We start from the raw sequence: 1037576 nt of genomic DNA on the forward strand, positions 1-1037576 counted from the left end.
TTTTTGAAAGATCACCCTAAATATTTTAAATGTTACTTAAAAATTTACTTTTAGAAAGTTATAGTTTATTAATATATTATCAAGATTTAAGTGCTATAATATTAATGAGTTCCTCTTTGCAATACTGAAAGATTTAGAATCCAAATAATAAATGAAACTTTGCATTTTACTAAATATCAATTGTTGTTAAAATAATATTTCTAGAAAATAATTCCATTTTTTTATGAGATAAGGAACTTCTTCTACCCACACACTTATGACAATGTAAAGCAGTGTTTTTTGAACTTTAGCATCAGAATAACTTAAAGACCATTTAAACTCAGATTGCAGGGCACCAGAGTTTCTGATTCAATAAGTCTGCAGTGGAATTCAAGAATGTGCCTTCCTAAGTTATTAGATGATGTTGGTGCTGATGGCCCCAAAACACACTTCAAGTACCACTACTGTAAAATATATGAATTTATTTTATCCTTAATTCAGCCATTCCATAAATATTTGAGTAACTACTATGTGTCAAATTCTGGGAACAAAAAAGTAGAGAAGCTACATTTTCTTTACTGGACGGACTTTTACTCTTAATGAGTGCCTAGGTTTATTTTGTGTTACAAAATAACTGACAATGTTTAGCTTCCCCTTGCAATTTCGTATTTCTACATCAATTTCAAATCACTCAAATTTTTCCCATAAAAAATAAATCAGTATTTTATTTATTAAATCAAGATAATCAGACCTAAAATAAAATGTAATGGATCCAATGTAAAGCCTCTTCACTAATCAGAAAAGCTAGACCTGAAGACCTTATATTTACAAATAGTAGATTGAGATATTATATGAATTTGCTAGGGCTGCAATAACAAAATACCACAGATTGGGTGGCTAAAACAGCAAAAATTTATTTCTCTCAGTTCTGACAGCTGGAAGTCCAAGATCAAGTTGCCAGGAGCACTGGTTTGGGGAAAACCTTGCAGATGGCCATTTTCTCACTGTTATCTCACATAGCCTTTTCTCAGTGCCTGAGCATTTTTGGTGCTTACTCTGCTTGTAAAGCTACCAGTCTTACTGGATTAGGGCTCCCCTGATCAGCCTCATTTTAACTAAGTCACCTTTTCAAAGTCCTTATCTCCAAATACAGTCACATGGATTAGGGCCCCTCCATTCAACCCCATTACCTTAATTATCTCTTTAAAGGTTCTGTCTCCAAATACAGTTACATTTTGAGGTACTGGGATTTGAAATTTCAACATACAGAATTTGGGTGAACACATTTTATCCCATAGGAGATAGTCACAGTTGTTATGAGAAAACATAACCTTGAGGATACAACTTTAAGATTGTTCTGCCTGTTTGTCCTGAAACCGTCATCTTTTCTCTTCTCCATCATCAGTCCCTCTATTATCATATGTTAAGAGGCTACAACATATCCAGGACTACCATAAGAGCAAAGGAAATAAAGGAAGCTTTCTTTGCCTTCAATTTGAAGATTATTTCCAATCTCTATTTGTAAATTTGTCCATTTGCAAATTGTGATGCAAGGTCCTCTAAAAATAGTATTTCGGTTGAAGATCAGTTTCCTAGAAGAATCAAAAATCTATTTAATTTATAATGAGGTTGAACTACTATACAACTAATTCTGCTTGAACTACATGTAATTCAGATTTTCTTGGTTTGAGTGGTAAAGTGGGGCAGTTTTAGTCACAGCACAAGTTTTATTCCTTGATCTTCAGCAGTAACTTTCATCCATTCATTCAGCAAACATTTATAGGGCACTTACTTTTGTGTTCGGGGTACTGTCTGAGGTCTTAACATACAGCATTGGGTAAGAAGGCCAAATGTTTGACAGAATGTTCTACAGTATAGGAGGTGACTGAGAAGTGAAGGCACAACAGCAGAAGGAAACCAAGCTATCCCCAGCAGCTGGGGAGAACAGCTTTGGTGACAAAATGGTCCAGTCAGGAAGCAGTTCACCTTAGATGATTCAAATGAAGGTTCTTCTATAAAAGAACTACTTAGGGAGGTATGGCAGGTTAAGGTGTACTGAGATTCTCAGAGCCTAGCCATTAGGATAACCCTAGAGCTGAAGGATCAGAGGAAGAAATTCCTGGTACTGGAGCCAGCAAGAAATGGAATGAAGGACAGGACACACAGTGGGAGCTGTAGATAGTGTGTGGGTTGGGGAGAGAAAGCTAATAACCTAAACATGGTCCAAAGTAAGGAAGCAGTGAAAAGAAAACATCTCAATTTCTTTTTCTTTCTGCTCTCCATCCTTCAAATGGTGCCTTCATTTGTCCGAATCCTATAGGAAGCCAGATGAGAGGGAACTTCAGTGGCGTAGTTGACTGGGGTTAGAAGAGAAAAAGGACAGATGAGAGCAGGGGAGGTCCAAGGCATAACAGCAAAGCACCAGTACAGAGGCTGCATTGGAGCTGAGATTATAGTTAGAACAGTCATTTGGACACATTATTTACAGACAAGAATACTTGCATGTCAAGCACTGTTGTTATGAAATAAAGTTTATATTCTGGCTCTGACAATGAATCATGGAGAAGAACTAATATGAAAAAAATATAGAGCCATAAAGAATAGTAAACAATCATGGGCTGAATAATTAATCAAAATCGGAGGCTCTGAAGTAATCTCAGAAAGAGAGATTACTGGGGGTTGCAAATTTATATTTTATCACAAATCAGTTTTGACCAACAATCAATTTAATTAAACAATATTTAATGGTGACCTAATTACCTTTTCCTGAGCTTGTACTCAGTGTCATTGTAATTCCATGGCTGATGTAAGATATTTTTCCAGTCCTTGCAGCGGATATGCCCTACTGGAATCTATTTCTTTTGAAAAGGCTATGACAGTAAGGTCTTGGCAGTATTCCCAGGGTGACAAAGTCTTTCTATCTTTGGAAAGAGTTGTACAATTTCAGAAACTGCCAAGATATCTGGGTGGTACTTGGATTCAATATAATTGGGTAGTATTTTTAGGACATTGTGTAAGCATGAAATATATTAAGTGATAAGGTAAATGAATCCTGATAGAATGATAGGAAATCACCAAGTATTTATGTACACAAAACAGCAAAAACTATAAATAGTTTTATAAAATATTTTTATATCATTTATCAAAATAACTGGGACAATTATAAATAAAACATCTACCCTCTAATCAATTTACTCCCATCTCTGCATAGTGTTTCTTGGCTTTCTAAAATGCAACATGTGATTGAGAAGAAAATTCATCTTTTAAAGTTCCTAAAGCTTCCCTTCTCAAACAAATATTTCTAAGTTCAGTCTATCTTAATATGTAAAGTCTGTAACTCATTATTTCCCTAGTGTATCATTTGCACAAAATATACATCACTACTGGAAATAATCAGTTTGCTTCATTGCTAGATTTAGTTCTATTCATTAATAAACTGTTTATCATCTGTCTCTTAGATAGTTGTAATAATTAAAAAATTTTTATTTTACTGAATTTTAAATAGGAAAAGGTCTGATTCTGGAAAGAATCATGCAGTGATTAATCCCATTAGCTTGAAGGTAGATTTCTTAGATTTGAGCCTGGGCTCTCTGCTAGCTGTTTACAGTGACCAAGCTATTGAACTTTTATAAACCTTAGTTTATTTTTTATAGAATGAGGAATAATAACAGTATTTACATCTAAGAATTATTAAGAATACATGAAAATGGATTCCTGACTGGTCAGTAATTAAAAATTTTAAATTACAGTGTTTATTAGTACATATAGCTCATATGTACTAAATGAGACTTTTAAATATCTAAACAAAGATAATATTTGGCTGTTAATAAGTATCAAACTTCTTGACGTTTATGTGTTTTAGTGTTATCCATCATAATACAGTATCTATTCTAATACTTTATAATATGACATGGCTACATAATTTAGTGTGCGATATTCTTAAGAATAATAGTAAATTAAATATTTTGAAGACTACTTCTCTTTTGCAATTATTGAGCTTTTAAAATAATTCATTATTAATGACTTGATAAAAAAGATTTCAACATTAAATAATCTAGCATTTATTTTTTATATTTAATAATTTAATAATTTAATAATTTAATAATTTGTGTGAAATTTTGGAGAAAAAAATCTTTAAAAAATTAGGATTTCCCTCTAGTAAAAATCTAAGTTACTCTAACATATTAACATCTCCATCTGTTCTTTCCATCATTTGTGAACTGATTGGTATATGTAATCTCCAAGATAAGCAAAAATCTTGTGGGTTTTCAACAACTCTGAGTTTAAGAGAAATTATTACTTTTTCCAGTTACAGAAATATTTTAAAAAAGGAAGATAAATTGAGTAACTGTTACTTTATCACCACATTAAAAACAGCAGGGGATTAGAGCCCTTTGTGCTAATGCCATGTTTTAAAAGTAGAACTTCCAGGGAAAGAAATTTCTAGAGATCAAATATCCATATCCATATCTAATATGACTCAGTTTGTCTACCATTCTATATGTATTTTTGTATTCTTTATGTTACATATGACAAAAAACATCTACGTAAAAGTGGCTTAATCATTTAAGAGAATGCACTGGCTTTCATAAATGTATAAATCTAGAAGCATGCTAAGTTCATTTTGATTCAGCAGCTGGATGGTATCTTTAAGGATCCATTTTTTTCCAATCTCCCTTCCATTGTCAAGTTCATTTTAGAGCTTTTCTCATATTGACAAAAGAGCTGCAGCATTTCTAGTCTTTGCACTCATACATCATCCAGAAATAAAAGTGTCTCTCAGGGTTCTAAGCAAGAATCCTAAAATTTACGTTTTAGAGCTCAGTTTCTGGTTGGATCAGGTAATGACCACTAATTCAGCTCTCTCCTTTTTATTTTTGAAAACTGAGATTCTGCCTTGCTCCTTTTAGTAGAATGCATAGATTAATTAAATGAGCTCATTATATTTTATGAGCACAAACATGGTCTTTCAAATTGCATACCTCAGTAACACCACTAACGTGGATATCCAAGTCAGAAAGTTTAGAATTGTCCTTAACTGTACTCTGCTTCACATCCTACCTTTCATTATTTATCAAGTTTTATCCTTCTTACCTCAAAGACTGGTCTTATCTGTTCATCCCAACTCTTAGTTTCCTAGTCTAAGAATTTCATCATTTTTTTGTCTTGTCATTTGCTTGGTATTGCTTTTCATATAGGTTTCCATTGTCATTGGGTTTCCATTTATTATTTATCTTTCAAACCATTCCCTGAAGGGTTGGGGTTAATATATGCAGTGATGAAGAGCCATGACCTAGGTGTCAGACCACCTGAGTTAAAATTCTAGCTCTGTTTTGGCAACCTGAACTTGGTTGAGTTGCTTAGCTACTCTATCCCTCAGTTTTCTATTCAGTAAAATGGGAGTAGTACTACCTAGTTGTGAGGAATAGAAGAGAAAATACGTGGGAGGCATTTAGAAGAAAGCATTCTGTGATGCTATCATGAAGAATTCTGATTTGAACCCTATAATGATTATCCTGTAATGTGCTGAGTATATCTGCCCCATGGCATGCAAAGATTTTCACTGTGATTCTTGGTTACCTTTCCTGGCTTATCTCTATAACCCGTAAACATACCATATCTACTCTAGAGTATATGATGTTTTGTACATGCATACTGTGTGTTCCAACTACGTATTTCCTTCCTTTCTCTTCTTAGAATGATCTCACATTGCTTACTTCTTAGAAATGCCCCCTTCTATTTCAAAGCCACAGTCAAATTCACTTCTTGTAGCTTTTCCTGACCCTTGCTTTTTGTAGTGGATATTGTTGGTGTTTTGTCCATAGTCCCTTGGTTCTTCTATTTCTTTCCACATACAATGACATGATTGACAGTGGTCATTTTTGTCTTGTGGTGGTCTTTGGGCTGTTGAACCCACTTTGCCAGCCAGTTACTGAATCTACTTCACAAAACAAAAGACTGGGATGAAGACATGATGTATAAAGAGACCTGGGAATTAATATCCCTTTGGGAATTGCCCTTAATTACCAAGTATCATATTGATACTGGGTAACATGGGGTATGTATTTTGATGGTGTAATGTTGAGGTATGTGTTTTGCTTTGTTTCCTAGAGGTTCTTCACAGTGATAGCTTAACAACATACCCTACAATGGTTATATCTTCTTCCTGCAAAAACTGTTAGGATTCTAGTTCTTGGCTCTAGTTCTCTACTTTTGGGTGAACTCAGAGTAATACAGTCCTTTATATACTTTTCCATAGTGCTTTATACATGTTTTGTGTTTCTTAGAAGAATTCATTAGTTTTTATCTGTTCTTCCACCTCCTCTTGACTGTGAGATACTCTGTGCAAAGGGCCATATAACATTTATCTTTGTATTTCTATGATCTTGGGCTGGACTTGGCCCATGATGGGCCTTCAATCAGTTGTTGACTACCAGAATGAACCGGGATTATCCTGTGTATCATCAAAGTCTTTTAGTCACCCTTCATAGTCCTCTGGCTCCTCTGGGCTTATTGACTATTTGACCCTGACTTGACTGGAATCTTGTCCCTGAAATCCAAACTCATGGCTTTCCTTTCTAATTGATTACTGTATTTTTGTTGTTGTCGTTTTCCTTTCTGATTCTGCTTTCTTGGCTGATCTTTCCTGAAGAAAATGAAAGAAAGAAAGGAGTTAAGGAAGAAGGGAAGGAAGGAAAGGGAAAGGGAGAAAAGGAAGGAGCAAAATGAGAGGCAGGGGGAGGGAAGGGGTTGGGGAGAGAAAGAACAAAGAGAGGAAGCAAAGGAGAAAGAAGGAGAGAAGTAAAATGACAGGTAAACATTGAAATGGAAGGAATGTTGAGAGTTCTTGTTAGATACTCTTCCTCTCTTCAATAAGCTGAAGAAGAAATCAGCTGCTGAGATAAAGGCACAAGAAAACAGGTCTGAGTAGAATGGCAAAGGCTTCAGAGACTTGATGAGAAGAATCGTGCAGAGGGATAATCAGTGATGAGTCAAAGTATTGGCAACTCTTCAATCAATAACAATTACAGAGCATCTACTATGTATCATATCCATACTGAGCAGGATTGAGACCATTATACCTGACAAATAATGCAAATCTACTACCTTAGAATCAGTTTTTTCATTTTAATTTTTTGGCCAAGCTACCTCAAAATCCATGTAAATAATGCCATGAACCTAAAACATGAGAGTGCTTACAATGAAAAAGTTATGTTAAATAAATTCTTTGAGCCTTGAAAGTAAGCATTCCTTTCTAATATAGCTGCTATTAATGTCAGAATCTACTATTTTGGTATTTTGTTGTCCAATAAAGAGACAACTACTTCTGGCAATATCACTTGCCTTATTATCTTTGCTGATAATACCCAGAAAGCAGGATATTAAGTCATTGTCCCACAGCAGAAAAAAATGTCTGCTGTTTTTTGTCCTGAGGTTTATAATATGTTCTCAAGTGTAATTTTCTAGTAGAGTCTTCTGACCCAATTTCACAATCCTAAGAAATTTTAGGCCTATGACAAAAGTCTTTTTTTTTTTTGGTATCATTAATATACAATCACATGAGCGATATTGTGGTTACTAGATTACGCCCCATTATCAAGTCCCCTCCACATAGCCCATTACAGTCACTGTCCATAAGCATAGTAAGATGCTATAGTCACTACTTGTATGACAAACATTTTAATCTAATAAATCAAGAAGATTTTAAATTCAATCACAATGTTACATTCTTCTTTCATATTACATTTCTTTAACATTTTATCAGTTTTCTCCAAAAGATAAGCAATATAACATGTCAAAATTGCTATATACTTTGGACCTTGTGAGAAGTTGATTATATAATTATAAACAATGTCCATAATAGGTAAGAAGGAAGATTTGACATCTGACACACCTGAAGTCAATTTTTTTTCTGTAACTTTTCAGCTGTGACCTCAGAGAAGCCATTTAACTTCACTGTATTTTAGTTCGCTCCAAAAATAGGAAAAATGGAGTAAGAACTTAATGAATTAAAAGATAGCTGAAAAAATACTGTCTGGCAATGACAAGAATTTTAAATGCTACCAATTTATACTGTATATTTGCCTTTTTGTTTGCTTGTTTGATTAAGCTGTCCTTTATAGAGATACAGACCATCTTCTTATACATTCCTCACCTAAAAACCCTTGGGAGAAGGGGCGGCAGACTTTCCTCTAGAGAAGCTTAAATGGCAAGTGTTTTATGATGCTTGAATGTCCAGCCTCCTTTCCAAGAACTTAGGCTTGGAAACTAAGAGCATGTAGCCTATACTTTGAAATAATACCTCAAGATAATGATGCAAAGAAATACGCAAGGAAGTGAATCCATTTGGTGGAAGACAGAGACAACTGTAGCAGAAACAGCCACGTTCCAGAGGCAGCCATGTTGGGAGTCCTGATGGTGACATCTGTAAGCATCAGGAGTGCTTCCTGTGGCTTTGAACTTTCTTCAGCAGCATCGGACGTGGCAAACTTGCAGGGTTTGATTTGGCTGCTGCTCTAGTTCTATGGCCTCTGAATCTGGTTCTCCAACCTCCTTGGAATTTCTTTTGAAACTTTATTTTATCTTAAATCAGACAGTGTTAGTCTGTGTTGTTTCCTGTGAAGATCCCTGACTGACATATAATTAGGACCAGAAACGTTTGTAATCAACAAGCCTAAAAGAAAAAGATGGGGGATAGCACATGAACACATGCGTGTAGAGAGATTTGGGATTTGTTAACTGCCCTGCAGGCAGAAAAATTATAGCAAATATTAAAGGACAGAAGTTTGGTAACAAATGGCATATGGTTCCTGAGCCACTAATTAAATTATCTCCTGGGGTCATCTATTATTTTTTTTTTAATTAAGGTATCATTGATATATACTCTTATGAAGGTTTCACAAGAAAAACAATGTGGTCACTACATTCACCCCTATTATTGAGTTCCCTCCCATATGCCATCACAGTCACTGTCCATCAGTGTAGTAAGATGCCACAGAGTCCCTATTTGTCTTCTCTGAGCTACACTGTCTTCCCTGTGACCCCACACACACCATGTGCACCAATCACGATATCCCACAATCCCCTTCTCCCTCCCTCCCCCACCCCTCCCCTGGTAACCATTAGTCCCTTCTTGGAGTCTGTGAGTCTGCTGATATTTTGTTCCTTCAGCCTCGTTGTTATACTCCACAAATGAGGGAAGTCATTTGGTATTTGTCTTTCTCTGCCTGACTTTTTTTCACTGAGCATAATACCCTCTAGCTCCATCCATATTGTTGCAAATGGTAGGATTTATTTCTCTCTTATGGCTGAATAGTATTCCATTGTGCATATGTACCACATCTTCTTTATCCATTCATCCACTGATGAACACCTAGGTTGCTTCCATATCTTGGCTGTTGTAAATAGCGCTGCAATATACATAGGGGTGCATATGTCTTTTTGAATCTGAGAAGTTGTTTTCTTTGGGTAAATTACTAGGAGTGGAATTCCCAGGTCAAATGGTATTTCTACTTTTAGTTTTTTGAGGAACCTCTAAAACCATTGGTTGAACTCGTTTACATTCCCACCAGCAGTGAAGGAGGGTTCCCCTTTCTTCTCATCCTCACCAGCATTTGTTGTTCCTAGACTTTTCTATGTTGGCCATCCTAACTGGTGTGAGGTGATGTCTCATTGTGGTTTTAATTTGCATTTCCCTGATAATGATGTGGAGCATCTTTTCATGTGCCTGCTGGCCATCTGAATTTCTTCTTTGGAGAATGTCTGTTCATATCCTCCACCCATTTTTTAGTAGGGTTATTTGATATTTGGGTGTTGAGACATGTGAGTTCTTTATATATTTTGGATGTCAACCCCTTATCGGATATGTCATTTATGAATATATTCTCCCATACTGTAGGATGCCTTTTTGTTCTGCTGATGGTGTCCTTTGCTGTACAGAAGCTTTTTAGCATTATGTAGTCCCATTTGTTCATTTTTGACTTAGTTTCCCTTGCCCAAGGAGATGTGTTAAGGAAGAATTTTCTCATGTTTATATTCAAGAGATTTTTGCCTATGTTTTCTTCTAAGAGTTTTATGGTTTCATGACTTACATTCAGGTCTTTGATCCATTTTGAGTTTACTTGTGTGTATGAGGTTGGACAATAATCCAGTTTCATTCTCTTGCATGTAACTGTTCAGTTTTACCAGGGTCAACTACTATTAAATAACAATTCAAAGCAAGGCTGTGAGAGACCAGTGGCTATGATAATTGAGTATTGTGGAAAATTCAATGAATATGAGTCTTTTTTCCTAAATGTATGAACATCTTAAGAAAAGAGAAATGGTTTCCTCAAATTCAAAAATTCTTGGCTTAAGACTGTAAATAAAATATTATAAATAGAAGAATTTCTGTGCCCCTGTGTAGCTCCAGGAGTGAGGGGACTTGCCCAGATGGGCCGGAGGCTCTGCTGTGATAAACATCCATTGGTATGTAAATGGACTAAGGCCAAGTGGGAAATTCTGGGTGTAAATTTCCATTTATACCACTATGTTAAAAGAAAAAAAATAATTCTATCATCTTTAGCTGCATAGGGCTTTCAGAGAGTGACTGGAATCTAGGAAACACACAATGCAAACACACACACACACACACACGAAACATTAGTACTGGTAGAATAGTTTGAAGTAGAAATGCAAAAAGGAAAACAGATGGGCAATATCCAGAAAGAAAATTTTGGTCAGTGTTGCCCATCTGCTACTCTTTGCCTGCATGCTTTGCAGTATTATAAATTTTCAAACAGCCAAGCGATATAATCCTCAATCTAGTTTAATTTATGTTTGCACCTCATTGGCTGCTGGCAAGGGACTGGTTAGATTCAGATTTGATGATAAAGCCACATAGTCCTCATGTTTATCCCATGAGAGGCAAAGCTGTACAAAAGATTAAAATTAGTAGGAGGCAATTATTCTTATTAATCAATTCTAGACACATTTGGCAGCTTTTCTCTTGCAACAGAAGTACAATTCAAATAAAGGTTGAGACTCTTTTCAATAGTGTTATTTTAATTGAAGGCATCAAGCTCTCTTTAGTAGGCCATAACTTTCTTTGCCTAAGAAAGTGTTAAGATTAGCATTTTTATTTGAAAATTACATAATTTTCTAAAACCACCATAATTACTCATTCACTTACTAATTTAAAGTATGCTTATTCACAGTGAAAATAAATAGAAGCTTATTTGATTCAGAAATTAGAGGATAATGTATTTTTCTTCTACAGGCAGAAAGATTGGTATTATTTTGTTTTCTTTTAATAAATGGCCATTCACGTAGATCCAGATCGATATCAGATGATAGTTTTTTAAAGGCAGGACTAAAATAAAGTTTCTGTATTTAGTAATTACCAGTTTTTACAGAAATAAAGATGCTAAGAGACAAAGTCTATAGATTGTTAGAGCAGATAGTCATTTTTCTGTTTTAATCAGTCAATTCAAGCACTTATGGATGAATTTTAAAATAAATGATTACAATAATGAGTCATAAGAAATTCATATTTGGCCATTCAGATGACCAAGTATCTATTTCCCAGGTATATTTGGTCTTCATTCACAGCTCCTGTAAACACTGCAGAGTCTTAAAGGTGAAATGAGTGTTTTGTCTGTTAGTGAGAGGCTTTTGGACCCCCACCTGATGGCAGGGGCTGGAGGCTGAATCAGCCAGTGGCCAATGATTTAGTCAGTCATGACTATGCAATGAAGCCCTCACAAAACCCCCTGGGAAGAGCTTACCATTCTCTGCTCTCTTGGATCCTACTTCTCAGTCAGGAAGAGTTTCTATGCTTGGAGGACCAGAACGCCTCCACCTGCCACTGAGCCGGGCCCCAAACTCCACAAGGATAGAAGCTCCTTTATTTAGGACCTTGTCCTATATATCTCTTCACCTGTCTGCTAACTTGTATCTTTTACAGTATCCTTTATTAAACTGGTAAAGTTAAATGTTTTCCTGAGTTCTGGAGCAGCTCTAGAAAATTAATTGAATGAAGGCAGAGGTGGTGGGAACCTCCAATCTATAGCCAGTAGGTCAGAAGCACAGGGGACAGCCTGGGGCTTGTGACTGGCATTTGGAGTTGGAGGGTAGAGGGCAGTTTTGTAGGACAGAGAGAGCCCTTAACCTGGGAATCTGGTGCTCTCTGTGCAGATAGCATCAGAATTGAGTTCCACACCCTGCTGGTGTTTGAGAATTTTGCTTGGTATTATGTGTGGAAGGACCCCCTCCCACGTACTTACACACATTAGAATTGGGTCCATGAACCCAAATGGAGTTATACTACTATTACTGCTGTGTGTAATATTGTTATTTATATATATATATATATATATATATATATATATATATAAAAACACACCCTTGAAGTGATTTTTCTTACTTTTAATCCAGAGAAGGAAGGTGGACTGAAGGCTTTTTCTTTCCTTTCTCTTTGATGATGCTTGATATCTGTAGAGATAGGTACATGCTAATGCAGTGAATAACAACTCCACCGTCAAGGGCTTAGAACAGCAAATGCCTATATCTCACATCCACTGCATGTCACTCTGAGATGCAGGCTGATGGTATTGCCTTATGTGGAGCTTTGCTAGACCTCTTGATAGAATTGGGGAAAAGTATGGTGAAGCAAGCAGAATGACAAATATCACATTTCTTATTTCACAGGCCAAAGCAAGTCACAAGGCAAGCCTGAATTCAACACAGTGGGAGGTGTAGTCAACCCACTGGTCGGGTCAGGGAATATCTTTTGCAGCACTAGTCACAAATGTGACTAAAATAGGCCATGTCCAGTCACTGCAGGCTGGCATCTGAAATGTGCCAGGAGACAAGAATTTCATTTGTGTTAAGTTGGTTATTTCTTTAGTGTGGAGAGAGGGAGAAAAGATCAAATAAGTAAAAAAGTTAAAATTGACTTTTTATTCTGAATATCACCTCTTGCCATTCCCAAATTACTCTGGTTAAGAGTGTTTTGAGAGAGAGTGTGTCATGACAAGTATGAGTGCCTGAATTTTGCTAACTTAAAATTAAGAGTCTCAAATCATTTTCTTTCTCAATACCTCTTTTGATGTAAATGTTCTTTCACTTGAAAATTTCTATAATAACACTAGTTATAATGAATCTCTGAGTACTTTGCTATTCTTTATATATGCCTTTTCATAATTTTTGCCTTCATGTAGAATATAGAAACATTTTGATCTCAATTAAATAATGAAGTGATGTGAGATAAAATAGGTTGGTGGGACATTTGGAGTCTAACAATGTTATTTGACATTTCAGACATAAATTTCAACCCTATTTTTCTGCTTGAAAGGAGTGCTGATCCAGGGAACATTCTATGTTCTTAAAACTCTAAAGTCAAGGTTAATGATGCATTTTTATGTTTCGTATAAAGACTTTAAGTTTATCTGCTGCAGAAGGTACATTAAAAAATAGAAAGGAACAAATTTTTTTTAAATGGTAGAAATTGTTTTACAGTGTGCTTTCTAATTTATATATATATATAAATATATATATAAATATAACTGAATTAATTATTCTTTGAAATTTTTTCATGTCTTGATCTCTTTCATTAACTTTCTAATTACACATGTAAATCTCTATTTTTTTTTTCTAGTCTCTGTAGGGAAGACTGGGCCCTCCTTTCGCTTGCCTTCATGTTCCCCGGTGAAGTACATAGACTATCTCTCTTGTCTCTGTCTTCTCCTTACTCTCTCTTCTCCATGGGATGAGGGGTGAATTATCAACTTGATAAATTGGGAAGTCAGAACTGGGCATGTAAAGGCCTGTTTTTGATATTTACCTGCCTATTCAGGTTCTCCACTCCATAAGTACATTTTGTTTGGGTGGGCTTTGTGGAGGTGGGTGCTTGCAATTTTCCCAGAGCTGATTGTAAGCAGGTGGGTAACTGTCTAACTCTGGGGTTTGGTATTAAGAAGCTTTCATGCCTACACAATTAAGCAACATTGTTCAATAATGTACATTGATTTCAACTTCTCCTCTGCCTGACTTGTCTATCTTTTAACTGATTTAAATTCAGACAAGAAAAAAGTTGCTCTTCTTCAAACCCTAACCATCCATCTCTTTTCTAACCATTCCCACACCTTGCTCACTACTATGGATTAAATGCTCTTCAACACTGTATTATTCTACCCAACTTTCCTGATCCACCTTGCCAGGTTGAAGAGGAATTTCTGGCTATAGAGATGGGCATATATATTTTTGGAAAATGGTACATATTTTTAGATGTACTCCCATTAGTTATATATTAGTTATATATATTGCATATATTTTTTTCAAGTTTGCTTTTTATGTTTTTATTTATGATTTCTGAGATAATAAATATCTGACATTTACTAATAAGAGCTATTCATTTCGTTTCTGCCAGTTCTATCTTCCTCTACCCAAAGAGCCAAACATGTCTTGTAGATTTTTAGTGTTTGAATTTAAAATAGGTTATTTAAAAATCATTACAAAAATGATCCATGAATATATGCATGTAATATATGCAAAAAATAACATATTTTTAAAGCCTTAATTTGTACAGAAACATATTTACTAAAATGTGAAAATTCTCCATTAATAACTGCACTCTTGTAACTATTGGGAACAATTTGGTACATGTAGATATAGTTTTGTATGCTTTATATTTTAATGTAAAAATACACATTGCTCAGCAACTTTGTAAACTTTAAATACCTTGGTGAAATTTCTATGCTTATATAGCTGCCTTCTTTGGGTAATGGAATAAGGTTCATTGGCAAAGACAGATCTTAATTGATCTAACTATTCCCAATGGATAGACAAGGCTTCTGATTATGTGCCACTGCAATCACTCCTGCAGTGATCATCCTTGTACCCATATCTCTGTTCACTTGTGCAAGGACAGGCTTTCTTCTCCAGCATTATGTGTGAGCTCCAAAAAAACCTCATGTTCTCCACAATTAAGATACCAAGACATAAAATAGGGTTGGCGCAGACCACTCAATACCTACATGCCTTTGATACTAGAACACCAACAAAAATAAATTGGTACTTGGGGAGATAATTTTGACTTTCCAGGCAAGAGAGGTCTGTGTGCCTGGAAGGTGACATAATGGATAGGAAAACATACTTTATCACTAAATGGAAATGCTGTTACAAGCAGGGCCGATGGTGCTGAAAGAATGCTGATTAAGTGGAGCTGCGAGCTGGGTGGATGCCATGAAGGTGGGCAGAGGTGGCAGTGTAACCTACCATAAGACAAGAGAGACATAGGTGGCGGGTGAGCGACCACCGGAGAAGCCCAGGTACAGGAACTAAGTTTTAATTTTCTACAAACAGGTCTTAATGGAGTCCTGATACTACTGCATCAGCCCAGCTGTGGGCTTTTTCCTTTTTCACTTAAAGTTGGATTGCTCTACATGCTTTCCCTGCTTCCTTTGCTTATGAAAATAATGTATAAACCTACAAAACTTCTGTGTGATATTTGCATCCATTCCCTTAAGTATGAAAAATTCACATTAGAGAAACACAGGCTGAGGTAAAACAGACCGTGTTTGTGAAACATGTTTCTGAAAGTGGAATAATTGAGTCAGAGGAATGCTTGCTTAATTGTGTAGATTCTGTCAAACTGATCCCCAAAAGGATCATGATAATTTATGACCACAGGGTATGAGAATGTCTGTTCCTGTATTTCTACCAACACTAGATATGACTAACCTTTAAATATTTTGATCACTTATTTTATTTATTAGAGTAGAAACAGAAATTTCATTAAAGTTTTCATTTAGATTTCTGAGAAATAGTTGAACAATTTTTACATTTTAAAAAAATTTGAATCTTTGTTCTTGTGAACTGTTTATTGATATTCTTTGCCTATATTTCTATTAGTTACTCACAGAAACTTTTAAAAACCATAAGTATAAACCATACAGCCATTAAATATTTTGGAAAAATTCCTCACAGTCTTTTGACCATAACTGTACATTTGGTTTCTTTCCACATGAGAAGTTTACCATTTTTATGTGGTCACTTCTGCTAATTTTTCTCTTGTGGTTCTGAGTTTTGTGACTTGTTTATGAAGTGCTTGAAATACTTTCAAACTCTAGTTTATAAACATATTCTCTAATATTTTCATTTATATTTTTGAAGTGCTTTTGTATGTGAAAATTTGAATCCATGTGGTATTTATTTTTATGTAAAGTATGCTGTTGTAACTAATTTCATTTTTTCTCAATTAGTAGTTAATAGTCATGATGTCATCCTTTCTCTACTAACTCGTAAGTATTTGTTCATCTAAATATATACTATTATATTGATCTATTCTCCTGTTGTTGAAGCATTAATATCTTCCCTAATTCTTCTCTTTTTTCCTCCAGTTTCCAAAGGTTGTTTTGGTAAATGAATTTAGAAAAAAATGATAGATCCTTTTGCTTCCAAGTTAGTGGAATGGAGAGCTGTGTCCAGGAACACATCAGTGGCCCCCAAGGAGATTGCTGCTTTGTCCACCTCTTACTCATAGATGTAGTCATAAGCACAAGACATGTACTCAACCAATTCTTTTTTTATTATTATTATAAGGGTTTTATTTATTTATTCATTTAATTTTTTTATTTTTATTAAGGTATTATTGATACACACTCTTATGAAGGTTTCACATGAAAATCAATGTGGTTATTACATTCACCCATATTATTGTGTCTCCCCATACCCCATTGCAGTCACTGCCCATCAGTGTAGTAAGATGCCACAGTCACTAGTTGCCTTCTCTGTGCTACACTGTCTTCCCCATGATCCCCCCCACACCATGTGTGCCAATCATAATAGCCCTCAATCCCCTTCTCCCTCCCTCCCCACCAGCCATCCCACACCCCTCCCCTTTGGTAACCACTAGTCCCTTCTTGGAGTCTGTGAGTCTGCTGCTGTTTTGTTCCTTCAGTTTCACTTCGTTGTTATATTCCACAAATGAGGAAAGTCATTTGGTACTTGTCCTTTCCGCCTGGCTTATTTCACTGAGCATAATATCCTTCAGCCCCATCCATGTTGTTGCAAATGGTAGGATTTGTTTCTTTCTTATGGCTGAATAGTATTCCACTGTGTATATGTACCCCATCTTCTTTATCCGTTCATCTACTGATGGACACTTAGGTTGCTTCCATTTTTTGGCTATTGTAAATAGTGCTGTGATAAACATAGGGGTGCATATGGCTTTTTTGAATCTGAGAAATTATATTCTTTGGTATGTTCCTAGGAGTGGAATTTCTGGGTCAAATGGTATTTCTATTTTTAGTTTTCTGAGGAACCTCCATATTGTTTTCCGCAATGGTTGAAGTAGTTTACATTCCCACCAGCAGTGTAGGAGGGTTCCCCTTTCTCCGCATCCTTGCCAGCATTTGTTGTTCTTAGTTTTTTTGATACTGGCCATCCTAACTGGTGTGAGGTGATATCTCATTTTGTTTTTTATTTGCATTTCCCTGATAATTAGTGATGTTGAGCATCTTTTCATGTGCCTGTTGGCCATCTGAATTTCTTCTTTGGAGAATTGTCTGTTCATATTCTCTGCCCATTTTTTAATTGGGTTATTTAGTTTTTGGTTGCTGAGGCGTGTGAGTTCTTTGTGGTCTACCAATTCTTAAGGCTGATTTCTCCTTCTGGACTTTTTACTGAATTACTGCCAAGAACAATGAGTGTAGATGTCCCTGAGAATGGTTCCTGGCTTAGTTTCTGCTGGATTGTCTTCCCAAGCATCAGTCACCCTGTCTTCACCACATCCAGCCCTCCAGGGTCACAGTCACAACCATCCCAAGTACATATATATATACTTCACAGCCTCAGGAAGGCCAGTTTTTTGGGTCTATAGAGTACCACTTCAGGTGTTCCTCAGACACCCAAAGGAATGTCATGGCCACATAATGGATTCCCTTTTGCTTGAAGACTTTCACGATCTCACTCACCAAGCCGCAGCCACAGTGTTCCCTGTTTGGCTTGATGATGATGTAGGTCCTCTGGTCCCACCAAGGAGCTGGTGGGAGCTGGATGATGGCAGTGCTATGTGGTGCCAGAGCCAAGAATCTTTTTTTTTTTAATAATCAAATATTTGTTTTGGCTCTTTGTAAGCTTTTTTTCCCCTAAAAGAATGTATAAGTAGCAAAGAAGCTCTCCTTGACCAAACTTTAGTTAGGCTCTTCTGAGCTTTCTTCCCAGACAAGGCCTCGACCCTAGATTTCCATCCCCATCCTTGCAGAGTCCGCTCTTAGCAAGAAACCTGCTAAGTGAATTTAGAGAGAATCTTGCTACCCTTAATATCTGGTCACCATTACATCTGATCAAATTTCTGAATCTCCAGCCTTGATATCTGATCACCCTGGTCTACCTTTAGCAAATACTTATTAAGTTTGCTTAACAGGAGTCTCCTTATCCTTGATGTATCCTCTTAGCAATTTTCCATCCACTTACCCCCACCCCAACCTGTTCCTTGCCTGTAAGTCCACTTGTTCTTGTTGTATTCCAAGATGAGCCTTATCTCTCTTTGCTGCTGCAAAACTCCCATTGCAATAATATCTCTTTAGAATAAAATCTTACTTTCCATCTTTAATATGTTAGAATATTTTTTTTCCTTAACAAGGGTCAGTCAGCTTGTCAGATTTCATAAATCTTCTAGGATTAACTGGTATTGATTAATTTGAGAAGACTTGATATACCTAGTATTTGATTCTTTTTTCAAGAAATAGTCTGTATCTCTATTTCAATAGGTTCTGAGGCCTTGCTTTTTCCTTTTCTAATGCCTGTTAGAAGACTTTTATCTTTTATGAGTCTAGATTATGTGTACACAAACACAAACACAAACCCGCACACATACACATGTGTAGTTATAAGCTTTAGTAACATCTGAGGTATTACAAACTTAGGAAGCATATCATTTGAAAGTTTAACTATTTAAATTTCTTTATGTTTATTTTGTTTTGAGAATTTGAATAATAAATTCTTAATTTTTTTTAGTCAATATATGCCATCTTCAATCAGAAAGACTAAAACAAAATTAAAAATTAAAAATTTATGATTCTCCAAATTAAATACATATACTGGAAAAGTAAAGCTTTCAAATGATTCTTTTGGTAGAGCTGTTGAATATATACTTCTAAAGTTAACATGTACTTCACAACTTCAGGGAATACAACTTAAAACCACACCAAGACATTTGGGATTCACTGTCTATGGATTTAATATAATATGCATTAGGTGTTATTTAATATCAATTCCTTATAAAAAGGACATAGCACCATAGAGAGGAAAAGTTTTGATTGGCATTTTATCTTAAAAATAAGACTAAAATTAAAAAAATAAATATTTCTCTTGGTTTCATCAAAATAAGGAAATTACATCTTAACTGGTCTTATTTTTGGCATACCTAAATCATGAGTCAAGAGTGTTTTGCTGTAAATTTTTCTGACAAAATTGTATAAAAACATGATATGGAATCATTGACTTTTGCAACAAAGTTCTAAAACAGGACAGTTTTGTTAATGTATGCAAGCTCTGCTGAACATTTTGATCATAAAACCATTTTGTTCTAAGTATCATCTATACTTCTTTATTTTCTCTTTTTTATATTGCTACTTAATAATGCCTTTATTTTTCTCTAACTTCACAACTGTGGGGATTCAGAAAATTACTCAGATAATCATCATACACTTCTACACATACATATGCAAATATATTTTTCAATCAGCTTCCTTTTTTGATGTTATATATTAGGTATCTTTTTATGTCAGGAACTGAAGATATACATTATTCTCTTACCTGTTATGAATGCTTCATAGGTTATCTAGTCCTCTGTTGGAAATTTAGGAAACTTTTATTTTTCAATATTACAGTGAAAATCCTGCATGGTGTATTGTGGGTAAAATTGAAACATTTCCAGAAAATCTCACCTGGCTTTGGTGCATCTGCATATCAACAGGTGTTCAGATGTGTAAAGAAGTAGGCTTTAGTGCATTTGCATCTTTCCTCAGGGGTGGAGTTCATCTCCGTATCAATGGGTAATTACCTGGGCAACAGAGGGCTTATCTGTACCTGAGAGGTGAGGGGGAGGGCCGGTGTTGTGGCTGCTTGAGCAGGAGAGAGAGGGGGGCCGGACTGCAGTTTTGTAAGCAATAAACGGGTTTTAAACTTTATTTTTCCCTTTGACTGATTTTGGTTTTTAGAGGTATTTTGCCCTGGGATTTCCTTTCTCCGGATTTACAATTGGCGTAGTCAGCAGGGCTCCTGTGAACCTGAAACCTGTCATAATGTGTGCGACCTTTGGGAGGGCCGCCTCTAGAAATGATGGGGAGAAGCAGCACACACTGAGGGACATGTGTCTACACTCGTGAGGTCATGGAGGCACCATCAACACTGCTGGCCATGCCAACCCTGGCCCGTGGCCTGAGCCTAAGGCTACTGCTTCTGCCACTGCTGCTGCTCTTGCTGCTGGCTGGAGCCTGGCCACAACCATGGAAAGGAGCAGAGGTCTGGGTCACCTTGAAGCAACTGGCTGCTGTGTACCACGCCTTGCTGGCTATAGAGCCCATCACCAGAACAGCTCCAACCAAGGTAATAACTTCCTATCCCATCACGGGGTGGGTGCGAGAATGGACCCAAAGGCCACAGAGTGGTGTGGCACAGACACCTCAAAAGACAATGTGGGCCCATTGGTGTGGCTTGTCTTTCACCTTTGAAGAAGTCAGCCGAACCCGGAAGGAGTGCCCTGCACATTGTGCAGATCAGCAAACCACCAAGAGAGGCCTAGAGTATCTCTCTGCAGCCTATGGTTGGTCGCCGGTTACTGAGAGTGATCGAGGTACCCACTTTATTGGACATGTGTTGCAAGGATGGATGCAGCAATTAATAGTAAAATGATGTGGCCCTGGACATTTCAACACATGGATCAGCGATGGCTGGCTCTTCTGGCACCTAGGGGAAAAGGCCTGGAAGCTGGCCTTCTGTGTATTCCTGTAGTAACAGCAAATTGGCCCCTGACAATCATGGTTATTTACTTCTACAGTCTTTGTGTCCTGGACACGCCCCCTGGCTGCAGCTGCCATGTGATGGCTGGAATGGACGAGCTTTGGACTTAATCTGCATGGAACTTTGAACCTAGCTGAATCCTCTTGCTTGAGGATTATCAAGATTTTATTGCTGTTGCTATTGCATGTTACTAGATTGGTTGGAAGATGGGGATCGAATAAATCGTAAGGCGAGATTTCTGGAGGGGTGGACTGTGGGTAAAATTGAAACATTTCCAGAATTTCTTGCCTGGCTTTGGTGCATCTGAGTATCAACAGGCATTCAGAGGTGTTAAGAAGTAGGCTTTAGTGCATTTGCATCTTTCCTCAGGGGTGGAGAAGTTCATCTCCACATCAGTGGGTAGTTACCTGGGCAACAGAGGGCTTATCAGTACCTGAGAGGTGAGGGGATGGCTGGTGTTGTGGCTGCTTGAGCAGGAGAGAGAGATGGGCCAGACTGCAGTTTGTAAGCAATAAACGGGTTTTAAACTTTATTTCTCCCTTTGACTGATTTTGGCTTTAAGAGGTATTTTGCCCCAGGATTTCCTTTCCCCAGACTTAGATGTATTTTTAGTGATACAAGAATATTTCTTTAAAGTAGGTATCAAGGGGATTTGTTGGGTTGATGAGTATTTAACATTTTAAAATATTTGATCAATGTGTGCTTCTCATGTATTGGAAAATTACACACTTTTATTGATGGCATATAAGCCCCATATCATGCTTTGTTCAACTCTTGAATGTTTCAACTTATTTTTTGGCAAACCAATGGATGAACATGGACATTTAATTGTTTTAGTTTGTGTTTTCCTACTTCCTGTCAAGGTGTGTTCCTTTTGTATGTATATTGCTATTCACATTTCCTCTTGTGTAAATATCCTCACCATAGTCTGCCCTTTTTTTTCTGTTGAATTGTTTGCTTTTCTTATGTTGATTTAATGTATATATTCTATGTATTCAACTTTTATATGTGTTGCATGTATCTTCTACCTTTCTGTTGCTTCATTGTTCATTTTAGTTACTTTAACAATGAAATTGTTTATAGTTTTCAAATTTTGGGATGTTAGAAAGGCTTCCTTATGTCTAACTATAATTTCCTTCTAATGCTTTGATGATTTTATTTTTAACAGTTTGCACAGTTGTCTTCTTAGTTCAGGAGGCTCTACCTTTAAAATACATCCAGAATCTGTCACTTTCCATCTCTGCTACTCCTTGGTTCATGCTACCATCACAAGATCTGGATTTCTGTAGTGGCCTGATAACTAACCATCTTACTCCTACACTTGGTCCTGACAGGCTATTTTCATTCAACACAGCAACCAGAATCATTAAGTTTATTTGGAATTTTGTATGGTGTTAAGTGAAGTTCTAACTAAATTTTATTTTTCCAAATGCTCAGCTAATTGCCCACACCTTGAAGTTGAATACTCCTTTTCTTTCCTTCTCATTAATATATGGTGCAAACAAGCACATACTAAATTATTTTGTATGCTTATATTTGTTTCTGGGCTAATTATGCTTATTATTCTCTTTACACCTATTTCTCAACTGCATAGAGAAGTACTACCTTGAATGTGTGCTCTGCTCACAGGATGACTATGAAATGGTTCAGAGGAACTAAAAATAACCAACTGGACATCTCCAATGGTAATTACCTTGACATATTTAACATACAGGGCAATCTTCCTGTATTTCCTATCACAGTTATTAATACTACCAGACAGCCAGTTGCTCCAACCTGAAACTTTAGAATAATCCTTAAATCCCCATATCCGGTTGGTTAGCAAGTTTTGTTAATTCACTCTCTCAAACATCTCCAAAACATTTTCTCCCCTTACTGACACTGCATTCATCAGAGTTCTGTGCTCTGTCAGATCTCAGCTTAACAAGTCACCTCCTCAGAGAGGGTTTCCTGACACCCTATTTAAAGAAAACTTCACCTTATTGTTACTGTTATATCATCTTGTTTGTTCTCTTCATAAGTGTTATAACAATTTGAGAGACTGAAAAGTGCATGCATGATCACGGTGTTCACAGATGTGTTGTCTGGTGAGGGGCTGCTTCCTAATTTATAGTTGACTATCATTTTTGCTGTATTCTCACATAGCAGAAGAGGATAAAGAAGCTCTCTCAGGTCTCTTTTATAAGAGCTCTAATCCCATTTATGAGGCTCCATCCTTATGACTTAGTCATTACCCAAAGGCTTCACCTCCTAATACCATCACATTGGGTATTAGGATTTCAAAATATGCATCATAGGGAGACAAACATTGAGACGATAGCAATAACACACTTCAAAATAACACAGGGATCAAGAAATAAACCACAAGAAAAGATTTTGAATTGAATTAATTTTTTTTTAAACTTCCAAATTTGTGGGATGTGACTAAGGCTCTGTTTAGAGAAAAATCAGAGCTTGAATAATTATGCAACAGTAAGTATTTGTTTAATAGTTATAAAATGATATAATAGTCATACAGTGGCTATTAATATAATAGTTATATGTTTTATAAGTACAAAGGTCTACAATCAATAATCTAACCTACTCGAAGTAGTTGAAAAGAAGAATGAGTAAACTTAAAATAAGTAGAAGGATGGAAAATTTAAATATAAAAGGGAAAATCAATGAAGCAGAAAATGGACAAACAATAGAAAACAACGGTGAAACCAAAAGTTGATTCATTGAAAGAATGAATAGAATCGACAAGCCTTTATAAAAAAATAGAGGTGACACAAATTACCAGTATCAAGAAAAAGTGATCAATAAGGAAACAATAAGGAACAAAAAGAACAATAAGGAAATATTATGAATAACCTTATGCAAATAAATTTGATAACTTAGATGAAATAATAAATTCCTTAAAAGATACAAATTACTAAAACTGATACACCAAAAAATAGGAAATATTTATCATTTCTATTTACTTAAAACATTGAATTTTCAATTGAAAAAACATAAGGCCAGCACTACTGTGACATCCAACTAGATATAAATTTTATAAGAAAAAATTAATACAGACTAATATCCTTCATGAATATATACATAAAAACAATTAAATAATAGTAAATTGAAACCTGCAACATATAAAAGGAATAATATATCATGATAAATTAGGGTTTATCTCAGGACTGTGAATGTGATTAACACTGAAAAAGCAGTCCCTGCAATTCACCACATTAACCAAAGAAAAAAAAATTATGTTTATATAATATAGAAAAAGTATTGACAAAATTGAATATTCTTTTGTCACAAAAACTCAGGGAAAGAAGGGGTTTTCCTGAACTTCATAACCAGCAGTTATTGAAAACCTATAGCTATCACCATAATGATGAATGAATGACTGCTTTCCCTTCTGCTCAGAAACAAGGCAAAATGTCACCACTTCATCTTTTTATTGGTGATCATAGCCAGTGCGATATGGCCAAAAAAAAAAAAAGTTAAAAATTTGAAAAGGAAGAAATAAAGGTATCTTTATTTGTAGATTATACCATCCTGTACTGGGAATATGCTAAGGAACTATAAATAAGCTACTTGAAGTGATTTAACAACTTTGCAGAATCCCATATATGTAACCAAATCACTTGTATTATTGTTAGCATGAAAATTAAATTAAAAAAACTACTGACAATACCATCCAAAAACAGGAAACAAAGAGGTAAATTTTAGGAAGCATTTTGAAGACATATACATTGAAAACTAAAAAGCACAGCTTAGAATATTAAAAATGTAAATAAGTGGATACTTGTTTGTGGATTGGAATGCTCACTATTGCTAAAATATCATTTTTGCCAAAATTAATGTATCTATAGATTTAACCCAATTGCAAACTCTCTTCTATATTATTACATTTTGGGATAGGTATTGATAAGCTGATTTTAAAAATTGTATGGAAATCCAGAAGAACTAGAACAGCCAAATGAGTTTTCTTTCGTTTAAAAAAAAATTGCAAGGTTTACAACACTTACAGCTACCTAGTAATAAAGACTGTAATATTGGCATAAAGACATATATTTATACATATATTTATACACACACATATATCTATCTTTGTATATCTCTATCTCTATATCTGTAATGTCAATGAAAAGACAGTTCAAAAATAGACCCACATATGATCAACTGACTTCTGAAAAAGAGGGATGGGGAAATGACAGTTTTCTCAATAAATGGTGTGAAAGTGAATAGATATCTGCATGGAAGAAATAAAGCCTTTTACTTCACAGCAAACCCCAAACGTATGAAATCCAAATGTAATAGCCAAGATTATAAAACCTCTAGGAAAAGACAGAGATGATAATGCTCATAACTTGGCGGGAAGCAAAGATTTTTGAAATTGGACATGAAAAGTATCAAGGATAAGTGAAAAAGCCTTATTACATTGGACCTAATCAAAATTAAACACTCCTCTTCTTTGAAAGTGGTTTTGGTTTGCAGACTGGCCCGTATACATGGAGGGCATGGAGAGGCCTAAAAAAAGAGGCAGATCAATCACTCTAGACTGGTAGGTGGCAGTTCTTACTTACAAGGCTTGGGTTGAGCAGTTGCAAGATGAGTAGATCTCTACACCCGCTGGTCAGAATCTTAAAACTTGAGTATGTATATTTAGAGGCCTTAAGACTGCGTCACTGAAGCAGCTTCCACTACAGGGAAGACTCTCAGTGACCCCCCCCAACAGAAGTCAAGATATTGAAGAGTCAATGGACTGAGAATAGTATGTACTACATTAAGTCTTATATTTGACAAAAGACTTTTCTCCCAAGTATATATTTATTTTATTATCCATTTATGTGAAATTTCTGAATAGCTAAAATCATCTGTAGTGACAGAAATCAGATCAGTGGATACCTGTTTGTAGGGGTGGAGGTTGGGGGAATTACTATAAAAAGGCAGAGAGGAAACTTTGGGGGAATGATAGAAATAGGCCATGTATTAATTGGGATAATTGTCAAATGGGAACTTACATTTTTTTACACATATTAGATGGGTGCATTTATTTTTTGTAAATTGTAACTCAATTAGGTTTACTTAAAAAAAAAATCATAGCTCTGATGGTATTGGTTCTGTATTTTAATTGTGGTTAAACAACTTTGTATTTTTTCCCTGTGTTAAACAAGTAGAGTTAACAGCAGAGATCATAGTCTGCTCTCACAATAAAGAAGACATGCTTATAAAGTTTCCTAGTACTAATATTAATGGAACTAAGGAGGATGGATTATACTGAGGGATATCCATTCACTTCAGCCCCATGTGGCCAGTGGTTCTCAATCAGTTCTGTTAGGAACAATACCCTTTTCTTATTAAAAGGCAATTCACAGATAATATCACCTAACTTCAGTATAATATGCTAGAAAACCAATAGACTGTCTTAATTATAAAACAAAGAAGAAAATATCATCTATATGAAACAATATGCATTGGAATATGTAAATACTTGGATAAAAGTACCTTAGTAGGCAAAATGAAATAAAAGCCCTAACCTATTTCCATAGTCCCCATCAATGTGACAGATGGGGTAGTGGTATTTTCCAGGAGATGATACCAGGAGTAGAATTGCTATCAGTTATGTGATTTTCTGAAATGGCAAAATCATCTTGGTGAAGTTCAGAAACACAAGAGTATATATTATTTTGTCAATTTATATAGTAGATACATCCTGGAAAGTAAAAATCATGCAAACAAGTTTTATGTGCAAAATAAATGTAAGTTAGGTTTCAAGTATGATGCTAGGTTTTGTTTGTTTGTTTGTTTGTTTTTAACTATATGAATGCCCAGTGTCCTGTTCAGAAGTCCCTGCAGGACAATTTATGGTATAGAATTGTCCTACATGTGGGACAGCTAGCACGCTGACCTCGGTACTCTAAGCCGGTAGTAGTCCTAGTCACTGCGTAAACCAAAAGACATCCTTCAGATCTCATAAAAACCCAGTAAGGAGCTATTTCCAACCTTATGAGAATCACAGACCATAAAACACAAATAAACAAAGAAACAGAAAACTAATAAGGAGCTGTCATCTGAACCTGGGGTGGCAGAAAAACTTGGAGAAATTCTGAGTTAAAGGGAAGAAAAGGCCACCTAAAGGGACGAAATTTCCAGTCGTGACAGGAAACAGTAGCAAAGGCCTTTCATCCTTTTTAAATAAATGTCTTTTGATAGAACTGAAAACCTTAATGTTACCTTTATATCGGTTATAAAGGTTTCAGTGGAGCCAGGAGCTTAATTTATTTTGCCCTACCTTCGCCGCCCTGCCAGCAGTCTGCCTACCAGGGAGCCCCCAGCCTGATTGGCCGGCTTCCGCGGACTACCTTCCACCCCGGGTAACCGCGGGTCGCCCGGGAGTCAGGGACGGCGGGCCCTGTCCGAAGCTGTCACCTGGAGGCACAGTGCTGCGCACAGCTTTGCCAGGCCTCTCTCAGGAGGTACTTCCCCAGCTTTGGTAAAGTTACTCGCCGAGCAGACTTTCCACAAATAATGCTTTCCATGTGCAGGAATTAGAGATCACACAGTGCTTTCCTATCAATTACTTCTTTTAGTTTAGAAGAAGTTCAGCTAACAGATCAAACTAAGGAATGAGCCCTCCTTGGAGGGAAGGACCGTGGTGGGAAAGGCCTTTTTTCCCGGGGACCCTTTAAGGGCCGGTGCCCGGCCGCCGTGGGGCGAGAGCCAGCGTCGGGGAGGGAGGGGGAGTGTCCCCTTCCCCCCACCCCTCCCCGCGGCGGCCGGGCCCCAGCCAGGGGGCTGTCTCCTCCTTTCACCCGGCAGCTGCTGCTCATTCAGCTCGTGAGCCGGGGCCGGAGAACAAAGTCCGCAGCACCTCCTCAGGCTCCAGAGAAGTGGAGCCGCCCGGGGCCACCGCAATGCCTGGAGCCGCCGGGGTCCTCCTGGTCCTGCTGCTCAGCGGGGGCCTCGGGGGCGGCCGGGCACAGCGACTTCGGCAGCGGCCGCCTCAGGCGCATCAGCAAAGAGGTACAGGAGAGGAACGGGCTCTAGGTGACCGCCTTTCGGGGTCCGCGGCCCCTCGCGGGACCCTTCCGACAGCTGTCGGTCAGGAACCGCGTCCTTGCTTTTGCCGGTGGGAAGTGCGCTTTGGGGCGACAGGGGCTAAGCTTGACCCAAGTTCACTTTCAACTGCCCGAGTACACCGTGTAGGGGAGATTGTTCATCCCCAAAAGAACACGGGCGCTTTTCATTGTTCATCCGTTTCTGGGACAACTTGTCACTTAAACATCTTGCAAATTGATTTGCAAAATCTTTCAGAGGGGCAACTTTTCACCAATTAAAAAAAGTTTCCCCAAATCAAACTCCATCCCTGCGGGAAAACGTTCCCCCAGCTGTGGTTCATCTTGGAACTTTATGGAGGGCAGCCGAAACATCTTTCTTTTAAATGTAAGGTCTTTGCTTCCAACTATTTGAACAGATTTTGTAAAGTAGCTAAGTATGTGGGTTTTTTTCTTTCATGGCAATGGCACCTCCAGCTTCACCTTTTCTTTACCTACATTCTCTCTTCAGGTGTCCTATTTTATTATAAGGAAATTTCTCCTCTGGCTTACAGATGATACTTCTGTGTCACCTGTATTTTAATTAAGATCTCAGTGGCCACCTAGACACTATAGGGGACTTTGGCAAACAGTTGTGTTTAATGTAACTGAAATTCTCTTCGGAGTGCCTTAATGTTTATATGTATATCATTTCGAAACTCTTGGGAATCTTTGAAGAGTTATTTTATGATCATGAATTTCAAAAGAAGCACATGTGCTGTGATTTAAACAATTTATAACACATTTCAGCAAGCTGGAAAACATGTTTCGAAGTAAAAAGTTAAATAATTAAGGTTTCATTTCAGATAACAAAATGTTTATTCTAAGAATACAAAATCTGGATGTTAGCAGGTTTTAAAAGTTTTGATGAGGCTGAATCTCCCAAAGTTTTAAAATACACTGTCTCTCTTTTAGTTAACTGGAATAAAGCTTTGTCCAACAGTTCTGACAGTTTTTTCTTCTTATAATCTAGCATTTCTAGCAGTACTATTTAAAAAGGAATAAAAAAAGTACTCTCCTTGCTGCAATAACTCCTTGATTAAAATTCCTAGAATAAAAATGATCTTAGATGCATCATGTTTTTTCTTCTGTATTTGCTTTTCCTTCTCTGAGAGGTAAAATAGGGTCAATGTGACTTAATAGAATTTATGACACAGTGATTTGGAGAAGATTTCTGGCAGCTGATTTTTAAAAATACTACCTTTAAATATTAGCCTTGCTTAGTTATATGATATGTTTTAACAATACAAATACTTTAATACCGTTAGCAGCTGGGAGTGAAGAGAGGCCAGGAGCACCAATCTCTGCTTGGAGTGGGGCAGAAACGCCAAGCATGCAGAATAGGGATCAATTGGGTTCCTGAGAAATTTCCTTACTGAGTTGTGCCCTTCTTTCTCTCTCATTCTCTCTTCTCCCACCCTTCGCCTTTCTTCCCCTCTTCCTTTCTCTCTCTCTTGAGATCAATAAACTGATTTCTGTGGTCCAGACACAGGTGAGGTAAATGCAGAAGGGAGCATTTATATTGCCATTCTGTTCAGAGATCACCTGAATGCTACATATGGGGAAATAATTCTATGCAAAATAACTACAACATAAACTCTACTATACACTGCTGTTTTCTGCATTCCAGAATCTAGTATTGTGAATTTTTTAGGTCATTTGTAATATATTTAGAAATTGGATCAGAGATAGTTGAATTCTGTCAGTATTAAAAGTACATATAAAATATATTTCATAATTCCTTAAATTTTTATAGTGTTTTATAATTAAAAATGCCTTATATACATGAGCTTATTTCACTTTCAGCTATTATTATTCTTAGTGAACAAATTTAAAACCCAAGACTTGGAGTAGATGTGACTTAACTTCATGCAACAGATAACTTAATTTCTAACAACTAAAAGCATTTCTAGCAATATTGTTTATGCTAAAGTTCCCTTTTTATGGTACTAAGATTTCTTTCCATTTATTTTTTGGGGGCCATGTTTCCTTTTTAATGTTGTCTGTTTAAACATGCTTTCAGGAAAGATCATTGGATATGAGTTTGGCTGCAGACTTTATCATTGACTTTTTTCAATTATATTAGCACGCACTGATCTTCTTGTTCAAGCATGAATTGTTTAGTATAAGTTCTATTTTCCTTTAGAGTATGGTGCCAGTCTGTTATGAATGTTGACAAAAAGCAACCATTCTTAAATGCTGTAATTGAATTAGAAACTTACTGAGATGTTTTCCTTTAAAATCTTGTGTAGTTTTTGTAGTATACTGAATTGTAGTCTGACTGCATTGATACAGCAAGAATGATATTCCAAAGCAATTCTTTGACTAGATTTTAGATTGATAAAATAGAATGATGTAGTTAAAATGGTTCTGTATTTCAGTAAGGCAGTAGATTAGATCTTTTTCTGATAATTCTTGTGAATAATATGTGGAAAAGTAAATGTAAATGGTAGGTAAATTGCAACTGATTGAGAATAGTTTCCAAAGACTATTGCATAGTGAATTAAGGTCAATCCAGAAAGAAGCCTCTAGGGGAATGACAGGTTTCCTCATGTTCATTTGTCTTGGTAATGGCTTGACGGAAAATATAAAATCCAAGTTCCTCAGAACTGTATGTGGCCCAAAGTTGATTCAGATGGCTAAGCTGATTGGTAACAGAATCGGGCATTTTAGGTATCCTTCTAGCCTGGATCATGAAGAGAATGTAGATGGTGTTGGTTTTACTATTTGTGCCCAGATGTTAAATAATTTCATTTACTGTCTTATGCAAAATATTTGTGTGTCCTTTATATATACAGGGATGAGTTTTCAAAAACAGAATGAGAAAAGGCAATCTGAATTGCAAATTCAATATGAACATATAATGTGTGACACAGTGGCAGAAAGGTTAACTCTTGTAAAAAGACTCATAGAAACAGACAGACCTGTTGGTTTAGAACGCATCTGGGTGCTTCATTGACAAATGGATGTAAATTCAGAGGAGGGAAAACATTTTCAGAGGAGGACTATTCCAAGTAAAGATGGTTAATTTGGAGAAAGACAGATTCAGGAAATCATAAGAGAGCCTCAAATTTTTGGAAGGGTTGTTACATGGAAGAGTGACTAAAATGTCCTTCCTACAGACTGAATTCAGATCCCTAGAAGAATAAGACAAAGGAAGATGTGAGTTAAATGGGAAGAAATCTGTTTCCGCTCTCCACCCCTCCCTATTCTGAACTATTCAGAAGTAACTGGGTGGTGTTGGAGCACCTAGCTTCTGGATACTGGGTGGTGTTGGGCAACTAGCTTCTGGATACTGGGTGTTGTTGGAGCACCTGGCTTCTGGATACTGGGTGGTGTTGGGCAACTAGCTTCTGGATACTGGGTGGTATTGGAGCACCTGGCTTCTGGATACTGGGTGTTGTTGGAGCACCTGGCTTCTGGATACTGGGTGGTATTGGAGCACCTGGCTTCTGGATACTGGGTGGTATTGGAGCACCTGGCTTCTGGATACTGGGTGGTGGTGCAGCACCTCGCTTCTGGATGTGTGCATGCAGTGATTAGATGTGCCAGTTCTCAGTGATGATTCAGGTTGGACTGCCTCTACAGTGAGGAAGTTAAGACATATCAAGACTCTAGTCTTTTTCCAAGTCCAGGAGTCTAATACTACATCTATTGTGGTCAGAGTATATACTTGTATTCGAACTTCTGAATTCTTAAAAATGTTAAGAAAATATTAAATGTATATATATGTGTGTTTTTAGGTGTGTCCTTGAGTTTAAAATAAAGACATGCTTGAGACGGTTCTCACTCATTTTTGGCAAGAATACTTAAAAACTTAACATGGAATTTCTACGTCACCATCAATTACACAGTTCTGAAACATCTTGTGTTGTAAAGCATGAGAAGCCTTTATAAGTTGCCTGAGAACTTTTCAGGGTCTATATTGTGGCTGTAAACCTGAAATTAATTGAACAATTTTTTTTTTGGTATTTACTTTTGCTACATTGTAAATTGTTGGCTTGGTCACTACACACTGGCCTAATAGTTTAGTAAAAATGATTTATAACAGATAAAATGTATGGCTGAGAATAAGAACATATTCAACATTGACTATTATAGTTGTCCTAAAATTTTTTAAAAATGACAATAATTTTATATTTTTTGTCTCACATATCAACATACATATTGATGGTCTTACTCATAAAAATTTTCTATCCTGGGATTTCATGCAAACTAATGAACTGAATCTGTATCAAGAGTTGCTAGGACTATGAAAAAAATTGCACATGTTCTGCCAATTCTTCCTTAATTCATTTCAGTTAGTCTGGCTCTCAAAATAGGGAAAAACTGTCACCTACACTATAATAACTACAGTTTTCACCTTCTTGCATATAATTATTAAAAAACTCAAATCAGCATCCTTAGAGATGATGCTGTAAGAAAACCTTGAGTCAATATTTTATGAGAGGGATTTACTTAAATAGGAAAAAGAATTTCTGAAGTAGTAGGATTTGAAATTTTTATGCCTCTAAACTATACTGCAATAGTATGACTCAGAAAAAGTTAACTTTTTGGTAGACTTCACATCTCAGTATTTTTTCAGTTCCCATTTATCTAAAGTAGATCATTGTTACTATTTTTCTGTTTATACATTTAATAAACACTGATTATTCATTGACAATGTTTAATGTGCTAGATTTTTCAACTTGGACTTCTGAGACTGAATCATTGTTCTGAATTCTTTTAATCCAAATAGATTTAGCAGTGAATAATAAAAAAAATCACTTAAGCTTTATATGAGGTTTCACATCTTCTTTCATAATCTTTAGAATTTTTGGGCCACAATTCTGGGCCACAATGGAAGAGGAGGAATTGGAGTTCAGAATAGGGAAAACAAACTTCATCCAAGCCTATATATAACAAGATTAATGGGGTGGCTAACTGTCTCAATTATAGAGTCCAAAGGAGTTATCAAATACATGCTTGATTTCAACTACCTAGTAGGATTTTACCATTCTGGTGCAGCGTAGCTGGAAGAGTTTCCAAGCGAGTTTAAAAAAAAAGAAAGAATGGTGACTCCAGGTCATTTGTGCAGAATGCAGTGGGTCCTAATGTAGCAGCTGGAGACCGTGTGAAAAAGATCAGGAAGAAAGTATTGCCAATGGCCAGACAAATTGTTTGGCTTCTAATCCAGGAGATTGGGGTTAAGGATTTACATAGTCACAATTTAGAAAGGTGTAGCTAAACTGGAACTTGGACAGAAACCCAGTTGCAGCAAATGAGAAAAGAAGAGAGAGGTTAAAGAAGACAAATCTTGATTCTCAAGACTTATGCCAGGCGCAGTATATACCAGGCAGACAGAAAGAAGATGAATTTTGAATTGTACCACTTGATGAGAAGGAGTTCAATGGCCAGAATTTGTGTAGAAAATTGATGGGGTTGGAATATGTGTATTGGAATGTGGTTAATGAATGAATGTCTTCAGTGAATAAAAGACACACATATACAAAATCCCTGCTCTTGTGGAGTTTATATTCTAGTTGGGTTGGAGATGGGAGACAGAAGTATGAACATACAATGAATAGGTAATGTAATCAATGCCTATACTGTACAGAATGTATTGGGTGATGAGTTGCTCTGCAGATACAGCAGGGTAGAGGACTCAGGAGTTCTGGCAGGGAGAGAGGTTGGGTGCTATTTTAAATAGAGCAATAAAGGTTATCCTGATTGAATAGGTCACATTTGAGCAAACACTTGAAGGTAATATGGGAATGATTCATACAGATATCAGGTGGAAGAGTACTCTGGCACAAGGAACAGGTTTATGAAGGTCTAAGGCTGGCACTGAGAAGGGCAGAGAAGAATGAGGGGTCAGATCATTGTAAAGTTTTTGCCATATAGTCTGAGATGAGTGGTGGTGTTGAAGGGTTTTGAGCAGAATTAAATGTATGAATGAAATTAGTATTTCTTTTCTCAAGAAGGCTCTAATCCACTAGACCAGTCCAGTAGTCCCAATGTAGGATTATTTTAGATCCATCTTCTGCCCCAAACCTCCTGACCATAGTTAGGTAGCTCCATTCCAGAGTATTCCCTCTCAACAACCTTATCACTGGGAAGCGCAAATATCTTTATAAAACTTTTTTTTCCCTTTTGTCATCTCAATCTTCTTACCTGATTTTAAGAAAAGATGCAAGGCAAAACTAAATTTTAGTAAAAGTCACTGATAATTACTATCTAAGTATAGCTTTGAGGTGTAATCTAAACTTAGAGGGTAAGTTAAAGCTAGAGATTTGCCTGTCTTATATGTATTATATGGCTAAAAAACAAAAACAAAACAGTGATCCAGTCACCTTAATGTGGATTTTTAATATAGCAGCTTATGTGATTTGGCTTTTATTTGCACTTGTGTCAATTAGAAAAAGATCATGGAGGATAGTCTATTAGAGGGTTATTACTCATAACACCCATTTCCTGTGCAAAGCCTAATCTAGTTCAAATAGGAAATTAATCTTTGCAGATTCCAAATGATGAAGACCTGAGGAACTATTTAATGCCTGCACTTGAGAAAGGATCCTTTGCAACATTAACAGTGTCTCTCTACATAAGGTTCTCTCAGTTGGCCACTCAGCCCTGTGCCTCCCCAAGTGCCAGATGCTTTAGATTGGTTTAAAAGTATTTAGGACATTGTGAGCACATTTATTTTCATAGCAGAGCTGTTTAGTAGGTTAATATAATTTTCCTCATTTTATAGAAGAAAAGTAGATGCTTAGCAACCTGTCCAGGACAAACACAAATTCCAGGGTTACTCTTAGAAATTAGAATATATTCCTGCTCCTAATTCATCGATCTTACAATTTTTAGAGTTTTAGATCCTTCCTTATCTTTATAAAATACTTTAGAAAAAAAACAGCCACCAAGTTCTACTTTGAGTTATTTTAGTAGTCTTATTTGAAACTTTTACTAGGTATTGTGGAAGAACAAGAAATGTGGAGTCTTCAAGGGTCTTTTACATTTAAACACACATGTTCATTACTTAAAAGTATGCAGAAATACACAATTTACTTAAAACTGTGCATACATTTAAAAATATTCACTAAATTTTAGTCTTTAAATTCATAGGATTTGTATTACTAGACATTGGACTATAAAAAAGTATTGGCTTTCTGAAGTCAGCTTACAGACTTTGGTTAACTAGAAACATAATGGTATGTATTATATAATGAATTTAAAAAATAGTAAATGTATGTGTAATGAAAAGAGCAAGAACCAAGCAGATAGCTGATAACTGCAGAAGCGCTAATCTCAAAATTCCTTTTGAAAAAATGTGAAATGCTTGTATCTTCATAAAAAATTTTAGAGTTCCGTTTGAAATTGGACTCCTCAGTTAAGACAGAAGTTTTGCAAACCTAGATTTTGAGAGGGTGCATATATATGGCACCAATATGTATGTATGCATGTACCATTTATAATTTAGCACTCAGTACTAATTAATGTACTTAGTACATTGCTATGGACTTGTTTTCTTAAATTATTAGACTTCCAGTTATATTTTAAAATCTGGAATAAGGGAATCCAACAACTGATTTATAGAAAAGCCTAGTTGCCTGGATAAATGATTAGGGGCCATAGGATGAATTGTAAATGGGATCATTGTTTTTCAGTCCAGTAGCTGTACTGTGAAAACTCTAAGGTGTAATCATTTTTAAGTTGCTTGTATCATAAAAGGCTCTATTGTAAAGGGGAAAGAGGTTAGTAGAGTTTGCCACATCAAATACGTTTTTCCTAAAGCCCATATAGCTTCCACAATTTTCTGGCTTATTGCCTGCTATGCCATTTTCAATTATTGAATGAGGCTGAAAATGTAGAAGAGAACATGAAGTAGTGCAGTTGTCATTTCGGATATCTACTTTATCTCATTGCTTTGTTGTAAGCAGTATATAAAACAATGAATATAAAACATGGAACAGCTATTTATCCTCAATAAATGTGAATTTTCAAAATGCCTCAAGAAAAATGAATTAAGTCTAAAAACTGTCTTGGTGCCAAAAAATTCCCTTGCTTAAAGCAGCACTTTTCTCCAATGCTGTGATATACCAAACTCAGTGGAGGCCATTTCTGAAAGAATTTGTTTATATACTTGGAAACACAAATGTATGAATTCAGTTTTAATTGGAATTTGTCTTGTAGTATTTTGCTACTCTGAAAATCATAGATTAGCCTGTAAAAAATACTCTTATTAACATATACTGCTTTACCTTCAATTTCCATATACGTTCCTCTGCTTTGGAGGTAACTTTGAATAGAAAAAGCGTAAGATTGGGAGACAGCAAGAATTGGATTCATAGCCATGTTACTACTTTTACCAAGAGTAAAATCCTGAGTCAATGGAATTTAAATTTCCAGTTAGTAAAGTAGAATTGTTAGGTAATTCATGTGAAAATACTTGGTAGCCATTCAGTAAAAAGTACCTCCTTTCTTCTTTCTCCTTTATTATTTGATTTTAAAGCTGAAAAATTATATTTGCAGTACCTATGCCACCCCTTTTGCTTAAGAACAGCCAAAACATTCTAAAAGTATCATTGAGTAGACCCTGAGAGATTGTACATAACCAACTATGTCATTTCAGAGAGCCTGAAGAAGTCTCAAGGTTACACAAGTCAGTAACGAGATAGGAAGAGACACAAGGTCCTATAATTAGCTAATAGTTATGTCAGTAGTTCAAAGTGAGAAGTGATTTTAACAGGCAACAGGATGGAAATTTTAGCAATACTCTGTGAATTTTTATATTCTAAATGTAGCATAAACATTTCTTCTAGGCATCTCTCATTTTTGGACATGGATTTACTAGGGATTGATAAACTCTATTTTTTAAAGAACTCTTTTAATATATGTGGCATATGAGAAAAAAATATGTGACACATAGTAAGTGCTCCATAAAGATTAGTTATTATTTTCAGCCTATGGTGCATATGTCCTCATTGATATCTGCTTGGGTAGAGATGCTGACACACAATGAAAGTTAATTTCAGGATGGTCTTCAGTGGGAAGTCTAATTGGATTGTAGAAAAGCTCTGTGTAGACCCTCTTCATTTGGGCTTCTACTCATCAAGGTGTAAATAGTCTTGGAGCATGTTATTTAATAACAACCTGGATAGGGAGAATTTTTAGTGTGTCTACCTGTGTATTAAAACTAATTATAGATTCCAGATTTCAAAAAACAAAACCAGAAAGAACCTTAGGAAATCATATAACCGCAACAGATCTCTAGTCAAACTTGCTTTTCTAAACTTGAGAACATCAGTTATTGAAAAAAATTTAGACAAAACACTTCCTACAGGCCCTTTTACATTCAAAAAGTTTCAGTCATTTTAACATGTAATGTACAATTCTTCCATTTTTCTTTCTGTTATATTAGAAAAATCACTTAATTTGTAATTGAAATTCCAGAATGCAAGTTTTAACTCCAGCCCTTCCTAAAGGTGTGACCTTAAACAACAGATAAGTCATTTTACTATTCTGAAACTCTATTTTCCATATAAAAAATAAGAATATAATGTTCAAATCTATCTTGTGGGGTTTTATGTACCATATAAATAATATCAATAATACTACTTATTGTTAATAAATGACAGGTTTGGCCAAAGACATTGTTGGTTATAAAGTTTTGCTTCACCTCCTTTCTTTGACTCATCCCACCCCAGCACCTCTTTATACATATAAGTCTGTATCGAGAAGACATCTTTCTTTTTTGCCATGTACCTCCCATTAACACAGAAAATGTTCATTAGTGTGGAGGGAAATATTTCAAGATTCATATCCTATCTTTACTGGTTTTGAAGATAATAACTGGAGATACTTTATATGTAATGATATGTTTAAAAATAAGGGGTAGCTTCTTCATTCATTTTATAATTTTTTATTGAATGCCTACCATATTCCAGGCTAGTGACTGGAGATAAAGCAGTAGATAAAAATAAAAGACATAAAGTCTTATCATTATAAAACTTCATTAATTTTGGTTAAACAGGTGAAGATCTTGTAAGAGGAACTATTTGATTAAAATGCCTTTCTAAGTTTCTGTGATAGCAGTCACTTGTTTGTCTGAAATATTAGGTTTGTCTGAAATATTTCATTTGTCTTTCAACTTATTACATAATTGAAAATTATGAACAGGGCAGATTGATTACATACATGAACCAATTTTGACTTAATCTATAGAATTATGTTTGGATAGCCTGAACATAAGCATGTGTTAATTTTTTTTTTTTTAATGTGTGGATCTCTTAGTACTTGGAAAATAGCCCAAGAAGGCAATGTTTTGTCCAAAGGAATTGGTACCTACAGATAAAAGTTCAGATCCTAGATGGATAAGGGGCAGTGCTGCTTTCTCAGCACATCTTGGGTAGCACTGTATCAGGAACCCTATGGATAAAATCAACCCTTGAAAGTTGAGTGTGAAATATTTTGTGGAAACTTAAGGGTCGTAATAAAGAGGAAAGAAAAGGTATTTTGCGGATTTTTAAAACATATCATTACATATAAAGTATGTATAATTGTTATCTTCATTCATTTTTTGGATAGACCAAACATTTTTATGTATACTTTATTCCTACTGCCTTTATAATCTGAATTAGTATTTTTGTGATACAGATTTCCACAAATACTGAAACACCCTAAATGGATTAAGTCAAAATTGGTTCCTGTGTGTAATGAATCTGTCCTGTTTATAATTTTCTATTATGTAATGTTGGAAGTTGTGCACAGAAACAAGGCATTGTCATCAGTACCACCTAGGTGACAAAAGAAAATATTTTAGAATACTTTATCTTGCTTTTGTGATGTAGTTTTTTCCTAAGGATCCAAGTGAGGTTCTGACTAATTTAAGCTTTGGAAGAGGAATGAATGCATATATCTTGGCGAGTCAGAACTTTTCTATGGGTGAGGATTTTTTGGAAGAGAATTATAATAAAGAAGATGAAAATGTTCATTTAAGATATAAGCTCTGGGAAATACTATAGATACCTCACATAGGGTGATTTTCTTTTAATTTCAGGAAAAAAAAGCTTTTAAAAACTATTCACCAGGCCTTCACAACATGTCAAATAAGGCATGGGCTGTGCCCTTAGATGTGGTTTTCTCCTTGAAGTTATTGACAATTAAAATGGTGATATACTTAGAATTAATAAAAGAGATTTGGAGTCAAAGAAATATGACACTGGTATTCTTTTTTTAAGAATGTAACTCTAAGGCAAGGCAGAGCTGATTTTTTTCCTTTGGCACCACTTAAGCCTCATTACATAGCATGGAGCCTGGTACATAGAATGGTCACAATAAATACGGAATGATGGAATCATAGAAAACAGAGAACTAACTTTTAGGAAAGAACACATACTGATAGGTATTGAAAAATATGGGGATAGTTAAGAATATGACTCTATTACAAGTAGGAAGTAAATTTCTACTCAAGTTCAGAAAAGGGAACCAAATATAGAATTTGCCAGAACACAAAGGAAAAGTGTAAGATCATGGAATGCTAAAACATGGTTTTCCAATAAAATGTTTAAATTTAAGTGATGCTTTCAGGAGTTAACCACCTATTATTTTCAATATACCAAAGAAACTAATATTTGGGACTGCCCATCAGTTGCCTTCCTAACTCTCCCACTTTCCAAGCTCATCACTTGGAAAGGATTCTCTTTACTTTTTCTAAATTAATCTGTTTTTGCCTACTTAATTTTCTCCTATTATGTCTCTAATAAGTTGTTTGAACCATCAAGAAGTCTTCCTTTTTCCTCAGGACATCTACTTTTGAATGCTCCTATCTACCCTTATTCTACTTTTAAAATGGACTTAAAAACTCCTTTCCTCCAGGTTCTCACTGATGAATTCACCTGTGTCTGGTCACTTCTGTCACATCAGTCCCACAGATCATTACAGTATAAAAATCCTAATTATATTATGTGCTTGATTTTCTCTTTTTTCTTTTCCTTTTGCTTAATTTGTGTGTTTATGTGCTGAGACCATAGGAGAGATGGAATTTGTGTTGTGTTGAAATTACATGTTTTCTTTTTAATGTCAATTGAAGCACCTAGTGATTGAATTCTATGAACTCACCAGGCCATGGCAACATTTCATTTGGGAATTTGATTAAAGGGAATAAAAAAGTGGCATGCCACTTTAATTTTTATTTTCTGGTTAAGTATTCTTCATGGATAAAGAGAGAGTAAAGTGATTGAAAAGGCAATACAAATCAAATAATAGACTCTGTACTCAACTATAGAGTTATTAGCATGTTAGCAAATTTATTTCAATATTCTAAAACAGAATTAATATTGAATGCTTTTAAAATCTCTGTTCAGTGATAAACTAATACAACGTTCAGGTACAGAAGATTCTATAAACCAAATGTCTCAATTTAAGTAACCACATAATATGGTTATCATAATTTCTGTGGCGAGAGAAAACCAAATTCTGTCTGATGGGTCTTAATTACAGCCTCCTTCTCCACCATGTTGCGATCATATGCTTTACTTTTGTGTAACATCTGTCATTTTAGTCATCTAGGATGATTTTTTGTTTTACCACTATTTCTATCCCTCCACATGAAGTTTTTAGTACTGTGTTGTATAAAGCAGGATTCTCCCACAGCTGGAATAAAGGGGGATCAATACTTAAAATTAATTACTTAACCCGATAAAAATAAGGAATAGAGATAGAGTCCCAGATTTTCTAAATCCCAGACATGCATTTCAGTTCTATATAAATTCTTCCAATATGGAAAGTAGCATTTTTTTTAAAAAGAGAAAGCTAATATGAATATTGAAGCATTATAATAATAGTAGGGATAGTAGGGTTTTGATTTTTGAAAATTCAATCTATAGATAATCTCTAACATTTTTTGATTCAGTCAGCAAATGATGGTTTCTCATGTTCTCTACAGAGAAACATCCATTCATTTTATCTGTGTATTTAAGATAATTCTTACCCCTCTCCACTTAATTAATGTTTTTATTTTTGTATTCTATTCATAAATATGACCAGATACAACTTAGATTATGTATACTGTATTGTTTTACATTACCACACACATATTTTGTCTTTCATGGTTGATTTGTGCATAGTTTCATATATTAGGGACTTATAAATTGAGCTTATTATAACTTAGTAAAATACTGATGTCAAAATCTAATGTGGTTTTGAATATTCCCCAGTGAAATCATCGTTTCACTGAAATTTCTTTCTAATAATACATTCACCATTACTGGCATTGTATTTTGTGCACTGCATTCCATTGATGTAGTTTTGAACTTCCATTCTACTTCACTGTAAATGGAATTTCATTATATCTGATTCCACAATAAGTGGGTTACAGTATGGTTGACATTTAGTGGAATTACAGATCTTAGTGTCTTTTTATACCCTGCATTAAAATGCAGTATGTGTGTTTTCAGTTCGGTTTCAAAGAGACTGCTATTGATTTACATAGTTGGGTAGAAGAGTTCTGTTAACCTCCATTGCTTGATTTCACGGTGGCTTTTTTTTTTTGTGAAATCATTTGAAAAGATTTCTTAGTGTATTTGGAGCTACTGGATGAAAATGAGATAAAACTTATGGATTATAAATATGTTTGTGCAATTTTTCTGTAACACAGTAAGTCTTTATAAAGCCTTTGTGGATCTTGAGCTATAACTGCAGCTTTCTCTTGCAAATTTTTTTTATTCTCTATTTTATTATGAAAGCTCTTATAGAAAATTAAATATCTTGCTTAGTTCTTAGACTTCCTTTCTCTTATAGAGTGAAATTAAAATATTTCTTTTGTCTTGATTTCAGGGGAAAAAGCTTGGTGAGGGTAGGATATTTTCTTTGGATACCTGTTTCTAGGATTAGATGGCAGAGCCACTGCTGTGGCGGCCATGGAAGGGGGTCTGGGCTGAAGGAGATGATGTGGGCAGTGGACTTTGCTTCTAAGATGACAGGCGCTGGGATCTTTTCAACTCTCCCTAGTATATCTCAGAAGTAGGATCCAGCTACACACAGGTAATCCCTTTTTGACTTAGAGGGGCCCTATAGCAACAGACCCAGGGGAGAAAATTGCTCTAGCATAGTCTTAAAACCCTTAGTTGTGAACTTTCCTCAAGGGTCTGAGACCCTCCAGTGCCTAGACCACATCTACTCGGTCTACTCTGATGGTAGGAACATTTTAAATTCATCCAGGTTAAGATCGCCCACTAGGTTTGTGCTTAAACCTTACCATACCTTCTCTTCTTTTTTTACTTTTTGCTCTTTCTGGGGAAAAAACGGTGACAGAGTTAGTAAGTACCTCAAAGACAGCTTCATATTTCATTATTATTCCACCCACAGTCTTAGTGTTTCAGCTGGGTTTGGGGGCATCCTGTCTGTAACTTACAGTATCAGATTTAGAATAGAAATGCCCTTGGCAACAGCTTTAATGAGGATTTTTAATTCTGCAATAAAATAATACGGAAAATTGTTTTCCTTAGTCTCTATCCCCCAAGATAAGAGTATCTGGAGGCCAGATTTCCTGCTGAGCTCTTTAGCATTATTGCTAGGTCAGAAACTAGGCATATTAACATGAAACATGTTGTTCTGCATCTGGAAGCCAGAATATAATAAGCATTGTTAATTTAGTTAAAGAAAAAGACAGCTGTTTAAGATTAGCCTTCTGTATATGTGTGGGAGTTACTGGAATCATGTTTCTTTCCCAAGATGTGTAGGTTTTTCTTTTGCTTGTGTGCAAATTTTAATTGATGAAGTAAATATGGAGCTAAAGGAAATAATAAAACATTTTATAATTTTAGTCGGAAATTGGTGGACAAGTACTCATCTGGAAGGTGGTATACAGTTCTAGAAACCAGATAACTTCAAAAACCTTTCTATAGCTGCTTTGTGTTCTGGGTCATAGTTTCCTGTAGTATAAACTACTAAGCCAGATAAAGCAACTCTATTTCCAAAATCAATCTTTGTGGTAACCATTATTTAAAGCCCTTGCTCAACTGATGCCTTGCAGTTAAACCACTGTGGTTTTCTGTATTTTGATAACTTTCTAGGTTATGCACATTTATGTAGATGTGTGCAATGAGATATTTTGGAAACTATAGTTTGTATGTTGAGTTTAAACCTCTTATTTCCATTCAGCTTTCATGAGCTTTAACTATTTTTCTGTTCTATGGAAGTGGTAGTACCAATTACATGGCCAGCATTTTATTCACTTTGTTTCAACTATTCCTGAGATCCCTGAGGACTGGTATTATTATGGTTACCATTCCATAGCTGAGGAAATGAGGCCTATCTGGACTGTAACATAAAGACACAATCTCTTTTCTTTAAACAAATTTACTATAAATTTACTAAATTTACTATAAATTTACTAAATAGTAAATAAATTTTACTATTTAGAGGAATAAAAGTAAAAAAATTATATACATACAGTAAAATTCACACGTAAGTACACAGTTCAATGACTTTGACAGATGTGTACACCCATGTAACTACCACCTCAATCAAAAAGTAGAACATTTCCACTTTCCTGAAATGCCCCCTTGCTCTTTGCAGTCTCCTACCGTACCCCCAACCTCGAATCTGAATAGTTTGATCTGTTCTAGGAATTCCTTTATAAGAATCTCCAACTATGTACTTTTTTGTGTTTGACTTCTTTCTCTCAGTCTAATGCCTGTAGAAATCATCCATGTTTTGATGCTCATCAATATTTTGTTCCTTTTAATAGCCAAGAATTTCCAATGCTTGAATATATCTCAATTTTTCATTTAGCACCATTGATAACATTCTGACAGTTTCCAGTTTTTAGTTATTATGAATAAATTTGCCACATACATGTCATGTACAAGTCTATGGGCATATGTTTCATTTCTCATATTTAGGAGTGTAATTCCTGGGTGGCATGATAAGTATAAATTTAATTTAATAAGAAATGGGAAAATTGTTTTCCACAGTGGTTGTATCATTTTACTTTGCCTAAACAATATGATTTTAATCTAATAATAATAAAGGAAGCAGACATTTGGTAAGCTAGCTTTTGGGATAAGGAATGATAGTAAAATTGATCATTTTACTCTCTCATTCTTTTTATTTTTATTTTTAGAGAAAGATAGTAAGGAGAAAAGCTTCCTCTATAAGGTAAGATTTTATTAAGAGGCTTTCTGGAATCATAAGAGTCCTATAAAAATTTTACACAGGCATAAAAACTGAATGAATATACTTCGTTCAACTTTTAAAACAGTTTATCAGTCACTTGTTAGCTAATTGTTTCACAGTATTATGATCATGGTTAAGCAGTAATAATGGAAAAGAAAAATCCCAATTTATTCAGAACAAGAATGTGTTAAACATGTATTATATATAAGAAAAAGTTTCCTATACTGTACTTACAAAGATGAGCAAGACATAAGACATTTTTTCCAACAAGAACTGGTGTAAGTAGGGGAAAGATGAGGTATTTTAATACAAAATTCCTTTAAAAATTGTGCACTTGTACCTTATTGCAACAGTGACTAAGCTACTACTACCTCTGGAATTAAGTTGTGGGCACTGTCTACAGTATATTTTATAACTGCAGTAAGAAAGCAATCAGTTAAGGTCTCAGCAGATTAGAGGTGCTTATTAGCAATAAAATATAGTCAAAATATACCAGGCATAAACATATTTTTATGTAACGGAATTACCTCACTACATAGTTAATCTATATTATATGAGTCTATAATTGAGGTTTGTGTGCAACAAGAGAAAATTTATTTGTTATCTAGACTGTATGTGTTTTTAATATCACAGCCAGTGTCTTAGATATCTTCTGAGAGCAAGTGTGGGTGCCATTAAGTGCAGCTGTCTTCTGCTGTGGGTACAAATAAACAGTGAATGTAGCCCCAAATTAGAAAAATTAAGAGGATTTTAGGGAAATGGAAGAGAAAAAAATTAGAGGAAAACTAACTTCCTCATTCTTCTCTCAAGGTTATTCACTGAAATTCCTATCTTAATACTTATGGAAAAATCAAGGATTTTATTTGTATTTTAAAAGTAGCTCTATATGGCTCAAGGTTTGCTGTCAGTTCCTTAACTCCCACATGGTTTTTGGATCTTCTATCAATTGGATACTTCAAAGGTTTGCATTCATTGGCTTCATGGTGTAAAGAGGGAGATAAATGCTGCATAAATACTATTTAGATGCCTTTGATTTTGTACTTCAGGAAAGATGTGCATGGTTGTAGCACCTGAATGTTGTAATTAGCAAACAGTGTGAAGTGAACAACAAAGAAATATGACTTATGATAAGAGGTGACCCATATAATGTAACTGTATAATCTGCATGATATATGTAAGTAATATCTGATGCAGTTCAACATAGTTCCTGGGCCCTTGATATCCCAGTCTAGTCTGAAGCATGTCTTCTTTGAAATAGCTATGCTCACTGCAAAAAAAGAATTTACTTTACTTCTATTTCATTTTTTTTGTTTTAGTTTTAATGACATACTACCTAGGTAGTAACAAAGTAAATGTTCCTGGACACCTCCATTTAGAAGACTCTTAAGATAATTCTCTTATTTGAGCTTTAAGGTGAAGATAGCAAATTCTCTAAAACAGACATAATTGAACACAGGTTAGTAATTCTAGAGTTCATTACTACTGAATTCAAATATGTTTTAATTTATAACGTTTAAAATATATTCTTAAATTCATAGGATATTCATATTGAATAGTATTTTACAAATTTCTAAATTCAGTTAGATATTTATATGTGGTACTTATCCAGCCTTTTTTATTTTACTAAAAACAGCAAAAATACTTCCCCCAAACTTACTATACCTGGTATACATTACTGATTTTGAGTAAAGTCACAAGATGAAAACAATTAGCTAGATCCATTTATGAATAGCTCTACTTGGAGTAATTTGTTGCTCAACCCTATTAGGCAATAGGGATAAGGTTAAGATGGGATAATTTGGTCTAACTTAAAATACTTAGCTTCACAAAGAATTTTTCCTGAATGCCATTGCTGTGTATTCTGTGTTTGGCCAAGTGCTGAAAATCAACATATATTTGCCTCTGTCAAACATTTTGTAAACCTTCCACTCAGATACTCACATGAACAGGACAGAAAGGATAGTGGAAAGTCATATTGCTTTTCTTAAAACAAAAACAAAAACATGCATTCATACATACATCAATATTTTCCTCTTTTTAATTGCTTACGTGGTGGTGCTTAGTCTCTGGTTGACTTTGCAGAGTTATGTGAGAACAAGGCTAAGGAAGGAATTCCACCCAGAGTATTTCTGATTCTCTTAGTATTTTGTGGAACAGCATGAGAGATCTCTCCCAATTGTGCAGGGTGAGTTCAGCCCACTGAACACCGCTTAACAGCAGTTTACCACAAGCCAGTTATAATGTCAAAAACATCAGAACCTTTTCTTTTCTCCTATATTTGAATAATGATAAATGCCTTCACGCTGTGTGAGAACTATTGAAGTGTGTTTCTCTGCAGGTAAACTTGGCAGTGTCCTATATAGCTACACTGGATGGGAGTATTACTTAAACAGTGTGAAATACATTGGCTGACAAGAATCGTAGCACAATTTGGAATGACGTTTATGTAAGTGGACAGTTTGCCAGTTATTTGTAGTTTAAGAAATGAACCTTTGAGGCCACAATAACAAAACCCAAGTCTTTATTTGGATATTTGGAATGAAAACTGTAATTGTTCCTTGGGGGAGAATAAAATAAACTCAATCACCCAACCATGGTTCATCAAGTATGTATGTTGAGAAGTAACTTCCTTGCTCTTTATTCTAAAATAACATGTATGATATAATTAATAAGTCACTATTGCTTTCAATTGTCTAAATATAATTATAATTGAATTTAAAATATTTAATTGCATATGTACATGGTGCCTGATTGTTTGCCTTTGGGCTTCTTACTTGCTACTTAACTGCTGTGACACTCTTTGCTGCTAGTTTGTTACCGTCCATCTCCCTTGGTGATGATAGTTCTGTTTCTCATGGCAAATTTCAGTAGTGGTTTCATGGTTCTAGCTGGGCAGCATAATAGCCAGGCAACCAAAAATGTGTTTGGCTAATGGGGATATGCGAATGGAGGCCAGAAACTTCAAATACTTGGCAAATTTTTGAAAGACTTCAATTTTGTCGATTCATATTCCCATTCATTTAGTTTGTTGGCACTCCAGAATAAATGTAATAATCAGAACATTAAGTATAGGCACCAATTTAACAACTGAAACAATCTGTATCTGAGTCACTGAGTTTCTGATACGTGAATACCTCACTAGTTACTTGTGAAATGGAGTATGCAGTGCTCCTGTCATTGGGTGAGGCCTTTAAGGTGGGTACCACAATTTGAAAAATCTCACTAGTCTGATCATGATTCAGGAAAATAATTGGCATTTTCAAGTCTTCCTTACCTTGTGATTTCTTTGCTTTTCTCCAATGATTGTTTTTTAAGTTAGAATGTGGTTACATATGATTCCAAGATCCTTTCCTTATAGGGTGGGTTTTCTGAAACTGTGGACATTAAGAAGTCTAGGAGGTATCATTTAACTGTGAGAAGCTGTTGTGTCCTATCAACAGTGATTGTAAGGTCAGCCCGTGAACTAGGGCCAGAGGTGATTCATAGCCTCCGCCCCCCACCCCAACTTCTTGTCCATCTGGATAGTCAAGTAAAATTAAAACCCCTTGGTCCTCAAGTTGGATCTTTTCTCTTTTTTAAAAGGAATGGTTTGGGTGAATTATAGTGCAGATGGTAAGATTAGAGTTGGTGGGGTGGAGTTTTGAGAAGTAGAAACTTTCAAGCATTAGGTTTAAGATAGTTGAGTGTTGGACATTCCCTGCACCCATTATCTTTACATTTGTGTTTACTATTCCTCCTCCTCTATCTCAGCCCACCTAATTTTTATTCATTCTTTGTTTTATTCTCCTTGTCTTGGGTTTCTTTCCATTCATATTCCATGGTGTCTAATTGCTTCCCCTTGCCCCCCTTCTCCTCCACAAAGAGAACATGAAATAGAAGCTCCCATTAAACAAAAATAATAGAAGTAATATATGTGTATTACTTACTCATTACAATTGGTAATATATAAGCAACAAAAGAGAAAATTTTCCATCATTCCATATTGGACATTGATCATGGGCTTTGAAGAATTTTAATTATATATAGAGAAGTATACTTTGCCTTATTTTTCTTAGCTATTTAAGGATTTGTTCTATGTTCTCAATTTAAAAACTTATTTTATCCTTTATTCTACTTTCTCCTTACTCTTTCTCCATGCCACAAAAATTAAATTTTATTTGCATTATATATGGCCTATTAACTTCTATAGAGAAAGAGGCTACCCTTGCTTGCTTTAGGATTTAGATATTTTTATATTTAATTCAGGAGATAGGAAAATGAGAGAATCTTGACATGAGCATTAGTACTTTCCCATACAATTTTAATTTCACTACAATCTCTTTAATGAATGTGTACAATGTTGAGTGTTACACCTATTTTTCTCTTTATTTTACCCTATATTCCTGACTTGCTTTCTGTCTTACTATCTCTAATCTGTCCTCTTATTCCTTGCTTTTTTAACCTCATTGTTAAATCATACTATGAGTCAAAGTTGTGTGACAGGTTAGTTTTGTTATTTCTTGTAAGTGAAAGTTTTAGAAGTAAGCAAAAGTTATTATTTTCCCCAACTTGATGATGTTTACCTAAAAGCTGGTATTATTACTGTAAATTTTCTAAACTTATAATTAAGTTTAATGAAGTAGGAATTCTATACAAGATTTTAGAAATATTGGAAACATACACTTGAGAATCTAAGTAAACTTGCTAGAATGAATGTACACTCATACATTTGCATCCTAGTCATGATTGTATTTATCTGATAATATATTTTATCATAAAAATCTATTCAATGCTAAATTATCTAGAGAGTAGTTAGAGTTAATAAAAAGAAATAAAAGAATGTTGAAATTTAGAATATGCAAAGGTATCATCTACTCCTATCTCTCCTATAATAAGACTTGTCTAGAAAAGCACTGTCATCCAACCCCTTGTCCAACCAGAAACCAAGTAGTTGTCCTGCTCTTCCCCATTACATCCAACATTCCCTTGTAGCAAGTGTAATATTCACAGTGTTGCACAGAAAAAATGCAAATTTGTGTTTCTAATATAGAACTTGATTTGAGACCTTGAAACTCTTTTTAGGGTGAGCAACTTAATCTAGGTGTTTTCAGGTAATTTCAGGTCAATCTAATAACTATTTGGTCACTTTTCCATTTAAATCTGAATCATTTCAAGGATCAGCCTCCTGATCCTTCTCCTGATGTGGGATCTGGGTGCATGGGGAGCATCATGGTGTCAGGAAAGGGATTAGGGGTCCTAATTAAATGTCTCAACATAGTATATTGTGTCTGCTTCAACAAGTGGACATCAGGATTCCTTCCCAGTACAGATTCAGTTTCCTCATACTAACTGCACTTAAGTTTCACCTATGCTTTCCGTCTGACCTGTGGTTTTCTCCTGTGCTAGTCTTTTTGCACTATGCTCTGGTAATCTCTAGCAAATGAACTCACCCTTTCTTCACCATTTCCTCAATGATGGGCCCACAAAAGTGTTGAGAGTTCTCCTGTCTCCCCCTTTGGGAACCATGGGGCACTCATAGGGATTGTTTTTCTATTGGTTCCCTGCTTGTGCCTACTTACGAGTGTGTCATATATAGTCAACCATTCTCCCAATATCTAGAGGTAGCAATTTTGGGTATTTTATGTTTTAATGTTTAGTGTAACAATTGATGTCACTGATAATACTACTACTCATATACTACTAACTGCTATTATCCAGCAATTATTATTAATTATATTATATTTAATATAATTATATATATTATACATATATAATATATATAATATTAATTATATTAATTTTTCACACATAACTGTTGCAAGTGCTAGAAACATACTAACTTATTTAATTCTCAAAACAATAGAATGATATATAGTATTGTTCTCATTTTATAGATGAAGAACTTGGGACATAAGTTTAAGTGACTCACCCAAGGTTTCAGACCCAGGGAATCTGACATGAGAATTTGTACCTCTAATCCCCAAACCTGCAGTAGACCCCCATCTGTTTGACTTTCTTCTGCTCACCTCTGCCAGTTCTTTTGTCCTCAGTGGTCCAGGGGCTGGTCTGGTCAAGGGGATGATGGTGGTGTACTGGGGAGGAACTTGTTCAGTAAGAGAAAATCCCATTCGTTTTCAGATACCCAACTTACTCTCACCAGAATTCTAACCTTCTAGATTCAGAAACCATAGATTCGGGATCTTTACTTCTTGCTGTCTTCCTCTCCCTGCCCCAATCTCTCAATGCTGAAAATAAAAGGTTGCCTTCCTAGTCCAAAATTCAGCCAGTATTGGTTACATGGGAGAAACACAGAATATATTACTGCTTGAAAATGTTCATTTGTATAGTACACACTTACCAAAAAAAACCAGTCAATCCTATTTCCTGAAATCTATTGGACCTTATGAAACTGTGACTTTTGTAGGTTACAGTGGTGAGAAGCAGCAATTTCATATGGTTCAACCTAATATTACTTCATCAGTTTTCTTACAGGCTCACAGGCCACCATCATCTGACAACTAGAAGTCACAGCAGTCTTTTAATGGAGCTTCTTGCTTCCCATTTTGTCCTCTCCCATTTGTTTGCTACACTTCCCCTGGAGTTAGCTTTATAAAGTACAGTAGTATCGAACCACTCCCCTCTATAAAACACTGTAACGGCATCTGAGTGGCCTTAGTATAAAATCCAAGTTCCGTTAATGTGGTTTGTAGGTTGTGTAGTCATACATCCTGCTTAGTCTCTGGCAGCCTTGGTTTATACCTGCTGCCCCAGACTGATTACTAAAGGTGTCGCTTTTTATTCTCAGACGTGGCCTGGTTTGGATGATGAATTATGTGGTCACCTTGCTTATAAGGTACCTCATTATCTGGCCTCTGCATTTTTCTCCAGACTCATCTGTTGCCACTTTTAAAATCATCATCTGAGCTGTAGCTATCCTGAACTCCTTTGGATTTATGGAACTATTCTCTCTCTCATTTCTGAGCATGGGTCCATGCAACAGCCCTCTGTTAATATGACTAATTCGTGCCAATTTGTCACAATTGCATTTATATACTTCAAACAAGAAGCACTTCTTGATCTCGGTGCTAGTCTGAATTTCCCTATTTTCTGTATTCACATTTGCTCTGTATATCCCCAGTCAAATGCTTTCCCACTTTACCATGTTTGTACAAAGTTTTGTGCTTCCTTTCAGAGCGTTCCTTCTGGAAATACAAACCTCTCAGCTTATTTATTACTATATTCCCAGGGTGTGATAAGTGTTTATTGTTATATAGATGTTACTGAAAATATGCATACATAAGTTGAATGAATTTATGAGACAAAATAATTTTAGGGTGACTTTGCACTGTGACATCTGCTCTTGACTTTTTATGTTAGGAGAGAGATGTTGAGACAGTAGGAAGCATTATAACAAGGGATAAGAAGAGAACACAAGAGTAAAGGACCTAGTCTTGAGTATCAAGAGAAGAACAAATAGAGAAAAACTGAGAGGCTTTAAACTGACTATTTGGATGGACCCTACATTCCACTTCTGTTCACCTGGTCCTCTCTTTGCACTGTGGCTCTTGCTTATCTCAGCAGGGACACTTGAACCTGAAACCCATTATACTTTGCCTGCAGTGTGTAAACTTATTGAAACTCTGATATAGTAACATAATTTTCAATAAGTGCGGAAAGTAATTATGTTTGAACTTGAGGATGTAATGGACTAGGACAAACTCTCCCATTTAAAGTTGGTAACAGTTATGTTAAACCAAAACAAAACAAAACAATTTCTGAAATGGTGACTTAAAGTAAGGGCTGTTTAAGTCCAATTTATAGCATTCATTTCCAGAGAATGAAAGTGGGAAGCTGTTGTAACCTCTTGTTTGCAAGCTATTGTTGTGGGTTGAATTGTATCCTCCAAAAAGATACCTGAAGTCCTAACCCCCAGTACCTATGACTGTGACCTTATTTGGGAAATAGGATCTTTGCAGATGCAATACAGTCAAGATGAGGTCACACTGCACTAAGGTGTGCCCTAATCCGGTATAACCGGTGTCTTTAAAAGAAGAGGAGGAGAGACAGAGAGATTCAGGGAGAAGGCCATCTGAAGCGGAGGCAGAGATTGGAGTGATACATCTACAAGCCAAGCAATGTCAAAGACTGCTGGCCACTTCCACTAGCTAAGAAAGAAGCATGAAATAGATTATTCCTCACATTGTCCAAAAGGAAGCAACGCTTCTAAGACCTTGATTTCAGACGTCTAGCTTCCAGAACTAGGAGTGAATAAATTTCTGTTGTGTTAGTTACTCAGTGTGTGGTAACTTGTTATGACAGCATTAGGAAACTAATAGCACTAGTTTAACAGGAAAATTAAGTATATCCAATACATTTGATAGGGAAAGGATGGAGATGGAAATGGAAATGGTAGAATGATCAGAGGAATGGTTATTTATGATTTAAATTACATGCTGTGCTTTCTTACTAGTAGCTCTCAATCCCACTACTAATGCTAATTTTTAAGTAACGTATTTGATGGTCTGCTGTAGTAGTCTGGTCAACGATAGAGGAAAAATTAGGAACAAGTAAACCCCCAAATCTAAATAACTTTACATTACAGAGGTTTAGTTCAGTCATGCTGCGTCCATCCTGTGACCGGGGGTCCCCGTTCTTGCCTTGTGCTGTCTCCAACTCAGTAAGGGGCTTCCATGGTTGCAGCGGCTGGTGGGGCTGGCACTCCAGTTCTTCAGCTGTAACTCATACACAGTCCTCCCATCTATGTTTTATGTCAAGAAATAGGTGTGTGCCCCTTTGAACTGCAAGGAGGCTGAGAAGTGTAGGGGACACAAAGAATATTTGGTGAGAACTTTGCTTAATCATAATGGCAAAAGAAAATACTCTTCAAAGTCTATTAAAACCACACTATCTTCTCAAAGATTCTAGCTACTCTCTCATTTTTGTTTCTTTTTATCCTAGTGGTAGTCTTTTCAAAGCTTCTCTTCACATACTTAGAACTCTTACACAAGTTCTTCCATTTTTATGGTGTCGTATTGGCCCCTGCCAGAACTACGATGGCATTCCTAAAGTTTTTCTCTAGCCAAAATCATTCCTTATGTAAACATTCATGAATGTTTCCTTCTAACATGTTGGAAATGCTTATGATGAAAGAGGAGGAGGAGGTAGGGGAGACGAGAGCAAGAAGTGGAAAGAATTAAGGGAATAAAAGAGGAGAAGAAGAAGTAAAAAGGAAGGGGAGGAGGAGGCATATGCCACAGATGTTTTTAGAGGAAAAAAAAAAACCCCTTGCATTGTAGTTGTATTATTTTGCCCCTTAACTGAATTACCAGTTACCAGATTCAGGAGAATATACTCCAGGAAAAAAAAAAATCCCCTCTATATCACAAACCAAAGCTCTGCACAGATTCTTTTTAGTCTCTTATGTAAAAAATGTACACTCCTCCGTGAGGTATTTATAAGAGCTCAATGTATGGGTGGCTAGGGTGCCCCCTCCCCATCACCACCCCGCCTTCATATTGTAGGTGCAGCTCATACAGATGGTTTATTTCCTAGCAAGTGGGTGCTTTATCTGTCTTCATTCAAACCACCCCTTCACATCAACCCAGTTGCAATTACTCTTTACACAATTATATATATTTTTAGGAAAGAAAATCATTTAACCAGGAATAAAATTAAAAAGCCTTTTATAGGATACACATGTATAAATCCCAAAACACATTTTTAAGGCATTTATATGTGTTTGCAAAGGTAATACATGAATATATTTCAGTTGTTCAAATATAACCTCACACATTAGGATGGCTACCTTAAAAAAAACCCATGGTGGTAAGGGTACGGAGAAGTTGGAATCCTTTTACACTGTTGGTGGGAATACAAAATGGAGGTCACTGTAGAAACTGTCATTTCTCAAAAAATTAAAAATAGAATTACCACATGATTCAGGATTTCCCTTCTGGGTATGTGCCCAAAAGAAAACAGGGTCCTGAAGAAATATCCATACCCCCATGTTTGTAGTAGCATTATTAATAATGCAAAAGGTAGATGCAGTCCTAGTACCCACGGATGGATAAAAGGACAAACAAAATGTGGTATATTCATACAATGAACTATTATTTAGCCTTAAAAAGGAAGGACATTCTGACACATGCTACAACATGGATGGCCTTTGAGGACATTGTGCCAAGTGCGATAAGCCAGTCACAAAAGACAAATACTGTATGACTCTACTTATATGAGGTACCCAAAATAGTCAAACTCAGAGAGACAGAAAGAATGGGTTATTGGGGCAAAGAGGAGGAATAGGCAGTTATTGTCTAATGAGTAAGGACTTTTAGTTTTTTAAGATAAGAAGTTCTGGAGGTGGTTACACAACAATAAGAATGCACTTAATCCTATGGCACTATACACTTCAAAATGATTAAGATGGTAAAGTTATGTATATTTTATCACAATTAAAAATGAACATATAATATCCCCACTCCCAGTACTCTAGTCAGAGAAAGCCTTTGTTTTTAATCTTCATTTTGTGCATTTATATAAACCTTTTCTGTATGGCAATATGTGATTTGTTCTTTGAATAGTTTTGTTTTTCACATAAATACTATGTTGCTGAACATCTTGTTCTGCATGTCCAGCAATGTTTAAGTTCAACTATAGGAGATGGAGCAGGGAAATTTCACTGGCCCAAAGTGTAGAGGCCTCTTTTTTCCTTCTGTGCCGCATGACTTGTGGCATAATTCCTTTGGGCTGAGACTTGCTATTGTTCCTTCACAAATGAGCCACTCTGGTCCACTTATTCATGGTCCACCAGATCTAGGATTTCTACCTGCTACTTCTATCATCCCCATATTGCTTCTCCTAAAATTCCCTTTTCTACAGTAGATTATATATCCCTGTCTTTTTATCTATCTACCTGGGGATGTAAGTGGAGAGTCAGGCTTCAAGTTGACATTGCATTTTTTCACAACTCTGCAAATTGTCTTAGCTTTCAGTCTGTTCCGAATATTTTTTAAAAAAATCTTTTTCTGTGGTGGTGCGAATACGGATTGAAGTACAAATATTAGCTCTCCTTCAGTTCTCTAATCTTTAGATATGAGCAGTTTATAGTTTCAAGGATCAGAACATATACCCCAAATTTATAATTCCCAGTGGGGAATTATAATACTCAGATATTTATGGTATACTTCAGGAATAATATCTGTTCTCAATATTTAGGGTGAGTCCAAAAATGAAGAATTGGAGAGAAAAGTTTGAAAACTCGAATGCTTTAATAGGCTCCCAAACTACTGACAGCTCAATCTTGTTTTTTTTTTTTTCAACATTGGGAAATATAAAATAAAGATACTCCATAGCTAACCATTATTTAATACTAATAGTGTACCTTGGTTAACAAAAGTTAGGCCATATTTTGAATTTTATGCTTCTTTTAAAAATTGGTAATCCTCTTCTGAGATAAATTAAGGAAATCTGAACTCCTGAGGCCCTCCCTTCTTTTGAAGTAGATAAAGATCACTTTGCCAATTAGAAATATTTCATACAGTGGTAAAGTTTGGAGTTGATAAGGTGTTTTAGTATTCAACAGACACAGTGTTGTAGTATTATTGGTAAGAGTGTGAAACAGATCCCAGTACACTTAGGCTCTGCTAACAAAGACAAAATGGATTATTAAATATGTATATGCAGAATCTGATTATGGTTGACATTCAATTTGAATACATTCCTTCTCTAAGGTATAATTTTCAGCATAAATCATCAACCAAGCACAAAATGGTTGAAAGCAATAGGACATATAAAGGGACTGAGAAGGTTCTGTGGCTATTGAAAGGGATCCATAGCTGATATTTGTCTGTAACTAATAAAATAAATTGTGACCAGTTCTTGCTCTCTCTAACCTACTCTCCCACAAACACATGCTCACACACACAATGAAAATGTCATGAAATGTCTTTGAGCAATACTTAAGCTTGTTACATTCAGTGCTCTCCAATATTTCTACCAAAATTCTTGATTTTTAATACTAGTTTTGACCTACTAAACTTATTTCAATATCCACTTGCAGACCATAGCAACAATTTGAAAAACCCTCTCCAGAGCATTTCGTTTTATATATTTGACTTCATTATAAGAAGAGTTGGATGTGTGTTGACTCAGTAATGGATCACTTCATATTTACCTCTATACCTTTCTGTGAGCTGAGCTCTTTGTTTAGGAAACTTGCTTGAACTTCTTCATAAAGGATTTACCTTGTTACTTCTTTACTAGAAGTTCATGTCTGTATATGCTGGGCAAAAGGAAAGGAAGGTTCTCTTTTCAAAAACTGTAGAACTGTTTTAATGCCATGTAGATCATCTTTGATTATTAATTATCCCAGTGGAGATTAGCAGTCTTCTATTAGGTGAGTTTTATTTACATGGTGACCTTCTAGGAATATGAAAACTGTAAGATTGTACTAACAAAAGACCCCTAAAGGATGCAAAATTCATAACTGTCAGAGATTTTTAATACTTAAAATAGTAGTGTTGCTTTTTCCTGAACAACTTTGCAAATTCTTATTATCATTGGTAGTTTATTTTCTTCCAGGAGTATGAAGCCAGGACATTAAGATCAACATTCTTTCTATTGGCTAAAGAATGTGATAAGGTCAGTCCAACCATGCAGAATTTGTAGTCTCATCTAAACCCATAGATTTGAACATTACATTTATGGCAGTGACTCCAAAATACTTATTTCTGTATTTGAACTCTTTGAACTCCAGCTCCTAATTTTCAACTGCCCTTTGGATATCCTTACTCATATATCATTGCCAGTACTTATAATTGAACATAGTCTTAAATATAACAACTTAGCATTCTCTTTTGGAAGTTCCCCATTCTCTCCACACACCCCTCTTCCCCCTCCAATCAACTGTATTCTCTTATTTCCCAGTTTCTGCTAAGGATATCAGCAGTCTTCCAGGTCATCCACTTTCTTTCCTCCTATAGGACGTCAGTCAGCAAGGCTTCAATTCTATTTCTAGAGTATTTTTTCTACTCTTCTCCTTTCTAGTCCTACTGTTTATATCCTCTTTATCTTTTATCTGAACTACTGCAGTCACCTCTTGGGGTAATCACTAATGCCAGTCGTGGGTATTTCCTGTTCTCCTTCTGGGTATGTAGTAGGATTGCACTCGCTCACTCTTTGAAGTTAGGCATAGCCGTAGTCAATGCAGTGTGATCCAAAGTGACACATGTTGCTCTTAGTTTGAGTTCTTTCAAAACCAGTGAACAATTCACTATGCTGTAAAGAAAAATGATCTTCTGGATAGATTCCTAAGTGTGGAATATATGGATCAATGCGCCCCATAGGCCCCAAAAGCAAATGGAGAAGGAACAAGAAACAAGTCTTTCTTAGTTTAATCTGCTGAGACTTTGGACTTCCTGGCTATGCAACATCCCACCCTGTTCTGAGTGGTAGAATCCCTTAACTAATTTCTCTATTCAAACGAGAAATCTTTTTTGAGAATGAAGAATTTTTCTGTCTTCTCTCTCCAATTACCTTTTGAAACATCCCCTGGTCTTTCTGTTCTTGAATGCACAGTGACCACTTTCTTCCTCATTTGCTTTTCCGTTCCTATGATCTAGACACCATCCTCCCTCTAGTGTTGTCTGTTGAAGAGCCACCTATTCTTAAGTAGCAATTAAAATACCAACATTTATCATACTTTGTATTTACCATTCTTAGTAGATTTCCAGTTCTTTTCTGAAAGGAAATGGTCTTCTTTCACTTCCATATTATTGTAAATACAATTTCATAATACCTAGTAAATATCTTAAAGTTGATTAAATGAATGAATGAATGAATGAAATTAAGGTTACATTTAATTTTAAAACTGCCACTTTACTCCTTAGAAACCAGGTGGTTATTTGCAACAACAGTAAGACAAATGCTGCCAATGAATGTTTCCTAAGTTGAAAAATATAAATTGAGATTGTCATTTTCTTTCAAATGATCTTCTTAAACATTTTTTTTCTAAGGTCCACTTTGACTATTATTCTAGTGTCTGACTTATCTTGACTTTAAAGCATTTCTTTGTGACTCCAGTCTTTAAACAATTTTAAATAAGTAAGACTTACTTTAGAGAAATTTTCAAGATCTTACTTTTCAAGGAGTGCACTTGGACTGTTATGAAACCTATCCTAATTCTTTTCAGTTTACATCTATTAGCTTGTTTTAAAAAATAACAAGTGATCATTACATTTTTTCTCAAATTGCTTGAAATGTACTAACCATTATTTTATGAGTAATATAAGGACCCAAGTCAATGATTATTCTTCTACATCATCATAAGTCTAATTATTAAAGGAAAAAAACCCTAAAAAGTCTTACTCTATAAAATCTTTCTTAAATATGTCTCTATGTTTTACTGTCAAAGTAGTGTTCACAGTAATAAAGAACAAGGTTAGGTCACTCTTTATCACGTATTACAAGAACTTTGTCTCTTCAGCGATACTCTCACAGTGGAGTGCTGTGTCATTGATCACATTTTTGCTATAGTGAAATCCTGTAGGAGTGACCAGGCCTCATACAAATATCTGCAGTTGTTGTTTCTTCCAGAAGTGAGTCCTAGGACCCTGAGAATCAGTCACTCAGTGAGTATCTACTGAGAGTTTACTGATACTCAGGCCTTAAGCTTTTACAGGTAGAATCCAAGTATGGACTATTATCCTTGCCTCAAGGGCTTAGGCTCATAAGAATTACATACATTACAAAGAAATGTAAGAGTAAATGGTAAATTGCACTGTATCACCTATCAATGGGAAGAATTGAGAGAAAGGAGAAGTCAGTATGGGACATGAATGGTACAGGAGAGTGGTCCTTAGGCAGGGCTAGATACTAGTGGGTGAGCGCTTGGTGACACTTGTGGGTTCAGGCAAGGAACTCTGGATCCTTGTGGGAGCTCCGGAATCTCCTGCGGTTAGGATGTCTGCCTCTGAAGCCTGACTGCCTATATTCTAATGATAGCTGCAGTATCTGTAAGGTATATGACTTTAGGTAAGTCACTACAACTCGGTGCCTCAGTTTCCTTATCTGTAAAAAAATGGAAATGAAGGTCGTTGTCATAATAATAAGAACACCTATCTTACTGAGTTGTGAGGATCAAATGAAATTGTACGAAGAAAGTAGGTAGAACAGGGCATAGTATATAGTATTTATTATTACTATTTATAATTAGTCTTTTATAAGGACCTTGTGAGTGCTGAGCATGTGCTACATGGACAATTTTCTCTTCACCACTATCTTATGAAGAAAGTTGGCTGTCCATGTTCAGGTAAAGAAGCAACTGAAGCAGTTACAGATGGTGAGTTGCCACCGGTTAGCATATGAGGAGCTGGTATGGAAACCTCAGGCTTTTCCATGAAGCACAGGAAGCTGAGCACTTTACCACCATGTCTGCCTCCAGGATGAGTATGAGTTCAGCACCTGGATTCTGTGGAAACAAGGATCAGGGCACACCGACCGTTAAAGTTTACAACTCAAACTCCTCAGAGTGTCTCCTTCTCAGAGACATTCCTCCTCCTACTTAACTTGTGTTATGTTTGTGCACATTACTGTGATTGCATATGTTCCACAAGGAAAGAATGGAAAGCCCTGGTGTACCAACATTTCAGGGTGAACAAAAGAGTAGGCACCTCCCAAAAGGACAGCGTTCTGTCATCTCGACTGCCAAGCACACTCCATGTCGGCTGGTCTCACTCTCAGGTAATGATCCCTGATTCTTGATCCAGGAACCTCAGAATGTCCCTTTCTCCTCTTTCCATTTGCCCTGCTTGTTACCTCTCCTTCGTAATTAGCAGTATATCTGATACACAGAACAAAACTTAAACATATGAATAAACAGAAAATTAAATGCAGAAGTATCTTAGAGGGAGGCAGAACAGAAGATTTCAGTATCCAGGAAGTATGCCCATAGATGGGAGATCGGATGGGTATTGTAGTTACAGATAGGTAAGCAGAGTCCAAAGTGTGGGTACATAAATAAAAAGCAGAGAGGTACAGGAGGCTCAACAAAAAAGAAATGAGTAAGTAAAATGAGTAGAGACTGGAATACTCCTCCTTCATGATCTTATTGACCAAATCCTACTTCTCATATGATAATTACCTCAAACATTACTTCCTCTGAGAAACAGTTGTCTCTCCTATCCACCTTGAGTTGGCCTTCCTACCAAATGCTCTGAGCAAGCCCCCATCATTGATTTCTTTTTTTTTGCGAGGGCATCTCTCATATTTATTGATCATATGGTTGTTAACAACAATAAAATTCTGTAAAGGGGACTCAATGCACAATCATTAATCAACCCCAAGCCTAATTCTCAACTGTCTCCAATCTTCTGAAGCATAACGAACAAGTTTTTACATGGTGAACAAGTTCTTACACAGTAAATAAGTTCTTATATGGTGAACAGTGCAAGGGCATTCATCACAGAAACTTTTGGTTATGCTCACGCATCATGAACTATAAACAATCAGGTCAATCATGATTATTCGTTTGATTTTTATACTTGATTTATATGTGAATCCCACATTTCTCCCTTATTATTATTATTATTATTTTTAATAAAATGCTGAAGTGGTAGGTAGATGTAAGATAAAGGTAGAAAACATAGTTTAGTGCTGTAAGAGGGCAAATGTAGATGATCAGGCATGTGCCTATGGACTAAGTATTAATCCAAGCTAGACAAGGGCAACAAAACATCCACGGATGCAGAAGATTTCTCTCAAAACAGGGGGGGTGAGGTTCTAAGCCTCACCTCTGTTGATCCCCAATTTCTCACCTGATGGCCCCCCTGTGACTGTGCCTGTCTTAGGTAGTTCCTCTCTTGAGGAATCTTACCCGTCTCTGGCTAACCAGCCATCATCTGGGGCCATACAGGGAAATGTAAAGTTGGTAAGTGAGAGAGAAGCAATATTGTTTGAAAAGGTTAGCTTTTTACTTTTTTGCAAATTTATGCCCTGTGGCTTCTATACCCAGCATTTGTCTTGAGGTATCTTTACCACTTGGAAGAATATGATACTCGGTAATTTCGATATGAGGCACGAATTCTACTTAGGGGTTATAATTATGAAGGAAGAAGAGAAGCTATAGAAGTAGCAGACAGAAGAAAACATGGGAAGATTGATTATTTCTTTGACATATCTTCTTGTACTGCAACATAAGTGTGTATAGGTTTTAAATTACTAATTACATTGCGTGCACACATTAACATAATAGGAATACAGCTATATAACCAAAGCAGACCTACAATTACCAGCCATATCCAGTGAAACCAAGAAAACCAGTGAGGCACCCTAGGTATTTGTGAAAACTTACCAATGATATGATGGATATTGTCTAACTGAATTCGAATATTTTGAGAAAAATCAGATGAATTAAAACAACACATTCCTGGGAACTGTTCACATCCCATATGTTCTTTTAACAGTAGATAGTCTATAGTCGCAAGATTTTGGAGCGCTGCAACTTGCAATTCTCCTAATTCTTGGTTGAGTTCCTACAGTATAGATTCAGTCAAATTTGTTGTTTTACTGTATGCACAGGCCAGCTTAGATATCTCCTTCTTCTTTCCAATGGCAAGTCCAGGAACCGGTGGGATGAATGCAGCTACAACTGCAACAGCACCAGGATCTTTGTTGAAGTTTTTTGATGATCATCTTCTGGAATGACTCTTTCAGAGAATATTAATGTTGGAAGTTCTTCTTCATATCGTATCTTAATTCATTTTCTGGTAGCCCAATTAGGCTTTGATCCTCTGTATAAACACATACTAACCCTTTGCCCACACTTTGATATGCCCTTTATACCATTGTGAAGAACTTATTGGAGATCACCACACAGGAAGTGCTTTTTTTTTGTTTTTTAAAGAGAAAGGAATTTTATCAGAAAAATGTACTTCCATAGCTGATCATCTGACACCCTTTAAATGATCAAAATTAAGGATATTTAAAGCATGCATTAATCGGTGATGTGCAGTTAGTTTTATCTTATCAGGGAATAAACCCCCTTTTCTTTCTTACTTTTTTTTTTGTTAACATTAATCTAAAATTACATGAAGAACATTATGTTTACTAGGCTCTCCCCTATACCAGGTCCACCCCACAAACCCCCCTACAGTCACCATCCATCAGCATAGCAAAATCCTGCAGAATCACCACTTGTCCTCTGTGCTGTACAGCCCTGCCCTTTCTCCCACCCCCCACATTATGCATGCTAATCATAATACTCCCTTTCTTCTTCCCCCCCCTTATCCCACCCTACCCACCCATCCTCCCCAGTCCCTTTCCCTTTGGTACCTGTTAGTTCATTCTTGGGTTCTGTGATTCTGCTGCTGTTTTGTTCCTTCAGTTTTTCCTTTGTTCCTATACTCCACAGATGAGTGAAATCATTTGGTATTTGTCTTTCTCCGCTTGGCTTATTTCACTGAGCATAATATCCTCTAGCTCCATCCATGTTGTTGCAAACAGTAGGATTTGTTTTCTTCTTATGGCTAAATAATATTCCATTGTGTATATGTACCACATCTTCTTTATCCATTCATCTACTGACAGACACTTAGGTTGCTTCCAATTCTTGGCTATTTTAAATAGTGCTGCAATAAACATAGGGGTGCATCTGTCTATTTCAAACTTGAGTGCTACATTCTTAGGGTAAATTCCTAGGAGTGGAATTCCTGGGTCAAATGGTTAGTCTATTTTGAGCCTTTTGAGGAACCTCCATACTGCTTTCCAAAATGGTTGAACTAATTTACATTGCCACCAGCAGTGTAGGAGGGTTCCCCTTTCTCCACAACCTCACCAACATTTGTTGTTGTTTGTCTTTTGGATGGTAGCAATCCTTACTGGTGTGAGGTGATATCTCATTGTGGTTTTAATTTGCATTTCTCTGATAATTAGCGATGTGGAGCATCTTTTCATGTGTCTGTTGGCCATGTGTATTTCTTTTTTGGAGTACTATATGTTCAGTTCCTCTGCCTATTTTCTAATTGGATTATTTGTTTTTTGTTTGTTGAGGTAGGTGAGCTCTTTATATATTTTTGGACGTCAAGCCTTTATCGGATCTGTCATTTACAAATATATTCTCCCATACTGTAGGGCTCCTTTTTGTTCTATTGATGGTAACTTTTGCTGTACAGAAGCTTTTCAGCTTAATATAGTCCCACTTGTTCATTTTTGCTGTTGTTTTCCTTGCCTGGAGAGATATGTTCAAGAAGAGGTGACTCATGTTTATGTCTGAGAGATTTTTGCCTATGTTTTTTTCTAAGAGTTTTATGGTTTCATGACTTACAATGGTCCAGTTTCATTCTCCTACATGTAGCTGTCCAGTTTTGCCAGCACCATCTATTGAAGAGACTTTTGTTTCGCCATTGTATGTCCATGGCTCCTTTATCAAATATTAATTGACCATATATGTTTGGGTTAATGTCTGCAGTCTCTAATCTGTTCCACTGGTCTGTGGCTCTGTTCTTGTGCCAATACCAAATTGTCTTGATTACGATGGTTTTGTAGTAGAGCTTGAAGTTGGGGAGTGAGATCTCCCCTGTTATATTCTTCTTTCTCAGGATTGCTTTGGCTATTTGGGGTCTCTGGTGTTTCCATATGAATTTTTGAACTATTTGTTCCAGTTTGTTGAAGAATGTTGCTGGTAATTTGATAGGGATTGCATCAAATCTGTATATTGCTTTGGGCAGGATGGCCATTTTAACGATATTAATTCTTCCTAGTCATGAGCATGGGATGATTTTCCATTTGTTAGTGTCCCCTTTAATTTTTCTTAAGAGTGACTTGTAGTTTTCAGGGTATTGGTCTTTCACTTCTTTGGTTAGGTTTATTTCTAGGTATTTTATTCTTTTTGATGCAATTGTGAATGGAGTTGTTTTCCAGATTTCTCTTTCTATTGGTTCATTGTTAGTATATAGGAAAGCCACAGATTTCTGTGTGTTAATTTTGTATCCTGCAACTTTGCTGTATTCCGATATCAGTTCTAGTAGTTTTGGAGTGGAGTGTTTGGGGTTTTTTTATGTACAATATCATGTCATCTGCAAATAGTGACAGTTTAACTTCTTCTTTACCAATCTGGATTCCTTGTATTTCTTTGTTTTGTCTGATTGCCGTGGCTAGGACCTCTAGTACTATGTTAAATAACAGTGGGGAGAGTGGGCATCTGTGTCTTGTTCCCGATCTCAGAGGAAAAGCTTTCAGCTTCTCGCTGTTCAGTATAATGTTGGCTGTGGGTTTATCATATATGGCCTTTATTATGTTGAGGTACTTGCCCTCTATACCCATTTTGCTGAGAGTTTTTATCATGAATGGATGTTGAATTTTTTCGAATGCTTTTTCAGCATCTATGGAGATGATCATGTAGTTTTTGTCCTTCTTTTTGTTGATGTGGTGGATGATGTTGATGGATATTCAAATGTTGTACCATCCTTGCATTCCTGGGATGAATCCCACTTGGTCATGGTGTATGATCCTTTTGATATACTTTTGAATTCGGTTTGCTAATATTTTATTGAGTATTTTTGCATCTACATTCATCAGGGATATTGGTCTGTAATTTTCTTTTTTGGTGGGGTCTTTGCCTGGTTTTGGTATTAGGGTGATGTTGGCTTCATAGAATGAGTTTGGGAATATTCCCTCCTTTTCTATTTTTTGGAAAACTTTAAGGAGAATGGGTATTATGTCTTCTCTGTGTGTCTGATAAAATTCTGAGGTAAATCCGTCCAGCCCGGGGGTTTTGTTCTTGGGTAGTTTTTTGATTACCGTTTCAATTTCTTTGCTCATAGTTGGTTTGTTTAACTTTTGTGTTTTTTCCTTGGTCAGTCTTGGAAGGTTGTATTTTTCTAGGAAGTTATCCATTTCTTCTAGGTTTTCCAGCTTGTTGGCATATAGGTTTTCATAGTAGTCTTTAATAATTCTTTGTATTTCTGTGGAGTCTGTCATGATTTTTCTGTTCTCATTTCTGGTTCTGTTGATTTGTGTTGATTCTCTTTTTCTCTTAATAAGTTTGGCTAGAGGCTTATCTATTTTGTTCATTTTCTCAAAGAACCAGCTCTTGGTTTCATTGATTTTTGCTATTGTTTTATTCTTCTCAGTTTTGTTTATTTCTTCTCTGATCTTTATTATGTCCCTCCTTCTGCTGACTTTAGGCCTCATTTGTTCTTCTTTTTCCAGTTTCCATAATTGTGATGTTAGACTATTCTTTTGGGATTGTTCTTCCTTCTTCAAGTGTGCCTGGATCGCTGTATACTTTCTTCTTAAGACTGCTTTTGCTGCGTCCCACAGAAGTTGGGGCTTTGTGTTGCTGTTGTCATTTGTTTCCATATATTCCTTGATCTCTATTTTATTTTGTTCATTGACCCATTGATTATTTAGGAGCATGTTGTTAAGCCTCCATGTGTTTGAGAGCCTTTTTGTTTTCTTTGTAGAATTTATTTCTACTTTTATACCTTTGTGATCTGAAAAGTTGGTTGGTAGAATTTCCATATTTTGGAATTTACTGAGGCTCTTTTTGTGGGCTAGTATGTGGTCTATTCTGGGGAATGTTCCATGTGCACTTGAAAAGAATGTATATCCTGTTGCTTTTGGATGTAGAGTTCTATAGATGTCTGTTAGATCCATCTGTTCTACTGAATTTTTCAGTGCCTCTGAGTCCTTACTTGTTTTCTGGCTAGTGGATCTATCCTTTGGGGTGAGTGGCGTGTTGAAGTCTCCTAAAATGAATTCATTGCAGTCTATTTCCCCCTTTAGTTCTGTTAGTATTTGTTTCACATATGCTGGTGCTCCTGTATGGGGTGCATGTATATTTACAATGGTTATATCCTCTTGTTGGACTGAGCCCTTTATCATTATGTAGTGTCCTTATTTATCTCTTGTTACTTTTTTTCTTTTGAAGTCTATTTTGTCTGATATTAGTACTGCAACCCCTGCTTTCTTCTCTCTGTTGTTTGCATGAAATATGTTTTTCCATCCCTTGACTTTTATTCTGCGCATGTCTTTGGGTTAGAGGTGAGTTTCTTGTAAATAGCATATAGATGGGTCTTGCTTTTTTATCCATTCTGCTACTCTGTGTCTTTTGATTGGTGCATTCAGTCCATTTACATTTAGGGTGACTATTGAAAGATATGTACTTATTGCCATTGCATGCTTTAGATTCGTGGTTACGAAAGGTTCAAGGTTAGCCTCTTTAGTATCTTACTGCCTAACTTAGGTCACTTATTGTGCTGTTATATACACTGTCTGGAGATTTTTTTCTTATCTCCCTTCTTAATACTCCTCCTCCATTCTTTATATGTTGGTTGTTTTATTCTTTGCTCTTTCATGTTTCCTTTAACTGCTTTTAGTGGGTAGTTGATTTTTTTTGCCTTTAGTTAGTATTTGGTTGGTCTGCTGTCTCTGCTGTGATTTTATTTTCTCTGGTGACATCTGTTTAGTTTTAGGAGTGTTCCCGTCTAGAACAATACCTCTAAAATACCTTATATAGGTGGTTTGTGGGAGGCAAACTCCCTCAACTTTTGCTTATCTGGGAATTGTTTAATCCCTCCATCATATTTAAATGATAGTCATGCTGGATACAGTATCCTTGGTTCAAGGCCCTTCTGTTTCATTGTATTAAATATATCATGCCATTCTCTTTTGGTCTGTAAGGTTTCTGTCAAGAAGTCTGATCGCCTGATGGGTTTCCTTTATAGGTGACCTTTTTCTCTCTAGCTGCCTTTAAAACTCTTTCCTGTCCTTGATCTTTGCCATTTTAATTATTATGTGTCTTGGTGTTGTCCTCCTTGGGTCCTTTCTGTTGGGAGTTCTGTATATTTCCGTGGTCTGTTTGATTATTTCCTCCTCCAGTTTGGGTAAGTTTTCAGCAAGTATTTCTTCAAAGACACTTTCTATCCCTTTTTCTCTCTCTTCTTCTTCTTCTGGTACCCCTATAATATGGATATTGTTCCTTTTGGATTGGTCACACAGTTCTTTTAGTATTGTTTCGTTCCTGGAGATCCTTTTTTTCTCTCTCTATGTCAGCTTCTATGCGTTCCTGTTCTCTGGTTTCTATTCCATCAATGGCCTCTTGCATCTTATCCATTCTGCTCATAAATCCTTCCAGATTTTGTTTCACTTCTGTAATCTCTTTCTGGGCATCTGTAATCTCCCTCTGGACTTCATCCCTTAGCTCTTGTATATTTCTCTGCATCTCTGTCTGCATGTTTATGATTTTTTATTTTGAATTCTTTTTCAGGAAGACTGGTTAGGTCTGTCTCCTTCTCAGGTGTTGACTCTGTGATCTTTGTCTGCCTATAATTTTGCCTTTTCATGGTGATAGAGATAGTTTGCAGAGCTGGCACAAGTGACGGCTGGAAGAGCTTTCCTTCTTCTTGGTCTGTGGCCTTCCTCTCCTGGGAGAACAGCGACCTCTATTGGCTTGTGTGAGCAGCCGCGCACAGACAGGGCTTCTGATTCCTGCCTGGCTGCTATGGAGTTTATCTCCGCTGTTGCTGTGGGTGTGGCTTGCCTCGCCCCACTGCCTCGATATGGTGGAGCCACGTTGGAGGGGGAGCGGCTGGGAGGCTATTCATCTCTGTGAGGGGCCTCCGTGCTCCCTGATGCCCAAGGAGTTAGAGTGCCCAGAGTTCCCCAGATTCCCTATGTCTGGACTAAGTACCCCGGGATGCTTCCGTCCAGTTTTGGGGTTCCTGTCCCTTTAAGACTTCCAAAAAGCACTCGCAAAAAAAAAAAAAAAAAACGCCGCTCACTTTTCTTTGTTCCCGGGCGCTGGCCTCAGGGACCCGCTCACAGGTCTTACTGTCCTGTTTCCCTAGTATCCAGGACCCCATGCATGCACTGTGTCTGCGCTCTGGTCCAGATGGCTGGGGCTGGGTGTTCAGCAGTCCTGGGCTCCCTTCTCCCTCCTGGCTCTGACTCCTCTCCTCCCACCGGGAGCTGGGGGGAGGGGCGCTTGGGTCCTGCTGGGCTGGGGATTGTATCTTACCCCCTTCACGAGGTGCTGGGTTCTCGCAGGTGTGGATGTGGTGTGGATGTTGTCCTGTGTCCTGTGGTCTCTATTCTAGGAAGAGTTGTCTTTGTTATATTTTCATAAATATATGTGGTTTTGGGAGGAGATTTCCGCTGCTCTACTCACGCCGCCATCTTGGCTCCACCCCCATCATTGCCTTCTAATAAGACTTCTCTTCCCCATTCTTGTTCACTCCAATCTGTTATTTTAATCGTGGCCAGAGATGTATGTCATTCCCCTATTTTGAAGTTTATAGTGATTGGACAAATGGGTAAATGTGATTAAAAACTACAGTTATAAATAATTCCTGGTAATGCCATGTACAACTTGGTGATTGTAGTTAGCAACTTTCAAATATACAGTAAGTGATATTAAGAGAGTAGATTGTTCTCATCACAAAAAAATAATTTGTAACTATGTATTGAGGAATGTTAACTTATTGTAGAAAAAAGTTCACAAAATATAGACATATCAAGTCGTTATGTCACATAGATAGAACTAATACAGTGTCTTATGTCAATTATATTTCAGTTTAAAAAAGAAAAAAACAAAAAGGGTTTATCGTGATCTACTGCTGTTTCTGTAATAAAGACCAAAAAAGCCTCCACCATTCTTGTCCATCGTGGGTTTTGACACTATTTTTCAAGTTATGTTTTGTCCCTACTGGATTCCTCTGATTCCGTGAATATGTTCAGTTCTCTCCACTGCTTTAAAAAAGCACTTATCGCTGAGCCCTCCTACTGCTTTAGCAGGTCACCCCCACTCAGCCTATTCACGTTTCAAACTTCACTACGAATGCCAGTTTCTTAGAAAAGTCCCATTAGACAGCACCCCACCCTCCAACTAGATCGCATTTTCTTGTTAGGGGTACTGTTGTTTTCTACACTCTTCCCTTTAGCACTCACATTGGATTATAATTGTTTTCTTTTTAAATGAGTTGATTAGTGTTCCTTTTTGTCTGTTGTAAGCTTTAAAAAGGGAACGACTATTTCTGTTGTTCTTACCATCTCTCTTTTTCTGTCTGCAATACTTATCATTGGTAAGCATCCAAAAATATTTGGCCCTGATAGACACCCAGTAAATATGTGTTGGAATGAATAAGTATCGAGTGAGCGAATAAATGGATAATGCATTCATGAATGAATAAAGAATGTATTACGTTTTTGTGATAAATATTTTGTTACCTCCATGGCTACAGCTAAGAGTGTCATATTCTGAAATATGATGTGGAAGCCATGGAATCAAAGGGAGTATGTTAGACATGCAGACTGTCATTTTAAGTATTAATGGAAGATTTGTAGTATTTACAGGGGTATAGAACCATATATTCCATAAGGGAAGAAGTCAAGGGCAGTGGTACAGAGTAAGCATGGGGCTCTTAAGATAAGTTGCCTGAGTAGAAGGTTTTCTTTGGAAGATGGTGGAAAATAAGGCCTGCTGGAGTGGAGCAAGTGAATGGAAAGCTTCATAATCAGGAAGAACAATTTAAATGAAATTATTCTATTTCAGACTTTCAACAAACACTGACTTAATGTCTTCTAGTTACTAGCTAAATAGTATTAGGTGGTAGGGAAATAGAGGTAAGTAGAATGAAGTAGGAAAGATTTATTGTGATGCTTGGAAAACAAAGTACATAAAGTTTGTGTGAGGAAGAGGATTCTGAAAACTTTTGAAAGATGGGTCTGAGGGGGAGGTTTGCTGGATGAATGAATTAATCAATCAGGTAAATAATTAGCTGAGCTAATTTTTCTGTGCATTCTTATTTAGTTTAGGTCTCTTGGCTGTGAAATTTGACTTTATATTTTACTACTTCTTTGATTCTCTTCCATTCAGTTAAAGAAGTTTTTAAAATATAGCTGTTAAGATCCAGAAACAAAAAATAAATGGCATGCTGGACAAACAGATGAGCTTAGAACTAAAAAAAAGAGAGAGATGATAAATATATAAGTGAGAAACATGATAATGAGTTTCATTAACAAGACACACAATTAAAAGAACACATATTCTCAAGTGATAGATGGTAATTTATTCTCTGTGCCCAGTGTGCTGTAATCTCCTGATGGTGATTTTTTAAATACACTGTGCAGCTAGGGGTCATCACGCAATCCATAAGCACCTCAGTCACTGGGAAGTTCAGAGGTAGAAGATGAAGGGGATGATGCTGACCTCTGTTAATTTTAGCTTGAAAAGAGCATCTCTAGAGAATGCCATCTAAATTTAGCTATGTACAAAGTGCTCCATCACACAAAAGCAAAAAAAAACAATCTCATTAAAACAAGCTCAGAAAACAATTTCAAGATATATGATTAAAAGCAAACCAAACAACTGGAGCACAAGTGCTGTGACCTTCTCTTGACTCTCCCTTCCACAGCTCCACTTATTCAAGGTCTGTCTCAGACCATAAGCTTTGTGCATAGCCATAACTTTGGTAGTTTGTCATGTATCCCATCTATTATATTTCCCCTTCTATTTTTATTGAATTCTTTTAGGAGAAACTTGAAAAAAATCTTATCAATGAAAGTTTTCATTCATGTGCTTTTAAAATGCAGTATATCTATAATGGTATTTAAAAGTGTCTATTCTATTGTCATTTAAGTTAGTGTTTATTGAAATTTCATTGAACTGGAGAAATCCTTTCCTTCCAGTTCAGTTTAAAAAAGAATAGTGAAAAAGACAGACAGGAGCCAGAAACACTGAATGAATTGTTATCCTTTTTATTTAATTTTTAAAACTATGAGTTGATTCATTTAAACGGATTCTGAAGTTCTTGTGTGTGTGTGTCTGAACACTGTTGTCTTAGAGCTTACATTTTTTTTTGTTTTTCACTTGTGTACACTGGAAATAGCAGATTTCTTCTAGTTGATACTTATGTGGAATAAAAATTTTAGTTACTGTAGAATTCTGTAGAGTAAGTCTTCCAATTGATGCTTTTGTAGGAAAAAAACACCTCTAGGGAAGATGTGTCAGTGGAATATGTAGTCTTATTTTCAATGCCATTTTAAAAATCATTTATATTTTTACTTATGTATTATGGATCCTATTGAATATATTGATCAGTTCCATTGTGCCTTGCTTGCAGTTAAATCCAAGCACAAAGGCAACTCACTGGGGTGGTAGGGCTGACTGTAAGATGTGGGGTCTGTCGTGGAGCTGTGCAGACAATGGACTGGGTGGTTGTACACTTGAGTGAATGCCATCTGTATGAGCTTTCCTCAATTCATTCATTTCTTATCTTTTAAAAACACAACCTGTTTATTTTTAATGCATCTAGGTTTCACTTCAGTGTGATCAGAAAATGTATCTTGGGCAACGTCTATGTTTTAGAAGTTAAGTGTGATTCTTTGAGGGCTTGTGCATAATACATTTTTCCAAATGACCGGAAAACAATGAGAGGTTCATAAGTTTTTTCTTTTTACTAGCTTATTAGAGAAAACTAGCAGAAATACTAAAAACAAATCACCAAATACTACTTACGAATAATGTAGAAGAAAACAAAGAGCACATGTATGAAACAGATAAAGAAGAGAAGGAGAAACATATTTACCTTATGAGAGTACCATGTAGATCAAAAGAAAGGCTCATCAGATAGGTACCTTGTGAAGAAAGAACCACTAATGTTAACAAAGATTTAGAGAGACCACTTACGAAATATATTTCATATACTATGTAGCACATTGGGTACATATATGTATGACAAAATCAGGATCTCAAAAGATCAAAGGTTAGTGTGATACACCTGTTACGATATAATTTAGTAGTGATATGTCAAAGCTCTTGTGATTTATTCCCGACAACTTGATAGTCTCATATGGTGTTAAATGAACAGGAAGTTCATTAGGTATCAGTCTTCAGATAGGATCACAAAAGAGCTAATGGCATCTTACATGATTTTAATAGGCATAGCTTCTCAAACAGTGGCCTATGGCTCATCTGAATCCAAATCACCAAGAGTGTTGAAAATGCACATTTTGGGACCCTACCTGGATTTAATGAATTAATCAGAGTCCCTAACTTGGGTCCAGAAATATGCATTTTCCCAAAATTCTTTATGTGCACCACAAAATTTATGAACTACTGATCTAAAATAAAATAAGAAAGGTGATATCCCTCATGCACCTTCTATTTGCTAAGTTAAATGTAGAAAACATAAACTTCAGGTACCATACTTCAGAGGAATATAGGAAAACAGGCTACTTTTTGAAGAAAGAGTGGATGTGGCAGGGAAGGTTTGTAACATCGTATCATTTCAGAAACAGCTGGGGTGATGGCAAATGTTTAATATACATATATCAGAGAGGGCTCAGGAAAAAGTCAGTTGTCTTCAAATACCTGACAGAATATTTGCAGGAAGTATATTCATAAGAGTGCCTCAGTTAAAATTTTTGATTAAAATTTATTTTGATAAAAATTAAAATTAGTAGATTTAATAGTGCCTTTTTCTTCTAGTGACCATCTATTAGAATTTTGAATATCTAGACCTTTGAAAAAATGTATGTCAGTAAGACACATTTGTTACAGCAAGCTTCTCACTTCTGGATTTTTTAATCAGTGTAGCTGCCACCAGCCTGACCGGCCAGCTTACCTGTTAATCCATCTGATCCATGTCACACTAATACAACAGTGAGTGGGGAACAGCTGCTTTTCTTATTTCATTCTCCTTTTATCTGTTATAACATCCAGATGTCAATAACTGCAGATAGGCATTTTACCAAAAGCAGTTTTACAATAGCTTGAACTTAAATCCCAACTCCTTTCCCACAAAATAAAGATAAAATTGAATGTAAATTTCAATAGTGGCATGTGGATTAAATATTGGAGTTGGTTATTTATTCATTTATTTAATTGATGTAGAGTTGGTATGCAATATTAGTTTCAGATGTACAGCATAGTGATTCAACAATTATATGCATTACAAAGTGCTCACCGCGATAAGTGTGGTTACCATCTGTCACCATAGAAAGTTATTTCAATCTTATTTGACTGTATTCCTTACTGTGTACTTTCTGTTTTTTTTTTTTAGGAGAGCAAGGCAGAGGCTTTTATTCAGAGAGAAAGCGAGAGGACAGAGCTCCTGGCTCAGCCCAGGAAGGGGACAAGAGAGCCCCTTCCTTACTGTGTACTTTTATCCCTGTGACTTATTTATTCTTACAATTGGAACTTTGTGTCTTTTTACCCCTTTACTTATTTAGCCCATCCCCCCCCCCCCACCCATGGCAACCAGCAGTTTGTTCTTTGTATTTATGAGTCTATTTCTGTTTTGTTTGTTCATTTATTTAGATTCTATGTATAAGTGAAATCATACAGCATTTGTCATTTTCTGACTTATTTCATTTACCATAAATACCCTGTAGGTCTTTCCATGTTGTTGAAAATGGCAAGAATTCCTTCTCTTTTATGGCTAAGCAATATTCCATTGCATATATATACACCACATCTTCCTTATCCATTCATCTATTGATGGATACTTAGGTTGCATCCTTATCTTTGCTATTGTGAACAATGTGGTAATAAATATAGGGGTACATATATCTTTTTGAACATGTGTTTTTGTTTTCTTTGGATGAAGACCCAGAAGTAGAATTACTGGGTCGTACACTTAATTTTTTGAGAAACTTCCATATGGTTTTCCATAGTGGCTGTACTAATTTGCATTCTCATCAATAGTGTTGGAGTTGGCGATTTTTCATTGTGGTTGTTTATTCAGTGACTAGTCTGAGTATCTGAGGACTTTATGTACAGACATATTTGTGGTACAGTCAGGTTATTTAGTGTAGCAGGCAGATGCTAAGGTGGCCCCAAGGTTCTCAAATATGGGGGTACAGGTTGTATCTAATCACTTGCCTTTCAGTGTGAGTGGACCTGTGAATATGATGGGATATTAATTCCCTGATTAGATACCATTTTACACAAAGTAGAAGGAATATTTCAGATATCATTCAGATACTTAATTAGATTACTTTGAATTCAAGGTGAGATAATCTGAATGTGTCTAACTTTAATCAAGTGAACTCTTAAAAGAGAGGTCAGAGGAGATCCTCACACTAGCCTTGAAGGAGCAAATAGCTATGTTGTGACAGGGTCACGTGGTCAGGAACTTTGGGAGCCTCTAGGATTTGAGAGCAGCCCATGGTTGTTAACCAGCAAGAACACACAGCTGGGCCAACACCTGGATTGGAGCCTTGTGTGACCCTGAGTAGAGGACGATCTAAGCTATACCAACTCATGGCCCACAGAAACTGTGATAATAAGTGAATGTTGTTTTAAGTCATTAAATTTGTGGTAATTTGTTATGCAGAAATAGAAACTAAATACAGCAAGATTGAAAAATAATCCAACAAGCTGTAATTCGAACACTGGACTTTTTCTCTCAAATACATTTAACTTGTGTTTAGATAGTCTATAGTGACTGGTTTGAAAGAGGAATGGGTGATAACAGAATTGAAAAGTTTGAATTCTTCTTCCTCAACCTCCTCCATCCTGCTCTCTGACCTCTACATCCCCCTTCTTCTTGTTCACCTATAAATCAGCATCCAATTTGGACATTGCATAGTTGTAATTCTTAGGTTGTAAATTTCTGAAAACTGAGCCTTTCTTATTGCTGATTCTGTTAACATGATAACTATGTCTCATTGGTTACCAAAATTAAACTTTTTAAGAAGGTTGAGAGACACATTTTAACCAAAGGAAAGAAGGATAATAGAACAATAATTTATATTTTTCCCCTGATTCATGGACTTTGAATATTTAATGGTCTGTACCTTCTGTGGCTTATTAAATTGTTTGACATATAGCTGGGAAGAAAAATGTTATATCAAAAATAACTTCTCTAACGTCAAACCCATCAACTTTGTTTCTTTATTTGTTCACCAATCTTTGGTTGGGTATCTATCTTATGCCAAATAACACGCTATATATGGGGCTACAGAGAAGAACAAGACTCCTGACCTACAGAACCTTGTAGTGTAGTATGGGGGAGAAGGGCATAAATAAATGCGACAAAATATTTTAGCTACTGGGTTTGTACATTTTTTCTTATGCTTCGTTTGGATTTTCTGAGCATTCAGTGGTTTTCATTTTTAAGACTAAGGTTACGAGTCAACTTTCAGTTAAAATTAATTGTTCCTTCTTTATGTCTCCATCTGTAAGAAAAGAGGTAAATAATAATTGGAATCTAAAGTTATTGAGAAGTGCTTTCAAAGTAACGTTGAGTGGAAAAAAACATTTTAAGCTTGGATGTTTATTATGACCCCAATTTTATAATTCTACAACCATTCCATATATGTGAATATAGCATGTAAAAGAGAAGTCGGAAGTAACTTAATCATGAGGTTGATGAGTTTCATCCATGATGAGATTGTAAGTGATTTTTAAAATATATTTTCCTGTGTAAAAATAAGAATGTATCATTCAAAGCAATAAACTATAAAAAAAGAAACTGAATTTAAAGCGAGGAAATTAGACAGTGATTCTTGCTATTTATTTGTACGTCTTGATTCTGAAGGGAAAGAGTGAGATTGTGGGTGATAGATGGAGTGGCTGGCCTGAGGAATGTGACAGTGTTAGGAAGGGTGATGCTTAAACATCATTATAATCTGGGCAGAATGAAGAATTTGCAGAGCATGAGATGCTAAAGCTCAAGGAAGAAACTAAATGGCACAGCAATACTTTTAGGGAAGCAGAAATGACTCAAATTTGGAGAACAGGTAACAGGATTGGCCTGGAGGAGAAGAAAGAAAAGCTCTTCTGATACTGTCAGAAATGAAGTGAGAGTTAATGTAGCCGTGCAAAATACAAAGGAGGGAGAGTGCAAAGGTGAAGCAGACCATGCATATGGCCTAAGTTCTTGCTTTGAATTGGAAGCCAGGTCATTAACTGAAATAGAGAACAGAGTGGCCCTGGGGTGGTGAAAGCTAGGAAAATCCAAACAAAGTAGGTGACAAGAAAGGGACTTGATGGCAGGCTGGTGAACAGATTGGTGGCTGGATTGGACAGTCAGCCTGAGGTTGAGCTACCGTGAACTTGTATTAAGAACTCTATAGGATACCATTTCTCCTTCATACATAAAGATATTTACTGGTCTTAATAAAGAGCCTTTGTCACTTTCCAAATAATACACCTCAAGATTATCTTTCTAAAACAGATTTGCTCACCTTATTCCTTAACCTGATCCAGTCTGTCTTCTCCTATTCCAGGACACACACACCACTACTGCTTCTGAAAGTGCCCCTTCCACACACGCATACACACTCTGCTTCAGTCATCACAAATTATATGCCTCTCTGTGAATGTCAGGGTAAAAGTATGAACTTAGATGCAATATTTAATATTTCCCAGTCCATTATTTTATATCTTCCAAATCTGGGATAAATATAGTAGGAATATTTTAATGTGTTTATGAGTTATTAATCAGTCTCACTTAATTCTCACAATAACCCCTGTGAGGTTGTCTTATTTTAATATCATTAAAAAGAGGAAGACAAGCTCAAGAGAGGGTTATTAATCAGGGACACACAGTTTCTAATGTGATAACTGGAACTCAAAACTAGGTGAGGTGGAAGAAAGGCTGCTTCAAATTGCCTGATGAATTAATCCTGTGGGAGGTCAGGAAAATGCCAAATAACTCATAAGGGGGAAAAAATACCAAAATTAGGAAGTCTTTTTTTTTAAAGTCAGGAAAGGGGAGAAAGGAGGAAAGAAGGAAGAGAAATTTGATGAGCTTGTGAAGGATTTTTTTTTTGCAGTAAGTTTGTGTACGTTCAGGTGTATTTAGTTAAAAAATAAAGCAAAGAAAAAATATCCAACCAGATATTTCTGTTTTCATTCCAAATGCCTGTCATAATCTCCTAGTTTAGAGTTTAAAAGTTTCCTCAGACATATTTAAAATGCTCAGTTTTAACTAAAAAATCACATTTTTAACCTTAGGGGTTAAAAAAATGAATATTTTATATGACAACCTAACATTTACCACCTATTGTTAAAGAGGAACCAGTGTAGAAAAAATTAAAAACACTTTTGGTATATTTAAGGATTTTGGACTGCCAGAAGACAATAAGCTAGGACCCTTTATTTATTTTTTTCTCTTATTTCTGAAATATTTTGATCCTAAACAAATATAGACAAATGGTATGTGGGAACTTAGAGAATTAAAAATTTAAGAAAAATATTATTTAAATACTTAAAATACATCACGTTTGATGCTAAAAGTACCAAGATGTAGTGATTGCTGACCTCCAGGAGTGTATCTTTTAGACAGATGGAGAAATAAAAAAGTATAACGTGATATGAGCTTGTTGCATGAGTGCCCTTGGGGCACACAGAGAAAGGGGTACGTGAGACTGCAGCCAGGGGAGAAGCTTTGGGATCGGCACTCCAGGAAACATATGCGCAAGGCAGGAAGGGGAAGGAACACGGATAGTTCAAGAAAGTGAGTGTTCTGGGAAGGGTCATCATTATTGAAGCAACTTACACAAAGGAACCAGGAAAGAAGATGGGATAGCGGGATGGAAGGTGGGTGAGGAGCCAGGCAGAGCAGTGCTGCGGTGGAGGCTGTGCGTGGAAACAGTATCATGACGTTCTTTTACCTAGACTCTAGTAGTCCCAGAAGTACGAGCTACAAGTACCTAAACTCTAACAGACATTTGTTTACCTAGCTTTTAGTGGAAAGTTCTTAGCTTTCCAGTCAGTGACATATGAACAGTGGTTGTCGGGGAGTAATTTAGGTGCATTCCAGAGTCACATTACCTGGGTTTGAATCCCCATCTCACTTACTCAACCAAGTTACATAACCTCTTCATGCCTAGTCTGTAAATTGGGAATCATAACAGAAGCTGCCTCACAGGAGTATTGTGAGGATTTTATATATACGTATGTATATGTATATATATATGTGTGTGTGTGTGGATGTGTAGATACATACATGTAATAAATATGTTGTATATACACATATAGATATATACATGGTAGGTGCTTAACAGAGTCCCTGGCACCAATTATGCACTGAATCAGATATTAAGATTTAGTTTAGCTGAAACACTCAAATGGTATAGCACTAAGGGCATGCAAAAATAACAAAACTCAAGTACTGAGGTTTTATCAAAATTTTATGTATCTATGGTAGAGAAGGGAGGAGGATCTTATTGCATAATATTTGAGATTCAGCAAACTCAGCAATAATGTGACTGTTATTTTGTCTGTGATGTTTCACTGACAGTTATTTTCATAGAGCCAATAAACATTGGCTTTGGGATGAGATAGGTATGAATCTGAACTGTTGTTTTTCTGTCTACCCACTGTTTGACCTTGTACAAGTGTCTTTATTTCCCTCTATTTTTTTAATCTATAAAATAGGGATTCTTTCCTTGTAAGACTGTCAAGGAGATTAGATGTGACAACAGATGTAAGTGACTAGCAGAGCAGCTGGCCCAGGTAAATCTTCCATGAATGGTAGCTGTTATAAAAGGATGGTACTAGAGGAGATACGGCACCATTTCCAACCCTCGTTCAGTTTTAGGAGGGAAATCCTTTACAAGAAATCTCCTTCCAGCATGATGTCCAAAATTAAAAGTGTTCATTTATAATGCATAATAAAGGAGTCATTTTAAATGAAGTTACTGACAGATGAAGCAAATCTGCTGGATTTAGCTTAGAGTCTTAAATTACAAGGTAATGTACTGTGACCTGAGGGAGTGATACAAACTCCCGGGCAATTTTTATAAGATAAATTCTACTGGTATTTTCAATTTAGTGTCATCAAAGTTAGTTCTCCTTTGCAGAGGGAAAAGCTTCAGTTGTCCCCAAGCTATCAATATCGAATTTAACTCAGCATGCCACAGACATGCTGTTTATCTATTTTGGTCCTCCTATTTTAAAAATTCTTCATCCTTTTTATTTATTTTTTAATTTTCTATCTTTTATAAATGCTACCAAACTTCAAAACTATTTAAAATGTACTTCAACTTCTCAAATTTTTGTATTCTGAATTGGGATACAAAAGGCTTTCTTTAAATATATGGAAAAAGTAACTGTCTTTCCTATAATGCATTGTATTTTAATAGCCCTTGAAAATTCACTTAAGTGGTCTGGTGTTTGTGGTAATCTGGATGTTAGTTGGCAGGAACAGAAACTAATTCTGTACATTAACAACAAAAAATAATTTTTGAGTGTGTACCATAAATAAGGCACTGTATTAGATGCTCGAGATCTATATGTGACAAGATATAATTTCAACCCTTGCGGATCTCAGTTTATTAAGATAAGTAGGCACCATAACAAATAACTATTGTTGAATTTAACAAAATCAAAGCTTGAATATTTAGAAGGCAATTGCATCTGTGTTTCAGAGGTGTTTACAGATGTTGAGTTTTACATCGCAAACTCTCACTTAGCTCCCTGTTGACCAGGGGTTGTGATTGCTTCATCAGGACTGTCCCCTCTCTTTCAGCTTTCCTCTTTGTTGTCTTTATTTTCATTAGGGCTCTCTGCCCAAGGTGCCCAACGCTGTTACTAGTTACAGGCCTAGATGGTCCTCAGCACTTTAAATCTCAGGAGGAGAAAGACTCTACGCCTAACGTCACCACTAATCTCTGATGACCCTGCGTGGGTCATGTGTCCAACCGTGATTTCACAGGGCCAAGGTATCTCAGGCAGTTGAAGTCACATTTTCCCGAGTATCAGATAGGTGGAATTGCCTGATATGTATTCCATAGCTACTAAATGACAACTGGGAGTGGAATCTGTTGTCCTTCCAAATGATCACCCAGCCACTATTTGAAGTACTTTTCAATTGAAACTGCTTCCGGGTTTGGTTCTTTAATTTTCTATAAAAATCTATTATCCTCACTTTTAAATGAAAGCAATGAAAAAGGCCCTGTAGTATTTTCTTCTCACGAAGAAAATAGCTTCTACATAGAGTGGATTTCATTAGTAGATCTAATCTTTAAGGAAGGAGGCATAGTTATGGAAAATCCTAGAATGCCTTTTATTATTCGATGTCTTCTGGCTTCTAATGTAATTGACAGGCTGTGTGATCTACTTCGCTTCCTCCAGATAGGCCTCTGGTAAAAAAGGCGCAACAAACCTGTGGTTGTAGTATGCATGTTTGTGCCTGTGAATGTGTGTGCCTATAGATGGTGTGTGCGTGTTTTACGTGTGTCAGTGTATGTGTGGGGCGTGTGTGAGAGGCAAGGGGGGGAGTGGAAAAAAATATGATGTTAGCTTATTAATGTACTATGATAATTTTGTTGAATGTTTCCTTTTTTTCTCTTTCATACTGATAAAAGGACAATTTTGGATGTGCTGTTTAAAAGAGATGAACTTTCTCTTTTCTAAGGGCAGTTTTAAAAGAAGCTAATTTCTCAGATGTTTCTGGTCAAAATGACAAACCTGCAAAGTATATTTGCATTGTTTTAGGTATATTTTATTGGCAGCATCCTTTAAATGTTGAATGCCAGCTGATTTTCCTTGATCTTTGAAAAATTCAGGAATCAAATTATATTTTGCAGATTTTTTGTTATTGTGCTAAATTTCATCTTTCATCTCTTCTGCTTCACTTTTGCAGGGATGTTAGATGGAGATTGTTTGAAGGTAGAGTTGAGTCCTGATGTTTGTCTCCTTGACCAGTGGGTTATTTCCTAGTTTTGAAAAAATGTCGCAGACATATTGGAAATATGTTCATGTTGAATGTCGGTGTGTTGTCATTATTAGTCATAGAATACATTTGTCAATGAAAAAAAATGAGCCTTATAATGATGCCTTATAATATTACTCTGGAAGGTTGCTCTTATTTTAGCTGTTATAAAACAGGAAGAAACACCATGGAACATTAAAATAGAATATCTATAGTTACAGTAGCATGCTATTAAATAAAGTAAGGGCATGAATATTTAAATTAGGATTTGTTTTTACACTATTATTTCAGGAAGAAATTGCAAGCTCTGGAATTTCTTTGTGTCTTGGTGAAAGAAGATTCTGGTTTTTATAGCTCTTTTAAGGAATATCTGCATCAGCAAAAGATTGCTAGCAGTCATCATGTTTGATTTTATTTAATATTTCTTGAACACATAGCAATTGTTTTTATGAAGGTAGGGTTTGGTGGCATTTTACATTATTTATTCCTTGATTTAATTTTTACTCTCAGTGCTGACCTGTCATACGGGATAAATCTACACCACAGCAAAGCTCTTTTGTGCACAAGTGCATAGCCAGACACAACACATTTGAATGAAAAAGTAACAAAATCATAGTAGGAAATCTATTTAAGAGCTTTTAAAACAATTCTTTGGTTTAAGGCAGAGAGGTATTATTCTACCATCAAACACTAGATTGCACGAGATGAGTCTGTGCATGTTCCAACTTAATTTTCTTTATCGTTCTAAGTACTCTTCCCATGAATTGAAATCTCAGCAGTGTTAATGGGCACTCTTCAGCATGTCAGAGGATTGTGGTTGATAAACTAGATAAGCCTCTAAGACACAGGTGGGAGCAAGAAAAGTACTATGAGTATGAATTACTCTTCACAAGGAAATACAGAATAATAAAATTATTGTTTCACACGCATTTTTTTTTTGCCACAGTAATCAGAATTATTGTCTTTAGAAAAAGTTCAACAAATCCCTGGAGTTGGTCTGTTAATGTTGTGATAAATCTCATGTTTGTATGTTTTCATTAAGAACTAAGGGATAATAAAAGCAAAGCTTCACATAATATTATGTACTAGGAAATGTTATGAAAATTTTACATGTCATTCATTAATTTTCTCCCTAACTGTTTGGAGATAGGAAATGTTGTTACTCCAATTTTATAAAAGCAGACATAGAGGTTAAGTAACGTACCACTGAGCCCCACACAGCTATTAAGTGACAGAGCTAGGGTTTGGGCACATGTAAAAATGCCCTAGAATCTGGATCTTTAACCAGTAGTTTATATGGCTGCTGCAAGTGAGTTATAGAGAGTGATAGATAACAAGTTTAGCTTCATTAAAACTCGAAAACAAAATATCAGAATATGTGGAAGCACTCAAAATTGGGAATACTTTTTCAATAGGATAAAAGTAATAGAAAAAACACTTTATAGTTCTGCTACTTTTACCATTCCAGTTAATGGGCGTGTGGATGAAGTTTGGGTTTGACTCTTATTAAAATAAAATTTGTCATCTATCTAATCTTTCTTTGTCAGTTTTGTCAAAAATAGGGGCAAAAATAGAGCTACCCATACAAAGACTGAAAAATTTTAAAGTTTTAGAATTAAATTGAGCCATTAATTTAATCATCGCAAAAACATTTAAATGCTTCTGTTTCTCCAATGCCAGCCACAGAGTGAGGCCCGGATGAAGGCAATGTGGTTGATCAGTATATCTAAGAGACTCCAGTATGTAAAAATTTCAGTAAAAAAATATTTTTGGGCAGAAAGATAAAAAAAGGGTTCTGCTAATCAAAACATGTGAATTCATATGACTCAATAGATCTTACAAGTTTCACTACCACTTTCAGAGACAAAAAATTCACGTAATTTGCAATGTGAAGAGAAACAACTATTAAAAATGCAATGATACACCATGGAGTATATAAAGCTACAGCATAAACATGGGATATCAGTTTTACTCAAGGGCAATTTTAAATAATATACATTAAATTAAGCATATTATGGAGTAGAATAAAATTTATTTGAATTTTTAAAAGATCCAGTCTGAGTCTTCAAATAAATTTCAGAGTTGTGGCTGTTAAATTGCCTCTATACCACCAGACCCCAGGACATATCCAATTTATTCTCTACCTTTAGGGAAATTTTGAGGAAAAAGTTCAAGCAGCAGTGAGGTAACACAGCTTTCAATAGTTACTTTATTTGCAGATTGGTAGTAAATTTTTGATACTTATTTTGAACCCAAGAGTGAAGGTGAGATGCTGTGCTGGATATTTTTATATGTCTTATATGTACTGGTCTATTAATCAATAAGAGAGGTGAATAGTTGTTAGTGAATTAATATGTGATAAGCACAAAATAAAGTCACATAATATTTTCCACAGCATAGGATTGAAAAATATGTGGCTAGTAGTTTTTTTTACGTTGGCAATTATTGTTTTCTGTGTAGATTTTACTGTTCTCTGTAAAGATACCACAGCATGCTCTAATATTATCTGCTTCCATTTTACTGGTCATATCATACAAATTCATGTTCAGTTCTCAAGTAATATTGTTTCAGGAGGCCACAGAGAAGGAAGTTTTTTTTAGAGGAACACTGAAATTGAATGATGGCATGAATGGGTTTTATGTGCGACTGAGCGTGTGAGTGAAAAATTCTAACTAAACTTCCATATAAGACACACTGTATGAAAATATCAGGGCAGTGCACTTTTTCCATAAATTAAAGGTTTTACTTTTGTCTATTTTTGGCCCTTGTGGTGATAATACTTTTATGGAGCCATAGTTCCTTAGCACACGCTTCCGTTTTTGATTGTGGCATCAAGACTTATCAGAGAAAGAAGTCATTTGTCTGATGATGCCAATCTTATTAAATTAGGAATGTTTTTCCAAACATTCTTTCAAATTACCGAGTATTTATTATGAGTACTTATTCTGTGCAAGGCAGAAAGCCAATTGGTAGTTGTGTATAAAGGTGTTTGGACTCAAACAATTTTGAGGCTATTTTTATTTTTAGTATGTGTTACTTAATAAGCCCTTGCTTCTTTGTCTTAAATTTGCCTACCCACCCTGGGCTTTAAAGGGGTTATTTCAAGTACTCAACTTGGGTTTGATATACTGGCCTTGTCTTTGTATTTATGTCATTCTATAGATTTCAAATATATACTCCCCATTAAAAAATTATTTTCCAGGTTGAAATATTTATCTTTGAAAATTTGTTCTATAACATCTTCTATTTTGCAATAATTGCCCTTTTCTGGACCTTCCATTAGGACAATGTCTTCTTGAAGTTGTGGTTATTTATAAATGTAGCTTTTTTTTTTCTAACCAGTGTAGAATAATACTTTTCCTTTTGTTTTGAATTTCTTCTCAATGATGCCCAGTGTTTTATTGATCTCATTGGCTGTCTCAGTGGCTTACATCTGTTGTCTTTAAGGAGCAGTTACACAGTATCATAAGCTCCCTTAGTGCTCATAGTTCAGTTCCCATTAAGTAGAGCTTGGAGTGTTTTTCACAGGGTGAAATACTTCATGCCAATTTTCTGCCTATTATGTTGAGAGTTTTTCCTGAAAGGCATTTCTCCCTATGTATTTGACTAGTGTGAAGAGCTATGTCATCTGCAAATTTGAGGTTTCACTTGAAAATCCTCTTAGCCCATACAGGGGATAACTCATTTCATTTTGAGCTGCTTCTTTTTTATCCCTTCCCTATTTCCTGTTTCTAATCTATTTATTCCTTAAAAAATTACCATATATTTCTTTTCCTGATTACAAAGTATTGCATAGTCATATTAAAATTTGGAAAATTCATAAAGGCAGAAATAAGTAATTTTACCATTCAAAAATGTCTGCTAATATTTTGTATGTCATCTTCATTTGCAAATAGACATTTTTACGTATTTGTGGTCACCCTTTACCTACCTCTTTAAGTATGCATTTCTTTTTTTGAGGTTTTTCAACCTCTCATCTTCCTTCTCTTACCATCTACCTAGAAATCTGAATGTGATTTTTATTCCAATATTATCAAGTGTTTGTTATAAAATTGCCAGGTAATGTTTAAAGTACCACTGTAACACTTAAATAATTTATCAACAGCTCCCCCTCCAAAATTTACTGTCAGTTTTTCTCATTGTTACAGAATTGTCAGTAGGGTTCAGACAGATCATGTTTGGACATTTTCATCTTGGTTAGGTTGTTTTCTTACATCATTATATAAGGAATTCAACTTATTCCAAACTTTAAAAAAATGCATGGTTGTTGTTTTCTCAAAAATCTGTGCTTATTGACACAGTGTTTCCTGATAATTACAGCAATTCATGTATTTTGGTTTTAATTTTTCAGCAATTGGTCTTGATCTGTAACATACATTTTTCTATGACTTCCAAAAGATGCTCTTGAAGTCTCTGGGTTTCTCAAAGCAAAATTCTTGAAGCCATCATGTTTATCCTTAATACATTTTAATCTTTTTATATACACTTATTTTGAAGACAGAAAAATAATAGACTCCTGGATATCCATGGTGTTTAGTATATTATTAAGAAAAATATATTACATGTACTGTCAAAGCCCACCCTGCACCTTATAAGCTGCATTCCTCCTCTTTCTTCCCAGAGGGAGCCGGTTTTCATTTATAGTTTGTGATCATGAAAGATTTCAAGTAATTGTTATGATATTTGTGTTTATTTTACACCTTCACTCTTATCATCATCAGTACAATAGATTCTATACTCTGAAAATAAGAGATACTGATGTGCTCTAAGTTTTAATCATCACCTGCTTTTTGCCCCAACAAGCTCTGGGATGTATTGTAAAAGAAGTTATATATATTTTTGTTAACTTTAATTATATTTAAGTAATGCCAATTAAACTGTTAAGTACTGAAAAGCTCGTAACAAAAAGGTACACTTACTCTATCCCTCTTTTACTGTGAGAGGCATGACTGATTTAAGTTGGTTCTTCTAGCATTTACCTACAGATATTTAAATAATTTAAATACTTCTTTCTTTATTTAAAAATTTTATATATTAGCTTTCCTTGAAAGGTCACATGGAAGACAAAGGTTTAGTTCTCTCACCCACGCTCCATACATACTTCTCCTTATATCCTCCAACATAGATTTATATATTAAAGTAAGTATTTAATCATTAAAACTATATGAATATCAAAGATAGCTGAGCTCTGTGGTACACTATGACTACATTTTCTTTCTTGTATATTTTCCCCTAGCATTAATAATTGCCTTTTTAAAAATATTCTTAATTTTCTATATACATATCCCTTATTCTAAACCATCCCTTTGACAGAATTGTAAAACTTCTCTCATATACTGAACCACATTTGGAAATCCATTAGTTGAAAAGAAAACTTTTTTTTTAAACAACCATCCTGAAGCTCTTTATTGCCCCATTTTTGGATAATACCATAGCTTCCTGACAAAAAGTGAATGAACACTGATTGTTTTTATAACTTACATATCTAAATTTGTCTTAATTCTCCCTTCAAGTATCATCTGGTTCTATTTGTATTGGAAAGCATTTCTTATCAGAATTTTGAAGGTATTGCCTCATGGCTCCCACAACCTCACTCATGTCCCTTCAGCCACCAGGCGTTCTTACTACCCTCGAAAACAAATGTGTATCCCTGTCAGGTCCTTTGCACTGACTGGTTCTGCCTGGGGGCTTCTCCCCAGGATATCTGCATGGCTAACTCCCTTCCCTTTTTGAAAATTGCGAAAACGTACCTTTCTCAATGAACTTCCCTTTAACCTCTTATGTAATTTTGCTACTGCCCCCACACTCTGGCATTCTTGGTCTCCCTAAATAAATACTAATATTTCTTCTCTTTTTCTTATAATCTTCAAGTACACTATATAGCTTACTAATGTATTAGGCAACCTTTTTTATTGACTGTCTCTGTCTTTACCTACCATGCTGCTCCTTAGCCCCTGCCAAAAGGTAGACTCCACGAGGGTATGGTTTTTTTGTCTTAGTTAAAAAAAAATGTGATTTGTATAAATCAGCCAAATGTATCCCTAAACACCTGGGAAAGTGTCTGGCACATGTTAAGAATTAAAGAATATTTGTTGAATGAATGGTTTCCCATGTTCAAGTTTAGAAGTTTTGCCAATTTTCCCCATCCTATGTTTGTGATCATATTTTTGCCTCTGTTAGCTCTTAGGATCTTGTACTGATCCACAGTGTTTTGTAATTTGGTGATGATTGGTCACAATCACGCTATTCAGTGTGTAGATTTTTGCTTTTCTGTTTTCATTTGGAACCTTCCCTCACCCCTATCCTCCACAGCAGGGAGAATGGAGACTTTCTGGTTCGGTTTCCTCAGAGGATAAATCCCTTGTCAGCTTTCAGGTCAGCAGTGAGGTAGTAGCTAGACTTTACGGGACTGGAGAGCGCATTTGGTGACCTAACTCATCTTTAAAGACAGAGTTTGCAGTCTCATCCTTACTCGTGCCTTACAAATTATTTGATAACTCAAATTTCCGAGACTTCTGGGGCTCAGCAGCTCAATATGTCCTTCTTGTTGTGATTTTCTCCTTCCCCTTTGCAAACTCATCCTTGCCCCAGCTGTCTCTGCTCTGGGCTAGTACCACCCACTCCATGTACTCTCTTTCCCTTCTCCATGAATTAGTTGAGGTTTCTCCTCTGCTGTAATCTTCTGTCTAGTTTTCTAGTGGCTAGGTATCTTTTTATTAGCTTACTCTTACTTTAGAAGGTTTTGTAAGTTAAATAGGATTTAAATGTGTGTGTTCATGGCCATCTTTAACCAAAGTCCCAGGTATGGGTACTTCAATGTGAAGCACAAATAGTATATTGTATCCATCCCATTACTTTTGAGGGTCTGTGATTCTGAACCTTTTAAGTTTTCAATCAAATTACATGCTAACAGTATTAAACTATTTGTTTAACTCTATGCATTACATTAATACGGAGAAGTACATGGTGACTTAACAGATTTTTCAATTCCATAACAGTTGTGAATGAATGTTTTCCCATGTTCAGGTTTCTGATTTCCCATGTTCAAGGAGGATGTTTATGAGTTCTTCTTCATCTCCACAAACAAGGACAGTGAATATTTAGTATAACTACATTAAGAGTTTTGTTAGAAGTTAGTGATTTTTAAAATTATTAAACAATAAAGTAAAACTTCTGTTTGGCATGCGTTTATAAAGACAAAAAGCCCGGCATGATTCAGTGTAAGGTTTCACCATCCCTGTGATGTGGACCTCTGAGTCCAAAAGAGGTCTAGAAATCCAAATCATTCTCTGAGTTAACTTTTAAAATTCCATGTATTTGTTTATTTAGCTAGTGGCAGAGGTAGAATCAACTAAAATTTATTTCAAGTTCAATGGCTATATATATTTATTTTAAAACAATATTCTGAGATGGGAAAAAGAAAGTTTGTCATCTGCATCTCATTAATAAAAGTGTAACCAATAGCCATGTTTTCTCTTTCTGAATAAAACAAACTAATGTTGAGAGATTACACTAATTATTTTTAGTATCTTTGTTGTCTTTGAAATTGTTATTACTTTTCCTGAAAAAAAAAATTGTGCTGGAAGAATATTGACCTGAGAGGTAGACAACCGTATTCTGGAACAGTTCTTCACCAACTGGTATTTTTACTCTTTGAAATGTGATCACAAATAAGTGTAGGACTAGCTCTCTGTTTTTGCCATTATTTTCTTCTTGAAAATAAGATATACTTACGTTTTCAACTGGTTTACGTCCTAGGAATGAAAATGTTGGTGCGTACTGTGAATAAACGTACAAATAAATAACATATAATCATGTAACTACTGTACAAAGTATGTAGAAAATGCTGGGGTAATATGCGCTATTTTTAAAACAGTCTTACTCCCTACCCATTGGGCAGTTACCACTTCCAATAATGGAAATGTAATTGAAATAGTGTCCACTATGACTGAGATCCTTCACATCTGGCTATCTTTAGACCCTTTGTTATGTGAAATTCACTGAGTATTTTCCACTGAGTGCTTTGTTTACTGTTATAAAATCTTAAATCAAAATGTTACATCAAAGGAAAATTTTCATTGAAAGAACTTCAACAAACCCTCAGAACAACCAAACACTCCACTGGTCTGTTTAAATCATTAGTAAAGGCACCACTGTTATCCCAGTTTATAAACTAACTAGACTCATCATTTGGCCCTTCACGTATGCTTTTCCCATGGCCAAAGTTCTGCAAATTACTAATAAACACTGGCAAGGAGAAAGGTTAAAAACAGGCAAGCCATTGCATTTTAGCCAACAAAACATTTATTGAAATGCTATCTGTGTGAAGCACCGGGAAATTCATCATCTGAATAGTCTGAATTGCAGTCCAGAAACAATGTAACCTTGGGGGACGCACCTTCAACATCATTCTGGGTGAATCTAAACCAACACACAGATGTTTTATGTACTCCATGGGTGGTATCCCAGAAGGCTGTGTTTATCCTTTTGAGCTGTGATTATGCTGATCACCTTTTATAAACAGTGCCATTCAATGCACTTTGCAAAAATAATTTTCTTTGTAGTAAGTAGTGGGAAAGAGAAGTCATTACAGACTGGGGTGTACAGTTGTTGTTGATAGAAATGGTATCAATTGAGTTGAATGACCCCTATAAAACGGGAGTGATATCTATTATTACTAAAAGACTGCATTTTATGTGATACGTGGCAGAGGAAAGGAATGTTTGATGAGCAGCCAATGATGTTGAACTTGCTGTATTTTCCAACTGACTTGTTTTTCTTAGGAAGGCAGCATTTCAGTGAAATTGTGTTTATTTTTCTTTCTGCCAGCTTCTAATTGAAGTTTGAAGGTTCATTACACAGTGCCTGGGAATATGTTGTCAAATATAATTCACCTTTTCCATAGTGAATGTTGGTACAATTATATGGGACAGGGGACTCCAGAGAGCTCAGCTGTCATCATATTTGGCTCCAATTTCATTCATAATGGATATAATTTCTACAATGTTTTGAACTCTACTTTCAAATGTTAGTACACTGAAGCAGATATAAAGAACAGGTTTGGATCTAAGTACCTGAACATTGGCATTCAAGCAACATGTCACAGGCTAAATCTTAAGTCTTTTTCAATAATGTTGAAAAAATGCAACCTTATATATTTTGCAGATGTAGTGACACCTGAACTACAAAAAACATGCTATTTCATCAGAGTCATGTTCATTTAGGCTTACTAAGAAAATTAAAAATATACATATTTGCTCATTTGATACACACTTTTCATGTAGCAGGACATTTTTTATTTTATTTGGGAAAATGAATCTATGTCGGGTAGGTTTGAGTTGCTTGTAAATGAGTCTACTTCAGTGTGAGTACTGTTTTTATTAACAGACTTTATAAACTGGCTTGGTAGTTTCCAGGTCTGTGGCAAGACCAATCTATCATAATAAACCTGTAACATAAATGTACAGGATAGAGTCTTGTTTCAAGAGTCCATAAGAGGAGTCCCCTCATGAACAATTTATATGAGAGGATCATAAAATGAAGCTCAGCAACAGCACAAGCAACTGCAGTGAATAGTGTGTTGTTAAGATCCTTTAAATCATGGAAAAAATATACTTTCATGGATTTATTAATCTTACTCTGAATATATGTATACACACATATATGTATATATGTATTTGAAAATAACAATTGGAAGGAAGAGGTTATACTGAGGTGACAATATATTAGAAAACTAAATAAAACAAGACAGTAATCTCTGCTCTGAATGACATATTTTGCTCTCTTTGACATTTGGGTACAATAATGGCTGATCCAGTGTCATTTTACCTTTTTCATGTCTAAGTTTTGATTAAAATTTTTTAATATTAATTTTTGTTTTGGAAAACACACTTTGTTATATTTAGAAAAAAATTGGCCTGAGGATATGAATCAGATTTGATAACATGGTCATCAACTATTCATCTAATTATTCTAAATAGGTAACACTGTGGAAAAACAGAGAGATATGTCCATTTTTATTTTAGTCCTATCTTGTTTGTTTGAATCATTAATTTTATTTTTCTTTTAGCTCAGAGGGGCTAAGCCCTCAAAAGGAAATGAAAAGTAATTTAAAGTGTATAGGTTTCTGAGCATGCACTTGTAAATAAACAGTTATCATTGATGTTAAATTATTTATACCACTTAGAAATCATATTTAAACTGTTTAAAAATAGTTCCTAGTGAGTTATATTTATTTTATAATGTTTAAAAGGAATCTCTGAAATGTCTCTCAATGCTATTCTCCCTTTAGATAGCAAGATTAGAATTGATCTAGTCACTCTTTATTCTAGTTTTCCATTTTTTAAGTGTAGAGACAACAAATTAAAATTGTATACGAAGGCCTTAATTCTTGTCCCATTGTCCTCTTTCCTGTTGAAACATAACTAAGCTCTTTGGAAGATTAGTTTTTTTTTTTAATGCTTTGAAAACTGGCTATTCTAAAAATACCTCTTAGGATAGATAGTATTACTTGTCAATAAAGAACACTGAGATCCACAGATAAATTTTTAAGAGATAGAAATTTTGAATAATTTTAAAAAATTTAAATTGTAGAAAAGAACTAGACGTTTTTTAAAGACCTTTACAATGAGTAGGATGTCACATTGGGGTCTACCTGATATCCGAAATGCAAATGCTTTGATTTGCTTTTTCACTAAGTGGAGGCCTAAGAAGTTGGCCATAGATTTTTAAATGTGATTGTATTTATCTTCTGTAAGTTAGTGTAACTTTAGTGACTAGACATTTGTTTAAGAGCAGCTGAATAAGTTAAATTACTTTTAGGAAATACAAGTTTTCTCTGTAATGTTTACCTTGTGTGGGCACTTTCTTGAGGTTGCTTCTGTTCTTGGTTAACACACAGGTCCATCAACTCAACATATATAAACAGATGCAATACATAAGGACAAAGACTGGAAATGAAAGCAAAATAATTTGAACTTAAGGGATTTCCCTGGGCAAGGCCTCAGAGAATGTGCTGGCTTTTTTTGAGAGGCATATATCAAGGCCCCATTTAGCTGAATAGATTGAAAAATCCTTATTATTTTGATTAATGATTCAATTGTTGTCTCAGTGCTAAATATTTATAAAAAGTATTCATTCACATTTTAAAATGAGGTAAATGAAGGAAAAGTAAGTCAATGTGCTGAGAAATGAGCTTTTCTTTATCAAATGGTTAATTCCATATTCTTTAAAAAGAGCAAAGATCAGCTCGGCAAATAAGATACTTGTGATAATGAAAATACTATCCATACACAGGAAAACTGTCCTTTTGTTTTGACTCTAGAATTGATTTATTAAATTTCACTGTAGATGTACTGCATAAAACACATTTCAAGGGCAACATTCTTTCTTATTACACAAGTAGTGAAGGTTCAAATTTCAGTGACTAACTTGAGTTAAGTGGGAGAATGTGCTTGCAAGCTTAATGCAAATTGATAGAACAGTTTAGATAAGATTGTGGAGAATGCAGACTAGTATGTGCCCAGGACATCATTCTCAGTTCATTCTTGGAGCTACAAAGCTTTCAGCCGAAGCTCTTTGCACTGTGGCAGAAGGCAGCCCCAAGGACACTTCAGCTACTGCCTGTGCTCCATGGTGTTCTCTGACTGACTGCTAATGAACACATAGATTCAAGCTCCCCATCACTCTGAAAGACACACAAAAATCAAACACTGATAAATAGAAAAATATTAGTGAAACCAGTTTTACAAGGAAAGAAAACAAAGAAATGTGTTTTTGTAGAAAGGTACCAAAGGAAAACATAATAGTATTGATTATTTCATTAAATATTCATTGAGTAAAGTATCAGTGGGGGCACTGTTACAGTGACCTCATTTGCTTTGTGTGAGTACCCATTTGCCATATGTCAGGCTCAGAGGTATGCTCCTGACCACTGTTTTTGCTATACATGATTCCTGTCTGATATTGCAATGCAGAGGCCACAAGAATCTATACTGACCAGTACCTAGTGGGTATATTAGCCAAACTACCCCTGCTCAAGAGTATAGGGGATTCCTGCTAATCAGGAGCACACAGTTTTGCACGGGCTCCCAGGAGGAGGCCCCATTCTGTCCTTTGGGAAGTACAGGTTTTTTCTGAGTAGATGATGCAAATTTGAGTCAGAACTTTGCATTTCAGATTATTTCTAAGATACTGGGTCTCTAAAAGAATAAGTTTCCCAGGTCCAGCACTGCTCCAAGGATAATATCCCAGACCTGTGCCTGCATTATTTCCTCCAGACCAAGCTGTGAGGACCAGTTTTGTTCCTTAAGGATTTGCAGTAAAGATAGTTTCTTCCTATAGATGAAATGAGTTTATTTCACCAAACAGAAAGAAATCAATATGAGGCAACTATTAAGGCAGGATTTCCATCCAGTGTGGTGAGCAGCTGCTGTTCTGGGAGGTCTTTACAATGACCAAATGAAGCTGTAACAACACTGATGCTCTGGATGTAAATTTTTTTGGGCAAATACATCCTGGTAAATATATCAGGGTCTAAAACATATTCATTTTATTCATTTATTCATTCATTTAACACATATTGATCTTCTATCATGTGCCAACCACTCTTCTAGCAATGGGAAAAAAGGAGTAGACATGTCTCTGTTCCTGGATATTTTCATTTTAGAAGGGATGGGAGCAGGGGGGAAAAAACAATGAGCAAGGTAACAAACCAACAAAATAATTTCATACAGTGATGAGGAGTACAAAGTAAAATAAGACAGGTGTTACCATACAGGTGTGGAAATCAATATGACCATCATTCAGGTGGTCAGGAAAGAGGCAGCATGTTAGCTGGTGTCCACGTGAGGGACCCTCCAGCTATGAGAAACCTTAGGTGCAGATGGTTCCAGAGGGACAGAGGAATTCAGGGGTCCTAAGCATCAAATGAATGCCCCCTATGGGAATGAACTTCTTGTATCTGAGGAGCAGAAACAAAGCCATGAAGGTCACGATTCTGTGAGCCAGGGTAAGGGTGGTATGAGGAAAATCAGAAGTAGGGGCCAGGTCATGCAGGATGTTGTAAAATTTTGGGCCTTGTTTGGGTTTTAAGTGTATGGGGAACCATTAGATGATTCTGAAACTGATACTTTTTAAATACTATGTTACTCTCCCTGCTATTTGGAAAACATAAGGAGAGTGGGAAGCCGGCAAGTACTTAAGTCAAAGACTCCACAGGAAACTGCCAAGTTCAATTTCTGTAAGTCCCAGTTTCTGATGGACACCACTGAGGCTTCTTCCTAAGTTGCTCTTATTTGTTATAGGCCAAGATCCTTGAGCAGATAAAATTTGGGACCAATTACACTGTTAATTGTGGTTGACCCCTTGGCCGACTGAATAGGGTTAAAGTAACTATAGGGAAGATAACAGAGGAGAAATCTTTTCTTCCTTTTTTTTTACTTCTTTGGCCTCCATGGGACAAAATAGCACTTTATGATAATCATATTTATGTAATTTTACTGAAGATTTGAGATCTTAGATTATCCCTGACATTCCAGTTTCTGAAGGTAGTTCACATGAATTCCCAGTCCTTGGGAATCTGTTTCAGCTATTTAATTACAACTTCGTAGGTAGTTTGAATACTTGGGTTAATATTTCCTTTTATTTTAAAGCGGATTAGTATTCTGTATATAGAAGCCATAACAACGTTACTCTTTCTTTAGAAGGAGGAAAATTAAAAATGCACTACAAAAGAAAGACATCACGTACTTTGAGAATAACTTTGGTATTCCCATGCAGGTGGGTTCAGGTCGAATGCAGGGTGAAGATCAATACCAAATACAACTCTAACTGGTGTTGCAGTTGTTTTGAGGTCTAGAAAGAGATAATAAACATCTATACTAGGAAAAAATCTAGGTAGAAATCAATGGGCATAATTTTTATTTCAGGACTAAATACATTGTAAATAATCTGGCTTTTAGGGGAAAGCATGTTTTCTTGAAAATGTAAAAGTTATAACAGCAAATCTTTAGCATTATTATGATTGAAAATTACTAAGTTTAATTCTTATGAAAATTGGAATAATTTTCTGAACTCAATGTCATATTTTAGCTACAAGTCTTTGTTTTGTCTTGCTTAATAATCAATTCTTGAAAGAATGTAAAGTAATGGTCACTCTCAGTATGCTACAAGGTATTTTTAAACATTCCTTTTTTGATCGAATATCATAGAGTCAGAATTCAAGACATTAAGGTGGAAATTACAGTGTGAGGATCCTTCAAATATACTGTCACTTTTAATAATTCTCTTCTATATTACATGATGTACCAAAATTAAGAGTCTGTAAGAGTTTCTTCAGCTGCATTTGATTTTACCAATCCCCTGTGGATACAGTTCCAAAGATGACTTATTTGGAGCTTTATATAATTGAAATTTGATATTGTTTAGAGGTTCAACAGATAAAAACACACTTTAATTTGGAACAAATAAAATATATATATTTTTAAATTGCTTTAAAAACTTTTCTCTAAAATTTATTCCTGAAAGCTAACAAATAAACTTGATTTACAGAACAGAAAACTCAGTTGCTGAAAAGCATATTCTATCTTATTCTAATAATTTGTCTTGTCAGGATGCTTTTTTCTTAAAATGTATTGCATAATCAGTGATATAATTATCACCATTACACTGATCATTCCCCCTTGGTTCATCTACACTAGCCATCTTTCAGTGAAATGAGATGTAGTCTACAATCGTGGTCACTGATAGCTAAATGCGTCTCCAGAGAGAGGTGTGAGGTGCTTTCTCTTGTATGTCTCCTGAAGCTGGATTCATTAGTGAAAGGGCTGGTTTTAAAAGTTGCCATGTGGGAAGGTAAGAGAAGATGCTGAAACTAGTCCTTTCTGTTCCTGACTTGTGGTATACTCTTTTCCTGTCTGTATCAATCTTTCAGTGACTCAGGGGGTTTGGGTGGCCATGGCTTTCGCAATCATGAGGAGCCCATCTCATTTTCCCTCCTGGCACCAAAGAGGCACAGTGAAGACTGAAAAAAAAATTTCTTACATAGAGGAAGCATCTGTTGCCTATATTTATAATTTAACATTATACCTATGTTGATAACTTAAAATCAACATGTTCTTTTAGCAGATAATTATTAATATTATTTTATGTGCTTAGTGTAATCACAGGTATAAAGGATGTAGGATACCTGCCCTCAATGAAGTATACAATCTTACAGAGAGGGATAAGAAATGAATGTTTTCACAGAAAAAAATTTAACCAAGTACCAATATAGAGACCTTAGGCAAATCAATGATGTGAGAATAAAGAGGAGACTGAGAATCATTGTCAGGTATGTAAGCAAAAGAGCATTCTAGAAGAAGGGGTACTTGTACTGGGACTTGGAGGATGTGTTGGGATTAAATCAGGGGGTGATTAGGGAAGAAGGCAGGCCTTCCAGGCAGAGCGCCTAGAAGCAGAGCCTGTAGCAGGGAGTTCAGTGTAAGTGACTTCCTGAGAATGCGCTCTCCGGAGAAGCCTTGAAGGATAGGTGAAGAAACTGGACAAAGATGCTGTTACAGAGGAAGCTGATCCTCAGCATGGACACATGGTGTGGCCTGTCTGGAGTCAGAATTGCACCATAGAAGGGGTTTCCTTGGTAAGAATGGGATGCCAGGTTTTATAGTCCATATCAATTAGTCATAGGTGTGGGGATGGGAGTGATGTAGTTGTCAGGGTGTCCCAAGGCAGGTGACGCTCACCCAGTGAGGACCAGAATGGGGCGGCTGCAAGCCTTTAGCGGCCAGCTCTTCTTGCAGCTCAGAGATGGGTGTGCAGGCCCTGCCAGGGGCCCATGGTACCAACAGAATTTCCTACTCTGGGGGAATAAATGTCAGGAGCATAGAATGTTAGGTATGAGAGATGAGAATAGCTTGCTGGGAAGTATTCACTAATGTAGATTTGTCAAGACTTCTCTGATTGGTAATGCTTTATTAACCATTAAATATTGCTCCTTTATACATTTTGAGGCACTGACACTGTTATAAAAATTCTTACTTTGGGAAAGATCATATCATTCCTTCCTTATAAATAGGACAGTTAATTGATTAAGATAACACTAGATTTCAAGTCAGACAGATCTGGCCTTAGACTCTGGCTTTGCCCTTTGCTTTATAAATGGCTTTGTGTGAGTTACTGAACTGTACTGAACGTAATTCCATATTCAGTATATGAATAATCATGTCTGCCTTATGATGGTGTTCGTATTAAACACCGTGATTCATACTCAGTGCCTGGTGCATAGTCAATGTTCAGTGAATGATATTTACCACTTCACTCCAAATTAGTAAAACTTTAATTCTTTAAACAAAGAGTATTTGGGGCCATTGTAAATTATTTTCTGAGAGTTATTAACAGAACTGGGACCAAGGCTGAATGAGATGCTTTGGGCACACCTGCATTTGCTCCAACTACGAATAGGTGCCTTCTTATATTTTGTGTCCTATAGCACCTCCTTTGCCACCTCACTGAAAAATAAATCTTTAAGGGCAATTAGGGGAAAAAAGTGATATTGGAAAGGATGGTTTGTAGATATGTTAGAATATCCATAAAAGTCCATTACAAAGGAAAATATATTTATAATAAAATAATTCTAGTAGTAGCTTGAGAATTGCTCTAGTTTCAAATTATCTGTCTCCTATAATGGCTTTCCAGTATTCCCTGAAAATTATTGGCATGTTTTTAGTTATGATATTGGTATTTCAATTTAGTTTTAATGTCTTTTTTTTCTTGAGATATAAAATTTCAACTGAATGGGAACTATGCAAGGGTTGAAAATATGTAGAAAAACAACAAATATTTGCTTATAAATTTAAAATCAGTTACTAGTAAGTTACTGTATTGTAATGAAAAAAAATAGTTTCTGAGATTGGTAATTCAACAGTTGCTGAAGTCATGTTTATGTGGGGTGATCCTAAATCAAAGCCATCATAAGATGCTACAGACCTCTTAATAGCTTCGCTTGGGTGCTAATGCAATCGGGATTTTAGAGCCCACTTGAAAGCAGGATTCAAGATGCCTTTGCGGGTGCAGTAGGCCTGTCTCTAGCTTTGGCTCAAAGACAGCCACACACAGAATGCCACACAGATAGCAGAGTGCAACATTCTTTATAATTTTTCTTTTGCTGCTATCACCTTATAATCCTTGAATCAAAAAGAACAAGGAAATTATTTAAAAATAGAAGTTTGATTTGAAATATATTACTGTGTGCTTTTTTCATTGTTTTTTCAGAATAACTTTAGTAACTCCACTGATGATTAAACTATTGAAATTGTAACAGTATTTATGGCATGATTCTTATATATTTCTTTTAAACATATACTTCTTGAATATAATGGGGTATGTGGTGGGGACTTGATAATGGGGTGAATCTAGTAACCACAATGTTGTTCATGTAATTGTATATTAATGGTACCAAAATAAAAATAGTAAAATAATAAAATAATAAAATTAAATTGAAATGATCATAAACTTCTTCAGCTATGTCAATTGATATTCAGGTTAATCATCTTTAGACAGTATTAATGATGAGAGTTTGCTGGGTTTTTTCATAAGAGTTTGATGATGAGGGAGAAAAGAGGGATAAGTAGAGGAAGAATAGAGAGTTACTTTTCAATCTATTGAAGGGGCTTCAAATTGCAGGAAGTGCTGAAAGACACAGAGACAAGGAACCATTTAAGTATAGGGTTAACCCTATGTTTTTACCTATCTTCATGAATAAATAACTAAGATGACTCACTATGAATGGTCATGTACCATGACAAGGCTGTAAGACCGTATATCTCATGCGTTCTTCCGTAAGCAATCCTGGGAGTTGCCTTCTAGCACAAATGGAGATTCACATTTCAAGTAAATGCATTCTTTTCCTCATTAAAAAAAACAACTTTGCACATTAATGTTCATCTTATGCACCATTTAAAAGGCCTAAATATACCACACAGTGGCTAGCCCAATCAAGGTATGTAGTCAGAAACCAGCATGCTGTGGACAGTAAATCAGCTGGCCTTTAATACACAGTACTCCATTTATGCCCAATTAACCAGATGCCTCTCTAGTTGGTTTATCAAGCATAGATTTGCCTGTCAAAGAGGTAATAATGGAAAAAATATATATACTCCTGCACTCTATGGAAATCACAAAATATTTACTGTTATTTGCTAGTTTCCAATTCCACCAAAAAAGTGCCTCCATAAATAGTGAAAAAGTCGTTCTGTAGGTAGATAGAATCCTAAAATCAAATACTTATTCCTGTTGGGGTATATAGCAGTATGCCAGGAGATGGCCAAAACTACAAGATAAACATGGTACCATATTGTGAAATACAAATTTGACTTACTGTTTTGATGGGGCATGAGGTAAGAAAAGAATGGTTTTGTATTAAAGTATTTCAGATACATCAAGGGATAGTGTAGCTCTGGGGGAAAAGGGGTTCCTCTCCTGGGGCAAGTTCCCTATGAATCCAGTGAAACCAAAGGAAGACAAGGGGAAGGGGCAGGTTGGGAGGAAGGGTTTAGATTAGCTGTAGAGTGTGAGGAGGAAGATGTTAGGGATGACACTCAGATTTCTTGATTAAAAGGAACACAGAAATATAGATTTTGAGTGTAAATGAGTTAATGCCCAGATACTTACTTTTCTTTACCAGTGCCTCATAGATGTTCACATTCAACTGTCTAAGCAGCAGTTGAATATTTAGATTCAAACTCAGAGGGAGAACTTTGCCTAGTGATAATGATTTGGGAAATCTTAGCATATAAATAGTCTTTGAAACCCAAGGAAATGGATAATATTGCCCAGGACAAGTTTATAGAGTGAAGAGAAGGTTTTGTGTGAGTCCACAATAAATTTGATGAAACTGAAATAAGTCAAAGGAAACGGTAGGTTGGGAGAAAAGCTTTTATTTCTTACAGTCGCTAGCCAGGGCTGGCTCCATCAGACTCCTCTGGCCGTGGCTCATGTTCTCCTTCCCCCGCCTGCCCCTTCAGACAGGAACTCCATAGGTGGGTCCTTGATGACCTGCAAATGCCAGACCAATTACATACCAGAAACACAGGGGAGGAGAGAATGGATGTTTTCTCTCCACCCCTTGCCCCAGATTGATGGGAGGCTCTGTAGTGGTAAACAACTATTGATTTGTAAATGCACTAAGGCTAGGCTGAAGATTCTGGAAATACTGCCATTTACCCAACAGACATCAACACAGAAGAGGAAGAAGTTCTCTGCTTTGAGGGGAATCTTTGCATTTTGCATTTCCTCCTAGAGAAAAATTTTTCCCTGTGTTTTCAGACTATCTTGCTAATGAAGAGTATACAATGTGAATACTGTGGACACTCATAATGATGTGTCTTGGGACCTTCAAATCTGTAAATATCATTTTAGTACATGTGAATCCCAAGAACTTCTGAGAAGCTTAGGTTCATGGTTTTGTGTTGCAAGATATTCTCCAAATATAGCACTTAATGAAACTGGTCCTTACAGTATCCTTGTGACCTAATATCAATATATGGACATGGATTATTTCTTCCTGTCCTCTACATTTGGGTTCTCATATAATAGAGCAAGACTATCATGTGCTATCAAATAGAAGACATAATCCATATTTGGTCATCTTTTATTTTTCATTCACAGGTGCATTTTATTTTGATACCTGCGTTGAATGCCTGTTCTGGCACATAACCTTTGTCTCTATGATCACCTTTGGTTAAAAAGAACTCCACATGGCTATGCTATCAACTTTAAGCCTCTCCTCTTAATGATTTTTTTCTTTTTTTAAAAAAGAGAGAGATTCTTAAACTATATGAACTAGATTTTACTTTTGATAAATGCTGGTTCCTTAGCTTCAGTACAGCTTTTAGCCTCTGTTGCTTTAGAGGAATGATTATATATACTTTATATTCACATTTCACCTGAAGTAGATTTCTGTTGAGGCAAGTCTTTTCTGAATATGTCCTCACTCCACAAAATTTATTTATTTTCAACCTCTCTCTAGTTTTATCACTGTTTTGATAAATAGTTTTATAGCAGAGAAAAATGTATTGAAACAGTATCAAGACTTGTTTGCCTCAGAGATTCTAATTGATTCATTCCTTCCCTAGATTGAAGCTACTGCAAAATCAATGTTTTACTTTTAAATGAATCCAAAATGTACATATTTTAGTTATATACCTCAGTGCTATCAGTTGAATTTCTTTTAAAGGGAACTTCTTTTTCAAAAAGAAACCATTAAAAAAATCATTTTCTGAGTCACTATATAAGAGAAGATGAGTATGAAGTAGCAAGCCAGCAATTAAAATAAGTATCCTAGGTGCCCACCAGATTCACTGACGAGCTAACTGATTCATATTAATCAAATAATTTCCAGATTAGCAAGGCCTGAGAATTACCAATGCATATATGTAATAAATTATGGGAGCTGCTTAGTAAGTAGTTGTAACTTCAGATGTTAAGTCTGTGTATGCCGGAAACCCAATTATTTTTTCAGCAAATTTTTTCTTACCACCCATTCTGTCATTTAAGCACAGATACTGAACAAAAACTAGACCTGTCTATTCTTTATAGGTACTTATGCTCTATGGGGGAAACAGACTTAAATGAAACAATCAAAGTAACATAAGTATAATTCAACAGAAGTGAGTCATCAAAGAACATGACCTTTGGGACAGACAGCAGTCAAGAGACACTTCTCTGAGAAAGTGACTTTTGGAGGAATGAACAGGAGATAAACAGGCAAACTGGGGTGGGACAGAGGATTGGGGAATGTGTTTAGAGAGAAAGATCCACATGTACATAGCACCTCTCCTGGTGTAAGCTGGATAAAGCATGGATCCCTCAGAGATCTAAAAATGTCATTGTAACTGTGGGGAAGAGAGTTCAAATTAAGAAGGGTCAGGTCATGTAAGGCTTTAAAGATTATACAAAGGATTTGGTGCACTACACTAGTTAAATAATGTTTACTTTTAGGTCAAGGGTTAACAAACTTATTTTGTAAAGGGCCAGATAGTAAATGTGTGGTTGTGCCTATTCAACTCTGCTTTTGTAAGGGAGAAGCACTGGTTGACATTTTGTGGGTTGTTGTGGCTGTGTTTCAATAAAACTTTATTCACAAAAGCAAGCTATAGGCAGTATCTTACACATTCCCTCATTAGATAAATGCTAATGTCACTGCCTTATATCTAAGTTTCCCCATATGAACTTATGCAGGGATATTTTAGGGACTTTAGCAGTGCATAGTCAGCAAGCATCAATGTACTTTATACATTGAAAATTGGGTTAAGAAGAAAAAAATTGGTTTCCTTTGATTTTCCTTTGAAGTCATGTCACAAGAAGAACGCAGCAGTGTAGTTCATCTGCCAAGAGAAAGACCATAAAAGACAAAATGAAATGCCAGAAACTGGATTACTAGAGGGAATGAGTGCTAAGAAAATGTTCAAAAGGTTTCTTGAAAAGCAAGGATCACTTGGGAGGTGAACTTGTTCAAAGCATGCATTAACTTGCTTCTTGCAAGAACAAACTGTATTACAAGGCTCTGCTCCAGCTTATCTGATGTACAGCACCTATGGTCTCTGTAGACAACAGACTCTGTACTTGAAAAGTATTGAGTGTAGTGCTCATGCTGTAGAATGATGTACTGTCATAAATTGTTCAGGTGAAATCTGGAAAAGCCAAAAAAGACTTTTACAAAGTGGGTTTGTCTCCCCTTTATAATGATAGTGCTAACTTATTTGAGTAATTCTGTAAATATTTTTATGCTGAATCAACTGATTTATAGAATTTTTGTCAAAATCACTTAGTGATTTAAAATATCAAGTGCCTATAAACATCCAATGTTTCACTCAATATGTGTTCATGTGGTCAGGGTACAAACCAGAGTCACTGATGGGGTGGTCATCATCTCCGTGCTGCTGGGTGGCCATAATAAAAGGAAAGAGATAACTCTAGCAAAATTAAATGCTTGGACTAGAAGTGACATTTATTAATTTTTCTCACAATGCATCAGCCAGGACTAGTCAAATGGCCCCCACTCACCCATAGTAGACCAGGTTATTCAGCCTTACCATCCATGTGCTGGAAAGTAGGAAGTTGAGAATATTTGGCAAGCTGCAGTAAAGACTACCGCAGGGAGTCTTATATTTGCTTGTATGATTGTTTTATTGATGCTTATCTTGTCAACTTGATGGGAAGCAACATAACAGCAGGGCCTGTGATTGTTTTTGCTTAGTTTCCTCCACCCAGTGTCTAAAACAGTGCCCAGCACAATGAGGAACTCAAAAAATATATAAGTGGATGAAACTATCTATCTAGTCTAGCCCTTTGATGACAGACCATGAATGATATGTGCCCCTCCTTATTGTCAAGATCTTCAGGAATGTGAGTTCTATGTAATTTTACCATCAAAGTAGATGTAAAATCACTATTGAAAATTTTAGCCTGAAAATGTCTCTTTAACAGACAAAGGAGCTGAGGCTAGTTTTTCAAGTGGCCACCTTTCCCCCCCTCTAACGGGAGAGACTGTTGAGGTGCTGCACATTTGACCTTGGGGATTCACTCTATTGGTTCATGCTAATCAATATGATTCTGCTATCAGAAATCCTTCAGGTCTCAGTGGCTCAGTAAAAGGGTTTATCCCTTATGTTACTCGTTCAACTTGGGTTATTAGTGAAGTGACAAAAAGTTCTCTTTTCCTGGTAGCCACAGTAGGACTGAAACTAATGGATGCTCCCCTGTATGGAAAAATTGTTGGTCCCCTTGACTGAGGTAGGCACACCTGGAGGATCCATGTATTTTTTCCATGCTCTGGCCAGGATGCTCAACACCACTTTTATCTACAGGTGATAGTCTAGAACCCATCACATTGCCTCACCTAATGCAAGCTATCTGAGTGACGTGTGAGAGCAGTTGGGATGTTTGGAAGGCACCACTTTTTCTACCACACAGATAATCTGGACAGAGACAGTTGAAAGGCCTAAATATTTATATGTAGAAGAGCCCCTTTGCAACCTAGGTTTGTTATCCAGGGGGTCTTATCCTGGATGTGCAACTCACTAGAAAGCAAAGCATGTTGAGGCCATCAGAGATAGAGTATCCCAGTTTGCACAATCTATCACTGTAACTAATATAATGATGAAATGATAAGAGTAGCAAAGCAGGAACAGATTGGGTTTTTAGAGTCGTATCTGGGCCCAATAAATGTGTGATGTCATAGGGATTCTGTTACAAAACAATGAAGATCTATTGGCTGTTAGGAGAAACATGAAATGATATCAACAGTCATTTCTGATATCAAATATTAGAACAGTGAAAAGGAAAAATGGTCATTTTACTTTTCTAGATTGGTATCAGACATGCTAATGTTTGGTGTACATTTCAGAATATTCTGCTGACTGTCTTGTAAATACCTTGACTTTCTGAACTACAGTGATACTCCACACATGTGAAAAGGCTGCTGATACTAACTACCCAGGTTCTAGACTTTCATATTGATTGAAAGACATTCTCTTTGGAATTTAATTTTTTTTGTGGAAAAAGAGAGTCCATTTTTTTTTTGAGGGACATTTCTCATGGACTAATAGGTCAGATTAGGTTAAATTTAGAAAACTTATGTTTATTGAGCTGTTCCCCTGTTACAAGAATTTCACATCTATAAATAAATAAGCTTATTTTTCCATAGTGCCAGAGAGATAATGAGGCTTTTATATAAAACTGTTTCTACCAGCTGAAATATCATGATTGTTAATCTAATATTCCTTCTACAAATATTTAGTGAATTGTGTGTCTGTTTTAGAAAGTTGGGGTAGATATTTTTTCTTCCTTCTTGAAAACTGCTTTCAAAAACAGACAATGGATTTGATTTTAATGTGTGTATCTTAAGATGTCTTTAGACTAATGCTAATTAAACATAAATCAATCATTGGACAAATGTAGGATTTTTTACTTAATTTAAACTTAAATCAGTGTAAGATAGTATTCAGAAAGTCTTAGTACTGCTTTTTCCAGTTGCAGTTGTGATTGTCACTTGTCCCAAACCAAGATACATACTCTTCCCCATATATCCTAATTTGGTTAAGGACATCTTAATCATCCAGATGGCTAAATCAGAAGCCTGGGGCCATCTTATCAATCTTTCCCTCATAGTAACATGTAATTAGTCCCATAGTTTTCAGTCCCTAAATACGGCTGATTCCCTTCCCTCTGTGTTATTGCTTCTCTGCTAAATCAGGTTATTATCTCTTTTCAACTAGCCTATTGTAAAACCAAACTATTCCGTCTCCCTGCAGTGATCTTTCTAAAACCTACCCTGGTAATATCATTCCCCTAATTATAAGTCTTGGTGACACCCCAAGGGTAAGTTTAGACTCCTAAGAAATGGCTATCCTTCCTTTCAGAATCTCACCCTAGCCCACCTTTTTAGCCTCAACTGTTCCCGCCGGTCTACACGCCATCTGAACTTGAGACAGAAGATGACTTCTGGTTTCTCCAAAATACCATGTTCTCTCCTGCTGGCGTTGCTTTGTAGATACTATTCTTACTGCCTTCAACACAAAAACATTCCCCTGCTCCAAGTTCATCAACTTCTCATTCCTTAATTGCTAGTGACTCCTTTTGGAAGCCATTCTGTAGTTCCTGGTCAACTAGGCAGCCAACCTCTCCATTTCCGGAGCACAGTCTAGAGCTCTACAGGGTGTTAAGCACATTATCAAAACGTTTTACTCGTCTTCTTCACCGTGTTGCTTCTTGGGATAGCAGCAGTGTCTTCCTTGTTTCATCTTTTTTATACCGAGAAAATGTAAAGGTGAAGGAAAAAAAAAAGATAAGTACCCACATTCCTATCTTTTAGAAATAACAGCTTTTGATGTGTCATGTTTTCTTTCTCTTACTAAAGAAATAAGTCAAAATACAACTAACCTTTATCTCTATCCTAAACTCTATTCCTCCTCTACCTCTCTTACAGGCAAATATCACCATGGGTTTGTTTCATTTTCCTTTCCATCAGAAATACTTTTACATATATGTTATGTATTGATAGCCAATATTGTGTGTATGTATATATATATATATGTAAACATTCATATTTGTATGTTAATAAATATATATTATTATATGTTTATATTTTCCTGATTTTTAAAATGCTTTCATAGCTTCCATTAGCTACTACTTGCAATTTTATTTCTATATTATGTTGATATGTATAGACCTCAAAAATGTAATACTGACTGAATATGTCAATAGGTAGAACACTACATGAAGGTATTTTTGTCAGTTTTATGATTGAAAATGGTATATCACTGTTGCATTCCTTTGCCTTTTTTGATTAATAATGCAGTTTAGCTTTTTCCTATTGGCCAGTCAGATGTTCCTGACTCTGAATTTCCGGCAAATTCAGGTTTTTTCCCCCCCAGAGATTGAAAGAAAGAGTAGATGTCCACAGGCTTGAGAAAGTGGGAGTAGTCTAGGAAGGATAGGCAGGCAGTGTAGTCAGTACCCACTTTATTGTGAAAAAGTGGTAGGAGGAGAGGATAGAGAGGAAGGTGGAAGAACACAGTGCTAGGAAGCTTGGATTTTACCACACGGTGATGGGAATTTATTGGTGGGCTCCGATTAGGGGGCAACTGCCTCAGAGCTGAGTTTTAAAGCTTGTGAAGGTTGCTTTTGAGGTCAGGGCAGTAGGGAAGAGATTTGGAGCAGGAAAACAATTTAGAAAAATAGTGGACCATGCAAGAAATGGTAATGGTCTGAAATAAGCAGAGGGAGTGGAGAGAAATGGCTGCACTTGTCATTTATTTGGGAAATCAAATTTTAGAGATTTGCGATTAGCCCAAAAATAAGGGTAGGTGTTTGATGCACATACTGTAAATATTAATTATTATATTTATTCAATATGTACACTGATATTATTTTTCCTTCATTACACTGAACATTAATCAGAGCCTATTAAACATTTTCCTTTGTTCACCACTGTATACCCAACGTACGTACCTAAAAGGTGTCCACTGAAAAAAAATGCAATGGTCACCTGTACACAATGTCTGCATTTTGTACTGTGTGGTTATTCTTGAGAATTCCATACTTTGCTTTCCATTTTCATTCTCATTCCACCATGCCCCAGATATGATTCAACCACCACATCTTTTTAATTTTGTTTCCTGCTGTGGTTCTCTTTTAATCCAGAACTACTAGGAAGTAATCTTTAGTCTAATGTGATCTTCTGTTCATCAGCTACTCATGATCTTGTGCTGTAGTCACTGTGCATAAATGATTTGACTGACAAGTCCTCATTCATAGCAGGTATTTGCAAACTTAACTTTCTTTTTGGACCCATTCATATGTATTTAAGCAGGAAGATCATTAAAGACAGGTATCCAGATGTGAACTGCCTCTGCTACTCTTTTTCTCTAAACTCATTTTCTCTAATCAACACATTGCCATCTTTCAATTTTCTGGACATCTCTGGGGGGAAAAATGTGTCTTACAAATTCTTCAGGATCAAATCACAAATTTCTTACATTAAAAGGCATTTTTTCCATGGAATAAACAAAGTTTCTTTGTAGAGGTAAGAATTTAAGTAAATTTTTGCAATGGGAGAGGAAGACATTTCTCACCAGTGTTACTGTTTTCCATCTAAGTTTGTAATTTAATATTGACAGTCATGTTCAATGGTGACAAAACATGGTTTAGTTCATTTTTACTCCATTCCTCAGTTTCCCTGGGGGAGTACCTGTTACAAAACATCAGTTGACTGTATACTCCTTGGGAATCACTTGACTGCATTGGATCAGGACAGAAAATAAAATAAAGATTCATGAATATTTCAAAGTATATTAGAAACCATCATTTTCTTACTCTTTGCTATGTATCTGCTACAAAGTAGTTAGTTGGTAGGTCTGAAAAATGTTATTTTTATTATGCATTCAAAGACTGTACTACTTTTTATTCCTTTGATATAAATCATAATATAGAGTCTTGTAAGTAGAGCTTTTAAAAAACTCTTGTTCATAGCCTGCCTCATTCTCTTTAGATTTATGTCCATGATGTGCGTGGCCCTGAATGTGGAATGGTTCTCTGTGAAGAAAAGTGGGTCAGAGGGTTGCTTGCAGACTCGGGAGAAACTGATAGCTTCCTGGGCTCTTTTGAAGGGCGCTGTTTTAAAATACGGATTAGTCAAGGTTTATAGGGTTGTTACCAGCCTGAGCACTTCAAACCACTGTGCAATTTTAAACTAGTTGGTGCTTATGGCAAAATTCTGGTCTTTTTGATGTTGGGGCAGGAACAGACATTGGAAAGGGAGGCAAAAATAGAGACAAAAATATTGGATGACTTTTTGAAAGGGATTGATTTTCCTTTAATTAGAATTTTTCACTCTTTAAAATATAAAAATGTCAATGATATGGCAAACAAAAACAAAACAGAACTTCATTTTAAAGCCCACTTAAGACTCTATTACCAATACTTCAACATTTAGAAAGCTTTTTTTATTTGGAACACTTCAATCATATAAAAAATAGCATATAGTGTAAGGAACACCTCAATATATATTACTTAAAAAATTGTCACTCATCACCTAGTTTTTTTTCCACCTATAACCGTACCAACTTCCTTCTTTTCCACTGGATTCTTGAAGCAAACCCCAGATATTATGTAATCTGTAATTTGCTCATGTGTAAATATGCATCTCTAGAAGACAATGGTTCTTTTAAAAAACATAATCCCAATACCATTATACACTAAAAAATGAACAATGATTATTCATATTGCCAAATAGTCAGTGATGGTCTAATATTCTTTTTTAATATGTTAACTGAATACTTCTCTAAAGGAAAGCTTTCCATCATTAACTATATTTTTACCCCCAGATAGAGTTCACAAAGGAAAGCAGATTAAATACTCAATACTGTACCTTTATTTACCAAATTTTGGAAACAATGAGTTGATTCACTAGTATTATTTAAAGGTGACCCATTTGCTTTTTGCCTTTTATGAACACATGCATTTGTAGCTTATTTGATGTATTTGAATTTATTGTGGTTATTGTCCTTTTCAATGCACAAATAATTCTACCTTTTCCTGGTGGAAGCATCTTCAATTTGGCTTCTTAGTCTTTTAACTCAATATTCTTTGATATTTTCTATGCTTTAGTGTGTGTTTAGATGTATCAGGATTGTCTTGAGTATTTCCTACCCTAGTGTTGGAACCAGTCATTTAACTGAGTAACTCTGGTTCCTTATAATGGGTGATGACATTTAGAGACCACATCTACACACATACAATTGTTTGCTTTTCAAAGGTCTTTCAGTGGACTCTGTGGAAATATGTACTTTTAAATAAGAATATACATCATGTTGATATCTGTTTATGATTATAGGGCTTATATTTAGTCTTTAAATTTTATATTTGCATTTCTTTTCTCACCCATTGAATTTTTATTCCTAATAACTTATTTGCTTTACCATGCTGTTGTGTATATAGCTTCAGAATAATACAGTATTATCAACATATTTACTGAAATGATTTTTAAAGATTTCCTAGCATTATTTAGAATTTTGAAACATCCCATGATAAATGTACAAATTACCTTTTTAAAAAAATTCACTTGAAAACCTTCTTCCAATCATTAAACTACCAACTCTAATCACAACTTCATTTGTTTCATATGATTTTTTACTTTAAAGGATTATATTTTTTTTCTTTTACTTTGTTTTACAATGATGCAAAATTTTTCATAGTTCCAAAGTCAAATTTACAAACGAAGGTACATTCAGAGAGAAGACTAGACTCTATCTCTGTCCTTCTGTCCTATTTTTTCCATCTGTGATGTGTAACAATTTTCTGTAGTTTTTGGATTATCTTTCCATCTTTTGGGAATATGTAAAAATAATTTATTTAAACATCTCACTTTAAGGATATTTTTGCTTTAAGGTCTTTTGCTGCTACAAATAGTCCTGTAAACAATTGTTTCATGCATGTGTCTTTTATATATTTGTCAGTGTATCTTTAGGATAGATTCTAAAAGTATGATTACTCAGACAAGAATAAATATGAATTTAAACTAATTGGATATCATCAGATTTTCTTCTATGACAGTAGTGCCATTTTTTTAGTCCCAAGGTCACTGTATGCTAGCTGAGTTAGTCTTTGAAATTGGTGGTCTGTGGGTGTGTGTGTGTATGTGTATGTCGGTGTTTGGGTTTAGGGGATGAAAAGGTTCAGTCCAACGAATCAAAACCAGTTAAGTGCCTTATAGGTAGTGTGACTATATAGTAACCTCAGTAACCTCATTTGTCTAGGTTCGTGCTGGTTAACACTAGATATCCTGATACAATTGCTGGTAGCAACAACTTTCATTCTCAGAAGTCACTCTACTTATGGGTGAAAAGAGGCTATAACCCTGTAGGCAACTAATGAAATGGTTTAATGTTAGTTGTTCAAAGTATTTAGTGGGAGAATCTTCTTTCCTAAATTAAAGGAGGACCATTGAAATTGAAAACACCACCCTCTTGGTGTGTGGTCTGCTAACTTTTTTATAGTATTTAGGGCTTGATCCAGCCTGCAACTGTGGTAAATATCCCCTTAGAGTTTTAGTCCCTGGCAGGTCTCAGTCTGGGCTTATAGAGAAGAATATGAGCAGGCTGCTCCTAATACTAACTTCTGATTCCCTACATTTTAACAATCCATGGGTTCTCAGTGTTTAGTGCCCGGCACAACTAGTCACTTAACTTTTTTTTGAGTAAATAGATGACCCTTAGTTGGTCTATTGCCTCTGATGGAAGTAAAGAAAAGTTAGCTTAACTGGAGTACTCACCTAAACATTTATATTCATATTATTTCACCATCTTATTTCAGACAGAGAAAATGACACTGATGTGAACTGGAAACTACTCTTTCAAATTATGTCACTATATTTATTTTAAAAAAAACCATGGACCTGGGGTAAAATGGTCTGTCAGCCTAAATCATAGCGTGGTTTAATTTTATTTATTTTGTTATTTTTGACTTGTGCAAATACTCCTAAGATTTGAACTGAGAATCAGGACCCAGAATCTTAGTCTATTAGGGAGAGCACCATGGAAGCCCAAGTGAAGTTTTAAGAGTGGGCATGAGTAGTGCAAATTTAGTGGAAAAAATAAAATATCCATTTGATATTAACAAAATACCCTTGCTAATGCCAGCCCAACACACAAGCTGTGAATATGTGATCCAGAGTAAGAACATTTTATTTTCTCTAACAAATGCATTTTTCAGTAAAATAAAATAAAACACATTAGATAAAAATTATTTGTATGGGCAAGTGTTTTATTAAGGAAGTTTTCATTATTAAAATCTGCTAGGCCATTATCAGATTAAGACATTGGAATAACATGCTACCATGGGTAGGAGAGGGGCTCAGCAGACAGGAAGCCCAAACCTGATTACCTGGACAATTAAATAGTTGGTATTCTCATAAGTGCTTAGAATTTAGATTAAACTTGGAATATTTTTTCTGTAAGCCATTGAAATCATGGGACTAAGAGAAATTTGGTTCTTCATATTTTTTCTATTTGATGGAGATTAAATTTCATCTGAGACAAGCCAAATAAATTAAAACTGAAGTATGTGATGTAGAAAGCTCAGAAATTTCTTCAGGCTAAAATTGTTCATTTGAACAAGTCTATTAGATTCTATTTAAATTGATAGGATAATGAATAAAAATGAAATTATCCTTTCCTTGACAATTAAATGAAAAAGAAGATAAGATTATAAAGTATTATATATTGAATTTTTAGAACAGCAAAGGATTGTTTTCATGAAAGTGTTCTAAAAATGAATGGTGGTGGTGTATGGATGTAGGTTACTTAAAAATAGTGATTATATAGAAGATGTTTTAATTATGTTTTAATCTGGCTTCTCTAATTCTGTAATATTTAGTTGAACAGTTTTGTAGATACTTTAATTTTTTTAAATGACTGAAAAGAGTCATCCTTCACACTTCTAACAGTTGAATTTGTAGTAAAGAATGCACATGTGAAACATTTGTTCTTAAATTTTAAAAATTATAAAAATCAGATGTAAAGAATATGAGGATGGAGTAATACAGAGAAGAATGTAGTTTCTTTTGAATAAAGAAATCATGCATGGTGCTTATATATGCTCAGTTTATAAAACATCAATTCATAAAATAGCATTTGAATAGTCTGCATAGGTTACGTGTAAGCATGGACATTTGATTTTGTGTTGAAATTCTTGATGCACATTTTCTAGCTGGGCTGCTAGAAAGCAGGACACTCTCCTGCTTCAGGTTTTCTGTCTATTAAATCTCTGCCTTGCAGAGCTGTTTTAAGGACTAGGGATAATACACACAAAGGGCTTGGTGCATAGTAAGTGCTTATAAACTATAATTTACTGTTTTTCACTTCACATCAGGCTGTGTTGATATTTATAAATGTCAGTTTTCGAGATAATTTGCTGGGTAGAGCTAAGAGCAGTTATATATTATTTTAAAATGCTTTCTATTTATTATAACCACTGTTAAAAGTAAACACAAAGCTCTAGCACCAGCTAGGGTGTCTTACACAGCTTTATTTCAGAGGAGTGTTTATCAGGCTCCCACAGCATATAGGACGTAGCTACCTTTTTTTGTTTTTCAGGTTCTTGGTTTATGCTAGTTCAGAAAAAATAGTATTCTCTCCTGTATTTCCTATTGGTTTCCCGAAGGAAGCAATTATTTTAATTATTGATTATTTATGGTTTAATGGGGGACCATTTAACTCTAACTCATAGAATAGAACAACAATGGGATGCATATGAAACATCTCATAAATGTGTAGCTAACAAAGAAAACACACATCTCCAAATACGAATGTGCATTTAGAGTCTGGCTGGCTGCCTGGCTCCTAACAAGTTGTTCTGTGCTTCAACTTCTTACTGTCATAGATCCTGCAAATGGAAGCTCTCAGTCCCCGTCTAGAAGTAGTAGCACCCTATAGAATATTGTGACTGGGAAGAACACACCTTTGGGATGGACTTTTTGTTGGTGAGGTGATTAAATATTTATCAGTTTGCCTTAAGTCATACATGTCGTAAAAAACTAGGTGGTATTTTTGTTTTGTTTTCAAGTAGGCCATTTTCATTCTTATTTATTTTGCCTTAATCCGAGAGTTCATTGTTTGTTGAAAAGTTTAGTCTGAAATATTTTCATTGTATTTTGTTCCTACAACAAATGAGCTGAACATATTTTTAGTTGAGCAGCAAGTGATGACTGTCAGTTCAGAAGTCACAGTGTTGTGTATTTCTAAATATGCATGAAGAGGATATTTAAATCAGCATGCATCCCTATATCTAAAGGTTGAAAGAACTACTCTACAGAGCTAAGAATGTAGGTGTTAAAATTTTTTTTTTAATCATTGTAAAGAGAATAATTCCATTGCTATTTCTTTAGTGTTGACTAGAAGATTGTGAACCAATCAGTTGGAACAAGGACAAACATAGAGATGATCATTTAGTTTGGATTTTTATTCAAAGAATAAAGTCTTGGGGTTGGGATTATTGTACAGTCTGTTCCTTACTAGGGGGAGAAAAACCACCTCCTGTGATTTTTGTTTCTTGTTTTTGTTTTCCCCGAGAACAGCATCCTGCTGAGAAGCTTATTTTATTCTCCTAGATTTGTTTCTATTTTTTCCCCCAGACAATGATAACTGGTTTACAAATAGAATTTTTTATGAACTGACACAGTCCTTTTTCCTCTTACTGTTGATCTCAAAACTGTTCTGCAGGCCTGAAATACGAAGGAATATTGTTATTTTTTGGTAAGACTAGTGCTTGCCAAAATATAAATGGATGAAAGTGCTGCAATCTATTATGGAAGCAGAAACATCTTCATATTTGCTTCACAAATTTTTCAAAGTAAAATACAGTCATGTTTGTAACATCACATAAAAACTTATTTTAGAATTCTTCATGATAAATTGAAGATAAAACAGTCTGCTTCTCATATTAAACTGAAGTAAAAAGCATGATTTAAAAAATCCTGTTTTGTTAGGATACCGAAGTCTATGATAGTTGCTGACTACTTTTAGAAACCTTTTTGGTGAAACTTTTGGTTGGCTATGAAATCTATTCTAAGGCAAAATAAAATTTTGAAATTGCATATCTAATTAATGAGATTTTTGGGAAAACCATTCAAGTTTTATTTTCTTCAGTATTTCCTGTACTCTTGACATGTATTTGATTGCCAATGAACTCAAATCTTGTAATTAGGCTCATTTGAGTATTAATTTGGGATATACATTCTTAGTCTAGTATTTTTCTTTTATGTCCACATTATTTTAAATTGGAGCATAGATTTGCCACTGTATTTTATGGCCAGATCACATTTATTTGTGAATTATTTAACCCTTTTTATATTACAACATATAGTATAGGACAATTGAAAAGATAATTGTAAAAAAATTCTAATACAGTGATAGAGCCTTGGCATGTATAGATGTTGCATTTACAGTTAAACTCTTTCAGTTTCAAACATTTGTGAGAAATCTTGTGTGATACAGTTTGAAATTTGTAAGGATGGGGATTTTGTCCTGACTTCAGTTGTTGGCAGCCTGTAGGTGAGCCCAGATGACTACCCAATACCAACATTGCAATGTGGTTGTTAATTAACTGACACCTTATATTAACTTTTATAAAGCAATAAAAATTTTACTTCATATCAGGAACTGATAACTAAAAAGAAATTCTTTTAGGATTTTTAAATATTTAAAAAAGTATCCTATGGTCTCAAGATATATTCCTCACGAATTTCATGATTTTACTGAAGTTAATCATATTTCATATTCTGTGGTCAGATTATTTCAATAGTTGAGATGTAGTCTCCCATTACATGGGAAATTTTACAAATTAGAAATAGTTTGCAACTGTCAAGGCATTCAAATAATCACTTTTGATAAAAATCTTTTTGCAGTTCAGGGTATTTGGATATGGGACTCAGGAATTGGCATTTAAAGAGAACTATACACATACACACACACACACACACACAAAATCATACTTTCACATTTCAATTTAAATAATATGTCTATATAGTTCCCAATTACTTTCATTGTGTAGTGGGGAGAATAAGGAGTTGAATTCTTGATTAGTTAGGGTAGGAAGACACCATCTGTGTATTACTTTGTGTGCTGACATTTTACTTTTCCCATATGGCTTTGTTCTTTCTGTCCTCACTTCTTATTGATAGTTTTATTATAGATTCATCATCTGTGTCATCATCTCATTGAGTAAACTGGTGTAAAGAGAAAACTATAACTAAAGTTGGGACAGTGTCAAAGTAAGGTCCAATATTAAATTATGTGCAGGGCTAGCCAAAAGAAGAATGGAAATTCCATGTAAGCTTCGAATCTTTTGTTTAAAGCAAAAATATTTTGAGTATCATATTCCAAATACACACTGGTACTATTTAATTTCTTTACTTGTCAATGAGAACCATCCCTGAGGTAACACTGCAAAATCTTGCTGTGGGTGAAATTACTTAACCCTAACAGTGAGTGCCACGGGTTCTTTATTTTAAATGACAACCACATTTCTATGCACATATATCAGTCATGCCAAAGACATTCTGACTGGAAAGCTGAAAAGAAAATTAAAAAAACACACACTGTCTTTTCCATATGAAAACACTTCTAACCAGCAGAAACTGGAAAAATATCCGTCAAGAATTTAGATATAATGTAGATAGGTCCTGACTGAACAACGAGTGAACGTAGTTGCTTCTCACAAATTTCAGTCACATTGTTTTGACAGTGGTTCTTGGTGCCTCTCTGTTGCTAGGCAACTCAAAAGGGGATGGGGAATTTAAACTGAAATTTACTTATATATGTTAGATTTTATACATATGGTATTGAAATGTATTACATCACTGCAGGCTAGTGGTACATTTCTATTCTCTTTTGTGTGAGCTTCTCAGTATGTAGGAGAAAGACTCCCTATCTCTACCTGCATCTGTGCTCCCCTTTTTTTGAAAATTAACGTGACCCTACTATATGTATTGTTTTGGTTGACTATTGTGGCTACATGAAAAAAATATGTAACCTCTTTTTATACAGGAAGAATAGGGGTTTTGAAATATAAACTTTATAATATGTGCCTGCATGTGAGTAAGAGATGGGTGGTGGTGGGGGAGGGGAGGGGAGGAAGACTGGGGAGCAGTGTTTCTAAAACAAGAAACAAAGGAGTAGTCTTTTAGTTCCACTTGGTTCTTCTTATTTATTTATTACGATTAGTAGTAGTAGATGCAGAAAAAGGATTAATAGGATATTTAAATTAAAGGTCCAAAGTGTGAATATTTGAATTAAAGACTAATCAACTTGAGCTTTTGTACCATACTTTATGTTTAAGAAATTGGTTAGCATAATTTCAAGTGGAAGTAATATACTTGAGAACTGGAGTGGTTTTTGTAAATTGCATTTTAAGAGTTAATGTTACGTCAATGCCGTGAATCACCAGAACAAAAGAGCTTTAAGGAATGGTGCATAATGGACTGTGATAGCTGAAACTGCTGAAAATTGATGGTTCAAATCCAAAGGATGGATTAGTAATCTTTGTGGAATGATTACATACATACATACATACATACCTTTGTGGAATGTTTACATATGTAGTCATTTGTGAGAAGGACAAAGGAGAAGAGCAGGGAATACCAGGGACTTTTTTTTCAAGGGGAACTCTGAAAATATGGGATATATGTCATTTTATTAGCTTAGTTTCCAGCTAGCTAACTGGCCCAACTTTATGAATGAAGACGGTTTTAGTGTATCACACCAAGATTATGGAATCATTCCTGGACAGTAAATCATAATCTCCATTCTAAAGGAATGTAAAGGGGTAGAATCTGATATATTTAGGGTCTGATAAAGTTTGAGTTCCTTGTAGTAGTTTGGGTGAGTACCTTTTTTAAAATTTGTATTATCCCCATTTGATTGAACCTATGTAGTTTCATCTTTGAAACTATAGATTAAATCGAATATAAGTTCTGTATATTTTATCGACTATTTTAAAAAAATAGCAATTAGTATAGGCATATTGATCTCATATTTAATACAATCATCTACCTTGTAGAGATTTAAAGATAATTAAAAAGTATCATCATGGGTGTAGGTTTTTGGGCATGGAAAATTAAGAACATGTAAAAGCTTATCACATTGACTTATATATAGTCAGTACAAAATATTTTGTGGGTGAAAATTCTCAGAGGTATTATATATCAAATGACATATTTATTTAACATAATCTTATACATAACATACTATTGTGTATATGCAAGTAGTTAAAGAAGATTTCTGTAGGACAAAGTTTAGAAGGGTTGACAAGAACATATTTAGTGCAGAAATCCCATGATCCTTACAAGGTGACTCTCCAGTGATACATTCAATTACTTAATGAACTGTGAATCTCAGAATTCATTGAAAATATTTGGTTTAACATATGTTTGTTATTTAGTAATTTAAATCTTGTTCTATAGATGTGTTTCTGGGCTCTCTCTATATCTTTCAAGTTATTCTGAGCATAGTTTTTAAAAATTGAATTCAAATACCATTTTCCTTATTATATATCAACTCATTTGACTGATTTTTCTCTTCAGGTAGGATGAGATTTTGCATAAAATTCATTTATATCATTTGATTTCTCTATATCAAACAAAAGAGCATAACTTGGTATTTACTAATTAGATGGCTAAATAAATATTGAACATTTTTCTTTTCTATTTTTAGTATTTTTTGACAGATGCAATCCAACCTTACTCTCCTTTTACTTCCCCTTTATTCAGTCTTTTAAGGTGTATATGAATTCATTCCTTGATATAATATGAAAGTCAATTAACACAGATAAGGCTTTTGACCTATGGAGTTTATAAGTCTAATGTGGAAGTCAGCGAGTAAGGAAACAATGTATTTACATATTGGTAGGTGCTGTGAAAGTAATAAATAAGACAATGCAATAGAAAGTAGTTGTGCCAGGTTATTTTAGATGAAATAGACAGAGAAGGCTGTGTGTGGAGTCGGCACTGCAGCTGAGACAACAATGAGTAAGGGCTGGCATGTCAAGAGTTGGGGAAATAAGCTCATCAGGCAGAGGGATGAAAAAGCAGAGAGGCCCAATGGTAAGAGAAGGTTCGGCGAGTTCAAGTAAATGTCCAGTGTGGCTCAGGTACAGTAAGGGTGGGAAGAATATTAGGAGTCAAGGTTGGAACTGTAGATACAAGCTGACTATTTAAGAGTTCATACCTGTGATGAGAAATTCAGATTTTCCAGTGCGTTTTAAATGGATGAATAAAGTCTCTTTCTTAGAAAAGGAGTTGATGAGGTTTGTCATGCAGTGATTTTGATGATGGATCATGGGTTCATTAAGCCAGCGAGGAAGGAGTGATGGCAGGGTGGAGATGATGGGTAAGAGAGAGGACCGCTAGTGGTAGTGGGTATGAGAGTGAGTGAGCTGAAAGGATGAGGTAGTGCAGTGGAAGCCAGGTCAGAGGAGGAGCCCGGAGACTGGGTGCCTGAGATGAAGATGGGGGTAAAGAGGTTGAGGAGAAAGTCAAGGACCCGAACACTGGCTTAGGCACAGGTGTAGATCTTGCAGTTACACCAGGAGAGGTGGGAAGGAAGATGCCGAACCATGTCTTTAATAAATGACTGGAAGGTGGTTTTGGGAAAGCAGTGGGGGATGTAATAAGTGGTGTAGCCTGTTGAGAGAAGCTTCAAATAAGCTGAGATTTTGGAGGGAAAGAGAACTGATTTGTAAGTAGCAGCCCACAGAAGCAAGGTCAACATGTAACCTACTGCCAGGTCTTGAAAGGCTTTTGGGAAATTGCTTCCAAAACAGGTGTGATGATGATGGTCATTTTTTTTCCAATAAAATCATCCCTCACTACACACCCATGTGTATTTCTGGGCCATTTAGCAAGGATATATTTCTGTGAGCAGAGATCATGTTTATGGATTGTTGAGACATCAGGGCCTAACATTCAAAACTTTTTTTAGAGTTTTCAGATATTTATTTTGAGAAGAAAACATTTCCTGGAAATAGAATTCTACTTTATTGTGTTTTATTTTGAATAAAAACTTTTGTAAATTATGATTTTGTCATCCTTTTTAATTTGGAAAATGCTAAGATTTCATTCCCCAAATTTATTCTCACTGTTTATGTTGGACATGAGGTTGGATTTGAATTAGGCAGTGATTTTAAATTCTCCCTCTTTCTCTTCTCCTTTTTCCTTTCCTTTCTTCTTCATTAATTTTTAAATATACACATCTCACACATTTCATTTTGTACAGGGGTTGGATAATGATTACTGCATTCCTGGACCACTATAATTTCTCATCCTTGAAGTTAAAAAAAGAAAGATTGACAACCATTGCCTACTATGTCTTATGTAATAATATAAAGAAAACTTCTGTATTTTTTGGCATGTTAATGCTAGAATTTTACCAAATTGATGGGCATTGATAACTTTTTGACTTTTCATTACTTTCATATATTTCCGGTAATTTAATAGTAATTGTACCTTTTTAAGCAAATTCTAGCTCTTATGCTAAATACATAAAGGCCAATAAATTGTTGAAGAAATAAGTTATAATATTTCCAGTTTGAAAAAGTTTTTCTATTATTCTAAAGCCTTATAGATTGACCCAAAAATAATTCAAGGGAAAGAAAATCTCTCTCTCTCTCTCTCTCTCTCTATCTATATCTATATATTTATTTATTTTTTAACATATTAACTCCACTATTATTTTTTTTGTTGGGAGAGATATTTTCAGTGTTCTTATGCTTCTTGTTTAGAACTCTCTGAGATTCATTGTATTTTTAAAGAAAAGATTTGTAAGTATGATATAATTATGCTGAGTTTTTGGTAAGAAAATTAACTCTGATATAAACACTCTATCAATGTCTGATGGCAAAATCTACTGTTAGATATTTATCATAAAGTTTAGATCATTTTTAAATGAATCTGTGGTTAAATAATGTTAGCAGCAGATATAACAGGCTAGATAATAACCAACTTTTAAAGTCTTTAAACTGTTATCTTCAATTATTGAGACCTAGAGACATATCTTTTGTGGTTATTACTATACAGAGGATATGGCATTGTTCTTTGTATAACATTTTGTGGAATTTTAATGTAAAATTTTAAAGTGATTTTTGATAAAGTTAAGTATCTTTTTAATACTTGTATGAATAAGTTTTTTTTTTTAGGAGGAAATGGGTGATAAACTAAACTTTATTCTGTTTTACTTGACTTAGATATTCTTGTCTCAGTGAGGTTGAGCACTAGGCAGTGTGGTCTTCCATCTTTTCTTCTGTGTTCCTGATCTCATTCACCCATTCACCCATCTGTCCATACCGAAAGCCCACCACAGGGTCCTCTTTTTTTGTTCACCACCCACTCAGCCTCCAATTCCATGGAGATGGCTCTGACATCTTCCTGAAATCCATCTACTTCTTTCCAATCCTACAGCCAGTAGCTTCACTCAAAATCTGAGTATTTCTTCCTTTGATTTCTGAACAGTTTATGTTACTCATTTGTCACCCTTCTCTCACGCACCATTCTCATATTGTTCTTGCTTAATACTCTCCTAGGAATCCCATGATCTCCAATGTAAAATTTGGTAATTGTAATATTTTTAATTTTAATAAGGCATGCATTCACTATATAATCTGGTCCCTGTTCATCAGTCCAACCTAATTTTTGACACTTCTCCCCCTGACACACTATACTCCTAAACTAATGTGCAGAGAACCTGCATACACTTTTCACAGGCTGCCCCTCCTGCCTCTCTGCTCCTAAACTTCCCATTATTTGAAGGGATAATGTGCCCTCACCTTTTAAGAATTTCTTGAAATTATCCCTGATGTCCTAATCCCTGACCAGCCTCCACTTTGAGCTACAGAGATTTCGTATTTACGTCATCTATCACATATTGCCACTGAAGGCTGAAGAGTGCGTTTCTCAGAGTGGGCCTGGGTAGCTATCCCGAAGGGCTTAAAGGAAGCAATCTGGTGGAAAAGGGCCAAGGAGACTTGATCTGTATTGGAACATAAGTGTTTTACTTAGATTATATTTATTTGAGATGGACTTAGGGAAACTTAGAGAGGATACTGGGGAAAGGCAATATAAGAGAGATCCTAGGGACCTCTTGGCACTGCCGTTGCTGTTTCTTCCACACTAGAGTGAGCTCCTGGAGGCAGAGACCATGTCTGTCATTTGTGTGTCCCCTGAGCACCACACAGCATTTGGCAACTAGATTGTATGCCTGGTACATAGTAGGCTTTTACTAAATGTTAAGTGAATCAGGGATTCTAGGTGCCATTCATATATGAATTTGTTTTCAAAAAGTAATTCCTCTCTGTTATTGAAAACTATTTAAAATACAAATGAAATGTCTTTTTTTTCACAAATGAAATGTCTGACCCATGCTATTTGATGAATTAAGATGTATGGGTTCAAATGGGATTAAACCAAACAGTTGTGATGTAGATGTAAATATCCCTTGAGTAACTAGTCTAACATTCTATTCACTAATGGAGATTTAGTGAAAGGAACCTCTTTGGCTAGTGCTTTTTTGGTGGAGGTATAAGTCAGAAATATTAGAAATATTAATATATCCAATTTAGGCTGCCATTTGTTTTCCTAAGGGCTGCTATACATCAAGCGTAACAAAATTGCCTTTTTGAAATACGGAAACACAGTGTATTGTCCGTAAAATGGTATGTGTTGATTAGCTTGTCTTTGGGGTGCTCTTGATCCATCAGATGATGGAGATGCTGCTGGCATTTCCTGAAACATGCTATGGTACTCAGGCTTTATTGGCTTCCCAGCAGTGACACTGACACAAACTGTCAGATTTTATGGGCAGTTTTAAAACTAATGAAATGCATCCTCAAGAAACTTCTTCACCATTTTAATAGCAGTACAATTGGAAAGAAAAGAACTGTTGCACACAACACAGGACAGTTCAGGACTGACATTGTGAAAGACGATGACAACATGCTTATTTTGCTCTGGCACATGGTGTCATTAACTGCACGATGGGAATACTGATGCTGTCTCAGAGGCTGGTATTAATCTCTGTGCCAAAGCTTGCAGAAACCCTGCATGCCTTCGCTCACATAAGTGTTACTGTCCATCTTCTTGAGCCTAAGATTACTCCTTTGGGATATAAGGTAAATATAAGGCTGCTGAACTTAAAAAAAAAAAATTTCAGTTAGTGAAGGTAAGACATGTTTATTTTCTTCCAGTACTGAAAAATGAGGAGTACAAAGCCCACAAGAGACAGGAGTCTTTTCATTGTTGGGTAATTTACATACATCATCCAATTTAATCATGACCCTGGCAGAGTGGGAATATTGTTAGTACCATTACACCAGTCTGAGACTAAAGGGTGTGCTGGTACTTCACTCCAGGTCTACAAGAATCCGAAGATTTGTCCTTATTTAGTACTTCCTGTAGTCTCCTATTAAAGCAACTGTTTTACAAAATTTTGCTTTTTATTAAACCTAGATACAAAAAAAAGATTCCACAATTAAAGGAATGTTGACAAAAATCTATGTCAATATTGACAAGAATATCTAATCCTTTCATTTGTTTTCTTCCTTCTTAAATGTTCCTGAGATGGCGATATAGTCAGGGTCTGTATATTGCCAGGAACTTTGGCAAGATGAGAGATTTCTTTTTTGGATAGAATCACTTGTAGGAATTTTGCAAATGATTCACACAGAATCAACTTCATCTTCTGGAAAACACTTTAGGGGCTACAAATACATATTGTACCCAGGATGTAGTATGCTTATGCAGTGTGGTCTATGATTTTTCTCTTGGCATGCATAATCCAAAAATCTAGACAGAAATGATGGATTTTAGCACTTCCACTATAACACAAATACTTGCCTACAACATAGTATCTTCATTCATATTTAAACATACTAGTATCTCTACCAAATACAATTATTCGAGAAAGACATGCTATTGGGATCTTGCCTAGCCGTGATGGGAAAATGATTCTCTCCCTGGGGTGTCTTTGCAGAGTTTGGATATCAAGTCTTAAGTCAAATAAAGACTCATTTAGTCTATTACAATGCTGTAGCCACCTCATCAAAATAAGTTAACTATCTTCCCAGCCAGACCACACTCTCCCAAGTATTAGGAATTCTCTTCCTTTTTGGAATTCCTTTGGAATTATGACTTAGATTCTTTAAAAACTGTGTTAGTTTTTAAAAACACCTCAAATTTTGACAAATATTCTACATTTTCTTCTAGTCAGGATAGTTTCAAAAAGTTACAATGTACTTGATCCAAAAATCCAGACTATAAATAGACATTGAAATGAGTCTTCCAAAAAATAAATAATTTTTTTGAAAAAGTGTGAAGGCATTAATTGAATATTTAACCTTTTGTGGCTTCTCAAATATCCATTTTCAAAAAGATAGAAGCAGTTAGAAGGGAAAGATTTGAATGTAGATTCAGAGCCAGAGGACAGAAATAGTTTAAATTGCCTTGGTATAAGTTCATAGATTGCAAATGAGCACTTTTTAAAATTTAAACCCTTGAATATGATATCTCAAGCACAGAGTGAGTTCTACCAGCTGTGTTCTGATTTCAGAAGATGACCTTCCCCCGTAAGTTTTATACGTAACTCATAAAATACACAGCTCTAGAGAACAATTATTATGACAGGGAGTATGCTTTCTTGATTATACGGTGGGGTCCTGTTTCCCACCTCTGTTTTTGAAGGATATTAAAGATAAGATTAAAAATGCTCCAGTTGTTCTGCTTTCCTGATTGTTAACAGTGAAGGAGACAAAATTGATTCTAGCTTATGGCTCGGTGTTTCAAAGTCATTCAGCAGCACCTGTTGGCCGGCAGCTGTTAGGGATTATTGCAGGTTTCTTTGATAGGAGCAGTGTGGCAAAAATAATAAATCAGATTTAAACTGGTTACTGAAGGGGTTTGTTTTAAAGATTTAAAAGACTTTTTATAGTCAAAGACATAATTCTGAATGGTGAACTGAAATGAACCTGCATATATCTTGGGACTGACTTATATTTTCTAAATCTGGGTAATAATCACACATTCACAGAAGCCAGGACAATTTTCTCCCAGAAACACAGCAACATTGAAAGCCTCCCTACTAAACAGGCCTGAAAAGGTAGGAAGGATACAATATTTCCCTAATCCTTTCTTTTCTCTTTGGTTCAGGTAAAACGGAGGATACAGCTTTGATAATCAGAATTTCATATGGCAAATGCTCATATAAACAGTGAATTGATAAAATCAATACTCGCTAATCTAGAAAATTCTCTCCTTAGGAGAGAAAGGATTTAAAACTTTTCATGATCTTTTTAAATTCAATGTATCTTTCTCCTACTTTGAATAGGGAAAAGTGACTCTAAAGTCATATGTGGAATTGACTTCTCCCTTCCTAGTATATTATGACATTTCCCTTCAAGGCAAACTAGGAAGAAACATTCATGAGTAAGTAGGGAGAAGAAAAATGTAATTTTTACTTTATTATTTTTCATGGCAATATATACTTTACAGAGCCCATCATTCTTGATTGTCTAAATAAGGGTTCTTCCTGAGGTAAAGTCTCAAAAAATTCAGATGGTGTTTTGGGGTTCTGTTGGAGAGGTTAATGGTCTAGCATTAGAGCAAGTGTTATCCAACTTTTTATTTAGTATATTTATTACCTGTAACTGTGTCTTTACCTATGCATGAATGTACATTCATATCTTCTTACTCAAGAGTTCATTTTTCATATTCAAATTTTACTCATGAGAAAAGCAAATTTATTCTTAATCCCCTTTATCTATGTGGGGAATAGCCCACTTTGCTCATTTTACTTTGCAAACCCACTTGCTATTCTTCTTACTTCCTTCCTTCTCTCTTTTTAATCCTTCACTAATAGACTATTTGGCGACTAAGACATGCAGGACCTCTTTCTGAAGAGTAACTGAAATAAACCATATGCATCAATTTGGTGGCAAATCTAGCATTCATCAGTCATTTATTACACCAAGTCCACCAAGTCCCTGCTCTTTGGTAATGAGAAAAAATGCTATACAAGGTCCTTATGCAGAGAAGAGATCTACTGATTGTTCTATTTGGAAACCTCGAAGCTGTTCCCATCCCCTTTGCCCATTTATGAAATAACAGACCTGTGTTTTATGTCTTTCCAAGCATTCATATAAGTTATGTCTCACCTAATCAAGAGTTGTTCTTATTCTTTGCCCTGGTAGCTGGTCCATCACTGAGTGTTTTCAATCAACAGAGGTGGCATTAGTGTGCTTGGCAGCAATGCTGAGCAAAGAAGAGATTTTCACAGAGATGACTCAAAATCTCCTATTTTGAGAGCACCTGTTTTTCCTAGCACTGCTTACTTCAGGACTCTCAGGGTCAGTAGGAAAGCTTTTCAGCAAATCTGGTCCCTTTTAAAAACTGTTTTTGGTAGTTTTGTTACATGTGCCTGGTAATTCATTTTAAGTGGTAAAGGAAGGGAGATAATGGGTAGATAAAATTCTAAATGTGCTAAGGCTCTTTCATCTTCTCATTTTTTTTCAAAAATTTTATCTGCTCACACACAAAAAATTGTAAAAACAAGAGTAGATTTAACATTGCTGAATACAGAGAATTTATTAAAAAGGGACAAATGTGGCCCTGGACTCCTCTGCTACTGCTTATAGTCCACAGCCTTTTGCTCCCTCCTAACCAGAACCCAATTGTGAACCATCAGGATTAATTTTAGTCATTTCTTACAATTCCATCCTGTACCTTGTGTTTCTGCAAAGCAAAGATAATATTGTAGTTCAAAACTTGGCCATCCACAACCCTTGGGGAATATGTTTTTTGATTATTTTTCAGCAAGAACATTTTAATACTACTTTAGCTATGTTTTACACTTACCTGCACTCTTAAACACAGAATACAGATAATAAATTCACTTATTTTTATAACTCACTGTTATTATGTAGTTCTTACTTGAATACAGTGATAATATTATGCACTGTTAATAGATTTTTGAAGTTTACCTCTATCTGCAAATAGCTCTATACTGTCACGACTCTTAATTTGTTTCTTCAAAACCATTGTAATTTGGAATTTAAATTGTCACAATTATTTATGAAAAAAGGATTCGCTTATGGATAAAATGCACATTTGTTTTGGATATTAAAAGGCTTTTTATCTGTTTTTAGAATACTACCTTTTTCTTGTTTATTCACTGGAAATAGCCAGTTTCCATTTTTGCATGTCTCTCAGAGTTATTGCAGTTTGATTAGCTATAATGGGTTTGTGTCTTAGCAGAAAGATACTATGCAAATTAAGTTTGCTCACTGAAGGGCAAGAATATACTATATTGTTTTGTTGGTTCATCAAGTTGATGGTTCATAAAGAATAAATAAATATTCCATTGACAAAGTTATGTATTTTAGCTTGTTAAATTAATTAAAACTCAGTGAAAAAGTCATTTTCAACCTGCTGTGCTTGGCCCTCACTAACTATGTTTTGCCTATGGGATATAGAGTTTGGAGGCTTTATGTAGAATTAGTGATACATACACCATTTAAATATAATAAAATATAAAATGCTTACTTTAAATAGGAAAATGCTGTAGTGTTCCTTTCTCCTTCAACGTAATCATATTACACTCATTCTTTAAAGACTGGCAAATTCCCATCTCTTCCTCAAGTATTTATTATCTATAGCCATCAGGTTATGGTATGAAACTCACTTTTAAAGATACAGTAAATATGGCCTAATATCACTAGTCTTTCAGCTTTTCTGTATGATTGATATTCTCAGTAATGTTGCAGGAGCCAAAAGAATGCTGGTGTGGCTGGAGCATAGAAGGTAAGGGTTAGAGAAATAGAATGCCCTTCTTCTAGGAAGAAATGTTAGAGAGGTAGACAAGGTCCAGAATATGTAGGGCTTTGTATGCCAGGAGAGAGATTTGCACTTTGTTGTAAATAGATTTTAAGTAGAGATGTGGCATGTTTCGGACTTATATTTTAGAAAGATTACTTTGGCTGCCATTTGGAGAAATTATTATTGGGATGCAAGATCTAAAGTAGGGAGACAAGTTAGGAGGCTGTAGAAATCCAGGTGTGATGACAGCTTGCATAGAGTGGATTTCAGGGAAATGAGAAAAAAGCAGACATGTGTGGTATATTGTGGCTGGTTATCCATAGTACTTACTGATGAATTGGATGTAGGTGAGAAGGGAAAGTGGAGGAAGTTAAGTAGTTAAGTTTGGTCTTTGATAGGAAGAATGCTGTTTCATCCACAGCAATGGAAGGGAAGGTAGAGGATGGGGCATATGCTGGTAGGTTGGTGTATTGGTGTTAGGTTTCCATCTCATTGCTTCTAGTTTCTTGAAGGGGTATTAGGCAAGCTAACAGTGGAAAGTATGGCAAGTAAGAGGGATGTCTAGTACATTTGAAGAGCAAGAAGATACATGGATACCTCATCTATGCCTTTTCCAGCCTTCTTACATTTGGATCCTGTGTACTTTTTCTACTGACCTGGGCAATCTAGCAATCTGGGTCTGAGTTTATTCCTTACACATTTTAACCACTTTAGTGGGCAGGTCTAGTTCTACCAGGTTCTACCTTTTATGGTTCATTATTCAATTATGTACAAATATTATTGTCAATTTACAGGGTACCAGAAACTACATTTAATCTTTTGAACCTTGAGTTTTTCATCATTGCATCTTCCAGATTTCAGCATCATCCGAGGAAGCCATATAAAAGCTGCCTTCAGCTGGCCTATTAGTCATACTGAGAATCTCTAAATGCCATTTTCTGAGTACAAAGCAGAAGAAAAATATTCTTCATCCTGTACACACTTATTAGATATTAGATCATGGTGGAATTATTTGACTTCCCATCTCTAAAACAATGGATATAAAATCTAATACAGCAGATAACATGATTATGAAAAAGTAAGGATAAGAGGATTTTGAAATAATAAGCATTCAATATTGTCATTAGATTCCAGCTTAGCATGAGTGTATCAGGTATTCTGTCAGGGAGAATTATCAAGCCTTAATGCTTTGAAATATAACTCAGGAACCTATTTCAATAAGAGACTAAATAGAATTTACTCCAAAGTAGCCAATCAGTGCTTTTCAAAATAACTGAGAATAGTCTTCTCTGTAATTGAGCTCAGTGTAAATCATTTATCAGTAATAATGTAAACATATTAATGAAAGGATACCAATTTAGTAGTTAAAAAATGCAGATAATCATATGTAGAGGTATCAATCACAAATACAGATGTTGCATTGTCTTAATTAATCACATCAAATCTCCAGGGTTCTGACTCTCCGTCTTAAAAACACAAGTTAGGTTGTTGAGGATCATCAGTGTATTTGAGATAATCAGAATCATGTATCCAATCTAAGAAGCTCTGGTGTCAAGCCAGAGCATGGTTAGAGAGCCAGAAAATGGGGCCTTCCTTATGAACCCCAAGAAAGGTAAATATGCAGCGTATTAAGTACTGCTTGCTTCTCCCTATAGTTTATCTCTATTCTGGATTTTAAATGTGGTTTTAAAAAAATTTTGCTAGTGTAATAGTAACCACATGTATTCACCATAATAAGATTTAAATATTTTAAATATATAATGTGAAATGAACCATCTACGGCGATTTTTTTTAACACATTTTTGACAACTCTAATTTTATTTAAAAAATCTCTTACCCTAGCTCTCTAGATTTTAAACTTGTTCTATTTTCTCTTTTTGGTATGACTGTCAAAGGAAAGTATTACTTTTAATAAATACAGTATTCTTCATTGTTTCTAGTCAAAGGATTTTATTGTATGTAGTCTGCATAAGGAATTGGAAATGATACATAAAAATACAGCTTTTTAACTTGCAAGGTTGTTTATGAATCTTTGGTTTGCTTATTTTTGCAACTGTGTGCATTTTGAAATCACCACTTATATTTTGTATTTCAGCTTTTGACTTGGATTGGAGGCGGTGGGAACTGTGATATATAATATATAGCCTTGCCTTTAACTGAGAAAAGAACACCACTGTTGTTTATGCTTCAGTCAGCAAGAGGCTTTCTTTCAGTTTGTTTAGAAGAGCCAGGTCTTATCATCTGCATGGCATGTGATATTTGACAGAATTATTTTCTTTTGTCCTTTGTGGTTTAAATGTCAAATGCCACAGAACTTCTTTCTAGCTGAAGAACCGTTGAAGGTATCATGTGTGACAATGGGAAAAAATAAAACAAAATAAATTTCAAATTATTATGTATAAGAGGTCAAGAACAATTATCTGAATACCAAACAGAGCCAAAACATTCCCTTTGATTCAAATTTAACATAACATTTTAAAAACAGGTATATAGTATAAACCACTTCGGAAAACTCTTTGGCATTATCTCTCCAAGTTAATATGTGTGTACTCTGTGATGCTTCAATTCAACCTGCAGGCAAGAGAAATGTATGTATCTGTGCATCAAGCTCACATCCAGGAATGCTCATCACAGCACTGTTAATAATATCTAAAGCTGCAACAAACTAATGACATTAATATTAGCGTAGATAAATATTTTGTGGTACAGTCATGTAAGGAATACTATAAAGCAGTAAAAGTGAATAACTACTATGCCTGATAGCATGGATGAATCTTCAAACACACCGTTGAGCAAAAGAAATTACACTTCAAAGGGTACATACTGCATGGTTCTATTTATATAACATTCAAAAATAGATACAACTTAACTATCATATTAGGAGTCAGGATATTACTTATTTTGGGGGAGGGTGGATTCTTGGGTATGGGGAACATTCTGACTTGACCTACATAATTGTTATGCAGGCTTTTATTTATGATAATACATTGATAATATTATAATACATTATATTTTTATTTATGGTAATATACAAATTATACAAAGATAATGCATGTATTTTCTCTCTACAGCATATAAGGCATATGTAATTTGCCTATATAATATATGTAATATGTTGGTAGATAGCATATACCAATTTTCAAATATTTTAAAAGTGATAAAAATCTCAAGAAATAAAAAAGTGCATTTCCTGTTCACTAGAGTTAAATAAATCAATTATGTACCAGTCATGTATTTAGTATGTATATGTTAAGATACACAACATAAGCAATTCAACAATTCCATTTAGACTTTCTTATGACTCACAAAACATTTTATTTATCTACTTAAAAAATTAAAATTAAAACTATTTTTTTCCTGAACAATTTTCAAGTATATTAACTGTAAGCAAAATTAATGTGATTTAATATTATTTTAAAGATTTTGTAATTCAGAGTCTATTGAATTTATCTTGGTTTTCATCAAGTTCAGCAACTCACTTAAATTTTTTAAAATGTTTTGCTCCTACTCTATGTGAGGCACTATGGTTTTTATATAATAAATATTACTATTAAGGCTTCCCAGTTAGAAAATTTTGTACATAAGAGTACAATTGATTTAAACAAGTGAGTATATGTGTGAATCTACTCTTAGATTAGTTACCTACTGCTCAAAAAGAGTATTATGAAAGGTAGAAGTCCTGTGTAAATATACCTGGAAGCTGACAGCTGAACTTAGTAGCATCAAGTATAGCAAAATTTTGTTATTCAAGTATAGAACATATTACTTTTTAAAAACTATTTTTCATAATCCCTTTGGATCATTTACAGGGATGATAGAGGTGACACTAATAGCAGCCATTTACTAGGCACAGGACGTGTGCCAGGTACATACTGCTATGGTTAATAATACATATAGTATCTATATTTCCAGAGAGAGTGAATTAAAGAATTTTTTTCTGCCTTAAAATTGATGAAGTGATTTCCCTAAAACCATTATTTCATGTATCCTATTAAAGAAATGGGCCATTTTAAAAGAAGAATGCTGTCCTTTGATGGCTATCATCTGGCATATTTAAAGATTTTCTTAAAAAGTTAGCATCAAGGGGGAATAAAATCAAATATAGTTATCTTAGATTTGCAGATCTAAATGTATGCATTAGTTATCTAAAAATACCCAATGTCCTGAAACCAGATTTATTTCTGATGGCATCACTTTCCATTATATATTTTGAAAAAAATTAGGGGATTTTCCTGTGTACTTTGCATGGAAAAAATAGATTGAGAATATTTATTTGTCAAATCTAGTAGCCTTGGAATGAGAATGAAAGAGACGAGATGTGTTTTACATAGTAAAATGTTTTTGCTATATCAGGTTAGAATTGGTTGTGAAATAATAGTGCCATACTGAATAAGAGATTTTTCTCTAAACAAAGAAAGTGAAATATTTTAGAAAAGGACTTATTAAAAGAAAGGACATTATAATCTTTTATGTTGCTTTAGGAAGCATATGCAGGAACTCTAAGGAGATTGAAAATGTTAGGAAATTCATCTTAAGGCAAGTCTGCAAATATGAGAAGAATCAGCAGCAATGACAAGGCTCTTAAAAGGAAGAATTGATAGGATATGTTAAAAGTGATATGAGTCAAATGAAAATATTGATGACATTTACTATGAAAATTTTGAGTTTTTTAAAAATCAAATATATAAGTACAATGTTACTGGTAATAAGCTTGAGATAAAACAAAACCCATTTATCCACTCCTTCCCAATTCCCAGTCATTTTCTTAGGTGTCTAGTGTTAACACTTTATAGCTATTTCTTTGGTATTTTTTAATGATAGGCTCGTATTCCTAATATTTGACTTGTTAATTTTAGATACTATCAATTAACATTCTGTTTTTGTAAATCACATTTTAGTTTTCTTATACCCCACCTTCCTTGTTTATCCTTCTAATAAAATTGTATCTCAATTTTATTTAAATAATACACATCTTCTATGATGTAAATGTCCAGTTTTTAAATATTTACTATTGCATGTTAATATGTCCCATCTTGAGAGCTTACTATTTATATATGTTTTGTGGGTTTCTAGTTCCTCTTTACTATTTGCTATTATCATTTCCCCCTTCAAAAACATTTCAATATACAGTTATTCAAAATAGTTGCCCTTTTCTTTAAATCTCTTTGCCCGAAGTTTTCTGTGTTTTGCCTGAACTTGGCTCACTGTGCCCTCACGTACTGTACTGTTTACCTACATTGAATCCACCTTTTCTAGGAAGTCCAACTTCTTCTTGGTTTATTTTCTCATTTTGGTGGAACACATCCTCAAAGAGTTTCTGAAGAAATGTCGCATGGGCAATAAACTTGTTGAGTCCTTTTAAGTTAAAATCATTTTATTATATACAATGGTAGTCCCTTTTAATCTATACACCTATCCTTTCAATTTTGGGTAATACTCTATTTTTTCAAGTGTAGGTTATTTTTTATCTTGCTTCTTCATTCTTTTTGAAGTTTCTGTTTGTCAAAATTGGCCTTCTTGTATTGATGACCTATGTCAGTTCCCCTATTTTAAGTCTATTTTCTTTTGTTTTTCTTTTACAGCCAATGTCTTCAACCCTACCTCCAAAAATTGTATTGAAAGTCTATTTTAGAAATATTTTTAATGTTTCTTTTTCATATTAGTCTATCTTTTTTTTCTAGAATCTCTCCAAGAATATTAATCAGAGGTTTCTTTCTTTTCTAAAAAAAGTTAAATCAGCCCTTTGTATAATCTTTTGCCTTCCAGATTTTCTTTTCTTGTTAGATCTTGGTTCTTATTTTCAGTAAGGTATTCTTTACTAAACGAAGTGCATTTATTTGTTCCTTACTAATATTTCCCTGTGAGGTTCTAAAATGACCTGAGTAGCTGACTGAAATGACTGAGGGCTCTGGGTGTGAGGGCAGGCAGCAGAGAGTTTAGGTAGAGAACCAACTGTTTTTCTGTGACAGCATCAAATGCAAGAATGTGTAGACTTTTTTCCCTCTGGGATCGTATCATTTCTCCAGAGAGGTAACTTCCATATTTTCTCTGAGGGAGACGTGGCTGCAAGTATTTGGGGCCACAGCTGTTCCTGATTACAAGTGGGAGAAGTATTCACTTGTATAGAAAAGTTTCTTTTACTTTTGACAAAATTATGTCTCTTAATGTAATCATATTTTATGAGTAAGTTTTATTTCACTAAACTGATTCATTGAAGGAAACTTTACAACTTTAATTCTCCAGTAATTATGAAATTACTCCTTTTTGGGTTTGCATTTCAGTGTATAGTAGGCTTAAGTTTGAGTGTTTGAGAAAAATCTCAGTTTTTGAATTACAATCCACTTAATTATGTGGAGCTCTGCTTGCTAAATTTCAACATCTCATGCACCAAGCACATCTTGAATTGTTTAGCACGTTGTATCAGTTATTTATTCCAAAATATTTCATCTATAAATCGTTGGTTTTCTATGTTGACTTTTCTTTATACAGAAGTTAAAGTAATTCTGGAGAGGCAAATTAGCCAGATGCTGAAATTACATTTTCATTGATTTCAAGTAGATAATAGGCTGGTAGAATCAGATTTATGCTTTATGGAACATGGCTTGTTTCAGAAAATTATACAGAAAGTACACATAATTCTGGAAATAAATGTGCAAGTGCCCAGAAACTCTCCTGTTATTTTTCTTTCATTTGTTACAAACACATATTTATGTATATATAGTATAGTCCTTCTGTAGTCACAAGCATTAGCAACAGCTTGGGAGAGAAAAGGTATGAGAAAAAATGCCCTGAGCATCTCTTTGACTAGTTCAGGCAAGAACAGGTGTTACTATCCCAGGAGGAAACTGTAAGGGACTTTTTGGTAATTGGAAGTGTGTCCTGTCCTGATAAGAACTTATGGCTAAGGAAACAGCCCAAAGGGATGAAAGCCAGAAAAGCTTGCTATGTTCCTCCACTTACATATATGTCATTTCTTTAGGAACTTCAGGTTTTGCATAGATGAGTACTAATTCAGTATGCTATTTACCTCTGTTTCCAAAAGAAAAAGTCTCCTCTAGAATGTGATTTTAAATAGGCCATGGACCAAAAATAGGCCACAAGGCATGCTATATGAACTTCAAGGTTCTAGGAAATTTCACCCATTGGAGAGTTCCCTAGTGCTTTAAACAGTATTAGAAGAGCAACAGCAATAAAAACCCCTCCTGTAAGAAATCACAGGGTGGAGAGCCTGAGTAGTTTTGCTGTTGCTCCTACTGTGGTGTTAGTTGGAACCTTTGCTCTGGGTATTTGCTTACTTCTTCACTTGCTGAGTTTCAAGTATATAAATAAAACATTACAAGGCCAATAAAAGAAAATAAAGTACTCTCTCAGAAAGCTTTAAGATAATATCATACGTTTTTGAAGTTTTTAAGGCTCTATTTTGTTTTACTTTAAAGGAAAGTTATAATACTACACATTTTCGTGTATTCTACATTTTTGCTTATTCATGAACTCAGAAGAAACTCTATCCATTGACAAGCTCTCATTTTGTATTCATCGTTGCATTAAACCCTCATTTATTCTAAAATTAAGTGTTCGATGATATGAATGTTATAAATTCATTCTCAGTTGCAAAATTTTCATGGTGCTTAAGCAACTACTCTTTAATCACTTCACTAAAAAGTTTAGCAAAAATAATACTTTGACATACAGTATGTCAGCATGTCCTTAGATTTTGATAAATGTGGACAAATTCAATAGATACGTGAGGAGTGCCCTGATAAAATCATCATACTTCAAAAGCTTTTCTTAACATAACTCACATCCATGGACTTTTTCTTTTCAATAATAAGATACTTTTGATAACTAAAAAGCATCTACCCAACTTTCTATTTAACAAGGACTTATTTTCATGAAGCAGAATAATAACAAAATAAATGGAATCACTGACTTCAAAATACTGTTGTATTTAAGGGTAATGTGAATTTTGAAATTACTTAGTGCTTCCATTTTAGATATTTAGGAAAGTATTTGCTTAAACATGTCAGTATAGGACTTTGAATTTGAGTATTTCCCCATAATAGGGTCCTGCACCATCCATTTTATTTCTTCTTAGTTATGTATATAGATGTAATTTATATATTTATTAAAGTATCATTGGTATATAATCATATGAAAATTTCACATGAACAACATTGTGGTTCCAACATTCACCCATATTAAGTCCTCACCCCTCCTTCCCATTGTAGTCACTGTCTTTCAGCATAGTAAGGTGCTATAGACTCATCACTTATCTTTTCCATGTTGTACTGCCTTCCCTGTGACCTACCTTTATTGTGATGGTGAGTTACAGTGCTCCTTAATCCCTTCTCCCTCTCTCCCCACCCACCTTCTCCAACTCCTTCCCTTTGGTAACCACTAGTTCCTTCTCAGAGTCAGTGAGTCTGCTGCTGTTTTGTTCCTTCAGTTTTGTTCTGTTTTTATACTCCCACAAGAGGGAAGTCATTTGGTACTTGTCTTTCTCCACCTGACTTTTTTCATTGAGCTTAATACCCTATAGCTTCATTGATGTTGTTGCCAATGGTAGGATTTGTTTTCTTTTTATAGCTGAATAATATTCCATTGTGTATATGTAGCATACCTTCTTTAATCATCTGTTGATGGACCCTTAGGTTGCTTTCCATATTTTGGCTATTGAAAATAGTGCTGTGATAAAAATAAGGGTGCATATGTCTTTTTGAATCAGGGATCTTGTTTTCTTCACGTAAATTCCTAGGAGTGGAATTACTGGGTCAAATGCTATTTCTATTTTTAGTTTTTTGAGGAATTTCCATATTGCTTTCCATAGCAGTTGAACTAACATATTTCCACCAACAGTGTAGGAGGGTTACCTTTCCCCATATCCTCTCCAGCATTTGTTGTTCTTTGTTGGATGTTGGCCATCCTAACTGGTGTGAGGTGATATCTCATATTGCAGTTTTAATTTGTATTTCCCTGACAATTAGAGATGTGGAACATTTCTTCATGTGCCTGTTGGCCATCTGAATTTCTTCTTTGGAGAAGTGTCCATTCAGCTCCTCCACCCATTTTTTAATCAAGGTATTTGTTTTTTGGATGTTAAAACATGTGAGTTCTTTATGTATTTTAGATGTTAACCCCTAACTGGGTAAGTTGTTTACAAATATGTTCACCCATGTTGTAGGATGGCTTTTTTGTTCTGCTGTACAGAAATTTTTAGCTTGATGTAGTCCCATTTGTTCATTTTTTACTTTGTTTCCCTTGTCTGAGGAGATATGTTTAGGAAAAGTTGCTCATGTTTATATTCAAGAGATTTTTGCCTATGTTTTCTTCTGTGAGTTTTGTGGTTTCATGACTTATATTCAGGTCATTGATTCATTCTGAGTTTACTTTTGTGTGTGGAGTTAGATAATCCAGTTTCATTCTCTTATATGTAGCTGTCCAGTTTTGCCAACACCAGCTGTTGAAGAGGCTGTCTTTTCCCCATTGTATATCCATGGCTCCTTTTCATATATTTGTGGGCCATATATGTATGGGTTTATATCTGGGCTTTCTATTCTGTTCCATTGATCTGTGGGTCTGTTCTTGTGCCCGTACCAAATTGTTTTGATTACCGTAGCCTTCTAGTAGAACTTAGAGTCAGGAAACGTAATAGCCCAGCTTTGTTCTTATTTCTCAGGATGGCTTTGGCTATTCAGGGTCTTTTATGGTTCCATATGAATTTTATAACTATTTGTTCTAGTTCCTTGAAGAATGCTGTTGGTATTTTGATAGGGATTGCATTGAATCTGTAGATTGCTTTAGGCAGCATGGACATTTTGACAATATTATTTCTGTCCATAAACATGGGATGTATTTCCATTTATTAATGTCTTTAATTTCTGTCACGAGTGTCTTGTAGTTTTCAGGGTATATGTCTTTCACGTCCTTAGTTAGGCTTATTCCTAGGTAGTTTACTCCTTTTGATACAATTGTAGATGGAGTTGTTTTCCTGATTTCTCTTTCTGCTAATTTGTTGTTAGTATACAGGAATGCAACATATTTCTGTGTTTTAATTTTGTATCCTGCAACTTTGCTGAATTCTGTTATTAATTCTAATAGTCTTTTTGGTGGAGTCTTCAGGGTTTTCTATGTATATTATCATGTCATCTGCAAACAGTAACAGTTTAACTACTTCCTTACCAATCTGGATGCCTTTTATTTCTTTGTGTTATCTGATTGCCATGGCTAGGATCTCTACTATGTTGAATAAAAATGGTGAGAGTGGGCATCTTTGTCTTGTTCCCGATCTTAGAGGAAAAGCTTTCATCTTTTCACTGTTAAGTATGATGTTGACTGTGGGTTTGTCATGTATGGACTTTATTGTGTTGAGGTACTTGCCCTCTATATCCATTTTGTTGAGAGTTTTTATCATGAATGGTATTGAATTTTATCAAATGCTTTTTCAGCATCTATTGAGATGATCATGTGATTTTTGTCCTTTTTGTTGATGTGGTATATGATGTTGATTGATTTTTGAATATTGTACTATCCTTGCATCCCTGAAATAAATCCAGTTTGGTCATGAAGGATGATCTTTTTGATGTGTTTTTGAATTAGGTTTGCTAATATTTTGTTGAGGATATTTGCATCTATGTTTATCAGGAATATTGGTCTGTAATTTTCTTTTTTTGTCATGTCTTTGTCTGCTTTTGGTATTAGAGTGATCCTGGCCTCAAAGAATGAGTTTGGAAGTATTCCCCCTTTTACCTTTTGGAGAAAATGGGTATTAGTTCTTTAAATGTTTGATAAAAATCAGCAGTGAAGCCATCTTGTCCAGGAGTTTTGGTTTTGGGTAGTTTTTTGATTACCAATTCAATTTCATTGCTGATAATTGGTCTTTTCAGATTTTCTGTTTCTTCCTGGGTCAGTCTGGGAAGGCTTTATTTTTCCAGAAAGTTGCCCATTTCTTCTAGACTATCCAACTTGTTTTCAGATAATTTTTCATAGTATTCTCTAATAATTCTTTGTATTTCTGTGGTATCCATAGTGATTTTTCCTTTCTCATTTCTGATTCTGTTTATATGTGTAGACTCTCTTTTTTTCTTGATAAGTCTGGCTAGCGGTTTATCTATTTTGTTTATTTTCTTAAAGAACCAGTACCTAGTTTCACTGATTCTATTATTTTATTCTTCTCAATTTTATGTATTTCTGCTGTGATCCTTATGTACCTTCTTTGCTGACTTTGGGCTTCATTTTTTCTTGTTTTTCTAGTTTCATTAATTATAAGTTTAGACTGTTCATTTGGGATTGTTCTTCTTTCTTGAGGTAAGCATATTTACTTTCCTCTTAGAATTGCCTTTGCTCTATCCCACAAGTTTTGGGCTGTTGAGCTGTTGTTTTTATTTGTCTCCATATATTGCTTGATCTCTGTTTTAATGTGGTCATTGATCCATTGATTATTTAGGAGCATGTTGTTAAACCTCCATGTGTTTGTGGGCTTTTTTAGTTTCTTGGCATAATTTATTTCTAGTTTCATACCTTTGTGGTCTGAGAAGCTGGTTGGCACAATTTCAATCTTTTTAAATTAACTGAGGCTCTTTTTGTGGTGTAGTGTGTGATCTATTCTGGAAAACGTTCTATGTACAGTTGAAAAGAATGTGTATTCTGTTACTTTTGGGTGGAGTGTTCTGTAGATGTCTGTTAGGTCCATCTGTTCTAATGCATTGTTCAGTGTGTCTGTCTCCTTACTTATTTTCTGTCTAGTTGATCTGTCTTTTGGTATGAGTTGTATGTTAAAGTTTTCTAAGATGAATGCTTTGCATTCTATTTCCCCCTTTCATTCTTTTAGTATTGGTTTCACATACTTAGGTGCTCCTATATTGGGTGCATAAATATTTATAATGGTTATATCCTCTTGTTGGACTGATCCCTTCATCTTGTGTAATGTCCTTCTTTGTTTTGAAATCTATTTTGTCTGATATAAATACTGCTACTCTTGCTTTTTTCTCTCTATTAGTTGCATGAAATATCTTCTTCCATCCCTTCACTTTTAGTCTGTGTATGTCTTTGGGTTTGAAGTGAGTCTCTTATAGGCAGCATATAGATGGGTCTTGTTTTTTTTTATCCATTCTATTACTCTGTGTCTTTTGATTGATGCATTCAGTCCATTTACCTTTAGGGTTGTTATCAATAAATATGTACTTATTGCCATTATTGGCTTTAGATTTGTGGTTTCCAAAGGTTCAAGGGCAGCTTCCTTACTATCCAACATTCTGTCTTAAATCACTTATTGTGTTATTTGAAACACAATCTAAAGTTTCTTTTTTAATCCCCCTTCTTCCTCCTTCATTCTTTGTATATTATGTGGTATTTTCTGTACTCTTTGTATATCCCTTGACAAACTTTGAGTAGTTGATTTAATTTTATATTTGCTTAGTAATTAATTGGTCTACTTCCTTTACTGCAGTTTTATTTTCTGTGGTGACAGCTATTTAGCCTTAGGAGCTCTTCCATCTGGAGTAGTCCCTTTAAGATACACAGTAAAGATGGTTTGTTGGTGGTGAATCCCATCAACTTTTGTTTATCTGGAAATTATTTTATCTCTGCTTCTAATTTAAATGATAATATTGCTGGGTAGAGTATTCTTGGTTCCAGGCCCTTCTGTTTCATTGCATTAAATATATCATACCACTCCCTTCTTGCCTGTAAGGTTTGTGCTGAGAAGTCTGCTGATAGTCTAATGGGGTTTCCTTTATAAATGTTCTCTTTTCTCTCTTTGGTTGCTTTCAGTACTCTCCTCTTCCTTGATGTTTGCCATTTTAAGTATTTTACATCTTGGTGTTGTTTTTCCAGGGCCCCTCTTGTTAGGAGATCTCCACACTTCCATGACCTGTCTTACTGGGAAACTTTTCAACCCTTATTTCTTTGAAAGAGACTTTGTATCCCTTTTCTCTCTGTTCTTCTTTTGGTACCCCTATAATGCTAACATTGTTCCATTTGGATTAGTCGCACAGCTCTCTTATTATTTTTTTATTCTTAGAAATCCTTTTTTTTCTCTGTCTCAGTTTCTTTGTTTTCTTCTTCTCTAATTTCTATTTCATTTTACCATCTCCTCTACTTCATCTCATCTACATTTAAATCCCTCCATTGTGTGTTTCACTCCAGATACTGTAATTTTTCAAAATTTCTTTCTCTTTCTTAAAATCCTCCCTGAGATCTTGAATATTTTTCTGAAGCTCAATAGGCATATTTATGAATTTTATTTTGAAATATTTATCAAGAAAGAAGATTGGTGATTTCAGTTTCACTAAGCCCTCTTTTTGGCATTTTTTCTTGTAATTTTGTTTGGACCAAATTCCTCTGCCTCTTAATTTTCTTAGTGTTTCCTATGTAATAATAACTTTGTGTAGAGAGTGCCCTCTAGTTCCCAGAACCTCAGTTTCCTGCATGGAAGCCCCTGCTGTTGGCAAACAGTGATTGTGGTGCCTTTCTGTCTCGTTTGTCAAGTGAGCTGTGTACAGGGCCATCAGCTGTTTGCATGCACTGGGAAAATACTCTTTGGAGCTGCCATGTGTCTGCAGCAATGACATGGGTTCAGGTGAGCAGAACTGATGCCTGCTGGGAAGAAAGAGCTTGACTGGGAGGGTTTCCTGCCATCCATGCTGTAACACCTGCCTCCACTGCAAGGTCCAGTGGGCCAAGATGGCAGTGAGAAGCCTCTGTACTATGCCCCTGTAGCTGCCATGGGTGGGGCCACCCTCTTGTTGGCCTAGAATGGTGGCAGGGTGGCAGGTGGGTGGGACTGGCACCGGATTTGACAAAGGAGTTGGCTGGTGGTGTACTTCAGTTGGGGGAAACTTGGGGCTGCATTGCCTGTCATAGGGATGAAACATCTGAAGCTCCTGGGAGTTCCCAACCCATTGGGCTGAGCATGCCAGGAAGGTTTTGTCTACCTGCCCTTTCTCCTGAGCATAGAGCTCAGTGTAATCTTTGCCCCTTTAGCTCCTGTCTGACTGCCTGGAAGTCTTCAAACTGACTGTCTTTCTTTTGTTCTGTGGGGGGGAGGGGGTGCGGGGCAGTTGTGTGTACCTGTTCTCCACAAGGGGCTAGAATCTCAGTCTCTCTGAGTATTCCACCTGTTTGCTTTCCAACCCCACTAGTCTCCAGAGCACCATGTAATGTGGGGTCATGTTCCTGGAGGAGATCTCCAGAGCTGGGTGTTCAGTGGTCCTAGGCTTCTACTCCCTCTCTGCTCCATTTCTCTTCTTCCCACCTGTGGGGCTGGGGCTGGGGTAGGGTTTGGGTCATCCAGATCACTACTTTGCAACTTTACCCTTTTCTGTGAGGTCTTCTCTTCTTCCCCAGATGTAAGCAGTCTGTTCTTCAGTCTTCAGGTTGCTTTTTCATGATTAGTTGTATTTGCTGTATTTTCTTGTTTTCTGTGATTTGGGGATGAGGTTTCTGCTTCACTTCTCACATCAACATCTTTTTTATGCTCTCTTACTTATATTTTTAACATGCCATACTATGAGCTCTTTTCCTTCAACATTTATCTTGCTTTAATTCTTTGCCTTTTTAAAGATGAAACAAACAAAAATTTAAACACTATCCTCCTTTGCATCCATGTCCATAACTGCTGCCTCACATACATTTGTTTTTTACCTGGTGACAATCTGCCTTCAGTTTCCATCTCTCTATAAAGCTGTTCTTATTAAGTAAATCAATAAACCCTTACTTTCTGAACTCAGTGACGATGTTTCTCTGTTCTCCCTGAATTCTTTGTAGCGTTTTAACATTTCTGAGCACTCCCTCTGTTTTTGAGGACTCTTCCATTGACTTGTGAGATGACATTTTCTTCTAATTCTCTTCTGTACTTTTAGGTTTTTCCTTCTGGTTGACCTTCACAGGTTCCTCTGTATAATGTTTAGGAACTGAAGTTCTTCTGAATTCTATACTGCCCCCTTTTTTTCAGGTTTTTAGAATGTTTCTGTGTATCTGCAACACTTCCTTGGCATCCATTCCAAGTGTATAGTGGAGACTACCAGGTCTGGATCTTCACCCTGTTCTGTTGTTCTTTCTGTATTGCATACTGCGAGTGCCGGCAAGGAAACTGGGGATCATCCTCTTGTTCTCCTCCTCTCTTATCCCACCTTTAATGAATTTCCAGTTTCATTGATTTTACTTTCTTAATATCTCTTAAATCACTCCTCTTTTCTCTATACCTATTCTTAGACCTTCAGCTACAGTTTTATCTTGCCTGCATTGAAAGAATATGGCGTGTCAGAATACATACTTTTTGTCCCTAGTATAGCCAATACCTTTCAGCCCTTTAATATCTCTCCCTTTTAACATTAGCATGTCACTAACCAATATGATTTATACATTTGATTTTACTTACTCAAAGTTATGCACTTTGTTAGCTTATCAGGTACTAATTCTATATCAGTTATTATTTTTGTCTTTGTCATTTACTCCATATCATAGTACTCATTATAAGTGCTTAATAAATATATTTTTTTGGTGAGCAGACAGATGAGTAATGATAATGATCAAATGAGTAATGGTCCATGGATAAGAGCTAGTTATTGAAATCAGAAGGGTCTTTTGGCGGCTGCTTTACCAACAGTCTGGGAGATATTCTCTATGTCTTCCTTTCATTTTTGAGGTTGATCTCTATTAAAAGCAGGTACTTCAGAAATTTAATATAGAACTAAAAATATAACCTCAGTGTTGGATCTACTTAAGTACTGTATTATATAGAAAGTAAATGAAATAATGTTAAATGACATGTGAAAAACACTTAGGAAGTATGATAAAATTATTTCTTAATTTCTAAAGAAAATATAATATGCCCAGGGAACAGGTTTAACCCAGTTACTATACAGCTGTAGATTTTTTTTTGCACTACATGTTTTTCCAATATACTAATTATTTAAATATGACAATCATGTAAGACATTCTTTTGTTATCATTAATCTACAATTACATAAAGAACATTATGTTTACTAGGCTTTCCCCTACCCCAAGTCCCCCCCACAAACCCCATTACAGTCACTGTCCATCAGCATAGTAAGATGTTGTAGAATCACTACTTGTCTTCTTTGTGTTGCACAGCCCTCCCCTTTCCCCCACACCCCACATTATACATGCTAATCATAATACCCCCTTTCTTCTTCCCCACCCTTATCCCTCCCTACCCTCCCATTCTCCCCAGTCTCTTTCCCTTTGGTACCTGTTAGTCCATTCTTGGGTTCTGTGATTCTGCTGCTGTTTTGTTCCTTCAGTTTTTCTTTTGTTCTTACACTCCATAGATGAGTGAAATCATTTGGTATTTGTCTTTCTCTGCTTGGCTTATTTCACTGAGCATAATACCCTCTAGCTCCATCCATGTTGTTGCAAATGGTAGGATTTGTTTCCTTCTTGTGGCTGAATAATATTCCATTGTGTATATGTACCACATCTTCTTTATCCATTCATTACTGATGGACACTTAGGTTGCTTCCATTTATTGGCTACTGTAAATAGTGCTGTGATAAACATAGGGGTGCATCTGTCTTTTTCGAACTGGAGTGTTGCATCCTTAGGGTAAATTCCTAGAAGTGGAATTCCTGGGTCAAATGTTAAGTCTATTTTAAGCATTTTGAGGAACCTCCATATTGCTTTCCACAATGGTTGAACTAATTTACATTCCCACCAGCAGTGTTAGGAGGGTTCCCCTTTCTCCACAACCTCGTCAACATTTGTTGTTGTTTGTCTTTTGGATGGTAGCCATTCTTACTGGTGTGAGGTGATATCTCATTGTGGTTTTAATTTGCATTTCTCTGATAACTAGCGCTGTGGAGCATCTTTTCATGTATCTGTTGGCCATCTGAATTTCCTCTTTGGAGAACTGTCTACTTTCTTTGTTTTGAAGTCTATTTTGTCTATTTTTTTTTTTTTTGTAAAAGTGTGATGCTGTTTTATTCAACAGTCTTGCTACTATTGTACATGCATGTATGTCTTGCTACCAGGATGTACATGGCAGCAGGATAAGGAAGGACCACTCCCCAATACCTTGCTTCTGTTGGCGCTGATAGGGGCCTCCTCTTCCCATGCTCAGCCCTGTAGGGGCAGTTAGCTAGCCCAGGGACCCCCAGGCTCTGCACAGGAGGCCTGGCCTAAGGGTGGGAGTCTGGGCATGGCTAGCATGTCTACCCGGAGCCCACCGCAACCCATTTTAAACAGCAGTCTCAGGTCAGGTCTTCAGCCCCACTCTCAGGTCCTCAACACTACAAACTGTCCTTGAAACTTCCTTCCACACAACCCGCCAGGAAGGTAAGGAGTAGAGATAACGTAGTGTAGCAGAAACCACCCTGGAAACAGCTGAGGGAACTCCTCCCCAGCGCTCGGTGGGCAGACAAGGTTCCCGAGGAGGCAAATGCGGCTCTGCCCATTTTTTAATTGGATTATTTGCTTTTTGTTTGTTGAGGTGCATGAGCTCTTTATATATTTTGGATGTCAAGCCTTTATCAGATCTGTCATTTATGAATATATTCTTCCATACTGTAGGGTACCTTTTTGTTCTATTGATGGTGTCCTTTGCTGTACAGAAGCTTTTCAGCTTGATATAGTCCCACTCGTTCATTTTTGCTTTTGTTTTCCTTGCCCAGGGAGATATGTTCATTAAGAAGTCACTCATGTTTCTGTCCAAGAGACTTTTGCCTATGTTTTTTTCTAAGAGTTTTATGGTTTCATGACTTACATTCAGGTCTTTGATCCATATTGAATTTACTTTTGTGTATGTGGTTAGACAGTGATCCAGTTTCATTCTCTTACATGTAGTGGTCCAGTTTTGCCAGCACCATCTGTTGAAGAGACTGTCATTTCCCCATTGTATGTCCATGGCTCCTTTATCGAATATTAATTGACCATATATATTTGGGTTAATGTCTCGAGTCTCTAATCTATTCCATTGGTCTGTGGCTCTGTTCTTGTGCCAGTACCAAATTGTCTTGATTACTATGACTTTATAGTAGAGCTTGAAGTTGGGGAGCGAGATCCCCCCACTTAATTCTTCTTTCTCAGAATTGCTTTGGCTATTTGGGGTCTTTGGTGTTTCCATATGAATTTTTGAACTATTTGTTCCAGTTCATTGAAGACTGTTGCTGGTAATTTGAGAGGGATTGCATCAAATCTGTATATTGCTTTGGGCAGGATGGCCATTTTGATGATATTAATTCTTCCTAGCCAAGAGCATGGGATGAGTTTCCATTTGTTAGTGTCCTCTTTAATTTCTCTTAAGAGTGTCCTATAGTTTTCAGGGTATAGGTCTTTTACTTCTATGGTTAGGTTTATTCCTAGGTATTTTATTCTTTTTGATGCAATTGTGAATGGAATTGTTTTCCTGATTTCTCTTTCTATTGTTTCATTGTTAGTGTATAGGAAAGCCACAGATTTCTGTGTGTTACTTTTGTATCCTGCAACTTTGCTGTATTCTGATATCAGTTCTAGTAGTTTTGAATGGAGTCTTTAGGGTTTTTTATGTACAATATCATGTCATCTGCAAATAGTGACAGTTTAACTTGTTTACCAGTCTGGATTCTTGTATTTCTTTGTTTTGTCTAATTGCCATGGCTAGGACCTCCAATACTATGTTAAATAACAGTGGGGAGAGTGGGCATCCCTGTCTTGTTCCCAATCTCAGAGGAAAAGCTTTCAGCTTCTCGCTGTACAGTATGATGTTGGCCGTGGGTTTATCATATATGGCCTTTATTATGTTGAGGTACTTGCCCTCTATACCCATTTTGCTGAGAGTTTTTATCATGAATACGTGTTGAATTTTGTCAAATGCTTTTTCAGCCTCTATGGAGATGATCATGTGGTTTTTGTCTTTCTTTTTGTTGATGTGGTGGATGATGTTGATGGATTTTCGAATGTTGTACCATCCTTGCATCCCTGGGATGAATCCCACTTGGTCATGGTGTATGATCCTTTTGATATATTTTTGAATTCGGTTTGCTAATATTTTGTTGAGTATCTTTGCATCTACGTTCATCAGGTATATTGGTCTATAATTTTTTTTTTTGGTGGGGTCTTTGCCTGATTTTGGAATTAGGTTGATGTTGGCTTCATAGAATGAGTTTGGGAGTATTCCCTCCTCATCTATTTTTTGGAAAACTTTAAGGAGAATGGGTATTATATCTTCTCTGTATATCTGATAAAATTCTGAGATAAATCCATCTGGCCTGGGGGTTTTTTTCTTGGGTAGTTTTTTGATTACTGCTTCAATTTCTTTGCTGGTAATTGGTTTGTTTAGATTTTGTGTTTCTTCCTTGGTCAGTTTTGGAAGGTTGTATTTTTCTAGGAAGTTTTCCATTTCTTTTAGGTTTCCCAGCTTCTTAGCATATAGGTTTTCATAGTAGTCTCTAGTAATTCTTTGTATTTCTGTTGGGTCTGTCGTGATGTTTCCTTTCTCATTTCTGAATCGGTTGATGTGTGTTGACTCTCTTTTTCTCTTAATAAGTCTGGCTAGAGGCTTATCTATTTTGTTTATTTTCTCAAAGAACCAGCTCTTGGGTTTATTGATTTTTTTCTATTGTTTTATTCTTCTCAATTTTATTTATTTCTTCTCTGATCTTTATTATGTCCCTCCTTCTGCTACCTTTAGGCCTCATTTGTTCTTCTTTTTCCAATTTTGATAATTGTGACTTTAGACTATTCATTTGGGTTTGTTATTCCTTCTTTAAATATGCCTGGATTGCTGTATACTTTCCTCTTAAGACTGCTTTCGCTGCGTCCCACAGAAGTTGGGGCTTTGTGTTGTTGTTGTCATTTATTTCTATATATTGCTGGATCTCCATTTTAATTTGGTCGTAGATCCGTTGACTATTTAGAAGCGTGTCGTTAAGCCTCCATGTGTTTGTGAGCCTTTTTGCTTTCTTTGTACAATTGATTTCTAGTTTTATACCTTTGTGGTCTGAAAAGTTGGTTGGTAGAATTTCAATCTTTTTGAATTTACTGAGGCTCTTTTTGTGGCCTAGTATGTGGTCTATTCTGGAGAATGTGCCATGTGCACTTGAGAAGAATGTGTATCCTGTTGCTTTTGGGCGTAGAGTCTACAGATGTCTATTAGGTCCATCTGTTCTAGTGTGTTGTTAAGTGCCTCTGTGTCCTTACTTATTTTCTGTCTGGTGGATCTGTCCTTTGGAGTGAATGGTGTGTTGAAGTCTCCTAAAATGAATCCATTTCATTCTATTTCCTCCTTTAGTTCTGTTAGTATTTGTTTCACATATTCTGGTGCTCCTGTGTTGGGTGCATATATATTTATAATGTTTATATCCTCTTGTTGGACTGAGCCCTTTATCATTATGTAATGTCCTTCTTTATATCTTGCTACTTTCTTTGTTTTGAGGTCTATTTTGTCTGATAGTAGTACTGCCACACCTGCTTTTTTCTCCCTATTGTTTGCATGAAGTATCTTTTTCCATCCCTTGACTTTTAGTCTGTGCATGTCTTTGGGTTTGAAGTGAGTCTCTTGTTAGCAGCATATAGATGGGTTTTGTTTTTTATCCATTCAGTGACTCTATGTCTTTTGATTTGTGCATTCAGTCAATTTACATTTAGGGTGATTGTTCATAGGTATGTACTTATTGCCATTTCAGGCTTTAGATTTCTGGTTACCAAAGGTTCCAGGTTACTTTCCTTACTATCTAAGAGTCTAACTTAACTCACTTAGTATGCTACTACAAACACAATCTAAAAGTTCTTTTCTATTTCTCCTCCTTTTTCTTCCTCCTTCATTCTTTATGTATTAGGTATCAAATTCTGTACTTTTTGTCTATCCCTTGATTGACTTTGGGGATAGTCAATTTAATTTTGCATTTGTCTCACAATCAGCTGCTCCACCCTCCCTACCATGGTTTTACTACCTCTGGTGACAGCTATCCAACCCTAGGAACACTTCCATCTATAGCAGTCCTCCAAAATAGACTGCAGAGATGGTTTGTGGGAGGTAAACTCTCTCAGCTTTTGCTTATGTGGAAATTGTTTTATCCCTCTTTCATATTTAAATGATAATCTTGCCAGATTAAGTAATCTTGATTCCAGGCCCTTCTGCTTCATGGCATTAAATACATCATGCCACTCCTTCTGGCCTGCAAGATTTCTGCTGAGAAGTCTGATGTTATCCTGATGGGCTTTCCTTTGTATGTGATCTTATTTCTTCCTTTGGCTGCTTTTAACAGTCTGTCCTTATCCTTGATCTTTCCCATTTTAGTTACTATGTGTCTTGGTGTTGCCTTGCTTGGGTCCCTTGTGTTGGAAGATCTGTTGATCTCCATGGCCTGAGAGACTATCTCCTTCCCCAGATTGGGGAAGTTTTCAGCAACTACCTCCTCAAAGATACTTTCTATTCCTTTCTCTCTCTCTTCTTCTTCTGGTATCCCTATTATGCAAATATTGTTCTGCTTGGATTGGTCACACAGTTCTCTCAATATTCTTTCATTTTTAGAGATCCTTTTTTCTCTCTGTGCCTCAGCTGCTTTGTATTCCTCTTCTCTAATTTCTATTTCATTTATTGTCTCCTCCACCATATCCAACCTGCTTTTAATACCCTCCATTGTGTTCTTCAACAATTGGATCCCTGACCTGAATTCATTCCTGAGTTCTTGGATGTCTTTCCGTACCTCCATTAGAATGTTGATGATTTTTATTTTGAACTCCCTTTCAGGAAGAGTCACGAGGTCCATATCATTTAAATCTTTCTTGGGAGTTGTATTAACAATTTTACTCTGGGCAAGGTTCCTTTGGCGTTTCATGTTTGTATATGGCATCCTCTAGTGTCCAGAAGCTCTATCCTGGAGCTGCTGAGCCCCTGAAGCAATGTCAGGGGTTGCAGGGGAGCGGTACCTGTGCCTGGGTGGAGGAAAGAGCTGTTCCCCGCCTCCTGGCTGCTGTGCCTGTCTCCACTGCCTGAGCCAGTGGGCCAGGCACACAGGTATACGTTTTTGTCCCAGAGCAGCTGGATATGGATCCCTGCTTTCCACAAGTGGCCGGAATCCCAGTCTCCTCAGGAACTCTGCCTGTATTAACTTTTCAACCCAGTAGTCATGTGAGTCTCATGAAAGCACCATGAAATGTAGGTTTTTGCTCCCAGAGCACATCTCCGGAGCTAGGTATTCAGTGGTCCCAAGCCTTCCACTCCCTCCCTGCTCTCCTTCTCTACCTCTCCCTGGTCAGCTGGGGTGGGGGAAGGGCTCGGGTCCCGCAGAGCCACAGTTCTGGTACGTTACCCCATTTGCTGAGGTCTTCTCTTTTCTCCAGGTGTGTGCAGTTTGACGCCATCCTCTTTCCTGTTGCTCTCTCAGGATTAGTTGCATGAATTAAATTTTCTAATTATATCCAGTTTTAGGAGGAAGCCTCTGTCTCTCCTCTCATGCCGCCATCTTTAATCTGTAGATTTATTTAAATAAATTCACACTATGTCCTGATAGAAATGATAAATCCAACTATCTTTCCATTTTTTGATTAGGCAGAAATGTGCTTAAAGCCAATCAAAATAATGTCAAGGACCATAAAAAAATACTGTTCTTTAACTTCTGAAAATTTAAAGATTAATTCTGTCCTGTATAGTTTTGGGGCTCACAATGTGTAGAAATGAATCTTGCAATGCAAATTCCTATTACACACAGAAAGAGTCCATATCTGAGTGAATCTGATGACAAGTCTAATTTAGTTTGAGTCATTGAAAAGAGAGAGAATTGAGATTTTATAAAATGTGGAAAATTAAACATACACCTCTATTATGTTTGCATAAAGTAGACCTTTTAATTTCTAGCCAAAAAAACACCTTTTACCCACTTCCTCTTGGCTGCTTATCTGTAGTAAGTCAATTTATTAGAAGAGCACAAATACTCATATACATTGTCTTTACATTTAAAAGAAAAGAGTATTATTTAGATATGCCACTTCTAAAAAATTGAAAATTTTCTTCATGAATTTATTAAGGATTTTTTAAGACAGTGGTTTGAGAGCAGTTTACTGTTAAAACAATACTTTATTTAACAATAGCAAAAGTATAACAAAAGTATAAACAATACTTTATGACAGTATTGTTCTTTCATAAAGGCAAAGATATAACATTTTGCTTTAATATAGCTACCATTACTTTTTTCATCAATAGCTTTGTTAGTAGGTCAAGGAGAAATCATTCATAACAGAAGAGTCCATGGAGAAAAGAGACCAACCATATCAGAATTAAAATGAAATTGAAAAAATTTAAATCAAGAAAACCATTTTTGCTTCTTTTCAGTATGACGTACAAATTCATGCATTTTAAATGGGAATTGGGTAATTTCATAGTCTCCAAACAGCAGTGATGTTAGCTTTGTGCTCAGGGTGGATGCAGGGAACAGTATATCTGTAGCAGCTTTTGCTCATTTAAGGAAATTATATTAGAAGCATTCTGGCCTACATTATAGAGCCACAAGAAAATTCACAGTGATTTTTTTTTTTTAGTGGAAAAAATACTTGCTTTTTTCTAGCTCAGAATCATTTTCCAATCTTGCTTCACTTAACAGGGAGTACAGATTTAGTCATGGAATTGCATGTGCTGTGCACATACATGCACACTCACATATGCAAAATTTTACTAACCATCTGTAAATTTCTTTGTGTGTGTCAAACCTAGCCTCAACTAGGATTTATGTTTTACCTTAAATATCAATTTACCTTCTCAAAAAAGTGCCTTTCACTTGATCTCTCTCTATAGACTGTCTGTCTAAGATGTGTTCATGATTTCATATTTCATATGATGTGGAATAGAATGAAAGGTGTGTGAAATTAAAATCGTGATATCAGTTATCCTTCTTTCATGCAGAATGAAATAGAGATTTTGACCAAATATGAAATGTATCTGTGACAATGTAGATCCATTCATACGGTATTAGCTAAATTTATTGAATATTTATTTCTCTGTTAAGTTATATAACATTTTAATTAAAATAAAGAATGTTATTAAGTTGCAAGTAGCACAGTAGTAAAATGTTTTGTATTAGGACAGTTGCATAAATACACTCTAAAACTGAGTTTAACAGCAAAGATGAATGTAGTAGCTACAAATTTAGAAAGAAATTCTAAAAATAAAGCTGTTTACAAGCAATTAGTATATATACGCTTTGTTAGAGAAAGGAGAATTTATTGTGAGTGGTGATGCATTAACTCAGATGTAAGGATTCTATTTCCCAAATAACTCCATTCATGTAAGCAGCATGCTTCGTGTAAGTCAGTTTGCAGCTTCCAGCTGTTTTCTGATATTGGAAAGTGAAACTCTAGGGTTTGAAATAGTTTTGGGGATACAGCCTTTCCTGTCACAGATTCTAGCAGATGCTGATATAATTTAATATTCGTGGAAGACAGAGCAAATATAGAATAGCATCAAATTAATTTTGCAGAGTTTTCAAGCCAGATGTCCCTTGGCATTTGAAGGGAAGAAGTCTACTGTGTACCACATTGCATATTTTTGTGTGCAAGTTCTCAGCCATGGCATGTAGTCATTGGTGTTTTGACAGCCATCTGCTTAGACCTTACTTTCTCTGTTTAGCCATAGTTAAGACTGAACATTTTTCAAAGTGGAAAATTCCAGGTAGTTTTGACCAAAGAGAACAGAAGACTACTCCTCACTATTAAAAATAAAAAGCAATACATATTTTTTGTTTAGTAATAATCCCTGTATTGAAAGAGAATGTCATAAATATCTGTGCAAAACAAATAACAATGTTTGAGGACAGATACCTCACTTCTTATTGACTGAGTTTGTTTAAATGTGTGCAAGGCTCTAGCTACACACTGAGGGAGTTATATATGTAACTCCAGAGTGAGTGGTCCAAGACTGGTATTATCTTGTAAACAAGCACTCTATATAAACAATTGCTGAGTGAATGAATAAATTAAAAAATTAATAAATTAATATGTTAGAATCATGTATTATAGTCTATTTGTAGAAATTTCCCCCAGCAACTAAGGTTTGCGCTCACATGTGTGTGTGTGTGTGTGTGTGCATGATATGTTTATATACTACAAATGAATGAGAGTTTGATAAGAACTTTTGAGCACCTACTATGTATGCATTTACTGATATGCTAGGCATTCTAGATATTCAAAAAAGCATGTAATATTTTCTCTAATGTTATGAGTACATCTGCATAAGGAGAATACAGAAAGAATATTTCTAGATATAATAAATTGTATGATATAGATTAATTGATAAACAAGAAAGGATTTTTCTTAATCAAGAGGATGGATTTTGAGCTAATTTGAAAGTAATATTAAATGTAAAGCTATGGAGAATAATTGAGGTAGGGAAATTAACACAATGTAGGTGAGGTAGGTGATGAGATAGTGTTTTCTTCAGTTTTATTGAGATATAATTGATATATAGCACTGTGTAATTTTAAGATATAAAGCATAATGATTTGACATGTATTGTGAAATGATTACCACAATTTATCTAGTTAACATCCATCACCTCATATAGATACAAAACAGAAAATGAAAAAGTTTTTTCCTTATGATGAAAACTCAGGCTTTCCTCTTAACAACTTTCATATATGCCATGCAGCAGTGCTGACTGTAATCACCATGTTGTACATTACATCCTTTGTACTTGCTTCATCTAACAGAGGTAGTGTGTGCAGAGTAAGATAATGAAATCATTTGATTAAAGCAAAGAATTTTAATTGAGAATAATAGAAGATAGATTCAGAATAAATTTAGGTAGGGAAGGTGGATTAGAATGAGATTACAGATTAGTTGGAATATCAAAATGAAACATACTTAATCTGAGAGTTGAGTGAGAGTTATTAGAGGATCTGGGGAGGACAAGGACATAAAGAAAATGGACTTCTGTGAACCTGAAACTGACCATAATGCACAGGAATCTAACAAATCATTGTAATCTCTGCTTTCAGTAAAAATGGGCGTTTAGGCTGCATTGGGACTGATGGTGGATAATGTGAATTTAGGACATATTTTTAAAAACAAGAATGAGACCTGATGATTAGAAGATAAGAGGGAAAGATTTGTCTCAGGTAACTCCAAAACATTGTGCATACTCACATACACACACACAATCATGTTTAAATTATAAACAATCTGTATTGCTCTCTTCCCTGTAAGTTCTTCCGATTCATATTGGACAACAGACTTTTATGTTGTAGTCATGCATTAATTGGTTTATTTATCAAATACTTATTGAATACTTTCTTGGGTCCAGCATTACATTAAGCAGATATACTATTAAACAAGCTTTCAATTTAGTCTGGAGAAAGATAATAAACAAATATTATGATGAGTATCTAGAAATCCTAAGGCCCCAAATCCATCTCTCAGTTTTATAAGTCTGATTTACAGGACTGTTTCGTTACTGGCAGGGTACATAAAATATGTATCTCTAAAGAATAACACTTTATTGGGCATGTTTGTTGTAGCCAAGCAAATATATAGTATTCTGAAAATGTTGTCTAAATGTCTTGTTTCAACATGCTTGGGCCCGGATGATGTTTACAGTTTTGTGAGTGGATAAATCTATATGCTGAAAGCATCTCATTCAATCAGTTGAACTTCTTGAGTTTTTGATAAATTTTGCACCTGAGGGAATCAATATAGTCCTTAAATTTAATCTTCTGTATGTGTCCAAGTTTAAGCTCTTAGTATTATCAACTCTTTATTGTTATTACTTCAATATTTTGAATAAAATAATTACCTTTTGGAATATTTTACTTTGACCAGTAACTTTTAGCCATAAACCAATCTGGAGGCAAATTCATTGTCAATAAGAAAATGACCAACCTTTGGCTCACTCGACATGACTGAATCCACCAAATATGTATTTCACTTCCCATATAATCCAGGATATATTATGTAGATAATATTTAAGGTGATACAGTATATTATTACATTAACCGGTTGTATAAAGATAGATAATATATTATTAAAAATACAAGGAACAAACAGTAAGTTAGAGAACTGGGCAGACACGAATCAGAAGTTTCATATAGAGAAAAGAAGAGCAATTGATTTGGAAGCAAAAATCTCATGACACTAACACAAGATGATGAAGAAATTACTGTATGTGCAATTGTAGAGAAAAAAGTTTGTGATGCCATAGTGATCTGAGAGCTCATTATACATCAGCAATGAAGAACTCTAACTACCATGCAATTAAAATACTGGAAGTATAAATAAGAGTGTATCATGTGTGGTGGCATATAAAAATGCAGAAGTGAATGGAAATTTAATAGAGTGATACTCATGAAAAAGGAAACTGATTAGGAATATTTAGAGAGTGGTAACACAGTCACCTCTGTAACATCTTTCAGGCCAGAATGTCTCATTCTGAATATCATACTTAGAGAGTAAGATTTATATTCCAAAGATGTATCACGCCTGGACGCTTATAGAGATTTTCTCCTACACCCCCAGTGGCATATATCCTAGACTCCATCAACTTCTGTCTACAGATTGGGAACTGAATAAGTTTCAGTGTGAACAGACAGGTACTATAGCAGGTTATAAAGAGTCGTATTTTTCTCTATTTGTGTCCCAAACTCTATTCCAGTGAAGAGAAAACACTTTTTGAAGATCTGCAAATACTTGTAGGGGTATTTATTCTGGAAGAACTCTTAAGAAAATTAGAAAATTTAAAGGTGACTGCAATGATTAAAGAATATAATATTGGTGATGATGAGTTATTTCTTAAATGCCCACTAATAATTGTAGAAAAGAGACATGCTCCCAAATACATTAAGTTGTGGGGAAAACTGGAAAAAAAACCGTTAAAATCAGGGGAAATTTTTGAGAATGAATTTAGTGAACAGTATGCTATTTTTGGTCAGAGTATGAAAGCTGTTTTATAGAAATTTTTGAATTTTGAAAACCTGAAGTTGATTTTCAAGAATGACAAGGTCATTTTTTCCTCGGACCTCTAGGACAGCTAATGGAGATCTTGCACTTTGACTCAGACATGCTTGTGTGCTAAAAGCTACATGTGGCATGAGGTGAGAATATAGAATTCTTCCCTTTGAAAGAAGTTGACTCAGAATCAGACCCTTATCTTTAATTTCTTATCTCCAAAACTAGGTTTCAGGTCCTAGCCTAATATATAAGGTGAACATCAGTTGATTCTGGTTTCTCTGATTCTCGTCTTAGCTCACCCTTGACCTCTAGCCAGACATACTTAGTTAGGTATTTTGAAATTTTTTCCTTGCTGCCTGCTGTCACCCTGTACTTCTAGTCCTTTATTTACTGTTTCCAGCATGGAAATGTTTCTAATAAAATTTTTGCAAAAATTCTATCGTATAATTCTCTTGTACTGGTTTGAAGCCCTGTGAAGGCTGAGGCACCATGTGTGTGTTCTTTCTTATATAATTGCTGCCTAACAGGAGTGCCTGGACAGTTTGAGAGATTCAGTCACTATGTGAAAGGATTCAGTGAATATGTGTTATATATAGTCGAATAACTGGGATTGAATTTGAAAAGCACAAGTTCTGTATTTCAAGAATGATCTACCATTACTGATTTTCCAGTATTTTATCTATACAATTTAGGTAATAATGCCTGCCCCATCTACCTTACAGTTTTGTTGTGAGAATCAAGAGGTAAGTAAAAATATTTTGTGAAGTTGAGTGCTACACATTTATTATCATCAATGATTATTATAATCAATAATTGCATTATTCAAACAAATGTTAACAGTACATGCCTTGTGATAAAGACAGACTCCTGGTTTTGGTTTTTGTTTGTTTATTTTAGATCAAATAAACTAGAATAAGTATATTGACACCATGCAAAATTAAAAGAAAATTTAGACTGGTGTGGCTAAATCAATCCGCAGGATCTCATTCATTAATGAGATTCATTAATTTTATGAATATTGAGCACCTGTCTGATATCAATGACTTGTTATTTCTGAGAATAAAAAGATTAATAAATTATGGTTTCTGCCTTCAAACAACTTAGAGTTGGTCATAGAATGTTGGTAAAAAGGCAAAAACAAAATTCTGCCAAAAGCTTCTTTATATATCCGAAAGTTTATATGTGCTTGGTAAATGAAAAATATTATTAGTAACACTATGCTAAATGACTGTATAATGCTGATTTGTCACTGCAAGTATCTACAAAAGCAAAAGGAATATTTGTGAGTTTTCCTGCATATTTATGTGTGTATTCAGACAGCTGCTAGAGAACAAAGTGTTTTGCTATAAACACTGTCAAATCTCACTTCTGAAAAATTTGTCTATAAAACAAGTATTTCCATAGATATTCTGAAGCTGCATAGAATTTGCTTTTAAAGCATAAAACAGAATTAGATGCTTGAGTCATCTGTGAAGTATTTTTTTATGCAACTTTCATTCTAATTCTTCATCCTATGGATCAGGCTAGGAGCTGTTATAATTTAAAGTGAAAATGCAATATAAAAGTTCCAGAAGCAGCCTAGCAGTGTGTATAACTTTAATGTTGTATTTATCAGAACTGTACATTTGTATCTTCCAGAAGTGGTGGTTTTGTTTTTTGGTAAGGAGGTAGTGGGTAAAATTGTAATATTTCCAGAATATCTCACCTGGCTTTAGTGCATTCTTGGGGTGGAGAGAAGTATGACTTTAGTGCGTCTGCATATCAATAGGCATGACTCAGGGGTGGAGACAGGTTCATTTCCATATCAATGGGTATTTACCTGGGCAATGGAGGGCTGATCTGAACCTGAGAGGTTAAGGGGAAGGGCTGGTTGGCTTCTGCTGGAGCAGGAGAGAGAAATGGCCCTGGACTGCAGTTTGTAAGCAATAAATGGGTTTTAAACTTTATTTCTCCCTTGGACTGATTTCGGTTTTAGAGGTATTTTGCCTTGGGATTTCCTCTCCCCAAATTTACAGGGTGTTTGGAGGAGGATAGACGGGGGTATTAGGGAATACATCAGTCAGTTAATCTAACTTCTCATGTATCAACCAGACCAACCTAATACCAGAGAGAATTCAAAGTAACTCACAACAAAACACAAAGGGTTGTTTTGTTTATTTTCCAAGATAAAGATGAGAAGTTACCCAGAGGGCAGGGATTTGGGTTTTGAAAGACAATTAACACAATAAACAGTGAGAAAATATTGGTTTTAGGCCTTAAGGTTAATATTATTTCTATGCTGTCAAGTCACTAAAACAAGAAAAGAATGGGGGTATTTTTGTATGTGGTTTTGTTATGTTTTACTTTTTTCATGTTTTATTCTTTTCATGTTTTTACAAAAGGAAGTTTTTCACTTCTTCAGAATAGGCACAAAATTTATGCTCTAAATTCTAAGAGAATATGAGTATTTTTACGTGTCCAGCTCTGGCCCAGTGCAGAGAATACCATGGTAAACAAAGTGAAGGAAACAAAAATGGTTTCTTTCAGCACAGAGTTTCTGTTCCAGTAAGGGAGACAGACCTTGAATAAATAATCATTGGATAGAATTACACATTTTAAAGTGCTACATGGGAAAAGTAAGGCATAATTAAGGATTGTAATGGGGGACTATTTAGAAAGGGTTAGGACAGATCTCAGAGGAAATAAGATACCAGGAAGAAACTTGTAAAAAATAGGAAGGTATGAAGAGTGGAGGAAAGTTAAGGAGTAGGGACTTCTAGGCAAAGTCATGAAGAAGGAAAAAGCAGAGCCTTGATCTGGAAACTGATTACAGGCAGTGTTCTTTGAATGTGATGAGAAGCTATTGTAAACCAGGATAATAATTTGAATTTTAACCTAGGTGTGATTATAATCCACTGAAAGATTTTAAGAAAAGTGACTTGATCAGATTTGCACCTTAAGAAAATCCACTTTGTTAAAAATGGATTGGAAAGGGCAAAGGGTAATCAGGAATCCACTTAAGAGGCCCTTGCAAAAGTCCAGATATTAAAAATGCTTGTCACTTGGCAGGGGTACTGGAGAGAAGCAGATGGATCTGAAATTAATTCTGGGGTTAGAATAGTATTTAGCAATGGAATGGCATCTACAATGACTCAGCTTTCTGTATGAGACATTGGGTGGGTAAAGTAAAATGTGTTGTGCTACAGAGAACTAAGGAGTAGCTAATTCGATGGTGGGAGTGCTGGAGCACAGGAAATCATGAGCTGTGCTTTGAGTAGATTAAGTTTGAAATGCTCCTGAGACATTTAAGTGGAGGGGTCAACACAGCATTTGGATAAGTAGGTCTGGAGTTCCAGAAAGATACCTGGCCAGGAGATAAAATTTGGGAGTTGTTAACTTTGCAGATGGTATGATAATAGTTTAGTAGTGTATGAGATTATCTGGGGAGGAGAACAAAATAAGATCCAAGATCAAGTCCTGACAAACTCTAATACTTACAGATAAAAACAAATGAAAAAAACGCAAAATAAATATATGTGACTTTTCTGTTTTCCTTTTGTCTAAGTCTTTTAAGCAGGAAAACACAATGTAAAGTAATGAGGTTCGGTTTTGTTTTGATCTACTTCATCATTAGAGATATGAAATTGTCTAGCAGTCCTTAAAGAGCAAAGCCCGTGGGGAACAGCATCTTTCCTGCTGCTTATTTATGCATGAAAGCTGATGTGAGCCCCTTTTGATATTTTTGTTTGGGGGATATAAATATAAACTCATGCTTCTCACATAGAAATTAATTTAAAGATTTATCATATTTTTATTTTTATATTTTGGATCATTAACAGCATATGCAGACACAAAATGTTTGATTTGTTTTCTCTATTAAAAACACCTTTGTTGTGGGGTAATTGCCAATTTAAGGCTCTAAATTTCACTTTCAGTGACTTAAAAGTGTTTTGCATTTCCCCTCCTTTGCCTTTTTTACTTCTCATTTTGAGTTTGCAGACAGACCTGCCAAAGAGACATCTAATTTATAGGCTTGGTTTTGGAAGCCAGACAGAAGAGAGCAGATCCTGAACATATGTTCTGCTGATACTGATGAAGTGAGTTTAGAAGAAGCTTGGAAACGGTCTATTTCTCCCCAGCTGTCACCCCCTCAATGAATATTTTGGGTACCCTTATGCTAGAACACTCTAAATAAGTGTCCTAGCTATAATAATTATTTTTTATTATATGATTTTGAAAACCTTTAGGGTGATTCAGAATTGTCCTACAAATGGAACATAAAAAGCAGTTTGTAAATTCTAATTTTAATTAGATAGTGGATAACATTTCCATGCAAATTGAAAGGACTGGACATTGTGTCACCACCAAATACTCAATATATAGTGGAGAGGGTGTAGTAAGGACCTGTATTCTATGGAGGCAGATTTGAAGTTAGATAAATAATCTCTATCTAGCCCTAGAGATGATATTTTGCTAAATTTGATTTTTTTTTTTAATGTCAAGAAGTCTGTGTGGTTCAGAGGTAGTGTGGTCAACTCAAATTTACCAGACACAGGGTACTTAGAGTTGGTTTCAAAAACAAAAAATTATTTGGAGGAGTTTGGATATAAATGCCCCACTTAAAGTCATTGTCATAGAGATGCAATGTTATGTCTATCCTGTTAGTGTTCTTGCCAGAAATCTGGGTTACAGTGGCAGTTATTTTTTTATGTATGTTTAAGTTTTAGGTCACTGCAAATTCATGACATAATCCTATCTTAATAAGATCAGTGACACCCTTTGTCAGGAATTGACTAAAATCCTATAGTCAATTGGCTGGGCCATTTGGCTGGGCCAAGTGGCTAAGATGGCATTTAAGTTCATCATGGCCCTCATGGTCCTTATTATAGTGAGAATATCTACATGTATAATACTATTGATATTCTATAAACAAAATCTGCTTATGATCCATGGGAGTATGTAAGGTTACGTCTGGTTTCTTTTGTTTATGATAATAAAAATGCTTTAATTTTCATCCTAATCTGTTTGAGAGGAACTGAGTAAACAGTTTTTCAAATTAATTCCACAGAGGAACAAGTACTACTTTCTCTGATTCAAAAAGGAGACCAAACCAACCCAGAAGTCTCCCAAAATATCCTTTTATTTTGAAAGCTGAAAAGGGCAAAAACTAAGCAGCAGTACAAGATACCTTTGAGAGGCCTGCAGGCATGAGTTAGAGCTAGAATACATGCTCCCTGTGTGTCTTTGTCATTATTGTTTTGTTTTTTTGAACAACGATTCAGCATTATTTTTTTCCAGCTTACAAGCATTGTTGTGTCTGGACGGCTATTAGTTCAAATCGGACTGATTTTCTAGTTCTATAAAACTCCTCATCTGCACCACGGATCAAGAGCATTAAGTTACTTCCTGCAGTGCACAGCTGGAAATCATTCTCTCCAGCAGCATTTTGTTTTTCCCATTTTTGTTTTATGCCAGTGTGTTCCTCCTACACACCCACATAGTTAAGGATTTCAACAGACAAGTATCTCCTTTTCTTCCTTGACATGTCTTAGAACATTTTAAATTGGCAGGTTCTCTTTTGTCTTTCAAATACTGAATCATTTGCAAACAGGTCTGTTTGCTTGCATGAATATTTTTAAAAATTCTCCACTCACCTAGAAGATTAAAATGGAAAGTTAGAAACATTCAAACAGTTTCCTCTTATTCTTTTGAGTGGCAATAGGTGCTTGGTGTGAACAAGAGAAATACTGTATAGAAAGAGGGGGAGATATATATATATATATATATATATATATGTAATGCATTATTATAAGCAATATGTGATGATTTTTAGAAGTTATTGAAAAATTGAATATACTGAAGAGAATTCATTGATTGACTTTTCCATAGCAAGTCCCCAAATAGTATCTGTTATCAGTTATATTAGTGATGATCTTTGTAAACTGGACTATAGATGTTAACAGGAAACATTATTTGAGAAATTAAAATACATGTATCATGTATACTGATCTATAAATATATATTTCAATACCTTAGTGTTAATAATTATAATGCAATAATCACAGGCAATGAAGACAGCTACTCTACAATATTCATTTTGTTTAATATTTAAGCTGATGAAAACAAGAAAAAATGTTTACAAATTCTTTTTGCCTGCATTAGATTTTCTTTAAAGATATGAGTTAGATCATCATCATTTTTAAATGATGGTTCACCAAACTTTACAAAGTTAGAGACAATCAAAGGGCACAGTGAAAACAGACAAAGAAACAAAAAGCTGGAAGGAAACTTTCACCATGAAACTATTTTTAAAGTGACACTGTGACTACTTCTGATCATGCTCATTGCATAAACATTGGGTTTCTGTGTAAGTAGTTGTGCTTGCTGTGACTACTATTGTTCCTTAACATTTCATCCTGAAGATGTTTAAGTGAAGCAACGTTTATATTACCCATACATATTTATCCCTTTTGTCAGTTATTAATAAGATTACTCTCTTTATCTTCCTATCTTCATTGTATATGTGTGTGTGTGGATGGGAAGGAGGATGTGTAAAAACATAACATACCATCTTTATATTCATCTGGCTTCTTGATTACAAGCAGCAGAAATCACCAATACTGTTTAACTTAAGCAGAAATGTATTTCAAATAGATCACATAACTTGCAGAATTGCTGGGAAAATTTGAAAACCAGGCTTAGGAGATGACAGACATCAGGGCCATTCCTAGCTTTCCCTGCCTCAATGGTGTAGTCAGGGTACCTTTGCAGACATTGCTGTCACCCCTTCCTCCCCATTCCCTCTGGTAGTATTATCTCTGTCACTGTCATCTTATTTTCCTTATCTCCTTAGTCCTGTACTCCAAGTGCCCAAGATTCAGAGCCCTAAGACAGAGTCATGTGTACATACCTAAACTCCTTAAGGAGGGGAGAAGAAACTATTTTTAAAGTGACACTGTGACTACTTCTGATCATGCTCATTGCATAAACATTGGGTTTCTGTGTAAGTAGTTGTGCTTGCTGTGACTACTATTGTTCCTTAACATTTCATCCTGAAGATGTTTAAGTGAAGCAACGTTTATATTACCCATACATACGTTGCTTCATGATCCATTGTATATGTGTGTGTGTGGATGGGAAGGAGGATGTGTAAAAACATAACACTAAGGTACTGAATACCCTCCAAACCAAATACAATGTCAGTTACCAAAGAATAGCTATGGAGACAGGATATTAGCCCAGATATGATAAAAGTCTGAATTATTCAGATAGCTTGGCTTTCTTTGAGTTATTTCCCTGAGCTAGAGTACCAAAACAGAGTCCTATATTTCCACAGAATGAAGGATCTGATTAATGTAATGGCTTTGGTTTGCCAGATGTTTCTCCAGAAAGATTATACAAGTGCATGCACTTATTCCCATTCAATAAATTTGAATTTGAGTGCTATTATATACCAGTGTTATTCTTGTACACATTGTTATAGATTAGAGATCCACTATAAAAGACTTTAAGGTTTCACTGGGATGAGGGTTATAATAAAATAACTGTGTAGTTATGTAGTACTATGTAGACACTGAGAAGGAAACATGCTGTGTGGCAAAGTCAGGAAACACTTTTACAGAGCAGGGGGTATTTGAGCTGTGTCAGGAAAGATGACTAAATGGCCACATATCAGAAAAAGAAAACATTCTACATAGAAGAGACTGGACAGTGTCATGAAAAAGAATTTTCAAAGCACCTGGTATATTTGTAGACAGTATGATGTTGCACATTGGAGGTGAAGGAAGGCATGAAAGAGGATGCAAACAGATGAGTTTACAGCTTTAGATGGGACCTAATTATAAATATTCAGATTACCAAGAAGTTTGGCTGTTGTGCCACAGGCAACAGACGACTCACAGAGGTGTTTAAACAAGAAAGTGGCATGATCAGACAGACTTAATTTTTAGGAAGATAATTTCCATGGCATTGAGGAAGATGAACTGAAGTGAAGTCATGCAGGAAGACTAGTTAGGGCACCACTGCACCATTGCAGGATATTCTCATAAAAGTATAGTTAGCTGGACAATGTCAAGCTGGAAACAAAGATATAAATTGTAAACAGGAATCTTAGGATTATGAGAAGATGCATTTACCCTCAAAGTATATTTTAACATTTTCTGATCTCTGTGGAGTAACATTTCATTAATGTTGGAATATATTTTATTATTCTTATTATAAATAAGGAATTTGAAGGATAAGGATAACTGTGAATTAGTAATCGATATTTTTGTGAATGGTCTTCATGAAGTCAGTCAGTAATGGAGATGAGCATGTGGAAAGGGTAGATGATCTGGAACTTTTTAAAAGAGGTGATGAATGACAATGAGAGGAACTGGTTTTCTAGTGGCATCCAGAGGCAAGAGGGGGCTGCTTCTCTCCCAGTGACTTCAGGATCCTCTGGGGAGACCTACAGAAGAAGTGTTATTGTGAGAGGAGAGCAAGGGCCTCAATTACAGTAAGTAGGATTGAAAGAGTGCTTTTTTAAAATGAAGAAATTTGGAAGTAAACTGTAGGATTTGTAAAACTATGATAGAAATTGGCCTGCAAGTGTACACATAGAAAGGAGAAGGAGAACGACACTTGAGGAAGGATGTAGGAGGGCAAAGCATCTTCTTCTGGAGCAGGGGTGGGAGTGAAGGCCTGGTGGATCATTCATAATATAATTAATTCTAATTCTAATTATGATAACTGTGTTTTGAAAACTAGCCGTGCCCATTTAAGCTCTGTGTATTTTTTCCTTCATTTGCAAAATTCAAATTCAAATGAGGCTTCTTTGAACAGAATTCTTTTTATTACCAGATAACAACCTTCTAGTTCATCACCTAGAGAAACAGTGCCTAAAGCTTCAGGAACCAGTCTGAGCTGAGCTACACGGCACATCACTTCCTAATACATTAAATGCATTTCTCTCTGACTCGCTTGTAGTTCTTCAAAAGACAACCCTTATGTATTAAATATGATTTGCAGTCAAAGTTCTTCATTTTAACGAAATAAAAGCTAGAAGAACTGGAAAGCTGTACCAGGGAAACAGTCACCTGCTGATTGTTGGCCTGCGGGTGTCCTGAGGAGACTTTCAGCTGTTTTGCTAATCCTGTGATTTCCTTTGCTTAGTTCCTTTCATTCTGAACAGTATTGAAAAGACAGTTTCCCTCTTTCATATCCAACCTTTTCCTCATTTGAGTTAAGAAATGTCAATTTAAAACTTTATTATTACTGGTACTGACAATTTGTAAAAGCCAAAAAATGAGATAAATCACATATACACATGTATATATATATAATATACAATATATGTACACATATACTTATATATAACATTTCTATGGATTATTTGCCAAATTCTATTTATTCACTTCTTTAATTTATTGGAATATAGTTGATTTACAATATTGGTTTCAGATTATAGTATAGTGATTTGATCATTACATATATTACTAAAGGCTCACCACAGTGTCACCTGCTGCCATACTAGGATATTATTATATTATTGGTTTTTAAATTCTCTGTGCTGGAGTCTGTTGTCATTATTTATGGGTTTATTTCTTTTTTGTTTGTTTTATTTTTCAAATTCCACATGTAAGTGCACTCATATGGTATTTGTCTTTCTCTGTTTGACTTACTTCATTTAGCATGATATCCTTGAGGTCCATCCACATTGTCTCAAATGGCAAGACTTCTTTTTTATGGATGAGTAATATCCCATTGTGTATATGTACCATGTCTTCTTTATCCATTCATCTATCAGTGGGCACTTGGAATGCTTCCATATCTTGGCTATTGTAAATAATGTAGCAGTAAACATAAGGGTGTGTATATATATATTGTAATTAGTAATTTTGTTTTCTTTGGGTAAATTTCCAGAAGTGGAATTGCTGGTTGGATGGTATTTCTATTTTTAGTTTTTGAGGAACTTCCATACCGCTTTTCACTGTGGCTAGACCAATTTACATTTCCACCAACAGTGTAGAAGGGTTCCCTTTTCTCCACATCTTTGCCAACATTTGTTATTTCTTGTCTTTTGGATAGTAGCCATTATGACTGGTGTAAGGTGGTATCTTTTGATGCTTGCTAAATTTTATTAAAGTTTCCCTGCATACAGAGACATTAAAAGAATCAAACATCAAACACCCATATACTCACTATCTAGATCCAAAAATTAACATTGCTATATTTGCTTTATCATAAATTAATTCATCTGTACAAAACTATAATTCTCATATTTTAATCCATTGCAAATTTCATGCCTAAACACTTCATCACTAATATCATTAGCTAGAGTTTAATATTGGTTTACTTTCTTTTTCAAGGTAAACTATACCTACAGTGAAATGCACAAGTCCTCACAGAGTGTAACATCCATTCATTGAGTGTAATGTTCAGTGTATTCTTAACAAATGTATACACCTGTATAATACAAATGCCTATCAGGAATATCACCATCACCCCAGAAATTTACTTTATGCCTCTTCCCAGTCAGTCCCTACCCCTCAAGCCCACCATTTTTTTCTGTTTTATTTTTCCAATAGATTAGGTTTGTCTGTTCTAAAAGGTAATATAAATAGCTATTGGAGTATTCACTCTTCTTCTGTAAAGCTTTTTTTATTTGGCATAATGCTTTTGGAAATCATCTTGTTGCATATGTCAGTAGTTTGTTTCATTTTAATGCTGAACAATATTCCATTGTATAAATATACCACAATTTCTATATCAGTTCTCTCATTAATGGAAACCTGGGATGTTGCCAGCTTTGGCTATACTGGTAAAAGTTTCTGTGGACATTTGTGTGTAGGTCTTTTCATGGACATGTTCTTTCATTTCTCTTGGGTATTTACCTAAGAGTGGAATTGTGAGGTCTTCATGAAGTATATCTAGGTTTAAATTTATTTAGAAGATGCCTGTTTTCTAAAGTGGTTGCACTAATTTACACTCCAAAAAGCAATGGAACAGAGTTATAGTTGCTCCACAAACTTTTAAACTTTCGGTGTTGTCAGTCTTTTTAATATTGTACCACTTAATGTAAAGCATAAGAAGTTTGCAAATATATAGGTCCATTTATCATGAACCCTCCACTCACCATTCCTTTGTTGTAACTGTCATTTGTATTACATCAACATCCTCCTAGGCAACTTTATAATTTTTTCTTTAAATATTGACAGTATTTAAAGAACTTTGGAAAAATGTTTATCAATTTATATTCCAGCTTACTTACATTTTCATCTCTCATCTCCAATTTTCTATTAATTCCTGCAGTGATTTTTAAAATTATAGGTATCACATTTTTCATTTCTAGAAAAAAATATACATACACATATACATATACATATTTGTATATGTATATGTGTATATATGTGTGTGTGTTTGTTTTGATAATTTCTATTTTGATATTTCCTATCTTTCTTTTCCTTATCAGCATTTTTTTTGAATGTGTCCTTAATCATAGCTATAAAAGCTGCTTAGAAATATTCATGTGCTGATTCCAACATCTGATTGATACCAATGTTGGTCTCCCTTTACTGCTTTTCATCTAGGTATGGGTGATATTTTGTTGTTTCTTTGTATGTCTAGTATTGTTTGTTTTTTTAAATTACTTCTGGATATTATGAATGGTACACTGTATAAACTCAGGATTCTGTTATGTTCCTCTGAAGCATAGTCATCCAACTTTTATTTCTGTATTATTTCAGTTGGTTAACTTGTCTAGAACTCACGCTCTAAACTCTTTCCTGGAGCAACTGTGATTGTCGTTTTGTTCTTTTAGTCCCAATGAGTGCCGTGGAGTCTGCCTAGGTCATATGCAGGTCTTGCATCAATGAGAGATTCAGGAAGAATTTATACACATATTTTAAGGATCCCTTTCTATAGTTTTCTCTTTTCCAATATTTCTTCCTCACTTTACAGCAGCTGTGGTTGTTCTCAGTTCTGTTCTCTGGTTCTTCAAGACAGTTTAAAAAAAAAAGATAGTAAAACTGTGGGTTCCTATTTGTCTTTTAGCCACCTTGCATAGTACAGTCTGAAGCATATCCAATACCTTCCTTCTAAACATGCATATCCCTCTTACCTATTTGGGGTATTCTCTGATGTCCTCAGGTATTTGGGAGTTTTTAAAAAATATATGCTATTCAGAATACGTAGCTGTTATTTTTGAGAGGTTTGGTCCAATAGGAGCTATCCATAATTACTGAAAATAGAACCTATATCCATGGGTTTTAAAAATGTTTCTGCCATTTGAAACTGGAATGTGGGATTTTGGTATCACCAAAATCACGCCAACTTGTATGAAAATACCACAATATTTGAGCAAGCAAATAAAGCATATATGAATATTTATATATAAGCATCCAAATAAAAACTGAAAAGTTGGTGAGTTTTCTAAATGTTTGCCATATTGTAGAAAAATTTACATTTTTCACATGATGTTGATATAGCATTTTTCTAGATTGTTTACTAATCATATAGAATAGGATATGTATTATTCTTCATATGATATGCATATTCTAATCCCTAATAAAAATATATAATATAGGGACAATAAATATTATTTGTTATTTTTCTAATTTTGTTCCATAAGCACAAATCCAACTCAGTTTACTTAGGCTAGATGCTATTCAGAAAAACAATGTCAATTATAATTGTATGGATAATGACGATGGCTTTTATGTCATTAACATTACATGACCTCAAATTGAATTAAGAGGCTGTCAGTCAATACTATATAAAGGTTCAACAACTATTTGTAGTTTATTTACACTCACAATGTTTACATAATCTTAACTGACTAACCCATATTGAATATGGCAATAAATACTGCTCTGCTGCTTTTGAATGGGAATAAATATGTGCAGTCTAATAGATTTAACATATAATGAAAATGGGCTCAATCTATAATACAACTTGCTGAAAATTCAATAAAAGCCAACATATTGACTAACTCTTCAAATTGGTCATTAGCAACTAATTGAAGATCTTCCCTGACCAATACACTTTACTGATTTTTAAAAATAAACAGCAAAATAGCTGATAAAATTTCAAAGGGCAGCTATTCCCTGACCATGAAACAAGACAATTGATTTGTGAGAAGGTTAATTTTGAGTACATGGTCAATAAGTGTAACATAAACAAATCAATGGAAAGAACTGAAAGATAATATATGTAAAATTTATTAATATTTTTATTAGGAGAAAACTCTGAAGTAACAAAAGGGTGGTGACTGGATAAATTTTATTAAATATGTAAGTTGATAAGGTTTGCTAAGTATCAGGTTTTGGCTCTTCATGCTCTGATACAAATATATCTTCAGAGTTAAAGAGCTGAGTTCAAATCATAGTGATCAATGTTACTAATTCATAACTGTGCACATTATTTATCTTCTCTGAGCTGCGCTCTCTTCATTTGTAAAATGGGACTAATGAAATCTACACAATGGAGTTTACTGGGGGATTAGATCATTTTTTAATGAATATGAAATAGCTTTTGTATCAATGTTACTTCCATAACTGTAATCCTTTTTAGCCATGTCATTTTGCTCACATTTTACTCATTTAATTCTGTGGGGAAATTGGGGTATAATCCCATTTTATATTTTAGGAACACACAATATACAATAAAATAATTTTCACCAGGCATCTTTCCTGTTTAGTTCCTTCCCATGATTACTCGGACCTGAGAAGGGGCAGTCTAGCCAACTCAAATCAGGTCCCACAGGGGCTGCATCCAACTAGGGCATGGGGGTTCTTATCCATACCTATAAAACAGAACCCAAGGTTAGGGCCAAGGTCAGAACTAATCAGAGTTGAGGGAGGAGACAAAGGTCACAAAGAAAAACTGAGTGTCCTGGGGCAGTTTTAGAGGCACTGGCCACTGCTTGAGAGGGCTTTTGTGTAGGTAGGCTGGCTTTGTTCTAAGGGGCTGGAAGGACCTCGGTTGCCTATGCTCATCCTGCAGACCAGCAAGATGAGAGCTGGAGTTTTTCCCTCCTGAAAACAGGATGCCTAGCATATCTCTTCCTTCTTATTACCTATTTTTTTCTGCACTAAAATCTAAAATTTTAAAGACCTGGAAAAAATCCCACTAAAACAAATTACTGGCAATGACAAATAGGCAGTGGTTTGTATTGTTATATATGTGAACTATTATGTATTTATATCTACATTGATTTCTATATATAATCACATGATCTAGCAGGTAAGAACAAATACAAATGTAAGTGATCTGTCAGTCATTCAACATCCATAGGAAATTTCAGAATAAAGTCTATGCTCATGCTATCCCACCTGCCTAGTGTGTTTACTTTTTCCTTCTTTTTCTCTAGCAGATAAACATCCATTTCTCCTGCAATTCAGCTCAAGGTCACTTCCCACAATAAGCCCATCTTACTAGTATTCTCATCCCCAAATCTTTTATGGTATCTGGCATAGTATGTACTCAACACATATTTAATAATTGTGCAGTTAAATGCCAAATGATTACTGACATAAGAGAAAGATATACAAACAAACCTTATTCATTTAAACAATATCATTTAACAGCTTAGAGAATAAAATGTCTGAGGTGGAGAGAGAATGCTCTTGGGATGATCAAATTATTTTCAAATTTGTAGCCTTATAAATTTCACAAAATTGAAGCAGTTTCTAGTAAGCCTTGTATACACAAGTAAAATTTAAAAATTAAAAAAAGGTAATAACCCTTTGTGAAGTACTTTGCCTTTTATAAAACACTCTATACTTCCTCTTGAAATAAATAACATTACTTTTATGAATGGCTAATATTTTTCTGACCAATGATCATGTAATTGTATTAGTTATTCTCATGTCATATGGCCAGAATCTCTCCTCTCAGGTCCAGAGCATAAAGATGGTCCAGTGGGGATAAATTTATCAGGAAGAATGAATGAGATAGTGACAACAATGAGATTAAAAAGTAAGTTTTGCACTGGCAAACAAGGAAAAATTGGAAACCCTAAGTAGCTATTATCTGGAGAAAAACACAAGGAGGAAGGAGGGCAAATGGGGTGGGCACTGGCTGGATCAAAGCAGCAGAATCAGAGGGATTTTAGGGAGCAGTGAGTGTAGAGAGGAGGAAAGAGAGAGACGCTTGTTTCTTTCAATGAAATTCTAAATCAACCAAAACTATAAGTTAGCATTAAATTTATATATGTTTCATATGACATTGTAGAGAACATGCAGTGTAGTGATTAAGAGGATAGTCTCTGGAGCCAGAATACTTGGACTCAAATCCCAGGTCTGTTACTTGCTAGCTGTAACAACAGTGGACAAACCACTGAACATCTTAATAAAGTAGGGGTAATAGTAGCATGTAGCTTATATGGGCGTCATTTGTAGCAAATTAGTCCATAAAGATAAAGTGTTAAAACAGTGCCTGACAGAGTAGTGCCTGGAACATTATAAACATTCAATAATTCTTGCTATTATTCTTATGATGATGATACATAAAACCTTCATGAGGTTAATATTTATAATTTATTCATTTTACAAATGTAGTGAGTGTTTACTGTGTACCCAGCATATGCTGTTTTGAAAATGAGGTATAAAACACTTATGAACTCAAATCTCTAGGGAATTTCAGTAAAATGTCAGGACATAGATTTAGTCAGTAAAGGACTTTCTGTCAGATGCTGAATTGATGTGGAGCTACTTGGCGTGTATAGAGCAGTGACCACCTAGATGGTTAGCATGTTCCTCACAAATTGAGTCAAATTGTGGTATCCCAAGTGCATTTTCTCCAAGAGGAGTTTTTCACTAAAAGAATGGCTTCTGATCAATGACTTTACTATATTGTCATTGAAAAGAGGTCTATAAAATGCAAATACTGGACATGTATGAAACAGAATTGACATTAAATTATGGGGAGTAAAGAGCCTGAGATGGCTTCCTATGTGGAATGAAGGGCCTCCCCAGCCCTCCACTGAGAAGGGCCTCTGCAATTGTAACTAAGCAAGCTAAAACTTCGGTTACATTTAAGAAATAATTTTTGACATATTATCATGGACTACAATTACTTGTTTCTAGCAATGTATTGCTGCATAATACAGCTGTATATAGCACAGAAGGCAGAAAAGAATGACTTTCCAAAAACTTTCATTATTTTCTACCTTCTCCCATCTGGATATTACAACAACCACTTACAATAAATGATAACTGTAGCATAACAATGACCACAAAAAACATAGAGGCATAGTTTTGCAAATCTTTACATATGATTATAGTTTCCTACTAGATGTAGCTGAAATGGAAAATGGAAGATTGAATATCTTTTGCCAGTAAGGAGAACAGATTGTTTTAAAGTGTGTGTTAAAGACAGGACTCTCTTCCTAATTAAGTATTAAAGGTTAAAAATTAAGAAAATAGCTTTGGATTCCATATTTAAGTTCCAGAAAGAACAAAAAATGTTCATTTTATAACACATGCTATTTATGTAGTGTCCTTTTATAATTAAGTCAGCTATTATCACTGATTATTTCACTTTCATTTCATTGACTGCTTTATAAAATAGCCTATCTTAATTTCATTTTAAAATGCAACAAAATCAAATCATGTTGTTCCCAGTCTATATACCTTAATGTCAACATCTTTTTCAGGTTTATTCCCTGCTGTCCTGAACCTTGCTTCTAATGCTTTAATCACCACGAATGCAACATGTGGAGAAAAAGGACCTGAAATGTATTGCAAATTGGTAGAGCATGTCCCTGGGCAGCCCGTGAGGAACCCCCAGTGTCGGATCTGCAATCAAAACAGTAGCAGTCCATACCGTATGTATTTTAATGTGTATTTGTAGGTCCCTGGGTACCATCTACAGTTGAGTGATTTTGAGGCCAAGTTGTGTTAAAGCCGAAGGGCTTTGGTTCCCAAAAATTCCTAGAATTTTTCTTCCATTGTGAGCTGCATTGCAGCCCTTCTCCGTCATTTGACAGATATTATTAGAGTCCCTTATATAGATCAGGTACAGTGCTTGAGGAAGGTTTTCTAGCTGAAGACCTGTGGCAGTCATAAGGCTTGTTAACCCCAGAATAGTACCTGAGCATGTGGTGGTTAATTCAGGCTTTAGTCATTCATTGGTCACTTACGTGTCAGGCACTATGCTGGGAGCCAGTTGAAATTAAGCATGGTCAGCATGGTCCTTGGCTTCAACTAATGAGGAAATAGGCAAAAAGCACACTATTGCTATGTAGAGTGCTAAGTACAAAGGAAAGAATGAGCACAGGTGCCTGAGGGAGAGAGAAGAGGGGCACAAATTCCATCTAAGTGTGAATGAAGGCTTGCCAGAAGAAGTGATATCTAAGCTGAGGTCCAAGAACAAGAGCTGAGCCGGTTAAGAGGAGAGAGAGGAAAGAGAAGAAGAAATGCCAGTAGGAGAGATCAGAGTAAGACAGGAAACCTCACTCACTCAGGGAGCTACCAGTAGTTACCACTGGCAAAACAAAAATGTCAGAGGGCACTGGGCAGAGATGCATCTGGCACAGAGGCTACAACCAGGTCATGAAGGTACTTAAATACCACCGGAAGAGTGTTTTAAGAAGCAGTGCCATATAAGCCCTCTCTCTGGCTTTTATGAACCACACTGCTATGCAGGACTCACTCATGTATTTATTCAGCAAGCCTGAATGCCTGCTATGAGCAGTGCATTGTACTGTGGCATAATGTCAAATCATACGCAGCCCTTGACTTATGAGACTTAGAGGGGAAATAAAGGAAACAGAAAAGTAATTTGAGTGTTAAGGGAACATGAGAGAGGTCATTTAACTATTTCTGGGAGAAAATGACCCATGCACTGAGAAAATAAGAGTCAGATGAAAAGGGAAAAAGATTATAAAAGAAAAAGCACCCATCAATCTTGAAGGTGTGAAACTGCATGATATACCCAGAGTAGCTATTTTGGTTTAAGAAGTAAAGAATTGACATGGAGAAGGGGAGAATGGTGTGAGACAATTCTAGAGATAAAGGTTAATTTAGAGATACACACTGAGAAATCATCAAATATGTAGGGGTGGTTAATAAAATGAATCCTTACTGTCAATGAGCTGAGTTATAAAGGGTATAAAACTTCACAATTACATTACTTTTTAAATGTGTTTAGTTTTCTCTTCTTCAGTTGTAAAGAAAGCTTTCTCTCACAGTTTATATTTTTTGTTAGAGGGCTTTGTGCATTCTTTCTTGGATCTGATTAAACCAAAAGAGGCATAGTGCTCTCTCTATTATATAATTTAGAGAGGCTGAAGACGTTAATGTGTTTGGAGCTTTTGGGACTTTTGTGATTAAAATTGGTGTTCATATATATCACAGAATGTCTTAAAGAGAAAAGTTAAGAAGCCAAATATGGCAATTCTAAGAAACCTTCCTTGCCTTTTAATGACTCTGGCAGTTTTCTATGGTATATATAGCTATGGTATAGGGAGGGTTTGAACATTGCCCATCTGTTGGCTATTCTTGTGTAGAATGACAATGGTAAAGGACCTAGGTCAGAGCCCTGGGGAAATATCAAAGGCTATGGGAAATATCCAGGAAGGATATAAGTGGAATGTGTAAATAGACTCTAGAAAGGAAAAGAAGAGAAATGAGTTCAAGGAAGGCAAGCAGAAGAATGAGATCGCATGTATGTGAAGAAGGAAAGAATTTGTTAGAAGAATGTGTAATCAACAATAATAACTGCTCCCATCATGTTGAATAAGGAAAGTATAAAACAGGTTTCCCTTGATTTTGACAAGATGGAATCCATTGGTGGTCTTGTTAAAGCCAATGGATTGATGATGGCAAGTGCCACATTGCAGAGTTGATAAATGAAAGGTAAAGGAGAAGAGAGGACTGTGGGAATAGTCTCTCAAGTGTCCTCAGTATGAAAGAGAATGGATGCGTTTGACAGAGGAAGATGTGGGGTTGTAGAAGTTTTTGAAGACAAGGAACATTTGAGTAGGTTTAGATACTAAAAAGAGAGGCCAGAAAAGTTGAAGATAAAGTGTTGATGGAGGAGGTACCTCTCTGCAGGTAAAGACAGGTGGGTTATTAATCACAAGTGAAAGCCTTAAATTAAGAGATACATATATTTGAACTGATCAAATCTGAAAGAGGGAGGATGAGTAGAGGTAGATAAAAAGAAGTATTTGGGAAGAAATTCTTATTTAATGGTCTTGATTTCCTCATTAAGATATGCATCTGGTAGTGACTCTATAGCATCTCACTACGCTGATGGACAGTGACTGTAATGGAGTGTGCGGTGGCAACCTGATAATAGGGGGAGTCTAGTACCAAAATGTTGCTCATGTAATTGTACATTAATAATACCAAAAAAAAAAGGTGTGCATCTGGGACTTCTGCTGAGGAAAGAAGTGAAATTTAGCTTTTTAGGGAAATAGCAAGAGAATTGCTGAGCCATAATTAAAATAAAGTGAGAATTCCATATGGGGTAAAATGGAAGAATCAAATGTTTGTACTGATCCTCATGGATTTTACAAAGAAAGTGGAGTGGAAGGGTAAGACAGTAAGAAAACTGAAGTAAAAGCCAGAAAATAGATGAAATGATAGAATACAGTCTTTAGGTTCATTAGGGAAGAAGATGAAGCCTGATGGACCATTGGTTCAGAGACTGGTGGCTTTGATGATTTCAAAAAGAATGTGAGAAACTCAAGGCATGGAAAGCGTTGGGTAAGGGGAGTGGAGGGCAGGTAGTTGGGAGGGTATAGATAGGGTGGGCAGGAGGGAAAGTTAGATAAAATATGTAAAATCATGTATGTGTGGGTGTGTGTGCATAGATATGCATATATGTTTATATATATGTTTATATACCTACATTTATAGTTCCTGTCTGTTGGTACAATGTTAGGGTGAATAAGGCTTGAGTATAGTAAGCAATTAAGCAAATATTCAAAATGGTAAACTCAGGGCTATACCTTGTGGTCCATATTATAAATGAAGTAAAATTTCTGAGGAGGAAAACATCAGCAGAACTGAAGTATCAGGATAAAGTTCCACGAAGGCAGTCACAAAAGAACCAACATGAAGGTTCTTACTTGGGCATGAAAAAGCTGAATTGCCTGACTAAGAGGGGAAAGTGTTCCAGGGAAGGAGAAAAAGAAGAGAATGTGTGCAGTCATAGACACAGGATGGGAGGAAGGTGCAAAGATTGGGGTGGAAAATAATTGAGTAGAGACTATCAGTTTGAAAAATGGATGAAATGCATTTGCCCACTGGAGTCTCAGCGCGAGTGACCCTGTTACTTCTCTCTTCAGAGTTCTGTGTTTGGGATCTCTTGTGTCTTAGTGGAAGGCATCCATATTTAGGTAATCCCACCCCATATTTTCACACTGGGACAAAAAGTAAATAAGTTGTTTAGTAAAGGAAGAGCACATTTGAGGTCTATTTTTTATTTTCCCAGTTTTATGTACAAGTAGTACTTTTTAAATGTATCATAGCCTGCATTTACTTTGTGTGATTAATTTTAAATTACCAGCTTCATTACATTTCAAAGTCCTGTTGGAACTAGAAATTTAGAAAGAATGATACCCACAGCGATAAAAAGCTAGCCGTGAACTACATGAATATATTTTAGTAAAAGTTTGAGCTACAGACAATAAAATTCAACAAATTCAGTGGATAGCTAGACAAATCTAGAAGGTCTGTACTTAATTACCATACAAAGAAAAGGAAACTTGACCTTCTGACTGTTAACAGATTGAACTTTCCAAATAAAAACTAGCAGTTTGAAAGGTAAACATCATCAATGATTCTCTAGCCGGTTTTTAGATGCAGTTAACCCATGGACTGACTTGCTTAGCTGTCCCTGTTCAGGATGTTGTGTTTCTATCTTGTTTGAAATAAGGAAAGTATGCCAACTGTTAATCAGTATTTGCAAATTAATTATGATTAAAATTTCATAATGGAGATTATGGTTAATTGTTGATTAATCTCCCCGTCCTCCTTTTTGTGACTAATTCTCATATCAATTTCACCTAAGGTGGCAGATATCAAAATTTCCAATAAGACACCTTCTCTCACAATTACCTAAGAGCTACAAATTTGATTTGGAAAAGTGGTTGTGTATGTGTTTTCTATCACATATTAAATGCACAATCTGTAAAGAAGGTTCAGGAGTATGTTTGGGGAATATTTGCTGTGATATTTATTTTTCTTTATAAGCCATGCCAGTAATACTTCATTTATGGTTCTGATTCCTAATGTGTCAATTTCAGCACCCACTCATGCCACCGAGGGCATAGTTGATATTTAGTTATGCATATGGTATTTGCTGTCATTATAAAGATGTGACACCTTCCTGGGATTTAACAGAACAAATCAACTAATGCTAATTATTAAATTATTAAGTATATTTAAATATATTCAGCAATTTTACATTTCATTAATCAGGTAAATACAATGCCTTATCTCAGTGAATTGATAATGTGGTAAGACTTGGTATAAAACAAAGTCCATCTAGGTGTTTAGTTGACTTAAATGAGTTAACAGTAAAAATGAATTTTTTTTTCTGTTCTATGCTCTCATATTTCCATAAGTAACTCATAAACCTTTGTTTTCAATTAAACAAGTTAAAACACTATTTTAATGAGAATTAATATAGAATAAAAATGTTTAGAAATGTTTTTTTTTCCTGAGGTTCTTTTTTTATTAAGATATCATTGATATACACTCTTCTGAAGGTTTCACAAGAAAAACAATGTGGTTATTACATTCACCCTTATTATAGAGTACCTCTCCATACCCCATTGCAGTCACTGTCCATCAGTGTAGTAAGATGCCACAGAGTCCCTATTTGTGTGAGCTACACTATCTTCCCTGTGATCACACACACACCATGTGCACCAATCATGATACCCCACAATCCCCTTCTCCCTCCTTCGCCACCTGTCCTCTCCCACCCCTCACATTTGGTAACTACTACTTCCTTCTTGGAGTCTGTGAGTCTAGTGCTATTTTGTTCATTCAGTTTTACTTTGTTGTTATACTCCACAAATGAGGGAAATCATTTGGTATTTGTCTTTCTCTGCCTGACTTATTTCACTAAGTGTAATACCCTCTAGCTCCATCCATGTTGTTCCAAATGGTAGGATTTCTTTCTTTCTTATGGCTGAATAGTATTCCATTGTGTGTACTTACCACCTCTTCATTCATCTACTGGGGGACACTTAGGTTGCTTCCATATCTTGGCTATTGTAAATGGTGCTGCAATAAACAGGGGTGCATATGTCTTTTTGAATCTAAGAACATGTTTTCTTTGGGTAAATTCCTAGGAGTGGAGTTTCCAGGTCAAATGGTATTTCTGCTTTTAGTTTTTTGAGGAACCTCCATATTGCTTTCCACAATAAATGGTTGAACTAGTTTACATTTCCACCAGCGGTGTATGTGGGTTCTCCTTTCTCCGCATCCTTGCCAGCGTTTGTTGTTCCTAGACCTTTCTATGTTGGCCATCCTAACTGGTATGAGGGGATATCTCCTTGTAGTTTTAATTTGCATTTCCCTGATAGTTGGCAATGTAGAGCACCTTTTCATGTGCCTGTTGGCCATCTCGAATTTCTTCTTTGGAGAACTGTCTCTTCATATCCTCTGCCCATTTTTTATTTGGGTTATTTGCTCTTTGGGTGTTAAGGCATGTGAACTCTTTATATATTTTGGATGTTAACCCCTTGTTGGACATGTCATTTACAAATGTATTCTCCCATACTGTAGGATGCCTTTTTGTTCTGCTGATAGTGTCCTTTGCTGTACAGAAGCTTTTTAGTTAGATGTAGTCCAATTTGTTCATTTTTTATTTTGTTTCCCTTGCCTAAGGAGATGCGTTCAGGAAAAAGTTGCTCATGTTTATAATCAAGCAATTTTTGCGTATGTTTTCTTCTAAGAGTTTTATGATTTCATGACTTACATTCAGGTCTTTGATCCATTCTGAGTTTACTTTTGTGTATGGGGTTAAACAATAATCCAGTTTCATTCTCTTGCATGGAGCTGTCCGGTTTTGCCAGCACCAGTTGTTGAAGAGGCTGTCATTTTCCCATTGCATATCCATGGCTCCTTTATCATATGTTAAATGACCATATATGGATGGGTTTATATCAGGACTCTCTAGTCTGTTCCATTGGTCAATGGGTCTGTTCTTGTGCCAGTACCAAATTGTCTTGATTACTGTGGCTTTGTCGTAGAGCTTGAAGTCAGGAAGCATAATCCCCGCCACTTTATTCTTCCCTCTCAGGATTACTTTGGCTATTCAGTGTCTCTTGTGTTTCCATATGAATTTTAGAACTATTTGGTCTAGTTCGTTGAAGAATGCTGTTGCTATTTTGATAGGGATTGCATTGAATCTGTGGATTGCTTTAAGCATCTGTGGATTGCTTTAAGCAGGATGGCCACTCTGACAATATTAATTCTTCCTATCCATGAGCATGGATGTGTTTCCATTTATTGGTATCTTCTTTAATTTCTCTCATGAGTGTCCTGTAGTTTTCAGGGTATAGGTCTTTCACTTCCTTGGTTAGATTTATTCCTAGGTATTTTATTCTTTTTGATGTAATTGTGAATGGAATTGTTTTCCTGATTTCTCTTTTTGCTAGTTCATTGTTAGTGTATGGGAATGCAACAGATTTCTGTGTATTAATTTTGCACTCTATAACTTTGCTGAATTCAGATATTAGATCTAGTGGTTTTGGAGTGGATTCTTTGGGGTTTTTTATTGTACAATATCATGTCATCTGCAAACAGGGACCATTTAACTTCTTCCTTGCCACTCTGGATGCCTTTTATTTCTTTGTGTTGTCTGATTGCCATGGCTAGGACATCCAGAACTTCGCTGAATAAAAGTGGGGAGAGTGCACTTCCTAGTCGTGTTCCCTATCCTAAAGGAAAAGCTTTCACTTCTCACTATTAAATACATGTTGGCTGTGGGTTTGTCATATATGGCCTTTATTATGTTGAGGTACTTGCCTTCTATACCCATTTTGTTGACAGTTTTTATCATGAATGGATGTTGAATTTTGTTGAATGCTTTTTCAGCATCTATGGAGATGATCATGTGGTTTTTGGCCTTGTTTTTGTTGATGTGGTGGATGATGTTGATGGATATTCAAATGTTGTACCATCCTTGCATCCCTGAGATGAATCCCACTTGATCATGATGGATGATCTTTTTGATGTATTTTTTAATTCAGTTTACTAATATTTTGTTGAGTATCTATGTTCATCACAGATATTGGTCTGTGATTTTCTTTTTTGTGGTATCTTTGCCTGGTTTTGTTATTAGAGTGATGTCAGCCTCATAGAATGAGTTTGAGAGTATTCCCTCCTCTTCTACTTTTTAGTAGAAACCTTAAGGAGGATGCATGTCAGGTCTTCACTAAATGTTTGATAAAATTCAGCAGTGAAACCATCTGATCCAGGAGTTTTGTTCTTAGGTAGTTTTTTTATTACTAGTTCAATTTATTTTTTGGCTTAGTATATGATGAATTCTTTCATATTCCAAATTTAATGTTCTTTCATCACTATTAGCATTAGAATGCATGGCTTGATTGCTACATGATTGATCCTTATAGTAGATATGGTTTGTTCATTATTTGAAGTATTCCTTCAATTGTATTCTGATATAAAGGGTTATCCTTATGTCATTCATTTGAAACATCTCATAGAACTGGGGATTTAAAAAATTAAAAAGTTCTGGAGACCAACAGTCCACTTACTCAATAGTGAGCAGAAGCGTGGCAGGGGAGCTAGCCTCCAGTTTGTTTCCATTTCTTTGGGCAACTGTACTGACTTTCAAGTAAGCAGGGAAGAAGTTAAGCACTCTTACTGCAGTCCTAGGAGTAGAGCCAGAACACCACCAACAACCCCCACTCCTTCTGTGATGAAATGATGAAAATATAGATCAACAGAATAAAGGAACAGAGATTATGGCTGGAAAATGAGAAGCACAGTTTTCGGACAAGAATCATGACTGAGCAACAAAATGGAATGAGGGCTTTGGCAGCCCAAGCCCAAGGGTAATGGCTATTGTGAGATGTGTGGGGCTAAGTTGGAGGAGAGGAGGACTGAGGTTTGAGGATTATAAGGAGGAAAGGACTGGAGAGAAAAGACTGGGGTGTTCACACCTCCTATTTTTTATCTCAAATTTCCCTTTCAGTTGGCACCAGAGGGCCTGTTCTCATTTGTCTGGAGTCAAGGTGAGGGCAGACGCATGTTTTGTCGGTAGGATGGGGTTTCCTGTTCTGTGCTCTGCCTGCTTGCCACTACTCTGCAGACTTCACTGAATGAGTGGTTATGGCAATGGGCAGAAGCTACATGGGAAATTTGCAGTCTTTCCTTACATTTTTAAACACTTGTTGAAAGATGGCAAGTGAATGACTGACTGCAAAAAGCCTCGTAGGATGGATTTGACAGAATTTTACATTAAAACCGTATACATAGTGGATTGCCCAAGTCTTGATAATAATGAATGTGTCAGAAGGGCAGATCTTCAAGTAGCTTTCAATCATGATTCAGGATTTTATGTTTCTGGTAACAAAGTGGAGGGCATACTAGAGCTGCCTCAAACAGTAGTGCTTTTGCTTCTTTGAATGACTGACACATCAATTAGAATTTGGTATTATCTCCTCACACTTAATTTTTGTAGTTTTCTTTAGTTTCTCGTTTTAGTTTATGACCAGAATGTTAAGTAGTGACTTCTCTTATAGCCTAAGTGTTTAACCATTTCATACTACCTTGTAGAGTGCTATGAAAAAGTTGGCATTAAATTCTGTTGAAGGTATGAATTTTTCTCTCTTTATATTATTTTAATGTTTGATATATGCATAGGTGGTGTTTCCAACTTAGTTTTTTTTTCTTTAAGGAAATAGTTATAAATTCATTATATGATCTTTTTTCCTCCTCTCACATGCTGTTACTTATTCAACAGAGAGACACCCGATTACAAATGCAATTGATGGAAAGAACACTTGGTGGCAGAGTCCCAGTATTAAGAATGGAATTGAATACCATTATGTGACAATCACACTGGATTTACAGCAGGTACAGTGCCTGGGTTTTTTTTTTTTTTTTTTGCAGCTGTATATTGGGTTTGGGTGAGAGGATACTCTTTTCTATCCTCTTCCATTGTTTTCTTGATACAGTGAACAGAGGACCTATTCATTTAGTATACTGTTATTTTTAAACATCTAGCATTTATTTCTAAAGCAAAACTAAAATGAATTCACATGAAGAGTTTAGAACTGAATTAGGAGTGACTCTGTTTTGACTGATGAGAGTGAATGACGAAAATATAGTACAACAGAATTTCACATAAAGAAAATATAAAAGAGCCATTTGTAACTTTTAAAATGAGACAGTGCTCCCCCTCTGCTCATGGTGTGTGTCCTGAAAGGTTCTTAGTTAACAAACCTCTTGAGTAAATTGCCTCTCATTACTGTGAGTTGAGCAAGCTGTGACAGTTGATTTCTAAATTATATTTGGGCCGCTAAATGAGGTAACAAAGTTGTAGTTGTATAAAATTGATGTTGAAGTTGTTAGAGCTTGTATTGCATAGGCCTGGGTGTCTTCTACAATTAATTTCTTTCCTCTTTCTGTTTGCAATATTTAGGTCAGGCTGAAGTTATTAATCAAGAATCACCATCACCCCAAATTATTTAGGCTTGCAAATAGGATAGAATCTGGAAAAATATTCCCATATTTTGCTGTTATTCCATATTAGAAAACCAGTTTAATTGACTGGTGACTGAGACTGGAGACATTGAACTTAGATGATGTCAACTCAGCCTGTTTCTCTTTCACTCTCTGAAATCAGTAAAGATGGTCCACCACTCATCCCTGGCCCAGTGGAGACAGAGCAGTAAGGCAGTCTGGGGTTAGCAAAGGGGGGAATGGCCAAGATGCTTGAAAACAGATACCGTACACTATAGACGTCATGTTTCCACAGATAGTCGCAGTGGAGAAAAACACCAGCCAGTGGGGGTTAGTCACATTTCTGAGGGCCAGGTAGGCACCAGGCATTTCCATTTTGACCAGGTTGCACATTTTAAAACTTGCAAAGAGCTGGCTGATGGGTGTCCCAGAAGACCCTCTTTCTACCCTCTGTCCACCCCAGGGTCTGAACAACTGAGTGGCAGCAGAGGCTCAGTGTTGCATCTAAATTGCCAACTGGCATGGACTTATTTCTACCCACAGTAGCAGTTGAATGTCGGCCTTTAGTTAATGATATTTCTCAGGAAGTCTCAGAGCACTATTGAGGAGGGGAAGGCAGAGCAAACTAACAGGGTGATCAATCATGCTTGAGGCCAGTGTAGTCTTGTACATGAATTCCTGGAGGATCCTAGCCTCAAAATGGGCTTCGTCCTTTTTCCAGTGAAGACAGCTTGGTCCTTTATCAGTCACGGTAGTTCTCCCCCTTCATGTGGTCATCGAAAGCTGGCCTTCCCAATCAGGAGTGAGTCTGCTATCTGTTGCCTCAGGTCATCTCCTGGGATAGGGAATCAATTAATAATGATGGTTAATTGCTCTGGTTTACTCTCTGCTCATACTTTAAGATTGCATATGGAGCAAGACAGTTAATTATTAATAAAATTTACACAAGTCCCTTATGCTAGTCTTTGAGCTCAACTGCAATAGCCTTTACTTATTAAACATAGCATTTTTTTCCTCAAATTTAAAACTGAATGAATGCTCTAATCACAAGTTTTTACTAAATGATTTCTATCTAATATACCTATTATAATTAATCGAACAGGTCAAAGAGTCCACCTGAAAGCCCATTTTTCAATGAAACTTTATATTTTCCTAATTATTTGCTAATATAATTATCCTAATAATTTCCTAATAATTTTCCTAATAACTACTTTGCATCCCTACCCATCCATTCCTAGTATCTTAAGTTATGTGAACTTATTTTCCTGTTGTCTTTTCTCCCATTTAGTTTGATAGGCTTAAGATGAGCAAATACTCCAGGACATCTTTTATAGTATAGCCATCATAACAAGTGGCAGGATTCTGTTTGTGAGACAGGCCTGCCTGATGCCAAAGTCTGGAAGATACCTAGTGGAACTGGTATAGAGATATGTACTCATATGCTCCCATATCCCAGGGTGGTGCCCACCCATGTCCATCTTTACTTTAGCCCTCTACTGCTTCCTGCAAATCGACCTACTATGTGTTCAAAAGAAGGAGAACATAATGTAAAATGAAATAAATTCTTATTTCTACTTGACTCAAGACTTTTTTTATTTAGTGTTTGGATGATATTACAAGTTAAGCAGGTCTTGTGACCATGTTTTATAATGAAATTCTTCAGATAGGAAGAGGCTTTGGACCTCTCATGTGGCCTTAGGCTTTGGAGGTCAAACTGTGGATCATGTTCACAGAACTTACTTAGCTAAGGAGCAAAACTGTAGGCACGCATATTTCAATGTACTAGCAGCAGTGAAAATGTAGATATCCTTATTTTTTTTATTTACTTTTCACAATAATCCTGTAAGGCAACTAGAGTCATTATCCCTATTTAGTAGTTGAAGAACACTGAGACTTGGAAAGGTCAAGTGGCTTGGCTTTCTTTACAAAGGTTATTATGGGCAGGGTTGGGATTTCAACCTGAGTAGTCAAAGTCCAGACCCCAATATGGAGACTATTCCCTAAACTGAGATCTGAAGACTTAGCCTAGGGATCTCATGAGAATTTTGGATGTATATATACTTCTAAGGGGTCCATACATTGTTTGGGTTCTGGAAACACCATACTATGACCTCCTGGCTTCCACAGGAGAACACAGCCAACATCTGTTTTATTATAAAACAAGGGACTAGATCTCTCTTTTTTGAGTACATTTTAGTATAGTTCTAAAATGGCATGATTTCTGTCTTTTCACCTATAATATGAAGGATTAATAGGTTATTCAGCATAATAAAAGCTATCATCCAACTGGGAGTAAAGGGAAGTGTTTTATAATGAATAGGTAAATATCACTAAATGTTTGTCATCGATTCAGCAAGAGGTTTTACCATTTTTTCTCCTTTTTATTTTGAGAGGTATAAATTTCAACAACCTCCAATTTTTTTTGACTGATCCACACTTGGCTCCTCTGTGAAATCCTTTTAATAAATTACTATTTTAAATATAAATAGCCACCACTGGATTTCCTGATTAAATCATTACAAATTATATGGGGAAATTTCTTTTACATTTCAAAATTCAATATAAGTACTAGAAAAATGTGACAATTTATTGATAAGAAAGTAACTACTTGTTTAATACATAGATTACTTTTAGATTTTTATTATTAAGGAATTATAAACTTTTCCCAACTTATTTAATACGTAGATTGCTTTTAGATTTTATTATTAAGGAATTATAAACTTTTCCCAAAGAAGTTTTTTTGGGAACTGCTCTTTACTTGTTGAATATCTTGTGCAAATGATTTAATCATGCTTTTCCCCAACTTCTAAATTAGCAAAATAGCTATAATATCATGGCAAGAAATTTGATATAATGCTAATAACAATATAACACCTAAATTCTTCTGGCAAATTTGGGTATTATACAGTTCCAGTATCAGTATAAACTTGAAGAGAAGCTTAACTGTTCTAGTGATGTCATACAAAAATCTAGTATGAAGACAGAGAAGAATATACAGCATTAAAAGATAGGGACTTGAAGGTTACTAGATGTCCAAAGTATTCTGTTTTATTCCCTTTTCAATCAGATTTTGATCACAGTATATGTTGATATCTGATCTCACTGTATGACTTTTTAATCTGGCATATTGTTAGTCCTGTCTTTTGATTTGTTTGGGAAGAAAGCTGATTAGCAAATGGGGTAAAACACAGAGGGGCAGCTTTTTAATAGACTTTGCTAGCATAGAGGGAGGTCATCTTCATTCCTGGGTAACCCAGGTGTGCCATAGACTTAATTATGCTCATGTGGTGGAATCTTCTTCCCCTCAGTAAATAGTTTGCTTTGCTGCCTGGTCTATTCTCCCAAAACTAAAAGTGTCTTTGCCAAGAAAGGTTGCCTTATAGTTACAGAGATATTGACCTAAACATTCTATTCATTGACCTTTTAGAGGCATATTTAGTGAACTAGAATAACAATTCTAAATGAGACTTATTTTTTGGAAAGAGGTTGAATTAGCATTTCTATGCAAATACTAATATACTTTAAGAATCTATGTGAACAGCTTACAAGTATCTTCTCCTAAAACCTTAAACTGTTCATGCTTTAACCCTTCTGTAACAGTAAAGCATGAAATAAATTGAATATTTCAATGTATCCCATTTTTTCCATGTATTTGTTTTTATTGTTTAAACATCATAAAGGTGATGAGATTTTTTAATCTTGAAGGGAGATTGTATTCTTTCATAACATAGTCTTTCCTCACACTCTCTTCTTATTCCTATTAAAAAGATCTGTTGTTTTGTTACTTACAGAACATTGTTAGCCCCACCTATAAAAGAGTGAAAAAAGTGAGATAGATACAATTCACAATTAATCATTCAACAGGTAGAAAAGAATGTAAATCATATCTATGCACTTAATATCTCATTATCAAAAAAGGAAAAAAGACATACACATGTAATTTATTTAGAAAACATACAAAATTTAAGTAGTCTGGTTGAATATGTTTCCATTCAACATAGTATATTTGATGTAAGGGTTTCCTCCTGGAGACAGATCTCTATAAAGGCATTAGTCCATTGCTGGTGATTAGGTATTTATTTCCCTGTGGTCCCGTTAGATATGAGTTCTTCAAGGCAGAAATCTCTGCCTGTTTACATCCATCATAGTGCTCAGCATTCAGCAGCATTTATTGCCCAGCATTTCATCAGCAGATTTGATGAAAGAATAGTCCATGTCTGCTTTACAAATGATGGAATTTTTCTTGGCACTATGTGGATCACTGCTAAATTGATGAATATAAAACTAACTATAGAGGAGACTAAAATCTACATGTTCAAAATGTTCTACATGGATACATCTTGTTTCCTATAGCAGAACATAATTGAAATCACAGGGCTACCTGCTTTAGTTTTATTTTTTTAAGAGCATTGATTCAGTGTCACAAATAGGATCTGTAGTTAATTAGAAAATGTATTCTCCTTCTAAATGAATTTGTGCCGACCTTTTAATCGTTAATTAATGTGGCAACCAGCTTCAGTGTCTACATTTCGCTGAACATTAATTCTGTCTCCCCTTTAGTCTGTTTTCAGCACTGCAGTCACATTGATCTTAATCAAAAAACAGGTCACATCACTCCATCCAATGAAACTCTCTAATGGCTTTCCATTGCACCCGGTGAGAAAGGCACACTGCCTCACGAGGATTTACAGGATATTTACTTCACCTCCGTTCAGCCCTGCCCTCATCTCCCCTCTTCAGCTGCCCCACTGGTCACCTCACTGAATGCCAAAGGCCCTTGCACTTGCTGCTCCTTCTGTCTGGAATTTTTCCCCCAATTTCCTGTATCCCTTTTCATCACTTCCTCTGGGTTTTATTCAATGTCACTTTCTTAGCAAGGATCTCTCTGGTAACCCAATTTAAAATTCTAACCCCCTCCCCACTTCCCCACTTTATTTTTCTACATAAAATATATCAGTGCCTTACTTACTCTGTATATTTTGCTATTTATGATGAATGTTGTTTACCTCATCTTTCTAAATACAGTTTTCATCAGAGGGGAGATATTTGCCTATATGTTTTTTAATTTGCCATATTCTAAGCCATTATAATAGTGACCCACATATAAACATTCAAAGCTTTTTTATTAAATAAATAAATGATTGAATGAATGAACAATGAAGACCATTGATCCATAAGGTAAGAATTTATTCAAGCTGCAGATTAAATGATGACACAATTCTATTGTGTTTCTTATGATAACATATGCTGTGCATTTTTTAATTTATGAATTTTCATATAAGTCTCAGGTTGAAAACATGAAGTAAATTTTCTCACTAATACTTTTCTTACCATATCTTAAACTTGAGTTATATTTGCCACTCTCTGTGTGACTTTACTCCATTTATAGCTTTATTTGGGAAAAGCGTGTTTTAATCAATTTAACTCTTCTTTTGAAACAGAGAAGAATAGAACTCTAATTTTTTTAATTGAAATTTTATCATTTCCTAGTGGAAAAAAAGAGACAGATTAGAAAAAGGAGAAAAAGTCCATGACACTGTTGGAACAAGAGTGTAGATGTAGGACATACGTATGTTGATATAAAATGATGATAAACTGAATTCTAGCAACATCATGAAAATGCAAACATTTTTGGAAATGTAGATGTTATTTCAAATAGTGTCAAGATGACTGCCCTGGAAAATGATTCTTGAAACCAGGGAATCAATTAGAGAATTGTGTATTTAAAGACATAAATAATAATACATAAGGAAAAGATCTGTTAAAAGTCTTTGGGAAAAGACCTGTTAAAAAATTTGCATGATACCAGTTCTGTTATGAGACATCTGAATAGGACTGCCTAAAATAGATTGAATGTGGACAATTTTTCACAGCTGTCTGATGGCTTCCACATATAACACACAATTGCATTTTATCACATTGGTAGAATATTGTGTATTCTCCCATTTTGTTCTTGGAGTCTGTTTCTTGCTTATTACATATATTACATATTATAATTTAATGAACAGTATATATATAGCTATATATATATGTATTACATAAACACATATTAGATTTTTTTCTAGAAATTGATTACCTATTTGTAGGTAAAACAATAGCATGTGTGTTTTAATTCATAGATAATGCATGACCCTGAGTCTCTAAAATATAAAAATGGCAGGAAGGGTAAAAATGAGGCAAAGGAGGAGATATAATTGTGTCCATTTATAAAAAGATTCCATTTCCCATCACTCATCAGTTCATTTACCTTTGATAAGTTGTCCTACTTTTATGCTCCTCAGTTAAATGTAGCTAATAGTACCTTTTCTTTCTGAAGAACATTGTTATAAGGATAGTGATGCTAGGCAAATAGCCTAGCACAGTGCTGTATATTAATTGATACTTAGTAAATATTAGTTCCTGGCCTTCTACACTGAAAATAATGCTGAGCCAGGAACAAATAGGCTAGAGTTATAATGGGAGTGATATAAAAAGGCAAAGTAAAAAGTAATTTCAACTCAAAAACAATTTAATTACTGGGATATTTGAGTGATACCTACAAGTCTCACTTGGCATATAACTTAAAAATTATTTTATTCAGTATATAGTCAGTATTTTATAAGGATCAGTATTTATTAGAGAAGACATAACAAAAATGGCACTTGGACACTGAAACTTATATAACAACTTATATATTATTATACTTAAATTAGCTTCATTTTGTTATTTGCAGGTATATTTTTTCTATCTTTTTATTTCAACATTTCTGCCACTTTCCATTTTAAGTATGTCACTTATAAACAGCTTATAGTTGAGTTTTGATGTTTATTTGGTCTGACAATGTTTATATTTTTAAAAATATATATTTTCTGTGTATATGTATATATGTAACATTTTTATCAAAGTGAAGCATGTACACACAAAAATTGAGACTTCATAAGGGAGAGCTTGGTGAGTGTTCACAAAATGAATCGCTTGAGTAACCACTACCCAGATCAAACTAATCATGCTCCCCCCATTCATTCTCTCCCATCTCCTTGTAAAGGTGACCAATATTCTAACTACTACTAAACAGTGAAGCCATTTGAACCAAGGAGTTTCCTCTGTGGATAGGGTTGTACTTACAGATCAATATCTACAGTAACTACAGGAGTCTTCAGGGTTTTTATTTTATTTTGTCTGTTTAGTTGAGTTAGGTTTTCAGAAAATTCATCCATTTCCCCTACATTTTCAAATATTTTGACCTCAATTTGCTAATGATATGCTGTGATGACCTTTTTAATGTACAAATGATCTGTAGTGATGCCCCTTTTTCATTCCAGCTATTGTTTGTGCAACCTTCTTTTTGTCCTTGACAGTGTTAATAGGTTTTTATAATTGTATTCATTTTTAAAAATAATCTATTTATTTATTTATTTTTGGCTGGGTTGATTTTCCCTATTGTTAAGATTATTATATTGAGTTGAATTCTGCTTTTATGTGTCTTGTTTTTTACTTCCAGTTTTTTTTTTTTTAGTGGTGGTTTACTTTTTTCTGTCTTCTTGAGTGGATACTTAAATTATTAATAATTTAGCCTATTCCCAAACATATTAATTCAAAAGTATATATTTGCCTCTACACATGGCTTTAGCTATGTACATTTGATGTTACATTTTTCAATATTTATTATAAAATGTTTCCTGATTTCCATTATAATTTCATCTGTGACCTATGGGTTATTTAAAAGCACAGTACTTCATTTCTACACCGTTGAGTGTTTGTCTCATCTCTTTATTTTTGTTGTTATTTTTTTCTCAATTTATTCGACTGCAGTCAGTATACTTTCTATACTTTGAGACTCAATTTTTTTGAGACTTGTTTACATCCAACATATGGTCAGTGACACTTGTGCACTTGGAAAGGACGTGGATTCTCTAGTTATTAACTATTGTGTTATAAATATATCAGTGAGTCATCTATGTTTTTTGTTTGAGGCTATTTTATTAGAGGCATACTAATTTTGGATTAGCACTCTAGTAACCCATTTTTTAATACTATTGTTAGCCATAATTCTATGCTTAAGGTTTAGTTTTGTAGCTTCACAAGTTTCCTTTTTGTCAGTGTTTGTATGATACAGCTTTTTTCATTTCTTTTGGTCCTTAAGGAGTATCTTTTCTGTGTAGTGTTAGTCAGATTGTCTGTTTAGCCAGTCTGACAATTATTGTCCTTAAATTGGGTATTTAATTCATTTACATTTAATATTACTACTGATTTTGGGCCAAAGTGCCACATTTCCATTTGTTTTCTATGTTGTTATTTTTTTCTTCCTGACTTCCCATCTTTTGGATATTAAAGATTTAATGTATGGCCATGAAGGAGACAGATGTCATTGTTTTCCAAGATTTTACATTCTAATCATGGGATTTGGAGAGGGCATGATGGGGAGAGAGCAAAAACATGGAGAATTAAGTAAGTAATGTAGTGAAAGTGTCATGGAAAAAACAAAATAGGATAATTCGATAGAGTGATAAAAGGCACTAATTTATTTGTATGTTGTATCTGTACATTTCTGAGAAAGTGATAGCTGGGAACTGAGTAACAGAAATTGCCAGTTGTGGAAAAAGCTGAGTAAAGTTTACACCAGGCAGGAATAATCTTTTTGGCTGAAGGGTGGAAAGAAGGCCAACATGGCTGTAATATAGGTGATCAAGAGTGAAGATTATATGAGATGATGTCTGGGACATATCCAAATCTACTTATTTCCTATAGAAAGTAGTCAGTCATGAAAAAGAGTTAGATTTAATTGAGTGAAATGAGAGACTACAGTGGGATTTAAACAAAGATTAATGTGAGTTCACTTACTTCAGAAATATTATTCTGCCTGGTAAATGGAAAATGATTTTAGTAAAGCTAGAGTGAAAACTAGGTGGCAATTAGGAATCCATTGCAATCTTCCAGCCAAGAGATGATGGTGACCTGGACTGTGTGGGAGTAGCAGAGATGGATGGAAGTGGTAGGCGGGTTTACTGCGGAGGATGATATGACTAGATTTGATGTAGAGTGTGAGGCTATAGGTGTGAACTGCTCGGATTTTGGCCTGAAGAAATTCACCAAGATTGTATAGACTGAAGGAGGAGCAGGATAGAGATGCTAGGAGGTAAATAAGGACTCTGTTTTATGATGGTATGTTTGAAGTGCACATTAACCATCCAAGTGGAAATATTAAAGACACAATTGGATTGGATGATGAATCTGAAATTTAAGGGAAAGACTAGAACTAGTGATTTGAATTTGGATATCACTGACAAAAAGAACACTTTTAACACCAAAAACTCTTTAAGATCACTTGGAAAGAAAATGCAGAATTCAAAGTAGGTCCTAAAATAGAATCTTAGGTGCTTTAAATTTAGAGGTGAGTGGAGTAGGGAGGAGAAGGAAGTGAAATTGGAGAAGCCTATATAAACTATATGAGGAAAGAGGGGGTGATCATTGGTGACAGTGTAGCTGCTGAAGGGGATGAGTTAAAACACTCAGGTATTAGAAATACCAGAATATAGAAAGAAGAACCGTATTAACTTTCAATGACTGACTATTTTTTTTTTTATTAGAGACCCTTTACCAAAAGGTAAATGGCTCCAAACACTGAGATGTAATTTGGAAGTTTCCACCACAGCAACACGTACCAGTGTTCAGCTTATTTATTTAAACACACAAATGTTGACTGTATAATTTTCAGATTAAGGTAACAGCTAATAAAACTGTATGGGAAAAAAAAGATTATAGCACTCTTTACTTATTAGTCAGGTTGTGTCTAAATATTACAAGTAATATAATCCCTGTCAAAACACCTCAGTTTTATTGATTTTTACAAATATTTTAATGTGGCTTTTCAGCCAAGTTTACTGTTGGAAGGTCATGGTAGATTAATCGCAAATTAGCTCAAACAGTGAACTCAACTCAAAGAAGAATCAGCATCACAATGTAATACAACCAAGGAAATCCGTCTACAACACTAATGAGCAGTTGCCCTTCTGCACTGGGTCATTATGATAATAAGTCAGGTTGGGAAGCAAAGATGAATAAACTTCAAAATATAGAGTAAATACTTAATTTAGCTGTCTGCTTTCATAGCATTTAATATTTCTGTGCCAAAATCTTACAGTAGTGGGCTGGAAGATGTGATTTTATGAGTGATAATATTTAATACAATTTCCATTTTTACTTCATCATCATCTTTACTGACACCTTCCTCAATTAGCTCATTTCAAATGATAAGCATTTCTATCCCTCAGAGGTGAGAATAATTTATTTCATTAATGATTCTGGAAATATGGCAATATTCATAAATAGAAAAATCAAGAAATGGAGTAAGAAAGTAAAAAAAGAATTTTCGACTAATTTTGGAATATATTCAAGAAAATTAAACCATCCAAAAAACAGATTCCACTCTAAGATTACCTTTTATTTTACTTTATTATAGCATGCATCAATGAAATTTCACAGAATTTTGTTCATAAATAGATAATATCTTGATGTCATGATTAACATTCCTCCACCTACCATTATGAGATTTCAGGTGACCCTGCCACCATATAAATATTGCTGTGTACCAAAACACAAAAGGAGAAGATAGATACATGTCTCAGCCCATTTGGGCTGCTATAACAATACCACAGACTGGGTGCCTGATGAGGAGCAGAAATGTATTTCTCAGACAGTTTTGGAGGCTGGAAGTCCAAGCCCTTCTTATTGTAGCCTACATGACAAAAGGCCTGAAGATCTCTGTGGGGTCTCTTTTAGAAGGACACCAATTCCAGTTATGAGGCTCTGACTTGATGGCCTAAACACATCCCAAAGGTTCTTGTTTGACTTGCGGAGTTTGCATGAAAGGCAGTGGGCTGGAGTCTCACCCTCTGGCACTGCACGTGAGAGTCCTGCTCTGGGGACAGCCGTCCAAATACCATCACCTTGGGGAGTAGGATTTTAATATATGAATTTGGAAGGGACACAAACAATCAGACTATAACAGTGTGTCACTCTTTTTGGTTATGCTACATATAGAATTCCCTATGTAATATATGGTATCATATATATCTTTCTTGTAATAGGGCCTCCTAATTCATCCTGAAAAAGTTCCCATTTCTTACATTGCTTATTTATTTGTTTGTTTGTTTGTTTGTTTTTGGTATCATTACTCTACAATTACATGAGGAACATTATGTTTACTAGATTCCCCCCATCACCAAGTTCCCCCCACATTCCACATTGCAGTCATTGTCCAAGGCTGCTTCCATATCTTGGCTATTGTGAATAGTGCTGTAATAAACATAGGGGTGCATTTGTCTTTTTCAAACTGGGCTGCTGCGTTCTTAGCTTAAATTCCTAGGAGTAGAATTCCTGGGTCAAATGGTATTTCTATTTTGAGTTTTTTGAGGAACCTCCATACTGCTTTCCACAATGGTTGAACTAGTTAACATTCCCACCAGCAGTGTAGGAGGGTTCCCCTTTCGCCACATCCTTGCCAACATTTGTTGTTGTTTGTCTTTTGGATGGTGGTGATCCTTACTGGCATGAGGTGATATCTCATTGTGGGTTTAATTTGCGTTTCTCTGATGACTAGTCATGAGGAGCATCTTTTCATGAGCTCATTGGCCATCTGAATTTCTCCTTTGGAGAACTGGTCTGCTCAGCTCCTCTGAAATTTTTTAATTTGTTTATTTGCTTTTTGTTTGTTGAGGTATGTGAGCTCTTTATATATTTTGGATGTCAACCCTTTATCAGATCTGTCATTTATGAATATATTTTCCCATATTGTAGGATACCTTTTTGTTCTATTGGTGGTGTTCTTTGCTGTACAGAAGCTTTGCAGTTTGACGTAGTCCCACTTGTTCATTTTTGCATTGGTTTCCTTTGCCCAGGGAGATATGTTCATGAAGAAGTTGCCCATGTTTATGCCCAAGAGATTTTTGCCTATGTTTTTTTCTAAGAGTTTTATGCTTTCATGACTTACATTCAGGTCTTTGATCCATTTCGAATTTACTTTTGTGTATGGGGTTAGACAGTGATACAGTTTCATTCTCTTACATGTAGATGTTCAGTTTTGCCAACACCAGCTGTTGAAGAGGCTGTCATTTCCCCATTGCATATCCATGGCTCCTTTATCATATATTAATTGAGCATATATGTTTGGGTTAATATCTGGACTCTCTATTCTGTTCCAGTGGTCTGTGGCTCTGTTCTTGTGCCAGTACCAAATTGTCTTGATTACTGTGGCTTTGTAGTAGAGCTCAAAGTTGGGAAGCGAGATCCCCCCCACTTTATTCTTCCTTCTCAGGACTGCTTTGTCTATTCAGGGTCTTTTGTGGTTCCATGTGAATTTTAAAACTATTTGTTCCAGCTTGTTGAAGAATGCTGTTGTTATTTTGATAGGAATTGCACTGAATCTGTAGATTGCTTTAGGCAGGATGGCCATTTTGACAATATTAATTCTTCCTAGCCAAGAGCATGGGATGAGTTTCCATGTGTTAGTGTCCTCTTGTAGTTTTCAAGGTATAGGTCTTTCACTTCCTTGGTTCAGTTTATTCCTAGGTATTTTATTCTTTTTGATGCAATTGTGATTGGAATTGTTTTGCTGATTTCTCTTTCTATTGTTTCATTGTTAGTGTATAGGAAAGCCACAGATTTCTGTGTGTTAATTTTGTATCCTGCAACTTTGCTGAATTCAGATATTAGTTTTAGTAGCTTTGGAGTGGATTCTCTAGGGTTTTTTATGTACAATATCATGTCATCTGCAAATAGTGACAGTTTGACTTCTTCTTTACCAATCCAGATGCCTTGTATTTCTTTGTTTTGTCTGATCACCGTGGCTAGGACCTCCAGTACTATGTTGAATAGCAGTGAGGAGAGTGAGCATCCCTGTCATGTTCCTGACCTTAGAGGAAAAGCTTTCAGTTTCTCACTGTTAAGTATGGTGTTGGCTGTGGGTTTGTCATATATGGCCTTTATTACATTGAGGTACTTGCACTCTATACCCATTTTGTTGAGAGTTTTTACCATGAATGGATGCTGAATTTTGTCGAATGCTTTTTCAGCATCTATGGAGATGATCATGTGGTTTTTGTCCTTCTTTTTGTTGACTTGGTGGATGATGTTAATGGATTTTCGAATGTTGTACCATCCATGCATCCCTGTGATGAATCCCAGTTGATCATGGTGTATGATCCTCTTGATGTATTTTTGAATTTGGTTTGCTAATATTTTGTTGAGTATTTTTGTATCTATGTTCATCAGGAATATTGGTCTGTAATTTTCTTTTTTGGTGGGGTCTTTGCCTGGTTTTGGTATTAGAGTGATGCTGGCTTCACAGAATGAGTAGAGAAATATTCCCTCCTGTTCTATTTTTTGGAAAACTTTAAGGAGAATGGGTATTATGTCTTCTCTTTATGTCTGATAAAATTCAGCAGTGAATCTGTCTGGACCAGGAGTTTTGTTCTTGGGTAGTTTTTTGGTTACTGCTTCAATTTCTTTACTGGTAATTGGTCTGTTTAGATTTTCTCTTTCTTCCTGGGTCAGTCTTGGAAGGTTGTATTTTTCTAGGAAGTTGTCCATTTCTTTCAGGTTTTCCAGCTTCTTAGCATATAGATTTTTATAGTGTTCTCTAATAAATTTTTGTATTTCTGTGGGGTCCGTCATGATTTTTCCTTTCTCATTTCTGATTCTGTTGATGTATCTAGATTTTCTTTTTCTCTTAATAAGTCTGGCTAGAGGCTTATCTATTTTGTTTATTTTCTCAAAGAACCAGCTCTTGGTTTCATTGATTTTTTCTATTGTTTTATTGTTCTCAATTTTATTTATTTCCTGTCTGATCTTTTTTATATCCCTCCTTCTGCTGACTTTGGGCCTCATTTGTTCTTCTTTTTACAGTTTCAATAATTGTGATTTTAGACTATTGATTTGGGATTGTTTTTCCTTCTTTAAATAGGCCTGGACTGGTATATAATTCCCTCTTAGAACTGCCTTCGCTGTGTCTCGAAGAAGTTGGGGCTTTGAGCTGTTGTTGTCATTTGTCTCCATATATTGCTTGATCTCTGTTTTAATTTGGTCATTGATACATTGATTATTTAGGAATATGTTGTTAAGCCTCCATGTGTTTGTCAGCCTTTTTGTTTTCTTTGTACAATTTATTTCTAGTTTCATGCCTTTGTGGTCTGAGAAGTTAGTTGGCAGAATTTCAATCTTTTGGAATTTACTGAGGCTCTTTTTGTGGCCTAGTATGTGGTCTATTCTGGAAAATGTTCCATGTGCACTTGAGAAGAATGTGTATCCTGCTCCTTTTGGGTGTAGAGTTCTGTAGATATCTGTTAAGTCCATCTGTTCTGGAGCGTTGTTCAGTGCCTCTGTGTCCTTCCTTATTTTCTGTCTGGTGGATCTGTCCTTTGGAGTGAGTGGTGTGTTGAGGTCTCCTAGAATGAATGTATTGCATTCTATTTCCTCCTTTAATTGTGTTTGTATTTGTTTCACATATGTAGATGCTCCTGTGTTGGGTGCAAAGATATTTCTAACGGTTATATCTGCTTGTGGGACTGACCCCTTTATCATTATGTAATGTTCTTCTTTGTCTCTTATTACTTTCTTTGTTTTGAAGTCTATTTTGTCTAATACAAGTACTGCAACACTTACTTTTTTCCCCCTATTGTTTGCATGAAATATCTTTTTCCATCCCTTGACTTTTAGTCTGTGTATGTCTTTGGGTGTGAGGTGAGTCTCTTGTAAGCAGCATATGGATGGGTCTTGCTTTTTTATCCATTCTATTACTCTGTATCTTTTGATTGGTACATTCAGTCCAATTACATTTAGGGTGATTGTTGAAAGATATGTACTTATTGCCATTGCAGGCTTTAGATTTGTGGAAGGTTCAAGGGTAGCCTATTTCCAGTCTAGCCATCTAACTTAACTCTCTTATTAAGCTATTATAAACACAGTCTGATGATTCTTTATTTCTCTCCCTTCTTATTCCTCCTCCTCCATTTTTTATATGTTAGGTGTTTTATTCTGTACTATTTTCTGTTTCCTTTGACTGCTTTTGTGAGTAGTTGATTTTATTTTTTGCCTTTAGTTAGTATGTGGTTGGTCTGCTTTCTTTGTTGTGATTTTATTTTCTGCGGTAACATCTATTTAGCCTTAGGAGTGCTTCCTTCTAGAGCAGTCCCTTTAAAATATCCTGTAGAGGTGGTTTGTGGGAGGCAGATTCCCTTAACTTTTGCTTGTCTGGAAATTGTTTAATATATCCTTTATATTTAAATGATAGTCATGCTGAATACAGTATTCTTAGTTCAAGGCCCTTCTGTTTCATTACATTAAATATATCATGCCATTTTCTTCTGGCCTGTAAGATTTCTGTTGAGAAGTCTGATGATAACCTGATGGCTTTTCCTTTTTAGGTGAACTTTTTTCTCTCTCTGCCTGCCCTTAATACTGTGTCCTTGACTTTGATCTTTGCTAGTTTAATTGTCTTGGTGTTGTCCTCCTTGGGTTCCTTGTGTTGGGAGTTCTGTAGATTTCCATGGTCTGAGAGACTATTTCCTCCTCCAGTTTGGGGAAGTTTTCAGTAATTATTTCTTCAAAGACACTTTCTGTCCCTTTTTCTCTCTCTTCTTCTTCTGGTACTCCTATAATGCGAATATCATTCCATTTAGATTGGTCACACAGTTCTCTTAATATTCTTTCATTCCTGGAGATCCTTTTATCTCTCTTTGCCTCAGCTTCTCTATGTTCCTATTCTCTGATTTCTATTCCATTGACAGCTTCTTGCACCTCATCCAGTCTGCTCGTAAGTCCTTCCAGCAATTGTTTTCTTTCTGTATTCTCCCTCCCAACTTGATTCTTTAGCTCTTGCATATTTCTCTGCAGGTCTATCAGCATGGTTATGACCTTTATTTTGAATTCTTTTTCAGGAAGATTTGTTATATCTATCTCCCCATGCCCTATCTTGGGGGTTTTCTGGGTAATTCTGGACTGGACCAAATTCTTCTGCCTTTTCATGGTGATAGAGGTAGTTGTAGGCAGGTAGCATGGTGATAGAAGTAGTATGTCAGCTGGGAGAACAAAGTCCTTTCCTGCTTGCTGGTTGCCTTGCCCTTCCCTCCTGCCTGTATTGGTTACCCGCACACCTGGCGCAGCCTCTGGATTAATCCCCTAAGCTGCTGTGGGAGGGGTCACCTGTCACGGTAGCCCAGAGCCCTGCGGGGAGTGACAGGCATGCCGATTGTGCTCCTGTGAGAATAGCGCCCCTTCATGCCTTTCCCATTTCTTCTGCCTTTGTCAGGTAGCTGTGTGTTGGCGACAGCTGTGCACCAGGAGGAGTTTCTGGTCAGTTGCTGTGGGCCCGGCAGTTCCCCAGCTGCTTCACTTTGGTTCTCTGGGGGCTGGGGTGCCTGATGTTCCCCGGGATTCCCAGCTGCTGGGCTGAGAGTGCTGGGACGCTTTCGTACAGCTGTGAGGCCCCTGTCCCCTTAAGACTTTCAAGAAGCACTCACTTTTCTTTTGTCCAGTGGGAGCCAGCTGCAGGGACCTGCTTGCAGATTTTACTTTTGCATTTCTCTAGTACCCAGCACACCATGCAATGTGAGTCTGCCCTCCCGGTGCAGATTACTAGAGCTGGTTATTTAGGAGTCCTGTGATTCCACTCTCTCCCCTCTCCAACTCCTTTCTTCCCGCCAGGGAGCTGGGGTGGGGCTAGTGCTCAATTCCTGCTGGGCCGTGACTTGTATCTTACCCTCTTCGTGAGATGCTGAGTTTTCACAGGTGTAGATGTAGCTTGGGTGTTGTGCTGTATCCTCTGGTCTCTCTTTTAGGAATAGTTGTATTTGTTGTATTTTCAAAAATATATATGGGTTTGGGAGGAGATTTCCACTGCCCTACTCATGCCACCATCTTGATTCCTCCCCCATTGCCTTTTGATATGTCAGAATGATTCTCCTTCTGAAATCTGTTGTTTTCATCCATGTCATTGTGCTCTCTGATAATCAACAACAATATTTTTTACTTTCTTTAAAAAGAGACTCAGCTATACCTTATTAAAGATTATCTTTTTCATCTCAACTCCAGCAGTACTGACCACTTTGGGCCACTTTTTCAGCTTATTATCAGCCTCTCAGAGTATGCTATGGTTCATTTTTTTAAATTAAAGTAAAATCTGTGTAACATAAAATTACACTCTTCACAATTTTAAAGTATCTAGTTCAGTGGTATTAAATACATTCACATTGTTGTGCTACCATCACTAAAATACAGCTACAGAACTCTTTTCATTGTATAAAACTGAAATTCTGTACTCATTAAATAGTAACTGCCCATCATCTACTTTTGTTTTCTAGGAATGTCATATAAGTGGTATCATACAGAATTACTTTTTGTGACTGGCTTATTTCACTTAGCTTAATGTCTTCAAGGTCATTCATATTATAACAAGGGTCAGAATTTCCTTTCTTTTTTTTAAGGCTGAATTTATTTTAAGGCTGAATAATATTTTGTTGTATGTATATAGCACATTTTCTTTATCCACTCATCCATGGACTCCTGGGTTGTTTCCACCTTTTAGGTATTGTGAATAATGCTGCTATGGTCATAGGTTGTGCAAAAAATCTGTTTGAGTCCCTGCTTCTGTTTCTTTTCAGGCATATACCTTGAAGTGGAATTGCTAGGTCATATACTAATTCAATTTTTTAATTTTTTGAGCAGCCACCAGTTTTCCACAGCAGCTACACCATTATATGTTCCTTCCAACACTGCCTAAAAGTTGCCATTTCTGCATACCATTGTCAACACTTGTTATTATATGCAGCTGTTTTTATTTGCAGGTTTGGTTGGTTGTTTGATAGTTGCCATCCTAATGAATGTGAAGTGATAATGGTTCAGATTTTCTTCATAATTATCTAATCTTTCTTGAAGTACCTTGAGATAAATCATTCTGAGATATATATAAGTTTTGAATATATGCTGTTGGAAAGAATTACAATAAAGAGTACCCAGGCAAAATTTGAGAATCTTAAAACAAGACAGGTAAAAATATTGCATTAAAGGATGTCAAATCCTGGACCATTTTGTTCACTTTACTGAAGTGTATCATCAACAAAGGGCCCGTGATAATTCAGAGTCAGGAGATGAACTGTTTTATTTATTATTTGTATAAATTATTTTTAAACTAATTATTTTATGGTTTTATTCTTTGTGTTGCTATGATGTTACTTTTGTAATTATATTATCTCCAGCCTCTGTAATAAGATTATTTATATTATTCCTTGCTCATAAATAGCATAAATTGCTAATCCAAACCTTAGATTTAACTTTTCCATGATCTAAATCTTCTAATGACCCAAGAAAGTTAAGATCTAATGCATTACTTCTTCAGTTGGAGCCTACTTTCAAATTTCCAAAAGGGTTCAGTTTCAACAAAAACCACTTGTTGAATACATTAATGTGGAGAATCTGTTTTCAGCATGTAGATGATACTGGAAATTGTAAAAAAGAATAACATTTATTTTCAGTCCTTTCTAAATTCGGCCATATTGTTATTTTCCTGAGAATGATTTTTATTCCCTATCTGAATACTTACTGTATTGACTAGCTTAATTCTCTTGATTTTCTTTATAACTTTGAATTACAAAATAATTAGTGAATTACATGCTGATATAAAAGTATAATTCATGAAATACCTTTTCATTTATACCTTTAAAATCATTACATTTTACTCTTTCCAATATAGTTTCAAATCAGTACATTTGAAACATTTGGTTTTTCAATTGGTACTTAGCTATTGATTGTTTTCCATATATATATATATATATATTGAGATTTTTATCTTGTTTTCATAACAAGCACAGCTATAAATGTATCTTTTATATCTTATAAAAGTTAGTTAACACCTTAACATTTCGTTTTACTTCCTTTCTGTTCTCTTCTGCACATGCACACACACCAACATGCATGTGCACACATGAATACACATGCATTTTAAATTGACAGCATACTAGAGATAAAATTTTATGTACTTTCAACTGTGTGTTATTAACTGGATATTACATTATGAACATCTTCCTCATCTAATAATACAGTCTTTGAAATTTAGTTATTTCAATATTAAAGTGGGAACAAATGGTCTCAGACCATGTTCCTTCTTCCAAGACTTCTTTGAGGCTGCAGACCCCCTGCAGGGCAAGGCTAGGAGAAGTAAGAGAACACCTACAAGATCTGAGGAAACGTCATGGATTTTATGGTACCTGCCAATATCATGGGAGCAAGCAATATGACCTTTCAAAAAAGGTAATAAATCTCTTTCAATAATTAAATACATTAAAAGATGTATTCTACCACTGCATTATTTATAATCCCTTTTCTTCACCCTCTGTTCATACAATAGTGAAACCAAACCAAAGCAAAACAACCCCAAACCAAATGACTATTGGCAGGTAAATTTTAAGGGTAGATGGGAGTGAGGTCTCAGGTAGACTTTACCCCCAACTAGAAGACAGTTTTATTAGTTAATCTGATTTCTCTTTGTCTTTTTGTCTTCCAGTTAAAAGTCTCAAAATAGAATAAAATTATCTTGCCAACTTCATATGCCACATTCTTTCCCATTTAAGATTATATAAAAAGTATAAATCCTACATAAGAGCTAGGAAAAAGATGGAAGTATTTCTACTGATTATAATAACCAATATTAAATGAATGCTTAGTATGGCTGAACACTGCTCTAACACTTCACGGACCTTGTTTTGTAACCCTCACAACTTTTTGTTGGACGTGCATTATTTCCATTGTCCAGATGGAAAAAAAAAATGAGGTACAGAAAGGTTATGAAACTTTCCCAAGTGGCAAGAGCCCATTTAATGCTACACTGCAACTATTTCTCAACCAGCAACTCCACTTGAATGTCTAATGAAGCATCACATATTTTACAGCTTAGAACAGAAGTTTAATTTCCTTCCCCTAAACATGCCCCTTCTCAGTAATAGCACTGCTTGTAGTCCAGTTGGTCAGGCAAATAAATAAGACCCAGGGAATTACCTTTGATTATTCTTTTCCCTTCAAGACCTTATCCAAGTTCTGCAAACTCCACCTACAGAATATATCCTGAACTGCACCACTACTACATTAATATAAGCCACTGTCATCTCCCCCCAGGACTACTTGAATGGCTCCCTGACTAGTCTCTCTCCTTTTACATCTGCACTTCATGGAAGCTTTCTCACAAAACTTCAGCCATGGCAATCTTTTAAAAATATACACTGCATCTCATCACCCCTCTGCCCAAAATCCTCCAGTGGCTTCCTAATATACATAGACAAAAAAATCCATACTCCTTACCACGCCCTGCAGAGCCTTCATGACCTGGCCTTTGAGTGCTTCTCCAGCATCATAGCTGACAACAATCTGTTGCTCCTATTTTATTCTAGGCCTTTTTTGATACAAACCAAGTTCATGCTTATATCAGGCTCTTCAACTTGCAATTTCCTTTGCCTTAAATGCCCTTTCCCAAGACCTTGACATGGTTTCATCCCTCATGTTATTGAGGTCTCTGCTCAGATGCTACCTTCTCAGAAAATCCTTCCCTAGTCACCATCTATTATAGAAAGCTCTACCTAAAATTGCATCATTTATTCATTAATCTTGTTTGTTGCAAGGGGTTCTTGGCAAATGTTTTATGACCTGCTCAACAGGGGTTTAAAAAAAACCCCTGATTTGTAGTCTTAGCCCATTTGCATGGTGTAAATACTGCCATTTGAACTGATCTCAAGCTACCAACATGATGTCATTAAACAAGAAATAAGAGATACACAAAATTTGGCACAGTGTGTAAATTTAAAGTATATGGCATGTTAGTTTGATGCATTTATAAATTGTAATATGATTGACATTATAGTGATGAACACATATCATGTTACATATCATTTCTTATTAGTAGTTGGAATAATTATAATCATCTTAGCAAGTCTGATGATGATAATACAATATATTGTCTGTATTCACTATGCTGTACATCAGATCTCTAGGACTTGTTCACTAATTGTAAGTTTGTACACTTAAACCACATTAGTCCTATCCTCTAACCCCAATCCCCTGAAAACCACCATTTTACTCTCTGTTTTTAAGAGTTTGGGTTTTTTTAATTCTACATATAAGTGATGTTAAAGAATTCTTATCTTATCTCACTTAACATAATGTACTCAAGATCCATTCCTGGCATGGATTGCAAATGGCAGGATATTCTTCTTTCTCATGGCTAAATAATACTCCACTGCATGCATATATCACATTTTTCTGTATGCATTCATCCACTGATGGGCATTTATTTCCATATCTTGGTATTGTGAATAATGCTACAAGAAACATGGAAGTGCATATATCTCTTTGATACCTTATTTTTCAGTTCCTTTGGGTATATACACAGAAGTGGAATTGATGAATCATAGAGTATTTAAAACATTTTTTGAGGAACTTCCATGATACTTTCCATAATGGTTGAATCAATTTGTATTTCCATCATTAGTGTACAAGTGTTCCTTTTTCTCTACATCCTTGCCAACAATTGACTTGAAAGCCAGTGCAGGCTGCCTCCAGCACACCACTGCTGTTTTACGTGTTTTTCTAAACTATAATCCCCATGAGAGAGCAACTGTATTATGTTATCTACATCACTGTATTTCAAGATTTAGGTTAAAGTATGGCATAATAAAAATATGTTGCTCAGTAATATTCATAGAATAAATGAATCAATCAACTAATATATCACTCTGTGGTTCTTTAAGATATGTAGAGAGGTGCAGGATTTTAGGATCTATAATAGGAACTTGGGGGGGGTGGAAAGAGAGTAATACTCCCCAAAGTGAATCTGAGTATCCTTCCTACCCTTCTGAATCAAGGAACCACCCAATCCCCACTTGAATGTCCTTTTAAACCTCCCTAAAGGAATTACTGAGAATATAGATATTTAAATATGTTCTGTTCCTATTGAAATAATTTCATTTATATTTAGTCTACAAAAATTGATCTGAAGTTATTCCAGTACGTTGTGTACTTTAAGTATTTGATGAATGTCTAAAATGTCGTTCATGTCAAGAATATCTACAATTCAAATCATGACCTTCTTTTGGTTTGCATTATAATTTTAAAGTGACCTAGACACAGAAAGGATTAGTCTCAAGAATTTTAATAATCATATGACTATTCTTCTCTTCTTTCTGTAGTGACACTTGCTAGTATATTTATGCTGAACAAACAGTAGGGAGAGGGATCTCCTTCACACAAAATGTACAGGAATTCTGTTGTCAATATGTGACTTTATTTACTACTTGCTGTTTATGGCCATTATTTGCAATACCATACTTATACTTACTACAAACATGAAGCATGGAATAAGGAAAAGTTAAGCCTTCATCCTTTCTTCCTCTCATAATTCTTTACCAATAGCTGTAGTTATTTTATAATAATCCACAATGTATTAAGTTTAACAGAATCTTTGCTTCATAATGAAGCACTTCATTAAAGTGTTGTTTAGAGTGTCTCTGTTTACATTTATCCTCCTTACCTTCTTATGGTGACATTGTATGATGTTTGGCTGTCATCTGTTTTCTGCTTTTCAGATGGATTTATAGTGACAGATTTTACCATTGATGATGATCTTGCAGCTTTACCATTTGCTATTGAATGATTGTCATCAGTCAAACTGCTGCAGAAGCCCTGTGGATTATGTTTTATGCCTGGGGTATCACAAATGAGATAGAGTCCATATTGGGGCAATACTACTATTTCGCAAAGACATAATGTTCTCTATGATTTGTTTTTAGACATGGTGATTAAATATTCTACTGGATAGTGATTTCAGAATCAGAATACAATGACAAGATTTTTGTCATGCTTTAAATGGAAATATATGTAGGGTTTTCTTGGTGAAGGCTTTTATATAAATAAATCATGTTAAGGGCTGATAGAATGCTCACAGCTGGTCATTTAGTACTACAGAAGGTGTCCAAAATCATTTGCTCTTTTTCTGGGCAACTATAACCATGACTTTCTGTGACATTCACAGCCTGTTTAATTGGAAGGGTTTCAATGTTAGAAAATAGTTCTATGTCATTTTTTAAACTTTTTTATTCCGTATTGTACATTGAGTCTTAGTTTGACTAGCGTTGATTTTCTTTAGCAGTAAGGGTTTAAATTTTTTTTAAAAAGGACTTTTTACTTTGGTGCAACCAATTATTTAGTCCTACATGGAAAGCTTTGGAAATCCATGAGAGTCAAACTTGCTCACAGCAAAACATTTGTTTGTGAAGCAGCACAGAGAAGACAGCAATATTCTCTAAATGTTGTCCGTGTATGCTATGGATCCTCCTGGAGCTTCAGAAATCTAGCTCTCAGCACTTCATAAATCACTTTGAATTGATATCACCAAAGTTATGTGATGATCTGGTACATTTCTAACTCAAAAAGAATCAGAAGAAATACCAAAGAATTTGCTGGGTTGTTTTTGTAAGAACTTTGTCATGTGTCCTCTTAAAATGGTAGAATTCGGACATATTTGTTATAACTTTTTGGCACTCAATCCTTAGAAAATGTCTGTATAGTTACAGGAGTGTCATCTCCTATCCTTATTTTAAAATTGCAGCCAGAATGACATCAGGCTCTGCAGCTTTTTCATTTTTCATTTCATTTACACTCTTTACACTTCACTGGCAAGGAAGGTCACCTCTTTAAAATTTGGGGTGAAGGCCAGCTTGGCAAACCTTAGCAGAGTCCTCTCTTTTGCAGATTTTCATTGCAGATGGAAAACATGTGATTTAATATAATTAAGATGGTTACTGCCTGCAGAATTTCCCCTCTGTCAATGATGAGGGACGTGTCATCTGTATGTAGTGGTTCTGCACGGTGGTTAGGTAGGTTCACACCCTTTAGGAACATGTAGAAATCACCCCAGAGGTCTCTGACATTGTGTCAGAGCAGGCATTCCATTTTTGATCACCTGTTCAATTGAATTTAAAAATAATTGAGAACTACTATGTGTAAGGCATTAAAAGAATATTCTATAGTTTCTACTTGCAGCAACTTACACCTTGGTTCTGTGGTAAAACAAGCACAAAATAGTTTCTTTACAAAGCAACATTTAATTGTCATAAGGAATGTTTGCTTGTTACTTTGAAATATAAAATAGGTTGTGAGAGTGTGGTGAAGTTAGACATTGAGGTGTAAGAATATATGTACGAAGGAGTTAGAAATATTCATACATGTGGGAGGGATTATTATGTTCAAAGAAAAAACACAGAAAACTGGATCTATAAACCTGCCTCATAATTTACCAATCATGTGAAGAGGAACATGTTACCTACTGTATTAGCTTTGCTACCACAACATATTACCACAAACGTAGTGGCTTGCAACTACTAGGTATGGGTTACAAGTCTGACATGAGCCTTAGTGGGCTAAAATCCAGGTGTGGGCAGGGTTGCATTCCCTTCTGGAGGTGAGAGGAGAATCCATTTCCTTGATTTTTCCAGTTTCTACAGGCCACCTGCATTTCTGAGCTCTTGGCCCCTTACTCCAACTTCAAAGCTAGAAATAGGTTGATTTCTTCTCATGTTCCATTACCCTGACATCCTCTTTTGCTTCCCTCTTCTATTTTTAAGGACCCTTGTGATTACACTGGATTCACTAGGCTAATCCAGATTATCTTCCCATCTCAAGGTCTTTGGCTAATTTATATCTTCAAAGTCCCCTTTGTCATAGAAGGTAACATATTCACAGATTCTGAGGATTAAGATATGGACATCTTTGCCATTATTCTTTCTATCATACCTACAATCTCTCATTTCAACTTTCTAATCAGTTCCTACCTGTCTTAGGGTTCTTGTTCGCAAAACAAGCTCCCACCTTCCTGACAAAAGCTAGGCACTAAATAAAAGGTTATTTTCCCCAAGGAAATGTTTATTCTGAAATAATTGGGAAACACCTCTCTTAAGGAAGCTCGAATTAAAATGAACCACAGCAGACACACCCAGACAGGACTTGGAGAGAAATACAGGAAGTGCTGTCTTCTGAACACATTTTCCGTCTTCACTCTCTCCTCTCCTATTGTTTACTTACCATTTTAGGCAAAAAACTGTATTAGAAAAACAAGTTTTTCTTTTAAAAAAAGTCACTAAATTATAAATAAATATCATGTCCAAAGATGAGAGTTTCTAAAAGGGGAAGAACAATATAGTTAAAAACTGTAGAGACTTCAAAGATGAGGATAGGGGAAAAAATATGAATTTTCCAACCGAGTTGCTGGTAACTCTCTTGAAAGTGATTAAAGTAGGGTGGTAGGTGGTGCATGAGCTGCAGGGGGTTAAGTAGAGAAGGGGTGGTAAAGTCATAAACAGCAGAGGGTACAGACTACTCATAACAAAGTCCCTAGAGAATCATAAGAAAGTGTGGCAATATATAAGCATGAAAATAGTGGATGCTATTTCATTTGTCATAGCTAAAACTGAATAAGTGTTAAGTGATTCTGATGTGTTCAAAGAATTCGTGAACCGGGATCAGAAACTCTCATTTTGTCTTTGATTTGTTATTCTACACTGTTAACATTACATTTCCAACTTTTCTCATCACTACAAATCTTTGCTATTATTCCCCAAATGCTTTGAACTAGAGTGATTCATTCATGTCTGCAATGTCATAAATTGGAGAATGCATAGGTTCTGTCTACTGTGGTAACTGTAGTAGCACAAAAACAAAGGCAATGCTGGGTATTTCTCAAGGGTTAATAATTTTTAGAAGGCAAAGCTTTAAACTGTCACATTCCTGATTGTGATTCACACCAACTCTGTGCTCTGTGATGGCTTCATTGAAAGGACTGTCATGTTCTATGGAGGACTCAGCCTACTGCTCTTTTACCTGCAGCTGGTGTGGAAGCCATGCTGTGCTCATGGCTTGTTCGCAGGAGGCAGGTTGATCATTTGAAACCATAGATTGTTTCAGATGAGAGGGAAATATGTGAGGAGAGAATGGATGTCAAGGGCAGTGCTAAAGAGAAGAAAAATGCTTGTCTGAGTTTTACCTGCGGCTAACATTGTTAAAAATGATAGCAACTTAATGAAGCATGGAGTGCTAAAGGCATTAATAAGCTGAGGGAGGAGGACCTTATTCATTCCAATTTGGATTTCACTTACTCGTGTTACTACTTTTCTTAAGACTGGACTAAAATTTTGATACCTTCTGGACCAGTGATGCCCTTTAGAGTTGATAATTAATTTGAGTGAATTATTAAATCATATTTCCTGTGCTCGGAATGCAATGTAGTCACAGTATGAAGCAGAGTTAACCATTTATCAAGATAATAAAGAAAATGCATTAAATATTTGCTCATTAAGAGCAAGCACTAAATTATCGGTAGTAGTAAAATCATTATGTAAAAGAGAATCATTTGTTTATTAAAATGAGATATATTAGTAATCTCCTTATACTGATTAAGAATATTTCCCAACATATCCAAACGTATAGGCAAGAATACCACAGACCCAGACATACCCAGCACACATCTATAAGAACTAACTTAGGACCCTTTTTGTATCAATTCTATACTTATCCATACCTCCCTATCCCCAGATTATTTGCAAAGAAATTCCATAGATACCACTTTCTCTATAAATATTTCAGTATGTATCTTTGAAGAATACTCTATTTTGTAAACAAAACCACTGTCATACCTAAAAATTAATACTATTTCTACTACTTCTTTAATACTGACAAATATCCAGTCAGTATTCAGATTGATCACATTTGCTTCCATTTTTTTTAATGGTTGGTTGAATCAGGATGTACCTGAAATCACATATTACATGTGTTTAATGTATCTCTTGTATTTCTCTTAATACAAACACCCCACTATTTTTTATTTCCTTGCATTTTACTTTTTGGAGAAACCAAGTTGTTTGGGCAATGGAGGTTTTGCCATTCTGGATTTTAATAATTGTATCCCTGTGGTGCTGTTGACATGCTCTTCTGCTACTGTATTTCTGTGTAAACTGATAGTTACATTCAGAGAGAGTCTAATTTAGGTTCACTTTTTTGGCACAATACTTTATAGATGGTGCTGTGTGCTTTTATCACACTGCAGAGAATGTCCAGGTGTCTCCCTTTTGAGGACGTTAGTGGCCATTGATGATCGTTAGTGTCCATAGATCCATCATATCAAAAAGGGCCCCTTCATAGCAAACAGCAGCATCCCATATAATTACAGTTTTCTCCACATTGCTTTTTCATTTTACGTTATATCTCTCCAGTTGTTGTTTTTTTCCATCTCAGGTTTTTTTGGCTATTCTTGCATGTTAATTCTTCCAAATCAGCTTTGTATAATCAACTTATCAAGCTCTAGGGGAAAATAAAAACCCTAATGTTTTTAATGAAAAAATCAAATTGCTTTATATTTATATATTGACTTAGGGAATGCTGAAAAAGTGACTCTTGTTATTTCTCAGGGCTAGACGTTGAGATTTTATTTCTTACAGAGTGAGGTAGAGAGTTCCGTCAAATACATTCCTGTGAATAGTTAGGCATTGATTAAAACCCTTTGAAAAAACAATTTCAACAAATAATTGAATGTTTTATCTTCAAAGGATTATCATTAGTCATCCAGTTAGATTATTGTTTCTTAGAAATTCTGAAGTCATAGAGTAATTCATTTTCAAATTTCTAAACTTGATGTGAGTTTAAAGTGAATATAAAAATCATTTGGAGGGCAGAATGTTTGTTTCTCTGGTGATCTGAGACCCATTTACACTGCAGTGAAATGGCACATTGGCTTACCTGCAACTCACTAAGTTCACACTCGGCAGTTGTAGGATACACTTAGAGAGGAGAAGGAATAAATGGGCTGCACATTATAACTGAGTGACAATTACAAATCATTCAGTGAGATTATTGTAAGTGAATTTGTCTGAAGGAAAGTACAGGCAGGTAGGGGGCTGTACTTCTGGACGCCCCACCACCTTGTTCTAAGTTTATTGAAATGAGCATATATTTACAAGGGACATAAAATTCACCAAAAAAATAGTCATTGGAGGTATTTTGAGTTAATTTGTTTTACATTTAAAGCATCGTTTAAAAGCTTTTATTGTTAGAACTACATTTGAACATAGGTCCACTAAATCAAAACTTACGTACTTTCTTCAGAGAATATTTATGATTATAGTCAGCCGCTCCTATTTTGCAGTTGCTCAGAAATTTTTGCTGGGGTGTAGGAACTTGATTCCACGTGGTTTGGTAGGGTTTGGTCTTTGAGTAAATCCTCTACTGTTCTCAGACTTCCAATAAATTTCCTACATTCAGTCCCACGTCTCATGCCTACTTCTTGTCAGACCTGCTGCTATGAGGTTCTGCTGGACTTCCCCCTGGGAGACAGCTACTGTGAGTATTGTAGGCCATGACCTCTGTTCTCCCTCATCAGCCAGCTCTCATCGACCTTCCAGAAAATGCTCCTCATCCTCTTCTCTTTGTTGTTATTGACTTCTATTTTACCTCTTTATTATCTTTTTTGAGGTCTCAGATAAAAGAGCAGATAATCACATCAACTACATCCATCAACTCAAACACAGAGACATACATACATTTTTATAAAGCTTCCCAGATTATTCCAGTGGGTATTATATTCACAATTCCTAGGATTATTTCTGGTTCTGATATCATGTAACTCTCATTGCTTTCTGAAAGCTAATCTATTTATCTATAAACAGGAGAATTGGATAAACACTATTAGAAGCAAGGATACAGACAAGTTTTCAAAATACATTAGAGATGGAATCACTGCATATGAAAATATTAAAATCCACAACACTGGCAAGAGCAGATATAGAATATCACAAAGCCTCTTTCAAAACTAAACAGTTTTCTTATGTGGACACCTATTTGCTCTAGGAAATTCATAGACAGCGAGGTGGGGAGGGAGGCAGAGCTCAACAGTGGGCAGAAATTAGATGGTCTTAAATTGTTTTCTTGAGAGATGAGGAAAGAAGAAATGCATGAGAGTAATTCGGGTCAAGTCTTATGAAGAGGGTGGAGTGTCATCTTCTATAGAGTGTGGCCTTATTAATATTTTTATGTCTTTCATGAGGATTGGCCTATAGGCACCAGAGTTCCTATGGCCTTATTAAATCATTAAGGAGTTAAACTTTGGTCTGACTCCCTTAACTATGTGCCAGTGACACTCAAAGTCAGTAAAATCTCTAAAACACCGGACCCTTTGGTAGTGTTTTCTTAAATCTTGGATTCTGATAAGGACAAAATAACTGGTATAATGTAGGTTACAGAGAGTTAATAGCAGATAATATTTTTTAAATCCAGACCCAGCAATGCATGTGCTAGAAATTGGTTCTGGATGTCAGACTCATCCATGGGAGCTAATATATGCAGCCCCGGGGCAGTGTTTGAGTTGGCAGAGTTCCTAGGTTGCTCACTTCAGACTATGAGGTCTCCTTTGACCCCAGCGCTATACGAACACATATCTCAGTCATGATGGGGAAATGACGGGCAAGCAACACTCTATGTGATGATCATATGTTATTTGTTACTTTGAGGCTGAAGAATTCTTCAGAAAAACTCTATTCACTAATCCCATCTAAGTGAGATCAATTTCTTAATATTCTGCTTACTATAGAAGGAACACTGAATTTAATGCTGCATCAGTGAAGTAATTATGACATACAAGGAAAAAGCTTTGCTACAGTAAAATATCAAACATTTGGTATTATTTCAAAAGTTATTTTGAATTTTTTTTCAGGCACCAAGTTTGTAAAAAGTATCTTCCAGCTAAAAAATTTAGGGTATTGTGTGTTGATGTCGAAGGTTCGCTGAAGCCTAGTCATGATGCCATTTTTGTATTTCCTACAGTTCCTCATTGTACATCATACAGATTGGGGTTTCATTCATTGAGAAATAAGGTTTTATAACTACTCTATTCTGAAGAGTCTCCTATGGAAAATGCAAGACATAATTTTTAAAAAAGTAGTATAGATACATTAAATAATTATTCTATTAGGGTCATTAAAATTTTGGAGTCCTTAGAAAATTACTGTTAAAATTTTCAGTCATTCTCTGATGCCTTCAAAGAATACTTCTATTCGTTGTATTTTTCAATAATGCTGTCTACCACATTTTTAGAAGTTTATTCAAAATACTACATGCCAACTAATTTAATTAATTTTGCATGAAATGTGAAAGAATCCATAGAAAATAAATGAAAGGGGATATTGTTTTGAAATGGGATTCCTCTCATATTCTCTAAGGCAATGACTGCTTTTCCATGTCACTTAATGCTGGCTGTTGAATTATAGAATGAGTCCGTGGGGTTTCTAATGTAACTTTTTTTCATGGATTTCATCTATTATTCCAAAGCAACACAGAAGATCCTAAGTCATAAATCTGCTTTGTAGCTCCAAAAGAATTTGGCCTCTTCCTGTTTTTGTTTGTTGAGCTTCTTCCTAAACAAAGTTCTTTATCAATAACCTCAGTATATCTTCATTTTTCTTATTGGATACCTATGATCTCTTGCTTTGGTATTTCTCTTTTTGCTTCTGATTTAAAAAACTGTGCATTTTTTTTTCTGGACAGGAAGATGCTAACTTAAAGTATTTATGTAGAATCTTTTTTCGAAGGAACATGAAGTATTTTGTATCCATTATCTAATTACCTCTTCCACAGTTTTGACTTTGGAGATGAAATACTGGGAAACAGAGGGTAATAGAATTTGCATAATTGTCTCAGCTCATCAAGTCCTATTAGGATGAATACCCAAGCAACGTATGTCTTAGTTTTCTACAAGTGACAAAATATTGTAGTGTTTGCTGGGATTCAAACACTAACAGAAAAAAAGACAGTGGCAAGCTAATAGAAGTCATAGGGAAGCATGTTACAGTGACTTTGGTTATTCAACTAAATTTAAAAATATATAAACTATAGTCTCTGCATTTTAGGAGTTTACAATTTAATTATTGAGCATATTCTTTATTATTTTACAGACCTTGTCATGAATACTTTAGGATTACCAGAAATTAGGATCAGAGCGTTTTACATTTATAGTAGCGTCAGCTATCTTTCTGCATTATATCAGATTAATCAATTGGTATGTTCCTCAGTAAATTTCTTTTTAAATTCCCCATACATGAGTTGTTGAATATGGGCTGTCTAAGGGAAATAATTCCTTGTGAATGAATAACATCTAAAAAATACAGAAACAGCAAATATTTTGGATCATGATTAATGGGGCATGTTCCATCTTACTCCTATTCTTTTCCTTCTCTGATACTTATTTTGCTTCAGTTTTTATTTATTTAAAAATAATTTTATTAAAAACTAAGACATGTAAAAACAATATAGCAGGATATTGAATAAAAGTAAAAGCTCTCCTCTTTCTCTTGTTGACTTTATTCCCAAATCCCAGAGGTCACAGCTTTAATATGTTTATGTATATCCTTCCCCCAAATGTCTAAGCATATTCAGGTATTTATATGGACATACATAGATAAGTCTATCTCTGTCTGTCTGCATTTATACTGTTTATATACCTTTGTGCATGTAAACTCAGTATTTCCCACCCAGAGTGATATTCAGTAAAACAGAATGGCCAGACCTCAGACCAATCAAAGCAGATGTCTTGGCTGTTCTTTGGTTTGCTGAGGTTACCCAGCTGGTCTCAGGGGAGAGGATGCATTTGGGAGGCTTGGGCAGCAGCAATTTACCAATGACTACAGAAGTATTTCACTATTCTAACCACCAGTTTTTCCATAACTGTGCCTAGTAGGCAAATACCAGCTCTACTTTCAGTCCTTCAGTGGTTATGATTTTCTCTCCCTGTACACAAGTGTGCCTGCATTCTAGGAAAGATTTCAAAAGACCAGCATCAGAGCCACTTATATAGCCCTTCCATATCAACTTTTCATATTTTCTAATTCAGTCCTTAGAGTTCACTATAGACACACTATATGTATTCATGAATGTCTCATGTCGAAACTATGAAGCAGATAAAGTTTATTTCTAGAACATTCTTCTCAGGATTCCCTCTGTGACTCAACAGAACCTTTACCCAAACTTTAGTGGCTCTGTCCTCCCAGTTGTACCCTTCCAATGGCCCCAGTCACCCCGAGATTAGCATCTCATATCTCATAGCATTTAGGAAACAAGAAGATACCTTATTGATTTATTAGTGTACTTTCCATGTGTCTCACTATTATAATATATTATCCACACATGGATGGTGGGACTAATTTAAACTAGTTGTTTCTCTCTTTCTACCCAGGGCATTGCACATAAATGTTGCTCAATAATGTTTGTGCATTATTCTTTTGGACTCCATTGGTTATCAACTATCACAAAACATTCAGAATATGTATTTTTTTAGACCTTTATGTAGACTTGAAAATAAAGGATTGCCACATTTCCCTCAATTGTCATTCAGTTGACTTATAGTAACTCCATTCCTTTCTTTATTTCCTTTTTTTTTACACATGTTTACTCCTTGTACAGAACCCCCTCAGTTAATATGTCCCAGCTTCAATCAGTTCTCTGCATGTCCTAGAATTTCTTCATTATTTTCTATTCGGGGATGTAAATTAATTTACTTTCATTGAGTATGTACAGCCAAACCCTTTGCTAGGTAGGTACTTTGCAAACACTATCTCATTTAATCCAAATCGTCTCTCAGTAGTGTATTTATTATTGACCTAATTTTCAGATAAGGAAGTGAAGAGTTGGGAAAGTAAGATAATCTGCCCAAGGTCACATAAATTCTGGGAGCACAATTTAAACACAGGACAGTGCCTTCAAAGCCCTGTGTTATTTTTGCTGCATCACACTAACTCCATGAATGTGGTACTTTTTTAAGGTGACGTGTGTTTTCTAACTCTCAAGCTGTTATCCACATATGGAATTTCTAACTCAATTTATACTCTGTAACACAGTAAGGTGAGTAAATTGGTGTATAATGAATGCTTTAGGTGATCATGATTATAATGGGAACTTAAAAACTAGGTGAAGCAATGTCAATGATTTGTTAGAGAACTAAAATCCAATTTTAACCCATTTCTTTTAAAGCTGTGCTGTCAAAACTGAAACATCTCATCTTAGCAAAAAGGTATTAAATATGAACATGTAACAGTAAAATCATTTCAGAGAACATAATAGGGTTATGGAATAAAATCTGAAATAAAATCTACTGTAACATTAAGCTTTATATTTGATATAAAATGGTGGGAATATTTTGGAATTTGAATTACATGTTATTGTCCTTCCTCCCCAGGTGTTTCAGATTGCATATGTGATCGTGAAAGCGGCTAACTCCCCTCGGCCTGGCAACTGGATTCTGGAACGCTCCCTCGATGATGTTGAGTACAAGCCCTGGCAGTATCACGCCGTGACCGACACAGAGTGTCTAACCCTCTACAATATTTATCCCCGCACTGGACCACCATCATATGCCAAAGATGATGAGGTCATCTGCACTTCATTTTACTCCAAGATACACCCCTTAGAAAATGGAGAGGTAAGATGAGAAAATTCACTGTAAGTACATTTAAGATGGCAAAATAGGCCTGTCAGAGAGACTTGAATATATTGGTAATTAATGTCAGGGAGATTTAAAAAAGGATTTAACAGAAGTACATTTAAATGAGTTATTAAATAAAAAGGAAAAACCCAAGATGATTAGAATTTTAACTACCTTCATCTAGTATGTGTCTCCCATCTCCAATAAAGATCAGAAAAGAGGAAATGGGTTTAAGTTGAAAAGCCAATGATTAATTTTACATATAAAGAGACTTTTCTGACAATGAGGATTGCTAATGATTGGAGAAGGCTGAGACCTTAAGAGAAGCTTTAGATCTGTGTGAACTCTGGTCTGAAGATGGAGACAAAAGAAGTGAATGTGGGAAGACATGTAATTCACAGGAAGGATCTAAATAAAAGGAAATTTTGTCAGCCTTTGTATGTTTTTCTGTCACCAAATAGGGCTGCACTGGGGTTTGTTTTCTTTCATCAGGCTTTGTTTATTATATGCTTAATTATATGTTTGATTCAATAGTGTTCCACTTCTCTGTAGCATCTTTTACCCTGTGGTTAAGATTTTAGATTCATTCATTGCTTTTAAGCAACATATCAAATCGTGTCTTTGCCTGTTACCAGCTGTGTGATCTTGAACCAGTGACTTAAACTCTCAGTACCTGGGTTTTATCTACCATAAACTGGAAACAGTAATAATACTTCTTCTTATTTCATTGTCAAGAAGATTAAATAATTGATTGTCAAGATGATTAAATTATTACATTAAAAGCAGTAGAACAGTGCTGCGGGTATATGCACTGAGTGCTTTGTGAGCCTTAATTATGTTTTTTTATTACTGCTATAATAATAATAATAGTAATAACTATTGTTATTGTGCTTTTAGTAGTAGCTGTCTGTTTTCAAATACCCAAGCCTTGATTTAGTGATTCCCTTGGATTCTCTAATTATATTTCACTAATCCAGATTCCTTCATTATATGGGCCTAGCTTGTCTTGCCCTACCTGCTTCTGATCACCTCAGTTTATGCTCACAGATGATATTCTCTCCTCAGCAATCTATACACCTGATTGAGTATCATTATTTATGTTCACATTTTCAGAAAGCCCATATTCATGTTCTCTCATGCCCGTCTCAGCTGATCTAGAGTTACACTTCTGGAGCAAAGTTAGACTTTTTTTTACATAAATCTATAACATTCCCGTCGGGTACTATTTTTCTATAAATGTATACCAGTGTCTCACTGTATTTCAAATTCCATGTTCAAAAATAGCAGTTTTGGGGCAAAAAAATCCAAATGGTAGGTACTCTCAGCAGAGATCTCAATCTGCCAAATGACAAGGAGTCAAATGTAGTGAGTCAAACAGCTGTTCAATCTGCTTTATGCCCTGAGGCATCCAATTCCTGGCCAGATGGGCTTGAGGATATGGGAGTAGGGAGAGAGCGCAGAGATAATATTTTTGAGCTGATTTTTTATTTTTCTCCTAGAGCCTGTGTTTACCCAGAACTAATCATTATCTAATATTTTTATAGCTATTCTTTATCTTAAAGAAAATGGCCCAATTCAGAAATTGGTTGAACGATATTAAATGTGCTTAGATAGATATGTAAGCTACATGCATATCACAAAATCTTACTTTCCTTACATTGATGGCAGTTCTCCATCCTTTGCCCTGCATCAATCTGCCAACATAGAACAAACAGAAGAGTTGTTTGTTTGTTTCCTTAACTGGCTATATTTTCATTTTTTTAATTTATTTTTATTTATTTATTTATTTATTTTGGTATCATTAATATACACTTACATGAACATTGTGGTTATTATATTCCCCCCATTATCAAGTCCCCACCACATACCCCATTACAGCCCCTGTCCATCAGTATAGTAAGATGCTATAAAGTCACTACTTGTCTTCTCTGTGCTATGCTGCCTTCCCCGTGCCCCACCCCACTACATTATGTCTGCTAATCATAATGCCCCTTTTTACCCTTATCCTTCCCTTCCCACCCATCTTCCCCAATCCCTTTCCCTTTGGTAACTGTTAGTCCATTCTTGGGTTCTGTGAGTCTCCTGCTGTTTTGTTCCTTCAGTTTTTTCTTCGTCTCATACTCCACATATGAGTGAAATCATTTGATACTTGTCTTTCTCCACCTGGCTTATTTCACTGAACATAAAACCCTCTAGTTCCATCCATGTTATTGCTAATGGTAGGATTTGTTTTCTTCTTATGGCTGAATAATATTCCATTGTGTATATGTACCACATCTTCTTTATTCATTCATCTACTGATGGACACTTAGGTTGCTTTCATTTCTTTGGCTATTGTAATTAGTGCTGCAGTAAACATAGGAGTGCATATGTCTTTTTGAAATTGGGCTCCTGCATTCTTAGGGTAAATTCCTAGGAGTGGAATTCCTGGGTCAAATGGTATTTCTATTTTTAGCTTTTTGAGGAATGTCCATACTGTTTTCCACAAAGGTTGAACTAATTTACATTCCCACCAGCAGTGTAGGAGGGTTCCCCTTTCTCTATGTCCTTGCCAACATTTGTTGTTGTTTGTCTTTTGAATGTTGGCCATCCTAACTGGTGTGAGGTGATATCTCATTGTGGTTTTAATTTGCATTTCTCTGATGATTAGCAATGTGGAGCATCTTTCATGTACCTGTTGGCCATTTGAATTTCTTCTCTGGAGAAGTGTCTGTTCAGCTCCTCTGTCCATTTTTTAATTGGGTTATTTGCTTTTTGTTTGTTGAGGTGCATGAGCTCTTTGTATATTTTGGATGTCAACCCCTTATCGGATATGTCATTTATGAATATATTCTTCCATAGTGTAGGATGCCTTTTTGTTCTGCTGATGGTGTCCTTTGCTGTACAGTAGCTTTTTAATTTGATATAGTCCCACTTGCTCATTTTTGCTTTTGTTTCCCTTGACCATCGATACATGTTTATGAAAAAGTTGCTCATGTTTATATTTAAGATAGTTTTGCCTATATTTTCTTCTAAGAGTTTTATGGTTTCACGACTTAAATTCAGGTCTTTGAACCATTTCAAGTTTACTTTTGTATATGGGGTTAAACAATAATCCAGTTTTATTCTCTTACATATAGCTGTTCAGTTTTGCCAACACCAGCTGTTGAAGAGGCTGTCATTTCCCTATTGTATATCCGTGGCTCCTTTATATTAATCAACCAATGTATGTTTGGGTTAATATCTGGACTCTCTATTCTGTTCCACTGGTCTATGGGTCTGTTCTTGTGCCAGTACCAAATTGTGTTGAGTACTTGGTAGTAGAGCTTGAAGTTGGGAAGCAAGATCCTTCCTGCTTTATTCTTCCTTCTCAGGATTGCTTTGGCTATTCGGGTCTTTTGTGGTTCCATATGAATTTTAGAACTTTTTGTTCCAGTTCATTGAAGAGTGCTGTTGATATTTTAATAGGGATTGCATTGAATCTGTAGATTGCTTTAAGCACGATGGCTATTTTAACAATATTAATTCTTCCTACCCATGAGCATGGGATGAATTTCCATTTATTAGATCCTCTCTAATTTTTCTTAGGAGTGTCTTATAGTTTTCAGGGTATAGGTCTTTCACTTCCTTGGTTAGGTTCATTCCTAGGTATTTTATTATTTCTGATGCAGGTGTGAATGGAATTGTTTTCCTGATTTCTCTTTCTGTTAGTTCATTGTTAGGGTTTAGGAATGCAACAGATTTCTGTGTATTAATTTTGTACCCTTCAACTTTGCTGAATTCAGATATTAGTTCTAGCAGTTTTAGAGAAGATTCTTTAGGGTTTTTTATGTAGAATATCATGTTATCTGTAAACAGTGACAGTTTGACTTCTTCCTCACCAATCTGGATGCCTAACTGGCTATATTTTCATTCTAAGACATTCACTAAAAACTCTTTGATGTTGACTATTAAGTACAACTTACTCACTTTTCTCTCTGACATTGTTTCTCTATTATGTCTATTCCTCTTCCACTGGAGAGTGGATTTGGTGAGGAACAGAAAGTAATTCAAAGTATGTGAAGTAGAATGATAGTATTTAAAAATAAGAATTAAGTTCAGACCTCTCCTAGGGTATTTATTTCATCTTACAAAGCTTACTCTATGAATCATGTTACCTTTTGGAATAAACGTGTTCATAGAAGGTAGGTGATATTCTCCAAGCCTCAGAAAGCAATTGGTAGCATAGCTGAGATAAGAATTGTGGTTTCTTAACTCTCAGATTAATTTTTTTTACACTCTAGTAAAGACTGGAAGTTGCTTTTCTAAAAGTTGGTAATTGCCAAACTCATAAATGGTTTAGAGAAGACATAGAAATAATGGATTCAGTATAAGTAGAAAGAGTCCTGATTCTGAGATATGATACAGAATAATGTACATGGGATTAGAAGACTGCCTGTGGTCTGGACTCCGGTCTTTGTGCAACCTTGAGCAGGTCACATAATCTCTCTGAGATTAAAATCTTTAATATATGAATTTGTTTAATATATAAATCATCCTAATGCATCTTTCCATGCTAGAGTAATATAATTTTAGGTATCTCCTGCAATATAACATGTGGGAACATTCCAAAATTTTTGAGTGCTTGTCTCCAATATTTCTCAGACAAGTAACTGTGAAATAAATCTTGCCATCATTAACTTTTAGTTTCAAAATAATATACTTTTGGAAAGCACCTTAAGTGTAATTATTAGGTGCTTATGTTAAAAAATTCCCAGAGAAGTGACAGTCAAGTAAGAGAAACAAATGTATAAAGCAGTAAATACTAAATAATAGTGTAAATGCTACAACGGAAGTGTGTACAGAGAGTGTTAAATCCTGCCTGGGTGAGCTGAAGGAGCCATACTGAGAAGGTGACTTCTCAGAAAGGAAAACCAGAAACAACTCTAGTCATTTCAAAAGTTTCAAGGCTAACAGGCAAATTTATCTCCAATATGGCCTGTTGGTTAACTAGGAATATAACAGAATCCTGCTGTTGAAGGATACTTTTATTGAGTATAGCATTGTAGGCTTGCAGTTATTTTCTTTGGCACATTTCCATATTCCAGTTTCCATGTTTATGTATAAAATATAGCTAATTAATAACTGTCCCTTGTAGTATCTTTTCTCTGGTTTCTTTGAAGATTTTTATCTTTGTCTTTGTCTTCAGTAGTTTTACTATAATGCTCCAGATCTGTACTGCCCAATACAGTAGTCACTAGCCATATATGTTTATTTAATTTAGATTTCAGTTAAATCAAATTAAATTGAAATTCAGTTCCTTAGTTACACAGATACATTTTAAGTCCTCATTAGTCACGTGTGACTAGCAGCTACCTAGATTGCACATAATATAATATTTTCATCATTACATGAAGTTCTCTTGGACAGTGCTGCTATAGATGATATGGTTTTATTTTCTGGATTAGGATTTATTTGGATAATATAGTTGCAGAGTGATGTCTTCCATCAGTACAGGAAATAATTTAACCATTAACTCTCCAAATATTGCCCCTTCCCATACTCTCTCCTTTATAAATACAATTAAAATAATTTGGAACTTTTTACTGTAAACACTGTGTACCTTGCATTCTCTTTTCTATACTTTCATCTGTTTGGCCTTCTGTTCTTCATTCTAGATATTTTCTTTTAGTTTACTTCCATTTCACTAACTCTCTCTTCAGCTATGTAAAATATGCTGTTGAAATTATTCATAGGATTCTTAATTTCATGTATTGTATCTTTCAGTTCTAGCAGTTTTCTTTCATTCATTTTGAAGTCCTTTAAGATGTAGTTTTATATTGATATTTTGTATCTCTATAACATTTCAATTCAATAAAATTTATATTTAAAATTTCAGTATTCTATTGTTATCTCCTTGAGCATAAAGTAACAATTACTTAAGGATTTTTATTTAATAATTCTAATATCTGGCCTTTGTGGATGTATTTTATATGTTTCATCTCTGACTCTTTCCCATGCTGCCTTATATTCTCACATTCCTGATTATTTCTGCATAACAGAAGGTCATATTTGAAATATATATATATATAGAAATAATTTGAGGCCTAAGATATTTTCTTCATCTTGTAAGGATTTTTTGACACACCTGCTAGGCAATGACAATACAGATAATCTTAACCCAATTTCAGGGTTTCAAATTTCTGTGAGACTCAGGTGACTCAAAGCTGTGCTATAAATAATGACAACTGTGTTAATTCCAGTTCACCATAATTTCTAGGATTCCTGTCTTGGAGTCCAAACTAAAGTATGTAGAATTTACCAAAGCCCCACCTATACAAGTCCTGGAATTCAACTCCTAGTACAGCAAGACTGTCATTGCTCAGTCTCTCAGACATGTCTTCTGGACAGGTAAATGCCCATAGGACAAAGCTGTCACAATGTACTAATTACCTTTTTTAAATTTAAAAAAATTTTTATCGAAGTATCATTGATACAAAATCTTGTATTGGTTTCAAATATATAACACAGCAGTTTAACAATTATCCACATTATAAAATCCTTACCCCCTCTAGTGCTGTTACTCTCTGTCAACATATAAAGATGTTACAGAATCATTGACTATATTCTCCATGTTTAGCTACCATCCCTGTGACCAACTTGTATTATGACTGAGAATTTTTGTGTCCCTTTACCCCCTTTGTCCCCACCCCAACCTTTCCTCTATGGTAACCACTAGTCACTTCTCAGTGTCTATATATCTATTGTTGTTTTGTTCATTCTGTTTGCTTTGTTTTTATATTCCAAAAATGAGTGAAATCATATAGTATTTGTCCTTCTCCACCTGGCTTATTTCACTGAACATAATGCCATCTAGATATATCCATGTTGCTGCAAATGGCAGGATTTCTTTTTTTCTCTTATAGATGAATAATATTTCATTGTGTACATGTACCACATCTTCTTTATCCATTCATGTACTGATGGACACTTAGGTTGCTTCCATATTTTGGCTATTATAAATAATGCTGCAATAAACCTACATTATAGGTTAATATATTAGTAAACAATTTATTTGATAAGGTGTTAACATACAGAATGCATAAAGAACTCATGTGTCTCAATACCAAAAAAATGAGTAACCCAATAAAAAATGTGTGGAGGACCTGAGCAGACATTTCTACAAAGAATAAATATAATTACTTTTTTAGACATCTTTCTTTTCCTTGATATTGAGAAGGTGATTCTTCATCCTCTTGATATCTCTCAGATAACTTTCAATGTTTTTTTTTTACATTTTGCACAGCTTGTCTAGTTGTTATTAAGAGTGTTAAAATTAATTATATACTATAAACAGAAATATTGTCTCCTATGCATTTTCTTAAAACCTTTTAATTTTGGAATCATTTACATAAATGTAAGAAAAGTACAGATAATCTCCCTGTCCATTTTATCAGCTTCCACTAAGGATAATATCTTACATAATCACCATGCATTTGTCAAAACTATGAAATTGACATTGATACATTACTATTATCAGATTGATTCAGATTTCATTGATTTTATTAATTTTTTTCTCTTCTGGAATCCAGTTTGGAATACTATATTGTATTTAGTCATTGTGTCTCCTGAATTCTCCTCTGATCTATGACAATTTCTTAATTTTCCCTTGTTTTTCATAACCTCAATCACTTTTAAAAGTACTGGTTAGTTTTTTTGTAGCTAATCACTCATATTACTCATGTGTTCTCTTGAGTAGACTGGGATTCTGGGTTTTGGGAAAAAATAAAATAGAGGTGAAACAGCTTTCTCATTGCATCACTCATATTTATTTTTATACACCTATCCCTTGTCTATTTTCTTTTTTATTGGTTTATACATCTTATTGTGCTTCTAGACAAATTTTTATTGTGGACAACAGTGTCTAAATATTCATCAAAATTTGAAATGTATGTTTTTGAGTAAGCACTGAATGATCATTTGATCCTAGACCTTCACAATACCCTTCAAATATAAATTTAAGTGAGAGAATTAGAGAAATAAGAATAGAACATTTTTAAGGCCCAACCATGAAACAAGGCATTGTGAAACAAATATGTCTCAATTTAACACTAATTAAAACAATGGTGTTATTTTTATAGATATAGAATATTAATAGAAAATAGTATTTTTTGACTAACACCAAATATTTTGAATCTTAGGTTATTACATTGTTACTTGTCTAGAGAATTTTGGAGACATGTGCAAAACTTTTAGAACATTCTAAAATGTTATATTTTAAAAGTGCATCATTTTAGATCTGAAAGACAGGTGAATTCCTCATTGATCTTTTAAAGAACATCATAGCCTTTGACTCAAGCTTCTATATCCAAATTTCACTACTGCCTTCAGTCCATGTTGTCATTGGTGACCATTAGCTTTTCCTTTGGTCTTTTGAATCTTAATAGCATCATCTCTGCTTATTTCTTCAGCTTTGTTTGTTGCTCCAGCCACCACTACTCTTTGCCCTCCACTCTGTGCTTGGCCACTTCTTTCTTCTTTATCTCACATTGCTTGAAAGAGATCAGCAAGTGTTAATCATGTGGATTGACCAGAAGGGCACTTAGGGCATGTTCTCAGTCCCCTAGATAACTAGGTTCAACTACTTCCAAGAAAGTGATTAGTCCTTTAGTCTAGTGTCCTGGCTTGCACCCAATAGAAGAAGAGTTCTCTCTGAGCTATGATAATCAAGTCTCCGGGCCTATAGAAGGAGGAATAGTGGAGAAATAATAGTATGACCTGGTATGTTATCTAGGCTATAAACAGAAGAAGCTTTGAGCAATGGTCTTCAAAGAGTTCTATTTAGAAAGGCAGTTTTGTATCATCAATGCCAAGAGAGGGCTCAGCAGGGACTCTGCTTTGCCTTACTTTGAGGGAATGATCCTGAGCTCCCAAATAGGAGTTGTAGGGTCTGAAGAAACAGACAACAGGGGCCTCCATTACTCTGAAGGCAATCAAAGAGAAAAGATTCAGTGGGAACAGCTACATAGACATACCTCTCCAGCAGTGTGACGGAGCCAATTTATTAAGAGTTACTATCCAAAATCAGTTGCCCCGAGATGTTATTGAGAACTGCTAGCAAGACTCTCCATGTGGGGGCACCATTGAGATCTATGCTTGCAGTAATGGTTCCTCCCAAGCTTAGCTTTAATTGAAAATGATCAGAGGTATTTGAAAGACAGCTGTTTCTGGATCTGGGCTTTTAATTCAGTAGATTTGGGAAAAGATCAGGATGTTCTATGTATGTTTTAAATAAGGACTCCTGGTGATTTTGATCTTCCTTCTCTTAGCTTATTGTTCAAATATTTCCAGCCATCCCCAACACTGGAGATGAATAGATCATTATTTATTTAGGGAATGAGTATTGGTCATTCTAACTTCTTCTAACTGAAGAAAGAGACTAATGTTTTTCTGCCCAAAATTGTGATTGACTTTGGTGGACTGAATCGCTGGGTGGGTATGAGTTGAGTAAATAAACTTTGAGCTATAACAAGTTTATCAGTAGTTGAAGTAGTGTTTGAGGGCAGAGAATCACGCTAATAATATTGACCACTATGGGATTGTAGAGATGGCATTGCTTAAGGAGTCCTAGAATTAAAATCATAATAAATGCTTTTCTATTACATGAAATTCTCCCCATTCTGTGGCTGGGCTTATTCCTTTTCATTTCTTTGGATTTTCACTAGACTGCTATCTAAATATTCATGGTTACCAGAGTAATTTTTGCTTTAATTTCCTTGCAGATCTTTAAGTTATTTACATATTATTTCCTCTCCTCTTTACCACTCTCCTGGACTACAACTTAAGTGGAACTTCAATTCACTTTGATTTTGCTTTTGAAACATGGGCAGGCTTGTATAAAAATCCCTGGAGAAACTATCATTAATTCTTGAAGATAGCCTTTTTTTTCCCTGTAAACTACATATACAGCTTTGATATTATTTTGATTTCCTATGTGATAGAATTTTATATATACAAACAGAATATTCTTCCTCTTTTCATCACCTGACATTATGATGATCCTTAGAATTGCAAATACTGGCAAATGAAGAAACAAACCCAACATTTTATTTTGAAGTGTTTCTGAGATCCTTCTTTGATGTAATATTATTAAGGGTATATAGCATGACTGCATGTGTAAGTTTGGGTGGAAAAACAAGGATGGAAATGAAGGACTAGGTTTTTTCAATTACTCTTGGAGTTGTTCCTTTATGGAGAAGCTGCAGGGTATGACTAGTCTGTACTGGTCACTAATAGAGATTTAGGGAAATAATTATTTGGGGTTTCAGACTTCCTTTCCTTAAAAATAATCCTTTTATTAGCTATCATGGGGCCAGTCAGAACCTGGAACAAAAACAGGGAAGGGCCTCATTATAATGAGGTTTATCTGGCATCCTCCAAAATTCCTAGAATGCTTCAATTCCAGTTACAATACACTGAACACTTACAATATTTTGAAGTTACACAGGCATAAAATCCATAATTCATTTGAGGTCTTTGTGTTATTCAGTTAAAAGAAAACAGCTTTGTAATAAAATAAAGATAAAATTAAGATTTATTTCTCCTTTCTATTCAGTTTATAGACTTCCCCTGATAATAGTGTACCTAGAAAGTATCTGTAAATCCTTGGTTATATTAATACAATGGTGTTAAAAAATCATGAAGGACAGAAAAACTGAATGAGAATGGAATTTCGAGGAGAAAATACCAAAAATTAAGACCTAATTATCTCAGTGTTGTAGAAGAGGATCTACCAGGATCTGCTAAATGGAACAGAAGGTAAGCTTCTGTTAAGCTGGGTAAGGAAGTTTAGGGTTGTGGTGAAAGGCACAAAACCTCTGTCTTTAAGGGTTCAGTCTGCCATTCATTAATCATGGAGGGTGGACAGAGGAGGAAATTTCCAGTGCCTGCCCTGGCCAGTTCATTTGACCATAATAAAGATCAAGTTAAGTTATTTATGGTAATGCCTCCTTGTAATGTATAATATGATATCCTTGCTATGTAATATGATAACAGATTCTCTAGTTCATTGGTAGCATTGGTTTAAGCCCACCCCTTGTTGTGGGATGACCAAGCTGGCTTAGCCTGGATTGAAAGTGGGGGTCATGGAAGTGGCAGAGCAAGCCATGCTGTTTTGTGGGATCAACCCATTGGGAGACGGGGTGACCAAACAGGACTGTAGGAATAAGAAAAGCAAAAAACCTTGAGTTTGCTGAAGTTTAAAGGACCAGAAGGAACAGATGAGGGTCTCAAATGCTGATATGGGTTAATCTGGAACCAGAAAGATAATATAGTAGCTAACATGTATTGCAACTTGTTTTATGGCAGGCACTACTCTTAAGAGTTTATAAGTAGAAATTCATATGTGCTAATACATGTCCATGTTACAGTTGAAAGAAAGGTTGAACAGAGAGGTCTCAAGTAACTTGCCCAGAGTTCCATGGCTAATAAATTTTGGAGATATGCTTTGAATCCATTATGTCAGATAATTTGTTTTCTTGGTGTTGAGTCATATCAATTCTTTATATATTTTGGATGTCAGCCCCTTAACATAAATATCATTTATGAGTATATTGTCCCATACTATAGGTTGCCTTTTAGTTCTATTGATATTGTCATTTGCCATATGGAAGCTTTTTAGTTTCATGTAGTCCCACTTGTTCATTTTTTATATATTTTTTCCTCTATCCAAGGAGATGTGTCCAGGAAAAAAATTACTCACACTTATATTCAAGAGGTTTTTGCTTCTTTTCTTCTAAGAATTTTATGGTTTCATGTCTTATATTTAGGTCTCTAATGCATTTTGAGTTTACTTTTGTGTATGGTGTTAGACAGTAATTCAGTTTCATTCTCTTGCATGTAGCTGTCCAGTTTCCCCAACACCAGTTATTGAAGAGACTATGTTTTCCCCATTTTATATCCATGGCTTCTTTATCATATATTAATTGGCCATACATATGTGGGTTTATAATTGGGCTCTCTGTTCTCTTTCATTGATCTATGTGTCTATTCTTGTGCCAATATCATTCTGCTTTGACTACTGTAGCTTTGTGGTATGGCTTGAAGTCAGGGAATGTGATAACCCCAGCTTTGTTTTTTCTCAGGATTGCTTTGGCTATTCAAAGTCTTTTGTGGTTCCATATGAGTTTTAGGATTATTTGCTCTAGTTCATTGAAAAATGCTATTGGCATTTTGATAGAGATTGTACAGCATCTGTAAATTGCTTTGGGCAGGATGACCATTTTGACAATATTGATTCTTCCTATCCATGAGCACAGGATACATTTCTATTTTTTGGTGTCTTCTTTAATTTCTCTCATGAGTGTCTTACAGTTTTCAGAGTATAGGTCTTTCACCTCCTTGGTTAGGTTTATTCCTAGGTGTTTTATTCTTTTTGAATAGAGTTATTTCCCTGATTTCTCTTTTTGCTAGTTTATTAGTATATAGGAATGTGACAGGTTACTGTGTATTAATTTTGTATCCTACAACTTTGCTGATTTCCATTATTAGTTCTCATAGTTTTTTTTTTGGAGGCTTTATGGTTTTCTATGGATAATATCATGTCTTCTGCAAACAGGGACAGTTTAACTTCTTCCTTGCCAATCTGGATGCCTTTTATTTCTTTGTGTTGTCTGATTGCTGAGGCTAGGACCTCCAGTACTATGTTGAATAAAATTGGTGAGAGTGGGCAACCTTGCCTTGTTCCCAATCTTAGAGGAAAAGCCTTCAGCTTTTTGCTGTTAAGTATGATGTTGGCTGTGGGTTTGTAGTATATGGCCTTTATTATGTTGAGGTATGTACCTTCTATACCCATTTTCTTGAGAGTTTTTATCATGAATGGATGTTGAATTTTGTCAGATGCTTTTTCAGCATCTATTGAGATGATCATGTGGTTTCTATCCTTATTTTTTGTTAATGCCATGTGTGATATTGATTGTTATGAGTATTGTACCATCCTTGCATCCTAGAATAAATCCCACTAGGTTGTGATGGATGATCCTTTTGATATATTTTTAATTCAATTTTCTAATATTGTGTTGAGGATTTTTGCATCTATATTCATTGGGATATTGATCTTAAATTTTCTTTTTTTGTAGTGTCATTGTATGTTTTTTATATTAGAGTGATGCTGGCCTCTTAGAATGTGTTTGGAAGTATTCTCTCCTCTTCTACTTTTTGGAATACTTTAAGAAGCTAAATACTTAGCTCTTTGAATGTTTGCTAGAATTCAGCTGTGAAGCCATCTGGTTCTGGAGTTTTGTTTATTGGGAGTTTTTTCATTAACAGTTCCATTTCATTGCTGGTGACTGGTCTGTTCAGATTTTCTGTTTCTTCCTGGGTTAGTCTTGGAAGGTTGTACTTTTCTAGAAATTGATCTATTTCCACTGTTGGTAAGTCTTTCAATTTATTGGCATAAAATTTTTCATAGAATTCTCTAAAACTTCTTTGTATTTCTATGGTATCAGTTGTGGCTATTTCTTTTAGTGTTTCTGATTTGTTTGGGTCCCCTCTCTTTTCTTCTTGATAAGTCTGGCTAGGGGGTTGTTCATTTTGTTTATCTTCTCAAAGAACCAGCTCTTAGTTTCATTGTTGTTTTATTCTTCTCTATGTTACTTATTTCTGCTCTTGTCTTTACTATGTACCTCCTTCTATTAACTTTGGGTTTCATTTGTTCTTCCTTTTCTAGTTTTTTTAATTGTGGGTTTAGACTGTTTTTTTGGGATTGTTCTTGTTTCATGGTGTAGGCCTGTATTGCTATGTACTTCCCTTTTAAAACCACTTTTGTGGCTTTCCACATATTTTTAACTGTTGTATTTTTTTTCATTTGTCTCCATGTATTGCTTTATTTCTACTTTGATTTGTTCATTGACCCATGGATTATTTAGCATGTTGTTTTGCCTCCATGTACTTGTGGGGTTTTTGTTTTGTTTTGTTTTGCTTGTGTAATTCATTTCCAGCTTCATGCCATTGTGATCTGAAAAGTTGCTTAATACAATTTCAGTCTTTTTAAAGTAATTGAGGTGCTTTTTGAGACTAGAATGTGATCTAGTCTGGAGAATGTTCCATGTACACTTCAGAAAAATGTGTATCCTGCTGCCTTTCGGTGGAATGTTCTATAGATTATCTGTAGAGTCGATCTGATCTAGTGTTTGGTTCAGTGCCTCTGTTTCCTTATTTATTTTCCGTCTGGTTGATCTGTCTATTTACATAAGTGGCATGCTAAAGTCCCCTAATATGAACGAGATGCAGTCTATTTCCCCCTTTAATTCTGTTAGTATTTGTTTTACATATTTAGGTGCTCCTATGTTGGGTGCAAAGATACTTGTAATGGTTATACCCTCTTATTGGACTGACCCCTTTATCATTATGTAATGTCCTTTTTCATTTTGAAATCTATTTTGTCCGATATAAGTACTGCTACTCCTACTTTTTTCTCCCTATTATTTGCATGAAATATCTTCTTCACCTCTTCACTTTCAGCCTATGTATGTTTTAGGTCTGAAATTAGTCTGCTATAGGCAGCATATAGATGAGTCTTGCTTGTTTTTATCCATTCTACCACCCGATGTCTTTTGATTGGTGCATTCAACTCATTTACACTTAAAGTAACTATTGATAGGTATGTACTTACTGCCATTTTACTAATGGTTTTTCCAGTCCCTCACTGTTCCTTTCTTTCTCTCTTAGTGTCTTGTTATTTGATGGTTTTCTTTAGTGTTGTGATTGGATGTCTTTTAAAAAAGTTTTATGTATCTATTATAGGCTTTCGGTTTCTGGTTACCATAAGGTTCATGTATAGTTTCCTAACTATATCACAGTCTCTATTAAGTTGATGATCATTCTATTTCAAACACAATCTAAAAGTGTTTCTTTTTTATTTTTCTTTCTCCTCTGCAATTTATATATTAGTATCATAATCTGCATTTTTTTGTGTATTACTTGACTGATTTTGTGTATAGTTGGTTTTACTACTTTTTTTTTAAATTTCATGCTTGTTTGGTAAGTAATTGGCCTACTACCTTTACTGTGGATTTATTTCAACTGGTGAAAAATATTTAAGCTTAAAACATTTCCATCTACAGAAATCCCTTTACTATATTCAGTAATGTCATTTTAGTGGTGGTGAACTCCTTAAGCCTTTGTTTATCTAGGATATTTTTAATCTCTCCCTCAATTTTGAATTATAACCTTGCTGGGTAGAGGATTCTTGGTTGAAGGTCCTTCTGTTTCAGTACATTAATATTTCATGCCTCTCCATTCTGGACTGGAAAGTTACTTCTGAGAAATCTGCTGATAACCTGATGGGGTTTCCCTTATCACTATTTTTTTTTTCTCTCTCTGGCTGTTTTCAATACTCTCTCTTTATCCTTAATCCTTGTCATTTTAATTATTATATGTTTTGGTGTTGTCTTCCTGAAGTTCCATTTGTTATGGGCTCTCTGTTCTTCTTGGATTTGGGTGTCTATTTCCTTCCCCAGATTAGGGAAGTTTTCAGCAATTATTCCTTCAAAAAGACCCATATTATGCAAATATCATTTCATTTGTTGTCACACAGCTCTCTTAGAATCCTCTCAATTCTAGAGATTCTTTTTTCTGATGTTCCTCAGCTTCATTGTTTTCCTGTTCTCAATTTCCATCTCCTCTACTTGCAGCCATCTATTATGTATTCCCTCCATTACATTTTTCATTTCAATTACTGTGTTTTTCAGCTCTGAGTGGCTCTTTTTCACCTCTTTTATCTCTTTGTTGAAGTTCTCTCTGAGATTGCCAATACTTCTCCACTGATCAGTGAGTGTATTTATGACTGTTACTTTCAAGTCTTTATCAAGATTGGTGATCTCCCTTTCATTTAGCCCTTTTCCTGGTGTCGTCTTGTCCTGTACTTTTGCTTGGAACATATTCCTCTACTTCCTCATGTTGTTAGGGTTTCTATGTTTCTTCCTTTATATTAGATAGATCCACAATGCCTCCTGATCTAGAGAGTGATGGCTTTATGAAGAAGGTGTCCTGTGGTGCCCAGAAGCTCAAGACTCTTTTCTCACCAGTACCTGCTTCTACTCTGCAGTGGAGCCCCAGCTGCTGTTGGTGGGGTCTGGGCAGGGCCGCCTGCCTGTCTGCCACAGTGGCTGATCTCTGTCAGCACAGTGTGGTAGCTCGTCTCAGGTGGCCTTTTGTAAGCTGAGCAGCAGAGCTTCCACTGGGAGTAGTGTGGGTGGGTCTGCCCTCTGCCTGCCCTGCAGTGATGGTTCTGCTGTGTGGGACAGTTGTGCAGGGTAGTGTTGTGCATGGCTGGGCCACCTGCAAGGAGGATGGAGCATTCTGAGTTGGCTCCGGCAGGTGCCTCACCAGTTAGACTGAGAGAGGGTGGAGATAGCTAGGAAAGCCTCCCTCTGCCTGCCAGGCAGCAAAGTCTGATGCTGCTGGGCCCAGTGGGCCAGGTGGACAGGTGCACAAGGGGCACCTCAGACTGAGCTTCCAGCAAGGGGATGGAGCATTTCAGGCTCTTGTGAGCACCCTATCAGTTGGACTGTAGGAGGGCTTGGGGAAGGATCGTCCACCTGCTCTTTCTTCTGCAGAGAGAGTTTTATCCAACCCTTGCCCCTCTGGCACCCTTTCCACTGTTGGTAAATCTTTCAAACTGCGGCCTCTGTGTTGAATCTGATCAGGACTGACAGAGTGTGCCTGTCCTCTACAAACAGCAGGAATCTCAGCTACTCAGAGTGCTCCATCAGTCTCTGGTGCCCCAAGTCATTAATCACTAAAGCCCAATGCAATGTGTATTTGTGTTCTCAGAGCATATCTCCAGGGCCATGTGTACAGAGTTTCTGAATGCTTATCTCCTCCCCAGTCCATTCGTTTCCCTTCCGCTTATGCAATGGTATGGGGGAAGGGCTGGGGTTCCAATTGATCCTGAAGGACTCTGCCACTTTTACCCTTCTCTGTGTGGTCTTCTCTTCTTCACCAGGTGTAGGTGTAGTCCTCAGGTTGTTTTCAGGGTTAGTTATATTTGCTATAGTTGCTTCCATTGTGTGTGTGTGTGGGAGGAGGTTTCCACTTTGCCTTCCTACTCTGCCATGTTTTTCAACCTCCTCCAAACCTTATTTTGATAAATGATTCCTATTTATTTAATGATGTCATATATGTATATATAATTTTTGTTTTTAGCATTTAATGGGCTCCAGTTTATTATATATACTTGTCATTTTTATTTTTGTGTTTTAATTTCTTAAAACATAGCTTTTACTTCTCAGTTTCTTGCAGCTCCATCAATTTTTATTGTAGTTTATATTTTAAGCTATTTTACATAATTTCTGATGATTTTATTTTAGCTTATTTAGTAGTTTCATTGTTTATATAATATCCAGTATAGTTTGTGTTTAGTTTTTATTATTTTCACATGCCCAAGAGGAATGTGATCATAAAGACCACAATTAGAGTGACTCACACTAAGAGGTGGCTGGTATGTTTTACCTAATGCTTATTCTTAAAAGAGCTTCTACAGAACTTAGTTTCCCTTCAGTGATCAAGCACAAAAATCTAACAGCAGCATAAAAGATCCACTGACCAGTAGTTCTTTCTTCTCAAGACAATATCAATTTATATGTATAAATGTTAAAACACTTTTTTTAGGATTTTGTTTATTCTCCAGGGTCCTTAGACAAGTTACTCCACTAAAATTTCACTGTATGAAGTGGTTGAATATTGCACAAATATTTTAAACACATAAGGAAGATGATACAGGTTTTACTTAGAGAAGAAACCTCATAACACATATATGGTTTGATTTTAATAAGAACCACATTTCAGGAAAAGAAACTGAAACTATATAAAGAGGGTTTTAGAAAAAAAAATTTGAAAATTTGCATCCACTATGACATTACCTACTGAATATAACTTCTTTCCAGGCATGGTTATGTAATGATTCTTCTAGTCTGTGGGTATTCTAGGGGCCACCCCATATTAAATAGGCAAGTCACAAATTGTGTAAGATACAGTTTCTCACTGGGACTTGTTTTATGGACATAATCCATTTATTCTATACAGGTATCTTAATCAATTTGGGCTTCTATAACAAAAATACCACAGACTGATAGCTTAAACATTCTATTTCTCACATTTCTGAGACAAGATCAAGGTGCCAGTATAGTTGGTCTGGTGAAAACCACCTTCCTGATTTCTTCACATTGTAGAGAAGGCAGAGAGGGAAGTTCTTCAGTGTCTTTTTTATAATGGCACTAATCCCATGGTAAGTAAAAGTTCCACCCTCTTGACCTAATTACCTCCCAAAGGTCCATAGACAAATGCCATCACATTGAAATTAAGATTTCAATATTGGAATTTTGGAGGTTCACAAACCTGCAGGCAATAACAATGGGATACTCTTATAAAGAAACAACAGATCCTCTACTGTGTAGCCCAAGCGTACTTAGAACTGCAGAACTTCTCAAGCACCATGTACATGTTTCAGCTTTTGATCATAAGCTTCAATACCCCACCAAAAGCCCTCTGAGTATAGGAATCTTTCAATTCTTTGTCCATTTCCATAAAAAAGAATACCTCTATTTTAGACAGACATGAAACGCATTATAACATGATTACTTTTTAAAATAAAATTCTCCAACACCCTAATACAGCAATCCTTTTCTAAAGTCTTTAAAATTGTCTATAATATCAATCATAAAATGGTGTTTTTTGGAAATATTTACCCATTTTATGTATGTTAGAAGAGAGATCATAGAAACCAGTGTTTTATATGACTTCTAAGAGATTCATTTCTCTAAATTATAGATAATTATATGAAATATATATTTTTTATTTTGGTATCATTAATGTACAACTACATGAGCAATATTACGGTTACTACACTCCCCCTATTATCAAGACCTCACCACATCCCCATTACAGTCACTATCCATCAGCGTAGTAAAATGCTATAGAATCACTACTTGTCTTCTCTAGGTTGTACTGCCTTCCCCCTGCCACCCCGATATTATGTGTACTAATTGTAAGGCCCCTTTGTCCCCCTTATCCCTCCCTTCCCACCTATCCTCCCCAGGCCCTTTCCCTTTGGTAACTGTTAGTCCATTCTTGGGTTCTGTGAGTCTGCTGCTGTTCTGTTCCTTCAGTATTTTCTTTGTTCTTATACTCCACAGATGAGTGAAATCATGTGGTTTTTGTCTTTCTACGCCTGGCTTATTTCACTGAGCATAATATCCTCTAGCTCTATCAATGTTGTTGCAAATGGTAGGATCTGTTTTCTTCTTATGGCTGAGTAATATTCCATTGTGTATATGTACCACCTCTTCTTTATCCATTCATCTACTGATAGACACTTAGGTTGCTTCCATTTCTTGGCTATTGTAAATAGTGCTGCGATAAACATAGGGGTGCATGTCTTTTCCAAACTGGGCTCCTGCATTCTTAGGGTAAATTCCTAGGAGTGGAATTCCTGGGTCAAATGGTATTTCTATTTTTAGTTTTTTGAGGAACCTCCATACTGATTTCCACAATGGTTGAACTAATTTACATTCCCACTGTCAGTATAGGAGGGTTCCCCTTTCTCCACATTCTTGTCAACATTTGTTGTTTGTCTTTTGGATGTTGACTATCCTAAATGGTGTGAGGTAGTTTTATAACATGATTACTTTTTAAAATAAAATTCTCCAACACCCTAATACAGCAATCCTTTTCTAAAGTCTTTAAAATTGTCTATAATATCAATCATAAAATGGTGTTTTTTGGAAATATTTACCCATTTTATGTATGTTAGAAGAGAGATCATAGAAACCAGTGTTTTATATGACTTCTAAGAGATTCATTTCTCTAAATTATAGATAATTATATGAAATATATATTTTTTATTTTGGTATCATTAATGTACAACTACATGAGCAATATTATGGTTACTACACTCCCCCTATTATCAAGAATTCAGATATTAGACCTAATAGTTTTGGAGTGGATTCTTTAGGGTATTTTATGTACAATATCATGTCATCTGCAAATAGTGACAGTTTGACTTCTTCCTTACCAATCTCATTGTGGTTTTAATTTTCATTTCTCTGATGATTAGCGATGTGGAGCATCTTTCATGTGTCTGTTGCCATCTGAATTTCTTCTTTGGAGAAGTGTCTGTTCAGCTCCTCTGCCCATTTTTTAATTGGATTACTTGCTTTTTGTTTGTTGAGGTGTGTGAGCTCTTTATATATTTTGGATGTAACCCTTTATTCAATCTGTCATTTATGAATATATTCTCCCATACTGCAGGATGCCTTTTTGTTCTGCTGATGGTGTCCTTTGCTGTACAGAAGCTTTTTAGTTTGGTATAGTCCCACTTGTTCATTTTTGCTTTTGTTTCCCTTGCCTGGGGAAATATGTTCAAGAGTAAGTTGCTCATGTTTATATTCAAGAGTTTTGCCTATGTTTTCTTCTAAGAGTTTTATGGTTTCATGACTTATATTCAGGTCTTTGATAAATTTCGAGTTTACTTTTGTGTATGGGATTAAACAATAACCCAGTCTCATTCTCTTGCATGTATATGTCCAGTTTTGCCAACACCAGCTGTTGAAGAGGCTGTCATTTTTCTAAAGTATATCCATGCTTCCTTTACCATATATTAATTAACCATATATATTTTGGTTCATATCTGGACTCTCTATTCTGTTCCATTGGTCTGTGGCTCTGTTCTTGTGCCAGTACCAAATTGTCTTGATTACTGTGGCTTTGTAGTAGAGCTTAAATTCAGGGAGAGTAATTTCCCCTGCTTTATTCTTCCTTCTCAGGATTGCTTTGCTATTTGGGGTCTTTTGGGGTTCCATATGCATTTTAGAACTATTGTTCCAGTTCGTGGAAGAATCCTGTTGGTATTTTGATAGGGATTGCATTGAATCTGTTGATTGCTTTAGGCAAGATGGCCATTTTGACAACATTAATTCTTCCTAACGAAGAGCATTTGTTAGTGTCCTCTTTGATTTCTCTAAGAGTGTCTTGTAATTTTCAGGGTATAGGTCTTTGCCTACTTCCTTGCTTAGGTTTATTCCTAGGTATTTTATTCTTTTTGATGCAAATGTGAATGGAATTGTTTTCCTGATTTCTCTTTCTGCTAGTTCATCATTAGTATAGAGGAATGCAATACATTTCTGTGTATTAATTTTGTGTCCTGCAACTTTGCTGAATTCAGATATTAGACCTAATAGTTTTGGAGTGGATTCTTTAGGGTATTTTATGTACAATATCATGTCATCTGCAAATAGTGACAGTTTGACTTCTTCCTTACCAATCTGGATGGCTTTTATTTCTTTGTGTTGTCTCATTGCCATAGCTAGGACCTCAAGTATGATGTTGAATAAAAGTGGGGAGAGTGGGCATCCCTGTCTTGTTCCTGATCTTAGAGGAAAAAGCTTTCAGCTTTTCTCTGTTAAGTATATGATGTTGGCTGTGGGTTTGTCATATATGGCCTTTATTATGTTGAGGTTCTTGCCCTCTATACCCATTTTGTTCAGAGTTTTTATCATGAATGGATGTTGAGTTTTGTCAAATGCTATTTTGGTATCTATGAAGATGATCATTTGGTTTTTGTCTTTCTTTTTGTTGATGTGGTGGATGATGTTAATGGATTTTTGCATGTTGTCCCATCCTTGCATCCCTGAGATGAATCCCACTTGATCATGGTGTATGATCCTCTTGATGTATTTTTGAATTCAGTTTTGCTAATATTTTGTTGAGTATTTTTGCATTTATGTTCATCAGGGATATTGGTCTATAATTTTCTTTTTCTGTGGTGTCATTGCCTGGTTTTAGTATTAGAGTGATGCTGGCTTCATTGAATGAGTACATTGGAAGTATTCCCTCCTCTTCTATTTTTTGGAAAACTTTAAGGAGAATGGATATTTTGTCTTCTCTAAATGTCTGATAAAATTCAGCAGTGAATCTATCTGGACCTGGGATTTTTTCTTAATCCTATTCTATTTTGAATACCTATTCTATTCTGTTGCTGGTATACCTATTCTATTTTGTTGTTTTTGAATACCTATTCTATTCTGTTGCTGGTAATTGGTCTGTTCAGATTTTCTGTTTCTTCCTGGGTCAGTCTTAGAAGGTAGTGTATTTCTAAAAATTTATCCATTTCTTCTAGGTTATCCAGTTTGTTAGCATATCGATTTTCATAGTTTTCTCTAATAATTCTTTGTCTTTCTGTGTTGTCCATAGTGAATTTTCCTTTCTCATTTCTGAAACTGTTTATTTGTGTTGATTCTCTTTTTCTCCTAATAAGTTTGGCTAGGGTTTATCTATTTTGTTTATTTTATCAAAGGACCAGCTCTTGGTTTCATTGATTTTTTCTATTCTTTGATTCTTCTCAGTTTTATTTATTTCTTCTCTGATTTTTATTATGTCCCTCCTTCTACTAACTTTGGGCCTCATTTGTTCTTTCTCCAGTTTCAGTAATTGTGACTTCATACTATTCATTTGGGATTGTTCTTCCTTCGTTAAATAGGTGTGGATTGCTATATACTTTCCTCTGAGTTCTGCATTCGCTGTGTCCCACAGAAGTTGGGGCATTGTGCTATTGATTTCATTTCTCTTCATATATTGCTTGATCTCTGTTTTAATTTGTTCACTGATCCATTTATTATATAGGAGCATGTTGTTAAGCCTACATGTGTTTGTGAGCCTTTTTGTTTTCTTTATGCAATTTACTTCTAGTTTTATACATTTGTGATCTGAGAAGTTGGCTGGTAGAATTTCAATCTTTTTGAATTTACTGAGGCTCTTTTTGTGGCCTAGTATGTGGTCTATTCTGGAGAGTGTTCCATGTGCACTTGAGAAGAATGTGTATTCTTCTGTGTTTGGGTATAGAGTTTTGTAGATGTCTGTTAGGTCCATTTGTTCTAGTGTGTTGTTCAGTGTCTCTATGTCCTTACTTATTTTCTGTCTGGTGGATCTGTCCTTTGGAGTGAGTGGTGCGTTGAAGTCTCCTTAAATGATTGAATTGCATTCTGTTTTCTTCTTTAGTTCTGTTAGTATTTGTTTCACATATATCGGTGCTCCTGTTTTGGGTGCATAGATATTTATAATGGTTATGTCCTCTTGTTGGACTGACCCCTTTATCATTATGTAATGCCCTTCCTTGTCTCTTGTTACTTTCTTTGTTTTGAAGTCTATTTTGTCTGATACAAATACTGCAACACCTGCTTTTTTCTCCCTATTGTTTGCATGAAATATCTTTTTCCATCCCTTCACTTTTAGTTTGTGTATGTCTTTGGTTTGAGGTGATTCTCTTTTAAGCAGCATATAGATGGATCTTGCTCTTTTATCCATTCTATTACTCTGTGTATCTTGATTGGTGCATTCAGTCCATTTACCTTGGGGTGATTATCGATAGAAATGTACTTTTTGCCATTGCAGGATTTGAATTCGTGGTTACCAAAGGTTCAAGGGTAGCTCCTTTACTAGCTAACCATCTAACCTTAAATCACTTATTACAGTATTAAAAGCACAGTCTGATAATTCTTTTTTCTCTCCCTTCTTTTTCTTTCTCCTCCACTCTATATGTTAGGTGTTTCATTCCATACTCTTCTCTGTTTCCCTTGGCTGCTTTTGTGGTAGCTGATTTTGTTTTTTTGCTTTTAGTTAGTTTTTCGTTGGTCTGGTTTCTTCGCTGTGATTTTATTTTCTCTGGTGACATCTATTTAGCCTTAGGCATACTTCCATCTAGAGCAGTCCCTTTAAAATATTGTAGAGGTGGTTTGTGGGAGGTAAATTCCCTCAACTTTTGCTTATCTGGGAATTGTTTAAACCCTACTTCAAATTTAAATGATAATCTTTCTGGATACAGTATTCTTGGTTCAAGGCCCTTCTGTTTCATTGCATTAAATATATTGTACCATTCTCTTCTGGCCCCTAGGTTTTCTGTTGAGATGTCTGATGATAGCCTGATGGGTTTTCTTTTGTAAGTGATCTTTTTTCTCTCTCTGGCTGCTTTTAGTACCCTGTCCTTGTCTTTGATCTTTGCCATTTTAATTATTATATTCCTTGGGTGTTGTCATCCTTGGGTCCCTTGTGGTGGAAATCTGTTGACTTCCATGGTCTGAGAGACTATTTGCTCCCCCAGCTTGGGGAAGTTTTCAGCAATTATTTCTTCAAAGACACTTTTTATCCCTTTTTCTCTCTCTTCTTCTTCTGGTACCCCTATAATGTGAATATTGTTCTGTTTGGATTGGTCACACAGTTCTCTTAATATTCTTTCATTCCTAGAGATTCTTTTATCTCTCTCTGCCTCAGCTTCTCTGTATTCCTGTTTCTCTGATTTATATTCCATTAACAGTCTATTGTACCTCATGCAGTCCACTCTTAAATTCTTCCATTGTTTGTTTGATTTCTCTTATCTCCCACCGGACTCCATCCCTTAGCTCTTGCATATTTCTCTGCAGCTCCATCAGCATTGTTATGACTTTTATTTTGAATTCTTTTTCAGGAAGATTGGTTATATCAGCCTCACCAGGCCCTCTCTCTGGCTTCTGAGTGATTTTGGACTGGACCAGGTTCTTCTGCCTTTTCACGGCTATAGAAGTGATCGCTGGTGTGTCAGCTGGGAGAACAAAGTCCCTTCATGCTTGCTGGTCGCCATGCCCTTCTCTGCTGCCTGTGCCTGTTAACTACACACAGGAAGCAGTCTCTGGGTTAATTCCCTGAGCTGCTATGGGTGGGGCAGCCCTCGGGATAGCCTAGGGCACTGGCAGGCATCGTGTGTTCTCCTGTGAGAACAGCACCCCTTTATGCCTTCTGGACTCTGTGGTGGCTTCCTCTTCCTGTGTCAGTGAGGTGTGTGCCCAGCGGGCAGCCTCTGGGTCTGGCACAGTTAGCTGCATGCTGGCAGAAGACTCTTTGTGGTTGCTGTGGGCAGGGCTGATCCTCAGCTATCCCCCAGCAATGGCAAATAAACCAGTTTGCTTGCAGTGCTGGTGGTGGGTAATGAACGACAGGCTGCTTATTGCTGTGAGGGGCTTTGGAGCTCTGTTGCCACCCAGGGGCTTAGGGCCCCTGAAGTTGCTTTAAATTCCCAGCCTGCTGGGCTGTGTGTACCAGGACAATTTTCTTTACCTGTTAAAACTTTGTCCCTTCTAGACTTTTAAAGTGCCCTCTTTTCTTTTGTCCCAGGACAGCCGGCTGTGGGGACCTGTTCACAGTCTCAGTCTTGGATTTTACTTTTCCGTTTCTCTAATATCCTGTACACCATGCAATTTGTGTCTGTGCTCCCAGTGCAGATTACTAGGACTGGTTATTTAGAAGTCCTGTGCTTCCACTCCCTCCCCACTCTGATTCTTTTCCTCTCACTGGTGAGCTGGGGTGGGGGGAGTGCTTGGGTCCCGCTAGGTCACGGCTTTTTATCTTACCCTTTTTGTGAGATGCTAAGTTCTCGCAGATGTAGATGTAGCCTGGCTGTTGTACTGTATCTTCTAGTCTCTCTTTTAGGAATAGCTGCATTTGCTGTATTTTCAAAACATATATGGTTTTGGGAGGAGATTTCCGCCACCCTACTCATGCCGCCATCTTGAGAAATCCGAAATACAATCTTTTGCAGAGGTACAGTAATTATTCATCATATAGTCAACTTTATTTAAAATATTAAGTAAAGTAACAAATTGAATACTGTAAGTCTGGTGAGAGGAAATCCCAGGCTAACTACCTCTAAAAACCAAAATCAGTCAAAGGGAGAAATAAAGTTTAAAACCCGTTTATTGATTATAAACTGCAGTCCAGGGCTGTCTTTCTCCTCTTCTCTGGAAGAAGCCAGCAAGCCAGCCAGCCCCTCCCCTTAACCTCTCAGATTCAGAATGCCCTTGGTTGCCCAGGTAATTACTCATTGATATGGAGATGAACTTCTCTCCACCCCTGAAGATATGCAAATGCACTAAAGCCAGGCAAGATATTCTGCAAACATTACAGTTTTACCCAAATACATTTTTTTGTTCCATCAAAACTTTAAAAAATGTATTTTTCTTTAATTTTTTGCTCATGCTATTTCTTTCAAATTGTTACTAAAATTGTTAATTAGGTAAAATCCTATCTGGACTGAATTTTCCTCATCTAGCTCACTGTTTAGTGAGCTACACCAGCATCTTACACAAATAAATTTGCTAATTTGTTAGTCAATTTCTTCAAAACTTTGTCATCTTTGATCAGAATAACTTACAGATTTCATTTTTTTGGAATGGGTACTTTGTCATGAAAAGCAGCATATTTTCATACACTACACTTTTGATCAGTGCTATAATCCCTGTTTTGTAAGGAAATCTGTAAAGAATAAAATAAGATTTAATATTATTTAGAGTTTTTAGCTTATACATGCAATAATGCTTTTCTTCCATATAAATATTGTAGACAGGTGCACAGCATTTAATTATGTTAGCACATTATAGAAGAATTTCAAGAAAGCTGGGTAAACCACCTGTTCCACTCATTGCCACTTGTTATAAAAAAAATCCTATGTTAACGTTCTCTGAGCTGGGAATTATAAATTTTTATCAGTTATTTGCATCCCAATCTAAATTGTATAGAGGTTACAGAATTATGAAGCAGGAATAATATTTGTTGTGTATAAGAAAGAGGAATAAAATAATTACTAAATGCTCTGTGCATTATAAGTAGCATTTGAGATCATTGAAACCCATCTTGTGGCTTTTAAACCAGGACTAAAGGTCTGAGCAAAATCCCACGGTAGACTGGCAGGCCATGCTTGGTTTGATGGTCTCTTAGATTCTTTACATTACCAAATTAGGGACTAAGCCTTTCAGTTAAAATGTGAATCCCATGGAAAGGAAGATGATTGTGGGTTAAGTGTTGCTATTGTTATCAGTAACATTGGCAATAGCCATTTTGTTTATGGTGCTTCATCAAGTACAAAGCACTTACTATCCACTCTTCCATGTGATTTTCACCAAAGCCTTAGGGATACTTGAAGCAAATATTTATCATTCTTATTTTACAGATGGAGGTTAAATACTGGTTTGCGGTCATATAGTGGTAAATGTTCAGTGTCGCTGTCTGTTTCAGGTCCAGTTCAAATCTTCTGATGGCAGATGTCATCGTCATTCCACTTCATAACCTGAACCCTTAGGTCCAATCAGCGATCTTCTAAATGTTTATTTACCAAATGGTTACAAGGGCTGTGTGACACTGTGTGGATCACTGTCATCCCCATGCATACTGGAAGATAACTAAGGGTATGTCAGCTAACCAGTCTCATACAGGAAAGATAATGTACTATTATGTGTATTGTAGAAGGATACTTGAAAATACAACAAAGGATCTTAAAGCTATTAAAATAAGTTCTTTCTGATCCTTAGGGAAACTATTTCAACAGTACAGCCATCATCAAACATCCTTGAGACAAAGTAACCCAGGAGTAGGATGGGTATGATTACACTTAACAAGCAAACTTAAAAAGATATCAGGTGCTGTTTTACTAGGTCCCCTGCTGTGAAGTGAAAACTGGAGAAAAATCTGCAAAACATTCTAGCCTGAGCACGTGTACTATTTTGTACCATGGCTGACTGCAGCCAAATATGTATTTTCACTGGAAATATGTGAATGAATAACTTCGCTGAAGTCTATTACCTGGGAATCACATAAGACATACAATTTAAATTCTAATCATGTAAAGCAAATATCGTATGATACTCATTTTGCAAGGGAAAATGGCAACCCTGGCAAAATTACAAGTTAGAAAATTGTATTCCCCTTATGTAAATTTGCTCTTCAGCTTCATTCAGATATAAGAATTATGTATTTTCTTATTCACTAGGTAAGCCTTTGAAAATCAAGCTTACTATTAGGTTGAGCCATTTGAATTTGCCAATATTGGATTATTTTTAGTCAATAAATATAAAGTTTCATGTGGTTAAAACTAATACATGCCTAATCATGAATATAAATACTTGCAGAAATTTAAATTGTCCTTAGCATAAACTCACCTGTGCATATTATTTTAGCAAAAACATTAAAGGGAAATCAAGTCCCTTCACTGAAACAGTATTTACAAGTATAATAATTTATACTAGTTATTTTGTAAAGGTCTTTCCTTACTCTGCTGTAATGTGGTGAATGTTAAGCTAAAAATGAGTCATATTACATTTGTTTCTTAATTTTTGGTGGAGGGGAGAATAGCAAATAACATTTTCATATGAATAACTGGGCATTACATCAGGTACCATGGGGAACTACATGTAAGTTGAAGATATACTGACTACAAGCTGTAAGTTTGGAAACTGAATGGTTTTGGCTCATAGAATGCAAACCATGTGTGTATATCTGTGTTACTACACAAACACTTTCTGGTACCCTTATATGTGCAGAGTAATCACATGTGTAGATGTTAATTCTATCAGGAGAGACAGCTGCTACCTTCTTAGAGGCATTTCAGCTATTTTTAAACCTGACATCCAGCTTACAGCAGTTACCCACTGTTCTCTTCAGGATGAATTACCTTATTGCAAAACTATTGGTGAAAATTCTTGTAGATTATGTGAAGGGGAAAAGAAAATACCCATTTATTGCTTTTTGAAGAAAATCATAGTAATGTTTTAATTTTGCATCCTTTCTCATCTCTACATTTGTTCTTTTTATCAGTGGATGAAAAACATTTTGCAGTTATTTCTCTTCTTACAGTTTTTATGTTGCATCCATTTATCTTAAAACAAGATAAACTGTGATATTAAATTAGCTGCAGTAGAGCAGCTCACACATTAATCACTAGTAAGCAAATGCTTTACCAAAGGATGACATAAAAAATGTAGCTGGGATACAGTTTCAGTTCGACCACCAAATGATCTGAGATTGTGAATAAATTTTATGGGATTATATTGTCAATGAATAGTCCTCAACATTTAGGTAATTTTTTCATTAACAAATATTGAGCACCACCTAAGCGGCAAACACTATCTTAGATGCAAGGGATAAAGAACATTTATCTTATCTGTTCCCCCTCCCACCAAAAAAAGAGTTGAAATAAATCAGGGAAAAAACATTTTGGAGTCTTGGACAAGGTGGTAACAGCATGCACAGCACAGAGAAGACTTGGTTAGATAGAGAGAGAGAGAGGAAGCAGGGGCAGAGAAAGAGAAAGAGAATATGGATGGCAGTGACCTGTCTAGGGAACTACGTGGCTGCCACATAGAAAATGTGGGAGGGAGTGACGGGGGACAGGTTGTGTTCATAGCAACTGCTTTGACTCACCATGATTATTTCAGCTACTGAATATCTGAATAAATTGAGTAGAGAGGCTGTCTGTACTGAGCTGCAAAACAGTTTCAGAATGAAAAAGTTCAATTTTAAACTTACACTTAGAAAAAAACCAGACACCTGCCTTGCAGAAACATGTCACAGAAACAGATTTTAGGGAAGCAGAATTTTTTCCCTGTGCAATAATTATGGCTAAATGCTTGTTAAAATAAAAAATAAGGATGTTTGTCATCTTAAGGAATGAAAGCACTTTATTTATTTATTTTTTGCTTTAGTTTATGAAATGTATCCTGTTTTGCAATTCTTTTTCAACAAGGCTTGTGTAATGGGGGTTTTATTCTTTAGCATGAGGGACCTATTACCAGAGTTGCAATGTTTAGTCGCTTGTTTTTCCCCAGTGTTTTGACCAGTATTTCAGTTGAAAGCTAACTTTTTGATCATTCCCCAAAACAAACATGGGGTAATGTTTGATGTCTAGGTTATTGTCACCATCGAAGTATTCTAGCTGGTAGAATATGGGCTCCATGGGAAGGAACACACAGACACATTTTCCTTGAGACAATAGCTAGCTGGAAAGCATCAAAGAAGTGATAGGAAGCTAAAGCTGTAGAGATAAAAGCCAAAAGCCAGGTTACTTGTTTTGTTAGCACTTACCTTGTGTTATCTGAGTGCTAAGACATAATCTTCTAGTTAATTCCATTAAGCACTTGATGCTTGCTAACACAGTTAAACTACTTACAGGGACAATATTAAATACAGGCAACAAACAAAAACAAACAAACAAACTAACACAATTACCTCTCTGTCCATCAAAATTTGGAGGGAGGATTGCAGATGGTGTTCTCAGCGGCCAAGTCATTAGGACATAGCAAAATGAGGAAAAATGGGTGTCCTGGGCAACATTATGGGTTTCGATCCACCTTGTTACCCACAGAGCCACTCTGCTAAAATTTGCCAAGGCTCACGTGTGTGTTCGAGGCACCCTAGGGACGGGGAGTCCAGGACGTTAGTCACCCTCAGCCCTGCCCTGGTGAAGGCCCTGCATGAGGACTAAGAGGGTTCACGGATTTTTAATTCCTATCCCCAGGGCCTAAGCACAGTTGGGGCCTAACTTCTGTTTTTGAAAATTGCACAGGTAGTTTTTCAGCTAAATGAAATTTTATCAAAAGAGGAAAGAAGGAAACAAAGGCAGAATGTTGAAAGGTGCTGATATCAGTTTTTCCAATGGTACTGAAATGTGTTTTAAAATAATGAAAGAATCAGTATCTCCAGGCATTTTAGACTCCAAAATTGGAAGCAGATCAAAGAATGACAAATGAGATATTAATATATATATATTTTGTATATATATATAATATATATACATTAAAAAAGAGGGGATCAATGATACCTTAATTTAAAAAAGGGGGGAATTGTAAAGCATAAGGCAAATACAAATCAAGGGTGAAAATATGTAAAGTAATTAGATCAAGAGCAATCAATAAAATATATGCCAAACCAAACAATACTTAGATATCCTGCTCTGGAATGATGATTTGGGGTTATTTTGAAAATAACGTCATTACAACACTGTCCAGAAAGCACAGCTGCAGTAACAGAAGTAAACAAGTCACCCGATTAGAAGACGGAAAGGTTCAAAACAACCAAAGATTCAAATATCCATGAAATTCCTATTGATTCCCAGTGTTATGATTATAGCTCCTACAGTTCCCTAAAGGAAAACTACAAAAGGATATTTCTAGAGATAGGAATACAAATACTGTTTGCATGTTTGTTTGTTTTCAAATCAGATAACAAGAATGAATATTAGGTAGAAGACTTTTTTTCTTTATTTGCTTTTCAAAATATCTGTGCATTGTATATATGCTTTCATTTATTGTAAAATCTTTTCTCACTATCTGTTCGTAAATAATTAGGTAGTTGTAAGATGCTCTTGTCTATTAGGTATTGTTAAAAGCTATTGAATTCCATGAGGACCATGGTTTCCTTCTTTTTGCATGTCTGTACTTCTCAATTGACATCACATAAACATATGGATAAGGTCTTCCATGCCAACACCCAGATCGTATTATTCTTGCCTGGGAATTGAAAGTGGGACTTGACTTATCTAGTTTGACTTTCCTGATCAGATGAATGAACCAGTTAGCTTTCAGATGCCTTCAAATTTCTGACAAGAAGGTGACACCTTAGAATTTTTTAGTATTTGCATGTGTCATTCACTTATGCAGTAGGGTGACACCAAAATCCCAGGAAAATCAAGGACAGAAGGTAATCATTTATTCTGGATTCAGATTTAAGTATTCACATAAGAATATAATTAGGCAAATGTATTTGTATGATAATTTTTGTACTGTATTTTCATTTCTTAGGTCACCTAAGAGATCTGTACTTTTTCAATCCAAAAATAACACAGAATCAAAATGCTACAAGGGTCCCCGACTATTATCCTGAAGAGTGTACATTAATTACTCAAGTCAGGAGACACTTAATTTGCAGCCTTATTCCATCATTTAAGAGAGTGCTTTCTAGAAGTGGAGAAATAACCAGTCTTCCATAACTTAGCACAAAACCAAATTGCTATCTCCACTTTGATTTCCTCTTTTGAAATTAACTTCCATTTTGGTTTTCTTTTGCCCCTGGTGTTCTGGATGATTATTTTGTAGCATCTGGATAATTTTATGTTGACATCTGGAATTGAGATTTTTTTATTTGTCTGATGCATATAGAATGCTTCTGTAAAAAATGTTTTTTTCCCAGCTGCTGTTTATTCATTTCAAAGAGACATGGTTAAGTGAGTGTAACAGCTTCTGAAATTCCTGAGGAAACAATGCATGTTTAATACAAAGTCCTGCCAATCTGTTTTCTCTCCGACCAGCTTTTCCCATGGCAGAAATGGTTGAGATCTGTACAGAAAGAGGAGTTTTGAATGGTAATAGGTAGTGTCTTTGAGCACTTTGCCCTTTGAAATCAGGCCTGGTTTGGAATCTCAGTCTGTTAAGTCAATAGTTAATATCCTCGGGCAAAATCTTTGAAGCTCAGGTTTCCTTACCTCTAAATGGAGAAGTGTAAATACATGTCTCCCAACATTGGTCCTATTAAATGAGACAATTTATATAAAAATATCTGACTCAAGGTGGAGACTCAATCAGTGGAAGCTATTAACATTGTATGTCTGTGTGTGAAAGAATGCAACTTACAATTTCTTCCTTTCCTGACCTCCTAAGGCTTTTAGGTATTCAATTAGTTTGGTGATTTGTACAAGTGTTGGGAAAAAGTTCAGTTCCGAGACACAGGGAAGTCAGAGTGGAAAAGGTGAGGAAGGATTCATAAAAGCATGAATAGTAGGGAATGGCAGCTGCCTTGCAGACAGCAGAGAACAAGGAAGAGCAGAGGGAAGAAAGGGAAGCTTATGAAACTCCTGCTCAGCATAAGGCAGATCCGTTGCCAGCTCCTAAAGCCGGGGTCACTGGGCATCCAGGGTCTGCTTGAATCTGCACAGAGTGAGAACTAAGTCCAGGATTTGGGGAAGCCTCAGAGCCCTGGATGGAGTGAGATTATGTTCTGCGTACTTCCCAAAGGTAAAGAAAGGAGATTTTCAGCCAGGCTGCAAAAGAGCAGGATTGTACATTGCAGTCCTGTCTGGGTCACCCAGGCAACGGAAACTTGCAAACCCAAATCAGAGCTCTCAGTAGCCCCTACCTACTTATGTGGAGTAGAATAGAGACAGCGTGAAAACTTCTTACATACTCAAAGAAAGGGGAGTGTGGGCAACCTCAAAGAAGAGACTCCCTGAAGGGTTTAGTGTCTGGGATTTTATAGGGCCTTTGGGTAGTAGTCAGCATAAGGTATGATGTATCCAGGTGATTTATAATTCCTTTGAAGTTTTGTCTTAAGAATACTGTTATTTAGGTGACTATGCTGATCCAGATCTCATCATTCTTTATCTACATAGGTTTATTTATACTTCGAAGGTCTATCTCCTTGCCTGGTTGTAAAGTTAATTAGTTGGTTAAGAGACTAGAAGAAGAGGAAGAGCAGCATATAGATAGCTAAAGGATAAACTGGGCCTTTTTGGTGAGCTAAGTAGATTTTACAATGGCATAACCTTTGTCCCATTTCCTGCTCTTCCACATGGGGTAGGACAGAGAAGTCCTTGATTAACAGTCTTTAGCCTTGGAGGACTGATCTAATTGGTACAGTGAAAACACAGGCGGCTCTCTGATACTTTATCTAGAGAATTGTTTTTCATCTGGGGAATATCTGGACATTCTGTGTCACTCCTGGCCTTTGAAACATCAACTAATTAACTAATTAACTAATTAACTTGTGAGTCCTTTCTGGCTCTCTGGTTTCATCTGGTTAACTCTGTGAGTCCCTTTTTAGTGGGCTTTACTGGCTTTATTTTCTCTCCACCCTGCTCATGTCTGTCTTTCTGCCCAATACAAGGTTTTTGAGAGTTGCAACTGAATCTTGTCATTTAAAAACTTGCCTTTAAATAGAAGGGGAAGGAAGGAATCCAACTGGCTAAAGACACTGTAGAGGAAGCCAAGGAAATCTTCCTTTCGGAGCTTCTGTAGCAAAGGCTATGAAGCATGCTTGCAAAGACACTTGACGTTTTAAGCTGTGCTTCCGTATTCACAAAGTAAAGTACATCTATAGGTTCAAGATATTGTGGTAGCAAGGATAAAAGACTCCTTACATTCATTATCATGAATGAAATGTTCAACATGTTTTGGAACTCTTCTTGGAGTTAGTTGTTTTTATATTCATGATTTACTAACCGGTCTTTACTCTAAGTGACTTTTTTATTTCCCCCCAAATAATTACCTTCAAATATAAAATTTTGTAATATTTAGCTAGTCAAAGGAATATACTGTAGGTTCTAAGTAGTTCCCAAATCTTTTAAGTGTTGTTGGAATATGTTTAAAACCAAGGCAATTAATGTAAAGTGTTTTTTTTTAATTAGTTGTATGATTTATGATATCTTTGTTAAAAAGTTAGCTTCATTTTACATTCACAAATTGAGACTTTTTCAAAGGAACACAATTCACAGTTTCAGAGAAATGATTTTAATAACAGATTTTACACATTAATTCTGAAAACTCAATAATTTTCTTAAAAACATTCTTTCTTGTGCTCTTTTGCTATCTTAAAGAAATTGAGGGTTTGAAAATTGTCTGGTTTTTCATTCTTTCCCTAATATTTCTTTGATATTATACTAGATGAAAGAACAAATGAAGAGATGATTAAATAAATGAATCCATTACCACTGTTTATTAAAGGGATTTCTTCTTATACTTCCACTTATTTCCAAGAGAAGTATCAAGGTGGCATATATAACAAAACACCTCTTTAAGCTGACAATGAAAAATGAAAATTTAACTGAACCAAAAAAATTAAAGAGAAATGTTCATTTACTGCTCATCTGGAATGAGTTAGTTATTGGATTTGAAGTCTTAACTTAGTTCAGAATTTTCAGTCAATTCGGACAAAAAGGAAAATGTTAAATTATGTAGTTTCCTTGTCTGACAAAGGAGAGCTTTCAAATTTTCAAGACAAACATTTTCTTGGCAATGAATTCCAAAGAAAGTTTTAATACAATCCTTATGTAAAGACTTCAGATACCAAGAAGTACAAGATTTTCAAGTGTAACTAGTACAGAGGAAAACATTACTTGTTTATTTCTACTCTATAGGAAAGCTAAATACATTAATCTAAAATTTTCACTCAATAATAAATCTGTGTCCCTAATTTTGTAACAGTTTAACTTAACTCAGGAAGGAGCCTGGAGATGGATGGGTAGGTGTCCATCTCGATGTCACTCTCAAATGTCAAATGCACAGGCAAATCCTCAGAATTGGATTACTTGACAGGGACTTAGGCATCATTTTTCTTTGTTGCCAGGTAGTCTTCTGTGTGATTAATATAGAGAATGTAATCCTAACTAATTGAAGAGCTAGCCCACTGCCACATAGAAGTGCATTATCAGTCAGGTGGCCTGTGGTTAGGACCAATATATTTTCTTCAAAATACATTTTGAGTAATAATAGCTAGCATTTATTGATCACTTGCCACATGCCAGATACTATTCTAAGTGCTTTGCCTCCCTTAACTCACCAAACTTTCACAACTACTCCATGCAATAGACACTATCATTGTTCCCATTTTACAAATGAGGAAACTGATAGGCAATATTACCTTGTCCGTGGTTATACAAATAATAAATGGCAAAGGATTCGAACTGAAGCTGATGCTACTACAGCCTATATGCTTAACCATAGTCATGCCTGTGAATTTGTATTAGCATGTGGACTCTACAGAATGGATACTTTAGACTCTTTCATATACTATAGAAGGAATATTGACATGTGCAATAAGGGGAGCAGTAACTAAAATCTGCTTGCCTTACCCATGGAAGAACATCAGTGTGACTCCCTGCCAAGTGTCTGGTTATGAAGAGAACTGCATCGTGATCAGCAGGCTGAGATGAAGAAAGTAAGAAATGTACTCTGGAAAAGCTGAGTGAATGGATTAACATATTCCATGGAATCAGGCTGGAAAAGAGTTCTTATCTTACAGAGAGGTTGTGGTCTAATGGAAAGCACATTGGATTTGAAGTAAAAAAGATAAAAATAAAAACAGGGTTTTATTATGTAGCTCCAGGCTAAAGGGGGTTCCTAGTTCTGGGCAAGTTTACTCTGGATTCAGTAACACCAGAAATGTCAATGGAACACTGTGGGGATAAAAGGGTTTATACCAAACTTTACTCTCACAGTGGCAGGTCCAGTGCTAGAGTCAAACGTCTGCATCTGGCAACTCCGTCTCCATATCTGTCTTTACCTCTGTCCCTGCCTCCACTCCAGGCTCCCCCTGCTCCAGGCTCCCTCTGCTCCAGGCTCTCTCTCCACTCCAGGCTGTCTACTGAGCACTGGGAGGAGCTCTTTATATAGCAACACAGGCAAGAATAGCTTATTGCTAACAGGTGTGTAAGCATTAGCTTATGCAATAAGCCAATTACGTCGTCAAGTGGAATAGGGTTGGGTGAGGATCCTGGCTATAGGAACTCAATTTTCCCTACAAACTCCCAATTCTATCATGCATAGTCTATGTAAATTGATCATTTTTCTTTTCCTGGGATCTTTGATATGCCCTCTTAGAAACTCAATTTTCTTATTTGTAAATTGGCATAAAATTCCTGTTCTCCACGCTCCAGGTTTGTTGTGATACCAGATAAAATGCTGCATGTGCATACTGTAGATTCTAAAGCAATCTCCAAATGCTCAGTATTCACACATATTTGCCATAGGTGAAAGACATGAATCCGATTAGTGTACAATCTGTACCAATTTAGTTCAATTAAAAAGACAAGTAGCTTATCTATAGGCCAATTTCGTGGCATTTACATTTGGAATTTCATCTTATAAATCTGTTCTTAGCTACTCTGATCCTGTCTTTGAAGAAACTTCAATAGACTGGACTATTTGCCAAAGTGTATAGAGTAAGAATCTCTTTAAGAATCAAAAGCCAATGAGAAAACTCCATAAGCTGTGGGAAGTGTTGTTTCTAATACTTCCCTCAAGGACGGAAGAAGTGAAGCCAGGACCAATAGTGCTAATGGACTGTGGTCACTGATGGGAGACCTATAGGAGTGAGGAACCCTATCTGAAATTCCTAAAGGGGACAAAAAGTCATATATCCTACTGAAGGTTTTAATATTTGCAAATGCTAGTTAAAAAAAAATAGTACAAAATTATATAAAGTAATTACATGAGGAGAATTGCACTGTGATCAATAGGTCAAGATGAAGGAGAGAGTCCTCTTTGATTTTTCCATGGCTAACAAGTATTAACTATTTGATATATATCTTTCCTTCTAGGTATCATTTTCAATGTATGTATGAAATATGTGTGAAAGATTATTATATTCTTGTTCTCTTGGAGTTTTTGTTTTGTTTTGTGTTTTTCTACAAATGGAATTATCCTCTACATCACATTTATGATTTGCCTTTTCCCTTATGATATTGTAGACATTTTTCTTTCCAGTTTAGTATTGGTATATTTACACTCTTTTTATTTTAACTGTGATACAGTATTTCATTGAGATGTATGTATAATGTAATTTATTTAATTATATCCTCACTAATGGTCCTGTAAGTTATTTTCAACTTTTCATTATTATAAGCAATGCTGTAATGGACATATGGGCAAATTATGTTTTCCATGAATTTCTGTAAATAAATCTTGTAAGATGAATCACTAGGTCAAAGAATATATACACATTTATATCTTGATATGCACTGGTACAGAGTTGAGTGCATAACCAGTAAATAAATATTTCTAGGAACTATAGAAGTTTATATTATTTTAATTAATGGAAAAATATCTAAATTTATACTGGCTCTAGTTTATATCTGTGATAGGATCAATTTAAGAAACTTTAAATATAACTTCCTGAACCTGTATAGAGATGTTCTCTATACTCATAGAGATGTTCTATTTATAACCAGAAACTTCCAGGCCCACAAGAGAAAAACATGTTGAGAATGTTTTTAAAGTTGTCAGTACAGATTTCAGGATGTTCCAGCTTGAATCCCTCAGATAGTATTTTGGTGCATTCAAAAAACTCAAAAGAAAACATCTAAATATCCAACATTCCATTCTCTCTCTTTCTCTCTATCCTCAGTAGCCTCTATATAAGAAAGTCATCATTGGCACAGTAAGGTAAGGTTGAAAATTGAGTTTTAAAAGTTTGAGGATTTCTGAACACAATTATTGAAAATCCATAAAGTAATCTTCTGTGAAGTTTTAAAAGTTTATTCAAAAATAAAAAAGGAAAATTCAAATTCAAATGAATAAGCTTCACTCCATGGAACACTATCATGCATAGAAATTGAAATGATTAGACTAGTAAATTTTTTAACTTACATGATTTTATAAGGATCATTCTGAGTAAAAATGTGTAATTATTTTCTAAATAAAAATGTTATGGGATTTCAGAATAAAAAATCCAAGAAAAATGAAATACTTTATAATGCTGACAAAAAGATAATGATTAATATACCATGAAACATCTAGACTTTAGATATGATTTATATGGCCTTAGAAGTCAGACTTTTTTCCACAGATGACTTCATTTTTGTCTCCAGAGCTGTTTTGTTTAAAGGCTTATTTATCCTGCTCCACATGATCTTTCTAAAATTTTCAGGTGTCTCTTCCAATTGGGATGAGGGATCTTCAAGGATATTAGTTTTCTCAAGAATCTAGACAGCCTTTAGTTATTGCATTTGCTGTGACTTAGAATGGAGGCAAAATATACAGGAACATGTTGAAGTGAGAACTCTAGAGGCATTCAAATGTACTTAATGTCTTCTCATGCTACTTTCTTATTGGCTTTAATAAAAAATAGCTTCTGAATTGCAAAAATATTTTAAAGCCATATGAATCAGTGTGCCCTTTCAACTGGATTTCAGCTCCCCTTCAGGGAGACTTTTTGAGTACTGAAATGATTAACAAAATCTGAAGCAAAATTGCCCAGACTGTGTGGTGTGCTAACAGTGGGCGGGAATACGTATTAGTCTAAAGTTCCCTGCTGAGTGCAAGACAAAGACCTACTTCCCCATTGTCCCTCACTGATGGTGGGCCTGGGATGTATTTTCAGAAATAATTACTTACAGAGCACTTGTAAAAACAATGAATTTCACTCTCTTCACTGTACTTACTCAGTTTTGGGAAGTTTGCCTACAAGGCTATTAAATTGGAGACTTACTAATTTAAAAAGAAAAATATTTCTTTGAAGACCCCAGAGTCTTCTGCAAGTACATTTTCAATTTTTATTACAAACCTCCTTAATTCTGTTATTTACCATGTATTTTGCTTAATTTGAATACTTTAGCATGATTTGGTCCGGTGGATTCAAAACGTTTGGTCCTGTGGATTTCCATTCTAGTTTTATCTAGTCGTGTCTTACAGTGTTTTCAGTGATGTGTCTGATATTCCAAAGATTTATCTGAACTTTATATATCAGACCTGGCAGAGCCTCATTGCACCTGGAGTAAAAACTGGAAGCTCTGGAAGGAGGTGCTAACAAATAAACTCAAATCTAGAAATTGTGTGCTTTAGAAAAATAAAATCATCTTGTTAATGAAGATCTAGATTAGACCTTGTAATACCATTATACATGGGTTTTAAGAAAAATATATCTGGAGCCCCTGAAAACTGTAGAAAAAGCTGTGGATCAAAGAAATTATAAGGCAGTAGCAAATTGTAAATAATATATTTTGAAATTAAAATTAACCAGAGTCAATTTTCTAAGGCATTGAGCTATTAAAGATTTATGAATTGCCTAATATTTCAAATCTTTTCTGAGGTTATCGCTTCATTGGAGATAAAGGAAAGGTATCTTATTTTCTGCTTCACTGCTTAAACCAGCATGAGAAAATCAAATTTGTGATTATTACTCATTATTACGATGTTTATTTCAAAATACAGTTAACGCTTAAATGTGAAAAAGATCATTGAATGTTATTTTAGTGTTTCCTTAAAACTTACAATAAGCAGAACTTACAAATTCCCCAAACAAATTAACCTCTATTTGAGTATGTAGCTAAATGTCCTATGAAAACTTTAGGCTTAACTCTGTAAATATTTCATCATTTCAACTGTAGTTTATAAGTTAACAGAATAATGAAGGAAATATGTGGTTTTCATACTTATATTTATGTAATTAACTTTTGTAATGTAGTTTTGAAAAAAAATCTTATACTAGAACTTATTCCATTTTTCAAATGTTCCTGCCTGAAATGGTACCAGTATAAACTTCTGTGATTCTTCTGGGCAAGTGGATCATTCTGAGGAACTTCAGTGTTTAATGTGTTCATTATCACCAACACATCCTTATTAATGCTAGTGGTACAAAGTGAAACAATTCAGTGAAAAATGACCCAGCTTGCCTTCATAATATTATTTGCTTCATGCCTTTGGAAATCTGTGGAAGACACTATAGCACTAGACAGACATTGGGAGGCAATTATATATGAAGTTTACTACCAGTTTTTTTCTGAATGGTACTTAGGTGAACATTGGTAACTTGTATTTTCATGGGGATTGAATGATTTCCAGGTTTGCCGGACAGGAGTTGTGCAGAGCAGTTGTCTGTGACAGAGCATGCTCCCCAGGGGTTGTCATGTACCCTGGGCCCACAGAGCTCCAAGACATGCATTTACTGTTGGACTTGAACCCTGGCCTCTTCCACTTACTACCTGTTTGCTCTCTAGCCAGTCCTTAAACCTCTCTGAACCTGTTTCCTTATCTGCAAAAAGTGAGACATAGTAATAATACACTCCTAACACTGAGAATTAAATGAAATAAATTTAAATTATAAAATCAACATATAAATGCTTATTTAAAAATTATTACAATTAAAAGCCATCTAATTCATGTGATATTTCCTTGAAATAATAGTTATATGTTGGTTAATAGTTGAGATCCCAAAGCTTAGGCCTAGATTCAGATGACAAAACTTGGTAAATGGGTTATAAATTTTAAAACCAGAAGCACTGATTATCTTTGTTCCATACTGTCTTTTCAAGGCTCTTTATAGAATGAACAACCTTGGAAAGTGGAGATAGTGTCTCCCTGTAGAGCCAAGGATACGTTTACTTAAAGCTTTTAAAGATATACATGGAGTCTCCCTCCAGGGCAGGGGGCAAGCATGCTTACTGTCCAGAGTGAGAGATTTGGGTTCCTTATACTCAGGGTATCTCATCTGTAAATAATACAGCCTCCCGGAGTTCAGCTGATTCTCATCGCATCTCTCCGTGGGAAGCAAGGCTCAGAGATTGGCACCAAATATGCCTATGCTGCTTCCCGTGCTGGGAGTAATAAAATCTATTTTCCCTGTTGTAGGAGTCTCATAGGTTTTGCCAATATCCGTGAAACTATGTCAGACTAACTTGTAATCTTGCAAATAAAAATGAAATTTCAGACCCTTCATGGTCTTTTTAAAAAAAATCACCTTTATTAAGACATATTTCACACATCACAAAATTCAAGCATTTAAAGCATACAGTTTGTTTGTAGCATATAGTACATTCATATAGTTGGGCAACCTTTATCACAATCTTCTTTGAAGAAAACATCTTCAACACCCCCAGAAATACAACATCTGCATAAACATTAAAAGTGATTCCCCAGTCCTGTCCTTCTCTCCGAATTCCAGATGTGTTGGGATGATGTTAGAGCATAAGCAGGGAGGGTGGAAGCTGGAGCCCTATTCAGAGGCTTTAGTAGTACTTTGGGGATAAAATGATGTTGGCTTACAGCAGCAGCAGTGAAGGTGGGGAAGTGTCTAAGTGTCTAAACAGTAGATACATACATGGTCTAAACTTAAAATGTCAAGCTTTACTGTGGTATGAAAGCCATGTGCATTCAGTAGAAATCATACTTCCAATTTTAAATGTTGATCTTTTCCCAGGCTAGCAACATGCAGCAAAACAGTTTCTTGGGATGCTAGCTAGCATCTGTAAGCCACAGCTTCCAGTCAGCCCCATGGTCATGAGGGTAAACAACTGGTATCTGTACCCATACAACAATTCTCTTTTCAACTTTCAGTACAGATATTCAGATATTCAGATATTCAGTGCTTCATTATTAAAAAGGCTTTGCATTAGACTATTTTGCCCAATAGCAGGCTAATGTATTCTGTGCACATGTAAGGTAGATGAGGCTAAACTATGATGTTGGTAGGTTAGATCTGTTAAATGCATTTTTGACTTACTATTTTTCAATTTACCGTGGGTTTATAGGGATATAACCCCATTGTTAGTCAAGGAAGATATGTATTTTAGAAGTACAGCCACAGAATTTCCTGACCAAACTGGATCTGCCAGGAGGATTTGCTGATGGATTTTCCATAAGGCATGAAAGCACGAGATGAGTAAAGGATGAGACAATGGTTTTTGGCCTGAAGAACTGGAAGAATTGAGCTGCCATTGAGTGATTTGGAGAAGACTGTGGGTGTAGCAAGTTTGAATGAGGAAGAATAAGAGCTCAGCTTAAGTTACATTAAGCTTAAAATGTCTTAGATACTATCATGAGATGGAGTAGATGGAATATAGTATTCATAAGTTCAGATGAGAAATATTGTTTAAGGATATAAATTTGAGAATTTGGAGCCATATTAGCATGGCCTTACCCAGGAAGTGCATGAAGACCAAGTGAGAGAGTCCTAGAACTCAGCCCTGAGGCACGTCAGCCTTTAGAGTTTAGAGACATGAGTTAAAACTAGTAACATCAAAGAGCAACCGCACAGTTTTGAACAGAGATTTCTCGAAAGGACATTGCAAGCTTTATTATTTTTGTTGTAGGATGTGAATATCATCTTTTAGGAAATGTGCACTCAGACCTTGGTGTGATTTATACAATAAACAACTATTTGATACTTCCATTTGATTCCTAAGAGCACAAGAATGTTATTAAATAAACAATTTCACAAGAAGGTCCAAAAAGAAATTGACCAGATTTTCCAGGCAAGGTATAGAGAAGCCCAAGCTTTGGTATCCACTAAACAAAAGCAAAAAAAAAAAAATCAGTTAGTATGTACTGTTTTGTGTCCCTCAAATCCATATTCTAAATTACTGTATCAGATCTTAAATATCATATTCAGGGATATAGCATATCACAGTGTACAGTTTTGAAGTAAGATCTAAAGGGTAAGCTCTGAATTTAAAGACTTGCTCTCAAAACTTTAATTGTATTGTACAATTGGGTTTTGATTCTGTATTTTAGTTAAATTTGTTTTGACATTTATTTTTAAGTACAATTTCATTTATGGTATTTTAAAAGCGTTGCCAGTAGAATTTTACACATTGAAAAAAAAACTGAAGCACCTACTGCTTCATTCATACTAGTTTCTTCTTCAACATAATGTGCCAGAACTGAAGAAATGTTTTTACGTAAAACTAAGGTGGTGTCTTACATGATGCCAAACATCTGGGTGAAAATGAAAAATATAGTCATCAATGTTTATTATCTCTATATTTGATGTCATGGAAATGATAAATCATAATTAGCATTTCTATTTGTCAAACAGATGCTCATTGGAATATAAACACAACCTATTCCACAAACTGGAAGGACATTTTAGATGACCTATAATTCTTCTTCTTCTCAGAGTTAAAGAGAAATAAAATATATTAAGATAATCAATTCAATGATGTATAAAAATAGGGTATTTTACTTTATAAATATAGGATTTTACATACACTACAATGACAATGTGTTGAAATTGATTTAACCTGTTGTGTTTCAATGATATTAAATAAGGATTGAAAACAACAGCAGACAATTATAATCATTTAAGGTTCAAGTATATTTTCATATTTTTACCAGGTTTGTTCGTTTAATTCTAAGTCTTTTTTTTCATAAGTGGCATGGAGGCAGTAAAACCTTTCCATGGTGAACGATTATTTGTCTTCAGTGGGCTACCAGGATTTGATTTATTAATAAGTGAAAAGATTTCTCAAGTAAACTGTCTTTGATTACCAGTCTTTCCTGAAATCCTTATTATTTCCCAGTATCTCCCTGTGGTTGATTCTTAAGGAATGCTGAAGCTGAGAGGAGCCCCAGAACTCTGAGTGGTGCAGGATATCCATGCACAGGCTCTGCTGTCTGTACCTTCCTCCATCCCCTGCTTTAATTTTTCTGTTTCTATTCTGACTTCGAATTTTTTGTGACCTATTTTCCTTTTCCTCAATAACTTTTGTTTTGAAATAGTTTTCCTCCTACCACTTAGAAGAAAATTCAGGAATAATGAAAAAACACAAGGAGTATTAAAATGCTTAAAGAAAATGCAGTATTGTTATAAGTAGAGCACCCCAAATTAATTATTTTGAAAGGGCAATATTCACTGGGATATATATACTCTGGAATGCTTCTTTTAACATTGCTTACTAGTTTATTTAACTACATGCATATTTGCACTTTTACTTGACAAAGAAACAGATTGTTGGTGGTGTATGGGAGCTTCTCTCTAGATTGAATAAATTGACAATGACGTTCATGTCGTGGGAGAATGTTTCCCTTTCTCTTTGTCAGTACCCTCATTTTGTTTCTTAAATATCCCACTGGAAGGAAGTAGGGATGTATAAACATGAGAGAAGAGATTCTGGTAAAAACGGGTTAAATTAGAACTGAAAACAAGTTAAATTTTATTTAAAAAAACACTTTATACTGACTCTATAGCATCTTACTATGCTGATGAACAGTGACTGCAACGGGGTGAATGTAATAAGCACAGTGTTGCTCATGTGAAACCTTCATAAGATTGTATATCAATGATACCTTAATAAAAAAAATAACATTCTTTAGAGACCCAGTAAAGGAATTTTAAAGAAGCAGGGATATAGATGTAGCAGTTAAGAGGAAGGGTTACTTCAGCTTAAGTATTTTGCTGGAGGATAGGAAGGTCATAAGGTATGCCAGTGAGAGAGCCTAATTATGATAGAGAAGAAAGGGTTAGAAACAGAAAAGAAGGTGAATTAGTTATCTGGAAATAAGTTAGAGAAGGGACTGCATATTCATCAGATTTTCAGAAAAACCTACACACAAACCCCAGTCCATACTCACAACAGCCATAGGCCTAAGATTTTTCAAAACCAGCTCTCTAAAAATGTACTCTGGTTCATTGTGAATAAAGGTGGACTTTGGAGCATGTCCACTGTGGTTTCTGACCCTGTGCTATGGGATGAGATGTTTAGGATAAGACGTCTGAACAAACTAATACCCTGAGGTAATTAGCCCATTAGGGATGACTAGGATTTCAGAGATTCTTACTTGAGTTTCTCAAAGGACTGCCATACCTAGACCTCTAATAAGGAATGGCACCTCCTATTAAGGAGTCTATGACTTTAATTAGCAACTTATCAGACTTAGATTGTGAAGATGGCAGAGATGCTCATAATTGGAGGTATGTGAGACACCTAAAGAAGAAGTAATTTTAGGAGTAGGGATTAGAAGGCTTGTGTTCTGGTCAGTGACTATTCATTGGATTTACAGTATAACTGTTTTCAAGGAACCAAGTTCACAGCTATTAGAACTAAAAAGGCAACATAGATAATCATGACATATGCTTATTTTTTATATTTTATAGGTGTAATTATTATAAACTATCTCAAAGAAGAGATTAACATTAGCTTCTTATTTTGAAAATAAGCATAGTGGGAGGAAAGAAGAAAAACTCATTATTTCTCATTGGACCAGTTGAGAATGAAAACAAACCAAAAAACTCTTAAGCCCAACAGCAATATTTATAACAGTTTTCCTAATTTAACTCATTTTCTTTATGCTTAAGAGAAATAGTTGTATTTTTGTCATTAAAAGAAAAGGGAACAGTGCCTAAACAGCCTATTACAAAATCTTCTGGGAAAGCATATTACAAATAATTGAAAACAAACCTGATTCTGTGAACTTGGCAGCAAATGTATAAAAGAAAGCAATCCAGCCCCCAGATGATTGATTAAATGTTTCATTCCCTTTACCTTTCATTCACACTGTGTTTGTCAAGAGGAGAGAGAAAAGGGAATATTGTGAAACAGAATCCACTTTAGACAAATAACTTACACTAATGATCAATGACCTCAAATCAGCTGTTTTATTCATTTCTAACAAGTTTTAATGTTTCTAAATATTCCCTATTCTACATGGGTTCCTGCAGGAAATGAGGCCTGAATTTCAGCATGTCCCCACCCCCCGCCTGCTAACCGACATCACAAGCTTATCTGAGGTTCTTCGAGGGCATGGCCCTGCAGCTTCCTGTGGTCGGTTGTTAGTGTGAGTCCAGCAAAGAAACAAGAACACTGTGTACTTGGTAAATCTACAGAAAACTTCATCTTCTGGTTGCGTGGGAGGAGAGGTCCCTCGGTGCACTCTGTTTCTTTGAAGGGACTAGAGATCTGTTGGTGCTGTACAGATGCCAGGGGTGTGCAGAGACAGCATCCTACAGACCTAGTAAATAAATGATTATGATCCAGCTCTGTTTAGAATAACGGTAGGAACCTGAACTTAGGATACTGTTGACATGGCTCTTGTTTGTTGTTGTTCAACAAAGCATGTAAAATTAACACTGAACCTCCTCATGAAACACTTCCTTAGAACCCTGGTATTTTTGAAGAATATCTGGCCATCTGTGCACATGAGCTGCACACCTGGTGACTCAAGCAAAACTTTAAGCAAGAAGTCAAATTTCAGAGTCCCTTTCCACATTGCACACTTTCCCTTTGATCTTTTTCTTCTCACAAACAACCTCCCAGACTGTAATTCTACAACCTCTCCTTTCCTGCAGCCCTTGTGTTGGCACTCGGTCACCTACTTTGTCTTCAGTCCCAGGGACCATCATGTCAGATGAGGGGAATACAGGCCTTCCCCAGGTGTGCACAGAGACAGAGGGGGTTTGAGCCAGGAAGTCCTCTGATCTTTCTTTCAGTGATTGCTTGTGTGAGATTGGATATGAGTAACAAGGCATATGCAGGCACATGTCCTGCTCTCCTTGATATATAGTCTCCCATTGACGTTCAATCTTCTTAGCATTTTCAGAATCACCTCTCCATTGTGGGTAGGAACTTCTCACTGGTACTTCTGTTATCTGAGGCTTTCCAGGTTGACAATAGGTAACTGCTGTGAAGACTGCAGCACATCATTCTGCTTTAGCAGAAACAAACACAACCTATTTGTATTATTATTTGTACTCTCTCAGGAATACCAGCAATTAACACTTCATAGTTTTTCCTGTGTGCTAGGCATTACACTGTTCATGTGGCATGAATTACCTCTCTTAACCCAGTGAACAGTACGTTAAGTAGGTATTATTATTTGCCTTTTACAGAAGAAACTGAGGCACAGAGAGATTAAGTAAATTGCCTAAAATCACACAAGTAATGTAAGTGACAGAGACATAAGTTAAACCCAGGCAGTCTGTCTTCAACATATATGGTCTTAAACTATGATTAACTATCTGAGCATATACAGAAACTCACATAAACAAACACAGTTATTCAAAGCATCAGGCACAGGCTTACCAAACTTAGAAAAGCATAATACATATACAAACATTCTTGAAGTCTGACACATAGACTTGGTACTCAAATTTATAAACCCACTGGAATAAAAATTCCTTGGTTGTGGAAATCTAATATTTTGTTCTGCAAAAAACCTTTTCTTTGTTTATTTTTTTACTTTTTGTGCAGGGAAACAAATCTTTAGATTGGAGAGGTAAGACCTGTAGTGACCTCTTTCAAAGCTAAGCTAGAGGCCTTATTTAAAATAATAGAACACATGAAACATAGGAACTTGACCAACCATGGATGTACAGTTTCATTCTAAAGATGAAATGAAATGAAGCAGGAGGGCAAGGCAAATATTGAATGAATGAATGAATGAGAGAAATGAGTGAAGAATAAATATAAGGAAGGGGAGACCCAATAATTCCACTCCTAGGAATTTACCTGAAGAAAACAAAGTTCCTGATTCAAAAAGACATATGTACCCCTGTGATTATTGCTATACTGTTTGCAATCGCCAGGATATGGAAGCAACCTAAGTGTCCACCAACAGATGAATTGATAAAGAAGATGTGGTACATTTACACAAGGGAATATTATTAAGCCATAAAAAGAAAAGAAATGCTGCCATCTGCAACAATTAAGCCAGGTAGAAGAAAGACAGATATGATTTCATTTATTTGTGGAATATAAAAACAAAGAAAAATGGAAGGAATAAAATAGCATTAGACTCATAGACACTGAGAAGTGACTAGTGGTTACCAAGGGAGAGGGGAGAAGGCAGGGGGGAGTGATACTATTTCACCACTGTGATGTACATTTGGTAAAAAATTTAAAAAAATAAAAAATAAAACATGATATGGAGGGGGAGACCAAAAGTTTATGATATGAAAGCAAAAGTAAGAGAGAGGAAGTGGCAAATGAAGGGGACACTCAGAGATTGAGCCTGTACCTATGTTCGTGAGAGTAGAGAGTGGAAAGGCGGGGTTAGAGGTGGGGGCATGTCGGCAGTCACCCCAGGGACCCTAGTCTACATACACATATGTTAGGGATATTAGCCTAGGGGGCATGCTCAATACGGAGGACCTTGTGTATCTGTCCAAACCCTTCTCCAAGTATTAGTATGACTCCATAATTTAATGTCTCTGATATCTTGTCATTTGAGGTAAAACCTTTCCGGTCATTAAATTAATTGGGATTGCCAATGGCCATCTCAAAATGCTGTTTTTATATAAAAGGGAGAAAAATGAAATTAATGTGTTTATACAGCTTTTCATTTATATACTGGCAAAATGCTCACATGCGAACACACACATTCTCTGAGGAACCCTTGAGTCTGAGAGTGCGAATGAGAGAGAGAGACTAAATTTCTCTTTTAAGCACACATCTAGGTTTTGTTCCAATCTAATGACACAGGATCTGGCCTTGTATTTAGATCTCCTCCTCCAAGATTTTATTTTAATTTTAAACAAGTGTTCCCACATGGGGACTGAAAACAAAACAGGAAAATGTTGCTTAAGTTTTCCTTTTTGCTTTATTATATGTCTTTCAAGTGCACTGATTGTTCTGTTCTGTCCTACCAATGTAGGTCACTGGATTCTGTTGCTTTTTTTTCCTGTTCGGACTTTCTCTAACAACTTTACATGACAAGGGAGAGCATGTTAGTTTCCCAGATACTTATTTTTAGTATTGACCTATTATTTCCCCCTTCTTCCTATAACTTGAGGTTTTAGTACTCCTTACTTGGTAAAATTTACCATGAGTATAAACTAACTTTTTTTGCACACCAGTGAATGGTTTTTACTTGCTAAGATACTTAAGTATTAAATCTGTCATAACCAATTTTATTTATTATGATGTTAGTAAGACTTTAAAGATTGCTAGTTCTTTTCTGGATAATTGATGCTTTAGACTTCAACTCGTGGGCATGTTTTGGTTCTGGTTTTGATCAGCATAGGGTTTTGCTTCAATTAATCAAGATGATCTCTACTGTTATGGCTCAGTGCCAGGAGGTGTTAATCAGGTCTGGTACTATCCCTTGGCTTTGTGATCGTTTGTGTTTTAATATACTTCATTTTTGTCCCTTCCAAGGAAGCCTGGGCACCATCTGATCTGGTGGTGGGTCCTGAATGGCAGCATGGTAAGCAGACTACCCCAGGAAGTTTAGAGTGCATAAAGCTAATAGGATAAGTCTGACCCAAATTCATGAAGAAAAGCCAAGAGTTGGGGAGTTCAAACAATATAGATAACTTCAGAGAAGCAAGCACAGGACAATAAAGAGAAAATGAAGTTAAAATACTGGGGTTAGCCACAGACAGGAATGGAATGGAAGTTAGGCAAATAAAAGAATGAAGGGAGGGTGCATGGAAAAGGTTCTCTCAGCAGAGCTGAGCTTCATATTGCTAGAAGTCTTCAAAGAGAGCCTAGATGACCAGCTATTATTCACTCAGCAAATGTTTACTAAACCCTAGTCTGTGAGGGGAGTGTAGTGGTGAGCTGAGGATCCAACAGATGAAGTCAGACTAGAATTGGAACCCATCCTAGCTATATGAATTTAGCCATACTTGCTAAAATTTCAGTGTCTGGTTTTGCTTCTTAAAAAAGGAGATCTTAAAATTACCAACCTCAGAAAGGATTAAGTGAGTTCACGCTATATGAGTTAGGATACACATATCATGTGCAACAGTGTCTGGTATCCACTAAGTACACAATAATGACCACTCTTATTTTTATGTGTAAGGTTCTGTGTATTGCCAAGAAACCTCTTAAATAGCTGTGAAGTTTGCATAGGTTACCAATGATTCTATTCTTTTAGTCTGTCTCTGGTTGCAACACACTCAAAACAAAATTTGGAGCAAAGCAAATATTAGAAAAGAGGGAAAAAACTTTCCTTCTGGTGGTTTTCCCTCCTAGCCTGCTCTGAAGCTCCTCCTCTTAGTTTTCTTTCTTGGCTGTGAATTTCAGATGATGTGTGCATCCCCATATAGTCTTAGCTTCACAGCCAAAGATTAGTAATGAAGTATGTTTCATAAAATGTAAATGAGAAGGCTCCCAGAAAAAGCCTGAGAAAACCTATTTTGACAACTCTTATCTATGCAAATACATATTTTAACTGGAGAAAGACAAGCACAATTAAAAGAAAAACACAAAAAATTTCAACTTGGAGTACTTTTAAAAATTCTTATTTGAAAATAATTATAATTATAAATTTAGAAATAGATACAAAATGAGCTCTTATGTGTCAAGGTCCTTTAAAGGCAAAAAAAAAAAAAGGGATGATATTTGCACTTAGTTAATGATTGTCTGTTTCTGAAAATTTCAGGGACTTAGTTGTCATTGTTTCTTTTACACATCATGACCTGTGGGAGCAATACCAAGATCAGCCATTCAGTTGTGATGGATTATGATTCAGTCATCTGGGCATATTTCAGATGAAATAACCTAAGCTTATTTTGAGCAAGTGGATTAGAAATAAATGCTTTGCTGGATTGCTTTGAGTTGTACAAAGCCAAAAGACCTCCAGAAGCTTTTGAAATGAAGGACCATGGCAATTTTGAGACTTTGAGAAAATTGGAAGTCCTAAAGCAGCTGAGACTTTGCTTCTATTTTTGATCTTTCCAAAAAACTTTGCCCTTATATGTATTGAGGTTAGAAAGCTCTGCCACATGAAATCTGCTATTGGTACAAAAGAATAACTAACTGAAACAAAATGGGGGAGGATAAGGAGGGGATGAAGAGAGAGAAAGGATGAGAAAGAAGCTACGCAAACCTTTGGAGTGCATGCAATATTTCAACTGGTTTCACTCAGAGAGAAGAATAAACAAAAGCGTAAGATGACAAGTACTCTTTGAAGAGAACTGATTTCCTTATTCTGAATTTATTAATGACTATTTCTTTGACAGTGAAGAATCTGTTTCAATATTTCATGGAAGGCAAAGCTTTCATCTAGGAATGACAAATGCAAGAAGCATAGTTAAAAAAAGAACAACAAAAACAGGAGAAAAGTAATCTAAGTTTCAGGGGCAATTGGAACCAAGTAGGTGTCAAAAGCAAAACGTCATCTTATGGTAGGTGAGAGACCTGTTAAAGCTAAGCTCAGGGGTAGAGTTGTCAGTGATACAGTAGTATTTGTTAAACATTTCATTAAGCCGACATTTCCCTGTAGTCTTGAAATAGATTAGTTAAAGATGTTAAAGTTACAGTCTTAGACATTTTGTGTATTAAAATACTACTTTTCAAGCAACTTAGAGTCATCAACCATGGAAAAGTAGTTGTTTTGGTTGAGCTTGTAAACTTCTAATGATAGTGGGTTATTTATTAAGGACCTTCCAAACTAATCAGTGCACTGCACTATGCATCAAAAGAAAATCTTTCCAGTTCTGATAAGTAGGACTATTGAGGCACCTGAAGAGATATATCTATTTATACATATATATCCCGTTATTTTTCCTTTCAGAAATGGCTTTACTAGTGTCTTAAATAAGGTATTGTATAATTGTTAATTAACCGATTGACAGCTATTGCATATCCATAGGGTTTAAAGAGTCTATTTTATAATTTCAATATAATTTATTGTTTTGTGGACTCTTTTGTAAATAACAGTAATTAAATCTGTAGGTTGTACAATTAAATAGGCAGAATATGATTTGCATAAAGAAGGAACTCAACAATGGGTATGTCCACTTTGCTCTGGTTAACAAAATTAAGTTGGATAGTTCTTAACTTCAAATACAATGTCTTATGACTCAGAAAACATGCCTCTTAGATGAAAATATGCCTGAAAAATCAGCTTGCAAAAATGAAACTTGGGTGTAATAAAGTTAACTAATGTTTAACAAACATAGTAGACTTAGATGTAAGAAAATCATGGACAAATCTTTTCATTTCCTAATTTTCTCTAAATCAGTGTAACTCAGAATGCTTGGGTAGAAAATGGTGTGATGTGATGACCTTAATTTCATTATAGGGAAATAGCATATTCAAAGATTTACTCATATAATTGAAAAATCTGATTAATTATTCTATGAAATTGCTTTTTAAGTAGAAAGCTAGTTGAGTTGGCTTAATATGTAGGGCTTATATATGAACTTCATTTATTCGAAAGTTATTACTTAGCACTTAATTTTTGCTAGGTACTGTCCCATTATGTTAGCTGACAAAACAGATAAAAATCCCTGAACTCTTCAGAGTTATGTTCTAAGAGTGTGAGAGAAATAATCAACAAGGAAAATAGGTGAGTCACATTCATGGGTTCGCCTTAGAAGAAAAGTACTATGTAGAGAAATGAAGCAGGTAGAAGAAATAGCTCTAGGATGAAATTCACATTGTAATTAGATGGTCGCGGAAGAAGTGAGGAGGCGTCATTTAAGAAGACTGAGAGATGAGAAAGTGAGCCTTGTAGTGTCAGGGAGGAGAACATTCCAAGCCAAGGAACCCCAGGGACAGAGGCCTGAGGTGAAAGGCCATCTGGCATGTTCCAACGAAGGTGGCAGTCTGGCTGGAACAGTGTAAATAGGTGAAGAGTAGGGAAACAGTCTGAAAAGTCAGTGTTCATGCTTGGCAGTGTTTGCAGGTGGGCAGTGCATTGCCGATAATACAGGATTTCAGAGTTCACTGTAAACATTTTTGGTTTTTCTTGGTAGAAATAGAAAAGCATTGGAAAGTTTTAAGGAGAGTAGTGACATGACTGGAATTCTATTTTAAAAGGAATGTTTAGAGAGCCCACTGAAACAGGTGCTGACCTGAAGAGACTTTGCAAGACAGTTGTTGAGGCACTAAATGATGAGAAGAGACTGAAAGCTTTAGTTGCTGTTCAAGAAATGATGACTTCCGTGCAGTTTGCTAAGGATGAATGTGATTATGGTGGTGGAAATGAACCTCTTTTGCTATGGTTCATGCTATTTCCATAAAGTTGCTGACCAGTTTTGCCTCTTGCATAATCTGAGGAGTAATCTCTTTGTGGAAATTATTGAAGATCATAGAAGAAGAATTAATAGAAATTAATTAAAAATTATAGAAGATCAAGGCAAACAGATGTGAAGAGAATATAGACCAATTTGCAGCATAGTGAGAGTTGGCTTTTTGGCATATAGGATTTTAAGTCAGTAATATTAAACTTGTGATTTTTGTTTTTAAGGAATACAGAGAATAAATTGATGGAAACATTGACAAAACAAAAACCCCAGCTGCCATTTGAGACAGTCCTTAGGGACACAAGAGTGGTAGCCAGTAGATCCATCTGGATTCAGTCATAGTGCCTAGTGGAAGACCATGAAAGTTTGGATCACAGTGGTTTTCATGGAGGTGGTGCAGAGTGTTTGGATGGTGGGTATGTTTTGAAAGTAAAGCCAACAGGATTTGCAGACAAACTGGATGCAGGAAAACAGTCAACAAAAGCAGTTAAGCATGTCTCCAAGTTGTTGATCCTGAGTAGATGAAAAGATGAAATTATTTAGTGAGACTGGGAAGACTGTGGGGATGAAGAGCAGGAACTCAGTTTGACATGTGAATTTGTGATACCTATTAGACAGCCACAAAAATGCTTCAAGAAGGTAGTTGGATGCTATATCCTGACTTTCGAAAGAGAGGTTAGGCCTGGAGATACAGGTATGGTAGACATCGGTATAGATGGTATTTATATAGGTGAGCTTTGATGGGATCCCTGAAAGACTAAGTTTGGATAGAACAGAAGAAAAGGCCAAAGACTGGCCACCACAGTGCACCATTATTAGAGACGGAGGGAGGAAAGAAGGTGCTAAGGGGTGAGGAAGATTGAGAGAAGGTAGCCATAGAGGTAGGAAGAAAACAAAGACAGTTTGGTGCCCTGGAGGTCAGTGGAGTAATCATTTCAAATGCTGCTAACAGCTGAAGTATGGTGAAGAATGAAAAATTTATCATTTGGGGGTTTCTATTGACTGACCACCCAGAGCCAAAGCCAGAACCTCTGCTCTGTACCACAAACACTGTGGCAAATTGTTGCATTGTCCCTTTTTCCTAAGCTTCATATACTTCACTGCCTTTCTCTAAACATATGCTATTTTTTTCCACACATGGTAAAATAAAAGTGATTAGGTTCATTTTTCAAAGTTATTGTAATCTTTATCTCTCTTTCTCTGAAAAAATACCATATTAAGCATGATTGGATTTAAGAGGTTCCCACAAATCTCAACCACTCATTTACATACAAATTATTTGGCCACACCTACAGATAGCTAATCTCATTATTTTTCTATCTCTTGGGATCACCTACTTTCAAGTTATACCTATTTCATTGGTATGCTTAAAGATAGATAATTCAAATGGGATTTTAAAATGTTCTTAGCATACTACATTTCAAGTTGTCAACTCCATCCACTTTCATTACTCATTTAAAAGTTTCTGGTAATTATTAATGATCCTTCATTCTCCCATTCACCCATTCACTCAGCAACCTTGTATTATTGGGAAGGGTATTAGGTGTATAGTTCTTCCAGCAATCTAAAGCAGATGTAGTAATTATACATAAAAAAGCATAACAATAAGGACAATTATCCGTACTAGAAAATTTGATTATTTGCTGCATAAACCATTTTTAAATTATGTTCTAATCATAAAAGTAAAAATGACAGAGGCACAGAGGTCTTATCCACCATAAGGGAAACATTTAAATAGTCTTGCTTCTTGCACTTATAATAAGAACAGAATTTTTCGGATGGCAAGAATGTAATATTGATTTAGGCATTTGGTCATAAAAAGATTTCTTATGAGCTTTTTTCTCTTTATCTGTGAAAGTTAATTTCAAAGAAGCATATAATTTTTAAATCTAAAACACTGGTTGTTAGTCAGGCTGACACTGAATTGGAATGAATTCCTCTGACAGCACGAACGTATACCACTAATGTGTGCAATGCCCAGACTTCCTATGGCCTCACAGCAAGACAGAGGTGGTCTTGAGGGCTGATACTTTTCATCTTTTGGAAGACAGAACCCCTCTGATTGTCACCCCACAGAAAATCAGGATGTATGCTAAACTACTCAGAGGACTTGGAATTACACAGCAAAGTGCCAGTGGAAATATCTTATCCAATATTATAACTTATTTTAAGGAGACTGGGGGAAAAACAGAAAAAAGGATGATGGAAGGAAGCTGCACAAACATGGCCAAACAGCTGGCTGGTTTTATAACCCAGAGACAGCGTGGGACTAGCTATACTCCCAAGACCTCTTGGCAGAGTGGCGTGATGAAAATACCAAAGCTGTGAGAAGAAGGGTTCTTTTGCTGAATCTTTCTGTAGCTATCGTGTGGCTTATTAACCTAAATGAGAACATATGCACCATTTTTTTAAAAGTGTCTATGTGTTTAAATGAGGAACTTACTGATCCCATGTACAGCACAGATGTGGTCACCATAGCATTAAAACCAAATAACCCTTTAATCCTAGTCAAGAAGTGGTTTTCTTCTTTCTTTCAAATAGCACTTTTAGGAGTAGTCAAGGGAGAGCTTGATAAGAAATGTAAACATGAATTCAAGGGCACTGATGATTTCAGAGATGCCAAAATTAGTCTCTAAGGGAAACTAATTTTAATTGCTTTGTGCATCTATTTATTTATTCTGTAACATTTAATTGATACTTGATTAAATAATAGAAACAATTTAATTTTAAACACATTTCTGACTCACCCGCTAGATGCAGAACTGTGGAATATACAAGATCTACTTTACTCTTAGGATTTCCTACATTAGAGGGAGGGCATTCAGTATTTCAAGTGACCTCAATGCTCAATCAAATGTGTTGATTAAGAAGTGGATTTATTCTTTACTACATATCCAACATAGACTCAATTAGCTGGGACACTTCATATTTTTATTATGAGGCATTTTGAGTCTATTCTTTGTGACATCAGAATTAGTTTCTCATCTCGGAGTTAGCTCTATTTTTCTTGTGTCTCTAGTTTATTGGCAGTCAGTTTTTAAAAAATCTCTCAGGGATCATCTAAATGCTGGATGTTGGGAATGGAAACATGTATCACTGCCTTTCCTGTCAAAAATGTAACTAACACACGTGATATATCATGAAAACTCCAGTGGGTGACCTGAAGTCAGTTTCCCAGTCTCTCATGTTCCTGAGCAGCTCCCAGCCCAGCACGGGGCTCCTCTTTTCTTGTATTACTGTCTCTGTAGCCTCCTGGAGTGTGTGCATGTGCTTCTGCGGGTGTATATGTGTGTGTTTTCAGTCCAAAACCTACCAGCCAATTTCCATTTCTTTTACAATTTTGAGTTACATTATTGCATAAGTAATAATGCATTTGCAAAATAAGAAAAAATGAAAGCACTTCTTCCTATCAGTATATTGTGTCCTCATTCTTTTTTATGGTGCACTATATAGATGTATAATTTATTTAAGCTGTTGTACATTGATGGATTAGATATTTTCAAGTCTTTTGCTATAAAAAGAATACTGTAGGAATAACAAATATTATAATATAATAGTATATGTAACATTTATACTATTGTAATATATGTATTATATCTATAGGATTATTTCTAGGTCAGAAATGGAATTTCTAGGTCAAATTTCTATGCATTTGCTGTTTTAATAGTTATTGCTGAATTCAGCTTCATAGGGGTTTGTGCCATTTTACACTCACACCTGTAAGTGTGTGAGGATGCCTGTACCCACTCGATCTTGCCATCAGGGAGTATTATCAATATTTTGGGGTTTTGACAACCTGAGAAAGTGGAAAAGAGTTTACTATTTTGGCTTTAATTAGCAGTTCCGTTATTATGAGTGAGGTTCACTGTCATATCAGAAGTTGAACAGCCATTTATATTTCCTTCTCTTTGAGTAGTTGTATCTTCAGTTTGTTTTGTGTTACACTGTTGTTTTATTTCCTTATTAATTTATAGGAATTCTTTAGGTATTAGGGAAGTATAATTCCTTTATCTGTGACAGGAATACTTTTTATTTTGTCATATAGTTTATCATTCATTAGAATTCTCTGCTCTTGTGAAATCTCTCTGAAAACATGTGGGCTTTGTATACCTTGTAGTTCCTTGGCCATTTCTCCATTTTTTACATGGAAAACAGTATGATTAGAGTTTACTTATTCTGGTGTCAATTGCGCTAAATTATAATCCTAAAAAATTTACTCTTTCATCCAAGTTTTAATGTACTTTCATAGAGGGCATTTTTCATAGACTCTGTTCAACACTTCATAAATTTTTATCTTCTTGATCGAATCAATTTAGAAAAAAACAAAAACAACAAAAAACCTATTGAAATCAGTCACTGTGAATGTAGACTTTTCTAATTTTCCTTGTAATGTGTCAATGTTTTAGGACTATATAATTAGGTACTTTCAAGCTCAGAATTATTTTAAGTTCCTGGTGGATTCCTGTTTTTGTCTGATATTTTGTAACCTTTTATTTTTTAGCCAAGATTTCTGCTTTCCCAGTATAATCTGTATTCTTAAATAATTCTAGAGCATAACAGTTTCCAGAAAAAGATTAAGATTTTATGAAAATCTTAGAAAGTTCAAGTAAATGCAATGCCTTGGGACAGAGGAATATCCATAATTGGAATAAATAGAGAATGCCCAAAATATAAACAAACGAATTACCTGCACATATATATCAAAAGGACCGTGAAATTTCTTAATTACTTCACTGCATTCCAGTGAGTAAATATGAAGCTGCATCTACCTAACTGCAAGAAAGGAAGCCTATCTTTATTTTTCCAAGAGTATCAGCCTGATTTTTTTCCAAAATCAGACAAAAAACAGTTATTTAATTTTTGGTAATCTTAATTGTTAAATTATTTCCCACATTGTATAGATTCACATCTCTTTGATCAATGGGAGACCAAGTGCTGATGACCCTTCTCCTGAACTGCTAGAATTTACCTCTGCTCGCTATATTCGCCTGAGATTTCAGAGGATCCGCACCTTGAATGCTGATTTGATGATGTTTGCTCACAAAGACCCAAGAGAAATTGACCCAATCGTCACACGAAGAGTAAGTTGCAGTGACTCATGTGGCAGCCTATGAGTGATACTGCACCCATCTTTTAAATGTCTGTTAAATAATTTATGAAGATACCTTTCAGGGACTTGTATGAGTGGCTGTTATCAGACTTTAAAAATTGACAGACCTTCGTTTGTTCAAATCCAAGTTCTGCCATTTCTTAGATGTGTAATATTCATCAACTTTTTAACACTTCTAAACATTAATTTCTTTTTTTGTAAAATGAAGATCATAATGCCTAGCTCATAACTTTATTTTTGAGGACTAAAATAGTTTTTGTCACTTTAGTGATCTGTATTATTGTAATTCACTTTGGGGAGGTACTATAGGAAGTGAAGGGCTTTGGTTCCAACCAACACTAAGGAAAACATGCCTCAGTACAAACACACACATCACAATACATCTTAAACTCTAATGTGCCTAGAACCAGCCGGTGGTATTTTGGAAGTGCAGATTCTGATTCAGTCAGTCTAGGGCAGAGTGGAGAGACTGTCATTCCAGCACGTTCCCTGGAGATGTTGATGTTGCTGGTTTGTGGACCATTTTGTCTAATCAAATAATTCAGTTCTCCATTTCAGTTATGAATCACAAGCCATAGTTTAAAAAAGCACTGTTCTAGGGGAAAACTGATTCTATATAGTTTTATTCTCTTCTCTAAGTAGCATATCAGAACAAAAGGTTATAGAATCCTATCAACACATCTTGGAAAACAGGAGCTTAACAGAAGTACTGTTTTCCAGTGTTAAACTGGAATTTGTGGCATTATGACAAAGATGAGCAACTCAGGTTGCAGTGAGTCGTAACTGTGCTTCATCCTCAGCATATTCACTCATTTATGTCACCTCCTTCATATGCTGCTACACAGCCAAGGCATTATTACCAAAAGTGTGAATTCAGCTTTACATCCATAAACTAAATCCATGCTAACAGAGTATCTGCTGTGTGACTAGAGGTAAAGGTGAAAAGAGAATTATAGGAAGAAACCAAGACTGTGAGATGAAGCACTTAGTTCTAGAATGATCCTACTAAGGTCTGGCTATTGGCACCAACTGCCAGATTTCTTGACCAATAAGCTGAATGTTGAAGGGCAATGATATTCACAGTTCATAAATACTCAGCACATATTCTCTCTTCTCATTACTTAACTTACCCACACCTAAACTCTCCATCATCAGAAAATAACTTTTAAAGTTTTATTATACACATCCAACACATATTGGGTGTTTGAGTGTTTTTATTTTCTTCAAACCTGCAATAACTTGCATTAGATTTCAGCATATTATAAATTGTCTTAAGCAGAAATAATCATCATTTATATTCTTCACTTGTTAAAAAAAGTCACTTTTATTTATACTAGCATGACTTAAAAATATACACTAAGGAAGACTGAATAATTTTGAAATGAAATTTAATCTTTTCTGACAGTTTATCAGAGAAAAAAATCAATGGAAATAAATGTGCTCCTTTATCATCTTTTGCAGAAGGCAGAGTGGGGGTTGGGTGCACATCTATTATTTATAACTTCATTGTACATGAGCCTTTAAAATAGTGCAATAAAATCCAACATATAATATGTTTTTGAAAGTACTCAAGTTCAGTAGTAAACACTACATATATATTTAAATATATAAAATAGTATATCTAATTTCAGTTTCTCTTCATGACTCAAAAGTGAAGCATTACACATTTATATTTAACACAGATCTCCCAATTTTAAAAGCATCTACAAAACTACTGTATCAGCTTTCTGAACAAATGTCCCTATTTGTATCTACATTATTAAGTGATGAAGTTAGTGAAAAGCAGACTTTTACATTGACTGAACTTCCTAGTAAGTACCATTAGTTCAACATCAAGGTATATCAAGTAAGATAAAGTAACCCAAATATTATAAAAGATACTATATATATATATACACACAAAAAAAAACAAAAAAAAAAAAACAAAAGAAGAAGTAAATGGAAAAGGGGAATTTGTAGTCAGGGAACTTAGATTTGTGTCCACCTACTTATTTTCACTAAATCTGTTTTATATGTGAATAATTGGAATAAAAGAATTGTCTACCACTGAGATGGTTATTTGAATTCCATAAGATAACATGAAGTACTCTCACAAGTATAAAATGTTATATAAAAATTAAAAATTTTAAATAGTCCAGTTCTGTAATTGTAATCTTTTGAAAATAGCTGGGTAGATTAAAATAATTAGAAACATAGCCCAAATTAACTTCAGTTAGGAAATTAATTGCATGGATGTTTTAACGTAATAATGAAAACAAAAGAGCAGTGTCAGGGACATCTAACTTACTTCTTACTTTATGTTAAATCAATCTTGCAGTTAGTTACTTATTTCCTTCTTAATGTGGTTAAGAAATGTATTGTTATGAGCACAATTTCCCCTAAATCTGTTGAAATTTTCAGATCCATCAAGTAAAACAGTCTGCATATGATTCATGAATATCGAATTTCCCTTAATGACAAAGAGATTTTCTTTCAAGAAACTGTGTAAAACAACTTTTATGAAGAATTATTGTCCTTGCTCCATGACAACTTGTTCTCAATAATAAATACTCCAGCCAGAGTTTGTACTGTCTGTGGGAAAGACATTTATTTCTAAAATGCCCACCTAACATAAATTAGAGGCATTCCTTCTTTGGACTATGATTACAAGTCAAGGAGTCACTTGATACATTTTGTGAGCCCTCAGTTTTCCTCCCATACTTCAAACGAAGGGTAAAAGCTGTAAGTAGAGTTTTTAACAGAATGTTCTCTTTGTTACTTTCACCATGCAGCCCTCCTAACAGGATTTCTCTCTGGATTGCTTTTGCAGTACTACTACTCCATCAAGGATATTTCTGTTGGAGGGATGTGCATCTGCTATGGTCATGCCAGGGCCTGTCCACTTGACCCAGTGACAAATGTATGTATATTTATAGGATGCTTAGGTGAAATGAAGCTCTGAACTGTAAAATACTTCACGAGAAGCTTTGCTGACAGGGAGACTGTGAATGGGTGTCGGGTCCCCACTTAGTGTATCCAAAAGCCATGTCAGGATGAAATAGAGCTGGCAGTTAGGATGATAGATTTTGAAGTCAGCCATCACAGTATCAGAAAACAGATTAGCTTTTTTTTTTCTAGAAAGGCTGTGCACTGGTCTATCTATTTTGAAACCTCTCTAGCTGTGACAGCCTTCTGTATGATTTAGCTTTAGAGAATGCCTGCTATCAATCAACCTGACCATTTCTTTTAGAAGTTTTCATCAAAAAAATTAATGCAAACAAATGAACAATATGTGAGGAAGTTAATATAAATGGTCCTAGAACAGGAGGTGAGGCAGGGGCAATAAGGAGTTCAGTAAGGGGCAGTTCAAGAGAATGTTGAAACTACCAGGTCAGAAAGTGCTAGAATGCTTTTGGGTCAAGTTTTTCATTAATGACAATGTATTAAGTGAACATAACCTGAAAAGAAGATGAGTAAGCATCCTTTTTCTCAGTCATAAACAAACTAGGGAAATACAAATTTATCTACTGTATAGTATGTGGAAGAAATATATTGAGTATTCAGATCAGTGAACGTAGCTACCTATGTAGAGATTTTGTTTTCTACTAAAACTGTAATACAAATGGTGTTTCTCTGCAAGATAGTTTTCTGTCTAATACATCATCATGTTACCTCCTATGGAGGGTTCAAATGCTCTGGCATATTTTTCTGGGCAAGGTTGTGGTGCCACTTTCTGCAGGGTGTGGCTATCGTCTATTGTGCAAACCTGTGGGCAGTTTGAGAGCCCACAGGCCGCCTTGGAGGGCCAGTTTCACAGGATGAATTGAGACTGTACTTGGAGCACACACACAGGCAGGAAATTCACTTCTGAGACATTAGATTTCTGTTACACCTAAGCTCCTGGATGCCTAGGAATTTACTCTCTCCCTGTTTTCCACATCTACAAATGTTAACAGTACTTTGAGGAAAGCGTTAAAATGGATACACCCAACCCAGATATCCTGCAGGTCTCAGTAACCACAGAATGGATTTCTGCCTTCATGACCACTCCCACCTGGGTTTCTGCTTTCTTCCTAGCCCTGAGCCCATTGATTCCAGGAGCAGCCTGGGCCTCCCTAAGCTGGTATTGATCAAATATACCCACTCCCAAGGCTGCCATCTTCCTTCCCAGACTGACAGCAGATTTACATTTTGGCTCATAGTCTTGAAGCTTTCTCTTTTATTGTACTCTTCAGGAAAAGGCCTCACTTATGGTTCTCAAATGTGCTGAAAGTATGCTTCCCCCCCCTCAATTTTTGACTAGAAATCCCACTGTGAATGTGAGCATAACACATGTGGTGACAGCTGTGATCAGTGCTGTCCAGGATTCCATCAGAAACCTTGGCAGGCCGGGACCTTCCTGACTAAAACTGAATGTGAAGGTATGTTCCAGAGAAGCCAGCGATATGTTAATTCTTCCTTCCCTGGGACACAGGTAACCTAAACATCTGGTGATTGTAGGTAAGCACATTCCAGTATGTCTGTTTTATCCAAGGCAATCGCTGGAAAGCTCTTTACCCTGCTCTTTCAGTTACTCCACTTTTCAGGGTTTAAAAAATGTCTTCAGTTTGACAAATACTTACCAAACACCTACGAATTTACCACTGTGTGAGGACTATGAGAAGTAGAGGAAAGCATAGTATACACTTGTATCATCAAGGAGAATCTGAAACTTAGAGCATAATATGTAGTGTAAATAACATTCAACAAAACCTACAATATATAGAGACTAGCCTCCTGAACAAACCTGTGTCTACAAAATGGTTCTGAAACTGGTTTGGCTTCATATCCTTCTGCTGTTCCCTTTGCAGCTTCTCCTTTAGTAAATAGCTTTCAAATACCCTTCATCTAATAAGTGGTATTTGAAGAGCACAGATAGATTATACTCTACAAGTTAGAGCCAGTTTATTACCTGAAAAAAAATCATTCCTATTTATTAGTTGTACTTATTTAAGGGTGGTATTTGGATGCAGGGTATGAGAATAAAAGGTAGCAGAGTTTGGGAAGAATATGAGAGTTAAGAGGTAGCAGAGATGGGAAGAAATCAAATTTGATATTTATTTTAATAGTAAGCATTAATTTTTCAAATGTATCACTCATTAATAACTATAAAATGCTAATATTAGAAATGGCATCAGTGATAATCATTAGCATGAACTGTGCTATAGCAATTATTGCACAGGAGCAACCAAGAAAAAAGCCAGTAATGAAAGACTGTAAATCAACTGGCTATGCAAACCTGTGCTAATGTATACTCATCTGTACTTTAATATTATCACTTTTGAAGACAGGCCATATGCCCAGTTTTTCCTGAAGGAAAATACCCAAGAAGCGTAGTGCATAACTTTGTAGCTGAATATTGCCAACTGACCTGCATGGTGACGGGGATGCTAAAGAAACCTGTTTCTGGAGTTTTGCGCAGTACAAGATGTGACCTACAAACAAACATTTGTGCTGAACTGTAAATCTAAAGTAGCCACTAAGCCCAATTCAAAGGAATTCAAATGTTAGTACTTTAGAGAATCAGTCCTAGCCACATTTTTTTCAGTTCATCCAATATATATGGCCTCCAAAACAGGCTTGGTAGACATTTTAAACTAATACCAACTGTATATTTATTGAATAAAAACTATTTATTGTGTATCATGTGGCAGACACGATAGGGCCTTAAAACCATTGAATCATAGCAAAGTTTAGTCATAAAATATTCCCCAACCATAAAATACATTTTTTCATTTTATAATTCTACATGTACTATCAGCGTCTTGAGTCCCTTCCTCTTCTGCACTCATCTCTTTTGTTTTTGATTTGTGTCTGCCTGCTTGTGAAGATGTTTGGGTTCAGAAATCACCCATTGTTACTGAGACATACCTGAAGGAATGGGCTTCCAGCACCCACCCACTGTCATAAGAGAGGCATGGGATGCTCAGCCTTTGTTTTATTCACCTACCCTCTACTCTATTTCTGACCATCTCTCAGGTTCTCCACAGCTTCTCCCAAGGAGCACAGGCATTCAGACCTAAAAGTAAATTTGAGTTAAAGGCCATCCATGGATATTTGCTCTCAAGTTTTTAAAAATTTAATTACATTTCTCTTCTGCTCATGGAATATCGGCAGTCACAAGCGGGAGTAGCATTCAAGGGTAGGGATTCTTTCTGTTGTCTCTCTCTGCATTCTGTCCCACAGCTGTAACACATACACACTTGCATATATGTGTTTAGACAAAGAAACAAAAAGAATAGATCAAACTTGTTAGCAACAGAGATGGACAGAGCAACAGGAAAGGAGATTTCCATTTGCTACTTACTGTATACTTTTTAAATAGTAGAATTATGAAACAATTTCCTTTGTGGGGCACATGGTAGATTGTATATCCAGATTGAAAATATATATATACATTTTTTAAATCCACAAATTAAAGGTAGGAGTATTAACCATAAAACCTTGTATAACACTGTGATTTTTAGTAATAGATGCATTCCTAAAAGCTTACATGAAAATCTTTTCAGAGTTGAATTGTGTTCCAATCACTTTAATATTAGAAAAATCCTTCTGTAACATGACAAATCCCTCCATAAAATGAATAATTGCTTTCTAATTCTTTTGAGTTTACTTTGGATTTTCATCAATCTAGCTTCTTTGAGGCAGGATGTATCTCTGAAGAGCTAAGAATATTTATTCCATTGCTAAACCTGTACTAAAAGACAGTTTCTGTCCCGTGTCTTGGACATTCCATGAAATATCAAAGTGCTGATGACAGAGCATGGAATGGCTCTTTGGGTGTAAGTACTATCCATGCCCTTAGAACCTAGAGATGGTGAGCTCTGTAGATGCAGGGCCTTTAAACAGCATCCAGGGCTGTTGGCAGAGGACCCTCATTGCTTGGAGTGTGAAAAGGACTGCTCCTTAAGTGTCAGTCATTTACCTGTATAACTCATGGTTATAAATACTCTCAGCAATACTAATTCTAAATCATGTGAGAAAAAAATTGTATTCCTCTGTATTTCCCTCTACTTATACTGGCAACCGAAATCTTGACTCTTCCTGGCAATATATTTTTACCAGTATTTTTAAGAATTCCTGCGCATTGTCCTGAAGAAATAAAACTGCTTATAGTGCCTTGTGATTTTATATTTATGACTTCATGTTCCCTAGAATAAAGTTTGAAAATTCTCCATTAAAATAGCAAGGATACTATATGCTAAATCAAAATCAAAAGTAAACAGACTAGGGAAGGTATTTGCAATAAACATGACAAGGAAATTAGGAGACCTTCAATAGCACTCAGGAAAAATATCAATAAAAATTAAAAATGAGCAAATATCAAAACAGCCATTGCTCAGGAAAAGAAATTACTTGTAACCATATAAAAAGATTATCAAACTTATTCATAATTAAGGAAGTACCAATTTAAATGATGAAAATACTCATTTTAACTTATCAAAGTATTGATTCAACAAGTGCTTGAGTGCTTATTATGTCCCGAAACTGGATTAAGAGTTGATAATACAGTGATGGTGAGGCTCTGTGAAACAGTTTTATCTTACCTATTGGAGGGAGAGTACTCTGACATAGCATTTTTTGGAGGGGAATTTTTCAAGGTAATTAAAATTAAAATTAAAATCTTTTATGCCCCTTGACTAGATTTTATTCTTGCAGGAATTAGACTGCTATAGCTGTACAGGGCATATTATTGTGATCCTTGTCATTAGTACACAATTGCTAATACTGTTGATACTAACAGTTATGGAACTGAATATTTACTATGTCTCAGGCATTCTGTTAGGTGTTTTGCATTCTCATGACAACCAGAAGATACTAAATACTAAAATGACACTAAGACTTGAATTTCTCAAAGTCATTCATCTGGCAAATGGGAAGCAGTCCTCCTTCCTCCCCCACCCTAACTCCATGTGACTCAGTGTTATTTATAAAGGAGAAATATGGAAAACAGTGTAACTGCCCATTAATGAGGACTGATAAATACCCCACTTAAGAAGTACCTGCATAACCTAAGGAGAAACATGCTAATAGAGAAGGAGCTATGCTATTTACTGTTAGTAAAAGAAAATATTTCAGAACAGTATGTAAATGTTTACCTTTGTGGGATAAAAAAAGTTTGATCTGTGTGCCACATGCACCTGTGTGGGCACCCCCACCACACACACATCTATGTGGAAATCACTGTAAAGACACCTAAGAAACTCAAGATCTGAGGAAGGGGACTGCACAATGTATCTTTTCCTTAATTCACATCCTAAAATAAATTTGCCTCATTTTTCAACACTTTACCCAGTTCTTTCTGAGGACTGATTTTTTTCACTTCTTGGAACTCTAATAATGTGACTTGGAAAGGAAATGAAGGAGGAAGAGGAGAAGGAGGTAGGAAGGCCAGGAGGATGAAGAGAGGAGCAAAATAGGAGGAAAATTCAAATAAGAACTTATTTATAAGATATTATGCTCATGACTTTGCATGCATAGCTTTTAAAATATCCCCATTGGGTAATTATTGACCACTCCCTGTTTTATATGGAAAGTGGGCCATAGTGAAATTCAGTTTCCTACATCGCATGACTACCAAGTGGTGGGAAGGACACCCAAATCCAAGACTGGCACAAAATAGCACGATCTCAACCATGAAGCAAATCAGCTCTCATTTTGTCCTGATTACGTGGCACTGATCATCCGTTTTATCTCTCCTAACAGATAGAACTTGAAGGGACTGTGGCAGTGGTTAGCTTTGCTGTGCGGACTTTGCAGCCTGACTTAGTTTGGCTTCCAATACTGGCATGATGGCCTTTTACAAGTTATTTCACTTCTCTCTGCCTCGGGTTCCTGATACCATATGAAAAGTAGTTAATAATTGTCATTAACTCATAAAGCTATTTTGTGAATTAAAATCAGTGGTAATAAATATAGCACATTAGACCAAAACATGGAATATTAACTCTAAGTTTTAGTTATTATTAGTAGTCAAAGAAAGAACTCTTTATCTTAAATGTTCTTTTTACCCATGGGGTCTAACACAAATAATCATATATAATGACTATCCATTACAGATGACCTGGATGTTAATCATTCAATACTGTAGTTCAAAAATTTATTGCTTGTCATAACAGGAAGTTATGGGTTGACCCATATGAAATTTCAGTTTTGTACAATAAAATAAGTCAAATATTAGCAACTTCCTTTGATAGCGTAATTTATGTTTTAATTATTTAAAGTTGCATTAAAATGTGAATTTATTAATACCAGCCACAAATGCAAATACTTTCTAGATACCTTTGTACTGATTTATACACATAATATATGCATACATTTATATAATATATAGATTTGTATATAAATATATATTTATGTAGATTTATATATGTAACTATATAAAAATATATATGCTAAATGTAATATAATTTCCCACATAGTATAAAATCTATTATGTAGACGAAAATGATTTTTCAATATATCTGACCCTGGGAGTTAATCATGAATTTATTTTTCCCTAATGTAGCATGCAATTGTCATGGGAAAGCTGAAGAATGCTACTATGATGACAATGTTGCCAGAAGAAATCTGAGTTTAAACATACATGGAAAGTACATTGGAGGGGGTGTGTGTATTAATTGTACTCAAAACACTGCTGGTATAAACTGTGAAACATGTACTGATGGTTTCTTCAGACCCAAAGGGGTAAAGTATGCTTTTTCTTTCATTAAGTGTTGTTTTGGCTTTCTCATGCAGAGATGTATTATCAGAAAAATAATTTTGATAGCTTCTCCAAACAGCTGGACTGCAAATTCTGAACAGTGACTAGGAACATTTCATAAGGGAAACTGTATAAATCTTTTATGATGTGATATAATATATATCCATCTCTCCAGAAAGTTCCATTGTGCCTCATTCCAGGCAATTCCCACCTCTAGGCAAACTCTGATCTGATATTTAGAACATAAATTAGTTTTGCCTCTTTGTGAATTTCATAAAAATGAAAACATAAAGTACATACAATCTTCCTTTTTTCATTCAGCAAAACATTTTAAGATTTACCCATGCTGAGTGCATCAATAGTACATTTTTTTTTTAAATGCTGCAAAGTATTCCTTTGCATGAACATACCATAATTTTTAATACATTCGCTTGTTGTGGATAGTTGGGTCATTTGCAGGTTTGGGCTAGCTCCTGCAAGGCAATTTTATATGAGTCTTTTTGTGGTCATGTTTTATGTACCTTGTGTAGATATCTAGGACAAGAATATTTGATTCATAGGATAGTATATGTTTGACTTTATAAGAAACTGCCAACACTTTGCCAAATTAGTAATGATATTTAACATGTTCATCAAAAATACATGTGAGTTTCAGCTCTTCCACATTATCTCTAATATTTGGTGTAGACTATCTTTTTGAATTATCCATTCTAGTGAGTGTGGGCACAGGGGGTGTGGCAAGTGGTATTTGTCCATTACTGAGTCACTTTCATCACTGCTCGGTGCTATACCAGATCTATTATGAATTTACAGTAGATCTCATTATGGGTTTAATTTTTATTTTATGTGTTTATTGGCTATTCCTGTATCTTCTCTTGTGAATGTCTCTTCAAGTCAAGATATTGTTCTTTTGTTTTATTCTAGAAACATTGTAATTTTAACTTTTAGGGCTATCACTCATCTCAAGCAAATCCTTTGTGTGTGGTGTAAAATAATGATTGAGATCTACATGTTAACCTATTGTTCTAGCACTATTAAAAAAAACAACAAGTTTATTTTTCTGCTTTGAATTCTTTTGAGTCATTTGTTGATAATCAGCTGATCATGTGGGTCAATTTTTGTAGGTACTGGGAGTAGAAGGGGAAAATGGGGAGGAAGAAGAGAAGGGGGAAAGGAGAAGGGAAAGGGGAGGAGAAAGAAGCAGAAAAAGAACAGCAACTCGTTTAAGAAAAAGAACAAAATGAATAAGAACAAGAAGAAGGAAGAGGAAGAGAATGAGAATGAGAAGAAACAGACCTTTTGAACTATGCTCTCTCGTTTCCTTCTGAGACTACAACTATATACATGTCAGTTTGCTTAACTCTCCCATAGGTTACTGAGGCTGTACTAATTTAAAAAATGTTTTTTCTTTATTATTCAGATTTGAAAATTTCTATTTATCTGTACTACTTTTTGCCCTACCATTGTTAATCTGCTGTTAAAAACATCCAGTTATTATTTTTTATTTTACTTTAGCTTTCTGGAATTCTTGTATTTTCTGTAGTTTACATTTCTCTGCTGAAATACTCCATGTATTCACTCATTATAAAAATTATTTCCTTTCTGGTCTTGTACACATATATATATATATAGTACTTGTCTAAGCCCTTGCCTGCTGATTTAAATACCTGGGGGATACCTCAGGGTCTGCTTTTATTGACTTTTTTTTCTGAGTAAGAATCAAACCTTTCTGTTTCTTTTCATGCCTAGTAATTTATGACATACCCAAGACATTGTGGATGACGTAGTGTAGAGACAGAATTCTGTTATCTTCCTCTGAGGATTTTTGACTTTTGTTCTAACTGGTAGTAAACTTACCGAGCTGATTGCCATGAAATTGTGGAGGCTTGCTTTTCACTTTGTTAGGGCAGATTGATAGAAAGCTCAAAGTATTTAACCTTTCTAACTAGGTTCACAACTCCAATTTCTGTGTACTTTATGGGGTATAAACCTGAAACTCTACTATGGTTATTCAGCTTCCACCTGTTATTTTCCACTGGTTTCAGTCTCCCAAATGGTTGTATAATTAAAGGATCAATTAAGCATATGAAGGATGTTAATAGGCTGATTTTACTGCTGACCTTCTATGAACATAGATCTCAATTAGGGTATTTTTTTCTTTAAGAACTAAAATCCTTCCAGTTTCTGCCTTCCCCTCGTTAGTCTTCCAAGTCCTCAAATATTTGATTTTTGTATTTTGTACAGAATTCATAATTGTTATCTGAGAGTGCACTGGACACTTCACTATTATCAAAACTGGAATCTTGATCAAGTTTTTATTACTAGTCAGGTAATTAAGTGAATCTGAGCTTAGATTGTGGTATTTTAATACTTATAAAAACACTTATGCTACATTGTATGTTAAGAAAATCCAAATATTTTAAGTACTTAATATTTGGGTGGAAGTGAATTGTGTTTTCATGAAGATACAGAAAGGTCTATGCATTGTGATTTTACAGATAAATATCTTATCTCTACAATATTCTTAAAATTATTGTCTTAAATCTAGATTTATCTACTAAATACATGTATTTAATAGCTAAGTCATATATACACAAACACATATATGTAAATATGTGTAATTCAGTGTTTACTTTGAGGACTAATTAGTAATTTGAATTACTATTTAATAACATTAAAAATCAAGCATCAGTATATTTACTTATGTTAGAAGATTTTCTGTCAACAATCTTATTCAGACAGATTTCCCCAATTACTGCAAAGAAGGATAATGAATTAGGAGGCTTTGGCTTACTCAAGCTTATCATTGGAATCATAAATCGTATTTTTAGAGCCAAGATTTTATTCAAAATATTTTTTGTGTATCTTATACTCACATAGTTTTTTTTTTAATGTCTTGTTGGTTTACTCTGGGTAAAAAGCCCTTCTCCAATTCTATTCTCAAATTGCTTTGCATACTTCAAGCTCTAGTCTAAATGTCACTTTTTTTCTATGAAACATTGCTTGACGTCACTGTGTTGTATTAGTGCTCCCTCCTCTTTTCCCCCATAGTGCTCTGTTTGTATGTCTATTTTATCATTTGGCACATTCTGTTTAATCAGTGTCTTTAGTCTGTTATTTCTGTAAGCCATTTAAGGCAGAGACCGAGCCTTATCTGTCTGTGCTTTTCACAGTTCTTGCCTCATTAATAAGGGATGAATCAAAGTGTCTTAAACAAATGACGATTTTAAAACTGATCTGTGAGCGTAGTTGATTGATATTCTACCAGACTTGTAAATAACTCGCTAGTTTTGATACACTGATTTGTATTACTAAACAAGTTTCCATTTATAAATTAAGCCTAGATATATGCATATAAAAAGCTATGATTTGTGGGACAAATACATACCTATAAAGATGTAAATATAGATATCTATATTTATTTATATAGAGAGCAGTATTTCAGTATATCCATGGCAAATAATTTACTTTTTTTGTTCTTTTCCTGTGGCCCCTGGAAAATAATTGTACATATGGTATATTAGTATAGTCTATTAAAATATTATATTATATTATAGAATTAAAATATTCTAACATTAAAAACTACTAGGTGAATTGAGTGTTTAATATATACATGAGGAATCTTCTGAGATCTTTTATATGTTATTTTAATTTTAATAACATCATTATAGTTAGGATTACTGTCCTCATATTACAAGGAAATAGGTAAGTTGCATGAGGCCTCATAGCTAGTAAGTGGCCACATTGGGATACGAACTCAAGTTTTCCAATAATGGAAATGTTTACCCCCAGGTTATGCTGCCTGCCCAAAAAACCAAATTTTTAATTTAAATATTTAGTATTAATAAGTCTTCAAGCACCAAATATATGTTTCTATTTAGTTAATCATATCATGATCAGTGTGAAAAAGTTCCTGAAAAGTAAGTTTTGGGGAAAATGACTAATTTTGCACTATGTTGTAATAAAAAAAAACAGAATAATGGGGTAGATTTTACTATGGAATATATATTAGAGAATATCAAGCAAATATTGTTATTTTTGTTACAATTCTGTGTTTATAAAAGAGATGCATACTGAAATTTGTAAGGATTAAAATTCTCTATCACAATTTTCTTTAAAAACTTCAGCAAAGGATAAAAATGATGAGAATTTTATGGCAGAATACTGATAATTATTGAATCTAGGTAACAAATGTATAGGACTTCATTATCCTCTTTAGTTTTGTGTATACATTTAGAAGTAATGGATTTTAGAAATTGTAAACATGTTAAAAATAATTTATATAATCTCTCAATATAATTTTTTGGTGTGTATTATTAAAATTCCTTTGTCCTTAAAAGCTAGATGAGTTGAAAATATTGGTGTTTCTATTACACTTGATTAAAAGCATTTTCATATTTTTGCTAGGTATCTCCAAATTATCCAAGACCATGCCAGCCATGCCACTGTGATCCAGTTGGTTCCTTAAATGAAGTGTGTGTCAAGGATGAAAAACATGCTCGACGAGGTGGGAGCTTTAGTAGAGAACTGTTGTTCTAATGAAAGGACAACTAAAAGTCAAATACAACTGTTTTCAGGAAAAAAGTCAGATATGAGTATTTTGCAGTATTTTCCTTCACTTAATAACTTTATGCTTATATCTATCTGTGTTCTCTCTAGTAAGCTGTCTTTTATTCATCTCAGGCATTTTCATGTTTAATTATGAAGATTTAAAGCAAGAAGAATTGATATGCTGTTTTGCAGTAAATATATATATGCACACACACATACATGTTTACATGTCTATGCATATATATATATGTATATGCACACACATACATATTTACATGTCTATGCATATATATATATATCTGGTCAATCAGAATCTGTGCTGTATGTAATTTTTGAATGTCTTGTTATTTATTGGATTGTTTTGAACCTTCTCTGGTTTCTTGTGTGAAATTATAGCATCCATTCAGGAATGTGTGCTGCAGTGGGAGCGGCAAACAGAACACTGAGATGTAGTTAATGAGAGAGGCGCAAGAAGCGTATGTGAAGAACTAAAGTAGCAGTCATGAGTTAGGGAAGGAGGCTGACAGTAATTTAAGCCAAGGACTTCTTTGAGGATTGAAATTCTTGATGAACTCCAAACATTGAAGAATCAAATGCCGAAATAACTCCTTGATGTAAAATATTTAGAAACCATTTTCAGAGTCATTTGCCAAGGTTAAGTAGAAAATTCATAGAACATATCTATAAGTTTATTTTTATCTCTAAGAGTGGATTCTTCTCTTAGGAAAGACTAAATAAATCCTGGCTATTTTATAGGTTTTTTCCCCCATTGAATTTCAAGTTGAAAGATTGGCAATGTGTATCTGGCACAGTTTAGTTTATCTGCTTTCTTCATAAAACTGTAGGATTACAACTTAAGCCCTATAGTCTAAATCTTACGAGAATAAAAAATGGATTATTTTAATATTCAAGTAGTGAATTATTGAGGTCGTTTTTCATTTTATGGCCCCTTATCTTTTTTATAATAATAACTAAATCATGTTATTTTCATAATGCCATTTAACTTTTTCCCCCTTTATAATGATAAGCATATTATTGTTGAAAAAGTGGTGAGAAATAGCGGAGTAGAAAGATAAGTACACAATGTAGTGGTAATTCAACATAAATGTTGTTCTTAACATTTTTGTGTTATTTTTACATAATGAGATTTTCCCTTTATCTGTTGAAAGTTTCTCTGAAATCTGGTTTTAGAACTCAAATAATACATCATTATATGGGTATAATATAATTAATTTGTCCACGCACCTTTATATAGATATAAAGATTGTTTCCTATGTTTATTGTAACAAATACTTTAATGACAATCTTTGTATATAAATATTTTTCAAGTATTTTAAAAATAAAACATAGTAAATAAAGTTTTAATAGGGAAGGAATTAAAATAAATAGCAGTTGTTTCCTCTTCAGCCTGTTTACCCCAGTCTCATTTCCAAACATAATCACATTAAGCCTTTTTTCCTATTAAGTTCTTTTGGAAGAACTTATCTTACAAACAATATCTAAATAATATATTTCGTAGTATTTCACTCACATGACTCCCTTCTCTCCACCATTCATACAGTTTTATTACATGTTTCTTCAATAGTATGATGTTAAAATAAAAGCTTAAATCTCTATTTTGTGATCCATTGAATTTAAGCTTCATCTCTTACCATCCTACTACGCAAGCTGAAAATAAGACCATTGCTATACCCACCACTGATCTCTCAATTCATGTGACAAAATTACATCTTTATCTTTTCAAAGATTGTACAGCTGTAGTTGGCTCTGGACCAATAATTAATTCTTCTAATTTTAAAGTTGGATGCAATAATCAAAATCTGTAATATAATTAAATATATATGATTCAATGTATACCTGGGGTGCCAAATTGGACATATGCATATAACACATTTTTATCTTTATGTTTAGTCTGATGATCTCTTTAGGGAAGAGTCTAAGACATAGTCTGATGCTTTGGATTTCCTAGTCAGTATGAGTGACCAGATACAGGGAAATGATATTCCAGTATCTTATTGGCATTAATCTGATTATTTTTGGTGTAGGGTGCTTTTATTCTTCCCCAAAGATTTGTAAGAGCTCTTTAAATATTGAAAACAGTAATTTTATGTTGTATTTGTTATAGCAATTTCCAGATTTTCTTTGTGTCTCACTATTGTTGATAAGAATTTTTAATATATAAAACTTCAAAACTTTTAAAAATTATCAATCACAATTCAGATAAACTTCTTTAGCTATAATCATGATATTTTGCTAAGATTATATATATTAATATTTTTCTGTTGGATTTATTACATGCCTTTATAGTTTTAAAACTCATTTACCTCAAAGTCAAATATATTTATTTTCTTGATTTTTATGATTTAACTTTATGATACTTAATTCCTTATCAGAAATTTATTTTGGTATATTTTATAAAGGATGATTCTAACTGTATATTGGTTTTTGAGAGCCTTTCTTAAATTTATCTAAAATATTTTTTTCTATAAACATGTATTTTATAATCCTATCTCTTGGTACCACTCTGTTTTCTATATGAGCCTCATCCTGCTCTCTTAATCACCTGCTAATTCTTACTTATTGGGGTCTTGTTTTTTTGTGTGTTTCGTGATTGTGTGTGTGTGTGCATGTGTATATCTGTACATGGTCATGTGTATATTTCCTTGTTTGCCCTTTCAGGAGCCTTGAGTTTATACAAAGTTCTCTGATATGATGTCCTAACTTGAATAGAACCTAGGATTTTTGTCTTTTGCTTCATAAATTCATCTCCATTTTCTCGTCTATTCAGTTAAAATCAGACCACTCTAGGAACAACGCTGGCTTAATTTAAGGGCTAGCTTATTCCTTTAGAATGCCTTTTTTTTTTTTTTTGGAGTTTCTAATCTACAAGGGGTTTCATTATTTCATCCCAGCACAAAAATTCTATCTTCTGTCTATCTGTCATCTACCCATGTGTTATCTATTTGTTTGTCTATCTACTGCTTTTTTTTTTTATCCTATATGGTTAAATATTCTGAACAAGGGGTGGGGGCGGGGTCTTTGGATATAAAGTTCACAGTATTTCCAGAAATAAATATTATGGTAGACATGGAGTACATCTACACTGATTCTAAGTGTCTGGAGATTTTAACATCAGAAGAAAATGTGAATTTTTTTTAATGCTTTTGCAGTCTTTACTGAAATTATCAGATTTCTTTTCCATTTGACCTGTGAGTAGAATATGTTAAAAATGAGTTTGTTAGTATCAAATAGTATTTATTTTGCTAGAGTAAAATCATCTTGGTGACCATATAAGGCCCTTTTAATGTACTTCAGGATTCACTTTTGTGTATTTTATTTACGATTTCCTCATCTGGATTCATATGTTACATTGGTTGTGATTCTGACATCAGCCAGCTGTGCTTCCTTGGCAAATCATTTGATTTCTCTGTGCCTTGGCTTCCTCATCTGTAAATGGGAAACATAATAGCAGCTACCTCATACTGAATTGAAAGAGCACCTACCTTGTTTTGAGTATTAACAGAATTAAACCATGTATAATGTGTAATACTAACTATAATTCCTGGCATAAAATAAGTGCTATTTAAGTGTTAACTTTATGTTTATTTTGGGTTAACTCGGTTAGATTTTGAAGCCAGTTTTTACCAGTTTCCTAAACTGAATCGTATAGCTCTCCAATTTTATACCCATTTTAAGAGTGTCAAACTTTCAAAACACTCTGAGAAATTAACTAGCACTAATATATTTTTTGTGATAACTCCTTGATTATTTATGCTTTTATGATATCCTTAATTAACTTTGTTTAAGGTTCTGTTTTTTTTTTTTTCAAATCTCCTTTCCTGTGTTGTTAACTTTTTTCTGTTTTTAAATAATTACATGAGTTAAATTTTTATTTATTTATATTTTTCCAGAAAATAATGGAAATATTAAAGTCTTAAAGTTTACTTTTGGCTACAGTTTTTATAAACATTGCTAAATTCGTTTTCATTTTGTTACATTCTGTTTAGAAAGTAATTTAATCTGCATTTGAAGTCTTAATTTTCTTTTACCTGAGTTAATTAGGAGAAATATTTATCTACAGAGTGGTTGAACTTTGTATAAAATTCTATCATGTTTGATATTTATAGTTAAATCCCAATTTCTTGTGGCATTTGTTATAAATATAAAAGTAGATATATAAAAATATAAGAAAACAATCCCTAGATAATTTCTGCTTTGAGAAATTGAACATTTTTTGGATTAGTTAATGATAAGCTACAATAAATATTTACATACCATACCATCAACATTATTAGATTATTACAATTTTCTGTCTTTTTTTCCTAATTCTATAAATATTTAAAGTACATAGATTAGTGCCATTCTCAGCTACTGACTTTTGGACAAATTTTCTTTCATCTCTACTATCTTTGTTTGCATATATATATAATTTTATCTTTGTTGCATATATATAATTGTATATAATTAATTAGTACTTATTTGGAGCATACCTTTAATTCTATTTTTCATTGTATCTTTTTTCAATGTAAAATGAGCCCTTGTCCAGTTGAATCTTTTTTAACTGAGTTCTACTTTGGCCCTTATTAATATTACTACAACTTTCACTTTTCAATATGCTTTCCTAATGTGTATTTACATTATTTTATTTTTACTGTTTCTTATTTTATGTATCTTGTGTGAACATTACATGCACACATTTTTAATAGAAACAGTAAGTGTCTAATTCATTTGTACATAGTTAATATGTATGATTGAAGCTCTGTCATTCTGCTTTATGCTTGCTCACTGTACTGTTTCCTGGCTCCTTTTCCCCCTCCTTTCCTTTTCTAAGTGGACTGTATGTTACTGATTAGCTCTTCTAGGTTTTCTAGATTTTGAAGGTCAATAACTCATATTCATTCTCTGCACTTTTTTCTGTTTTTCTACTCAAAGACAACAACAAAATTCTTTTGCATTTCTCTACTTAAAAAGAAAAAATAAGTTTGAACTCCTTTTATTTCCCTGCTCTATACTTTTTATCCCCCAAATATTCATTCCATGAATACTGTTGTTTCTTTGTGGTACTGAGTGGTGTTGCATTGAGATTATTCTTAAACTTTTGTTTTAAGTAGTATGATTTTACTCCCCAGGAACTTTGCCATCTTGTGATAGTCTGAGGGAGTTCATGAGCCAACAAGGAGACCCAGGCTAGTGCTTATTCTTAATCTAGTGTTATCAGTCAGTTATGGAAATTACTCCTGATGATTGTGACACTTTTTTGCTAGCCTTAGTTTTGCTAGATGTTTTGAGATTTTTATCTTTGTTTTTCATTTTTAATATTTTTAAAGATACATTAAAAATACTTAGAAGGTGCTATGTTAATGAATTGTAGCCAGCTTCTAATTAACCTTTACACTCTGGGTTTAACTCTTCTTTACTGATGTGTATCAAGAATCTAAAGCGTCAAAAACGCTTTAAAAGTTAATTTGATTAAAGTCTTTGGAACTGAATCGTGAATTTGTTTTTCAAATGTTACTATGTGGTTCATCTTCCTCTAGGTCTGGCACCTGGGTCCTGTCATTGCAAACCCGGCTTCAGAGGGGTGAGCTGTGACCGATGTGCCAGGGGCTACATGGGCTACCCGGACTGCAAGCCCTGTAACTGCAGTGGTGCAGGCAGCACGAATGAGGATCCCTGTTTTGGACCCTGTAACTGCAAGGTAGTGTCCCACTCAAGGCAGAAAGTCATTTTCCTTGGCTTCTATGGTATTTCCACTGGCATTAAGCAATTGCAACAACTTCCATAAATATCCATTACCTCTTCTATATGTGGCACATCTACACGTGTCTCTAGAACCAGGTTCACTGTAGCAAAATACATGCCATTTTTCTAAAAACCTGCAAATACACAGAAGACAAGTCACCTTAAGGATCTGTGTCATTTTATAGCAAAAACATTTCCCCCCACTACCCATTTAGTCTAATTTAAAAATATACGGCACTAAAAATAAAAACCTTTTAAAGTTAATACATACTCAGATTTACTATAGTTTATATCTAATTCTGAAAATATTTCTGTCAGTGGTTTCATTCTGGATTTTTAAATAATCTTCTGAAGTTTAGATCCAGATAGGTCTAAAAATACCATATTCAAACTGTTCTGTTTAATTATCAAAAATGTAAAAAGCCCTCATGGGATTGACTTAAGGCTCAATATTTCCTCCCAAGAGTGCTTCCAAAAATACAACATTTTTTTTGTTGTACACACTCAGCTAATAGCTCATCCTATTAACATGAAGGGATGTAATACACCTGCAGCTTATACAGGTAGAGGAAACATACAGACATGCACATGTACAAAATGATAAAACTGACTTCTTTTACCGATAGTAATCCGATCCAGAATGTTAGAATCAGATGGTGCCATTAACAACATTAGCTGAGAGAATGGACAGTCCACTGAAAAATTAGCATGCCATACTGATGTAAAAATTAATGCTACTTATTTTTTTTCTTTGTTCTCAATCATAGATGAAATCTTACTAAGTATCTTTCCTTTATTATTTAGTCTTATCTAGGCAGTTATAAATTTTATGCTTACAAATGTATACAACCATTTAAGCATAACACAAGAAGTAAATATTAATGTTAAGCATATATTTATAGAGCAAGAATGTCTGAAATAACAAGTTGGATATTTTAACAGTAACATAATAAGCATATGTTACATCAGGGCTATTTTGGGTGACTATCTTGGACTACTGAAACAATAAAACTCCTATCTACATAAACAGGCAGAAAGTCCACAATCCATGGTAAAAAGTTGTCATGGGAAAGAACATAGTAAGTTTTCTAGATCTGGTACATTTCATTTCAATATTATTTGAAGTGAAAAACTGCTCTAGTAGACAAAGACTGTGTAGCAGTCTGTGGGTAATTCCTTAAAGATTCCTCCCCTCTTCATCCTGTATGTATTTTTGGACAGTCCCCACAGGTTCTTAGCTCATCTCCTGTAATATTTACCAAAATGAATCATGTGTGTGCTTTACTCCTTTTCTAAAACTCCACAGAAATTTCTAACCTTTATCACTTGCTGAAATAAAGGATAGGCAAAACTGATCTTAAAATGGAAGAGAAACCTTACAAGTGTCTAGAATATGGGAAATCAAACTGGAAAAAAGAACATTTTTATACACCTACCATATGTACAGTGGAAATGCCTGGTATATACAAGGAAAGGATTACAATTGAGTGAGGGAGGCAGACCTCCTTTGGTTAATTTTCTTTGGTAAATATAGTGAGAAAGGCTGGAACAAGAGATCTGTAGCCATTAGCAGAGCGCTGACGGAAAGTTCCTTGAGCTACTGCCTGCTCTCTGCCTACCTCAATGTTGTACTAAGAGTGTTTACAATCCTAATAAGAAAAATGTTTCCTACAAAGACACTTGAAGGTCTACACAGACAATTAAAACACAACAATAAGGAGCAATTGAGTATCATAAAATAGAATGAAAAATTAAATAGCATCATTAAAAGAGTTGCCCTTCAACTGTGTGATGTTTAAATAGATGGCTATAAGCTTTTATAAAGTAAATGTTATTTTAGGATAACAACTTGCAGAAAATAGGTTTCATTAAATATCTACATAATTTAAAAAATCACAAGTTATATGCATGTAGCAAATTAATTATATCACAATATGTGTGCATGTAGTGTAATATAATTAAGTGCCTATAGCCTCTTATTCATAAGAATAGTAAATACCCAATGTTCTAACAAAATGTACATACAATTTAAATACTGAAAATATATTTATTAATGGAGAGAGAAGTGTGATAGCTCATTCAATTTCACAAAAATATTTGACAATGGGTCAAATGCTATTTAACAAGTAAAACTTTGAGAAGCTAAGGCACTGGAGACTTAAATTCAAATAAAATGTATCCATATATGTGTTCAACTCCAAAATGCATATTAACCAACAAACATTTGAACATTATTCCCTTACACTGTAATAGTTTCCCATAATTTTCATTAGAAAGAAATATGTAGGTAGACATTTAAAAGAAGTATTGTCAGACTAGTCTTGGGCCTAAATTTAGTTTCATTGTAAGTTTTAAATGACTGATGTTCTAGTAAAATGCCATACTGAGAAAAGTAGACACAACTTTTCCCATTTGTGCCATTTCTAATACAAGTACACTGGATAAAACAGCCAATACATTTACAATCATGTTGATTCAGGAAAGAAAGGGAAACTCCTAGATGTCAGACTGCAAAGGGAAATAAATCTGTGTTAAGCCAAAGCTCAAGCAAAATGGAATAACTAAAGCTATGGGGTGAGAGGTGGGAGGCGGGTCTTAGTCCTAAAGTGAGGTTAAAGTTTGGAGTTTTAATGGTCTATCTAAGATTCGACACTAGGATTTGAACTCACAAAGGGGAATTGGAATGCAATTCACTTAAGCTTGGACTCTAGAAATGCCCCCTTGACCATGAAACAGGCACTAGAAAATTCCACCTGCGAGTAGAATGGCAGTTAGGAAATGTTATTTCCTTTGGAGCTCTAGGTGGGGAAAAAATGACTGTGAGGAGTAAATCCTAAACCCGTGTGCCGCATGGGAATAAACCAGTGTGCCACAGTTTTATTTACCCATGTACGTGCTAGAATTCTTCCAACAATCAGGCAAAGGATATTCCCACAGAAAAGAAAGTATAGCCTCAACTGAAACAAGCACACTGTACAAAAGGAAAATAACTATGAAAGGAAATCGGAAGGTACAGAAGTCAGAATATTTGTATACTAAGAACTAGAAAGGATAGGTTAGTCTGGAAGAAATTGTATAAACATTAAAAATACTGTGTACTTAAAACCAGTATAAGATTGTGTATCAACTATACTTCAATTTTTTTAAAAAGCCAAAAAAATGTAATCGTATTTTACCATATAAATCATAGAAATAAAACTATGTAGAAAATGCTTAATTATAAAAACAGAATTAGAAGATAAAAGAATGAAAAAATTAGGAAAAATGCAAAATACAGCCTATATTAAAATAAATAAGCATGTTTGGGGAAAAAGTCAATATAATTTACTTTCAGAAATAAAAATATATATAGTTATTCCAATTTAAAATTCAGTGAATGAGAAGAACAACAGTTTAGAAACTGCTGGATAGAGAATCAGAAATACAGACCTGAGAAATGACCTGTAACATTGACTTAGGGAGCTAAAGAAATAAAAATCTGAGATGCTAAGGAGCAAGGCTGATATAATACAATAAATTTAACATACGTTTAGCAGGAGTTGCTTGTATTTTCATCTTGCTTTGCTTTGAGTTTTTTACTGGACATCTCATGAAATTCTTACTGGCTCTTACAGTCACGTGATCTGACCTTGGCTTACCTCTCTAAATGTTCTGGAGCTTTAAACCCTGTTGCCCAGCTCTGCTTAAATTCCTTGAGTCACCAAGCTCTTTCTAACTCTCGAATTTTAGATTTTATTCAGACTGCTGAAGAAACCTCATCTCTGGCCTTTCTGTTTGCTTAGTGAGACATTTTTCAAGGTTCAGCTCCATTTTCTCAGCAAAGCTATTCTGGATTCCCCAATATAAATTATTCACTTGTAACACCTTTTTCTTTTCCTATATGATCTTTTCACAGTTTGCAATCCTATTTAATGTCTATTTCACCTCTGTGATGATATGGATCCTATGTATTTTCTTTATCACTGAACAATAAGATAACACAGTGGCCCATAGATAAGGGATGAAGGAAGAAAACTAAAAACAGGTGAAGCTTTGAAAGTTGCTTAAACTGTCTGATTCATATTTCTTAACCTACAAAGTGATGATACTAAACCTTTCTTGCCTAACTCTCAGTAGGTGTAATTATAACATTGAAACCTTGTACAATTATAGAATGTAATCATAAGTACCTACTTGATTACCATTTTTTTATTTATATTGCTTTTTTTATAAGTAGAGATAAGTTTCCATTTATTTCCCCTAATAGAATTTTTATGGTGTGTGCTAACATTTTTATTGATTTTTTATTTCAATCTTCTTTTCCATTTATATACTGGGAATGACCACCTCATTAACTTGTTAGGCTTGAATCCTGGACATTTCTACAAAAGTCATTCAATTTATATATTTGATTCTGAATCTGTGTTACAGATGCAAACATTTTAGCATAAAAAGCACATGCAGGAATCTGTTTCTTGTTAACAGCAACAGTTCAAACATATTATGTTAATCGATTTTTTAATATTGAAAGCTAAGCTTGTAAAACGTGAGAACCAATTTTTATTTATTTTCTTCTCTCTCTTCCTAACTTACCAACTATTTATTATTTAGCCTTGAAACAGTACGTTTAAAGAGTAGGCATCAACAGATACTGCTAATTACCTAATTATCCTTCTTTTGTTCACTTCTCTTAATAGTAGGATGCATTAGATTGAAAACTATAACAGACAATCATCTGTAATTGGCTACAAACACCCCCAAACCAAGCATGACTGTAAAATTCCTGAAGCAATTATCACAAAAAATAGCTTAAATGTCACTGGAAATATTCCTGGTAACTTTGTCAATAGAATTCCCACTTGACTAACACAGCTAATCATGTTACTGCTGAAGTTGTGTCTAATTTCTAAGAAGGCAGCTTCATGAGAAGGAATAAAGGGAAAGTATTGTGACTCTAATTCTCTAGAGAAACACTGTACTGAGGAAACTATAGGAAAAGGAGAATTGATGCCAATCCAACAGTATCTGACTTCAAGAAAAAAAAGAACCTAGTAAGGTATTTCTAATTTAACTTTGTTTTTAGCAGAAAAGAACACCAACGACAAAAAGGGCAGCTGTTATGTATTTCTTTGTAGGGTAGACCATAATCTCTCTAATTAGATACTCAGATAGGTATGCTCAACAGAAATACATGTCTAGAGCACACATTTCTCCCTCTAGGGATGAAAACTTGCTCTTAATGGGCAAAATATCATATTCATTTTATGTATAAGGCAAAAATATTCACACAGTGCATCCTGTACTTATAGCTTATCTATAAAATAAAATTTCATGGTGGGGATGACTGAAAAGAATGACTAAAAAGGCTCCTTAGAGGCATGATAATGAAAACTAGATGAAAACCACTGGTCTAAAGTAAAATGGCACTTTTTATTATCACAATATGTGAAAGAATAAAAATGTTTACTATATGCATTATTTGCCATGGAAAAATAATTGACTATTATTAGTTCCTATTTAATTTTTATTAATATAAGCAACTAAAATAATAGTTTGGAAATCAAGAAATGAGAATATTTGGTTTTAAGAATATTTGATGATATAAGGGAATATTAACCTCAAGAGTGGAAGTCTGGAGCATTCTGAAAATTACCTACTTCACAGGCTTAGGTGTAAAAATGATGATTAAATGTGCAAATTGGAATCACTAATAGACTCTAAATAAATAGAATATTAAAGTTACAGGATTGTCAAAAGCTGCCTATTGAAATGCTGAGGGAGAATAGACTCCATTTTGTTTAGATAAAATTAAAGTTTTCTAATAATTTATTAAATTATATGTTAAATATTTTTTAAGTTGATCAGTACACAGTCACAGAATAATAAGTAAAGGAGACAGAAATCTCATAATGGCATAGCATTATGGGCTGGAAGTTGCAAGCTCTCACCTTCATTATTAGATATTTAGAATCAATTATTTTCGCATCTGTGCTTTAGAAAATGAGTTGGATGGTGACAAGTTATATAAGATACGGTATTTTTCCTTGAAGACCTTATAACATAAATGGCAAAAAAAGAGAGAAAGAAACAAATGATGCTTTCACTGTTTCATTCATTCATTCACTCATTTTTACATACGATTTTTATTAGTTATTTTTATATCTGGAATCATTCCAATTGGAGAGAATAATGCTGCAGTGGCCAATTTTAATCCTATCATGCAAACCTTGGAACACGTTTTTCTTTCACACTTCTGGCTTTTCTGTCTTATTTTTCCTTCAGGGAGATGGAAAGGACTCTGGTGATAAATCTGGTATCAGACCCAGAACGTGTACTCAGTACCCCTCTCAAGGGCCCTGACTCCTTCTGCCTTGTATTTTACTTATTTGTCCACACTCTTACTTCCTTTGCAATAATCTTCTCGAGGACATGTTTATATTCCCTTTGGCATCTCATATAATGCCTTTTATGTAGGAGCTCACTTATGATTTGATGAATGAATAATGATAGAGAATTGAGGAAGGGTGAGAAATAATGTAGAGAGCATTTATTATTAATTCAATATTGATAGCAAAGGAAATTAAGTTGTTCAGAGACCCTAACCATAAAGCAGATGGTTCAATCTCAAGCTGAGAATCAAAAATTTAAGTCCTGGATTATTCATATCAAGAAAATCTTCTAAGAACAAACCAGGAATACAATCAGGGGCTGCTTCATGAATAACAGTGTTTGAGACATTAGACATTTTGCAAAAGCAATTATGAACCTGATAACCCATAAAAAGAATTGAGACCCAAGCCTCTAAGATCATGTATATTAGCAGACTACTAGAAGGTGGGGAAACTTTGTCTTTATGAAAGTATAATAAAAGTGCTGGAACACTGTACTTCTGTGTGTTAATGGTATCACTCTAAAATATATTAAATATCAAACTGTGATGTCTATTTTAAAATCACTGTTTTAAAATTAATATTGTTTTAAAGAAAGTTTGGAAATAGAATCCTTAGATAAGAAATTATATATACATACATATATATATATGTGTGTGTGTGTGAGAGTGTGTGTGTGTGTGTGTGTGTGTGTGTGTGTGTGTGTGTGTGTGTGTGTGTCTATTCTCTCAAGGGAGTTTGGTAAAGGAAAAAGAAAGTAGAATCTGATAGAATTGATTAATTCTATACATGTTGAGACATGTCCAGAAAGCAGAGCTCCAGTGAGCTGAAAAGATTTTCTCCCTGTTCTTATCTTCTTACTAGCCTGAAAAAGCCCTTGAACTAGGCCTTGAGGATAGATATATGTTATACTACATCCACCGTATTTGCTATTGAACTTTGGATTAATATTCATTAGTAGTAGAGCCTGAGAAAAATGAGAACCAAGCACTTTGCAGTTGACTGAATATAGCCGGTCTAATTAGGAGCTACTAGTCACTAATGAAAAAGTATGGTATAGATTCAGGACTGAAAAAGTAGGAATCTAGAAACATAAAGTTGTGGCATTAAGCTGACATACTGTTCAATCTTATGTGTAAGATCTCTGCAAATCTTATAAGAGTTGATAATTACTTGTGAAAATGGCTGAACTGAATTGGACATGGAGAGATAGAACAGAATTAGCTTGAGGACCTATCTATCACAGGGTCTAAAATATTTTGGCTCAAAAATTTGTCATAATTAACAAAGCAAAACTACCACTTGGCTAGCTTGTTTCTATAGGTATAATTATCCTACTATCTTTACTGTGGTGTGTTGGGGGTCCCCAAGATTGCACTCCTATTCAGTGACTCATTAGAAGGCTCACAGAACTCTGAAAAGTTGTTACTCTCTTGGTTATGGTTTATTACAGTGAAAGGATACAGATTAAAATCAGCAAAGCCAAACAGTATACAGATAAGAGTCCAAGAAAGACTAATTGCAAACTTCAAGTTATCCTTTCCTAATAGAACCATACAGAGTGCTTAATTGTCTCACCAACACTGTATAACAACACAAAGGAGGTATTGCCAACCAGGGAACCTCACCTAAGTCTCAGTGTTCAAGATTTTTATTGGGGGTCAGTCACATAGACATGGATCTCTCAAAAGACTATTCAGTCTCCAGTATCCCCAGAGGTCAAAGTGATACAATGTAGCCCGGGGCCTCAGGTACACAAAACTAGGCATTCACCATGAATCACATTTTTAGCATAAAATATCTGGTGTGATCCCTGGCCCAGGGTATACAAAAGTACTCATAGTGGCAGGATACTCCAAGGGCTTCTGGTTATTTCCTAGGAGCTAGTCAAGGGACAGTGTTCTCAGTTTGGAATGTTCAGAGTTTGAGCACTCCAGGTCTCTTGCATTAACCTTTTACTGCACAATATAGTAGTGACGGACTTCTTTGTTCCAATGTCGCACATTTCATAGACATTTTACCTGCTACTGCCAACTTAAGTACCTCAAGTATAATTCTGTTGATTTATCTTCTCCTGAATAATATTTAATGATTTACTAGAGATTCCTAAGGGGAAAGATCCATATCTCATAGGATAGCCTTAAAGGTTCATCAGGTGAGAACAGAGATCCTGAACCCAAAGTACCAAGTGAAGTCCCTAGCATATAGGAAATATCCAGTATATTTATTTTGAAAGAATAAGTAATGAATGCACCTTCTATTCTTTGAATTATTTCTTATTTCTAATATTATTGCTAACATGGGTCTCTCATTCTATTTCTTTCAACAGATTGAATTTTTAAACCATACATCAAGGCAAAGGTCAAATTCCACTCATATCATAAAGCCTCCTCAAGCCTTCATTGCAGGAATTAGTCCTTCATCCTCTGTGTTCCTGTAAATTAATTTATTTCTAAGATGCACTTATCATACTCTACCTTACATTATAATTGATTATGAATGTATTTTTTATCCAACTCTAGATATTAGCTTTTCAAGACAGACCTTGTGACCCACCATCTTTACAGTCCCTCGAATTCCTAACCTAATGTGTTGCTTCAGGATATTAAATTGAATATTGCAATTATTTAATCATAATTTGTTTCAAGGTCATATTACCAGGCTAAAATGGAACTAAGGAAAATGTAACCAATGTGTCTAAACTTCCAAATGTTGAACTCAGTCTGAATCTCACAAAAGTGGTCTTACAAGCTTTCAAATTAGAGTAAATGAAAAGTAGATTAGACCAAGCACATAAGAACACAGTGTACAGAACAGCTGTACTGTGTCCCAGCAGAATAAGCTAAATTATAATTACAGATACATTTCATCTTTCCTGTCTGTGTACTCTTCTGAGGATGCTCTCAACATCAGGCTTTGGGGATTTATTTGTAACCACAGGTCTGAAATTAGTTTGGTTAGTTTTGCTAACATCTATCATCTCAAAGTATCTACCTTAGAAATAAAAATTAGAAGAATGTCAGTGGCAGTAATTCAACTTGTGTACACATGAGGATGCTAAAGTTTGACATGTGAAACAGCCTAAAGATACCCCTTTATTTAGGCTCCCAGCAGTGTAGAGTGGTTGAGGCCATAGTGGGTCATGGAAACTAACAGTCAAAATTAATTTCAAATAAATTATTCTCTTAGATTTAAGAAGAACCTCTTTAGTTGTTTATTCTTTTAAATAGGTATTCTTTCATGCTGTTCTCTCCTCTTTTTCTTTTACGTTTTCGGATTTTATCATCTCTATCTTCTGCCCAATCTTGGTTCATTCAAAAATATTTTTATTAAATATCTACTATGTGCATAGCCCTTTGCTATGCATGACAGACATGACCACCAAGAGATTCATTTAAATTTAATAAAATATTTTATTAAGTTCATTCTTAATGTTATACCAGGAATCCTGCCATTTTCTGGTATTATAAAGATAGGTAGAGTAGGGTTTCTACCTCTGCATAAATTATGGTATATAACTGTAGAAAACAATCTTAGAAGATACAGCTATGCTTTCTTTGCAGTTACAGAGTAGAGCAGTAGATAAAGAGCTATGGGAACACAGTTGAGAGAGGTTAGTTCTCTAGAGAATAAAGGAAAGCTTCAGAATTGAGGTAATAAAGGAATTCAGAGGGAAAATGTGGAGCAAATGCATGTGTAGGGATATTGAGAATATATTTCCTGGAAAGCAAAGAACCTTAATTTAGAAGTATTAATCAAGATTATTGACCATTCTTTAAATTTAGAGGTTACACCATCCTCAGTTTTTTCATTGTGTTTCCCTCGCCTGAGTCCACATTATAGATGCACCTATAAACAAGTAATTTTCCAGTATATTAGGACTAGGATTAATGAAAACAATCTAGAGAGCAGTCTTCAAATGAGAATCACTTTTCCCCATAATATTACCATATGATTAACTGGCTATACTTATGTGTAGGAAACACTATGAAAATTAACCTGGGGAAACTTTCATCTTTTTCTACTTAGTCTACGCAGGGAAATACTATAGTTATTTGATTCAGTTTCTCTACCTGTCAGGTTCTTATCCTTGCTTCAAATGTATGCACTTTAATAGGTAATATGAAAGGTATTTTACCATCTGTATAATATCAATGTCCTATTGTATATCCATGTATTAGTTTAATATCTTTTAAATTTATCATGTATCATGTGTCCTAAGAGAAAGTAGCTCAAAAACACAGAACGGTAAACCAAACTGACCTCATTTCAGTCATACTGCCGTATGGGTCATGACTTCTACTTCACACTCTTGACATACATGAAGCTCAAAATTAAAACTTTTGCTATAGTAGATTAGTATCCAATATTCTTTCTCATCCGTGTTGTTAGAGAAGATATAGCTTCATAAGAAGTTTTGAGCAGACTTTTTAAAATATCAATTTACTTTGAATCCTGTTTAGAGGTAAAATGGAGAATAGACAGTTTATGTTTTCCTTACATAGAAATAGAGATAATTTTTAAGTATGAAGGGCATCTCTGTTGCTAACACACCTTTCTATTTACAGGAGAACGTTGAAGGAGGAGACTGCAGTCTCTGCAGACCCGGCCACTTCAATTTGCAAGAGGATAATCACAAAGGTTGTGATGAATGTTTCTGCTCGGGGGTTTCAAATAGATGTCAGAGTTCCTACTGGACCTACGGCAATGTAAGCAATAGACTTTCTATTTTCTGTGCTGCTTCACAGGCCTTCTTGCTATTGATACTGTTCTTTTATAATAAAAAATTTTTTTAAATCCCTGTAGTGAGCTTTTGCTCAGGGTTATCATGAAGTGATGGAATCTTCTCTCAAATGCTCTTGGTGTATCTTTGATCAAAGCCTTTAAGCTTTTATTAGTATCAGTGTGTGGCAATCGTTAACAATGTGTCCCAACGTCAGAGTAAGTGAACACCAGCCTTTATAGTGTTCATGATCAGTATGGGACAAGGTAATGGGATTAATGTTGGTGTAGCCCCAAGGGCAGATGATTCAAGAGAGAAAGCATAAAAAGTTATGATATGAAGAATTTCATACTTGATTCAGCAACATTTTTGGTATACAAGAAAAATTACTTTATTATCGGTACACTCAATACATATTACCCACCAGCCTTTAGTTACTATTTGATGTTGCATGGGCCCTTTCATTGTTAAAAAGGGACACTACATTTGAACAATACCTTCATTCTTAATTGATCTGAAAAATTTCAAATTATTACTTACCTAGTAGTTACTGAGATCTTCTTCCTCTAATATAAACATGAACATGTTTACCTTCCTACCTGCACTGTCCACTACACTCCCCACTGCCTTTTCAAATCTGCAGACAGTGTTTTTTCTCCTTATAGAAGAGGTGTGAGAGGAAAATGAGAACTTCCAGGAATTTCAAATAACCCACATGGCAGCTCTTAAGTGTTGAGTGTCAGGAAATAGACTGGAGAAAGAGAAGCCTAGATGGGGAATGAGAAACTATACATAGAGAGTTGAGTATGCTAAGAAGTTGGATTATTACTTGGAGAGTCATTTAAGGATTTTAGAAGGTTCAGGATATGATCAGAGCTGTGTTCTACAAAGATCACTGTTTCAGTAAGTGATCTTCCAAACACGCTTTCCTTTCAACTTTGATCAGGTGGTTCACTAACCCTTAACACAACTATCAGATATTTTTCTCTGCTGGTGGTGTTTTTAAGTCAAGTCTGAAATATTATTAATAGTTTGTGGTTGTACTCTCATATCTCAATTTGAATCTATACATACTTTTTCAAATGTATTGCTTTTGGAGCAGATTGCGTAGAACCCACAGCAAATGAGCATCTAGTCTATGTTGCTCCTTTTGTTTGCAGAGTCTCACCCCACCCACCCTCTACGTTGCTCCATAAATATACAATTGCCAAAGCAGAGTTACAGAGTAGCATTCACCTTTGGCCTTCTGAATCTGGGTCCACTGATACTTGTATTTCAGTAAGTCTTCTGGAAAGAACCTCTGAATCTCACTGGGCTGTCTTAGAATGCCTGAAGGGTGGTATTAGGAAGGGAAGAGAAGGACGTGATATATAGCTGACCCTTGAACAACACAGGTTTGAACTGTGGAGGCTCACTTATATATGTTTTTAAATTTTTTCAGTAAATATCCTAGAAAAATTTTTTAGAGATATGCAACAATTTGAAGAAAAAAATTTTCTTCTCTCTAGCTTGCTTTATTGCAAGCATACAGGATATAATAATACAATATACAAATATGTGTTAACTGACTGTTTATATTATTAATAAGGTTGCTGGTCAACAGTAGGGTGTTAGTAATTAAGTTTTTGAAGAATCAAAAGTTACACATGGATTTTTTTACTGCATTATGGAGAGGGAGGTTGATGTCCCAACTCCAACCCTCCATTATTCAAAGGTCAGTTGTGTTATCATTATCTTATTGTCTAGCTAGCAAATAAGTTTTTACCTGGTCTCTTCTTCTCTTCTGATCAGGGCAGTTCCAGCAATTCTACAGCTTTGAGACATGTATAAATATATGACTTCTACATGAAGAAATTTTTTAAAAATATTTTTTATCCACCTAACATCACCATTACCACTCTGCTCCCTGTCACTGACAACACCAAGCAGCTCACACATATCTTAGTGGGCCCCCTGTAGCCGTACCTCAGTATTCAGTGTTTTGTCCTGACTGGTAGGACAGTTCAAATTAGAATTATAGCTGTATGCTCATGTCTGGCTGGAGCATAAAGATTGAAAAGTAAATTATCACATATCTCCTAATTCCTCCTTTAAGGCTCTTTCCTTTTCTGGGCCAAGGATCTAGGCTGTGAGTCTACATCACTTCTGACCCCATGGGAAGGAGCAAGCACAATATTATGGCTGTGGCCAAAGCAACAGGCTGGTGAATTCCAATGCCCGTAAGCCTCAAAGTTGAAATTTAAATAGGTGGGCTGGGAGGAAACACTAAATGAAAAGCCATCTTTCAGACACTTGCATATTTTATTTCTTTTCTTCCTGTGCTTTACAAATACATTTGTAACACCTTCTGAAATATGTTTTTCCATAAGCAACAGGAAATTACTAGTAGAGTGAAAAACATGAAATTCAAAGTCCAACTATTTGATAATTTATACATTATAACCATTGTATGACTTTGAATTTCTACTTTTAAGGAAGAGGTGTATGGAATCATAATTATGAACATACCTTGGAGATATTGTGGTTTAGTTTCAGACCACCACCATAAAGCAAATATTACAGTAAAGTGAGTCTAATGAATTTTTTGGTTTCCCAGTACATATAAAACTTAGGTTTACTCTGTATGATATCTATTAAGTATGCAATAGCATTATGTCTAAAAAACAATGTATATATCTTAATTAAAAAGTGTGTTATTGATAAAAAATTCTAATCATCATCTGAGCTTCCAACAAGTTACAATCACTCATCATAGACCCATAACACATGCAACAATAATGAAAAGGTTTGAAATATTCCAAGAATTACCACAGTGTGACACAGAGACATGAAGTAAGCAAATGCTGTTGGACAAATGGTACCAATAGACCTGCTTGATGTGGTGTGGTCACAAATCTTCAATTTTTAAAAAATGCAATATCTGTGAAGTGCAACAAAGCAAAGTGCAATAAGATGAGGTAGGCCTGTATTTTAAAAAGCACTGGATCAGTAAAAACATATTATTATATAATATCATCCAAGCTCCTAGAACCATCAAGAAAACAAAACAATGAGAATCTATAATGAGTACAGTTGATATTCACAACTCTCATATTTTTGTGAATTTTTATCATCTTTTTTTTTAATTTGCAAAAAGAATGGACATTACAAGGAATATAAAAGTAAAGAAGTGGGATGTGTTTTTTTGTTTTCCTAAGTATAGTGATGATCGTGTGTTTTCTTTAAGATACAAGACATGAGTGGCTGGTATCTGACTGACATCTCCGGCAGCATTCAGGTGGCTCCCCAGCAGGATGGCTTAGACCCACCTCAGCAGATCAGCGTCAGTAGGGCAGAGGCCCCCCCAGCCCTGAGACAGAGCTACTATTGGAGCGCGCCAGCTCCCTATCTGGGAAACAAGGTAAATCTGTACAGTGCTTGATTCTTGCTATGCTAATTGCTCAATAGAGAAAAGGTTTTATTTAGTATTTATTTAAAGAAAGATACTGTATTGGATTGCCAGAACCAACTATATCAGACTGAACTGAACATTTCTCCCATGCCCATGGCAGAGGTATGTATACAAGAAGCTAGTGGGCTGTGGTATCCCTTGTACACAGCTTTACACAGTTGGTGTTCTGTGTAAACTTTCTGAATGAATGAATAAATTAATAAAAGCTGTAGGATAATTTTGCAAAACAAATTATAGATCCTAGAAGAAACTGTGTTGTGTTTACTTGAAATAGCTGTTCACTCAAGTTGCCTATGGTGAGACACTTACTGAAGTTTTCCTCTTTTATTTCTATTTCATTTCAAAACTGGTATTCAAGAGAGCTACTTTTTCTACCTTGTATGCATGTTTATTGGAAATGAAATTTATTACATAACTAATTTAATGCTTGCCACTTATATAAACAGCATGTTCTTGGAGCTTAGAAAGACAACTGTCCTACAAGTGCCAGACTGAAAGCACATTTGTTTTAAAACCTACTCACACTTGTATAAAAACATACACAGAAAAACAAGTGCAGCAGCCTCAGAAATGCAGGCACTCTTTTTTTTTTCTATTGTAGATTAACTCTGTCTAGATCAGTACCTTGGCTTTTGTCCTTTTTTTAAAAATTTTGCATAATAATGTGTTGGAAACAAGTTTTGGTAAGTAATTCTAAGAGTGAATACTTGCTTGTTCTGTGAGAGTTAATACTTTGTCAGATGATAGTTACATTACCTGATCACACCAGAAACGGTGACAGTCACAGGAAAATCCCTTAGCAAAGAGATACTCCTTATGCCCAGTTTTAACCTATAAGAATATAGGATTACATTTTTAAAAATCTTCATTGACTAAACAAATAAAAACATATTTATAGTTACCAGTTCTCTTACACAGCATGTGAGCATTGAGATAGAAAAACCTAGTATTTCATATGCTACTCAGTGAATGGAAACTGGTGGTTTTAGCTGGTTGAAAAAAATGTAACTCATGGCCAGTCTCCTATTTTAACAAGCTTCTAAATGCTATCATGAAACATGTATAAATGAATAAAACATGTTTTCAATGAATATGTATTTTAAAAGAGACAGTGTATGTTATATAAAATTCTACAGCTATAATAAAAATCTAATTAAACTTCTATTTGTAAGACTCCTTAAAACAAGAAGTCATTCTACCCTACTCTATTTAGGAATCCCCTGCATTCCCAAATAAGAATAAAACAGTGCAAAAGACTTGAAGGTCTACAGCTTAAAATTGCCAAAAAAATTCAATAATAATTAGCTGTATTATTTTTAACTGCTCTGAGGACTTCAGAAAAGAGACTTAGGTCTACATTGGATGAGTTGCAAAGGTCTTATTTTTCTTATCATGGTGAAATTTATCTAAGGATGGTTTATAGTAGAATACTCTTTACTGTATCTTCCATCATTTCTTCTTTGGTTATATGCTTTTTCTTTCTGTTGGGTGACAATCATACTGACAGAAGGTAAGCAAGCACATGGGATATTAAATAGCATCAAAGAATCTGGACATCCTGTTCATAGTTTTTGGTTCCCAAAGATAACTTACCTTATTCTGGCTGAACTGTTTCTTATAACCACCCACAATAAAGCACTTCATATTCCCCCATAGATAATTTCCACATCAAAAACTGTGCTTCCATGTACATCAATTTCCATTCAGTGAACAAAATTTTGGTAACAGGGTGTGCAAATTGTTTGAATATGGAAGACATTTTTTAATGTAATGTGGAGGTCCTTGGTGGCTTACTGTCAGATATCTCAGTATGAATGAAACAATTTGCCTTAGTAACTGAACCATATAAGTTTTTGATACTTCAATAACACCAGCAGTTTCACAAATTACCACAGTACATCTTAACTGTCATGTCACATCACGTAAATTACAGTCATGATGACATGCTTAGCTGGGTTGATTTAATATCTTGCTAAGGAAATAGAAAATTGTAGGACCTTGTTTGTAAATTCAATAGAGCCACTTTTCTAAGTAGTTCAGGCTAAGTTCTATACCAGCAATTGCTATTTGAATCAGAAACATTGCCAGAATCTGACAGAAATAGTATATCAGGCAACTAGTGCATCTGCTTAGATACTGAATTCCATTTACATCCATGACTAGAAGGCTGGGGGTATATAATTCCTCCTCCACTTTTTTAGTGTTAATTCCTAAGTTGAAAAAATATTTATGAGATGCTATTAGCTTTTCCTAAATATTTATATAACCAATTTTCAAACATTTTCCAAGACCACTTATAACAGAAGGGAGATGTGCTATGCATATTCTATTATAATGAAGATATCACATGCCATTATTCCGATTTTTAGGAACCTAACCCCAAATAATAAAAATGCTCTCATGTGAGATATTCTTTGCTAACATAGAGGTCTACCTGATTGTAATAAAACTCAAAGTACAGTAGCCAGTTGAGCAGAGTATGTTTTAGCCTAAGAAACATTTTTTATTGACTATAGTTCATCTTTGGAATAATGAGAAATACATAATTGAATATAAGTGTGTGTGTTAAAAGTAGATGCTTAGAAAAACCTAGCACATTTTTATACTGCCCATTTAAAATTTTTCCACGATCTTAATATGAATTCTTCAGTGAAACTCCTTAATTTCAATTCCTTGAAAATATTTTTTCCTCATCTGTGAATATTTAGCACACTGGCAAAATCAAGTGTTGAATTTCCCCTCTCATTCTAGATAGTCAAAAAGCATTAAGTGAGGCACCCACCGGGCTGTACCTGGCAGCATTATCATTTTCAGGATGTTTGGCAAATGTTAATGTTTGGTTTTAGGGCATTTGTTTAAGCATAAAACTAAGCAGGAATGGAAAGAGCTAAAGGACAAAGCGTCCTGTGGTTTGCTACAGGCACAGTTAGTCACAAACAGTTTGGGTATTTCAGAGTAGGAATAATTTACTACTTTAGTAAACGAAGTACTATTGGAACATTGAAATAGTAATTTACTTAAGGTTACCCTAGTGGTCTGAAATAGTTAGAGCAGCTTCCAAAAGCAATTCTCTTCATGTCTGTAAAGTTCCCTGAGATTCGGCTTGGCCTGTCTGCTCTTCCCTCATTACCGTTAAGGCTTGAAATTCTGTCTCTGAGCATTATGAAATTAATCTTATGTGATTTGTTCTTTATAAAACAATGCTTATTTCTACAACATTATGCTTTCTTTTTCTTTTTCTAGCTTAGAGAAGCTTTTAAATTCTCTTATGTGGTTGCCAAGAATACCTATAGTCCAGTTTAATATGCACAATATGAGTCTGCTGACAAAATAGCATCTGGCTTCTAAAAGTAATCTCTGGTACTTCCTTGTCATGCTTGCTTGACTTTCAATTCTACCTTCCAATCCCAGATTGAAGCGATGGGTTTGAAGGAGATGGATGTTTAAGATTTATAGGACAGGGTAGTTATCACACAAAAGGAGCTCAACAAATACTTCGTGATTAATGCTACCTACTTAACAACAGCAACAAAGCTTTCATTAGGTTGTTCAGAAATGACTCTTGAGTTGAGATTTATGTGATAGGTGAAAGATGATTTCAATCTTAGTTAAAAAAAATTCTAAACTCACTAATAAACATTATCCACTCTCCCTTTAACAACATTAATGTAGTTACGATTTCTTTGCTCCCATTTCTCAAAATATTCAGAAGCAAAGTTTAAACCCTCTCCCATATCCTTAAGTTTGTCCAATATAAGTTTTGGATTAAATGGATTAATTAAGAAGATATTATATATGTGGAGAATGGCATGGCCATAAAAGTAAATAGGAAAAATAAACTGGATTGCATTTTAGACCATAACTCAGATCTCACCAAGAATGACTTGGTAATGGAGTAGTATCAGAGAAGAATTGCTGCCTAGAATAAACCAAATTAACTATTAGAGGAAAATAAGGAAATATAGTTATTAAAAAACAAAGCCAAAAATGGCTGGCAAACCATGGCATTCCCAGACTGATGCACAGTGGTACTCTCCTGGCACACACCACTCTGCCTCTGGCTCTCCTGCCAGGACACCCCTACCATGGTGCACACTGAGAAACCCTAGCTGCTGCTCACCTGGCTTCCAGCCAGCCAGCCAAAACTGCCAGCCACACAGTCCACCCACAGGATGTTCCTACACAAGGTCACCCCTTCAAGACTGAGAGAGGTAGCTGTTTCACCTATTCATAGAAACAAACATAGAAAACAATGAGGAGGCAGAAGAATATGCCCCAAACAAAAGAACAATACATCTTCAGAAAAAGACTAAATTAAACAGAGTTTAACAGTCTATCTGATAGAGTTCAAAGTAATGGTTATAGAGATATGCAGTAGACTTAAGGGAAGAGTGAACGAAGTTCTCAGGGAGAAATTCAGCAAAAAGACAGAAAGTGTGAAAAATAACCAATGAAAACTGAAATAAATGAAATGAAAAATACACTAGAGGGAATCAACAGATTAAAGGATGCAAAAGAACATATCAGCAGTTTACCAGACAGAGTAATGGAAAGCACTCATGCTGGAGAGCAAAGTTTTTTTAAAAAGTTAACAATGAAGATAAATTAAATGACCTTTAGGACAACATCAAACACACTAACATTCACATTATAGGAGTCCCAGAAGAAGGAGAGAGAGAAAAGCGTGGTAAATTAACTTGAAGAAGCAATAGCTGAAAACTTCCCTAACCTCGGGAAGGAGAGAGACATGTGGGTCAAGGAAATACAGGGAGCCCCAAACAAGATGAATCCAAGGAAGTCTGCAACAAGATGCATGGTAGTTAAAATGCCAAAGATTAAAGATAAAGAGAGAATATGAAAAGCAACAAGTTACATACAAGGGAAACCCCATAAGAGTATCAGCTGCTTTGTCAGCAGAAACTTTAAAGAAACAGAAATTAAGGAAGCAGTTCTGTTTACTATAATTACATCAAATAACAAAATATACAAAAGATTAAAATATTTAGGAATAAAACGTAACCAAGAAGGTTATACTCTGAAAACTGTAAGACCTAATGAAATAAGTTGAAAAGGACACAAATAAATTGAAAGATATTCCATGCTCATGGATAGGAAGAATTAATATTGTTAAAATGGCTATACTGTCCAAAGCAATATAAAGATTCAGTGCAATCTCTATCAAAGTCTCAATAGTACAGAACTAGGGCAAATAATCCTAAAATTTTCATGAAACCCCAAAAGACCCTGAATAGCCAAATCAATATTGGCAAAGAGGAAGCTGGCGGTATCAGACACCCTGATTTTAAGCTATACTACAAAGCTATAGTAAGCAAAACAGGATGGAACTGGCTCAAAAATGGATGCATAGATCAGTGGAACAGATAGAGATGCTAGAAATAAACCCGTGCTCTTATGTTAGTTAATATATGAAAAAGAAGCAACAATATGCAATGGGGAAAATACAGGCTCTTCAATAAGTGGTGTTAGGAAACCTAGACAGCTACATGCAAATAAAAAAAACAAGACCACTGTCTTATATCACACACAAAAATAAACTCAAAATGATTGAGGACCTAAATATAACACCTGAAATTATAAAACTCCTAATAGAAAACATATATAGTAAACTGTTGGACATGGACATTAGTGACTTTATTCTGGATATATCTCTCAGGCAAGAGAAATAAAAGCAAAAATAAACCAAACTACATAAAAACTACATCAAACTACTATTTCAGATTAAAACTTCTTTACAGAAAACTAAAACATCAACTAAATGAAAAGGCAACTTACTGAATGGGAGAATATATCTGCAAATGATATATCTAATAAGGGGTTAATATTAAAAATATATTTTAAAAAACAATACAGTTCAACAACAAGTAAGAATAATGCACTTAAAAATGGGCAAAGAACTTCAACAGACAACTTCCCAAGGAACACATACAGATAGCCATCATATACATGAAAAGACACTCAGCATCACTAAACATCAGGGAAATACATATCAAAACTATAATGAGATATCAACTTGTATGAGTCAGAATGGCTGCTATCCAAAGAACAAAAAATAAGAAATACAAAATCTGAGTAGACCAATTACTAGTAACAAAAGTGAATCAGTCATCTCAATAGATGCTACTGACCTTTCTCTCTCTCCAAAATCAAGTCATTCAGGCCCCTCATGTAACTCTTAGAGGTGATAGATTTAATTTTGAAATATTAGGAAGTCCTTAGAAATTTAGTAAAAGTGGATAATAAAGAAAACTTACATGCATTGTGCTCTGACCTTTAGTAGTCAATTATTCAATGACAAAAAAAGCAGTTTGATAAAATGAACAACTGCCCATCACTTTAGAGTCTACAATATTTCCAAAACTAATAACATATGAAAAGACTGACTGAAAATCTTACTGACTTATTTCTTCACCCATCAAAGGATTTTAGACTTTTTTAGCCACCAAGCCCTTACTTTATCATTAAGAAAACATGGGGCCAGACAAGATATATGATCTCCCCTAGGCCAAACTGCTTGGTATGTTTCATGTCAAACCTTGACCCAATGCAGGTATATAAAAGAAAATCCCTATCTAAACTCACTCAGGAAAGTAAATGCACATATCCTAAACAAAGCATGAACAATCTGAATCCATAATGTGTAAAAATGGTAAGGCTAAACTGGCCAAGTTGTTTTTACCAGGAGTTCAAGGTTGTTTTAATATAAGAAAATCAGTTTAAATAATTAACCATATTGACTGACTAAAAGACAGAAAGAGAGTAAAAAACCAATTTATCTTAATAGATATAGAAAAATCAATGGGTAAAATTCAATTATTCATAACACTTAAAAACTTGCAAATTAGGATTGGAAAGACCCTTCTTTAACTGATGAAAAGTATCTATACAAAAATGAATAGGAAATACTTAATATAAAATGTTGAAAAAATTATTTTTAGAGATCACACATATGGAACAGTTTTCACTATGATAACTTGTATTTAACATTGTACTAGAATTGGACACTGTAGTAAGATAAACAAAAGATTAGAGACAGGAAATAAATAAAACTCATTTGTAGATGATATGATTATCTACTTTGTGAACTTAAAAGGTAATAAGAAGGGCACTGATATAAAATTAATATGTTGAGTCGGTTCTTTACATCAGCAAAAATTGGCTTAAAAAGTATTCTAAAAAGAAGTCCTTTATATTAGAAGTAAATATTAAAAGTACAAAGAATTAAGTCTATATGGAAATGCAAAGGGCCAGGAATAATCAAAAGAAAATCCTAATAGAAAACTGTAGATGATGTTTTAATAAAAACCTATCTGATATGAAGACATAAGATTTATTTTAAAAAGATATAATGATTAAGGCAAAGTACTATTGGTGTGAAAATAGATGAAAAGATCAAAAGAACTCGTCAAATAGTCTAGAAATATCCCATGTGTACATGGGATAGTGAAAATGGAAATTTAAGACTACAATTGTCACCTGGCTTTAATATCACCCATTTTATAGAGCCTGTTTTCATACCTATGGGTGGCAGGAGGTTTCCCTATAGACAGAGACACCCATCAGTTATGAGAGTACTGGCCTAGGGTTGGGTTAGAGAAGAAACACACAATTGCCCTACATAATTGGTCAAGTGCCTGCTAGTCACCATAAAGACCTGTCCACAGAGTTCCTCCTGGTGCTAAGGCAGGAAAGGGAAGAACAGAGAGAGTGGTAAGAGTGGAGAGGGAAGCCTAGAGGGAAGCACGAAGAAGCAGCACAGCCCTGGTGCTAGAAAGCATGAGAGAACAAAGGCTAGAGGAGAGAAGCTGCAGAGCACCTGTGCTAAGCAGAAGCAGCAGGGAAGCTGAGCCATCAGCAGGAGGCAGCATCTGGAGAGCAGAGGCCATGGAGCCTGGAGAGACTGCGTGCAGCCAGGCCTGAGACTGAGCAGAGACAGAGAGAGGCTTGCTGCTTCTACATAACCAGGTGGATGGGTCTCTAGCCCATCCTGACCTGCTGCGGTGAGAATAAAACTGGGTATGCGCTGCATTTAACCACCCACTTGCCCTTGTCTTTGCTTGGTCTAATCAAATGCGTCGTGAACTTGCCTATAGCAGGGAACCCCTCCTCCGGGAGCACATGGATACTTGAGAGAGAGGAGAGACAGAGGGAGGAAGGGAGGCAGAGAAGGAAAGCAAGAGAGCAGAGAGGGGAGAGGCAGAGAAAATTGGAAAGAGGAGAGAGAATGTTGCTGGCTGAGACGCTGCACTTTTCAGGGTCCTGTCTTGGAGGTGACAAAGAATGAGCCCAGAAGATAAGAGTCCAAAGCAACCAGCAAACCTTTTAATGGAAAATGAAAGAATTCCTGCTAACCAAGAGGTGCTCCAAGAGAGGTATCACTGAGGTGGCTCTGTCTAGGAGTTTATTAGCTTCTAGGAAGGAGGAAATCCACACCCCCATGGACCTGATACATAACTTAAATAATGACATCACAACTCATTCCCGATTGGCTGAAAGTACAATGCTCTGTTTGCCTAGGGCAACTCATTCCTGTTTGGCTGAAAATACAATGCTTCATTTGCATAGGGTGTTAACAATCAGGGCTGAAATCTCTCTACCTAAGTGTGCTTTCAAATGGCTGGATTTCCCTGGAGCTTTTTGAAAGGAGGAAGCCCCTGTGACTGGCTGGGACTTGCTACTGGTACTGAGTTAGGGATGGGAAAACCTTCCCATCTTCCAGGCAGAATTTTCCAATAAGTGGTTTTTTGTTTACTGTGAAGCCCTGATCTTAGTTTTCCCTCTGGCTATTTCTTACTGGGGCCACTAGTTCTATCTGCCTGCATCTGCACAAACTCCTGCCTCAACACGCCCTCAGAAGAGGTAGCTCTAACTGCCTTAGGGAAATGGGAAAAGACTGCTCAAGCTACTTCTTGCTGGAAGCAGGTGAAGATGAGGGAACAGCAGTCTGGGTTCACTCTCTGAGTGGCCTAATTGCCCACAGAAGTTGTGAGGGACTGTCATGGGAGGTTTTATTTGCACCACTGTCTGGAGCTGGATAGATTCTAGGTGGGAAGAACCAACTTTTGTTAATAGATTTAGGATACAGGGACTAAAAGTTATGAGAAGAATATGTAAAATGAGGGTTCTTAAAAATGGTGCAACCCATTTGGCCCACTTCATTTGATTGGACTAGGTATTATGGTGTAGTCTGTTTGTCCAATATTGTAGCTTTTGAACAGCATCTCATACAATGCTATACTAATTGATATAGAACATTATTTATCTTGAAGAAAAAGGCAGAGACCTTTTCTTAGCTGTGAGGAGGTCTAGACCTCACTTATTTTGGGGAATTAACTCTCTCTAGGGAGTCAATCTGGTCTTGAAGTGTCGAGATGCTTTTGGCCATGTGGTTTAAAGCTTTTGTACGCTCTTGAGAGAATTTTGGGAAGTACACAGTGGATGTGATGACTCTCACAACTTTGGCGCTTAGGGCTACGGAGATGCAAAGGCCCGCCAGAAGCAAAATGAGGTGAATGGCTTGTCTGGACTGGACAGCTGATGAGGAGATACTTTGAAGGAGCGGGATAGTGATGGTCTGGTTATTGGGCATAATGTCTATCTGGGCCACTTGGTATATTAGGGTACATATCTTGGTCTAGTTGGCCTGGAAGCAGCGGTAAGAGGTGGAATTACAAAGAAAGAGCAGTCTTGGGATACCGAGACAGGACTCAAGTCTTATGGATGCTAGCCAGGAAAAGGAGGGGAGGGACTTGAGATCCTCCTCTAGGTCTGAGTTTTTGTTTCCCAGATGGAGTATTTGCCTGAAAGAGTAGCCCCTGTGAGTGTCTGATACCAGACAGCAGTGGGTAAAGAAGTATAGGAGGTATGATTGCGAAGTGCCAGCTGGGAGGAGGAGGATAGGATTGCAGCAACACAGAGCAATTAGGACAATAGTCAGTTCCACTCTCACATGTACACTGAAAAGGACTCAGGACTCTGGAGTCATGGGCGCTTATCACTTGAAAAGATTTTCTAAGTCTTTTACAGGTTTGCAGGAATAGTGAGGCAGAGGGTCCTTCCCCTTAAGAGTGAGACCTGCTTTTTTAGACATTTAAGGCTTCAGTCAAAAGTGATGTATCTATAACTCATGACTTGTGTAACTTTTGCTGTGGTGGGAGTGGACAGAATTATTGTGTGCGGTCCTTCCCAGATGGGGGCAAGACGAGGTCTGGTAGAGGGCACTGTCTTAACTAGGTCTAAGTCTCCTGGCTCAGAAAGAGGATTTCTTTCCTTTCTCTCCTGAGCACTTTCTAGCTTCTGAAGGGTTCATTGAAACTGGGCCAGGGAGGTGACTTGCTATATTTGTACAGCTGTCTTTGTGTTGAGGAGGAAGTCATTCGTTAAAAAAGGCTTACTATACAGCAGCTTAAAAGGACTGAGGCTTGCCCACTGAGGGGTATTTCTGACTTGTAAGAGTGCAATGGGAAGAAGCGAGATCTAAGGGAGACTGACTTCCTGGGTCATTGTCCTTAGGTATTGTTTTAGAATCTTATTTGTTCCCTCTACTTTGCCTGAGGATTGGGGAATCTAAGAACAAGGGAGGTGATAATTGTATTCCAAGTGCTGAGGCAACTCTCTGAGTTATTGTGGCCTTGAAGGCTGGTCTATTATCACTTTGCAGGCTCTTGGGCAATTTGATCTGGAGAATGATCTTGTTCAGTAAGGTTTGGACTACTTCCTTCACCTTTTCAGTCCTGCAGGGGAAGGCCTCTATTTACTTAGTAAATGTGTCTACTTATACAAGAAGATATAGAACTCTCTTAGCTTTAGGCATATGGGTGAAATCAATTTGCCAATCCTCCCCTGGATATGTCCCAGTCTTTGGCATCCCTGCTGAAGCTAATCAATGGCTGAGAGAATTTTGATACACTTCACAGGAGCTTGTTATCTGTTTTATTCTTTCTTGAAATCCTTTTCCAAGAAATAGACTACTGGCTAACTGAACAGTCCCATCTCCTCTCAGATGGAAGGACTAACTGAGAGTCTTTAACAGCTTCCACCTGTTGGCTGATGCTAAGAGAAACTTCCCTTCTTTATTTTGAAACCATCCTGAGGGTTGCAAGATTAACTTTTCCCGAAGGGCTATGTCTGTCTATTGTTGGAAGTACTGGGGCTTGATATGTTTTAGGGACTGTTCCCAAAACAGGTGGGCTTTAGTGATAGTAGGCTGAGCTGTTTGTGCTGCCTCTTGGGCTGCATCATCAACCTGTCGGTTTCCTTCTGACACTTCATCTATTCCCTTCTGATGCCCCTGGCCATGTATAACAGCCGCCTGCCTGGGGAGGAAGACAGCGCAGAGTGCGCAGAGTAGCTGGTCAATTTCATGATGCTATTTAATAGGGGACCTATTTGCAGTGAGATAATTTTTTTCTTTCCAAAAAGCAGCATGGGCATGGAGGACTAAGAGAGCATATCTAGAGTCAGTGTGTATATTGACCCATTTTCTGCTCACTTCTAGAACCCTAATTATAGCTATTAGTTCTGCTAATTGGGCACTGGTTGTTGGAGGAAGGGGAGAACATGGAACAGTCTCAGTGAGAGATACTATTGCATATCTTGCCTTCTGGGTTCCTCATTCTACAAATGAGTTCTTATAGGTAAAAAAGCACAGATCTAGATTTTCTAGTGGGGTCTGTCTCTCTCAGGCCCTCCCATGTCATGTAAGTGTGAAGAATTACTTTCTCACAATCACGTTCTACCTCCCCCTTGTTCCTCAGGGTAGAATGGAGCTGGATTGAGGAGAGGGGCATGTTTTTATCTGAACAACGGCTCTCTCTAATCACATACCCTGGTATCTAATGAAAGCCAGAGGTTCCCCTTTGAGGATAACAGCCCTGTCATATTATGAGGAGAAAGCATAGTCAGGTCATTCCCAAGAGTCACCTTTAAGGCTTCAGGGATTAAGAGGGTTCCTGCTGCCATGGCCCCCTTTTGCCACTGTGTTCAGTTCCTTGTTTAACTACCCAACGGGTTGTTGGGCCCAGACTCGAGTCTGGGTCAGGACTCCCAGGGCAATTCCTTTCCTTTCTGTCACATACAGGTTGAAACTCTTCCCTGTTGGAAGGCTAAGAGCTGTGGCCTGCAATAGAGCTTTTTTTAGCTGCTCAAAGTCTCATTGGGCCTTTGGTTCTCATGTTAAAATTTGGGTATTACTGGCTTGTGTGTCCTTGACCAGCTATCTCATCAAATTTAGGAATTTACAATCTGCAGAATCCAGAGATACCCAGGAAGTTCCTGAGCTGTTTTAACATTCTGGTCAGAGGGAATATAGAGATGGGTTTTATTCTGTTGGGGATCAAAGCCCTAGACCCTTCAGGTGGCATAAGGCTCAGGTGTTTTATTGAGGGTCTAACACAACTGGGCTTTGTTCTGAGAAACTTATTTATGTTCTCTCTCTGCCAGGAAATTGAGAAGGGTTCTCATTCTTTTCCAGTGGTCCTCTGAGAGAGAACAGAGGAAGAAGTCATCTACATATTGTAGGACTTGGGCTCAGGGAAATGAAAAGTCTGATATGTCCCTAGATAGAGCTTGGCCAAACAAGTGATGGCTATCTCTGAACCCTTGGGGCAGGACAGTCTACGCTAATTGAGTGGCCTGGTGGGAAGGATTTTCAAAGGCAAAGAGATATTGGGAATCAGGGTGTAGAGGTATGCAAAAGAAGGTATCTTTTAAATCTAAAACCATGACCCAAATCCAGGGATTTGGGTAAAAAATGTAAGGTACATGGATTGGGCACTACAGGATCAATGGGAACCACTGCCTCATTTATCAGATGGAGGTCTTGCACCAATCTCTATTACCCACTGGGCTTCTGGATTTTCAAGATAGTGGTATTGCATGAGCTGTTACTCAACACCAGGAGGCTTTGGGACTTCAGACTGGTGATAATGTCTCTTAGCCTCTTGCGAGCCTTGGGCCTCAGGGGGGCCTTGCCTCTGGTGGGGGAAGATGCCTGAATCTTTCAATCTGACTTCTACTGGCCAAGCAGTTTAAGCTCGGCCTATCTTCCCCTGGGTGGCCCACACATTGGCATGTATTTGCATTTTCAAAGGGGGCAGGAGGATGGCCCAGGAGCTACCAGTATAGTGGTTCCTAGTCTAGATAAGATGTCTTGACCAAACAACATGGTGTGGCTTTCAGGAACTATGAGACAGGTGTGAGAAAACAATAGATTCTCCAGCTTCAACTCAGAGGATGTGAGAAGTGCTGGGTCAAGGCTTTTACCATCACCCCAGTCACAGTAGTGCTTATGGGAGACAGAGGTCCAGGACTGAATCAGAGGACAGAAAGGGAGGCTCCTGTATTTAGGAGAAAGTCCATTTCTTTTCCTCCACTGTGAGGATTACCCAGGGCTCCTGTAGATGATGGCTGTGTGACATGAACTTCATGAAGAGACCCTGGGCCCCTTCAATCTTCTTGGTCCATAATGACTGGTCATCCTGTCCTTTGGGACCTTCACCCCTGGGGGCAGTGTGCCTTCCAGTGTCCTTCCTGACAGATGCTACCTGGGGTAGCATCAGGGCATTCTTTCTTGAAGTGCCTTTTATGTCTACAGTTGTGGCACTGACCTAATGGGCCTGCTCGGGTGTCCTCTGGGGACCTAGTTCAGAACGCTGCTACCAAAACGGCAGCCTTCTTTCTGTCCCTCCAGTCTCTCTCCTTAGCCTCCTCCTGCTCTCACTGTGAAAGACTGCCATGGCCACCTTTAGGTGGACTAGGGTGCTGTCAGGCCTCAAGGCTAGTTTCTGTAACTTTCTTCTAATATCTGGGTCTGACTGAGTTATGAATTTATCCTTGAGGGTCAGGTTCACTTCCATAGAGTTGGAGGACAGATAGGTGTGTTTGATTAGTGCTTTTCTCAGTCTTTCTAGAAAGGCTGAAGGGTTCTTTTCTGCCCCCTGCGTTACCAGGAAGATCTTAGAGTGATGTAGGGACTTGACCCTGCTTCTCTGGAGCCCTTCCAGGAGGCATACCTGGAAATGTTTATGTCGCCAGGTAGACAGCAGCTCATTAGCGTCTCAGTCTGGATCATCTCAAAGGACTGCCTGGTGACATGTGGGGTACATGTCCCCCTCTCTTGAATCCAGGTTAGAGTCTTGATAAGACATGTACATACCATCTTCAAATTTTTTGGCCACCTCTAGGGTGGCCTTGACTTCATTACCCATCAGGGTCTGGTTCAGGATTAACATCAAATCTAAGTCCTGTCAAAGACATGAGTGAGATTCTGGAAGACTTCTGTATATTTCTCAGGTTCATCCGAGAGCCTACTTAGATCTGCTTTAATCTGCGAAGGTCCTGTAGGGAGAAAGGGACTTGCACCCCAGTGGGGCTAAATTTTCCTCCTGGCATCTCTTGCAGGAGACAGACCAATGAGACTGAAGTACCAATGGGAAGCTTTGAAGAGGGCAATGGACTCAGGGATGAAGGGGGCAGTTGGTATAGAATTGGGAACTGCCATTTCCATTAGGGGGAAGAAGAAGGAGATTTCTGAGGTGCTTCTCCTCCTGGGGTTTTGGGTTCTGGGATTAGGTTTAAGTCCTCAGAATTTTCAGGTTTAGAGTTCATTATAGCAAAGACTCGAATCAATCCTGCCTTTTCTGACACAGGTCCGGCCTGTCTCCTGGGCCCAAGAAGACCTGTACATAAGGGATCTCTGACCATTTCTCCTCTTGTCTGCAGAAGAGATCTCACGGCAGGATGGTATTATAGTTGATACTTCCCTCAGATGGCCAGGCTTCCCCATCTCCTGGTTGATAGTTGGGCCACGCATGGGTGCAGAAGATCATTTGCTTCTTCAGGGTGTGGGGATCAAAATAATTCAAGTTTTTGAGTATACATCCCAAAGGGGTGTAACTGATGTGGTCTTGGCCTCATTGTTCCCCATCTGAAGGATACCAGGGAAGGGAAGGGTGTCCCCTTTTTCATTCCTAGGGTTACAAGGCATCCCCTGGCATGCCCATCCTTGAAACTGAAAGGACATTCTCTCGCTTTCTGGCTCATGGTGGCCTGGGGAGGAGCAGGATCTCCGAGTCTGCCCACATAGTTGCTCTTTCATGCTGGAGAGCCACTTGGAGCCTGGAAGTGAGCAGGTATTCCCCAAAACTAGGAATTTAGTAAAGCCTTGGCTAACATAGAGAGCACAGTAGGCTCTCTAGGAGTCGCCTGATCAGTAGGAGGAGCTGGAGGTCCACCCGAGTCTGAGGAGGCTGTGCCATACAGGGGAAGAGGGGAAGTTGATACAGGACAGGGAAAATAAAAGACACAGTGTTAGTTCCCTGGCCCTGCCCTGGCTATGGGCAAGGAGCCAAGACCAAGCTGTCATAATAATTCGGTTTGGAATGGTATCATTTAGGGTAGGTCACAATGACCACAAGGACAGATGCCTTTGGTGGGCAGAACATTAGATGGTGACACAGGGCGACCATTTCTTGTTTGACATTTGGAGGGGGAAAGGACAAGGAGGGACCATCCCAGGGCATGATACTGTCTTGCTGAGAGGGAGAAGAAGGGGGATACTAGTGGCGCTCAGGGTGAAGAGGCCCTAAGAGATGACACAGGATTAGGAATCCCTGGTCCCCAGAAGAGCCCAAAGACCTCTGAAGGTCCCCAGTATGGATTGTTGGTTTCCCATTCCATCTTTCAAAGCCTGTTCTCTGTAAGACAGGACATGTGGACATTTTACTGGGCATAATCTGGGGCTTGGTGAGCAGTAGAGATGTACACAAAGGAAGAATGGAAGACTGTTCCATCCATATCAGGGTGGCTTTCTGTGAGGAGCTGGGGGAGGTTGCCCAAGTCACTCTCAAAAGAGAGGATACTCAGAGGAGCCTCTACCTAACTTTCCTCTGCCTCCCAGGAGGGCAACCAAGAGTAAAAGAAGGCCACCCCTTTAGATTCCTATTTGGGAAGTTGGTGTCTGCATTTTGACAGGAGACCTTAGAGAATCAACCAAGGAGTGGCCCCCAGCCAGGACCTCCCAATTGTCTGTGTCCCTCAGTCCCTCCCATCCAAGGGGAGTCTTGAAAAGGAATTCTGACCCTTACTCAGCTGACATTCCCGAATCCCGAGTGAGGGAGATTGGGAATCAATCAAGGGCAAGAAAGAGGAACCTCTCACCCATGTCTTAAGAACAGCAGCAGCTGGTCCCTCTTAGATGACTGATGGGTGCCCAAGTTTGTGTGCAGCAGTTGGCATGGTTTCTTAGAAGGAAAGCAAAGAAAGATGCTGGTTGCAGCTGATACTCACCCCTCAAAGGTGATCCTGGATGAACCCCAAAAAGATGTTGCTGGCTGAGATGATACACTTCCCAGGTTCATTTCTTAGGGGTGATGAAGAATGAAGCCAGCAGATGATAAGTACAAAGCAACCAGCAAAGCTTTTAATGAGGAGCAAAAAGGAAGTAATTCCTGCTAGCCAAGAGGGGCTCCGAGGAAGGATACCATTGAGGCAGCTGAGTCTAGGAGGTTATAAGCTTCTAGGAAGGAGGAAGTCCACACCCCATGGACCCGATAGACAACTGAACAAATGACATCACAACTCACTCCTGATTGGCTGAAAGTACAATTCTTCATTTGCATAGGGGGTAACCAATCAAGGCTAAGGCCTATCTACCTAAGTGTACTTTCAAATGGCTAGGTTGGACTGGAGCTTTTTTAAAGGAAGCAGTCCACATGGTTGGCTTGGAGTTGCTAACAGCACAAAGATGGGGACAGGAAGACCTTCCCATCTTCCAGGCCGAATTTTCCAGGAAGTCATTTTTGTTTACTGGTAAGCCCTGAACCAGCTCTGCCTATATCTTACCTGAGCCACGAGTTCTGTCTGTGTCCAACTAACTCCTGCCTCAAGAGGGAGGAGATAGGGATATACATTAAAGGTCTAAAGAGAAACCTCCAGCGTAAGTATTAAGTTGGCTAGAAGAAAACTGCCTAGGACTGGTAGAGGAATACCAAAATGTACAATAAACGATTCCTGGAGATACCACAGAGCCAGGAATAGTTCATTTTCCCACCATCTAAACTGGGACATCTTCATAATGGAGAGGACATCAGGTAAAGTACTCAGAGAGTATTGACATAGAGAGACTAAATAAGCCCCAGTCTGCAGGCTGCTCTAGAATCACCCTAACAAATCTTAAAAGCAAACCTTAGAAGAAGTCTGCTTATTCCATCTAAGTTAACTGCATGCCTGACCAAGTCCAAAACTACTTAATTAATTACAACAAAACCCAGCACCCAACAATGCAACATTCATCATGTCTGGCAACAAACAAAAATTACCAGGCATATAAACAAGCAGGAGCATATGAACCGTAAGCAGTAAGAAAGTCAGTCAATGGAAAAAGACCCCAAAACAACAATGAAATTATGTCAAGGTATATCAGAATCAATTATTAATTTAAGAAAATAAGTGGTATGTTGGTTGGAATGTAAATTAGTTCAACCATTGTGGAAAGCAATATGGAGGTTCCTCAAAAAAATAAAAATAGAAATACCGTTTGACCCAGGAATTCCACTCCTAGGAATTTACCTAAAGAAAATAAGATCTCTGATTCAAAAAGACATATGCACCCCTATGTTTATTGCAGCACTATATACAATAGCCAAGATATGGAAGCAGCTAAGTGTCCATAAGTAGATGAATGGATAAAGATGTGGTACATATACACAATGGAACATTTTTCAGCCGTAAGAAGAAAACAATTCCTACCATTTGCAACAACATAGATGGAGCTGGAGGTTATTATGCTCAGTGAAATAAGCCAGGCAGAGAAAGACAAGTACTAAATGATTTCACTCATTTGTGGAGTATAACAACAAACCAAAACTGAAGGAACAAAATAGCAGCAGACTCACAGACTCCAAGAAGAGACTAACAGTTACCAAAGGAAAGGGGGTGGTGAGGTGAGTGGGGAGGGAGGGAGAAGAGGATTAAGGGATATTATGATCAGCACACATAATGTAGTGGGGTTACAGGAGAGGCAGTATAGCACAGAGAAGACAAGTAGTGACTCTATACTATGCTGATGGACAGTGACTGCAAAGGGGTGTGTGGGGGATTTGATAATATGGGTGAATGTTGTAACTACAATGCTGCTCATGTGAAACCTTCATAAGATTGTATATCAGTGATACCATAATTAATTTAAAAAGAAAGTGGTATAAAGAGAAAATCTTAAAAGTAGCCAGAGAAAAAAGGCACAATGCATATACAAGGACAAAGATAAGAAAAAAGATTCTTGTCCAACATGATGCAAGCCAGAATATATTGAAGAGATATTTTAAAGTATTGGGAGGAAAAGAAACAACGACAACAACAAAAACTTTCAGTGTAGAATTCTTTACCAGGTCAAAATTCCTTTGATGAAGGACAGCAAAACAGTCTTTCAGAGAAATAAAGGCTGACATACTGTTTCACCAACACTCCTACACTAGAAGAAATAGAAAGTTATTTTGGTAAACGGTTTATGATACCAGATGGAAATTTGTCCTTACGAAAAGAAATTACAACTATCAAAAGGTAAAAAAAAAGTGCTTTCTCCACTGATTGCCACCTACCACAGCCCCAGGCTAGTCGTTACTTTAGCCCTAGGGATCAACACAATGGTTAGTGAATGAATAACAAAACACATACTTAAAATAGAATTTCAGGTACTTTTTGTACAAAATGTTTTGAAATTTAAAAAAGGGAGAAGTGCTGTAGTAGAAGCATAAAAATCCTTCCTTCTACACCCTTGTTCCTCATCTTAAAACTAAAGAAAACAAAACCAGCAGCAATTGGAAAGAGTTTCAATCAAATCTTGATGTAAAGCTTCATAGTTTTTCTATATCCTTTTGCAGTAACACTTTATGCCCATGTTCTTGGTGCAGCTCAGTGGAAGCCATAGGGAAACAATGAATTGTTGGTTCTGACACACTAGCCCGAGTCCTAGGAGGAGAAACCCCCAACATTCAGACCTCTGCTATTTGCAATGGATGAGATCTACCAACGGTCATGATTGTAGTTTAGTGGGACAGTGTTATGCCATTTCTGAACCTGTCATTGTCAGAGTGTTCTTTATATACTGTTTTTTTTGTTGTTGTTTATTGGTTAATGGTTAATAGTGGGGAAAGGGCAAGGTGGTAGGGAAGGCTGGAACCCATATATTTATAGGGGGAAGATGACACAAAGATACAGGGAGAAGACGGCCATCTATAAGCCAAGGGGAGAGGCCTGGAACAAATTCTTCCCTCACAGACCTCAGAAGGGAACAATCTGCTGACACCTCTATCATGGACTAACAAACAAATACTTTTTTTTTCTTTATGACAGTTGACTAAATTGTGCTTATTTATGCAAGGGGAGGCTTTGGTCAGTTACTTTAAGTGTTTTGATCCTTGTGCCTTTCATTGATTTGATGCCAGTGCTGGATCTCTATCTTATTAGTTTTGTGATCTTGGACATATTCATTATTTAGTTGAGCCTTACTTTCATAATCTGCAAAATGAGAATTATAGCATCCCCTCAGAATTGTGCAAAGCCTTGAGAAACACCCTTAGCACACAGAGCTATCCAACAAATGTCAGTTGCTTTGAGAATTTCTGTAGTTGTATGCTGCAGCAGTTTGTATCGGAGGTAGTCTATACGTCAATACAAGACATTTGTTAAAGAGCTCTTTGACCTCTGCCTATTTATTGCTGACATTAAAAATAAAAATGGGCCATCACAGAGTTGGTTTAGCAAGTATCTAGATTATATAACTTAAACAGCTGCTTTGCAGAAATGTGAAAAAATTAAATTAGTTAGCTAGCCTTTTGAGAAACCTGCAGTGTTTTTGCACTTTCTCTTAAAAGTACCAAAATGAAGCTAAAAGCATGCTTCATGTTTTTTCAAGCAAGTGAAGTGATATGTCTCACAATTCCTGCTTCACTGAAGACCTAATATTTAAAAGGACTTGCAATTTCTTCCCATCAGTATTTGATTAGACAAGCAAATTTTGTAAGCATAATAAACATTATCAGTACCCTTCAGCTATGTCCTTAAGGTGATTATTAAGGTGGATCCTTACTCAGTATGTCCTTATATAAAGCAAACATTTAGAGACACCCTCATAGGAAGAATGTGTGAACATAAAGATAGCCCTCTACAGAGCAACGACTAGACCCTAAAACAGATCCCTCTCCCATAGCACTTAGGAGGAAACAACCCTGCCTAAACCTTAATATCAGCCTTGTAGCCTCTAGAGCTGTGAGACAGTGAGTTTCTGTTATTTAAGAACTCAATTGATGGTACTTCATTATGACAGCCCTAGTAAACTAATACAAATACTAAAATAACAATTCTTTGTAAAAGCCCAATAATTTTCATTTTTGTTATAATTTACAGCAAACAAAAGATATCTCTGATATCTAAAGAGGTCATAAAAACTGATAAGAGAAAGGCCACAGTCCAACAGAAAAATGGGCAATAGGCACAAATAGTTCACAGTAAAAGGAAGTACATGCTATATATGTTAAACTCATACAGTGAGGTATGTCGGTTACTCCTCAATAAACCTGGAAAAAAATATACAAAACAAGTTCAACCGGACTCATAATGTGATAGCTACTTTGAGAAATCATTTCTCATCTATCTTAGGACAGACAAAAAAATGGATAGTACACTGTTATGGAAACCTTAAAGAGACAAAGATTCCTATATATTGGTAGTGGGGATATGTACTGATTCAATCTAAGAAAACCAACTTAGAAATACTTACCAGTTACAAATGAACATATGCTTACATATTTATCTTCTGGGAATTGTTTCTAAAAATATATGTAAACATGTGAAATGCAAAGTTATTCATTCATAAGTGTTTGTGATAGTGATAAAAATGCCTATCAGTGAGAGACTGATTAAATGAGTTTTAATACATCCATTCAATCAAACACTATAAAACTACTAATAATAAATTCTTTAGAGTCACAATTAGCATTTAAATTGAGGTGTGTATGCCTCAGTCTACTGCCGCATTCAAGAACAGAATATTGTCAAAGCTGCAAAATGAGATATTTTAACTAGAACAGCTTTATTTTTTTCACTATAAATTATTATTCCTATTCTAGACTTTGTTGTAAAAATTGTTGCTCTGATGTAATCACTTAATAAGTATTAAGTGCTGCGATCATACAAGCTAAAAATTGGCATGCTTAATTAATCACAAGGATTTGAATAGGACTCTACGTTTCCAGATAGTTTCAGGAAATCCAGTTTTATTGGCCACAGTGCCTGTTGGGGAAGCACAAAGCTTACATTTTTATTCCTGAGGTCTTTCATCACTTCCAAAGGCAGCATTTGAGTCAAAGCAGTTGCTCTCTAACATTACTTTTTCAGAAGCTCCCCCTCTATTAGCTGGGACTGAGATTCCAAGTAGCTAAAATCCAACATTTGCCATGTGGAAAAAGGAGCTATGTGATAAGACCCCAATCTGAAATGTGATGAATTATTAAACAGGTAGTTTGTTGGGTGATTGAAAATTACCTGCAAAAGAGTGCTTATCTCCTTGAGGCATGTCAAAAGCTAACGGAATTGAGCCAATTAGACCAACTGTCTCTTCAATGAGTTGTGACCTCTCGATGGTAATAGCTTATTATGATGATAAATGAACCCATCTTTCGAAGTGAAGCCTGAGTACACACTTCAGCAGTTTCCTTGAATCATGGGGCCATTACCTTTCAACTTCAGATAGACAGCAGTGACATCCGCAGGAGTGGAGAGCATGCATGACTAGACACAGATGATTGTTTTATTCTGATGAATATATTTACAGCTATTTCCAAAGAAACAGGACCTCCTTGTGCATTGTGTGTTCACACCCCAAATATTTACCATGTATGTGACATTTCCTTTATTAGAAAGAAGAACTTCCTGGCTACATCATTCTGAGATAACTAGGTTTTCCTCTTCGTGGATTTTTTTAAAGCTTTTGTTTGCTGTTTTCAGTGTTTGAATTCTTCATTCTTGTTGGTCTCCTGATGGAGTAAAATTTCAGAATAAAAATTTTTTTATGCTGACAATGTTTGTAATATACAAATAGGTGTATATGTATAATTAATTAGTGTAATTCTATTAAATTTCACAGTTTATAATTGATGTGGGTTGGGGAACCACTCACAGACATTTTTTTACTTGTAGAGAACTTTATGAAGATTGTTGGTTTAAGAATCATGCAAGTATAAATACTTTAGTTTTTTGGTTTTTATTTTAGGGAATGTCAAAAAATATTTACATAGTTACTGAAGTTTGACATCAGATTCCTTATTCTGCTCTTTTTGGTGAGGAGGATTAGAAGAGAAAGGGCCATTTATTGTATTTATAATAAAATACGATCTTCTCATTCCTTGTATTAGACATATGTCAGCTGCCCATTTCCCACATATATCTTGAAAAAACCTACTGACTAAGAAAAACTGTTTATGAAGTTTCTGCAATAAGGGGTAACACCAGTCCCCTTGACAGAGTCTTAATAGTGTTTCAGAAGATAGTGATCAGAGGAGGATACCCATGGGTTTTAGGGGAAAGGTTGGGTGATTTCAAGGTAGACCTTGTATCACAGACAACTGGAAAGAGTTTATGATACCATGTCCTTGGATTTATCACAAGAATGAAGTAAAAGCCTTGAATCAAGTGTTGAAGGGCATGCAGTTAGTCTGTCAGTAAGCTAGTATAGATGGATCACAGGTCAGGAACCAAGTTTTCTTGGAGCTGGTTCCCAGAATTTCCAGTGGGATTGGAAAGTAGGCTCCCTTCCAGCGTTGTTTACCACAGGGACAGGAAACTGTTGGCTTTAGTTCTTACAGACAATAGCCATGTGATCATAGTTACTTAGTGTTTCTGTGCTACTGTTTCCTTATGTGTAAAATGGTGATAGTAGTCATGAGGACTTCACAGAGTTAATTTGAGGATTAAATTAATCCATATATGGGACTCAAGACAGTGCTTGATAAATGATAAACACTTGGTATTTGCTATTACTATTAACTACCACTGGGCCTAATTTGAGGTCAGATACTCCACTGAAGTTTCAGAGAGACTGGGTAGGAAGAAAGAGAGAGGAAAAGAAAGAAGGAAAAATGAAGAAATAGAGCAGGAAAGCAAAAGGGATAGGAAGAATTTGCTTATATGTATTTACAGTTTAAGGTATTTTGATTTAGAAAGTAACTTTATTGGTGTCATCAGGCAGCCATCCGTGGGGAGGTCTCTCCCTGCACACTAGGTGAAACCTCAGCCTGGACGAGGGATACTCTTGACTCAGATCAGGCAAAAATTCAAGGTCACATTGAATAAGGGCCAGCAAGAAAGGAATTCATTAAAATGAGTAGAAGTCAATGTCAGTAGACATGCAGGCAGTAAAAAACAAAGACAGAGGGAGAAAAGGGAAGTTTATTGAACTCCTGCTTTGTGTAGGGCAAGTCCCTTGCCAACTCCTAGAACTGGGGTCACCTGGCATCCAGTGTCCACTTGGTGTGGGAATTATATCCCTGGCACCCCAGAATTTGGGGGCACCATGGAGCACTGGATGGAGTGAGATTATGTTCTGAGAACTTCCACTTACCTACTGGTCTAAAGTAAAACACAGAAAAAAGCATTGTGTTTAAGACTAAAAAGCAGAATGAAATAGCAAAGTGACAAAGACATTTACCACCAGAGGTGGAAGTCAGCAAGTTCTTAACTTTGTCTTGAAAAAGAATTCAAAGTACAATAGGCTTATGCAGCACAAAAGTTTATTTGATAAGACAGTACATATTCAGACGGGGGTGTGGGCAACCTCAGAGAGAAGGTGCACATAAGGGTTTAGGGTTTGGGGCTTTATAGAGCCTGTTGGGTAGGGGTCAGTATAAGGCTTGATGTATACAGGTGATTCATAATTTCTTTGAAGGTCTGTCTTAAGAATAGGGTTATTTAGATCAGTGTTCTTTCAGATCTCTTGGCATTCTTTGCCCACATAGGTTTGTTTACACTTTGGAGGTCTATCTCTCATCCTGGATACAAATGTTACTTAATTGATTAAGGTGACTGGAAGAAGAGGAAAAGCAGCATATAGATTAAGTTAAAGAATAAACTTTCCTGGGCTAAATAGATTTTACAGAGTCATAACCCTTGTGCATTTCCCTGCTCTATCTCATTGGGACCTCTTTTAGCCCAAATCTATCAAGAGATGGTCTGGTCCCCTAAATGCCTTTTCTCCGATTTTCATCTGGGGCTCGGTTTGAAGTCATCATCAGCCTCAGTGTTCTGGAAATAAGTCCTTTATAATGAAATGGAACTGGAAATAGCCCACAGGCAAAAAGCTTTGCAGGCCACTGAAGGTCCCTGAGGCTTTTTTTCCCCCCCCAAGGCTTTTTACTGCCTTAAGCTTACTTTTACTCATCATCACAGGGAGAAAAACAAAGCAAAATGGAACAGGGCATTGTTCTTATATTAGATGATTTTACATTAAAAGATGTGATGGTTTTGTATAAACTCAAAATGCTTTATTTTGCTTTTTCTTTCAAAACAAGTGTAGAGATAAAATTTGATTATGTTAATATCCAATCATAATTCTGCTCTTGATCAGAAACTCTCTTAAAACTTTACATAGGAAACAATAAAGCAATAATCTATATCTGGCAGATATTCTGAGGATGATGGATAGAATGCGTGTTTGAACCAAGAAATAGTTTCCCGTTGTGACAAACACATGAACTTTGTGCCTGGTGAAAGTTATTTAGGCTAACAAAAATGCAAAATGTGGTGGAAATGAACCCCGTGACAGCTTGATCTCATAAGACTTAGCAGGGGGAAGATTTGATTCTATGTGCCTGACTCTTGGCAGTGTATTTTGTACTTAAAGGAGACAAGTCAGATTAAGGGGTGAGAAAAAGCACAAAACTAACCCTTTCTTCTAAAATCTAGTTGTGTTGACAACAGTCTTTTAAATGTGGTGCTCAGGCCCCTCTGCATCAGAGGCATCTGGGGTCTTTATTGAAAATGGAGATTGTTGACTCCTATTCTGGATTCACTCAGTCACAAGATCTTAGCAGAAATAAGTGGGTGGAAATCTTTATTTTAAACAATCTCCCCAAGTGATTATTTACCCATAAAATTTTGAGGGTCACTCATTTATGGTTACTTTGAGAAATTACCAATGATCAATTAAGAATCTGTAGATGATTCCTGAGACTTAAAATTCCCAAGGCTTAAAAGAAAATGAAATTCCTATAGCATGCCTTAGTCCCACTTCAGAGGTCGACTTTCTGTAGCCTGTACAAGGGAATCCTAAAATAACCCTTTCTTTGCCACTCCAAAATATGTAAATCCAAATCCATTAATTCATTACAAACAGAAACACATTAACACCACATATGAATATATATATTCAAATAGGAAATAAATGAATCTTAGAAAACAGCTATTTTCTTTTTTATAGGAAGTCTAAAAGTCACTGCCGTTAATATCTGGAATGCTGACACTTTGGCAAAACAGAATATTATGTGGGGCTTAGGGACACTTTCTGAATCTAGAAGAGGTTCCAACTCTTCCTGAATATGTATTAACAGTTTTGCCATTTGAGGTCTGCTTCCCACTAGACCTTTGACGTCATTGGGCCTCAATTCTTCCTTGGTGAAGTTATAATTTCGTCACAATAGAAGCTGTTTTTCAAACAAAGTCTAAACTACAACATGCAAAAATGAGAAAAAGTGACAGGGCTGCTGCTGGTTACAGTGGGAGATGGGAATAGTGCTGGTAACAATGACTGGCAGGACTGGTTCTAGTTATAGTGGATGACAGGGCTAGGAGCTCTGTCTGCATTACAAACCCATGGCCTCATCTGTGGTTTCCCCCTAAAAAACCTAAGTTTTGTAGAAGCATGGTATGAAAACAAACAGACCAGAGAAATTAGGTCTCCTGCAGATTTATATAATATTATGATTCTAACACCAAATAGAACCAAACAATCAGCTGGCTACTAACAATGAAATAATAACTCTACAAAGTATAGTGAAGTAACTACATGACACCAGTTGTGAAGAAAAAAATTGTTTCTCAGCTGAGCTATTGTCCATATCCAGACTTAATGATGATACATAAGCCCAGCCATAGAAAATGTGAGATGTGTCAGAGCAAAGCAGCAAAAATGATTCAAGACACTGAACAGTTGGTGTTCTGCCCACATTATTTCTTACTGAGATTATAGAAAAAGCCATATAATTTTCTTTCTACCTCCAGCCTCCCCAATCCTTTATGTGCACACCTGATACAGGAAGATCTGTATAAAACTCAAACGTGATTGCCTCAGTTCCCTGTTTAGAATCCCTCCATCTTGAGGATACAGTGAAAGGTCTGAGACCATTCTGGCCTTGTAAGTTCTGTTCTGGCTTTGTAGCTCGGGAAGGAACCCTGTGGTCTAGTCATTAAAATGCCCACATGTATTCCCTGCTCTTTCTACTTTCCTATCCCATAGCTTCTTTTGTCTGAGATCCCCTTCTACCATTTTCCTGAGTGACTAATTCTTTTCATCCTTCAAAATGTAATTCAAGTATTGGCTTCTATAGGAACCTTTTCTGACCACCCCTTCTCCCAGCACCAGCTGAGTTAGGCCTCCCCCGTGAGCTGCCCTGAGACCTACCACCCACGATGCAGAAGTTTTCCTCCTTAAACTGTGAGCTCCTGGATGTACTGGGAATCTGTTCACCTTTGTACCTCTAGGACCTAGCAGATTGCTCTAGAAAGCGTAAGAGCTTAATGATTCCCTGTTGAATGAACGAATTATTGCTCTCTGTGAATAGTAGTTATTTCTCTTTCCATAGAAGACCAACAAGAGGAACTATAGGTAGAATTCTCCTAAACAAAAAATTTTGAAACCTTGGAGAAAGCACTTGGTTGGAATTCCTTCAGACTTGTATGTCTGGATTTCCTAAATATATTAAAAAATAATTCTGGGATCATTTAAGGCCACATCCATTCAGAGCCAGGCAGACGGCCTAAATAGTCTGCCAAATTTTTTTCCAGTCCTCAAATTTTATGAGCCTTAGCAGCATTGTTTGGGTTAAAGTCTTGTTCTTTGTGGATCAGGAGGAAGTTAAAATGTTTTGGATGTTTACATGGAAACACAGAATTTCAGAACTGGAAAGAACCTGAGCAGTGTTCTATTAAGTGGTTTTCACACTGTATTCCACGTTGTCCTCTAGGACAGAAGGGAGGTCAGAACAGATAGGGAGCCCCTTTCCCTCTTAGCCCAGAGTGTCTGTATCTGTTTTGCATGTTGAGAATATATGGAATGGAATGTGGAAACTGAGACCTTGAGAAAGTAAGTCACTTAGAAAAAGGTATTCAGCTTCTCCAGAGACCAAGCTGACATTGAACTTACGACCCCCTGACTTTCACTGCAGATCTTTTTCCATTTTTCTTTGCAAACCATAAAAGCGAGTAGACTATTTGCTTATGGACAAGGTAAGTTAAAATAGTGACACTAGTTCTCAAACCACAATTTAAAGTTCATGCCAACAAATTAGCTTTCTCTTAGAAAGCAGCTGCCTTTCAAGAAAATAAACAGATACAGTAATATTTGGTCAGCTGTGGCTTTTAATTTAAATGTTTGACTTAGTGCTGTTTAGTCTACTGGGTTTCAAAATATTCTCTGTGAGAGAAGTGTAAGCATTTTAAAGCATTTCAAATGTTTATTATGATGTCCTTGGTCTGGCTCTCTTTCTGTCCCTTTGCATTCCCTGATCAGACCTGACACTGCTTCGGCAGCACATTTTCTGGTAGAGATTACTTTCATAATCTAAATTTTAGGGGGTGTGGGAGAAGTGACAAAGGTAAAATAGGCCATTTTCTTCTCTCCTGTCTCCATGGTATAGCCTTTTCTAGAATGTCATGTAGTTAGAATCATATGTAGCCTTCTCAGAGTGATTTCTTTCACTTAGTGATATATATTTGATGTGCCTCCATGTCTTTTTATGACTTGATAGCTCATTAATTTTTAGCACTGAGTAATATTCCATTTTCTAGATGTACAACAATTTATTTCTGCATTCATCTCCTAAAAGGCATCTTGGTTGCTTCCACATTTTGACAGTAATGAACAAAACTGCTATAAATATCTATGTGCAGGTTTTGTGTGGACTTAAGTTTTCAACTCCTTTAGGTTATATGAGAAAAGAATCATTCATTTTGTTAGAAATTGTCAAAGTGTCCTTTCAATGTGGCTGTACCATTGTGTGTTCCACAAAAATGAGCATGAGTTTCTGTTGTTCCACACCTTTGCCATTATTTGGTGTTGTCCAGATTTTCCACTTTAGCCATTTTCATAGGTGGTATTCACTGTTTTAATTTGTGATTCCCTAATCATGTACGATGTTGAGCATCTTTTCGTATGTTTACTTGCTATCTGTATACAATCTATAATGAAGTGTCCTGAATTTTCCCATTTTTTAAAACTGGGTTGTTTATTTACTTCTGGAGATTTAAGAAGCTACTAGAGATACTGCTTTGCTACTCCATGCCACAATAATGCGTTTCTGCAAGATGCTGGGCTACTGAGGGATATATATATTTCTTCAGCCCAGCACAAATACATTACTCAAGGCTGTGTGGTATAATAGCAAAAATGATGGAGGTTAATAGATCTGATTTTGGTTGTTTAGAACTAATATTTACTATCTGTGAGATCCTACATAAATTTTCTCACCTCATATCATTTGTCACTTTATAAAATGGATACTATAAATACAGCGTCATAGAATTATCATGATTTTTTCATTTAATAATGCATAATACATCTGGTATATAATAGAAACTGGATACATTTTTATCCTCTTGTCTTCCCCCAATATTTCTAGGAAAGAGTAATTTGATTCAGTATCCAAAATTATACAATAGATTGCAGTCGATTAACTGAAAATCTGGGGAAAGAAGTTGTGTTACTTTATTTCCCTTTGGTTCCTAAAAAGTACATATAGAGGAAATAGAATCAGTGGCTATAAACAAATTGCTGCCTGCTGATGCAGTATGAACAAGGACAGTAATGGTTGACGATGTCCTACTGTGCAGGGCAAAAATGAGCTCAATATATGATAGAAGTCATGAATCAGAAAGCAAATTCTGTTTACAAATGATGGATAACCACAAAACTACAAAACAGAATCTCTGGTTAGACAACTACAGTAACCTGCAGCTTCATTATGTCTAATAAACACCAGTGTAGAGATGGAAACTTTATTGTTTATATTTTATGAAAACTATTCTCCTTTATTTTCATGCCAGTATAAGGATAGAAGAATATTCTTGAAGGCAAAACATGCCTTTCAAACATTAGGGTTGCCCAGAGCATAGTTAGCACATTTTATAAATATTAAATAATCACTATAATTAAGATTATGTTCCTTGGAATGAGGATGGAGACACATCTGTATATCCTTGAGCTACTTTTGCAATAAGTAGATTCTTACTTTTCTGGAATATATAATGAATAATGTTATATTACAAGTAGGTATTAATTAATGGTTAAAATATAAAAGACATTTTCTTGGGATTATATAATAATCTGTATTACAAGTAGAGGTATTTATTATGATAAATACTATCTGTTGAAACATGGAAGGATATATATGATCCATTTTCATTCTTAATGGAAGTTATTTCATTTTATTAATACACTGAGTATTAATGCATAATAAAAAAGACTAATGTAAAGTACAATTCTTAATATTCTATTTATGATGCATGATTTTTGTTCCATTAATTAGAAAACACATTACAGTTATTGAGAATACTTGTAAAAGGTTGTAATTATCAGAAACACATATTACACTTAAATATGTATTAAGGCCTTTGTTTGGAAATTAGATTTTGGAGCAGAAAAATAAACTATAGAATTATGTTCTTAAAATACAGGTAAATACAAAGAGTGTGTTTTGAAAAGAAAGTATATATTTTTAGAATCTTAAACCCATAAACTGCTTTTTTTCATATGCAAGAAGATCTAACATCTGGTTTCTCTAATCATTTCATGTCTATAAAGTTTGTAAATACACAGGAATACCAAATCATTTGGTCAACTTTAGAAATCTTTGTGGCAGTTATCTACTCTCCTTGGAGTTGAATTCAGCCTTTAAATTAGAGAAATGAGCGTCAATGGATGTCCTTCAGTAAGACCACCATAGTAATAGGGAGAGCTCTGTAATTCTTTACCCCAAGAATCGTTCTCCTTTAAATGTTCCCATTGTGCTTTCCGTAGAAACCATCTGTTATCAAATTGTGAGTAAATTAAAACCTTTCCTCTTTTAAAATACTCTATTCATATTAAAACACGAGATACTTGCTTCTTTGGAACATGATTTTTAAAAGATCTGGTTGAGACCCTTTTGAATATTTTTCACAGAGAAAAGTGAAGACAAATGTAAACAAATGTAGCGTGAAGAACTGCTGTCCTCTCTTTGCTTCTTAGACATGTACAAAGGCATCATCCCATAGCCAAAGCTCTTGGCTCACATTGCCAGGATTCACCAGGTTACAGTTTTATTTCATTATTTTATTTTTTCAATTATCAAGAAGCATCAAATTTTCATTGCCATAAGGGTCACAATACATTTTAATGAAACTACGAGTTAAGAAACTATGAGTAATCAATCAAGGCTTAAAGTGCTGAAATGTGAAGTGTAAACTAGATTAAGCTAGATAATATCCTCAAATTCATTACTGCAAATGGCATTAAGAGCAGCCTTGATATTACCACAGATGGCATAGCAATGAACCCTTAATGTATCAAAAATTCAAGTATATTCTTTTATTATCAGTAATATAATAATGACATTCTAATTGAAATGTCTTATTTTACCATGAAAAGATTAATTCGTGCAGTGCTTTTCCTCCTCTAAACTATGAACTTCTTGATGGAAGGAACAGTAGGTCATTCATTGTGTGGTGACCCTCCCTCCTCATGCTGCCTCAGAAGTGTTGCTAACCAGGCATATTTACTATACGCGATTGGATTGTATCAGTCTGGTTTTAAAATGTATCCAACATTCAGCATATTGGTGCAAATTATAAAGCCTTTTTTGAAAATTGTCTAAAACTTACTTAGTTGTTAAAATTCTTGTGGGAAAATGTGATTAGATGTGAACTACCTTCACAATGTAAAATAGTAATAAGCTCCAACTTAAAATAATGACTTTCTAATTTTTCAGTAACATTTATTAAATGCCTATTACAACTCTGAATTTTATGGAAATTGATTATAATTAAGAGATCCTAACCATTATAAAATTGTCATCTAATCATGGTAAAATAAATGAGAGAATTATGGTGATCCAGATATAGAAAGCATTTAAGTTGCAGAAGAAATAAATTTATACTCCTAAAACATCTTACTCCAACAGAGAAGGTACAGTTTAATGTTTTCAAATTAAACTTTATACACAAGAATTTTTACCAATATTTTAAATAGTTGTCTTATTTCATAGATACACTAATAATATAGTAACTGAAATGTATTGATAAGGTATTCATATGTATATCTGGAATGTATTCACATGTATACCTGACACAGTACTAATTGTTTTACCTGCATTACCTGATTTGATCTTCATATAGTGCTCTGAAGTATGTGTTATCATTTATCTCTATTGTACAGCAAACAGTATAAAAATGTGTTTCTTACTTGAGAATGGAGGAATGTTCTACAGAATCATAGAATGGTTGTTCACTTTGCACCTGTATGTGTTGACATTTAATACTTTTAGGCTGCTAAGGCAACATTGTAAAATGCACCTTTTTTCCAGGCATCAACACACTTTTTTCCTTTGTCCTTTAGTTCCTCAAACTGCTCATGCACTTCTTCCCTCTTTCCTTTTATATTGATGATTAAAATTAAGAGCTTAGACTTTTTTAAAAAACAGAATGCAAGCCAGTCGAACATATGCCCTCCAAAATATTGCTTAGTGCATCTTAAGCATTAAAATGATTGAACTGCTTTAGGCAAATATTCAGCTTCAGAAGTGGCACGTCATTAGCTATTCATGACATTTACTTATACATGAATAGCTGTCCTCTGCCTCTATGTAGTTACCATCGCTATATCAGCACAATATATCTGGAGTTCCAAATGCATAACAAAAAGTGATATAGAAATAATAGTGGTCACTAAGGTTCCCTTGATTGAGACTGCATTATACAGTGTTCTTTGCCTTCAACTCAATAACCTGAAAAATATAACTGTCTATTTAAAGAAGACATTTTCTTGTTTGGCAGAATATTATCATCATATGGCATATGTACAATATGGTCCTAATTTGTGTCTGTATGTGCCAGGCTTAGACAAGTCACATTAAGTTTTACTTAGTTTATTTTGGAGTTTAACTCTTACTTTTGACATGATTTATACTCTAAGGAGATCTCAGCTTATTCCTGCCTGAGACTCAGCAAAATGACACTGGATTCATAGACAAAGTATATGCTCTTATTATAGCTGTGTCTGCCTGTGCTCCAGTCCTGTGCTTAGAAACCTGTCAGAATTTTCAAAGTAAGCCCTCCTTTTCTGGATGCTATGATTTAATCTGCTCACTCCTATTGCTCCATGAAAATTGTACAGCCATCCTGTGTCCTTCAATAAAATCTATATATGCAAACTTTTTTTTCTTTCTCCCTACCTTCTCCCCCAAAATATTTTATTTTTATCATTTCAAAATTTTTATCACAGCAACTGATTGCCAATTGGAATTTTGTGTCTGTTGGCAGAGCTGGTGACTAGTGCGCCCTCAGGAATTTCTTTATATTGGTTGCATAATGACCCTTTCAAATATGTCTGCATGCTAATCCCTAGAATCTGTAAATGTGTTACTTTATATGGCAAAAATACTTTGCAAGTGTTACTAAACTTAAGGAACTTGAGATGGGAAGAGTATCCTGGAATGTTCAGGTGGGCCCCACCTAACCACGTGAGTCCTGAAAAGTAGAAGAAGGCAGAGAAGGGAGTCAGAGTGATGTGACGCTGGAGGGAGAGGAAGGGCAGCTTCAAAGCCTGAAAGAGACTCTGCCCTTCATTCCTGGCTTTGAATGTGGAGAGGCCAATGGGCCACGGAATTAAATGACCTCTAGAAGCTCGGAATGGGCTTGGCTGACAGCCCGCAAGTATAGCAGAACCTCAGTTCTGCAACCGCGAGAACTAAATTCTGCCAACAAGCTGAGCAAAGAAATAGATTCTCCCCTATAGCTCCCAGAAATGAGGTAACCCTGCTTTACACCATGATTGTAGCCATTTTAGCGCAGTGAGACGGTGCTGGAATTCTCACCTACAGAACAGTGAGATAATAATTGTGTGAGCCTTCATTTGTTAAATTGGTTATGACAGGAATAGGAAACAAATACAATATGTATGGGTGCTTGTATCTTTGGCCAGAAAAGGGGGGGAGTTATTTTATGCATGAGACCTGGAGGAAACAATGGGATAAAAAACGTCGGTGGCGAAAATGTCATGGGGTTTGTCTCCCCTTTCTCCGCTCCCCTTCTGGAAGGCCTCTAAAAACTGTTTTAAAGCCTCACTTCAGTAGAAAAGACGGAGGAGGACCAGAAGTGGGGGAAGTATTTCTGTGAGAAGTGTGAGACTAGCTCTGACACAGGCTGGAGGAACACCCATCTTCTCCACATCTGACCGAGAGCAGGTTCGATGACCTGAGGAGTAAAGGCAGCTCCGAATGAAGCTGGCTTCCCACTCTGGACACTGCCAGAAAAGTGATAAAGATGCCTTAGGGGTGAAAGACCAGAACCAGTTTGCTCTGGAGATGTAAGGAGGCCTAAGAACTATCCTTCTCTGGACACCAGTGTGTTAGACTTGATTGCTATCCACAGGTTTGGGAGACCTGGGAGTGTGTGCGTTATGTAAAAGACTGTACTTACCATTAGAAAATCCTCAAGTGATTGATGTCCAACTATCCATCCATTTAAATGATGTACACATAATGCCACACATACAGATGAAAACCTAAAAAGTAAATCATTTGTCTTAATATTTCTGCCAATCTGCCTGTTGTTATTATATAGAAGCCCCTCAGAGGGCACCTGGTTTTGCTGACTTTCATGAGTTTTTACTCACATCACAAAGTCAGGATGTTCATACTATAACAAAAATGGAGGGTAATTTGAAAGAAGAATGTACTACTGGTATTTCTTTTCCATTCTCATGTTGTCTTAGAGCTGTTTGGTGATAAGGAATGCATTAACATGAATATAGTTTAAATTGAATAAGTAAATTTTAAGACAGCATTAAAATGTTTATTTGGGAGGGTGCATTGATGAGCAGTTGCAAAATCAAAACTGTGATTTGTAAATTAAGTCATATTGATGTGAATGAGTCAAAGTTAATAAGCTTGTTGCTAATTACATATGTACTTTTATGATATTTAGAAAATTCAATTATGTGGAATGTGTTTCAAATATTCAAGTGTTAAACCACCTAGGTCAGATAGTAGGAGGCGTAAAAATGATCACTGACTGTCTTTATGAAACTATATAAAGGAAAGTAAAATTTGTCAACAGATTCAACTGAGTCTCAGTAGCCTACTACAAATTGTGGCTGGTGTATTCGAGAAAATGAAACACAGTAAATTAAGTTAACCTGAATCAAGTTTATTTTAGACATAAATGCATTATTTTAAAAGGCTGCAAGTAAAATCTTAAACATATCTCTGAAATGTTAAAAAGAGAATTTCATAATTCCAACCTATATAAGAACTTAGTTACTCATCTGAGCCTGTTTGCTCAGGTTGATGTGAATGACAAGCAAGATAATTCTACAGACTGGCAGGCTTAGAACCAACTAAACTGGAACAAAATAAGCATTAGGTATTTTGAGGTATAGAGTTTGTGGACAAAAAGAATGGGTTGTTCCCTATTATTATGCTATAGAGTAGACGCAGTGTGGGATTTTGTTTTGCTTTTATCAAGCCGTGGTGAGGAGCCAGTGAGCCAAAGACCCTTGGTGCCCTTTCTCCCTTCACTTGGCAGGAATGGTCACCACCTCTCCAAAAGAGCAAACCTCGCTTCATTCCATCTTTTCCATCCATGAACAGAGCTTCCAGGCTTTCTAATCTTTCTACCTTGATATAAACAACTGATTGATATTTTTGTGAATTGCACCAAAATAGAAATACATGACTGTCTTTGATAAGTCACTAGATTTATACTTGCTTTGCATAGGATGAACTTAACACCAAGCTGTATGTAAAAATATACTTATTGAATTATCTAATAGTAACTAAAATTGTTAACAATTTTATTTGGACCAGAAAAATGCTCAACTTTTCTGGAATGTCAGATGTAGCAAATAGACATTAGAAGAAGTTAATAAAATGATGAATGTGCTTACTGATGATTATGATATACATTAACATTTCTTCAATTGCCATTAGCTAAATATAATGTAACTCTAAAAATGTCTATTATGGCATTAATTTGTTAGAAACTTATTATGTAATTTACCTTGCATAAAGAACACTTCACATGTTCTTTTCTCTGTCTTTTTAACATTTAAAGTGCATTTTAACATTTTGGTGCATTTAAAAGTATATTGTCATATTTTATCACTTTCTTGGATATAGTGAAATTCCCTGTTTTGTGTTAGTTAATTATTTGATTCTTAAATATTTTAATTAAATGAATTACATGATTGAACAGGGAGACAATTTTTTCTTATCAGTATATTTTCTTAGAATTAGTTACTAATTTGGAATTTCCTAATTTTTGTCTTATAGCTGTGAAACTATTCATACCATTAGTTTTTTCCAGCCCTTCTTTGTTATAATTAAAAACTGTGGTCATACGTCATGAACTTCTTCTTGTGCTTGAGGACTGCTCACGGCATATTACTAGATAATTTTTTATTGATATACAAGCAAACATTTGTAGTTGTGGTAGGCTAATACATGATCAGTCTTTGAAAGGTGAGGAAAGAGGATGTAAATGTTTAGCAAGTAAGTCTCACTGAAGGTTAAAACATAAATAATAGAATTATGTCGATTTTATATTCCTAAATAAAACCAATCCCAATAGACTATTTAAAAAATTAGTTTCACTCCAGACTACACATGCACACCCATGTACACACACACACACTTTTCAAAAGTTCTAAAACCAGAAAATGTCTAGTTTTCATTCTCTGACCATGGTGTGGCCAAGTATAAATGTAAGATAGAAAAAATTAAATTAAAAGACCACTTAAAATCTTAAGAATGTGTGATAAAATAACTACTCTGGCAAAAAGAAATTAAAGCTGCAACTTTACATAGTTTAGAAAACAAAGTATCATAAAGCAAAATTCTGAAATGAAGCAAAAGTTTATCCGGGAGTAAGTCCAAAGTCCTAAATGTTTTCATTATAAAATAAGAGCAGGAAGAGGGAAAGAAGAAGAAACACATCAAGTAGCAAATCCCTCTCTGTCTCTACCCCCAGGGAGCAATTACTTTGCTCTGTTTGTATCTTTGAAATCTATCAATTTTTAAAACTCAGATTATATATTCAATAAACATTTAGTGAATGAATTAATTAAATTTAAAACGAAATTTGACCCCCTAAAAGCAATAGTGGAATGCCACTCTGTTCTGTGTCTTTATTCATATAAAAATAATAGATGAAAAGATGGCACAATTGTAGCCCCCAAGAAAGGTCATTTGAGAAAAGCAAAACAATAGAACATAACTTTTGACTTGAGGTAGCCAAACTTAAGCACATTAGCTACATAAACCTTATGGGAGAAAACTACAGTCGAAGAGTTTTCTATTTATCTATTGCTGAACAACAAACCACCTCAAAATTAGTATAGTAGAATAACTATTTTAACATGCTTACAAATATTGCAGGTAAGGAACTTGGACAGAGCATTGCAGTGATAGCTTCTCTTTGCTCAATGGTATCTTGGGGTTCAGCCATGCAGACTTGAATGGTTGTGGGTGAATTGAATGGCCGGAGCCATTCACATATATGTCTAGTGCCTGGCTGGAATGCAGTAACTCAAAAGCTATACTCAGTGAGGCAGACAACTAGATATCTCACGTATGACCAATATATGTAGTGTGAGCTTCCTCAAGGCATGGTGGTCTCAGGGTAGTTGGACTTCCTTCGTGGCAGTTCTGGGCTCCAATAGAATATGTACCCAGGAAACAAGGCAAAAGCTCAATGGGCTTTTATGACCTTACATCAAAAGTTGCACACAATATCCCATTGGTCAAAGCAGTCACAAACCCACCGAGGTGCAAGGAGGGGACAAAGATCTCAATGACACTTACTGAGATAAATGTCAAAGAATTTGTGGCCATAGTTTAAAACCATTTAACAAAAATCTAACGGAAAGCATGTTCTCCTTAGCAAATATTATCTATGAACATATGTAAAGACAAAGAATTGAAAGTCAAGACCCAGAATTTCTGCCGCAATTTTTTGCAGTTTGGCCTAGGGGAGATCATATATCTTGTCTGGCCCCATGTTTTCTTAATGATAAAGTAAGGGCTTGGTGGCTAAAAAAGTCTAAAATCCTTTGATGGGTGAAGAAATAAGTCAGTAAGATTTTCAGTCAGTCTTTTCATATGTTATTACTTTTGGAAATATTGTAGACTCTAAAGTGATGGGCAGTTGTTCATTTTATCAAACTGCTTTTTTTGTCATTGAATAATTGACTACTAAAGGTCAGAGCACAATGCATGTAAGTTTTCTTTATTATCCACTTTTACTAAATTTCTAAGGACTTCCTAATATTTCAAAATTAAATCTATCACCTCTAAGAGTTACATGAGGGGCCTGAATGACTTGATTTTGGAGAGAGAGAAAGGTCAGTATTTTTATATCTCAGTGGTCCAGGTATCGATTAAGTCAAAAAATGTTGCCTTATTCTCCCTCAGTGGGAGAAGAAGTTGCTGTTAAATGGACAAGAAAGCTTTTGAAGTTTCCTGTTCCATTTAAAAAGTATACAAGGTACTGCATATTAATTGGAAATATTTTATATTAGTCATTATTAGCTGGAGATCCCTTCTGTTTTAACTGGTAACACTAGTCCCATGTTTTCCCATGTGCCAAGATATAAATGGTAGCTCAATGAGAAAAACTGATGAGGAGCCTGAAAATTAATGAGACATAAAAGCTTTTGACTCTGACCTTGAGATACTATTTGGTATTTATGATGTTAAATTACTTGCCTTCTTTTAAATAGAGAAACAGCTGGTCTGTGTAGGAGGGATGTTCAGTTTGGATTGAGACAGAAAAGAAACAGCAATTTGAAAACCTTCAGAAATAGTATATAAAATAAAGTACATACTACAAAATTCAGAGCAGTATGTTAAAGTTCACTGAATGCATAAATATTGCCCCCCACCACCAAGTATACAAGCACCATGCTTATGTGCATGAAGAAAATAAGTGTTCAAAGCTGCATAAATATTTGTATCCCTGTGAGAGTGTGAGAAAGTGTTTCATGTTGTGATGGATAGGACTGCTTTTACGCCCCTCTTTGAACTCTTAGCAGGAACTTTGGAGTGTCCTCAGGGTCTCTGTCTTTGTATGGCAGGAATTCTGTTTTCTTAGAAAATAGTAAAGAACATTGTTTATACTCCCTTTGTTATAAAAGGGTACCTGTGGTTAATGGGAATTGAGGAACTTGATAGAAAAATTACAAACTTTCTCATACAGTTCTCAGAAATGCTCAGCTCCATTTTGAAATGTTGGTCATTATTTTTCCTTGACTTCTGTATTGTTTTTGTTTGAGTTAGGGAGGCTGTAGATTGACCTACTATTAATATACATGAGATGGGATTTATAGATTTTGGTGAGAATATTTTATTCTAAAATCTACTGAAAACAAAAAGGAATGTAGAGAAGGCAGATCTAAATACTGTGTAGTGTATTTGCTTGAATGTCATAATTTCTGCATAGTAGAGATTTTTGCTATTGAAGCAAGGGGGACTTAAATGAACACTTAAAGTTGTATGATCTGATAGACATCAGATGTCTATTGTCACTTAAGTCAGGGAATTTTAGAACTGTAGTAGAAAATAATGGAAGTGTGTATATGTGTGGTTTCCAAAATGTGTTAATAAATATTATTTTCTGTGAAATTCAAAATAACACACTAAAATAAGCAGGAAAACCATTGGACTTTGTACATCAGAGATGATAATTTTAAAGCTTACAGAGGTAAACATTTGTTCAATGTCATACTTCCAAGAAATACTCAACAGCTGAAACATCACATCCAGCTCTTCTTACTGCCATATCCTATGCTTTGGTTTTTGTTCTTAAGAAGCAAATAGTTTTTAAATAACACATCATCTGAACAGGGCTTGCTAATGCTGAGGATCCCGCCTCCCTTTTCTTTGTGTTTTCTCTGTACTACTCCTCTAGAAACTCCTCTGAATATATTTTTAAAGCATTCTTTATAGAATTCACTTTCAAATCAATTACCAGAACATTTTATAAGTGTTTAAATTAGAATTATTTGACTTCATTCAGATATTCCAGATAGCAATGCTAGTTCTATTAGTCATTTCATCTGATAAAATTAATTTAAGAATAAATAATATCAAAATTGTAACTACCATGTATTTTGGTGTTAACTCTTATTGTCCCCATTTCTACATTTCTCTTTTAATAGAATATGCATACACATTTTACACAAATGCTAGCATGACGTACATATTATAAAAGCACATTGTAGCTTTTATTTAATGAAGATGATTGCATAGTAATGGATAAAGATTTTCCTCCTCCGTGTATATTTACAAATATATACATATATATATATTTATACATATTATTATTATTTTGGTTAATTGTATTTTGTTCAGTGGGTCTACCCAGATTTGTTCAGCAGTCATCAAAGAGGTTAAACACTGATTTTGTTGCTAGGCTGTGAAGTTCAAATCCTGGCTTCACCTTGAACAAGTTACGTAATTACTCAATTCTTCAGTTTTTTCATTTTTAAAAAGAACGTAACAATAATAACAATATGTCTATTTCATAAGGCATGTGAGTATTGTTTTGATGATTAAATTAGTTACTATATGCAAAGCCACACTGCAAAGTATTCAGCATCTTCATCATTATCATTATTAATATGTCTATTAATCATTATTGACAGACATAATTCTATTTTCAATACTGTTCCATTACAAACATTGTTGCATTAGATAGTTATGTGCCTAGCTATATCCTATATGTGCAAGTATAACTGTTGGATACATTTCCAGAGGTAAAATTATCTATGTCAAAGTGTATATACATTTGTAATGAAATAGATATTGCTGAGTTGATCTTATGGATTGTATAAATAGCACCACCAATGCCTGGAAGTACTCTTTCCCTAAGCCTCTCACCAATGGAGTACGTTACCAAGCAATTGGGTCTTGACTACTCCAATAAGTGAAAAATGGTAAGGCATTAGAGGCGAGTTTTATTTTGTTTTCTTATTAGTGAAAATAGTATATTTTTATCTTTAAGGAAAAATAGTATTTTATTTTCTGCACATGAACTTAGACTCACATTAACAAATCTATTTTGAACTTACTGAATTCCCAGAATAATTAGGAGAGGAAGTGAGGTAATGTTTAAATAAATTCTATCTGTATTGAAAGATGGTGGTGTGAGAGGTGAGACAGAGACTTCCTCCTAAAACCACATATAATGAAAATAAAATTAATACAACTAATCCTGAAAGAGAAACAGGAAAAAAGGCTGCACCAGACTGCATACATCTGGAGAAAAGAGCAGACCTCACAAAACAGGGTAAGATACCAAAGCCATGGTCCAGTGGGATCCAAGCCCTTCCCCCACCACAGCTCATTGGCAGGAAGAAAAGGAGTTCCATCTCCTTGGCTGGCTCTGCAGCTCCAAGGCCACCCACTGTGATATGCAGCCTGCTGTGCCTTCCTGCCAGCCAGCCCGCACCTGGCTCGCAAACTGGCAAACCCTGCCCTGACGTCAAGCCAGTCAGAGGGAAGCCTCACCAACAGCAGCTATAAACACAAAGCATAGAGGCTTACACCTGTGTGTTCAGCCAAATGGTTCTGGCAGTGGAGACAGGCATAGCAGCCGGAAAGGAGGAAAGAGCTCTTTCCTCCCTCTAGGCAACAGCACTGCTCCACTGCAACCCCGGACATCACTCCAGGGACTGAGCAGCTCCAGAGAGTAGATGTTCTGGTCACTAGAAGGTGACACATACAAATATGAAATGTCAAAAGAACCTGGTTCAAAGCAAAATCTCAAAAACAGCAGAAAGAGGATTAAGTGAGACTGAACTAATCAATCTTCCTGAAAGAGATTTCAAAATAAAAATCATAAACATGCTCCTGGAGGTACACAAAAATATTCAAGAACTCAGGAATGAATTGAGGATGGAGATCCAATTGTTGAGGAACATACTGGAGGGTTTTAGAAGCAGATTAGATACAGTGGAAGAGATGATAAATGAAATAGAAATTAGAGAAGAGGAATACAAAGAAGCTGAGGCACAGAGAGAAAAAAGGATCTCTAGGAAGGAAAGAACACTGAGAGAACTATGTGACCAATCCAAACAGAACAATATTTGTATTACAGGGGTGCCAGAAGAAGAAGAGAGAGAATAAGGGATAGAAAGTGTCTTTGAGGAAGTAATTGCTAAAAATTTCCCCAGTGTGGGGAAGGAGATACTCTCTCAGGCAATGGAGCTGCACAGATCTCCCAATACAAGGGACCCAAGGAAAACAACACCAGAACATATAATAATTAAAATGGCAAAGATCAAGGATAAGGACAGACTATTAAAAGCAGCCAGAGAGAAAAAAAATCACCTACAAAGGAAAACCCATCAGGCTATCATCAGACTTCTCAGCAGAAACCTTACAGGCCAGAAAGGAGTGGCATGATATACTTAACACAATGAAGCAGAAGGTCCTCAAACCAAGAATACTTTAACCTTCAAGATTATGATTTAAATTTGAAGGAAGGATTAAACAATTTCCAGATAAGCAAAACTTGACAGAATTTACTTCCCCCAAACCATCTATACAGTGTATTTTGAGGGACTGCTATAGATGGAAGTGTTCCTAAGGTTAAATACCTGTCACCAGAGGTAATAAAACCACAGTAAAGAAAGTAGAACAGTTAATTACTAAGCAAATGCAAAATTAAATCAACTATCCTTAAAGTCAGTCAAGTGATAGACAAAGAATACAAAATATGATACCTAATATATAAAGAATGAAGGATTAAAAAAAGGAAAGAAAAAAAGAATCCTTAGATTGTATTTTTAATAACATAGTAAATGAATTAAATTAGACTGTAAAATAGTAAAGAAGTTACCCTTAAACATTTGTTAACCACAAATTTAAAGCCTGCAATGGCAATAAGTACATACCTATCGATAATCACCATAATTGTAAATGGTCTGAATGCACCTATTAAAAGACATAGAGTCACTGAATGGATAAAAGAACAAGACCCAACTGTATGCTGCCTACAAGAGACTCACATTAAACCCAAAGACATACACAAACTTAAAGTGAGGGAATAGAAAAAGATATTTCATGCATTTAGGGAGAAAAAAGCTGGAGTTGCAGTACTTTTATCAGACAAAATAGACTTTAAAACAAAGAAAGTCACAAGAGACAAAGAAGGACATTACATAATGATAAAGGGGTCAATCCAACAAGAGGATAACCATTAGAAATATCTATGCACCCAACACAGGGGCACCTATATATATGAAACAAATACTAACAGAATTAAAAGGGGAAATAGAATGTAATGAAGTCTAGAAGACTTCAAGACTCCACTCACTCCAAAGGACAGATCAACCAAACAGAAATTAAATAAGGACAGAGGCATTGAACAACATATTAGAACAGAAATGGACATCTACAGAACTCTCCACACAACAGCAGCAGGATACACACATTCTTTTCAAGTGCACATGGAACATTTTCAAGAACAGATCATATAACTAGGCACAAAAAGAGGCTCTGTAAATTCAAAAAGATTGAAATTGTACCAACCAGCTTCCCAGACCACAAAGGTATGAAACTAGATATACATTATGCAAAGTAAACAAAAAAGTCCACAAACACATGTAGGTTTAACAACATGTTCTAAATAACCAATGGAACAATGACCAAATAAAAGCAGAGATCAGACAATATATAGAGACAAATGACAACAATAATTCAACACTGTAAAATCTGTGGGAAGCAGCGAAAGCTGTGCTAAGAGGAAAGTATATTGCAATACAGTCCTACCTCAGGAAAGAAGAACAATCCCACATGAAGAGTCTAAACTCACAATTACAGATCTAGAAAAAGAATAACAAATGAGGCCCAAAGTCAGTAGAAGGAGGGGCATAATAAATATTAGAGCAGTAATAAATAAAATTGAGAAGAATAAAACAATAGAAAGAATCAATGAAAGCAGGAGATGGTTCTTTGAGAAAATAAACAAAATAATAAACCCTAAGCCAGACTTATCAAGAAAATAATTGTCTTCACACATAAACAGAATCAAAAATGAGAAAGAAAAAATCACTATGGACACCACAGAAATAAAAAGAATTATTAGAGAATACTATGAAAAATGTGCTAACAAACTGGATAACCTAGAAGAAATGGACAACTCTCTAGAAATATACAACCTTCCAAGGCTGACCCAGGAAGAAACAGAAAATCTGAACAGACCAATTACTAGCAATAGAATTGAATTGGTAATCAAAAAACTGCCTATGAACAAAACCTTTGGAATACATGGCTTCACTGCTGAATTTTATCAAACATTTAGGGAAGGCCTAATACCCATCCTCCTTAAAGTTTTCCAAAAAGTCGAAGAGGAGGGAATACTCCGAAACTCATTCTATGAGGCCAGTATCACATTAATACCAAAATAACGCAAAAGATACCACAAAAAAAGAATATTACAGACCAATATCCCTGGTGAACATAGCTACAAAAGTACTTAACAGAATATTCGCAACCTGAATTCAAAAATACATTATAAAGATCATCCATCATGATCAAGTAAGAGTTATTCCAGGAATGCAAGGATGGTACAGTATTTGAAAATCCATCAGCATCATCCACCACATCAACAAAACAAGGAACAAAAACCACAACATCATCTGCATAGATGCTGAAAAAGCATTCAACAAAATTCAACATCCATTCATGATAAAAACTCTCAACAAAATGGGTATAGAGGGCAAGTACCTCAACATAATAAAGGCCATATATGACAAACCCACAGCCAATATTTAACTTAACAGCAAGAAGCTGAAAGCCTTTCCTTTAAGATTGGGAAGAAGACAAGGATGCCCACTCTCTTCACTTTTATTCAACATAGTTCTGGAGGTCCTCACCAAGGCAATCAAACAACACAAAGAAATAAAAGGCATCCATATTGGTGAAGAAGAAGTTAAACAGTCCCTGTTTGCAGATGACATGATATTGTACCTAAAAATCCCTAAAGAATCCACTCCAAAACTACTAGATCTAATATCTGAATTCAGCAAAGTTGCAGGATACAAAATTAATACACAGAAATCTGTTGCATTCCTATACACTAATGATGAACTAGCCAAAAGAGAAATCAGGAAAACAATTCCATTCACAACTGCATGAAAAAGATTAAAATACCTAGAGATAAACCTAACCAAGGAAGTGAAAGACCTATACTCTGAAAACTGCAAGGCACTCATGAGAGAAATTAAAGAAGATACCTATACATGGAAACACATCCCATGCTCATGGATAGGAAGAATTAATATTGTCAAAATGGCCATCCTGCCTAAAGCAATCCACAGATTCAATGCAATTCTTATCAAAATACCAACAGCATTTTTCAATGAACTAGAAAAAATCGTTCTAAAATTCATATGGAACCACAAAAGACCCCAAATAGCCAAAGCAATACTGAGAAACAAGAATAAAGCTGGGGGGATTATCCTCTCCCAACTACAAGCTCTACTACAAAGCCACAGTAAATAAGACAATTTGGTACTGGCACAAGAACAGATGCATAGACCAATGGTACAGACTAGAGAGCCCAGATAAAACCCAACTGTATATGGTCAATTAATATATGATAAAGGATCCATGGGCATACAGTGGGGAAATGACAGCCTCTTCAACAACTGGTGTTGGCAAAACTGGACAGCTACGTGCAAGACAGTGAACCTGAATCATTGTCTATCCCCATACACGAAAGTAAACTCAAAATTGATCGAAGACCTGAATGTAAGTCATGAAACCATAAAACTCTTAGAAGACAACATAGGCTAAAATCTCCTGAATATAAGCATGAGCAAGGGAAACAAAAGTAAAACTGAACACATGGAGTACATCAAACTGAAAAGCTTCTGTATAGCAAAGGACATCATCAATGGAACAAAAAGGCATCCTACAGTATGGGAGAATATATTTGCAAATGACATATCCAACAAGGGGTTAACATCCAAAATACATAAAGAACTCACACTCCTCAACACCCAAAAAGCAAATAACCTGATTAAAAAATGGGCAGAGGATTTGAATAGACAATTCACCAAAGAAGAAATTCAGAAGGCCAACAGGCACATGAAAAGATGCTCCACATCACTAATTATAAGGGAAATGCAAATAAAACCACAATGAGATATTACCTAATACCAGTTTGGATGGCCAGCATTGAAAAGACTAAGAACAACAAATGCTGGTGAGGATGTGGAGGAAGTGAACCCTCCTTAACTGCTGGTGGGAATGTAAGCTAGTTCAAGCATTGTGGAAAGCAATATGGAAGTTCCTCAAAAAAATAAAAATAGAAATACTGTTTGACCCACAAATTTCACTCCTAGGTATTTACTGAAATAATATAATTTCTCAGATTCAAAAAGACATGTGCACCCCTATGTTTATTGCAGCACTATTTACAATAGCCAAGATAAGGAAGCAACCTAAGTGTCCATCAGTAGATGAATGGATAAAGAAAAGGTGGTACATATAGAGAATGGAATACTATTCAGCCATAAGAAATAAACAAATCCTACTATTTGCAACAACATGGGTGAAGCTGGAGGATATTATGCTCATGGAAATAAGCCAGTCAGAGAAAGACAAATACCAAATGATTTCCCTCATTTGTGGAGTATACCAATGAAGCAAAACTGAAGGAACAAAACAGCAGCAGACTCACATTCTCCAAGAAAGGACTAGTGGTTACCAAAGGGGAGGGATGTGTGAGGGTTGGTGGGGAGGGAGGGCGAAGGGGATTGAGGCATATTATGATTGGCACACATGGTGTGGGGGGGGGGATCATGAGGAAGACAGTGTAGCATAGAGAAGGCAAATAGTGACTCTGTGGCATCTTACTATACTGATGGTCATTGACTGTAATGGGGTATGGATGGGGATATGAAAATATGGGCAAATGTAGTAACTACATTGTTTTTTCATGTGTAACTTCGTAAGAGTGTATATCAATAATACCTTAATAAAATAAATAAATAAAAGGGGATTATCTACTAAAAATAAATGCTATATGCCTTGTATAGAACACAGATAATAGGTTTTACATAGTTTCTCTCATTAACTCCTTATAAAAAATCTTCCAAGATAGTATTTCCATTTTCTTTTAGACTTAGCAAAATGTATACTTCAGCATTAATTTGCCCAGTCATATACAGTCAATATGTGGACTACAATTAAAAAGTGGGTTAGCCTTATTTTGTCACACATGACCTTTGCCTTACAGACAGCATGCTTACTGTTTTAACAGGGGTGTGTGTATGCACGTGCATGTGTGTGTGTGTGTGTGACAGAAAAAGCCAAAGAAAGAGACAGCATGAAGAAGATGGAGCCTTGGGGTAAACATAAATGAAGGATGAATCTCAATATCACCAAAGTAAGAGTGTGACACTGAACAATTTAACCTCTTATATCCTCAATTTCCTCATATATACAATATAATAATAATAATAATAAACTTAAACTACAAAATTTTTGGAGCCTAAATAAATTGATGCAAACGTTAGCCTGATTATATATGGCTCAATAATTGGATCCCCTCAGTTTTTGGGATCTACCATATTTGTATGTTATTTATACCTTGCTAAAAAAAAATTGGGGGTTGGGGGTCGTGGAGAACAGACATTTTTGTTTCCAAACTTAAAAATCCAGATCATACTGATTCGTTGTAATGATATGGTAGAGAATCTCGCTGTGGATGATTACAATTTTGTTAAGTGTTTTACACAAAGGCAGCAGTAACAATGATGATAGCAGCTAACCTTTAGCAATGTCTTATAAAGTGTCAAGCACTTTCATTCTAGTTATTCAATTGACTTTTCATGTCTGTTGTATCATTTCCATTTTTCAGATGAAGACTTGAGACAAAGGTTAAATCATTTACTTCAGGCACACACAACAAATAATTGGCAGGGCTGACTATTTCCCTCCATCTAGAAGTCTAACTCTAGAACCTGAATTCTTTATCACTATACCATTCTGTCTCTCTGATACTCTCTAAACAAGTAGCTTTCTTTTAATGAAATGTGTTGCTCTGTCTCATAAATATCTTATCTCTAAAATCACAGAGCAGGGAGCAGGTGTATATAAAGCTATTTAGTATTCTGGTGCTTTACAATAAGAAATTGCAAAGGGTCAACCTGATATTTCATTAACCATCTATTAACAAATTAGCTATAAAATGTAGCATGATGGAGATGCAAGTTGCCTAGTGATATAAGGTCTAATCCCATCTCTCAGCAGTTGTAGGCATTCTTCTCATCATCGCAGATAGATGGACCTCTATCCGTATATCTTCAGGGATACGGATAATGCTACCAGGTAGTTCATTTCCTTTCCAGCAGTACTAGTTATTACAAGTTTATTCTTATACAGGATCAAGAAATATCCCTTTCCCCCAGTTCCTTTTATAGGCTTTAATTCTGTGTTACAAACAAAACAAGTTTTATTCCTTTTATACGTGATAAATTTACAAAAGTTCAAAGAAAACAATTGTATTTTCCCTAAATCTCCTCTTTTTAAGGTTGAATATTCTCATTACCTTTCCAAACTTCCTGCTCTGCTTCTAGAGCCATCAACATCCTGGTCACATCTCTTCGAATGAACTCTAATTTGTACTCTCCTCTTTAAATGGTGGTGTCAGGCTGTGTTCTGACTAACTATGATTGCAGCTGGATCGTTGCTTCCTTTAATCTGTGTGCTAGCTGTTGTCTTAATAGAGAGAGTACCTTGTTTTCCAATATATAAGAACATACTGAAAATGTATTTGTGACTTATAAAATATGTATTAGTGGGTACTGGAATTTACACTATTATCTTAGCATAAAGAAGCTGGCAAAAAGTAATGACATATAGTTGCTGTATGTGTATAAATTTCTAAATGACTTAAATATTGATTTTTCCTTTCAGCTGCAGATCCAACTTCCCAAATGCTAAAGGTTCCTTATTTTAAAACAAATACATTTATATTTTGCTTGTCAGCAGTACAGTGAGTTCCTGTAGTAGGCTCAAATCACTGAAAAGCTCAAATAGACATCTCGTGTGTTCTGTTTTTAGGACTGATAAAGATAAGAATAGGGAAACCAATAAAGAACTATTTTAATAACAACTGCAAGTTATCTCATAGGGATAGTACCAGTTGGCCCAGTTTTTGTACCTCCTCTGTCTATAATACATTGAAGTGATATATGGTGTTGAATTTGATTAAAATTTGGCAGATATTCAGTATCTACTATCTGTAAGATGCTTATGCAAAATACCATAGGGGAATACTAAAGCAGGAATAAGATCTGAATCCTGTCATCACTGTGATCACTTCCAGAAATTCTAAGATTTTAATGTGCATTTACAATCATGAGGTAAATATTATTATGATTAGGTTTTTAGTGTGAAGTGTGTATGTATTTTAATTTTGATAACTATCATTAAAACACTATGACTTAGAACATTTATTGAATATATCCTATATACTGGGTGCCAGGTAAGGAGCTTTATGTGTATTATTTCATTTCATCCTTAGAGCAAACTTCTGAGGTAGGTGTAATGCAGATAATAATTAACTGAGACTCTGAAAGCATAAATAACTTTCCCAATGGCTACACAGTATTTCAAGGCAGAATCAGATTCCAAAACCAGGTCTGGAAAAACCTCTGGGAAGGAGCTTGATCTTTTGTGTGATTGATATCTGATTCCTATAATAATAATATGTCAGATAACAAACACAAATGTTTATCTGTTCATTCTGGAAGAAGACACTTGGATGTGTTTTATTAGCTTGTTTGTTCTCCTCTCGAATGTGACTTAGTTTTCATTGCACCTTTGAGAATCTTTTCCTCTAAAATTCATAACCAGCTTTTGCTGTAATAAAATACCACCTACAAAGTTCATGAGTTAGGGAAGAGGTAAAAAGGGAATAATGGTAGATCAATTTAGCCTCAAATCAAAATAGTATTCTAAGACTACTGTTCTGGCTTCTGTTTTTGTAGGAAATAAATTGGCTGCTATTTCAAAATAACTTCTATTTAAATAATGTAACCTGGAATTAATTATGCTTAAATATACAGCCATTCCAGCTCTACTTAGTGTTGTTGGAGGTATAAACATTGAGAATTGCCTATGGGCAAGATGAGAACTCTGTTTATTACACTCTTGTTCCCTTGTGCAATAAGAGAGTAAAGATTATACAATACCCATATACTACCCAAAGTAATGAATATCCTTGTAAGACAAAATACTTAAGCAGTTAAGAGAAAAGGTAGTTAAAATTTTTGTTCAAATAGAAAATAGCAATGTTATCTCTCTTTTACAGTGTTGTCATAAACTTTCCACGAGGATTATATATTTTGTTTTTTATTCACTTGTCATTTATGTGAAAATAGTCTGTTTCTCTGTAAATTAATGGAACTTGGATTAAAATGGGTGCTGTTATTTTAATCAGCATCAGCGTTGTATGCTATAAGCATGTATTTTTCCATTTTCATGGCAGAGAACATAAAAAATGTTAAGCTCTAGTCAATGAGAAACTTATGTATATATAAAACCATAATTTATAGTTTACTTTATTAAGTCAATGTTTAATTATGTCTTATATGAATTTTTGTACTGAATATTTAGACATAAATTAATCCAACCCACAGCAAGAGTACTAAATGGACTATTCTATCCAAGCATAAGTAAGTAAACAGAAGACAAACAGCTGTTCAAGTCCCATTTTTTAGTCTGTGTCTGATAACAAAAAGCAGTTTAGAGAATTTGGCTGCAGTATTTATTCACATCTGTTGAGACTGTACTGTTTCAACTCAATATTTGATCAGTGCATGTCACAAAGTAGCAAATGGTTCTCTAAGTCAGAAAACTTAGAGGAAATACTAAATACTAACTTGTGTGTGGGATGGTGTACTTCTAAGCACTTCGTCATCTTCTATATAACGCTTAGCAAGTCTATTTGTGGGATATTTATATTTTTAAGTGCCCCAAATAGTTCTAAGAGTTTGTAGAAAATACATAAATTAAGAAAGAAAACTGATTCTTTATTATATTTTAAAATTTGATCTGTCTGCCTCTGGACTTTGTGTTATGTAAGAAAAACTAATTGTGTGGTTTTCAGTTGCCACCAAAAGTATTCTTACCTGAGCAAACGTAACACCATTTGCCTTGAATCGTAACTGAGTGTCAAGAAAGTATAGTTGGGTTCTCCTTTGTTACACGAGACACAGGAAGCTTATGCCGAGGATAGGTTGGCATTATCCAAGTGGATAAACAATTTTACAAAAATTCACATGGGAAAAATTTCTCAATTCCTCTAGATATATTTCCCACAAATATTTAATTTTCCCTCTGCCAATCAAAATACTGTAATGAATGTCATTTGACATTATCAATAAGAAACACTGTATATAAATATAGAGGGAAGTTGTGAAGATTCAGAAAGTCATGGTGAAAGTTAAGAAGAAGAAATAAGGTTGAGTCGTTCCATAAGCAACTGAAGGGCTGGGCTGCAAGGACAGTGCACGGTCAGTGTCATACTGTGAGAGTATTTCTGGCAGGCTGCCACTAAGCAGTATCCTTGGTTCAGTCACATTCATATTTTTCATTACTCTTGGATACTTACGAAATTTAGATGATACATAATACAAAGGAATGCAAAATTATCTTATCAGGTTGGAAGCAGCCAGTCTAAAAGGAAAAAAATGCGCAAGAGGAGGAGGGGTGAGGTTAGGAAGAGGAAAAGAGAGAGAAAAAAGGAGATGGGTGAAGGAAAGAATGAAGGCAGGAAAAGTGGCAGAGGGGAAGAAAAGAAAGGGGTAATGGAGGCAGGCAGGTGGTAGGGTTCCTCAAGATTTTCTTCTTTGTAATGCATAATACAGTCTGTTGCCTTCCAAACCAACATTTCTAGAATGTATTGTCTCTGTTGGACACCCACAAATCCTAGTCCATTTTCTTTGCATTAAACACAATGTAACTTTAAGACCTCCCAGGTGAGCTGTCAGTTCTCTAGTTCTGCATCCCCCCCACATCTGTTCTAGTCTAATGACGATCAAGCTTTGAAAGAAGAGAACCATGTTCTTATCTCTATGTTAAAAGAGAGCTCCATGAAGAAGAGGCATTAATAAACACTTTTGTGGGAAGGATACATTTTCAGAGGTTAAGGCTTTAAAGGCTTGAAATCTAAAAGATGAATTACTTGTCCTTTTTGTGATGTAAATTGAAATTGACATTTTTGTTTCATTTATCCTGTTCAAAATTACAAAGCCTTTTCCTCATTTGATTTTATATCCCTCCCAGAATATTTGCTCAGGTATGCAAAAGCAAATAGTAGGTTTTATACCCCATTTAGTGTAATAAGATTGATGTTCTGACATCAGAAAACCAAATATTCAGAGTCTATTTTATGAAAAGAATTTCCTCCCAGATATATTGTCCTCCATAGATCACCAACCCTTCACCCTTCGATTCATATTTCTTGAGACTAGCGGGAAAAATAGAGAAAGATGCTAGAACACAAATAGCCTAATATTAAATACTTCTGTAAAGCTTAGTTTTATGAATTACCTTTAGCCTTTTCCACCCTTGAGGGAAAAACTTTCCTGCCTCATTAAATTGTTAATGCCATGTGCTGCATGCACACTGCATTATTATCTGTGACATAACATTATATACTGCATGATAACTACAATGTTACTTGCAAACAAGATGTTTATTTCCCCTGAAGGTAGAATTAAAACAGGTACTTTTGGGAAACAGCTACTTGTATTGCTCTCTTTTAATGGGGTAAATTGGAGCATCAGTAGAGTGAAGGGCTTAGCACTGAACCACGTCCTGGAATGAATGGGTGCGACTCCTTTTCCTTGTGGTGCCTTCTCAGTTTGGTATCTGAGTCACACTGAAGAGAATTCCACTAAATAGATATGAAGAAGGGTAAAAAGCTAGGTCTTTGGGGACCCTTATGGAATGAATGGTTCTGATGAAATTCACTCTCTCTGTGTATTAAAAGGAATACAACTTTCATCTCTGGTAAATATAGTCTAATCCACCCAGTAAATATAAGTATTTGCCTCAGTGTGAACGAGAATTGCACTTACTTCTACCTGCAGAAAACCATATTTCCGCAGCTAATAGAATGATGGCAGGTTAGTTCCTAAATAGGGAAAATGAAATGTTCTTTTGGCTATACATGTAGTACTCTGCCAAATTAGAGTCATCAGTGCTGCCCCCAAAATGGACTAATCTGAAAGTCTCAAAGGTAAAATTAATAAATTGGTAAAATTAATGAATCGAGTCTACAGAGCCCAAAATTGTGGGAAATTAAAGTTATGCACAGTACACATTACACAATTTACCAATGTCAAGTGATGTATTGTTAGATTTCTTTCATGGACAAGTTGGCTTACGCAGATCCATACCTATTCTAGAATTCTTTAGCTTTCTTATTTGTTGTGGTTGCCACTGACTCCTCGGCAGACTTTGGGAATGTCACTGAAAACCCTTTTTCCCCTCAGTCTTATGATCAGTGGGACACAAGCCAGGCAAAGAAAGAAAAACAGCATTTGAATTGTCAGAGATCTGTAGGAAAGATAATTTCAGCAGGAATATTAGTTTGAGCAAATCTAAGTAGCAGAATAGATAGAAGTGAAAAGAAGCTATATTGGAAGTCCCCAAACTTTCTCAATTTATGGCACTCTTAGTGTCTCCATTTTTTTTCTTTTTCATAATGCCTACTAGACCAACTGAAATATGCTATTGTAGTTACGGTTACAACTTAATAAATATTCATGTTTTATCAACCTATCAATCATGTAAAAACATAATGCACATAAATTCAGGTGTATTTTCTTTTCTCCATAAGAAACTACAAATATGGGATCTGTGTGGCTGCTGGGTAATACACAACTTTTCTAACCCAGAATCAGATCAGACACTGCTACCTTTGTTTCCTGTTTCACTTTGATTTTGGGGCAAATACTTGGTTTTTATCACAGCATCCTCTGAAAATTTTGCTTAACAAATATATGACATGACTGAAAATGAAAATAAAACAGCTCAAAATTTTGAGAACATCCATAAAAGGAATATTATCTAATGTTAAGATTGTGAATCACACTAGCTGTGTGTTGTCTAGCAGATACCTTATATTGCTCTGTTCCCTCCAAACATCTACAGTATCCCATGGTGTCTTTTTGAGTTCTCCATAGTGCCTGGGGCACCTCTTCACAGAGTTTATGAACAGGGGATCATACAGATTCTAGAAAGTATTGAAACTGCACAGAAACCTGAATGATATTGACCTCTAGGCCACTGGAATTTCCTCATTAGGGAAGTGTAACAGAAGCAGCAATTTATAAAATGTTCCCCAGAGAACTGAATTCAAACACTTGATGAGGACCCAGTGACTGTGATGTGGGGATGGGACTAGGAAGTTAGACAAGATCCATTTCAAGAGAGTAGGATTGAAGCCCTAAGCTAAGTAATAAAGTGAAAATAATATTATGTTGCACCTACAGTTTCCAATCTAAGATAAGGAAATAAAGCAATTGGTTTGACCCAATCATGGAAACTGGGAAAATAATCAAGTTTGTTTCCTGGAAAGCTACAGAGAATGAAATTAACTATGGGTATGTTGAGTGTCTGAGATGGTATTAAACAGTCACTCAGAACAGGACTGTTACCTGTTACGGGCTGAATTGTATCTCCCCAGAGTTCATACTGAAGTGCTAACCACTAGAATGTCAGGATGTGACCATAGCTGTAGAAAAGATCTTTAAAGAGGTAATTAATTTAAAATGAGGTAATTAGGAATTAGGGCGGACCTAATCCAATGTGACTTGTATCCTTATAAGAGGAGGAAATTAGAACAAAGACACAGAGAGGGAAGGCCATGTGAGGACACAGGGCAAAGGTGGCTATCAGCAAGTCACGGTGAGAGGTCTCAGAAGAAACCAACCCTGCTGGCCCCTTGATCTTAGATTTCTGTTGGTGAAACTACCCAGTGTCTGGTACTCTGTTATGACAGCATGAGCAAATTAATGTAGGGGCACAGCACAGGCATACACATAGTTCAGTCCATGAAAGAGGAATTGAAAATAAAGAAAACCAGAAAGGGAGTAAGAGTCTTGGAGCATCCGTATACTGAATACAGAATAAGAAAGAAAAATTTGTCTATAAATAAGACAGAGATATGACCAGCAGGAGAAGCAGTGTCAGCAAAGTTTAGTGCAACACAAGACAAAGAAGTCAAAAATCTTCAGAGCTATTATATGTCACATGATGATTAAGAATTAAACCGAACAAATGGTCCGTTGGTGGTTACTAGACAGAATTGATAAATGACCTTTTAAGAAACACTTTTAATGAAGTACTGAGGGTGGAAGATAGGTTGCAGTAGAAAAGTAAGAAAGGATGGATGATGGGTAGGAATAAAGAAAATGGGTGTAAAACCTCATATTTTTGAGTTTGGCAATGAAACTCATAAATAACCATAGATAATAGCTAGAGGAAACAATAAGGTCAGATGATGATTGGCAGCATGGAGCACATTAGATTTGTTGGAGAGAGTGAAGATTGGAAATCTGAAGGGTTTATAGGAGCATGGGAAGCAAGGATTCTGAGGAACCAGGTGAAGGTAGCATTTGGTATATGGAGCCGGAGACAGACGTAGAAGAGGCGGAGGATTCTTCATTCAAAGCTTAGAAAAGGACAGTTTATACTGTGAATATTCTCAAAGCTTTCAAACTCCCAAAAAATATGCCTCAGAAAAGAAGGTGATGTCTTACAGTTAACTAATTACAAAGACTTTCATACAATAATACATGCTCTTTGAGGAAGATACATTAGCTGGGAAAAACACTAGGAAATGTTTGGTTTTATTGCTTATAAAGAGTTTACTTTATGGAGTTGAAGAAAAAATGAAGGCAAAAGAATTTAATAGGGAATAAATCATTATTCCTATAGGTACAACCTCTAAATTGTGAAATAGTATTTTAGGCAATTTTTTAAAATTTCTTAAGTACTTGACTAAGTAGTTATATAGAGGTGATCATACATATACACCTTTAGGGTAAATGAAAAAGACAGTGATTCTAATATTATTGAAATGGGTATTATAGAAATGGCTTGGGAAAAACATCTGGTAACAGTATCACATATCTTTTAAAAATGGTCTGTTTTTGCATCACTTCAGTGGAAGAAAAATGGATGCACTCATTAAAATTGTTAGATGATTCTAAAACTGGTTCTAAGAATGCCAAAACATGGTTATCAAAGATGCATGAAAGAACTGGAAAAAATTTGCTTATATGTGACTGAAAAGGCAATTTTTCATTTTTATTACTATTATTATAATAAGCCTTCAGGAGAATAGATTGAATTAATTCTATTCCTTAGTTCATGTTTTCCATTATAATTGACCTGCATAAGGCCTCTTTTTCTATACAGTTATTTGTTCTTTTTTACCCCATTTTCACCCTCATTCTTCTCTCGTTATGTTATTTTATATACTATATGACTTTATAGCTGTTGTTAACTAGGTACAGAAACAACATTAACAAATGACATACTGTAAAAATCAAATATTTTTCTATTTCATCTAAAGTAAAAGCTTGAATATTCAAATTATATGTGTGTTGGCTCTTTTTATTGGCAAAATGGGAATTACTTCTAATTTCAAGTTCCTTATATTTGGATGTACATGGTAATTTCTTAATTTAAATTTCTTAAATTATGAATTTAGGTTGACCTTTTCCTTTTTTTTTAGGTAAGCATGGTCCAGAAAAAGAAAAACATGTAATCCCTAAATTGTAAATAATCAAAATAGATTTGCTCCAAAGTTTTGCAACATAGAGATCCATGTCCCAATATCCTTCCCCAAAACTTCCTACCTCTAACTAAATATTTTTATAAATTAAGAAAATTCTAAATAGTTTAATCCTCTTAGAAGTGTATAAAGCATTCTCTTCTGCTGCCTTTCTAGATTCCTCTCATTGAAAAAATGTCTGGCTGATTTTGAACAAGCATGCTATGTGATATTTTGATGCTTATCTTAATAGAACCAAAAACCTTTCATATAGATCACCCCTCATTATTCACAATAATGCCAAGTGCTATAGTCGAGGCAGATATTTATCATTTTATATATGAAAAACATTAGAGTAGGAATATTTCTCAGTGGAGCAGGGGAATAAAAGTTTTCTGGATTTTAGTTCTTTATAGAGCTCTATGTGATGAGCTCTTAGAAGACATGGCAGAGCTGCAGTTTAGCGAGCTGTGTGCCATTCCCAATGGAACTACTCAGAGAGGAATCCGGGTTCCTCCTCCTCCATCCAGTGCATTGCCAGTAATTGCTCTGTGGTCAGGGTCTGCTGTGAAAGGCCCAGGAGAGCCAACAGCTGCAAAGCTGGGTCCCTGCCTTCCGGCACAGAGGAAACAGCAGAATACAAATCAGCTTTGTTTTATGAATATCGTTATTTACAAGGCTGGAGTGGAATTTTTTTAAGAAGGGCTGCTGCATTTGCATTGAACCTGTCACTCAAACTTCAGTGTTGATTCTGTCCTATAAATGATCTTGCTCTCCAATTTTTTTTTTCCTTTCTACAAGGTTACAGTCAATGTCAGAAGATGAAAACCTCAAGCATCCATTATGTGGGGTTTGGCATGCATATTGGAAGGGAAGAGTTTATTTAATGAAAATGAATAATAATATTTGTTCAAACTAAGTATATGTGATTATACAGGGGAAACAATCTTCTTTAAGAAATTTGATTGAATTTTATCATAATATAAAATTTGCTGTTATTCTTTTATTTTTCTTTGACCATCAACATTTTCCAGCTTATCTTATAGTCTATGTAAAGTCACTGTCAAATGGAGTGATGTCTTTGTTGAAAACATTCAGATCCTCAGAAAGTGACTGACCCTCAGGGATGGGCAGAAATCTCCCATTCTCCAAAATCTTTTGACAAAGATCTTTCTCTGTTTGGAAATTGTAAAGCTCAAGCTATAGACTAAAAAAATGACAGTAGAGGCTGTGTTTTGTTCCATGGAACTTAATCTATTTCAGTAAGCCTGCAACACTGGAGAAAATAATACATGAATTTATATTTGGGTCAGGCTTGCTCTTGATGGTAAGGTTCATATAAATATTTCTCCTAAAGAATCGTGTGTCATTCTCACTCTGTACCTGTGATTTTTGCTTCTTCTAAATCCTGCCCTCCGGAACAATCAAATGGTTTTAAAATAATAAGTAAAATATGACTTACTAGCCCATCTCATGTCCTCTAATGATTATACATCTCCTGTCTTGTAGCTCACAGCAGCTGGAGGACAATTGACATTTACCATATCATATGACCTCAAAGAAGAGGAAGAAGATAGAGAACACATACTACAGTTCATGATCGTCCTAGAGGTAGAGTATGGAGAGGGTTCTTTATGTTCTACCACTTTAAATTCTTATCTGTGGTTATTACTTGGTTTGGCATTAATTTACATACTTCTATAGAAAAATAAAATATTTTGGGAATTTTTTAGCCAGCCTTATGTCTCACCCTGAGACAAATGGGGTCAACTGAGTATATTCATTGGGTTCCAGTGATAAAGGAGACTTACAGACCAGATTTGGAATTTAAATTTAAAAAATGACCAAGTTCCTAAGAATCTAAGTATGGTGAAAGTGTTTAGGCAAACACTGATTCACAGTTGTATTTTTTTTCCATCTAGCCTTTCTTTCAAGTCGATTTTTATCATCTAATTCTTTTTTTATATTAGGCAGACATAAAAGGGGACTTGCTAATTTAGATGTAGTAAAATCTTGGTTTTAAAACTCTTAATATAGGTAAAAAATAAAAGAAACTGCTCTCAGGATTTGGAGGGACATAGGCAATTCCAACATGCTGGAAGCCTAAGGTTATTTTAGAAGCCTTACAGTTACCTTCCCTTCTCTCACCCTTTGCCATACCCTCCCGTTTGCGTAATGGACGCCCTCCCTCCATCACTCACACATGCTCAAAGGCACACTTGCATGCACGCTTACGATTCCAAGTGTGTCTTTGTTGATTTAGCACCAAGCTCTGTTGTTCTTTGTTTTAAAGCTTTCATGCATGTGAAGCAATGACAAAATCCTTCCCCCCAAATAAATATTCCCAACTTAAGACAAAGTGGTCTGGATGATGTGTATCATGTGTGTGTGTGTGTGTGTGTGTGTGTGTGTGTGTGTGTGTGTGTCTTTGTCCATCAAACTAGAAGAAAATCTTGGAATTCCTTTGAGATAAAAGGAGTTCTCTAAATGTAATATTTGAGAAGCTATATGTGATTAATATGAATGAGCTATGAAGGATAACCTAAATGACATAGGTCAGTCAGTATATTCCCTGTTATGATACCATTATCCTATTGTGACCATTAGACTACAGGGTTTATTCTTGCTTTTTTTCCCCCCATATAGAAGAGTTCCTTAAAGTAGTAGTTTGATATAGTCTTCTAGGTTTTCTTTTCTATTTTCCTATACCACCCACATTCACCATAAAATAATGTACTTGAAATAAACAATTTTTGTGCACTTGTATAAAATCAAGGTATTTATAATCACATACATGTAAGAGTTGCCAGGTTTCTATTATTTCAGTGAATGGGGAAAGAAACGTCGTGCACAGCCAAGCTTATACTTTGTAAAGCCTCCGGTTAAGGATGAATAGCAAATTGCCTTCTCTGTCTTTCATATATACCAGAAATACGCTGAATGACAGGAAATACTAAACTGAAATTAAAACCTCCTAGATAATCTACAAAGTATAAAACCCACATGTGGATCTTTTTTACCCTTCTATAAACCTTCTTTCCACAGTTTTACCTTTCCATGCTTTCTTTTGCCCTTTAGGGAAATGACTTGAGAATCAGCACAGCCCAAGATGAGGTATATCTACAGCCATCTGAAGAACATATCCATGTATTGTCACTGAAAGAAGAATTATTTGCCATACATGGCACAAATTTCCCAGTCAGTAGAAAAGAATTTATGACAGTGCTTGCGAATTTAAAGAGACTCCTCATTCAAATCTCAGGCAACCCTGGGATGGACACCGTCTTCAGGTAAACTCAGGAACTGCGCCTCCCGGTGTGAACACGTTTACCTCGGGGCAAACATGCATGTGACTTTGAAGATCTATAGAGTTTGTTGTCTTCAAATAGTAGATAGGAATACAGCACTGGTTTTCTGAAAAGTGCTTCTACTAAAGCCTTAAAACTTTAAATACCCAGATTGAATTTCTCTTAGCTCTTTTTAATATTGATAATTCTTCTGCAATTCTGCCAAATTGTGTAATAAAAAATGATCCCTCTACAGAGAACTGCTACTGGAAAACAAAGTCCCCTTTACCATGATGCAGACAGTAGGAAACCAAAGAAATAAAATCCCAAAGTACACACATACTGAAAGTGGTTTACAAAATATTTTCTTCCATTAATTAACTAGTTTCCAACTTAAGAGTCGATAGTTTGTAGTAAGAAATATAAACACCTTCATTTAAATGACCTCAAGCCTCTTTTTAAAATGCTAAGACTATAATGGTTGCATGGAGTAAAGCAGAGTAGGAGCTTTGGAACCACCCTGACGAAGAATTTAATGAGCTCCATTGCTTATTAAATGTGTGACCTTTGGGAAGTGATTGGTCCTTGTGGAAACTTGATTTCTTCAAGTGTAAAGCGGAGATAATAGTGTCTACCTTTCAGGGTCGCTGTGAAAAATTATGTAAAGTGTTCATTACTTAGAACTAACCTCCCAAAGTTTAGTTCCTTTTTTTTTTTCTTAAAGAGAGAACTCCCTGACTTGAACCAAATGTTCCCATATCTGACTGTGAGCTGCTATGCATTCAATTTTTGAAATGGTCACCTATTTCTCTGACAAAATTTAAACTCCAACTATGTCTGAATGAACTCTTTTCCCATTTTCTTTTCTACTCTAATAATAAACACAAGATATCATGGTAAGTTACTCCTAAATCAGATTAAGTTAAATGAACAAGTATGGCCCAGACTGACAACTTGGCACACCCATCATCAAAGCAATGTCTCTAGTGCTGGTTTATCTGCAGAGGGCTTTTGTTATTGTTGGTGTCCTACACCCTTGTCATTGCTTGTGCCACCTCATTTATTTTTCACTTGTAGTATTTCAAATAAATGCAATCATTCTTAGTGTCTGCTGAAGGCAGGCACTGCAGATTCATAAACAGCACCATTCGCAAATAGTGCCCATCTTTTGCATAGGCAGTTCTGTTAGAAGCTGGGTTAAAATGCCATGAAGATGAGAAGCAGCACTTAGGAACTAATTGTGTTTTTTCTCATTTGGTAAATAGAGATTGTCACGATGCTTAAACAGTACAAAGAGACGAGTCCTCTGGCTTTCAAAGTGATTGACAATCAAACTGACAAAAAATGGCTCTTGGGCCTATTTATTTTTGTCAGCATTGCTTCTCAGATGAGTTGATCCAAAGGGTTTTCCCCTGATTTATGTCAGATAATTTCAGTGTCTACCCATCAAAATCATCAGTTGCATTTGGAGCCTGAAATTTTCCCATACATGAGGGATGTGTTCATAAAGCAAGGTTCTGTGAACCGACACAGCAGCTAATCCAAGTAAGTGTCCACTTCCTGCAGCCTGCTTTACCTGGAGCACTGTGGTGCAAGAAGTAAAAGCCAGTGTCAGGTATGAGGCTCCTACCCACTTCAGGTGAGCTGAAAAGCAACATAAATCCTAAATCAGTAAGCTTGTTATGTTTTATTTATCTCTGCTCTCCTGGTGGATTGAGTCATATTTGTAAAACATCACTTGAATCGATTTCAACTTGTCTTACACAGTAGGCTTCTGACTTGCTATGTAGTCTGTGGGCAAACACAAGTAAATTGAAGCTATTGCAACAAATACATGTTAGATTTATTTAAGGAGGACTTATGTCCATCATAGTCCTCTCCGCAAATGGGCTTATGTTTTCCAGTTAAGTGATTAGATGGAATGGAGTAACGGAAGGATTTTGACTTCCATCTTTAATTAAGCTACTTAATAGCTGTAAACAGAAGGGTAACTCTGACCTCTTTGGATTTCAGTCACCTCATCTGTAAAATACCAAGTACAATAGCTTTGCAACTTCTAAAGGTCATTGTGAGAATGGAGTTAGAGGGGTGCAAGCACTTTGCTAATGGCAAATCAGCACACAAACTGGAAGTGTTTTTATCTACCCTGCAACCTTCCAGGGAATAACATTTTCTCCAAGTACCATTAAGACCTGGAGACACCTACTGTAAAGCATGTACTAGTATTTCCACAATTATGATAGTTTCTGCTGTCATTTTCCCAGAATACTGAGAAGCTTATTCAGTAATACTAATTGATTTCCTTTTCATTATCCTCATTGGTAAGATGAAGATAAGAATAGAAAACATTCATTCTTCTTTTAAAAATGTATAAGAAGTCAACTTAACCTAATTGCACATCTTTCTCCTTTAAATAATCCAACCTCTGGATTTAGTAGCATCCTTGATATTTAACTCAAACAAAGAGCCTATTCAGCTTATTTAAACAACTGTTAGGGATAGAACACTTCAAAAAAATATTTTGTTTTCACCTAATAGTAGACATTAGTACATCTCATCAAATTTCCGATCTCCTAATTCTGGAATATTGCATTTCCCTAACCTTTGAGGGTGAATGTGGTCATGTGACCTGGCTTGCCCAATGGAGTGTGAGCAGAAGTGATTGCTCAACCTTGTCCTGCCCAGAAGCAGCATTGAATTGCCAGTATTAGACGCTCTGGAACTTATCCAGTAGCCAGAAGATCAAAATAGCCTGAAATATTGACAGCATCTGGAGGTCAGCTGCCTCTGCCCAGACCTGTAGAAGATTTTACATGAGTAAAGTTTTGTTTTCTGTTAAGCCACTGAGAATTTAGAGTTGTCACCACAGCATAACTATTGCACCCTTATCATGACTTTATTGTGATATACTCCACATGTCTTCATCACTTGAAAATAAATACAGAATCTTTTCAAGGCAAGATGTTTTCATATGACTTTTAGAGTAAATTTGTGTGTTTTTGAATCAAAAATATTCCACAGAATGTATATAATAAATAGACAAATCCTTGCAAAGAAAGGGATATTTTGAAAATTACAGTAATAGTGTCAGGTACATAGTATGCTTCTTCCGTTGAAATTAATAACACAGGTAACCACATTTTGAACAAATTATAGTGATGAAGCCTTTAGTACTTAAAAGAGATTTATCAGTTCACTAGAGATCAGGCAGTTTGGTCAGGTACAGCCAGGATTTAAACCCACATGTGTTTCTGCCCCATTGTCTTGGACTATCTGGCAAATCTATTCTCTAGGTATTGCATTCATTCAGTCTGTCAACATTCACTGAACATCTTCATTACGTATCTTGCTAAGTCTCAGTTCCCTCTTCTGTAAAATGGCAGAAACTATATCTAACTTTAAAGATTAAAGGCTAAATGAGAACATTATATATTGAGAACACCTGACATCCTATCTAGCATACATTGGGAGGAAAGTAGGGTGACAAGATGATTTTGAATATGAATTTGTGCCCCGCAGTTTGCTAACTGTATTACTTTGGCCAAATACTTTACTTCTCTGAGCCTCAAGTTCTTCATGTGTAAATGCAGATAAAAATGTGATTACCACAATGGGTTCATTCATAGTTAAATGAGATGTCTGTCAAGCCCCTACTATAGTACACAGAAGATAGTAGACTAAGCAGTAATTATTATGATATGGTAGTTCTAAGCTAAGCAAAGAGGATATGATGATAGGTAAATGATCATTGACTTCAAAGAAGGCATAATCTGTTATGAAGACAGACATGTCCAGTTACAACAGTATAACAAATAGTGTAAGAATGTGTGCAAAATACAGACTGGTAGAGAGAAGGAAGAGATGAATTATATTAGCATTCAATCTATTTTTGATGAATAGCTGCAATAGTATCCGGTTCTGTCAGTCATTTCCCTTATGTGATGTGGGATGAAAACGTTTGTTGAAAATGTCCAGCTCCTTCCTCGATGGCCCACATGGACATTGACTGGGCCATTGAGTTGTTCTGTTGCCTTTCTAGGAATGGAATAAAAATTATCAGTTTCCTCCACTTGAGTAGTACTTTTTGAAACTTCCACAAGACAGAGGTTAAAGGAAGATCTGAGTCATCATCCCCTGTTTTGACAAAACAAAATAGAAGAAAACACCAAAACAGCAATAAAATATTTATCTATTTTAGTAACATTCATTTAAGGAGAATTACATGGAGGTCTTAAAAATGAAAAGAGGTGATAGGAACAAATAATTTAAAGTTTTAAGAACAAAGTTATTCTTCTTTCAGTGAATACTTTACATACATTATTTAAGTGTAACCTATCTAACTCTCATAGGAAATACAGCAAAACAAAATTTTGAGAACAATCTTTCAGTCAGCAACAGGACAATGATTCCAATATTTCAATACTACCTTATATAATTATGTATTTTCACTTCATCCGTCATCTTATCTGTTTTTCCAACTCATAATAAGTAAAAATAGCCAGGTAAAACATTTGATTTAGTTTACACATCTTTGATACCTTGGGTATCTTCGAACTTCACTTCTTTATTGCTGCCAATGTTATGTATTTAAGGGAATGTGGCCTGGTATAAGGAAAGTGACCCTTTATTAAAGGAAAAAAATAAATAAACTGCAGTCTTTGTGACTAACACTAAAACTGCTAAAAGCATTAAAATCCCATTTGACAAATAGCAACCTGATGAACACTGGGGCTGCTCAGTGAATGCTAACGTGGAATATTGCTGGGAAAGATGTTTGAGTGTTGAAATTTCAAAATAATTGCATAGATTATGGAGAGGAACATCTGTTCAAGACTTAATGAAGTTTGTTTAGCAATTCATTGAAAATATTTTTGTTTTTGTTTTGTTATGTTCTGAATTGTTCCTTAAAGTAGTCTATCACTCAGTTTTCTATTTTGGAACTTTTCTTTATATTGGGCTTATTAATTCTATATTGAAAATCCTGGGACTATATCGAATATAATTGACAAGTCTATTTAGTAATTACAACAGTCCTTTCTTTGATAATCAACTAGTACAAGAATTGTGAAATCATCTAATTCTGAAATTAAAGCCATCAGAAATGTAAGTTTATCTTGTGACAGTCCATTAATTGCAGGCAAGTAGATGTCACAATACATTCAGATGAATTCTGACCTCTGGCCCCAAATTTTAACTCCAACACTCTTCAATTTATTTTCTTTGTCAGATCAAACAAGTAATTGGTTTTCTACTTATTTTATTCATCTGAAATGTGAATACTAAGTTTACTGTATCATTTGTCATGGGGGATGTTAGGCATTGTTTGTAATATAACTACATTCCATTCACGTATCCTTCATTTATTCTTTAATGTATGTACGTATGTATGTATGTACACATGTTTTGAGTCTTTTATGTACCATTTATCCATCCATCTATCCATATATACACCATCCATCTAGCCCATCCATCGAAGAAAAGTGTGTTGAGATGATCAGACTGGAAGACACAACAGGGTTTTTGTTTTCCAGAAGTAACTCATAATTTCATGTGAACATAAGCAAGTACTGTCCTTACTTTAACAACTCTTCCAAACCCTATGTTGTCTTCAGAATTGCCAAATCCAGAAATTCTACTCCTACATATATAGACTCAAAGGAATTAAAAACAGATTTTTGAGAGTAAAAATACTTAGACATGAATGTTCATAGCAATACTGTTTACAGTAGCCAAAGGTGGAAACAACCAATCATAGATTAACAGATGAATGGATTAACAAAGTGCGGCATAGTCATATAGTAGAATATTACTCAGCTATAAAAAGGAATGATACACTGATACATCCTACAACATGGATGAACCTTGAAAACATTATGCTAACAGAGGGAAGCCAGACACAAAAGATCATGTATTGTATGATTCCATTTCTATGAAATATCCAGAATAGGTAAACCCATGGAGACAGAAAGTAGATTCGTGGTTACCAGGTGATTATGAAACGATTTAATAGGGAGTAACTGTTTAATAGATATAGGGTCTCCTTTTTCGGGCTGATGAAAATGTTTGGAACTAGACAGAAGTATGCACAGCATTATGAATGTATTAAATGATACTTTGAAATGGTTAATTTTATGTTATATAAATTTCATCTCAATTAAAAAAGAGAAAGAATTGCCAGTGAAACTTCATGTACATGTTTATCTGGTAGGAAAAAAAAACCATTTAGAGATTCTCTAAAAATTTCTGTATAATCTGACCACTGTAAAACAGTAATTTTTAATGCTTATCAGTTTAAGACCTTCTATAAGATTGTCCAAACTGTGCCCCCACAGAAGAAAACATTCACAAAAGAGTGTGGGATGAATTAATCTATACCTAAAGATAATCTGCTTGTCTTTGGAGGATACCAGCTAGCACTCAGCATATAGGATGATCCCATCAAACTGCCTGTTTTCTGGTATTTCAAGTTGATTTTCCTTTTCAATTTCCTGGTAAAGCATGAACTCATACACATTCCAAGGTACTATCAAGTGTCAAGGACTAGGAAAGTGGTGGTGAAAACAATAATGATTTTAGAAATTTTAGCTGAATGGGTTACACCTTGGTTAAATCTGTCACTTTTTTTTGGTATAATTCATCTACAATTACATGAGGAACATTATGTTTACTAGACTCCCCCCATCACCAAGTCCCCCCCACATACCCACTCACAGTCACTGTCCATCAGTGTAGTAAGATGCTGTAGAATCACTACTTGTCTTCTCTGTGTTGCACAGCCCTCCCCGTGACCCCCCCACTTTATACATGCTAATCATAATGCCCCCTTTCTTCCCCCATCCCTCCCTTCCCACCCATCCTCCCCAGTCCCTTTCCCTTTGGTAACTGTTAGTCCATTCTTGGGTTCTGTGATTCTGCTGCTGTTTTGTTCCTTCAGTTTTTTCTTTGTTCTTATACTCCACATATGAGTGAAATCATTTGGTATTTGTCCTTCTCTGCCTGGCTCATTTCACTGAGCATAATACCCTCTAGCTCCATCCATGTTGTTGCAAATGGTAGGATTTGTTTTCTTCTTATGGCTGAATAATATTCCATTGTGTATATGTACCACATCTTCTTTATCTATTCATCTACTGATGGACACTTAGGTTGCTTCCATTTCTTAGCTATTGTAAATAGTGCTGTGATAAACATAGGGGTGCATCTGCCTTTTTCAAACTGGGCTGCAGCATTCTTAGGGTAAATTCCTAGAAATGGAATTCCTGGGTCAAATGGTATTTCTATTTTGAGCATTTTGAGGAACCTCCATACTGCTTTCCACAATGGTTAAACTAGTTTACATTCCCACCAGCAGTGTAGGAGGGTTCCTGTTTCTCCACGACCTTGCCAACATTTGTTGTTGTTTGTCTTTTGGATGATGGCGATCCTTACTGGTGTGAGGTGATATCTCATTGTGATTTTAACTGATGACTAGCGATGTGGAGCATATTTTCATGTGTCTGTTGGCCATTTGAATTTCTTCTTTGGAGAACTGTCTGTTCAGATCCTCTGCCCATTTTTTAATTGGATTATTTACTTTTTGTTTGTTGAGGTGCATGAGCTCTTTATATATTTTGGATGTCAACCCTTTATCAGATCTGTCATTTATGAATATATTCTCCCATACTGTAGGATGCCTTTTTGTTCTATTGATGATGTCCTTTGCTGTACAGAAGCTTTTCAGCTTGATATAGTCCCACTTGGTCATTTCTGCTTTTGTTTCCCTTGCTCCAGGAGATATGTTCATGAAGAAGTCACTCATGTTTATGTCCAAGAGATTTTCGCCTATGTTTTTTTCTAAGAGTTTTATGGTTTCATGACTTCCATTCAGGTCTTTGATCCATTTCAAATGTACTTTTGTGTATGGGGTTAGACAATGATCCAGTTTCATTCTCTTACATGTAGCTGTCCAGTTTTGCCAACACCAGCTGTTGAAGAGGCTGTATGTCCATGTCTCCTTTATCATATATTAATTGACCGTATATGTTTGGGTTAATATCTGTATATGTTTGGGTTAATATCTGGACTCTCTATTCTGTTCCACTGGTTTGTGGGTCTGTTTTTGTGCCAGTACCAAATTGTCTTGATTACTGTGGCTTTGTAGTAGAGCTTGAAGTTGGGAAGCAAGATCCCCCCTGCTTTATTTTTCCTTCTCAGGATTGCTTTGGCTTTTCGGGGTCTTTTGTCATTCCATATGAATTTTAGAACTATTTGTTCCAGTTCGTTGAAGAATGTTGTTGGTATTTTGACAGACATTGCATTGAATATGTAGATTGCTTTAGGCAGGGTGGCCATTTTAACAATAGTAATTCTTCCTAGCCGAGAGCATGGAATGAGTTTCCATTTGTTAGTGTCCTCTTTAATTTCTCTTAAGAGTGTCTTGAAGTTTTCAGGGTATAGGTCTTTCACTTACTTGGTTATGTTTATTCCTAGATATTTTATCCTTTTTGATGCAATTGCGAATGGAATTGTTTTCCTGATTTCTCTTGTTAATTCGTCGTTAGTGTGTAGGAAAGCAACAGATTTCTGTGTATTAATTATGTATCCTGCAACTTTGCTGAATTCAGATATTAGTTCTAGTAGTTCTGGAATGGAGTCTTTAGGGTTTTTTATGTACAATATCATGTCACCTGCAAATTGTGACAGTTTGACTTCCTCTTTACCAGTCTAGATGCCTTGTATTTCTTTGTTTTGTCTGATTGCCATGGCTAGGACCTCCAGTACTATATTGAATAACAGTGGGGAGAGTGGTCATCCTGTCTTGTTCCTGATCTTAGAGGAAATGCTTTCAGCTTCTCGCTGTTAAGTATGATGTTGGTGGTGGGTTTGTTGTATATGGCCTTTATTATGTTGAGGTACTCGCCCTCTATACCCATTTTGTTGAGAGTTTTTATCATGAATGGATGTTGAATTTTTTTGAATGCTTTTTCAGCATCTATGGAAATGATCATGTGGCTTCTAGCCTTAGTTTTGTTGATGTGGTGGATGATGTTGATGGATTTTCAAATGTTGTACCATCCTTGCATCCCTGAGATGAATCCCGCTTGGTCATGTTGTATGATCCTCTTGATGTATTTTTGACTTCTGTTTGCTAATATTTTGTTGAGTATTTTGGCATTTGTGTTCATCAGGGATATTGGGCTGTAATTTTCTATTTTTGTGGGGTCTTTGCCTGGTTTTGGTATTAGGGTGATGCTGGCTTCATAGAATGCATTTGGAAGTGTTCTCTGCTCTTCTATTTTTTGGAAAACTTTACAGAGAATGGGTATTATGTCTTCTCTATATGTCTGATAAAATTCAGCAGTGAATCCATCTGGCCCAGGGGTTTTGTTCTTGGGTAGTTTTTTGATTACCGATTCAATTTCTTTGCTGATAACTGGCTTGTTTAAATTTTGTGTTTCTTCTTTGGTCAGTCTTGGAAGGTTGTATTTTTCTAGGAATTTGTCCATTTCTTCTAGGTTTTTCAGCTTCTTAGCATATAGATTTTTGTAGTATTCTGTAATAATTTTTTGTATTTCTGTGTGGTCCGTAGTGATTTTTTGATTCTCATTTCTGATTCTGTTGATGTGTGTAGATTCTCTTTTTCTCTTAATAAGTCTGTCTAGGGCCTTAGTTATTTTGTTTATTTTTTCAAAAAACTAGCTCTTGGTTTCATTGATTTTTTCTATTGTTTTATTCTTCTCAATTTTATTTTTTCTTCTCTGATTTTTATTATTTCCCTCCTTCTGCTGACTTTGGGCCTCATTTGTTCTTCTTTTTCCAGTTTCAATAATTGTGACTTTAGACTATTCATTTGTGATTTTTCATCCTTCTTTCGGTAGGCCTGGATTGCTATATACTTTCCTCTTAGAACTACAGAGGTTGGGGCTTTATGCTGTCAGTGTCATTAGTCTCCATATATTGCCTTGATCTCTATTTTAATTTGCTCATTGACCCATTGATTATTTAGGAGCATGTTGTTAAGCCTCCATGTGTTTGTGAGCCTTCTTGTTTTCTTTGTACAATTTATTTCTAGTTTCATGCCTTTGTAGTCTGAGAAGTTGGTTAGTAGAATTTCAGTCTTTTTGAATTTATTGAGGCTCTTTTTGTGGGCCTAGTATGTGGTCTATTCTGGAGAATGTTCTGTGTGCACTTGAGAAGAATGTGTGTCCTGCTGCTTTTGGGTGTAGAGTTCTGTAGATGTCTGTTAAGTCCATCTGTTCTAGTGTGTTGTTCAGTGCCTCTGTGTCCTTACTTATTTTCTGTCTGGTGGATCTGTCCTTTGGAGTGAGTGGTATGTTGAAGTCTCCTAAAATGAATGCATTGCATTCTATTTCCTCCTTTAGTTCTGTTAGTATTTGTTTCAGATATGTTGGTGCTTCTGTATTGGGTGCATATATATTTATAATGGTTATATCCTCTTGTTGGACTGACCCCCTTATCATTATGTAATGTCCTTCTTTATCTCTTGTTACTTTCCATGTTTTGAAGTCTATTTTGTCTGATACCAGTGCTGCTACACCTGCTTTTGTCTCCCTATTGTTTGCATGAAATATCTTTTTCCATCCCTTGACTTTTAGTCTGTGCATGTCTTTGGGTTTGAGGTGAGTCTCTTGTAAGCAGCATATGGATGGGTCTTGCTTTTTTATCCATTCTGTTACTCTTTGTCTGTTGATTGGTTCATTCAATCCATTTATATTTAGGGTGATCATTGAGAGATATGTACTTACTGCCATTGCAGACTTTAGATTAGTGGTTACCATAGCTTCAAGGTTAGTTTCTTTACTATCTAACTGTCTAACTTAACTTGCTTATTAAGCTTTTATAAGCATAGTCTGATGATTCTTTATTTCTCTCCCTTCTTATTCCTCCTCTTCCATTCTTTATATGTTAGGCGTTTTATTCTGTGTTCTTTTGTATTTCCTTTGACTGCTTTTGTGAGTAGTTGATTTTATTTTTTGCCTTTAGTTAGTATTTGGTTGGTCTGCTTTCTTTGCTGTGATTTTATTTTCTCTGGTGACATCTGTTTAGCCTTAGGAGTGCTCCCATCTAAAGCAGTCCCTCTAAAATACCCTGTAGAGGTGGTTTGTGGAAGGCAAATTCCCTCAACTTTTGCTTGTCTGGGAATTGTTTACTACCTCCTTCATATTTAAATGATAATCGTGCTGGATACAGTATCCTTGGTTTAAGGCCCTTCTGTTTCATTGCATTAAATATATCATGCCATTCTCTTCTGGCCTGTAAGGTTTCTGTTGAGAAGTCTGATGATAGCCTAATAGGTTTTCCTTTGTAGGTGATCTTTTTTCTCTCTCTGGCTGTCTTTAATACTCTGCCCTTGTCTTTGATCTTTGCCATTTTATTAATTATATGTCTTGGTGTTGTCTTCCTTGAGTCCCTTGTGTTTCACTCCCTCCCCGCTCCAATTCCTTTCTTCCCACCGGGGAGCTGGGGTGGTGGGGGCTCGCTCAGGTCCTGCTTGGCTGCGGCTTGTATCTTACCCCCTTCGTGTGATGCTGAGTTCTCGCAGATGTAGATGTAGCCTGGTTGTTGTACTGTATCCACTGGTCTCTCTTTTAGGAATAGTTGCATTTGTGGTATTTTTAAAAATACATATGTTTTTGGGAGGAGATTTCTGCTGAACTACTCATGCTGCCATCTTGGTTCCTCTCCCCAAATTTGTCACTTTTAAACAAACATTTAATGAGCCCATTAGCTGTATTCTCTGGATTGATTAAGGCAGGGATTCCCAAATATGGGAAGATTGTTGATAAATGTGAATAACCAATAAATAAAAATCTACCACCATTCTTCAGAAAGCAACTTAAACTGCAATAGCTAGTTGTATCTTTCTTGTGGTTAAGGGATGGACGTATGTGTTATAGAGGTTTATTGTTTTAATAATTGTTATAAGAATCAGTAGCAGTCATTTAATTGTATACCCTTAAAAGTTTATTTAAAATTCATTTTAATACATTAAAATGTCAAAAAGCTAGATTTGGGAATACAAATAGTATTTCTTGTACTACCCATTACTCATTTTTTTATCCTGTTTCAACAGTCAATGAGAATATGTTAATAAAATGCCTGATAGTTATCATCTACTATGTATTATGCATACTGTATCAAAAGCTTTACATTCATTATTTCCTTTAATCAAGCTCATAATGTATGGACTTTCCATTACTTAGATGAGAATATTGCAGCCTAGAGAAATAAAGTAATTTTTCCTAGGCTATGGGACTGGAAAATGTCAGAGACAGGATATGAATCCTGGTCTGACTCCTTGTCACACATACATACATAATGTATAACACAGAGAGAAAACCACTAACATAACAGCACTTTTCAATATGGCCAAATCAGCTTTTCCCCAAATAATGAATGGTACCAAATCACTGTGCTAAAATCACCAGATTGTACAGAAATACCAATAAATGAAACCCATAGATACAGAGAACAATGAATTTAATTTAGGCCAAAAACAAATTTAGAAAATAGTTCTAACTAATTCAACTAAGGCTTTGAGAAAGTTTCACTTTTACCTATCGATATGCAGATTTATATCTGAGAAAAATAAACCAAAGTAGCTTCCATCTTTTCTTTTTTTTTCTTCCAACTCTCCTTTCAATTTAAAGCTGGACTGAATATTAATATTGCCTCCTTCTGTTTTTCTAGTTTAAATGTTAAAATAGATCAGCCATATGAATGTTTTCTGTTTTAAAAATCCCTTCAACTACATTATTTTAAACTATCTCCAAAAAAGGAAATCAAAAGACACAGCCAAAAACCAAGAAATGAGCAAGAATGTCCTCCTATCTTTCCAGCCCTGGATGTGGTGGTGGTGGTGAGCACTTTTAACTGGGAGGACTACCTAGTATAGTAAATGCCAGAGCTTCTAGTTATGGATATTCATTAACCTGCTTTCTCAACACAGCTACTTTACTTGCATTTACATCATTGTTATTATACTATTCCTCAAGCTGTATAAGACTTAAGTACTTGTTTACTTATTTAGCATCTTTTTTCTTTCCACCACAGGCTGAGCTCTGTCAGCCTTGAGTCCGCTGTCCCCTATCCTACCGACGGGAGCACTGCAGCAGCTGTGGAGGTCTGTCAGTGTCCACCTGGGTATACTGGCTCCTCTTGTGAAGTAAGTTTGCAGTAATATACCCTCCGGGCCTTCTGTGTCCCTTCAACATTGCTTTCAATAAACTGTTCTGAAAAGAGTTTTGTTTTTCCATCAATAATTGCACAAATGATAATGTAGTGCTTAAGGAAGAAACTTGAATGTTTGCCAACGTCATGGCTTTAAATAGAGTGCTACTCACAGAATGTCATCGTGAAATTATGTTTCTGTTTGAGATATGTTACCTGGTTCTAGCTGAAGATCTGATGTTTTCATTAATGTTTATTCCCTATTTAATTGATTGATAAAGTAGGATGGATGATACCAGAATAATATTTGATATTTCAAAACAATTTCTCTTCATTTCCACCTCAGTATTTAAGAATTTAACACTAATTGTTTTAAACTTTATTCCATTTTTCAATCCTGCGTACCACACTTTTCCTCTATTTTATTCCTAAGAATATCATAAATGCAATCATCTGAAGAATACAATCATTAAAATGTCAAGAACATAGTATATTGAAAAAAATACCTTGATCTAGAAAATTCCTGCATGTCTTTCATTTGCTTAGCACTTAAAGTATGAGGTATTTATTGTTGTCTCAATATTCTGGGTTTATACTAAGATGAATGTTTCTCACTTAATTACACAGTGTATCATTTTAAGGTAATAATTTTCATTTGCTTCTTTGTAATTTTTTCAGGTAGTTTGAAAATTAGTTTTACTTGAAACCTTGTCAAAAAATATAGACACCGTTTTCCTGATAGAGGGCATGGCTTACAGATATATAAGCTTAAATTCTTTAAAAGTGGTACCTTTAAGGAGTCATTTGAGTGTACCAAGATGTTCCACTTCAACACACTACCACATCATTCCATTTATAGAAATACTCTGGGCATTGCTTTGTCAGTTCTCTTGTACTTTAAAATAATGCATGCTTCCAGAGGATGCTCAAGGTATAGATTCAGATTTGTGACAAATGTGTTTTCTTTAATGAGGCTCGGATTCACCTATCTAGAAATAAAATTAAATGTAATTCATTGAGGTACATTATTTTCCAAAATTCATGTAGAGAAGGGAAAAATACTCATGAAAATGAAGTAGCTCTGTCAACCTAAATTTGATTTTACATGTAAAATACATGCTGTATTTGATGAAACTTATTCTTTTATTAAGACGCTAGCAGTTTTTATTTCAAACCAGGAGGCTCTCTTTTAACCTTAACTTCTTATTTCAAATGAAATAATAAATATCTGGATTCTATTCTTGCCTTGATATTTACTCCCACATTAGTTATTCTCAGTTCTCTTCATCATTTTTTATGCAAGTTCCAAATGTATAAAATTGTCTGAATATTAGAATTGTTTAATTGGCTATGCTTTTTGCTTCTTCTTTCCTTTCTTCAAATATATTTGTTGAGAATCTTTGGTACGTTCTGCACTAGATGGTGAGGGGATTATCAAGAAGATTGCGTCATCATCCCTGTCTTTAAAGAGCCAGAAATCTATTTAGGGAAACAGGAAAATGCTTATGAAAAGCTGGATCACAGCACTGTATAATTAAGGGACCAGTAAGTGGTACAGAACGTAAGTGCAATAATCATTCAAAGAGGTGAGCAATTCTTGTGGAGAGAGATGTCACAGAAAGTATCCTGGAGTGGAAAAACCTCAGACTAGATGCTAAACAATGGTAACAATTAGGTAGGAAGAGAGAAGCAGGTGAGCGTGGAAGAGTCAGAACAAAGAAGCAAAAGAGAGATAACAAAAGCTTCCTGTGCCTATCACACAGTAATTGATAGAGTTATTCTGAAATCCATAAAAGAATTCGGTTGAATCAGGAGACAAAGAATTCTGGAAAAACAATGAAGCTTCTGTCTTCTTCATTTCTTCTAATAATCTTTTTTTTCTTTGTCAAACTTTCTACCCCTAGACTCACTATTATCCATTCCTATCCTTTCCTGATTTCATTTGCTTTTTTATTGAGTTCATAAAGCCAGTCACTCTAGCGTTATTGTCGCTAATATCCACAGACCCCTTAAAAGTTAAGTAAACTCCTAAGACATTAGTGCCTTAACTCTCTGGTCGCCAAAGCCAGTCACACGCCTCCATTATAAAATCACTGTCGATAGATGTAAATGTAATATAAAATCAATACTGATTCAGAATCTTTTTTTCTCATTTCTACTTCACTTCTCATATGTCCCTTCATGGCTCATCTTTCAAATATTTTCTTACTTTAGTACCATGATAATTCATTTCACTTGACATGTGAGACAAGTGAAGAACTGAAAGCAAAGTGGAGTGCTGAAAAAAGAAGTGTTTTCATTCAAATCTGTTTCCTCTCCTATATGATGGAAATAATATTAACCACTTCATTTAGGGATTCACACTTGCATTTAGCTAACAGATATTGATGACCATGTATTTTGAGACCATCAAGACTCTAGACATGGATGATGATGTAATGAACAATACAGATACAGTCCCTGTCCTCAAGGACATTGCATTTAGTGGGCTAGACAATATGCCAGAAAGTAAATTTAAATAAATGTAATTTATGTCATGAAGAAAATAAACAGGTACCTTAGTAGAGCTACTAAAAATGGGTATAGGAATATTGGGTGAAGGGAGCTGCTTTATAAAAGGTTGACAGGAAAGGCTCTCCGAAGTGATAACATCTAAACTGAGTGAAAGAATGAGAGGGTCATTTATGTAAAAGATGCTGAGCAGGAAGTGGAATAGAGCTTGGAGTCTGCAAAGACCTGAAAGAGAACAAGTGTGACTGAAGGTTCGTAAGGGAGAGCGTGGCACAAGGTCTGAATGGAGGAGCCAGTTATTCAAAACTTTGCATGTGTGATAAAAATTTGGGATTTTATTCTAAGTGCAATGGAAAATCATGAGAATGTTTTAAAGTTGGGCTAGTGCCATGTTCTGAATTTTAGTTTTTGAAAAAAAAAGTCATGATGATGAAGTATGAAGAACATACTGTAAAAGAGCAAGAATGGTAGGAAGGAGAATGGTTAATATGGTGTTGTGGTAGCACATAGTGAGATAATGGTTTGTGTTAGGATAATGTCAGGGAATGTTGAAAGACTTGGGTTTATTCTATATACATTTCAGTAGTAGGACCAATAGGATTTACTGATTACATATGAGTGGAAAGTTGAAAAAAATAAAATATTTAAAAATGAGTCATACATTACTAGCTTGAGCGATTGGATATAATGCCATTTAATGAGCTGGGGAAGACCCAGAGAGGAAAGCTGTGGGGGCAGGATGGCATCAACAGTCTGTCTTAGAAATACTAGGTTTGAAAAGTCTGTGAAATACAGATGTAAATGCAAAGTTAGATTACTCAGGTCTTGAACGCAGTATCTCTCTGTCCTAGAGTTATGTCTTTGGAAGGCATCATCAACTATGGGACTGAATAAAATTACCTAGGAGAGAGTGTGAGAAAGAGAAAAAGTGGCCAAGCCCCCAGGAGCTCATGAGAGTAAGAAGTAGGGTGAAGGCAGAGGACCCAGCAAAGAGAGAGGGCAGAAACTGGACTGGGGAGTCATGGAAGTTGAGGGAAGAGGTCATTCAAGGCAGAAAGTCTTGACCTAAGCCAAATGTTGATGAGAGCTCAGGTACATTGTAACCCCAGAATTGTCCACTGATTTGGGTACCTGGAATGTGGTGACATGGTCAAGAGAAGTTTTAATTGAGTAGTAGTGGTGCAAGACAGATTAGAGTGGAAAGAAGCATGAAAGGGAAGTGAGGAAGAAAAGGCTTTTTAGAGTCATTTTGCTGAAAAGAAAAATAGGTAACTGGAAAGGTAAGGGATGTTAAGGAATTAATTTTGTCACTTTTGTTATGTCTGCTAGTTAAGTTTTGATGGGAATACTTGGTCGCATTTTTGAGTTGATGGTAATGATCCAATTACTATCCAAAAGAAAGCTATTCCTGATGTAGCTCAGAGAGGGAATATTGGAAAGATAACAGATGATAGGATACAGATTCTAGATGGCGTGATAATCCTTTGAGGAAAAAAAATCCTGCATGGCGCACCCCAGGGTACCGGAGGGGAATATGGCAAATGGTGGTCTATGATTATGCTTGTGGACTTGATAGTGGAAGGGTGGCTTCCAGTGCCTTTAGTTTTCTCTGTGACTCATGAGATGTGATCACCAGCTGAGAGGTGTAAGGAGTTGGGGAGTTTGAAGAAAGAGGGTCAGCATGAGTAGTACATTTGCAAAGTATAGATTTTTTTTAAGTTTTTCAAGGACAATACTATGAATATTTGTCCTGAAAACAGTAAATCAGTTCTCTCCCTGTTATCAACACCCTTAATTTCTACCCTCTTTCAGGAGCATAGCTTCCCCAGTTTTTAGAAATAAGTATTACAAAAGGAAATATCTGCTATAATGAACTTATGGTGGCACATACTTTAACAGGGAGGAATTATTAGAAAGAGATAGAAAATTGACATTGTTTTTTGCACTGCCTACATTCAGAGGGAAGTCACTTTTGCTTTCCTAGTGTCAACTTTCTCTCTTTTTTCAATAACTCCTCCCTATTAAAAAATATTTGCCACTCTAGGTTCAGTATAGCAAATATTTACTTTTGTAATAAAAACTGGGGAAGCTATACTCCTGGAAGAGGGTAGAAATTCAGAATCTTGATAACAAAGGGAGGACTGATTTACTGTTTTCAGGACAAATATTCATAGTATTGTCCTTGAAAAGCTTTTTAAAAGTATCAGCACATCCTTTTTTATGTGTTTGTTATCGATGTTCCAATTTGAGAGTCTCTATATCCCGAGGCAGAAGGAACTTTTCCAACAATACACACCACAATTCTATATACTTTATTACTTCAGTGGTTTCTCTCTTGTCTCCATTTTCAACTGGGAAAAAAAAAAAACTTTTCAGGATATATTATATTGAAGTTAACCATCCAGAAACATAGTAAATAATGCACAAAAGGCAAATATAACTTGAGGGAGATCATAAGCTCCTCGAGGGCAGCAGTGTTTGACCCCCTTATTTTGTGTCCCATCCAGTTTATAGTAACCCCCACAGAAGGGAAACTTCATTAAGGGCGACGGCAGACTTAGAGCTGGCATGACACCCTTCTAAAATCAGAAGTCCATTTTTATATAAGAAAGCGTTTTACACTTTAAAAAAGGGATGATGAATATTCTAGGAGAATAATGCCATGAAACGAAATATCAAGGGACTATATGGTAAATAAATCATAAATGATTTTGTGTAAATTTGATGAAGCGTAATAGGATGGAAGAAATTGAGAATGAAAGATATAAATTATATATCGTGCACAACTCAGCCGTGTATGTGATCAAATGTAAGAGTGCGGTCCTACTTTTCTTCCAAAATATTGCAAAGATTTTCTGAAAGATGAGGGTTGTTCATCTTGGGAAAGGGAGCACATTCTGAAGAATCCATGTTCCTTGGGATGATATGAAGTGCTTAGGCTAAGGTTCTGTGAAGACTCCTTGTATTCCTGTTGCTTTTTTTCCCAGTACCTTTCCTATTTTCCTGTCTGTGCTTTTTACTTTGAGACTGTCACATTTCAATTCTTTATATCTCTGCTCTATTTTACCATTTCAGAAGAGACACCAAGCTAATGCTCCCTCTAATCTCACACCTGCCAGTCACGCTAAGGTCAGTACAAAGCCCCAGTGTCAGGAGAAATAGTTCGTTCGCAATGTTTCAATAATAGCAAGCCTTTGACAAGCACACTTGCTGCGTTTGCTGCGCAAATATTTTCTTTTACCCCTCAAAAATGCAAGAAACAAAGCTTTTCTTAATCTCTGAGACTTGAAACCTTACCTTTCTTTCAGTTGTGTTGGCCTAGGCACAGACGTGTGAACAGCACAATTTTCGGTGGCATCTGTGAACCGTGTCAGTGCTTCGGTCACGCGGAATCCTGTGATGACGTCACCGGAGAATGCCTGGTAAGTCCTGACAGACATGACTGAAATCTGTTCGATAGGCTCCGCGGTTAGGTTCCTGCCTTTGGAACCTTAAACATTTGAGTCAAGGGGTGATTCGACAAGAGATGTCTCTGTTGAACTGACTTGGAAGCTGAGAAAGCTTCTCATACGTGGTGTCCCTGACTAACAAGAATTAGGAAGTATTTCTTTATATTAGTCTAAAAATTGGATCAGCATCAAGTATATCATAATAAAACATAACTAATGATCGGGAGGCCTATTGTTCATGACTATGGGTGGTTTCAATCCCTGCCATAAATCTACCAAAAACAGACTGCACTTCTATAATAGAAAAGGTTTTTATCCCCATAATATGGCGTGTATAAAATATATAACCTTTGTAAGAGACATAATTGGTTTTTTCACATTGAAAATGACATACGGCATGTTTTTCCCCCCCAATTTCAGCATTTAACTAAATACAAAGCATCCTATGAAGATTACAACATAATAAATATATGCAGCCCATAACGTACCAGAACTGCTTACTTCTTCTACAATTAAGTCTGTACTTTTAACCAGGAAAAAAGCTCTACAAAGGGCAAAGCACTTTCCATCATTCTAGAAAGCCTTTGGATTGGAGAAATAAGCTGAGTAGAGCTCTCTGATTAACTCAAGGACATGTTAGTTTTATATTGCCTGACATGGCATGAAGCTTGAAACAACGCTTCGCACTTCATTAGTCTTGCAGAAACACAATTTGAAACGGTGCCAATTTAGGAGGATATCATGCTCTCATATCCCTGTAGAATTTAAGGCAGACTCTGTTATCTGTGTCCCTTAATTTCTCTCTATCTCTTGTGCCTTCCTCCCCCACCCCTTTTTCCTTCTACTTAAAAGCTTCTGGGAAAAATCCAAAATGAAAATTGAGGGCTTTTGTTTTAATGTAATTTGGCATTTAGGTTTATTGATGCTCTTTCTGTTTACTCTCTATAAGATGTTGTTTCATTGCATGGTGGTATAAAGCATAATAGCCTTAATTTGTGGATCAGTACATTTCTCAAATGGCATTTTTATGAATAGAAAGACTAGATGATTTTCATTTTAATACCATGTCTTTTAAAATGTACATTGAGAAAAAATACTGAGTTGCGTTTAAATATGCAATTGGAAATATTCAGCCCAAAGCTGATATGGATTTGCTTTACTTAAACTTAAGAGGACAAAAATAAATACATCATGATACCAGACTTATAATGTTCCCCAGAGTAATAGTTCATGTTGAATTCATTAAGATAAAATCAAATCATGCTGTTGGTCTATTTGTTATATGATAGTTCTAAGAATGGAAGCCCTTCTTTAGAATAAAATAGTTTGATTCAGTACAAGTTTGAAAGGAAGAAGGGATGGAGCAATGATTATCTGAGACCTTCACAAATGAAATGCGGTTTATTAACTCTGTTTCTTAGTGTGAGAGCTAGGAGGCCATTTTCAAATAACAGAAGGAATCTTAGGGAAACGGTAGAGATTTTGGTGATAAAAGCAGAATCTGATGCTTTCTGTGCTTCCCGTTGTACTTCATTAACAAATGATCATGTGAGATATTTTCTGGAGACTTTCCAATGTCCCTTACCTGAAATGGCATCGATAATTAAGTGCTGATATTCCATTTTGAGCATATTGTTTCTAATTTGATGCACAAAGAGAAAAATCTTTGTTGCACACCAAGGGCATTCGTACTGTTCAGTTCATCAGCATTTTAGCTTTTTAAATATGATTTATGTTTTTTTCCCTTTGCATTAAACAGATAATTTATGAAATTTACAGATAGACTGCTTTTTTCATTAGCTTGGTCTTGACATCTGATTAAAAATTAACTGAAGTGTATTTTTGATATCAGATCAAAATCCAGACCTCTGTTATAGTGTATACCTATATAAGATCATTTTAACTGAAAATACATTTGAAGGATCCAGGAAACATTTGAAGCCACATAGGAAGACTGCATACTTGCTGCTTCTCATCGTTCTTGTGATATGTGATGTGAATGGTCATTTGGAAAGCACTTTCATAGCAGGACACTGTAAAATAACAAGCCCATCAGAGCAATCATTCATCTTTTTTAGTTTTTATTTACATTACATTATTTTCTAATGCCATTTTATAATTTCAGTTGCAAAAACCTTTGAGTTTTAAAGTTAATTTTATGACTTCCACTAAATTAAGAAATGTAAGAAACTTCATGATTTTTTCTTCTAAACCAGTAAAGAAAAACAATCTCAGGGTTGTGAAATATTTCAGTTGAGCTTTAAAAATACCATTTTCAACATGATCAAGATATAAGCAATTTTATGATCTTACTTTTAAAGCCCCTAAGTCTTAGCAGATAAAATATTGATTGTCAGTGTGACAATATGCAGATGATATTGCAAAAAAACAATTTTTTTTGTAGTAGCAACTTTAGCTAAACTGAAAACTGAAAGGAATAAATATGAAGGTGAAATAAAAGGCAATAGCCTTTCTTCAAATTGACCCATATTTTGTACATCCCAAACCAATATGCTGATACTTAGACAACTGTTGGTAGTAAAGTTAACCTCCATGCTATCTTGGAAATGGATGCTAAATAAATCTAAGAGAATTTAAGATACCTTGAAGAAAAACCTACTGTCAAGTTTCACCAGATAATAATTACCTATTCAGTTGTAGTCGATGAAACTGTCATGGGATTTCAGAGCTTGAAAACTTCATAAATCATAAGCTTTAGCTCCCTTGTTTTATAGAGTGTGAGAGATTCAGAGAGTTAGATGATAGGATTTTAATTTAGTATCTTCTACTCAATAAAGAATCTATCCCAACCCCTAAGGAATTTAACAAGCCATGTTCTGAAGTGTGTATTTATTTGTATGTTGTTTTTACTAAATGTAATTAGTATTGAACTTCTTTAAAAATGTACTAAAATAAATAATAATCCACAACTGTCATTAAATTAAGCTGCATACTCCATGGTCATCCAGATAACAAATTTTTAATTTATGCTTAAAATAAACTTATATTCTACCTATTTCCTCTACATATTTTGTTATTGATAATAAAAATAAAGGCTTTTTTCCTCTAAACTCTGATGAACTCTTTTCAACCTGAGAAAAAATTACCATTTTATGTGCTTGTAAAATTAAAAATGTGTTTTTGTCGTAATGAATCCATACCTTATGATTTTTAACAGGAATGAGATATATTTTATTTTACCTTTGGAGACCGAGAAAGTTATGTCTACATGATGCCAGAACATTGTGAAAAATTATGAAATTTTGCTGTTGGAAGCTTCATGAACAATTCCATCATTTAACTAGATTGTTCACCTTTACATCAGTCTTGATGAGTTTTTTTTCCCCAATGTGTTCATATTGGGAACACAGCCTGAGTTGATGAATGTACTTTAATTAATATGAAGAAATAAAAATACAAATTATTTTATTTTAATGTTTTATTGTTGAAAAGGACATGGGCCCCAAAAAACTAATTGACAGAACAATGTTTCAGTTTAAAGAAAATGTCTGAAGGAAATTGTTATGTGCCTTGTGGTTTTATTAGATTTTGTTATATATTTAAAATTTTTTTAATGTTCTGTTTTTAATTTTGAGTGAAGCAAGCTCCTCACAGATTCAATAGAGTAGTGCATTCTCCAAATCACTAGAGCCCACTGAGGTCCAAGTTAATCTCTGAGGTAAGGGCCACATTCCCAGAGGATTTGTATGATGAGCCACCATTCTCATTCAATCAGCAGTTTTAAGTGGAACAGTTGATTTTTAGCTAGAATCGTCACAAGTTTCATTCACCATATATTATTATGGCTCTATGACTATACACACATATATAATCACATCTATTTAGTTATAAATATTAAAAACTAATGAAAAAAGGAAATAACGTTTGCATAATGAAACAAATTAGAATGAGTTTCAGTTGCCTTTTTGTAAGTATACATATGCTGAAACTAGCATGTAGTTTATATGCTAGATATTGAATTAACTTTCAATGCTATTTCCCAGCTGTAAAATTGACCATTTAACATAGAAAAATTACTCTTCTTGGTGGGTAACAGACTAATGACTCCATAGACCTATTTTTGGTAATATGTTGATGCATGAGATCAAAATAATAAACTCTGATGTGCATTTCTTCCTCAGAACTGTAAGGATCACACAGGTGGCCCATACTGCAATAAATGTCTTCCTGGTTTCTACGGTGACCCTAGTAAAGGAACCTCTGAAGACTGTCAACCTTGTGCCTGTCCACTCAATATCCCATCCAATAAGTGAGTAACAAACATACTTCTCTAATGAATTGGTCATCCAGTTCTGCAAGTGAATTTTTGATATAGCATGTACCCTTTCTCTTATCACAAATAAATAATAAATATATGCATGAGCTTCTCAGGAAGGTTATAATTTTTCTAAATATAAATTATTTAAAGTTATGTCTATGTATTCTGCAGTATTTTTTATATTTTAGTTCTAGTACCTTGTGAGTTAGGAGGTAGAACTCAAGTAGAATTTCAAAACCAATTCCAAGGAATGGGCATATTTTATACAGACATATACATGTGTCCACATGCACTCACACACACACACACACACACAAACTTCATACTGTCATAAAAGCTTCACTAGTATAAATGCTGCTCATTTGGGTTACAATTTTGTGCAAGTCACAGATTCTTCAAAAAGGTAAAGTAAATCATGAATCTGACCTTTATAACCAATCCTATCCCTTAGTTTTCACATGGTTTGTCATATTATCATTTAATATCATATTTTATATGAATGCATGTGTATCTTATTATAACATTTATAATGGTAAGTTCTGTATTATAAATAATGATTATTGAAATATGTGATAAGTAGCATGTTATACTGTACAAATTAGATCTTGATAGAGCTTAATACAAACTTCCTGTAATTTTTCTGGTCATATAGTTTTCTTCCAGTTTTAAAAATTTCTACTTATTCTTGGAATCTCACAGCAGTCTTTAAAGTATATATTTGTCTCCCTCTTTCCCTTACCTTTTACGGGAATACTCTATTCCAGATGTTCTAATTCATGTCCCCAAGGATGGCCTTCATTAAGCAAATGCCTAAGCAAGACACTGACCAAAAATATTTTTTTTATTTGATGAGGCATATTTTGTTGAACTAAAATCAACATTTTTTATTAATAAAAAGTTGTAAATAACTAATTTTAAATAAAAGGGATTTTTTAAGTATCTTCTTAAAGGTAAACTTACAACTTAACAATGTTCATATGCACTTTCAAGCTATTTCTAATTACTGTGATAATTCCTGCAGAGCTTACATTTTTAGTGATTTTTTTAGATGAATTAATTTTTTTAGCAAATTTTTAGGTGAGTTTTATAGATGATGTCAGCTACAGTCTTCTACTGTGGAGGTATCAAGTTGGTCATACTCTGAGGTCTTACTAAATATTTTACTAATGAAAATATTTTTTTGTTAGTCAATAAATACCACAGATAAAGACTTTGAGAATAATTCTGTTACTAAGTTTAAAAGTCTTCATTGAAATTATGCTTCTTGCTCTTCAGCCCACATAAAATCCTCACTCTCCTCCCAAACAACCTCCTCCCTCAGAATTTTCCACCTTAGTCATTGGAAAAGGAGAGAATAAACTAATATTTATTAAAAACAGACTACTACATTTGAGTATAGGATCAAACACTATGTCTGGATTCTTTTACCCTCAAAAACAATCCAATAAGGTAAGTATTTAATCACTCCATTTTATAGACTAAGAAAAAAAGGCTCCAAGTGGGAAAATACCAATATGATACCAACTCTGGAGCTAGAAATCCTTGATTCGAATGCCGAGTTCCATACTTTCTAGCTGTGTGACTCTGAGAAAGTTATTTAAACTTTCTGTGCCTTGGTTCTCATCATTAGTTGTGATAACAGGACCATCTCAGGCTTGTTGACAGAATTTCATCAATTAAAATATACAAAGCACCTAGAACAATGATTGGATGTGGTAAGCCCAACACAAGGAGTGACTATTATTAAGTAACTTGCTCAGAGTCGTAAAGCAGTAAAGTATCAGAGTTGGAATTTTAAGTTTAAAGTCCATGTGCTTTCCAGTCCTCTGTAGTCTACACAGAATTTCTTTAAAAGGCATACTGCGTTTTAAGTGATAAGACTGAAAGCAAGTAAGTGGGAAATTGGATTAATGTATATTAGTGATCAAAATATGTCCAGAGTTCAGGTTGTGAGCCTTGGTGATCCACACAACTGAGGATCTTTTGGCCTCTGAAGGTGTTAGAGAAGAGGAAGGAGGCAAAAGGGAAATACACTGGAAAATAATGAATATAGAGGAAGAAATTGAATCACTTCACAATCTAGTCTGTGCTATGTGGCCCTAATATGACACAAATCTTTCTCTCTGGGATACTTGTGAAGTGTTTGATCATTCAGTAGAGGACATACTCCTTACTATGGCCGAATAGAATTCTCCAGAACCATTCAATATACTTGAAACTCATTGTTCAACACTAACTTTCATGGAAAAAGCAGAGGGACTGCATCTGGCCACTCATTTGCATTGCACTCCTTTTCTGCCACAATGTCATGGAATCAGCACAGCCATCAATCCCGCAGAGCTGGCCATTGGTTGTACCATGTGAAGCCCAGCCTAATACATTGTTTGAATTATGTAATTGATCGAATATGTAGACCTGATGGATTTATCCTCAAGTCTGACCAACATTACTTACTATAAATGCAGAAGAACCATTAGAGAGAGAAGTTTGCTTGGGTAATTAAAGACATTTATGGCCTATCTTTCTGTTTACTGTAATTTTACTTAAGAGTGATTCTAATTGTGCTTTTGACAGAAAAAAGAAAGTCAGCAAGTGTTAAACACTATCCATCTGTGACAAAGGGGTTGAGGCCCCCGTTTCAGTGATAATATTTTGTAAAGTATGTGTATTGTAATTTGGTACAATTACTCAGATCTTGAGTTTTTAAAACAAAGACAACTGAATAATAGTAAAACCAGTTATACCACTTACTTAAAAATCCTTCAATTTTCAAAGTACTTTCACTTATATTAATTATTAAATTCCAAATACTAATTTTCCTTATAAGTAGAATTAGGAATAGAGTAGTAACATATTTTAAATTCTAGCTTTAAATGTGGCATTCTGTAAGTAGAAAGAGGGGATGATGATAATCCATTCAGTTCAGAACTCCTGAGTTTTGTGTTTAGAGTTATGAAGTCTTTTAAATTTAAAACAAGTTTGAAAATTAACATAGTTTTGCTGCACAATGTTAATGAGAAAAATCCATTTTAATCTAATGACCTGAAAAGTTTCTTTATTTTTAACATCTAAATAATGGGATATGTAGGAAAACTCATTTTTAGAAACATTTTTAAAAAGACATTACTGTTACAACTGAGTTAGAGACTCTGAGGCCTACATTGAATATTCACATATAATCCAGAAGATGGGTTGTGAATTTTCACAGGTTATTCAGGAAAAAAAATAATCAGCTAAAGGTTGCTGCAACCTTCATCTGAAGTGTAAGGTTTAGTGATAGTTTTGCCTTGGTGATTTATCTATTTAATCCCTAGTCATAAATCTTATAGATCACAAGCATTTTGGCTCCAAATTTCTTAGATAATATTGCTAAATAAATCAAGTATGTAGGGAGATAGAGATAGATTGGTATAATTATTATGATGTATGAATACAGACAAGCATATAATATTTAAATTATACATATATATCAACTTCATCAACTATTTACAGTGTCCACTGTTTGCTTAGCCTTCTCATCTTGGTGATGTATATATTCTAGCTATAGATTGTAACTGGGTAGTGAAATTTATCTCTAGAGAAGCAAATAAAAATGTGACTATTTCAAATGTTTTATATTCATTAATTTCTGGCATCACATAGCTTAAAAATGATATGAAAGAGACACATGAATGTCTGCCCTTGAACACTTAGGATGTACTTAGATAATATTATTGAAATCATTTATATAATAAAACTCAAGATACTCTGTGAGTAAGACTGCACGAAGGGTAAGCCTTTGATAAGTTCTATCTACTCTCGTTGATAATACTACTTCTTTTGTGGGCATGAAGAATGACAAAATGTACATTTTTGAAAGAATGAAACACTTCTAGAACTGACTTTTGGACCTCCTCAAGAGACCACATTGAGTTATTTTTGTTAAAATTAGTAATTATAATAGATAAATATAAATATTCTAAGAAAGCATTCAGCAACGTTCTTTAGAGATTTTAGAACTCTTTCTTGCAGTTTTATGTCCACATGGGCAATTATGATGTATCTTACTAGTTCCATATACCAGAAGGAAAAACTAAACTCCAGATAAATTAAATGTTCTGATCATGATCATAGGGCTTACTTGTGGCAGAACCAGTATTAGAACCCATATATTCTGATTTGCTTCTCCCAATGGGGCTATAGGAAAAGGAACAATTACAAACACATTGAAGAGAAGCAAACAAAACTTTGATAGAACTTCACGTTAGACAAACTGAATGTTTATCATAAAACATTACTGTGGTTTGGCAATAGTTACTCTAACTCAAATGCAGGGGACTAAAGCAGGATGAGAAAGTACAGACTTAATTATTTAATGACTAACTATATATATCTTAAAATTTAAATAATGTACTTTGGCAAAAATATGTTTAAGTATTAATAATTGCAGCTCTGATTTATTGTGGAGCTATTTTAAGTATTTGCCTTCATACTTTATTAGTATGAAAGTCTTTACTAGGTAGATCATGTCATCTCATTTTGCAGAATAAGAAACTCAGAGAAATACAGCATGCAAAGACTCAGAAAATAACCCAAATCTAATTACAAAATCTGATTATGCCCACCAAGTCAGATTTCACATTATTTGGAAATAATTCAATATGTGTTTGCCTAATGGTTTTTCTGAGAATAAGTAAAACAGAGTTTATTGAAATAAAAGAAGAAAAAACTAATGGAGAAACTATAAAACTTCATGTGGCCCAAACTTACAGTCATGAGGTAAATGAGTTTTCCCTTTGTTTTTCTCCTCTTCCTCTCAGTCCCTTGCTCCTTCGGCATTTAGAGTTGACCATGCTTCTCGCCCTTTCCCCTTCTTTCTGGCATCTTGCAGTGTCCTATCCCTTGGTGGTTTCCCTTTCCTTCCCCAAGTGTCCCAGTTTGCAGTTAGTTAGAAGGAATCCTGCTCCCTTTAGTGAATGAAACAGAGAACATTCCCTGATTGTCTAACCCTAATGATGGAAACTTTGTGCCAGTTATTTCATATTATATCACTCTCCGTAAAGGCAACACAGTTCCCTTTTGCATTAGCTGTGATAAAGTTCAAAGCCATCTGCTGATCTGCCACTATTAAATGAACATATTTTACAATATGCATTTTGTGCTCTCAATATTCCCTTGGTTTTATCTTACATTTTAGTGTTTTTTTCTCTTTAACATTGCATCATTTTATCATATTGTACATATTTTGATAGGTAGAATTAAATTGTTTTTGGAACAAGGCTAATTGTGTCTATATGTATGCATGTACACAAACACATACACATATGTTCACACACATATTCACATGTACATATATATATATATATATATATATATATATATATATATATATATATATATACTTAAAATATGAAAATCTATGTTCAGCCATTAAGGACTATTCTCATGTACAGATCCTACTGCACTGTAGTCCAGCAGTAGCTTCTATTCTGCTATTTGTGGGAAATGCTTGCTGTTCTTGGACCACTTGTGTGTTTTCTGTGGCATGGAGTAGATAATCCAGGAAGCAGAACACTCGCTGTGCGGGTGTAGAGCTAGCCAACTAGAGTTAAGTGACATAATCTTGGAATCACTTGGAGTCAACAGTGATCTTAGAGTTCCCTCTTTCTGTCACAGAACAGTTAGCTTCATGCTTTGGTCAAAATCAGTATCAAGTTGCTGCATTTGCCAATCCATATTCTATGGACATTTTTTGTTGTGCATACTTATTTCTCATTCTAATTTTGCTGTTGTTGAGCATCATCTTCTCCATGCTATAACTGCAATTATAGCACTAAGGGAGTGAATCCTCAGTTCATGTTCTTTAAAGAAAATCAAAGCCCAAATACAGATATGATTTTTGAGGATGTTTTACTTGGACACACACCATCAACTATTTATATGATCAAAAATTTAAATTCACTTAAGTCTTACCAGTAGGTTGAATGCTGGTTGGTTATAGGGAAAAGAGAGCACCAAATTAAAAATTGGAAGTCCTGAATCTCATGCCAAATTCTCCTGGAAAATAGCAATGATCCTGGGTAGGACAGGTATGCCTGCCCGGACCAGCTCACAGGATTTTGTGAAAATGTGATGAAATTATTTGTAAAAGCACTCTGAAATGTAAAGAGCTCGTCAAATCGAATATATTGTTTTTCCTAAAGAAGTACTGATTTTTGCCAGTGACTGCATTTTTACTTTACTTCTCTTGATTTTAACTGACACATGAATATATTTAAGAATTTGAAATCTGTTTTATAAATAGTTTTAAAGTGTCAGAAGCCTTGTCAAGTGTCTTCGACATGACTTTCGGTAAACTGATTTAGAATTTTTAAAAATAATTGGTACGGTTTTCTTTCAATCGTGGTAGTCCCACATGGGTGGCAAACCTAGGGCTTCTAGCTACAATCACGTTTTCCTTAGATGATGAAATAGCTACAGAATGCCAGTTTTAAAAGAAGACATGCATGCATTCTAAAGATTTGTCAAAATCCAGTCCTCACTTTTATGTCTGAAAACAATGGCAAATCCCAGAGAAAGCATGGAAAAAATCCTGTTATGTCCAATTTTTACGTATGCCTCTGCTCTTCAGGGCAATTATATTCCTGCCAAGAAAAATCACCCATAGCAAGCTCTCTTTGCATCATGAGTGGCAAGCCAAGGGCTGCTCTCTAAAAGAAAGTGCTCCTATCCCACGGCAAAAGCTGGGTGTGAGCTGATTCTGCTGCTCGTGGCAGCCTTCAGAACCCTTTAACACAGAATATTTTATCTGGGTAATATTTGTAAACTCAAGTTACCCCAGACCAGGCATTTCCCCCCTTACCTCACCAGATGTACTTAGACTTTCCACTGAGTTTAAATGCTGAAAATGGTAGAGCCACTTGGTTCTAATTACTTAATAGTAAAAATTATTATTATATCTTTACAAGACTCCTTTGACTTAATCCAGAGGAATGTTATTCAAAAAATAGTCCTATGACTTGATCTGCACAAAAGTTAAAGAATTCCGAAGTCGTCATGTGAGTGTCAGGAGCTGAACGAGATCAGGACTTGCAGCGTTTAATTTGTTGTTCTCTCTTTAATTCACTTAGCCATCAAGCAAGCCTCTACTGAATTATCCTGTCATATATAATAGAAAATAAATCTATTTAGTGGGAGCATAACGGGGGAAAGATTAATTGGGGGCATTTCCTTTTAAAATGGTAGAGCAGAGGAACTCGCCGAATTCAAAATGGTTGTTGGCTCTGCAGAGAGTCATCGTGTTGCCCTGAGGTAAGGGTTCATGCAGGAGAGGGTCGTGAACAAGGCAAAGGAGTACGGCTCGATGAACATGATGAAGGCTAAAGCTAGTACATAATCACTCTGCTGGTTCTGGACTTGATGTCCAGTTCTGTTACTGCAGACTCAAACTGGAAATATGCTCAAAGAGCGAGATAGACTTTGGAGCACGTCAGAGCATGTGAAATGCAAGGTTGTTTTGATTTGGTTTTATTATACATTTAGGCAGAATATGCATGCTTTATCTTTTCTGAAAGCTTTTCAAAGAATTCCGACATGATTACACATGGGCAGTAACTCCCATACACAGAGTCTCTCTCACACACACAGTCACACACACACACATACACTCTTGCGGTAGCAGTGCTAGAGGCAGTAACCACCTCTCACTACCACCAATATCACTGCCATTTCCATGACCACATACTGAGTTTTCCAAAAGTCTCTAACGAATTTTTTTGGTATCATTAATATACAATTGTATGAACAACATTGCAGTTACTAGACCCCCCATTATCAAGTCCCCACCACATACCCCATTAAAGTCACTGTCCATCAACATAGTAAGATGCTATAGAGTCACTACTTGTCTTCTCTGTGCTATAATGCCTTTCCTGTGCCCTGCCTACAATATGTGTGCTAATCATAATGCCCCTTATTTCCCTTCTCCCTCCTGTCGCACCCACCCTCCCCAGTCCCTTTTCCTTTGACAACTGTTAGTCCTTTCTTGGGTTCTGTGAGTCTGCTACTGTTTTGGTCCTTCAGTTTTTGCTTTGTTCTTATGCTCCATAGATGAGTGAAATTATTGGGTACTTGTCTTTCTCTGCCTGGCTTATTTCACTGAGCATAATACCCTCTAGCTTCATTCATGTTGTTGCAAATGGTAGAATTTGTATCCTTCTTATGGCTGAATAGTATTCCATTGTGTATATGTACCACATCTTCTTTATCCATTTATCTACTGATGGACACTTGAGTTGCTTCCATTTCTTGGCTATTGTAAATAGTGCTGCAATAAACATAGGGGTGCATATGTCTTTGTGAAACTGGGCTCCTGCATCCTTAGGGTAAATTGCTAGGAGTGGAATTTCTGGGTCAAATGGTATTTCTATTTTTAGTTTTTTGAGGACCCTCCATACTGCTTTCCATAACGGTTGAACTATGTTACATTCCCACCAGCAGTGTAGGAAGGTTTCCTGAAAGTCTCTAACAGATTTATCTAAGCTGCTTCAAATGCGGCTGGAGAGAAAGTGTGTGAGACCATTTTCCCAGGTCTACGGAAATTCCTAAAAAGACAGCTGTACAGTCCCACTTGTTACTGATGATCATGGACCCAGAACAGTCAAATGTCAGTTATTAACATGTCAGAGGGATTCTGCTCTCCCCCAGGCTATATTCATGTCTGCAGAAATAGCAATGTTGTTTCATCTTCGATTGGCCCGACCCTAATCTCTGTCTGTAAGTTGAGAACAACCAGCCTGTACCCTTTAGTCACAGTGTACTGAAGAAAGAGAAATGAAAGTTTGCTGCTAATGACTTTGTGTCTCGGCTTCTTCCTTGTTCCTGTTGTTCCCAACAACATCAACATAGCTTTAGCCCGACGTGCCATTTAGACCGGAGTCTTGGATTGATCTGTGATGAATGCCCTGTTGGGCATGCAGGACCACGCTGTGAGAGGTAAGCACGTACCACACTGTCTTTCAAAATGATTTCTACCTTGGGAGTTATAAAACCGCAGGCATTATCATCTTCTGCACTACCCCAGAAAAGCCACTACACTCAGTGAGGTGAAATAAAGTTTCTCACCACACTTGTCAAACAAATGCATTACATTTTTATAGTTTATTTATTCTCTAGAAATTGCTCTATAAATCTCTATTCACTCAGAGAATGTTTGATGAATGTTTTAATCTTAAAGGTTAAGAATTAACCTAGAATCTTTCTAGAAAGTATTGCTCAAGTGGAAAGTCATGCACTTTAAGATTTATCTTACTCTCTATATTAGCACTATTTTTCATAATTAGCTTTTTGTCCTTAAAATGTGGCTTAAATGTGTAGTTCACAGTTCAGCAAGTTGTGCATAATCTACCTTGTATGTATTTGAAAATAAGAATAAAATACAGTTTATTGCCATGATTTTTATCCTCTTCTAATTACTTCTAAGCCAGTATTTTAATTCCTCTTAATTTTGCTAGGTTGCTTTGCAGTGTATTCACAGAGATTATTTTATGTAATTTGTGTAACTGTTTCCTCCTGAAATATTTTTGGAGAAAAGGTTGTTATTTCAGTCTTAGGATGAAAATTGTACAAAAATCTCCCTTGGCAACATTGACAACCACAACAGCTCTCTGGTGTTAGCTCTGGAAGCAGCCCACTTTGCTGCCATCACTAGAGGGTGGGGAGGCAGAGGAAGTGGCCTGCTTTCCCCCAGCATCACCAAGGCTCAACTGCAGAGGGCTGTTTCTGCCTATCCTTTCTTATTGTCTTGGCAGCCATCACCCCTGTTGCAACCAAGGTGCATAAAGTTAATGAAGCAGGAGCCAATCACCCCGAGAGAATTTATCCAGCAGCTAGCAGTCTGTGGACAAATGCCAGTGACACTTCCCAGAAGCACTAAATACTACGTGTGATTATGGCAGCATCTGTAAATTAGTAATGGGAGAACAGAACCAAAATAAGGAGGATTTACTTGCAATCAAGAAATGGGAGGTCTTTGTGTTAAAAAAAATGTAGGGCACATATATATTACTTACAATAATAGCAGAACATATCATTGCCAAGACAGATTTATGTCAAATGTCTAATCCCCCACTCCAACTCACTACAGGCAACCTTTTTTATAGCAACTAAAAGTGATAGCTGCTCTGTCATACAGCACCATTAAATCCACTTATTTAGGTGAACAGAGTCTCTGATGTATTTATATTGCCTTGCTTCATGCTCTGTTGTATTTTCTATGCATGTTAGATAATAGTTTCAGAACCATCTACAATGTAAAATCCTACATTTTATTTCATGCACATTTCTTTAGTGGTTACCATGAGCTAGTCCCAGGACTAGGAATAGGATACAAAGAGATGCATTATAACATCCTTTCCCTCAAGCAGGTCACATCTTTAATGTGGGTGAGAATGGTTGAATATATTCTAGAGAGAATATTAGTCTGAATAATAGAAATCACCAAGGAAAGAAATATCTGACAGAAGGCATGATTTCCTGTATAAAGTCTTTATTAATCTGATTTAAAAGAATATGGAAACATGCATATGCAGCTTATCAAATGGCATACCTTATCTCCAGGTTTTCCAGTTAAAAAATACTCTATTATTATATAAAAGATGGAATATTATATTTTTTAGCCTGAATTTGGGTTAGGGTTTTCTAGGAATATTTAGTGTTTATTATTTTTCTACATTTATATGAGCAAAAAAAAACCCCATTAGATGGATCCAGAATATTCGGAGAAACATTTTTTTTTGAGATGTGCAGGCTGAAGTCGAAGGGAGGGAGAGTAAGTGTCAGCAGAAGTCCATGCTGTACTGAAAATCTTGCAATCAAAACTATTCTGTAAGTGATTAATGTAATCAGTTTATGCACATCATCTACATAAAATCATCATTGGAAAACTAAAGCAGCATTTCCCAAACTCTAGATGTTCTTGGAATAGAGTTTTCTGTGATCACATAAGTTTGGGGTATCTATTTAGCATGTTAAAAGTTCTGACATGTCCTAGAGTGAAGAAATCTGTTCTATTTGTTTAACTCTGCCATTTTCTAATCTTATGTTACTATAACTCCCCTGCTTTCATTATACAGCAAGAATGCATCTCAAACTACAGCTCAGGTGGATAGAAATTCCAACTTTATATCCTGTATCTCAATTTAGTTTCCATTCTGAGACCAAATTCTCTCAATGTTCGGGCTGCAAGAGCTTGGAAACATAATCTCAGTCAAGTACATTTTAAATTTACACAGTTTTATGTATCAGTCATATCTCAGTTTTTAAAATTGAAGTTTTTTTTTCTCTTCTCCCTACCTCCCAGGCTTAAACCAAAGTTCTGACAAACTTCTTTAGTACCAAGATGCTTGAATGCTTGAGTGGGTATGTGTACGTATGTGTGAGTTTTGGGCAATGGACATATGGTTGGGCTTCCCAGTCTGAGTAATTCATCTAAGCATGTTTCTCCTGACCTCTTCCTTTTTCCTGTCCTCTGGATTAGCTTTCTCTTCTGGTCCAGCAGCTCTCTGCACTACTTGCATGCCCCTTGCGAGGGCACAGGACTCATTCTGTTGCTTTCATCCCCACTGGGGGCCACCAACATCTCTATTCTCATCACTCCCCCTCTGCCTTTCTGACTCCATCCCACTTTCCCTTTGGAGAGAAACTGAGGAGAAGGTACCACATTCATAGAAATGGCAACTTTTAGAGTCCAAAGTCCAGAAGATTCCTATGTTTCCTCCATCTTCCCTGTAGAATCCCTTCATTCAACCATGTTGCACAAAATGGCCTGGCTGCTTGATTGAAGGAAGGAAGAAAAATTGTGAACAAGAAGGTAGCAAAGCAAGATACAACAAAATATTGGTTGATATCCTGTCACATGTAGAATGCTAGTTGGTGTTTGGGAACTTTTGCTTGGGGCCAAAGCACCTGAACTTTGAGATATCACTGTTTTCCTCTGACTGGGAAATGTTTTAAACAAAGGAGAAGATAGAGAGTCAGAGGGTGAGGGAATGAGGTATTCATCATGGCACTTTGCTAAGATTCTGGCTTTTATCATCTGCACAGAAAGGAGAAAAAAATTAAAAACAAGGAGATAGTATCCTGAAGGGCAAAAAAGGAATGAGTGTTAGTACATCAAGAGAAATGAAAAAGAATATGGAGAAGTGAACAAATGCTGATGATACCTGCACTACCAGGCACTATGCTGCCTCCAGATTAAGCTTGCAGCTTCAACAACCTATCACACTTCATTGTGAAAGACATTTAAAAAGACTGTGGCAGGTTCATCTGATGGTATCCATAGGACCATGTGGAAGTTAGTGGGATATACAGATTGCTTGAACCCTGTGCCCTCAGTTTTTAACAACTGTTCCCTAAGTGAGAAGAGGGAGGTCAATGTCAAAACTAATTTCACAATTACCATTGAGGATGCAGAAGGCATTTGAATGAAACTGCTTAATATTTGGAAAATTCATTTATAATTTTCTCTGGGTTTCATATTTGATGTCAGAAGAGTTTTGTTTTGTTTTTTTAAATGTCAATTCCACATCCTATTTATTCTTTGCTTCAGAAATGTCTGACTGAATCAAGTCTAATTGCCATCTGATCACTGTGCTGATGAGAATGTCTATTCATGTCTGAGTCTCCTTGAACCCTTGAGTCCTGGATGTAGAGCATGTGGTTAGAGAAATAAAAAAAGAGAGATGGTTATACTTATAGTACCCTTAGCAAAATTGTGACTTCAAGTGAGGCTTCAAAAGGCTGTCAATATGTGGTTGGGCAGTTTGTGCACTGCACAGAAGTATTCAGCCACAGATGGGCTATTAAGGACTTGAATCTGCATGTTCTCTTCTCACCATGCTGCACCTTGGTGCCCAGCTATGCCCACTATCTCTTCATTTTTCTGCATATGTCCAGAGAAGACCCTTTTTTCTTCTAATTTGCAGAAGGCACCATAGAAGCAGGCACACTCTTTAGCTGATCCAGTCAAATGGGAGGTAGTAAGAATGTAGCACTGATACACAGCCACTCCCATTCATAATGCAGCCATCCTCCACTGCGCCTTTGCCAGTACTGTTCCCTCTGCCTGGTAGACTGCAGCTCTTGAGCTCCTCCACGTCAAACTAACTCTGCTCAACTTTTATAACTCAGCTCTGTCATCCTGAAAGGGTCCTTGGCTAATCCTAATCTGAGTTGCTTGCCCTTTTCTATGCTTCCATCACTTTGTATATCTTTAATACTTCTCTGCTGTATTTTAAGTATATCTTTCTTCTCCATTGACTGTTGTATAAAGACTGTGACTTATTTATATTATTACCATGTAAAAGTGCTCAGTGGATGTTTGATGAAGGATGGGAGGGAAAAAAGCAAAAGCTTTTCTAACTGGCTTAGAGAGAATGAAGCACTGTTTTCAGTCTGTAGATAATGGGAAGGTAGACCACAGATTTTAGGCAACAGTTGTTGAAAAAGTGATAGAGTAAAAAAGATATGAGAAAAGTCTCATCAGTGTTGCTTTCCTTTTCTTGTTGTTTCTTTCCACTTCTACCCTTCTTTCTGTCTCTCTCTCTCTCTCTTCTCCTAATATTGTTCCTAAGTTATCAATCAAAATGACCCTATTACATAACTGCCTGTGTTATCTAGGGTCTCAGCTACACTTAAAGGGTCTCTTTCTAAAATAATGCAATTTGATTTTTTGAAACTTAGCAGACATGGAAAGGAAGAGTGCCTTTGTTATGTCCAGATGTCCATCTCTAGTGAGGGAGCCAATAAGCTCTTTTTAAAAATGTCCTCATGCAACCTCGCATATGAAAGTGAGAGGACTTGAGATTTAAAATTACAATTATTTTTGCTAGAGTGAAAAACTGAGAACCTGGAGACGTCTAAAGGACTGTGATTTACACTAATTTTAATTAGGTGAATTGAACTTGATCACACTATAAAATACTATTATTAGTAATGAGTTATATGATTAGCAGTATTATATTCACTGATCCTAAAATTACTTTTTAATTTCTATTGAAACATTAATGGTGTCTAAGAACACCATTCTATGTATAGAAATGCATATGCACAGTAATAAAGCCTTGATGTACACTTTGAGTAAAGTGGCATATTTCCATCTGACACATACATCATCTATCATGTATATTACATGCTTCCTCACATGTCCTATAACAACAGCAATAAAAAATAAAAGATGCATCTTCAGTTATTCTATTTAATTGTAGTTATTTTTTTCATAGATTGAAGTTATTTTTTATTGTGGGAGAGTTTTGGACTTATTAATTGGTGTCTAAGTTAAGAAAAATGCCCAGATCTTGTGATATAATGCCATCTCTCCTGAGGGCAGTAAGTCATTTTGAGAAAAGTGAACTGAAAATAATGGGTATTTGTTGGCTGTGATAATGATCATGTGTATCATTATTCCAGTGGAGCAAAGTCACTTTCTTAATGGTAAACAAAATGAGATGTGAATATATGTGGATGCAATCACAAGCTCTGAATACCAACTAAGACAAGAATTTGGTTGAAATTCAAAAGGATTTTCTGATTATTTTATTGAAAACCACTTCTGAAGGGATTTGGGGAGAATTTCATGTACTAAAATGTTAGCTCATATTTTACAATAGTGAATTAATGAGCAATTATATTTGTCAGGATTCTTCCAAGTATTATTTATACAGTGACTGTCCCAATTTATAAAATATTATTTGAATATTGTTCAAACTATTAATCTCATATACAAATTATGAGAAAAGGCTATTTCTGCAAGATTATTATGGTACCTACAAATGTCCTAGAAAACTTAGAATAATCAATGTATCTTACCAAATTAATGACTGCCCCATAATTACGATGTTATTAAAGTATCCTCATAGAAAATACTGGATTTAAACATTTCTATTTCAAGTGGTAGAAAGCATTTCTCTACACAATGACTTAGAAATAGTGTCCTGTTGGAATTATATTCTCCCACATTGCTTTTGTTGCTCCTCTATTTTGAACCTCACTGCAGACTTGTTATTTTGCTAAGAGGGCACAGATGACAGAGCTACCTGACTGCAGGACTTCACGTGCATTGTTTTGTTCTCCTTTGGCAATAGGAAGTATGAGAAAATGTACCTGTAAGAGAAAACAGAGCAGAATATAAACAGGTGTTCCTGTAAGGATGTATCTCTGCATCTGTAACATCAAGTACCAGGGTAACACATAATATATGGCTACAGGGAAATTTGATACTATATATAATTTAAAAATCTTCTCATAAGATAAACATTTTTCCCCAATAATATGTAAAATAGTGTTTAGTCCTTTAAAGAGAAAGATCTAGAGTTTGCTAATATGAATTGTGGGCCCAATTAAGTATCAGTTTGTGGCACGTTCCCATAATATGCGAGCGTACCTGCTTCTCAGTAAAGATTTCGGTGAAAACCTGCCTCTATATGCAAATGCAAATACATGCAAACCTATTATTAATGCAGATATACCCACAGCCCCCATCCAAATAATGATGAAAACCTTTTGAGTCACAGTTTTTTTTATTTAATAAGTTCTGAATTCTCACTCCTGAATTGCCTCCTTGAACCTGTTTCCTCATAACAAGCTCTGGCTTCAGCAACAGCAAAAAAGTGGACCTTACATGTTTGTACAGAAAACAACCAACTGAAAAAGATACATATGATGTGTTGTACTACGAAGGCTTTCCAGCATGGACCTGGACTCCTCGAGAGTGCCAGCAGCAGATTTCTTATTATACTTTGGTCTTGTCTTCAGTGCCTGCGACAAGATTTTTTTTTTTTCCGGCTGAAATCTAATTACTAGTGGGACTGGCAGGATTTCATCTTGTATCTATACTGCAGTTATAGAAAAACAGTTTTTTAATCACCTTGCATTTGAGAAAAGGAACACTTAAAAGGAAAACCTACCATCCTGGGAGAGGGGTAGCAGGAAAAATATATAAACATTGCCCCCAATGGGTTCCATGAGTTCCTTCCAAATACCTACTGATGAAATTTTTTGCCTTAGGTGTGCAGAAGGCTATTTCGGACAGCCTTCTGTACCTGGAGGATCATGTCAGCCATGCCAATGCAATGACAACCTTGACTTCTCCATCCCTGGCAGCTGTGACAGCTTGTCTGGCTCCTGTCTGATATGTAAGCCAGGTACAACAGGCCGGTACTGTGAGCTCTGTGCTGATGGATATTTTGGAGACGCAGTTGATGCAAAGAACTGTCAGCGTAAGTCCTGAACTATTGATACCCCTGACAGAATTGATGCATTGCTCCTCAAAGTAGCTGATGAGTTCTTGAGTGAGGATTGGAGAATAGGAAATTATGTGTAAAACATATATGATAGATGCACAAGCTATACATAGAGTCTGCATATTCTTTGTACTAATACTTTTTTGTACTAATAGAGTAAACCCTTTGAAAATTGCTGCATTGTTGAGGTGTCATTTTTCATATCTTAGACATATTTCTGTTTATGCAGGGAATGAAGATTTTAAAATAAATTTATATCCATGACAGGAAAGAAGAATTTGAAAGTTAGGTAGATCTATTTATCCTTATTGTTTATCTCAATTCTAATGATTTTGTTGAAATAAATGTATTTGCCCATATCATTTTATTAGTACCTGTCAGTAGGTATTAATATGTTATGCTTTCATATGTGAACTTTACATTCTTGCATTTGATAATAGGTGTACAATCCTGTCAATATTTTCACACACTGGCATTTGTAACTGTTGAGTGATTTAGCCTTCACCTTAGGGCTATTCACAGAACGCTATTTCTGCACTTTCCTTCCACAAAATTAGCTATTCCAGGGCTTCATCCCTTTTAATAAGTAAATTCCTCCTCTTACCTTCACCTCCTTAGCTGTATCATTCAGTGAGTTGCATAGAATTTATAAATGCTTTATATTTGTGATAGTATCCTATGCAAGTAAAACCAAATGGAATGTGAATCCAAGTTAGCCCTTGAGTGCTTTACATTGGCTTCAGCAGTCTCACCTGCTGTCATAATCTGTATGCAGAGCAGGTTCAGAGAATATCCCAACTGTTCACGTCAGCCAACTTCAGGCAAGAAGGGACTCTTCCAGTCATTCAGTTGCGTCCCAGGACCTGCAAAATTATAGAAACCACTAGGAATGTAGAGCCAGTTATTGTCTCTGTTGTAAACACCAAAGACCTGGTAGGGCGCTCCATTTCAAAAAGAAATATGATTTTTCTTCTCAGAGTTTTGGAAGGTGACTGCCAGCTTTTGACATTTAAAAATGACAGTTTGCTGAATCAAAAACAGATCACTCTCTGGAACAATCATCATCTATTAAGATCATCTGTAAATTTTTCTTAGAGGAGATCTTTATTTTTTATCTTTACATTTTATGTTTTTATTTTTTGCCTCTTTATTCCCTTTCCCTATTTCACCTATCCACCCCAACCCTTCCCCCATGGCAACCACCAGTCACTTCTCAGTGTCAATTAATCTATTGCTGTTTTGTTCATTTTGTTTTGTTTGGCTTTTAGATTCCACAATAATTAAAATCATAAGGTGTTTGTCTTTTTCCACCTGGCTTATTTCACTTAGCATAATACCTTCTAGGTCCATCCATGCTGTTGCAAATGGAATAATTTATTTCTTTTTTATGGCTGAATAATATTCTATTGTATATATGTTCCACCTGTTCTTTATTCATTCATCTATTGATGGGCACTTTGATTGCTTCCATATCTTGGCTATTGTAAATAATGTGTCATAAACATAGGGGTGCATATGTCTTTTTGAATCAGAGATTTTGTTTTCTTCAGATTAATTCCTAGAAGTAGAATTATTAGGTTGTATGATATTTCTATGTTTAGTTTTTTGAGGAACCTCCATACTGCTTTGCACAGTGGCTGCACCAATTTACATCCTTACTAACAGTGTAGGAGGGTTCCCTTTTCTCTACATCCTTGCCAACATTTGTTATTTCTGTCTTTTGGACAGTGGCCTTTCTGACTGGTGTGAGATGGTATCTCATTGTGGTTTTGATTTACACTTCCCTGATGACTAGTGATATGGAGTGTCTTTTCATGTGTCTGTTGCTCATCTGTATTGCTTCTTTGGAAAAATTTTTTTCTGTCTTTTCATTGGGTTGTCTTTTCTCTGGTGTTGTGTTGTATGAGTTCTACATATATTTTGGATGTTAACCCTTTATCAGATGCATCATTTAGAAATATATTCTCCCATACTATAGGTTGCCGTTTTGTTTTTTTGCTGGTGTCCTTAGCTATACAGAAGATTTTCAGTTTGATATAGTCCTGCTTGTTCATTTTGATTTTGTTTCCCTTACCCAGAGAGCTGTATCCAAAAAAAAATTACTGATGCTTATGTTCAAGAGTTTTTTGCCTATCTTTTCTTCTAAGAGTTTTATGTTTTCATGTCTTACATTTAGCTGTTTAATCCATTTAATGTTTACTTTTGTGTATGATAGTAGTATGTAAACCAATTTCACTCTCCTCTGTGTAGCTATCCATTTTTCCCAATACCATCTATGGAAGAGAGGGTCTTTTCCCCATCAAATATTCTTGCATCCTTTGTCATATAGTAATTGACCATATATGTGTGGGTTTTTTTCTGGACCCTATTCTGTTCCATAGATCTATGGGTGTGTTCTTGTGCCTGTACCATACTGTTTTGATTATTATAGCTTCCTGGTATAGCTTTAAGTCAGGGAGTATAATACCCCTAGCTTTGTCTTCTTTTTCAGGAATATTTTGACTATTCAGGGTCTTTTGTGGTTCCATGTGAATTTTAGGATTATTTGCTCTATTTTCATTGAAAAATGTTGTTGGTATTTTGGTAGGGATTGCATTGAATCTGTAAATTGCTTTGGGTTTGGATGACCGTTTTGACAATATCAATTCTTCCTATCTATGAGCATGGGATAGATTTCCATTAATTTGTGTCTTCTTCAGTTTCTTTCATCAGTGTCTTATAGTTTTCTGAGTACAGGTCTTTTACCTCCTTGGCTGGGTTTATTCCTAGGTATTTTATTCTTTTTGATGCAATTGTAAAGGGAATTGTTTTCTTGATTTTCTTTTTGCTGGTTCATTGTTAGTATATAGGCATGCAACAGACATCTGCATATTGATTTTGTGTCATGCAACTTTGCTGATCCAATTATTCTTATAGATTTTTTTAAATTTAGGGTTTTCTGTATAGTATCATGTTATCTGTGAATAGTGATGTTTTACTTCTTCCTTACCAATTTGGATGCCTTTTATTTCTTTTCTTGTCAGATTGCCATGGCTAGGACTTCCAGTACTACATTGAATAGAAGTAGTGAGAGTGGGCACCTTTGTCCTATTCCTGATCTTAGAAGAAAAGCTTTCAGCTTTTCACCATTGAGTATGATATTAGCTGTGGGCTTGTCATACATAGCCTTCATTATGTTGAGGTACATACCCTCTATACCCGTTTAGTTGAGTGCTTTTATTGTGAATGGATGTTGAATTTTTTTCAAATTCCTTTTGAGCATCTATTGAAATGATCATATGGTTTTTGTCCTTCCTCTTGTTAATGTGGTGTATTACACTGATTAATTTACAAATATTGTACCATCCTTGCAACCCTGGAATAAATTCCACTTGATTGTGATGGATAATCCATTTGATATATTCTTGAATTCTGTTTGTGAATATTTTGTTGAGGATTTTTGCATCTGTGTTCTTCAAATATCAATATACTTGATATACAGACCAATGTCTGTAGTTTTCTTTGTTGTAGTGTCTTTGTTTTTGGTATTGGAGTGATGCTGGCCTCATAGAATGAGTTTGGAAGTATTCCCACTTTTTCTATTTTTTGAAATACTTTAAGAAGGACGGGTATTAGCTGGTCTTTAAATGTTTGGTAGAAATCACCTGTGAAGTCATCTGGTTATGTTGTCAGGAGTTTTTTGATTACCTATTCAATTTTGTTACTGGTAATCAGTCTGTTCCATTTTTTTTTTTTTTTTTTTTTTTGGGAGGAGGTGTACCATTCCCGGAAGTACTGCAATACCAGGTCGATGCGTGGAGTGGACGGAGCAAGCTCCTATTCCATCTCCCTGCTCCAAAAATCCATTTAATATATTGTCCTCGGATAGAGGACGTATCAGATATTAAACTGATAAGAACAGATACTACACTTGATCTTAGCCAAAAGGCCGAGAAGCGATGTCTGTTCCATTTTTATATTTCTTTTTAGGTCAATATTGGAAGATCGTACATTTCTAGAAATGTACCCATTTCCTCTAGGTTGTCCAGATTATTGGCATATAATTTTTCATAGAATTCACCTATAATTCTTATAATCTCTGTCTTTCAATTTGTGAATTTAGTCCATTTACACTTAATTGTTGATAAGTGTGTACTTATTGCCAGTTTATTAATTTTCTGATTGTTTTTATAGTTCCTCTTTCCTTTATTCCTTTTTAAAATTCCTTTGTATATCTATTCTAGACTTGATGTTTGTGACTACCATAAGGTCAATGGTTGCTCAACTTCAGACAAAATCTAAAATTACTACTTCTTTATTCTTATTCCTCCTCCACACATTATGTATCAGATGTCATAATTATATTTTTTGAGTATCCCTTGATTAATTTTATGTATAGTTGATTTTACTACTTGTGTTTCTTGACTGCATACTTGCTTTGTTTTGGTCTGCTACCTTTATTGTATGTTTATTTTCACTGATAAAAAATATTAGACTTAACATTTCCATCTAATGAAGTCCCTTTAGCATATTCTAAGGCCAGTTTAGTGGTGGTGAATTGTTTTAACCTTTGTTTATCTGGGAAACTTTTAATCTCTCCTCCAATTCTGAATGATAACCTTACTGGGTAGAAGATTCTTGGTTGTAGTTTCTTCCCTTAAGGACTTTGAACATTTCATGCAACTCCCTTCTGGCCTGTAAAGTTTCTGCTGAGAAATATACTGATAGATTTATGGAGTTTCCCATAGGTAACTGTCTGCCTCTCTCTTGCTGCTTTTAATGTTCCTTATCTTTAATCTTTGCCATTTTAATACTATATGTCTTGGTGTTGTCATCCTTGGATTCACCATGTTAGAGGCTCTCTGTACTTACAGTACCTGGGTGTCTGTTTCCTTCTGCAGATTGTAGACGTTTTCAGCAATTATTTCTCCAAAGACACTTTCTATTCCTTTGTCTCTCTCTCTTCTCCTTCTGGTACCCCTATTATGCAAATATTGTTTCATTTGGAGTCATCACACAGGTTTCTTAGGATCTTCTCATTTTTTGAAATTCTTTTTTCTCTCTGTTTTTCAACTTGGTTACTCTGCAGTTCTCTGTCTTCCATAACACTGCTTCCTGCAATCTACTCTTCATTTTCTCTATTGTATTTTTCATTTAAGTTATATATTATTCAGCTCTGAATAGCTCTTTCTCAGATCTTCTGTCCCTTTATTGAAATACCCACTGAGACCATCAATTCTTTCTGTAGGTCAGTGAGCATATTTATGACTGCTACTTTGAAATGTTTATACAGAAGAGTAATAATTTCTGTTTCATTTAGCCATCTTTCTGGTTTCATATCCTGTTTTTTGTTTGTTTGTTTGTTTGCTTTTTTTGAACATATTCCTTTGTCTCCTCATTTTTTCAGGGTTTCTTTGTTTCTTCCTTTGCATTAGACAGATCAGCTATGCCCCTGTTCTTGAAAGTAATAGCTTTATGAAGTGGGCATCCTCTGGTACCCAGAAGCTTAAGATTCTTTGCTTACCAGTGCCTGATTATCTTTTGTGGGTGAGCTTCAATTGCTGTCAGTGGCTGTGGGGTGTGCCTGCCTTTCTCCCTGTCTAGCCTCTGCATGCCCTTTTTATGATACGTGCTTCTGCTGGGATTCACTGTGGTGGGGCTATCCTCTTCCTTCCAGTCAGCAGTTGGGGACTGGGCCAGGCAGAGCAGTTATGCCATGGGGCATGGGCAATGAGTCAGTGGAGAAGACAGAGTTTAGAGCTGGCTCCTACAAATGTCTGACCAGTTGAGCTGAGGGAGGACAGGGAAAGTATTGTACACCCTCCACTTGCCAGTCAGGAGCATTAGTATGCTAGTAGGCCAAGCAGGCCAGGAGGGGCAGGCATACAGGGAGGTGCTGCTATGCAGAAGCGCTGCTCCTTTGTTGAGCCAACAAGGGAGATGGGGAGTTTTAGAGCTGTCTCCTACAAATGCCTATCCATTTTAGCTGAGGGTGTACTGGGTAAGTGTTGCATGCCTGCCCTTTCTCTTCTGAGAGTGCTCCCTCCAACACCTGCCCTTATAGTGCACTTCCCACTGCTAGTAAATCTTTCAGACTACTCCCTCTGTGTTGGGTATCATCAGGCCCAAAGGAGTATGCCTGTCTTCCACAAATGACTGAGTCTCAGCCTCCCAGAGTGCCCCAGCTCTCCTTGGTGTTCATCCCCATTAATCATCAAAGCCCAGTGGAATGAGGACTTGTATCTCCAGGGCCAGCTGTGTCAAATGCCTCCCACTTGCAGGGTGTTATGGGAGAAAGGTTTGGATCACAGTCAGTCATGATTCTGTCCCTTTACCCTTTTCTATGTGGTTTTTTCTTCTTCACCAGGCATAGATGGGCTGTTCTGCAGTCTTCAGGCCATTTTTAGGGTTAGCTGCATTTGCTGAAGTTGCTTCCTTGGTGTGTACGTGGGATGAGGTTTTCACCTTGCCTTTCTACTGCACCATCTTTTCACAATCTCTCTACCTATCATCTGTAAATTGATCATTTTAATTTTCTTTTTAATTTAAATCTTTTAAAGCAAAATTTCCACAGGCTCAGAAGTGCCTTTCACTGTATCTATACTGTGGATTCATGGCATCTGTGTAAAAAACTTAGAGAGCTTCAGAAATTCTCCCATTCAGACACATCATGATGATGTAAATTTTTAGCTTTTCAACCCTTGGCAAGACATTTGACCTCGAGACTCAGTTTTCTCATTTATATATAAGGTCATAATTGTCTGTGGGGATTAAAGGATATAGCAAATACAAATTATCCATTCTATAGCTATCTGGAATCTAGGGTACTCACAAAGGGCAGCTTCTTTGGTAGTAGTGTTCATAGGTAGTTGTGAGTAATCCATGGTTCACTAATTTTAGAGCTGTGTTAATCATTTAATGACCTTTTTATCTTCCAGTGACCCTTTCCATAAAGCTGAGGGATGGTTCCACTCATATTATTGTGGTAAATTGGGTATCTATGGTGTGAACTTTTAAGAATACATAGAATAATATGGTATAAAAACATTTTGAACCATCACCAATTTTACACTGCTTGCTGTAGACATGATTATGGTTTTTAACACTTTTCAGCATGTACAAATATAGGAAGCTCACATGTTATCAATTTCTATAATTTTTCATAGATATAATAATTCTTTTATGCAAAAAATCCTCAAGAGAAGAAAATTTGTAATAAACCATTGTTCTTGTTGCCTGTATGTGTTCATGAAAAATACACCATTACAAAAAAACATATTTTGCTTTTTAAATATATGTACACTGTTTGTGTTATACATTTCATTTAAAAATATTAAACATTCTATATAGCCTTTGTTATTTTTATTTTTATTTTTTTTGAGAGGGCATCTCTCATATTTACTGATCAAATGGTTGTTAACAACAATAAAATTCTGTATAGGGGACTCAATGCACAGTCATTAATCAACCCCAAGCCTAATTCTCAACAGTCTCCAATCTTCTGAAGCATAACAAACAAGTTCTTACATAGTGAGTAAGTTCTTATATGGTGAACAGTGCAAGGGCAGTCATCACAGAAACTTTTGGGTTTGATCATGCATCATGAACCATGAACAATCAAGTCAGATATGATTATCCATTTGATTTTTATACTGGATTTATATGTGAATCCCACATTTCTCCCATTTTTTTTTTTTTTTTACTAAAATGCTGAAGTGGTAGCCTGTTATTTTTATGATCACATTAATTTATGGTCAACTTAATCTTGTTTCCCACTCTAAAAAAAATGGCTTCTAAATTCTAAGCCATTTGAGATTTTTAAAGTTGATGTATAATATACATGAGAAACTCACAAAAAGAAAATAAAAGTATATATAGCAATTCTATTGTCCAAATGAAATGGATATTGAAAGAAGACATTTTCTTTAGCCTTTTCTCATATCACAGTTATAGACTGCAGACTCTCCTTAGACCTTAGACTCTTGCCTAATGAAAATGACTGGCTACTGATGGGGCCAATTCCTCACTGTCCACCCAATGAGTATCAAGTTGGCAGGCACTGAAGGCCCAATACTAGAAGAAAAATCAAGGAATTTTTAGGAAAGCAGTAAATGTAAGAACTTTGAAGCAGATGAACAGAGGAAGAGTATAAGCTGATGGAGTAGCTGTTTGTAATGTATTTGTAAGTTGTGCTCTGATTGATCAAAGTATCCAGAGACATGAAATATACAAAATTTACCAAAACTATCTCTGAATAGTCTAAATTCCCATGTTACTTCCTCCCATACCACATTTTATTCTGCTATCAATACAATTATATGTATCATTAAAAATATACTTGTAGACTACAGAGGTAGCCAATAATTACTGTTCTATTTATGAAAAAGCCACTGTTTTATGAAAAGGCAATATTCATCCCATTATACAATTATAGACAATATTTCCTATGTTCATTATACAGACTACCAAGGCTTATTTACTACTCTTGCAAGTTTGTACCCTTAAATAACATTAGTTTTAATACCCCATCTCCATCCCTGTAACCACCATTTCACTGTTTTTTTTAAAAGTTTGGCTATTTTAGATTCTACATATAAGTGATATCATACAGTATGTGTCTTTCTCTGTCTGACTTAATTTATTCAGTATAATGTGTTTAAGGTCCATCCATCTTGTTGCAAATGGCAAGATGTCTTCCTTTCCCATGGCAGAATAGTATTCCATTTTGTATATATACTACTTCTTTTTCTCATCCATTCATCCATTGATGGGCTTTTAGGTTGTTTCCATATCTTGGCTATTGTGAATAAAACTGCAATAAACATGAGAGTACATATATAACTCTTCAAAACATTGTTTTCATTTCCTTTGAAAATATATCCAGTAGTGCAATTGCTGGATTGTATGGTATATCTATTTCTAATTTTTTGAGGAAACTCCATATTGTTTTCTATGGTGGTTGAAGCATTTTACATTCCCACTGACAGTATGTAAGATTATCTTTTTCACCACATTTTTGCCACCACCTGTCGTCTCTTGTCTTCTTGATGACTGTCATTTTAACAGGTGTGAGGGAATACATCATTGTGGTTTTGATTTGCATTTCCCTGATGATTAACAATGTTGACTCTCTTTTCATGTACCTGTTGACCATTTTGATGCCATCTTTGGAAAAAATGTCTACTTAGTTCTTCTCCCTTATATATATCTCTAATCTTAAAGATTTATATATAATATATATATATTTAACCTCAAACTCATTTTTCAGCTTAACACAAAAACTGGTGCATAGTAAATAATCATTATATTGAAAAAATAATGTTGCTTGATTAATAGTGGCATTAATGTTATGCCAGGGTGATTATTAATTTTGCTAATTTCTCAAAATTATTTTAGCTCTAGAGCCAGTATGCATTACTTATAACTCACTGTGAAGCAGTGAAACAGCTAAAGGAATGACTGAAAAACATTTTACCTGGAGTCATGGGACTGAGGTTCTGGACTCAAATGTATCTCCTATCATGTGGCCTTGTATGAATTATGGCTTCTTTGAACTTCAGTGTTTCATTTTCAAAATTGGATTAATAATGATGGTATTAAGTTTTAACAGCATATGATGCAGCAGGCACCATGCTATAGCTTACATGAATCATCTCTACAGTTTGTACAAATGTTGTAAGGATCAAATGATACAATGCTTAACAGCACATACAGCAAATCAGAAAATATTCTATTCTAAGACTTAGTTGCCAGTGTTAGCCTCTGGGGGATATTTATTATCGATCAAGCTAACTAGGACAATTAAAAATTTTTCTCAACCACAGGTCTCTCTTCTCTTTGCAGCTTGTCGCTGTAATGTCAACAGCTCCTTCTCTGAGATATGCCATGCCAAGACAGGACAGTGCGAATGCAGACCTAATGTACAGGGACGGCGGTGTGATGAATGTAAGGTACGGAGTAGGTGCTGACCAATGAACTACTTCTTGAAAATTTCCATTACCTTTCAAGTGACATACACTAGCATATTGAAAAAAATGTTCAGGATTATCTAATTCTTCATGCAAAATTACTGTGAAATGGTTTTTAAAAATAGAACAATTTGCCATACACTAGCATTTGACCTTCAACCTATATTCCCTTGTCAGTAGATTTGTGTAATATTTACTGTAAATCAGACATTTCTGCAACAACATACAAATTTAATACCAGTCGATGGAGAGTAAAATACTCTTTACTTTACTTTTATGTTTTCTTCTTTATGTTCTTTGTTTATGTATTTGGCAGAATAAACTGTGCCACACCCTCACACCCTTTGCTTTTAGCAAACACTTTGCTCTAGTTCCATCATTTAGAAGTTAGTTCCAGCGAGCACTGTACTTACCAAAAGTTTTCCGTGGAAAAGCTAATCAAGGTATTTTTTAGATACGTCATTCTGCTAAAATAAAACAAAAATCAAAATATGTTGCTTGCCATTCCTGAACACAACGCCTTGCCTCTAGTATTGTGAGCATCTGGGGATTCCTCCATGAGAGTGCATGGATTTGTTACTACCTCTTTCACATAAATATGTATTTTTAGTGGTAAAGACTGGTATGCAGAAGCAAGCGTTTCTCAGATATCTAAGTGGCCTTTCTGTAGGAAGTTCTATCATCTGCTTCTATCTGTTGAATAATATATGATCTTTCTGTTTTTGTTTTATTTCTCTGTTGGCTTAAAAAGCCCAATATGTGGTGGGACCCAGAGAAGCAATTCTGTGTGTCATGTGGCTGCAGTCCTGTTGGCTCTGGGACACCGCAGTGTGATGTTACAGGAAGATGTGTCTGTAAATCAGGCTTCGTAGGGAGACAGTGCAGCCTCGGCAGGCAGGCGCTCCGACAGGAGGGGCGGTCCCAGAGAGCGCAACGGGTGCTGGGGTCTCGCCAGAGGTGGGCTTTCAGCAGCTCCAGCGGGTGCCCTCGAGGAGCCCATCGGGCCCCGGCTCCGGTAATCCCAGAGGCGCTGCATGGCTCGTGCCTCCGCATGTTGTGTTCCGTGTGCTGCAGCTGACCCTCCCCGGCAGTTTACCAAGTAATGGTTCCTAAGCGTGCAAATTTAATAATGCAATATTAGTGCAAATATAATAATAATAAGCCAAAACAAAACAAACTAGATAATATTTGACTGAAGCCTTGTTATTAAAAATAATGATCTGTATGTGTTAAAAATCATACTCAGGTTTATAGGTTTAAAAAAGTTTCGATTAACCATGGATATGTAGAAAACAAAGAAAAATTATTGTAGGAGCCTATGATCTTAGAGGTGGAAAGGACCTCTTCAGGCATCATTTGGAGCAAGTTGTCTTTTCTGAAGAACAAATGAAGGGAAATCAAGCAAAGAAAATGACTTGCCCAAGAAAATCCAGCATATTGGTCTCACATTTGGCTAACATTTCATCACAGTCAATGATTTTGTTACATTTCCACATCCTAAATTTGCTCGTGTATACAACAAACACATTTTCTCATGTATACAAACAAGGAACACATTTTAATACACTATAAATGTACCACATACACAAAATAAGGAAGCAACTTTTCCACCAATAAAGTTCAGTCCCCCTTTTCACAAGGCAAAACAAAACAAATGCTTGGAGGCAAGAAGAGCAAAAGGTAAAGGTCTGCCAGTGTAGAATTAGAGCCTGTGGGAGAGGAGACAGGGTAAGGGATAGAAAAAGGGGAGTGAAGTAAAAAGAAAAGAAGTAAAGAAAAAAAAATTCATGGTTTTATTTCTTGACTCTTCATTGACATTTTAAGAAAAACTAGTTTTGATATCAGACTGCCTCAGGTTAAATCCCAGATTTATTGTTTCCTAGCTATAAGTTTTAATTTAAGTTTATATTTAAATTTAAAAAGTGAAATTCAATGTATAGAAATATTCTCTCTCCATAATTCAGCTTCTTCATCTGTAGTAGGACCCACTTCATGACGTTTGTGTCAGCTTAGATCCTCCGAGAAACAAGTGCCCAGAGATTTACTGGGAGACATGCCTCAGAAAGATGAAGGAGAGGGCAAAGTATGCAGGGAGCCTTCTGCTCCAATGCAGGTCTGACTTGCATGAAAGGAGAGGGAAGGAAAGATTGGGTCGAAAAGCCTTATTCACCACATTCTGCCAAAATCTCCAATTCTTGGCCTGGTCAGTGGGAAATGCCCAGCAAAATTTGCCCATTAGAGGAATCCTGGATTGGGAAGGAAGGTTCTAGTACTTTACTGTAATCAGTCATGACCTGGTGTGAATTCCTCCAGTGGATCCAAGAGTGGAAACTGAAGGTTGTCAATCATCAGCACTCCCATTGCAGCTTCTCTTGCAGGCGTATCTTTCCAGGCACTTCCCTGGCTATTTCCAGGTTGTCATGAGAATAGTGCAATGACATACATCTGGAGAATTCTTAGGAAATGTTAGATATTATTACTGTTATTATTACATGAAGAAATGAAGACTAGGGATGTTACAGGGATTTTCCCTAGACCCTAAGATAAATTTTTATGCACCAAGTTTTATTACTGAATTTGGTACTCTCTTTTGATAAATTTAGCCAATAAAACTGCATTATTTAAATATTTGAAAAATATGATAAAGATATTTCTTCTTAAATATCTCTTTATATAATGAACTTTGGAGTTTTAAAAATATGGCTTAGAAGCTCACTTAATATTTTATTAACATACAGCAAAGATATATATGCTAAGATATATAAATATATATATATATACACACACATACAAAGATATATATATTTGTTATGTGTATATATATGCCAAGTGAAGAAAAATTGGGTAAATAAAAATAAAAGTAAAGTGCTACCTCTATAATTCAGAGTTCTAAGTGAAGAAAATTAAAGAAATAAGGACAAATGCAAAGTACTACTTCTATGATTCAATTATTTTCTAAAAAACTTTTACTATATCATGTTCTAGTCTTATTTCTGTGTATATATTTCTCTGTGTTTCTGAGTGAGATAGTTAGGTAATTAGAATCATAGTGTATATATAATTTTGTTTTTTGCTTTTTGAAGTTTTACTTAATTCTATATCCTAAGCATATTCAAATGATGAAAACTGCTTCAAAACAGGATTTTAATGATTGCATATCATTTCATGGCATGAATGTAGCATAATTTAATTTATTCAACTTTTTCTCTAACATTTAAGTGCCTCTAGAGTTACTCACTGTGTACATAATATTATAATGGATATGCTCATGTTTTAACCATTTTCCCAATTTCTGACTATTTCTGTAAGCCAGGTATGTAGAAAAAATTCTAGATTGAATTTATTTTTGTGAAATAAAAATACATTATTTTTTAAATGAAATTTGTCCTTACATAATTAAATATAATTATATAAATAAATAACAAATCATATATTAGGTCATTCATTAGAACTGATACACACTTTCTTCTTTAATCATATAGTGAAATCTAAATTAGGACTATAAACAAAGTCAGCAGTAAATACAAAGATTAAAATGATCATCAAACAATCCATTTTACAGTTAAAACACAGAGCTGTTCTTAATTACAGTCAAATTTGCACCCTTATTTTCAGTGTGATTTTGTTTTCTGGAACTTATTTTTAATATTGTTAACAATAATTGTTAAAATACATAATGAGGATTATTCATTTCTGTTTGGGTGGCTCACATTAAATAGCAAGATTTATTTTTATCAGGAAGTAACTATTAAGTCTAATTTTCCAAAACAGGGATTATCTTTTACAAAGAAGTAATTACTGAGACTAATTTTCCAGATTTAAGTATCATAAAAATGTGACATACTTCATATTTAAAAAGACAACCTTGACGTGCTTTATGCAGGGTATTAGCTTTTTATTTTTCTAGTAGGAGTGATTTGTTTTTTAATCCATCAGAACTTTCTAACATAGACACTGTAGGTCTGACGTCATGTATTTCAAGGAAGTCAGTCAAAGCTAGCAATGAAAACTTGACTAGAGAAAGTTAAATGTTTAAAATAAGAGAAGCTTATGAGTAGCTCATCAGAGAATAACAGTTTTTTTCATCTACCTAATCTGTTGCTTTGATGTGCATTCCACAAATCATTTTCAATTAAGATAAAACCCAAGAAACTAAATGTTTATCAAATCAATTATTTTTTCAGTATAGGCATAACCTGGTAAGTTATATTTTCAATGTGAGCCTTATAGCGATGGTTAGAAGTACTTATGGATATATGACAAAAATTAGATTAAATATTGGAGGAAAAAATTATTTTAACTTTAGGTTTCTGGTCAATAATATTGAAATCATTTTTACCAAGTTAAAGGAATGCATAAGATATGAAAGTAATCAATTCAGATTATTAGGAATGAAGCAAGTAAAATTTTCAGTTAAAATAAAAATACCACCCACTCATAGTTTATTTCCACATGGCTGCTATAATCTTGGGAGGTCTAGCAAACTGGTGAACATATAACAGACTGAATAATAGAGTCCTAATTCTGCCACTGATTTTGATGAAATTTCAAAGTAATTGAACTTTTTCTCTTTGGAGATCATAAAAATGACTTTCTTTAGATTACATGACAACTCCATTGTTATAACATTAGTGAAAAACCTTGATAACCCATAGGCTCCTCTTTTCCCACCTGATCGTTTGGTGTTGTGCATCTTGTTCATTAATGAATTAATTGATTTAAATTTAATAATTCTCTTTCCTCTTCTATGCCAGCCTGAAACCTTTGGCTTACAATCAGGAAGGGGATGTATGCCCTGCAACTGCAATTCCTTTGGGTCTAAATCATTTGACTGTGAAGAGAGTGGTCAGTGTTGGTGCCAGCCTGGAGTAACAGGCAAGAAATGTGACCGCTGTGCCCGCGGCTATTTCAGCTTCCAAGAAGGAGGATGCACAGGTCTGTAAATAAGATGAAACCATATGCATTCATTCTCTGGTTTAGGTGTTTTGGCATCAATAACAGTTTGTTCTTCAGGGCTCCCAGAGATTAAAGGAAAGGCATCTTGACAACAAATGTATGATACAAAATATTTAACCAAACAGGCAGTACATATTTATTTTAAATAAACTAACAAATGAAATGAAATGCAATTTGAAACACTGTTCTATGAATAACTGCAAGTTCGCAGTTTTTAAAAAAATGCATCAGCGGATCCCAATTGTGTGTCCTTTTCTGTCTATGATCTACATTCAGCCAGTGACTCAAAGACTATTGCAGCTTGAAAATCAAATGTTCAATTTTTGCAGCCACTGTTATCTTGCTTTAAACTCTATTCCCAAGCTAATATAGGTCAGCTTTTCCTTTTCTTATTGCAAAATTGGTACAAGGGTCAGGCAAGTTAAATCTTTTGCTGATAAAAAAATATGTTTCCATCTACTTCAGGTACCTTGAAAACTGTGATATTCTGAGAAAGAAATAGATTGACTGTAGATATATGTTAGTTTATGGGCAATGCAGTCCGACATTTCTAACCATGATTCCCTCAAGCTGTATTCTTTGTCCAGCCTCAGTCTTCCCACAAAGCCTGAATTAAGAAAGTAGAAATTAACACACTACAGGTGAAAGTAAAGATTGAATATTAGCCTAGATTTTTAGTCACTAATTTGGAATTGACCCTTATTCCAACAATCACTAGGTTGAATATTATGTGTGTTTACTAAACTCACTTATTCAACATTAATGATACTCCTCCTATATGCTCAGCACCAGGTAATATTTTAAGACTTATTGACTATTGTAGCAACTATATGTGAGAAGTGTCAGGAATAGTATTTTAAATTATTTTAATAACCCGTACCTTTTAGGTATTCTCAACCACTTTCTATATTTAGTTTTTATCATAAATTAAGCCATTCTGTTGGCTTAATTTAGTTATTCTGATTGTTATAATTTTAGATCCTCCAAAAATCTGTATGCAATCTCTATACCAATACCTGTATATACTAAAAAATTATAAAGCTGCATTCTAAAATATACTCTGTTCTTTAAATCCAACTCTCACTAACATTTTTACTTAATATGAATTAATAAAATGGTATTATACATTCAAATATATCCACTACAGAAATTGTAAAAGAGGCCAAGAACATTATTTAAAATTATGAAATGGTGATAATATAGATAACTAAGTCATGCAGTATGACTTGGTTGCATTCTCACTCAGAGAAACAGAGAAACTACAACAAAAGCCCCCCAAAATAGGATGGCATTATGGTTGAGATCATGGCTCACACCAAAGAGCTTGGGTTTGTTCAGTGGCTCCTCCAGTAACTAGTTACATGACCTCGACTAAGTGACCTGGTCTCACCCTTTCCAAAATTCATCAGTTAAATCAAAAAAATAATAGCGTCTACCTTACTGTTGTTTTTTTTTTTAAGAGTTAGTTAGCTATAAAATATTTAGAGTAATGCCTGGCACATAAATACCATGTGTTTATCATTGTTATTATTGTTATCATCTCTCTTTATTAGTATTATTAATTGTGGTAAACATTCTGTTTTGGCAGGGGAAACCTATGTAATTACTTAAGTCTTTTTGTTATCCAGTGTTATAATTCCACTGAAGAAATACTTAGAGAATTTCTATTTGCAAGTAAAGATTTGAGCTGTCCTGAGAGATTTTTTCACACATAACTTTAAATGTGAACTATTTTTCTTCTTAATAGATGGTACTTATAAAATAAATGCTTTGGCTTACAATTAATAATAATGATAATACAAAAACAACAGCTAGCTTACTGTTTACCCTAAATCAGGCAATATGCTAAACATTTTTCACAGCTGGTATGGAACACTGTGAGCAATGATAATTGTGATCCTTTAAAAAGTAAACTTAATCAAATACTCTACATGTATTCTGTTTAAAAGATTTAATAATCATATAACCAACTAAAAGGTTTCTTACAACATTGGTCTTCTGTTTGAATCTATTTGCCGTTGTTTCTTCTGTTGCTTTTACTTTGATTCGAAACACTGCGCTAAAATATACTCAGTAGTTGAGTCAACTATAGCTGGTAAGTGGTGTGCATTCCTTGCCTTGGATGGCTTTGAAGGTCCCAAGTCTTTTCATTTCAAACCTTATTTTTGTGTTCTTTGAGAAAGTGCATGGGTGGGGATGTCTGCACTCCCCCTATATTGCATTGTAGCTAAGAAAATGAAAAATCTATTGAAAAGAAGGCAAGTGGTAAATAAAACTCAAAAATACCTCTCTCTCTCTATATATATGTATATATATATGCGTGTGTGTGTTGTGTGTGTATGTATATATAACTATATATATGTATAGTTCCATAATTCAACTATTTGTATTGTTTGAAAAACTGGAATATCCTGATATGTTCCAATGATAACTGCATACATGTTATACTCAATTAAAGAAGCCTATTATTGCTTATTGGTTTTTACTGCAAATAAGAATCATCAATAGGAAGGAAATATTAATCTATACAACATAGAAAAATTAGTAATGCATTTAAAGTAAGTAAAGAAACATAATTTTAAACTTCATAGCTAGAAAGATAGTTAACATGGAATTTGATATGCCACTTCTTTCTTTAAACTAAGTCAAAAGCTAAAAATTCTTCACCTCTTGAAATTATTAAATGAAATATATATTACCGAACAACTGTGAAATAAACTGTATTATAATATAAAAGAGAGGTAAGTATTCACTTTCAATGATCCTTAAACATAATACGGAAAATAAAACAACACAAAACATAATATAAAGTCAGTTTTTCACTATTTTTTTCCCGTTCACCTGTGAAGCTTGTGACTGTGCCCATCTGGGTAATAATTGTGACCCAAAGACAGGCCGATGCATTTGCCCCCCCAATACCATCGGAGAGAAATGTTCTAAATGTGCACCTAATACCTGGGGACACAGCATTACAACTGGTTGTAAGGTCAGTGAATTGTTTTATTTCATCTGATAATGTTTTTTTAAAGATTTTTATTTTAGTGGAGCTCTATAGTTGGGTGTTTCAAAAGTCAGTATTATATTACAAAAAACAAAACTATCACTATAGAATGATTGCAGATATTGATCAGTATCTTGGATTTTACTTGTGGGAAAGATGAAGTCAAGTATACATTTATGCAGCTTAATCTGTGATACTTACAAAAAGGAGGGGGGGTGTAAAAAACTATAATAAAACCAGAATCAGCAATAACTTTATACTTAGACACCATGAAATATATCAGCAAAATATTAAAAACATTAGAAACTAATTAAGGGAATTAGCCAAAAACCTATAGGAATTGTCCCCAAATTATCACTAGGTTTCACCTAGAATTCTTAAGAGAATTCTCTAGAGTCCTATTCACAACCTTTAGCTTGGAAAAATCCTGTTTTTTTCCCATGAGTGGGCTTTTAAAAGTGTCATAACCAGACTCATATTTAGAGATCATATTCTATCCAGCATCGGGGTGGAAGGTAACTTAAAAGGCTGTTGTGGAAATACTGGTGAGAGATGACAGAGCTTGGATCAAGTCAAGCACCTCCACGGGGATAGAGGGGTACATTATAGACCTCATAACACTGGTAATATGGCTTGGTAAGTTACAGGTTTGTGGAGAAAGAAAGAGAAGGCTTAAGGATGACTCCCAAGTTTTGCTTCACAACAGAGTAGATGAAAATATCATTTACTACTAGAAGGATTATAGGAGCAGACTCAAGTTCAGGAAGGAAAGGAGATGAGTTCAGGTTTTTTTGTCAGCTTTTCATGTGATATTAATTTTAAAAAATGCAATTCATCCATTTCAAGTAATGAGTTTTGACTAGTAATTACAAATGTGAAACCTTCCTTGTGTCCCTGGGTCATCTACTTCCCTTCTTCCCTCAATCAGCACCAGGAAACTACCTCTTTTCCTTCTATCACTATAGTTTTGCCATTTCTACAAATTCGTATAAATCAAGACAGAGTACATATTATTGTTCACAGTTTTTTTGCTTGAGGGGATTATTTTTGATCTGGCTTCCTTTACTTAGTATACAGCTTTTGTGATTCATCCATACTGTTGCATATGTCAGAAGTTCATTCTTTTTAACTGTTTAGTACTTTTCCCTTGTAGGGTGTGCTATGATTTATCTATTTATTTACCATTTGATGGGCATTTGGGTCATTCCCAGTTTGGAGCTATTATGAATAATTTTGTCTTGAACATTAGTGTAAAATCAAAAGCACATGTATAGACATATGTTTTCATTTCTCTCCACAAGAACACACTATATCCTTGTCAATTCTAATGATTTCTAGTTTTTAAAAATTTTACACATTCAGTTGGGTAAGTATTCATATCTTTAATGTCCATTGATATTGGGAATATTTTTATTTATTTGCCATTTATATACCTTCTTTGGTCAAGTTGCTATACCAATCTTTTGCCTGTTTTTATTTTGGGTTGCTTGTTTTCTTAGTAATGAGTTCTAAGAGTTCTTTAAATATTCTGGATACAAATACTTTAACATACATGTGTTCTGTAACTATTTTCTCTAGTCTATAGCTTACTTTTTATTTCCTCTACAATTTTTTCATTTAATGTTTATAAAGACTAGTTTATAAACTTTATTTTCATAGTTCATGTTCTTTGTGTACTAAGAAATATAATTTGTTTACATCAAGGTCTAAAAATATCTCTCTAATGTTTTCTTCAAAAAGTTTTGTAATTTTAGCTCTAAATTTAGGTCCATGTTTAATTTTTAATATTATTTTTTGTATGCGGTTTAAGGTAATAGCCAAAGTTCACTTGTTTAATGAATATCCAGTTTACGAACACCAGTTGTTGAAAAGGCTACCCTTTCTATCCATTGAGTTGTTTTGGTTGTTTTGTGATAGTAAACTGAGCCTGTATGTGTTCACACACTTCTGGTTCATCGATCTTTGCCTACCTTTGAGTTATCCTTGGACAGGACATCACACTGTCTGGATCACTGTAGCTTTTTAGCAAGGCATGACATCTTGTGAAAGAAACTCTCCAGCTTTGTTCTTCATTTCCAAAACCTTTTATCTACAGCAGATCTTTTGTATTTCCATTTAAGTTTTCAAATCAGCTTGTCAATTTCTTTACGAAAAAGCCTGCTAAGATTTTATTGGGACTATATTGAGTCTATAGGTCAATTTGAGAAAAATTTATTCTAAGAACATGACATAACTTCCCATTTCATTAAGTCATATTTTTTTCTCAGCAATATTTTATAGTTTTTGGTGTGCAAGTCTTACACATGTACTATTAAATCTATCACTATTTCATATTATTTATGCAAATGCTATTATTTGTTCCATTTAAGTTTCCAGTTGTTCTTTTCCTTCCTTAATTTTTTTATTGAAGTATAGTTGATATACAATCTTATATCAGTTTCATGGTTACAACACGGTGGTTCACCAATTAGCCACATTGTTAAATCCTTACACCTACTAGTGCAGTTACTATCGGTCAACATAGGAAGATGTAACAGAATCATTGGCTACAGTCTCCATGCTGTACTACCATTCCTATGACCAACTTATATTATGACTGAGAATTTTTGTGCCCCTCTAACCCCCTTACCCTCCCCACTCATCCACCACAAACCCTCCTCCATGGTGACCACCAGTCAGTTTTAGTGCCTATGAGTGTACTTACTTCTATTTTGTTCATTTTGTTTTGTTTTTAGATTATACAATTATGTGAAATTATAATGTATTTGTCTTTCTCTGCCTGGCTTATTTCACTTAGCATAGTGATGGACCCTCTAGGTTCATCTGTATAATAAATAGCAGGATTTCTTTCTTTTTTATGGCTGAATAATATTCCATAGTGTATGTGTACCACCTCTTTTTTATCCATTCATCTACTGATGGGCACTTTGGTTGCTTCCATATCTTGGCTATTGTAAATAACACAGCAATAAACATAGGGGTGCACATAGCTTTACAAATCAGAAATTTTGTTTTATTTGGGTAAATTCCCAGAAGTGAAATTATTGGGTTGTATATTATTTCTATTTTTATTTTATTGAGGAATCTCCATACTGCTTTCCACAGTGGTTTCACCAATTTATATTCCCACCAACAGTATAGTAGGGTCCTCTTTTCTCCACATCTTCACCAACACTTGTTATTTCTTGTCTTTTGGATAGTGGCCATCTAACTGGTGTGAGGTGATATCTCATTGGGGTTTTGATTTGCATTTCCCTGATGATTAGCAACACAGAGCCTCTTTTCATATGCTTGTTGCTTATCACTATTTCTTCTTTGGAAAATGTCTGTTCAGGTCTTCTACCCATTTTTTAATCTGGTTATTTGTTGTTGTTGTTGTTGTTTTGCTGTTGAGACATGAGTTCTTTATATACCTTGGATGTTAACCCCATATCAGATACATCATTTATAAATATATTCCCCCATACTATAGGTTGCTTTTTCGTTTTGTTGATGGTGTCATTAGCGGTACAGAAGCTGTTCAGTTTGAATAACTCCCACTTATTCATTTCATTTTTTATTTTGTTTCCCTTGCCTGAGGAGATGTGTCCAGAAAAAAATTGCCCATGTTTATGTTCAAGAGATTTTTGCCTATGTTTTCTCCTAAGAGTTTTATGGTTTCATGTATTAGGTCTTTAATCTATTTCAAGTTTACTTTTATGTGTGGCGTTAGGGAGTAAACCATTTTTTCCCAACACCATTTATTGTAGAGTATCTTTTCCCCATTGAATATTCTTGCCTCCTTTGTCATATATATTATTTGACCATATATGCATGGGTTTATTTCTGGGCTCTCTACTCTGTTTCATTGATATATGGATGTGTTCTTATGTCAGTACCATACTGTTTTGATTACTATTGCTTCCTGGTATAGCTTGAAGTCAGGGGGCATAATCCCCCCAGCTTCGTTCTTTTTCAGGTTTATTTTGGCTCTTTAGGGTCTTTTGTCATTCCATATGAATTTTAAAACTATTTGTTCTAGTTCATTGAAAAATGCTGTTATTATTTTGATAGGGATTTTGATAGGCTTTGGGCAGGATGGCCATTTTGGCAATATTAATTCTTCCTGTCCACGAGCATGGGCTAGAGTTTCATTTATTTGTGTGTTCTTTAATTTTTCTCTCATGAGTGTCTTATGGTTTTAAGAATACAGGTCTTTCACTTTCTTGGTTTAGTTTATTCCTAGTTATTTTATTCTTTTTGATGGAATTGTTTTCTTGATTTTTCTTTCTGATAGTTAATTGTTAATATATAAAAATGCAACAGATTTCTCTGCATTAATTTTATATCCTGCAACTTTGCTGACTCCAGTTATTAGTTCTAATAGTTTTTTGGTGGAGTCTTAGGGTTTTCTATGTATAAAATCATGTCATCTGCAAATAATGACAATTTTACTTCTTTCTTATCAATTTGGATATCTTTTATCTCTTTGTCTTATCTGATTGCTGTGGCTATTTTCCTGCTTTATTTTGGATTGAGTAAAATTCATGATCACATTTAATCTTCACTTTTTACTTATTAGCTATATGTATATATTTTATATATTTTGTCTTTGTCTAGGGATATAGCTCTTTAACTTTTCATAACATACCTTAATATTATACTACTGTATATTTAGCATAAGAACCTTACAAGGGTAAACTTACAACTCCCTTTCTTATTCTTTATTTTATTGTTGTCATATATTGTACTTTTACATAAAAGTAATATAATATAATATAATATACAATATAATCTGATGCTTTTGATTTAAAGAGTCAATTATCTTTTTAAAAGGAGTAAAAACCTTTCTGTTTTTTCAGATAAGTATCAATTCTGGTGATACTGGAGGAAGTAGTTTATGTATCTGATGATATTGGATCTACTATCATGGAATAAACATTATGTTGATTACTATTGATTGAATGTTTTTATTATTTTTAACACTTAACAATCTCTGCAAAGCTAGATACTTCATTCACAACAATTATAAAAAAGTTCAAGGAGTCCTCATATATTTATGAATATGTAGTCTACTATTGACAAAACTGATGACTCTAATCTAAGTGGACAGTGATTTGAGATTTGTAGCTTCCCTTTCTTTGCGTCATGGACCATTTCTCTGTGCTGAGGTGTGAACACATGCATCATTTGATCTTTCACTGAAGTAGAATACAAAGCCTGCTATCATTCACTAGCAGGGGAATAGTGCATAAAGCCTCTATTGCTGAGCAAACATTACCCCTAATTATGATTTAAGTTTGATGTTGGCTATAGTGCTATCTAAACATATGGTTAATGATCTCATTTATTCTCCACTATAACTTCCTGAATGAACTTCCTGATTTGGAAAGGTCCCAAGGTCTATTTGTACTATCAACTAGTCTTTAAGAATTAGTGCTTTGCTGTTACATAATAAATTGGTAGCAGACATTTCATATTTTAGTTAAAGGAAAAATGTATCTTGTAAGACATTTAAAATTTTATTACATGATTATAGTTTTCATAATCTATTATAATTTTCTATTTGTGATTATGGCTCATTTAAGTCAAGGAAAATTATTTGAGTGAAGAAGTTAAATATTTTTATTTAAATCTCGTACTACATCTGATATTCTGTAGTCAATAGTAGTCTATATCTAAGGATATGTTACCTGGGGTGACACCATCAGGTTATCCTGTGACCATGTTTTTTACATAATAAATAATCACGTATTAGATCTTTGGGCTTAAAAGTAACTTTTTGTAGCATCCCCTCTGCAGCTCTTTTTACTGGATAGCAAAAGAAGACAGAAAAATATTTCATCACAACAACACCAAAATTAAGGCCTGGTGGTTATTTTAGTATCAGAATCTGGGAAGATACTTTAACAAATATTTAGACAGGAGAGAAATAAATGGGAAACTGCTGATTTTATATCACATCCTAGAAAGAGTAGGCCCGTAAGAAAACTACTGTTGGCAGGAACAGAAGCAGGAATATCCCCAGTAGTGGTGGATATAAGAATTAAGCTGAGCCATGAAGTGCGAGAAATGCAAAGTGAGATCCAGCCAGGCTTGGATCTGGAAATTTGGCAAGTGGCTATGCATATGAGTCTGCTACAGAGCTGTAGCTCTGAGAAGAATCACAGAACAGCATCAAAAGGAATCAGGTCCTAGATGAAGTGGAAATACTATATGGTGGCAAGCTCAAGACACACAGAGAGATGGTACACACTTTGGTACCAAGACAGGACCCACTTGGGAGGTAGAACCACACCAGGTATCTAAACAGAGAAAGTAGAATATAAAGAATTATTAACTGATAAAAGGTAATTGTACTTAAAAAGTATAAACAATGGACATTAGAGATCCTGTAGTAGCAGGTACAAAAGAGCAGCTACTACTAGGCAGAGAAAAGGTAGAGAGTAAAGGAACCAAGGGCTGAGAGGGCATTCCCCTTCTGCCCACACCCACCAAGGCGGAGGTTCAGACATCGTTGAAGAGAGTGTGGCAGGCACCACAGGAGCACACAGCCTGCGGGTGGGGAAACCAAAACAGTAACTACAACAAAGGAAGCCTTACCAGAATCTCTGGACAAGGGCTGGTCTAAGGTTGCATCCTATCGTTGTTGAAGGATGTGAGCATTCTGGAGCCACTTAGAAGCAGCCTGTCATAGTCAGAGCAGAAGTGCAAACCAGAGTCACCCAGAAAGCTAACTGTGGAGTGAGAGTGGTCTGGCAGCATAGCTGGAATTCTTTCTGGGCCACTCTTTCTTCCAATGCTAAATAATAAACTAATAGTAATGATTAGAGTAATAAAGAACCAGAACCCAGGACAGAAGTGTCGTCTCATGACTACAGCCTTACTGGGTGTCTCCAATGACCTCTGCTGACTAAACCTAACATTCTGCTATATGGTAAAAGAGAAATGTGTACAGGATGTAACTACAGTATCACAATGCAGGGCAGAGCAGAGTGACTTCAGAGCTCAGAGATAGTAGGTTGATCATTGGCACAGCTGGTGTCTGAAAATGATTTATTCCAAGATCCTCAATGACATTTTAGAAATCTGTTTGGCATTTTCATGAATTTGCAATGACATGTAAACTCTGTAAATCAAGAGCAGAAAGGCTTAAAAGTATATAAGACAAGAAGACATTTGGATGGGCAAAAATTGAGGATGAGTAGGATGAAATAAAGAAATTACTGAAAAGAAGCTAAGGATGCAATACTGTTACTAAAATAAGCATTGGTGGTGTATACATACAGTAGAATTTTCACTATGTAAGGTGGGGCCTATAAAATGGGGAAGAAATCTGAGAGGCAAATAGAAAAGTGGCTATACAAGATATTAGGATATTGTAGATTTGGCAGAGAAACAAAAGTGATATACTTCAGGAAGTATAGATGACCTTGAAGAACAAAATTGGTAAACTAGAATAGAATTAAAAATCAAAGCAAATTTGAATCAAGAAATTTTTTTTCCTCAAATGAAACAACTCACCATGTTCCAGTAAATTAATTTTAAAAAGAGTCGAACTTGAAAACTTCTAGTGAAATTTTGATTTCCATAAATAAAAAGAAAATCCTATGTATATCTAGGAAGAAGAAAAAGGTTACTAACAAAACACCTGAAGTTTTGCCTTGTCTCCAAAACTAATGCCAAAAAATATCCTCGATGTCACTTTTCTAGGGGCTCTCTGGGTTCCCCACATTTTGGCATAGCATTTTGCACTTCTCTATTATATAATGTTTATTCCATTGCAGTATATTTATACATTTACTTGTCTCCCTGTTGGACTGTGATGTATGTCTCTTTACAACTTAAATGCTATGGAAATGAGATGATAAGGTGAAATGACTTTTTCTAAAGCTCAATCTTTGAAACAGAAAGTGTTTGAAGAAAACCCATACCTAACTCCTCCTTTGCGACAAAAAGAGAAAAGATGTTTCCTTTCTTATTCAGTAGCATTATGGCTTCTGGGCACTCATACATTTTAGTTAATGCAGGAAGCAATTTTAATGTTATGTTCACTAATGTTTCCCAAGTGACTAAACCAGAAGAGTATAAAATATGTAATAGAAACATGATTAATACATGTTTAATGGAAGAATAGATACATTAGAATTAAAATTTTAAGATATTTCCCGTGAAACGGTGTTAATGGTTGCTGTTTTTATCTCCTCCAAAGGCTTGTAACTGCAGCCCAGTGGGATCCTTGGGTTTTCAATGTGATATAAATACAGGCCAGTGCAACTGTCACCCAAAATTCTCTGGTGCAAAATGTACAGAGTGCAATCGAGGTCACTGGAACTATCCTCACTGCAACCCCTGTGACTGCTTCCTGCCTGGGACTGATGGCACGACCTGTGATTCAGAGACTAAAAAATGTTCCTGTATAGATCAAACTGGGCAGTGCACTTGCAAGGTATATGATGCTGAAAAACAGTAAGGAAAAAACCTCCCTGGATTCCATTTCTGTTTTGCATTTTAACTTCATTCAGAGTTCATTGTTCCTACCTCGTAAACAAATAAAAGCTCATTACCACACACACAGTTTTTCGTTAATATTGTTCACTGGTATACAGATAAGCACTGCTTTTAAAAACTTACTTTCAACCAAAATCCAACTTTTTTTCTAGTTGATAAGAGGTATTTTCAATGGTAAAGTAAATTTTTCTCTACATATTTGCCATACTTAAGAATAATCCGGAGGGTAAATAGACAGTTGTCTTAGGCATCATCAGAGAAAAATCACAGATAAATTATAAAGCTTATAAAAAACATTTCTCCTCGAATAAATCCACAGTTTCTGTACACTGAAAATATGTTTACTGCTGTGGAAGTTCAGTAAAATTTTATCAAGTATAGACTGACACTGCAAACAATGAGTATGTGCAAAATTCAGTCCTCATTAATATTGTTAAATGATGTAGAAAAACAGTCAATTAAAGAGGATAAGAGGGATTTTTCCCCCTTAGATATTTATGAAAAGTCAATCCCAGGATAAATGCAGTTAAAACTGTGTCAGGAGTAACTTTTCAAGAAAATGTCTATGCAAAGAGAGAGAGAGGCAACAGGAAGATGAAATCCAGGGAGTGACTGTTAAAATAGTCCTGATTTTTTTTTTTAAATGACAGCTTCTGAGGCCCAGACAAAACACAAAGTGTAATGCTGCCTTATTACATATTATGATTAGACATTATGTTTAATACATATTATATGTGTATATATATATATGTTATATAATAGTAATTACATAAATCTACATTTTAACCCCCTGCCTATTTTTTACAATTTTGTATCACATCACTGTCTAGGAATACAGTTTTTTATTTTTTACTTTTGAAATTCTCATGACTTTCATAACACTCACAGTGGAGTAATAGGAAATGTGTTGCCTAATTTTAAATAAGAGTATACAGTATCCTTAGTAATGTACTTAATGTGCAAAAGAACATTTTTAGATTCATGAAATCCTAACAAGATTAACTCCATATGCCATCTGATAAAAGAGTCTAATGCTCCAGCATTCTCTTCTTTTTGGTGTGACTTTTTTTCTTAAGTGCTTTCCTGTCATTCATTTTCAAGTTTATTTCTCTCAGATCGTCCCCATTTAGACTCTGAAGAACCTCATTTTTCTTCAGGTAAATGTGGAAGGTGTCCACTGTGACAGGTGCCGTCCAGGCAAATTTGGACTCGACGCAAAGAACCCACTTGGTTGCAGCAGCTGCTATTGCTTCGGTGCCACCACTCAGTGCTCGGAAGCAAAAGGGCTGGTCCGCACACGGGTGAGTGAGGAACTGTTGAGCCACGTGACAGTATAATGCTGGTTCCTGCTGGTGTTGTTCAGCCGGGCACTGAGGCATGGGGAAAACAGCAAAACATTTAAGTAACCTTTTCCCCTGTGCACACTTAGAACTGGTCAACAGCTGTGTGCCATTAGATAGCTGGAGTAAATGCATTTTTTATTCATCCTTAAAAGTAGTTCATTCATTGTTAATAAGGAAATAGATGCCAAGTGAAAAAGAAAGACATCGTAAGGGAAGTGTTACATTTGGGGATGGGAATGGGGGCACCAGAGCATGATTGTAGATGCCTGCTAATGCTGTAATGCAAACCAGAATTGTTGCACATTTATTCCAACCAACCTCAGAGACTCAGTGATTTTTAGGTTGGAAACATGTTCATTTTTACCTCAATTTTCTTTTAACTCTTCCTGCTTTTAAATTCTACTTATTGTTACTGTAAAAGACCAGTTTTCACAGATGTTATGGTTTTTACTGTGCAAAGAACTCAGAAGATGTATCCCCTGCCCTACTTGCTCACTATGCACAAGTTCTGTTTCTTGTGAGAACACCACGTCAGAATAGAGACGGGGCTACAGATAGACATGCAGTCCATGATTTAATTCTAAAGGAGTGCCCAAAAGAACGGACTCAGCCACCTGCTGTGTTTTGATCCCACGCAGGTGACTTTGAAGCCCGAGCAGACCATTCTGCCTCTGGTGGATGAGGCATTGCAGCACACAACTACCAAAGGCATCGTATTTCAACATCCAGAGATCGTTGCCCACATGGATCTGGTAAGACAGGATCTCCATTTGGAACCTTTTTATTGGAAACTTCCAGAACAATTTGAAGGAAAGAAGGTAAGAACAAGAACTTTGAAATCACATGAAAGTAAAGTAAAATGGTTTTGGAGTCACTCCATTTGAAGATTTACATAACTCATCATTCCTCATTTATTTTGTCAGTTGATGACCTATGGTGGCAAAATAAAGTATGCAATCTATTTTGAGGCTCGGGAAGAGACAGGTTTCACAACATATAACCCTCAAGTTATCATTCGAGGTGGGACTCCTACGCATGCTAGAATTATCATCAGGCATATGGCTGCTCCTCTAATTGGCCAATTGACAAGGCATGAAATTGAAATGACAGAGGTAAGGGTGTTAGTTGTTTGGTGCAAGAATGCCAATGGTCCTGCATTCCATTTCGTCAAAGTTATTTCTTTTCTTATTAACAGAAAGAATGGAAATATTATGGTGATGATCCTCGAATCAGTAGAACTGTGACCCGTGAAGACTTCTTGGATATACTATATGATATCCATTATATTCTTATCAAGGCTACTTATGGAAATATCATGAGACAATGCAGGTAAATTATAATAGAGAATATCCAAGTTAAGTTTTTATTCTAGAGTCCATAGGGAAGACTGCTAAGACATCAGAAAGAAAGATTTAGAGGTGTTTGGTTTGGGAGTCAGATGATAGAATGCAAGTCTGGTGGTCAGATACTAGGTCACCTGGTGGAAGTTACTGCCAATCTCCCAAAAAAGGAAAATAGGATGAGAAACAAGAAAGGGAAAAAATAGTGAATTGACCTTTGACATGGTGAGTTTTAGATGATGGTCAGAAATTCAGGGGACTGTGACCTGTAGGATAGAGATAATTAACTATTATGCTAGAAATAGGTCTCTTCCATGTGTTTTCTTGTCTGTTCCCCCATGTGTCATGCAATGTTGTCATTTTCCTTATGTATCATGATGTGAAAAGGTTGAGAATTACATTGAATGAAGAAGAACATAAGGAATAGTAAGAATGAAATGGTGTTGTGGAAGCCAAGGTGTGTGAACACTGTAAGAGAACATATTGGTTCATATGACCCCAAAGCCCAATTAAAGTGAGGCTTATGAGATTGACACTTAGGATCGCACTGGTGATGTTCATGATACCAGTTTTATTAGAGTCCTGGGGCAGAAATAGTCTCAGAGTTTTGAGGAGTGAAAGGGACACATGGAACCTAACATTATGAATATAGACTGTTGTTTCCCATGAACATAGTTGTAAAGGGGGAGAATGAGTTAGTGTCAAAGGTCAAGGAAAGAGTGTTTAATCTCAGAGAAGTAAGTATGTTTACAGACTGGGGGGGAAAGGAATTAGTAGAAAGATATACATTAAAAATGACAGAATAAAAAGCCCCAGGAGATTTCAACATCAATGAACACACATGGTCATGTTAACTTGAGTGGAAGGGACAGCTTATTCAGTGAGATGAAATGAGGAGTGCATAGATATAGTTAAATTTTATACCAGGAGGCAGAAAGTTGAGTTCATACACATAATCTCAATTCCTCTGGCATGTCAGTTTCTCTGTTATGTCCTGTAAGAATATGGAATCAATAGATGTTTGAAAATAGTCTCATAATTAATTAGTAGAAAAGTCTAGGAAAACAAAACAAAACCATAAAGCCTCTCATTGGCAAATCAATGAGTATTAAAATACCATATTTCAAATATTTGTATTGTATTAAACATATAGCAGAAAATAGTTTTCTGTGTTTCATAAGACCCATACTGTTCTGACTGTACCAATGTATTCTTTTGATAAAAGAATGAATCAAGGAGGCACATGAAACCATGCTTTGCATTGTTAATCATCAGGGAAATGCAAATCAAAACCACAGTGTGATACCACCTCACACCAGTCAGAGTGGCCACTATACAAAAGACAAGAAATAACAAGCATGGATGAGGATGTGAAGAAAAGGGAACACCATCCTACCCTGTTGGTAGGAATATAAATTGTTGCAGCCACTGTGGAAAGCAGTCTGGAGGTTCCTCAAAACACTAAGAAGGGAAATACCATTCTACCCAGTAATTTCACACCTAGGACTTTACCCAGAGATAACAAAATCCCTGACTCATAAAGGTACATGCAACCCTATGTTTATTGCCACATTATTTATAATAGCCAAGATACGGAGCAACCTAAGTATCCATCAGCAGATGAATGGATAAAGAAGAGGTGGTATATATACACAATGGGATGTTATTTAGCCATTAAAAAAGAAAGAAATCCTGCCGTTTGCGACAACATGGACAGACCTAGAGGGTCTGTCATTATGCTCAGTGAAATAAGCCAGGAAGAGAAAGACAAATACCTTATGATTTCACTTAATTGTACAATCTAAAAACAAAACAAAATGAACAAAATGGCAGTACACTCAATAGACACTGAAAAGTGACTGGTGGTCACCATGGGGGAGGGGTTGGGATCAGTGGGGGGAGATGGTAAGGGGGATAGAGGAGCACAAAAATTCTCAAACTTAACGTAAGTTGGTCATGGGGATGGTAGTACAGTACAGTGATTCTACTAATGCAGGTAAATGGTGAACCAGTGTTGTATACTTGAAACTAATGTAAGTTTGTGTATCAACCATACTTCAATAAAAAAAAAAAGAGAAGAAATTAAGGATGAAAATTCACTTTCAACTCTGTATTCCTTTGGTTTCCTTTTTATATTTCTTATTTCTAACAGATTATTTTTAGGTGAAATAATAAAAAAAGTATGTATCAAAATATACTGTCATTGCTTTTCTGCCTTTTGGCTAAGGTCAAGTGTAGTATCTGTTCTTATCAGTTTAATATCTGATACCTCCTCTATCCGAGGACAATATATTAAATGGATTTTGGGGGCAGGGAGACGCAATAGGAGCTTGCTCCATCCACTCCATGCATCGACCTGGTATTGCAGTATTTCTGGGAATGGTGCTGCACCCCCTTGAGGGGGAATAAATGAATGTTAATATATATATATATATATACTGTCAGCTTTATTGTTCACTATTTTAGATTATAAAATGTAAATTAGGTGGCAGAAGCCAAACCATCTTTTCATGTCATAGAAGAGAGCGGGTAACATAGTGTGCAAATTGCAAACTGTTCATGTTGCAGTAAGAGTTTGGTAGTATATCAAATGTTTTGTCAGTGGAAATGATACAAACACTGTCGTCAGACATTTTTCATTCTATTTTCTTTGCCTTTCTCATAGATTCCACCTTCCTACACTGTGAGGTTCCTTTTTTCCCCCATAAGTCTCTTTCTCTTACCATCTTATTTCACATTCCTCACTAAACCTCACATCCTTTGGTTTAAGAGGTCTTCCTTTTTTTAAAAAAAAACTTTATATACTTCACTTCTTCTAGGCTCAATAGAAACTAGAATCATTGTCTAGCAACAATGAAAAAAAAGTAGTGGGTCAGCACTTGATTTTGTAAGACAGTGTAATTGCGAAAAAATGTCAAAAACATGTTTTAATCTCCTGCCACCTCACCAAATAGTGAAAACAGTACCCCTATATCTGTTCAGTTATAAATCCACATAGTCTCAGGAGCAGAGAGTTTAAGAGTTATAAGTGCAGTTTGAGATTCAGAATTTGTACATATGGTCCATGCTGAAATTTGTTTTGCTTTTGTCTTCTCTTACATTTGTGTGAAGGACATAACAACTTTGTGTTTCATTATTTATTTAAGTAGAAGCCTGAGTTTGTCCAAATCTCTGACTCAGTGAAAACAGTTACTCTCTCATCTCCTGAGGAAAAAGAAAAAACTTATTTCAGAACTTCCTGTTGTTGACATCATTCAAGTTTCGCTTGTTTTTAAAATGCTTCCTAGTCTGTTGTGTGCATGTGTGTGCAAGAAAAGGGAAGATGTAACTAGTAATTCCTCAGGTTTTAAATTCCATGGGTTGTCAGCAGAGAGGACTTGTCAAAAGACACAAAGTTATCTTCTTACTACCACAGAGAATCCAGGGTTGTATAATAGGCAAGTCATTCTCATATGAGGAGAGGGGTTTGTTTACAGAACACAACTGCTATGTGGTCTATAAAGAGGAGAGAGTGAAACTGAATTTTAACTGAACATATGTTTCACAAAGGCTAGCTGATCTTCAGAATGCAGATGACAATGCTAACAAAGTCAGAGCATGCATTCATGGTTCAGTGTCAGTAAAACCTACCTATGCTTGTTGTAAAGTTTATCATTCCAGCTCCTTAAGCTATTGGAGTCACCTTTTATTGAAACAAAACTATTGATTGTCTCACTTAAAAGTTTATTTGCAGAACATTCCATGTTACTGGTTAGTCAGTCATGAAGTAGTCTGAGTTTGTGGACTGCATATATTTTTTAATGTATAATTTCAAATTAATGAAAAGGGTACCAACATTTTCACTGTGAATATCTTTTCTCTCAATTATAAGGACTTTCCACCAATAGGAAGAGTGAGTTAAGTTACTTGAAGGATTTAATAAAGATAACAAAATGCTAATTTTGAAGGTTCTTTGTCCTCAGATAGTGATTGATATTATTAGGTTATGCTCAATTGTTGTTTTCTAGATGGTTTTCTGAAGTTCTTAAAAGGACATTCAGAAGCTCAAGAGGAAGATATTGGGGCCAGTTATATATTAAATGCAATTTCAATTTAACTGGTGACTATGGGAAATATTCCAAAGGGAATGACCTTGAGTTGTTTGTTTGAAAGAATATAAATGTCTAATTAATTGTCCATCTCTAGCTGAAGCCACTCACATTTTAAAGTTGGGAAAAAATCTTTATAATAACTTCTCAACAAGACAGCAGACATCTAATTTACTAAATGCCTTATGATTTATGTGAATATTTTACAAATGCATAATCTCAACATTTAAGGAAGCAAAGATGCAGGAATAAAATGTGGCACATGAGTCCCTGGAATTTAAGTAGTTTCCAAACAACAAAACAAATTTGAGGTTGTTAAAAAAAACCTGAAAAGACTTTTGTAGGATTGAGTGTTTGTGAGGTGAGTTTAATTTGCTGGTGTGATAATCTAAATTTGTGCTCTCTGTTTTCCAGGATTTCTGAAATCTCAATGGAGGTGGCTGAAGAAGGACGTATCACAGCAGGTACTCCTCCAGCTCATTTGATAGAAAGATGTGATTGTCCCCCAGGATATTCCGGTTTGTCCTGTGAGGTAAGCTGGCATCTAACCTGCATAAGCTCAATTTACTTAACTCGCCAAATGGAAATACTTCCCGAACTGTCTTTGCTGCAATCAGCTTTGCTGTCATGCACACTCCTATCCTGTTCTATTTGCTCTTCCACTCACAGTGTAAGACACAGTAAGAAGAGAATGATGTTATTGCTACCTAGAAGTAGGAATCACATCTGGTATGAAATATTTGATACATGTTAAAAGAATTATAAAAATGTGGAACAGCCAGGAAATAAGAATGTTTTCTTAAGGCCCATTTATTATATCTGATCTATCTTTTTGGCACGTCTTCTTAACAGCTGGAGACATTTAAACTGCATGTTTGTGAGAGAGGATTATATTAAGTTTGGAAAGATTGTTTTTATATGGAACATGATGAAACTTAGCAAACTATTCCCTTCAACATGGGCTTCTCAGAAGGACCTACTTTTTTCCAATAGTGCCACCATCATTCAGTCATTATATTTTAAGAACTGCTTATTTGACTCCCTGGGACATTGCTTTGATTACCTTCTGAATTGGCACCTTTTAAAGTCTTAGGCTCCTGGAAGTCGATTTAATTTTTACAAATATTAATAGAAAGAATGTAATATAGGGAAGGGTAGAATGGATGAGAAACTGGCCTGGGTTGGAATCTCAGCTTCACCAACTACTAGGACTAAGACTTTGCACAGGTTACTAACCCCTTAGGTTTTAGCTGGTAAGTCGCCACACCCCTGAGTTCCTGCTGTCTCACCTGCCCCCTCCTGCAGACACCATAGTCCTCCCTGCAGGGCAACAGTTGCAGGCTGGCCTGGGAGGGACCTCAAGGACCAGCTCCAGCCCTACAGCGTGGATTCTTTCTCTCATAGTCACACTGGCTGCTGCTCACAGCAAACCAGTTAGGTGTTTTTCCTGTCCCCCCTACCTAAAGCCTAGGAATGGTATGGAGACCAAGTGAGCTATGACCTAAAGCACTGACACATGCCTGAAGGTAGCAAGGTTAGTTACTGTGTTTAGTGGCTTTCTTAAAAGGAACAAGTAATTACATATCCACGTATTGTTTTTTTAATAAATAATTCGATACATCTTTTGTAAATAGGATTTCAGAAATATTATGAAGTATGGTTCATGAGGCAGGTGATAACACCAGGTACAGACTCAAATATAACTTAAAAATAAAGAATATAAATATCTTGTATGGTGACATGATATGATGAAAAGAAAAAGGAATTTGGATTCAGTGCTTCCTCCCTAGCTTCACCACTGGTGTAGGGCATTTGCTCTGTTTGTTATTAGACCTTGAGATTTTTTTTTAACCTATAGATTCATCATGAGGATTAATTTAAGTGAAAACATAGTGTGAAACTCCCATTGTAAAGTGAAATGCCATTCAACTTCGTTTCCATCATGTGCATTCCATTTTGCGCTGAGAATGATTTCATAAGAAAAACTGCAAATGTCTGTGAAACATCCTTGAGATAATTCCATAACTTTGTTGTGACTTCTCTGAAGATCCATATAAATTTGAATGTGTCCCTTTTGATCTAATAATCAAATAATCTATCCATTATTAAATCATAACTCCTACATACAAATATGTGTATTTGTATGCACACCAGTAAGTATGTATACCTAACAGATGCACAATCTACTGAAATAGACATATGCACACAAAGTGTGTATGTGCATATAGGACAGTGAGTGTGGCACATATAAAACATGCCACCTTTCCAATGAGCATAAAAGATTTAAAGATAGAAGAAAGAACTTGAGGTTCTTCTATACAGGAGGTGGTATTTTTTTATTTATCCCAACAAGTGTTTGGCTGTACTCCTAACTCTCTGGGTGACCTTGGTCAATCCCTTAATTGCTCTAGACATTAGTTTTATATAGTTATCCAATCCATAAAATTACAGGTTTGGTTTTGAAGTTCTAAAATTTTCTGATTCTGCAACTTTATTTTGCTATAGAAGATACTGAGTAGGAGTCAATATTGATCTTCAGATAGCTTGAAGAGAAAGTTTCTATAGATTTATGTTTTCTGCATTTATCTAAAATAATACTATTCACTTATGAACAAAAGCATTAGTAGAGTAGCAAATTATTTTAATATAGTCTGTCTGCCCTCCATCCCAGATTTTAAATGTTAAAACTCTTCTTTCTGTGATCAGTAGGCTTTTTAAATAGTATATTCTGAAACATGCTTTCCCATTAATCTTAGTAATTTTCCATTATTATGCAAAAACATAAATTAGCCCAAACAAACCAAATGGTAAGTGAAAAAATACAAGAAAAGTTAGGAATACATACACACTATCATCTATATTGGTGGCTTCACCTATGTCCCTTGAATTTCACTTAGGCTTCTATTTACAGACAATAATTACACTAATATCCTAGAGGAGAGATTATAGGGATAAAGGCCTGTCTCTCATAATAAGGTACCTGAGGTGTTCTCCACAACCCATTGCCTCTAATCCATTATACATCTTATTTATAATTCATCTTGATTCTAAAGTGTAATTACCCAGGCATAAAATCTAATCATCAAAGCCTGAGCTAAGGACAGTTTTGCAATAATACATCCCATTCCTGTAACATATGCTTTGGGTCATGAATACACAAAGCAATTCCTCTACAATATTTTCACCAGATGCATAGTATTCTAAAGACATCTGCATTTATAGGCTATTTATTTCTTATTTTTACCCAAATGTGGTTGCAAATAAACAAAATTAAGTGGTAGTTACCACTAAATATATAGCCAGTTGTAAAGATAAGATACTTAGCCTTTGCCTGTTACCTGGAGTGTTATGACACCACAGCCTTGCTCACTGAAAATGTTATTTCTAGAAATACCTACTTATAATTTATGATTGAAGTAGAGATTAGATTACCTTTAGAAGTTAAAGGACATAATTTTCTCACCACATTTGTTGGTAAACCACTGAGTTTAGTACACTGAAGGTGCTTCTCACCATAGTCTGAGTTAACTTTGTTGCCCAAACTGACCTAAACTCAGGTTAGATTGTATGCATACATAGAAACTATTCAGCCTTGAATGTGTGGTTCTCTTCAATAAGATCACGGAAGTCATGTATTCACTGATAATCTGTAGGACATACGTGATCATTGCAGCTTCTTTCTCTTATGCCCTGTGTTTTAAGAGGTCTTCTGGTTGACAGTAAACAGGTTAGTGTCTACTGGGTCACCAGTTAGAATCCATCACTTTGGGCTATTAAAAATTACTTTTTAAAATCTCCCCAAAATTTATAACTCTTATCAAGTCACAAAGCTAAAAAGACAAAATGGTGAAAATAGACTTTTCCTTTTACATATGCACTCCTCTCAGGATACCCTTCATCCCTTCTTTGCACATGGAAGACTCAAAGACTGTTTCCATTTACATAAAATTATTGAGGAACATGGTATGGGTAAGTGACATAAATTGTAATTTTGTTTCCCAAAGCAGTGTAGAACAATCTGCTATCTTTTTTAGGCTTTCCTCAATGACCATATTTTAAAAATCATCTGGAATTGAGGCACCTATGTTGGATCGTTGTATGTCAAGCACTAAACAACACCATCTCATTTAATCCTTACAACTACCCTATTAAAAAAACACTTAACAATTTACTGAGTGCTTGCTGTATCTTGCAAAATGCCAAGCATATTCCCTAATATACTTACACCAACAGAGTATGTATGATCCCCATTTTATGGCTGAGGAAATGGAATTCCAGGCTGGTTAAGAAACTTGACCCTAATCACACAGCTAGAAAACAACAAAATGGCAATTTGAATTTAGGTAAGCCTATTTCAAAAACCTAGCTACACGTACACTCAACTATTAGGTTAAGCAACAGCTTTATGTTCCAGGTGAGGAAACTGCAGCCCACAGTATTCAAAAGCTGCCCAAAACTTGGCAAAGTAAATGATGATGAAAAAGGAATTGAGGATTGTCTGAATGCAAAACCCACGTAAAGATATGATGGTGGTTTTATTGGCAACAACACCTCTATTTTTATTCTGAGGAGAGAAGGGTCTGGGGGATGTTGGTTCTTTACTCTCTTGGTCTCCATTTGCTTCTTTCCACCCTCCCATGTTTTCGTGCAAATTTGATTATAACATCTTGATGACATATCATATTATGAAAATACATTAAAGATGGAAGGAGAGCATAAGAAAATTTTACTACAAATAATTTCAACCCAATAATTTCAGGAAAAAAAACGGGATAAGATTAGGACAGTATTTATTTATTTGCTTCTCTTTTGTTCTCCATTTTGTTCCATAAAGCATTTTAGAGGGACTTTGAAAAGTAGTATAATCTCTCCTCTTTTGTTCCCAACTCAAACATAAGCATTCACATGAATTTTGCCCCTCTTCACTAGAGAAAAATCATCTGATACTGAAAAATTCCCTCAAAAAAAATCAAAAAATGGAAAAAGATGCAAAATGGATCCAGGAAAGGAAGATTAAAAGGGAATAAATCGTCCTATTCCTTCAAAAAGTGTGTTTTAAGTTTCCAACTTTCACACTGTGGAATAATCTCTTTTTCTTTGCTGACTCATAGAAATTTAATCTGTCAAGACATATAATTAATCTAGAGTGTTAGAATTGAAGGAAACTTCAGAAAGGATCTGAGTTAATATACCTCCCACATAAGGAAACTATATCTCAAAGACAAGGAGTGATTTACCTGTATCTCTCAGATGAAACTAACCAAGGCTTCCATTGGTTCCATTGCTTTACGTTCCAGGTGTACCACATCACAGTAGTAGTGTCCAGTTGCCCTTTAAAGACACACATTCCCAGCAGAAAATGAAAGGCATGCCAGTGATAATCCTGTCTGCTTATTAGACCCTTCTAGTAGTTTAAAACAAACTTTGGCCCTTCTGTCCACCAATTAAATTAGAATCTCTAGAGGTGGTGCCAGGCATCAGTACTTAAAGCTCCTCAGAGGATTCTGTGTGCAGCCAGGGTTGAGAACCACAGAGAGATCCTAGAAGGGCCACGTGGAGCCTAGGCCTGGACTCCAGTAGGAGTGTTTTCTGCTTCATCCTGCTCTCTTTCCCTGGAAGAGCCATAGTAAAAGGAGAAGTTGGAGTGAATTTCACCTGCAGCTCTCACCTCCGTATTTCAGTCTGTAACATTGAATTTCATGTAATTCTCCAATGAAAAGTACTGTTTCTTAACTTTATTCTTCTAAGAGTTGCTTTAAACTTGTGTAAGATACAAAGTGGAGCTAGGAACTCTCCATTTGTGTGATTTACACACACACACACCCCAAGCAAATATACCAGTAAAATAGTAATTGTATAGGTATCTAAGGATGAAATCCATGTAAAGAGAATGCTAAAGAGTTGCAACAACCCAAACAGAGAAGCATTTTTAAATACACCTTGTATTATTTCTTCAGTTATGCCTAACTGAATTCCTCAGCCATAATTTCCAGATGTTGTTTGTTAGCACTGGCAAAATAAACCTGTATTTTTAATAATATCCTATTATAATAACATCGTAAGAATCTTATGGCATGGATTAAATGAGGAAACTTACTGAAATATATGATTAAGTCCACTAAAAGACAAATGAGACCCAAAAATAGTTTGAATATTATTCACTATTTTCTTTATCAGCTTGAGCAAAGGTGGGATATTATCAAATCTCATTAGAATTTCTTAGAAGCTATGATAAAAGCAGAGAGAGACTTTTAATTCACTGCCTAATTGAGATACTTTTACATTATCCAAATCAAAATAAACAAGGAGAAGGCTGACCATTGATCTTCTTCTAAGGAACCTCTGAATATTCCACTTGATATAACTTATTCTAAAACCAAAAGGATGGAAAGGCATTAGAAAGTTCTTAATCCAATATTCTTTTTCCTACTTATTTAGTAGTCTCTATTCTTTCATCAATGGGCAGAGATAGCCTGAGAAAAAAATCTGACATAGGCAATTCGGAAAAAAAAATCCCTTTATAATCTTTAGTGAGATCTGGAAAACTAACTTGTACTTCTTACTCAGGAATCAATGCCTGATAGCTGCAGCAGCTTTGTGCACCAGGAAGACTGAGCCCTGAAACACAATACTGTTCTCATTTCCTCTCCAGAGCTGTGGGCTTCCTTGCAGAAAGCCAGAGATGCTTTTTGATACATTTACATAAACCCGAATGAAGATGGAAGTCTTGATTTTGCAAGTGTCAGCTTTGCTAGGGAGTTTTCTGTTTGCCCTCAGATTTTTATTGCGAAATGAAAAAAAAAGTAGATCAGGGAAAGATAAATTTTATTGGCAGACTAATATTCCCAAGACATGTAGAGCTTTTATTATTTTGAATTTCTTACCTTTATCATCTTTAAATTATATTGATATAAATAATGCAACTGTGATACTTTGTAATTTATTTAATATTTTGCTGAGTCTTATTGGACATTTTCTAGTTATCTATCAAGCACAGTAGAAGCAGATTTTAGGGTGTCAAGGACACTGGAATTCTGGCTGTAGTCCATATGGCTGTTTTATTACAAATGTCTCTCTCAAGAAAAAGAATATTTGAAGGTTTTTCAGTGGTATATGCAAATGACAGCTTTCCTTTTCTAAAGTCTGATGCTTCCTGTACACTAGGGACCAGGCAGAAATACACATTTAGGAATCAAAACTGGCATTTATGTCTTTATGTGATGTTGCCTTCAATGCAGGTGGGGGGAAGAAGTCCTTCTTTTTAACCACTGAAGAACCTAAGTGTTGCAAAAGAGAGATACTGAACTTTTCTGTCCTAATTGGCTTCCTTTTCTTTCAGACATGCATGCCAGGATTTTATCGCCTGCGTTCTGAGCCAGGTGGTCGCACTCCTGGAACGACTCTGGGCACTTGTGTTCCATGTCAGTGTAATGGACACAGCAGCCTGTGTGACCCTGGAACGTCCATATGCCAGGTATTCACCCAAGCCATTCTTTAACAAGGCCCACGTGCTCATTTCTCTTCACACATGCTCAGATACTGCATGTGGAGGCAAGCTAAACTGCAGAGAACATCTGTGTGTGTGTGTGTGTGTGTGAAATAAAGCATGTTGGGAAAAAAGACATTTACCATATTATACATTTTTTAAAGTTATTAAAAATTGATAATTGGAAAAACCACTGCTCAAGGTAAGAAATCGAATATTAACATAATCTTAGAAGAACACCTGAGGGCACACAATCTTAAACATCAGAAGAGGGTTTTTTTCTTCCAATGATATACAAAAATAAGATTTTTATAAGAAATTATGGAAAAGTATTTTAAAAATACAAGTCATCCAAAATTTCACATACATTCAACATTTACTATTTCAGGTATTCTCTACCAATTTTATGCATGTTTATAAATAAGTTTACATAATACCATAGGTACAGTTTTATGTTCTGCTTTTTAAATGTACTTATCATGAGCCTATTATGTTACTAAATCTTCTTTAACATCTTTAGTCTTTGATTGGATAACTCATCTTTTAACCTTTGCCCTTAGAATGCCAACTGCTTTGTGCTTTGTTATTAAGATGCTGCTAACACCCCGCTCTCCACCATCACTATATGCCTTGGAGCAGTCGGGTCTGTCAAGAAGTGCAGGGTTGTGATGTCGCCCCAGACTCCAATCCCCACACAGCTCTGGACATCTCCCTTACCAAACCTATTTCCCACCTTTCCTCATCTTCTGAAACCCTTCCATAGAGCTTTCTGGAACTCACAGTCAGACATGAGCAAAATCCCCAGGTGATTTACCCTTTCCTTAATGTCCTCTGGGTCTGCTCCCCAGCTCCCCTCTCAAGTGACAGTCATTTTCTCTCACATGCTTTCCTGGCCTGAGCATGGAGGTGGGGCCAGTGTCCTTGCTCCTCGTGCCCACTTTCCTCCTCCTCCTTTTCTCCTCCATAGCAGCATCCAGCTTTGATCGCCTGACGCTTCCGTTCACCCACTATACCTGCTTGTTGAAGTCATCTACTCACGCGAGTCACTCACCTCATCCCTTGAAGATTTTTCTCTGTATCATTGCCATTCTCCCCAGCACTACTGCTATTATAATTTTTGGTGATTTTAAGGCCCATAAAATTAGCTCTTCCATACTCTTAACTCTCAGTTTCTTGCCTTCACTCATAGTGCTAGAACTTGTCATTAACAGTAGCTGCAATGACTCTGTAGTGTCAAGGCCAACTGTCCTGTTCTTTGACCACCATCTCTGTTCTCTCCAGTTCACTTCTCAATACTTCAACATTTAGTCTCCCCATGGATGCTGACACCTTTTCATTATTCCATCTCTCTCATGCCCTTGCTTTCTTAACCAGCTTAATGTCATGACCCTTCATTAGTGTCAGTGTTACGTTGTGTTCCTTTCTCTTGCCACTCCTTTACATATTTTTACTCAGTTAATTCCAACACTGGTTAAATCTTACTCCTCCACACCTTCTAAGAGCAATGTGGCTGTTGAAAAACAGACAACTGTGCTGTCTAGTCTCACCATAAATTCACTGTCACTCACTTGGTGGACCCTTTGTGCTGCTCTGCAGTAAGGCCACTTTTCTTTAGTCCATGTCCCCTCCCACATTCCTGGATGAGTATTTCTTGCCTTCCTTGCCTTCTTCAAGCACAAAACTGCTCCCCTAACCCATGCCCAGCCTCACCTCAGTTGATGGCTGTGTTCTTTCTTATTTCATTGAGAAATTAGAAACAATTAGAAAGAGAATTAATGCCACTGGTACTACCACCTGCACCTGGGCTTCTGCCCAGTTACTCTGATGCTTCCATTTCTGTGGATAAACTGTCCTTATTTATAGAAAAGACCAAGTCTGCCACTTATGTTCTCGATTCCAACTTCCTCTCCCACTCAAGACTCCACCTGTGACTATCCCTTCCTCCTACACTATCGTTTTTTGTTCTTCTATCTTAAAAATAAATAAATAAAATAAATAAAAACAAAATTTTCTTGACTCCACTTTCCTTGACTTCCTCCAGTTCCTTCCTCTCCTTTCATACACTGATGAGTGTTTGTACTCTGTCTGCAATTTCTCCCATACCATTCTGTCTTGAACTACTAAAATCAGGCTTTAACTTCCACCACTATCCTGAAATCAATGACTACTGTGCAGCTATAAGTCTTCATCTTACTATTGTGATCTATTGGCAGCATTTGCTCCTTCGAATCACCCCGTTCTTCTTAAAACTCCTTGCTCAGTTTCCTTCCCTGGGCATGATATTCTAGGGGTTTGCAAGCTAGTAGCTGCTCCTTCTCAGCCCTCTTTGCTGCCTCCTCCTTATTACCTGAAATCTACACACTGGTGTTCTCAGGATTCAACCCTTGGAACAATTTGATTCTCTAACTACACACATTCTTATGGCGAGTTCACCCAGGCACAGGACTTTAAATACCTATACTGATATCCCATAGTATTTACCATTGTTTCCTCGATTTAATTTTAGATCCAACTCTTTAGTCTTTCTAGAATTTATTGTGGTGTAGAGAGGTAATCTTTCTTCAAACATATATTAATTTAAAGAAACATTTATTAATATTCTTCTCCTTGATACATCATGGTATCTGAATATATACAAATTTGTTTTGTCCATATTAGGTGTATAAAGGATCATCTATTATGTCCTACTTACCCTTTAGTTCTTTTACAATGTTCTGATTACCTTCATTTTATACCAAGTTATAACATATGATAAAGCAAGGCCCTGTTATTATTCTTTCTAATTTCACAATTAGATTTACTTACATATTTTTTCAGATGAAATTTTGATTCACTATTTCCATGTCTTCACACACAAACAAAAGTTACTAGGATTGTTACTGGAATTGCATTAAACCTATTTATAAAGAATTGAGATCTTTATTCTATTCAGTTGTCCTCCTTCAACCCAGGAATATGATACTCTAGTCAAACATTTCATGTCTCACAGTAAACTGTTTCAATATTATTTATATACATTATACATTTTTTATATGAAACTTATTTCTAAGTATTTTATATTTTCATTTCAATAATAAACTTTACTTTTTTTATTTCAGTATAATTACTGACTGGTCATTATTGGTAAACAACAGAAGAGAGTTTTTATTTGTATTTGATAGCCAACCACTTATTTTTAGTTCTAGAAGTTTCTCAGTTGATTCTTTCAGTTATTTTCATATTAATAATATTTTTTTGCAAATAATTATATTTTTGCTTTTCCTTGCCAGAAGCTATATCTCATATAATAATTCCATATTTGTACATTGACTAAGTCTTGCAAGAAACATTAAATAAGAGGTAGTCAGCTTCCTATCTTATTCCTGATTTTAATATGAATGTCTCAAGCCTTTCACCACAAAATATGATGCTGGTATTTACTTTAAGATAAATATTCTTTATTGTGTTAAGAAAACTTCTTTATTCTTGGTTTCTTAAATATATCTTCCTTCAATCCAAATAACATATTGAAATTTATCATATGCTTATCTGTGAGTGGAGTGGGGGTAAAGATGCATTTAAGATATGATCGTATGTATAAATGATGATATTACTGACTAGATGGATAACTGACTAATATTAACCATCCTTGAATTCTGAAATAATTATTTGGTTTTGGTATGATATTCTTTCACCAATCTGCTGATTTGTAAAATTCAGTAGATAATTTCAGGAAAGAGGGTCAATTTATATATTCTTAAGTGAGAATGAAATGTATTTTTCTTTCTTATGCAATCTCCATTGGTACTTTTTTAACAGGGTTATGTTTGCTTTATATGATTAATTTAGAAGCATTCATAAAGGATATATTTCAATTTTTTTTTAGGATTAAAGTTGTTCCCTTTATACTGTCCTATTTGGCCAATTAGCTATTACCACTATTTTTGTGCCTTAGTAGCCTCAAGGTCTGTTATCTGTGATACTACTAGATGAAGTGAAAAATAAATATATATGTACATCAAACATGCACAGCTGATAACTGGTGTGCTCTGAATTTTTATGTTTTCTTTCTGGCAACTTACAACTCAATTTAGGTAATTTTGTTCATCTTTAAAACAGCCCCATGTGACCACTAGGAAAAAACTATTATAGCTCTCATGCTGTAACTAAGGGAATTGCAGCATGCTGATTTCTTTTCTGTGTGTAGTGTGGATTCCAGCTTAACGTCATGCTTATTACACAGTACAGTGCCCTCTACTTTGGCATAATGGTCATAAATATGACTGTAGAGTCAGACTGCCTTGATTCAAATCCCAGTTTTATCCCATATGGTCTGTAGGGTCTTAGTCAGTTTAGCTAACCTCAGTGGGATCTTAGTTTTCTCATTTATAAAATGAAAATAATTATAGCACCCAGCCATAGAGTTTTTGTAAGACTTCAGTGAAATACTGGATGAAAGGCTTAGCATATTACTTAGCTACGATAAGCTCCAAAGAAGTGATAGTCGTGATGATGCTGATAATACAGATGATAATTACCATACATGTTATCCACCATTTATAGTCCAAGAACCAATCAGATAACAATTAATCAAAACATGTAAAAACTTGTGTTACCTCTAGCCCCATACTAGACTTTCTTACTTTTTTTCTTTTCCTTTATACCTTTCTTCAAAAATATAGGGTAGAGAAGAAAACAACCATCATAGAAATCTTTATAGGCTAAGCATTTCAATTGTTACGTAAAACCCACACATCTTTGTAACTATTATCCTCATAATTCCTAAAGATACTCAAGAGAGCTGTTGCTTCTTTCTGAGCATTAAGAAATCCTACACTTTGGCATTTTAATACCAATTGCTCAGTGACTCTTCCTTCTTTTCTAAAGGAAAATTTTCTTCAAAATCACAGAATAAAGCCTACATGACTTTGAGCCCCAAACCATGAAGGGGAGAGGAGATAAGTGAACTAACAGTAATCAGTACACACACACACACACACACACACTCTCACACAGATGATATGTAGTTTTTCAGAGTTTATGTATAAAGTAAATCTATATCCATATCCATATTTACATCTATCTACACACATGTATATTCTCATTTAACCATTTTTTCTCCTATATTCACATAGGTCAATATTTTTCTCCTATATTCATATAGGAATACTGAAGTCTCAGATAGTGCAAATAAATTTTTCAAGACCTGAACAGTTAGTGAAAATATTATTTTCATTCTATCACAATTCTTACTTAAAAAGAAAAAGGTAAATCTCCATCATTAATCTGCTCTGTTGTCTGAAATAACATCTGTATCTGTGTTTAAGCTATCAATCCCCATCTTCAGTAAGTGGAGTCATATAGAATCTGCTGTATTTAAGGTGCTTTATAAGCCTCTTCTCATTTATCTAACAACCTTACCAAAACAGGTATTGTTAGCATTTTGTTACAACTCTGAAAATTAATGCTAAGAAAATTTAAGCAACCTACAGAGCTTTGGCTAAAATGTATTAGTGAGGTTTCAAATCTACCACTATGTACATACAGATTATAAGATAGAGTAAATATACTCTTATTACATGGTTAAGTGAGTTTGATTTTGAAGGTCCACATGAACTGTAGCCTAGAATACTAAAAGAATCTACAAACGTGATCAAGAGCCATGTGTGAAAAACATTGCAAAATCATGAAAATATGAAATTTGTAACAAGATGGAAAGCAGTGAAATATCATTGCAGGTTTTGTTAGGGAATAAAATATCAGAAATAGGTCGATTTTGGTCTCCAGTGAAACTTAAAGATTGCTTATTTAACTGATATCTGTTAAGTGTAGAAAAAATAAATAATGCTCACTAGGAATCAGAATATGTTCATTCAAAATAAAACATATCAAACTAATTGCTGGAGTTACTATGTATATATATAGTATTTGAGACTCTGGTTTGCTGAATCCCATTACAATAAAAAAATTCATCAGAAAGTGTGATACATCATATCTCAAATTCAGCAAAAATAATAGCTACCATATGTCCAAGCCCTATGTATGTACCAGGACCAAGACTGGTCACTGTAGATAGATTGTTCTCATTTATTCTTAAAATAAATTTATGAGGTAGACAGGGTAATTTCTTCTTTTAAAGTTGATGAATTGTTGCTGAGAGAGATAATTTGCTTAAGTCATAAGTCAGTAAAAGTCAGAACTATGATTCAAACTCTGAATTGCTTAAATAAGCATTTGACAGAATACTTCATGATATCCTTGCAAATAAGGTTGAAAATATGGGCCAGGTGGTAATCAATTAACAAGTTTGATGTGTGTAGAAGTTGCCGAACAATGTGACCTAGAACACGCTCTAGAAATGTCCCCAATGATGAGGTTTAGGCCTTAGGTTTGCCCCTGTTATGCTCAAAACCTTTATAAGTGATTTGGATGAGATCTTCATATTCAGATGACAACAGGCTAGAAGTGTTACCTAGTGTGTTAGATGCTGTTAAAGAATCAAAAAGAGCCTGACAATTGGAACTATGAGCTACAACTGACAATATGAAATTAATATAAAAAAAGGTTTTTAACCTTTGAAGGCTCACTTGTTTATTTGTCAATAAATATTTCTTAATAAATATTTCTAATGTACAGACATTGTGGTTGGTGGTAAGATTACAAAGGTGAGGAATGTATGACCCTTACCCTGTAGGAGTTTATATCTTGCTGTTTAAGGGAAAGAACAGAAGAAATGACACATAATGGCAATTCCTGTGAAATAGGAGTTCTTACTTAACTGTAGATTCATTTGTACAAGTTCAGATGAAGAAAGCAAGTGCATTCAATATATTTGTAAATAAAGGAAGAGACTTAAAATTTCTGTTTCAAAAGAAATTCTAAATAGCCAGGTTTGTTAAATGTTTAACTTGAAAAAATGTATATATTTTAGCTTGAAAAAAGATTTAGGAAGTCATAGTATTCTTTAGACAGTTGAGGACGTCCCCTGGAAAATGGGAATTGACTTAATCTGCAGAGTTTCAGCAGGCAGAGCTTGGATCACTGAATAAAAATTAGAGATAACTATTCTTTCAGCATAAGGAAAAACTTCATGTCTTACAGTTATACAAGATGAAAAGGCCTGCCTTATAAGAATTCATTGTATTTAATAATGTATCAGGTAAAGTGTGGAGGCATCCTTGCAAGACAAGCTTAGGTTAAGTAACTTCTCACCTTAGGCCTAATATATTTTATTATATTAATATTATATTCATTTGAACTTAAGTAGAAGGAATATGTACCACCAGCTTTTCCATTACAAAAAAAATGCAAGTATCATGTATTTTTAGCTATTATTGAAAAGATACTAATACATATCACTCCTGAGAATATAAACTCATTAACCATCTAAAATACAGAAATTATTACTAAAGATTCATTTCTATACAAGAGAAATATTATTCCCACTATTTCAAAGCAGACAGGAAAGTCATAGGAGAGGTTTATGTCAAAAAGTTTCAAAAATAGCATCATGATTTATGTGTGTGTTTGTTGGCTTAACCAGAACATTTGATTCAGTTAACCAAGTTTAGGATGTCAGCAGCCCTGTGAAAGATTGGTTGTCCAGAGAGGGTTAAATTTCCCTACTATGAAGAAATTATACAGAGTTGTAGGTATAAGAGAGGCAAACCAAAGTTTTGAATCTCTATATTTTTAGTAATAATCAACATTGTGTTTTGATTCAATTATAAATGTTAGGTTACATAAGATAATTCATTATGCAGTGATTTTTTTTAACAAAACAAAATGATGATAATTATTGTTCAGTATTTATTTTTTGCCATGCATTTTTTGGCACATGTTCATAGCTATAACTGTAAATTATGTTCTTAAAATACTCCCCAGTTAACACTTATTTATCATTTGACATCTTGCTGAATTATTTGAGATTGGAAATTCATAAATAAATATTTTATCTTGGAACCATATCTCTCACCATGTTACTGTTAAGTATGGAATGACTATTTTATTGCCAAAATATGGTGGTTCCTTGGATGGCTGAATAGGAGAAGATTATGGTATTTATGTCAATTATCAAAATATGACAAATCAACTTGCCCTGCTAACCACCTTTCTGTAAAGTCATTAGACTTGAAACTTGGCTAGTTTCATCTATGCTAGATGTGAATTCATTCAGTCATTCAAAGTAATCATTGAACTACCATGTTTCAGTCACTTTGTTGAGCTAAAAGGAATTTCTAGCCTTGTCTTAGGACATCAGAGTATGTTTATCAAAAAAGTGATGTAAAATGAGAGCTGAAATGAATAGATGCTAGCCAGGTAAGAGAAGAAAATACATTCCAAAACAAGAGTTTTGCATATGAAAAGTCCCAGAAGAGAGAGCATTGCATAATTTGAGAATTTCAAGTAGTCCCATATGGTTTCAGCAGAGTATGCAAAGGTTGCAGTGGCTAGAGGTAAGGCTTGAGGGGTAAACAGGGGCCAGATTATAAAGGTCTTTCTTGTCTTGCTAGAGAGTTTGTAATTCATGCTGAGGACAATGAAAAACTATTGAAGGTTTTCAGCAAGACAGTCGCATGGTTTGATATATTCTGTAGGATGATTACGCTGATTGTAATATGGAGAAATCCTTGGATGAGAAAATTTAAAAGCAGAATCTTTAGCTAATGGGCTGTTTTAATTAACTGGATTAAAGATGACAGTGGCCAGATAAAAATAGTAGCAAAAAGTAAGTAAACAGAGTAATAGAATCATGGAACATGGTGATCAAATAGGTATCTGGGATGAGAGAAAATTCTAGATTTCTGGCCTGGGTAATCCAGCAGATGATAGTGACCCTAAATGAAATGGAAAATAAAAAAGTATTAGCAAGTTTAGAGAGATTAATTTTTGACATTTCAAATTCAATGTGCTTTTTCATTATGCAGTAAGACCTATCCAAGAAGCAATTAGAAACGAAAATATGGAACTCATTTGAGATAGCTAGGCTGAATATATAAAATTTAGAGTTTTTGGTCCATAAATGATAACTAAAATTATAGTAATGGATGAAACCGCCATGGGAGAAAGAATGTCTAGGGAAAAAAAAAAGAAATCAGAGCCAAAGTTAGAATCAAGGACACCAATCTTACAAACAGAAAGGAAAGGGAGAGTCCATGAAAGAGAATAAGAAAGAGTAGCCATAGAGGAAGGAGAAAAATCAACAGACTCTGCTGTTTAAAAAAAACACAGGAAGTGAAATTTTTAAGGAACGTTGGCCAGAAATAATCAGTTGCTGCAGACAATTTGTTATCATGAGGACTGATTGTTATCAGTAAAGTTGGATTTAGCAACAAAGATCTTATGCCTGAAACCTGAAATGGTTTCAGTGGTGAAATCAGAAGGCTGTTTTAAGGGGGCAGAAGTGAAAGAGAGGGGAAGTAGAGACCAGGGATGTAAATAATGATTTTTAAAAGTTTATCAAAGGAAAAGATGGAAGTTCTCAAGGGACTTGGGACCTCAGAGATATTTTTAAGATAGGAAATTCATGATTAACCTTAAACGTTAATGGGAATAATCCAGAAGAGCAGGATAAAGTGCAGATGCTGGAGAAAATGGGGAGGCAGGAAGGTAAATAAAGCAAGAGTTTAGGAAGAGCTTTGGACAGAGGTCAAATACCCCTTCCTATGAAGAGAATATATTTTACAGTGATGTGTAGTCAAGCAGGAGAGATGGTGGGTAGTTTGGCAGGAAGCTGGGAGGGCTTCCTTTCCTGTAAAAACGGGGCTTTCTAGTGATGAGAGTGAGAAAGAGAATTAGATATCTGAAATTTGCATCCTATTATATTGGAACATTGTATCTATTTTTTCATTAAGTTATAAATGCATCTGAAAGTGACACAAAATATTCTCAGATATAGCACCAAAGTTGTAAGAAAACAAATAAACAGTGGTCTGAAATTCATTGTGATAATGTCATGGTTTCTCCCCAAGGAACAGCTGTCAAACTGAGTCAACAGGAACTCTCAGAAAGAGTTGACAGAAGTTCCAAAAAAAAATTTAAATTCTATGGCAATCTCTGTAGAGGGAGTGACTTTGGTTACTGTTTGACATGAATGACCATACATGCCATACCAAACACTGTCTGGCTGTTAGAAGACACATGGAAAATAAATATGTGCTTCTTTGTGGATTGAATGAAGCAAAGAGCCCAGTTTATGGAATGTGTCCCAAGTTCAATATCTAGCCTGCAGGTGCCTCTGTGACTCCAGCTGAGTTAATCAGATTAGTTCACTAAACATATACATCTATTTTGTTACTGACTTTTTTGCTTCTCAAGTTTCTTCTTATATTGTTTATAAGAAGTCACCCTTTGACACCTCCAAATCCTGTCTTACAAAATAGTTAAAATCAAATTCCAAAGTCCTTTTGTTTCTTCTCTTTTCCTCAACTCCCAAAGTCAAGTGTCACATTTCTAATAAATAACAATCAATAAATATTGCATTCTTACTGCCAGGTTTATTTCCCAATTACAGACAAAAATTTCCCAAAGTGGACATAAATTATTAAAGGATAGGATGTTATTTTACCTTTTTACCTCACTTGATTCATCTCAGTGCCTGGCATGAAGTTCTCCTTGTCTTTATTGCACTGAGAATTTTAATTGCAAAAGTACACACTATTCCATATCTACTCGCATTTCCTTATGGAAATGTTTTAAAACATATTACTGAAGTGTCTCTTAGGCAAGTGTGAAAAAGAAAACAATGCACTGAGATTACTGGTTGCAGACAGGATCCTCTCTAAAAGAACCATTAACATTTGGCAAGAATTAGATTCCTAATTCTTAATGTGGTAAGAATTAACCTTTTTCTTTCTACAGCTGCCTCTTAAAACATTCATGCTTTCCACCTTGGTTTGGTTTTAGAAAACTCACCAATGGAAACGTACCAAGACCCCAGGATTCTTAGCACTTCCCAGCACCTTATAGAGCAGAAATATAAATGGCCAGATGATACAATAAATTTAGAAATTTGTGAAGTTTTTTCCCAAGAGTAGAGTAATTGAAATATTTATACAGAGATTGACATAGAAAAAAGAGAATAGAAACTCTAATTGTATAGCTACAATACCCAGTATTAGTTTCTCAAATGAAAGAACTTCTTTAAAAATATGTATATCAAGAACTGAGTTTTCTGTCAGTGATGTGTGTGTGTGTGTTTTCACAGGATATGATAATCTCATCCTAACGCTCATTAAATTAAAAGCAAACTGCTCCCTTTTGCTCTACAGAATTGCCAACATCACACTGCTGGTGACTTCTGTGAACGATGTGCTCTTGGATACTACGGAATTGTCAAAGGATTGCCAAATGACTGTCAGCAATGTGCTTGTCCTCTGATTTCTTCTAGCAACAAGTAAGATTGAAAAAATACTATCAGATTTCCCAATCAGTACTACCATCTGTATAGCACATGGAATTTCTTTGATTTGGGTATTCTTTTCCACAAAAAAATCTCAATCTAAGAGAGATTTTTTAAACAATATAAATATTGACAAAAATGAGTATATAATGCTCTATGGTTTATTTCTCCCTTAAAACTGTGTCCTAACTAATACTTATTAATTAAAATTCAAATACCCCTATTAACATGTTTATGAAATAAGTGGTATATGCACAAATGTGCATAATATCATAAATTTTTATAAAGGTCTAGCATTTGCATATACTTCATTCTTAAATTCAGCTATGAAGAATTGTTTGGGTGTATGTTGTATCATATTTGTGGCTTTTGCAACTCATTTTGTGTGTTTTTACAATTGGTAAAGATTTATCAAGAAAATACTTGAAAAACAGTGCCATTAAAGCAGGGTGACATAGTGTTCTGCTCCAAAATAAATCCATATATAATCGCAGCCCCCTTTGTGTTAAGGTAGTCTGAGCTTGGTACCATGGAAACACATACAAAAGGGAAAACAAAAGCTGTAATATTTTATTTCAGTGCTGTCTGAACATTTTGCATTGTTTTATACATTGACAAAAAACCTCTAGGATGTTTTGTTTACCTTTTTGCTAAGGCTGTCTACACTTTCTGCTAAGTGTTTATAGACTTCAACCTCTGTATGGTAAGACGTTTTTCTCTAAGAATTTGCTTTTGAAAAGAAGTATGGCGGTGTGTTCAGAACTGGAATCCTGGACACCTTATAATGAGTATGAGCAACTCAGAGGAAGAGATCATTCCACCTATGGTCAGGTTTTTCTTCATCACTGGCTTTGTCGACATTCTGAAAATATTTTCATGTGAATTGTCCCCCTTTCTTCTGCATGCTCCTCGTTTTTGTTGAACAGAATCACAGGCTTTTTATAGCGTATCAAATGTAAATTTTTAGTTTAGTGGAATACTGATGAGGATAAAGCACATGATCTTACTGTCCTCCAACCACCAACTGATAGGTATATAAAAAATATATTGTTTTCCTTTTCCTTTCCCTAATCTCTCTTTCCAATTACCAGATCCAAACAAGAGCATGTTATTTATTTCATTGCCTATTAAAATATGAACCATTTGGATTAGAAAAAGTCAGTAATTAATTTGTAATTTCCTGTTGGGTGAACTATAACAAAAGCTACAGGAGATCTAAAAGAGAAGCAAACATCTCTTGGAGACGCTCACAGTAACAAAACACACAGAACACTTGAGCACACTTGATTTTGGAAGCTTCGGGCAAATTTGAAAGAAGTAATAGTATTTATAATAGATCTTAAACAGTGGATTGAAAGATTTTTACCGGTGGATATAGTAGGAAATTATATGAGCGAAAGCTTAGAAAACAGAAAACACAAGGCATTTATGAGAACTAGTATGAGAGTCAGGAATGGAAGAATGGAAGCCATATTGTAGAAATCCATGAACATCAGGCTAAGAAACTGCTCTTTCATTTTCTATCAATGAGGGAACACTACAAGTTTTTGTTTTGTTTTGTTTTTTTAAGGGTTAATGTGATCAGAGCCCCACTTTAGGAAGACTAATGATAGAGTTGAGTACAATGAATTGAAACAGACTGAGAGGAAAGGCAGAGACCAATTAAAAAGTTATCAGACTAGCCTAAGCAAAAGATAATTAGAACCTGAAAGTAGGTAATAGTAACAAGCATGGAGACAAGGGATGGATGTGAGAAAATTGTTGAATGCAGCTCTACAGTTTTAGATTTGAGGGGTTAGCACCAGACAGAAGTTAAGTTAGAGGTTTTTAGCCAGGTTGGCCTCCAAAATGCTGTTGTCATTAACTGTAAAGGAGAAAGCAGGGGAGAGATGCTGCAGAAGGAAGACAATTTATGCTCCAAATAGGTTAAAATTGATATGAAGAGTCTGTCTAGATGGAAATATGCAAATAGCTGCAGGAAATGGAAATCTGAAAAATGGAAGGGCAGATGAAGGTAGAGATATGTTAATAAATGATTTAAAGTTAGATAAGATTTCCCAGGGTGATATTACCCAAGGGCAGCACATGGAAAGACAGAAAGACAGGACTACCTACATTTGAGAAGCCAGAAGAGAAAGGAGAGCCAGGAAAGGAGCTGTTGGGGGTCAGGGGAACTGAGGCCACACTGTCACTGCCACCATGAAAAAAAACAGCAGCAGTGAAGGAGCATCAAATGCTGCTTTCTCAAGGAAGACTGAATATGTACAGTGGCAATTAATTGTAAGGGTCATTGATGAATTTTGACAATAGTTGAAGCAGACATTAGTTTATAAAGGTGTGAGTTTATAGCTTTAAGAAATTTCAGGAAGGAAGAGAAAGAGTCTTCCCTTGATTGGTTAGGAGAATCAACTCAAACATATGTTTTCACTTTTGTTTTATATGATTTATATAATTTAAGTATTTATCTTTAGTCCAAAGAACACTGTAAGAATAAAGATACCAAATCACAGTGGCTAGGTCCATGGCTTTTAAGATTTATTGATTGTGACCACTCTAAGAAATACTTTTCTTACATCATAACCTAGTACACAAAATAGCTAAGTATCTATTATATGCCATAACTTTTATTCAATTTTATTCTCTTGCATTATTAGAAGAAATTTTAGTCAAATCCCGCTAAAGTGATTTCATGACCCATTAATATCACTATCTAAAGCTTGGAATATTAGCAGAGCAGAGACCTATACATGGTGAGAAAAGAAGGATTAAAATGCAAAGCAAATAAACTAGCCAGGGCACTTCTTCCTGAGATATAAAAATAAATTCTGAAATATAGACGAAGGAGAGGAGGCTGAGATCTCTCTCTTCAATGACTTAAACCTGTGAAAAGTTAAGGGGTAAGGCATGGTGAATGATTATTGGCTTCCACACATTAGTTCAAGCCTTCAATATCTTACTAAAACAAATTATGATAAACATTTAACCATTGTGACAGTTTAACATTGCTCACATATCCTCAGTGGTTTTCCACTGCCTACCCAATGAAAGGTCAAATTTTTTTAGCAGACTATTAAAAACCCTCTGCAATCTGACTACCTCTCCAGGCTCAGTGTGTTCTCCTCCCTTCTACAGTGATTCCAAGTTTGAGTTCCTTGCTCTTCAAACATACTCAGCAATTTTTGTCAAACAGTGAAAGACAAAAACTACATGTTTTCACTTATGTGTGGAATCTAAAAAACAAACAAACACAAACCTCATAGAAACAGTGGAGCAGTGTAGAATGGTAGTTGCCAGGGAGGGCTGGGAAATAGGAGGAACTGGGAGAGGCTGGTGAGATGGTACAGACTTTTAATTATAAGAGAAATAAAGCCTAAGGAGCTAATGTATAGCTTGTAGAGTTAATTGTACTTTATTGTGTAATTGAAACTTGCTGAGAGACTAGTACTTGTATCCTCTCACACACATCAAAAAGTAAATATGTGAAGGGATAGATGCATTGATTAACTAGATAGTACAAATCCTTTCATAGCATACACGTATGTCTAATTGTCCCAGGTAAGTTTTAGTGTATTACAATTTTATTTGCCAAGTATACTGCAGTAAAGCTGAAAAAAAGTGAAAATAGATATGTAATGTAATATCAGCTAGTGAAAGTACCACCAGAAAAAATAAAGCAGCCTCAATAAATTCAGAGAGACTGAGGTGCCATTTTCTACAGGATGCTCAATGAAGATCTTAACAAACAGATGGAGCTTGTGAACAGGCATGAATGAAGTGATGCAGAGAGTCATGTGACTGTCTGTAAAGAGCAGTTCAGCCAGAGGAAAAAGCAAGTGCACTGGCCTGTAAACAGGCCCATGCTTGGCCTGTGACCTTCAGACAGCAAAGGTCCAGGTGCCTGGAACAGAATGAATGGTGACAGGAAAGGGTGACAGGATCTGGAACCAGAGAAGCTCTGGTGGGTAATTAAATATCCTGAAGGCTAAAATCATCCAATGGTAAGAAGTGGCTTAAAACAGGATAATGAAATGATGTTAGAGACAATAATAAAGCAGCATTTGCAGAGAAGGCATATATGGAATGTGAGAGAAAGAAGGAGACAAAGTTGATTCTGGCTGATGGCAGGGCAAATGAAAGCACTGAGTGCCCCTTGACTGAGATGGGGAAAATTACAGAAAGTTCTGTGGTGTTTTTTGGAGACAGGGAGATGTCTTAGATGTTAGGACAGATGCAGTTTTTAAAGGCTTTAACACTGAATGAGGTCAGGTAGGGGAGAAGGGACAGGACAGGAGGAATTTTCAGGCTGAATTGTGAAGCACATTTGAGAGGTCAAGGACATGACCTAGATAGATACAGCAAAGCAGACTGAAAAGGAACAACCAGTGAACTAGGATAAAAACTGGAAGAGGATGGTATCCAGGAAGCCGACTCATCTTGGTAGTATCCACAGGGGACAACACAGAGTAGCAGACTCTAATTTTAGAAATTCTGTTGACACGAAATTGGAATTAGCCAACATAAGGAAATGGGAAAGCTGGCCATCAAGAGAAGCACGAGGATTTCTGAGTGACCCTGCAGACAATACAATAATTAAGAACTGATGAGGGAGTTATGAGCAAAAAGAATAAATTCTAACTTCAAGTAAGATGTGATTCCTACTTCCGCCTTCATAAGTCTTTACATGAGATGGATTATAAGGAGAGGTTTCAGTTCACCATATCATAATTCAAAAAAGTTTATATCATCTATTCAAGGAGAATCATTACTTCACTACATAGTAATTGAGACAGATATGTTTCTGTAAATGAATATAATTTATGTTGGCTCTCTAGAGTATCACTTGAAGTATCTAAAAATCTGTTTCTAAGTGCCTGTATATGTACATGAATTTGTGTGTGTGTGTGTGTGTGTGTGTGTGTGTGTGTGTGTGTGTGTGTGTGTGGTGCATGAACAGATGCACTTAGCATCAAGCTTTAAAGAGCTAAAAGCTTGCCAAAATGTGTCAATTATGTGTTTGTGGGTCTATTTTTGTGGAAGCAGACGATAAATTTGTTGGATAATGAGTTTGTGAGTAGACCAATTATTCACGTATTTTGGAAGGGTTAGAATTTATTGCTCATTCGTGTATTGATTTAACAGGTTAGAAGCCAGTGAAAATCGGGTACGTATGGCACCTGACCAAAAGTACTTATGGTCAAGGTCTATACACCTTATTTCTTTTTCAGGAAAGCATCAAATTGTTTAACAGATCAACAAAAAGAAAAACGGATTTCCAGCATTACTCTTTTGAAACAAATATATATGTTGTTTCTTTATAAGTTTCCAGTGCACCATGCAGTTTTATCCAGTGGGAATGCAGCACTACTTACAGCTGAGAGAAGTTTGGAATAACCCAAAACTACATGTTAATAGAATTTAATTTTCAAGTCTTGTCAAGTCTTTCTTTTATAAGTTAAGATGATCAGAAATCTTAGAGCAGGCCTGACTGGCTGTGGTTTACCAATATTGTAGTAAAAACAGGGCAAGTTATATAAGGCCTACTTATTAGTAAAGATCATAAAATTGTCAGGAGTCTTACTCATTTTCCCCTCTTTCCCCACACTAAATCCACATTACTTTGTGTTTAAAGTAAAATGTAGTTTGAAATCTGTATGTAAATTGGAAAAGGCACTCTTACTTTAAGTGAAATATTTATTCACTTTATATGTTGAGGTGAATGCATAAAAATCTGGGCTGAGTTTCAAAAAGAAATTACGTAACTTTGTTTCTCCCTGAAAGATACTCAGTAATACCTATCTGTATCAGACAAACATGTTTAAATTCTACTCATGTTTTTCTTTTGATTCATAAATAATGGGACGCTTTGGCTGGGTGTTTAATAATCTAGTTATTAAAATTAAAAAATTTTAACAACGATGAATTGTTAATTCATCAAAAACCAACCATGTTTATTGGTTAACTATTATCTGTAGTGTTTATTGTGATATCCTACCCTTGAATAGGAAGTTATAAATAATTATAAGTATGGCTTTTATAATCACCTAAAAATAAGTTCTAATCATCTAGGTGATGGATAGAATTACTTAAAGTTATAAAATAATTAGGTTACAAGATCTTTTACGATCTTCATTTTTCCTCTGGTTCAGCTTCAGCCCTACTTGTGTCACGGAAGGCCTGGATGATTATCGCTGCACAGCCTGCCCGCGGGGGTATGAAGGCCAGTACTGTGAACGGTATGAACAGACATGATACACAGAGAATAATAGTATGCAGAGCTTATGTAATAAAGCATCGCAGTAGAAAAGTATTCATCATTTTCTTATCTTTATTTTCATATTCTGGTAGTTTCATATTCATTCAGAACTATTTTTATGCCTTCAGACCTTCTCCATAGAAAGTTGTTGACTTCTGTCTTATATCTAGACTTTCTCAAAGATTCAAAATTATTTCACAATGATCCAATTTATATTTTAGTGTATGTACAATCAGACAAATGTACATAAATTCTAGTCGTGTGTTTCTTTTGATTCATGAAAAATAGGACGCTTTTATACACACCCATACACACTATATATGTAAATATATATGTAGAGCAAGAGGACTTTTTACAAGAAAAAGAATAAATTTCCAAAAGTTTATCAGTAGTTAACAGTAATAAAAAGCTGGCCACACGTGATTCTCATTTTAATTCACTGGAAACTGTTAGCTTCAACTAAAGGTATACATATCACTGTTCTGAGCACTATGGTACGATATCAGCAAGTATACAGATAATTCAGAATATAAATAGTGTCAAGCATCCTTAATTAGAACTATCCAAACAATAAAGCATTCATTATTCAGTTCTCCTTTTCAACAGACAAACATTCAACAAAAATGTTTCGACAAACATTATTCAAATGCTTCCTCTCACCATATTTTTTTATAAAACCTGATAATGCATATATGTAGCACTTAAACTGACTAATAACTGTAATATAAATGGTAAATTAAGAAGTATATTTCCAGACTGTCTAGTAAAGTCATAATTAATATCTCCTGAATCCATATTTTCTGTAAGATCAGTATCCTGGCTATTCAAGCTTATCACCACCATTCGTAGCCTAAGAACCAACACAGAAACCTCCTCTTCCATAGAAGGACAAAAGGCTTAAGAATTTACCCCGCCTTCCCCCAGTGTCCCATAGCCAATGACTAGTGTGGGACTATGAAAGTCCAGCTCCTTTGCCCTGAAGTCGAGCAAATGTTTAGTATTATTTTATGCTTCAGAGCTTTCTGTGGAGTTATGTTAAGATGGCATACCACCTGGAGTCACACCATTACTGGGATCTTTTCCATGTCCTGTTTCACCAACTCATTGGCTGAATTCCTCTAGGAACACTTCTTTAAATTATTAACCTCTCTACAAATATGAATTGATTATATCATCACCCATTTAAGAATCTTCTTTTGATATAACCAGCAATGGTTATGTTAATAATGGAAATAAGTAGGTACCTAAATAATTAAACTTAAGTTTTGTAGATTCCAATGCAGTTTCTATAAGTTTGCAAAATATATTTCCAAATAATTCTATATGTGGTAACTCTAAGCACAACATCCAATACTTACATATGTAATAGTGCATTCACAATTTCCATGCCAAGAGAAATTAACAGCATTTAAATAACTCAAAGCAATACAAAAATTAAAAAAATATTTCCATTTGTTTTGGAGATATGTACATCCTTTGAATATATATGTGTTGTTAATGTCCGCCAGTGTGCTTTGGTATTCATGGTTCAGCTAATATTCATTTCATGCCCTTGTAAACACCAGTAGGATAATGACTGAAAACATCCCTGGACACCAAGGGGATTATCTGTAGTAATTTATGAGAAAATGTTTGATAGTATAACTACATTTATAAATTGGAGTTCCCACTATCTGTGAAAGCATGTATATAGAAAAGACTGAAAGGGTACACTGCAGTTATTGTTTTAAGGCAGAATGATCACAGAAAATTTATTTTTTTTGAATCCATTAATGTTTAATCAGTAAGAGTTGACAGTTCATATAGCACATAGATGAGCAGGGTCATACACTATCAAATGTGAATGACTTGAATTGTTTTTGCAGTTCTCAAATGTTGTTAAAGCTTTACATTCATCATCTCTAACATCTAAATGATCAGGTTATATTTCCCTGAAAAATTGCTTTTATTCAGCTAAATTAAACCAAAGGTCTTGGTTAAGTTTTTATTGTAACCTTCCATATAAATTTGTTCCACTTCTAAGAGCTTCTTAAATCATTTAAATCACTTTGTGACCTGCCCAAACTCATCAACTCAGGTCTAAAACTGCTAAAATGTCTTGTGTGTCCCTGTAATGTGGAAACCCCTCCCCATGCCATATCTTCATTACTCTTGTAATAAACTCTTTGAACATTTAATTAATTTGAACCTACTAGAACAGAATTTTTTCACCTACAAGTATTAAGAAGCAATTAAGTAGACTTATTTAAATGGTACTTTTATTGAGCATTTATAATATTACATTGGAAATTACAAAACCATAAGTGTGTAAAAGCCTAATATAACAGATAATATTCTTCTTGCTTTGCTCTTTCTAACCAGCTCTTTCTAACTGGATGAATTAATTTTCACAATCAGCTGTTCAAATTTCCACAATCCTGAGCCACTAAAGATGGTCCAGAGTCATCTGCCAGTATTTATATCTTTTGGCTTCAACTTCCTTTTGTCTCTTGACTTCCTCCCATACTGGCCTATTGAACAAAAATTGACTTTTGATTATATGTTATAGGCTGACTATATGTATGATTTATTATCCAATCCAGGATACTCTAAAGAGAGACAGGAAGTGTATTAATAATTAAGCCAGGACAACAGATAATCTGGGACTATCCTGAGTAAACCAGAGGGCAGGGTCTTGCTAGCACCTTGTAGTTACCAAACTTCCAGGAACATAACCCATAGTATGTACTTAGATGAAACGACATGTAGAGTCAATGAATGGATTACATTTGTTCATTCAGTTGGGATCCCTTTCTAATTTCTCAAATTGGTGTTATATATTTATTTCATTTGCACACATTAACTTACTTCCATGGATACATAATGAAAACTCCATTGTGAGGAAGATGTAGTAGAAAGGAAAGACCAAAGAATTAAATAGAAAATCTAGTAATTTATTGCCACGTACCTTTCTTCTTTCTGTTCATTAGCAAAGTTAATAGGTTGAATTATTTGGTCATTTTGATCTCTAAAATGCATGAATCTAAGAAATCCCAGGAGTCAATATATAATTTTATTCATTTCTAATTTAAAAAAGAAGTATGATCTAAAGCAATGGTAGGCAAACTATGGCCCACAAAATTTGGCCCATTGCCTGATATGGTATCACAATCAAGTAAAGAATGGTTTTTACAGGCAAACATTTACAATTTGTTTGATGATAGGAAGCATTAAATTTGAACCTTAGTTAAGTAAATTTGATACCTCAACAAGAATTCCATTCTTCTCTTTAAGAGATTGGTTTTACATTATTAGTAGATTATTAATACAAAATAATTTGTGCTCTATTGTTATTATTATTTTTTATATTTTGAATTTCATCACCAAAAAAAGCTTGAAAATTTATTTCTCTCTCACTGTATAATTTTTATTTTGCCTCCTAACCTGCATAGCCTAAAATATTTACCATCTAACTCCTTATATGAAAAGCTTGTTGACCCCTGACCTATTGACTCTGGGTATCAGTTTTGTTTCAATCAAAACTCTACACAGACAACAGCAATATATAAACAATAAAAACATAGAAAAATAACATATAAAAAAACAATTTAGAGACATGACTTATTATTAATTTTGTTTTGTGACTGTTTAAATCCAGGTGTGCCCCTGGCTATGCTGGCAGCCCAAGCAGCCCTGGAGGCTCCTGCCAAGAATGTGAGTGTGACCCCTATGGCTCCCTGCCTGTGCCCTGTGACCCTGTCACAGGGCTCTGCATGTGCCGACCTGGAGCCACGGGGCAGAAGTGTGACGGCTGTGAGGCCTGGCATGCACGCGAAGGCATGGAGTGTGTTTGTACGTATACTAACTTAGTTCTGGGGCCTCGGTTCCATTTCTGTCTCATTTCCAGTGAGAAAGATGGACTTTTCTTTTTTAGCAGTAGCCAATACCATCCTTCATTCTTTCTGACACTATCTATCCACCTGCTGTTTTCGTCTCTATCCTGCTGGGCTAAGAACAGCTGAGAAAATCCTCGGCATGCTAGTCAGTACGTTGAAGACCTACAACAAAGCTCCTGGAGGCATTTTTTATTTTATTTTGTCCATCTCAGAGTTTGCAGTTTTACCTAAAATTGGCATTGCCTTTGTGACAGATTAAAAATCTGGGTTTATTACATTTTTAAGAATCCTCCTGGATTTGTAATCATCTGGACAGACACTTTAAGCCTTGAATTACAACTGACTTTTCTTTTCCTAGCTTTTACAGAAATTCCTACTGCTTCCTAACTTTCTCTTGAATTACAGAACCTGGAGGCACTAACAATGAACCTGAGTTAACTCTTTTTTTTAAATGCTTCTGGTTTCAGTAATGCCATATTGAAAGAACATTGAATATCAATAATTAAATAAAATTCTTGGATCTTATATACATTTTAATCTAAAATAGTTATTTATAAATTTAGGGAGGGACTGTTGTACTATCGTATTCTTTTCCTTGAGGGAATACACATTAGTCTTAATTCTCTTTAGCAAATAGAATGCAAAATATTTCAGTATGTTTATTGCAATATTTACCTATTTCAAACTATTTATGCATGCTGTTGTTCTGGTTTTAACATCTTATGTGTGTCTAAATCATAATAGCATTTTAATTAGAATTTTTGTTTTTGCTCTATTCCTCAAAAGTGAAGGCTGGCTTTTAAAATAATCCACAAAGTAACGACAGGGTGTGTTCAGGAGTCTAGGTATTTAAGTTATTTTTTCTATGTATTTGAACCATCTTTAATGAAAATGTAGTACATTTAAAATTTTTTAAAAAGTCAAGGTTGATGGGAGGGGAGAGATTAAATGTAATATGTAGTATGCATTTATGGTATCATTATTATTAATATATACATACTCATTCTTCTCAAGCATAATGATATATTTTAATGATAATTGAAGTAGACTTCCAGAGTAATCTAACTAGTTTTAATAGTGTTTTCAAGTTAAATTACTTCCATGGATATATATAACTAGATAATATTTAGATATTCTTAATGTAAACACTAAACAGTCCTTGAATTTTGAATTATCAATTTTATTAGTCATCTAGAAGTAAAGTTGACATTAAAAGATCACATTTGGTGCAAAGCAGAAAAAAATTACACCACCACATTAAAATCTGTTATACATAAAATAATGGGATTATTTTCTGAACATTTCTCTTAAAGGGAATTGTCATTCTGCACATCAAATAGCAGTGGCTCTAAATGCTTATTCAGTTGATGATCAATACTTTATATACATTTAAATACACTTACAATAAGAAAATTCAACCTTTTTTCCCTGTTATATCTGTGGATTTTAAATCTCCCAGTATCCCATGTGATAATAACAATAGTGCCAGGTACGAAGTTATACGAGCCTTATAGTGTTCATTTGCCTTATTCTTGTCCCATAGGGAAATGTATTTCCAACTGCTATACATGATATTTAGTTCAGTTGCTCTATCCAGGAAATTTTAATATTATTCTGGAGGATTAAATAATATTTTTTGCTTATGCAAAAAAAGTTTTAAATCATGGGGACTTTTAAAAACATATCTAGAAAGTTTCTCTAAAACATTTATGATTATTTTATATATTAATATTTCTTTTATACTTTTGAGATATTTGTAATATTTTTATTTTATACATTTCATTTGTGTAGATTTATAGATTTTCCTATACTGCTCTTAAATGTTAGTGTTTTCCACTTACTTCTAAGACTGTTTTCTCTTCACCCTTCATTAGGTTAACCATTAAAAATTGTTAAAGAGAATATCTCCAGATGTTTCTTCTTTTCTCATCTTTTAAAATTTCTCCTGTTGTGGAAAAATATGCCATGGTTCTATTATGTTGGCATTTCCCAGGACTCAGTTTCTACTTCCAGTTTTGAAGTTAGATAAGAAATGAAGACACAAGTGAGGACATAACTGATTTATCTTTAATTCTCTTTTTGATATCATTCTATATCCTTAAACTAAATCAGAGCAGGAAACCAAAGAACAGACTCACCTGCCACATTTGATTGGCAGGACTTGTTTTATCATATGTGATTACAGTGGAACTTTATAAGGCCCATGGGTGGGAGTGAATGGAGGTAGCCAGGTCGGGGCAAGAAAATGTATATGTAGGAAGGGAAATGTCTTCTGAGAAAAGCTGCTTCTGAGCTTGAAGCCCGTGTTACCTCAATGAAGAATAAAGGTCAAAATGGTGCTGGCTGTTAATATGGTTCTAACTATAAAAATAAGATCATAAAAATAAGATGTTTCTCCTATTAGATAGAAATGAACACTCAGTTTAGTAGCATGTATTATATAAGTAATTTTTCTAACTTTGGTTATTGTCTAGAAGAAAAAATTTAATTTGGTCCACATCATGGATTTGTATATTTTTTTAAAAAGTGTGATAAATGACCTAGGCATGATCATTGTATTATCTCAGGTGAGCTGCATATTGGTGGAAAGACTCCATATACTTACACAAAGTTAGATCATGCTCTTAATTTATTTAACAGAAAATAAAAAATTTTACTGTAGAGATCAGGCAACACAGAGCAAGTGAAGAAATCATGGAGGAGCTTCCCTTGACCACCTAAATTCCTGAAAGAGACTTGTAGCCACCACAGGTAATTACCAGTGAGCAATCTATCATGAAGAATTTACACAAATAGTCTGAGCCTTAATAGGAAATTTTTAGACACCGGTGTCTCTCATATTTAGTAAGCTAAATTCAGCCCACCAAGGTTATCAGCCCTTCCAAGCAGAGGCAGTGCCTAGGCATACCTAACGAATCTACCTGCCTTCAGATCCCAGGTATTTCCTTCCGCCACATGGTTCAACATAATAGTAATTCCATAATTACTGTACTGAGAATTTACCATTTGCCAGATGCTATGTTAAGCACTTTTACATGCTCTTCTTTTAATTCTTATAACATCCCTCTGTATTATTATCTCTATTGTGTGATAATAAAACTGGATTAGGTGATTTAAGTCACTTTTTCAAGGTTTGCAGTGACTTTTTAACAGAGCTATGACTTGAACCTAGGTCTGTCTTGCATCTTTTTCTTAATCTCTATGCTGACTCCCAATGCAAGACACAAAAAGCAAGCATTATTTTCCCAATATAGTCAACATTAACTAATTCGTTATTTACTCATTTAATTCTTCTGTGCTTAGAGTCCATGTTACCTCAATGAAAAATAAAGATAAAATGGCCAAAATAATATATATGATGTCAATCGGTACAGTTTTTTTTTCTGTTAGTGATTGAGACTCTAAGATTTAAAATATTATAGTAGTTATAGATTCTTATTTGTCAGAGATTGTCAAGTGAAGTCGTGTCCTCCATGAAGGTGAAGAGACACACTATCTGGGTGTTCAGATTTCTTTCAAGGCCTTTTTATCTGATCCTAACAGGAATAATTTGGGGCAGCTCTACAGTGTATTCTTTATGCATGTTAGTGAGTTCTGAATAGGTATTTTACTGGACTTCTCAAATCAGAAATTTTCTTTAGGAAATCAGATTAATATAAATCCAACCTACTCTTTCAACCTCATTCATAATTTACATGCCATTTTATAAAATGAGAACAACCACCTGCTTTTCTGAAATTTGAGAATGGGCAAGAAAGTCATTACTTATTTAATAGTAACGTTTTGTTTGTGAAACTCAGAACTTGAATTTGTTCATGTCCTGTTTTCTACAAACTTGTAGTTAAAATAGAAACAACTTATGTGATGTTTAAAATAGATTATGAGTGGCATAGTAAAGTATATTATTCTCTTGGAGAACAGAAATTAAAATTAGGAGCTGTTGGCAAGATGCTATGCCATAGAGAGTGCCTGAAATAGCATTTTATAAATATCAAATTGATGCTTACTTTTATTAATTGCATGTGAAATATTAGGAACATATTATCTTTATTATGTATAGTCACCATTTATCTAAAATATAAAATTTAAGATTCTATTTTGCTTGCCAGTGTTTTCAAAAGTGATTATAAAGTGTGTTTTTTACCTGCAGTCTAAGGAAAGCCTAGCTAAGTGCGATAACACACTTTTAACTCTGTAAAATTCGTACCTTCAGCCATTTGGTGAAACCTGAGGTCTGAAGTTTCATCCTAATTTGATAGTGACCTGCAGACACCCATCAAGGTTACTGTTGTTACTATCTAATTGCTGCCAAGGATCTTATCACAATACTTAATGCAGAGGTCCTTATATATTATCAGTAGAACACTGCCATACTCTTATAATCAAAGATGAATGGTAGTTATTGCTCTCTGTATAAGAGAACAGGAACAAAAGAGTGAAAAGTGGTTGATCACTGTAAAGAAAATGGGATGCTCTATAAAAGATGAAAAAAAAAATCTGTTGACCTCCAGATTCTATTTAATGAGCTTTGACCTTAATTGATGGACATGTGACTACCCTCCAACCTAGCTCCTTAAATGCCATCCACTCTCTGGCCCCGCTTAGTCCCCAGGCACTAGTTCCTATTCAAAGATCAGTATGTTACTATAGTTTTCTACAACTCTAAGCCATAGCATGCTGTTCAAATCCAGGTGCCAGGGAATCTGTAAAGGTGACATGTGTTTATGCTGTTTGAACCTTTTCTACATGTTTTGTTAGTACCAGATGCTTTGAGTTTCCTGTTATCAACCTTCAGGTCCAGGCTAACAATGTCATAGAACAGCAGCTATCACTGTGACTCTTGATAATTTTCCTGGTTATTGGCAGTCAGTCTCAGTGGTTTGTATGTCACATTGAGAAAGCCACTCTATTAATGGATTTTAAGGAGTTATGCTGTTGAATTGTCATATAGAGGAAGTTGATCACCATTTCCTTTATTTTCTGTCAGGCTTTATTTAAGAGTTAACTCCGTTTGATTGCAGTTTTCACTCTGCTAGATCCAGAAAGTTTATTGACTTTGAAGAACAATAGAATCCTATGATCAAAGTAAGAAGAAATTGTATAAATATGATAGTCTGGTCATCTCTTTTTCTGTGGTGTCCCTGAAACAGACTGTCTCCTGAGGCCAGAAAGCATGCTGTTGTGAGGTGACTCTTGAAAGTTTGACTTCTGGCAGGCCACATACAAACTGTGTAACATTAGATTAGTTAGCTTTTCTAAACCTTGTTTCATCATCTATAAAATGTAATACACATATGCAAAGTAGGTTAAATGGATGTTCAGTAAATTCTGGGCATTATCATGGTTACTATTTGACCATTTTTTTCAAAAGCATGGTAATTTGTGCAGCTCACCAGTTTCTGATGAAACGTTTATGTTAGGCAGGATTCTGATTTTCTATAATTATCTGTAATTCTAGGCTGTTTAAAAACACCTTTTATGATCACTATATATTTTCTCATCTAAGTTATTCCCATGGCAACATTTGTAGATTCATAAATATCCCCATTGTAACTATTTTTCTTTTCTTTAAAATGAGGGTATTTTTAATTTAGCTGAGATAATGACAAGATACAACATATTGCTTGCTATGTAGTGAATATTGATTGTGTAGATAAAAGCTACTGTCCAATTATTATTGTTTCCATTTGATTTTTGAAAAGCTACATCATACTTGAACTATATTGAACTTGTTTTTAATATACATTTAAGTACAGAATTCTGTTTTAACATTATATTAAATAATACATACATAAATATAAAAATCTTAAAATTATATAAAAATTAGATCTGTAATATCAGCTGCATGATTTGTTCCTTATATGTAAGTTGTATATTTTATAATAAATTATATAAAATATATGAATATAAATTATATATGATAGATATATAAGAATCTATAATAAATATATATAAATTATATATTATAAATATAAATTACATATATAGCAACTTGGTACATGAACAAATTTATCAGCCTCATCTAAAGCCTTCAGAAGAATTCCTTTCCCTTTATTCAGACATCACAAAGAAAGCATTCTTAATTAGTTTTAAACCAAATTTTATTTTAGAAGATACTTATTTATATATAATAATAAACCCTAAATATATGCTAATCTAAAATTTTCTCCTTGAAAAAGAAAAGGAAAAGAGAGAAATACAAAATTCACATCAACAGCCTAAATGTAGAATTAACTTAAAACATGCCTATTAAGACACCAATTTTATCTTTTATTAGAATGTGTATTTACTCATTTTAACCCTATTTGATTATTAAATTTATGTATATTTACCTGAAATTGGTTAATAGTTTTGGCCTTTTTAAAAACATTTCGTGCACTCATGTTAACTTTCCTTTCTTTGGTTTGGCTGCTGTGTGTGAATTTTTTGTCACAGTAAGCCAGTAGTTATTATGCATGGGGGACTATGATAGAAATGCAGTATTTTGTACTAATTGCTAACAGAAAGATCTGTAATATCAGCTGCATGATTTGTTCCTTACATGTGCCCAGCTATAACGATCTGAATTTAGTACTGCATTTGTTAATATTAGACACAAATTTATCCTGACACTTTTATAGGCAAAGCCTCAGAAACATTTAGTCATGTAAAATATAATCATAGTCTTGAAATATTTGCTTCTGCTCCCAGGCACTTTAGGCAGGATCTCACTTGATATCCTATTTGTATTGCTGAGTAGTAGAATGGTTTGGAGAGGTTCTTTTGGGGCCCTGATTATAAAATAGGTGTTAATTTTCACTAAGTAATTACTTTACCCTTATCAAAGAACAGTTGTTACCATCATGTGAATATTCCATGTCTCTGTTTACTCTTCAAATCTCCCCTATCATAGTGAATTAAATGTGATTTTAGTTTGCATTCCCATTTCCAGTATTTATTGCCAGACATTCAGGCTTTTTGGGGGCAAATAAAAGTAACTTGTGGTACAAGTTAAATATTTTGTGTCAGAAAAAAATAGCAAACTATTATGTAAGAGGCACATTTCTCCCATGTGTTTAACTTATAACTATATGAACTAGACTTACACAGAAGCTTTGAAAAAAAACCCATAGCTGTTATTCATAAGTCTTTCTGACCCATTTGGACAGATGTTAGTATATTACTTGGAGTATACAATTAAACATACCTTTCACTTAGGGAGATATGCTTTCACCTTGTTCCCCAAAAAGCAAATACAGATACCATAGGACATGGGATAACAATAAACCTTTAGGTACAGATACATAAAATAGAATGTATGAGTCCTTGAAAGAGCAATTAAATACATTTTCATTTCAACAACTGAAGGTGAAGAACCAAAACAGATGGGAAGGAGGTAGAATAAATGAGAGAAAACTCAGTATTCATCATGTCTCTTGGCACTCTAGCTCACCAATTTACTCTGTCATATATTACAGTAAATCAGATGTAGTTCTGCATTTCAGTCCCTGATTTATTCTTACGTAAGGTAAAAACAGAAGACTGAGAAAAATATTCCCTGGAAATTTCTGGAATCATCAGTAAGAAGCCTCTACCCATACTGTTATCAATGAGCTGACTCAATTCTTTCGTGGTAATGGGTAGGTTATAAATTATAAATAAGTTAGAGAAAAGGCTGGCAAAGGATTACTGAAAAACACACCACCCTAAAAAGCAGGGTGAGACGTATCATCAAGTATCTTCAAGATCTTGAAAATGAAAAAAGCATATGGCTTGCTCACAGCCTGGGAACATTTGCCCAAAATACATCTTCACAGGAAGTTGACTGGAATTTTTAAACAATAATGAACTTGGACTCCATAGGAAAGGAAACCTCACATTCTTCTTGACTTTTACAATTAAAAATTGTTGCTAATATTTGCTTTTTAACCTATAAAGTGCAATTAGTAAGTCTCTGATCTGAATTCATGCTCTAAATAGCACATGCAAATCTTGGGAAAGTATATCAGTTATCTATGGGTTGCACTCTAAAAATCTGTAGCCTGAAACAACAAATCTGTGTATCCTCAAGATTCTGTAGGTTGGTAGTTTGGCTGGGTTCCACTGGATCAATGGGTAGTTCCTTTGTGGTCATGCTTGGGGGTTCCCAGATGGCCTTATTCACATGATGGGGCCTCAGCGGGAGTGGTCAGGCCTGCTTTTCTCTTGCTCACATTGCCTTTCTTCTTCAAGGAGGCTTATCTGGGATTTATTGTTTGTTTATATTTATTGATGTGAAAGACATTTTCCTATTCACTGTAATCAAAAGTGAGTAAGGTCTCTTTTCTGGTCAGAGAGAAACAAAAAACAAATAAATAGAAACAATATATAAATAAATAGATAAATTAATTAACATGCATAGGTCACATGGGACTCTTGCTAAAATGCAGAGTCTGTTTCACTAGATCTGGGGTTGGCAGCCCAAGATGATGCATTTTTAATAGGCTCCCAGGTGATGTAAATGCTGCTTATCTGGTTGTTACTCAGGGTGTGGTGTACAGACCAGCAGTTCAGTATTCACCTAGGAGCTTGTTAGAAAAGCATATGCTCAGGTAGAGAATCAGAAACCAGGTGATTTAATCACCTATTGAATCAGAAACACTGGGGACATGGCCCAGCCTTATTTAAGAGTCCTTTAGATGACTCCAAGACCCGCTGAAATTTGAGAACCAGGCTGTGTTGTGGTTTTTCAGACATAGCCAATTTGTCACCTAATTGTGTTCCAGGTTGTGTTTCTGTAATTGTTTGTAGCAGGTCTGTTGAAGCTTCTCAAGCCCTTGCCACAAAGCTCTCTTCCTTTCACTCAGTTTCCATGCAGAGTGATTTCTCTTTCGTTCTGGCAAGGATAAGAGGAAGAGATGCAGCTCTGATTTCAGACTGGAGCTCCTGCCTCCAAAACCTCTTTGTTCACTGCACTTGGAAGGTGCCAGGAGCTTGCAAAGTCCCTGCAGGTGATGCTCTGCAGTGGCAGGTGACACCTGCACCAAGCTGATTTATTAAAAGTCCTACTGCGGCAATTTAATCCCTGTGAGGGGTTATTGTAACTTACCTTTACCTGCTGTCCTATCAAAAAAATCACCCTCTGTACTACTTCTTTTTGTTTACAAGCTTCAGTTAATGGTATTCTCTCCATTAGGCAGCTCAGGGGAGTGCTGTTTAGAGAACTAATTGAATTCTTGCCAGTTTGGGTCATGATTCAAAGCCGATCTAGATCTCGACATTTTCCATGTTAATGTGTTTTCCTCTCTTCTAACACATTTAGAATTTGGATTCCTCTCTCTGCAGAATATAAGCTAGAACATAACTGTATACATAAATGCATATCAGAAATTCAGTAGTACATGCTCATTAGTGGGAAAGTGACACCTCATTACTCTGATGCAAAAAATAACAAAAATTTTGAACTAAAAAGTTTACTGAATATGTACATTTCTAAAAATCCTCTAAAAGAATCAGTACGTTTTCATTGTGGAAATTATACTGTTGATGAGATTAATTTGGCATGGAAGAAACCGTCTGTTTTTTCTCTCTACCAACTCTATTACCAGCCTACCCTCACCACCAGATCTGAATGGTCTATCTTTCCAATTATTGAAAAAAGTGATTGAACATCAGCACTTTTGGCTACTTTCAGAATGAAATTCCCCTGGCCCTTAGCAGTCATTTACCCAGACTAGATTAGGTTAATCATCAACGTAGGACTTTGTGGGGCTGCATCTAAGCACAGGTGATAATGTCCTGAAAGGCTCAAGAGGAAGGGTTGGCAAATAAGTGAGTTCATAAATAAGTATCATCATGAGAAAAAAATAATTATAAAAAGCTCTTATAACTTTATTTAAAAGTTAATCTTCTCAATAAATGTCAAACTAAAGAGTTACAGTTTGGGGATATGTAATATGCATGATACATGAAGCAGGTGGAGCCTCAATTGCTATAGATACTTTACAGAGCATTCTAATGCAACACTGTATATTCATGTACACTCTTAGCCTTCAGAGCATATTGTATTCCCTAGCTACAGATCTCCTCTAAATTGATAATGTGGGAATTTCTGGGGTATTTATAATGTCTTACTTCTCCTTTAAAACTTCTACAGTATATTTATTTCCCTCAGAATCCATTTGCTGCTCCTGTTTGGTTCTTCATTTCATATCATCATCCCTGTGTCAGGTGCTGGGCAGCAGGCATATCTGCTCTTTTGTTGTTCTTTTCATCTTTTTTCCAACTGTCATCCATTCCAAAGTGTTAATTATCTGAGATGAGTAGCATCATCTTTCACAAAATTATACTTCGGCCATAAAGTATTTCATAGTTGAAATCTTTGAACATCTGCCTGGGATGTTTAGCAGAAGTAAATCTTCTGTGTTGCTTCCCTTTCACAGTCTGTGGAGATGAATGCACTGGCCTTCTTCTCGGTGACTTGTCGCGCTTGGAGCATCTGGCCGTGGGCATCAACCTCACTGGCCCGTTGCCCGCTCCATATAAAATGCTGTATGGACTTGAAAATGTGACTCAGGAACTAAAGGTAGGTTGGAGCAGTAACAGCCAGAGCCCGGGAAAAGATGACAGAAGCTTCTCAAGGGGGCTGTGGCGTAATTGGTGAATGTTCTTCCGTGGCACCAAATCAAGCCAAGTAGCCATTAGGGAAATTCAGAGATTTTATAAACCACTATTTTTTAAATTTGAAAACTATAATATACAGATTGCTATTAAGGAAAAGAGGATCATGTACTGCCAGTGTTTGGCCTAAATCAATTTTTTTATGTTACTTAAATATGTGCAAACATAAAATCAGGTATGAACTCTTTACACTTATAGCTCAATAAAATCAAAACACATTAATCCTTACAAAAGCTGAAAAACCAATAAAATTCAAATTAAAAACATTAATATAAAATAACAGATGATTTTTGCTAAAAGCAAATTGCTGCATCCAGTAAGAATATGATACTAACTCCACACAGCTTCTTTCATTGTATGTTAAAATGTGGTAACTCAGTTATCCTACAATTCCACAATTTGAACTACAGAGCCCCTTGCGAGGGGTCCTGGGATGACATTTGGCATCATTTGATAAGTTTGTGTGATTTATGTGCTCAATCTGTCATTTGATCAAATGTTTATATCAACTTTTAAGTTTCTTATCAAAAACACAAGATTAAAATTTTGAACCAGAGAACTAGTAGACATTGAAAATATGTCATCAAGAACTAATTTGAGAAACACTATCCTAAAACATTAAAATTTTCAGTAGTTAATAGAATAGGAGGAAATGTTAAGGAAATCAGGGTTTCATCTGAAAAAGATGTAAGGTGACTATTTATACACTATCAGTCAATTATCAGGTATCTATTGAGAAATTCTGGAATGCCCCAGCGGTGCACTTGGTTCTCTGGGGTTTTCATGACTCCTGTAATGCAGTCACTGCTCTGAAGAAGCTCAGAGTTCTGTGTGGCTAAAAAAAAAGTGTTTTTTTAATCATAGTTAAAGAATTAGCAAAAATACATAATTACCACGTGTTTTATAAAAATTTGGCATGCACTGGAGTATAAAGACCAGAGAAATAGGTAAGATTCAGAGTAACCAGGGACTGTGTCACTATTGAGAGTGTAATTTGTGTTGGAACTTGAAGAATAGACACAATTTTAATAGAGAAATATATTGCTGAGCACCGGAGGATGAAATCTAAGATTTATTCACTGGGCATCACACACTCTTCTAGGGAATATATTTTTTAATCCAAACCAGGCCTTTAAGGTAAGTATCATTATCCCTACTTTCCATAAGAATAAACCAATTAAAATGATAGCAGGAGTAACTAGCATTTACTGTTGAGTAGCTCTATGCTAGGCAACTGACTGAAGTCTTGCACAGATTACCATACATAAATCTTACAGAACCTCCAAAAGTAGGAAAGAAGTACTGTATCATCCATATTTTTTTTCAGGTAGAGAAACTGAGGCACAGAAAAGTTATATGAGAGATAGAAGATTACATGGCTCCTGAGTGTAGAGCTGGGATTCAGAGAGAGACAAGACAATGCTGCCGTCTGTGAGAATGAAGCCACCTTTGCAAAGCTCAGGGACAGAAAATAAATTGCCTAGGAAGACCCAGCCCATGAATGATGAGGTCTCCCTGACCCTCCACTCATACATAATCTTGCCACTTAGTTTGAGAGAACCATGTAGGCAGAGGCAGGGGTGTGAATTAGCAAGACTGTTCTGCAGACATTGGAAGTCAGGCCTGCTCGTGGAAGATAAAGCTGGAAACTTGAGTCGGGAGGGCAGGGTGACACGAAGGCCACCCTTAAAGCCTGACAGAGGAATCTGAATTTGCCTTATAAACTTAATATTCAGGAATGTGAAGAGTTTTAATAAAGAAGATTCTGACCCATTATTTTCCTGAGACAGTAGTCCCCCTTGCCTGCAATTTCCGTTACCTTGCAGTCAACCACGGTCTGGAAGCAGATGATCTCTTCTTCTGACATATTGTCAGAAAGCCAGTAGTAAATCTAACTGTATCACAATACCTGTGTCACTCACCTCACTTCATCATCTCACATCATCACAAGAAGGCAGAGTATAGTACAGTATTTTGAGAGAATGACCACGTTCATATAACTTGTACTATAGTATATTGTTATAATTCTATTTTATTAGTTATTGTTGTTACTCTCTTCATCTGCCTAAGTTATAAATTAAACTTTATCCTAGGTATGTGTGTATAGGAAAAACAGTGTATATAGGGTTCAGCAGTATCTGCAGCTTCAGGAATCCACTGGGAGTCTTGGGAAGTATCCCCCATGGATGAGGAGGGGCTGCTCTATAGGGAGGAAATACAAAGAAAAGGAATTAAACTAGAAAAGTAAATACTTCAGTAGGATGTAAACATTTTTTAAAATAATACTTAAATAGTGATGAAGTACTGAAAGACCCCCTTAGAGATTCCAACCTATATGCATCACCGAAGCCCAGTGGATACAGTCATCTGCCTCCTGAGGGCTGGCTGAATATTGGTCAGAATGACCTTGATATTCCTTAAATTTCAATCCTTGATTCTGTTTGTGTTCTTCTTCTAAAACTCAATTAGTGTCTGTATATCTGGTGTCCCACTTTGATATGTTAAGGCTTTAAGCAAGTTATTAACCTCTTTCCTCATTTCCTTTCATTGTGTCAGTGCCCCCCAATTCCAGCCAGAGACCACCAAGAACAAAGCTGGATTTATTAGCTCATTACAACAAGGACACTGCACATCATGGGAAATTTGCGGGCACTTGATAAGAGAGTGTTAGGAATAACTTACAGTGTTTGGGTTGTTCAGGGTGATTTGGGGCAGGTTCATTGAAGAAGTGATTTGGGTTGGATCGGGTGCTCTTAGGAAGTGAGACCAATCCTATAATTGATATAATTGAGTATTCTAATGAATCTTAATCTACAAGGAGGGAAGGATAAAGGGAAGCTAAAGCTGTAACTAGTCAGGAGGCCAGTGAACACTCAGTCAGCAAATGGGCTTTTTGATACTTTCGTGGTCTACACAGAGACCCTGGTTTTGTCTGTGCTTAGACAAGAGTATGGCATACTCTCATTTTTCTTGGTTTCATTCACCACTGTCAGAGTGACCCAGTCTAATGTTAGTGTTCTCTGAGGTTATGTCCAATAGGAGAAGAAAATAGCCTGACTGTGAGTGCCAGGCCAGCTCCTACAACACTGAGGCCAGGCCAGTTGTTTAGTGCCTAGGCATATCCCTCTGTCAAGGGCTCCCGTCCTCTTTCTTACATGTAAACTGTATCTCTGGTGATTGAAACGGAAGGCTTAAAGACTTAGAGCTCCTCTTGATTCTGCCCTTCTGGCCATGTGTAAGTTTTTAACTATTTTCAAGATAGTTTCCTCATATACAAATCAAATAACATTTACCTCATAGAACTGTTGTAAGAATTAAGTGAAAAAACAAAAACGCCTAGCACGTATTAATTTCTCAATAAGTTACTGCACTTTTATTGTATGCCATAATGTTCTGCACACCACTTTAAGTATACATGTCCAATTAAAATGGTTTCTTTGTCTTAGAAGCTAAATAGGCTAAGCTCTTTGTGTATAAAAGAAAAGTATATCTGTTGGATGTCCAATGCCATGATCACTGCAAGATCAGTTACTAAAATGTACATGGGATGAAATATTTTTCAGCACCTGCTCTCACCTCAGCGGGCCCCAGAGAGGCTCATGCAGTTGGCAGAGGGCAATCTGAACATCCTCGTGACGGAAATGAATGAGCTTTTGGTCAGGGTAAGTTGTCAAAATTGTGAAACATGTTAACTAGGAAAAATTACTTTACATTTCTGAAATACAAATCTTGTTCTTCCTAATTCCCAATTTGGTGCATGAAATAGATGTATTTTGACTTGCTACTTCTGCCTCAGATAAAATCTTAGAACACAGCAGCACCAAAAAAGATTTGGGAGAAACTTGGGACATGTCAAGGACAATGGCTAAAAATACCAGAATGACAGTATATTTCGAAAACTCTTGCCACCATAGTAAAGTTTTTATACATTCTGAATTCGAAGATCACTGTCTTTGACTATGCAAAAAAAAAAAAAACAGAAGAACAAATGAAAATACTTGTAGTCTCTTTGAGCTCATCATGAGATTTTTTGCATTTTTATGGAATTAAGGTCTAAATCAGTATTTAGACTGATTTAGAAGAGAAGATCTTTTTAGAAGAGGAAATCTGTATTGTGAAAATTCAAAGCATTTAAGGCAGTTTTTAAAGTCAGATTGTATAAAGTCTGTGTTGCATTTACCAGACTTTTTAACGGATTGGGAGTTTTAAACTTTCAAACTGGTTCTTTTTGCTGCTAGAGAATGAAGAAAACAGCATAAAGTCCGCCATCTTGTGGCCAGAAACAGGCATGAGCAGGAAAACTGCCCTGTAATTTAGGAATCCAGTTTGATTATCTAAGGGTTTTCAATGACAAAGAATATTGGAGCTTGACGATTCTTAGAGATTATGTAGTTCTTTTTCTTTTTTTGAAGAAGACACCTCAGGTCATGACAGTGAAATGAATTATCAGTGGCCATACAGTTCACTAACCTTAGGGACCTATGTAGGACCTCATGTCCAGATTCCCACTGGCAGAGTACTATTTCCATTTCACTTGCTGCTGGTTTAAGAAAATTTCCACAGGGAAATCAAATGGGTTTCTGGGTATATAATGACAAACAATGGTTCTGATAATACAAATAGCATACTAAACACTTTTTCAGAATCTCATACCAGCAGTATAGAATGTAGAGATACAGAACAGAATTTCTTGCCAAATACAGTTACTGTTAGAGTAACCTCATATTAACTTAATAGTTAATTATTTTGTATTTGTTACATGAATACAACTAAATAAGATATTTTAAATAGATCATAACAGAGTAATCTCAGTGTTTAACAAGCATATATGAATGTTTACCACATATACAGCCCAAGCTACATGTTTGCAGATAAAAGATATAAATGAGGCCTACTCTTTGTCTTTGGGAAGATTGCAATCTAGTGTGTGTGTGTGTGTGTGTGTGTGTGTGTAGGAAGCATTTAACTGTGTGAAGGGGAATTTGGGACAACTACATGCAAATATGTAATATAACATGAAATGAAATAAAGTACAAGAAATGTACCTGAGGAATACATACAAATGAAATAATTTAATCTGCTTTAATTAATAAGGGAAAATTCCATAGAACAGGTAACATTTCACCAATTCACTCATTTAATTCATGTTTATTGGGGGTCTAGCATGTTCTGGGCACATGACAGAGTAACAGACACTAGGGATAGAGGTATAAGCAAAACCGACATAGTCACTGTCCTCCTTGAGTTGTTCAACAGCTTAATGATCTGAGCCTAGAGACACAAGAAATAATTTCATTAGGAAAGTCAATCTTTATAACATCTTAGCTTACATCCTTTAATTTTTCCAGCAGATTCTCTTATATTAATGATTATTTAAATATAATTTATATTTTGTAAAAGTTTAAGGTTCAAAGAAAATTGATTGGAAAAATACAGAGTTGCCATATAGCCCTCTGATCCTGTATATGCATAGCCTCCCCTGTTAGCATCACCTCCCCACCAGAGTGGTACATTTGTTAGAACAGGTGAATCTATAGGGATACTTCCTTATTACTCAAAACCCATAGCTTACTTTAGGGTTCACTTTTGGGAGTGTACATTCTATGGGTTTTGACAAATGTTTAATGACATCTCTCCAATGTTAGAGTATCATACAAACTTGTTTCATTGTCCTGAAAATCCCATGTTCCACCTATTCATCCCTCTCGCCTCCCAAACCCCTGACAACCACTGATCTGTTTACTTTCTCTATAGTTTTGCCTTTTCCAAAGCATCATATCATTGGAATCATACAGTATGTAACCATTCCAGATTGGCTTCTTTCACTTAATAATATACATTTAAATTTCTTCCATATCTTTATATGGCTTCAAGGGTCATTTCTTTTTAGCACAGAATAATATTTTCTATTGCCTGAATGTACCAGTTTGTTTATCTATTCACCTACTGAATTTCAATTCACTGGTATAAATACCAAGGGGTGAAACTGCTGGATCATCTCATGGGAGTATCTTTAGTTTTGTAAGAAATCACTAAACTGCCTTCCAAAGTGGCTGTACCATTCTGCCTTCCCCCCAGCAATAAATAAGAGTTCCTACTGCTCTATTTCCCTCTTTTCATATTCCAATACCACTTTTATTTGCTTACTCTTCAGATTTTATAACACAAAAAAAGCTAGAAATAAGACTACTGAAAGCAAAGATCTCCCTGACGAAGTGAGGATGGGGGAGAAATGGAAATCCTCACATTACTTAACCTTGCCCCTACCACATTTCTAATTAGAAAGAGTTGTCATGGAAAACTTAAACACTCTAGTCAACATGATCAGCTCTTCCTTTCCCTCTGCATGACAATCCAACGGTGAATCGATTTACCTGGAATCAGAATCAGAGGGTTAGGTGACTTAAAAATCCAATAATATCAGGCTAAGACTCCGAGGACCTTTATCTCACAGCTGTGAATGATCCAGCAGCCGGGATGAGAGTATGAGGGCAGTGGCCGTGACCTCCCGCACAGCTGATGTGGGAGCTCCTTCAAGTGCTTATATATTTTGTGCTCATTTTTTCATGGAGCAATCTAATAGCTCTTGGCAAAGAGAGTAATATTCCTCTCCAAAACTAGCATTTAGCATGTAGGTTTATATAATCATATAATTCAGTTATTGTGCAAATATTACATAGTCATATATATCTTTCAATGTATTTTGATTTATTGCCATTCTGTTTCTCCCTTGGAATATAAGTTCTTTGAACATAAGAATCTTATTTGGCATATTCAAACCATCCTACAATATTTATGAAATATTAAAATGTGTTTTAATAACAACTCCATGTAGTTCTATAGCTACTGTCCTTAGCTCACTTTTTTGTTTGGCAGCCAAACTTTTTGAAAGACCTCCATTCACTTCTCACTCCACTGCAGTCTAGATTTCCATTCCCACTATAGATTTCCTACATGATAATCAATGACAGGTTGGTCATTAAGTCCAATGAGAATTTTATTTTACTTTAACTCCCTGTGGTAATTGCCATTTTGACCCTTCTTTCCTTCTTGGCGTACTCTCTTCTCTGTTTTTCCATGATGTTCTGACCTTTCATTCTCAGGTTCTTCCTCTGTCCATCCCTTAAAGGTTGGTTTTCTTCAAATCCTACTATTTGCAACAACATAGATGGAGCCAGAGGGTATTATGTTCAGTGAAATAAGCCAGGCAGAGAAAGACAAGAACCAGATGATTTGCCTCTTTTGTGGAGTATAACAACGAAGCAAAACTGAAGGAACAAAACAGCAGCAGACTCACAGACTCCAAGAAGGGACTAACAGTTACCAAAGGGGAGGGGTCGGGGAGGGTGGAGGGGAGGGGAGAGAGGGAGAAGGGGCTTAAGGGGCACTATAATCAGCGATCACAATATAGGTAGGTCACGGGGAAGGCAGTACAGCCTGGAGAAGACCAGTAACGACTGTATAGCATCTTACTACACTGATAGTGACTGCAGTGGCGGTGGGGGGCGGGGAGGACTTGATAATATGGGTAAATGTTGAAACCACAATGTTGCTCATGTGAAACCTTCATAAGATTGATATCAATGATACCTTAATTTTTAAAAAAACTTTCTTGGGGTCCAGTCCTCTGGCCACTTCCCCTCTCATGCTGTAAACTCTTCCTTTGGGCTTCAATTGCCATATATATGCAGATGATTCAAAAATCTGTACTTTCAAGACATATTTCATTCTCCTGCTTTGCTCCTATGTAGCTATCTAACTACTGGACATCTCGAATTGAATTCACCATCTTCCTCTTAAAACCGTTACTTTTCTCCTATTTAGAGTACTTCAGTGATTTTTCCCCCAATATTTGGCCTAAAATAGAAATGAATGGGTTGCCCCTCACTCTTCCCTCTTTTTCATCCCAACCCAATTCAGCTCCCTTCTATGACCTCTCTTTCTAAGCCTTATTCACCTCCAGCCACTTATTGTTCCTATGGAGAGTGAACTTCCTAAATCACAGCTCCGGCCATGTCACTCTCTCCTTCACGTTCTGCAGCAGCTCCCCGTTTTGTTCAGCATGGCATGCGATGCTCTCCCATTGTGACCTGACTCTTGCTTAACTTCCCAGTCACAACTCTTCCCACTCATGGCCTGGTTCCTGGACCCCTTGTACGTTGGAAATGTAAGCCAGAAACCTAGAAATGCTACTTACCGCTTTTTTCTTCCTCATCTTCCTCCCACTTATCCATGCTATTACCAAATCCAGTGGATTCTACCTCTGCATATAAACCTTATCTCTACTACTCTACTTTCCTCTAGTCACCATGATCCTTAATTTGGGATTATCACATTAGCTTTTTATCTAGTACCTCTGCTTTACTCTTTTTTTTTAATTATTATTAGTTTTTATTAAGGTATCATTGATATACACTTTTATGAAGGTTTCACAAGAAAAACCATGTGGTTACTACAACATTTACCCTTATTATTGAGTTCCCCTCCATATCCCAATGCAGTCACAGTCCATCAGTGTAGTAAGATGCCATAGAGTCCCTACTTGTCTTCCCTGTGCTACACTGTCTTCCCTGTGACCCCACACATACCATGTGCACTAATCATGATACCCCACAATCCCCTTCTCCCTCCCTCCCCACTTGCCCTTCCTCACCCCTCCCCTTTGGTAACTGCTAGTCCCTTCTTGGAGTCTGTGAGTCTGCTGCTGTTTTGTTCCTTTAGTTTCCTTCGTTGTTATACTCTACAAATGAGGGAAATCATTTGGTATTTGTCTTTCTCTGCCTGACTTATTTCACTGAGCATATACCCTCTAGCTCCATCCATGTTGTTGCCAATGGTAGGATTTGTTTCTTTCTTATGGCTGAATAGTATTCCATTGTGTATATGTACCACCTCTTCTTTATCCATTCATCTACTGATGGACACTTAGGTTGCTTCCATTTCTTGGCTATTGTAAATAGTGCTGCGATAAACATAGGGTTGTATATGTTTTTTTGAATCTGAAAAGTTGTTTTCTTTGGGTAAATTCCTAGGAGTGGAGTTCCTGGGTCCAATGATATTTCTATTTTTAGTTTTTTGAGAGACCTCCATATTGCTTTCCACAATGGTTGAACTAGTTTACATTCCCACCAGCAGTGTAGGAGGGTTCCCCTTCCTCCACATCCTCACCAACATTTGTTGTTCTTAAGTCTTTTTGATGCTGGCCATCCTTACTGGTGTGAGGTGATATCTCATTGTGGTTTCAATTTGCATTTCCCTGATAATTAGTGATGTGGAGCATCTTTTCATGTGCCTGTTGGCCATCTGAATTTCTTCTTTGGAGAAGTGTCTGTTCATATCCTCTGCCATTTTTTAATAGGGTTATTTGCTTTTTGGGTGTTGAGGCATGTTGCTTTACTCTTGTTTTCCTCCCAATCTGTTTTCTACAGTGTGGTCAGAATGCACTTTTGGTTTTTCATTTGAATGTCACCCCAGTACTTAAACTTTTCTCCCTGACCTCTGATTGCTCTCAGGATGAAGGCCAAAATCCTCTCCTTGACCGTATCTCTCACCACTTGTGCCCCAGCCATATCATCCTTCAGTTACTTTGTCCCACACAGAAACTTTCCATATGTTTTCTTTATCCTTGAAGTTTAAATCACCTCCTCCTCTACCATGTTTACTTTTGTTAATTCCAATTCACCTTACAAACCTCAGCTAGTAGAAGCTTGCCTTATGAGTGTATCTGCTAAATTCTAGGTATGAGATTCCTCCTATAATTGTCTTATCCTTGTTTATAATTATGTTTATTTTTATGATCATTTGACAAATACCTCTCCATCCCACTAGACTGTAAGTTCCAAAAGGACAGAAAGCATGTCTTGTCTTTTTTTCTCACCATTTTCAGGTTCATATTGGGTATTCAGTCAATATTTGCTTAATTAATTGACTAACTGTGAATAAACAATAGGATTTGAACAGATGAAAAAGAGACCCAATATAAATATTGATTTCAAGTTTCTCTAAAATGCACTAAAATCAAACATGTAATTATACTGAGTTGGATATTTTACTGTCTTTAATACACATCCTTAAATGTCCTATATGGGGAGAATGCTAGACTGAGCTATATAAAATATCCAAATTTATCTTTATATACATCATCTTTCACTGCCTATTAAAAATCAAATTTAAATGAAGATTAAGTTATTTCCAAAATGATGAAACCAGCTTTTAAACTTTTACCTGACAACAATATTAGGTTTATAATGCCTTCTTTATAGTTTAAAAGACTTAAGTTGCCAACAATGCTTTTATTTCTGATATCATGTTTTAAAAGAGAAGGAGAGAAAATATATAACAAATCATACTTGTTTGGTTTGGACTTTTCAAAACTGACACCTGGAATATTTAGGAAGAAACTGTGCATCAAATTGATTTATTATCGTTCTTCAGGGTCAGTTGGCAGCCCTCCATCTCTTTCCTTGTATGTTGTCTGTCCTAATAGCTTGCCTGAGGAGTACTTCAGTGAGACTTAGATATACACAAAGCTGTTAGTATTTGAAGATGGCCCTTGAGAATATTATAGACATGATTAGATCTGGAATTTAATTTTAGCAAGAAACCATTTAAGTCTGCAAATGCACAAGTGGATGGCATCTAAGCAGTGTTGTCTATTCACTAGTTAGATTTGCTCCATTAGATTCTAGTTTTAATGTAAAGAAGGCAGAAAATGAAAGACACTAGTAATATCCAACCAAGAAAATTATGTGCAGATTCTAAGAGGCACAGTGAGAACTGCTTGAGGTAGAGCAAGAAAGCAGCAGCTACATTGTTCAGGAGCAAATGAATGTGAGCCTAATGGTAATGCATGCTGCCTAGGCAGAAATACTCTTTATAAAAAAAGACAAAACAAAGAGGAGAAAAACACAAGGAAAAAATACCTTGCTGAGTGAATTTGAATGTAAAAAAAAGTAATCAAAGGTAGGAGTTACATACAAGGTCCTGTATAAGGCCTCACAAAGAAACACTGGGAAGATCAGAGAACAGAGGCAAGGAAAATGAGAAAATCAAAGATAGAGACTGACAGGGAGACTGGGCAACATATTAGGATAAATGAGAAAATTTTTTCAAATACTCAAAGGACAAGGTAACAGTGAATATGAGGGAAGATGACTAAGGGATGTGGATGGTAATTTAATAAAATGCAAGAAGAAACAAATTGAATCTGACAGAAAGCTCCTATCATGGGGTATTTAGCATTCATCTGTGACATTATCAATAGCCTGTCCTGGGTGACACTGATTTTTGTGAAGTTTGCTTTTATAGTGATAACGCCATCACCACCACTCCCCATAGGTGATAGTGCATTTGTCATAGACTTCCTATATGGAGTCTCTCAGGGGTGGCTTTGACAAGGGCCACTTGAGAGTCCTTAATTACTTAATTACTTAATTACTGTGTAATGAGACATGATTTTTTTTAAAAATATATGATGCTCTGATATAGATATTTTAATATGTCAATTTACCCAGACCTAAAAAATCATGCACTTACAGTACTAAATAAACGGAGCATTGTCCCTCTTCCCACCCAAAATGCTTAACTTTTTCATGTATTTTCTTACTCTTCCTGGATGTCAGCCAAACATCAGTTAGTGTTTGATACAGACAATATAAAGCTATGAGGCAGAAAATATGTGTTTTGTTCCCAATTCTCTATATGTGTGAGTTCAGAAAAGCCACTTAACCTCTTTACACCTTCATTTTCACCAGTGTAAAACTAGACATCATGCCCTTTATGTATCTCTAAAGGTGAGAAGAGTAAATGAGACATAAGAGAGCACTGTCGGCCCTTCTGCGCACACGTATGAACCCCAGGCGCAGCTACACCTGACTGTGTAACCCACCTTTCAGAGTGCTAATGCCATAAGTCAACACCTTTCGGTGCCAGGAACTTCATATTCTCTCTCTCCCGGAGTGCAGCCCAGAGAGGCAGCTCTTTGTGTCTGTGCAGAGGGAAGGCCATCTTCTTCCTCCATAAGCACTGTGCCAGCCTTAAAGAGTTCTGCCCACCCCCAGCTACCATCCCCACTGGCACCAGCATGGTACTTAGTGTGTGATCACAGGCTAGTTTTGAATACCATGAAGCCAGTTACTAGAATGCAGAGTGGTTGAGACTGGAAGCTCTCAGGCCTGGCTTCCCTCCTGAGCACTCAGCTGTAGCCCTTGAGCAGCAGCTTCCTATGAAGCTCTGAAAACGCCCAGAAAACTGCCCAGCCATCCACATTCACTGGCAAGCATAGCATCAGGCATATGGCCAGTCTGAGTGGTTTTGGAAAGGCATATGGAAAGAGGTTTTTTTTTTTTCCAACAGGCTTAAGAAATTCAAAGGGATATATAGTTAGTTTATCATTATATCAGCCAATCACTCAACATCATTGACCCCCTACAATTTGCCAGGTACTACGCCTGGTACTCTGAGGAATAAAAAGAGAGAAGACATAGCCCCAGACCCCAAGGATGGAGATTAGATACATATCGCAAAACACCTAACAATGTAATTACTCAAAATAGTCATGAATGGTGATGAGAGTTGTTTTTGAAAATCTAAGCAAAGAAAGCTTGTGCCAAAATAGTCAGAGATGGCTGCACAGAAAATGAAGTTAAAATGGACTCTCAAAGACCCGATTTATTTTGGGTAATCAGAGAAGAGTTAAGGAGGGGCAGTAGTACAAAGAAAAGCTTTTTCTATGAATGTTCATGGAAAGGTAGTCAAACAGTAGATAATAACAATGGTAATAAGGTTGGTAAGATTAGTTAGGAAATTGTTTAGTCTTACATTTAACATTCATTTGGAATTTGCTATAAGTCAAGCATCATACTAGGAGCTGGATGTAAACTGGCGAGCAAAACAGACCAACTGCTTCCCCTCTCAGAACTTAATTTTTAGTCAGGGAAATAGCCATAATAAGTGAGTCAACACACAAGGGACAACGTATCAATATACATTTGTTTTTAAAAAATTAAGTGCCTTGAACTATTAACAAGAGTAAGTTTAGTGATGTGGATATTTATGGAAATAATGATTTTTTGTTAATAAGAGATACCGTTAAGATGAAAACTAAATTTTAAGTTCAAATTATAATGGACATCTTCCGTGTGGTGAGATTTACTAGTGCTGATGATACATTAATTCTTCCGCTAAGACACCGACAGATGGCCGTGGTGTAGCCCAGGTCCCTTGTTACAGTGTTCTGTGGTATGGGAACACAGGAGTGATGTCATAGAGCAGTTTGGACCACATAAGTGTCTAAAGCAATTTAGACAGCTAACTTAAGCAGATGACTTCACTAATTCAAAAATAACATTCAAAATAACTTTTGTGTGTGTGTGTGTGTGTGTGTGTGGTGTGTGTACATAAAAAGTTACCTGACCCATTTGAGCCTCCAGTCTGAAAGTGAAAATAATTCCATTATTAATATTTTAGAAGAGTTAATTCAGAGCATTCTAATATCCTCCAAATCACTGTGTATGTATGCTACAAGCTGTAAAGAGGAATTTTAAAACTTCAAAAGGATTCTTATCCTTTCATCTTTTTATCTATGATTGTAGGTTGTAGGTAAGTTGAATAATTAGATGTAGATTGAGAAATTAGATGATAATAGTTGGACTTGATAATCCACTTTTTCTGTAAAACCTTGAGAATGTTTATGAATTACCCTCTTTTGCTCCTTGGGAAATCATAAAATGCACTATAATTCCTATAGCATCTCTTAACCATGTTCTGCTTTGGTGAGACATTTAGTTATACTTTAAGTTCTATTTAAAATCCACTTACAGATAAAAAAATTTAGGTTGTCTGGGCATGTTTGAATGCAAGCACTCTGGTACAAGATGGTAGAGTATTAATACTCTGCCAACTTGGACCTTATTCAAATTATTTTGAGACAGATTGGAATTCTTTGGTTTGTTCTGTAGTTAGATTATCTCCATCTTTTTAGTAGAGAAACTCATATTCATTAGCATTGATATACACATGAAAAAATGAAATGTAAACCTATTTTCACAGTCCTCTAAACCCTGGAGTATTTTTTAAGAAAATTTTTTTTCACATGCCTATTTTATTTGACTTTATATGGTATATGTTAATTATGAACACATTAAAAGGATTCCATTGCATCAAGTGGTATCTTTAATGTGAATAAAGGTGAGAATAAGGATACTCTTTGGGAGGTGAGGCTGTTTTGGCATTCTGTTTTATTTTGTTGACATGATGAATGAATGGTTCTGCGATGAATGGCCATCTTTTCTGGTGATGACATATGGGAAAAGTTAGCACTTGCTCTTCATTAATGTTTTCCTGGCATATTTAGAGTGTTACAAAACAAGCATTTACTACTGAGTAGCTAAGCACTTCCCCTTCTGTGTTTCTTTAATTAATGTATTGATCAAAACTGAATCTATAGGATCAAGCTTATTGAGACAGACTGCCTGTGCCTCCTTCAAGGGATCATTGCTACACTCCACACTTTTTTTCAGTACATAAAATATGGACAAAACTGCAACATGTGGAAGCTGAAGAATCCATTAAAGATTTTGGCAGCAGTACCTTAAAGATATTTCAAAGCTAATTGTGCTTTATCGCTTCTTCTATGCCATTGCATCTAACGAGGGTTTTAAAAAGACCAATACAGCTATCTGATTTCCATTTAATGGAAGAAGTAGTAAAGTTTAATTGTATACTTGAGCACAGGGCGTCATTTCCAGTACATCTGATCAATAATTCATCGATTGCCTTTGGCTCAAAGTAATATTTGAAAGAAAATGTAGCCGGTGGGAGCTTATCTGGCTGTAGCTTCATCATCTCTATTAATTATGCTTTTCCCGAATTTGGATCATTAGGCTACCAAAGTGACAGCAGATGGCGAGCAAACTGGACAGGATGCTGAGAGGACCAACAGGAGAGCAAACTCCTTAGGAGAATTCATTAAGGAGCTTGCCCGGGATGCAGAAGGTATTAGAATCATTTAATTTAATCATTTTCTCTCCCAATAGAAACATAAAAGGGAGTACACAGAACTGGAATTTCTCCAGTAAGAGATGACCTTCCTAAATTTGAGGGTTCAGTTTTTAAAAGTATTTTGGTCAAGATATTCAAGGGAGTAAGCTGAGACTGTACAACCTATTACATTAATGACAACAGTCAGTGAATTAGTAATTAGGAGAACAGAATTGCAGTAAATTAAATGCATTCCTTTAGGAATGCTCCAATTTTAGTGGAATGGCTATTATGACTAAATAACTAGTGGGCAACGTATGCTTTGCTATTGTTTGTATTCAAACCATCTGATTTTTAATTTTTTTAAAAAGCTAATTTTACCATTCTACTCAATACATTTAAAGCAGCTCTTTAATATCTCAAAATGGCTTTGGTGCTGGTTTTTAATGAACATCTGTTGCTTGGGATTTGGATGTGCCACCTTACCAGACGCTTCAGTTCACATCGACTCCACAATTCTCTAGGAGTTAAGTTTTGGCATCTACCAATCTGATTGAGAATCAAAGTGGATGCCATTTGGGAGCAAAAACCCAGATTCAGAAACTCTTAAAACAGGTAATATTTTTTACAAGGTCCAGTAGTTCTTAAATATCTATGAATGTATAATAAACATGCATGTATGTTTAGGAAGTAAAAAAAAAGGTTTGGGCATTTTTTTCCTTTAAAAAAATTAAACATTTTTATTGCTGCTGTACATTGTTACATATTACAGATATTTTGCTTTGTAATATAGCCAAATAAATCAGAACATAAGATAACCCTCAAGGCAGATCCTGACAGTTAATTTTTAGGGATCATTGGCCAAGAAGAGACAGAACCTCCTAAAGATTCCCCACTGCAAGAAGAAACAGAGTTTTAATCTGAGACATAATCTAAGTAAGAACATGTCAGGATCTAAAATAGAAGTTACTCTGCCCAGAAAACTCTGTTAACTCATTGTGGTTTATCCTCTGCTAAATAAAGGTGTTGCATTTTTCCTGGTTTTATTTTCCATTAGTGCTGCTTTAAGTGTCCACCCTTCTTTCTACCCCACAACAACAACAAAAAAAAACCTCACCATTACAAGTGGAGTAATTTCACTCTGCCTGGACCCCAGAAACCACTAGTCAAAACCGTAGGAACTTTCCTTTTCTTCCACTCCAGTCTCAAACACTCAATACTGAGTAGCCAGTCCCGAAAACTCATTTTGAAATCGTTTCAGGCAAGTACTGTACAGAAGAATAAATGCTAATGCGTGTTTGCAAGACTCCAGTATCAGCACCGCTTGACCCTGCCTTGCACCCTCCACCTCCCACTGTGTGCACCGCAGAAGCACCAGCAGGGGGCAGAGCAGAGACGAGTTAATCCAGGCTTTGCTCACCATCCTCAAGGATCCGTTAGAGAAAAGGGTTACGTATTATCGAAGATGTCCCCCATTCCCTAAATCGTGCATTAGTTGGGCAGCGTGGTTGTCTCTGTCCAGATAGGACACCTTTTTCTAATTCACTCAAAGTGCCATGTGGGATAGCTATGATCCTGCACCTGAGGCAAATGGGAACACTGTTCCCTTCCTGCCTCAGGCACTCACATAAATGGTAACAAAAAGGATAGCCACACCCCTTAACAGAACAAACTTGGCAGAATTAATCCAACTGTTAAAATTTCATGGTAGTTTAAATTTGAATATGCCAGAATTAAACTAAAATCTTGACTGAAAGGTGTATATGTACAAGGCTTGGCAGTATGGGGGATTTTTAAAAAAAGAAAAGGAAATTCACCAAAAGCTTTAAGTGGTTATACAACAAATCCTCATCCTTTTTTGTCTCCTAAAACTACAATAATTGGGGATAATATCAGTACTCTTCAGTTTTATCAGTGACAGCACATTGCTGTGGGAGAAGTGAATGGTCCTGGCTGGCATTTGCCTATTTCAGTTTTATCTTCAGACAAGTGGAATGCCTTTCTCATCCTGTTATAGATAATGTATATCTCTCAAGTACCCAGTCTTTATCCCCTGCTATGCCTTGGCTACAAAGATACTTAGCACTAGATTTGGGATCCACTGCAATGAACATTATGGTATGCCTTTCTGCCTATTAATGCACCTGATTTATATTAATATATGAATTAATTTACATTACCTTTCCCCAACTCTTTTTATGTTAATCTTCTTTTAAAGATATTTTAAAACTACTTAGACATCCCTTTGAAATAAAGTAGATACAATTATTATTATATAAAGTTAATTATGGTTACTTTCAATACTGTTGAAAACATACTAATTGATAGTGTATATCTTTGAAGAAGAGACTAAATAAATATCTGTAGTTAAAAATACTGAGAGAATTTCCAGATTCCATATATAGAAGCAGTGAAATAATCAAATGTCTTCTATTTAAATGATTCTTTTTTAATACAACATCATTTTGCTAAAGCAGTTTTTGTGTACCCCAATAATTCCTTCTAGTTGCTTACAAATTAATTTAAAAGCAATGATGCATATATTCAGAAAGGTACAGCCCTCCTTTCCTTCTGCTTTTCTCCTCCCCATGTCATTCTTTTTCCAACAAATTCTTCTCTGTAGAAGTTTAGCTTTGCAAATAGACCACAAGTGAGGCTGTATTTCCACATTCCTCCCTTCCTCAAAACCATCAAGGCCCAGGACCTAAATTCAATCAAATTTCAAAATATATCTGTAATCAAAGCTCTTCAGATATTCATTTAATAAAGGAAAAGCATGCACCTTGGGTATGAGAAATTGGATTTATCCCTTTCATTTAAAAAAAAAGTGAATGCAATGATGTGAGGAGTTAGATGCTACAGTTAGTTAAGATCAGCTATCCAGATAGGCAAGCACTTGGGCCAAAGGGTAGGGATCTGTCATAGACAGAGCCAAGTCTCCCATTGCCTTTCTTGAAATCAAAGTAGAAACCTTCTTACATTGAATCATTGGCATTCCCATATAGTCTGCTGGACCAGGGAGCTTTCTAGTCAGTTGGTCCTTGGTCTCTGTGACTCCTTAACAAACATGTCATAGCTGAGGTGGTATCTTACCAATAATACTGTTGAAATCTTGAGAAGGTCCTTTGACATATGTTAAGGAATGACTATTAAGCAGTCAATCATAAAACGAACCACGCTCACTAAACTTGTAGTAATACAGCACCTAAGGAATAATTTCTACCACAAGGCTAGGAATGGACATATTCTTCAAAACACCGGTCCCAAATTGTTCTGCAGATTAAACTATGGTTATCAGAAATAAGGAGTTGACTGCAGTTACTTTCTAACCAGACATGTATCATGAAAAGAGCATTCAAAAGATGCATTTTGGAAAAGGTAGAATTAGAGATAGAAACACAGTTCCTTCTACTAAATCAGCAATTCTCAAACTCTCATGTGTATCAGAAACTCATGGAGGACTTGTTAAAACACAGATTCAGGTCCCCACCCTGGAATTTCTGACTCAGTAGATCTGTGGTGGGGCCTGAGAATCTGAATTTCTAATAAATCCCAGGTAAAGCTGATACTGCTTGTTTGGGGACCACATTTGAGAACTACTGTACTAGCCCACCATGTCCCACCCTCCCTGGCTGCTCTGATTGGCCTGGTATACCTGTTTCAGGAACTCTGCATATACTGTCCTTGGAACAGCTCTGACCAGCATCACTCAAAAAAGGTTCTGCAAAAATAGAAATGAGTTTTCAGGATTCTTTATGTCTTAATGAGGTCTTAGGGTTCAACTTTGAAAGGTAGAAAATGTCTCTTGGCCAACCCAGAGCACTCAGTCTAGAGTTGTTTGTAAGTAATTTATAGAAATAAGGGTTCACCAACAAAGGAGTTGGAAAAAACATCTCCCTTCAACTTGCCAAAGTAATGTTCCACAGAATGCCCTTGAGGAAAAGTTGGTCTAAAACTCAGGGTCGAACTGTATAAATGTTTCACCAGTTTTTCAAACTTTGTCAAAGAATTATTTCCTCAAATGAAATCTTGCCCCAAACACCAACCTATAAAACAGATTTCTGGCAGAACAGACATCGTTTGTAGAAAACTTGAAGTACCTGGAGACTCCTAAGATTCTGAAGAGCACAGTTTGAAACCCATTTAATGCATAATAAACACAGACTCTTGAGATAGACGTTATTGCTGGAAGGTATCTTTGTGCCCTAATCTATAACCCTTGCCCCTAGACTGGGGATCCTTTCCTCATTCCTTTAAACAAATGAACACAGAACTGCATGGAAATGCAAGGGTGGGTTTGTTTTCAGAGATCTCATCACTGATAAAACTCAGTGTTTTTAAACTGACTGAATAGTATTGTGTCTTATCATCAATGCATTAGACCCTGTGGTTTCAGTTTCCAAGTGTTATAGTCTATGGTCAATTTTTACTTCTTACCTGAAGAGGGTTTTTTAGCCACTTCTTCATTTATATTTCTTCCTTTCAAGGTAGGAACACCATGCTTTAATTACTGTGACCCCCCCAAAATAAATATAATATGGAGAAATATAATCACATTTTCCTGTTTGTCACAGATTGTCGCATTCACTGCCTCTGTTTCCCAGCAGCAAACTACATCGCATTTAGAGATGGTGGGGAAGACCAGATGCTGAGTGCCGTTTTTGCATGTGGCATTTTTGTTTACTAATTTGCAAAATTTGTTTTACTCCCAAAGCTGTACATGAAAAAGCCGTAAGACTAAATGAAACTCTAGAAACTGAAGACAAGGCCTTTGAGAGAAATTTGCAAGGGCTTCAGAAAGAGGTTGATCAGATGATGGTAGAACTGAGGAGAAAAAATCTAGATGCCCACAAGGAAGTTGCTGAAGATGAGTTGGTGTGAGTAGATGCTCTATTCGTTTGATAACCTGAGTTTGCCATATTGCTGTCTGCAGTTTTCTAAATTTTCCTTCACACATATGGATAGAAGATACTTGGTTTACTAGTTATTTTTCGTTGGCCTCGTTGTAATTTACCTTGCTCTGAAATGGATTGAAAGCATGTTTTCATGTAAATGTAATCAAGTAAATCATCTTTTCTGGTGCTGTCCCAAAATGGAATGAAAGCATGTTTTTGCCTAAATATAAATAATCAAGTGAGTCATCTTTTCTGGTGGGCTTCCTTCTATAATTTGGCTAAGGGGCTTGCTTCATTAATTGCCTCTATTAGGGACTTTCAAACTACCATATTTTATTTTAAAAGAAATATGTTTGGATATATTATGACTTCAGTAGGTCATCCTATACATTTTGTCATCTTAAGAAATACTGAGTAGAAGGGTCATCAAATAATAAATGCCTCATGCTTTGAAATAAGAGTTGGAAATTTGAAGTTGAGAATAGTGAAAGTGATTTTACCAATGCTAATGAACTCTTGTCACCACACATTCGATAAAAAATAGAATTTTATATTCATAGCTAACTTCAAAGTAGTGGTGTTATTAATATTTAAATAATACATTCTAATCCAGTGACATCAGCAACACCTTAGATCTTGTTAGACATACAAATTATCAAACTCCACCCCAGATCTGCTGAACTAGAAACTTTGGGGATGGAGCCCAGCTATCTGCTTTGAAAGGTGGATTCAGGAAGTTAGGATGCCTATGGGTTGAGAACTACAGCTTTTCAAGTGTTTTACCTCTCTTAAAAACAGATATTATCACTTTAGGAAAACTAGTTAAACCCAGAAAACTCCCAAATCACTCAGCTGAAAGAAAAAAAAAGCAGATCAAAAGCCTGTTTACTAGCATGAGTTCTGTTCACAGTTTCTAACCAAACATATCGATATTTATACTTCGTATTCAAAGTAATTGAGAAATGTCTCATTATGGTGAATCAGATGGCTTTTTTTTTTGTATGGGAAGTGAATCATAAGACTGATTTTATCAGTCATATTCTGAGTATAACATGAGACCCTTTCTGATCAAAAATGCTTTATTACTTATAAATTTAAAATGTGTTGATTTTTTGTGCTTTAATCATAATTGTAAATGGTCTTGCCACGTTTCAAGGATCAGTTTTCATCTTGGTTTAGTACACAGTCAATCTGCTGTAAATGTTGCCTTGTTTTTCCATTCTTTCAATGCTAGCATCTCTTTGTAACAGAGTTTAATACCAATAAACCCTGGGGCCGTGGAAAGGGCTTATTGTCTGTTATTGGGCTGGGGGTGTTTGCAGAGCTGCAGAAGGTCTTCTGAAGAAAGTGAAGAAGCTCTTTGGAGAGTCTCGAGGGAAAAATGAAGAAATGGAGAAGGCTCTCCGGGAGCTACTGGCAGACTACCAAAACAAAGTCAATGATGCTTGGGACCTGCTGAGAGAAGCCACAGGTCAAACCAGAGAGGCTGACCGCTTATCTGCAGCAAACCAGAAAAACATGACTGCTTTGGAGGTGAGCCCTGCACACACTCCTTTGCCTGAATCTGGAGGTGCGGGTAGGGGTGGGAGTTGAAAGTTTATGAACGTTTACAAAGATCAAGAATAACAACTCTGAACAGAAAGAACAGGAAATGATCCTTTTTGAAAATCAGTGCCCACAGAATCAAATAAGATTTATGTAACTTAAACTATTGAAAATTTTAAGGACTTTGTGGTACACTGGAAGGAAACCTTTGCTGAGCGTCGGGGGACGTTGGTCTTAACGACAGCTGGGCCACTCACTGGAAATACAATTTAGGCAAGTCAATTAAAGTCTAGAAGCGTCCGTCTGCCAACTATGCATTGAGTGCATTTTCCTAGAGCATATCTAGGGTAAGAACTCATATGAGATGATTTTCAATCCATGCAGCCTACCACAAACCACCATTTTAGACATCTGGCTGACATAAATCACAGAAGGGCCGAGTATTTTCTAATTGAATTAGACACATAAAAAATCAGTGAGACCAGAGCTTGGGATGATTTTGGTTCTCTTTTTCTTTGCAATGTGTCCTATGGAAATGATATTTCAAAAGGGACTGACATAAACAGATGAAGTCTGAATTATTTTTCCTTCCATTTTCCTTACATACAAGAGGTACTTCCTTCAAGAAATGGTGGGCCACCTCTGCCTTTCTGAGAGAGCTGATGATGCTAGATCTAAAGCTGATTCACCCAACTCTTTTTTCCTTTTTTTCTTAATACTCAATATGGCAAACTGATCACTTTTCCCAAGAGTAAATTCAGCATACCCAGTGTCACAAACCTGTTTGGTATTTAAATAACAATAATTTTCTCCCTAGAAACAAAACTACCTTTGCTCTTTTCAATGTATTTGACCCCAACAGATCTGAAAGCACCATCAGACCTGTATTTTCCTAACATGTACTATCACCTTCAACTATAACTGAACACTCTCTGACATATATTATGTCCTCAAAAATGTTCGTGGAATGACAGTTGAAGGAAACAAATCTGGATTTTTTTTTAATCCACTCATTTCTTTCCATTTTCCTTTGCATTAAGAGGAGGATGAATTAAGTTTTTTAAAGTATTTTTTTCTGGGTCCCTCTCCTGGGACTTAATCTTATCATTTTGATAAAAGATTGAGGAGGCTTCCTTTTTTCTTAACAGGTATATCTAATCTTAACCAATTTGGAGTCTACTGACAGGGTGGCAATATTTAAGAAAAAGCACTGTCTTGTGAGACAGGAAGCTGGGTCACCGTCCTATACAGACTCCAGCATGATTCATCCCACTTGGTGACACACCAGTGGTGTAACCTAGCCAGAGGTGCACCTCTCCATTTTATGACAACAGCTTAAGAAATTACAATTACCTGTGTGGAAAGCATAATAAACATTCAGAAAGTATTTCAAGAAGAGTTATAGTGCCACAGTAAATGGTGCTTTCAGCTATTCCTTCTTTTTAGTGATATTTACACCAGGAGTCATCATTCTTGGGCACCCCTAGAGATGCCTGAAGCTTATGTAGTCAGTACTGAATTTCTGAGTGGTGCTTTTTCTATTTTCCTTTTATGTGTCATGCTTAACTAAAGGCTTGTTGACAACTTACTGGAGTAAATAGATAAACTGACTAGGTTCCCATGAGTAAGGCCCAGCTTGTTTAAGGTTGCTTGCCAAGGCTTATTGGGGTGATGACCAAGCCTGGTGTTGGACTGGCTGACAAAGAATCCCCTGGAATGTTGGTGAACAGATGGGTATCCAGGATGCCCCCCACCCGCCTCTGAGAGTCTGAGCTGGCTGAGCTGGGGTGCGGCCCAGGCTTCATATCCCAAATTCTTCCTGGGGTAGTCTGATGGCTTACAAGCTTGACAACAGCTGATACATTTTATCTATTTGATTGAATAATGGATTGTTTAAATACATGACTTCATTCTGCTAGTGCTCATAAAAAAGGCAATATGATTAAGAACTAAATCAAATGCTTTTTGTTTTATTAAGGAGACAAGTGTGTAATTTGTGTTAAAAATCTTTCCAAGTGCCTTCTAAATTCAGGAAATGTGCTAAACACAAAAACTGATTTCAGTATCAAGCACTGGTCCTTGTGGTGTGGTCCCTGAAACAGCAACATCATTGTGACCTAGAAACTTGTTAAAAATGCAAATTCCTGGGCACTGCCTCAAACGCATCAACTCAGAAACTGGAATGGGGGCCTAGCAACCAGTGTTTTAAAAATCTCTCCAGTGATTCAGCTGCAGCATTAAGTTTGAAAGCCACTGATAGAAAAAATAAAGTACCATCTCTGATGACTCTCATGACTCGTATTCAGTAGGAGGTAACACACAGGTGAACCACCCTATTTGCTGCAGTGGTTATCAGGCAGGTAGGGAAAGGAGGGCATCCAAGGACCCTCACTTAGGAAGGGCTTCATAGAATATCTTAAATGAGTGCTAAGTCTTGAAGGGTATGTCAAAGTAGAAAGGGGAAGAACATTCCAGAAATAGGGAAAAATATATGAAAGATATGGAGAGACAAAGGGGAAGACATTTTGGGGGAAATTCAGAGGTTTGATAGGATTAGAATGAAAACTGCATGGGAATGAGTGTGCAGATAGACAGGGTCCAGACCTTGAGTTAAAAGAGAACTACCTTCTAAGGTCAAGTAAAGAATTCAATTCTTACCCTGAAAACTGTTGGAAGTAAAGTAGACATAATATTTAAATGACCTACCATGTCAAGGTGCTGTTGGTAACCAGGGTGTTTAAGGATGAATAGGACTGATTCTTGGCCTCATAGAATTTAAAATCTCCTGAAAATTAAGGCATTTTAACGTTTCACTATATATAATACTATGATTAGTACATATAGTGGGAAATCAAGATTCACAAAAATGATGGCATCATGATAGTAATTGAGAGTAGTTGACAAAACGATGGTGCAGCATTAAGCACAAACACAGAGCTCTGAGAGCTTGAGGTGGGTGATCTTAGGTAATGTCAATAGAGCGGTAAAGCTCATGCGTAGGCTACATGAAAGTCTGTAGCAGAAGATGGCTTTGGAAATGACATTTGGAACCATATCGTAGAAGGCTTTGAGTGCATCCTTCTAGAAGGCACAGGGTTAAAAGGGCATTTCCAGTGATGGAGAAAAGGCAGAGAAAACTGTGAACCTGATCAGCAAAGAGAATATGAGCAATTCAATTAATCAAGGCAACATGTATTGAACAGTGTGTCTCCAAATCTACCACTATAACCTTGAAAAAGGATTACCAAGAAGCTAGAATGAGTGTTGCTAGACAGACAGGGAGATAGCTTTTGTAGATTCTTAATGCTTCCCCTCCCCGCAAAAATGTGTTGCATTTACAGAGCTCTGAAATGGATTAAGATCTAATTAGAAGTTAAAGTAGAAATAATCAACCTTGGTGTCCAAACAGAATCTCTTAACAATTACACTTAAAGCATACTTTTAGAGAATAATTGTCTTTATACATGGGTCTCTATTTTGAGAATTATAAAGAAGTATAAAGAAAGAAATAGGCAAAGGTATGCTCCAAATGGAAGTAGCAGTATTTCTCTCTCATTGAGGCTAGGAAAGAATTTCATGTCTTTTTGAGACAAGCTGTCAGTTTCAAAGAAAAATTAGAATCTGCTCTCTTTTCCTAGAACAGTCCATTAAGTTTATTCTTCCATGCGATAATTTCTCTTTTTCTGAAAAGTATTTCCCCTAAGTTTCCTTAAAAAGCCCACTTCTTCCAATTTTTACAGAACTCCCATAGAATAAATCTGCTTGCTTTTATGTTCATAAAATATTCATTTAAATTGAGATTTGGGACTTGAATGTCTAGTTCCAATGTACTGTAGTGAGTGTACTACCACATGTTCGGTGATACATATTCTGCACTTCGATTTTAGTTAAAAATGGATGTCTGTCTTGCTTTTAAAATAGTTTTTAATTCCTCGCCTACCATCATATAACTTTTCTTTTCTTGGATGGCTTTCTCACAGTGGGAGGAATAAAGTACCTGTACAGGTACTTATATAAAATAACTCTTGGAGGACTACCTGGGTAGGTTATATCATTCTCATCTAGCCTCACTGTCAACACAACTACCTGGCTTGCAAAGCCTTTATTCAGACAGCTCAGGAAAGTCAAGAGTACAAAACTGTAATGGATTTTACTCAAAGGGCAATTGATGTTTTATTCATACTGTACTACAGCAAAAGAAAGAGGCTGTTGAAAGTGGCAAACGACAAACTGAGAGCACTTTAAAAGAAGGCAATGCCATACTTGATGAAGCCAAACGTCTTGCAGATGAAATCAACTTGGTCATAGCTGTGAGTATTTGATAAAATCAAAGTTAAAAGAAAGATCATAATGACATAGGCTTTCATAAATGAGAACTAATGAGAAATCTCAGTACTATAAGCAATTAACTTTTTTTTTTTCTTGTGACTATAAAATTGTTTTTGCATCATCCTTGTGTGACCAAACCCACCTACTGGCAACAGTTAGAACTTCACATTGGTCTCCCAACAGACGTGAATGTCTGTGTGAGAGTGCTTACAACACTCACATAAACCTGTATTTTTTTTCACAGTGATGAAAGGCATTTCTTGTTCCCAGATGAGTACTTGCAATCTGCTTCCACATGTATATACCATTAGTTAAAGGAGAAATGTAAATCTACAAACAGACTTTTAACATACTGTTTAATGCAATAGACACTGTGATATATGAACAGAGAAATGCAAATAAATGGTCTAGAAGATCCAAGTGACTATCCCTTATGCATTTATACTTATGAAATAACAATTTGTAAAAGATGGGTTCTTCTTGGTGTAAATTGGCTTCATGTAGTTCCTAAATTCTTTCATTAAATAACAGCTTTTATTCTCTATTCTCTCTTTGATATATTAGTAAATTTGAAATCTCATAAAAAACTAAGTTTGTATAATTGTATCTCAAAGAAATTAGAAAATAGGAGGCTTGGATTCACTTTCTTGACATACCCTCTCTTCTCTACATATCAGTATGTCGAAGACATCCAAACTAAATTGCCACCAATGTCCAAGGAGCTTAAAGATAAAATAGATGACCTCTCCCAAGAAATAAAGGACAGAAAGCTTGCTGAGAAGGTATCCGAGGCTGAGAGCCACGCAGCTCAGCTGAATGACTCATCTGCTGTCCTTGATGGGTATGTCATTTGGTTTTGGAAATACCTGTGCATCGTGACACCTATCCAAAAGTTTTGACTAACAGGAATGGTAGAGAATCGCTTTCAAATCTTGATTTCTACAATTATGAATTTCCAAGCTACATGGCCTTTCTGGGGAAGAGCCTAACTAGAAGGGTCTGGGCAGAGCTCCCCTGGAGAAGCATCAAAAGTCTGAGTTAAAAGTGGATTCAAGTATGGCTTGGTAGGGAGTGAATATAGCCCTGGGGTACACTTAGAAAATTATTTTCTGTCCTTTATTAGAGAGCACAGTGGTTGCCTTATTAGCAATTTAAATAATAATATATAAACACACATTATGCTTCAAATGTCAGTTTTATATTTTTAATGAAATCAACACTACTTATTATTTAAAGGGTATCTTTTGAAAACATGGCCCCATACTTAGCCTTTAAGTCTTTTTTTCTCTTTCAAACTCCAGGGAGACACTATATACTCCCCTATGAAATAACAGCTCATTATAGCAGGATTCTTATATGGGTCAGAGAAGGGAGGGGCAAGTGGCAAGGTATGTTTGGCTTACAAAAAGAAGGCTTCAAAAGTATACTGGGTATAACTGGTATGCTTCCCTCTCAGTTTTGGAACTGTCATAATAAATATAGGTGCTATTAGCCCCAAGAAAAATTTTCCCACATGAATCTGTATTTAGTATACAACCTGTCTAAGACTCTATTCCAATAATTAGTATTCATTGACACAAAAGAAAACATTAGTGTTTGAAGACCCTGGGCATAAATCATGCACAATTCACTTTGTAAAAAACTTTTGCCAAGTTAACATGAAGAGTGGTAAAGGGAACAGCAAGCTAGACGTCAGGAGATGCAGCAGTCCAGGTGCTTAATTAGTGCCATGTTGACCATGTGACCTGAGACAAACTACTCAACCTTCTTAGGTGCTTTTATTTTGTGAAATTCCTTTTAAGAATGTAGTGCAAGTGCCCTGAAGCATGCAGCATGCTTTACAAAGGACGTGGAGGATCGCCTCACTGTTCCCTACTTGCATGGTACACATGGTTGCAGAAGCTTTTGGAGGTTACTATTGATATTTAAAAATATGTTGATACTGTCTCAGCTGAAATATTCAGAAACATGAGCATAAATTGCAGACTTCAACATGTACAATAAGTAGATATTTCATTATGATTTGGAATTATGATAGTTATATTGGCTATGATCTTTTGGAAGCCATGTTTATTACAACTAGGATGTTCTTCATTTGAGTACCAGCTGCTCTGATGTTTTCTTTTTGGGTAATCTCAACAGAATCCTTGATGAGGCTAAAAACATCTCCTTCAATGCCACTGCAGCCTTCAAAGCTTACAGCAACATTAAGGACTATATTGATGAAGCTGAGAAAATTGCCAAAGAAGCCAAAGGTCTTGCACATGAAGCTACAAAACTGGTAAGAAACAAATTATGTCATGTACTGAGAATGGAGGTCAATCTGTTTGAATAAGTACTTGTGCTAAACTAAATTTCTTCAATTTAAATGAACTCTGGAAAATCCTAGTGCATTAGAATATTTTTAAAATTATTTTCAAAGGTTCCCATTAAATTTTATCCAAAATCAGCTCTCAGTTTGCTGTAATCCTAACAGCATTCTTCTCAGTCATCCACTACTTATCAGTACTGATAACGGTCTTGAAATTATCATAGATGCCAAGCAGGTTTGTGCCGAGGACTCACAGAAGAAAAATAGTCAAACATTAGACTCTGGACAAGGAAATTTATCACTATTATTCCAAATGTCATCAGTAAGAAAATGCCTTGAAAATTAATACCATTGGTTATAGTTACACAAAAATCGGTTATAGTGAAGTTTGACTGCAAAGTGCACATTTTACAAAACACATCAGATCATATGCTTCTTAACTATTTATACTATTTTTTATCAACTGAAACCTTTGCCTTGAAAGCAACATTTGGCTGCTGTCATTGTTCAAGTTAAATTTGGAATTAATATTTTAGAGTTTGGGGCTCCAAGTATAGCACATTATCTAAATATCTTCAGTAGTGACAAATCTGCATCCTTTACACATAGAACCATATTTTATAAATAAGTTATATATTCAAGTTTGGTAATACTATTTTAGATCAAACAACACTTCATAGGAAGTATATGGTTAAGTTTAAATGTTCAAAACTATTACTTCTTTGGCTTCACACAGAATCTCCAAAATACATCAAAATTTCAGGAGAAAAAAATAACTTGATTGGACATTTGACTGAATGAAATATGTGTAAATCATTGGTGTTATAGAAACAAACCATTATTTGCTTTTGTTTTACACAAATGCTTTCTTGTATCTCAGGGATATAAAAGATATTCACAACACTCTTAGAAAGTTTATTTTGTGGTCATAGTAAAAACATAGTAAAAACATAGTATATCAGCAATTACTAGTTTCTCTGGAATAAACTCTAGTAATACCATATGTTCTGTTTATTTCTTATTCAAAGTGGTGACACAATTATTACAGAAACTTCCCTATGCTCAGTTACCCTCTCAAAATAAAACTGTTTTTCAAATCTAAGTTATTAATCCATCTTCTCATAGATAGCTTTCTATTTTAAAAACCCTAATTTCCAAGTTCACAATTTTCATCTGATGTGTATTATTGTATGACCATTTTCAGCATCTTGCACAGTGCCTAAAAAATAGTAGGCACTCGTGAGTGTCATTCTAATTGATATCTTTCATGCCTTCTTACAATCTTTTGTACCAGTAAAGATCTCACTATTGTCAATGCTTCATCCTTATAATCTTCTAACATTTTATGTTAAAGACTAGTTCATTTCACCCAAATTTAAATACTATCACTTTACACTTAGGAGGATCACATTTTTATGTCAACATTGATGTTCACTTTTTCTCAGCACTGAAGCTTATACATGATGGGCTGGTCAACCTCAAATGTAAAGCTAGGATGAGTTGTAATGCATTACAGCATGTCCACTTATTATCGTTATTCCTTCTCTCCATAAACCACTAATTAAATGTCTGAAAAGTTATAAAATAGGTGCTACAGAGAATCAGTGGCTTATTAAATGGTGATCAGCAAACACAGACCCTGATTTGTCCCAGAAAGTATGTTGGACTGTGTTTCCTGAATTATAGAATAAACCTATAATTTTCACAAGTCATTAAAATATAGTTCTGTATTACTGGAAAAGACATATATTTGCCAATCATTAATCTGAGCAGTTACCTAGCTAGGACTAACACTTCATAAATGTAAGATCTAGTATTTTTGTTACAGCTATAGATAAACGCAGAAGAGTGAGGTTAAGTTTACTATTTATGTATGAAATAATTCAAAAGATAACAATACAGAAGAGTTTTCATTTGAATATAGCTCTACAAAGATGGGAGAATGTTTTCAATGAATTAGAAAGAAAGGAAAAACAAACAAAGCAGGAATTTATATGAGGAGAAAAAGACCTGTTAGACAAGCAATAGAACACCCAATTACTATTGTGAAGAAAATGGATGTGAAATTATGTGAGAAGAAAAAAAGTATTGAAAATACTATAAAGAAAGAAACAAATGAATGATAGAAATAACCTCAAAGCATAATTGATCGCCTCTTTGAAGCAACTTCACTTTTTAAAAAACTACTTAGTCTATTTGTAAATACACACATAATCAAGAATGGAATAGAAAAGAAAATATGAATGAAAATTAAGTTGATCCTTTATTTTAATGAAACAATGAGCAGGTGAAGGTTATATACAATTAAAATTTACAGTCTAGTATTCCTACATAAAGAATAACAGCTGCTTATCTTGTATGTATAACTTATTTAAATATTGAAATGAAATATTATTTTAGGAACCTAGACATTATGAAAAAATAAACATTCTTTTTCTATTACTGTTGGTGGGGAAAAATATTTTAGAGCATTTGTTTTCTACACACTTTCTAAGATAACATCTCAGTATGTCTTAATGGTGAGTGCAAGGAAAGGGAAAAAAGGAAATATGTGGCTGTTTGAAAATAGTATATGGAGATCCAGTATTTTTTTCCTAATTGCTTTGATGATATAAAAAGTCCTCAGGCCCTAAAACAAGATAGAATTAAACCTTTAAAAAAAATTTCCAGACCATAGGTGAACCTAAAACCTACATTATTAACCACATCAGATTTTAGCAGTAAGTGAATGAATATAGATTTCATGGGCTTCTGGGTCCTTGGAATGACCTCCAGAGGCAATAGGCCTGGCTTCAGTGGAACTGGTGTGAGGCCTTCCCCTGCTTCCCCTGGATGCTGTGCACTTGAATCTGCTGGATCCAAACAGCAAACAGCAGCAGCAAAAGGTCATGTAGAACTGAATTCCATAGTTGTGGTTCTTTAAGATCACAGGAATCATCACACACTGTATGACAATAATCACACAATCTCTACCATTCTGAATGTCATCTTCCTTCCTTCCTGAAGATTTCTTCTTTCTGTCACCTCTTCTTTTCCCTGTCATTTTCTGAATCCCCTCCCCTCCCCTCCCCTCCTCATTTCCCTTCCCTTCCCTTCCCTTCCCTTCTCTTCTCTTTTCTTCTCTTCTCATCCTCACACACACATACCCCTCCCTGTTTAGTCTGATCTTTACTAAAAATGGGCATTAGAAATTGAGAAGAACTTATACTGGCCTCCAACTCTAGTACTCAATGTGGTCTTGCTCTTTATTCACCAAATTCAAATTGCCACAATTACCCATCATTCCTGGGAGCCATGATTCAAAAATATTTTGCATGGTCTTTCTCAAGGATTTCTAGGAAAAATAACATAAAGAAGAAAGAGAGGGCAGTTTGAAAGTAAAGCATTTTCTCACAGAAGCAATGATAATTGGATAGTAAAAAACAGTCCTATGTGAGTAGAATGTAGGCTTTAGATATAAGGGGGGGCGTCTAGAAAAAAAATGACATTATACAGAGGAAAATATTCTTAAAAATTAAACACTTAAGTGTAAAAGTATGTGAACTGCTATTGTGACTTCCCAGTGTTTATTCCTTAATATGAGGAGAGTAAAAACCCATAGAAACCTCAAAGGGACCTTTTCCTTGCTTTAAGGTCAAGAGTCTAAGGAATATATTGGATTTTGGTAAATTGACTCTTCTGTAGCTGACCAGTGGGGAGAAAAATCCCTGAAAGGAAACAAGGGTACTGGAAGAGAAAGCCAGGCAGCTCTGACTACATGGTAGCCTGGATTAATCAGGTCCATCCTGATGTTAGAAATAAATAGAAATACTAGATAAATCATAACTCCCAAAATTTAATACATACTTTATTTCAAAGAAACACAAGGAAATCTGAAAACAAGGAGAGAGTTAAAACAGAATGGCACATTCTAGTCTGGCACCTTATTGACTCAATGAATTTGGAACATAAATATAGATCATAATGTCTAGGGGCTGGGATTTTAAAGCTCAGGTGGGAAGAGAAGATGTCACAGACATTACCATGAAATGGTACCAAAAGGAGGAGTCTAACTGAAGATCTGCAAAATGTGAGACTCTAGAACAACTCTTCTGTCAATAAACACTCATGTCTTCCAGCCCAGGAACATTCCAAGGAGCCTTGTTTCTTTTCATGCAAACAGCTGTGAAAAATGTTTTTCATAAATCCTAAAACCACAAGCCTATGGATTGAAGTCCAAAAATCCATACGGGATAAGACTCACAAACTGAAAAATTAATGGTGGCATGAGGGGGGTTGGACTGTTCCTGGTTATGGAAACCTTTAGAGCATCTAGAAGAATACAGAAAATCAGTTTGTTTAGCTACACTATAAATAATCAACAACAATTAAGGAGGCAGACCAAGTACTTAACATGAGCCTGAGATTATGGAAAAATCTGAAAGAGAATATAAAATAAAAGTGTTTAAAATTATTAAAATGTTAAAACAATGAATAGAAAAGAATGATGAAAGAAAAACTAAAGATGATGGGAATTTGTAAAAGAAGCAAATGAAATTTCTAAAAATAAAAATATAGTGTTTAAAATTAAAAATTGAATGGGAGGACTAAAAAAAGAATTCCTTAATTGAAAGAATTGAAAACTTTACCCAGAAAACACAAGGAAAATGGGAAAATATAAAAGGAGTATTAGAGACAAGGAATATAGATTATAAAAATAAAATATAAATCTATTAGGAGTTCAGGAAGTCAAAAGGAGTGAGAATGTGGAGTAGTAATAATCAGAGATACTGAAAATTTTCAGGTATTGGTGAAAGATATGACTCCTCAAATTAAGGAAGCCCATTGTGATAAATAAAAATAAGTCCATACATGGAAAATCATTGTTAAACTAAAAAAAAAAAGAAAGGAAAAATATAACAAAACCTTAATCTAGAAAGATAATGCAGCTCACCTACAAAGGAATAAGATTTGCTAATTAGTATATTTGAAGTCATGACAGAAGTCAAAAGACAATACATTAATATCCTCACAGTGCAGAAATAATATGCCTGTCAATTCAGAATTCCATACCCAGTTATACCTCACCAAGAGAGGAGGACAAAAATAATGGCATTTTCAGATAAACAAAGACAGAGTTTATAATTACAGACTCTCACTAAGCTACTATAAAATACACTTTAAAAAGGATGACAAAAACATCAAAGCAATTGGGGTTAAAGAAACAAAAGTGAACAATAAAAGTAAATGTGTATAAATCTAAGTAAAATAATAATTACTAAATGTGTGGAATTGTTTTAAAAAGTAGAACTGAAAAATAAGAAAATTAGTAATGTAAATAGAGCAGATGGTCAACGTTAAAAGTTTTTAAAGTCTAAATTTTTGGGAGGAGATAAAAAAATTTATTAGAATTAGTCTTTGTTAAGTATATGTATTAAACATTATAGATGATTACTGAAAGCTAAAAATAGTATTAATCAGAATTCTCCAGAGAAACAGAACCTATATACACATACACACACACACACACAGATTTATTTTAAGGAATTGGCTCACACCATTGTTGGGGCTGGCAAGTCTGAATTTTGCAGGACAGGCTTGAAAGATGGAGACCAGGGAGGAGTTGTGGCAGTTTTGAGCCCAAAGACAGTCTGGAGGTAGAATTCTCTCTTCCTTGAGGGACCTCAGTCTTTTCTCTTTAGGCCTTTAACTGATTGGATGAAGTTCACCTACATTACGGAGGGAGGGTAGCCTGCTTTACTCAAAGTCTACTGATTTAAATGTTAACTACATCTAAGAAATACCTTCACAACAACATATACACTGGTATTGACCAAAAAATGGGTGTCATAGCCTAGCCAAGTCAACACATAAAATTACCCATAACAAACAGCTATACTTTCCAAATAAGTGGTAGGAAAAAAAACGTGTGAAAGAGCGAGGAGTTTTCAATCAATTCTATAAAAGGCAAAAAAGTAGGAAAACAGAAGCAAAAAATAAAAAGACAAATATAAAACACAAAGTATGATAGAATTAAATCCAATTATAGTAGTCTGGGTGATTATTACTAGCTGTCTAGGAAATAACCCCTGAAATTTCAGTAGCTTAACATAATGTGAATTTGTGTCTCACATCACACCCAATGTGTATAAGACAACCTTTCCCCATCTTGTAGCTGTACTATACCACATAGTCTGCAAGGTTGTCCTGGCAGAGAAAGAGAAAGAAGGAAAAGACATGCTAGCTCCTACCTATTGGGCCATATCTGGTGTATTGATCAGAAGCAGTCACATGCCTCAACCTAATTGTAACAGAGGCTAGGAAAAACAGGGCACACATAGAATATTTGATGAGCATAAACTGTCTGAGCTTCACATTGTTTTCATCATGTAAACAAATATAAATTATCTGTTAGATAACAATAATTTTCATATTAGATTTAAAGTGTTTAACAAATGCAACCAGCTATATATGATGTACATGTAAAAATAACACTAAGTATAAGGGTACAGAGGAATGAAAAATGAAGGGATAAGAAAAGATATACCAGGAAAGCTCTAACCAGAAGAAAGCTGCTATACTAATATTAATAACAATCAAAATAGGCTTTAAATTTTTTAAACACAGTTATTAGAGATAGAGACATCACAATATAATAAAAGGAACAAGTTAGCAGGAAGGGTAACAAATTTTGAACCTGTGAGGCTATAACTACAAAACCTGAGAATAAATAAAGGCAAATGTCTGAATGGGAAATCAGCGTATCTGTAATAACAGTGGAAGATTTTACCATATCTCTCTTAAAAATCAAAAGGTCAGGCAAAGAGATATAAGGATGCGGGAGATTTGAAAAGTACCATAAGTGTGACTTAATGGTCTCATAGAATTCTCTGTCAATTAGATAATTATTTCTATGTACCACATTAGAAAAAGCACTCATGCAACCTAAAACAAAAAGACCATGAACTAAATCACAAAACAAGTCTCAGCAAATCCCAACAATCCCAGTGACACCTACATTCTCTGATAACAATGCAATAAAATTAGAATATCATGCAGAAAGATTGCTCCCCAAAATTGCTTTAAATAAAAAACATTTTTCAGAGTAACTCATAGGTCAAAGAAGAATATAGTTTGAAATTACAAAATAGTTAATAATTAATTTTGGAACTAAAACTTCTACATATCAAAATATAGGGAACCAATAAAGTGGCACTAAGGTGACTAACAAAGTTTTAAATACAGATATTAGGAAAGGATAAGAACTGAAACTAATTATCTAAAGTTTCCGCTCAATAAGTTAAAAATAAGTAAAAAAGAAAGGAATAAAATGAAAAAAGACATTAATGACCTAGAAAACAATATTAGGACTGACAAAATAGAAAACTGATTCTAATAATGAACCAGATAAGAATAATTAAATAGAGATGACATATATGAACAGGATTTGAAATAAAGGAGAAATAACTATAGATAAAGCATAGATTTGATAAATATGGATATACTAGAGAATATGAGCAAGTTTTTTTCAAATAAATTTGAATGCTTGGTGAAATAAACAATTAATCTGTATTTACTCAAAAAAAATCAACCTGAGTGGAACTCCAGTCATTAAATGAGTTGAGTAAGTAGTTAATAATTTACCTACAACAAAATAACAATGTCTACCAAAACTTTAAGAATTCATTATCCAAAACATTCCAAAGAATAGAAAAAGGACATATTTCCCAGCTTATTTTTATGAAGCTGGTATAATCCTGATGGCCAAATAATGTATAGGAGAGTATTAAAAAGAAAAACTATATATCAATCATAAATAGAGATGAAACTGTAAATAAAATGTTATCAAGCCAAATCCAAATATATATTTTTAAAAATCTGGACAAATATAGCAAGAAGTTAATAATATTAGTCAGATGTGGATGATGGGAATATAGGTATCTATATTAATTTCTGTTCTTATCTGTATGCTTAAATTATTTCCTAGTTAAGTAAGTTTCTAACTAAAATAAAAGTAAGAGGAAATAGAAAATCAGTTCTGCAGGAAGATCTGCCCTGAGAACTATAAGGAAAGTGGATTTACAGGCATCTGGAATTGAAACAGCAATCATCATCCTTTACACCAGAAACAGACCCTAAATTTCTTCCTTTCTTTTTAAATCCATGTGCATTCATATTTTAATTTCTTTATATGAATAATTAACATTGTCAAAATGGCTACCAGCCCAAAGCAAATTACAGGTTCAGAACAGTCCCTATCAAAACACCAATGTCATTTTTCAATGAACTACAGCAAATAATCCTAAAATTTATATACAACCACAAAGCACCCCAAGTAGCCAAAGCAATCTTGAGAAAGAACAAAGTGAGGGTATTAAGCTCTCTGACTTGAAGCTATACTACAAAGTGATAGTAATCAAAACAGTATTGTATTGGCACAAGAACAGACCCATAGATCAATGAAACAGAATGCAGAGCCCAGAAATAAACCCACACACATATGGCCAATTAATATATGATAAACAAGCCATTAATATATATAATGGAGAAAAGACAGTCTTTTCAGTAAAAGATGTGGTGGAAACAGGACAGCTAAATGCAAGAGAATGAAACTGGATTACTGTCTAACTCCATACGCAAAAGTAAATTCAAAATGATTTAAAGACCTGAACGTAAGACATGAAACCATAAAACTCTTAGAAAAAAAACAAAGGCAAAATCTCTTGAACGTAAACCTGAGCAATTTATTTCTGGACATGTCTCCCAGAGTAAGGGAAGCAAAATAAAAAATGAATGCTTGGGAAAACATCAAATTAAAAAGCTTCTATACAGCAAAGGATACCTTCAACAAAACAAAAGGTTTCCTACAGTGTAGAATAATATATTTGTAGATGATTTATCCACTAAGGGGTTAACATCCAAAATATATAAAGAATTTACAACTCAACCTCAAAAACAAAAACAAATAAACTGATTAAAAAGTTAGCAGAGGACATAAATAGACATTTTCCAAAGAAGAAACACAAATGGCAACGAGCACATTAAAGATGCTCCATATCACTAATCATCAGGGAAATGCAAATCAAAACCACAATGAGACATCACCTCCACCAGTTAGAATGGCCACTATCCAAAAGATAAGAAATAAACATTAGCAAGGCTGTGGAGAAAAGGGAATGTAAATTGGTGCAGCCACTATGGAAGGCAGTATGGAGGCACCTCAAAAAACCAAAGATAGAGATCCCATACAACCCAGTAACTCCACTTCTAGGAATTTACCCAAAGAAAATCTCTGATTCAAAAAGACATATGCACCACTATGTTTATTGCCACATTATTTACAATAGCCAAAATATGGAAGCAAACAAAGTATTCATCAATAGATGAATAGATAGAGTTGGTTCATATACCCAATGAAATCTTATTCAGCCACAAAAAAGAAGTAAATCCTGCCATTTGCAACAACATGGATGGACCTATGCTAAGTGAAATAAGTCAGACAGAGAAAAACAAATCCCATGTGATTTCAAGTATATGTTGGAATCTAAAAACAAAACAAAAACACATTGAACAAAATAACAGTGGACTCATAGACAATGTGAAGTGACTTGTGGTGGGTGAAATAGGTGAAGGGGATAAAGAGGCACAAAAGCTCAATCATAATATAAATTAGTCACAGGGATGAAAGTACACCATAGAGAATATAGTCAATAGTTCTGTAATATCTTTTTGTGTTGACAGATAGTGACTACACTAGTTGGAGTGAGCATTTAATAATGCACATAACTGTCAAATCACTATGTGGTAACAAATTAATATTGTCTATCGACTATATTTTTATTGCATATAAACTACTTCAATAAAAAATAAATAAAAATAAAAATAAATGAAAATAAAATAAATAAATAAAACAAATTCTTCTCCTTACTCCATCATAGTTTTCCCACTGATCTTTTCTGTACAGCTACTACATGTTATTTAGTCTGTAGGTACTCTTTTCTGAAAACAGTCAGCCTTTCACTCAAAATTCAAATTTTAAATTAATCCGTATTTCTGAGGACCCTTTTGCTTTCTTCTTGTATATTTTACTTCCTGTATAGGAAGGGTATGTTCAGGGCCTCCATTAACCTATGCAGTTGTTTGGTGAGTTAGAAAAAAACATTGTGGGGCATAAAGATGCTGAGCCTCTCTGCTCTCTGCTCTGTGCAATCTGCTCCTCTGGGCTGCTGCTGCCATTTCACTGTTGGCAGCTGTGTTGTTTTGTTTTATTTCTACTTCCTTTTCCCAATAAAGTATGTTTCCAAAACTAAAACATAAACGGACAACGGCTGCCCAGTGGACAGAAACCTGGGTGACCAAAATGACCCCCTGAGTATTTCATTCTATTTCACACATGGTATTCCGTGACTTTCATTTAAGTAATGCCTGGTATAGAGTAGCTGCTCACTAAATGTAGGTTGCTCCCTCTTATCCCCCAAACACTGATGATAGACATTTAGAATGGCTAGAATGCTCCTGATTTTCAGAATTGACAAGATATTTGTATTGCTACAATGTAGGAAAGTTGAATAGAGAAGAAAATATCACAGGAAAAATAAAATTTCTCTTACCCTATTTAGTTTGAGATAACTGAGTATCTGTTTGAACGTACATGGCATGTAGGACTTTTTTTTAACTGATCAAAATTAGGTTCTAGTGATGTGCTGAAATTTCTCAATCAAATTAGGGGAAGAAGATAGGTTGGGAATGAGGGTCTGTCTTCAAATCAAGCACATTGTAAAGTCTATTCTGAGCCCTGTCTTGGCTAAATTATTATAGTATATAAAGTTCCCATAGTTTAGAACTTAAATTTTTATCTGATTATTCAATCTCCAATTATATAAGATCATTTCTTACACTTCATTGATGCAGTTATGCTGCTTATAAGAGGTGCTTATGAACTATTTACTGGTAAGTATAAGGTATTAAGCATGTCTGCATTTTAAACTTTCTCTTAAAATTAAAAAATACTTTAACCACATACTTAGTGTTCTCAATGTATAAATAACATTATGAAACACAAGTAATCAGAGAAAAAATTGAATTCTAACCAGACCTAAAACCAGTAATAATCATTTATGTTTTTATTTGTCAATGTTAATAAAAATAATGCTACACAACTTTTACCTACATAACTTATTCTTTTCCATTATTATATTTTTGCCTTTCTGTCTTATTATTGTTCTTTCCTTTATCATTCTTTAATGTAGTAATACTATTACTAATGCTTCCTCTTCTATATCAGTTTTTGAGTCCTTACAGTAGCAGGATTCTGTTGCCACCATAGATATTGGTCAATAAATCATGAAGTCAGACACTGTGAATCTTACATACTGTTTTAGTATGCATATAACTTTAGTATGACTAAAAATTAAAACATTTCTAATGAGTGTTTATTTAGAAATGTGGTCATATATTCTTTTTAATCTGTCTTATTTAGTATTTGCTTTGTTTAATTGGATGAACCAAAATACAATACATAAAGAATAGTTGAAGGTCATTTTTGAGTTTTTATTTCCCACATAAAAACTGTGCAAATATTAGCAGAGTACGTATTGCATTCAAAAGGCCCAACAGAATACAGTGTCAGTCAAGTTGCAAACTTGAATTCACATACAAGGAATTAAATTCCTTATATTTTATTCTGTCAACCACTGCTTAGAAGTCATTGAAACAGTAATTTTGAGATATTAATATCTATAATCATTGGAAATTAAATTTTATACTAGTGCAGTGTTAATGGAAAAATGATATAAATTCATAATTGATATGACAATTAAATCTGCCAATAAAACAGTATTTCTTCTCTTTCACCAGCCATTTATCAACTTACCTAAGAATTGAGTGATTCACACAATAGCAAATATGAAGAAGTCAGTAGGGATCTAAGTTTCCTAGAAAAATATTGAATCCAAATGTGAAAATAGTGTATGTTAAGCTACCCTGTCTTTAGCAATTTTCTTTGTACATAATACACTCATTTGAGTCAATAACTTAAAAAAATTTATTGGAAACAGAGAAGCAAGCTTCTATTTAATGATGCAGCATTAAACATTTGAAAATTAAGGGCATAAAATGTTAAAAACCAAAGAGTTTGTCATCGTTCAGAAGCATAGAAACTGTTTAAGATGATGCAGTATAAATTTGAACTAATATCATTCAAGTCAGCAGTGCTCTTAGATCTGCTATTTAGGATTTGCACCTTTAGGTGAAATAATCAAGAGGTGATTTTGACATGTTGGGTGTTACTGTTTACATAAACTGGAAAAAAAAATCCTATGCCTTCTGGTGATGTTGTCCCACTCAAAAGACACTTCTCCATTGCCTTGACTCAGAACCAAGATTCCTTGTGATGTCCACCCTACTACCCCCATGTCCTACTACCCCCAACAAGATGTCCAGCCCCTGCCTCACTGAAGCAAGCTAGTGGCACCCATAGGTGCTAGAGCAATGGCTGGCATGCTTTAATTGGCAAAGACTGGTTCTCACTTACTTACCTATTTTTAAATCCTCTCTGATTGTCTCAGTTTTCTCATCAAGTTGAAAGTTAACAGTCACAAATATTAAATCTCATAAGCAATTTTGGGGATTTCCTATCTCATCTCTGACTCCCCTTTCTCTCAGTTGCTTTCAGTCTTCTTCAGAGACCCACCTCATCCCACTCCTATCTTAGAACATAGTGCGCAGTACTGAGATCTGCAGCCTTTCAGCAGAGTTCTGATCAGGGCCATCTCTTTGGGTTGTTTCTTGACTCATTATTCATCCACTATTTCATCTTAATATGCTGTAATATGTTGAAAATACAGGTTATCTTAAAATACCCTTAATACTAGTGATTTCCTTATTTTAAAATTACATATGACCCTTTTTATTATTACAAAAGCAGTTAATGTCCATTATAGAAAAACAGAAAATACACAAAGCAAGAGCATTAAAATATAAAATGTACATAATCCCACTGTAATCACTTTTATAATGTTGCTTATTTGTCCATACTTTTTCCTACATAATTAGTTTTTGTACAAATGGGTAATTTTTAGATAACTTTTTCATAGCTTAATATATCAGTTAACATCACATGCACATTTTTTTAATATTCTCAAAAATTGTATCTTTAAAAATGTATATATAGGACTAGATTCCACCATTTCTTCTGAGAATTTATTTTATAACAATAAGAATGTTCTCCACAACTTTTAACAAGTCTAACATACCCAACTATAAATTCTTCTGATGTATATACTTCACATAAACCCATTGCAGCTATCACCAGCCCTTTCATCCTTGCACATTTTGAACAGTTTTCTTTATTAAAAGGATTTGTAACTTGAAATCATGTAAATTACATGTGCGTTGGCACAGAACATTCCCTTTGGAAATGTTCAAGACTTGTCTTCTAAAATAAGTTATCTCATAAAGAAGTAATGGAATAGATTTAAACCATGCTGATAAATTTTCGGTAATTACTTTCTTGAAAAACAAAAAGAAATATTCTGTATCTCTCCTTAGAGGCAACTCTTCCAATGAATTCAGAAAATGTATCTCTAATAAAGAAGGTATCTGATGAACATTTGGGAAAATAATAAAAATATATAGAAAGCAATATAAACAGTAACTTCTTATTTTGCTTCTTTAAATAATAAATCACTGGGGTGCAGATTCACCATCCTGTTAAACTTAACTTCAGGTCTTACTTTCACATCTCCTTCTCCTAATAGAGCCTCCTTGACATCAAACCACGCAGAGGTTTCCATGCTCCATTAGGACGGTGGCCGTTCTCTTTCTGAGGGACTTTTTTGTTTGTTGCTCCAGTCCACCATGGTTCCATTACGGAAGGCAGAGTCTCTCCATATTTGAATAGAGCTTCCTCCGGTGCTTGAAACAGCTGACACTTTTATTAGGGATATCAATCATTCATCTATGAATCTATGACATGATACTTTAACAAGAGGTACTATAAATATTTAACAAATGGCAGGAAGAAGAAAACTAACATATATTAAAAGCCAATCAAGTACCAAGCCTTCTGTTAAGTCTTTATAGACTTTATCATTTCATTTTTTCTGTATCTTTCCTTCTCTAATATCTTAAATCATCTCATTTTCTATAAGTAATAATTAATTAATAAAAACATGCTGCAACCTACATATATTAATATATTATATTTCATAATGATATATTGTAATAGTTTTAACATAATTTATATGTATACATATACATGTATATATGTGTACACACATACATATATATATGTGTATATGTGCACACCCAGAGAACTCATTATTTATGAAAATACAATCTCTAAAAAGCAAGAAATTATCTTGCAACTCTAAGAACCTCATTTATATTGCACATATGTTGTAGATACAGTTCAGAAACCCAGTTGTGATGCTTATGAATATGTATGAAGTATAATTAGCTTGGAAAAATGCTACTTTATCACCTGTCCTGATATTGTTGATGGGCTTCAGTGACTTACTAAGCAGTGTTGGAAAAGGATCTCTCCAAATTCCAATGAGTTGAAGCAGTTCTGTTCATCCATAATATATTAGTGTTTTCCAGTCTGTTATCATATGAAAAGCCTACCTTTTAAAATTGGATTGTTGATATACTGTTTATAACTGACAGTTGTATGCCATCAGCATTTTACGTTACTATTTCTGAAACACTGAAACCTGTCTTAATTCCTCTGTCTCTTGAACCCAAACCACTCATTTCCATGGCCCTTGACTGAAGTTACAACTCTCTTTTCTCTAGCCTATGCTATTCCTCTAAGCCAACTGATGGATTATTTTCCTCCCACACAGTTCTGTCCAATTCATCTTCTTTGACTAAGGCTCTCAGCATATGCTCCTACTCAGAAACTTGAAATGGCTCCACACTGATTACTGTCCGGGTTTCCTTGAAACTCAAACTTCCAGATATTTTCTCCAACCTACCCAACAGCCTTACTATTACACACTGCCCTTCATAAACACTGTAGTCATTTGCAACTGAAATACTTACTATTTCAGGAGTGGTTGACTACGGATTCAGGAGGAAACCACTGACTTCCTGAAAAGTAGGCAAGACGAGATGTTCCAAAAGCAGAAGGTAGGAGGTAGTCATAAATCAAAAAAGGTAGGATATTAGCAGCAGGGAAGTCTATCAGCCAGTGGGCTTCAGTCAAAGATCAATCATTTTGTTGGAATAAGGTACAAGGATCCTTTGGAAGAGCAGTAAGTTGATAAGAAAAATGAGGAAGGTCACCAATATCCAATATCAAGAATAGAAGAGACAAAAATCATTATAATTTCTGTATATAGTAAAAGATAATAAGAGAAAATATGAACTTTATGCCAAAAATTCAATAATTTATATGAAACGGACAAATAGCCTCATATTCATTAATGAATTGTATTTTTAGTACTTGAACCTACACACACACACACACACACACACACACACACACACACACCACACACACAAATTCAGTTCCAGATCACTTCACCAGTAAATTCCATCAAACATTTAGGAAAGAAATGACAGTTTTTTTCAGAAAATAAATGAGAAAATATATTCTCCCTCATTCTATGAAGCCAGTATTACTCTGAAACAAACCAAAAACATTAAAAAAAAATTATAGACCAATATCCCTCATGAACATCAATGCAAAAATTCTTGATGTAATATAAACAATAACTTATTTTACTTCTATAAGTAATAAAGTAATAACAAATTGAATCCAGCCACTAAGATAAGCTACATACTAGGGGAATGTATTTGCAAATTGCATGTGTGATAAAGGGTTTGTAACCAGATTATGCATAAATATCTTTCAAAACTGATAACACATAACCCAATAAAAATTGGACAAAATATTTAGCCAATTCGAAGAAGATGACAAATAGGCACATTCAAAGTTGTTCAATGTTATTGGTTATAAGCAAAATGCAAATTAAAACCAAAATGATGTACACACCTATTAGAATGTCTAAAATTTTAAAAGGCTGACTATATCAAGTTTTGGCAAGGTTGTAGGCAAATGTAACTCTCATACTGCTGATGGGAATTTAAAATAGTACAATAATTTGGAAAAGAGGTTGGTGGTTTCTTAAAAACTTAAATATGCACCTACCATATCTACCAACTCTATTTCTAGGTATTCAGTCCAAGAAAAATGAAGGCACATGTTCGTTCAAAGATTTGTACACAAGTGTTCATGGCAAATCTATTTAGAATATCCAGAGCTGGAAACAACCCAGCTGTCCATCAAGAGATAAATGAATAAATAGATCCACATAAAAAAGGAATCACATACTGATTGACACACACACCACATGCATAATGGTCAAAATAATTATGCTGAATGAAAGAAGCCAGACAAAAAGCACTTTCTGGATGATTCCATTTATTTAAAATTCTATAAAATGAAAAGTAGTAGTGATAGAAAGCAGACCAGAGTTTGTGTGGGGATAGGGGAGACAAGCAGGGGGTGAAAGGGAAGAATTTAAAGAAGTGATGGATATGTTCTCTATTTGATTGTGGTGAGCAAAATATTTTTACTCACTAAAACTCTTGAGAAGTGTAAAAAAGTAGAAAAAGCAAATTTTGGACATCACCATTCATAGTCCTCTCACAATTTGCACATCTCAGACTTGAGCCTCTTTCCATGTTGTCTGGCTTTTCTCCCTCGACGCTCTCATCTCATTTCATTCATTTTCTTATGCACAGCAAGCCAGCTCTCTCACCCTCCTTTACTCCCATGTCTCACTTTGCACATTCAACATTAGCTTTAAAATTTTGGTTTCTAAGTGCTTCCTAGATTATGTTTTTATTGAAAGGCATTCACAGCTCAAAGCTGTGGGGAAAGCTGTTTTCTTTTCTTCCTTTTCTCTCTTCCTCATTCCTTCCTTCCTTGCCTCCTTGTCTAGTCCCCTCTAGTACTGTAAGTGACCCATATTGTCTTGATGACTCAGGACCATCATTACCAACTTCAGTTATTTTACTATGACAATATTGGCATCTCCTGAAAGCTACTTTATCCCTACCCACCCTGACTTGGACTCCTGAGCTTTCTACTTCTCCATGTTAGTTTTCTCTTTCCTCATTGTCAGAGAGAATGCCAGCTGTCACTTCTGCTGTCCTCATGTGCCTATGTGGAGAATCTTCACCCTTTCTTTGTAATTTCCTTTCTCTAATATGTGTTGATTCAGAAAACCTGTAACCAAGGCATGAGAATAGCAGGTAAACTTGGAGCAAATGTAGAACCTGAGTGGATAATCGAAGCTTATTTTTTTTTGAGTAAGGTATGTTGGGTTTGTGCCATTTATATTGACTCTCAACATTTTTTCAACATAAATTACTCTAATGTGTTGTTACAATATCTAATTTCCAAGGGAAAGTATAGGACTAAAAATTTCTGTGTTCTCAGTTGAATAAAATATTGTCCATTTTCCATAGAATATTTTTCCAGGGTTGTCTTACAGTTCTTTCTGTAAGTGCTAGATATATCTCCACAGTGTCCCATTTTATTTATGTAGGTGTTTCCAGTATGTACTTTTGTAGATATCCTGGTATTATATAATCAATCTGTTCTGTGAGCAATAGATTATTTAAATGAAAGCTGTTGGTATAATACCTTAAAATGAATTTTATCGCAACAATAGCAAGTTCTGTAATTTTTCCTAGTTTATTGCACAAATAATGTGATTGATTAAAAAATGTTAATAAGCTACCACAGATGTCTGTCAAGAGACACGTCTGAGATAACTTGAGTTTAGATTTATAACTTCAACAATAAGCACTTAGCTTCTCTAGCTCTTCTTGCACCCTGAAATACTTTTCCAATTTAAAATTTACACATAAGAGCCTATTTAATTTATCTCTTCATATAAATGCATTATGTAATGTTTGCTGAGAAACAAACACTATTAAAATGGATAACTAGACATTCAATTTAAGCGATCCTTTTCCCATATCATTCTATTATCTCTATGTTGCCTTGTTTAATCCAAGCCTCAATAAATACATCTTTGCTAGATGATTGTGGTTCAGAGACTGTCATTTAGGAGCTTTTGTTTGCCAGAGTACTTAAGATGCACTTAGAAAAGGAGCAGTGTTCTTTCTCATTTCAACAGCTGTAGGACAGGAACTATCCCCCCAAACACATATATACACACATAAATCAAGTGAAATGTCCCTAGGTGTAAAGGCAATAGATGTGTTTAGTTCTTAATTTGCTCAACCATTCTCTAGTACCTGATAATACTGGCCAGTAATGTCCTTGCAACACTCACGTATGCTTTGTGCCCCTTCTGTATCTCTTGATTTCCAAATAATGCTCTCCTGGATTTTTTTGGTCCTCTTTGGGATCCCAGTCACCTTGCCAGCCCCACTTTCTATACCTGCCTCTTAAATGTTGGGATTTCTAAGGGCTCTGTTCTAGGCCTTCTTTTCTTCTCCCAATAACAGTCTCCTGACTTTAATCACCAGTATGTGCTGGAATCTGTAGCCCAGAAGGCTTTCCTGAAAGTAAAGTCTTTATACCAACTGCCTGCTACATATCTCTACTCCAAAATTCTATGATTTGGAGTATGTGACACCTTTTTATGTCCACAGGCAACAGGTCCTCGGGGTTCATTAAAAGAAGGTGCCAAAGGCTCTCTTCAGAAAAGCTTTGGGATTCTTAATGAAGCCAAGAAGTTAGCAAATGATGTAAAAGGTTAGTATGACTTCTCTTTATTACCATTTTTAGTTGCAATTGATAGGATATTTTGTCATACTCTTGGAAAAGTGTAATTGTTTCAGCATGAATTTTATGATTTTTATTATCTGGATTCAATGTAAGTAAGCTATCTCACTAGTTTTACAGTATTTTGTCTTCATATCTCATTTTGCACTAGGTAGTATTTCATAATTTTTAAACCTAATTTCAGTAGCATCATTTCACCTATATCTGAAGTACAGTAACTTTTAAATTGAAGCTTGATTAGTTTTTGAGATCACCAAACCCCACTTTGGTTGGGCTTCAGAAATGATCGTCACAAAGTGATGAATCAGGCAGATATAATATAAATGTCCATGTGAAAGTTTTGATTTTGTTAGTGAGTCACATTTCCTAAAAAGCTTTCACACCTTTAAATATATTTTTCATGTATTTTATTCCTAATTCAGAGATCAAATTGCATAAAATATCTACCCTGATAGATTAAGAGTTTTATATTAAAATATATTATTCAATGTAGCTGCTCTCTAGGTAAGCTATTTATTATTGTATTCAAATATCTCCTGTTTCTCATTTGCGTGGACTTTGTTGCTTTCTCCTGTCTCATCCCTTACCGTTTGCTGGCTTGGATCCACATCCCCAACTTCACTGAAATATTTATGGGCCTTCCAAGTCCCCATGTTTCACAGTATTACTCCTTCTCTTCGAAATAGTTCATTGTCCTTCTTTCTTTTTCATCTAGCAACCTTTTAGTAGAGCTTCAAGATCAAATGTCATCTTCTGCAGGAAACCTAACACCCCCTCTGAATTACATGGTCCTTCTCTGTGCATCCCTGTTTCATAAATTTGTCAAGCCACTGCAACTATCACTTAGATTCCATCTTCGTGAGGACAGATACAGGTCTTATTTTTAACTTTGTATGTCTAGTGTATAATATCAGAGTAACTCACTCAAATCAGGAAATAAGCATATTTTTAGAAATTAAGGAATGGTGGTGGGCTTTACTAACCTTAGAAAGAGAAGGGGTCTTATAATCATTTATATATGTCACGCTATAAACTAATAGTCCTTGGTCACCCGTAGAGGTTGGTATGGAATTATAAGTTCTGTTTCCATCATAGATGGCACTTTGATAGTAAAATGCTTTGGACTGCATATCACAGATGAATTAAGACCCCCTATATACATAACTGTGGAGGAGATTGCTCTTATTATAACCTGTAGAGTAACTATAAAGAGTCAAAACCTGTTTTCCTCTTGAATAAGTTGAGTCCATCTGATTACTTTGCGGCCACTCTTTCCCATCTGGTATCTCTGCCCAGAGCTGGGACTGAGGTGGGCTGAGTGAGGTGAGTCGTGCACATACAGGGTCAGATCCTGTTTTCATTTGAAATTTTAATATTTTGTCCATCATTGATCTGTTTGGAATTATTTCTTATTTTAAGAATATTCCATTAAAATATTTTTATCATGATTACTCAGTTTTTGGTGCCCCTCAAATTTCACACCTGAAGTGAATGCCTGACCCTGTCCTTTCCTTTATTTCCCCACAAACACTCGTGATTTTAAAAAGATAGAATTCCATTTTTAGGAATTTTCCTTTTTAACTTCTTTTTAAATTTCCTTTTTGCCCAAAGGTAAAAGAAATCTAAGGACAGGCATGTTAGAAAGGGTTAGGAGACAGAAATGTTCATTAGTTTACACGTCTTTTTTTGGACTTCAGGTAGTACATTACTTAAAGTAATGAAAACCCACAAACTACTCAAGTAATAATTCCTCCAGAAATCCAAGCCCAGGCTCTGGTGGAGATGGGAATGTTTTCTTGCTACATTATGACATCCCTCTGATTTGTGGTCAATTATACAAGTTATAAAATGGCTGTTAATCAGGGAAATGCCATATATTACCACCAGGAACTGCTGAAATAGGCCCTACAGAGCAAAACTCTTGACAGCAGCTATTAAAATAGAGATTTAGTCATTTCCCTCTCTGCAGTGCCTGGAGTTAGAAGGAATAAAAATGGTGAGGCCCGTATACCCTTCATATTTCTAATTTGTTGCTTGGTTCGATTCAGTACAATCCAGTTAGTTTGTGAGCTTTAGTCATGAATGACTGAGCACCGCTCCCCACCATCTTTCTGCTGTCCTTGCCTTGAGGGAGCCTGAACTTGCCAGGAGCAATTTGTTTTGCTTTTTAATTTTTGAATGTGCATTTGTTAAAAGTAAATTTGCCCTTGTGTGTGTCTGAGATTTGAAACTAGTCTATATTCACTGACTGAATGTCTAAAGAGATAAAAATCATTTTATTGATGGATATGGGGTTTGCTACAAATTGATGATCGAAAAAGTTAGAAGATGAATTAGTATAGTACCACCATGTGAATAAATACTACTCTGTGGGTTGATGAGATATTTTTGCCAATAAAAATAGCCAGTTGAGGCTCTCATGGAATGTGTTCAGGGTAAGGATTGATATAGAGTATGGTGTATTAGCAGTTTGAGAATACTAAGATTTTAATAATTACATAGCTTCTGTAGAGAGGAACTTTTCAATTGTATTTACTTCTTAATTTTTGCTCGATTTTGTCTTTGCCTGAAATAAGTGAAATTATTTAATTACTAAGGAACAAAAGTTAACATTTCTGCAAACTGGATGACACTTAGATAAAATAAAAAAATCTATTCCCACACCCAAAAATATCAAATCAGTAAATTTTATATCAAATTAATTTTCATCAAATTAATCAATGCTTTTTTTCATTTTATACTGTGATCTTCCAACCATTCAGTCTTTTGTCCAGACAAGCATTGTCAGAAAGGTTCCACAATCATGAATGTAATACACTTGTAATTACTAACCTAAGATTCTATGTTATTTTAAATGAGATAAAGGGAATAAATTAGAAAAAAGGAATATTGCAGTGCTGTCAAACCAAAGTATGATGCAGGAGGTAAATGTTATCTAAATCATTCTTTTATTATTAGAGATATATTTCTTTTGAATTTGCGCACTACGATTTGCCAGAATCAGCCTTTCCACAGGTAAGTGCGTGAAAGACAGGCAAAATCTTCCCCATTAACAGAAACGATTTTGAACTAAATGGGTGAAATCAAGCCTGGATCCCCTAGCCTACCACAGCCTAGAGAACAAAGCCATCTTTTCCCTTAGAAATTGCTGATTCTTCATACAGAGTGTTAGTTCCTCCTTAGAAGCGTTGAATAGAGAAAACCAAGGTGAAAGAAGTTAGACATGGGTTTAGGAATTGTGAGGAGTGGCAACATAGAGGCAAAGGCAAAATATTGGAAAGGCAAGAACTAGTGGAACCAAAGAGTACTTATCTTACTTAAAAGTATTAAAATTCAGTTTCTTCTACTATACCTTGCTAACCAAAAGGAAATGAGCCTGCAGGCCCACAGTCGGGCTTTAGAGCTTGCCCTAGAGGAACCATGTGCAGGTTTCAGTGTCTGCTTGTGTTGCTTTCTCATCCCACTGGCTGAAGAGAGGACTCACCTTCCCTGCCATCTTAAGTCCTTGGACACCCTGCTGCTCCAGACCAGTGCACCCCGCCTCTTCTCCTCAGGCTTCTTACTGTGACTCTCTCATGGGAGGAAGAGATGTTCAGATGCAGCTAACAGGAGCCTGCCAAGCCCTGTGTCCATGGTGTACAAAGCTAATTGGCACTTTTGGATCAGGACAGGGTTTCTTGGTAGCATACTTCCCTGTAAACACCGGCCTGCTTAAGTGATCTCAGAGGTTCCATGCCCAGTAGCTCTATTATAACTGTGGGCAAAAGAGGCACCCAAAGGTGGGACACTTCCCTAACAATTGGCAGCAGCTGGGAAAGGGAAGCATAGGAATAACATCATGAAAAGGGCTGCAAGGATAAGTAGTGGGAAGACTGGGGATCGCAATCTCATCAAATCAAACAGCAGGAGGCCAAGGACAGGAATACAGTCCTCCATCTGCCCAACTTTCTTCTTTGCATGGCTGGTCATCCTCCTACACTGGGTCATGGGGCTGACTTAGGGGCCAGATTCGTTAGAAACCTCAATATTGAGAAGACAAAGGACTACATAAGCACATGAAAATTAATAGTAAAGTGACTTGAGAGAAATCATACCTTTTATGTTCTTAAAATATCCAAAGATGGAAATATAGTATAATAAAATTGATAAATTATATAAAGGAATCATTTATGCATTAATAAAGCTGGCCACTTCTCATATATAAAACTAAATCATTTAAGTGCAAGAAGCTAATAATTTGAATAAACTGTATACATACAGCGAAGCCAACACTTTAGCCCAAGTTAGTCTGGCTCCGAAGTTGATGCCTTTCACCACTGCTGAGCAAAATCTCTGGGCTTCTGCCCTAGTCCAGATGGTGACACATTCATATTGATGGCCCAGCAAAGGTTTGTAAATGAATGAGTAAGTAGTTGACTCCCTGACTCCCCAAGAGTAGCAGGAAACTTTCATTCCCAGGAAGGTCCAAAGCAAGGTTTCCACATGACCTCGCACAGGTCCTTTGCCCATTCCAAACTTTCTGTTTCAGAACTACTTCAACAGTATTCAAAACCGGTAAATACACCAAGGCAATTATCAGACCAGAGATTAACCTATTCGCTGCAGAAATTAACCTTGTCTCTAATTCAGAAGGATTTTCTAGAACAAAAAATGAAACTCCTATGTAGGAAATAGCAGTGATGTGGAATAATTGATTTTTTTTGTAAAGAAATCCTAAAAAGAGGATTTTTTTTTTTTTGGTAAAGGAGAAAATCAGAATTGATAAGAAGTCTGTTAAAGTAGTAGTTCATAATTATGTGCTTGTAATGAAAACATTCCTTGTAAAATGTTATCTACATGGCATTTTGACAGCAGATTCCGTTTAAATAGATCCCTTAAAAATTATTAGCATTTTTATTTATTTCACCCTTGGATTCTCACAAAGTATTTATTTTGTTTATATGTGCTGTTTGTATTAACAAAAAATTAAAACTGCATTTGAGTAGCTTGAATTTTAGTAGTCAAATAGAACATTTCCATCAAAATCTATAAAAGTCATTCCTATATTAGTTAAAAACTCTTTTCAAAATTATTTAAAACTGGTAAATATACCAAGGCAATTATCACATCAGTGTGAATTATCAAGCAATGTCAATTACTTTGTTACCATTTACTTTGGTAAATCCAGTACTTTCTCATACATCCTCCAATCTATTCTCCGATTCAGTCATATGAAGGAAGATGTTATCATTTTACACATGTAAAAAGGAATAGAAATAGCATTTGAACCCACATTTTCCAACTCTAAGTCCTATAATGGTATCATTGTACCACACTACATTTTTAATGACTAGAATAGTGTAAAAGACATTATCGATGATCAAATAAATAACTTATAACAGCTTTAAAGTATTATCACTTAGATCAGTGTTACTAGTTCTAATTTAACTAAACTCTAATTCATATTTAGCACTGCGCCAGGAACATAGTAAACATGAATAAATATGTATTATTAATGGCAGTGACATACAACTCTGTCTAGTGATTTTCAGTCTGAATATGTCTACCTTGCCCAGTTTCATGGATATGCAACAAAGGGAAGTGACGTTATCAGGAATGCTCACAGTGTACCCATGCTGCCCTGCTCCTTTCCCTCACTCTGAGCTCTGTCTCTGACAAACCCCATCCTGGACATTTGTCTTCTAATGTCTGAGGACAGGATGAGAAAGGGGGGAGCCGAAGTATATGCAGAGCCTTTGAGGTTTGGCTGGTGTGATACTTAGATAGAAGACAAAGAGAATGATTTGGCTACATATATTGCATATGAGAGCTGAAGAAATAAGGAGAGGAAATCCTATAAAATGTCACTGTGTGACTGCAGTGGGGTGTGGGGGGGACTTGATAATATGGGTAAATATAGTAACCACAATGTTCATTATGCAAAACCTTCATAAGAGTGTATATAAATGATGCCTTAATAAAAAAAGAAAGTCACTGTGGATTATAAATTGGATCCTTTTCTTGTTCTCCAAAAATTACAACTAAAAAATTGGGTTGGATTTTCTTTTAACTATCAGTTATGCTGTCTCATTGTCCATGTTACAGTTCAAACTGCACTGCAGGCATTCCTCCCCACATTTTGGGTATAGGGACGCTCTGCCTCATATGTCTTTTCATTTAAGCCAGATTTGAAATGCTTATTTTTGGAGGTTTTCTTTGTTGTGATTTTGTAAGTTTCCCACATTAAAATCTGCAGTTCTTCTCTGTACACAACTTCTACTCACCTAATTCTATTGACAAAGCTATAAAGTACTCCGATTTGGTTTGAGAAATTCCAGAAACAATTTCAGAAAAAATTATAGGTTGTAAGAAAGGATAAATTAAGAAGAAATCAAGTCAAACAGCTTAGACAGAGAAATCAGTGGGATCAGAATATTCACATTATGACTTTCTGGTACAGAAGGTGGAGGATCAAAATTACTGCTTTGGAATTTAAGGGACAGTAACAATGTTCTCCAGATCAGTTTTCTGAATAACTGGACTGATTGTTCAGACAGTATTTGCTCAGAATTCATAGAATAGTATAAACCATGTGATGCCCTTTATGTTAATGGATTTTTCACTGTGCATGAGTATCTTGTTTGCCTGAACATTTTGAATGCTTCATTATTTAAAAAATCAAATACAGTCAAGAAGCTAAGAAATGAAATTTGTACTGTTCCACCACCCCCTTAACTGATGAAAACTTCAAAGTTAATATCAAAACAACAGCCCTTTACCTATTCTCAAAAAATTCATTTAGATATCCCAGTCATAATCAGACTGGCTTTGTTTCTGCATGTATACTTTCAATAACCTATCCAAAAATTTATTTGAGTATAACAGTGAAAAGAAGTAAATAATACTTCTTAAAAGAAAGATGAATTGTGATTGACAGAGAAGAAAATCTAATGACTTGGAATGTATATTTTGATGAACTAGAATTGAAAATAATAATATTGCAGTGACTGAAATGGGAATATTGATGTTTTAGAGCCATGCTTTGCTGGAATATTTTATGGTTTGCTTTTTCAGTGATGTCAGGTCTTTGGCTTGGAAAGCAGATGCCTTGACCAATATTACATGCTTATTTTACTGTACTATAACAGTGATTTAATCTATCTGCCTATAAAAACCTTATATGAAATGGAGTGGATCATTAATTAATATGTTCAGTACTCTTTTTCACACCCAGAACACTGACAGTTAAGAATCCTCCATCCGTCTTCTTACCCCTTTGTCATTCTTCCCAGATGAAGACCAATAAAGCCAGGATTGTTCTCCAGCTGCCAGTGGCCTGCTCGGTTCCCCTAAGAAGCCAGGTGCACCTCCTCTGCAAGGGGTGGGCACACACCAAATCCAGACTCTCCTGGCTCTGTTCTGAGATGTAGTCTCTCCTGGTCTGTCCATCAGGGTACCAGGAAACTGATGAAAATGGCAGTCTTGATGTTGGCAAATAACAGTCTTTCCTAGTTGAAATTGTTTAAGTAGTTGTTTTCTGTTTTGTACAGTTTTAAATAAAAGAACAGGAATAGCTACACGGAGAAAACAATTAACCAGCATAACCAGGTATAAAATGAAAGGTTGTGGTACACCAGCCCTCATACCACTATTAACTTCCTTATGTTTTCTGTGCCAGTCCATCTGCTCTAAGTACTATCAAGGTTCTCTGGTATGTTCTTCCTCACCTACCCACTACCAGCTCCCACCCTCTCAAGTTTTTGTATATGTGTCAGCACATATATAGTGTTTCTTGCTGATTTCCATGGCAAGGACTTAAGGATCTTTTTTTTTTTTCCTATCTGTACCTACTCATCTAATTCTTTTTAAAAACATATATACCATTGTATGGATATGCCATATTGATATAAACAGTCCCTAATACTGAATACTTTTGCTGTTTACTTTCTTTTTAACCTTACAAATAAAGATATAAGGAATATCATGGAAGATACATATTAATAAACTTTTTCAAGTATCTTTTAGGGTTAATTTCTGGTAGTGCCATTGCTGGGCCAATACATCCCTATTTAAAATTCTGATCAATTTACTAGCTTGCTCTTCAAAAAAATGGCATCAATTTTCATTTCCACCGACACTCAAGAACACTTTGTATTATCAGACATTTAGTTTTGCCCTGTCTGATGGATGAGAAATGATATCTCACTGTTCCTTTGCTTTACAGTTCTTTAGTTATGATAATGTTGAGTGCTTTATTTTAGTTTGGTAATTGGTTATTGCTATTTATTGTGACCTACTTATTCTTATCTTTCTTTCATTATCCTTAAAAATGTGGAACAGATACTTGCCTGTCATTTTGCATGTAGCCATTGCTAATTCTCTCCAAACCATTCCGGATTGATTATATACACACTGCTCATGTGAGGCTCAGAAGATTTCTTTAGCTGGGCCCAGTTTGTTAAGGCAACCAAGGAGAAAACTGAGGACAGATAAGCCTGGAAGAAGAGAGGGGGGAAAGGCTAGGGAGCAAGCGGGACTGCGGAAGAGCACTGCTACCTGAAAAGCTGTAGGCAACCCCGGTTCTGTCTGCCACCTGGTTTTGTCTCCCAACCCCAAATGTGATCAAGAGTGTAACATCTGGAATGAGACTGCATGGATCTGAGTCCCAACTGTGCCATTCACTAATCATGGAAATTTAGGAAACTTCCTTAAATTCTCGAAGCCTCAATTTCCTCATTTGTAAATTGGAGATGGCAATAGTACATAGATCATAAAAGTTATCATGAGGATTATAACATTAAACGTGGCACATACACTCATGTGCAGTGGCTGCCATTCGCTACTATTGCCAAATGCTGGCCAGGCCAGGAGGGCATCTCTCTCTTTCTAGGCCCTTTCTCAGTTCTTCTTCTTAGTTGGGCACTCTACCTTTTATTTACATTTTACATTGCTGTGAATCTAATTTAAGCAATTAGCATGCATCTCCCAAGGGAGCAAATATTATGGCACAATAAACTCTTGAAATTGTCTTAAAAAAATGATCTGCTTTATCCAGTCAGAAGTAAAAAGTGTTGTAGGAAGCACAGGTTTTTACCTCTCTCATTTTTTTCAATTCTACTTTTTACTAATAAATGATGGAAGATAAGGAAGACAGATTCAGCCTTAAGATACATTTTCAGTTTGATACATATCTAAGCAAGATTTCTAAATGTACATTCTTCTATCAGCAGATTGAATATTTACTTTCTCCTAAAAGATTTAATAAATTTTACCTTTTATTTTGTTACACTCAAACTCTAAACTGCTTAGTTACTATTATAATACAAACTAAAGTTTGGACAGTGTTAAAAACTAGCAGAAAGAAATGGAGAACTTACACTTGTAATACTACATTATCTCCAGCAAATGATATTTTTTAATGTTAAAGAAATCATGCCAAGGTAGCAGAAAAATCCTATATAAGGCCTATTTGAAGGTAAGTAGTAAATACTTTTATCTTTATAAAAATTATTCTATCAGAAATGTGCTAGAAATTATTTTTTCATTCCTTTGATTTTTATTTCTGTTTCAAAAAACTATTAATATGATATTTACTGAAGTTAGGAGATTCTGCTCAACAATCAAATATATTTGAAGTTTTTAAAAGCTATTCAAATGATCTATTTTGAAAATAAAATTTTTAAAATAAGTACCATTAATAGAAATGATGTCAAGAGGGCATCATTACAAATGCAACAAAGAAATGATTTTTCTGAAGTTTTTTTCTCCATAGAAAATCATCTAATTAAGTCAGATAAAGATCAGAAACCAAGAAGAAAATATAATTATTGAACATGTTGAAGAGTCAAATGGTCATTTTATAAAAACATATTATGATCTGAAATATGTTTATGAATAGATGCCAATAAAATTAATTAAATCAATTTTCTTGCTTTTTATGAATTTTAGATTAAAATAACCTGAAATTGCATATCTACATATGAGTTTTATTAAAATTGTTTCATCTTTTTTTGTTTTCTGTTCACAGAAAGTGATAACCATCTGAATGGCTTGAAAACCAGATTGGAAAATGCAGATGTCAGAAATGGGGATCTCTTGAGAGCTTTGAATGACACTTTGGAAAAGTTATCAGCCATTCCAAACGGTAAGCATTTAGGACACTGGAAACTGTGTCAGTTGACCTGAACTTTTAACATGTGTCCTAAATTTTGACATTTTTTTCACCACTGCACTTGTACTGTTGTCAGGAAACTAGATACTGGTTTTCTAACTTATGATGATGTTTTGTGAGAATGAGAAACCACACTTTATAGTGTGAAATTTCTTACCTTTGTTACTGTAACTGATATTTGTAGGAATATGTTACAGAAAGGAAATCAGAACCATCTAATTATTTATGTTTCAGTCCAGGAAATCTTTATTAGTGGGAAAGAATAAAATTATACAGACACTGTTCTCTACAGTGTTGATGCACCTTCACCAAAGTCACCTATGGTAATAGGTAAGAACCAACTGCCTTTCAGCACATATTTCCTGGGAAATCTTTAGTTCCTTACATATTTAGGCTTTCAAAACATTAAGTCTGTAATATCTTCCTACCTTTTATAAGTACTTGAAGTTATTGCTCATAGTTACTGAAAGCATTATTCTTTTGGGCATACTATTTTTATATTTTTAGAAGCATGATATAATAATAAGGGTGGCTAACACTTATTGAATACTTACTTAGTATGCTTATATAATTGTATGCAATCTTCATACTAATCCTACATGATGAATTGCATTATTATCCCCACTTTACAGATGACAAACTGAGGCACAGGATACTGAAGGCCATTGTTAAAAGCAGCATATAAGAGATTTGAATCCCACAGTTAAGCCTCAGAGCCTGTGCTCTTAACACTAATCTACACATACTAGTAGGCATCTATATGTACAGTGTATGTATACTAGTTGTGATCAAGGAAACAAATATATTCATTTTTGTAACAGTAAATATTAATATGTTAATTATTTTAACATTAAAACATCTGAAATAACTTGCCAGATTTCCATGTCTCCTCATCAGTAGCAAGGACATACACAGAAAATTTCCAGTGCTGTAAACAAATGCTCAAACACGTAATCTGACACACCTGAAAAAAGTCTATCCTTAAACTGAAGTACATTATACCCACTCTGGATGTGCAGATTAAGTCTTAAGCCTAGTTTTGATGAAGCTCTATGACCCATGTGGATACATTTCTCTCTTTAATATGTTCAGCAGCAAATCACAATAAATCCTGATACAATGACCATTCAGAACAACTACTTTGCTATCTTAAGAGTTAATCAGATATGGGGACATCACTGAAGTCCCCAAGAAAATTTAATTTAGCTAAAAATTTACTTCATTTGCCACAACATCAATGAGACCAAAGTTCAGCCTTTCCCTTTGCGCATGTGTCCCTGAGGTTGGCCAGCTGCAGCCTCCCTGTGACAAATATGGGTTAAGCCACTAACTCCACACTCTCTATTTTGTTTCTCATACCCTCTTCTGCTAACAGACACAGTCACTAAGCTGCAAGCCATTAAGGACAAAGCAAGACAAGCCAATGACACAGCCAAAGATGTGCTGGCAGAAATTAAAGATCTCCACCAGAATCTTGATGGCCTGAAGAAAAACTACAATCAACTAGCAGATAGTGTGGCCAAAACAAATGCTGTGGTAAAAGATCCCTCAAAGAACAGTAAGATGTCCTTTTTCACTTCAGTTATGTCACTTATTTCTTCAGATTATAAAAGCAGATACAATCGTAACTGCTAGAGCTGGAAGAGACCCTCAGAGTGATGTGGTCAGCCCTCCTCATCGCAGGCCTGGGTTAAGGACCTGAGTGCCCTGCAGCGCCAGAACTAGACTGAGTTTCCCAGTGCTGCCCTACTGTATTTTTCATCCAGATTTTGTCTAATCATGAGGAAATTAGGAATTTTCAACATCTACAAAGTCTGATGTTTGGTATAGGGATGTAGAATACTCTTTAATCCTTTAGTGTAATTGAAAATACACTTACCCTTGGGAAATTACATCTGCAGAGTTGGTGAACTTCCGTGGAATGTAATGGTCAAGGAGCACACTTACTAGCAGGCCTGTTAGGACAGGATATTAAAATGGTATAAACATGAAATACACTGAAAGTCAAAAATCTTGATATTTTATTATTTAGATTGCAGTTCGTTAACATTTTCAGGAAATTAAAGTTTTTATCTCATTTATCAAGAAGAATATTTCTACCTATCTTTAGTATGTTACATTAAATCATAGTGTGTTAATAAAGATTTACTGAGAAAATGTGGGCACACTTAATATAATGATAATTTAAGTTATTAAATGTAGTCGATAACATTAGGATTTTTTTATATTCCTTTCTCCATTCTACCAAATGATAAGACATTATCTTAGGAGGTGATTTTCCCAAAGGAGATGTGTGATTTTTTTGTTACTCTCAAGAGACTAACCTTCTTTGTATACCAATGTTTTCATGGAATATCAAGATATTTGTGGCATGCAATAACAAAAACACTGTTATCCATATTATAGTGCTATAAAATTTGGGTTTGTTTGGGCAGCAGAGCCTGATTTTATAGCATGCAGCCTCCAACCAAATGTTAGTGATCCTATGAGATAATATATACTAGATAAAGGAGCATGACTCCTTCTTGAGCAAGGAAGAATGCAAACGTAACATGCACTTCAGAGCTAGAGAGAAGAATTTCTTCTTTGCCATTTCTTCAAGAAAGAAAAAGTGGAAATACAATCATTTTTAAATTTTATCTTATGTAAGCCGAGACATGGCTTCTTTCTGTAGTTCAGGATTCCATCTGAATAAATAAATTTAGATAGATGCCACATCACAATATCCCATCCCAAAACTGAATGAAAATAAGTTTCAAATATCACCCTCTCTTCTTTGTTTTGTAATTTAAGATACCATTTTATTCGATGTCAGATTGATTCTCAATTGATAATGGACTTTTCTGAATATTTATCTAACTATTTTTATCCCATTCCCTATGAAGAGATAGTCAATTGTTTATAGTATTAATTAAACTGGGCTGTTATCTGTCTGTTTTCTATCTTGCCAGAAGATTATGGTTTCTTTGAAAATGAACAGTAGCCTGCTGTATGACATGTTTTACGTACTTTCATTTGGTAACATTTGTTTGACTTAAAATGGGGTGTATTTGGACCTCTTGTGAAAAGTACCATTTTTTTTGGCATAGTCACTACTTTACATAAAAACATTTCCTCATAAATTTTCTAATCTCTTTTTGCTTTACTTCCATATGAAATTATCTGCAGAAATCAGTATGTATATGTTTACTTGCATACTTTTAGTAACTCTATGCTTGATTGTCTATTGCAAAAACCTTCAGCTTTGCATGTTACCATGTTTGGTATTGCTTTAAATACTCCTAGTGTCACAGTATTAATGCTAAATATATAAAAGGAATCTTCCTTTACCAAGGGTTAGTAGGAAGATGTATTTAATATGAAATGTCAATTATGTTATGAAGAATTCATGGAATAGCTGTATAACTCAAATAAAAGTGGAAAACTGAATTCCTCCACAAATGAAACTACATTATGCTTCTCAGAACACAAATATTCAGCCACTGAAATGCAAGTGACTTTTTTGCTGTAGAATTGAAATAGGTCTGTGTTGTTACTTTCCCCTCCCAAAGCCCACTTTCCCCCTACCTTATAAATAATATTTCTCAAGTTCTAGAAAATTATTTTTAGAGAAGCACATAATAAAATTAATAAAATTAGATCTTAACAAATGAGCAAAGCTTGGGATATAAGAATACTCTCAAATGTCTCTTAGTTTAAATTCAAAGTTGAAAATAAAACTGCAAAATAGTAAATAATAAATAAAATCCAATGTATCAAAACCTGAGAAATATGACCAAAGTTGCCCTCAGTGGAAAATGAGTGCAATTACATTAGTAAACAATCAAGTTAGGAAATCAACTCTGTAAATCAGACAAAATAACCAGGAAAGAAAAAAATGAAAAGAATATTAATGAATTAGAAGACAGAGAAAAACAATATACTTGGAATATCCAAGAGGTGACTCTTTAGGAATATAAATACAAAAAAAATTTAGATGTTTGGCAGACTTAGTCAAGAAAAATAAAACACAAATGGGCAAAATTCTAAAGGAGCTATAACTAGATAAGGGAGGAAATTTAATATTGAAGAGAGTACTTGGCAAAACTCTATGCTAATAAAGTTTAAAGCATAAAAAACATAGATAATTTTCTAGAAAAACATTTTTATCAAAACCTGTATCAGATGTGATTTAAAATTCTACACAGTCTAATCATTATGGGAGAAAGTCAGAAGTTTCAAAAACTACTGCACAAGAAAACATCAGACTCAGTCTCACAGATGATTTAATTTTAAAGCCTTCACGAAGATAAATCCCATATGATTTAAATTTCTCCAGAAAATAGAGAAAAAGAAAAGTCAAATAGGAGGGGAACCTCCAGATTTTATTTTCAAACATTAATAAAAACTTCTGGAAACTTTAGAAGAAAAGGACCCATTATTCACTTAAGCATTCTACTTAACCTCTTCTTATTCTCATAAATCTAAATCTAAATCATTTTTCCTTAATTCTAGAACAATTTATAGGATATCAAAATAATACTGAAGAATTAAAGGAAGAGGAAAATGGACCAAGGGTTTTTTAAAAGTATACAAGGGATAACTATGTTCATGTTGAATATTTGTACAGTTATGTAACAAGGGCTTTGACCCCATTAACCTGCATTTCAGGAAGAAAATAGTCAATTTTTGATCTAGCAATTCTACTGATTAAAGTTAATAATAGACGTGTTGTTTTTAAATATCTCTCACAGTATCACTCATATTTATGAACATGAGTTCAAAATACTTCAAAACCTAGTTTAAAAATAACAGTACCCTTCCTTTTTGAGCATATGACATTCATTCCTGAGGACTGGCTCTCAGTGGTCCAATGTCAGCCAGAGAGCAGATCATTCATAGGCTAGCAGAGCATGTAGCCTTGGACCTTAAGCAGTTTCACTTTTTCTTCACGGTCACAATGACAGAAAGCAGAACAATACATGCTCAATCAGATAACAAATGACATGGTTTGGATAAGACTGTCAGCATCCTAGATGTAGAATAATTAGTTTTCCACACAACATTTGCCCTCTTACAAAAAACACATGCTGAAACTCTATGGGTCAGTGATAACTTTTAATTATTGTAGGGTTTAGCCCCTTTTGAGATTGTCAATATTCAACCTTTTTTTAACCTACAAAAATGGCAGTTTAATATGATTCAACCTAATATAGAGAGCACGATAATCAATTATTCTTCAAAAAAAATGAACCACAGCATAAAAGATTTAATTAAAGAATAACATAAGGCTTCAGTCTAAGGGTTGTTCAACATTGAAGTGTTTTCCAGAAGACATTTTGATAGTTTCTCTAAGATGTACAAAGAAAGACAGAAAAAGAAAGAAAACCAGTTTTGTGCAGAGACTAGATTGTGACTCAGACAGACTAGGTGACACTATAAGATGCTTTCATTTCCTTGATTCTGTTACTAAAATTCTGTTCTATTAAAGTAAGCTTTTGGCTGAAGCTGGAAATGAAGGCTTGAATTAAGTTCACCATATTCTCTACTTTCAATGCTAATTTTAACCTTTATCACAAATCCAAAGTGCTGGTTCTCTTTCACTAATATCTCATCTCTGGCCTGCTTGAGTCCCAACTAAAATATTCCCATTTGCCTTTGCAAACTTTACTTCAACAGTCATGAACCTGCTTTTGTCATGTAGATAAGATGAACTCCTCTCAACTTGGTTTAGCATACTGCTCTTCTCGTTTCTGTGTGTCTGTATTTGTGTGTCTGTGTGTGTGCGTGTGTGGTATGTGCTCTTGCTCTATACAGTTGCAGATGCAGGTGCCGCTGTGAAAAATCTAGAACAAGAAGCTGATCGACTGGTAGATAAACTCAAACCCATCAAGGAACTTGAGGATAATTTGAAGAAAAACATCTCTGAAATAAAGGAACTGATAAATCAAGCCCGGAAACAAGCCAATTCTGTAAGCTCTTTTTCTTTTCGGTATCCGAAACAGATTTTATTTTTGGTAGTATTCCTAAAAGAAATGTCTTGCCCCTGTGTATCCTGTTGAATGATCTCTGATTATTTCCCTTTAACTTGAAGTTATATCAGAGGAAGAAAGACCAGGAAGTTAGATTTTTTTTCATAAATTTCATAAGATATGAGAAGAATAATCACCACCTACTGCTTTAGAAATGGGAATTCTGATGTGTTTTATCACTGTTTGAGTAGATTAATACATATAACAAGAATGGAAGCCTTATTATTGCCTACTAGAAAGGCATGAATGGAATGTGCCTTTCTTTGGTGAAAGCAAAAATGGTCAGCTGGTGGGGCTGCAGTAGGAATGAATGAACATGATTGCATGAAGTAAGAGCAAAGGGGAACCATTATTTCCCACATATTATTTTTGTCTGAGTACAAGCAACCACAAAAATTATTTGGGTTACAATTTCTACAATATTTTTGGTGTAAGAATAGGGAATACCTTATTTGTCTCAGAATTTTGCCCTTTGTTAACCCATTTAGGAGACTATTAGGATAAAAGCAGAACTTTCTAGAAGGTACCATCCTAATGATCAAAGACAGAATTGTTAGGTACCAATATGAAACTTTATCTAGCCTAGCAAAGTTATCCCATGATGAATTAGAAACAGAAAGAAAAATAATAACACTTTTCATGTTCTCAAATTTCTTCTCAAAGTTTTTTAAGATACCCAAATTTTCCATCTCAGAAATTTCATTTTCTGAACAACTTTGGAGCTAGAATTGCCAGAAATACACTTTCTTAATCCATCGACTTCTTTTTTTAGTAGTGGTGGCCAAGAATATGATGTCTGAGTGACAGAATATCCTGTTTCCTCCTTAAACATATCTGATATCTCTAGATATGACTAAAACAGTAAGTTAAGGGGAACCTTGAATAGGAATTCATGATTGAAGAAAAACTTAGAAAATGACACAAAGATTAGTGAAGGTGGTGTAGCATAAGCTCAGAGTAAAATGAGCAGATCTGAGCTACAATAGGAAAACCATGTTGGCAGTAAAATGACATGTGATTATCGTTTATGTGAGGCACAAAAGGAAAAGTTTATTCCAAAGTTTGGTGTTTCATCTAAGATTTTGCCCATGTCCAAAAAGTATCACCAATGTTCAAATGCCACTCACAAAGTTTATAATGTATTAGAAGAAATAACACATGTACAGCAATAACTCTAAGAGAATGCAGAGTAGTGTGCCACAGTGCGCGAGCAACAGGAAGTGCTATCAAGTTCTGAAAGGAGAGATCACCTCTGGTAGGGGCAGAAGATTTCCTGAAGGTGGGAGGATTTGAGCCAAGCCTAGAGTAAGATAGTGCTGAAAGTAGGAAAGGAGAACACTGTGACAAGAGGGGATAGCTGGAGCCGAGGCAGAGAGAAGTTCCAGGGTCATTTTATGAAAGAGCAGTCTAGTTCGCCAGGATTATTGGGAAAGTAAACATTAAACAGGAAAGGTGAGAGGAGGCCGACTTTGTCAGCCCTTGAATGGTAAGTTAAGTACTTTCCTTTAGCCGCAATTGCATCTGAGATAAACCTCATTGGTGAGGAGAGACTGAGTTCTAAAATGTGAAATGTAAGATAATTAGAGCTGTGCTTTTTGAATATGAATCTTGGAGTGGTTTGTTGGGCAGATGAGAGGAAACTAGAAAGAAGGGAACAAATTTAGTAAGAGCCCTAACTGTAGCAAAGACTGTGGGAGAGAAAGGAGGAGATTGATACAGCACTCCTGTATTTTGTACATTAATGTGAAGAAGCAATAATAGTAAATATTTTCTTGTTAGTCATACATATAGTCATCAAGTGGGAAAATATGGGCATTTTCATTATTTCTTCATTGTAAAGAATTCGGAAAATATGCCTACATATTCATCAATTGCTGAGTGCTTCCCCTCCACCCTCAGCCCCCAGGAAAAAGAGAAAGTTCTGGCATTTAAATACATAAAATCTGTCTCAAAATACAAAATTAGAAAAAAATATAAAGTGAATGCAAAAAGAAACCATTTTCCATGTCTTTCAAGCAAATTTTTGATCACTTTTGAAAGTGAAAGTTAGAATGAAGTACATTATTTTTAATAAGATTTTAGAAAAATGTAAGCAACCACATTTTTTTCAAGTGAGTTTTGTATTAATTAAAGATGACATTTGCCTGATTTATAAACATGTCTGTAACCTGGCATGACTGGATGTAGCCCTAATGCATACTCAATATGACCAAAAAAGTAAGGACATTTATTTTAAAGAAGATTTTTTTTTTTTGGTTTGTTGGCTCAGAAATTGAGTACCTGAAACTCTTTAAATGAATGACCTCGTTACCAGATGAAAAAAATGTGGTGGAAATCCAATAGATATAATAATGGGATCCTCAATAATGTTTAATTGAGTTCATGATGATTAATTGGTAAACAATGGATGAGCAATGCCTTAGAGATACCTAATGCTTAGTGATTTCTGTTTAGAAGTCCTATGGAAGGTTTGCATTAAAAATAACAATAATTGATAGAACCAAACATCCTAAGAGGATATTTGTGTTTCAGAAATTTCTCCCTTCTTCTGGAAAGGATAGACACTAGCAATTTCTTCTAGAGAAATGTATAAATACTATATTTACTTGTTTTAAGTTAGTTAAAAGAAATATCTATAATTGGAAATAAAAATGCAATGTACTTAAAAGGAGCTATTAGTAGCTAAGTACTGGTTACCAAGAGTTTAGGCTGCCTGGTTTTTCAGGTGCTGGGTGTATATTCAAAACCATAAGCCAAAAGGAGAAAATCCAAAGGGTTTTTCTCTGCAAATGTTGAGCAATAGATTACAAGATTAATTGCTGGCACATTGGGTAAGGTCATTTTGTTAAGAGAACTGTAATTTTTAGGTATGTAAAGTATGCTAGCAATAGATTAATTGTAACTCCTAGTGACATTAAATATACTTAGTTTTAAAATGGCTACTGTCAGAGTCAATTCTCATATAGTTTCTTTAATTCAACTAGGCTTCAGTACTGTGCTCTGTCTTTACATTTTGGCATCCTCTTTTTCGACATACCAGTCATGTAACCCCCTATCATTTCTACCAGGTATACCTAAGGAAGGACAGAAACTCGTCCTGTAACCAATGATCATGCATTCTACCCATATTCAGTCATTTCTTGTCTTAACAGTAACTGAGAAACATTGTGTTCTTTAAACAGAAATGAGTTATTTATGATTAAATTACCCATGGTGTGGCTCTATGGCCAAGCCTATAAAGGTGGCATGACATAAAGATACACTACACACAGTGCTACTTGTGACTGCTAATCCAGCCCTACTAGGTATTTGGATGATTCCTACCAGCTCACCTATTCCTCCGTGCTACTCATGAATCACAGTCAGACCTTGATTTCTTCTCTTTGATCTCCATATGATGTCAATGGCACCTACACCTGGCCTCAGATATTAAACTGGCTCAGTGCCAAGGTTTCTCTGATCATAGTTTTGTTTGACTTGCTGCAAATTCCTAAAAACTCCCTGTTACTTATACCTTTTTCTGAACATTAAAAACATCCGAAGACCGCATTCTCCCACCTGCCCTCTATTATGTTATCTTTCTTGTGCTTTACTTTACCCATTTTAGCTCTAAGCCCTTGAATAACCCTCTGTACAGCTGCTGCTCTATCATGTAACACGCTCTGCCAACCTTCACTACATATCTGCTTTATAGTATTAGCATCCAGAGCAAAAGTACATTTCCTGGTTCTGTTTTTCTGCAATTCATTTTGATCCACCTACCCTCAGTCCTTTACGCAGAAGGGAAATCCCATCATTTACGGAGCAAAGAACTAATTCCTGACTACAAACCACATTACCAGGGAGACTGTCTCCCTCGGGACACAGAGCAAAGATTCTGGGGACCAGAGTGGACACCCAGCGCTGCAGTGCTGTCCCCCTCAGTTGGCTCCACCCTTAGGGGGAAGGCAAGGGCAGGGAAAGCAGTCTAAACAATAAGCTTCCTAGATTATGCCAGTCCCCGGCCACCACGCGGGGCTCCATTTGGATGAACCCCAGCACACGAGTCCAAGTCCTCCAAGTGAAGATGCAATTTTGTCAGCAGATTAAGTGAGGAAACAATCATATGCAAATGTGTGACATATGCAGGGTCTTTAGGAGATGCAACAGATCTGTTTTAAGCCCAGAAGTTCTCAAACATACATGAATTTACATATTTGTCAGAACCAAAAATCTCCCCTTAGCTTTCTCTTTAGGATCCAAACAGTTCTGCATGCAGCACCTCCTCTGTGCCGTCTACACCCCCACCCTCAGAGAGGAATCCTGGTGCTGTGAACACCCACTCCCTAACTCGATTCTTGGAGACCCGCTCTGTCACCATGCTATGGAGACTAGTTTGGTGTCCTCGGCTGTCTCGTTTGGAGTCTGCATAGCCCTTTCATGGGGATAACAATAATGCTGGTTGGTTTTCTTTCACGTGTGAAAAATATTTGAGTAGCGCTAAGTGCTAGAAGGAAAGAGAAAATAGAAATGCACTGCTAGTGAGGGCCAAGAGGCCTCCTGACACCAGGCATTTAAATTAGTGGCAAAGACAAGTTTTACCTCCTTCCCTACCTTTGGGGAAAGTAGTTCCTTCCAAGGAACTACATTGCTGTCCTGAAAGCGCCCCTTTGATGGTGCTCCTGAACCAAAGGAAATTAAACCAAATAATCAACTAGTGTTATTTGTGATCGAAGAAAAGCTCTCTGAATGTACATAAAAAGTGGTATGAATAGTTTCAGTTCTATTCACATGGGAATTTCTTATCAATTTACAGTAATTTTTAAAATACTAGTCAAAAGAAAAAGGAGCTGTTAAATACATTAGTAGGGATAGCCACTGGAAATTATTTCTGTTTCATTTCCTGGCAACTTGATAAAAAGGTATAATTTATTCTGAAATGTATGTTCTGAGTGGAATGATTAATATTCTTCTTGTTAGGACATCTAGAACAAAATCTACTTGGCCTTTTTCAACTGTAAGAACATGGAAGAGTAGGTAATTTTCTCTTGAAAACTGAAAGAAAAATGGTTTCCTACTTTAAGTGATAATGAAAGTCACTGAAATTTGAGTTGTAAAATTTCATTAAACAAGCTTAATAAAGAGCACTACCATTAGCTTCATGTAAAATCACCTTTTGAAAATGCTCCCACATTCATAAAGGAAGAAGATATGAAAGTAGGAATTTGTTAGTTAGCTCGAAAAAATAGTAGCATGCTAACAAGATGGGACTGTGAACAGCTCATTGTCAAAATGCTGGTAGAAAGCTTTCCTCTCTGCCCTCATTAATGAGTATAATGGTGTCTGCATATGGGCATTCAATGACACTCCTGATGATAGAAAGATAACTTCAAAGAAGGGATGATGATGACTCTGTGGTTGTTTGGGAGCTACTTCAAACTTCCTGGAAGATCTCATTTTGGTTCTTTGTTCCTTGTTTTTCTTGAAGATCAAAGTATCTGTGTCTTCTGGAGGTGACTGCATTCGAACATACAAGCCGGAAATCAAGAAAGGAAGCTATAATAATATCATTGTCAATGTAAAGACACATGTTGCTGACAACCTCCTTTTTTATCTTGGAAGTGCCAAATTTGTAAGTCTAATATTCAGCTTTTCTTGGTCTCCTGTGTTTGTGTATAGTCAGGGGTTAATCCTAGCAGCAGAGAAAACATACAGAATCCAGTAACATCCCAAAACTGTGTCATGTAGCCTTCCAGACTTGAGAACTTCAGCATCATACCTTACAAAGTTCTGAAGTGTCAAATTAAGATAGAAGGCAAATGAAATAAATAAAACCTTTTGTAGTATTTAGGCACTTCTGCTTTCATTTATGATATACCAGCATTTATTTTTCAAGTTATATCTTCATATCCAGCTATAAGAAGAAATGCTAATAGGAATCAAGCTCTTTTTTCTTTTCACTGTAAGAAAATAAAATGAACTTTGATGTTAAATGAAAATGGCAAATTGTAGACCAATTTCTTACCAATGAAAAATCTGATTCATATTGAATTTATGACTCAGAGTGAAACTACAGAAGTTGTATCTACAAAAGCTCACCCAAAATATTCTAATCCCTTCCATTTGAACCATTTGACTTTGTATGTGTGGGACTCTTACAAAATGAGTAAGACTTTTCAACAGACCAGTCATCGTATAAGTCAATACTTGCCTTTGAGGTAAGAAGCTTTAGGTCATCTTGGGTGAAAAGTCATAGCTGGCCCCTTAAAAGAAACAGTGTCCTTGGTGAAAACAATAAGGAATTCTGAGTCCATATACATTTTCTTTTGTCTCTACTGCAAGTATCAGGATGAGCAAAGACTTTTAGTTCATAATCAGACAAACATGGAATTGGTTAAATCAGCACATATGCTTCAGCAGTATGGATACTGTGTTTCCTCAAAGACACAAAAATAAATATTATTTAATCATATGTAATAATAAATCATATCATTTGGGAATTTTTATCATGAGGCTTTTAATTATTTTACGTATCTGTAAATAGCACCTGTTGAAAGGCATTCTCGGGGCTTCCTCAGGGTGCTTTATATCTGATATGTTTGTTTTTTTGTTTCTCTGAACTAGGTTGATTTTCTGGCTATAGAAATGCGTAAAGGCAAAGTAAGCTTTCTCTGGGATGTTGGATCTGGAGTTGGACGTGTAGAGTATCCAGATTTGACTATTCATGACTCATATTGGTACCGTATTGAGGCATCAAGGTAACTAAATTAATAAAGATTAAGATAATAAATGACAGGATTTTGAAGTAGTTTCCTAGTTTATCAGAAAATTCCCATTTCCATTTCAAGTTTTATATATTTAAAGTATATGTATAAATACGTGTGAATGAATATCTTTGTATACCTGTTGGGAACTGACAGACCTTCAAGGCACTGACCAGGGTGACCAGTCCCCTGTGGACTCCTCCTCTGGCTGTCCCATAGGAATTCCGAGGTTCCTCTCTTTTTAGTCATACTGTCTCACCTGAGGTAGAAGTCCTGAGACTCATCCTTCTCAGCACCAGCCAGAGCGCAAGAGCGGCCATCAGTGCCCGTCATTGGTGTGCATAGCTCCTCTTCTAGCCTACACGGCAAACTTGCCTGCAGGCATAAGAACTATCTAAATGCTAACATGAATATATAATGTCAGGTCCACACTATTTGAAATCAGAAGTGACAGAAATGTATTAATTCTGCTTTTGAAGTTGTGATTCCATTAACTTCTAGCAGCTTATAGATATAGATTACTCTTAGAATCCATTCCTCCCCTCAATGCTTTCTCCTCATTTCCTCTTCTTCCTTTCCTAATTCTCAACTTCCTACTAAACCCTACTATGAGTAGAGAGGTAAGGGCCTAGGGCTAGAGATGAAGTTGATCAGAGATGGGTGAAGAAGAGTTGAAGATAATTGTTCTTCAATTGGTGATTGTTGAATCTCGGTGATGGATACATAGAGTTTCATTCTGTGTTTGTGTATGTTTGAATTTTTCCATAATAAAAGTTAAAAAGAAAACTTAATGAGAATCCCTATTTTCAGTTCCTTTTTAAGATTTCAGTAAAAGCATGTGTGTGAGAGAAAAAGAGAGAGCGAGCCACAGATAGAATGTGTTTGCATATGTGATAGTTGGGAAAGGATTAAGTACTTTAATGAGTTTAAAAACATTGTATTCACAAAGTTCAGTTCTTCCATCAGCAGAGATGCATTCTGTTAAAGAAGAAGAACCTTACTTGGTAAATTTCTCCTATCATTTCTGTGTATTTCAGTTAATACTGCACCCTCAAAGATCACAAAAAATCACCAAAAATGAGGCAGCAGGGAGAGAAATATGACACTGGAGTTTTATTATGACTGCTTGTCTCAAAAGAGAGACCAGAATTTTATACTTATTTAACAGTTTGTGGAAATGAATCACTTAAGAAAATGAAATAAAATAATAATAGCTTTCAAAAATCTATTAATTGAATTTGAAAATAAAGTTCTTCTTATACAATTTGTGTACACAACTCTGAAGACTAAATGTTATACTATATACACTAAGAGATTGTATGCCAAACAGTAAAAGATACACAATTCCTGAAAGACTACTTCAGCAAATTTGGATCCAAGATACAATAAGGGATTTTAGGAGACACAGTGCAGCTTACAAAGAAGAGTGGCTCATTTGGGGTTCACTTGCTGAATTAAATTAGACCAAATGCTAAATGAAATAATATAAATTTTTAAAAATATTTTCTGTTGGTAAATAGTAAATTGTTTCATAAAGCAATAGGAAAAAGGCTTTCCATTTACCCAATAGCAATTCCATCAGCTAATTGCTGCTGTGTCATTTCATATTAGTGGTTCCACGCAGAAGCAGGGTATGTCGCACACTGGTCCGGGTAGAATCTGACAGTAAACATCCAGCAAAGATCAGATTCTGGGTTTTGATCTGTACTTTAATGGGTCTGGAAATTTGAAGCGAAGCACTCAGTTATCTCTTAAATATGCCAAAACAAGTCCCCTACATTCTATATCTTTTAAATCTGTAGTTAGCAGACATGTGATACATATTTCACTTTGCTTATTTTCTTCCTCTTCAACACATATCCTGGAAGAACTGGGAGAAATGGAACTATTTCTGTGAGAGCTCTGGATGGACCCAAAGCCAGCATTGTGCCAAGTACATACCATTCAGCGTCTCCTCCAGGGTACACCATTCTTGATGTGGATGCAAATGCAATGCTCTTTGTTGGTGGCTTGACTGGGAAACTGAAGGTAATGAGTCAGTCCTTCCCCATCCTGTTTATTTCATCTTTATGAACAACTCCTGACATAGTTACTCTGGGGGAGGGCATGATATATCGCTGCAAAAACTAAGCCACTTTTTACTTAATTTGTTTATGAAAAAACATGAACTAATTTTGAGTAAGGATGTCCTTCTTTGAATATTCAATCTGGAAACACAGTGTTTTTAAGCCTGTGTGTATTTATGTAAACAGTTGTTTCGCCCTTCTCTGTGGCGTCAATATTTTGATATTCTTGTTTTAGTTGCCTCAAGAGCAAAGTGTTTTTCAAAATACCCCATTTTCTGAGTCAGTTTATGATTCATTGATTGCTATAAAGTTCAAACTCATATCTAATTAAAAGATTTATGAATACCTTGGAAAATATCACAGGAACCATAAGCTTTCAAATCATGATATGGTTTTAAAAATTTTCAAGTTGCTCTTCTCCTCCTTATAGAGCAATGCACTTAATATTCATACTTGCTTCATGACAGGTCCTTGTACATTTCAGTTTGCAAAGTGTCTGCATTTTAGAGGAGCTCATGTTGATTAAATGGAATTAGATTTGGAAAGCGACCTGTGGGTGATAAGTAAGAGCACACCCAAATACAATGGATAATCCAGGGCTTGTCGGAATCAAACTGAGATGAGATTAGTCAGAAAATATGAAAAGCCAGGGTGACCCCAAATTTATGAGAACTCAGCCTTCATATCGAGTAAGGTTGTTTTATTTGCTTTGTGTACGAGATGTGACTATAAAGTATTGGAATTGATTCCACAACTACACACTAAAATCTTCCTCATTTCTTATAACTACATATAAATATATATGGTTCATAGTAACATATAGTCATAGTGCCAGCTTTCTCTCCTCCCCAGAAAGATAAATATAGGGGTAAAACAGAGGAGTCCAAAACCCATGAATTTTGAAATCAAATCCAGGGTGGGTTCCTGCTCTATCACTTACTTATGATCACATTTAAATATGATCTTAGGCAGATCACTTAGCCCCTTGGGCTTCAGTTTTCTCAACTAGAAAATAAAAGTAAAAAATACCTACCTTGCTTGCATATTATATAATATATAGCACTTACCATGTACTAAGTAATGTTATAGGGAGTTTACATTAATTAACTTATTTAATTTTCCCAACAACCAGAAAAGGTAGATAATATCCTCTTCATTCTATTGTTACGGAATCTAAGTAAGAAAGAAGTTAAATGACCTGGCCAAGGCCACACAGCAATTAGTGGCAGAGCTGGGATTTGAACACAGGTTAACAAGCACAAGCATATCCACTCTAAATCACCATGCTTCACTGCTACAATGAATAGTGAGATTATGTGCACAAAACTTATAATAAAAGCCTAACTCCAGGTAATCACACATCAAAGTGCATCTTACTTAATTTTTATCATTATTCAGATGTCACTAGGCATAAAGCAACTCTCTTGTGAGTGCCAATGAAAAAAGAAAATGAAACCTATAAAAATCTTAATCATTTTGGCCAAATTTCAAGTCTCCTGGCACACCACAATATGCATCAAAAGCTAAAAACAAGTAACTTAATCAACCTGCTAATGAAAATTCAAAGGAGCAGGAAAATATCCCAAGTATAGTTTTAGGATGCAAGAAGGAAAAGCAAAAAGCAAATAGCATCCATGAGTAGGATAATCAACCTCTGGAAAATTAAGAGAGGCTCCAACTCATACTGAAGAATTCCAACAACCATTCTAACATGTAATTGTCAGTGGTGCTTATCAGCATTCTTTCTACATGAAAGTGCACTGCTTAATCACAGCGGTCCATGTTGATGAGTTTGACGTAAAATGTAAGTACAAATTTTAACTATTCAGTGACTTCCTTCTTATATTTGTTCTAAAACCCAATCAATTCAATTTATGTTTGCCCCCCCCACACACACACACATGTTATTCAGCTAAATGTGGACTAGCTTTGGGAAAGCTTTTCTAAAATGCTAGGTAACAGATCATACTATTTATTTTTAATGCGTCCATGCCAAAAAGAGATGTTCAAATTACAGCAAAGTATGTAGAGTAGACCAGGTCATTTCCCTCCTCCGTGAGTGTGGTATATGTCAAGCTTACGACCTAACCCTGTGAGAATGACGCCAGGATCATCATTGAACAAATATTTATGGCGCCTCTTAGAGGTCAGGCTTAGTATTCAAGCAAAAAATATCAAGATGGTTCCACCTGTACAAAATTGCTCTTTCTCTTCATTCCCTTGCCCTGGAAACCTGTTTATGTCTAAAAGGAAGTGAAAAATCACAGAGTAATCTGTATGTAAGTTTTCTCCCCCTTGTGGTTGTTAATATGTACCCATTCTCATGATCTTTGGAGAGAAATCCTAGTAGTATAGCACAATAACATTTATTAAATGCTTTCTCTGTACCAGGCAGTGATTGTAGTACCATAAATAAATTGCCTAACTTAATTCTCCTAATAATCCCATGTTATTAGAAGACAAAAAAATAGAATCTCGAAAAGAATAAACAGCTCACCTAAAGCCAGAGGCTAGGAAGTATTTATTTACTAATGGTGATAAACTGGTATAGCACAAAATAACCAGGATCTGTGAGGATAAAATAGAGTTAAAAGATGAAAATGTGCACAACCAAGAATATCAGAAAGAGGAGATAATTACTACTCCAGAGTCTGCCACTAATAACCCTCATGGGTTCTTTAAGAAATTTTGTGGAATTCGAAATTCTAACAAATACACTGTTTCTCTCTGCAGAAAGCTGATGCTGTACGTGTGATTACATTTACTGGCTGTATGGGAGAAACTTACTTTGACAGTAAACCGATAGGACTGTGGAATTTCCGAGAAAAAGAAGGTGACTGCAAAGGATGTACTGTCAGGTTAGTTAAGATGATGACTCTCCCAGGGTCCAGGCTGTGCATCACAAAAGCTTTAATTTTATTGTGTAATCCTTTATGACGGATGTGGACAGTCTGGAGCAGGTTTGAAGTGATTGCATTCAGAGGTGATTTACCATGAGGCAAAGTAAGTTTCAGCCCTTTCCCCCATTTGTTGCAGGCAGGTTCCAGGGCCCTGGGAGGTACCCAAGCTGTGCTTTCATGAGAGTGTGTGTTTTTGTAAAATTGGAAAGGTATTTTAACCTCAGTCATTTAAGACTACTATCTCTCTCCAGTCCAATGTCCCTTCATGTCCAGAAGGTTTTTCATGTCTATGGCTATCCTGTGACCATAATTTGTTTTTTCTTAAAGAGAGCTTTCTCTGAACTGATTAAGCTTCAGGCCTCACAGAGCCTGGGTAAACTCCACTTATGTTTATAAAAAAATATAGAGCCCTAGGGCAGGTTTTTATCTCCTCAGAATTTTCCAGATAACACATGGGTCCTGTAAGTGTTTCAAGTGGAAACCCATGGGACTTGAATATTCTGCTTTGGTGGAGGAGAAGAAGGGGCCAAGTTGGGCCAGGAGAAAGAGCTATAATATGTATTATTAATTATGAAATAAAGGTAGGAGCTTTAAAAATGCTAAACAAGCATACAAAGCATATAGAGAATAATTATTCTCATGTAAACCTGAACAGAGGATATAAAGCAATAAGCTATAAGTGGAGGATTTTTCAGCATAAAAAACTTAGAGCCCACTAATCAACTGAGCATATTAAAGCTAAAAAATTTAAATTAAATAAATACCTGGAAATTTATGATACACATATAGCAACTCTAAAATCATTAGGTGCTAAAGAGTTTGTGTTTTTGTTTCCAATTTAAAGGACACATGAACATTACCAGGATGTAAATTCCCCATTAATATAGCAGAGTAAATTTCACATAGCCCAAAAATAGTGTATCCCTAAAAGTTTTAATTTCCAACTCTATTTATTTTTGTCATCATGGACTTGTCACCATGACATTGAGAACAGTTTGAAAGCCTGACCAATTCATAGTTTAAAGTGTTTTAGTGAATAATATTCAATAAAATCTAATATGGAATGTTTCCTGTAAAATTCTTTTAATACAACAAAAACAACAAGGTCCACATTAGTATTCTGCTACTCAAATCAACACCGGCTCATTCCTAAACATTTCTTTGGTAAATTTATAAGAAGGATTTTCCAAAGCCTATTATAACAAAAACACCTAAAAAGCATTTAAATGTACATTCAGCAGTGCATCATGCCTTCCATATATAAACTATTAGATGAATTAATACATATATAGGATGTTTTTCAGGTTACAGAGATTGACACAACTCCCTAATGCATACAGTCCAGTCCTAGCTGTCAAGAAACATCCAGACAGGGAAGGAGGAAAAGACAAATAATAAAATAGTCAAAATGCAAGGAATAATAAAAATCTCTAAAAAGTACAGTTAGAGTATAGTAGGGTTATTCACATAGGGTTAAGAGCATCACGATCTGCTTCATGGAGGAGGTGACATTTGAGGCAGCCTTGACATGGAGGAAAAGTTCAAAAGAGGAGATGACAGATAGAATGTGAAGAGCATTCTAGTTCCAGGAACCAGTGAGAGCAAAGGTAGGAAGGCTGGAGAGCCAGAGTGTGTTTAGGAAAAAAGCAAGAAAAATCTGTTCTGGCATAGTACTTTCTCCATAAATATAAATTCACTTAGACAGGATCAGCAAATGGGAGAATGATGTCAGTGAGGTGCAGAAATCCCATAGGTACATACTCAGTTCTTCCGAAGATAATGTTTTGCACCACCAAGTAAAGGTAGCTGAAAGCAAGGTATACCAACACAGCCAAAGACACCAAATTCAAGAGCCCTGGGTCCACAACGCAATCTGCCTGCAGTGCCCATTTGGCCACGAGTGGGCTTTTGGCTTGGCTAAGCACTGTCTGGGAAGTGGTCATTGCCTAGGCTTCCATCACTGTGCATTTTTTTGGGGGGTTTTTAATATTTTTATTGGTCATTTGTATTTCCTCTTTTTTTTTTTTGAGAGGGCATCTCTCATATTTATTGATCAAATGGTTGTTAACAACAATAAAATTCTGTATAGGGGGGTCAATGCTCAATGCACAATCATTAATCCATCTCAAGCCTAGTTCTCATCAGTCTCCAATCTTCTGAAGCATAACAAACAAGTTCTTACATGGTGAACGATTCTTACATAGTGAATAAGTTCTTACATGGTGAACAGTACAAGGGCATTCATCACAGAAACTTTCGGTTCTGATCACTCATTATGAACTATAAACAATCAGGTCAAACATGAATATTCGTTTGATTTTTATACTTGATTTATATGTGGATCCCACATTTCTCCCTTTATTATTATTTTTATTTTTATTTTTAATAAACTGCTGAAGTGGTAGGTAGATGCAAGATAAAGGTAGAAAACATAGTTCAGTGTTGTAAGAGAGCAATTGTAGATGATCAGGTGTGTGCCTGTAGACTATGTGCTAATCCGAGCTAGACAAGGGCAATAAAACATCCATGGATGCAGAAGCCTTCTCTCAACACAGGGGGGGGTGAGGTTCTAAGCTTCACCACTGTTGTTCCCCAATTTCTCACCTGATGGCCCCCCTGCGACTGTGCCTATCTTAGGTTGTTCCTCCCTTGAGGAATCTTACCCGTCTCTGGCTAACCAGTCATCTTCCAGGACCATCACTGTGCATTTTACCATGTCTGTCACTCAGCAGGGTCAGCCCTTGCAGTTATTCCTTGCCATCAAAGTAACTTCACCTCTGCCTTTTAAGGTAAAGTTCTATATTTACTGAAATAATTCTTTATTTTTAAATTTGATCAAAATATTATAATTCAAGAAGGTATTTAACATGAACAAGATTATTACATTGTTTTTATGAGTGCTTTGATTACAAAGTTGCATAAGTCTTGAGTAACCTGCCCCAACCCTATTTTCTGTCAGCTTTGGTGTTTGTGGGAATAATTTTCACAGAACACCTGATGTGCATTTGGTTGGTTGCTTGTTTTCTCTTCAGGGGAACATATATCACATTTTAACATAAAGCCCAATTATTCCAATTTTAGAGCAGAAATCATTATGTAGGAGATATGAAAAAGATGAAGTTACAAGATATAGACTGAGAAAATTTTGTAGAACATCTTAGAATGTCAGTCTTGAAAATTTGCATTTGTTCACTAGTCAGTAAAAAAGGATATAGTTGTTGTTTCACTTTGCAAACAATTACTGTCAAAAGTAGGAAAAAATATATGAAAAAATATATATTATTTTTCTTAAACTGAAAATCACTGTCATATTAAAATAGAAAAAAACTGCTACAAATAAAATATATTTTAGCTGAACACTGAAATGATGGAATGTTTGAATGAAATGAAATGTTCAGCTGAACACTGAAATTAAATGTTAATATACTAAACCCCAATATACATCTAATTCTATAGTTAGCAAGCTACTTGTAGATGAGTGTAGCTGTTTCAATGAGAGTAATTAATCCCCACTAACTTGACTAGACATCAAGTTTCCAAAGAGAAACAAAAAGCAAATTAAGAAACATAGCATTCATTAATTATGAAAGAATAATTAATTTTCCTGTTAAATGTATTTGAGATGATATCAGAGGAACAATCAACAAACCCACAAAAGGTAGAGTCATCCTTTATTGTCTGAATATAATCTGCCCCAGAAAAACCTATCGGATAGCAAGTATTCAGAGATGAGGAACCTATATATTCCCTTATTTTTTTTTCTTACAACGTTAAGTTTTGGCCAACTTCACCCAACCCCCACCCCCAGTTATGTTATGCATATGGGAAATATAATAACTCATCCTCAGCTCTTCCAAAAACCCCACCAGTCCATATCACTGAGACACACTTCAACACCAGTATATGTCTCCACAAAGTGCTCAGCAAAATAAAGCATTTAAAACAAGCATTTGTAACACCCGTGACCTAGTTATTGAATACCTAGTGAAGTCCAGGTGAGAGAGGGTGGTTACTTGGTCTAGGGCGGTGACAGTGCAGATGGAGAGAAGTAGAAGGATGGAAAACATATTGGAGATGGTTCCTGCCCTGCAACAGCTTACGATCCAGTCTCAGAAGACAGTTTGATGTATTGAATACTGATGGCCAAAACAGACATTATCTGTTTCATGTGAAATGTGAACTGTCTCTTTTCAGTCCTCAGGTGGAAGATAGTGAGGGGACTATTCAGTTTGATGGAGAAGGCTATGCCTTGGTCAGCCGCCCCATTCGCTGGTACCCCAACATCTCCGCTGTCATGTTCAAGTTCAGGACATTTTCTTCTAGTGCTCTCCTGATGTACCTAGCCACACGAGACCTGGTAACGATATACACAGCTCATCTTATGTAATCGAAAATGTCTTTGCTTCTTTTCCATAAAATTCCAATATAATTATCAGTTACTGTTAAATTATCAATTATTGCTCAAAGGAGTCTGGGGTAGCTGTGTGATAGCCAAGAGTACATGATGTAGATACAGCTTACATGTTTTCATTGCTATCTTTAATTACAGATACAATTTAATCATTATTTATTTTCAGTATAACTCCCTATATAATCCTTTAAGAGAAACACCCAGTAAAGATTCCCTTAGGATAGAATCGTGCAACAGCAAAACTATTTCCTTTAGTCTTCAAGAGATTACATTTAAAGGGATCCTAAGTATCCATGTTGCTTTTTCCAAGTCAATTATTTCTTAGAAAATTCTTTCAGGGAACATACCTTTGGTTTGTTTAATGTGTTTCCGAAGGAGCTTACCTTAAGCTCCTGTCATAAATGGCTATGCCCTAGTAATTTGGTTGTGATCATTTGTACCGTAATATCACACCCACAAACATTCACAAAATACTAACACCAATTTTGTTTTCAAAATGGATTTCAAATTCAGGTCAACACATGTAGTAATTTAGCCACCAGGTTCTATTATAAACCCCACAAAGAGTTCCCACCTAAGAGAAGCACAAAAAATACCCATATAGCTCTCTGTGTATCTAATCACTGGTGTATTTTTACTCTATTAATAGAAAGATTTCATGAGTGTAGAGCTCACTGATGGGCACATAAAAGTCAACTATGATCTGGGTTCAGGAATGGCTTCCATTGTCAGCAATCAAAACCATAATGATGGGAAATGGAAATCATTCACTCTGTCAAGAATTCAAAAACAAGGTGAGTTTCTATAGTAATAATGCACTACAAGCCTTAATCATGCTACCCAAAGCTTCCGTGTACCTAATCATGAGGAAGACCCTGTGTGTAATTTAAGGTACTCACAAATTCTGTGAAAAATTGATAGTCATTTCTTTGGCTTGGATTATAGGTGGTTTGGGTTAGATGTGACTGATTGAAGAGCCAAATGGTTCTCTGTCATTTTCTTTTGAAACTGAGAGCTTAATTTGAAAGCATAAAACTGTCTTACAATTTGTAAAATTATATCATGTAGTGGGTTTGACAAGGTTGTGTGGTTTTCTTTTCTCTTACTTTGCCAAGATGCTTCCTTTAGAACAGCCCACAGGTAGGTAGAATTTACCCTTCTTTGCTTTCCAAAAATCCCAGGAATTTGTACGTGTGTAAGTAAATAATTGATAAACAATAATGTAACATTTTCATGGTTCCAGGACATTTTTAAAACATTTTCACAAACACTTTTTATTTAGTTATATAAGTGGGTTAGAAAAAGGGAAGCACACACTCAAACTTACATGTGGTCACAGGCATATATATATAAGATCTCACAACCAAAACAGTAATTCAAGTCTGTTAGGTCTTAGAGGGCTGCTATTATTATTTAAGTATAATTCCCATAATTCTTTGTACTATAACATTACTGGTATCTTCAAATGAGGCTTTGATATTTATGTCTATATAGACTTCTTAGACTTCTTTAATTTTTACCATGCCACTGTGACATTTCATGAAAATTTAGGTATAACTTTGCACCATCCATCACTCCTGCATTTAACAAATATCTGCAAAAGACCTGTTAAGTACTATGCGAAAACTAAAGGCTATGACATATCCTTGCCTTCAAGGACCTTGCCTTCTAATGGGGGAGATAGATAAGAAAATCAAAGGTGAGAGGACAGAAAGCTAATTGTTGTGTAGAGATTTATATAGTGACTAGGAATCTCAGAAGAGAGAGAGAGATTCAAGTCAAAGAAGTCAGCTCCTAAGGGAGTGCCCCTGAGACTCAAGCAGGAATCCACTGGATGAAAACCACCTTTGTACCTTTCAGAGAGGGTAAAGTTGTGTGAAAGTCTGAAGTCAGAGAGCATAGTACATTATAAAACATCACTTTCCAACTGCTTTTCCCTGGAACATGTAGCACTGGAGAAGATCCTTAGTTTGGACAAACTGGTTTTGGGTGTATATACATTGGAGTACTGCTGTGTACATTGTTCCCACCTAAGAGAAGCACAATGCTGCATGTTAGAAGCTCTGCCTAATAGTTACAAAGACTGTTGTACTCTGACCCATCTTCCAAACTTCTCTGACCACCGAAATCCTTCTACTCTTGCAGTACTGACATACTGGTGTTAAGAAACAAATTTCATCCAAGTAAATTTGAATATCTAATTGGCTTTATTAAGCAATTCATGAATCGGGCAGCATCCCCTTGTTGCCAGGCAGCTGTGTCTGGGGAGAGGGGTGTCTCTCCCCGTGCACTAGGTGAAGCACTAGGAGAAACCCAAACCTGGATGGGTAGGGTTCTTGACTCTGAGCAGGAAGGAATTCTTGAGCAGGTCAGATGAATGCAGGTAAGGAAGGAATTCATTAAAGCAAGAGTAGCAGGGAATGGCAGCTTCCTTGCAGGCAGCAGAGAGCAAGGAAGAACAGAGAAAGGAAAGGGAAGCTTGTTGAACTCCTGCTCAGCATGGGGCAAATCCCTTGCCAACTCCTAAAGCCAGGGTCACCTGGAGTCCAGTGTCTGCTTGAATCTGCACAGTATGGGGACTAAACCCGTAACACCCCAGGATTTGGGGGAGCCACAGAGCACTGGATGGAGTGAGATTATGTTCTGAGAACTTCCCAAAGGCAAAGAAAGATTTTCCGGCAGACTACTAAAGAGCATGATTGTACAGCTGCAGTCCTGTCCAGGTCACCCAGGCAACAGGAACTTGCAAGTCCAAACCAGAACTCTAAGTAGCCCCTCCCTACTCACCTGGAGTAGAACAGAGACACAGTAAAGACTTGTGCTGAAGTCTGGAAAATAGAATGAAATAGCAAAGTAGCAAAGACACTTACTACTGGAAGATCGCAGAGGCAAAATGTAGTAAATTGAACAGTGAGAAGGCTTTATTTAAAAAGTACACACTTGAAAAAAGGGGAGTACAGGCAACCTCAGTGAGGAGGCACACTTAAGGACTTAAGATTCTGTCTTTTAAGGCTTTCAAGAATGGGGCAAAGGGCAGGGGTGGGGGTTGTTGGGTACAGGCTTGACTTGTGGTCTCATGATGTCTCTCTCTCTGGTGAGAGACACTATGTCATATCTACAGTCAGTCCTCTAGATAATTCTGTAAGATAAACTTAATACAAGAAATTTATTGATCCTCTTCTCCAAGAGAGTGGTTTCCCTCAAGCACTAGAGACATATCAATTACGAAGGACTCCTTGCCCTGCATTAAGATTGGAGTTATCATGTGATGACCAAAGAATATGTTAGGAATCTTACCTCCTATCTTCCTGGTTTTTAAAATGGAATCTTAGTCTTAAGATGGAGTCCCTTCTGTTCTTACTCTACTATTTATATCTAGCATTTTTCATCATAGGCAAGAAAAGTTAATCATGATGCACATCTCATGTCCCTGCCCTACTTTATCTTCTAGCAAGTATAGAGATATTCTGAAGAATTGTACAAAATGGAAGGTTGTTATAGACAGGAACATAGGAGAAAGTTATTAGCAAAAAAAAAAGAGAGAGAGAGAGAGAAAGATTGTTTCAGGCAAGTCACTTTCTCTTAGGAGGAAAATCAGGATCTTATAATACAGATTACCTCATCTTCTTTTAGGGAAGATGGAGAGGGTTCATGTGACATTATTTTATCAACAATGCTGAACCAGAAAATTCCTAACTGACTACATTTCTGGGGCAGGTTGAAACAATAATTAAGTTTAGTATTTGGTCCCAATTTGGTGATTTTGCCTAGGAGAAGTGACCCCATGTTGGGCCTGTGTCTCTCTTTTTAATACTGGGGAACACACCTTGAGAAATGGTTTAGTAACTACAAGTAAATCCATAGGCTAACAGGACAAATGGTGGCAGAAAGTTATCAGATGAGGCTAGACAGATAACAGAGGTGAAGTGCCTTGTAGCCCTGGGAGGAGGGGGTTTCCCACCTGGGGCAGGTTCTCTATGAGTCTGATGATGAGCTAAGCTAATGAGTTTCAAATTTATCCTGAAAGCTAGAAGGAACTACTAAGAGTTTAAATCAAGAGTATGACACCATCAGATTTATAGACATCCTTGTCTCTTACCCTGAAGTTTCTTTAGTAAACTTTGAAAAATAGATTTCTGACAATTTTGGATGCAGTCTCCAGTTAAACCAGGTGAAGAGTGAGGAGAATGAAACCATGACAAAAGAGAGGAAAGAACAGACTTAAAAAAAAAGATGGCGATGTGAGAAGAGAGACAGAGGCTTCCTCCTAAAACTGTATACAATTAGAAAATATAGTTGGTGCAACTAATCCTGAGAGAGTAACAGGAAAGAGGACAACACCAGACTGCATGCACCTGGAGAAAAGAGCAGACCTCACACAACTGCCAAAGTTGTGGCCCTGTGGGACCCAAGCCCCTCCCCCACCCCAGCTCACCGGCAGGAGGAAGAGAAACAGAGCAGGGAGGGAGTGGAAGGACTGGGACTACTGAATATCTGGCTCCGGAGATCTGCCCTGGGAGCACAAACCTACATTTCATGGTGCTTTCATGAGACTCATGTGATTACGGGGTTGGAAAGCTAATATAGGCAGAATTCCTGGAGAGACTGAGATTCCAGCCACTTGTGGAAAGCAGGGATCCATATCTGGCTGCTCTGGGACAAAAGCTTATACCTGTGTGCTTGGCCCACTGGTTCAGGCAGTGGAGACAGGAACAGCAGCCGGGAAGCAGGGAACAGCTCTTTCTTCCCCCCAGGCACCAATACCGCTACCATGTAACCCTAAGATTGCTTCAGGGGCTGAGCAGCTCAAGAGTAGAGCTTATGGACACTAGAGGGCACCATATACAAACATGAAACACCAAAGGAACCTGGTCTAGACTAAAATAAATAAAACTCCGGAGAAAGATTTAAATAACAAGGACCTTATGACTCTTCCTGAAAGAGAGTTCAAAATAAAAATCATCAACATGCTAATGGAGGTATAGAAAGATATCCAAGAACTCAGGAATGAAATCCGGTCGGAGATCCAACTGTTGAAGAGCACGATGGAGGGTATTAAAAGCAGGTTGGATACGGTGGAGGAGACGATAAGTGAAATAGAAACTAGAGAAGAGGAATGCAAAGAAGCTGAGGGACAGAGAGAAAAAAGGATCTCTAAGAACAAAAGAATATTGAGAGAACTGTGTGACCAATCCAAATGGGACAATACTCACATTATAGGGATGCCAGAAAAAGAACAGAGAGAGAAAGGGATAGAAAGTGTCTTTGAGGAGGTAGTTGCTGAAAACTTCCCCAATCTGGGGAAGGAGATAGTCTCTTGGGCCATAGAGATCCACAGATCTCCCAACACAAGGGACCCAAGGAAGACAACACCAAGACACATAGTAATAAAATTGGCAAAGATCAGGGATAAGGACAGAATATTAAAAGCAGTCAGAGAGAGAAATAAGATCACATACAAAGGAAAGCCCATCAGGCTAATATAAGACTTCTCAGCAGAAACCTTACAGGCCAGAAGGGAGTGCCATGATGTATTTAATGTAATGAAGCAGAAGGACCTGGAACCAAGATTATTTTATCTGGTAAGATTATCATTTAAATTTGAAGGAGGGATTAAACAATTTCCAGGTAAACAAAAGCTGAGAAAATTTACCTCCCACAACCCATCTCTACAGTCTATTTTGGAGGGCCTGCTATAGATGGAAGGGACTGCTATAGATGGAAGTGTTCCTAAGGTTTAATAGCTGTCACCAGAGGTAATAAAACCACAGTAAAGAAAGTAGAACAGCTAATTACTAAGTAAATGCAAAATCAAATTAACTATCCCCAAAGTCAACCAAGGTATAGACAAAGAGTACAGAATATGATACCTAATATATAAAAAATGGAGGAGGAAGAAAAAGGAGGAGAAAAAGAAAAGAACCTTTAGATTGTGTTTGTAGCAGCATCTTAAGTGAGTTAAGTTAGACTCTGAGATAGTAAGGAAATTAACCTTGAACCTTTGGTAACCACAAATCTAAAGCCTGCGATGACAATAACTACATACCTATTGATAATCACCCTAAATGTAAATGGACTGAATGCACCAATCAAAAGACATAGAGTCACTGAATGGATAAGTAAACAAGACCCATCTATATGCTGCCTACAAGAGACTCACTTTAAACCCAAAGACATACACAGACTAAAAGTGAAGGGATGGAAAAAGATATTTCATGCAACTAACAGAGAGAAAAAGCAGGAGTTCCAGTACTTGTATCAGACAAAATATACTTCAAAACAGAAAGTAACAAGAGACAAAGAAGGATATTACATAATGAAAAAGGGGTCAATCCAACTAACCATTATAAATATCTATGCTCCCAACATAGGAGCATCCACACATGTGAAACAAATACTAACAGAATTAAAAGGGGAAATAGAATGAAATGCATTCACTCTAGGAGACTTCAACACTCCACTCACTCTGAAGGACAGATCAACCAGACAGAAGATAAGTAAGGAGACAGAGGCACTGAACAACATGATAGGACAGATGGACCTAATAGACATCTACAGAACTCTACACCCAAAAGCAACAGAATACACATTCTTCTCAAGTGCACATGGAACATTTTCAAGAATAGATCATATACTAGACCACAAAAAGAGCCTCAGTAAATACAAAAATATTGAAATTGTACCAGCCAGTTTCTCAGATCACAAAGGTATGAAACTAGAAATAAATTATGAAAAGAAAATGAAAAATCCCACAAACACATGGAGGCTTCACAACATGCTGCTAAATAACCAGTGGGCCAATGACCAAATAAAAACAGACATCAAGCAATATATGGAGACAAATGACAACAATAATTCAGCACTGCAAAAATCTGTGGGACGCAGCCAAGGCTGTGCTAAGAGGTAAGTATATTGCAATACAGGACTACCTCAAGAAAGAAGAACAATCCCATATAAGCAGTCTAAACTCACAATTGATGAAACTAGAAAAAGAACAAGAAATGAGGCCCAAAGTCAGTAGAAGGTGGGACATAATAAAGATTAGAGCAGAAATAAATAAAATTGAGAAGAATAAAACAATAGAAAGAATCAATGAAAGCAAGAGCTCATTCTTTGAGAAAATAAACAAAATAGATAAACCCCGAGCCAGACTTATCAAGAAAAAAAGAGAGTCTACACACATAAAGAGAATCAGAAATGAGAAAGGAAAAATCACTATGGACACCACAGAAATACAAAGAATTATTAGAGAATACTATGAAAAATTATATGCTAACAAACTGGATAACCTAGAAGAAATGGACAACTTTCTAGAAAAATACAACCTTCCAAGGCTGACCAAGGAAGAAACAGAAAATCTGAACACACCAATTACCAGCAATGAAATTGTACAGGTAATCAAAAACCTACCTAAGAACAAAACTCCTGGACCAGATGGCTTCACCACTGAATTTTATCAAACATTTAGTGAAGACCTAATACCCACTCTCCTTAAAGTTTTCCAAAAAATAGAAGAGGAGGGAATACTTCCAAACTCATTCTATGAGGTTAGCATCACTCTAATACCAAAACCAGGCAAAGACATCACAAAAAAAGAAAATTACAGATCAGTATCCCTGATGAACATAGATGCAAAAATACTCAACAAAATATTAGCAAACTGAATTCAAAAATACATCAAAAAGATCATCCATCATGATCAAGTTGGATTTATGCCAGGGAAGCAAGGATGGTACAACATTCGAAAATCCATCAACATCATCCACCACATAAACAAAAAGAAGGATAAAAACCATATAATCATCTCCATAGATACTGAAAAAGCATTTGACAAAATTCAACATCCATTCATGATAAAAACTCTCAACAAAATGGGTATAGAGGGCAAGTACCTCAACATAATAAAGGCCATATACGACAAACCCACAGCCAACATTATACTTTATAGTGAGAACCTGAAAGCTTTTCCTTTAAGATCAGAAACAAGACAAGGATGCCCACTCTCCACACTTTTATTCAACATAGTTCTGTAGGTCCTAACCATGGCAATTAGACAACACAAAGAAATAAAGGGCATCCAGATTGGTAAGAAAGAAGTTAAACTGTCCGTGTTTGCAGATGACATGATATTGTACATAAAAAATGCTAAAGAATCCATGCCAAAACTACTAGATCTAACATCTGAATTCAGCAAAGTTGCAGGATACAAAATTAATACACATAAATCTGTGGCATTCCTATACACTAACAATGAACTAGCAGAAAGAGAAATCAGGAAAATAATTCCATTCACAATGGCATCAAAAAAATAAAATACCTAGGAATAAACCTAACCAAGGTAGTGAACGACCTATACTCTGAAAAACTACAAGACACTAATGAGAGAAATTAAAGAAGATACCAATAAATGTAAACACATCCCATGCTCATGGATAGGAAGAATTAATATTATCAAAATGGCCATCCTGCCTAAAGCAATCTTTAGATTCAATTCAATTCCTATCAAAATACCAACAGCATTCTTCAATGAACTAGAGAAAATCGTGCTAAAATACATATGGAACCACAAAAGACCTCAAATAGCCAAAGCAATCCTGAGAAGGAAGAATAAAACAGGGGGAATTATGCTCCCCAACTTCAAGCTCTACTACAAAGCCACAGTAATCAAGACAATTTGGTACTGGCACAAGAACAGACCCATATACCAATGGAACAGACTAGAGAGCCCTGATATAAACCCAACCATATATGGTCAATTAATATATGATAAAGGAGCCATGGATATACAATGGGGAAATGACAGCCTCTTCAACAGCTGGTGTTGGCAAAACTGGACAGCTACATGTAAGAGAATGAACCTGGATTATCGTTTAACCCCATACACAAAAGTAAACTCAAAATGGATTAAAGACTTGAATATAAGTCATGAAACCATAAAACTCTTAGAAGACAATATAGGCAAACATCTCCTGAATATAAGCCTGAGCAACTTCTTCCTGAACCCATCTCCTCGAGAAAGGGAAACAAAAGCAAAAATGAACTCATGGGACTACATCAAACTAAAAAGTTTTTGTATGGCAAAGGAGATCATCAACAAAACAAAAAGGCATCCTACAGTATGGGAGAATATATTTGTAAATGACATATCCAACAAGGGGTTAACATCCAAAATACATAAAGAACTTACACACCTCAGCACCCAAAAAGCAAATAACTTGATTAACAAATGGGCAGAGGATATGAAGAGACAGTTCTCCAAAGAAGAAATTCAGATGGCCAACAGACACATGGAAAGATGCTCCACATCACTAATCATAAGGGAAATGCAAATTAAAACCACAATGAGATACCACCTCTCACCAGTAAGGATGGCCAGCATCGAAAAGACTAAGAACAACAAATGTTGGTGAGGATGTAGAGAAAGGGGAACCCTCCTACACTGCTGGTGGGAATGTAAGCTAGTTCAACCATTGTGGAAAGTAATATGGAGGTTCCTCAAAAAAACTAAAAATAGAAATACCTTTTGACCCCGGAATCCCACTGCTTGTAATATACCCAAAGAATACAACTTCTCAGATTCAAAAAGACATATGCACTCCTATGTTTATCATAGCACTTTTTACAATAGCCAAGATTTGGAAGCAACCTAAGTGTCCATGAGTAGATGAATGGATAAAGAAGATGTGATACATATATACAATGGAATACTTTTCAGCCATAGTAAAGAAACAAATCCTACCATTTGCAACAACATGGATGGAGCTGGAGGACATTATGCTTAGTGAAATAAGCCAGGTGGAGAAAGGCAAATGCCAAATGATTTCCCTCACTTGTGGAGTATAACAAAGCAAAACTGAAGGAACAATGGCAGCAGACTCAGAGAATCCGAGAATGAAGTAGTGGTTACCAAAGGGAAGGCATGTGGGAGGGTGGGTGGGGAGGGAAGGAGAAGGGGATTAAGGGGCATTATGTTTAGTACACGTGGTGTGGGGGATCACGGGGAAAACAGTGTAGTCCAGAGAAGGCACATAGTGGATCTATGGCATCTTACTACACTGATGGACAGTCACTTCACTGGGGTATGGGTGGCGACTTGATAATATGGGTAAATGTAGTAACCGCATTGTTTTTTCATGTGAAACCCTCATAAGAGTGTATATCAATCATACCTTAATACAAAATTTTTAAAAAAAGAATAGATTTAAAGATATATAGCATTTTTAAATTGAGAAACTTCATGACATAATCAGCTTGGAGGCTATGTTTTTTAAAAAGGGAGATCAAAAATGGTTTCCTTTTTTTCCCCCCTTAAACAAGATTATGTCAGTGCCATTTACCAAGCTTTTGGATACAGAAAAAAAGAACTGAAAGTGTTTCTAGAATTTTCTAGAACAATGCTGAGTCGTATTTTAGATATGTTGCCTTGAAGGTACTCCTAGTATCTTTAGCAGCCTAAGGAAGTTTTGTTTTCTATATAATTTGTGTTTTCTAAATAATTTTACATAATGTCCTCTTTTTTCTGCCTTCTTTCACTCAGAATAATTATTTTGATATTCATCAATTAGCAGGCATTTGGCAGGCAATTCGTCAATTGGCAGGCAACTAGTTCTGTGCATCTGAGGATTAGCAGAGTTCTAGGAGAGAGATGGATGGCTGAAGAATCATCATCATGTTTTAAATAATTATAGCCGAATAGGGATGAAAAAAGCCAAGCAGTCATACCTAGAATAAAATGATCTAAAGTCCTGGAGCAAACAGCAGCACTGAAGCAGTAATAATAAAGGAAGACCTCACCAAGGGGACTGTCAAGAAACAGAAAGGAGTGCTAAGGAAGATAGATTTTCAGAAAATCCAGCTAGAGGCGGGGTGACCAATTAGGTCCAAAAATAGTCTAAGCAGGGGCTGAGTGATGGCTTGAAATAAGAGTTGCAGTGAGATTTGACACTAGATAAATGCAAAATAAATGTAAAATGTGATGCCACTGTACAGTTATTACAATAGCAAAAATTGAAAAGACTTGAACATACCCATGGATGAGCAAGTGGAACTCTTACACACTGCTGATAGGGATATAAAATGGCTTAGTCATGTTGAAAAATAGTTTGGCAGTTTCTTAAAGGTTAAATATACACCTACTATATGAACCAGCCATTCCACTCCAAAGTATTCATTCAAGACACATGAAAGTATATATTGATACAAAAATTTGTACAGGAATGTCCATAGCTCTTTTATACATGGTTCTCAGAAAACAAACATCTGTCAGCAGGTGAATGGATATACAAATGGTTGTATATCCACAAATGGAATACTACTTTGCAATAAAAAATAATGAACTATTTATATGCACACAAAAACCAATGAATATCAAAGTAGTTATTGAGTGAAAGGTGGCTACAAAAAAGAATACATTTACATAATATTATGTAGAAAACACAAACTAACCTACAGTCACAGAAAGCAGAAAGAAGCTACTTGTGGATGGAGTTGTGTAGGGAAGGACAAGAAGGAATGATGGCAGAGAGAATTAAGGAAACTTTTGGGGTCATGGATATGTTCATTTTCTTAATTGTGGTGGTTTTATGGATGCATATATATCTGAAAATGTGTTAGATTGTACACTTCAAACATGGAACAATTATACCACGTCAATTAGACTTTGGTAAGACTTGAAAAATAGGACAGGTATAAGAATTATTTAGATAAAATTAGTAGGGCTATTGATTGATTAGACGTGGAATGAAGAGGATAAAGTCAGGATAACTCTTCAATTTAGGAAGCTGGGTAGGGGTCATAGTGCTATCAATAAAATAAAACAGATTTGGGGGTAAAAAGATACTTATTTTGATTTAGAGTATGTTTAGTTTGAAGTACTGAAGAGGTGTACAGATGATGGTGTCTCACCTGTTGAATGTGGATTTTTAGGCAAAAGTCTGGTCCAGGCATATGTATTTCTAAGTTGTCAACATGTAGTAAGTAGATACAAATGTGAGGTCACCCAGACAGCTAAAACCTGAGAAGTGGCCAAATGAAGGCACATTAGGAAACATCAACATTTCTTAAGTGTTCAAAGAAATAATTCCAGGGAAAGAGACTATGAGTAAGAAAAGCTGGAGAGGTTGGTATCATAGAAGCCAAAAGAGAAAACTTCCTAGAAGGAAGGAAATGTTAACATCAAATACCCATAGATATGGATTAGGATAAACAGCAAAAGGACCCCACTGGGTTTGGGGGTAGGGAGGTCCCTGTGGATTTTAGCAACATCAGAACCCCTGGAGTAGTGGAATAGGAATTTAAATAAAGTTCCAGCATGTGAGTCACTGTTTCTTTTCCGTGACTAGATTAGTTGTTTGACATGAACTATTCTCAGCTAGTTTGCAAAAGCACTGTCCCTTAAAATTCAAATACACTCCTTCAGGATGCATTCCCCACCCTCCCTGAGAGTCACTTAGTAGAACCACAGACACTAATACAAATGTGCATATCCCCCAAGTACATTGATAGGAACACAAGGTTGAGAATGATCGCTTAGATTTTCAATGGACTCAGAGCAAGAAGAAAAGAATTTCTAAAGTACCAATTCATTTATAACTCGGCCTTGATTATGAAACACTTGTTAAGCCCCTTCTCTGTGGGGGACTTATTTCCCTGCTTACCCATATATGATAAATAAAACCCTATTTCCCTGCTTACCCATATATGATGCTGAGCTCATCAACTTTAAATTTTATGTTAATAGCTATTCTGTAAGAGAAAGAAAAGGGCAGGAAATAAAAACATTACCATTTCATAGCAGAACCCACTTCATCACTACCACTCAGGAAGAATAAAGCCCTTCCTTTAAATCAGTAAAAATATGCTATCCTATGTCTCTCTGCCAGAGTTAATGCTTGGGCCAGTGAGTTTCAATTCAATTGCATTTCTGCTCCCTAATCAGTTTTCCTTAGAATGATTTCTAAAAATGCATATAGTCACTCAGGAATAAGGAGGAAAACTACCTCCAGTTGCTGGCTTGCCTGTGACAGGCAGAATCTCATTTTCACAGACACCATTAAAATATGCACCATGTCTGTAGAAAGGGGCTATTTTCATGTTCCAGTCATCAGCCTCATATGAAAACTACTTTTCTGGATAGAAGATTGGAATAAAAAGGAATATGTATGAAAAAGTCTTGAAAACATGCTTTATAAATCTTTCTTTAAAATTTTAGCCACTAACCCTGTCAAAAAGGTGTATGAAATTTATATGTGTATGAATGTAGTTAAATTTCTAGATTTTAACTTGCTAAATGTTTTTTAAAGAACAGCTATTTAATAGGTGTTTTTTGTTGTTTAACAAAACTCTGCTTTGAAGATTTGAGGTATTAACAGGTTTAGGTATTTTATTTTGGTCCTTTGCAATAAGGCAATTATGTTCGGTTTTACTGCGGACACTTCCGTTAGGAATGGAAGTGCTACATGGGATTTTGGAGTTTGACACTTCTCTTTCAGAGAACACCATTCTAAAAGATGGTAAGTTGAGGGAAAATAATAGTGTTCCATAATCAAATAAATTTGAGAAATATTTCTTGCTCTGTGTCCCTCTCTTGGAACGTTACATTGCATATTAGTATTTGAAATATCTGGGAAGCCAGAAAATTAAGATATATTTTTAATTTTGTTTAACCCAATGGTTTTATTTATATGAACCAGGAACATCTAAATGACTAGCCATCCAAAAAATAAACATGTAGAAACGCTTCTATAATCCATTGATTGAAATGACCATTTTCAGACCCTTACTGAATTCAGATCCTACATCAGGCAAAGTTAGTGGCCAAATTGGTCATATTAATGAACTGATGCTTCAATATGCATCAAGGGTCCAAAATATATGAAGCAGTTAAAGGCTGAACCTAAGCAAATATTATGGTGAGAAAGCACATAATTGAGAAAGAGCCTAGCTTGACTCTTAAGAATGAAGGGGAGAAAATCAGTGAGATAAGGGGTTCCCATGTGCTTTCTGAACAAAGTAGTTTAGACAGAGAAGTGCCTCTCTTCTTTCCGTTTTCCATTCTGTTTCTGAGTTCTTATACTCATCATATTAGGAATACCTCTAGAAATTTGAGAGAAAAGCATAAGGCATAAAGATTGCACCTCTCTCACAACACTCAGCATCCTCCATCTTAAATGTAATTTAGAGTAGACATGGGTTCCATCACCTTGAAGAACCAAACATTCCCATCTCTCCATTTCTGTGCACAGGCATCTCATCTGTATGACTTTGTGGATGAGCCTAATCCCACCTCTTCTGTGTGTAATGAAATTCACAGAAGGAACCACAGATCTAGTATATTTCCAATTAACAGTCTAACTCCTAATTAGATATTTATCTTAGCATTAGTTACTTACCTGGCTTTATTTCCTAACTACTAATCTATATTATGAGAAATCACAGTAAGTGGTTTTTTGATGTCCATCTAAACTTCTCTTTTATCTTGACTGGTTTGCCTTTGTAGGGACACAAAAGTTTTCCCTTCTTCCCTTCCAGGCTCTTTAGCTCATCTAATAACTGAACTGAAACAAGATAGATTAACAGGAGAAAAACAAAAGTTTAATAACATGTATACCTCCTGTATAGATGGCAGAGACTCAGGAAAACTGAGTAAATCCTTGAAATGGTCAAAGCCATCACCTTAATTAAATACCATCTTTGGACAAAGACAAAGAAGATGTTTGGGTGTGGGGATTCAGTGATGGGAGGTTGCCAGGCAAAGCACAGTAAACAAGGGTACGGTTGTGATGCAGATTTAAGTCCTTGCGTTGTTGATTGGTCAGAGTTTCTAGAGATGGCGTCATCCACTTCTTCCAGGTACAGCAAAGGGGTGATGCTAACAAATGGAAATTTCTTTTATAAATAATTTCTTATAAAAGGGTAACTTCTCAGTTTTCAGATTTTCACCTATGTCTGCTATTTCTTAAAAATAACCAGCTTAAAATAAACAATATGCCCTCCCTGGCTGCATGCCTTCAGGAGTTGGGCCACAAATCTCTTCTCATTTCTATTTTTTTCTGCCCTTTTTCTTGGGATGTGAGACAAAAATGTATATGAGATATTTTGTCATTTGGCTAAAAGGTCTTATGGCTCAAGGAATTTCCCTTCTTGTCTACGTGCTGGGTATCAAAGAATAGATGTAACCAGCCCTTTTACACACAGTATGGTCATACAGAGGAAAAAGAGGTTTCCCTTTGGGTTTGCCATCAGAACTGGGAAGTCCCTCCTCTAGTGGACATTGTTAACTTTCAGATATTAATGATCCCCTTTGGAAGGCGAGACTGGGGACCTCCAGGGGTCCTGAAACTGCAAGAATGCACAATCAAAAGGAACATTGAGTTTAATCTTTGGGCAGGCTCCCTATGGAGGTTGCCAGGGTGGAATGATTTGATCATGTGATTAAAGAGAATCATGGATACCTGGCAAATATTTTTTGCCTATTTAACCAAAGTGCTGATTGTATTATTTTAAAGTAAACATAGAAGAGGGTAGCACATCATTATCAAAAGTCTCAACTTTTCAGTGAGGAATTGTTTTCTGTTTGGTTATTTATTTATTTATTGCTGGGTTAGTCTCATAGTCACTGTCACTACAAAAGTGTTACAAGTCACAATACCAATAAAAATGTCAGACACCTGGAGCAATTGCCCAGAAAGGAAAGGTGAAGTTTTTAGTATCCATTGTTAAGGGAATTCAAAGTACTTCAAAATCAATTTTCTCAGAAAGAATGCAAAATTCTAATTTTACATTGATATGACATATTACAGAATTGGATTTAAAAATTCCTCTTATGCTTAAACCTCGGTAATGCTAAGTCAGTTTTACCAAAATATAAATATTTCATTGCTTTTTAAAGACTTAAGTATATAAAACAAACAAATGAACTTTACTTCACTTTAAACTTCTCTAAGTTACTGTAAGTTTTGTCTTTTAATAAACGTTCATACACTGGGGTGACACAAAAAAATCAATTTGCCAAAAAAGCATACTTTAGGGTGGCAAAATCTGTTCCTCTTCTCTCCATTGGTGTGTAGACTATTATTTTATGTGTGAATAATTTGCTAATGTTATTTTATTGATGTCTTTGCTGTTTCTACAATTATTAGTCACTAAAGTGCAAGAACTTAAGAAAGTCTATGTTAATTGAGAACTAAACTAAATTTATCTTGAAGAAACAGTGATGATATGAAGGTAGTTGCTGTTGCTAAAATAAAATGTTCTATGTTATTTCTCCTTTACAGCAAACGTATCAATTGTGGATATAGACACTAACCAGGAGGAGAACATAGCAACTTCATCCTCAGGAAACAACTTTGGGCTTGACTTGAAAGCAGATGACAAAATATATTTTGGTGGTCTGCCAACACTGAGGAACCTGAGGTAACAAAGTGTATATTTAGAGCTAAGGCTTAAGTTTTAATTAAATGGCTACTATGCTAGCTAGAGTTCTAAAGTTTAATTATAATAGGAATGTTGTAGAAGGGCCTAAACAAAAAAATATTCATGTTGCTTGTTAGAAGAAAACCAAGATTTAGAAGCCAAAGGATTAGTTTGATATCTTTGTTGAAGGGATGGATAGGAATCACTACTTCTCTCATATTCACCTGATTAAAGAATTAAAAAATTAAATAAAGTTGAATGTGGATCTTGTAATTGCTGTTCTCCTTGCACATTCACTGAAGATAATAGCACATTGGCATTGCTTAGTGTTCTGAAAATTAGTGTTCCTGGGTACTGTGAGCCTCACCTATTTTACTACTGAGCATTAGCATGCTAATCGGGTCCTGGAGCTTTTCCCTAGGCCTGGCTATGGCTCTGTTAGTTATCTTCATGCCTAAACCAGCAATTGTTTAATTTCACATATATTTTTTAGATTATAGGATGGGGAGTTATATTTACCTCATAGTATAGTTAGCTCAGAAAATAAATACAAGTAACTAAAAAATGACAGAAGACTATTTCATATAGTATTTGATTAATCTCCTGCTTGCTGTGAAACATAAGAAATAAAAGAGAGTACTTGGTGCCTCATAAATGTTAATTTAATTAGAATGGGATGAATTGATTTGGTTAACCATAAGAGTTCACTATAAATACAGACTACCATGTTTTTGAATTTTTGTTTTGTTTTGTTTAATCACTTACTTGGTTAGTTTTTAATGGCAACACAAGTCCTGTCTAGAAGTTCCTATCTAAAAGACACATTATGATTGGAGGGATCTCAGAATAACTGAAAAGTACGGTGGTCAATTATTTCTATATTTCTCAAATAAGCAGCAGCATTTCAGTCTCATTTTATGATGGCTAGCATGCAGACTGAAATTTAGACCTGGCTGGATCTAAACTCCCTGTATCTAAACTCCATAAACTAGATAACTAATTACCTGTCTTTCAGGGGTCTAAGTTGATAAGCTTTATGGTACAGATAAATTGGCCTTGCATTCATCTACATTATAATGTATTTGTATTAGCAATATAGATTTTAAATATAGATTTCTGGTCAGAAAAGTCATTGTGGTTCAAATATATTTGAATATGACCTAGTTATTACTCAAAAATCCATTTATTCATTCAAGAAGTGTTGTGGAGTATCTACTGTGTACCAGATACCATATAAATACTTGGGAAGCAAGAGTTATTCCTGTCTGAGATTTACTTTGCAAGATCATTCAGTAAATTCTATATGAACAAATTCAATATAGCCAAAATCAGGCTATCCAGAGCCTCAATATTTTAGTGATGACTTCATTTTAATTACCATAAAGTGATATTTAAGGAATTCTCTACAAAGGTGTATATGATAACTTCATTGAGATGAGTTTATGTATTAATTTTCAGACTAAATATCTAATGAGTAATTATTACTAAGATGTTTTTACTTTCACAATATAATATTTCAGAATTAAAATATTTCTATGGTATGGCACATTATCAAAATGATCTTTACACATATATTTGTAAATAATGAAGGAGGCTTGCATTCATAGCTGTTATTTTGCTCACAGACAGGATCTTAATATGATAAAGTTCAAAAAAATAACAAATTATTTTTACTTATATTGTTAAGTTCAAGCTCTTTGGGAGGCAATGTTGATAAACTACTCATGAATACTATAATCTACAGAATTTGCACATTTTCCCATTCATAAGATTGATAAAAAGAAGTACTTTAAATTCATATTCCAAGTAAAAAATTTTTCAAGAGAACAGTATGTAGGAAAGGTTGTCTTTGGATTCTAATTTCACTGTGGTCAAGGGCATAAGTCTGTTTTCTGTACATCAGTTTTTTACATTCCTTTCCTAGGGGGATCCCTGTTAGAGTTTTTTGAAATTATAATTAAAGTTTATTGTTTTACTAAGTGAAAATGCAATTATAAGTAAATTGTTGTGTTTTTTTTCCTCCCTTTGGCCTAGTATGAAAGCAAGGTAAAATTTAAATTTATGCATGCCTTTTTCAAGTGCATGGGTTGGGTAAATGTGGCTTCTTAGATAAAGCAGTGGTGCAGAAGCAGAGTGACATCTATGCAGCTTTATTCATAGTACATTTCATGAGCAAGTAATGCACTCAGAGGTAGTTCTTATGCTGCCCTTGGCTTACAAAGATGCTGCTGCTTACCCACCATCAAACGAACTGCAACTTAACTTCTTTCACCAGCCGAAATGACAGATTGGCTCTGCCTCTTTGTTCAACCGCCTGCTCACAGTGCCTCTTGGTGCACACATGCAGTAGTACACGCGCGAAGGGCAGCTGGTCAGATCAAGTTTGGGGAACAGAGCAAAGCAGCCTCTGGTGTGGAGCCCCGGACTCTGACCACTCTTGTACCACGCTGTCCGCTGAGCAGTCAACTTGTGCTCCCAAATGCTTACCTCTGCCTTGTTGCTTTTTGCAAGCCTGCAGATATACAAAGGTTTACATGTCCTTTGCACCTCTTGGCAAGGCTGTTTGTTTATTGCCCCGTCTGTTTAGAATTACCTATGAAGCCAGATAAAAAAGAAGCTCTGGACATACCATATTTAAAATAAGTGTTTGCATTAATGGTGAAGAAATTTGTGGACAGTCCCTGTAGCTTCTCAGGAACATTTTAATCACTATTTGCAGATAGGCATTCGTGTGAAAGCTGTGAGTAGCAGGCTTCTGTTAGTGGCTGATCTAACCCCAGAGATGTGCAGGACTGGCGTACACTGGTGAGAGCTAAAGCCTAGTGTTTGGGTATTTCAGATCCTAACTGTGCCAAATTTCTGGAACGGAGATAATGAAGCCGAACTGATGTAAGAAATTTTTAAAGCAAAGGATAGACTTTTAATGCCAGAAACTAGAATACATAGAAATGAAAGTATAAAAAAAAAAATAATAACCCGAGTTGTTTTTTTGTGACACAGTTGAGACCAGTCGTGTTGTTTACTGAGATGGCTAGAAGGCAAAGGCTGGCTTTCAATGGAAATATATAAAACTCTGAATGACACTGTGTAGCTTTGTAATTTTGCCTTTGAGGCAAGTAGAAGAAACAGAGGCCTTTGGTTACCATTAGAAGTCCGATCACCATATGTGATTGCTCATCCCCTGTGACTTTCATAATACTGAGCTTGCTAAATTGTTGTATTTTGAAATGGTCCTTTGTATTTCCATGAAACGATGAACTACGTAACTTGTAGGTGATTTACTTGATTGATAAGGCCTCTGAAAAAATTGTGATAAATCAGCTTCCTTTAAAAGAAAATATGGAGCAAATGAACACTGCAAATGAAATTCACCCATTTCCTTCACTTTAAAAATAAGAATATAAGCAAGATCCTCACTGTCCAGCTGGGTATGTTTTTCATAATAGCCAGCTGACTAAGCAGCAGACCTTGGCAACAAGGGGAAATGATCAAAGAAAATAAAGCAGTTCCAGAGGAAGAGAGAGAAAAAAATACCTAGCGTGACATAAATCACCTGATCCACACTACCAGTGTCTTATTTGCTTTCCCACCTGTTTTTCCACATGCCATGTGCTTTTTGTTATGACAAAAAAAATAAAAGGGAATCCTGGCATTGTGGGACAATAAGGAGAGACTTAATCATTATCCTAATAAGTATAATATTTTAATGTTGTTCAGACGGTTTTTACAGATGCTTATTAACACCCCCAAAAGTAGTATTTTTTCTTTCCCTATAGAAAAAACACTGTTCTGTATGGTTGCCACTAGTCACAGTGCCTATTTAACTTAAAATTGAGTAAAACTAAATAGCAATATTGTTTCTCATTGGCATAAGCTACATTTCAAGTGCCAATAGCTACATACAGCTAGTTAACTACTGATTTGGACTGCAGAAAAGAATATTTCCATCATCACAGAGAGTTCTGTTGGACAGCTCTGCTAGACACTGAATAAAGAGGTATTGTCATCATTGGCATCCTGTTAGTTTATGTGTATTGAGCACTTACTGTGTGCTAGCATGCTTATCCCTTTCTAAGAAGTAGCGAACAAAAAGTAAGCATTTATGCATCATGTGAGTATAGAAGCCATTTTCAACCTCCTTGGAAAAATTCAATGTATGCTTTGTGCCTTTGGTTTCTTGATTTTGTTATTGCTTCAATAAAGAATAAAGATATCAGTATCAATCCATAAATCCAGTTTTAAAGTATCTTTTTTTTTAGACTACATATTCCAAAAGAATAATCCTTTGGTTTTATTTTAGCTAAAAGCTTTAAAGAGAAATATAATAGCATCTTATTCCCCAGTTATACCCACCACCCCCCAGAAAAAGTCTCGATGACAGACATTTTTTTTCAAAATATGTGTTTCCAGATTTTTGCCCCTAAATCTTGAGGAAGAGCTTATGTAAACTTTTTGACATGTGATTTGATTTTGCTGCCTACACAAGTGCCTGCTCTTTGGTGAAAGAAACACACTTCATTCTACATATGAGGCACTTAATAAACAGTCAGTTAATTCCTGTACCTTGTATTTAAATGCTGAGAGTGAGATCATTTTTTAAAAGGAGAGGAAGAAGAACTATGTAAAGATGCGTTCTGCAGGATGGTGTTAACATCTACTTAATCAATGGACACATAGTTTGCTGCGTACATGTGTGCACATGCACACAGCTGGAGAGACATGTGCCTGCCTGTGTGTCAGTTTGCTCCACATGGCTTGCGTCCACTAGTCACAGATGCAATGTGCCATTGCCCTAATGATGTTGCTTTTGTTTTCCATGTAACTTTTTAACAGGCCAGAAGTGAACTTGAGGAAATATTCTGGCTGCCTTAGAGATATTGAAATTTCAAGAACTCCATATAATATACTCAGCAGCCCTGATTATGTTGGTGTTACCAAAGGATGTTCACTGGAGGTTGGTTTCTTTTTTAATGGCTTCCTAAATTCATTCATCTCAGATTTCATTTCTCTAATTTGGTGTCTTATAGGGACCAATCCCTTATTAACATATTTTAAATTCCTCCTAACCCTAGTCTTAGTTATGTGATGATAAAGCACAGTTGAAGGACTTTTATAAATTCCTGTGATCAACTGCACTTAGGAAATGGTATTATGAAGAACCAAAATGTTTTCCATGTATACAGCACTTATTAGTATATATGTTCAATATTAGTCTCTTTTCTGGTTCTCTCTCCCTTTCCAACACTACTTTTCCCTTTTCTTCAATTTTTGTCATCTATTTTAGATTCATTTTATCTTTTTGTATTGTATATAGTTTTATCAAGGGCCTTAAATTTTTTTTCTGGAATATGACAGGAGTTTACATGAACACTAAGTAATAGTTTACACCAGCATCATTAGTGTATAGCTTGTCTACAGCAGGGAAGGCAAACCTCCTTTTCTTTGAAAATTACACAGACTGGGGACCTTCCACAAAGATTTGTCCTTGACATGATTGCAAAGTCCTTTGTTATCAAATGTCTTCAGTATCTTTTTGTTGAAAAAGCAGCCCAGCAGCCCTCTGATTCCACTTGACTCTGCTCTCCCTGCTCTTCAATAGGGGCTGACCCCTAGGGCAGAGAGAAACAGGTCACAGCCTGCTCTCTCAAAATGTCTTTAAGCAAGAGCCAATAGTCATCAGCAAATATTAGTAAGAATTTAATGGGGATTCTAAAAGTGACAAGTTTGTTTTAGAAGGAAAATGTTAAATATATCATACTTAAAATTTTTAATTGCCCTGTGACACAACTATACCTTTTACTGGCTTCCTGCAACTAACGTTATTTTAGAGCATTACTATAGAATTCATGAAAATGAAGGGAGAATGAGGAGAAAGAAAAAGCGAATCCACCACTGAGCCATGAGGTTTAAAGTCTGAAACAGAACTTTCAGGGTCTTCACTGTGCCTAGTTATAGGCTCCAGTTGGGAACTGGCCATAGGCATCTGCCCTGAGAAGCTAGGGAATGAGGAAAAAGGAAATGCACACCAAACTGAAGCTCTAAGGATCCATATTTTCTTATTAAAGAAAATTTTACTGAGAGTTTTAATCTTCCAAAGCCTAATGCTTAGCCACATGTAAAAGATATATACATGAGGATGGAAAACTGTCCAGAAAATGAATAGGCTGTATGTGTGGAAATGATAACTCTAAAGGCACTTTTCAGTAACCAAGAAATATTTTGCAACTAAAATATGAGGCAGAAATTTGATGTGGGTAAATATTGAAAAGTCTGCATAGTGTTTTATCTGAACTGTCAAAAATGACATGATTTGAAAGTTGCAATAGAAAATGGATTATACATTTTATAATACTTATGCTACTTAACTGGACTGAAACACTATGAAACACTGTGGGGAAAAATATCCTACATTAAAGGATTCCTTGCCTTTATTACAGCAAAATCCAGGACTTTTAAAATGATTGTTTTAAGCACTCTAAATGCCCAGCTACATGGGCTTGCTTAAATAAATCATATTCATCCAGTGGGATGCCCCCCACCATTAAAAGTGATGATAAGGTCTGTGTTTACTGAAAGAGAGCCCCCACTTATATAGTGAAAAAAAAAGTTACTAATGAGTGTGCCTATCATGATTTAGTTTAAATATAGAGAGGAGGAGAGAGGAAGTGAAAGATAAATTATTGAATGCATGCATGGGTTATAAAAAGCTATATGCTTCTATACAGCTCTGAGTGTGGGGGGCTGATTTTTGCTTTCTTTTGTACTTCATTACTGTCTAAATGTTTCTGTTTTATTTATTATCATTAAGGACAATGGTACTACTTTCACTGTGAAAAGAAAACTGGACTATGAAATGCTCGCCTTGTTTATTTTTAAGATTTAGGCTTTATCTTATTTTTTTTTAATCTTATAGTGTGTATTTGTAAGTTCGATAGCAATGAGTATCTTTCTTTCAATGAATAAAGGTGTTTCAGTGAACATCTTTCATCACTGAGTAAAAATGCAGACATAGATCAAGGTCATACTCATTTGTAAAATATAAAAAATTAGTTGATGGAGGATATTCAAGGGACTAATTAGGGTTTTTAAGGGCAATTTAGCAACATATAAACCAAAAGAAAACATTATCTATTAGTGATAATCTATATTTTAAATCAAAAGTTCTAGAATAAAAGCAGAGAACAAAGTTATTTTAACCCAAATCACTCAGAAAATTTCAAGTTACAACTAGAAATGGTATTTCTTCAATTGCTCCTAATCTCTCCACGTAATGGGGTTTTCATGCCTTCCAAAATGACAGTGTATTTCATGATTATATGGCATGTAGTGAGGAAGGTGAGTTAGATGGAGAAATTAATTTAAATTTTCATTTCTAAGGCTTTCTTCTTTTTTTCCCCCCTTTGACCCACAGAATGTTTACACTGTTAGCTTCCCCAAGGCTGGTTTTGTGGAGCTGTCCCCTGTGCCAATTGATGTAGGAACAGAAATTAACCTGTCTTTCAGTACCAAGAATGAGTCTGGGATCATCCTCTTGGGAAGTGGAGGAATGCCAACACCGCCTCGGAGAAAACGAAGGCAGACTGGACAGGTACCCTCACACCTACTTAAGAATACATCTTCCCTAATGCTTATACAAAAAAATTATTTTGTAGAGACTGATGGGGCATTTAGGGTTCACAAATTGCTTTTCTATTTTTAGATTTGCATCATTTATCTCCACTACCATCTTCTTAGGACAGTGATCTCCACTAGAATTTTCCTATTGGTCATTTCCACGGGCAGTCACACTTGTAATATGGACCTGCATCTCATATAGATTTAGCATTTGTTTATATAAAGAAAGCGTGAAATAAATTCACATTATATTAATCTTCTCTTGTCTCTAAGTCCAACTCCTTACCAGATCTGTAGCTGTCCAACTAGGGTCCCTTAAACGTAAATTTAAATTCCTTCTAGCATTAATTTCCCGGTTTCACTAGCTAACATTTATCAGTTTGCTGGAGTCTGACCCGTTCCACCCTTTCAGGACACAGAAGGCAGAGAACAGAGCAGGGATACAAGAAGACAAAAAGACCACAGCTAATACAGGCCTGGAGATAAGACCGTGCTCAGCTGCACTCATGACATGAAAATAGAACTTTGTAATGTTGTGAACTTCAATTTTCACACACACCCTTACCATTTGACTCTGTTAAAAGCTATCCCTTAGCTGCCCAGATCTAGGTACTATAACTGTCTACTACCTTGATCTTCCTCCAGTACTTTCAATTATATTTTCTTGACTATATATTTTCTTGCATTTTTTGTATAATTTTTCTCAGTAAAAGTGTTCATAGGAATTAGCTAGTTTATCGTGGTCAAGAATGGAATGTTTTACAAATGTCCTTAACTATTCATGCATCTTGTAAATCAGGTTGCTTTGTTTGTGATTATATGTATTTTTAATTACTTGTACCATTTGAAATTTAGTACTCAGTAATATTATGTGATAAATCTTATTCTCCCCACCAAAATAAAAACTAAACAAAATGTTAGCAAATAGAATCTAAAGATGTAGGACCATCAATAACTTGGGTTATCTCAGGAATGTAGGGGGGTGGTTAATATTAGAAAGTCTAAAAATCATATAATCATTTCAATAGATGTAGAGAAAACATTTGGTAAAACTGAACAGCCATTTCTGATTTTCTAAAAAATTAGTAAACTAAGAAGAGGAAGGAGCTTCCTTAACCATCTATAAAAAGACTGTAATAGATATTCTTGATTGTAAAGCATTATAAGTTTCCTATAAAATCAAGAACGGATGAATTTATCACTGTTTCAATCTTAGCCAATGCAATAAGAACAAGTAAACACAGTACAAGAACAAGTATATAATTGAAGAATAAATATAATAGAACAAACATAAGATCTATGTGGAGAAAATTATAAAACTTTATTGAAAAATTAGGCCAGAATACTTACTGAAGTTATCCTCAATAAATGAGCATAGTCAACATGTTAATGGAAAGACTTAATGTTAAAAATATGTCAACTTTCCCCCAAATGATATGTACATTGAATTTCAATGAAACAATCACCTTATGTTTTTGTAAATCATGACAGCCTAAATCTAAAATTTATATTAAAGATCAGAAGCCCAAGAAACTCCTAAGCAGAAGAGTAAGGTGGTGGGCTGCCCAACCAGAGATCGGCACATGATGAACCAGAGTTTTGAATTGTGGTAGTATGGCATTAATTCATGGATAACTGTGCCAGTGGAACAGAATAGAGAGCCCTGAATATACCCAAGGATTGAAGGAAGAAACATTTGGCAGTAGGTGGCATTGTACATTATTAGGAAAAAGTGGACCTTTTGGCAAATGATTTCAGGGCAACTCGTTATCTGTATCAAAAAAATAGCAACAAGGATGAATATTAGAAGCTGAATAGAAATGAAAAAGTTCAACATACTATACAATACCATCTTTATAGATTTCTACTATAAGTAACACTAAACAACATGCCATTTACAGATATATATAAAAATTTTCAAAAACAATTTTTAAAAAAACAAGAATTACAAATATAAATCCAAGGTAGTGGTAACCTCTCAGAGGAGAAGCTGGGAGATGGATTGGAAAGAAACTCACAGGATATGCAGTGCTAATGTTTTTCTTAAATTGGGTAGTAGATTTACAGGTACTCAGTTAATCGTACAGTTGTGAATATAGCTTCATCATTTACATGTATGTCCTTTATATTGTGAGAAATGTATCAAATAGTGATAATAAAAATATTTTTTGAAGAGTAGAGGGAGAAAAAATCACATTTTATCTTTCTTACTGTATATAATAAGCCCTGAATAAATATAAAGTATAAGTGTTCTTCTAAATCCTATATCTTTTAATCTTGAAAAATAAAATTATTTTCTCACTATTACAAATAATAAGCTCATTATAATAAGAGAACCAGATCAAATTTTATGAAGTAGATTTCCACTAAAGGATATTTGTTTCCAAAGTCATTGTCACATAATTAAGCACCACCTATTGGCTCCAAATATTTCATCAGAAATAAATAAATGGGTTTGAATCACCAGCTTTCAAGGTAGTTCTTAATAGAACATGTTTCCATTAAAACAGTCAACATGAGAAAATATGAAGTACTAGAGGGCAAAGTAGATTAGAAATAACATGTTAACGTTTCACCATTTTAATGATCATATTTGTTTTTAAAAATCTTGCAGTAAATGCTATCTGAAAGAGAAAATAATGTTAAATAGTTATGTCTGTTGCAGAATCAATGCTGGTTAAATGGACACACTGTATTTTATCTTTCAAGGCTCACAGTTCTGATACTCATTGGGTTGTTTGTGATTCTGTTCTGTGAAAGGGGTTTGAGACATCAAATAATCAGCTAAAACATTTTTCATTGCATGAGTAGTTTGCAGTTCCCCTTTCGTGGGTGCTGAGCACTAATCCAGATCCTTTGGACATTTTTATGGGACACACAGATGCATTGGCGATTTAGTAAGTCAGTGGAGATACAGTGATGTGTGCTTGAAGCCATCGTCTCCACCGCCAGTGCCTCATGGGACCGAGTGGTCACTGGACAGCCCACGCCCCTATACTCCACATGAAAGGGGACATGCATAGCATCAGCTCTGGGGGCGAGGACCGCATTCAGTCTCCCTTGGGTTCATAATCTGATCTCAAAACCATGCTGGTTGCTATAGTAACAGCAGCAAGAAGAAGGCAGTCATGTTTGTGGATAAAAAATTGTCTTCCTTCTTCCTAAATGTGGGAGACAAGTTACATGTTGGTGATAGCAATCTATTTCACCAGCTCAGAGAACAATTTGAAGTCTAAACGTTTGAAATGCCATGAGGTTGGGAGTCAGACCTGGTTTCCAGAACGCTAGCTGTCCGCTTATCAATATGAGGAGAGGACTTTTATTGACACCCTTTGTTTCCTGGTCGGCTTTGTGAGTTAGACGCCCAATAAAAAGCACAGCTGTTACTGTCAGTGTCACAAATCTGCTTTGCAAAGACAGCTATATCACTGCATCCACTTTCCACATCATCTAACAAGCAAAAATGTACATGATTAAATGGTTATTTCCAGCCTCTTTAAATACTGCTTTAAAAAATACTGAGTCTTAGCTTCTCAGGTAAGATCTCAGAGCAGATAAATCTGCAGTTCTGACAGGGAACCTCCAACATTAAGTCATAGATAAGACTCCTCTTTAATCTTCAATAACCGTTTGCTATTGCAGGCTTATTATGCGATATTCCTGAACAAGGGCCGTCTGGAAGTGCATCTCTCCACAGGGACACGAACAATGAGGAAAATTGTTGTCAAACCAGAGCCGAGTCTGTTTCACGACGGGAGGGAACATTCTGTTCATGTAGAGAGAACTAAAGGGTAACGGTAGCCCTAGAGAACTTACTATCATAACTAACATGAACCTCTTTGCTCACATGAGTCTCTGACTGGACCTTTGTTGTGTATGGGCATACAGTGCGTTACAAAACTATCAGATAGCTAATTTCATCTTCTGTGTATATCATACTTGGGGAACCTCATTTACCTTGGCCCATAGGAGCTCTATTCTTAACGTTTTTATTCTGGGCAATTCTCTTCACCACCTTTGGAGATACCAAACGCATCCTCTGAAGCTGTAGATAAGAAAAATCCCTCCCTCCACACCTATCAAATGCTCCCTTCTCAAGCAAGGTATGCGCATAGTGAACACACATAATAGCTCAGCTGGAGCCTGCAGCCTTTGGCAGCTGCTGCTTCACTCAGGTTCCAAACATTTATGGCAGCTGCTTAGAAAACGGTCACAGATTTGGAGAGTGGCGGCAGCTGCAGGGCTGACTGAGCACTGTTATGTGCCTACCACCTCCCCGTCCCCTTCCAAGGTAAGCACTTGGAAGTGGCTTCATCAGTGAGCCAATCTGAGAGAGCGAAGGGATAAGCCTGCTGCCATGCCTTCAGTGCATGAAGGCCGCCTCTCTGTAGATCCTGGAGAGGGCTCACCTCCCAGCCCTGAGTCACAGAATTGGCTGTAGTACTGCTATAAATTGACTTCCCATTTCTTCGGAATGCTGCAGTACTTTATACTTACTTTATTGGGAAAGTCACCTTCATTTGCATCAAAATGTTGTGTAACATGTCAGATAATTAGTTTAGAAGGACAATTAGAGAACAAGAAAACAGAAGTCCAGAGACCAGTCCTGCAGACCAGCAATCCATTTATTAGATTAATGACATAGAAAGGAACCAGAAGTCAAATTTTATGAAACTTCAAAACACAGAGAATACTTTTAGATACAACAGTGGTGGGAACATGTAGCAATAGTTCAAGTAAGCAGATGCCATTCTGTAGTTAAAGACATACATTTTTGACTTATCTTCTTGTTTGGGTAATAGTTTTGATAAGTAATAAGATTTCTTCTAAGTAAATGATAACACTTTCCTTGGGCTCTTTTTGTTAGTATAGGGAGCATTAGGTTTTGGGCTGAATTGATACTAAGCATTCTTGCAGAGTCATCTACTAACTGAGATGTATAAAACCATGATAAAGACAAATGAGAGATCAATATTTGGACAAACTAAGAACTTACACTAATCTAATAGCCAGATATTGCAGTCACAGTCTCAGAAGAGTAATGCAGACTGTTCTCATTGAATCTTAGGGACCACTCTAAAATGCTGATTTTGCATATCTTCTAGACTAGATTTCCAGTCCTTGGCCAAACTTAGTCCTTCTCATTGTGGGAAGGATTTTTCACAATCTTTGAACTTTAATGAATTTCAATAAGCAAATAGATTTGAGTAATATAGTTGATCAAATATCTTCCAAAATATGTTGTTTTGTGGAGGAAGAATTGACATTCCCAAGTGCAGAACTGTGACATTGTGGTAGTGTCCTTTTAACAGGTGTTTTTTTAAGGAGGGTATTTTATTATGCCAACTTCACAGCTGTTGGCCATCAATCCAACCTTTATTTGATTAAGTTCAGTGTACACTACAGCACTGAAAACCGGTCATTCGACTAATTGTTCATATAAATAAACAGTTTGCCATTCGCTGTTAATTAAAGGATAATGTATTGGACATATTAGTGCACAGTCACTGAACTCTAGCAAAGCAAGAACACATTTGCTACCATAATGCTTCATTCAGCCTTCTGAAGGTCAAAAACCAATCATCACCTACCTAGCCCTTTAAGCAAGTGTTTCAATTAACTGATTAACCAGAGATCACTAAGGACCCTAAGAACCTCACCCAGAAACATTATTTAATGCTTCATACCTATTCTGTGGCAGGCTCTGTGTCAAATACTAGACACAGGTTATTTCCTTTAATCATTTTAAATGTATGTTAGATCTGTATTAATATCTTTTCATTACAGATGAGGAAGTAGTAATTAATTTGCCCACAATCATATAGCTAGTAAATAACAAAGCCAGGATTTAAACCCATATATATATATATATGACTTTGATACCTATTTTTTCTTATAACTATTTCAACTATTTATTCTTACCCTTTTTTGTGACCTCAGAGATTTGTATTACTTCATGTAGATTATGAAACTCTTACAAATTTGGAATTAATTGCTTTTCCCCAACACTATTCAGACCATAAATATCAATTATCATTTGTTTTCCTAAAACCCTGGGTAAGATCGTAGTTAGTATTAATACAATCTCATAAAATCACTGGATTTTTTATCAAAGTGAAATGCAAACTTTTCAAAACTGCTCTTGCTCTGTTCTCTCCTCTGCCTCTCTCTTCTCCCCTCCTTCCTCATTCTCTCTCATTTCTACCCCTTCCTCTCCAGAAATCCCACTTCTACCACTTTGGTGTCTAATTCTGTTGTACTCCAGTGACTCCTGCCTTCTGTAACTGCTTTGCTCTCTGACCCTTATGCTGGGATCCAACTAAGTGGCCAGTAGTTCTAACCAGACAAAAACATTAAACCTGAAAGCCTGGAGTAGATGCTTAAGCAAGTAGGTTTCCTTCTCTGTGAGAGCATTCTTCACAGATACAGAATTAGGCTAAAGACCACAGAGTTGGGTCAGATATTTCAGAAGCGATTTGGTGTTTCCAGAATGAGATCCTGATTTGGATACTGCAACCCAGTATTTCTTTCTTACCATCCATAATATGTTCAATCCAAAAAATTTCAGATTTTGTTTTTTGTAAATTACAATGTCAGGGCACTTCTCTTAACATCTTCTTCCACATATGCAATCCATTTGGTGGTGATTAGAAAAAAATCTGAGAATACTGCAAACAAGAAACAGAATGTAAAAGATAGCATATTTAATTATGTAACTGCAAGAATCAAGCATTACAATTGTAAGAAATACATCTGACCTATCGTAATATTTATAGTAACATAATGTTTGTTACAGTGTTTTTTTGTATAAAGTAGGTCTTTAGTAAAGAGTTGTTTTTTAAGCATTTAATGCTTAAAAAAACAGGAAATACATCAGAATTGTAATGGATATGTTGTTAATGTCCCTCTTTAAAAAAGAACTAAATAAATGATCTAGGTTTGATGCTCCTAGAATGAAAAATATAAGCAGGATTTAGCTAGATTTCTAGCAATGCCCTTAGCAGCCTAAGTGCAATTCCTTAATTACTGTTTTCCCAGTTTTGAAGTTGGTATTTTTACCCTCATTTTGTAAATGAATGAGACTGAGCAAGCTTAAATAACTGGTCCAAAGTCACAGAGTTAGTAAGCTTCTCCACTAATACTGAATTCCAGTGCACTACTTCTAAAATCTCACGTTCACACTGTATCTCTACCCTGCAATCTAGTAAGAAAGAACCACTCTTACGGTCCTGGGAGCAAAATCAGATTAGAGAGTCTCTGTTAGAAAGAGGAGGGCCTCTGGTTCTTCAGAAATTCAAATCCGGAGCAGAGATTTGCTCTCCTCGGACAATATTTAATAGTGACTTAAACCCCCCATTAAAACTCTTAGGAACACTGCCGTATCATGTTAGTAAGACGTTGCACTGAGCAAAAGAAAAACAAGGTGTGTGTGGAGAGTATCTTCTAAGGGAGCCTCACATACCCGGAAGTGAGTGGTTTTCTAAATCTCATAAAAACACCAACATTCTTAGCAATAAACTTGAACCTTCTGATTTTTGCCAAGACATTTTTCCAGAGTCCGGTTAAAAAAAAAAAACAGCATGTCATTTTCCCCTGGATTCCCTTTGAAAATAAACCCAACCTGCCCCCTCAACATCCCCTAAACAACGACATTTTAAGCAACAATGAAATCCATCTTTTTTGTTCCTTTCTCTTACATTTGCATTGTCCCCAAGTGGACCAGTTGCTCAGTGTCATTTCAGAGCATCTTTGCCCTGGTTTATTGTGTCTAGTTCTACATGTGATTTTTGTTCTTTATAAAATCAAGTGAGATGCCATTTTAGGATTGAGTTTTCCACCTAAGTACTTTAGTTTTCTCCCAACATATGAAGTAAATTTTCAGTAATCCATTCATAATCTTCAGGCTAGTGACTAACACTTACGAGTAATAGCCCCTACTGACTGTTTGGATTGAAATTCAAAACCTGCTTCTAGAACTAAAAAAAAAATGACCAAAGGCATGTTCATCATCAGAACACTTTGTCTCCTTCTGATTATTTGCCCCAGAATCCAAGAATCACTGTGAATAAGAGGCATGAGGTTCCCAATCAGTAGTGTGTGAGTTATCTCTCATAAGCAAATCAGGGAAATTAATGAAACAGCCACTAAGGAAATCATTGCAAGGAACAATAAGCATGATGCTCTTGCCTGCCTTGTCTATTCAAAAGCCAGCAGCTACATATTTATAAAATGCCCTGTAAGTGTTTGCTGCTGATTCCTGCAATCTCAGCTCTCAGGAGTACTGTTTGTCCCCTAGCAAGAAGATAATAAACCAAGAAATGAAGAGCCAAACAAAACGTGACCCCATGCTGTGTGAAACCCACTGAGGCTCGCACGATTAGACGTCACTACGCTGTACGAAGCCTTGGCTCTTTGGGCTTCTGCACTGAGCCACTGTTGTCAGCACCACCAGAGACTAGTGTTGCAGCTGCACCATTGCCATGTCTCAGTCACCTCTCAGGGAGCAGTAACAAGGAAGGCAGAGAGACAAGATCCTCAGAAACATATCGTTTGCTTAGTAGAGAATTTCTAACCATCACATTTTGCTCACTTTAAAACTAGGGGAAGGAGGGATGAGGGGTGGCAAGAAAGAGTTTGATTTCCAGTTGTATTGGGTGTTATGTGTTTTATTCTTGTTTATTTTAAATCTTTTATCAGCATCTTTACTGTTCAAGTTGATGAACACAGAAGGCATATGCAAAACCTCACAGTAGAACAGGCGATTGAAGTTAAAAAGCTTTTTGTTGGGGGTGCTCCTCCTGAATTTCAACCTTCCCCACTCAGAAATATTCCTCCTTTTGAAGGCTGTATATGGAACCTTGTTATAAATTCTGTGTAAGTAAATCTCCTTGCTACAGATTTTTTTTTTTGGTATGAGAATCACTGTTGCATCTACACTACCCAAAACCATGCAGTGGGGGTGTGTGGGGGGGGAAACAATGAAGATCTTCAAGTTAGATTTTAAAACTTGTACTGATGGCCTTTAAAAGAGGGAGAGGGGGCTAGATTTAATTGTACTGAAGCAAGACAATGAAAATGAAGAAAAATAAGAAAAGTATTTAATTTTAATTATATTCCATTAGCCCTATGGACTTTGCGCAACCTGTGTCCTTCAAAAATGCAGACATCGGTCACTGTGCCCATCTGAAACCCCGTGAAGATGAAGAAGGGGCAGAAATTATCCAGCCAGAGCCAGTTCCCACCCCAGGTTTTCCTACATCCATCCCAGTCCTGGTACACGTAAGTGGTTACCTCCCATTAGTTTCTAATGTAACCCTTCATTTTTAGTCATTTTCAGAAGGACGGGGTGTCTAGTATACCTGAGTGCTATAATTAGACAAAGGATAACTTATGAAAACCTAGTCTAACATCTTCCTTGGATTACCTTTATTTATGTATCTGTTCTTTAATTTTCCTGTTTATACAGCAGCAAGTGTTTTCATCTGAAAAGTTAGCACAGAAATGTCAACAGAATCAATAAAATCCACCTATAATAACAACACACAGAGGCAACCATATCAATTTTCAATCCCCTTTATTTGTATTTCACATAGTAGATATCATATATACAAGTTGGTATTCTGTTTTTAAAAATTGGTAATACATAAGTATAACTGTTCCTAAATACCTTGCAAATGTGTATCTCTAATATGATTCTCTATGTGTGTGTGTGTGACACACAAAGAAGCACCCACAATATTTCATAGCACAGGAGGTGATATATCCTTGGCTAGAGTTTGGGTTCCCAAGTCAGACTACCCCAGTTAAATCCCAGCACTCTGAGCTACCATCTGTAGGAATTTGGGGAAGCTCCATAGCCAATCTGTTCCTTTTTCCTCATATGGACAATGAGTATATTAACTCATATGTCAAAGAGATAATGTGAAGATTTTTAAAAATTATGTTTATTAAATGCCTAATATATATTAAGCATTTAACAAGTGGCATAATTATGACATACTAATGATCATAATGACTGCTTTTTTTTTCACTGAAAAAGAGATGTTATTATACCTAGATATATTTTCACAAAATTTACAAATTTCAAAGATAAATTTTTAAACTTCAAGAAAGAGAAAAATACTTATCTACAAAAGTGAGATAACCAGACTGGTTGTGGATTATTCCAGATATTTACAGAGATGTATGAAATATCAAAAACAAATGAAATATCATTTAATAGAATTTACAGGTTACTTTTTTGAAGGAATGAACACCTTCACAATATTTAGTTTACCTATTCATGAACGTGATCCATCTCTCCATGTGTCAGATTATCTTTGTGTCTTTGAGTAAAATTTTTTTTTTAATAGCAATACTTTATTTTATTTTATTTTTTTTGAGAAGGCATCTCTCATATTTATTGATCAAATGGTTGTTAACAACAATAAAATTCTGTATAGGGGGTCAATGCTCAATGCACAATCATTAATCCATCTCAAGCCTAATTCTCGTCAGTCTCCAATCTTCTGAAGCATAACGAACAAGTTCTTACATGGTGAACGAATTCTTACATAGTGAATAAGTTCTTACATGGTGAACAGTACAAGGGCAGTCAACACAGAAACTTTCGGTTTTGATCACGCACATAATGACTGCTTTTAAGTGCTTACTATGTGCCAGCCACTTCCTAAACAAGTTTCATTATATATGTAATTTTCATAATGACTCTGTCAAATGTCTATCTTCATCCCATATTTAGTTGATTTGATAAGAATTATCACCCACCCACTGACACAGCCAGTAAATGGCAGAATAGGACTGTTAATTCAGTGGGTCTAACTGTACAGTCACTACAGCATACTGTCTTTACAATTTATTCTGTTTCTTCTTCATTGTTGAGCTACTTAGAGTGTTTCCAGTTTTTTTATTATTAGAAACTATATCCTGATAAGCATCACTGTGCACCAAATTTTGTTTGTTTTCTTAGAATAGATTCTTAGATGGATAATTATGAAGCCAAATGAATATACCTAAGGTTCTCAACACATCTCTGAACTGCTTTTTCCAAAGGCTACACCAATTTGTGTTCTCACCACCAATGTATCCAACAGGGTCGATCTCAACTACATTCTTGACAACACATGCATCCTATTTATAATCCTTGCCAAGGCGAGGTGGAGCACTTTGCCTTGAGAGCAGGTTTTTAAATCCCTTGAAAATTTCATTATTTTCATTAGTTTCCATGATGCAACTGGTGAGAGCAGTGTGCTCCTTGTCACTACAAACATTTTAAGTTTCGACCTTCTCTGTTTACTATCCCTTCAAGGATTTGAAAGCAGCTGAGTCTTCTCCTTCCCCAGGCTAAATATTCCATTATCTCAAGCATTCTTCATATATCCTAATTTCTAATTTCCGTATCACTGCTGATCAATATTCTCAAGTTTCAAATATCCCTTTCAAAATAGGTGCCGAGAACAGACCATACACTCAAGCTGGAATCCTCTATTCAGGGGACAGCTGGTCACCTCCTCCCACTGGTCTGAAATCATACTCTGTTAGTTCACCTGAGAAGGTTTTCATGTTTTAAACAGTGGCTCACACTATTAGTTCATCATCAGGTACCGTATTTAGTCCACCAAAACCTTGAGGGCCTTGTATCCCTCAAACCTCTCCCGAATCGGGTCTCTCGGCAAGCCTGGGTGAAGTTCCGTGCTTTCCTGGCGGGGAACCTGGTGGTCATCTTCCCTTCTGAAGGCCCCGCCTCAGCTTTGTTTGCTAGGGAGTCTCCAGCATATCCCTCTGCTGTTTCTAGAGATCACATTTTCCTCCTTTTTCTCAAAACAAATACACTTTCCCATCTGGGACTGGAGATTTTAACTCATTTAGGTTTCCTTATAACCTTCTGTTCTAATTTCAGTTTCCATTTTCTCTCAGCAGTGTATGTTTTAGCTTTTCTAAAATAGAGCATTCCACCTAGTAGACAGAAAAAAAACAAAGGAGAGAAGTGAGTAGCAGTTGTATAGGTTGGTATACAAAAGACTGACAACATTAAAGCTAAGAGGATCTTAATGATTTTGACTTTTAATTTCCTCATGAGGAAAGAAAGCCCTAGAACTTATAGCGTGGCTTCAGGTAACACATATTATAGATAGTTGGCACCAAAACATAAATATCCGAATTCCAGCTGCGCTCTCTCCTCTTGTACATTATAATCATGCTACGTGGTTGGAATTGGGATTTTTTTTTAAGAATTTTCCATCTCTATTGAGTTGTACTTTTTGAGTTTCAGATCATGGAACCATACATATATTCTCTTGTAATCCGATTTCTGTATTTCCATTTTGTGTGTGTCTGCAGAGAAATGTCTGCATTTTAAAGGCTACTAAAAATTAAAGGTTTGACAATTTATCTTATACAAATATTTAAGAGCCTACTAAATGAAAACATGAATAAGATCAGCATTGCTAGCCACAGAGAGGGAGAGGGAGACTGATTTGAGAAATCAGACATTAACATTAGTAACACGGTTAAGCAGATTTGTACAGAGGTCAGTCAGTCAGTCAGTCAGGATAAGTGCTGAGTGTGGGCTGCAAACCCAGCCCGCTCACTTCAAGTTCAAGAATGGGACGCATGGCAGGGGACACTCTTAAACTCCATCCAAACAAAATGGTTAGTGGTTCTGAAAAGTGTAAAAACAGGTTCATAAAATGCAAATTGTAATACATCACCACACTCTTACACTTAAGGACTTTCAGTTGAAACAATATAAAATGATGATGGCTTACTTACATCATGTTAAGCGGGGACAACAGAATATAAAAACTATGCATACTGCATAATCACATCTATATCAATAGATAGAAAAACACACAAGAAAAACTTTGCAACAGCAGATGCTAACAGCAGATATATTATGAACTAGTGATGATGTCCATCATTTTTAAAGTATTCTTCAAAGTGTCTTGTTTTCATATCTTTATTCAAAAAGATAAATCATAACCAGTAGTTTTCAACCTGCATTGCTCTGCCACCAGAGGAAATCTGGCTCTATAGCTGATTTCTCCGTGGGGAAAGACGCAGGGCGTGAGCCTCTCCCAGCCCCTCCACCTTGAGAGAAACCGAGGACGCAAACTGGGCCTTTACACCAAGCGATATAAGATCAGGCCCTGCCTGCCTTTCCTGCCATAGCCCACCTACCTTACTCAGTGAACCCTGGGAGGTTACTTGTCCTCTCTAAATATAAGATACTGCACAGAACAATGAGCATAACACCTACCTCCAAGGATTATAATGAGGGCATAAATTACATTACATGCACAGCACCCAGCACAATGCCTGGATCATAGTAACCCTCCATCATTCTTCTATGGGAATGAATCAGTTCAACCTTTCACACTTTCAGGGCGATAGCAAGTGCTAAGAGAAGGCAGCTGGGGAGGAGAGCATTCCATGTTTAAACAGTTTTGAACTCCAGCATGATACGGTTATCATATCCCAAGTCTGCCATCAATGTCAATCTCCACCATTTTCCTTCCTTCTTTTAATCAGAATTTAGATTGTAAGAATTTATTAAAGAATTAAGACTTATAATCGATTCCTGAAGTGGGAACTGCCTGTCTACGAGCCCGGTATTTGTTCTGGCAGACCCAACAGGAACCATCTGCTCATCTCAGCTAACCTCTTCTTCCTTACACCATCACACCCCTCCTGGCCAGCAACTCACAGCATGTGTGTCACACAGGATGTGACAGTCACTATATTCCAGGGCAACTTGAGAGTATCTTGAGAAAGCCCAGCCCTGTGAAATGGATTTTGTCAATCTTTTATTAAAACATGCCAGAACATCCTAGATCAGAGAGCATTTTATGCGTATTAACTCACTTGATAGTGTGGTAGCCTATCTTCTCTTTATACTTGTCTCTTATTCTTTAGCTCATTTAGAGATGGATGAAACATTTCTACATATTTGTGGATATTTCTCATGGAGGATTTAGGGGGGTAGATAAGAGGGTGGACTTCTAATATTACAGAAATTTGTCAAAATATGACAACTTTTCTGCAAGTATATAAGGGGTTTATACCAAGTCTTTATAACCAGCATGGCCTATGTAGATTTGTATACAGAGAGTTAACTGCTTTTTTTTTTACTTGAAATTTATTGAAAGTTGAACTTTGAACCTCAAAGTATGAAATGGGCATACTAAAGAAGAGCAATGTAAATAGCCATGAAGAGTCTCTGTGCTCTTATGGGCCCCAGGGGAGTTGGAGGAAAGAAGTCAGCAGAGAAGGAAATAATAGAGCAAAAGAAAGCTGTCTCTCTGACAGTTGTAATGCTATGACTTTAAAAGCCAAAGGAGAAATTGATTAGATACTGCTATGTTTTTAAAGGGAAAACACACATTTTCTATAAGACTAGAAATTTCTACTCATATATTAGTAGAAATATATTATTGCAAATGCCCAATACTTACCAAAGGAGCTCTTGTGCAGGGAGCTAACGTGACTCAGTGTTTCAGCTCAAGCTTGAGAAGTGATTTTATATTTCAGAATGTTAAAGGCAGTGCCAAAGAAAGTATCGTCCACTTAGGATTCATCTATAAAGAGGAGCACCAACTTCTCAGATGTGACTTGAGTCCACATTTGTACTGGCTCATGAAAGAAGAAAATGATGTAATTTTAATGATCATTCGTCTTCTGGTGCTTTCAGGAGCAAAGATGCCAGTTTTAATAAATGCAGTTTAATTCTCTGCTCTGCATTTAATTCAAGGGATGTTCATCCACTAATCATAGGCTATCCTGAATCCAGTAACTCATCTCCAGATGTCGGCCAACAAATAGCAGTTGGAAATGACCACTGCTTTATTCTGCCCCAAAATTAAGTGAATGTCAGCGTGAAGTGACGAAGTTCCTTTCCTTACTAACGGGCTGCACTGTGCACTCACCTACGCACGGCTTTGGGAGGCATGGCTTCCTTCATAACCCTCTCTAGCCACACTGCTGCTCTAATCAACAGATGCACCACCACTGTGAAACTCCTCATCCAAGTCCTGTCTGCCCACAACTTGTCATCTGCCAAGTTAGAGACAAGTACCAAGCAAGCCTATCAAGTCCTTTCATAATTCTCCCCGTATTTGCAGTACTTTAGAGTCCCCACAAGGTGGCAGGACTGTAACATGTTGAGATTGATGAGCCTCTATTAAAACTAATGTTTTGTTGTTTTACCATATTTCAGAGACCAGGGTTTCCAAAATAACCCAGGTGAAGTATCATGTCCATAAGATGATGCTTTCCCTCAAACTCATATTAACTTGCAGGAGGAAGATTCATCTTGCAACCACCATTCTTGAAAGGTTCCTTAAAATTATCTCCTTAGAGGATCCTTTCTCCTACCCCGCTTAGCTTAGATTTCTGTGGGAAGCAGGTTTGAAAATACCCTTAACGAAAAGATTATTTTATTCTTGTGCAAACCATGGGGCTATTTTCTGTTCCATCTCTAATGTTCCCTTTAAACTGTTAGAAGGAAGAAAGACACGTGAGCTGCGGAGTGACCAGCTCCACGGGCTGAGGGGGCAGGAAGGAGGAGGAGAGCGGTTGACACCGGCAAACCAGGAATCCTGCGCACGTCCTGACAGCAGGCCTGGTTTCAGACTGGCCCCGGGGCAAGGGAGGCCAAACACACATCAGTCCGTCTTCCTTTCACCCAGTGAGAGGAGAGCTCTAGATGTGCACCAAAAACATTACCGGACTAGAGGTTGGAGAACTGTTTTTCCATTTACATCTGAAACTAGATACCTATAAAACCCTCCTGCAACTTCTCATGCCTCCTCTCAACTGCCAGTTTTGTAAAGGAAGATGATAGAAGTTTTATTAAAGTAATACACATAATACCCTTCCCTTTGCAAATTGATTATAGTAAACATCCATTTTAATTTTAACAAACAGTGAATTTAGCATAGGGTTTTATACTTTGAGGTTACCTAGTAGAGTGATTGTTATCACTCTGTTCCGTAACATTGGCCAATCTGAAACACCGTTGCATTAGCCAGCGCTTCCACCGGCTTCTCCAGATCTGCCAGTTGCAAAAATGAAGCAGGAAGCCTTCCAGGATGCACTCCTCTGCCTAAATTTCAAGTGGGTGTGTCTTGTAATGCTTCTTAAAAGGACCCTTACAAAGTCCTTGTCTTTTTCTGGTTAAAGGTTTTCCTAAAATAACATAAGCAGGGCCTTTTTTATGTAGAAAATCTGATAGTATGTGACAGGAGCGGCTGCTCTGCTCAGGAACAGAGTTGGAAATACCTGTCTAGTATGCCAGTGTGCAGGGTTACATAGTGCTCAGGCCATAAGGCCCAGCATACATCAAGGCAATAGCTTTCCACGACAAACTACTACTAGCAATAAAATACCTAATCTTTACAACTGTCACTTTATTTAAAAGATTATATTAGAAGTTATTTTATGTTGACATGTATATGTAGTAACTAGACAAGTGACCACTATGGTAACAATAACATGCAAATACCCTGCGGGTGGTTTTCTTTTCAGCTACACATTATTGCTTTCTAATTTCTCAGCATCCATTAACCTTTGCAATCCCTCAGTTTTCAGAGTTGAGGGTTTAGAGATGTTTTAGCCAAATTCTGCCCCTGATGGACTCACAGCAGGTAGGATGCTCTTAGAGATTTCTGAGAAGGATTGCAGGCTACTTTTGTTTGTTGCGATGGTCCTCAGTATAGGAAAAATCATGAGACATTGATAAATGATCGCAGTTCTATTAATAGTATGATTGAAGGCTGAGTTGTTAAGCTACCAAGCCTTTCCCATTTGGGCCTTTTTTTGCAGGCAGTGGAATAAGAAAGGTGCCACATGTTGCTCCCAAGCAAGGTCACTCAGCTGTGTGAATGAATAGCATTTTCCTGTTCTACCCACTGGGTTTTGCCTATCTGTGTGAATTTCAGCCACAGTCTGTTCTTTGTAACTGACCATCTCCTGGGAAGCCAGAAGGGAAATACTTCCATAAAGACCAATTTTAGAGCATTTCAAAGCACCTGAAGCCTTTTACCTGCTGTGGCAGAGTGCTCCATTTGACTAAGCTCAAGAGAAAAGAGAGCAAGGATTTTCCTCATCGAGTAAAAATTTCCTGTGCACGGATGAGTCATCACCGACATACACTATGTGGGAAGAACATTCTGCATCAAAAGCCTGCCTTGGGTGTTTGAGAACCTCTGCTGAGTCAGCAAGCAATAGGGCAGCGGCCCATCCAGAGCTATTAAGTGCAGATCTTAAAAACAGATGTGTTGTTGAGAGCATGCAGGTTATTTTCTCATGTACTGTATGTTCTAAAAGACTCCCCAAGCAGCCTGAACACTGAGCTATTCTGTGAAAATAGAGAATGGGGATAGGAATGGTGGCTTTGGTAATTTGAAGAGACTTGATTACCTATTGAGCTGAAGGTTACAGTAGCCAAATGTGTTGCACCCAGCCAGGACTGACTATATAATTTGTGGGGCCCAGACCAAATGAAAATGCAGGGCCCCTTCTTCAAAAATTATTAAGAATTCCAGGATGATGATAGCAGATCATTAAACATGGTGACAGCACAGGTAGCATGCATCTGAAGCCAGCCCTGTGCCTATCCTCCTTAAACACCCTAGGAAGCTGATCTTTGAACAGTGGCATTTGAAATGGTGTATGGTGGGTTACCTTAAAAAATGTACTGGGTTGCCTAGCAACTGGCTAAGGGCCTGAATAGGCTGACTTGCAAGTTTAGATACACCATCTTGAAAGTCTAAATTCATGGAAACCTTCTAGAGGGGTGATAATTTTCAAGAAAAAGTAATATAGTGGAGACAGAAATGGTGAGAGCAAGAAGGAACACATTTTTCTACTCTCATAACCCAGTGGCTAGCTTTTCATTTTCCCTGTTCAATCTGCTAGGAATGTAACTCTTCATAAGTGAAGTAAAAGTGAAAAAGGAAATTCTACTCTTCTTAGAAATATAAACAATACATTCTTTGGAGAATAATGAAAATGTGACGTGATAAATATTTCAGAGCACATTCATCTGGCAATGCAAGGGTACACTATAAGAAAACTGATTCAAATTCATGGAACATTTAGTAGTAAGCATCTATTAAGTAGCAGAATACAGAGATGAATATCAGCTTTTCTTTTTAAGGAGCTTACATAAGATTACAAGACATTGGGCTAAAATAGAAGAAACAATTAGATAGCATCATTACATTTTTGAAGAACAGAGTCCATGCTCTCCTTTCTCTTCATGGCATTTTACAGGGTCCTTGTGCTGCAGATTCAGAACCAGCTCTTTTAATAGGAAGCAAACAGTTTGGGCTTTCCAGAAACAGTCACATTGCAATTGCATTTGATGACACCAAAGTTAAAAACCGGTATGTATAATTCTGAAATATTGGACAAGACCGATAAAATGGAAGTACTGAATATTTGCATTTATTCAAGTTTAATCAGCTACATTTATTCATTAATAAGATAAGCTCTTTTAATTTCACTGCATACAGTCCAGAACAGAACTATATTCATCTGATTCTGAGGAATCCAGTTTAGAAAATCAGCAGAGGTGGGAAGTCCTCATCTCAGAGGAAATTTTAATGTCCTTTATGAAAACACACCCACCCATGATCAGAGGCGACTCTATCTTAGATAAGAATGCTCTAATTTTTCTCTTTTACCTTAAATGCTTTTATTTTACAGTCTCACAATTGAGTTTGAAGTGAGAACCGAAGCTGAATCAGGCCTGCTTTTTTACATGGCTCGAATCAATCATGCTGATTTTGCTACAGTTCAGCTGAGGAATGGATTGCCCTACTTCAGTTACGACTTGGGAAGTGGTGACACCAACACCATGATCCCCAGCAGAATCAATGATGGCCAGTGGCACAAGGTAATGGTGCTAGGATGCTAGCAGTGCCCTATGAAGGGGATACTAGGTGGCAGCCATTGGCATTTCCCTGGTGCCAGTACTACTTTGCCAGTGCAAATGCCAACTCCAGTGCCACTGGAATGTGGCTGAGACTAAAAATAAAGCAAGCACACCATGCAACTACCCAAACTTGGAAAAAGGGATCAGAGCTGGGTCAGTATTTGACCACTTACGTGCCTCACCATGGTACTACAGGATCCCATCATGGCTGTGCGGCTCTGATTCCCAGACATCTGTCCACAAACAAGGGACGAGTTGTTGAAGACATTTTTGCTACTCTAAGTGAGAAACATGGGACTAGAGTCTGTCCATCATAAAGCTTATGTATTCTATTTAAAGGAATAATATTTATTCTGAGATTATATTTTCCTATTTTTAAGGTGCTACAATGGCCTCTCTTTTATGAAATAATATTTGACACACTAAAAAGCTGGCAACACTAAAATAGGCCCTAAGATTTACCCACTCCTCCCCATCCCACTGTGAAGACCAAGAGTCTGGGAAGCTGCTATATCATGTTTAAAGGGCTCTTGGGTATCATTTCCACCAACAGGCATTTGGAACAACTTTTTAAATGTTGGCCTTACACCTGGAAACTGGTACCATTACGGGCACAGAAGACTCATTTGCCAGCTTACTGTCCTCTTTGGCATAACTGCAAATAGATAATATACTGCCTGAATAAAATGAACACTCAGAATTTGTTTCTGCACCTGTGGTAGCTATTAAGTAAAGCTTCCCTAGGTAGACCAATAAAATGTTTAATTTTTAGAATATGATATTATTAGATATTGGGTTTTATATATTAACATTGACTTGTCATATAGAAAGCTAAAGAGCCTGAAAAAATAAAAACACAAAGTCAACCAATTTATTCTCTTGGAAATAAGAAATGAAATCTTTGTATTTGCTTGGGAGCTTATGCCTAACAAATACTGATCTTTATGAAGGAGCTGTCAATAAAATTTATTCTCATCTCTAGCTAATAGAAAAATAAATATGACACTTGAGAAAAAGACATATTTCTGGGCCACAAAAAGTCTGGGATGAAGAAAGCTTAAATATTCTAAGCAGCCAAATCATGGAGGAATTTTGTTTTTGAAGGTTTTAAAAAATTACTTGCCAAAACAGAATAGATAAGAGCAAAATGGGGTCTTAAATTATCCTAATCCTCATGAAAAGTCATTTTTAAACCATTACTGCACTCCAGCATTTCATAGGGTTACACGTTCCTTTTCCTAAACTCAGAGTCAAGATTTTTATGCTCAAGCCAGTCTTCCCACCCCTTATTTCACTCTGGCCCAGAAGATAAGATTTCGCTCCACTGCTGTAATTTCAGCATCAGTCAGCTTTCCACTTTGTACTAATCAGCTGCTGCAGACACTGCAGGGCAGCCTGGATGTGCTGCCCTTCCTTCAATTCTGCACAAGACGTGCCCGTTAGGCAGAAGGATGTAGCACATTTTGAAACTGTGTTGAGATTAGGCTTTGCTCAATCAAACTAATGCACTTTTAAAAGCGGACATGAATTTTGCACCCCTCTTAATTCATAGCAGGGCTTTCGATCTGCAAAGTTCCTTACAACATGCAAAAGTCACCCAGGAAGATTTTGTATTCTTTTGGAGAAGGTAGTAATGGAAAAGACAGAGTTTGTGATATTCTGTAAAACAGGTTTAATTTCACTTATATTAGGGGTGCTTAACACATGTTCGATACTCAGTATATTGTGCTTTCTCCCTAAGTAATATCCTAAAGGTTTGTATGTCTTATACATGAAATATTTGAAATGTATTCAAAATTGGCATTAATGACTCTCTTTCTCTGTGTAGATTAAGATTATGCGAACTAAGCAGGAAGGAATTATTTACGTAGATGGTACCTCCAACCGAACCTTCAGTCCCAAGAAAGCTGATATTCTTGATGTTGTAGGAATGCTGTACGTGGGTGGGTTACCTGTCAACTACACTACCCGAAGAATTGGTCCAGTAAGTGCTAATTTGTTGCTTTAGAGCCTAAATAACTGCCTGAGTCATGTGTGTATTTTGAATTATTAGGTCACATTGACCCATGACCACATACGGATGAACAGAAAACCATGTCTTCTGAGAAGTGGCAAAAGGTTTTGTAGACAATGAGAGGCAACATTACTAAGCAGAGTATGGGCCCTGGAGCCAGACACCCTCAATTTGAACATATGCATTAACTGTTCTCCAGCTGTGTGAGCTTGAGAAGTTAATCTTTTTTTGACAGATTTCCCTCTTCTGCAAAATAGGTTAATAATAATACCAAACAAACAAGGTCACTGTAAAGAATAAATGAGGTCATATACTTACAGTGCTTGGAGGAGTACTAAGCAAATAATAAACACTGGACATGACGAGGAAGACCATAATGATGGGATTCTTTCAAAACTAGAGATTTAGAAATATTATGAGATGCAGTACTTAGAGCACAGTTATCTCATGCTGGATTCACGATTTGAATCCTCACAATTTTGTAAATCAATATTGACAATTTTTTTTTGTCAGACCCTGTGTCCTGGCTTACTTTGGAAAGCACTACCTTAAGAAGCATGGGGAATTGGTGTTTTTATCATACCCATAAGCATGATCATTTCTGAACTAGAACACATGATAATGTAGGGTTCTTCTTCATCAGAGACTGTTGTTCATTACAGGTGTATTCTCAGCATTTGACTCCCCTCATGGATGACCAATGTGGCCATCCTTCCAAAGCTGTTGGATATCCTAGGCCTGTCCACAGGAGAGTCCCTGGGATGAGAGTGCAAAAGTGATTAACTCATGTTCCTAAAACTAGATGAAATATAATGGAGCAGAGTACGATTGATGTTTCTGCAGTCCCTTAACTCCAAATGTTTCGTGCAGATCTTCCAGTTCTCTGTGTCTGTGCAGAGTCTGAGGAGAGTGTCTTCTGCTTTTATTAGATTTTCATAAGGAAGAAGCACTGAACCAAACCTAATTCTCTTTTCCCATAGATCTGAACATAGATTATGACAAAATGTATATATAGTAAGGATGATAAACTATTAATAGAAGCATAAGAGACTAATTAAAAATTATGATACACATATGCAGCCCATAGCCCTGTCAAACCAGTGGTCCTGTTAGAGACATAGTGTGAAGTGCTTAGAATGTCAGAAACAAGCATATATTCTAGCTGAGGAGCACAGCAGAGGCTTCTCTGCACACAGGCTGTGAAGCCTAGTGTGACAGTGTGGATCCAGGCAGATCTGGGGACACCTTAAGACAACTGGACAGTGACTGCACACACACAGTACCCCACAAATAATTGAATTCCACATAAAGGCAAAATTCTGCTAAAACCTGATATGTGTTTCTTCTGACCTGAATATTTAGGTGACCTACAGCATTGATGGCTGCATCAGGAATTTTCAGATGACAGAAGCCCCTACTGATCTTGAACAGCCAACCTCTAGTTTCCATGTTGGGACGTGTTTTGCAAATGCTCAGAAAGGAACCTATTTTGATGGAACAGGTTTTGCCAAAGCAGGTGAGTCACTTCCATTTCCTTCTTGTTGAATATTAATTAGATACAAATACTAACTTCTTGCATGTGTGGAAAGATAAAAGTTCCTGGGGTTTTACAGTACTATCCATTATTTAAACAGAAATTAAAACATATAGAAGTAATAAAAAAAAAACCTCTTAATGCATCAGACTTTGATCAAACTACTAGAAGAACGAAAGTAAAAGGCTATTTGGAGAGTTTATTCCATCTCCCTGGAGAGCAATATTGGCAAGCAAAATAAATTCTTCAAGAAGGTTCATATATTTATACTATGTAATTAATCTACTTTCTAATTTTCCCTGTTTAGCATATTCTTTCTTCCTCTCTTCAATTCCTTGCAAGATTCCACTCCATGATCTCCCCTTCCCATATACAAGGTCCATATACTGATGCCCATTTCTATTTGATAGTCATGATGACTGGCACCTTTCTGTGGCTTTAAGTACACTTGCCCCTGTTTTCAGTGCAGGTCTGGGTCACTGATTAGGAATATATATTTTGAAAAGACAAATATGAGATAACTTCTACTTGATAACAAAAAAAACATTCTGACATTAACTTACTTTAAGATTGACTATTTAGTCCTATCGGTACTATGGACACATTCATTTGTTAGAAAAAAATTCGCACACAATCTGTAGAAGTTATCATTGGAAATGAACTGGAAATCAGTTTTTGTATGCTCAAAAATCACAAGGCAAGTAAACGTGATTAAAAACTATAAAAGACACACAAGCAAGGTTCTATGGATATTTAAAAGAAAGATTAATTTTGGTTTTGTAAATGAGGAAAAGTTTTATGGAGAATTGGCATTTGAGCTAGGATTTAAAAGATGAGTTGCACACTCACAGTGAAGGTTGGAACTCACTCAAATGTGCTTCAGAGGTGGAAGACAGGGCTTTCAAAGTGTAAAGATGGGAAACTTCACCTCTGCAGAAGCAGAAAACAGAAAAACAGAGGATATGTTAAATAATGAAACACTGGGAGGTTATGATGATCCCCCAATTCCATGTGCTCTGAAAGTGGAAAGCCTTACCCAAGATGTCTGCAAATTCACAGAAGGCTGCTAGCACTTTCTTGCTCAAGTTTGCTGACTAACTGCAGCATCAGCTTCTATGCAGTTTATAAACTGACCTCCCATCCTGCGTGGGCTCTTTTGCTTCTGGATCAAATTGGACCAGAAAATTCACCAATTTCCAACAACTCCTGCCATCTCTTCAACACACTGTAACATGATCTACATCAGACATGGGTGGTCAGATGGAGTCATATCGCTCGAAAGCACACAACTTCAATTCAAACCTCTGACATCTTTGTCCTTCAAAGCTTTCCAGCCATCTGACTGCTGTGGTTTTTATTGGCCTCTTCCCTCCCTCTGCCTTCAGCTGAACTGCCTCACATCATCCTTTCTTCTCCCTTTCAGGAACAAAACTAAGTCTTTCTGTTTTATTTTGCAGAACAATTTAGCTTCTTCTATTCTTTTCTCTTAAAATCTACTCTAAACCCACCTTTACCCATACAGACCCATCAACAAAAAGTCTTTCATATAACAGGTGCCACTCCTCATTCAAGACAATTGTAGCATTTATTTATTGCCTAATAAAGGCATGGAGAAAATTTCCATGAGTTCTTCTCCTAATACTCCATGCAGTTGTGTGGTCCAACCTGATCTTAATGGATCATTTTGGCATATGTTAAATACTTGTTAAAAGATTATATAAATCAATGCATCAAATATGTAAAGTTATAAAAAAAAGACTTAACTGGATGAACTAGAAAATTCTATTTATATCCCAGAATCTTCTCCTTCAAAATTGTACTTGCAATTCCTTTTTTTTTTTTAATAAAACATCTGGGAACATTTGAGCCCCTTTCAGATCATTGTGCCACAGTGATCTTCGAGTGGCCTAGTAAAATTTTACTGACTAATCACTGAAATGCTTGATTTAGTCCAACATTCTTTGAGTCAATCCTAAAGTATGTTCATCCATTCATTAAACAAATATATATTTAATCTCTCCTGTGTGCCAGATATTATGGTAGGCTTAGGGATAAACTGGTAAGCAATATAAACAAAGTCGTTGCCCTGACAGAACTTACATTCTTAGGAGGAAAGGCAGCCAAAAAAATAAGCAATAACTATAAAGTGTGTTATGTGATACAGTGATAGAGGTATAGGCCATATGGGAGTCTAGAATTTAGTTATTGTATTCAGCTAACATCTTAATTGACATGTAGTAAAACATTGCATTATACAAATTTCAATTAACAAACTAAATCCCTAAACTCTAATCCACAATTTTGAAAAATCTTTTTACAGTTGGTGGGTTCAAAGTAGGATTGGACCTTCTTGTAGAATTTGAATTCCACACAACCAGAACCACTGGAGTTCTTCTGGGGATCAGCAGCCAAAAAATGGATGGAATGGGTCTTGAAATGATTGATGAAAAGGTGAGCAACAGCTAAATATTTCTGATCTCTTCATGATGTTATTGCTCATATGTAAACCTCTATTTTCTAGTCTTAACTATATTCTTTGTTGGAGAAAGCTAGATTGTATCTTTTCATCCATCTGGATTATCTCAATTCATGTATATTTTCAACACACTTTTTCTGTCAATCATTATGTTTGTTTTTTGGGGTTTAGGGGGGATTTTTAAAAATGAAATATAGTTGATATACAATATATATTGGTTTCAGGTGTACAACAGTGATTTGACTATTATACATTACTAAATAGCCATCACAATAAATGTAGTTATCATCTGTCAACATACAAGAATATTACAATATTATTAACTGTGTTCCCTATGCTGTACTTTCATCCATGATTATTTTATAATTGGGACTGTTGTACCACTTTATCCAAGTCATTTGCCTATTTATCTACCTATGTTACCTATCCCTGATCCCTATGTGTTTTTTTGTTTTGTTTTTTAGATTCCACATATAAGTGAAATTATATGCTATTTATCTTTCTCTGTGTGACTTATTTCACTTAATATAATACCCTCATGGTCCATCCAGATAGTCACAAATGACAAAAATCTTGTTCTTTTTTATGGCTGACTAATACTCCATTGCATATATGTACCACTTCTTTTTTACCCATTACATTGCCTCCATATCTTGCTATTGTAAATAATGCTGCAGTAAACATAGGAGTGCATATATGTTTTCAAATTAGTAATTTGTTTTCTTTAGGTAAATCCCCAGGTGTGAAGTACTGGGTCCTATGGTATTTCTATTTTTCTTTTTCTTTTTTTAAGAAACATCCCTTCTCCTTTGCACAGTGCTATACCAATTTGCAATTCCACCAGCAGTATACCAAGGTTTCCTTTTCTCCACATCCTCACCAACACTTGATAATAGCCATTCTACCTAATGTGAGGTGGTATCATGTTGTGGTTTTGAGTTGCATTTACCTGATGTTTAGTGATGTTGAGCATTTTTTCATGTGTCTGTTGGCCTGAATAGACATGGGAAAATGTCTATTCAGGATCTCTGCCCATTTTTTAATCAAATTATTTAGGTGGGCTTTTTTTTAGTGTTGTCCAAGTTCTTAACGTATTTTGGATACTAGCCCCTTGCCAGATATATCATTTGCAGATGTGTGATCCATAGGTAGGTTACCTTTTCAATTTGTTGAGGTTTCCTTTGCTGTGGCAGAAGCTTTTTGATGTGGTCCCACTTGTTTATTTTTGGTTTCCCTTGCCCAGGGAGACAGATCCAGAAAAAAATTGCTGATGTTCAAGAGTTTACTGCCTATGTTTTCCTCTAGGAGTTTTATGATAAGTCAGCTCTCATATTTAGTTCTTTAATCCATGTTATTTTTGTGTGTGGTGTAAAACAGTGATCCAGTTTCATTCTTTTGCTTGTGGCTGTCCAGTTATCCCAACACCATTTATTGAAGGAACTATCTTTTCTCCATTGTGTAATTCTTGCCTCCTTTGTCACAGGTTGACCATATAAATCTGGGCTTATTTCTGCACTCTTTCTGTTCCATTGATCTCTGTGTCTAATTCTACAGTAAGCTAATTGTGTTAAAAATGGACACAAGTTTAGATCTCAAGCCCTTACTGTATTGCTTGCAGTTATTCTATTTATGAATACAATCTATGAAACTGATTGCAGTGGGGGGGAAAGGGTCTTGTATTGTCTAAAACCAGTCTTTGTCTCTTGTAACAGCATAGGTACCTCTCAGAAGTCAAGGTGGCTAGCTGACTTATTGGTTTCTTTATTTAGAAGCATCCAGATGCCATTTTTTTAAAAAGCAAATTTTAATGAATTTATATTTTAAATTTTGTCAATTTGCTTACAGTGGATTCTAAATACCTCTTTAGTCCCTGCCTGCCTATGAATAGCAACCTGCAGTGAGATGACCTGTGCATATACTTTGTACCAAAGGGATCAGGTAAAAAGAGGAAGGCAAAGCAAGACATTTCATGTTTCCTATTTGACCATTAAAATAGGAACCATGCTTCAGCTTTTCAGGGTGGTGGCTGTTGCCTCCCAAGAAGAAATACCACCCAGTGACTTAAAATGTGCTTTCCTCTGCCTCTTCTCTGTCTTCAAACCATTCTGGAAGGCAATGAAGCAAAAAGATCCAGGAGCACAGAGGCAAAAAGGGGAATAAGCAACACTTAATAGTTTTGCCAGATTTTCAGAACTGGTTTTCACCCTACTTGGAGTAAGTTTCATTTCATCACCTCGTTACAGTTACTATCAACTTGTCAGTGTATCAAGTTCCATTACAATGCATGTGGATTTCTCACCAAGTTCCATTTATAATACAAACTCCTGTTACAAACTCCACCAAATAGGGTAAAATCTTTCATATTTACAAACACGGTATATAGTTTATAAACTTTTTACCTATTTACCTGCACTTTTTTAAAAAAACCCTGCTTCTCTTCTTTTCCTTTGTCAAATATGCCAGATTGACTGTTGTTAATGTTTCAATATGTTTCTTTTCTTCATCAGCTTCAAAAGAATTCTGTCATCTCAAATTTCAGAAACCATTCCATGTTACTAAAAACAGATTTTTCTCATTTAGACAAGAACTTCTGATCTAAGTATTTCATTGTTAAGAATTTAACTGGCTTTCTGGCTCAACGTCATTGGTACCTGTGACATGAAACCTGCCCAGAAAAGTAATTTATGTAACTCTCAATCATGTATATAAAGTAGAATCCATGAAGGAAAAATATATGTATAATTAAAACATCAAAGTTTAAATTAAAAAAAACTAATAATCCTTTAAAATGAGTTTGTAAGACAAATTAATGAATTACTTTAAACATCATCTTTTAAGAAAATTCTACAAGCTTTATTTCATAAGAACTCTTATAGTCTATAAAAAAGACCTAGGGTAGAAATTTTCCCTATGTATACTAGGTCTTTTTTTGTCAGCTGGTCTCAAATTATATTTCACATTTTCTGAAAGCAGAATTATTGCTAACCTCATACATCTTTCCTATTGCTCTCAACGATGCTCAAAAGCAAAGAACATAATTTGTGATTCCTGGTTATGAAATTGGTATTTTTTCTAATATGCCCAGTTATGTTCATTTCAAACTATTCCAACAGATGTGTTTCCTAGAGACTTGACTATGTGAACCATCACAATACCCTTCTAATGCAGACATCTGTGATTTCCATTCCCTACTTTATAGCTTATGTTTCATGTGGACAATGGTGCTGGCCGATTCACTGCTATCTATGATGCTGGGATCCCAGGGCATTTGTGTGATGGACAGTGGCATAAAGTCACAGCCAACAAGATCAAACACCACATTGAGCTGACAGTAGATGGGAACCAGGTGGAAGCCCAGAGCCCAAACCGAGCATCTACATCAGCTGATACAAATGACCCTGTGTTTGTTGGAGGTTTCCCAGGTAAGTGTTGTCTACCCCAACAGGATTTCTTTACGCTATTATGTTAGTGGTTTTTAAAATATTTATATCTCTTTAATATGTCCAAGAATGTCTGCTTGCTTCCTAGCTCTGGAATCTGGTCCCATAAATAACACCTCACCTGAAATTTCCAGTGTGTAAAATGTGCTTACTACTTATATAAACCATATGGGACTGAATTTTTCATGAGAGACCCCAAAGTTTCATTCATGGGGAGGTGGAGGCTAGAGGAAATGAATGTGGCTTATAAAAGGGTATGAAACACTTAACAGCAATTGGGTCCAGAGGTGGTGTCTGACTTTTAAAAATTAATATACCAGAAGAATCATAAAATGTTATGGAACTTATTTCCTCAAGTTCTGGAAATCATTGGGTTAAAAATGGCTAATTTCCCCCTTGGTTATTATAGAGTTTATATTACAAAGAAACCAAAGCAATAAATCTATATTCAAAATCCTTCTCCAGCACATTATACATAGCATGTGAACCACAGAGAGTTACCTAAAGTGCCATAAACAGGAGTGCCCGGCTTAGTGAGAAATCAGCCAAGTGTCTCTTAATAAAACCCATAATAATACAGACTCCTGGGATGATCTTTCAGCACTCTGGCAAGAGAAACTTTTGTCCCATTTATGTAAAGCTCCTTTGCTTAACAAAACAAGTAAATCCTACAGTCATCAGAGGTTGACAGAGGAAAAGATACAGGAGTAATGGGAACCAACCCAGGGACCCTTTCCAAAGTGGCTTCTGGGTTTTAAAAAGACCTTCTTCTGCTTTTATCAGGATAAACCCCAAGGTATCACAGAGGAGATGATGTATTTCTCCATTTGGTCTATGAAATGTGATCCTAGTAAGCACCTAGTAGGCCTGCTGAAAGAAGGGAATCTCTCCTTAACAAGAGAAAGATTTTACATGAGTTTTCAAAGAACTTAACCTTTTGTGATTTAGTTTTATAATGTAAAAAGCAATAAAGTCCCCATTAAAAGTCCATGTCTTAATTCAGTACTGAAAAGGTTTTGAGCAATTGCTTTGCTTCATTAAATAAAATTTAATAGCTTTATATTAGGGAGGAAAAATTTTCCTCTACCCTTCAAGATTCTTCTAGTTTTTCTAAGGATCAAATGGATTTGAGACAGATAAACTAACAAATACACAAAGATTTTATCATTACTAATATTTCTGGAGACCTAATTTACCCAATTTCTGAATAATTCCTCTTTTTTTTTAATTCTGAGAAAAAGTTTTCCCTAAAGTTTGCATTAAAAAAAAAATAGATCCTAGAAAAGATGTGGGTAGAAAATTTATATCACAGAAACAGAGAGAAAGTTTCCAAGTTTTCTTTCAAGGTTGAGTCCTGGGAGGACTTATTTTTCTTTGCTCAAGTCCAAGACAAGCCTGTTTTCAAATGTCTTAATCTTTTATAATCTCTTATAAGCATTTTAAGATAAATAGGCAAGGTCAGGGGATTGATAGAGATAGGCAGTCTTTAAATTGCTTCTAGATCAGTTCTCATCATGTGAAGACTTGATTTGCATAATAAGGACTGACATAGGCACCCACCTATGTTGAAATGTTTTTCTTTCCCTCTGGGTACATTTAGCTTTAGGGGAGAAAGATACTGGAAAGAAAATTTTTTAAGGCCATCAGATTCCAATCTGGCCAACAAGTGTTTCTTAAAGTTACTAAATCATTGTAAACATCTTGTCAGTTTTCAAAGATCTAGAGTCACTTCCAAAGATAACCAAAGAAAGAATCTACCACTTGGATCAATAACCAATGGGTGTGGATTTGTAAAGGAAGGGGCATCATGAAATCCCATTTTCCTTCTCTGTGAGCCCTGGAACATTGGCCTGTATTGATTATTTGTGGGAGGGCCTAACAGAACTTTGGATCAACTGTTCCTTTTGTGAGGGGTTATGAATGGCCGCTACTCTAATTCCTCTCTTAATTTGGTAGGATATTCTGAAATTGGAAGTTAAAGGGCTTTACAGTTTAAAAGATCTGCTGCTACTGGTCAGATGGACAAAAAAAATTTTCTTGGTGAAGGAGGGTCTAAGAAATATCTGCAAAGGGCATGACATAGGAATAACTGAATCTGGCAGAGCTCTGGAATATGGGAGCAAAGCAGGCTTTACTGCCAATCATTAAATTGATTTCCAGTTTTCCGCATTTACATGAGCAGGCCTAGACATTAGGTTGGGGTTTTCTTATGAATCTATAGGGAAAGGAAGTTTAAACAGGCAGATGAGGCCAGATCTTAAGAAGGGGAAATTTATGTTGGACGTGGTCATAATTTTTGCTTAAAGCCTAATTTCAGTTCTTTTATCTTGTCAAGGGAATCTCTGAGGCTAGCCATTATACTAATAAGACAATTGAGAGTGCTCATAAAAATTTTTTTTCTTCAAATATATCCAATTAAAGTATCCATTCTCTGGCCATTGATGAGGAGGATCTTAATAGCAATCAAACCAATCAGTGTTTCCTGGGAAGACTTTAAGGCAACTTTTCTGGCTTAAACAAAGAATACAAGAGGCATCCTTAGAGGGCATAGATGGTGCAGCCCTCATGATCGAAAAAGTTCATGCCCGTAGTCTAGGACAGCAAAGGCCTTCATGCGAAGGTGCTAAGGACAGTGTAGTGACAACAGTGTCTCCAGTCTCCCATGAAAAGTGAGACACTTTTAGTCACAGACTTGGTCATCTGTGATACTGGGCAGACACTACTGGAATGGGACTTTTCCAGCAATAACAAGCAACAAAGTCTGGGGCCTCTTATGACAAACTCCCCAGAGAGCGAGTGCAGTTAGATAAAGAACAGGGACTATCAGATGCATAGCCTATTGGCCTGCCCACCAGATGCCCAATGGTACGTGCATCCTCCAGGTGGTGGAAACCAGGGAGAATATTCTCACTGGTCCCAAAGCTGAGCTCTCAAGACAACAGGACAAAGGAAAACTTATATGTATTTTATTAACAGCTTTAGCTAAGCCTTGGGCCTTCTTGGAAGCCCTAGAAGGGATGTGTCACAGGTTTGGGGACTGTTTAGTGTTTTACAATGTATCTTGTTGCATGGGAGTTTTCTAGAGGTTTTAACAGCCTTTAAGTGCTCAACTGTTCTCACCAGTTTTGTGGCTCTGGCTTCCAAGATGTCCCTTAGCAAAAGCTTTTATCTCATGTACACATTTACCCACAGCAAAGTTTGCTTACATAGACAACAGTCTGTGAGGCCAGCTCAAGCAGCAAGCTTCAGGGCCTATGCCCACACTCTTTCCCTAGAGTTTTCCTCTTTATGACAACATGACAAACAAAGACAAAAACAAAGACCATCTGTGGGAAGAAATAGATCAGCAAAACCAAGAGTACTAAGCCCAAATATGTCAAGAGTCACTAAGCCCAAGGATCTAGTTCCACTAGCATTTTCTCCTGCTAATCTAAATTCAGAACGAGGAAAAGGACTATCACCAATCTTACTCCACTGAACTATACAGACGGAGACTCAAGGAGGCTGACATGGTAAGAAATCTCTCCTTCTGCTAGCTGTCTATCAAGTGTCCTAGAATCTCTCAGCAGCAGCAGCCTCAAAGCAAGCTCTGTTCAACAAATTAATGTATCCTGCCGACTGCACCAACTGTTGGGAAAGAATAATTTTCCTCTACCCTTCAAGGTTCTTCTAGTTGGTCTGAGTCAAGTTGACATGAGACAGATAAACGGGAGAAAAAAAGAGTTTAATTACATACATACAGGGAAGCCACAGACTAGGGATCCTTAAGACAATCAGGTACAATGAAGTATACGTTATCCTGAATTAAGAAGGGTGTAGGAGTCTGAGATGTCAAAGGAAAAGGGAAGCAATTCATAGGAATATGAATGAGTAAATATTTAGTAAACAAATATTTGTTGGGCCACACAGAAACAATGGAACACAGAAAGGACTTTTAGCAGACTTCGTTTGTCACCTTCCTCTTTGTCTACCCAGTTCATATGGTAACATAGTTATCTATGGTGATAGCTCTCTTCCCAGAGCAGGTCCTCTATCTAAATCCTGAATCTTTCGGGCTTTGATTGTTTTCAGCTCCCACATAATGTGCATGCCAGAGCAGCACACCCTGGGGCAGCCTGTCCTTGGCCCCTACAGTCACAACTGTAAACTCTTTCATTGCAAATCAAATTCTTTGTTCAGTCTTAAAATGTAGACTTCTAGATGTTACCATGTTTCATAATACATAACTATTTCTCTACAAGCTTCACGTTAGCAAAGCTAAGAACAAACTATCTTTAAATAAAATCACCTTCCAATTTCATCTCAAGCTAACAGCTAACTTTAAAACATTAGAAGCCGCATTTCAAACCTGAGCGCTCTTTACTTTGTTTTTCAGATGGCCTCAACCAATTTGGTCTGACAACCAACATTCCATTCCGAGGATGCATCCGATCCCTGAAGCTCACCAAAGGCACAGGCAAGCCTCTGGAGGTCAATTTTGCCAAGGCCCTGGAACTAAGGGGTGTTCAACCTGTATCATGCCCAGCCAATGAATAAATTTAACCCCAACAAGGGTCCTTCAGAACAAGTATATCAAGCAAAACAATTATATCTTACCTGTGTATTTTATGAAGACTAATTTGTGCATGTAATTCTTTCTGTATTCAGCCGGTGCTAAGTCAAATCCTAGAATTTTAATTCATGTTCTTTCTCAAGTCCATGAATATTAAACCAGTTATTCCATTCTAAATGCTGTTTGCTTTGTGTGAGTTTTGAGGATAAAAAGAAACTAATCATAAGTTGTTGAATTTGCAACACGCCCTGGGGTCATCTCAAGAAGAGCTCATATGTAATTTGTGAAGCCAACTATTTTTTTTTCCCTACAAACTCCTTTTAATAATTGTATCATCCTTTTTCTTGTAAGTCAGTGTTGGCTTTCTGTCCAGGTCACTGAAAACAACAGATTTGTCATGTTTGATAAAGAGGAAATCAGTTCCTTTACTTCTTATGTTTGTGAAAGCATTAGCAGGTCATTTTCCTGAGCCAGGTTCATTATTAGAGAGTTTAACTAGCCATATGAGTGAATACCTTTTTATGCTGAAGGGAGAGAGTATAGATCAGATTCAGGCCCGAGAGCTTAATGATTTGATTTTCTTGTTCAATAATGATTTATAGGCTTTGGAGAGACACCAGAACCAAGCTCCAGAATTACAATTAAGCACACACTTGATACTACAGTGATGAGACTCTGGACTCTTTAAAAGTTTTTAGTGACTATCACAACACAATCACAGAGGAAATAATGCTAAAGTACATTTTTACCAGGAAACAATAATCAGAAATTTAAAAGACATACATCATTGAATCTTTTTGAGTTGTAATTTGACCTAAAAATCTCATTTCCCAAGAAATGTATGTATTTTGTTCTCCCACTGTTTCAATCATCTTCAAAGGGCTCCGTGAGAAACTCACCTAAATTTCATTTGTCTATGCAAGAAGGAAATGCTTCATTTGCCATCTTCAGTAGAAATACTTTTGTAGTTAATAAATGCAGAACATATTTAAGAGAATAACTTCCCTCACAATGGTAATTTTAGCAAAAGAAGAGTAATCCTTTCTGACAGTATTATTCATGGTTGAAGGACGAGGCTGCTCCTTATCGGGGCGGTGGCTGACACACTCAGCATTTCATCATTGACCAGCTGCCTGACACAATTTGTCCATACAACTTCGTTCTAGAGCAAGCAATGATCCCATGGCTCCATTTTGGAATTAGTGGAGAAGCTGTAAAAAAAACTGGTGCCTGGCCCAGTGATTCTGATTTGGTCTAGGATGTAGCCTGGGCATAAGGATTTTTTTTTTTTTTTTTTGAGAGGGCATCTCTCATATTTATTGATCAAATGGTTGTTAACAACAATAAAATTCAGTATAGGGGGGTCAACGCTCAATGTACAATCATTAATCCATCTCAAGCCTAATTCTCGTCAGTCTCCAATCTTCTGAAGCATAACGAACAAGTTCTTACATGGTGAACGAATTCTTACATAGTGAATAAATTCTTACATGGTGAACAGTACAAGAGCATTCATCACAGAAACTTTCGGTTTTGATCACGCATTATGACCTATAAACAATCAGGTCAAATATGAATATTCGTTTGATTTTTGTACTTGATTTATATGTTGATCCCACATTTCTCCTATTATTATTATTATTTTTATTTTTAATAAAATGCTGAAGTGGTAGGTAGATGCAAGATAAAGGTAGAAAACATAGTTTAGTGCTATAAGAGGGCAAATGTAGATGATCAGATGATCAGGTGTGTGCCTATGGACTAAGTATTAATCCAGGCTAGACAGGGGCAGCAAGACATCCACGGATGCAGAAGATTTCTCTCAAAGCAGGGAGGGTGCTGGGCATAAGGATTTTTAAAGCTTCCCAGGCAATGCTAAAGGGCCATCAAGGACAAGAACCATTGTTCTAAAGAAATAAATTATCCACTATGCCAACAAAGAGTTGTAGAGTCATTTGAGAATTCTACTGTTAACTTTCTCTTGGCCATTTCCTCATACATAAAAAATTATATATATATATATGATACTGAATCTAGTTAGTGCCTTTTGACCAAAGTTTAAGCAATAAACCTCTGAAAACAAATGTGTTTTGAAAGTGAAGACATTGCTTCTGCACTGAACACTAATATGGCTTTTGGGCTTATTCTAGATAATGAATGAACAAACAGGCATAAAGATGCTAGGTTTCGAACTTAAAACTAATGTCTTTCTTGAATCCTGAACAGAAGGAAACAAGAAATTTGAGAGCAAAGGTACTTAATTGGCACTCTTACCAGAGTCAAGCCCTGATGAAGTCAATTTGTAGTTAGTACCTTAGAATGGTAGAGTTGGGAGGGCCCTTTGAGATCAATACATACAGTGATTCTCAACTTTAGCTAGACATTAAAATTGTCTTTGGTACTACTTAAAGGAGGAAAAAAAAAAATCTTACACCTCGTTATCACCCCAGGCCTTAAATAATATCTGGGTATGGCCTTGGCATCGGCACTTCCTATACATCTCCAGTTGAGTCTAAAATGTGACTAACGCTGAGAACTCCTGGCCTTCTACTGTCTCTATTATAGTTTATGGGATGAACTGGAAGGTACCCAAAGAGATTTGATGGTGTGCTTAAAGTCCCACATTAGTTAAGTTTTCCAAAGTAATCCCAAGAATGTTGTTCTGGACCCAAGCAGAATTCCCCGAATCAGGTATTGGCTAAATTTGTCCCATGCAAAATCCATATTCCAAAATGACTCATGAATTTGTATGAACCAAGTTTGTCCAAATTCTAAGATGAAAGAGGGATGAGGAAGATAGCTCTGTAGAAAGAGCCTGAATCCACCTCCTCCCTCCTACACACTGAACCTACACCTATACACAGAGCAATTCCGCCTGAAGAAAAACTGAGGCCTGAGTGAACCCTTCTATAAGGGATAGAATAAACACATTTAAAACAGCAGGAACCCAACCCCCTGCACATCAACATGCAGTGGGGAGAGAGATGGCTGAGGGTCCAGGGTACAGATTTGTCTGCTCTGGGGCACAGGAAAAAGAAAGATGTGTTTAAAGTACACATAAACTGTGAGTGAAGGAAGTTAGTTTTCAGAACTAAAGCGTCCATTATTTGGGGAAATGCTGGAAGTCTCTCTGGGATTAGAGGTGCTTGCTTGTGCCATTGTTTGCATTTGCCCCACACTTTGATAGTGCAACAGGGAGCAAGCCCAGGAGCACACTGATTCCAGACTTGGTCTGGGCAGCCTTCTGGCCCTTGCCCACACCAAGCTGCAGCCACCAGAGATCCAGCGATCTCACAGGGCAGTGCTGGCTGCAGCACTCACCCAAATTCACCAAACTATGCCCACCTGTCACCCACCCAGAAGATCCTGAGTGCACCACCCCAACCACTACCACCACCAGCATGCACTGGGCCCATGCCAACCCAGGGGATATACCCAGAGTGTGTCCCTGCTTCACTCCAGGCCCCCCACTCCACACCAACACAGACCTGACCAGTGCTCAAGAGATCACTGGAACAGAACACCAGCCTACCACCACCTTGCCTGTGTGGACCCCACTGGTGCCCATCCAGAAGTCCCTTCAACCAGGCCCCTCAGACCATGTCCTGGGAGCTCTGGCATTGGGACAAGCCCATCTCATGCCCACTCAATCTCTAGCCAGCCAAAACTGCTAGACATATGGGTTCTACCAAGGGGACTTTCCTACACAGGGCCACTCTTTCAACATTGGGAAAGGTATCCTTTTTGACTAATTCATAAAATCAAGCATAGAAAGTCAAACAAATGAGGAGACAGAGGAATATACTCCAAACTACAGAAGAATATAAAACTTAAGGAAAAAAAAAAGCACTAAATGAAACAGAAATAACCAATACACTTCCTGAGTTCAAAACAGTGGTTAAAAAGACACTCACCAGACTTGAAAGATGAATGAATGAGCTCACTGAGGACCTCAACAAAGAGATAGAAAATCTAAAAAAGAAACAAAGATGAAAAATACAATAAATGAAATGAAAAATACACTAGGGGGAATCAACAGCAAATTAGAGAATGCAGAAGAACAGATCAGTGACTTGGAAGACAGAGTAATGGAAAGCACTGAACCTGAGCAGCATAAAGAAAAAGAATAGAAAGAAATTAGGGTAGGTTAAGAGAATTGTGCAACAACAAACATCTTAACATTCACATTTTAAGAATCTCCCAGAAGGAGAAGAGTGAAAGGGGTGGAAAATTTATTTAAAGAAATAATAGCTGAAAATATCCCTAAGCTGGGCAAGGAAACAGATATCTAGGTCTATTAAACAGAGAAAGCCCCAGACAAAATGAATCCAAAGAGGTCTACACCAAGACACACAGTAATTAATATGGCAAAGTTCAAAGGTAAAAAGGGCATCTTAAAATCAGGAAGAGAAAAGTAGCAAGTTAAAAACAAGGGAACTCCATAAGGTTGTCAGCCACTTTTTCAGCCAGAATGGTACAGGCCAGAAAGGAGTGGCAGTATATATGCAAAGTGCTGAAGGGAAAAAAAATCACAACCAAAAAATAGTCTTATTTGGCAAGGGGATCATTCATAATTGAAGGAGAATTAAAGAGCTTCACAGATAAATATAATTTAAAACAGTTCACCACCACTAAACCAGCTAAGAAAGAAATGGTGAAGGGACTTACTTAAGCAAAAAAGAAAAGGCCATAACTAGAGGCAATAAAATTATGAAAAGAATCTCATTGGTAAAAGCAAACATATAGAAAAGGTCAACTGCTTAAAAGTTGTATGAATGTCAAAAAGACAAAAATCAGTTATATCTAGAATGACTTAAGGGAATAACTAAATAAAAAGGTGTAAAAGAACATTTCATATACATAAAATGTGGAGGAGGGGGAGTTAAAAGTGTAGTGCTGTTAGAATGCATTGGACCTTAAGTTACCATCAGCTTAACACAGAGGATATATGTAAAAAATATGTAGGATATCACATATGACCCCCTCAGTAACCACAAGCCAAAATCCTGTAACAGATACACAATAAAATAAAGAGAAGGGAATCCAATCAGAACACTAAAAATAGTCATCACACACAAGAGAAGAGAGTGAGAAAAGAAGAAAGGATCAGAAAAGAATGATAAAAACACCCAGGAAACATTTTTAAAAATGGCAATAAGTACATACGTATTGATAATTACTTTAAATGTAAATGGACCTGAATACTCCAATAAAATATATAGGTGACTAAATAAATAAAAAATAACATGACCCATCCATTTGCTGCCTACAAGAGTCTCAATTTAAGACCTTAAGACAAACACAGACTGAAACTGAAGGGATGGAAAAAAATATTCCATACAAATAGAAATGAACAAAAGCTGGAGTAACAATAATTATATCAGACAAAATAGATTTTAAAACAAAGACTAATAAGAGACAAAAAAGGGACATTATATAATGAGTAAGGGCTCAATCCAGCAAGAAGATATAGCAATTATAAATATCTACACTCCCAACAGAAAAGCATCTTGATATATAAAGGAAATGTTAACAGACATAAAGAGAAATATTGTAATACAATAAGGATAGGAGATTTTTACACCCCACTTACAACATTCGATAGATCATCCACATAGAAAATCAAAGAAACAGAGGCTTTGAATAAAACATTAGACCACAAGGACTTAACAGGTATATATGGAACACTAAATCCAAAACCAGAATACACATTCTTTTCAAGTGTACACAGGACATTTATCCAGGATAGATCACTTGTTAGACAACAAAACAAGTTTCAATAAACTTAAGAAGATTGAAACATGTCTAGCATCTTTTTCAACCACAACAGTATGAAACTGGAAACCAGTTCCAAGGAAACACAAGGACTTAACAGGTATATATGGAACACTAAATCCAAAACCAGAATACACATTCTTTTCAAGTGTACACAGGACATTTATCCAGGATAGATCACTTGTTAGACAACAAAACAAGTTTCAATAAACTTAAGAAGATTGAAACATGTCTAGCATCTTTTTCAACCACAACAGTATGAAACTGGAAACCAGTTCCGAGGAAAAAAACTGGAAAAAACAAACACATAGACATTAAACAGCATGCAACTAACAACCAATGTGTCATTGAAGAAATCAAACCAGAAACAAAAACTATTTGGAAATAAAGAAAACAGAAATACAATGGTTCAAAATTTGATGATGTAGAAAAGCAGTCCTAAAAGGGAAGTTTATAGTGATACAGGCCACCCTCAAGAAACAAGAAATATCTCAAATAATCTAATCTTACACCTAAAGGAACTAGAAAAAGAAGATCAAAATCTGAAAACAGAAGGAAGGAAATGAGAAAGATCAGATTGGAAATAAATGGAATGAAGGAAAAAAAACCAAAAGATCAATGAAATAAGAGCTGGTTCTTTGAAAAGATAAATAAAACTATTAGCTACTCTAAGAAAAGAGGACTCAAGTAAAGTCATGAATGAAAGAGCTGTTACAACTGACACCACAGAAATGCAATTATATGAGATTACTATGGAAAATTATATGCCATCAAATTGGACAATCTAGAAGAAATGAGTAAATTTCTAGAAACATATAGTCTTCCAAGACTGACCTAGGAAGTAATAGAAAGTCTGAATGGACCTATTAACAAAAGATAGTAGTGAAACTGAATTAGTAAAAAACTCCCAACAAAATTCCAGAGCCAGATGGCTTCACAGCTGAATTCTACCAAACATTTCAAAGAAGAGTTAATACCTATCCTATTCAAACTATTCCAAAAAATTGAAGAGGAAGAAAGAGGAAAGAAACTTGCCAAATTCACTATGAAACCAACATGACCCTGATACCAAAACTGACAAAGACACTACAAAAAAAGATAATTACAGTCCAATATCCCTGATGAACATAGATGCAAAAATACTCAACAAAATATTAACAAACCAAATTCAAAAACATATTAAAAAGATGATTCACCATGGACAAGTAGGATTTATTCTAACGATGCAAGTATGCAAGTATATCAAATCAATGGGATACATCAAGTAACAAAGGGAAGGATAAAAACCCTATGATTATCTCAATAAATGCTGAAAAAGCATTTGAGAAAATTCAGTATCCATTCATAATAAAAACTCAATAAAGTGGGAATAGAGGGAACATATCTCAACATAATAGAGGCCACATGGGACAAACCCACAGCTAACATCATACTCAATGGCGAAAAGCTGAAAGCTTTTCGCGTAGGACCAGGAACAAGACAAGGAATTTCACCATTTTTATTTAATATAGTACTGAAAATCCCAGCCTTGGCAATTTGGCAAGAAAAGAAAATAAAAGCCATCCAAATTGGTAGGAAGAAGTAGAATTGTCATTATTTGCAGACGACATGATACTATGTACAGACCCTTAAAGACCCCACGAAAAAACTACTAGAATTTATAAATGAATTCAGTAAAGCCACAGGATACAAAATCAATATACAGAAATATGTTGCATTACTAATAATGAACTATCAGAAGGAGAAATTAAGAAAACAATCCCATTTACAATTGCATCAAAAAGAATAAAATACTGAAGAATAAGTCTAATCAAAGAAGTAAAAGACCTGTATTCTCAAAAGTATAAAACTTGATGAAAAGAAATTGATGAACAAAACTGAAGACTGACACACAAAATAATGGAAAGCTATTCTATGCTCATGAATAGCAGGATTAATATTGTTAAAATGGTCATAAGTTAAAAGCAATCTACAGATTCAATGCAATCTCTGTCAAAATGCCGATGACATTTTTTATAGAGCTAGTACAAATAATCCTTAAATTTGTATGAAACTACAAGAGATCCCAGGCAGTGAAAGCAATCTTGAGAAAGAGGAGCAAAGCTGGAGGTATCATACTCCCTATTTCAAACTATACTACAAAGCTATAGTAATTAAAATAGTATGGTATTGGCACAAAAACAGAGACATAGATCATGGAACAGAATAAAGAGCCTGGAAATAAACCCACATTTCTATGGTCAATTAATCTATGATAAAGGAAGCAACAATATACAATGAAGAAAAGACAGCCTCTTCAATAAATGGTGCTTGGAAAACTGGACAGCTACATGCAAATGAATGAAACTGGATCACTATCTTACACAACATACACAGAAATAAACTCAAAATGGATTAAAGAACTAAATATAAGACCTGAAACCATAAAACTCCTAGGAGAAAACTCTTGAACATCAACATTAGTAACTTTCTTTCTGGATCTGTCTCCCCGGGCAAGAAAAACAAAAGCAAAAACAAACCCTAGATCAAACTAAAAACTTCTCCAAGGCAAAGGAAGCCATCAACAAGATAACTTAGTGAATAGAGAATATATCTGCAAATGATATTCCCAATAAAGGTTTAATATAAAAAATGTATAAAGAACTCAGACAACTCAACACCAAGAAAACTCCAAATAATCTGATTTAAAAATGGGCAGAGGACCTGAATTTTTCTAAGATACGAATATGGCCAACAGATACATGGAAAGGTGCTCAACATCACGAATGATCAGAGAAATACAAATCACAACCACACTTAGATATCAGCTCATATCATTTAGAATGGCTAATATCAATAACACAAGAAATAACAAGTGTTGGTGAGGATGTGGAGAAAAGGGAACCCTTTTTGTAGGACTGCAAATGGGTGCACCTGCTATAGAGAGCTGTACACAGGTTCTTTAAAAACTAAAAAGGGAAACAGCATGCGACCCAGAAGTTCCATTTCTGGAAATTTACCTAAAGAAAACAAAATCACTAATTTGAAAAGATGCATGCACCCTATGTTTACTGCAGCACTACTATAATAACCAAGGTATGGTAGGAACAAACCTGTGTCCATAGATAGGTGAATGGATAAAGAAGATGTAGCAGATACATACAACGGAATATTACTCATAAAAAAGAGTGAAATCTTGCCATTTGTGACAACATGCCTGGAACCAGAGGGTATTATGCTAAGTGATATAAGTGAGAGAAAGACAAATACCTCATAATTTCACTTACCTGTGGAATCTAAAAAGAAAAACAGAACGAAGGAGCAAACAAAGCAGAAATGGGCTCAAAAACCCTGAGAAGAAACTGTTGATTACCATAGGGGAGTGGATGAGGGAATGGGTGGAACAGGGGAAGGAAAAAAAAAGAGGTACAAATGTCAAAAGTCATAGGGATAGAAGTACAGCATAGGGAATATAGCCAATAATACTGTAATTTCTTTGTATGTTGGCAGATGGTAATTATGCTTATCACAATGAGCATTAGGTAATATACATGAATTGTCAAATTACTATGTCATACATCTGAAATCAATATAATGTATATCAACTACATTTCCATAAAAAATAAAAAAAACAAAAAAGCAAATTATATCTAGTGGCTTTCAACATATGCTTTCAATTAAGAAATCAATTATTTGAAAAAAGTTCAGATATGAGATGAGAATACAGAAATTTCAGGAAAGAAAATTTTTCTAGCATATTTTACATTAATTTTTTACCTCAAAAATCAGATTTTTATCCCAAAACAGAGAAAATATTTCCTTCACACAAACTGATCCCCTGAATAATTTTCTCACCTCCTGCCACCCACAGCAATCATGAAGAAAGCAGAAATTGGTGGGTGTTCTTTTAGTGCAGTACTGGGCTTGACTTTCTATTGACTAGGCTACTTTACAACTCTATAGAGTCAATGGTATCTTGTAAATTTTTGCCTGGTAGAGAGTAAATACATTGTCTGGTGGAAGGTAATTTTTCATTTAACTGAGAAATCTTATCCTAATATTTTTATGTGTATGTGTGTGTGTGCCTGCATGTGTATAGCTTCTCAAATGCTCTTTAGACCAGTTTTAACATCTTTTGGATGCCTCATTAGTGAGTTAAACAAAATCTTTGACATGTGCTCATATTATCTTTGCCCAGAAGTCATAACTATTTAACCTTTTGAAAACTACACTTTAGCAGATGAGAAGAAGCAAGCTGAATTTGCCCACTTTAATTCAAAACTACAAACCAGGTCACACAATTTACTCATTTATGATGGAATTTTCTCAATTTCCTAACCCTATATTTTCATTACTACATTTTTTTGTGAAGTAAATATTACTTTTGAAAGTTCATATGTTAAAGAAAAAAAAGCTTAATTAAAAAATATAGCTCTTTATTTCACTTTTATTGATAATTTCTTTGTCAATCAACCTCCACTTTACACATGCACAAACACACACATCTAGTCTTACCTGTATGGTAATGTTGGAGCCAGGAGCAAACTATTTGTGACCAAATATACTACTGGATTTTAAACTACTTAACAGAAGTGTGGCCTAAACTTTTAACACTCAAACTCTTGCATACAACACATAATCATAAGAACCTTATAGAATTTTGTTGCTTTTGAATTATACAAATTAATGATTAAGAAAGGAAAGTTTAGATCAACATATTTTTTTAAGATCATTTATATAATTTATTTATATAGTATTTTCTAATAAAATCCATTATCTTCCTTATAACTGAAATAAAATTGTTTTAACATCACAAAAGAAATATCTGAATAGACTTTCACCAAAATTGGAGAGTATGTTTTGGATTGGCTGACTTAAAATACAAACCATGCCCCCTACACAGAATTTATCAGATGTGCCCTAATGGGCACTTCAGGGAGGTGGGCAATCATTCCTAAAACTGAAATATCAACATTAAAGACTGTTAACTGCTGATAGAGAAAACATGCCCTACATACTAAGACATGGTGAACAGGAAAAACACACACACACAAAATCAACTATGAGCCCCAAATCAAAACTTACCAAACAGGTGCTACAAAATTTTAGGTGACCATGCATCGCTGAGTTATATTTTGCATTGGCAACTCTACATAGTATGTTCTGGGGTTAGAACCATTAAGGATTTAGATAAATGTTGGTTTACAAATCTTGCAAAAGGTTTAGGACATGCCAGCTAACCACTTTCCTTATAAACAAATGGAGATGGAAGAAGACAGGGAGAAAGGTGAGAAGACAGGAGGGGACAGACAGAGAGAGAGAGAAAGATTGAGACTTTTCTCATTTTAAAATCAAAGCCCACTCTAATTTAAATATACAGTAAAAGCTAATTCCTTGATAAATTCCCTTTGTTTGATCCTAATATACAGAACGTACATTAAATTTTGATTGAAATTTTAGTAGTGTTACAGCATCAAAATAGATAAAAACTATAATCTGATATTGGCAATTCTTCTATTTTAGTACTTTAAAATACCAATTGATTTTTATATTTTTCATTTTTTCTTTCTCAATGATAATTAAAAGAAATTTTTATACTACTACAGGCAGGCACCTCTCAAAAATGTCACTGTAAATAAAAAGTAACTAGATGTAATGGAATGATTTATTTTCTCTTATAAATCAGTTTCTAATGTATTAGATAACTGTATTAGAGGTGATGTATTAGAGATAACCATAACTATGATAAATGTCATGTAAATATTTTATCAGATGAATATAAGTCATGGCAAGTTTGCAGAAATTATTTTCATAACAGTCAAAATATCAAGGTGTCCAGCATCATGCTGTTGGGTAGTAAACCAACTGAGGAATAACTGAATCATGATACTGTTAATCTAGTTTTCATTAATTGGCATCTATTTTCACTTGACGTGCTCCAGTGGGCTCTCAACTGTGCAGTTATTAAGGAAAAAAATATTTTATTTTATGTAATGCTTTTAAATGGAAATAGAAATGTCTGCCATTTTGCCTTTATGAAGAAAAACACCCTTTTTTAAAAATATTTTTTTACTCTTTCAATCCTAAAACCCTGGTAATACAAAACCATGAATGAGGAAATAGAGCTTTAGTAATAATTTCAAATTGTGTTGTTGAAACACATCAGTAGATCATGAAATCAAATTACATGATTATAAAAGAGCAATTCATACAATAAAGTAGAATGGTATGGAATAGAACAGACAATATGAAGGTGCACTGTACAGAGTATTGCTTTGTGAAACTTACTTTACACATGTGTCTCTTTCTATGTGTATATTCTGAATTATAATGTAAAATACAGTTATTTCTATAGGTTATACTTTTTAAAACACGGAGTAGAATGTTATCAGAAACAATAATATGAGGAAAAAAGAAACGGGACAAATAAGGAAAATTTTTTTCCCGAAGATTAGAATAACAAATTTATAAAAATTACATGCTAACCCAAATAATATTGGTTTAAACCAGTGTAATGTACATTGTGAAACTGAATTTCTTAACTACCTAGAATATTATAATAGCTTAAAGTATAAGAAGCCAGACACAAAAGACGATCTTATATGACTCCATCTATATGTAATGTGCATAATGGATAAATTTATAGGGACAGAGAGCAGATTAGTGGTTTTGCCTAGAGCTGGGGAAGTCGGGGGTGGGACAAGGTATGTAGTTATAGATATGGAATGTCTTCTGGGGATGATGAAAATGTTCTAAAATTGATTGTGGTAATTCTGTGAACATAATAAAAACCATTGAATTGTAAAAAAAAATGTAGCTTAATAAATGTGATTGTTTGGACTCTACCAGATACCAAAGGGTTCAATTGTGTCCAGAAGCTCATCCCTGAAAGTATGTGGTAACAATAAAGAAGTGTCATGGGAGAACAAAGCTCTTGTTGGAATTAAATAAGAATGTAACAGGAACTGAAAACGTCAAGATCCCACATACTAAGCTGAAAAAGATTTTTTGAATTAAAACACTGCCAAAATCCTTTTCCTTCGAAGACTGTGAAGACTACCAAAAGGGGGGAAAAGGGCAAATAAAAAGCAAAGAACTATTTATTCAGATGAACCTTTCAATTAAGAATAAATGATTTCTGAGGATCCATTTCTGAAAACCACATTGAGACATAAACTAATGAAAGTTTATGCAACAAATTTTAAGAGCTCATATATAATAAAACACTGAAGAAAATAATATACTCATTTTGTGTAGGCTTTTAAAATCCTTTCAAAGGCAAAAGAAATGTATATTTACTGAATTTACTGAGCTTTAGAAGACATGTGTCCTGCATCTATTCCCTCTTGCTTTTGGGAAGATCTCCCTACATCTCCTTTGGGGACCTGTCCCTCCCACTACCCCGACTGCAGAAATGGCTGGTTGAAATTCCATCAGTTCATCTCATCCCATCCTCACACCTACAGTGATTGGGATAATCAGGAATCCAATCAGGACTAGTGAGTTTTCTGTGAGGCCTACTTGAAAAGATACTCCCCTTTCCAGAGCTCAGGCATAGTGTGCCGAAGGATGTGACAGCTGGGGCTGTTGCATCCAATTGGCTACTAAGTGGGGAGAGCCCAGATCTGTTAGGGGAAATGAAACTGACATTGCAAAAGGCAGAATGAAGAAACCACATCATCAGTGAGTGAAATTTCATCTGAAGGCTGTCATAACTCAGGTCTGTTCAACTATATATGCCAGGAAAACTCTTTTCATTGTTAAAGTCCTTATTCAAGTTTTCTCTCACTTATAACATCTGGTTTTGACACACATGCTAACTACATGCTAGGTACTGAACACACAACCTCAACGGTTAATTCTCTCAACAGCCCTGCCTGCCAGCACTGTGATCATCACCATTTTAGATATGAAAAAACAGGCTTAAAATAATTAAGTGATTTGCCCCTAAGTCACCCAGCCAGGAAGTCCTGGAACCATGAATTTCAAATTGAAAACATTTTTTTAATGACCTATTGAAAATAAAACATTAGCAATGGGTTCAATACTTTCCAAAAGTAAAATCCTAGATTATTATTTTTCTTAGACATATTACTTTGAAAAAATGGAACTTGCAGATTAAGTGAAAATGTAGTCATTGTCAGCCCCACGCTGTTCTCATTTAGAAGAAAGGTAAAAGCTATCATTCCTGACCTTTTTCTCACAAATATTTTTAAATCCTGAAATGTACAGGCACTATTGGGATGAGAAGCATATTATCTTATCCAAGTTTCTTTAATGTGTAAGTAAAACCGACCAGCCAGTCAAAGTAACACGAGGGTTTTACTACCAGAATATCAGGGTTTTTTCATGCAACCCAGGGAAGGAACAGAAGCCTGATCTCCCAAGGACGTGCAGTCAAGGACTGAAAACCATTAGGTTCCCCAGCAGCTATTCTGCCTCTGTCTCTGCCTCCCACTGTGTTTCTGCTTCAGTCTTCTCTCTCTCCAGATGGGATTCCCTGCGATGGCTGCTTGTAAATAGCCACTTTATAGCTACTTCCAATTACAAAAGTTATTTTCAAGGAACCCACAGAGAAGAATTAGCTGCTCTCTATCCAAATTTTAAATTCCCCAAAAAAGAAAGCATGATTGGTTGTGTGTGAATCAAGTGCTGACCTCTTATGATCAAATCAGGATAGTCATGGGAAGGATCAAGTAGTACAAATATCTGTACGTAACACTCCCCAGAAGCCTAGAGCAATCCTGAAAAGGAGGGAGACTGACTGACTACATAGAAACCCAAAAAACTGTTCGACTATTGCACAGCAGCAGGACAAAGCAGGACAAATGCAGTGCTAAATTCAGTGTGCACAGGAGTTAAGGGGAGAAGGGGTTCTGTGGGGCCATCCAGAGAGGCTTTGAGTCTCTGGAGGGACTTTAAGATAGTGACTCTGATGCCATTTCTGATCAACCAGTTACAGTTCTGTATCCAGTTCCAGTGTAAGTTCTTATGTTTCCATACCACCAAGCAATTCTTAGATACTAATGAGGTATCCTACAACTCGATGCAATTCTGACACTATCTACCTTGAAATAACATCAGATGCCACAGAGAAAGGGCTCAGTCCTATGAGACTGTCCTCTCCCACCACTTCAGATGCCAATAGCAAGTCCATATCATCACCTGTGCTTCTGACCAGATGGCTATAGACCAGAGGTTCCAATGATACCTTCCTTGGGTTTGATTAATTTGCTGGAGCAACTCACAGAACTCAAAAGCATTTTACATACTAGATTACTGGTTTTTATAAAAAGATACAACTCAGGAACAGCCAGATGGAAGAGATGTATAGAAGGGCAAGGTATGTGGACAGGGCCTGGCAAGGTATGTGGAGTATGCCACTCCCCTAATCTCCATGTGGTTACCAATCTGGAAGCTCTCTGAACCCCATCATTACATAGGCATGATTGATTAAATCATTAGCCATTTGTGACTGATTCAACCTCCAGCCCCTCTCTGCTCTCTGGGGGTAGGGGGTGGGACTGACAGTTCCACTCTTCTAAGCACATGGCTGGGTGCCCTGGCAAACAGCCCTGTCCATAAGTTATCTGGATGTTTTCCAAAATTTGCCTCATTAACATAACAAAAGACATCTTTGTTGCTCCCATCACTTAGAAACTCCAGCGGTTTTAGCAGCTCAGTGCCAGAAATGGGGAAGACCATATACATCTTTCTTATTATAAAACACAGTATCACAGACTTATACTTGGTCATAAGGGATTTGGAAAGAAGGAAATATAATCTGAAACTTTATGAAATTTTAACAAAATATGTAACAACAGAAACACACACGGAAAATAAATGAACTGACATGTTGAAACTAGAGCTTTTCTGAAATTTCCAAAGAGATTGTAAGAATTATGTGGTATCTCTGAGACTCCTTCCAAAAAGACAGCTGATAAATTAATTTCTAAAGTAAGTATTAGTTTTGAAATGAAAGTTTATCACCACAACTAAAATACATTTAGTCATTGATTAAATGATAATGAGTTTTTAAAACCCTTTCCCCCTTACTTAGAAACAACCTCATTTGCTTGATTAATCAATCTAAATTGCTCCATAATTCCATAATTTAAAGGCCTAGCGTCTCCTTAAACTGTTTGGTTTGTGTGTTTATTGCGGTCCACATAGTACAAATATGAAAAAAAAATTAATTTTCTTAATGGAAGGGCTATAATTGACTCAATCTTATGTATTTCTGAAAGATTAATAAAGCTACTTTTCCTCATGGCAATCAGACCAACATTAAATAAAAACATTTCTCAAAAGTGAGCAGCAATCCCTGTGACCTTTCTCATTATCTGTAAACCTTTTAGAAACATGTACAGGAGGCATATAGCCACTGGATTCACTGTCATGCTTACTGAACTAAACTAGATTGTTTTCCCATTCAAATAGAATTAAAATTATCTCATATAATTATCTTTATTTATGTTTTCTAGATCAAACATTATGATTCTCAGAAGTGATTTTTCAATTAATTCTAAAATAAGATACTAATATTCATAACATGATAAATTATAAAATGCCTCTTCCATTCTTTTTTCTTATCTATCTTCCCCCCTTTTCTATGCTTTTCCACTAGGTCACTTTCTCATTTTAAAAAATCTAATTTTGATGAGTGCCAGATTAAAATCAATAGACATGGCTATTAAAAATAAGAAAAGGAAAAGTTTATCCCTCCGTCCTCTTTCATCCCACACCTAGTATTGAGTGTCTCCTATATGCAATGCATTGGCTAGATCCTGCAGACACTGTGTTGTATCCTGGAGACAGACATAATAATCCCCGTGTCTTCCATTCTTGTGAGAGAGACAGGAAAGTGAAGCAGTAAATAAAACCTTGTAATAAGTGTCATAAGGGAAACAAGAGACCAAAATTGAGACAATGGGAATCAAATTAAGAATGGGTGCTCAGGGAAGGTTCCTCTGAGCAGGTGACCCTTATGCTGATACCTAAAAGTGAGAAGAAGCCAACTATGTGAGATGTATGTGCATGTGTTTGGGAGACAGGGCACCACACTGGAAGGCAGGCCAAGAAGAAGGAAGATGCAGAGACCCTGAGGTTGGGAAGGACAGATATCCTCTTGGGATGGGAAGCCAGAGGATAGCAAGCCAGGAGAGTATGATTCAGTTTCTGTTGCTGCTCCTTAAAGAGTTACCATGAAATAATAAAAAGCATTATAATGAAATAATAGTAAAGAAATAAGAAAAAAAAAAGAGACATGTTCCAGGCCCTTCACTTGCAACGGCCCCCTTCCAGCAAAAGCCGTCTCCTTAGCAATGTGTTCATATTGTTACATGTTTCTAAAAAATCTGCATAAGTGAGATTTTAAACTGCAATTGGCTAAGACTGCTTTCTCTTTCCATTCCCCCAGCCTCTGTCACATTTTCCTTGAACTGGGTAGCACTGGAATGACTGTGTGCGTTTTGGGGAAAGCGGACTTGGGGTTAGTGCAGTTTGTGTCTGGCAGGATATATTCGTGTAGTTCGGAGTAACTTCTCTGTGTAGCTAAGTTATTGTAGGCACCTTAGTTCCAGAATGGCTTCCAGAGTACTTTTACCCACACTGTGCCAAAATACCTGACATCTAGTTACAGAAAAGGCCAAAAGCTGTTTCATGGTAGGAAAATGTCCTATAGCCGCTGACGACACTGAGACAGTAGGATAATGAAGAAACAGGTTCAGTATACATGGACTCAGAGGTGGTCTTATAGTTTATGTATGAAACTAACTTGTTAGAGGTTTTCTCCTTATATGCCAATAATCCTAAACAGATGCTACCCATGATGAGTGGTGGCACTAAAAGAAACCTTTTTAAAGACAAATAATCAATAAGAAGAACCAAACTAGAGAACTGTAGGGCTAGAAAACTTTTTCTTTCCTCCCTACTAGGTTCTCTGGCTGGTCTAACAAATTGACATAAGCAGATTGACAGGAGAAAAACAAATTTAATTCTGTATGCATGGGAGCCCATAAAAATATGAGACCTCCAAAGTGACCAAAGCAGTCAGCTTTCGTACCTTTTAGACAAGAAACAATAGATTTGTGAAGAATTGACAAAACAAAGGGTTTGGTTTGGGGGCAGCAAGTCGGTATAGAATAAACAAGGTTTCTTCTCGCAGCCATCCAAGCTCTGGCTATATCTCTGGTGATAAGGATGCCTTGTATCGTTCTGGTGCAATGAAGGGAACTTCACAAGAGAGATTCAGTCCCTGTTTTCAGGGGGACAAAGAAAGGTCAGAGTGTCCTTCTTGACCCAGCTGACCTTTAAGTAACCCTAACTCAAATTAATTATTATGCCAGAGTCACATATTTAGCACTGGCATATTCTGTTCTCTTTCAAAACCAAAATGTCTTTCTACTCCCTCAATTGAAATAGGTATTACATAATTTTTGTCATAGAATATGCACCCAAAAATGAAAGAGAAAAAGTATTATGAAATTATTCCAGCAGTTAATGTACAAAGTATATTTATCTAGGGTTTATTATATTTGTACTATTTGTTGTGTTTCCATTTGTAATTTGTGTGATTTTTTCTCATTCTAAAGCATTCTTCACTTCATGTCTAATTTTATGTTTGCATTTTGTATTCTCCCTTTAAAAAATGTCCCAGACTGTAAATTGCAAGTCCCCCAAAACCTGAATCTGTCCATGAAAGTATGAAAGACAGGTTGAGCTGTGGGAGGTGGGAAACTCCAGTTTAAGCGGAATTCAAAATGCAGAGAACAGGAGAATGTGGAGTGAGCAATAATCAAAAAGGTATGTTAGAGAATTTTCTCCAATTACAAGAAAACGTGTCTTATATTAAAGAAGCACACAGAGTTCTGAGCAGCACAAAGAAAACCAAACCTTCACCTAAATACGCTGTAGTGAAACTACAGTGTATCATAAACAAAGAAACAATCCCCCCCCAAAAAAAACTTGGAAAGACACCAATCAGAACAAAAGCAGAGTCCATCAGTGGTAACTGACACAGGAGGATAATGGAACGGTATCTCTAAGAGTGGAGGGAAAACACGTTTAAACCTAGAGTTCTATCATTGGGTATCAAAGGCAAAACAAATACATCTCCAGACATTTTAAGCCTAAGAGTATTTCTATCCCTAAGTGAGCTACTTAAATAATATTTTTCAGTAAGGAAAACAAAAGAATCCAGAAAGAAGAGGCGGAATCTAGGAAGAAATGGCAAGCAAAGACAACTCTTTAAATTGAAGCAAATATTAAAAAATAATAATAATAACAATAGCAACCAATTTTGGTTAAGTTTAGAAGGTGGAACTAAAACACTAGAGAAAAATAACATAAAGATGGAAAAGATGCAGATAAAGTCTTTTAAACTGTTTTTCAAATCAAATTTTGACTAAGTTAAATATCTTTAAGGTTAAAGAATTAGCCTTAAATTTTTAAAATTAAAAAAATTTTAAAGAATAAAAACAAAGTGTAATTGCAAAACCAGCAGAAAAAAAGGGGGAGAATTATTTATTCAACATAATGTAGGGAAAAAGGGGGGAAAGGAGCAATACCAAAAAGCCTATGGGTCAGACACAGCAGCAGATATTATTTTTGTTTGTATTTTGGCAAATGAGGCTCAAAGAGTTTAAATGATTCACCCAAAATCAGGCATCTAAGTGGTGGAAATTAAACTCTTCCTCCACTTTTAAGGTAGACTACTTCTGTATCTCACTAAACTGTAGCAACTCTCTCAACAGTATCTCTGACACATGGCCACGTGTGAATGCTGCCAAAATAGTCCTCAGAGCAAATGTTTCCATTGAAATATTTTCTTTCCACCCAGTCATCTAATCTCAGACTCGCTGGTTACTGTTGACACAGCCTTCTGGATGCTGCACATGAAGCAAAAACCATCAATTGTCTGTGTACCTTAACCTGCCCCAAACACATACACCCACTGTCATAGCCATATCTTAGGACAACACCTTCCTTGCCATTGAAAGAAAACAAAGAATGAATTGAAATGCTATCAGGTAAGGCCTTTATTTGTAAACTCAATTTTATTTCAGCTTCTTGAGGTTGCCTGAGGAGATTTTTGTTGGATTTTGTGGACACACTGGACTTACCTAGAAAAAGAGCCCCTCCTATAACCTCAACTGTCAGAATCCCAGTTCCACTAAAACCTCAGCTTGCAGGACAGTCAGTAGTCATTCACTTTCTGCAGCCACTTGGTCTTAAAGGGCCCTGCTTACCTTTGTGTTTGTGGTGTGTGTGTGTGTGTGTGAAGGGGAGAGGTGGGGAGAAGGCGGAGGTAGCTGTGCGGGTTTTTACAATTTATTCAGCTTTATCTTTTGTCTGATATATTCTGTTCTATTTTTATGTTTTATTTTGATGTCTTATTTTGTTTGTTTTTACTCTATTAAGTATATATGGTCTTATTACTGATTAATGGATGGCGAATGATTTATTTTAACTGACTGACTTAAGCTCTAGACATCTGGAAATGTTCTGCCTTCCTTTGATTCCCCAGTCGGAATCTAACTAAGAGTACCTGGGTAAGAAAGCATATGTCATCTGATTAGTTAGTAATTTCTCAGTCACTGGAGCTGCACCTCTCTGAGAACCAGTCCTGGATTGATATAAGCTTATTCAAAGGGCTGACATTTTCTGTCAGAATCGTGGTGGCACATGTGTGTCCAAATAATTTAATGTTCTTATTTTATTTAATTCCTTTAGGGTGAGGAAAATTCATCTGCAAGACATTAGGCTGACACAAAATAATTCTTTTACAGAAAAGAGGAAACGTTCAATTGTCTAGGACTACTCTCTCTAATTCCTTGTTTTCCATTCACTCTTCAAACCACTTCTTCCTCTGCCAATTATTTGAACACATCTTGTCAAGGTCAGCTTTTTTATCTTTCAAAAAACAAATTCAACACTACCTACATCATGAAACACTCTCCTGGTCATTCCTGACATCACATTTTCTGCTCCTTTTCTTCTCCTTTGTTGACATCATGTCCTTTATGTCCAAACCCTATATAGGATGGTTCTTCAAACACGGTACCAGGACCCTTTCTCTTTTTCTCTGCTCTAGGAGATCTTACTAACCCCTTGGATTTTTTAGTGCTTGCGTCCCAGATTCATATATGTCAACCAGATCTTTCCTTTAAATGTCAGATTCACACATCCAACTGCCTCTATGATATATTCACATGTTGCTTCACCTCTCAAATTCGGTATATTCAAAAGGAATAGTTGTTCATTTCCTCATCCACTGTAGACACTGTTAGCACCTATACAACTCTCTTATATTTCTGGCTGGCAGAACCCTGATTTAATAGACTATTTCTAGAACAATTTTAGATTTACAGAAAGATTGAACAGAAAGTACAGAAAATTCCCATATATCCCCTTTTTTTCACACACACACTTTCATCCCCAGCCCCAGCACAATTTTCCCTATTATTAACATCATGCATTAGGGTGGTACATTCATAACAATTGATGGAACAATATTGATCAAGAGTTATTAACTAACGTTCATAGTTTACATTAATGGTACAGAGTGGGACTTGGCCTTCTTACAATTAAAAAATAATAATATCTTCTTCTTGCCTTATGTATTTGATTTCTTTTTCTGTATCTCTAAACATTTTAAAGATACTTCTATTTTAATTTATTCTAAGTTGCTCTATTATCTATAATTTCTAGAGTGGGAATGCTCCCAATTTTTGTGCCAACTAATGATGTCAGGGTAGGAGAGGTCCTTAAGTTTTTTGTAGTTTTTGACTGCGTACTTTTCATGATGAGAGTCTTGAGTGCAGTGTCTTAAGAGAAGCTGTTTCCCCAAGGGGCAGTTGCCTGTTTCCCTTTCTGAACAGAGTCCAGGCCCAGCACTCTGCCACGTGAGACCTACAGCCTCAACAATGTATCTGTGGGTGTTAAAACTCCATCCATTTGTTGCAAACAGATGTGGCACAATTTGATCGTTCATCAAATACCATATTTGGGAGGTAGATGTTATCTTCCTGTGGATTGAGAGAGATAGCTGCTGATAGCACATATAAACAAACACATATATACCACACATATGTAACCTCAAAACATATGGTGTATCACAAAGAAAGCAAGTCATGAACCAAATTCTGCTCACCAGCCTCCCACAAAAAAGAAGGCAAACATTTACTAGCAAAGAAGTACAAAAATAGTTACATGCTTATAGTCCTTCCTTTCAGCACCTTGCATGAAATGCTTGTTTCATATGGAAACAATATTGTCATGGCAGAACTACCTGGACTTACAGTCAGGTGAGGGACTGGACCTCCATCCTGGAGGATGACAGGACCAGTGGTGCTGCAGCTCTCAAGCACTACAGCCATTGGAGAGGTCTTTAGACCCTCCTGGACTTTTATACCTTGTACCTACACAATGTTCCTAACCAAACATCTGTCCTGGGCATAATTCATTTCACCGATGAAGAATATTTCTGAACATCCCTTAAACTGATAACAAGCCCTCTGGTGAAGATTTTGATATTTGAAATGCTACGCACCCACCCAAAACAAGTGTGGCTTCTTGATGAAGGTACTTCAAACACTGCCTAGCTGTATCTGTCTCTCTATTTTTTTTGGTTTTAGTCTTTCATATCACAGAAAAATATCTCCATATAACTGGAAAGGATGGCCATTAGCAGCTCCTAGTATCACATTCCAACCGCTTCATGAACAATTTCAACTTGAGAATTCCAGTGCACAATGCTTCGCTAAAATGTAGTGTTCAGAACCAAATGACCTGATGTATGTCAAACATTCTTAAGTAAAGCATGACTCTTAAGCCACTGAGATTGATGGCCTGATTATGTTTCCATGACTGCAGAGCTTTTTTTTATAGCATGTATTTGGCTGATATTGAGCTTTTAATCACCTGTTGTTTTTGTGCATGCACATAGTGCTCACAGTAGGGTTCCTCCATACTGTGCTGGTATGATTAATTTTTATACCTAAATTTAGGGTTCATCTGCATCACTTTTACATTTAATCTTACAACTTTCCCTAAATAATGGCCAAGTTTTTTTTAGAATATTTATTCTACCATCTGGGTGAACAGATGGATGGATGGATAAACCATCTAGCATAACTCCACTCAGTAGATCATGTTTTACAGTCAGCAATGCTGTCCTAAAGCTATTTCAAGCTCTGGATCCTCCTTCTATTATTTCCCTCTCATTGCCCCACTTTCTCTCTTTTTTGGATATTGCAAGCAGTCACCACCCCTAGCAGCCAAGGAAATTGCAACTGAATGGAAAAGCTTACCATGAAGAAATAGTAATTTATGAAGTGGTACCCTAGTGGCCTGGTTCATTACAGGCCCCCAATGAGCTTACCTCCCTTTGGGGCAACAGCTTATGAAGTAGGAGAAGCTGAGTCAATGCACTTCTTATTCTTCATTGTCTCTTGGTAGTAGGCTGTACTATAATCAACTCTGCTAAGTGATCAAGTTTCATGGCACATGTAATGTTTGCACAGCAGGACTTCAACAAACAACAAAAATTAGAGATAGCTAGGGAAAGCAAACAGTTATGGAAATGTAAAGGATCAGAGAGAGGCAGCTCCTAATACTGAAAAAATTCTTTCTGTTTCAGGCTTGAGTCTCAGGATACATAAATACAATGGTCTATTGTACAACTGTCCAATTGTAATGGGCTGTGGTCACTACCAGTCTGATTCCAGGCAATCTTAAAAGTAATTCAGCTTACTATTAGTCCCTGAAACCATCCTGTCATTCTATATGCTAAATAATAGTAGTAATTATAATTTCAAAAGTCTTACTTACAATGATCTTTCAAAAAAAATCAGATGCTCTAATTCCTAGCAAAATAAAATGTAGTAAGTGATATAGTATCAGATTACTCATCTCTCAAAAGCTCTTGAGGGGTCGTGTTAACCAGTTGGATATCTGAGACTACAGTGTCTGTTAAATGAATTATCTCCCTAGAGGTGAGTTTAACAAGTGGCTAACCACTTGATTCTATTATTTAATGACTTTTTTTCTCAAAACTGGAAGATCTCCTGTGTGTATATATTTAAACTATGTGTATATACAAAATATATATATATTTCCCTTAATATAACTTCTCTGAAGAAAAAATAGCTGTAAAAACTACTTGAGTTCTTTTTGTGTTTCTTTATTTATTGATGTCTTCCAAATCTCTAAAACCTCCCCCATTCCAAAATTCCACTTTATTCTCACTTATTTATATAAGGAAAACGGGTTCTTGGTTTCCTGGCGGTATTTAATCCATACTTTTCTTAATGAAGTATTTAGAATGAGAAAAGAAATCATTACAAATTTTAAAATGCTGACAAAACAACAAACATCACAAAATCTAGAAAAACATTATTAACTGCCTGGCAACACTGTCTCCTTTTTTTTGTTTGTGTTTTGTGGGTCAGATCTCTATGACATAAAATTTGCCATGCTTTTAGGTGCTAAAGACTACCGTTTGTCCATTGTTGTGTGATTATTTTGAATGGTTCCCTCATAGGTCCAATTTCCTGTTTGGAAGCTGCTAGCCAAATTCCTTCTTATGTAGAGAATTGTGTCTTCTGCCATCTTTCTGGATTATCTTCTTCATCCTCTTCAGGAGTAGTGAAATCAAGGAGGTTGGACAAGTCCATCACTGTGCAGACCAGAGAATCCCAAGTCATCAGGAACCAGCAGCTCCAGCTTGGAAGCATCTTTGCTTTGCTACCCTTCCCAGGGAGCTGAGCTGCACAGCCTTCCTCCACAGCAGACATCTGACTCTGAGGGTATCCTATCAAGGCAGTGACTATGCCAGTTGTCCTGTTTTATGGACATGTGAGAATATTTGTGCCCAGTGCAGAGAGCGGGGGAATCTTCAGCTCAGAAAATGACAACCAGCAACTCTATCAAATTTGCCCAAAACATGGTCTCTTCTCCAAAGAGATGAAGAAATGTAGGCTCTGGCTTGATTTCAAATGACCACAATCCAATTAAAAAGCTAAATTTCAGTCTTTCTGTGTTAAGACTAAGTGCCTTCTCTTTTGCATTGTTTCTTAAGAAATACTCACAGAAAATAAACAAATACAAAAACTATGCTGACCTAAATAACTGTTTGCCTTGTCTTCTACAGATGTAATTTGCAGGAGCTGATAAAGAAACTAGAGTTCCTTAGAGGCCTCCATGTAATTACAAAGGAAACACTCCAGAAAGCTAAAATGGCAAATATATTTAAGGTAATTCCCTGTGAATAGACTTTGACCCACCATCCATTTTATTATTGCTTTTCTAAATTGCTTTCTTGCTATTCACTACCAGAGCCTCAGATCAATCTCTAGGTATTGTTGGGAGGGTTTGTCCAAAGTAATGACACCTGGCACAGAGCTGTAAATTGTTTTATGTGCAGGCCACGTTACACTGTGCACTAAGTCTTTTTCTTCATTAAGAGACTTAGAATCTCATAGTAGGCGTCAAGCACAAATGAGGGCATCTTGCAGCAAATGGTTTAGTTTACATAAATTTCACAAGGAGCACAGGTCACCCTCATTCAGGGCACAAGAGGTAGTGGGGAGATATCTAGAGCACAGTGTGAATTACCGATTTATTCCCTCTCTGCTCCAAACCCACCATTTCTTCCATGTTCTACAATAACAGTGCTGAATTCTGCCAGTCTCTCTCAATTACCAACTGGCCCAGGGTTCAACTCTGTGAGGAAAGAGACACTGTTAGAGGAAGAGGTTTCTCTGGCCTGGTCTGCAGTGCTCAGCTGGTTGGGCTTCTGTAGAGTGTGCATTTTTTTCAGCAATGCCCATTGGCCAGCAGCAAGTGACACTTATTTGTGGCAGCTTCCCCAGAACACTCCCTTCAGGAGACATCACAACAGAGTGTCAATGAGGCTGTATCTTGCTGGCTTCCCAGCACCCACTGTAGGCAGTTTCCTAGGGGAGGGCCACTGTTCAGCACCCTGCCTTGAACAGTTTTCTTACACATAATCCTGGGTGCTGGGACCTGGCTTCTCCCCTTAACATCTGCATTGCAGCCTAGAGTTCTGAGGCATGGCACCTCTGTGAGGACGGCTTCCACCAGTACCCAGAGGGAAGATTTCCAGTGACCTTCATGTACCCAGTGAGCCACAACTGTGCCCTCTCCAGGAAGGTCCGTGTGTCCACCCTGAGAGACGTGACCTTTTCCTGAAATGCTCTCTCTCAGCACCAGGGGTGATAGCTATTCCTGTAACTGCTATTCTTGTATTTGTTAGCATTCTCTAGGCTCAGATTAGCCAATCCTTTGCTACCAAAATCCTGTAAATTCTTTGTTAAACTTTACTCATTTTTTGTGTGTTTTTTTCTGTCTCCTGTTGCAGCTTGACTGATACAATTCCTTAGTCAGGGGAAGGAAGAGACAGAGGGTCTCCGTGCTTCACAAACAGAAGCGTTGCTTCATCCTAGACATTTCTACCCCATGTGCCCGTCTGCCTGACAACACGCCCAGCCCCACTGGCTGCTCTCTGCAGATGATGATCACAGGTCTAAACCCATGCAACACTTGCCCTCTAAAGGCTCCTACCTCCCTCACTCAGATGTCCCCCTTAGACACATCTAAGGGGGTAAGAGCAATCACTTTAATTTCTACATGAAAGGTACTGAGGTAAAACCTGTACTTTAACCTTTGTAAAAATTCACGTCCGGGTATTTTGTACCAGCTACTTGAATAGAACTCTGACTTAATCAATATTACAAACTGCTAAGTTACTGAAAGTCCCAGAAAATCACGCTGAGAAACAGCATAAATTTGTTCAAAATGTGAAGGTCAGTAATTTCTTTTTTTAATTGAATTATAATTGGTGTACAATATTTTATTAGTTGCAGGTATATAAGGTAGTGATTTGATATTTTTATTTATTACAAAGTGATCACAATAGGCCCAGTTACCATCTCTTAACATACAAAGATACTAGAATATTACTGACTATATTCCCTATGCTGTATATTAATCCTCTGTGATTTATAACTGGAAGTTTGTATTTCTTAATCCCCTTCATCTATTTTGTCTGCCCCCACACTCTCCTGCTCTCCAGTAACCACCAGTTTGTTCTATGTATCTGTGAGTCTGTTTCTGTTGTTTTGTTTGTTCATTTGTTTTACTTTTAAGATTCTATTTTTAAGTGAAATCATGTTATTTGTCATTGATTTCTTTCACTTAGCATAATACCCTCTAGGACTATGCATCTTGTGATAAATGACAAGATTTCATTCTTTTTATATGGCTAATATTACTTGTATATTCCATTTATATTCCACACCTCAGTATGTGTATGTATGTACACACATACACACACACGTCTTCCTTATCCATTCATCTGTTGATGGATACTTAGGCCACTTCCGTATCTTGACTGTTGTAAATAATGCTGCAATGATAGGAATATGTATGTCTTTTCAACTTAGTGTTTTTGTTTTCTTTGGATGAATAACCAAAAGTGGAATTGGTATGTCATGTGGTAGTTCTATTTTTAATCGTTGGGGAACTTCCATACTATTTTACATAGTGGCTGCACCAAGTTATATTTCCAACAACAGTACATAACCATTGCCTTTCCTCTTCATTCTCGCCAACACTTGTTATTTTTTGACTGTTTGATAATGGCCATTTTGACAAATGTGAGTTGATATCTCACTGTGATTTTGATTTGCATTTCCCTGATGATTTATGATGTTGAGCATCTTTTCATGTGTCCACTGGCCATCTGTATGTCTTCTTTGGAAAAACATCTGTTCAGGTTCTTTGCCCATTTTTTAATCAGGTTGTTTTTTGTCATTAAATTATTTGTATATTTTAGATATCAACCCCTTATTGGGTATATTATTTGCTATTATCTTCTCCCATTCAGTAGATTGTCCTTCCAACTCGCTGATGGTTTCTTTCACTGTGCAAAAGCTTTTTAGTTTGATGGAGTCCCATTTATTTTTGCTTTTGCTGCCCTCTCCTAAGGAGACACATCCAAAAAAATATTTCTAAGACTTATGTGCAAAGGCTTATTGCCTATGTTTTCTTCTAGGAGTTTTATGGTTTCAGGTCATACCTTTAACTCTTTAATACATTTTGAGTTTATTTTTGTATATAGTGTAAGCAGTCAGTTTCATTCTTTTGCATGTAGTTGTCCAGTTTTTCCAACATCATTGATTGAAGAGACTGTTTCTTCCCCACTGTATGTTCTTGTCTCCTTTGTTACCAATTGACTATGTAAGTGTGAGATTATTTCCAGGCTCTCAATTCTGTTCCATTGATCTATGTCTCTGCCTCTGTGCTAGTATTATACTCTTTTTGATTACTATAGCTTGTAGTATATTTGAAATCAGGAAGCATGATATCTCCAGCTTTGTTCTTCCTCAAGAATGCCTTGTCTATTCAAGGTCTTTTGTGGTTCCATACAAATTTTATTTGCTCTAGCTCTCTAAAAAATGTCATTGTTATTCTGACCAGGACCACATTAAATCCGTAGATTGCTTTGGGCAGCTTGGCCATTGTAACGATATTAATTCTTCCTATCCATGAACATATAGATATCCATTTATTGGTGTCATCTTCAATTTTTTTCATCAATGTCCTATATTTTTCAGAGTACAGATCTTTCACCACCTTGTTTAAATTTATTCCTAGGTATTTTACTATTTTTTTGATGCATTTATAAATGGGATCGTTTTCCTAATTTATCTGATAGTTCATTATTAGTGCATAGAAACACAACAGATTTCTGTACATTGATTTTATTTCCTGGGACTTTACAGAATTCATATATTAGTACTAACATTTATTCATTTCTTAGTTTTTTTGGGCTGTCTTTAGGGTTTTCTATACATAGTATTATTGATCTGCAAATAGTGATAATTACTTCTTCCTTTTCATCTTGAATGCCTTTTTTTCTCTTTTCCTTGCCAAGCTTAGATTTCTAATATACTGTGTTGAATAAAAGTAGTGAGGGTGGGTATCCTTTTCTTGTTCCTGATCTTAGAGAAAAAGCTTTTAGCTTTTTGCCATTGAGCAACTGTGGGTTTGTTGTATATGGTCTTTATTATGTTGAGGTATTCCCTCTATACCCACTTGGTTGAAAGTTTTTTATCATGAATGGATGTTAAATTTTATCACATGCTTTTGGCATCTTTTGAGATGATCACATGATTTTTATCCTTTGTTTTGTTAATGTGGTACATCACAATGAATGATTTGAGAATGTTAAACCATCTTTTCATTCCTGGGATGGATGCATCTAGTCCTGGTGTATGATGTTTTTAATGTATTGCTGAAATTGGTTTGCTCATATCTTGAGGATTTTTACATCTATGTTCTTCAGGGTTATTGCCCTGTAATTTTAGTAGTGTTTTTGCCTGGTTTTGGTGTGAAGATAATGCTAGCCTCATAAAGTGAGTTTGGAAGTAGTCTTATCTCTTCAAATTTTTGGAATAATTTGAGAAGGCAGATATTAACTTTTCTTTAAATGTTTGGTATAATTCACCTATGAAGCCATCAGGACCTGGAATTTTGTTTGTTGAGAGGTTTTTGATTACCTAATAAATTTCATTACTAGTCATCAGTCTATTCTATTTAGATTTTTTATTTCTTCACAATTCAGTATTAGAACATTCTTTATAGGAATTTATTCATTTCTTCTAGTATGTCTGAATTGGTGTATTGTTGTTCATAGTATTCTCTTATGATCCTTTGTATTTCTGTAATATCAATTGTAATTTCTCCTTTTTAATTTCTGATTTGATTTATTTGGGCTCTCTTGATGAGTCTGGCTTGATTTTGTTTATCTTTGCAAAGAACCAAATCTTAGTTACTATTTCATTTTTTTCACTCTGATCTTTATTATTCCCTTCTTTCTACTAACTTTGGGCTTTGTTCTTCTTTTTTTTAGTTCCCTTAAATGGAAAATCAGTTTGAGATTTTTTTTTCATGAGGAAGGTCTGTGTTGCTATGAATTTCTCACTTAAAACCACTTTTGCTCCATCCCAAAGATTTTGTGTTTCCATTTTCATTTGTCTTAAGGTATTTTTTGATTTCCTGCTTGATTTCTTCAATGACCCATCAGTTGTTTAATAGCACGTTGGTTAGTCTCCATCTATTTGTATTTTTTCCAGTATTCTTGTAATTGATTTCTAGTTTCATACCTTTGTAGTAAAAATTTTAAAAAAGCTTGATATGATTTCAATCTTCTTAAATTTATTGGGACTTGTTTTGTGGCCTAATGTGGTTCATTCTGGGGAATGTGCCATGCACACTTGAAAGGAATGTGTATTCTGCTGTTTTGGGATGAAATGCTCTATATATATTAAGTCCATGTAGTCTAATGTGTTAAGGCCAATGTTTCCTTACTGACTGGTGGATTTTGTTTATTGGAATATAGTTGATATACAATATTATATTGGTTTCAGATGTACAACATAGTGACTTGATAATTGTATACATTATACAACATGTGTAGTTATGCCATTACCATACTAAGATATTACACTATTATTGTTTTAGTTCTGTATGTTGCACTTCCATACCTATGAATAGCTTATAATTTGCAGTTTATACCTCTTTATCCCCTTCACCTATTTCTCCCATCCCCCCATGCCCTCCCTATGGTACCCAAGAGTCTATTATCTATATTTGTGGGTCTATTATTTTGTCTTGTTTTTTAGATTCCACATATATGTGAAATCATATGGTATTTTCCTTTCTCTGCCTGGCTTATTTCATTTAGCACAATGACCTCTAGGTCCAACCAAGTTGTCACAAATGGCAAATTTTCCTTCTTTTTTATGGCTGAGTAATATTCCACTCTGTATATGTCCCACATTATCTTTTTTGATTCATTTATGGATCAGCACTTGGGTTGTTTCCATATTTTTGCTATTGCAAATAATGCTGCAATGAACATAGGTGTGCATGTATCTTTTCAGTTAGTGATTTTGTTTTCTTTGGGTAAATTCCCAGAATTGCTGAGTCATATGGTATTTCTATTTTCAGTTTTTTGAGGAAACTCCATATTGTTTTCCACAGAGGCTAGACCAACTTACATTCCTACCAACTGTGTAGGAGTGCTCCCTTTTCTCCACATCTTCACCAACACTTGTTATTTCTTGTCTTACAAATAGTAGAGAGACTGACAGGTATGAAGTGATACTTCATTGTGGCTTTGATTTGCATTTTCCTAATGATTAGTGATGTTGAACATCTTTTCATGTGTCTGTTGGCCATCTTTATATTTTCTTTGGGAAAATGTTTATTCAGGCCCTCTGCCCATTTTTTAATTGGATTTTTTGGGGATTTTTGGTATTGAGTTGTACAAGTTCTTTATGTATTTTGTATATTACCCCTTATTGAATATACCATTTGAAAATACATTCTCCCATATGGTAGGTTGACTTTTTGTTATGTTGATGGTCCCCTTGGCTATGCAGAAGATTTTTAGTTTGATGTAGTCTCACTTGTTTATTTTTGCTTTTGTTTCCCTTACCCAGAGAGATGTATTCAGAAAGAAGTTTCTTATGTTCCTCAAAAAACTAATCTTATGCTCATGAGATTCTTGCCTTTGTTTTCTTCTAAGTGTTTTATGTTTTCATGTCTTACATTTAGATATTTAATTCATTTAGAGTTTACCCTTGTGTATGGTGTAAGACAGTAACCTAGTTTCATTCTCTTACATGTAGCTGTCCAGTTTTCCCACCAAAATTTATTGAAGAGATTGCCTTTTCCCCATTTTATATTCATGGCTCCCTTGTCATATATTAATGGACCATATGTGCATGGGCTTATTTCTGGGCTCTCCATTCTGTTCCATTGATCTATGGGTCTGTCCTTGTGCCAGTACTATAGGATTTTGATTACTTCAGCTTTGTAGTATGGTTTGAAATCAAGGTGGATCATACATTTTGTTGTATTCTTTGGCAAAACTATAACCCTAATCAATTCTTAATCTTGCTCTCTCTCCCTGATTTAGTACTGCACTCATGCAGCCATTTGTGGCTACAGAAAAACAAACCACTGCATCAACTTCTCTCAATTCATGAGTAATAACTAGTGTGACCAACTACCCTAGTTTGCCCAGGACTATTCCAGATTTAGCATAGAAAGTCCAGGTCCCCAAAAACTCCTGAAACCCAAGTAAACTGGAACAGTTAGTCATCCTACCAGAAACAGGCTATTTATATACTTTGTGATCACACTGTATTTCCCTAGTCTATTCAATGTCCTATTCCCCTGAATGAGTCTCTCACATCTCCTCACTCCATAATCCTCTAATACCTCCTCCCCATCCTCAGTCTCAACTGATGACCTTGATTTCTACTTCACTGAAAAAATGGAAGCATTCAGAAAAGAACTTACCCAATTCCTACCTCCACCAGCTACCCACCTGCTAGCATCTGCACTCACATCCATTGACTTCCTTCCTAGTAGGAAAGATGAACACTGGTCTCTCTAGCCACATACATATCCATGTACTTCTTGAAAGCCCCTCCTTCATTTTGTGAACTACATCCCATTGCTTCTGTTAAAACTGAAGCACATTAAAATTTTTAGGAGTTCGTTTGAGCAAACATTGATTCCAGTTGGGCAGTGCCAACCTAGATGTGTTTAGGAATGCTCCCAGTAGGAACTATGGGAAAGGCTTTCATAGAGAAGGCAAGGAAGCAAAACAAGGAAATTGGCTATAGCATAACCAGTCACACTATTTGGTAAAGCCTAGTTGGCTGTTGCAGATTGTTGTTCTTTAATCTCAAGGCATTAACAGGGATTGACTTGGCTTAGGTTTTGGTTTGCTTTCATAGCTTACATAAGTTACGAAGCCATCAGAGCCACCTCAGTCTAAAGGCTTCTGCATTGATTACTTTAACACTTATCATTGCTAAAGACCGTATCTCCAGCAATTCTCCCCTTACCTGCAACATCAATTTCCCTTTCCTGGATCATTCCCATTCTGTTATTTCTCCCATGTTTGAAACACATAAGAAAACAACCTTATAAACCCCACTTCTCCCACCAGCTATTATCCCCTCTCTCTGACCTTTATAAGTAAAACTCTCTGAAAGAGATTTCATATATTTTCTACAATTCTCCTCCTAATGTCTCTTAAATCACCTTCAACCCAGCTTTCCCCCCTGCCATTCTACTGAGTCAGATACTGTCAAATTCACCAATGATCTCCATGTTGGTAATTTCAGTAATCAGTTGCCAGTCCTCCTCTTGTTAACAACATTTGATAGGTTACAGTTGGTGGTTCCCTCCTACCTGATACGCCTTTTTCACTTGGCTTAAGGATACCACATTCTCTGGGTTTCCCTGCTATCTCAGGTTTCATTTTCCTCTTTCCCTTGCCTTTTGAAAGCTGGAGTGCTCTGGATCTGTTTTTGGTTATCTCTTTCATATCCACACCCATTCTTTTGTTGATCGCACTGAGTCTCCTGGCTATAAAGATGCTGATGACTCTCATATTTTATCTCTAACCCAGAATTCTCTCCTGACCTTCAGATTCACATATCTCCACTGCTTAACTAAATCTCCACTTGGAAGTCAAAAGACATCTTAAATATAATATACCCCATACTAAAACATACGGTCAATACCATTCTAGTCCCAACCTTTTCTCCCTGAAGGCTTCCCTATCTTAAATGATGGCAAACATACCTTCTCAGATCCTCAAGCCAAAATCTTGGAAACCATATATTTCTCTCATGCTTCATATCCAACTCATCAGAAAATCCTATTTGTTCTACCTTCAAAATATACCCAGAGTTGCATTTTGCTTATGAAACTGTCATTCCGTAAGTGGCAGTATTGATGTTTTCCTGGCACTTCCTCCTGGTAGGTTTCTCTCCTTCAGCTTGAGTATTTTCAAAATAATAGAAAAAGGGAGAAAGCTAATGAATAAAAGGGCATGGTGTTGGTGTGAAACTCTAACCGCTTCTTAGAATGTCTTTGTTTTCAAGGAAGTTATGCTTAGAATCACAAACACTTAATGGAAAGAAAAATTGGAAGCAAAATAAGAGTACAGATCTCATACAATGGTTTAATACTGTGTTCTGTACAGTGTCTTTTACATTCAGTGCTTAGTGAATGCTCATGACACAAATAATACTCTTACATTTATATAATGGCTTACCACATGCATGGTGTTGTTATATGCATCTTATTAAATCTATCTACTCTTTATGACAGTCATGTCATTCATTCATTCCTGAAGTCCTTGTGGGCAGAGACAGCTTTGCATCCCCAAGGGCTAGCACAGGGCTTGGCACACAGTGGTTGTCCAGGAAATGTTTGTGGAATTGGTTGACTCACTGACATGGGCTTCTTATCCTCCTTTTACAGATGACAAAAATAAGACAATGACTTGCTCAGTATCATCAAACTAATAATGGGAAGTCAACTATCTTCTAATTCCGAAGTCAGTGTTCTCCCAAATATTAGATCTAAAACTTCCTAGGATTTTGTTTCCTGTTCCTTATTACAGAACAAACTTCTTAAAAATTTTGATTGCCTACTATTATCTTCTTCTACTATCTTCCAACTTAATCTAAGTAGTGGAAAACAGTTTTCCACTATTTTCAGCCATACATATAGCTAGGAAAAACAGTAAACTAGGTATAGGCTCTTTGAGTGCCATGAAGTGCCCACATAATGCTTTCAAGAATATCCTACTTTACTTAGGTTGAGCATATTGATTATACCAAACCAATGGTATTCTCCAAAAACATATATGCCCTGCATATAATTTTATACATTTCAGGGGTGAGAGTTGGGATAGGAAGCAGATAACTAACAATCTTAACTCGCTTTCAAGTGTTCTCCCTCTATGAGCCCATTTCTTCCAAAGTGTTCTCTGTAGTGGTTTATTCCTCAGTCACACCATCACCAAACTCCCTGACATCTCATTTCTTTCACATGGAAGCATCTAACTAAATATACCTAGACGCCATCATTTGGAGCATATTGATTTATATCCCCTTGTATGTGTACCTAATTAATAAACATCATTTCCACATTCCCATTTCCTTCAGGAATCTCCCTTTGATGCTTTCCATATACTGGGTTCCCAACCATCAGGACTAGCTTTATCTGCCCTGTCCTATTTGCTCCCCCACACCTCTCCTTTTTTCAGTCCTCTAAAGGTAGTCCTTTTCTTCATCTTCATAAAGCCAAACTTCTCATCCATGAGAGCAAACAGTGAAGTTAAAAACCTAACCCCATGCCAACTTCTTTTTAACAATGGCACTTCCAGTACTATTCTCTCTCCTCAGCCACACTCTAAAAATGAATCCAAGAATTCTTAAGATCCTGCTTTTTAATTCTCTTTGAAAAATGCACATGGTACAGACTTTAGAAAATGTAAAAGAGAAGAGTAACAGGCCCTTTCAGACAAAATGGGGTGATTGGAACCATTAGCCAATTTTAGTGAGCTGGGGCACACAACTAGTTTTCAGTGGCCATTTCAAGATGCTTTCCAATTTCACCAATCTCAAGGAAGCTTCAGAGCAATTGATGACAGTTAAGCCTCATATGCTAACTAATCTGTGTAAAAGATAAACACGTAAAAACTAAGAAAGAGTGATATTCTAGAAGAAATTTACAATAATCTAATACCTTTAGATAACATTTTATACAACCATACACATCTTTTTAATGGCTAATAGAAAGCATTTCTAACAAACCAAGAAAATGTCCTTTACCTTCTTTCTTATGTTGAACTGACATTTCAAAAAAATTAATTTACATATTTAAAGATTTATATATCTAATGTATTTAAAGATGCTAGTGTATTTTAATATGGTAGGAAAAAAACTGGTGGTTCTAAAGCCAAAGTTTGCTTAATAACCTTGGGTAAATTGCTTTGCCTCTTTGAGCCTAAGTTTTCTCATCTGTAAATGAGAATAACATGATCTGTTTTCTAAGACTATTATGAGGAATAAGTAAGAGTATATATGAAAGGATTTCATTAAATATAAATTGTCAAACTCAAAGTAAGTACTACCATTCAGTTCCAGCAAAACAGAGTAGAACACCCTGTGAAGATGAATGGGAGATTACAAAATGTACACTTGGGCATTCCATTCCCCAAGCCTCAAAATAATTCTTGTTTTAAATCACCATACTGATTTTTCACTCCTTAAGGAATAGTTATCTTTAATAACAATGTGTAAAGATTTATGGGGCTCCAGAAAATATCACTGCTGTAAGCATAAGTAAAGAAATGCAAATACTGATATGTAAGTGGACTCATTATATTCATTTTGTTTGTAGTTCACTAGAAAAAGAACTAAAAGATTTCATGTAAAAAACGTTTTTTTTCCTAGACAGCACTAGACTCATAGACACTGAGAAGTGACTAGTGGTTATCATAGGGGAGGGGTTGAGGTGCGTAGATGGGGAATGTGAGGGGGATAAAAGGGCACAAAAATTCTCAGTCACAATATAAGTTGGTCACAGGGATAGTAGTACAACATGGAGAATACAGTCAATATTTCTGTAACATCTTTCCAAGTTGACAGATAGTAACCACACTAGTGGGGGTGAGGATTAAATAATATGGATAACTGTTGAACCACTGTGTTGTATATTTGAAACCAATATAAGATTTTATATTATGATACTTCAATTTTAAAAAGTGTGTTTTTCACAAACTAATTAATAGAGAATTAGTATCTCCCTCTAGGTAAAAATAAATAATTTTCTAAGATAAAATATTATGTATTTTTTCCTACACATGTTGCAATCATTTCTAATTCACACTTCCCAACTACCCCATTTCTCATACTCGAATCTCCACTGAGGTAGCCTCTGCATATCCCCTATCCTGCCTCTAGCTACTCCGCCTCTCTTTCGCTTCATCTTTTCAAATGCCATCTACATGCTGTCAACTCCCAAATAAATATCTTCAGCTGAGACCTCTCTTGATGGACAGACTTTAATATCCAATAGCCACTCATCTACCCCACTTAGATACCTAACATGACTCCAGTTAAACATGCCCCAAAGCGAACTCCTGATCTTTGACCTCAATACTGCTATACTCATTGTTTTTCCCATCCTCATTCATGGCTACTCTACTCTCCCTTCGATCAGACCAAACATCTTGGACTTGCATTTCTACATCCATTCTGTCAGGAAATCTTGTCGGCTCTACCTTTCAAAATATATCCAGATCTGATCGCTTCTCACCAAAACCACAGCTTCCAGTTTGGTCTGAGCCAACAATATGTCTTATCTAGGTTATGGCATTGCCTTCTCACTGATTGTTACCCCCATCCCCAACCCTAATTCTGAATTTATTTTCAAAAACAGCAACAGTGATTCTTTTAAAACCTTCATTAGTGCATCTTATAGCCGTGTTCAAAACCCTCCAAGACTAACAACCCATTTTATTCAAAGAAAAGCCTTACATGAACTGGCTCCACTATTATCTCTCTGACCTCAGTATTCTACTACTCTGGCTCACTCTGCCTCAGCAACACTGGCCTTTTTACTATTCCACGAACATGCCAGGTGCATTCCCTTCTTATAGCCTTTGGACTGGTTGTCTATCTGCCTGGAGAATGCCCTTCCCTAAGTCCAAATATCTAATTCCATATTACACATTTTTTCAATGAGGTCCCCACTGATGACCTTATTTAAAATTGCAATTTTCCTCCTATTCTTTTTTTTCCTCTCTAAATACACAGCACTTGTAAATGATACTTACTATGTATTTTCTGCCTTCCTTTATTAGAATATAAAGCCCACAAGGGGAATATTATAGGTAGAGTGCCTGGCACTCAAATAATATTTATTGAAAGAATGATTTCGGTTTCTCAGTTATGTAGACCCTTGAAAGTTGGTTTGTGTGGTTTGTTAGTTTCTTATCACCAACAAATTACCACAAACTTAGTGGCACAAGACAATGCAGATTTATTCTTTTACACTTCTGGAGGTCAGAAGTCTAAAATCAAAGTGTCAGCAGGGCCATGTTCCTCCTGGAAGCTTCAGGGAGAATCTGTTTCCTTGCCCTCTGCAGCTTCTGCAAGTGTCCTATATTCCTTGGCTTCTAGCCCCTTCTCCTCATCACTCCATCTTCTTGCTTCTGTTGTCCATCCTCTACTGCTTGCTTTCATTTCCTGCCTCCTCTTATAAATAACCTTGTGATTATTACATCAGACCAACCCAGATAATCCAGGAAAAGTCTCCCCATCTCAAGATTCTTAACTTTATCACATCATCAAAGTCCCTTTTGCTATATAAAGTAACATTCATAGGTCCTGGGGATTAGGATGTGGACATCTTTGGGAAGCCATAACTCAGCTTACTACATAAAACTACTAAAATAGTCTAATGGGTCCAGTATGAGAAATACAGCACAACTAGGCAAGAGCTGAAGGAATGTGAATGGAACTACTATATTTGCCAGTAAACCAGGCACAGGAAGGGACAGCCAAGTAGGAGATTCAATTACTATTTAAAGAGACATATACAGGGACAGAAAAAAAACCAGTAGAATTGGGGTAGAGAAGTTTTGAGCCAAGAGGTTAAGATATGAAGCTGAGAACTTGGATGGGATGAGACATGGGAATGCTAAGAAACATTAAGGATTTTGGACTTGGTTTTAAGGGAAATTGGAGACTTACACAGGGAAGTGTCTTGGTCAGATTTACATTTTAACATATTGTTCTTGTAATAATTTGGAAAAAGAATGGGAAAGCAAGAGGTTATGTGAAAGGACCAGTTGGGAGAATGAGGCAGTAATCTTGGTGACAGTGGCTTTCTATTATATTGAATCTTAGCTACCTCTTGGTAAAATGAAAATCATAATATTATCAACCTCACCTGGCTTTTGCAATGATTCAATGAAAATACACATAAAGTACTGTGTTAGGCATATAAACTGTGTTGGCTACTGGCACTGTAGCTCTGAGTCAGTCTTTACTAACCATTTTAACACAAAATTACCGAGATACTGCTTAAAAGGAAACAAGGTATTGATTACATCTAACATAAGATATTTAAAGACCAATAAAATATTGACATAAGCACAGTGGTATAAAGAGCTGGCCTCTGCAGAGTCTGGTTAGGTCAGGAAGACACGTCTGTAAATACCTCCTGGCTAAAGGGTGTTAAGAAATGACTACAAGCTCACAGAGAACTCTGGATCCCAGATTTCAGTAACAGTGGAACAAATGGAAACAAAATCACCACTGGGATTATTGGCCTCCAAAGACTAAATATTATGAACAGTGCTGAGGTTCTCAGAAGTTCTTTTCTTAGTGTCATTAAGCAATAACTTATAATAGTGTTGTGTTAGAAGCCCAGACTTAGACATGACAAGTGGATTCAAGTCCTGGCTCTCTCACTTGCTAGATTTACCATTAGGAAAGTCATCTAAACGCTCAGCTACTCTTTCTGAAAATTGAGATAATTACCATAGAAACACCTTACACATAGGTCTTTATCAGAATTTAATGAGAAAATGCTTACAAAGTACTAATACAGTATATGGCCCAGAGTAAGTACCCAAATGGTTGCTACTGTTAATATTAATGTCATTAATTGCTGTAGCCTTTTTTTCCCCTTATGTATTTATCAGTTTAATACCATTCAAGGAATTCAGAGAGGTAAGGGAAGCAGAAAAGAGGCAAGGAAGGAAGCATCACAGGCTAGGTTGGGGTCAATACTAAGTCATGTTTACCAAACATAGAACATACATGCCTATGACTCAAGCAAAAATGGAGGAATTGTGTTGTGACTAAAGTGTGGTAGCACAGAGCAGACAAAGAGAAGGCAAGGGAAGGTGGAGGCAGGAACCAGTGGGAGAAAGGACAGTGCTGATGAACCAAGAGACGCTCATCTACTAGATGTCTGTGAAACACGGGCGCATTAACCCTCCTTCAATGAAAGGTGGTAAGAAGCTGTTGGCAGCCTTGTCCAGAGGGCACTGTCAGAGAATGACAAAGTACCCTTTAAAAATAACAAGACTGCTTGCTGTCAACAAATGAAATTCTGAAGATAATCTCATTAGATATCGAGACTAACAGAGCCCATGTTTCTGAGTTCCCATGGGTTTAGACTGACAGTTTATAAACTGCATAGGGTTAGAAAAAAAAATGAAGAGATAATCTAATTTTCCCAAAGCCAAGGGGTAAGTGCAAGTCAACAATGAGAAAAGGGATGTTTACACCACTGAACCCCCTTGGAAAGGAGAACGGGAGAGTCGCCTGGGTGACATTCTTCCCTTCTGATGCCCCATGAACGCAGACTGAGACGTGAGTGCTTAATTTTACAGAAAATAAGCACTTTGATTTCATCTCAGCAAAGTACATTAGACAGGCACTTGGAATGGCTGTCATGAGATGAATTTAGCAATTTTCAGAACTAAGAAGTATTAGATGTCTTTGGTGGACTCGGTATGATTGATAATGTGTCACTCTCATACAGAAAAAGATGTCAATGGCTCCCCATTGCTGACCAATTACAAGCTCCTCACCCTGATTTTGAAAAATCTTCCTTGGGTTCATTGTCCTGTGCAATCCCAGCTGGGTGTGGAAAATACTAAGAGGAGCATCAGTCTAAACTCTAAATTCTAATTCCAAGGAAAAACTGACTGTTCATCTCAAGCCAGAGCCCTCCCTTGGTCCAATCAGACATGGCAAGTCACACACCACAAGCGTGCCAGGGCAAGCTAACCGTGGCTTTGGTAGGGTGCCCACAGTCTGTCCAGCTCACTTCTCCTTTTTCCTCTCTCCTGTTGCCGCTGCTCAGGCACATCAGTCTGTTGTTTCTTCTACTTCCCCTGGGTCCCTTGCAATTTTCCTTAGGGTGGAATGCCCTTTTCCATCAATCTACCTGCTGGAAGAAGAAATCAGACACAGCTTTCAAATACTAGGTTTGGGAATTTGTCAGAATACTTGCTCAGACTCATAGATCTTAAATTCTATTTTACTGTGGTAAGCTTAAAGGATGTGGGTCTCACTACAAGTTACAAGATGACATCCAACTTGGGATGTTCAGAGAGTGGGACTTACCTGGTATGGGCTGGCTCCTTACCAGGGAACATGAGTGGATGTTGGCAAACATGTCATGGAAGCCTGGTAGTAGATCATTTTAAATCTCTTTTAATCCCAGTCATTTTGAAACTACAGCATTATTCCTTAAAAAATCACCAGTGCTATATTGTTGAGTTAGTCCCAGTTGACCTATTGAGCAAGCCTCATGCACAGTCACAGAATGACCACCAGCCGTGAGTGATCACTCAAAGGCCTGCCACACAGCCCACCTCAGCACCAGCTCATAAGGGTGCATCTTCTTGTCCTTTCAAGTGATGTACCATCTCCCTTTTTTTCATCCCCAGAACATCTATCTCCTGGATCAGGCTGCAAACATTATGGTGTATTGTGAATGTTCCATGTTTTGTCGTCGGCTTGAATCCTGGTGCAGCCACTTACCTAACCTAGCAAAGAGGGTTCCTCACTGATAGAATGGATTACAGAAATACCACTTAGATGGGGTATGAAAATCCAATGGCAATGTATATGAAACATACAGCACATTGCCTGGCACCAATTAACTGCCCAATAAAGGCTAATAAGATCATTATTATTTGAAGGAACAGCCTGGAGCTTATTGATATTTGAATACAGTACATATACCTACATATAAGAACAATAAATAAACAGCCACCCCAGGACAATGCTTCATGCTACCGGGTCCAGAGCCCTGCCAAATGCCTAACGTGGTGAACCGGACATCTTCCCTGACAAAATCTGTAAACATGACAAAGATACCAGCTTCTTATAGCTAATAATGCTTTGGTCATGACTAGACTTCTTTGAATCCTTTTAGAATCCTGCCTATACTACATATGCAGAAGCTCTAGGTGTCTATTAGCTACATTCACTGAGCACCAACCACGTGCCAATTACTACATTAAGCACTGTAGACTCCAGATGGAAAAACAGACACTGTTCCCAGTGTGCTGGCGATCTCATTCCTGGATGCATTATCCCCTTTAACACTTAATGTTCACTTCATGTTCACAAGTCCACAATTTATGCAACTTAATGATTTGTAATTTCACCTTCGGTCTTCACGTTCTCAGGCTGAAGCATCCCGATCTTCTCCAGCTGACAGCATCCTTCATGCCGTCATTGCAAGCCCTACTCCAGACTTGCTCTGGTTCCAATAAACATCATCACCACCGCTATCGTCATAACTAATATTCACAGAAATGATGTGTACAATTTACAAAGTGTTCCTGAAAATTATTGCATTTATTGTTTCCAGACTTCACGTCTGTGTTGGTTTACCATAGATTTATGGAGTATGGTCTCTGATGGTTTTCAGTATTTCTTTTGATGTGCAGTTTGCTTTCTGGCCACGAGTTCACTGCGTCTGTGTTCATGGAACAACCTGCATCGTGTCTACCAAGTTTCCATTTCCAGTTCAGACCTATGGTATTACATTTTGTGCTTTAAATTTTCATGTTTCTTTAAATGACTTAATGTTTCTCCCAAAGCCTTGGCTTTGTGCTCACCATCCTCGGAGGTCATCTGATACCGCGGCACCCACTCAGAGATGTGCAAGTTCTCCTTACAACTTGAGGTCAGATGCCAAAGGATCCTCATTCCACATTGATCATATGATCTCCTGGGACTGAAAACTTTATTTAAAAAAAAATTTTATACACCATCTATTTATCTCTGTAATTTTAGGCATTGAATTTCTCTAAGTACAGTTCATTTTCCTTATTTATTATTGCCTCCATAGACAGTTCCCAAATGACTAGGAAAGTTCCATAAAAATTGTACTTACTTATATTTTGGACTTAAATACATCTTGGTATAAAAGCTTGAGCAAACACTTTTACATCTCAAATACATATACCAGTTTATATAAATATATATACCTCTTCACCCTCCACATGGGATGATTTTCAATTACTGTACTCTGGTCCAGGGGCACACCCATCCACTCTGATGGGTCAGTACATGTGCTGCAATGTGACTCAAGTTTGAATACCATTCCTATATACACAAGGTTATTTGTATGTATTTTGATATAAAATAGCCCAGTTTTAAATACTGTCTAACTCCCTGAGTAAAAAAAAAAAAAAAAACAACTTCAGAAATATTACGTTGAATGACAAATGGCTGAAAGGAAATTTCTTTTCTCCAGTAATTCCTATGCTTAAGTCAACAAGTTAAAGGAGAAGATGAGGATCAACCATCAGTCTAACCACTACCTTCCTAGGAAGGAAAGTAGGAAGTCCTCTTCATTGAATAATGACCTCCAGTTCATAAGAATTCTGGAACACCGAGCTAAAAAAAAAAATGAAATTTTATGTTTAAAGAAAAGTAAAAATATTTAAAGCCAAACGAGGGGAAATATTTTTCACTGCTAATAAGATGATGATGATGACTGAGCTATGTATTATTTACTATGGGCCAGGTACTCTTCTATAGCATTTATATTATATATCTTTATACTCATTCAATATAGAAATATGACAAATCTAAGTATCCTCAAAATATGGTTTAAGTATGAAATAATTATACATGTAACTATTACTGTTATAGAGAAGCAAAGACTATAAAGATAACTTTTCTGCTCTTATGAATTCATTAATAAACATGAAACATTATTAGACTCATAATTATCCATGAAATGCAAATTAAAGCAGCAAAATGTCATTTCTTCAACCATGAAATTAAGGAATGTTAAAAAGTATGGTGGTGATGAAAAGACACTGAGATTGTCACTCATCCACCATTGGTGGAAGGGTAACCACAACCTTCCTAAAAAGCAATACAGCAATGCATACACAAGAGCTTTTAATTTTTAATATTTTTATACTTTTTGAGTCAGCAATTATTTTCTGGCAACCTTCTTAGAAATTGACAAAATAAATCATTGTAACAGCTGGGTTAAAATCTGTATATGTCAGATTGTTTCAAATTGTTTGCTTTCAACAGTTATGAAGAGGGATCTATTAGCTGGGAGAGAATCAAATAATTTTGATAATAGCTCACTGATTTTTGGTATTATCAGATATTAAAGGAGTTAAAAAAATGCTTCACTGCTGTGACTATGTTTTTAGATTCTGGTTTACATTTGTGTATAAACAAGTTTCTCAGTGCCTATATACACACACACACACACATACACACACACAATTGCAAAATAAAATTGATGCTAAATCATTAGGGAAAATAATATCCATTGATAGTTGAGAAAAAACTAAAAACTCTCAGTAAGAATGCCATTTTCAATAAAATTGAAGTTTTGTACTTATTAAAATTTGTGATTTATTTTTTTAAATAAAGTATTGCTTCATATATGTATTTATTTTGTTGCAGAGAAACATAACCAATCTGTACCACTGAATATATTACTTTAGGATAAATTTCTAAAGAGATGTACAATAGAAATAGGAGTTCAAGGAAAATAGGAAAAATGGAAACATTTTTTGCTGTTAATAAAGAACTTTCATACATTTAAAAAATCAGATAAATGTCATTATGGTATTAAAACTCCACTGGAAACTTTTAAAAGTATTTGAATGTCCTTTTCTATTATTTAAACTTATCAAAAAATTTTTTATATTTTTTAAAATTTAAAAACATGCAAGAGGACCTGTAGTTTATAAAACCCATTTTATAGGGTATGTGAGTGATAAAAATTTGAAGAATACAATTACGTAGCACTTACATGCATGCTGTTTACCTCTCAATAATTAGGATTTGGAAACAAAACTTATAATACCTGCCTTAAACCTTATTTTACATAGCACCATATTTTCCAATTTATTTACTATATATTCCTCAGATTTTGCTATATATATTATTGTGGGCAGAGCAAAACTCTTATTATACATGACAATGCAGAAAAGCAGTGAGAGACAGAGTGGCATCTTTCAGCCAAGGGTATTTTTCAAAGAGCTGCTACAAAGAAACAAACTTTAATGTATCAGAGTTATCAACCCCTTTAACTCAGCTTCCAAACAAGCTTATTTTTTAAATCATTTACTTTAAACTTGGGAAAGTCTTAAATTTAAAAATCATAAAAATAAAATTAATGATTAAGGACAGCAAAATTACTGGGGAATTTTTCACCTTCAGCACATTCAGATTCCTCCAAAAGTTACTCAGTTATTTTATTTTGATAATATTTTGGACAACAGGAATCAAGAAGCTCTTGAATTAACTTAATATAGCAAGACAGGTAATATCAGATATTAAAATGACATGTAAAAACAATTTTGTGATCAAGTTTTCCCTTTGCAAAATTTCAGAGTAAAAACCAAACTTGATAAACCTTATTCTTTCTGCCCCTCAACAATCCCAACTAAATTTATAGTTTTGAATTCCTATTTATGTCTTGGCCTTCTCAATAGGTTTCTGTTCCCATCATTCCAAAAAACTAGCTCTCCAGAAGGTCAACCTTAATTTATAAATTTCAGCTTCAATGATTTCTATGCAATCTTTTGTCTGATTCGCTTCTCTTAATTATTTGACACCATTGACCATTTCCTCCCTGCTGAATCTGTTGTGTTCCCTAACATCTACAATTTTTACTCTTCTGACACCATTATGTTTTGAATGGCTTCTTCTAAGGCATCTCTTCTTTTATGCATCCCTTAAGTGGAGGGGCACCTCAAGGCTGTCCTCAGCCCTCTCTTGGCCTTACTCTCTCACAGGACCATGCCTTTTGCTCTAATTGCTTTAACCATCACCTCCATGAACATATTTTCTTAATGTGCACCTTTCAAAGAAACGTTACTTAAAAGATGTCTCATTTCTAACTGTTCAGTCTCTTCACATACCTCGAGCGCCACGTATCCTCATTCTCTCTTCCTACCATACCCAGAATTCTGCCCCCTCTTGCCTCATGCTTTTCATCCCAAACCAGTACTTCCCCTGCTCTGGGACTAGATGCAAACCACTATCACCATTGTCTAGGAGTCTAACACCTCTTGACCCCAACATTGTGACATCAATAAAACTCATTCTCACTCATTTTCATTCTGCATCTCATTCTTTCCAGCTATGTCTAGTTTGTGGTATCTTATTTGGGCTTCCAGGGTAACCACCACTGCCTCCTTTAACAATTACTCAATTAATGGTGTCCTTTCTCTATACTCCCACTACATTTTTCCCACTGTTAGCTGCATCCATTTTTGCCTCCCTCTAATCAGAGCCCATTTGCTGAAAATACATATCCTATCACCAGCCAGTATCCAGTGCTGTCCACAAATCTAAATCTAATCTCCTGTGGAAATGCATCATATGATTGATTTTTACATCATCAAAATATAAACCACAGTCTAACATAGCAAGCACTAAAATATTTGGGAAGAAAAAGAAGAAAAAAATGGATAGTCATGTTTGTTTTTTCCTGAACCTTTAAAGTATTTCTTATCATAGTAACATTTTCTAATAAACTCACAGTATACTTTAAGGCATTATCTTGTAATGCCTAATAATTTCTTACAAATAGAGAATGTTAATTCCTTCCCCCACCCTTCACAGGAAGACAAGCATAAGGATGAGTAGGGCATATCCTAGAACATGCAAGATTTTTGGACAAAAGTTGATATACAATCTCTCGAGCGTTAATTTTTCTCTCTTGCCACATACAAACTGGCAATGTATGATGCCCCAAGAGCTCTCCCATTGAAAGTCACAATGATTAAATGACTTTCTTCTTGTTTTTGTAATGAGGCTACTTTCAGGTGAAAGAAAGAAAATTCTAACTCATCCACTGTTCAGAACTGGGCCACACTCTGTGACTCTCCTTAGGCATTTCCCTCCAGTGGAAATTCTGTGTCCACTTTGACCTTGGCTGGAGGAGAATGTGACTTAAGGCAGAGATTACATGAAAGCTGTCATTCTGTAAAGGTTATAAAAGGTGCAACAAGGACTGAATTGGTCCGGTGCAATGAGTGGTGAACGTCAAAAGGGGAGTAAAGACAGCAGAGTGCACTGCTTTCCCTGAAGCTTATCTGAGTTTCTCTGGCTGAGAAATCAAGATTTGGAATCTTCAGATTGAAAGCTTGCTTGTAACAAAAGCAGTAGACACTGGTTTCAGTTGGAAGTTCCACAGAAACAGCTTTTCTTGCAACCAAACTGTTTCTCTTATACAGTATGTAGCTGCATGTGAAAGTAGTTCATGAAACCAAAGAAATCTTAAGGAGTTTGAAAAACAATTATATGGAGGGATGGGGGAAGTAACATTTCCTATGTAACCTTCCTCCAGAGCTGAGTTACCCAGTGCAATACTTTAGGTCAGGAGCTGGATGCCAAAATCCAGATTCTAAAATGTGAGGCCACTTGAAAAGGAAGGAAAATTATCATTGCTGTACTGAATATAAGATTTGAGAAATCACAGACCCAGAAAAACTAAGAATGAATTGGGGTCTCCATCAATGGGAGCAGCTAACACGACCTGAAGTGAAAAGGCTCAAGATCATCCCTTGAGTGAACAGGTATCAGTATGGAATCTCCTGGGCTTCCCCGACTGACATGCAGGGTGACAATGCTTTACCTTACGCTACTTTGTTTACCTTACAGGAAACTTATTGTATTTAAAATTGAGTTAACCTTGAGAATGGATTAAAGATGGTGGCGTGAGAGGAGAGACAGAGGCTTCCTCCTAAAACTGGATACAATTAGAAAATATAGTTGGCACAACTAATCCTGAGAAAGCAACAGGAAAGAGGATGGCACCAGAATGCACACACCTGGAGAAAAGAGCAGACTTCACGGAACAGGCTAATGTACCAAAGCTGAGGCCAGGTGGGACCCGAGCCCCTCCCCCACCCCAGCTCACCAGCGGGAGGAAGAGAAACGGAGCAGGGAGGGAGTGGAAGGCCTGGGACTGCTGAATACCTAGCTCCGGAGATCTGCTCTGGGAGCACAAAACTACATTTCGTGGTGCTTTCATGATACTCGCATGATTACTGGGTTGGAAAGCTAATACAGGCAAAATTCCTGGAGAGACTGAGATTCCAGGTGCTTGTGGAAAGCAGGGATCTCTGGGACAAAAGCTTATACCTGTGTGCTTGGCCCACTGGTTCAGGCAGTAGAGACAGGAATAGCAGCCGGGAAGCAGGGAACAGCTCCTTCCCCCCAGGCACCAGTACCACTCCCCTACGTCCCCCGACATTGCTTCAGGGCTGAGCAGCACCAGAATAGAGCTTCTGGGCTCCATATACAATATACATATACACTATACATATACACTAGAGGGCTCCATATACAAATATGAAACACCAAAGAAACCTGGTCCAGAGTAAAATTAATATAACTCCGGAGAAAGATTTAAATGATATGGACCTTATGACTCTTCCTGAAAGGGAGTTCAAAATAAAAATCACAAACATGCTAATGGAGGTACGGAAAGATATCCAAGAACTCAGGAATGAATTCAGGTCAGAGATGCAATCGCTGAAGAGAACGATGGAGAGTATTAAAAGCAGGTTGGATACGGTGGAGGAGATGATAAATGAAATAGAAACTAAAGAAGAGGAATACAAAGAAGCTGAGGCACAGAGAGAAAAAAGGATCTCTAAGAATGAAAGAATATTGAGAGAACTGTGTGACCAATCCAAACAGAACAATATTTGCATTATAGGGATACCAGAAGAAGAGAATGAGAAAGGGATAGAAAGTGTCTTTGAGGAGGTAGTTGCTGAAAACTTCTCCAGTCTGGGGAAGGAGGTAGTCTCTCAGGCCATGGAGATCCACAGATCCCCTTACACAAGGGACCCAAGGAAGACAACACCAAGACATGTAGTAATAAAACTGGCAAAGATCAAGGATAAGGACAGAAAATTAAAAGCAGCCAGAGAGAGAAATAAGATCACATACAAAGGAAAGCCCATCAGGCTAACATCAGACTTCTAAGCAAAAACCTTACAGTCCAGAAGGGAGAGGCATGATGTGTTTAATGCAATGAAACAGAAGGGCCTGGAACCAAGATTACTTTATCCTGCAAGATTATCATTTAAATTTGAAAGAGGGGTTAAACAATTTCCAGGTAAACAAAAGCTGAGAGAATTTACCTCCCACAAGCCATCTCTACAGTCTATTTTGGAGGGCCTGCTATAGATGGAAGTGTTCCTAAGGTTAAATAGCTGTCACCAGAGGAAATAAAACCACAGTAAAGAAAGTAGAACAGCTAATTACTAAGCAAATGCAAAATTAAATTAACTATCCCCAAAGTCAATCAAGGGATAGACAAAAAGTATAGAATATGATACCTAATATATAAAGAATGGAGGAGGAAGAAAAAGGAGGAGAGAAAGAAAAGAACCTTTAGATTGTGTTTGTAACGGCATCTTAAGTGAGTTAAGTTAGACTCTTAGATAGTAAGGAAATTAACCTTGTACCTTTGGTAACTACAAATCTAAAGCCTGCAATGGCAATAAGTACATATCTATCAATAATCACCCTAAATGTAAATGGACTGAATGCACCAATCAAAAGACACAGAGTCACTGAATGGATAAAAAAAAAACAAGATCCATCTATATGCTGCCTACAAGAGACTCACTTTAAACCCAAAGACATACACAGACTAAAAGTGAAGGGATGGAAAAAGATATTTCATGCAACTAACAGAGAGAAAAAAACAGGAGTTGCAGTACTTATATCAGACAAAATATACTTTAAAACACAGAAAGTAACAAGAGCCAAAGAAGGACATTACATAATGATAAAGGGGTCAATCCAACAAGAAGATATAACCATTATAAATATCTACGCTCCCAACACAGGAGCACCCACATATATGAAGCAAATACTAACACAATTAAAAGGGGAAATAGAATGAAATGCATTCATTCTAGGAGACTTCAACACTCCACTCACTCTGAAGGACAGATCAACCAGACAGAAGATAAGTAAGGAGACAGAGGCACTGAACAACACAATAGAACAGATGGACCTAACAGACATCTATAGAACTCTACACCCAAAAGCAACAGAATACACATTCTTCTCAAGTGCACATGGAACATTTTCAGGAGTAGATCATATACTAGGCCACAAAAAGAGCCTCAGTAAATTCAAAAATATTGAAATTATACCAACCAGTTTCTCAGATCACAAAGCTATGAAACTAGAAATAAATTACGCAAAGAAAAATCCCACAAACACATGGAGGCCTCACAACATGCTCCTAAATAACCAATGGATCAATGACCAAATAAAAACAGACATCAAGCAATATATGGAGACAAATGACAACAATAATTCAGCACTGCAAAAATCTGTGGGACGCAGCCAAGGCTGTGCTAAGAGGAAAGTATATTGCAATACAGGCCTACCTCAAGAAAGAAGAACAATCCCATATAAGCAGTCTAAATTCACAATTAATGAAACTAGAAAAAGAACAAGAAATGAGGCCCAAAGTCAGTAGAAGGTGGGACATAATAAAGATTAGAGCAGAAATAAATAAAATTGAGAAGAATAAAACAATAGAAAGAATCAATGAAAGCAAGAGCTGGTTCTACGAGAAAATAAACAAAATAGATAAACCCCTAGCCAGACTTATCAAGAAAAAAAGAGAGTCTACATACATAAACAGAATCAGAAATGAGATAGGAAAAATCACTATGGACACCACAGAAATACAAAGAATTATTAGAGAATACTATGAAAAATATGCTAACAAAATGGATAACCTAGAATGGACAACTTTCTAGAAAAATACAACCTTCCAAGGCTGACCAAGGAAGAAATAGAAAATCTGAACAGACCAATTACCAGCAATGAAATTGAACTGGTAATCAAAAATCTACCTAAGAACAAAACTCCTGGACCAGATGGCTTCACCACTGAATTTTATCAAACATTTAGTGAAGACCTAATACCAATTCTCCTTAAAATTTTCCAAAAAATAGAAGAGGAGGGAATACTTCCAAACTCATTCTATGAGGCCAGCATCACTCTAATACCAAAACCAGGCAAAGACATCACAAAAAAAGAAAATTACAGATCAGTATCCCTGATGAACATAGATGCAAAAATACTCAACAAAATATTAGCAAACTGAATTCAAAAATACATCAAAAAGATCATCCATCATGATCAAGTTGGATTTATGCCAGGGAAGCAAGGATGGTACAACATTCGAAAATCCATCAACATCATCCACCACATAAACAAAAAGAAGGACAAAAACCATATAATCATCTCCATAGATGCTGAAAAAGCATTTGACAAAATTCAACATGCATTCATGATAAAAACTCTCAACAAAATGGGTATAGAGGGCAAGTACCTCAACATAATAAAGGCCATATATGAAAAACCCACAGCCAACATTATACTTAACAGCAAGAAGCTGAAAGCTTTTCCTTTAAGATCACAAACAAGACAAGGATGCCCACTCTCCCCACTGTTATTCAACATAGTACTGGAGGTCCTAGCCACAGCAATCAGACAACACAAAGAAATAAAATGCATCCAGATTGGCAAGGAAGAAGTTAAACTGTCCCTGTTTGCAGATGACATGATATTATACATAAAAAAACCCTAAAAAATCCACTCCAAAACTACTACTAGATCTAATATCTGAATTCAGCAAAGTTACAGTATACAAAATCAATACACAGATACCTGTGGCATTCCTATACACTAACAATGAACTAGAAGAGAGAGAAATCAGGAAAACAATTCCATTCACAATTGCATCAAAAAGAATAAAATACCTAGGAACAAACCTAACCAAGGAAGTGAAAGACCTATACTCTGAAAACTACAAGACACTCATGTGAGAAATTAAAGAAGATACCAATAAATGGAAACACAACCCGTGCTCATGGATAGGAAGAATTAATATTGTCAAAATGGCCATCCTGCCTAAAGCAATCTATAGATTCAATTCAATTCCTATCAAAATACCAACAGCATTCTTCAACAAAGCAGAGAAAATCATCCTAAAATTCATATGGAACCACAAAAGACCTCAAATAGCCAAAGCTATCCTGAGAAGGAAGAATAAAGCAGGGAGAATTACGCTTCCCAACTTCAAGCTCTACTACAAAGCCACAGTAATCAAGACAATTTGGTACTGGCACAAGAACAGATCCATATACCAATGGAACAGACTAGAGAGCAATGATATAAACCCAACCATATATGGTCAATTAATATATGATAAAGGAGCCATGGATATACAATGGAGGAAATGACAGCCTCTTCAACAGCTGGTGTTGGCAAAACTGGACAGCTACATGCAAGAGAATGAACCTGGATTATCGTTTAACCCCATACACAAAAGTAAACTCAAAATGGATTAAAGACTTGAATGTAAGTCATGAAACCATAAAACTCTTAGAAGAGAATATAGGCAAACATCTCCTGAATATAAGCCTGAGCAACTTCTTCCTGAACCCATCTCCTCGAGAAAGGGAAACAAAAGCAAAAATGAACTCATGGGACTACATCAAACTAAAAGTTTTTGTATGGCAAAGGACATCATCAACAAAACAAAAAGGCATCCTACAGTATGGGAGAATATATTTGTAAATGACATATCTGACAAGGGGTTAACATTCAAAATACATAAAGAACTTACACACCTCAGCACCCAAAAAGCAAATAACTTGATTAACAAATGGGCAGAGGATATGAAGAGACCGTTCTCCAAAGAAGAAATTCAGATGGCCAACAGACACATGAAAAGATGCTCCACATCACTAATCATAAGGGAAATGCAAATTAAAACCACGAGATACCACCTCTCACCAGTAAGGATGGCCAGCATCGAAAAGACTAAGAACAACAAATGTTGGCGAGGATGCAGAGAAAGGGGAACCCTCCTATACTGCTGGTGGGAATGTAAGCTAGTTCGACCATTGTGGAAAGCAATATGGAGGTTCCTCAAAAAACTAAAAATAGAAATACCATTTGACCCCAGGATCCCACTCCTTGGAATATACCCAAAGAACACAACTTCTCAGATTCAAAAAGACATATGCACCCCTATGTTTATCGCAGCACTTTTTACAATAGCCAAGATATGGAAGCAACCTAAGTGTCCATGTGTAGATGAATGGATAAAGAAGATGTGGTACATATACACAATGGAATACTATTTGGCCATAAGAAAGAAACAAATCCAACCATTTGCAACAACATGGATGGAGCTGGAGGATATTATGCTCAGTGAAATAAGCCAGGTGGACGAAGACAAATGCCAAATGATTTCCCTCATTTGTGGAGTATAACAATGAGGCAAAACTGAAGGAACAATCGCAGCAGACTCAGAGACTCCAAGAATGAACTAGTGGTTACCAAAGAGGAGGGATGTGGGAGGGCAGGTGGGGAGGGAGGAAGAAAGGGACTGAGGGATATTATGGTTAGTACACATGGTGTGGGGGATCACGGGGAGAACAGTGCAGCACAGAGAAGGGACTTAGTGGATCTCTGGCAACTTGCTGCACTGATGGACTGCATTGGGGTATGGGTGGGGGCTTGGTAATATGTGTAAATGTAGTAACCACATTGTTTTTTCATGTGAAACCTTCATAAGAGTGTATATCAATCATACCTTACTAATAAAAAATTTTTTAAAAATTGAGTTAACCTTGAAATAGAGAAAAGATGTTCTGAAATTATTTCCATGCCCTTTACTGTACCACAGATTCGTTAGCAGGTGGAAAAGTAATATGGCATTAGAACCAATAACCCTGAATGGGAGAGAGATAATAATGATACCTGATAATATTGATCACAATAACCCTAATAAAAATACTCAAGTCTATTGAATACTATTGCACAAATTTGCTGCTGAGCCCTTTATAGGGATTAATTCCAGTGGACTGCTAAAAAGTGAATTCCTTTCATTCTCATTATACAAAGAAAATGAGGCGCAAATAACTTGCCTTAGAACATATCAGTTAACCCAGGTGGTGGTCAGCTCTAGTACCAGCATCACTTCTTAAAAGGCTATGATAACTGAATACATTCCAAAAACTATTTAGCACAGCATTCAAGCCCTCTGTACGATATCTCCTACGTTTTTGGCTTACTAATGTCTCACTTATTTGCCCCTTACATAGAGGTAGCACTTTTAAGAGGTGCCCAAACTCAGTCTTCCTCTCGCACTCTCTTAACTCCGCTGTGATTAGTCTTTCACCCCTATCACTTTACCTGAACTGCTCAGCAAGGTCAGCAATGACCTCCACATACATACATCCAGGGCTCAGTTCCTAGCCTTTAGCTCAGTTGAGCTTTAAGTAGCATCTGATATTATAATCACTCCCTTCTCATTGGCAGTCTTTCTTCACTTGGCTTCTGGCACATCAGTCTCCTGGTTATCTCAAAGGTGGCTCCTTTTTACTCTTTGCTGGCTCCTTCTCCTCTAGCCTCTAATGTTGGGTCTCCATGGCTCAGCTATTAACGTTTTTCTCTATTATATCCACACTTGCTCCATAGTGATCTCCTGCAAGCTCGCGGTTAGAGTTAAAAGTCCACCTACATGCCAGTGACTCTAGCCCAGACCTCTCTCTCAAGCTCCTGATAATGGCCACTTGGATGTCCAATAGGCACCTCAAATTCAACACATCCACCATTGGATTCCTGAGCCCTCCTCCCTCAGAGTACCTGATTTAACTTAACCTTCCCTGTTCTGTTACAAATGCCATCCTTCCAATTGCTCAAGTAAAAAAGTTTGTGGTCATTCTTAATTAAAAATGCTTTCCCTTATACCAGCAACCCTGTGGGCTCTACCTTTAAAAATATATCCAGAATCTGACTTCTTGTCACTCCACAGCTGCTGCCCTCACCAACCGTGCTGTTTTGCTCTCAGAAATGTCCTGATTTGAACAATGAATTACAGCTGCTCTAATGCAAGGCCTTCCAGGATCATGTTTTCCATTCCCATCCCGGTCTTACCTCTTGACCTCATCTATAATTTTCACTGGCCTCACTCCCTCCAGCCAGGCTGGTATCTTTGCTGACCTTTGGTTAGCCAGGCAACTCCTGCTTCAGGCCTTCGTTCTAGTCACTCCCTTTGTCTGGAATGCTCTTCTTCCAGAAATCCACACGGCAAGTTCCTCCCTCCTTTCAAGTCTTTATTAAATTTGAAGATGTTCAATGGAGACCCCCTGCTTACTACTGGAGAGATTCTATCCCTCCAGCCTTTGCACCATTCACCCTGCTCAGCTCTTTTCCAATCCATTGCACTTACTTTCAATCTATTTAATAATTTTACTTATTTTTATTTATTATTTTATTCACTGATGTATCTCAAGGGTATAACATACTGAACATGGTATCCAGTAAACATTTGTGGAATGAGGAAACAAACACCTATACACTAAAATAAAGACAGAGGTCATTATGCCCTCTTAGACTTCCTTCTTTGACTTTCCTGGTTCACTCTTTCCTCTTGCCAAGATCCTTCTATTTGTAACAGACATTGCCAAAATAATCTAATTTGAGCTCAGAAAACCTCCTCACCTTTCTCCTTCCTCACTGAACAATTTAAGGATAAAAGCCGACTAACAGACTGAACATAGAAATTCTGAAATTATTATTCACAGCTTTCGGAATCAGTAATCAAAGTGAGAGATCATGTTTCTTTCTAACCTCCTCGCAGACGTCCAGCCCAGAGCCTTAACTACTTATCTATGTTCACTTTCAAAACGTCCCATAGTTTAGATGCAAAGGAATCCCTGACCAATACTGCCACCTGCTGATCTAGTAGGTGAGAAATCAGGCAAGGAGGTGGAAAGTGCCATCCAGTTTAGTGAAAAGTAGGAAAAGACAATAATGAAAAAAATTCTATGAAGTCAGTAAAACTGCTTTTCCCAAAGAGTGCCAACAAGGAGTTTTCATTGAATTCTACATCTGCGGTAAGCAAATACTGTGCAATTGTAAAGAATTACAATAATCCGCTTCAGAGAAGAGGAAACATCTCCAAAACATTAATAAAGCAACCAGTCTCCTATAAAAACCACCTCTTTAACTTTTCACCAGCAACTCCCTGGAGAAGTAAAATGTTTGATACTCAAAACCAATGTATTTTTTTGATTTTCCATCGTACACAAATAGAAACTAAAATACCCTGAAACTTTAAGTTCACTAGGAAAAAATACACAGAAAAAGCATTTGGGTTAACTCCAGTGTACATATATTTGAGGTCCTACACTATCAAGTTTCTCCTTGTTTAGAAGAATAGACAGACATCTTTCTTGGTTAAAGGCAATATTGTTCAATGTCAGTGAATGTGGTTCATGAGTTCTAAGAAAGACTCAAAATAACATGGTATTTTCATATTTATTTACCAAGATCTGGTAATGTTTCATTACCGAAATTCTCTTGTGTTCCATTCCCCACCCCAGGTGCGTAGTAATCATGGTAAAAATTAGTTGGCATATGCTTTAGAAAGCTATTTATTGAAATCATTATATTTACTTTTTTTGAAGTTATATACCCCTAAAATGTTTTAATCACTTAATTTTGTTTTTATATGATAACTTTTTTTCACTAAATTAAACAATTAATAATTTTCTAACTGGGAAATTAATACATATTGTCAAAATAAACAGTTTTGAAAAAAATTATAAAAAATAGAAATTCGCATAAGGAAAAAAACAATACTAAGGAAGGAAACAAGTTTATAGTCCAATACTTTTTCACTTTAAAATTACACAGGAGCAGAAAAAGAGTAATGAAAGAGTAGAAGTGGCTTTTAAAAAAAACAGAAATAGTCTATTAGTACACTCATGAACATATATGATTAAAAATAATAATTCCAAGAGAAGATAATTTAGAAAAAATGCATTTAATTATAAAACATTTTTAAAATAAAAAAAAAGCAATGGCACAAATCATCACGAAGTTATTCAATGATCATATCCACAGGCTGCTCTTGTAATTATAAGTTAAAAATGTATGGCTGTTCTCATTAACAGCATTTTCCCTCCTAATTGGAGTGACATCAAGAGCTTCTGAGAATGTGTAATTTTTCCTAAAGTACTACTACTACTACAAGTATCATAAATGCAGTTTATGCAACATTCATTTACATCACCTTTTATTTACTATACTCTAAACTCATAAAATATTAAACATTTCTCTCTCACTTCATTCCTCTTATTTACAGTACAGAGGCTCATCTCTTGTCACAATATGGCTTGTGCATAAAAATCCCTGGGAATAGTTCTTTCAACAGCATGTTAATAAATTTACTATGATTATTTAAAGTACACAAACAAAAGCTTGTTCATATGACTGTGTCATACCCAGCAAAATAATTCCTCCTGCACACTTATTTAGGAGCAAAAAATTCCCCTTTCAGTAGAATACATTCTCCATGATTACTGGATTATGCTACCATGCATATTTATACTGCTGATATGACAGTCCATAAAGCCAGCTATGACTTTTTAAATTTCATTTAGAAGAGTACAGCATACATGAAGTGATTTGGCTTTCACTCTGTTGTTATCTATAATCCAGTTATTCCACTTGGGTATCTTTTATTTATTCTTAGTATACACGTATTTAATGGTTCAGTAATAATTGGCAGTTTCTGACAGTTCTATTTTCATGATGGTAGATACAGTTCTGTGCACACACGTCAGATGAACTGAAAAATATGCAAATCATTTCATGTGATACGGCAGGAAGAAGCGAGATGTTACTGTTTGAACAAATGATTCAAAGAGATGAATATGAACATTTGAATACTGTTGCTCTTGGTCTCTTTTAAGATGTACTGTCTTCACAACTTGTCATATACACCTGATATCTGTTATCTTTTTAGTGAAAACACAGTCCTAACTAGGGGAAGGCAGATGTGAGGAGGAGAGACAGGTGGGAAAGCAGGTATTACTGTATGTATGATTTTAGGAGAGATAAGTGAGAAAGAAGAGTATTATTTTCATATTTTTAAAAAATGGTCACATCTGGGCACATTTCACAGATTAAAATTGCTTGCAAGCTAATTAAGCCCCTTTCCTCTCACTCCAGAGATATTTGTGTCCTCATAATATCAATAATAATTAACATAATTCTGGCAACAGCACAAATCTATTAACTTTTTAAGGCTTGAGAATGTCATTATTCAAGAGTTGGGTACACTGAAAACAATAAGAGAGTCCTGACAGTCTCCTATGTACACTCTTGACCCAGCAAGTATTCCTAGGAGTCCTGGTGGTGGTCTGCAGCTTCAGTCTTCTATGATGGCTTTGACTTTATAACCCACTCAGCATTTGGGTTGAGCTGATACAAGTCCTTCATGTATGTGTTATCATCGAGGCAGCGCTCTCCTATTAAAGAGATACTCTATCAGTTTAATACTGTAGGGAGATTGGGGTCAATTTTAAACTTCAGCCTAATGCATTAACTCTGAAGTCTTAGACTTCAAAGGATTGCTCATCCTTCCCCATCTCCCATATTATAATTGGTGACAAGATGGGAAAAGTTAAATTAGTAGTCTTTCTCTAAATGAACAGGTTTCAAATTAATTTTGGAAACTGAGAATACTTGCTGTGATGGGCTTTTAAGTGGTTCCCTGAAAAGGTGATTCACCTTTATTTACAGTGGCAACAATTTTGAATCGACCTAAGTAAGAAACCTTGATTCCCAGTATCTAACAGTAAAATGCAAAATCAAATATATTAATATTTAAATCATCCATACTAATAGAGTTAACAATTTCAGGTTTCTAATGGAGTTGTGATTTATTTAAGAATGAGCCTTCACACTCAGGGCTCTGTATGTTCCCACTTAAGATCTATCTGCTGAGTTGTATCCTAACCAAGAGACAACTCACTTTGTTTCCATACTGGTGTATGATTATTTTTCAATTTAAATACTAATTATTTTTATTTATAATATAGTACATAACCTGATAAACTTTGAGTATAAAAATAGTCATTATTTCTTTGAAAACCAAGTTAAATGTTTTGGAAGGCTTGATAGGAAACAGTATCTGGTCAGATGTTGTTCTCAGATTGCTTCCCAGTGCTTTCCAAGTACCTTTCAATATTTACTAACATTTTTACATCCCAGAAAAAAAATTCTACAAAACTTAACAATATTTTCAGTTACTATTTTGAATTAAACACCATTTCACATACTTATTAAAAATTTCACCCTTACCATTTTCAGGGGTCAAAAAGAGAAAAGGTTTATTTTAAATTTTAATGAAGAAATGACTGCACCCTGCTGATGACAAATGGGCAAAAGATAAGACATAGTCAAAATCAATCCGTTTATCCTATTTTTATTTCCTAAGTTCCCAACGTGTTTGTATTTGTATGTGTGTGTCATTTAGTGGCAATCAACAACAACAGAGATAAATTCTGCATTCGCTAAGAATATCAGTATTATGCCATAATAAAAATGTCATTCTGGTCTTAAATAAGCTCAACTACTTCCTTTATTAAGATGTGACATAAGCCTATAAAGAAGAAAGAAGTTTTGAAAACTTCATTCACCATCCTAAAAGTTGCTCTTATTTTAAGGGAACTTAACTTTGCTGAGGTTCAACATGGATGGGCATTTGTACAGAAGGAGCTCAAACTAAGCCTGAAAAGAAGGCTCAGACACTAAACAAATCCTCAGTATTACATGCATCAACTATCTGCAGAGTGCTATCTTTTGCTTCTCATTTCCTTTTATTCTTCATCCAAATGTCTAAATAATAACCACTGGCAATGTTAAAACAGCCTATGTAACACAAAAAGAAAAAAATGTACTTACCAATATTTCCTCCAACTTCATACAAAAAAACTTCCCCTTTCTTAAGAGTCTGAGTAATCCCACTAAAAGGGGCAAAACAAACTGATTAGTTGTATCATCAAACAGCTTGCAAGTAAATCACTTTAATGTGCTTGGGGAATTCTGGCTTGTATGGAAAATTCATAACTTAGACACACTATAGTTATCTACAAATTTGTATTTTTCCATCTGCTAAATGTGCCGAATAGGTAATAAAAATGTCACACCTGTAAATGAAAAATAAACAAATGGAATCGTACACCTGAAGGCAAAATAATAAATCAATACCTAAATTTGTAAAATTAAAAAGTAAAAATACTTTAGCTACCAATAAAATTATTAATATGCTTATCCTCTTTGCATTGGGGCCAAAAAGGTCCTCATACAAATATAAGAAAGTTCCCAATTTTAGGTTTCACATTGCATTTATTCAGTAAGTATTTATCATGAGTTTGCTGTGCTGACAACTCTAACAATATGCCAAATGATCGGAAGGAGTAGGACATGGTTTATAAGCCTCCCTGTGTTGGCTATCTAAATGAAGAATGCACATACACTCAAAATAGAAGCATATATTCATTATGAAGACTTGGCAAGTAGGAGATGCACTTATAGATTTATATTCTTTGAAGAAATAATTCTTCCAGAACATTAGGTTCAAAAAGCAAAAATTGGTATAATTCAGTGGTTTTCAAAACTATGAGTTCCTGGAAACCTGCTACAAATTCAGACCCAGAGCTCTTGAAACTCTGATTTTATATGTTTAGATCAAGGCCCCAAATCTGCTTTTAAAATGTTCTCTACTGGATTCTGATGCATGGAAAGGTTTGTGAACCACTGACATAAGTCCCTGAAGACAGCCTCCGTGGAACTGAAGAGGGAAAACAAAGTCTGACTTTTATTCAAACCATTATGAGAAATATGGTACAGGAGAAGCTTTCCTAACCAACCACTTAATGACTCACCTGGCAACCCAGTTCTACTCTGCTGTCTGTGGCACATCAGACACTCAGGGCTCTGTATGTTCCCACTTAAGATCTATCTGCTGAGTTGTATCCTAACCAAGAGACAACTCACTTTGTTTCCATACTGGTGTATGATTATTTTTCTATTTAAATACTAATTATTTTTATTTATAATATAATACATAACCTGATAAACTTTGAGTATAAAAATAGTCATTATTTCTTTGAAAACCAAGTTAAATGTTTTGGAAGACTTGATAGGAAACAGTATCTGGTCAGATGTTGTTCTCAGATTGCTTCCCAGGAACTGTCTCTTGCTCCTCTTTAAAGATAACTTCACCTGGATTTCCTGATATATATAAGCTTTTCCATAATGCTAAAGATCATCAAATCCATAAAAAGAAAAGGCAACAGCAATTTATTGTACATTTATTTTATGTTGTTCGTGTGTTCCTGGCTTCAGCAGAGAAAGTAGGGGAGAAAAAGGATGGGGGAGGGATGGTTTCCAAGTGCCCATATGCTGGTGGAATGCAAATGGAAGACAAAGGCTAATGTGGTAGAAGAAAAAATATGTATAAACACTTATTCAGAATTTCATTTACTGTATGGCCCAAAACAGTCCCATGCTCTTCAGTCCTTTTTCTAGTTAATTACTATAATGTAGGTTCTATTATCATTCACTTTTACAAATGAGGAACTTGAAACTTAAAGAGATTCTACACACTAGCCTAAGATGAAACAGAAAGAGCTGGCATTTGGATCCAGATCATCTGCCTCCAGCACTCCAAGTATAACGAAGGGGGCTGAGGACTGGGGGGGAAAGCGGCAGTCAAACCGACAGGTTTATCAGACTTCCTTCTGGATGGAGCAGGATGGGGAGGACGGAGGAGGTGGGAGAAGGGACCCCACTGCAGGGGGCAGCAAATGCTCATCTCATAAAAGCATTAGAAGCAGAAAATCTAAGTATGTGGAGGGCAGCTGTCACCAAGTTGGTGCTTCCTATGATCATATGCCTGTGACTATCAGGCCATACCCAAAATATTAACATCACAGTTGACTATACTGTACCACTTCACAGTCACATCTTGTATTATCTGCAAGTAGGGGAACAAAAGTACAGACTGAACTGAACACTTGGGTCCTGAAAGTGAATGCTGTGGGAATTAACTGGCTAGCCTGGCATAGCTGCTTAATCTGAAGTCGGGCTAGATCTTCAGGTACCTACCCTGGAAGACGACGGGAAGTCTTCCCTGGTGGGAAGGCTGACTAAGTAATGGCAGGGAGCAGAGAGGAAGTGGATTGACTTTGTTGAAGCAGAGAGGGTCTTTAGGGAACACAGACATCCAAGAAATTCCAACTTCCCAGGACTTAATCCTGAGAAACTCAACTGCTCTCCAACTCTTACCAACGGCTCCAGATTTGTGATGTCTCTAGACCCTCTGGCCTGTATGAAAGCTAAGGACTGCCTTTGGAGACAGAAAGCATGGATTCAGAAGTCAGCTCCGCTGCCTATGAAATGTGTGACCTTGCAAAGTATCAGTTTTCTTATCAGTAAAACAGAAGTGATCTGAGTCCGTACTTCACAGTGTTGTTGAGAGGGAAGTTTATGCTGGCTTACAGAGAACCCACACATTACCAATAAGCCTCTCTCTTATTTCATCACCATCTGTTAACTCTGCAGGCTCATCTCTTCTCCCAATTTATAAACCCTGAGGGAAGATACTTTAAACTATATTTTTACACCCCTTCCAACCTTGAGCAAAGGGCCTTAAACAGAGCAAAGACAGAATTAATACTTATGCACTGGCATAAAAGGTTTTGGCAGAAAACTTCACAGAAGGCCCCCAAATGTCAGGAGGAGGAGATGAAGTCTATGGAAGACTAAAACTGAATTTGTAAGCTAAGAGGCTAATGCCCCTGATCGTCCTGACTTTTTAAAAATTTAGTTTACTTTCAGTGTATGGAAATGAGGGGGAAAGCATTTAAAATATAACTTTAGCTAAAAATAAGAATTCAAAGGATAAAAACTGAAAACGCAATACACTTGTTTCAACCTCTAATATTCAAGAGAAGATATTGCAAAATGCCTCAGAAAGTGAATGAATCTAATCCTGCTAGGCAGATGCCAATGGCTTTCAAGGGGCTCTTCCTGCCCACCAGCCCCAAGAACAGCGGAGAAGGCTTGGTGTCCCTATGAGGACGGTGTGTCTGTCCTGCAGATGTCAGGACTCGGGGGCCTGATGGTCCTTTCTCGGTTCTTTATGCCTTCTGTTTCTAAATTTAAACATTTCTTTGTATTCATTTTATTTCACAGAAAGTTGTATCTTTTGTTTGTTTGCTTTAATCCACTGTACCCTAATTAGTGATTTTCCTTACAGCCTCCACATAGTCCTTCACCTCCAATCCACAGTTTCTGGAAGGAATATCGAGTGGCCTCATGTGCCAGGCCCACTGTGGGCACAGCTGAGGAACGCTCTAATATCCTGCTTGAAACAGGCTCAATGGGAACATAAAATCCATCAAATGAACTCAACTCAGTCCAACAGTCTAATTATTCTATAGGCTCTCCTTTTCTGCTGAGAAGACAAAATTTTTAAGCCCTTAAAAAAATACCATCCACCCTTAAAAAAAGAGAGAAAAGGCAAGAGGGGAGGGAGAGAGAGCAAGTGAGTTTTACCATGGAATGATTAAAACAAAACAGGCCTCTACCTTTCTTGGCTGAGAAACCTGGCAAGTACATCACTGGCTTTTAGTTCTTCAGTTAGCTGTATTGCCATGGAAACTTTCGAAAGATGGGGAGCTTGCACTCGAATCACTCCCTGAGGAACGTCAGCCTGCAAAGCAATAATGACACTGGAACAAAGCTGGCGGCAGCTGGAACATGGCACTCTGTTCAATGCATTATATGGGAAGTGTGCTTAACTACTCCGCGTTTTAGTTCACTACATAAAAACCTTAACTACTGTATAATGTAATTTGCTAAATTACATCAAACCTCAAATATCCTCTTAATGGTGATAGGGGAACTTGATAATGCCTGTGCAGTAATGCTTAATTATTTTTAAAGATGTAAAGAATGACAGCAATAACCATTACTGCCATATTAAGTGCTGATTTCTGAGTATTATCTAGGAGAGGGTGCTTCTTCATGTAGTAATTTATGAAATTGAATCAGAAAGAAGTTACTTTGTATGCTATTGCAATATATGCATTAAAAAATCTTCCTGCACATGCACAAACTTTCACAAAAAAAATTTTGCCCCTGAGAGAATTAAAAAAATGAAACATAATATTCTAGTACAATTGTATTGTATCTGCTCCTCACTTGGCTAATGAGTTTACACTGTGACCACACTTTGAACTTAAGATGACCAATTCTAAATCCTTTGCCCATGGCTATTAAAAACATCTCATGATTGTGGTGGGGACAGGGGGAAGGATATCAATGACAGATTTTGAAGATTATAATATCAAGATATCAGCTACGGCATTTCTAATATTAGGTTTATTAATTCCTAGCTGTTCCACTACAATAAATACTAATTTGTTATTTATAACCATATGTTTTGAACAGACCTTAGAACAAACGGCACAAATATCCTTATATATAGGTTTCCTTTGCTGTAAGTAATAGTGATAAAAATTGTTCCCATAATTACATCTTCTCCAGCCCTAGAATATCAGAAAGACAGGCAAATCTATGCTGACATTTAAAGTGAAGTAAGAGATATGATTAAGTTTTTAGATACAGGAAGTCCATAATAAATGAGTTACAAAAGGAAAGTGATCCAGAAAAATTAAATGTTGCCATGGGAAGTTCAGAAATACAGCAACCTTGCACTACTGCCTGCCTTTCCCCTCCACTATTCCTTGTGACACATACAATTTTTTGGATAAAAACAAGGCCAGTCAAAATTCACTACAAACACCCATGCTTTCCTATCTTTATGTACATTCTGAAATACCCCTGGCAATCCATTTTTCAAAGCCCAGCTCAAATACCTCAAACTCCACGGAACCTTCCAGGATCACAAGGTCAAAAGGAATTTCCTCCTTCCATTAAAATTTCCACTGAAGCTCTTTTATGACAGGGATCCTAGTGACATCTGTATGATACAGTTACAAGCCACATATCTGAGTCACATCTGTAGCTATTTATGTTTATGGATTAAATGAATCAGAAATAATTCTCACTAAAAACGGTAGGCTTATAATAGTAAAATTTCTCTAGAATAAAGTTAAATAATCCAATGTGTATTTCCTTAATAGTAAAAAATAGTGTTGGGCAAGTAATGACTCTATAGCATCTTACTATGCTGACAGACAGTGATTGTAATGGGGTTGTATGGCGGGGGGATCAGATAATATAGGTGACTGTTGAAACCACAATGTTGCTTATGTGAAATCTTCATAATATTGTACATCAATGACACCTTAATTTAATAAATAAATAAATGAGGTAGCATAGATAAAAAAAGAAATAGTCTTAGGGACATTGTCTAAAGGAAATAAGTTGCCTCTATCTACCACATGATATTCTACTACTGAGAAAAGACAAAATGAAAGAGTGTGGAAGAAGAACTAAAGATGCCACTAGCAATAATTCAGTTATTTACTCCTGCATGGTACCAACGTCTGTATGCATCTGCTTTAGGATGCAGCCACTTTGCCTACAAAGCATCTCACAAACAGCCCTCTAGTAACATGACATGGCCTACACTTTCTACATTAGTTCAGGAATCACAGAGAGTACGGCCATGCTTTTCTTACATAAAAACAAAGAATGCAGCACAGAGGTTAGGGTGTCCGGGGTTGCAGCCAAGAGACAGTATCTGACACAGAAACCCAGAGTCCCTCTGCTGGGGTTGGGAAGGAAGAGGCCCAGGCAGCAGCTTCTGCGGGCACTTGAGTTCTCATGTATACGTGAGGTTGCCACACTGCGGCTTTGCCTGCTGAGGGAGTGGCATGGCTACAGGTTCCTGATGGCTGCAAAATTAAACATTTCTCACCCCACCACCCTGAGTGAGCAAGCTTTGGATCACCTTTAACCCTTCCCAAACTAACTGTACAATTTTGACTTATTTCACATAGAACTGGAATTTCAATGCCCTTGAAAAGCTTTTCATGAGACTAACAACGGCACATAGTACTTTCCTAGGTTGACTGGCGACATTCCTGACAAGGAAGGAACTGTGTGTTCTGGCAGGAAGGGAGGGTATGTGTGTGAAACGGCGCTCAAAGTGTTTATTTCTGCGTGTGTGTTTTTGGGTATGTGTGAGATAGGAACAATTTCCAAAGTGTTTATTTCTCTGGTAATACATCATCTAAATTCTCACAATATAAAATTTGAAAGTCTAACTTACTTTGAATTTACAGTGCCCTCAATTGCTAGAGAAGAAGTGAGTTTAACTGGTAGATGTCATGGTTAAATATGAAGAATCTTAAAGTTGGTTTCTGTAAAGATTTTCCGGGATATTTTGACAAGGGCAGCCAAATGATTTTTACTGAAGATGATAAACAATAAATGATGCCAAAGCTCTCATTTCAATGGTGTATGACAACTACTATTAAGCTCCAGAATCATGTTGAATCAAGTAGTAAAGCTATTAGTATACTAATTACATTGAGCTGCCAAGCTCTGAATAGATAAAACATGTCTGATCATTTAGCCAGTCTGTTCCTGAGCCATAACTGAATCTGTGAATAACCACCTTCTCATTTGTAACTTTCCTATTTCACTTTTTGTCTTAACAGCTGTGACTCTGTCCTTTTTTTTTTTTTCTTGTGTGCTTGTGAGCTGCAGTTACGTGATATACAGTAAGACCGGAGAACAGTATTTGACTAATGCACCGTTAAAATTTAGCCATAGAGGATTTTACAACTCACAAAATGTTCATTTCTTATGCATGCAAAGCCTGTTATAATAGAGAAAATGACCTCATATGATCCTCACGTTTTACATATGAACTAGTGTATTTAAAAAAATTATTTTCTTTCTCATTTGGTTAAACAATGATTTTAGTATTTTGTCATAAGGTGTAAATACTGCATTGTTCACATTTTTGTTCTCTGGACATTATAAATTTGATGTCAGACCTTTAGAGGACTTTTTTTCATTAAAAGCTAATTTAAATGTAAAGCTGACATTTTTAATGCTTCAGATAAACCTTTTATCTTCAAAAGGGCAAATTGGAAATAAGGCTTTCTCAAAAAAGACCAGATATAATACATATTTTAGAAAATTAAAGAAGGACACTTTAGCAAGGTATCTTAAACTAAAATGATATATTCATCACCTTAGTCTGGTTAGAGGTGGAAGTACAGAATGCATTCTCTATAATCTTGAACTATGTTCTGATTATAATTGGACCTTTGCTATCTAAATGATTAAACTCTTATCTAATTCACAGATACAGCAAATTTTAAAGAAGGGCCTAAAATAGCTTCCACAGTAATAAGCATTTAATTTATAATGAAAAATGTTCTATTATTTTTTCTCTTTAATATTGTCTTTTTTATACACTGCAAAAAAATCATGAAATGTCTTAAAAAGAAAAAAGATTCTGTGCTTAATACTGTAACTTGGCATAGGTACTCAAATAGATCCAGACACGGTTTCCAGACCCAAAGCCGATGCTTGAAACAATACTTGCAATGATACTCTGGGTCAAAGAGGCTAAATGAAACCAGAGATGGAATTCTAAACAGAGTTGTTACTAAAGGCAAGCAACCCTGGTCACAAATGACCCAGAATCTACACTGCTGTCAAGTCTAGGATTTTTCTGGGGAAGAAAGACAGAGGAGGCAGCAAGCAACAGATTTCTTTTCCAGGTCCAAAGCTCTAAACCTTAAAATGTTACAAGGTCATCTTGGAACTTTCATCAAGTCACGCAAGCTCTCTAAAACTTGAGTTCAACTACAAATTAAGGGTGTAACCCTAGCTCATCCTGAGTTAACAGGGCATAACATTGGATCAACACTGGAGTTAACTGTAGGAGAGAGAATTTTTGTTCCCTCCACCACTGAAGGCAGATGTGGTGAGCAGCCTGGATCCCACAGAGCTCCACTCTGTGCCCACACTTTCTCATAAATGTACAGCTTCCCTTGAGAGGCGAACTTGAATGACATGAGAAAAATCATATAAATCTAAGTCCATAATGGACTTGAAACCTGTATGATTGAGCAATTCATAACCAGACGCTTATCAAAGCTGCCCTAGCTCCTTCTTAGGCAGAGATGCATCCGAGGTGAAATGATGGGATGCTAGGAATTTCCTTAAAAATACTAAAAGTAAACAGGTGTGGGAACAAAATTGAATGAGATAAAAAAAACTGTGTTTAATTGGTGGTGATGGGTTTATGGAGGTTCATATACTATTCTGCATTTGTATATGTTGGAAAAATTCCATAATAAAATTAAATATACATACATACTCACACACACATATACTAAATGGGGGGAAATCACCCTTACAGTTTTTATGCAATACACGTGTCCACATCCTGCTCTGACAGATTCTGACTCAGTAGGTCAAGGGAGCGACTCCATCATGTTATTTTTTTTTGTTTTTTAAATAATACTACAGATGCCTCCATCACACATGTGTAGTTAAATACCATCAATCTGGTGTTACCCGCCCAGAGAGATAAAATGATTTGTCATTAATGTTTCATTAATGGCAGATCTAGTGCTATATTCCTCAAGCCCCATGACTTCTAGTGTGTGTGTGTGTGTGTGTGTGTGTGTGTGAGAGAGAGAGAGAGAGAGAGAGAGAGATATCAATCCCAACTACAAGTTGAAGGCTATCAGAAAATGGTTATTTTTAATGGTTTACAATTTTGTTACTTTTTCACCAAGTGTTTCTTCCCGCTGTAGTTAATAAATTCTTCTTTAATACTTAACAAATTCACATTTGAACCAAATAATTAATATACTGTAGTCACTAAAAACATATGTCTCATTAAGTAGATTGTGTCCCTTTACAACCTGGTTCAAACTATTAATTTATCTAGTCAACCATGTCTTAATAACATGAATTCTGATTACATATACTTAGCATTAATAGCATATAGATTGCTTTAAAAATATCATCATGATGGATTTTCACAATCTACAATTTCTTGTCCTTCACTCTTTGATCCCTGGCCATCTGGCTTCTCCCATCAATAGTCACTGGCAATGTTTCAGAGAAAGTCACAGCTGACCTTTCAAATGTAAAACCCACTGGACCTCTACCCAGCGTTAACTCGACTCAACATCTCTAATAGCATTTGGTCCTACTAACCAAGCTCTTTTACTTAGTTGCTTCTTTCTCCCCAGAATTCCCAGGCACTGTAATCTTCAACTTTCTCTTATTTCTTTTATTTCTTGACCTCTTTTACTAGTATTTCTTTATTAACTCACTACTTAGATAATTGGTGTCTTTGGAAAGCAATATGGAGGTTCCTCAAAAAACTAAAAATAGAAATACCACTTTACCCAGGAACTCCACTCCTAGAAATTTACCCTAAGAATGCAGGACCCCAGTTTCAAAAAGACATATGCACCCCTATGTTTATCGCAAAACTATTTACAGTAGCCAAGATATGGAAGCAATCTAAGTGTCCATCAGTAGATGAATGGATTAAGAAGACATGGTACATATATACAATGGAATACAATCAGCCATAAGAAAGAAACAAATCCTACCATTTGCAACAACATGGATGGAGCTAGAAGGTATTATGCTCAGTGAAATAAGCCAGGCAGAGAAAGACAAAGACCAAATGATTTCCCTCATCTGGAGTATAACAATGAAGCAAAACTGAAGAAACAAAATAGCAACAGACTCACAGACTCCAAGAAGGGACTAGTAGTTACCAAAGGTGGGGGGGAGGGGGAGGGCTGGTGGGGAGAGAGAGAGAAGAGGATTCAAGGGTATTATGATTGGTACACATGGTGTGTGTTGTGGGGTCACAGGGAAGACAGTGTAGCTCAGAGAAGACAAATAGTGAATCTGTGGCATCTTACTACACTGATGGACAGAGACTGCAATGGGGTGTTAGGGGGGAATCAATAATGGGGGTGAATGTAGTGACCACATTATTTTTCTTGTAAGGCCCTCAGAGTGTATATCAATGATACCTTAATAAAAAAAATACTGGTGTCTTTGCATTTTTATTCTCTTATCCATACATCCACTGTGTGTAATAGGCACCACTCTGTGGCTTCAACTACAATCTCCATGATGACCCCAAATGCTTGCCTCCAGCCCTGGCCGTTCTGTGAGCTTCAGGCCATGTAGCCAAAGACAAGTCACTCAGTCATGTCAACCCCAAATATCAAAAACTGACTGTTCCTTTTGTTTGATACTTTATTTTAATAAAGTCACCCACAGTAAAATCAGTGAGTTCTAGATTCTTTCTTCTTCCACACTCAAGTTCAATCACTTTCCACAACTGTGGGTCCTACAAGCTCGTAGTTAGCACTTATTTCCATTCCCCTTGCTGGACCATGGCTCAACATAAGACTATTAAGAGCTATACATTAAACATGTTATAGTGACTGTAATACATGTTTATTGTATGACTAAACATAAGCCCAGAATATGGGTATACATCCTTCTCAGAGTATTTCTGTGATCTATGGGGAAATACAGGATAACGATAAAGGGATCTGGATTTAAAGGCACACAGATTTGGTTTCACATGGCAGCTCCATCATGTCCTACCTAGATAACCTTAAGTAAATTATTTAAGATCACTGATCCTCACATTCCTTATCTGTAAAAAATAAGAGAATAATATACTCTAACAACTACAAATAATAAACGAGATGATGTTTGCAAAATGTTTAGCATCATGCCTGACCTCTGGTATGCATTCAAAATCAGGATAATTATTACCTCTTACAAGTAACACACTATTCACTGATTTGTAACTTCTTTCTTCAATATATTATGAATATCTTCTGACATCAATATATATACTTATAAATTTCAATGGTATTTCATTACATAGATATGCTGTAACATATTTAACTAATCACCTCCATCTTTCTGGATTTTTTCTAATTTCAGCCAGTATCAAGAAAATGGCAATGAACTTAAGCATACCTTTGCATGCTCATCTTGTTTCCTTTGAAGGAGTTTCTGAGTCCAATGGGGAGCATGATTTTCAGGCCTTTGTCACATGCCAACTCCAGAGGGATTCTACCAATTTATATACTTCCATCAATAATGAAATGACCCAGAGTCTCTTACCTAACCTAATATCTTTCACTCTTCCAATCATCTGCCATCATAGCAACAATTTTAAAATGCAAATACAACCATGTAACTCCTGGGGTCACAACTCTTGGCAGTTTCTTGTCATATACAGAATAGAAACCAAGCTCCCTCTTGAGCCCCATTCCTGCCTTCCTTCTGCCCCTCCCCCCACACACATTTTACTGGCCAATATTACCTAGTTTTCCCTCCAAGCACCCTGAACCATCCCCACTTAGATATCTAATACACATCTCACACACAACAGGCCTTGAACTGAAACTATAATCTTCCCTGTCAATTTAATCCTTCCACCCTCTCAGGTCAAAAACCTCCAACTCATTCTTGACTTCTTTCTTTCTCTTACAACTCACATCATTTTGATATCAAGGAAACCCAATAGCTCTAACTTCAGAAAATACCCAGAATCTGTCCACTTCTCCATCTCCATTGTTAATACCCTGGTCTCTCACATGGATTTAGACATAAACCTCCTAAATGGTCTTCCCATTCCATCCTTGCTCTCCTAGAGTCTGTTCTCAAAACAACCGCCCAAGGGATCATTTTAAAAACAGATTTTTCAAACCTTTGCTCAAAACCCTGCAATGACCCCATCTCACCCAGAGTAAATCCAAATTCCTAAAGATGGCCTACAAGGCCCTATGTAACCTGGCCCCATTGTCCGTTTGACCTCGTTTCATACTGTCATCCCCTTTGGTGGGTCCACCCCAAGCACAATAACTCCTTGCTAGTCCTCAAATACCCCAAGCAACTTCTTGCCTTAAGGAGTTGTGTAGACTATTCCTTCTGCCTGGAATGTGCTTCCTAAGATGTACACCCAGCTCAGCTCCCTGCCCCTTCCTTTGCATCGTCACTCGAATAATACCCAGACCACCCAACTTAATATTGCAAGAGGCTCCCCCTCCCAATTCCCTTTCTTTTGCTCTACTATTTTTACTATTTTTAGAGGATGTACTACATACTAAGATACTATTAATTTAACTATATTTATTTTAATATATAGAATTTAAGCTGCACGAACATAGCAATCTTTATCTGTTTTTTTCAATAATGTATTTCAAGTGCCTAGAACAGTGCCTGGCACATCATAGGCACACATCAAATAGTTGTTTAGCAATAAAACATCCTGGGCAGTTTCATGCTCCATAGTTTTATGCTGCACATTCAAATGACTTGGGAGGAGAGTCAAGAAACAGAAACCAACAAGACAGAATGGATGGAGGGTGGGTGACATACCACAAAGTAGATGGATCATGCTCCATCTAAAGAGAACAGCTGCTTTTCAGATTCAGGCAATTGTTACCCTGCAGGAAAGCAGGTCCCCTACTGCAAGGGGACATGCAGAGAGCCCTACATCCAATCTGTCATGGTAGACAGAAGTCCAGACTTCATGTTAAATATTTTAGTTTGAAAATTCTTGCAGCTGATGGAAGGCTATGCAGAAAACCGATCAATTAGTGACTCATGACACATCCATAGTATATATGACATTATCTTGTACTTTATTTGTTGTTCTGTCATTTTCTGCATATATTTATTCTCCCTAATAAAATGACAATAACTTCCAAAAACAATTCTGGTTATTGACTTAAATTTTTCAACCAAAATGACCCTCCACTGTGAGCTGTGGTCACCTACGCACTATCACTCTGCCAGAGTGCTTCCTCTGCTAGAACTCTCTCCATTTGCTATTTGAACAACACCTACCTGTGTTTACATCTCAACTCTGCTCCCGGTAAAGCCTCTCTAACACTCATTTCCTGTTTGTAGCTGCGGATAGCCAGCTGGGGTTTCCATCACACACCTCTGAGCTCAACGCTTCTACATCCCTCTCCTAGCTCCCCACGCGTGAGCACCAGCCCTGGCTCCCTTTCAATTACCATCAGGCACCAACGAGGCCCTTAGTAGCATTTTGTGAAAAGAATCGTAAAATTTCTCAGAAGAGAAAACCAAAACTCAGGGAGAGTGAGTGACAGCTAATACACGATACAACTGAAATTTAAATCCAAATTTAAATCCCGAGTCTCAAAATGACAATACAGCTTCTAACTAGGGCAGAGATAGCTCTCAGACAGCTGTCATCTAATTAACTCCGACTACAAACTAAAGAAATCTAAGTTAATACTATTTTTCTGTAAATGACAAATTTATATGTTCCATCTCCAAAAACATAATTTTTAAATTTTATCTAAGGAATTATTATTTAAAAGTACAACATAAATGTTTCCTTACATACATACAGTGCCTCAGAGTATCTCATTAAAACTGCCTGTCAAAAAAGACAAGGGTATAAAGTCATCTGAGTAAAGTTGAATCAACAGGACTACAAAACAAAAAGATATTGACATATTTATAATGATTTTAGAGGAAGCAGAACATTCTCAGTTAAAAATTATTATTTCAAAAATCCTTTCTGGCCTAGGAAGCTTTTTCTTAAAAAATATACACTACTTACAATTTCCCTTTATTAAATTTTGTTTCTAAAGACACTTAAAAATTGACCAAAGATGTCCAATGCTACAAAGATGTCCAATGCTACAATGTTATTTTGTAAGAGTGAACACTAAAAATAAATATAAGAGGGAAAAAATTTTTTAACAATCACTGAATCCTTAAGTAGGCCAAAGCAGAAAAAAACAAAAGCTTATAACTGCATTTCCATATTGTTCCACAAGATGTCAGCATGTAACTGACTAACTTCAAAGGTGGCGAAGGTGGGGGTGTCTTCAACATAAATAGAACAATAGAAACCCTTTCACTTCATGATCTTATTTTAGAGCTTTGGAACTCACTTCATAAATGTATTTGCACGTATATTTCATTATTTTAAACCCAGTTAATATATTTTTACAGCAGTTTGTAAATGGTGAGATTTAGATACTTGTTTTAAAATATTTTCGTTTTCTCCATTCTAACATGAATCTCTTCCAAATTCCTTGTGATCCAATTAAGAATCTTTAACTATTTACTAAATTCCAGGAAGGACCCTAGGCATCGGATCAAACGGTGACCTATTAGCCTATTTGAGTTAGCTATTCTTCACCATTTTGTAGATGAGAAAATTTTTAAAAAGCTCAGAGGCTCACACAAGGGACGCTCCACTCAGTAGCTCTCTCACATTCCGTAGAAACAGGAGTCTCCACAGAGTCCTCTGTTTATGGATGTGGGTGGGTGTACACTGAGACATTCTGGTTTTACCGTCTCCCTTTGTTGCCCATCAACAGCTCATATGTTCAATCACCAACACCTGATCAACTGCCAATATTGATCCTTAGCAGTATTAGTATAGTTCCTACTATCGATGCCTTTAACTTATAAGTAGTATCAGGGCCTAGTAAGTATGTAGGAGATCATACTACAAAAACATACAGAGCTCTGTTGTGTGTGATATTAAAAACGATACTAAAATGTGTATAAATACATATCTCCAAGCTTTTCTTACATCATTTGTACTCTTATCTTGTTTCTCATATTTTTCTCGGTCATAAGCCATTTTCTTCAGCAATTTCTTCATGGCTTTTTTATCTTTTTTCTGATTTTCGGTGTTTTGCTTCCTCACTTGGTTGACAATAAACTTGGGAATCTATGGAGAAATGAAATTAAGTTTGGGGAGGAACAGGAAGTGGCACCACTTTAAACTACAGAAATTACTATCTTTAAATTTGGAGAGAAGTAAAGGTTTATCTATTTGATATGACTATGCCATTTTATGTACTCTATTCATTAAATCTTGAAAAAAATGCATATTACTCATTCGCCATTTGTACAGAGCATCCACATGATGCAATTTACCACCCATTGTGTAAGGTTCAAAAAGAGGCTTGGTCAAGTTCAAGGACATAGTGGCCATCTTCTTTGCCTCATATGCCAAGATTAGAGACTGCCTAAGGTGACTGGCACTGGGGGTCACCACTTCATCAGTTGGTCCCTCTAGCGGCCACTTATCTAAATCTACCCTTGTAATAACCAGGTAGCCTTTCCTGTCAAGAGAATGAAAAACTCACCAACAAACTAGAGTTGACAAATTTCCAGCAATTATTCAGGAAAAAAACTGATCCTCAGAAATTAGGTTAGCAAAAAACACTTTAGAAATTGCCAAATTGAAACAATGAAATAATGCTGGCATTTTAAAAAATGAGATTTAATAAATGGACATTAGCTTTTTTAAATGGCTGGCAATTGAAATCAGCTGTGTTAGTTACCTTTTTACAGAAAAAGTGACAATAAAAAGACTTTATAGTCTTGATATCATCACCCATTAACAGAGTTTAAAAAATGTATACTTACTGTCCACAGAAGGTTTTGATACTTAATCAATAAATGCATGATATTAGCTGTCCCAGCTGCCATTACAAATTCTCTCTGTTCCGTGGACTTCAAACCCAATGTGTGAGACATAAAGAGATTCGGGGCCATGACCATTGCTACATTCATGACTGTCATCTTATTTTTCTCTTTATTGTCTATTACTCTTTGGAGAAATTCAAGCAGGGCCTAAAACAGAAATAACTCTGAGATTTGTGTTGTACATTAAGATAAGAGATTAACGCACCATAGCAGACATGACTTTTATTTAGTTAAAAAAATAAGTTGTGAATAACCACAGTAAGCTAGCCACCTCCAACGGGCCTTGCGATCAAAGCTTCTCCATTTGGTGAACACACCCCAAGGTGGTGCTTTGTTATCACTAAGCACTATGAGCACAGACACCACACACTAGAATTAGGAGGTGTGGGGAGAGAAGTGGGGAATCGCTGGACTGCCAGCCTACCAGAACCACAGTACACTGAAAAGCAGCTTAAACCTTCACACAAATATTCATTTGCTTTAGGAAGTGCTGTACTTATATCTCTAGGCATTAAAAGATCCCCTTAAAAAGGCTCATTTAACCTCTGCTTCACTTGCTTTAAGGTGCTCAAAAGCTAGCTGACATGAAATATTTTTTTTAAAAAATGAAGATTGTGATGGGGAAGTGGGGGGAATGAAGAGAAGAAAAGGGAAGGGTGTTTTTAAAAAAAAAAAAATGAATGAAAGAATGAGAAGGAACTTTTTTCACCAGAACAGACAAGTTCATTCTAAGTTTGATGTTATCTACTTCCCACCTGTGTTGCCAACACTCACATATCCTCTCTGCCTACCCTCAACAAAAGCCACAGGCAGCTTAGGTCACCTTGATAGAGTTGAAGGCTTTAAATTCTCAAGCTTTCTTTCTTGAATTAATTTTGGCCTAGAACAATAGCAACAATAACTGCACAGGTATTCAGTGTTCTCTGTAGGTAAGGCATTATTTTAAGCATTTTATAGAGATCATCTCAATCCTTATTTAAGATAGATGTTATAATTATCCCTGTATTACAGATGAGAAAACAATGTCTAAAAGAATGCACAGAACTTACTGGAGGTCATATAGGTAGAAAATGATAGAGAAGGAATTTCATTGCAGGTCTATCTGGATTTTGTTTCTGAATTCTCAACTACTGAAATAAAAGAATCACATTCTCATATTTAGCCTAAAATACCTATCTGAAAAAAGGTCAAATAGACTACACCAGAATGGGAAAATTAAAAAAAAATCTGTATTCATTTCTCACAGGATTTCGGGGAGAAAAAATTCTGTAAGCACTAAGTTGATCTTGAATCAAGTTTAGCCATTATATAGACCTCAAAAATGTGAAACAAAATAAAGGCATAACCTTAGTGACTTACAATGATATTTATCTATTTAATTTCTGGTAGGGTGCTCAGAAAGTTAAACTGTAATCCAAGCTACAGGAACAATACCTTCTGAAATAAGGACAAAAGATTAATTGGTGAAGTTTGGAAAAAATATTTAATTTTGTTCCACAGATCAGAATAATTATTCAGTAACCAGTATCTTTATCTTCATAAATGTAAATTACAGAGATCAGGTAATAAGCCACTTTAACTGTGGTGTGCACAAGCAATAAAGTTATCCAGAATATTACTATCAGAATATTAGAGTGTATGTGTATGTATGTGTCTCTCACTTCAGGCTTAAACTAGGACATGGTGTTTAACACGGTGCCTCCTGACTCTTAGATGTGATGTAGAAATAGTCTACAAAGTCATACTACATGATCTTATCCCTCCAAATGGCAATTGAAGGGTTGACACTAGGACTGGAAATATTAGGGAAGTTTATGTTAAACTTCCTGAAATTATCTTGTGATGGAGTTCCCCTTTTCCTTTACAGAACTAAATTTAAATGGTTTATTCTCTTGTACATACGGTATGTTTACTTCAATGCTTCTATTATTAGAATTCATGTTTGAAACCTTCATAAGAACTGGCTAATTAGGCTACTAAAGCTTAATTAGCAAAATTACTTGTTTGTATTTTCCAAATTTTTACCCTCAAAAACTATTTCTCATCTTATTTATAAAATTGTGCTCCCAGTAACCCTATATGCAAAACAAACAAACAAATTTTTTTTTAAACCCTACAAGTTCAAAAAAATAGTTTTAAGGAGACTTTTTAAAAGAATGTGCCTGGGACTTTGAAAGTGAAGTCCAAAAATGAGTTCCCCCAATAGTAACCACATTGGAAGAAGTGTTTCCTTCCGCAGTGTTTGAACTCATTTGAATGCAGGCATATTTCAAGTAAATCATGTGTCTTTTGATTCCCACCTTATATTTGTCATTCACAGGACCATCACACTGACAGGCAACTTTATGTGAAAAGGAAAAGATGGAGTAAGTTCCTCTTTCTGCGAAGCTGAAGCTCTGTGTCAATGGCATGGCTGACAAGCAGAGAACTGCCTGAATACCAGTTCCACATTGTCCTGGGCCACATGTCCCTATTTTGGCCACAATCTACACACCCTTCCTTAGACAGGAGTCCTGGTCATACAATGTCTGAATATAATGCTTTCTGGAGTCAGTCTCTGACTCGAAAACCAAACCAAACCAAACCAAATGTTGCCTTCTCAGTAATTCATTTGGCAATCAATGAAGCAAAAGGTTTTTTTGTTTTTTGTTTTTGTTTTGATTTAATAAAGAGAATAACTTGGGAAGTTCTCCTCTAGCAATGTAGTGTTTTTACTCTAATAACCCTCATAAACTCTTTTCATCCAGGAAAGCTGAGTTAACATTTATTTCATGGGCATGAAAGAACTATGACTCACCTAGTTTCAGTTCAAGGAGTTTTAATGAGGTACAGGAAAAATTTTCCAAGATCAACCAAGTGGCAGTTTTGTTTTCTTGACATGATATTTAATTTTAAACAGAAAAAAAGTAGGGTGTAGAGAGGCGAGGGTTCCATCCTTACCTTCATTAAAAAACTTTTCTAAGGCAATGACAAAACTTAAGGTAAATACCCTTTCTAAGTTCCATTTTTAAAGTTTTCTTTTTCTTTTAAAAAAGTTTATAATTAAATCTTTCACAACTACCCTATAAACTTTTGCCATTTAGGAAAGTAAATCAACGTATAACAATCCACTGATTATTACAAAAGCCTGTAACATTTATAGCATTATATAAATATTATTAAATCATATGAATATTAGATAAAATCAGTTTGAAATAATGAAATAAATCAGAAACTCAGGGGAAGCCCTGAGAGAAATAATTAGAATTTGAGTTGGTCTGTCTTTAGCTAACAAACATTTTGAAATCATCAACATGACAGACTTTAAACTCTCCTGTTTGGAACTATGAACAAATTGAACATCTTTGGGTATCAGTGGGTTATATTTAGTGAGCTTTAGGATTTTCTTTTTACAAATTTACTTTTCACTTCACTAATACATACTCCTTAAATGAAATTTGGAAAATGACAAAAAACAAAAAGAAAAACTAAAAATCACCCATATTTCTATTACGAAATAAACCTCAATCATCTATTCTGATGTAAGAAATATCATAGCACAAATTAAGCAAAAGACCTAATAATACTATTAATATTGACTAACCTAGTGAATAAATTAATAAAGAGTTAAAGACTTTCACTGTCTGCCCTCAAAAACAGGTCCTTTCTTTACAGACTACTATTAACATTTCCATGATAACATCATATTGTTTTGCCACAAATAATGAAAAATTACTCTGTCAGTTCTGAGGGATATTGCATGAACATGAACCCAGCTGACCTTCAGTGTGTCTCTGTTTGCACCAGGCAGGAGGATGACGAGAAGGTTCAAAGCCTGTAGCTGCTGCTTCTTGCTTGGAAGATCTGCAGACAGATTATATACATCTGAACTCTTTTCTCTACAGAACATTTTCCCTTACTTTCTTTTTTTCATTTTATAAGGAAAGTTCCCTGGCATAAACATCACTGTGAAATATAAGACACAACAACTGAGCAGCAAGCCTTGTTGAGAGTGTGTCTGGGGGAGATCGGGAGAAGCAGCTGCTGCCTTAGAGCTTTCTCTCTCTCAGAATGCTCACTTCCAACTCTGATCAGATGACGAGCAGCCTTATGTTTGCAGACACACAACAGTGCTTTGGAAATAATTTTTAACTTCTGTGTGATAATTATTCCCCAATGAAGAGAGAGAGAAGATTGGACTTCCATGATTTGGTGTCAGGGTAACAGCAAAGTTTGTTTCTTTCAATGGTGAGGGAACAAACTACATAGTAAATCCATCGATTCCAATAGGAATGTGTAAAACAGAGCTGAGATGCAATAGGTGTTCAATGAACATTTGTGGAATGAATCAGAAAACCAACCAGCAGTGAAAGAGTTGACGAGGTACATTATCATTGACACTCATCATTTTTGGTAGCCCTCACCTGATAGTCATGGATATTTGAAGTCATTCTGGAATTTGTTTTTCAGGGATAAATATGGTCTTTTAATCCACATTCAAAGAATGTATGCAAAATAGCACCACTCAACCATTAAAAAATACTTTAAACAGAAGATGATTCCCATCGTGTCTCCCCCTCAGAAATTCTGGAGAAGAGTTATGATGCAAGTTCATACATGGGAATTATCTCAACATTATATGCTTAAAGAATAGCCTGAAATACAATGGAATATTATTCAGCCATAAAAAAGAATGAAATCTTGCCATTCATAACATGGATGGACACAGAGGGCATTATGCTAAGTGAAGTAAGTCAGACAGAGAAAGACAAATAACATATGACCTCACTTATATGTGGAATCTAAAACAAATGAACAAAACAGAAACAGACTCATAAACATTGAGAAGACTGGTAGTTGCCAGAGGCACAGAATGGGAATGAGTGAAATGGATAGAGAGTCAAAAGGTACAAACTTCCAGTTACAAAATAAGTTGTGGGGATAAGTCATGTAACGTACATGACAACAGTAGTTAATAAAATATATTGCAATTTTAAAGTTCCTAAGAGAGTAGATTTAAAAAGTTCTCATCACAAGAAGAAAATATCTACAACTATGTATGGTGACAGATGTTAATGACTTATTGTGGTGATAATTTTGTGATACATACAAATATCAAATCATTACATTGTACACCTAAAACTAATATTATGTATGTCAATTATATCTCAAGAAAAATAATTAGAATAGCCTGAGATAGTTACGATGAATGCTTAACTCATCATAATCATTAATGGCGCACCTCTTTTACTCTTAAAAGTGTCCCAGTTTGGAAGTTAAATATATGGTCACTAGAATGTGGTAATGGCATTTTTCCTTTTTTGATGGCTTCTAGGATTAAAAGGGACAATTATGCCAACACAAAAACCTTATAAGATCTGTGTTCACTGGCAAAGAATGGAGGACTATTTGAGTAATTAATCTGGAGCTTACCCAAGACCTCAAAATGGCAAGACATAAGAAGTGTGTCACCCTCTACCAATGAGGCAGCCACATGATTTGTTCCATGTTCCTGAACGACAATTTTGGACGTTAACTTTTTCAGGAAATAATCCCAGGCTCTGACACATCTCCTTGTGCTTTTATGATAACTGTTAATCCACAGCTTCTCAAGTAAGTGTTGCTTTAACACTTGGCAAGATAAATGTATCAGAGATCTTACATGACTCCTTCTACTATAAAAGACAGGTTTTAATATAGAGATACATTGTGTTGCTTAAAGGGCATGCAGTTCATCTGTACCCAAAGAGAACATTGTTATTTACTCAGAGATGTATGTTTATAAAGAAAAAGGAAAATAACGCATAGCATATGAGTACCCGTTGACATCAGCGAGTCAATACATCTATCCAAATATATCTGGTTATGTTCTTTGTGATGCAAATGTCATTAAAACAATTAATATGGTGCATGTTAATGTGCACCAGCCCAAGGATTGCTTCCAGGAGGGTCGACACTTACTCTGGACACCCTGAAAGGCTTTGAGATACTCTACACTAAGCAGCGGCTGGGGCAGCTCCCTGATGAAGAGCTTGAGCAAGCTGGATGCATCATGCTGCTTGACACTTTCCCAATTAAAAGTCCCTTCATAAAACTTTGCTTCTAGTTCTTGGCAAAGATTCTGAAAGGCAGAAGAAAAAAAAAAAGCTCCTAGTAAGTTTGTTTGTTCTTTTCCTGCTGAGAGTATGATATACTTACCACTTTATAAGAGATTCTACTCTCTAGAGAAGACATCTGAAAGAGCTATCCACTGACGCTTCTCTGTTAGTCAGAAAAATACCACGCCCTCAACCCCAAGTGTACTTTAACAAGGAAAAATTATACCTAAGGCCAAAACTTTAAAAACTTTACATGCTTTCCTGAACATACAACAAACCTTATGCAGAAAGATTTACTTAAAGGATGAGTTAAAATATTCATTCCAAGTGGGGGATTTCAATTTGGGGAGATGTTATATATAATGAAATCATTAAATGTTTAAAAAAATCATTTAAAAAGTCTATTTTTTCAATTATTTAGAAGTATATTACATAACAAAATATGTAATCAATCTATAGGCTTAAAGCAGAAGACTATCTCTGATTAGTCACCTCTGGGAAATGGAAAACCAAATTCAATAGCAAATGAGGCATGAAAATACATCAATGTATCTACCTTAAATGCAGAGGCCATAAGTGATATAGCCACCCTGCTGCCAGCTGCAGAAAACAGTAAGTCCATATAGAATAAGAAATACATAGTGCATTTACCTCAAGGACTCCACAAAATGTGCCAAATTATTAGTAATAAATCAACTGAGTTTCATAATTACTATTTTCTATATGCTTTTTCACTGGGGTATAAATCCTGTTAGGTTAGAAATCCTTCCAAGTTTCTGTCACTTCCTTCTCTTATTTGAAACTGTTCTCCCAAAGAACATTCTTATTGTTCTGGTAAGGTGAATTTATAACACTTTCTCTTCCCAACAAAATTCCACCTTTTACCTCAATTACTTTTGTTCATCGGTGAAGTAGATAAAGGCGAGCCTAGAAGAGAGTGTGGGGTAAGGAGAGATGGATAAAAACAGGGAGGGAGATGGCAGGTGTGGGTGGGGGGGTGCTTGGAGAAGGAGGGGGATGGAGAGAGCAGTATAAGAAATTTGGGGGGTAGAGGAGAAGAAAGACAACCCAAATTTTGCATATTATCCCTAAATTATTTATAACAGGTCAGCTGCCACATAATTTGGTATGTGACAACAAGCTGGGTTGAAGAGTCAAGACAGCTGAATCCACTTCGTTGACCTTAGAAATTACATTTAGTTGAACTCATCCTTCTACCAGGTCTCCAGTCAGAATGGAAAAATACACATTATGTTCCCTATTGTGTATTAAAGTAAATGTGTTTGTGACTCTTGTGAATTGACCACCACATTCTGCTAATGAATGCTGCAAACAGCCAACTGAGAAGGGGTATTCTTTCTGATATGGGTATATGAAGTCATATTAAAGTTACCTGTTTCCGAGGGGTTCTTTTTCTGTAAGAGAATGTACTTCTGAATAGAACTTATCTCAGAATCACACACAATGTCCATGACTAACTGGTGGTGAAAGCGCCATAGGTGTTAGTGAGTCAAGTGAGACAGTGACAACTCATCTAAGTTGCAAGAGACCAAAACAGTTTCAGGGACCTCTGTGCACAAGACACCAAATCCAGAGGACACAAGATCAATGAAATTTGTGAGCAGGGTATATCTGGTTACTCCAATTCAATTAAACTGAGATCACTGTGTAGTAAGAACCAAGGCTGAAACTAGCATTCTACATTGGCGAAGCTTATCAAAATACACAGGTGATGTAAACTGTGGGATATATGAATAGTAATTCCCATCCTGGCAGAGCCACAGCTAAGTCTCAGGCGAGGAGAGCATGTTTCCACCGGGAGCCGTTTCTTTCTGATCCAGCTCTAAAGATTTCATATAAAATAGGTCTTAAGGAAATGAACAGAGAATATATCCCGTCCCTCTATCCTATTTTCTCTTGGATTTGCAAATTCAGGAAGACAATATACCAGATGTGGCTGGTGCCTTGTGCTATCTTGTTTAGAGCTAAAGCTGAATTTGGAAGATAGGGTAAAGGAGATTGTTAATGACTGCTAACCAAAAACTTTTCCTAGGTGAATTTACCAGAGAGTGCTATAACTCCAAGTATGAAGCCCCTTAAAGTACATCTTCTGGGAGGCATACGTATTATGCATCATCTGCAGGGTAATTCCACGTTTACCATGCATCCACTGAATGCTTTATTGCCCAGAGCAGAAGTCGGGCCACAGAGAGAAAGGAGGAGGACACACAGCATCCTAGGACAGTGGAAAGGAAGTGCCCTCTGGAGAGTAAACAGAGCAGGGGAGGGGAGGGGAGAGGGGAAGTCTGGGTATCACCTTGCCTCTCTCACAAGCCAGACTCAGGCTCCCATGGGCCAATGAGACAGGGAACCGGGCAAGTCAGGAAAGGTCTTATTTTGCCAGCTCACTAAGACTAATGATGTGTGGGGACTAATGCCAGGTCCCTACTCTGCTCACGTGGTGGAGTTTATCATCCCGCCTTTTTGTTATTAACTCAATTACTATTACTCATGCTTACTAAATCCACCACCAGTCCCCTATTAATATTTTGACTCATTCTGTTCTCTTTTCATCAGAAGGATGGAACTACTCTTGTCTTTTGCTCAGTCACTTTTACTCCTATTTTATGTCTTTAAAATATAGAGTTTAAAAATTATTTTCCTTGATCAATTCTAATATTATTACAGGTAATTTGGTGATTTTGAAAAAAATAAAAACTTACTAAAATCAGAAGAGATTAAAACTTATCAAAATCAGAAGAAAAACTAAATATGAACTGGATGTTAAGAGCTTTTATTGTTATATTTTATCTACTTTAATAACAATGGGAAGAAGTGGGGGAAGGACAAGTTAGCTTTTAAAATGGCCAAGTATAATCAAACAAAAAAGTTTTACATTAGTAGAACCAAGAGATTACCTTAATTCTAAAAGCAGCTCCAGGTATCCTTAAGAGGCCTTCCGTTTCCAAACTCCCCTCCTCAATTCGAGAAATCAGCTATGTATAAACAGAAAGAAGGACATTCTTATTTGGCTACTCTTAAAAGGTACAATTCCAAATTTCACATCTGTTTCACATACAAATAAATGAAAACTGATTACAATGACATGTAAGCTGGATTTCACATAGTTTTGAATAGCATTGCACTATCCTTTAAGCCAATAAGTACTAAAACTTCAGTTATAACTTAGAAAAAGTTGGGTCTTATTTTCCTTCATAGCAGCAGTGTATAATTTCACACAACAGATGTGGTGCTCCAAACAGACTGAAGACGTTCACTGCTTAAAAGCAACTAAGATCATCTATTTCTTTTGCTTTTCCAGAAACATATTTTTTTTGCAATCAAATCTTATGAAATTCTAGTATTTGCACATTTACATCTTGTTTTTGGTTTCTTCAAAGAAAGAATTACTTATGATATGAAGAAAAAAACCTGTTTGCAAATATTCATTTTTAAGCTTTTAAGCATTCGGTGATAAACTTAAATAAAAAGTTCATATAAATCATACCTAATGCCAGTGAATACATACAGCTCTATCTCCAGAACCCCGTTAAAATAGCAGCTTTTTAAAAAATAAGGCAGAAACCCACAAGAATAAAGCAAATGGAGAAATTACAGTGACATAGTGTTGGAAGCTAGGATGATGATGAAAGAGTGGTTAGTTTCTCGGTGGTATAATCTTTAAATTGGAATATGCATTCCCCAGCAGTACACAAAGCCTTCATAGGGTGTACTGTATTTTAAGGGAATCCATTGCCTAGTCTTCAGTTTAAATATAAAGTATTTATTAGCACCCTACAGGTTTTCCTTTCTATCACCCACCATCTGTCACAACAGTCTTCTCCTACTTTATGAAAGACAGACCTAATCTTCACTCATCCCCAAACTTCCTATAATGCTGTATATAGATGCAAAGGCAAAAAATCTTCCAGAGTGACAAAAGAATTAAAATTTTAACTTTTTTTCCCCTCCAGGGAAACCTCCCTTAATGATTTACCAAGGCTCTACAAACTTCAACAAGCTGTTTTTCCCTGGCTTATGAAAGTGTCTGTTAGGAGCAAAGCATGGCATAAGAGGTGAGGTCTTTTGACCTTTGTCTAGAAGTTCTAAATTTAGATATATTGTAGTGAGTAGATACTGGAAGATATGGCATTTTTTCTTTAATGACTTCTCTTCTATCCCTGGATTATGGCCAAAGAATGCACTGATCTTGAGGGAGTCAGGTAAGAATAAAGAAAAGAGTAGTCCCAAAACTCTCCCAGGAATTTATTATTAGCTGAAAAGAGAAACATTTTTGACCAGTAAAAGGAGTACATGATTTTTAGAAATTCAAATGGAATGTTTTCCAAGATCACATTTTTCAATTTACACTGGATAAAAAACCCACAGCAAAGAAACCTTTACATGAATAATTTTAGATTAGAAGAGCATCATTCAATAAGGTATTTAAAATAAAATTTATTAAATAAATTTTATTTTTTATATTTATTTTATATTTATATATTTTTTAAACTTTTATACTTAATTTATCAAATGCAAAATTGACTCATGTCTAAACAGTTTCCATTTTATTTCATCTTACAAAATGTTTAAATGTTTTTTTAACAAAAAGTAAAATTATATGCTAGGTGCTGAAGCAAATTAATTTTTAGCAGTATATACCTTTTGCTTTCATTAAATACACAGGAAAATTTGATGATTTCTAAATAACTGGATGACAGTAATTTCTGAATTTTTGTATTTCTTTGTTTTATTCTCTAATGATGAATACTAGCTTCAGTAGAGGTATGTATATATATTGTCTGAAGAAATGCCATGTGTTGTGTTCTCCCATATTTCTCACTTTGAAAATAACATTTTTAGCTACATTATAGTGTATTATTATATCTTGCTTTACAGGTTCCCTTTTATTTTTAAAACAAAATAAAAATGGAATTAATTATATTGATCTACATATTTTAATCATACTGCTTTTAGTAATTATTTTACAAGATAATTGTGTAATATATCATTAAAATTTCTAGTGTTTCCCAAAACAGATATTACATTCTTACATGAATATGAATTTTAAACTGAATTGAAAATGAAGTCAGACTTTTTTGTCACAAAATATCTTTGATTTGGCTGGTTAGTTTGATAATGAGACTAGAATTTCCTAATATGGCAAAATTTTTCCAAAGATAAAAATTAAGAATATTTCTATTTTCCCAACTCTTTCTGAGAATGTGGTTTAAACAATAAATACCCAATAAAATATTTATTTATGAGTGAAAATAGATAACAAATAAAATTCACAGATTAGCTTTGTTAAAGCCCTTTTGGGGTATATTTCTCAATAACAGAAAATACAGTCCTCTAAAGACTAGTAATGAACATTTATTCAAATCAGCAGTTTTCATTTCTTCCCTTTCTATAACATTGAAGGAATCCCTAATTGAGTTGGTAGCTGATAAATCAAAAAATATTTTTATGATAGATCACTGTAATTTTTTGCTTATAATTCAGAGAGGATGTAAACAGATGAGTATTATCTAATAGTAAATTCTTTATTCTCCCTTTTATTTTTTATATGAACAAAAATACTTTAATCCAATGACTTCAAACTGGTGGGCAGCCTGAATCTCCAGAATGTTGAAGGGTCCAAACATGTAAAATAACTAGCTAAACAAATAGAATTCAGTTTCAAGAGGAAGTGACCAGGGACTGGATGCAAATCTGAACCTGATCAGGAGGCACCAGTGAACCTTTGTGGAGACCAAAGCTTCCCCTTTGCTGGTGCAGTGATGGATCTGATGTATCACCTTGGCAAGGTGAGGGTGACCAGCTGTTGGGTCAAATACCAGTCTAGATGTGGCCGTGAAGGCATGTTTTAGATGTAATTAATATTTAAATCAGTAGACTTTGAGCAAAGCAGATGACTCCCCATAATGTGGGTGGGCCTCGCCCAGTCAGGTGGAGGCCATAAGAGCACAGACTGAGGCTCCTGAAAGAAGTGGCAATTCTGCCTCAAGACAGCAGCACAGAAAGTCTGCCAGAATTTCCAGCTTGCAGGTTTTGGACTCAATACTGCAACATCAGCTCTTGCCCAAGTTTCCAGCCTGCTGGCCTGCTCTACATATTTCAGACTTGCCAGTCCCCACAATCATATAAGCAAATTCTTTAAAAAGAAATCTCTCTGTATATATCTATATCTATATATATATAGATATAGATATATACAGATATAAATATCATACTGGTCTCTTTCTCTAGAAAACCCAAATACACTTGTAAAGGATATTTGCTGAGATCCCTGCTTTGTATAGTAACTCATACCTTTTCCTGACATTAAAAGAACTTGAATATACAGCCTACGTTGGTTAGCCTCTCTCTGTTAATCAGAGGTACTATGGACAACTATCTGTACAGATACAGGTTCTACAGGCAGTGGCTACAGAGGCTGCTGAGTAGAACAAACTGTGTAGAATAAAGTTCATCAGGAGAAACACTGAGAAAGAGGTTTGGATGTACTGGTGAACACAATGAATAAAGGAATCAGAACTTATTAGGTAAGACAGGTAAATGACCAGTTTGGAATAGGGGAACAATTAGCACCAACTAGAAGGAGCTCTAGTATGGAGGGGTTTGTTGAGCCATTCAACTGTGGGAATTCCTATTGTCACTCTTACTATCCCCAGAACTTTCCAAAACAAGTAGTATGCCTGGACTGTTGAAAAAAAAAAAAAAGCTACAGCTTAGGTAGTCCATAACCAATTTGACCTGGCTTCCTCACTGCGACTGTCTGGCTTTTATCACAGATACCATGTTTCTGAACGATGATGGCTCAGAGGTTAGAGTGAAATTTGATATATTGCCATAGATAATCCATTATGAATAATTGGGTGTTGACTATACAAGTGACTTGATAGTTTAGCAATCATTTTCTAATTCTGCTTTATGATTTCTCTGCCTACGTTGGAAGTAGGAACTGGTAAATTAAATTGGACATCTTCACTGTAAATGGGAAAGCTTGGGAAATACATACAGGCATGAAATATTTATAAGGATTCAATTCCCTAGAAATTTATAAGCACTTTCCACTCCCATATATTACTGTACTGAAATCTCAATTATACAAAGCTAGCTAAAATAAGACAGGAAAATGATGCCAGGTAATCACAGCTATAGTAGTAACCCGGAAAGCATCTCCATGAAATAAAAATTATGAGCCCTTGAAATAAATTTGCTTCCTGAATAGAAAACCAAAGTACAAAATAAAAGAGCATAACAACTGGAAAACTATAATACTGTGAATGCAAAAAAAAAAAAATACTATTAGCTAAAGTTTGTTCTATGTTGACCCATTCAGGCACACTTACTTTTTGAAATATCAAAGGTATTCGAGTTCCTGGTACTTTCCTCTGATCTTGTTCTAACAATACTGTCAATGGAACACAAAAAAGGCCAGAATCTGCAAAAAATAAAATAAAGTTTCTTCACTTCCATCAATCTATAAAATATTAATGAAAAAATGTTAAAGAATCAGATTTGATATTGTCATTTAATCATATACTACTTATTGAGCATCTACTTAGTCAATGACACTGTCTAACCATTAGGTGTACACATCGCAATAGGAAACTTGCCTTTATAGAGAAATCTAGCAAGAAAACAATTAGAAAAGTATAAACTGCTGTAGAAAAGAAGTAGAGTGCTATGGGAGTGTGCAAATAATTTATTAAATGTAGTGAAATTAAAAGTTCTGTCTTAAAGCAAATATTACTCATCCCTTCCATACTTAATTGACATTTAACATTCTACAATACAGGATATAAATATTTTTCTCTTGAGAAATCAGCCAACATTTTGATCTTGTTCTATGAATGTTTTTCTTTAGGAAATACAGTAGATAATTGGTATTCCTGAATTTAAATCCAGAGCCTTATATATTTAGAAATAACTCAAGAAATGACAGGTAATAATTTATAATTTTTCTAAATTAAAATCGTATGCTTTCAGTCAGGTGTGAGCATAGCTTCTACCCAGCACATCCCACCCCACCTCATCACTGAGAGAATAGTTAGCACAGGAACTGAACCATCACCACCAGGGGAGACAGAAATCATCTGTGAACAGGGAAAGGGGGATTATCTTGTGGTATGAGGACATTGGAAACTGTGACACTCAACAGGGACGGCATTCAAGAGAATGCCAGTAACCCAGTAAATAGCTTTTAGTTTAGGAATTAAGAAAAATATGTTATCTTCAAGAATGTCAAGAATCTAGTTTATAATAGAAAAGACACAAAAAATATAAAAAAGATGGAAATAATATCTATTAATAGTGATATTCTTAATGAGAATGGCTTAATATTTCTCTCTGCTAGGATGCAAATCTGAAACATAACATAAAAACCTCTCTAAAGCATGTTAAAAGTATTGAGCACTGAGTCAGAGTTATTTAAATATTCCTATTTTATATTTGGAGAAGCCTTGGTGATGAGCTTCTGAAATAGCATCTGAAGTCTCCATTATCCATAATGGACTTTGGAAAATTACAAGTACCATTTAACTCAGAAATTTACCATCTCAACTCTTAAGCTAAAATTCTCAGAGGAGCTGAGCACAGAATGAGGTCTTCTGGGGCCCAGCATGGGAGAAAGACTTGGAGGAAAGGTACAATTCAGTCCTACAGAGAATCTGCCTCTAAAACTTAAATCAGGTGAACACTTGTCTTTGCTAATGTTACCATAGCAACTCAATAATCCTCATTTCTGGTTTCTCTTTAGTACATGCCTTTAAAGTTAAACAAGAGGTCAGAGACTCCTAAACAGTAAAGCTTTGTCAATAGAGAACTATGTGGATTTCCAGACCGATAACATCTAGGAAAAACAAAAACTGAGAAGGTGTCTGTTCTCTATTATAAAAAAGAAAGTCTGTTTATATGATACATAAAGCAAGCTTCTTATAAAAAGAAAAGTAACTACACGTATTCATGATGAGAAGAGCTTAGTAGTATTATGTGCCACAATGGCATTATTTTCTTAATGAAGGGAAGAATGTTTTTGCGAAATAGTTAAAAGTAGAATGTAAATGAAAAATGGGACTATAACTACCTTACGTATTTCCCATCAAGTAAACAAAAGTAATCAGGATAAACCATCTTAAGGTTGTTTTTTCAGGATTTTATTTTAGAAATAAGACTATGTATCAAATGTATTTTTTAAATATATAGTTTTTAAAGGAGAAAGGATATGAGTCAAAATTCCTAGATTTGGTTTTTCCTTCTATGGTAATTAAATATTTGATTATGCACCTTTATTTTCTATAATCTAGGAGACGACACATTTTAATCAAGTTTCAAAATTCTGCAGGCGATGTTTCAGAATATGAACTTTAGATGTATTCAAGTGTTGGCTGATTTTTTACGTATCCCCCCCACCAAGAATACCAATAAAAAGCGAAGCTCATCCTTGCTACACTAGAAGTAAATCATCCAACTGTTTTTAATTTCAAAATTACCTCTTGTTTTGATTTTTACAGCTTTTTGTTGTTTCAGTTCAACACCCAGTACATCATAGAGGGCAGTCAGCTCTATGAGGGCTAAATGGCAAACCTTCTTCATGTCCTGGGGTGCTAGGTCACCAATCCTCGTGGTGCCTGTTTTGTCTTTCGGCAATCTGAAATTCTAAAATAAATATCATCCATGAAGTAAAGGTTTATAGTATCCAGCCCCCTTGTAAGCAAATGAAGACAAAATTGTAACTATAGGAAGAAGTTATACTCAGATCAGTGACAATGAACATCATGGCAGAATTTCTCTAGTCAGAATGAAGAGCCCTCCTGGCCTGCCAATGATCCCCAAGCCCCTGGGGGTGCAATACCTGAAGTCTGGCAAGGGAACCCGACCAGGTACAAGGAATACTAATAATACCAGCCGCCAAGGGGACAAACGAGACAGCGAAACCAAAAGAGAAATAGAACTCCAGTTAACTCACCTTCAAGAACCAAGGAAGATTAATAAGACAAACCATGGGGAGGAAAAGGGAGATAAAGTGAAAGAGGACGACAAAGAGGAACAGTAGCTGTGAGTGCTGAGAACGTACCAGGCACCCTTTACCTACATTATTATTGTAATATTATAATATGAAACATGACACTCATATGTGTATTATATCATCTATATATAAATGCATAAGTATACATAAAACAATGTATATAATTTTATCATCATAAAAAAACAAAGGAGTTGTATAGTGTCGGAGAGGGTGGAAAGCAGAAAAGAGAATGAGAGCCATGGACTTCCAGGGGACAGAGTGCTTACCAGTTGTCTAGCTACTAACTAGCTGTGTGTTAACTCCGTCAAGTGCTCAACTAATCTTTCTGTAAAATGGCTAGCGGGTGGGGAAGAGAAGGAATGGTTGGAGGGAAGGTTACCTAAGTCAGAGGGCTGCTGTGAGGTTTAAACGCCTGGCACTTCCCAAACACTTCAGCGTAGTTGCTCTAAGTATTACTTTTATCACTGAATATATAAACTCACACACAGAGATATGACTCCGAAATACTACTGTCATAGGCAAATAGGTGGTATTTCTGTTGTTTTTGCCTTTTTCAAATATTACATATTACCTATTCAGCCTCTTTTAATGTTAATTAAAGAGTACTACAAGGTAAAAACATGAATTTCTCTAATGTATGTAATACAAATTATGGTCCCACTATTTACCAATTACTAAAATAATGATCATTCTCTAATGGTTTGATAAAAATTGTTATCAAGGTTTTTTTTGGTTTACCCTTGACTTCCTCATTTAATGGCCAAAAATGTTCAAATGATTCCCTTTTATTCCATTTACTTTGCTAATTTTTGCACAACATTAACACTTCATGCTCTAAGAACTATTATAAGAGACATGGGCTAATGCAGCAGTTCTCAAAATGTGGTCCAAGAAACTGTGGAGGTACCCAATACCCAGTCAAGGAGTCTAAGAGGTCAAAGTTATTTTCATAATTAGTAGTGTGACATTATTTGCCTTTTTCACATTCACTCACTTAGAACTATACAGTGGAGTTTTCTAGAAATACAAATGCTATTGTAACAGACTGAATGCAGTGGGAAATATGAGAATCCAATTGACTTCTACTATGCCAGGCGTTAGAGAGTTGCTTACATGTAAAACCATGGCACACTTAATTTTCATTTTTGAAAATATGACTATTTTTCATGAAAATTTTGTTAATTGTAATCCTGTGTTCTAAATGAGTTACTGAAGTTTATATATTTCTCAATTTTAATTTCTAATATGGTCAATATCCACAGGTATAACTAACATAAGCAAAATATCCTCCCCCACATTATTCGCTAATTGTTTATCATGAAAAACTATTCCTCAGTCTACACAGTCATGTTTCATAGTCCATGAGCATAGGTCAGTGACAAGCTTCCACAGAATTCAACCCCAAGAAATTCTTTATGTTCCCAAATCACTCTGCACCAGACTTGCTCATCTCCCTCAAAACTTACATGGAATCCAAATTTCTCTATATCATTCTTGGATAAGCCACAGCAAACTTACAAAGACCTGTAATCTGCAGGAGACAATGAATGCTCCAATAATATGAAATCACAAATTCTTGACAAGAAGACCACATAACTGAGGTTTCCGACAAAGCATGGGAAGCCATGGCAGTACTGCCCTCAACATCAATGCCCTTTCTAACTATGAAACAAAACGTTTTTGAGGTTCTCGATAAATTTTAAGAGTCTAAAAGTACTGTAAGACCAAAATGTTTGAGCTGTCCCAGGATATTAAAAACCTTCTTCTATAGAACTTGCTACAGTCTCAAGAGAGTCCACTGTAGGACAAACAGGGTCTTTCTTAAATTTTTGTAATACACTTTTCTTCCCTATGAGAACATTAAATAAAAAGCCATAGATACTACTGAATATACAGCCTAAATGAACTTCCAGCATAAGTATTTGTGGTGTAGGGGTTGAGATTGCAGAGCCAGACTGCAGGTGGCAACCCTGTCTCTGTCACTTACTAGCTGTGTGTCCCTTGGTAAATCACACAACCTTTTGCGTCTCAGTCACTTCATCTGCAAGATGGGAACAAGAGAATCTACCTTATAAGATTGTGGTGAGGATCAAATGACATATAGTAAGCACTCAAAAAGTATTAAGTATTGTTACTACCTTTTTACACAAAAGTTTTTCAATAGTTTCAAGATTTCATGATTCTCCTTTTCTCCTAAATACTACAAGGTAAGAAAAAAAATGATAAGGATAATACTTATATTTGAGAAATGATTTCTCATTCTATTCTGCAGAAGTCCCAACAGGATAAGAATTATTACAGCATGTCCTAGGTGGGGAAACTGAGGCTCATGATGAGACTAAATAAACACAATAAGGACGCTACTTCAGATCTTCTAAATCCTCAGTTCAGCAACCATTCTGTTCTGCTCCACTTTCTCTATCCACCACAGTAGGCAGGAAAGAATCTAGGTTGATCGGTATTGAGGTAGGACTGTGAGTCTCTCAAGGAGAGGAGACATGTCTTAATCACATCTGTACCCCTTCTGTGCCACAGGCCTGCCACACTGCAGGTGTCCTGTCCCAATCTAGTCAATGAATGAAGACGCACCCTGTAGGGAGAAAAGCTCAGAATCAACCTCAGGGAGGTCCAGGACCACTGGCTCGAGGCTCCCCCAATTTCCTGTGATTTGCACTAAGCTTCACTTTTAGAATCACAGAAAACTCTTCACATTTTCATGCCTGGCCTAGAGTTCTGTTAATTGTTTTCTGAAGGGCTGAACCAATCCTATTTACCAATCATTTTACTACAAAAATTAAAAAGTTCTGTTTCATTAAAATCCATTGCCTTTGGTCTGATAAGCAAAACACATGTAATATAATTATTTAAAGCACTACCTATGATAAATGTTTAGAAAAACCTGAAATAGTATTAATTCAAACATTTGATTTACCTAGCAATGTATGTCACGTGCTTTATTTATTTACATATTTAACATTGTGCTTAATGAACGGAGTTCTTTATCCCCATGTTTAATTCACAGAAGCGGCTTTAAATATTTATAGGGTTTCCTGTCATTTTTGCTTAGCTAAGAGACTGAATGATCCGGTTCGTTGGTTGAGAGAAGGCAGTATAATTTTGGCAAAAGAAAAGTTCTTTACCTTTGACCAGAAGGTTCCCATGTGTCTCCATAAATTAATCAAGGTGCCCTCCCAGACTGCATCCCTCTTCCGTAGGTCTTTTAATAAACCACAGGCCCCTTAGGCACTTTATTAGTAATGACAGATTTGACTATTTTACACATCAGGTCACTCTAGCTTCAACTTGGAAAGCCAGAGAATCTACTCTTTCCTGGTCAGTTTCCACAAATGACTTTTTCTTACTGTCTCCTAGGAAATCCATTTCTTACCATGTGTAAAAATGTGATTACAGTATCTCATTCACTGTCATTTCCAGAAGACAAATACTTTAAAATGGAGTTTTAGGAACCTTTCAAATTTGTTTTTGAATATTTCTTTGTTTAAATGAAGAACAGTAGCAATAATTTAAACTTTTCTTGACAACTCAGGATCCTGACCCTAAACACCTATTTTTGTATTTTGTACAAATGTGTGTCTGCCTTAGGTTTTCAGTTCCTCACTCACTCCTGAATACCATCCTTTCAGCTTCCTCCAGTCACTCCATTCCCTAGCAAACTCTATGCCTAGTTTTTGGCTTTTAGTATGCACAGAACTGCTATCAGACAAAGTTGTAGTGAAACATGAACGTACTTGTATTAAACATAAAATCCAGAAGGTACTGAATGAAGACCACTAAAATACAGGACAACTTCTTGAATATAGGCTTTGCCATGATTGTTATTTCAAAGCTATGATCTGAAAAATTGCTGAAGAAACTCTGGACATTTTTAGTCTCTAAGGTAAGATAAAGGCATGCTATTAATTCTCTTTTGTATATGATGGACCAAATAAACCAGAATCTTACTTATATAACATCCCAAGCTATTCTAGACAAGCTGTCAATATTTCCAATACAAACACTTAAAACTTACACTTAAATTAAAGGCATATATGCCTTTAGGGAACATTAAGTGGAGTTAACATGGTCTTTCAGAAAATATTCTGGTTTTAAAAGCGTAGTCACTGAAGCCAAACCTTAACATGCCATGTAATCTCTCCAACCTATTTCCTTGTATGAAAAGCAGGAATCATGACATTTTCTTCATAAAGGTCTTTCAATAAATGAATAATTACAGAGCCTCCTTTCTGAGATAGAGAGGGTACACAAAAGACAATGAAGTAGCTATATTTTCTAAGTTAAGCACATTAAAGGTTACAAAAACCTGATATCCAAACTTAAGAGGATAAATTTGAATCTGCTGGAAAAAAATCATAAAGAATTAACAAAGGCTGCTCAATGCTGTAAAAAAAAGAAAGTGAATATAAAATGAGGTCAACAGAGAACAATGTATTACATAAAGCCTCTTGTTTATTTACAGAAGCAGGGAGCATGGAGTAGAAATGAAATTTAAGGTTTTATCTGCTTAGACACTTGCCTCAGAGTGGTAAATATAAATATTCACTTCATTAGCCATGCTGAGAGGACTTGTAGAGAACTTGAACCATGTCCATGCCTTCTTGAAAACATATGGATAAATGTTTACATACACAAATATATGGATACATTTGATAACAATTATCAAAAGCATGGCATCTTAACAATTTAAAGGATGATTTTATATATTTTATCTAATGTAAGATCACAATCCAGAAAGATTTAACAGTGAAGTTAGGTACTAAACTATACCTCAAAGCATGGGTTAAGGATCCCTTGATAAACACGGAACAACAAAGGGGTAGAAAGAGGAAGATCATAAACTTGGGGCATGACATGAACAAAATCAAGAAGGTAAATTAGCACAAATTAGTTTGCTAAGCAGAGAATAAAGTGAGAGAGGAAGTTTTTATTTGAGTTTCTGAAGTAGAAATTAATTTATATTTTATTCTACTACTGTAATCAACAACTTTTAAGTGAACAATATCTTTATTTTGTTTAATCAGGCTCTACTATTCCTCACTTAAAATCCCTTCCATCTGTTGAGAAACAGACTGTCATGTTTAAAAGATACTTTTGCTAAGGATAGTCTGGGAGTGTGGATCACCTCGTGAAGCCAAATGATGCATACTCCTTTACTTTTCCTACTAGGCAGAAAACAAATTCTTGTGAATATATAATAAACCTGGAAACAAGCTAGATGTCCAGCATTAGGGGATTCATTGAATAAATTATGATACATCTTTACAATGGAGTATAATGTATGAATAAGAATGAAGTATTTCTATATACTACACTGGAGTGATTTTCAGAATGTACTGCTAAGTCAAAAAAAAAATTCAAGGTGAAGAAAAGTTTGTACAGGGGTCTATCATTCAACTAAGAATAGAAGGATAAACCATAAAGTTGAAATAAAAAGAAGTTTGCCTATAATGCAAATTTACCTGTAAGGACAGGGAAAGAATAGGGTAATGACTCAAGAACAGAAGCTAAACTTTTAATCCATCTTGTTTTAAATTAGACATTTGGGCCACATAAATATTTTACATGTTTACAAAATTAAATTAAATGTCAAAAAAGCAATCACTAAAAACTAAAGATGAAATGAAACAAATTAACCCAACCAGTTATGCAATTGGTAGCTTCACCGTATGGAGAATAACTACCTTAAACAATCTTAAGCACAGTCTTTTTGGGATATGCTACAAGGATACAAACAACTGAAGAAAAGAAAAACAAGTTTAACCTGGTTTCTAGTAATCATATTGTTAATAGCAGGATTAGTATTGTTATTCTGGGAATACTATGCATTAGTGGAGAATAAAGCAAATGTGATATTCAAATTATATAATCTGTTGTATCCCGAGAACCACTATTCTCAACATGGAAAAAAGAAAATACAGATGTACTTCTGTCCTCTGAAAAGACTTTAAGTAATGACCAATCTGGAGAAGGGAATCCTCCAAATGTCCTGATCATAGTCACAAAAGTGCATTTTTACTAAGTGGAACCAGAATTTCTTATAGAAACAGACAATTTTAGGTCTGGAGCAGAAAAGTTACCAGCTATGCATGGGAAAGTTTGTCTTAGGGTCATGTCATGTTTATCTAAATCCATGATTTAAAACATTAGTTTTACAAGAAAATTAAAATAAAACAACACTAGTTAGTCACTAGTGAAATTGTCAGGGAACAACAAAAAAATAAAACACTGAAAACTGGTAAATAAAAGGAACAAGTAACCATTTTGAGAAAGTTTTTTTTAAACAAAGTATTCAACTTAATAAATGAAAGAAAGAATAAATGAGATTATTTTGTAAACTTTAATAAACTAATGTATCCAAGGATGAGCAGCAGCTGCTAATATCACAAAAAGAGAAAGACAACCATGTCTCTTGATAACATGAACACATGATCATATATGTAACAGTCTTGATAAAAAAATGAACCTGAATCTGATAGATCTACAGTCAACCCATTTACAAGGAAGAACACACGGACAGAACTAGTCAGAGGGAGTAAAATTCTTAATAAATAGATTTTTTTTAACAAATAAATTTTAAGGGAAGAAGGAAGAAAGCGTAGTGAAAGAAGAGAGGAAGGCAGGGAGGGAGAGAAAAAAGAAAGAGGAGGGAAGCAGGGAGAGATTAAAAGAGTCTTAAAAGACATATCAGCCTGTAGCAACCATTGTTTTTCATGTAAAACCTTCATAAGAGTGCATATCAATAACACCTTAATAAAAAAATTATATATATAAAAAAAGACCTATCAGCCCACCGCAATGCATGAACCTTATTTGGTTCCTGATTCAAACAAATCGTTTAAAAAAAAACATGAAATTTGTGATACAATTTGAAGTATAAACATTTACTGAATATTTCAAATTAAGAATTGTTACTTTAGTTTATGACAATAATGGTAATGTGGATGTGTTTTTAAAAACTCTTTATCTTTCAGAAATACATAGTGAAATATTTATGGATGACAGAATATAATTCATAGCTGTGTTTCAAAATAGTACAGAATAGGGACCTGGGTGGTGGCAGAACATGCCGTGTCATGGGTTAATAAATGTTGGGCTAGGTGGTGAGTACTGGATGGGAGGATTCATTATACTATTCTTCTTCGCATGTGAAATTCTACAAAATAACTAAGTGTAGTTTTTTAAAAAAATGTAAAACATTCAGGAGCAATAAGAACACTCAGTAGACAGAACTTGGTATAAATAAAATCTGCCACTAAAAGGAGAAACGGGTCCTTGAAGGAAAGGATTCTTTCAAGTCTAAGGGGAGAAAAGTACAAAGTGAGCCTAGAATGTCTTATATTAGAAAGCAGAGAGAAAAAAATAGGGGCAAGCCACATTTAAAAAAAAAGAAAAGAAATCCTGCCATTTGCAACAACATGGTTGGATCTAGAGGGTATTGCACTCAGTGAAATAAGCTGGGCAGAGAAAGACAAATACCATATGATTTCACTTATTTGTAGAATATAAACACAAAGCAAAACAGAATGAACAAAATAGCAGTAGACTCACAGACACTGAGAAGGGATTGTTAGTCACCATGGGGGAGGGATCGCGGTGGGTGGGTGGGAGGATGAAGGAGATAAAGGGGCATGAAAATTCTGAATCACAATGTAGGCTGGTCACAGGAATAGTAGTACAACCTGGAGAATATAGTCAGTGATTCTGTAACATCTTCCTATGTTGACATACAGTAGTTGTACTAGTGGAGGTGAGTATTTAATAATATGGGTAACCGTTGAAGCACTGTGTTGTACACTTGAAACTAATATAAGATTCTATATCAATGATACTTCAATTAAAAAAAATAAGAATGGAGGCATGATAAAATGACAATGAAACTAGCTAGAAGGGTTCCCACTGGTCGAATACCAGTAGGTTTGAACATTAAAGAAAAATGATAATGATTTATAAACACTGGATGAAAAATGGAAGTTACCAGTTCATGGTGGTATTCAAAAACAAAAAGAGAGGGAAAGAAATTGCTACAGGAGATTGCCAGCCAATCAATAGAGAATTAATAATAGAATTAGAAAATCATCATTAGAAAATCATAATTAAACACTAGTTTAAATATTGTTAAAGGCAAGGATTACAGATGCATGGTGCAACTGCTAGGTGATAGTTTATTATTGACAAATAGGATATTTATCCAGTCTCAAGGATTACAAATTAGTATGAATTGCACATAGGAAAAGGTTTCTTTGCACTGGGGAGATCTGGTGAATATCTCCATAACCAAGTGATCAAACTTCCATCACCAATAAAGGGACTGTCTGATACTGTTACCCTCTTCTGGTGGTGAAATCAGAAGCATAATCATCTCTGCAGTAGCTTGGCCAAAAATGCTTCACTTGAATCCAGTCATGAGGAAAGGACAACATAGAAATTTGATTTGGATTATTTAAAAATATAAAATAAAAAGCAGGAAACCAAAATGCTATGACAACGATCAAATGCAACACCTGACCTTCCTCTGAACCCCAGATGAGGGTGGGGAAGGATGGCTATTTAAAAGACAGTATTCTGACAATCAGGACTATTTTTCACATGACCATATATTAAACATGATTATTGTCTTAGTGTTCAATTCCTTAAGTAGTTACAGCTGTGTTTTGTTTCACATGCCCTTATCAGGCTAAAAAAAAAGTGAGTGTTCATCTGATAGCACAACAAACATACAGATAGATGTAGAAAGAGAAAGGTTGTAAAATGTTAACTGTTGAAGGGATCTACACAATGGCTCTAGGGGTATTTGCTGTATGATTCTTTCAACTTTTCTATGGGTTTGAAATTTTCAAAATGAAAGATGAAAAACATACTGCCAGGTATAGTGACATCTGAACAGTGCATTACATACAGGTAATGGGGCATCATCGCCTCTGCTCTTCTGGGTCTTGTCCTTGGAGCAATCTTCCTGATTAACGGCCTGCTCTGCGAATGATACCTCCAGGTTGATATCTGTTTCAGAGGTAGGTGCCTCCTCCGTCACCAGTGGAATCAGCTCCTTTTCACCAGCAACTAGACTAGGTACCTGGTCTGGGGGATAAAACAGAACAACTCAATTCATATGCTTTGTTTACTTCAAAAGGATCCACTATATAAAGACCTCTGGGGAGGGTACTACTTACTAAGGCAATAATTAATGGTTAGTTTAGAAACAAAAAGTACACTCAAGGAAATCTGCCAATGGTGCATGGGGGTAAAGAAGGGAAGATGGTGACTAGAAATCCATAGTTAAACTGTGGCATCTTTCTCTGAAGTCACAACTCTCAGACTGGGTCCAATTCCAAAGCATTGCTAGATGATCTCAAACTTTGATTAAAAAAAACCTCACAAAATTTTGAGTAGACTCAGTTGTTGTTTAATTTTATATTGGGGGGTTAAAAGCAAAAAAAAACATTTAAAAAGGAGAAGGAAGTTAGTTTTACTCTTAGAACTAGCAATATATCATTTTATTTTCTGGAATACCCCTCCTCCATGTCCTGCATTCCCTTCCTGGAATGTTACCTACCTATCATAGTGAAAATTCCAAAACAAAAGTTAGTGCCAAAAAACTTATTACTGGGGGAGTCAGGTCTCTATGTACCTAGTTCAGGAACTAATAGATTTTGCACCTCATTATACCAAAAACTATAAAAATTCCCACACCAATAAACCTAGTCAAATAAGTTTCAGATATTTACATCAATATTTTAAGGGCATAGTAAGTTTAACAATTGCTTTGATTGACTTGTTGCTAAATCTCCAGGAAAAAATAAACACTTGAAAACCTCTTTGCTGAAAACACTAGGTTTAAGGTTTGGCTTAAACCTACTACTAGATAATCTTTGGTTTTAACGCAACTTGTATTAGAAAAACCCTGGAACCAATGATAGGATATTATTACTATTATTTTCTCATTACAGACCTTTAATTCATGGTGAATAGCTCTAAATTACAAAACAAACTTATGTAGTGCATTTACATGCTTATATACTAACACAGCAAGACAATGGGAGGTCAGGTTAATTTAAAAATGTGACAAAAATGTCATCTATATGCATATATTAAAATCCTGCCACATAAAAACATATTCACAGTCATTTAAGTTAAAAACAAAAAAATTTTCTTTGACTAAAAAGAAATTAAGAATAAATATCAATCTAGCCTTATTTGTGCCAATTCAGTAGCATCAGGGGTGTATGCCTTGCGCTGTCACACAGAGCTCTGTGCTCTGAAGGGCCCCGGGCTGGCTTCACAGCTCTGCTGTTGGCCCCTGGACATTTTAACAAGAAGCCCTACATTTTCAGTTTGCACTGGACCCTCCAAATTATGTAGCTGGTCCTAGTGGCATCTCACAGTTAAGATAGCAAATTAATATTTACCTATGTCAATTTCAAAAATTAATTAATGAATTAGTTAATTTGAAGCTCCTTGGTAGTATTTATCTGCTGCCATCAATGCCACATATATGCTTTTCCAACAGCCTGTGGTGATTTTTGTTTTTTTAGTCAGAATAACTAGACCTTTTTACAATTAGTTTTTAAAGTAAGAATTTAAATATCAAAGTACAATTTAAAATTTTCCCATTGGTTGACACTGTTATGTATGGTGAATATGTACGTTGGTTTCCTGGGAAACCATTCTAAGAAGAAAAAAATGATTAGCCATTTTCTTAAATTAGAAACTACCTTTCCAGAAGCAGAGTGTTTATGGACAAGAATTTTAAAGCTACTACTCCCTTTTCTTTGCAACACTCCCATGTTAGAGTGATAATAAACACTTACCCCCACCCCCAAAAATATGTCTTGTGAATTCAAACCTTAGTAGACAAATTATAATTAAGTTAAAATAAATATAAGACATATGAATTTCCTCTAATACGTGCCAAAAATTTTTAAAAGATGGAATATAAAAGCCTAATGGCTCAAATGGTAAATCAAGTTAAGGCAGAGAGCAGGAAAACCAGTTTTGGAGGTGACAGAGGGTTGTTGTTACAAGAAATGGATGGGTAATTGGCTAATAAAAGTATCTATGAATCAATTATCTACTCTCAAAGAGAAGTTAACAGAGAATAGTGAAACGAGCCTTTTAAAGTGTAAATAATACAATTCTTTAATCTGTTCCTTGGTTTTGAAGTGGACAATCACACCAGGTTACAAATATTTTACAAAACTCCTTAATGTTTTTCAATTGTCCAAAATATCCCAAAGTGACCCTATATCAAAAAAGAATTTTCCTTCCCTCATGAAAGTTGAACAAGAAAATAAGAAATATACATATTAATATGAAAGTTTGAAAAATTACTTGGGCATTGTTAATATTTCTAAGTATATGTATTAAATGCTGGGCCTTTCATTTGCATAGTTGTATAATTTGAGGAAAAGCTAAGATTGATACTTAGATTATTTTGAAACATGACAACTGTTGCAACATTAAAACTTTATAACTTTTTCATTTAGAGTAACTATCTTTGATTGAACACTGATTGAAAACAGCCCAAGCATAGGGAAAACATTTAAAATAGATTGTCATCTATGCCATCCGATTTTAAGCAGAAAGAACTCTAGTCTTAAAATCCAGACAATGTTTCCTGTGCATTTCATACTGAGCCTTTCAATGTTTGTAAAACACTGGTTAACTCATTGGCCAGTGAAAGAACGTGGCATTGCCCAGAACAGATGCAGTAGTAAATACTCAGTGACTTGGACAGCATTACACACATTCCCTTATTATTCTGACTGGCGGCTCTCTGCCCACTTCATAGCATTCCAGCAAAAGCAGATGTAAATCGGGCATCAAGTTTGTCACATTTTACTCAGCTGCTGCAAGCCAGGCTGGAAAGCACTCATGTAATGAACTGGTCTTCCAGAATTCTATTTATACAACCTACATCACCATCTCTGGCAAGAGTGGAAAATATCAAGAAAGAACAATGTTTTCCTCCGTATTTATAGCAATTGCCAGTGACTCTTTCCCAAAGCCCCAAGCATATTGACATTGGCACAAAAGGTTCTTCTGTCTCTCCTGATGACCCAGCTCTCTGCTCTCCATCAGGCCAGCACTGGCTATTCCAGCTTGCTTTGCCACTTCAGTGTTTGTTTGTACACAGACTTAGGGAAACATCTAGAAACATTCCTTTCTGATATAAAACATGAAACTAAAGAAACCTCCATTGGTGGTAAAATGTGCTTTAATAGATAACAATATATACTTATATGTGTCCATATACACACATGTGAGTGTGCATATGCATGCACACACACACACACACACTCTCATATATCTATATATAACTTTTTTTTTTTTAAAGGCAGGGGTGCAGGATAGAAGTTCTGAGAAAAATACAAAAGAAACAATAGATGTTGGATGCTCCAAAGACTTCAAAACATCCCACAGACTCTTGGACTAATGCCCGATTTTGATAGGAAGATTTGGAACACTTCCCAGGCCTCTGCAATCTACCTGATACTCATCCCCCACTGCTTCCAGTCTACGTACATCACCAGTAATGTCATGAGCACACCAGCTGCTGGGTCTAAAGAACATAAACACAAGAAAAGGACAAATCCCCAAGCTGGTGGCTGGCAGTCGCAGACCACCTTTGTTACAGTTTCAAATAACAACACATTAAGGATTACATTTTCAAGCATAAATCCATGACCATAAATTAGAACATTGTTCCTTCTAATAAATAAATGAAATGAAAAATTCTTTCTTGATATATACTAATAAAGTCTTAATATTTATTTTCATCCATGCCTTGAATTTCTAATCCATTTCTGAAACAACAGACACAGAAGAGGAAAAATATGAAAAGGAGAATTATAATCAATTGACAAAAAAATTCTGTTTTTTAAGTTTTTCTGAACTTTTTGAAAAACGATCCATTTATGAATAGGCAATTACAGTTTTGATAATGAGGATCCAAATTCACTGGCTCCACCTACTAGATGTATGGCCTTGGGAAAGTGATCTCACATCAAACCTCAGTTCTCTCACCTGTAAAATGGGTTAAAAACAGTATGCACTCATAGACATCTAGAGTATACTAAATTAGCTAAATATCTCCACATAGTACCTGACAACTGGTAAACATTTAAGAAAATTAACTAGGTACAGAAATGTTAGAACAGATAGAGAAACATTAATTAATTAATTAGATAAATAAATAAATAAAAGGCCTCTATACACTCAGCTTTATAGATTATCTGCTTAGGCCTTTTATATTAGTATTTTAATAGGATGTGCTTAGAATTGAAGGTGAACGTTTTAAAAGGTTGTATTTGTTAAACTAAGAAATGGGAAAATACAAGAGAACAGGTCCAACATACCATCTTTTCCTTCGTATTTGTTTTCATTTGTTCTGTCTGACTGTGATTCAGCGCCATCTGGAGCCTAAAGATAGAAAATGGGCCATTTAGTCATCTTCAGCTCACAACCAGAGAAATGGCACTGTAAATAATTTCATTGCTAACCTTCAGGGTACCAGAATGTACTCAGAATTATAACAATCACAGAAAGAAGGTACTATGGTTACAATCAACAAGCAATCACCCAAGCAATGTCTGATTACCCACCACACATAATACTGAGCCCTGTGGGGAACACAAAAACCACCAGGGGCCTCCCTGCCACCTAGAATACCACTAGTTAGTTGAGAGAAAGAGGCAAACATATCAGAAAGCTAGTAACATCCATTAACAGATGAGTAGATACAAAATCTGGTCTACCCACACAATGGAATATTATCAGCAATAAAAAGAAATGAAATACTGATGCTAGCTACAGTATGGATGACCCTTGAAAACATTACTAAGTAAAAGGAACCAGGAAGAGGGACCACAGAGTGTATGATTCCATTTCATTGAAATGTCCAGAATAGGCAAATCACAGAGACAGAAAATAGATTAGTGGCTGCTTAGGGGTAAGGAGGAGAATATGGGGAATGAGTGCTAATAGGTATGGGCTTTCTTTGCAGATCATGAAAGTGTGCTCAAAGTGATTGCAGTGATGGCTGCAAATCGTGAATATGCTAAAAGCCTCTGAACTGTAGTTTCTAATGGATGAATTGGATGGTAATGAATTGTATCTCAATAATGCTGTTATAAAATAAAATTACAAGTTGGCATGAGATAATAAACTAGAAATTCTTCAAATTAAAAAAAGGACTAGTAATAAATGTGGGATAAATTACAACTAAATTACCAACCATGTAATAAGAGCTCAGATATTCAAAGGAACTCCTTTTTCAAAGGTTGGGGCAGTGACACCTAAAGAACAGGGCCCTCCCAGGGTTTATGGACACAGTAAAACATGGCTGGGCTGGCTCCCCTCACTAGATCAATCTCATTCAGAGGTCTGTTTAAATGAATTATTTTTAAAATCATCATTCTACTGGATTTTCATCTCTACACACCTCTCACCACACATTTTATCTCAATCTGTTAGCCAAGAAGGACTGGCCTCCACCTCCACCTGCAGTCTAAGAAGAGTCTAGAAAAACCACTGGAACAGGTTCACAGAGGCCATTAATGTACTACTTAGCAATTAGAGGTGCCCAGGACTACTGGGACTACACAATCATAGGAGTGGTATGAAGGTCACTGCACTACTTCAGTTCCCCTCAGGACAGAGCAATACCACCCTCTCTCCTCTGCCCAGAACCCTGCAGAAGGTTAGCCCTCTGAGGCACAATGAACGCCATGAGTAAGTCTAATCTTAAATATGAACATATATTTTAGAGCATGTGGTTGAATTGCTTTCCTTAGCAGTTGAAGATAACAGTGCAGATGGTACTCATTTCTGTATTATATTTCCTAGTGTCAGCAAGGGCTTCATAGGAAGTATTTAAAAATGGAAGAGCTGAATATATACTTATTTGAAAACAGATCTGCAAGTGAAAACGGCTGGCCCATGTTTGCTTGAGGGAAGGGGGACATATTTCTAATGGGTGACAGTGTTTCAATTGAAGGCATGCAGTATAAGCAAGTTAACGTTATTTTAATTTACTTGTGCTATTTTTCTTGTAATGACTCCATCAGATGATAAAATCCACCAATTACCTTGGACTCAAACCACGTGGTTAAGACATTACCAGGAATTTGCTGAAAAAATCCTGCTTCTAGCACTAAACAGCAACATCCTTTTGGAGATGGGCAGAAATCCCACAGAATATATTTTACTTAGGCTTAGCTCTTTGCCCCCCCTGCCCTTTTTTTTTTCTTTACTTCCTCTTAACTCCATTAGGACAGATTCTTTATACTGTATGTCCTCACCATTCATTTTTCTACAGCTGGAAACCTAGTCTAGCCCTTCAACTCCAGTTCTACATCCCAAATAACCACTGGGTAGTAAGCAAGTGCTTAAGTGTCTCACAGCAGCAAGAGACCTGCCTGCAGCAGTCCAGTGACCCCAAAGCCCCTGTAAAATGGACTGGATTTGATCCACAATCGACCATGCAAATAAAGTAGCAATCTGCAGCTAAAGAGGTTTCTTGGAAGAATGAAATGTTTACAAAAAGCAGAAAAACTTCTACATGACAGACAGGGATACTATATTTAAATACAGGGCCTTCTAGTCTCTTATTTAAAGAAAAAATCACATGATCTTTGTTACCCTTTATAGTGTATACAGAATCTCATGTTCAGATTACTTAATATCTGAATCATATATGGCAAACCAAATAAAACAGGATGCAAAGTAGTTAGAAGCATGCACTTGAGAGCCAGACAAATTTATTTTTACTATCTATGGGATACTGAGCAAGTTACTAAAGTCTATGAGCCTCAGCCATGGAATGAGAAAAATAATGCCTCCCTCCCTGGACAGCTGTGAGGATTAAATGAGATAAGCATGGACAAGGTACCATGAGTGGTCAGTAGTAGTGGTAGCGATTATTATTATTATTATCACTGCTGCAAGCATTGTTCAAGATTACTTTTGTTTCTTCTCATTTCAACAGCTTCTAGACCAGAGCTACTCAAAGGATCATCTGAGAACAGGTCGGAATGTAGATCAACTTTGACCCTAAGAATATCATTTAGTTCAACTGACTTTTTTTTTGTAGTAAGACTATCTTGATGAAGGAATGATGATACTAATTTACATTTTGTGCCAGTTCTGGAGGTCCTTGTGGACAAGTAAAAGGTAGCCCACCAGCTGGCTAGTTTGAGTAGCACTGTTCTAGGCTACACAGTTCTCTTAATGTCACCATGCCTTCCCTGCTATCTCTATCAATCCCTCAATCTCTACCACACTCTCAACAGCCTCTACTAATAATTTAATCATCTTGATAAATAGTTCTATGTGTTAGGCACTCAACACAAATAACTTATTTCATGTTTCAGGGTTCTTGTGTCATTCAGCTGCAATTAGCTCCCTTACATTCCATTTCCATCCATCCTCAAGTGGGTCGAGAAAAAAAAAGCAAATACTCCTACGAGAGTTCATAGATAAGGATGAATCCCATGCCTCCTACTATTTTGTAAGTAACAATTGGCAGTTGTCTGGGGGTTGGGGGCCACTCTTAAGGATTACCACACTGAATTTTAACTTGTTTGCTTCTCTGCCCCATCAGTGTAACTTCTAGAAGGACAGGGATCAAGTCCCTCTAGATCACTGCCAGCACAGAGCTTCAATGCCTGGTACATAATCACTCATGAAGTGTTTAATGATTTGAATTAAACTGCATCAGTCCAGTTGATTCCAAGTAATTATTCCTTTGCTTTAACATCCAAAAAGAAAACCTACTCCTCTCTCTTGAGCAAATATGTCTCTGACGTCAGGAACCTGGTACTGTTTGTTCTTTTTCCTCAAGGTCTGGGAGACCGTCTCTACCCGTTTCTGAACAGCTGCTGCCTGGGTCCGGGTCAATGTTGATAAAAACACCATGCTTTCTTGGGGGTCTCCAGTGGACTCTCCAAAGAGATTGGACAAACCAGCCTCCTTAAGCCATTCTTCTTCCAATTCTCCCTCTAAGTAAAGAAAAATGATATTTAAATAACAAAATATGAGAAACTTACATTTTATAGCTATTTAAAAACTCTTACGGGATCTCTTCTATCACAACCAAACTACAGTGCTAAGAATCATTATCTGTAATTTGGACAGCTGCCATAAACTCCAGCCACAAAGATATCAAATTTTAGATCCATTTCATATATACGCAATTAAAATTTTTAAATGACTTCACATGTGATTAACCTCTATAACTTCCCTGCAGATTAACTAAAGAAAGATAATACTGTTCTCTTTCCAGAGATGAGCAAGCAATGAAAAGATAACTTACTCCCATCAAGTTACAGAGGAATGTCAAGGCTGGGGATGTCTATTAAAGCCCTTTTTCTTGGCATAAATTCAACGCTACCCCAGAGTCCAAGACTAATTGATGGAAAGGCTTGTTTTCCCAGTTCACTGTAGCCGACAGGGAGTGTAGCAAAGAATTAAAGTGCATCTGGACATCAGGAACTAATCAATTTCAAATTAATTTTTTAATCTCCCTAGTTCAGCACAGCAGATTCATGTTTTTTACAAATAAAAAAAAAAGCACACTATTTTCAGTTTAAAAAAAGCTTGTTATAAGCGGAGAAAGAGAAATATCAAATGATTTCACTCATCTGAGGAGTATAGGAACAAAGGAAAAACTGAAGGAACAAAACAGCAGCAGAATTACAGAACCCAAAAATGGACTAACAGGTACCAAAGGGAAAGGAACTGGGGAGGATGGGTGGGCAGGGAGGGAAAAGGGGGGGGAAGAAGAAGGGGGGTATTAAGATTAGCATGCATGGGGGGGAGGGAGAAAGGGGAGGGTGGGCTGCACAACACAGAGAGGACAAGTAGTGACTCTACAACATTTTGCTAAGCTGATGGACAGTAACCGTAATGTGGTTGTTAGGGGGGACCTGATATAGGGGAGAGCATAGTAAACATAGTATTCTTCAGGTAAGTGTAGATTAAAAATTTAAAAAAAAAAAAAGAAAGAAAGAAAGAAAAGGGGGATTACTCCTTAACAGGATAAAACTATTGGTAAATCAAAGATCAACGCATGCTTTAAATATCCTTAATGTTGATCACTTAAAGGGTGTCAGATGATCAGCTATGGAGGTACTCTTTTCTGATAATATTCCTTTCTCTTAATTAAAAAAAAAAAAAAAAAGCAGTTACTGTGTGCTGACCTCCAATGAGTTCTGCACAGTGGTATAGAGGGCATGTCAAAGTGTGGGCAAAGGGTCTGTTTGTTTCTACGCAGAAGATCAAGGCCTAGCTTGGATACCCAGAAAATGAACTAAGATACGATATGAGGAGGAGCTTCCGGCATCAGCACACTCTGGAGGACTCGTGCCGGGGGATGATCATCAAAAAGCCTCCACAGGGATCCGGACGATGCTGCGGTTGTGGCTGCATCCAGCCCACCGTCTCCTGGACTTGCCATAAGAAGGAGGAGGGAGATGTCTAGGCTGGCATGTGCATACAGTGAGACAACGAATTTGACTGGATCTGTACTGTTGGAACTCAACCAGGAGTTGGGAGGGGTGCAAGTTGTAGCACCCCAAAATCTCATGACTATAGACTATCTATGGTTAAAAGAACATATGGGATGTGAACAGATCCCAGAAATGGGCTGCTTTAATTTGTCTGATGGTTCAAGTACAGTTGGAAAATATCCATCATATCATAGATAAATTTTCACAAATGCCTAGGGTGCCTAAATGGTTTTCTTGGCTTCACTGGAGATGGCTGGTAATTATAGATTTGCTTTGTTTATGTCACCGTATTCCTATTATGTTAATATGTGTGTGCAAATTAGTTAGTAGTTTAAAACCTATACATACTTAAGGTACTATACAAGAAGATATGTCAAAGAAATAATCAATCCTCCCAAGTTTCCTTCATATGCTACATCTATAGCTTTTCTTCTTCCTTCCTAATTACAAACCTTAAATAGAATTCGTGCCTCATATCGAATTTACCGAGTATCATAATTCCTCCAGGTGGTAAAGATACCTCGAGACAAGTGCTGGGCATAGAAGCCACAGGGCATAAATCTGCAAAGAAGTAAAAAGCTAACCTTTGCAAACAATATGGCTTCTCTCTCACTTACCAACTTTACATTTCCCTGTATGGCCCCGGAAGATGACTGGTTAGCCAGAGACGGGTAAGATTCCTCAAGGGAGGAACAACCTAAGACAGGCACAGTCGCAGGGGGGCCATCAGGTGAGAATTTGGGGATCAACAGAGGTGAGGCTCAGAACCTCACCCCCCCTGCTTTGAGAGAAATCTTCTGCATCCGTGGATGTCTTGCTGCCCTTGTCTAGCCTGGATTAATACTTAGTCCATAGGCACACACCTGATCATCTGATCATCTACATTTGCCTTCTTACAGCACTAAACTATGTTTTCTACCTTTATCTTGCATCTACCTACCACTTCAGCATTTTATTAAAAATAAAAATAATAATAATAATAGGAGAAATGTGGGATGAACATATAAATCAAGTACAAAAATCAAATGAATATTCATATTTGACCTGATGGTTTATAGGTCATATTGCATGATCAAAACCGAAAGTTTCTGTGATGACTGCCCTTGTACTGTTCACCATGTAAGAATTTATTCACTCTGTAAGAATTCGTTCACCATGTAAGAACTTGTTCGTTATGCTTCAGAAGATTGGAGACTGACGAGAATTAGGCTTGAGATGGATTAATGATTGTACATTGAGCATTGACCCCCCTATACTGAATTTTATTGTTGTTAACAACCATTTGATCAATAAATATGAGAGATGCCCTCTCAAAAAAAAAATAAATAAATAAAAAAAAAAAAAAAAAAAAAAAAAAAAAAAAAAGCTTGTTATAGGAAACAAATTACATAAGTGAACCAATTCAAATGACTGAAAGCAGGAAGCAAACAGTAAAGCAAATATGGTAGAAGATCTAATGAAAATTTATAAAAACTGACAGATAACTAGAAGAGATTTGCTCCAAGCACCAAGTTTATAAAGGAAAGTGAATGGAACCCAGCAGACTTGCACGCATACCCCATTTCTGCATCTTGATAGCCATGTCACTTTGGACAAGTCACTTGGCCTGTTTTCTTATCTGTAACCAAATGCACAGCTACCTGGCTACCTCCAAGCAAATGCGAGAATGTCATGTGGGAAGAAGTATGCAGAGTTCTACTATAGTCTGCATTACATGATACAGTACTAATTGGCCTGTTTTCTATCCTTCTACACCATACATATAAACTCCTTTAGGGCAGAAATCAAGTATTAGTAACCTTGGCTTCAAGAAACATAAGGTAATGCCAGGAATTCTTCATGCCAGGCAACAAAAACTGTTTATGACATAAAACGTCAGCCATTAGTATTAATGCTGTTAAGGTAGGACTCAGTAGATGTGTATAAAACCAAGTTGCCTGAAAACAAATTTACATTGCCATGGTAAGGAAAGTAAACAAGATTATAATATAGAGTCACATGATCCATTAAAAATAAAGATAAAACTCAATTTAAAGGAAAGATATGACTTGGGCATGAAGAAACACTTTCAGTTCTTGAAAATCACATTATGAACAATCTATAAATTCCCTTAATCTTGGAAAATTATGAAATAGCTAATGACACACATCTATGTATAAGGCTTGACAGCTGTTCTCTGTAGAATGTTTTCTCCTTATTCAGCAGACTACTGCAATGCTCTTCCATCTTGAAACACTGAGACAGAAAGCTTCAAAGGTACTACTGATAATCATAAATAAGTACTATTTATAAATTATCATTGACTCTACTGGTATAATAAGAATGAGAATAAAATGAAAGAGAACCCAAACAAAAGTATGAGCACATTTTTTACAAATGTAAAATATGTTAAATTGATAAAAATCTCCAATTTTTCTTTTTAAAGTATTGTTGGTAGATTTTTCAAGCATGTTATAGCAAAGGCGAAAAACCTAATTTATGTAGATATTGCTGCCTAAACAACTCAGTGCTAAGTCATTTAGTAGTAAGTCTTCCATTAAAAGCAGATCACTCCTAGTGGGCCATGAGGCACTGCGTATGGCTCTTCTTAATTTAGCATTTATGTCAACACATCACAGACATTATGTACTTACAAACCTATGGGTGGCAAAGGCATAGAAAGAAAACCAGTATCATAGATGGCAGAACTGGCCATCAAAAATTTGGTGACTTCTTGAATTAGAGAGATTCAAAGAAATGGTATGAAATTTAAGGGGGAAAAGAAGTATTTCTACATGTTTCTTCCAGAATTGCAAGTATAGTAGGGGAGACTGTGCAAAATAGGTCTAGAAAGAGACTTGAGAGAAACTGTGGGCCAAATACAAGAAAGAAGCAAATGTGGAAGCTAAAAATGCTGTTGCCATCTTACACTACCCAAATCTATGCCCTTTGAGGTTAGCTGGCCAAACCTGCTGCATTGCATCCAATCTGGAATATTACACTTTGAAAGATAAGATGACCATGACAGGAATAGGTCTGAAAAACATCCACAAGGATCAGTTTATGTGAATTTGTTTTACTTGTAGAAGGACTTGGAGAGGAACAAGATAACTAACCCCACACATTTGAAAGGCTATTGTGTAAAAACAGACTTAGTCTGCTCTTACAAAAGGCAAAATTATAGCCAGTGAGTCAAAGGTAGAGAAGAGAAGATTGTAAATGAATAGAGTATCAAAACTCAAGCTGACTAACCAAGGGAAAAAACACTATTACTGCAAGCAATGAGCTTTCCATCAGCATCTACACTCACTAGAGGGCAAAAGACCATGTGTCTAGGAAGCCACAGAAGGAATTTAAAGGGGGTTAGGAGATTTCAAAGACCGATTCTAACCCTAAGAGTCTCTGATACAGTAAGCTTTGCCAACAAGATTCTAGCCATTTCTATGTGAATTTACTCATGTTGCTTATATTTGGCAGCTGAATCCATAAATGTGCCACAAACAAGGAGCATTTATCTCTTTTGGGTTGTCCTATCTTTAATATTTTTTTGTTCTCTTCCTTTCCATGTATTCATAGATGCATACAGAAGCAAAGAAACTTTTATTTAGTTTGTTCTTACCATCAGGTTCTTTGACAACCACCACTTCCTGGTCTCCTTGTCTGTTCTCATTAGATTTCTTGATATTTTCTAATTCAGCCCAGTAGTCCTCCATAGATACTTCACCCAAAGAATCCTGGGAACTTGATCGGTCAAATGGAGGTTTTTCCGTAAGCTTGGTGATTTCCTGGTTCATAGTGTACTGGCCATATTTGCGACTATAAATTAAAAAGAAAATATGGTTCATTTTAGTGCATGAGAAGTAGTTACAATTTCTAAAATAGCACCAAGCTGGAGAATTTGGCAACTCCTTAAGGTCTCCTTAATAAAACCAAAGAGATACATATTTTAAAACTATTTCCCTCGAGTTGCTGATTATAATATGCTTATAGAATGAACAGATTTTTATTCTCTGCAAAAGTATGAATAACAAAATGCAATGTGATGAGTCATTTTTCCATTTCTATTTCACTTAAATTATTTTAAGATTCCTTTAAACCTGAAACTTTATTTTTAGCAACAGGTTGAATCTTCATCAGAGGCTATTAGTTAATTAAATTGAGATTGAATTGTACACAGTCTTTCATATTAATCACGTATATCTGTAAACCAAACTCAGTCAAACTACATAGCAAATATCTGTAATTGATGAATGAGGTACTACTTGAATTTCCATTTTATTTTTGAAATCAAAACATAAAAAGGATGATATATTAACCCCATGTTACACTCTACTATAGAAAGTAACTTTTAATCTTTACTTAGAAATGTATCCTTTACTTACACATATTTTTAAATGTGACAAAATTTCATTTCTTGGAAAAAGTTCATTTGTTGGCAATTCTGAATAACTAGGAGTTACATTTAAATAGCTCTCAAATATTATCTGTGAAGAAAAGGATGAATTAGTATTCCTATGACTTCAAGTTAACTATTTTCTTTATAAGTCATATCCTACCTACTTCTAAAATTGAATTAAAGGGCCTCATAATAAAACCTATATACAACAGGCATAGTATTATTGTTTATACTAAGATAGAGTAAAAAACTCTAATTATTTAAAAGAGGAAATTTTTCAATTATGGTACTTCCCATTTTTATTTAAAAAAAATTTTAAATACAATTTGAGTGTGGACAGTAACTGGTAAACTGGTGTTTTGTTACTCTAATTTTAAATTGCTTTATCTCCTGAAAGGATGTCAGGAAGTAATATTCTGCTAGATTAGTTCTACTTACTACACATATAAGGGGGAAAAAAACACAATAACACAAAGCTCTTATAGCATGTGAATGTTTTCACACTTATACTGGTCTTTCTGATAATTATTTAAAACAGTAGGATTTAATACTACCTAAGTAAAGGGTCACTAATCTCTGGTCACACTACCCAGCAGTTTAATTCCAACTGTTTTCTTAGAGAAAGTCAGAGAACTTAATTGCCTATTGCTGCAAATGGAATAGAACTGACTGCTTAGCTGTAATATGCTAATGAGCCAGTTTTATTCCTTTAAAGATGGTTCTACTTTGATTATGTACTTTATGAATGCTGGTTGCATGAATGAATGAACAGTCACTATAATGTCTCCCTAGTAGCAACCGTGGGTGCTGGTGGGTGCGTTTTAGGGCTAGGGCCAACACGAGGAAGCCAGACATGTTGGTGTGAGCCTTTCCTCTGCTCTCCACTGTCCACTGTTTGCCCCCGCCATCCCTTAACTCGAGGAGTGCATCCCCCTCCCACCCCGTCACAACCATCTGGTTTACAAGCCTGCATCCTACCCTGGTCTCCTTCTGCCCCAGAGGCCACAGCACCTTCAGTGCTCTCATCTTACAGTTTACAACTCTGATTCTTACATTAAAATGTGAGTAAGAAAACTCGCTCTCTTAAAAGCAAAAAACAATTTGTTTTATTATCTTTCATCTGTAGCTCACCCTGCTGGTCATGTTCCTTAATTCTGCTTTACCAGGATAGCTAAAACTAATTTATAGACTGTCTCCCAGATTCATTTTTTATTTCATATCAAATATGTAGATGCACTACCGCTGCTTTTGTTTTCTCTCGCATTATAGTGTAGGATTGTCTCCTTATTCCTACCGCCTACAACCCTTTGCCCCATGGGAAACTACAATAAGTACTCAGGAATGTGTGAAGTGTAATGACTAATGCCAAATAATTTGGTTTATCTGCTCACAAGAAAGAGGTGCAGTTGAACTAAAAGTACATTAAGCCTTTCACTCCTGGAGGAATGTGTTTATTCTAGCAAGAATTTCCAGTAAATTTCCATTAAGATAGCATGTGCAGAAAAACGCAAGGGCATTGAGCAACAGCATTGTTACGTAAATACACCTTCTATATCAAGTCCTGCTTTCAAAACATGCATAAAGTGAAAATCTAATCGCTTAGTGCTGATGAATTGACTTAATATTTTGACTTTAATAAGATTCAGAAGTTGAATTGGTTTCCTGTGATAACCTGAAGATACTGAGTCATGGAAAGGATTTCTTTTTTTTTTTTTTTCATCACTGGTAAATGTTGCAAGAAAACATTTTTTAAACATTATAGAGGTTGTGAAGTGGGGAGGAGGCAAGCATTCAATGATAGACAATCCTCCTCAGCATGGTAGGTATTTTATATTTTCTCTAAACATGATACTGAACACTCTTTAATTACTCTTTACACCAATGAACATGTCATGCCACCTCTTTTCTTAGAACATGCTCTACTTCTGAACTCCAGACAGGCAATGGTTGAATGTCTGGCCCATCTTAAAATTATCCTGGTAAGAGGCCAGTTACTAGCTTCCTCTCTTCTGTTTTAAAGAACATGTTATATGATACCATGTTCATTCTGCAAATTGGGTTCAAGAACATAAAGCAACATCTGCCAGACATAATGAAGTGCAGAGCAAGAATATGCTATATTTCCAAAAGATCCAAGCCAACACATGGTGCTGAAATTAAAGAAAAACAGTTTGTATCACAGGCAACTATCAATCACTCTTACCTAACTTACTGGCAAACAGTCACTCTACATTTTTTCTTCCTCACTCCCTCTGATGCGCTAATCATCCCATGGCAACTCTTCAAAAACTTGCACTTCTCACCTCTTAGAACTGCAAAGAGAGATCTAGACACTCTCCGCTAAAACAAGTTGCTATTTAGCGAGCTGCACAAGTCATGCTTTTGTACAGCTAGCATTCCAACACATAATAGTGTTAATCACCGTGACTTTTTTTTCCTGCAAATACTAACTTTACAGACCCTTATGTGTCTTCCTGGAATGTTCTTTCTCATTTTGCTCGCATGTTCTCATTCTGTGTTCATAAAAAATGGGGCTTTGTTTCCTTATCTTTCCCCAGAAACACTTTATCCTATTTTTCTGTGCTATTTTTCTACCTGGTCAGTGAATGTCAGAGGTACTGATGTCATTCATGGTATTAGTAATGTCTGTTATTTACTTTTTGTTCACAAGGAGGTGGAGGTTGCCATGTAATATACTAGAAAACAAGCTGATTGATGATTTACCCGGGTACCAATGCAGTCAACAAAATGACACAGAAACATGTAGAACTGGGGGTCAAAAACACGAAATAATCCCAGTTCTACTTAACTACCTCTATGATTTTGGAAAATCATGTAACTTCTCTAATCTTAAATTCTCCTGTCTATGAAATGGGAAGAATATCAACAGCCTTGACTACTTTGTTTACAGTGAGCTATTAAATGAGAATTCCTCCTGAACTGTCACATAGGCAAACCGTGAAGAGGGCACTCAAGTTAGTATCACTGTTAACATGTGTATAATTAAATATAACTGCCCCTCCCATAGTTTAGAAGGGTCACCTTTCCCCTCTTACCAGGTTCCGAGAAATTGCTTATCCTCTAAGGACAGCTTGCTGTTCTTAGTCTTTTGGTCTCAGAGCTCTTTGACACTATTGAAAATTTTCCAGAATCTCCCAAATCTCTCTTTTGCTTATATAGGTTGTATCTATTGATACATATACTACCAGATATTAAAACTGAAAAAAACCCTTAAATAGTTGATTTAATAAGAATAAAATCTTAACATAAACAACTTCTTGGGGAAAAAAGAAAAACTATTTTTCATACCACTCCCCAAAAGAGTCAGATGTGTAACACTGTCTTACATTTTTGAAACCGTCTTTAATGTCTGGCTTAATAGAAGACATCTGGATTCTCACATCTGCTTTTGCATTCAATCTTTTGCAATATTGCACATCATGTAGTCTCTGGGAAACTCCCCTATACTCTTATGAGAGAATGAGACAGGCCAATAGCATCTCAGTGTTATTATGAAAATTGTTTTGATCTCCAAGTCCCCGAAAAATGGTCTTGAGACCCCCAGGTTTGCCTGGACCACACTTTGAAAACTGCTGTCCTAGAATTTCTCAAAAACACCACTTCATGGATCTCAAACAGCACTTTGCAATTTTGTGGGCAATGCTCCAGACAGCCTCACTGAAAGAAACAGACAGCTTTCCTAGTGACTCTTGACCTACTTCTTTGTTTATTTTAGTTTTATAGCCTTTCATCAACTGGGACTTATTCCAATAATACATCCATGTTTAACTTATTCTACAATGACAAAGAAGAAAACGTCACTTAAAAACCCCTGCCTTGCCGATAGCTTTCCTAATTTGCTTTTATCCATCACATATATAAGGGGCAGAAATTCTAAATTTCCCCTGTTGGCCAGTGTATTTGAAAATACGCATTTTCCTTAATGCTCCAGTGTTATCCACACTTCCATCTCAAGGCAAATTCATTCGGAATAGGATATTTCTTTGAACTCATATTTAACTATCCGGTCCAATGTCTACTTTTTGTCTCCCTGCCCATCAAGAGTCCTGTTGTTATACTCATATCCAATTTGTCTTCTGGTTCTGCCCCTTCTAGAGGCATTTTTGTGGCCCCAGTCTGCTTTCTTGAAGTCCTTTGATGCTAGGAGGCGGTTTTGTCTACTTTGTTTTCTTACCAGATTCTTTCTAAGGCTACACATTTTTTATTCTCTTGATCCTACATTTATTTCCACTGCAAGAAAAGAAGTGGCTGGATTGGGAAATTCAAGACAGAAGAATAAGGTTAATTTGGGGGCTATTTTTGTTGTTTATAATGTGCAAAAAAAAGCCTTCTTATCCAGATCATCAACCACAGATGTTATCAACCTCAATGACCAGCTATCTTGGATAAAGCCACACTTCCTGAAGTGTAAGCTTTCTAATGGTACTGGAGTCTAGAGATTTAAACCTACCCCATCATTTTCTAGATGAGGTAATGAGACCCCAGGGTTAAAATTTCTGCAGTCACCCCGCAAAGTGATGGTAGAACCAAGATTAGTGTCCTCCCCTCTTCTTCCATAGTCATTTTATTATACCAAATAGACTAAAGAGGATGTTTTTAAATTTCACTATTATAGACTAGATGGACAGAGCCTAGAAAGACAAGAAAGCAGAATTTACTTTTTTTCACATCAGATGCTCCACTCTTTCTGCGTTTGAATTGCACATAACAAAACCCAAAGTTATCTTGTTGACACAAACTATAATTAATGTTTTTCAATGACCACCACACTTAATCTGGAGAACACATATTTGACCATTGCACCATACCTCTTTAAATTACATGAGAAACCTTCCCAATGCTTTTTCTAAAATACGGTTGGGGTCACACTGGGGCAAGACCTTAAAATATTACCCCCTTCTAAAAATACTTTCTTTGTTTTAAAAAAGTTTAAAATTTTTTAATGTTTTAAAAATTCACTCTGCTTCCCCAACATTATCTCCATCTTGGGGGAAAGAAAAAGTTTCTGCTAGGTAGATTTTTCTCTTTCGTTTAGGCAGTGATATAAAAGGAATAATCACTGCCATCATGGGATGGTGAAGCTATTAATAGTCTGTAATGGTTCTGTCCCTCAAAATACACTGAACTTGAATGACTAGGAAGAGCTACAGCCTATGAATGACCCAAGTCATTTTTTACCCCTTGGAAGTGAATGCCTACTATTGTTTAGCTGAAAGCAGTAATTATTAGAAGCGGCTCTGACATTCAGAAAGAAAGAACACTTACAATGCATGAAGGCAGTAAGAAGTTGATCAGAAAGCAATACCACTGTGGCCGCTCCCCACTTTAGGCAGGCTTCGGAACCCAAGGAAAGGATTCCGTTTCTCTTCCCTCTGACTCAATTGCTATAGTTTGAAAAGTACTTTTTTTTTCACATTTCAAACAAACTTACTTGTACTCTTTGTATATATTCTTACCCCTTTCATTTCGGGTGGGGAATAAAATTTACTTATTATTTCTTTCAGCTACCTTTTTCTTTAAAAAATAAAAGTCGCAACATCTGTATAGCACATCCTACTCTTAAGAGTAGTCACCCAATTTTCACACAAGCCACATCATGAGCAAATGAACAGAATATCCTCTACACAACACTGCCTAGGTAAAATGAAGATGAGAAGAACATTAGTGATGCTGCTGAGAGCTAGCTTTGCAAAGCTGGCTTGTCGCTCTCATGGAAAACTATGGCAACACAAATTCAGAGGATATTGCCAAAAGAACAGGGATACAGGCAGCACCATTCCCCGGGCCTAGGGGAAAGAAAAGAGGGAAGGCACAAGTCAGGAAGGCAAGCAGGGAAATCAAGCAATAGCCAAGGCACGTTGGAGAAACTCCCTTCCTTCTTCTGCACAGACACGGAGCACACAATGGGGAAGTTGGGGACTGTCACTGGCCACCAGACCAAGGTCTTTCCTCTTAGATCTCTAGTTCTGGGTAGAAGTGAGAGCCTTTGTTCCTGAGCTCCCCAGATCTGTCTCATGAAGTTCTTCCTCCTTAACTGGAGAGACAACTCAACATGTAGCTAAGTTGTAGCCACAGGATCTCCTGCCAAAATCATTTTCCAAGACTAGGGTAAAGGGATCTGCAAAGGAGCTTTGGCATAAAATATCAAGATCTTGGAATACTGGTTCAGAGCATATCAAATCGAGTTTGCATATGCACTGCTTTCAGTTTGTCAATTCAATCTGTCCCCGTGACTTGTATCCACCTGACACAGTTCTTCTCCAGGCCTCTTACCTTTTCTTATTCCGGTTAGTTGTGCAGCCACCTGGAGATTAAACCCCATCATCTGCTCTGCATTCTTATCACGGGCTCTCCAGTTGTATCTTCTTTTCAGTTGTTGTACCCTATTTCATATCATGGTACCTTTCTCCACGGGAGGTTGGAATAAAGAAAGATACTTCCTCACTTCTTCAGGCTCCCCGCAGGCTTTACCACATATGGCACTGTGCTCACACTACACTGTGTGTTCCCTGGGGCAATAATCTGTGGGCTTTTAGTTTTCATCTGACTATATCTGGGTTCAGTGAACTGACTGCCACAGCAGATGCTTATTCACTGTTCAATTATTAATTATTGAATTATTGCTGCCTGTGAAACAACCTTTTAATTTCTAAGGCAGTGTTTATTTAATTGTGCAAAACTATACAGGTATACGACAGGAACAAGAAAAGTAGACAGCAAAGAAATCAGTCATCAGGAAACAAAAGGCAATTAACAGGTAATTGTTCTATGCCTCTGTAACTCTGAGTATTTAGCCTGAAAGTAGGCTTCCTTAAGAGGGAATAGAAAGACACAAAAGAAAGGGCTGATTTCATATCAGACAATACCTATTATTAAGTCACAAATTAGCACTAGCTTACATTTTGTTAAGTACACATTCCCTGGTTCTATCCTATCAAGTCAATCTCTAACACAAAGTTTAAATATTTATTGAATGCCTACTGTATGTTGGCACCTTATCAGAGATATGGTGAAGTAGATTATAAATGACACTAACACCAGGTACAGGTGGAATTTTCCACTTCCTCACTAGCCAAGTGGCCCAGACGACATTCCAGCATAAGCCTCTGGGTCGTGACTTCTGTTTAAGACATTGCCCCTAATATGCTTCAGGCTATGCTGTGGTTTACCACTCCTTCCTCAGTAAGAATTTCACTTCCTCTCTGATTGCCACTGCTATCCACTCACCTCCACCTCGCGTGTTCCTACCCCCACAAACAGCCATTTCTGTAGATACAGACCAATAATTTGAGATCACCTGCACAGCCCATCCTGAGATCCCATCCTCTCCTGTGGTCTGTGCCTCTCAGACCTCCTGGGTCTATCTGAAGCTGACTCATTAAGACTGTTCTTTCCTGATGGGTGTCCAGCTTCTTGCCATAATTATATCTAATACCTGGTTCTTTTTTCCCAACCATGTGACTTCAAAGGTAGTTATCAGCATCCAAAATTTTCACCAACATTTTATCTATTTTTACTGCTCTTGACAAATCAAATTTTTTGCCTTTTCCATGTCAATGCTATGCTCTTTTCTTTTTGAGGTTTTCATCAAGTTCTCAACACACTTGCAGAGATGAAATGAAGAAGGGGGTCCACTAATGAACACCAAGTCTTCCCATCTTCCCTGATGTTTTTGAACTTGTCATTCAAAAGCCCTCATAATGTCCTCTATTAGCTCAGAATCTCATCATTACAGTTTGCCAATATGCCGTAAAGCACAAGTTAATATAGATGAATTTACACTAACATGCAAGTCTCACTAACAAACTTAACCATATACTTGGATCTGAGATCCAGGAGAAATGTTCAGCTGTTGACAAGGCTTTTCATTCTGGGTGTTGACTGACTAGTTGACAAAACAGAATTTTCTGATATTCCCCCCCTCTAGTTCATAAAGTAGGTTGCTATTGACTCATAATGCCTGCCATCATACTAACAAAACAGTTGTGGATATAACACCAAATAAGAACATTAATATTTTTAAAGTTATTTTTGGAATAGTAGAGTATAATATTGGTGTTACTTATTTCCAATGGACAACTTCTTGCCTTTTGTATGACATGTATATACATTGACGTCAACTTTCCTATGCTTATAAAAGCATGGACACAAGGCAACTTGATTAAAAAAATAAAAAGCTTTTGATAATAACCAAAGCTAAATAGATGAGTATATTGTGGAAACGATGTGGGCATTATTATTAGATTCTTCTTGATTCTTTGTCATTATTTATCACAAGAAGGAAATCACCTCACATCTCAGTGGGGCTAGAGGAGAACAAAGCCACCCTTCCAGAGCCACCTTTGGCCAGCCAGAGGAAGGCCATAGACAAACACTGGAAGAAAATGTTAAAAGTGAAAGGATATCTGTGTTTATGCTACACAATAAAAAGGGAGAGGATATTTATACATTATTTCAAGTAATGCCTGTAAACAGTAATACTAGGACAACTGAAAACAGCAGTGACATCATGGCAAATATCTGGATAGGAAAAAAGAAAGCTGCTTCCCTTAGGCAGCAAAGTGTAATTTTATGGATAGCGCCAAATGACCTTCAAATACTGTATCATGTTCCACTGATAAGTACTGAAGGCCAGGAAGGATTTTTATAAGCCAGGTGCTAAAAGTCAGCTCTACTGAGGAGATGTTGGGGGTGGAGAAATAATTTCCAGCTAATCAAATAATTCAGTCAAATTTAGAAACAATTCATCCATAATATTTTCCACAAAACGTCTTCTGTAGTCAGCTGCAAAGTAGAATATGTGAATATTACAGGACAATGTTTCCTTTTTAAATGAGATTATCTAAGGCCGCTTTTTTCTTAGTATGTTTTAGAATCTAAGCTGACCCAACACCAGACATGTGAATGCAAGTAGCCTAAAATATATACAAAATATAAATAAGACCATGGGCAACTAAAGGCAATTTTCAATTGTAAAATGCTGCTTGGGGATGGGAACTTTAACATTTGAAGGAAAAAACAAAACAAAACAAAAATCCCACAAAAACAAGTGTGTTAAGTGATAGCCATTGAGCTCTGTTGAGAGGATTAGAACAGGGCTCAGAGGACATTAAGACATAATACGGCAATGAGAGACAGACAAGGATTTTATGGAAGGACTTATGGGAACCTGCAAGAGGTAAGGAGAAAAAATGCAGAGGTAAAGAAAAAAATTAATAAGAAAACAACTAATGCTATCCCCTAGCATTACCACAGCATCTAAGAGTTACAGGCACACTAAGATCTGGTAAATGCCATCCACAGACACATCAAATTCTTGAAGGATTGAAGCCCTAAGCTATAAATTCATGAATTTGGGCTAATTTAATTTCTATCCTAAGAGGAAGTCCCTGAGTCTCCAGCTCATCACCAGGCTTATGCTAGCCTGCTATTTACCTATTGCTTACATGGGGCATCAAAATTCCCACTTAATCAAAAGTAACATGGCATCTGGTTCCAAAATGCCATTCCATGTGAGAATTCAGAACAGGCTAAGGAGTCCATAAGTAGTTAATGCCTTTGAGAGTTCCCTCCCTAGCCATGGCTGAGGCTACTGGCACTGTATACAAAGCTGATGTTGCAATGGAATATTACTCAGCCATAAAAACAAATGAAATCTTGCTATTTGTTCATGGACGCACCTAGAGGGTATTATGCTAAGTGAAATAGGACATAGGCAATTCTCACATGACTTCACTTACATGTGAAATTTTTTTAAATGAACAAAACAAATAGACTTATAAATACAGAGAACTGGTGGTTGCAGTGGAAGATGGGTGGGTAGAGAGACGAATTAGGTGAAGGAGATAAAGATGTACAAACTTCCAATTATGAAATAAATAAGTCATGGGATGAAAGTACAGCATAGGGAATATAAATAATTTTGTAATATCTTTCTATGGTGACATGGTAACTACATTTATTGTGGTGAGCACTTTGTAGTAATATGTAATTGTCAAATCACTATGATGTAACCTGAAACCAATATAATATTGTATACCAACTGTACTTCAACCAAAAAAGAAAAAAACAGTTGATGCTAAATCAGTATCCAGCTCAAGAATTTCCACCTTTAGTCTTCCATTGCCATCCATTTTATTCTCCTCCACTTTCCCCATTGTTCTATACCTGGATTCTCCTTTCTACTCATTCCCTACAAAGAAGTAATCCAGGTTGGTTGATTACTATTTTTTCCCAAAGGTCACCTGCTGGATTGCCTTCCTCAACCCCACATTCTGCACTGGCCAAGGCTCCCAGAACCTTCCATCCAACCAGGTCTGGTACCCATGTCCCTCCTTGCCAGGAAAGGTAGGTGGAAGAAAGAACTGTTTTCTCAGAAGCTAACATTGCAGAAGAGATCGGTCAATCAAATAGACAGCAGAGTCCTCTAGAGACCAGAACAGTCTGAGTAAATTCTAAATGGAGATGAAAGGATTAAGAGGATATAGTGCCTCGCAGGGCAGAAGCAGTATATGTACAGTGGACACCAAAGGCATTGTAGCTGGGGTAAATGATGGCACGAAAGATAAACTTCCTTAGCTGTCTTTCCAAAGTAAGTCTGCGAGACCTAGGTTACCAAATACTTTCCAGTGAAGATCCAAGACTAAGATCTTTCTTCTGTTGTTCTCCTTTTAACTTCTTTTTTTTATAACTCCAGTGTTTGAGGGCCAAATATTAAGCATCCCCATCTCATCAAGAACTTTAGTTATCTGCTGAAACAGGTTTGACAAAGTAAAATGCATAGCGTTCGTAAGAAGTACTTGTGAAACTCTAATAAATGCCAACCAGCCTAATATAAGAATGTTAATTTCTTAATCCAATAGCTTTATGAATAGAAAAGTTTCACTGAACAACAATGCCTACATTTATTCATTGGTCTTGCCTCATTAAGGATATTGGTTGGAATCATGCATTTAAGTTTTATTTTAAATATCATTGTGGTTATGGTTTAACAATGAAATTAATCCACATAATGAAGTATATTTTCCATTTCAAGTAATGAAATGGACACTGAAAAGAACAGTGAAATTGTAATAAAATCAGTGTCAATGTTTTGGTGGAGTGAAACTTGGATTCTTGCTTGTTAATAATAAACAGATCGCTAAGTTGTGATTCATACATTTACTCAAGAAACACTGACTCCTTATTAGGTTGTAAGGTACCACACATGTTGATGTCTAAAGTCCAAAGAAACACAGGGCTTCATCTCAGATCCCCATGAGTCTACATTCTGAAAGAGGAGATAAAACATGGAGGAAAATGGCACAGGGCAGCACCGGCTTCCTGCTGTGCAAGTGGTGCAGACAGTAGGTGCCGCCATCCTCATCTCCAGTTAAACACTGATCTGTTGAGATCTGATCAATCTCAGAACGTGTAAAAAATGTTTGTAGCACAGTAAGAGTAGGTAAGAAGAGAGATTCCAGTCTCTTGCTATACCTCATTCTAATTTTATAAAAGTTCTCCCCAGAGCCAGCAATGTCTTCCTGTTACTCGATTCAACTTTACTTTCCTCTAATTTAAGCCCATTTCCTTTGAACAAATAAGGACTTAATCTGTGTCCTCTTCATATTAACCCCTTTGCTGGGAATACTTTAAAGTTAGTCCATTCCTATAGGTTCAATTGGCCAGGGACTATCATTCCTTTACATTTTCCTCCTATATTTTAAAGAACTGTGTCTTAAAAATACACCATCTGTTTCAAACAATATTGCTTCTCTCTCACTTGCCAACTTTACATTTCCCTGTATGGCCCTGCAAGATGACTGGTTAGCCAGAGACGGGTAAGATTCCTCAAGGGAGGAACAACCTAAGACAGGCACAGTCACAGGGGGGCCATCAGGTGAGAAATTGGGGATCAACAGAGGTGAGGCTTAGAACCTCACCCCCCACTGTTTTGAGAGAAATCTTCTGCATCCGTGGATGCTTTGTTGCCCTTGTCTAGCTTGGATTAATACTTAGTCAATAGGCACAGACCTGATCATCTACATATGCCCTCTTACAGCACTAAACTATGTTTTCTACCTTTATCTTGCATCTACCTACCACTTCAGCAGTTTTTTAAAAAAAATAATAACAATAATTATAATAAGGGAGAAATGTGGGATTCACATATAAATGAAGTATAAAAATCAAACAAATAATCATAATTGACCTGATTGTTTATAGTTCATGATGCGTAATCAAAACCGAAAGTTTCTGTGATGAATGCCCTTGCACTGTTCACCATGTAAGAACTTATTCACTATGTAAGAACTTGTTAACCATGTAAAAGCTTGTTCGTTATGCTTCAGAAGATTGGAGACTGTTGAGAATTAGGCTTAGAGTTGATTAATGATTGTGCATTGAGTCCCCTATACAGAATTTTATTGTTGTTAACAACCATATGATCAATAAATATGAGAGATGCCCTCTCAAAAAAAAAAAAAATACACCATCTGGTATATATCCTTCATAGTATCTGGATCATGAAGAACTGCCTGCAGGTAACTGTATATAATCTTTGTTATGAAATTTTCCCTTTGGGCCTTTTTTGGATGGTCTCTTGTTCCACAAGTGAAACTTCCAAGCTGATGCTGACTTTAGAAGCAGGAACCTTTTTAGGCCCATGTGGGTGGTCCTTGGCACGGATACCAAAGTTAGAAACCTAATAAATGTTTTTTCTTCCTCACCGAGAAGTGAGCACTGTTATTAATTGCTTTCCATGGCTCTGCTTTCTTTTTTAAAAAGCTTTGCTGATTATTTGCATTAATATTATGCTAATAAAAGTAAGGGGATGCTAACTAATTCAGTCTCTTTAGTAGTAACTAAGCATCAGAGAGGGGGGGGATAATTTGCATATTTTCATGATTGGAGTGAATTGGCATTTAAATACTCATCATCAACTCTGAAGAAAAATAATAATAGATATTGGGCCAGCCTGGCCAGAAATAATTTCTTCAGTGGAACCAGCTAAAACCCAAGTATTTTAAGAGACATTTTGCTTCTAAGCATCAATCTCAGATGACAAGGATGAACATTCAAACACAAGGCAACCATCTGCATCATAAATACATTTCAGTTCCTCTCTGCAGAAGGAATTCATTTACTGCTGAAGGCCATTCACTTCCACTTCTGAGTGCTTATTCCTCAAAAAGCTTCCAAGTATTGTGCGAACAATGATTAAAAGAGGATCTTTCCATCTGCACTGCATTAGGCTGCAAGACAGCCCCTCCTGCAGAAATAGCTTTTGCATAATTCATTGTGCCATTTTAAACCCCAATCAGTGAATTGCAATAAGCTCTGGAGTGAGTACAGAGGAGGCAAGAGAGACTGACAGTTACTGGCTGCCTCCTAAGCATTCACCTAAACCTTCACTTTGGGCTACTGTTCCATGAATCACCATACATATACCCTCACCGTATCTCCAATAGGTTCTTACTTCCACCTGAATGGCCGTCATCACTCTGAGGCCATTTTAATGGCTCACAAAGGAGTATTTCTTAGGTTATTATCACAGGAGAATTTAGGAAAAAGAGACTCTACTGGAACACAGAAGAAGTTGGCCTTATCTCCAGCTCTACTGTTCATGGGGCGAGCATAACAGGTAATTCACTCTACAACAGGAACAATAACGATACCTCAAAGTCTCTTTCAACTCTAAAAATGATGTAACTTATCTGTTCATACTGAGTTTTCATGTATAAAGCCTTAATTTAGCCTGTTACACTTCCTTAGTGTTGCATTTCTTAAAAAAAAAAAAAAAAGAAAAACTAAGGGGGTAGGGAAGGGCCTCTCTGGGTACCCCCACTTACCCCTCCAACCATAGGAGTTTTGCTTTGATTTGTTATTTGGAGAATCATTTAAAAATGCACTAAAAAAGGAACCTGGGACTACAGAAAATTAGAAAAACAATTTCCTGAGGCATCTCAAAGTAAAAATATTTTTTAAAAAACTTTTATAGAATCCTTAAGCTTTAAACATTGAAAAATTAATTAAGCAGAAGGTTTTAATGATGGTATGCAATGTATATGATTTTGAACCAGGACAGGTGGTGAGAAATTATGCAAGCAATAGGGTTGAGGACATGGATTGCAAATTTTATAATAAAATTTCTCACTTCCCATTTCTTCTTATTCCATAGGCCCTGGTAATAACAATTTTGAAGCTTTATTTATAGGTGACATTAATATACAGGTGACATGGCAAAGTTACTGAGATTTAGTTTGACAGTTTAGTAAGAATCAAAAGAATAATTTTGAAAGATACTACAACTTGAAAAACTGAACTCAGTGGAAGTTATCTTCACATAAACGATTTCATTTTTAAATCAGTAACTCACAATAATTGAAAACTTAACCATAAACATTAAATACTTGACAAAATCTTAGAAAGTACAATTGGAGGGTGGTAGGAACCTTCCTGAGTTGTTTTGAACATGACAATGAATTGTTGTTTTACAACAGTGCTATCCAAGTGGATTAAAAGGCAAGCCACAAAAGTAATTCAAAATTTTCTAGTAGCCACATTAAAAAAGTAAAAAAGAGGTGAAATTTCAGTATTATACTTTATTTAACTTAATATACCTAAAATATTACCATTGCAACATGCAATCAATATAAAACTCATTGAGATCTTTTTCTCCCCCTCCCATTCTAAGTCTTCAAAATCCTCTAACTTATGCTTATATCACAACTCAACTTGGACTAGACACATTTCAGGGGCTCAGTTGCTGTACTGACAGCACCAAGCAGAATGAAAGGCAGGAGCGCAGGTTCTCCCCGCACAGCCCAATATATATGCAAACGTTAATGCCTGTTTGTCTACACACGGCTTGTTTTTTCATTGACTCAGTACAGTATGTAGGGAAAACTTAACTTCACACTATGCTGAACTATGGAATGCAGATGTATTTCAGACAAGGTAGGACTAGAACTGAGTAGGCAACAAAAACAAACATGTGCAATGAACTCCAACACAATACTGCAAGTAGTCACTGCTCTGCAGGCTCAGATTAGGGAAATCACAAGCTCTAGAGAGAATCTGGTGGAGGCTTCATATAAGAGTGATATGAGCTGATCTTAAAGGCTGAGTAGGATTCTGCTAGGTGCAATGTGACAAGAAAGGCATTCAAGGCAGTGGTAACCATATAAGCAAAGATATAAAAGCATATACAATGAGCCTGGGGATTGTGAGTAGACAGCCTCCACTGCCTTCCAGGGAGGTAGACCTTGCTGTGGGGGATGGTGTCAGGCATTACAGAGAAGGCCGCTACCACAATGCGCTGACCCTTGCTTGTCATATTGACACACCTGGAATGCAAGTGAGAAGTTTTTAAGTAAGAAAATGTCACTACCAATTAGTGTGTACGAGATGTTAAGTACAAGAAGGATAAATACAGAGATAGTCTGGAACTGGAGTTAGGAGATCCCCGAGAGATGTTGAGGATCTGAATCAGAGGCATTGGTAGAAACAGAGTGAAAGGACACATTCAAACAGCTTTTCCCAAGCAGACTCAAAATATCTTGGCAACCAGTTAAAGTGGATGGAGGAACCAGAAAAAAAGCAAGATGATTCCAGTTTTTATTCCTGGATAGGTGGGTAGATGGCAGCCATTAACTGGGAGAGGGAATGTAGAGCAAAGAGTGGGTTTGACAGAGACTGTAACCAGTTCAGTTCTGGATCTGCTAGACTGGAAATACATTAGGCCTTCGGCCCATCAGGACACCTACAGCTCACATCCACATTGTACAAGACTCAGTTGTTTTTGCCTCTATGCCTTAATAGTTTTTGGGGGTACAAAGTGTTTCCCTGGACCAGCAACACCAGCCTCAATCTTGTTGGAAACACAGAATCTCAGACCCCACCAACACTCACTGAACCTGCATTTTACCAAGATTCTCAGGAGATTCCTGTGCACTTTCAAGTTAAAGAAGAGCTGCTGGAAGCATTTGAAAATCTAGATCAGCAGCTCATGAAAAAGGTAGTGACTGGAAGCAAGAGCAGTTACCAGCATATATGTGAGAGTGACAGAGCTTACAGATCTCACAAAGAACTTGAAATAGAATAGAATAATCTGTATGGTGAAGAGGAGGTTGCACGTTTGGAATTAAAATCAGCAACATAAAGGTAAACAATGGTTCTCTCTTGCTGAGCACATTCAATAAAAGCGGAATCTTCAAGAAGAGGAAAAGGAAACAAAAACCTTTAAAAATGAAAGAGCCAAGAAGGTGAATCCACATGAAAGCTATAAAGAACTTATATTTATGAGTAAGATAAACTCATATTATTATTGTTCCTTAATAGTCAAGGATGCTGAACAACAAATTTGCAGAAAAAGAAAACTGAAGTGAGTAGAAGCTGATTAAATGGCAACCTGGAGGTCCCTGTTTGCTGGGCAAAGGTAACCAGAACCTGCGAGAATCTGGCTTCTGGTGTGGCAGCGCCTCACCTCTATAGGCCACAGTCTTCTCAGCTGTATAATGAGGGGACTTGATGGAGAACAAGATATTCTTTTCTAAGATGTCAAGCTGTGACTGCCTACGATTTAAATTGTTGATAAGGTAGGTTCATTTGTTGCTCCCAAACACCCCCAGACAATGACACGAAGAACAAGGCTCCCCACCCTCAGCCCATCCCAAGCACCTCATCCCCTGGGCCTACCGAGTGAACAAGTTTCCTGAAGTTTTGTTCAGAATCCAACAGCTGTTCGGAGCTGGCTTCCAGTCCACCAGGCAGTCTTCTGTGTCCTGTGTTGCCCAGGTGACGCTGACATTGCTGCGGGTGTTGCCATGAACACACCCAGGATTCCCTGGCCTTGCAACCAAGAGCCCCTCCCAGACCCATGCAAGCTGCTGCTCCCTGAGGTATAAGATCCTCTTCTTACTAGAAGCCAAGTGATTAAAAACCACTGTGCATAATTAAAATACTGTAAATCCATGTAAAAACCTTAAGATAAATATTTTTTAAATTTCTTTTTACTGCAGGCCATGGAAGCAAAGCCAGGAAGAGCAAGCTGTGCTTTAATATGGGGGGATAGTGCGCATGAATCCAATCGTGGCAGAAGAGGAAATGCAGCAGGCAAGGGCAGGCAGCTCTTTTGGCAGCGATGGCAGGCTGGTCTGAAGGGTCCATCAGGGCAGGATGCCTGCTGCTCGGCTCCTTGGGACAAATCCTCAGGGTAAACCCTCACTCTCCTTGTGAAGTGGGTGCAATCTGTCTATTGTCATCCTTCTGCTTTAAATTATGCTCCAGTATGAATCTGGAGAGGGGCTTTTGTTCTTCCTGTGCAGACATCCTTCACATTAGCATGTGAAATCTAGTAGAGCATCTTCTCATGTAATAAACTCTTCCCTCCACAGCCAACTTGCATCAGATGGTCTCCTTCGAGTGACATGAAATCCACATGTGCAAACCTTGTTTCACTATGCAAGGGCTCACAGGCACACTGACCCAGCCACATATCCAAGTTAGCTCTTTACTTAGCATCAGGATATCTACAGCTCACATCCATCTCTTATAAGAGTCATTTGTCTTCACCACTGTGCCTTAACCAATTGGTACCATTCAAATACTGAGAGCTACACTGACCCTGCCAACTTTTAATTCCAACACACCTCAGTTCCTACAAAGAAATTTAAAAACCCCAAATCTTCCAGGAAAGGGGGAAAACTCTGATGCATTTCAGATGTAAATGCTGATTAAATTTTCATTACCTATGCCACACAGTTGCTCCTTTATAAGAAAAAAATGAGCTTTTGATAACTTGCCAGACACAAAGATCACACCAAGATCATGAGATAGTCATTGTTACTGACACCATTTTATGGATGAGGAAACAGCCTTAGAGAAATAAATCAGCACAACCAGAAAAGCAAGAATGGAACCCAGGCCATGTGGACTCAAAACCCATGCTCTTAGTCTGTATATGACAAAAGCATCTGAGATCTGTCCTCAGAAAGGGCAGTTCCAGTCATGATAGTGTTTAGAGCTGGAATAACCCTAGAGATCACTAAGTCAAATCATTCTCAATCTGAGTTTGAGAGGAACAGTAGCCCCATAAGAGGAACAGCAGCAAATCCAATGTAATCGTCAATGTGCTTAGAGACATACGTGATATTTATAAATGATCCAATCCCTGTCACTCCCTAACAATATAGGTTTGGTTGGTTGTTTTCCTTTTTTAGAAACAAAGAAGTGGGTTCAGGTACTGCATGAAATCCTCAGTGTCCTTTGTTTTCTAGACCTCATTAAATCCAGCTCTTATTTATTCAAACATGAATATGGCAGAGCAGAAAAACTGGGTGATGTGCCCAGCGACATACAGGTAGTTGATAGCTATGCCAAATTTCTAACGTTTCCTGATTCTTGGTCAGTGAATAGCAAAACCAAGTATCTTCCATCAGAACAGATGGTATTAGGACAGAGAAAACATATTACTCTTCAACTTTATCACCAGGGTAATAAAAGCAGGCAATAAATACTGTTTTACTGATAATTATTTTCCCTCTGTGAACTTTGACAGCCCAACCCACTGATTCTTAGGGGAGGCTAAGCAATTAACCAGTGATACCACTTCTCATATTTCTCCAATATAGTTCCCTTATTGAAACTTACTACTTTGGAAAGAAAGGAGCTATTGATACTAGGACTTCGGCATTCACAAACTGGGAGCCTGCAGGCTATCTTTGGCTGGGAGAAATGTTTTGTTTGGCCAGCAGAGTGTTTCAAACAGTTTTAGATGAGTTTGCCACATTTTTCTCTTCTTAACAGGTTTCTCTGGGCAGGCAGCAGGTGCTGTGGGGCTGGACCCCTTGAAGGAGGGATATACTGCAGTTTGCCATAGCTCCCACGACTGCTAACTGAATGGTATGCTACCTGCTGGACCCTGTGGACACCTGGTTTGCAGTCTCTGCTTTACTGTATTACTATTTAGGCATTAAAATAACATGATCCCCTATTTCAAAGCCATCACCAATGACTGACATCTGAATTCTGCATCAAAGTAGGGCTCACTTCATCAAGAAAACAGTGAGCGCAGCAGGAGCAGGGGGAAAGGACTGACTGAACTAGTACAGGTATCTGGATTCTGGTCCTACCCTCTTCAGTAAACAGCGGTATTTATTTGATCAAGTCACCTACCCTCAATGGATCACAGTTAGTTCCTCATTTGTAGAATAAATAGAGAAGGTGTACTAGCTACGTAAGATTTTTTTCAACTAAAAATTCCTATGAGTTATCTTACTCTAATGGTGTACAAATATATGAATTTTCCCTGAGAGAGGACATTAGTAAAAGGGAGGACATGAGGGATTTTAGGAGTCAGGTAGACTAGAATTTGATACATAATTCCATCGTTTTCCACGAGATCTTAGGTTATTTAAAACACTCAGAGCCTTACTTTCCTCACATTCATTCATGCACTCAACATGGTTTATTGAGCATCTATTATGTACCTTCTAAATGCTGGGGATTTAGCAGAGAACAAAGCAAAGTCCCTGATCTCATGAAGCTCCCTCTAGTTGTAAGGAGGCAGAAAATAAACAAAAATATTTACAATCTGTCAGGTGGTGAGAAGTGCTATGAAAACAGGTTAAGCAGGTTAACAGGATGGGGGAGGAGAGGTTGAATCATCAGAGATGGGAAGAGTAGACAAGGAACTTGAGCAGAGACCTGAATGAAGTGTGTGTTGGTGGGGAAGAGGGTGGTACAGGGAAGATACAGCCGTGCAGATATTTGTATATAGACTGTTCTAGATAAAATACCCAGGAGTTGTTAAAACTTAATAATGTGACAAACAGAACTCCTGACAATCTCTGTGGTAAGCTCCTTTCCTCCCCATCTCCCTTCTTTAAACAGGCCTAGTTTTCAGGATGTACTGTCTACCTTTATATGAGCATCACACATATTAAAGCAACACAAGCCATGTATGAGAAAACCTTACTTCTAATTCTATGTTCTAACCACTGACAATGAGCATCTGTCAAATCCCATTTTTGATAATCAAGTCAGAGAGCCAAATCCTTCCTAGACTTTTTAAGAAAAATCCTCTCATAATAAAGTATTCCAAAATACATACAGGTATTTAATATTTATGATCTGCTCTCCTTGGAGGGCAGGTGGCAGAGAAAAGGAGTTCAGATCACAGTCTCCATGTCAGAAAAGCCTGGATCACATCCCAGCTCTCTGCCTGCTATGATGTATGACTTTAGTCAAGTTACTTAGCCTTTCTGAATCTGAATTTTTCACCTATGAATTGGGGACCAACATTATGTCCTTTCAGAGCTGTGGTCAGACTTGAGTGAGCTTATGTCCTAAAACAGATGGAAATTTGACACAGAGGAAAGTTTTCAATGATGTGTATCTATTTCTATACGGCTTCTGATTATAAGTCATAGATATCAACTCTGAGTAAGCAGAGAGAATTTTATTAAAAGCTTACTCATTGGCCCCTACAATGTCCAGCAGACTGGAATAATGCCCCAAATCACACCATGGAGTGGGGTCCAGAGACAATGAGGAAGAGTTGACGATTGCAGCTCACACCCACCAATGCCGGCAGCAGTAGATATTGCCCTATTTTTCAGTGAGAGGAGAGCTCTGCTTCCCATCAAAGTCCAGAAAGTAAGAAATTCCCCAAATGAGAGAGTGGGTGCTCAGATGCTGGGCAGAAAAAAGAATGAGAGATGTCCAACCACACCACTATTAAAATGCATATATTCGCACTGAACGCCCTTTGGAGCATCAGCTTGTTTGCTCAAGCGACCTCCCTCACCAAGCATGCCTTGGTCCTCTCCAAGCACTCAGCCCCATTCTGGAGGCTCCTGGCTCTGCGAGGCCTTGCACTGTGACTCTGGTGCCTACTTCCTCCCTTCCCCAGCAAATTCTCTTACAAGGCACCTCATTATAAACTGATTTACACCCTGACTATACATACTCACATATAAACAGACACAAATCCTTTTGGGAATACACAAGGTAGAGATTAAAAACAAATGCATATGTGGCTATAAATAACACTGCCTGATTCACTAATCATTTCACATGTGTATATCTGCACACACAAATGAAGTTATAACTCCTTGCTGACAGGGAACACCATCCTTTTCTTCTGTACCTGTTAGAAGCCTATTTCCTGGTCTTTGCCAATGCTCAATACCTCCCCTCCTTTACCTCCCTTAAATCTAGGATAAAGCAAAGTTTTTGTAGTGAGGGTCAAATAGCTAATTCACCTACAAATATTCCTGTGTTAAGAAAAATCTATTCAAACTCCTATGTAGAAAGGGGGAGGTAATCAGTGTCAATAAATTTCACAAAATATTGAAGCACTTACAATTAATCATCTTACAAAATCATTTTTTCTTATTTTCAGATTTAAAAAAATACTCTCCCACTCCGAAAAATGGGAAATCCCACACTGCCCCCATTTTACCAAGAAAAAGAAAAGGCAGGGTTTTTTTTTTCCCCTTCCATGGAATAACATCCCCATCTTGTGGGCACTACTGTTCAATGTCCTCAAAAATCATGGTGACATTATCAGAACTGCGACGTCTCTTAACACTTTTTAGGGAGAGACACAATTGAACTACAACCACTACTGACCCATAGGCCAGAAATTTCCTATGTCTGGAATAAATATTTTCTGCACAGAACACTTACAAATTTAAAATAATTAAAAACCTATGCTATTGAGTCAGACATCAACCCAGTCTCCAGAAAAATAAAAAATTACATGTGTTTGGATCTGCAGATACCTAAAGAGGAAAGCTTCCCATGGAAGAGTCCCCTTCTCCCAGTGAGTAAATGAACTCATTCAGGTAACATGCATTGAGATCCAGAATGGCTGGCACAGTATTGGCCATTCTCCTCCGGGTCAGGATCTACCAAGCAGAAGGCAATACATATGTGAAGGGCAAAGAGAAACTGACAAGATCCACAGTGGCTCCCAGCAGGTTCCTGGCCAAGGTCAAGAGGCTGATAATGTCTGCCTGGGTCCAAGGCCAGGAGGAGGAAGGTTACCAGGTGTTCTGAAATATGCGTGTTGCGCAAAAGAGCTGGAAAACAAAAAGGAAGAGGAGGGTGGAAGGACAATGGAACAATGGAAAAGCCAGAGGAGGAAGCAACAAGGGTATCCTTTTCATCAAACGGAAGGAAGGACATGAACATCTATCAAAAATGAATAAAAACAGAAAATGAGGAGAGAGGCTGAGAACAGTTCCCATCTCTTCTCCCTGTCTTCAAAGGCCCACTGGGAACTCGACCAAGTCTACAACTTAGCAGTTACCACAGGTAACTTAAAGGAACTAGTCACTACCTTCTATCCTTTTGGAAACTGATGCTTTGTATTTGGTCTTGCTTATATCCATTTTCCTCATTCAAATAGTCCTTCCCTAGAGATAGAGGGAATTGTGCTCTTCAGCCCATTGGTTCTGGCCATCATTTATTTCAGAACAACCTTTTAGACTGAAGAAAGTCAGCACTGCATGATGGAGCACACGTGCAGTATAAAGGCAGATCCTCGGCATTCATCCTCAAATCATCATATCCAAATATTCACCAAAAAGTATGTGAAAACATTTTGTAGATTCAACAGGTCTTGTCATCTCCAAATTCTCTCTTAAATCTCTATGTCCTGATTGCTGTCCTGAAGAAAGTTATGTTAATGCTTTGGTGCATATTAGTCATTTTTTTTTTCTGTTGCTTATTAAAATAGACCTGTTGGATGTGAAGCCCAGTGGATGGAGCGCTAGGTTCACGGAGGAAAGGAAGGCACGGACCCAGGGACCCACCACTCATACTACAGCCCCTCCTGTGATTGTTTTATTTCTCTGACTTGAGGCCCTGTCCATGTTAGTTTCCTTTTTGAATCATGATCCTTTCTCTTTATTGACTACTACGTTGTCATATTTGGCCCTTTATGTAAATTATTTCCAGTCCTCATGACAGCCATGCAACGTAAGTAACTGATTCATTTTACAAATAAGGAAAGGGGTGCTCAGAGGTTAGACAGTTTGCCCAAGGCTTCATGTGCTACAGGTAGCAGGGCGGTTGGAATCAAGCCTTCTCTGGGCCCAGCAGCACAGGCTCTCTGGGGACAGGGATCCCATTGGCATCGGTGGCACCTATGCCATGGTGGGTGTCAGGGTGAGCTAGAGAGGGTGTGAGTCCGGGTGGGGACTGCGCAGATGATGCTCTTCAGCCAGGAGAGGTGCCTGAGTCAGGCCGGCTTGGCAAGGCAGTACTCTTGGATGAAGTCGGGTCCTGGAAGGGGCAGGCGGTGGTGGCCTGAGGCCAGGTGGCAAGAAGAGCTGCTGCCGGGGTCAAGGGTCTTGAAAGGCAGGCTGAAGGGCCTGGGGACTGACTGAACTGGGTTGCTCCTGTCCTGACCACCAAAACATTAACATAACTTTCTTTAGGCACTGGTTTTATAGGGAATTTATTGGGGTTTTTTTATTTGTATTTTTCAATATTAACTAACCATTCTAGAGAGTATGTTATAAAAGTTAAGCTATATGTATTCAGTATCTCACATAATTTAGGAGCCCTGTTCCCCATTATACCTTGCAAGTATAAGTTAGATCAACAATTGTTTCCTTTTTCACTTGCTTTTACATCTATCTATCCACCCATCCATTCAAACTTTACCTAATTTTTCTCCTCAGGCAGTTTTGTTTATATAAAGCAACTTTTCATAGATTGAATAAGGACACTTTTTATTACAAGTCCACTTAAACTTGACTCCAAAATATCCCTTCAGAATTTGCAACCATAGTGAGGATTAAGAAAAAATGTTAGATATCAAGTTCAAGCTATTTCTGGTCTCGGACCAACTTTAAAAAAAAAGGAATAAAGTAAACATAAGAAATTCTGCATTATATTTTAAAGGATGTCTATCTTGACATTCATACTTTCACATATAGCAGGTGTCTACTGTCACTTGCAGTTTTAATATTTTAAATTTCTTTAATACTATACAAACTTACAAGTGGAAGATAGAAAAATGCTCCAGTTCAAAACTGAAATGGTAACAATGTGCCTGTGGCAATGAAAAGTCAGATCCTGTGTCATGGGTCATTTTTTTCCTGCACTCTGGTATAGAACCTTCAAACTAATGATGGCTGATGGTACTGTATCATAATTTAAAAACAAAATAAACTTCCAGAAGAAAGGGATTCTTGGGGTAGCTAAACTATTTGAAAACCTCTTACTCCACCTACTTCATATCAGAAAGAAGACCATCTAAATGCAGCTAAAAAACAATGAATATGAAGTCCTAACCCCCTTTTGTTAACGTCCCTCCCCCATGCCCCTGCTCCCCCCCTCTATGGACTGCCAAACCAACACCGTCCTCCTCTTCATCCCATCTGCCTACATCAGTAGGAACCCCACTCTCCCCAGGGACCCCTCAGGAGCCTCCCCTCCAGACAGATCTCAACCTCTTCAGGCCCTCCCAGGTTCAGAAGGAGTGGCTGATTTCTACCCAATTCCCAACCTGATGTGGTCAGAGCAAAAGTATTTTTAAAATGTCAGGAGTTAGAAACTTTGGAGATCATTGAGTTAAGTGGTTCTCAACCTTATCAGACTTGCCCTTCATTTGACACATACTTTATCATCTCCACCTTTACCATACTGAAGTGAAATTCTGATAGTTTACCTAATTTTAATAAGATGTATGTGTGTGTGTGTGCACATGACTTTTGTCATTATAGTAAGGAGAAATAAAGGAAAATCATTTAAAATATGTCCTTCAATAATGAATTATTGCCTGGACACTAAAAGACATAAGGAAAACATAAGGCCAAGTGCTTGTCTGTACTTACAATGAGTGTGTTTACATTTGGAGAAAAACAATACCAGAAAACATCCCTCATAAGAAAAACAGAATATGCGAGAGCAAAGGGAGAGGTGATGCATGGAATTAAAAACGTGAGTTAAAATAAGCTGAAATGAGACGTTTTTAATATGACAGCCTTCAGGAATGCCAACAAGGTCATTCTAGAGTCATGAGGACATCAGACAATTCTTGGTTTGGCAGGACTGTCCTGAAACGGCAGGATGTCTAACACAACTGGAATCCACCGTGCAAATAATGAGACAATGTAAAACTGCCCCCACTCCCCACATTTCCAAAATGCTCTTTAGGGGACAAAAGTGCCTCCACTGAGAAGTACTAACGCAGTTCAATTCTTCACCCTTATTCTGCCTTGGAGAATACAGGCCCTGAGAAGTTAAGTGATTACACTCACAGCAGGTTACTGATGATGACACAGCTGCTTTCAGAAACAAGTCTCATAATCCACACACACACACACTCTCTCCCTCCCTCCCTCCCTCCCTCCCTCTCTCTCTCTCTCTCCCTCTTTCTTCCTGCCTCCTCTCTCTTTCCTACTTGTGCCTCAGATTTTTCAACCCTGCCCTCTGCAGTCATCACCCTTAGGATTTAAATATCTGTGTCACTCTGAGACCCCACACCTCATACATTCTTCTCTAATTGTGTATGCTGACTGGTCCCCATTGCACATCAAGTCTCATTAACATGGTCACAGCCTGAGCCCTATTAACTCAAATCACAAAGATCTCTAATTCAGTGTTCCCCTTCTTGAAGCACAGCCAACTTCTCTGCTGCCTTTGGGGCCTTCCAGTACCCACCCCGCCCACTAGGTCAGCTTCCCTTGTCACTCACTCTCAGCACCCTGGAGAACTCATTCACCGCTGCTCCGTCAGCACTGCCCTTCATATCTATCTTGGGTCTTGGTTTAATGCCCACTGTTACACAGGTGTTTTCCTTAGTCCTTGAATCACAGGAGTTGAAGTATGTTGAAGTCCTCATCTAAGCAGACCTGTGATACTTCATATTCATCAGCTGTAAATACAACTCTATTCAAAGCAGTTCTTTCTAGCTGCTTGAAAATTGTTCTGGCTATCCCAAATCTGCTGGGCTAATACCAGATTCAACCAACCTATAGAGTTACCGGCATTGCTTTTATAATAATCAGGCACTAAGTTATGAGGACGCCCCTTCCAACAATGTCTCTGTGTATGCTATATGTCCAAGTGGAAAGCCTGCTTTTTGAAAAAGCAAGTTTATATTTCTTTCAAAATCTGGTTCTTGTTAATATCCTCAATAAAGCTTTCAGGCTCTTTGCCCATATTGATCTCTGAATTTTCAAATTATGAATAATGACAAAGTTGCAGAGATGAAAGATATCTTTAGATGACCTCATCAGATCATTTTTATTTTACAGATGAAGGAACTGGGGCTTAGGGAGGCAAGAAAACAGTCTCTGGACATATAACTGGTTATCTGGAGACAAGGCTGCAACCCAGGTCTCTCTCTGCCTGCCCAGTCTCCTTCAAATACAACTGTGAGGAATATAAGAACTTCTACATGCCTTCCAAAAAATCAAAAATATTTCTCTTAAAAATATGCTTATGAATAAATTTTAGAAAGATAATTCTACTATGCTTCATATTGTCATTCACTCAGTACCTTAAAATGGAACTGTTTATATTAGCTACATATTTTCATACTGCATGAACATTTAATGCAAATATCCAGTCCCTATTTCTCTTGTTTATTTCAGTTTTTTTTCTCATGTCAAAAAAACCACCTCCGGTTTGCTTTCCAGGATAACAGAGTCATGCCAAAAAAAAATCTTAAAATGGACTGGCTAAATGAATGTCCCAAATGCAGCTTTTTAAGCTTTATAGCATTTCAGTTTCAGATCAGATTTATTTTATAAGTGTTTTTCCTCTTTATATAGGAAGGATGGAGTAAAGAAAATTATGATATTCACTTCTGCAATCACTTCTTAAGTACCTAAAGCATGCCTCACATGCTTTAATTGTTAATCAATCAGCAGTAGTTACACATTCTTTAAGCTCATACATGATACCTGTCTCCTTGCAATTTCTCAGCCCTCAATTATTTAGGTGATAAAGGTATTGAATGACCTGATTAGACTGGTTCGTTCTTTGCATGAACTTATTTTTACTATTTGCCTCTGTTAAATTGATATACCACCAGTTGACTCTTTTTAACTGAAAAAGAGTATCTGAAAAGAAGACCACTCATCAAAATCCAGAATGCCAACCCATTTCAGACCTGTAGGTACATATTACTGTACTGAATGCACTTAACTGGCCTTGAAAATCTGATGTTTCTGTCCTTTGAACTTATTTCATGGTCTATTTTAAACACAATCAAAATGTGGAAAAGGAAAGTGGATATTCTCCCAAAGCCATTCAATTAAATGATAAAATAGGTACTGGCTCAAATTTCATTTTCGTAATATCTAGACCAACAGAGTAATGCACAGACACATACAAATACACTCCTTTCTTTGAAAAAGGTGTTAGTCACTGATCTGTGTCTAGTTTCTTCCCATCTCTGCCTCAAGCTTTTAATCTCTCCATCATTAAGGATATAGGCATTATTGAAGTATTTTAAAAACTATCTAACATTTTAATTAACTAGTTTTATCTACATGAAGTGTTCAGAGAAATTCTCACAACCATCTAATACTGAAACAAACTAGTGTAAAATGTTAGCTAAGCAGGTGTTATACCTGGAGATCTCTACTGCATGTCTATGACTTAAAGGAGAGAGGCCGTAGGCTGCCTGCTTCGCTCTACTATTAACTAGGTTTTCTTGACTATGACACTTAGCTCTCTGGTCTGCTTCCTTTCTTGTAAATCAAGGTAGCAGAGAATGTGAACATAAGATCTATTTAAGTTTTAAAATTCTACAGTTCTAGAAAATTCCAAAAAAAAAAAGGACTTTTTCTTTAACATGACTAAACAAGAAAAAATATATATGGAATATATTTTATATTTATATACATATTGGCCCCTCAAATAAGTTGGCCCCTCTGTGAAAAGCTAACTATGAATCCCTTTTGTTTATAACATCAGCTCTTTACCACATATTAAGTGTGGTAATCTGTACATAATTCAACAAGTTTTATTTTCATGGGGTCGCTTCTTTTCATTTTTTAAAATATGGACAAACTTGTTAGTAAGAGAGTAAATGGCCAAGAGGGAATAACAATAACAATGATCCCAGTAGCTTGCATTTACTGAGTTATCATGTGATCAGCTAGGAACTCTTTTAAACATTTGCACACAAGTGTTTATGCATTTACTCAAGACAACCTGATTACACCATCTGTCTAATGAGACACAGAGGACAAAGTGGTTAAATAATGTGATAAGGTTATACCAAAGGAGCACTGGACTTGGACACCAGGTAATGCAGCTTCAGCTTACTCAGGTGGCTAACCTTTCTTTCACCTTACCACCTCTAATTAAGAGGTTAAGGGGCAATATGAAGGTTAGCTCAGTCTACACTAACCAGCTACATAACCCTGGAACTCATTTTCCACATCTGCAATGAAAGTGGATGTTTGAGCAACTTGAGCATTCCACTATCTAGTGGTGTCATCTGGAAAACCCTGCACAAATATTTAACACCCTAAAATGACGTATTTCTCTCTGAAGTACTTCTTACAGGATAGCCACCTGCCCTTTGCCCTACTTCATAGAAATTGATCTATGATCAAGGCAGCCTTGGTTCCCTAAGAGACAGTATTTCAGAAGGAATAAGAAACAGTGACTTAATTGTTGTTCCCCACCCCTTGTTCCTTGGATGATACATGTAATCAAATTCCCCTCCCTATGTCCCTAGGACTACCTGTGCTGTCAATCAAATAGCTCTCAGTTCCAGACCAACTCCCACTCCAAGTTCAACCAATAGCCACCTCACACCACCCTACCCCACCCCACTCTGCTCATGCTTGCCCACAACTGGAAGAGTAATTACATCTCATGTAAGAATTGATCAGGAAGTGGCCAGGGATCATTTTAAATGGCAGCTCTTATTTCTGCTGAAAATGTAAAAAAGATCTATAATTTTAAAAAAAAAAAAAAACAGCTAGGGTTCCTGGGGTCAGGCACTTGATCTAGTACATCACTTGTCAGTTCTTTCTTGGCTATACTCCAGAAAAGGCTGTGGAATGGTGAGGAGAGTGGGAGAGAATGGGGAGAGCAGACAGGGCCTAGCTTCCTCACGTCTGACACAGTCAGTCAGGGCTTCCGTAGGTGGGAAAGCAATAAAGCTGTGGCAGAGTACAGCCGTAAGGACCGTTACTTCTGCTTACTGCTTACCCATAAAGGCTAAATGACCCCCATAAGCTGCAGACGGGGCAACAGGTCAAGACCACAACTAGAAGCTACATTCACTGGGTAACCCATTAAACATGGCTTAAGGCGTTTAGTTTTGAATTTTCACAAGTATCTAAACCACCAAACTATACAAAATCAACCACTGACTCTCTAAGGAGGGCTATGCATCCCATATATACTACAGCCCATGGCCCTAAAGGTGATTTACAAGTTCTCACACCCTTAGTATCGCCCACATTAGAGCTCACACTAAAAACATTCCTTTTCTATCCTTTATGGATATGGAATGAAAACACTCTCCCCATCCATGGAGCTCATAAATTCTACACTTTGTAGAGCTTCCATATTAGGTTGGTACAATAATACTTTTTAAAATGACAGGAAAATGAAATGCATGCAGCAGGAACTTCACCTAACAACACTCACCAGGGATTCCAGGTTCCATCACTTCCATCACCAGCTGGATGTGAGTAACCTTACCACCCACTAAACATTCAATGACTCTGGCTTCCACTCTTGGTTCCATCACTAACAGGCTGCGGGTTACCTTGAACGGCGCCATTTTACTTCTCCTGATCTCTGTCTCCTCATGTGTAAAAGAAAGTGACCACATGATATTCGAAATCCCTTAAATCCAAAACTCAATGATTATAGGTAAAAATATTATCCTTGGAAATTACCCAAAAATCAGTGATTTATCAAAGAACAGATGAAGGATCACTTATCTGAAAACAGATGAAGAACAGCTTGCATTTTTTTTTTTTAAAAAAAAAAAGGAAAATAGAATGCTCAGGACTGCAACACCATTAAATTGTTATATGGCTGAACCTAGATAAGAACATCACAAGGCCAGATCTAAAACTGTAAATCAAGAGAGACTATCAAGGTCCCAGGGCTAAAGGCCGAGCTTAAATGAAAAGTTACTTTTGTTGATGGCTATAGTCTTCACTGACCATTTTCGTTGTTCATAAAAATCGTATTTGCTTATGATTACAAGTAGCTAATTTTAGCCAGTCTGGTTACCTCTTACTTTTACTAAGCATGACAACTTGAATTTCTGGCTCTGAAAGAAGTAAGGCATTGTTTAAAAGCATGTAGATTCAACCTCTAGACTTACATGTGCTATTCATCAAACTCCTGGAGCTGTTTGATTCAGTGATACACAAAACAATGGTTAAAATATTTTTCAGAATTTTGTTACCACTAAGTAAAATTGACAGGTTCACTGCCTCTTTCCCTGGAAATATATTCTCCATCTTCTTGTCTCTTACCAATGCAATTCACAAGTTGCTTCATTCTATCATTGTCTTTTTCTTATCCTCGCAAAAATCTTTGTTCCCAAACTTCACCACTTCCACCATCAGCCAGAATTTAAGTTTCCCAGCCAGAAATAATACTACCACCAAAGCTATGAGAAATTTTAATATGTGAAGGGGAAAGAGAATGCAAGATGGCAGTAATTGAAAAGTAAAAAATAAAAAATTTGGACTGCCATCCATATTTTCTTTACCAATTATGTTTCATATATATCTACAAAGTAGAGTTAAACCTGTTGTTTCAAGAAAAAGGAAAAGTGACTATGAGGCATGTAAGAATACTAGCTCACCCTGGAGGAAGGGCATGGTTTTTTTAAACTGTGTCCCACTGGACCCCAGAGATCTATATGGGCAGGACTATATGGGTTTTGTGCAATAGTTATGCAAAACACAAAATAAAATTCCACCTTACATTTCTGCACACATATTTGAACCTAAATGTATCATGGATTAGAAAGCTGCAGTTCTCCATGAATCTTTTTCTAAATTAGAGAGAGATATTTGTGTTCAAGAAAAACTGCATAGGTAAGACATTGCGTAGACATATCCAACACACTCAACAGATGGCCAGCAAAATGCAGGAGCCATTGATTCAGCTCATGTAACCCACAGATATTTTTCGATTACCTACTCTGCACCAGTCTCTCCTCTAGGTACTTGGGATACAGCAGTGAACAGAACAGACAAAACTTTCTGCCCTTGCAAAGACACAGCAACCCGCTAACATGGTAGTTTAGAAGCAAAAACAGCTATAAAAGGCATCTGGGGAAACACTGCAGAAGCTTTAATACAGATTACATATTAGACCATAATACAGATTGGTGTGATAATGGTAGATTGCAGTGGTTTTCAAACTTGTCTGCACATTGGAATCACCCAGAGAGCTTAAGAAAGAAAAAAAAATGTGTGCCTCTGCCCCATCCAGGGATTGAGATTTAATTAGTCTGAAGTATAGCCTGTGCTGGAATTTTAAACTTTTAAATTAAAAAAATTTTGAATCCAGATGTAAGATTTATGCATATTCACTACCCATTGTAAAACATTTCTAAGTGCTTAAAATTTTTCACAATATAAGTTGGGGAAATAAAATAATCATCTTGTTCACTTGATCATCTAAGGCAGTATATTGTTCTGAGTATAAAAAATCAGCAAGTCACAAGCAGAAAACTACGATGATGGGAAATGTTTCAGAATTCACCAAGTGAATTCTTAATTTAACTTCACAATAGTCTTACTATAACTTTTTGTTTTCAATATTTATTTTAAAATACTTTAAAAATTTTTAGTCCAAAATCATCCTATCTTGGAAAGAACAGTGCCTCACTGACGTGATTCTGACTATCAAGTGCCTCTGAAGAGTGCTGCAGGCACAGGATACATTTAGCCTTTATCTGTACTGATCCTAAAAACACATTTTAAAGTACGTTTCAAAATTCATCCTTAACACACTTAATAAAACCTTAACATATCTTTCCTAATTTGCCTCTTTCTCCTAAAGATATAACAGAATATTCCAAATAACATACAATCGGTCTATTCTAGTGCTATGTGTCATCTGGACAATTATTCATAAGGGAAACAGTAGTTATTATTCCTTATTTGCTTCTCACCAATTTTTTTTTCTGGCAAGAATATAAAAGAAAGAATATACAGCTAAGAAATATAGCTGGATAAGTAAATTGAAACTGTGGTTAGAAAGATATTCATACAGAAGCATGTACTCATTTGGAAAACATTTACTAAGAACCTACTATGTGCCAAGCAATGTGGATACAATCATAAACAAGACAAACAGAGCCCCAGATTTACAGTCATGTTGGGAAAACAGACAAATGTACATGACACAATTAGATCATTGCTTTTGGAAAGCTAACTTGGTCAGAATTAAAATAAACCAAACCAGGCTTGCATACTCGTGTACACTATGCACAGGTAAATAGAAGGGAATTATTTCTCAGAACTAAATGTGATGGTATCGTCTTTCTGTGTTGCTTTCCATTCCATTTTTCTTTCTTATCCCTACCATATTCAGGAGGCTGAAAATTACCACAAACTTGGTGGCTTAAAATAATGGTGATTTATTCGGTCATAATTCTGAGGGCTAGAAGTTGAAAAATCAGGATCACTGGTGTCAGGGTGTCGATGGAGCCGTCCTCCCTCCAGAGCCTCTGGGGATCCATTCCTTGCCTCTTCCAGCACCTGCTGGTGCCAGTGTTTCTCTGCTCATGGCAGTGGGACTTCAGCCCCTGCCTCCACTTCACAGCCTGCCGTGTATGTGTGAAATGTCCCTGTGTTTCATAAGGACAATTTTGATTGCATTTGGGGCCCAAGTGGATCATCCAGGATAATCTCCCATCTCAAGATCCTTAATTTCATTGCACCTCCAAAGACCCTCTTTCCAAATAAGGTAACATTCACAGATTCCTACAATTAGGACCTTAAATCTTTGAGAGTCATTATCAGATGACCACACCTACAGAGAAAGCTTAAGAGTGAAAAAGGCCAAGGGAAAAAAGCTAACTTAACTAAACCAGAGCTTTTCCAGCTCTGCTCCAAACACAGCTGAGAGTTTGTTTCTGTACAGGTCCCCAAATGCAAGGTTGTTTACTCCTCTGCTACATTCATGTGTTTATGGTGAGAATTTAATTAAATGAGATTGGAAAGCAGCATAAAAATATATAAAAGTAACATTACTTTCTTTTTCTTTCCTTTTGCCTCTTCAGTCACAACCTCAAATATCCCTGCCAAACAGCTCCTGTAATTTTCACTTACCCATTTCAGGACTCTGGCTTGATTTTTCAGTATAGCGAGTATGGGGAGAAAGAGCCCAGAAAGGTTCAGCTAGGCAGCCCAACACAGGCCGGTTCTCAGGAGCCTTTGGGATGACAGTGGAACCTGGGCAAGGCTGAAGCCTGGTCTGGTAGGACTCTGGAGCTAGAACCTTTCCAGACTCTAGAATGGGGAAAGTGACACGGCACTCACCCAGGGGACATCCGAGTTAAAGTTCACTTCTGCATAGTTAAAAAAGTTGTCTTGGCTACAGATGCTAAGAAGTCTAAGGACAAAAGAAAAGTTTATGGAGAAACTTCAAGATTTCCAGTCAAATTGCTGAGGAGCCGTATGCCTGTTGTACCTCAGCATTTACAACAGTGGAGGTGAGACCAAATCTTTGCTTTCCTGACTAAACCATTTGAGTAGAACCTTAACACAGACCATCACAATCCCAACTTGCCTCATTCCCTAGTCGCCTGGCTATGGAGAACTGTGGCAATTACAGCATCCTCCAAGCCGGTATTCTGAACTGATTCTCTTTCAGAAGTATTTCTTAATATTATTAATACACAAAGGTGTCCTCTAAAAGCAAAAACATCCTGTGTAGAAAACTTAATTTTAAGCAATAATTGCTTGTATACGAGCACCATCTACTTTCTCCCCACTCAAATCTGTGCTAGTGTACAAATTCAACCCTTAGCCTCTCAAGCAAGAATAAAAATATCACTTCATTTGCTATGATGCCATTACATGTATATTTCCATTTTGCTCCAGCTATTAACATGTTTTGCTTTTATAAACAGAATAAAACAATCCATTTCCTTGCCGCACTGGCTTAAAAAACAACAACATGAAAGTGTAAAATTAGTAACAAACAAATCCACAGGACATTAAGCAAGGGTTGTCTGATGAAGAACAAGCACTGCAGGACAGTTCAAAGACATAAAACATTGAATTTCACCCTCTTGTTTCCCATGAGCATGGTGAGCAAGCTCTCAGGTTAGGCAATACATTATCTCTTCTTTCTCATGTATCGACTTGCCTTCAGGTGGCCAATGTTCTAGGCAGTTACTACGTCTATTGTTTCCTCCCACTATAGGGAAAGCCCTGTACTTTCTTATAGAGCTCATTTTAACTTGTTAAATTTATAGTGTAACAATTGTGCCAAGAGGATACACTGTAATTACAGAAACAAATAATTTTTAAAAGGAAGGGTCATTGGGTCATCTACCCCCACACCCCTATGGTTTTGGCTGAGCCAAGAAAAAGACAGTATTACTGTCTAGAAGCATGAAGGCATGCCAGGGTCACAGAGGAGATAACTCCAGCTTTAGGATACAAAGCAACCCATGCCCACGCAGCTTCTCTTTGCCAAGACAGAATACTGATACGACCCCTAAAGCACACTTGCTTCACTTCCGTGTGGCCTTGGACTAGCTGCCCTTTCTGGCCCACTCCCCAAAGACAAAGATGAGGTCTTAGAGCCAAGTGGCAGCACAAGAGGAACCGAACCATAGCTGCCACCAACACAGGTTGCAAATGAAAACTCCTCTGGACAAGCAGGTGTCATTGTCTGTGGGTAGCTTTTCAAACACAGATTTCTGACGCTGATGTTCAAGAGTCAAATTCTTTTGTTCTATTTGGATAAAAATAAGCTAACACCCTAGAGTTACAAAGAGAGATTATTATGTCCCAAAACACTGTCATGTAATCAGCAACCATTTATGAACTGTACACAGCATGCCTGGCATTAGCTAGATGTTGAGATTCAGAGATAAAACAATATGGTCAGTGCTTTCAGGGTTAATATTCTAAGACGGACACAATAAATGTAACATGTAGCTCAGAAGAACCTCCACAAAGGCACCACACAATAAACAAAAAGGAAATGTGGTTTTCAGAAAAAATGTACATGTGATACATTTTTAATCAAAAATAAACATACTCATAGTAATGCATTTTATAGAAGGACATAGTTGGATAATATTGCTATCAGCTACTAACTGTTCTATTTCTCTCTCTTTCCCCCATTCTGTTTCTCCTTTCCTTTTTTACTGCTATGGTTTAAAGTAGTTATTTCTAGACTTACATATTCCAGAAAAAAAAAATAGTGTGTGTGTGTGTGTGTGTGTGTGTGTGTGTGTGTGTGTGTAAGGAATCAACACAAAGTTGCAAACTTGTTTGTCTAACAATGGCGTTTTTCTTTAATAAAAAGTATATATCTATTTGGACGAGCTTCATTTCATTAAAGACCTTTGATCACATAAAAGAATGTGACCACATTCATTCAAGTACAAATAGCAATATCAGATCCTTTCATGTTTAATTAAAAGTGTGAATCACAGAGCAAGAATAAAACCAAATAAACAGAAGGAGAGAAAAATCCTAATGGCTCAACAGTGTAATGGAGAAAAGAGGCTGGAGATAGCAAAGACTCCTTATTTCACAGTTTTCACTAGGGACAGCCCAGAATCTTAAAAGGATGTAGAGACAATGGGAAAGTAATATAGAGATGTTACCATGGGGGAGTTTTGCTGAGGATGGAATACTGAGAAAACCCTTGGGAGAAAATTACTTTTTTAGTGTGGATTGAAAAGAGAAGAGGCGAGAAGCCAAACAACAGGCCTCAGCAGCACGAGACAGCCCAGCGGCAGGCGCTGAAAAATAAAGAACAGATCTGAGCGGTTTTAGGGAAAAAAATAACAAGGCCCAATAACAGGCTCCGTGAACAGGCCTGGAGAGGGAGATGTTAGCGATGACTCAGATGTCACAAGCAGAGGACAGGCAGGCCCATCAACAGGACTGCCCGTGACACAGAGGAAGTAAGACAGGAAATGATGCATGCGATAGCTAAGACACACTATAAATAGTTACAGATCTGTGGTTTCTCCAGTAAAAATGCATGTGTGAAACATTCTGTATTCTACGCTTTGGTTAAAATCTAACTAGGGGAGCATGACATATTAGCAGTGTGAACTGTGACTTTAAGATAGCATGCCTAGAAATGTGTGTGGGTAGGGAAAAAAAAAATACTGAGGGAAAGTAAAATTCATTAGTGGCCAGCTCCGGAGTAGTAGTATAAAAGGCCTTTATTTTCTTCTTTGCAATCTTAGTTATTTTTCCAAATTTTCTCTAATGAGAATGCTATTTTATTGGTAGAAGTTTTGAAATTCCACCCTGAAAATATTAGAATGTTGTTAGTGTGTCAGAGATTCACATATACCCACACAAAACAAGTCCACTTACTTTTAAGTATTACAGAATTGAGCACACAAGGAGCAATCCAAAATGTCACTAATACATCCACAGAGGTTAGTGTGGATCATCGTGGTCTGCCACAGGATGACTTTCACACACTTGACATATATCAGAGGTGCACAGACTGTACATACTTCGACAAGAGTTAATTACAAAAGCCAAGAAATTTCAGCCCAATAAATAGGTTATTTAACCAAAAGCTAGTCATTGCCAAGGACTGATTGTCACAAGGAAGTTTTCACTGAGATCTGTAAAAAGCCCATCTAGAATTAATAGGAGATAACAGTGCTAAGATTTTCTAGTATGAAATAAGCCTCTTTGCAGTCATAAAGAAGTAGAATGGCTACTTTGAAAGCAAATCGGGCAAATCCAGTGCACGAGGTCACTGGACTAGAGAATTGGCTTTATTCCTACATCAGATTCAGGCTGTGGACTGTGGACAGGGCCGTCATAAAGAGAACAGACTCTGGGAACACCAGACTGCTAGGGTTTTGAACACAGTTCCACTACTTTACTAGCAGTAAGTTGAACAAGTTTCTTAACCTCTGTGCCTCAGTTTCCCCAACTATAAAATAGAGATAATGATCATACCTCCCCTCACAGTATTATGAAATATACAGGAATCTCTAGATGTATATAGAATATTGTAAAATACATATTACAGTACTAGGCAAATACAGGACACTGTATAAACGTTAGCTGTTATTATATATTTTTTATCATAAAGTGAAACGTTGAAAAAGCCCAGCCTTCTCAAAAAATTATAGTCAAGTGCAAGCATGTACTGGGCTCATCATATTGGTGATCATTTTATAAAGTTCTGCCATATTCAAGAATACAAAGTTGCTTTTTTTCCTTCCCACTTCCTCCTCTTATGTTCCCCCAGACCTATATACAAAGATTAATGCAGATGATACTAAAGCTCCTGAGAAATAGCAGTGTCCCAAAAGTGACAGGCCCAGATGGCTTTTCCCCCACTGTATCATGTTCTTCCTTGCTCAGGCCCTCTCCTTGGAAACCAAGAAAACTTATTTACTCAACAATCCAGTATGTTGGCAACAACTTTCAAAATCAAAAGCAAGTTGATTCACTGTGAAAGAAAAATCTGTACTAAAGGAAAATTAAATAAATATATATTTTACAAAAGGCTGTAATAACCAGAGCTCCTGTAGTGTAACAGAGCCTCTCAGAACCCAACTCTGAATATACCTCAAGTCACCTCTCCGGATAAAGAAGCTTTTCCCAACAGGGCCATCCATTTGCATACTAAGTGCCAGCAAAATCTAAAATACTATCTCCCACCAGAGTCAAACCTTACTGCAGTGTTTGGCTTCTGTAATCCTCAGTAATGCTGTCATTTGCACTTGCCCTCTGCAGGCTGGACTGCAGTCAGCCTGTCTCTTCCCACCCATGCACACAAGGCTCTCTGAGCATTCTCCCTATGCTTATCGGGGAGCCTGAGAAAGCCCACCCCACCCCCAAATCTGGCCAATGGCAGTTGCTTTTAGCCTAGCACACCATCAATAAGATGCTAGGCCAAAGGTTTCCTGTTAGGTCAACTAACAAATGCCAGAGGCTTACCCAGAATTTCCTTGGCTTCTCACAGGGAGCTAGGACCTTCCAAGCTCAGCCTCTTCCCTGGGATACTAAGAAAGCTAACCAGCTGGCTATTTCAGTGAAATATGGGCTGAGAGCTTCCAGAATCCTCAGCTGTGCAACCACAGGAGTTTTTATTCAGACTTCCGGCTTTTTCCAGATTCACATTTCTTTCAGAATTCAGGGGAGTCACCTTGTCAACTTTCACTGAATTATCTCCCTAAAAATTCATTCTTTCTAAACACACAGTTTCATTACCTCAAAATGTCAATTGGCTGCAAGTCTAAGCAGATATTTTGCTCACTGAGAGCCTGACTTCTTTGTACCACAATCTCAGGACTTGCAACTCTACAATTTCTTTGAGACCCATGAACTAAATTATCAGTTCCAACATTTCAAGCAACTGCAAATGGTAGACTACAAACATTAATTCCAGAAATGCAAAGGGTCTGAGGGTCTATTGACAGAGCTTCTGACTGAACCCTCACTTCCATAGAATTAAGAAACTATTTTCTGCCTGTCTGGGGCTGACAAGCCATAATCTCTTTCCTCTCCTTGGGTATGAAGCAGGATTCATCAAGACACCTGAACTCAGACACAAAGCTCATCAAAGCAGGCCTGGCCTGAGGACACTTACTTTCTTCCCTGAGCATAGGAAGGTGGCAGGCAAGCACCCTTATTCTGGGAAGGCAGTCTTCACTACAGGAAATGAATTTACAGGCTGCTTACTTACCTTTTATACAAAATGCCATCCTGTCTTCTAACCTACATCTTTACCTGTGTTGACCATATCTCTTTCAGCACATCACACTTTGTCTATCTCTTCATTCCTTCACAGATGTACTGTGAGCTATTCCTGTAACAGGACAGGTGAGGGAGACTGTCTTAGCATAAGACGTCCAGTAGTAACCAAGCATGCTTTTTTGTTGTTGTTATTTACAGTGGGCTGCTGTGCTTTAAGTAGTTTACCTCATTTAATCTTCATATCACCATGGAGGCACAGAGAGGTTTAGCAACTTGTCCAAGGTCACATAACCAGCAGGTGATAGATCCCAGATAGGAAACCACGCTGTCACACGATCCAGAGTGCCTTCTTTTCATCACAATGCCATCACGATACCTGCCCCAGTTCAGTAGATTCAAGGGTTCTGATGTAGCCATTGGGGATTCTAAGAAGTGGGTAGGTCACAGCACACAGTGATAGAAAGAAATCTTAATTCTTTAGTCAAATTCGACCTCTAAGGCTTGCCACAAACTGGCCTCAACCTCCATCTCCAGCCTTTCCTTTCTCCTCTCCCCAGTATCCTGTCCTCAGCCAAATTCAAATCCTCATAGAATTAACCCCCATCTGAACTTCCCTCTCCTCCAAATCCATTTGCTTTCTTCCCCCAAAGCCAAATTATGCCCAAACTTGAAACTTGCTCTGATCCTCTCAGTTGCATGTAAAATGTCCTTCCTCTGGAAATACCAATAAGGTTGTTGATTTTTTTAACCTTTTCCTGTCCTATGTCACAGATACGTAACGCAGCTCATCTCCCATAGCAGAAAGTTGAAAACTCTTTATAGGAGTTTCTCTCTAAATAACACAATGTTCCTAGCCTAAGATAGAACACAAAAGACCTGTTCAACAAAATTTGAGGAGTCACTGCAGTACAGCTTTTTTTTTTTTTTTCAATTGTCTCATCGATTGCTACTGCACTGGGTAATGATAACAAATACAGCCGCTACTGGTGATGATGAGTCCATCTTCTGGAGATTCAGTAGCCTGATTCTAAATGCACCTCGTCTAATTATTGTCTAATATAAAAATCTGTTTCCTTTCTACCTCCTTGAGGAGCTCAATGTCACCAGACCAAGAAGAGACAGATTCTAAATGATTAACATCCAAAAAATATATATGCTGTTCCTCCTCTTTATCTGGAATTTATTGAACAAGCAGAACCAAGGGGACTAATCTTAAATGTCTCAAGGAATATATAGCTGCTAACACTAATGATCACTCCCCAGCCAGGCCTCTGAGGCCTTGCCAGCAGCTTGGAAACAAACGTATCTCTAACATGAAAGACAACAAGGAGAATCTGACACAGGAAAAGCAACAATTCTCAGAGGCAGAAGGGGAGGGTACTCCCGGGAAGGATAAATGGGCAGATGATGTTTCTGCATTTGAACCTTCACCAGAGGACATCAGTGAAAAATACAGGAAGGATAACCCACTCACACATTTTTTTTTTTTTTGCATTAAGATGTCCTTGTGGCATATATTCATAAATCATTGCAGGTGTGAAGGCAAAATACATACTTACAGGTATCTTTCTATTCTTCTCTTTCACCACTCAGAAAAATCATACATTTTTCCACTTGCTTTTCATGAAGATGTAGAAAACAGTAGCCCTGGAAAAACAATTCTGTCTATACCACCCTCACTCCTGGCATCCCAGCGTTCAGATTTCCATTCTTAATTCTGCGACTATACAGAGGATTGGCCATTTATATCAACTCAACATTTAATTTTAAAAGGGGGCTAGTTTATTTCTGTTTTTAAATTAGATACATTTAAATCATGAATCTAATGCTAATAACAAGAAAACACAGGACTGCTCTAGCTAAACAGTCTATTTACAACATTCCATTCATCAGGAAATCAATATAATTCCCTGCCCATGTAAACCCATATGTATGTGAATTTATATGAAATTTATAAGTAAAAAATGAACCAAATGACTTATTAATAAAGTATTATTATCTTGATATATGTGCAGTGCTTAAAGTGGTACCTGCCATTAAAATGAAAAAACAAAACACAAAAAGCACTCCTGAACTAAATATATGCTTACCAGATATATTCCTACAAATGCTATACATACTTAAAATGGAAAACACTTTAATATCTGATGTAGCTTTAGCAAAAGTGATGGATTTTTTACCCCAGTCCCAAGCCATCTATCATTACATCAACATATAAATCCTCCAAATAGAAAATGATTCATGTTCTAAATGTAATAAAATGATGACAATGAAGCTATAAGCAGTTGATTGTTTATATAACTCATAAGTACAATTTTAGAATCTACAGATAAGGTTTATTTTCAAACAAATAATATTGTCCTTATTTACTTACCCAAGATGTAATATAAATATTAAGTAGTGTAAATATTCACATTTAAGATATTCATGCATAGAGAAGACAATAATGCATGATGTAGATCTGTAGCATTTAATATTCTTCTCCAAAAAAAAAAAGGAAAAACATTTCACACTATGACTTAGCATGCCAGATAACGTGTGTCACAATTTAGAAGATTCATGAGGTACCAAATAAGTCTTGTATGCTTTCACAATATTTGGAAGATTTCTTAAAATCTCTGAAATTGTAAATTCACTTTGATGCTATCATCATTTATTCACTAAAAGCTATTTTTGAATTACTGAAAAAAGATGCTAGTGGTATGCAAAAAACACAACTTAAAAACTGCTTTACCCTTAATGATTTATTTACTGGGCTCAGTTCAAGCTGTTCCTTGATAAGTAATATAGCATGTTCTTACTACACAAAATCCTGCCAACTTATTCAGTCATTAATTTAGTCCTTTAATAAAAATGAGGTGGGGCAACAAGCAGTGAGTATATGAGGAGGGAAAGGAGAGAATGACCCAGAGATCGTCACCTGTGACAAGAACACTTTCCCTAACCTGGTCCTTGATAAAGAACTACACAGACTTTGGTCCCAGGTTTGATCACCCTGGGGCCACATAACCTCGGGGAACTCCACTCAGAGAGCAAGGAGATAGGGCCAGGGATGGGGAGACACTGAATCAGGCAGATCTTTGCTCTAACCATTTCTGTGGAAAGATCACTCTCAATCTACAGGGAACTCTGCATTTTAACATTGTGTTCAGTAAGCTAGTTTTTGCTGATGAAATTTACCCTTTCATTAGTTTCTTCAAGATGCTTGGATTATTTAGATTTCAGATGGAAATCTGAAGACCGGCAATCTCCCAGCTTTAAAAGTTACTGGCCAAAGGTTCACAGGACAAACTTTATAAGAGATATTTTGAATTTCAGCACTATCGGTCGAGAAATAAGAGGTACTTAATAGGTGTTTCCCTGGTCCACTACCCAGAAAGTATAATCGAAGGGACACGAACCACCCAACGATGTTGAGAAACAGGCTCTGACAGACACCCCATGAGGGTAGTTGCAGGAATCTCCTCCTGCCCGTGGTTTGTTTTCAGTTCCCCAAAAGGCTGCTGAAAGGCTATATACACACCTTCCTGCAGCCAAGAGTTCTGGTAACTTTTATGCCCACCAGCCTAATGCCCCCATTCATGGTAAGCCCACAATGGCCTAGTCCTTGGCTGCTCCTACAGGCCACCTCCGTTGCCATGGGTGCCCCAGTGCTGACACAGCCAGCATCTCTGTAAGGTGACTGTCCCTTACTTCCACAGGAGGCAGACTGTTCAGGGAACTAAGCTTGCCTGAGCAGGCCCCCTTCTTGAAACTATTCCATCACGCCTGGGGTCCCCCAGCAGTACCTGGTTCAGATTCTCATTCTCCCTCTCTGTCCTTCCTGCACCAGATCTGCAGTCTTGGCAGTTTTGGAAGACCACTCAATGCAAACTATTTGCCCCAGGACACTAAGAAATAATATGAAGTCAAGGAGTCTTAAAAGGCACAAAATACCAGGAGACAAAAAGGAAAGCATGCAAACATCACCCAAAGGCCTCTATCTGGTAGAGTGGCAGAGGAGTGGCATCCTAGGAAAGCAGGAGTGCTCTGAGTGGACACAGAATTCTATTTTTACTAAGATTAGCAATTTGTGGCAGCAGGACATTTATGGGAACATGTCATGCAGGGACACCTTGGCCTGGAAATCAACTATTTATAAAACAGGTTTAGGACCAAGAACAAGGTAATTCCTAACCTTCGGCTTTCTGACAAGTTTCAAATTACTCTGCCTAAAAATGGGGAAACTCCAGAAAGAGCTGTGATGAGTTGATCATTTGGTGAATAGTTATAAAATAAGAAAACCTATTTGCTATGAAAAATATCCATGGCTAAAAGATAGTTGCAAGTATATGTTCACCAGCCAGCCAGCCCTCACTCACCACTTTAAATATTTTCAGTAGTTCAATCAAAAGCACTTTTGGAGCACCAGATGGGTTATTTTACTTTGAGACTTTTGGGTCTGTGGTAGGCCAAGACTTTAATGTCCTTGCAGCCCCTGAAGTACTTGAATGACTTTAGTAAGTGAAAAAGATTTGTTCTTTAGCAACAAAAGGAATTCCACACTTTCACAGCTACAGGTAATAGCTAATTTGGGCTTCAATGGAAAGTTCTAATGCAACAGACAGGATACCAGACCATCCAGATTGTTGGGGACAACCTACAGACATGTAGGCTCCCACCTGTCTTACTATCCTATTTGTAGGGCTAAGGAAAAACTGGTTATTCAGACTTTATAGAAAAATACAACCACCTGATGGTAATAATGGTAGTGGAGATGGAGGTGGAGGTGGTGGTGGGGTAGCACTGGTGTTTTACAGGCCTTCTTGTTACTGTGTCATGCTGGTTCTGGGAGGTTTTCAATGCATTTGAAAAGGGTTTTCAGTTTACAAATGCCCACTGATGGAGAGACGAGAGAGGTCCCAGCCTGGGGCTTACTCCTCTACTCTATCTACAGGAACCTTTCCTTCCCCATCATCTCCTAGACCCCACCACAGCTGAGGCATACCCAGATGACTGCTTCAAGAGAGCCTGATGAAACCCTGCCACAGAAGACACCCTTCCCGTAAACCAGGGCCCCACTGCCATTCAGACACACATGCTCTGAAGTGACAAAAATCATAACTCCTCACCTCAGTGTCCATCAATAGATGAATGGATAAAGAAGATTTGGTATATATACACAATGGAATGTTATTCAACCATGAAAAAGGAAATCCTGCCATTTGCGAACCACATGGATGGCTCTGGAAGGTATTATGCTCAGTGAAATAAGCCAAGTGGAGAAAGACAAATGCCGTATGACTTCCCTTATTTGTGGAGTATAAAAAGCAAAGCAAAACAGAAGGAACAAAATAGCAGTAGACTCATTGACACCGAGAAGGGACTAGTGGTTACCAAGGAGGAGGAGGGCTTGGGGCTGGTGGTGGGGAAGGGGAAGGGGATAAAGGGGCACAGTAATTCTCAATCATAATATAAGTTGGGCATGGGGATAGGAGTACAGCATGGAGAATACAGTCAATGATTCTGTAACATCTTACTACATTGATAGATAATAACCACACTAATGGGGGTTATATGTGCAACTGCACTACTGTGTTATATATTTGAAACCAACATAAGATTGTGTATCAATGATACCGTCATAAAAAAAAAATAACCGCTGAAAGTTACCAAGGCTCAAATCAGAATTGATTATATACAAGTTGAACTGAGACTAGCAGGTACCTGAGCTTTTTTTTTTTTTTTTTTTGAGATGAGGTTAAGATTCTCGCCTTATGAGGATGAAATAAATTCCATTTTAAAGGACTCTGAATATAGAGTACTCAATAAATATTTGTTTTTCTTTCATTTAATACAATTTGCCCCAGTTCCATGAATAGCTGGCCACAAAATGTCTGGAGACACCTCAAGGCCACATAAAATGTACTAAATGTCAGAACTGAGTAAAACTACTATTTCATTACAGTAAAAGGTAGCTTAGGGCCTGAAAGTAGTTAACGTGAGCTCCCAAAGTGTCTATCTTACCACCAGTGAATTGCTTAGAATCCAGATTGGCATGATCTTCTCTAAATACTGAAGAGAAAAATGTTTACAATAAACACATACACAAACTACCAGATGATCAAACATTCTGCTATAATTAACTTGCTTGGTATAGACTTCTAGAAACCACATTCTGTTTATAAAAATTGCAAGCAATTTATACGAATGGCACGGTGGTGAAGACCCCAACAGCAGACCGTGCAGGTCCAAATCCCAGCCAGGACGCTTACTAGCTAAAGAGATCAAGTTGCTTTACCTCTCCAGACCTCCATTTCTTCATCTGTAAACTGGGAAGAATACCACCACCTGCTTGGGTCATGATGAGGATTAAGTGAGTTAGGATAGCCTCTTCAACTTGGTGCAGTAACCCTTACCCAAAAACCGATGTTCTGAGAAAAACAACAAAACAAAACTGAGACTGTCCTATATTTTTAAATGGAAAGAGCAATAACACATCTACCCAAGACCCTCAATCACTTGTCTAAAACATAACACACAGCAAACCTCCACTACATAATAAACTATCATGTTGAATGCAAAAATGCTTAAAATTCTGTTTACTGAAGATCAAACAATTAGTAAGATTAAGTGTTATTTCTAGGCAGTGACACAGCATATATCTTCTTCGCTGCACTAGGTCTGTTTTTCAGGATGTCCGCATCATTCTAAAAATGTACCTCAAGATATTTCTCCCACAGTTATGTTTAAAATGTCAGAATGGCTTTGGAAGCATACATATAAATTTTCCCTATAAAATAACCTAAAAAATGTATTGAGAGACATGTTCTGAGAAGCTTAAGTGATAAAAAGCAAGAAACATTCTTACGGTGGAGACTCTACATGGTATCCCTGTATCAGTAAAATGGATGGTGCCAGCAGGAGAAGGGCAATTAAAAATTTAAAAACTATTACTGCTAGTATTGCTGCTGCTACAAAAAGAGCCCAAAATATGTTCCGAATCCCAAAGTATCCAATTTTTAACATTTTCCTACATTTAAAAATACAGCAATATATTTTGGGGGATGTCACAAATTATGTTCTCTGTGTCACTGGTAATAAGTGTTCTGCAAAAAAAAAAAAAAAAGTGGGGGTGGGGGTCTCCTAGGTCAAATATATTTGGAATATGCTTCTTGCTATAAAATTTTTAGGAATTCACAATACATTTTAAGATATTATGTGCTACAAGATGGCCTGCAGTCACCTTTGTTTACGCCAGAATATTAGACCACAGAACCCTTTTTTAATGGAACACCCAGTTAACAGTTTTCCACACACAATTTGGGAAACAGTTCTAACACAGGTTTCTTTATTGAAGAAGTTTTGCTGTAAGTGATTAACAAAATATTAGTCTTCACTGAAATGTGTAAAAAAGCTATTAGAATGGGCCTTTCCTTTTCAGGACACCTAGCTGGACTTTGCTTTTAAGCTTTAGGCTTCAAACTCAGCTCAAAAGGGATAGTCTCTAGTTGTCCTGAAAAAAATGGAGATTGTATGATTTTCATTCTATAGTATAGGGATAGGAAAACTGACAAAAATATATTTCTCTAAATGACCAACATTCTCTAAACTTACCTAACAAAGCAAGCCAGAGGGACAAGTGCATGTAGGACGTGTATATACTAGCAGCAAATTTTAAAGTCAAGCTCAGGGAACACAGGTTTCTGTGTCAGTGCAGTAGGCAATAACACTAGAAAAGACAGGCAGGGCCAGACACAGAGACAGTGGAATGATAACTGAGAAGCTTGTTACGAAAGATGGTCTCCAGTGGGCAAGCCACTCCCTCACTGAGAAGTTAAGCCTATTGCTCCACACTTGTGAATCTGAGCTGGATATGATTAACTGGTCAATAGAAGAAGGCCAAGTGGCACTGGTAACTTCTGAGGCTAGGCCCTAAGAAGCCTAGTGGCTTCCACCTAGACTTCTTGGAATGCTCATTGAGGGGTAAGCCAGCAAGAATGTAGAACGTCTGACTTCCCTGACATTGCCATGCTGAGGGAGACCAAGCTAGTCATGTTGAGAAGCTGCACAAGGAGAAAGAGATGGCCCACCAGTGCAGGTGCCAAACCTTTATGACTACCACCTCAGCCCATCTTGCTTGCTGGATGCCAAGGAAGAACTTGGGATTTTCCAGAATCATGAGAGAAATTTGTTATTGCAAGCCACTAAGTTTTGCGGTGGTATGTTACACAGCAACAGATCGCTAAAAGCACACCCTGACCTTCAGGACAGGGGTTACAAATGGGTGGTACCTGGGTCAGATCCTGAAGACAGGATTTTGGGGGGCTTACTCTGTATTTTAAAAATTCTAACTAACATTTCTACCAAAACCCAAAATTTTCTGTGGGCTGCATTTTCTAGTCATTCATTTCATTCATTCATTCACTTCAGGTTTTATTGGTCTGAAGTGTATTAACTGTTCTTTAAAAAATGGTGCCAAAGGATTCATGCACTTACAGAATTACTTAAATATACCCAGTATGATGGTACTGTGTAATTATACTCTAATAGTCAATGACTCAAAAATGATTAAAAAATTATATAATTCAAAACAATTTTAGTCTGAAAATACCAAAACGTATATATTCTCATTTTTAATAAAAAAATTAACTTTATTTTAACACTAATTTTATCAACATTATTTTATTTAACATTAATTTTATTGTAACTAAACAAATTTACTTCTACCTTGATCCAATAATTCCTATCAGATAATGGACCACAGCCTTGATGGTATTATGTGAACTAAAGAGAAATGAACAAACACACACTTAGTAACTCTAGTAAAAACATTAATTATAGAATAAGTTGATCGAGTTACATGTTTCCAGACCACCTATAAATAGCCAGAGTTCCTTTCAACTTTTAGTTGCCAACTTAACCTTTTCTTTCTCAAACCCAAAGTCAATTATTCAACAAATTCTTTTAAAGTTTTATACGTCAAAAGAGAGAACTATGCTACAGAACCATACCTAAATATGACACTGAAAAAGTTGGGGTTTTTTGGAATCCATTTGAATTATATTGCAAGCTCCCTCAGAGTAGAAATTCTTTTATTTATTTTATTCTAGGCTTATCACTTACACCCAGTAAAGATCTCCACAGATAAGACACATATCAGAATTTTTAAAAAATAATTCAATATTTAAGGTAGATAGTCCATAGTTCCATCTCTTTAATGGCTTTATAAGTTACCAAATCTCTTTCAAGGTAGGATTTTAATATTGTACTGCTCATCAACAGTATATAATTCCTACTATTTTCCTCAAAATATGGGTGATATCTGACAAATACTAGCATTCAGAGATAAACCAGATCTCTATAGCCAATCCACCATACCTGTCAAAGGGAATCCACTGGTTTTCTACACGATGGCAGTTTTATACCAGCATGATGTTAAACCATTTCCAACTTTATTAATGACCTTATCTTCTCATCTGATTCAATGAGGGTCACAAGAACATGTATCAATTTCCACCTTCCTAAATCTTCCAGAATTAAGGACCCATTTGGAGAAGTGCATAATCCCTAATGGTAGACAGGCACGTGCTCAGGAGACTTGGGAAGACAGTCATTGGGCTGTGTGGAGCTCCCGTGTGTCTCAGGAAGCATGCTGTACTACAGTAATAAAACTAAAGACAGTAAAAACACAGCACTTCACTTCTCAATTCAAGGGGGTCCTGAGAGACAACAGAGAAACACTGAACAGTAACTCCTAACTTAGTTGAAAATGTACCTGGGTTTGCAATTTTTATTTCTAAACCTGTTGTTGGAAACTCAGAACATATTTTCCCATAGCAACAAATAAACAGTTTTTTATATGGGTTTCTGACTTGTGAAAGGAAATCCATTAATCCATAAAATGATACAATTGGAGAATTTACAGCTCTATGGAATTTAAATATCATTTTATGCTATTTGTTTCCCTATGGAAAACAGCTTCTACATTCCTAAGTGGCATACATCTTTTCTCACCATCCAATTCACCATCACCGTCTTCCTATAGTTACTTCCACTTCCACCAAAAAAGTCCCCAGTCTCTTAAAGGTGGGTGGAACCTTGCTTGCCATTTGTAAACATCACCTACTGAGTTTATAGCAATTTGCAGTGCAGGTGCAGAGAGGGATTTGAGAAGAACTGGTTAAGGGAGTTTCCTAGCCTGAGACTCAGTGCACAATAAGCATTTAAAGTAAATTCATTTTGTATGATATAGATGAAGAGAAAAATCAACAGTATAGTTTTCACCCTGGTGCACTAAGTTGGAAAGGGGATTGTGCATTGGACTTAGGGGAAACGGGGTAGGGGGAAGAGGGACAAATCCCCCCAGAGCTGTGGCATGGATATCACACCCTCAGTTTCTGCTCTGCTCCATGAAACATCACTTCTTGGTTATGAGATTAAGAGTTGTTGGTAAAATACATAAGCATATTTTAAGGGGAAAGAAGTTCAAAATTATCCTCTCTCCAAAGACTTTATGACGATATACTTGTACTTTTACCTGCAGGTATTCAAATAACCTGAAGTCAGTTTGCTCTTTGAGGAACATGAGCAAATAACTTTTCCTTGCTCTGCAGGATATGGTTTTCCATCTTATTAAGAGTAACAAATGATTTAGAAATTTACATCCACCCAAACTAAACTACAGAAAGGTAATCAAAACAGTCACCTGGGCCTAATAAGTGTTCAATACTTTTAAGCCCTTTCAAGATACTTTTTTGGTATTCTTAGTAGTTTTAAAAATAAATATAATCAGATGTTTTTACAAGTTATTCCACAAATATTATATTTAAAATTAAGAAGTTATACTGCATATGTATTAAAGCAAACATTCTTTTTCTCAAACCACTTACAAATCAATCTCATAAATGCTTTCTAACAATGTTTCCAAATTAATTACCCAACAGGTAACCATCTTTGACTGCCCTATATCAAAGAAAATTGTTGTGCTTTACAGCAAGCATCTTATGTATATTAACTCAGTCAATCCTCAAAATAACTCTTGAGTTAGCCATTATTATCCCCAGTTTGCAGAAGGAAAATAAAAAGCACCTGACTTCAAAAAGTCCCTGACTACAAGATACACTACCAAGCAACAGTGATTAACTATATGGTACTGGCACAAGAACAGACCCATAGCTCAACAGAACAGAATAGAGAGCCCAGATATAAACCCACACATATATGGTCAATTAATATACAATATAGGAGCCATGAATATACAGTGAGGAAAAGACAGCCTCCTCAGAAACTGAGGTGGGGAAAAGTGGACAGCTACATTCAAGAGAATGAAACTGTATTACATACACAAAAATAACTCCATACACAAAAATAAACCTGAAATGGATTAAAGACCTAAATATAAGACATGAAACCATAAAACTCAGAACATAGGCAAAAAGCTCTTGAACATAAGCATGAGTAATCTTTTTCTGGATATGTCTCCCTAGGTAAGGGAAACAAAAGCAAAAATAAACAAGTGGGTCTACATCAAACTGAAAATCTTGTGTACAGCAAAGGACAACATAAGCAAAACAAAAAGACAACCTACTGTATTGAAAAACATATTTACAAATGATATATCTGATAAGGGGCTAATATTCAAAGAATTATATATAAAGAATTCATATATATAAAGAATTCATATGACAACACCAAAAAACAAACAACCCAATTAAAAAATGGACAGAGAACGTGAATAGACTTTTTCTGAAAGAAGTCGTAAGATAGCCAACAGGCACATGAAAAGATGCTCTATATCACTAAACATCAGGGAAATCCAAATCAAAACCACAATGAGATGTCACCTCACACTAGTCAGAATGGCTACTAATCAAAACACAATAAATAACAAGTGCTGGCGAAGATGTGGAAAAAAGGGAACCCTCCTATACTGTTGGTGGGGATGTAAATTGGTGCAGCCACTGTGGAAAGCAGTATGGAGGTTCCTGACAAAAAACTAAAAATAGAAATACCACATGATCCAGTGATTTTCTTCTAGGAATTTACCTGAAGAAAACAGAATCCCTGATACATAAATATATATGCACCCCTATATTTACTGCCACATTATTTACAATAGCCAAGATATGGAAGCAACCTCAGTGTCTACCAACAGATGAATAAAGATATGGTACATATACACAATGGATTATTATTCAGCCATAAAAAAGAAAGACAACTTGCCATTTGTGGCAACATGGATGTGCCTAGAGGTATTATGCTAAGTGAAATAACCCAGGCAGAGAGAAACAAATACTGTATGATTTCACTTATAAGTGGAATCTAAATGCAAAACACTTGGATTCTGAGAAGACATGACACTGAGAAGTGACTGATGGTCACCACAGCAGAGGGGTTGGGGTGAGTGGGTGAAATAGGTGAAGGCGATAGAGGCACAAAATCTCAATCATAATATAAATTACTCACAGGGATGAAAGTACAGAATAGAGAATATAGTCAATAATTCAGTAACATCTCTTTCTATGTTGATAGACAGTAATTACACCAGTTGGGGCGAGCATCTAATAATGGAGATAACTGTCGAATCATTACTTTTCATACTTGAAACCAATTTAAAAATTTTTAATTAAAAACTAAGGCCTTATGACAGTAAATAACTTGCCCACAGTCAAACAGCTATTAAATGACAAAAGGACTCTGGCCCAGCCTAGCTCCAAAGTCTGAGTGTAAGCACTACACCCTACTCCCTTTCACATTCATTCATTCAAACTTTTATTACCTGCCTAGAGCAGGTCAAGCACTTTGCTAAAGCCTCGGTGAAGAGACAGAAAAAAAAAAAAAAAAGGCAGTCTCCATCCTCAAGAAACTTACATTTTTGTGCACACCAAAAAATGTAAAATGCTAATTAAACCACAAGTTCAGGACAGCAATTCTGGTTAAGTGAATCATCTAGAGAAAATCTAAGATACTGCATTCAAAAGGATTTATAATTCTCCTCATCTGTATATTTTTTTGAAAGCTACATATTTGATCTTTGTAATAAACCTTGTGAAGCAGATAGGGCATTCTCATGCTCATTTCATATATAAGAAACAGATAAAGGTATGCTGTCCTAAACAGCTTAGCAAAGATGCCACATCCCTTCTTAGGGTGTCTGCCCGATGCACAGAATCTGTTGCTGTTCAAAAAAAATGTTTGTCGTCAAATCATGGGTTCTTGGGGCAGCTCAAAAAGATGAACTGGGCAAAACTGATCCCCTTTCAAAAATTTAAATTACAAAACAGAGAGATGGGTCCATTTACTATGAGATATAAGATGATAGTGGATAGAGGACAGAGCCTGAAATGGTGAGATTAGAAAGCAGGTGGGCAGAAAAGAGAATTGAGGCTCAAGGAGACAGCAGACATGCCACATGGCCAGTCTTTGAGGGAAGAAGACAGATAATCCTTCCTTCCCCTATGACCCAGATGACTGTGATAAACCTCATTTTCCCTACAGACACTTAAGGTTTTTTGGAAAAGCAACTTCCAAATAGCACGCATACAAGAAATGACATTTCACACTCTTTCAACACAGAAATTTAGACACATAGTGAACTTGAGTATGAAAAAAGACTCCAGCTGTTATAACTGGCCACACAGGTTTCGTCTCCATGGTTTCTGTTTACTTCTTGCAAAAAAAAAAAAAAGGATAACATTGGCCTGCTCACAGCAACAAACATAAAAGTCAGAAGAGTGTGTCTTCAGAATTATCCAGGGATCATCCCTTCTCCCTCTGCCCTAATCCTCTCCCAAAACCTTTATTCATCCCCATGCTCCTCAAATGAGGAGACTTCTTATTCTCTATTACCTCTTATCAAAAGAAGAAAGCTATTAAATATCAATACTGACTAAAACTTTTACAACAAACCATTTCATCTCAGATTCTGTATATCATTTGTATGACATGAGGACAGACATCACCCAGAGGAGTGTCCCGGAGAGGTCAGGCATCGCGCCTAGCCCAGCACACCTCCTTCCCCAAACCAAGCGTGGAGGTCATGCTGTTAACCTCCCCCACTCTCCACCCCAAGCAACAGCCTGAAGTCTCAAGTTTCTGCAGTTCCGAGCTCTCTCACAGTGACAACACTAGGGTGATGAGCAGAGAGGCTTCTCAGGACCCCATGGGCAGAACTGAATCAAGCAGCAGGGGGAGAGAGAAGGCAGCCAAAGGGAGTGAGCCCTCACAGATCCATGTCCATGGAACACAGGGAACTTCCACGCCTGACATGTTCAACCTTAGCCTGAAGGATACAGGGTCCTTTTTCTAATGTGTGAATGATGCTTATGTAAACAACTAATGAGTAATTTAAAAATAAGAGGAAAAAAACGTTCATCTTGGTGGACCTATTACTAAAAACTGTTTAGGCCTAATTGCCATGCAATCCAGTAGCAATCATTTGCATCATTAAATGTATCAATTTTTGTGAGTTCATTTTGCTGCAACACTCTTAAAAATATGACAAATATTAAGAACTTAAAACATAAAAAGAACAATCACAAACCTTTATGCACAAGCCCCACTTAGAAAAGAGAGACAAGGGTGGACAGCACAGGTGGACAGTGAAGGAAGTTTAAGTGCACCACGAAGAACCAGACAAATTTTCAGCAGATAGTTTTTTTTTTTTTCTGGGGTGAAGTGGAGCGAGGGGGGATTTCTTAAGATTTATAAATCCTTACCCTGGTAAATACAAACTTAATATAAGTTACATGAAGATAATTTTCAACAGGCCCACAAAAATCACAAGTCTCACAGAGGAGGGAGATCAAAAGGCAAATAGCACATAACTCTAAATAAAGGTAAGGCTGGCCGGGTTGGAACATAGGGTGCGTCTTAACAATTCCAGTGAAAAGTATGGATAAGGCTTCTACTACACAGTAAAGAAAATAAGAGGGAAATGAGTGAAAGGGGAAAATATTTGAAGCTCAGTTTTGGACATACAACTTGAGAACATACTTTTTGAGAGGAACATAGAGGGAAGAATGTGGTGGTATTATTCCCTACATAAAACTAACCTGTGGTTATTCTTACCCCCTTTCACTCCAGCAGTCTTACCCACCTAAATGACTGGCATTGCATAAGCCAAACCTTGCAACAATCTTCAGTTCTCAGTGGCTCACATACCATAACCATCAAGAAATCCTAAAGGGTCTGCCTTCAAAATATTTTGCCACTTACCACCTCTACTTCTCAAACAACTGGAACCTTGGCCAAAGCCACCATCGCCTTTACTTTACGAGTAGCGTCCCAAGTACTACAGTCTACAATCAACACAACAGCCAAAGGACCTTTTGAAACTCAATATGGTCTGTTCCTCCCGTATTCAAAACCCTCCCAACTCACTGGCTTCCCATCTTACTTGGAGCAAAAGTTAAATTCCTCAGGAGGTTCACAAAGCTATTAGATCTACCTGTCTACCTGGTTTTCTCCTCCTACTCTATTCCCACTACTCCAGCAATGCTGGACTCTTTGCTCCTCTGGGTGCTTGCTTTGGGGCTTACTGTAGGCTTATGGATTCTGCAAACTGTTTCAAAAGCTCTTTCCCTAACCTCTTGCACCCACATACCTGCACAGCTCACCTGCTCAGGGCTTCATTTTCTAAGCCATGCCCTCCCATTCCCCCAACAAATATTTGTTCCCCATTGCAGCCCCAGCTCCTGGACAACTGGCTGCACATAGTAAGAGCTTAGTTATCATATGTGGAAAGACTGAGGGACCAAATGGTTTTGCATACTACGTATGTTTATAGAACCAAGAAATGGGTAGAACTTGAAAAAGTCTACAACTAAATTAAGAACAGGAGAAGGCAGTCCTCTTCCATTTGGCACACTGAGCAGGTTGTAGCTCCTAGAGGAGGAGGAGGGAAGTCTGGAGGCAGCAAGGAGTCCAACTGCCAAAAGAGGACCCACCCACATTCCATCTTGCCATAAAAGTCAATGTTTGCAGAGCTCAGCATGGCTCATCAATGCCCCAGAGCAGGTCTGCTATAAGCGGCTACATTATTTTAACTTGTAGATTTGCTATGGATCAAAAGGACATTTCCAAATATTACGGTTAATTTTCAGTTATGCCAATTTTAGTTAAGCATATGGCTCATGCCCATGTTTCTTGACACATGACAAAACTGTATTTATGAAAATGCTTCTAAAATAAAGAAGAATATATGCCACAAGGCTCAAAAATTTCTTCCCCTTTCTTTACTAAGCATTAAGGAAAACAGTAGCCAGCTACAAAACACTTTTCTATAGGCTTTTCGTGGATCATCCCACTTAATCCTCCCAATGAAGTGAGTACTATTATGAAGTTCAATTTACAAGAACAGAATAAAATAACCCCTCCAAAGCCACACTGCTAGTGAGTGGGAAAGTGAGGATGTAACCTAGGCAGGTTGGCCCCCAAGCCCAGTTTCGTGATGACTGAGCACCTGTCAGTTCTGCTTGTCCAACAACTATGGCAAATGGAGTCAAACAAAGCAAGACCTTATGTGATGAATGCTATACATTTACTTATCGAAAACTTTAAAAAAATATCTCCTATGCAACTAGAATTCAAAAGTCCAGTAAGTAGGAAAATACCATTTGACATTAGTATTAATCAAATATTAGCAAAAACTGATACAAAACTAACAGTTTTTCTTAAAATGGCAGAAAAGTCAAAGGAGAACAGTGAGAATAGACAAAATGTTTTGGGAGATTGCTTTGCAAAAGCAAACATTAATAAAACTGCTTCAAAATTAACAAGTAAATAAAGTTTTATAAATACAGCTACTCATGAAAAGCAGTTTCCTTTGGAACCATTTGACTGTGTACAAGTCAGTCAGAACAACTAACATTAGCAAATTTCATCAAATCCTAATGTTTTGAAGAGGAAATGTGACAAAAAAAAATTGAAAACAGGATTCTGTAAATATTTGAGAGGCTCTAATCAGAAGGAAGAGGAATTCCCTAATCAGGCATCTAATGAATGTGTCCTGATAAAGAGGGATAATAGAATGGAATGGAGGGAATTTTAGGCTAACAGATTACTTACAAAAACACTAACTCCCCACTATTGCAGCTTCCTCAAAGACCAAAACAACAATAAACAAGGACTTGATAAATCAAGGCTAGAAATCTACTTTCTATAAATATCCTGAACTCACATTCATAGTCCTTCATACTCTTCAAATGGCATCAACTTACTGAACCAAATCTTTGATTAAACAGTTCAAAGGTGAGAAACAATTTTGTGTTAAGCAAAGTCAGACTTCCGCGCTCCCTCCAGCAATAGGTGGGAAGGAACACAGAAGTCACCTTTGCCTCTTTTTAAGAGTTTTGTTGATTTGGTTCCGTGTTTGGAAACTTTCTAAAACAGGCATCAACCATCAACCTTGCACCTCAGAGCAGCTTCCCAGCACTTAAAGCACTAGCTGACCAACCCAGCAAGAGCCAAAGCCCTGTGCACGCCCCACACCATCTTTAGGGGGTCACTCGTGACCCCATCCTACCCTCAAATATCTCCTTCTATCCAAACCCCTCCCATCCCAAATGCAGTATCTCAACCCCTCCAGACTGAAAAGAGTGCCTTCCACAGTAACACTAACCTTATCTGATAAATTATTGGCTTTTTCCATGAAGAATGGAATAAAGACTATCCTTCCTCCCTCCTTCCTGGCGTTTCTCCTAGCCCTCAAACCAGGGCTCCCACCTTTTCCAGCCAATATAAATAACTATCCCTAGAACTCTAATTCCACGTTAGGAATTTGAGTTGGTATGGGCAAGAAATAGGGCAGCCAGCGGGGGAGGCGCTTGGGAATGGACCTGGTGCTGTGGCCCCATGGAGAGCACTCACTGTGTGGGCAGCTGCCCAGCCTTCCAGAACTTAGTACCTCTGGATTCTGCTTTAGCACAGGCTGTGGATGATCTGCTCCTCTCTCTTGTTCTCCCAACCCACTGAGGTATAGGCATCCACAATGAGTGGCAAAACTGCAAACACATAATAAAGTCTCCAAAACTGGCCATGCAGTCCCTACTCACTCCCGGGGTTTGAGTCATCAAGGTGAAAAAGAGAAGTTTGGCCTTAAAGTCCCTCAGGGTTTTTCTACTTTCACAATCAAGATCCAAGATTCAGCTCGAATCCTGAAGCCACCCCAGGCAGAATAAAGGGCCTGGAGAGTGTGCTAAATTAGCACTTCAGGCATTTTTGACAGTCATGTGGACTCCAAGGAGAGGTTACTAATATCCATCAGTATCCTACAGAAAAATGGATGGGAACACTTGATGATCTCTCACAGAAAATACTCAAGACGACAGAAACTGAAGTGGTAACACATCTAAAGCACAAGTAACAATTCCCTTTTATCTTTGGAAATGAATTCATTCAATGGAATACACACTGTGATTACTCTGTAAGAAAAAGTTCTAGCCAGCCTGGGAATCTCACACAGAGTATTACAACCACGCCTTTGATTTCTATTCCCCTCCCCCACATTTGGAGATTTTAAAACAAATGAAAGAACGCATTATTTCAGCTTAAGGCATAAGTGTAAGTCACATAAGAACAAAGAAGGTTTTATTACCACATTAAACATCAAGGAGGAAATGTGCTTACTGATAACTAATTTAGTGTCTTACACTATTAGGTTAGCGTTTGCTTTTTGCAAGCTTCTAGGCCAACTGATTTACAACATAGTGTACATAATTACTACAAATTGTAAATAACTGTAAATAATTGTATCCAAGACTGGAGGTAAAAATGGTCAGCTAGTGAGAAGGTCATTAAGGGAAGGAAGAAAAAAAAAAGCCCTTGGAAAAAAAATAGAACAAAGTACACAGAGAGAAAGGTACTCTTTGCGCCTCAGTGGTCTATAGAGCATTTTCCCTCCCTGCCTATAAAGTGATTTAATATTAACCATATTTCACTCTGGCAGAAGAGTTCGACCTCTTGATAAAAACTCCTTTTTGAAAGCGTCCCCCGCTTTGCCCCCACCAAAAAAATAATTATAATAATCCATATACACAGGAGAATGTGAAACAGACTGCCACAGGCCAGTGTCCTGGGCTTTTTGCCTAAGAAGTTTGCTCTCAGCGAGGAGAAAGGAAAATCCACACGCTAACAACAACAGATTGTACAGTGAACAGCCCTCCGCTTGCTGGCACACTTTCCCAACTAGCAGTTTCAACAGCTGTGCCCTGAGCCCATTCAAGAATTCCATCTCACAGGAAGTGTTTCAAATATAGTCATTTGATCTTTCATCATTTGCAAATGCACCTGCTAAGCCAAAAGTCTGACAGCCATATCCCCGGTGCCCTCTTATCCATCTTCACCAGTGGTCACGCGGGCTATTTCAGACTTGGACTAGACGAGGTACAAAGTACACAGAGCCCCTGCAAACACTTCTGCTGTTGCAGGAGGGCAGGTCTGACGTGCCGGAGTCCTTCCTGTCTCCCCACACCAACTTCCCAGTCACTCTTTTCCCGGAGCAGGTAAGAGAGTTTTGTTTTGTTCTCAGGCTTTCTTTTGCCAGGGCTTACCTCGAGGTGGCTTCCTCCCCTCCCTTGCCAGGGCTCCCCCCAACGGCCTGGTCCTTGCCGCTGGGGTGGTAGGCAGTTAGCACAACTCCCTGGGAACTGGAGAGCCAGCTCATGCTGACAGAAGGAGCATAATTTCTGCGATCCTGACACAGAGAAGGTGAAAGAAGTTCCTGGCGGCAGGGCTCGGCTCATTAGCATGGGCAGCTCCTCCCCGCGGTAATACACACAGGGGGGCGGGGCCTCTGCCCGCCGGGCCGCCCGGCTCGCCTATGAGAAGAGCTGTCACTCAGAGTATTGTTTCAACCCGGGCTTTTCCAGCGCCAGCGGCTTTCGCCAAGGGGGAGTAGGGGGTGGGGGAAGCAGACCTCTATTGCCTCAATCCCGAGTGATTCTCACCTGATTAAGCTGCCAGGTCGTGTGGACTCATCAATATAAGTACAAGCCATCTTGCTCAGGAAACAATGAGTTACTGCAGAAGTGTGTTGGGTTTCCCCCCCTTCCCAATTCCTGTTTCCGTCTGATAATTTCTGCTTCATGTAACATGAGTAAGGGCACTTCTTAACCCCTTCACGTTCAGCGTTAAAATCAACCATAGCAAAAACCAATGAACCCCTTGCTTTTGTCAAAACACCCTTCTGTACCTAAAAGAGACACACCAATATTGTAAAATGTTAAGTACTTTTTTATTCTCAGCAGTAACATCTGTTGAGTACCTACTATATTCCAGGTTCTCTCTGCCATGTGTTTTATGTTATCTCATTTCATTCAGTTAAATTCACACACAGACACACACCCTGTAAGATTGGTATCCTTATCATCTGCATTTTGCAGAATATAAGGAAAGAAAGAGGGTCAAATACCTTGTGTAAGATAACACAGTTATCTTGTGCCAGAAACTGGATTTTATCAGAATTCTAGGCTAAATTCCATTTTTTGAACAGCATGTAGTTCTTGTAGATTAAAAATCATAAAAAAATAGAGAGATTTCCATTTTAATTTTTTTTTTAAATCTCTCTCATATCTACAGTGAACTCTCATTTATAAAGGTCTTCCAAAAAAAAAAAGTTTTCCTAAAAACGATTATATCTTCCTCCCTCTACCTGCCACAACTGGTTGCGCACTCTTTGCATGTCCATCTCCTGCTGTCTCTTTTCTATCCCTATTGCCTGAGTCCTCTCCTGGCCCTATAATTTTACAATCAGCCTTTTAATTCATTTCCTTGCCTTTTCCTCTGAAGTATCCTTTACATTATTACCACACACAAGCACAGCCCTAATAAGGTCTCACCTTGCTTAAAAGCTTTCACTGACTCCCCATGGCTAACAGAGGCAGTTCCAAACTTCTGAGTCAACCAATGAACATCCTTACTACCTTTCCCACACAAGTCTTTCCATCTCATCTGCTAAACACCATTCCCTCTGGCCCCACTGTCTTTCCGTTCTCTTCCTTCCACATAATGTGCCTTCAGTGAATGTTGATAGGATAAAGAATTGAATGGATTGAATGAATTTATACTTAGAAGGTATACTAAAATTTTAAATTAAAACTGGCAATATTGAACAAGTGATTCCCATGGACATACCAGTTTGAATCCATGATGAAACATTCACCAATTCAGGCAAAATGAAAAATACAGGAAGAGTGGCTAAAAGTAAGCTGATTGGAGTATTTGAGTTTTGTCTTTTTAGTGTCCTTATGTGGAAAAATGATTAATGGTCCACATAGACTCTTCTGTTTTCTTGTAGCTGCTCTCAAATGTCAAAATACAGGAATCACTACCTTCTACAACTATTGGTGGTTGGCCATACACTCTATCTTTTGGAAACTCTCTTCTTTTTTTGTTTTCCTCTTCATTCCATTCCTTCTTTGCCTTGGACCTTTTCATCTTCTTTATTTTACCATTTTTCTTCTTAGTTTTCTATATAATCAGTCTATCACTGTCAGACATACCCTTTGACAGCTATAAGAACTGCCAATTCTGAGACAATGTGTGATAGAGATTTTGCCCATTTTGAACAAAATGATGATCTATATCTTTGCCTAATTATTCTCTCTCTACTTGCTCAATAGCAAGTGACAACATGCAGATTATAATGTAACTATTTTACAAATTCAAAATAATATTTGGATTCATAATAACCATGCTTGTCAATTTATGTGAGGCAGAAAACAGAATGTGATACAAATGATTTACATAGCTTTGTATATAAAATTTGAATCCTAATTAAACTTTCAACTTATATAGAAATCCTCTAGGCTTCTCTTTTATGCTCACAAAGCCCTGCTGTTACCAGTCTCGGACGTCTCCAGTCACAGACAGACAGCTGGTAGTGCACAGCCTCAAATATAGGGTCAAGTACATGAAAAACAGTTTTCAAACTTTTCTTTTGACCATCACAGAAGCAAACCTTACTACATGTGCTCCCTTGAAAGACTGTTCTTATTTTACATCCCAACTCCTACCAAGATTTAGCTAGAGTCCGTCCCTTATACCACATCACCCCTCCTTCAAGAGACACATTTTACGAAAAAGTGCTATTTTACTCCCTTCCACAAACCACTTTAAACAAACACTGAGAACCTAATGTCCTTGAAGATGTTAATATTCCAGGCTACTGATTGCATGCCAAACACTTTCCTGTTATGAAACATCTTACAAAGTAATTAACATCAAGACAGTTTAAACACTCATTTCATTCATTCCTTTCAAATGGGGTGTACAAGATGACATAGGAAGGGAAAAGGAAGCTGTAATTTATGTAGCCAAACAGTTTGTTAAAAATAGGGTGGAGATAGTAATGCAGCTTCCGACAATTTGACAACCATGTTCAAAAATAATGAAAAAAAAAATTCTTATGTTCAAGGCTAGTACCATCAAAGAGTTTTGTAACTGGTTTATACCTTCACTTAGGAGCCTATTTAGTGTGTGGAAATAAAATTGCAATGGAATCAACATATTTATCAAAATTTTTCTCAATTGGTTTCTGTTGCTTTAAATGGAATTAAGTAAGGAGGATGTGTATAATCGAAGTCTATACGATGGCTGAAAGCCTGTATATGACACAAGGTCACATGAAAACTGACATTTTAATTGGCAAAGTTAAACTCAATTTAAAATATATTATAACAAGAACTTGAATAAATTAATCATCAACTGTGAAGGTTTACATAGGTTAAAACTAGATTTAAATGTAGCTTTGACTAATGAAGAGGGAGTGTTTTAATATCCCCTACCTGATGTTTCATCAAGACTGAATAATTCTCATGCACTTTCAAGCAGCCAACTTTGTACTGGGGAGCTATGATGCAAAATTATTCTGAATACAGAATCTAAACCTCCCTCCTTGGAGGCATTCATTGTTACTAATTCTGCCTCTGAACCAACAAGGAAAAAGCCTTTTCCCTATTTCCAGACAGCTCTAGAAATTTCCTCAAAGTTATTTTCTTAACCTCCTCCAGGGAGAAAATACTAGCCATGCCTGGAATAATTTGTAACTGCTATTGCCAGAGGCTAATTTAGGCTTCTTGGCAAACAAAGTTTTTGTCTAGTATTTAAATTTCCAACCCCAAAGTTAAAAGAGTTTATTACCAATAAATAATAGCTAATGTTGGAGTATTTACTCTTTGCTAGACATGGTACACACAGTCTTTTATTTAATCCTCGCTACAGCCCTGAGAGATAAATATTAGAATTACACCCACTGTAGAGATGAGAAATATGAGGTCTATCTGCTAGTAGGCACCAGAACAAAGATACGTAAACCTGGGTTTATATAATAACCATTGGGCCTGAGTTTTTAAACCCTGCAAAGGTTACAGCTCTCCTGGAATTGACTGTATGTTGTTTATGAAAAAACTCACATGAGTAATTAATGAGGTAAAATAATCTTTAGGAAATCTAAAGTGTTTAAACAAATGGAATATAGATATCAATGTAATGAATGCTATGTAGGTTTATATTCAGACAGGGACAAACACAATAGTTTCTCTCCTGGTATTTTGAAACTTCTTTTTTATGTCATATTACTGGGGGAGCATGGCTTAGGCTGCATACTACTGTACAACCTGATACCCTTTTTATAAATAGGGCACCTAGAATGTTCAGCAACACCCCTGGTTTTGCTTCTCTGGTGAAGAAATTACTCACATGCTCCCGACAAGTGCACAAACTGGTGGCAAAAACAACTACTTTAAAAACCATGAAAGCTACCAGCAGCATCAGAGCTCAGCCTGAATCACTAACTTTTCAAAAAGGGGTGTCAAGAAATAGAAAAATATTAGTATCCTTTTCATTACACAAAGCTTCACCAGTTTCCCAGAGGGTGTCTAGATATTTGCTGGAGAAGTTTTAGTTTGTAAAAGAAAAACCCTCAAGTTAATTTCAGAGAAGAATTTACTTTGGGAGTTTGGCTCATTTAATAGTAATTATAGCTGGTTAGTTGAATGAGTAAATCTTTTTATTTTTAAAGATGCAAAGCAAGCAGAATTATTTGGGACAAATAGCCACCATGCTAACAGAGGTTGGAAATTTAAATACTAGACAAAATTTTGAATACTGGTATAGAGAAGCAAAACACATTCTCAATTTCTCTGCAAGAAAAACATCTCAGAACTTTTTTTCAGGTTTGCTTCTACTCAGATGAATGGGAGAGTAACAGTTCTTGACCTCCTAGCTTAACTTAACTTCGAGTCTTGGAGGATTCCAGGGAGGCCTGCCTTGACATAAGCCTGTATCTGGCAAGTTATAGGAAGTCTAAGGTTCTCTGCAGCTGCTATGTATGTCTGGGAATCAGTGTTTTCAGGAATTCTTACTATTAAAAACTGAGTTGCATATAAAAGAAAATATGTACATTACTTTGTGGGAAAATAGCCCTTTCATTAAAATTTATGTTGGAAAGAATTTATTTTGTTTCTTATTTGACCATTTGGCATTTTGTTTGCTGAAATAATCATTAATATTTTTTCAAGTAAGTGAGTCATAGTGCCTGGTGAAAAATTTTATACCATATTCTACCATATTTTCTCAATTCTAAAAAACAGATTATAACATTTTGAAATTTAGCATATACCTTAAAATTAGACTGTTTTATATGGTGGCAACACTTATTTCCCAAAAATCTATTAACTTGGTTTATTTCACAATTAATGGCAACTCGGAATCCAGGATGTAAAATATTCTGTCTCTGCAAAATGTTGGTATAGCATATTTACTTCATTGGGTATAATGTATTTGCTTCATTGGTTATAATTTACTTATTTCATTGGAAACTTAAATTTAATTAAGTAAATTATATCCAAAATTTTGAGTATATTTACTTGTACTTTCTTCAGTCAGAGCCCATCACTCTTAAATAATGTCTTCAAACTTCTGCCCCTCCCCCTGCCCCCCAAAATCCACAAGGTTCTCTGTAATTCAAATAATGAAAAAATCTGAATTCCACTTCATAGAGTAAAAAATAGATACTTTCCATCAATCTGTCTTCTTGCTAACTGTATTTCACTTTGTATTTTTCTTTAAAAGTATGTAGGATATATTTTTTTTCCTTTCCCAATAATGAAATTACATGCTTAATATCAGATATGTCATATTCCTGCAGGTTAGGATTAATAAATAACAATAAACATAATAAAATTCCTTCCTGTCATCATCCTTTGAAGCATATCACCTACATCAAATACCCACAAACACTGTAGACTAAATATATTCATAAAGAACAGCTTTTATCAGGAAGAGAAGTGCCTCAGTATGACAAAGGTAGACTATTCTCTCAGAGTTTCCACACACATGTTCTATCACATTGCTTCATCCTCTTACATAAGAGCAATTTCTAAAAATTTTTCCAGAAGGTGAATATAACCTTCCAAGTCTATGAGTTTAGAATCACACTCAGATGTTCTAGGAAATTTATGTCAGTATAAATTATCAAGGATTCAAATCAAGGCAGTAGAACCACATATCTGGTCACAAAAATGAGACATATATCAGAATTCTCCTCACTGCCAGTCTGCTACTCTCAAAAGTAATACTTGTCTTGCCTCCAAAGATCATCCAGAACAAAGCTGCAGAGAACAAATGACCTTCCACAGGGAGGGCAAACAGTAGAAGTGAAGGCACGGTTCTGGCCCAACTGCTTACACAAACTCAAGGTGTGTTCAGAGCCAAAGAGCTGTGAAGAATGTGAGATGGGGAAGGGGAGACAGGACAAACAGAGCCAATGTAAAAAATACATAAATTCGTAGCAGATGTTTAGGGACACAGAGCCTTGCAAGTATTTAGTCTGTATTCCACAAGCAGTGAGGAATAATCAAAGACTACTGAACAAGATAGTACTGATTCAGCTCTACTAGAAGAAAGAACACTATGTGGCTGTAAATAGCATAGATGGGAGAAAAAGATAGAGAAGACAGATCTGCTAGGAGATTGCTGGAGTAGCACACATCAATCAGGTGGTGTGCAGAATCTCCCAATGCACGGTACATGAGCAGGGGCAGCGCAGAGACGCACTGCGGCAGTGGGATCTTAGCACTCAGCAGATCTATGGAGGTGGGACTGGAAGAAGGAACTGTCCAAAATTACCCCAAGGTTTCCAACCCGGATGGATGGAGATGTCTAACAAATGGTTAAAAACAAAGTTGTTTAAAGAAGAGGGTCTGATACGTCCCCACAGGGGAAGGCCTCAAGCAACATATTTCTGAAGTACCTGGAGACAGCAGAGATAAGGACAAAGTGATGAAAACTTTCCTTTCATAATTGAAGTTTTGGATGCCTAGTTGTCATATTATACTATCTCTAGAAGTTTTCAACCTCCCCAAGGGAATTAGTTGGTTTGGTTTTGTTTTGTTTTCTTCTGTGCCTGCCTCACAGATGAGTATACATTTATCCATTTATCAGGAATGCTTAATTTCCACACTGGGAGTCCACTTAGATCCACTGAACTCCAAACTGTTTCAGACTATGAAAGTTTTCCATCAAGGACAATGGATTAAGGGAAGAAGAAAGACAGGAAAGGTGAATGCATTCAATACCCAAAGTTTCAGGCACTGGCTAGGCCTTTAAAATGTTTCCTCTTAATCCCCCATCTTATATACAGGGACACTAAGCTGTAAGCGGCATGCACACATTGTCCAATTTCATACATTTAGCCCCTGGCAGAGTTTGGAAGCAAGCTAGGCTCATTCAGAAACCTAACTGCAATATCAAACAACAGGTACCCACATTCTCTTCATTTAAGTTCAATATTTTATTACAGAAATAAATCTATTTCCTTGTTATTTGATCCATTTGCCAGCTAATTAAAAATGTGGTTTCCAAATAGGAAAAAGAAATGCTGAGGCTAACAAAACCAATCTTGTAATTGGAATTTTTCAGGCAAAACTGAAAATGTAAAAGCAATTTCCATAGCTCCTACCAGTGATTCCACCCTGGATGTTTAAGGCCTGGGGGTCTAATATCCACTGTCTCTTGGCCTATTATATTATAGCAATGATAACTTGTATTTAGTTTTGTATCAAGCTCTGGGGTTTTAGTACCGTTCTTTAATTTCAGTCCATTCTTACAGTTTTGTCCTATCCAAACAAAAGAGTAGTATGAATTGATTTATGGATTATAGTATTTTTGAACATTGGGTTTATACCACCTTGAACCAATTTTCTGTGAACAATGAGACAAGGAAAACATCTGCTCCCAAAATGTTAGGCCAGGTGATATAATATCCTTTTCCCTCTTCCTTTTCCTCTTCTTTAAATAGAGGCCCATCCTCGTTTACAGGATGACGGCAAGAGGTAAAATCCTTTCCAAAAAGGATGTAGTGTATAATATTGTTATTAAGATACTGTGTAAAACTGTTACACAGGTTGCCTACAGAAATCTATTATCCAAAAAGTAGTTAAGCTCTTACATGTGGATAGTGAGAAGCCTAACAGAGCACTGGGGAATAATGGAAAATCAGGCTTCTCAGAGGTCCTTCTCTAAATTCACTCATGCTGCGAAGCCTCTGTTCCTGAATCTGTAAAACAGAAATTATAGCTCCTACCCAACATGGCTATTCAAAGGTACAAATAAGCTGATGGAGGGGGTGGAGAGAAAAGAGGAAAAAGCATTCACTGAATGTGTTCACTGATTGTCTATTTAGTGCACAACCCTAATTGAATGCTTTATTCCCATCATACAGATGAGAACACTGTGACTTCAAGATTAATGTCAGGACAAGCTCTTTGCTCAGATATTTCTTTTAATGGCAGTGCCAGGATTCACAATAACATTCCTTTGATATAAAATCCATGCTTTTCCCATTATCCTATACTATATATAAAGCAGCATACACATTAAGGTGAGTTTGTATATATTATTACTGTTGTTTACCAAATTTAAGAAACCAGGCCTTTTGTAGACTCACCATTACTCTGCATGCTATCTGTAAAGAAAAAATATTTCCAATAATATTATGAACACCACCAGTTGAAAATTCCATCCCAATTTCAGAGAAGTTCAAGTGTGAGAAACAGATATACACTGCAGGATCGATGAAATATAGGAATAGAACGACCAAACAGAATTTTTAAATTTCACCCAAAAGTCAAACTTTTTTAAGATGTGTCAGGTATTTCAAATCTTTAATAAATGATACTGATATAGTCATTTATTTAGTCAATAATTTATATATTTAAGTACTATGTGTTTAGCACTATCTCAACCCTCAAAGACGTGTTACCAAAAAATAACAATCAAATTACCAAATGTTACCAAAAACATGATACCAGAAAATAGCAATCAAGTAAATGCTTTGGATAAGGGGATAGAAACACTTCAAAGGTAAAGGGAAACACAAAAGTATGGAGTAGTCAGTTCTTCCAGATATGGTTCAAATGTTAGTCTCTCCATGGAGAACACAAAGGCTGAGTTAGTTGCAGGTAGTTGCCCGAACTAGTTACTTCCTCATCTCTCTTACAAATAACTGACTTCAAATGTAAAGCCCCCATCTTTAATATGAAAAACAAGGAAGAAATCTGGAGTAGGGGTTATCTGTTCATCCTTCATCTTTAAGGAGGCTCATGGCTTTTCAGAGTAGTACAGAAGTCCTTGCAATGAGGCATAGTTTAATTGGAACCTGTCCAGGCCTGAATTCTTCCAGACTTTGCATGTTACCACTTATACCTGTCATATTCGCTGGCTTGATCTGGGGATCCTGGAAAGACTTTGGGACTGTCCCTTGGCTGACCCACATGAAAGCATCTTCACTGAGCCCATCTGCTGGGGTGAGAGTCTGTATTCTCTGCAGGGGTACATGAGCCCCGAGCGAGGTCCAGAACCCATCTGACGTGCCCTGGATCACTTGGCAAGGACATGATTTACTTCCTTTCAGATGTGTTTGGTACCAGCCAGTGAACTTATTGTACCCTGACAGATTTCAGATAGAAACACAAGTCATTCATTTCTTAACACTAAAGCCAGTTAACTACCCCATTAATTGCTACATAGCAAACTCTAAAGAAAATTTCTAACTGCATAGTTGTACAATTCTCTTCACTTTCCACTTCCTGGATTAATGTGAAGATAATTAGATTGGCCCTAAAATATCACTCATGGCATAAATATTCTCAGTCCATTTATTGTTCTATGAGAATGAGTTCCTTGGGCACTCGGTTTATTCACTCCACAAATAATTTAGCTATGCACCTACTAGTGCCAGGCATTAGTTGACGGTAAAAAATTGATGATTAAGAATGAAATAATAAACTTGCAAAAAGCTAGAGGGCCCAAATTCTTAGATCTCCCAGTTAAAAAAAAAAATTCATTCATTAAATGCCAATTACATGCTACTCTGTGCTATTTCATTTCTATTTATCTTAATTAACCTCACCGCTGTTTGACAAATGAAGAAACTGAAAGTTTAGAAAGATTAAGCAATGAGAGAGAGAGAGAGACACAGCAGGTCTCAACCTGAACCCCTGTCTCCTGACTTTGAATCAGTTATACAAACTTTTTACTAAGGTTCGTTGCTCAGTGGGATCTGTCCAAAGGCATATTACAGTGCAGTTAGAAGTTCCAGTCTCAGGCAAATTTGTGTTGTGTTGGTTTGAATATTGTTGTGTCACTATTAGAAATGTGGCACACAAATTACTAGCAGCTGAGCACAGTACTCTGAACACTAGTAAGTCTTCTAACCCTTGTATTTATTTTCATCTGACAAAAGAAATACTTAGGGATCCCAGTTAATCATTCAAGTGCTCCATACAGTCTCTCTGCAGTGAGCAGTCTTATACTTTCAAGGGAAAAGTTACACCATGAATATTTCTCAGACTTTGGGTTAATGTTACAATGTAGTCATTGGAACCTCATTATAATGAATTCTATGTTCACAACAAAGGATTGTCCCATAGGTGACTTATTTTTATGCCAAGGTAACACTTGGTCCTAATAACTAAATCCCCTTGGACCAGAGTCAGTTATATATCAAAGCACTTCCCTACTTGCTTACTTTCCTTCTCTCTCCTCTACCTTGTCCTACTACAAAAGGGATTTGAGGCTGTCCTTTTAAGCATTTCAGTGAAATGTGTACCACTGACACATAGCATAGCATTTTTAAAAGTGAAAGCCTTTATTTCTCACAGGGAAGAACCAGGCATTAAGTTAGATCTCCTTTGGACATTCTATGAAAAGGTCAAATTGCTGAAGTATGAACAGCACTTCAGTGTATGATAATTTCACCTATAACATGTTCCCATAGAATACGTCTGACCCTGTATTCTACCACTTATCCTGTTACACTGAAGTTATTTATGTTTCTGACAACTCCCTCCCCTACACACACACACAGAGGATTCTATAGGATTATATGACCCTAGAGGACAGAAAGTCCTACCCATCCCTGTAATATCAATATAATATCTGACATAGTCACACATGAGTATTCATAGACCAGATATGCCAAAGTACCATGTAAAAGCACTGAGCTAGCCATGGACACATGTAAAAGCCTCAGGAGTCCTGCTTCCCCACAGATGGGGGTGGATGGGGAAACCCAGAGAACAGTATAACAGAAATGCGGTAGATTTAGATCCTTACTAGAAGTTTCTTGGCTGATAAGATAAATGCTGGAAGTCTGTAGTAAGAATAAGTTACTCTACTGAATCTGTCATTGTTAATACAACCCTGGATCTCCTGTGAAGCAATGTCAACTATGCATTCTGAAATAGGAGGGAAAATAATCACTTTCACTCTAGTCTTTTACCCACCCTTTCCTAAAAAAGACAAGAATCACTGTAATCCTAGAATTGGCTAATTGTCAATAGTCTCAACATGTCTTTATCTTGCTGAGCTTCAGAATATCTGACAAAAATACATCAAATGACGAACAACGTCCATAATTCCCCACAGCACAGATTAACTACCACTGGCATCCCTAATCAACAGCTATCATTAAGCCTAATTATAAATTACAAGTAGCTAATTTTAGAAGACCTTTGCTTTATAAATCTCAGACATTAGAGACGTTATTAACTTAGCTACTTGAAATTATTCAAGGGCCGGAAACATTCTCCATGCGTTCCTGCCTCATGTATCTGGCCCAATAGCATGTCACCAGGATCCTTTCCTCACTTTGCTGGGGTCAGAGGCAGCAATCTGTCTGGTAAGAGTTGAGCATCTCTGATAAGGTAAACTGTATGCTACCTGCCCAAATCTCTCTTCTACTTGGACCTGAAACATCCCCCTCGGGTTTCAGATTTTCTTTTACTTGATCTTCTGTGGTCCTACTGTGACTTCTGATATGAATCGTCCTAGGAAATGTGACAAATCCAAGCCCTATGAGTTTAACAAAGACCTGAATAAAGGAGAACCGTGAAATGGGAAAACAAGTCTCAGAAAAGGAAGAAACAAATGCACCACAGAATATACACAAGGGCATGGCAGAGCACGTAAGCCCCTTGCTTCTGGCTTTGAGCCACCATTATTGTGCTGAGATTGGGTTTTGAACATTTCCAACTAGAATTGAGACAAAGTATTATCTTTTCCAGGTATAAGTACCTGGCATAAAAAAAGAAGGGAAACCATTGCAGTCATTTGGGACATAATAACCCAAAGATGTCCTGATGTTTTCTGAATTGTAAAATGAAAGGCCGCACTGCACATAGGGATCTTTGTGCCCTTTCAACCCAGCATGATAGATCTGTGATACATCACTGCATGAAGTTCCTACAGGATGATGAACCACATTTCCCACACTGGCAGGTTATGCAGAAATGTTGGTGGCAATTATCGACTGATTCAAGGCAGGATCTCCAAACCCTTACCTCTAGAGATACTGATAGTCAAGGGTGGCAAGCATCTAGCTAAACAGGGGGACATGTTTGCTTCTCTGGCTCTCCCTGAAAGGCCTTTTATAGGAAACTGCAAATCATAAGGGTAGCTGCAGGATAACAGCCTTAGCAAAGGAACGGAACTCTTGTTCCTGGAACACAGGTGGTATTCTATTAGCCATTCCTGACAATCACAGGATGCTGAACATACACCAAAGACAATGGTTAGTAGGCGTGGTCTTCTTCCTGTTGAGAGAAAGGTGGTGTAGCAGAGACTCACTTTGGAAAAGAAAGCTGTTATTAGGGGTTTATTATACTGTTTAGAGTTCACTTTATCTCAAAGTGTATCAGCAGCATGTATCGAATGACTGGGGTTTAATGTGACATCTCTTCTAAATGCAGTGATCACTCCCACTGCCTAGTCCACAGTCCAAAAAAGGGTAGCTAATCCTCAGTAAACATACCGTCCACCTCCAGCCAGAGCTAATGATTAACCCAGGGGTGTCATTGTTGAAAAGAACAGTGGCTTCAGGAGATTTGGATTCCAAAACTGATATTGTTGCTAATTAGCTCTGTCGCTTTGTGCAAGTTAACTTCTCTATGCCTCAGTTCCCTCACCGTACAATGAAAAGTTAGTTAGATCACATGGGTCCTCAGGTCCCTCCCACCTTTTGCGATTCTGTGATATCAATCCTCCAAATCATACCATTCATGTACCACGTTCCATTCTGTTTTTCATTCATCATCTACTTTAATCCTTTCAATACGTGTTATTATTCTTCCCACTCTACAGATATTTTAAAAACCCACTAAAACTCAAAGACACGGTTTAAAAATAGTTCTACTCTGCTTATACCTTTTAAAGCCGTTTTAGTTAAAAGATGTTCTTTGTTTAAAAATGGCACACAAATTTACAGTGGGCAAACCAAAAAAAAAGGAAATCACATAAAACCAGACTAAAATGAAATAGTATTTTTATAACCATTCTATCAATTGATGACTTTACTTTTTACTATACTTTTTAAACTGCCAAATCAAGGGAATAGATTCATTAATTGAAACGCAATGTTGCATAAATCTCAATGATTCCTCTGACAAGCCTTTAAGAAGATGTGTGACCTTGATAGTCTGGTACTGAAATCAAAAGCAGCCCTAAGAAAACTAATCTGTATCCAGGGCTAATGATAAAAATGCCTTAGCCAGGGGTGCCTCTACTTTAGAGCCAAATGTTTTTCCTCCACCTGTCATTTCCATCAAGCATTAATATGAAAAGGAAATATTTTTACCAGTTATCAGAGTGAGGTGAACTTTTAGCTTTAATTTGGTTGCCACCTACTGGCTAAAACACAAAATCTTCCCTCTGCAGCAAAAACAGCTCATAATTGAGGACAAAATGTAAACAATGAATTCTCTATCATTAGCATGGCAAGTTTGGGTTACATCAGGTTATGTTCTAAAGGGGAAAGGAACTAATATTTAATGTGTTTATACAATGCCAGGCACTGTGCTAGATGCCGCTGATATATTATTATATTTAACCAGCTGCCAACTCTGAGACTCATCTAAGTATAAACACCACCATTTTAAAAAAGAGAAAACAAGTTAACTGGCTTCAAAAAGTGGCAGCCAATTCAAAACTAGGTCTCCCTCAGACATCAGCTTTTCTTCATCATCAATGCATGCTCTCTCCATTGTTCCGTGATTCTTCTCTACCATGGTGTCTAAGTAACTCCATATTGCAAAGAAAATACTGTTGAGTTGAGGCTTAGAAGCAGAGCTATATAGCTCACTGCTTAGTCACAAAGCCTTCATGATATTTCACAAGAGACAAACCAGATAAACACTTTGTAAAGCTGGCAGACAACCATCAATGATGAGTCACAGTAAGGTAGAATGAGAGTGCCATGAGAGCCATCAATAAAGAAATTTCAGGGGATCAGAAAAAGTGAATTTTAAATTTCAAACATTCGGTTCTTCAGCAAAAATTCTGACAAAAGGAGGGCTTTCCTTTCATCCATTAAGGAGACACCTGCATGCCTATCTCCTCACAGACACCTATAATGGGTACCATGTGACACATACACAGCCCAGCTCCTGGCCTAAATTACTCACTATCTAGTTGGCCAGACACCAAAATAAATGAAAGCTTGCTACTCAGAGCCTCTTTCTCATCTACCATCTCATTTGTCTCTAAGGGGCACTACCTTGAAAATAACAATGGCTAGTGTTTGAGTGATAACTGTGTGCTAGACACAGTTCTACGCTCTTTACTATATATGCTAACTAGCTTAATCTTCATTCAATGGTATGAGATATCTGGTATCTTTAATTTCTCTTTAAATGCAAGAGAACAATTTCCCTAAAATCACACTGAACTCTTAAGTGATGAAATGGTGTTCAAAACTAGGCACTTTGCTCCATAGTTCGTGTATTTAAAGACTAAGCTATGCAGCCTCTAAGGAAAGCATGGTTGTCCTGGTTTCAAAGAACTGGAACATAAAGATCAGGTGACTTGTGAGATGTTGCACAGTTAAGTAGCCATAAGTGGAACTTGCTCTCCAACCATTAATCCAGTTCTCAACTACTTGTTGCTTCTGGAAATAAGATGATACAATAAGCACGGAGAACATTCATCCACATCATCTAAGGTAGTTAGTTCAAGGTGAGGTTATTGGGAAAGAACCTACAGCAGGGATGACTATGGTGTGGGCCTGTTCCAAATGAGGCTACTTGGAAGCTGACTTAGTTCCAGACCCCGCCCCTCAGGCTGTAAACTCCTCCTCTATCTCAGAAGCCCTGCTTTCCAGGGAGGCCCAACACAAGTAACTGTTAGGAGAGGCGGTTAGTCAGACAAAAATAGGAGAAAGAGGCCAGGCCATCACTAAGGAAGACGCCTCCCTGGCCAGCGCTAAACCCTCCTTAGCTACCGGTTCCACAGTCAAGGACCCATAGCTTTTTATCAGGAGGGGCACACAATCAAGGACACCTAGATCCTCAAGAGGCCCTGGACCACAGGCTTCCCTGATTACAGGGCATGCGCAAGGCCAAAGACGTCCAAAGTAACCCACCTCATTAAAATAACATCTAAACCTAATTAGCGTTGCAATTTTAGCCCCCTAGCCATCTTTGCCTAGGTTAGGTACCTGCGCACTGAGAAAAAGGTAATGTAACTTAGAGCCGTTAATCAACCTGTCAATCAAATAACGTAAGCCATTTAGAGAGCAGGACTTCCTACTATCATTAAGTAAAAATAAAGACCCACCTAACCCTATAGCAGGGCTGCTTCTGGTTTCCAGATAGCCAGCTCTCTTGCCTCAAGAAAACAATGTGTTCCACTAGAAGTTCTGTAAGTGAAGAGCAGTGATTAGCTAGACATCTCAGACACCCCCCAATACTTTGAGGATGTGAACCCCCATTTACGTTGTTTATCAAATAAGAATGCTCAACTTCTGAGGCAATTGCAAAGGACAGCTTTACGTTCTGGAGTCAGTTGAAAAGAGGAGAATTACAATCCACTCCAAACATCCCTCTGGAAGTAACGCCTACACGAAATCATTATCCTCAAGTGAAATTATACTTGGAAGTTTAGGAGGAATAACCATTACCGTTTAGTAACTATTTCTCACATTTATGTAAAATTTGTCCAAAATTACAAAGAAAGAAAGTTATGGCTCATATTCGCCCTTGAGTAAAACTAAAGGAATTTGACAAGTGTCTCTTCTTTGATTCTTATTATCTCACTTCTCAGGACATTAATGTTTGTATGGTTCCCTGTTTTTCCTTTTTTTTCCCAGCCAAAGAATGATATTTGTTTTATGAGCACTATAGGAAGAAAGAAAAGAAAAATGCAAGTGTAGAAGAGAAAAATGTACACTGGTAAATGTAGATGACTCCATAGAGAATTTTACAAGTGAGTTATAATTTTCATGGCTCTAAAATGCTTTATAATCACTGCCAATAGCTTGGAGACAAGATTCATCATACTCTGTCCCTGATCTCAATAAACTATTTAAGCCCAGTACCACATTTTGAGAAAAACGTGTGTCTAGAGGATGATTGGGATGGTATAAAATTCCCCAAATATATCATATGAGAAAAAGGAAATCAGGATGCTCACCCTGAAAAGGAAAAATCACTCAGAAAAAATAGCAAACATTCACTGAATGTATACTATAAACTAAGTGTTGTAAATAGTTTACATGCATTACCTCATTTACAACCACTATATGAGGTATTATTTATTACATTTTACAAAGATACTGAGGACTAGAAATACCCACGATTACAAAATGATGAATGCAGAAGGTAAAACCTCTCTACGGGTCTGCCTTACACTAAAGCCTAACATCTTGTTCAATCTGCTGGAGTTACTGAAATGTAAGAGACCACAGCCCAGGCTCTCTTGTTGAGGATTAGGTTCTGGTATCCCCTACTAATACCACCTGGGAATATGACTTGAGATAAATTATCATCTCAATGCATCACTGTTCTGTCATCTATAAAACAAAAGTTGGGATGATCATGAAAGTTTCTCATAGCTCAAATTCTGAAACCCCAAGTATTTAAAGGTGTACTGAGCACAGAATGAATTTTGTGTGGCTCTGAATGGCAGAACTAGAATGAATGGTATTACTTAGATATACACTTTAGCAGCATTTTTATGTATTTCCTATATAAAAAAAACACAAGTAACGGTAAAGTAAAACCTTAGGTAGACCCTGATTTAAACTTTTATAATAATATAAAGTTATACTCTGTGTACCTTCTATTATTTTTTCTCATATTTGAGGTAGCATCTTTCAAAAGAACTAGTCAGAATCTGAATTCTCAAATGCTAAAACATTTTAATGATCTGAAAGAGTTTATATATAATTTGACAGAGTTAATGAAAAATATTTTAAAACTTCCGTAGTCCACAGGAAAATTTCATGTTGACAGTATTGTTTGGTACAATCCATTCTCAAACATAAAATATTTAGATTACAAATAAAATTATTTTTCTACTGAGCTAAGGTTATGGTAAGAAAATAATTGAAGATATTGGTAGAAAATCATGTTATATAGCCACCCTACTCTGAAGATGATGTGCGGTCTAGATTTGTATTCTCAATCTCCCTCTTTTAATATGTCAATTTTATATTCTGGTTACTTGCTGAGTATCTCTATTGGGCATCCCTTCAACAACTCAACTTTATATGGCTGTGCTGTCAGTCTGTGGAGATTATGGAAAGGTGCCCCCAAAGAACTTTCTGAAATGATAGCAATGAGCAGTCCTTGTTCTGCTGATCCAAAATAACTTGGACAGATCAGCTCTCAGGACAGCAGGACTGTGCTAGCGGATGAGTTTCTAAACCTATTGAGTTAACTTATCAAAATAAGGAACAGAGGGATCAGAGGGGAGTTTTTGGCAAAGCAGGTAGAGCAGACAGATGCACAGGACATGTATCTATCCAAATGACATCCAGAAGGCCAAATCCCTTACCAACCAGACATGGAGGCTTGCTAGATCTCATTATTGAGATAAACACTCCAAGCCTAATGCATCTAGTACCTTTTGTTTTCACCAACAAAACCTTTCTCTGTGACATGGTTTCACATGTTGGTCTGCCTCAAGATACTGTGCTAGTCAAATTCTTAAGAATTGACTATTTCTATGTTACTTCTGATCCTTAATAACATTTTCAGTAGTGGTTTCTAACTGACTTGACTTTTACAGTGTATGAATTGACTATGTCTACATGAATCTCCAGTCCTTGTGACAGTTACATATAATACACAAATACACAAAACAGAAATATATACCTCTGTAATTCAGCATAAAACACCCCCCAATAGGAACCTAAGTGTCCATCAGTAGATGAATGGATAAAGAAGATACGGTACATATACACAATGGAATATTATTCAGCCATAGGAAGAAAACAAATCCTACCATTTGCAACAACATAGATGGAGCTAGAGGGTATTAAGCCAGGTGGAGAAAGACAAGTACCAAATGATTTCACTCACATGTGGAGTATAAGAACAAAGAAAAACTGAAGGAACAAAACAGCAGCAGAATCACAGAACCCAAGAATGGACTAATAGTTATCAAAGGGAAAGGGACTGGGAAGCATGGGTGGGAAGGGAGGGATAAGGGTGGGGAAAAAGAAAGGGGGCATTACGATTAGCATGCATAATGTGGGGGTGGGCATAGGGAGGGCTGTGCAACACAGAGAAGACAAGTAGTGATTCTACAACATCTTACTACGCTGATGGACAGTGACTGTAATGAGGTGTGGGGGGGGGACTTGGTGAAGGGGGGAGCCTAGTAAACATAATTTTCTTCATGTAATTGTTGATTAATGATAAACGAACAAATAAATAAAAACTACCCCCGATAATAGGACACTGCCAGTCCCCAGAACCTTTGTGCCCCTTCCCTCTCAATCGCTACCCTCTACTAGCTGAATTTATGATAGTCAATTCCTTGTTTATTTATTTTTGTAGAATTGCCACCTAAACATACATCCCTAAAGCTATGGTTCAGTTTTTCTTTTTTTTAACTTTATAGGAATATAAAGATGCAATATGTATCCTATACTATCTGGCTTTTTTTTGCTTGCAATCTATGCTCATGAGATTCATCCACATTGTTCCAATAACTGTAGCTAATGTATTCATTTTCATTACTGTATAGTACTGTAGCATATGGACAGAATGCAATTTATATACTTTATCATAAATAGAACTTAGGGTTATTTCTTCATAATGACAAATGGATTTAAAAAATGCCTCTGATTATTTCCTTTTAATGGTCCTATTTCTTTCTTGAATAATCTAAATCTAGATGAGATCCTGATTTTATTTATATTAGCCTGTAGGGAAAATGGAAATTTTATGACCAGGATTCTCACCTCGCCTGATTCTAATACTGCCTATTATACATTTAGCCTGCTTACATTTCCCTTGGCAGAAAACTGTTTACCAGTGAAAGAGCTGATGGGAATGAACTGTCAGTCAGGGAAGTACCAGCTGTGGAGGGGGTGGAGGGAAACACTCAAATACCTGGAAGTAATTGGTCAGGTGTCCACCAGTCACCATAGAGACTGGTCCACAGAGTTCTTCCTGGTGCTAGAGGGGCAGGAAAGGAGAGAGCCAAGAGAGCTGTGGGAGATGAGAATGTGGAGAGCTTAGGGAGAGAGGAAGCAGGAGAGAGAAGTCGCAGAGCCCCAGCACTGGAAAGGGAGAAGACAGCCCCATGCTGGGGGCAGGAGGGAGCAGAGCTGGGGCCAGCAGAGACTGAGACAGAGACTATCTTTGCAGCTTGTACATAGCTGGGTGATGCCACAAGAATAAAACTTGGTGTGAGCCCCTTTTATTCCATTACATTCCATCCTCGCTATTCGGTCTCATAGAATTCACAGTGAACTTACTTGCCTGGAGCAGCATAGCCCAAACCTGGAAACCATTCAAATGCCCGTTTACAGGAAAATGGATAAACCAACAATATTTTCATATAGTAACAATAAAAAATAATTAGTTTTTGGCACATGAAACAGTACAGATGAATCTTTAAAACACAGTATCATGAAAAAAGCCAGATACCAAAAAAAGCCAGACACAAAAGCAAATGTATATTTCATTTTAAATGAAGTTCAGTAACAGACAAAAATAATCTACGGTGATAGAAATCAGAATAGTGGGGGCATAGAGGCAGGATTTGATTGAAAAGAGAACAAGGCAATTTTTCTATGATGATGGATATTTGCTTTATCTTTGATATACAGTTGATGGTTACAAAATATATTCTTTGTATGCATTCATCAACTGAATACATTGTATGTATGTATGAATAAATATATACATTCATTAATATGCTTAGACTTTACCATTGGTAAAACTATGCCTTGAGAAGTTGCAAGAAAAAAAACCCAACATTTAGAAGAAAATCTGCTAGGCACTATTCTATGTGCTGAAAATATAGTAGTAAATAAACCCTGTGTGATGAAGAGAAAACAGTAATATATCCTTCTACAATACTAAATATTAAATATTTAGAAATTAATATTTATTAGTAATATTGGTTCACGAATATTAATATTAAAACAATGATACATCCTAAAGAATTATAAACTTCTTTTGATCAAGTAAAACATATAGCTAGCAACATAATTTGAATGGCAGTTTTGGAAGCACTCCCTATTGCCTTTATTACAGCTTAATGTCTTTATTAGCACATTGTCTTAATATACAACCAGTAAATATTCACTGTCGAAAATATAGAAATCCCAAATAAGCATGAAGAAAATTACCCATAATCCCATCACAGAGAATATTTTCTTTTTATATTGGCTAAATAAGATACTGTTCTACTTTTTGGCTATGTCATAGGTAACAGGAGTTTCTAACCATAAATTCCAGGATCCCTTTTTTATTGAAAAATATTCCACTCTAATCAAGTCATCTCTCATTAAAAAACAAAACAAACAAAAAGCAAGGAACTCAACTGGGATTTATTTACAGCTTTTCACAATAAATAAAGGGAACAAGAATCTAAGGCCACATTTACAAAGTAAATTTCAATCACATTAAAATACTAAGATGGGTAAGACTTGTTTGGCCTCAGAGGTCCTTGATCTTAGTCACTAGTTTTTAGAAATTTTCAGTACATAAAGGATCCAAACCTTACAAAGTGGAGTGAAAAGAAATTCAGTTTTAAGAATAAAGTGTTCTTATAAGTCCCCCAAGGCCTGCAGCAGCACTTCCAATGAGGCTCGGAGAGAGGCCAGTCACTCCGTGGTGCCTATCTAGGAAACAAGTCATATGCCATTTCTCACCCAAGGAATCTCATCACATAGTTAGTAAAGTGACTTAGAAGTCCTACGAAAGAAAACAAAAACCCTGTTTTTACTGAATGTTTTCCAAACTGATTTGGCTACTGAGGCTGCTCTCCTCCACTCCCACCTCAAGTAACAACTAAGAACGTCACAAACTAAGGACACACTTTGGAAACACCAGCATTATCAGTTCAGCAGGCATGTGCTGATAGTCCCCATCAGCCTTCTAAGCTCATCTCTATATTCTTCCACACACACAACAGTCCACTACCTGCCACCACAGCAGGGCCCCCAGCACTCCCTGTACACTCCCTGGTGGCTCACCAAAGCCACACCTTGGTACCTGTTGTTTCCTCAGCATGAATACTCTAACTCTCTTGGCCTCCCTCACTGGTAACTCCCTCTGTGTTAGAGTAAAACATCTGCTCAGCTCTGCCCTGCCCAGGAGTCATGGGCAAACCTTCTTCCAAGCTGCCATTTACAGACCAATTTTCTTCATTATAGACATTTCCACAATATACTGTAAATTGCTGTCTTCTCGCGTGGCTCCCTACACACAAGTCTAAGTGAGATCCCTCGATGATAGGACTTTTTCCTTTTTGTTTTTTCACCTAGGTAGATGGCAAATAGGAGATTCTTAACAAACATTGATTAAATGAATGATAAATGAATAGTAAATTATAATACACATTCTTTTCAGGGAGGGGAATCAAAATGAAAATGCTGTTAGATTAAGGTACCCAAATTCTTATTTCATCAACTGATTTGTGGTATTAGAATTCTAGTAAAAGTATCTTTCTGAACAACTCCAAATTTCCCCATTTGCTGTCTAGTGGAAAAGCAAATGGACTTACTGCCACTGAATCATACAACTTAAAAATAGGTAAAGCATATAATTTTATTTTATATATGTTTTGCCATAATTTTAAAAAAGCAAATGGAAACAGGAAATGTTTAGTTTTTCTGATTGTTGAGGGAGGGGAACACAGTACACTAATACAATGACCTACATTATTTCAGCCAATTTTTTTGTATAGACCAGCAATTTTAAAATGTGCTGAAATTGAAAACAGGGTAAAGAAAATTAAATGAAAATGTTAAAAAGCAAAGATAAATGTTTTTATTATGAAATTAAAACACAAAGAGCCCCTTAATTAGAGAAAATACAGAAGCATTACTGCAAATAACAACCCCATTTGTGCCACTTAAATTGCAAAGGATAGTTTACAGCTCACATGTGACTATAAAGTAAGTTAACTAGTTCTACAATAAAACACATTCTAATACCACATAAGAACTCTCTATGAAAGAGATTTTTATGTGGCTCATAAGCCTATTTGAAAAGATATACCAATAGAGCATACTTTGATCCATGAAAGATGCTTATAATAACAGATCCCCAGGGCATTTACTCCTCATAAATTTTCTTCAAAGAGGACATTTCTGGTTTTAGAGTAATACGTTGTAACTTTATAGGCAAGCTGCTTCTTTATTCTAGAACCTTAATCAAAAGCTCTAGTCTCCATAAAATTTGCATTCAAACATGATCCATCAGTTCACATGACATAAAGACACAAGTCAGATACATTCTTTTATTTTTGTCATCCTTAAATGTGAAGCACTTTTTAAATTGGCTAAGTATTTTCCAGGTTTCCCTTATAAGGAAACTATGATGCAAAATGATCAGTGAAGAATAAATCAATACAGTTAATCACATAAAATGTGCCAACCCATACTTTCCTAGGAACAGTCACAACTCAGCAGGTAAAGAACATCAGTAACAACTTTCTAAAAAATAAAAATTCTACATTTTCTCTGTTCATATCTTCTAGCTGTTGCTTCTCTTAATCCAATGTGAAAAAGATAAAGAAAAAAGGTTATATTCATTTACTTTCATTATGTGGCAGGAGACAGTAAGTTTATTATTTCCTGTCATCTTATTTTTATTTAAATGAAGGCCAAGGATTTCTGTGCTTTCAGTCTTTGCCCCATGATCTTCCATAGGCTACACTGAGTTAATGGACCTATTTTTCCCCCTTACTTTTGTAGACAGATAAGCCAGGATCATAAACTAGAAACCAGTTAATCTAGAATGGGCAAGTTCAGCCAGGTGGGCCATCAGCTTCTTCCTCTTCACCTCACTGCGCAGCTACTGAAGAACGGAGCTCCGCAGACACTAACTGAACAGCATTGTCACTTTTCATTTCTGCTTCTGGATCTGACCCCTTTAAAGGTTTGAACCAAAGAGGTAAAATTTGCAGGCACCTACATAACTAATAAGAAGAGTATAAAGTAAAATCTATTTATCAGTCTTGCACAACCTGCCATGCCCTTTCACTCCTTAAGTGGACATAACTTCCTCCAAATAACTCCAGTATCAAATGCCATTTTTGCTGTTACTCAATCTATTACTGAAGCCTAATGTTTAGATTTTGACATACAGAGCTGTTAAACACGTCTTCCGCCCACTTCACTGTGCATTCCTCTGCTAGTTCCATGACCCTCTCTCTGCAGGATTCTAAACTTGAATTTCTGACTCATCCCTCTGTTGATTTTGTGGAGTTGAGTTTGTCAGCCTGGGCTGCTGTCCCAGCCTATCCCTCACACCTTAGTCTACTACCCCCAGACCTGACTTCTGACATACCAAACTTATGCCAACCAGCCTACCTGCTAGATGACCCAGTTCCAGAAACTGGCACCACTGGCCTTACGTTTTAATTGTAATTTCTAGACTGGATGATCCACAAAATAATGGGTATGAAGTTATTTTGCAATAGTGCTCTAAGCTATTTCCAAAGGTAGGAGAAAAGACATTTGCATAGCCAAAGACTCAGACTTGATTATCAGGATCCTATACCAAGAGAAAGATTCAGCAGAAGTGTAATTTTCTACATATAATCACTAATTTAAAAGAATCTCTGGATAGTATCACAGGAGTGATGGTGAGAGAAGATACAGAACAGCACGAATAGTCTTTACCATCTCAGCAGAAACTAAATATGTGTATGATAGTTCTCTCAACCCCTATGTACAACCCATGGGTAAAAGCAGAACGTTGGGAACTTACGGACCTCTCTAGGTTGGTAGAGCATGTCTCTCACTATTAGAATTATATTTGATACCAATAATTAATAAGCTATTCAGGCTAGTTGGACCCATGATTTTAATTAAATAATTACATATTATTCAAACTGATGAAATATGAGTTCAAAAAGAATTATTTCTATGATAACTAATTTGAATACTTTGGGAATCCTTTATAAAGTAGGTTGCCAAGAAAAGTGCTGTTGAATTAGGTGAGTAGAAGATAACTATAAAAAAAATGAGAGGGAAATGTATAAAAACCCAGAATGCTACACTCAGAAGAGGTTTTTAAGCTCTAGTGACATAAAACTGTTATTTCCTACAAAATCATAGATCTCAGAATACATTATGCCCATATGTTTCTATGTGATTATATGAACAGGGAGAGAGAGATGGAAAGGTCAGTCCCCTGGAATTGTAAATATGGATTTCCTGTTTTTGTATTATTTTGTTTTGAAAGCAGTTGTGGGGGACACTGGAAGGAAACAAAGACTGAAAAAGTTACACAATAGATAATATTTATAAAGACAATTATGAAAGGCTGGTCATTAAAATATAATGGTTATCTTGGAGCAATTTTAACTTTCAAACATTTTTTTGTATTTAAATATTTTACAATGAGCATTATTATTTTACTTAATCACAAGAAAAATGAAGCTATTTTTCACCTTTTTTTCTATTAAAGGAGAGAGAAGGAAAAAAAAGACTATGAAATTTTAGGGAAAAATTAATGACCAGACATGGCACAAAAATTACTGTTGATCCTTGCTGACCTACTCTTCTTATACAAGAGGGAAAAGACTGCAGTGAACCACCTCTACCACCCACTCCCATTACCTAAAAGTTCATTCTTTAGAGAACCAATGGGGACCTGTTTGAAATCTCTCACACCCCCAGTTGGCAACACTTGACCTTAGCTCCGTACTTTCTTGTCCATCTCTATCTGCACTATTTTGATAGAAACATTGACTTTTATACATCTGTAGCCCGGAGTCCTACTTATAATTCCAAATCAGCTTGCCTTCTGGTGGATTTTCAGTATTTAACTCTGGGACAATGCTTCATTTAAGCAATTTCTGTCACATGTGATAGTTTCATGGTATGAGCAATGCATTAGCCTTTGGCTTTCTAATAGATGGGAAGCATCAGATTGAAAGGTGTCAACTGCAAGGGTTAGGAGACTTTAAGTGCCAATGATACATTCCCAAGTATTTGAGAAAAAAAAAATACTAAGGAAATCTTGATTTTTTTAAAAACTCCTTAAAAGGAAAAATGTAATAGGAAACAAATTCTAAGAGAAAAATTATAACTTCACTACAATGTAAACTAATATTTCAGCAAGGTCTGGGACCAAAGAGAAGAATCCAACTTTACTATGTTCCAGCAATTCTTTGGAGATCTTGGGAAGTGAACATTCATTTATTCTTGGACATTTTTTCTAACATATTTTTCCCTTTATCAATAAATTGCAATTTTTAGACTTCAGTACTGTTTGGGGAAAAAGGCCACCCTCCTACAGTCTATTCTTCTCAACTAATTCAATTACTTATTAGGTAAAATAGCAATTATCACTTACATATATGGTGAGCATCAGATACTTAACCTAATGTTAAGTCACATACGAGGGAATTCAGGCTCACTGAACTGAGTCAAAACTTGTCTGTTTCTATTCACACACATCTGGAACCTCCTAGATTCTAGGTGACAGCAAGTACATGTGCCCAAGACAGAGAGATCAATCTTCTAATCCTCTGCTTTTGCTACGAGCTCAACTAATCAAAATCTACCTGAGTAGTAGATTCTAAAATACTAGGTTTACTTTGACGGAGTTCCCTCACTTTGGTTGCGATTGAGAACTGTTTATCTCTAAATGTCTCCAGGATGACTTAAAAAATAAAAGTAGCGTATTCTTCCAGGTCCATAGCCATCCGCTCCAAGTTAAAAGGATCATGGCTGAAAAGAAACCTTCCAGATGTGGTACTTTAGTTCATACCAGACTATAATGGAAACTGTTTTGTTAAGAGGCTCCTGGTGATAGAAATAGCAGTGCTACTCAGGGCTGCTGCCTTTGGCTTATGCAAGAGTCCTGACAGACACTGATCCAGCCTGTCTCACTTCAGGGCTCTCATCCTGTCTTAATAATTCATTGAGTTTTACTTTCACTCCCACACAAACATACACACCACACAAATGTATCACTAGGAGTTGTTATTACTATAATATTTGATGTCAAGATCATGCATTCTAAGCCCTTTGAAAAATGCAGTTAGTTCTCCCTGGGAAGAAAATATGGTTAATTCCATTTACTTCTCCTAAAAGTAATAATGAGGCTATTCAGAGGCTGTACACTCTGTAATGCACAAGACCAGAGCTTTGAATCTCATGCTGTCCAAAGTAGAAATCAAACACCTAAATCAGCTGATTCAGCAGGATTACATAGTTTGCAAATTATCTGCTTTCCACTTGTCTTCTCTAATTACTGCAAAGACAGGCAATGCAGTAGGAAGGAAGAATTCCAAACTTGGGCCTCAGGATTCCGGGATTCTAGACCTGGCTCTAACACTACTCTCATATGACCACGGGCAAGTACCTTAACTTCACTGGTCACAGTTTACTTATGTGTGAAAAGGAGAGGAAGATAAGCACATAACTTCTAAGACCTCTCTTCCAGTCTGGTTTCCACTTTGAAGCCCCCTGATCCAACCCAGGACAATGCTTCCCTACTTTAAACTTTTATTTGGACTAAGTGTGAATTTTTGTTGTCATTGTCCAGCATCCCCATTAGAAAAAGAGTGCTCTGCTACAGGAATAACCAAACAACTGCTCTAATTTTTTCCCAGTCTTATTGAGATATAATTGACATGTACCATTGTATTAGTTTAAGGTGTAAAACACAGTGATTACATATATGCATGTGTATATATATGTGTGTGTGTTTATATATGCAGCAAAATGATTACCACTAGTTAACATCCATCACTTCATAGAGTTACAAATTTTTTTCTTGGGATAAGAACTTTTAAGATATAGTCTCTAAGCAACTTTGAAACAGACAATTCAGTATTGTTAAGTATAGTCACCATACTGTACATTACATCTCCAGAACTTATTTATCTATTACCTGGAAGTGTGTACCTTTTGACTGCCTTCCCGCATTTGCCCCACCCCCGGCAAGCAGCCGTAGTTCTGTTCCTATGAGTTTCTTTTTTCTATATTCCACATTGTGAGTGAGTTCATACAGATGCAATGCATACAGAAGTGAGGAGGCAGGAGAGATGGAGGACTACCGACTTCTGCGTGAGATGAAATTTGTGGTTATTTGATGCCGTTGCAAAGGTTATTAGACTGTTCAGAATTACAAATGAGGTTAGAAGTACTACTGGAGATTAAGCAGATTCTATTTCACAATAATTAACAAGGACAGAAAATGAAGCATGCTAAATCACATCAGCAGTTTCCTTCGGCTCTTTTTGGTATGCCAGCCAGAATCCGAGTCACTCTTCTTGCTCATTCTATTCCCGCGCTCCTGAAGGGGGAGGAGAGCTTTACTCATCCGCAATTAATAAGTTGTTGAATTTTCTAAGCCATGATCCATCTAAGTATCTCTAAGAACTTCTGAGTATTAATTATAACACTGTCCTGAAATAATTTTTGGTTGTGATTAAAATTACATGCCCTCCTTTTCGTTATCCTTTTTAGGTACAGAGCCTAAAAAAAAAATCCTAGAAGGTTAGAGGAACAGATGTTAAAACTCATCAAGCCTCACCCTCATTTTACGGATGAGGTTTTGAGATGACAGAGATTAAGAGACTTGCCTGATTTCACCTACCTAGTCAGGAAGCTGACCGAGCATACAAAGAACCATGGTCCATTCTCCAAAGCCTCACTTGAGATAATGTCAAAAATAACATACTTCACAATAAGTTTTACCCATTCACCTAAATTATCTTTAAAAATTAATTTATAGATAATTTTCATAGCAACAAGGCCAGCATATAGGTAGGAATGCCTGCTGTCATATAATGATCAATCTGGGAGCCTAAATAAAATTTCCTACCTGAAATTTTTAATATTTGTGTTACCCTCTAAAAATTAAGGTAATCAAGATGAGGGTGATCATCTCTATATGATGAGTCAGTCGCACACATTTTTGGAGTTGGATGAGATGAAGTGTTCCAATCCAAGCAAGCAGCCCCCAAACGTCAAAAACTCCGTAATACCTAGCTAGTCACATTGAAACCTGGATGCAAGCATATTACCTGTAAAAGCAATCACAATAACTGGTCAAATATCTTTTTTGTCGCTTTGTTTAAGTGCCCTAGTGCCCACAGATCTCTAGGAAACAGCAGCCCACTGGGGTGGGAAGTGAGAACGCTGCTGTATCAGTGAGAAAAAAAGTAAGAGAACTCTGAGAGGATATCTAAAACATTTCAATTCACAATATGGCATAGGTCTGGCCCTCAAGTGCCACACTGATCTCAGGGAAAGACCACACTGACATGGTTCAGAGTTGGGCATTAAGAATCAGATAGACTGGTGAGTAGCCTCGAGACCCTGGGCTTGTTACTTTACCTCCTTAAGCCTCAGTTTTCTCATTCATAAAGTGGGAATAAGTGGACCTCCCCTTCCCCCTCCATAGAACTATTGGGAGAATTAAGAAGAGAGATAATACAAATAAATGTATTAAGTATTAGGTACTTAGGAAGTACTCAGAAAATTCACTCAAGCTTGCTTCAAAACAATTGGTCCATCTTTACTCCAAGTGTTTAACCCTAATGGCTGTGAAGAGCAAAGACACTCATGAGACATTCCCTAAATGATATTATTTTCCCTTCTCTTCTGGAAAGCTGTCTTTAAAAGTTAACATAGGCTAGCCTGTCCCTTTCAAATATTGTATTTGAAGGTACAGGGCTTAAACTAATTATTCTGTCCACCATTATTTTTTATTTCCTCAGAGACATTCAGAAAATGAAGTGCAACTGTAGTGACCTGGGTCACATTAGAACATCTAATCTGAATACATCATTTTTTGTCTCTCTACCATTGCAATGTCTTTGCTTTCTACCTTTTTACTTTAGTCTGGCTCATTAGCTCTACAGCTTACTAAAGAAAGCACAGATAATCAAAAAGGAATGAAAAAAAAAAGAGTAATATTTGAAGACACAAATAAGCAGAGTTAATAAAACCCCAAATCTGGAAGTTTTATAACCTAAAAATAAGGACCTCTAGGGGATAAAAGTGTACCCTTTTTGGTTATTTTGTGTCTTGTATAATGTCACAAGCCTGCATTCTTGGTAACATATATGGCAATGTCCAAAAAAAGTATAGAAACCCATTTTATAGAGCTCATAGGAATATTCCTTGACTATATTTTTTTTGAGATATTCAATTTAATTTAGTTTTGCCACAATAGAGCTGGAGTTACTTAATAGAAATGATACCAGGAGATCTGTTTGGTTAATGTTCTGCCAAAAATAAAGAAGTGACTTTCCACTTAGATTTATCAAAGTTCTACTCCAAATTGGACAAGGCAGAGTTTTATATTGGCAGAATATTAGGTCAGGTATTCCTTACATTAGTTATCAGTAGCCTGAAATAATCAAAATCACTTCAGAACTCAATAAATTTTATTGCAAATCGAAGTAAGCCTTACATTTAGCCTATAAATGTCTCCTCTTTTGTTCTCATGCGCCATCTAGTGTTACGTAGAGGAATATTTAGCTAATTCTCTAAATCACTAAATCCTAGCTGGGAAGATAAAAGCTTTAGTCTGGAAAGACGTCACCTAGTCCGTAGCCCTGCCCTCAGTTTTGATATGAAGCTGACTCACTGCCTTTTGAAGGTGACAGACACGGGATTAGATTTTATTCTGGGGAATATTCTCCATAATACCCAGTTGACTGACTTTACCGTTTATCATCGATTAACAGATGCAGCAGCACAGAACTGAGATATACACAGTATTAATTATAGAAATTTAGATATCACAGTGACTTTGGAGAAAAAAGAACTCTGATTTGAGGGAAGTTGCATAATTCACTCAGACTCAGTTCCATCATCAGTAAAATGGGCATCACTGTGTCTATCACCATCCTTTTATCTATTTCAAAGGGTCTTAACGGTAGGAAAAAAAAAATGTGACAAGCCCCTAGTACAGTTTATGATCCATGGAAGTAGTCAGTTAGTGGCAGCCATTTTTACTGTTGTATGAGTAATACTTATAAAATGGAGTTCTTGAAGCCAGAACAGGCATACCTCAAAGATTGTGGGTTTGCTTCCAGACCACTGCAATAAAGCAAATATCACAATAAAGCAAGTCAAATGAATTTTTTGGTTTCCCAGCTCATATAAAAAGTACATTTATGCTACACTGTAGCCTATTAAGTGTACAATAGCATTGTGTCTAAAAAACGTACATACCTTAGTTTAAAAAATACTTTATTGTTAAAAAGATACTCGCTATCATCTAAGCTTTCAGCAAGTCACAGTCTTTTTGCAGATCTTGCGTCCTTGTTGATGCCTGCTTGGGCTGATCAGAGTGGTGGTTGCTGGAGAGTGGGGTGCCTGTGGCAATTTCTTAAAATAAGAGAACAATGCCACATGGACAACACAATTTCTGTTGCCTGTGATGCTGTTTGAGAGCATTTTATCTACAGAACTTCTTTCAAAATTGGAGTCAATGCCCTGAAAACTTCCTGCTGTTTTATCAAACAGGTTTATATACTATTCTAAGTTGGTTGTCATTTTTTGACAATCTTCATAACATCTTCTCTAGATTTTACCTTAAGAAACTACTTTGCTCAGCCATACGAAGCAACACTCATCCACTCAAGTTTTATCATAAGATGCACCAATTTAGTCCCATCTTCAGGCTCCACTTCTAGTTCTCTTGCTATTTCACCATATGTGCAGTTACTTCCCCCACTGAGCCCATCAAAGTCATCCATGAGGGTTGGAATCAACTGCTTTCAAGTGCCTTTCATGTTAATATTTTGACCTCATGAATCACAGATGTTTTTAGTGGTATCTAAAATTGGGAATCCTATCCAGAGATTTTCAATTTACTTTGCCCAGATCCATCAGAGGAATCACTCTCTACGGCAGCTACAGCCTTATAAAATGTTTTTCTTAAATAGTAATACTTGAAAGTCAAAAGTACTCATTGATTCATGGGCCGCAGAATGGATATTGTGTTAGCAGGCATGAAAACAACACGAATCTCATTATCCATCTCCATCAGAGTCCTTGGGTGACCAGGTGCATTGTCCATGAGTGGTAATATTTTGAAAGGAATCTTTCTCTGAGTAGATATCAATAATGGGCTTAAAATATTCAGTAAACCATGTTATAAACAGATGTGCTGTCATCTAGGTTTTGTTGTTTCATTTAGAGAGTACAGGCAGAGTAGATTTAGCATAATTCTTAAGGGCCTTAGGATTTCAAAATGGTAAATGAGCATCAGCTTCTGTTTAAAGTTACCAGGGGCACTACGCCTAACAAGAGAGTCAGCTTGTCCTGTGAAGCCTTGAAGCCACGTAGGCATTGACTTCTCTCCAGCTATGAAAATCCTAGATGTTATCTTCTTCCAACAGAAGGCTGTTTTATCTACATCATAAATCTGTTGTTTGACATAGCCACCTTCATTCATTATCTTCTGGCCAACTTGCTGCTTTACCTGGCACTTTCCCGTTATGGAGACAGCTTCTTTCCTTACACCTCATGAACCAAACCCTCCTAGCTTCAAACTTTTCTTCTGCAGCTTCCTCACTTCCCTGCATGGAATCGAAGAGATTAGGGCCTTGCTCTGGATTAGGTTTTGGTTTAAGGGAATGTGACTGGTTAAAACTTTCTCCATAACAGCAATAAGACGGTTTCACTGTCTTATCATTGTGTGTTTACCAAAGAAGTAGTTTTAATTTCTTCCGTTAACTTTTCCTTTGTATTCACAGCTTAGCTAATTAGCTCAAGAGGCCCAGCTTTTGGCCTATCTGGCCTTTTGACATGTCAGTCATTTCTAGATTTTGATTTAAAATGAAAGACCTGCAAGTCTTTTCACTTTTACACTTAAAGGTCATTGTAGGGTTATTAACTGGCCTAATTTCAATATTGTGTCAGGGAATATGAAGTCCCAAGGAAAGGCAGAGAGACAAGTGAACAGCCTGTTGATGGACCAGTCAGAACACATCCGACATTCATCAGTTAAGTTTACTATGGTATCTGCATGGTTTGTGGTGCCCCAAAACAATTACAGTGGTAACATTGGAGACCACTGATCACAGATCATAACACATGATAAAATTTTGAAATACTGTGAGAATTACAAAAATGTGACACAGAGACATGGAGTGAGCAAATGCTGTTGGAAAAATGGTGCAGATAGACTTGCTCAAAGCGGGGTTGCCACAAACCTTCAATGTGTAAAAGAATGCAGTATCTGCGAAGCACAATAAAACCGGGTATGCCTATACTCGGTTGGCTCAGCACCCATCTGGGCAAATCAGATACGGTAAAGTAACTGAAGTCCCTTCGTTCTACTAAGAATTCTCCTCCAGTGGATTTGTGCTGAGTACAATGGATAAGAGCAGTGGCTCTTGCACTGACAAGTGGGGCCCAAACCCCTGCTTCTCCACCTACCAGCCAAGTGACCTCAGACTTTCCACTTGACTTTCCTGTGGTAAAATTTCAATATCTGTCATATAAGGATAATGACAATACCCATCACGTGGGTTTTTTGTTTGTTTGTTTTTGGTGACAATCAAATGTGTTGGTATAGGTACCTGGTGCATAGCAAATGCTATTTTATCGATTGTTTGAAGTATTAGCTATCATTTAAAGCAAAATAGAACAGAAGTCATTCACTTGGTAGAAGTACTAACAACATTGTTGTAGAACTAGTAACTGATATTTAAACCTAATTTTTCAAGAAAAAAACTGACAATATACAGGTTGATTTGCTTAATCAGAAATAACTAGGAAAATGTCTACAGTTTAGGTATTTTTAATATATTTTGTTTAAAAATGTCATCTTCTTGAAAGAACTTTTTGAAGTATTTCTGTTTCAGTTTAAACAATAATAATTTTCCCTGATTTGTCTATGCCCCACCCTGTGCCGTGTGCTTGTGCTTATGATGTTAATCCCCAGGACAACACTGTGATTGGGATGGGCATGACCACTTTCCAGACTGTACAGATAAGGAACTGAATCCTTAGAGAAATTAAGTAACTTGCCAAGGTCAATGAGCTAGTACTGTGAAAACAAAACCCAGATCCCAATCCAGGATGTTTATAACCACTATGTTAAATGGCCTCTCCACTTATAAATGGTTGAAACTATGTCCTGTAATTACTTCAAAGTGAAATAATTCCCAGATCCGAAAGCAAATTGCTTAACTTCTCTAAGTCTCAGTTTTCCTCAGGTATAAAATGTGAGTGAATGGATCAAATGTCCAAGAAACTCAAAACTCTGAAATTTAAAGCAAATATTTTTACTTCATAAACAAATTCATGGATTTAAAATTTAATATATGTACTCATGATTTTCCTATTGGGTTCTTTAATTATTTGGTGTTCTGAAAGTTTCAAATAGAGTTTAGATTTGATATTATCTCATTCAGAATTTAAAAGGTATAGGATATCTATTCTTATATAACATGTTATATAATATGTATATAACATTAACTCTGTATTTGGTCATTTTAATGATACCCAAGTTGTCTACAGGATTGATGAAACAATTATTCCACAGGATCCAACTTCTCAAAATATACAACATATTAAGTCTATAACAAAAATATGAATTATAAAACCTACTTTTTGATTAATCCCATGTATTCTTTTCTTCTATAATATTTAAATACATAATGTTAAAAATGCCGCCTGTTCAATTATTTACCCATCAGCCAATCCCAATTTCCTTATTTCAGTAAATATAGAACAGGGGGGGAAATCTGTCACAAGTCAGCCTGAATGTGAGTAGAAAGAAACATCATCTGCTGACATTTTGTTTTTATTTTGCTCAAGTCAACCAATCATGTAAGAAAAAGGAAGATGGTAAGATCAGTGCAACCGCACTTTGTTTAGCACTCAGTTAACACACATCCAACAACTAGAACGGGGCTTTGTGCTATGACAGTACTGACATCAGAGACAGTACTGAACTCAGTCTGAACTCCCATAAATCACACTATACAGCCAAGCCCATTTTGTGGCCTAGCCAAGATTGTGAATTCAGTAGTGGTTCTCCAGAAACCTAAGTCTGTGACAAATTAACATGTTAGTGTAGTAATTACTCTTGGTGTAGATGAGGAGGCCACCCCCCGTCCCTGACCACACCATAAGGTCTGCCACTTTTCACATTCCCCTCTGGTTACCCTCATTTGGAAGTAGATCTTATCTTGCCGCAGCTGAGAAGAGGCCAGCAGACCGCAGCAAGCTGATACTTTATGCTGCAGCATGGTTTGTAGGGCCAACCTTCCCCTCACAGTTTGGGAGTTGGTGAGCATCAGTGCACAAAGAATCACATCCCTTCCGATGAGACATAAGGAATCAGACAAACAGTAGCTCCGTTGGTATCACACAGTATCATCCTGGACTTGGGTGTGTTGTACTAACTGTTAGCTTGGCCATTTCCCATTGTCTCCTAAATTTCACTTGATATCCCCTGGAACAGACCTTTTTCTTGACAAATCAGGAACCTATATTCATGGCTGGGTCCAGACCTGCAGGTCAGTGGAGCTCTATGGGAGACCATAGTCCAGGCACAGGCAGAGTATCTATGGAGGTTTTGAAATACACAAACCCTTGACCTTTGTTCTCAGGAAATTTTGATCCAGGCAGATGGAAGCGGGGCCAGGGAATCTATATTCCTTAAAAGTTTATTCACTACCACCACTCCTACCCAACCACTCAACCATCACCTCACTGTATCTGAAGCATATTCATTTTGGGAACCTGTCAACTTAAACCACACTCCTATGAACACTGAGAAAGCAACAATAACTGCTCTCATTTTTGCTCTCAGGATGAGGGGAGTATTCATTCATTCATTCACTCATTTGCACATCAGAAGCCACACTAAAAATCCGCCCATAAATAAAGATAAATAAGATACAGTTCCTGTGGGCAGGACTGACTTCATTACTGAGACAGAGACAGTGGATGTAGTCAGAGTAGGGTGAGGGCATCTGGAGGGGGCAGGGCAGGATATTTGCAGCCAGAGCAATGTAACTACATGCAAGGAAACCCCCCTGCTAAAACTCTTTGTTAAACATTGAGCTCTAGAATCAATCTTCAGTGAAATCAGTTAATGTTCCCCAGATAAAGAAGAGTAGCACATGTTTTATTATGCTAACCATTTATAATCATGTGTAAGGTTGTCTTTAGCATACTAAAAGGCCCAGGCCTATGTGCTGTCTTTCTCCTTCAGATCTGATGAAGTGATTTTGCAAACTGGGCAACTAATTTAGCAAGTAAGCCCAGGCATAAACAACACAGTAAAGGCAGGAAGGATTCCACCTTAAAGATAAGATTGCATTTTAATACCCAAGAAGTTAAGATGTTAGAAATTCTTAACAGGTGGCCTTGTTTCATATGCTCCCAGACCAAGATGCTGGTATCTCAGGGAGAAATCATCAGAGGAAGTTACTTGTTAAGTTAATTCTAAATATTCAGAGACCACTTAACAAGTCCACACCCCTAAGTTTTTTTTTCGTATTCTCAAAAAATCCTTAACTGTCTATAAAACACCCTAAGCAACGCACCACTACGGACTCTCTTGTCCCCTCCTGGCGTGAGCTGAGAGGTCTGTCCTTTCACTTTATCTCTAAATAAAAGCCTGTACCTTGCTCTCCTACCTTGACTGTTTGTGAAGCTCATTCTTCGGCTCCGCAAACAAGAACCCCGGCATCATTACCATAGGGAGCAGTACAAAATAAAAATGGGGGGAGTGGAGCCTTGTTCAAAAGTATTAAGCGTTTCAAGATAGCAACATCTGAGCAACAAACCAAGCATGGAGTCCATCCGAGTGTGGGCAAAGCATATTTATTCTGAGGGCCCACTGACCTAAACAACATGCCTCCGAGCAATGCAAAAGCAGTAGGAAGTACTTTGTTTGGCTCTCAAAACAAGGAGAGCCTTCAGCTATGCCCATGGCACTGGCCTGCTTGGGTACAAAGAGAAATTTAGTACATTCTCACCTGAGAAATGAAGCTCAAACAGAAAAAACTTATGAGCTACTCAAAAAATTATTAAGAGTCTCCATTTCAAGCAATTCTTCTGGTTGAATAACTAGTCCTTACCCTCCCAACAAGTATCCTTAAACTAGTAACAACCACAGTCTAATGAATTACTAGTCTCTAATACTTTGGGGTTTCCTCAGGTGCTATTGCCTTCCATAAGCTATCAAAATTAATCCTGAGGAATAAAAGCTCTTCTTTGTAGAGCTCACTGAGGCATAAGCAAGTGATATCTATGGATTCATGAGAAGGAAAGAACAAGTCTTCATTTCTACTTAACTCACAACAGCTTCTAAATATCCCTCTAATCTTTTAATGAAATACAAAAGCAAAAAAACAAAGTGTGAAAATATTCACTCAAGACAGCCAGCTTGAAACTTGAATTAATCCAAATGCACCTAATAAATGAGCTCTTCCATACTTCACAACATTATTCTCGTTAAACCATTTGTCAAACTCATATGCTGAAGGTTCATGTTAGTAATCATCATGATGCCGTAATATACAATTATGTAGTTTAAGAAGTTGACAGCTGTTTTATAGTGTGGATTTGGGGATTCATCAACCCAAATCTTGGTATTTATTCCTAACCTTTCAGGGCCAGATAGTTTAAAAAAAAAAAAAAAGTGTAGAACAAAAGCATGACCGAAATGCTTGCCCTTCATAAACACAGCGCTTCAGAGTTCTTTGTACGGCTCGTGATTGTCGCGGTGACTGCATTAGCTGCCAAAGATTTGATTCTTCTAAATTTACTATCTCGTGGTTGTTTTGCCTTATTTGTATTCTAACCTAATACTCAGCTTCAGAGCATAACAAATAGCAATCAACAAAATTAAAATGAACACAGCTATATGGTATGCCGAAACTGTGGTAGGGGAGAAATAAGGTCTCTCAACAAAAGCACATACAGAGCAACAGAGCTTTATGTTGTTTAAAAAACACCTACCATGATGTTAAGGAATGCTTTCTCTCTGCACATGCAGGAGAAAGAGCCAGGAGAGGCCTCCCTTGTGCCATTTCTAAGAGCCGCTTACTTTTTTTTTTTTAAGGTATCACTGATATACACTTTCATGAAGGTTTCACATGAAAAACAATGTGGTTACTACATTCACTCATATTATCAAGTCCCCCCCATACCCCATTGAAGTCATTGTCCATCAATGTAGTAAGATGCCAGTCACTACTTGTCTTCTCTGTGCTACACTGTCTTCCCCATGACCCTCCACACATACCATGTGTACTAATCATAACACCCCTCAATCCCCTTCTCCCTCCCTCCCCACTTGTCCTCCCTCCCCCCTCCCCCTTGGTAACTGCTAGTTCCTTCTTCGAGTCTGTGAGTCTGCTGCTGTTTTGTTCCTTCAGTTTTGCTTTGTTGTTATACCTCACAAATGAGGGAAATCATTTGGTATTTGTCTTTCTCTGCCTGGCTTATTTCACTGAGCATAATACCCTCCAGCTCCATCCACGTTGTTGCAAATGGTAGGATTTGTTTCTTTCTTATGGCTGAATAGTACTCGATTGTGTATGTACCACATCTTCTTTATCCATTCATCTACTGAATAGACACTTAGGTTGCTTCCATATCCAGGCTATTGTAAATAGTGCTGCAATAAACATAGGGATGCATATGTCTTTTTTAATCTGATAACTTGTTTTCTTTGGGTAAATTCCTAGAAGTGGAATTACTGGGTCAAACTGTATTTCTATTTTTAGTTTTTTGAGGAACCTCCATATTGCTTTCCACAATGGTCGAACTAGCTTACATTCCCACCAGCAGTGTAGGAGGGTTCCCCTTTCTTGGCATCCTCGCCAGCATTTGTTGTTCTTAGTCTTTTCGATATTGGCCATCCTAACTGATGTGAGGTGATATCTCATTGTGGTTTTTATTTGCATTTCCCTGATAATCAGCGATGTGGAGCATCTTTTAATGTGCCTGTGGGCCATCTAAATTTCTTCTTTGGAGAAGAATCTGTTCATAAACTCCACCAATTTCTTAATTTGGTTATTTGCTTTTTGGGTGTTGAGGAGTATGAATTCTTTATGTATTTTGGATGTTAACCCCTAGTCAAATAAGTCATTTACAAATATATTCTCCAGTGCTGTAGGATGCCTTTTTGTTCTGTTGCTGTACAGCTTGATGTAGTCCCATTTGTTCATTTTCACTTTTGTTTCCCTTGCCTGAGGAGATGTGTTCAGGAAAAAATTGCTCATGTTTACATTCAAGAGATTTTTGCCTATGTTTTCTTCTAAGAGTTTTATGTTTTCATGACTTACATTCAGGTCTTTGATCCATTTTGAGTTTACTTTTGGATGTGGGGTTAGACAATAACCCAGTCTCATTCTCTTGCATGTAGCTGTCCAGTTTTGCCAACACCAGCTGTTGAAGAGGCTGTCATTTCCCCATTGTATGTCCATGGGAGCCACTTACTTTTAAACTTGCTGTCATGAAACCATGGAAGGGTGGTGGAATGTGAGCTGTTCATGCCCCTCTTCAAAATAAAACTTCCCTCACTTTCAAGAAAAGTGGAAATGGAAATTATCAAGTATAGAATCACAATTAATTGTACACAGTGAAAACAAAATTTACAAACAAACCCTTATCAAATTTTCTAAGGTAAAAAAGAATTTTGCTGAAATGAAGAGTGTATGTTTTGAACTATAGTTTTACTGAAGTCCACTAATAAATGTAATGTACATAATAAACATTCTATAATTTTCTTACAACTGAAAATATACTGAAACCTATATCTAATGTTACTTCAAATGTACTAGTCAAAACACCTTAACTATCAAAGCTCATTTGACAGTTTTAAAAGCATGACAAATAAGTATTCTTCAAAGTCCTTTTTTTTTCTTTTTAAATACAGACCAACTCTGGGGATTCTGACTTGGTAAATCTGGTGTGATGCTCAAGCATCTTTTAATTCTAAAGTAAAAAATGTTTTTTAGACTCTCTAGGTGATTCTGAGACACATCTATGGTTCAGAACCATTGTTCTATAATGGTTCTCAAAGTGCGGTCCTCAGCCCAGCAGCATCAGCAAGATCTGAGAACTGGGCTGAAATGCAACTTCTAGATCACCACCTAGACCTACTTACTTAGAACTTCCCTGGCACTCAGCAGTTTAACAAGCCCTCTAGGTGATTCTGTTTCACGTTAAAGTTTGAGAATAGCTGCTTAATCCAAAAATTAGGTCAAAATCATCTGTCTTTTAGTTAACTAAAACAAAACAACCAGATTTTCTTTTACAGTTTCTGCATTCAACACACAAATCAAAATACAACTCAGAAATTTATGTCTCTATGGAAGGACCTAGCACCTGCTACTTTGGAAACCTTCCTACAAGCTTTCACTTTTGCCAACCTGATTACAGCCTCCAGTTCCTTCCCTGGGTTAAAGCAAAGGTCAACAAACTCTTGCTGTAAAGGCGCAGATAGTAAATGTTTTCAGCCCTGCAGGCCCTGTGTCACAACCACTCAACTCCGCCGTTCACAATACATAAATGAATGGGTGTGGCTGTGTCCCCAGTAAAACTTTATTTATGAAAACAGGTGTGAGGCCAGATTTGGCCAAAAGGCTATATAGCTTGCAGACCTTCAAGTTTAAGAAATCATGGTAGACTAGTTGTGAACAAAAACAAAATGAAACATACCACCCCTCACCCGTGAATGCTCACTCTCCCATGAGCACAAACTCATCCAATCTGGAAACTGCTTCCAGGGGAAGAAGGGCAGACTATAAAGAAAGGAGAGAAAAGAAACTGGTGTGCTTTATTTGCTCACTTGTCACTTATTCATGCAGTAAACATTAATTAGGTGCACATCATGTGCCTGGAACCAAATATCAAAGCCCTACACTGATAAACTCAAGTCCAATAGAAGAAAAGCATGAAAAATAATTAGAAAGAAACAATACACTGTGGTATAGCCAGACAATGGAATATTATTCAGAGCTAAAGAGAATGAACTATTCAGTCATGAAAAGACAATGGGAAAACAAATGCATATTACTAAGCAAATGAAGCCACTCTGAAAAAGACTAGGTACTGTGTGATTCTAGAAGACGTGAAACTATGGAGACAGTGAAAAAGATCAGTTATTGCCAGGGGTTAGGAGAGAGGGAAGGATGAATCAGCAGAGGACTTCTGGTCAGTGAAACTACTCTGTATGATACTATAATGGAGGATCTGAGCATTATACATTCGTTCAAACCCAGAGAATGTACAACGCCAAGAGCAAACCCTGATGGAAACTATGGGCTCTCGGTGATAATGTGTCAATATAGGTTCATCAATTGTAACAAATATACCACTCTGTGGGGGGTGTTGATAATGGGGGGTCTGGTCTATGCATGTGTGGGGGCAGGGGGACCATAGGAAATGTCCATGCCATCCTCTCAAATTTTGTTGTGAATGCCCAAGTGCCCTTAAAAAAAGTCAATTTAAAAAACAAAATATTCCTGATAGGACTAGTGGTTGAGCGATTTTAGAATGTAAAAATAATGCCAGTGAGACACCTGACACTATGCTGGTATTCTAATCATGGTGTTTCTATTCCAATAAGTCATGCTATCTGGCTCATTAATTCATGCACCAGACCTTAGCTCATGGTTTCAGGAGTAAGTGAATGAATTGCTTAAGTGAAGGCCTATGAGCAAAAACCTAGACAAAATAAATGTTTAGTCCTCCCAGTCCCAAGATTTCCCTTGGTCCACTCCAGGGCAGGGCAGGCCTACCAAGTTCAGCCTCTCATCAGGCCATATCTTGTGAAAGGATATCATAATTGGCATGAGAGTTCTAGGACCCAAATTTTTGCAAAAGGAGGAATAACAAACAATACAATTTACATATAAGGTCAGAGAGTCAAATTCATCCTTCCTAAGCCCAAGGCCAAATTAGGGGTACCAATTTGGAATAAGGGAGAGGACGGTTTAAGAGAGCATACAGCACAGATCATAAAGGCCCTAGTGTACAGTGAAACATTTGATGAATAAATGAAGGAAGTGACTCTTGGGTACGTAGACTTACTTGTTCATCCAGACTCAGAGCAGATGTTTTCTAGTTTATTGAAGCCAAAAGAGATGTTTTATCAGAATATCCAGAATAAAATAGTACATTATCTTCAAAATGGGTTCCCTGAACACCAAAAATATTATATGTAAAATTGAGTGGTAAGATTATGGAATATTTCTTTTGGGGACAGGGCCCTGTATTTTCTAAGATTTTTATAGGATAGATACCAAAAATATTGTAGTGATTAAGTTGGGTGGTGAGATTGTGATTTAATACCACTGGGGGTATGTCTGTGTATTTGAGGTTTTCTACAACAAAATACATTACTTCTATAATCAAAAATAAAATATAATTCACCAAAGAAAGAGTCTACGCAGGCCGGCTTCCACTTCCACTGCTTTGTCCTTACTTCGTATCACCAGTATCTTGTCTGTCTAGGCAACAGCATCTTCCCTGACCTCCCTGCTTTCCCTCTTGGCTCTACAGCACATTCTCCATTTAGCAGCCACTGAGCTCTTTTAAAAATGTAATCTGCCAGTGGGCCATTGCACTTAGAAAAACCCCTCTGACCTTATCTCCGAACTTCCCCTCCCACAGTCCTGTCGCTAAGCCTGCCTCCTCCACCACACCGTTCCCTAACGCGCCCCACCCACAGGGCCCTTCTTGTTTAGGCCACACCGCTTTATGTCTGTTTCTAGAACAAACCCAGCAACCAGGAACATGTCCCCAGACTTCGACTTCATTCTCATTCCAGATCAAACGTCATCTCTTCAGAGAGGGCTTCTCCAGTGCCCTATGAAAAGTCACACTCTGTACTCCTTCTGTCTGCTCCTCACAGCACTTACAACAACCTCAATTCTTTTATTTAGTCTCCTTTCCCATGCGAACCACCACCCTTCTCCTACCATCCTACAGCTCCTGTTACAGAAGCCCCTTGAGAGAGGAACTTCATCCACCTTGCTCAAACATCTATCCTAAGTATCACAACAGAGATCACATAGGTACTCAGACATTTGGTGACGAAGGGGAAGAGGGGGGAGGAAAAAAAGTGATAAGCTATTAAGATTTTATCTGAGTATTGCCTTCCAAGTTTATGATGTGCTCCAGAAAGTAAGTGGTGTATTTTCCTTCTCAGCGTGCCATGGCATCCCATTGCCAGTTTGTGTGATATACTCAAGTAGAAGCAGAAAATGCAGATTTAGTCCGGGTTGTTCTTTGGCATGCTTTTACTGGGGGACTCCCTGGAACTGAAGTTCTCTCACAGATTCATCAGGTTAACTCTGCAATAGCTTACAACTTTGTTTTTTTTTTTTTTTAAGGATACAACCAAGACATTCAAACAACAATACAAGAAACAAAGATGCAAGAGGGAATGGAAAACAGATACTGATTTGTTCTAAGACATGCAGATACTCAGATTCCAAATGGATCTGCATCTCTGAAAAGATGTCAGTCATGACCCATTACTGAGCTAGTCCTCAGAAAACAAAGTCACAGCGAGACAATACCAGGCTTATCTTCAAACCTTAGGTATGCTGTATTCCCAAACTGAATTCCTAGCAGTGACAATCTGATAGTTGCTGGCTGGGCTAAAAGCTAACTTAATTATGTCCTTGAAGACAGAATCCCTGGAATTTTGGACATGAATATATCACCTCTCAAACTAGTTTGTTATTTCTGGCTTCTTGCCTAATCTCCAGTTATTATTGAGTATTTATAGTTCTGTCCAGGTACAACTATCCTTCCCTTAAATTGCTAAAATCAAAGCTAGGAGTCATCCTAAGTAATGAAAAATTCATTTATCAAATCAAAAGCAGTCAGTGACTAGGACTAACTCCTTTCATGAGATACATACTTGATTAGTTCTTTTTAGAGTGCTATGAAAAATCTGAGGGAGGATAGCTGAGAAAGTTCTCTATTTTCTTATTATTAGAGTAAGAACATTTCTGATCATGTGGGGTCTCTATTGAAAATACTTGCAATATATCCTGATCTAGGCTTTGAGAATAAAACCAATCCACAGCTTCTAATCCTAAATACTAGTGGAGTCTACATCCAAAATAAATTCTTCCTTCAGAAAGAAAAAAGGCAGGAGAAAATGTACATAGAACTATTTGATTATTAAAAAAAGAAAAATGAAATTCATTGTATTTCAAGCATTGGCTTCAGACTAACTCAAGTAGCTTGCAAACCACAATTATTTTTCTGACATAAAAGAGACATCAATGGCAGGTAGTGGGACTGGTCAAGTTAATGACAGAGAGGATGGGATGGCGCCACCACCACTCGCACCTCTTAAACAGAGAAATGACCTGCCCTGGAATAGAGTTTTACTTCTCATCCTTTGTCATAATTGGATGTGGGGAGAGAAAAGATGAACAGAATTGACTCCCTATTCCTCAATATCCAAATGTGGGAATAATTGTTTTCCTGTTTTCTTCTGACTGCTCGTTAAGGCACTACCCTAGGTGATTACTGACTGCAGTTCTTAGCATTAGAAAATTTATGTCCAACTAGAACAGGAGTGAGTGCTACTGTTAGGGGGTTTGCGGGGTGGGGGCACATCCTGGAAACTATTCCACAGAAAGGGATCTAGAACAAGGAGACACAGGCCTCAGAAGAGTTTTTACTCAGGGAAGTCCTGCGGACATTGGGAGCTTCTGAAATGGGTGCTTATATTAACTCCAAGAGGGACACCTGGGTTGGGCATCTTTGAGCGCAATTAGTGCAACAGGAAAAGGTCAGAGGCCAGACTCTTAACAGCAGTTTCCTAGGGCAGCTTTTGTCTTGCTACAGGTCAGCTGAGAGCTCAGAACTTGGGGTGCTCTGAATGTATAAAGCCAGGATATTTACACCAAAAAAGGAAGGAAGAGATTTCCCACAGCTCCCAGGCTAGTAATGAGACTTGCCCCTTATGTAGAACAAAACTTGTTGAACTGAATGCAGTTGGGTTCTGGCTCCAGCAAAATAAACTAGAAATAGGAATTTTTAGCTCCACACGAGTTTGATCCCTTACCCTTTCTTACGAGGGGCTGGTCACTTGTTCGTAAATGGGTCCACAGGGAATGCCATCACAAACACTATGTTAAAAAGAAGGCTTCAAAAGCAATAATTTATCCAGAAATTCCAACTTTTTTTGCAGTCAAGTATATACCACTTAACATCAAAGTATTTTCTTTTCTCTTTCATTCTTCTTTATCACTACAAAATCTGCAATTTTGTTTTAGTTTTGATAAGAAAAAAGTCCTTTGCTGTCTTAGAGAAATAAGTATTTTGAATGAATTAATAAATTTATCTTTAGATTAAGCAGAAATAAAGAATTCTAATACCACATTAGAAAGAAAACATTTCTCTGCCCATTTGATTATAATTGCCAAATGGTAGGCACTATTTGTAGACCTACTATTGCTTATGAACTTAGGACTTAACAGGAAAAGTGATCCTCTCAAAACCTCCAGCCAAATTAATAGCAATTGAAACTGTAGCTATTACACATGACATTTTGGGTCATTTTTTTTTTTTTGGTAGCACAGAGTGAAATACTTTTACCTGAGTGCTCTAGGTTTATGTTATGAAAACCTGTCACTTTTTTCTTGTATGTGAATAACCACTCAAGGTGTTGACTACACGGTTTCCATCAAAAATGTTAATATGCAACCACAAAGCTACATATTTAATACATCTCTTTACTTTTGAACTCTGTGGAGAAACTATCCTGTTCACCACCCAAAAAATATAAGGGATGCTAATTTGCTCTTGTTCTTTAAATTTGTGGGCCCCTATTTATTTCTCATGAGTAAACCCTGAACATTTAAGCTCAGTATGAAGGTCTCCTTTCTAGTCAGCTTAAGTTCAATGCTGATGTTGAATTTTAATATTAGCCTCTCTTCGGTGGAACTGAAGTCAATCATCTGTGAAAGGCTACAATTATGGTACCCATTCACTAATATGGCATGAAAGTGCCATGCCCCAAAATACGCCAGAAATGTTTTTCTCCAAAAGTTCTTTTAATCTCATCATGCACACAGAGATCTAAATTTTACCGAGGAAGTCTGGGACAGGGTCAAGAATAACAGTGGCGAAAAAGAACACTAATGCTTATTTTCAACCTCAACCTGAAAGTACTTTTTAAAATCACACAGAAAGCCCTTTCCGTGTTGTTAAAAACAAACTTGTAACGTGAGAACAAGGCTAGCAGTTAAAAGACCTTTCCCAGCCTTGGGTTTCAGAGCCAGTGAGAGCTCGTAAAAAGAGAAGCATGCAGGGTGCTCTCCTTACCTGAGGTGAAAGTGGTGCACCAGCTTCATTACTACTGTAACCATCTTGCGCAGGTCAAGAGCTGGGAATGCCAGGGTGACCAGAAGCCAAGAAGTGAGCGCTGATTTGAGCTGCTGCAAAAATCTTCCCAGGGTCCCTTGTTGCGTGACACACCTCCTCTCTCTGGCTCAGAGGTGGCGCTCGCTCGCCCGTCACGGTTAAAACAAGCTTATCCTTTCTGCTCAATCATCCGGCAGCTGCTAGAAGCACGGGACTGAGGCGCGGGCACCCGCAGGCAGAGCGGCGTGGCTGGCGGGCTCTCGGGAGCCCGCGCTGCGCGGCTGCAGCTGAGGAGCCCAAAGCCGCGCGTCACCCGGCGGAGGTCCGCTTTCCAGGAACGAGGATCAGCTGCAGCGCGAGCCCCGACGTTGCCCGAGCCTAGTGCCAGCCACGGCCGGCCGCAGCTGAGGGCGGCCCAGCTACTGAGCATGCTCGGCTTCCTGGCCGCTCCGACAAGGGCCTTTCGCCCCGACTTCCTTTCCTGATTTGAGAAACGGAGGATGGACAAGTGGGTACAGGGTTAGACTTAGGGGAGGCGAAGTCTTGGACATGGAGATGACCTCCTCCGCACCCCTTCTCCCCCCACAGAAAAACAAAGAATGAAGAAAGGACACCTTCCCGTGCACTTAGCAAATATTTTGATTGATAGGCAGATAGAGAAGTTTGTAAGCCATCAGTAGTATTTAGTCTTTAACTCCCTCCCTGCACAAGTAAGTTGCTTCTGGGGTCAAGTACGTAGGGTAGGCAGGGAAAGGGTTTTAAGCCTAGCAGAGCATTGTCCCTCAAGAATTAGGTATGAAACTGCCTGTATTTAAAAGCCCAGGCAGTGAGCCACGAATTAGTTGATCTCTTACGAGCAAAATCTCCCTATAGACAATGACTTTAAGTAAAAACAAGTATTTTACAAAGTAATTCTGCAAGTTTGGAAATTTAAATGTTAACTTACACATTTTGAAATTTAAATCTTTCAGATGTCAGACTCAGTGAAAGCAAAGAACGGTCCTTAACTCACGACTCTAAATCCAAATCCTTTCTCAGGTTGATAAATGGCAAGTGCTCTGTAAATGCTTGTGTGAGAATCAACTGTGGACTTAGCAGATAATCTGTAAATAGCACTTACAGGAAGGCTGAAGTTCTTGAATTTGATAGGGACCTAAATTCTGATTTTTTATCTCAGTTTTACATTTTGGACTGGCCAAGTATTTGAAAATAGGGATACACTAATTTTTTGTCACGTAAGTATCCAATGCATAGGCAAATTGGCTTTTAAATATGATTTTCATTTTTGTGTTGTTTTGTGTATGTATGTGTCTATTCTAAGTTACTCTGACAAATTGAGCCCCATGCAGAGCAAATTCTGATACTGTCAAAACCAAGGACATTGACTCTTCATGGTTTGCAGATAACAAAATTATTTCATTTTGAAAACCTTCTAGCTAGTCATTTTTGCTAAGTCCATGAAGGGTGAATCCAAGGGACTTTCACGACTGAAATAGAGCCATAGCCTGAAAGCTGGGTCTGTGAGCGTCTATACAGAAAACATGGTTGAGCTGGGAGCCAGGTGTTTCTTGAATCCTTACCAGGTGGTGCCTGAGCCCACTGATCCAGTCCTCTAGGCCAGGAAATTTCTTTCTTTCCTTCTCTCCCATGCCGCCCTTCCTTCCATTCTCTGACAACCTTCTGTGCTCGCTTTAAGACTCAGGTGCTAGCTGTGTGCCTCTGGAATCCAGAGACCTTCCTGGCTCCCCTACTCTGTGCTTCTCCAGTGCATGCTTTTATCACCCCACTTTCTGGATTCTCTTTAGCTAAATTATGCCAACCTACCATCGGCTCTGAACTCCTTAAAATAGAGACAGTACCAGCTGTTTGCATCTATATAATTGTATACATCTGCACAATTACTGGTTTTCATGTGTTTTCAGATTAGATTAAGAAACAGTAGGGAGTCCTTCTAATTGTGGTGACCAATTAGAAAATTATTGGAGTTAATTTAGGAACATTATTAGAGGAAGTGATTCCAGAAGGACAAGTAATTTTTTCAATATAACCAAATCAAATATTTCATAACTTGAAAGGAAGATGCAGACCTATTTGTGCAGACCCAATAAGTGCATATAACTAGGGTGAAGCTGTTTGATGGTGTTTAAGCCCTGCTTCTCTATCCCAAATAGAAATAGAAGCAGAAGTGGAGGCAAATCTGCCCTTGCCAAGGGCCCTTTGGAGCTACTCATTTATTTCACAACAGAGATTCCTTACACCTTACATCTCCCTCATTAATCTCTTAGAATTTTTTGGCTTTTCCTTATATTGCAATGAATCTGTTTCTCAAAGGTTACTCAGGGTGTTCTAATCATCAAAGCCAAGAAATTCTCAGTTTTGATGACAAAATCATAGCTAATATTTCCCTGGCACCTTATTCTCTGCCAGGCACAGCTACATTCTTTACGAACATCCCATTATTTGTCATACGAATCAGCTTTTAATAGCATTTATCACAATTTTACATTTTGAATTTGCAATATATCATAATATGTTTGCTCATGTCAAAAGAAAACAGGCACACAAACAATAATGGGTAATGGAATAAGGACAGAGAGTATTATCATCTCTGCTGATGAAACCAAGGCTTTGAGAGTCCAAGATAATATAGCAAATAGGTGGGACCATGTGTGGAGTCCGTGCTGTTAAAAGCCAAAGATTATCAGGGCTTAACCAGTCTATATTACAGCCTTGCTCCCCAGGAGTACCTTGCCCAAGGAAATTCGGCTAGTTGTAGCTGGAGGTGGAGGTCAATTACAAGTCAACTTGATGCCAAAGCCTAGGCTTTATCTGCTTCACTGTCCCACTCCCCCTCTATGAAACTCTTCCCTATTTTCAGCTCCCTGACAGTATACCTTTCTGATTCTATTCCTTCCTCTTTTTTTTAAATTAAGGTTTCTATCCCGTCCATTCATTAAATTGTCACTACTTTGACTATGGCTTCTTGTGATGGCTACATTAGCTATCCAATTTGCCTCACTGTTTTAACAGTTTACTTTCCAATCCTTGTTTCATACTGCCCCGAAAGTCTCTTACTAAAATTCTTTTGCCATTACAGTGAACATGGTTGGCAGAGTTTGTCCCAACTTCCTCCCAAAGATGCCCAGTTGTGATCATTTATCCATTCAACCCCCAAGGAGTCCATTTGCCTAAGGAGAAGTTGACTGGTCTGACTGGTCTAATGGTAATGCCACACTATCGGTATTCATTAGTTAAGGAATGGGTGTGTGACCCAATTTTAACTCATGAAGACGCCAAGCCAGTTTGCAACTGGCTTTAGGGAAATTCTTATTTTCTTGTAAGGAGAATTATGGAAATACACTTATGCTTTATTTTTAAACAAGTAAGCATATAGCCCCGAATGCTACCAGGAACCATCTTTCCACCTTGAAAAGACTAGCCTTGTAAAGAAGCCAGCATTTTACAAAGTGAAGAGCTGAGATGGGAAATCTGCACCCTTGGTGAATATCACTGAATTGATCTACGTACTCAAATGCCTACCTTACCTCACCTCTTGGAATATGAGTCAATATAATCAGTTTAAGATTACTTTAAATTGGTTTTTCCTTGTCAGTCAACAGCCTCCTGTCTGAAATAAGCTTTTTCTACTTTCCTATTCAAAATGCTAACATGATTAAGAATGAACTAAATTCCTTAACATAGCTTTTGAGATCTTCTCCTGGCCCCTTTGTATTTGTACCTTTGTCTCCCGTTATATTGTGCCATGCGTTTACATCCTGGCCTTGCTGGGTTACTTGTTCTAAAAATATAATTTATTTTACCATAGCCCAGATTGCTTTTGCCCCACATTTTTCTCTGCCAAAACCCAACTCTTGCTTCAAGGTCCAGACTAAAAGATACTTCCTCTGAAATGGACTTTCAGAATTAATATTTCTACCTCCTATACTTTCACATGTGTTGCTTGTATCTCTGTGGGTAAATCTGAGTCCTCCAGGAAAAAAAGCTAAAATGGGATTAAACTTGGAACACCTTGAACAAAATGCAGAGGGAGCTGGAGGAGGCTGGGGAGCCATCAGACTATGATGAAGCCGACCCGAGTGAGGGAGAGGGAAAGGAAGGAAGCTGGATGCAATGCAGTTCTAAAGAAAGCTCAGAGAGGCCATCGGTGGCTCCTCAAGCCAAAGTCTTCCATCAGAGTCCAGCTTCTCCCAGAAACGGTCTGGCCTAGTACTGCTGCCAGTCTCAGTGGGCTAGCTGGGAGCAGCCCATAAAAAGTGTGGCTTCAGCATAAAGTCCATGGTGACCGAGTTCAGCAGCTGGGCACTGGGGTCAGTTATACTCCCTGCAGCTGGAGGGTTGGGAGGTGCTTTCTCAGGGATGCCATGCTCCTTACTTATCACTTATTTGGTCTTATCCTAAATTCTACCCGCCATTTACACAAATCTCTTCCTTATTGGATTATGAACCCCTGAAGGGCAGGAACTGGATTCATCCTTGCGTCCTACTATATGGTTCATATAGTAGGATCCAAGTAGAGTGTTGCTGTGTTATAGAGCCAAATACTGGAATATGTGGCCTTAAATTTCTGTATTATTAACTCTTCACAAAAGGAATAGGGATAATGCCCCCCTAAAGTCCGTCACAACTTGCTTCCAGAAGATGTAAAATACTATTCCATGCTTAATGTTTTTAAAAAAGAATTAATAGTCTCACTCACCTGGGTACTAAACTCCTGTAGGTCTGTGTGTCTCCACACAGAAGTTCTATTCATGAGCAGTGAAATTGGGCATTGGGTGATTAATACCCTATTTTTCACAAACTGAATCCCCAAGGTCAGTGATTATTGAACTTTTGGGTTAAATTCATAATGCACTTTGGTTCTTGACTGCAAAAATAATTTTTGCTGCTATGATACATTCTGGACTATTTTGTAAGCATTCATTTTTAGGTCTTGTGACAATGGACCTTTCAGGTACATTTTTTAGATAAAAAGAAGTTAATAATGATTCCATAAGGGGGAGAAAAGAGATTACAAAAATCTGGTTATTCAAGATATAGTATTTTGAAGCTTAGAGGATAAATCTGTAAAATGAGGATTTTGGCATATCATTATAGTGTATATGAATAGTGTTCTATGTATCATTGTTAATTTAGGGTCTATTTACGCTTAAGGTATAGTGATAGTGCTTACAAGTCAGGGTTCAGTAAGAAGACAGCAATCCCACAGTTATTTGGAAAGAGAGGGCTTAATGTAAAGAATTTCTATTTTCAGACCAAACTACTAAAAAGGAATGAAGAGAACTCTAATGAATACCCCAAGGCTGAGGGGTATCTATGGAAGAAGGCCTCCCTAGGGCTAGGGACTCAGCCCTTTTGGGGCTGGTTGCCGCCCACTGAATGGTGAAGAAGGGTGCCGGCTGCCAATAACACAGGTGGTCCACCATCAGCAAGCTGAGGCTAGTGGGCGTAAAAGTGGGGGCAGGCTGGAAGCCTGCTGCAGCAGTGCTAGTGGGCAGAGGCTAGTTGGCAGGATACTGTGTGGAGGTACCGATGAGATTTGCTGGGAGGCTACCTGCAGGGGCTGCTTTTGTTGGGAAGCTAGACAGATACTGGCTGGACTCACCAGAGAACTGCCCGGAAGTCACCTGTAAGAGTCCATGAATCCATCCATGAGGGAGTGGCACTGCACTTACTGAAGTGAAACTAGCTGGAGTGACTGCAGGACTCATCCACCAGCTCCTGCCTGGAGATGGGGAGATGCCACACAGTTGAGCAGGATTCACCCGCAAATAGCCTGAGAGGTCCTGGGCACTGATTGCCGGAAAGCCTGTTGAGCATTTTTGCAACTCACCGCAAAGACTTCCAAAGGGGTGATGCTGAAACTCACTGGAGGTGAGCTCCACTGGATGTCCTGCATGACAGCCAGGCATTGCAGGAACGAGAGTGCTGGACTGCACCCGGGAACCAGGTTGAGACATCCCTACCTCCGGCAGTGTCCCTCCTGCGCCCTCTACTGACAAAGTTTAACATAGCGCCAACTGGTAAGAAGTGTTTCAGAATAACAAGCAGGCAATGAAGAATGGATTTGTAGCTGAGAAGCCATAGATTTATAACTGACTGGCACAGTGCTTTTGTTAAAATCACTACTTTATACTGAAACTATCTCTTTACTCATTTGTCTCGTCTACCAGCAGCTGATATGTGTGTGTTTCAAAGGTAAGGATAGTCTTCATATTTTATGTGTAGCATTTTGCCTGGCACATTATGTGTTTAAAAAGCATTTGTCAAAATGTGTTACTACATATATAAATTTTGCATCCTGTGCTGATAAAAGACTCACTTGGTCTGACAAGCATTAGGTGTGTCCAAATTTAATTGGTATGGAGGGAGGTCATTTTTTCATTGTTTGCACGCACAAAGACGGAAAGTTGCAACAGTGGTGGTTGACACATTGAATATCTGCAGTCAATATTTTCTAGAAATGGGATTTTTGTAGTCCTTGGAATTTTGGTTGGGGTTGACTAGCTGAAAATCCTCCATGAATCACTAGGGGGAAAAAAATTCCCTCTTCTTTTGAGAAGCAAATTCTACTCAGAAATTTACAGAGAAAATGATAAATGCAGTTATACCAGTAAACTGAATGATGTCCACTTCAAAAAGATTTTAGTAAAATAGAAAAATAAAATAAAAGCTATTCAAATATATAATACAACTTCACTGTGTTTAAGTATGCACATCATTTTTTTGTGACGTTTTGGTTAAAGGATTGTATCTCATCTTAGATTGAAGATAACTGCACTGAATGAGTTTGGAGGTTGAATAGAAAGAGAAATTTACTTAGTCAATATGTTAAGTGTCAAATCGATGCCTCATGAAGAATAGAAAACAAAGCATAGTTAAGGTGTAAGGTTTTGCTACTACAATAGTGAGAACCCCAAATACAGTGGTTCGAAAAAGATAATCAATTTCTTTCTCATTTTACAGACATGAGGGAGACTCTGCTCCATAAAGTCTTTGAGGACTCAGATTCCTTCTTTTTTGCTGCTTGAACATTCTTCAGGATGTTTTCTTATCCACACAGTAGAAGCCAGCTCCCTGGCAAAATTCAGCTGGTGCTGCTATAGCATTGGCTTAGGAATCAGGGGAAGCACCAACAGCTTCTTTTATCAGTGCATTTAATGGGGCACCTTTTTGTAAATCATCTGTGCAATTTTTATTCAGTTGAATGGCAGAGGAAGGGCATCATTATTTTCCCAGAGCAGTCACCTTTTACAATTTGAAATAAGACTCTCTATGCTCATATTGTCTTGAGCAGCACTTCCTGGTTCCAGCCCACTTAAAACGGGAAAGAGAGAAGTAGAGAAGTAATTCTCTTACAATGAAATGATGTTATTGTTCTACTTCTATTCATTCCATTGGCTGGAACAGAATCACATGTCCACAACTTTCTACAAGGTAACATGGGAAATGTCACCTCTAATTGGATGTTTTTGTTTTGTTTTGTTTATTAAAAGGGAAGGAAGAAGAGATATTGAATGTTACCAGTCTCTACAACGTAAAGATTATTCTGAGATCATTAAAATTTTTGCTTAGTTTTAAATACATCTTATTTTAGAAACATGTTGAATATTTAAATTCTGTAATATTGGCTGATCAGTATTAACTATAAAATAGTGTTAACTACTAATAGTTAATAGTTAAATGGTTAGATAGAGAGTTGAATTCAGCCTTCACAGTGTCTGTTAGGTTTCATTAAATTAATATGTAGGCTGCTATAATCTTACACAATACTTTCAATAATTTTTAAATTCTAGTGACTATATTTCTTCAAACTTGTTTTTCATTTTGAAATTTGCCTGGCATTTTTCATAGTGACTTATACCTTTTTCATATCCTTGCTTGTTTATACTATTTCAGTACTTTAAACATACCTATTTTATAGTTTGTGCCTGATAATTCTAGCACCCACCTATTCTGGGAGTGGTATCCAATCATACCTTTTTTCTTTTCTGGTCTTTTTCATAGTAGCTTATTTCTACATGTGTTTTATAATTTTAGATTGTGAGTTTATTTTCCCAGAACTTTATGTATGTTAATCCTAAGTGAGCTGATTTGAAGTATTTGAAGTATTGAGGATTATAGCTAGTCTAGGATCAAATGCATATTAATTTATTTATATGTAGTTACCAGACTACAGGGATGATGGCAATTCAAGCTCAAACCTGTGTGATCAGTTTCATGATTATGAATTTCTAAGAATTATTAATTTGTTTGACTAGATCCTTAGCTGAGTTGTCCTTGTTACCCATCCATGTTGGGACAGATAATTTTTAATCTACCCTTCCCTATATGTATATATAAATTTTAACTCCTTATCTTTTTGTAAGCCCAATTCCCTACATGATACTTCGGCATGGATTTATGCTCAGTTAATTTTCAAGCCTCTAGTTTATCAAGATTCATATACCCATCAAAGAAAGCTGAAAAATCAACTCACACTTATTCTTTTTTGTGTTCGATTTCTTTCATATTTTTGGTCTCTGGGTATTTCCCTTACTTTCTTGTGAGGATAGCTGCACATGTTAAAATGATATTTGCTATCTTTTATAATTTGTATTATTTTGTATAGGAAAGATCTGCAGCTTATTTTTACTACCCTATTTTCAGGAAATCTTTGCTTTTTCTTACATAATATCAAAACATTAATTTGCTTACATCTTTTTTTTATAAATTCTTCAAAATATTTTGATATCAATTTTGAAGATATTCTAATAGCTTCAGATCAGGAAGAAATTATACAGCATTGCCAACAAATGATTCATATTATAAGACTAAAAGGCTGATGTTAAGTTAATAAACAATGCAGTAATCCAGAATTTTTTCAACTGATTTATTTTAAAGAGAACAATGAATACAGAAATGGTTAGGATAATTGTATAAATAATTTGAATTCTTATCAGGCAAAGTCTATTAAGAGATCCTAATTCTAGCAAGAAAATTGGCATAGAAGTTTGAAGTTCTAGTGTGCAAATTAATAGTTCTGGATGTTTGCTGTTCATCAATTCTTAGAGACATAAAAATGATTTAGCTCCATGTTGGCAGGGCTGCAAAGAAATGAGTAAAATGCTTTTATGGCTGATGGTAATATAAATGGCTGCCATTTTTCTAAAGAGCAAAAGGGCAATATGTAACAAGATCTTAAAAATATATTTGTATGATTTGACAAAAAGAATGCTACTTCTGATAGCTTTCTTCTGTTTGAATCCATTCATTCCTTTTTTCTTTTGTTCACTGGCCAGCAGTGTTTGGGGAGACAATTATGTGCAAAGTATTATGATTATCCTGTGACTAAAAAGATAATCTGGACATGATTCTCTGCTTTGAGAAACCATACCCAATTATCTAACAGACTTCCTCTCCTACCTTCACACTCCAACTCTGTCCCAAAGAGATGCATTATAGACAAAGATATTGAAAACTTGATAATTTATAGCAGGAAATTTTTTTCCACATAATCTCCTCCAACATAAATACAAAAGAATATAATACCATGAATAATGAATATGTGGAATTATTTTTCTGCCATGGGGTAGTAATATCGCCAAAATTAACTTCCAGCCACAAATATCTAAATAGTTGAAAACTATAGGGAAAAACTATTTTTAAACATTGGAGAACTGCCAGCACAGGACTGTAAATTCTGAAGTGAAAAAATTGATGTTAAACCTACCATCACCTATACTTTCTGCCCAGAATAATTCCTTGTGGCATAGGTAGGGGAAACTCAGTAAGTCTGGTGATTATTCTGAGTTAAGAAGACCAAGGATAAAGGTCTACGAGGATGAACCAAATAGAATTCAAGGGACAGATTACCCAAAAGAAGGGAGGTACACAGAGAAAACCTCCAGAAATCTACAGCAGAGAACCCTTGAGTCTTTACCCAAACACCAAAGTGTTCACACATAAAGGGAATGGTCCATAAGGCCAGACAAAATCAACTTTCAAGGAAAGAACAATTAATGAGGACTTGTAAGACAAACAATCCCCAGATATTGTTGCACATAGAGCCAGAAATTGTCCAAGTACCCTTAAATCAGAGTGGAGAGATCTCATTGAAGATACCTTAGAAGTAGAGCAGAATAGGTCTTAGATTAGGTACTCTAGACCCAAATTGAAAGAGCTTAGAAATAAATCTCACAAGGAATAAATTAATTCAAAGGAAATTTGACTGCTTTCCAGAAACGAATCAAACAATATTTCAAAAACACAACAAAATTCAGCAGTCCATAATATATAATTCGCAGCATTCAGCATTTCCTTAAAAGTGATATGATATGAGGAAGTAAAAATAGATATGAGGAAGTAAAAATGTATTATGTAATGAGAAAAATCAGTCCCTAGGAACAGTCAAGAAATGATGGAGATGATGGAATTTGCAGAAAATGATACTAAAAAATCTATTATAAATATGATACAAATGCTCAAATATGTAAAAGAAAATAACATAAATGAAAGTATTACAAAACTGAATGTAATGTCGAGAGATGAAAAACAAAATATCTGAATTGAAAAATATACTGGAGGGAATGAACAGCATATTAGACACTACTAAAATAAAAGATAAGTGAACTGGAAGACCTATCAACAAAATCTATCCTAAATCAATGAATTACAGAGAGATAAAAGAAATTAATAAACAGCATGGTTACATACAAAAAACTTCAGCCTAACATATGCATAATTGGAATCTCTGAAAGAAGAAGGAAAAACAGGAAAAAAAACCCACCAAAAAATCCTAATTTGATAAAAGTAAGTCCACAAATCCAAGAAATGCAACAAAATCTGAATAGAAAAAAAAACAAATAAAATTACACTATGTCATACCATATTCAAACTGCTGAAAATCAGTAATAATGAGAAAATCTTAAAGGCAGCCAAGGGGAAAAAAAAGGCATATTAAATACAAAAGAATTATTATTAGAATTTTTTCAGTCTTCTTGTCTAAAACAACATAAGCCAGAAGATAATGGAGGGAGATCTTTAAAGTATGGTGGGGAATGATATTGTTACCCTAAAATTCTTTACCCAGTGAAAATAACTTTCAGAAGTAAAGGCAAGGTAAAGTCATTTTTGTGACAAACAAAAACTGTACGAATTTATTCCCTGCAGACTTACACTACAAAAAGATGAAAAAGGAAGTTCTTTACCTAGAAGGGGAATGATACCAGATAGAAATTTGGATCTATACAAAGGAGTAAAGAAATTAAAAGTGTGGGTAAACATAAAATACATTTCCTCACTTAAAGAAATCAATTTAAATGATAATAGTCTAAACAAAGACAACATGCTGCGGGATTAGTAATATATCTAGAAGTGAAATGTATGATGACAATGGTTTCCAACAAAGGCTAGCAAGGGAAAATGAACATATACTATGGTAAGATATTATTGGAAAGAAAACTGGGATAAATAGAATGCTTATATTGTAAATTCTAGAACAAATACTTTAAAATATTTTAGTGCTACTATTTTAATCAGTAGAAGAGGCAAAATGGAATTGAAAATTGTTAAATTAATCCACTAAATCAGAAAAAGAGGTTAAAAGAAACAAAGATCAGATAAAAAAATAGAAGACAAATGGCAAGGTGGTAGATTTAAATAATCATATTTATAATTTCATTAAATGTAAATGGCCTAACACTCCATTATAAAGCAGGGATTATTTGATTGAATAAAAAATAGGGGATGATTATATGTTGTCTCAAGAAAATCCTGCTTAAATATAAAGTCAAATGACACTTCTAACATAGATGATACATGGAATGATGAAAAAGATAGTATGCTAACATTATTCAAAGATAGATTAGATATTTTTCTATTAGAGGGATTTTAAAACATCAACTATTACCAAGGATAAAGACATTTCTTAATGATAAAAGGTAAACATTATATGTTCACCAAGAACATATAAAAATTTTCAAGTTATACTCATCTAAACACAGAACTTGAAAATATACAAAACAAAGGTTTATAAATCTCAAAGAAAAAATAGACAAAACCACAAATACACTCATCTCTTAATAATTGATAGAGCACACAGACAATCGTAAAGATACAGAATACTTGAACAATTATCAGCCAACTATACCTAATCTATGTTTATAGAGCACCCAACAAGTAGAATACACATTCTTTTCAAGAGCACATGGGACAGTCACCTACATTAGATTACATTCTGATCCATAAAATAAGTTTCAATAAATTTAAAAAGATTAAAATTGTACAAAAATATGGTGTCTGAACTCAAAGATGTTAAACTGGAAATCAGTAACTGAAAGACACTCGTAAATTTTAAAAGCACACTTATAAAATTCTGATAACCCATAAAACAAAGAAGAACTTGCAAGGAAAATTAGAAAATATTTTGAACACAGTAAAACTTAAAAATCAACATATCAAAATTTATAGAATGTAGCAAAAGTAGTGCTTAGAGAAAAACTCATAACATTATATACCTCGATTAGAAGAAGAGACCTTAAATCAATTATCTAAACTCCCACCTTAAGAAACTAGAAAGAGAAGAGCAAATTAAACCTAAAGTAAGAAGAAAAAATAATAAAGATAAAACAGAAATCAGAAAAATAAAAATAACAACCTAGAAAATCATGACACCAAAAGCTGGTCATTCTTTTTTAAAAGATCAATAAAATCAATAAGCTTCTAGAAATACTGGTTAGGAAAATAAAGAAGAGAAGACCCAAATCATCAATATTAGGAATGAGAGAGAAGATACTATTACATGTCCTACAAATATTAAAAAGACACTAAGGAAATATTATGGAAAAAACAGTGCCAATAAATCTGATAACTAAGATGAAGTGAATTTTTTCTTTGTAAGACACAGCTAACAAAGCTTACTTAAAAATAGATTACATGAAGAGCCCTATAACAAATAAAATTCATAGTTTAAAATATTCCCACCAAGAAAACTCCAGGCTCAGAGTCTTCTTTGGTGAATTCTACCAGGCATTTAATATAGAAATAATCTCAACTATATAAAAATACTTCCAGAAGTTAAAAGAGGAGTGACTGCTTCTTAACTCATTTTATGATACCATTATCCTGATACCAAAATTAGAATAAGATATTATAAAAGAAAGAGTATATTCTAATTATCCCTCATGAACATAGACTACAAAACATCAACAGAATATTTGCAGATAGAATCCAGCAATATTTAAAAAGGCCATTGTGACCCAAGTTGAGTGTATACCTAAAATACAAAGTTGGGTTGATCACTCAAAACTCAATGTCAATTAAATCAATGTCATCACATTAACAAACTATAAAACAAACAAAAGAGAACAAGTTTCCTCCTCTGACATTTCTGGTATAAAAATACTACTATCATTTATATTATTACATTCCATAAGAACACTATTCTGTCATTTATATACAGCAAGAAATTCTTCCTTTTAGACCACTGTTATTTATTTTTTGATGAAATGGAATGTCTTAAGGAAAAACTGGCAGACTTCAGCATGATATAAAGTGTTCCATGGTGTCCGTGTGTAAAACTAAGAAATGTATAAATGTAAATAAATGCATCAGTCATAAAATTCAGTACAGCTCAATTATTTTTATTAATAAAATTGGTGTAATTTTAAAATTATTAGGACTTAGATATAGAAGACAATAATAGCCCCTAAAATTAAAAAATGGCCTAGCATTTGCCCCCTTTTTTTTGTAAATGTATAATTACATTTCTGTCATTTCTGTTTGGCTGAAATGATAAGTATTATAACTGATTTTTTAACACAACAAAATTAGTAAAATTTCTCTTTTCATTAGCAATTAAAAAAACTCATCTAAATTAAGTAAAAGGAGATAATTATTTAATAAGGTATTATGTACTAAAGTGTAAACAGGATATTGGATTATCATGATAAATGCAGTAATCTAAGAAAATAACAACGTACATTTTATGGCTATGATAAAGACAAATTGTCATTAAGATTGGAGTTACTGAAGATCCTTTGTCCAGAATTTCCCTGTGCGTAGGCCCTGACTTCCAGAGATGTGAAGGTGGGGGGGCAGGTGTTTTGTACAGGGTGTCCTTCTTCCCACTCAATGTCATGTAATGTCAAGTAAGGCAAGTCAACTTCATAAAGGCAGTCCCTTGAGAATTATTACCTAGAATGTGACTTACAAAAAGAGCATCAAAACATCTGAGATGACTCGGAGTTTCTAGTACTTAAGAGAATTATCATTTTAAAAAAAACACAGTTGTAGCACTTTTTTCACTTTTTATTTATGTTACCTTTTTTGGGTGTGAATTTCATGTATGGAACCTTGATTTGTATACTGTTATTACTATCTTGTTGTTGTTGTTGTTATTATTATTATTATTTGGGAAACTCCCATCTCAAGTTGGACACCAAGATCCAAGCTAACTAGACTCTCCCTGCTGGGTATTTGAAGCTGCAGTTGAGACACAACAGGTCATAAAGGAACCACAGTGAGTCATTCAAATACAGGTGTGTATGAGTTCCTGCTGAAGTGTTTTACTGGTATCTGTTTCCAGAAGCATGTATCTAGCTTCATAAATACTTTTCAGATGTGCTCCTCTTGGTTGTAATCTAAAAATATGCCCGTTTCCAAAAAAATGGGTTACACCTTAAATAAAAATGATATAATACTACCATTATTAAAAACCTAAAATGTAAAACAGGCTACATACACAATCTGTAACTATCATAAGATGCCTACAAAGGAGATATATGACCCTTCTTGCAGCAGAATGGAAGTACTTAATCCATTCTGCATCTTGAGTGTCACTACATTCTCTTCCCCATTTAACCAACTTGCAGTTCATTCTATAGCTTTGTCTCCTCTGCTTTTCTCAATCAGTTTCATCTCTCCTGAATTAGAACTTCAGCACACCTTTACATTTCGGTGTCATAATTTTGTCTTTTGACTTATTCGTAGGTTCCCCTCAGGATTACCCCTCTCAGTTCAGCTGGCCCTAGGCTGTATTTTTTTCCCAACCACCAATTGTGTTTCTTCATTCAATAAACTGGAGTACTCTTCTAACATCTGTTTAAGAAGCAGTCAAATCCATTCCTCATTTCATGCCTACTCCTCCGGTCTCTCACCAATCCTGGGGAAAGACTGGAGGCTTGTTCTCTGGAGAGATTTCTGGGCTGGAGACACACCCGGGCACAGCTGAGAAGGGGTGACCTGTGAAACACAGGCCAATCAGAAAATGTAAGCAACCTGGATATTAAGACGTGGCAACTTTATTCTCTACTCCTAGAGTGTGAAAGCCAGGCCTTTGCTCAGAAGGCAGGAAAGTGGAATGGTGACCTCAGGAAACCTTGCTGGCCTAAGGGAAAGTCCTAAGAATACCAGTGTCAGAGGCTCCATCATGACATGGCCAGGGCTGATCACCTGACAGTGGAGCTCCCAGTCCTGAGCAAAGCTGGCTCAGGACCTCAGAACTTCTCACCCTCCCTCCCTCTTCACTACCCACAGACAAGCAAGCATTAACAAGTATCAGAGAAAAACTCTCTCATAGGAAAGAGACCAAAATCAGTGAAAAAGGAAAGAGAGAAGAAAAACAGAAGCCATTTAGGAGAGACATATGTTAAATAGGAAGAAGGAAGGAAAAAAACCTATCATTGATACCTTAAGCTCTGAATGGCTTTTATGTAGTTTTAATAATGTACAACATTGAGTATCAATCCAAAATATCAAGCCAAAATTATGATACAGTTATATTAGGGAAAAGGAGGATAAGAGTGGGGAGCAAAAGAGGGAGAGTTAAGTCCTCATCCTTCCCAGAATGAAGTCAATAGGAAATGCTTAAAATTGAAAAATCAAAAAAATGGCAATACAGTATATCATTTAGGAGATAAATACCTAAAAAATTAGTGATGGTAGTTACCTCTAGGAAACTGAGAAAAGGGTAAATAGGGGACTGGTGTTCTTTCTCATAACAAATTTTGTGAAACCTTTTTCCCCTTTATGTGCATGTATAACATCAACATTTTTTTATTAAGGTATCATTGATATACACTCATGAAGGTTTCACAATGAAAACAATGTGGTTACTACATTCACCCTTATTATCGAGTCCCCCTCCCCATACCCTATGTAGTCACTGTCCATCAGTGTAGTAAGATGCGACAGACATTTTTTAATTTAAAAATAAAGGGGAGAAGAGAATAAATAGGAGCAAAAGTGGCATAAATTAGAAAACTGTTTTCAAAAGTCTGTGCAAAAATGATGGGGGCTTGAATAAGGGTCATGCAGAAGAAGCTGAAAGAAATGAGTAGATGAGCTATTTAAATTGATTTGTAGTTTCATACCATTGTGGTTGGGAAAGAAGCTTGACAGGATCTTAATCGATGAACTATTTAAAAGTTACGGCACCTGCAAATCAGACACGGATATCTAGCTGGGGAGAAGAAGGTACCCAGGATGACCACCAGATATCTGAGCAGCTGGGTGAGTGGTAGAGCCATTTGCTGAAGAAGAATATTAAGGGGAAAGAGCAAGTTTTAAGGGAGAAAATAAGGGAGTTCGATTTTAGAACTGTTGAATTTAATTTGCATATATATATATATATATGTTTTTTTTCCCCCAAAAGAGATAGGGCTGGGAGGTTGTTGTATATGAAGCTCTGAAACTCAAGATCCATACTGAAGCTAGAAATACAGGCAGTAACATTGTTGACAAAAAGTGATAAACAAAGCCATAGATGTGTATATTGTTTACTCGCCCAGTCTCCCTCCCTTCCGCAGGTTCCTGGGAGGACTCTCCTGTGTCGGGCCTGGCAGGCACTCTGCTCTAGCCCTAGCGCAGGGTGGGACCAGCTTGACTCGCTAAGTGCCCCATCAGTCTGGCCACACTGCTTGGTTCAGGGTGAGCCTGCGAACTGAGGTGAGTCCATCATCTGGAGAGAGTTGAAAGGGATATGATGAGAAGGATGTTGGTCTCTTTCCTTCTAGAATCCTGGACCACGTGAGTCTGAAGCTGTGGTGGCTCCAGGGAGAGTGCCTGGCTGAGAATGAAGACAGTGGTGTAGAAATCAGGGCTAAGGGAGAGAGAAAACAGGACAAATTCTTACTATCATTAGTCACCTTCCTGAATGGAGCCAAGTTTCATCTTTTGAATTCCCCGTAGATGAGCTGATAACTTCTCTTCCTAAGATGGTTTGGGTTGCTCCTGACAGCGTCTTGTCTTGTGAGTGGGAAAGGATAAGGTTACCATGTAAGAATGTGAGGGGTAAATAGAGACAATATTTAGAAGAACACCCTACCAGCCTCAGAACTGTGAGGAGAGGAGCAGTTGGCAGAGGAGACTGAGCAGAAACTGCTGGGTGGATAGAAAAAAGGAAAGGCAATGCCATGACAGTCATGAGAAGACAGTGAGCCCTCATCAATATTAAATCTGCCCCATGTCTACTGACACCTCGAAAAATCGGCTTTGATACCATGGAGCTAACCTTGAACATGTTGGTGCGAGTAGTTTTGGTGAAGTGGAAGTGGAACCTGATGGTCCTGGAGAATTATTAACTTATCCAAGATTTCTTGGCAGAAAATAGCAGACGAAGGCCGTCAGGACGCAGGGCTGGGTCACACCACGGGAGCAGGATCCCAGCCAACCTCTCCAAGGACTTGGGCAGGAAAGGCTAATGCCTGGGGCCTTGCCCTTCAGAGAGCCCCTCACAGCAGATACTTCTGTGAAAGACTTGAGGGGCACTTCTGTCACTTGTGATCTGTGAGGCGCTCGAGGATGACTCGGCAGAACCCCTAGTCCTCAACATCTGCTCCTGGAAGTAACACTTAACATCCTGGGAAAAACACTTCACATCTTCTTTCCTGTATCTTTCAGACAAATACTGGCTGCCACTGAATGCCATCAAGGTTTGTGGGCTGTGTCACTGACACTACTGAGTGTCAGGGAGGATCTAGGATATGGAAACACTTAGGAAACAGAAAAGACAAATTAACCAACGTGTTAAATCCTTCCTCTCACATAAGATTATTGCATTAGACTCTTATGTAATGAAGTATCCTTTCCTAGGGCTACCAAACACCCATGTTCTTGCTTTCCTAGTGTTCTGTGTTCATTGTTATACACCGTACTGATGGAACATTTTGCAGTACATAAATAGTTTATATTTTATTCTATTTGTATACATATCTATATCTACAATACATAAGTGTAGATGTAACATGAGTAAAGCATAACCTAAATTTTCAACATAATGACTAGACAGTCATTAAATACTAGAATTGCAAATAATTTGTTTTGTGCAAGTACTTAAAAAGATTTTATTAATTTTGCAAAAAATAAATCAGTTGAGATTCATTTAAATAATGTACATTAAAATTCATATTAATCATTATAATTTTATTATGCATTTTACTATTTATATACCATGCAGAATATTTTAGAAAGTAACATTTTGAAAGCATATAAACAAAATTTTAATTTACATTTTTAATGAAAATACAGTCTAGTTAAGTTCACTTTGAATGTAACTGTATTTTATTTATTAATTATTTAGGTTAGTGAGAATGAGTTCATATTGAGATCAGACTAGAAATAGAAAATACAGAAGTAGAGCTCAGAGGGAACTCTCCTGATTATCTAAACTGAAAAGCATAGATAAATAGAAAATGTACAAAGAGGCAGCTTGCTTAAGTTTTAAAAAACTGGAAACAGTAAAAGTGAGACTTATATTGAACACAACTCACAAAAAGTTTGCAAACAGGAAGAAGTAAAAAGCCAACCTTTTCAAACAATATTGCTTCTCTCTCACTTAACCAACTTTACATTTCCCTGTATGGCCCCAGAAGATGACTGGTTAGCCAGAGACGGGTAAGATTCCTCAAGGGAGGAACACCTAAGACAGGAACAGTCACAGGGGGGCCATCAGGTGAGAAATTGGGGATCAACAGAGGTGAGGCTCAAAACCTCACCCCCCCCTGTTTTGAGAGAAATCTTCTGCATCCGTGGATGTTTTGTTGCCCTTGTCTAGCTTGGATTAATACTTAGTCTATAGGCACAGACCTGATCATCTACATTTGCCCTCTTACAGCACTAAACTATGTTTTCTACCTTTATCTTGCATCTACCTACCACTTCAGCATTTTATTAAAAAAAATAATAATAATAATAATAATAATAAGGGAGAAATGTGGGATTCACATATAAATCAAGTATAAAAATCAAACAAATAATCATAATTGACCTGATTGTTTATAGTTCATGATGCGTAATCAAAACCGCAAGTTTCTGTGATGACTGCCCTTGCACTGTTCACCATGTAAGAACTTATTCACTATGTAAGAACTTGTTAACCATGTAAAAACTTGTTCGTTATGCTTCAGAAGATTGGAGACAGTTGAGAGTTGGGCTTGGGGTTGATTAATGATTGTGCATTGAGCATTGACCCCCCTATACAGAATTTTATTGTTAACAACCATTTGATCAATAAATATGAGAGATGCCCTCCCAAAAAAACAAAACAAAACAAAAAAAAGTTTGCAAACAGGGCATTACAAATCCCTTATTAAATACAGATTTATTAATTGACCAAACAGTAAAAATGAACCACAGTTATTTTCATTAGATCCACAAACTTGAATGAATCAAATGAAATCCCAAAAATTTTATATAAATGCAGATATTACTAAAAGAGATGATGAAAATCACTAGATAAGTGGTAGGCACTAATATGATGAAAATGAAGTATTTCATAAAAGTTTATTTAATAATGTTTACATTTGTAAAATTTTTGATTCATTACCAAATGTGTGTATTGCAAATTTTTATTAATTTTGCCATTCCTCAGCTGAGCAGTTTCTCAAAATTTACTTATTTTTAAATTGAAGTACAGTTGACATACAATATTTTATTAGCTTATATTATTTTCTGTTGTATAACATGATTCAACATTTATGTATATTATGAAATGATCATGATAAATCTAGACACCAACTATCACTATAAAAACTAGTTACAATATTATTAACTACATTCCCTATGCTGTATATTGCATCTCTGTGTTTCCAAATTTAATTAAAAACAGTCTAAGAACTACAGTGACCCGATATGGCATTACAGTTAATAGGGCATAAATTATGAGAAAATCCTGATGTGAATACCATAATTAATATTTTTCTCTGAAATGAAGGCAAAAGAAATAAATTGTATGGAATAATTACATAATAATTACAAATTATGAAACATCTTCATTTTATTACTCACTCAGACATCACCAGTAACCATTAAAGCATCCACACTTGTAGAATAATAATAAAATCACATTTTTGTCACGTTTTACAGATCTTAAAAAATTTTATTGTTGTAAAGATCATTTGTCAAGATAGGCAGAATAAACATTTTAACAGTTCAATAGCTTGATTTTGATGTTTAAGTGTTCAGTTATATGATATATGGGGTCTCCATTTGAACTCTTCCCATAGACTGCATAGACTGGTAGTTAGCAATGGACTAGAAACCTGTCAACAGTTGTTAGATCAGAGCCCATTAGCTTAACCACATTGATTTAACCATCATTAATTTAACCAAGAGATTCTGGAGAACTACCTGGTAACCTTCCTTAACACTGCACTTAGGATCATTTGGAAAGCAAAAATGCAAGGAAATTAACCTGAAAGACTCAGCCAATCTGAAAGAAATCAGAAAAGAGGGATGCATGTTAGATGATCTCTAAATCACCAGCTTACATTAGAACCTTCATGAAACATTGAATGAAGTTGACGGGACTAGTTCCAATTTTCACCTGGAAAAGGTTTGGGCAAATTATTTTTAGATTATATGCAAATCTGGAGTGGTGATGAATTGCTTATTTATTTTTGTTATTATTTTCTCTTTAAAAAAATGAATGCTGCTAGTATGTGGAAGCAATTGCAGTAAAGCATGCTAGATAGGACTTAGTGGTATCATCTCTTCACTTAAAAATACCCCAACCTCATGCTATCTGTAATGGTAATAGAGTATTCCCTTAGTGTATATAATGGGAAAAAATTACAGCTGTCAGAAAGGATAGCCCACACTACTTTTATAAAGCATTTCCTTAAAGCTATAAATCACCAGAAGTAGCACAATCTCGTAAATTTCCTTCTCATTCCTTTTCTATTCTTTTGTTTGTATTTCCTCTCCTCTTTCTTCCTTTTTATTGTCCTCCTTATGAGTGTTTATACATGTTGTCATTTTAAGTAATGCTTCTCATTAAAAATGTAAAAATACCTTTTACATTTTGAACCTATTAAACCTGAAAAGTTTGAAGCCTTTGTGACATAGTAATTTCTGTTTGGATTTATGACAGGTTAGGGAAAGGACACTTTCAGTTTTGACATTTGAGAAGGTTTTTACCAGTATTAAAACATACGTGGTGATATTCATTAGGATTTTTTTTAGCATAAAATATATAAGCAAGAAAACAAAAATAGCAACTGTTGAGAGCATTGGTTTAGTTCAAAAAGACTTCAGTTTAATCTGAGCTCTCCCTTTATCAGCTATGTGACATGGACAATTGGCTTGAACCTTCATGAGCCTGAATTTTCTCACCTGCCAATTGGGTATAATAATGTTCCTATCACATAGAGACGTGAGAATTAAATAAATTATCTGTGTAAAGTGCTTAAAACTGTGTGGGGCACATAGACAAACCTGGGAACCTTATTATTGATTCCACCATTATTATTATCTACCTCTGACTTTCTTTTATAAAATAAAGGAGTACCTCTCCACAGTAAAATATGTAGATGGTAGAGAAACATAAAATCATCTTCTTTCTTTGCCCCTTCCATCCTACTCCCCATTAATATTTTCATGTGTGTCCTCCCCTGAAATTAGATTGGGAACCAGAATATATACCATCCTTTCTAAAACTACACCAAGAGACAAAACTTTAAACTGTCTTGTACTTTTGTCACTTAATGTTTTATCTTGAATGTCTTTATGCACACCTATTCATCACCCTTATTCTTTATAATAACTATGTCATGTTCTATTGTATCAATGTGCCATAAGTCATATAACTGATCTTCCTTTGCAGTTTTTGGTTTTGCAATTATGTCTATAAGGACAAGTCCAGCAGCAGAATTTCTGAATTAAAGTATACATATGTTTTCTACTTAAGTATATTTTGCCAAATTACCCTCCCAAAATTTGCACTAATTTACTTTAGTGGTTTATGCATTTGAATATGGTTCTGAAAACATGTAAATACGTTGTTTGAAATACATTGTTAAAATTACATCCACTAGAGCTGTGATTTGTGTTTTAGTAGGGTCCATGACCCTTTCTGATAATTTTTGAAAAATGTGTATGTTCATCTTTCTGATGATGTGTATCCAAGGAAATGCACGTGTGCCCACATGTTGAAAGGAAGCCCATCTGTGGTAGGCTGAACAATGGTCCCAAAAGATGGCCACATCCTCATCCTTGAATTTAGTCTGGTGAGACTTGTCCAGACTTCTGACCTCCATAACCAAAATAATGAATTTGTGTTGTGTTAAGCCACTAAGTTTATGCTAATTTGTTACTGCAAAAATAGGAAATGAATGTACCATTTATATATCCCAGATGATGACTCAGCTATGTGGGCAAGTGGTCTGTGTTAGAATATACGAGAGCATAGCTTTAAAAAAGAACCCTTTAGCACTCAAAGCAGTAGAAAAGCAGGCTACTCCACTTCCCCTGTCTTCCCACTGTTAGAGTCCTGAAGTATCTCCATGGAACCTGCAGCATTCCAAAAAGCAGAATAAAAACTACTCTTTAGAAAATTAAATAAGCTTTCCTCTATGATTTGAGAATGTATTTATAAATCAGACCTTTTTTTAAAAAAATTCAATTAGTAAATATTTACTGGCACTTATTTTATGGTAGCTACTGTGCCAAACTCCTGGACACAACTGTAGACAAGACAGTTCTACTCTTGTCCTCACAGGTTCTGGAACAGTAGGGAATGTAGCCAGTTCTAGTGTAACATGACACGTGCTTTGACGGAGAAAGACGCAGGATCTGTATGGATGCACAAAAGCACTCTCAGTAATGTGACAAGGAAGGCATAACAGAGATCTTGAAGAAAGGGACGTTCAAGCTGAGACCAAGCAGTGTCCCATGCGGAGGATGAGCCTAGGAAGCTGCAGAGAAAGAGCTGGAGTCAAAACAGGTGCATGGTGTGGTGAGAATCATCCTGGTAGAAGGAACAGCATTTCTAAAGACCTAAAAGTGAGAGAATAGGATAAATTTGGGAAACTATAAGTAGTTCAGCATGGCTGAAGCACAGAATGCCATGGAATAATGAAAAGAAAGAAGACAGAAGTTCAAAGCTCTTGAGGGGCCTCTCTGTTCCTAAGAAGGTATTTCTACTTTCATCACCTATCCAGGCAAAGCCACCCCAGGAGGTGTGGGATGGAGCCCCATTTAAATTTTTTTATTAAGGTATTATTGATATACACTCTTATGAATGTTTCACATGAAAAACAATGTGGTTACTACATTAATTCATATTATCAAGTCCCCACCCATACCCCAATGCAGTCACTGTCCATCAGTGTAGTAAGATGCCACAGATTCATCTATATATCCCATATGATGACTCAGCTATGTGGGCAAATGGTCTGTATTAGAGTCCCTATTTTCCTTCTCTGTGCTACACTGTCTCCCCTGTGACTCCCCCACACCACGTGTACTAAACATAATACCCCTCAATCCCCTTCTCTCTCCCTCCCCAACCTCCCTCCCCCACCCCTCCCCTTTGGTAACCACTAGTCCCTTCTTGGAGTCTGTGAGTCTGCTGCTGTTTTGTTCCTTCAGTTTTGCTTTGTTGTTATACTCCACAAAAGAGGGAAATCATTTGGCACTTGTATTTCTCCACCTGGCTTATTTCACTGAGCATAATACCCTCCAGCTCCATCCATGTTGTTGCAAATGGTAGGATTTGTTTCTTTCTTATGAGCCCCATTTAAATTTAGAATAGTTACTCTGACCAGAACGTGAGGGACAGATGCAGAAGCAACAACATTGGAGGCTATCATAGGAATCAAAGTTAGAACCATAATCATGGTGGAAACAGACTTAATGGAATGAACTGATGAAATATTTAGGTCACATGCTTGAAAGAGCCTTGGAATGAGTGGATATGTGGATAGGATGTGGCAAGAGCAGAGGAATCCAGAAAGACAATCAGATTCCTGGCTTGACAAGGATTGCAGGAGACTTCTATCCTACAGGTGCTGAGTTTGAGAACCGGTAAGGCTGTCTCTTAGAGAGGTCTATTAAATAGGTGCATAAATAGACCTGGAGCCCAAAAGAGTGATTCAGAATAGAGGGAAAGATGATGAGTTATTTGCTTCTACTTAATAAGTGTTCAGCAAAGTAAAGGGAGTGAATCAAATCTCCCAGGGAGAGGGTATAGAATGGGAAGAAGGTTTAGGACAGGACCCTAAGGAAAACAAATCTCAAGCAAGGAATAAAGGAAGAGAAGTCCACCTAGAGGCTGAAGAGGATAGAGAGGAAGGGCAGCCATCAGCTCCACTGGTGATGCTGTGGAAGGCTTAAATAAAATCATTGCTAAAAAGGTCTCTTGATTGTACTACTGAAGGAGGTCTTGAGCTTCATTAGAATAGTCCTAGTAGTGTGGTGGGGGCCACCACATATGACCAGATCTGACCACCATAGGCTGAAAAGTGACTGCAAACTCAGTGCCAGTAGGAAGAGACGAGAGTCAGAGCACAGGCAGAAAGAGGGACTTCCGATGAGAAAGGAAACTTGCTCCACTGTAAGAGAAAGGAAGGAGGAAAAGATGGGTGCATTTACGTTTCCACAAGAGAACATGTAGCCATGTCTTCAAATATTAGAGGAAGATTTTGTGGTATCTAAATTATAAAAAAGAGCAGTTAAAACCCTGAGTTATCTCAGAGGACAGAAACAAGACCACTGAGGAAACTAGAGGAAGATTCATTTTGGCTTTACCTAAGCTGGATCTGATAATGATTACAGATAAAATGGAATGACTGTGTTAGTAAACTGTGCATTCTCTGTCACCTATATGATTGAAATGGAGACAATAGCTACTGAAAGAAAGACTAAGGAATAAAATGGAGAGTGGGAGGATGCAAAGAAAAGATTCAACACATGTTTTCTAACATTGCCCCTTGTCCTGGATATTCAACTCTGTATAAACTACAGAAGCGTATTACATACTCAGTACTGCCCCTCAATTCCTTTTAGCTGCAGCACTGTCCAACTGCTGATAAAAATTTCGTTCTGCAGACAGCCTTCAGTTCCAGAGGCAGTCCCAAATATATCAGACCAAGGAACCTCATTGCCTCCAGAATGGGGACTGGAATTTATCTTTTGACTAATGGCTACTTTTTAATGTGTCTGAGTTGAGCCCTTTGGATCCCTGGGTAATGATGACATGCAGACTTTCCGTCTCATCACAAGTGCTATTATAACTGGGCTTCTTCTCTGTTATTCCTGAGCACTTACTTTGATCCAGACACTGTGTTAGGTGCTGAATATATGCTGATGAACATACCTTCCAAAAAGATATAGGTTTTTGTCTGAAGACAATTTAGTGATATGTTTCAGTACCAAACACAATGTCAGACTCAGCAAATATGTATTCAATAAATGACACAGACTCTGCCTTTAAGTTGCTTGAATCTAATGTACAGACATAGTGACATACATAGTGACAACTCCAGAATAATGTTGTTAGTACAATTATGAAGAGTTGCACAGGAAGCAGAGAGGAGGAGCATCTTCCTCAGCCTGAGGTTGTTTGTTTGTAGTCTGGTTCTCAACAAGTTGGAGTCCAGCCTGAAATCATCTGCCCACCCATTGCCAGGCTTTGCCCTTCTTCTCTACTTATAAAACTGAAACATGTCACTCTGCCCTAAACCACTGGCCGGGACCCTCTTCAGTCAAGACACTGCCACTCTCATGATCATTAGTGGATACTTTTCATGACCAGAGGTAAGATTTACACAATGTCAGAGTCCTTAGAGAGGTGTGTTCCAGTCCCAACTGTATCTTATTAGACACTGTATCTCGGACAGCTAGGGAAGACCTTGCAGGCTAAGACATGCTGTCCACACAGTGTTTCTAGCACTGGCCACCCTCCTACCCTCTGTGCTGGCTGTCTTAGAATCCCAGTATGACTCAACAGGGTGTTCATGCAAGTTCTCTAGGAATTAACCAACTAGCTTCTAGCCCGGATCATTCCCTTTTCCTACACGGATTACTACAGAACAGAAATGTCATCACAGAGAGAGAGGGAGAGAGATACTGAAAAGATCATGAGCTGGAGCCCCAGACAGATTCTTTGCCTCTTTTGTATGACTTTGGACAAATTACTTTAATTCTCTGATTCTCCATCTCTCTCTTCTTTTTTTCTCTCTATTTGACATAACAGACTTACAGAAAATTTGCAAGAATAGTACAAAGCATTCTCCAATACCCTCCATCCAGATCCCCGATGTTAACAGTACCTATGGGGCTTTATTCTTTTCTCAGCCTGTATCTATGCATGTGTGCTTGTGTATGCACACATAGGCCATATCAGTTCTTTTCTGAACCACTTTAAAAGTTGCAGATACAGTGCCTTCTTTCTCCTAATACTTTAGTGAATATTTCTTAAAAGCAAGGGATTCTTTAATCATAGAACAAGATAAAAATCAGGAAATTAACTTTGAAATAATACTATTATCTAATCTGCAGACATTGAGATTTTTGTCATATCCCAATAATGTTATTTATAAGAAAAGACAATCCCAGATCATGCCTGTTATTTTTATTTTTGATTGAAGTGTAATTGAGATACATTATGTCAGCTTCAGGAACTCAACATGTGACTTTTGTATACATTGTGAAATGATCACCACATTCTCTATTTGCCATCTGTCACCATAAAAATTTATGTTTTTTTCCTTATGGTGAGAACTTTAAAGATTTGCCTTTTTAGCAACTTTTAGATTTTCAATAGAGTATTATTGGCTGTAGTCCCCATGCTGTGTATTACATCCCCATGACTATTTTATAACTGGAAGTTTGTGCCCACCCTACAACTCCCCTGTGCACTGGCAACCACTGATCTGTTCTCTGTACCTATGACTTTTGGTTTTTGTTTTGTTTGTTCATTTATTCTGTTTTTTAGAGTCCAGATATCAGTGAAATCATATGGTATTTGTTTTCTCTGTCTGACTTTTTTCACTTAGCATAATATTCTCAAGGTTCACCCATGCTGTCACAATGGCAAGATTTCACTCCTTTTATATCCATAACTTCTTTTTTTTTTTTTTTTGCCCTCCCTCCACTTCCTATAAACCACAACTTCTTTATCTGTTCATTCACTGATGGACATTTAGATTGTTTCTATATCTTGGCTATTGTCAATAAAGCTGTAATGAACATAAGGATGCATTTATCTTTTTGAATTAGTGTTTTCATTTTCTTTGGATAAATACCCAGAAGTGGACTTGCTGGATCATATGATAGTTCTATTTTTAATAATTTGAAGAATGTCCATACTGTTTCCTATAGTGGCTGCACCAGTTTACCTTCCCACCAATAGGGCACAAGGGTTCCCTTTCCTCCACGTCCTTGCTAACACTTACTGCTTTTTGTCTTTTTGGTAATAACCATTCTGACATGTATGAGGTGATAGCTCATTACAGTTTTGATTTGCATTTCCATGATGATTAGTGATGTTGAGCAACTTTTCAAGTATCTGTTGTCCATCTGTATGTGTTCTTTGGAAAAATATCTGTTCAAATCCTCTGCCCATTGTTAATTGGATTATTTGATTTCTTGTTATTGAGTTGTATGAGTTCTTATATATTTTGGTGTTAACCCCTTATTGCATATATGATTTGGAAATCTCTTCTCCCATTTGGTAGGCTGCCTTTTGATTTTGTTAATGATTTCCTTTTCTATGCTGAAGCTTTTAGTCTGATGTCATCCCATTTATTTATTTTTGCTTTTGTTGCCATTGCTTCTAGAGTCAGATCAGAAAGATACCACTAAGACCAAGTCAAGGACTTACCATCTATGTTTTGTTCTAGGAGTTTTATAGTATCAGGTCTTACATTCAAGTTTTTAATCCATTTTGAGTTAATTTTTTTTTTTGAGAGGGCATCTCTCATATTTATTTATCAAATGGTTGTTAACTACAATAAAATTCTGTATAGGGGGGTCAATGCTCAATGCACAATCATTAATCCATCTCAAGCCTAGTTCTCGTCAGCATTTTGAGTTAATTTTTGTGCATGATGTAAGATGTCCAGTTTCATTCTTTTGCAATGTAGCTCATCAGCTTTCCCAGTACCATTTATTAAAGAGACTGTCCTTTTTCCATTGTCTCCTTCATCATAAATAATTGACCATATATGCATGGGTGTATTTCTGGACTTTCTATTCTGTTCCACTGATCTGTGTGTCTGTATTTTATGTCCATATCATACCGTATTGATTACTATAGTGTTAAAGTATAGTTTGAAATCAGGGAACATGATGCCTCCAGCTTTGTTCTTTCTCAGGATTGCTTTGGCTCTTGAGGACTTTTTTGTGGTTCTAAACAAATTTCAGGATTATTGGTTCTATTTCTGTGAAAAGTTGAAATTTGATAGGGATTGCATTGACTCTATGGATTTCTTTTAACAATATTAATTTTTCCATTCCATGAGCTTGGACTATCTTTCCATTTATTTTTATCTCCTTGAGTTTCTTTCATTAATGTCATACAGTTTTCAGTGTACAGATCTTTCCCCTTCTTGGCTAAATTTATTCCCAGGTATTTTAATCTTTTTAATGCAGTTATAAAGGGGATTGTTTTCTTAATTTCTTTTACTTGTAGTTTGTTAGTGCATTTTGTATATTGATTTTTTTACCTTGCAACTTTACCGAATTCGTTTATTAATCCTAACATTGTTTTTATGAAGTCCTCAGGGTTTTCTATATATAAAATCATGTCAACTGCAAATAATGACCATTTTACTTATTTCTTTCCAATTTAGTTCCATTTGATTTCTTTTTCTGACATTATCTGGATTGCATCTTTAAATCTCCTTTAATCTGGAAAAAATTCTCAGTCTTTCTTTGAATTTTATGATGCTGGCATTTTTTAAAAATACAGCCCATTGATTTTTTAGACCCTCTACTCTCCCTAATTCCCACTGTGCCTAGCAGGTACCAATCTCATTAGTCTCCAGTTTAAACTTCCTGTGTTTCTTTTCACTCAAGCAAGTAGTTAAATGTATATACTTTTATGTTCCCTGGAAATCACTCCATATGAGGTCACATGGATCTTAATTCTTTTTCTATACCTGTATAGTACTCATTCTGTGGATGTATTATAGAATATTCAACTACTTTTCTATATATAGGCATGAATGTTATTTCAAGTATTTTTCAAAGCAAACAATGCTGCAATGACTAACATTGTACATATGTATTTTGTATCATTGGAGGTAGTATTTTTAGAGTGGAATCCTAGAAGTGGGACTGTTGTGTCAAAAGGTAAATGAGTATATAGTTTTGTCAGGTATTTCAAAATTCCCCTGCAGAAGTCTGTGTTCCCTCCAGCATGTAAATGTTTCCTCATAGCCTCACCAACTCAATGTGTTATATATATTTTTGTTTGTTAATTTGATGACAAATGATATACCATGTAGTTTTAATTTGCATTTCTCTTACATGAGTGAGGGGAGACATCTTTTCAACCATTTCAATAGCCTTTTTATGAATTGTTTCTTCCTGTCTTTTCTCCCATTTTTCATTTGAATTTCTAGAATCCTTTTACTTTTTCAATTTTGAGGAGTTTTATATGTATTACAGAAATTAACCCTTTTCTTGTGTGATATAGTGTAAATATTTTCTTCCAGTTTGTCAGTTGTCTTTTGGTTTTTTTTGCCATCCAGTCTTTTTTCATTTTTTCATAGTCAAATTTATCTATTTTTTATTACATCTAGATTTTGAGTTTCAGTTAGAAAGTCTTTCCCAGGTTAAAGAGGAATTCATTCATATTTGCTTGCTGTATTTGATAGTTTTCATTTTTACAGCTTATTCCATTTGGAGTTATTCCTACGTGTAATGTGAGGTGTGAATCTAATGTTACATTTTTCCAAATGGCTACTAATTGCCCCAGAAACATTTATGAACAATTCATTCTTTGCCTTAGTGGTTTGAGATTCTTCCTTTATCCTAAACTCTAACTAGAGTTTCTGTATTCTGTTTCATTAAACTTGCCTGTCAATATACACCAATATTATGCTTTATAATTATGGAGACTTCATAGTATGTTTTAATGTCTGGTAGAGCTTGGACTCCCTTATAGCTTTGTTTCCCAATCTTTTCTTTTACTCTTTTTATTGGAGTATAGTTTATATACAATATTATTTTGATTTCAGAAGTACAACATAGTGACTCAATAATTATATATATATATATATATATATATATATATACACTAAATGTCATATATATATATATACTTCTGTGTGTGTGTGTGTGTGTGTGTATAATGCACCAGTATTATGCTTTATGCTTTTAATTATAGAGGCTTTATAATATGTTTTGATGTCTGGTAGAGCTGGTACCAGACATATTTTGGATTCATATGTACAACATAGTGACTTGATAATTATATATATGCTAAATGCTCACTATAGTAAGTGTAGTTACCCCATTATCATACCAAGATATTACAGTATTATTGGTTATATTCTCTGTGTTGTACTTCTATTTCTATGACTAATTTTATACTTTTATAATTTGAAGTTTGTACATCTTCCCTTTACCTATTTTACCTACCTGTCCCCCCACAATGGTAACCAACAATCTGTTGTTTATACTGGTGGGTCTATTTCTTTTTTTGTTTGCTTGTTTTATTTTTTAGATATCACATGTAAATAAATTATATGGTACTTGTCTTTTTCTGTCTGGCTTATTTCACTTAGCATGATACCCTCAAAGTCCATCCATGTTGTCACAAATAGCAATATTTTCTTCTTTTCTAATGGCTGATACTGTACTGTGTATAATATACCACACACCATGACTTACATTTATCTATTGATAGACACTTTTGTTGCTTTTATATCTTGGCTGTTTTTCAGTATTTGTGTGGCTATTCTTGTTTATTTTCTACATGAAGTTTGCAGATTTTTTTTATTAGAATTGAGTAAAACTTACAAATTTGCTTAGGGAACTGACATTTTTATGACGTTGAAACTTCCCATTCAAGAATAGGAATGTTTTTCCACTTGTTCAAATCTATTTCATGTCTTCTAGGAGTGCTCAAAGTTTTTTGCTTATATAGGTTTTGAACATTTATTGTTAAGTTTATTCCTAAGTACTTTATCTTCTCTGTTGCTAAGGTAAATAGGGTTTTCTCTAGCATTTTGTTCTCTTCCTTATTATCATTTTTATAAATAATTGCTATTGATATATATATGTTAATTTTATAGCCTGCTATATTATTCGATCTTTGTTTGAGTTTTATCATTAATTCCCTGGGGCTTTCCAGGTATAAGATGATAACATCTGCAAATAGAGATAATTTTATTCCTTCTTTTTCAATTCTATGCCTCTGATTTGTTTTGCCTAATTGTTTGACTTATATTGCCAGTACAATGTTGATGGCAGTGGAAACCGTGGCCAACTCTGCTGTGCTCCTCTTTAGTGTTTTCCCATTAAGATGCTGGCTTTGAAACTAAGGAATATATATATTGTCATCTAGTTATCAATTCCTATTCTCTTAAGTGTTATCAGGAAAGAGTGTTGATTTTTTTCAAGAGTTTTTTTCAGCATCTATAGAGGTAATTACATCATTTTTTTCTTAAAAGTTTTAACATGGCATAATATACTAGTACATTTTCTACTTTTCAAATAATCTTGCTCTCCTGAGATAAATCCTACTTGCTCATGCTGTATTTTTTTCAAAATGTGAAGTAGGATTCCTTTTGGTATTATTTACAACTATTGCATCAATATTCTTAAGTGATACTGCATTATAAGCTATTTTGTACTGTCTTTATCAGGGCTAAATGTTACTGTTATACTCGCTTCATAAAAACTTAGGATGTTTTCCTTCATTTTCAATGCTCGGTGACATGTAACAGTGGGGCATTGCGACTGTGAGTCTAAAGTTTTGGTAGAGATTTTCAATTCTCTAGCACAAAGTGAGACCAGTTTTAACAATACCCTCCAGGGAGTTGGGAAATCCATTGAGTTGATGAACTTGGAAGTGCTTTACAGATAACACATGACTAGTCATATGCTAATTATTGTAATACGGGTAAGAATGAAAGGTGTGGTGCAGGATGAGTAAATCTGCCTCAATTGGGAAAGAGATACTTCAGAATTTGCATAGAAATAATCTCTTAGTTTGGTATGAATGAGGAATAGGATTTTACTTAACTAAGAAAGAAATATTCCAGGTAAAGGGGAGAGTGTAAATAAAGATACTGAAGCTTGTAATCGTAAAATTTTCCAATCTTGTGATACAATAGAATTTCCTTTCTTTTGCACTTTCTTCTGTTTCTCTATTGTTTTCGGTCACTAAGTAACAAAATAATTATTACCAATGTGTAGTGTTGTTTTATATAATACCTTATTGTCCATTCATTCTTTCATTTATGTTTCCCTTATTTTTACTACTGAACTTAGCTCTCTTTGGTAGGTAGGGTACACATTTGTTGTTTAGGCTTCTTATAGACAGAAACCCAATTTTCATTCCTGTGTTCTACTTCCTTCAAGTAGCTCATGGGTCTCAAGGGAAGTGCACACTCTATTCCACCCCCTACCCAACAGACAGGAGAGCTCAGACTGTTTTGAGTCAATCAACATGTCCCATTGCTCTGAACACAGTGATTGGCTCAGAACCCAGTGTGAGCCAGTAAGACCAGGAAGCTTCTGGGAAAGAAACATTCTTGCTCTTTCCGACTGAGTCTAAGAAAGAATATGGACAACCAAAGAGGAAACATAGGAGGTGAACCTGCCAAGAGTGGAGCCTCTACAAGGGAGCAGATTGGAAAATAGAGAACAATAACCAAATCTTGAGCTACCATTTTAAGCCTCACCCAAAGAAAGCATAGTTTAAAATTTTTCAAACACATAATAAATGCCTTACTAGTTTCTGGCACTTTCAATCAAAGTTACTAGATGATACAATATAATGTTGTATATATTTGACATACCTCATTATAGTAAAGAGGTGGGCAAAAAAAATCATTTACTGAAGTTTTGCAAAAGAAATATAGTACAGTACATACATTCATTTTTTGATTCAATACACTTAACTGTGCATCTACAAAACCACCTATACATAGTTTTTCATACAGAAAAATTATTCAGCTGAACTACCATAATATGGTTTTAGATTTTTTCCTTCATTTTCTACAAATGATAATTTATTCATTCACTCAACTCAACAGGATCTTTTGGGCACCATCCATGTGCTAGTTCAATATTTCTCAGAGGCAGTTTCACCATGTGTTCAGGAGGTGCATGTGTAGGAAAATCAGCAGTTAATAACCATGAAAATGAATTCACACTACCAGTCCAAGTGACAAAGCCAAAACTTTGCATCACTTGCCCAATCCTTGCACATTTCATATCAGAGAAATATGTTTTCTTTCATTTGTAGTTTGAGGTTTTTTTCTAAAAACATGAATTTGGGAGGGTATTATTTCTTCTATTAAGATCAAAATTTTCTCCATTAATCTGGTATATGTTAGCTTATATTGATAGACTGTCAAGTGTTGAGCTATCCTTGCATTCTTGATATAAATTTTACTTGATGAATTAATATTTTTAAAAAAGCATGATTGAGATTAATTCAATAATATTTTACTTCTGAATTTTAACTGTATTGTAATAAAAGAGAGAGATTTATTGTTTTATTTTCATTTATTGTATCTGTTCAGTTTTGGTTCAATGTTGTAACATATTGGAAAATTAACTGGATAGCTTTTCCTCTTTTCCAATTCTCTGGGATACCTTATATGTGATAGAGATTATCTGGTCTTTAATGGTTTGATAAAATTAACAATCTGGCCCACATGTGCTCTTGGAGATTTTTTATTATTACTGCTAAATCAAGTTTCCTTAATAATTATCAATTTATTTAGGCTTTCTATATTTTCTATTTTTCATAAAAGTCCATTTTATGTTCTCAATTTTTAATTTTAATATGACTTCTAATATCTGCATCATTATTATATCTACTATTTTATTCTTAATATTGTTTATTTGTGTTTTCTCTCTTTTTTTGAGAACAGTATCACTTTCCATACTCCACAGAAATTTGTCAGATCTGGAAAGATCAATCTCTTTCAATGACACTTCCCTTTTGTAATCAGAGATTTCAGTCCCATTCAAGATAACTTACAATCTATTTGTATCCTTAAAGGGAATGTTTGTACCCATCAGGCTTTTTATTTTTTGAACCAAATTCAGTATCAACAAAGCGAAATCCTCACCTGGTCATGGGCAGTTTGGGGGTGAAAGGATGGGAGAGTCAGAACCCAAATATTCCTGGACAATGACTTTCCTCAAGCTGACCAGCCTTCTGGAAATTCCATTTTTCTATATGGGTAACACATTTTTATTTCTGGTTGCTTTTAAAATTTTTATCTTTATCCTCAATTTCTGTGTGCTTTGCCCAAGTCTGGGTTATTCCATTTATGTGGCTTGACATTTAGTAAGTCCTTTAATCTGGAAATGCATATGCCTGTGCAGTTCTGGAAACTCTTCAGTCATTACAACCACATTTTTTCTCTCCTTCGTTCTTACTAGTATATCCCTGTGAACTGCGATTAAGTGGGTGATGATGCTCCTCTCCTCCATGTGTCAATTTATTTTCCATATTTCCATCTCTTTTTCTATGGAGAATTCTGAGTTCCTCAATTCTTTCTTCATGTCATTATTCATTCTCTACAGACATACTTACACCACTAATTATCTTGTCTACTTAGCTCCTTGTATCAAAGACTGCATTTTAAAATGATTTCATATATATATAAGTATATTTATATTCTTTTGTATGATTATTGACTGTTCTCATTGCAGAGATGATATTTCCTATTTTTCTCAGAGGGAAAATACAAATATCTATATATTTGTTTATAAAATGCTGCCTTATTTTTATCTCTGTTGCTGAAATTGTTCCATGTCTTAAATGTGCTGTCTTCCATACAGATATGTTTGCTCAACTGATTTGCCATTCTGGGGAGAACCATGCTGTGCAAGAATTTTTCTGTTCATGCTGTGCTTTGATTTGTGGGCTTGTGGTTTCCCTGTTCTGTCTGTGTTGCATAGTCTAGACCAGGTCTCCCATTAGATCTCCTTGAGAAGTTCCCTCGGTGTTGGGAGGGGTGGGAATAGGAGTGGAGCAGAGAGAAGAAGAGAACCATATTTGAGATATCACCACTTCCTGTAGACTCCTTATTTCCTTCCACGTTGTATGGCTTCTGAAAATGCAAAATCCTTAACTCACTTCAAATTCTTGAAGGGATCCCAAATACCACCCAGGCTGGGGTTATGGAAATGGGGGGAACTGGATTACCTTCATGAGTCTGAGACAGGGAGGCAAGTCAAGGCCTCAGGAGGCACGCTACCTACAGAAACATCTAGGATGACCCTGCATTCTAGGTACAGTGAGGCTGTTGAAATGGGAGGCAAGTGGACTTATGTCAGATCTTCCCAGACCTTTGCCAACCTTGACTGATCCAAAAGCAACTTGTCAAAAAGCTTTGTTCCTGGTGGCAATATCCTCTTTTGTGAGTGGAAGCTTCCATGCCAGCTGAGATCTACTGTTGGCTTTGACACAAAACTTCCTGGCATTTGTCAAGGACAGAAGCAGGTTAGTCCACTTTCAAAGGAATGTTCTTGCCAAAAGATCTGGTACAGAAGGATGAAGGAAAAGAAAGGAAGAGTAGTAGCCAACTCATTGAATCAAATAAAAATAATAATCCCACAGTGGAAGGCTGCTAACAGAGGGGTCAGAAACCTCACCTTCATCCTTTGTATCTGTCTATTAATAAATACTTGCCTCTCAATGTACTTAAAAAAAATGATATGTTGAAGTTATTCAGTGCTTAATATATTGTACCGTACTGCAGTAATCAGAAAAGCCTCAGCATTTTGCAGAAGTTTTAGAAGGCACTGAATAATAATTTTTCTGCCTAATGCCAGCCCTCATTTTATTAACATCCCAGTCATCTTATGAGAGCACTTTACTAGAAAGAGATGTTTACAATTTACAATGTTATACCACTGATACCTTCATTAGAAGACTTGCTGACTACTTTGGATTTTCTAGAAAATAAACTCCAAGTTCAACTTAATGGCCATTATATAAATCTTAATTTACTAATATCATTTTTAGTGTTAAATAAAAGACTGAAAACCTCCAATCTAAAGAGAGTAAAAGAGCAGCAATCTGAGAAAAGGTTATTGAACATTTTGGGGGAAAGCAAATAGTTATTACCATGAGATTAAAAATATTTGGGATTCTTTTCTGGAAATGACCAGTTAAAACTTAAATCATTCTCAGAGCTACCGAAAATCATAAGGTATCCTTGCATTCCCAAACTGTTCTTCATACCCAGTGGTGAAAGCCACTGGGAGCATAAAAATAGTCCTGTAATATAGTGGGCACCACCCCATCCAATTCCTATGCATTCTTTTCCTTGACTCTGTTAGCTCAATTGGAAGCTGATAGTCTGGAATACTGCATAGTCTAGACCAGGTCTCCCATTAGATCTCCTTGAGAAGTTCCCTCGGTGTTGGGAGGGGTGGGAATAGGAGTGGAGCAGAGAGAAGAAGAGAACCATATTTGAGATATCTCCTCTTTGAGATATTAAGTGCTCCTCTCAGACTGAAAACATGGTATTAGTTATGCAGGGGAAGAACAGGAGGCCTTTACAGAGAAGGGAAAGAGGAATTAGGTCTCATGATTACAAATTTCTGTGATTTATTTTTTTGAGCATGGCCAGCACATTTTCACTTTGAAGACTTATTGACACTAGGCATTCACAAAAGGAAAAAGGAAACCAAATTTCAGGCATATCTCCAAGACAGAAGTTAGATTTTTTTTATATGAATGAAAATAAAGAGACCAACACATTGCACCTTATGGGACAATGTACACATAGCCTTTATGGATACTAGCCTGGATGAAAATCTCTGGGCTTTCTAAGCACTTCCTCCCATGGTGCATTAGCAAACTGGACAGTGATCCTTTCCCATTCCTGCTTGAGATTTTGCCCATTTAACAGTCTTCTGGAGAATGTGGCACATGGTGGACAATGACTTTTCACAAGCCACATCAAGATTGCTCAGGTGCTGTCTTGTCCAGGCCAGGCCATGCCCGGGAATAGATTCTCCCCTGACACCAAAACAGCATCCAGTTTTTGTATCTCCATCTGTCACTGTGGAGCCGATGGGTTTTTTTCAATTTTCTAATTTCCTAGAACAATGAAACAGTTGATTCCCAGAGACTAGGGGGCACCAGATCTAGTGATGACCAGGGAAGGAAACATATCCATTACTTATAATGCTTCTTCTTGAGAGTTGATCTTTCTACTCTTAGTAACTCAGCCTCAAACTCAGCCTAACTGGGAGTTACATCTGCTGATGGTACTATTTTTCCATATCAGGTTTTTAGTCAGAGTAGCCACATGTCAATAACTCAATAGCCATATGTAGTTACTGGCTACTGAATTGGACAGCCCAGATTTAGAACATTTCCATCACTGCAGGAAGTTCTATTGGGCAGAGCTGCTCTAGAATGTCCAAAGAACATTTCCATTCCAGGAACATAGTCTGGTACTGAGAAGAGACTAGATGTCTTTTGATGAAGTGAATATTTTGGGAGGTCTTCTGGAATAGGTTAAGGAGATACCCAAAGGGCCGTGTTTGAAGAACAAAGGATGGTTGTTCTGTAGGCAATAATGAGTATTTTGTTTGAATTGCTGGTTTATGTTAGCTGCAGTCAGAATCTGATTGGCTTGGAACATAAAGGGCATTTTTAGAGGCTGTGTGGAAAGAAAGTGAAGAAGAGAAGAGACACCTGGCCATTGACAGGAGCTGAGGAGAGAGCCAGGACTTCTAATTAGGAGATGAGTAAGTGTGCTGTGGAGAGTGAGACGTAACCCACACCATCTCCCTGAAAATATTGTGTAAAATATGCATCACTTACGGATGCATTGGGAATTAAAAATGTTTTTAATGAGTCTGATGTCAACAAGAGTATAGATGTACACTGTGTCCAATTATATTCGGTTTAAACATTTCACTGTCTTGCTACAGAGATTCTCTTCCTCCAAAGACAATCTGTGAGAGTCTTTTCCATACAACACTAAAGACTTTGGCTGGACTGATACAGTGATCAATCCCTTTGTAGGTGTGCCAGTGTTTGACACATCCCCAGAATCATCCAACATGCAACTGATTTGATGAATTGTAGACGATTGTTTTGAAACAAGGGAAAATGAATTTGTTTTTCCTCCTCATTCAACAAATACTTTTTTGTGCACATGATATATTTGATATGTCCCAGACACTATACTTGGAGCTGGTTATATAGCACTGAACAAACCATATGCCTGCCCACAAATAAGCTTAAATCTTTTCTCCTTTTATGCTCTATCATCTACCCAACAACAGCTAGAGATAACAGCTACTGAATACATTGCTTTACCTGAGTTATACTTGAACATCCTTAGTGCCTAGAATGGTATCACAGAACCTAGTGAAATATTTGTTGATTGTCTAAATGAATGGGTATGTCAGGGTAACTTGTGTCCTGTATACAGTAGGCATTTGATCTATGTTTATTGTTAATGGCTACTCCTGACATAAGAGGTAATTAAATTCCTTTGATTATAATTGACTTAGTGAACTTTTTTAGGGGTAGGAGGGAGGGAGAAGGGGATGGAGGGATATTATGTTTAGTACAGACAGTGGGGGTCACGGGGAAGACAGCGTAGCACAGAAAGACAAGTAGTGACTCTGTGGCATCTTACTACACTGATGGACAGTGACTGCAATAGGGTCTGAGTGGGACTTGCTAATATGGGTGAATGTAGTAACCACATTGTTTTTCATGTGAAACCTTTGTAAGAGTGTATATTAATGATACCTTAATAAAAATAATTATAATTGACCATCTGAATTTAGGCCTCAATTATATAAATCATTTTGTTCTAACAAATTAGAAGTTGATATGCATCGTAAAAATATTTTAATAGATGCCCATTAATTGTGTAAAAATGACAATTCTTAGTGTTGGAGAGGTACAGTAAAATGGGTACTCTCAGACTTTTGGTGGGAGAATAAATTGGTTCAAACTTTATGAAAGGCAATTGGAAATATTTTTCAATAATTAGAAGACATTTATACCATATGAGCGAATAATTTCACTTCTAGTGAGTACAATGAAGATCTACTAAGGTTTGTCTACTTAATATGTGATAGAATTATAAAAAACTTTAAGCATCAGTAATAAAGAAATGGCTGAATAAATTTTAATTCATTTATAGAAAAATGTACAGCCATTAACCATACTTAAAATATGTTTAATGTAATGTTAAGTATAAAAGAAAAAAGCAGAATTGAAAAGTATAGTGTAATCCAAAGTAATAAAAAAATGCATACACACAAACGCATAAATGCTGCCTCAAGATTCTGAGTGATCTTTTTCTTCTTCAGATCTTTAATATTTTCTTATTTTGAACAGTGAATAATATATTACTGTGATAATCTCTAACAGTGTTAATATATAAGAGATATATGGTAATAGTAAAGATAAGTAAGTCAATTTTACTTTATTTTATTAAAGTATCATTGCTATACAATCTTATGTTGGTTTCAAATACACAACACAGTGGTTCAACAGTTACCCATATGATCAAATCCTCACCCCCTCTAGTACGGTCAGTATCTATCAACATAGTAACATGTTACAGAATCATTAACTATATTCTAAATGAGCCCATTTAAAATAACTAAACATGATACCAGCCTTGAAAATACTGGCTGGATTAACAAACTGATATTTTGTGCAGGTGTCATTTAAGATAATCATTGGAATAATATTTTTTGTTCCTTCCTGTTTGAATTATAAGGCACACGGAAGAGGGTGAATATTCTTCATCAAGAAGAAAATCAGATGGTAATTAACTCTGTTTTTAAAGATGATTTGGTCTTCTTATTACTAAACTCCCAAGAATATTTAGATAGAATAAAAGAAAATCTAAAAGAAACAGCTGAGTTGAGTAAGGCATACTTGGAAAAGTTATAATTTTATCGCATTCTATTAAAAATGGGAAGCATTCTCAAATATTTACATCTTTTACAAGGCTTTTTTTTGCAGTAGAAATTTTCTATAGAAGAATTACATTATCTTCATATGAACTAAATTGTATTTTCTCCCTTTTCTGGCATTTTTTACCACAGCCATATTTCGGGATGCTTTTGTTATAGATTTATTTGCCTACCAGTTCAGGTTTCTAAAGTTTATGGAGCAAGAACTTTAGAAAGTATTTTTGTTTTTCCTTAAGATGTTTGTCATAAAATTGTCTATTCATAGTAAATGTATATATTCTCACTTCTACAGGATAATCTCTACAGCTTTACAGTGATATCAAATAGCTTTTGAATTTATCAATTCAGCTACTAAGGTAAATTGATTGTGCAAAACCCATAAAATTTTAGATAAGAATCTAATCTTTAGACTGCAGATATGAAAATAGTCCTCATATATATATTTTGGGATCATTGTCAGCCAAAACAAAGATACTGTTCATTCATTTGGGAAATAATTATTTCAAGTAAAACATTACTATAGGAATATATAAATTGATTTATATTTTAGGATAAGACAATGGCATAATAACTTTAGTGTATGTTTATGAAAATGTTAGATATAACATAAAATATGAAAATACTATCAGTTCTGCCTGAAAAATATGCTTCAGAGTAACAGATGGGATTCCACTCATTTATGAACCTACGTTGGACACTGGAAAAGCAAATTAAATGAGCTTGACTCTTGGCCTTTGATAAGTTTATATATAGTTTTAGGCAATAAAAAGTAAAATGAATACTCAGTTGATATGTCTGATACACAATATTTCTTAAGGTCAAATACACACTCTAATTGTGTTTCTGATTTTTGTGTGTTAGTGGTGTCATCAAATAGATACAGATAGTCATTTTAATGAGTAAAGAAAGAAAATCACAGATTATACTTGTGATCAGGAGAGAAAATAAAGAGAAGAATTAACACAATAGTAATTACCTGAGCAGATGGATCCCTAATCCTAGAAATAAACATGCTAATTAAGCTACACTACAGAATGACAAGATATTAAGGTCTTCTGAGTCTGGAGAAATTGTTATTCTAATTTACTAGTGTAACTTAATTCTCATTATATTAAAAAGTACTTAATCAAACAAATCTTTTTAATTATCATATTTATTTAGGCAGTTTTAATGTTTTTGTAGATCTCTTCCATGTGTGAGTTTCTATAGGGGCAGACTTTCTCATCAAGTGTATCCATGATTTGTTTGAGATTTGCATTTTTCATAGAGCAGAATTGAGTTTTGTTGTATCTGTAATAAGACAATTCTTTTTGGTCTACTGTCAATAGGTTTTAATTGGAGAATCAAAGAACATAATGCTGACCCTGTCATAACTATCCATCCTGCCTTCCTTTAAAGATGAAAAAAAGTACACATTTGTTAGCAATTGGAATTTAGAGCCCTTTGACTGATTTAGATGAACTACATATTTTGATACTTCTATAAACAAACATTTTGGAGGCAATTAACAAGAAGAATGAGAATAATAGAAGATAAAAGTTTGTGTGAATAAGTAAATGTGAGAAAAAAGAAAGGGAGACAATATTATTATTCTCATACTTAATATGTGCAAGAGAAGCTTAAATTATCTAACCAGATCAACACAAAGTAGTTTTTTGGAAGGTCACAGTTAGGATGACATTTCTTAGTGGTTGAAAGCATAAATGGAATAAACAGGTTTTTAGGGTAAAAAGGATCATTTAGGAAAAAATTTTAGAAGTGGTTTTGTTTAGTTTCTGTTTCCCAAATGTCTGTGTGTTACCTTTTGTCCTTTTTCCTATGTTTATATTTTAATTGTAACCATGGTATGCATTTATACCAGAATATATTTTAACTGTATTTAAAAACAGTAAATATGTGAGACAGTTATATAAATTTAATTCACCTCAGTTTTAATCCAATTCAACAAGCATTTATTGAATAACAATGATATGAAAAACATAGGACTGGCAGTACAGAACTATACAACCTTAAAAAATATATGGTGCCTAAACTTTAAACTTCTTATCGGGAGGAACAGTATTTCATTCATCATGTGGTGACTTGGTACTCAAAGTATGGTCCATGGACCAGCAGTACAGGCATTTCCTGGGACTTGTTAGAAATATGGAATTTTAGGCTCCACCCCAGCCATTCTAAACCAAAATCTGCATTGTAACAAGATCCCCAGGTGACTCAAATTCTTATTAAATTTTGAGACATTCCATGTTAGAAGACTATAGTCTAAGAAAATAAAGACACCAGTATTTTTTAAAAGGCAAATATTTCATTAAGAAATGCTCTAACACAGAAACAAATATTGCAAGACAATAACAGAATCTCATTCTCGTTACAGAGATTTGAAGTAGTTTTGAATCTGCCCTCTTCTATGTTATATTTTCCATATGATAATCAACATTTTTTATAGTGTGTCCCTGGTCTAATATATTTGAGAAACAGAGCATAACATATGCAGCTGCTTAGAGATGCTTGTTCACAATAGTATGTTAAAGATTCTGAGAAGTCCTGAAATATATGTCTGTTTTACATAAACCCAGGATGCCACAAATATACTCAAACATGCAACTTTTTTTCTCCTTGTATGACACTATTAACATCCTTCAGAACAGCTTTGGGAAGCACTGCATTTTATGAGTTTGCAACACTTTGCTCATGAATACTTTACTAGGATTCTTCTGCTCTCCATTGGCTTCTCCTTTTTTATATAGTCATAAAGCATCCTAAATAAATGCAACCATGAGTAAAAGTATCACCAAAAATACAGTTTAGTTCCAACACAGTGTATGTAATAATACAGGCAAATTAATTCAGCTGTTCTGTTAAAACTCATCCAGATCTGGATAGATAAAGTTGTCTTTGAACAAAGAGTGTGCCAAAGTCTGGCCTCAACATATCATTGAAGTTAAGCCAGATCCTACAAGTAATGAAAGGGAAGTTTTGGTTAACTACCAATAATGAATAATTCATTGGTGAGATTATGAATAAGAACAATTGTCATGACTAAAATAATGTTCCTGGAACTGACAGAGCATTCGAAATAGATTCAGCTAAAAAAGAGTAGGTATATATTCCATGCTGGTAAATTGTCGAAATTCAAAACTTCCTTCAGGGAATAGGTGCATGGTTCTGTCAAATTAATAGTAAGGAGCTCTTAAAACTCAGAAATTCAAAGGCAGTGAAGTCAAAGCACATTCAAGGGTGTTTACAATTCTCAATTCTTTTAGCTCTTCAGACTTGCCGTTTGTTTTCATTGTTGCTATTTTAAAATATTTGTGTAAGGTATTTTCTCCCTAATTATAAAAGGAAAACATGCTCATTATCTTGGAAAGAATTTTTAGTATAAAAAAGGATTTTGAACACAGAATTCCACCTACCTTAGCTACTTAGTTATGTGAAAATGACTTTAGCTCTGATTTCATTGACCCAGTGATTCTTGGTTGTTTTAAAACATTAATCTGTACTTACAGGGCTTCATAAATATGTTGTTCTTTGTATGCCAGTAATAGCAAAATTCTCATCAAGGGTGAAGATCCCCAGAGTAAGAGCCCTTAGTGAATCAGAGGCCTGACAGGACCACAACTTCCTCACACAAAGACACACACCCAGTGTGAGACCATGAGCTAGAATTGCCTAAATGTGTAGCTACTATTCTCTTTAAATTTTTGACTCAAAGAAAAACAAAGAAGGTTACCTCAGACATTATTTGGCAACTATCCTCTGAGTAACCCAATCCTAGTTATTGAAACTGAAATAGTCACCTAGCCATTTTAGCAAATTCTATTGGCCATTCCATTATGCCAAAGTTGACTCTCCTTAACATCAAGGTCAAATTTGCTATGTGACTGCATTGGCTCAGGCTCATAAATTTTGTGGTATTGCATTTTATGTAAAATCCAAAAGACATAAGCTCTTGGGTTTTTCTTTTCCTCTTTCCCCTACATCTAATGAAGTTCAAAGTTTTTAGTTATAGGATTAACTGTTTTACAATATTTAAAGTTTCTTCACTGTCACAGTGCCAGGCACATAGAAGGCAATTGATGAAACTGGCAAAATGTGAATGAACAGTTAACATGAAGTTTTTAAAAACATTTTTCATTTTAAGGATTTGGCTTCAATTTGGAATAGGGATTACAATGTTTTGGTGGTCTTCATTTATCTCTGTCTCTTGAGGATGTAAAACCCAAGCATGACTATTATACATAGTGATTTAAGTAATATTAATTTACATGGTGATCTGACTCTCACATACTTCATTTAGGTCACCTCACTTGATGAACACACAGTGGAATGTGTGTCCATCTCAGTATTCATAATGCAATATATGTAATTCCACTTCTGATATGAAGGAGAGAGTCATGTTATTTCATTTAGGTAAGGTCTTGTTTTTCATAAAGATAATTTACACTTACACTTATGGCATTTCTTTTGGTGTCTTTTTTTCTAATTTGTTAAAAATGGACATCCTAGAAAGGCTTATGCAAAATAAACCATCAGTACTTTGTACATGTGTTTTCTGTACAACAGTACTGGGGAAAAGTACACATCTGAAACTTATGGCTGTGCAAGGTGAGTGGAGAATTCAACTCCAGTGAAGAGGGTAGTAGGTAATATAAATAACAGATAACTCGACTTTGGGGAAAAGAATGTGGTAAAATGCCACATTTCCATTTCTCATCATTAAGCATGACAATAATTAGATAAAAACTATTGCCACATTTACTGAAAAGAGGAACCTAAAACTATTTTGTGGTCAATATCTGGCTTCAGCTAAAGAAAAAGCTTTAGAAAGATCTTCTTTCACTTGGTTACTTTTCTTACAAGATGTATAATTAATGAATTCAATTGTTCAATTTGTGGGCAGAAAAAAATAAATGAAATAGTTTCACTTCTTCTTGTGCAACTATAAAGACAGTAATGCCATTCATGTAGAAAGAGAATCAACAGAAAACATCACAAATATATATCCAGTATTTATTCCATGTAATTTTAGAATGATGGAGCCTTTGAGCAGTCTTCTGTTCCAATTACCTGGACCACATAAAATATTTTTGATACCCTTCCTTAACAGATATAAACATATACTTACATTATACATATATATGTGTAGAATATATATGGGCATTCTATATGTACATACCTAAAGCAGCCCACCAATGTGATGTCAAGAAGAATTCCAGCATAACTACAATAGAAAAAGAGAACGTATTATTCCTTTTTAAGACATACATCATTACTTTCCTCACAAAGAAATATTTCTGTTTGGTCAAATCATATCCACGTAACAAAGAAATTTTAGCTATATGCTTGAAATCAGGTAGCTCCAAAGTTATACTTAAGTATAGTTTAAAAGTTCATTCATTAAGTCAGATATTTGAAACTCTTCTCCTTGAAACGATGTTATGAATTGCCAGGTTCTTGGTTCAGCTCACACTGCTGGCTTGAAGTGATGTGCAGCAGAGATGATCCCAAGACCACCCTGAATCCTCAATGCCTGACTCTCTCTGGAACTCTGGGACACTTCACTCTGAACTCAGTTCTATTCAGCAATATTTGTCAAGCATTTACTGTTCCCCATGTGTCGTGTGGTAGACAATTTACCTGTAACTTTTCTGGTTCCAGAACCCACAGCCCATCTCAGTCATGAAGATGGAGCCACTCTGTGCCCCAGAGCCCTTTGCAAATACCCTGTGGCTGCCTTCCAGGAAACCGTAAGCCCCAAAGTAAAATAGTCAGGTTGAGATTGGGGGCTTAGTGGTTCTCCAAGTTACAGAGGAAGGGTTTGTGTCCAAGGAAACTGATGTTAAGAGACTGATACACCAGCATTCTTTAACATCAGTGATGCTGTGATGTAACAATTCGCCTGGAAATCGTGTGTTCTTAAGTTGGAGATTGATGGTGCCATCGATAGACCAGAGCACTGAAAAACATGAGTGTTTTAAGTTGTAAATAAATAATAATAACTTTGAATTATTACTTGTGGTTGGTTACCACCCATATTTTAACTAATATGCTTTTCAAAAAATAATGGAAGATGATAAGGGAGGAAATTACCATGGGAGGATGAATTCTTGAATGGATGGATGAAGGAATGGATGAAACTCCCATTTCCTAAGTAATTATGATATGGTACACCCGGCCAGCCAATTTCTCATTCTCAGTGAAACCCTTGGACCTCCCCCATCTGACGAGGAGGAACTGATGGGAGTGGTGGTGGGACTTCCCTAAGTCTACACTTTTTACCTACCTGGTAAAAAGGCAGGACTGGAATTTGAATGCATTTTCTTCTGACTCCCAAGATCACAGTAGAAATAAAAAACCCTTAGTCTAAAGACCTGGTATTTTTGTTAAAAATAACTACAGTTGGGAAGTTTGCAAGGCTGATTAGTACCAGTTTCCTTGGTTCCCAGCTCCCAGGCTTTGCTCAATTTCTGCCTCAAGCAAGGATTTTGGAGGAACAGTACTCGTCACAGAGGCAAGTTGATGACAAACTGAATGTGAAAGGAAAATAAGAAACACCTCCATTTCAATACAGTTTTGAATTGGAAGATGTAGCTGGTCAAACTGGTAGAAAGACTTGGTGGAGGAGGAGGGAGGGGAGCGATGAAGAACTTTCTTCCTCAGCTTTTATTATGTGGCCATTGCAGGACAATTTGCATATAACCTAAGTTTTACTCTTACAAAGCAATTTAGGTACAACATCAGATTTCTTACTTTTTGTTCATTTATTTATTTTGCTTACCAGTTGAAGTGATGGCAGCATGAACAATAGTTACTGAAATAGCATAATCCCAAACCCATTCTTCTACAACCAGAATGAAAAGCAACTCACAAACAACGCAGGTGATCTCCATTGAGACTAAAAGAACTGCAAATAAAAAGGAAGAATATTATTACTTGGGACTAGCAAACTAACAGTGCTGAAATACAACTACTAACAGGACCGTTACAACTTACTCTGTGAAGAAATTTTGGTAAGGATTTTTTAAGTGTTCCATATTTCAACAATCCTTAAATTTGGGTAAGAACTTTTTAACGTACTCTGCCTTCTTAATAATCCTTAAGCTTATAGAAAAATAGCAATATATAATTTCCTTTTCACATTCTTTGTATTTAGCATTTTAGAAGGTAAAGTACAATAAAGAAAAGTTATAGCCAAAGCATGCTGATCTGTAATTGGACTGCAAATCTCAATTTAAGATATATTAAAACTAAAGGAAAATTCCATTGTGAGTTCTCAGAAGTGGAAAATACAAATGTGAGAGTTTACTGAAGTATAATATTTCTTTGTTCCCAATCATTGCCTAACTTGGAAATGAGCTCCTTTGTGTCTTTATAATAAATGGTATGTTGAGGTAGTCATCTGGGAAATATAACCGATAACTATGGATGAAAGAAAACCTCATAAATGACTCATGTGGATGGAGACACTCCTCTAAATCCGCCAGTTGTCTCAGAGTGGTTCCCTTAAATATGTATAAAGAGCTAGTTATTTACAGGTCAGGACCACACATCTCTAAGAGCCTTGAACATGTTAAGGGCCAACCTTTTGCCTCTTGTCTTTGATATGGATCTTTAACACTGTAGTGCTTTCAATGGAGAGATCCATCAAAGTTACAAATATGTGTGATATACCACCAAGGTCTCTTTGTAACTGATATCATTTTCCAAAAAATTGCCTTTCTTTCCTTTCAAAACACGGCCAACGATTGGTATGTTCATATAATTCAGGAATTGATGAATCTGGGCAGGCAAACTTCATATTTTTCAAAGCAAAAAGTAAAATAGTCACATTATATCCTATTGTGCAGAGCTAATTTACTAACCAGCAAGCCAGTGACTGCCTTGTGGGTGAGCAAGACACTAACCAAATAAGCAGGTCCCAGGTGTCATCCTTCTAAAGGCCTCTACTTGCTCCCCTTCAAGTCTATTTAATCTAACTCAGCAGGTTTCAAAACTTAAATGGAGAATTCATACTATCTCCTTTTCTAGCCTGTGGGAATACAGTTGAGTTCAGTAAGTCCTGCTCCCTGAAATCAATGCTGTGGAAGGAACAGTTGACACCATCCTGACACCACCTCTTCCCATCACATTCCCACTCCCACTTCCACCACTGGCTCAGGGAGCATCCATGTTATTATAGGGAAATAGAGATGCCTCTTCTAGCAGCAGTTACACACTTTACAGGTTAACTTTCAGCTGTTTGGAGACAGTGATTTTAGTCTTGAACAAGCTGTATTTGCATATAGAAGGCTTATGCCTTGTTTATAGTATGAAAGGAAGCATGACAAAGGAAGTAGTGGAAAATTTAAAGTTTGGAAACCAGTGTTCTAGTCTGGCCTTATAGCTTAAGAATTGTAAAACCTTGAGCACAATTTTAACCTCTGGATCAGTCTGTTCCTTCTCTATAAATTGGGAAATGGAGTACTATCTTATCTACCTCAAAAAATTGTTGGATGAATTTTAATTTAAAATGAAAGTATTTGTAACCTATTCTCTGCAATGCAAAGAAAGATACCAGTAATCAAAATGTTTTAACTGGACTCACATTTTCCAGTGTCCTTGCTAACCTGATCGGGGTGACCAAATTATTGAAACAGACCCTAAAAACATGCTTAATGCTCTAAGATTACTCTTATATTTTTTCTCTGAGATTAGACAAGTCTACATTCTCAAACAGCTTTGAAGAGTTATGGCAGTTATCTCTCCAAGCCTAAACTTAAAGATCTAATAGGCTCAGGGTTTACTGACATCGTTGTACAAATGTTCGTGTTTTGTTAGAGGAAAGGGTGATGTAAACTGTGCCAAGAACCCTGGGGATCTTCTCTAATCCCTGCTATGGAATCACAGTCTTCTCCAGTAAACCTGTGTCATTGTCCTATCTTTCATCCCATGATGGCCTATCTTGACTGACCCAATGGAAAGAATTAAATAACAGTAGAGTTTTAAGTCTCCCCTGTCCCCCATCCAAAACACAGCCCTCACCTAACTCTTTGCTGTCACTCTTTCCCTACCATTTGCAGATAGTCTTGGTAGAAAATAAGTTAATTCTATCTTCAATAGGGAAGCACATGAAGAAAGTTGATAGGATCTTAGACCTCTTGTGTCTCATTAGAATGAAAACTCTTATCCTAACATATTCTTTGTCTGTCCAAAATTGAATCAGTAATGGAACTAAACAAGGTTACCCATTTGAGGAGGCTGTTCTAAAGCTTTTTATTTGAATTCAATAACTGACTGACCAAGTTTACCATATAAGTCATATGTGACATCTGGTTTCTTTGGCTTCAGGCAATTTCTGTATATTAGTGTATTTGCCCCAAAATAACATGTCCAGTGTTTTCTAAAGAATTGTAAAATTTGTTTAAAGAATCCACAGTTCATTAAAAAAAGAGTAGGAAGAAACTTGACAGAATGTTAAGAAAAATTTTATTTAGAGAGTAAGTTTGTGATGGATTTTCTTCTTTCTACAAGTAGACATTATATAAGTGTTCATTAACTTACCTGTATTATTTTATAATGGAAAATGACATTAAAATATTACTTTTCTAAAGATGGGGCAAACTCACCATGAATACCCCCAAAACAAGTATGTGTGTCATATATTTGTCACAAAAAGGTATTATTTTTAATACACATAAAACTTTTGGGCCTCATGGGTGTTAATAATTATTTCTTCAAAAATGATAAATTTTAAAGTGATAGATCTTTTCATAATATATCCTTTCTCATCATTTTTTCTTTGCAACAGGTTTTATACTATTTGGGGAAGAAAAATCAAACTAAGCAGAAATGTACAAAGCAGAAAATGAAAGTCCTCTGTCATCCTAGCTGGGAGATAATGGTTTGTTGCATTATTCTCCAGGTTTCTTACCACTGACACGATGTATTTTACTCGATTCTACAAAAATGAATAATTATACTATACAAACACTTCTGAAGTCATTTTGTATCCCATAAACATTTCTCTGCATCAGTATATTAAGTCATTCTTCTTTATTTTCTTTGAAAATATTTAATGCACAAGAAATTTATCTACAATACCACAAAATAATAATTCATATAGGAACTCTATGCACTTATCCCACTGTATTCCATCTTTTAGGAACAGCCACTGTAAAATTTGTGATGGCGCTTTGTCACAGTAATTTTTCAAGTCAGATGAAAGATACAGATGGCTGGTATTTTTAAAATTCGTATAAAACAAAAACTATTTGGATTTTTGGCAGCATTTCATTCATTAATTGACAAAGATGAGAAATTAAAACCAATTACCTTTATAATTTGTGTTGAGCCATGAGGGATTTGTTCTGAAGTCAAATGGTGCCAGGACATTCAAATCATACACCCTGCAGATGTTACAAATGAAAATAGTTTACTCTGGAGAAGGCAGTTCATAATTTTTCACATTCACAAATGAAAATATTTTACTCTGGAAGAGGCAGTTCATAATTTCTCAAATTCAAGGTTTTGCAAATCACTCTTCACATACAAGGATAAGTCATTAGTTTTAACCACTTTGTGACACATTTAAGAATGGGTTGACTTGGATGCAACCAAATAATCTTTTCATCCACATTGTTCTTGCTTGTCCAGTTTAATCCACTTTGTCCACCAAGTGAACTTCATTGTATTTTAGGTCTTAGCTATAACCTTGGAAATCCCTTCCATCAAATGGGGGAGAGGAAGCTAATTCTGTAATGAAAGCATAGGCTTGGAAGCAATAAGATCGGGTTCTAACCCTAATGGTGTTGTTTATTGTGAATTTGGGAAAGTTAGTTCCATATGGAACTGGACTTTAGTTTCCAGTCTATAACTTGAAGGGGTTAGTCTCTGAGATCTCTTCTCATTCTACAATCTGAATCCATAAATGCATACCCTCCACCTTGCCTAAGTTTGTAGTCGTGTGCCTCTGGTCAGTCAGCGAGCAGCCTGCTGGAGCTTACCGACTTCAAATTCCTCATCTCTGACTCACAATAACTACAAATCCTTGAAATCCCATGCTCAGAGAGCCCTGATGATCCCCAGCTCTTCCCTGCTCCAGGCGAAGCATCACCATCTTCAGTCCCAGGCAATCGCTGAGACTGTGCGTGAACACCAGACACTTCCTCAGTGGGTTTGCATGCAAGCATGCTGAATAACATTCTTCCCATTACAAAAGTCAATATAATTGCTTTTTTCTACTACTTTGCACGTTGAAATCAAAAAGTCCTAAACTTCTTGCTTGCACAATAAAATTAAATTGTATACACACTCAACTTCTTGGGAATTATTCATAAATATATCCACAGTATTTCAAGGCAATCAAAGTATTGGCAATCTAAATTTGTAGATTGAATTCAACCACAGCAAGACAAGAAAATTACCTGAAAAAAATTGCCTTATGCTTACATAGATATGAAATCATTAAAAATACACATATTATTTCATCCTCATCATGATAACCTTCTTTTGGATTAGTATTTCCGCTGGACAATAAAGACAATTGAAATAAGAGAAGCTCTGAGAAGCTGGGGCAGGGTCTGGGGAGAGGAGCTGCTATAAGCAGAAACCCCTGCAAAGACATGCTTAAGCTAAGCTTGTGGCGGGAACAGTCAGGGTGTTTAAAGAGTTGGGGTCAGATCATGAAGAAAATTTTAGGCCTTGATGAGGAATTTCAAATGTCTCTGTAGGCCATGGGAGACTTCAGAGAAAGACTGAAGAAGGAGCAGTGTAGATTGGAGAGGGGCCATTAGGTAGGGAAAGCATTAAAATAAATTCTAATTACATGATGCTATAGAAGTGTTAGCTAATGCTATGGTGGTAATTACATTGCAATATGTAGATATATCAACTCAACCTATACACTCTAAACTTATACAATGTTATACGTCAATATATCTCAATAAAAAATGCAAAAAAATAAAATAAAATAAATGGATCTGTAATACTTTAGGCCTGTAGAGGAGATGCGAAGAAAATAGATCTATGAACCAGTAAGGAACTAGAATTGCAAGTTGTGGGGATTAAAGGAGAGAAAGTAGTCCATTTTATCCCCTAAATTAACTACATGCACAATACAGATGGAACAAGATCAAGTCAAAATAACTGGAATGGCAATTGATGATCTAGCCCAGTGCTGTCCAATAGAAATATAATACAAGCCACATAGATAATTTCAAATTTTCTAATAGCCATATTCATAAACATTAAAAATGGGTGAAACTAGTTTTAATGACATATTGTATTTACCCTAATATATCCAACATACTATAATTTCAACATGCATTAAATATTAAAAGTCATTAATGAACTATTTAATGTTGTTCTAGAAACCCAGAGTGTATTTTACTTACAACACATCTCAGTTTGGACTAGCCACATTTCAATAGCTATGTGTGGCTAGTGGTTATCTATTTTATTAGACAACACAACTTTAACTATTGCCTTTCCTTCCACACTCACTCATTCCCTCATTCCTGCCCCAAAGAGTTGGTAGTCTAACTATACTTATTATTTATTGGGGGGGTTACTATGTGTCAAGCACTGTATCCATTTTTTTTCTCATTTTATACACACTTCCTTATACCCCACTACTACATGCACACACGAAAAACTTTCTGGCTTTGCATAACTATCATGTGCATTTCACAGATTTGGAAACAGAGACAAAGAAGGTTAAACCTATCCTTGCTCAAGTGGCCTGTATGAAGCAGGGCTCCTGTCCAGATCCGCTGGATGTCAGAGCTTTCCTTTGCCCTGGGCTGTGTTGCCTCCCACTCAGGCCCGCATAAAAGAATGTTGACTGACCAAATCTAGTTCAACACCTTCTCTTTAGAATTATGGGAACTGAGACTTGATTAGATTGAGTGAATGGCCCAAGGTCATACCTTTATTCAGTGGCAGAACTGAATTAGAAAAAAAAATTGTGCTGAATTACCAAAGGAAAGGCACTTAATAATGCTGCTCAAAAGACAGAATACGACTTCATCATGATACAATTATTGCTGCACTTTAGGAAAATCCAATGTGTAACAGTCAGAATTTGTAGCAGTCTAGATTAATCTACTGCCAAAATTTTTATTATCCTTTAAAAAATGTATTTGGATCCTGAATCACACTGTACAAAAAAATGATATTTATGAGACATTTGACTATTTGAATTTGACTGAATATTTGATTATATTAAAGAATTACTGCTAATATTTTAGGGTACTGTAATGATATGTGGTTTTTTTAGTCCTTGTTTTTAAAGATACATAGGGAAATATTTGCAGATGAATTAATATGATGTCTGGGTTAGCTTCAAAATAAGAAGGTGGGGGAATAGGTGGAGATGTAGATGAAACAAGATTGAACTTAATTGATAATTATGAAGCCAGGTGATGGATAAAATGGAATTCATTCAACTATTATGTTTACACTTGCATATGTTTTTTTCACAATGACTTTGTAAAAAAAAAAATCTCAGTAAATTAATTTAACCAGTGAGTATCTTTACAAACTTTAAAGTATGATTTTATAATGAAATTTTGAGAAATGCCCCTATTCCTTAGGGGTGAGGGGTAACTTTTCCTAATACCTATATGTGCCAGGCACTAAGCTAGCTAATTTATAAACCTTATCTCTTTTAATCCTCACTAAAGCACTGCCTGATAAGAAGTATTACCCATATTTATGATAAGAAAACAAATACTGGCACTTGTGTGCCCCTCTGGGGTCAAGGATACCATGGTTTCGGGGGGTTGTGTGTACTCTGAACCACTGATATAGGGAGAAGAGGGTCACTGAGCGGTTCCATGGGCTCAGCAAAGTCCCAGGAACCGGAAGGCATGTTGTTCTGCCGGGCCCTCAAAGGGCAGTGAGGCGGCAATCAGCACACATAGCAAGGAAGAAAGCCCTTTACACAGCTCCTCCCCCACACGAATGGGGACTGAGGGATGTGTCTGCAGAGGATGGCGCATCTTTCCTTTGGCTCCCGGATGTCAGTGTTCTAGACTGGATTCCCTCGCTCGCTCTCTCTTTGTGCCCCATCCTTTACAGCTCACAGACATTTTCACATGGTACATTTGGTTATGATATCTCTTTATTGTCACTCCCTGAATTTATCTGATGGATTCCTCATGATTAGAATGTTTGGGGAAGAATTCTATACAGGTAACATTGTGTATATCCCATGAGGTAGCTCATGAGCAGGCACAAAGTATCACTCCGTCTCCTTATTGCTGACAGTCAGTTCCATCACTTGGTAAAGGTAGTATCTGCTAGATCTCTCTATTTTTTTTTCTTGGTGGGGTGAAAGGGTTATGCCCAACTTTATTCTCACAGTGGCAGGTCAGTCACTAAAATCCCATTCACTCAGAGTGAGTCTACATGCAGCAAGCTGGTCGCTGCCTCTGGGCCCCTCTGTCCGAAAAGCTGTCTTCTGGGCCTCTGTCCTCAGTGCTGCCACCACTCCAGCCTCTGCTCTGCTCTCCTGCAGGCTTGCAGACCTGCCACCTTGTCATGTCCAGAGCACTGGGCGGAGCTCTTTTTTTTATTTTTTATTTATTTTTATTTTGGTATCATTAATCTACAATTACATGAGGAACATTATGTTTACTAGGTTCCCCCCTTCACCAAGTCCCCCCACAACCCCCATTACAGTCACTGTCCATCAGCGTAGTAAGATGCTATAGAATCACTACTTGTCTTCTCTGTGTTGCACAGCCCTCCCTGTGCCCCCCACACACATTATACATGCTAATTGTAAGGCCCCCTTTCTTTTTCCCCGCCCTTATCACTCCCTTCCCACCCATCCTCCCCAGTCCCTTTCCCTTTGGTAACTGTTAGTCCATTCTTGAGTTCTGTGATTCTGCTACTGTTTTGTTCCCTCAGTTTTTCTTTGCTCTTATACTCCACATATGAGTGAAATCATTTGGGACTTGTCTTTCTCCCCCTGGCTTATTTTACTGAGCATAATACCCTCTGGCTCCATCCATGTTGTTGCAAATGTAGGATTTGTTTTCTTCTTATGGCTGAATAGTATTCCATTGTGTACATGTAAAACATCTTCTTTATCCATTCATCTACTGATGGACACTTAGGTTGCTTCCTTTTCTCGGCTATCGTAAATAGTGCTGTAATAAACATGGGGGTGCATCTGTCTTTTTCAAATTGGAGTGCTGTATTTTTTTTTTCAGTGTATTTCTCATTTATATTTTATTGAAAATGCAGGGGTATGTCCTGAGCCCTGGTCTCCTCCCAAGCCCTGGTCCCTCTTGTGGCTTCTGGCCCCAGGTCTGCTCCCCGCCCCTTCCAGGCCCTGGCTGTACTCTTTATGATGGTCTCCATGCAGGTCCTCTCCACTGTGTCCACCTCTCTGTGGCTGGGTGCAACCGCTCACCCTGGCTGTGATGATGTTCCACAGTGAGCCAATCCTGCTCTATCTCAGGCCAGGAACCTGAACTTTTTGTCCCATCCAGTTTATGAGAGGCTCTGCACTCCTCAGAGGTGGGGGCGTGAGCAGGGCTGACCTCCTCGTGGCTGGTGACATGCCTGCTGTGCGCTGAGCTGTGGTGGCCTTCCTCCTCTTCTCTCGGGGCTCTCTGGCTGCCTAAGGTGCTGTCCCCTGGTGTGGGGTACCTTGTTCCCACCTGCCTTGTGGCGGCTGTCAGCTACCATGCCAGGTGGGGAGCTCTGGAGAGCGGTTTCCTCCCTGCACTCCCTTCTCCCCTTCTGGGCCTCAGTGCTGGCTGGACACAGGCACAGCTGCCTTTCAGCCTGCTCCCTCCCCAAGGTCGGAGTGGAAGTCAGAGAAGCTAACACTCCAGTTGCAGCACTGGAAATAGCTGTGTTGGTTTTGCTTCCTCCAGGACACTTGGTGGCTGCCCCTTCTAGGGCTGTGTTCAGCTGTTCCAAGGCAGACTTGGTGACTGTCATGCCTTTGTGGAAGTCCTGTTGGGTCCTCTCCTCTCCCCCCACCCCCCCACCCCTGGCAGAAGCTGCAGAGAGGTCCGCAGTCACCTCCAGGGCATGGATGCTCCTAATGCTGACCTCTCCCTGATCTTCCGTTCCTGGGAAATGTGCTGCTTCGGGGCTCTTCCTGTTCATTTCCTCAAACACTGACATGAACATGTCCCCGGCTGGAATGGCATGGGTACTGCTGTAAGCTTCCACCACTGGCCTCAGGAGGTCAATTACTTCTTCCCCATAGGCAAAGAGGTCTTCCTGCTTGTCCAGAGGGGCACACAGCTGCAGGTAGTAGGAACGGCCAGTAGCAAGCTTCATGCGCAGCTGTTTGTCACGGTTGTGAATGGAGATCTTCACCAACTTCAAGGGGAGGAGCCTGGCGAGCTCCATGGTGTTTGGAGCTTTGTCCCCTTTTCCCTCGGTGGCCTGGCCACACCCACATGCTTTCCGCAACCATGGACCACTTGCGCCAGCAGCATGACGTCTGGTATTGGGTCGAAGGGACTGGTGTTTGCAATGCCCATGGTCATGATCTGGGTGTAGCTGTGCACATTGCTCAGTGTTCCCCATTTACTGATCTGTATAAAGTCACTCTCAAACATGGGGACACACTTGAACATGTCATATTCTCCCTGGCACAGTTGTTGCTGCAGTTTCTCCATGGCGGTGTTGAACATGCCCACCCTGGGGCTCCTCCCGGCCGTGTAACATGGAAACAGAGATTCACTGTTCATGACTCCATTACCACAGGAAGCAGCACTGGCAAGGCAGGCAGGTCCCTGGGTCTTTTCTTCCATGACAGAAGAGGGAACAGCGGTGCTCCAGGGGCACAGGTGGCTCCCCAGCAGGTCTCTCAACAGCAACCCACCCTGCAGTACCCACCCACTGCCAGCCTCAGGGCCTCCCAGAGGCAGAGGTGGGAGCAGGGGTGCAGGCAATGGCCATGGGAATGCTGTCAGGTGCTGGATGCAAGCCAGAATCTCTGAAAGTGTGTAGAGATGTATGGTGCACTCGTGCTCTGCTGTACCTCACCTCTGCCTCTGACAAATCTCAGATGCTGTGAGCTACAGTCCAGATGAGAGAAGTAACTCCTCGCCTAAACCCCCTGCACAGCCATATTAATACTCTGCTGCCCTTCATGACCTGTCACTGTCACAAACCCCTTTGTTCTCACCTCTCAGCCAAGCCCTCAGGCAAGGCCGCCATCCTCCCCCAAAACATCCCACTGCCCAACAGTGCACAGGCCCATCCTGCCATGTCCTGAGGTGGGTACCAAGATAGAAATGTCTTCAACAGGGAAAATTGTGTGGATGCTTTCTTTTCCATCCCCAAATGAAAGAGATACAGCAAATGGACAGAATCTATAGGCATGTAAGATGATGGGTTACAACGGAATCATCAAATAATCTAGTCATGGACGTTAGCCAGTCCTTTCAAAAAGTCTCAGTAAACGATGATATTGACCTTTATTTAATAATACATTAAAAATTGCTTTCCTGAGGTGCTGTGTTATGTTCTTCACATATGATCATGAGAATCCCCTGTGTTTGGTATTGTAGCTACCATTCCATATTATAGGTGAAGAAACAGGTTGCATCAGTTGCCTAAATTCACATAAGTAGTGGTAGTGGAGGCAGTACTTGAATACAGGTCTAAATCCTTTGTTCTGAACTGCTGTAGTACTTTGCTTAGAAAGAAAGCTCCGGCCATCAAAATGTTTTCAAACTGAACTGATTTAACAGCCTTCAAGAAGATCAAATCAGTGCATTATCAGAAGTTGTATAATGCTATGTGTATATGTATGTTATGGAGAGAATCCAGGATGACTGCTTCAGACAGTGGCTGGTAGTATTGGGGGTTAAATTATCTGGGGAGTCATCTCAGTTTCTCCTTTCATTAGCCTGTGTATGGAAACCTATGTATTCTTTTTTTTTTGGTATCATTAATCTACAATTACATGAAGAACATTATGTTTACTAGTCTCCCCCCTTCACCAAGTCCCCCCTACAAACCCGATTACAGTCACTGTCCATCAGCATACTAAGATGCTGTAGAATCACTACTTGTCTTCTCTGTGTTGCACACCCCTCCCCATGCTCCCACCCACCTTATACATGCTAATTGTAATGCCACCTTTCTTTTTCCCCACCCTTATCCCTCCTTTCCCACCTGTCCTCCCCAGTCCATTTCCCTTGGTAACTGTTAGTCCATTCTTGAATTCTGTGATTCTGTTGCTGTTTGTTCCTTCAGTTTTTCTTTGCTCTTATACTCCACATATGAGTGAAATCATTTGGGACTTGTCTTTCTCCACCTGGCTTATTTCACTGAGCATAATACCCTCTGGCTCCATCCGTGTTGTTGCGAATGGTAGGATTTGTTTTCTTCTTATGGTTGAATAGTATTCTGTTGTGTACATGTAAAACATCTTCTTTATCCATTCATCTACTGATGGACACTTAGGTTGCTTCCTTTTCTTGGCTATTGTAAATAGTGCTGTGATAAACATAGGGGAGCATCTGTCTTTTTCAAACAGGGCTGCTGCATTCTTAGGGTAAATTCCTAGAATTGGAATTCCTGGGTCAAATGGTATTTCTATTTTGAGCATTCTGAGGAACCTCCAAGTAGCTTTCCACAATGGTTGAACTAATTTACATTCCCACCAGCAGTTTAGGAGGGTTCCCCTTTCTCCACAACCTCGCCAACATTTGTTGTTGTTCGTCTTTTGGATGTTGACGATCCTTACTCATGTGAGGTGATACCACATTGTGGTTTTAATTTGCATTTCTCTGATGACCAGTGATGTGGAGCATCTTTTCATGTGTCTGTTGGCCATCTGAATTTTTTCCTTGGAGAACTGTCTGTTTATCTCTTCTGCCCATTTTTTAATTGGATTATTTGTTTTTTGTTTGTTGAGGTGTGTGATCTCTTTATATATTTTGGATGTCATCCGTTTATCAGATCTGTCATTTATGAATATATTCTCCCATACTGTAGGGTGCCTTTTTGTTCTATTGAATTCCTTTGCTGTACAGAAGCTTTTCAGCTTGATGTAGTCCCACTTGTTCATTTTTGCTTTTGTTTCCCTTGCCTGGGGAGATATGTTCATGAAGAAGTTGCTCATGTTTAAGTCCAAGATATTTTTGCCTACGTTTTTTCCAAGAGTTTTATGGTTTCATGACTTACATTCAGGTCTTTGATCCATTTCGAATTTACTTTTGTGAATGGGGTTAGACAGTGATCCAATTTCATTCTCTTACATGTAGCTGTCCAGTTTTGCCAATACCAACTGTTGAAGAGGCTGTCATTTCCCCATTGTATGTCCATGGCTCCTTTATCATATGTTAATTGACCATATATATTTGGGTTAATGTTTGGAGTCTATTCTCTTTCACTGGTCTCTGGCTCTGTTCCTGGGCCAGTACCAAATTGTTTTGATTATTGTGAATGGCCATTTTGATTATATTAATTCTTCATAGCCAAGAGCAAGTGGTGAGTTTCCATTTGTTAGTGTCCTCTTTAATTTATCTTAAGAGTGTCTTGTAGTTTTCAGGGTATAGGTCTTTCACTTCCTTGGTTAGGTTTATTCCTAGGTATTTCATTTTTTTGATGCAATTGTGAATGGAATTGTTTTCCTGATTTCTCTTTCTGTTAGCTCATTGTTAGTGTATAGAAAAGCCTCAAATTTCTGTGTATTACTTTTGTATCCTGCAACTTTGCTGAATTCTGATATTAGTTCTACTAGTTTTGGAGTGGAGTGTTTAGGGATTTTTATGTAGAGTATCATATCTTCTGCAAATAGTGACAGTTTGACTTATTCTTTACCAATCTGGATTCCTTGTATTTCTTTGTTTTGTCTGATTGCCATGGCTAGGACCTCCAGTACTATGTTAAATAACAGTGGGGAGAGTGGGCATCCCTGCCTAGTTCCTGATCTCAGAGGAAAAGGTTTCAGCTTCTCGCTGTTCAGTATAATGTTGGCTGTGGGTTTATCATATATGGCCTTTATTATGTTGAGGTTCTTGCCCTCTATACCCATTTTACTGAGAGTTTTTATCATGAATGGATGTTGAATTTTGTTGAATGCTTTTTCAGTGTCTATGGAGATGATCATGTGATTTTTGTCCTTTTTATCTATGTGGTGGATGATGTTGATGGATTTTCGAATGTTGTACCATCCTTGCATCCCTGGGATGAATCCCACTTGGTCATGGTGTCTGATCCTCTTGATGTATATTTCAATTCGGTTTGCTAATATTCTGTTGAGTATTTTTGCATCTATGTTCTTCAGAAATATTGGTCTGTAATTTTCTTTTTTAGTGGAGTCTTTGCCTGGTTTTCGTATTAGGGTTATGCTGGCTTCATAGAATGATTTTGGGATTATTCCCTCCTCTTGTATTTTTTGGAAAACTTTAAGGAAAATGGATATTATGTCTTCTCTGTATGTCTGATAAAATTCCATGGTAAATCCATCTGCTCCAGTGTTTTTGCTCTTGGGTAGTTTTTGATTACTGCTTCAATTTCATTTCTGGTAATTGGTCTGTTTAGATTTTCTGTTTCTTCCTTGGTCAGTTTTGGAAGGTTGTATTTTTCTAGGAAGTCGTCCATTTCTTCTAGGTTTTCCAGCTTGTTAGCATATAGGTTTTCTCTAATAATTCTTTGTATTTCTGTGGGGTCCATCATGATTTTTCCTTTCTTGTTTCTGATTTTGTTGATGTATATTGATATTCTTTTTCTCTTAATAATTCTGGCCAGAGGCTTATCTATTTTGTTTATTTTCACGAAGAACCAGCTCTTGGTTTCATTGATTTTTTTTCTATTGTTTTATTCTTCTCAATTTTATTTATTTATTCTCTTATCTTTATTATGTACCTCCTTTTGTTGACTTTAGGCCTCATTTGTTCTTTTTTTTCCAATTTTGATAGTTGTGACTTCAGACTATTCATTTGGGATTGTTCTTCCTTCTTTAAATATGCCTGGATTGCTATATACTTTCCTCTTAAAACTGCTTTTGCTGTGTTCCACAGAAGTTGGGGCTTTGTGTTGTTGTTGTCATTTGTTTCCATATATTGCCTGATCTCTACTTTAATTTGGTCATTGATCCATTGATTATTTAGGAGCTTGTTGTTAAGACTCCATGTGTTTGTGAGCCTTTTTGCTTTCTTTGTACAATTTATTTCTAGTTTTATACTTTTGTGGTCTGAGAAGTTGGTTGGTAGAATTTCAATCTTTTGGAATTTACTGAGGCTCTTTTTGTGGCCTAGTATGTGGTCTATTCTAGAGAATGTTCCATGTACACTTGAGAAGAATATGTATCCTGCTGCTTTTGGGTGTAGAGTTCTACAGCTGTCTATTAGGTCCATCTGTTCTAGTGTGTTGTTCAGTGCCTGTGTCCTTACTTATTTTCTGTCTGGTGAATCTGTCCTTTGGAGTGAGTGGTGTGTTGAAGTCTCCTAAAATGAATGTATTGCTTTCTATTTTCCCCTTTAATTCTGTTAGTATTTGTTTCACATGTGCTGGTGCTCCTGTATTGGGTGCATATATATTTATAATAGTTATATCCTCTTGTTGGACTGAGCCCTTTATCATTATGTAATGTCCTTTTTATGTTTTGTTACTTTCTTTGTTTTGAAGTCTACTTTGTCTGCTACTAGTACTGAAACACCTGCTTTTTTCTCCTTGTTGTTTGCATGAATTATCTTTTTCCATCCCTTGACTTTTTAGTCTGTACATGTCTTTGGGTTTGAGGTGAGTCTCTTATAAGTAGCATATAGATGGGCCTTGCTTTTTTTATCCATTCTATTACTCTGTCTTTTGATTGGTGCATTCAGTCCATTTACATTTAGGGTGATTATTGAAAGATATGTACTTATTGCCATTGCAGGCTTTAGATTCCTGGTTACCTAAGGTTCAAGGATAGCTTCTTTACTATCTTACCATCTAACTTAACTCACTTATTGAGCTGTTATAAACACAGTCTGATAATTCTTTATTTCTCTCCCTTCTTATTCCTCCTCTTCCATTCTTTATATGTTAGGTGTTTTATTTTGTGCTCTTTTGTGTTTCCTTTGACTGCTTTTGTGGGTAGTTGATATTATATTTTGCCTTTAGTTAGTATTTGGTTGGTCTGCTTTCTTTTCTGTGATTTTATTTTCTCTGGTGACATCTATTTAGCCTTAGGAGTGCTTCCATATAGAGCAGTCCCTCTAAAATACCCTGTAGAGATGGTTTGTGGGAGTCAAATTCCCTCAACTTTTGCTTGTCTGGGAATTGTTTAATCCATCCTTAATATTTAAATGATAATCATGCTGGATACAGTATTCTTGGTTCAAGGCCCTTCTGTTTCATTGCATTAAAGATATCATGGCATTCTTGGTTCAAGGCCCTTCATTTTCATTGCATTAAATATATCATGTAAGGTTTCTGTTGAGAAGTCTGATGATAGCCTGATGGGTTTTCCTTTGTAGGTGACTGCTTTTTTTCTCTCTGGCTGCCTTTAATACTCTGTCCTTGTCCTTGATCTTTGCCATTTTAATTATTATGTGTCTTGGTGTTGTCCTCCTTGTGTCCCTTCTGTTGGGAGTTCTGCGTGCTTCCGTGGTCTGAGCGACTGTTTCATCCCCCAGTTTGGGGAAGTTTTCACCAATTATTTCTTCAAATACACTTTCTATCCCTTTTTCTCTCTCTTCTTCTTATGGTACACCTATAATGTGGATATTATTCCATTTGGATTGGTCACACAGTTCTCTTAATATTCTTTCATTCCTCGAGATCCTTTTATCTCTCTCTGTGTCAGCTTCTCTACATTCCTATTCTCTGATTTCTATTCCATTAATGGCCTCTTGCATCTCATCCATTCTGCTTTTAAGTCATTCCACAGATTGTTTTATTTCTGTATACTCCCTCCCAACTTTATCCGTTAGCTCTTGAATTTTTCTTTGCAGCTACATCAGCATGGTTATGACCTTAATTTTGAATTCTTTTTCTGGAAGATTGGTTAAATTTATCTCCCCAGATTCCCTCTCAGGGGATGTCTGTGTGATTCTGGTCTGGATCAAATTCTTCTGCCTTTTCATGGCAATTGAGGTAGTTGTGGGCAGTTGGTGCATGTGTTATCTGGGAGAACAAAGTCTCTTCCACTTGCTCGTTGCCTTCCTCTCCTGTGAGAACAGTGACCCCTAGTGTCTTGTGCTGGGAGGCTGCACGCCGATGGGGTCTGTGAGTCTGGCCAGGGTGGCTGCAGAGGTAGCTCTGTGTGGCTGCTGTGGGTGTGGCCGCTCTCATGCTGCTGCTCTGCTATGGTGGGGCTGTGCCAGAGGGCGAACATGCAGGAGGCTGTTTATCGCAATTAGGGTCCTCAGAGCTGTACTGCTGCCCAGGGGGTTAGGACTCCTGTAGTTCCCCAGGATTCCCAGCTGCTGGGCTGAGTGTGCTGGGATGCTACCGTCCAGCTGTGAGGCTCCTGTCCCTTTAAGATTTTCAAAGAACACACTTTTCTTTTGTCCCAGGGGCCCTGGCTCTGGGAACCCGCTCACAGGGTTTACTGTTCCATTTCCCTAGTATCCAGCACATCATGCACTGTGTGTCTGTGCTCCCAGTGCGGATGACTAGGGCTGGGTATTTAACAGTCCTGGGCTCCCACTTCCTCCCTGCTCCGACTCCTCTCCTCCTACTGGGGAGCTGGGGTGTGGGGTGCTCGGGTCCCACTGGGCCATGGCTTGTATCTTACCCCCTTCTTGAGGCACTGGGTTCTTTCAGGTGTAGATGTAACCTGGCTGTTATACTGTTTCCTCTAGTCTCTTTTTTAGTAATAGTTGTATTTGTTGTATTTTCAAAAATATATATGGTTTTGGGAGGAGATTTCTGCTGCCCTACTCACGCCACCTTCTTGGCTCCTCCCTAGATCTCTCTATTTTTAATTGTACTATTTATTACCCTTTGTAATTAAAAAACTTTAATGGATTAATAAGTAATCTGTGAGGTGGCACTTGAGATTATGTGAGTATCCTATTTCCTCAAAACTTTTTGCACAATGATTTTAGCATTCATTGATATACCTTGTCAGAATGAATAGTTTACGTTGGTATTGTAAAATGGTAATCTTCTCATTTTATTTTTTCTTCTATGTATTAGTATGCAACCTTCCATAAAGAGATTTCCCTACTTTCCTTGAACTTATTTACTATTTACTCAACTATTTTTGGTAACCCATAGTGTTTTTTATTTTCCATATGTTATAATGTATTAATATCATGATTCTTGTGAATGCTATACTTGTCCCAAATTTGACCAGTTTAAGCTCCTACAAGATATCTCTTGCATTCTTTTTACATATCCCTATCGTTTTCTTCGTACACTTCCTGACTTTCTGTCACAGCCTGACACTCCAATGATATACTACTTTTTTAATTTCTATATTTACATATGCATTTTTGTCTATTTGTGAGCCTTATATTCTCTTCCTTTGGTTTCTTTATTAGGGTCAATATCACATTGTTTTAAATACAGAAGATTTATGGTATATTTTAATGTAGTCACCTCTCATTATTCTTTTTTAAGGGTTGTCACTTCTTTTTTTATATTTATTTTTCCATATAAACTTCAAAATCTATCCAAATTGCTCCATAAAACAACTTTGTGTTATTTTTATTGGGATAATGTTGACTCTGTTATTAAGATGGGAATAATAAATAGCTTTGTAATGTTTATTCCTGCTATCCAAAAAAACAAGAAAAATTTCTAAATTTATTCAACTGACTTTGTTGTCTTCAAAAGTATTTTGATTTTTCCTCACATAGATATTTTACTTTTTCTCTTGTTTATTCTTAAGTAAATCTTCTTTTGCTACTAATGTAACCAAAGTTTCATCTTCTGTTAAATCATCTAACTAGCTACTGTTTGTGTTTATAAAAGCTTCTGATTTTTGCTTTTAATATTCTTTTACTTTACTGAATATTTTTCTTATGTTACTGTTTTCATTGATTCTCTTGGGTTTTCCAAATATACTATAAGTATCAGTGGTAAGTAAAGACAGTCTCACTTCCTCTATTCTAATTCTCTATTCCAATTGTTTATTCTAGTCTGATTGTCTTGACTAGTACCTCTAATATATATTTAAATAGTAGTGGAGTTAGTAAGTAACTTTGCCTTATTTGTGACCTTATTGTCAATGCCTCTAATTTTCTCTAATAAGTGACATACTGGCTTAAGGACCACAATTTGCGTATTTGTGTGTGTACATATAAAATATATTAAGACTAAAGAAGAAATACCAGGTCTTACTTTATTCAGTGCTTTAATCAGAGATCATTGTCAGTTTTTGTCAAAGGCCCTTTTAGCATCCATGAAAATAATCATATGATTTTCTACTTAGACTTACAAACATGGTAAATTTTATTAGATTACCTAATATTAAACCATTCTTATATTTTTGGAATGAATACCAGTTGGTCATGATGTTTATTTTTATGATGGGTTCTTGGATTCTGTTTGCTGATATGTTATTTAGATTTTTACTTCCATATTCACAGTTTCATTGATCTGTAGTTATTTTTGTACTATCTTTATAAAGTGTAGATGACTGTAATTCTTGTTTCATAAAAATATCTTGTGGCTTTTCTTCTTTTTTTATACTCAGAAAACTTTAAAGAATCACTGAGAGTATATAATCTTGAAGTTTTAGAATTCCCTTAAATGACCTGAGTCTAGTTCTTTTATAAAATTTTCAGCATGGATTCTATGAAAACTGGAAGCCCTTATGTGATTTTGCAAAGCAAAGGAAGCTCCCATTAATCTTTACAATCCTCTATAGAGCAAACATATGTATATTCTTCAAGGTCTCACTCATATATAATATTTCCACACCATTCCTTACTGCAGGACAGAATCAATCCCTCATTTCTTTTGCACACACAGCATCATGGATATGTTTTACAGATCTACTCAAACTGTGTTGTAGCTATTTGCTTGTGGAGGTTCCATGTCTCTAGATTCTCACAGATGGAGATATTGATTTAATCACATTTAATTCTTCAGCCACAAAAATATTGCTTAGCCTTTGGTAAGTATGCAATAAATAATTTTGAATAATAATGAATGAAGAGAAGGAAAAATAATAGTGAAAGCCCACTTCAAGTGGGGACCATAATATGTTCATTAAAAATGTGGACCTTGCGGTCTAACTCACATATCAAGGTCAGATACACCAGGGTTTCCCTTCTGGTTCCTCACTGGCAAGCACATGTCATTGGCCAGTTGCTCTCTGTGTTTTGTTTTGCTCATCTGTAAAAAATGAGTAAAAGCTCATAGGAGTTTTGTATTCAGAACACGTGTAAAATTCCTAGCATGTACTCAACAGATAACTTGCCCTCCACTCCGTGTGAAAGCTTGCTGCCTAGTTCTTTGGACAGTTGTAGAGAAATCATGAGATATGGGTCTGACTTGTGGGATCACAGGGCACAATCCGCCCTACTGATAGTTGCCTCTCAAAGTATTTATAGGGATGAAATTCTCCATCTCAGGTCAAAAACAACATGGAAATGCAGGAATGGGTTACATCTCTGAGATTTTTACACACGTTTGCATGACAATTGTAACTTTACGTTAGTTTAATGTAGTTATGAAATGAGTGTTTACTGGAGTTTCTAACACCAATACATTTTATTCTGAACAATACTTTTACTAGTCCTTGTACCTGGGCTTTCTTCCCAGTCCTGTGCTAGTTCCCCAGACAGCAAATTAATTAAATGGCCTTTGGCCATGACTCTTTCCCTTGAGTCAGCTTTTCTCTCATTTAAAGTGTAGAGATGGGGGTGGTTAATTAGCTCGATGACTGGCACATTGCATGCACTCAATAAATGTTTGTTGAGTCTTTCAATTCTCTTTAGATGAAGGTCACATTGGCTATTACTATAAATTTAAAGGCATATCAGTAATTCCTGTACTGATATTGACAATGAACAAGGGCTTAAGAAAAGTTGACTCATACCTTACAGAGATGTGTTGTGAGAATTCAGATTTTCAACAACTCACTTAATTTGCATATTCTTATTGGTCTCATGTTCCATGGCTGTGATTGTACACATAAAGCTCTGGGATTCTGAAAAAGAGAAGAACTTCGGCAATTACATGGATATTTCCAATGAAAGGAGAGTGTGTCTGCATGCAGTGTGTGTGTGTGTGTGTGTGTGTGTGTGTGTGTGTGTGTGTGTGTGTGAGTGTGTAAGCCCCAACTAAACATAGAGTCCCTGTTCTTTATATAAGCTACTTAAGGGAAAGGATGTTATCATTTTTTATCTCACCAGCAAAAGTTCTTATTTCTCTTTCAATCTCAAAACTACACATAAATTATGAATAGTTTAAAATGCTCTTGAAAATAAGTTAAAAAAAATTTTCCCCTGATATAATGTTTCTACTGACCTAGAAAAATTTTTGTAGCTATTGCCACACTTAACATTTCTTACTGATGATGTATGTTCTGATGATGATGGCAGTGAGCAGAAAAAGCTTCAGGAAATACACATAGTGCTGATATTTTAATAAAATGAATGGAACACTTATTCATAATCATAATTTAATTTTTAAGGAAAAATCTGACTTTGCAGAGTGTCATTCCCTTCAGCCTGGATCTTTATAGGTACAAAGCCTGTGTGAATTTACACAGCTGCTTTGAGGCTTTGCATATTTCCTTGTTGTAGGTGCTTTGATTTTTTTAAAGGGGTATTTTTATATTGAAATTAAGGAACAACTATTAACACTAGCCTCAAGGGAAAAAGAAACTAACAGCAAAAAATGTTGGGATAAAAGTTTAACCCACAGCTAAAAGTGTTTCAATACTTTGCCTTTAAAATCTTCTACATCCTTTAGAAGTTGGAAAAATTAAAGCCACCTTTTGCCAAGAAAGGAGAACAAACTGTCATGATTTCAGAAAATGGTAGCAAAAGTGCAGGTGTGAATCCTAGAAAGTTCTCCTGTGAGTAAAACGGTGCCTCCTAACCTGGTATTGCCACCATTACCACACAATACAAATAGTGCCTTGGTCCCCATCCAAAAGTGAAAAAATTTGCCCACTGACAGGGAGGCTGTTTATAGAACATATTTACTTACACCAGTACTAGGCAGTAACTGAAAGGCAATGTAAAGGAGTCATTTCTCTTTACCTTGCTTGGAGCAATGTTGACCTGGAAAGCCATGTACACATCCTATGTAAAGAGGCAGTGAAAGCACACTCCTTATATCGATGACATCTGGAAGAAGAGATGATTGTCACCATGAGCTTTTCAATTACTCCTCAAGACTAAGTGTGAGATGGCGGTAGTGCAGCATGATTGCATTACACAAAGGAGACAGAAGTCATCTGTGAACCACACGTGAGCTGCTGAGTGCCAAAATGAACACCCTTATTAGATGACGGGTATTCTTAGCATTTGGAGTTTGGGCAAGTTTGAAAGATGAGTTGCTTGTTTTTAGACAGTGCTGCAAATAGGCAAGGACTTGACATCCTCCTTGGCTGTGTAAGTAGTTACTTCTTCATACTTCAATTAGAAGCATGGGTTTTCAGTTAGGAGGTCTTGAGATTGTCTGCAAAAGGTGCTTCTGGCATTCATGTTGAAGCATGACCTGTCCTGTCCGTTTCATTCACAGGGGCCATGGACTGCGGAAGACCCTTTCACATTATGGCGAAGTCAGAATTTTGACTTTGGGCTGGGAAATAGAAGGATTCTCTTGCTCTAAAATAATGGCCTTTACACCGTCAGTCAAATGTTGCCAAGCCCTGACAGGATGCGGTCAGTACCAGAGCTCTACGTCTTTCCTTGCTTCAGATTTTGGCATGTGGTGAACCCTCAGGAAATGTTGATTGACTGCTTGAATCCTCTGCCTTGCCCTGTTTGAAACAGCAGCAGTCTAGCCTTTCTCTGTAGAAGAGCTCCCTGGGGGTCACAGCTCAGCACAGAGCAAAGGAGCTGTGCTTCACCTGGTCTACTCCCAAAACATTCAGAGTGTTTGTGCACAATTCAGATCCCATCAGGATTATTCAGTTCGATAGCTGTCACCCAAAAACGTATTCTGTCACAAGTTGGCTTGATATATTGGGAGCCAAACTAATTGCATCTTATTATATATATGCATGCCACTCCACTATATAAAATACTGAAAAGTACTAATTTTCCATAATTATACTAGAAAAATTAGGTGGAGAACAGAGTATGTTATGTGGAGATTTTGTGTAGGGGTGTGTGTGTGTGTGTGTGTGTGTGTGTGTGATCATATCTCTAACAATAAATATATTTTATTTGAACCACTACTGTGATCTACTGTGCAAGTAGGGCATGATGAAGGCACACACACAAATAATAGCTTTTATTTTGCTTTCCAAGATTTCCAAAATTTCCATTAGGTTGAGAAAATATATATGTGTGTACTGTTTATATGTATATGTGTAACTGTGCACCTATGTATTTCTTTTCAGTCAGCACTCCCATGTGGAAGTTAAGGAATAAAATAATGGAAAACCCTACATTCTTGGGTTCTGAATTGTGCTCCTTGACATTTGATCATGTTTTAAAGTATTTTCAGTCCTTTTGTACATCTTATATCCAGAACTTTTTTTTTGTTAAAACCTAATTTTTTTACTTCTGTCATGATAGAGACATTCAGAAACTTCAAGGTATTAAAGCGATATTTTCAAGACAATAGTACATAATTAAGAATGGCTTCATACTAAAATCAGAGGAGAAAAATGAATTCAGGTCCATAATCCTAAATCTCTGGTGCCAGATATGTTTCCAAATTCATAAAATTTGGAATTTTAAACAGATATTAGGATCCACATATTATATATTACATCCAAGGGGTCTGGAACTTTACTCTGCGTCCAAACACAAGGTGGTTGAATACTCACCCCCAATGGGATAAACAAAACCTGTCAATAATTTCATGTCAGCTTGGGTAAGGTTTTGACGCCAAATTAGTTCAGGCCAGGTGATATTCTACCACCATAAGAATCATAAAAATAGTTTTCAGAGCTTTTCCAATTTGGGGTTCATGGATAACAAATTGTAGACGTGCAGAATAAATGATAAGAAAATGATGACTGGTTTTGACGGAGGAACTCCAAAGGCAATTTTTAATGTTATGGCGAAGATGTCATTTAAATGATGTACTTTTAACACTGCCAAATTATCCATAAGAAATAGGAAAGTAAAATGCCCTTGCTCCCAGGGCCAGAATTAAACAAAACTAATTCCCACTGATACTTTCGCCTCCTTCTATTATAGCTGACTTTACCTTGGAAGCCTGGTGCTGTGTATTTTTAGCCTGACTGGTTCTCTCTAACCCATTTCTCCCTTTCACAGCCTTCTACCACATATGTTGTTCACTGCCTTTTTGAAATTAAAATAAAGTACTCTACAGGATACCACTAAATCATAAAATATATTAAGAACAAACAGGCTCTGTTTCCTTTCAGGGGCCTGTGGAAATACCTATCAAAGCTGAGGTAAATTTTTTCTGCTTATAGCCTTCATGGAGTTTCCTTTAAGTTGGGGCCCATGTTAAAGAGAACATATATAGACATGTATAAGTACACACTGATTTCATTGTGTCAGACTTACTGAGTAACAAATTGTATCTGGAAAGACAAAGTCATAATAAGGGACAGTGCCTCTAAACAGTAATGGCACAGAAGCAAAAGGCAGTTGGCGTGGGGGAAGTAGTTACGAATATCCAAGCCTCTGTTAGACAGTCATTGTCAGAGTGCCTCCCCTAAATCTAAACCAGGGCACCAATAACTGCAAGTGTGGACATTTGCGTTTCAGTATCTCACTTTACCTACTTTTAAGTAAGGTATGCATAATTCTGGGCCTGCAACAGGCGTTATAGAGTGGAAGAATATTAGGAGGTTATAGAAAAAAATTGGAGAGTATATATAGCTGACCCTTGAACAATGCAAGGCTATGGGCTCTGACCTCCTGCCTCCACACAGTTCAAAATCTGCACATAACTTTTGACTCCTCCAAATTTGACTACTAATAGCCTACTGTTGACTGGAAGACTCACTGATAACACAAAATAACATAAAACAGTTGATTAAGATGTTTGTGTTATATTTATTATGTACCGTATTCTTACAGTAAGGTGGGCTAGACAAAAGAAAATGATTCTTCGAATTTTTTCAAAGCTCCAAAAAATTTTCCAATATATTTATTGAAAAAAATCTGCAATTAAGTGGACCCGTGCAGCTCAAACCCATGATTCAAAGGTCACCTGTACCCTGTATTGACTTAAAATAATGCCTGAGAAAAAAGCATGCAAGTTAGGGCAAATTCAATACAGTAATCACCACATCTTGAATGATACAGTTAGAGTGCTGAATGAAAGAACGTGAATTGGATTTTCAAATAGGAGGATACTATAGAGTGGTGGGTAGAAGAGGGAGGCATTCTAAATAACGGAAACATAAAGTTCAAAGGAAGTGAGAGCAAGCCTGTGAGGTCTGCTTTGCTAGAAAATGAGGAATGAGACTAGTGCAGCAGAGGAATGCTGACTGGTGGATGCCTCAGAGAACAAATGGGAGAATTGTACTTTGGTTCAAAATAAAAGAGCACCATTCTTGAGCAGTAGCATGACAGATAAAATCAGCATATTAAGAAAATTATTTTAATAGCAGTATAGAATAAAAGACTACAGAGAGGATATTGGTTGGCTTATTGGAAAAGGCTGGACATTTGATTTTTGTGGGCCTGGAATAAGTGAGAAGGTTTTAAAAAAAAACCACCTTGGTTACCAAGTGGACAGTCTTCATGATGAGAGACTGAAAAAGAAAGCAGATGAAGAAGACTTCAAGATTTTGAAGACAACAACTTAAGGATGATTATGATGCTATTTATAAGAATGGAGAGGTTAAGAAAAAGGGAAATGAGAGGCAAACTGTTGGATTCAGCACATTGTTACAGGGCCAGTTAAACTTCAGGCAGTGTCTGAATCAGCTAGAGGGTTTATTAATACCCCCAATAGCAGGTAGCCAGCCCCAGAGTTTCTGATTCAGTAGGTCTGGGATGGACCCAATGTTTGCATTTCTGGGTACCACATTTTGGGGCCACTGATTTAAATCATGTCCTCAAAAACAATTAATGTTGGAGGTAAGGATGGAGGTCTGGGGCCAGTGATGTAAGTATGGGAATTATCTGTACCCAGGTTATTGTTCAAACTATGTGGTGGGAATTTCTGATTTACAGCACTTTCCATCATTTTTATACCCTCTGTCATCTGTTTCCTTAATTATATTGCTGGCATTAAAGTGAAATAAATGTTCAGTCTCTGGCAGTTTATGAAAGTTTAAGAAATAAAACACTTATTCTGAAAATAGACAATGAATGTAGAAGGGAAGATCAGAGCATAGATTTTGAAAGATGTAACAGAAAGACATTCAGGAAGAAATTGTAATTAGGCCTCACATGGTAGTAGAAGAAAGGACTTGACAATCTACTGTAGAAATTTCCTCTCTCTGAGAAGAAGCAAAAGGTAGAAAGTTTAAAAGGAAAAGTTAATAAGTCTACTTTGTATTTTAATTATTGTCAAGTACCCAGGTGCTTCAGTGAAGAGTTTCATGTACATATAAATTACTTCTGTGCCCTAGCATATTTGCAGAAATCTAAATGAGATGTTGTTCCATTTAAAATTTAAATAACTCCCTAGAGAAAATGCCAACCAGATTGCTTCCACTAGAAGCCAATGCATAAACATGTATTTGTTATTTACTTGCTAATGTGTTCAGCATCTTTATGTATTTGGGTATTTTTGCAGAAACCTAAAGTCCTCTGTAATGAGACTTGACGAACCTAAAATGGTATGTTAAAATGTAAACAAACAATATTGTGGTAGATGCAGAGAAACACCGTTTATAGAAAGACGTTTTTCCCCTTTCAGAGATAATGGTTACAAGGTGTGATGATCCATTGTTCCAGAAGGGTTCAGACGCGTCTCAGCTTGAACTCTACAAAATGGCAGGTTCAGATCCATGAATGCAACTTTTTAACGGGTGACTCAGCAGAGGGCAGTTCGCCTGAGAGCTGAGAGCGCTGAGGAGGACTGAGGGGCGAACCTGGCTTTGATAGCAGGCTCAGCCTGTCTGAGTCAGCCTTGGTTCTGGCAAGGCAGCTGCTGGCAGAAATGTGCAGTCCTTTCACATTCTCCCTATTCTGATTAGAACTTACCTCTTACGAGAATAATTTGAAGTTAAATGGGGGTGGGGAGCAGTTCAAGTTCAATGCTCAGTACTTGAAAATGCACAACTTCCATTCTCCAAACGGGGAAAATTTTGACTAAAAACAGATTATAAAAAAAATGCCCCTAGGGTTTCTTGGCCATAAAATTGCTTTTTGAAAACAACAATATGATGAGTTAAGAGTGAATGAATCAGAAACATACGGATTAAATTTTCCCTGAAATTTGCATGGATTTGGAAATCATGGAGGAAAGGGCACTTAGCAAGATGTATTTGAGATTTCACCCAACCAAAAACACTAGAGAAGTAATCTGAAATGCTTTGGTGGACACAAAGCTGTGCCAAATTCTTCCATTTTTATAAACTGAACTACAATTTTTAAAAAAGGAATAAAAATGATCTAATTGTGATTTAATGAAGACATGGATTTCTGCCTGTACAGCAACCAGTGAGCTCTGCAGATAAGCAGCAGCTTTCCAAGGGATCAGGCTAAGGGTGTTTAAGAGAAAATCTAAACCAAACAGGGACAGTGGTTCTACAGACGATAAATGCTCTCTGCCCACAGCTATGACAGTACAACCTGATGCTGTTGAGGGAATGTTTTGTTTGCTGACCATGTCTCTCCCTCCCCTGAATGAAATTTCAATCAACAACAATAACTAAAAGATTAATTTTAGAAAAACACATAGTGACACTTCTCTGTATGCATTAATAGCTTTTTTTTTTTAGTACCCAGTATGTCAATAAGCTGATAGTCTCAGGTTAAGTCTATGCTATAAGGGCCTTCTGATACTTCTAATACGAGGTAAGACAGACAGAGTCATACAAAGTTTGGCACTTTAGCAAGTCAAAATAAACCTCAAGTTGCTTTGTAAGCATTTACAAATTCATTAACAAAATTACTTTCGAGGAAATTACTTTTAAGTCTTAGTTCTGTTGTCTTCACTGTGCTAAATATTTTTCAGCCTTAGAAAAGTTTGTAGTGTAACATTTTTTTCTCCATGCCTTTTTTAGGTGGATCAAATGTTAACATCCCATTCACGTAGAATTCATATAGAATTCTTCAATAACAAAATTCATTTAATAGCTCAGAAAGTAGCTATATAGATACAGACATTTTTCTAAATATTCATTGTTTAGTTGAAAAGAGCAGTAAAGAAGAGGGATAGAATACATGATGAGAACTTTTTGGAGCTGGAGACTAAAAGTATAGGTAATATTTGTAGTATTTAATCCATGGACCTAAAATTTCAAGCAAGGGTCTCAGACCCTTTGGCTTCTTCCAGGTTTGCTTGCCTGGATAGGTGAATTCACTTTTTCTTACTTCGCAAATGGGTTGTAGCCTCCCAGAAGGAAGACGTATGTGAGCATTAGATGTATCATAAGCACTTCACTTTCTGACTAATAAGCTAGTAATGGGGCAATTTTTAAGTGGGATCCAAGATAAACTGGGGATTCATTTATAGAGCAGATCCTGCTGGGTGTGTGTGTTATTACTTGGGCCAACTAAATTAGTTATATAAATAACATTTGAAATATTTGAAAGGCGTTCCCTGGGCGTCTTAACTCTGGCCTAGGCAGTATTATACGCAGGGAAGGGGAACTGGGGAAGAGCAAAGAGCAAAGCAACAATGGGTAGATGTACTCAGAATATGGTAAGGGAGACCCCAGGTAAAAATGCTGGAATTCTTCAAGTCTTTCTTTAGAGAAAATGTCATATCCACCCAAAAGCAATAGTGACCTTTATGTGTCCAAGAAGGAGGTCATGAACCATTTGTGAATGTCCACATTTGTGAATCACACCACAATATACTATTTTCCCACACAATAAAAGCAAACCACAAGCGCACTTCTCTGTACCTCTCCAGTCATATAATGATTTATTTCTCTCACTCAACACTTAATCAGTACATTTTCACTGTTTCTGGTACTTTCCGAATCAGTTTTACAATCTCCTTTTACTTGTTTCCACGTAGAACCCACAGGGGAACTCAATTGCTTCCTAGAGCAGGGCCATTGTGAACCTAGGTATACCGCTTTTCAATGTATCAGAGATTTCTATTTTTCTGACCAAAAGTCATTAGTTTCTTATACGAGCTTACTTCATGCTCACTTCCATCATCCTTAACAACTGACTTTGTTTCCAGAGACTGTTTTTAAAAACGGACACAATTTCCATTTTTTTAACCAGACTTCCTAACTGGGGCCTCAGCCTGAAGATCATCACCTCCAGGAGGGGGTTTCCAATACTCTCTCGTATCCCAACTTACCCACTTTCTTAGTGCTTCTACATGTGTGTACTTATGTTACCCTGAATATTGCCCGATATAGTTCTTGTCACTTTCCATCGTAATTGCCTGCTTACTTGTTTTTATACCCACTAAACTGTCAGCCTCATGAAGACAAATACGGCGTCTGACTTGGTTTGTATGTTTCCACGAACAAAATACATAGCCCAGTACCCAGACACAGCAGGGATTCAATATGTTTTAATATACAAATAGATGTATCATGGGTTACATTCAAACATATATACAGTCCTTCAGTAAAATGTGACATTTATTAAAGAACAAAATACATTTAAGAGCATAAAAATATGAATAGTATCAAGAATGTGCAAATGTTGAATAGATTTAACCATGATTAAGAAGTTTCCACACTAGAAAGATTTTTAAAAATTAAGCGTAAGTGTACCTTTTCTTTTAGAAATAATTTTCAACAGTACCACAAGCCATTTTACAGCCTTTTTAATTTTCTTCTATGCCTCCACATTGGCTACACTGCTCACTGCTTTAGATTTCCATGGCAAATCAGTCAAGGCTAAAACATGCTGCTTTCAACATGCTTAATGATATCCATCTTTGTCTTGAGGTATCACATTTAAGAGGCCCATGAATTTTATCATTAATACCATCATTTTCATTTTTCCAGTTTTTATTGTTTTATAAGAGAATGAAGGAAAGATCAGCGAGCATGAATATGATCGCACAAACAGTGCTACGCAGGCCAGAAAGGTGGCGGTGCCAAAAGAGCTGAGGTTTGGCAGGCAGCAGAAGGTCCCCACATGCAATCCATCAGTAAGTTCCTTGGATCTTCCTCTAAAGCATGCCTTGCACATATCAACTTCTTTCACTCCTATTACCACATCCATAGTTAAGCCGCCATAGTTCTTCCCTGTCCTGCTGTACTAATCTCCTAACAACTTCCTGCTTTGATTTTTGCCCCCATAGGGGACCCCTTTTTCCATAGAGCAGCCAGAAGGAGACTTTAGAAATATAAGTCAAATAATTGGTTTAAAATCCTCATTGGCTTCTAATTGCTTTTAGAAAAAAAGATTCCGTGTTCTTATTCTATCATGCAGTGTAATGATAATGGCAGTTGAAACACAGAACATAACATGTGAAAATGTTTAACACCGTGCCTGACACATAATAGCCACCAAAATCGGTTCCTATATTTTTCACCCATTATTCACTAATCCCTTTTCATTCACTCACCAGATGTAGTTCATCAAACCCAGGGGACACCAGTGGATATTGACGGCAAAAGGGACATGTGGTTTAGAGAGGGAATAAGAAGTAAATACACCAAAGCACTTAAAAGATAGAAAAGCTGGGCCTGGAATTGGCTGCTTTGCAGCCTTTCAATGTTAAGTAATGTCAAAGTGAGCAAAGAATTTTAATGCCCCAGAATTGAATACATGTTACATAGAATCTTTTCTAAAGAGAAATTTGATAGATGATTGTTGGAGGATATAAGTACGTGCTTGAGCTTAAAGTCACTATTGAGTTTCTATTCTCTTAAAAGTGAGAATTAAAACCATAAACTTGCTGAATAGGTATACTGTTAAATATTATTCTATTTACTGTGGCTGTGTAGTAAATTATTCCAAAAACTTGATGCCGTAAAATAATTATTTATTTTGCTCACAAATTCTAGGTCAGTAATTCAAGAAGGCCGCTGTTGGTTAGTTCACACTTAGGGCTCTCTTGTAGTTGTAGTCAGATTTTGAATGGGGTGACAGTCATCTGAAGGCTTGACTGGGGCTTGAAGATCCAATTCCAAGATGGCTCTCTTACAGGTATGGCAAATTGATCAGGTGCATCAATTCCTCTCTACGTGTACTTCTCCAAAGGAGAATAGGGTCTATCTTTCCCCAGGGTGTGCAATCCAAGTGAACAGGGTGGAAGGTGTAATTCCTTTTACAACCTTGAGAATCACACACTGTCACTTCTGTATTCTGTTGGTCACACAGGACCAGCCTGAATTCATTGTGGAATGGGATGACACAAGGGAGTGAATACCAGAGGTGTGGATCATTTGGAACCATTTTGGAGACTGGCTAAAGCAAATATCATTAAATATTAACATTTGGAGTAAATAATGTGATTAGAGAATGCCCAAGCACCAAAAAAAAAGGATATTTCCATGACTAAAGTTAAGAAAAATTAATCAACTATAGCAATTAATAATATAATTTTTTAAATGTTTTATATATTTTTGATTTTTAAATAAAAAATTGAAATAGAATTTCATTTTTAAAATGAGAAGATAATTGTATACTTGAATTCAAAATTGTACTAGTCATGGAAAATTCCAAATGCCTCTAGACAGGATCATTATTCACTCATTCATTCATTTTACTAAAATTTATTGAATAACTGGTGTATACACAGTCCTGTGAAAGCAGCTGTGAAAAAAATGATTATCATCTTCTTTTCAAAAACAGCTTAAGTCTATAAGATATTAGTGTTTTGACCAAAAAAATTACAAAAAAGAACAACTCTGCTTAGTTTGCTGCCTTATAAAAATAATTCCAAAAAAAGTTTTGGAACATTTAGACCCATTTCCTAATAATTTCCCAATGTTCCTTCCAGTACAAACCTACAGTCAGTATGGGGAGGTGGGGTAGGAGCCCTAAAGCTTGGTTTGAATAATCACTAGGTTTAACGTACAGTTTGTTTTTTATTTAAAGACACATACTTGAAAGCAGGTGCATACACAGATGCACATACCCCATACGCATGTGCACTTCCCTGTGAAGTACAAGGTTGACAATAAGTTGTGCAGCTGAATTTTGACCTTCAGTTTCTTCTGTCTGAAAATCAAGTCCAGATGACTCTAAAACAAGCTGACAGTAAGAAAGGGAGAACAGGTTTACTGAATTTAAACCCACTCAAAGCCTTATGAAATCTAAGTTTAGAATGAACCAAATTTTCCAAATCTCTCTGGGTTTGCTTTGCCTAAGTGCTGGGGAGTACATCTTCCCAGTAATTTAAAAGAAGGAGAGGAGGAGAAACAGCAGCAGCAGTTTGTGAAATTAACTCTTCAGTTCTTTAGAAATTAAACAGTATGGGTAAAATAACACCCTGATAACTTGATCTTTAATTATCACGAATGTGTAGAAGGAATTCCCTTTAAGGTGTGAATAGTTCCAAATGGAAAGTAGTAGGGGGATTTGGTGAAGTTCTTTAGAGTTTTACCAAACCTGAAGCATTTGAAAACTATCTGGAAATAAGTGAGCCTAAACTATCAGTGGATTTATAATAAATACTATGTTACAGATTTAAGCATATTCAAAATTTATGAAAAGAACCATTTAATAATACAATTTGAAGCTGCCACGCTGCAGACAGCTGTCCCATAAATAAGTCCATAAGTTCTGTATTTGCATTTCCAGCCTGTGCTTGTGAAATTCAATCATAATGGCTCTTAAGTCTAACAACTCAGCTGAGCTTAGTTGAATGTATACTAATTTACATAGACAGTTTTGTGCTAACACAGGATATTTATGTTTTCATATAGCAATAACATTCCTGGAAATCTGAAGTTTTGCATAAAAATCCCAGGTGAGGTAAGTCCTGATTCATTAATTACATTAGGTTAGCTTGAACAAATGGCTATTATATAAACTGACATAGTTTCTTTTTCATGGGTTAAAAAAATAATGATCTATTACAGGAAGTGAAACCTGATTGCATGAAACTAAACCCACGCAAAACTGAAGCTGTTCAGATAAACAAAATTTCCTCCGAGAAAGCTCTACCATGCTCTTCTCTAGGACAAACATTTTGTACTATATATGTGATTTAAGATTGCCAATCATGCGGTTTAAAAGTGAATATTTGTTTTATATGAAGCTTTTTGTCCCTTCTTTCAATTGCAAGGTCACAATTTGCTCTTTTATGCCTGCTCCCTTTTGTGAGCACGTTTATTATGTGGGAAAGAGAACTGGGAAAAAGTCTTACTATCCCCACCACTCTCTTTGTCAGTGTTCATGTAAATGTTCATTTCCAGGCCTGGTCCTCCCCAGGACATAAAATATCCTGACATACAAAGCATTAGCAAAAATGGTTTGAGAAAGATTTCTCCTGTTTTCAGCTACTCCAAAATTTTGCTTTGAGTACATTGTTAATCACTTAAGTCACAGTGATGAGTAAGGTGCTCAAATATTGCTGAAAGGAAAAAGGGTTTCTATCCAGTCTTCCCCTTGACTTTACCAGCAGAGCATTATTGAAACAGCAGAAACCAAAACTGAACAAAATGGGTCAAACTGAGATGAGGAAAGATGGGTGGCTCACCATTGCCCCGGGCAGATTCAGTGACAGCAGCACCTGGTCAGACTGGGAATCCAGATGAGAAATAAGCCAGATTTAATGATAACCCACAGTCAGTAGTTAGAATGAGAGAAGACCAGGAAATGTGTTGAATTCAATTAGGAAAACAAGGAGAATACAGAGATTCACAAAGAAGAATGTAAATCTACACAGAATTTAGTCCCTCAGGTATAATCTTTGTTGAATTTCGAGGTAGGAACATAACACTTTTGGTTATTTTTTAAAACTAGAGGCCGTATTTTGAAAACCTTTAAAAAATTTTTATTTTAATTTTTTATAATTTTTTGAAAACTTTCTTTATTGACAGATAATTGACATATAGCATATTAGTTTCAGGTGTACCACATGATTCACATAATGATTCAGTAATTGTGTATATTGTGAAGTGATTATCACAGTAAGACTAGTTAACACCCATCACCACATATAGTTAGAAAGATTTTTTTTTCTTGTGATGAGGACTCTTTAAGATCGACCCTCTTAGCAACTTTCAAATGTGCAATGCAGTATGTTAATCATAGTCACCATGCTGTACATTACATCCCCAAGACTTATTTATTTTATAACTGGAAGTCTGTACCTGAACCCAACTTTTATAAACTTCTCACTGACATTTCCAGGCATCAATGACTAGTCTGTGTAAGGAAGGGTTATAGAACACCGCACAGTACGAAAGTCTCGTTTTAACAAGAATCCTTTACTTACCATATACAGGTGTAGTTAGAATGGCTGCTCTTGTACTGTTTTAAGTGATGTTGTGATGTGAATCCTTTTATGATTGTGAGTAAATCTTTGTATATGGTGAATCGCTAAAAGTGAAATTCGGAGGCCTACAGGTTTGCACATTTTTCAGACATCTGTGGAGTATTGAAAACGTTCCTCTAGAAAGGTTATGTGACTGATAACAAGCAGTAGAGACAAGGTGAGGCTGCAGTTCCAGTCCTTGCAATTGTGCCTCGATGGGTCTTGGAGGGATGGTGGCCAAGGCCTAGATTTGAGAGGAGGAGGGTAAAGCCTGGCTGAAGTTGGGAGCAACTGTGCTTCCTCAGCTCTCTGCTTCTTCCTTTTCATCTTATGAAGTGAATACACTACACAAAGGACTGTTGGGCATTGCTAAGTGGCAGAAAGCAGGATAGAATTAAGCTTCATAATTTTTGTCCTAAAACCGAGAGAGATTTATTGACTTTCTGAAGGTTATACAAGCAACTCAAGACATGACCTAAGAAGAAAACACAGGCTGGTGACTATTCAGATAATTACCAAACCAATTTTTCTTTCTAATAAAAATAACTCCACTTCATTTTTAGGTTAATTTAAAATTAATAAAAGATGTCAGATGAATAGCTCAGAAGGCTCCTACTTCCTTAGTCTATGATCCAAACGATTGCATACTTCTAAAATCATTCACAAGTGAGCTAAAACTGTATCCTCTCCGTGGCTATAACTCAGGACTATGGCAGAATTATATGTGTCTAAGAAATTTAGTTGGATCAGTATCAGGAGACTTTTTAAATGCTCTGATGAATGGAAAACAGGGGTTGGGGGTGGAGAGCACCTAGGCAGGCGATGTAAATTGAAATGATTAAATCACATAGGTCGTGTTTAATTATTCTGTGGCCATTTTATCAGGTTGTTTTTCTAAATTTACTTCCTGGCTTTCTTCACATTCTTATAGCTTCAAGGCAGCACAGTTTTGAGGGGCATACTGGACAGCAAAAACAGGTTTCTTGGCTTTGCTACTAACTAACCAAATGACTTGGGATAATTCCCTTAACGTTTCTGGTCTGTAGTTATTTGTCATGTAGTAAGTTATATTTATAACAATCAAATACCACTAATACATGTATATAGGAGCCGATTTAGCCTATATGGTGATTAAGATATTTGAACTCCAATTACAGGTTCAAATCCTGTTGCATCCCCCTAATAACTACATAACTTCGGGAAATGAGCTTAACTTGCCTGTATGTCCGTCTCCTCACCTATACAACATGAATAATAATAGATGACATCTACCTCTGAGAGTTCATCTGAGATTCAATGATCTAGTTCTTGCCTGTCATTTGGTAGGCACCCACTAACTGAGCTGTCAATAATACATACTCACCGTCTGATACAGAAATTTCTTTGATCAGACCCTTCAATCCATCCAGCTGAAGAATTCTTTGGGTTCATATATTTATTGCATTTATTTGAGCTCTGTTTAGTCTAACTCAGTGTCTTTACCAGCAGTAATGATTTGTTTTCACGATGGTTCAATTGCTTCATTTTCTAAAAATCTTTTTTCTGCATAGAGAGGTCTTCATTTCATCTTTGACTTTGTGATTCAGACCTGCTTTCAGAAAAACATGGATTTTTTCTGAAATGGTATAATTAGATTCAATTAGGTTTAAAATACACTTCAAATTTCATTAGAGCCCAAAATTTGTATCTCAGAAGTTATTTTTGATCACATCAGTCATTCTGTTGAGTAAAAATGTGACTAGGCAATCTACTACAGTGTTGAGATTTAACATGTGTGGCTCCATTTGGGTCACCCTGTAAGGGAGGTTAGTTATCAGAGAGCCAGAAATACCTCATCACAACATGGTTTACCCTGAAGAGATCCTTCAGCTGTTCCCACAGGGTAATAGGACTAATAAGCAAAGCTTTAATATAAAAAGAATTTTATTAATGTACAAAGAATTTTTATTAATATTCCAAACTAAAAAATCACATCTTAAATCTCTTGGTTCTCATGTGATAAAAGTGAAATTAAGCTGTCAATAAAAATTCAGAAATGGCTCTGCACAGGTTATAGTATTTTGATGGTGGAATAGTCTTCCATGTCAAGAGGAAACATATTAAAATAATATAAGGTATTAAAAGGCTCCATTATTTGAGCTGATGAAAGGGTGGCAAATAATAAAATAAATGCAGAAGAAACCTGTTTCCTTTCTACTTATCTACCTATCATCTATTTTTTTTCAAATCATACCAGAGACAAAAAGATAATTATCACTACCCCAAATTTGTAATATTTTAGGAAGTTGTAGTTTTTCCTAGATTAGCATCCGTAAGATAAAGAAACAAGTCACCCTTGGAAAAAAAATCAATCCTCCCTGCCCTCACTTTTTAGGGCAGAACAGATTTTTCTTCAAAATATTGTAATGTTCTGTTTTAAAATAAGTTGTTGAAGTAGTTGTAATTTATGATTATTTGCTTGAACCCGAATGTCTGAAGGAGTGATTTTGTGTATTTTTAACTCCATTTTTAACATATTTAAGTAAACTTGGGGATTATTTTAAATTTCAGATTTAAAGCATACAATGTAGGAAAATCAGAGCAATAACTAAATTTTAATATCAAACATTCTGATGAGAATTGGTACCTCATCAATTTGAAGTGTGTTCTAAATATGCAAAGCAATTTGAAGATGCAAGTTAAAGGAGCATTTCAATCCCAATTTTTGATAGTAAAGCATTTGTGAATTTCATGCAGTGAAAGGTTTTTTTTTAAAGGACAAGTAATACCTCCATTTCACTGTATGTTCTAAGTCTAATCATGTCTGATCATCCAAAAGCCATGTATCTGGGCCATGTTATTTTATTGACCCACAAAATTATCTTAGCTGGCTTTTATTATTACCTTGCTTTTCACTGAGAAACATTTCAAGAAATATTTGTATGAACTGCCATTTCTGAAAATACCGCCTGCTTCTTCAACTGGGAAAAGCTCTTCTCCCTGGGGCACCTTTTTTTTTTCTTCTAAAGAAAATTAGATCATTTTTTTCTTTTCTTGCTTTGTCTTCCTGGAAGCTCAGAGCCAAAGTTGTTCTCAAATTATAGCAGCTCTGTTGGACGGATCTTAGGACATACTTTAATGTATTTTCACATGTGTTCTCTTTTTTCTCCCCTGGACCTGCTTTTACTTTAGTTTTCATAATTCCCAATTTTCTCCATATATTTTCTGTATGTGACTTTAAATTCTTTGTAGAAAAAGGTCATGGCTGGAAGCTAGCTAGCTAGATATGATTGATAGATCTGAGGAACATGGGAGGAATGAAGTTGAGGTGGTTGAAGTTAATAAACAAAGTCTATTGGGAAGGGAATAGGTTATTAAAAGTAATATTTTATGCAGATGGTAAAAGTATACATTCATTAATGAAAATGCAGACAAGTTATAAAAAAGAACATAAAATTCCCACAATCCCACATGCCCGAGACATCTGTTGTTAACATTTTGGTGTAGTTCTTTCAGTATTTGGTCTCCACACAGGATATGTGTCAGATGAACCTCTTGGCCTCCCCTGCTGCCTTCCACAGAGCCCCTCCTCCCTGAGCACTCACTAAATGTGAGCCCTGACTAGGCAGTTCACATACAATAGCATCCTCACCACTGCAGGTAGGTACTACCCTCTTCCCACCAATGCTGAAAGAAAAAACTGAGACACAGAGAGATTATATAATTGGCAGAAGTATAATCATATTAAGGATCTGGTTTGAGCCCAGGCAGACTAACTTGAAAGTGTGCCTCACTCCACTTAGTAGTAATGGCTCTTTACTACCATTGAGAACAAGTGTCACATTTATTATAAACCCTTCTAAGTTCAGTGTACTGAACCTCCTTCATTAGATGGAAGTTCAGTCTAATCCTGAGATGAACCCCATGACATGGTCCCTCTGGAAACTTCTGGGAAGACTTAGCATGATTCAATCCTGCACATATTCAGAAGCCCTGCCTTCAACTTTGTACTTCTATTCTATAGGGCCACCATGACTTCATTATGTATTACTGCCCAGGTTGATGCCCAGTTACTGAAAGTACAATGTACCCTTAGCTGACTCTAAATTTCCTCCAATCTGGGGAAGTATATATATTCATGGCATATGCCAAACAAGGACTAATAGCCTTAAAAAACAAAAAGCACTTGTTAATCAATAATAAAAAAAACTCAGTACAGAAATTGGCAAAAGATTAAAGGCATAAAAGGTAGTTCTTAGAAGAAAAAATATTATTGATAAATAAATATAAAAATATGCTTAACCTCACTTTTAATTTTTAAAATGTAAATCCGAATAGTGAGAAACTGATCTCAGCTTCCTCTCTCCCCTGTTGATAAATAGGCAAGCAAGATCACAGAAAGATGGTGGTGTGATAGTTCAGAGGAAATCTCCTCCCCAAAGCATATATATTTATGAAAATACAATAAATACAACTATTCCTAAAAGAAACACCAGTGGATGCAGTACAACAGCCAGGATACATCTACGTCTGTGAGAACTCAACATCACACGAAGGGGGTAAGATACAAGCCGCAGTCAGGCGGGACCCGAATGCTCCCCCACCCCAAAACACAGTGGGAAGAAAGGAGTAGGAAGAGGGAGGGGGTGAAAGCCCAGGACTGCTAAACAGCCAGCTCTAGAAATCCACACCCGGAACGCAGACACAAGGTGCAAAGGGTGCTGGATATTAGAGAAATGGAAAAGCAAAACCTGTGGGCAGGTCCCTGCATTGGGCGCCCCTGAGACAAAAGAAAAGCGAGTGCTTTCTTCAAGTCTTAAAGAGACAGGGACCCATAGCTGGACGAAGTTGTCCTGGCACACATAGCCAGCAGCTGGAAATCCCGGGGAAACTTAGGTGCCCTAAACCCCGGGGAGGCAGTGCAGCTCTGAAGCCCCTCAGGGCACTAAGCAACCTGCCAGTCATTTCTCCAACTGGCACAGACCCCAACACACTGGCCCAGTAGCGGGAGAGTGGCAGCATGTGCCAGGGACAGCAGCGCCAGAAGGGACTGGGAGCAGATCTGTGAGCCAGCAGTGCCAGATGAGACGAGGAGAGGCTTGTGCGAGCCCACAGCAGTGCAACCGAACAGCCTGGGTGCGGCTCGCGCACACTGGTGGCAGTGAAACCAGAGGAGCCTGGTAAAGGCCCATGCAGCACCTGCAGCAGAGCCAGAGGGAGCAGGTGCACTCCCAGCAGCCGACCGAATCCCAGCCCAATGCACAGCCTCCTGGGCCAGACCCAAAGGTCGCTGCTGGTACACAGCTGTCCGGCAGGGGTGCTGCTAGCGTAGAGGAGCGCACCTGGCGTGCCTGCCACACCCCACAGGGCTCTGTGCTGCTCTAACAGAGACCCTGCCCACAGCAGCTTAGGGAACTAACCTGGTGGTTGCTCCAGGAGTGCAGGTAACCGTCACAGGCAGCGGAGAAGGGCAAGGCATCCAGTAAGCAGGAAAGGACTTTCTTCTCCCAGCTGACACACCCACAACCTGCCTACAGCCACTGCTATTACCATGAAAAGGCAAAAAAATTTAGTCCCGTCCAAGATAGTTCAAACAACACCTGAGAAAGGATCTGCAGAGGCAGACCTAACCAGTCTCCCTGAAAAAGGATTCAAAATAAAAATCATAAACATGCTGACAGAGCTGCAGAGAAATATGCAAGAGCTAAGGGATGAAGTCCGGAGGGAGATTACAGATGTCCCGAGGGAGATTACAGAACTGAAACAAACTCTGGAAGGATTTATAAGCAGAATGGATAAGATGCAAGAGGCTATTGATGGAATAGAAACCAGAGAACAGGAACACATAGAAGCTGATGCAGAGAGAGATAAAAGGATCTCCAGGAATGAAACAATATTAAGATAACTGTATGACCAATTCAAAAGGAACAATATCTGCATTATAGGGGTACCAGAGGAAGAAGAGAGAGAAAAAGGGATAGAAAGTGTCTTTGAAGAAATAATTGCTAAGAACTTCCCCAAACTGGGGGAGGAAATAGTTGCTCAGACTACAGAGGCACACAGAACTCCCAAGAGACGGGACCCAAAGAGGACAACACCAAGACACATAATAATTAAAATGGCAAAGATCAAGGACAAGGACAGAGTATTAAAGGCAGCCAGAGAGAGAAAAAAGGTCACTTACAAAGGAAAACCCATCAGGCTATCATCAGACTTCTCAACAAAAACCTTACAGGCCAGAAGAAAATGGCATCATATATTTAATGCAATGAAACAGAAGGGCCTGAACCTTATCCAGGACAATTATCATTTAAATATGAAGGAGGGATTAAACTATTCCCAGACAAGCAAAAGTTAAGGAAATTTGCCTTCCACAAACCACCTTTACAGGGTATCTAAGAGGGACTGCTCTAGATGGGAGCACTCCTAAAAAGAGCACAGAACAAAACACCCAACATATGAAGAATGGAGGAGGAGGAAAAAAAGGGAAAGAAATAATCATCAGACTGTGTTTATAACAGCTCAATAAGTGAGTTAAGTCAGACAGTAAGGTAGTAAACAAGCTAACCTTGAACCTTTGGTAACCACGAATCTAAAGCCTGTAATGGCAATAAGTACATATCTTTCAATAATCACCCTAAATGTAAATGGACTGAATGCATCAATCAAAAGACACAGAGTAACAGAATGGATGAAAAAGCAAGACCCATCTACATGCTGCTTACAGGAGACTCACCTCAAACCCAAAGATATGCACAGATTAAAAGTCAAGGGTTAGAGAAAGATATTTCATGCAAACAACAGAGAGAAAAAAGCAGGTGTTGAAATACTAGTATCAGACAAAATAGACTTCAAAAGAAAGAAACAAGAGATAAAGAAGGACATTACATAATGATAAGGGGCTCAGTACAACAAGAGGATATAACGATTATAAACATATATGCACCCAATACAGGAGCACCAATATATGTGAAACAAATACTAACAGAATTAAAGGAGGAAATAGAATGCAATGCATTCATTTTGGGAGACTTCAGCACACCACTCACTCAAAAGGACAAATCCACCAGACAGAAAATAAGTAAGGACACAGAAGCACTGAACAACACACTAGAACAGATGGACCTAATAGACATCTATAGAACTCTACATCCAAAAGCAACAGGATACACATTCCTCTCAAGTGCACATGGAACATTCTCCAGAATAGACCACATACTAGGCCACAAAAAGAGCCTCAGTAAATTCAAGAAGATTGAAATTCTACCAACCAACTTTTCAGACCACAAAGGCATAAAACTAGAAATAAATTGTACAAAGAAAGCAAAAAGGCTCACAAACACATGGAGGCTTAACAACATGCTTCTAAATAATCAACGGATCAATGACCAAATTAAATGGAGATCCAGCAATATATGGAAACAAATGACAACAACAACACAAAGTCCCAACATCTGTGGGATGCAGCAAAAGCAATCTTAACAGGAAAGTATATAGAAATCCAGGCATATTTAAAGAAGGAAGAACAATCCCAAAAGAATAGACTAATGTCACTATTATCAAAATTGGAAAAAGAAGAACAAATGAGGCCTAAGGTCAGCAGAAGGAGGGACATAATAAAGATCAGAGAAGAAATAAATAAAATTGAGAAGAATAAAACAATAGAAAATGTCAATGAAACCAAGAGCTGGTTCTTCGAGAAAATAAACAAAATAGATTAGCCTCTAGCCAGACTTATTAAGACAAAAAGAGAGTCAACACACATTAATAGAATCAGAAATGAGAAAGGAAACATCACGACGGACCCCACAGAAATACAAAGAATTATTAGAGAATACTATGAAAACCTATATGCTAACAAGCTGGAAAATCTAGGAGAAATGGACAACTTCTTAGAAAAATACAACTCTCCAAGACTGACACAGAAAGAAACAGAAAATCTAAACAGACCAATTAACAGCAACGAAATTGAATTGGTAATCAAAAAACTACCCAAGAACAAAACCCCCGGGCCATATGGATTTACCTCAGAATTTTATCAGACACACAGAGAAGACATAATACCCATTCTCCTTAAAGTTTTCCAAAAAATAGAAGAGGAGGGAATACTCCCAAACTCATTCTATGAAGCCAACATTACCCTAATACCAAAACCAGGCAAAGACCCCACCAAAAAAGAAAACTACAGACTAATATCCCTCATGAACGTAGATGCAAAAAATACTCAACAAAATATTAGCAAACCAAATTAAAAAATACATCAAGAGAATCATACACCATAACCAAGGGGGATTCATCCCAGGGATGCAAGGATGGTACAACATTTGAAAATCCATCAACATCATCCACCACGTCAACAAAAAGAAGGACAAAAACCACATGATCATCTCCATAGATGCTGACAAAGCATTTGACAAAATTCAACATCCGTTCATGATAAAAACTCTCAACAAAATGGGCATAGAGGGGAAGTACCTCAACATAATAAAGGCCATATATGATAAACCCACAGCTAACATCATACTAAACAGTGAGAGGCTGAAAGCTTTTCCTCTGAGATTGGGAACAAGACAGGGATGCCCACTCTCCCCCCTGTTATTCAACGTAGTACTGGAGGTCCTAGCCATGGCAATCAGACAAAACAAAGAAATACAAGGAATCCAGATTGGTGAAGAAGAAGTCAAACTGTCACTATTTGCAGATGACATGATATTGTACATAAAAAACTCTAAAGACTCCACTGCAAAACTACTAGAACTAATACCGGAATTCAGCAAAGTTGCAGGATACAAAATTAACACACAGAAATCTGTAGCTTTCCTATACACTAACAATGAATTAATGGAAAGAGAAATCAGGAAAAGAATTCCATTCACAATAGCATCAAAAAGAATAAAATACCTAGGAATAAACCTAACCAAGGAAGTGAAAGACCTATACCCTGAAAACTACAAGACACTCTTAAGAGAAATTAAAGAGGTCACTAACAAATGGAAACTCATCCCATGCTCCTGGCTAGGAAGAATTAATATCGTCAAAATGACCATCCTGCCCAAAGCAATATACAGATTCGATACAATCCCTATCAAATTACCAACAGCATTCTTCAATGAACTGGAACAAATAGTTCAAAAATTCATATGGAACCGCCAAAGACCCCAAATAGCCAAAGCAATCCTGAGAAGGAAGAATAAAGTGGGGAGGATCTCACTCCCCAACTTCAAGCTCTACGACAAAGCCCCAGTAATCAAGACAATTTGGTACTGGCACAAGAACAGAGCCACAGACCAGTGGAACAGAATAGAGACTCCAGACATTAACCCAAACATATATGAACAATTAATATACGATAAAGGAGCCATGGACATACAATGGGGAAATGATAGTCTCTTCAACAGATGGTGCTGGCATAACTGGACAGCTACATGCAAGAGAATGAAACTGGATTACTGTCTAACCCCATACACAAAAGTAAACTCCAAATGGATCAAAGACCTGAATGTAAGTCATGAAACCATAAAACTCTTAGAAAAAAACATAGGCAAAAATCTCATGGACATAAACATGAGTGACTTCTTCATGAACATATCTCCCTGGGCAAGGGAAATAAAGGCAAAAATGAACAAGTGGGACTATATCAAGCTAAAAAGCTTCTGTACAGCAAAGGACACCATCAATAGAACGAAAAGGTATCCTACAGTATGGGAGAATATATTCATAAATGACAGATCCGATAAAGGATTGACATTCAAAATATATAAAGAGATCACATGCCTCAACAAACAAAAAGCAAAGAATTCAATTAAAAAATGGGCAGAAGGGCTGAATAGACAGTTCTCTAAAGAAGAAATCCAGATGGCCAACAGGCACATGAAAAGATGCTCCACATTGCTAATCATCAGAGAAATGCTAATTAAAACCACAATGAGATATCACCTCACACCAGTAAGGATTGCCATCATTGAAAAGACAGACAACAACAAATGTTGGCGAGAGTGTGGCCAAAGGGGAACCCTCCTACACTGCTGGTGGGAATGTAAATTAGTTCAAACATTGTGGAAAGCAGTATGGAGGTTCCTCAGAATGCTCAAAATAGAAATACCATTTGACCCAGGAATTCCACTTCTAGGAATTTACCCTAAGAATGCAGCACTCCAGTTTGAAAAAGACAGATGCACCCCTATGTTTATCACTGTACTATTTACAATAGCCAAGATATGGAAGCAACCTAAATGTCCATCAGTAGATGAACGGATAAAGAAGATGTGGTACATATACACAATGGAATATTACTCAGCCATAAGAAAAAAACAGATCTTACCATTCGCAACAACATGGATGGAGGTAGAGGGTATTATGCTCAGTGAAATAAGCCAGGCAGAGAAAGACAAGTACCAAATGATTTCACTCATATGTGGAGTATAAGAACAAAGGAAAACTGAAGGAACAAAATAGCAGCAGAAGCACAGAACCCAAGAATGGACTAATAGTTAGCAAAGGGAAAGGGACTGGGGATGATGGGTAGGAAGGGAGGGATAAGGCGGGGAAAAAGAAAGAGGACATTACGATTAGCATGTATAGTGGGTAGGGGGCATGGGGAGGGCTGTGCAACACAGAGAAGACAGTGGTGATTTTACAGCATCTTACTACGCAGATGGACAGTGACTGCACTGGGGTATGTGGTGGGGACTTGGTGAAGGGGGGAACCTAGTAAACATAATGTTCTTTCTGTAATTGTAGATTAATGATACCAAAATAAAATAAATAAATAAATAGGCAAGCAAAATCGTTTGGATGTGAGGGAAATAAGCACTCTCATAAACTGGTAACAAGAATGACATTGATGTAAACTTTTGTGAAATAATTTGGCATTAATTATCAAATGTTTGAAGGATTTGCCTTTTGATTTTGCAATATCACTGCTGAGCATTTAATCAGAGACTATATTGCACACTTACATAGAATAGATGATAAATGCAATGACTTTTTGTAACAATTCTTATAATAATAAAAAGCTGTAAACAACCGAAGTAGTTATAAATAGATTAGATTTATAGATTGTGGTCATTCATACAGTGAAATATCACATGGTTGCTAAGAAGGATGACATCTACGTATACATCAAGATTTATACACACTATGCACGCCAAGCAGCAGCTTAGCTTGGTGATTAGGGTGGATTCCACAGCCGCAGTACAGACTCTGGAACCATATTGGGTTTGAATCCTGGCCACACCACTTATAGCTGGGATTTTCTACAGCACGTATCATAATCTCTGCATGCCTCATTTCACTTGTCTGCAAAGTGGGCACAAGAACAGTACCCATCTTGTAGGTTGTTATGACGATTTATTTGATGGTTGCAAATTGCTTAGATGAAGGCTTAGCACATAGAATGCAGCATGTGAATTTTTGTGAAATAAAGTAAGTACTGATGTGGAAAGTTGTTTAAAGGACATAAAGTAGAAAGTGAAATGATGCAGAGCAGTTTAATTCCACACATCTAAAAAATGATAGGGGTGGCATACATCCTTGCATAAGAATACAACATTTCCAGAAGCCACACGAAATATTGCATTTACCTCTGGGATATGGAAAGGAAGCAGATGATCTCAGAGTCTTTTTGTTCTCAGCCTTCTGTATGGTTTGAAGTAGTTTTATTTCTGTGCATCAAGAAGTAGGAGACACAGCAGCCGCAGCAACAGCTCCTGAAAGATTCTGAAGCACAGGCCTGTTTGCCCTGAGCTCACAGAGGTCCTCTACAGGGGGGCGTTCACTGCCTCAAGCCAAGCTCCCATCATCTTGTCTCTGACTTGACCAAAATACTGTCCCACACACGTGTCACACACATTCACACACACACAGGTTTGGCCAAAATACTATCACAAACACATGTGACACACTCAGATGCACACACTCATGTGTACACACATATGCACATATGTTACAAAATTAAGATCACATGGCAAATACAATTCTGTTCCTTTTATTTTTAATCAGATAACAAGTTTTCTCTGAAAATATGATTTTAATAACTGTACAATGTTCTACCAGGTACATGCACTACCTCCTTTCCTGAACAGTTTTAAGGGACTAACAGGGCCTAGTTGAGCAGAGAATTAAGTCAGGTTGTCCTGTGACGATGCAGCCATAACCTTCCTGTTCTTTTCTTATTGCCCTGTGACATTCCCTCCTCATCATCACAAAAATGCCAGCAAGGATCCAGCAAACTAATGCATTTTTAGGCACAAATTACTGGTATGGTGGAAAAAAAACTGATACTGATATGGGGGAGGGGAGGAACCCTTCATTTTTACAGGATTAATCCAAAGATTTAATTTCCAGTGGTAGACTTTCAGTAATCAGCAGCAAGAGTAAAGCATGCATTGCATAGGATGAAGGAAACAGAGTTAACATTTGCAGTTTGGGCTCAGTAGATTGGTTGAATTGACATATTCAGGGCTGGCATAGATAGGCCTTCAATACATCTTCCCTTTTTTGTTGCAAATTGCTACAGCAAATAAACCATAGCAAGTCAAACGAGTCACACCAATAACAGGAAACCACAGAGACTTTGGGAATATAAAACACTCGTTCTCCAGTTTTGTCCACTCAAGCTTTCAAGCTTTGTTATATAACCTTGGGCAAGTTTACTTCTCTATGCCTCATTTTTATCATTTGCACAACATGATCCACCGTACAAAGATACTGTGAGAAGTCAATGCCCAAAGTATGCAGTTCTTTTCTTTGTGCTTTCATCCTCTAAGCCTCACCTCCCAGGAATGGCTGGAGGTCAGAAAAGGTAGCATGTAAAACTCTTTACAATAAATACAAATTCAAGTCTCGCCTTTAACACATACCACCTAGCTGGCTAACAAACCTTAGCCTCACTTTGCTCATCAAAAAAGAAGTCTTAAATTCATATTCTAATTTGACTGAATGTTAATGCCTATTGTACCCTGTTGGCTGATGCTTCTGTCATCATGGGGAGACGAAGCAGGAGATCAAAAATACATCTTACATTTTTGAGAACATAATTTGAGTTAGATTCTTTGGTTGATTACCTCCTTTAATCCTCAGAACAGTTGTTTAAATTAGATATTTCACACACAGAGAGATTAAAGTTGAGTGCTTTCCCAAATGCATATACTTCAGTAACAGTCTAGCTGGAACTAAAATTCTAAAGCCTGTATTTGCTGCTCTAGATGGTCTATGTGATCTTCACAGGTCTGTAGAGGTGCATACAAAGTAAGCATCACTATTTTCATATTACTAACAAGGTCATAAACCCAAAGAAGCATGAAGCACCAAAATGGGGGAGGGGGGTGACTCACCAACACCTCTATTGTGAGAACTTTTTGTTCTGGAAATCTTCCCTCACTATGAAAGGCGCTAATCTGTGATGAAGTGTTTCACAGATAAAACCATGATATGTCAATGACTATAACTGTATATACGAGCAATAGCTGGATTTCCTGACATAGATGAGTAAGCTTCTTAGAGGCACAAAATGTACATTTTATTGATATTTATATAGATATATAACATATATAGGAAAATACCAGTATGCATGTGTATATCTAAAGGGTATATGGTTTGACTTGTACTATGTATCTGACCTACTGATAAGTAAGATTGAGTAAAACCTTTGAAAAATGGGCAAATTCACTTCTTTTTCTTTCACTTTGTACAATGAGCTGCACACCTTCCAACCACTCTCCTGGAGAGTCATCTTAGTATTATGTCCATTCACATTATTTTGCCTTCTTTTTCACATTATTCTCCTCTTCCCCCCTTGAATGTGGCCCAAGACCAGCCCTATTCTCATGCCAATTGCTGTGCCAGGCTGAGCAAACCGCGTGGACAGGCAGCAAGTCAGTCTTCCTGCTCCAGACACTCCCGTTCCATGAAGTGAGGTAGGTCTGGGCTGGTGGAATTGGTGCTGCCCAGGGAAATCCGCAGGTTTGGGAGCAAGAGGGAAAACCCTCTTCTGAAGCAGTGATGGGTATGAGCAGTGATTTGTTTTTGAGAAATTGTGAGAATGCCAGTCAGGAGGTGCAGAGAAGACACCAGAAGAATGTACGTTTAAAGGGTTTCAAGCCACATGGTTTGTAACATTCTTTATCAGTCTTTACAAGGAAGGAAATTAGAAAATGATCTCTACCTTCAGGAAAAGAGCCGGGGCACAGAGGTATATGGTAGTGAAAATATCTACTTCCAGTCATCACGAACGACTTGAGTCAGCCGTGTAACCAGGGCCCCGAACTAACAATTCTCACAGCCTCCTTCACCCAGTGTGTGTACTGGTCCTTGAGCCACCTGGTGATTGTGGGTGCCTGCTGAGGGTGGATCATGTTGTGCAAATGTGGATTGTTGTGTATTTTATATTCTGATTTTAAAAAGTGGTTTATATTGCAGACAGACTGGTGAGTCAACTCTGCCTGCCTTTGCTAGCGTTGTGACCTCTGCTGATTTACTTGTGTTCTAATCCTTGGTTTCCTCACAGGTATGATGGGGATAGTAATACATATCTCACAGGATTTTAATTTTGGTGATGACTTAAGAAAAAATACATACACGAAGCATTTAGCCTAGTGCCTGACATATGGCAAATGTTCAAAGGTTGTATTTAATGTTTTGCTTCTACCCACCTGACATTGCTCTGCCTGGTCCATTCCTAATATCAATGGCTTCTCATTCTGTTTCCTTTATTACAGACTTACCCTCATGCCTCTTACGGTGAGAACTGCCTCTTAACTCTGTCACGCTGCCAGGGGCCTCACGTCTCTTGGCCTGATATAGCCTTCCCCTGGGTCCCCACCCTAAAGGGCTGACGTGTGGGCTGAGTATGCCCTGTCCTCCCATCCTGGTACTAAAACCCACCTTCAGCCCTCAGGTATATCCCAACTCTGGAATATTCTGCGGCTATTAAATGGTAACATGATGTGAATACATCGACAGGGAGGCAAGTCTAAGATCCGTTCTGAGTGGAGAATGGGAGGAACAGTTCGATGTATGTATGTATTCATGATCTCATTTTTGAAAAAAAATCTACTTCTCTATTGCTGAAAAATTTTCAATAAATGGCACTACTTTTACCAGTGTGTGTGCATAATTTTAAGGAAATTGGTATAAGTTACAGGTGTCACAAAAACTCAGATTAAATAAAAAATACAGGTCAAAATAGATTGGTGGTGATAGGGAATCTGCCTGAACTAATGTTTTCTAAGTGACCATGGAAGGTAATTTGGCAAAGATTTGTGGCTTTCTTTTAAGAAAAAAAGATGGCTAAGTCCAGTAAGTCTGAGAAACACTAAGTTAGGTGAAGCCGACAGGTTTGTTTGTTTAGCGTGGGGTATCTCTGGGTCTTTAATATTCCCTTTGAATATTCACAGTGGAGAGCAGACGGTGTCCTGCCCAGCATCAGTCTTCCTTGAGAGAGAGAACTCCCAGAATTTGAGAAATGCTGACCTAAACTATTTCTCTTCTTAACTCATCTCTATTTTTAACTCTGTTCCTCTTTACTCTCTTCCCACTTCTTTTCACCAAGTATTTGTATCATACACACTGTTCCCTTTTCACTGCTCAAAACTGTGTCCATTTAATATTCAAAATCTCAATGCCCAGTGAACCTGAAATATAAACAACTTCAGTCTGTTCACAATTAGCCCCAAATGAATATCATCCATCTGGGAGAAATACCTATTCTACATGGGAGAAATATCTCCTTTGGGTAAGAAAGAAAATTCTGGTTTTTTTAAGAAAAATATTTTAAAATTTGGTTCTTAAGTTTGACCCAATCATCATTATTATTTGGACCTCACATTCAGAGATTGAGTTGATCATCATTATTGAGTTCTCAGATGAAGGTACATTATCAGCATTGATCCCTGCCTGTTTGCTTCCCGTTAGCTTGGTTATTAATTATTTCTTCACTTGTTTTTATATCCATGTCCCAATTCCATCTCCCTCCAGCAATTCTAATGTATTGAAATATATTAAGTACAGAATTGGGGGATTTTATGTTTGTATAAAATGTGGATCGTTGTGTATTTTATATTCTAATTTACAAAAGTGGTTTATATTGCATGCTTTCTGTCTTAACTTTTCCACTCACCACTGTTTTTTTTTAATTAAGGTATCATTGATACACACTTTTATGAAGGTTTCACATGAAAAACATTGTGGGCTACTACATTCACCCATATTGTCAAGTCCCCCCATACCCCACTGAAGTCACTGTCCATCAGTGTAGTAAGATGCCACAGAGTCACTGCTTGTCTTCTCTGTCAGCACTATGTTTTTAAGATTCACTATGCTGCTAAGTTTATACATAGCTGTTACTGTTAACTACTACACAGACATTCAGGGTGAAAATTCATTTTTGCCTGTTCACTTCCGCAGTGATGGACACCCAGGCTTCTTCCATGTTCCTATCTCTACAAACAATACTGTGATGAACATCTTCCTGTATGTCCCTTAAGGACCTATGTGAGATAGACTTTGGAGTATATGCCCGGGAAGAGGTAGGTACTGGGTCATAGAATAAGCATATACATCAGTGCTGTCACATTGCTGGCCTGAATGGCTGCACGAGTCTACATTCCTACCAGTAATTCATGAGGCTTTATATGATACCAGTTTTTCATTAGCCAAATTGTAGTTTTGACTAGTCTGAATCATATGAATTGATATCACATTTTTATTTGCAATTTTGTGAGAATTATTCCAACCTTGCTGCCCAGGATTTTATGAATTTTGACTGTATAATATCTTTTAATAAAAATATTGAAAGTTAAAACCCAACTACCAAGAAGAACTATTAGGCCCTTAGAGTCACGTAGGCCAAAATGTGCATATGATAAATCAATGAGTTTGGCAATTGCATGTGTATGTTTTACTAAGTGATACGGAATACAAAACAGAAAACTGCCATACCCAAAAAGCACCCTACTATTTGCTAAAAATTGAAATGTTTATTTTATCATTCTCTGCATTCTTCTTGCAACATGAAGTGACTTCTGAATACAACACCTAATCTGTCATTGTCAAGGATTAACTATGAACCAAATTTGCAAGGTATATTTTTCAATTTGCCAGAGGAAAATAATGTTATTGTCAACACTTAAACATCTTATGACTTTGGGATCTTTCCTTAAAAAAAAAAAAGCACATTGTCAAACTAATTAAAATCGGTCATGAATATTAATTTTTGAGTTGAAAACAACTGCCACTAGGTGGCAAACAATGTACACACAGAATTATATGAAAGGGAAAATTATAAATACACTGTATCCTATATGTATATTACCCTAGACAGTGAAAAATATCTGGTTAATACAGTATCTTCTATGTATTGCAGTAACATCACCAGAGCGTCCAATGCAGCAAAGAGTGTTCAATGCACTTTGTGAGAAATGGAGCTTTCTTTAAGTACATTTTTTCTTAAGTGAATTTTTTTAAAAGACAGTGAGGTTACTAGATATTTGGCCTCAAAAGCTAACGTTTGTCATTATGGTGGACCTGGTGCATAGACATTTATTATTTATATCATCTGTGTTTTCCAAGTAAGGTATTTCTTTGTGGCTGACGGTACATAGATGATGAAACATGATAGCCCTGAGTGACCTTGAACTTGTCCTAGGGCTCCTTGTCTGGCTTCATGGATTCTGTATGGTTATGCATGCTACATAAAAGGAGAGAAATATTGCTGGGATTTTTCTGTCTCCACCTAATTTAACTCCCTTGGAAATAAGAAATACGATGTTATGGTGAAGAATACAGACTTTGGTGCTAGAGAGCCAGGCTTGAATATTAGCAACACTACTTACAAGTTCTGTAGCTGTGGTAGATTGTACTACTATTCCCAAATAATAATTTCTCTTTCTTGTAAGAGGATGGTAAGTCCCTCACCCTATTGATTTTGGGCTTGATCGTATAGGTGTTCTGGCCAGCAGTACATAAGAAGCATGGTGCATACCGTATCCAGCAGCCAGCTTTCAGAGCTGTGGTAGGTTTCCACCATCTCTCTTGCTCTTTCCCTCTACCAAGGAAATGTTGTGTCCCTAGTAAGAGCTGGCTGTTTCTTCAGCCTAGAGCCTGAATGAGAAGGCCCCCAAAGAAGAGCTAAGGAAAATGATGCACAGTTATAATAATAAAATATGAGTGAGAAATAAGTATGTTTTATTATAAGCTGCTGGTATTTTGAGTTTATCTGTTATCACAACATTACCTGGTGAAAAATGACTATTACAATGACTGTGGGCCTCAGTTTCTTCACCTATAAAATGAAAATGATAATCTTATCCATCTCACAGGGCTTGAGGGGGTTGAATGAGTTAATATATATATATTAATATAAGAATATACAATAGTACATTGCATCATAGTGGTTAGCTACCATTAAAACAATGTTAATGTATATATAATAGGAGCTTTCATTTATTGAATGACTACTATAGTCTAGGAATATTTAACTCACGATTTTATTTAATCATACAATACCTTTCTAAGGTATTGACATTCTTGTTTTATTGGAGAGGAAACTGAGATTCAGAAATGTCTCCTAATTCAGTGATGCTCAAATCATTTGTGGTTAAGGACCATTTTTGTGTGCGTTTTTCCCCCAATCAGTCATGAACTAATACTTTTGGAAAATACTAAGAAGTTATTAGAAAATTAAATAAATAAATACATTTAAAAAGACACACGAAATACAATGTCAATGTTTTATTAGATTCACTGAATATAAAATCACATTTTAAGTAATATCAATGGAACAAATATAACATTAAAAATTAAAATGTTATAAAAACTAGCCACAAGATTCAGTGAAAATAAGCACATAAATGACTAATATGGATAATCACTATTTTACTTGTGACATTTTGTCATCTCATAACTGTAACTAGACAAAAATAATGAATGAAAAGCAATTTCCCCGATTAAATACCTATATACAAATTTAAAACTACACACAGTTTCGAATGTGACAAATAAACTTCTTATTTATTAATTTATCTAATCTAGTTTTGCTTGAATAACACTTATAGTAGAGAAACAAGTCTCACAGAGCTGTGTTGAGAGAATGGAAGATAAGATTTTAAAGCAATTTCAGGATATTTATTTTTAACTTTTATCAAAAATGAAGTAAATGATGCTGTCTATTCAGGATTTGTATTTCACCAGAAGCCAATCCAACAATTTATTCTATAGATTTATAGTAGTCTCCCTTACTCGTGGTTTCACTTTCTGTAGTTTCAGTTATCCATGGCCAATGGTGATCCAGAAACAGAGGATCCTCCTTCTGATGTAAGGACGTTCAGCAGCAGTGTCCACCAAGAACCGAAGTAAAACAAAAGCATTTATTTGGGGTCTCAGAATTGCAATTCAGAGAACACAGATTGAAATAACATCCCAGACTGTGTCCCACTAGGAAACAAAAGTCAGGAGTTTTTAAAAACAAAAGGGAATGCTTATAAACATTGTTTGCAAAGAATTTTGATTGGTGTTGGCAGAAGAAAATTAATCTTAACTAACATAATTAGTTGCTAAGTCTATCACTAAGCGAAACTCTGTCACTATAGAAGTTGCAGGAGTTTGAGCTGAGTACTTGGAATATTTATAGTTTGGTCCAGTTCAAAAGTTCATAGTTCCACCTGGTGAGGGCGTGCATAAGGCTCACTTCCTCAAATTGCCTCTGGCTCCATTTTAAAACCCCTTGACATAAGTGACTCCATTTTACTTTACTTTTCACAGTAGCCTAATACTATGTCACAATGCCCATGTCATTCACCTCACTTCACCTCATCACATAGGCATTTTATCATCTCACATCATCACAAAAGGGTGAGTACAGTACAGAATTTGCAGAGAGAGGGATCACATGCACATAACTTTTATTAAAATATGTTGTTATAATTTTTCTATTTTATTTTTATTTATTGTTGTTAACCTCTTACTGCACCCAATTTATAAATTAAACTTTATCGTAAGTATGCATGTACAGGAAGAAACATAGTATTTATAAGTTTGGTACTATCCATAGCTTCAGGTTTCCATTGGAGGACTTGAGACCTATTCCCTGCAGATAAGCATGGAACTTCTAGTTAAATTTAAATTATTTTTTAATGAAATAAATGAATTCTAGATTTAATACTTTTGGACCGAAGTTGACAAACAAACCTATCATATTGTAACCTGGTCCTACTATGCACAATTGGTAAATTGGTAGGCATGTTTGAGAAACTGTATTGTGAGTCCATGTAAGCTTTGTCATGTGCCTTCAAGAACTAAACTGGATTGTATTCTCTTGACTGAAATGTGTCAACTGATCACGTGCTTGGACATTTCAGCAGCTTTTTAAACACCTATGCTCCATTTCTCAGTTTACCTTTGCAGACCAATAACAAGGAATGTACCTGACAATACTATTCCATGAACCACACTTTGAAAAGCACTGGCTTAGCTAGAAGGTGGCATGAACAGATAACAAGCCCAGGTCTAGCTGACCAGTGCATTGTGTAAGGTTGTTTTTCCTTATGGGGTTGCTAATCTGTAAGCAGATCATCTGAGTCATGAATTATATTAGTTCTACTTCCTATACTGCCCAGCAAGAGCAACTGGCTCACAATAGCCTAGAGTCGGACATGAAGAAGATGACAAGGTTTAATAGCTATACATGTAATGCTTGCATATACCTATTGGTTAAAGTATATAGTGCACTGAACAAATACTGGTCTGTGCATCTCAAAACCAAAGAGTGACTTTTAGACCTCATTTCTTTGAATTGTCAGTACAATTGCCAAACTGCATAATGTGCCGATGGATGGCAGAAATAGAATTTTAAATGGTATGGAAATCTGTATACATCTGTAATTGATTGACTGGTTAGTTGGCTGGCTGATTGGCTGTATTTGTTGGTTATGACATTCAAAAACACATTGGCTACCTGGTCGAAATAAGCTCAAATTATGACTGAATTTCTACTATTAGGAAAAAAAAAAGATGAAGTTTCTTGATTGGAAAGTTGACATGGATGCCATTCTAGAAATGAACCTACAGACACAAGCAGAGGAATTTGGATAAGACCAAAAAATTTATAACTTAGTTTATTACCCACAGTTAGGATCAAGGCATTTTTTTTTTGAGAGGGCATCTCTCATATTTATTGGTCAAATGGTTGTTAACAACAATAAAATTCAGTATAGGGGGGTCAATGCTCAATGTACAATCATTAATCCATCTCAAGCCTAATTCTCGTCAGTCTCCAATCTTCTGAAGCATAACGAACAAGTTCTTACATGGTGAACGACTTCTTACATAGTGAATAAATTCTTACATGGTGAACAGTACAAGGGCATTCATCACAGAAACTTTCGGTTTTGATCACGCATTATGAACTATAAACAATCAGGTCAAATATGAATATTTGTTTGATTTTTATACTTGATTTATATGTTGATCCCACATTTCTCCCTTTATTATTATTATTATTTTTATTTTTAATAAAATGCTAAAGTGGTAGGTAGATGCAAGATAAAGGTAGAAAACATAGTTTAGTGCTGTAAGAGAGCAAATGTAGATGATCAGGTGTGTGCCTATGGACTAAGTATTAATCCAAGCTAGACTAGGGCAGCAAAACATCCACGGATGCAGAAGATTTCTCTCAAAGCAGTGGGGGTGAAGTTCTGAGCCTCACCTCTGTTGATCCCCAATTTCTCACCTGATGGCCCCCCCTGCGACTGTGCCTGTCTTAGGTTGTTCCTCCCTTGAGGAATCTTACCCGTCTCTGGCTAACCAGTCATCTTCGGGGGCCATACAGGGAAATGTAAAGTTGGTAAGTGAGAGAGAAGCCATATTGTTCGAAAAGGTTAGCTTTTTACTTCTTTGCAGATTTATCAAGGCATTTTTTTAAAGCTTCAGTTACATTCATTCTGAATCCTTAAAATGCAAGCATTCTTCTGCAAATTTAAAGTAACTGAATTTAAATAAAATTATTATTCCTCATTCAACATATACTTATATAAGTCAAGTAAGTTTGCCTGCTTATTTGTTTTAACCTCATATTCTTTTTTCTCCCCAGTTAAAATAGTTACTAAACAATTATACATAAATTTAAATATTTTTATTGCTCAACAAAAATTACCAATAATCTTTCACTCCATTTCTTCTTTAGGTTTCCTTTAAGCACCAAGTTGTGTGAGGTCTTACCTGCTTTATGACTAAAAGGAATTTAAAGTGCCAAAATATTTGTAGTTTTAAATATTTTCAGCCTAGAATAATAAATTTAAAGAATATATTGGTTGTCTTTTTTTTTCTTAGTTATAGAACTAAACAGATGCTATAAACTGGATTTGAGTTTCACTTTCTTTCAAAAGTAGTTCCCTTCATCTTCTTGTCTTTTTCCTTCAGGAGCTGATACTTTGTATGAAGGTAAGCAGAAACAGTTTATTTTATTCATTAAAAGAGTTTCCACATGTTAAAAAGATGAGAACTGAAAAATCTGGCATCAGTACCTGGTAAACTCAACTTTCTACAGGTAAAGCCAGAAACATGTCAGGAATATCTTTTACTCCAGGGCTTCAAAGCCTTTGTTCACAGACTTCCATAACTCTACAGAATAAATTATTGGATTGGCTTCTTATGAAATGAAAATTCTGAATAAACAGCATCATTGCTTCATTTTTGATACAAGTCTAAAATAAATATCCTGAAATTGCTTAAAAAAATCCATGGTGATCTATCACCAAAAATTAGTGTCTAATGATCTCTCAGCTAAGAACTCTGTGAGATTCTCATTGTATTTTGATGAAAAAAATTTAAAAGGGAACCTCTCATTAGAAGGATTTATTAACCAGTCATTTGAGTTATTCCCTTTCTTCACACCATCACCAGTATTCAGGATTGTCCTTTCATTTCCTTTTTTTATTGGTACAGTTTTTTCAACCATGGAAGATATGATACAGTTCATATGAGTTCAGGAAAGGTGGGTCGTTTGCTTTTTTTTTAATAAAGTGTGAGAAGGGAATTCTAAAAGGAGATGTGGAAAATGAGAAAGCGCAGAAGACAATTTTAGCAGTGTTTTAGGGGCAGTTGAAGACCAAGATATGGATTTCCTTAAATTCATTGTCCTATGTGGACCTTAGGCAGTTTCTATGCACTCCAGCTGCACACAAACCACAATGTGAAGATCACGGCCCAATTGTCAGGAGACTAGTTCTTTTCTGAGATAGAGGGGACTTTGCTTTACAAGTTTATCAAAGTCCACTTCCCAGTAAATAGACCTAATAATATCATTATTTTACAATTTGCTTTTTTGAGACAGGATGGACAACTCTTAGCTATTGTGTGTAAAAAGAAATCTCTTTGCTAAATTAAGTCTTATGAATGATTATGGTCTTGCCAAAGGACAAAATCAGCTCGAGTTCTAAAATTACCCTCCCTGCTACCCAGTTAGAACAGAGAAAACTCTTCTCTAGACTCTAGGGATATTAAACTACATAGGACTAGGTGGATAGTTGTTGAGAAAGTTTTCCCTGAAATCCCAGGCTTGGCTAAATGCCTCTATTCTGGGTACCCATAACTCTCTCTGCAGTTCTTTACTAACAGAAAGATATCAAAATTATTTTCTTGTTACCTATTTTTCCCACCAAACTTTGAAGTCCTTGAGGTGAAAGGATCATGCCATATTCATCTTTGAACCCCCAATTTCTGAATGGTATTTGTTATAAAGAGGTGCTCAAGAAATATGTAGTGAAATGAATTGCACTGAATGAAGTAAAAACAATTACATCTGCATGACATTATGTGAGAGATACAGAGAAAACTTATCCACCTGAAATATTAGCTCTACCAGTTATCCTTAATTCCTTTGGTAAAGCCTTTTGCATCTCCTGGAATCCTAATATTAAAAAATGAAATATGATTAAGATTTAGCTGGGGAAATAATAACAGAGAGGAGAGAAATTGTTCCCTACAGTGGAAACAATCTCTGCAACAACATTGCAGACGTTGCAGGAGCATGGCAGGGAGCAGAGCTTACAAGGGAGAGAATATTCCAGAAAGAGATGAACAGAATGATCACCAGGGTTGGTGTGGGTTTGGGAGTTTGATACTAAGTATAATAAGCATCCCCTAGAGAATATTAAGCAGGATATTGATATGATCCAATTTTATTATTAGAAGACATTCTAGCTGACCTCTCGTCCAAACAAAAACTGGCAAACTTGAGATTTCCAAGAAAACCTTATTTCTAAGCAGGCTAAATCAATAGAAGCCAACAGTTAGATATATCATAGTGAAGCTGTAGAACACCAAAGACAAAGAAAAGAGGAAGAAAAAGAAAATTCTGAAAGCAATCAGAAGAATAAAAGCATATCAATTTTCTTGAAGCTTCTATATAAATCGCCCCTAACTGGGTGGCTTAAAACAATAGAAATTTATTTTCCCACAGTTCTGGAAACCAGAAGTATGAAATCAAGGTATTCTCAGGGATGGTTCTTTCTGAAAGTACCAACGGATAATTTGTCCCATGTCTCTCATGAACTTTTGAGGGACACCGTTCAGCCCAATACAGTTAGGTTATCTTCAAAAGAGCAACAGGAGACTGATCTTCAATAGTAACAAAAGATGCTAAAAACTAATTAAACAATATTTACAATATGCTGACACTTCCAACCTAAGCCCAGTGATATATATTTTAAGCACAAAGGTAAAACAGTCATTTTCAGACAAATACAGGGCAAGATTGCTACCAGTAGACTGAAGAAAATTCTAAATGATGCACTTCAGGCAGAAGGAAAGTAGGCCTAGGTAGTGATAAGAATGAAGACTGTAGATCAAGGTAAACATGTGAGTAAATCTATAAGAACATTGACAGAATAAAATAATAATGATAATAATACTGAAACTTTTAAATGGCAACCAAAATACATGAGTCAGGATGAGGTGAACTGAGTTAAAAACATCCTAATATGAGGATTTGTATTGTCTGAAAAGAAGATAGAAGTAGTGATTATTGTTTTGTTAATTTTAAGTATACATTTTAAAATTCTGGGGTGATCACTAAAAGGAGATGAAAAGAGTGAATAAATTCCAAACAAGCAATTAAAAAAGTACAGTGATTTAAACACACAGAGTCTCACACAATCCCAAAGAAAATGGGGAAAAAGTAAACAGAATAGATGGGAATAATGAAAGTACAAAATAAGATGCTAAGTTTGCACCATTAAATTTATAGCAACTATATTAAACATAAATAGACTAAATGAAGCAAAGGACAAAGATTGTCAGAAAGAATAAAAAAACAGTTGTATAGTGTTTGTAACAAACATAACTCAAATGTATGTATTACAGAAGATCGGAAATGAAGAGATACAGAAAATAAATGCCATGGAAGTACTTATACTATAAATGTTAAAGCAAAATGCATCACTAGAGAAAAAATAATTACCTCATATTTATTAAGAGGTTTCACTTACTAGGACAATATAACAATTTTATATTTGTCTGCACCTAATAATAGAGTCTCAAACTCTATTATGTTAAATAATTAAATGAAATAAAAAGAGATATCAGCAACTGTAATGCATAATTTTAGCACAGTTCTCCTGACAATTGATAAAAGAGACAAATATGATTATATAATATTTGAAAATAAGATTAGTAAAATTGACCTTAGGGACACAGTCAGCCACTATTGAAAACACAATCATTTCAAGCACGAATGAAACCTTTTCAATATTAATGTTAACCATATAGTGAACCTTAAACAAGTTTCATTCCATTTCAAAGGACTGAAACAATAGAAAGTATATTTCCTGATCACACGCAGTTAAACTAGAAATAGTTTCTTAAAGGGTATCTGAAATATTCCCATGCTTTCAAATTAAGAAATGTAACTAGTGCATGGGTTGCTACTAACTAAATCTTGTAGAATGTAGTTAAAGTAGTTCTTAGAAGAAACTTTATAACTTTAAATGTGTATATGAGAAAAATTGGGGTTGAAATTTAATAAACTAGACACCTATTACAAGAAGTTAGACAAAAACCCAGCAAAAATAAGTTCAGAAAGGGGAGGAGGAAAAAAACTAATAAAGATATGGACAGAAATAAAGTAAATAGAAAGCACAAAATAAAGAAGACCAGTTTAGCCAAAAGTTGGTTCTTCAAAAAGTTTAGACTGCCAAAATTTTGGTGCTACTGAATATGAGTGTGTGTGTGTTTGGGTGAGAGAGAGAAACAGAAAGGGAGAAGGAGAATTAAGAAACTATTACTATCAGGAATGAGAGGAAAACATTACAAAGTGCATTAAAAAGTTAATAAGAAAATATTATAAGCAATTTCATGCCAATAAATTTGAAATTTTAGACAAATGGACAGATTCCTAGAAAAAAAATACATCTTACTAAAATTGAGAAGAAACAGATAACTTAAATAGTTTTCTTATAGAATTTTTCTAAGGGATTTGAATTACTAAAGACCTTTCAACACACCCACACACAAAATCCACAAATCCATGACTCCAATTATGAGTTCTATCAAATGTTCAAAAGAAGAAACCATTCATGTCTTACACACAGTTTTACATATGAAAAAGATTCTTCAAATAATTTTAGTAGGCTAACATAATCTTCATAGAAAAACCTGACCAGCACACTACCAGAAAGGAAAATTAAATGTCAATCCCACTCATGAACATAATTACAAAGTCTTTAAGGAAATAACATATTACAAGTAAGTTAGGTTTAACCCACTAAAGCTCGATTAATTTAACACTAGGAAATAAGTTACTATAATTTATCACAAAAAACAGATTGAAGGATAAAAATCACATGAACATTTTAATCGATTAAAAATGTTTAATTAAATCCAGCATTCACCTATTTTTCCAAAATACTGTCTTACCAAACTAGTAATAAAAATGAAATTCATTAATTCAATAGAGGTATCTAAAGCAAAGAGTCCTAATGATGAAATGTTAATTTCTTTCTCTTTAATACTGGGACTAAGATGAGAATGCTGGCTAGCATTATTTGTTTTCAACATTTTATTGGCTATCTTAACTAGTACAGGTAGCAAAAATGAAATTAAATGTATACATATCAGAAAGAACTAATACCACTGTCATTATTTTAAGACATTATAGGTAAATAAACAGAAAGTCCAAAATATTCTAAATATAAGTCATTAAAATTGATCAGAGAATGTAGCAACATTGATGAACACAAACTAAAGATACAAATTTTTATGCTATATAACTATATATCTGCAATAATATAAAGGGAAATTAAAAGCTATATTTAAAAAATACAAAAATGTATGTATTTAGAATTCAATATATTAACAGATGTATGCACTCTCTCCAGGAAACTTACAGAATATTGTTGAGCCCAGTTGTTGGTTTGAAGGAACTCCTACTAATTAAATTTTTTTCAACTTGAGCACAAAATGAAAAATGACACAATGAATTATAATGGATGACATAAAAAAAGAATTCATAAGTTTATGCTGATAGCAAAAACATTAGAAAGGGAAGTGGGAAGAATGGAAACCTATTCTTAGAAAATATTGTCACCTAATAAGGAGGCATGATGAAACTCAAATCACTATTTTGCAACTTATATAATAATAATTGATCATCAATGGATGTTAAAATGATTAGGTGAAAGATTACTAGGGAACAGGTATCCAGTAAGTTACATATTAATTTCAAAGGAAATATTTGTATCTAGTATTAAGCCAAAAATTGTTTTAGGTCAGCCAGTCCAGTAGTCAAGAAAAAAAGGTGGATGTGGATGACACAGAGGCCAGCCGGAACCTGAGCCAGTGTCTCTCCACCTCCAGCCTCAGTGTGGTGGTAGACCTGCAAGAGAAGCTAGCACCTTCACCATGGAGCTGCACCTGCACTTGGCTATGACTTGGAGAAGCTGAAGGAGATCTGGCAGGAGCTGGAGGGGCATCAGCTCCAGGTGTTACCCCAGACCAATAAGGTGAGGTAGCAGGGCAGTGACAATGTGTGTGAATTGCCTAGTATTCAGCACCAACCATCAGTTTCATGTATGTTTCTCTTATGGTCAATGTCAATAGAACCACACAGAAGAGGGAATTCTGGGAAATGTAGTTTCATCTTAACTAGTTAAAAGTGTACAAAGTTACCAGCAACTACCCTTTACCAAAATGGTATCATACATACTCATTTGATCATACGTATCTCATAAATAAAGAAAATAACAAAATCATGCTTCTGCCTAACTTCAGGCAAATATTCCTCATGCAACAAAAAGACACTGTGACCTCTCTTCCAAAAAGTTGCTGGCAAAGCTCTTTCCCATCTTTGGGTGATATTCATACCTTTTCTAGCTGAGCCACACTCTCCCTTTGGTATCCTGTACATTAATACTGGGATTTAAGGTTAATTAATATCAACACATCTTAGGCGGTAGGGATATGGTAAACAGAAAAAAAAATGAGGAGGGAATATTTAAAATGATTACAGTCCTTGTTTCTGTAACTGGTCATGTAGCTGTAGCTGGTATGTATAAATACCTCCCTCCAGTATCCATTCTTCCTTTTGCCCTGAGCAAGCACTTCAGAGGACCACATTCCTTGTCTAGTGAGGTGACTCAAACCTTCATTCCTTCAGTGTCTGAGCCATCAGTGGTCCTACCTGTATTGGGTTGATATAGTTTGTCATTGACTTAATCTCAGGATAACCACTGAAATGCACTCTAAAGAATCACCTGCAGTCCAGATAAGTATACTCCTCCCTACCCCTGTGGTAGAGTAGCAATCCTTGACAATCAGGAATAATCAACACAGCTGCACAGTAACCCAAAATCCTAAAATTTGCATGTCCTCTACATTAGTGACATAAAAGATGTTAGCAAGAACAGTATTGATCAATTGTTACAGGTGGAAGCATTAGGGAGTGAGTGGAGGCAAAGGAAATAGAAACAGTGCATACAGAAAACATTTTTTAAAACGTTTGATGGGAAGAGGCAGAAACAGACAGCCATGGCTGAAGAGAGATGTGAAGCTAAGGGAAACTGGAGTGTGTGTTTACGTGTCTGTTTAGAAGTTACTAAGTGGGAACCCTTGATGCCTCCCCCAGCTCAGCAAGGCACAGAACCATGCAATCACATGTTCAAACCAAAATCTTAGGAATAATTAAAATGTACTTCCCTCCTTTACCTCTCATAGCCAGTCTACCAGTGAGTCCTGATGTCTGTCTTTCCAGAATATACCCATGTTCCCTTGCTTCCTTTCTTGCTGCCTTTCTGCCCTCCTTCCAACCAGCCCATTCTCCACACATGTGTCAGTGATCTTTTATAAAGTAGAACAGGTCCTCATACTACAATAAGCCACCTAGTGGCTTCCTTTCGTATTTACCTATTAGGGGATACAAAGCACTCCTTGAACTGACTCCTGCCTGCCTCATCAACATTATCTTCTACTTTTATTCTCCAGCTAAACTGTCCTTTTCTCCGATCCTTGAACATACCAAACCTATTCCCCTCTCTCAGTCTTTGCACTTGCTCTTCTCTGTGCCTTGATGTTTTTCTTTATCTTTCCTTTCATGACTAGCTCTTTTTATCACTTAGTCCAGCTTAAATGACCCTTTCTCAGAGATGTGCCCTCTCCCCATCTAAAGTATCATCTCACTCTCAATCACATCATCTTGTTTAACTGCCTTCATAGCACTTATCACTATCTGAAATTATCTTTTTTATTACTTTACTATTTGTTCATTTTCTTCCTCTCTCTTGCTGTATAATAAACTTCCTAAAATCTAAGAACTTGTTTGTCTTTTTCATGTTCTATCTCTAGAGCTAAGAAGAGTGATTGGCACATAACAGATGCTCAGTGACTATTTGTTGAGTACACACGAATGCGTAATTTCCAAAGAAAAGAAGAGATAGATGATAGAGGGAATAATTTATATTATTAGGATGTTGTGCTATTATTCTCCCTCAGATGCACTGTCCACTCTTCCTGGCACTGTTCTGTGTCTTGAGAAGCTGACCCTGTGAGACTTCAACATGCCTGTCCCTTCCTGGTTGGTCTGTGGTTGGACTGGATCAGGAGGGGGCACTGGCAAGGGATTGGAGAACACCCTAGAATTCCTTCCCTATTTCCTGGTTGCTTCAGGGCCACATTCTTGGCTAGTACTCAATTTCCCTAAAATGACAGTCTCCCTCCCAACACTTAATGACTGCACCTCTCACTGAGCTCTGGAGACACTATTTCTACCATTTGTTCCTTCAGTTCTGTGGGTGGTAACATTGCCAGTTCCCTGGTGCTATAGCTAAGGTTATGTCTCCTAACCTTAAAATCTCTCTAAGTGGTCTCATTAAAAGTCTTGTCATTAGAACCATAAGGATTACACTAGATACCTCTGTCTGCCTTTCAAGATCCACTCTCCACCTTTCTCCACCTTTTTTTGTGCCACTGGAAGGTGAACCACATGGATTTTACCAATGGAGTCCCTTGGCCAATGGCTTTCAGTTGAGTTCAGCTAAAGAGAAATACCAGCAGGAAATCAAGGCTGGGAGAAAAAGGAAGTCAGGGTGCTCATTCTCTGTCTCTTGCTGCCAGGTTGTCTCAAAACAAACAAATGCCTTTTCCCCACAAAGGGCACAGCTCCTGTCAGGGAGTTCACTCTTACACCGAGTGCATGCTCTCCCCTTGTCCCTTTAGACCTAAAGGTGTGGAAGGCTCCCTGCTGCTACACGTGCAAGATGTTGCTCCATCCCTTCTTGTTTTGCCTAAACCTTGTCCTCATCTTGGCATATAGTCCCTCTGTTAAACTCTCTTCAGTGAATCAATTCGCTTATGCCATATGTTACCTGCCAGGACCCTGACTGGTAAATGATGTGAGGCTCCCCCGTGACTACATCATTTGATGCCTCTCCAGTGAGCTGTCGCTGCATATTAATTTATTTCAGTGCAAAGGATTGTGTTATTCTCCTTCTTTCTCTCTCACTAAGCAACCGTGACTGGCCCAACCTCAGAGAACGCATATCCGTGGGAAGAGGGGGGCGATAGGGCGGCTCTGCCTCACATGAGTTTTCTCCTAAGGCGGGTTCTGGTCCTTCCACATCCATGGCCTGCGGCACTCTTGTGTGACATCTTGGTGCTCTCTCTGCTCCACTGTGCTGAAGAGAGGGCTGTCATAGACCACAGGTCTGTGTTGGATGGCTTTTTCCTGTTGTTATGCTGAGAATTCTTCATCTCTTAGATACAACTGCTTAAGGTTCATGATTAGTAGAGTCATCAGAGAACTGTGTAGTGTTGGGAGCCTGGGAGTCAGACACACCTGGGTGTGAGTCCCAACTTTCCCATCTACCACGATGTGCTAACAACAGCCTCCCACCAATACTAAAGCTACCTCTGCTGAAACAGAAGGATGTCCACTCTATGATGAGTGGATCACAGTTACCTTATATTCAGGAATGACCCCTCACTTTTGGGTTTTCTCTGTGCTGTATCGGTTCTGCTACAGCTGATGGGAGGGATTTTATGTTACTCAGTATCTGAGGAGGGGAAGAAGACAGCTTCCAGGTAGAATATTCCTTGAAAGTATTTTCTTTCCATTGTCAGAAATCGCTGATTTTGTTATTTCCTGTGTTACACTGTGAAACATCTCCTGAAGCAACCCAATTCGTAGCCAATTCACATTCCTATACACATTCCAAGGGCTAAATTTTGACAAAGACTCGAGGTGTTAAAGAATGTATGTCACATATGAGCCTTTAGAATGTGTAATTTCCAAATTTAAAAAAAAAGGTAGCAAATCCAGGGAATCGTGAATTACATTCAGAACAGAACCCATAGAGCTAAGCAAAGCCCGCCGCCGGAGGGTGGGTGAAGAGTAGTAAGTGAAGTCAGTGTGGCTTTGAGTCTTGTCTAGACTCTGACTCTGCCTGTTGTGAGTCAATGTTCAAAAAAGTGTATCTTTCCCTCGATCAGCTTTAGGCATTAAATGGAATTTATTGTGTATCAGTAAGAATTTGTTTGGCTGCAAAAAGCAGAACATTCTCCCAGTAGCTTTCACATACAGGAACTCAGTTTTCTCGCTTGACAAGAAGACTGGTCCAGAAAGGTACAGCTACTTGACTGGCAGGGGCTCAGACTCATACATTTCTGTCTTGCCGTGCTTACCTTGTGACTTTAAAAAGCACAACTAGAAAATGCCTGCTATGATCAGGCAACATATCTGCATTCCCTGCAGGAAGGAGGCAGGGGCAGAAAGTCAGAGAACAGACCGACTGAGTCTCTCTTGGTGATTTCTGATAACACCTCATTGGTCAGCATTGGGTCACATGGCCAGCCCTAGCTGTCAGGGAATCCAGGACGGTATTTTTAACAGAGATCACAGCCATTAAGACATAATTTGGGTTCTCCTACTAACGAAGAAGAGAAGAGATTGGGAAAGGAGCTAGCAGTATCTGACACGATAGTTATTTTTCTTTTCTTTCTCCCTATTCTAACTTCTCTTACATCTTCTGGTGTAGTTACTCTCTTGCCTTAGAGGCAAATCTTATATACTCAAACCTGGAGAGTTTACTCTTAGTTGCAGTACTGTATATAGGGTATTTGTGAGTTGGGGGTGTGGTGGAGGTGGAAACTCAATTATAAATTGAATCAAGGTAGTTTATTACTTCTCACCACTTATTTTGTTTATTTCTGCCCTCATTCAGGTTTATTATATTTATATCTATATAGTTATTGTAAAGTAACAAAATGTAAACAATATTTAGGAAATACAGAAAAGAAGAGGATAATCACTAATAATTTTACTACTCACCTACTTCCATTGTTAATATGCTTGTATATTTCTTGCTGTTATTTTACTGGGATTTTTAAAATCACAGTATTAGTGAATTTCATAGCCAGTCTTACAATTAGTAAATCAAACACTCTTCTATGTTATCACAATAATGTCATTATATTGTAAATTACATATACATATATTTTGTCATATATATATGACTAAATAATAAAAACCAATACATTCCATCTTATAGGATTATTGACACTCAAATAAGATAGAAATAATAGCCACCACTTAGTGAGCACTTACTATATACCAAGAATGGTTTAAGCATAATTTCAAACATACTATCTCATTTATTCCTTGAACCTTATGAACAAGGTACTCTTATAATCCCCACAAAGAAGTAAAGAAACAGAGGTTTAGAGATGATTAAGTAACCTTTATAAAATCACATAGCTAATGTTAATTTAATTTTTAAAAATAACACAATATTTGAAAATAATGTACAATTCTCACAATATATCATTAATGCAAAGTGTATCTCCAACTCACATCTTTGTGTTTCCCTGTTTCAATTTTATTGTAGAAACCTGAGGCAAGACCCATAATTCTACTCAAAAAGTCTTATTGTAAGAGGCTAAAATTGTCTATGTAGTCACATGTAATGATGATTTGAAAATTATCCTGCCAAGTTAATGAATTATGTCTGTTTTATCCAATGTGGCCATCTATTGTAATCAAAGTAGTACTTTACTCTGATGAATAAGCAAGCTTTTGAAACAAAATCTTATGTATTTAATAATTCTCTGCATCTCAGCTTAATAATGTCACATTTTCCTGCTGTACCTTCTGGTGTTTGTTAAAATAACAATTATCCTTATCAAAGTTGAAATAGTTTTATCATCTCCTTTTAAGACATAATATAGATATACTTGGAGTAGAGAGGTTTTGACATCCTATCCATTTCATAAAAGGCAGAGTCAGAAAAATGAGAAAAGCCAGTGAAGTTAGTGTTGCCCAGGACATTATTAGAATCCTTAAAGCCATAAAGTGGCAAATTGCTAAATGATTATCATGGGAATTATCAGTACATTGATTTAATATTTTTCTTTACCTTTTTCTTGTAAAAGGAAAGCTCATATAAAAAGATACATTAATGTTCTTGTTCAAAATGATTGAGTCAGAAAGGATTAGGGCATTTTTTTCTGATCTATCATTTAACTAAAACCAACTAAAATGTATTTCTCCAAAAAATTTATTTAGGTTTTATTTTTAGTAAGTCATATTTTCAAATGATACTTTAGAATGAGAAAGAAAGCTTAACAAAGTACACATTGAGGAGACTTGTTACCACCTTGCCATTGATAGTCAACTCTACTCCCACCAATGGTTAACCACTTGTATTGTTTGTTGGTATTATTTCCTCCATTTCTTATGTAGTCTATCATTTACCCTTTCTGCACGTGGAGTTTGATACTTAACAGTATTTCAAGGAGCTCTTTCCTTCCCAGTGCATCTCATGCTCCCTCATTGCTTTTTTTTACAGCTACCTAATATTCTATATTCTATTGTGTTCATATACAATAGTTTCATCAACCACTTCTCTGCCCATAGATACTTGATTTGTTTCCAGTCTTTTGCTTTTGCAAACAAAGCCAAAGTGAATAACCTTGGACATAAATCATTTTGATGGGTGCAGATGTGTCAGTAAGATACATTCCCAGAAGTAAGATTTCTGGGTCAAGGGGTAAATATATTTGTAACTATTAAAAATACTGCTGGTGTCCTTCATAAGGGTTGTATCACTGTGTCCTCCAATTAGCAATAGATGAAAGTTCCTATTACCCCATAGTCTTGGAAGCAGAATGCTCAATTTTAGTTGTTGACAAGCAGATAACTGAAAAAAATTACATTGGTTAGTACAGTCAGGTTTTACTTCATGGAGATAACATGCCGTTCTGAGTAATGCAGAAGAGGTTTTTGGGGTGCTGCTCTTGTTTTCATGCGACTGTCTTTGCCACACACAGTCCTCACATCTCATGTCACAAAATCAGTGCCATAAAGGGGAACCGTGTTAATGAGGGCCTCCAGGATTTATACTATTGGCTCTTTTTAGTGTGAGCTAGGAGGTGTGAAGGTAAGAATCCTTGAACATAAACCAGGAGAGAAACGAAGAAGCAAGGAGTCAAGCCCTGGATGTGCAGCCACTGTGTATGTACTTTGAGCCAGGCATGGGCTCACAAGGGACTCTGCAGCCTCATGCAGTAGGAGCAAGGACCGGTAAGTAGAACAACGGCAAAGAAGAGAAACAAAGTATTAATAACTGCTGCTGGAGAGGAAGCAGTGTGAAAGGAGACACCAGTTTGAGACAGCAAAACCATGCCTGGCTGAAACCAGTCAGGGCTGTGCTGATCTGGGAGGATGAAACGCACATACTCCAAAGTGCATTTCAGTTACAATAGGGTGAGATGCTCAGATGGATCTGTGTGGTGCCAAAGTCTGGTTACACTGGGGCCAAGCCTGTGTTGAGGTTAAAAAGGGCTTGGGATTTGTAAACATTCACCTTCAAAAATATGTGATTGGATACAAGTGAAATTTATTTATTTTGTAGGTCATGCACATTTTATGACCATAATTTGAGTTAAATTCAAATTCCAAGATAGTCTGCTTAAAATTACATGTTAGATTTCTGGCCACTGATATTTATTAAATAATTATTCCCTAGTTGCGAAATATTAAGTAATGTAGGAAGGACTCATTTCTGAAACATAGCTCATCGTAGAAGTATAATCCTATGTTATTTGAAACTGTATTTGCGTTTTGGTTTATACTTTTATAACATAATGTTGGAGATACTATACACTAAAAATCAAATAGGCTTTCAAACCCATCTTATCTAGGTTGTAGAATTAAGAGTAATTTTATTTTTGCTGGCTTATATGTACTTCTATTATTTTCCCACAATGAACATTTATTATCATTGAAAATAATTTTATAAAGTAAAAAAATGCCTTAGAGGTTACAAATAGATCCAGGGGAGACTTTCATTGTGAAGAATTCAGCCAAAGAAGCTCTCATGCTTAGCCAATACTCTTAAACCGACAAGAGGCATTTTAGATGAAGTAGGGTAACCATTGCAAAGTGCTTTTTTCCTTTATTAAGAATCTACCTGGTCACTTTGTGCAACATCATTCTTTTCTTTGTTCTATGTTTTTTATTTGAACACAGAGTAGAGGGAACCATACAGCTTGAAGGTAAAAAAGGCTTTCAGTATGCCTATTTAGTATGTAAACATAATTGTTCCACCTCTCATGAGTTTTAGACCTCTCATGATTTCCAGCAGATATAATGGGTCTTAGCTCCATTCTCTATGGTAGTATAATGTTTATGTTCACAGTATCTTTTTAACTGGTATTTGGGCAATCCACCTGACATAGAGCCAGATTAATATATTCCCTAAAACACTGCTTTCATCATGCAACTTTCCTTCTCAAAAAACTTCAATCGTCCTGATTTTCAAGATTTTAAAGAGTAGAACACTTTTTTCCCAAAGGAAAACTTTTGTGCCATCCCCATGTTAAAAAGAAAACAAAACAAAACACAGATGAAGGTAGCATTTCAGGAGAACTTTTAACAAAGTTCATCAATAAAAACCATGAGGCCATTGTGATGCTCACAAAAAAGAGAGCTGAGTGATCTTGACACTGAAAGCCTCCAGCTTTTAAAATATTCCTTTATTTATTTTGGTTGCACAGATCTGAGAACAATCTCAATTTATGACAGTAAGTAGACACTGTTAATAAGTCTTTTTAATAGCTGAGTTTATAGTCACAATGAATCACAAATTACATCAGAAGTTTGTTCCCAGTTTGCAACGGAAGTTAATGTGTTGGTGGAAGCCACTGGGTTAAAATGTGATACATCACGCATTTGAGTGTGGGTGCTGTTTTGCTCGTCTGTTGTCTTGTTTCTTTCAATTGCAAGACTTGCAAACAAATTCAGAAAATACATTTTTAAAATACTAAAGACCAGATTTGTTGTAAAAAGCCTCTTAGTTCATGAAAGGATTTTCACCAAATGAGAGTCAGTCGGTTCTTTGTGCCTTGAAAGTAGGAATTCATTGTTTCCTCCTTGATAGCCATGCATATGCTGTCAGACACCTTTTTCCAAAAAATAAAACCAGACCAGTTTCTGTTTACTCTGAAAGTCTTCCAAGCTGGGAAATGTTCCTGTTTGTTGATCTCTGCGAATGAAGGGAACTGCTTTTGTGGTGTTCACGCTCTCTTCACTTTGCAATTGTGCCAATTTCGGGGCGGGGGGACCTTACACCTATGGAAAGGCATCTTTCTGCAAAAGTTTCAGGACCGTCCTTTTCACTGTGCTTACTAGGCCTTCAAGTTCACGAACTCTGGTAATCGTTTCCTGAGTAAACGTTAGGATAATAGTAGGCTCTGAGGTTGCTCCTTTAGCCTCACATGTGTTTTTTCACCATGTCATTTTGCACATTGCTTGCTGATTATTAGCAATCACAGAGGCAAAGCACATTTCACATGTCACATGATTTACTCTTCCCCAGAACTGATCATTCTAATAATTTATCTCATTTGCATAGATATTTTTATATCGCTTTCATTTTTTAAAATTATTTTTACATTTTGTCATAAAAATATGTGCCCTTTCGTTACACTTTCTAACACACGTTGCTTTGCCGTTATTGGTCATTATAGAGTAACTACTGATTGAAAACACTTTAAACACACACTTAGCAAACACATAGTAAACTCACAAGAAACCCATGTGCTGGTGACAGGCAAAATTGACTCACTACTGCTTCAGACAACAGCTCTGTGTGCACCTGTGGCATTACAGACATTGTAAGTCTATAAGTTGAACTTGCCAAAGGTATTTCAGTAGTTACCAAATGTATTTTCAAAAGGCAATTCATATCAAGCGTTTGTCAAACATAACCACATGTTAGAGCAAGGGTTAGCACATTTATTCTAGAAAGGACCAGATAGTAAATATTTGAGACTTGGCAAGTATCAGGGTCTCAACTGTGACTAGTCAGCTCTATGGCTGTAGGATAAAAACAGCCATAGATAATATGTAAACAAATGGGGGTGGTTGTGCTCCAGGAAAATTTACTGTAAGAACAAGCGGTGGGTGAGATTTGGCCCACAGGTTGAGTTTACCAACCTCTGTGTGGGACTATAAGCAATTTGTTTGTATTACTCAATGTATATTAATAAATAAATAATCACGGTGGTACATTAAAAGTGGCAGCATGTTCTTTGCTATTTCTTCCATTAAGAGTTGGAGTCTAATTCCCCCTCTCTTTGAGTTGGTGTTGTTTGTATGACCCGTTTAACCAACAGAATGTACTTGAGTATCATTCTGGGAATTCTGAGGCTAGGTCATAACAAGCCTTGTAGATTCCTTCTGGGCCTCTTGGAATGCTTGTTTTAGGAAAACCAGCTTCCATGTAACAAAACTAAAAGCCCAGAGACTGCAATGTGGTAAAGAAGCCCAAGCCACATGATAAGACCCTGGAGGATGAGACACCAGGCGAAGAGGGGGAGAGAGGCTGGTGCAGGAGCATGGGGATTAAGAGTCATCTTGGAAGGGGCCTCTGGTTGCGCATCTCCAGCTGGAGCTGCATAGATCAGAGATAAGCCACCAACACCATATCTTATCCAAACTTCAGATTATTGCAAATCAACATTATTGTTGTTTTAAGCCATTACATTTTGGGGTGGTATAGTGAGTTTGAGAATTTCAGGGCTCAGTAAGGATAAAACAAGATCACAGGGTGCTAATAGCACACAAGCAAGCTGTATTTGGGCTCTGCTCTGACCAGTTGGGAGAAAGTCCTGCAGGACAGGAGACCTTCTAGAGACAGCTGCTGTGGAGCTACCACCCCAAGGGAAGAGAACCCAGGAATTTCCAGGGGTCAGGGGAACTGGAGAGCAGGTTTACACATTTAGGAAACGTTAGCTGCTCAGACGGGCAGTAACAGTTGGGGGTCTTTCATAGCCCCAGGTCTTGTCTTATATATGGCTACCAGATATTGGATGCAGCTTATGGGTTGTGCAAAGCAGGTAGGCTCTGAATGGCTAAGTATACTCATTGAGATTATATTTTTAAAATATCTGATGTGTAAAATTTGAGTTTACCACGGGTGGGCTTTCAGCTAACAGGTAGCCTACTATGAAGACATGAACAACGGGGGGACAAAATACAGGAACCATCTTTGGCTTGTTTATGTAACAGGTGGCTTATTATGCCAAAGTAGGTAAGTGGAACAATCACACAGCTATGCTATATTGCAATCTTTTCAGGTACTTATATTTTGTTTTCCTAATAGAGTCCACATTTTTTTAGCACACAGCAAATATCTTGATGTTTGTATTCTACACAGGATCTAATCCAATGCCTTGTAAACAGTTGTTTGATAATAACTATTTCTTAATTGATGTAAATTTACAGATATTTCTATGGCAAAGAAGTTACTATCCTGATTGGTAGGCATAAATGAAAGAGGTCTGCTGGCAGAACAATGCAAATATTCTGGAGTCAGAGAAAGAGGAAACTTCCTGCAAAGGTCTGAGAAGAAATATGCAATTTAGCTGTTAATCAGGTCATATTCCTTGGGATCTACTCTATTCCTATTTGCTGACAGTAACACATGCTTTGAAGAATATTATTAAAATGCTTTGATAAGCCAAATAATTTTTCTCAGCACCATTTGGCATCTTGGCTTTACTTAGAAAGCTCTATGATGTAACTGACATTAATTGGTTAGGTAGTAGATTTTAATCTCCAGAGATGTAGATAGATCAACTTTGTCAACTGGCAAGAGACCACAGATTTATAGCCTTCTGACCAATATGGGATTAAAAGAAATTAAATGTAAATCATTTATTGAGCTACTATTATGAACAGAGAACTGTATCAGGTATGTCAGGGCCATCCAATGTAAATAAAATAAAAGTCCTGCCACCAAAGGGGTTACAACCTAACAGCAGACCTAGGATAAGTGTGAAAACAAGCATATGGGAAGAAAGAATAAAATAGTCATGAGAGAAGAAACATGGAGATTGAGTAGACAGAGAAATAGAACTAATTTCATGAATCAGGAAAGTCTCAAAAAAAAAGGCAAAATAAAGGATGGGTTTTATAGATATATATTTATACATACAACTTTTCAATAGCAAATTCGAATGTTTTTCCTATTTTCTAACCACATATTGCTTAAAGATTTGGGGCACTTCTTTTTAAGAGTAGTGACTTAGACAAAAGATCGATAGATATTTTTATGCCTTTTGTAATAATGAAGTACATTGCTCTTGACAAATAAAGAATAATGTGAGAGACTTCTACTTCTGCAGGCCCTGGAACACAATGAGCATGTATATCTTACAAAGTGGGCCAGACCCACAAGAATATACTTTGACAATTTTTCTGGACACTGAAATCAAATAATCAAAAGAAAAAGGGAGAGTGTACTTCTAAGAAGGGGAAGACAAAACTGCAGAAAATGACAGGATGATGTATTTTGTTCTTCATTTGCTGGACAATAGGAAGTCATGGAAGGTTTCTGACCAAGGAGTAATGTGATTGGAATGGGACTTTTTGAAGATCAACCAGGTGGTGGCAAGCAGGTTGATGCATGGGTGCATGGAGAATTGTAGTCTTTAGGAGAAGAGTGTTGAGGTTATTACAATACTTTTGGTGAGGAGATGAAAGATCTTGATTGTTTAAGCTAGACTGACGACCCCAGAAAAGGACAGCTGTTGAAGATATTGCTTTAAAGGTTGCAAGGAGGAGAGAGCCATTCAAGCTAGCTAAGACACAAGTAGGCAGGAGTATTTTTAGGACTGGAATCTTTGGCGAGAATTCAAGAAGAGAGCTACCAGGCAGATAAGGCTTGTAGAAACTGGAGTTCAAAACCCAAACATTGTCCCGAGGCTGCTCCATGTGGGTCTGAGGAGATACCTCTCTGCTTACATGCACTTCTCTGCAACTCTGCTCCCTTCTCCAGCTCTTGATCATCCTTCTACCTTGGCCCAGAATTTTCCAATCCATAACTTGAACTTGCATGTTTGCCCCAGAATTCTTTAGGCCTCCCTCTGCCATGTGAACAGTCAGCTGCAACTTCTCTAGCTAACTGGCAATAATCAATAATCTGGGGTCCTTTCTCCCCAGATCACTGACCAATCTGTGGATGGGCTGTCCTTCCTGGGGGTGGAGCTCATCTCTCTAAACAACTAAGGTTAGTGCCAGGGTAGACTGTACAGATGGAACATAGTAATCCAGGCCTGCCCCACTTTCTTCACAGGTTGTAATGGATTGGGGAGAAAGAGTCATAATTGATAAAAATATATCTAATCACTTATGGTTCACTATCAACTTGACAACTGGCTTTATGGACGTTCAGAATTAAAGCCTAGACATCTGGAAGAAAAGTGATACCATTAACCAAAATAAGAAAAGTACACAAGGGGAGCCAGTTTTGTGAGATATGGTTCGTTAGTTTATTCATCTTTAGAGAATAATGTGAAGAAATTCTCTGTCTGAATTTTCTTGTAAATGAATAGAGTAAATTCCTGAGGCAAGACTAAATTATAAATGTAGATCTTCAGGACAGTCTTCCTTTTTTGAATTTAACTAAATAGGGAATGAAAAGGTTACCTCTTAAATAAATTTCAAATGTGAATAAATAAAACCCCTTTTATTGCCAAATAACTTTAGGTAAATGATGCCCTGTCTTCTAAGCCCATTAACCTCAGAAAGTTTGGTCACAGCACAAAAATGACAGATAGTGATGACCATATCTTTGAACTTCTTAGTGTGTCAATAATAGCATTATCCAGGCTTCTTTTAGGTCAAAGAGTAAATTAAATTTACAAGAAATGAATGTTTCCTTTATTGCAGAACTGTCATAATTCTGGATACCTTGACCTGGAAGATGAGGTAATAGAATAAGTAACTTTGGGCAGGGAGTAGACCTTATTTTTAAAGCATTGCTCAAAGACACAATCATACTGTGGAATGATGATGTTTCTAATGTGCACAGCTATTTCTTGCTCTAATGTGATCTGATTGAACATTTCTAGAGAGGGAACATCCAAATAACAAGAGCCCGAGTAAGGTTTCAGTTATTCTCATCACTGAAATGTCTTCCTTCCAGTAAGTCAAACTCTCTTCTTTAACTACACTCACTGAACTTAGTTATTTCCTCTGAAGCTGTGCAGATTAAAAGTCAGTTTCTTCAATCACTTCTCACCTGACATGATTTTTAGATGCCCCACCATCTTCTTACACTTTTGGATATACTGATGACTCATTTTGCTGATCTCTTAATGTCGCCTGAAGACAAAGGTTCAAATACCAACTATGAACACATTGGCCTAGAGTTAGATAACTCAGAAGTTAAGAACAGGTTGGAAATAGATTTTCTTTTTAAAGTTATATAATAAAGCCATTATATATTTAACCAAAGAATAATGGTGGTGAGAATGACAACTAACAAAACTATAGATCTCCACATTTCCAAAGCCCTTTCCTAGTTGATATACATCCCCATCCCTATTTGTACTAGCAATACTCAGTTTATTCCTAATACTACCTCCTCAGGATCCAAAGAAAAGTAGACAGTAATCATGTATGCTTTGATATAAGTGGAACAGACGAAAACCTTCTGCTTATCAATAGAAATCTGATCTGCTCTTGAATATCTTTAAAATCTATTTTAGTTAATTAATTCTTGAATATATAATTCATAGACAGTGCAAAATTCAAAAGATATCAAATAATATATAATAGATAATAATTCTCCCTCTGACTCCAAACACCAACTTCCCAGGATTCCCCAATACCAGTTTCTTTAGTAGACTTCCATATATTTCAGTTGTTCTCATCACTGAAATGTCTTCCTTCCAGTAAGTCAAATTCTCTTCCTATAACTACACTCACTGGCCTTATTTATTTGCTCTGAAGCTGTACAGAATAAAAGAATAAAAGTCAATTTCTTCAATCACTTCTCACCTGACATGATTGAAACTTTTTTTGTACACAAATTGTAACAATATATTCTGGAGACCATTTCATGATAGAACATAGAATTCCCTCACTCCATTAAAATATACATTGTACCCTGTTACAATGTAACAGTCCACCTTTGTTAGACATTTTGTTTGTTTCCTAGTTACTTTTATTTAGTTACTAATAAAAATAATGCTGCAATGAATATCTTTGTCCATATTTTTTTTGTCTACAAGTGCAAGTATACCTGTAAAATTAATTACTGGAAATGAAAATAATGTGTCAAATGACATGCACAGTTTTTATTTTAATGAATGCTGGAAACTCCAGAGAATCTATTTGACTTTCTCTACAATCTTGCCAAAACAGTGTATTACCAAATCTGCTAGTCTTGGACAGAATAAGGGTGCAACATGATGAGATGTATCTCACTCCCATTTTACCTGGCAATTTTCCTATAGTGGTGTTGAAGGACTTTTCAAATATTTGAGAGTTTTATTTTCTTTTTCATCACTGGTCTGTTTGCGCCTATTTTCTATTGTGTTTGATGGTCTTTTTGAAAGATTCACTTGTAGCAACTTTTTATATCTGAAGCTAGTTAACATTTAGTCTATAACATGACACACATATTTTCTCCTAGTTTGTATATATGAATTTTGGCTAAAGAGTTTTGACATGCAGATTTTTAAAATACATTTAAAGTAAGAAAAGTTTTTTCTGAGTTTACATAAAAGGCATAAATTACATAAAATTTCCATTTTCTCATAATAATTTACAGTTTTAATTTATGAATGTTTGCTCCATGTATTTGTTTTGAGGTAGGGGATGGGGTGAAAATTCAACTTTATTTTCTCAGACATTCAATTACCCCAGAATTATTTATTGAACATTCTATTTTTCTCCCACAATACGAAATTCTGCCTTTACCATGTACTAAATTTTCTTTGTGGACTCTATCTATACACCCATTCTTATATTTCATCAGTCTGTTTGTATGTACATGTGCCAGTACAACACGATTTTAATTACCATAATAGGAAGTGTCAATCTTTGAAAAGAAAATGGTAAATGATTCAGCCAGCAAAACTGAGATTATTTGGGAATAGCAGAGGAATTGTAATTTGGAACAAACGAATCATAGGCAAGTCTGGAGAACAAAGAAGGAGAGTATCCTTTTATGGGGGAAGGGAGGAATTTGGAAAGAGCTGTTTTGAACCATTAGCTTGTTGTGGCAGGAACATGAGAGCTCAGAAGTGGTGGCAACTTCTCATCGGCTACAGGGAAGGGCTGCTTATTGATGCCCAGCACCTGCAACCTGCACTTGCGGGGCTGAGCGGAAGGCATCCTACTTAGTCGTGGACTCTGCTTGCTGTGATGAAGTGGTACGTTCCGGAGAGCCCTCCCCTTCTTGGCTTCTCCACTCTAATTTTGAGTTAGGTTTCCTTAACACATTTCACAGTAGGGCTAATCTTACCCCATTTTTTCCACAGAATTTCCTAACTATTCTTGCATGCTTATTTCCCCATGTGATGTTTACATGCTGTTCAGCTAAAAAAGATCTATTGCTATATTATTGAGATCAGGAAAAAAATGATAGATTACCTTAAGTCCAGTAGAGATAGTTACAATGTAACTTTCTCTTTGAGACTAGAGTACATCTTATGCATATGTGCCTTTTTTGTCCTTAGTAGCATTTTAAATTTGCCCTTGCAGAGTTTTGTACATTTCTTATTAAGTTTATTCTCAGGTATTCTTTCTGCTGCTAGTACACCTTATCTTGTGCATTTTCAAACTCGTTGTTCTTCATATATAGGAAGGATATATCCCAGCGACTTTATTCAGTTATCTTGCCATCAGGTAACAGTTCTGTCATATATCTAGTTGTAGTTTGCTAAGAACTTTAATCATAAGTAAATTTTTGTATTTTATCAAGTATTTTTGCAGCCTCCATTAAAACAAACATGTTTTTCTCATCTGATTAATTAATATCATGACCTGTATTAGATTTGCTACTGCAGACACATTCTTGCATTTCTGAATGATCCTTATGTAGTCAAGATCTATTATTTTAAATTTTAATGAATTTTACACACTAATTTTTTAGAATTTTAAAAAATCAGTTCTCATACATGAAATGGACTTGTTTTCTGTTTTTAAATTATTTCGGTCCTGTTTGGCCCATGATGTTATTTTATTTTCTTAAAAATAATTTTGAGGTTTTTCCCTACTTGTCTATGTTTTGAACAGTTTAGTTAGACTGGGGTTCTATATTCTTTAAAGTTTTAGAAAAAACCTTGTTGAAATACCTGTGCCTTGTACATTTTTAAGGAGGAAAGGGAGAGAACAAGATGGCTCTGTGCATTTTATCCATTCTTATTTTACATTTTCTACCTTGTCTGTGGTTAGTTTTGATAATTTATATTTTCCTATAATTGATCTATCTCACAGAGGTTTTCAAATTCTTTTGCATACCGTTGAGCAAAATAACTCTTTATAATTATTTGAGTTCACTCTGTATTGAGTTGTTTTTCCATTTTCTTTCCTAATTGGTATATTTCTCTCCTCTTTCTGGGTTGCATTCACTAATGTCTTCTCTATTTTACTGTTCACTTTTCTTGTTTTCAAATAATCAATTTTTAGATTTATTATTTCTATTACTTTTTCTGTTCCTCAATGCATTTATTTCTAAACCTCTGTCCTTTTTATCTTAAAGCTATGGTTCTTACTAATGTGAAGAATATTCCTAGGAAGAGTCTTATTTAAACTGTTAATCATTCATATCTTCGGAAAAATGTATATTCTTTTCTGAAGCTAGGTTTTGGAAAAGGGAAGAGAGAATTATTAAACAAGTAATTACTTGATTCCTAGAGAAAGGGAGGAAGATGGATAAGTATAAGCATAGTGTTAGGGAGTCCGTATCTATAAGTAACTATGCTTTACATGTCACAGAGTACTTCCCACACACATGCATCAGATCATATTCCTCTAACACTGTTATGTAATAGCTTGATGTTCCAGGGAAGAAAAATAAGTAGTATTTATTGGAAAAAGGACTTAAATAAAAAACATGGAATTAAATCAGCTACATAAATTTTGAAACGTAAGTCATGGTATTCTTTGTTTCTCAAGAGTATAAATAAAGCAATACCAAGCAAAAACGCTTTGTACAGGGACCCATAACTAACCACTAAAACTCCAAATCTGGTCATTTTATTCACCCAGAGAAGCTGCTACGAGAAGGAACAGGAAAGATGGTTGACCAGGCATGACAGCCCAAGGCTCCTAAGATAGCCTTGGAGTCCTGCTTATCCATACACTGCATTACCTCCTTCTCTTTCCTCCTGAGGTATGACCATCATCTTCATTTTTCAAAGCTTTGTAACATACGTTTCTCTATTTGATGCTCATAAAAACTGTTAGACTTCTCTCCCTCCCACATCCAACCAGACTTAACTCTTGCTGATCCTTAATTCAAAATGTTTCTCGTATCTTTGCTGTCTTCTTATTTCCAGTGTCCCTTCCTGAGTTTAGGACTTTATCATCTCATGCCCAGATTTCTGAGGTCATCTTCTATCATCCTGCCTCTAGCAGGATAGCCTGTGGTAAAACAACTTACAGATGTCAGAGATGTGAAACAACAAAGGTAATATTTCTCATTCACATCACAGTTTAATGCAGGTTTGTGGTGGGTGGGGCAGGGTAGAAAATGTTCTCTGTAGTCTTTTAGAGACCTGGGCTCTGGGTAACTATCATTGTAACATTCCTTGAAGCATAAAGATATACACAGACTGAAAATGAAACAATGGAAAACTAAACCTTAAGTAAATAGTGAAAGAAATACTAATGAGCCAAATCAATAAAGTAGAAAACAAACAATACAGAAAATTAATAAATGTAAAATTTGGTTCATTAAAAAACAAATAAAATTGAATAAGCTGTAGCCATAGTACTTAAGGAAAAACAGAGAAGAGAGACAGCCAGTATTGGAAATGAAAGAAGCAATGTTCTTCAGATTCTACAAACATTAGGATGATAAGGAATGTAATGAATGACCTTATGCCAATAAGTTCAACAATTTAGATGAAATGGACAAATTCCTTAAAGAAAAATAAAACACGAAAACGGACACAAAATGAAATAGAATCTTTGAAAAGATACAATGAAATAATATTAATAAACAACATGAATATAATAATAAATTAGTGTTCTAAAAATTATAAACATAATATATGAGTAGTCCTCTATTACTATCTATTACAATGAATTTTTAATTCATTGACAGAAGCAAATTTGATATATGTACATTTCTAGAGATTAAAACCTATAATTTATTTTGATTTAATTAGTTGATTACACCAATAAATGTCAGTTATAGTACAGGGAATCCTAAATATGGCCAAGACTTTAAGTGGTAGTGAGAAAAATTGTTTGGCTTATCAGTGCATTTAATCACAAAGGCCTAGAGAATTTCCTTGGTGAATTCTATTAACATTTAAGAAAGGAATCACAAGATTCTTTCATGAACAACTTAAGAAAATGAAGAAAAAAGGAATACTTTCCAACTTCTTTCATGAGGCTATAAAAGTATTGATACCAAAATCTGACAAAGATGTAAAAGAAAGAAAGAAAGAGAGAAAAGACAGAGGGAAGAAGGACAAACGTAGACAGAGGGAGGAAGAACTATAAAGAGAAAGAAAGAAAATACAGACAAATATTCCTCCTCATGGACTAGACCCAAAATTATTTAACAAAATATCAATAAACTAAATCCTGAAATATAAAAAGTTATACATCAAGACTAAGTGGGGTTTATCCCAGCAATACAAGAAATGAGGAAAAATATAAACATAAAGCAGATGAGCAAATTGAAACCATACAATCTGATGGTAAAAATAAATCCAAATATAAATAATTATGTTAAATCTAAATGGACTAAATGTTCAAAAATTGTGATTGCCAGACTGGATTAAGAAACAACCAGCAGCAGAGTCAGTTTTATATACAGTTGAGAGGATGGAGGAAATATATACTGTGCAGATAAAATCAAAGTAAAATTGGTGTAACTCTAACATCAGTGATAATATATCAGACTATAAGGCAAAAAGGATTAGTCACATTAATTACAAGAAAACTTAATTCACCAGGAATGTATAACAATTTTAAACAATAAAGGTATATACAATAAAAATTAATAAGAACTACAGGAAAATAAGTGGATATTTGCTTCATTTTCTTATTTTTAATTCATTGAATCATGCTATATTTTGCACTTATCTGTTAGTTGATTTAAATCTTTGTAGAACAAGCAGGTATATAGCTTATTTAATTGATTTTAAAACCCTCACAACAGCTCCTCCCTTAGATTACTGAAGTTAATGGCTGTGGTTGCTAACTCCCTTCTGAGAAGGAGCTGGAAGTCTGTGCTCTTGGTAAGAGATGCCCGCTCTGGGCCTAGTGCCTGCCAACCAATACACTTTCTCAGGAAACTCCGGAATTGGTCCCCTCCCTAAATTAACAGAAGCTTTAGGCCTCCGATATAATGCAGATGATGCAAATTAATTAGAGTACTAAAACTTAAGCACCAACATCTATCTTTAAAATGAAATGTAAGAGAGGAATCTTTCGCTTTTATTTTCATTTTTAATCTTATTATTTACTTCACATTTATTTGCCTCTGCAGCTTTTGAAGTTTGTTTAATGGTAATACATGCATGAGATACAAGATTCAAAACACACAAATGAAAAAATTGACAAAATCCCTCTCTCTGTCCTCCAAGCCCCAGGACCAAGCCATGAAGGCTGCCTGTGTTACCAAGCGGCCGATCACCAGGCAACTGTTCCTTATCTCGCTTTGTTCCCTTTTTACTATTCATCCTAGGCACAATTCCATATGTGTAGAGTGAGACCTCATTCTTTTTCATTTCCTGCATGATAGCCAGTGTACAGATGAGCCATTTTTTTCTAAGCAGCCCTTCTGAAGGTTGTTTCAGGTTGTGTGTTTGCATTTGCCATCACAGATTATGTGACAATGAAGAGATTTGTATATATGTTCCTGTGTACTTGCTCAAGTGGATGCAAAGGATAAATTTCAAAGGTGAATGAGTTAGATCAAGTGGCATGTATATGCATTTAATTTTGCTAAACATTGCCAACTTGTCCCATAAATAGGAGTTCTACAAATGTACTCTCCCCATAATTCCTGAAAAAACTTGTGGCACTACACCCCTGCCAAAATGATTTTTTATCAAAATATTTATCCTTACATTGTGATAGCTGAAAAAAGTTTCTCACTGTCATCTTAACAAGTAAACCTCTTAAGAGGGAGTTGAGTGTCTTTTAAAAATATAATGAAATAGTGTTGCTACATAATATGAATATAGTAAGTATAGTATAAACATAAGAAATATGCTGTAAGTATTATAATAATAACATAAGCAAACGAACACACCATTTGGCTTAAAAATACATTATCATGTAGGGGGGTCATGGGGAAGGCAGTATAGCACAGAGAAGACAAGTAGTGACTCTACAGCATCTTACTATGCTGATGGACAGTGACTGTAATGGGGTGGGGTGGGAGATTGAATAATATGGGTGAATGTAGTAACCACAGTGCTGCTCACATGAAACCTTCATAAGATTGTGTATCAATGATACCTGAATAAAAATAAATAAATACATTATCAATCAGATGAAGACCACTGTATGAAATTTTCTAGTTGAATTTCCCTGTTTTTTTCTTTTCAGAAGAATTTGCTGCCCTGAATTTAATACTTACTGTTCCCAAGTATTTAGTTAATGTCTTCAACACACATATGTATTCCCAAACTAGTATGTATAATTAGTTTGCATGCTTAGATGTCATAAAAATAGTATCATCTGCATGTATTCCCCTGCAGTGTTTTTTTGATCCTCAACATTATTTTGTGAGAATTCATTCATAATATCTATGTAGCTCAGATTCATTCACTTTATTGTTCGGTACTCCATTGAATGACTATATCACAATTTATCTATTCTATTATTGATGTCCGCTTAGGCTTCTCCAGTTGTTGCTCTTTCAGACAATGCAAATATGACCGTTCTTGTAAATGTCTCTTCATGACCACCTGAGCAGACACATTCCTGGGAGTAGATCTGTCATAGGGATAGGGCATCTTCAACTTGACTACATATTGCTGAATTGCTTTGAAAGTGATTGTCCTCATTTATACTCTCATTAGCAGTACAAAAGAGTTTCTGTTGTCTCACATCCTTGCCAATACTTGCATTAGAGTATACTAATTTTTTGCCAATATGATGAATTTGAAATATAATTTAATTGTGGTTTTAATTTGCATTTCCCTAATTACAAATGGAAAAAGCTTTTTTATGTAAAAGAATGTGTATTTTTCTTTTATGTAAATGGCCTGATTGTGGTCTTAGTTATTAGGTTATTAGCTTTTCTATTAGATTATTGCTTTTGTTTTATTTTTAAATTGCTTTGTGGGGTTTTTTCCTAAAGCATATTAGCTATTTTAGCTGTGATTTTTATCACAAATAGTTTTCCTAGATTTTCATATTTTATTTGTCCTTACTTATAGTAAACTTTATTTTGAACACAAAATATATAAATATATTTTTAGACATATATCCACACAATATAGTTTTATATAAATGTATAAGTGTGGTTATATATAGGAATTGTGTGTATGTGCAATTTTTTTCTTATTTTTGTTTGGCTTTCTCCTCATTCTCTTTAATTTTCCACTCACATGAATCTCCTTCTTTTCCCTGCAAAGCTAACACCTATTAAAGACTTTATATATCATTGTATTTATCATTGTATTAAAATAACTCTATACAGACATATATTTATAGATATGTACATTTATACACATCCTATACAGGGTATTTTAATTTTGTTATTATTTGGTTTATAAACATAGGTAAGCTAACATCTTTTAAAAATATTTTCACTTAACGATACTTTGTGGAAATCTAAGTCAACTTGTACAGTTCTAGTGCATTTTTTTAATGGCTCCTAAATTTGTCTTGTATCGGCAAAAATTTTGCTACCCAAAAAATACAGTACGGAAACTTTCAGAGATCTAAAGAAGGAAATGTACTTATTCAAGATTTTAATAAATATATTTTGGATATTTATTTATATGAATGAACTTTAAAGTGACATTAAGAGGTACTTTTTCTCCCATAAAGTTCTGTTGTGGAAATTAATCCAGAGGTGAATGTATATATGTATATCTATGGCACAGAACTGAGTGAAAGGAAATACATTCTATTCTATTCCCAGCTCAGTAATAGTCCCCTCTGTGGATGTAGGGGAATAATTTACCTTTCTGGACTCCAGTTATCTCATTTGTAAAATGAAAGATAGAATTAAAATATAAATTTGTGTTCCTGGTGAAGTATAATTCAAGTCATTCAAGATTAATCTAAGGATCGCCTAGCCTTTGCATTCACCAGCTAGTGTGGCGCCACCATGTGGTAGTAGTGTAAACACAGCTGAAAATGCATTTGATCTATCAGCTTTTAAACTATATGATTCATCAGTTTTTAATTTGAAAAATTACCATTATTTCAAATCTTGTACATAATTGGGACTTTATTAACACGTTTATTTTGCACTGTTTCAAGTCTGCATAAAATGTGACCACACTCTATAGTCAGAGTAGTTTTGACTTCTAACAGTGTCCCTGTGCCATACAGTAATCACATGAGAAAATGGGAAAAAATACAGTAATCAGAGAAAATTATTCATACTACAAAAGTGTATTTTAAATAAAAATATACATCAGCTTTAGCAGCCCTATAGCTAGAACACTTCAAAATGCCTGCAGTCCTTGAAGGGGGAAGAAACAGAGAAATGGAGGCAGAGTTGGGTACAAGATACACAAGGCAGTGTGTTATAATTCTGTGCTTTGTTCAGTCTTCAAAGTGTTTGCGACATACACTCGACTGAAGCACATCACACAATCTAGTAATAAAATGGTAAATAGAACCAAATTATGATGTCAAATTTTTTATTATTTATCCTACATTTATGGATCTTTTTATTTATGGAAACTAATTGTGTTACTCTTACTGACTTTAGATATTTGATTTTTGTTTGAGTTAATTTTAAATTTTAGAATAGTTTTAGATTCACAGAAAAATAGTAAAGATAGTGAAGAGATGCACTGTACTCTGCTTCCTCCACTAATATCTTACATTACTGTGGTACATTTGTCTGAATTAAAAAACAAACATCGCTACATTATTAATAGCTAAATTCCATACTACATTAAAAGTACCTTAGTTTTCACCTAACTTCCTATTTCTATTTCAGGATCCCATGCAGGATACCAAAGTCCATTTACTCATCGTGTCTCCTGAGCTGCTCTTGCTCTGGCCACTGCTCAGATTTTCCTTGTTTTTGAAGTCTTTCACGGTTTTGAAGAATACTGGTCAGGTATGTTAACCATTCCTCAGTTTGGGTTAGTAGGATGTTTCTCTCCTGGCTAGACTGAGGGTATGGCTTTTTGAGAGAAAGACCACAGAGGGAAAGTGCAGTTCTCATCACATCACATCAAGGATCCACGTTAGCCATATGGTTCATCCAGTTGATGTTAATTAACCATGATCACCTGGCCAGTGTGGTCCAGTCTTCCCCACTTTGCCAAGTTTCTTCACTGTACAGTTACACTTTTTCTCCTCTTTCTGTATAGTACTGTTTGGAAGGAAGTGACTATGCAAAGCCCACAGTTACAGGTAGGGAGCTGTGCTTACCTCATTAAGTGGGGCTTATGACATAAATTATTTGGAATTCTGTTTGCGATATTTGTCTCTTCTCCCTGCTTTGTTTTAGCTATCAGTCATTCATTTATATCATATGGACTCAAAGATATTTATTTTATACTTTGGGGCATAATCCAATACTACATTATTTATTCTGATGCTCAGATTGTTCTAGTTTGAGCCACTGGAAGCTCCTTCAGGTGTCTGTGTCCCTTTGACATACGCCATCATTTTGTTCTTGGAATACCTTACTTTCTGGTCCTACAAGATAATCCAAGCTCATCTTGTATATTTCCTTCCCCAGCCTTGGAATACACCATTTCTCTACGGAGCTCTGGTTCCTTTCATTGGAGAAGGTATTAGAAATCAAGATCTGGGTGCTACGTGTGATTTTTGTTTACTTTGAATCTTTCCTCTGTATGTTTTTACATATTTGCCTCCCCATGTATTAATTACACTAAAATTGAGATAATTTTTAGAGCTTTGAAAATTTCAGAAATAGTTAAATGAACAAGATTTGCTTCACTCTTGTTAACTATGTTTTTGATTATTGCTACTGTTAACACACCTCTCCATCACTATTTGTAAGTTTATAAATTTTGAATAAATGTTTTCTGGAGGGAAATTATAAATTATGTATGTCCTTTCTCTTGCTATGTCACTGTTCACTAAATCAGCAGCCAACAAATGTTTCCGTAGTGAATAAACAAAACTGCATGCATATATGCATACAGGTGTTTCCCTTAAGGCTTCTTATTGGATCTCATTTCTTGAAGAAATGAGCCAAAATTACTTGACTATGATTTGCTTGAAAGCAGCACCTGTGTGTTCCCTCCATCATCTTTACATTTCCAGGTCTTAGCTCGTGCTTGACACAATCCAGGGGTTTCCAAAACATTTGCTGAATAAATAGCACAGATACCCAGAACATGGTGAAGCCTACCATTAATAATTTAAATGTGTCTAAGGTTTTTCTTTTCTTTCCGTTTGTTTTTGCTGTTCTTTATTCACTTGTTTTTGTTTCGGACGCTTCAGTGCCACTAATTAAAAGAATAGTGGTCACTATCATGGTTTTTGGTGAAAACTGTTTTTATTCCTCTGCTAATGTTCCATCATGAACCATGGTAAATTAATCATGTTTATGCTGCTTTTCCACTGGTGAAATATGGCCCAAACGGTTCACTTAAGAGAAAATGCTTGCCGATACAAAGCCTATAAACCAGAGTGTGTTTTTCCTTGATTCTCAGTAAAACATGAACTCTATGACTTCTCTATTACATGGAAAAGGATTTCTATGTATTGTGTTGAATAAGCTGTTCTTCCACTGATGGTATTGAATTTAATTAGAAGAAAATATCTTCATGAAAATAAGGCTTTAATGATATACTGTTTCATTTTAAGACCATAAGTCATCATATCCTCTAAATGGTGGGATAATGAGGCTAAAACAAAACCCTCTAGAAGGAAAAGTATTCATTTGGTGTTCAGCCTTTGTGTGGAAAACATGCATTTTTATTTTTTGTATCCCTTATATTCTTATTTCTAGTTTCCAATTTAAAAGAAGTTTCTTACATGTTTTATTTTAATTCTATTCTAGATTCAGTATGATTTCTGTAAAATGAAAATCATTTAAATATAACTCAGTAACTGAGCAGTCTTGAATGAAATCTTGAAATTTGAGACAGTACTCATGGCTTCCACGTAAACACCACCACCATCCACCCATCCATCCATCCATCCATCCATCCATTAATTCATCCACTTCTTAAAACTGCTATGTGTCCATTGTCATTGTGGTGCTGGGAAACACAGATAGGAAAGGTAGATTCATGCTTTCAGTGATTAGTTGGGGAGGAATAAAAAGAAGCTGAATTAGGTCCTGGCTGGGCAGAGAACATAGACCTGGATTTGGCCTGATGTGTGGTTATATAATAGTTTATACAAGGTAGCCTGTAATGACAACACATTGTGTGTTGTGCACAGGTGCACAAGTGGAGTAGGTAAGACCTGGGACAACCTGGAGTCTTGTCCCTGGCCATTTGCTTTTTTTCTTTTTTCTTTTAAAAATAGTAACTAGCATTTAACAAGTGTTTGTCCACATCCAGACACTGTTCTAGGAACTTTGTGTGTCCTTAATTAGTTCATGTTTCACAAGAGACCACCCAACAATTAGCACACTGAAACAGCCCCTATGTGGTCTGGAATAGGCACTGTAACTCCCATTTCCATTTTGCAGAAGCATGGGGAGTGTAATTCATTTCGCTAAAATCGCAAGGATCCAAGAGTCACAGCCAGGATGTAAGCCCAGGCAATGTGCTACACAGCGCCCCTCCCAGTGTCATGGTGATCTGCAAGATTTGTTGAATCTTCAGCCAAGAGAAGCAGCAGGCCGGAGCTGAAGAAGCTGTTTTCCTAAAGGGCTCTCTGTAAGACAAGTAGAAATAAAATGGAAGAAGTGGGGAGCACATACAGTGCTTATTAGGTCCTTTCAGTGGCAAAAGGTGACCTAGAGTCTGGGAAAGGGAACCCAGTCTCCTTGAGCCTGATGGAGTCAAGAGCCCCGAAAGGCAGTCATCTCAACACAGGCATCACTGTTCTCGTCTGGGACACCAGCTGTCCCGACACATCCTCTGGCAACGTCAGATGCTGAAGACTATGACAAAGGGGAGAGGTGCTGGCAGGGAAGGGGAATGGGCGGAGTGGAGCGAGAAGAGAAGTACAGCCTAGATTCATCATGAGGACTGTTCATGAAGCTGGACATGTCCATACAGCTTGCAGGTTGTTTTGATGCAGGGGACATTTCGGTAGCCCTTTGAAAACTGTGAAGCCACTGTTTTGTTTCTTGTTGTTTGTTCTCCCAAGCAGTGCCAATAACATCCCTGAACTTTTCTCCACTCCCCAGGTACACCAAGATTATATGAGATTGACATTTCCACTTCACTGAGTATGGTTTGATTGTTTATGGGTTTGTATTAATTTCATAAATGGGGGAAAAAAGATTTTTTTCCTTACGGTTTGGTGGAATTTGGTTAACTTCTAAGGAAACAATAGTGCTGCCCACCCCAAATCCATTATTAATAATAGTCTTACAATAGTAACTTTGCTTGATTAATATTGTTGGGAGAAATGTCAGCAGTTTAATTGAGCTGTATTGTGTAGCTAGTCCAATGGACAAGGGATCAGATATGTAGATCAAATATTCTCCTTCCTTGTGTCTTTAAGGGAAGATTGAGGAAATTTTATGCAGCTCATTCAAGATGCAACTGGAGTTTCAGAGATGAACAGAGGCATTACTTGGCACGACTGATGGCTTTTTCTGAGATGAGCAATTGTGAGAAGTCGAAGATTGTGTGACCAAAAGGTTCCAGTCCAGTTCTTCTCCCATCTCTGGCCTCCCTCCATCTCAGACTACCCCTGTGAGTAGAGGGAAAAAACGGAATGAGTTTTCCAAAGGATGGGGTGAAGTGGTTTATTTTTACCATTTCTGAGTAATACAAATTGTTAAGCAGAAAAAAAACTGAGATCCGGCTTTGTCCAAATGTCTCATGAAAACATCCCTGCCCTGGAAAATGTGTCCAAAGTGATTGTTTCAAAGACTATGAAATCAAAACAGCTGCATCCTAGTGGCTGTATCAAAATGACTGTTGAACAGCCCTGCCACCATTCAGGTACCCGGAGCACCTGGGCAATGCTCTCTCTACACTTCCAGATGTAACAGAACCAAGATCTCATAATGTGTTCTCCTCTGTGTCCACAGTCCCTTGAGGCTTTGGAATGTCTGCATTAAAAGGATCACACAACCTTAGTATCAGGGGAAAGGTAAGCACAGCGTTTAGAGGAGGGAACCTTTGGAAGGAGACTTCCTGCTGGGAAAGACAAGATACAGGGAACTGGAGAGATGGGGTTGTGCTGGATGAGGGGCAGGAAGAACAAAGGTGGTATAGGCAGAAGGGAAAGCATGAGCACAGACACGGGGATGAGAAAACACAATGTGATCACCATCTCCAATGGACATTTCAATTTGCTCACTGTCCAGCCTTTATTGAGCACCTACTGTGTGCTTCACCACGTTGGCCCCATCATTTTGGAGAAGGCGTAGTTATTTAGTACATGGTTCAATTTTTTTCCTTCCTGTCAACAACAGCAAAGTATATCTGATCCCTAAACCAGTTTCAAAAGTCATTTGATTTTAGAACTATGTGTCTTATCCTCAAATTTTTTCTACTTAATTTTTAAATCACCTTAATGTGAATTTAAAAATTCAGAAACAAATTATTTTTTTCTATTCATTTTTGAAGTCACTTTAATCTGAATTAAATACAGATAAACTACTTGGTTTATTTTGAAAACTACAATTACATTAGAAATACAAATTATGAAAAAATTCCTGACCAATTAAGTTATTAAGCATTCCTTTGATATGTTATAACTTCTGAAAAGACCAGTAATTACTCAGTTTTAATAATAATACTTTGTGCTCTATAGAATTAAAAAGTATGTTGAAACATTTTAAATATTATGTGTCAATCTTCTTAAAAAATGAATCTTCCATGTGGATTAAGTACAGATTATTTTTTTGTAAAGTTACCATTAACCTGAATGTTGCCATGGTAATGAGATAGCTAACAGACTATAAAGCAGGTATCTTTCAAAATTTAATTCATAATCCATAAATAAAAACACATGTTTAGTCATAGAAAAGATATACCTTAGTCCTATCCATCAGGGATGCAGAAATCTCCCTTGGAAAAAAATTATCAAAAATTTTATGTTAATATTTTCTAACTAATTTCTGATTGCAAAAGTAATACATGGTTTCGGTATAAACAATTGAAAAAGAGAGCAAAAAAAGGAATTAAATAAGCTGTAAGATGAGATTGTTGTTTACAATCTTTTTGTATGTTGTTTTATTTATAATTTTTAAAAATTTGAATCAGATTATAAATTTATCCTTTATTTTTTACTTCCAATGCCATTCACTGTTTTTAAAATTTGTTTTGTAGGTCATAAATTTGTGTTGGTCTCCATAAGGTAACCACACACTTCTTGTTTAATGATTTTTTAAATCTTTTCTCCAACTAAATACTTGCAGTTGTGAAGTCATACTTCATCACCTCAAAAAATAATGACTAAAATGGTGTTGTTTCTTCATGAAGATTTTTACTAATTTTACCAGGCAATTTCTCTAAGAAATGGATTGAGGATGCTTCAGACTAGCCCTCATGACACCAGTTTTTTTTTTTTGGTCCAAATTTGGTGGGGATAGGGACAATTGCCTTTTATTTTGGCATTTATAGTATTTTCCCAGGAAGACCAGAGTGTGAAATTTTAAATCTTGTTTACTACTTCGGCACATGAGGGAAAAATGATAACCAGAAAATGACCTGCACATGGACATTATTGATTTTAAATATACCCATACGATGTGAATAAAGTAAAGGTTCCTTTGACCAAGATCCTCACCTGAACCTAAACTACTTGATGGTGTAACTGACCTGCTGCTAGGCTACTGCTTCCACACCTGTAGGCTATTAGCTGTTAATGTCTGAGTCACTATATAAAGAGCTCTGCTCAGTGCTCTGGGTGGAGGCAGAGATGGAGGAGGATTACAGACTGTTGGATGCAGATGTAATTCTATTGCTCAACCAATTGCAGGGAGAACAAGCCAGGTAATAAACACTTTCACCTCAAGAATGTTCCATTGTCATTCTTCGGTCTCACTGAATCCATAGTGAATTTGCCGGCTGAAACCCACTGGCAAGACAAATGGCGACAGTTGGCAGGATTCATTGTTGACCAAGTATTTTACATGGGGTTGGTATGAGATTGGAGCCAAAAGCCAAGGAGTGGTGTGGTACAAACCCCTACACTGGCCAAGTGGGGTGCGTACCTATAGCAGCGTAGCACCCTCTCTAGTAGCCCCTTGAGTAAAGAATTCTAGTGCTTTTATGGTTGCTTTTCCTACATGTTATGCAGACCTACAGACAACCAAAAGAGGCCTGGAGCATCTCTTTGCAGCCTATGGCCAACAACAATTAATTGAGAGTAATCGAGGCACCCATTTTACTGGACATGCACTACAAGAATGGGTGCAACAGTTGAGAATCAAATAGAAGTTTTATGTGCCATACAATCCTACTGTGGCAGGTATACAGAGAGGTACAATGGTTTGTTAAAATCCAGACTGAAGTCAGACACCAATAGTCTGCAGGGATGGTCAGTCTGCTTATGGACCGTGCTATGGCATTTGAACGAGAGACCCCGAAAGGGAGCCCTGAGCCCCATAGACATTTTAACACATATGGCTGCCTCCCCTATACAACTGCAAGTACAAACCAAGAAAGAATCATTAAAGCTGAAGTTTGGCCACCAGAATATCTTGCTGCTAGCACCAACTGCACTAAACCCTGGAGACTCCATTAAGTGGACATGGCCTTGGACATTTTGACACATGGACCAATGATGGCTGGCCCTCCTGGCACCTTGGGGACAGGCCTGGAAGCTGGCTTCCTGTTATTCCTGGAGTAACAGCAGAGTGACCCCCAAGGATCACAGTAGTACATCCTGAGTGGCCAGAAGGTAGGAGCATCTTACCGGGGAGTTCTGTTTTATCATTATGGCCAGTGGATTGACCTCCAGTAGCACCACTATATATACAACCCTCAGTAACCCCCACAGGGAGAGAAGTAAAGGTGTGGTATACTAGACCTGGACAGGACATCCTTCCTGCTATAGTCCTATCACAGGACCACTCTCTTGCATGTATCCTACCTGATGGACAAGATTTGCCTATCTTCGTGTCATTAAAACATGTGTCTTATTGTCCATAAGGTCTTTGTGGATTGGGCACACACCCCAGCAAAAAAAATCCTGCTGCTTGCTGGGCTGCATGGAGCTCCCTATCCATATCACTACTAAGTATGAGTCATGAACTCATCTGAGTAGAACTGGCTTTGAATATAGTTTGAATAACCTCCTCAGACTTGAGGATTATTACAATTCTTGTTACCTGTTTCAAAATTTTGTTGTGCCATAATTTTTGTTATTATCTCTATGTTGTTGTTATCTTCTGTTGCTGTTGTGGAATCTGGTTACAATGTTCCAACTTTCTTGCACAGGGACTATTGCAGAAGATTGAGAGTTTGTAGATTGTGATGTGTGAATACTGGAGGGGTGGAGTGTGGATAAAATGAAGGTTTCTATGGCCAGGATCCTCACCTGTACCTAAACTACTCGATGATGTAACTGTCCTGCTGCTAAGCTAATGCTTTCACACCGTAGGCAATAAGCTATTATTGACTTAGTCACTATAAAGAGCTCTGCTCAGTGCTCCTTATATAGTGATTTAGGGAAGAGCCAGAGATGGAGGAGGATTACAGACCTGTGGACTGTTAGATGCAGATGTAATTCTATTACTCGACCTTTTGTCTGGACAACAAGCTGGGTAATAAACTCTTTCACCTCAAGAACATTCCATTGTCATTCCTCAGTCTCACTGAATCCATAGTGAACTTGCCTGGGGCTGAAACCGATTGGCAAGACACCATAATTACATTATTTGAACTTTAAAAGAATATCAAAAAGCAGATGATATCTATACAGGATAAATATAGCACAGGGACTGTTAAATGTAACAAACTTAATTCAGTAGAATATATCCTTATGGTCAGACAGGCAAATGGTGACATTGCCTTTAGGGTGCAAGTAGCCGCAAGGAAGGGAAATGTAAGAGGTTTGAGAAGGCCCCATTGAAGAGGAGAATTACAATTGAGGACTAGAAACTCTGGAAACCAGGATTAGGAAATTTGGGAAAATCTGGGAAGTCTCATGTCAGCATCTCTCTGCCACCTGATTTGGGCTCCTTTCTCTGTGGAGCAGGCCCTGTGTGCCTCAGTCCACAGGGTGAAGGAAGATGGATGATTCCCAAGCACCAAGACTCACAGGGAGATACATACAACCTGGAACACTGGATTTGCTCTCAGTCCCATTCACTAGATGCTACGGACTGAATATTGGTGTCCCTCCAAATCTTAATCCCTAGTGTGATAGGATTTGAAGATGGGGCTCTTGAGAGCATATTAGGTCACAGGAGTGGAGCCCCTGGGGGATTAGTGCCCTCACAAGGAGAGATGCAAACGCTTGGCTCCTCTCTCTGCTTCTGCCGTAAGAAGACAGCCCTCTGGAAACCAAGAAGAGGGGTCTCACCAGATCTTCTCACAGCTTGATCTGAGATTTCCCAGCATCCAGAACTGAAACAAATGTTTGCTGTTGAAGTCCCCCAGCCTATGGCATTTTGTCAGAGCAGGCTGCACTAGGACACCACACCATTGTTTCAGTTGACTTGATGCCCAATCTTGTGCCCATCAGCTGTGACCAGGGTACAGTCATCCTGGAAAAACCTGGGTACTCTGAATCCCTCCTGATTAATAGCACAGGGACCATCTGTGCCCACTCGCAGTTTTGCCCATTACAATCAGGTAGCTAAACAGTTGGCTCTGAATTCATATAAACTATGACTTTCTTTTTACTAATTTTTTTTCTTTTTGGGAATCATACTAAGAGTACCTGAATGCTTTTTCCTTGTATCTGTTATGTAAATTTACAGGCCTTTTCCTTTGGGGGATTTTACTGTAAGTATGATTCTGCAATTTGTTTTCATCACTTACGTCCTATATATTAAAGTTATATATTTTCAATGAATTAATGTTTAAAGTTATACAAGTAATATATGAATGCATTTTTATTGTAAAAAAAATAATATTATGGGTGCAATTATATGGATGCAAAAGTCAAAGTTCTGTTTCATGCAATTCCTGAATATATTTTTACCTTACTAGGATCACAGTTGATAAATATTGTTCTGCAACTTCAATTAATGCATAAGTATACACTTATTTAAAAATACATTGTTTAACAAAACATTATTTAGAAACATACATGCACAATTAAAAAACAAGAATAGAATACCCTTTCAACACCCTCCTCCTATAGCCCAACTTGTTTTCTCAAAATTACCATTAACAGTGTTTCTCAAAATTACCATTACCAGAATTACCAAAAACTGTTAGTTTTTCCTTATGGTGTCTAGATATTGAGCATTGTTTAAGAAGTTTTTTACTACACCAAGACCAGAAAAAAATCTGTAGCTTATAAGTACATTGAAACATTTTTTTAAAGATTGAATTTTTAAAACAATCTAGAATTATTGGGGTATGTCTGTGTTGGGAGCTATTTTTTCTTAAAAAATGCTTTTGCATTTTTTTCCTATGGATATTCATATACATATTCATATAAAAATTTTTAGTTTGGGATTTTTTTCTTTTAACATAATTAGGATCAAAGTATAAAGGTTAAACAGAACTTTGCTCTTTTAAATTTACAGATATTTGTTACAGATGGCTCCACATCATACATATAGGCTTACAAAGTTCTGTATAGCATATTACAGATGTATCATAATTAAACGATTCCTCTATTGGTGGATACTTACTGTTTTCAATTTTTCACTACTAAGAAATACTGTGATGAATATATCTGGACATATTTCTTCATGCTTGTATGAGGATATTTCTTGCAAATAAAAAAACCCACAAATATTACAAGAGGGTCCTCCAAAAAATCTGTAATAATTTCATTCCTGCCTGTAGTGTATGAGAATGTCCATTTCCACATAAATTTGCCAACCCTAGTTGCCAACATTCCTTTTAAAATTTCACAAATTTGAAGAGTAAAAACAATAAGCTATTTCTCTTGTTGTAATTTGTGTTCCCTAATCCTTAGTGCCTGGGCCTCTCTTTATATATTCATTTATCATTTATATTCTTTAAATTTTTATTCACATGTGTTCTTTTTTTCTTGGAGTTTTTACCCTATTTTTAAAACAATTTGACAGAACATTTATTCATCTGTCATTGTACCTTTTGCAAATACATACCATATTTAACTTTGTTCATGGTGTTTTTATCATATGAAGTCTTAGGTTTTTTAAAGCAGTCAACACTGTTAGTTTTTCCTTATGGTGTCTAGATATTGCACATTGTTTAAGAAGTTTTTTACTACACCAAGACTATAAAAAAATATGTAGCTTATAAGTACATTGAAACATTTTTTAAAGATTGAATTTTTAAAACAATCTAGAATTATTTGTGTATGTCTGTGTTGGGAGCTATTTTTTCTAAAAAAATGAATAGCCAGTTGTCTTACCAATTATGAAATTGATTAATATTTACCCACTGATTTGAAAATCTACTTTTCTATAAATATATTCTCATACACAACTGGTCTGTTTCCACATCTTATATTTCCACTTGTCCTTTTCTATTCTTTTTACAATGTTACACTGTTTCAGTTACCATAACTTCATATTATGTTTTATATGTGATTGTTTTTCCTTTGACTTTTTTTTTTGACCTTCTTAAACAGTTTCTCTTTCAGATGAACTTAAATTCCTTCCAATCAAGTTCCATAAGGCATCTTTTTGGATGCCTTTCCAATTTTCTTACAATCTTCTGTAGGAATTTTTAAGGGTCTTGTACTGAATACAGAAACAAATATGGAAAAATTTCTATAACAGGATTGTAAAAAGTCACCTATAAAGGCATCTGGGACTGGTGCCTTCCTAAAATTGATCTTTGCTTCCTTCCAGTCTCTTCTATGATTATTGGTCTATCTAGGATTTCTTACTTCCTCTTCACTCAAACACACCCATTTGTATTTTCTAGAAAACTTTCCCTTTCAGTTAGACTTTCAAATTTATTTACATGAGACAGTCTTACTTATTTTTTATGTTGGTAATTTTGCCTTTTCACTTTTTTTCTTAATCAGATATGACAAAGCTTTGTTGACTAGTATCTAGGCAGCTGACTAAGGTCTCCTCTGAATTGTGTTGCTTTACTTCCTCAACCGACTCCTTTTCCCAGTGTGAGGCTTCTGGTATACCATGTGAAGCTGTCAGGGTATTCCGTCACATTTCATTCCAGGCAAGAAGTCAGGCAGCCTGGCAACATCTCCCATCCTCTTGCCAAATTTTGGAATAGATCCCATTAGTGTCTTTAGACACATGTTCCTTTTTTCTTCCCTCTTTTTCTGCAGTGGAGTTCCAGAGAAGTACCTCCCTTCTTTGCTTGGCTTCTCCAAGGCAGGATAATTCTCTGAAGCCCTCACCCTCCTATGGCAGATTATTCACCCTCTAGAAAGGGTTGTCTTATTTTATCCAGGGCCAAACACTGCTAATCCCTGCCTCTTAGAATAAGTGGGAAGGGAGAGAGGAAGAAGGTGCCCAACTGGCCTAGTTATTTCAAGAATGTGTTGACTCTGAGCTTGGAAAAATCACTGAAATTCTTTCAACACTGTAAAATTTTCTCTTCCCTGAGTTTTAGCCTGAGGTTTTTCTCTAACTCTGTTTCTTCATCATCCTGATTCAATTTTGTTTCTATGTATCTTCCTAGAAACTTTAATTTTCTGTGCCTCCTTTCTTATTCTCTAGCACTGATATAGATTTATTCTTCAGAAACAAGCAAACAAAATATTTTTGGTCATTTCCTTAAGGGATCGAAAGTGAGAAAGAATGTACACATGTGTACTCTTACACCATTTTTACAATTCCTTTAAATTGGTTTACAATGAACTAAAGAGGCTAGTTCAAGTAAGTAAATAACTTGATGAAGAAAATAAGGACTGAATTAGGCATCCTTGTTATGTTGTCATGTCACTCTGCATTTCCTCTATTGTTTCAATAGTTCAACCTGTGGTACCGTTGTCTAAGTCACTGTTTGGAAGACAAGGATGGTGTCCTTTTGATGGGCTATTTGTATATCTAGGGCACAGCGTTGCCTCCATCACAGCAAGCATTCCATAAACATCAGCTAAGTGGATATGTGCATAAATTATTTTGGGCACAAACCAAAACTGCAATAAATTCAATAACAGGGCCTCTGGAGGATTTAGTACAGATTTATACAGATAGTGACAGGCAAAGACTATAACCAGACTGATTTCTCCTGGCCTGCTCTTTCCACTTTCTCAGGCTGTTTGCTTTGTTAATGCCATTCTTCCAATCATCACTTAGACAAAGACGAGTGAAAAAGTCTGACTTTACTTGACAATGGCAGAATTGTCACCCTAAGAATTGACGTAAACATCACTTCTTACATTAGCACTTCAAGACATCAGCTTGACTGCATCACCACTTCTTCTTTGCTATTGTGTCTTCCTTAGAGTCACAGACAAATGCTCCTATCACCTCTCTGACTGTGTTGTAAACTTTATTAGAATTTCTGGCTTTTAGTGCCCTTGCAAAGGAAAAGATGTTGGTTAGACTTTATTTGGATATGTGGATGGGTAAAATGGGTAAGTGTATAGGGCTTGTTTGTCTGTTGTTTTTAAAATTTAGCATCAGAAGTAGGGTGAACTGTAAATTAGTAAAACACTGGTTTCCTAGAATAAGATGGTTTCTTTCCTTAGAAGGGTCAAACAGTCTTTTCCTATTTTGTTTCAGCGGTATATTACAACTATGGGTCTTTGAACCTAATATCTAAATTGTGGTGACCACAGAAGACTTTTCTAAAATACATTTTGATATTAATTCATTTGTTCACCAACATTCTACCCCAGGTAAATAAATGTTCTTGCCAGTGATTATGCTGCCTATATGCCTAATGTGGATGATAGGCTGGACTTAGCAAAAATGTTTTTATTTGCTTTTGTTGTGATTATGTTTTCTTACTTTCTTGTGACATAAACTATAAACATAAATTTGTTAGTTAGAACTTTGTGCTTATCTTTTTTAATACATTAATATGATGGTGGTTATTACCACAGAATGGTAACTAATGGATTATTACTATATCAAATGATATAGAAAATGCCCTGCTGAGACTGTTCATGAACAAGCTTATTATTTCACTAATAAAGTTTTCATTGATATATATAATAGCTTCCTGTTACTGTTATAAGGAATCTGGAATGTTTTCAGGTTGCAGGTTCTGATAAAATTAATATAGTACCTCGTATTAGGTGGATGCCAATAAAATTTTTTAATTATTTTAAGAATTGGTTCTCACCAGTCACTATTTAGAATGATTGTACCTGAAAAAAAGAACAACTATTTTTTTAATAGGGTATGTAATTCCAGTTTAATCAAAAATACTACTGTAGGAAACAGGACAAGCTATATATAATGCCTCAGGTCAGGCTTGTTAGAACAGTATAAGACCATGAACCCACAGGATATTTACAGATGCTCTTTTAGTTCCATTTTATATGTATAAATGACATGGATTTGCCCCATGACTGTTGAACAGAAGAAAAAATAACATTTCTTAATTTTTCCAAGTCAAATCCAGTCTTGCCAGGATCTCAACCTGTAGGCTTGTTGAAAATACATTCTTTGTAATTTGGAGTGGTGGATCCTTCCGTGATTCAGGGCCATCCACAGACCAGGGAACATGAGGGAGGATTTCTAGCCTTCTATCAAGGTCCCTGTTATGTTTAATTTGTCAACTTGGGTAAGTTATGATGCCCAGTTGTTTGGCCAAGCACCAGTATAAATATTCATATGACGTTATTTTATAGATGTGATTAACATATAAATAAGCAAACTTTGAATAAAGCAGATTACTCATCATAATGTTGGTGGGCCTTATCCAATCAGCTGAAGGCTATATGAGCAAAAACTAAGGTTTCCCAAAGCAGCAGTGATGTGCCTGAAAGCTGCAAGCTGCAGTATGGGATACTGCTTGAGTTTGCAACCTGAAGATTTCTGGCTCAAGACTGATACATCAAGTTGCCCTGAATTTCCAGGCTGCTGGCCTGCTCTACAGATTTCAAAGTTACCAATTCTATAATCATATGAGCATATATATATATATGTTGTATGTGTGTGTGTGTGTGTGTGTGTATAGTTTCTCTGAAACCCTGATTAATAACCCCTTGAGATGTTCACTGACCATGTGTTGCATTCAAAGTTGCACCATTCTGCTACTCTTGACATCCTTTCCCTTTACGCTGCCCCTAACCACTGTGATGCTTGCTTTGGGCCTCCAGGCATAGCCCTTAGTGTTCGGTTCCAAGAATCCACCTGCCAATCAGTCAGAGGTCCTGCTGCATCCCGGGTGCAGGGTACTGGTCTCTGCTAAATTGGGCTGTCATTGCTCCTAGCTTCTCAGCCTCTAGGAATGCAGCTCCACCCAGGGTTGAGTCATCACCCCACCTACCACCTTCATGTGCAAGCGTTAGAACTCATCCTTTCACACCCAACCGAACTCCTGGAACACCTTGGGCAAAACCAACTGCCCCCCACCAGTTGTGGGGATATATTTAAGAAGGCCTCTAAAACACAGAAAATCTATTTCTTCTTTGGCAACAAACAGAAAACACCAAAGTTTGGCATTAAGTACTGGGAAATTACCTTTTTCATCCTTTGATTACATCAGTGATAATAAACATGAACCAAAGTCTCATTAAACTATCCTGCTTTATATGGATGGAGCCACTACCCAGAGAAGCCAAGTGGTTTCCTCAAGTTTCCCAGAAGACTCATAAAAAGAATAAAATGCTGTCTGATACCATACACCTTCCTCTCCCACCTTTGCCTTATATCTGGCTGCAAGCTGCTACATATTTGTGCGCAAATTCTTGAAGGTCCCAGTGTTAAAACGGCTTGGCTACCTCAATATGAAGTGGCAGGTTGGAATTTGATGCTTAAATGGATCAGAGTCATTGTGGCTCTTGGCAGCCACAGCTTCCTCCAGATAATTCAGCCACAAGCTTTGGAGTGTGTGACTTACTCCAAGCTTGAAAGTCAGTGGGTAGCACCGGGCATCAGTGGTTAGAAAGCTCTACAAGATGTAACTTCTTCTTTTTCTTCACTCTTGATGAGAAACTTCTCTGTAATATATATATTTTTTGATTTGGCAACTCAGTGGAGGGACCGTGCAAAATGGGACTTCAGGCTCCAGCATTGTAATTTGGACTCTTCCTATTGATCTCATGGGCTCATTATGTAAGATTATCTCTTCTGCTGAACCAGGAGTAAAAAAAGGCTGACTTGTGACTTTTTTTCCTATTGCTCAGTTGTCCAAACATACTCAGACATTCAACAGTACATGAGTAGCCAGCCATTTGGTCTTTCAGCCAGGAAGGCTGTGGCTGGGGATTGAGAAAATATCTGCTTTTGATCAAAATAAAATTCAAAATGTAAACCAATATAGTTCATTGCCTATAATAAGCCCATCCCTCAGGGTCATAATAAAACTGTTAGCTTCATGTGTCACTAATTCTCTTTCCTTTCTTTCTCTTTCTCTTACTTCCAGTCTTGCTCTCACTATTTACCTACTTTTGTAGCTAATGATATCTATATTCTGACTGTTTCCTTAGAGATATGCTTTCTATAGAGATTATTATATTGTGGCCTTGAAGTGTTTTTATATACATCTAATTCTAAGAGAGAAGCATGTGTGCCTAGAGAGCCAGGCAGCTGGAGGACGTAGAGTTATTTGAAATCAGAATATGTCCCCTTGGCCTGATACCACTAAATACATCTGCCAGGCTTGGAGAGCTCAAGATTGTTCCAAAACCTATTTCTGCCAGATTAGCACCTGTGATGACTGCCTTGGGGTCACATATTACAATTACTGTAAGAAGCTGTTTGTGCCGACTCTAAAACCAGGTTGCCAAAATCAAAATTCTAGCTCTACTGCTTGCAATCTGTTTATAAGCCTTGTGCAAGTTATTTGTTTTCTCTATGCCTCAGTTTCCTCACCTGCAAATTGAGGATTTAAAAGAAAGAGCCTGCATCACAGAGTTGCTGAAAGGCCTTGCTCAACTCTCACACACAAAGCCCTCAGAATAGTACCTGGCACTTTGTAAGCACTGAATTAGGATTCATTATTAACCTGGTTTTTGAGAGAATTTTGTTCTGTTTTACTGAAGACTAAAGCAGAGTTTATAAGAAAAAATGTATGTTTTTATAGTTAGCTCTGTTATAAACACTGATCTAGAATGGAGTAATAACCTTTCAGTTTCCTGGATAAAAACTATATGCTGTTCTGGAAAATAATCTTTTCTTTTTGGGCTGGAGTATTTGAGATTCATGGTTTTTGAGATCACTAGAGCTAGGAAATTCTTGAGATCATCAATGCCTACCCATTTCTTTATGGTCAGAAGAATGAGAGGAGGTAAGAGTAATGGGCTTGGGTTAAGAGGGCAGAGGTTTAAATTCTAGGTTTTATTTGGCCGTGTAAAAAAGAAACACCTCTGAGATTCAGTTTCCTCATTTGAAAATTGTGTCCTTGCAAAGAAGCTATTTTGGAAATAATTCTGTTGAAGCAGTAATTCATAACATACGTATTTTTAAGTTCTAGAGACAGGAAGAGTTAAATGTAAAAACACAACTATTAATATATCAGCACAAAGCATAGATGAATATCTGATATTGGGTGGGAAGTGTTTGCCTAAGAAGCATCTCAAAAAGGGAGAAGTTGAGTAACAAAATTTTAAAAATAACTCCTACAAATCAAAATTAAAGAAACTATGGAGACAAATAACACAATATCACTCTTAAGAGTATTACAGGGAGCTATGTCTACAATGCAAACAATACTTAACAATTTAAACAATTAAAATACCAGTATAAAAATGGATAAAAGAATGTAAATCAACTGGAAATTGTAACACTTGATATTTGCTGGAAAAAACGATTATTGTTCTTTTTTCCAGGTATAGTAGTGGCATTGTAGGTGTGTTTTAAAAAGAGTCCTTACTTTTCAAAGATATATTCTGAGACACTTACAGATAAAATGGTATGATGTCTGAGAATTGCTTTAAAATAGTAATACTAGGAATGGGATGAGTGGATTGAGGATATAACTGAAATAAAACTGGGCATGTGTTGATAATTGTCAAAGATACATCATGGGCTCTTTATCAACTTCTGTATAGAGTTTGAATTTTTCTATAACAAGAAGAATATGTAGAGTATAATACTGTTTATAAAGATGATAACAATATTTAAAACATGTTCACAGGGATACATGAATGTATGAATTTTGTGCATGCACACACATACACATGTGTGTGTGTGTAAAAACCTTACCTCTGGTGGGGAGAGAGGAAGGGAATGTGATCAGGGAGGGGCCCATGGGGACATCAACTCTGCTGTTTAACATTTTAAATTTTAAATAGAGTGAGACATAAAATAGCAGTGGAGAGATTATTATTTAATTTTGTGCATCTTTGTTTTCCCTTATATTTAAGGAATTCTTTTAAAACTGTTTTTTTGTCTACAATGTTTTTTAAAAACTGCAAAAACATGGTTTTTCACAAAAGAAAAAATAAAGCTGACCAATAGCTATAGGAAAAAATAGTGAAACTTGCTTTTATTTAAAAAACCCCCATAAATTTAGATAAGATACATTTTTTTAGCAAATTGGAAATGATTAAAACATAATAATCAGTGTTGTCTAAGGCATAGTAAATTAGACACTCCTACACACTGCTGGAAATAAATTATTTCAAACTTTCTGTAATGCAATTTGATGTACAGAACAAGACAAAGTAAATCCACTCATAGGTATTTATTCTGCAGAAAAATACCACAGACAAATACAAAGATTTTTTATTTAATGATGTTCATTGCAATTATATTTTACAGAGAAATTGGAAACTTCCACGTCTAACAATAGGTATCTAGTTAAATATATGATGGCATGTTCCTAAAATAGAATTTTATGTAGGAATGAAAGATCATGTTTTTTAATGACATGGAAAAACAAAGCAAGGTGAAGACTGCATACTGCACCGTCTCCCACTTTTATAAACAAAGAGACCCTGAGTGTGAAGGGGCGGGAGGGCTGTCTCAGTCTGAGGTTGGGTGTCACCTACCTTCTGGATGTAACAAGTCTGGGCAGGCCTGAAGAACTGGTGGGTGGCCTTCTGGGCTTCTCTCACTTCGCTTGGGGGAACAAAGGAAACTCCTAGAAAATAACTCATTCTAAGGGACAAGGGAGCTGTGGAAAACACATTTGACTATGAAATGTGCCTTAGGGTGGGTGCCCAGGGGGATCTGCCCCTGCACCTGCCCTGGCTCAGTCTCCCGAACCTGGGGCCAGTCTTGGGAGGCAAAGGACCACGCGTGTGCAAGGTAGCAAGAGCTCCTTAAGCAAAAGCTGCTGCTGCAGTGTGCCCATAACAAGATGGAAGACAGAATGTGAAGGGAGGTTTCTTCACTGCTCTTCTGCTGGCCTGCGCCCAGCATGGAGTTTTGAAGGCTTCAGTATTTCAGGGCAGTTCTTGGTAGTAAAAAGCAGTGCTGGGGCCTGCAGCCTGCTGCGTGGCTGCTGTCTGGGCTGCCGCCTGGACACCTGTATAACACCCTTTGGAAACCATAGAAACTCACTGGGAGCAGGCAAGATTGTCCAGGGCCTGAGGTCCTGTGCCTTCACAAGGCAACAGAACAGAGGTGACACTGTCGAAGTGGTCCTATATTTAACACCAGGCTGGGATGGCTTGAGGAAACTCAGATTACATAGATGATGATAGATAGATGATAGATAGATTATAGATATAGATAGATAGATGGATGGATAGATAGATAGATAGATAGATAGATAGATAGATAGATAGATAGATAGATAGATAGATAGATGATAGATAGATACAGATAGACATAGTCAGAAAAATGACCTAAGAAAGTAAACCAAAGTGTTGTTAGTGCTCATTATCATAGGTGAATTCAGTTTTTCTGTTTCCTGTTTGGGTGGTAATAGTATCAGTGTAAGAGTAAATATTTCTATCACTTAGATTTCTATATAACTGAGCAGGCCTGAAGAACATTTTGGTGAAGGTTCTACAGTGAATGTGGTAAACCCCCAGGTTCTAGCTCAGGGAAGATCTGAGGATTCCTCTAAGAAATTTTACTCTGAAAAGACAGCATATTTTATTTTATTTTCTTACTGTTATCAGGAAAATGTGGACTATGATATCCCCATTACCTTTTAGGTCAAATATTTTATATGATTTTATAATTCTGTGACACTTGTAGATCCATGATTAAATATTATTGATTCATATAATGACTTATTACATTTTGCACACAAAATTTCATTTATCTTCTGGTGAAATTCATGAAAATAATCATAGAAACCATTGGTTTTAATACATTTGGATAAGAGATCCAACAGCTAAAATTATCTATGACAAAGAAAAACAGTAAGAGAATTTACTTAAATTGTGTTTTTATTTACTCTCATCTTTTAAATCCTTTATGTATATGATAGAGGTTCTTTTCCTCTGATAGAGATTCTTTATTTAAACTATGACTATGTTAAACTGTATTTCTCAATTAGGCTAAAATATGAAAGCAATGCTTCTGCTTGTATCAGGGATCCAAGCCTGACTCAATAAACACTGATAAATATATAAATAAATGTGATAAATATATAAAGATTCCATGGGGAGGGGAAGATGGACCTTACCATAAGTTAGGAAATTTGAAAAAGGCCGTTTGAAAGGGATATTGATAATAAATATTTTAAAGTTGTCAGAGTAATACATTCAGGATATATAAAGCACTAATAGTCCTTCTTTGTCCAGGGGAGTACCACATTAAGAAGGGGGGTGGCTTCTTAATAGGTGAAGGGGATAAAGAGGCACAAAATCTCAGTCATCAGATAAATTAATAATGGGTCTGAAAGTACAGTGTAGAGAATATAGTCAATAGCTCTGTAACGTCTTAAAAATAAACAAATTTTTAGCATTGTTTTCAAATCTAAAAAAAAGAATTTTTACTAGTGGAGATTTTTAACTTTTAGAATAACTATTGATTATAGACAAACTGGCCTTTTGATTAAGAGTACTCCCACAATCCTCCAAATTTGGTTATTTTGATAGTTGTGTTTGCTGTACTAAATAAGCCTTCATATGTTTCAGTAGTTTTATGAATTCCCATTTTACATTTAGCATTAGGAGGTTCTTTACCAAAACACTTTTTACATCTGTGATATATTCATCACTTTCTCCTTTGATTTACTGATGTAGTGATTATATTGAAGGATTCCCTAGTTTTGAATAATTCACACATTCTTGGAACAAACCACTTGGTTTTGCAGCATTTTTTGACATAGTGCTTTTCCATTTTTTAATAATTTATTTAGAAAATTTGCATCTACAAATCTTCCTTAACTTTTGATGAGGTTTCATCCCAATAAACCCACTGTATGTTGAAAATATCATGTTTAAAATGCAGTTTTTTCTTAATTAAACAAGAACTGTATTTTATTTTTTATTGAAGTATAATTGATATGCAATATTATATTGGTTTCAAAATTCAACAGTTATACATATTAAATCATCACCCAACTAGTACAGTTACTATCTGGCAACATAGGAAGATGTCACAGAACCACTATGTTGTCCATGCTGCACCTCCATCCCTGTGACTAATATTTTATGATTGAGATTTTGTGCCTCTTTGTCCCCTTCACCCATCCCACCAACCCACCCAAACCCTTCCCCCATGGAACTCACCAGTTACTTCTCAGTCTCAATAGGTCTACTGCTATTTTGTTCACTTTGTTTTGTTTTTAGATTCCACATGTAAATGATATCATGTAGTATTTGTCTTTCTTCACCTAGCATAATACCCTCAAGGTCCATACATGCAATCCATGTTGCAAATGGCAGGATTTCCTTCTTTTTTATGGCTGAATAATGTTCCACCATGTATATATGTTCCACCTCTTCTTTATCCGGTCATCTATTTTTGGACATTTTGGTTGCTTCCATATCTTGGCTATTTTAAATAATGTGGTAATAAACATAGGGGCACATGTATCTTTTTGAATCAGAGATTTTGTTTTTTTCAGGCAAATGTCTAGAAGTAGAATTACTGGGTCTTATAGTATTTCTGTTTTTAGTTTTTTTGATGAGCCTCCATACTGTTTCCACTAGTGGCTGTACCAATTTATATTCACACCAACAGTGTAAGAGTGTTCCCTTTTCTCCACATCCTCACCAACACTTGTTATTTCTTGTCTTTTGGATAGTGGTCATTGTAACTGGTGTGAAGTGATATCTCACTGTGGTTTTGATTTGCATTTCCCTGATGATTAGCAATGTGGAGGATCTCTTCATGTGCCTGTTGGTCATCTGTATTTCTTCTTTGGGAAAGTGTCTGTTCAGGTCCTCTGCCCATTTTTTAATCAGGTTATTTGTTTTTTTGGTGTTGAGGAAAACTTTCTTATATATTTTTTTATGTTAACCCCTTATCTGGTAAATCATTTATGAATATATTTCACACACTGTAGGTTGCCTTTTTGTTTTATTGATTGTGTCCTTTGCTGCACAGAAACTTTTTAATTTATGTAGTCCCACTTGTTAATTTTTATTTTGTTTTCCTTCCCTGGGGAGACAGGTCCAGAAAAAAATTACTCATGCTTCTGATCAAGAGATTTTGCCTATGTTTTCGTCTAAGAGTTTAATGGTTTCATGTTTTACATTTAGTTTTTTAATCCATTTCAAGATTACTTTTGTGTATGGAGTTAGACAGTAATCCAGTTTCGATTTCTTTCATGTAGCTGTCCAGTTTTCCCAACACCAGTTATTGAAAAGACTAACTTTTCTCCATTGCATATTCATGGCTCCTTTATTGTATATTAATTAACCATATATGTATGGGTTTATATCTGGGCTTTCTGTTCTGTTCCATTGATCTCTGGGTCTGTTCTTGTGCCAGTACCATACTGTTTTGATTACTGTAGTTCTGTGGTATAACTTGAAGTCAGGAAATTTTGTTCTTCTTTCTCAGGATTGCTTTGGCTATTCAGGGTCTTTTGTGGTTCCATATGAATTTTAGGATTATTTGCTCTAATTCATTGAAAAATGCTATTGGTATTTTGATAGGGATTGCATTAAATCTGTAAATCACTTTGGGCAGAATGGCCATTTTGACAATATTAATTCTTCCTATCCATGAGCATGCGATCATTTATTTGTGTCTTAATTTCTTTCATCATTGTCTCATAGTTTGCAGAATATAGGTTTTTCACTTCCTTGGTTAGGTTTATTCCTTGGTATTTTATTCCTTTTGCTGGAATTGTAAATGGAATTATTTTCCTGATTTCTCTTTCTGCTAGTTCATTGTTAATATATAGGAATGCAACAGATTTCTGTATATTGATTTTGTTTCCTGCAACTTTGCCAAATCTTGTTATTAGTTTTAATAGTTTTTCATGGAGTTTTTAGGGTTTTCTGCATACAGTGTCATGTCATCTACAAATATTAACAGTTTTACTTCTTCTTTACCAACTTAAATGTCTTTTATCTCTTTTTCTAACTTATAGGTTAGCCTAGCCTAACTTACACTTGCTCAGAGCACTCATATTAGCCTACAGTTGGACAAAATCATTTAACACAAAGCTTATTTTATGATATAGTGCTGAATATCTCATGTGATTTTTTGAATATTATACTGAAAGTGGAAAAGAGAATGGTTGTCTGGGTACAGAATAGTTGTCATTGTGTTGGTGGCTTACTCTCATGAACATGTGGCTGCCTGGGAGCTGTGGCTCACTGCTGCTGCCCAGCATCACAAGTGAGGGTCACACCACACATTGCTAGACCACAGGTCAACATTCAAAATTCAAAGTACTGTTTCTACTGAATGTGTATTGTTTTTTTTGCACCATGGTAAGGCTGAAAAATAGTAAGTCAAACCATTGTTTAATTTGGGGACAGTCTGTATACCTGTTAGTAAATTTAGCCTATGTGACTTTTGCTCTTTTTGCTTTACTATCTACATTGAGCTGTGGAATTAAGCACAAATTAGTTCATAAAATGAACTGGGGAGCTTTCCTTTTTTTCCTAAGAGTTAGTATAGTTTAAGTTAGTCTCTATGAATGCTAATACCAAAATAACTATTACATATTTCAAGTAATATTAATATTAAGATAAGATTAATACTATTTGGTTTTTAAATGTTTCTATTTGTTGAAAATAAATATGAACCCAATGTTTTTTTTTTTAAGTGGTCAAGTTTGTCCATCTTTCCAAATGCTTATAAGGTTTTTTTTTCTGTTCATGTTTCTGTTTTTTTTTGGTCAAACACAGATGTATTAGTCAGAATAGGCTACACAAGGCTGCAGTAACAAAAGCTAAATATCAGAAGTTTACCACAAAAAGTCTTTTCTGGCTCACATCATAGTCTGATGTGGGCCAGAGAGCCATCCTCCAGCTTATAATTATGTCATTAGGAAAGTGTGTCTTCTAAAATCATCATGTAAGAGGAGGACAGAGATGAGCAGGATATTTTTAGGTGCTAGGCCTTGAAAGTGGCTTGTATCACTTGTATTCTCACTCCTTTGGCCAATCAGTCTCATGGTCTCAACTTAATAATGAGAAGTCTCTGTGTCTGCGAAGAAAATATAGGAAATAGGATAGCATCTCTCTACCACAGTGGTAATATTTTTCCAGGAAATCATCTAGTTCCTTTAGATTTTCAAACTCATTACTATAGAACTACAAATAATGTGCTTTTATAATCATTTAAATTGAATGTCTATCCCTAATTATATCTTCTTTGTCATTCTTAAATCTATATAATTTATTTTATCCCCTTTGTCCTAATTTGGGCTTACCTGATATTCATCAATTGGTCTTTACAAAAAAACAAGCTTTTGTTTTTATTTATTATCTTCTATTAATATCACAAATAATCATTGTGTGCTATTTTAAGTAAGTGCACATTTTGTAGCAATAAGCAAAAAAAGTTCCTGCTCCATGGAACTTGCAATCCTCTTGCTTTCTTTCAGTCTATTTTATTTTTCTTATATCATAAATTGGATGCTTTTTTATTTATCTTTAATCTTTCTTTTTATTTTTAATAAAAGCTTCCAAGGCTATAAAATTGCTTCCCATTCTGTGTTCTATAGGTTTTGGTATTACAGGTTCTCATTTTCTTTTCTTTTTAGACCACTTTTTTCCTTTGACTTTCATTTCCTCTTTGATTTAGGATTTTTTCTTAATAGCACATTTTCATTTCTAAGGAGTTAATTTTTTGGATAATTATTTATTTTTTTAAAATCTCTGTTGAATAATTATCAGAAAATGTAATCTGTAAAATCTCTATGTTTTTTAATTTGTTGTTTTCTTTATGGCCAAGAACATGACTAATTTTTATACATGTTCTATGGAGCTAAGCAGAGAATATATGTTCTCTGATGTACAACATAGCTTTTTATAGCTTGTTGATTGTTATTAAAATAATCTATGTCCTTTTATATTATTTATGTCCTTGAGCTATCAAATTCTGTAAAAGGTATATTGAATTCTTCCACTATATTTCTTAAAAGATCTGACTCTACTTACAGAACATTTTAACATATTTGATGGTTATGTTGTTCTATGCATAAAATTTTATGCATGAATAATGGGAAGGAATTTTCCTGAGTCTAGGTGAATTATATCTCTTATCATTAAATAATGTCTTAGTTCTGTTTAATGTTTTTGATATTTTCATACCTCTGTTCTATTTACCTATTGTATATTTGCCTGTATCTTCATTTTCAACATTGCTTTGCAACTTTTAGATGAGTTTCATTTTAAAATTATTTTCAATATGGCCATGATAAAAATTTAGTGAGAATTGATATACTTAATTTTATTCCTTCCATTATATGTTTTCTTTATATTTTATTATCTTGTTAGTGTTTTCTCTTTATTAACTGTTCTGCCTGTGTCAAGCTTTTCTTCATTGTTTTTCAAATTTGGTTATTTAGAATTTCTTCTCTCTTTTTAATTCTGCTGGTAGTTAACATACAGCTAATCCTATACTAATTTATTATAATATCAGAATATAGCAATTCTATCTAATCCTATATATTTCTTGTTTATTTCTCTCCTCCCTATACCTGAAAATTAGAATATTCTTACTTCCTCACTCTCCCACATGTTCTATTCTTTCAGTCTTGTTAATTTTTAGTTGTAAACTTCAGGAATTTCAATATGATATTCAAGCTCTTTCTAGGCAGTCAGTGGGGACCTTAACAGAGCTCACCTCACCTTTTTCCTTTTTCTCTGTGATCACTACTGTTACAGGTATGTTGTCTGATTTTCTAGTCTCTTAACATGGGAGGGTAAATCTACTCCCTCTAATTCCAACATGGCTAAAGGTGAAAGTGTGTGTCTTTCTTAAAAGCGATCTTTCCTAAAATTTGGTAAATCCTATTTATGCACTCACGTTTCTGGCTACTCAGGGAAATTTTACCTCATAATTTAATTTTTACTTCCCATTTGCCTCTTGAGTTCCAGAAGGAGTCCCACATGTTGAATTAATTCCTTGTTGGGTTTCCTGGATCTGTTCTCCTATTTTCTTTTCCCTCATTAATTCCACCTCTTTGTATTTTGCTCTGTGTTCTGACACATTTTCCCAGTAGATTTTCTGCACTGCTAATTTGCTTCTCAACAGTACATGTAACCTAGAGTGAGCTGTTTGCCTGATTGTGGTGTTGGGTTTCCACAGCACCAGTGAAGGTCGGGCTGTAGGACCTCAGGAGCAGTGAGAAGCCTTCACATGGTGCACGGAAGAGCAGAATCTTTCTGTCATATGAAAGCAGCAAACAACTACTTTCCAGACAATGAATAACAAAGAAGAAAAAAAGAAAAGGAAAACTTTGGATGGCTGTCATCTTGGAGGCATTAACTTCTTTCTGAAGTGTCCCCTGGTGTACAGTCCTGTTGGGAAAGTAAAGTTTTGGATTTTGCACTCTAGATGAGTTAAGAAAACACTGAAAATTTCTGAGTTAAGAACAAATAAGTTATGTAGTAACAAGTATTCAAAACAAAGCCCAAAGCTAGCTTAGGAACTGGAATAACAAGGGGTGAAAGCATTAGGGAAGGTCTATATTTTAGAAGTAATCAGTGGAAGACTCTCAATTTAAATGACAAAATTTGTTCACAATAGCCAAATGGTGGAAACAACCCAAATGTCGACCATCAGGGGAATGGATAAACTGAATGTGGTATACATGTACAATGGAATATTATTCAGCCTTTAAAAAGAAGCAAATTCTGACACATGCTGCAACATGGAGGAGACTTGAAAACACACTAAGTGGAAAAGCCAGATCCAAGAAGACAAATATTGTGATTCCACTTGAGCAAGGTACCTGGAAGAACTGAACTGATAGAGACAGAAAGCAGAATAGTGGTTACCAGGGCAGGAAAGGCAGGAATGGGGAGTTACTGCTTAGTTTGATGAAAAATTCTGGAGTTTGATGATAGTGATGGTTGCACAACAGCGTGAATGTACTTAATGCCCCTGAACTATATGCCCCAAAATGTTTAAAATGGTCCATTTTATTATGTGTATTTTACTACCATACATGTATAATTTTCAGGGAGTGTAAAGGAAGTCTCTGTACATTCCACTTAATTATGCTGGGAACCTGAAACTTCTCTAGCAAACAAAGTCTATGTTTTAAAGACAAAATTTTTCTAAACTTAAGTTGTGGTGGTAAAAGGTATGCAGATGAGGACAGCAAAAGATGGAAATATGTGTAGGAAGAAGCTCACACGTTCTAAAACAATTAACTGGAAAAAGAACAAAGGGAAGTAATTATGCAGCTAGAGAGTCATTCAAGGCTATTTGACATCGTTAGGAGGAGATAATGTCAGATCCCTGGTGTGAATAGAAGGAGGGTGGGATTAGAACATGTTTTCCTGTTAGTCTACAGAGTTCACTCCAAGTGTGTCTTTTTAAAAATAGTTTTATGGAGGTATAATAGATATTCAAAAAAGTGTACATATTTAATGTCTATAATATAATGAGTTTGGACATATGCATGCACTACAATCCAGGTAATAAATATATTTGTCACTTGCAAAAGTTTCCTCCTCTGACAATTGTGTGTTGTGTGTGTGAAATTACTTAGCATGAGATCCATCCACTTAACAATTTGTAAGTGTACAATACAGTATTGTTAACCAAAGACACTATATTGTACAGCTAATCTCTAAATTTATTCATCTTGCATAACTGAGACTTTATACCCATGAAATACCAACTCTCCATTTACCCTTCCCCCAGCCACTCACAACCAGCTGCTATGAGTTTACCTTTTTAGATAGCTCATTTAAGTGGAATCATACAATATTTGTTTTACTTAGCATAATGGTAGGATGGCTGTTATCAAAAAAAAACCCAAAAGATAACAAGTGTTGGAGAGGATGGGGAGAAATTGGAATCCTCTTACACTGTTAGTGGGAATGTAAAATAATGCAGCATCTATGGAAACAGAATGGAGACTTGTCAGTTAAAAATAGAACTATCACATGATCCAGCAACATAAATAGATAGATGATAGATATAAACAGATGATAGATATAGATAGATAGATAGATAGATAGATAGATAGATAGATAGATAGATAAATCACTCCTGAGTATCAATGCAAAAGAATTGAAATCAGTATCTCAGAGGTATCTGTACTCCCATGTTCACAGCAGCATTATTCACAATAAGATGTAGAAACCAGACAACTATTCATCGAAAGAAAATGTAATATATATGTGTGTGTGTGTGTGTGTGTGTGTGTGTGTGTATACAAACACACATAATATAGGGGTTAATAATATATACATACACACATATACACACACACACATATACATACACACATATATATAGGGGTTTAAATAATTGGATTTTTTTAGGGGTGGCCTAGCACCTCCCTTTAATATCAGGGATTTGGAAACCACTGTTTTGTCATTGACCTTTGTTACTTCAGCCAAAACTAAAATTAAAAAATCTGTCAACACCACATGAAATAGACTGCTTTAGTTTATATTGTTTTAAAAACAATTGGCCCAGGTAATATATTTGAAATCATATTACTGACATTTCCTGACATGTCTTCTCACCTCATAGTTTTTGTGGCTTGGTAAATGTCTGAAAATTTAGAAAAGTAACAGAAGAATGCTAATTATCTTGCTGTAAAAGAAAAAACAAAAACCTCTTTCTCTCTAGCTTGATAAATCATTCAAGAACTCTCTCCACTGTATGAATAAGAACAAATGTTACATTAGTAAATACAAACATAAAACATAATTAAATCTTGCTTAACTGGAACATTTTGAATAAACCACTCTGCTAAATTGAATTTTCAGGTTAGGCAGCAACCCATTTCTGTTTCAATGTTTGTCATTAAGTATCTTTCTTAAATTCCTTAGCTGCCTTAAATTCCTTTTGGAACCAGGCAGTACATAAATGAAATCAGATTGAAACATATGTCACTTTTCCACCTAACTATGGGCTATAGGAAACATCATTTAATATTTGAGAATTATAGGAAATACCAGATAATCCTTGTAACTCTAGTCTTCTCTGGCTGTTGCTACCTTTGGGTCTGGGATACCTGCACTGCACAGCAAAACAAAACAACAGGACAGGGGTGCATCATACCTAAGCAGCTAGGAATAAAGTCAAATGCTTTGTCTCAAGCCAGGTGATGCTTTGCATGTGAGAATGTGGAGAACCCAATTTGGAACAAAGACCTCAGTCCCACCCCCTTGGAGGACACCTGGATGGTGACTCTGGCAGAGTAATACACCGACATAATAATTTGTTTGTTCTCCTATAGTCTTCTCATTACCCTATTTCATGCAAGTAGCCAGGCTTTTTAATTCCTTGATAAGAGATTTTGACAAAAGACACCTGAGGTCAGTAATATTTTGGTGATACTCATGGAAGAGATTTTGCCATGTGGCTATAGGGGAGAAAAAGAGTGATTCTGAGAGACTGACAAGAAGGGTAGGAAGTTCTGCAGACTGTGAAGGAGAAAGGGGCCCGTAGGTCCCTGGCATTTTCTCTGGAGGTGAAAGTCTGAAAAAGGGATGAGTGTACAGTGTGCCCAGGGAAGGGAGATCCCAGTCTTGGGTTTCTAGTCTAGGCAAAGATGCCTGTACTTCCTTCATGATAGCACTAGAACTTTTGGACAGAGTAGGACCATACGAACAGAGATAATGGGTATCTTCTCCTGGATGGTGACTGAGCCAATTGAATCCTTTGTCTTGAGGATTTTAAGGATGAAGTAGTAGAGTCAACTGTCAGTAATGGAGGCAGAAGTTTATCCATTCATTTATTCAACAAACACTTCGGGAGCTTCTACTATTTCCCAAATACTCCTCTAGACGATAAGAATATAGCCAGTGAACAAAATGAAACATCCTAGCTTCCTAAAACTCATCTTCTGGTGAAAGAGACAAACACATATTATATTTAATTGATTTGAAGACATACATTTTTTAGATTCCTGCAAATGGAATGCATCTTACAGTCACTGGCATCTTATAACCAAAGTTGGACAGGCAGCAGTCAGAGTCATTTTCCTATTTTAATTTAGTTATATCTGTTTATAAGTATAAACACAATTGAATTGTGTGGCTCGTTGGTACAAGTGGAGTACCAACAATACCATGAATACATGTGGAGTTTAAATACTCTTTACAGTGTCTTCCAAAAATGGTATTCTTATATGGCTGAAAAAGAAAAGTTATTGTGTGGATAGCCAAGCTCGGAATAGAGCAATGAGATATAAATTTGATATTATAGAAACAAGCAATATCATTTGAAGAATAACCACACTTACGTATTTCTTGCTTTATGGGTCCTAAAAAAAGAAGCCACCCGCAAGTAGATGAAGCTGTGTTAGATTTTATTAGTGAGATATTGTGTGGAAAAACACTGACATTGAATATGAGTTGAAGAATATATCAGAATATTAAATTCTGAATGTAAAGACATCTTAGATGTAATTTAGTTTATTTATTTTGCTGGTAGTTTCCTTTTCATGTGTGAAGGATATATGATTTCTAAAAAGCGTGTCTAGATAAGTCTAAAAGAGTTCTTTCAATGAGTATGAAATAAAAATCCAGAGTAATAAGAAAGATAATAAGAATTTTATTTGTCAAAGTTTCTCTTTCTTGATAGGTGCATAAAATAACGGCACATGTTTCAAGATAACATCTCAGAGTTGCTGAAATTCAGTGGCCATATAATGTCAGTGTTAAGTGCCATAAAGAAAAATAAAGCTGAAAAGAGGATTGTGAGTAATGGGCAGATTATGCTATTTTTGGATATGGTGTTCAAGGAAGGCCTTTCTACTAAAGAGACAGTTAAGCAGAAATCTGAAAGAAGTGAGTGATCCATGCAGTTATGTAGGCAAGGGCTTTTCCACATAGAAGAAACCAAAAAAGCAAATGTTCTATGAAGAGAGCATGTGCGAAGTGTTTGAGGTATCAACAAGAGTTCTCTGTGGCTAGAGCGTAGTGAGGAGGGGGGAAAGTGAGTCACAGAGATAGTGGGGGATGCACATTACGGAAGACCTTATAGAAAGGACTACTACAATAATCCACATAAGACATGAAGCAGCTGGTAATAGAATATTTGTAGTGGAGATGATGATTGCATTTTGACTATATTTAGGATGTAAAATCCATAGGATTTGATGATGGGCTATATATAGAGATGGAATCATGGATAACTCCATGGTTTGCAGCCTGAACACCTACTAGTGGTGATCTTACTGAAATAGGAAAGACCATAGGAGAATTAGAATCTGTGGAGGGCTTGGGGGAGGGAATTAATAGATTAAAACTTTGATTTTGGACCTGTTAAGTTTAAACATCTATGAGGAAAAGGTAAGTACACAGTCATGTATAAGAATCTTTGTCAAGAAGGGGCTAAGGCTGTAGAAATACACTCAAGAATCATCAGAGTATGGATGATACTTAAAGCCATCAGATAAGATGAAGTCACCATGGGAGTGAGTAAAGGAGACTAAAGAGAGGTTGCTAACCAGTGACTCGGCGGGGAAGACAGGAGGATTTAGAAGCCAAGTGAAGAAAGGGTTTTGAGAGGATGAGACTAATTAACTGTGTCAAATGTTGCAGAGAAGCCAAGATAAGACTTCAGAAGAGACCATGGAATTAAGCAACGTGATGGTCATTGAAGGCCCCGACAAGAACAGTGTCAGTAGAGAGGTGGGAACACAACTTGATCAGGACAGATTCAAGAGAAAATGAGAGGTGGAAGGTGAAGACAAGGAGACTAAGGAAAGAGATAGTACAGGTGAGTTAGGAGAAGCGAGATGAATGGATCAGATGTGGAGGAAGATGTGAGGTCAAGAGTATTTTTCTTTTTTTTTTTTTTAATTATGGAAATCATGACAGCACTTTGTTGTGGCTGATGACGTGAATGATCCAGCAGAGAAAAGATACTGAAAGAGAGATACTGAGGCGTAGGCAAAAAAGATGGGATTCCTCTCTAAGTGAAGAACCTGTCTGGGAGCCATAGACAGGAGCACAGACAGTTCAGCCACAGAAGGAAGTTAGTGATTCCAGTACAGACCCGAGTAATACTAGGAGATAATTCATGGGTCTCTTGGGGTTTTTCACATCTTGTAAGCAGAGGCACTGACTCATTTTGTTCCCAAATATCTTTTTAAAGATGTTGGTATAATGAAGAGCTTTGGAAACAGACATTGTCTCCTTCTGGATCAAAGCGTAGTCTGTTTAATGCTTGTTATAAAAGATATGGGGTTTGTGGGGGAGACTTGGTGAAGGGGGGACCCTAGTAAACATAATGTTCTTCATGTAATTGTAGATTAATGATAACAACAACAACAATAAAAAAAAAAAGATATGGGTCCCTTGTCTCAGGGTTCCTTTCCTGTAACACAAACTGTAGCATACACAGGCATCCACCTGGGCTCAGCTGTGTAGGACATAGGCCAGGGGACACTGACAAAAATATGTTGCTGATCATGCTGCCAGCTGTGTTATGAATAATAAAGTTCTTTGTCTTTGACCCAGGACACTTGTACCTTCTGCCAGATTTCATGGCTCTGTGATAGGCTAACCTGTTAACTTGCAAGTAGGTAAAATCTCAGACCATCTACAGTCCTTCATATGTGGCTTGGTAAATTTGGTGGTGAGATAATGAGGACATTCCCTGCTGGATGAAATATAAAGCAAAGTCATAGGCTAAGAATGTGAATGGGGAGGATATTTTGGAGGTTAAAAGATAGAGAGAAGCCATGAAATAGACATCTTAAGGAGTAAAGAAATCAAAGAAATGTAATAACAGTGCCAAGTCATACTGGGGGCATAGTTGAGTATTTTTGGACATACATGTAAACTAAAGTATGGTCATCCATTTTTCTCCAGCCACTTTCAGCAACTGGAGTACAAAAGGATAAGAGGCGGAAAATCGGATTTAACTAGGGGTGGGTTTTATCCAAGGTAAGAACTCTGAAGGGAAATCTTGGTGCCCTGCAGAATTGTTGAAATAAGCTTACTACAGAATGTGATCTGAAAAGGTTTAAGGGAGAGGTTTAACAGAAAGTATTTGAAATAGAAATTTTGGAAGTACTAATGCGATGGATAACTGATCCTTATATGGATGTCCATGCCACCAAGAATAATGAGCAAGGTGGAAGGGTAAAAAGTTATGGATAAAACGGCCACTGAATGAGGGTGCTTGACAGATGACTACTGTAAGGAGGCGATGTGGTCTGGTCAGGGTGGCGGCTAGCCCATACAGAGGGTGCCTTCACAGAAATTAGAAAATCACCCTCTAGATGAATGCAGCCTTGCCTAAACTAGGCTTGGCAAATGGTTTATGACTCGATGTAGAAAAATGTTACCCTTCCTCTGGTCACAGCTGTTATCCACACAGGTTCTGCCTGCACAACATTAGTTTGTAACCCTTAACAGATAGCATGTGTCTCAAAAAAAATAGGCTTTAAAATTTTTTTTTTGCATATTCGTTTACTTTAAGAACAGGGTCATTTTTGTCTAGATATGGCAGTGAGAAGCAAGTATGTGGACCTCTACCCTACCTCAGGACCACGTATTTTGTGGAGAACAGGAAAATTAACAATCCTCGTATGTTAGGTCTTTAGGGGAAACTAAGTTCTCAAGGGAGAATCAGGTGAGAGAAGGGAGGCTTAGAGAAGAGTTCAAAGACATGGAGTACTTAACTGATGGCAGGCTATGAGTACCAGAGGGTAAAATGGATAGATGGACCTGGAAGTGCTGGGAGGCAAAATTAGAGAGTCATGTGCAGATAAGAATCCCTGAGATAATAAAGGATGATCTTGAAAACTTGGCTATGTGATGAGATACAGAGCTTTATGGAGTTAGTCTTGATGGTCTCTTAGGGCTTTCAAACCTTTTAACTATAGTAAAAATATGTCTTACACTGTAACCCAGAACATACACACACACCCCTATGGCCAAAATTCCATGAAACTACTACTTTATCCTTTCTATAAACAATGCACACTGATATTTGCTATCCAATTCTATTGTTACTGAAAATACCTTGTTCTCTGGGCCCCCTAAATGTGGTCAGGAGTAGGAAGATGTTGAGCAAGCAGAAAACCACAGGTGGAGAGGGAGGTCGAAAAGTGGAGACTTAAGCATCACTTCAATGTACATACAACAGCTTTTCAATAGTCAGAGCTCTGCTAACCACTAGGGTAAAACGTAGTGGTAATAAATGTGTCTGACAGGTCTCCATGAGGCCAGCTGAGATAGTATCTTGATCTCCTTTCTTCCTGGGTATTCTTACAATAAACCGCTATTATCTAAGGTAGACTTAACATATCTGTGACCTTTGGAAATAGAAAGAACCTAATTAACAATAACTGTAAAACATAGTGCCTCACACATATTGGCAGTCAATAGGTAAAAAACAGTAAAAAAAACCAGGCCCTGCACTAAAATCAGATTTATCCTCTCTAAAGCAGTGTTTTCTAACTTCAATGTACATATCCCAGGCATCACCTGGGAATCCTGTAAAAGTGTAGATTTTTTATTTAGTAGGTCTAGAGTGGGGCCTGATACTCTGCATACCGGTTCATATACCACACTTCTAGTAAAAAGACTCTAGTGTAGGAAGGAGGGATGTCGAGATGTTTTCTTGCCCTTTTAACTAAAATTTTACATTTTAAACATTTAAAAATAATATATATATATTTTTATATAATATATATTGTAAGATAAATTTTAGCTGAAATAAGCAGGCAAAGAGAGGCAACAAAGGGCCAGGCAGTTTATCTGAATGCTCCCGGATGAGGTTCCCTAGTCTATGGAAATGGAGGCTGGGGAGGTCGCACATAAGTAGACAGGCAGCCAGTTTTTAAAGAACGTAGGGGGAGGCAGAGCTTAGATTTATAGAGGCGCGAGGATTGGCTAGCCCAAGGCACATTTTTCAGCTTGGGAGGGGGCAGCAGCCGGGGACTTTGGCACGTCATCAGTGTCCGATGTGCTTGCTCCTCCCTCAGTGCCCCCAGCCTTACATATATTATATACTATAATAATATAAAATTAAATGGTTCACCCTATTCCCATCATCTACAAAGCAATCCAATTTTATAAATTTATGGTTTTATTTTTCTGTTTCCTTTTGCAAAAGTCAGCAGATACGTACATTTTTTAATTTTTTTTTATACAAAAGGTAATAGACTGTAAAAACTTTTTTACTTGGCATTTTTCATTTAACCATGTTTTCATAGGCATCTCTATGGGTTCATAGGATTCCTCCTTACTTTTTACAGTTCACCACTGTGTGGATGTATGGCAGCTTTCTCAACTAGTGTCTTATATATGATTATTTCATTATTTTCCAGTTACATATAATACCACAATATATAATACTGTATGTATGATTTTTTAAATATTTTGAGGTATAACTTTAGGGTAAATTCTTAAAAGTGGTATTTCTGCATCAAAGCATAAATGCGTAAGTAGTTTCTTTAAGATAGAGCTGAATCCCCTTCTATAAAACTTGTATTATTTTGCATCCCAGGAGCAATATATGAGAGTAACCTAGGCCAACATTTAAGTCAAGTACTTTCCTATCACCTGAAAAATCTAGTCCATTAGTTAAAGAAGGCCAAAAAAAGGGAGTTAGGGTAGGCTCGCTTCTTGCAGCGGCCTCCCCTGGGAATAATGAGAAATGAGTGTGGCAGAAAATGGAGTCAGAAACACACAATGTATTTGCTGAGTGAAACATAAATGTAACGTTTGAAACCTGTTGTGGCATTTTTCAGCAAATGTTGTTGACAAAGTAGTTAATCATTTGGGGTGGGAGGGATGCAGGGCACAATCTTATCAGACAGCAATTGCAGACTGTGTTATTCAGATGAACTCCGAGTAGATCAGCTCCTCAGAAAAAACTGGAGCCCAGGTAAAAATGTGAAATTATTTTTCTTAAAGCAGAGAAGATATGATGAAACAGTAAAAAATGTCTGGATGCCAAACTGAAAGAAAATAAGAACCAGTAATACTGTTAATTCAAAAAGGCCTTTGCCCTTAGGCATTTTCTCATCCTTGAAAGGTAAAAGCTTAGTTTCAACAAATCACGTAATGAAGGGAAAGAAAATCAAACCTGTAAAGTCATCCAAGATAGAGCTTTCCCTACAGTAAACTGGCACCCCCAGGGGGCTACACCATCAGGTAAGGGTGAACCAGAAGTTAAAACAAGACAAAATTCTGAAGTACAATTAAAGCCCAAGATCAAATTATTTGAAGTGATTTTAATACAGCTCTAGTCTGGCAGTGCCCCCAAGTGTCTGACAGAAGCAAATGGAAATCCTCTCTTTAGAAGGAGGTAACTTCATCATAGGTCACAGATTATCTCAGATTATATTTCACAAAAAATTTTGCAAATAAATTATCCAACACACAATAAATGATAAAGAAGCAAATAAATTAAATTCTGTGACTAAGAACCAGCAGAAACAACACACAACAGAAACAGATGCCCAAAAACTTCATATATTAGAATTATTGGACAGCAAATCTGAAACAATGCCCACTATGTTTAATGAAATTTTTAAAACTTGAAGATATCTGAAAAGAAGAGAAAGTTATAATATACAATATTGCAGATTTATAATATAACAAACAGTATCTCTAGGAATAAAAATACAAGCAAAATTAAAACTAAATACGAACCTATCTCACACCATATAAAAAATTAACTCAAGATGAATCATAGACTTAGACATAAAGATTAAATCCATAATGTTTTTAGAGAAAAAACATGATAATGTCTTTGTGATTTTGTGGTAGGCAAGGTTTTCTTAAGTCATAGAAAGCAATAAACATAAAATAAAAAACTGACCAAATTAAAAATTACTGTTTATCAAAAGCCATTGTTAAGAAAAGAAATAGGTAAACCTCATACTGGAGGAAAATGTTTGTAAATCATATAAAGGATAGGTTATTATCTATAAATAATTCCTACAAGTAATAATAAAAAGAAAAGCTCAATTTTTAAAATGAACAAAGAGTGAAAAAAAGACAGCTAACAAGAAAGGTGATAGATAAATGGCTGACAAGTTAGAAGTTTACATCCAGCAGAAATATACAACACTGAAGGAAACTTACATCTATACAAAAGAATGAAGAATGATAGGAATAATAAATATGTCAGTAAATATAACAAACTTTTTCTCATTTTTTAATGCTCTTAAATGATAAGTAGTTAAAGCAAAAATAACAATGTATTGTGAAATGTCTAACATATGCAAAAGTTAAATGTATGAAAATAATAATAAAAAATACAAAAGGGGAAATGGAAGTGTACTGTTTTAAGCTTCTTAAGGGTGAAATGATATAATATTTTTTGAAGGAAGACTGAAAAAAATAAAGATGTGTATGACAATCCATGGAATAATCACTTTAAAAAAATAAAGAGATATAGATAATAAGCCAAACATGGGAATAAACAGAGCAGTGAAAGTGTAAAAGAAGACAGTAAAATAGAAAAATTGGCAAAGAACAGAACAAAGAATAAAAAAATAATATCAGTGTAGAATGAAATCCAGTCATTGCATTGATCACATTAAATGTAAATGGTCTAAGCACTGCATTTAAAAGGCAGAAACTGTCAGATTGGATAGAACGCAAGACCCAATTATATGCTGTGTATAAAAGGGAGCACTTTAAATATGAAGATACAGATAGTTAAAAGTAAAAAGGTATAACATGCAAACATTAATCATAACAAAGCTGGAGTAGTAATATTAATGTCAGAAAAAATAGTTCACAGAACAAAGAATATTACCAAACATAGAGAGACAGTTCAAAATGATAAAAGAAGCAAGTTATCAAAATTACATACAATTCTCAAATGTGCATGTACATAATAATGAGTTTAAAATATACGAAGCCCAAACTGACAGATATGAAAAGAAAAATAGATAACACATTGAAAGTGGAAAGTCTTCAATGTATTCCTGTTTCAGGAATCAATAGATTAAATGGAGATAAAACTAGATCGACTCTACAAACGCTGAGCATCACTCTCAACCAACCTGACCTAATTGATATTTAGAGAACACCATATAAAACAAAGGCAGAATACACATCCTTTTCCAGTGTACAAGAAATATTCACTAAAATAGATTATATACTGAGCCATGAAAGAAGCCTCTATATATTTATATAGATTGAAGACATATACAGTATATTAGCTAATGGAAATAATTTTACAGTATAGGCTTATCAAATCAACACATTGTACACCTTAAAGTTACAAAATGTTATATATCACTTATATCTCAATTAAGTTAAAAAAAGAACACATATGTAGTGTGTTTTCTAACAACAAAATTAAATTAGAAACCAGTAACAGAAATATGTGGAAAATTCCAAACTGTTTGGAAATAAATAACACATATACACATATAACCCACACAACACATATAAGCCATGGTTAAAATGAAACCACAAGAGAAATTAAAATATATTTTAACTGAATAAAAAAGTAAGTACAACAAACAAGTTATATGATACAGCTAAAGTAATGCTTTGAAAGAGAGAAATAAAATTTTGTGCTAGAAAAGAAAAATATTTCTAAAATTAATCATGTAAGGTTTTACTCTGAGAAACTAGAAAAAGATGAATCAATGAAATCAAAGACAAATAAGGAAGAAGCAAATAGTAACAGTAAGAGCAGACATTAATGAATAGAGGAGTCAAACAGCAAAGTCAATTAGTGAAACAAAAGCTAGTTCTCGGAAAAGATCAATGCAATTTATAAGCCACTATTTAGACTAAGCAAGAAAAAAAGAGAAATTACAAAAGAAATTTAAATGAAAAAATCAGAAATAACAGAGGAAAAATCACTATAGATCCTACAGATATTTAAAGTCATAAGGAAATACTATAAACAACTTTAGGATAAACTTAATTCTTAGATACAATGAAAATATTTCATGAAAGACACAAATAACTAAATCTGACTTAAGAAATAGAAATTCTAAATAGCTCTATATTTGTTAAAGATATTCAATTTATAATTTATGTTTTCCCACAAAAAACTCCATACCAGATGGCCTCACTGGTGAATTCTATCAAACATTTAAAACATAATTCTAAACAAACTCATTCAGAAAACAGAAGAGGAAAGAACATATCCCAACCCATATGAGGACAACATTTTCTTGATATGGAACCAGACAAAAAACATTACCAGATAAGAAAACTACACACTGATATTTCTTATAAACATAAACAGAAATAATTTTAACAAAATATTAGCAAATCAAAAGCAGTAATACATAAAATAAAAATATATAACAAATTAGGGTTTATCTCAGGAATGTAAAGCTTACTTAATATTCAAAACTCAGTCAAGATTATTCACCATATTAACCAAAGAAAAAAGAAAATCATATGATCATCACAATAGATGCAAAAAAGCAATTAAAATACAATACCTGTTTTATTAGGAAAAAACTGACAAATTAGAAATAAGAGGAACTTCTTAAAATAATAACATGTTTCTATACAAACTACACTGATATCATATATCTTGCTGAACTACTGAATGCCTTCCTTCTAGGATCAGGGAGAAGGCAAGTCTGTGCACTCTCACCATTGCTATTCAATAATATATTGCATCTCTTAGTAAATGCAATAGATAAGATCAAAAAAGCATACAGATTAAAAAGGTAAAGCTTTCTTAATTCACAGATGACATGATTGTATATTCATGTACATAGAATATCTTAAGAAATCTACAAAAAAGTATTAGAAATAACAGTTCAATATTTTTACATATTAAGTATACTAAATAATTAACTATGTTAGACATAATAAATAATTATTAAATATATTAAATAATAAAATTAATATATTAAGTAATAATTTAATACTCAATACTTTAATATAGCAACATCAATATACAAAAGTCAATAAAAAGATACGAGCAAGAATAACAAAACTATTTTTAAGTACACCTTAAAATAGCATCAAACGAACATGAAATACTTAGCGATATATTTAACATGTGTGCAAAACATGTACACTAAATGTACAGAAAAGAAAACAATGTTAATGGACTGAAAACCAAATATTGGTTTTCATGATAATTCTTCCCAAATTGGTCTATGGATTTAAGAGAGACCCAATAAATATTTTGAAAGTTTTAATAGAGAATTTGGTAAGCTAATTCTAAAATTTATATGGAGATAAAAAAGACCTAAAATAACCAAAATAACTTTCAAAAAATAAAAATAAAGCTGGACAGTTTTCATTTCCTGGTTTCAAGATTTAATTATAACTAAATTTATCAAAAAAGGGAAGAATTTGTGTAGATAGAAATACAGATTAATGAAACAGAAAAGACAGAGCAGGAGATCCATACTTATATGATCAGTTGGTAAATTCCCAAAAGTATTTTAATGGAGAAAGAATAATCTTAAGAAATGGTATTAACAAAATTGAATATCCATGTGGGGGAAAAAAATGAATATTGATCCTTATTTTGTATAACACACAGAGGAAAACCTAATAGGAATCATAGGAAAACCTAATAGCACAAAACTTCTGAAGGAGAACATAAGTGAAAGTCTTCATGATCTTGTGGATAGGCAAAGATATCACTTAAAAGGCATAAAACTCACTAACCATAGAATAAAAGAATAATTTAGAGTCCAAAATTAAAACCTTCTGATCTTCAAACAACATAATTAAAATTGGTTCCAGTTCTGCTAAGGCAATGTAACCCCCTAAACGCCCACATTTTCATTGATAATAATGGCAAACTATAAACACACTATTAAAAACCTGGCATCTCTGAAGACTAAAAGAAAAACAGGCAGATTATATAGAGGAATTAAATTTAGATAAGTGGCTGGCATAGGGGTTAGTTTACTGTGATTGTTTCTGTTTTGTTGTTGTTTTGCAGCTTTCCCAAGAGAGAGTCACAGTCATTGAACAGCATGAGCAGCTAAATCTCCCAGAGAAACCCTGCCATATTTCTTGGTAAAGGAAACAGAAAATACCTTAAGCACACTGGTGACTGAAGAGAAATTGTGAACAGAAGAGAGCTGGAGAAGGGAATCACCTAGTTTTGCTTATGAACACACAAAAACTCTGCCAGTCCTCAGAACTATGCATGCATGCACAGACCCAGATTTGGATCACCACTCAAAGAATGAAAAAGAGGTTACCATTGAATCCAACCAGGTTAATTGCCTGCTAAAACAAAACTCCCAATATTCTACAGATAATTATAACAGAATCCAAAATCTATACATCGTATGTGTCACAATGTCCAGGATACCCAAAATTACTTGCCATAAAAGTAATTAGGTAAATATTACCCATTCTCAGGAGATAAGACAATCAAAGGATGCCAAGTCAGAGATTATCAAAATACCAGAGTTATCAGACAGAATTTACAATAGCCATTACAACTTTTGATGAGGGAAAGATAAACACATCTGAAATGAATGAAAGAAAGGAAATCTCAGCAGAGAAATGTATCACCAAAAAAAAAGGACATTTTTAGAAATAAAACTTTTTTTACTGGATAGGCCCAATAGCAGAATATAAATGACAGAAAAAAAATTCTTAGTGAACTTTAAACTCAATCAATAGAAATTCTCCAGTCTGAAGAATGGAGAGAAAAATATAAGAGAAAAGAAAAAGCCTCAGGGACCTGTGGAAAATGTCAAATGTTCTACTACACATGTAATTGGAATCCAAGAAGTATAAGAGAGATTGTGACAGAAAAAATATTTGAAGCTATAATGATTAAAAAAAAACTTCCTAAATTTTGTGAAAAACATAAATTAACAGATTCAGGAAGCTCAGAGAACTTCAAACAGGACACTTTCAAAGCAAACCATACCTAGACACATCAAAATCAAACTGCAGAAAGACTGAAGATTTCTGTTTTAACCTTGAGTAGTCATAAAAAAATGACATATTCATACAGAGTAGCAATGATGTGAATAACTGCATATTTCTCATCAGGAGCCATTGAGGCCTGATGACATGGAATGACGTCTTTAAAGTGCTGAAAGGAAAAAACATTTATTAACTCAGATTTCTATACCCAGCCAAAATATCCTTAAGGATGAAGTCAAGATAAAGATTTTGTCATATAAAGACAACTAAAAGAACTTGTTGCCAACAGCCCTTAACTGTAAAACTATTTTTTTAATGCTGAAGGTAGTCTTCCAGGCTGAAGCAAAAGATGTTAGTAGGAAATATAAATTTCAGATCCAATAGCAAACATCAGAAATGATAAATATCTGAATAAATATAAAAGTATATTTCTTCTTCTTGGATATTTAAAAATATACATGATATTTAAAGGCAAAAGTCATAATACTGTTATGTTGTTTTCAATGTATATGATATAATACATATGATATTTGTATCATAAAGATGGCAGGAAAGGGTCAGTAATCCATATTGTTGAAAGGTTTCTGTATTTTACATGAAGTTGTTAGTGCCTCTTAACTTTACGTATGCTATGAAAAATTAATAGATAAATGATGTAGACACAGATATAGTAATAACTATATCAATTTCTAAAAAAATATATGTGAAGAAATATATCTTAAAAACCAATAGATAAATTAAAGCAGAATACTTAAAAATATTGAAATAATCCCAAATTAGGCACTAAATGGGGAACAGTGGGACAAAGAAAGGAAAAAAAAACAGAAAAAAATTAACTAGATGACTAAACCTATCTATATCAATAACTGAATTAAATGTTAATTGGAGCCTAAACATTCCCAATTAAAGAAAAGATAGTCAGGTTGGGCAAAAAATGATCCAATTAGATTCTGCCTATAAGGGACACACTTTAAATGTGAAAGCACAATTAGGTTGAAAGTTAACAGAAAAAATACACTGTGCAAAAAATAAGTATAAGAAGGCTGGACCACTTATATTAATATCAAATAAATAGTCTTTGAGACAAAGTTTATTACCAGAGATAGAGACATTTCATAATGATTAAAAGGACAACTGGGTTAGGAAGAAGTAAATGAGTGTATACACCTGATAGCTGAACCGCAAAATATATGAACATAAAAAATTTATGGTATCTCCATGCAAAATAACACTACTTAACAATGAAAAGAATACACACAGATGGCAAATAAACATACAAAAAAATGCTATCATTGGTCACTAGGGAAATGCAAATTGAAACCACTGTGCAATGCAAGTATATATCACTAAAATGGCTAAAATGATAAAGATTGATCATACTATATATTTAGAAAGATACAAAGCTGAAACTCTCACATAAAATGGTCCCACCACTTTCAAAAACAGTTTGACAATTCATATAATCACAAAATTAAAAATAAAGCTGCTAAATGACTACCAATTCCCCTTCTAGATATTTTTCTCTGAGAAATGAAAGTGAATCCCTACACAAAGATTAAACATGAATGATTATAGCAGTTTTATTAATAATATTCCAAGCCTTAAGCTAACCTAAATGTTTGAAAACAGGTGAATGGAAAAAAAAATGTATGGTCTGTTCGGTAAATGTAATATTGCAGAGCAAGAAAAAGAAGTGAACTACTGATGCCTGCAACATGTATGCATATAAAACATAAAAGCATTATACTGAGTGCAAAAAGCCAAACATAAAAGAATGTATGCTATACAGTTTCATTTATATGAAATTTTAGAGTAGAAAAACTCATCAAAAATGGCAGAAAGCATAGCAGTGGTTGCCTAGGACCAGGAAGTAAGAGGTGGTGGAACTTCATGTGTGTAGAAATACATATTTTGCTTTGGGTGATGGCTTCACAGGTTTGTGCATTTGTCAAACTTATTCAACTGTAAACTTAAGAAGGATGCATTTTTAATGTAAATGATCCTTAATAAAGTTGATTGAAAACATTAAAAAATAAATTAGGAGTTGGTCTTTATGAACTCTAAGGCTTTTTAGAGATTTGTATGTTTATATATATATATTTTTAGATTTAAAGGAAAGAAATTAGTGTAATTCTACTCCTCCTTCTGCTTGCCCCAACCATAAGTAATTTGAACTTAAGAGTCTAGTAAGTGAAAATATAACACTTTCTTGCTATCCTGTGACCTCAGATTTGGATTAAAATCTCATTAGATATTTATTTATTATATAACTCTAGACAAATTGGTTGTTCTTTTGGAGTTGCTATCTCCTTACATATGAAATGATTATAATACCTATTTTTCTGGGCTGCCAGAAGTAAATGAGACGAGGTGTGTAAAGTGCCTGGCACAGAGGGGAAACTTGTAATAAATGGTTACCCCCTTTTTTTTGGAAAAACTGTAGTTGCCAAATTTTTTAAATCAAGCTAAATTCCATGTGTCCCATTGTATGTATGATCTCATGCATACTTCTAATACTGTGCATTCTGGATTTTTCTTTTTCATTTGTTTAAAAAATAGGTTATCATATTTATAAAGCAAGAAATGTAGAGTTTATTTTAGTTTGTCAGTAAGTGTAAAAGTCTGTAGGTCATTCAATCAGCAATATTTATTGATCACCCATCATGTGTCAGGTGCTTTTCTAGTCTCTGAGGATATTGTTGAGGGAGTAGATAAGGGATTAATAAGATGTTTTCAGTTAGTGATACATACCTCCCCAGGCAAGGGAAATAAAAGCAAAAATGAACAAGTAGGACTATATCAAGCTAAAAAGCTTCTGTACAGTAAAGGACACCATCAATAGAACAAAAAGACATCTTACAGTATGGGAGAATATATTCATAAATGACATATCTGATAAAGGATTGACATCCAGAATGTATAAAGAGCTCATGCACCTCAACAAACAAAAAGCAAATAATCCAATTAAAAAATGGGCAGGGGATCTGAACAGACACTTCTCCAAAGAAGAAATTCAGATGGCCAACAGGCACATGAAAAGATGCTCCACACCACTAATCATCAGAGAAATGCAAATTAAAACCACAATGAGATATCACCTCACACCAGTAAGGATGGCCACCATCCAAAAGACAAACAACAAGAAATGTTGGTGAGGATGTGGAGAAAGGGGAACCCTCCTACACTGCTGGTGGGAATGTAAACCAGCTCAACCACTGTGGAAAGCAGTGTGGAGGTTCCACAAAAAACTCAAAATAGAAATACTATTTGACCCAGGAATTCCACTCCTAGGAATTTACCCTAAGAATGCAGCAGCCCAGCTTGAAAAGACATATGGACCCCTATGTTTATCGCAGTATTATTTACAATAGCCAAGAAATAGAAGCAACCTAAGTATCCATCAGTAGATGAATGGATAAAGAAGATGTGGTACATATACACAATGGAATATTATTTAGCCATAAGAAGAAAACAAATTCTACCATTTGCAACAACATGGATGGAGCTAGAGGGTATTATTCTCAGTGAAATACACCAGGCGGGAAAAGACAAGTATCAAATGATTTCACTCATCTGTGAAGTATAAGGCAAAGAAAAAACTGAAGGAATAAAACAGCAGCAGACTCACAGAACCCAAGAGTGGACTAACAGTTACCAAAGGCAAAGGGACTGGGGAGGTTGGGTGGGAAGTGAGGGATAAGGGGGAAAAGGGGGCATTGCTATTAGCACACATAATGTAGGGGATGGGGGGCACAGAGAGGGCTGTACAACACAGAGAAGACAAATAGTGATTCTATAGCATCTTACTACGCTGATGGACAGTGACTGTAATGGGGTATGTGGTGGGGATTGATGATGGGGGGGAGTCTAGTAACCATAACATTGCTCATGTAATTGTAGATTAATGATACTAAAATAAATAAAAATAAAAAAATAAAAATAAAGAAAAAAAAATACCTAGCACATATCAAGTGCTGTATAGGTAGGTGGTAGCTATTACTATGTAGTGACATAGTGTGGGGTAATAAAGAAGGCTTGATGGCTTCTATTTTCTCCATGAAATGGAATGAATATGAAAACATTGTTAACCTCGCTAAACCCTAAGTCATGTCAATAAACATTAAGAAAACTTTTTCTGTTGAATTGCTAATGATTTTAAAACTGTAATATCTACTATTGGTGATGGTGAGGTGATTTAGGCCTATTCCTCCATGTATGGTAAAAGTATAATGCCCACATCCATTGCAGGAGGCAATTTGGTCATATGAATCACAAGATTTTATAATGCCAATAACACAGAGGTCCTCATCCTCAGAGGGGTGTGTGTTGCAAAGAAGGAGAAGAAAACCCTGCCCCTGAGAAAGCTAGTTAGTTACATTTGACACCATCCCCAGTTCCTCAATTGGTGAAACTCCCAAGTCCTAGGCATGGTTCCTGTTAATTCCCAGGTTTATGCTCTGTGGTGTAATTGGCCTCAGGCTCCTGTGTTTGTATGCTCTCTTTGTTTCTCTTTCCAGCAATTCAGCTTCTTTCCAAGTTTCCAGAAGAAATCCACTGTGAGGGAGAGAGGTCACATCCTTGGAGCACAGTCTTACATCTTATTTCTCTCTCTTATTCCTCACCCTCCATTGCCCCTGGGGGTTCAGAATTCTACTCTATTGTGCAGAGCATTTCAGCTCTTAAAAATGTTTAATTCTGAGTTGCATACTAAATCTTTCAATGCATCCAGAACCTACTGTTCTTAGACTGGTTATCAATGACGAGATTTTACTTCTGGCTCAGCAATTCCACTTCCATAACTAAAGAAATAATCAAATACTCATTTCAGTATTATGACCACCAAAATATTTTAAACAATTTAAATACTCCACAAAAAGGGTTAATAACTCATGGTATGTGTTATACAATGGAATGTTAAATGATTACTATATACAATTTTGAAAACCATATAATATGGGGAAATTTTTGCAATACATTTAAAAAAAATACATTGAGGTACAAAGAATAAAACATTCAAAAAGGGCTAGACTCTAATCTCCCTTCCTATCAACACTTTAATAAAGCATAATGTATGTATGTATAAGGTTACAAAATTTAAACAATGCATAAAGTTACAAAATGGAAAATGAAAGGCTTCATTTCCCTCCTTCATCTCACTACCACCCTTTCCAAGTGAACAATTGCTTATTATACTTCATAATTTTAAAAAGCATAAATCTGCATAAATTCACATCTATCTATCTTTATTTAATTTTACACAAAAGGGAGCATACAAATTACATTGTTTTCAATACCTTTTTTACATTTTAGGGATCTTTCAATATCAGCATATATATGGTATGTGTGTATATATACATATATACATTTAAAAATATGTAATAGATAATATTCCACATTGTTCTGTCATATCAATATGCCATAATTTATTTAACTAGTGCCTATTTTTGGAAACTCTGGTTGCCATATTTTCCTCCAAAAGAGTGCTCCAGTTTACATTCCAACTTACAGTTTTACCACATTTTCACTGCATCCATACTATCATTAAAATTTACAGTATATATTTAAAAGAAAAAAAATCCCAATATGAAATGTAAATAAAGTCATTCAACTACCAGTTAATAAGCAACCACTGCATGAATTTAAAAATCATGGCTTGGTCCACAGTGCAAAGCAGAGAGATTGGTAAAATACCGTTCTCAGTCTCATCCCCAATCTAATAATCTGGAGGGGAGGAGGAAAATGTTAACAAGTGACACTAATACAAAAAAAAGAAAAGAAAGAAAGAGAAAGAGCTGCCATACTAAAACTAAAATGCAGAGCAAAGCATGGAGGAAAAAATACTTATTTCCACTGGATTTAGGAAAGCCTTCATGGTACAGGTGCCATTTTGCTTGGGATTTAAAAATCGTAACAGCTACCAACCATTTCTTGATGGCTAGTACTGTACCAGGCATTGTGTATGATTTACTCTAAGTGGATTTTCTAATTTAATCTCCATAATAATATGAGGTAGATAAGATTTTCATAGGCATTTCATAGATAAAAGGAATGTGAGCTAGATTAATTGCTTGATGTCACACAGCTGTTACCACACACCTCCACATACAGCTCATTTAATTCTCATAACGTTCCTATGAGATAATCCCTGTTATTACCTCTTTATAGGTGATACAAATAAGGCACAGAGGGCCTAAGTTACTTGCTCAAATTCATGGGACAGATAAGTGGCAGGGCAGGGACGCAAACCAAGGCAGTCTGACTAAGCCCGAGTCCTTCATTGATTCGTTGTGGGAGGGAATGGAATGCAGAAAGGGCTTCGAAGAGGAGGGAGCGGTCTGGGCCCAGCCAGCGTGAGGAAGAGAAGGGAGGAGCCAGACGCTAGAAGCTCCATGACCAGTAGGGGACTTGTTCACTGGGGACTGCACAGGGCTAGGGCGAGTGAGACCGGAGCACATGAGTGGAAATTAGATACTCTGCAGAAGTAGAATAGAGAAGATTTGACTAATTCGGTGCCTCAGTCACTGCCCACTTGGTCCTCATCTCTCCAAGCCAAAGCGTTGTGCTCCCTTTAGTCAGAGCTCACCGGCGTCCTTATATTCCTTTCCTTTTGATTATTTTAGAGGTCTGTTACCCCTTGTTTCTGTTGGAATTACGATCATTCTTGTGCAATGCAGGCTTGAGAAAGAATGATGCGAATGAGTTTTTCCCTTCAAATGGTACTTCTTTCCCTCCCTCAGCAAGGACCCATCTTGACCTTAGGAGAGCGGCTATTAAGCAGGTTGCACGAGAAATAACATCCTACCCTCCAACAATTTCTAATATGAATGAAGACATTTTTTTTTCAGTTATTCTCCATTCCTTTGCATGCCTCTTAAAGGACCATGTTCCCCAAGATGCTCAGCATCCTTCAGTTCTCCCTATGTTTGCTTCCAGTACAATCTCAATTAAACTTACTTAGACTCAACTGTCAATTTCACAGAAATAAGAGGACCTGGATTTCTTATTTCTCTGCTGTTATTCAGGAGAACATAATTAAGCTTATAACGTTTTTACAGCTGAGGCTGTAACTTATTTCTGAGAAGTTTACATGGCTCAACTTTACCTATGTCTTCTTAGCACATCTGACAGCTGGGTGCTGACTTCAGCTCTAATGTGGGCTCTGCTCCTTGACCATATTCATACACAGGCCTTTGACTACATTGCTTTCACCTACTATGTGTAAATACTTCATTTGACCCAATTTGCTTACCAGTAATCTACATCAGTAGACCCCAGATTCTACTACATATTGGAATCACCTAGCAATCTTTAAAAAAATATTGACTCCTGCCCCTAACACTCCCCACTCGAAACATGCTGATTTAATTGGTATGGGGTGGGGCTTAGACACTGAATTTTTAATAAACTCACCATATGATTCTAATCTGCAGCAAATTTGGGAACTACTACTCTATATGGTGATTCTCACTCTCAGTTATTCATCAGAATCACTTAAGAAGTTTCTTTTTTTAAAAGAAATACATATTTCTGGGTCCTACCTTAGGCCTCAGGGAGTGAGACTCAGAAATCTTTTTTATTATGTTGTTATTATGTTATTATGGAATTTGGTTACAATATTTCAGCTTCCCTGCACAGGGACCACTGCAGAAGATTGAGGGCAAATAGAATGAGAGGTAGGAGTCCTGGAGGGGTGGAGTGTGGATAAAGTGAGGGTTCCTGTGGCCAGGATTCTCACCCGGCCCTGGTTGGCTGGCTCACTACACACGTGTGGGCAATGTATAATCATTGACTCTATATAAAGAGCCCGGCCCAGTTTTCTGGGCGATGAGGTGGTACAGCTGCAAGGCTGGAGAAGAGCAGAGCAGAGGACAGAGTCAGAGGACAGCTGCGCAGGCAGAGAGGCCCAGAGGCAGAGCCCAGCTTGCTGCATGCACACTCGCTCTGAGTGGACAGGATTCTAGTGCTTGACCTGCCACAGTGAGAATAAAGTTGGGTATAAACCCTTTCACCCTAAGAATGTTCCATTGTCATTTTATGGTCTCACTAAATCAAGAGTGAACTTGCCCAGGGCTGAAACCCAGTGGCAAGACAATCAGTCACCAAAGACATTTGGCTGTTACCCTGTGCACACTCAAATTCCATGAGGTTGAAATTGACCTGGTCAGTTGTTTTGTTTGTTTTGTGTTTCTCTATTTCGTCCACGAAGACATGAACCTTATCTACATAGGTATACAAGTCACAAGTCTAGCCACCATTTTAGACTTCTCTTAATCCTGCAGCCAACAAGAACCAAGTCTGTGGCCCTAAATTTTATCCTGCTAATTCTCTGTTTAGCAAATTACACTCTTGGTTTAGTCACATATTATCTCTCAACCAGAGTGTTTCTAATAACCAAACTGGTCGTCCTGCCCCTAATTTCCTGACTGCTAATCTCAGTTTTCTTCCAGTTTTTTACTGTGGCTTGAATGAACTTTCTCAAATGCAAATCTGATTTTATCACTACTCTGCTTAAAATCTTTTAATGGCTCCATTTTACCAGGAGGATAAAAATGCAAGCTTTTTAGCATACACAGCCCTTCATAAATTTTGCCTCCAGCCTCATTCCTCAGGACAAAGTTCCCCTTTCATGGGAGTCACCTGGGGCCCCACTCCAGACCTGAATCAGATTCCCTGGAGCAAGAGCCCTAGATATCTAATATTTAACAAGCCCTGGATGATTCTGCTGTTCACACAAGATTGAGAAACACACAGCTCTCAGATAGCACATTACACTTAGCACTTCAGAAAGCCACCTTGCAGGCATTTGTGTGCGGCTTCCTGAACGCACTGTATAGGTGGCCTGTGTCCTGATTGGCTCCCTTCTTACCTCTCAAAGTCCCCTCATAGATGGAGTTACCTGACTTTTCAGATGCTTCCTGAACACACTGTATAGGTGGCCTGTGTCCTGATTGGCTCCCTTCTTACCTCTCAAAGTCCCCTCATAGACGGAGTTACCTGACTTTTCAGATGCCACTCTCCTGTGCTCTTTGTTCATTTTTCTATAAGACAGTGTGCCCATCCCTATTCCACCACTAATCACCTTGCAGTTTTTTTATCTAGCTCCTCCTCTACAACTTGAATTCCTTGATGATAAACACTGTCTTGTTTTTCTTCTTTTTTCTTTATCCCCAGGTTCCAGCACAATGTTCAGCATAATAAATGTTTGCGGAACGAAATACTAGAAAACAGAGGAGTCCATTGTTAAGGAAACAGGGTTATCAAAAGCCTAGACAGAAATAGAATAGGAACTACTCCCAGAATTTGAATTTAAGGCTGCAGGTCCTATATGAGTAATTTAAAATACAAGTAGACACACACAGAGACAAAGTGTACGTACAGGGTCAGTCATGTTTTTGACTGCAAGTAACGGACACGGATATAGGCTGATCTGAACAAAAAGGTTTATTGAAAGCTTGTTGGGAATCCCACAGAATGTCCAGGAAGACTAAAATGCCAGGCTTTAAAAACAGGCAGGAACAAAGGACGGCTAAGTGGCTAGAATCACAGCTACAACCAAACAATGGAGACTGCAGCTCACCCACCTGTCCCCACAAGCACAGAGCACAATTGCTCCAGTGACTATTGCCACAGCAGCCACTGAAATGACTTCTCCACTTTCTCTATTTCTTTGTACATCTTAGACTGGTTCCAGGGACTGGGCAAGTCTAGGTTTGGGCGTGTGAGAAAGCACACTCCTGAACTGCCCAGCATCCATGCGCATGGGGAGCAAAGGTGCCTACCTTGGAGAATGCCTCAGATAAAGGCAGGAGTTCAGGTACTGGCCAGCTAATAAAATAGAAAAAAAAAGTTGTTTCTAATTTTATACAGTATTATAAAATGGTAAAATTAATTAAAATCCCAGGGTTATATTAATTTCTAAGTAAAATAACATTCACCACATGCTATGACATCAGATTCAGAAACGTCTTCAGGCAGTGAAAACTGCAACTTTGTTTCCTTCCAGGCACTTGCAGAGCAAATAGGAATCTAGACGAGAAAATTAGGTTCAAAATACTGGGGATAGAAAGGACATGGGTAGGCTTAAGGCTGAGATTACAGAGTCAAAAAGAGTTTTTAGCCGGGATGATGGCATTGAAGGCAAAGAGTGAAAACAAGCATAGGTTCTCGAAGACTGCCTTATACATGGGAAAGTATTCATGGTTAATTGGTTCATTTAAACTTTCTTTTTTTATTTAAAGAAAAGTCTTTTTTTGTGTGTAAAAAGAGTTATATACTTTAAAAAATGTAAGCAACACAGAGAAATGCAAACTGGAAAGTTTACCCGAAGAAAACAAAATCACTGATTTGAAAAGATATATGCACTCCTGTGTTTATTGCTACATTATTTACAATAGCCAAGCTATGGAAGCAACTGAAGTGTCCATCAATAGATGAATGGATAAAGAAGATGTGGCTCATATATACAATGGCATATTTTTCACCCATAAAGAAGAAAGAAATCTTACCAACAACAAGGAGGGAGCTAGAGGGTATTATGCTAAGTGAAATAAACCAGGCAGAGAAAGACAAATACTATATTGATTTCACTTAAATGTGGAATCTAAAAAGAAAAAATAATAGTAACAAAACAAAAATAGATAAATAAACACAGAAAAAGCCTGGTGGTTACCATGCAGGAGGGGGAGGAGTGAGGCAGTGAAACAGGTGAAGGGGATGAAGAGAAACAAAATCTCAATTATAACATGAATTTGTCACAGGGATGAAAGTACAGCATAGAGGATACATTCAATAATACTATAATATTCTTCTATGTGGCAATAACTACACTAGCTGGGGTGAGAATTTAATAATGTAGATAACTATCAAATCACTATGTTATATACTTGAAACGAATATAATATTGTATATCATTGTATTAATACTTCAGAATTTCATCATGTATATTGTATATTATTTTATTTATACTTCAATAAAAAAGAAGTTCAAACAATCTCTTCAAATCCTAACCCCAAGAAACAGCCACTAACACTAGGGGAACATCATTTCAACCACTTTTCTATACCTATTTACAGGTAAAAGCAGTTAGGTTGCCACATTTCATTGTCCCAAATGTCACTGTTCTTGTAGAATACATATGACAAGGATAGGTTATTGGATGGGTGGATGAGTGGATGGACTTCTGTCAAATGTGATATAAAGTATTAACAGGAGTATATCTTTACTTTAAAAATATTTTAATTCATAGAGAAAAAGTTAAAGCAATTGGTGGACTTTAAATGTATTTTTTCATCACAAAATACATTATTCCCTCTTAAAAAAAGTCCTGAGGTTAAAAAATAGGAGGTAGAAATCATTTTGTTTGTTTGTTTCAACTTAATGTTTCGGTTTTAGATCCTGTCAATTGAGTCATTCAACGCCCTTATGCTCCTTGTAAGCTCCTGCTCTCAACTTTGCTATGTTTGTGGGTCGTTTTATTTTTATACTGTCAGGACTTCCTATAGTTGTGTTTGGTTGGTATTTTCCAGTATCCCATATATGAAATGGATTAATTGCTTACCATGTTGTTTTTAATTTTGATTCATTTCTTATACAGATGGATTTTTGTCATCGAATAAATACATTTCTCTTTATATAAGAAACACTGAGTTTGTTATATTCCCTAAAGTGTTTCATGTTTAAGTATGTTTGTTTTTGCTTACATGACACCATGCCTGGGAAAATATTCTTCGGTCCTACTTTCATTACATCAGAGCTATTGTTGCACTTCTGCATTGTCTCTGGATTGAATACTGTTGTGCAGAGAAGTGTGATGCCAACCTTTTTTTTTTGTAGGTGACTTAGCTTTTTGTCTAGATATCATTAGACTATTCATTTTTATACTTTCAAGTTCAATAAGTGAATCAGAAGTTTCCTGAGGCTGAGAATTCCTTATCTAATTATTCTTATCATAATCTGAGGTGCAATTATTGCTCTCATGACTGGCAGTCCTGAGAAATAGTTATACTGCAACTTTGAAATCTAGGGAATATGAATGTTTCAAGAAAGCCAGATGCTATTTGTGATTCTTATTTTGTCTTCTAGGTCCATTGCCTTGGTTTTTGCCCCTTCTCATGTTTAAGCAAGTCCTGTAGCTTTCCTTGAATGGCTTCTAGTGATTAGATGTACTCTACGGTTGCTGGAAAGATGGTGATATAAAGTATTAACAGGAGTAGAAACTATTTTTGCTATGGAAGAGAATGCTCTTGGTGAAGGTCTGTTGTGAGTTCTGCATGTAGCAAGTGTGGTAGACCAGATGTATTTTCAGGAAGATGTGCTTTGTAAAATTCCGTCTGTCAGGCAAATGGTCTATTATTTGTTGTAGTAAGGTAGAAAGATGGAATTGAAGTGTCTGAAAAGAATTTTCTTTCTAGAATGGGTAGATGAAGTGGCTGGGAGTCCGTGAAGGCAAAATACTTCTGCATGGACCTCCCATGCAGAGATAATGTGTGTCAATTTGGTGAGAGCATCTAATTTCATCAAGACAATTTTGCACTTTAGGAAGGAAATGTGGAGCAGCCAGTGATAAAATACATGGTGATCTTATCCCAGAGGTGCTTGGGGGTCAAGAGTGCTTGAAATAACTATTTCAAACCCTGAGATCTATCTTACCTATGCACATGTGACATGGGAGTTTGTATTTTGGATGTTAATATGGCAAAGACAGAGTCACCAGAAATTCCAGAGGATCATTTGAAATATTTTTAGTAGGCCACAGTGGCAACACTACATTTCTGCACAAATGTGGAAATACAGCATTGGTGGGTGTGCCTCTTATGCCAAGACATATCCAGTTGGTTTGGTTAAGAAGTCTGTTTCTTATTGGAAGCCCAGGATATTAGCCAAGTACCACATATGCCAATGCATATAGGCACTGGTGGCTTCCTTTGGAATGCCTTCCTTAACTCTGACTGAGGCTGAGAGATCACAAAGTTTCTGCATTGGAATATCCCCTGTGATGGGCTGGTATTGTGCCATACAGAGCAGTGTCTGTATGGCTATTTGAGCTCTAGTCTCTCATTAGCAATACAGACAGCGAAACAGAGCTCCTGTCTTCTGATGCAAGCAGAGTCCTCAACGTTGCCTGGGCTACTCTAGCCAATACATGAGATGTGGATCTGTTTCAGGGTACCAAGCACCTTTAATTTAGTGTACTGCCAAAGTGCCTTTAATCCTTGGGAGTACTTTTTCTCTCACTGGGGAGTTAGCCTTGACTGGAATGAGTTGACCTAATGAAGAGAAACAGGTCAACTGCGTTGGAATCCTCTTTGGGCCCAAATGATATTCACAAAGGTATTAAAAAATTAATTTAGATCAGAGATATCAAGCTGTAAGCCTGTGTGTGAAATCAGTACACAGACACATTTTCTTTGATTCAACATGGTGTTTGCCTGCATACAAAAACTGCATACTCTTTATTCTTAATTGGTTGCCTATTTTTTAAAATTAGGAAATGTCTCACCAATATCCAGATATCCATCTTTTTTTTTGTAAAATGAGAGATACTACAATAACACGTACTGTACATTTCCAGTGGCAACACCAGATCCAGAGCCTCTATGGAGAGCTAAGGAGCAGGTGTCCGCTTGACACAGATTTGTCTCTCCAGTTCACCAGGGTTCTCACCAGTTACTGTCCTCCTGACAGAGACCAGTTTTTAGTTCTCATTTACTTTTGTACACGAGATAATTCCTATGCTTTACCTCTACCATAAGTGAAAATATGCAAGATAAACTGACAGGACAATGGATTTCCTTTTCTTGGCCTGCATTACTCATTGATATTATCTGATGGGAACCTCTAAGAATCTGAGTTTATAGAAGGGCAAGGTGGGTCAGGTAGGCCAATATTAGGATATATATAAATACATAAACAGGATGGTAGGATTGTAGAAAAGAGCAGCTCCTTCCATGTGACTAGTACTTAGCTTTGTCATGTAGATCTATCACTTGGGTGTAAGGATGGGGCTATCCAGAAGACAAGTCAATGGCAATTAGAGACTATTGGGTGCCCTTAATTATTTGCAGTCACATCGAACTTTCTAATTTTCCTCCCTGAGTTTTATTATTATCAAATTATGATGTGATTTATTGCAAGTCCCCTGCTTAGTCTACATGCCTGAACTACTGTGCCAATTAGCAGTTTGTGTGTGAACCTAACCAATGACTCTAGGCTAGGCACCCTCCTGAGCCATGGTTCCAAAATTGTCTGAGCTCTATACCAGCCAGTCACCATGCAACTATGCAGCCATGTGGAATATTATCCATCTTTAAACACAAGTTGTCACCTCACTTTTCCTGGTCCAGCTTTCAAGTTTCTTATACTCTTTAAAATGAGTTTAAAATTTATTTTGGAATGACTAATACATTCCCTTGGTTCAAATTCAAAAGTAAAAAGGGTACACAGTGAAATGTCTTCCTCCCACATCTGTTCCCCAATCATTCAGTGCTTTCATTAAGGTAAATAATGTTACTAGTTTCTACAACATTACTCTAGAAATGGTTTATGCCAGTACTTCTCAAAATGTGATCTGCAGACCCCTGAGGGGTCACAGGATGCATTCAGGGGGTCTGTGAGATCAAAACTATTTTCATAATGATAATGACATATCATTTGCCATTTTCACTATTGATATCTGCCCTGATGATACAAAAGCAGTGGTGGATAAAACCATTGGCACCTTGATGTGAATCAAGACAATGGCACTAAAACTATACTAGGAGTGAGTCATTGTATTCTTTTCTGCCACATACTGACAGATAAAAACACTCAATTTTCACTTTAAAATATCCTTAATGAAACAGAAAAAGCTGATAATTTTATTAAATCTTGACTCTTGAGTACCTTTTTAATAGCCTGCCTGATGCAGAGAGAAGTACATATAAAGCTTTTTTGCTGCATCCCAAAGTATCAGGCTGTCTCAAGGAAATGCATTTGTGTGGTTGTTTGAGTTACAAACCCAAGTGACTACGTTTTCATGTAACATCATTTTTACTTGAAACAAGATGAGCCATCACTGTTCCTATGAGTATTTGGGAAACATTTTCTTAAAAACAAACAAAATGTACCTGTTACTTTAAAAAAAAGACAATATGGGCCACAGATTATAAAGTTTGAGCTTTAAAGTAAAAATTAGGACTTTAGAAAACTTGTATCCACCTCTGTGAGCTCAAACCTTCTCATTATCTGAAAACTTTTCTGAAGAAATTGGTGGTGTATAGTAAACACAGTTTTTTTGATAGTGTAAAAGGACATGTGCTGACATTTAGAAGATCTGTATGAGTCAATGGACCAATATTTCCCAAATCACCAATCCATGATCTTAAGAAACTATGCATGGGTAAAAGAACCATTCAAAGAGGAAGGCACAAGGATGGATCTTCATGTAGCAGGGTATTCATTGCTCTTTGATAGAGTTTCAGATACAACATTGCAACTAACCTGCAAGAAACTATTAATTGTCAAGTTTTGGTATAATATCAAAGAATAGCTACAATTATCTGAAAGGGCTTTTAAAATACTTCTGTTTTCCAACCTCTGATCCATGTGAAACCAGATTTTCTCCTTATACTTCCACCAGAACAACATATCACAATAGACTGAATGTGGAAGCAGATATGAGAATCTAGATGTCTTCTACTAAGTCAGATGTTTAAGAGATTTGCAAAGATATGCCATTCTTAACTTTTCATTTGGGAAAATCTAGTTATTTTAAATGAAAATACGCTATTTATGTTAACATGTAATGGGGTTAGCATTGTTGTATCCTCACATGACAGAAGGGGCTAGGCAGCTCTCCACAGTCTCTCTTATAAGGAACTCTGCTATAATCCCATTCATGAGGCCCTCAGGACCTAATCACTTCCCAAAGGCCTCACCTCCTAATTCCATCATACTGGGGACTGGGTTCTAACATACAATTTTAGGGGGACACAAACATTCAGTCTATAGAAGCATATATATGTGTGTGTATATATATATATATATATATATATATATATATATATTCTCTTTTTCTTATACAAAACATCCTGTACTCATTGATCCTGCACCTTGCTCTCTTATTATATCTTCAGAATTATTCCATATCAGGACATACAGACCTTCCTTATTCTTTTTATGGCTACATAGTATCTCCTTGTAAGAATTTGCCATAATTTTAAGAACTACTCCCGTATTGATGAAGTTTTTAAAGTTATTTTGTTCTTGTAAACAGTGCTCCAGTGAATAACAACCTTGGGCCTAGTCATGTCACACATGTATGGGAATATCTGTAGGACAGAAGTAGAAACACTAGTCAAAGATTTAACTGCATTTTAAAATTTTCATATAATTTGTAAAATTTGTGAGCTCATTTTTAAAAGTAATTTATTGCAGCTTCAGAAAATAAACTACATCCATGTTATATGTAAATTGTGGTCATGTGAGTGGAGCAGAGTTAAATGGCATACTTATCCATATATAACTTAGATGTTTGGGAGGAAAAATTGATTTTAAAGTATAAAAGTTAAGAAAACTGCAAAGTCTATTGTAATATGAAGATATATTGTGGGTTGTCCGTAAATGTCCTATATCATAAGTGAAATTTGGGAGAAGTCATATTTTTGGCATTTGCTCAGTGTACAATTTAAAAAAATGGCAACTTTTTCTGGAAGCCTTGAAGCAGCTGGCACTGACTACACCAGTGAGCACAAGGTCCCAGCATTTGTAAATTCCAAGTTCACAGTGGCCACTAGGGGAGATTGGTTCTTGTCTTTACAGAGGCTAGATTTCACAAGTAAGTAGAGATGGATTCCAAGCAAAGCCTGTTGCAGACAAAGTAAATTCTTGAGTTCCTGCTTAGATGTGGCAGGGAAGTTCTTGAAGCTCATAGACGCAGGCTGGTAAGTGATATAATGAAGCATTCTCGTGTGGGGAATGGAATTTTAAAAAATCTGAATATTTTCAAATAATTTAAAGAAGTGGAAGTCCTTAGTTACCTCCTTTATGTCCCCAAATAAACATCAAAATTCAGTGGGGCAGGGGTGGATTTACTTATGGATTTTTTGTTCATTACATGGTGTCCCACATCTCTCAGGCTATTTTCACATACCAACTTAGAAGCCATCTCTTCCAGAAAACCTTAGGTTTCCTTAAACTCAACAAAGTTGTTCTTAATATTCTCATAACAATTTGTACTTTCTCTGCCATAGCATATATTGTGATCTATTATAATTGCCTATTTAATGACAACATTTCGACTATATTTTATATCCTAAGGGGAATGATATGTGTCTTATTCAACAATTTGTCCCTAGAACCACCTATATACAGTGTGTGTGTGTTATCTGTGTGTTATATATGTGTGTGTGTGTGTGTGTGTGTAATTATACACACACACACACACACACACATATATATACACACACACACATACAGTAGGTGCTCAATAAATACTTGTTGAATTAATGAATAAATGGAAGGACAGATTTAGCTGGAATATGGGCTCTGAGTATCTGGAAATTTTAACTCAAAAACCCAAATCTCCTAGCAGCTACTTTAAACAACACTATTTCACATAATTTATTTTACTGTTTCATACAAAATTTCTAGCAAAACAAATACACCTAGTATTTCTGGTATGAATGTACTATGGTTTCATACATAATATAGAATGCCATTTTCTCCTGTTTTTCTCTATCTCCCCTAGCGGTATTAGTCCTATATTTGCCTTAATAGGCCCAAGATGGGTCTTTCAGAAAAGTAGTGGTCAATAAGCTGTATAACATAAATGTAATTGCCCAGGGAAAACATGCTTCAGATGGTACTAGTAAGTATGAGATTATTTTCTTATATTTTGACCAAAATTGATTTATTTTCCTTAATTTCTAAATTGCCTTAGGTCGATCAAAGAGAACAGAACTTCAAGATGTGGAGTAACTTATTACCATTTTTGAATCCTGGAAAAGCTTCCTGTGTGTCAGTTTACAATGAGCAAGGCTCAATGATCAGTCACGATGGGACTCACGAGAGGATGGTGCTCCAGGAAGATACCCTGTGCTTCTGTCACCTCATCACTGCTTTGTGAAGCAAAATCCTATTCATTTCCATTGAGAAGACTTCTTTCAGCCTCTCATTCCAGTCAGAATTCATTATTATTCCCTCTTCTGAGCACTCCTTCACTGTTTTTCCATGTATGCTCATACTTTTGTCATCAATCTTGTGTCTTTTGATAGAAAATGTATTTCTTGGGTTTTATGGTGACTTACATATACAAATACTCCAAAGGTGTTTGTCAAGTGCCTTAGTATCTCTGCATGACTTACCCGTATTGTCTACATGGACATGTGATGTAATGTACTGGGGTATTCAGAACAGGTGGAAGGAGGAAGCTAGACAAATTCTTAAAAATAGAGGAAAGTCTCAGCAAGTACAAGAAGACTTACATGAAGAAGATAAAAATCATTTCAAGAATATGAAAACCCAGTTTAAACCCTGCCATTAGGCCTGGTTCAATCTTGACATTAATATTTAGAGATCCATAATCTTGGCCAGATGACTTAGCCTCTAAACCTTAGTATTCATCTGTAAAATGGGGGTAAGAAAAGTAGCATTATAAGATGGCCCCCAAGAGTTCCCCCAACTGGTGGGGTACTCTCTGTTATAATTGCCTTTCCTTGACTGTGGGAAGAACCTGTGATGGGATTTTTCTCTAGTGATTAGAGCACATAAGGAGACAAAAGGGAAGGGATTTTTCAGATGTAATTAATGTTCGTAATCATTTGACTGTCAGTTAATCAAAAAGGAGATAATACTGGGTGGGTCTGAACTAATCTGGTAAGCCCTTTAAGGAAGAATCCAGGGTTTCCCTGGAGGGAGACATTCTAAGTGAGAGAGATTTTCCTGCCAGATTTGAAAAAGAAAACCACTGTGTTGTGAGAGACCCAGGAGTGGCTGATGTAGCAAGAATGGCAGGGGCCTAGGAGCTGACAACAGGTAGCCCCTAGCTGACAGCCAGGAAGAAAAAGAAACTTCAGTGCTATAACCACAAAGAGCAGAATTCTGCCAATAACCACGTAAATTTGGAAGAGGCCTCAGGTGAGACCTTAGCCCTGGCTGACACCATGACCAGTCTTGTGAGACTCTTTGCAGAGGACCTTGTTTTGCTATACCCAGAGCGCTAACCTATAGAAACAGTGAGATAATAAACATATGTTGTTCCTCTGCAGCCATATTTATGGTGATTTGTTACATAGAAATAGAAAACAAATACACTATCTTTGTGGGAAGATACTTGGTTACAAGCAACTGCTTCTGGCTAATGTTAGATTTTTAAAAAAATCAGAATTTACTGGAACAAAATATGGTATATCAAAGAATTGCAGCAAAAGCTAGTGCAGGCCCTGGGGAGAACAGGGGCCACGGCTATTCAGAGGATCAGTCAGGTATTTTTGGCAGTGTACTTTGAAATAAGCCACTTGTCGTCACCATGACCTTGTCATTTGGCACATGAATCAGACTCTCCTGACAATCTAATTGGCCTCACTTCTATTACCCACCCATTCCTTGATGCCATGAAGCTTTAGAATTGACAGGCCCCCAAGACTACATGGAACGAAGTTGGGAGCTCTCCAAAGTGAAAGTGTGGTGCTATTAAAGAAGGAAGAGGAAAGGAGATTTGGGTGTTCACAAACAAAAGAAATCCACTTTGCTAGCTCATAGGTTTGCCAAGAAGAAGATACGAGATAATACGAAGTGTGTAGTGCAGTTCTTGGCACACAGTAATCACTCAGTAAATTTTAACCATAATTATTAAGTACCAGGGAGGTTAACCCTCATCTTGATGGTAAAATAGAGAACTTGCTTCTGAAGATGAAAGAGAAATCCCATCCTGGTGAGGAAAAAATATTTCTAGTGCTCAAGAAGACAGGCTTAAGTGCCTACTGCTACCTAGATGTTTTATAACTAAAGGGTTATCGGAGGAGAGAAAGTTATAGATGTCTAAGTGCCGTTTGTGCTGATTATTGCCATGTACTCAAAACCAAACTAGCTATGAGACCCACTCCTCCAAACTCCAGTGTGTGAGGGGGGGCGAAACCAAATGTTGGTGGCTACATTTTCTTTTCACAGAGCTCTCAATGGTTGGCTCACAGCTCTAAGCCCATTCATCCAAGTTTAAATTATGGCTTTACATTTGAAATTTTAGAAAGCTAATTCAGATAAGAGATGATAGCCACATTTACTGAGGATCATAAGTAGAATCCATAGCAGCTGTGAGTACCTGGTATTAAGTGATGTAGTTGTGTTTTGAGGGAGAGCTTTCCTTTGATCTTTCTGTTGGACAATGCTATTGGTCAGTACACCCATACTGAGGAAGGGTTGCCTAATCAGGTGGTGTCATTTCCAGCCTGAACCTCACTGATGGCTGAATTTAACTTTCATTCCATTCTGCTCTACTCAACAAGTATTTATTGAGCTTGCATTATGTGCAATGAACTGTATTAAGTGCTATGACAGATCAAAAAATGAATAGATAAGACAGTGCTTCTGACCTTAGGGCATTTTATTATCTCAAAAGAGAGACAAAAGTTTACAAGGATCAGACACAATATGGAGCAGGATGTGACAGTGCTAAAATAGGTACAGAGACAGAAGAAAGCTTTAAATTTCCAGTGTAATTACCTAGAGTTTGAATAGAAATAGAATTTGAGTCTTTCTCAATTATATACCCTTCTGGGCATATATTTATTTATGTTTTGTATTGCCACTGCCTAGCACAGTCCCTGGTACTTAATATGTGTAACTAAAGATGAGTTAGAAAAAAATTTTAATTGTGGTAACATATACATTACATAAAATTGGCTATTTTAACCATTTTTAAATGTACAGCTCAGTGGCTTTAAGTACAGTGGCATTGTTGCAAAAGCATCACTACCATCCATCTCTAGAACTTTTTTCATCATGCAAAATTAAACCTCTGTACCCACTAGACAATGACTCCCATTTTCCCCTCCCCTGGTCCCTGGCAATCATCATTCTACTTTCTGTCTCTGAATTTGATTACAGGTACCTCCTATAAGTTAAATCCTACAATATTGGCCCTTTTGTGACTGGCTAATTTCACTTAGCATAATGTCTTCAAGGTTTATCCATGTGATAGCATATGTCAGAGTTTCCTCCTTTTTATAAGACTGAATAAAGTCCATTGTATGTATACACCACATGTTGTTTATCCAATTTTCTGTTGATGGACATTTGTGGTGTTTCCACCTTTTGGTTATTGTGAATATGCAGCTATAAATGTGGAAGTATAAATATCTATTTCAGCAAGACAGAAATTTTGATGATCAAGCAGGAGCAGAGAAAAGGCATTTCAAGCTTAGGATATAGCATGCACAAAGGCAAATGCAGGTGACAATGCCCTGGGGTTCCTCAGTATGGCTTACTCATGAGTTTGTAGTACACTAGCAGAAGATGGAAAGGCTGATCTATTCTGGGGCTTGAAGGTTACAAAATATTATACCAAGGAGATAAACTTTTTCTAAAGTTATGAGGAACTCTAGGGATTTGGAGCAGGGGAATGACATTACCAACCCTATACTCGAGAAAGGTAACTGTGGCAAGGATGTTAGAAATATAGGGTAATAATCTTGGCAGGAAACAAAGTAAGGCAGTGGCAAGGGAAACAGTAAAAGGAGGGGAGTTGGTTCCTTTTATAAAGGAACAATCAATAGGATCTGTTGGCCAACTGGATGTGGGTGACAGGAAGAGGAACCTGTAGTTAAGTCAGTGAGTGAGAGCACAGCACGGTGACAATATAAACTGAGATGAATGCAAAAGGAAGAAGCAAGCAAAAACAATAGGTATCATTTATTAAGCTCTGATGTGTTAGACATTATCTTATTTAATCTTGATAAATGGCTCAGTGAACTGGGGGTTATTGTACATGGGAGGGAACTCAGTTTAGGTAGATTAAGATACTAACATCTGATCAAGTGGTGGAATTAGGACCTCAACTCAGCTCTAAAAACATTTTTTTTCAAACTGTCATACCATTCCATTGTCTTCAACCATGCAGTATATCCATGTGGATTTTTTCTCTCAAAAAATGAGAAATGTAAGTTTGAAGCTCAGTAGAACACTCATGTACCAAAATATAGTCCAGGAGCTCTTTCCACAAAGTGGAGTTCAAATTGATGCTAACGTGAGTTCACTGAGGAGAGCATGTAAAGACCAAAGAGAAGGTGAGAAATTAATTCCAGAAGTACTCATATTTATCAGGTGAAAGAAGGATGGACTAGGTCCAAGGGATGAGAGAACAACTAGAACAGTGAATTGACAAAGAGATGGAATGAAAAGACAGCTTCAAAGAAGGGATTAGTCAACACTGCCAAATCTAGAAGCTTAAATAGGAAGTAGACTGTGGCTACTAGATTTGACATTGAGGAAGTCATTGGAGATTTTACAGAGAGGAAGAGATATAAAGCAATCTGCGTGTATTGAAGGAGTAGGATGCAGGGAAATGAAGAAAGTGAGTGTAAACTACTTGTTCAAAAAGTTTGGCAGCAAAGGAAAGGATAAATTATGATACAGTATTTAAAGGGATGTAGGATTGATGAAAGGTTTTCTTTTTTAGGACTAGGACAATGAGCATGAACTTTTTTTTTTTTAGGCTGTGAAAAAGCCCATGGAGACTAAGGGACTGTAAATATTGGAAGAATGATGAAAATTCATGAAGGAATAGAAGGAGGGTATGATCAAGAACATATTCAGAAGAACAGTCTGGGAATGAAGTAGGAATACTTTGCCCTGGAGATGGGAGAGGGACAGAGAGATTTGGAAGTTGAAGGAGTCTACATTGGGGGAGAGGACACCTGGACAGGAATTTGGCCCTGAGATGGGTAAATAGCCGGTTGGGCTGTGGAAGAGGCAGTCAATTACAAGCCAATGGATAAATTACCGACCTTTGTTAAGGGTTCCTCTGAGCTGAGATTGTTTTAACTTTGGTGAAGCCAATTAGCTGGAATAGGGACCAAAACTCAGTGTCTCTTTGTGGTCCAGTACATTTTCAGACATTTCAGAATGAAACTCCACAGAGACACCTGATTAGATTTGGGTATTTCCCAAACTTCCTTAGCCCTTTTGCAGACCCTTGACTTAGGTAACTCTTGATTGATTTAATCAATGGTATAGTGATTTTTCGCCCATTTCTTTCTTCACTGTCTACAAATTCTAAGGGCATACATACAGAAACCCCCAACATACATATACACGTTCCTCACACAAAGAACAAACTACTTTCTGGAAGAGGTTTTCATAGAAAAGGACTGGGAAATTACCAAGATACAGTGAAATGTTTCAATACTGAGTTTCAAAATTTTATTCTGTAAAGACTTCAAACCTATTGAGAAACCCCAGTTTAAAAAAACTTCCTATTGATTCTGGTCTCTGAAATAGAACCAAGTTAAAAGGCATAGCAAGTATCATTTAAAGTAGCAGATTGTCTTATTCTCAAACACTGACATTCCATGCGGCATTCTGCATGAACAAAATAATGTCCCAGACTTTCTTAATATACACTTACACTTACTGTATTCATGTGATGAATTCAATTCCAGATATAGGTATTAACAGTTGGAACCATGCCTCAGTTACCTCCCTTAAGAAAGATAACATAGAAATGTTATAACAAATATTTAGTTAAAAAACAGAAAAGGGCTTTGAAAATGTAAAAGTGTAATAGAAATGCTAAATAAAGATAATATATTCTGAACAGCAGGCTTCTTTGAAATAGGGCCTATGAATTCCATTAGCACTCGCTGTTTACATGCTTTTAGGAACTTTTAGGAGTCCGTTGTCCATGAGCATGCCTGTGACATGACACCTATGGCCTAGTAACCAGCTGGGAAAGGGACAAGTAAAAGAGCAGATGTAATAATTCACATAATGAAATTTTCTTAAGTCATTCAATAAATATTTATTACATACTTATTGGATATTCTTGTCATATATTACTTATACGAGTCTGCACCATGTGCCAAGGATTAGTCTTGCATTAATTCATTAAATCTCACAACAACCCCATGAGCTAGGTACTATTTATATCCCCATTTTCAGATTCAGAAACTGAGGCAAGAAAGGTTCAGCAACTTGCCCAAGATCACATATTATCAAGTGATGGAGTTGGGTTTTGATTCCCACTATCTGGCCTGCATATACCACTAATGAGAACAAACTAATTGGATACTGGACTAAGCTGACTTTCTAGCTTGGTCCCTTTAATTGCATAAGGCCCTTTACATTTAATTTTTTAATAACTTGTAAGAAGTTATGCCAGTTGCCATTGCTTGGGATCTTTTTTATGATTTTTTTTTATGTTTATGTACTCAATTAAAAAAAAACTCAGTTTTCCATAAGGGATGGGAAATTATCATCACAATACTAGTAAAGACAGAAATTCTAGCTTTGCAGGTAGTCTTCATGGTGACCATGACATGGGGCCCGCTTTCTCCAAAATGAGGACCTTTGGGAACAGAAGGTCATGCAGAGCCCAGTGCAGCTCTGGCCCCTTTATCTTTATCTGGCTGGTTAACTTTTGCTCTGCTCTACTTTACGATTTCTACTTATGCATAGTTTCTAATGCCTAATAGCAAAGGAAACTGCATGCTGCTTTTTTCTTTCTGTGAATGATAAGTTTATGTATTGCCTATCAATTAACTTTATCTCCAGTATTTTCAGTTTGTGTGGCCAAGTGTGAGAATATGACTGATCCAATTCATCACTTTTATTCATATGGGGAAACATTTCCTGCTGATACATAGGCTACCTCTTGCTACTTGATTCAGTTCTTGGATTAAATGCCTACTCCTGGATCAATCAGCTGTGGCCAGGAGGCCAGGTCAAACAGAAAGAACATTCTAGAACCAGGCTCTAAGCATATCAGGGCCTATTGTCACAGACACGTTCTGAAGTCTGGTTTGTCCCTTTTAATACTGCTTGGTTATAAGCTTTATGGATTTAGGCTTTAAATGAGTGTTTTATGGAAAATTATACATTTTTTTCCCTTTAATTTAGAAGTCAGTTTTCAATCCCAAGTTATTCCGCTCCTTTGAATATGTCTGTCATATTTCTATCTTCACTTTTGCATCTAAATGAAATAACAAATATTTACATCTATCCAGAAGCTCTTTATATATTAATTACCTTAAGATATGGAGAATGTGATATACCTTATAATCCTTTCCTTGCCAGATGAGTAATATGCCCTTTTTCTTCCACCCTCAGCATTTAAATTACATTTCACTATCACAAGCTCTGTGCTAAGAATGTATGCAGATGTGTCACAGAAAGATACCAGGATTCAAATTAGAGTACGTATATGAACATTTCAGTGTTATCTAGACCACTAACAAGAAAATCAAACTCAGCTCTTACAATATCAATAATAGGAACCTTGGCCAAATCAATGTTAATGTCATTTTTATACTTGGAAAAACATGGAGCACAAAATTATGCAGGGTAAAAAAATCAATGACTCGACTCATACTTAAAAGTAAGATAATACATTAAAAGGATAATTTTAAGCATTGTTCATTTAGAAATTTTCTATGCAAAGATTCAGTTTTACCTCAAGACTTGTGACCAATAGCACATGTTACAATGTGAGGACTGGGGTTAGGAAAGCAGTTTGTGGCTATGAAACAGATCAAAACTAACTAGCCATTAGGGAATGAAACCCATGACCTTTATCTCATTAGTACCAGGCTTAAACCAACTGAATGAGCTACAAACTGATAACATTCTGATAACCTAGCAGATGGATAGATTTTTCACTCTTAAAATTCCTTTCTTGGTTCCATATTATTTGTACTAAAATGGAACAATGTTTCTGTTATGTGGGCAGGATGGGAAGGGACAAGGCTTTCAAAGAGACCTCAGAAATCAAACTGTTTTCTTGGCTTCACTAGTGAGAGTATTGAAGCCCTGAAATGTGAGGTGACCAGCCTAATGGGTCTAGGGGATGGTGGCAGAACTGGATGAAAATGCAAATCTCTTGGCCTTCTCTCCTGTGCACTTTCAATTGTGAAGGCTGGCTCGGGGAGGAGGTTGTCCTTGAATTGTTCCAAGACAGGAGAAGTGTGTCCTATCAATGCAGGACAAGCTTAGTGTTAGGAAAAGGGAGTTTAAGTTTCTAAATAGAGGTTCTCACAATGTGGAGGTAAGAGGATGGAATACAATGAGAGAGGTTGTGAAAACCTCCATCTGGGAGGTGACGAGAAGCCTCAAAGTGTCTTAAGAGTGAATGCAGTGATCTGTTAAAAAGATTTTCGACGTAAAATGACTTTAGCTGCAGAATATTTAAAAAAGAGGTAACCTGAAGTCATCTAGGGGGAAATAAATTTGGGTTTAATAAAAACAAAGAAAAATAAAGGAGTGAGCTAATACTTTGTTTTGGGATACCAAGGAAGTTACAGATATGGTCTGAATGATGGATTCGATATGTAGATGTGCTACGGTAAAGCAGGGTGGGATGGGAAGGGGAGAGTGGTGGAAAATGATGAGATTAAGTGAAGTTGCAAAAAAAGGGACTCAATATGCATTATTAAGCAGTCACTAACTGGTGGCAGAGTGAAGGAACAGCAATATTACCAGTTATGGTACAGATGGAGAAAGGCCTGTAACTAGTACTACTTTATATGAAGAATACCACAGTGTTATCTGGATTTTAATACTTCATTCTGCCTGTGCCTCATGTAGTGGCACCAAAATATTCTTTGTAGAAAAACTTGGTAGCAGCCTTTAAAGTCATTATTCTTACACAAGAGTACCTTCAAAATGATTTCCTTCCCTGAGCCACATTTTGGGGAAAACTGAGATGAAATCTTTGAGGTAATCTCTGAAGGATAAACACAATGTATTGTACAGAGCCTCAATTCATCCTTATTTTTGTTAGTAAACCTCAGTGTACAGGTCCCAGGCAAGCCTTGCTCCCCAAACCCTTGGACCTTTACTCAGGCTTTCTCTGATGAGATCACCTTCCCAGAGGAAAGGGGGGAACACATATGAATGTTGTCCTTTAAGAATCAGCCTAACTATGATTTTTTCTGGAAAGCCTGTTATTGACATAGGTGCCCCTCAATTATTCTTGCTCTGCATACCCCACTGCAACATTTACCATTCCATAATGCAATGCCTAATTCACTAGACTCCCCCTATCCAGACTAAATTCCTGTGCCCTTGTTTTTATCTTGTTATTCCCAGCACCTTGTCCAAGGTAGCCATTAATATAAGTTTACAGACTGTTGAAACAACATCTCTGAAAATTATGTGAAATATATTTATTATCCATAAATTATCTAGAGAGAATGAATCTAAAAAAGGCTTTTTAGAAAGAGAAATCTAGTTATTTTAGTGTTTTTTTTTTTTTTTTTTTAGGTAAAGTCTGAGTTTTGTACAAAGTTCATGGCCTTTCTTTCCTTCTCCTGTAGTTTACCTTTGGCCATTTCACTGCTTATTATTCAAGGGCTAGGGAGTAAAGGAAAGAAGTTGAAATTCTGATCAGTTTAATTAGGCTGTTTGGGGGAGGTTCAGGAAAAGGCTGGATGTGGTGCGTGAGATCAATAGTTAACTGGCAGTCTGAGATTATCTACAGCCCTCACTAACTCAGCCTTCCCTACCTCACACCCTAAAGCAATGGCTGCCCACCATATGAAGCACATTTCATAAGGTCTCTCTGCAGCTTCACTAGGCTTGTTCCTTAGTTCCTGAGTATGTATCAAGCCATATGTCCTGATTTTGGTTTGGATAATTTGGTCACTATACCAACAGAAGAAGTAGTTGAGTGGTCTGCTTCTCTAGAGTAATTTCATGGCCCTAAGGAAACAACAGTTTATTTTCTGAAACTGGTTCAGGAACATTCCTTAAGTAAAAAAAATCCAATCAAGAGTAGTATTACCTACATTTAGGAGAAATATTTTTAATGCAGAATTTTTATCTTATGATATATTTCAATTCTAGGTCTGGGGCAGTAATTTTGGAAAAAGGCCCCCTTTACCCTTTATTAGATGCAAAATAAATTGTCCACTCTGAGGGGTGGGTCCTTCGCTTTTCCCACCCAAGACTTGCTCCAGCCATTCCTGAAATCAAACGGGCTAATTTTTTCTCTCACAGCAAACTCTGTTATTGACATTCAAATGTTTATGGCAACTTCAATTACTTGAATTATTTTATAAGTACTTGTATCTACTAGAAAAGGAGAATGATGAGCTACCCAAAAAGAGGCTTGAAGTCAGTAAGTAGAAACCTGTCAATACCGAAATACAATACTCTCTCTTGATCTAGTTTTGACGCCTCAACAAAGGCAGGTTTTGCTATTTAGGACCGCTCAGCCATCTTGACTGAATACATTAAGAGGATAGTCCTCGACCTGCTTATTGCCCACGTACGGTAACACTGATTTCCAAGTTGATGTACGAATCCCAACGTATTTCACAATAGAGGCCTAACATTTTTAAGCTGTCCGTAGAGACCCACACTGAAGGAACGGAAAGAACGCGCAAGTTTTACACGCACACTTTATTATGCATTCTTCCAGTCCTAAAGGTGGGGGAGGTTCTACTGCGTAAATGCTTAAAACTTTATTTCTTATTTTTCATGACCTGTAGCATGCATTTAGCCCTTGGGTAATGTTTG

The 1037576-nt window shown here is 36.2% G+C and overlaps 2 protein-coding genes, 1 long non-coding RNA gene and 2 other non-coding genes across 12 annotated transcripts; 3 read left to right on the top strand and 2 right to left on the bottom strand.

Moving 5' to 3' along the window:
• Positions 1 to 15125: 15125 nt before the first annotated feature.
• Positions 15126 to 21944, top strand: LOC140845795 (uncharacterized). Its single transcript, XR_012124704.1, has 3 exons — positions 15126 to 15287; positions 16221 to 16259; positions 20184 to 21944. It is a non-coding gene; the product is annotated as an uncharacterized lncRNA (long non-coding RNA).
• Positions 21945 to 27686: 5742 nt separating this feature from the next.
• On the top strand, positions 27687 to 616019 carry LAMA2 (laminin subunit alpha 2). 3 transcript variants are annotated; one of them, XM_073219597.1, is made up of 65 exons: positions 27687 to 27987; positions 44161 to 44195; positions 171244 to 171414; positions 180543 to 180655; positions 214545 to 214787; positions 272894 to 273073; positions 275912 to 276001; positions 277385 to 277502; positions 282629 to 282807; positions 287231 to 287332; positions 292911 to 293072; positions 304053 to 304193; positions 307434 to 307607; positions 365511 to 365612; positions 367080 to 367291; positions 380342 to 380453; positions 386045 to 386098; positions 386278 to 386391; positions 390561 to 390688; positions 399584 to 399670; positions 406739 to 406950; positions 416797 to 416903; positions 421676 to 421856; positions 424727 to 424863; positions 433070 to 433306; positions 434526 to 434669; positions 435350 to 435529; positions 435635 to 435823; positions 435907 to 436040; positions 440554 to 440671; positions 447479 to 447613; positions 458875 to 458999; positions 465152 to 465238; positions 468896 to 469089; positions 479534 to 479676; positions 483335 to 483433; positions 494654 to 494765; positions 499465 to 499627; positions 500968 to 501178; positions 505384 to 505500; positions 506197 to 506360; positions 507662 to 507800; positions 526449 to 526551; positions 536588 to 536704; positions 538107 to 538289; positions 542528 to 542682; positions 548210 to 548353; positions 549346 to 549479; positions 551354 to 551513; positions 554285 to 554409; positions 558646 to 558808; positions 559512 to 559656; positions 575137 to 575275; positions 580109 to 580229; positions 582687 to 582863; positions 586532 to 586680; positions 591587 to 591763; positions 592012 to 592168; positions 601163 to 601275; positions 601598 to 601787; positions 603655 to 603810; positions 605203 to 605356; positions 607695 to 607825; positions 611050 to 611272; positions 615666 to 616019. In XM_073219597.1, exons 3-65 carry the CDS (start codon positions 171324 to 171326, stop codon positions 615824 to 615826), a joined length of 9207 nt encoding a protein of 3068 aa, XP_073075698.1. In that variant the 5' UTR covers positions 27687 to 27987; positions 44161 to 44195; positions 171244 to 171323; the 3' UTR covers positions 615827 to 616019. The 3 variants fall into 3 exon arrangements, with proteins under 3 accessions (XP_073075698.1, XP_073075696.1, XP_073075697.1); XM_073219595.1 differs by lacking the exon at positions 44161 to 44195 and having other exon boundaries at positions 27688 to 27987; positions 287231 to 287330; positions 292912 to 293072; XM_073219596.1 differs by lacking the exons at positions 44161 to 44195; positions 386045 to 386098 and having other exon boundaries at positions 27688 to 27987; positions 287231 to 287330; positions 292912 to 293072.
• LOC118967824 (U2 spliceosomal RNA) lies at positions 410724 to 410914 on the bottom strand. The gene has a single exon (XR_005055072.2). It is a non-coding gene; the product is annotated as a U2 spliceosomal RNA (small nuclear RNA).
• On the top strand, positions 438254 to 438444 carry LOC118967828 (U2 spliceosomal RNA). Its single transcript, XR_005055076.2, has one exon. It is a non-coding gene; the product is annotated as a U2 spliceosomal RNA (small nuclear RNA).
• A 56094-nt stretch (positions 616020 to 672113) lies between the features above and the next one.
• Positions 672114 to 834246, bottom strand: ARHGAP18 (Rho GTPase activating protein 18). Of its 6 annotated transcripts, XM_073219600.1 has the most exons (16): positions 788391 to 788529; positions 729942 to 730043; positions 729179 to 729375; positions 723848 to 724071; positions 720430 to 720493; positions 715974 to 716152; positions 706524 to 706689; positions 704382 to 704473; positions 699942 to 700019; positions 696887 to 697046; positions 694707 to 694789; positions 690887 to 691093; positions 690042 to 690182; positions 679045 to 679169; positions 675353 to 675414; positions 672114 to 673914 (listed from the first exon to the last, which is right to left on the bottom strand). In XM_073219600.1, exons 3-16 carry the CDS (start codon positions 729351 to 729353, stop codon positions 673823 to 673825), a joined length of 1848 nt encoding a protein of 615 aa, XP_073075701.1. In that variant the 5' UTR covers positions 729354 to 729375; positions 729942 to 730043; positions 788391 to 788529; the 3' UTR covers positions 672114 to 673822. The 6 variants fall into 6 exon arrangements, with proteins under 6 accessions (XP_073075701.1, XP_073075700.1, XP_073075699.1 ...); XM_073219599.1 differs by lacking the exons at positions 729942 to 730043; positions 788391 to 788529 and adding an exon at positions 834116 to 834246; XM_073219598.1 differs by lacking the exons at positions 729942 to 730043; positions 788391 to 788529 and adding an exon at positions 788787 to 788851.
• Between the last annotated feature and the right edge of the window lie 203330 nt (positions 834247 to 1037576).

Source organism: Manis javanica, chromosome 13 (genome assembly GCF_040802235.1).
Source record: "Manis javanica isolate MJ-LG chromosome 13, MJ_LKY, whole genome shotgun sequence".
NCBI classification, from domain to species: Eukaryota; Metazoa; Chordata; class Mammalia; order Pholidota; family Manidae; genus Manis; species Manis javanica.

Coding starts and splice junctions, on each gene's coding strand:
- ARHGAP18 (XM_017656236.3), bottom strand. CDS start 788,503: ATGAGCTGGCTCTCCAGTTCCCAGGGAGTTGTGCTAACTGCCTACCAC. Junction 720,494..723,847: donor TATTTGCTCAAGAGAGAGGA/GTAGGTTTTCTT, acceptor TTCTATCTTTAG/GCTCCAGATGGCGCTGAATC. Junction 679,170..690,041: donor AAGATAAGAGTACAAATGAT/GTAAGAAAAGCT, acceptor ATTGCTTTGCAG/GCTGACGTTCCTCAGGGAGT.
- LAMA2 (XM_073219595.1), top strand. CDS start 27,879: ATGCCTGGAGCCGCCGGGGTCCTCCTGGTCCTGCTGCTCAGCGGGGGC. Junction 499,628..500,967: donor GTTGCTGAAGATGAGTTGGT/GTGAGTAGATGC, acceptor GGGTGTTTGCAG/AGCTGCAGAAGGTCTTCTGA. Junction 580,230..582,686: donor CCAAAGGATGTTCACTGGAG/GTTGGTTTCTTT, acceptor TTTGACCCACAG/AATGTTTACACTGTTAGCTT.